Source organism: Giraffa tippelskirchi, chromosome 9, assembly GCF_054371585.1.
Source record: "Giraffa tippelskirchi isolate mGirTip1 chromosome 9, T2T-mGirTip1v1.2.pri, whole genome shotgun sequence".
In the NCBI taxonomy this organism is placed as follows: Eukaryota; Metazoa; Chordata; class Mammalia; order Artiodactyla; family Giraffidae; genus Giraffa; species Giraffa tippelskirchi.
This window is the reverse complement of record NC_137283.1, coordinates 27,981,414-29,134,846: the sequence shown is the minus strand read 5'-3', so window position 1 is coordinate 29,134,846 and position 1,153,433 is coordinate 27,981,414. Positions and strand designations below refer to the sequence as shown.

The window sequence follows — 1,153,433 nt, the reverse complement described above, 5'->3', positions numbered from 1 at the left end:
TTTTAGTCTAACATATATTCAATATTTATTTTTTGATTTTATGACCTTTCTTTTATTCTCAAATTCTCCCATCTTAACACTCTCCTTTTAGACTAATAAACTTATGTTTTTATTCCCAGGTCATTTATAGGTTGATCTCTTGAAGCAAGGAAACATTAAATTACTGGAACTCAGTCTAGAGATGTTTCCAGGGTAAAGGTTCTCTGTTTATTAGCAGAAGAAATGCATTTGACTAATTTGACTTGTAAGTCTGATAAAATCTCCCTGCAAAAAACTGATTCTATTATGATGAATAAGCCTTTGAGGTGAAAAAATGAGAAATATCCACATTGGGTTTTATTATATATTAATTCTAACAGGGTCTGAAAAGAAACTCAAGTAAGCCATCTTTTAGACGCTAGAAAATGGCAAACTTCCTCACAAACTACATGCAAGAAGTAATTAAAGTAAATGAACATGAAATTAAACAGCACCCCCATAAAGTAGGATATAAAAGAAAAGATTATTAGAAAAAAAAAAAGATTGTCTTCCTGCTCTATATTAATCTCATGAATTGTGCATTTATTCTATTTCTCTTTTATTATTTGATGATGGGTTTTTAGAGCTTGGGTTTTATTACAACTTTGCTGGAGAAAGGTCTTCAGTAGTAAGCTAGCCAGAGGTCTGGGTATGTTATTACATCCTTCCCAGGGCCTTAACTACTAGATGAGCCATACAAGATACAGGCAGGTTCATCAAACTTCCTGTGATATAAAGCTGGAAGGCTTCCCGACCCGATCAATGACAGATTCAAGATCCTGGTTAGAAAGGAGGTCCTAAAGCTACAAAAAGCAAAACTGCACAAAAAAACTCTCTCCAACTCTTCAATAAAACCTCCTATTCACGTAGAATCCAGGGACAGCTGGTACCTGTTACATTTGGGGAGTTATCCACAATCCATTTGTACCTCAATTTCTTTTTGGGGAATTACCCCTCCCCACCCTTGTTGCAAGCAAGGTAGATTCCTCAGTCAGGTCCCCTGAACTCTCATAGACATGGGGGGATAACACAAACTAGGACATCTGATCTGTCTCAGTGGACTGATGTACGGACAGAAGAACGTTTGGGGAGCACTGATTTAGCAGTGGCATTCAAGCTGCCTGTATGTGGGAGCTATCCCTATCCTTTCTCCATCTGCGGTCCATTCCGTGACCTTCTGTCTACTCCTCCAATAAACCTTTGTCCTTCAAGTTGGCCAGAGATCAACTCTGTTGCTTATAACCAAAGAATTCAGCCAATATGTTGGCAAGACCCTTGCTTGACACCAGCTTAAAAAGAAAGCTGAGCTAAATGAACCCACACTCGGCATAAGGGACAAGATGCGATCCTGCGCTCCTGTGTTATTTATGGCTGTTCTTAAACTCAAGGTAAAATTTTAACCAAAGGTTGTTTAAAAAACAAAACAAAAAGAGACTAGCGTTCAAATCTGCAAATCTTCTTTCCAGTTTTTTGTAGCAGTTTTAGAGATACAAAATCTACAGAATGAGTTGAAAGAGGAAGTTTCCAGGATGTGGAAAGATGAAGCGATTCAGCCATATGCATATTTAGTGAAGGGATGTGGATTCTTTATCGGGACTTCCAGAAGCCACCACAACCCCTATGTGTATTTGTGTATTTCTCAGGTGTCATGATGAAAAAGACATGGACTTCGGAACCAGGCAGCCCTGAGTGCAAATGCTTGTCCTTTCCCTTAGCAGTTCTGTGACTCGGAGCAAATTATTGATATAGCATCTTGCTGGACTTCTGTTTTCCAATCTACAAAATGGACAGTGGCCCTATTTGTAACTCATAACTAGTCAGCAAGAGCAAAAGCGACCTCAAACACAAAACTCTAGTAGTCATGATGCAAAGTAAGCCCTCAACAAAATGGTAATAATGATAACTGTGCCTGAGTTGATATATGGAGCACCTACTCTGTATCTCCCATGCTCTGGGGCACACAAAAATAAAGTTACATAGGTTCTTACCTTCAGGCAAGAATTTGTGGCTTTCAAATTTGAAAAGGATGCACTAAACTACAGAGCAGACTTGAACAAAGGTTATAATGAAATACAAACACACACTTGTGGGAGCCCAGACAAAGGAGTGAGTCACACAGGCTGGGTTCAATTGAAAAAGGCTTCATAGAAGTGATATCTGAGCCAAGCCTTGAAGGATGAGTAGGATGTTAATAGGCAGGGGAAGGTGGGAGTGGGAAAAGGAGGACTGGCATCCAAAGCCAAAGGAAGCAATAACATGAGCTGCACAAGTTCAAGAGCAGGGCAACAATAGGACAGAAGAAATGGGTTGATGTGAGCTCCACACGGCTAGGGACTAAGTTGGAGTCTATCACTCCAAGAAGACGGCCAGTCCCACAAAAGGCACCTAGTTATTCCACGAGGCCCTGGGAAGAGGAATAGAAGACAGACAGACAGGGCCAAGGCACAGGGCCTTGAGGGCCACGCTAAGGAGCCAAGTCTCCATCCTGTAGTTCGGAAGGCAATGATAAGAACAGAGAACGAGAGAGAGACTTCAGAGGTTAAAGAAACAGGGCTTCACTGCAAGCAGGTGAGGGTGGGGACATGAGAAAAGGGGGGAGTTGTGATTAGATTTTAAGTCTGGGAACTCATTTATTTAAACTGAAATGGTTCTGGGTCCAGAACTATCACTGATCATATAGGCAAAATAGAGTTTGACCACAGAGAAACCTTTCCATCAAGAACCCTAAGAATGGCATGATCTGCCACCAAACAGAGTGAGCACGTCATCCAAAGCCTGTCAGTGAAAATCAGAGGAGCTCAGCCTCAAAGCATGACTGTGATCCCATGCAAGCTACTTCACCTCTCTGTGTCTATAAAATGGGGTCAACAGCAACACATCTTTATAAGGACTAAGAGAGAAGACAGACATCATGGATCCAGAATGGCTCCTGGCACAGGTAACGTGCTCCATAAATGTTACATGCTTTTTTCCAGTGATTTTCCTTATGGTTATCTACCAAGAATGAGGAAGAACAGGTCCCAGGCTCCCAAATGACTGTTTTCAACTCTAGAATCCAGCTGTTGAAAGAAAAGTGACTTCTCTGGCATTGGTGATTCCAGTCAACTCCCAACTTTGTGCAGATAGAATAGATAGTTTGTGAAGGGGCCCATAGTAAGAAAAACTAACACAAATAGGTTTATGGTCAAACAAAAGTGGCCACATATCAACAAAATGTCTATATACAAGACAACGTCTTGTCACTGAGAGCTGCATATTAACCCACAGACACCATGGGCAGTGCCTCCCAGGAGGACTTGACCCGAGAGTCATGTCCAAGTCCTTTAAGAAAAGGGAGCCTAGATTATCCGCTTCCCAAGAAAGCAAATGTGGGGACTGCAGGGGAGAGAGCTCTGCTAGAGGCTCCAGAAGCCACCCAGTTAGGGAGGGAAGGTGGAGGACAAGGTGAGGAAGGGGCAGCAGGGGACTAGCCACGGATATTTTGTAATATTCAAGTCAAAGGGAAGAGATGAATGAAGGAATGGGCTTTCATGCCAGGCTGATTGTTGTTATTGTTTTAATCAGAGGGCTTCGTGGCTGTGTTTTATCAAAAAAGTAACATAATAGTCAATTTCTGTCAATTCCTCTCCATGGCTGTGTTTTACCCTTTGGGGTAGAAGTTCAATAAGCGTTCATATGTTACTAAATACTGGGTGCAAAGTTAACTAATTTAATTATTTCTGAATCATATTTGGACTATATTTTTAACCCACGATTTATGGTGAAAATAAGATTGAAACTCAACAGAAAATGAATAGGAAGAAAGGGATTCTCCAGGTGGCTCACTGGTAAAGAATCTGCTTGCCAGTGCAAGAGACATAGGTTCCATCCCTGGATTGGGACGATCCCCTGGAGAAGGAAATGACATCCCACACCAGAATTCTTGCCTGGGAAATCCCACGGACAGAGGAGCCTGGAGAGTGACAGTCCATGCAGCTGCAAAAGAATCGGACACAACCGAACAACTAAACCACAACAAGGCAACAGTCATTAAACAGGTGACCCCGGATTTGAGCATGACCTGTACGGCTGGTTACGAAAAATGAAAAAAATCTCGAGGCTCATATGTACAGTTCAGTTGATTTTCCTTTTTTCCACGCTGAAAATATAAGCAAGAATGCACCTACAATATAGGAATGTGACACCAGGTTAGATTCACTGGGTCTCTTTAAATTTAAAATGAGATCTGCCCCACCCAGAGCAGAAATTCATCACAGAGAATGAGTGAAATGGGCAAATGAACCACACTGGAGATGGCACACTGGAGGTGCAGCAACATCATCATTTTCAGGTGGCCATCGAACTGCTAGAGGTCAGAAAGGACCTTGAAAAGGATCCAGGGCCAGCAGTCGTCCATTTTCTTTTTTTGTTTGTTTGTTTTTATTCTTTTTTTTTTTAATAAATTTATTTATTTTAGTTGGGGGCTAATTACTTTACAATATTGTAGTAGTTTTTGCCATACATTGACATGAATCAGCCATTAAGCCAGAAAGAAAAACACTTTCCTATTTATTAAACAGCAGAGATAACCGGAAAGGTGGGGTAAAACCTGAATTCGAATTTAGATATATTACCTCTCTGTAATCATGAGGTTTCAACTCTACACCATCTAAGCGCAAATTGCTTATAAAGTTTGGAATGTGTTAAACCATTAACTGCATTTCTTTCTTTTGGCTATCTTTTTAAACTAAGCAGGAGCTCCCTGAGCACATTAAGGTGAAACAGAAAGAGTCCCTGATAATACAGTTCAAGATAAGAGGGGTGTTACACAACATATCATTTACACCTTTTAAAGTAATGTAGGGCCCTTGTGAAAAACCTTATGACTCAAAACGCACAATTCAGTTGATTCTGTATCCTATACTTAATAAATCTATATAAATAATGCTACTTTTTATAAATTATCACCAAGTTTCAAACAATATAAAACACACTACCAAAAGAAAACCTTAGTTTTTTTTTTTTTTCCAACTTTAGCTTCCAGTTCTGCAATTTGCAAGTAAGACCAATTCTTGTAGTTTCACACATTTAAGTAGAAAAACATCAAATCGAGCAAAAGGCTGAAGCCCAGGAAAAAAAGATTTTTACTTCTGAAAGAAATGGACCCAAGTAATATAACAAAATCTACAGTTGCTAAGGTTTGATATAATTCTGTGATTGACAGGATATTTTTTTTCCACTCCTTAGGTATCAACATCTGCATACCCACAGTAAAAGAAACACAGACTAGCAAGACAGACTATCATGCTCTGTAGACTAAAGCTGTGTTCCTGAGAACTAATCTACGATGACTATAAAAATATTCACAGACTTCAAAATAACTATGTCTCTTGGCCTGATATTCAGCTCAGGCAAGAAAGACCACTGTAGTTACCAAGGGGATGTAGGCACAAAGATGCTGTGAACTACCTTCATCTGGATCATCACGGGTTCAAAACAAAGCCCAATAGCATAGACTATAGAATATTCAATATTTCTCAGTAAAAAGACACACAGACACACACACATTACCTGGAAATATACTTTTGCACCTGCCCTTGCACAAATCTTGATTAGTAAGTAACACTTATTATTTCATTCTTCTATTTGTTCACTCAACAAATATTTGTCAGATGTCTACTACATATCAGACACAGAATGCCAAGACTCTAAGAAAGCTATGAACCCAGGTTGCACCTTGACTGTCAAAGCTGTGGAGTGGGAGAGAGAAATAAATAAGCAATATAATTTTTATACTCATGGTTTACTTCCAACATCAAATTTATGTATTAGAGAAAGAGGGTGCCCTTTAAAAGAAAAAAAAAAGTCAGTGGATCAAAAGCATCATTAATCACTGTCTCTTTTAAATTAAAAGGTTCGCAAAAAGGTGGGCACAGAACCAACGTGGGAAACAAATCACTCCCCTTGCTGAGTGAGGGTCAGAGTCTAAATGGGAGAGTCCCTGGTATTTACCCAGCTCATCTCCTGTGTAATGGATTTGGAGAAGAGATTTCCGCTGGGGCTCTGCTCATTTGAGGCTTGGCTTTTGCTTTTTAAAAATGACACTTGGGTGATTACTGTAGTATTGTGACAGGTTTTAGAACTAAACCTCCTGAGTGTTTTTCTCAGTAAGGTTCTTGCTTTCATGAGGTGACCTGGGACATCTTGAGCCACTACAGAGGTACCTGGTTAATGAGCCTCAGGCTGGATCCTTTGCGTGGTCTCAGAATTCCCTTTACAAAGGGGCTAGACTTTGGAAAGAAAACACAGACCCTGCCCAGTGTACCTGGAAAGGACTGGTCACATAGTGGTTGAAAGAGCTAAGAAACCCTCAAAGAGAGTCCTTTAAAATCAGGAAGATTTCAGCAAGGAGCATTCAAGGTCGGCATTTTCTACCTGCCCTGCTCTCCAGAACACCTTGTCCAAACCACTGTAGGAAGAGTAGGTCAGGGTGAAGGCGGATAAAGCCTGGAGTTTGCTTCTGTGAACACAGAGCAGAGGGAACTCAGTCTTGGACAGAGTCAGACTTCCTGTCTGGTGGAATACCAGCCCAGGGGGACTTAAATATGTTTAAAAACTGAGATAAAGCAAAAGAACCTAGTCTATGAAATATCCTGAAAGCTGGGCATTTCAACAGCTGGTGGGCAAGGGTAACCATAGTTAGGACTTGGTGAGTTGGGGTTTTATTGTTGTTTATTACAAACTTTGCTGCCTAATCAGGCTGGGGCTTGTTTTGAAAAGCTCCCAATCTTCTGAAATGCATATGATCATGGAGAGAGCCACCCAGGCCTTCCTCATACTTTTATATTAGTTGGAAAGCTTATATTTATCACTCTTTAATGTTCTCCTGTTTTTTAATAAATGTATCTGTATTATAAAGGGCAGGTGGAGATAAAACCTCTTTTGTACATTCATATTAGTCCTAATGATGACAGCCACTGTTTATTGAGTGTATATTATGAGCTGGTTCAGGGCTAAATGCTTCACATACCTTCTCAGGCTTCTCCCAACTCCATGGTTGGCCCTACTCTTGTTATTCTTTTTAAAGTTGAGAAAACCTGAGACCAAGCTCACAGGGACAGAGTAGAAGAGCTAAGATTTGAAACTACCGAACAGGCATTTAACCAGAACTTCTTATGCTTAATCCATAACATCATTAACCCTGTACTTGATCTTAGCCAGAAGGCCAAGAAGCGACCACATAATTAACCCTGAATAGAAAGAAGTTGGGAAGGGGGGTTGGAGATGGGGTAAGGAGGGGCAGTTTCAAACCCATAGCCCAGTGGACCTCGCTAGCTGCTTATACAAACTTCACTCACCCTCCTCCTCCAGCACCAGCATCCCAACTTTGTTTGGGCGGCAATGTGCTCAACTAAAATACCTGCAGTTTTATGCTCTCATGTCATTGGAAATGGGCAAGCAACACAGTCCTGGCCAATGACATATAAGGAAAGGCATGACTTCCAAAGAAGACAATCCAGGAAGATCTATTCCATTTTACAAAGAAGCACAATCTGGAGAGAAGGAATGTCTTTGTCCTTTGCACTTTCACGCCTGGAAACACACCCTGGATGTCTAAGCAGCCACTTCATGACTCTGAGAATAGAAGTGCTATGCTAAAGATGACGGGGGGCTGACAAGCAAGCAGCAGTCCAGGTTTGGAGGACCCCCTTACACAGGGACTCCAGTCACGGGGGTCCTACTTTGAGACTTCTATACTTATTGTGTTAAACAAAATTCACCACCAACCAGTACTCCAATTTGATTAAGCAGGGGACCACAAACTGTGGCCTGTGGGCCAAATCTGGAGCCTGACTGACTCAAGTTTTATTGTCACACGGTCACCACTGCTGAGTGAAGCATTATCTATGGCCACTTTCATGCAGCAGAGCTGGACAGTTGTGGCCGAGACTGAAGAAGCTACAAAAGCTACAATATTTGCTGTCGGGCTCTTTACAAAAGAGGTTTGCCAACCCCCGGATTAAGCCACTGTAGTTAGGTTTTTGTTCTCTGCACCCACATTCAATCCTAATTGCAACATAGCCATCATGGAAAATTCCCAGTAAGTGAAGAATAAAAATGTTTGCTCTCTTACTCAACACATCAAGCCCCACCATGGGCCAGATCCTACGTGATACGCTAGACATACAGAAATGAATACAGTTCCTGACTCTTGTGGAATCAGCCATCTTTGGAGATAGTAATATACTAATAGCTTTAACAATAATCACGTATAATTATAAGTGCTAGGGGAAAATACAGGATGCTATATAAACATGTCATTGGGGAACCTAACCTAATCTGGAAAAGTTAGGGAAATGGTTTGAAAAAATGACAGTTGGGGCTTCCCTGGTGGTCCAAAGGTTAAGACTGCACTTCTAAAGCTGAGGGTGCAGATTTGATTCCTGGTCAGGGAACTAAGAGTCCACATGCTGTGTAGCCCAGTAAAAAAAAAAAAAAAAAAAAAATTAAAAGTACATATTGAAAACAAATAAACAAATACATAAGTAAATAAATCCACTCACTTAAAAAAAAAAAGTTACAGTTGCCTATGTTTCTTCATAAAACTGCTCCACTCACCCAGCTGCTAGTCACACATCAGCTACTCCTTGGTGGAGATTTAGTTCCTTTTCAAAGCTCCACTGCAACACTATTTTATAACAGCAGCTTGAGCACACTCAAAGGAAACCCAGAGTTTGAAAAGGCATCTCTCTAGCAAAAAAATCTTTTTGTGACTTAACACTTTCATATGAGTGTGAGTTAAGTCCAGTCAAAATAACAAAAATAACTGTGCCATTTTATACACTGGGTTCTGATTTATTGCTTTTATGTTTGTTCCTGCATTTTATTTGCATAGCATCTTTTAAAAAATGAGTGGTTTTCCCTATTTTACAGATAAGGAAAGAAAATCTCACAGAGGTCTAGCTTGCACAGAATGACACCATGAAAGGTGCTGAGCTAGGATGTAGAGCCGGCTCATCTGATTCAGAAACTACACACATCACCAATTCTACATCTAGAAGCTCCCTCCATAAGCTTCAGGCAAGACCCGCCCTGCTTGGTGAGGTATCAGTGCCAACACCAGGAGTCCAAAAGTGGCGGGCAAGGAAACAGAGGAAGGAGAAAAATGCTGGCTTCTTTTCTCTCTCAAGAATTTTCTGGACTGCTTCTCTTTGGTCTAACAACCAGCACCAGGATTTTGGCCAGAAGCAACACGATCAGCCACATTTATAGAGAACTGTGTCAGGGTTGTGCTAGGGACCTGCCACAACTGACCAGATGAAAAATCAGCTGGGAGACAAAGTCCAGGAAATAAGAAAGATTCTGAAGGGATTATTTCACCTCCCCGATATCAAAGAAGACCTGAAAACTGAAGGGAAAAAAAAAATGTCTCTGAGCTCCAGAAAACCCTTGGGAGTAAGACTGGAGCCAAATCTATTATAAGATAGGCAGCACCCTCTGCTTATACTCACTCATCCATTAGTTCAGCTGCAGTCGTAAGATGTCAATCAAAAACCTAAGACACTAGGTAACTTGGCAAGTAACCTGTCCGTCTGTCCCTGTATCTCTCAAAGAGGCAGAGAAGAGAAAACATGGAACACAGCAGAAAAGTAGCAGACTGGGGCTGGCAGGCTAGCTCTTGTCCCAGTGACCTGTGAGTTTCTTCATGGCACAATGATGATTTATACCCACAAGCAGGAGCACATGTACTGCTGGACTTAGTTAAAAAAAAAAAAAAAAAAAACTGATAAAGAACAAAGGAAATGGAGAACAAAGTGACAAACATGTGAAGATAAAACCTCATCAGAATCACGGAGGAAGAAGGGAGCGAAAAGCAAAGGTCACACTCCAGGTATCAAAATTGCTGAATGCACACCTCAGGAAACAGGTGAGAGGACCAAAGTTGAGACCATGGAGGACATGGAGATGGAAGGAATGACTCCGATGTCATCTGGACCAAAACAAGGCACAGAGTAAGGGGGACACTGCTAGCTGTGAAATCCACCACAGGGTGGTTCATTTTTACAACAGGGAAGAATTTATCAGACCTGCAAGGATAGACAGAGGCAGAAAAACAGGGAAGGAAGGAAGAAAGTAGCATTTAAGGTGCCTGGAATGGTGAAAATGATGAGAAAAGGTAAGGAAGTCAGCTAGTCCGTGACTCACATGCACAACGGGTCACAAATTTGGGCTTTTCATGTTCTCTCCAAATGAGATTTAACCTCCAGTGACAGAAACATCAAGACAGGATGGAATCCAATCCTTCATCAGAGAAATCTAACCTTCAGCACCCTGACTTGATCGTATCATCTGAACACATCATAAGTAGTACCTTGGGTTAATCATTTGAGTCCCGCTATTATACCATATGCATTATATGTTGTGTGCATATGCAAACATTAACTTACTTAAGGTAAACGTTGAAAAATAAGGGAAATATCCTAAATCTGTATTTGCATTATGTGCTACTACATCATGGGCCTTGGAGCAATACAAGTAGTCCAAGTTCTCTCTTCTGTGAGATCCTACTTTCATACATGTGTGTGAAAGAGACAAAATATTAGAAAAGTTTAAAGGCATGTATGGGCTTCCCTCTGGCTCAGACAGCAAATAATCCACCTGCAATGTGGAAAGCCTGGGTCTGATCCCTGGGTTGGGAAGATCCCCTGGAGAAAGTCATGGCAACCCACTCAGCTATTCTTGCCTGGAGAATCCCCGTAGACAAGAGGAGCCTGGTGGGCTCCAGTCCATGGGGTTGCAAAGAGTCAGACGTGACTGAGTGACTAAACACACAGCAAAGGGATGTACAGTAGATTGAGATGAAGAAAAACCAAAAGGAAAACCAAAGGGAATAGACCAACATCTAGATGCTCTGGGACCATCAAAGCGAGGCCACAGAAAGACACAGAAGTCTGCTCAAAGGGGGCTGCAAGGTGACTGCACACAGAACTGCATATGCAGATGGAAACATCAGATGTACAAATCCCTTGGCTGATGTGGAGGACAGAACACAACAACTATTATAGAAGGAAGGACAAGGTCGTGCAGCTAAAAGCAGTAACAGAGGTACAATCTGCAAAAGAGACAATGGGTACGGGCGGGGGATGCCCCTGTGAAGACAAAAGACATCGAAGCAGGCAGAGAGGACTACTTCTGGTAGATGGGACTGAGGGATTGTTGAGAAATGCCTGCAATGTAATAATTCTGAAATTATTTTAGCTTCTAAATTGCAATCAGTTAGATGAAGGAGGCAGAAAGTAATTTGAAACGTTGGTACAGTCACATCACAGGGACTTAAGACTAAGTACCCCCGAGGCGCTTGGAAACCTACAGATACTATTTCAGAGATTCCGAAGGACTGGGAAAGCCCCAGAAGACTGGGAGAGGTGGGGAAGGGTCAGGAAGCACCCCTCAAAAACGATGAGCCAAGTAATTAAAACTGCTCTTCTTCCCCTCCAAGCCAGGGAGATATGTAGAGGAAATAATTTTTTTTACCATCACTCTAGGAGGAACAAGTTACCAGGCAACAATCAACAGGGTTTGCTGGAGACACGCCATGCCAGCCCCTCCGACCGAGTGACAAGTCAGGTGGATAAAGGGGAAATAAGAGATGTAATCTTACAGACTTCTGTTAGTCTCCTGATCCTGTCCCTGTGACACGCTCATCAACGGGCGCGGGAGATGCGAGGAGGCAGCCACACCCATCGGGTGCTTATCACTGGTGCACTGTCAACCTGGGGGACGCCTAACGCGTGACACTCCACAGGTGTCTACCTTCCCACCAGGATTATTCAATATCTCTATCATTGAGCGCTGAGAGAGCTTCCTGAGCCCAGAGAGCTAGCCTGCAATCAAATCCCAGGGTCTCCCTATCGCTGTCCTTTATCACTACTTCTCTTATTACCCAAGATGTAGCCCCGTGTTTCATGTCTGCAGACTGAAGACAAAAATCTGGGCAGGTGACCGAACGCGGAGAGATGGAGATGTACACTGCAGTGCTGCCATCCATGTGGACCCCTGCTGGGTGCACAGCCGCTCAGCATGGTTTTTTTGCTTCATTTATTGGCACATGACAGTGCACACATACTTGAAGGAAGAAGACACAAAATAATCCCAGGAGGCCTCAAAGTCAGCCTGGACTCTGGGCTCCAAATCTCAGTCAGAAATCAGCTCGCAGACCTACAAATGCAAAAATCTTCTCCAAAAGATGAGCTTTTAGAGATCCAGTTCTGAACATCATCTTATAGACTGCCATTTCTGAAGAAATAACTGATTCCGATTCAAGATTTCCAGGAAACAAACAAAGGACCCCTCCAAGGCCCTACGAAAGTAACAATGAGATAATCACTTAATTGGGCAGGGAAAAAACGAAAGTGCAAAACTGAACTTAATGCATATTTGTTTAGACCTGGATTAGAAGTAAAATTCCACTCTAAGAAGAAATTTTCAAAAAGTAGGTCCAAGAATGTGGCCATACAGTTCATCCTGAGGGGAACTCAGTTGATTCGGTTTTACGACTAGGCTCCCACCCGCTTCTAAGTCCCTCACTATAAACATTTACAAATTTCACCTCAGCATTAGTACTAAACAATATTCATTAAGAATCCCACCAAAGTGCAACATGTAAGTAAATCAAACCTTTGATGCTCTATTTTGCAAATTTCATGGGCCACTAGGGATAATTAAAAGGGCAATTATATAAAGTTGGTGCAGTTTTGAGAAACAAATGACATTTTCTGCTTTAAAGCACTTGATAATTTGATATTTTGCTATTAGGGCCATCATGTGTACTTTTATAGACAGGCAGCCAAATAAACAATAAATGTTCCTTAACAGCCTCTAATGATTGTTTTTGCCCACTGATATCCCTCACCATTCCTGTCCATAAATCATACGCCAAGAGATTAAGGTAAAGATAATGAAAAAGTATTAGAAGCCATTAAGCTAGAGGAGAAAGGAAAAATAAGGCTAAAAGCATGGCTTTTCTTCTGGGCTTTCTGCAATGACGCCTAGCGAAGTCTGAGCTCCTAAGTGTGAGAGTGGGGCTCCGTTTGTCCCAGCGTTTAACTACCGCTCAGAAGCCAGCAAAGTACATTACAGCTCATGAAAAATACAGCGAAGAGACTGCTAGTGGCAGAGGCATTTAACTTCCTTGTTAGCAGCCTCCCCCAAGTGGCACTTTTTCACCGGCAAGTTGTTTATTATGTTCGGTGCCAGGCAAAACTGATTAAATGGGGCTCTTAAGAATCAAAGCGTTATAAATTCATAGAAATACAGCAAGCAATAAATTCCATGGAATTAAAAGCTTACTAGTGCTATTAGCATTTCAGGATGTTTGAATTGTTAATACTGATGTGCAAAAATGATGTGCCTCTAAGACAAGGCAGACAGAGGCAACAGAGGCAAGCAGCTCTGGATGTTTTTTTTTAATCAAAGTGGCACTAGGACTTGGCAGTTGTTGGAGCCACAGGAATGGAGGAGTGGAATAATTATCCCCCAAACTGTCATCTGCCCTAAAAAGTCAATCCCAGCTCAGAAGAGGGAAGGCATCAAGTAAAGGTTTACCCCCAAGGGGAAAACAAGAGTAAAAATATTATGCAAAGGATTTATGCTTTCAATGAATGGAAATTCCATCTTAATAGTGAAGAAGGAGGAGAGTTTTATCTTGGTACCTGGTCTTAGCAGGGATGGGGCCCAGTGTGTTGTGACTGGTTGGATCTTTGTTTTCTCACACAACAGGTAACCCCAGATCAGAGGCCCCCATAATTAGGGTTGGGCATATTGCTGAACTGGCCAATAACTTTCCCCAGATTGTCACATTTCATCTTCAACTTTTTCTGGGAGTTTTAAAGGTAACAAGTGGTGAAAAAAATCAGTTATTATGCCATTAGGCAAGTAATATTCTCCCAAATTCAAGACATAGAGTGGTAATTCTATTGCATCCATCTATTTATGGAATACTTTCTTCGAACAGAAATGCATCTGAGGCTCTTTCTCGACAAATACAAATGTAGGAGAGTGAGAAAGAAGAAAAAAAAAACAGACGAGTGCTTCTCAAAGACAGATTTTTTGAAAAAAAGTGCAAGGATATGGTTGACTTCTTTTTTAGGAAAAAGAAAGAAAGAATTACTGTCCACAAATAAAGTGTGATCACTTAAAAACGCAACTTAAGAAAGAATATACTCAAATCCAGAATTTCCAAAATTCAGAGGGGGAAAAAAAAGCAAGCTGTCAATCTAGACAGATACGCAAAACATCAATTCATCCATTCCAAAGATGGCCAAAAAAGTACTATTTTCTAACATATCAAGAAAACTTAATTCCTTTGATAAAAGACCCACACGTGTAATAGAATCTACTGACAGATCACTGGTACATGTGATTATCTCTGGGGCTATGTTCCACGTGCGGCTGTAACATTTATACTCACTGAAGCTGTCTGCTGCTTCCCCACAGAGAGACAGAGTCTGCTCATGGACCAAAAAATAGAAAGGAGACAAAGAGGAAAACCCATACAGAGAAAAACTCATATCCATTAACGTGCTTTCACTGGGCTTAAGTCCAAAGCCAGGCGTCGTTACAGGAGCATCGTCTTACTAGGTGTTTGCCTCATCAGCACTGCAGTTCCTAGTGGTTCTTTCTGCCTCTAAGACAAGGCCTACTATGTGCGGAACCTGGACAAGGGAGATGAATACATCTAACACATTGTTCTTGTACTCAAGGAAGCCTAGGAGTCTCAGTGGGGAAATCATCAGTTATAAAGCACCTATTATATATTCTAAATCAGGAATCAAAAGATTCTTAAAAGACAAGTTTTCCACCCATTGGGATTTTAGAGTGACTTTAAGATAAGGAATACACCCCCAAAATAACCCCTGAACAAGGCAGTACTGTATCAGACAACATTCTATACACAGTGAATAATGTTTTTTTTGTGCAATAGAGTCTCCAATTATGACAGTGAAGAGTAAAAACCTTGACAAATATATCATAAGGGAAAATTTATATAACAGTGAAAAATAATATGCATAATTTGCTCCTGCCTCAGCATCATGGGTGAGTGAACCACACTGTCCGCATGAGCTAAGTGTAATGGCTGCATCCAACAGCTGCAAACAAAGACCAATCTGGTCCTCGACTTCAGGGGTCTCACAATATGCAAGGCAGGGGTGGGGTAGGGGGTGGGGGGACAAGCAGCAATGAGAGTCCTGAGGAACAGCAGAGAAGACCTGGAAGCGTCCATGTCTGTGTTCCACATCAATGCCCACCACCCCTCTTTCATTCTCTCACACAGGTCTCCATGACTTGTTCCCCTTCAAAACCAGCAATTCCCCCTCCATCCTTCATTCTCACTGATCAACAAACCCTTCGATCTCAGTAAGCTGCACTCAGGTGCTATATCAAAGAGAAGACACTTATACTGTCAGCTTCCGACAACTCTCTGAGGTGAAGAACTCTGTCCATTATTCAAGGGCTTACCTTGGTGCATTTTGTGCCTAGGGTTTGGCGTCAATGGAGCACAGTCTTCCCAACTTTCTGGCTGATATGCTTTCAAGGGTGTCATTTCCCAGAATTGCTGAGGAAGGGCTCAGTCCTAGTTTACTTCTGAATGTGGAGCCAACTGCCTTCACGGCCATGGTTTCCTTGGTTTGACAGATGTACTACCTGCAGAGAGGAACTTGCTCGGCTCCTCAGCCCCACACGTCTCCTCCATTCTCACTAAATACAAATCAGAACCCAATACAGATGAAGACTAATGGAAAGCCACACACCCATGGGTACAGATTTGCCTGCCTCTGTGGTCCATAGGGTCACACAGAGTCAGACATGACTGAAGCGACTTAGCACGCGTGCACGTATTGGAGAAGGACATGGCAACCCACTCCAGTATTTTTGCCTAGAGAATCCCGTGGACAGAGGAGCCTGGTGGGCTGCTGTCCATAGGGTTGCACAGAGTCGGACATGACTGAAGTGACTTAGCATGCATAGCATGCATGCACGCATGTGGTATTTGATCCCCTCTGCTGTACAAGGAACAGAGATGGTGAGGTGTACATCCTTCTGGACTCATGTGATCCTCCTAAGAATGGCCAGATTCAGGTCTGTGAGAAAGACAAGAGAGGATCCACTCAGGTCCAAGACTAAGCTGTGCTCAAGCTCAGATCCCAGGATTACCTGCCATGAGGTACTGGGATGCACCAGGAGGATTAACCATCAAATGACGCTTTGCTTTCCACTTGCCACAATCTTCCTTGATGCACGTCTGGCTCACGTCAAGTGCCTGATCCTCAAACCATCATAACAAAATTTGACCCTATTGATTTGATACATGCCAAGGCCATCTCCCTTCCTCCTGACTACCTTGGCCACAAATCACATTGCTTTCCTCTCTCCTCTGATCTCCTTGCCTTTGTAAGGTTCAAGACTACTGCACTGTGTTTTCTAGCACAAAAGTTGGCTGATGTTTTCCTGCTGAATCCACAGCGCTTCAGTCTTCCTTGAACGTAGCCCGACACTGCCTGTATGACTGCAGTAGCTGGGAACAAAGTTTCTGATGACAAAGTCTGTCCTTGAAATGCAAACCCTTTGCTAGAGGGGGAACTACTGCTTGACAATAGGACATTAATTGTGTGGCCAAGACAATGAGCAAAAAAAGGGATCTGGGGAAAAGAAAGAAGTAAGTAACACACAGAGTAAGAAACATCTCTGCCAAATGAGGGCAAAGAAATAAAATGCTGCAATATTCTAAGGATGAGTGGTTACTGTGGAAGGTCTGATGCAAGTTGGTGAGGGTGGCCTCAAGATGACAAGAAGACGGTGCACTGGCCATTCTGAAGCCTGATAAGCAGAACTTGATGAAAATTAGAACCGTCTGCTCTCTGGCATCTTATACTGGAATGCCTTCAGCCTCGTTCTCAGACCAGTCTGCACGCAAAAGTTCTTCCCACAGAAGGCTTCACGGCAGGGTCACCTCTTTCACAAGTTTCTCACTAATACTCCCAGGCGGAGATAAGCCCTCCTCAGAATTCCTTTGAGTCTAGTATTTCACATCAAAAAGGGTTCCCACATGAGGTTCTGTACCTTCCCTAACAGGGTGTAAGCTCCCCAAAACCTGCCCAAGAATTTTATTCATCTTAGTGCCTCCAGGCCGAGAGAATCAGGAATATAGGAGGAGCTTGGTATTGGTCAGTTTCAACCAAACTGCCAAAAGCAAATCAACCTTCAATATCCCCAGCCCCCACCCCCACCCCCACCCCCACAGAAGCATTGGAACCACAAGAAGGCTTGAGAACAAATGCCTGAGGGTTAGCGTTAGGGTTAGGGGGAGCCTAGTCACCAGGAGAGATCTTCCCTGCTGCCCTCGGAGCTGAGAGGTTGCAAGGATGGAGCTACAGAGGGTACTCACCTCCAGGAATGGGAGTCCCATTAATAAATGGAGTCAATTCAGAAGAAAGCGGAGGGGTGACATGAGAAATGTAAAGAGGAGGCTTTAGGGCTTAGATTGAGCCTCAACAGGTCTCTACTCAATCTATTCAGTCATGTTGTCAAATACAGTCTCCTTTTGCTTAAGTCTGTATGGATAGGCAGCATCTTAGCAACATGCAACTAAAAAAAAAAAAAAAAAAAAACTGTTCTATAAGATACTTAGATAGTAGAAGTTGATAACATAAACAAGCATTATACATGTGACAAGCCATGCAGAGCTGGGAATCCAGAGTGAGGACGTGGTTGATTTAGGCTGAATCAACAGTTTCTTATCACTAGGTTTTGAAATCAATCAGCAATCACACCTGATTTTCACATTTACTAAAAGCAAAGATTTAAAAAGATATCATCAAAACTCAGTATCTTATCCTTTCCCGCAGGGCTTGCTGCCCTTTAGCTAATAACACTTTGGCATCCCGGAACAACTATATTCAAAAGGGTACTCAACTCATACATGTACAATCAAATAGCACAAACAGGGTAAACAGGGACTATAAATTCCATCTGTGCCAACCACCAATTTCCCTTCCCAAAGGCAACTAGTGTTACCAATATCTTGTCTCTCTCTTCCAAAAACATTCTATACAGACACAAGAATAGCATTCTGTGTGTATCTTTTTTCTGCCTTCTACCCAAAGACTAGTATATTTACCCTCAAGTCACTTAAGATATCTTGGAGATATTTCCACATCAGCACATACAGGTCTACATCTTTTTCTGATAGCTGCAGAGCACAGTCCCCATGTATTCCCCACCCTCACCCCATGGATAGACCTTTACCTCCTTTCAAACACTGAAGGAATTCCATTGCTTTTGCTCTCACAACAATGCTGCAAGTTATATGCCTGTACACAAGCCTTTGATCAGCTGGGTGAATATAAATCCCAAGAAGCGACAGCTGATTTCTACTACATGTGTAAACTTAAGAGTCTGCAACCCTGTCAGTTGGAAAAATAAATCCCCATCACCTTTCACACAGCCTCTACCTACACTTTCCTTTTCCTGGTATTCATCTGATAGGATCAGATGCTCAGATGCCCCCAAGGGACACTGGAGACAAACAGAAGAACACAATTCTGGAATACCAGCTAAGAGTCTCTGCAGAGTATCCAAAAGTACCTAGTAAAATACTTCACCACCCAGTTTTTAAAAAATTAATACATTTTATAGACCTGTTAGAAAACCCTATCGGCCTGCCCCTGATGGTATATGTGAGGGCTCTGAGTCTACTCCACATCCCTGGAGTGCCATGTGGTGTGACCATAAGTCCAGGTCCCTGGAAGTAGGACAAGTGGCCCCCCATCCTCCCACACTTATCCTCTCTGCACTTTTTTCCCTGTCTTTTCCCACCTTTAACATAGCTTGGAGCATTCTTTCAGCCTGTTTTCCTCCAGTCTAATTATTCTTTAACTTTAAATAATATAATAACTTTGACATTTTCATTTCTAGTTAAACCTTGCTAATTTGCACAAATGATGGGTAGACACAGCACAAATTAGCAAGCCTGAAAAATCAGCAAACACAAAAAAAGCCAATGATTAAAGAGAAATCAAATAGGTGCATTATGAAATACACATTTATTTTTAAAAGCAAATTCCTCAGGCTTGTGAGGAAATATGGAGCAGTGATACTTGGCTGCTTTCTAATAGTCTCTCTTTTCTAAGCTATAGGGTTACTGTTTTTCCCCTGACATGGTCTCCAGCAGTGATATTTTCTGAACGAAATATCAGAGCACATGGTAAGCCTAAATGTTTCTGAGTAACTACATGATTCCAAAGACAGTCTATGGGTTCAGTTTTGCTCCTGCAAGAATTTCTGGACTCTCTGGTTCCAGGAGAGAAAAAACACACTATCTTAGTCCACTGAGGTGGCTATAATAGAATAACATAGACCTGGTGGCTTATAAACAACAGAAATTTCTCAGTTTTGGAGCCTGGGAAGTTCAAGATCAAGGTGCCAGCAGAACTGGTACCTGGTGAGGATGTACTTTCTGGTTCAGACAGGCTCTTCTATGTCCTCACATGGTAGGAAAGAGTGAGAGATCTGTCTGATAACATCTTTTAAAGGGCACTAATCTCATTCAAGAGGGCTCCATCCCCTTATGACACATTCAACCCTCCCAAAGGTCCCACCTCCAAACACTATGACATTGGGTGGAAGGATTTAATATATCAATTTGAGTAGAAGACAAACATTCAGTCTACAACATAAATGAAAGCGGTTCCAACCTGAGCAACCAAAGATGTTTCCAACACAAACTTGACACTGCTCTAGTTTATATGCTTACTGTCTCCCTCTGTAAGGCCATACAAGCGGGAATGCAGTCTATAGCCTATACTGCTCTATTCTCAGGGTCTTGATCTGTGTCTGGCACACAGCAACACACATCTTATGTGCACATGCCCATCAAGAGCATGGAATCTTTTCCTCGTCTCCTTGAGTGTGGACTGGCAGCGCTTTGGCAAATGCAAAGGAGTGACTAGTGCCATGCCAGGTCTGGGCCTAGACCTTGAGAAACCTGGCAATGTCCTATTTCATGCTAAGTCTATCATGATGGCACGGTCAACCTGAGAGCCAAGTCATGGCCAGGGCCAAGTGTCAAGTGCAGACATGAAGCCATGCTGAATGTTCCAGGCAAAGCTAAGCTCCCAGGTGAATACACTCCTGAGTCAGCACCATGCAGAGCAGAGAAAAACCACCCCTGCTAAGCCCTACAGAGGAGAAGGAAATCGGTCCTGAATATTCATTGGAAGCACTGATGCTGAACTCGAAGCTCCAATACTCTGGCCACCTGATGCAAAGAGCTGACTCAGTAGAAAAGACTCTGATACTGGGGAAGATTGAAGGCAGGAGGAGAAGGGGACAACAGAGGACGAGATGGTTGGATGGCATCACTGACTCAATGGACATGAGTTTGAGCAAGCTCTGGGAGATGGTGAAGGACAGAAAGCCTGTGTGCTGCAGTTCACGGGGTCGCAAAGAGTTGGACATGACTGAGCAACTGAACAATGACAACAACAACCCCTGCCCAAACGGAAGTATCCTGCACCAATGGATGCTGCTTAAGCCAGTTTCAGGTGAGTCTGTGATGCATCCTTAAGTAAGTGAAGCAGAAATGCTCACTATTTGTTGAGAATCAGTAACTGCACACCTTCTTGTTTCCCGTATCTCCTGCCCGCTGCCCCTAGGCGTTCTTAACACATCACAGAGTGATCTTCCCAAAACACAAATGTGACCATGTTCTCCATCCCTCTAATCCCACCCCACCCCATCTCCCATACCCCACACTACAAACACAAGCAAACAAAATTGCTTTTGAAAGCACAGATCCGTGGATGTTCTGCCTGTAGCCTGCATCCTTGGCTGCATGTTCAGGCTACACTTTCTCCACATGGCCAGATCCTTCCACATACCACAGTCCACCTCGACACACGGGACATGATGTTTCTTTTCTTTGGCTCCCCATTAACCTCCACCCTTTTGCTCTTTCTCCAGACCTCATTTTAACCATTATTTCTCCTGGAAGCCCTCCCTGAACTTCCTGACAAGGGCAAGTCCTTCAAATGTAGACTCTCAAAGCGTCACGTACCTCCATTTCTTAGTCCTCATCAGAATAGTTTTTATCAGCCCCCATTAGTCTGCATGAGGCTGCAACTGTGTTGTTTTTGGCTCACTCCTATAAACTCAACAAAAAAAAACACTGTGTTGGCACATAGGGTAAGCTCAAATATGTGTTGGAAGAGTGAATAAATGAATAGTATGGTCACCTGGACTGCCTACTTCACATCCTGGCCACACCACATAGTGAGGTTGTGACCTGTGGCACGCCAGATTGATGGCTGGCCATCTCTCTATGGCTATCTTCCTTCATCTGGTGAAAACAGTAGCATTTACCTAAAAGCCAGGTTTTTCTGAAGTTTAAATAAAATTACATGTAACAACACTTAGCCCAGCACCTGACATGTAGCGAATATTCAATAATTAGCTATGACTATTACATCATTTACTATTATTCCCATTTCTCACTATAAGGGAAAGTCCTAAACTGCAAAGTAACAGGAGACTTTCTCTCTGACCTTGTGCCACCTTCGATCCCTTTAAGAGCACAGAAGCCCTGTACATTATGCTAAGCCAAGCTATAACGGGCCACAGAATCTCATTGCCAAGCTGGTCTCCAACAAAAAACACCTAGACTGCCTCCATCACGGTCCTTCCAAGAGCTCATCTCAGGAAGGCCGTTAAACAAAGCTGATTAAACAAACTGCCAACAAAGAAATTAACAAATACACGGCTCTTCTTTCTTAAATGTCTTCCAGGCATTTAATGAGGATCACTGTTACTCTTGATAGATGTATAAACTGATACTATTCTTCTAAGAAAACAGATATAACATTTTCAGTATATATCAATGTCTATCAATCTATCTAAAATTTAAATATATATACTTTTCAATCTAGCCTTTCCCATTCTGGTACTTTGCTTTGTGTCAGTGCTTCTCAACAGGGGTGGTTTTGCCTCACAGGGGACACACAGCAATGTCTAGGAATGCTTCTGGTTGTCACGAATGGGGGTAGGAAGGGGGTACAAACAGGGACAGATGTGATGCTGACATCTAGTGAGTGGAGCCCAGGAAAGCAGATAAACATCCCACAATATACAACAAAGTCTTCCACAATAAAGAAGGATCCAGACCAAAATGTCCACAATTCTCTAGTTGTGAAACCCTATACTAAGGAAATAATCAGATGGGCTTGCAAAAATGAATATACAAGCTTGATCACCAGCACTACTGTGTACAAATCTATACATTCAACAAAGTGGGACAGGTTAAATCAACTATGATATATCGATAATAATGCTGCCATATGTCAATTTCTACAGAAAGATATTGACAACATATTTTTATATTTTAAAAAAGTATGGAAAATGTAGCATTATTTTATTAAAACTATCATGTGCCTGCCCCCAACTACCAGAGAGGAGTATAATTTGTGAGCCATAAAAGTAATTTAAAATTTCTAGTAGGTACCTTTCATAAGTAAAAGGGAGCAAATTAATTTTAATAGTATATTTTATTCAATCCATTATATCCAAATACTATCATTTCAACATGTAAGAAATATCTAAACTTAAGAGATATTTTACAGTCTCATTTTCCAACATCTAGTGTGGCTACGATACTTTCAGCATGTGTCAATTCACACTAGCTATATTTCACTGCTCCAGACCTGCTGGTGGGAACTGGTTACCATACTGGACAGCACAGGCACGTTTAGTAACAAACAGGGAAAGAGCAAGATGTTCAGAAAGTCTGTCTCCAAAGTGGCCCAGGCCCTGATCCTGGGGCAGGGGTTGGGGTGAATATGCAGTAATGTTTACTTTCTCAGTTTGGTTTTTATTACTCTTTGTTTTTATGAGAAGTACCATGTACAAGTGCAGAAAAATCAAGCTGTACGAAGTTTGAAGGAACAGAGAGAACGACTCGTCAGGTGTCATGAACACAAGGCAGCCCTTGGGGTAACCTCCCACATCCGTGCTAAAAATGATGGATTCTGGAGTTTTCAGGGAAAGGGCTTGCCACCATCTCCCCTGTGTGCAGGTCTACACACACACACACACACACACACACACACACGCGCGCGCGCGCGCGCGCACACACGCATGCACGCGCGCGCATGCACGCCCTAGCAGGGTCAAGGTCATTCCAGCCAAGTGTATTCCAAACAGCCAACCCTCCACTCCCACATCTAAGTAGTTGGAAAGTTCACTTTCTCCCAGGTAGACAAGAATCCCTGGTCCCTGCCCTGCCCACCGTTTTCCCTGTCTCCCTTCCCTCTTTCTCACTGGTCACTGACACAGAGAACACTCAGGGCAGTGTCTACACAGGTTCCTCAGTGTGAAATGCTAGGGACACGAGCCTAAGGCTCCTTTAATGCAGTCTCCATATTTAAAGTCTACAATAATATCACGCCTGGGACAATGAATCTCAGCACAGCCCTGGAAAATCTTTTCACACTATTTTGGTCACACAGTTTAGGTTTCAAAAAGCTTGTGGGTCCCAGATCTCTCCATGTGAACTCAGGAGCATCTGGGTGTCCATGGCCTGGACTTAGAAAGCTGTAGCACTTAGATGGAAGCTGCAGTGTAGCTAAGAGGCAGCTTCAAAACCTACAGAAATCAGCTGGGTGGATCCCTCCGAATAGCCCCATTCCTCACCTGTGAGATGAGAAGAAGGGGAAGGTGATTTTTACACTGCTATCCTGAAACTTGCAGAAACCATTTCCTTCTAAGAAGGACCTTAAATATTTTGTTTTTCTTTTCTCTTTGGGATCAAGGGAAGGGTTTAGGAAGCCTATTTCACTCCTACTTCCACTAGGCTCCCTGATAAAAACAGACATCTAAAAACGTTTTCATTAGTTTTAAAATTAATCTAGAGAAAAATTATTAACATCCTTAACAACCTACTACTACATTCCATGTGCTATGCTCACAGTAAAACAAGCTGACATTACAGAACACTTGCTATATACCAAGCATTGCTCTAAGAACTTGTGACTTGCAGTAACTCAGTTTATCTTCCACCTACCTCAACAAGGGAGGTACTAGTTTAGTCCCTATTTTTTTTAGATAAGGAAGGGGGAAAAAAGGCTTGGAAAGATCTGGTATTTCTCAACATCACAAAGCTGAAAAGTTGCAGGACAGGGCCTAAGTGCAGAACTCGAAAAAGGAACACTTAACTCAATGGTTCTTTCTGTGATCTTCACAGCACACCTAAGAGATGGGCCTTTCACTGTCCCCTGTGGGGACCTATGAGCGAGCAAGTCAGAAACAGGCCCCAGAATGGACACATCTTAAGTCAGACACAGCCTCTCCCAAACCGCGCTTCTTGGGGGTGAGAGTCGGGGGACATACTGGTCTGAAACAAAGAGCTACCACTTCCTCACTTCAGCATCAGAAATGTTTATTTTTTTCCATTTAAAACTGGTCGTGTTGTGAACTGATGATGACAGTGACTGAGCAAGCACAGACAGGAGCACAGGTTCCAAGGGCATTCTGGGCAGTGGGGAAAGCCCCCTGGGGAGGGCCCAGAGTGGTCCTGGCCTGGGGCCTGCCTGTCCTCCACCAGCCCTGAGTGCGGGCAGTCTTGAGGAGGAAGAGTGCATGTATGTGTGTGTGTCTGTGTATTTATTTTTAATCTGTAGATTCAGCGTTGAGGAGAATCAGCTCGTTGGGCTTATAGCCTAACACCTGGGGTCGGGGGGCGTGTAACTGCCAGTGCCCGCCCCACTCCCTTCTGGAGCTCAGCTGTCAGCAATGTTCCTACTGAACTGCGTGAAATGGGAGGGGCTCCCTGAAGCCCACGAGGCTGTCTCCAGAATCTGACTGTTCAGTCGGACACAGCCATGCTTCTCTGGAAACTTCTGGAACCAAGCACCTGGGTGATACTAGCTTACTGAGCAAAGGGACTCAAAGAAATGGACAGAAGCTTCACGGGCTGGGGAACACAGGCCCTACTATCCCAGGTGTGCTGAGCGAGCTGGAGCTAGGATCTGGCTGAACACTGTCTTCTGGTTTTTAATTTGAGATGCTGATGATAACAGAGCATTAGCAGAAACAGTAAGATGAGCAGCAGCTAGTTGCTCTTACTGTGCTAAGTTCTTTATACAGATCTGTTAATTCGTGCTCACCATTAAGCAGTGAGGTATATCCACCTCTTTCACAGAAGAAGTTTTCTTTTTTGGTTTACCAAATATTCCCTGCTGCCCCCAATACCACGAGGAGTAAGTAAGCACTCAATAATTATTTACTGAATAAAGGAATACACTCAAAGCATCAAAGTTTTTGAAAAGCTTGTGAGCCCCAGATCTCTCCATGGAATTTCAGGAGCATCAGAATGCCAATGGTCTGGCCTTACAGTATCTTACACTCAGATCTAAGCTACAACATACTCTGTACATTCTGGCATAAGAACCAATGGTCAAGTAACATTCCAATGACAGGATCCCTTCTCTAGCTGCCCAGCACCTTGGATTCCCCATCCCCACTCCTACAAACCCTGACTGCTTCCCAAACTATGAAAATTTAAAAGAAGAAATATACAGAGTCTCAAGAAACAAAACTTGTAGACTTCATTTGCAGCAATAGAATTGAACAAGAGAAAAAATGAGGTACACTTTTTTCTTCTACAACTTAAACGACAATAACAAAAAATACTAAAACTCAGTGTTGGCAAAATTGCAGTGAAATAAACATTCTCATTCAGTATCAGCAGAAGAATAAATTGGTGCATTTTGAAACGTACGATGACAGCATATATAGAAAATTTGTAACAATTCCAAAACTTCTCTTCTAGGAGTTTCCGCCTATTGAATATATCTAAAGAAATTTCCCCCTGTAGACTATATCTAAAGAAATGGAAACTGATTAATATTTGTGCACATATATGCCCACTGTAACATATTACAGAAAAACTGGAAACAACTCCCACACTCAACACTGAAGAAGAATTAAATTGTGTTATATACAAAAAAATGATTAGTATGCAGTCATTTAAAATGTCTTCATGACATGGGAAAACATTTACCATGTAATGCTAAACTTAAAAAAACACACAATTCTATATACTGTATGACTGCAGTTATGTTAAATATGTGTACATCAAATGAAAAAAAAAGAAACTATATGTTATTCCCAGGGTCAGGATTCTAGATTACTTTTACTTTTTTATTAGGTCAACTTTTCTACAATTCCCTATAGTGAGTTGGTTTTTATACTTGTAATCAGAAAAAAGAAAAAAGAAAAAAATGAAGCTCATAAGAAGTGTCTATTCTATGTTCTATTACTACTAACATTATGAGAATTAAACTAATGAAGTGATAGGACCCTTCCAGATGACAATTCTACATTGGTCTTTATGTATTTTTATCCTACTTAAGAAAATAAAGAGAGGATGTCAACCCCATTTCGGAACTAGGGGGAACAAGATTTCAGTGCTAAGCAGTTCCAATCAGTTATACAGTGTGAACCTCAAAAACAATGACCAACACATCTTACTGTTCTTTGTTGTGTCTCAATCTTTGGAAAAACACATGTCACATGGGAGTGGCTCACTGGGCTGAACCAGTCAGATAGAGATGCAGCAGACATCTAAATTCTCAGGCTATGTAAAATACTCAACTATTTAAAAAATTCCCAGTATTGTCAACTGGCAGAAACATTTCAACATTACACACATACTCATTAAATATCCTTGTATAAAAATAAAGGACACAGAGAGGGAGAGAGAGGAAGAGGGGAGAAGGAATAAGGAGGAAGAGAAGAAAGTCTCCAGAAGAAAAGAAAGAAGGATGAGGAGGAAGGGGAAGGAGAAGTGGAAGGAGGAGAAGATTTAGAAGCCTGAGCAGCAGGGGAGGAGAAAATGAAGGAGTAAGAGAAAATGAAAAGTGGACATTTTCTGAAATGAACGTATTTAGATGATCCTTTTCATATTTCATGTTCTTAAACATCTGTAAATGGTGTTAATTTCCCTTACCATAGCTGGAAAAAGGAAAATGCATTGGAAATGAAATTTAAGAAGGGGCCATCCATATAAAAAAGTACATTTTGGTTTTCATCAAGTCTCTTTTTTTTTTTTTAACAGTGAACTTTTTAACAATGAAGTTTTAATATTTCCACTTGCTTTTGATATTATATCATAAAGGGGAGAAAGAGGTATATTAAAAGAGACAAGGACTCCCAATATAGTCAGTTACAATTACACGGTTGATGGGGGAACATCTTTTTCCTTCTCTGAGTCTTAGTTTCATCTCCAATAACGTATAAAGAACGGACTAGAGAAGGCTAACGTTTCTTGGTTCTCTCTGAGGCAACAAATCTAAGGACTAGACAGGGGAATGGCCACAAAGGACAGAGATACACAGCTCAATTTCAAACACAGTCAGTCTCCCAGGAACTCCATAAATATGTGTTGCCTAAACAATTAACGACAATACTGCTAAGGTCTGGCATGCAAGAAAACTTAAAACTTTAATACTTTAAAAGCTGTCAAGACATTTGAGTTTTCCTGGGTAACCTGGACCAAAACTCAACTGAAACAAATTTTGGAGATACAAATCCAGACCAAGTAAATTCATGGCTGTTCTGGGAAGAGAGAAGGAATGATGTTTGGGATAACACAACAACGAGAGGATGAATGGCTGCCCCTGGAAAGAATGCAAAGTTCCCTGCTCCCATGCTGCAAATCAAGGTGCTAAAGTGAAAAAATACCAAGAGATGATTCAGATCAGAAAAGAAAAATGTCGAGCAACTTAAAGACCAGAAATGTTGAAATCAAAGTTAATGCAAAATGCACATTATGGAAAACACATGTAGTCGATGCTAGGGGCTCATTTCATGTGCCTCAGATTAATGTTAATATTACTTAAAAGTAGAGGGAGAAACTGAGTAATAACCTGTAGTTCCACTATCATATTTATAAGACTAATTCAAGATACTGAGCTCTTGAGACATCCTACATAGGCATACTGGCCATCATCAGTAACTGGAGGCAATCAGAAGACCCATCATTGCAGGAACAGATAACACAACAGTGGAAGTCACCAAGGTACCCTAAAAATAAGACTGAGATATAACAGTGATAGATCTATTCCAGGATATATCTGCTCTGAGAGTCAGTGATGGACAGGGAAGCCTGGAGTGCTGTAGTCCATGGGGTCGCAAAGAGTCAGACATGACTGAGCGACTAAACTGGTAACAGTGATAACTTGGGAAAATACTCATGATACTTTAAGGGTAAGAGCAGGAAACAAAATTGTATATACAGTACAAGTACATATAAACAAATCTGTACATACAAAACACTGCAGGATGGAGATAAAATGCTGAACTATTTAGATGAGTTCACCAGTGAAATTCTTCTTCCTATATTTTCAGGCTCTTCTAATTTCTTTCAATGTCATTTTATAATGAAAACAAATTGAGAAGTACATTTATCATCTTCCACAAAGAGGGGATATTCTTACCTCACCCAATACCACCTTAATGGTGGTTAGTATCTAAACAGAGAAAATATATGTTTTTCATTATTTTACCTATAATTTCCTAGATGCTCGAAGATTTGGGATCAGCCTAGAAATCTTGAAAATGTTCAACTGTTTCCGAATTTTTGAATGAGCCAGAATCTTTGATGCTCTTAGTTAATTTGAAAGACGGACGAACCCATCAAAGACTACCTATATTAGTATAAGGTAAAGGTAATAGACTCATGTGCACCTCCTAGTACTTTACTAATCTAGAGACCAGGTTAACCACACCAAGCTCTGAGGTACTTTAGATGATTAAAGACTACATTTTAAGTTCAAGATTTAAGTACACATCTCCTTTTACCCCTGCCTTTTATGCATATTTAATATCCAAACCACTGGATTAGAGATCTGATAGGGTTCCTCACTCTCCACCATCCCCCAGGAGATGTTGGGTCACCCTAGTTTATCTTTAGCAAGAATCTTGTTAGAGCAGTTGACCCAGAATTCCCCCCTTACTCCTGATGTTTTCTTTCCAGAAACTTTTCAGCTACTGACCCCTTGCCGCCCCCTAACTCTTTGGCTATAAATTCTCACTTGCCCATGCTGTATACAGAGGTGAGCTCAACGTCTTCCCCCTCCTGTAAAATCTCACTGCAGTATTCCCTACACCTACCGCGATGGTCCTGAATGAAGTCCACCTTACCATCTTTAACAAGTGAAATTAAAGAACTGCTTCCTTTCATACCATCAACCCTCACCCCACAGGCTTCCCTGTTTCTCTTAATGGCAGCCCCATCCTTTCAGCAGTTGCTTAAACCGAGAGTCCTCAGTCTTCTGACTTCTTTCTTAATTACTACAAGCAATCCATCAGTTGATCCTACCCCATCACTTAAGACAAAAATCTTGGTCTTGGGAGTCATCCATTATGTAACTGTTTTCAAACTTCACATCTATTTTACCAGGACTTCCTTGGATTCTTCCTAGATAAGTTCAAAATTTAAATATCAAACTACATGTGTTAAGATTTCACAAATTCCCACCACTTCTACTGCCATCCTCATCCTGGCTATCAGATCTCACTGAGATTATCACAGTGGATTCCTAACACATTTCCCTGCCGCTCCCCTCACCCACCCACTATTTACTTTCAAAACAACTTCCAGAGTGATCCATTTAAAATGTGAGTCAAATCCTGTCTCATCTCAAAGTCCATTCATGGCTCTCTACTTCACTAAGAGACTTAGAGTCCAATGAGCCTTAATGCCCTACTAGGTCTGGCCATGTTATTTCTGGCCTTGTCCGCTACTACCCTTTCCCTTGGAAGACTTCATTTTGCCACAGTGGCCGACTTACTCTTTTTTAGAACATGCCTTCTTGGCTCAAATGCCTGTGCTTCAGTTAGACTTATCCTGGCTATTTACAATTGCAACTCCTTCTCTCCGGCAATTTGACCTCCCTTACCACCTATATTTTCTTCACCACACCTATCACCTCATATTTACTTCTTAGGTTTCCCTACCTGTCCACACCCCCTAGAGCCACAAGCAGAGGCCTTGTCGCTGTGTCACTCACTGCTCTATTCCCACTGGCTTGAGCAAAACTGCCCAACAGAAATGCAATGCCTGTCACATATGTAATTGTAACCACATGGGAAAAGTAAAAAGAAACCTTGAAATTAATTTTAATATTTTACTTAATTCAACATATACAAACTATGCTCATTTTAATGTATAATCAATAAAAAAGAATTATTCAAATAGTTCACATTCTTTGTTCCATACAAATTCTTCGAAAGGCTTTGTGGATTTTAAGTTTATAGCACATAAGTTTGGGCTAACCACATTTCAAGGGCTCAGTAGCTACATGTGGCCAGTGGTTTCAATATTGGACAGTGTAGATCTAGCCTACTGCATTTTTTCTCTGCTCTTTGTATACTTATCCTATTTATCATTTAAATTCTTGGGCATAGTCCAGTGAATTGATTACCTAACTCACAAATGGGTCCCAATATGCTCTTTGAAAATCACTGCTCTAAATAAACTTTAAAGAATGTCACCTGTAATGAATGGTTTAGGACACTTCCTTTGGTCTCCAAGGGCTGCTCACAATCCTTTGAAAGAGATACTGACTTCCAGAAAAAAAGAGGCCTGGAGGAAAAAGTGAGGAAGTAAAGATCCATGCCAATCTATAAACTGAAATCATCACAGTCTATCCAATGATGCAAGATTTTAATTAAAATAAATATTTTTAAGTAACTCACTCCACTGTCAGATAATTAACAAAACATCTAATTACCTTTAATTATACACCATACGCCTGCTAATATACAAGATTCAAGGGAAAATCGGCATGATCGTCACACTTCACAAAGAGTGTGCCTAAACGGAGCATGCAGACGTCAGGCTTTTCATTTTCCTCTCCCCTCACTCTCAGTACATGCGAAGGCCATGGAAGTACCAGTTCAGATCAAGGACAGAGCAGTGCAAACTTAAATGAGTCATTTCACTTGCCACTTACAAAAAGTCCTACTCACCAACAGACTTTTTAAGAGATAACATCAAATTTCAAATCCAAACTCAGCCCTGGGCAGAAGGTGTCAACTTTTAAAACAGGCTCAAGGATTCTACCATTGGTATACCATTCACTCCTTCAAGGTCCTGGATGTTACTAGATACTACAAAGTATGCAGTCAAGGTTATCATATTTGCGCTACCTTAAAGAGAGTTTTGTTTTTGTACATTTTTGAGCTTCATATTTTCTCTGAGATGTTTGAATTGCCAAAGAAAGATAATACCTCCTACATCTCTGTTAAGTTGTTACGTTTTCAACTAAGCTGATAACTTCTTCCGAAGATGCTCAAGGTGGACAGTTTGGATATTTGTGCCCTTGACAGATGAAACAGGCAAAACATCATTTAAAAAAGATGACTAAAACCATTTGTTATTTATTTTTTTCACTGTGCAAAATATGGCTACTTGATAACTGTTGCAAATATTGTCTTTACTACAAAACATGCCTTCATGTACATTTCAACAAGTGACTTCTGCTTGAAAACGAACTCTATTGAGCATATTTGTCTGGAAATCAATATTTAAAATTTTTTTCTTTGAAGCGAACATTCAAGAGAGACAGCTCTTGTTTACAGAGTTACTTAGTTTAGCATTATGGTTAACAATGTTTAAAAACAGCTAACTTAAAATGCAAACATTTAAATTCTGAAGTTTAACTGTTGGGAGGCCAAGTCTATTTCTATGGAAATACAAACAACATGAAAAGAGTAATTTTCTCCCAATTTCATCCCTTGGGAGAATATTTCAGGGCACCATTTTGTTGGATTTAGGAGTAAGAACTCATATAACTCTGAGATTGTAAGAAAGTTAAAAATTTAAATGCTTTGGATGAACTTTGAAAACATTATGCTATGGGAAAGGAGTTAGTCACAAAAGACCACATATTGTATGATTCCATTTACATAAGATGTCCAGAAGAGGCAAAACTCTACGGGTGGTATTTGTATTTGTTGTTGCCAGGGGTTGGGTTGAGGGGAGTAACTGCTAATGGGTATGGGGATCTCTTTCCAGGGTGATGAAATTGTTTCAAAACTAGATTGTGATGATAGGTGCAAACTCTGAAGATACTAAAAACCATTGAACAGTTCATTTCAAATGTGTATGAATTATATCTCAATAAAGCTATTAACAAAAAATTAACAGGCTTGATAACAATCACCACAATACTGGCATGAAACATACAAGAAAATCAAATTAGTCTAGCATAGCTTTCAGATCATGGTAAAATACATAAATCTCTGACACCCTGATCTCCCTGTTAGAGAACACTTTCTCATAACCACCAAATACCTGCCCTTTTGAACACTTGGCATCATCATCATCATGCATAATGTCTGTCCCCGCGTTTGCTACATAAACTCTAGGAGGACAGAGATGGTATCCTTCTCATGTAGTGCTATGATCCTAGCATCTGGCACACAGTCATATATAAATACCTGCAGCAATAACTGATGTATAGCACATGTAGTATATACATCTATATTATATATGAATGAATGAATGAAGGAATGAATGCAATATTGGGTTGGGACAATTCAGCCAATCAAGTTGCTGGAGTGCTAAATGTCCCCTTACATCTGTTCTCCAATTCTCCCAAGCCCCTGGCTACCAAGCTAGAGGCATTCCCCAACAGCCACTGCAGCTTCTTGTGAAATGATCACAGTCTAATCAATTAAATGTCAATGGATGTGACGTGTGCAATTTTTAAATCTTTTGCTTCAAAGAAAATTGCTTGCCGTGGACTTCACTGTATTTCAACTATATAGATAAGGACAAAGGGCCAAAGGAGGGAAGCACAAAAGAGAAAGAACCCATCCAGTCAAGCTAGACTGGCCAGATTATTAGATGAGACAGGGAAGTAAACTTCTATTTGATTTAAGCCATTGTATGCAGGAGTCTTTATATCGGCCTCGTCTTTACCCTGAGTGTTACAAGCCAGGCATGGGTAGGCTGAGGGTGAAGGGGAGGTAAAATGGAGTTTACTGCCTAACGAAACTGACTGACTAGTCATTTCAGCCAGTGTGGTCAGCTGGTAGCTCAATGAAAACACTCTTTTCCAGCATCTTTTATAAAAACTTCCTGAACAGGCAAATAAGTCAGATGCTGAATGTTATAAAGAGGTCATTTTGAACAGATTTAACTCAGAATATTGTTGTCATTAAGTAAACTTTTAAATCGCGTTAAATATATACACTTTCAGAAGAACCAATAAATATATTTAAAATTTTAAATATATTTAAATTTAAAATTTATTTTTTTTTAACTTTCTCATCAACAAGTTGACTGTAAAACTGAACCAACACAAAATATGAAGCTTTAAGATGACCAATGTTTAAAAATAACCATTTAATTGTCACCTATACAGGCTTTGTAATTATCATCAATTATTCCCAGTGCTAATCAGAACTGAATCAAAAACAATGAATTTCACAAATTGGATTTTAAGTTTTGGCAAAAATCTATATGGCTGAATTGTGAATGTTTAGGGGAAGCAGGGAAAAAAAGACATAGATATCTATATTAAACCACCAAACCAAGGCAGCCATGACAGAATAACAACAATATAATTGTGACCAGAGCAAGTTGTCTTTTTAGCTCCAGTCTTGACATTTTATATGACTTTGGATAAGTTACTAATTCAATGTGATTAGTTTCCCAGTTTGTAAAGTGGGGATTGTAATAATTACCAGCTACCTTTTAGGAATGACAGCAACCAGATTCATTTTGTAAAGCGCTCAAATCTCTTTAGAAGAAGCTGTTAAATCACTACCAAGTGGGATGAAGGTTATTCATGATCCTTCAGACTCTGAATCTCACTGTGAAAAAAGGCTTCATTTGGTTTTCAGAATTTGCCTGGCTGCTTTCCTGCATATAACCAGTTGTTTCCAGAGTATCACGGTAGGCGCATTTACTTGTATTTATGCTGACTGTTAATGATTCCCAGATTCCAAATTTGAGCATGGCAGTGACTGAGGAACTCCTGGCATCTGAAATCTACATCCTCTGTGTAATGTAGAAGATGGTGCTGGTTTCGTGATCATCACCATCACTAAAGAGCGTGGTCTCTCTGTTTAAGGTCTATTCACTGGGAAGAAATACTAAGCATTCTGTCCTTAAAGAGTTTATATTGTAACAAATCTTTTTTTCCCCTTTATATATATAAGGATTAGTTTTTGAAGGATCCATGAGCCTGATAAAAGGTAAAAAAGTACACACAGCTTATTATTGTCTATGTAACTTAATTCTAAGAAAATATAATGGAAAATGAACTCAAACACAAACCGAACTTATACTGTTGAAGAAAAACAGTTAAATAATAAAATGTTAATTGGGAACAGGAAAGATGAAGTTGACTTAAAAAAAAGTATCAACAACAAAAATTTGAAGTTGTTAGGAAAGAACTACTAACATTAAGCAAAAATGCTTACTCTGAGATTCCAAGCTATCAAGACAAAAAGAATAATTAGATGAATGTGTTGTTCAGTTTCCTTTGTTTTATGAAAGAAGACAACAGAACGACAGAATTTTTCTACGGTCTTGAAATTTGACAAGGGGTTCCTGACTTGCAGGATAGCATATACCATAATATACCTTGTTCCTGATGGTACTTACAAAGAAGCATTTTTTCTCCCTGTGGACTACCTCTCTTAGTCAACAGTAATGACACATTCCTGGAAACTTTCTTTTCCCCTAAACATGCCCTTGACTCACAATATCTTTAACAATATCATGAAATTGGGAAAAATTATTCTATCCAAATTCAGACATTTTCATGTTATGGGTGTAAGCATATTCATCATAAAGACATAAGTCAAGAGAAGAATAATTTATGTTTACAGATAAATTGTAAATTTATCTGAATACATAAATCCAAATAAAACAATGAAAACCTACTAATTAAGTCCATTTTTGGAGCTGTAGGGATAACTCAACTTTCAAGCTAAATATTTTCTATTTTCAACCACTTTTCCAGCTTTAATCTTTAGTTTCATGAGAAACTTTTGCTACCAGCATGAAATGAGTTCAGCACCTGGCATGGATTTGAACGAGCAACACTCTGAACTGAGATCCTGTAGGGATCACAGAGACAGTACACAATGTACATGCAACTCAGCCGCTGAGGCACAGATAAAACAGCCCGCAAAACAGGAAATAGTGACTGGATGACCCTTTGCAGAAAAAAGTTGCAGATCACTGAAACAGATGAAGATTGGGAACCTGGGAAGTGCTTTGCCGAAAAGCACTCTAGGTACGACTTGATAACCTTAATTACTGGTTGGAATCACCCCTTCCCATGCTGGGACATCTGAAACGTACTATATCCTCCTTGGAGGACAAGTAGGTGCTTCCCACACGGTTTAAACAACAAAGATGGTGAAATGAGGCAAGCTGGTTGGACTTTTCAGTCCAAATGAAATGCGCCAGAAGCAACCAGAAAAATAAATTCCTACTTTGATAATACATTCTAGAACCCCCAAGACCTGAGTAAGATTAAAAACAAAACTGATCTAAGAATCTTCACATTATGAAAGTTTCACAAAAAACCTTGCTCAACTAAAGAGTAAAGAAGTCTGTATCTTACAAATTCATAAACTTTAAGTTGGTAATATCTAAACAAAGGCTTTGTGCAACCAGGCTGGCAAGTAACCTGTTTTAAAATTGACACAAATCTACTCAGTCAAATGGAAATACCATTGGACAAGATTCAAAAATAAATGAAGAGGCTTGCTCCTTAAGAAACATCAGACTTGAAAATGACCTGTAAGATGAACTTGAGTGAGGTGACCCCTGCCTTCAATGGGGAGATACTTCGGGTATCAAAAAAAAAAAAAACAAACCATACTAATATGTAGCCTCCATAACCATTTTAACCAGAGTGTTTTTTTTTTTACCCCTGCTCCCAAAAGTGAGTTTGAGAAAATTTAATTCAGCTTTAATTCATCAACCTACATTAGTCTCTCTGAAAACTTCTAATTTTAAAATCAAGTACTCATTTGATTTTCAAGTAAGGTCAAGAGAACAAGGCAGCTGAGCACTGACATCACAGGGACATGCCCCACGCCACACGGCAGTTACATCAACACGACGCGTTGCTATGGTGCCTGACTATTAATTTCTGAAAGAAGGTGATTATAAAGCCGCCAGATGAACACCCATCGGATGACACCACTTCAGCACAAAACACTGACATGCGTTACTCCTATTTGCAGCATGTTAATTTTATGAATCACCACTTTTGTGATGTGAATATTCCTTTCTAACTTCAAAACTATGAAGTCAACTACCAAAAAAAAAAGTTTAACTCCCACAAACAGGGGAAAAGTTTGATAATATTTAGAGGGGAAAATGTGATTATGTGAACCATTTCTTAAGAGCTATCTTTTCTTTAAAGGCCTCCAAAAATATGCTACATATGTACTTACACAAATAAATACATGCAAATTTGATAATTAGGAGATCTGAAAAGAACTGAATTAAGATGCTGAGAAGGCAGTAGATAGAGACCTTAACGTAATTCCACTAATTATATTTGCATTTACCTTTTTTGGCTTCTGCAAAGCAATCTTCTGTTATAGTCACCTCAAAAGGTCACTTCTTACCCTGAAAACAAAAGAGAATATCAAAAATCTGAATGTCAAGACAAACCAGCAACCACCTATTTGCCTGGGAGAGATGCAAGATAAACAACGAAAGAATGAGTGATTATTCAATCACATCAATTCTATTTAATGGCAAAATACACTCAGAATTAATAAAAATCAGTGCCAAGACCTCCACTTACTGGACCATGTGCCTTTGAGCTCTTCAAGATAATAACAACAACTTGAATGTTGGAAAAGTCAAGGTGAAACATTTCACCTTTTGCTTATGAACTTTGTTTCATCTTGTTGTCTATCCATTTATTTTATGTGGAATAACCTGCGAGTCACAGGCCTTTGCTTTGGGAAACCAGACTGCTACTTGAACCTGTCTCTGTTTGGTTAACATTCACAACATCTCTAATTTTGTTAAAACAGACCCGCCCCCCGCCCCCCACCCACCCTTGCAAGTGAGTTAGTTCTTACAGACAAGATGCTTTATGCCATTCTGGACCTTTCAAAATGAATAAAAGCACCATAATTTTCAGCTTGGGGAGGGGTTTGGGGGGTCATCAGTGGGTGAAAGCTGTTCTCACAATGTTTTTCACTTAGAATATCTCTACCAGATCTACTTAGTTCAATAAAAACGGTTCATGTCAGATGAAATAAACAATTCAAATCAAGTTTCCTAAAACACAAAGAAAGCACAGAAGACATCTAACTCCTGCATCTGCATACTCCCTTATGCAAAACAGCGTATAATCCTTTAAGAAACATTACAAGCTGCCTCTTTCTGCCCATGTAACTGGGATCAACATATGGCACAAGTAAAAAGAAAAACATTTGTTTATTAATTTAGATCAAGTTACCAACAGGGTACAGGATTCATTCCACATCAATTGACCAAATGCTCATATAATTTTTTTTAAGATGGTGAAGTCATACCATTCTTTTACTGAAATGTTAATATCCTTTTGCTTACTCTTCAGAACAATATGTAATGAAGTAGCTTAAATTTTATACAGAATATATCTCTGCTCATCCCTCGGCTGTTGGCCCTGAATGTGGAAAGGCAAACATCACTGAGAAGAGTTAAATCCTGTTTCACCAGGGCTAAAAATTTGAAAGTGGTACTTTGGTGTGTACTATCTTTGAGGAATTGATCGGAGGCCAATTTATGACATTTCCACAAGCAAGTGTATGCAGATTCTTGCCATTAAGACTGGGAAAAAATGCAGGCTCTGAGTGAAATCATAATTTTCATGTTTACTGTAAGAGGAAATTGGAGGTTTTCACCATAAATGTTCACCATTTGGGTGGGGGAAAACCCTAAGCTCTGGGACTTGAAATTACTATTTTGCAACCTGCCCCAAATCTTTTTGTTTTGACACAAAACAATTCAAATTGAAAATGAAAATTGTGTGCTTTACTGCTGAGGTGTGTCACCAGGGATTGGTTTCTCCAGGGATGAGAACTTGGTTACAGGGCAAACGGTGATTAAAATAAAAAGAGAGAGAGAGAGAGAAAGCAGTGATGGTCCAGTCCTCGAGGTAATGCTGTGATCTACAGAGCAGCCCCGCCCCACGCCAATAAGAAGAGCTCATTAGACAAGAGGCAAGGAGACCATCTCCCACAAGAGCAATTTCCACCTCCACCACTCATCCGATCTTAAATGGAAAGTAAGTGAACTCTGGCAGGCCATACTCAATTCAAGGCAAGAATGCCCTTCTCTCTCCCTTTTACTTGAGATGTCCTCCAATGTGTGCACTCTAAACTAATTTTCATGTTTGTCTATTGAGTTGCATCTATTTTTGCATGTTTGGCAGTTGAGTCTCTAGTATCAGACTTTGCAATGCAGATAAGATTGCATTGCAAAGATTATATAGGCCTGGTAAATAACTGTGCCTTATTAAAATTTAATTTTAAAAACTGCTGAAAATGCCTACTTGGAATAAAGTTATCTCAAGTGTTGTATTCAAACCTGCAGAATATTTCCAGGTAAGCACTGAGTCTGCTTCTCTACTTGCCTATCTACATAGATAGGTAAGTGACCACAGAGCAAAAGTATAAGCTGCTTCCCCCTCACAGATATGCAACGTTCCCCCAGAGGAGACAAAAGTTAATAATAACAATATTATGCAATTGACCCTCCATCTTGTAATCACTAAAGGAATATAAATTTGGCTACATTTAACTTTTACTTAGACACAAAAAAACTAGGAGTGGAATACAAACCCTATTTTCCTCCATTTTGAAGTTCCAAAAATGTTAATACATAATGTACATTTAACCACACATTAATTTATTTCTGTTGATTTTAGTTTTTAGTATACATAGCAAAGTAATCTAAAAGATATTTTTCCAACTTCGCTGAGAAAAGATTAATAGTTCAACAGCTGTTTGCCATCATGCTAAATTAAATGAAATATGTCAATATAACAGACAAGAAAATTAGGGAGTAGTACTGGGGCCTGAGTCTGTATCATTACTAGCCTAGAAGAATCAGAAATCAACAACTAGGAGAAAAATCTGCATTTCATTTTTTCAAAAACATAAAACTTCCATTTCCAAAACTGCTATAAAAAAAAAAACACTATACCTTATTAAATATATCAAATACATATCTCCATGTTTACCAGCAGCACAAGCACCAAAACTAAAATAAAATTATTCAGTATGCTTTTAAGATTAAAAAAAGAGATAAAAGAAAAATATTGCCCTCCAGCCCACTTGTCACCTCTCAAAAAAGAGTCAGAAAAATAAATTTCATTTTTTTCTTTTCCCCCTCTTTCTCAAGTTCCCTATTAGTTTTAGGTTTTTAAAAGTGAACCAGGAATACAGTAAATAGAAATTACTTATTTTTTTTCACATCATTCTCCATACAGGCAAGATCCTGTGACACCAGAAACTGTTCAAAGTGTGGTTTCTTAACTACTGTATGCGGTAATGTATTTACCTAAAGTTGTTTGATGACCATAAAGACCTTGACCAAGACATGACTTTTCAGCTGAGATCGCTAGGTTAGAAAACTAATGTACCTTCTTCTTTCTCTACCTCTCCAATTCTCCCCTATTCTCCATTAGGAATTTTACTCTGTAGACCCCCTTTTAATACAGTGCTTCAATTTCATAATTTATATGAGTATATCTGACCCCTAATTTAACAAATGTGATTTTGCCAATTGGTAGAGCCTCGTTGGAACAGAGGTGCAGGTAAACAAGGACGTGTGATTTTATTTCACAGGAAGCTAAATGAACAACACATGCTCTGTGTTTTCCCATTAAAAATATTTCTCCTTTTTCTTTCATGGAAGCTCAAGGAAATGATATGCATCAGGATTTCAGCATTGTATTTATTTTGTACAAGTATACAAGAGACTGTGAAAGACAGACACCGTATTTCATTTCAACCTTCAATCCAGTGACTGCCGGTTGAGAACCTACTGTGGGACAGTGTCCCTGAGATGCAGGGATAACGAACACCAGCTCCCGCCCCATGACGAAGGCGGCAGTTAGGAGTTTCATCTCTGGCTAGAGCAACCTCCCCTTGAAGTACAGAAGCATGTTTCAAACCTTCCATCCTTCCAGATATCCCCATGAAATGACATGTACTTCATTTGAGAAAACAGAAAAGTTTCAAGGGGCCTATTTCCAAGAGATTACTGGCCTCTTTAACCCGTAAATCTTAACTCATGTGGGCTTTTCTGTCTTGCTTTTCAAAGATGTCCTAGAATAACAGAGCTATCTCAGTACAAACTCGACTAGCTGAAAAATGATAACGCAAGGGTCACTTCATTTTTTTGCACTCAAGACAAGAAAATCCACTTAGAAAACAACATCAAAGTGTTTCTGCACCCCCCTCCTGCTTTAAATATTTCAAATACTGAGTCAAATTTACAGAAATAAAGAGCAAAGAAAGAGGGAAAGAAAAGTGAGAAATGAAGGAAGAGAAGAAGGGAGAAAAACAGGGAGAGTAAACCAGGGGGGAAAGGAAGGAAGAAAATTAGAAAAGAAAGAAAAGGAAAACTATTGTGTAGTAGAGATCTCTGGGACCAGAGGCGACCTTGGCCATCACCCAGGTTTGCTGGTTTACAAGGACCACGTCCTTTCTTCTCTCTGTCAAAGAAATCTACCACTGTGGCTCCATCACTACCCATTGTCCCCTCCTATTGCTGGGAGGAACATTTTGCTTCCTTTCTTCCCACCATCTGGGACCCTCAACTAAATCAGAGGGACTGACTTTTGGGCCCATTCTCCTAAGAAAATCTAAACTACTCTATATGAAGTAAGCCACATGGCGCAGGCGAACCTGGCGAGGCTTGCCCGTGAAATGACTTCAGGCTGGCAGCCCCCCAGCAACTCCACGTTGGCCCATCTCATTTGGAAAAAAACACTCTCTTACCTTAAAGGAAAGTAAAACCCTGGTCATGGTCATGTGAAAATATTTTATAGGTATCCTTTAGCAGGCTTTAAATGTTGAAACCTAAAAACAATATTTGCTGTTTTCTCTTTGAAGCTCTAACAAAGCCTTTGTTTTAGATTTACCTTGAGTGTGTGCAATAAGAGTTAATAATCAAATCCGTCCCAACCCCCACAAATGTTAAACAAAAAGATAAAAGAAATGCAAATAGCTATTGTCATGGAAAGTTAAAGTACCTGTCTGTATTTTTAAGTGAAAACTATTATCTCTATCAATCAAAATTTAAGAATACAATAGCGCTAATCACAGAAGGTGCTCTGACGGAGTTACTTTTCCTCATTTAAGAAAAGTATTTTTCCCCTTAAAAACAGAGCATAAAAGTCATATACTTACAATTAGATAAGGTATTTGTAATTTTATTATTAAAAACTTTCAGCAGCCTCACTGTTAATAAATGTTTCTAAGTCTCGAGACTGATTTGTACCTATGAAGATCCAAGTCCCTACATATTTTAATAAGGTTGATGAAATTTTATTTAAATTCTCAGTTTCCAACCTGCGGGGGAACAGCACACTCTTCTGTTGAAAAGAGTTACTCAGACAGAGGCAACAGTTAACTGGCAATGAAGACTCCTTTCCAACCCTGGACACAATTCCTAGTCTCTGAAATAGCTACATAAGAGGTATCTTCCCTTAGACGGCTCATCCTTCTTAACTGTGGCAATTTATTTTTGAAATTATCACACGATTTCTACCACCATTCCCCAGAATGATCAAAGGGCACAGTGTATGCCTCTTTTTTTTTTTTTTTCTTAATTCACTTTTAAAAAGACTGGATGAGACCCTGAATATCGTGCTTTCTAAAGACAGTACAGGAACAAAAACTAGCAAGACCCCAGATAGTAAAACAAACAGCTCAAGATTAAAATTCCTAGAGCAAACAGTTAAGCCAGGATGCCATTATGCAGGCTGAGCCTGGATGGATGTCTCCTCCACTGTGGGGCCAAGAGGCTGTCATCTTCCCCCCAGCAAGATCAGATTTCCTTCCCTCCCAACCGCCTCTCTGAGCAGCACGGCCAACATCTCCAGTGTGCTATTAATATCAATGAAGAGCCGATTCGATTTCCACTGAAGAAAACCCTTCCTATTCCGGCACAGACCTTCGGGGAGGACCCTGGCCCGGGTATAGACAATACAGCGGCAGAGTTTCACTGCTTTCTTACAGTTCGGTCTTGCACACTGTTTGAAAGCTTTTAGCAAACAATGGCAGCATTATCTTCAGGATAGTTACAAAACAGGATTAGGACAAAGAATAATAAAGCTGTTCTCTCTCTCTCTCTCCCTCCCCCCCCCCCCACTTAGTTCCCAAGAGCCTCTCTCTGCCAGGCGAACATTTCAGCCACATTTCCTAGGAGGCACCTGTACTTGTCTATTTCAACGCCGCCAACAACTGACAAACGGCCCAGGAACCAGGATCAGAAAAGCGGCAAAGTAGCCTCTCAACATTTGGAAAACGAAACAAAAGTATGAGCCTTGGCTTCGCACACACTTACCCGTTCATGGTGGAGAAGGGAAGCTTTAAGGGGCTGGAGAGGCAATTTTCACACAACGGAAGAAAGTTGAGAGTTGGTGAGGGAGAAAGTGCAGGCACTGGGAAGCCTGTGGGCTCTCGGGACTCCAAGGCTGGCGGCAGTGTGAGCAGGGACTGAAGGTATGTGGGCTAAACACAACAAAAGCCACTGCCTTACTCTAGATTAAATATGCAGGAAGAGGCCCCTTTGCATAAACACAAACACTCAGCAAATGAATAACTGGCTCAATCAGACGCCCGCTGTGCCTTCTACCTGTCCTCTCTCTGACAGGAGACACCGCCTGTTCCAGGGGACAAGGACTAAACAGGAGACAGTTAAATGTTCTGTTGCTATAATAACAATTAAAATGAATTGCATTCATTAGTAATTAAGAACTCACCCCTGGGGGTGGTGGTGGTATGGGACTGGGGTCGGGTGGGGTGGGGGGAATACAGGGTTATTTTATCTCCAGCTACTCCAAAAAGAACTTGGCTTAAGACACAGCAGTGGAGTTTTACTGTAGCTTGCATTTAGGTCTCTAATATTCAAGAGAGGTTTAAACAATCAACATATTTTTCAGCCACAGTTTAAGGTCAGAAATACACCTCTTGTTTCTCTGATTTGCCCCATTATAAACCAATCCTTTTGAGTCTGTACCTACAGAAAAATCTGTCTCATCTATGTATAAATATTTTCATATATAAAATATATACATACATATACAAATATGTACAGGCATATACACATATATACTCTCACATACAATATTCATTCATATCTAATTAAAGAGAAAAAACCAAAAAAGAAAAAGTATCCCTTTACACTCTTTATAGTTCACTAATGATTTAAGAAAAATAATTTGAGTCTTCCAAAAATACACCCCAAACGTCTGCCTTTCAAATGTCATCAATCCATGACCACTCATTTAAAAACACTACCCATACATTAGAAAGAATGCTTTTAACTGAGTGGCCTCAACCACTTATAATTTCAATTAAATAACATAATTACAGTCAACAATTTTCTCCATTTTGGCAGAAAATATGCCATACCTCAACATAATTTGTCCTTAGAACCGAGGAATTTAAACATGAGGAAAAACATGCGGGCGCTAGGAATTCACTACTGCATTTTCTCAGCTTACGGCGTTAACTCGCACTCACCTCTAACCTCTGACTGCATGCATGTTCCAGCTACATGTTGGTCTTAGTAACTTAATTATTTTTTAATAACTTTTGCAGTATTAAATGATTTCGATTGAGACATAAATAAGATTATGTTCGCCTATTTCCTTTTAATGCCACATATGACTTTGGGGGCAAATCTAACACTGCTGTTCTATAGGATGTATCTATATTATTATTGGACCAAAAAAAAAGGGTAGGTCATAGATTTTTCAGAGCCTCAGAGGATGCACCGTAATTATGCCAGCTAAGGGAAACAACAAGGTGGCTTTCTATTTTCAAAGTGAGTTTTATTTTACTAATACCACGCTGTTTCCTAGCTATATCATTCTGCCCCAAAAGGAAGAGAATATTACCGAAAAGTTTTTTTAAAAAATTGTGTCACAAACCAAAAAGCCAGTCTTAAACATATATTACAGTATAACACAAAGAGAAAATCTGAAAATTCCCAAAGCTCCCCTGAAATAAAACACAGGTTCTTTAAGAGGAGGTCCCAAGGAAACTAAAGATGCTATTCCATTCCCTGTTTTGTCTTGAAATGACCTTCCAAGTCAGGTGTTAGATAACCCACTTTCATAGACGATAGTGATCTAACCTTGATGCAAATAAACCATAGAACAAAATTTAATCAGTATATCACTGTGAGAAAAGCCTTTGTCCATCCCAATGGAGCTTCTAATGACTGTTTTGGCAGTTCTGGCGGGTAGTTATGCTTCCCAGCTCATCTATATCTCATACTGGTTGAGCAAGCTAATGGAAATGCTGTTAGTGGAATCCAATATTAATGCTCTGTATCGTGCAAACCTGGATGCAACTGAATATATTATACAATTATAGGTAGTATCTAATTCCATAGGTATTAGATACTGTCCTCGAAATTAATATTTTAATGAGGACAGTGAAATAAAGATGATAGTCCAGGTAAGGGATCCATGCACTGTGGCCCCAGCTAAGCTCCTTGCCGCCACAGTGCTGGATCCCCGAGCAAACAACACAGACGTAGGGACTGTGACAAAGATCCGTATGCAAGCTTCAGATGCTGAGTGACACATACTGATGCACAGAGTCAAAGATGTCATCCTCACACCAGTGCCACTCACTGTAAGCTTGAGAGAAAAAGAAGAGGGGAAAATGGGGGACGGGGGAGGAGTTGCAGTCAGACCTCCAGAAAATAAACAGGGTGTACAGTTTCAAAGGCTGCAGACACAGACATTTCATTGTTCAAGCCAATTATCAGTGGAAAATAATAACAACAGATGGATTCAGAGTCACTGACTTTTCATATGCACTTCATCTCGGCGGAACAGATGATGAAACGCGAGAGCTATCTCAAAAAGGCAAAACATCTTTCAGTAAAAGAACTCTACGGTCCAGATGGGGACCTTCTAAGGCTGCTGATTATCTTCTTATAATGTTGTAAGATAGACTTACTAAAACATTTCAAGAACTGATCAGATATGATGCGTACAATGGCTTCATTATTGGAAGGAGTTGCCTCAGACTTATGACTAAACCAGGCAGAGATTTCAATAAGGTTAGGACTCTAAGTTTCCTGTTTTCTCATCGGGGACCGCAGGTTCCAACTAAAAACTGGAAATTTGTGCACAACAGGAGAATAAACCATCGCCCAAGGATCCTACATTTGTGCTCTTCTCTTGTTTGAGCAGAAGGAAAAGAAAAAAAGAGAGAGAGACAAACTGACAAACTGGGACTGTGAAAAGGACATTAAATTATTCTGAAGCATTCCATCATGATGGGGAAAAAGAGCTCCAAAGCAATTCCTTATTAAAAGCATTCAGTGATAAAATATCATCCTTTACTTACATTTAGAACATCTTAAATATTCCTTGCCACTGGTGACTGCAAAATACAATTTGCTTTCAGTAGGAAATAAATATAAATTTCAATGATGGTGTGAAAAACAGTTGTAATAAATGCCAAGCAAACACGAAGGCAAAAACCCACCAACCAACTCCACAGCATTCCCACTTAACTTAAATATCACCAAGTCAGACCTGCAGATAAAATACAATAGGTAAACTACAACCTGACAATCTGCTATAAGAGAAAAAGTTAAAATCTCTCATCAGATAAACCTCATTCCTACTGGAATAACAATGTAGCTGTACTGTCTGCATCCACCCATCTGCCATCAATTCTACCTTCCTAATTTTGCAAAAATCTCTGAATGGAATTAAAACATGGTTGAAGTCACTGTGATAAGAAAAAAGAAGAGCTAATCTCATTATTTACTAACATACTTAACATTTAAAAATATTTTTATGAACACACTGTTGACTTCACAAGTTTATAATGTAAGTAAAAAAAAAAAATTTAAGAGCAAGGCTTTTCTTTCAAAGGACTCTGACAAAAGTAAATTCGTAGCAGAACATACAAGCATGAAGAAAATATCGCCAAGGGCCAAATTCTGCAACTGCTTTAAGAAGCAAACAAGAACACAAAAGATGTGTAATGCAACCATCTGGCTCGCCTCATACTTTATCAATGCCTCAACTTTCTCCCCCACCCCCTTAGCCAGCCCACACCAATGCCACAAAACCAAATGGCTTCACTTATGTTTCCTGCATGGCAAATTTACACAATGCACTCAGAATACAAAAGTTGGTTTTTACACATAAACTAGTGTCTTAACATTTTTCCTCACTTGAATGATTTTGTTATTGCTTATTCAGTGCAGGCTTTCTTCAAAAAAACATGCAGAACCTCACTGTGATAAAGATGTCCGCACCTGGATCCATTGGTTTAGGTTCAGAAGAATCCCCCTGAGAAACCCTCATCTCCACTATTTTGTGTTTTCTATGATAATCAGATACTAGATATGGACATCTGAAAAAAAGAACCCTAGAAATATTGCAATTAAATCTTTACTTCTTTTCCCTTTTTGCTCTAAAGTGAAGGATGTCTCCCTAATTGATTATTTGAGATAACCAGACTCATTTTTAGTCACTGTCCTTGAATGTAGCATGCCCATTGCAATCCTTCCTTATTCTTTCAGCTCATTCTACACTTACTGAGCAACTACAGTGGTATCAGGAGCTGGCTGGACAATGGGTGACCTAAATTGCCATATTCCCATATGATAATAGAGACTGCCTGCTCCATGAAAACCAGAATGACACATTTTATAAAAAGTCTTCCACATCAGGTACGCTGAAGCATTTTATTTATGTACATACTTATCTGGGCAGGCAGATACACTAGATTTGAGAAGTCGTGGCCCATCTGTAAGTATCCAATTGCTTTCAGAGGAAGGAATTAAGACTTTCAACAAATCACTTTTGGGTAAAATCAATACAGGCCAGCATAAATGATTCTCACAAACAGGCAACAACTAAAAATTACAATAATTAGGAAAGAGACAGCCTCACAGGCCAACTCCCGTCTCTGCTATTCCACAGGGGCAGGCCCCAGGCAGGGATCCTGGGCCAGGAAGGAGCTCTTGGCCAGAATTAAGACGTGCATGGCGGGGGCCACATCTGGTTTATTTCTGTTTTCTTGCTGACAATGGGTTTTCCCCTGCGTCCCTCTCCACGTTCCAGGATAAGAAGGCCTCGGCTATTTTCTCAAGGGACTGATTTTCAGTTCCCTTGTGGGTTCTGCCTGGGACCACAGAGGCTCCTGGTCTGGACAGCCCTGGTAATCTTAGGACACACACAGCGAATCCCGCCACCGGGTGAGGGATTCTGCTAATTATTTAAACCTGCAGTCACGTCTGGCCACCAGTTGGCAGATGCGGCTCGTGGCTGCCTACCAGGCCTAGGTTAGCACAGCTGGAGCCAGATGACAAGCTCTCGAAGACATTCTTCTCGTGGCCACATCTGGCTCCTGGCGGCTTCCATCTGCGGTGAAACATTTTGTTTGGTTTTTCTGGGAAGTTTAGGCAATAGATAAAACCAGTCAGATTACTCTTGACTGCATGCATTTCAGTTTGGGACAAAATATCAGAACTTAAACTCCATGAAGGCAAGGAGTTCATCTGTCTTGCATGTTGTATCTTAGTAGAAAACAGGAGTTACACATGGTCATTGTTCAATAAATATATATGGAGTCAACACTACGAATCAGCATGTAAGTTAAATAAAAACAATCCTGTACTTCAATCCAGCTCCTCTATTCCTCTGTTGTATGTATAGTGGTAAACACTCTGGGTGCACCTAGGAAAGACCCTCAAAGTGGCTCCAGAGTTGCCTTTTACTGCAGGCACACTGACCTGGGGAGAAAGACACTCAAGGGTGAACCTGCTCACATAGTCACTAACGGCGGGAAGACCTCCCAGCGATCTTTCCTTGAAAATAACCCCTCTCTCCATAGTACCCACACCCTGACTTTATTAGGCCTTAAACTATAAAACTTGGCAGCTCTGTGCCCACAGTGCTTACAAGTGACCTGAAAGTAGAAACTTACCTTTTGGCCATCAGAGAAATGCCAAACGATGAGGCAACTTTCCCTGGCTCCTTTTCATTCCATTTCCTTTCCCATGCCACTCTTCCTGAATTCTCTGACATTCGCAGGTCCCAGATCCCTTCTATATTCAACTTTGACTCATCTTTTTTTTTTTTTTAAGGTGTTTTTAAAATCAGTGTAAGGCTTAAATTACATACAACAAAATTCACTAATTTTATGTGTACAATTTCATAAGTCTTGACAAAAGCATACAATTTTGTAATCACCACTGCAATGTTACTGACATAGAACCTTCCCATCTCACAAAGCTCACCATCTATCTGTGCCAACTAGAAATAGACTCAGAAATGCTGGTATAATTTAGAGCCCTACGAGGCTCACCCTCTCAGCTCCTTAGCTGGAAAGGATTCTGACACATATAGGGCACTATGTTAATATTGACGCTAGGGAACCTTTCATCCTGATGACAGTAAAGCTCTGTTGAATGCCCCCAGAACCTGACAGAGGAGGAGGGACATTTGGGAGGAGCTTGGCGTGGCTGCTTACATGTGATGCTCCTTCCCCAATACAGCAAGTTAACTTTCCTAAAACAAGAATGGCTGAAACAGGCAGATGACTTTGACAAGCTCAGCATATGGTCTTCAGCGAAGCAAAGCTACTCAGAAGTGCACTAGCTGAAGCTGTTGCCTGAACCCACTCCGGCTCCCATTTCTGTCATGGAAAGCAGTGAGGGTGGGGGTGGGGGTGGGAGTGGGGGTGGGGGTGGGGTCTTTTTCACCTCAGTCTAAGTGTCTGAAAGAAGCTCTAAGTCCACCCTGGGGAACTGGGGATTCTCATTACCTGAGGAACGAACAGCTCACCTTGTAAAAAGGTGGGCCAGGAAAACCCCTGGGACACCCCTAAAATACCTCTCCTCCCTTGTTCTGGATTTCTGTAATGACTTTATAAGGGAGAGAACACCTCTCCACAACCCCACAATCACAAGGAGAGTTGGAGACAATCAAAGGAGAAGCAGCACAACAAGATGCAAAAGATAGCCAGTGGTCCTTAGTTAAAAAGAGGCTATACTGTTAAAAATAACAAGAAAAACCAACTAAACTAGGGGAAAACCTTGGTGATGGGGGGGGGGGGGTCAGGGTAAGGATGGTAAGTAAGGCCCAGGATGTACAAGACGGATATCTTCATTTCTTAATGCTTCCTTGGGCTGTTTCAGTTGAAACCCAGTATTCTACAGAATAGCGCTCCACAGAACTATTTAGTCTTGGACAACTCAGATCTCACAAGAACAGATTCAAGTCCAAGAGTTCAAAACTAAGCTCTGCTGCTTACTGGTCTGGTGAATTCAGGCAAGTTATGATACTTCAGCTCTCTCCCCCTCAGTGTCCTTACCCACTAAATGGGCTGAATGACAGTGCATAATGTGCTTTTGAGGAATAAATGCATTAACATACAAAAGTGCTTCAAAAAAATGTGTCTGGCACATAATGAGTGATAAAGAAACGACAGCCACTGTTATTCTAACCAGAGATAATGTAACTAAATCTAAAACTTCCCATGCTTGATTTCTACCATCTCTACAAGCTGTTAATAATTTCTGGTTCTGTGCCATGCTACAAGCTAGAAGAAAGGAGAGAAGGTATATCCAAGTTTAAACTTAATGACACCGTGCTGAAATAAAATCAAAGTATTTATTCTTCCCTCTCAATATTAGCTGGAGAGTTGCAGGTTTAAGATAGGGGTCTCACCTACCCCGGTGGAGAGTAAATCATTAGCTACAAGAGATCTACCATCCAAGCAAGAGGCAACTGCTCATCCCACCAGCAACCGAAAAGGACTTTGGGGTGATGTTTAAAGAAGGTAAAAGAAGAATCTGGCCTGAAACCCAGAGATACTGAAACACATTTTCTAGTACTTTTCAAGTCTGTGCATATAGATTCTGTTACTGATTTAGGATCTTAAACAGTTTGTTTATTTTTTAAATGCCTTTCAGCTCACCTTTAATAACATGTTTCTTTGACTTGGCTGAACTATGCCTCAGAAGAATTACAAGCGGGAATACGGCTGGGTGAAAGGTTCAGTGAACTAATCCACACCTGGTCCATGTAAAAAAAGAAAAAGAAAAAAAGGCTCATATTTTCCATATAGAAACAAGTCTCTTTATGTGAACCAGGCTTTCTTTCATTTAATTGCTAAGGCACTTTCCACACCACACAATCTTTCATGAGCTTCTTCAGTGGGTGGGAAAAAGGCCATGGGACTCCCACCCAGTCATACCAAGGAGCTTTACCTGGGACGACGATGATGACGATAAAGCACAAACCCCACTTAGAATAGAAAGTGATAAATTTATTTTGGGAAAAATTCCTTGACCAAGCTTTACCAATGACAAAAAACAAGGATGTTCCCCAAAAAACTGACTGGGGACCAAATAAAATGCCTTGTATCTTCATGATCAAAATTTAGGCATTTCAGTGGAAGAAATAAGGCTTAGATGGGAAAAATCTCAGATGAGAGATAAGAACAAACATACTGTAGAGCTGAAAGGCACCTGTGGTGGGGCAGGGGAGGGGTCCAGTCAAGACATTCCCTCCTGGGAAGTGGATTCAGTGTATGACTGAGACCAAGTGAGTGGTGTGGCCAGCAGCAGAGACGAGAGCCTTTGACTCCCAAGTGTGGAAAAGCGAATGGCTCCAATGGCTGTTGGAAACATCAACCATGCTAAAAGGAGATTCTGGAGCAGAATCCTATGAACAGCAAGAGTGCAAGAATATGAACACAGGAATCAAAATGTCCTATAAATCGTGCCATCATGTTGCTTCTGAACTTGAATCTAAACAAGCTAACTTTCTTCTGGAAAGTCATTCACTTCAGTGCTCCATGCATATTGGTTTTTTTTTTCCTCCCTTAGTTTTATTCTTAAGAAAATGTCTTTTAAATCAAGTCTCGTTTAAAATAAGTGGAAAAAGAGATTTTTTTTTTTTCCCTCCGTAGATAAGGGGGCCAAAGTGAAATGGAAAGAACCTTTCACTAGAAGACAAGAGAGTAGTTTCTACTCATGGATCCACCAATGACTCTGCTAGAATTTGGTACGTCCCTTCCCTTCTCCAGACCTGTCTCCTTGTTGGGAAAAGGGTGTTAACTCAGGGATGATGTTCAACTGGTACCCAGCGGTCGCCTGATGGAGCTGTTCAAATACTGAAATAGCTGTATACAGGCTGGGAAACAGCCTTTGGCTCTCTGCCCCCAATCTCTCCAAGTACACATTTGGCCACTACCCTTCCGAGGATCCTCAGAGGCACGGAAGCAATGTCCTAGCAATGTGCCCCAGGGCTATGCCTGGTGTCCTTCCTGGGTGGCCAATGTCTGTGCTGTACCTGCTAGCCATACTGACCAACAGCCCAGATGCTCTGAGAAGTCCTTTTCCATGGATATGATGTAAGGACCATGAAGACCAGCTTATGAATGGAGGAAGACACTACCTGGGTCCCAGTGAGCAATGGGAGTCCTGGAACAAGCAGAACAGTACACCTGCGATTTACCCACCTTCCTCCCCAAGTTACTTTCCCCACTTGGAGCACATAGATGTGGGCCTGCAATCAGGTGGCCAATCAATGCAATCTTAAGACAAACCTTAGGGCTAAATTTGATTTCAAAACCTAAAAAGAAATTTATCATTGTAAAACAGCTCTCAAAGTAAAATCCTGAGCTCTGAGGGAAATTACGAACATGTAATCAAATTATATTTACTATGGAAATTTCTAACAGCTCAGACTTTCTACTCGGCTTTTACAACTCTTTAGGAGAAGAAGTAGTTCTCTATCCAATGTTCCAAATTTCCACAGCAGAGGTAAGGCATTAAACACAGTGAAATGCACAAGAAGGCAAAAAAATCCCCATTATTGTCGTTTCCTTCAACCCTCTGTGCCTTCTTTGCCACCATTACTCCACAGTCACTCCAGCATCTCGCTGGCTGATGTGACGCCATGCTGTCACTTGATCAGGTGTGGAGCACCACATGGTCTGAATAAATACTTATCCACAACCGCATATTAAATGGGAATTCGCAAAGGCGAGCTCTGGAGACAAAGACGTTTCTATATAGAAATATTAACTAAGAATTCGAGTAAATGGCCTCACTGGAAAAAAAAAAAGTTCTGAAGTAGCAATATAAACTATATTTAATAGTAACAAAAAATATTTTCCTTTTGGGAAAGCAATTTGGGCTTCTAAAAGTTACTGCCTTCCACGTGACTGAATTCTTCCATTTCCTAAAACACAGATGCTAGGCCCCCCAATTCTACCTTGTGAGAGTCCACTTTTTAGACCTGTCTTCTCCCAAATACAATACTCAAGTAAAACATGATTTTGAAGCTTTTTTTTTCTCCCCTCACCAACAATTGTTATTTTCTTAAGCATTTGAGTATCACAAGTCCCAAAGAACATATGTTCCCAAGGAAGGGGAAAAAAACAGGCTCTAGAACTAATACACAATGAAAAATAAATTTAAAGCAGCCTTCTGGTCTGACATAAGAATATAAAAATGATATGAGCAAGAACAGCTTAGTTTACATACTTTTCAGTCACAGCTGCTGCTCTAAAACCACAATACCTTTAAAATGACATTTTAAGGAAACAGATACAGCAAGACTGCAGCCGTAGCTGGATGAAGCTAATGCTGAATTCAAGGGGCTTCTCTTTTTATGCACTTACTTTATATAACCCTATACACTGGCACAATTAAGAGGAAAAGAAAGAGTCACTTTTAAATAATGTCATGATAAACCAAGAGAATAACAAATAATTTTTACCCAGTAAGATTCTTTTTTTTTTTTTTCTTTTTCCTTTAAAATCACCAGACTCAGACATCAAAACGGAGTTTCGGGGACAGAAGGAACAAGTCACTTCTGCTTGGTTAATATTTAATTGGGTGCTAAAGATTCCTTAGAGAGACCTCTGCACCTCCAGTGACAAGACACACAAGAGGCTCCTCTCTCTGCAAGAGATTCAAGCCCTTCCCTGAATAAACGAAAATAACATACAATTAAATCAGACTGTTCAATTAATAAATTACTTCGGTGGACCTCACAGGCCAAGTCCTATTTAATTACATAATTTAAAAAATATTTGCACATTGCAATCACCGAAATTGGCTTTGAGGTTTCATAATACACACTTAACACTCGAGTTAGAGAACAAATTTATTTAATAAATGCAGGCCTAAGAGCTAGAAGGCCATACCACTCACATTGCAAAATCACTTAGCACATCCTCAGAAAAAGCAAATAAACTTTTCCACTATTTAGACGTGGGCTGCTGTTGAATGTCAGGAGAGGTTGGCTGATTTTCTTGTGCATTTTCTCTGTCATGTGTTGCCTGTAAATCTGACCATTTTGAGAGGTAATTAGAATAGAGCTAATGGACAAAATGGTTCCAGTTAAAGATAAATTAAAGATAAACTAAGGTGGAAGATGTCAAGAACCCAGTAGTAAAACCCTCTTCAGAGTAAAACAAAGAGAAACCGTATTACTGCCCCATTTTTCACTTCTTAGAATCCCAAAATACACCATAAATTAACAAGGTTCCTGAGTGTAAAGACGTGTTCCATTAGGGAAGCACACACAAATTTAGGGGTGAGAAGGACATTCGTAAAAAGGATAGAATTACATGGTGTCCAAAAAGAGGGCAGAGACATTTTAAAGTGACTGTATTTCTTATAGTTGTATTGGGGTCAGTGATACTGCCATTAAGTGAATTTTCTAGAAAACCACTTGACCACTTTGGCACCACAACTTGTTTTGCCCTCACATTTTGATGGAAATCTTTGTCAGACACATATACTTTCCACTGCATGCTTAATACCCACCATGTCCTCAGAGCTTTTGTGTGAAGTTAATAACTCTATACCAAAAGCCCCAGACCACCATAACAAGGCTGTTATTTTCATTTGTGGGTCTTCCAAACCTGCTGGGCCTCCACATGCCGGTTCTGCTTTGCTCCCCAAAACATCCCACTTGCTACCAATTAAAAAGGTATCAAAAACTCTGCAACTTAGAAAATTTAAATAACACTTAAGGAAGAGATTTTGGTGAGACCTTGAAATCTCTCTTACAGAACAAAATTAGGAGATTCACTTCTCAGTCCCCAAGTCCCCTTCACTCTCTTCCCTTACACAAATTTCTGGAAAGCACTGGCTACACTGGTATTCTCCATGGGTTCACCTCCCATACCTCCCTTGGTCCTCACATGGCTCTGTTGCTAAGGTTACTGAGTTTTAAGTCTCTCCTGATTTGGTGCATTGGCCAACTCTCTCTTCTTCTCAAATCCTTCAACTCTCCAAGGGTCCTCCCTGGGCACTGGCCACACATTACCCGCCAGCTTCTTCGGCCCCCAATTAGTCCCTCTCCCACACCTCATGGAATGCCCCCACCATCCACCCAGTAAGTGAGGCCAAACATTACCGAGGCAGCTTTGATGCCTCCTCAGCCACATTCAATAACCATATCTGTTCATTTTTCCTTTTCTTCATCCCGACCAAGACTTACTAGCCCATACAAGAGAGCCTTATGTCAACTTCTACAGTGGCCTTCTAGGGGTTTTTTCCTGCATTTATACTTAGTATCCTCAAAAGAATCTATATGGAGGACACCTGATCTTCTAAAATGCAACTCTGCAAAGTTTTTTCAACCCTCAGATAGCTTCCTTCACTCTCATCTTACTATTTTGACACTGGGAGGGATGTCAAAATTGATGGAGCAGTTTAATGCCACAGATTTCCCAGATGCATGTCCCACCCCTGCTTAAAAAGTTCTTAGAGTCCTGAAGGCCAGGAAGTCAAGGTGAAATGTACAAAGGTACTCAGAACACCCTTCCCGTTGGGGGCCCTGCCTGATTGCACCTCTTTCTGCAACCCTGACTTTTATTCTACCACCAACAGACGCTGTAATAACATATAATAATGCATACTCTGCAGTCTCCCACCGGAAGTCTTGGCACAGACCACCGATCACTCTGTCCTGCTTCTCCTAGAGAGGGCTCACCTGTCCCACGTGACTCACGCATAAACAAATGCCACTTCCTCCAAGAAGTATTCTCTGTTCTCTCTTGAGATCTATGACCCTGTGACTGGTTCCATTTGAATACACTGTTTGTTCTAGTATAGCAATGATTCCAATTTATTACAGTGCTTTGTCTAATCAATAGTTTTGCCTGGTAACCAGGATGATCATTCTATTTAAAACCACTTCATATATCTCCTTAAAAAAATTTTTATTGAAGCATAATCAACATACATTATATTAGTTTCAGGTATACAACTAATCTCTCCTTGAACGAATAAAGTTGATGAATTCTACAAACAAAGTCAATGACAACAATTCTATGGTTCATTCATAAAATCGCCTCTTCTCTTTAATTCCTCTCCACACTAAAATTGTTCAGCAAGGTGACGTCAAGCAGATCACATCTGTGTAATATTTGTTCACAACACTGAAGATACTAGAAATGTTATCATGGATGATAATTATGTGAATGGCTGAGATATAATCTGGACAAAAAATCCTATGTTCTGTTGAAGTAAAATCACCTTACTATTCATAACACACTGAAAAGGAAACAGGATGAGCAGGGAAGCTATAAGGATTTAATCAAATAGACTTCTTATAAATAAGAATTGAGAGTCACTATCCACCAAAATGCAATTACCCTCCCCCTACTGGCAATGTCCTAATTTAGACTCTGCACAAAAAAAAAAGCTTTCAGGTTATAAGACAATTTTACATTAAGGTCTTAGATGAACCTCAATGCCATTCACTCTTCCGGATCTGTCATCTGCTGAACTTCAGCTTTAATTATATCATCACCTATCCCACTTTCAGCAGCACAAACTTTAGAGTCAATCTTCAAAACACTGGTAAAGGAACAGCCATGATGGGTCAAAACTGAGAACTGCAATTTTTGGCAGATTTGGTAATGGTGTTAAAACAAGAATCCTGGAACCAGTCAACAACAGCCTCAGACTCAAGAAATGGCATCACTTAAGTGATGAAAGGATGAAAGCCAACCTCTGGAAATGTGAAATGACCAGATGGGCTATTAACAACAAATAAGGCAACAGAACATTCTCTCTGGGATTGATATTTTCAGAGACCCGGAAATAAAAATGTCAGAGAAAGATGTGTCACGTAGGAGGAAATGAATGAAAGTGATCAAAAGATATATAAATTCCCAATTATGAGACAGACAGCTACCAAGGAATGTAAGGTACAACATGATAAATATAATTAAAACTATAATATATTATATATGAAACTTGTCAGGAAGTAAATCCTATGAATTCTCATAACGGAAACTTGTTTTCTACTTCTTTAATTTTTATCTATATGAGATGATAGATGTTAACTATATTTCTTATGATAATCATCTCATGATGTATGTAAGTCAAATCATTAAGCTTGTACACCTTAAATGTACTCAGTGTTATATGTCAACTATATCTCAATAAATGTGGAGGAAAAATGTAAGTAAATACTGACAGACATAACAAAAATAAAAACTGTGTGGTTTATAGTGTAATGAGAGGTAACTTTTAAAATTCGGCTCTATCGCTATCTATTTCACACTGTACATAAATGCCCCCATTGACCTGGCATCACCAACAGGTCATAGGCATCTTGTTCCAGCACCACTTATTGGTTGCATGGCCTTGAATAAATCAATGGGCTCAGGATCTGGGCTTCAGTTTCTTAACACTCAAAGGATAGAGTTGAACTAGAACTAGATGTTACTAAGGGGTCCTTCCAGTTTGAAGATTCTATGAATACATCACATTCTGAAGAGCAGAAATTGTACATATAATTTATAACTTGTAGCATTTATATATGCACTAATTTGTATAACATTTTCATTTATATTCCAGAAATGCTATCTCTTCCTGAGGTTAGATACATAGAATTCATAAATTATACAGATTTCAAAAAAGTTATATACACGTATTTTCTTTTATTAAATTTGTTCAGTTAAAAGACATATTCAACATATTGTTTAGTCCTGAATATCAATTTTTTTTTCTTTTCCAATGCTGAAGTAATCCCAGTGCCTACAGGGACAGAGGCTCACATTAATGAGTAAAGCAGCCTGGAGTAGAATGACAAGTTCTAGCCCAGGCACCAGCTAAAAGGAGCAGTCACTTCACTGTGGACCCAATGTTGTTCTACTTTTTTCACAAAACCCAGAAACCCAGACTGTTTCAGGTATAATCTATTGATATTTAAACACTGGAAACCAATATCAACTCAACCAGCCTGAGGCTGTCAGACTGCACCCTGCCCAAAGGTGTGCCATCTTCTGTGACTTTTCAACCTGAAAACATAAAGCAAGCATAAAGCAAGAAAGAAGGCCTTACGACAGTTCAGACCATTGGGTATAGTGTAAGCAAGTCAGAACACCACCACCAACCTGGGACATGCAGCTTCCTTTACACGGAGTACCTATAACAAAATTTCCTACAAAATACATTAATTTTTATGAAATGTCTGTGAGGAGTTTGAGAAGATCACCGCCGGTAAATGAATTTTTTGTGCAGTAAATATCAGATGGAATTTAACATTTCAAGATAAGAATATGATGATTTTTATTCTGCTGACGGTGGCCAATAGCCCCGAGTGTATTCAAAATAGAAAAATACTTTATTTAGGAGCAATATTGCTCTATTTCTTGCTTTCAAACAGGGGGAAAACCCGTTTCTTTTCATTACACTGTTCGTTTGTTTTTAATGTTAATACTAAGCAATCTGTATCACTCACCTAGAGCCAGACATCCTGGAATGTGAAGTCAAGTGGGCCTTAGAAAGCATCACTATGAACAAAGCTAGTAGAGGTGATGGAATTCCAGTTGAGCTATTTCAAATCCTCAAAGGTGATGCTGTGAAAGTGCTGCACTCAATACGCCAGCAAATTTGGAAAACTCAGCAATGGCCACAGGACTGGAAAAGGTCAGTTTTCGTTCCAATCCCAAAGAAAGGCAATGCCAAAGAATGCTCAAACGACCGCACAATTGCACTCATCTCACATGCTAGTAAAGTAATGCTCAAAATTCTCCAAGCCAGGCTTCCGCAATACGTGAACCGTGAACTTCCAGATGTTCAAGCTGGTTTTAGAAAAGGCAGAGGAACCAGAGATCAAATTGCCAATATCCGCTGGATCATCGAAAAAGCAAGAGAGTTCCAGAAAAACATCTATTTCTGCTTTATTGACTATGCCAAAGCCTTTGACTGTGTGGAACACAATAAACTGTGGAAAATTCTGAAAGAGATGGGAATACCAGACCATCTGACCTGTCTCTTGAGAAACCTGTATGCAGGTCAGGAAGCAACAGTTAGAACTGGACATGGAACAACAGACTGGTTCCAAATAGGAAAAGGAGTACGTCAAGGCTGTATATTGTCACCCTGCTTATTTAACTTATATGCAGAGTACATCATGAGAAATGCTGGGCTGGAAGAAACACAAGCTGGAATCAAGATTGCTGGGAGAAATATCAATAACCTCAGATATGCGGATGACACCACCCTTATGGCAGAAAGTGAAGAAGAGCTAAAGAGCCTCTTGATGAAGGTGAAGGAGGAGAGTGAAAAAGTTGGCTTAAAGCTCAACGTTCAGAAAACTAAGATCATGGCATCTGGTCCCATCACTCCATGGGAAATAGATGGGGAAACAGTGGAAACAGTGTCAGACTTTACTTTTTTGGGCTCCAGAATCACTGCTGATGGTGATTGCAGCCATGAAATTAAAAGACGCTTACTCCTTGGAAGGAAGGTTATGGCCAACCTAGATAGCATGTTTAAAAGCAGAGACATTACTTTGCCAACAAAAGTCCGTCTAGTCAAGGCTATGGTTTTTCCAGTGGCCATGTATGGATGTGAGAGTTGGACGGTGAAGAAAGCTGAGCGCCGAAGAATTGATGCTTTTGAACTGTGGTGTTGGAGAAGACTCTTGAGAGTCCCTTGGACTGCAAGGAGATCCAATCAATCCATCCTAAAAGAGATCAATCCTGGGTGCTCATTGGAAGGTCTGATGTTGAAGCTGAAGCTCCAATACTTTGCCCACCTCATGCGAAGGGTTGACTCATTGGAAAAGACCCTAATGCTGGGTAGGATTGGGGGCGGGAGGAGAAGGGGACGACAGAGGATGAGATGGTTGGATGGCATCACCGACTCGATGAACATGGGTTTGGGTAGACTCCGGGAGTTGGTGATGGACAGAGAGGCCTGGCGTGCTGCAATTCATGGGGTCGCAGAGAGTCGGACACGACTGAGCGACTGAACTGAACTGAAGCAATCTGCACACATTAGCAGGAAGAGGCCAACTGTACATGGAATATACCATTACCCTCATCTTCAAAGCATAATGAAATGTGATCTTCTGCTACCAGATACCACCTTAAAACCAGTGCTACAGTGCAAGGGAGAAACACTGCTAATAAGAAGGAGTCTGTATTCAGGAAGGCTGCCTTGTACTACCCAATGGATTAAAGGGGGGAGAAATTCATGAGCAAAAGCATAAAAAGAAGACTAGATGGAAAACAACAATCCAGTAATAACTGTAATCAAGCTTTCAATGATGCCCCCAAACAGCCAGTAGCATCACCCTATGATGGTGGTGATGGCTGAAGTAAGATGATGGCACTCTGGCTTGAAACACAAAATGTGTAACAGTTATTCACGAGGGCGGAGGAGGGGGGGATGTATTTCTAAAGGTAGAAAAGAGTAAATGAGAATTTGGAGTGAGGGATTATAGCACATGATTTCAGTTTGTCTAAGTAAAAACTAACAAAGGCTTCCTCTTTAAATTATCTGGTTTGAGAAAGCCTTTCTTGTCACATTCACTAGGCATATGTCTTAGGTGGGGAAATATTGGGATAAATTTAAAGCAAATTCCTAAACCCCATGAGCAATTGAGAGGAAAGGGGAAATCAAAGGATGAAGAAGTTGAGGAAGCTGGGCTGTATGAGGCTGTCTGGTACAGAAAGGGAATGAATTTTAAACATGGGTTGACTCCCAGAAAGAAGTGATAAAGCCACCCTAGCAGCAGTGGAAGTCCGAAGAAAAGGGATAATTAAAGCAACACTTCATGTGCCCCAATATGACACTGTTCTTATTCCCACTTAACAGATAAGGAAGATAAGATCCTGCAAGATAACAAGGCCCAAGTCACACAGCTAATACACAGTGTGGCACAGATTTGAATCCCACTGTCTTTTCTAGAATACAAGGTCTAAACCACTATGTTTTGCTGCCTCCCAAACTTGGAGGACCGGATGCCATGATCTTTGTTTGCTGAATGTTGAGCTTTAAGCCAACTTTTTCACTCTCCTCTTTCAATTTCATCAAGAGGCTCTTTATTTCTTCTTCACTTTCTGCCATAAGGGTGGTATCATCTACATATCTGAGGTTATTGATATTTCTACTAGCAATCCTGATTCCAAACATTCAGAGAACTAAAATCATGGCATCTGGTCCCATCACTTCATGGGAAATAGATGGGGAAACAGTGGAAACAGTGGCTGACTTTATTTTGGGGGGCTCCAGAATCACTGCAGATGGTGATTGCAGCCATGAAATTAAAAGACGCTTACTCCTTGGAAGGAAAGTTATGACCAATCTAGATAGCATGTTAAAAAGCAGAGACGTTACTTTGCCAACAAAGGTCCGTCTAGTCAAGGCTATGGTTTTTTCCAGTGGTCATGTATGGATGTGAGAGTTGGACGGTGAAGAAAGCTGAGTGCCGAAGAATCGATGCTTTTGAACTGTGGTGTTGGAGAAGACTCTTGAGGGTCCCTTGGATTGCAAGGACATCCAACCAGTCCATCCTAAAGGAGATCAGTCCTGAGTGTTCATTGGAAGGATTGATGTTGAAGCTGAAACTCCAATACTTTGGCCACCTGATGCGAAGAGCTGACTCATTTAAAAAGACCCTGATGCTGGGAAAGATTGAGGGCAGGATGAGAAGGGGACGACAGAGGATGAGATGGCTGGATGGCATCACCAACTCAATGGACATGAGTTTGGGTAAACACTGGGAGTTGGTGATGGACAGGGAGGCCTGGCGTGCTGCGGTTCATGGGGTCACAAAGAGTTGGACATGACTGAGCGACTGTACTGAAGTGAACTCAACTGAAACTTGGAGGACACAGGCCAATATTGAACAAAAGAAGGTAAGGACCAAAAGGGAAGTGAGAAGAGAAAAAAGATGTCTTTAGAAATGCTTGTAAAGATTGAGTCTTCTTAAAGGAGGAGGAATTGAACGGGAAGAAGTGACAGCCCTGCTGTCACTCCAAGGAAAGAAGTGAGGCAGACTCATGGAGTGAAGGTTTCCCAGCTGCAACTTGAAGGTCACATGCTTTCCTTCTCAGCTGACCTACTGCAAAAGAACTGAACTATGTTTAAATATGTACCCATAAATCATGACATCTGACCATCAATTTCTCAAAGTTATAAACAGAACAAATGCCCTACTATAAAGGGAAGTTCAATTCTACCATATATAAGTGTGTACACATGAATGTATGTGTTTAAACATGTCATACAACATACTGATAACAAATTGTATCTGAATCTCAAAATACATCTAATCTATATCACTCTTTTGATAATAATATTCACTTCATTCAAAATCAGATGCATATATATGTTTATATTTTTATTGTCAAGATACAGAAACATTTTTCCTAGCAACATATTAAAAATCAGAGACATTACTTTGACGACAAAGGTCCGTATTGTCAAAGCTATGGTTTTTCCAGTAGTCATGTACGGATGTGAGAGTTGGACCATAAAGAAGGCTGAGCACCAAAGAATCGATGCTTTTGAACTATGGTGCTGCAGAAGACTCGAGAGCCCCTTGGACTGCAAGGAGATCAAACCAGTCAATCCTAAAGGAAATCAAACCTGAATAGTCACTGAAAGGACTGATGCTGAAGCTCAAGCTCCAATACTTTGACCAGCTGTTGTGAAGAGCCAACTCACTGGAAAAGATGGTAGGAAAGATTGAGGTCATGAGGAGAATGGGATGACAGAAGATGAGAAGGTTGGATGGTATCGACTCAATGGACATTAGTTTGAGCAAACTTCAGGAGATGGTGAAGGACAGGGAAGCCCGGCGTACAATGTATGGGGTCACAAAGAGTCGGACATGACTGAGCAACTGAACAACCACCACCTCCACCTGTGGCTGTCTGGGTTTTGTTGACCTGATCATCAGCCTAAGAACCTCTGATCAGCTGGAACATGACTTAATGATCCACTTGGTTATGACCGTTGAAACAGTTGGAATGGTCAATCTAACCAAACACTGCAATCTCCTTTAACCAAGTCTAGACCTTTCAAACATCACAACACTAAGCTGCCCCAGGGTATCAAAAGCAGCCAGCAAATCCATTACATAATGACAATAAACATACAGATATAATTATTTCAAATGTAAATGAAATAAATACTTCAATCAAAAGACGCAGACTAGCTAAATGAATAAAAAAACAAAATCCATCAATAAGCTGCCTGCAAGAGACTCACTTTAGATGTAAGACACACAGAGATTGAAAGTGACAGGACGGAAAAAGATATTACATGGAATGGATATCAAAAGAAAGCTTGGAAAACTATATCAGAAAAAATAGACTTTAAAACACAGACTGAAGTGAGAGATAAAGAAGGGCACTGCATAAGGATAAAGGAGTCAATCCAACAAGAGGATATCAGTTCAGTTCAGTTGCTCAGTAGTGTCCGACTCTTTGCGATCCCATGAATCGCAGCACGCCAGGCCTCTCTGTCCATCACCAACTCCCGGAGTTTACCCAAACCCATGTCCATCGAGTCAGTGATGCCATCCAACCATCTCATCCTCTGTCGTCCCCTTCTCCTGCCCTCAATCCCTCCCAGCATAAGAGTTGTTTCTAATGAGTCAACACTTCGCATGAGGTGGCCAAAGTATTGGAGTTTCAGCTTCACCATCAGTCCTTCCAGTGAACACCCAGGACTGATCTCCTTTAGGATGAACTGGTTGGATCTCCTTGCAGTCCAAGGGACTCTCAAGAGTCTTCTCCAACACCACAGTTCAAAAGCATCAATTCTTCGGCACTCAGCTTTCTTCACCGTCCAACTCTCACATCCATACATGACCACTGGAAAAACCACTGCCTTGACTAGACGGACTTTTGTTGGCAAAGTAATGTCTCTGCTTTTAAATATGCTATCTAGGTTGGCCATAGCCTTCCTTTCAAGGAGCAAGCGTCTTTTAATTTCATGGCTGCAATCACCATCAGCCGTGATTTTGGAGCCCAAAAAAATAAAGTCTGACACTGTTTCCACTGTTTCCCCATCTATTTCCCACGAAGTGATGGGACCAGATGCCATGATCTTAGTTTTCTGAACGTTGAGCTTTAAGCCAACTTTTTCACTCTCCTCTTTCACTTTCATCAAGAGGCTCTTTAGTTCTTCTTCGCTTTCTGCCATAAGGGTGGTGTCATCTGCATATCTGAGGTTACTGATATTTCTGCTGGCAATCTTGATTCCAGCTTGTGTTTCTTCCAGCCCAGCATTTCTCATGATGTACTCTGCATATAAGTAGGCTGGGGGGCGGCGGCGAGAGGAGCTACCCCACACCTGAAGCCAGGGGCGGCGGCCGAGAGCAGTTACCCCAGCTACAAGGAGCAGCGTCTGCGTGGGCACAGGAGAGCCAAGAGGAATTACTCCACATTCAAGTTCAGGAGGGGCCGTCGTGAGTAGATACCCCTTGTCCAAGGTAAGGAGCAACAGCTGCACTTTGCTGGAGCAGCCGTGAAGAGATACCCCACGTCCAAGGCAAGAGAAACCCAAGTAAGATGGTAGGTGTTGCGAGAGGGCATCAGAGGGCAGACACACTGAAACTATAATCACAGAAAACTAGCCAATCTGATCACACAGACCACAGCCTTGTCTAACTCAATGAAACTAAGCCATGCCGTGTGGGGCCATCCAAGACAGATGGGTCATGGTGGAGAAGTCTGACAGAATGTGGTCCATTGGAGAAGGGCATGGCAAACCACTTCAGTATTCTTGCCTTGAGAACTCCATGAACAGTATGAAAAGGCAAAAAGACAGGACACTGACAGATGAACTCCCCAGGTCGATAGGTGCCCAGTATGCTACTGGAGATCAGTGGAGAAATAACTCCAGAAAGAACGATGGGATGGAGCCAAAGCAAAAACGATACCCAGCTGTGGATGTGACTGGTGATAGAAGCAAAGTCCAATGCTGTAAAGAGCAATATTGCATAGGAACCTGGGATGTTAGGTCCATGAATCAAGGCAAATTGGAAGTGGTCAAACAGGAGATGGCAAGAGTGAACGTCGACATTCTAGGAATCAGCAAACTAAGATGGACTGGAAAGGGTGAATTTAACTCAGATGACCATTATATCTACTACTGTGGGCAGGAATCCCTTAGAATAAATGGAGTACCCATCATGGTCAACAAGAGTCTGAAATGCAGTACTTGGATGCAATCTCAAAAACGACAGAATGATCTCTGTTTGTTTCCAAGGCAAACCATTCAATATCATGGCAATCCAAGTATATGCCCCGACCAGTAATGCTGAAGAAGCTGAACTTGAACAGTTCTATGAAGACCTATAAGACCTTTTAGAACTAACACCCAAAAAAGATGTCATTTTCATTGTAGGGGACTGGAATGCAAAAGTAGGAAGTCAGGAAACACCTGGCGTAACAGGCAAGTTTGGCCTTGGAGTACAGAATGAAGCAGGGCAAAGGCTAATAGAGTTTTGCCAAGAGAACGCACTGATCATAGCAAACACCCTCTTCCAACAACACAAGAGAAGACTCTACACATGGACATCATCAGATGGTCAACACCGAAATCAGATAGATTATATTCTCTGCAGCCAAAAATGCAGAAGCTCTATATTGTCAGCAAAAACAAGACCGGGAGCAGACTGTGGCTCAGATCATCAACTTTTTATTGCCAAATTCAGACTGAAATTGAAGAAAGTAGGGAAAACCACTAGACCATTCAGGTATAACCTAAATCAAATCCCTTATGATTATACAGTGGAAGTGACAAATAGATTTAAGGGACTAGATCTGATAGACAGAGTGCCTGATGAACTATGGACAGAGGTTTGTGACATTGTACAGGAGACAGGGATCAAAACCATCCCCATGGAAAAGAATTGCAAAAAAGCAAAATGGCTGTCTGAGAAGGCCTTACAAATTGCTGGGAAGAGAAGAGAAGCGAAAAGCAAATGAGAAAAGGAAAGATATTCCCATCTGAATGCAGAGCTCCAAAGAATAGCAAGGAGAGATAAGAAAGCCTTCCTCAGTGATCAACGCAAAGAAATAGAGGAAAACAACAGAATGGGAAAGACTAGAGATCTATTTAAAGAATTAGAGATACCAAGGGAACATTTCATGCACAGATGGGCTCGATAAAGGACAGAAAAGGTTTGGACCTAAAAGAAGCAGAAGATATAAAGAAGAGGTGGCAAGAATACACAGAAGAACTGTACAAAAAGGATCTTCAAGACCCAGATAATCACGATGGTGTGATCACTCACCTAGAGCCAGACATCCTGGAATGGGAAGTCAAGTGGGCCTTAGAAAGCATCACTACGAACAAAGCTAGTGGAGATGATGGAATTCCAGTTGAACTATTTCAAATCCTCAAAGATGATGCTGTGAAAGTGCTGCACTCAATATGCCAGCAAATCTGGAAAACTCAGTAGTGGCCACAGGACTGGAAAAGGTCAGTTTTCATTCCAATTCGAAAGAAAGGCAATGCCAAAGAAGGCTCAAACGACCACACAATTGCACTCATCTCACACGCTAGTCAAGTAATGCTCAAAATTCTCCAAGCCAGGCTTCAGCAATACATGAACTGTGAACTTTCAGATGTTCAAGCTGGTTTTAGAAAAGGCAGAGGAACCAGAGAACAAATTGCCAACATCTGCTGGATCATTGAAGAAGCAAGAGAGTTTCAGAAAAACATCTATTTCTGCTTTATTGACTATGCCAAAGCCTTTGACTGTGTGGATCACAATAAACTGTGGAAAATTCTGAAAGAGATGGGAATACCAGACCATCTGACCTGTCTCTTGAGAAACCTGTATGCAGGTCAGGAAGCAACAGTTAGAACTGGACATGGAACAACAGACTGGTTCCAAATAGGAAAAGGAGTACGTCAAGGCTGTATATTGTCACCCTGCTTATTTAACTTACATACAGAGTACATCAGGAGAAACGCTGGGCTGGACGAAGCACATGCTGGAATCAAGATTGCTAGGAGAAATATCAATAACCTCAGATATGCAGATGACACCACCCTATGGCAGAAAGTGAGGAAGAACTAAAGAGCCTCTTGATGAAAGTGAAAGAGGAGAGTGAAAAAGTTGGCTTAAAGCTCAACGTTCAGAAAACTAAGATCATAGCATCTGGTCCCATCACTTCATGGCAAATAGATGGGGAAACAGTGGCTGACTTTATTTTCTGGGGCTCCACAATCACTGTAGATGCTGATTGCAGCCATGAAGTTAAAAGACGCTTACTCCTTGGAGGAAAGTTATGACCAACCTAGAGAGCAGAGACACTACTTTGTCAACTAAGGTCCGTCTAGTCAAGGCTATGGTTTTTCCAGTAGTCGTGTATGGATGTGAGAGTTGGACTGTGAAGAAAGCTGAGCACCAAAGAATTGATGCTTTTGAACTGTGGTGTTGGAGAAGACTCTTGAGAGTCCCTTGGACGGCAAGGACATCCAACCAGTCCATCCTAAAGGAGATCAGTCCTGGGTGTTCATTGGAAGGACTCATTTGAAAAGGCCCTGATGCTGGGAAAGATTGAGGGCAGGAGGGGAAAGGGACAACACGGGATGAGATGGTTGGATGGCATCACCGACTCAATGGACATGAGTATGGGTAAACTCCGGGAGTTGGTGATGAACAGGGAGGCCTGGCGTGCTGCAGTCCATGGGGTCGCAAAGAGTCGGACACAACTGAGCGACTGAGCTGAACTGAACATTATTTTCAAAACTGGCAAATAAAGGGGAAATACAGCCCTTTTTTTTTCATGTATCTCTCGCAGAAACAGTTCCACTGGGTAACCAAGGAGTGGATGAAGAGCAAAATTACAAAAGCATTCCAGCTAATAAACAGTAGAATTAGAACATCAACATTTTGCAACTCCTACTGAATTAATGGACCTAGGCAGTGAGCATCAATGGTTATTAACATCACAAAAAGGAAGACAATAAGATATTATGTTCTTCTTGAATGAAAGCACACAATACCACGTAGAGTCTTGCCAAAGGGATCAAAAAGAGCCTCTGGACCCAGCTGCCAATTTGCAGGAAATAGAGAGGGCAAAGGAACGTGTGAGCCTTGGATGCAAACAGCCAAATCCAGATTCTTGGAAACTACAGCTCGTGGGGCCGGGGGATCTCCAAAAGACAAAGTGTGAAGAAAAGAAAGGAATAGAGGGGAAACTAGTAAAGTAAGAAACTGAAAAGACCTATATGGTTTCTTTAATGGGCAACACTAAACTATGACATCTAAGGATGTGCACGTGGGTAATAAACTAATAAAGAAACAAAGGGCTATGATTACTACACAAGTACTAGTTACTTTTGCAAGCAGCTTTGAGTGGGATCAGGTACCTGTTATCTCGACTTAATGGCTGTTACAAAGCCATCCACTATAAAACTGACATATAAATATATACATTTATATGAACATTGTCCAATACAGCAGCCACTAGTCACATGTGGCTATTACAGTATAAATTAATTAAATAACTTTAAAATTTAGTTTCTCAGTCATCCTAGTCAAATTTTAGGTATTCAGTTGACAATGGCTTCCTTTTAGACAGTGTAGAAAATAGAACACATTGTATAGAACCAGTTTGCACGTGCAAATGTGTGTTTGTAATTTTCTATAATTGTTTTTTTACTTTATAATGAAAATTTCAAAGTGCATGCCCCCAAAGTATATTACACAATTGCATTTATTTAAACTTATTTAGACTATACTAATATTGGTTATTTTTTGAAGCAAAAGTCAAGGGTGTATACATCTTCCAGAAGAGAGATAAATAGTGTGAAATCTTTTAATGACATTAAAGAACAGAAACCTCATTAAGTGCAGTGGATCTGAAATTGCTGGTACACAATACAAGAAACTTTCATCTAAGGACAAGGTATTTGTGCCTAGAAAAGGTTAATAAGCTCTTCTTCATGATGGATGGATTGATAACTGATCATTTCAATTATCATTAAACATTTACTAGACAGCAGAAGCAAGCAAGGCTATGGCCAAACACAGTAGCAGAATTCTTGCCAAATGGACACTTCAAACAAGGCACTTAAGATATATAACTCAGTTACATAGAAGGAGGACAAGAGCGTGCTCCTTCCACTGGGCTGGAGATCCTTAGGTCAAAGACATCTACCTCTGTACTACTGCTGAGCTCACAGTAAGGATGAGGGAGGAAGTTCCTTTGAAGAGATGGGAAGGAGGTCTGTTACAGGATAAAATGAAAGCCGGGCCAATAGAATGGAGTCCTTACGTGTTTTCAAGTAGAGCAAATGACATCAGAGAAATGGAAGGCTAGACGTTCCTACTGGAGAAGGCAATGGCACCCCATTCCAGTACTCTTGCCTGGAAAATCCCATGGATGGAGGAGCCTGGTAGGCTACAGTCCATGGGGTCGCTAAGAGTCGGACACGACTGAGCGACTTCACTTTCACTTTTCCCTTTCATGCACTAGAGAAGGAAATGGCAACCCACTCCAGTGTTCTTACCTGGAGAATCCCAGAGACGGGGGAGCCTGGTGGGCTACAGTCCATGGGGTCGCACAGAGTCGGACACGACTGAAGCGACTTAGCAGTAGCAGTAGCAGACGTTCCTACAGATCAAAGTGACATCTACAAAAATATGTGACATAATAGAGCAGAGAGCCAAAAAATAGTTTCAAGGTCGAAACATAGAGTCTCAGAGAATGAAGGTTTAAAAGGCAGTGGTGTCCACTAATCCTCTCTAGCTGTCAGCAGCTCAAGGGGCCTGCTGTGGACAGGATGATTATGAAGGGGCATTCTTTTTTTTTTGTTTTGTTTTCTGGAAGTACATTGACATGACGTAGGTTAAACAAAGTGATGCTTTTTCAGACACATTTTCCCAAGATACAACATTAGATAAAAAGTATTCTTTGAATTATAGTAGCTTAAAGTTCTAAAAATTGGAAAATAGGTTAGATGAATAAGAAAGCACTTAGATAAGGTAGGGGCTTCCACGGTGGCTCAGATGATAAAGAATCTGCCTGCAATGCAGGAGACCTGGGCTCAATCCCTGGGTTGGGAAGAACCCCTGGAGAAGGGAACGGCTACCCACTCCAATATTCTGGCCCGGAGAATTCCATGGACAGAGGAGTCCGGCAGGGGTCCATGGGGTTGCAAAGAGCCGGACATGAGTGAGCAACTTTCACACTTTAGATAAGGTAGAAAAGAGGAGAACTGTAAATTAAATTAATAGCAACTACCATTTAAAAAAAGAGTTTAACTGAAGGATAATTGTTTAACAATGCTGGGTTGGTTTATGCCATAAATGTGAATCAGTCATCAGCATACATATATCTCCTCCCTCTCTAGCCTCTCTCCCGATAGCCAATCCCACCCATCTAGGAGGTCACAGAGCACCAGGCTGAGCTACCTGTGTTACACAGCAATTTCCCACTAGCTATCTATTTTACACCTGGTAATGTATATACTTCAATGTTACTCTCTCAGTTCGTCCCATACATTCCTTCCCCCACTGAAACTACCATTTATTGAGCTTCTACTACATACTAGGCACTGAATTAGCTAGGTAATAGAGGAAGTCTTTACACAACTCCCTTTTACAAATTAAAATTCTAAGACTCAGAAAGTGCTAGTCACTCAGTCATGTCTGACTCTTTGTGACCCCATGGACTGTAGCCCATCAAGCTCCTCTGTCCATGGAATCCTCCAGGCAAGTATACTGGAGTGGGCAGCTTCTCTTCTCCAGGGGATCCTCCTGAACCAGGACTCGAACCCACATCTCCCGCATTGCAGGCAGTGAAGGGGCATTCTTAATGAGCTAGAGAAAAGGGACGGAGGAAAGAAACATTCCAACTACACAATACCACTCCAGTCGAGTCTGTAATTATCCAGAGAGAGTATAAATATTTTCTTTAAAATCATGTAAGAGATGCTAAAACATAATGAGGAGAGATATGAGACTATGGAACCTGTGATCCAGGGCAATAAAAAGAGCATAAAGGTGCATTAACAGTCAAAAGATGAGGAAAATCAGTAACTTCAAATTACACTTTGGTTGTCACACAAGGGGCCACACACACCAAAGAGCAGGATAGCTCTGAGTCAAGATAAAAGTCGCCTATTTGGAAAATGATCTAGAATGGGGTGAGAGCAAATGAGAAAAAGGAAAACAAAAAGCAACAGGATCTCATTCCTCCTTGCCCCATTCCAATTGGAGACTATTCATCTCAGAAAGTCCATCACATGTTTACTTGTATCTGGATATGATCCAAATATTCTGTACAGCTCTCTTTTACATTTTATTCTATCGAGAAAGATTTGGCAATTGAAATCTATTATGATGGCAAAAGGTAGCTGACAACATAAAACGTACCCCGCTGAGTTGATGCCTCACACAGCTAAATTTACAACAACAGGAGTACCATAAAAATTATAAGAACTGCAAATTAACCACTGATTTCGAGTTCACTGACATAAATAATGGTAAGGACCTGGATAACTTCCAAACATCTTTGCCACTGTTTAATTTGTCAAAATCTATCAAGAGCCTTTCAACCACAAACCTGTCCTCTAAGGTACATTATCATTCCCACACTTAGATTAGCATCCGTGGCAACCCAAGGAAGCCTGCATAATTACTAAGACTCCAGGAGGACTCAACTCTCCCATTTGTTAATTCCTCCACGTGTCAGTATCTCACTTCTTCTTAAGCACCATTCTTACTTTCAATTAGTTATTTAAGATCATTTAAAAATCTGGCTCTAATCTTGTGAGCTATATCTGTCTGCTTTCAAAATTAGTCCCTCATTACAGTGTTAAGGTTCCTACTGGGTTCAAATTAGCAAGAGTTTCTGTTTACTTCATATTTGTGAACCAGGAAAGCAGACAGCAGTATGGTGCTAGAATAGTTAGCTGACAGCTGTTGGGAAACTCAGCAGGTAAGGAGGTCACACGTAGAAACAAAATGACAAAGACAATAATTCCTTTCTCAGAGAAAGTTCAGATACAGAACCACATGGTTTTCTCCACTAACAATCAACTCTATGGACTATTCACAGAGATGACAGGAAAAGAAAATAGCTTTTTAACTTAAATGCAAAATCCCTTCTGAAAAACCATATTCATTTATAGGGAATTTAAAATCATGGCTAAACTACTTCATCACTCATGGATAAACAACAAAATGTGGATAAGTATAATAAAATGACTAAAGAAATAAAGAAATCAAACAGAAAAGTCTTTTAAATTTTTCACTCCATGAAAATGACCTATTTATGTCTAAGTATATGGGTGTGTGTATCTTTGTGTATTACCCCACCCCCTGTTTTCCCACTGACATATGTCTAGAACAAATTTACAGTACTACTGAAAAGAAAAAAATTAAATATTCGGCCATAATATTGTTAGCAAAAACAATCACTCAGTAGCATCACTGTCTAAGTAGAAGTTATATGTGCATTTCTGCAGAAACTAGGCAGTTCTAACTCTTTGATTAGTCCTAATACAGTGAGTGTAGGGAGCTGTTTGATAGATACTAAGTAAATCTAGCATACACTACTTCTGCCCAAATTGGTTTATTTCACATTTCTGTATTTGGGGGGAAAAGCAATTTCTGTATGACAGATGCACCTGGAGTTTGCCACGTGACCTACACACAGAAAGGCTAGAGAGTCAAAGGTTTAGCAATGACGAGAAAATTGCATTTTATCCTTATTTGCTAAAAAAGTGTATTTTTTTTGTCAAGGAACATGTTTGTATTGAGTTAGTCCATGTCTACACAGAGTATGAAGAATGGAAATGCAATACTGATTTACATCTGGGCAAGTCAAAGCCCCAGCCAACCTGCTACTAAAGACAATGTTGGCTTGGCCTCAACTAGACTCTACTGCTTGCCTACAGTAATAAAACGCATGGGACAAGTAAGCCCTCCATCCTTCATTTTTCTTTACCAATGTACATGTGGCCTAAATGTCTCCATCAATGTCAGAAAGTTATCCCATTATAAAACTAAGCCTTTTTATCAGTGTGTGTAATTTTTAAACCCTAGAGCTCAATGAAGTCCTGAAAAGAGGTGACATAACAAGTGTTCCCTTTTTAAGAAAGTCTTCACCTAAAAACAGAGTCCTGAAATACATGAAACAAAAACTAACAGAACTTAAGTGAGAAACAGAGAATTCAACACTAGTAGTTGGAGACTTCAATACCCTATTGACAATAATGGACAAAACTAGGCAGAAGATTAACAAGAAAACAGAAGACATGAACACTAAGAACCAAACAGACCTACCGGACACCTATAGAAAGTGCCACTCATCAACGACAACAGAGTACATACTCTCCCCAACTGCACATGGGACATCCTCCAGGAAAGATCATGAGCTAGGCCATAAAATGGACCACACTAAATGTCAAAGGACTGAATAAAGTACATGTTTCAACTAAAATGAGATGGATTAAAAACCAGTAATCCCCTGGTGGCTCAGAAGGTAAGGAATCGCCTGTAATGCAGGAGACCAGAGTTCAATCCCTGGGCTGGGAAGACCTCAAATAAAGACCTGAGTTAATCAATTAATTAAATCCACCAATATATTCTAGAGTTTGATTCTCCCATTGTAAGACTAAGCAAATTTCACGGCAGGCTTTTTTAACTGTAAAAATACAGGTTTGAAGTTCTATCAAGCAGAAAGTTACTTGCATGTTGAAGCTTTCGGTAGAACATGATTTGCTTCTTAATAATTTCCTAAATGAAGAAACTGAGGTAACATACCAAGTTAATAGAATATACAGTTTCCCTGATGGCTCAGTGGTAAAGAATCTGCCTGCCACTGCAAGAGACATGGGTTTGATCATTGGTTTAGGAAGATTCTCTAGAGAAGGAAATGGCAACCCACTCCAGTATTCTTGCCTGGAGAATCCCATGGACAGAGGAGCCTGGCGGGCTACAGTCCATGGGGTCGCCAAGAGTCGAACACGACTTGCAACTGAACAACAACACAGCTTTAAAACATCAGTTTTCTGAATTTGAGTCTAGTAGTTTTTCAGCAACACAAATAACTAGCTTTGTGAATGTAAGTTTTTCATGGCTTATGATATCTACATGCTGTCATCAGGCAAACCTTTGGCTTATACTACTGCCATTCTCCTTCCCAGATGACCACATGCATTTCCATGTACACATATGGAATTAAAAATCCACTCTGAAACTCATCAAAAATATCAGGCCATCTCTCCTCAACAAAGCGCTTACTGAAATATTCCAATGACAAGACAAATGACCTCTACTGTCCCTGCCAAATCATAATAGATGAATTCGGAGTTGGGGGAGGGAAAGGAGGAATGAGGTAAAGACAGAAAGTAAGAGAAACAAGGATAAATTCTAGTTCCCAAAACTTCAGTGAGTTATGGGAGACCACACAAGATGGCCTGGGTAACCAGAATTTTTAACCTAGAAAGATAGTGGAGCAAAGGCCACCTCCTTGCTGGTCAGATGATCTAAAAAGGCACAACAGTGAATACTCTGCGTTCCTAAAGCAAAGAGATCTGACTCAAGTGTAAAATCTACCATGTTAGAAGAAAAAAATTATTTTGAATTACAGACTTAAAAGAAAATTTCAAAAATAATAAGAATCCTATATACCCTTTACCAAGAGTCCCCTAATGATGACATTTTCTATAGCCAGAGTACAGTATCAGAACAGGGAAATGGCCCTGGTGCACTGTTATTAACCAGACTCGAGACTTTATTCAGTTTCATTCACTTTTTTCCCCATAACTCCAGGCAGTTTAATGTAGCTAAACTCTTTGATCCTCAGTTTACTTATCTATAACACAAAAGTAGTAAGAGTAGCTACTTCAAGGTACTCCTAAGTGTTCAGTAAGTTAGTGCTAGTACATTACTTACAGCAGTAGCTGACACACAACAGGAACATGATAAATGTTCGCATTATTAATACTAAACAAGACTTTTGGGATTTCTAGTTCTGTTCTGACATATACCTGGAGGCCTTTCCCGCTTCCCACTAATAAAGAGATGGCATCTGCCACCATTTATAGTTTGACTAAAGCCAAAGGACAAAACACTAGAAAAATAACAGAATGTAGCCTACTCTAAGGCTTGAAAGGAACTCTAACTCAAAATTCTTTTCAGTGTGCACATACTCGGATTTTTAGAAACTTCATTTTTCCAACAGTGGAATGACTCAGGTACTACTGAGAATGCTTTTTGAAGCCTCTGGGGGGAGAAGGAGTCGACTAATGAATTAAAATAGCTGAACCTTAAACTATTATCTAAGAATAATCTACTTTTAATGGCTTTGCTTCCCTATTCATGGGGGTGATGGGTAAGTTTGGAATTTTTTTTCTAATATATGTTTTTAAATCTTACTGAGACATTTAAAAAAAAAAAAATCACATAGATTGAACAGCAGCCTGGGTCCACCACACCACAGTTTGCAAGCCTACTTGTGTGAACACTTGAGGGATGTAGAGCTCTTTAAGATGCGAGCTCTTTAATAGGTCATGACTAGGCTTCTGTTTGGATCACTTTTTTGTGTACGTGAGAAAAAAGTTCACATATAAACAGCCAGTTCCAGGCACATTCAAGGCTCTCCAATCTGGGGGCTATCCACACTCCTGTCAAGCGCCTGTGTGAGCCCATCCAAGATCCTTCTGGCTTTGGCACTGCAGACATACGCCAGCACCCACAATGCTCTGGGGCCCTACCTCCTTCACAGCGATATTTTAAGGACACAAGTGTTTAGTTAATAATGAGGAAAGAAGAACTTTGCTGGATTTCCCCCCCACCTTTGAAGTTTTCAAACCTTGAGAATGGATGAAACAGAAAATTTAAAGATTTCTTTTTTCTTTCTCTTTTTTCTTTTTGCAAATTAGCTGCATTTTCAAAACCTGCCACCCACAAACAGTCTGAAATACTGAAGTGTCTGCTCTGTTTCTATCAACAGACATTATTTGGAATCACTTAAAATGACAAAATAATATGTCCACTAATCAGCCAAACAGCTAGAGTAGGCATCTTTGGTTCATTTTAATACTCAGATGTCTCTTCCTTGCTTCTAAAGTCAGACCAAATAAAAATCCTATCTGGCTAGTTCTGGCATTGGTTTCAGATTAGAGCAAGCATCTTCAACCAACGGATCTCCAAGGAAAGCCCTTAGTGTTAATTATTATAAGATCACAGGAAAATAAATTTACAAATAAAAGACTTGATCTAACTCCACATATATCAACTAACTAACCTATTATCCTTGGTTTCTTAATTTCAAGATTTAGTTTTAACTGGATCAAAGAAAAGACCTGGCAATATGTGGAAGCAACTTTTTATATTATAAAATATACCAAAATGATCAAAACCTACTTTCCTACCTGAATTAAAAAGATGATGTCTTAGCTTTGTGGGCCACTATCCTCTGTCCAGTTCTAACTCCCTTTTTCTCGACATGAACATATGCTTCCCTTAAAATTACTTCTTTTTTCCTACCCTGGTGTTATGCAAGATCCCTGCTTATTTTGGCGATAGAGACAAAATAAGAAGAGCCACCCAGAGTTCTTCATTCCAAAGGGAGGAGCTTCCCAAGAAAAGCAAAGTTGTGCTGTTGTATTTCCTTTCAGCGCTGCCTAAGAGCAAGAGGCATTCTTCAATGGGGGAGTTCAGGACAAAAAAAGGGGGGCTGCTTTTGAAATACTCACTAGAACCACGAATGGCAGGTGTAGGCAAGGACCATCTAAAGGTTCACAATCACTAAGTGCTCTTAAAAAACAAGAATTGGCAAGAAAAAAATATGAGGAGTGAGGCGGTTAAATAGGCACAACATGCAATAAGAAAAGACGCTTTTCAAACAAAAAATATGAGACACGGAGATGCCTTTCATTTCAGAGAGAACCGAGGAAAATCCCAACTCTCAGATGGAGAAAGTGAACCTTGCCTTTATTTGTATGCTCAAAATCCTCACAAAAATGGCCATCAGGCCTAGGTGAAAACTTTAAAAACTAAGGAGGGGCCTGCATGCTTCTACAAGAAAAACAAAGAGAGCCTTGCATATAGGATATTGGTTTCAATGAGGAAGGAATGCCAAAAACAGTGTAAGAATTAAGCACTCACATAATAGATCACTGTGAGCAACGCGCTCCTGCAGATGTTGGAGGGAGTGACCTAAGCCTCACACTTGGAAAGGTTGTGTGACTGGAGCCATGATATATAAAGTAAGACCCAAGCGCCAAAGTTCTGATTGAGCCAGGCAAACGTGGCTGTTTTTGTTGGGTGGAAGAGGCATTTTTTTTTTTTCACCAAGCAAAGAATTACGGTAAACATCTGCTAACCATGACCACAGAAGGGGTGGTTGTTTTCATCCAAGGTCATTTTAAAGGAATAAATGTAATTAATAAAACCACAGAGTCACAGTACCCAACCTTCCAATAAGGCTGCTTGCTTCTGCCCACAGACCTATTTATTAAAGAAGTACTTAACTGAGAAAGTTCTCTGACGTTGCCATTAATACTTTGTGGGGACCCACTGATGTGGGGCAAGAATGTTTTGTCTCAAGAGCTACTTGAAAATATAACTGGACTTTGCTTCTTATCTCATTCCTTAGGCAATTGTTTTCCAGAAAGTTCTTTTACTCTACTGGCAATTTATTATTATAATACATGCATTATTTAAGTAACTAAAGTCCTATTAGAAAAAATTAACATTCCAATGGGTTTACCTCACACATAAAAGTCCCTGAAGACTTCTCTCTGTCAAACTACCTCTTTTGAAAATGACTAAGAATTCCTATACTCTAGAATGGTTTGAGTTTTAAAAAATTCCTTATTTGGTTTGTTCTTTGGGAAGGAATGGGGAGGTAGGGAAACTGAATTATTCAAGCCGTCATTCAAATCTGTCAAATTGGAGCTCAAAACATCACTTTACCTTTGAACAACCAGCCACAAGCTCCTCCAAAATAAGTGTCATCTGTAATTATTACTAAATATTCCCAATTAAAAAAAAATAATCAAATTCCTAAAAACCCAATTTCCCTTTTGAGTTAAGGAAAGTTCTGCTTTATCTACAAAGTCAGAGAGTCTTCCAGCCTTATAAAAGCCAGTTTTGCATAAACTGGTTGCTTTCACTGAATCAAGTTAAAGAACTAAGGTTTCCTATTTCTGACCTATGGTCACCTCAACACAGCCCATCAACAAGATACTAAGTTCACTGAATATAAAAAATATATTTTCTCTCTGGCTCTATTTCCCATGAAACTAGAACACAGTAACTCATAAAGGTCAGAATTTAGTAAGCTTATTAAAAAAATAAATGTTAAGTTCATCAGCTTCGTTTATTCTGATGGTTGCAATATCGGACAGGGTCCCAGCTGCTGAACTAGCTCTAAGAGCAGCCTGGGGGCGAGAGGCTGTCACCGTTTCGACTTTTCCACCAATCGGACTCCAACAAATACCTATGCAACACCTCCTAGATGCCTGTGATAGGTTCAGAGTATGTCTGTGTGTGTGTGCGCGCGTGCACACGCGCACGTGCACACAGGCACATGCACATGTGGGTATGTGTGTAGAGCAGGAGAGACTGAAGAGTAAGATGCTATCTTCTGTATATGACTGACACTTCACAGAATCTTGAGGAGAAATTAACATGAATATCAGGGTTTACTGCATCTGGAAAATTATTCTCGGGTTTACTTGTTTGTTCATTTTCCACAAGGCTCAGTGTTAATGAGCTAAGAAAGGACAGAAGACAGGCAGAGATAGAGCTGGAATAAGCTAGCAAGGTTTTGATACTCCACCTGCCCTTAAGTGATGATGAACCATTAAATAAGAGAGAGGAAGGACTACGAAGGCCCAATCTTATTTAATAACTGTCAATGCCTTCAGCCATGAAAGACAGCAAGCCTTAATGTAACCCACTAATTTCTCCCCCCTACACAGTCAAGATTCATTTCCACAAGTAAGTCCAGTATCAGAGGCCACTGTGGTCAGAATTGGAAATATAACCATGTATCGCTACACTAAATTATGCTTAAATAAAAATGCAATGCATCCATCATATTTGTATAATAAAGGGATTAAATAAGTTATAATTTTCAAGCTTTAAAAGAAAATTCCAAGCTTTTAAATCTATTTCTAGCAAAAGATAATGTGACGAATGTCATAATAAAAAATAACTTTGTTGGGGGAAATAATTCTTCATCCTTTAAAAATTTTCCTTATGAAATGCATCATTTTAACTTAATGCATTTCTATATACTTATCCCTAAATGTAAATTTGTTTTGATAAGATGAAGAGCCTTTTAATCCAAATTGCACAGTGATGCTTCTATGCTGATCTGCTATAACTCAGTAATCAGAGTTAACAGACTGCCTAATTAACCAAGTCCTCATTTGCCAAGATCCAAATATGGGATGAATTGTGGGCCAAGGAGAAAATATGATGGACATGAAAATTATTAATTCAGTAAAGCCTTAAAAGCATGTGGAGTTAAAAGTTCTTTGCTAAATCTTACCATCTTTAACATCCTTAATTTTTATAATAGAAGTAACATGTAAAAATAAAAAATATATTCAGAGTATATGGAAAAACATTTTTAGATCAACTAGTTATTAGTCACTAATACAATAAATTAGTTTTATAAGCCTTTGACAACCTAAGGGGTAAAAATCACAGACAAGCCCTGAAAATAAGTAATATCCATTATGTGCTTACTAGGTGCTGGCATCATGTTCAGTATTTCACACTGATCAATACGTTTATTCTCCACATGACCTAATGCTTCAGAAGGTACTATTTTTATCTTCGGGTAACAGACATGAAAATTGAAGTTTAGAATATTTATTTTTTTTGTCCACAAGAATATATGAATAATATATCTAATTAATAACTATCATATTATTAAATATATAAATATATCTAATTAATAATAGCTAATCCTTTCAAAATTCTTAGAGAAGTGTAATTAAAAATTCTATTACTTTAACTCACCAAAATTTTACCCATGGAAAGTTTATTAATTCATATTTCTCATGTACTTATTAGAAAAAAGGACAATTGGGGTGACCTGAAAGATGCCATATGGTTAGTCTATACAAAGATCTTTCATTAACAGCTATTTCCCATCACTAACATCACTGATATGGCCTAAAAGGCACGTACTGAATATATTTTAATATAGTCATGGGCTAAGATATTTTATAAGCCATTTTCCCAAAGTAATTCCAATCTAGTCGATACAAATTAGCCCTAGAGGAGGTAGTAAGTCCACCAATCTGATCATTTCTTCCTTGGCTAGTTGGCACCTGCTACTTATTTTTCAGGGTACCAGCCACACCTCCCTCTTCTAGCACCCCCGCCCCAACCTCATATACACAATCCATCAATATTCCTGCGCCTTCTCTATCACTGTATTTTAATTGACCTTTCTGTCCACTTTGTAGATATAAGTATGTTGAAATTAAAGACCTTGCTTTAGGACCTACAACAGTGACAGACGGTAGACGGATGGTTGGACAGAGGGACAGATAGGAGTAAAGCAATGAATGATGGCCAGGCTCCTTAAGGACAGAGGCATGGTAGTATTTTTGAGGTAAAACATACCTACTCATAGTGAATGTCACTGGAGATGCCCAGGTATTAGACAGACACCTTCATAACGAACATCTCAGATGACACTCATGGGTAGCTGGGCTATAAGATATTTAAAGGTACCTTCCAACTCTGTAATTCTGTATCTTTACTATTCACCAAGTACAGTGCCTTCCTGAGTGATCCTGGACCAGGAAAAAAAAATAGTTATAAAAGACATGATTGGCACAATGGGACTAAATTTGAATAGGGATTAATGTTAGACTATAATTTATTAATATTGTATCAATTCTTAATTGTGATCATTCCCTGGTGGCTCAGATGGTAAAGCATCTGCCCGCAATGCAGGAGACCTAGGTTTGATCCCTGGGATGGGAAGATCCTCTGCAGCAGGAAATGGCAACCCACTCCAGTACTCTTGCCTGGAAAATTTCATGGACAGAAGAGTCTAGTAGGCTACAGTCCATGGGGTCACAAAGAGTCAGACATCACTTCACTTTTGATCATTGTACTGTTGTTATGAAAAAGAATGTCCTTGTTCTTAGGAAAAACCCAGTGATTTATTTAGGAATAAAAGGGTATGACATCTGTAATCAATTCTTAAAATGGTTCTGAAAAAAAGTTATGTATAAGTGTAAATATGTGTATGTGTATTCTATAGGCAGATGGATAAGAAATGATAGAGCGAAGGAGCAAAATGTTGAATCCAGGCAAAGGATTCCTTTTGGAAAGTTCCTTGACTGCTCGTACAACTTCTACATAAGTTTGAAATTATTACAAAACGAAAAGGGGCCTCTGTTTTTTTGTTGTTTTTTTTTTAAGTACAATATGCACTCTGTCTTCCTAGAATACTGTCCCCCTCTTCTGAGATCAGCACCCCTTTCACCCACTTTCCATCATCTTGTACAGGTAAAAGGTCATTTACCACTCTTGAGACAAGCACATGACCCACTCCAAGCTACAGACCCCTTCACAGCTCCCCCATCTAGCCCTGCTCCAACCACAGAGACTATTTCTGTGACAGGCACACGGTACACAAGGGATCAATCACAGAACCAGTAAGATCCAAATTTTATGAGAGCTGCTAGGACTTGTCGGAAAAGATGCCTTTCTGCTGGAGTTTATACGAAAGCAGACTGATGAATGATTATCTGCCACAGTCTGGTCAACACTTCCAGGAATGAAAGCAACACAGAGCGTCGCACAGCCGAGATTCTGAGACCAAGACTCAGGAGCATGATCTGAATCCCCTACTTCAGACGCCCTGAAGCTCATTCTACCAGCCAACTTTTCAGAATCATGAGCCAATTAATTCCTCTTTATGCCTGAGCTGGTCACAAGTATCACCCAAGAGATCTCACAAGTGGTAGGCTCGGTATTTTAAGGCACGGATATTAAAAATGGTCTGCTGTTTGTGCGAACAGAGATTATAGATACTTCAAACCCCTTAAGTAAAAGCAGCGTAATTGTTGGTCTTTTGCAACTGGCTTTTATATATTTTTTCAAGCCTAATATTTTACTTTTTAAAATCTATTCTTTCTATTTTTGAACATCAAAGTCCTTGGCATATGGCTTATGCCTCAGGAATTCTATTGACCAAGTAACCAAAGACTTCCTGATTGTTGGCCAGTGTTACCTCTAAGCACCCAAATCTTCACCCTGGTAAATTAGCAGCCTTCAAAGTGAATGTATCTCAATAACTAAAAAAAAGAAAAAAATTCTGAATCTGCTTGCTGGGAAAAAGTCCCAGGTACAGGACTGCTGCTTTGGGAAAGGGACCCTCTCGATTGCCACACTTTCCCACACAGGTGATTGAGCGGACTAAATCAATCATGGAGTGGTCAGAGGCTAACACGAAATAAAATGAGGGCTGCAGAGATGAGGTTAATTAAAATAATGTACCAGAGAAACATGACTCAAAGTTCTAGAGAAAATGTCTTAACAGGCATGCCCAGTTAGAGACCGGAGAATGCCAATTAAGTGGCTGTCCTTGTTCCGAAACACACCAGGACATGCTTTTATTTCCCATAGCTCTTGTACTAGCAAAAAGAATTAAAGCATTTGAAAAAGTCTACCAAGATTAAACAGATCCAGTTAGATGACACTGAAGTATAAAGTCTCAACATGCAGTGTACAAGCAGCCCCCGACTGAAAAACCACGCTTGCAAAATTAATACCCTGGGAAGATGCCTACAAGGTAAAGACAATATGGTGCAGTGGTTAGGAGCCATGACAACAGAGGAAGAGTAGCTGCGTTCAAATCCCAGTTCTATTTCTAATGAGCAGAGAAGTCTGAAGGAGTCATTTCACCTCAGAACACCTCGGTTTCCTCATCTATAAAACAGACTTTCTAGAATTGTACCTGTCTCATAGAATTTTTGTGAGTTTATACATAAGCTCCCAGTAAAGGCAGCTATTATAGGGTAGACTTCTCACAAATTAGAGTGTTTCTCCTCACTGCTGGTTTTTAGACTTTGTCACTGTTAAGTTTTCCATGAGTCTTGAAAATTCTACTTTTCTCTCTCATTACTTAGAAAGGAGAATGTGGAAACTACACACACAAGGATTGGTGATAACATGAAATGCAACCTTCTTCTAGGCATTTACAACTACAGAAAGCCAAGAAGGTCTGCTGCTGCTGCTGCTAAGTCGCTTCAGTCGTGCCCAACTCTGTGTGACCCCATAGACGGCAGCCCACCAGGCTCCCCTCGTCCCTGGGATTCTCCAGGCAAGAATACTGGAGTGGGTTGCCATTTCCTTCTCCAATGCATGAAAGTGAAAAGTGAAGTGAAAAGTGAAAGTGAAAAGTGAAAGTGAAGTCCCTCAGTCATGTCGGACTCTTAGCGACCCCATGGACTGTGGCCTACCAGGCTCCTCCGTCCATGGGATTTTCCAGGCAAGAGTACTGGAGTGGGGTGCCATTGCCTTCTCTGCAAGAAGGTCTAAGCATGCTTTATTCTAGATTTTCTTTTTTTTTGCTCTTTTGGGTGTTTTTGTTTTGGGGTATAGTTGCTTTATAATATTTTGGTGGCTTCTGCTGTACAATGAAGTGAACTGGCTACGTGTGTGTATATATATATCCCCTTTCTCTTGGACATTCCTCCCACAACCCCTATCCCACCCTCTAGGTTACCACAGAGCACCCAGCTGAGCTCCCTGAGCTATAGTGCAGTTACCTACTTCTCACATGGTGTGTATATCTGTCAATTTCAATCTCCCAATTCATCCCACTCCCCCCCCCCACAGTGTTCATGCATCCATTCTTTACATCTGCGTTTCTATTCCTGCCCTGCAAGTAAATCCATCTGTACCATTTTCTAGATTCCACATATATGCATTTACAAATGATATTTGGTCTTTTTTTCCTGATTTACTTCATTCTGTATGACAGACTCTAGGTCCATTTACATCTCTACAAATGACCCAATTTTGTTACTGTTTATGGCTGAGTAATATTCCATTGTATGAAAGTTCCTTAAAAAACTAAAAACAGAACTACTATATGACCCAGCAATCCCACTACTGGACACATACCCTGAGAAAAACCATAATTCAAAAAAGACAGATGCATCCCAAGGTCCACTGCTGTACTATTTACAATTAGACCGGACATGAAAGTAACCTAAATGCCCACTGACAGATGGATAAAGAAAGAAGATGTGGGACTTTTACATACTGGAATATTACTCAGATTTTTTAATTATCATGTTTAAGAACTGGGTCAGAAGTGGAGGACTGCATTGGTGTCACCGGTAATGAATGATCTGGGACAGATGGGCAAAGACGAGGTACTGTCTTTTCTAATTTGAACACTCAGGGTAAAAGGTGAATGATGACTGTAAGAGGAAGTAAAGAGCAATTCAAGCCCCCGTGTATCATAACCAGACTCACCAGGCCCCGAGAGGTACACTGGACTGGACCCAGAAAACATAGCGCCATTTCAAAACATCAGAGAAAAACCCTTGGAACATTCCTAGTCTTTCCCACTGATGCTCACGCATCAGTATATTGAGAAGAGGGCTGCATAAGGGCTGATCCAGGTTACCAGGATCCTCGTGTAAATAACACGAATGAAGTCTCCAATTACATGGATTTGTTCCCCGCTTTGTGATTGCTGTTTTAGTGTCTGAAATGGTATTTGGCAGACAGGGATGTTGCATGTTTTTCAAGATGGAAAAATCTTGGGTCTTTGCCACTCCAAGGTTTGTTAGAAGTCTAATAAAAGTTTTTCCTTAATCATTCGCTTTACTTAACTCCTGCTTATTGAACTTCACTTTTTTTTGTTTCTAAAAGGGGTACTAGGAACCAAATCTGATGCCCTAAACTGTATTTCACTCATGTTCTTTTTTACAAGTTGAGAGGGTACAAAATATAAATCAAGAAAAATTCATGGTTCTTTTAGTATTTGCTAACTTTTCCACAAATCAAGAAGAGAGTATATGATTTCATAAATGCCATCTTTTACCACTAAAAGCTGTGGGATACAGAGAGAGACAAGTCCCTCTCTGTGCTTCAGCTTCCACACAGCAAATGCAGTTCAACCAAACAGCACAGTTCAATCTGGCCCAACGAACAACACAACAACTGTAACAGACCCTCTGCCTTAAGCAAGTGAAAAAAGTCAGAGCTCAATGAAAGACATATATTTCTACGTCCTTTCAATCCATATAGACTTGAATTTTCTATCAAAAAAGAGGTATGTAAATTTTCAGGACCAATCCATCAAGACTGTAATTTTTTTTTTTAATTAGAATTTACAGGCAACTTAAGACATGGTCTATAACAAGGCAGGGGATCAGGCAATCTCTGATTAACTTAAGGATGAAACACCTCCCCAGGCAGGCAGTGTACGGATACTGCAGGACCCTGAACTCCGCAAATTCACAGTGGGTTTTGGATGTGGATCAGGCTTCAAACACTGAGCTGTCCCAGCATCTGAGGTTTATAACTGGCCTTATCTGAAACAGATCCCTAACATCCAAGAGTCAACACGTCAACAACAAGTGTAAGACAGTTCATCCCACTCCTTGCTCATTTTGCACTTTTTAAAGTGCAGTCCATGGGGTCTCGAAGAGTCGGACACGACTGAGCGACTTCACTTTCACTTTTCACTTTCATGCATTGGAGAAGGAAATGGCAACCCACTCCAGTGTTCTTGCCTGGAGAATCCCAGGGGCGGCGGAGCCTGGTGGGCTGCCGTCTATGGGGTCGCACAGAGTCGGACACGAGTGAAGCGACTTAGCAGCAGCAGTAGCAGCAAAGTTCACTTAGAGCGTGAAATGAGCAACTCTAGTAGGGAATCAAGGCTCTTCATCATCTTTTCCCCAATTAAAATGATCACAAGAGAGCGCAATATGGGTTTTGCCAGTGAGGTTCCCAGTACCCTTTTGATAATCTTTCTAAATCAACAGCGTCATGATTGTGCTCCAGTCCCTGTACAAAGCACTGTACACATATTATTTCACTTAATCCTCGCATGAACACTATGAGCTGAGGCATGCTAGTTCCCCAGGCTCAAGTAAGTAAACTGGGGGGTGGGGGGCGTGGGAAGAGACATTTGTCCAAGAACAAAGAACCAGGGAATGAGAGCGCTGAGATTTGAGCTTGCGATTCAACGACCTTAATTAACTTATATCGCCCACCATAAGCTTTAGGACCAAACAGCAAATGATTCTGTCTTCATGGGAAAGATAATGCATAACCCTTTCCGGATGGGACACACAGAGGACCAAAACCTCACACAGGTAGAGAGGAAGCTACCAAGAGAAAACCCAGGGGCAGGATTCCATTCCTATAATAAAGGTGACGTGGACGGTTTTCTTTGTTTTCTTATTCTTTCACCCAGATGCAGACCTCTTAGGTACTGTGAAGTATAGAAATCCACAGGGAAATCTCAAATGTCCTCTGACTGATTCAATGAATGCTGACTGCCAGCCTGCCTACTATTGACCGGGCACTGTCGGACACAAGGAAGCCACAGTGAATCAGACAGACCTGCCCTTTGCTTACTACCTGGTAAAGAGGTGTATTCAGAAACTGACAGAAGCTGTAGTAAATGAAACACACAAGGATCTTGGATGCCTCAGAGTGTGGGGAGGGGGGGAGGGGGGAAATCAACTGTACTGTGGGTAGTCAGGGAAGGTCATTCCAAGAAGTTGATATTTGAACTGAACAAAAAAAGATGAGAAGAGGGGTTAGCCCGGTGAAACACAGAAGTTGTTCCAGGGCGAGAATCCCATGGTCCAGAGGCAAGAGAGATTTTATGGCACCTGAACATGGTAACAGTGTCTAAATAAAATATTTGAAACCACAGAGCAAAAATGTAGCTTCCAAGAGTCTCTTGAAAAAGCAAGATCTTCAAGGCACCTCTTTCTCAGAGTCAACTACTCAACAGACAGGCATGCGTGCTACGTCGCTGCAGTCGTGTCTAACTCTGCAATCTTACGGACTGTAGTCTGCCAGGCTCCTCTATCCATGGGATTCTCCAGGTAAGAACACTGGAGAATTTCTTCCTCCAGAGGATCTTCCCAACTCAGGGATCAAACCTGCATCTCTTAGGTTCCTCACTCTGGCAGAGAAGTTCTTTGCCACTAGCTCCACCCGGGAAGCCCACTCAGTAGACAGCCACGGTCAAGTCTTTGGGACACACTGCCAACTGAGCCGTCTGTGAGTCTTGCGGACAGTCTCGGTCACAGTCAGGCAGCAGTTTCTGTGTGCAGACACCACGATCCTCTGAGGGCCAGTCCCAAGGATATTGTGAGGGACCAGAGGCTGCTCATTAGACTCAGCACAGAGGCAGGGCCGGGGATGAGGCTAGGCCAGACCAACCTCGTGTAGTGTCAGCCTGCATGAGTGAAACCTTGAGTTTCGGGTTATCATCAGCAATACCAACTTGAAAGCAGTTAGTGGATTCTGCTTGCTAGGCAGAGCCATTGTCTCAGTAAGTAAAAAACAGAATAAAAAAAACACTGCATGCCTTGAGGGGGAAACTGTCAAAACAAGACCCAGAGATCTAAGTCCTGTGAGCCAGGCTGTCCTGCTCCATACATGGTTGCAGGGTCCTTGACAATGGGCATCAAAGTCACCTCTTGGGGCTTTACTTCAACTTCCAAGCGAATGCTAGGCAAGAAGCGATGATTGTGAAATATACATTGTCTGCCAGTAAAATAAGAACCAATGAACAAACCAGAGGATGGTAAAAACTCCTCAAAGACAGGGATTTCCACCATCTCACCCAGGGTGTGTGGCACAATGCTGGCATTTTTTTACCAACCAGAAACTGTACTAAGCTCTTTACATGTATCATCTCAGTAATTTGCTACAGGAATCTGTCTCCTATCTGTATCCCCATTTCCCAGATGAGGAGGCTATGGCCCAGAACCCTCCAAGTTCTCTCAGCCAGTAAATGGAAAAGGTGGAATTTGAATCTCAGCTGATTTAATTTCAATGCAGACACTCTTGCCCATATTGCTATCCTATATCTACAGCAGGCATTCAGTAAATGTCTAGGAGTGCATCAGCTACCACGTTCTGTGAGCATCTATCACAGGCTAGTATAGGCAGAGACTACATTAGGAAGTAAAGGGAAGTCTCATTCATTGAGAAAGTAATTTTCACAAGAATAAAGTCCAGGCTAACCTGGAATAGAGAAATGGGAATGATTCACATGTCTCCCCCATCCCCAAAGGGAAGCTTCCACGAGATATACAGCAAAACAGCAAAATCAGAGATGCAGAGTAGACGGCATTGTCCAGACTCTGAGAGACAGTATAAAGGCATCAGTGACAGCCTGCACACATACTGGGAAGAACACAATTAAGTGAGGGCCAGTATGTCCTAGGACCTCACACTAGCACTCAGTTCAGTTCAGTCACTCAGTCGTGTCTGACTCTTTGCGACCCCATGGACTGCAGCACTCCAGGCATCCCTGTCCATCACAAACTCCCGGAGTTTACTCAACTCATGTCCATTGAGTAGGTGATGCCATTCAACCATCTCATCCTCTGTTGTCCCCTTCTCCTCCCGCCTTCAATCTTTCCCAGCATCAGGGTCTTTTCAAATAAGTCAGCTCTTTGCATCAGGTGGCCAAAGGATTGGAGTTTCAGCTTCAGCATCAGTCCTTCCATTGGATATTCAGCTTTGATTTCACACTAGCACTCATGCTTTAACAAAACCTTCCATCCAGAGGAGAGAAAATCCACTCACAAATTTGACAGTTTAAATTCTGGTTGATAGCTCCCTTGAGACACAGATTTCATTCTTAGAATTTGCCATGGCACTTGAAGTAAAAATATTATAGTCCTAAAATATTTACTGAGATATCTATCTCTGCTGAGAATTGAATAACCTGAAATTCAAACATATAAAGTTCAAGTAAGATGTTATACACACCAAATCAATAGAAGAAAGAAGGCATTCATCAAAATAAATAAAAATTAGACATGGAAGAAAAACTGATAGTATGATTTCATGTAAGTAACCACAATTGTTGCTCAATAACCATACACCTTTTCTTCATTACTACTAGAACCTGGAATTGATCTAGGACATCAAATTCCTCAAGTCTAAGGATGTAATTATCAGATGCCCTTATGTTAACGGTGACTAAAATGATGTAAGTAGACACCATCAAGTAAGACTTCATGGAAAGTTATTTAAAGAGGACTTCCTCAGCTGGGAAGACTACTCTTTTTACTTGTTGTAATGTTGCCTCTTTCAGGATGTAGAAGCAATAGCTGGAGAGCCAGCAGCCATGATATGACCTTGAAAATAAACAACACTTGAACAGGCAAGCAGAGATAGCACTAAGATAGGAAACACAGATTGCTCTCCCCTTGATATCTTTTATGAGAGAGAAAATACTACTAATCTTTTAAAACTTACATATTTGCATCTGTTACTAGAAAATCATTCTTATCTGATATAAAGACATAAAAACATAGCTCAAGATTATCCTACTTTTTGTCAGAAAAAAAAAACTAGAAAATTCATGAATTGAGATTCTGATTATCCCTCTATTCATCAAACTGTTTGTTTAAGTATGACTTTCCATCTTAATTAGTACCACTAGTCCAGGGAAGCATATTTGCTGAACCTGTCTCTATGTTTTGACATGCAAGACTTGTGAAATTCAAACACACTTGTAGACATCCAAAGCTATTTTAAAGGTGGAAGATCTGAAAACACTCTCCAAATCTGATGATTAAAGGAAATTTAATAGTTCCTCATTGGCATTTGATCTTTAGCCTGCCATAATGTATCCATATAGCTCTTCATTCACATTTGCTACTAAAGCGACACTTCAAAATAGAAGGAACGTACACACAAACCACATGACTTAGAAAATAAAAGAGCTTTCCCTCACACTCATCTAGCTCATGAAAGCCCAATGTGATTAAAAAGGGTGAAGCAGGTAGACTTCACTAGGTGAAGCAGAAAGATGGTCTAGAGCATCCATTACATTTGAAAGGAATTTCAAAATTTTCAAAGTGCTTTCATGTACATTATATGATGTTTCATCCTTACAACTACATCCTACTCTTACCTCAGTAGTAAATGTAGGTGTTTTTTTAATTCCCATTTCCTTCTGATAAATTGTTTGCTCAACCTCAGAGGAACTGCAACCCAGTGAGGTATCTTGATTCTAGGTCATTTATCTCCTTGGATGCATTAGATCAGTTCAGTTCAGTCTCTCAGTCATGTCCGACTCTTTGCAACCCCATGAACTGCAGCACGCCAGGCCTCCCTGCCCATCACCAATTCCCGGAGTTTACCCAAACTCATGTCCATTGAGTCGGTGATGCCCACCAACCATCTCATCCTCTGTCGCCCCCTTCTCCACCCGCCCTCAGTCTTTCCCAGCATCAGGGTCTTTTCAAAAGAGTCAGCTCTTCGCACCAGGTGGCCAAAATATTGGAGTTTCAGCTTCAACATCAGTCCTTCCAATGAACACCCAGGACTGATCTCCTTTAAGATGGACTGGTTGGATCTCCTTGCAGTCCAAGGGACTCTCAAGAGTCTTCTCCAACAACACAGTTCAAAAGCATCAATTCTTCGGCACTCAGCTTTCTTCACTGTCCAACTCTCACATCCATACATGACTACTGGAAAAACCATAGCCTTGACTAGATGGACCTTTATTGACAAAGTAATGTCTCTGCTTTTTAATATGCTGTCTAGGCTGGTCGTAACTTTCCTTTCAAGGAGTAAGCATCTTTTAATTTCATGGCTGCAATCACCATCTGCAGTGATTTTGGAGCTCAAAAAAATAAAGTCAACCACTGTTTCCACTGTTTCTCCATCTATTTGCCATTAGATCAGGGGTCCAAAAATATGGCCTTTAGGGCAAAAATGGCCCTTGACCTGGCTTTGCAAATAAAATTTTATTGGAACACAGTCATGCCCATTTGTTTATCTAATATCTATGGCTAGTTTTGTGCTACATCAGCAGAAGTGACTAGCTGCAAAAGAGACTCTACATGAGACTCTACTAGTTGCAAGAGAGACTCTACAACGTACTACTCTCTACACTGACTATAGTCTGTGAGGCTGACTATATTTACTATCTGGCCCTTTAGAGACAAAATTTGCCAACCCTTCATTACATCACATTTCCACAGACATGATCCAAGTTACAAATCCTATATTGCAAAGTCATAAAGCTATCATGGAATGCAATAAACCTATTCCTGCTGGTTTGGAATTCATGATTGATAATGGGGCATTCCATTATCTTCTGAGGGATTACTTCCTTCAATATCATGTCACCTGCAAGGGTGGATGGCAATTTTTTGATCAGTACACAATACAAGTGTTGTTTGTCACTTACCCTGAATTTTTAATGTGTCTCACAGCCATAAAAAGTCTGGAGGTCACTGGTTGAGGGCATGCATAATGCCACAGGACTGCAACATACAGAGGGACACTGAAAGCATAAAAAAAAAAAAAAAAACCACTGAAGTTAAGCAAAGGAAGTGACAAACTTTAATGCTTCAAAAGTAACACATTTGTGTAAGCCTTAGGTCTTCCTTATTGACGCACGACTTTTACGTTCAGTATATAACTGAGTATCTGTGTATAGAAGCATCTATCTTGTCCTTTCTGTTCTAGAATCAGCACTCTGTGTAGCTAATTTGAGCTCTGTACAGAATTATAGCAGAAAAGTGTAAAATATTATAGAGCCAAGTAAAACTGCCGCTCTTGAAGGCACTTTCATTCACTTAGGAAGTTTGGTTCCTCTAACTCCAGACATTTCTTACTTGGGGGTATAACCTCTGAGAACTCCAATCTTATCTCATCCTGAGAAATAAGGGTAAGATGATCCCAAAGTCCCAGTGAAGATTTTCCTTTGGGCTTTGGGCTTTAGTCTCTCTCAATGCATCCAGTAGAAGCACCAGAGAACACACAGACCCAAACATGTGTGTAACATGCTCATGTGCACACACAAACGTACATAAGTACCTTATTTAAAAAAACAAAAAAACAAAAAAACACAAGCTATCTCCTTTGCAGCCAAACACAAATTCTTACTTGCTAGAGGTTACAGTTCTTTTCCATTGCATTTGAACTGCAGAAGAAGGATGTGACACAGCAACTCCATTAGCCTGTGCATGTGCTCAGGTGTGCTGAGGCTGTGCGTCTTCACGGCCAAGGTGGGTATTTATGAGTGGAGTATTTACCAAACCCATTGCCAAGTAAGTTGAAGTTGCTGACAGACAAGTTAACTCATCCCTCAAGCGGGTTCAGGAAGTTTTTGTGAATAGCAGTCAGTAGCAAGGTTTTACACGCCAGGCCATTTCTGCTTAGATCCTTGAGATGATAATGACAGCTGTACAACCCCAAAGACAACGGGAGGGTCCCGCTGTCAGGCGGGGGAAATGGAACTACGGGAGGAGCAAAAAGCATGACCTCTTCCCTGCGTGTGTGTGTTGCTTCCTCGTAACAGTAAACTCAGACAAAAGTCTGTGAACGTACGTGTCTTCTAATCTAATCAGACAGAGAAGTTGAAACTGAAAAGGAGATGTATGAAGTTTTATGATTTGAATAGTCGTGTATCTCCGGAAACTATGTGGGCTGTCTGTCTACCAGGGCTCAGAGGAGAGTTAAGCGATGGGGCTCCCACTGGCTGCTTTTTCTTGATAAGAGATAAAGTCAGGACAGATTGGTCCACACTCTGTTTTCTAGGTATCAGCTATCAAGGTGAATATAAACTGTTTGTCAAATACATTACAGCTTCAGAGTCATCATTCTCATATGAGTAACATGCTGTGTTAGCATTATTCCCCTTCAACAAGGCAGCTTAAGAGCATGATAAGAATGCATCAAAAATATTTTTCCAGATAATTTCAGTTGGCAAAGTTCAAACTTAATTGGTGACCTCATTAATGAGCAACTGCCACCACAAGAAAGAGGACTGTTGTCATGGACTCATCAGAGCAATGAGCTAACGAAGTTAATTATATTGTTTCCAATGGATTTACACTGGCTTCCTTTCAGGGTCTACGTTTTCCAGACATTCGGTATGACACTCCATGGGTTTGCTCCTCTTGAAAACCCATCAGTTGTGGGCTTCTCTGGGAAACGTCGGCGGATCACCACCCTCACATCAGGGCAGAGCAATTGGAAAACTTTTCTACCCTTTATTATCTACTTGTAAAATGTTATAAGCCTGTAAACCAGTTAATTTATGAGCCATGTTAATAATTTGCCCGCACTTGATCGCAGGTTTCGCAAACACGGTTTGCAGGGACGTGGGAGGATAATTTGTAGGTCCGGCTTCTCTCCTAAGGGGACACTAACTAATTTGACACGGTAACATGTCACTGATGGTGGGGCACACTAATGACCACGCTCCAGGACGCGGCTGTCAGCCTGTCGCTCCAGTGAGAAGCCAGCTTGCCTTCGCCGCAGCTCGGTACACGATGCTCAACTAATTATTCAGACAGCGACATTAATGAGAGGCTTGTGTTTATTTTCAACATACTAACCAGTGCTTAGCTTCCATTTGTCGGATATGGTCACTGATTAAAATGTGGTTCATGAATAGTAAATCTGAACTCAAATATAACAAAGGATCGCCCAAGAAAAAATGAGGAACAGCTGACTGGAAAACCATCCTTGTCAACTCGTTTTTGGCCTCAAATTTCGTCAAGGACAAAGTGACAGGTAGTAGGAAATGCCAAGAGTTCCAAGAAAAGTGAAAGGAATATTTTTAATCACCTATGGCCATGTACAAGCTTGACTCTTCACCAAAGCCACAGAATCACTTTAAGGTTAAGAGCAACTTCTAGCTCAAATACACTTCACCACCTTTATGGTACTGAATAAAGATTTTTTTAAGCTTTTTCTTTTTCATGGAATGACCAAAAATTTTGTTTGCTTTTAGTGTTCTTTTCAACCTTACAAAAGTTTGATGAGACTGTCTCAAATATGAGCTTCAGAAACATCACTAAATACAACTGTGTTTTTTCCAAATCTGTTGTAAACCTGTACTCTTAAGGGTCTTTTAAAAAGTGTGCTTTAATATCCTCTCATGCGTCTTGTTTCCAGTCTACTAAACCTTGCAATCAAGTTCTTTCTACTTTAAATTAAATTTCTATTTTGGTATGATAAATTTTGTCCTTCGTTTAATGGTGATTATAATCCTAAAATATTCATATAATCATCATTTAAAATGAATAACTTAAAAAAGGTGTGCACAGATCCACAAGAGGTATTAAAAAAATCAAAAATGGTCCTGATCTGGTTCATTGTAAGACATGCACTTTGAAGTAAATGATAGTGGTAGTATTTCAACAAATGTTCTATCTGTCCGCATGGATAAAAATTCCAATCAACAGTGTGTATTAACTTCTGCTTTTACAGTACAGCAAAATAAATACGAGTCCACATAGACCACTTTGGGAATGAAAATGCCACTGCATGCAACATTTCTTATGCATGTATCTCTAAACCGACTCTATGATAGATCTGCGATTTCAGAATGCCAAACTATGTAAATGGCATACAATATGTGGGGGAAGATTCAGATCCCAGGCTAATTTAAAAAATTTATTTAAACAAGTATACAGATCAATTGTCCCTACCCAGCATGACTGTCTCCCAATGTTATTTACATGGGTAACCGTGAAAGACAGGTTCTGGGATTACTAGCATCTATCTCTGTGCAGTTTAGGCCTTAAGTATGTGTCCTGCTAAATAACTCAAGAAGATGTGGTCAGACCAGCAGAGACTGGTTAAATGTTCATCAAATCTCCACCGGTTTCTTGGGTGCACAGATGGGATGTATTTCCAGTTAGGTGGATCCTTGTGGCTGAGTTCTGGCCAAATAGATGGAAGTGGGTGTGTTACTTCATCCTGACCCAGAAGCCTCCTGAACTATCCCTAATGCCCTCTCTCTTTCCTGGGTGGTGGGCCCAGGGGTCCAGGGGAGAACTCCGGGGCCTACAAGATGGTAGAGTCACTGGGTGATAAGAGTCAAGGTCCCTGAAACACCACATGGAGCAGACCGCCACATCCCATTCCCCGCCCCACTAGACAGAGGCGGGTATCTGAATACCCGCATTCAGATAAGCCTCCGAGACTCAGAAATGTTTGTTACAATTGCCAGTATCTTGTACCCAAATACACAGAACTTTTCTAATTTGAACCTGGTTCCAAAATTATACTTGATTCTTGGGAATACCGCAGGTAAATTGGTAAATTTGGGAAAATCCCTAAAGGTATGTTACAATTGTGATCATCAGCTCCTCTAATTATGCTAAGCGTAGAAAAGAGAAAGGGGACAGCCAGCTAATGTGTCCCCAAATGTGTCAAGTGTATCTTTCTTTACTTCATCTTCACATAGCCTTGTGAAGAGATCCGATTACCAATTTATGGATAAGAACACTGAGCCTCTAAGAAGTGAAATATGAGATGATGTCAGGGAATGTCAATTCAGCAGACATTTTCTTAGTTGAATGCCTCTTGGCTTTTAATATTCAAAATTTACAGAATATACTTATTTCTAAGTCAAGCACTTTTGGTTGTTGCTTATAAAAGAACAAAGTTCATGATATGCTCTAAGATATAATATTTTCAATTAAAAGTGTGAGGAGAAAGTGCCCAGTGCCAATATAATCAGAAGAACGTCAAAAACTTCTACTCAGGTTTTGGAAAGCCAGCAACAAAAGGGTATGTGTCACAGATGTTCTTGGTGATTTAAAATAAAAATCCACATTAAAAAAATAATAACAACACATGCATGTTGAGGCCATATTAATGGGTAACAAATCAATATTTTAAACATTTTTACATTCTTAATGGGATGGTTATGAAGTATACATAAGGCATTTTACTATACTTTGGTAATTTTACTATACTTTGGTCATATTTGAGAACAGGGGTTAGCAACCTTTTTCGCTAAAGGACCAGGCAGTGAATAATTTAGATTCTGCAGCTTTTGCAGCTGTTCTAAGTTTCCTCTGACAATTACCCTACTCTCCCACTGCAGTAGGAAAGCAACCAAAGGGGAAAAGTAGACTAACGGGTTCTGTGTTTTGATAAAACTTTATTTATAGAAGCAGGTAGTGGGCTGGACGTGACCCTAGGGCCATAATTTGCAAACTGCTTTTTCTTTCTTTTTTTCACCACCCTCCTTTAGTTGGAAGTATAATTTGACTTATTCTATTAGTTTCAGGTGTAAAACACATTGATTCACTATTTTTATGTATTACAAAATGATCACCACCATCATTTCTAAGGCTAAATTCTGCCTTAGAAAATTGATTGGAGGTTTTACATACTGACCCATAACACACTACGATTTCTCCTATGTAAAGTAACGGTAAATGGTGCCACTGTAACACGAAGAAAAAGCTGATGGTTCTTCTTAGCCAGTACAATCCATTCCCTGTCTTAAGGTAAAAGTTACAACAGTCACTTTAAAATAACCTTATAATAAGGACTTTTTAAAAAAAAATAAGAAAAATAAATAATTTGTAGATTTAAAATGTCACTGCAGAAGGGTGTGCTGGGAGCAAGAAATGGCAACCTCTGAAAGTTCCAAAATCAGGCACAAAGTTCTCCCACATTAGAACCAAAGAGTTTTCTTGGATTTGGAGGATGTTCTTTATTAACTGACTTCAGAGTAGGAGCTACACGTCCAATGATAGAATATGCCAGATAAAAACTCATTAAATATCTTCTGTTATTCTCCCAAGAAAGTCAAGTTGTTGTAACAAGGCTCATTGTTATTTCTTTTTTTTTTGGATGGCAAAGTTCACAGACATATACAGACAGAGAAATGCTTTAAAAAAAAAATCTCAGTTCCCCATTAATGTTTTATGACAACAGTGAGGTATACAAGATGGTTCAAGACATAAAAGAGATAAACTTTATGAATCTATTTTACCTAAAATGTCAATTCCAACAGAATAAAAAAAGCAAGTCAATGATAGCCCAATCTGACAAAAGAGTATCTTGTAGTCATTAAAATAATTATGGGAATAGAGAAATGTGTGTAGATGATTATTATAATGTGACATGAAAAAAGCAGGACAGAAAAATCATAGCTGAAGTAGACTCTCAATTGCATAAACATTAAATACATGCATCAAAAAAACAGAAAAAATAAAATGGACAGAGTTTGCCTTGGAGGAAATGGGATTAGGTGCTATTTTTCTTTAGAATTGTTTATATTTTTATTTTCCAAAATAAAGCAACTTCTCCAATATTGGTTATATGAAAAAGCTATCTGAACTTCAAAAAGAGGAAGACATTTGTCGTGCATTCATTGACACTCATTTACTAATGGCTTGATTGCCTCTTTTTTCAGACCAGAAATGTCTTGAGAGCAGATTCATGACATCTCTCATGTCCCAAACACAGTGTTACAGAATCGCATGCACTGAATTAAGATTCCTCAAAGCAACTGAACACTCCACCTTCCTTTTAAAAAGTCCTCTTCATGAGATTCTATAAGTAAATTAACTTTTTATACTGTAAGTCTTTCAAAAGCAAAACAATTTTGTAGAAACAGCTTGATTATTTGAGGATTATAGCTGTAAATTATTTGCTTGATGCAAAAATTATACTTCGTGTCTTCTTTCCATACTGGCACACAGTAACTTTGTCTTTCAATACTTAATTCTTTCAATAACTTAAAACAATTCTAAGTCATTGGTTCCTTAAAAACAACATATGTATCGATCATGAAGCTTGGCACTTCATAAACACTTAAGCAGGGCAATACATTGGAGCAAAAGAGGGAGGAGATGGAAGAGGGTTCCATGCTGTCTCCACACTCACTCTCGCCTGTGGAGGTCCTTCCCCAGCAGTCAAAAACACATGACAAAGGCAGTCATCACTCATCACTGTTCTCTCTCTCTCAGTCAGTCACTCTCTGTCTCAGACACACACACGCATGAGGGCATACTCACCCTGCACTCACCCAGCACTTGCATACTTTCAATGGCTCCCCAGTACTTGGGGGGAAAGAGATCAAAACTTGCCCTTAGCCCACACAAGGCCCTCATGATCTGGCCATGGGACATCTCTCCAGCCTTGAGCTCAACTACATATCTCCACTGGCCCTGCCCAGCCTCTCACTCTAAAAAAACAAAAGAATACAGGGCACCGTAAACACTTTATTATATATTTTCCTCCACTTAATGTATTATGAAAAATCCCCCATAATATCTTCTGGATAAAAATAACCTGATATGAGTACACAAATGGGCTTCCCTGATAGCTCAGTTGGTAAAGAATTCACCTGCAGTGCAGGAGATCCTGGTTCGATTCCTGGGTCAGGAAGACCCGCTGGAGAAGGGATAGACTACCCACTCCAGTATTCTTGTGGGTCCCTTGTGGCTCAGCTGGTAAAGAATCTGCCTGCAACACAGGCAAAAACTTAAGTTTTAAAAGTAACTTCAGTTTTCTCCCTAAGACATAAGCATTTGCCCATGGGTCCTCTGTAAGCCCAGAACAACAGTCAATGGAAAAAATTTTGTTCGTCCTCACCACCAGCAAGCTCTTTTCTCCAAACCTATCAACTCGAGGAGGAGAAGAGAAAGATAGGGCCAGTTGCAGAACAAACACAAACAGGTCTTGCCATGGGAAACCCAACCTGTGTGTAGTCACACTCCCACCTGGGATAGAATATTCCACCTTACAGTGGAATGAAGGCAAACCACAGCTGGATCATCAACAAATCACCCTGCCCCACCCCAGAGGAAGATGGGCTTTCACTTGGGAATGAAATAAAAGACATCTTCCTTGTGACACGCACAAATCAAGGTCCTCTGAAGGTCATGGCTCTTCCTGATCTCTGGGAAAACAAGGGTGTTTATTGATGAACAGCCTACAAGAACAAGAGGTGTTATGCTTTATTGTGATCAAACATTAGTGGCCAAAACCAAAGTAACATGATGCTAGGCATTATCACATAACAACCAGTGCCATTTCATTTTCCTCTTCATGGGCACACAGGAAGATTATGTTGCCCTGTATTCCTGACTCTTATGTTGGGACCATGTGTCTGATTTCTTGTCCATTGGATGGAGCAGAAGCAAGGTGCACCACTTCTAAGCCTGATCGCTGCCCCCCCCCCAAATAAAACAACCATGTTCCCTGTTCTTCCTCCAAGAGCATGGAGAGCCCACGTTCTCATGGCAAGTAGAGGATGCAGACAGTTCTATGGGCACACACAGACATTAGGGACCATAACGTACCTCTTTATTATGGTAAGCTTCCACAACCTGTGGGCTGTTAGTCATGTAAGCTAGCATGACACATCCTGACTAATATACTTCACACCTTATGAGAGCCCTCATTAGGATTTCCTTGAATACATACTTATTTTTGGCTTTGTGTCCACCATGGGACCATGTCTTAATATTCTGTGTATTCTCCTTTTAGAATAGATCTATCACCATGTCTTCCGAGAAACTGGGTTTTGTTGAGAGTAACAAATGATGAATCAATTAAGAGGGCAAGCATTCACGTGATGGTTAACTTTTTTTGTAATTACCCTGGGCCAGACACTGTGTTCAAATCTGAGTATAGCTTCAAATTGTGACCAATGAGGTCTCTGCCCTGATGAGGGCCACAGTCTACCAGGAAACAATTCAAGCAAGTGGAAAATATCAACAGAGAAATGCGACCTAAGCACAAGAGGTCAGAAAGGCTGCACGTTACAAATGATCTGGAAGCCTAAGACATCAAAGGTGAACAGGACTTAGCCAGGGAAGAGGGCAATCCTATGATTGTCTTGGTAAAACAAGAAACGAGAAAGCACAGACACCAGGCCTTGAAATAGTCCACTTTCCACCTTCTACCATGACTTTATAAATATAACTTGGGAGTACCAGGACGTCCAATCCAAAAACAAGGCCAAGTATATTGAGTAATGCAGAAATAAAAGAATGCAATTACACTTTGCTAAATGTCTCAATGGTGTAACTTAAGACAAAACACTTGTTTTTCTACCACTGACAGGGAGAAAGGAGCAGGTTATTCACACTACAACTGCTTTTCTAAATTATCTGGGAAAATAATATTAGGAGAAACGAGGCAGCCTCAGTTCACAGACCGCAGTACTATTCCTTCTTAAATATCCATCTGTTTCCTCCTTTTTATAAATATCACAATGATTCCTCAAGAAAAACAAAGTGGGCTTTGTTTATTCTTTAAATCCATAAACTCAAGAATAAAGAGCACTTAGAATAAGATCGAGAGAGCCAGGTTTTCATCAGCACAGGATCACCACTAAGTTGTTGTCTTTAACTGGGTCTCCTCATCTGCAGACTGAGAACAGTGAGTCTGGAGAACTGTAAAGTTCTTTCCGGCGGCACTAATATATCTTATAAAGAGGGGCTCTCAAACTTGCATGCTCATCACTATCACCCGAAAAGTTCATTCAAACAGGACTCCTGGGTCCTAACCCCAGAGTTTCTGATTCACTATGGCTGTGGTAAGGCCAGAAAATTTACACTCCTGTCCCCAGGTGATGCTGCTGCAGGTTCAGCCACCACAGTTGAAGCTGGAGGACTGTGCTCAGAGGCCCTTTGCTTCCAAGCTCCTTGTCCACCTGCATCTGGACGCCAGCCCAGGAGGAAGATGGTCTTCTCCTAACAAGGACCAGCCAAGTCTGTTTTAGGCAGGGCCTCTTTCAGGGTTCCATGCCCAATCTCTGGGGACCAAAGCCTTAGCCTCTCTCCCAAAGAAGGCTACTCTCCGGAAAATACCTGAAGCTCTGCAATCCTGTCCCCAGGAGCCACCTGTGTGGTCTGTTCTGCATCCTGAATTGGAAGTGGCTGCCTTAGAGGACTTTGCATCAGTCTCAGATAAGACCCAACCCTTTGCCCTGTCATGCAGGGCCAAACGTCCAGCTCCAATTTCTCCCATACCATCCCCATCCCTCACCCCCATTCTTACTAATGGCTTTCTGTTCCCATATCTGCTCTTACTCCTTACTCTTGAGGCTTAGCCTTCACCTTTCGCTCTGCCTAAAATGTTCTTCCTTTAGCTCTTTGTATACAGAGAACATTTTTAACCTTTATAACTTAAATTAGATACCATCTCTTCCCTTCTCTGATCAGACTGTCTTAAGTGACCCTGTCAGGTACAGGATGTATACTGTTTCCTTCACGTATTTTTATTCTATGTAAATACACTGGCCCTCCACTGCACTGCATTACTGACTCTCTAGGCTTCCTCTACTGTAAGGCAAACTCCATGAGAGCAAGGATCTGTCCTACTTTTTTCCTCACTAAGTGCCCCTCCCCTGCCACATGCAGCACAATGACTGTCACACAGTAGACATTCAAGAAATATTTGCTGGATGCACGATGACTTAATTATAATAATTAACCTATGCAATCTTTTAATTTAAAAAAAAACGGAAAAAGTCAATAACCATAGACTATAATACCACAAGTTCCAGAGCCCAGGGAGATGTGTAATGGCTCATGAAAAGACTACAGTTTCAAGAATGAGGTGTCTTTTTCACAATTTCAGGCCTGAGAAACTGAAGTGGGTCAAAGGCTGGGGAGATCCTTGGTTGTACATCTCAAATTCCCCAAGAGGCCCTCTCTATCCTATACAAACCACCCCCTGTCACTTCTGCAAGGCTGTGTCCATAACCCTTAGACATCCTGAACTTCCTTCTAATGTCACCCCACTCCCACTGCCAGGTGCAAAGGGAAAGAAAGTTCTTTGCAAGCTGAGCTCCTCTACCCTGGTTGACTCTGAAAAACCACTTGTAAGTGGTGTATGTTAACCACAGTTCGTAATTTTGTCACAGGTGTTTGACTAAAAAGGGGACAAAGCCTTTCAAGACAGACTGCCTCTATTATGTCATTGAGTATATTCCGTGCCACACCTAAAAGCTAACACAGTCGTTTCTTTCTATGCCATGGCAACCAAGAGAGGTAATGCTGCATTTTTGCTAAGGGCATCCTATATGCTCAAAAATGTTCACACCTTTACAAAAAAAATATGTTAAACTAGAATTTTAACACAATTTGTCATAAAAGCTGACACCCATACACTGAAGAGGAAATCAAATGACATGAGTTGTACCTGGCAGTTCAACAGAATACAGGATAAATACTCTTCACGAGGCAGCCAAAGCAATGGTGAGAAGTTCAAATGAGGGAGATGAAGTGAACAAATATTCAAAATGTCTTATGACATTTGACAAATGATTTCTCTAGAATTATTTTTTAAAAATCGTTAACATTTCTAAGCTTTTTAGCAGCCTGATGGGGAGAAATCAGTGCCAATTCTGGATTGGACACTAATTTTACTTCTTGTGCAGACTTAGAAAAGTCACTCTCTGAAACACACTGCAAGGAGAAGGTTTAATGAATTCAATTATTCCAAAGGTTCCTTCCAGTCCAGATTCTTTGAATCCGTGACATAGTTTCTAGATTTCCATCTTAGGTGGACAGACACAAGGAAAAGGGTCAGCTCACCTCTCTCCCCTCCTCATGGTAAAACAAATACTGTGAGAACGGCTATCCCTTATCACAACCTAGGGTGTGGGGTGGCTATAATCTGGTGCATTGTATCTGTTCAAATAAAGTTATGTTTCCATGTACTGCAGGAGGGTGAGTTGATGTAGTAATTACCTGTTACTCTTGACAAGTAAGGTAATTAATGTAGCAAAATACCACTGCAATGTGTGTAAATTTAGACCACCATAATTAAAGCACCCGTCTGTTCAACAAACTGTTCAATTAAGAAAAAATATTGACGGTGTACATTTTTGGAAATTAGAAAACGTATGGAATGAATGAATCTCCCTCGGTTGACATCCGTTTCTAGAATGTTTTCTCAGCAGGGAGCATGCATAAAGGGTCATAATGGAGTAACTTCCACTAAAACACAGAAGCATTTTGTACATATACTATTAAGAGACTCTTGTGGAAGTATTTTGTTGAGTATGCTCATTCTATGCCACATACACAAGTCAGAAAATGAACTTCGGGAGGATCTGAACCCTCAAAGGACAACAAGGAGCAAAAAGCTGAGAAGATATTATTGTGCAATGATCCAAGTAACAGGACTGTCCTCAAGTATCATAATCTGATGACACAATTATCTACTTGCCAATATTCAAGAGCAAGAGATACTAGACAACATCCTGGACAAATGAAATAGCTGCAAACTCCGGGCACTTCTTGAAAAGAGAGGCAATTGTATCAAAGTTGGCTTCATTACCTTTTACTCTGATTTCTCCCTGTGTCTACCAGTCTTTTTTTTTTAATTGATGCATAGTTGATTTATAATGTTGTGTTAGTGTCTGGTGTCAGCAAAGTGATCCAGTGATTACACACACACACGCACACACACTAGAAAGTATATATTTTCATATTCTCTTCCACTATGGTTTATTACAGGATAGTGAATTAAGTTCCCTGTGCTATGTAGTAGGACCTTATTGTTTATTTATTTAGGATGTAGCACTTTGTATCTGCTAATCTCAAGATCCTAGTTTATCCCCTCATATATTTTTCTGTTTGGTAACCATAAATGTGTGTTCTATGTCTGTGATTCTGCTTCTGTTCATATCCAAAGGTTAAAATGTTGAACAATAAAAGACTGCTGCTGCTGCTAAGTCACCTCAGTCGTGTCCGACTCTGTGCAACCCCATAGATGGCAGCCCACCAGGCTCCGCCATCCCTGGGATTCTCCAGGCAAGAATACTGGAGTGGGTTGCCATTTCCTTCTCCAGTGCATGAAAGGGAAAAGTAAAAGTGAAGTTGCTCAGTCGTGTCCGACTCTTAGCAATCCCATGGACTGTAGCCTACCAGGCTCCTCCGTCCATGGGATTTTCCAGGCAAGAGTACTGGAGTGGGGTGCCATTGACTACCTGGTCCTTAACTCGAAGGAAGGCTGACGTCCCTGCTAATCAGACTGAGAATATTCCAAGCCATGTCAAGAGTCAAATCCCCACAGAAGTTAAACCAGAACTGCCTTGAGGAGAAGATTCCATCAGTTATCAGATCAAGGCGAAAGCCATTACCTCTAAATGTGTTCACAAAAAAAAAAAAGAGAGAGAGAGACAGCCTACCGATATCTGCAGAGAAGTGGGAACAAGTCAGGGGTCCTTTCTGGAAAGGAAATTGTAAGGGTTTCTCTCAATTCTTCTCCTCAGATAAATTCAAAGACACAACAAGTTGGCCTCAGTAAAGAAACAGCTGGAATCCAGACAAGACTAAACAGTGTGATATGAGGAAAAAAACAGTAGGTGATTTCAGTGTCATGCGATGATGTATACACTTGCTTTTGGTATCGTTTTCACATTTTTGTATAGCATATCTCACCTTGGGAGATAGGAAAATCTAGACAGAAGTAACTACAAGCCACCTTCAAGTGAATTCTCAGCTTATCACATTAAAATTAGGTTCTAAATGTTCTATATCTGAGAACTTGGATATCTCCCCAAGTAAAGAATAAAAAGTACAAGGAGACATTCTACACTGAAGCATGATGACGAAATGAAATGGTTTCTCCAACTAAAATACTCTGATTTCACACTTGGAAATAATAAAATGATATTAAAAGGACAAAGATGAAGAAATCACTTGCTCCAGCTGCTGATAAAAACAAGGCTAGAAGGTCGCAGTAGGGAAGTAGACTTTGTAAAATTATCTTTAAAATTTACATTGCCTGGTGGGCACTGGAATATTAACTTTCAAAATGAACTTACTTTTTCTGTTTTAGAGCAGAGGGCGTGAAGAGATGAGTGAAATGGGTGAGGGAGATAAAGAGGTACAAACTTCCAGTTATAAAACAAATGAGTCACAGAGATGCAATGTACAGTGTGAGAAATACAGTCAATAATAATGTAATATCTCTGTACGGTGACAGCTGGTAACTAGACTTATCGTGGTGATCATTTTGTAAAGTATATATAGAATTATTCAATTTCTATGTTGTGCACCAGTAAGTAATATGTAGTGCTTGTTCATCAATTACACCTCAAAAACAAAATTCATGGATAAAAATATGAGATTTGTGGTCAGCAGAGGTGAGAAGGTGGGTAGTAGGTGGGGGAAGCAGGAAAAGGATGAAAGTGGTCAAAACATACTTCTAGTTACAAAATTCCCAAAGAAACGCAATGCCAAATAATGCTCAAACTACCATACAATTGCACTCACTTCACACACTAGTAAAGTAATGCTCAAAATTCTCCAAGTCCGGTTTCAACAGTATGTGAACTGTGAACTTCCAGATGTTCAAGCTGGTTTTAGAAAAGGCAGAGGAACCAGAGATCAAATTACCAACATCCGTTGGATCATCGAAAAAGCAAGAGAGTTCCAGAAAAATATCTACTTCTGCTTTACTGACTATGCCAAAGCCTTTGACTGTGTGGATCACAATAAACTGTGGAAAATTCTGAAAGAGATGGGAATACCAGACCACCTGACCTGCCTCTTGAGAAATCTGTATACAGGTCAAGAAGTAACAGTTAGAACTGGATATGGGACAACAGACTTGTTCCAAACTGGGAAAGGAGTATGTCAAGGCTGTATACTGTCACCCTGCTTATTTAACTTATATGCAGAGTACATCATGAGAAATGCTTGGCTGGAGGAAGCACAGCTGGAATCAAGATTGCTGGGAGAAATGTCAATAACCTCAGATATGCAGATGACACCACCATTATGGGAGAACGCGAAGAAGAACTGTAGGGCCTCTTGATGAAAGTAAAAGAGAAGAGTGAAAAAGTTGTCTTAAACTCAACATTCAGAAAACTAAGATCATGGCATCCAGTCCCATCACTTCACAGCAAATAGGTAGAGAAACCGTGGAAACAGCAGCAGACTTTATTTTTGAGGGACTCCAAAATCACTGCAGATGGTGACTGCAGCCATGAAATTAAAAGACACTTACTCCCTGAAAGAAAAGTTATGACCAACCTAGACAGCACATTAAAAGGCAGAGACATTACTTTGCAAACAAAGGTCCATCTGGTCAAGGCTATGGTTTTTCCAGTAGTCATGTATGGATGTGAGAGTTGGACTATAAAGAAAGCTGAGTGCTGAAGAATTGATGCTTTTGAACTGTGGTGTTGGAGAAGACACTTGAGAGTCCCGTGCACTGCAAGGAGATGCAACCAGTCCATCCTAAAGGAGATCAGTCCTGAATATTCATTGAAAGGACTGATGCTGAAGCTGATCTCCAATATTTTGACCACCTGATGCGAAGAACTGCCTCACTGGAAAAGACCCTGATGCTGGGAAAGACTGAAAGCGGGAGGAGAAGGGGATGACAGAAGATGAGATGGTTGGTTGGCATCACCAACTCGATGGACATGAGTTTGAGTAAACTCCAGGAGTTGGTGATGGACAGGGAGGCGGGGCGTGCTGCAGTCCATGGGGTCGCAAAGAGTCAGACACGACTGAGCGACTGAACTGAACTGATAGACAAGTAAAGTATGGCCCAGAGGCAGCTAACTTGGTATGGCTGAGTTCCCAAAAGCTACAGTTCTAGAACAATTTGCTCTCCTTGGAATGGGTTAAATATGTCCCTGGCCCCACTAAATCAATTCACAGGCAGTATTTGAATAATACATTCGTCTTTGTACTTACAGTTGCGACTGGTATCTTAAAACATGTATTTTAAAATTACCAAGCTTTCCGGTTAACATATTCCAAATTAATGGTATGAGGTATTGTGTAATGATCCAAGTTAGGAATAAAGTTTTGATTTGAATTGTTGGCTTAGCCACTTGGAAAAACAACAAGAACGTGGATGGAGCTTGGGATCCTCTGAACCCAAAACGGAGTTAGATAGTTATGTCTAGAATTTGCTTTACTGTGAAATAGAACCCAAGAAAAATCACACCACCATCTTCAACTTCCAACTTTATATAAATGAATTATTAACATCCTTCAATGGCACTGTGCTATGAGCCTCTTTCATTGCCCAGACAGAAGCTGAGAACCATGGGGTTGGAGGAAGACTTTTCCAGGTCACATACATCTCTCCAGATGCAGAAGCTGATGCAAAAAACCTGAAAAAAAGGTGACAGCTAGCAAAAGAAGGGAAGACAAAGAAGGACCTCGTGCTATCTGTTGTATTTATTCATCTTTAACCTATAGAAACTTGAAACTGACTGAAGTGCAGAACAGATGCTTCATCCTTTTTCATTCTCAAAATTAATAAAAACTAGAGGGAAAAAAATGGTGAATGGGTAAGCAGGAACAACTGAACTGATGTTAAGCTGTTAAAATGTGTGAGTCAACATTTCCTGGATTTAAGCAACTCTAATAGATTTCAGTGGGCCACAATCACTGATGTGAAGGTACCCAAATTCTGATCTCATATGGACTTCACACCCATTGTCCTTTTAGAGAAGAGAAAATAATTTGAAACTAGATATCAAAAATGCAGAAAGGTGAGATGGTTATTTAAAGCACTTCTGACTCCTAGATTTAAATATCTTCTACTATTTAACTTCAACTGAGGCATCCAAACAGAACAATAATCAGAACTACTTTTATCTAATAGGCAAATAAATATCACATAAAGGAAATATTATTCTCACATGCTATGCACTGACTTTTTTTTGCAGCAGTTTTATGCAAAACTGTTTTTGCATAAGCCCATTCAACCCCAAAGCATCTGATAAACTAGAATATGTTCAATTCCTGAAGTGAGGTAGGTGACTTTTCACCTGCATCTTCAAATGAGAAAATTGAGGCTTAAAAAAACTTTTTGAAGGTCACAAAGTTACTAAGTAGCTTAGCCAGAATCTGAAACCAGATCTCTTTTCCAACTTGAGTAATTACTTAACAGCTCTACTATCACACTTAAGAACATCTAAGCTAATACCCCTGTATAAGGTTTCCTGGTTCATGTTGATCCTGGAAAGTAAAGCAACTTGAAAAAACAACTGTGTTTTTAAGAAGTTTGTTTTGAAATAAAAATCATTCTTTTACTGGTAACATGAACACTGATTACTTTTCAGGTTATAGTAATAATGATCATCACTCTATGCTGCTAAGTCGCTTCAGTTGTGTCCGACTCTGGAATGCTATACAAAAACGCTTCCCCAGAATTTGGTGGTTTTATCTCTATTACAATAGAAAGCAATATAGTCCAATACTGTTACCACCTAAATTCTTGTACCTTCGAGATGTTTATCGCAAGTTATGAGTTGAAGCCATACTAGTTCTAGTTTTTTTAATACAGAATTTTGTCAAGAAATACGTCAAGGATTCCTGTGAAAGTCACATGCAAAACAGAATCAATACAGGCCAAGAAAATAAAAAGCCTGTATTTAAGACTTATCACTCAATGAGCCACCACAAAGGAACAGAAAGTGTGGAATAAAGAAATATTGTCTGGGTCACCAATTTCCCTTGTTGCTTTTTCCAAGGGAGATGAAATACTAGCATCAGAAACTTCTGGAATAGAACAACATGGCACACAAACACCAAAGACACTACTCCTGGGAGATGAATGGGTAATACACGAAATCCTGCACCACTCCACTGTGCGACACTATCAGCAAGATGAGACAGGGTAATGGACTGGCTGGCAAAATACTCAAATTTTCATCAACTTCTGGTCTAAGAAGTTCTTTTCCCCTTTCAGATATTTGATCCCTTATCCAAAAAGTCATTCTCTCATCCCGTCCGCTCTCATCATGAGTTTTGACTGTTTCCAGCTATGATGTTGAACTCTCTCCCTTTCCCTGCCTTTCATTTCACTCTGGTGCTATCTGTATCTTCCCCTTGATGTTATCTGGGTGATGATTAGAAGAACTGGGTAGAACCAAGACACCAGGCAATACTCGCTAAAGTTCGGGACTTAAACCACTCTGATGATTGTGGGTAGTACAAACATTACAACAAATGACACTGAACTACGTAGTTACTCTCTCTCCAATTCTATTTCAACCCTTCTAATTATGTCAGGATCATTTGGGTGCTGGTGTTGGAGAAGACTCTTGAGAGTCCCTTGGACTGCAAGGAAATCCAACCAGTCCATCCTAAAGGAGATCAGGCCTGAATATTCATTGCAAGGACTGATGTTGAAGCTGAAACTCTGATACGTTGGCCACCTGACGTGAAGAACTGACTCAATGGAAAAGACCCTGATGCTGGGAAAGATTGAGGGCAGGAGGAGAAGGGGACAACAGAGGATGAGATGGTTTGATGGCATCACCGACTCAATGGACATGAGTTTGAGTAAACTCCGGGAGTTGGTGATGAACAGGGAGGCCTGGAGTGCTGCGGTTCATGGGGTCGCAAAGAGTCAGACACGGCTAAGCGACTGAGCTGAACTGACATCTCAAACATAAACGGCAACCCATTTCAGTATTAATGCCGGGATAATCCCATGGAGAGAGGAACCTGGGGGCAACAGTACATGAGGTCACAGAGAGGCCGACGTGACTGAAGCAACTGAGCACACGTGCACGCAGACACCTCGCATATGCTGAAGTCGATTTTTTTAAAAAGAGACAGCCCCTCCACCTCAATACCTTAAGAAGAAGTAGGCAACAGGATATGATGAGAAGTAATTGCAGTTTTGCATTGTTGAACTTTGCTGTTTGATACTGGAATACATTCTTAAATAAATGTAGTTATACATCATTTTAATGGGCATTTCTTGCTTTTTTTTTTTGCTAATGATTTATTATTTATTTTATATTTATTTTAGACTATGGAAATGATGTTAGACAAAATGCAAATTCGAGCAATTTTCTTTTTCAAGTTCAAAATGGGTCAAGCAGCAGAGACAACTCCCAATATCAACAAAATATTTGGCCCAGGAACTGTAAATGAACATACGGTGCAGTGGTGGTTCAAAAGTTTCACAAAGGAGACAAGAGCCTTGAAGATGAGGAGCGCAGTGGATGGCCATCAGAAGTTGACAACAACCAATTGAGAGCTATCATCTTCCATTAGCTGATCCTCTTACAACTACACGAAAAGTTCCTGAAGAACTCAACGTCAACCATTCTATGGTGATTCAGCATTTGAAGCAAACTGGAAAGGTGAAACAGCTCAATAAGTGGGTGCCTCGTGAGCTGACCACAAACCAAAAAAATCACTGTTTTGAGTTGTAGTCTTCTTTTATTCTACACAACAACAATGAAACATTTCTTGATTGGATTGTGACGAGCGATGAAAAGTGGATTTTATACAAAAACTGGCAACAACCAGCTCATCAGATGGACTGAGAAGAAGCTCCAAAGCACTTCCCAAAGCCAGAGTTGTACTGAAAAGAGATCGTGGTCACTGTTTGGTGGTCTGCTGCCTGTTTGATCCACTACAGCTTTCTGAATTCCAGTGAAACCATTACAGCTGAGAAGTATGCTCAGCGAATTGAAGAGGAGCACTGAAAACTGCAATGCTTGTGGCCAGTATTGGTCAACAGAATGGGCCCAATTCTTCTCCACCACAATGTCCGACCACATGTCACATGTCACATGTCCCCAATGCTTCAAAAGTTGAACGAACTGGGCTACAAAGTTTTGCCTCATCTGCCATATTCACCTGACCTCTTGCCAACCAAAGACTGCTTCTTCAAGCACCTGAACAACATTTTGCAGCAAAAATGCTTCCATAACCAGCAGGAGGCAGAAAATACTTTCCAAGAGTTTCTCAGGTCTCGAAGAATGGATTTTTACACCACAGCAATAAATAAACTTATTTCTCGTTGGCAAAATGTGTTGACTATAATGGTTCCTATTTTGATTATCAAGAAAGATGTGTTTGAGCCTAGTTATGATGATTTAAAATTCAGTCTGAAACTGCAGTTACATTTGCACCAACCTAATATCAGGGATCAGCAAATGATGGTCTGTGGGCAAACCTGGCCTGTTGCTGATTTTTGTAAAGCACATGAGATAAGAAGACATTTTATATTTTAAAGGCTTTGGCGGGAAAAAAAATCAAAAGAAGAATAATATTCCATAAAATGAAAAATTTATGACAATAAAATTTCGATGTCCAAAAATAAAATTTTATTGGAACACAGTTATGCCGACTCATTTATGTGTTGTTTCCTTGCTGATCTGGGGTTACAGTGGAGGTGAGCAGGTGCAAAAGAGACCATAAGGCCTGTGAAGCTGAAAATATTTACTACTTGGTCCCTTTCAGGAAAGGTTTGCCAACTCCTCTTGTGTATACTACCATTTTACCTTCATAGTAGTTGTTGTAGGTTAACACTGAACTGTGGCAACTGTTACCACCTTTTGTTTAAAGTGATGATGTAAAATCTCCTTTTTAAACAGACTCATCTATATTCTTGCCTGGAGAATCCCGTGGACAGAGGAGCCTGGTGGGCTGCTGTCCATAGGGTCGCACAGAGTCGGACACGACTGAAGCAACTTAGCATGCATGCATGCATTGGAGAAGGAAATGGCAACCCACTCCAGTATTGTTGCCTGGAGAATCCCAGGGACAGAGGAGCCTGGTGGGCTGCCATCTATGGGGTCGCACAGAGTCGGATACTAATGAAATGACTTAGCAGCATCTATATTCTAGCAAGTGAAAAAAGTTAAACCTCATAAAGTATAGGTGGTATTTAGATCAAAACCAGGGAAACCATAAGCCAAGTCATGAAAAACGCCTGAGAAAAGCAAAGAAGTTTGAAAAATAATAAACCAAGAAGCTGGGTGCAGTCAGGAGGGTTGGGATACAAAACCAGAGACTATGTAAATAAGATAGTCAGATGTAGCGATCTGTTTTCTAAGGTCAGAGTGGAGTCTGAGCTGTGGACCCCTAGTGGATTGGAGGTCAGGCAGGCTACCCAAGAACACCGGGGCGGCCAGCATCCCCATGAGGAGCAGCAGGGTCTTGTTTTACATTCACAAGACCCTGATACACTGGCCAAGAATTCCTCGTCTGGCAATAAGTGAGACAGTCAGTCCAAAACAACCAATGCTGAGTAAGTCAGGTAAAACAATAGCAAAAAGCCAAGCAGCTCAGCATGAGCTAGGCCAAATGCTTCACACAGAAGATCACTCTGCATAGATAAAATATCCAGTATGACTTTAGAAGGTTCCCATAGCTTTCTTCACTCTGATGGAAACGCTTCCAAGATGCATGGAGCATGGAGGACTTCCTGAACGTTAGAGTAAGTTCACATTACCATCAACACATTTGACACTCTTCAATGTTTTTTAAGCACATCGTTTACTCTTTAACCATGAAGTTTATTCAACAACTTGGCTATCTTCTTTTTAGAGATTTCTTTTTGTGAAACAATCTTGCATTATTGCATTTGCCTCTCATTACTCTTACTGAATATGCATCTCTTCTGAAGACTTTCAACTAAACATCCTTCCCCCAAGAGAGAAATGCTTTTTGGTGGTTCCACCAACAATAATTTCTTTTGCTGAGTCATGGATTCGATCACAGCAGTGTTAAAATTCATCTCTTTCTTCCCATATGATTATTTTTTTTTAAAAATATGCTAGTAAAACACAGAACTTTCTATATCTGGAAAGAAAAACTTGAAAGGCTGATTTTAAACTGTAGAAATAAAACTAGTACAACTAGAAGTCACTTTTTTTTCCCCCATATCGGCATAGTATTCCAACCGGTCATCACTTCTTAGGTGGATTACAAAGTCGTTCAATCTATTATCTATCGACTCAGAAGGGTGAAGTTTCCAAATTCTTTTTTAACCACTATGAAGTACTTTATCAAGTTCTAAAGCACTCTCACCTCCACAAAGTTCCAGAAGATTTTACCAACTAATAATTATTTGTTAAGAATTAAGACAGGGTATCTACCAAACTGCCAATCAGAGCTCACTGATCACAATATTCATGGCCAAAAGCCAAAGGAACTTGACATTTTGCTTAACGCCTGAAGTGCTTTCTCATGAAAAGTACTGAATCAACTTTAGGCGTTCTGAAACATAAAAGAGAGCTCACTGAGGTTTACATTTGAAGCTGTGGGCCCAGCATCCTTTTCTTCAAACCCCTCTCACACAGGACCAAGGGACAGTGAGGAATCATAGGGTTCCAGGGAGGTTGACAACACCCAGCTCCAGTGATGCAAAAATATTACCTAGGATATTAATACATCCCATATCCCTGGCCATCAGGAAAGTAAAATGTGCTGGAAATTCATCCAATTAGAGTTCAAGAATCTTTTCAAAAAGCTTAAGACTCCCCTTTGCGCTTTCCTGCTTGGCTTGGTCAAGAAAATCTACAGCCCAGCAATTGTCAGGAACTGTCCTACGGCTACATATAGCATGAGTCTGAAGATAAACTAGCTCCAGAGAGGAAAACAGAGCAACGAGCTGGATCAAATCTTTCCTGCAGTCCACCAAGGACTTGCCAATGACACTGTTGAAGCTGCCCAAACTGGACTTTCTGTTGCTTACAAGCAAAATCCTACTAGCTTAAATTCTGAAACACTTCACATTTAGATTTCCTAAAGCCCTGGAATTCTAAGATATCAGGCATTGGAAACTACTGCTCCAGTGATAGATTTATTAAAAGATGCAGGTATCAGAAAGTGTTAAATAATCAGTAATTGTGCTTTTCAAGGGTGGTGGATATTTTTCCGAGTTTTTGTAACCCCAGGTCGGGCACATTGCCATGAAAACTACAAAAGATAACAACATTGGGAAACTGCCTGATGTTTCTCATCTAATTATAAGATGGCCATGCTGGCTGACACAATTAGGGTGAAGTGACATGAGGAGAGGTGGCTCAATGACTGCAAATGCTTCCAGATAGCTCTGCAGCAAAAGGCATCACTTAACCATTTCACTAACAGCCTTCACCTTCAGGGGAAAAGAGAAAATTCATTATCTCAGAAGATGCATTTTAAGAATGGCAGATGGGTGGCAGACATTACGAATAAGATGAAATGATCAAAGGAACAAATAAAATGCTATTAAGTATTTCTATAAACTAGGTGTTTGTAAAAGGCTGAGATTTTGTTTTATTGCCCTAGGATTGCGGAGAAGGCAATGGCAACCCACTCCAGTACTCTTGCCTGGAAAATCCCATGGATGGAGGAGCCTGGTAGGTTGTAGTCCATGGGGTTGTTAAGAGTCGGACACGACTGAGCGACTTCACTTTCACTTTTCACTTTCATGCATTGGAGAAGGAGATGGCAACCCACTCCATTGTTCTTGCCTGGAGAATCCCAGGGACGGGGGAGCCTGGTGGGCTGCCATCTATGGGGTCGCACAGGGTGGACACGACTGAAGCAACTTAGCAGCAGCAGCCCTAGGATTGAGAGACAGACTGCTGGTCTAGTATAAGAAAATAATTATCAGTGAGAAGATAATAGTATTTAGGGCCTACACTTTGAAGGCCTCTATGCAATTCAAGATGTAACCTGTTTCCTCGGCTTAGTGAAGGGGAGAAATTGAAAAGACTAGAGTTGGATGGGTAGGGCCAGAACTGGAATAAACGTCTAATATGTCTCTCTCTATGTAAAGTAGTCTCAGTGATGCTACATGTGAAAGAGAGGGAGGAGGGAGAAAAGGAAGTCGTGTCTATGCACGTGTAGAGGTGAAAAGATGACCCTTTTACCAGTCAACCAACACAGCAGTCATTTTTTCCCCCTCATCTAGGTATTCTTTTTCTTTTTTATAAAATTATTATAGGAGTATAGTTGATTTCAAATGTTGTGTTTGTTTCAGGGGTATAGTAAAGTGAATCTATTATACATACATGTATATCCACTCTTTTTTAGAATCTTCTCCCATATAGGTCATTGTTGTTGTTTAGTCACTTGGTTGTGCCCAACTCTTTGTGAACCCGTGGACTGCAGCACGCACGCCAGACTGCCCTGTCATCCACTGTCTCCTGGAGTTTGCTCAAATTCCCGTCCATTCATTCTGTGATGCTATTTAACCATTTCATCCTCTATCACCCCCTTCTCCTTTTACCTTCAATCTTTCCCAGCAACAGTCTTTTCCAATGAGTCGGCTCTTCACATCACGTGGCCAAAGTTTGCAGCTTCAGCTTCAGCATCAGTCTTTCCAATGAATATTCAGGGTTGATTTCCTTTATGATTGACTGGTTTCATCTCGCAGTCCAAGGGACTCTAAAGAGTCTTCTTCAGCACCACAATTCAAAAACATCAATTCTTTGGCCCTCAGCCTTCTTTATGGTCCCACTCTCACATCTGTACATGACTACTGGAAAAACCATAGCTTTGACTAGATGGCCCTTTGTCAGCAAAGTGATGTTTAACATACTGTCTACGTTTATCACAAATTTCCGTACAAGGAGCAAGCATCTTTTAATTTCATGCCTGCAGTCACTGTCCGCAATGATTTTGGAGACCAGTCACCATTTCCACCTTTTCCCCTTCTATTTGCCATAAAGTGATGAGACCGAATGCCATGATCTTAGTTTTCTGAATGTTAAGTTTTAAGTCAGCTTTTTCACTCTCCTCTTTCACCTTCACCTAGAAGCTCTTTAGTTCCTCTTCACTTTCTGCCATAAGGGTGGTGTCATCTGCATATCTGAGGTTATTGATATTTCTCCCGGCAATCTTGATTCCAGCTTGTGCTTCCTCCAGCCCAGCGTTTCTCATGATGTACTCTGCGTATAAGTTAAATAAGCAGGGTGACAGTACACAGCCTCGCCACACTCCTTTCCCAGTTTGGAACCAGTCCGATGCTCCACGTCCAGTGCTAACTGTTGCTCCTGATGTGCAGGTTCCTCAGGAGGCAGGTCAGGTGGTCTGGTGTTCCCGTTTCTGTAAGAATTTTCCACAGTTTGACGTGATTCACACAAAGGCTTTAGTGTAGTCAATGAAGCAGAAGTACATGTTTTTTCTCGAATTCCCTTGCTTTCTCCATGATGCAACAAATGTAGGCAATTTGATCTCTGGTTCCTCTGCCGTTTCTAAACCCAGCTTGCACATATGGAAGTTCTCTGCTGACATACTGTTGAAGCCTAGCTTGAAGGATTTTGAGCATAACCTTACTAGCATGTGAAATGAGCATGACTGTATGGTGGTCTGAACATTCTTTGGCATTGCCGTTCTTTGGGATTGGAATGAAAACTGACCTTTTCCAGGTCTATGGCCCCTGGTGAGTTTTCCAAATTTGCTGATATTGAGTGCAGCACTTTCACAGCATTATCTTTTAGGGTTTTAAGTAGCTCATTTGGAATTTCATCACTGCCACTATCTTTGTTCATAGTAATGCTTCCTAAGGTCCACTTTACTTCACACTCCAGGATGTCTAGCTCTAGGTGAGTGACCACACCATCGTGGTTATCTGGGTAATTAAGACCTTTTTTGTAAAGTTCTGTGTATTCTTGTCACCTCTTCTTAATCTCTTCTGCTTCTGTAGCTCCATACAGTTTCTGTTCTTTATCATGCCCATCCTTGTATATATATAAGCCATTACAGAGTATCGAATAGAGTTCCCTGTGCTATACAGTAGGTCCTTATTAGTGATCTAGTTTGTATACAGTAGTAGTACATATATGTCAATTTATCCCCAACTTACCCCCGGTAAACATGAGTTTGTTTCTTACATCCATACCTCTATTTCTGTTTTGTAGATAAGCTCCTTTGTAGCCTTGTTTTAGATTTCACATGTAAGCAGTATCATATGGTCTTTGTCTCTATTTCTTTCAGTCTGACAATCTCTAGGTCCATCCATGCAGTCAGCAGTCCTTTTTGATACACTTCTTGAAATGTAGAAAACAAGGTTCCCAATTACCCAACTTGGAAGGAGATGGTGAACAGAAAGTGAAAAGTAAGTCGCTGTTTTTAAAAAGTATGAGTCAGTAACAGAAAGCAAAACAAATGAGAGGCGAGAAGGAAGGGCAAATTTGGAGGTCATGATGGACACAGAAAGCTATCCAAGGACAGATTCAGAGCAGGAAAACATATGTTTTAAGAACAAGCGTGCTGAACATCTGATTCTAAATTTCTCTGATGCAAACTTTTGAGAAGTCTCCCAAGTTCAATGCCCTATGTGAGTTGTGTTGGAAGGAAATTATGGAGAGGAGCTAATTTCCAATCCTAGGAGGAGAAAAGGACACAGCAATGAGAAGAAACACTATCAAGAGTTCTTAAACCAACATCAATCATGAAAATGAAGCCTCCAAAAATTCTCATTGGAAGTCCCACAGGGAATAAGATAAAAGCTCAAGCCAATTTTATTAGAATCTCAAAAGTCAGGGTGACCTCTGTTGATAAATGACTTCTCAAACCATCACAACAAAGCCCTCAGCCACATGGCCAACTGGGGGCCTCTGGGAGAAACATGGATAATACCCCAAGTGACAGTGGTATGAAGACTGGCATGATTTTGTTAAATCTATTTTCTTAAAATGAGTATCACCATCCATAAAGGGCTCTTATGAAGTTCACAGTGTGTGGAGAAGGTGGCACACAAGCTTTTTAAGGTGTTCCATTCTAAACCTTGAGTCAACGTCCACGTAAGGAATGAAGAAGGAGAAGCTTAAGTTTACTAAAGTGGGAGGGAAATTTTCATCAGGGTGACATTTTAAAGAATCTTGAAAAGGAATCACTTAAGTGGCATCTTGAAAAAAGGGCACAGCTTCACTCTTCAATCAATAACACAAACAGACTTTAGCAGTAACACAGTATTTCGTTGACTGCTGGGGAAGAAAGAAAGAAAGAACTGAAAGTCTTCCCTGTGAACCCTGTTAGAAATTAAGAAGATGCCCAAGGAAAGGAAGCAAAAAAATTCTGAATCGCCATCCTGCATTGGCCATAGCAATGTAAGTCATGAGCTTCCCAAACGCATTTCAGCAGATGAATGGATTTTCAAAGGAGAAAAAGTATCACCCCTCATGAAAAGTTAACACATTTACTGACCACACTCTTAGCCCATATTTCACAACATAATGGTAATCTTGCTGAATTCTGTAAAATCCTATTATAGATCACTTAGCATTTACCATAGCATTTAAAGCAGCCAGGCTTCTGAGTTGGAACGCACTGGGGGGAGGGGGGTATAAAATTCCGTGTGTTGGTCTGAACCTCACACCTGCTAGAAGTCAACTCCAGCTCTCAGGTCACAGCACCACGGAGCTGAATCATCCCCAGTGGGCAGCTCCAGGGAGAGACGGGTACCCAGCCTACCCGGAGGTGGGAAAGGCTCCCAAGTATTGCATCTGTGTGCTTGAGGGCATGGCGCATGCTCACAATACATACACAAATACACACAGTGATACATATGAATGTATATAAGGATACGTATATAAATATGTACATGAATATGTATACAAAAATGAATATGTATAGGTATGTGTCTGAAGCATGGCCTACAAATCTGTCATGTTCAATGTGCAGAAGGATTTTTCTTTATCTCATGAGGCTGATTTATTTCCTGGTTGCCTTCTCCAGCCACTCTTTCTTCTCTCCTCCCACCCCCCTCACTGAATGTCGCCAGTCTGCCTCTCTGTATATACTTTTTTTGGCATCAGATCTCCATCTCCAGCTCTGCTACCTTCCCAGCTGTTCATCATCTTCAGAAACATTCCAACTGAGATTGGTACCTGGACCTAAAATGATATTCCAACCTCACCTCATCATTCCCCAGTCTGCCTCCTCTCTTCTTTTAGAATCAAGTATTGGGAACACCCATCCAGTTCTCCAACTGCCCATCTCTTTCACACCAAGTTCATCCAATTAAATGTCAAGGGGATGGGGGTTATCCCTCTGTAATCTCCTTCCCAATCCCTTCAATGACCCTACTGAAGACTCTGACTGTGGCTCTTCAGAAATATGGCCACTTTCTCTAATTTGGGCTCCTCACTATATTCTATAAAACAACAAAAGATGAACTGTTCTGGAGCGTAGCTCTGACTGAGCAATGACTGTGCTCATAAAAACCCTGGTCATGCCCACTGGCTGTGTCATCAGAATCTTCAAAAGGTTGGTCCTTGAGTAACAGAACCAACTTGAAATCCTGACTCCATTTCACGACTATGTGCCCATGGTAAGAAGGCCTATTCTTTCCAAGACCCAATTTCATCTGTACAGTAAACTGTGGAAAAGAACAGTACTCCCTTCCTTAGATGCTTATAAGAAGTAAATCATAACGAACTGTAAATCAGTATGCCTGATGCTACAGCAAATGTTGCCTGCTATTATTAACATTAATTAATGTTACAGAATAAATTCCTTGCTTCTTAACCTAAATTTGAAGCCCTCAATGATCATGTATAAGCTAACTACCAACTTCTTTTCTTTTCTTTCCCTTTACAAACTCTAATGTCCCAGCCAAAGGGAATTATTTGTTGTTCTCCTCAAGCACCAAGCTTTTTGGTCTTTGTTCTTTATTCACTCTGTTTTCCATCAATCAGGAAACTATCTCTCTTCCCTTAACCCAAATATCTAACGTTCATATCTTTAGCAAGCTGCAACTTAAATTCTCCAGAGGAACAAAGAAATATCTCATTTCTCTTAGCACATTATTCCTAAATACAGTGTTTGAGTATGAACTTTTGGTTTTTTCAACAAAATTTCCTATAGCAATTTTAAACACTTACTGAGCTAAGTAGTGACTAGAGTAGAGGAGGAAGGAATCAAACGATCATCTCATACATATAAGACATCCTGCATCTCTTACAACACTAAAGTCAAAAGTTGGCTTAATAATTTCAGCCCCTTGAACTTCTCTACTACTAGTTATCATGCATACAACCTTTTCTTGGTTCATTTAATACTGCTATAATCAGAATAATTGGTGATTTTTATCTAAAATTCCTAAAATTTTCTTTTTTCTCCTCCCCTTATAAATAAGAATTTTAAAGGCTTTAATAAGCCACCGTAAGAACAAATTTTAGCTGTCAGTGGAACCGTTTCATACCTAAAGGGTTTAACACTGCCTCTAATCTGTCTTCTCTGAATTCATAGTTTGTTCTACAGAAATGTATAAACTTCTAGAGGAGTATGAACAAATACACACCAATTTTTAAAAGTGACCTATGCATCTGTGATTATTATACATTACAAGCTCAATAACCACACCCACGTCATCTTCAAATGGTATTTTTTTTAAGGACCCACATGTTCATGATGCATGACAAAAACAAAGCTGCTGTTCAATCCAGCTTCTATTTATTTCAACATTTAATACTCTTAAGAGAATGGGTGGTTCTCTGTTGTTGAAAAGTTTGTAACTGTCAAAACAAGAAACTGACTTAGTTATAGTCAGAGACTTATAATGCCAATACCAAACCAATGCCAGAACATACAGTAAAAAGAAAAATGCTGTCAATTTTTCCGCCTGAAAGTCTGTTTCTCTGCATTGCCTATATACCCGGCCAATTCAAAAGGGAGGAAAAGTAAAAATCCTTCGCTGTAATGTAGCCAATACAGCCAGTGGATTTCCTTTGCTAACTTTATTTTTTGAATGTCCTGTAGACTCATCGTAAATCATTTCCAATCTAATTCTCCTACTTCCCAATTTTAACTGTCGGCCTTATTTAAAGAATTGCCTCTATATTTAACAGATTTCATATCCATTCTGAGTGCCAGTAAGCTAAAAAAGAGTGTGTTGTTCTAAAATGCATCTTTCGACTGCCTGACTTTTGAAGCAGCCTAAGTGTTTGGCTGTTGATGAAGCGAGGCACATCGCAATTGTCTTACCTACTAGCGATTTGCAAACTACATGTATGACTTTCCGGTAATAAAGAAAATCACAGTTGAGTGTGTGTTTGACGGCTCTCCCTTCTGGGTTTCAAGTGAAGTGTTCTTAAAAATGTGCATTCTCCAAATCTACCCTGAATGTGTAGCACTACATAAGCAATAAAAAACTTAAGTGTTTAGCAGAACACAACTGTAAATTTTCCTTTTATATGATGATTCATTATAACACTGGTGTTTTTTTTTTAAACTGGCAGACTATTATGCCTTTTTTAAAATTAAAAATTAAAGTTTCTTAAAGCACAAGGTAACAGTTGACACTTAAGATGCTCTCAAGGGTCCTCTAGGGAGAAAAAGGAAGAAGAAAAAAAAATGCGGTGGCAGTTACAACAAATTAACAACATATAATAAAAATGCCATAAACATGCGGCATACATAATAAATCTAATCAAGTCTACAAAGTGGGCAGATAAAAATGATTAACTGCCGCTATCCTTGAAAAGAGAAGAAAATTTTTGTCCCCTGTTATTTATCACAGTTAATGTTCTGATCTTAAATCTAACATGTAGATCGAATGATCTTTAGAGTCTCACAGTGTACCAAGGACAACGGCCTTCTCACTTCCTATTTTATTTTCTGAGAAATCAGGAAAACACGTATGTTAGAGCCACTTTTTCATTAAAGGCGTGGCTTTTGGAGATTTAATAAAGCTTCTCAGAATCTCCGCCTCTATCCACAGAAAAAGAAATAACAAAACCACCAGTCTCTAGGTACCCACAGGACAAAAACACTACCTATCTGGAGGCAACATTCAGTCACTTTTTTTTTTTTAATTGGTTGACTGCATTCGTTTCCTGATTCTGATATTTTACCAACGTAGCAAGGCCTCCAGTCAATGAGGAATATATATATTGAATATATATATTAAATCTGTAAGGTGTGGCTATAAATTCTTCCTAAGAGGAATATACAAAACCCAAACCGACGCTGGCCTAAAAGGTAGATTCTCTGGTGTAACAAAGACCTGGATAACTTCCTGGAGTGGCACACGAGTACTCGCTGACAAAGACTATCACCTTGACATGCAGCAGGTCTGTCTGCTCTGCTCTCACAGTTAAGATTCTCCAGACAAAACCACGATGACAAGAAGGGTTCCTTAAAGTGAGGATTAACACTGACATGTAAAAAAAATAAATAAATAAACCAAAAATAAAATTTGGAAGGGGAAAAATGTTGAAGAGGTTCAAATGAACAAACTCCTACTTGTTCCTCAAAGGAAAAACAAAGAGCTTTCAGAAACATCTCTGAGAGATGTAATAGAATATGAGTAAATTATAACAATTAAAAACCATTAAAGATAGAATAATTGAGAATACCTGTTTGGGTAACAATGACTTTCACGAATTCCTCATAACAGAGAGTCTATTTTTAATCACTCTTTTTGCAAAACCTTGCATAATTTAACAATAATTGCAGATTTTTAATTTTGATACATCCACAAGAACATAAAGTGAAAACCATAAATTATATACTAACTCCAGCTGTTAAATGTTGGCATTTTGTCTTTAAAAAAAAAAAAGTTCAGAAATCTGTTTCCTTAAACCAAGGAAATGTGGGAAAAGGCCATCCTGCCAGTGGAAACCTTCAGCAGCAGAAAGCTCACGCTGCGGTTTCTTGCCGAGGCAGCAAACTCCACTGAAAGAGAAGTTGCTGCCAACTCAAATACTGTTTGCTTTCACACCCAAGAACAAACTGTGTGCACGGCAAAGGCATCCGAAGGGCTGGGAGCAGCTGGAGAGGACTGAAGAAAGGTAACAGTGGTGTCAGAGCTACTGTAAACTGGTTCTCGCTTTTCTATCAGCAACTTAGCATCCCAGAAAACAGCACAGCCCGGCAGCCCAACGTCAGTACCTGCAGTAATTCAAAACCTGGTTTTTCAAAGTCAACAAGCCAAGGGACTTTTCAGAAAGAAGAGGGGGAAAAATCAGCCAGACAAATGAAACACAGACTCACTCGGTGTGATTCGAAGGGCTAGTGAGATGCAGGTTTAAACGGAGTACTGAGAAATTTCCATATCTCGGCACAACATGTAACCAGCTTTCTCTGCAAGCAGGAAATGCAAAGAAGTGTTGACTATAACCCTATAAACCAAAGGCAGAAAGCTCTGCCAAAGCAAACATTGTTACTGCAAGGGTTCTGCTGTTCTGAAGACCCTCCAAGTTCCCTTTGTGTCCTGACGGACTGCTGTCACTAAGGATGTACCAGGCAATCAGGAATTCTACAGGAAGAGAAAACAGCGCAAGTCTCCAAAAGGCAAAAGGTTTATTTCATGATGACTTTCTCTTCATGGAAACAAAGGCCATCTTCTTGTTGGGATGGCACTGTTTGACCCCCAAATTAAAAATGGCTAAATAAGAAAACTGCTTTTCTTTCCCCATACAGCTTTGAACTAACACTTTAAACTACAGTGCAGTTGCTTAAAATGGTCAATTTCATGTCCTGCGTATTTTACTATAATAAATCACTGTGCAGTGCCATGGAGGTGGGAAGAAAAGTCCTCTATCTGAGACAAAACTAAATGTTATGAAATTCTGCCTCCCTGTGCCTGGCATGCTCACTTTCAGAATCAAACACAGTTCATCACTTTAAGGAAGAATCCTTTTCAAGGCGGAAAATTAGATTGTTTTTTCCAAAACTCCTCCTTTATCTAAGTCCCCTCTTTCCCCAAACACTATGACTTAAAACAGTTCACAAAAATGTCATGGGCCCAAAACATGTATATAAAGGAAATGGTGACTCTGTATGAATGGAAGATCTAAATATTCCCCACATATAAAAATAAAGTTTACCCAGGGCAAAAATATCACATATTTCCAATTCCAGATTGGACCTCGTAAGGTTTCAATATTAAGAGTCAACTTTTATTGACTTCCTCTCGTTTAAAATTAGAAACCTTTTTCTTACTGTCTTAACCACCCACGCCTACTGCCCCCACCACAAAAAGTTTGATGGTTTAGACATAGGTTGAAAAAAAAAAAAAAAAAATCTATCCAACTAAACAAAGACCACCTTTCTTCCCAAATAAAAAGGAGTACAAGAATTTGCCAACTGTTCCCCCAGGACACAATCCTACAGCAAATACTCCTTGCCTCCAGAATGATTGATGTGATGGAGTTCCTTTCTTTCATCACTCCCTACCTTGTCTGGTCGCTGGTGAAAACCAGGAAGCCACAGACACACACTTCGGTCTTTTGCTTGTACGGGCCTCAATTCTCCAATGCCAGCTTGCTGCCAATGTCCTTGTAGCCAATGGTAAACAGGCCACAGGGTTCAAGTTAACTGCAGAGCGTTACCACACTGAACATCTGGTCATGAATGAACGGATTGCCTAGTAACTCTCAGCATTGGGCAGCTGATGAAAAATTCAACATTTTCCTTGTTGGCACAGTTGTTTTGGAGAATTCTCTAGAGCTTCCTGAATTATATTAAGAAAATTTCACTGCAGCAATCTATATCTGTGAGAACAGCTGGTGTTGAAAGGGATCTGCTGCTCTCTCCCTGTGCTGGGGGACCTCATGTTGGATGAGGACACTTTTACTACATTTGTCCTTGAAAACTTAGCCTTCGCTCTGAGGTACTGGGTAGAGCAAATGGCAGCAAAGGCAGCTCCCAGTTGCCGTATTCCACACAAATGAACCTCTTAATTCAGGGTGAAAAAAATCTATCACCCAACTAAGAGGACACTGAGATCCACACAGTGCATTATGAAGACCTGTCTCAGAAAATATAGCTGAATGGTCATCAAAACTATTGCTGGACTCTGAAATCAGGCTGGTCCCAACACCACTGTATATTTTCTGAAGATTTTCAGAATGAAACAAAAGTCCTTTGCAAAACCCCACGAGATACAATGTGTCCAAACATTAGTTTTTCATCACATCACTGATTTTAAACTTAGCAGAGCCTTTTATTAAACCTGAGTGACACAGTTAGAGCAAATCAAACGTAACATGCCATATTATGCTCAAAGAAGTCACATTGACAGTGTCCATTGAAGCTTAAGATATAAAATCTCTAAAAATATAACAGTAGTGTTTAAAGAAATTAACTTGTTAATGGATTTATGGGATATATTATTATTCTTTTGGGTTGAAAAAAAGGAAGTGGTAAACTTAAGTCAAGCTAAATTTAGGCTATTATCTATGCAGCATAAATTTCACTTCTGTGTATAAATGCTAACTTGCATATTTCTCCATGGTAACTAAACTATGATTAAAACAACAGTGAAACCAGCCTTTAAAGCCACCTGTTTAACTAGGAACAACCTAATTTACAAAAATACTTAAAACTTTGGAAATTTCCTGGGCATCTATATCAGCTTTTCCCAGTAGAAAGCTCACTTTTCCATGAACATATAATTGCAATGTACTTGGCCTAGGTCGTAATCATTCTTTTTTTAACCAGTGTAATTTTTTCATGTATTGTTCACTTGAACATAAGTGGTATTTAAGATTATAAAGAATAAGACTCTAATAACTCTTTCCAAAAAGGAAGTTATTTTACCGCTTGGAAGGGATTAATTTACCTAGAAAGTATCTTCACATTTTACAAAAAGAACTAATGAAAGAAGTGAGAAAATTCCAAGCTGAAATGACTATCTGAGATGGCAAACCACATTCAAACTAATTTTTTTTTTTTTTACTGAGATAGCCTTGTAATTTACTAATGAAGAAATGGGCTATTTTATTGGTGAAATTAAAGAAATAATTATAATATGTCCAAGAATAGTAAAAATGTAGGTATAAGCAATATTTTCTTATTTAATTATAAAACATAAAAGTAGATTTGAATGTGAATCATTTTGAAACCTTAGAATTAGGCTTAGACTTGAAATACTGAAAACCCCTTGAAGTCGAAACATAATCATACTAGGTCAGGTTTGGTGTGAAATTCATGACTCACATTTGTGACACATATTCAGAAGTGCCTCATACTAAAACTTTATTATAATCAAAAATTGATCCTCAGTTTTTCTGTCTCCTGGTCTTTACATGATGTAATGTCTAAGGCCACATTTCACACTCTTAAGTAATGATGACTGTATAAGACTCATGATAAAAAAAAACTCATAAAATGTCACAATTTATAATTTTATGTATACTTGCCTCTCTAATATCACGTACATTTGCACAGTGGATGCTAATTAGATAACAATGGTATTACTATAACGTCTATAAAACCTGCCTTTAAAACCAGATTCTGTTAAAAATAGTCTTTTCAAGCTGACATAGCCCATTTCCAGGGTCATATTTAAAATAATTAGTGCCATTGCTAGTAAATGTTCTAATAAAACTTGAAAATGACTCTAAAGCAGAATGCAAAATTCTCTAAAACTTAACACTAAAGTCTTCCAGTAATCTAAAATAATCTTTGCAAGAGATGTCTATGAACTCAAACAAATGTTGATTTTAAAGTTCAAATTCTCTGGGGCCATTTACATGGTTCCTGAGAACAAATCTTGGAGAACTGGACGGACAGAACCTGTTCTCTCTGATTCCCTGATGGACACAAAAGTCCTGATGAGCACAGCAAGAGTTTCTGAGAAGCAGATAGAGACAAAAGTCAACTTCTTCACCAAAATGTCAACGGCATAGACTGAATTTCAACAAGAATTTCATCAAGAATTACCGCTCCCAAAGACAAGCATGTAAATTGCTTATATCCACAAGCCCAATTCCAAGGCAATCAACAGTTATTTTGGGAGATATGGGATTTTTGTCTTATAATAACTCTGGAGAGTTCCCTTTAAAGGAAAGTCCTCTGAATCAACAGTTAATCCTTCTTTTTAAGCTTTCCCATATTTTCAAAGTCAGTTCAGTTAAGAGACATGGAATCCAGGAGACAGAATTCCATAGGTGGTAGCCATTTGTTCTAACATCCCAGGCCTTCAAAAAGAAGGTCAAAAAGTTACCAACGAGTGTGAACCAGCACCTGTGAACCATTTAAGGAATAAAGTAACTATACCCAGCAAGAATGTATCTACTAGGTTTCTCCATAAGTAGTACAAAATCTTTCTAATGGACAGAAAAATGCATTTATGCAATTAAGAAAAATAGGTACTTTCAATATGTAAGGTAATCAAATGAAAGGTTATCAATAATAATAGCTATCTAATATTCAAATATGATTTTGCATTTGTCAAGCAGTTGTCACAAGCCCTGAGTAATTAATTAATTTATTACACCAAGCTAGTGTCAGTCTTATGGATGAAATGACTCATTAGGGAAATGAGATCGTCTGTCCCCATACAGCTAAGACTTGCCTTGGGACTCTAATTCTAGTGTTCCCTTCAGTGTCATGCCTCTTAATTAGAGAACTGAAGTGGATAAACTCAGGTAAATCCACCCAAACCTGTTCCCATGTAGCCTGAGAGCACTACAGCTCAGGGATCACATGACTACTCTCTCTTACAGAGCCCAAGATCAGGCCCCAAATAATTCTCCTGACCAACCAATTTCTCCTCTCCCTCTTACACACCTCATTCCAGCCACACTGGTCTTCTTTCTCTTTCTCAAACACACCAAACTCATGGAACCTTAGGGTCTGAGCACTGGCTGCTCCTCAATCTAGAACATGCATCTTCCAACCTTCCCCTGGCTGCCTCCCTGCTGCCATTCAAAATTCAGCTCAAATGTCACTACCTCTGATCAGCTTTTCCTGTCTGCCTCCTCCAAAGTGGCCCAGAGGCACTCTTCTTCTATCATCTCCTTTCATATTTCTGCACAGCATTTTTATCTGATACCATTCTTTACACAGTCTAATATTTCCCCCACCTAGAGTATCAGCCAGGCTTCTCTGGTGGCTCAGACAGTAAAGAATCTGCCTGCAATGCAGACCTGGGTTTGATCCCTGGGTTGGGAATATCCCCTGGAGAAGGGAACGGCAACTCACTCCAGTATTCTTGAGAATTCCATGGACAGAGGAGCCCGGAGAGCTGCAGTCCATGGGGTCGCCAACAGTTGGACATAACTGAGTGACTAACACACACAGTATCAGCCACACAACAGCAAGCTTCTTGATGGCGCTGTAAACAGCTGTACTCCACTGTCTGGCACACAGCCTTTAATAGGTATTTGTTCAATAAATAAATGGATCATATACCACATCATGACAATTCCCAATAACATAGGCTTTCTCCCTAAGAACACAAGTGCCACTGGCATGGGCAATGTTTTACAAATTTCCTGGATAAACAGGGAAGGGTGAGGTTACTTATGAATTACTTAGCTGCTTCAAACTGTGTTCTAAATGTTCTGCAGAAAAGAGGTTGGTTCCTTTAATGATAAACAGGGCAGCCACCGGGAAATAGAAATGGGTTACAAGATGCTAAGTCCAGTTATACAAATCCTTTCTATGTCAATCAATCATTTGAATAAAGGAGGAAGTATAGAGGAGAGGGAGTGGTCTGGGCTTCAGGTAGGAAAAGGGAGTAAGCAGAGCTGAGTCAAATCTTCCCTTGAACTCTAGTACCAGGCCACACAGAACCTTGATTGCTGGCATGTCACAGCATCAAAGCACAGTGAGAATCCTGCAACTTCAATGGAGCAACAACCACAAAGAGTAGGAAGCTCACTAAGTGTCAGGTATAACCAGAAATGTGGTGTCCAATGATCTCTCTAGTACTTAGCAGTGAGTGCTCCCGCCTGAGTCAGGCATCTAGGAAGTTCGTTCTACCTCAATCCTCACCTCAAGCCAAGGATGCAGGCACACTACCATCATTTTCTTTTTGTAAATGAGGAAGCTGAACCTGGAAAGCTTAAGTAACCAGCCCACGGCAGAGCCAGGATTTGAAGCCACAAGTGTGAGTCAAAGCCAAAGCTCATGCCCCATTTGCTTGTGTCTCATGAGGACCAGCTTCCTCCCAAACACTCAAGGAAGCCTTTAGAAGCCACATGGTCAGGTAAGATCAGGCTTGAGGTAAGCTTACCTCCAGATAACACAAATTCTGGTCGATGAAGGAACGTTAGGAACCTGAAGAGTCACAGGTGACTACAATGAAAGAAGGAACACATACCAATGGGTACAACCAGCTACATAACTTGAGGGACCCAGTGCAAAATGAAAACAGGGGACCCCTTGTTCAGAACTGTAAGAACTTCAAAATGGTGGCAGCAGAGGATCAAAGCGACCACAGGGCCCTTCTGAGCACAGCTCCTCGCCTGTATGGGCAATACACCCACCCCTGCAGGCAGCCCAGTTCTACATGTCTCATTTCTTTGAAACGTTACTCCTTGCATTTCAGCTGTATTCATCTCTTTATAAAGTCCAATACATGAGTCACAAAGGACAAATATAATATTTAAAGTGGAAGAGAGATTCAAAGGGGTGGAGAAAGCATGTGCATTTTTCTGACTTTATTCTAAATTATCCAATGGTTGGGTATGAGACACCAAGCGGCAGTCCCTGGACTTGCATGATGAGTCCCAGGAGACAAAAATCAATTCAGAAAGGAGCAGATCTAACTAGGCTCTAAGGCTAGAAATCTTAAGGTTGATGCCAAGGAAGGCATCTAAAGTGCTCCATTAATTAGGTGGACAAGGGTTGACAGTTTGAGAAAGTTTCATCTAAATAAGAGTTGCTAGTGTTCTCCTAGTGACATCTTGAATTGTCAGCCACTGTTCCATGTGGTTCTTTTGAGTCATTCTAGAAACACTTTCCTAATGTACACCAAGTGCCAAGTCATGTGATAGGCCCAGGGACACGCCTGCCTGCCTCTGTGGAACTAACGGGCCAGAAACTGGGAATAAATGTCAGGTAATATACAAAGACACATGAAATCACAAAGTATGGTAAGACCTATCAAGTCTGTGGGACCATGAGAGAAGGAAAAAACAAACAAACAAACATGACCTTAGAGTTTCCACTGACAGGACAGGGCAGGGCAGGGCAGGTCAAAGTATTATGAACAATGCACTAAAGCTCTCGCTGGACTCAGAATTCACCAAAAATACTTGAGGTCTTCAACTTAGACAATTTTAAATGATTTTGCTATCCACTCTGGAAGAGAGAGCCTAGTAGAGTTCCAGGCTCGATACCATGCGGACCCAATCTTACGGTGTTACTCTCCATATATGGGAAAGTGAAAGTGGGGGAGGCAGGGTAGAGGGGAAGGAAGGACAGGAGGAAAAGAGAAGCAGGCCACTCCCTTGAGACCAGAGAATGGCTTTAAAATAGAACCATTTCTTCTTTTTCCTCTTTCCTCCTCCAAAAAGCTCAAAAACCCTCTTTGAACCACTCATAGCCTACATGACTACAGGGTCTTAACATTATTCTAACAGAGCTTTGTGTGCGCAAATACTGCTAAGACCAGAAATTGTGCCCCTTCCCGAGAAGCATCTCTGTAATCTGATTGTATATATGTAGTCTATGTGTACGACATGTATGTCAACAGTGCTTAAGTAATATCTTGTCTCCACTTGCTTCTGATTTCTTTGAATTCTCATATTAACCTCTCTCGTGGTCTCTGTCTCTATTTTAACAGTGCTGGGATTTTCCCTCTTTGAAACTTGACAGAAACGTAAGATATTTCAGTTCTTGCTATGAGGCACTAAGCGAATTGAAAATATCGCCAGCACTTCAAGTCTCATTAGTTTCCTTTAAACACCTACTTGGCGGATGTAAGCTAATGTGAACCTTTCTCACCCTGTTTAAATTCCAACATAAAACTTGTACACAACAATAAAATATGTGGCTCATTTGTCATGCTTCCATGAGCATCTGTGTCACTCACACCAAGAACCACAGGCTGGGTATGCAGAGCGCTTTCTTTCCTATTTCCCATCACTCAATTGAGCCTTCTGTAGAAAAGCTTTTAACAACCACATCTGGCCCTTTAATAAATCACTGCACTCTGTCTTCCTGCCAAAACTCCTCCTTTATCTAACTTACATCTTCATGATGAGATCGGAAATCGCGCGTTATGGTGGTGACAAACAATTGTAATTATGTCATTAGTAGCCATTTAGTCTACAAAGGTGCTCAGAGAGGAAAGAGAATGCACAATAAGAAATATAGGATAATACATTGATCACAGTTCCAATCCGCTTTTACTTCATGAGTGTAAAAAGCTGGCGTAATTCTTGGGCACAGCAGGCAGTAATGGCATGCCACTTTATGAACTATGTAGCAATTTTATCCCCCTATCTACTTAAAAATAAAAAAGCATTTAATAGCTTGATCGAGACATAAAAAGTTATTTGTGATGCCTTGCTGATTATAATATTTATTTTTCAACTTTTCATAGAAGTGACTTTTTCTGTGAGGTAAGAAACTTGAGTTATTTGGGTTGGGAAAATGTAACAAGCATACATATGGGTGCATGTGTATACACTTTGGTATACATGGGTGGGCACATATTATGTATTGTGCATACACACACATATACATTATATATGTATGTATTGTGCATGAGTACAAATACATTACATCTAAGTATGTGTTGTACACGTGTACACATACACACACTCATACAGGACTCAATCAACTTCTCAATGTGATACATTCTCTAAGGACCCCCAAATCATGAAGGACTAAATAGAGATTTAAGAAAATGTGGCATTTATTGTGATTCCCACCATCTCTCTCATTGTGACATTTAGGAGTAAGGCATCCCAGCAGGTTTTAAAATAAGCAATTATTTGGGTCTCCCTAAAGTTCTAAAACCCTATTTGTTTCTCCAATATCAGTAAGAAATCAGATGACGCCTGATCCTGCACAGAACAGAGTTCTACCATCCACCAAGGTTGAAGCACTGGTAACAAGGGGACAGAGATGACGGCTTTGGGGTAAAAGCTTCAGTATCCTGCAGCCTCCTGAGACGGAACACCATGAGATGAAAAGTCCTCTCCTACCACTTCTCCACACTTGAAATGCATCTACCTGAGAACATAAATCAAATGCATCAGAAGTCCACGTGGTCAGACTTTAGCAAGAGCAAAGCTATTTTACACAAAATCTCAGTCAGCCACTTGAACCTCTGTACTTCTCACAAAACTTCATCTCACTGTCAAATCTCTACGTGAGACAGGCTTTGAATCAAGTCATTTAGAAATTTCCCTGTTTGCTAATTCAACAACTATCTAGAAAATGTCTACTGTGTTCCACATTGATCTGTTAATCCAAGGATAATTAAGACGTACATATGGGGGCAAAAAGTTGGAATTTGACACTGATGCCAAATATACCTAATCTAATGTTAACAATTACTATCATGATTTGCAGAGATTTTTTTTTTTTTTTTAATAATAATAAGCTGTCAATTTTCCCCTTGCACTTGGCAGTGTATGTTTTTCTGGGAGGGTCAGAGGCTGAACTACCTTTTTCTTAAAAAAAAAAAAAAAACTTTTTGGCAAGTAAGTGAAATATTAGGCTTATATCTCTAATACTGGGGTAAATCTTGTCAATATCATCAGCTGGCTGATTCAACTCAGGATTGGCAGAAATGCAATGAAGCCACTGATTTCAAAATGGTAATAAACAATCTAAAAACCAGGTATTTAATTGCACTGGGTCTTTATAAAGTACAGTCTTTTCTGTTTTGATAATTAACTTATAATTATTGCTTCATGTTTACTTTCACCTGAATATAAAAACCTCAGGTTTTCAAAAGATGCTTCAGAAATAATAAAAGCTAATTTTTTTTCCTCAGACATTCTGTTAGGAAAAGAACAAAGTCCCATATCCACCCGAAAAATTGCATAAATTGCAGACACCCTCATTTTTCAATCTACTGGAGGAGGAATAAGAAAGTGACCATTACAGACAAAAACAGAGAGCAAAATTACAATAGTAAACAGAGGCTGTAAGAGAACACATAAGGGAGAAAGAGGTCTAAACCTAACGAAAACCAAAGAGCCTTCAGCCAAATTTCCCTACAAGCTGTCGGCTTGATTTTTTCTTCATCAGTCTAAGGTCTCAGGATGTCTTTTAATGCTCGAGTCCTCCCTACCCCTACTCAAAAAACTCTTGACATTTAGAATTTTTTTTTTTTTTTCCCGAAGAAAAGCTTATCTGGAGCTCACATGCTTCTTTGGTTACATATGAAAGAAACTGCACTCATATCCACATTATCTTTATTTATCAACTCCCCTGCACATTGCCCCGTGGGTACCAGCAGTTCAAAAGTTCAAAAAGGTTTTTGAAAATAAACCAAGATAGAAGACAGGCACCAATGCCTATTTGGAACTTACATTCTCCTGCCTTCTAGCATTCTCTAGATGATGGATCAAGAGGAATGATAAAAGATAGAGAGTGAGGCAGTTGCCAGGGGAAGGTATCAGTTGGTGTGGATGGCATTTCTCATTCTGCCTGAAAAATTCATCTTGTCCCCACAAGCTGTCAGGCCTCAGCACAGGACTGATCTACCTACCACACCTCAGGATGAGAAGGAATAGTGGAAAGCCTCCTTCACATCAGAATTCTTCCTCCTGTTTATTCTTATATTTTTCTTTTCTGGCAGCCCACTCCAGTAATCTTGCCTGGAGAATTCTATGGACAGAGGAGCCTGGTGGGCTACAGTCCATGGGGTCGCAAAGAGTTAGACATGACTGAGCAACTAATACTTTCTTTTCTTTTATTCTATTTTTGTGTGCTATTGCTTCAAACAATCCTCTCGAAAGTTCCATTAGCCTGTTGAAAGTGATGGTTGAGAAAGCTCAAAAAACAGGCCTGTGATGGTTTAGCCTCTCTGAATCGCTGGCTCACTGGATTAACTGGTTGATGCCTTCCTTCTATAAACCATGTTCCTACTTGTAACAGAAGATGAAGCTGATTGCTAGTCAATCAATGGAGTAGGATATTTCCCTTTAAATGAATGAAATCAGTGGACACAATACAATGCAAATCATCTGTTATAAAATATTAGGGACCTGAGCAGGTCATTGCCTCCTCTTAAGGATCTGCTATCCTCAAGAGGAGGAATAGAATCCAGCTGAAATAAACAGTTATTCTGAAGACAGAACTATTCTCCTCCACTTTTTCTCCATATTAAAGAGTCCATGAACACCCTCCTAACCTCCATGATGGCAAGTTCCAAATGGGAGAGCAGTATACCTTAAGTAAGTACAGTTAACTGCCCCAGCAATTCTACTTCTGTGTATTGACTCTAAAGAAACCATTGTACACGCCAAAATGTTTATGGCAGTAAAAGAAAAAAATTATAAACATCCATCAATGTTGGAATGAGTAAGCACAACTCATCGTCAATGGATGAATACAGTGGACAATTTCAGCAGGGTAAGCTGAAGTGAAGTAAAATTGTTCAGCTGTGTCTGACTCTTTGTGACCCACCAGGCTCCTCTGACCGTGGGATTTCCTAGGCAAGAATACTGGAGTGGGTAGCCACTCCCTTCTCCAGAGGATCTTCCCAACCCAAGGATCGAACCCGGGTCTTCTGCACTGCAGGCGGATTCTTTACTGTCTGAGACACCAAAGGCAGAATAACCTAGATCTATACATATTAACACTGTATCATTCTCAAAATCAAGGATGAATAAGAAAGCATGAAGGAGTTAGGAGACAAATAGATCTTGATGCTAAACTTATAAACTAAACACTCTCCAAAAAGCCTAACTATGTAAATACACATATGAAAATGGGATGGAGTAAGGAACTCCAAACTCCTAATGAAAAGCGTTTCTGAGGAATGAGAAGAACAACAGTTAAAGGGGATCCTGTTAGAGCTGAAACCTTTTATTCCTTTTAAATAGATCTACAAGCAAACAGGGGCACCTTCCCAGGTGGCTCAGTGGTAAAGAATCTGCCTGCCAATGCAGGAGACACAGGAGACATGGGTTCAAATCCCTAGGTCAGGAAGATCCCCTAGAAGAGGAAATGGCAACTCACTCCAGTATTCTTGCCCGAAAATCTCATGGACAGAGGAGTGTGATGGGCTCCAGTCCATTGGGGTCGCAAAGAGTCAGACACAACTGAGCAACGGAGCACACACAAGCAAACAGAACAAAATGTTAACAACTGTCATTCAAGTCGGACAGGATGCAGGTGACTGCCCATCTTTGTGCTTTCCTCTAACTTTTACACATCCTGGGCTACTCCTCCAGCCACCTGTCAAATATAATTCCAAAAATGGTTTGAAAATCATTCCATCAGTTAGGGTGTCTTTTTACATACACTTGACCAAGCCTACTCTTCATTATATTAAGAGATTTTACAAGCAAAGCCAGATTCATTTCTCGAAAGAGAAAGTCTAATTTGGGGGATTTACTAGGTTTGTTTGTTTTGTTGGAAATATCATAACCCAAAGTATCGGAAGATTGGGAATAAAGAAGCTGGACCTCTTCAAATTCACAGAACCCTAGCTTGTTCACACATGGCTGACCATCAGCTGCTCTTCTTGGGTCCATTCGGAGTGAGGATCATGAGTCCTCAATAAAACAAAAATTTGCCTGAACCTCCAAAGTGGAGACAGCTTTCAAAAAACAAAAAAATCTGTGCTTCCCACCCAATGTCTGCAGCTTGATGGCTGCCAAATGGAAATGTAAGGAAGGGCCACACAAAATCAAGGGCACCATCAAGATCTGGACTGGGATTAGAGAAGGGTGACATATATGCCCTACCTTTATGAGAAAGACCCAAGGAATGACAGAATTCCAAAGACAAGCAAACTGTCCATCCAAATGGAAGCTACGTGAAGGAAAACAGCTTAAGAAGATCAAAGTCACTGACATTATTTGCTTTCAATAATAACAATAATACCCATGACAAGAGACCTCATGTTTTCCAAAAAATGAGACTTAGAACAATGGCCTATAATTAATTTCTTCAAAGGAAGGGATGGTTGAGGTTGCCCCGATGTGTTGGGTGAATTCTTTCGGAAACCAGACCTGATTGTTAGGCCTGATATTGTTAACCTGTTCCCCAAGAATCACGGGGTCAAAGTGCAGGTTTTCTTACTGACAATTGACCAGGTTTCTAAAAATGTTGTACAAAGGCCATTAAGTACAGAAAGGAAACATAATTGTTGACTTTAAATATGCAGGCAAAAGTCACAGTAAATAACAATAATTTGCTTGGATTATTGTTCCATACGGCATTTCACAGAAATCCAGCATACAATTTGCGAGAAAGTGCAGGCAAATTAATTGTATACTTTCACCTTTTCTTCTCAACTCACATATGAGAAGAATAACATTGTACCCCATGCAGAGAAGCCCCATACATGGCATACGGTTTTGAAAAGAACCTAATCAATAGTATCAACTGAACCCAAGATTAGATTAAATGGCAGACAGAGGCAAACAGCCTATAACCATTAAGAATCATCATTCCCATGGCTTTCAACCTCCTGCGCCTTGACGGCAGGCAACAGGGCAGTATGGTTTATCATGCAGAGACTGAATCCGATACAAAGTCCCACCCTCAGGCTGAGGGCTGATGCAGGTAATGGTTTGTGAAATGCCTCCAAAGGCTAAGGGTCTGACGACGCCCGCTTCCAAAATCCTTCACTGCTGCCCAGAAAGCAAGCCTTACCTGGAGGTCTGCCTAGGGGCAAGTAGACACAGCCTTCAACTCAGAGCAGGACATTGGTTTAAGATCCGGCTCCAGGGTTTACTACCTGTGCCACTATGGAAGAGCTACCTAACTTTACTGATCCTCTCGACACTCCATGGAATGGGTCTCCTAACAGACTCGACCTTGGAATGCAGTTGTGAGCACAAGGCATGTAAGTCAGCCAGGCTCTGCATCTACTGTTCACTCATCAGGGAGCTAGCTGGGTGTCCAAATCATGATCACATAGCCACAGCAACAGCTTCCCTTTATGGAGTAAACACCATGCCAGAAACAAATGTCCCTTTCACATGTCAGGATCCCACAACCCAAGGTAGAAAATGCCCACAACCCCACATTACAGCTGGGGGGAATCTGAAGCTACAAGTAACCTGCTCACTCACCCAGCTGGTCCAAGGCTGAAGCTGAAGAGGAAACCAGGTTTATCTGAGGCCAAAGCTTATTTATTTTGGGGGGGAGGGGTGCCAAAATCACTGCAGATAGTGACTGCAGCCATGAAATTAAAAGACGCTTACTACTTGGAAGCAAAGTTATGACCAACCTAGATAGCATATTAAAAAGCAGAGATGTTACTTGGCCAACAAAGGTCCGTCTAGTCAAGGCTATGGTTTTTCCAGTGGTCATGTATGGATGTGAGAGTTGGACGGTGAAGAAAGCTGAGAACCGCAGAATTGATGCTTTTGAACTGTGGTGTTGGAGAAGACTCTTGAGAGTCCCTTGGACTGCAAGGAGATCCAACCAGTCCATCCTAAAGGAGATCGGTCCTGGGTGTTCATTGGAAGGACTGATGGTGAAGCACAAACTCCAACACTTTGGCCACCTCATGCGAAGAGTTGACTCATTGGAAAAGACCCTGATGCTGGGAAGGATTGGGGGCAGGAGGAGAAGGGGACGACAGAGGATGAGATGGCTGGACGGCATCACCGACTCGATGGACATGAGTTTGGGTAGACTCCGGGAGTTGGTGATGGACAGGGAGGCCTGGCGTGCTGCGATTCATGGGGTCGCAAAGAGTCGGACATGACTGAGCGACTGAACTGAACTGAACTGAACTGAAAGCTTATCCCCTAAACCAGTGTTTCACTTCCCTGGTTGTGCATATGAATCACTGGGAGAACTTGCAAAATTCCGACACCTAGACCACCCTCCAGACCTATTAAATTGCAATTTCTGAGATCTGCTGCTAAGTCGCTTCAGTCGTGTCCGACTCTGTGCGACCCCATAGACGGCAGCCCACCAGGCTCCTCTGTCCCTGGGATTCTCCAGGCAAGAATACTGGAGTGGGTTGCCATTTCCTTCTCCAGTACATGAAAGGGAAAAGTGAAATTAAAGTCGCTCAGTCGTGTCCAATTCTTAGGGACCCCATGGACTGTAGCCTACCAGGCTCCTCCGTCCATGGGATTTTCCAGGCAAGAGTATGAAGTGGGGTGCCATTGCCTTCTCCTTCTGAGATCTAGGCTCTACGTATTAGCATTTCTAAAGTTCCAGGTACACTCATGCTTGAGAACAACTGTTCTAGTCACTATCTAACACCAGGAGTGTGGTTCTTCTCCCATCTGTTAGTTTCTTCCTGCTGCCATAGCAAACTACCATCGATTAGGGACTAAAAATATACACATGTATAGTCTTATAGTTCTGCAGGTCATAAGTCTGAAGTGAATCCAATAAGTCCATAAGTCCAATAAGTCCAGGCTAAAACTTCCAAGAATGTTGGAAGGCCTGTGTGTCTCAGAGGCCACAGGAAAATATCTGCTTCCTTGCTTCTCTTTTCCAGCTTTTAGAGGCTGCCTGCATTCCTGGGCACGTGGTTCCATCTCTCATTTTCAAAGCCAGGTACACTGGGCAGGGCCTTCTCCCTCTATCATCCCTTTTTTCTATACCTTCAATCACCTACTTCAACTTTTAAGGATACTATAATGAGAAAAGAAGAGAAGCTAAAGGCAAAAAAGAGAAGGAAACATATAAGCATCTGAATGCAGAGTTCCAAAGAATAGCAAAGGGATACAAGAAAGCCTTCCTCAGTGATCAATGCAAAGAAATAGAGGAAAACAATAGAATGGGAAAGACTGGAGATCTCTTCAAGAAAATTACAGATACCAAAGGAACATTTCATGCAAAGATGGGCAAAATAAACAACAGAAATGGTATGGACCTAAAAGAAACAGAAGATATTAAGAATAGGTGGCAAGAATACAGAGAAAAACTATACAAAAAAGATCTTCATGACCCAGATAATCACGATGATGTGATCATCCACCTGGAGCCAGACATCCTGGAATGCAAAGTCAAGTGGGCCTTAGGAAGCATCACTATGAACAAAGTTAGTGGTAGTGATGGAATTCCAGTTAACTATTTCAAATCCTAAAAGGTGATGGTGTTAAAGTGCTGCACTCAATATGTCGGCTAATTTGGAAGACTCAGCAGTGGCCAGGGGACTGGAGAAGGTCAGTTTTCATTCCAATCCCAAGGAAAGACAATGCCAAAGAATGTTCAAAGTACCGCACAAAGGCACTCATCTCACATGCTAGTAAAGTAATGCTCAAAATTCTCCACACTAGGCTTCAACAATACGTGAACTATGAACTTCCAGATGTTCAAGCTGGATTTGGAAAAGGCAGAGTAACCAGAGATCAAATTGCCAACATCTGCTGGACCATCAAGAAAGCAAGAGAGTTCCAGAGAAACATCTAATTTTGCTTTATTGACTTCGCCAAAGCCTTTGACTGAGTGGATCACAACAAACTGTGGAAAATTCTTTAAAAGATGGGAATACCAGACCACCTGACCTGCCTCCTGAGAAATCTGTATGCAGGTCAGGAAGCAACAGTTAGAACTGGACATGGAACAACAGACTGGTTCCAAATCGGGAAAGGAGTATGTCAAGACTGTATAGTGTCACCCTGCTTATTTAACTTATGTGCAGAGTACATCATGAGAAATGCTCAGCTGGATGAAGCACAAGCTGGAATCAAGATTGCTGGGAGAAATATCAATAACCTCAGATAGGCAGATGACACCACCCTTATGGCAGAAAGTGAAGAAGAACTAAAGGGCCTCTTGATGAAAGTGAAAGAGGAGAGTGAAAAAGTTGGCTTAAAGCTCAACATTCAGAAAACTAAGATCATGGCATCCAGTCCCATCATGGCAAACAGATGGGGAAACAGTGGAAATAGTGAGAGACTTGATTTTTTTGGGCTCCAAAATCACTGGGGATGGTGACTGCAGCCATGAAGTTAAAAGACACTTGCTCCTTGGAAGAAAGCTATGACCAACTTAAACAGCATATTAAAAAGCAGAGATATTACTTTGCCGACAAAATGCCGTCTAGTCAAAGCTATTTTTTTCCCAGTAGTCATGTATGGATATGAGAGTTGGACCATAAAGAAAGCTGAGCGCCGAAGAACTGATGCTTTTGAACTGTGGTGTTGCAGAAGACTCTTGAGAGTTCCTTGGACTGCAAGGAGATCAATCCAGTCAATCCTAAAGGAAATCAGTCCTGAATTCATTGGAAGGACTGATGCTGAAGCTGAAACTCCAATACTATGGCCAACTGATATGAAGAACTGACTCATTATAAAAGACCCTGATGCTGGGAAAGATTGAAGGTGGGAGGAGAAGGGGACGACAGAGGATGAGATGGTTGGATGGCATCACTTACTCAATGGACATGAGTTCGAGTTGGTGATGGACAGGGAGGCCTGGCGTGCTGCAGTCCTTGGGGTTGCAAAGAGATGTACACAACTGAGCAAATGAACTGAACTGGCTGGGTCCACTATGATAATCCTGGATAATCTTCCACATGTAAGGTCAGGTGATTAGCAATTTTAATCTCATCTGTAAATCTAGTTCCCCTTTGCCATATAATGTATTCCCAGGCTCTAGGGATCCAGAAGCAGGTATCTTCAGGAGGCATCACTGCCTACCACATCTGACAATTTTACCTCTGGGCCAGGATCATGGTTAAAGGAGTACATTCTAAAGGTTACCTGAAATGTGGTCTTGGTATATCAGCCTCTTGCTCACTTAATAGTTTTACAGGGAATATCTTATTTGACTTAGGTACTGAGAGTAACAGTCCAGGGGCTTCCCTGTGGCTCAGTGGTAAAGGAGGCATCTCAGTGGAGGAGATGTGAGTTTGAACCCTGGGTCGAGAAGATCCCTAGAGAGAGAAATGGCAACCCATTCCAGTATTCTTGCCTGGGAAATCCCATGGACAGAGAAGCCTGGCGGGCTACAGTCCATGGGGTCACAAAAGAGTCGGAACACAACTTAGTGACTAAGCCACAACAACATAGTGGCTGAAGCACAAAAGGGGTTCAAGAGATATCTGTGGAAGAAAGAAAAGAAAGGATCTCGCATTTCTCCCGCCAAAGCATTTTATATCAGCTATCTTATCAAGTTTAATAAGGAAAGAGATAACCAGAATGGCTTCTAATCAGATATTCACACGAACAATTTCTGCTGGATTCTAAATACAGCAACTCCACTCTGCTCCTGCACTAGAAACTATATGGCACCCACTCTCCTCAGCACACAGAAGCCTGCATCAAACTGTAGAAGAACTTGGGAATAATATGCCCTCAAACTTGAATCTTCTTTGCCAGTGGTCGCCACAGAAACAAACTGCTTTCAGGAGGGTGTTTTTCATTGGGTTTGTGTATTGGGTTGTTTTGTTGAGGAGGTGGGGAGAAATAAGGGACACTTACTTAAAAAAAAAGAAAGAAAGAAATCATGCTTCTAATCCTTAAAATGACTAAAATAGTTTCATCCTTTCATAACCTGTCATCACGCATGTTTCTCTAAAATTAAACACATATGGCTCAAGCCAGAGTTACATTATGCACCATATTATGTAATTATCTTTTCAATTTATTACTCCTCAAAATAGAAAAAGATTAGCCCGTGTTTCTTAAGTCTGAGTAAACATATGGCCTGAAGATTGTAAATGATATCCTATCTTTAAAAGAATTTCCAAGACTAAACAACACACAATACTCTGTCCGCAAAGGCCATATGTGATAGCAGGGTTGTAAGATACGGAAGATATGTGTGTGTGTGTGTACATATATATATATATATATGTATATATGTGTGTGTATGTATATATATACATTTTCTTGCTTTCTGCCATGTCTTTGATGTCATGAAATATTCCTGCCAGCAGATCATAAATAGCAAAAAAATAGAGACCAAAAATATCTCCATTTCAGTATGTCCTATTAGCATCAATTAACTTGGGTCCTGTTTAATCCATAAGGAGTAGGTCACCAGTCATCTAGGTGTTCATACAAGAATTATCGGTCTCTGTACACCTCTGGAGCTTTGAGCCCGCTTCCCTGGCAGCCTGTATACATCCATTCTCATGTTACCTGGTGATTTAAAACCTCTGCTGAGACCCTCTGCTTGATCACTGTCCTATTCTTCCTGGTCAGAAAAGGAAATACTCAAGCAGGGGTGCTCGCAGCTGCCAGAAATGCCCTTCCAACAGCTACAATCAACGGATTCCAGAGGCTCTCAGTGCCATGCAGCAGAGTTCAGGGTCTGACAATGGCTCGATGATCAAAACCTTTCTTCAGGGGGGTTGGTGACTTGAAGACTTTCCATTTGCAACAGGCAGAAATTTCTACATAGCGCTGCCAAGCAGAAAGGAAGTATTCTGGAGACAATTCATACTCAAATCAATTTAACTGTTTACCCCATGTTGAGGGATATCAGAAATGAAATGGTGTGAGAGGGTTTCTGATGCCTTTATATCCCCCTTAACTGAAAATGATGGGTTTTTTTAAGTAATAATCCAGCAAGTTGAAAACCAGCTAATCAGGCTTTCACAGAACTGTCACCATATGTGCATTCACAAGGGTTTTACATCAACATTTTGCTATGATTGTCCAGCAAGAAGCTGTGGATTTCAGAAGACGTTTCCTCAAGAAAATATAATTTCCTGTGGATTGATATCAACAGCTGGCAATGGTGTTGCAAAGTAAATTTGAAGTATATAGCATCTGATATTTTATTTACTAATGAGGAACCTTTTCGGTAAGACTTTAAAAACAGTTCAAGGATGTTTTACTCTGCCATGATGTATAAGCTACCCATTTTCAAATCATAAAGGCAATTATTTTATTTGCTCTAGATGGGTAACCAAAGACAGGGAGACCTTTTCTTATCCTCTCATAATCACTGCACAGTAGAACATACAGAAACTCAGTTTCTAATATCTATGATAAGACTTACAGCCCACTAAAAATAAACCACACATTTGGCTACAAAAGGGTGTATCTTAGAGGCAGAATCACTGAACAAATCTTTCAGGCTCCACTCCATGTTGACTGAATCTTTGGAACCAGAAGTGCCACGTTTACACTATCTGGCACCTTCTCATTTAATACAGATTGACACTGATATTCCCCAGAGAAATGGGTGATAGTTCAATCAGGAAGAAATATGTAATATTTATATATACATATTATATATGTAAGATTAATATAAATGGGAGGCTTTTCTTATGAGTGGGTTCTCATCACAGGGCCTCTGCACTTGCTGCTCTCCTCCTCAAATGCCCTTCCCCTAAGCTTCCGCGTGGGCCCCTCAGGTCTCACTGTCCTTTTCTTCCTTAATGTGAAAATCATACATCCTTCACTCACATATCCCACTTCCTGGCCCAGAATCACTACTCTATATCACTTACCACCATGAAACATACACTTAATTTGGTTTCTGTCTTCTCTACTAGGATGAAAGCACCCTAAGACCAGGGAATGGTTCTGTCCACAGCTGTATACCCAATGTGTGAGACAGGACCTGGAATGTAACTGACACTGATAAATTTACTGAGGGAACAAATGAACAAGTGAATGAATGAATGAATGTGCCAATACAACAGCCTAAATGTTGCCTTCAGCAGGCACTAGGCCAAGGAAATACATTAATCTACAGCAGTACAATTATACTCAGGCTCGTCTATCATTCCAATGAAAAGGGGTTGAGTCTGAGCTAATTTCCTTTAAAAAAAAGGGGGGGGGTTGGATTTCAGGCTAATATGAAACAACTAATAGGAAAAACTAAAACAAAAACCTTGAAAAAAGCAATATGATCCAGCAGTTAGGTACCTTAACTCTGGGGTCAGACTGCCTGGGTTCAAGTCTCAGTTTCTCTGGTAAAAAGCTATGTGGTTTCAGTAAGAAATCTCACCTCTCTAGGCCTCAGCTCCCATGGCTATAAAAGATGGTCAATAATAGGGCTTCACCACTCAAGAGTTTTAGTGAGGATACAATCAGGGACTTCAAGCAAAAGCACCATGTCAGGCACATAATAATGCTCACTAATTATTCCTATAAGTGATTTTCCATTTCAAAAATTCAAATAATTAAGAGTCTTGAAAGGAGATCTGGAGATACTGTTGATACTTTTTTCCTACTTCACTTTCCACAATTTTTTTTTTTTTTTGAAAAAACGTGAAAAGTTTGTTTCTCTGAGATACTTACAGCATTTATAAATTTTAGGGTGGATTATTATTTTTACGTTTCAAAATTTTTTTCAATTTCAAGAAATTACAATATGCTTCCTGCTGTAACTTTTTTTTCCCCCTGATGTTACTTTCCTCATTAGAGGCACAGTCTTCTTCATTCAACCAAAGATGCATCTTTGTTGTTGTGTACCTCAAAATTAATCTGTGTTCATAAAACTGCCCATACACTGAATCAATGTTCTGCATATATGCCCAGAAGAATTATCAAATAAATGCCCAAACCTGCTGTAACACATTTTAAAACATTTCTCCAAATGCAGACATTTATGGTTCTTGAGTCTTTGAGGAATGCATCATGGAAAAATTCAGGACTTCAACTAGAGTCTGCTCCATTCCTCGAAACCTGACTTTTCCAAAGCTGAACTACACATCGCTGCCCTCTGCAAAAAAAAATAGCAATAAATGTATTTTTCCCAGAACAAACATCTTTGATATGATTTTTCTCAAGAAGGCTGGTACCTTGTCTATTTTTCTCACCCACTGCCGATGCTGAAAGTCAACTGAGGGATACTAATCCTTACCATGCGCAGCTTCACACGAGTAATAGGCAGGATGACCAGCCTTTTACTCCAAGAGATGCAGGGTTGAGGGCGTGTCTTAGAGGCTCTATGGTTTGATGCATAGAAGATGTAATAGAAGTGATGTGTTACTGGACAGATACCACATGATGCAAAATAATTCTTTAAATTCACATAGACGAAGTACACGTGCTTACATTTTGACACAACACAATGCACAGGATTTCTACAAATTTGTAATTCCTTGCCCCATTTATGTACAGTTTATGAATCTACTCCAGGTCCCCCTGCAGAGGAGGCAAATCTGTCCAGGAATTACAGGAGAGACTGAATGACCTTTTTACTATATATTCTGACTGCCTGATGCTGACATGTGGCAGGCAAAGCCTCTTACAGAGAATGACCCAAGGAAAAAAGCATGGATTCGTGTCTTCTCCGATGTGGATGACCAAACGAGCACCAGCTTGTGAGTGAGGGAAACCTTAGTTCTGATTCTGCCTTGCCACTCACAGCTGTGATCCAGGGCAAGTCACTCAATCTCTTTTGATTTGTCATGGATAATCTGAGGGAGGGAAGAACAGGGGTCAAAATATCCATCTCACTGATTAAGAGTAGGATCACATTCATCAGAATGCCCAACACTGTGACTGATATATAAAGCCCCAAATTCTCAAAACTGACCATAAATGTTCTTATTCCTATAGAAAGTGGAAGTGCTTCAATACAGAGCAGTCAGTCTCTTGCCCTGATGGCGCCTGTCTCCTCCTATCATCTTTGAAACAACCTGTGATGCCTGGACTAATGGTTCTTAGTCCTGTTTGGCAATGAATTCAAAATGCCTAGGAACAGGAAAGGGGTAGACAGTGTGGCTTGCAGGGTATGGAGCCGTCCAGACTTGATCCTTGCACCTGGGCACTCTTGGGAAAGTTATTTAATGTCCCAAAGTATCAAATGCCTTGCCTGAAATTCCATGAGGGTTCTAAATAACTGCCTCCCAGACTATCTTTTGCAATCATGTCACAAGATCTACACAGTTGGGGTAAAGGCAGATTTATAGGGCTAAAATGTCTGTCATACTTCCCACTCTGGTCATAGGGATACCAATTTGTCTGTCGTGTTCTTAATACAATGACCACGTTAAGGGGGTAAAACAAGATGCTGCTAGAGTAAAAGTGAGCCTAGACCAAGGACTGAGAGATAAGGCAAAAGGTAATCACAGATGGAGCACAAGAAAGCTCAGCTACCCCAAAAGTGAATGTTAATCAAGACAGATGTCATTCCGTATACTTCAAAATGATGCAACCGAGTCTTCTCTTTGAGTAAAGAACAGAAAGAAACGGCACAAGAATAAAAGGTGGGTCTCACACAGGGGTTGTGATCCCAAGTGAGACTGGGCTCCCTCCTTTGTATTTTGTGCACACTGTACATCGACCCCACCCCTCCTCTACCTTCAGATTCAGCACCTGGGCACCATGACAACCAACACACAGCATACACAAATTTTAAAAAAGAAAGAAAATGGAGAATAAACACATTTTGGGTTAAATATGTTTGACTAATTAAAAATATTGTCCTGCTTAATATAGGCAAACTGACTGGAGAATTAATGTGCCACCTGTCCACACATTTAGTAAGAGTAAAAATTTAAGACAGAAATTTCAATAGGCACTTTGTCTCCTGATGGATAGGAAAGGCTGCCCAAATTCATATCCAGGGCTCCTTTCCTTTGAAAACATAGGGAAATAGAGAGAGGAGGGAAGAAGTTAACTAGCTATTCAGCTAGTTAAAACACCTCTCCCCCCACCCCCACACACACATTCATACCCTAAATATCCAACCAATAAGGAACTGGCTAAAAAAATGGCAATACACCCATATAAGATAATGCTGGGGGCTGCCACTAAAATGTGAAGTCATATATCTGTATTAAGGATATAGTAAGAGGTCCACTCTATATATACTACACCTTTACTATTTGTTTAATTTCTGTCTCCTCATCCCTCAATGGATTTTATCCCCCTCAACAATTTTTAATGAAAATAAGGCTTTAACTTTTTCAGAAAAGTTAAGAAAGACAATTCATGTAACAGTCATATACCAACTCCAAGATGCTACATATTAACAATTTCCTCAGCTTGGTTTTAGTTTTAGTTTTCCTCAGCACATCTTTAGTCATCTATTGTATCTTAGATATCAGAGTAAGCTCCATGATATATTCTAAAGGGAAAAGATCAACTACCAAAGCACAGGCACAATACTATCTCACTTTTGAAAATATATATGGGTGTGTGCACTCACATGCCTAGAAAAAACAATGGAAGGAAATACCACAAAATGTTACTATTAACAATCTACTCTTTTTTTCTCATTGCCTACGACACATGCATTTATGTTCTCTTCTCTTCCTCTCCTTACCCACCCCCCACCACCACTTTTTTTGAGCAACATTTATTCCTTGTGAAATAAATAGATATGTAATTAAAGAAGCAAGGATGAGAAGAGGGCGAACAGCTAGGAAGGAGGCAGGGCAGAAAGGAAATACTCAAAGTCATCACTAAATCCCTCCATCAACAGCGGTAGTTCTGTGAAAAGCTAAGTGGCTGACTCCCAAGTGGAAATGCTGACCAAGAAGGCCAAAGAGAGTCAATACAGAAGGAACCCAACTGCCATTCCTGCTGAACATCCAAGTCTTTTCATAAGCAGACTAGCTACTTTTCAGATAGAGTTTTAGAACAATTTCCAATCACCTCCCTGAGACTATCAGTGGGAAGCGATGGGGATGTCCCAATCCCAGGCTCTAGCGGGCACCTGCTGTCATAAACAACCCACTACATCATTTTTCCAACACAGAAGTTAAATAGACCTCCATTTTTGGCCTCCACACCATTTGGGGACTTTCTTATCAGGAAGCACTTGGGCAACATCCACCTGGGGCCTGGCCCTAGAGGCTCTGGAAAGCCAGGAACATCCCAGACACAAGACTGTCCAGCTCTGCAGCACATCCTATACCCCAGACATCACTTTATGTGCCCCCACTCCTTTATCTTTCCACCAATGCATTCGTCTGTCAATTTAAGGACTCACTGGATAAGATTTAAGGTCTAACTTCCAATTATTGAAAGAGTAGGACAAATGAAGGGGCATTTCCTCTGCCCCAAAGACTATTTTGACAGCAGCACTTGGAGAGAACCTTCTAGACACACTCTAGCCCTCTGATGAAGGTCGAAACGGGAGGTCACAAGAAGGCCCAGGAGAACAAAAGGAGAATTTGAAGGGTTTCAAAGGCACCTCTTCAGAGGTTGCTTGTAAAGATTGGATATCCCTATGACAACAGCATGGATAAGGGATAATAAAATAGTTATAGAAAACACAAGATAAAAATGGTGCCTGAGATCTGCCATTCTAAGTTTTAAACAGCAGTGGCTGATGGAGCAGAAAAGTCTAAGAGTACCATGCATTAGTCTTCAAATCCTGCATCTGGCTTCACGTTAATAATCTACTGCCAAGTTTTAATTCAGAATGTCCTATTCTCCTAGTACTTTCTCATTGTTCTTGTTACTCATTAAAAAAAATAAAATAAAAGGTTCACGTACTATGAGAACTCCAGGTATTTGAAAATACAGCCTTAAGTTTTCATTCATATCTTAAGTCATCTGTACTAGTACCTTTTCTTCCCACCCTCAAAACACATATACACACATTTATTCTAAAGATTAGCATTCCAGGCCATATAAGTAGGTTTGTAATCAGAAATAAGTTTACTATAGCACCCCCCCACCAGACATTCATAAGGCACACGTGTATTTCAGAAGCTCTGAGAAAGAAGCCAAGCATGGCCAAAACTGGTTTGTGTACAACCAATTTTTTTATTTACTCAGTAATCACATGATTTCATAAAATCGCATGAAAAATCATGAGGATCCCAGTGAACTTTTAAAAAGTGAGTATGCTTAAGCAGGATAATACCTTTTCAATTTGTAAATTGTGAGTATAATTTTAAGTCTTATTGATAACAAAGAATGTTTCAAGCATCCATGAAACTTTGTAGGATGTATACATAAAAAGTTTTCTGAACCTGAGTCTTCGATGTAAGAGTCAGTATTTATACAAATAAAACTTAGAATGTCAGAGCCAGAAGGAAACATAGTTATCATGTAATTCAACTCTCTCATTTCACAGATAAGGACACTGAGCGATGTTAAGTGGCTTATGCATGATTGTGGGGCCATAAATGATCCCAAAATGAGTGAAGAGCAAGAGAGGAAGAGAGAGATGGAGAGGGTGGGGGCAGGAATTATTAGGGAGAACAATGATCAGAGAAAAACTCAAATATTAGTTTTTCTTTTTCCCCCCATTATGGGCATTAGTAGCTAATGCTGAGGTCCTTGACTATAAAATAATCATGACCGCAAACTGCCCTTAACCCAAAACATAGACTCACACTCCCCCTAAACAATACAGAACCTCAGCCCTATAACATAAAGACAACTTTAGAAAACTGATAACATAAACCACTTAAAGAGCAACCACTTAGTTTATAGTAAACCATTTGGTTTGGTTTTAAAATAGGACTTCAAAAGGGCTCAAAATAATCAAAACTTTAGATTATAGCATGTTTCAAAACAGAAAAAACAGACCAACTACTATAGCCATTTGTCCAAGTAGTATTTACAAAGTATCTACTTCATGCTAGGCATTGTGTTTAGAGACCAGAATACAATAAATAGTACCCAGAAAGTTATATTCTTGCCTGTGGCAACTGGTAAGAAGACTAGCATTAATCACTACAGAAACAAAGATACATTAGAAACTATATTGGAATGCCACACAAGCAAGTTAAATGGGGCCAGGAAAAAGTTTAAGGGGCTTTGGCAAAGGCAGAGAAATCAAGGAATGATTCCTTCAGGATTTTACAATTGAACAAGGAGCTTAAGGACAGGTGAAGAAAGTAGGGAAAACCACTAGACCATTCAGGTATGACCTAAATTAAATCCCTTATGATTATACAGTGGATGTGAGAAATAGATTTAAAGGACTAGATCTGATAGACAGAGTGCCTGATGAACTATGGATGGAGGTTTGTGACACTGTATGGGAGACAGGGAGCAAGACCATCCCCAAGGAAGAGAAATGCAAAAAGGCAAAATGGCTGTCTGAAGAAGCCTTACAAATAGCTGTGAAAAGAAGAGAAGCCAAAAGCAAAGGAGAAAAGGAAAGATATTCCCATCTGAATGCAGAGTTCCAAAGAACACCAAGGAGAGATAAGAAAGCCTTGCTCAGCAATCAGTGCAAAGAAATAGAGGAAAACAACAAAATGGGAAAGACTAGAGATCTCTTCAAGAAAATGAGAGATACCAAGGGAACATTTCATGCCAAGATGGGCTCAATAAAGGAGAGAAATGGTAGGGACCTAACAGAAACAGAAGATATTAAGAAGAGGTGGCAAGAATACACAGAAGAACTGTACAAAAACGATCTTCAAGACCCAGATAATCACAATGGTGTGATCACCCACCTAGAGCCAGACATCCTGGAATGTGAAGTCAAGGGGGCCTTAGGAAGCATCACTACAAACAAAGCTAGTAGAGGTGATGGAATTCCAGTTGAGCTATTTCAAATCCTCAAAGATGATGCTGTGAAAGTGCTACACTCAATATGCCAACAAATTTGGAAAACTCAGCAGTGGCCATGGGACTGCAAAAGGTCAGTTTTCATTCCAATTGCAAAGAAAGGCAATGCCAAAGGAGGCTCAAACTACCGCACAATTGCACTCATCTCACACGCTAGTCAAGTAATGCTCAAAATTCTCCAAGCCAGGCTTCAGCAATACGTGAACCGTGAACTTCTAGATGTTCAAGCTGGTTTTAGAAAAGGCAGAGGAACCAGAGATCAAATTGCCAACATCTACTGGATCATCAAAAAAGCAACAGAGTTCCAGATAAGCATCTATTTCTGCATTATTGACTATGCCAAAGCCTTTGAATGTGTAGATCACGATAAACTGTGGAAAATTCTGAAAGAGATGGGAATACCAGACCATCTGACCTGTCTCTTGAGAAACCTGTATGCAGGTCAGGAAGCAACAGTTAGAACTGGACATGGAACAATAGACTGGCTCCAAATAGGAAAAGGAGTACATCAAGGCCGTATACTGTCACCCTGCTTATTTAACTTATATGCAGAGTACATCATGAGAAACGCTGGGATGGATGAAGCACAAGCTGGAATCAAGATTGCGAGGAGAAATATCAATAACCTCAGATATGCAGATGACACCACCCTTATGGCAGAAAGTGAAGATGAACTAAAGAGCCTCTTGATGAAAGTGAAAGAGGAGAGTGGAAAAAGTTGGCTTAAAGCTCAACATTCAGAAAACTAAGTTCATGGCGTCTGGTCCCATCACTTCATGGCAAATAGATGGAGAAACAGTGGCAACAGTGGCTGACTTTATTTTTTTGGGCTCCAAAATCACTGGGGATGGTGACTGCAGCCATGAAATAAAAAGACACTTACTCCTTGGAAGCAAAGTTATGACCAACCTAGATAGCACATTAAAAAGCAGAGACATTACTTTGCCAACAAAGGTCTGTCTAGTGAAGGCTATGGTTTTTCCAGTGGTCATGTATGGATGTGAGAGTTGGACCATAAAGAAAGCTGAGCACCAAAGAATTGATGCTTTTGAACTGTGGTGTTGGAGAAGACTCTTGAGAGTCCCTTGGACTGCAAGGAGATCCAACCCGTCCATCCTAAAGGAGATCAGTCCTGGGTGTTCACTGGAAGGACTGATGTTGAAGCTGAAACTCCAATACTTTGGCCACCTGATGCGAAGAGCTGACTCACTGGAAAAGACCCTGATGCTGGGAAAGACTGAAGGCAGGAGGAGAAGGGGACGACAGGGGATGAGATGGCTGGATGGCATCACTGACTCAACGGACATGAGTTTGGGTAAACTCTGGGAGTTGGTGATGGACAGGGAGCCCTGGTATGCTGCAGGCCATGGGGTCACAAAGAGTCAGACACGACTGAGCGACTGAACTGAACAGAAGAAGAGAGGGAGGCACACAACAGATATAAGGAGCAGAATATGCGGAGAGTTTGTGGCACCAAGAATCAGAGAAAAGACATAACCAGAGTGATTGCAGCAGGAAAAGAGGATGGTGGTGGGGCAGCACAAAATGAGAAGAGAGGAATTCATACTAGAAAGACTGGACAGATTTTGTGATAGTATTGTGTCTTGATCATAAGAGTAGTGGTGGGAGACCAATGAAGGGACTTCAGTTTGATGAACAGGTGAGTGGGACAAAACCATAACTGCATTCTGAAAACATCACTCACGCTGTGAACAGAGGTCAGACTGTAGGCAGGCTGGTCATCTATAACAAAGCTGTCCAACCTTATTCACTGGATTCACTCTATATGCAAAAATTAGAACAGGTTCTAAAAAGTGCCCCCCAAAATTCTTCAAATACATGTAAAAGACACACAAAAGACACACACAACACACACATCCTGAGGGCTGGTACAGTGGTCCTCAGGATGCAAATCAACGTTGTGAGTCCCAAGCCCACCCACTATGGAATTTACAGATGGTTTATCCTGGCATCTGTTTCACACTGGCTGTGTTCCATCATTATTGATTCTAGACTTCCAATTATCTCTGTATCTGATCTTGCGGACTAAGAGGGGTAAGACTCAGCACCAAAACCAAAACCATAAACCACTGCAAACATCTTCCTAAAAATGAGTACCGTGCTTCTGGATTGTGCCCCCCCCCTTTTTTTTTGCTATGTAGGAAAATTGTGGACCATCCCTACAAGATTATAACACTGACACTTACCTTTCTAAAAACCACATGAAGTACCTTGTGATTTATTATTTTTTCACGTGGGAGGCAATCTCAAAGAATTAAATTTCCACTTTTTCGGAGGCAAAAATTGATGAAATTTTATGTGGAGCTAATTTCTTTTTTCATCCAAGGGATAGGAAACAGTTAACGTGTCACTTCATTTTTCTCCACACATCTACAAATGGGGACAGGCGCCTTAGCTGGCCCTGTACTAGCGCAAGTTTGGACAGAGCTGAGGTTGTTGGGTTTAATTTGGCCAAATAAAGGAACTCTCAACTCAGTGAGCATTTGGTCCGTGTAGTCGATTCACTTCATGTTACAGATCGAGGACACCAGCAGTACTGTTTAGAAAAACTGGCAATGCTGTTTAGACAAACAGCCTCGAGAAGACAGACTGGATAGGAAATGTGGTCTGTTGCACTGTTATCCTAGGATTTTTTTTTTCCCTTCTTCCTTCCCTCATGAGTGCTTTTCATGTAATTTTTACTCATGAAGTTGCCAGTGTTAATTTCTACAGGCCAAATTTGGCTCACGTATTTCTTGCCAACTCCGCAGTCAAATTCTCTGTGCCTGTGTATGTGTGTGTGTGTGTTTCCACTGAATTGCACCTAAAGCCAAAGAGATTTCTGTGACCAGAGACTCAGAAGAATGCAGGCAGCATTGCATTTGAGTATCTCTAATGACAAAATCTGTCTCTATTAGCAAAAACAATCCAACTCTCCAAGCTGGCACAAGGCTCAACTCAGCAAGATGCATGGATCCCCACAGAACCTTTACAAGGATGTGACAGAGCATCCATAGAAAGGCAATTTGCATATTCTCCTGCACAAGAAAATGAAACACAGCAAAGCAACGGGTAAGCAGCATTTTTTCTTGAATTTTCCTTCTTGGGCTCAATAACTTAAAGGCACCATTCATTTTAGGGAGCTGGGTTCAAATGATAGGGAAAGAAAACAGCAATGTGTTTCCAGCTTGTGTTTTATATAACATGCAAATTTGATGCTTCTTTTTTTATTATTATTTTGAAGTGATAGAAGAGTTCAATTCTCTCCTCCACTCAAAAGACCAAATACAAAAGAAATTATTAACTGTCAGAACCACATTTTCTCAAGCCTACCTGGGATCCCAAATCCATGGATAGCATGAATACTCTCAACCAGAAGATTAATTTGGGGCAACCACAATCTTATTATTTTATTCCAGTTATTCACTCAAGGCTAATTTCAGTGAAGGATGAAGAAAACATCTATGAAATCAGTTGTATATATGTTTAAAAGGTTAACGTAAGAACTGAAGAATCAGAGGTCAATGACAGATACATCAGGGAAAAGGGAAAACCGTATCCCAAATTACAGCTTTTACCCTTGTGACAGAACCATGAAGAAAAAAATCTAAAGTGGAGGTTTAAGACGTTTTAGGTCCTGGGTAAGACCAGGCTGATCTCATTCAAGGTTGTAGCTAACACCTGCTATCAAACAGTAAGAGAGAAACTGGCTTTCCAGTGACCCTGCTCCTCCCACCAGCAGTGTTCTCAGGGCAGTGACCTTTACAGACTGGTCTCTGCACTCGCCACATCATTTGCAAACTGATTTGGAGGTTTCTGGTCTAACTCAGTGCTTCCCCAAGTGTGCTGTGAGTGCCCTGTGGGGTACATGGGATGGCTTTAGGTGGCAAATGGAGATATGATATGCCTGCACTCACATACACATGCACACACACACATTTAATAATCAGGTATTTATTTTTACATTTTTATTTCCTTTAGGGTTCACCATCATACTGGCTGTCCAATAATGGACAAATTCTGAAATGTTCTTTTATAAAAATATTAACTAGAATATATAAGTAAACATTTTAAAAGTAATTTAGAGGAAAAATGTTAAGCACATCATATTCCAAATATGTAGAGATATGGCAAAACTCATGGTGTAGGGTCTGATGTGCAGTTGCATAAAGAGCTGACAGGGAAGGTAAAACTCTTTTAGAGCAAATAGGAGGAAAGTCCAGCCATACTGTCTAATGCTACCAAGATTCCTGCTCAAAGTTCTGGTGTTCCTGTCTGTGTAGTAGATTAAACAAGTGGATCCGGAATGTTTCTATCATGATATGCCCTAAAATGCTTTTAAATAATACACATACCTATAGACACAGTGACTTATACATATATCTCTCTAAAGGTATATGTCTGTACAAGGTCACAAACATTTATACACAGACAGAGACATACACAAACCTTTTCAAAGACACAGAAATACATATGGCTGACCCTTGAACACCTAGGGGGTTTGTCTGTGCATCACTTATTAATACTATCAGCACCTCCATGTCAGAGGACCCTCCAGACTGTGAATTCAGTCAACTGTAGCACTCAGATCATGTAGTTCTAGTGCATTTACTATCAAGGAAAAGCCATGAATAAGCACATCCGCACAGTTCAAACTCACGTTGTTCAAGAGTCAAGTGCATATATATACACTGTACCTGTTAAACCTATATGTGTATGTAAAACCAGATCCTACCCAAGGTGGAGGCTGAACAGGAAAGCAGACAGTGAGTACAAATCAAGTTGACTAACACTATACATCTAAGTTTCTACCTCCTGTCCCAACTGTTGCCTCCAATCCACTAAGTGAAATCACAGGACTAAGAAGGGCTTTCTACTCCCGTCCAGCTCTGCAGTGTCAATATTCCATGAATCCTGATCCTAGGATGGCCCTGGAGATAAGCCTAGAAATGCCCACATCACAAAGGATGCTATGAATTTGCAAGGGACAGATGCACCAAAGGATAACTTGTTATAATCACTCCCGAAGTCAGGTGTTTCCTAAAGGAGACCCCTGAGCAATGTATTCTTTAGGGAAAAAATCACTTAAGAGTAAGCAAAGGAAGAATGAAACTGTAGGAGAAAGTGAATGAATATGATTTTCCTCAAACTTGACATCAGGATAAAAAAATGAAACTAATTAGAGGTGAATTTAGCAAGGCAATACCATCCTCTACCCTCAGGTAAATTTATGCCCTGTTCATAATTTCAGAAGAAAGAATAAAGCTACACATAGTTTTCAATATTTTCTCTGTGCTAGGGCAATCTAGTTATCTTTTTATTCAATAAGGCAACCAAAATTGCATGTGTTTCCTAAATAATCTTGAATTTATACAATTTGACATTTTTTTTCCAAAGATGCATGAATTGTTTGAGGGCCATCTCCCCGATGCATGACAATAAATTGCAGTCCATCCTATTTTAGAAAAACCACAACATGCAAACATCGGTCACCAGCCAGACTCAGGACAGAGACACCTGCATAATGGAATGGCTCACCCTCGAAACAGGGAAGTTGCTGGTCTCAGGACCTCCTGCCCAAAGAAAGGCTGGCTTGAGTCTTCTTTCATCCAACTGGTATGATGTCACCAAGCCACTTACCCAAAGCCCTCTCTCAGAAAGGCAGACTTACTCGTAAAACCGTCCCCACCTACCACAGTTCTCTTAAATAAAACCAAAGCCCTGTTCACCCGCCTATGATTAGCATCCTAGCTGCCCCCACACTGCTGATGGAGCACCTCCATCTGAGCAAGTCAGGAGCACAAGTCATAATCTGGTCCCCTCCTGACAAGGCCTCAGTTCTCTATTTCATCATTTCACGAGCTGCTTCCTCTTGAAGTTTTCAAACCACCCAGCCCAAGCTCTTAAGGCAGCCTGCAGTCACTGAGCAATCTGGGTCCTCAGCATCTTCTCCTTTTAGACATTTCGACATTTTAATGGTGTGATGTAGAACAGGAAACATTAACTCACTGCTAGTTTCAGTCACACTTCACAGCTTTCTAACACAAGTCAAGGACAACACATAAAGGAAGTCGGAAATCAAGGGGAGTGATAATGTAGATGCTTCAGAAGAAAGGAGCATGTAATAGCATCAGCATAAACATGAACTTCTCAACCTAGAATCATTCTCCCTCAAAACATGTTTGAGTCCTATTAGAAAATATATATATAATTATTTAGAATGTTCTAGGGCTTCTCAAATCTTAACATAGATATGAATCACCTGGTGATCTTGGTAAAAACAGATTGATTCAGTAACTGGGATGGTGGTGGTGGTGGGAGGACCCAAGATTATGAATTTGTAACAAGCACCCAACTGGTGCTCATGCTGCCTGTCCGGGGACCACACTTTGAAAGGTGAGGGCACAGGGTCCCGCCCCCTCATCTCCACCTGTCTTCTCACCCTTCCAGTGAGGTCAGGAGAGCCCAAAACTTAAAACAGGTTTCCACCTGACCCAGGCTGAAAACCTGTCTCGTATGAACTGAAGTGTGGAAAAATAATCGAAAAGAAAACTCACCCAAGTTGCAACAAGCCTTTCCAATGACACAAGAAAGCAGCTAATTGATATGACTGTGGAGTTATCACACTTCCAGGAAGGAACTAGTGGCCAAACTTAACAGTAAAAGACAAAAGACAAAAAAGGTAATTGGCCTTTCTTGGCTAAGTGAATCTTGAAATTGTTTCATTTCACTTCCAACAGAAGTTACCACACATGCACGCATGCACATACACTCCTTCCTATCAGTTGGACAGAGTAGCAAAGCAGAACTCCAACAGAAGTCTTGGTGTGTAATCTAAGACAAGTCATGACTTCCTCAGAGAAAAAGAAAACATGATCAAGAGCAAGGGAAGTACAAGCTGAGGCTCAACACTCCACCCCAGAATCTGAAGCCTTCAACGGCTCGGTGGTCACAGGCCAACCAGAGATGTAAGACAGCAACACCTCCTGTCACGCACATTTACGATACCTCCAAGCCTTTGGAGACAATTTCGCATCTTCAAAGTGCTTCTTGAAGGTAAATTTAGGAATCCAAACAAACCGACGAGTTCTCCCTTCCATGGCTGTTATTAAAATTAAGCCCATTTTACAGATGAGCAAGTAGAGAGACACAAAGAGTTTTGGCAAGTCCAAGCAGGCAACCAACGATGAGGAGGAGGCTCCTGGCTCCCTCCCTAAGACCAACCAGTGGCTTAGAACATCCAAGTCACATGCCTGGAGGTGATGTTCCTTTGGCAAGGACAGAGACTCTCCCTGGATTTCCACCAAGAAAAAACTCATTAATCTTAAAGGTATGCCCTCTGCCTCCCCTCACAAAGTGCTGCACTTACAGGGCATCCGGGATTTCTGCAAGCTTTTGCTAACACAAGGATCCTCTTCTGCCAACTGGTATGCTCGGACATGTTTCTAAAATGGTACAAAGAAGACATGAACCAGTGCTGGAGGGGTAGCTGCCCACGGGGCCATCCCAGAGGCATGCCCTGTATTTCACAGTCATGTCCCTGTGCCCTCTTCCCTCAAAGAATCCTGCTGGAACGTGGCCGGAAAGTACTATTATGTGCCCCCCAACCCTGTTCTACAACAGATCTAATTGAGCCTGGGGTGTCTGCAGCTATTAATACGCTGAATTGAATTATCCTGGGTCACAGAATTTTATGTGTGGCCCTAAACATACCTACCAGTCTATAAAGACATACCAGAAAAAACAGATGTTAACATCTCTGCCAGAACACACATCTTTTTTAACGAGTATGAACAGGGCAGAGAGATGCTCCAATGACAATCTGACCAATGGTAGTAAAGAAGGGACAATTACCTTGGAAGCCAGGCACAAAGAATCATCTCCTCTGCCATGTACTGGGGATCTGAGCCTAAATTTCTTCATTTGGACTCTCAAATCATAGTAAGAGAAATGTCCATTTTTTGTAAGCTCTGGCTGTGTCTCATGTACTGCGTGGAAAACATTCTTGACTACCCCATGGCAAGTAAAACAGTACTTAGTCTCTAGTTCTCTTGACTCAGGTCATGATTTTTCCATTATTTGTTCCAGGGTTCTGGGGGCTTAACTAATAGCACTGAGGACCTCCAAGCCTAAGAATCAAAATTGGCTGCTAATAAGTAGAGACATAGATGTAGAGAACAAAAGATACCAAGGAGGGAAGGAGGTTGGGATGAGTTGGGATTGACATATATACACCAATGATACTAGGCATAAGATACATAACTAATGAGAACCTACTGTACAGCACAGGGAACTGTATTCAATGCTCTGTGGTGACCTAGAAGGGAAGGAAATCAAAAAGAGGGAATATATGTATATATACATAGCTGATTCACTCTGCTGAACAGCAGAAACTAACACAATACTGTAAAGCAACTATACTCCAATTTTAAAAATGGCTGCCAAATCCCAACGACATGGTAGAGAGAGAGAATGTGTGCTCAGCCGCGTCTGGCTCTTTGAAGCCCCAGGGACTATAGCATGCCAGGCTCCTCTGTGCAAGCAATTTTCCAGGCAAGCATCCTGGAGTGGGTTGCCATTTCCTACTCCAAGGGATCTTCCTGGCCCAGGGATCAAACCCACAACTCCTGACCTGGAGGCAGGTTCTTTACTGCTGAGCCACCAAGGAACCCCAACGATATCTTAACTGGAGTCTAAAATTAGAAAAATTTTCAAATCTCAGACAGCCTTTGCTTTCAAAAGACCAAGGTCCACCTGGAGAAACAAAACAGTCCTAGACTGGGAGTGGGAGGAAGGGACACGTCATACATAAGAGGCCAGGAGAGACTGAAAGAAAAGGGAAAGTTCTTCCAGGCAGGGGGAAATGCATATGGCAGCTGCTCGACTCCAAGTGTTCACTGAGAAAAAAATTAAAAAACACTATTTTGACTTTTTATTAATATACCGGGAATACACTAATTTGTAAATGTCAGATAATAACCTACAAGGTGTCCTCATTTTACTGTTCTTATTACAGACTGTGGTTTGCAAACTCTGTTCCAAGGGGCCCCTGTGGTGTGGAAGGTGGGAAGAACACACCAGCTGCTCTGAGCTGGAAGTCACTCAACTTCCTGGTGTATAACCGTCTTTTTAGCTCCTTGCCGAGTTCCTGGCAAAATAAGTGCTTAATAAGTATTTGCAGAATCAAAAAACAAAAAGAAGGAGCTTTGAACTCATGCCCCTAGTCAACCAGTAGAACTCAACTTTTGTTTATTTTAAATGAGGGGCGGGGAGGGAGGGAGGGGAGAGGAGAGAGTGGGTTCCAAGTAAGATTTCATTTGGGCAAGGCAGCCAAACCACTTTTTTAAAAAAGAACCAAAAAAAAAAAAGAGAGAGAGAGAGATGAGATTTATGAATATCTCTACATTTGGCCTCATTTCTTGTTCTACCATGACATTCATCCAACATAAAGGGCCAGTAAATTGGGCTGATTCAAACTCTTAACAAATTTCCAGGCTCACAACCACATTCAGCCATCCACGTATTGCTGAGCCACATCAATCAACAGTGTGGCCTGTTCAAGACCAGAGCCTGCAGGACAGCTGGGTCTGACCCGCACGCTGGCTCGCCCGAGTTTCTGGCCAAAACTGGAAAAACCCTAGAAGAAACTCCAAGTTCAATGCATGAGCCTCAGAGTGTGGCAGATCTCTGACCCCCTGGGAAGCTGAAAGAGGATACTAACTAACACAGACTCCTCTTGAGCTGGAAAACAAGGCATTCTGTGGAAATGCAGGTTAAGTCTAAGGACTGAAAAGTCCAGAAGGGTCAGCAATCAGGAGAGGGAGTCAACAAGATAAGCTCCACAAATGGCTAAAAGTAAGCTAATTTCTGAGCTATACTTGCAATGTCAACAAATAATTCATCAAGTAATCTGTAAATCTTTGTTAGATGGAAGTCTCTCTCCTCTGGCAGATAGCATGAAGTAAAATGGGAATGTATGGTATATAGTTATTATCCTCAAAGAATTGGAAGGACACTCATTCAGTGAATTCAATATGAGCTCACATGGAGAAGTACTTTAAGAGAAGACCAAAGTGTTAGATGCTCAGGAAAGGTAGACATGAGTCTAGCTGAGCCAACTACTGATGACACCTGGCAAGAGAAGGAATACAGTAGACACACAAAACTTCAATAAATGAAGGATCAGAGACTCTCACTTCATTTAAGACTGACGCTCACTCTACTCAAGGCCTTTGTACACGCTGTCCTACCTGCCAAGAGGGTTTCTTCCCAGCTCTGTGCATGGTGGTTCTCCTCTTATCTTCCACATCATCACTTAAACGTCATCTTCTTGGAAAACCCTTCTCTGAACACAAAAACTAAAACAGTCTCCTTTATTTCACTGTCTCTTAAAGTATCAGATGTATTTTTTCCATAGCATTACCCTATTTTATTCATCTGTGTTTCTTTGTTTATTTATTCTCTGACTCTCCCCTGAAAAGACCATAAACATAAGAACCAGAGCTGTGTACATCATCTCCATATATCTAATAGGTAGCCAGAGCCTGGCACAAAGATAGAACTCAATCAATGGTTGCAGAATATGTGAACAAATAAATTAAGAGAAAATGAAGAAGGGAGGAAAAGTATTTCACGCAGAGTGAGAGAAGCAACACGTTGTCTGTAAGTGCCAGTGATGTTGCAAGGGTGCTAGGTAGAGGGTCTGGCTAGAGTGGAGGGTGTGTAAAGGAGATTAAGGAGAACAGAAACCAGTTGGCAGAGGGAGTTTGCAGAGAGATCACGGGAGGCCTAGAATGCCAGGCAAAGGATATTGGGGTCTGTTGTCAACCAAGGGGGCTACTGAAGATTCTGAAGAAACAGTTGTGATACAATTTAGGCTGTTCCAGTAGAGGCGGAGGTATGAAGCTGCCAAAATAATAAGGACAAAACACATGGAGGGCCTGAATGAGAGAGAAACCCAACAAAGAGAATGGACGGAAAGGATGATGTAGAAACGACAGAAGTCACAGACCTTAGTGATTAAGGCAACGCGAGGACTGAGGGGCAGGAGAAAGACCCTAGGTTTCAGGCAAGACTAGGCGACTGGGGATGAAATTAGAAGACACAGGAAATGCAGCAGGGTAAACAGAGGGGAAGAAAAGGCAAATTGTATGCTCAAATAGTGTATGCTCAAATGTCTGCTCAGAGATCTGAGATGTGGGGTGGGCTGGTGGGGGCGGTGGTCTTTGTGAAAATAAATTCCAGCAACCGGAAAACAAGTGCCTGGAGTCTAAAAAAAAAAAAAAAAAAAAAGATTAGCTCAAAATAGGGATATCCTGGAGCCTTCAACATTGAGGTGAAGAGCAGAACCAAAAGAGAGAAGGAGGCGGCCTGGAGGGTTCATTAAGTTTGAGAAAAAGTCCCACCTCTGTGTACCAGTATCATGGCTTTTAACCAAGCTGAATACTATGTGATGGAGGTATAGTTTTTTCTTCCTGCAAGAGACTGAGGCTGTCCCATCTACATTCAAACTTCCCAGCTGGTGCCATGGTAATAATCCGCCAGCAAATGCAGGAGACACGGGCTCGATCCCTGGGTCGGGAAGATACCCTGGAGAAGGAAATGGTAACAGCCCGTGGGGTCACAAGGAGTCGGACATGACTGAGCACATATGGACGCATCTACATTCAAAGTCCTCATATCCCCCGGAAGATGAAGATAGCGGCAAAAGATCAAGCAATTTCACCCAACAGGTCTTCAGCAACCAGGGAAACCTTGTGAAACAATTTAGAAAATTGTTAGGTGTCTCCAGCCCGCCTCCGAGGGAGACTCACAACTCCCGTTGGGTTTTAAAAAAATACCCTGGGTTCCAACTGTTTCCAGCTCTAACCAATCAATGGAACAGTGCAGATACAAATGCCAGAGCAAAAATATGGCAGCAGTAAAAGTTTACAGAGCTAATTTTCCATTGTTTTGGCAAAACAGCTTGGTCCACCCCTTCAGGTCTGGAAAGCAATCAGCTTATTAGCAGAGAACGGGCTACTGTATCCTAACGAGTCTTGTTCAGAAGCCTGCTTTATGGTTTTCATCTCATGAGAAGTTCCTATTGAAAGCATATTGTTCTGAAGAGGCTCCTGTATGAACTGGCTTTCACACCCAAGGTCTGACAACAGCCCTTTGAGAGGCAGAGCCATAAAACAATAACAGGACGCAAAGGAAATCAGACATTTGAAATTCCTGCCGTGATGTGGCCTGGACACATGTGCACACAAAAGAAACCTGGAGGGGTGTGTTGGAGAAAGGGTCAAGTACACAATGCACCTTGAACCGTGTCTGCTCTGTGAGCCCCATCGAGACCCCGGCCCATGGGGGAGCTGCAGATGGAATCGGGGCTTTCCTGGCCCTGAGGTTCCACTCAGCTCATCCATTCTTCTGTGCACTTACAGAATCGATAAAACACCCCTTTGAAACTCCCTGGACTAGTGCCAACTCACAGACAGTAGTAGGCTGACATATTTTGCTGTTTCTGTGATTACAGCCAGCAAACCTGAGGAGAAGACATGGAAACCACAAACTGGGCTGAGCAGGAAGGTGGATGCAGAGTCCAGCTGTGCCCGTGCACCATGCGACCCACGGACGCCCAGGAACCTTGCTCGAGGTGGGGCCACCAGACACAGGAGATGTCATTTCTAAGGGGACATTGAGGAAAAACCATAAAGGAGTAGGAATTGCATCTGCCTTCACTGCTTTGGGGTGGGTAGGGTGTAGGGGGAGCAGTGAGGATTTTTTTTTTTTTTTTAAGGAGAAAGGCATTCTTGGACAGGCTCACCTGAAAAACACTTTTTTTTTTTTTTGGTCTACTCTTAGCATTTCAGGAATCAAAGGCCTGTGCCAAGGCAGGCAGCCAGGCGGAACTCAGCACTTGTGTGTGTGGCTCGTGAGAACTTGGGGAGTGGGGGTGGGAGGAGGGGGTACTGAAATGTCCCTGTCCATCTGGTGATGTCTGGGCGGCAGAAAATATTGCAATAGAAATAGAAAGTTAGAAAAAACTGCTTCGGAGCAAAACCTGAAAGAGTATTGTATTTCAAAAGGAAATGTTCGACTGATTGTATAAAAATGGAAAAACAGAATTAACATGTTCCATAATGATTCGTCTGTGTTAACTAAATATTGAGCTGAATTTGGTGAAACCCTCAAAATAAGACTTTCTAAGGGAGTCAGTGTCTTTGAAAAGCGATCTGATCTCAAGATAGCTACGTGGCTCCAAGGTGCCCTCTGTGACCCACCTGGCTGCTGGCCTTCTCACTCATTATATTAAAGAAAGAACAAAATGATGTGTAGTCTGCTTCTCATTCCACAACCCCAAGACAAGCCCATTACCAGTATTCTTCAACACATATTTGCATATCCAGTGAAAAACAAAATTCGAAATCTTTCCAAGCTACTTCTGCTCTACTGGGAAGCTATAAAAACTGGCAACTGGGAGAAATGAAGATTCCTCTTTCTTCTCCATCCAGACAGGAAGTGATACGAGAGGTTGGGCAAAATGCTCTCCTGCTACACTGACCACAATCTCAACAGAGAAAGACCACCCTGGGAATGAGGCAATTCAGGTTTTTAACTGGCTCTCTCCCGACCATACCTCAAAATAGCCAGCCTCAAACCGCGCAGAGCCTGACTTGAGAACAGTGCAGCGTGTGCGATTTCAGCATTACTTACTGAAACCCGCCAGTCCTTACTTAGAAAATATAGACCACAGCCGTGCACACACAGTGAAATGAGCAGGCGCAAATCTGGCACAGTATCACAAGCTGAGTGAATAATAGTACAAAAATATTAAAAAAAAAGAGAGAGAGAGAAAGGTTATAAAATTTTACAACAGATGACAAATTGGTAGCTTTTCTCCGCTTTCCTGGAATGCATTCAGTAACAGATTTGAATCTTGGGCTTTGATGCTTGTCTGTGATATGCAGGGATCCCAAGTTCAAGGGGAAAAAAAAAAAACAACCAAAAATCCCAAGAGTAGTTATCAGCACAGTAGTTCACTTACAGCAGAATCTACCCTTTGCCCTTTACCCTAGAAATTATTTTGTTCTGTATTTAATGCACTTTTATTTAAAACAACATTATGTTTTTAATTTTCCATCTCAGGGTATAGTCTATCCTTGAAGATCTCAGGCTTATGTCTAAAAGATGAACCTACCTGCTCAGATTCCAAGGAAATACAGAGAAAGCACTGCATTCTGCCACTCTGAACGAGAGGCTCAGAACTCAGCCTTATGGCGTCTGTCTGTCACCTAAGCTCCCTGGGCTGTGGGGGAGGTAACCACATGTTTCTGGGTGAGAATGTCCACAGGGCAATGCCTTATAGGTCACTGGTCCAGCTGCTTTTGAAGCAACCAAGCAGCCATAAGCACCAGAGAACAGTGGTCCTGTGCCAAGAGGCCCCTCCTATGTACATGGAACATCTCCCCCAACACTTCCATCTCATTTCAACCAAACACTGTGACACAGGCATGGAGGTGAGCCCTAGAGGGGGCCTAGGAGTCACATCCCTTGCCCACAAGTAGCTCCCGTTATCTAGGGAAGAAGATGGATATGCAAAGGAGCCAGGTCAAGACAACATGGACGGGAAGAAACCAGTGCTCTGTGGTCACATGACTGGGAGCAAAAAGCTCAGGTCATTCCTCTGTTTGGTGAGGAAGAAATCAGGGAAGGTCTCAAGAAAAAGAAAGGCCATGAAGAATAAGAAACTCTTTGCTTGGATATGCCTGTTCAGGAAGTGCTGTGTAGCTAATGTTCTTGGTGATACGGGTTTCATTCCGGCAGAGTACAGCTTGCTAGTAAGAGCTGACACAATTTAATGCTCACACTCTGCAAGCACTGGGCTAAGCCACGGACTTCATGTACTCCATGCTCATAATGACCCCCTCACATTTTACAGGGAGAAGGCAATGGCACCCCACTCCAATACTCTTGCCTGGAAAATCCCATGGAACGAGGAGCCTGGTAGGCTGCAGTCCATGGGGTCGCTAAGAGTCCGACACGACTGAGGGACTTCACTTTCACTTTTCACTTTCATGCACTGGAGAAGGAAATGGCAACCCACTCCAGTGTTCTTGCCTGGAGAATCCCAGGGATGGCAGAGCCTGGTGGGCTGCTGTCTATGGAGTCATACAGAGTTGGACACGACTGAAGCGACTTAGCAGCAGCACATTTTACAGATGGAAAAACTGAGGTTCAGAGAAATAAGGTTAACTGCCATAGGCACCAAGATCATCAGTAGTAAACTAGGGATTCCATCCCTGGCCCATGTGGTCCCAGATGGCCTCACTCTCTGGTTTGGATGGTTATTTCAATCAAACACATTTTTCAAAGGTACGTGCAAAAGTTGACAGCAACTTACTAGCTCCTTACAGCAAAGTCGTCATTTCATAGGAATGAAGACTGACTCTTCCACAAAGCCACCTAGGACCTTGGGTCAAATTCAAAACCCAAATCTTCTGATATTTCCCTGACCATATTTTTCTTTGCACGTGCTTCTTCTCACTTCATTGTGTATGTGACATGGGAATGCCATCAAGAGGAAAAGACTAAATTTGAACCCCTCCACTTTGCAATTCCTGCTCCCTTGCTGGCGTGTGGGTAGCATCCCCTGAGAAGCCATGAGACACTTCAGCAGAGTCTCAGGGGCTTCTAAGTAGCAAGTATTTCTTCAGGTCCAACCACTGTGTAAGAGGGACATCTCAGAAGGGCTGACACCTGTATCCCTGTCCTCAGTGAACCTGGGACCCTATGGAAGAGTGAGGAGGCCCCACTGTGACACGTACAGCATCAGCCCCCAGGAGCCCGGTGTGCAAAGCCCTGCCCAGTAACAAGCCAGTCCAGCCCTGCACTTGCCCCTGAGGCTTTCCTGCATCTGTCTAGTAGATTTTTCCAGCTCCTCCCAAGCTCGACCCACAGCATTTTCCCCTTCCCCGTCCTGGCCTCGCCCCTCCAGCCAGGCTTTTGACCTTGCGCCCCTCCCTGCATTCAGAGTACAATCGGGGCGCCCCTCCCAGGCCCTGGCCCAATGACCCTCATTCTGTCCCTCCCTGTAGAAGCTTCCTTTTCCTGTCCCTCCCTGTCTAATAATCTGCTCCTATTCCACTGGGTCCCCCTGGGCTGACACTCCACCTAACAGGCCGAGCCTGAGCTGGCTCTGGCACCTCAGCTCTGGTTTTGAATGGTTTGTGCTCGGCACACTGAGTGCCTCCAGCACAGAGCTACTCATCACAGCCTCAGCCCCCTCCACAAGCACTAGCCCCTCCCCCACCAAAAAAAAAAACCCCGGAAATCTCAGCATTTACATTCATTTTCAGGCTGAAGTGTGGAGCTCCTAAGTCTAGCCTTCAAAGCAATTCAACACTCAACTCTGACAGGAAATGTGAACATGTAAAAAAAAAAATCATTTCTGAAAACATGATTTGGCTGAGGAGCTATTCTTTGCACTGTTTCCAAGGATGAACCAAAGTCTAAGCTTTAAGATGGATAAAAGAACAGTGGGTTTGAGTGATTCCAGTGGTCAGAACGCCCCGATCATCTTGTACCTAAATTGATTTTTTTGATCCTTAGGTATTAAAAAAAACAAAACAAAATCTGGTGACACGAGTGACTTGTTTCATCCTCAATCCCCCCACACTCTGACAAATAACAAGCAAATCAGTAGTAGTGGTAGATCTCTCGGTAAAAATTCACCCACCAAATAAGGAAAGTCAAGTCATAAAGTATGGCTATTCAAGGACCCTAAAGATAACAAAGTCAGCCTAAACTAATCTACCCACTTTAGACATTGTTTTTTAAGCTATAAAACCAAGTAGTAGATGCCAGAGTTTTTTATATATCTTCTTTTCTTGAAATATACAAACACTCCACGTGTCCATCAGAACAGAGCAACGCCTCGTGTTTGTCACTCTCAGGCAGGCACACTCAACCTGGGAAAGACTTTACGGGGTCAGCCATGAGTGATGACAATGTGCCGACCGCCTGACACATTAGGTATCTGACATCACACATCAGAGGGAGGGCAGGCGGAGGAAACTTGGAATAATCTCTGCCTGTGCAGGGAGAAAGGCCTGCAAACTAAAATAAAACACATATAGCGAACGTTCATGCTATACAAACAGAAAATAAAACAGGTTCACAGGGGCGATAGCTTCCTCTCTGGTGAGATAAGCTCTCTCCTGCCGGCTGTGCATTCTGGATCCCTGTTTAGCCCTGACTCCCTTGACTTGAAAAAGCAGCTGCCAAGCCCCTATGTGAGCTTTCACTTTCCTGACTGGTGGGCTGGAGGAGTGCAGACAGCTCTGATGTGCAGCTGAGCAAAGGTGTGTCTCACTGACCTGTACTGTTTGCCATGCCCTGATGGCAGGGGAGAAGCTCAGTCAGCAGACATAGATCTGTGCCAAACGATAGTCCGAGCCCATGTTACAGCTTCCTGGCTGGCTTAAATTGTCATCGTTTATCTTCACATGCCTCAAGTTTAGTTGCTGAGAATTATTTAAAGACTTAACACCATAATAAACGTTTCTACTGCACAGCACTTAAAAAAAAGAAGGCGGGGGACAACAACAACCCACCAAGCATTTCTTAGGTAAGGCACCAAGAGGAGGCAAAGAGATGAAGACTTAGAGTAAGATTTGAAGAAGTTTACAGTTCAGGTGAAGAAGCAGGACGTATACATCAGAAACAACAACTAGCTCTGAGGAAGTATGCGGTAAATGCAAAATGAGAGGCACTGAAAAGAGTGATGGCTGCAAATGCATTTCTCAAGGCATCAGGGGACAGTATCCCCGGCCCTAGGCAGGGTGACAGCCTCGGGAGACCCCTCCCTTCCTGCTTACCCAGTAAGTCCACCTGCAGGCTGTACCCTACCCATACCTTCTCAAACCTGCTTCCTGGGTTCATGAACAAATTTCCTCTAAACCAGGAATTTAGAAATGGACTTCCAAGGTCCAGGAAGTACCTATGGTTGGACATTTACAAAAGTTTGTGCCTGTGCACATTATGATGCAATTTATTCAAATTAAAGAAATACACAGAAGCACTAGAGATCCTTTATGGACACTTATGAAAATAAAATAATCACCACAGGAGGCGGCTATGGATGAACTTGATGAGAGGGACAGACCTTTGTGTGGATGTATGGGACTGGGATGGGGGGGGGCTTGTCCTGAAATATCTGGCTAGAGGAAACATTTTTTTCATGAAGATTATATTTCATAAAGGTCGTAGAGTAGAGGTGAATATGGCCAGATATAAACAGTTATTAATTCTGGATGGTTAAAATAAAAAAGTGGACATTTGTTTCATAAATATCCAGAGATTTTTCAGTTGCACAAAGGGTCTCATGACCCTATAATTGTTTATAACCCTTGACTTACAGGTCCCTGGGCCTCTATCTCTCTCTCCTCTGATCTCCTGCAGGCAGACATTTGATGACCAATTCACAACAAATTATGTTCAGTTCTATGACATTTCCTCAGTTTCTCAGTTGGTAATTATATACTACTAATACCTTTTCCCCTTCACTTTTCCACTGCTTTTCTCTCTCATGGGCTTCCCGGATAGCTCAGTTGGTAAAGAATCCGCCTGTAATGCAGGAGACCCCGGTTCAATTCCTGGGTCGGGAAGCTTCGATGGAGAATGGACAGGCTACCCATTCCACAGGGCTTCCCTTGTGGCTCAGCTGGTAAAGAATCTGCCTGCAACACGGGAGACCTGGGTTCGATCCCTGGGTTGGAAAGATCCCCAGAGAAGGGAAAGGCTACACACTCCAGTATTCTGGCCTAGAGAATTCCATGGACTGTATAGTCCATGGGGTCGCAAAGAGTCGGACATGACTGAGCGACTTTCACTTTCCTCAACTAAAGTGTAAGTTTTCTGAAGTCAGGAAACATAACTTCTATCTGTCCTTCTTCCTTAGCCCACTGCCTTGCACAAAACAGTCAATAACATGGTTGTAGCAATGAGACTGGTTTCACTAACTTTCATTCTGGGAGGAAAAAAAGTTATTTTCAAAAGCAGTTAATATTCATTTCCATAGCAAGAGTTACTTCCTTGATGTACATGCACACACACGCACACATGTACAACAATTTAAGTTATGTCATTATCTCTCTCTTAAGAGGTTAAAGTAATAGATTTAAGGACAAAATATAAAAAAAGAAAAAGGAAGGAACAGAACCTTCTACATACATTAGCATTCCCTTATCCCACAACTTAAAAACCATTTCCAGGTTTTTAAAGTATAGAGTATAGGTTTATGCTATACAGAAATTTGCAGTTATTCCAATAGGGTATTTCCCAAACTGTATCCATAGGGTGGTGTCTTCAATACAAGAAAAGGCATTGTTCCCTGAGCCCACCCTCAACCCCCACCAAAAATGTTTCATTTGAAAAACTACATATGTTCACAGTTGCCTCGGAGATTAACAGTGCACATTACTATACTAATGTCTAAAAAGTCCTACAGCTAAAACCAAAATAAAACAAAGATTCAGTCTGGTATAAGCCAGTGTTTCCCAGCTTATTTTAACCAGAGAATGGTTCTGCATGAAACAAATTATTGCATTCGGGAACTCAGTGTGGGCCATACTGGCTGGTATGGCGTTAAGATCTTCTGGATTTAACATGAGAGCCTACATTTCAAATATCCCAACCCACTGTCCCCATAAATCTGATTCATTCTCATAAAATCAGAAATCCTCCTTTTAGATTCATAAAATATGGCCCCTATTACAATGCCATGTATTTCCATAAAACCCTTATGAAGTGCCTCACATAGCTTCTTATAATAGGAAGAAGAGAAGAAGGGAAAAATTTCAAGAATTAACTTCATCACCCCAAGGGCGTTAAACCAACAGCAGTCATAAACCAAGTCTAGACCCTGTTCTCAAAGAGTAATAACAAGAATACATCAAAATACTTAGAAACCAAATTCTGCTTTTGAGTCTCTGCAAGCACCAAGTGGAGATTCATATGTAGAAATAATGCAACATGTCTGCTTTAATAACATAATTTTATGTAACTGTGATATCCATGTAAAACACAGGAAATAAAAACTGACGTCCCACTACCAATCAAGTCAATGCCAATGAAGACAGGAATACTTGCATACATAATATCCTATTTAGTGGTGTTTAGGTAAATAGGCCTTCATTTACAATGCTGATAGGAAACACACTTGATATTACCATTCTGAAAAACAATGCTGGCAATAAAACTCTGCCCTCCCTCTTATGCAACAATTCTCCTCTAAGAACGTGTCAGTAGGTAAACATGCCATGACACATCCAGATTTTAAGACTATCAGAAACCAACAATTTTCCACCGGACTCCCCCAGCTCACATGGTATGGCAGAGGCACTGGATGGGGCACAGATGGGGAACAGGGCAGAAACTCAGCACACAAACACCCTGGTCTCTCTCAGTGATCTCCAAATGTCAGGGCACCCTGCAACTCCACAAGAGCCCGACAACCTCTCCCTCAAGCGGAAAACTCAAGGCCAGCGTGTGCAAGAGCATGAGCTTCAAGCCTGGGGTTATCATCTTCACAGAAACATCCCCATGAGACCCCTGGGGATAAAATGAAAGAAACCCTGCTACACTGAGGACAAGAGCCGATTCCTCTGGCAGTGGCAGAGGAGACCCAAACCAAAGAGGTGACAGGATCAAAGAGGAGCTGCCCCGGAGGAGAGGATCTTCCTGCAGACAAAAGGAAAGGCCTGGTCCCGAGAAGTGAAAAGCTCTGTATGTGAGACTGAGTCAACGAGAACCCAAGGAAAGCTCCCATGATCTTCTGAAGGGTGGTGTAGAAAACGAAAATGAATTAAAACAGTAACTGGTTTATTTTCAGAAGAAAAGTGTTTCCGTGTGATTCTAGCACTAGAAGCTATCTCTAATAGTTCTACAAAAATAATGGGATAAAAACAAGTAAAACAAATATAACAATTTATTAAGTTCAGGAACACATACACATCTCACATGTGTAATTATGCACAGAAATTAAACGAGATGCACCAATATGGAGCCTTGAAGGACAGCAAGTCTGGATTTGCTCAGCACTGGATTCTTGGCTCTAAAATCTGGATGAATGAATAAACGATGTCCCATATTCTTCATTTTCTGGCAACCCAGTTTCATCTGAGCTACCCTGGTCTGAAAAAGCTGGTGTTTGGGGATTACTTTTTAAAATGTGAAACAAGACTAGTTCTGTTTCCATCTATTGATATACCTTTAAGAGTCACCTGCTGCTGTACGAATCCCCCTGCATCTCACCAACCCTGCCGACTGTCCATCCTCCTCCTGGCCGGCAGCAGAGGAAGCCCTGGCTCACAGAAGGACTGCACAACAACACACATGGCGATTGCAACCTCCTGCAGGCTCCCTGCTGTTAACATCATCTTGATCTCCAAATATTGAGACTGGCCCTCCCTTGGACCTTCTGTTCTCCCTTACGCACCCCAGGTCCCAGCAGTCAAGATCTCTTTCTCAGGCACAAGACATGGTAAGCCTATCCCACAAATAGAATTATATAGTTTTAGGGAGGTTTAAGACTAGGAAAAAAAAAAAAAGAATGGACGGAAAAAAGCAGTCTCCATAGATACAAGCTTTTCAACATACTGCTTTTCTGCTCTCCTGTTTTCTTACTCTGAGACTGTCAATGCAGAATCAGAATATTTTTATAAGTAAATTACGCGTTCTACCCATCCTTCCGCAACCCGATGGGTGGCACCCAGATGGGAATTCTAAAGCCCACAGGGCAGTGCAGAAGGCAGTGGGGACACAGAGCAGTCCAGGGGCGGGTATTGAACGGAGCCTGAAGGTCGGAGCTACAACATGCTACCCAAAGTGCCACTGCATAATGAGACACCATCTTGCCTTCTCACAACTCTTGGTCTCTTCACCACTTCACTCAATTGCCTAAGGATGTGACTGTCTATGCACACAGCAGACAGGCAAAGATGGGAGCCAGGTCTCGTGCATGAGCAGATGAACAGGTTGAAGAAACAGCACAGCTTCCAGAGATGAAGTTTTCAAGGTGTGGTTGTTCTTGGCCACCTGGGTGCTGCTCAGGACCATGGGCTGATGGAGAGAATGCTGACCCTACACTGGTCCTTGGTAACACCAATGTGTGTCCACAGGCACAAAGATGGGGTGAGACAAAGAATCAGGTCAGCAGGAATGGAAGGTAAAACTTCAGGAAAGGGTGAAGGGTGGGTCCAAAGGACACTGGATTCCATTTCCCTCAGCTAAGAACATTTAAAAGGGCGCGGGGGGCGGGGGGGACACTACAACCTGATCCAGCAATTCCACTTCTGAGTACAGATCTAAAAGAATGAAAAGCAGGGTGTCAAAGACTTATTTGTATAATACACCCTATTCAAAGCAGAGTTACTAATAAGATCAAAAGGTAGAAGTAAACCAAGTGTTCACTGACAGATGAATAAACAAAATGTAGTATATACATACGCTGAAATATAATTTAGCCTTAAAAAGGAAGGAAATTGTGATGCATGCTACAACATGGATGAACCTTGAGACATTATGCTAAGTGATACAAGTCATTCACAAAAATACAAATACTGTATGGCTGCACTAATATGAGGTACCAAGAGTACTCAGATTCACAGAGATATGAAGTCCAATTGATTGCCAAGAGCTGCAGCAAAGCGACAATGGGAGCTGTTGTTTAATAGGTTCCCAGTTGCAGTTCTGCAAAATGAAAAAGTTCTGGAGATACAACAGTGTGACCATACTGATACTTCACACTACTGAACTTCACACTGGTAAAGACAGTACATTTCTTATTTTACCACCATGAAAACGTTTTACAAAGAAGGGAAAAAAAGGAAAAATAGTCTTGTATAAATAAACAGCCCCAAGAGCCTGCTCATCGTATTTTAAACTGGAATCAGTATCAGATGAAAAATCAAGAAAATGATCACACGTAGGTCAGGAATTCTTTCCTGTGAGATGTTCTAGGATTTTAATAAGTACTGGTCGATGGCTTTCTTAAAGTCATGTTCCCTGTTGCAAACAGTATGAAGGCATTTTTTAAGCTGCTTCTTGTGTGCAGTTTTCCATTTTCTAAATTAGAGACTTAGCTTTGCAGTGCTTCCGTCAGAATAAATACCTTCACAAATCATGGTGCTCCTCCTAGATAGACTAAAGACAGGACTAACTCTGTCCTCCCAGGGGACGTATCTGAGGACAGTTCTGGCTGTCACCCTGCAGCGGGCAGGAGGGAATGCCACTGGCATCTAGTGGGTAGAGGCAGGGATGCTGCTTGCTGCACATCCCATGATGCATAGCCCCCACAAAAAAGAACTTTCTGGGCCCAAATTTCAAGAGCACCTAGGTGGAAAAACTGCTTTCGATTGGCCTGGGAGTTCAAAGTCCAAGTTTGTGGTGTGTTTTGTTCTTTCTGTTATACCTGCTTTCAAGCAGACAGTAGAGTAAGTGGCTACTGAACTGCCAGACACCATGCTAAATGCTCTCTCTGTGTTATTGCGTCATTCATTACTTCACTCTGAGAAGAGTGATAGTACTATGACCCCAGCTTTACTAGGGAAAACACATTGGCAAAGGTTAAGAACGTGTCCAAAGGCACGGTTTCTAGAGGAATTTTAAATAAGTTCGGCAGACCTCTGGAGGGGTGTTCTTACTTCTCCTGCCCAAATCCTCACGTTTTCAGACTCAGTGAGAAGCATGTCAATGGACAAGTGCTCAACAAGACACACTGTGGAGAAGGCTGGCACTAGGAACCATGAAACCAGCCAACTCCCTTTCCCACCCAAGTCCCCCAAGCATCTTGGCAGCCTGTCAACCTTACCCAGACTATGGAAGAACTTTGGGATTTAAGGGGGAAACTTCACCAAAAAAAAAAAAAAAATTGTTTTCTGTATTTTATAAAGGTTACTGTGCTTCATACATGACAAAATTCTTCCCTATTCTCCAATGTTATTTGCATCAAGATAACCTTAGGTAAGTGCCAAGTGCTACCTTTCCCAGAATCTTCCAACTCAGAAGTCACTCCTAAACAACTCCAAAAGATTCCCAAATGTGAAACATCTCAGGAGGCAGATCTGGATACCACTCTAGTGACTGTCTCTGCCTACGATCATATTTTCCCTCCTAAACAACTCCAAAAGATTCCCAAATGTGAAACATCTCAGGAGGCAGATCTGGATACCACTCTAGTGACTGTCTCTGCCTACGATCATATTTTCCTCTTGAGTCATCTGGAGAACTCCTATTCATCCTTCAAAACCCTGCTCAAGCATGGTATGCCACTTCTGTGAAACTCTCTGTATGTGCCATGGGACCCACAGTTTGTCATTCCTTCTGCACCAGTTCCACATTGTAATGGGATTCTATTCTACACATACTTTCTCTGTATAAACCATCAGCCACTCAACTGTAAGCTCCTTGACAAAAGGACTGCATACATCTTTGTAAACACTTTGTCAACAGACCTTTAAAGGGGTGGGAAATGAAGACGGTCACCTCTATCTGCCATATTCTGCAAATAAAGTCCATCAGCTTAAAATCACATCCAATCACTAGCACCCTTCCAAGATGGCTAAACACCTTTAGAAGCCAAAAAATTATGGATGAAGAGATAACTAAAAGACTAGGGGAGACACCTACAGGAGAACATTTGCAGCTTCCTCTGAATATTGACAAGGTCCAAGAAATTTGGCAGACTGAGTTTCTCAAAAAGAGGGATGAATTCCTTGGTTGCAGAAATTAGTCACAAAAGTCTCTTGCAATGAGTTGGGCATCTGGGACAGCTGGGGAAATGTACATGGGTGTCAAGGTCCTCTTTATTGTCAGTCTCTTCATGCATTAAATTAGCTGTGGCCTCAACAAATAAGCGCTGCTTCCTCCATTCCATGATTTTTGCTTTTTTTCCTTTCTAAAGAATCAGAGCCACTCCCAAAGTCAGGGTTTATAAGAGATCCAGGAGCACTCCATCAGAACCACTGTGGGGAGGGAAATGGTAGAAAGAGACGCTTGCCTCTCTCCTTGAAAAATAAAGAATGCAGATTCTCAGGTCCCATTAGCAACATACAAATTGGAGCCTCTGGGTGTCCAACTCAAGGATCTGTTGTTTAAAAGCCAACCAGCAAATTCTGATGTACACTGAAATCTAAAAACCACAGTTAAGTATGAAGTTCACAAGCAATAGTGACCATTTAGAACCACATAGAGGACTCGTTAGAACATAGATTTCCATGCTACATGGTCCTCTCTGACTAGGTCTCTGCTAGTACCCCAGAGCCTGCGTTTCTATTAAGTTCCCAAGTGATGCTAACAGTGCTGGTGTCTCAGGCCTTAAAAGATGTAATAAGAAGGGAGCTGAGCCCCTGGTGGAGGGAGATTTCATTCCCATCTTATATCCTTTGGTAATGGTTCCTCATCTTCTATATATTTTTTAAGTAAGAAATGAAGGGTATTTGCGGGTTTTGAGAAAATTCTCTAGTATTACAAGGTCTTCTGAAGACTTAAGAAAATACCAAAGTAAACTCCACGATGACATCCCATTTCCCTCATCACCCTTCTCTTCCATCATTCTACAAGACTCGAAAAAGCAGGAGGCACCCCAAACTTGGAACCCAGAGTTCAGCACTCAGCTTCAGAGCAGCTTCAGCAGCCTCGGGCCAACTGGATATAACTCAGATACTTGCTTCCTAAGCATTGCTGCCTCTCAATTTGCCTCAAAGTAAATTCTCTCTGAAACACCCAGTACAACATCCTCAGTTGGCACTGGTTTCTGTTAACGAATGGAATGGCCCGTGCCAACCACAGCTTACAGCACGTGCACTCGGCCCACTTCCCTATTTTAAATGCCTAATGATTATCACAGCACCTCAACACATCTGGGGGAGCAGGGCCCGCTGGTGGCCTGCTGCTCTTTTCTAGGCCCTCCTCCAATGGTGCAATTGGCACACCCTCCAAGTACAGACAGGTTACCTGTGTTACTCCATGTCAGTGTGGAGGCCTCAAACAATCAAGGATTCTTTTTTTTTTTTTTTTTTTTTTTTTTTGGAGAAATGATCAAACCCGGGGGTGGGGACAGAACTTCCTGCAAGAAACCGCATCCTGAACAAGCATCGCCACGACTCACTGTAAATAAATACTCCCCCCTTGCAGCACTTCCGTCAACTGTCAGGGCCCTGGCTCCAATCGTCTTTCAAGTCCAAACAGGAAAGGGGAGAGAAGAGCGTGAGATGGCAGATAGGAGGTTTAATCTGCTTCTCGCTGCAGTTTTCACTGGTGGGGCGCTTCCAATTCAGCCGGGCTGCCAGCAGCCTGGAATTGCTCCTGGACCCCACTTTTTCCTGTTAACCTTCATAATTGTATTATTATGGGCCAGCTTGCAACTGGCCTACGAAGGCTGAGGAGTGGTGGCTCCTTCCCTGGATTAGATAAGCAGCCAAAATCGCACAGGCCTGCTGCAGACAGAAAGGCAATGGGCACTAGCCAGGGATGCTCTGTACATGCTGCCGCTTCAGCTCAGCCTGAGGGACAGAGGAGGGGGAGATGGCCTGGGGGCTGCAGGGTAGCAGGGTCAGGAAGGAAACAAGTTGGTGACCTCAATTTTCTGGAAAAGGAATCTGAAGGCTATCCCTTTCAAAGTGCATCATGCAGCTGGGGAAGGGGGAGATGATGTATGGAAGGCCATCACTCATCCCATTAACAACAGTGGTGACAATTTCTTGAGTACAGACCACGTGGCAGGCACTCAGGAGCTTTAACATGCTTCTTCCCCTACTTCTTCACTACGGCACCTAAGAGGCAGGCACTGTAACTCCACCACCACTTTGCAGGCAAAGAAACTAAATTTGGGAGAGCTAAAGAAGCACATGCTAGCTCACAAAGAGTACATGATAAAAGCAAGACTCAAATGCACATCTGTTTGAATCAAGCCACTGCAGATGACTGGGAAGAATGTGCACTGCCCAACTCAAGAGGGGCCATGCGTACTACTGGCAACGTAATGGCAGTCCCCGGTGTTTGGGTCAGAACCAGAGCATGGCTGATAAAGAAGACATCTCATCCAGGTAACAGACTGCCTCCTGAGGTTTCTGAAAAAGAAAAATGAGCTCCATCCAGAAAGCTTCTCAAGATGTTCTAAGATTCTAGCAGAGGAGAGTTTGCAGGAGAATGGATACATCTATATGTATGGCTGAATCCCTTTGCTGTTCACCTGAACAGAATTGTTAATCAGCTATACTCCAATACAATGAAAGGTGGAAGAAAAAGAAAAGTTCTAACATTCTAAGTTTGAACTCCATGGTATTTTACAAACAAAGTCAGTTCCCCCTTTCATAAGGGCCTCTCTTAGTCTCATTCCCTACAATTCTAATTTCTCCTCTGCATCTGTGTCATGGGATCAGGCCACAAGCCTGTTTTCACAGAGTACTGAAAACACCCATGCCTGGTACATCAGAGGCACTCAATCAATATCTACTGAGAAGAACTGATGCATGGATGGATTCAGGTATTCAATGTGGACAACCTGGTTGCCACAGGGAGAAACAGGACAGCTCTTTTCCTTCTCTGAGAAGCCTGGGCTCCACAGAGAAATGGGGGCTGTGGAGACTGGCTTCCATGAACTGCTGCCACTCATGGGCACTTAATGGTTTTCTTTAAGGGCACTTAATGGTTTTCTTTAAGTCACTGGGGAAATACAGGCACTGGCACAGTGATGCTAGTGGCTCTGGTTGCAGATGGAGGTAATATAATGCACTGCTGGCAGCCCAAGAGGAAGCAGGGAGGGTGATGAGCAGAAATGAAGGAGTGGGTGAAACCTCATAAACTCTTCGCAGACAGGACGTGGCCCTGGAGCCTCTGCCCCAAAGAGGGAGGCACCAGGCAGCTTCCCCAAGGCACACAGGGGTGGAGCCGGAGACAAGGCACCCACTGCCACACACAGGAAAAAAAATTAAATTAATAAAAGTAAAAATGAGGCATCCCATGGAGCAGCAGAGTGTAATTAAAACACTGTAATGTCTCAGAGGTTCCTATGAAGTCATGTTCTTACAGTTCACTTGTAAGAATTTAAAGACAAAATTATATGCCTCGTAATTCTCCAATGAGTATGTTTTTCTATGGGTCCCCTTGTTTATATGAGATCCACAGCTTCCAGAAAGTTTAAATCATTTAAGGGATTAAAAAAAAAAATGACACTTTCCAGAAACCTCACTGCACATGCCTCAGTAGGAACAACTGTCAAGACTGATGCTGTCTACACGCGTGTGTGGTGGTCCACACACTTCAGGACACACTCGACCAGGGCTGCAAAGCCAGATATTCACAAGGGTCAGGCAATCTCATCAGCAAATGAAGCAGACAGGGAATCAAACACCAGGGAGTGTGGGAAAGCAGCCCTAACTGGACAGCCTGACAAGCCTCATCCAAACGGGCACCTGTGTCCCAGCCTGGGAGAAAGGCTGGTGCTTCCACATCTTTGACTTGTGAAAAGAAGCCAGAAATCTGGGTTTTGCAAAGGAAACCTCACTAAACTGAAGTGATAAATTCAAATATTTCACATAGAACACCACAGAAGTCAAAACGTATTTGTGGCCTGAATACCTGTGTCTATACATACGTCAACCATGATTGCTATTTATATCTCACTACCATATGAGGGCCAGGTCCTCAGCATCAAATATTACCAAGTTATTATCAGCATCAAATATTACCAGGGTTCCCCAAAGAGCATACAGAGAAGAATGCCCATTTAACAGATGAACAAACTGAGGCGGGACAGTACCTTGGCTGTGATTAGCAAGGAGACACCACGAGGTTAGGGTCAGATCCAAATGGAAATCACTGTAGCCCAAAGAGGAAATTTGTGAGTGGCCTAGTTCCAGAATGCCACTTTGCTCCATTGTCCATTATACATTTCATTTGTGGAGAGTTGAAACCATCAAAGTCTGTGTTCCAGTTGCCCCTTAGAAACTGAGAGGAACTACCAAAGAAAAGTGTATGCCAATAGCAAGGTTATTAAGAGCAAAGCCAGTCATGCTGCAAGTGCTCCATCTGTTAAGATGGAGGTTATAACTTGTAAACAGGTTCCTTCTAGGAGAATCTAGCCTTTTTTAATATGTTTCTATTAAACTTGCATACTAACCAGAATGGGGGTCGGGGTGGGAGGGAAGTGGCTACCCGTTTCTCTCCCTTTTGTCCTACTCAGGATCACAGAGAAATTTCAGTGCTTTGCAATCAGCCAGAAATAAGCATAGACATGTTCTAAGAGAACCTAATGACTCATTCTTCCAGTTTTCTCCAACTGATTTCAGCTTTTACGAAAGAGGCTTCATTCATTCACAGTACCAAACCTCATGGAACCCCTAATGGTTTCAGGGATCCAAAGGGCGCTTTCCTGCTAAGTAAGGCAAATGCTGCCAGCCTTGCGGGAGAGGGGAGGAACCCCAGTGTAGAATCAGGCTCCTTCTAAAGACTTCAGTCTTAGTGATTGACAGTTACCTCCTGCTCTACCAGCAGAGCCTTCTCCCCTGGCCAGACTTAAGGATTCCCACTGTTTCTCTTCTGCTTGCACACTCCTCTGTGGATGGCTTCTGCAAATGGACAAAATCTGCAAAATCTTGCTCCATTAAGTCTGCAAAAACCTAGTGTGGCCACTGAATGCCTTACCAGTTCTGCAAACGAAGGCTCAACTTGTAATGATAAGCAATAGTACAAAGGAAATTTGGGTACCTCTTTCAAAAGGCAGACTGTACCTACAATAATATCCCTGGACAGTCAACAGAAGGGTTATGTGGTAGTGTAGAGCACTGGTATTAAGAGTTCAAGAGCCAGGCTCTGTTGTTTCTGAGCTGTGAGCTTGGGCAAATGATTTCATTTCTTCAAGCGGTGATTCCCTCATCTGTCAACCAGTAGGTAATAATGACACCCGCCAAACCAGGCTTTCCTGCGGATGAAATGGGAGGAATTCAAGGGCAGTTCCTCCTGAGCATCCCTTGACTAGTAAGTAGATAGGTGGTGGCTGTAGAGCCAGAAACAAAGATTGTTCTTGTCAACTGCTTTAATGTCCCAAGTTAACTTCTCTGCTTTGAACACCAAATTACCACTTCCACAAATTTAGAGCCAAATAATTGCCAAGTATTAATCCTTTGAAACCTGCTTAGCAAACTTCAATCTGGCAATGCCAGCCCACATCTTTTTAACGGAGGGCATTTGCAACTGTATCACTTAATAAGGTGTGTGGTGTGTAACTCTGCTCACGAATGTCAAACTCCAGCTCCACTGGGATCAAAGGAAAAAATACATGTCATGACCAGACCTGATGCAAAACTGCATTTTAGTTCAGACGCAGCATGCTTGCCAATTCAGGGAAACTGCATGGAAACAGGAATCAAATGATATTGTATAATCACTCTCTTCATTTATTTAATCTCAGTAAGAAAGATAGGGGAGGTGACAGCAACAGCAAAAAGGTCGATATGCGTCACTTAGATCGAGTACTTTTTTACTGTAAAAAAATGCAATCCAAATACCACCTTCTACAAGTGTTACAGCAGGGCCCAGAACTCAAGAAAGCAAGCAAGGGGCCTCAAGTTCAAAATGTTAGGAGGCACTCATTCTCAGAGTCGTCCAAGTTCAAGATTTCAGCACCTGAGTGTGTGTTCCTCCTTAAATGTTGTACTTTAGGCACCTAGCTTGCTTCACTTTAGTACAGTGTTAAAGAGACATTGGAGTGAAATCCGGTTTTCATGCATTTGTATCTGGCAGTAACTTCCAAGGAGGAATCACGAGGTAAACTGACAGCTAACACTATAACATCTCTCTCCCTCTTGAAAATCAGAACTGCATGGCTGGGAGCAGACCAGGCAAATTTCCTTGAATCTTACCAAGTTCAAAGGCAGCTTTTTGCAACTTTGTGAGCACTTCCTTTCATCGGCCCTAAACAACCCTTTCCCCTCCTGTCTCAATGCAAATTAGGATTAATTCCAGCAACAGCAGAAAATTCCACTCTAAGATATCAGTTTTGCCTCAACCTTACAGAAAGAGGGGGTGAGATATGAAATTAAAAGGGACCACTTAGAGATCATGCAATCTGACCACTCCAATTGAGGACCCCTTTTTCTAAAAGCTGCTTGTAAATGAATCAGTTTGATTAGATAAATATTCATGCAGTTTATTTTTAGAAAAACTAAACAATAATAAAGTGTAACTACATACATTCTAACAGATCTATGGAACGTGGGGTAAAGAAAAGTACAAATCTCAAGGAAGCAACATTAACCTGAGAGCTGGCCTTTCTTTCAAGTTGAGCGTTAAAGGAAAGGGGGGCTTGAAAAACACAAGGCCCTCAGGGTTGGAAATGTCCTTTCTGGTTTTCTGCTTTAACCTCACAAAGCCTCATTTACAAATAAACATGTTTCTAAATACAGACTACATTAGAACAAGGGGTAGGAGGAGGACAAAGGAAAATCACACCTGCAGGCTGGAGTCAAAGTGTATGTATTCCTAATTTTGATTATTCAACCAAAACCACTGTGGTCAGAAATGCCAAACCAATGAATTCAAAACCAAAAAGTTACAGGTTATTTCTTTACCTTCACCCTGGCAATTTTTAGAAACACTTCATTCACAAATTTAATAGAAACACTGAACATGGATAAAGAACCAGGGCAGCAAACGCAAAAAACCATGGCCCTCCCCACCCAACCTTCTATGTAACTTCGCCAGAGAACTACCAGCTCATCGCCAATGAACACAACCCTCCAACCCCACATGAATGGTGATATCAGCTGCCCAAGGCAAATGCACGCATGAGTCTATACACATTGCCGAGCAATGAAACAAGCCAGTGTGTTAGGATGTGTGAAACCCAGCCTCTCTCTCACTTCTGAAAAGAAGAGCTCATGGTGTCTAGTACACAGTGATATTCTTGATTCACCCTCCCCTCTCTTTTCAACAAAAACTATCACCCTATGTTAATCTGGAACAAAATCCAAAAGAATGGCATAAGACTACTTTTCTTAAGTAGAAAAGGAGTGCTTCACCGTCAATTCCAAATAATCTGTATTTCATTATGAATTATTTTACCTGTTTACATATATGAGATTTCTTGCTAGGAGTATGCTAACAGTTTTTGTGGAGGTGTAGTTTACGTAAAGTTTATACACATATCTTATGTGTTAGAGATCAAATGATTTTGACAAATGTGCACAACAGTGCAGGTGACACCCGTATTAAGACAAAACACTTCTATCACGCGACCAAATGCTCTGCCCGCCATTTTCCACGGTAGCAATCACCATTCTGGTCTTTTTCAAACCCTTGGTTTCTCATCACAAGGAAAAAATTTTTCTCTTATTTCTTTAATTTATATCTACGTGGGATGATCAATGTTTCCTGAATTTAGAGGCAATCATTTCATGATGTATTTAAGTTAAACCATTATCCTGCACACCTTAAACATATACACTGCTATATGTCAATGATATCTCATTAAAACTGGAAGGAAGAAAAAGAGTGACATAAGATCTTAAATACTAAATTCAGCTTCGTTTGAAAAAATAACAAGTGATATAACAAGAGAATCAGTTTTTCTTCTTTGAAGAGAGGGAAGAATAAACAATTTTATGGAATATTCCTTTTTTTTGGGGGGGGGAGACCTAATTATATACACTAAGCAAGAAGTAATTTTTCCCTCCTGCCTACATTTTATGTTTGGGGCTCTTCCATTTCATGTCCCTTGACACCTTTTCCAATAATCCATCTACTTGATATTGGAAAGCCTCACATGAATAAAACTTTATGGCACTACAGGCGTTTAGCCTTCCACTGACATTCCTGGCCTGTTCAATTCTGCAATTCAATCAAAATCAAATCTCAAAATCCTCTTGTCAGCCAGCACTGCTTTCATATGCCCGAGCCTTGTGTAAGGATAACTGCATCCAATCTTCCCCCCAAGCAGTGCTTATATTGTTTTATTACAGTTCAATGAGTGGAGTTCAAAATTACATGCAGCTGCCTACTACTGTGGTCGGGCTGTGTGACGCATGGACACGAGTATTGCCCACCAGGCCTGAAATCATTCACTTACTGGCCGGCCAGAAAGACGGGGAGCCCTTCTTTGTATGGAAGGACATTCTGTCTGCTAGATCTAAAGAGGGTGATGTTAACAGATCAGTCCCTTTATAAAAGGATTGTGAAAGCCGCTGAAATGAGACTCAAATGTGCTCAATGTTAAGCATGTGGCTGGAGCACATAAAAGCAAAGATAAACCTCAACATGCACTACTTATTCTCAGAAAGCTTGTGAAGGAAGATAAAGAGATCCTGAATAAAAAGGCATCTTAAAGAATTTTTATGTGTTTTAAGTGATGAGGCTTCACTTAAATGGGTTCTTTTTTCCACAGCCCCAATAATCCTTTCATGGAAACAAAAAGACAAAACACAAAGCCAATTAAACACAATTGAACTGGAAGAACAATACAGTAATTAAAACACCGGTAGTTTGGAAATGCTCAGGATGAGCACAAGGCAGAGACAGGAAGGTATGAGGGGTACACCGCCTTTCTGTCACTGGGACACACATATCAAGTGGTCAGCCTCTATGTTAAAAACAAACAAAAAAGGAGGAGAACATACTGGAACCACAAAGGAACACAAACTGGGTCTCTCATGTGTAAGCACAGACAAATGGGGGGGGGGGGAGTGGTCCTGCTAGAAGAATTGCCAAAATCCCAAATAAAAATGTATGTGCTCACTCCAGGCTACCTCCAGGTTGGTAATTCCACAGGTAAAACAATAGGTTTCTGGGGTGCAGCTTTCCAAGAAAAAAGAATTATGGCGCTCTCATTTACGAAGGCGAGCATCTCCTGTGTAGGTGGTCACACACCTCTCTGTGGCAAAAGTCGGTGCCCATAGGGTAAAGACATGTGTGCAACTGCAAAAATGTTACCTGCTAGGTCTCTAAAATTAAACACGCTTGGAGCTCCCAGAAGGTGAATTGATATCCATTTCTAATACCTACCACCCTGTATCTTTTGAAATAATGTCATCAATGGGAACTCTAAAGAACACAAAAAATTCTCACATACTGAAATACCTTACATAATATGGAAATTAGTCTCAAGACTAAATATCTCAGAAATTTAGTTTTTCTTTTTTTTTCCTTTACCTCTCCCCCACTCACGTCAAAGAGGCAAATGTTTTTATTCTGCAGCAGCTTTGTTTAATGGTAAACACCTCAGAAAACCAGGTGATTTCCATGCAACAATACCTTATTTTTCAATAACACGGGCAGATCCAAAGAGCAAGGCAAGAGAGGGAAAATTCAGAGTTGGCACTATAGCAGATGAGCTGCTAGATATAATTTTATTCTCTCTGGGATAAATGATGAGGTTCAGGCTTACTGACCCAAAGCAGGCTCATGTTATATTTGAATATCTGAGAGGGCTGAACTTGGAGGGATGAGGCACACATTTCTGAATGTGGACACTGCTTTGGTCAAGACCTGTTATTCTCTGATGGTCACAGAGCAGGAGCACCTGTCTCCCTCCCATGTCAACTGCAGTGAAATGTTATCGTTTGATAGCTTTTCAATCGCTGAGAAAATCAGCTGGTGTTCCCAGAAAATGGAAATGACTTCCATATACTGGCTTTCCTCCCTTCCCCTTTCCCTCAGTGGAGTCCCAATGGGTAAGACAGACGCATCTCCAGAGGACTCCTAACAGTCCACTCTGTTTTCTGGCATTTCTAGAGAATTCAGAAAACCTGGCAATACAGATCAAAGTCCTGGTGACAACTGCACAGATGGATAGGCAGTATTGTCTGGATCTCCACTCTCCCCACTAAATCTGCTGACTTCCTCATAAGTACCTGTGTGGCCCCGTTACAGTTTGAGTGTGAGACTCTCAAGGCATGTTACTTCTAGGGCCAAAATTCTACGATTCTAACACATTCAGTGGTGTTTGGGTATCACTGAATGTTCCCACGCTGCCTACTTCTTACCTTCCTAACAGGAATCAGGAGAAGAATAAGCATGTACAGAGCTTCATAAAATAATGCCAAGACCTGATAGCTAAACAAAGACAAGAATAAAGCAGGGTCCCTCCTCCAACTTCATCCCTCTCAACCTCCAGTTTCACACTGTCTACCAGGTAAGGGAGTTTACTGGTTCAAAAGACGAATTCTCAGATATATTCTTCAATCTGAAGGACACATGCAAATGGCTCGATTTTGAGAACTGGTTACCTTGAATATCTTGTTAGGATAACCTGTTTAGCTGTTAGCTAAAGGAGATTCACAATGTGATCCAGGCAGCCAGACAGCCTGAATCAAAGGGTAGGTTGTAATAGGATTTCAACACAAGGAGAAAACTATCTCTGGTGCTGATGGACTCATAATGCTCATTTAAGTCTAACTTCTGCTTCTGAACCAATGATACCAACCTCCCCCATCCCCAATCCCGAGATTTTGTCAAAAGTTACTGAGATGATAAATACCACCTTCAGGATCTACAATCCTATTGTCACTGAAGAAGTGCCTCATCTGTACTACTACAGATGCAATTTAGAACTGAGCTGACTGATTACACCCCTTTTCTGAAAGCCCAGGTAGAAAGGGAATTCATGAATATGTACCTAGCTCAGACACCAACATCCTAAGAGCTTCTACATCTGCCTTCTACAGCCAAAGATATAAAGTCTTCAAGGACTCACCTCATCTCTTTTCATGCAGAGATAAAGTCCTAAAACTCATTATGAACCAGGCATCTCTGCTGAAGACAATGAACAGACCAAGCTTGAAAGCAGCCACAACTCTGAAACAGAGCTGCTGTGACTTCAAGTATTTCCAGCAAATCACCTCTTTTCTGTCAAAGCCTTTATAAAGCAAATATTTGTATCTTAGCAGGAAAGTCCAGAGATAAAACTGTTATTTCTCTTACCCCCTTTTGCAAGATGCCCCTCTCCAGTGACCCTGGAGTTTGGAACTATGCTGCCTCTATTTTGTTACATAACAGCAGTAGTAGAGGAGGTGAGAGAAAGGCTCAAAAGAATCTTAAATGCCCTCCATCCAGCAGAGAGAACTGGAATCCTACAGGGTGATCAGAGCTGGGGTCACTGGGGCTAATTTAGAATCTCTGTGTCTACGCATACATGATGAGCATCACGCGTAGTTTCACCTGTGAAAACGCTCCTTAATGTTCACAGACGTGGGGACACACTCAAACAGGAGGCGAGAGAGAGACAGAGATGAAGGTTCAACAGAAAACCACAGAGACAAAGAGCACACCAAAAGTTGCTTTAAAGTTTTCCTTTTCCCCCAAAAAACCGTGCAATGGAAACCATCGACCCGTGATGTTCTCAGTGTGCCCTGGACCAGGAGCATGGACAGCATCTGGGAGCTACTTAACGACGCAGGGTCCAGGCACACCCACTCCCAGATCTACTGAATAAGAACCAGCATTTTAACAAAATCCAGAGCTGATCCCAATACACATCAAGGGATGAGGAACACTGCTCTAGAAGAATTTTGACGGAGCTGTTCTAGACAGTGGGATGATAAGGAGAGTTCCCCAACTTCAAGAACACAAGTATCTAGGCCGTGGACTACCTGGATTTCAATCATCAGAGGAGTTTGCTAAAAAATACAGTTTGGTAAAAAAATACAGATTCCTGAGTTCCCATTCCAGACTCTTTGAATCAGAATGACCAACACTCATGTAGTCCTGCAGCCTACTATTGTTTCAGTACTATCGTACAACTTCAAGTGTACACCCACTTCTGGGCTGTTATGGGCTCCTTTCGATCCACTGCTAAACTCACCAACCCACTGAAACAGTATAACCTAACAAAACGTCAAAAACCGTACCATAGCTTTGTATATGCCCCAGACTGAATAGGGCAGGGGCACCGTTCTGGAATTCTTATGAATGATACACATCGCTTTACAAATAGTGAATTTCTTAAAAGAACGTGTGTGCAGAAACACATGTGCACACACATCCCTTTAGTGCTGCACTCGTCAAATAGAAAACGACAGGCAAACAAGGAAATGTTTGCAGAAGCACACATTCCCCCTCCGTCTAAAATACTGAGGCACACAACAGAGTACCTCCCTGTGTAGAGACCCCTTCAAACAAAAACAGACCAGCTGCAGAAGGCAAGCGCACTCCTCAAATCTAATATTCACTTTTTCTAGGACTAAGCCAAATGATTTAAAAAGCAGCAGTAAATAACCCATTATATATGAGCTTTTCGTCATTAAACACCCTTCCCTTTTCATTAAAAAAAACGTGAAAACTAGCTCTCAAAGGAGTCCTAAATAAAAACTCACTTAAATGTTTAAGAAAACATTGCTTTTGCCACAATTGGGATAAAATGAAGAAAACTCAAATATTGCATGGGATGGGATTTCAAAGAACTAACTGATTACAAAGTGAAAAAGAAGAGGCGTTTGCTTCTGAGTCCCTCTCTCAGTTTGTGCTTTTAAAGGCCCAAGTTTTAAATCTGGAGGATAAAGAAGTCCAAATGCTTTTCATTCATAGGAAGAATCAAAATGATTTTAAGGGTTGCAGTTCCAACAGTTTTGGTTTCCCTGTTGCAGGTAACCTAAAACAGAAAAGAACTATTAATAATAGTTTCAAGGGGGAGTGCAGATCTGCAGGGTTATGCAAGAACAGTTTAATAAATACCACCACTTTACTTTTCAGTTCCATGTGTTCTTTTTCATTCAATTAAGTTATTAAAAACAACTATAATTTTACTACATTAATACAAGAATACAGCAAGCCTTCAGGTAAAGTAACTTGGACAAAGGACTTCCAAAAAGCACAGCCATAAAGCCCTGCTGAGGGAAAGGAGTGAACATCCCATGGAAAGGACAGTGGCCCTTACTTTGACTACTGAAGCCCTTCCCCAGTGGAGAGACAATGGACAGACATCTTCATGAAATCGACAAACTAGCGGGTCTTGCTTTACAGCATAGCATGTGGGCAGAAGGCATGACAGAGAAAGAGAAAGAGAAAGGGACACACAAAAGTCTGGCAAAACAGGAAATTTGAGGAAACGATTTCTGAGATATAAATAAGGTTTTCTGTTACTTTCATTATTGAGGAGGCAAAGAAGCTGCATTCAAAGAAAGATGCTGGTTTTTCTTGTAAACTATTAATTTTTCAGACGTGACAGGTAGTGCACGATATACTGAGCTGATATTTTATATCTACGAGTTGATAGCATCACAATAGGGACCAAAATTTATATTAAGTGTTCCTTGACCCCACAGCCTTCTCTTCTGTCCTCTGGACACCACAGAAGCAGATTGTCCAAATCCCATATCCTCCAGGAACCAGCTTTGGGACTCAGGACTGTGTATCTTCTTTAACACATCAGTTTCTTCTCTGGAAGGTAGAGATTACAGCAATTCCTACTTCACAGAAATACTGTGAGATACCAAAACTATACAGTGACTGAAAAATAGTAAGTACTAAATATTATGCTAGTATTTTTTTATTATTAACTACAAAACAATCATCTTAAACTCACGCGATATCAAAGAATCAGGTTGCTCCTGTGTTGTTTTTTTTTTCCCCGTTAAAAAAAATCTGTGTCGACTAGTATTAGCAGCTTTATTTTTAAAAAAGAGTGTTTGCAGGTTACTGCAAAAGAAAATACCGCATATAAAAAAGACTGCCCTGGCAACTTATGTCAGAGATGTATCACTGCCCCTCAAAGAAAGCAGGACACACAAAGACAAATTCTCCTACCAAAATATAAAGATGAGTATGTGAGAGTGCGCTGACAGAATGCTAGGCTATGATGGCAGGGTTTACTCATTCACACATCCATACCATGTTCTTAAATGTCTTTGCTAATCCTCACCATAAAACTTAAAAAAAAAAAAGATAAAAGCATTCACAAATTCATAAAAATCAGAAGTCATAGAAAGTTATGTTAAGAAAAATTAAAATGCACTTTTAGACGTTCAAAATCCAAAAAAAAAGTTCAAAATCCAATAAAATAAACCCTCCCCACCCCCAAAGTCTTCCCAACACATTTACACACCCTGGATTCCAGCAAATCTACGGTGGTGCTGCACACAGAACCCTAGAACACACACAATCCTATGTAAATTATGATTATTATGCCATATTGCAATTTTACTATCAACTGGTGTGAACACATTCTGCTGGGTACATATATCCAATATCCTCAGTAATCATAAAAAATGATCTGAGTCCTGATGTGGAGACAATCCACATTGCTATTCTCACCTCCACGAAATTCAAGTGACAATTTTATCAGAGTAGAGGGCCAAACGGAGTCCTGAGTGTTAAATAACACAGCAGCATTAATTCAGAAATACAGTGCCTCTGCAGATTTGTATTTAGTGCCTATCCCTTTAAGTGTACTTCAGTGCCTGATGTCTCACATTTAGGCAATTGAGAACTCCCAGGCACACAAATAGTAGGGGAAATGGCTCAACCACTGGGTAAAAATAGGCAGTTTGTCCAACATGCACAATCCAGGATATCAAAAGATATGCCAATGAAATACATTTTTATTGATATTTATGGGTAGGTTTGTTTGCCACAAGTCATAGCCATTCCCTCTCCCCACATTCTCCTTTTTAGCAACACACCTAGCTTCACATCCCTGGCTGGGGTGCACAGGACGGGAACTCTGCAGCTGCAGGCTTCCACACAGCAGATTCCAACCAGCACTGACTACCATTCCGGCACTGAGTGCCAATTTCAGAAAAATGAGAGTTCAGCCCTTTCTTTTCTCTCCATTTTTGTAATCCTGTAGAACACAACTGTTCCAGAAACCAGCTCCCCTACCAGTCAGATATTTACACTAAACCTTCACTAAAGGGCTTGCTATTACAATGCTATCTCATCAATACAAGATTACTTCACTTCTGAACCACATCAAGATGTGTAATACTCCAACAATCAAAAACACTGCCCCTCAAGAAAGATGCAGCCCAGATTATTTTCATGTGCTTATTTGAGCAGAACACCAACATTTTTGTTTAATGCAAATCTCAGAAAAGAGATTTTAACCATGAATGTGGCAGGCAGGCAAACATCCTTCCAGTGAATATGTGTCCATATATATATACTGACATACACATTACTCGGGCACAGGCAAACTATAAAGAATCACTGGTCAGATCTGGATCAGAACTTTAAATTTTTCGTCTCTTGGAGTGCCACACCATTTTCAAAAACCCAAACAAACCTCAGATTGGATGAAATATTTTTTTAAGTCTTTGGCAAAATGTAATATCCCAGTTCATGACCAGGTAAGATATTTTGCCTTTTTAACTCTGATTTGCAAAACAGGTATCTGGGCAAAAAAACAAAATACAGCTTTTACCTACCCGTTTAGCATATAATATGGAAGGCTTATTCTATATCTTTATCCAAATGAAAATACATTATTTACCCCTGGCATTTATTCCTTTAGAAACCCCACCCTGAAAGGAACACAAGCGTAAAGCAGTAATCTCTTGCAATGGGCCATTTTACTTATTCCGCAATTCCTTACCCAAATTACACAGGTATAATTATTTTGACACTATAATGAAAAGAAAATGGGATTTGGGCACCGCAGGTTTATCTAATAACACTATTTCTTGCCAGACTTCACAGCACTGACAGTCACAAAGAACCTTGTCCATTCCAATAGGAAATATTTGATTTTACTGTAGGAACATTATTTATTTTCACCAAGTTGCTATTATCAGAAAGGATATGATAGCTGAATAATAAAAATGAAATCAAGAAATTCTGGTGTTTCAAGGCTTTATTTTTTTTCTGCTCTCACTTTTGACATTTTCTTCCCCTGGAGAGACAAGATAAAGTGCTGTCATAAATGGGTGACTTTTCTTGTCAAATGACAGATTTGATTCTCCATGGCAACCACAAATCAAGGTGCTAGTAGGAATTAAAGCTTCTCTTAAAAGGCGTCTTTATGTTTATAAAATGAATTTAAATTAAATGGGTATTAGGTAAAGTCTTTACCTCAATTTATTTGTTGACTAAAGAGCTCTGTATTGCAGGGAGCACATTTGCATTTTTAAGGGAAGATAACATATTGTCCTGACAGATGTATAAACAAAGCAAGTTACAAGGTCACGCTTCATACACTACTCTGAAGACCCAGGAAGGGGATCCAGATGGACATCTAGCAGTTAAGAGGTATTTAAATACTGGACAAGGTGTAAAAATTACCCCTACAAGGGAATGGATGAGGGGATCTCTCTATTTCTCCTCCCAACAGAGCTTTCTTTCTTCTATTGCCAATAAATAAAGATTTTTAAAATTGTCAGGAACAGAACACTAACAGGCTATCTCCCTCTTTATTTCTGTTCCTCATGTAATAGATACAGATTTTTAAAATTTCATCATTGCAAATAAGTACCCCCACTCAAAATGAAGTTATTTTAGCCCCCTAATTAAAGCTCTTCTTAAATGAAACGCTTGCCTTCCAATGTTTTGAAGACACACACACTGAAACATGCATGATTTCAGAGAAATCAGATACTTAATCTGTGAGTTAAGCTGATTTCAATTTTCACCAAAAAGGAAAGCTGCTTTGCTTCAGTTTTCTACAGCATTCTTGGCCATTAAAATTTAAGAAGTGAGGTAACATGCTAGTGTATCCTAATAAATCAGGTCCAATATTCTTGATATTAGTAAGCCACTTAACTCGTCTAGAAAAGTGAGAGTTTTAAGGGCATAAATAATATTTTAAAAGTCGAAGTATAGCCCATTTATGGAAGTCTCAATTACAGCAGAGGGCATAGCTAGTCTATTTGAAATAGATACTGTCAACGATATAGTCATTCTGAGAGATGTGTTTAACCTAAAATAAAGAAAGGGGAAAATAAAAGTTTTACACTGTACACTGGTAGTTGGGAAAATCCATCATTCTAAACGACACCCTTATAAGCTTAGCCAAATTTGATTTTACGCCGTCTCTAGTTAAAAGCACGATATGGAGAATTAAATCAAATTCCCTTCATACAGTCGTCTGATGGTGCTGCCCTGGACTGCTGGGAGTAGCTCTGACAGGCTGAAAGGGAGGGAAACAGCTGGTACAATTACAACAAAGAGATGCACAAAATAGCATCATCGAGGAATTTACGACTTTAAACCCAAATGCTTGGAATCTGTTTTGTCGGAAGGAGAGAGGTGTTACTTCTATTTTGTGTATGTTGTGGGGGGTAGGGGGAAAGCCAAGGAGACCTCTGTCCATTCTCGAGTTTAATCGGGTCTCGAGACCATAAGATGGTGCCTAAAAGTTAGAAATCTCTTTGGAACTCTGTGTACAAAGCATATTTGATGGTAGAGTGAGTCACACCAAACTCTCTATTTCAGTCACAATGGCTTTTGTTTCATCTTAGAATGAAGTGGGTTGATGATCTTATTCTCATCCGCCACGTCTAAAAACGCAAGTTGACAAATGACACAGAAACAAGGGCTCTGGTCCACCACACGCAACGCAAGAGCCACATCGCGAGCGCTGCAAGGTTCTAGCATCAGTCAAAATTAGAGACCGCAGGTCTGTGGTATCATAATGTCAAAGTAATTCTCCCTAAGGGAGCTTGGCAGAGCTTGGTACTCTAGTGGGGAAGAGACTGAAGACAAGCTCTCACCCCTCTTGCAAACTGCCAATGCTTTCTTCAGACAGATGGAGGCATCGAGATGACCCGAGGGCTAAGGGGACCTCCCATAACAGTGTCCACCTTTCAAGCTCGCCAATGGAGAGAGGAAGTCATCAGGATGGAGACCCTCCAGGATTCTTCCTAAACACCTGCTACAGAAAATCAGGACACACTTGGCTAACGTATGACCAGATAAAGCAAATTTCTCATTAAAATAAGAACTGCCAGGGTAAGAAAATGCCCATGATATTTGCCTGCAAATGAAATTATTTACCATTTTGTTGAAAGGATAAGGGGCAGAGAAAGAATGTATAAACTGATGTCCGTCATGCCACTGGAAGCTGGTTACTCTGTTTAGATGTTCATGTCACACAATCAGCTTAAGAATTTCTGGAAAACAATAAAATATGGCTCATTTCAAACAACACCCTCCACCTGAGTTCAGGAGGGCGCTATGCTTTTCAGAGGAGCACAGAGCTCATAGGATGATGCTGTCATGACAGGCCAGTTCCCTGGGTGACACTCTCCTTCTGGTGAGCTCCAGTCACCATTTCACTTGCTGAGACAGAATATAATAGGTGAGAACCCATTCCTGTACAGTTGAAATTTCACAGAGTGTCTTCAGCCAAATCCTCCATAGGATTTAAAAATCCGTTAAGATGTGAGAGGGAAATCGTTTCATCTGCCTTGGAAGTCTGATCTAAGAATAAGTTCTATTTAGTTCCCTTGCATTCCACAGTCATCCAATGATGAAAAATTCAAACCAGTCACCACTGACTATGTGTTTTTAAATCTGAAGGTGATGTAGCTTCATCTGGCCCAAATTAAGGACCCCCAAATGTAACCTGGTGACTTGAGTTCACTGCTTAAAATGGCCCAGCAGGTTGGCCACCTCCACAAATAACCCCTCCAATGCCAACACTCCAGCACCCACCAGCAGCACTGATAAACCCACCTCTTGTCTCTCAGATAAATCAACTAATCATGCATTTTCACCTGAGAGGTGCCTGACTCGAAATTCTGCACCTTATGGAGCCCCAAGCTGCCTCTCCCAGTTTCTGTGCATCTGCTACTAAGCCTCTCTCTGTGGCTCAGCTACTCTCAGACCTCAGAACTCATCCTGGGGCAGGACAGGGGGTTGGGCAGGGGAGGGGGGAATCTCCCAGCAGGTTACCTTTGAAAAAGAGAAACTTATGCCTAACCAGTGTCTGTGGATTCAGGATATTTCACTGCCCTGCTCATGATACAGTGGCACAGGAAAGCACCCCATACTCAGGGCCACATATGACTGCCTCTCCCAGGGGCACCGTGGGAATGGTGACCCCAAGGTTCCTCCAGACTGGGTTCGCTCCCCACAAGAAATGAGGACAATGATCCCTACCCCACATGGGTTTTGCAATTTCAATTACTGTCTGTAAAAGGCTTTGTGATGTGTGGATTAAAGGCAATGTTGGATGAAAGCACAGAAGCAGTCACGAAGGTACTGTTGTTATTGTGTCTTGACCCCTGAACATAACTATGTTCAATTAATCATCTTATTGAAGCTTTTTCTAGCTACCCCTGATATGGGAAAGTCTAGAAACCAAGAGCAGGCCCTATGCAGGCGTGTATTTTGTAATAACGGAAATACGGATGATGGCAAGAACAAACTGGAAAAAAGTGATCTTGCCTGAACTGTACTCACAAGTGGCATCAAGCACACATTTTTGCAAAGGCTAGAGAGTTCATTTACTCATATGTAAACGGGGATATTATTTAAGAAAACAAGCTGACTGACCACCCACAGGTCTAAGAGGCGGCAGCAGGTGATCAGAATTTCCTGGGATGCCCTGCTCACCCCATGACAGGGTGCTCATGGTGGATGCCAAAGCTGGCAACCTCTAAAGAGAAGACCCCCGACAGGCTCCTCCCCGGTCAGAGTGCTCTCTTGGGACAGCAGATGGTGAATCAGAGGCCAAGTTACTACTATTCCTGCTTGGTCTCTTCAGGGAATTGAATGGGGCTAGGATGCCTTTGGTTCCCGGGAACTAAAAAATCAAGATACCAAACAATGCTACGTCCTCCCCACCTGACTTTTCCGAAATGGCACTTCTTCATAGGCAATGCCAGGAATCCACTTTGCTTCCGCTTTACCCTTCTGACTCCCGGGAGAAGCAAGTGGGCTTCTCTGATCTCAGCCATAATCACTTTCTTGGGGAAGCCTGACCCCTGATGGTGTCTTCTAATGGTGGCACTTACAGAGGATTGACATTGTACCAAGCAGAGCCCCCGAAAGCCCGACTGCCTAAGTTCCAATCTCCGTTCTACCCCTTTCTCTTTAAATTATCAATATGAGTTTGTCGTTGTGTTTAATTACTAAGTCGTGTCTGACGCTTTTGCCACCCCATGGACCACAACTGGCCAGGCTTCTCTGTCTATGGGATTTCCCAGGCAAGAATACTGGAGTGGGTTGCCATTTCCTTCTCCAATGAATCTTCTTGACCCAGGTATTGTATGTGCATCTCCTGCTTTGGAAGACCGATTCTTTACCACTGAGCCATCAGGGAAGCCCAATAGGAGTTATGTGGTATTAAACCTCAGTCTCCTCATCTGTAACATGGGGATAACATCTGTCTCACAGGGTTTGGTATCATGAGTGTATCAAATAAGTCATTATACATCAGTGTTTTTCATAAAAGTCTATCCAGAATTGCATCATCTCATCTTCCCCACAAGTGGTCCAAATAACTCCAGAGCCTGCACCGTGAATATTATTCACATTCCTCCATTCAGGGCCCACCAGTGTCTGCTTTGAATCATCTAAGATGGCACTGAAGTCTTCCATTTATTCACTGCATACTCCACGAGCTAGGGCACTGAACCTGGTTTCATGCACACTGTCTAAGACTCAGCACAGGTGCTCAAAGAGTAAGAAAAAGAACAAATCCATCTGTCCATCCATCAAGGCAGCATGCTGGGCCGGGGAAATTGAGCACTTATCACACTGACAACAATGAACACATCTGCACAGTCACCTGAAACAAACAGATGCTCCTAAGCACCGCCAGAACTTTCATGAGTGATTACACTTCCCGTTCCACTTACCAGCCCCCAACCTCTCCTGATTTTCTGATTCCTTCTGATTTTTGTCTGAGGGCTGGGAAAATCTGAACAGAGGGGAGCTGCTAACTTTTCTCTAGAAAACAACTTTCCCCAGCTATTTGTCAACTTCTGTCATTCAGAGGGCTACAACACAAATGTATATCTTTAATGAAATTCACAGTCAAGAAAAGTTGTCATCATCTAGCTACACCTGTTATGACATACATTTCATTTTGTTCAATACGTAACAGAGAAGTTATTTAATCAAACAGAAGATTCTTGCTAAAATGATAGTCCAAGCAATGTCCAAACAAGCGTTTATTATGCTATGGGAAACTGATCAGGATTGGATTGTTTTCAGCAGAATTTTTTTTCCTTCCTCTTCCACAGAGAAAATAGCTTGAGGGGTGGGTGCAGAAAAACAACCCCAGACAATAGAGGTGGAGTGACGCTGAGTCAGTGGTAAGTGTGGATACTTAAGCCCCACCCTTAAGTCAGCTGGGAGAAAACTAATTAAAAAAAAAAAAAAAATACCTCCCACCATGTGGATAGTCATAAAAGGGTCTGCTGTGAGGAGAGGCTGGGTCTTCCTTTTCCTCACCATGTAACTCGACAGAGGAGAGGTTTTGGCCCAAATATAATACACAATGTAAGGAATGATGACATCTGCGTTTCTCAATGACACTTACTCTTGGATATATTTTGTTTGTCTTTACAATTTAATGAACACTTAGCTTCAATGAGAAAACTTATGTGACTGAAGAAGAATTTAGTGGGTTGTAGAGCTAGAAAGACCAAGGCCAAAAATACAAGGGGAAAATAAATGTTAGAGTGGTAACTAGGTATTTGGGCTTTGGGCAACACACATGGTGTGAATTTGAGGAAAAGAAAACAAAAGATACCAGTCATACTTAGACGATGCTAACCCTCTCCCTCTGCTCCACTCCCTAAACGGTGCCCAGAACATAGTGGAATATTAAGAAAGAATTGTTGCACGAATAGGTAGAAGGATACGTGGGTGGATGTGTGGGAATATAAGACGGATGGATGGATGGGCCCCCACAAAAAGGAAATGACTGGTAAAAATTATTTTAATAAATATCCTGCAAGGTGGTGGCCATTATCACAGCCCATCATCATAGGGACTTCCTCCTCACTCCTGCTAAAGGTATGTCCTGAGCCATGGTATGGTCATTCTCCCAGTAAAGAGAAAAGGGTATCTTTGATAAGACAGCTGGGGGCAAACTGTGACTAAAACACTTTCTTTTTCCTATGCCAGGTTAATTGGTTACCTTGCCAACAATGACACAGACTACCAATTAGCCCCAAACTTTACCTTACTATGCTAATGTTCTAAGTAAACAAGGGATGATGGACGATGGAGACCCAAGGTGGTCATCCAGGATATCCAAAACAAAGGTCGCTGTCTATCTTCTTCAGAGTTCCTGATTCAGTAGGTCTGGGATAGGACCCAAGAATTCTCATTTCTAAGAGGTTTCCAGGTGATGCTGAGTTACAAGAGAACCACTGACCTATTCAATCTCAAAGGTTCCTTGAACTCTATAATCCTGCAAGTCCATTCATGAGTTACCAAAATTCTTCTGGATTGAAAGGACTTTGAAAAGTACACCCAACATTATCAGAGCCATCACAAAGGTACACAGCATTGCAAAATTTAAGATCAAGATCCCTGACCATTCCAACAGTCCTCTCTCTGTAGGATTTTGGTCTTCATAAAAGCCATTTTTTATATTTCTGTGTTCATTTCCAGAGAGTTAAAAAGGTCTTTCAAAAGGTACGGAAAAACGAATTTTGAAAATTCCTTCACAGTAAGACAATAACTCAGAGGCCTGTAAGGAAATTCTGTGAGGTCATCTAAGTCACTGCTTGGCTTCCAACAGGATTTGCCATCCAGCCAACAAACTGCGTATCTAATGTATGCCTGAGTGACATCGAGGGGAGGGGCGCCACCACATCTTTCTAGCAGTGTCCTCTTCCAGAGTCTGGCCATCTTTAAAAGACTCCTGCCATCTGACCACATCATACAGCAATTCCTGGCCATCTTTAAAAGACTCTCGCCATTTGTCTACTTCATACAGCAGTTTCACCTGCTCTTCATGGTTAACGTCTTCCTAATGGCAGATCTTTAGAGAACCAAAGAGTGAACACTCCCTTTCTTAGAAACATGTTCCTGGGTACAAAGACTTAATGAAATGCCCCCACACTTAACACACACGACCCAGCACATCTCCTATGTATGTTCAATAGTTAGTTCAGTCCCTCAGTCGTGTCCGACTCTTTGAGACCCCATGGGCTGCAGCACACCAGGCCTCCCTGTCCATTACCAACTCCCGGAGTTTAGTTAAACTCATGTTAAATAGTACCGATTCCTTGAACCTTTCCCCAATATCCTCCTTGCTCAGCCTTTCATCATCTTCATTGATGATCCCTGGAAACTTTTCCAAAATCCCTACCCCTTTTCTTGGACTCCACCTGAGGCTGGCCCAGAACACCCAGTCCTTTCATCTTTCACCTGCTTTCATGAATGCATCGTGCACCAGAGGGGGCACTGAAAACCAGTGCTGGGTGGCTCACAGCATCAGTGTGAAAGGGGAGGGACTGGACGATTCTGCGTTACTGAAGAGAAATGAGACCTCGAGAACCTGCTTGTGGAAGAGGAGGGGGAGAAGCAGGCCCAGACTGGCAAGCTGGATCCTGGAGCAAGCCTCACAAGATATCCCAGGAGTCATTCTCCTGAATGAAAATGTGATTGCAAGGATGTTCGGGACCTGCCGAGTACTTCCAACTCCAAGCAATTTCACCAGCACAGGGTGCTGGCTTTTAAATGGCAATATCCAAATCAGAGAGGAAATGACAGTGCATTCCAAGCAAAATTGCACACATTTACACAGACTTAAGAAAATAACAATAAAAGTGCAAATTTATTCTGCATGTGTGATCGTGATTATCATTACATCAAGTCCCATACATGCCCAGCCTGAATAAATATTAACCCATTTTATAAATGACTTTATATTGCATTTGTGGATACAGCTCCACCCAAACCCAAAACAACACTGTTGCCATAGTAACCAACAGATTTCAAAGAAGAAAAAAGGAGGGGGAGACTTCGGAACGGATAGCAATCAAATAAAATAGCCAGCATCAACAAAATATGTCAGCATTATTTAAAACACACATTTAGGACCATTCTATAGTTTCAGCTCTTTCCCAGAAACCAGCTCCGCCTAAGTTACCTTCTTGTCAAGCTGGAGCTCCCGCAAAAATAACAAATGCAAAATTGTTTCCATCTTCATTGAGGAAAGAAGCAAAATTCTTGAGTCATTCTTGAGATTCGGATGGGACTGGGATGAAGACAATAACATTTCCTGGGTGACTTAGCCCACACTGAAATGCAAATTAATTACCAATTGGTAATGATGAAATCTAAAGTGAGCTTTGATCATCATACTAGAGTATCCATTCTCTCACTGAGAATGTAATGAAGAGGGGGAAAAAAGCAAAGCCAAAATTCAAAGCTAGAGAGCTCACAACCAGGAAAGCTGCAGACCATCTTCAGTCAATAGCCAAATTCTTCACTGAAACATTCTTGAATGTCAGTTTCCCCCAGTGAATTTTATACATGGATGCCATGGAGTCATTCACCTGCATCCCTTCAAGTCCTGTAGGTCTTATGCCTGTAGATAAAACTCAAGGCAACCTCTGTAGGCAGCATCCTGTCTCCAGGACAGTATCAGCCTAGTGGGGCTCATCGGGGAACTCCATGAACTCACAGTGCTGGCAAATCTCCCTCTCCCTCTAGACTAATAAAAATAAAATATTCATAAAATGTAAAAATGAATACATCCTGCACCAGGGCAGGTACTTAAAAACAGTGCTGGGTGGCTCACAAGCATCAGGGTGAACTGATGAAAAATCAGGGTTCTTTCAAGTCCTTGGCTCTAACTGTACTTTAGAAAGAAGTTTTAAAGTCATTTAGTATTTTCCTTACTCCCACGTTGTAGCTGTGTAACCTTGGGTAAGTTATTTAAGCTTTCATTAAGCTTCCTGAGTCTCAGTTTTCTCATCTGCAAAATGGGAATAAAAGTATCTATCTTATAGGCATGTTCTAAAGAGGAGCTAACCCATAAAAAGAGGTTATCACAATACCTAACACACAACAAAAAGAACATGTGTTACTACTGTTATTCTTATTTATAAGTGGATCCTCTTTCTTAATGGCTAGAATCAAATTCTGATGGACTTTCCTTGGAAAACACCTCTCAATGTTGCAAAGAAAAATACTGTTCATCAAATATCTTTGGAACAATTTCACCAGGAGACCTCACGAGCTACAACCAACTGGCATATCACCTGGTCATGGATGCCATGCGTTTCCAAGTCAGATAGAAGTGGGTTTGAAAGACACTTACAGCCACGTGACCTCGAGTTCTCTCAGAAACCTCCATAAGCCTAAGTTTCATACCCTAACAGTGCGAGCAGTTAGAATAACCAAAGATGTGTGGCAAGGATGAAGTGGGAGAATGCCTGTATGCGTTTCACAAAGAATCTGTTACCTTCAAACATTAAATATATGTCAGCCTATGAAGGGCTTCCCTTGTAGCTCAGTCAGTCAACAATCCACCTGCAATGCAGGAGACCCAGGTTCAATTCCTGGGTCGGGAAGATCCCCTGGAGAAGGAGATGGCAACCCACTCCAGTATTCTTGCCTGGAGAATCCCATGGACGGAGGAGCCTGGCGGGCTACAGTCTACGGGGTCGCAAGAGTCGGACACGACTGAGAGACCAGGCGCACACACAGCCGTTGTTCTCACTGCATCTGTCTGTTCACACTAACCGCTGACTGAACAACTACTGACAGTGCCACCACGTGCCAGCTGATGTGTGGCTAACAAAAAATTCCAATGGCCTGGTCTCAGTTTATAGCCCAAACGAGAACACTTATGCTGAATAAATAAATAAATAACTATATAACCACAAATCTCGACAAGAGTTATGAAAGACAAGAAAGGGAAAAATGACTCAGGTTTATCAATGACAATATTGTGTCTTATTGTAAATATTTTTTCTTCTGTCACCCAAATAACACAAAAATGCTCTATTTTTGCCAACAATTTTCCAGGCCACTAGTATTGAAATTTTGAGAACATACCTTCTAGTCTTTTGCACAGAGGACTCAATATCCTGCAGGTTTTACTTCTAGCCAAAACCAGAGCAACGTTTCCATTCTTTTGAACCCAGAGGAAAAACAGGCTAAGTTTATGTCTATAGCAGATATGCCAGCTGAAATAACTCAAGTGATAGGGGAAAAGAAAAAAAAAGGTAAAAATGAAACAGTCCACTCTTAAGGCCATCCTGTCAAAGATTCAACATGCCTTGTTCCTGTTTTTTTTTTTTTAATGAATCATCAAAATCACTAGAATCATAAGAACACAGCATACAGACTCAGTCTTACAGAGCAATCAGGTAAACAAAATGAAGGCACCACATTCTGATGACTCATACTGTTTCCATCCGGCCAAGCCAAGAAAGACTCCACTGCTCGACACCAGGTGACTCCTGAGTTTAAAGATTTATCTGAATTTGTTCTACAACCCTATTAGTAGACTTTTCCCTTACTTCTTCTACAGTTTGCCTAATGGTTGAGGACGCACAAATGTAATTGCATTCACATTTTATTATGAAGTCAGTGAGTCACTAAAAGTACAAGCTAGAACTTAGGTTTTATTGTTTTTCATTATGTATTGTGTGCTTCATTGCCTTGAGGGTCATATTTTTCTAGGGGGAGGAGTAGTAAGCATGGAATACTTATTTTGTAGAGGACATACTATTTTGTCAGGGTTTTTGTTTTTAAGGCCACGAGATCAATCTCACACCAGAGGACTGGAATTTCCCCAATAAAGTGTGGTACACTATGCTTGATAAAGAATAAAGATTTGGACTTCTGAGATACAACATGCAGAACTGTTCACACTCAATTTACACCACATACAAAGTACATGAAATATGACCCCCAAAAAGAAAAATATCAACAAAGTCCAACAGAATTCAATAGAGTTTGAAAATGCTTTCCTTTTTTTTTTTTTTCTATGCTTCATCTTAAATTACATTCTCCAACAAATATTTTGAGTGTGTGTTCCACTTATTTTAATATGTGATATCTGGACTCAGTAAAGACAGATACCTGGGGCAAAAATGTCTTTCTACCTTAACCAGCATTCATGACTCTGAAATCAGCCCAAAACTCTAACAGGAAACCCAAGTACAAAGAAGAAATGAGAGTACAGCAGTTCACTGTTATACCTATAAAAAGGTATTTTATTAATTTTAATTCTTCTAACACTTAAGGCAAAATATAAGTCAGAAAAACGTACAGGCAGACATATTAGCCCCACTGCCACCAAAAACAAAAAAAGTGAAAATAGAGAGGACTAACGTATAAAACCCCACTTATTCACACTCCCTAGGCTATTACTGTGCCCAGAGGAGCCATTTACAGATTCTCATTACATGCAGGTCCTGCACTAAAGCACAAACTGCCACCATAACCAGCCCACAACCAAGTGCAGTGTTCACGTCAATGGGGAAAAAAGGAGTTTCTTTTTTTGTATTTCTATTTCACAGATAGGAAAACCAAGACTGGGAGTGACAAAGTAACTTACAAAAAGGTCAGAGGCTAATAAGTAGTTGAATCAAGATTTAACCCCAGTGCCTGGCACCAGAGCCTATGCTTGCGACTACTATACAAATGTTGGTCTCCATTGCAGCTAACAAACTAACCATGTAAGCAAAGCTCATTGCTTCTCACAAGATCTTTATGAAGTATATACTGTTCCGTAACAGAAGATGAACAGATAGAACTGGATTAAGTAACTTACCTGAAGACACACAGTCAATAAGTGTCAGAACTAGGATTCTGAACTATGAGCTTTTAAACTGTCTCTAATACTAGGCCCCTAAATGCATTTTACTTTACCTTCAGAATGGTACAGACATGGAGAAAAAGCAGCCATTAGGAGGGAAAAACAATGGGTTTCCACTTGAGATCTTAACCAGGATTATCTCATGCGCCCTTTTGACAGTAGGTTGTTGTAAAATCTTAAGTAGCAAAACTTTAAAGACATAAAGCAGCATGAAATTCCCCCAGCACTCAAGGCCTTGTTCTACCAGAAGATGGTGCCCATAGATACAACTCATGTATAACTGTCTATCACAAAATGAAACAAAGAACAAAAGGTACCCAACCCAGATTTCATATATATGTGTTAATATGGCACAGAGAAGAAAAAAAAAAAAAAGGAGGTACAATCTGCTTGTAGGATGTATATTAAATCAGCCTTAAAAATGCACTCCAATATACATCAGGTACAGACAAATGCTGTTTGATTCCACTTATGCGAGGTACCAAGAATAGTCAAATTAAACTCACAGAGTCAGAAAGTACACTGGTAGATGCAAGGGGCCAGAGGGTGGAGGTGAGAAGGGGAACCGAAAAGTTACTATTTAATAGGCACAGAGTTTCAGTTTGGAAAGGTGAAAAGTTTGAGAGATGGATGATGGCGAGAGTTGCACAACAATGTGAATGTACTTAGTGCCACTGAATTGTATAGTTAAATATGGTTAAAATAGTATATTTCATGTTATGCAACTTTAACCACAATAAAAAAAATGTTTTAATTAAAAAAAAAATAACAACCTAAAATGTACAAAACTTAATGTCCTGTCCAGAAGGAAAACTGTTAACCAAATTATGGTTTAAACCAGTGACCATTTGGGGAGCTGAGAGTGTGGTATCTGGGACTGTGTGGGAGTATTTTTGGTTGTCACAGTGACTGGTGGGCATCAAAACACTAAACACCCTGCTACAAGGTATGGCAAGCACACAAAAAACTTTTATGTCTCTAACAATGATCTCCACACAGGCAGGAAACTGATTTTACTCATTTCAAAGACATAGAACAGGCTCCAACCCCTAGAAGACACCTCAAAAGATATCTGTGTAGTGACTAGACCATATAATAGACAGTCAATAAAGAATAATTATCATAAATATAATATGGCAGCACGGTAACAGTTACCATGAAGAAAAAGCAAGATAGAAAGTTATAAGCACAAGATGATTGCAACTACACATTTAAATTCTGCATTCAGAAAAGACTAGAAGGGAATATATTAAAATAGTCAAGACTAGAAGGACAGTAGGTAGGGACAGTGGGAATCTCGTTCATCCATTCTTGCGCGTCATTAATTAGATGCCAAATGCCTACCTTAAGAGAGTCATAGTTACTCCCACCATTTACCACTTCATTGAATTTCTTCACTTTGACATTACCGCCCCAGTCAAACTCCTCACCTGTCACTGTCCCCATCCCCTCCCTGGAGCAGGTTGCGCCTGGTAGAAGCCAGAGCCCCAGAGCCGCTTGGGGCTTGCCCCCCTCCCCTTGTCTCACCGGGTCAGTGAAAAAATGATCAGAGTATATGCTTAAACAAACAGAAGGATATGCTTAAATGTTCATTTTTATTTTTTCACACCAGTGAGAGAATTAGTGATATTCCCCTCTATTGCTTAAGTGGGTCATACTCTATGATAAAAAAAAAAAAAAAATACAAAATTTCAATCATTTTTAGTTGGTCAAAAGATACCTAGAATTAAGAATACTGGAACACAATAACCCCTAAATAAAAATATAGCCCAGAGTGTGACAGTGTTTCTGAAGAAAGATAAATTAAGGTGTATTTCTAGGTATTTCTAGATTTTTTTCACCTTCACCTCCAAATTCAGAGTACTCCAAATTAAAGTCAAAAGTTTGCAGTCCCTGCCTACCAAAATCTTCCTCATTGAATTTCCCACCACTGATAAGCACACTGCTATCCAATGTCAGGCAAGCTCAAAGGTTGAAGACAATGTTTTCTTTTCCACCTTGTGCCTCTCATCCCCAACATTCTCCTTATCTTACTAGCCTTTGATCCAACGTCTATACCCTCTGTCCCTACCTCCTTCTATTCCCAATATTAGCAACCAAATTCAAGATCTCTCTCTCCTGAAAGCTGCCATCATGTTTTCCTACATTTCCTCCCCAAAGGGGAGTCAGTTTCCCAGTATGTGTAAGCAACTCCCAATATTTTTATTAAGCTAAGCAAAGCACAGTGCAAAATTCTCAACAGAAGTAGCAGCTATGACTTTTTTAAGGCAATGATCAGTACAGAAACTAACTTTGATCTCAAACATTTCTACCAAAAACTACCTTAATGGCAGTGGGGGACAGAGGGAAGATGGCTCAAGTCCATTCATGAAAAAGGCACGGAATTTGGGAGCACAAATCAAAGGGGACTTCAGTATGGAGGAATGTCACTGTGAACATTCAAAACCTTGTACTATATGCCAACATAAATTTGGCCATTTAAAATATTAAAATGATGTCTTTTCCCACAGAAGTCTTCGGGGGCAAAGTGCCCATGCATCACAGTATGCCAAGTAAATTATTCTATGATTTAGCAAGATCCCAACTACCGTGACATAAGCCTAATGGTGTATACATCCTAGTTTGAGATTTACAGGTCTCCATGACAAAAGAGAAGATAACTTTTAAAAATAGATTATCTGCTAGTATTTGACGTCAAACATCACTAGTTTGATAACTATTTGATTCTTCAGCTAATGTCAGTACAGTGTACCTAGAATTAAAATGATGGAATGAGGTTTTATGACAATCAGATTATAATCCATGAGGGAATATTTATCGTGGTGCTGCATTTATAGTAGATGAAATGAATGGATTAACTTGAAAAGCATTTTGTCTCACTTTTTTGATTAAATAAATTAGTGAAATTAGCTGTTTTTTTAGACAATAAATGGATGAAAATAAAATAGTTTTTTTTGAGACTTGAAAAACATTTGAAATAACATTTTACTCCCTTTTTAAGGAAAGGAATTCCTCAAAGATTGATGCTTTTAGAAATACAGAACTTGTATGCTATAGAACATACAAGTTCTATAGCATATGCATGCTAAGTTGCTTTAGTCGTGTCCACCTCTGCAACCCTACGGACTGTAGTCAGACAGGTTCCTTTCTCTATGGGATACTCCACGCAAGAATACCAGAGGAGTGGGTTGCCATTTCCTTCTCCAGGAGATCTTGCAGACTCAGGGACTGAACCCACGTCTCTAATGTCTCCTGCATTGCTAGCCAGGTTCTTTACCACTAGCGCCACGTGGAAACTCTACAGCATATACGTTCTCTAACAGAGGTATCCAAAGGAAATATAAAGTGAACCACATCAGTTCAGTTCAGTCGCCCAGTCATATCCGACTCTTTGTGACCCCATGGACTGGAGCACGCAGGGCTTCCCCGTCTATCACCAACTCCCAGAGCCTACTCAAACTCACATCCATCGCATCAGTGATGCCATCCAACCATCTCATCCTCTCTTGTCCCCTTCTGCTCCCAGCTTCAATCTTTCCCAGAATCAGGTTCTTTGCCACTGAGTTGGTTCTTCACACCAGATGGCCAAAGTATTGAAGCTTCAGCTTCAGCTTCAGCATCAGCCCTTCCAATGAATATTCAGGACTGATTTTCTTTAGGATTGACTGGCTGGATCTCCTTGCAGTCCAAGGGACTTTCAAGTCTTCTCCAACACCACGGACTTTTGTTGGTAAAGTAACGTCTCTGCTTTTTAAGTTGCTGTCTAGGTTGGTCATAGCTTTTCTTGCAAGGAGCAAGTGTCTTTTAATTTCATGGCTGCAGTCACCATCTGCAGTGATTTTGGAGCCCAAAAAAATAAAATCTCTCACTGTTTTATCTGTTTTCCCATCTATTTGCCATGAAGTGATTGGACCGGATGCCATGATCTTAGTTTTCTGAATATTGAGCTTTAAGCCAACTTTTTCACTCTCCTCTTTCACTTTCATCAAGAGGCTCTTAAGTTCTTCTTCATTTTCTGCCATAAGGGAGGTGTCATCTGCATATCTGAGGTTATTGATATTTCTCCCAGCAATCTTGATTACAATTTGCGCTTCATCCAGCCCCTAAGTTTGCGTGATGTACTCTGCATATAAGTTAAATAAGCAGGGTGACAATATACAGGCTTGACGTACTCCTTTTCCAATTTGGAACCAGTCTGTGGTTCCATGTCCAGTTCTAACTGTTGCTTCTTGACCTGCATACAGATTTCTCAGAAGGCAGGTCAGGTTGTCTGGTATTTCCATTTCTTGAAGAATTTTCCACCGTTTATTGTGATCCACACAGTCAAAGGCTTTGGCATACTCAATAAAGCAGAAGTAGATGTTTTTCTGGAACTTTCTTGCCTTGTCGATGATCCAGTGGATGTTGGCAATTTGATCTCTGGTTCCTCTGCCTTTCCTAAATCCAGCTTGAACATCTGGAATTTTATGGTTCACGTACTGTTGAAGCCTGGCTTGGAGAATTTTGAGCATTACTTTGCTGGGGTGTGAGATAAGTTCAATTGTGTGGTAGTGTGAACATTCTTTGGCATTGCCTTTCTTTGGGATTGGAATGAAAACTGACCTTTTCCAGTCCTCTGGCCACTGCTGAGTTTTCCAGATTTGCTGGCATATTGAAAGCAGCACTTTTACAGTGTCATTTTTTAGGATATGAAATAGCTCGACTGGAATTTCATCACCTCCACTAGCTTTGTTCGTAGTGATGTTTCCTAAGGCCCACTTGACTTTGCATTCCAGGATGTTTGGCTCTAAGTAAGTGATCACATCACTGTGGTTAACTGGGTCATGAAGATCTTTTTTTGTGTAGTTCTTCTGTGTATTCCTGCACCTCTTCTTAATATCTTCTGCTTCTGTTAGGTCCATACCATTTCTGTCCTTTATTGTGCTCATCTTTGCATGAGATGTTCCCTTGGTACCTCTAATTTTCTTGAAGAGATTTCTAGTCTTTCCCATCCTATTGTTTTCCTCTATTTCTTTGCATTGATCGCTGAGGAAGGCTTTCGTCTCTCTCCTTGCTATTCTCTGGAGTCCAAAATAGAGTCCAAAATGCAGTACTTGGATGCAATCTCAAAAATGACACAATGATCTCTGTTCGTTTCCAAGGCAAACCATTCAATATCACAGTAATCCAAGTCTATGCTCTGACCAGTAATGCTGAAGAAGCTGAAGTGGAACAGTTCTATGAAGATCTACAAGACCTTCTAGAACTAACACCCCAAAAAGATGTCCTATTCATTATAGGGGACTGGAATGCAAAAGTCAGAAGTCAAAAGATAGCCGGAGTAACAGGCAAGTTGGCTTGGAGTACAAAATGAAGCAGGTCAAAGACTAACAGAGTTTTGCCAAGAGAACACACTGGTCATAGCAGACACTCTCTTCCAAAAACACAAAAGACTCCACACATCAGCATCACCAGATGGTCAATACCGAAACCAGACTGATCATATTTTTGCAGCCAAAGATGGAGAAGCTCTATATAGTCAGCAAAAACAAGACCGGGAGCTGACTGTGGCTCAGATCATGAACTCCTTATTGCAAAATTCAGACTTAAATTGAAGAAAGTAGGGAAAACCACTAGACTACTCAGGTATGACCTAAATAAAATATCTTATGATTATACAGCAGAAGTGACAAACAGATTCAAGGGATTAGATCCGATAGACAGAGTGCCTGAAGAAGTATGGATGGAGGTTCGTGACACTGTACAGGAGGCAGTGATCAAGACCATCTCCAAGAAAAAGAAATGCAAAAAGGCAAAATGGTTGTCTGACGAGGCTTTCCAAATAACTGAGAAAAGAAGAGAAGTGAAAGGCAAAGGAAAGAAGGAAAGATATACCAATTTGAACGCAGAGCTCTAAAGAATAGCAAAGAGAGATAAAAAGCTTTCCTCAGAGATCATTGCAAAGAGTTAGAGGAAAACAATAGTGAACCACATATGTAATCTCTAATTTTACAGTTTGCCATATTAAAAAAAATAAGAAGAAACAGATAATATTAATTTTAATGATACATTTTATGTAATCCGGTATATCCAAAATCTTATTTTATCACTCCAACGTGTAATCAGTGTCTTTGAAATTCAGTGTGTTTTGTACACTTAGTCCATCTCAATTCAGACAAGCCACAGCTATACTTCACGTGCCCAGCAGTCACAGGAGGCTAGTGCTAGATGCTGGAAAGTACAATTCCAGATGACCATATTGCCATGTCCCACAAAAAAAAAACAATTTCCCAAAGAAATTCTTATCTGATTCTGTTTTAAAAGACTATCAATATTGTCCAGATTGCCTGTATTTCTACATGGACATCGACAGTCTTAACCAAATCTAGATGGGCGTTCTAAGGAATTTGTATATCAACTACATGTATTTCACCTCCAATATTATAATTGCCTGCCTAAGTTCTATACAAAACCAGCACTCATTAATCAGTTCTGTTTGTTTTAAACTTAAGGTTCCTGTCCTTTGGTCTTTTCAGAGTTCAACAAAAAATGATTAAGTATATGACATTCCTGGGGCATTCTATAGGTTTAAGAATGTTTCATTAAGGAATTATTCAGTCTAAAGGAAAATTATTGACACATCTCTTGCTCTTGTTAAGTGACACCTCTGATTTCTACAAAGGGCTAAAGATGAGGGCACTGATGTATTACCAGACCCCTGAGCCAGCGCTATAGGTACACTTTCCTCCCAATGGTTTCCACCATCTGTCTTCCTGTTGAGTTTGGTGCACTGTGAGGGTGTGACACAGCACCCCCCACCCGGGGGGGATCCCAGAGAAACAGAATAAGATGCTGCCTTTCTCCCCCAGCTAATGAGTATGTTGAAGTTCAAGGAGCTGGAAGTATCCTTAGTCCAGTAACATTCTCAAATTCTGAACACTTAAATCCCTTCTCATTTCCACAGAATTTTTGCTTCCAAGTTCGTTTCTAAAAAGCTCCAAGAAACTGTGAAACTCTCATAATCAAATGCAATTGAACCATCATAAAATAAAAACTCTGAGAATTGTGTGTAAGCTGTCAGGACTTGGCTCATTATTCTCATTTCCTTAATAAAACACACTTTTAAAATAACTCTCTATTCATATATTTATAGTAAAAATATAACTTTTTTGATATAAATAGTTACCTCAACAAAAACTATTTAGAAATATACAAATCATACTACCTAAAAACAAAGAAACATTACTAACACCCTAATGCTATTTCTCTTGTAGTATTTATTTAGCCTTGCATGCATAATGCTGATTTGAATATTAGCGAAAAAGCCATTTCAGGTAACTATGACACCTCCAAAATAGGCACAAGCAATAAACATGACTGAAATCCTGTCAGATTATTCAAGTGAAATCAGAAAACTAATTTCTAATATTGAAAATTTGTATCCATACATAAAGCACTAACTGAAACAGATCTTCAGAATGAAATTTCCCCAAATGATTAAAGTAAAATGTGAAACCTCACAGTTTATACAAGACAAGAAACATTTGGCTGCAAATGGTTTTATAATTTTGCTAATTAAAAATTATCCCATTTTCACTTTGGATTCCTCGTGTAACAGAAACAGGAATAACCTTACCATGCCAGAAACACAAGCAAATGATTAAAGTTCTGCTCTCAAAAAAATCTTTAAAAGTTGGCAAAACATTTCATTAGGCTACAAATCAAAATCCGTCTGTCCTTGACATCTCTTTAATGCCTTCCAGATTCGACATCTACTTTTTTTAATCACTCACTGAATCACTCAGAAATTAAAATATGTTAAAAATACAACTCATCTTGGACCTTTAGAAAAGTCTCCTGATATGGTACAACCTCTACGTCCATCCACAAGTGCCAGGGACCCCTAATAACATCAACTAATTTATGCAAAGTATTCAGCAAATTTCACAATGAGAAAACACACATAATATTCCCAGAATCATGCCTTCATCAATAAATCTGCTACATGTGAAGAATATAAATAAATACTAAAAGGGGGCCATCGTGAACTCTCTCCTAAAGTTTGCCAAGTGGAAATGGGTACAACTATGATTAAAAATAAAATCATTTTCAAGCTTCCAAGGTGTTACCAACAAAATATGCTTAGAAAAAGAAGAATTTGAGTTGCAAGGGGTTTGAATGACGAACATGTATCTCTCTGAAGAGCTAATGAAGGCAATGTTTACAACGCACACTTATTTATTGATGCTTCCCTTCCCTGAGCCCTCCATGTGCCATGGAGTCAGTGTGCATTAATGGCACTGAAAGCCAGAGAACCTTCCAACTGCGAGTTGCAGCAGTCACTGTGTCAGTGGAAACAATGAATCACAGGCGTTCAACCTGGGATGCCTTGTGGCAGCACCTTACATGTGTCATCGATGTGTCATGTGACACGGCTGTTGCCATGGTGAGGCTCCATGTTCAGGAAACGTGTTAAGTCGTGTAGGAGGCACCCAGCCATCCCCCAAGTTACCCATGCCCATGAGTCTATTTTGAAATCTTTCTGCTGCCGATAACATTGTGATTGGCTTCCTCTCTGGGAGTCTTGTGGAAGAAGGGGAGGGGGAGAAAGTCATTTGGGAAAAGCCAAGAGCAAAAGAAGTCTTCCATCCTCAGTGTCTGTGTGTGTGGGCTCCAGCCCATTCAGAACAGCAGTATCTTTAAAAATAATTTGACAGTTTTGATAGAATAAAAGTAGACTCGCCCCACAAAGGGAGCTAATTTTTATGTTACTTGTATCCTTCCCATGCATTAAAATGGATAAAGCAAAAGACACCCAAAATGACACAATTTCTTAAGCAGGTTAGAAAACTATATGGATTAAGGATATATGGATGAATAATTCTGATCACGCTAACCAAAAAATCCTTGAGTTTTTTTTACAAGCTTCCAACTTGACCCTGACACTGCTTTTGTAGTCGGAAAATAGGAATAAAATTCAACAGAATCATAGTCATGAGAATTAAATTATCTACTGCAACTAGAGAACTGAGTGGAGTAGCTGGCACATAGTAGGCCCACAATAAGCTGCTCCTGCAGTCACTACAACCATCATTACTCCCATTGCTCCTATACAGCCACCTGGCTCAGAACAAAGGGAAGTCTATACTGACCCTCAAGGGAAGATTTATGATTCTTGAGCATTAATTCTTTTACCTGCCAGCTTCCCATCTTTGGGATTTAAGAGGCATATTAAGAAAAGTCAAAATGTTTCCAAATGATAAAGACATTTTTGTGGAAAAGAGGCTCTTTTAAGTGAATTTCACATAAATGTAGACACATAACAAAAAATACACCTCTGTGACTATGGCTGCCTTGAGAAACAATCCAGATGGCTACAGGACACTTAAAATCAAACAAGAGAGGAAGAGCAGAAGAAGCAAAGGATTTTAGCCAGAAGACCAAGAAAGGATCTGTTAACTATTTGAAGATATTTGATGGATTGTCACATAGAAGAAATGGGTTTTGCAGAATTTCAAAGCACCGAAAGATTTAGTGGGATGCTTGTGAGTGGTAGATTTTAGTCCAGTGGAAGAAAGAACTTCCTAGTCCTAAATGCTGGTCAACAATAAAATGGGCTACCTGAAGGACATAAGTTTCCCATCCCAGAGTTACTCAAATAGGCTAGATGTTCATGTAGAACCAATATGGCCTCAAAGATGTGTGCCCAAGATGCATATGGACAGCAACGGGCTTTTTACTATTTCTGTGAACACTACAAGTCTAGGAGTCTCTGAATGTATATGATGTATATCACTGATGTGCACAGATACACATAAAAATCCACACTGCAGAGACACTCCAGAAAGACAATGGCAAATTTGCTATAATGACATCAAGCCACATATTTTATTTAGGAAATACTTTAGTGCTGATAGCTAACTAAATCGTTCCCTGAAAATCACTACACGCCAACTCTTTGAACTTACATGTATTAACTCAACTAATCCACAATCCTTTCTGAGTTATGATAGATACTACTAATATTCACATTTTAAAGATCAGGTAACAGGCCCAGAGCAATGTAACTTACCCGTGTATATACTGATAACAAATGACAGAGCCAGGATTCAAATCTGAGTTTTCTGGCTAATATCCGGTGTTCTTAATTGCCATGTTCAGCTCTTTATGATACATTAAAGGTTCTAGGTCTTGGTTCTGGATCCTGGAATACATTTATTTTTCACTTAACAACAGCAGCAACAACAAAAAAGAGAAACTAACTATTTGCAAGGCTTTCAACATAATTCTACCTTTGTTTTATTCTCTCTTCCACTTTCTCCCTTTTTTTTTTTATTACATTTAGGTAAAAACAGTTGCTTCTTAGAGGGACATCGTCCTTTCCAGATGTTTATTCCCCAACAACAACAATACTTTGGTTCATAAGTGATGGCTTGCTAAAAACCTGAAACCCATTCCCTTTCACATCCCAGTAAGTTGAATCATGATATTTGAGAAAGAAATAATCCTCTAAATTATTCTCCTAGGCTTTTCTTGAAAAATATCCATGTTCATTTCTCTTCTCAGGTCCCACATTTTCTCTGACTTGATGCTGTGTTTGTTATACCCTTGCCTCTATGCTATGAAAAAGGCCCACTAAACGAACCTACTCTTCCTCACAGTTTGCCCAGCCTTGACTCACCAACCTGTCTACAAGGTAAAAGATTAAAATCTTTCACAGAAAGGGTAGAGTACTGGAATTTCAGCTTCAGCATCAGTCCTTCCAGTGAATATTCAGGGTTGATTTCCTTTACGATTGACTTGGTTTGATCTCCTTGCAGTCCAAGGGACTCTCAAGAGTCTTCTCCAACACCACAATTCAAAATCATCAATTCCTCGTTGCTCAGCCTTCTTTATGGTCCAACTCTCACATCCATACATGACTACTGGAAAAATCATAGCTTTGACTAGACGAACCTTTGTTGTCTAGTCACCTATGGCTGCTTGCATACAACACAGCAGGTAGTTGCAGCAGACCAGGTAGCCTGCAAAGCCCAAATTTTTCCCTCTCTGGGTCAGAAAGTTGTTGATCCCTATTATCAACACAGAAGTTAGAGGACTCTTTAACCAGCACACACATACAGAAGTGTATTTTTTTTTAATTACAAAACTTTTCCAAAAACACGTTAGAAAGAAGAGCAAAAGGAATCTCCATGTTCAGTTCAGTTCAGTTCAGTCGCTCAGTCGTGTCCGACTCTTTGCGACCCCATGAACTGCAGCATGCTAGGCCTCCCTGTCCATCATCAACTCCAGGAGTCTACCCAAACCCATGTCCATCGAGTCAGTGATGCCATCCGACCATCTCATCCTCTGTTGTCCCCTTCTCCTCCTGCCCCCAATCCTACCCAGCATTAGGGTCTTTTCCAATGAGTCAACCCTTCGCATGAGGTAGCCAAAGTTCTAGAGTTTCAGCTTCAACATCAGTCCTTCCAATGAACACTCAGGACTGATCTCCTTTAGGATGGATTGACTGAATCTCCTTGCAGTCCAAGGGACTCTCAAGAGTCTTCTCCAACACCACAGTTCAAAAGCATCAATTCTGCGGCGCTCAGCTTTCTTCACCGTCCAACTCTCACATCCATACATGACCACTGGAAAAACCATAGCCTTGACGAGATGGACTTTTGTTGGCAAAGTAATGTCTCTGCTTTTAAATATGCTATCTAGGTTGGCCATAACCTTCCTTCCAAGGAGTAAGCGTCTTTTAATTTCATGGCTGCAATCACCATCGGCAGTGATTTTGGAGCCCAAAAGAATAAAGTCTGACACCGTTTCCACTGTTTCCCCATCTATTTCCGGGGGCTGGGGGCGTCGGTGAGAGGAGCTGGGCCGGGCTGGGGGCCGGGGGCCGGGGGCCGGGGGCGGCGGCCGAGAGGAGCTAGGCTGGGCCAGGGGCCAGAGGCGGCTGCAAGAGGAGTTACCTCAGGCCCAAGGAGCAGCGGCTGCATGGGCACAGAAAGGCCGAGAGGAGTTACTCTACATTGAAGGTCAGGAGGGGCCGTCGTGAGAAGATACCCCTTGTCCAAGGTAAGGAGCAACGACTGCACTTTGCTGGAGCAGCTGTGAAGAAATACCCCACGTCCAAGGTAAGAGAAACCCAAGTAAGACGGTAGGTGTTGCGAGAGGGCATCAGAGGGCAGACAACTGAAACTAAAATTACAGAAAACTAGCTAATCTGATCACATGGACCACAGCCTTGTCTATCTCAAAGAATCTCCATGTACTCAGCACCAAAATCAGATTAAAAACTCTTCCTCTTTATCATGAGGCACTGATACTGACCAGCACCAGTGGGCCTCGTGTTCACCCACCCTGAGTTTCAGCTCCCTTAATCCCTCCTTCAATTCTGATGACTATTAACCATCATAAGAGAAAACTATCCTGATATCTTTTTAAAGCAGCAACATTATTAACAATTAAAAAGCTGCCACCACACATGCACAATAACTTTCTTGTATTTTAATATGCATATCCATAGTCTGATTATAACAGCCTGGAGAGATTGACAGGAAATGACTGAATGTAATGGCTCCAGAGGAGACACTACATTGATCAGTAAATAATACACGTTTTTTGAAACTGTCTAACTGCATATTTACACTTGTCAACTCTTATACACTTTGGTGACAGAATTCTTTTTCAGATACCTACGTAAAAAACTCTAATACCGATTTTTAAAGTGTTTTTAATAATTACCCTAAAAAACGCTTCTAGGATATATAAGGTTTAAATTATATCCACCAAAGAATGCCACCTGGAGCATTAACTGCTACATCCTTAACATTTCCAGTTATGTTGGGGTATTTGTAAATGTCTCAAAAAGGTTAAAATACAGTTTCAGGGAATGCATACCTAGTGCTTACTAAGTGCCAAGCACAGTACTAAGGACTTTTCACAGAAAACAAAGCAGATGCTACCATTGTCCACATTTTGCAGAGGAGGAAACTCAAGCTTGGAGAGCAGCCTTGACGTGGCCAAGGTAATCTTCTCAGTGAAGCCTGGGTGTTATGACTTGAGTTTATCTACTCTAATTCAGAGACCAAGCTCTAGTCCTATACCTAGGTATGGGTCTGGAAATCTATATTTAACACAATTCAGGTAGTCCCTGAACCATGTGCTGAAGAACAGGCTCCAAGGACTTGGAAGCAGAACAGAAGAGAGTCCAGTGGGCCCTGGGTGTGGTCCCCTCTGTACCTCTTCAAACACTGACCACTGAAGGGTTAGAGAGAAACTCTGTAACTGGTGTATCATAGCCCCTGGCATGTCACATATGCTCAGTTATGACAGCTACTCAACCACTGTCATTTTTTATAGGTGAGTCAGGGAATGCTTGTATGTCAGGTAAAGTTATTTTATCTATATTGTCCAGAAAATTACTTCAACTCTTGGCTGATTAGGTTAGCATCTCCTTGCCCTAAGACTCTGTATCAATTCAATTACACCAGCAGCTGAAGGCTGCCCAAGGTGGTGTGGAGGACAGAGGAGTAGAAACCTGGTTTTACTCGGTGACCGGTTTACCAACACCAGGCTAGATAATAAGCCAGATTAACCCCTCACTGATGTCCCTCCTCCCAACATACACACCTTGTTTTATCATAAAGTGGTAGAATATACAAAGAAGTAGAATAGTACCACGAACTCCCATATACCCATCACCCAGATTCCAGATCAAGATTCAGCTGCATTTTCTCTTTTCTGAAAATGTCTAAAGGAAATGGCAAAATAACATCCCATTTCACCCTTACACAGCCCAATATGTCACACTAAAACATAGGGAAAGAAAAATCCCCTTATTAACAACTGAATGCACATGTTGTAAGAAAAACTCCACAGAGCGTACCTGAAACTAGCCTCCTGGCCCTCCAGCCTGCAAGTCCACCCTGGATGGGCAGAAGTCCCTACAGCTCAAATACAGGGATCTAAACGCACGTGACAAAGTGGCAGGTCTGACCTTGCCACTGCCTGGCTCTGGCCCTGGGCACAAAAGCCCAGTAGCCCAGGTTTTCCCTTTCTTCACATGTTCTCTGGAGCAGCGGGTCTACTGGCCCTATGTCTGTTCATGTTGTATCAAAGGAGAAAACTCATCTGCTTGGATGTTAGGCATTCCATCAGCCATCATCACCTAGAGCATCTTTATTTTGCAAGAGGACCTGAAAGAAGCATGCAACTCTAAGCCCAATTACATGTATCTGGGAGATTTTAGATTTAGAGGAAAAGGCCAGTAAGTAAGGAATATTTTTGAAAAAAAAAAAAATTGGAAGAAGTTATTCCCTTTTTTATCACTGTCCTATAAAAATCCTGTGTGTAGATTAAGCTGCATGAGTTGGATTTAAATGAGTTGGATTCCACTTCTTCCTAAAGACAACTAGAAGCTACGAAATCTTCCCTGCCTAAATCAAATAAAAGGCCCTTAGAGAACCATGGAATCAAAGGTAAGGATGTCATATGCCTTCCTGGTTAAGACACAGGATTTGAAACTGGCCCACCTTCAGGGAAACCCCACTTGTAAAACCTGCTGTGTGATCTTGAATAGTCACTTGGACACTGAGCTTCTGTCTTTTCAACAATAAAACCAGAATAATAATATCAAGTACACAGAGACACTGTTAGGATGATATGAGATACCTCATGTGATATCCAAACCACTACAGGCAAAATAAATGCTCAATGACTGGCTGTAATAATTATTGGTACAATTATTACTAAAACCTCACAGAATATGAGGAAGGATGAAAAAGATTTCATCTCATGAGCCTCTTCCAATCAAGTGGTTGGAGCTATATAGAACAATGTGTAACAGAGAATCCAAAAACCACCACACCAGGTCAGACCACAACGAGGCTCACATATTTTGGCATCCTTGACAAAAGCCAATCATGTTAACCTACAAATGTGACTCAACAGGTTACCAAGCTACATGTTAACCAATCCACATGTTAACTCTCAACCATTTTCCAGAACTCTAGTTACCATGGCTAAACAATCAAATAATACTTAGAAACAAAATTGAAATGTAAGTTAACTAAATGGTACTTAGATATACTAACTGCTCCTTTTTCTTTTAAGGAGGAGTTAAAAGGATGTCAATTCTCCACAGGGTAGGGGAGCAGCTTGACCATAAGCTGAATGAAAATTTCCTTCTCTTCACCTCTGTGTGTTAGCTTGAACCAAGTGAAGAGAAAACCTACTATTTTCAAAAACAACATGCCATGTAGTTGAAGTTCCCAGAATTTTACATCACAGAAGATATCATTTGAAATATAATAGCTGAATGCCTTCCTCCCTGGTACAGCTTGCTTCAGTGTATCAATAAAAACCAAGATTAATATGCAAAAGGAAACTGCAAGACACTCGCTGGGCCCCGGTCAGCACCTGGCACGTGTATATGCCCCTCCCTTTAAGAAGGAAACTGCACTCGAAGAGGGAAAGTCTAGGTTTAGTTTTCACCCCACCACTTCCGTGCTGTGTCTGAGCCTGAGTTAATGCCCAGGTAACAAGAGGGTGACAGACTCTCTTATCTTTTCCAAAGTTATAGAAATTGAAAAAAATGCAGAACTATAAATGCTTCAGACACATAACACCAAAACCAGTTAAAAGGTACAAAATAAACTGCCTACCAAACCATACCCATATGGTGCACACATATCACACAACCTGATAATTGCCAGAATTGTGTGACATTTTCTCAAAATTGTCTTGTGTGACAGATATTGGGGTAAGTATACTATATTCAAAGACAGATCACTTGCCTGACATGATTGTAAGCATATTCATGTAACTGCTGAATTTGTAAGCTTAGCTCCAAGAATTTAAATGGAGTAATTTCTCAGGCCACATCCACACTGAGCAGAGAAGAGAATGGGATCAATTAGTGATGTCTGCCAGGAGCACAGGAACCAGCAGAGGTGAAGGAATTATAAAATCGAAAGTGTGTCCAAAATGTTTGTCACTTTTGATTTAGGCAAAGGATTTGATGCTTTGTGCAGATGTCAGAAGAACAAAAGCCTGCTCACTACATTAAAAGTTTACAGTGAATTTGTATGTCCAGAGAAATGTGTGTATAATCCCATAAGGGGCTTAGAGAAAAAATGGAAAATATCTGCAATATAAATGCAGATTACCTTTATTACAAAATTGGATCATATTCTCATTCCTAGACTAATTTCCTATATCATAAAACCTATATTCAATTTTATAAATAGCATACACCAAGAATCATAAATTCAGTTAATGCAGAAATTTAACAGTTTTTTTTTTTTTTTTTTCAATAAAAGTGAGAAAAGGCTGTTTGAGAGCAAGTATCTGAAAGGACAGAAAGGGTTATTTCTTTGAAGATATGTTTTTCCCTCTGACTCTACCTCCTTGGGGACATAACTAGAGAAGAAATAAATTTCACAGCTAATATATATGAAGTAACATGTTTAACATTATCCAATGAATTTATACCTACCTACACCATATAAATTTATCTCACATAAACTGTCACCTCTGAGAGAATTCATTAAAACAATGTTATAGCTTCGGAATTAAATACAATCTTCTAATTGGAATTTAATCTTACAATAGTAGTTGGTGGATTTTCTTTTTTAATTGACAAACGGAATAATTCATTAGTTTGTCTTATAGTTCTGTCTTAAGAATTTTAAAGTAAAAGTGACACAAGGACTGGCTGGCCATGCTGTGAGCTATTGGGGGGTTTGGGGTGGCGGGTACTGGGGCTTCTTTCACCGTCATCAGAACTCCTCCTGCTGCTTATGGGCAGGGAAGGATGGACACTCTTCCTCTCACTGTCCTGCATTACGGGGTTACTAATATATTCCATTACCTACATGTAAATGTCATGTTAATTTCTGATCTTCATCAAGCCAGACAATGGTTTCCCCCTTGGCCCCTAGCCAATTAGCTATGTGGAAAATATTCAGCCAATTACATTACTTGCATTAGGTTAGAGACTGGAGAGAAAGGCAAAATAAACGCTTTGAAAAAACTTCCGAGATAAAATGTAAGTTGACACTGTCTTCGCATGCTGGAGTTCAAGTTATATAGTTTGATAGGCAGCTGCCAGCACTCATAACTGCTTATTAAATCTAGGCTCTCTTTATGGCGTGAGTGAAGATCTGTATTTTTACCAATATTAGGTTCAGTGTGTTATGAAAGAGACCAAAATACTTAAGATCATTCGCTCCAGCTTATAAAACATATTACGTAGTTTATTCAATTGTTAAAATTACTTTTCAAAGTCAAAATTTCAGGGACTGGAAGTTTCAGCACAGCCAGTGGCTTGGCCCACTCACCAGCTTCCTGCACAAGGCAGCTCAGAGGGGGAGCACACTGACCAGCTTTCCTGGCCCCGGATGCCTGCTATCTGTCCTCACCTCTTCCTCGAAGCTGCACCACCACCACACCCCACCTCAGAACCAATGAAAAAAATCCACATTCTTGAGTTTTAGAAAATTCCAGAAACTTCCAGCCACAAAGTAGTCTACTATCAAGCCTTAAACGACATGGATTATTTTTCCCTGTTTTTAACCTGTTTCTAGTAGGTCAAAAGCTATGAATTTGTTAGGAGAGATCCAAAAAGAAACTATGGACAAGTAAGCAAAAATAACTGGTGACAAAATAATGCTGCATGATATTTATGCCCTTATCTCAGATCCACCAGAGAGGGACAGTTTATTGGTAGGGAGAGTGCAAGGCTAGGGGACAGATGTACAAACAAGCCAGCATATTTGCCATCTACAGTCAACTCTTCTCGGGAAAACTCTATGCAAATCCTGACTGTTATTATCACATTTATTAATAACACTGTGGCTAACTGCCTATTAAGTATGCAGCAGACTTACCTGCTCTTCACTCTTGGAGTCTCGTGATGTGCATCAGATAGGTACCAACAACAACTAAAGCTTCACACCAAGGAAGCAGGAGTCAACTCTGATCCCCTGTTGGCAAGGGATGGCATTAAAGAATCACATCACAAAGAGACCTCTCAAGTGCTCAGCCTTTCTCTCTCTAGATCCTGCCCCTAAGCCAATTTATTACACAAGCATGGTTCTCACCAATACAAATTGAGTACATTACCCAACTACCTATTTTCTGAACTTAAAATTTTGCCATAATCATCTAGTTGTCCAAACGTTTTCTCATGTGGTGACACTTCCACGCACTGGAATAAGGAATCTGTTGTTCTAGCAGCCTACTCCTGCAACTGGGACCTTGTTCTATCATGAGGTCACTTATCACAAAACATTTCACTCAGAACTGGAGGTGATTTCATGCCTAAAGACTCCAAATTATCAGCTGTAACAATTAACTGGTGCTTCTATGGGCTACTCAATGAATTGTTCTAAAAGTTCTAAAAGCCATAAGAATGAATACATTTTTGAATGTATGACTATGAATACATTTTTGACAACAGAAGGATTAACTAGCTGTCAGACATACAGTGCATCACAGCCCAGGTTACTGCATCATGGAGAAAGAAAATTAGTGCTTTAAACAGATCTCGAAGGTATGCTTTGAGGCTGAACAAGGATAGAGAATCAGAAAACATACCCCAGCTCATCCGATTTCAGGGATCTTCACTTCCTACTAAAAATATAGTAAAGGCAAATTGATCACAATCTGATAAACATGAAGCAAATTCCTTTAGAAAAAAACTGGTATGTGTCTGGGCCTCATATCAATACAACAGATATCATTTTCATTATAGTTCTTTAGATTGATTTTTCAAATAGAAGGCCTTACCCAAATGAAATTAATGAACAAAATGAGCCTAGTCTTCAATAAATCCATTCATGTAGTTTTGTTCAATTTCATACATTAATTTATGATAGTGAGATTGAGTTAAGACTCTCTCAATACTGAAGACAGGTAACCTCAAACCTGAGTTTATTGCTAATTCAATAACTTCAGAATTCCAACCACTTCTATGAATTCTCATGTTTACATGAGACAGACCCAGGCTTTGTTCTCAACCCTACCTGAATCCCCAAAGATATAATTTTTTATAATGCCTGCTAGTTGCTCACTGGTCTACAGACCACTTATAAAAGTCCATCACAGCTGCTTAGCAATGGAAAACCTCACAAGAGCTTCACAGGAGAAGGAACCATAAGACTTGCCCAGGACCATCCCACAAGATCATCAAAGCACCCTAACAGATATAAAATTCCATGACTCCATTAACCATTTCTTTTCATGGTGTACATCCTTGCCTTATGTGTTACTGATTTCTACTTGCTTTATTACTTGACAGTGAAAGAATACTATAATAGGAAGAGACATGTCTCTGTTTTTCCTCTATCTCTAGCTCCAGCAGAATGAAATATGATAAGTAATCAGATACCAAAGGAGCCTAAGTGAAGCGAATTTTAAAGCCCACAGGCTCTTTGAGGTCTCTGGTCATCTGGTCTCTGATATGTGGGCTGGCTGCTTCACCACAGCTCTTTTAATCTACAAAATGGGAAGGATTTGTCAAAATGACCTCTAACTGTAAAATCTTTAAAAATACGGCCCAAAGCAGCTGAATGTAAAACAAAAGCTTAAAGAGACACATATCAGCAAAGAAGGTTTACAAAACTGCAGAGCTTGGATGTCACACTCTATAATTGAGATAAGCTAGAGAGAATCACTGATGATGAAAAAAAAAAAAAAAAAAAAAAACCTGGCTCTGACCAAGCCCGGGGACATAGGCAACTCAATTAGACTTTCTAGGCTGCAGACGTTCCACCTGTAAAAATAAGAGGACTTAAACAGACATCTTCCAGGGCCTTATTAGCAATGACAAATACAACACTTTAACCAACCTGCTTTATTTTAAATATAGTAAATTAAAACAGAGACTAACTTGTCTCATGTCAGCTAGCTATTAGGTCTCCCAATTTTTAATACAGTGCTCTTTCTACTTCACTGTGCTTACCTCCATTAAATAGAATCTGTTTCAAATATAGCTCCACTAAGACAAACAAGATGCATTTATACCAGTGGTTCGTATTATTAAAGGCCATTCACTACAAAACTGAAACCAAAAGGTTTCCCATAAAGTTGACCTCATTTTATGACAAAGCTACCATTGAATGATGTCAGAGTTTTTACCCAGAACAACTAGCCTCAACCAATTCTTGTCTCTGATAAAGGCAAGTCACAACTGTTCATTCATTACTACAGGGTAGCCAGCAAGTTCTGAGGAGCATGACAGATGCCATCAAAAATGGAAAACACATGTAACAGACAAAGATCATCAAACCTCTCCTAACACCCTCTCCTAAAAATTACAATGAGTAATCTGATGAGGAGAACTATGATAGGAAAAAATGCTCATAAGTCTATCTGCAAATCTGTTAAGAGTCCACAATTCCCAACACTTTCGCTTTCTCAAGAACCTCAATCATGTAGAAATCTTGGGATGGGACCTTCTCAATGACCAAATCAGACTTAAATCCCCCTCCCACCATTCAAAATGAGGTCATTATGGTCTTATTTCATGGTAGTTCATTTTATCACCAAACTGTAACGAGACCAAAAAATGTAATTACTCTTTCAACTGTGCATATAGCTCATAATTTAGGTAGTCCGTCCTTCAGAGTATGTTTAAAAGAATCACATAAACAAAAAAAGTTCTCCTGTGTCCTACTACCCCTTTGATAAATCCTCAGATCAGTGTACAAATTATCCCCAAAGGTTCTACCAGAAAACAATGATAGTGTCTGTTCGTTCTCAATGACAGTCTCTCATCTTCAGTGTAGCTGTTCTGATGAACTTGGGATTTTTTTCAGTTTCCTGCATTGGGCAGGACCCCTTCAGCCCAAATTTGGCCTTGTGAATTTTCTGACGAATAATCTTAAATGTTCACTTACCCTTTTGACCAGCAGGCATCACATCCGTCCATTCATTGTTGACAGCAAATGTGAGAAGGTACTGAAGCCTTCACCATTGCCCAAATGTCTCGTTTGGAAACTGGAATTGTCAGCAAAAGCTCCTGGGACACTGCAATACAAAAATATTTTTTTACACATAACTAAGATGTAACTTCTAAAACCACCACTTCCTTAAACTTGAAAACAGTGCTATAGACATAGAACCCAGAGGTAGGGGAAAACACCTTTCAAATGAGGTATGTCGATATATCAAGTGTGATGCTGTAAAATATAAACCGGAAATAATGTTTTGAAAGATACAGATACCAATTACTTCAACACATACACTGAGAGGTTGTTGTTTATTGCAGACTTTGTGCCAAATATTTTACATATGTTGGCGTGACAAAAATAGCATTTTTGTCCAATTATAAAGTGCTCAGTAACAATAAGCTGTTTTAACTCAAATCTGACATGGATAAACATACTGATTCCTATTAAGTAGCTCTCTTTGCTAGAGGATAAAAACATGTAAAAATAAAAATTGTTTCAAAAATAATAACAAACATCAAAACTAGGAAGAGAGGTAACTATAATCATTTTCCTCCAAAATAATTCTACAAACATTTTTGAATTACATATAAGGAGCAAGAGATGTTTCTTGGAGATAGTTCCATCAAGACAAAACACATCATGTAATGTGCAGATGACCAAGCGGAGAAGCCTGAATTCTGAACCCAGCATTGTCATCAATCATGTGGCTCCAGGAAAGTCATTTAATACCTCAGGATCCCAGTCCTTTCATCTGCCAGGTCAGGTCACTAACTGATGCTTTTCACGTCCCTTCTACCTCAAAGCATCTTGGTGTTTCTGGATAAAGCCTATTATGTCAAATAACCTGAACTATTAGCTTCTCCTCCAAGCTTCCAGATTAAAAAAGAAAGTTTTTACCATGAATCTTCCATCAACACCAAAACTGAGCAGCGGGCAGAGGGTTTTGCACATGCGCAGAGGAATTCTCACCTTGGCACTAGTGCCAAACCTTGGTACACCTGCACCCTTGGCAGCTGACAACACCCACTGGGTGCCCGTGGAAGGCTTCCATTCCTATCCCAAAACTACAGCTCCAACTCCTATGGAAATGTGCCCACATGTGTTATAGATGAGTATTTCTCAAATTTCAGTATACATAAGAATAACTTGAAGACCTTTCTAAATACAGATTCCTGGGCCATTCCCAGAGACACTGGTTTAGTGTCTCTGGAATTAGGCCTGAGATTCTGTATTTCTACCAAACTACCAGGGAACTGGATACTGCCAACCACAGACCACAGTTTATCTCAAAATGATAAAGCCCCTGCGTCGAAACTCCAAGTAGCCTTGAGATACAAGAAGCATTTTCAAGACTCAGGGAAGCTCTGCAAACCTACTAAGTCGATGTCATGTAGCAAAAAGAAAGGGGCTGAAAATGCTCACCATCTTCAGGACAAAATATCTTTCTTTCTCTGGCCTAGAAGGCCCTGAATCATCCAGTCACTTTCTACTTCTCTGACACCACCACCAGCCACGAACTCAGTCCTCAATTACAACATGGATGCGGTGGGTGGACGTCCATTTCAAGAAGCCAAGGGTTTTCCTACCTCACACTTGGTGCACTGGCTTTCCCAAGTACCTGGAATGCCATGAGCTTACTCCTTAAATAAGTGGCTCCTTCTCATCACAGGGTCTTCTGGGCAAAGGCCCCTTCAAGCATGTGGTCTAACTTACGTACTTAAGCTAGGTTTCCTATCACCCCAATTAAATCATTCTATTTGCTGTCCTCAGAGCTCTTATCATCATCTATAAACTTTTTTCTCATGTCCTCACTTGTCCTCTTCACTAGACTATAAGCTCCAAACGATAAGGAAACTTCTCTGTTGTGTTCTTCATTATCCTCCAAAAATTTAGAAAAATACTTGGCTCATAGCAGCCACTCAAGACAGACTGAGTCAATAAACAAATCAACAATTTAAAGAACTAATTCTCAGGATTCACTAAACATACAATCGCCATTCATTGAAAATACACACTGCATTGGATATTTTTTTCAGTATTTTACAACAGTTATTTCATTTAATTCTATTCTTACCACATAGACACTCTTACATGCAGATAAGAAAACCAAGGCACAGAAAGTTTTAGCAGCTTGCTCAATATCACACAGCTATTAGGAACTTGACTCGACAAAGCGTGCAGTCAGAAGAAATATTTTTCTCATCAATATATTAACACAAAATTTTGAGTGCCTACGTTGCACTGGACATTTTTCTGACTGAGGCTTGCTTGAGAGTTCTGGCTATAAGGCCTTGTAGAGGATAGACCTTTCCGACCTGAGCTTCCTTGTTCATACTGGGAAAGCTAAGGCATCCACAATGACCAGGCAGAAAATATGAGTGAGCAGGACAGAGCAGGTGTAAGATCCAGGGAGTGGTGACGGAGGCTGCAGGCTGGAGGCCCCAGACTCTCAGCTAAAAGAGCAGCCAGTGGCCCCACAAGCCCATTACTGCCCTGTGACAGCATAAACCCCAGGCTATAAGAGCTTTCAATTCTAAAATCAAAGGCAAGAATCCAAATCACTATTTTGTAAAAATTTCCTCATGTTTAAAAGATAGCAGCTAACCTTTTAATAGTACAGATTTAATTTAAAGGGAAAAATGCAAGAAAAAGAACCCTGGCAACCCCTATACCAAATGATGGCTGGGGACACAGCTCTGGCCTGTGATTCAAGAGGGATTTGGAAGCACAGAGAAGCCACACAAGTGAGCACATAAAAAGACGGTGGGGCAGATAAGGGATTTTGAGAGGAATTTAGAGGTTTTCAAGCTTTGAAAGGAAATGGAAGCTGGACTGCAAAGGAATTCCTCCAAAACAAAATATCGTAGTAAAAGGCTTTGTGTTGTTGTGTAGTCGCTAAGTCATGTCCAACTCTCTGTGACCCCACAGACTGTCCCACCAGGCTCCTCTGTCCATGGGATTTCCCAGGCAAGAACACTGGAGTGGGTTGCCATTTCCCTCTCCACAGGATCTTCCCCACCCAGGGATCGAACTGACGTCTCCTGCACTGGCAGGCAGATTCTTTACCACTGAGTCACCTGGGAAACCCAGTCAAAGGTCTACAGGTGGGTTAAAGAATCAAGTAGTGCTACAGAACAGCTGTGAGAAGAGAGGGATCGTGCAGGACTTCCACTCTGGATGCACACAGAGGCTGACTTTTAGCTAAGACGTAACGTGGTTAAACAAAGCTTTAAAGTATCATCAGTGTTATCCAGCTTGACTTCCTAAAACGTTAGTGTCACCAGGCATATTAAAACATTAAGGACAAACTGTCACTGTGGTGTGGGGAAACGTTTGGGTTTTGTGTGTTCTGTCAAGAATTCAACTGACTCAAGACTAAATTTCATCTCCATCAAGCCCTGTGCAACTCGAACCAAAACACAGTATGAACAATAGACAATAAGTTTTAAATGTACTTACACTATATATACTATACACTCTCTACAGACACATATAGTACATATACATAGACACATATATACACTGTAAGTTCTATAATTCTAACCAAAATACTGTATGAGTGATATATTACACTTTGTATACATACAGGATACACACTATAAATACACTTTGTATACAGTATATATAAATCATATGCATACACCAATATGCTATAAAATACAAGCTCTTCAACCAAAATACTACATAACCTATATACACTATATATAGTTTTTATATGTATTTTTACACTATATGTACTATATACAGGCACATATAATACATACATATATAAACACATATACACACTATAAAATATCAGTTCTGTAACTCTAACCAAAATACTATATAAATGATATACTACAATTTATATATATTTGTACAGTGTATATATACTATATACTCTCTATACGCATATATATAATACACATATACACATACACACATATACTATAAAATACAAACTCTATAACTCTAACCAAAATACTTTATATAATATATATAGTTTTTGTATGTATTTATAGTATTAATATATACACTATAAAATAAACACTATATAGTGGCCACAGGACTGGAAAAGGTCAGTTTTCATTCCAATCCCAAAGAAAGGCAATGCCAAAGAATGCTCAAACGACCACACAATTGCACTCATCTCACACGCTAGTAAAGTCATGCTCAAAATTCTCCAAGCCAGGCTTCAGCAATACGTGAACCATGAACTTCCAGATGTTCAAGCTGGTTTTAGAAAAGGCAGAGGAACCAGAGGTCAAATTGTCAACATCCGCTGGATCATCAGAAAAGCAAGAGAGTTCCAGAAAAACATCTATTTCTGCTTTATTGACTATGCCAAGGCCTTTGACTGTGTGGATCACAATAAACTGTGGAAAATTCTGAAAGAGATGGGAATACTAGACCATCTGACCTGTCTCTTGAGAAACCTGTATGCAGGTCAGGAAGCAACAGTTAGAACTGGACATGGAACAATAGACTGGTTCCAAATACGAAAGGAGTACATCAAGGCTGAATATTGTCACCCTGCTTATTTAACTTATATGCAGAGTACATCATGAGAAACGCTGGGCTGGAAGAAACACAAGCTGGAATCAAGATTGCTGGGAGAAATATCAATAACCTCAGATATGCAGATGACACCACCCTTATGGCAGAAAGCTAAGAAGAACTAAAGGGCCTCTTGATGAAAGTGAAAGAGGAGAGTCAAAAAGTTGGCTTAAAGCTCAACATTCAGAAAACTAAGATCATGGCATCTGGTCTCATCACTTCATGGCAAATAGATGGGGAAACAGTGGAAACAGTGGCTGACTTTTTTGTGTGTGTGCTCCAAAATCTCTGCAGATGGTGATTGCAGCCATGAAATAAAAAGACATTTTCTCCTTGGAAGCAAAGCTATGACCAATCTAGATAGCATATTAAAAAGCAGAGACATTACTTTGTCAACAAAGGTCCGTCTAGTCAAGGCTATGGTTTTTCCAGTGGTCATGTATGGATGTGAGCGTTGGATGGTGAAGAAAGCTGAGCACTGAAGAATTGATGCTTTTGAACTGTGATGTTGGAGAAGACTCTTGAGAGTCCCTTGGACTGCAAGGAGATCCAACCAGTCCATCCTAAAGGAGATCAGCCCTGGGGGTTCACTGGAAAGACTGATGTTGAAGCTGAAACTCCAATACTTTGGCCACCTGATGCGAAGAGCTGACTCAGTAGAAAAGACCCTGATGCTGGCAAAGATTGAGGGCAGGAGGAAAAGGGGACGACAGAGGATGAGATGGCTCGATGGCATCACTGACTCTATGGACATGGGTTTGGGTAAACTCCAGCAGTTGGTGATGGACAGGGAGGCCTGGCATGCTGTGGTTCATGGGTCGCAAAGAGTTGGAAACGACTGAGCGACTGAACTGAACTGATGGTGATGGTTTAGTCGCTAAGTCATGTCCGACTCTTGTAACCCCATGGACTGTAGCCCGCCAAGCTCCTCTATCCATGAGATTCTCCAGGCAAGAATACTGGAGTGAGTTGCCATTTCCTTCTCCAGGGCATCTTTCCAACCCAGGAACCGAACACAGGTCTTCTGCATTACAGGCAGATTCTTTCCCAACTGAGCTATAAGGGAAGCCCCATATACACACACATACATATATGCATATGTATATATATATATACACACACATATACTATAACACATATATGGGTTTCCTTGGTGGCTCAGCAGTAAAGAACCCGCCTGCAATACAAGAGATGCACTAGCGACTGAACAACAATACATACATATACATACATATATACTGTAAAGTACAAGTTGTATAACTCTAACCAAAACACCACATAAACTATACTATAGTTTTATATGTATCTATAGTACATATACTATAAAATACATAAAATATACATATACTTGCAATACACACATACACTATAAAATCAAGCTCTGTAACTCTAACCAAAACTCTGACCTCTAGAAATGAAATATATAGCAACTGAAATTTAAAAGGACAAAAAAGAAAACCCACCAGAAAAGAACTATCCAAATAAAATTATCCAGAACACCGCCCAGAGGCAAAAACTATCTACCTGGAATTGCATGTCCAGAAAAATTATCTTCCAAAATAAAGATCTTTCCAGACAATCAAAAGTTTACAATCTCTCTACAAGGATATTCAAAAAGATGCATTTCAGGCTCAAAGAGAAAGACTGCAGAAAGAAGCTTGCCTGATTTAAGAAGAGGGAGCCAAAAAATCAAGAACTTGTGAGTAAATACAAGTTAATGCATTATAATGACATGTAGGTCTTGAAATTTTAAAAAGCCTGGCAAAACAGAAAGAAAAACACCAATACAGTATACTAATGCATATATATGGAATTTGAAAGATGGTAACGATAACCCTATATGCGAGACAGAATAAGAGACACAGATGCATAGAACAGTCTTATCGACTCTGAGGGAGAAGGTGAGGGTGGGACGTTCTGGGAGAATAGCATTGAAACATGTATATTATCATATGTGAAACAGAACACCATTCCATGTTTGATGCATGAGACAAATGCTCAGGACTGGGGCAACAGGATGACCCAGAGGGATGGGATGGGGAGGGAGGTGGGAGGGGGGTCCAGGAAGGGGAACACATGTAAACCCATGGCTGATTCATGTCAATGTATGGCAAAAACTACTACAATATTGTAAAGTAATTAGCTCCCAACTAAAATAAATAAATTTATTAAAAAAAAAAAAAAGTCTGGCAAAACCATTGCTTCCCACCCAGGTTCACTGGGTCACATTTGCTGTCAATCACAAGGTCCTGGACTACAAACGTGATACAGAATAAGGACACTCATGAAATGCAGATTCCTGCCCCCAGATTCCAGAGAGTCTCAATCTGGAGTCCAAGGAATCTGCATTTTGACCAGATCTTCCAGGGAACTCTGATGGAGATGCGCCCCAGCCTCTACTCTGTAATGCACTGCACCACTGCAGGACCAGCAACCCAGCAAGTCCCAGGGGCTCAGCCCAGCCCGGTCAAGGCAGACTCTCCAGTTGGCCTTTGTTCTCTTCTATCTCACTTACCCCTCAGAGAGCGCCTTGGCCCCGAGGGGTCAGCAGCAACTCTGCCTCAAGCCTGCTAGTCAGGAGCTGCAATAAATTAAAAGCCCATTAAGATATTTTTGAGAAAAGCCTAGAAGTGTTGAACCATTAATTGTGCCATATTCAATCTGTTTTCCTGGAGATTTGAAAAGCCAGATTACCATCTTGGGGGTCATTAGAAAGAATGAAGCCTTCTCCTTTTTCAATTTACATATTTCAAAATGCACAGATCCTTCCAGTGGCTACTACAACAGGCTGTCCAAGTTCAGCCGAGGCGGCCACTCTGCCCTCTTACCAACAGAGAAAGGAGCCTGTGGTGCCGAGGGGTTTTTGCCTTGTGTTTTCAAGTTAGGAATCAAAGCTCAGGGCCTGTGGTTGCAAAACAGCTCCAGAAAAACAGGTAGAGGCAGCCACAAAACAACAGTGCTGTTTTCTTGTTTTGTTCTCCCCTGTTTATTTTTCCCTGAAGCAATCCTTGCTCGGTACAAAAGTCTGCAGGGAGCTGGAAAGAGCAGCTGTGGTTCCCTGAGGCCAAGACCTAGCAATCAAGTTGTTTACCAAACACTGCCAGGCACCAGGAAAACAACAACAGCAGAGGCAGTATTTGCATCTGTTTTTCAAAAACAACCTCCAAAGTCTGGGGCCTGCTGGGTACTTCTTCGCACGGCTGAAAGGAGCACTCAGAAATTAAAGGCAAGAAATGCCGGGGATATGAGCCCCCATGGCCTATGTGTTATCCATTATTCCACTTCTTTTGAAGAGAGCCTATCCTAAGAATAAAAAAGATTAAGAGTCTGCCGAGTTTCCAAGCAGGGGACTCAAACAGACAACATGCTTGTCACTGGCATTCCCAAGCAAGATAACAGTGGTCATCTTAGCAAACTGACATACTTTGCTGGCCATCCAACACCTCAAGACATCCAGCTGTGGTTCTCAATCTTGGAAATGCAGCAGAATCTCCAGGAGAGCTAATAAAAGACAGATTGCTGGGCCCATCCCCCTGGTTGTCTCATTCTGTAGGTACAGGGCAGGGCCTGAAAATCTCCAGCAAGTGCCCACATGATGCTGGTGCTACTGGTACAGACACCATGCTTTGGGAAGGAAAGCTGTATAAAGCTAGGTGCTTTCTTGCTGTTTTGGAGATCTGGGATCCCCTGTCTGACATCAACCTCTCCCATGCATTATCCAAGCAAGTCTGGCAGAGTTATACCCAAAGGAGGTCACAGAACAAAATGCACTGGATGGGCGATTTTCCATTTATTTCTTCATATCCTCCACCTGCCACGCCGCCCCAATCCCTCACCTTACCTGTGTCTTGGAAAGCTACCCTGCGTGATGCATCAAGAAGTACTCTTATCCTCTGGCTTCCAGCTGGTACAACCAATGGAGGTCTCACCTCAGGCAGACAGAGAAGATGGGGCATTTATCGCCCAAATTTCTCCCCACCGGGGCACTGAAGGCTGACTAGGAAAGATCCCAGCTCCTGCCAGGCAGCCCTATCCCTGCAGCTTCTCTCTCCAGACTCCACTATGTGCCCTTCCCTTGTCCTCTCAGACCCAGGAGAGGGACAAGCCACCTACTTTCTGCAGGAACACTGACCCAAAACTCAAATCCATTAGAATGTTGTATGTGGAACTTTTAGACTCACACAAATAAGTATATGTGTACATACACACTCATATACAAATATGTATGTATGGATGAATGTACGTACATATACATATATATCTTTATAGATTACTTAACGTAGCTCCATCAGATAGGTCAGGAGACCTGGGAGGTCATGGCCAAGGCCACCTGCTGGGGTTTGCACCTGTGTTCCTTCACGGCCCTGTTTCACAGGAAGAGTGGGACCACTCTGTCTAATCGGTTACACAACCTGATAAGAAGGAGAGCATTTGTGAGCGCTTCAATCCTTCTCTAATTTACTAACTTAGTTTCCTTTGTTGCAAATAGCACCAAAATAGAAATGGAACAGAAGTGGGTGGAGCAGACTCCATCACCAACTCCCGTGAATAACTTTCTGACAATGCTGAATCCAGTTCAGAAAGCAAATCGGCTGCGGAAAAAATGGTGCGTGTTGTCAGCTCACAAATAAAATGCCAATCTGCCTTGATTAATAAGGCTTGGAGAAGAAGAACAAATAATACATCTGTTTTTAAAAAATTGTAACCTCAAATGTACCCTAAATAGGCATCTATCTGAACAGCTAAGTTCTAAAGTTCTAATCAAAACCATCACCCAAGTTTAAACCAACTGAGCCACCACCATCAACATCTGTGGCTTCACCAGGCCCACTTGACTTCATTTCAACTAAGTTCCCTAGAACTAATCACTGTTACTTTTACTTAACTTTCACTAATAAGATTTACTCCAACTCACCAGAGGACTTTCTGGTATCTATGTTCAAAAACAAGTTTTTAAGTAAACCCATTAGATTAATTAGAACACATGGGGAATACAGTTGCTAAGTAATTACTTTTCTAGTTCACTGAGGCTTAACCAGCAACCTTTTTTGTTTGTTTATTGCTCTTCACTGAAAATCCATTAAACATTCCATTTAAAACATGAAGGCTAGACCTCCTGCTATATTTGTCTGCCCCCCCCATCTTCCCAGGAAGAACCCAGCTTCTGTCTGAACCTGATGTTGATAACAAGTGACTTAACTGTCACCCCAATTCAAGGAGTGTGAGTTCCTTGAATTCAACCATCATCCTGTTGCCTCCCAGGCATTCTAGAACCCCATTTTATCCTACATTCTGACTCCAATGCTCACTTTTTTAAAAAAAATTTTATCCAGTTAACATTATTTCTTTAAAAAAAAATAATTATAGTTATTTATGGCTGTACTGGGTCTTTGCTGCTGCATGGGCTTTCTCTAGTTGTGTGCGTGGGCTTCTCATTGCAGTGGCTTCTCTTGGTGTAGATCACAGGCTCTAGGGCACGCAGGCTTTAGTGGTTGGGGCTTGTAGGCTCAGTAGTTGCAGTTCCTGAGCTCTAGAGCACAGGCTCAATAGTTGTGGTGCACGGGCTTAGTTGCCCCATGGCAAGTAGGCTGTTCCCAGAGCAGGGATCAAAGCCAGGGTCCTGCATTGGCAAACAGATTCTTTACCACCGATCCACCAGGGAAGCCCCAGTGCTCATTTCTTTCCACCACCTTCCAAAAGTAACATCATGAACAATATGGAGACTTTCCTTTTTCCTTAAAGATATCCCTTTCACCTTTCCCAGAAGGCATTCACTCAACATCCCCTGACTTCATGCAAAGAGGAAAGAGTTGGCCTTTCTTTAATTTCTTTTCTTACAGCCAGGTTATGGCTCTGCTAATAGTCTACCTTGCCTGCCATCTACCCCCATGGAGAATACTATCATTACTCTCCACTGTAATTCCCTGATTCTTTGGAACCCTTCTTTTGATGACCGTATGTGAGGGAACCACTGCTTCCAAACCAACCATACAGTTTTTAACTCTAAATGTCTAATGCACTTCTCCACCTGTCTCAGATGTTTCAGTATCTGGTTCACAGTTTTGGTCTGCATTCCTTCAGTGTGACCACTTTTATCAATCTCAATAGCCATGAAAATGGCCCTTCCCACAGCCTTGCCAAGGCTTACATCAGGCCTGGTTCAGACAAAGTACCACTAAAAAAAAACCCAAAAAACTACCTACTGTTCAAGTGAATGAATACACACTGGGTTATCTTAACTTACCCTAAAAGCTTTCAGTCTCTTTGAGAAGCAGTATACTGCATTAGTTGAGAGCTCAGGCTAACTGCTCATGTCCCATCCTAGCCATGCCACTTACTAGTTATAACCTTGGGCAAGTTCCTCCATACCTGAAAATTGGGATAATATCTGCCCAGAGTAAGGGTGCATTAAGTTCTAATTAAGTGGTAATTAACCACTACCACTTCCTCTATACCTGAAGGCATGGCCAAAAGTTTGATTTCACCATTCCTTAGAACTGTCCCACCTCAAAGACCTTGAACTCTGAAATTCATTAATGACCTTGCATGGAGCCAACACTCACAGGGTCATCTCTCCTGAATTTGCTCCTTGACTGTGATGAGAGAAGGCACCATAACTCAAATTCTTATATCTTTACCACATGCACCATTCATCATCCTCCTTCGAAGCTTTCTCTCTTTTACAGCATCTATGGCTCACTCCACATACCCCCAAAATCCCTGTTATCACTCAGGATGACCATGTCTTTTCTACCAACTTCCTGCTTGAGTCCTTTGGTTCCCTCACCTGAGTGAGCTGGGTGAAGCCAGGCTTCGGTGTGATTCATGGTTTATATCCTAGATGTCTTCACTACAGTGCCCAGGACACAGAAGGTTATTATATGTGATACTCATCTTGGTTCTATCAGGGAGCCAGGAAGGTAAGATTCCCCATAAGCCTACTTGGCAGTCATCTATGACAAGTTGCTATTTAAGATTTACGGGAACTCAAGGCTCAGTTTCACAAGTTGGGCTACGCTAAGAGAGCAGGGCTTGAAAAGGGGAGCCCATATATCCTTGAAGCCCAGGGGAGCCTAGTCGTTCCTGTGAAGAACAGTCAAGTGAGCAGAGGGCTGGCTGCCATCTGGGCTCTTTATAAGGTTTTTGTGGTAAACATGTTTACTTTCTTTTCATTGGCTGGGCTTATCGTGATCAAGTATTTTGTTTTGAGTCTTGCTCTATAAACATGTTTACTTTGCAGGGAGAACTTTTTGATAGCTGGTACACTTGTTTTTTGCACTTTTAAATTCAAAACATATTTTTCACAGCCTGTGGTAAACAACTCAAGGTGGTAAACAAATGATATTATTTCATCTTCACACTCGATAGGCGATCCCTATGTATCTGATCAAAAGCTGGAAGTGGGTTGTGGGTAACCAAGGCTCTCTACTGGATGAGAACAAGAATCACATTCACAGTGATGAGGCTACTAACAAAAAACTTGTCACTATAATTTTTGACAATGGCGGGTCCTGCAGATGAAGGAGAATAGAAAACTCAAGTCTCAGTTTCCCCAGTGGTGATATTCCATGGGAAGTGATAACACGGTGAAACCAGACATCATCGTCATGTGAATGGATAGGATCCATATCTTCCGTGAGAGACTAAGGTTACAAAATCAGCATACAGAACTGATGTTGGGGGAAAAATAAGACAAAATTTTCTAAAAATGAAGAAACTAACTAGGTCACAATATTAATTGCAATTCTCTGAGATGCCTAGTCAGTGATGATTTCTGCCTGCTTTACAATTAAGAAAAAGGTAGTAGTTTCAACCGTAAAACAGAAAAGTCCTCTATTATTGAAAAGGGAAGGAAACACAAGAGTAAAAAGGGGGAAATAACTTTTGAAAAAACCAATGGTCTTGAAGCTGGTTTAAAAGTACTGTTTAAAACAATTGGTCTGTGGGATGAAACATGAAATCCCACCAGAGGTGGGTCAAAGCTCTCTTCCAGAGAATTCTCTGTGTCCCAATATTCCAACTAGCAACAAAAGCCTTCTTACCACAGGTCTTTGAGGAAGGCCTGTATTCCTAACTTAAAAAAATACAAGAGGCCAAACTCTTTGTTAAAGCAAATACCACCCCCATTGCTGGCCCCTACTTTCAAATCATCTTCTAAGTCTATGCCCAATTTAAAGAAGTAAAAAAAAAATAAAAAAAAAAAACAAGGAAGTTGAAGTTGTGGTAGCATAATAAGATAAACATCCCCATTTATGAAGCATTATTCTTTCACTGTGTATGGTACGGTAGGGAGGCAAAGTAACCCCATATGTCACCTTATCCATCACCCAAGACACCTAATGTACAGAACACACAGATATCAGAGAACAAACATACTTACAAGACTTCTTTCCCAAGGTTATAATGTGATTCAGAGATATGATGAAGGGACGAGAGGCCAAGGGCATTTTGAGGCAGCCATCACCCTTGATACTGAGATTGTCTCTCCAGTCAAGGAAGAAGAACCAAAACAAACAGCTGTCCAGACAGTTTTAGCAGAAGGGCAATAAGGCCCAGGGGGTGGGAGGCTGCATGACCAATGAGTAGGAAGTACAAACCTTGTCCCCGTTTTGCCAACTGTTGGAGAGCCCCTGCGAATCAGAGAGTTTGTCAGAGCCTGGCTTTCCCTTTCTAAAAATAAACAGCATCGAATCCTACCTTTTTGAACCATCCCATTTCACAATTTTTATGCCTCAGCCTCAAGTGGAAAATGCCACTTTAGGGGATAACTGACAATTCCAGGCTCCATAATCCAATCAATACAATACTTGGAGTGCTTTCCAACAATCCACCAAAGGCAACCAAGTTCCCACAACTGAGGAGCAGAAATGGAATTTCAAGTTAATGTGACGCTGGCCGGTGACAAGTCATCAGCATTCTTCAGCTTTTAGCTGTTTGAGCAGACAGCTGACTCAGCAGAGATACAGTTACCCAGTCAGCCACCTCCATCTGACCCACTGCCTCAAAGTGATCTATCTTTCATCCATCTCAAAAAAACCAAAAAAGTTGAATGACTAATAAAATGACTAAAAAAGAACATCCAGATAATTCTTACAAAGCTAAAATAATAATAATAATCAGCCTGGTAAATGGATATGAGGATGATGACCAGTCTCAGAGTGGTCCAATGTCTGATGGTCACATTTCCTTCTGAGAAACGGGGTGGCATGGTGTGGTATGGAAATGCCTCAGAAGAGCAGGAGAAGAGCTGATAATTATGACCAAATCATCAGGGAAAATTATCAAAGGGTCAAAGTGGTGAAATATCTGTCATAAATACAGGAAAAGAAAGGAACACACTGACCTTTCACCTTGGTGTTCGACAGAGTGAGAGGTCTCTGGATACTGTACTAAGGACATACAATTCTAAGACCAGCCAGCATGCATGGAGCCCTGTCCACGCCTGGCACTTTGTCCTGACTGAGCATTTCCATCCAAGGTCTTACAATCTTCACAAGTAAATACGGCTATCTGACATATGAGGAAACTGAGGATCAGAGAAGCCAAGTCTTCTACCCAGGGCAAGGGTTAGTAAGTGATACCAGCACTTGCATCTGAAATCCAAGTCTCCTCCCTTCACATTACCCAATACAACAGACTACTACTCTTCCAAAAGCTCAAAAGGGAAATCTGGAAAGGTTCTCAAGATGAAGCCCCACTGGAAATCAGGGCGAGAACTCTATCGGGAGCACCACACTACCTCCCACAGTCTAAATCCCTCAGCTTCTTGCGTGCACTTGGGCAAACTTTGGTCAGGAGTGAAGTACAGAACCAAGTAAGCCCTGGTAACACAACCTAGAAGTCGCAGGGGACAGCCCCACGGAGAAAGGTGACAGGAGGAGCGGGGCTTATGCCCATGGCCGAGGCACCATCCTTTCATTACCTGTGCAGAAGGATGCTTTCCAGTCCTCAATCTCCTCTTTGTTCTCCGAAGTTCATCTGATCACAATCCTAGGCATTGTCCGCACTCTTTCCTTTCCCTCTCCCTGCCTCTCCATGAATGTTGCCTGTCGGAAAGTCTCCAGAACAAGACCCCTCAAATGAAATTCAGTCATACATTTATGTAGCCCCACTCTGAGGAACTGTGGTGCACGTTTGGGAGCTGGGTCAGGTGGCTATCCAGGCTCAGCTGTCTTCTCAGCACAAGAAGCTAAATAACAATGTGTGATTGAAATAACATTTCAGGACAAGGAGAGTTGTGTCATGGGGAATATGTGATTAATTGCCAGATGAGTTCTACAGACCATAACTGTTACAAAGTTCAAAAGAAGGGAGCGATCACCTCCAGCAATACCTCCCAGGGTGCAAACTCCTCACAAAGTTCTCCTTCCCACCTTCTTTGGCCCAGATCAGGAATCTGGCTGCCTGGGGTCTGATTCTGGCTGTGACACTGGTGGACTGAGTTATTCAAGCTCTCTGGGCCTCAGTTTCTGCAACTATAGAATGAAAGTAAGGACAGGTCATATGTCACGGGGTGGTAAAAGGGTTAAGCAGGATGATGCACGTAAGCTGCAAAACAGGGCAACGGGTGTTACCGTATCTCCTGGCAGATCTCCAGTCCCAGACTCCATAGCCCCATATATACATCTGAATCTGCACACTTGGTCTACACGGGCTCCCTCTCTCCACTTCCCTATGTCTGCCGCTGAAGCTGTGCCTTCTATACCAACAAGCTAGAAAACCTGCGGGGCTTCCATTCTGCCCCTACCCCAGGCGTAGCCAGCTACCCTGCTTGGTCTCACCTTGTCTCCATGCTGGCTCCGGCATCCAGGTTTCCATTTCCAATACCTCAGGGCAGGAACAAGAACCCGAGAGAGTGCCTGGATTCAACTTCCCTGTCGGCCACGCAGTAACCTAATTTGTGATTTTGGACAAAGTATATAATTTCTCTAAGCCTCTCTTTCTGCATCCATAAAATGGGGCTAAAGAGAGTTCCCACATCAAAAGGTTGCAGTGAAGATTAAATCTCATTATGGGTTGAGAACTCTCTACAGAAATTCTGACCCTCGGGGGGGTCAGAACAACATTAACTGAACATCAGTATCCAACTGGTCTCTCCCTTCTCAGTTTGGAGTCATTGCTTATCCTTGATGATACCAGATCTGAGTTAGTCATCCACAGAGCATGATCATTCCTCTCTTTTAAACTTATCAATTTAATATTATGGCAAAGTTTTACAAACAGAAATGGGCACTCTCCTCCATGGCTGGGTTCAGGGTAAGCTGGCACAGCCTTTAGCTGTGCGGCGTGGGTAGGATTGGGCACTGCTTCAGCAACCTTTAAAGCATGCACATCCTGTTAAGTCTTTACTCTTTGGAATTGATTTTAACGAAATAGTAACCACTGGGGAAGGAATTAGCTACAATGCTGTGAGGAAACATATCACAGCATTGTCTATAATATATAAAAACTGGGAAAAAAAATCCAATAAAAATTAAATACATTATGATTCATACTGATGGTGAAATACTATGCAGTCATTTAAAAGGGTTGGAAAAATAAACACAGACACAGAAGGAAACATGACCCCCAAATCATACCTGTTCACCAAATGTTGAGCGTTCTATTGCTAAGTAACAGAGATGTGTTACAAAAACTGAATCTTCCTAAAGTTCTGGTTTATTTACTGTGCTCCAGATGCTGCAAAAGAACACATTACATACCCTGAGCTACTGCAAATCCCAACGAAATGAGTTTCACTTATTATCCCCATTTTAAAAACAGAAAATATAGACAGAAATCAAAGAACATGTCCAAAGTCAGGTAGCTAGGAAGGGAAAGCTGTGATATTAATGTGAGTATTAGTCTAAGTCCTTGCTCTTTTCTAACACTGCTACTCATAAAAATATTAGTACATTTATATTTAGAGTAAGTATATCTCCATGGGAAAAAGACTAGAAAAACAGACAGAAAAACACTAGGAGTCATTTTCTCTAGGGGGTGGAACTATAGATTATTTATTTATTTTTGCTCTGCTTTAAACATTTTTTCACATTTATCATAAAATGCTTCAGTAATAAGGGAGAAAAGAACAAGGTTTCTTCCATTTTAAAACATGAATGTCAGCCACCTTTTTCCCCTTGCCTCTGACAAATGCAGATGCTGGGCTTGTAGGGGAGGGAGTGTTGCTCAGTGATGGGGGCTTCAGGTGCCAGAGCCCCATCACCTGGGGGTGGGCCACTGGGAGACTGGCACAATGGCTTAGGATGCCGCAAGGGTCAAATAGGCAGGTTCTAAGCTCAGATTGGCCTCACACTTAAGTGCTCTGTAATCTGAATGATTATTATGACTAGCAACATCTTCATCACACTAGACACACTTGATAGCTTCTCTCTTGAGGTGGGACCAAAACGTGGTGTAAAAGAGCAAGTTTCAGTATCTTTTAACCAATAGTGATAATGGATCAGATAACTACCCCTCCCTCAAACTCCCAGGGCTGGTGAAGCAAAAACACGGACAAGCCTGTAGCAGGACCGCCTGGCTCTGAACCCCACGTATGTCACTTAACTGCTTTGTCTCGGTTTCCTCCCTTTACAAGATGGAGATAATAATGGCTCCGTCCTCACAGGACTGTGGTGCAGGCTCAAACAGGTAATGTAGGCAAGACTCTTCTCCCTGCGTCCAGCTCACTGTGAGTGCTTAATAAGTATTACATGTTAGCACAGATTTCCCCCATCCTACGATGGGCTCACATCTCAATAAATCCACTGTAAACTGAAAACCTCACAAGTAAAAATGCATTTACTATGCCTAACCTATGGAATATCACAGCTTAGCCTAGCTACCGTGAAGGTGCTCAGAACACCTACAATAGTCTATGGTTGGGCAAAATCATCCAACACAAACCCTATGTTACAATAATGTGCGAGTATCTCATATAATGAAGACTGCACTGAAAGTGAAAAACAGAATGGTTATAAGTGTACTGGTTGTCTGCCCTCGTGATCACATGGCTGATAGGAAGCCAGCATCACCAGAGAGCACTGTACCACCTACTGCTGGCCTAGAGAAAGAGCAAAATTCAAAATTCGAAGTATGGTTTCTACTGAATGAGGATTACTTTTACACTACCATAAAGTTGAAAAATCTTGAGTCAAATCAGTGTAAATAGCTGACCACCTGTCCTTCAGCAAGCATTAATAGAGTGCTACCTGCCATGTGGATTTGGCCAAGCTTTAGAGGTTTTTACATGGATTTGGCCAAGCTTCAGAGGTTTTTCTGCCATGATCTTCCAAATTTAAACACTGTGCTATAATATGAAATGTGCTTAGTCACTCAGTCATGTCTGACTCTTGCAACTATAGCCTGCCAGGCTCCTCTGTCCATGGGGAGTCTCCAGGCAAGAACAATGGAGTGGACTGCCATCCCCTCTTCCAGCAGATCATCACAACCCAGGGATTGAACCCAGGCCTCCCACACTGCAGGCGGATTCTCTTACCATCTGAGTCACCATAATATTCCATAATATGAATTCCATATGAATATGAATATTCCATGATATAAATTTCATAATATGAAATAGACTTGTTCAAATGAGACATGCCCTCTTGTAGATTCTGATTTGCTTCTCTGTTAATTAGCTAGGGATGCCACAACTAAGTATCCCAATCAGGAGGCTTTACTACAGAATTTTCTTATAGCTCTGGAGTCTAGCGTCTGAGATCAAGGTGTCCTTAGGGCTGGTTTCTTCTGCGGTTTCTCTCCAGGACTTGTAGATGTCCATCTTCTCCTTGCCTACGTGTCTGAGTCCTCCTCATCACCTCTTCTAAGGAAGCAGATCATACTGGATTAGGTCTCATGCTAACGATCCCACTTTGACTTAATTGCCTCCTTAAAGACTCTGCAAATGCAGTCACATTCTGAGGTGCTAGGGGTTAGGACTTAAACGCAGGAATCTGAGGGGGACACAATTCAGTTCCCAACAGCTCCATCCTTGCATTCTGGAAGAACAGGAGTAGACCTCAAATTGAGAATCAGTTGCCCCTGAGCCCTGGCCATCTGCGCAGGCACAGTTCTTGAGGATTTCACAGGCTGACAGCTACAGCAAGATAGCAGGGTTCCCTCCTAGACAACCAAGCATGCCTTCCCCAAAGCATAATGGTTCCCTCTCTCTCCTTCCGGAACCCCAATATACACCAGAGACCAATGCCCATCAACAAAACACTCAACAACTCTGTGGCCAAGCAGGTCAGCAATCTCAGCTACTGCTCACGTTTACCTATGTTCAAAGACAGGAGGAAAGGTGCTCATTCCTCGCATGGATGCTCTAATCTGAGCTCGTGAAATAAACATAAATCACCACTGATGGTCATTTTTAAGAATCAGTCCATGCTTCATTCAAACAAATTTTTAAACACACACAAAATGGAGTTTCTTGAACCACAGCCTGTAATTTACCAAGTGCAAATATCTAAGATACATGTGCTAAATTTAAAGAAACAACTATTATTAAATACTCCATTATGGAAGGCAGTGAAACATATTTGTGCTCTGTATATCCGTTACAATACTTCAACTCAGCCTCCCTACGTTTGGCAGTTCTTTCCTTCAGTGATAATAAAAGGCTTTTCTTTCCATTAAATATCTAAATGAAGTCAAATAGTGTATGTTAAGTAAGCCCATAAGTCCTTTTGTATGATGCAATGAAGTCTTGAAATGCTTATCTACTGAGCACTCAAACTTAAAGGCTGGCGGTTTATGTCCCCTACAGAGCCCCGGGACCCTGCTGGCTTGGCCAGACTGTGAAAATAAGCTTCAAATGACCAAACGCAACTGCAACTTTAAAAGTAGGAACCAGACCAGACACAACAAACCACAGAGTAGTCGCCTCACTTGTCATAATTCATGTGTGTGGAATTCAACTGTAAAAGCATTCAGAGTGCTAACTTTCCTCCATCGGGGCATTCCATGTGGAATGTCAGATTGTGAAAAGCTGCTGATAAGCCGCTCCTGATTACAAGCCTACAAGTGGTAGCATTAAATAAAAAAAAATATTTATCACAATCTTGAAACAGCCTGGTCTGTGCCATCCAACACCAAAACAAGACAGGCAAGTGCCGATATATTAAAATATCCAGGTAATAACAATATGTACTCTTACTAGTGGCCCTGTTAATACACCAAGCTTCTTTCTTGCTTTTATGTTTTCTTTTAACTTTCATTTCTACATTATTCTCCATTTTGATGGCCTACATAATGATCACTTATGAAATCTTCTTTTCAAAAGCAATTTTCTCATGGTTCAATGACACAAAAATATAATTCTTACAGATCTGTAAAAGAGAAACTTGAATGGATAAATATATACATGTGTAGATTCCAAATCCATGCACATATATATACATAAATATAAAAGCATGAAAATATAATAATCCAATTAGCACATCTTTCTTGGAAACTAAATTGAACTTAACCAAACTGGCCTAACTAAGCCTCAGGTAGGAACCACAGGACATGCCAGCAATATTGATGATGGTAATGATAACATCTGCCATGAATTCAGTATTTACATGTGCCAAATGCAGTGCCCAGCCCTTGACATATATTTTTCTCATTTGTCTCCTCATGACAACATTCTAACATGGGATGTTTTCCTTTTACAAAAAAGGAAATGGTGGTTCAGAAATGTTAAAACTGCTCAAAGTCCCAGAGCAATAAAGCAGAGGAGCCAGGATTTGAATCTAGTTCTAACTGTGCTATATTGCCTCCCAGTGGTGCCTTAGAGACAGAAGACAGGGCCTGGCTGAGGGTAGGGTCACATACCTGGCCCTAAATGATCTCTTATATTGGCTAGGGACAGGCAGCAAAGCTCAAGCCCTATCTCAGGAGAAAGTCCAAGAGCAGGTGTCCCCTCCAAGTAAGGTAGGAAGCCCAAAGAGTGCCATCCTTCCTCTCCCAGAGGGACAGATAGGAAGAAATCCCCACCTGAAATGGATCCCTAACCTTCCCCAACTATTACTTGACTGCTTTGCTATCGAAACCACCACACGAACGCTCCTAAAGAGTCTCATCTCCCACTGTTGAGAAACACTCAAGGAACACATCGTTAAGACAGAAGACCAAAAGCAGCCTTCTCCTTTCTACAGAACACAATCTAAATTTTTCTGGATGATAAAAGGTGAACAAACAAATGGAAGAAGCAAGAGCCTGGCATTAGCTGTTTTCTGAATGCCTCTTACAGGAGCTGGTCACTGTTCAGTGGCGCAGAAAGAGAACAGGATGGAGAGTTAGGCAACTTGGATTCCAGTTTCACTCTGCCCCACAACCAGGTACCAATCCCCTCTTCCTATAGTGAGGGGTGAGAAAGTCAATCTCCAAGTCCGTGTTCAGCTCAGGCTTTCTGTGATTCTCAGAGCTTCCTTCCATAGTAGACAACCAGCACCCCAACCCAGCAAAGCTCAAGAGGTAACACCTAACACCAAGGAAGCATCAGCTTCAAGAGCTAAACTAAACATCTCCTTATGTGCTCACAGGATTAGCAGTACACTGGAGAATCCCTGAATAATCAGTAGGTCAGCTTCAGGACAATGTAAAAATAATCAGCCCTGGCAACAGTTACCAGGCACTTCCAGCTTTCTCAGGCTCCCAGGCCAGCCCACATCTCTGTCCTTGACTGCAGACTTGGGTACCTATCTGCCTTCATGGATGTCCTCTGGGATGTCTAGACAGCTCAAGACTCAAAAAATGTAGAACTTAATCTTCCTTCTAAAACAGGCTCCACACACATCCTTCCCCTCACAATTCATGGTCATTATATCCTTCAGTCACACTCAGGCTAATGGTCTTTTTGTCAATCCTGACTCATATATTTGTCTCAAATCATACATCTAGTCCATTAGGTAATTCTGCAGAAGCTGCCTTCAAAACAGATCTCAAATCTAACCACTGCTCCTCTCTTTCATTACCAACTTCCTGGTCATGGCCACCATCATATCTCCCCGGATTCCTGAAGAACCTTCCTAACATGTCTGCTTGCTCTTCCACTAGCCCTACCTCCACCCCACCCAAGGTCTATTCTCAACACAGCACCAACAGGGGTCCTGTTAAAATTTAAATCAAGTCAATACCTCCAATAGCATCAGGCTACTCAAGTATGAGCTAAATCCTTTCATGGAGAAGACCCAGGGAAGCCCTCTGGGCCCATTTCCCACAATATTTCCCCTGGTTCACCACCCCTAGTCACGTCCACCTCCTGAATGTCCCTCAATCATGCAGGGTATGCCCTGCACCAAAGGGCTTTTGCATTAACTGTTGCCTCTGCCTAGAATCTTTTACAGGACTAACTCCCCTCCCTCCTTCAAGTCTTTGCTCAAACAGAACCTTTAAAGAGACTAACCCAACCACTCTATCTAAAAGCACAACCCACTCCCACCCCCAGCACTACCAATCCTCATCACCCAACTTTTCCTTCCCCTGCATGCACCTCCTAACATACTACATAACATACTTATTACATAGTGTGTCCCCACCCCCAACTGCATCCCTGTCTCCCTCCAGAACATGAGCATCCACAGGGGTGGGAATTTGTTTGTTCATTAATTTTTCCCACATTCCTAGAATACTGCCAGATACAAAACAGGCACTTAGTAAGTATTTGGTGTGCAAATAACTGAATAGGGGAAAGAATCCAGGGGAGGGGACTCCCTGAGAAGACTTGCTCTCCTGAAAGGAAGGGTGTGGTGTCTCTGTCTCCCAGAGGCAAGGAGGAAAAGAAGACAGACACATCCACACTCAGCAAGCCCTGGCACAGACATCACAGCACTGCCTCCTGTATGCGGAGCAGACCCAGGTAAGCAGCTTGACTCCTTTGGCCACTGGCCTAGTCACAGCTTCGGAATTCCTCTCCCTTACATCACCTCCAGGAAAGACCAACAGCCAGCCATCTCCCATCCTTCCTCCAAAGCTCCACACTCCAGTGCTTACGGGATGCCCAGCCCAAAGACAAGAAAAACGCAGCTCAAACATGTAAAACTATAACTCAGTGAGAATTAATTAGATCCACAGCAGGCAACTTAGAAAAAAAAAAAAAAAAAATATATATATATATATATATATATACATAAGTGACTTTTTTCTAGAAGTCAAAATTTTAATTCAATAACATAAAGATTATCATGCTATGTAAGTTCAAATTTTAACTCAGTAAGTTCAGTTCATGAATGTTAGGAAAAACATCATTCTCTCTGGTCCAAGTTGGCATCTCTAGTCCCTCTAGAATATCAGGCCTGTGATTCAGCCTTTCAGTTGAATACGTAAACAAGGGCTTGCTTTTCATGCCACCCATCCCCTGCCTTCTGAATTCACCCAAAATGCGCTGCAAAACATGGGAGAGGATGCTTTTATGCAGACGAATTCGTCCATTCTTTCTGAATCTTAAGCTCACATTTACAATGCCATTTCATTTCTGCTTGTTATTTTACACTCAGACGTGATTAAATTTAAAAGAAACATTCAACGGAATGGTATATACATTTCCCTGTGATCAAAAGTTACACGGGAAAAAAACTCTGCATATTTATACAGCTGAACTGGCCGCAAGTCACTGGAATCACGCTTACCGAGTAACAGTCGTTTGCAAGCTTTTATTAGTTACTATAATGACTGGAGACAGGGGTCATCAAAATGCCTTTGCCAGAGCCAATCTAACATTACTAGAATGTCCTGCTGTGAAATTAAAGAAGTCTAGAGAGCAGGAGGAAGAGGAAGAAAGTGGAGAAAGGGAGACTTTTGTGCTGGGAGGCTACAGAAGAGAAAAACAGTAACACAAGGATATAACACTGTGAAGAGAACCATGTTTCATGTAATTTCTATATAATGTACTGATTCAACATAAGGAAAAATATTTATGCTACTAGGGTAGTGAGATCCACGGATATATTATTAAGGAAAGTTGCCAAAACAACGACAAAAAAAAAAAAAAAACCAAAACCTTCATCTCTGAAAGGAAGGAACAAGGGGTCAAAATACCCCGTGTCTCCAATATTTAGAAGTAATTCTGTCTTCAGCCAAAAGTGGATTAGAAGGATGACCAGTATAGTTCATTTGAGATTCTATTAATATCATAGGTCTTGTCTAATCAAATCTTCATTAAATACAGATTTATAAAAGAGACATGACAACTAAATGCAATGCATGATCTTGGACTGGATCCTGGACTGGGTAAAATAATTATCACTTTATTGCCACACTCACGAAACTAGACAACAGTCTTGTATCAATGTTAAACCTCCTGATACGATAAAGTATACTATAGCTACGTAAGAGAGCATCTTTGTTAGGAAATACTCACTGAAGTATTTTATGGCAAAAGTGTCTGAGGTTTCAAACTTGCTTTCAAACGATTTAGGAAAATTACGTGCAAACATATAAAGTGTATGTGTGTGTGAGTGTCTATCTGAGAAAAAGAGGAGAGAGGTAAGGAGGAAGAAAATGATAAACAAATAGAGCCTAGTGTAAATGACTGGTGATCTAGCTAAAGAGTACATGGAAATTCCTCATTCAAACTTAAACAAGTTTGAAATTATATCAAAAGAAAAATGAACTCATAATTTGCATCCTAATCTCACTCCTGAAATACATTGATTATTTTTTACAAAACAAATTAACCAGAATGAGATGCATTCTTCCATTCACATACTTGTTTCATTTGGTCATTCAACAAACATTTGCAAAGCATGTACCCAGTGCCCAATGTGGCTTGCATGTCAGAATGGACTAGGTGCTTTCTGTTCTACCCCTTGTGAATTTCAAATAGCTGCAGTATTGGCATGAGAAAAAAATGGCTTCCCAATTTGGAAATGAGGTCAGCCATGCTAATTAGTACTTAGAAAATAATCCATTTTCAATACAGAGCTTTAAGAATTCAGAAAAAGAGGATCAAAATATTGCGTCTTACTTCGGCTAAAAATATTAGCCTACCCTGAAGGTGATGTACAAAAAAAAATAGACCTGGCTGTGCAAAACACAGCTGACAATCGCAATCCATCTGAAGTCCAAGTCCTTATAGACTCACGGCATCAACAAGAGGGCAATAACCAAATGCTTTCAAATGATGGAAATGCTGTCTAGTCATGTGTGACATGAGTTAAATAAGTAACAACGCGAGAATGCATTTGTCTACCATTGCCCAGGGGTTTCCTGAGTTTAGCAGCCAAACTGGCAACTGGGATAATATTATCAGGTAGTATCTATACCACTTTATTAACTGTCAGGGAAATGTCTATTATAATAATTGTCAGCGAAATAATGTTTATTTTACAATCGCCAGAGCAACCTAGCCAATCTGAATCAAGACTTTTCATCCGATCATTCCCAGAGAATGGCCAGCATTCTAGAAACATTGAGCTGATAATATTGCTTCTCTTTAAAGTCTGATGTTGCTCATATCAGAAAGATGAAAAGATTTTTTCTTTTACAGAGTACTGGCTTATTAGCAGGCTGCCTGCTCCTAATTTAAGATCGTCCACTTACTTAGCTAAGTTATGTTGAGTAAGCTAACTAACCACTCTTGGACTCAGTTTCCTCAACTGTAAAATGGGCAGAGAGTTTCAGTGAGTTATTGCAAATATAAAAAGCAGTTATTAAGCAAAGTGTTGGAAGCTACTACTACCTACACTGAGTGACTGTTTAATCTTCTCTCTGTCACAATCTGCTGGTATATAAGTGACAATATTAGCTCTCTAATATTTCTCCTAGAAATACATTAAGTGCACTGGATGGTACCTCAAAATTCCAAATCCAATCAATAACTAGCTATTTAAGAAATGGTACATTCAGGTATTCTGTCCATATTTTAATTGGGTTGTTTGTTTTTTTTGATGTTGAGTTGTATGAGCTGTTTATATATTTTTTATATTAACCCGTTATCTGTCATATCATTTGCAAATATTTTCTCCCACTCAGTAGGTTGTCTTTTTGGTTTGCTGATGGTTTCTTTTGTTGTGCAAAACCTTTTAAGTTTAACTAGGTTCTACTTGTTTATTTTTGCTTTTGTTTTCTTTCTTTTAAGGGATGGATCCAAAACAAAATTGTTATGATTTATGTCAAAGAGTGTTCTCTGCCTATGTTTTTCTCTAAAAGATATATGGTATCTGGTCTTACATTTAACTCTTTACTTCACTTTGAGTTCATTTTTGAATATGATATTAGAGAATGTTCTAATTTCATTCTTTTACATGTACCTATAGAACTACCACATGATCCAGCAATTCCACTCCCAGTTATACATAAAAAGAAAACATTAAGTCAAAAAGATACACTCACCTCTATGTTCATGACAGCATTATTTACAATTGCCAACATATGGAAGTAAGCTAACTGTCCATCAACAGATAAATGTATAAAGAAGATATGGTACATGTATACAATGGAATACTACTCAGTCTTCCAAAAGAATGAAATATTGCCGTTTGTAGCAACATCAAAGGAGTTGGAGGGCATTATGCTAAGTGAAATAAGACAGACTAAGACAAATACTGGAGGATAGCACATGTGGAATCTAAAATATACAGTAACTAGTGATATAACAAAAAAGAAGCAGACTCACAAATCTACAGAACAAACTAGTGGTACCAGTGGAGAGGGAAGAGGCAACACAGGTAGGGGATTAAAAGGTGCAAACTGTTAGGTATAAAATAAGCCACAACGATATATTGTACAACAAGCGTAATATAGTCCATATTTTACAGTAACTATAAATGGAGTATAAACTTTGAAATTTACTTATAAACCATTATATTATATTGCACACCAGTAACTTACATAATTTTAAAAATGGTACAGTGGCATATTAGAATAATAAACTCTCCCCACTGAAAAACTCTCAACTTACTCTCTTTTAATCAACAAATACTTGGGGAAATAAGAACAAATCTTGCTGAACATTTTATATTGCTTTTTTGTATTTTATCTAAGTACATGCATCTAAGAAATTAATACAGTCAGCTGGATTCAATGATCTCATCAGATCCCAGCAGCAGTGATTCCCTGACTCCAGATTTCTACCCTTGCAAGGCAAACACAATTCTTCTACAGATGGGAAAACTCAAACTCAAGGTCGTCAAGCAAAATATCTCCCCACCTTTATTTGTTTAGAAATATGCTAATGCCATGAACAAAAAGAATGTATAGAAAACAGGATCTCTGCTTTCCAGGTAATTATAGACTAGCTCTATAAGAGAACATAGATTCATAAAGGACTCCTCTCAGGCTCTTTTCTCCCCTTTTTTGAATGCTTTTCACTTGTCTAAATAGAATATTTGCCGAATGTGTATTACTTTCAGGGCCAGTGCGTAAAATTTTCATTTAAGTGATCCTCTTTGCTTTTTTTTCCATTTTTTTTCAAGCTGTCAAACTTTTAGATCACAGGTAGAAGATGGCAGAGTCATAGACAGAAGGAGAAAGGGTACCTGAATCAGTGCTTGTAAGAGAAGCCCTGTCAGTGAACAGAAGAACCTCTTTTGAGTTTGAGCCACTATCCATGGGTGGGGTTATTTGTTATAGCAGCTAGCATCACTAGCTAATATACCCACCTTTCCTATATGACCTCATAATCAGTTCCACCAACATTTATCAAGCTTACACTAAACACTTGAGCTATATGGAAGGCAATGAGGGACACAACTTGGGGAGAAAGAATTGGCAGGGCTTCTGCATATATGAAGGGAGTGGTGTAATACAGGATAAAAGAGTGGCAAACAGAGAGATGTGGGCATGTGCAGAAGGCCAGGGACACCAAGAGAGAGAACACGTGTCCTACAGTACAGCGTCGCCGAAAAGCCGCACAGCTTTAACTACCACATGTCAGCCTTATTCTCTGCCATGCAGATCAACAACCTAACTCTCTAAATCTCCTCCTATGTCTGATGCCAGGTCTTAGAGCCTCCTCACTTTGTGACAACTAGAATCCGAATTTTCCTGAGAAGCTGTGAACTTTGTTCTAACAGAAGCCCATCTCTACTCATTCAGCCCTCCTTCCTGAGTTCTTCATTATCATTTTCCCACAGCTTTTCTGATTTCAAGCAATAGATCCTTATATTTATCTAATTTGGGGTAACTTTAATTCTAGTATTTGGCTTAAAAAATTAAAGACTCAGTCTTTGGGATGCCTCAAAGAAACCAGTCCAATGCCCAATTCCTCCACAACTCATAAAATCAAGAATGACACAGTGGATAAAAACATCACAAAATGTGCATTTGCTGCTAAATCCCTGTAAGGGTGCTGACCAGCTCTGCTGTGAGATATAAGCAAATGTTCTATTCTCTCTAGGGTCCAAAATACTTTCTCACAAATGTGGGAACCAGGCCCTGCTGAATACAATGTTTTCCATGAAGGAGTCTGTATTAGATGCAACAAACACATGTCACAATATTCCACACATGTCAAAATATTCCTAAGATACAGTTTTCTAAGAGCCAGGTAGGTGACCAGACAGCCTTTCAGTGTAACATTAAAATCAGATAAACATCTCCAACCAATACAGGAAAAGCAAAACAGAACAGAAAGAGAAAAATGCAGACAGACAGATAGGAAGAAAGAAGGGGGAAAGCACACGTGCATACCTCCCCCAACACACACACCATTCCCTATTAACTCCATACGTCTCCCCAATCACCTTGGGACATTTCTTCATCTTATTACGAGTGTCTGAAACACAGAACATATTCTCTGCTAACCCATAAAGGAACCACTCATAGACTTCTGTTTGCCTCATCAATTTCTACACCTTTTTGAAAAATAGATCATTTTACATTCCTTTTCAGTGACGGAAAAGAGTTCACATTTTTGAAAAACATATATCCATTTCTTAGCATATGTGCAGACTGACTTCCCAGCGTGAAACTGGCTGACCCCTTTAAATGTTCTCATTCCAAATAGGAGGGAAAGCCCATCTTATGTAACTCCACAGGAATCCTTGCAGGATTATATCAGAGGCAAACCTCTTGGCGGCTCATTAAAAATCGTCCCCGTCTGTCACTAAGGTTAGATTTGAGGACATTTTTACATGGATATAAAGGGGCCATCCCCCCACATTTCCCAGTACGGCAACAAAATGCTATTCCATGTGGTCTAAAAATGTCAGCGTGAGACTGCCCTTGAGAAAATGGCTTCAAATCTAAAATGTTCTAGCACAGGGATGAGTAAGCCAGGCATCCCCCGAATGCTGAGAACAGTGTGTATCAGAAACCTGTCGGTCTTGTGTCTCTACTTAGCTTCCACGAATCAAAACAGGTTAGCACTGACAAGTCAATTGAAATTTCTGTGACATTTATTATTTTTTTCTCTAAAGCAACTCAGGTAAAGTTGCAAGGCATAATCAACAATGACAGTTGCCATCTGAGAGCAAAGAGATGACCTGACTCTGCCACCCACACCAAGCAGAATGCATGCAAATGAGGACGGCGAGAGAAACACACCAGGGGAGAAATGAGGACCATTTCCCACCCTGCCCCTATCCCCCCAACTTGCACCAAAGGTCACCTTGCACCAAGGATCACCCAGTGATCACTCAGTGTCCATGCATATGTCCACTCCAGGCCAACATGGTGGACATCATAAGGAAGGAGTCACAGCTGAGGAGGATGACACAGAAGGACAAAAACAACTGAAATACAGGGAAATAAATGCAAGGTCAGGGTGGGTGGAGGTGGGCAGCAGCATACTAAGGGTCCTAACTTAAATGGAAAGTGCATGGACAGAGCATATCAGAGACAGTTACTTCCCTGAAACTGTCATGTGAAACAAACAAATGAAAAAGGTGGTTAGGGGCCAGGGGCCTGAAAGTGCGAATCGATGACCTGAGAGCCCAAGGTGGTCCAAAGACGTGCTTGCCTTGGGCAGACTAGATCAGCTCTATTTTTATTCCAACTTTTAATAATCAAGACTAAACACTGTCTATTCAAGTTGTTTCTTTAGAAGATAAAAGGAAATGCAATCTGACCACTTGAATCCAGCTAACATTTCTCTTGCAGCAACAAAGCGGTGAGAGGTTAAACACCTCAACAGAACCCTTTCACCTGTCTGCTTGTACCATCCACTGCCGAGTCTCTAACCCCTTTCTAGGCAGAGAGAATGACACTCACACAGGCCCTGAGGCTACATTAACATGTCACTCATGGATGGCCCCTAACAAGCTTGGCCTTGGTTCCAAGACTCCAAACTTTTATAAAGCCGTCTGACGTGGTACATTTTTCAAGTCTCCCTGCTTGAAAGCCATAGAACATCTGAGCAGCAAGAAATGATGCCAGAGCTACTACTACAAAGGGCAGATAACAAAACCCAAATAAAAAACAGCCACCCACAAACATCCCAAACACCATGCACGAGCAATTGCAAAAGCAAACCCTTGGGCATGGCAAGAAATCCAGAGAGACACTGGCACCAGAAACGCTGAGCTCCCGGCGGGCAGCTGTCCAACAACAGGGGGCAAAGGTGCCCAGTCTCGTCTGTCCGTGCTGGCACATCCATCCAATCCAGAGAAACTTTTTTCAGAATATTCATATTTCTCAGGGTAAACTCTACTCTTGTTTAAAGAAAGACAGACAGACCTGAAAGACAGGAAATACCACCAGACTACTTTTCCTGTGATGGTGTTTTCCAAGAGAGGCTAAAGAAACTGGGGTACTTAATAAGTCAGAGACAAAGAGACAGAAAGAAAACAGACTCTGGAACTGAAAGGCTTCAGTTTCAATCCTAAATTTGCTACATGATCCTGAACAAGGGAACTGACTGGCCTGATCCTCAGCACCCTCATCCCCAAGATGGAAAAGGCACTGGGCATGGCCCAGATAGGTTGTCAAGGTTAAATACAGGTTATATACAGAGTCTCAAAGATAGCAGGTGGCAGTAGCAAGATGGCTACCATGACCCAGAATTCTTCTGGGCCAGCACCATCCCCTGTCAATCATTCCATGTCCTGGTATAAATTCATCAAAATGCTGTGCACTGATGTCATATGGAAAGAAAAAAATATGACCCATGACTCGGGCTCATCTACTGTACATGTTCCTATCTGACATCTGCACAAAGGGAGGATACAGTGGTGGCATGCAGGATGAGGCCTTCAGTAAAACAAGAGAGATGCTGGCATCATTTTCCTTTCAAATTCCCATGGGTTTTGCACTCTTCTCCAGGATATTCTGAAGAGTCACAATGCTTGCACATTTAATTTTCCTATATTCAACTATACGAGCTATGCAGAAATAGAAGGTGGCTCAGAATGTGACCTTCTGTGGCAGCAGGGTCACTGCAGATGTAATTAGCCAAGATGAGGTCATACTGGAGTGGAGGGGGTTCCCAATCCAATAGGGCTGGTGCCCTTGTAAGAAGAGGACATGGGGGCACACACATGCACACAGCAAGAACACCACGTAAAGATGGAGGAGGACATCAGGGTGATGCTTCTACAAGCCAACTAATGTCAATTACTGCCAGCAAACCACCAGAAGCCACAAGAGAGACAGAAGTCGCTCAGTCGTGTCCGTCTCTTTGTGACCCCATGGACTGTAGCCTACCAGGATCCTCCATCCATGGGATTTTCCAGGCAAGAGTACCGGAGTGGGTTGCCGTTTTCTTCTCCAGACGATCTTCCTGAACCAGGGATCAAACCCAGGTCTCGAGACCCACAGAGCCACAGTCCTCAGAAGGAACCAACTAAACCAACACCTTAATCCCACCCTTTGGGCCTCCAGGACTGTGAGACAATACATTTCCACTGTTCCAATGTGAAGGAGAAAGGAAAATGGGAATGCTGGGGGAAGAGTGATCCTTTCAGCAGTGACTTCAGAATGGCCACCGCACCACACTAAGAGCTACGCTTACTTGTGCAGGCCACTTTGGGATGATTCCACCGCTGACCACACCCCTTCCTTTTTCCCACCAGGTACGGAAGGGACGTAACAAGGAGAATGACTAGCATCCTTCATTCTCTGCCTTCAGTGATGAAGACAAGAGCCAGCGGACAGTGAAGGAGACCAAATGTGTCTACCATAGGTATTTCTACTAACCCAACTCCGGGCTGGAATGGTGTGGGGAATAGGGAGGAGAGACCCAAAATAGCTGAAATCTGGGCACATCAAATTGAGTAGGTGTGAGAGAGGAACTTACGAGATTGTTCCAAACAAGATTCTACTTCCTGCCAAAACCAAGTTTCATTTAAAAATATAAAATAATTTTTGCAGGAAAAAAAATATAGGACTAGAGGAATTATAGTGGACAAACATTCTAGATTTTCGTTCTCAACGATTTGTGCGTCTGGGTTCCATGGGATACCTTATTATCACTCAAATAAATGCTCTTTTATCTTAAATTAACTGGTTCTGGGATCTGATACTTGCAAGCCAAGAAAAAAATTTTTTTCACCAAAATAATTGAGTGTATATCTCTGGGCAGCAAATCAAGGCCAGTTTTTTTATTTTCTCTGTTTAGCTAATTTACATTTTCCAAACTGCCTACCACAACTACCTTATCATTTTTAATACAAATATACTTCTTGTGTCAAGCCAGAGTTCTCAAATGTTCTGACTTAATGGCACTTAGTGTTTTAGAAGTTTTTTCATGGCATTCCTCTTCTCCCCACCTCCCCAACACAGGGCAAGGAAACACCTAACAGTTCCATTTTAAGGAGTTCAGTCCAGTTCGGTCGCTCAGTCGTGTCCGACTCTCTGCGACCCCATGAATTGCAGCACTCCAGGCCTCCCTGTCCATCACCAACGCCTGGAGTCTACCCAAATCCATGTCCATCAGGTCGGTGATGCCATCCAACCATCTCGTCCCCTGTCGTCCCCTTCTCCTCCTGCCCCCAATCCTTCCCAGCATTAGAGTCTTTTCCAATGAGTCAGGTCTTCCCATGAGGTGGCCAAAGTATTGGAGTTTCAGCTTCAACATCAGTCCTTCCAATGAACACCCAGGACCGATCTCCTTTAGGATGGACTGGTTGGATCTCCTTGCAGTCCAAGGGACTCTCAAGAGTCTTCTCCAACACCACAGTTCAAAAGCATCAGTTCTTCGGCGCTCAGCTTTCTTCACCGTCCAACTCTCACATCCATACATGACCACTGGAAAAACCATAGCCTTGATTAAATGCTCCTTTTTTGGCAAAGTAATGTCTCTGCTTTTAAATATGCTATCTAGGTTGGTCATAACATTCCTTCCAAGGAGTAAGCGTCTTTTAATTTCATGGCTGCAATTACCATCAGCAGTGATTTTGGAGCCCCCAAAAAATAAAGTCTGACACTGTTTCCCCATCTTTCCCATGAAGTGATGGGACCAGATGCCATGATCTTAGTTTTCTGAATGTTGAGCTTTAAGCCAACTTTTTCACTCTCCTCCTTCACCTTCATCAAGAGGCGCTTTAGCTCTTCTTCACTTTCTGCCATAAGGGTGGTGTCATCCACATAGCTGAGGTTATTGATTCCAGCTTATGAATCAATCTTGATTCCAGCTTGTGTTTCTTCCAGCCCAGCGTTTCTCATGATGTACTCTGCATATAAGTTAAATAAGCAGGGTGACAATATACAGCCTTGACGTACTCCTTTTCCTATTTGGAACCAGTCTGTTGTTCCATGTCCAGTTCTAACTGTGGCTTCCTGACCTGCATACAGGTTTCTCAAGAGACAGGTCAGATGGTCTGGTATTCCCATCTCTTTCAGAATTTTCCACAGTTTATTGTGATCCACACAGTCAAAGGCTTTGGCATAGTCAATAAAGCAGAAATAGATGTTTTTCTGGAACTCTCTTGCTTTTTCGATGATCCAGTGGATGTTGGCAATTTGATCTCTGGTTCCTCTGCCTTTTCTAAAACCAGCTTGAACATCTGGAAGTTCATGGTTCACGTATTGCTGAAGCCTCGCTTGGAGAATTTTGAGCATTACTTTACTAGCGTGAGATGAGTGCAATTGTGCGGTCGTTTGAGCATTCTTTGGCATTGCCTTTCTTTGGGATTGGAATGAAAACTGACCTTTTCCAGTCCTCTGGCCACTGCTGAGTTTTCCAGATTTGCTGGCATATCGAGTGCAGCACTTTCACAGCATCACCTTTGAGGATTTGAAACAGCTCAACTGGAATTCCATCACCTCCACTAGCTTTGTTCGTAGTGATGCTTTCTAAGGCCCACTTGACTTCACATTCCAGGATGTCTGGCTCTAGGTGAGTGATCACACCATCTTGATTATCTGGGTCGTGAAGATATTTTTCGTACAGTTCTTCTGTGTATTCTTGCCACCTCTTCTTAATATCTTCTGCTTCTGTTAGGTCCATACCATTTCTGTCCTTTATCGAGCCTATCTTTGCATGAAATGTTCCTTTGGTATCTCTAATTTTCTTGAAGAGATCTCTAGTCTTTCTCATTCTGTTGTTTTCCTCTATTTCTTTGCATTGATCGCTGAGGAAGGCTTTCTAATCTCTCCTTGCTATTCTTTGGAACTCTGCATTCAGATGGGAATATCTTTCCTTTCCTCCTTTGCTTTTCGCTTCTCTTCTTTTCCCAGCTATTTGTAAGGCCTCCTCAGACAGCCATTTTGCTTTTTGGCATTTCTTTTCCATGGGGATGGTCTTGATCCCCGTCTCTTGTACAACAGGTCCAAGCAATTATTATTAGACCTAACAACTTAGTACCTGTTTCGGGAAAAAAATCAAAAGGAAAAGTGTTTCTATTTCATTCTTGAACAATACGATACTTACTAATGGGATACAGGCACCCACTGCACACTGCACGGCTCCGCAAACCTTGAAATCAGATTGGGTGCCGTCACCATCATTTCCTGTTCCATGTGGGTTTTTCGAATGGTTCACTGCTTTTTATCATGGCAAGTGTCAAAAACTCAGCTATGCAAAAATACGTACTATCAAAGGGAACATAACACAATCTAACAGTGAACCTGGAAATAACCAGGGGTCTGCACAGTGTCCCATGATGCTGCATTCCACTGTGCTTCCCTTCAGCAGCCCCTGAGAGTTTGCAGCCCAGCGTACTTCAGCACAGAGTTTTGGGAACTGCTTCTCAGTATATTCACCCAATCCTGTGTACATGTATCTCTGGGATTTTACTAACCTTTTCCAAACTAGCAAAATAAATTTTTTCATATTAAGTCAAGGAGGGTACACATTTTTTTGGACAAAGGAGCCATCCTTTTCATCTGGTGTTTAATGACAATATCTTTAATTCACAAACTGGCCCAAAAAGAAAGCTTAAACACAATAGTAAAGATAGCTGCAATGCAGAGAGAAGCAATTTATATACATTTAAGAGAAAGTCCTGAAGTTTTTTGCAATTTAAGACTGCTCTCTTAACGCAAGCTATAGGTAAATATTTTAACTTGAGATTAATAAGCAGCAGCCACAATGCTAAGAAATTACTTTCAGTTATACATTCAATACAATAGGAAGTGTCACTCAATCCTAGATGAGTATTGTATTTTGAGGTGATATCCAGAGTCACGTTAGGTGACATTCTAAATTCATGACCTGCCAACTTTTCTGATTGTATGTTTTTCTCTGTTTTTCCGAGTTGTACTTTTCCACATAAACATTTGTAGAAATTCTAGAACATGAATGGTTCAACATCAAGCTAAAGAAATAAGGTAAAGATAACACTAACAGCAGGCCCTGAAATGACTCCGATGTGACTGAACTGTGAGTCAAGTTGGACCAGATCACCTTTCAAGCTTAATTCCTTCTCTCACCCCTATTTAAAGAGTCTGCCAAACTGGAGGGTGGCCACAACAGCAAGCATCACCCACAAAGCTGAAAGACTAGCCGCTGAGATTCCTCAACTCATCATAGGCATGGAAGAAGTGTCATGCAACTTTGGGGAAAAATTTAATTATGTTGCCAATCAACAAATAGCAACACAAAATAACACTGTGTCATAAAACAACAAAGAAAAAAAACGAAGCAATTTCACCTGCCTGGTCAAACAAAAACAAATGGTTCAAAAACAGACTGAATGGCCTCACAGGTGCATGAAAAACTCCCTCAAGTTTTAAATCTTGATTGGACCAGAGAAGGCCTGGTGTGCACTGTCCAAACTTCACTGGGTCTCTAACAAGAGGTAATTTTAACTTGCTAGCAAATGCAAATACATTAAAAAAAAAAAAAAAAAAAGCAAGCCAATTAAGACACAAGTGTTTAAAAGACACAAGGAGTAATTACAAATGTATTATTCATACCTAATTTACAAGATGAACTTCTTTCCGTAAAATATTAAACTGTTTACATGCAGACTGGGAAGACAATTTTCAAACTGTTCATGTCCCGCTACAAAGCAATGACTATTAGCAACGCGAACAGCTTCTGGCTGACTTACAGTGTGGACGAGGCAGTAATCAGAAAATGTTTGACCTCGAGATATCTACTTGACCCCACAGAAATGCAGACTCGCCTGCTATAAAATCCTAAACAATGGGGCAGACAAGGTCACAGGGTCAGAGCGAGTATTAACAGGTCACCGTGCGGCCCACTTGGGAGCAATTACTTCCAGTCATGGCTAAGTGGACACTTGATTGAATACCACTAAGACAGCTCACATCCCACGGATAACAATCCTCACAGCGATTAAGAATTAAAGCCCCCATGATTCAGCCTTTATTACTCAAATGAACCTAACTCTTCCATAAAAAACTCTTGGTATATGCCTGATGCAAGGTCTAAATTGAAATGCCACCTCATTAAACAATAATATCTAATTTTATCTAAATGAATTTTCATGAAAGTACGCCACACAGCTCAGGAATTTTTAAAATGAATTATCACAAGTGATACATAATTTCGCCAAAACTGGGGCGGGAAAAAAATAGCTTTAGGAATAAAAGGAAACATCAGTGTTCAATGAAACACCTTATCCTGCCATGGCTAGAGACAGCAATGGAAAATATCGACCAGTGGAAACAGGGGTAACCTATTTTAAGAAAAATCCTAACTTTTGTTAATGTCAGGGGAAAAAAAAAACCTTCCAGTGACAGAGAAAAGTTTAAAAATGATAGAGATTTCAGGTCCTTGTTCTGTGGTCCTAGGAAATCAGATTACTGTAAAACTTCCACATGACTGTCACATACAATCACTTTTGAAAGTCCTGGCACATAAGAAAGACAAAGTTTCACTTCATGGACAAGATCACAAAATGATGGGAACATGAGGGTGTCACATCATCTTCCTTCCACCTCCAACCACTTCACCCTGCTGAGGCCCTTATATTTCTATCAGCACCTTCTACTTATGGCAAGTGATGATTTTCTCATTACAATAATAAATGCATCTTCTTTTCAATGTAAAATTATTTAGTTAAAAAAAAAGAATATGGGATTTTATACACACACACACACACAGTGAAATATTACTTAGCCATAAAAAAGAATGAAATAATGCCATTTACAGGAACATGAATGGACCCAGAGATGATCATATTAAGTCAGACAAAGACAAACATATGACATCAACTATACATGGACTCTGGGGAAAAAATGATACAAATGAACTTATTTACAAAACAGAAATACAGAAGTAAAAACAAACTTATCATTACCAAAGGGGATGAGAGGGGAAGAGATAAATGAGAAGTTTGGGATTAATAGATACACACTACTGATAAACAGATAGACAAAGACCTACTGTATAGCACAGGGAACTATATTCAGTATCTTGGAATAACCTATAATTGGAAAGAATCTGAAAAGGAATATAAATATATAAATAGCAACCCACTCCATTATTCTTGCCTGGACAGAGGAGCCTGGTGGGCTACAGTCCATGGGGTCACAAGAGTTGGATATGACTTGGCAACTAAACAACAACAACAACGTGTGTGTGTGTGTGTGTGTGTGTACACACACACATATGTATAAGTAAATCACATTGCTGTACATTCAAAACTAACACAAATTGTAAATTAACTATACCTCAACATAAAAAAAAAGTCAATTCAGTTCAGTCACTCAGTCGTGTCCGACTCTTTGCGACCCCATGAATTGCAGCACGCCAGGCCTCTCTGTCCATCACCAACTCCCAGAGTTTACCCAAACCCATGTCCATCGAGTCAGTGATGCCATCCAACCATCTCATCCTCTGTCGTCCCCTTCTCCTCCTGCCCCCAATCCTACCCAGCATCAGGGCCTTTTCCAATGAGTCAACCATGAGGTGCCCAAAGTACTGGAGTTTCAGCTTCAACATCAGTCCTTCCAATGAACACCCAGAATTGATCTCCTTTAAAAAGTCAAGTACTAAAATAAACTATTACTTTAAACAATGAGAGAACTGATAGTATTTGATGTCAGTCAACACAAGTACTGAATATAGGGTGATAATGACACATGATGAGTTAACTACAGGACCAGTCCTTTCCTTCTGGGTCACTAAAAGGACCCATAAAAATGCACACAAGGTAAGAATCCAGAGTTTAGGCCCAAATCCGTCCCCTAGCTGACAAAGTAGACATTCTCTGCCAAAGAAATCTTGAAAACTAGGTCAAGAGATACAAATGACCCTTGCTAAAATGTGCAGTTAGTAACAGTCTAAATACAAATGACATGCCATATAGAGGCCTATAAGGTATAAAGATTGAGGGTAAATTATTACAGAAAGAGAATTCCATCCAAAGCAGAAACAGGGCTCTAAGATGCAAATGAATCATTTTTTGAGTCTTACATTTCAATCAATATTTATTTTAAAATCCTGAATGTGACACCATGGTAGTATCCTGCCTCATCCACTACGTCTCAGCCACCCCACTCATGCATCTGTGTGGATCCCAATAGTTCCCTCTGGAGGGAAGTAGTCCTACAAGGCCTGATGAGCAGATCAATATGTCAATTTTTTAAAAGGCACCTCTTTCTCCAGGCTGATGCCGACAGGGGCCAGGGCCTGACAAGAGCAAAGGCAGGCTTTCAGCCCTTGCGCAGACTTACACAGTGGACAACCCCAGTTTCACACCAGGGCAGCCCATCGGAACAGAACAGGCAATTTATGATACTAGACAACTTTACACCAGCAAAGATCTATTAAATTAACAATGGCTAATGATTCTCTCCAGGATCACCAGGAAGACCAGCTGGTTGAAAATTAAGACAGTCTTTGCCTTCTAGAAGCTCACTCTCACCCAGCAGATTAAAAACAATCCTGTTCTGATGGTTTGCTCCCAAGCTGAGGGACCCTCATCTTCATATCTTTAATCAATGTAGACTCTTAATGTCCACATCCAAGCTGGAGATTCAACGAGATGAGCTTACTCAAAAGCACAGATTATGCTCAAAGCCATCAACAAAGCACAGAGCTCAAGCTCTATACAGAACTGGCTTCAAGTCCAACCCCATCAATTGCCATGCTTGAATAACAGGAAAGTGGTGGAGAATAACTACTTTCCAGGTCACTCTGCTCCTTTTCTTTGAGGTTAGGGAGAAAAAGGCCTTACCACAGTACAATTAAGTTTGGGTTTTTTGTTTTGTTTTTTTTTTTCATGAGAGGACAATCCATTCAACGGGGAAAACACAACAGGGAAAAAATAATACACTGGTGTTATGTGAGATCTATCCTTTGACAAAGAATCCATCACAGCATGCCAGGGGAAGCTTGCTGTTTAAAACTCAAAAATTATCCTGACTTTTAAACAAGTTCATCCTGAACTGCCTACACTTTGATTTCAAATAAACTCCTTTCCTTTTAAATTATAGCTTGCCATCCTCACTGGCTCAATGTCCCAGCTTTTCTTAATTTGCTGATGGCACTTCTGCCAAAATGGTACGAAGTGTGGGACATTCAAAGAGAAAGATCCTGGTGTTTTCAGGACACTGAGATGCCAGAAAAAAAGGCAAAAAGACTTTGTGTATAGATTTTTTTTAAAAAATTATCACACACCTAAAAATGCAGATCCCCAACAATGCAGGCACTGTTGTGGTTTCTTTTTGTTCTCTTTATAAAAACATGTTTGTGCTTACACCTCCCGGCAGTTGTTCAGTGTTAAATAAAAACAACTCTAGTAAATTGCTGACAAACAGGTAATACAAGTAGAAAGAATTCCCTAACTTTCAAACTCTCTGCTCAAGGGAAAAGCAAAAACTGAAGTAAAAGATGTCCCCAAAGTCATCTGGTAAACATGCTTTCCCGAAGAGAACGTGAAACGCATAGCAAAACAGACACTTAACTAATTTTAAACGCCTAATTATATACTGCCTAAACAGAATTATCAAGAGACTTGATTGACTTCTACAGAGCTGTGATTGCCATCAAGCAAACCCAGAGAAATCATAAATAATGTTTGACCTTCTAATGTCCTCAAAAATTATTCACAATATCGAAGTATGTGGACCGTTGGCATTCCATTCCAATATTGTCAGGGAACACAGAGGTCACAGATTAATTTGAAGTTAGTGACTCAGACTCATTTACCTTGATTTATGGAAAGGGTATGATTTGAAGAAACACTTAAATTGGACAAACAAAATTATATGGGGGTTGACTACCTGATTAAGAAAAAAAGAGGAAGAGGGTAAGTAGACATACAAAAGCATGTGTGGTATCTATGATAGCTTATCCCAAAGAAAAAGGAATGGATAATTTTATAGCATTTAAAAAGAAAATTTTGATCTGAAGGTGGGAGGCTGAGGTGCCAAAGACAGATGAGGCAGTTCTCTTTATAAGCTGTTTTCTAAGAAAGTCTTCCAGTCCTAAGAATCTCCAACAAATGGTGATTGTGAAATGAGTAACCAAGTAGGGTTGAGCTAAGAAACATTCCTCGTTTTAAAAGAGAATACCATATAAGGCAAGACTTTGTCCCAGGTATAATTATAAGACATAACTTAGATTTGAATGCAGGAGGTTTTTTTCTGTGACTGATAGGAAGGAAACCAAAAACCAAACCTCCCAACATCAGACTCCGTAAGTTGGAAATGAGTCCTCCTCCCTCTCAGCCTAATGATCTGAGCTGTAGGCTGAAGTGACTTTCAGCTTTTAGTTTAATAATCAAATTACAGTTTTCATCTTTAATTTACTAGAGCCTGTTATTATGCATAAATACTTCATGTACATACTAGCTGCAACAATCTTCTCTTCACATTTAGATTGAAAGTACATCCAAGACTGAAAGAAAGAACACATGTGGATATTATCTTGCCCAAGTCTCTTCTGCCCTCTGAAAAACTTCATCAAACTCCCTATCTGAAGGGGAATGGACAGCCCAGAGGCCGTTACGAGGTAATTTCTCATGAAATCAGTACTTACTATTACACATGTACACACTATGAGAAGCCCTTTATAAACATTACCTCATTCAACTATCAGGACAACCAAACAAAGCAGGTGTGTCAATTATTTCAGTTTTACAACAGGAAAACTAAGATGAAGCAATTCAGCTAAAAGGTGCTGTAGTACGTTAACAGGATTGGGATTTGAAACCAGGCCCAAGTGACTCCAGGACTTGTGTAAGGTGGATCAAACACTCAAGAAAGGCCCACCATGCAGGACAGGAGAACGAAAAAGAGCAGAGCTAGTAACTTATCCTACTTTTGTTAATTCTGTCCCCAAATTGGACCTCCCCAGCAAACACATAAAAACAGACTGTAACTTTTTGATCATTCCAAATAGGAAAAGGAGTATATCAAGGCTGTATATTGTCACCCTGCTTATTTAACTTATATGCAGAGTACATCATGAGAAACAGTGGGCTGGAAGAAACACAAGCTGGAATCAAGATTGCTGGGAGAAATATCAATAACCTCACCTATGCAGATGACACCACCCTTATGGCAGAAAGTGAAGAAGAACTAAAAAGCCTCTTGATGAAAGTGAAAGAGGAGAGTGAAAAAGTTGGCTTAAAGCTCAACATTCAGAAAACTAAGATCATGGCATCTGGTCCCATCACTTCATGGGAAAGATGGGGAAACAGTGTCAGACTTTATTTTTGGGGGGCTCCAAAATCACTGCTGATGGTGATTGCAGCCATGAAATTAAAAGACGCTTACTCCTTGGAAGGAAGGTTATGGCCAACCTAGATAGCATATTTAAAAGCAGAGACATTACTTTGCCAACAAAAGTCCTTCTAGTCAAGTCTATGGTTTTCCCAGTGGTCATGTATGGATGTGAGAGTTGGACGGTGAAGAAAGCTGAGCGCCGCAGAATTGATGCTTTTGAACTGTGGTGTTGGAGAAGACTCTTGAGAGTCCCTTGGACTGCAAGGAGATCCAATCAATCCATCCTAAAAGAGATCAATCCTGGGTGTTCATTGGAAGGTCTGATGTTGAAGCTGAAACTCCAATACTTTGGGCACCTCATGCGAAGGGTTGACTCATTGGAAAAAACCCTGATGCTGGGAAGGATTGAGGGCAGGAGGAGAAGGGGACGACAGAGGATGAGATGGTTGGATGGCATCACCGACTCGATGGACATGGGTTTGGGTAGACTCCGGGAGTTGGTGATGGACAGAGAGGCCTGGCGTGCTGCAATTCATGGGGTCGCAAAGAGTCGGACACGACTGAGCGACTGAACTGAACTAAACTTTTTGATCAAGATTTTCCTACAGTGCAATTTACACAGCACCACTGAAACCTGTCCTTCACTTCCTTATGTTTAACTCTTGAGTTCAGGTGTGAGTAAAACCTTTCTTCTTGGGCACCACTATCTCCACCTCCGTGGAGGGACACACACATATAAACAGAATTTTTTCCCAGCCCAGGGCTCAATGCAACACTCAGGCAAAGAAGGAGACAGCAGTTCAAATTGAGGCTTAGGACTCATTTCTTAAACTCTGATGAGGTGGGATTTACAAAGAGATCACTTACCAAGGTCACCTGGGAAGGGCCTGCTGCTTCTCCACTGGCCCAGGCAGCTGCCTGGCCAGCCACTCAGCTACAGTTGTGGGCCGTTAGTGTGCCAAGGGGAAGCCACTGGGACCCTCAAGAGGAAAAGCGCTTAGAGCAACACATTTCCAGTCCACCCCAGTGTGAACAGGGGTGCTCTAGCTTGAGGAACAACTTGGCCAGAAAGTGTGGGGGGACAATCAAAAAGAAAAAGAGGAGAAAGAGAAATAGGAGAGAGGGAGGGAGGGGAGGAGGGGCAAAGGAAAAAAAAATCTAAAGAGGAACGAACAAAGGAAAAGAAGAAAGAAAGAAAAGCGAAAAAGGAAGGATTAAAGAGGGAGAAGATACTGTCTTGTTAGAAAAAAAAGGGGAATAAATTACACACAATGTTCCCGGGCCAATCCATTTTCTTTTGCTGTCCTAACTGCAGGGGTTATCTCCAGCACAGTCATTTAGCAGAAAAATGATTTACCAGTTCTGAAGAGGTAAAGGTAATAATCCCAAGCCACAAGTATCAGGATGGGTCAACAAGTTGGACCCCACATGGAAGGGCTTCCCTGGTAATGGATGTGTGTGGAGGAGGACAGATGCCTCCTCCACACACAATATTTTCTATGACTACCTGATTATGCAGGTTAATGGAGGACATGTGAAATTTACAGCCCGACTCCATGCTTTGTGTATTTGGATATTTCAGAACACTATACCCAGAGATAGTCCTTTATGTGATTTCCACGTGCTCAAATCTACCTTGTCTTCTATTTCTTTACTTTTATGAAGTCTCAAGTCCTGCAGGATTCCAAAGAATTTATAGGCCGAGTTTTTCTTTTTCCCTCTCCTGTAAAACTTCCTCCCCAACTCCCCACCTGCACAGTAGAGAAACTATTAATGCAGACACACAAACACCAAGTGGATGGTTCTACAACCATATCCACTCACTGGATGCCTATCATCTCACATTCTTCTTTATACCAGCTAGTGTCTTGGCAAGACAGGTCCTAACTGAATGATTTTTTAAAGGGCCCGAGTTTTTAGGGGAGGAAATCTAAAAGGAAATCTACAGGAAGTGCCTGGCAGTCCAGTGGTTAGGACTCCACATTTCCATTGCAGGAGGCACAAATTCCATCCTTGATCCAGGAACTAAGATCCTGACTGCCACACAGTGTGGCCAAAAAAAAAATCTACAAAAATAACTTCTTATTAAAACTCTCATTGGTGCCAAAATCTCCTCCCAATTCATATCCCACACTGTGCTGGGAGGATGAAAAAGGGGGGAAAAAAAAAGGTGTGGCACCTGTGTTTTTTTAAACTGACTTTGGCAGGAAAAGTAAGGGGAAGCTACTTCTCCCAGCTCCCCACCTGCCCCGCCCTTCTCTTCCACCCAGAAAGAGAACAGAAAGTGCCTTAAGCAACAACTAAGTTTACACTGGCCACTCCAACCACGTACCTAGCAATAACTCTGCGATGTTTTCTAAGCATAAATTTTTGGGGGAGAGACTAAGATGTTCTGAAATGTACATTCTTCACCCTTGAAGGAAACAAAAATGAGTCATACCTAAACAATTTCAATCAAAGCATAGGACCCTGGCAATACATTCTACTTGTCTTAACAACCAGAGGAGTTTAGAATCTATTAGAAGTTAAGGTTACCATACCAGTTTTCAAAAACACTTTAACAGAAGCCAGTGAGAACTCAACTGCTACAAACAAACTTTTGGTTTTCATAATATGAAATAAAGATACAACATTGCATTGATATTTCACAATTGTTAATTGGGCAAGATGTGTTCCAAAGGTATGTACACTCTACAAGCACTTTTAAATCCATTCCCTTATCCAACTCCTTTAATTCTATAGAATAATTTCTTTATATTAATACCATGGGCTGAGAAGGTATGTAAAACACCTTTCAAGTAAAGGTAAAGGTCTTTTTTTTTTTTTTTAAATGAATAGAAGTCTTCAGTTAATATCCACCTGCCAATACAGGAGACATCCCCTGGAGTAGGAAATGGCAACCCACTCTAGTATTCTTGTCTGGGAAACCCCATGGACAGAGGAGCCTGGCAAAGAGTCAGGCACAATTGAGACCACATGCACAAACAGATACACAGAGTCGCAGTTAATATGAAGGGATCCTCCAAAGATTCAAGACATATGAGAAGCAAAAACAGAAGCCTAAATTTATTTAAAACTCACCTTGCTCAAAACAGTAGTTGCAACCCATAATGAACAGAAAAAAAGCCCTAACTCTCAGTGCCATGTGAAGGCCTAAGATGTTCTAAAATGACACCATGTATATCTGCAGGATTACAACACTTTTTTCTAAATGTAGCTGAAATAGCCCAATAGCTTTGTTTTGAAGGCAGCAATTCTCAAAATTTGGTGTAGGTAAGATTCATCATCTGGTGAGCCTAAATTGAAATGCAAATTCTAGGTACCATTTCAAGAGAAATGGGATAGGATCAGGGGAGCTCCATTTGAACAATGGTATATAAGTGATTCTGAGAGAGACTGTGGAATACACTGTGTTCAAGGTCCCACCAGAGCCAGCAATTCAGACTCCAATTGTCACTCTTCTAGGTGTGGTTTTATTTGTCTCATTCCCATCACTCATTCCACATCTTTTTGCTCTTCTTTTTTTTTGGCAAACCTAAATTAAAACTGTGACTATTTCCTGAATGGAGCTGACACATATGAGCCAGAACTGATGGGTTAGGGACACACACACACAGCCCACACACAGGACCGATCAGGTGCATTAAATTCTTCCCCCAGAACTAAGATACAGTGAAATCACATCGTGTTCAGGCTTAACTAATACAAAGGCAACTACCAGTGCTTGGAGGAGGAACAGGGGGAAGAGAAAGCACTTTTATTAATAGTGCAAATTATGAACAAATGCTTTGAAGCAACAGGAGCTCAAAAGTTGATGTTCCCTTAGCAGGTCTCTGTTTCCACATGCCCACAGACTCCAAGTATCTCTCCTCATTTACCAGTGATTTCCAGGACTTTCAAAGGAAATTTTAATCATAAGCAATTTTCACCTGACATGTTGACTTCAGAACCTTACCTGCAGGTAAAGTGCAATCTCACTAGGTGAGAACACAGCAGGCCCACTGAGACATCAGGGCCAGCAGGCTGTGGCCTGAGAAGCAGAGAGGGAGTCTTCACGAGAACAAGGCAAAGTAGATGCACAGCAAGAAACAGAGATGAGAAAAACAGAAGACATGCCCCGAGTTCCTGATAATTCTACTTCTAGGTTTGGCTTCCTTCAGAGAGATGGCTACCTCCTAACTCCAGGATCTTTCCAATAACCACCATATCTCCCACCTCCTCCTGATGTGTCTGCTAGCTATCTGCAACACCAAGACTCCTAGCAAGAACACAAAGCAGACAGACATAAATAAGATAGAATCCGCATCCTCCGAGCCTTGCAAACCAAGGGTGACCCTTGGGGGCAGTCATAATGGGCCATCTGCAGACTAACTGTCGCGCAATCTGCACGGAGAGTGAGAAAACACACAGCCGAGATACACTGAGACACGAGGAGTGACGCGCACAGAGAAAGATGCCTTGTTTTCTGAGGACTCCAGTTCCCCCTTCTCCCCATGGATTCCATGACACAACTCTAAATCACTCCAACATATTTCCCTCTGTTCCTTAAAACCGAACGAGCCTTCCAAGTATTATTTTTAAAATATTTTAGGCCAAAGAAGGAAAGTTTTTGGCCTCTGAATAATTCAGATGCAGCCGAGGAATTGCAAAAGAATGTAATTCACCCATCTTTATCATCCCTTACCCAACTGCTGATCAGTGTGTCCAGTCACCCTGGTCAGCCACTGGCAAAGACTTCGCTTGAGACACTGATTTTTCGTACTTAACAAAGTCCAAGCTACTTGGAATGGAAACAGTGCTGAAGTCAGAAGGATTCTCTTCTCAACCATATAATGAGTCATAAACAAACAGCTTAATCACTTAAGCACTTTTAAATTCTTTCTTTTCTTTCTACTTTTATTGATTAATTTAAAAAATTGGCGGGGGGGGGGAGAATATTGCTGTCTTAGAAGAGTATAGAAAACAACACTTCCAGAGGAAGGCTGTGTGTAAAGCATGGATGTATGAGAAATGAAACGAATCCTAGCAGAGGGACAAGAAAGATTTCTGCCCCTTATGGAATAGGTCCTATGGTCCCATGTAACAAGTTCTTGATGTGTCATCGTGTAAAGGGTGATGATGGAACATCTATGGGAGGGAGAGAGGATGAAACAGGAGGAGAGGCCCCACATATACCGTCCCATTTTCCCTAAGAGCAGCAACGTGAACAGAAGTATACCAGTCATGCAGATAGAAAAGTGACTTACCTCCCCAAGGCCTCTGCCTCTCGCTCACCTGCGCCATGAAGGGATGGTCTGGCTTGGATCCAAGGATGGAAGACAGAGGGCAGGAAAGGCTAGCACAGCACAGAGACTGAGCCAGAGAGAGATCTCTCAATGAAAACTACCCTAAGCGTTTTAACTTCCCTGAAGGTCCTAACCAAGTTCTGGGCACTAAATTAAACAAAGAGGTTCTAAAAAAAAGTCACTGCAGAGGGTTTCAATAGTACTCAGCCAACCAGCCTGCCGAAAGACAGATGATAAGGGGAGAGCACCGCAGCCAGGAAGGCGGACTCCGTTCCAGCTGGATTTAGGGTCAAAAGGTGGCTGAGGCATGGTCTTCCCAGAAGAAGTGAGTCACGAGGAAATCTGAAAGGGAGGCAAGGTGGCGGATTTATTTTTCCCAAGGCCCAATGTGGGTGTTGGCTTCACAATATGGAAAAGAGCATTAGAAGAGAAGAAAGGAGATGGCCATGCCAGAGTAAGTGAAGGATTCAAGATACTGGAGGGCAACTGGCAGCGACAGAGGCAGGCAAAGAAGCAGGAGGGGGTCAGCACTGTTAGGAGGCACTAGGCTGCATGACTAACTGGGTGGGAAGGGGGGGTGCAGGCAGGAGGACGGAGCACAGTGGTTAAAGAGGATGGGCTCTGGAACGAAACGGGGTTTTGGCCCAGCCTTGTGAGACTGGCTTCAGCCTCTGAAACTCGTGATTGCTTCATCTGTGAAACAGGGGAAAGAATCACCCCTCCCTCATGAGGCTACTGAAACTCATTTAAAGCTCATTTTTAGCCCAGGGGTCGGCAAAGTACCAGCCCAATGGTCAAATTCCTCTGACCGTGTGCTTTACACAGCCTGCAAGCTAGGAATGACTTCTACATTGCTATGTGTTTGGGAAAAATGAAAATAGCAACATTTAGTTACATTGAAACTGACATTTCAGTGTCTAAATAAAGTTTTATCAGGACACAGTCACACCCTCGTGCAGTGACGTATTGTCTACAGCCACTCTCACACCACAAGGGCAGGAGTGAGAGACTGGCGAGAATGTGTAGTTGGCCAAGTCTAAAGTATTTACTATCTGGCCCTCTACAGCAACATCTGAAGACGCCTGCATCAGCTGACAGGGGACTTTCAGTAACTGTTAGCTGTACCTCACATTATGAATAAGGGAATCCAGACAGAGATACTGAAATCTTTTTATTGAGATATAATTCACATACCATAGAATTCATCCTTTTAAATGCTAGCAACTGAATGGCTTCTAGCATATTCAGAGCTGTGAAATCAACCCCACATCCTGTCTAGAATATTCTTACCACCCCAAAAAGAAAACCTGTGGCCATCATTCAATGTAGCCGTCATTCCCTATTTCCCCTTCTCCAAAGCACCCAGTAACCACTAGTCTGCTCTCAGTCTCTATGGATTTGCCAATGCTGGACATTTCATATAAACAGAACTATTTAATATGTGACTTTTTGTGTCTGGCCTCTTTCTGTTAGCACAACTATTTCAGGGTTCCCATATACTGTTCCATGTATCAGTACTTCAATCGTTTTTATGGCTCAATTTTATCCTATATTATTCTATGGTACACCTACAGACTGGCACATTTTGTTTTTCTCATCAGTTCATAGACATTTGGGTTGTTTCACTTTTTTGGCTATTATGAGTAATTCTCTTATTAACACTTGTATACATATTTTTGTATAGGCACAATTTCATTTCTGTTGGTTACCAACCAAGGAGTAGAACTGTTGGGTTGGATGGTAACTGTTTAATGTTTTAAGAAACTTCCAAACTATTTCCCAAAGTGTCTAAACCATTTTACACTCATACCAGCAACATACAAGGGTTTCATTTTCTCTACATTTTCAGCAACACTTGCTATTGTCCATCTTTTGGATTATAGCCATCCCAGTGGGTGCAAAGTAGTATCTCGTTGTGATTTTGATTTTATTTGCCTAGTGACTAATGCCCCTTCATGGATCACTGCCCTGTCGTGGCAAAAGGGCTTGCATAACTCAATGAAGCTATGAGGAATGCTGTGTAAGGCCACCCAAGATGGACAGGTCATAGTAGAGAGTTCTGACAAAATGTGATTCACTGGAGAAGGGAATGGCAAACCACTCCAGTATACTAGCCATGAGAACTCCATGAACTGTATAAAAAGGCAAAAAGATATGACAACAAAAGATGACCCCCCCTGGGGAAAAGTGGAGGACAACTACTAATAGCTCCAGAAAGAATGAAGCAACTGGGCCAAAGCAGAAATGACGCCTGTAGATGTGTCTGGTGATGAAATTAGAATACGACACTGTAAAGAACAGTATTGCGTAGGAACCTGGAATGTTAGGTCCATGAATCAAGATAAATTGGATGTGGTCAAGCAGGAGATGGCAAGAGTAAACATCAACATCTTGAAATCAGTGAACTAATATGGATGGGAATGGGTGAATTTAATGCAGATGACCATTATATCTACTACTGTGGGCAAGAATCCCATAAAAGAAACAGAGTAGCCCTTATAATCTACAGAAGAGTCCAAAATGCAGTACTTGGGTGCAACGTTAAAAACGACAGAAGGATCTCGGTTTGTTTCCAAGGCAACTCATTCAGCATCACAGTAATCCTAGTCTATGCCCAACCACTAATGGCGAAGAAGCTGAAGTTGATCAGTTCTATTAAGACCTAGAAGACTTACTAGAACTAACACCAAAAAAAAAAAAAAAGATGTCTTATTCATCACTGTGAATTAGAATGCTAAAGCAGGAAATCAAGACATAGCTGGAGTAACAGGCAAGTTTAGCCTTGGAGTACAAAATGAAGCAGGGCAAAGGCTAACAGAATTCTGCCAAGAGAACACACTGGTCATAGCAGACACCCTATTTCAACAACACAAGGCAACGTCACACATGGACATTACCAAATGGTCAACACCAAAATTAGATTCATTACATACTTTGTAGCCAAAGATGGAGAAGCTGTACACAGTGAGCAAAAACAAGACCCCGAGCTGACTGTGCTTCAGGTTATCAGCTCCTCATAACAAAATTCAGGCTTAAACTAAAGAAAGTAGGGGAAACCACTAGGCCAATCAGGTACAACTTAAATCAAACCCCCTATGAATATACAGTGGAGGCAAAAAATAGATTCAAGAGATTAGATCTAGTAAACAGAGTGGACAGAGTTCCATAATATTGCACAGGACGCAGCATACGAAATCATCCCAATAGAAAAAAAATGCAAGAAGGCAAAGTGGTTGTCTGAGGAGGCTTTACAAATAGCTGAGGAAAGAAGAGAAGCAAAAAGGAAAGGAGAAAGGGAAAGGTACACACAACTAAATGCAGAGTTCCAGAGAATAGCAAGGACAGACAAGAAAGCCTTCTTTAATGAAAAATCAAAGAAATAGAGAAAAAGAACAGAAAGGCTAAGCCTCGAGATCTCTTCAAGAAATTTGGAAATATCAAAGGAGCATTTATTTCATCCAAAGATGGACACAATAAAGGACAGAAACAGTAAAGATCTAATAGAAGCAAAAGAGATCAAGAAGAGATGGAAAGAATACACATAAGAACTATACAAAAAGATCTTAATGACTTGGATAACCACAATGGTGTATTCTCCCACTCAGAGCCAGACATTCTGGAGTGTAAAATCAAGTGGGCCTTATGAAGCACTGCTGCCAATAAAGCCAGTGGAGGTGATGGAATTCCAGCAAAGCTATTTAAAATACCAAAACTTGATGCTATCAAAGCACTGCACTCAATATATCAGCATATTTGGAAAATCCAGCAGTAGCCACAGGACTGGAAAATGTCACTCCTCATCCCAATTTCCAAGAAGGGTAGCACTGAAGAATATTCAAATCACTGGACAATTACACTCATATCCCACGCTAGTAAGGTTATGCTCAAAATCCTCCAAGATAGGCTTCAGCATTACGTGAACCAAGACTTTTCAGATGTTCAAGCTGGGTTTAGAAAAGGCAGAGGAACCAAAGATCAAACTGCCAACATTCGCTGGATCACAGAGAAAGCAAGGGAAATCCATTAAAGCATCTACCTCTGTTTATCGACTACACTTAAGCCTTCGACTGTGTGGATCATAACAAACTATAGCAAACTCTTAAAGAGATGGGAATATCAGACCATATTACCTGTCTCCTGAGAAACCTGTATGCATGTCAAGAAGCAACAGTTAGAATGTGTATGGAATAACTGACTGGTTCAGCATGGGGAAGGAGTACGACAAGGCTGTTTATTATCACCCTGTTTAACTTACACACAGAGCATATCATGCAAAACACCGGGCTGGACAAGTTACAAGCTGGAATCAACACTGCCAAGGGAAGTATCAATAACTTTCGATAGGCAGATGATAGCACTCTAATGGCAGAAAGTAAAGAAGAACTAAAAAGCTTCTTGATGAGGGTGAAGGGGGAGAGTGAAAAGGCTGGCTTAAAACACAATATTAAAAAAACAAAAATCATGGCATCCAGTGCCATCACTTAATGGCAAATAGAAGGGGAAAAGGTGGAAGGAGTGACAGATGTCCTCTTCTTAGGCTCTAAAATCACTGCAGATGGTGACTGTAGCCATGAAATTAGAAAACGACTGCTTCTTAGCAGGAAAGCTATGACAAACCTAATCAGTGTGTTAAAAAACAAAGACCTTACTTCACCAACAAAGGTCCATATACTCAAGGCTATAGTCTTTCCAGTAGTCATGTACAGACATGAGAGCTGGACAACAAATATGGCAGAGCACTGAAGAATTGATGCTTTTGAACTGTGGTGTTGGAGAAGACTCTTGAGAGTCCCTTAGACTGCAAGGAGATCAAACCAAGTCAATCCTAAAGGACATCAACCCTGAATATTCTTTGGAAGGACTGATGATGAATCTGAAGCTCCAATACTATGACCACCTGAAGAGGTGACTCATTGGAAAAGACCCTAATGCTGGGAGAGATTGAAGACAGAAGGCAAAGAGGGCAACAGAGGATGAGATGGTTGGATAGCATCACCGATTCAGTGGACATGAGCTTGGGAAAACTCCAGGAGATGGTGAGGGACAGGGGAAGCCTGGTGTGCTGCAATACACGGAGTCTCAAAGAGTCAGATACGACTTGGTAACTGAACAACAACAACCAGTGACTAATGATGTTAAACATCTTTTCATGTGCCTCCCCCATTTATTTATCTTCTTTGGAGAAATGTCTGTATAGATCTTTTGCACATTTTTTAATTGAGTTTTCTTTTTAGTGTTGAGCTGTAAAAGTTCTTTATTATCTACTGAACACTACACTGTACCAGGTGTATGATTTGTAAATACTGTCTCTCATGCTCTGGGCTATCTTTTCACACTCTTGACAGTATACTTTGAAGCACAAAAGCTTTTAATTTTGATGAAGTCCAATTTATCTATTTTTTTCTTTTGTTGCTTGTGCTCTGGTGTAATATCTAAAAAATTACTGCCTAATCCAAGATCATAAAGATTTATGAGTTCTTCAAAGACTTTTGTACATTGAGCTTTCATATTAAGTTTTTGATACATATGCTGTGATATAAAGGTTCACCTTCAATCTTCTGCACAGAGCTATCCTGTTATCCCTGTACTATTTGTTGGAAAAACTATTCTCCCCCTGTCCCCACTGAATTGGTTTGGCACCCTGTTGAAAATCAAGACTATAAGCTTAAGGGATGATTTCTGAACTCCCAATTCTATTCCACTGATCTGGATGTCTAACTTTATTCTAGTACCACACTTCCTTAATTACTACAGCTTTGCATGTGTGTGTGTGTATTTGTGTGCCTAGCCACTCAGTTGTGTTTGACTCTTTGCGACCCCATGGACTGTAGCCCTCCAGGCACCTCTGTCCATGGAATTTTCCAGGCAAGAATACTAGCGTAAGTTGTCATTTCCTACTCCAGTGGATCTTCCCAACCCAGGGATCAAACCAGTGTCTCTTGCGTCTCTTGCGTTCTTTACCACTGAGCCACCTGGGGAAGCCCTAGTGTAGTTTTGTAGTAGGTTTTTAAAATAAGAAGTATGAGGCTTCAAACTTTGCTCTTTTGCCAAAGGGTCTTGGGTATGCTGGATAATATGCACATACATATGACATATAGGATCAAACTGCCAATTTTTGCCAAAAAATAAAAAGACACCTAGAAGTTGGACAAGGATTGCTTTGAATGTGTAGAGTGATTGAGGGAGAGCCACAATTATAACAATACTTAAGTCTTCCAGTCTGTGAACACAGGATATCTTTCCATTTATTTAGGTCTTCTTTTCATTTCTTTCAACAATGTTTTGCAGTTTCAGAGTATAAATTCTGTACCTCTTTAATGAAGTTTATAGGCATCCCTTAGTTTATCTTGCTTTGCTTTATTGTGTCTTTTACAAATTAAAGGTCTGTGGCAACCCTGCATTGAGCAAACTGATCAACACCATTTTTCCAACAGCATTTGCTCACTTTCTGTCTCCATCTCACATTCTGGTCATTTTCACAGTATTTCAAACTTTTTCATTATTAATATGTTTGTTATGGTAATCTGTGATCAGTAACCTTTGATGTTACTAATACAATTGTTTCAGGGCACCACAAACCACTTCCACATAAGACAGTGAACTTAACTGATAAATGGGGTGTGTGCTGTGACAACTCCAATGACCCACTGTTCCCCGACTCTCCCTCTCCTCTGGCCTCCCTATACCCTGAGACACAACAATATTGAAATGAGGCCAATTAATAACCTGACAATGGCCTCTTCATGTTCAACTGAGTAGAAGAGTCAATCAATGCTGCAAACTTCATTGTTGCCTTATTTAAGAAATTGCCACAGCCACCCTAACATTCAGTAACCACCACCCTAATCAGTCAGCAGCCATCAACAATGAGACAAGACCCTCCACTAACAAAAAGATGGCAACTCAATGAAGACTCAGATGATGGTCAGCATTTTTATTTTATCAATAATATATTTTAAAATAAAGATATATACTTTTTTTACACATAATGCCAAGGTATACTTAACAGACAATAGTATAGTGTAAACGTAACTTCTATACCCATTTGGAAACTGAAATACCCCACAAGGATCATTTTACTGCAAGAGTTACTTCGTTGCCGTGGTCTGGAACCGAACCTCCGTTATCTCTAAAGTCTGCCTCTATTACTAAGTAAGTTTTTTGATGCTAAAGTAAACAGAATTATTTGAAATTTTTTGATTTAGTATAAATTTTAACTTGGAACTGTAGAAAGTTCATAGCTAAGTGCACAGGAAACAACAACAAAAGCTTAAGAGTAACAAAAATAAAACTGAAGCTGGACTTCAAGGAGATACAGTGTGTCAGGATTCACGTCAGCCTCGAAGATCCTTGAGTGTAGACAGTCTCTGTCTTGCTCACCACGGACACTGAGCACATAGTAGGCACTCAAGAAACACCTGAATGAAGTTCTTAACACTCATGGAAAGTATCTACTCTATTTTCTATTTTAGACAATAAATATGCCCTTGAATACGGCTTATTCAAGCCATAGATTAGTTCTAATGGTATGGATTACAACTGTTACTATCATGAGAAACATATTCACAGACAAGAGAACAAGTTTGTGGAAAACTCCCCTCCCCACAGCCGTTGAGCAAACTCCCCTTTAGTTTTCTCAGCTACGAAGCTGAAGAAAATATCACTAAACAAGGGTGAGAATAGGGTAAAAAGTCGAGGAAGCACTGAGCACTGGTCCTCTTGACAATGATGTAAACAACGTATAATGACACCCCAAGGTAAAATAAATAATGCTTCAGAGGGTGCCAGAGGGGTGAAAGAGAGTGGGAGAGAGGGAGAAAGGGAAGGCAAAAAGCAGGAACCTACTCTACAGGAGGAAAAGTTGAAACTTGAGGCAAAAAATGGTATTTAACCAAAAAAAAAAAAAAATTATAATTTACATGGGTACACAAACAAACCTTGAAGAGCCAAAGCAATCTTGAAAATGAAAAATGGAGCTGGAGGAATCAGGCTCCCTAACTTCAGACTGTATTACAAAGCTACAGTAATCAAGACAGGATGGCACTGGCAGAAAAACAGAACTATAGATCAGTGGAACAGGACAGAAATCCCAGAGATAAACCCATGCACCTATGGGCCCCTTAACTTTGACAAAGGAAGCAAGATTATCTTTGACAATGGAGAAAAGGCAGTCTCTTCAAAAAATGGTGCTGGGAAAACTGGACAGCTATAAGTAAAAGAATGAAATTAGAACACTTGCTAACACCATAACAAAAAAATAAATTCAAAATGGATTAAAGACTTAACTGTAAGGCCAGACACAATCAAAGTCTTAAGAGAAAAACATAGGCAGAATACTCCTGGACATAAAACGCAGTAAGATCCTTTTTGATTCCCCCTCCTAGAGTAATGAAAATATCCCTACTATAACAGTGGATAATTGATTTAAACAATAAAATTTCACTAAGGAAAGCGTACTGTGTGCTGGGCTGGCACCATTCTCAGTATATGTATGTCATCTCATTAACTTCTTGGGATGATTCTGAGGCAAATACTATTATTATCACTGTTACAGAAAAGAGAAAACAGAGATCCAGAGATGTTAGGGTAACTTACCCAAGGCTTCATATTTTACAAAGGCCATAACCAGTTTTTAAACCTAAGTCACGTGAATCCAAAATATAAACATTATGCAAGGCATGTAAACAGATACTGTACATACCTACTCAAGAGTGTAGCAAATATCTGATACCCTGATACAGTTATTAACTTAAAGATCTTCATAGTATTAATAGTTATGAATTTGATTCCAAACAGAAATCAAAGTTTAGAAGGAGACAACTGTTCTTAGTCATTTTAGGCCAACAAGGCATATGAACCACATAACAAAAAGCTCGGAAATATTTTACCATGAAAACCACACATATTATGAAGCCTGAGATTATGCTTTTTCCTGCGGCCATTGGGGGAATACTGGCTTTGAGTCCTGGATGTGTCTCAGACCAGATATGTAACTCTGGAAATGTCCTTTGTCTTAGTAAACTGTCCTGCCTCATCTGCAAGGCCATTGCCCAGCCTATCATTCTACCAATTCACGCTTCTTCTAAACTTTTAATCATTAGGTAATCAACTTTCATTGCATGCGTATTTACACGTTTATCAAACCCACTGGGCAATTACAGTTCGCAGCCCAGGGTAGGTGGGAAGAAGTTTATTTGGGCACACTTAAAAGTACCTTGATCAGAAAACCATTTCTTAAGAAAAGAAAAAAGATGGGTGCAGGGGTTGGGTGGGTGGGGAGATTTGCTTTGATAAAGTGTATCATAAGCCCTTCCCCTGGCTGGTCCATATTCTAAATCATTTCCTTGCTTTCACATAGTAAATTTTCTGCTAGATGTCTAGATATGCTGGAGATCAGGTTACAGTGTGAAGGACGAAAGATAAAAACAATCTGCATACTTCCATCTGGCTCTTCAGAACAAAGTCTAGAGACTTGAAATGTGAGGAGAGAAGCATGCTTCTCTAGCTGCACAGCAGATACGGCAAAATGTCACGGAAACAAATCTTTCAAGAGAATCAGAGATGCTGGAATGTGTAATTAACCAAAATTTACTGAGAGCATTTAAAAAAAAAGTAAGACCTGGGTACAAAACACAATGTTGCCTCTATTACAAGTGGATGAAAGTTGAGAACAAACCAACGTATTAGAAAACCCATCCTGTGGACGTGCGATTCTTATTGTCGTCAAATAACTACTTAAAAAAAAAAAAAACTACCAAACTTCTCTATATTTATTAACACAGTCTTGCCTAGTTTTTAGGACTCAAAAGTCAACATTCAAGGCTTGACTTGTGTCAAACTATTCCTAAGCCACATGGCACAAGGCCACGCAAGACGGATTTTCAATATGAAACAAACCAGAAGGTCCAATACAAACACGGGCTTTCCAATATATAAAATTTAAGAAAAGCCAGGGTCTGTGCAGAAAACATTAAACTGGTTTATATATCAAAATCATGAGGTTTTAGCAGAAATGTAGCATTAAAATAATTTACAAAATGGCTCAACGATGAACATTTTCCTCCACGAAAAAACAACACCCTTAATGTTTTTCATATGGCACATAAATTTTACAATACCTGCAGGAATATTTTCATAGGTTACACCAACACCATAGGTCTTTTTAGCTCTTAAGCAAATTACAATTCTTGCCTTTTTATAGCATTTTTGTTGTTGTTTGCACCCAATGTAATAAGCTTTTGAGAACAAGACACAAACCACAATAAAAAGGGGGGAAAAAAAGGGCTGCCCTTTGTAGCTGCAACTTTCATGAGGGAGTGGGGATGGGGGAAGAGAAGGCTTCAAACCCAGGTTTATAGCTGCTATCTTGATGCAATTAGTGTAAAATAATTGTCTGCACAGGCCAAAGAAGAGGCTAAGTTGAGGCACTTAAATGCCTTCCCGAAAATGATTTCCCTGCCTCTCCCTTCAGCCTGCTGCAACAGATGTTGGCTGTTAAGCCGCGCAGACGACACAGTTCATGACTCTTCTAAGACGGCTGTGTGCCACATCTGCAGTTGATGAAATGGAGAGCAGAAGTGTGGCAGACACACAGAGGAGAGTGTGAGCGAGGCAGGCAGGCGCAGGCTGGGCCCGAGGAACTGTCTTGAAGACTGGCCTAAAAATAGACACGCGCTCACACTCCTCCACCCTCCGCATCCAACCTCATAAAACCGGCCCGCCTGTCCTATTATGGAGTCAGCCTATGGCAGACACTTCCTGCGTCCAAGTCGGGCGGTGGATACCGCGAGAGCGGCGAGGCGGGAGTGGAGGGAAGCAGGCTGTGCAGCATCCTCAAACTGCAGCTTCGCTCTCCGAGCCTCGGTAGGACTGGGCTGCGGTCCAAGTTCAGCTGGGCCCCCAGAGAAAGGCAATGCTTGTGTTTAGCCCGCACAATACTGACATAACATTAACAGATTTACATATGCAAAACTGTGAAGCAACAGGCATTCCCCCTCAATTGACCCACAGCTTGTAGTGTCTGCCGAGTTATTCCCCGCTTCGGCTCTGTAACCAAGTGGGCGGCATGCGAATACCATCTGGGTACCACTTATTGAAAACTGGCAGTCGTTCTGTAATAGGCAAGCTGGCAATAAGAGGGAAGGGAATAAATTGCATCATTTAGTTAACATCCACTTGCTTTGCGGCTGTTAAAAACCCATGACTGAATAATAATTTGGTTATTTCTTTTGCCAGAAACTGCCGTCAGCCAAATCGTACTACGCATGCTTGCAGAAGTCGACTTGCAATATTTCTACTTGAAAAGGGACAGAGGAGGATCAGGGCGAAACGGGCACCTAGCTGTGGGTGTGAACCGCGGTGACTCCAGGTGCGTGGTATCTCTATGTCCTTCAAGTGTCCTCGTCACTCTGAACATGGTCAACAGCAAGCCCTGGTCAGCCACCAGCCATGCTGAGCCACAGAACCAGGCTGCGATGTGCAACAGTGCCCCTAAGAGGCGCAGACTCGAGGGCGTGTGTGACAGCTGACATCTACATGGCGCAGATGTGGCTGGGCAAGTCTTGTCTGGACAGACATCCCCTGCTCTCTGCCTCAAAACAAAGAAGGTGAGCAGGCTCACAGGAAACCTGACTGCTACCTGCCCAGGTCCCCTAACTCTATGCCTGCAGCAGTCAGGCGGCATGTTTCTTTCTGGTTTACTCAACTGCTTCCAACCTAACAAAGAAAATGCCAGAACCCCTTCGACAGCAACACAAAGGTAGATGTCATCTTCAGGAAAAGTCCATGTGTCTGAAATGGTTCTCTTTTGAATGTATTTGTAAAGAAATGAAATCTTATTTACTACATACTGTGTGTGCATGTATGTGCATATATATTCACACACATACATATATACATACACATATTACTTTTTTCAAGTCTTTTAGAAAAATCAGGACTGAAATATGCCAAAAAGACCAGAGCTATGGCATTTTTTTAAACTTTGTTTTAAAATTCATAACTTTTAATTATTTGTATCTTTATTAACTGCTATGGCATTGGTCACTTACACGTATTTCAGCCTTGATTTTCCTCAAAGACACAGAAAATGAAAGGAAGGAAACAGAAACAAACAGGAAAATTGGATCAAAAAAGAGAATAAAGCAGGAAAGAAAAGATAAGGAAGTAAAGTAGTACAAGTGAACAGTTTGTCCAATCAAATAAAAAAAAGAAAAAGGAAAGCCTTTGCCCTGATGTTAATGGCAAAAATACATGTTTACAAAATCCAAACCCGAAGCTTTCCTTACTCCTGCATTTGAAAGGAAAAGGCTAAACAATCTTTCAAAGCCCCAAACAAATTAAAGACCACTTGATTTTATAAGTGGGGTGGTCCTTCTGAAAATAACACAGTCGGCTGTTTGTACGTTAAAACAAGCAGAATATGATCACCAAGGCAGGGGAGAGAAAAAGAAGGCAGGACTCAATTGTTACGTATTTTATAAACCACAACATTTGTAAGTGACCACATGTTTAAGTGAAACTTGAGTCATAGTTATTTTCAAGGGAATGACGATAGACAAGAAAGGTAATAGTTTTTTCCTCCCAGATTCAGCTTACTGTTGTAACTTTACTTGCTCTAAACACCTTACAAAGCAAAGACTAAGTCACTTGTATATCTAAAGTTATCAAAGATGTTAGGATTACAAAGCCATAGGCTGAATTTGCTCCTTGAAAGGATGAGAAAGAAAATGACTATTTCCAAGTGGCTGAGCTTATAATCAGTTTGCTAAAAAGAAGCAAAACAGTCATTTTATTCACACACATGCACAAGTGCACACAGGAACATACACATCTCCTTGCCCCAATCAAAATCAGCAAGCAGTCACGGAGATATCACTGACCTGAAAGTAAGGAGAACTGGTTTTCACCAAAGCTCTGTCACTTTCTAGCTGTGTGACCTTGGGCAGGTCCCCATCTCTCTGGACCTAATTTTCTTGGAAAGTACTGATGTGTAACAAGGACAGGGTTAGAATTCCCCAAATCTCGGCCAAATAATGGTTTTCCTAACAGCTCTTCATTGCATATTCATCATTACAAAATGTGAATCCTTCCTATGAAAATAAATGAATCCAAGTTCTATAGGATTTCAAAATTACTTTCATTTTACTTTGCAAATTACACTTAGGGTAAATATTGCTGGGGTTTGTGTTTGTTTTTAAAAATACACATGTCGAAGGACTGAACTGCCTTAAACAAATATTTATCTTCCAAAACATTATATATTCCTCAGCGTTTGTTTAAAATCCAAAATGTTTTCAGTAACAGGAAGATTTCTATTTAATGTGCAATTTCTTAATAAATTAAATATAATACAAAGTTAACTTGCCCAGCACATCATTCTGGCAATAGGTAGGAATCAAGAGTTAAAAATCTAAAGAACTTACAATACAACCGTGGTTTGGTCCAAGGTGAGATTTTGTAAAATAGCGTATGCCCAGGAAACTTATTTTTAAGCTACTGACAACTCCACTGTCAATGCAGCATATTTAAATATAACCATTCTCTTTTTGTTGATTTCCACTATTGTACTACTCCTAAGCTCTTCTACCAATGAACCATGGCACAGTTTTCCCTAAAACGCTTTAAAGGGTGCATATGTCCTGGCAAAAGTCCAAAATCCCAGGCAACATCAGCACTTTCCAGTTAACCCTAATCAACTCTATTGTCTTTGAGAAGTGGAGACAATGAAACTGACCTCTGGGCGGTGGCCTGCTGTGTGTGAGCGTTTCCCCAGGAGCAGTTATGGACTGGTGCTAATACACAAGGGACCTTGCATAACAACTTCCCCCCCTCAGACATCCAAGTGCAGCCGCTCACAAGGCTCACAAGCCAGCTGGCAAAAGTTAGCAGTCAGTGGCCAGAAAAGAGTGAAGGTAACTGGTCCATGAGACACAGGAATTCCCACTTTGGCCTCATTAGCAAGAGGACTCGGCCGCCAAGACTAAAGTTAACATTAGCCAAATACACCTGGCTAATCTTGTAAAGAATAAAGATTTGCTCATTAACTCAGCTTAGAAAGGTGTGACCTACAAACCTGAAGAGCTATTTTCAGGTCCTTAATGGTACTAATTTTGTGATTCAGTTACAAATTCTATGTGGTCCTTCACAAGGTCTCTTTAAAGAGACTTTTGAAGTTGGACGGTGAGCCTTCTGCCACATCTCTCACACACACACACACCCTCCCCACTTCCATGATATAAGCCCTCAACATTGAGTCCATCCAGAAAATACACACACATACCACTTTCATGATATACGCCCTCAACATTGAGTCCATCCAGAAAAAGGAAAGGTATCCTTCCAGCCTAGGTGTTAAGTTACCTGACATCCACCTGCCTTTGCTAAGAAACCTCAAGGCAGTGAAGTGCACCCCCAAAGCCTCATGGAACCAAGGCACCAGTGCCAAGGCCACTCCCTGCTCTCACACGGCAGACAGGCCCCTCTGCTTACTGCTAAGAGGCTCCTGGACAGCAACAGGAAGAGCCCAGGCTCTGCAGCCCACTCTTCAGGAGACTGACGGGGACTCAGGTACCACAGGGGCCAGCAGGGTGCTTCCCCCTTACGGTTCAGCTAATTCAAAAACTTCAGGACCCATCTTCATTAGGAACTCAAGGAAAGAAGGAAGAAAGGGAAGAAGAAAAGAAGAAAGACATGGAAAGATGCAGAGAGAGACAGACAGAGAAAGAGACAGAGAGCATGGCTCTGTCTTGGGGAGAGACAGAGGGAGAGGAGCCAGGAGGAAGGAAATCTCTTGCCAGGAAGACAAAACAATTCACAAAATGTAGAAATAAATACTCATGGCTGAATTCCAACCCAACTGGTTTTCACTGTTAGTGTGAGGAAATAAATTCTTATCAAAGGCAAAAAGGTTCAAGGGGAATTGAATATATCTCAGCTTCACATAAACTAAAAATTACAAGTTGCTACAACCGTTTGGATTACGCAGTGCTCCTCTCCCCAGCAGTCTAGGTTTTTACCCCGATCCCCCTGCATTCTGACACTGTTAAGATTTCAGAATGGAACCAGAGCAGCCATCAATGGCCAGCTCAAAGCACACAAGGCTCAGGGCTGGAGAGCAGGCTTGTGGAAACCCAAAGAAAACGCTCTTTATTTGAGGAAAGAAGAGCCTCGCAGGTAGACAAACATTTCAGGCTTTATTCAGGTGTATGGCTGAGGTGGGGTGAGGGTGAGGCTCAGATGGGCCCCATAGGGCCCTGTGTTCCTATGCACCCAGATCAACATCCTTTTCTTTAAATGGCTCTGAAAGCCACAGAGGAAGTCCAGTTACCCAGCAAGGGCCACTCAGAGACACCATTAAGGGGCAACAGATATATTTTCTTCCTTTTGTCATGTCAAAAGGCAAGCTGCTGCTCTTACGGCATGAGGCAGATGAATACAGATTAAATATTAAAACACAGTAAGTTCTTGCGGAGAATTATTATTTCTGACACAATTACCCAACACCCTCTTCAAGTGAACACCTGGTTGGCTGCTTATCAGTAGCACACGAAGTATTCCAGCACATTCCAGCAAGGTCCAGAGAGAGACAATGGTCAGCTGCTAGACTTTTCAATCCTTGGCTGGTCATCATCACCTCCCATATTTACAAGCTCCTTTGGCAACACACATTTGAGACCCTGTTGCAGACATCTTTGTTAGCTGGAAGAAAAGGTCTAAGGTTTCCTCCTCAAATCTGAAAAGGCCTCTTCGACCTAATCGACTTATCCAGTCCCCAGTGAGGGGCCAGCACAAATAGCCAATTTCATAAGAGGCCAAAGGGTGGTTTGGAAAAGTGAATAGGGACAGAAGATGCGGCAACCCCTAAGTTCCTTGTCTGCTGGGGCCTCTCAGTGCAGCTCCAGTCTTTGTTTGGAAGAGATCTGAATTCCAGCATGGAGGGCACACCCGTGGGTAAACACACACTGGAAAATGTGAGTGACATGTAGATTATTTTAGACCACTGATCACCACAAGTGTGCATGTTTAAAGAGAAAATTAGCCCTATTAAGTTAAAGGCTCATGTGAGTGCAGGTTAAGTAAGCAATGAGGGCAAGATCTCACCTCTAGTTTAAAACTCACACATGCACATACACACACATACTCCCTACACACCGGAAGTTTTCCTTTTAAGACATACAATTATTTTCCTCCCCAAGAGCATCACAAAAGTAACAAGCTATAGTAAATCAACAAAGGTACTGCTCCTCTCCCCAGTTCTCTTCTTTATTTATTCCCACCTCTATGTTCCCTACTCCCCTCAAACTAGACTTGGCCTCTACTGGTCCACAAGAAATGAGACAAAAGTCAATCAAAACAAAAAGATAAAGCGAGTACTAATAATAATCACTCATATTTAACCAGCACTTGCTATGTAAAAATATTAATACTAGTGTTTAATTTGTATTATTTATCAGTACAAGAACACAATGAGATAAACCATCCCATTTTACAGATTTAGAAACTAAAGCAAAATGTTTAAGTAACTTATCCAAGGTCACAGAGCAGGGCTGGAATTGAAACCCAAGCAAGTTATGCACTGCACTATACTGCCTCAAATATGTATTAACCAAAGAAGTTAATTTTTCACTTTTGAGCTGCTAAGGGTCCACAAGTTGGTTATGTATTGGATTTCTAAGGTTAATGTTAACTTAGTTAGCTTTATGCACTGACTTTATATATGATACAATGCAACTCATAGTAACATACCAAGTCTCCACCACTTACAGTTAATAAGGGAAAAAATGACAAATTAAGTATCCTTCTCTCCAAGCTATTGTTTCTTCCATGGAAATATCTCAACACTAGACTTTTGTCTCATCTCTGACTTCTGTACTAACTGAATATGGATTTTGTAGATACTAAAACACCTATGTTTTAATAATCTATGTCCAGAATATTTTATTTCACAGATGAGCTACAATAATGGGAATGAAATTGCTTCTCAGGTTTGACTCTTTCAATCTGCAGATGAACTGAACCTTACTAACAGCTCTTTAAGATGAAAGAAATGGTAAATTATATTAAAGAATACTTCAGTTCCAAACTTGCACCCTTGCATCCCCATGCTCTCTGGTAAACTTCCAAATATTTTATGCTTTTTTGTATTTAGAACACACCTTTCAAACGTTAGAAGTTAATTGTATATAAAAAGATTTTTGGGAGTGGTGGGGGCAAGGATGGATTGGGAGTTTGGGATGAGCAAACACAAATTATTATATACAGAATGGATAAACAAGGTCCTACTTTATAGCACAGGGAACTCTATTCAATACCCTGTGATAAAACATAATGGAAAAGAACATGAAAAAGAATGTATATACATACATATATATATATATATATAATTGAATCATTTTGCTGAACAGCAGGAATTAACACAACACTGTAAATCAACTATACTTCAATAAAATTTTTGAAAATACATGTCTGCATGTCCACAGACATGTGTAACTGCTAAAAGTATAAATTTTTTTCAAAGACAACTTTTATTTAAAAAACTACATTACCAATGTCATATACTTCCTCATGTAAGTTCATTTTATAACACTGTTTCAAACAACAGAGCATAGATAAATCAAAAGCAAGAGTATCCCTCTCTCCCCCTCTCTCTGCCAACTCTTAACATAGTTTATTCTCATAAATATTCACATCCTTAGTGCCACAAAGTGGGGAGGGGGACTGCACCACCTTAGCTCTCTCTAATCCTCATTACTTACCCCCAATTCCCTATGTCTCCCAAAGTAAAATTATTATGTATCACACAAGCTGGTTAAGAGCAAAAACCCTTGAACAAGACCATCTGGGTTTGAGTCCTTCCGCTCCACTTACGAGCTGCTGGACCTTGGCCGAAGATGACATAACCTCTCTGTGCCTCAGTTTCCACACCTGTGAGGAGGATATCAGCAGCACTTACCTCACTAAATCGTGGTAGATAAGTAAGCAAATTATGAACTAATACTTATAAAACAACTGGGATAATGGCAGGCACAGAAGTTCTATCTGGTGTTTTTAACGTGTATTTTTTAAATAATATTTGGTGAATAAAAAGCAAAAAAAAAAAAAAAAACCCCACAGAAGCATGTGCCTAAAAGAGTTCAGGCAACTTAATTTATGAAAATAAGAAAACTATTAGAAAGAGAGGAAAATAGATTTTGCTTCTATAAATCTACAAGTATCCTACAGATGGGTAGATAGGGTCCATTTTTATTAGTCTCCATATTGGATTTTAGGTTCGAATTACAAAGATTAGTCCCAGATCAGCTTATACATTAGAAGAACCAGGTAAAGAAGTGCATTTTTCAAGCTTTCTGTACCCACTCTATAGTTATCATTCCTTAGGGTACAGTTGAGATAAAAGCAGCAGGCCTGCTATGCAACTGCAGACTCTACACACCCCTTCATACAGAATGTACTCTCTCTGCAGCTCCTCAAGAGACAAGATGAGCTGCCATTGTTGATGTGTTTCTTCTCAGACTTTAGATCCTTGGATTTTTCTCAAGAGACAAATTATAGAACTAAAGACACAAAAACTCATGCTCACTTCAAAAATATTACCAACAAACATTGAGAAAGCTGTTTTCTCTAATATTTATGCACTTCAGAATGAGATTCTGAGAAGAATAATGCCTGAAATGGATAGCTTCAGTGTTGAGTTTGGCATACGTGTTCTAGCTTAAACTCTCAAAGGAGTAAATATAAATTTTTCCAAAGGAAACAACTGCTACAGCATAAAACTATCAGGCTATATCCCTAACAACATTCTATAAAACATCAAGTCATTTATAAGAGTAAAGTGTGCTGTAAAACAAAATGACATAAATTATAGTATATTTTTATTTGTTGATTCTGAATATAACAACGTATAACTATCTTTCCCCCAAAATACTACTGGGATTACTCAAATTCAAGGGTAGGACATAAAGAATTATTTTCCTCTTTGGTGAGTGATGTTTTCCTGGTCAAAAGAAAACTTCAAAAGCTGAATAGAAACCAAAGTAATAACCATGGCAATGATCTGAACAAAAAGATTACAGCCACAATTCATATGCATAATATTTCCAGGATCCTCAAGTTATAGTTTAGATTCAATGTATATACTCCTGACATAAGAAACAAATATTCTATCTTTTGTTAGTTGTTTCATTCAAAAATCAATTATAACTTTTTTTGTGGGGGGGGAAATACACAAAAATAGAGAAGGAATCATTGCTACATATGTGTAGCTGATTATAAACTGTGATGCAATGAAACTGCCTCTGACATAAAATCTTTAAATCTTTTGATCTCTACCATCAATGACATGGCTTCTAGTACAATTCAGATGGTAAGAATTCAAAGGATAGAATATACTATTAATGCACACCCCCTAAAGTTTTTTCATATTATTTAAGCCTTTCAAATGTATCACCTCTAAACCATTCGATCTCAGAAATGTTTAAATACTCAGCATTTAGTACCCTTATTTTATTCTAACTCTGCAACAGTATTCTACAATACATGTATTCATCCTTTACTGAATACCTATCTCTGTGAAGAAGCCATGCTGATAGAGAAGTAAGACAGAAGTCCTGCCCTGGAGAGACTTAAGTCTAGCTCAAAAGAGAATCATATAAAACAACTAATTATTACCACCACTATTATTGATCACTGTTCTGTACAGCAAAACTAGTGTAAAAAAGCAGGAAAAACAAATATCGAAAGAGAAAATAACAGTTATCTATGAATTGTTTAATGTTCTGTTTTTTGAAATATAACAATAAAAACATAAACTGTAATGAGTCCAATATAAATACAGAACTATTTATATACCAACAATAATCAGTAATATTATTGAAAAACTATGTTCTACCTTTCCAGGTACAGATATGTAGCTGCAAAATTTTCATAAGAAACAAAAAGGAATACTTGGATAAAAAGATAATTAAATTTAAAAAACTATTTTCCTACATGGACAGAGAAGATGTTAATTCTTTTGAGACAACTTAGTTATTCTGAATTTCAATCAAAATACATAAGAAAATTATTGCTAAAAATTTCAAAAGATAGTTTATAAAAAACAAAAAAGCAAAAATAAAACTTTAAAGTGTAATTAGGATCATGAAACATTTAATAGTAAACATAAAGCCATATAACTGAAAAAGCATGGGGGAGCAGTTCTCTCAGGGTTACTTGAGATGCTGCCTCCCAAACTTGAGGAGGAGGGGAACTCAACATTCCCACCAAATAACTCTCAACCCTTGTCTTAACCCACGGACAGAGAGCCTGCCGGGCTACAGTCCATGGAGTTGCAAAAGAGTTGCACATGAGTTAGCAACTGAAACAACAACTCAACCTTTAGGTTGTGCATATTAAAAAACAAAACAGCATGGGATCAAGAAAGAAGTAGGAAAAAAAAATCAATAAAAATATAATAATATTGATAAGTTATAATAGCCACTATATGCCAAGTGTTTTATATTTAGAATTAACAACTAATTTATCATCCTAATTGATTCATTTACAATTAACATTAACAACATAAGCCGAATAATTTTCTTAATAGATTTTCCTATACCTTCATCAGCTTCTTGTTTGTAACTCTCTTTTACCACATCATCAATAAATAAGGAAAAATGCTGGTCCTAATGTGAGTAAGCTCAGTCATGTCCAACTCTTTGTGATGCCATGGGCTACAGGCTGCCAGGCTCCTCTGTCCATGGGATTTCCCAGGCAAGAATACTGGAGTGGGTTGCCATTTCCTATTCCAAGGGACTTTCCCAACCCAGGGATCAAACCCATGTCTTTTGTGTCTCCTGCACTAGCCAGTTCTAATATTTTTTATTTATTTCATAATATTGCTTGCAATTTTCTTCAAAGCTGTATTTTATGATCAATAAATATGAATTTCTCATCTTTCGAATGTCAGTATTTCTGGTCCAGAATATTAACTGAGAAAATATACTCTCTACAGGCACTAATGTACCTGTGGTTGTTGTTGTCCTATAGTCGTTGTGTCTGACTCTTTCTTGACCCCATGGACTGTAGTCCACCAGGCTCCTCCGTCCTTAGCTACAGCAAATTCCATTAAATGGAGGATTTTCTCAATATTAGGATTTTGTATTGCAAAGGGGAAATATTTTAGCCCACATATCTTAAAAGTACATTTTATTAGTTCCATTCTGAGTACTTTTCTTTGACAAATATTTTTACAAAACAAAACTCATTAAATAAATAAATTTGGTTTATGACTCCTGGAATGTGTGAGTAACAATAGAAACTGTAAAGTTACAAGCCTTACAAATTTCATTTACTTTCTGTATAGAATTCACATTATCTAATTTAAAGTAGAAGCACCATTTCCCACTGGTGAAATATAACAAAGTTACAGAATTTTACAATTAAACCTTGCTTACTCTTTGAGCTCTCATTATCTAATTTTTTCAGTTATCCCCTTGCATTTGTAGGGTAAGAATTATAATGTTTCATTTGTAATATTTTTTACCAACAACTGTAATTTGCTAAAATTTCCTAAAATGTTTTGTGTGTGTGTACCATCCACCAGAAAAACATCTATTTCTGCTTTATTGACTATGCCAAAGCCTTTGACTGTGTGGATCACAATAAACTGTGGAAAATTCTGAAAGAGATGGGAATACCAGACCATCTGACCTGTCTCTTGAGAAACCTGTATGCAGGTCAGGAAGCAACAGTTAGAACTGGACATGGAACAACAGACTGGTTCCAAATAGGAAAAGGAGTACGTCAAGGCTGTATATTGTCACCCTGCTTATTTAACTTATATGCAGAGCACATCATGAGAAACGCTGGGCTGGAAGAAACACAAGCTGGAATCAAGATTGCCAGGAGAAATATCAATAACCTCAGATATGCGGATGACACCACCCTTATGGCAGAAAGTGAAGAAGAACTAAAGAGCCTCTTGATGAAGGTGAAGGAGGAGAGTGAAAAAGTTGGCTTAAAGCTCAACATTCAGAAAACTAAGATCATGGCATCTGGTCCCATCACTCCATGGGAAATAGATGGGGAAACAGTGGAAACAGTGTCAGACTTTACTTTTTTGGGCTCCAGAATCACTGCTGATGGTGACTGCAGCCATGAAATTAAAAGACGCTTACTCCTTGGAAGGAAGGTTATGGCCAACCTAGATAGCATGTTTAAAAGCAGAGACATTACTTTGCCAACAAAAGTCCGTCTAGTCAATGCTATGGTTTTTCCAGTGGTCATGTATGGATGTGAGAGTTGGACGGTGAAGAAAGCTGAGCGCCGCAGAATTGATGCTTTTGAACTGTGGTGTTGGAGAAGACTCTTGAGAGTCCCTTGGACTGCAAGGAGATCCAATCAATCCATCCTAAAAGAGATCAATCCTGGGTGTTCATTGGAAGGTCTGATGTTGAAGCTGAAGCTCCAATACTTTGGGCACCTCATGCGAAGGGTTGACTCATTGGAAAAGACCCTAATGCTGGATAGGATTGGGGGCGGGAGGAGAAGGGGACGACAGAGGATGAGATGGTTGGATGGCATTACCGACTCGATGGACATGGGTTTGGGTAGACTCCGGGAGTTGGTGATGGACAGGGAGGCCTGGCGTGCTGCAATTCATGGGGTCGCAGAGAGTCGGACACGACTGAGCGACTGAACTGAACTGAACTGAACTGAACCATCCACCTTTTGAGTTATTAACATATCCAAGTGATTTTAAACAAAATACAACCAAAAGTTAGAGTACTCATCTATAGAAGTTTAATACAATCTTGGAACACTTACGGATTTACAAAACAGTTTCTCGAAGTTTAAAAAATTCTTAAATCTAACTGATAGCTACAGTATTTGTATTCAGAATTAGCCTCAACTAGAAAATGTTTTAATTTGATTATCTGCGTGTATGTGTATATTTATATATATATATACACACACATAAATATTTCTGAATGTTGCTATCTATAGCTTCTATTCAAATGACATGTATTTCTTATTGAACACAATTATGAAATGCAGGTTCAGCACAATCACCTTCAAGCATGTATCTGTTCCACAGGTTTATCTAGTAAAAATAGTTTTACAACCATATGTTCTTCACAAAAATTGATAAATCATCCCCACAAAAAAAAATCATTTTACCTTCAATGTTAAACTCCTTAAGAGAATATATAATATCATCCATAATAATGTTAGAGGTTTTTACCTTCAGCAGAATGAAATTTCAAGAGCCTGACTTTGATTCTATAAATTGGATGAAAAAATCTAATCACTGTGAAAATTACCTTGATTTTCTATTTGAAGCATACAATGACACGGACGTGAGACTGCTCTTATTTACTGTTTAAGTATTTGTGCACATACTACAACAACATTAACAAATATAAATTCACTTTTTGTACATGCTAAAAAAAACGTGGACTCCAACATGAGTGAAATTAATGTAGAAAAAGAGTCCTTTAATCTAAATGAAAAGTCATGCTTCACACTGTTAAGTATATAAATGCACATTCTGCAACTGTCTGAGACCACAATCTACTTAAGTACTACCTTTGAAAAATGTGCAGTATTTTTCAAACAAAAACTAGATCTCTTGATATTTCTAAGTTCAATGATTTTACTATGACACTGCTGCTGCTGCTGCTAAGTCGCTTCAGTCGTGGCCAACTCCGTACGACCCCACAGACGGAAGCCCACCAGGCTCCCCCGTCCCTGGGATTCTCCAGGCAAGAACACTGGAGTGGGTTGCCATTTCCTTCTCCAATGCATGCAACTGATAAGTTAAAGTGAAGTCGCTCAGTCGTATCCGACTCTTAGCGACCCCGTGGACGGAAAATCCTCCGTCCATGGGATTTTCCAGGCATGAGTACTGCAGTGGGGTGCCATTGCCTTCTCCTTACTATGACACTAAGTGGATGATAAATATCAATAGCATTTTATGTAAGTAAATGCTCATGGTCAACTTTGTTGAAAATAGAAAATCAAAATGATTTCATTAAACAAGTTCTAGTTTTTGTAACTTTCTTTGTTGCTAATAATGCTTATTACAAAAAGTTTTTAATTTGACAACCATTAAAGTAAATAACTGTATATTTATGACATTTAATAAATGAAAAACCCATAAAAATTACTGTTGCAAACAGGAAGACTACTTCCATATAGTCTGCAACATGACTCCTCAAACTATTTCCCATATATTTCATGTAAACTAACCTGAAATTTCCTATGTTTCCCCTGACCCCAACCAGATGGAGTTATAGGTCCCTAGCCACTCATCCCAGAGCACACATTCCTTGAAAGAGAGATGTTAATATGATGGTGCACCCAGAAGGGGTTAGGTGAAAAGAAGAGGGATTATTGCTGGTCATCTTTCAGAGATCACTACACAGGCATCTCACACATTACAAGGTAAGACCACTCACAGGGGGAAAAAGCCTATGAAGTAAAGGTCTACTTATAATTATGCTTTATTAAAAAATGAAAAATTTGAGACAAATGTTAAAAGCTAGACAGAATTCTTGAATGATGGATATAAAATTAGGAGTATCCTTAACAAACTGACATAAACGGTCACCCCCTTTAACCAACTATCCTATTTATCCGTTAGAGCATCTCCATTAGATACTTCCATGATTCTCTCCATTTTCAGATAAGAAAATCATGCTTAGAGCTGTACAGTAACTTGTCCAAGGGCATGAACCTTATTACTGGTGGAACCTAATAACTAGAATCTAAACACTTAACTACTATATAATACTGTTCATCTGCAAACAGAATACGAAGAATAGAAACAAAATTTTTAGATGAAAATTTAGCATACACTAAAGCATTTTAAGTCAATAATGTGTAAGTATTATTCAATAAATAATTGTCATTGTATTTTCATTTTTTTAACAAATCAAAACCCTGTTTCACATCCTATACTGAAATTAAACTAAGACAAATAGAGTTAAGTAATTTAAAAAAAAAAAAAAGAGAAAAAGAAAAGAAGGAAGAAAGAAATGGAAGAAACCATAAAATAACAAGGAAAAAAAATATAATGTGTTAGATGAAAAAAATCCATTTTAGAGAAAGCTGGAAAACATAAATGAAATGATAAAGAACAAAATGGGATTAATTACCCTGAAAATACTTTACATAGGATATTTAAAAGGAAAAGCAAAATATGTAAAAATATTAAAAGCCATAATGTAAAAAGGTATCTTATAAATCAATAAAATTAACACAAACATCATACTGCTAACTGAGTATATAATACCAATAGCTAAACCACAAAAGTGCTAGAGACAGCTAAAACTGAAAGAATATAGAAAGTACCATTTTATTAGTTTTGAAAGAACAGCATATTACCAAAATTCTATACCATCTTTCACCTAGAAAATCAACTGTCAATATAAAAAGGGTAGTTCAGTTCACTTCAGTCACTCAGTCGTGGCCGACTCTTTGCGACCCCATGCGTCGCAGCACGCCAGGCCTCCCTGTCCATCACCAACTCTCGGAGTTTACCCAAACCCATGTCCATCGAGTCGGTGATGCCATCCAACCATCTCATCCTCTGTCACCCCTTCTCCGCCTGCCCCCAATCCTTCCCGGCATTAGGGCCTTTTCCAATGAGTCAACCCTTCCCATGAGGTGGCCAAAGTATTAGAGTTTCAGCTTCAACATCAGTCCTTCCAATGAACACCCAGGACTGATTTCCTTTAGGATGGACTGGTTGGATCTCCTTGCAGTCCAGGGACTCTCAAGAGTCCTCTCCAACACCACAGCTCAAAAGCATCAATTCTGTGGCGCTCAGCTTTCTTCACCGTCCAACTCTCACATCCATACATGACCACTGGAAAAACCATAGCCTTGACTAGATGGACCTTTGTTGGCAAAGTAATGTCTCTGCTTTTAAATATGCTATCTAGGTTGGTCACAACCTTCCTTCCAAGGAGTAAGCATCTTTTAATTTCATGGCTGCATTCACCATCAGCAGTGATTTTGGAGCCCAAAAAAACAAAGTCTGACACTGTTTCCACTGTTGCCCATTCTATTTGCCATGAAGTGATGGGATCAGATGCCATGATCTTAGTTTTCTGAATGTTGAGCTTTAAGCCAACTTTTTCACTCTTTCACTTTCATCAAGAGGCGCTTTAGTTCTTCTTCACTTTCTGCCACAAGGGCGGTGTCATCTGCATAGCTAAGGTTATTGATATTTCTTCCAGCAATTTTGATTCCAGCTTGTGTTTCTTCCAGCCCAGCGTTTCTCATGATGTACTCTGCATATAAGTTAAATAAGCAGGGTGACAATATACAGCCTTGACGTACTCCTTTTCCTATTTGGAACCAGTCTGTTGCTCCATGTCCAGTCCTAACTGTTGCTTCCTGACCTGCATACAGGTTTCTCAAGAGACAGGTCAGATGGTCTGGTATTCCCATCTCTTTCAGAATTTTCCACAGTTTATTGTGATCCACACAGTCAAAGGCTTTGGCATAGTCGATAAAGCAGAAATAGATGTTTTTCTGGAACTCTTTTGCTTTTTCGATGATCCAGCAGATGTTGGCAATTTGATCCCTGGTTCCTCTGCCTTTTCTAAAACCAGCTTGAACATCTGGAAGTTCACAGTTGATGTATTGTTGAAGCCTGGCTTGGAGAATTTTGAGCATTACATTACTAGCGTCTGAGATGAGTGCAGTTGTGCGGTAGTTTGAGCATTCTTTGGCATTGCCTTTCTTTGGGATTGGAATGAAAACCGTCCTATTCCAGTCCTGTGGCCACTGCTGAGTTTTCCAAATTTGCTGGTATATTGAGTGCAGCACTTTCACAGCGTCATCTTTCAGGATTTGAAATAGCTCAACTGGAATTCCATCACCTCCACTAGCTTTGTTCATAGTGATGCTTTCTAAGGCCCACTTTACTTCACATTCCGGGATGTCTGGCTCTAGGTGAGTGATCACACCATCATGATTATCTGGGTCATGAAGATCTTTTTTGTATAGTTCTTCTGTGTATTCTTGCCACCTCTTCTTAATATCTTCTGCTTCTGTTAGGTCCATACCATTTCTGTCCTTTATCAAGCCCATCTTTGCATGAAATGTTCCCTTGGTATCCCTAATTTTCTTGAAGACATCTCTAGTCTTTCCCATTCTATTGTTGTCCTCTATTTCTTTGCACTGATCGCTGAGGAAGGCTTTCTTACCTCTCCTTGCTATTCTTTGGAACTCTGCATTCAGATGGGAATATCTTTCCTTTCCTCCTTTGCTTTTCGCTTCTCTTCTTTTCCCAGCTATTTGTAAGGCCTCCTCAGACAGCCATTTTGCTTTTTTGCTTTTCCATGGGGATGGTCTTGATCCCTGTCTCCTGTACAATGTCACAAACCTCAAAAGGGTAGAGGGTTAGTTTATTCAGCTTTGTCCCTGGTGCTATTAAGTAGAAACTGTCATAACTTTTTATGTCAAAAAAATTGGTGGCACAGCCAAGAGAATGTCAATGTTCATCATCCTTTAATCCAGTAAACCTACTTACAGACTTTATCCAAAGGAAATAATGAGAGATGCAAATAAATTTATGTACTAGAATGTTAACTGCAATATTATTTATAGTAGCAAAACTCTGGAAACAATGTAAACATCCAACAAAAAGATAAAGGTTAAGTAAATTATGATGCACTATAAACAGAATGGAATTACAGCAATTTTTAAAAGTCATACTTCTGGAGAATATTTAAGGATACCAAAAAACACTCATGATATGTTAAAAGAAAATAAGCAAGTAATGAAACTGTTCAATCTCACCTGCATGTATTTGTTTACACAAATGGAAAAAAAGATTAGGTTTAAAAGTACTGAAAATGTTAATATAAACTTTTGTTTTTCAAAAACATGTATCACTAGATGTCGATCCAGAATGACATTTTATGTGCCATTTTATATAATTATATATGTATATAACTTGTTTATATCTTATGTACTTCTTGAGATTTTCTATTGAGGTATCACTGGCTTATAACATTATATATAAGTTTCACATGTACAAACATATTTCTACTTCTGTATACCCTAATGCAAGCTCACCATCAGAAATTTAGTTTCTATCCATCATCACACAGTTGATCCTCTTTACCCATTTCATCTTCCCAGCTGCCCCTCTCTTCCTATCCTCTGGTAGTGAAAGTGAAAGTTGCTCAGTGGTGTCCAATTCTTTGTGACCCCAAGGACTATACACAGTCCATGGAATTTTCCAGGCCAGAATAGTGGAGTGGGTAGCCTTTCCCTTCTCCAGGAGATCTTTCCAATCCAGGGATCAAACCCAGGTCTCCCACATTGCAGGTGGATTCTTCACCAGCTGAGCCACCAGGGAAGCCCCAAGAATACTGGAGTGGGTAGCCTATCCCTTCTCCAGCGGATCTTCCTGACCCAGAAATCAAACTGGGGTCTCCTGCATTGCAGGCGGATTCTTTAGCAACTGAGGTATCAGGGAAGCCCCTCTGGTAACTGCTACTCTATTCTCTGTATTTACATATTTGTTTTTTGTTTCATTTTATTTTTTTATTTGTTTCTTACATTTTCTTTTTTTTTTACTCCAAAAAATCCTTTATTAGAGATGAGTAAAATGACAATTCTGAGATGACTAAAACCAATCACTGGGGGCTCTGAAGATAACTCTGCTCCTGTGGGATCACAGACTGGCCAGGTCTCCGGGGTAAACAGCCCAGCCTCCCTGGCCACTCTGCCGCATTGGCCATTGGCATCTTCCAGCCTCCCTCGCTTGTCCCGGTCTATCCCTGCCAGGACCCAGTGCCCAGCGCCCATAGAACTGATGTGTTAGACACTGATGATGGCTTGCTGCTGCTGCTGCTAAGTCATCATAGTCATGTCTGACTCTCTGCGCCCCCATAGACGGCAGCCCACCAGGCTACCCCGTCCCTGGGATTCTCCAGGCAAGAACACTGGAGTGGGTTGCCATTTCCTCCTCCAGTGCATGAAAGGAAAACTGAAAGTGAAGTCGCTTAGTCGTGTCCGACTCTTCACGACCCCATGGACTGCAGCCTACCAGGCTCCTCCGTCCATGGGATTTTCCAGGCAAGAGTACTGGAGTGGGATGCCATTGCCTTCTCCATCTTACATTTTTTATATGTGTGAAATCATACAGTATTTGTCTTTCTCCATCTGACTTATTTCATGTAGTGTAATACGCTCAAGGTCCACGTATGTTGTCACAAATGGCAAGATTTCATCTTTTTACGGCTAAGTAGTATTCCATATTTGGAGAAGGAAATGGCAACCCACTCCAGTGTTCTTGCCTGGAGAATTCCAGGGATGGGGGAGCCCGGTGGGCTGCCATCTATGGGGTCGCACAGAGTCAGACACGACTGAAGCGACTTACCAGCAGCAGCAGTATTCCATATGTGTGCACACACACACACATACATACATACATACATACATACATACATACATACATGCCATATCTTTTTTATCCATTCAGCCACTGAGGGGTACTTACATTGTTTGTATATCTTGGCTGTTTAAACTCTTTTCTTACGGGTGGGGGATATACCAGGAAGTTTCAGAAAATCACAGTCCTCAAAATTGGGTATATCACAAGGGTATCTTTCTGAACAAGTAACTGGAAAATGACTAGCTTACTATATGGATGAAGGAGTGTAAGAGAGTGTATGGAATTAGTAAAATGTATGTCTGAAAAAATAATTAAAAGCTGGCATGCCCCCATATTATCTTCCAGATCTCAAATGGTAAACTTATGACTTTCCCTTTAAAAATCTGATTATTAAATAAAGTAAAAAGTCCATTATGTCCCCAAACTATTGTGTACAGCACAAAATATCAACCCCACACTCATGGTTCTTAAAGCTATGAAAAAAAGCTGTGAACCAAAAGCCAAGGGAAAAAAGAAAGAATAAACCCCTCCTGCTTATTAGTTTATCCTGCTGTGAAACAAAAAATAGGGAGAAAGCTATGAGGCTGTCCACTCACATCCAACTGCCTATCCCCAACCTCACAGAAGAGAGAAGAAGATGACAAGGTTGTGTGCCAATACTGCTTCTCATTTTCTGCTCGTCAAGTTCTGTATTCATACAATAAAAGGTATAGATAGCCAAGATACCTTTAATTTTGTACATGAAGTTAGGAAAGAATTGCTTTGCCTATGCTACTCCTTTAGTTTGCAATGTCTGCTTTTCACACCCACAGGATCTCCTTAGGAACCTGTATTCTTTCAGGCAAGCAGGCTTGACGTTGCCAACTAGATTTCCACTCTCCATTCCCATCTTCCTCCTGAAGGGTGTCTTCATCTGATGCAGACATGCACCCTTCTTCCTCAAGACCCATGAGCCTCAGGGAAAGCTGGCCCCATCTCTACCCCCAGAGGTGGGTGTGAACCATGACCATGATTGGTTTAGAAGCCCAGGTTAAAGCCAATCAAGGAATGACATCTGTCTGGTTATGGGAATGGGCAATTCCAGCAAAGACAGCAGTAAGGAAGTTTGCTGGGAGGTGGCTGAGAAGGCAGTTTCTCACTCATAAAAGATGTCTCCTGGACCAGACAGACTCTCTCTTCCTCTGGGTATTGTGGCAGTCAGGACTTGCTACAGCCACTTTGCCTCCAAGATAATAAGAGGTAATCACTGAGAATTAAATCACTGGATTCAGCTAGGCCTAAAGGCTACCCTACCTGTGAACTTCCAGTGAAATGAGTTAATGTTTCCCCTTACTATTTGAGCCAGAAGGACTAAGGATTTCTGTCATGTGTGCATGAATACTTCCTAACTGGTAGAATGGACATCTGCTTTTTTTTAACCAAGCAAACATCATCTCTTATTCTCCTATAAACAGAACCTTGGTTTCTTGGTTCTCCCTTTAGAAATTACACCTTACACACTTTTCATTTCCATGGTCTAAGCGTGACTGACCCCTCCCCACTCTACGGTCCAGGTAAGGCAGTGAAGCAAATAGGGCTAGTCACAACACTGGGTCTAACTGACTGAAAGGCTGTTACATTAACATAGTGGGCCAATTAGGAACCTATGTAAGCCTCTTGCTAGAATTATGGGGAAACAAAAACTCCTTTTTGGAGATGCATACATGGTAGAATATAAGCCTAGGTCTACTAAGTAGCCATCTTTCCCAAAAGAGAAATGAGATGGCTAAGAATGAAGGAGTCAATGGGACAGCAAGGGAAAGAGAAAGACAACACTGTTTCAGCACCTGGATCCAGTCTTACCTGAAGCTTACCACCACCAGACTTTTCATTTGTGTAAGCCACTAAATAATCCTATGTTTCTTAAAGTCTAAGATAAGGCGCTCCAAACCCCCCATGGTACTTTATCACCAAACAGTCACCATCACCATGCACTGTGACTATGAGTCTGACTACTCCATATATAGTGAGTTTCTGCAATAAGGACTAGGTTTTTCATCCTTTATCTTTCATACCTAGAGAAGAACCTGGCTCATAATGTACTATCAGGTATGGTAGCTGAAGCAAGTCATTAAACCCACCCAGCCTTAGTCCTATGTTCAAAAACAAGATGGTTAATCACAAAGATTTTCTTTTTAAATGTTGGGGAGAATGTGAAGAAATTAAAAGCCCCATACATTGCCAATGGGAATGTAAAGTGGTACTGCTGCTGCTACTGCTAAGTTGCGTCAGTTGTGTCCGACTCTGTGCGACCCCATAGACGGCAGCCCACCAGGCTCCCTCGTCCCTGGGATTCTCCAGGCAAGAGTACTGGAGTGGGTTGCCATTTCCTTCTCCAGGGCATGAAAGTGAAAAGTGAAAGTGGAGTCGCTCAGTCGTGCCTGACTCAGTGACTCCATGGACTGCAGCCTGCCAGGCTCCTCCGTTCATGGGATTTTCCAGGCAAGAGTACTGGAGTGGGGTGCCATTATGGTACAGCTGTTTTTAAAAACAGTTTGGCAGTTCTCCAAAAAGTTAAGCAAATAAAGGTAACATAGAATGCAGGAATTCTACACCTAAGTATATCCCCAAGTGAATTACAAATATATGTCAACACAAAAACTTGTATATGAGTCCTCATAGTACCCTTAAATCACCAAAGCCAAAGTGAAACAAGTGCTCATCAACAGATGAACGGTATACCTACATGGCAGAATATTACTCTGCCATGAAAAAGACTGACTTACTGAATACGCTACAACATAGATAAATCTTGAGAAATATGCTGAGTGAAAGAAGTCAGATAAAAAAGATCACATATTGTATAATTTCATCTATATGAAATATCCAGAACAGCTAAATCTATAGAGATAAAAAATAGATTAGTTGTTGCCCCATGCTGAAGGGGTGAGGAGGAAATGGGGGGAAGGGGTGTGAATGTTAAAGGGTATGGGATTTCTTTTGCAGGAGGTGAAAAATTGATTGTGGTAATGGTTACATAATTATGTGACTATAATAAAAACCACAAGCCAGTACACTGTAAATTGGTGAATTTATGAATTATATCTCAATAAACCTGCTACCAAAAAAAAGTCAGCTGAACCAGCCAAAGGTCCTTGCCACTATGATTTGCTATACAATTTTAGGTGAAATAGGAAAGATCTAGCTATGTGACTCTGACCAAGCTCTCAATCTCTCTGTAACTCAAGTTTCTCATTTATTAGATGGGATTAAAGTACGCTCCTGGTAAAGTGATTATCAGAATAGACTGAGGATATATAAAAGCATTACAAATGTACCTGCACATACTAAGCATTTTGCATGCTCTAGCAATTACTGCCTAGCCCCTGACACATGGCCCCAGACACACACAATGCAAATCAAATTCTATTCCATGTAAGTCAACACTATCAAGTACTAGTATGTGCCTCGTAAAGTATTTTCATTCACTACCCTGCTAACTTAGGAAATCACAAAGATGTATTCCCACATCAGTTTCACTTTTTCTTTCTCCTAGAGGGTGGAGAAATAAAGAATGAAAATGCAAATAAATTATAGCAAGGAGTAAGTGTTTTTTCATCCTCCACTGGCAAAGCCAACGCCTGATACCCAACTGCTACAAACTATTTCCATGTGTCTCCATCTGAGGTGAAAAGGAAAAAGGGCCAAATGTTCAGGACTGATGATAGGAGTTTGGGTTTAAAACCAAGACTCTTCAAGTCTGTTTTGGGTGGCTGCCCCCAGGCTGTCAAGAGATGGAAGGATTTCTAACAGTTCTAGATGAGTCCTCTCAATGGTGGTTTCTCCCTGGAAGGAGGAGTGGTAATAATCATTATGGGCATAACAAGACAACCACAGTTGCTACTATGATTTATTGAGGACTCCCCATCTTCTAGACTCTATGCCTGTTCCAAGTGAATTATATGCATTAATGTATCTAATTTTCAACACCAGCCTTATGTGGTAGGTACTATCATACCATTTGTGGGTAAGAAAACTGAACCACAGAAATGTTTACTAACTTGTCCAAGGTCACATGGCTCTTAAGTGCCAAGGCTAGGGATATGAACCAGACTGATGTTGAGTTAGAATCTCAACTAGGCACAATGAAACTGCTGCCTCCAAGATTTAGAATAGTAGGGGCTAGTATTATCTATCTTTACTGAAGGTTTAGGATGTGCTGGAGATTGATGTGATGTGAATTATCATCACAACATCCCTAAGTGGTTCATATTATCACCACCGAACCATTTTACAGTAGTGCAAACTGAAGGTAAGAAATCTACCCCAAATCATGAAACACTAAGAGACCATACTGAGACCAATCTTGCTCTGCCTGGTTTAGAGACCAAGCATGTCAGTAATGAAATAATTTGGTTTTCCTGTTGGTGGAGTTGGGTCTTCCTCAACAGGAAGTTGAACAATGACTTAGGGCTCCACAGATATGATATACAGGAGATATCTTTAATTCTCCTTTTATTTGGTATTCCTGCCCAGCCAAAGTCTCCCTGCCCCAGCTCCATCCATTTCTTTAGGAACAAAGAGAAGAGAAAATTTGTGTCTCTTGCAGATACCTTTTTCTGAAAACTATGGGACATGACCCGAGTGAGGCCAACAGGCTGGCCATGTAAGATGAAGTAGGGACAAATTAGAGGGGGATGGGTGGTTGTGTGTGTGTGTGTGTGTGTGTGGTTTCATAGAGTGGCTATAAAGAATCAAGTTAAACAAGAAGAAACAAAGTTGTGGCCAAGTGGAGGACAGGGGGAGAGTTCTAAATGTTCTGGCTGTTTCATGCGACTAGAGAAATTATCCGAGATGCCCTCTTACCAAAAACAGGAAATGGATGGATATCTTAACAGAGTACATGGTGACCCGCTTCTGGGTTCAATAAAGAAATATTTGTGAACGTGGCTCCTCCAGAACAGTGGGCCCTGCTGGGCAAACTGCATTCAATTTCATGCACATCCAAGGGCTCATTACCTGCGAAGATGAGCATTTGGCCAAAGACAGACACCTTTCCTTCCACACAAGCAAGGCAGCCATGGTCTCTGTCTAAACTTTTCAGGACAAAGAATCAAATTAAGCCTTAAAGGCAACACTTTCTTTAGAAACAACCATTGGGCTATCTGAATACTTAAACATTTGGAAAGCTTGGTATTCTAGCCATGGGTCTTCAACTTTCAAATTTTTCTACATGTCAGAATAGAGGGCAATATGTAACATACTCTCAAACCCAGAGTGGGCTTTTTAACTCCAGAGACATGGTGGTACTTCATTTATGAAAGATACCCTCCTTGCTCTCAAGAGGTACAGCCTCAGAGATAATGTTAAGTGCTAAAGGACAGAATGGCAACTGCAAACCTGTGCCTCTGGACCAGTGGAACAGGGATGAACATCGTCTCCAAGAATGAGAATAAGGCTTTACTCTCTCTCTCACCCTTTCTAAGGAGCTGGGCAAGTTGGTGCCAAACTGCCATATGATTTCATTCTCTGTAATCCACATGGCACGTGGAATACTCACAGCATGGCAGATTATCAGTAAGGTGATAACACTTGTATATTATACCTGCCTGGCACGATTTGAATGAGGCTCCCTCGGGCCGCCTAAGGTTTTGCTTCCTGTTTTCTGCACCTGCACCAATTTCTGAAGCAAATAAAAACATCGGACAAAACCATATTTTAGGAGCTTATTCAAAAGCGAAGCTACCAAACCAATGCAATCAACACAAACCCTAAAACACAACAACAAGGTAATTAACCTGAGGTTCAGACTCACTCCACACAGGCAAAGCATGCCTCCTTTTGGTCTTTGTAATCTTTGCAAAGTTCCACATCTTTTATCCATCTGAGCTACCCAATGTGACTTTTAACCAATAAATAGAATAATCACAATCATATGAGCTAACATGTATACAGCTCCTTCCTATACTTGTCAGACACCATGCATCATATTCTGTGTGCATTATCTCATTAATCTACAGAACAAATAGATGAGGTAATTTCTATTATTACATCCTCTCACATACACACACACACAGACACACTCACACTTGTGTTTACGAATTAGAAAGGTTAATAGGCTCTAAGTCACCCAACAAGTGTTAAAAAAACCTCTTTAAACCCAAGTCTGCTGAACTCCAGAATCCCTGACCTTAACCACCAAGCCACAGTGAGACCCACACCCATACGGGATTTGGATACACCTTTAGTCAGCATCACACACCTAGTCAGTATTCTTAGAATTAATGAAACTCTTATCACTAGAGTTAAATGACTTCTGCAGAGGTTTTTGGGTTTTTTTTAGTATTTTAAGTGGGGATTTATATTTCAGTGAACAGACTAACAATGCTTCTGGACAGTTAGTTCTGTGTCATTTTGGGAGGACAAACACTGATAACAGGGAAGGAAAGAAATCAAATCATCCAACAAGGGGCTAGGGGCTGTGGACACCCATGTCTTTGTCACTCTGTCCCTGATGGAGCATTAGAGGTTTAAAAAAAAAAAAGGAAAGAAATAACAGCTTCCTGGACTTCAGACTGCCATTCACCATCACTCAAAGGGAAGCATTCCCTGGAGTTGCTAAGAATACAGCAGGCATTAAAGCAATTTCCTATCTGCACCTTTTTAACAGGAACTTACTACTAAGATATTTTGTTTTGCTTTTTACCAATTCATCATATAAAATCCATTGTCTGAGCCTTCACCAAATACACATATTTGGGGTGGAGAGAGGCTGTGTGGCCATGAGAAGCTAAACAGACTCAATAAGAAATTCAAATCAAGAATTGTTCAAGATGACACCTGCCTTCTGGCCTAATGGAAAAATCAATCTGTCAGGTTTTTAATTAAGTGTTCAGGCCAGAAAGAAGAGGACACTGCTTATACACTTGGTATACTACACCTAGAAGAGTGTTGATAGTCAAAATGGGACTGAAAGCCATATTTGTGGTAGGAATGGTAACTATGTCTGTAGATGACTCATTTGCTTCTGGGCAGCCATATATTTAGTAAATAGAAGGTGGAACTAGGTGAATCCCATAAGCTTAAAAATCCCATAAAGATCTCTGTGAATAATGTTTCTCAGAAATCTAAAAGATGTTGTATCAGAACATTTACCTGAGAATGTGCAAAGGTAAGCTAGGGGAACAGGGGATCAGGAAGCAATGCTTTTCTGCCAAGTAGTCATGCTGGGTCAACAAAGGTACAGAAGAAGGATAATAAACAAGTGAATAAGTGAATGAGTCAACAGATGAACCCATGAGTTAATTCTGTGATGGTCAGTGAAAAAAGTTAGTTCTCTACTCTATTCTACATAGTCATTAAGAAATACAGAAGGACACAAACACCCACCCACATCCCACATCAATTCTGACCAAGCTAGTCTGCATACAGGTGTGGCTGAACACAGGTGAAACAGCTCTGCTAACATGGTTCACAACCACTGTGGGCAATTAGTTGGCAAATGTGCAGCCCATCTTCCCAACCTGTTGAGCACACAGCCAGCTCATCCTCTAACCTCCCTGGCAGAGGTGGGGAAACGGGACATGGATAAGGGTGCATGGATTGTTGTTGTTCAGTCCCCAAGTCATGTCTGACTCTTCGCGACCCCATGAACTGCAGCACGCCAGGCTTCCCTGTCCCTCACCATGTGTGAACCCGTGTGGGAACCCTCTGCGGTTCCCCTAGGAACTAAACACCAGACACCCTGCCAGGGAAAAATAATAGAGACAGACTACGTAAACACATTCAAATCCCAAACCTGACTATAAAAACCCTTGTGTAATCTAATGTTTGACCCAAATAAAGTATCATTTCCAGCACCTGTAGTGTGAAAATAAAGGTTGTGGGAAAAGGCAGTTCAACAGGTAATCTGAGAAAAAGCCACATAGGAAGGCTGTGATGTCCACAGCCTTGGACTATCAAGGGGGCAGGAGCCCAACAGGGGAGCACTCACGGGAACTTAATTTTCCCTTCCTTGCCTCATTCCATACCACACCTGCGGGTGGGCAAGCCGATGCTCTTCTTATAGAAAAAAATCCCTAAGCCATCAATTGCTTCTGAAAGAGCATCTTCTCAAAGGCGGTGGACAAACACTCCAAACACTCGCAACCTTTGGCTTTCTAAGAAGGCCGCAGTGACATCCCCAGCCTGGTTCCCCGGGTTCTCCTAACACACATCAAACCTTCCCCAGAAAACCACGTGCACATCATCTCCCTGGGCTCCCAGAGACAGCCTCTGTGTTGGCTCCAACAACATCCTCTCAGCATTCACAGCCCCCTCAAACCACCGAGCTATTGTGCCCAAAGAAAGACGGACGGACAGCAGAGGCTGGTGGGGACAGAAACATGCGGAAAACTGGAAGAAGCAGGAAAGCATGGGAGGTAAGGTTTTAAATCTCCCCAGCTTTTATTTATCATAGCTTTTAAAGGAAGGAGTGAACGGCCAAAACCAAGTTCTGATAAACCACAAATTCAGATATGAGGAATCACTCTTATTAGCAATAAGTCGTTAACCAAAAATCAAGTGTTTATGACAAGCCAAAAGCTCTGTTAAGTGCTTTGCGTATGTTTGCTGATTTATACCTCCTATCAATACAAACCCCAGAACCACCATCACCGCTAAGATATACTGACTCACAAAGACTCAGTTACTCACTCCAGATGCTGAAGCTACCAATGGGCAGAGGACCTATGCGTATTTCAGTAGAGAACACCAACCCAAGGTAAGACACTCCAGATTCATCCAATTATGTTGAAATTCTACACCTTAGCAGAAGAGAAAAAAAAAATTCTTTTTTCCCCAACCCTGTTGAACTTCAGTTCAGTTCAGTCGCTCAGTCGTGTCCGACTCTTTGTGACCCCATGAATTGCAGCATGCCAGGCCTCTCTGTCCATCACCAACTCTCGGAGTCTACCCAAACCCATGTCTATCGAGTCGGTGATGCCATCCAACCATCTCATCCTCTGTCGTCCCCTTCTCCTCCCGCCCCCAATCCTACCCAGCATTAGGGTCTTTTCCAATGAGTCAACCCTTCGCATGAGGTGCCCAAAGTATTGGAGTTTCAGCTTCAACATCAGACCTTCCAATGAACACCCAGGATTGATCTCTTTTAGGATGGATTGATTGGATCTCCTTGCAGTCCAAGGGACTCTCAAGAGTCTTCTCCAACACCACAGTTCAAAAGCATCAATTCTGCGGCGCTCAGCTTTCTTCACCGTCCAACTCTCACATCCATACATGACCACTGGAAAAACCATAGCCTTGACTAGACAGACTTTTGTTGGCAGAGTAATGTCTGCTTTTAAATATGCAATCTAGGTTGGCCATAACCTTCCTTCCAAGGAGTAAGTGTCTTTTAATTTCATGGCTGCAGTCACCATCTGCAGTGACTCTGGAGCCCAAAAAAATAAAGTCTGACACTGTTTCCCCATCTATTTCCCATGAAGTGATGGGACCAGATGCCATGATCTTAGTTTTCTGAACGTTGAGCTTTAAGCCAACTTTTTCACTCTCCTCTTTCACCTTCATCAAGAGGCTCTTTAGTTCTTCTTCACTTTCTGCCATAAGGGTGGTGTCATCCGCATATCTGTTGAACTTGAACCACCTTAAAGAAGTTCATTTAATCTTCATCAGTAAGGATGTCCCGATCAAAGCAGAAGTACAACAGGCCACAAAGTGAATTTTGCGTTTTGTGTGGCGTGAACCAACCACATCTCCGCTCTGTGACATGGGGCTTGGTTTGCTGCAATTCCTGAAGACGGTCAGTCAACCAATGCCCTTCCAGACAGAATCTGCTTGTTTAATAATTAACATTTTGGGATAAAAACAGGAAAAGAGTAAAATCTCTTTTGTGAGGCTGCTTTCAGGTTTTAAGTCCAGCAGGCTCTCCCAGGATAAAGCCAAGGACAGGAGACAATGAAGAGCAATGAAAGTGACAAGGACCAAAGATACAGTCGAAATGGCAAGACTCCAGGAGAAGGGCTAGAGAAGAAAACCAGAAAGAAGGAAAGGAAAAGGCCAGCAGGAAGAGGACTGGCTTCCTTCACAGGACCTTGCAAAACGCCCGCACAGAATACCTCATCCACAGGATCACCGATATTTTGCAGTCAGTGGATCTTACAACCCAGGAAGAGGAATGAGCTTTAACAGGGATTTGCAGCCCAATCTGGGTTCACTGATATAGAGCAAGCTAAGACTGCTGATTGAGCACCACAAGAGGGGCTCAGCCTGCCACGCCTGCCTCCTGTGTGGCAGGAGAGGAAGCCTTGGTACAAAAAACCAAAGCCCTTCAAGACAGTGTATGAATCCCAAACAAGGCCCCTTGCTCCAAAAGGCCCAAACTTGGCTGAAAACTTTGCTGTTATCATCTTGAAATTCTTAATATTTCACAAGGAACTCCACATTTTAAGTTCGCACTGGGCACCACAAATCGTGCAGCTGGTCTACTCTCGCTTTTTGTTTGTTCTGTGAATTTTCAAAGGTCTCTTGAGACTTCAATTTTACTTGTACTTTTTTATAGATTACGTTTCCCGGGCCATTACACTTCAGGTAACCTGGGTTGGTTGTCACAGATTCCCAAAAGTAGAGATTTAATACACAGAGCAAGCATGTATTCACCACACCCCTAACTTATGCTCCAAACTGCAAACCAAAATGTGCTCAGTACAACCATCAAAGTCCATGGAAAAGAAAAGATGTCACTAGTGGGTTTCATGAAGAAATGATGAGACATGTACATTTGGGGCCTTGCAGGGTTAAGAAAATCTGAGCCACTGATTGAAAATCAGTTTCAGATCCTCAACCTAATACCACTTCATTCACAAATACACCTCGAAAACATGCACACACACAAATGTATACACACACATGGCATAACACAAGTATTGAGAGAAAAATCTTGCAGCTCCAGAGGCCTGTTAAGTATCCTTGGTCTCATAGATGCTACAAACATCAGACACACAGGCTCGTTGTGATGGTGCTGTTCTCAAATGGGGTTTCTTTGCAGAGGAAGGAAATATAGATGCATACACTGGAAGACCAAGTACAGGCATACCTAAAAAGGCACTTCAGGTTCAGTTTCAGACTTCCAAAATAAAGCGAGTATTACAATAAAGCAAGTCACATAAATTTTTCAGTTTCCCAGTGCATATCAATGGGATGTCTACACTAGACTGTAGTCGAGTGTGCAACAGCACTCCTGGTGTGAGTCTGAACAAATGTACAATGACATGTACCCACTACCATGGTATCATACAAAGTATTTTTGCTATCCTAAAGACATCTGAGCTCTGCCTATTCATCTCTCCCTCTCCTAACAACCACTGATACCTGTATTATCTCCACAGCTTTGCCTTTTTCAGAATGTCATGTAGCTGCAATCACATGGTATACAGCCTTTTCAAATTGGCTTCTCCCAGGTGGCTCAGTGGGTAAAAAATCCGCCTGCAATGCAGGAGACACAGGTTCGATTCCTGAGTTGGGAAGATCCCCTGGAGGAGAGCATGGCAACCCACTCCACTATTCTTGGCTGGAGAATTCTACAGAGAGAGCAGCCTGACAGACTACCGTCCACAGGGTCACAAAGAGTCAGAAAGGACTGAAGCAACTGAGCACTCAAACACACACACATATTTCACTTAGTAATATGCATTTAAGGTTCTTTCACATCTTTTTATGGCTTACCAGTTCATTTCTTTTTAGTGCTGAATAATAGTCTATTGTCTGAATATACCATAGTTATTATTTATCCATTCACATACTGAAGGACATCTTGGTGGCTTCCAAGTTTTGGCAATTATGAACAAAGCTGCTACAAAGATTTGCCCACAGATTTCTAAGTGGATATAAGTTTTTAAATTGCTCCAAGAAAATATTAAGGAGTGTGACTGCTGTATCATAGGGTAAGTTTAGTTTTATAAGAATCCAACAAATTGTGTTCCAAAGTGATTGTACTATTTTGCATTCGCACAAGCAATGGAAGAGTTTATTTTTACAAACACTGTTTCTGAGGTATTCATCCTAAGACTCTCCCCAACCCAATGACTCAGGTTCTTTCACATGGCACAATGGAAGTTCAAGAGAAACATTCCATCCTTTTAAGCCTCTACTCAGCCCCCTAACACACAGTCCTTGGTCAGACTTCTTGGATTTCCCCATTCTGAAGGCAAAGCTGTGCAGTGAGCCAGGCTCTGTGACCACCCATGATCTGAATTACGCACAGGTGTTCAAAAATAGAGAGGGATCCAGCATAATTAAGAGCATTAAGCAATCATCTCAGTCCAAGGAGGCAGCTGAAGAAAAAAAAGAAGAGTTTGGGCAGCGCTTTGGGAAATAAATTCCACAGCCTTTCACCAAGTTGAAATCTTGGCTTTGGACACAAATAAAAATGAGCCTGGCCTGATCTACACTCCCAGTGGATTTCTGCCAGATCACAAAAGTTGACCCAATTGGCCTGGTTTTCCACCAAGGCCACCGCTGGAAAGGCAGATGGTATGGCTGGTAAGAACCAATCATGGATGGACAGGACAGCGGAGAGAAAAATGGCAGAACATAGCTGGCCAAGACAGAGTGGGGGTCTCTGCTATCAAGAGATCCATTTTTATACTGTATTTAAAAAAAAATAACATTATGGTTAGCTTTTGATCCGATTTCCTTCTTTTCTAGACTTCCAGCCCCCTTTTCTTACATCCTATAAAACATAGCTAATTCCTCTTTTATTTTCTCTCTTATCACTTGGTACTGCTATACAGTAGTAAAAGGACTGCTGACTCTCTCCAGAGAATCATGTGTTTTAGGCTTAAGTGCGTTAGAAACCTGCAGCAAAGCAAGCAGCGCCTAGGTTTTTCCCTAAGATTTCACGAACCTGGAAAAAGATGCTAAGTTATAAGGATGACTTCTCCTTAAATAAACCATTAACAAGTATAACGTTATTTGTCATGAGAAACTCAAAAAAAAAAAAATTTAAATTAAAGCCATTGTTTAATGGGCAACACTGGCTCTAATGGGCCCTGTATAACACACACCCATCTTTTAAAAAGAGCGTTGTCCAAACATTCCCCCTTTGTTATATTTTTCTCCATTCCTGAGGGAAACACTATCTACCTTTACACTCATTTTGTTTAACATCCCCAGTCATTTATGCTATTTACTGAGTATCTGATATTCCTAATAAAACGTCAGTACAAATATCCAAGTTGCCTAGGAGGAAAAAAAAAGTTTTCCACCCTTCCCTGGCTGGTCAAGGTAAACATTTCTATGGCCTGAGTCAGTCAGTCACACTAACACAAACGTCTTTTATCTTTCCTCTGAAATTACAAAAGATCATCATTTTACTCAGCCATGAACCTAACTAAATCGATACTCTGTACACATCAAAATTAAATATGTTCTCTCTGCTCAAACTGAACAGTGTATTATTTATCACTAATATTTAATGACAAAAAAACCTGATAACTCTCTCTGATTATACCACTGATTTCATCTAGTTCCACATCATCGATTCTTTTGGTCATTAGCATAATCACAGAGAACCAGCTCCAGCTTAGACAGCAAGTTTGATAACAGAGCTGAAAGGAGACACACACTATTTAAAAAACATGTTCCAATTTTCATCTGAGTATATCTTTATTTGTGTGGCTTTCATAGCATTAAAGATGCTAGTCCTTAAAAATATGCAGAAATCACTCTACACTGAAGAACAAGGTGCCTGTAACATAACAAGGATACAGAAGTATAAAGTAGCTGTTAATTAAACATCACTTTTTAACTTGCTACCCTGCATATGTAACTGTTAAGTTCTAAGCCAAGTCTTTAAAATAAGAAGAAGAAAATGGCTAGGCTCCTTCAAATGAATACCTCATCTGCTTTTCCCCCCTCCCCCTACTCACATATAAGAGATCAGCCACTTGATATATTATTTTTTAAAATCAAATTCCCTGGTAACGTTTGCCTTTAAAGTGTTTCCCTCTACCCATAAAACAAACAAATAGCAGCAACAACAACAAAAAAAAAACCACTGGCAAATGAACACATTATGAAAACAGGACCAAAACTGATAGTTTCAAATCCATCCCACGTTTTCAATGTATGGGACTACAGAATGCTGCTGGGTTTTAAATTCATGTGTAAAAAGTTTGTCTTAAATTAATATTCAGCATTTTAAAATGTTCACGTGGAAAAATGAATAAACTACAGCCACCTGTATTCACATGGATGAATTTTACCAGTGTTAAACAAAAAAAAAATCAACTTACCAAAGAACAAATATAGGATGATACCATCAATACATAACTTGAATATGCAAAAGAAAACCCTGTATTTGGGGGAATACATGCCTATGTATTAAAAGTATAACGAAAGTCATGGGACAGAAAAAGTCAGCTGAGAGCAGAGCTCACCTCCAAGGGCGAAGGATAGAAGAACAAGAACACGCCAGGAACCTTTCCAGCCAGGATCAGAAATACGTTCTTTTTGAAGCTGAGCTGCAGGTAGGTACATGGGGGCCCACTGAATTATTTTCTTAATGACATCTTTTTGGTGTCTTACACATTTCATAACAAAAATTGAAATCTGTAAGCATATAGTTTCAAGAGAAATCACTTTGTAAATATCTGCAGACTGCTTTCCTCAAAAGTTGCTCTCAACTCAAAGATCAAAGTGCTTGAAGCCAAGGCACTGCATTTTATTCCACAATCAGGGCACTTGTTATAATACTACAACCCCAATATAAAATCCATTTGTACCATTTTCAAAAAGCGCTCACAACTACTGTAAAGAAGTCTCCCACCTAGGTACTCTGCTATGGGGAAGTCCTCTCTGACACAGAGATGATTTCTGTAGCTAGCAAAAGTCACTGTCCTGCTTCTTAATTGGAAAAAAAAAAAACACCAAAAACAGAAAAATGACATCTCTAAGTATCTTTTAAATTTTGAGTTGACGCACAAATACATGCATAGAGAGAGTAAGCTAGAATCACATCTCACGTATGATTTGGGAACACAAAGGTCTGAGGTCAATTTTTTGTCGGATGGGGAGTTGATCCCCCCACCCTATCCACATTGCCATTCCCATCCCAAGATATGTAAGCCTTGGGCTACCACTGCTTTAAGGACACAAAAGGGAGACGCACCCCCAGTCAGCGGACAGGATGACTTGCTCCTACAAGTATAAGAATGTGTTGTAAGCTTTACCCAAGTTACTACAGTGCGTTTACTGTCAACAGGCATCACACTGCAACAAAAGCCATGATTTAGAAAATAAGGTGAACACACTGAAGTGACTGAACCCTTCCTAAGCCCAGAGAAGGCAGGCAAAACAGCAGGTCTGCAACAACATGCCTGATGAAGCCCTTCCGAGAAAACCCAAGGCTGAACCATTTTCCATTTTAATAGACTATCTTCTCCATAATTATTGGCAGCTGCACGTGGACAGCGATATTCTCTAAAGAGGCCTCACCCGCCCCCCGCCTCCCCCTTTTCAGGATTCAACTAGCTTCTTTCCAAATCATTAAACGCAGCAAACTTTCTATTAGAAAATTTCTGTAATCATTAAAAAGGGTCTGTCATTGATTCCCTTATGACAAATCAGCTAATTACTTAACTTTCTTAAAAAAATGATAAACATCCTTTCAATAAATAAGGCGGAGGGATTTAACATCATGCTGTAGATTTCACCCACTGGTAACCATAACAGTAAGACCTTGTAGCCTCAACGATGCACCTATTTTTTCAACCAGTCCCGTTTTTCATCTTTTTATAGAAATCCTCTATTCATGGTTAGAGACACTCTAGATTGAAAACTTGGCCCATCAGAGATTGTTGTTTAAGCCCTTCAGGGTCTGAACAGAAATAAAAGAACTTTGTATTACAGGAATATTTCAAATGCCACACAAACCCAGAGTCAAAGCAACTGTGAAGTTCTAAACATAAAAACAATTGCCAACTTTTTTGTATCTATTAAAATCAAGCCATACCCAAAGTCAAATGGAATTTTTTTTTTAGGTGAGGGCATTTTGGACCAACACTTTATTGCTGGGTAACTTCAAAAGGCACATTACTAATACAGATGAAAAATCTCTATACAACTTTTATTTAAATAACTCTTTTGATCTTACTGAAGAGATCTTTAGCTGAAGCCCTGAATATTTAAACAAGCCTCCTTAGCATTTTATCTTCCTTTATCTCATAATCTTGGAGGATGCATTCGTCTTAGGATTCTGCTTGCTTTATTTGTGTGGCACTCTTGGCGAGGTTACTTCCATCAATATTCCTGCAGGCCCTATCACATACAATGAGAGAATTTCCCAAGATGCCTAGGGAAATCAACATACTTATGCCAGCAGAATTAATCTAGTGGGTAAACAGTTCAGATTTTTAAATTAAGACAAAATACGCAGAGAAAAAAATTACAGCAAGCGATTTGACACTAATTGGTAGCTACAACATGACAACGCCCAGTGGAAACATGGACGCAAGCAAGGCATAATTTGAAAAGAAATGTCTGGTAGTGAAAACGACTGATGTTCCACATTGTTCCTACCACTCAGCTGAACTGTGAGGCTCTTGTTCTGCCTCTATTTCTCTAAGTATCTAATGTGTCTTGTGGTGCTAGACTATGAGAAGGGAACTCGTATTCCTTTCTTAAGTTTCCTGAAGTCCAAACAGTAAAGTTAAACCCTTAAGGAGAGTTGTAAGCTTTCCTCCAATACTGATCACTGAGGAGTCCAGTACTCCCACGTTGGTGGGCATCAGAATCAAACGGGGAGCATTTCAAAAATGCAAAAGCTGGCATCACTCCCGATATGGCACATCCAGGCGCGCTGTGACTACGTCTGTGTTTGGAATGACAGCTCTGCTGCGATTCCAATCCTCGTGCATACTTAAAAACCACCAGCTTTGATTCTTAATAGAAATCCAAACACATTAAAAAGAATGCAGGTCTCGAAATAAAACAAAACATTAGTTGGTAAAATCCACATGAAGATAAAGATTTCAGTTTCAGCCTTTAGGAGTGGAAATTACTTGGTCCACGGGCCTCTGTTTAGCGTGCATCAGAATTACTCCAGGAGAGGTTTGTGAAAAATGTACATTTGCACATCAGTCAGCAAAAATTCTGATTGAAGGATCTGTATTTTAATAAATCTCCCCTAACACATACACATGCATAGACACAAACAATGTCTGGAAGCAGGTGAACAAGTAATTTCACTTTGAAATATGCTGAACTTGGACCAACAGCAACCCTCTACCACTTCATATATGAGTACCCGCCTCCATCTCTTGTGCTCACCTGTCCCAAGGAGAGAAGCCTCCAGCTCCTCTGACAGGGTACCACCAGCGCAAGGGAGAGGCTCTGGGACAGAAAAAACTCATGTCAAACTCACCTCATTCCGTTCCCCCAAGAGCTGTGGTTTACTTCCTGGGAGCACGAAGAACACCTCCAAAGTCTGAAGAACAACACATAGTCCCAGGGTCCTTAGGTCTCTAAGCTCAAAGAACATACCTTAAATACTCCCCTAATTCGCAGACAGGGAACCAGGAGCAAGAAAAGTCACATTATGATTCAACTGCAGAGCCAGGAGAGAGAAAAGGAAACCTCAGAAATTCTGCTTTTGAGTTGATGCTAAAACTGCTATTCAGTGTACTAGCTGATAAAGTCGATGACAAAATCAGCTAAAACCAGAGAATCTGGAAGCAAAGAGAATCTGACCAACTGTGAATGTCCACCTGACTAATAAATAAATCTGCGTCCAAAAATACAACTTGGAAAAACATCTTTGTCCCATCCTAAGTGAATGTCTCCTATTTCATATGAACAGGAATTCAGTAATGCCAAGTTCAGGTCCATTTTTCTCCCCTTAGTAAATTGTCCTCTAACATGCTAACCTCTGAGATCTCCAAACTCTTTAAATAAAAAACAGAATGACATGAGCTTTCTAACCAGTGATTCCTCCATTTCAGCTTTTTGTCTGAATTAGCAGCAGTTGGAGGAAATAAAGCCATCACAGAGGGGTCCTGAGTAGAGATAACTAAATAGTAAACAGAATATTTGAACACAACTTTGTATATGTTCATGCTCTTTTATTTAAAAAAAATACCTATTTTATTAAAATTGTCATTTGGAAACGAAGTACAATTAGCTTTGCACAGGGTCTGCCGAGATGTTCTGGAACACACCAGACATATGTAAATATTTCGTGATATCAGTTCCAACTGAGTAGACCTGTCAAGACATTTACAGGGTTTGACACTACTTCTGACTTTAATTAAATTTCTGACCAGATACTTTAATGTAATTTAAATAGATTATTAGTTGTCAGGATCTAATATAAATTTTGTTTATGATTTAGCTACTTTAAGTACTCTGATTGAAGAAACTATTTAACCCCACGAGTCTGTAGCTTCAAGCATTAAGATGAGGCCACTAAAAAGCCTCCACTGCCCTTTGCACTCTCCCAGTAATCTTAAATTACTACAACCTAACGGCAAATACTGAGGCACCAAACTGAGCCCCTCCCCTACTTTTTTAAAAGCAAAGACCTTGCAGATGGTAATACAGAAAAACCCATGTATGCTTATTCAAGTTCCAGATTCCTTCTTCCAGGCAGCCCGTTCTCCCAGTGGCTGGCTAGGTAGGAAATGCTTTCAATCCCATAAAAATCACTACCAAACACCTGTTGTGCACAAGGCAGGGCATGTATTAAAAACGGGCATCAGGGGATTTCAAAAAGAAAAACAAGTCTTGCAGAGACATCCTCAAGCTAATCTGGCTAAGAGATTTTCAAGACTGGGTAAAACAGTGCGAGGAAAAGGATGCAGCTTCTGGCACAACCTTCTTGTGTATAGGAGCAGACTCCTAAACAAGGCCCGAAAAGTGCCTCAGTACCAACTGCCTGTAATTAATGAAAATAATTTACTAAAGAAACAAAGAACACTGTCTAATTGTCTTCCCTGGCTGCCATGCACTTTACCCCACCACTTTACCCCACTGCACTTCCTCTTTCCAGAATACCAGCCTTGGAGCCATTATTGCAAGAACATTATCTATGGGATGCAAAACCAAAGCACTTCTTGAAATCAAACGTTCCTTACAGCATTTATTTTTAGGTTGGCAGCACAAGCCAAATCTGCTTAATTTCCATTAACCACATCATCATATGCACATTGAAATAAACTACGTGGGTCCAGGGGGGTGGATTAAGTGCCATGCATAAGACACCCCATATTTGGCCAGGTTTTCCTTTGTTTCAGGAATTTGTCTCATCTCATGGCCTGCTGATGTTCTAGCTTTCGGCACCTCTAACCTTAATTCAGCCAAGCACAAAGGAAGAGAAAGATTTTTAAAAATCAGTTTAAGATGGCTCCTTGGATAGCACATGTATGGTAAAGTGACACAGATCAGTGCAACAAGGCACAGGAAACACTGTCTAGAAATTACACCAGCCCAATTGCAAACTTAACTTGGCTTGCTGGCCTGAGTTACCAACTCAGTGTTTGATCACCTGGTGAGATGAATACCATCGACTAAGGAAAAAAAAAAAAAATCCCCCACAAATGGTAAAAAGTAAAAGTCTATGTTGGCTCACATACAAAGTTCACCTGTCTATTCAGCAGACGCCTCTCTTAAGGTTGTTTTCTTTAGAAAACAAACCTCTACTTGCTGGAGACCTTCATAAACACTCAGTCCAAAAAACGTACTTAAAAATAAAAAACACAACAATACTGCTGGCTTAGCAAAAATGACATTACTATGAAGGAATTCTTTAAAGGGACTATGACACCTAACAGGATAAGAAAGAAAAAGCCCTAAGCAAAAAAATTTCTTCAAAAAACAAAAATACCACCTGTGCAAATCTAGCTATGCTCTGGAAACCTCTTTTCAGCCTCAGAGAAACAGCTCATGCCCGGTGCCTTGAAGTTGCAATTAAATTGTAGTAATTTAAGATTATCGGGCGAGCAAAGGGCAGTGGGAGCTCTTTGGAGGGCTTGCCTCCCCACTTAATGCTCTTCAGTCAGGGGTTAAATGAGTTTCTTTAATGTAAGTACCTTAAAGTAACTGAATCATAAACAAAATTTATACTATTTTCTGACAGCCTGCAATCTATTTAAATTTTATTAACGGGTGCCTAAAATTATTTTTAAAAGACAGAACCCTTGCAATGCCCTGTAAATATTCTTGGCATACCCACTGAAAAGTAATCAAGACTTTATAACACCTAAATTGAACATACATACATTTTGGGGATGCAGATTCTTTACAAGATAACATTTTAAAAGTGAGTTTGCATCTTAAGTAAAACCTGAAAACCAAATCAACAGCACAATAAGGTTGGCTGCAAAGAGGAAGCTGGGTTCAAAAGAAGTTGTCACATCTGTTCTATTCTCCTTTCTCTTCCTTTATGTTGGCATTGCCGTAGTATAAATATATTTGTTGAGGAAATATCACAATTCTTCTGTTAATTTAAACAACTGCTGAGAACAGACACAGCCTTCAATAGAGCCTACAAATGCAAATATACAAGGCTGGGGGTAGAGTCTGGAGAGAAACAGGGAAAGAGTCAGTAAGAGAAAACCATGCCCAGGCTCAATATTAACCCAGTTAACTTTTGTTATTGTTGGTACAAATGATTTAACTAGAAAATATTTATAGCTTTTCAAAAAACATTACATATTGCAGAAAATTGCCTAATAGCATCCATGTGTATGTTTAACTCACATTGTTTAATGATACAATAAAAGGTATATCCAATAAAAGCTACAGACTTTGAAACATGTTGGGCATTCTGGTTATGAAACTCTGACTTAAAAAAACACAAAGTGCTTACTATGTGATCAACATTTGTTCATTACAAATGCAATCCTTAAACAACAATTATTTTTATCCTTCTCTATGTGTTGATTTGTCCATTTCCCCACTTTGCTCTACTTAATTAAAATGACATTTAATTTAGGTATAGTCTATACCTAAAAAGTGTTACACAGTTTATACTCCAGGATTTAAATATAAACACAAAATCTTTCAGATGTCTCCAGCAATACAACCCCCTTAATTTGAGGCAGTTAATCTAAAAATTTGATGTTTCTTTCATTATACTTTGATAAACCTGTGAAAACAAAACGCTGAAGTAATTACCGTTACTACTCCCTTTAAAAATGTAAAGCAGTTAAATTTTCCTAGACAACAAGCAAGGACAAGTTACAGGGAACTTGAATAAAAGTAGCAACGTGGTCATGTTGAATGTCAATCTAAAAAAAGAGGTTATGTCTAATCTGGAGAATGCTCCCTTCTCGCCTTTTTAAATTCCAAGAGTGGGCTGACACAAAACTTCATCACCAGGATTTTCTTTTTTCTTTTTTTTTTTGAGCTTCACATCAGATTTAAACCCTCACATACAAAACCTTGGCTTCCCTGACAAGGCAGATCTTCTAAACTTGATGTGAGAAAATGTTATCTAACTCTAGTGTAGGAGTCTAATGTTGGTAAAAAAGAATTCCACTGCACAGTTCTGGGTAGCAAGACAGCCTCTGGAAGACTTAATAGCCTTTTAATGCCCTTTTGGGTATGTTTTGTTCATAAATAAGAATGCATTATAAAAATAATAACTTGTTCAGCTACTCAGCATCTATAAGGAACTCAGATCCTGCCTGGAGAGGGGTTGAATATTTCCTTCCAAGCGAGGCTTTGCTTAGACAACAAAGATCAGCATTTGCAATAGTCCATTTCTGCATTAGTCAATATACAGCTTTGCTGCTAGATCGAATAGTCCAGGGTTCTTCGTGTAGAGCTCCTGACAACAACCCAGCAGCAGTTCTGTTTGATCTCTCCTGCTTCCTTAATTTGGGTTGTCAAGGTTCAGCAGTTGGAGGCTGTTTACTTTACTTTTTCAAAAAAAAAAAAAAAAACTGATTTTTTTTTTTCTCTCTCTCTCTCATACAATGACTAATCCAAAGTCTAAGGAGGGTGCGGGGAAAGGGGGGAGGGATGCAGCTAGTGACAAGATGTTAAACATTCCCCCCTCCTTGCAGTGAGATTTTAGCTAACACCTTTTAATGGTAACTGGTTGAGTTCCTTTTTATATTTTTAATATTCTTTAATTATGTGATGTTTCAAGCAGGAAACTCAGGGACAGAAAGGACTCATTCCCAACCTCTGAAACTGTGAGCCCAATTTTAATTTCCTGGCCTCAAAGAGATGGGTATTTTTCACTTAACAGAATCAAAACCCTAGTGGAATTCTCAGAAGATTTGATACATTTGTCTCTGGAACAGAAAATAACAAGAACTTCTGTGTCTCTGTTATATAGGATAACCCTTGGTAGAAAATACCATAACTTTTACCATTTCTCTTCAAATTCAAGTTAAGATATTTCCCTAAATTGATTCTCACTGTGGAAAACACAAGGGGAAGGGACGTGTAAGGTAAAAAATTGGAGATCTTCTTCAATATATTTTCGGCAGGAGAAAAATCTCTTAATTATCCTTTAGGTTTTCTCAATTCAGCTATTGTGCAAGCCCTAAATCCTGAAGCCTACGACAACTAAAGGTAAAGTGTAGACAGTTTCAATGCATAGACTCCTTTCAGAGGGAATACAGAACGGCCCTCCAACATTCCTGCCTACAGAACAGTAACAAAAAGGGAAATCCAAACTTGGAAAATACCTGTGACCAGACATGAAAGCAACACCAGCCCCTCCTAAGTGGGCTGGAAAAGCTCAAATGCAACCAAATGAAATGTTTATATTAATTTCATTATTCTGTCCAAGAATCGAAGGCTGGGGGTAGGGGGTGCACAGAGGAACAAATAAGTTTCATTTCAGGTTTTCTGGTTGAGCAAAAGAAAAGGAATTAAAACGAACGCGCAGGATGAGCCCAGACTAAATCAATACACTTTGTAATCATCCAGGCAAGGGTATTTGGACACAATGACTTGGAAATAATTAATAGTTAAAAAAGGGGGGGGGGGGAGAAGGGTGAGAAGGGGAGCGAGGGATGTCATCATATTTTATCAGAGCACTTTATACTCCATGCTAAACTTTGATCTCTAGATTTTCGGATTTTGGAAAGAAAAGGGGGAAAAAAAGGAGAAAGTCCAGTATTTCGAAGCACCTACCGGCTTGAGGACAGGCGCATTCCTGGCTCCGGCGCCAGATCGCTGCGCTCGCGCCGCCCATGCTGAGGCTTTGGGCACAGAGAACCCCCGGGCGCAACCCAAAGCTCTAGGGTGTCCCTAGACCCTGCGCAGCCGCCCGCGGCCGCAGCCGCCTCGACTTACCCGCGGAGAGGGAGTGGGAGCGCCGCCTTCACGCCCGCGGAGGAGGCGCCGGCAGCACCATGGTCCCCGGCGCCGCTGCCGCTGCCCCTGGCCCGCTTGCTCGCCACACGCTCTCTTCCTCTTGCAAACTTTCGGGTTCTGCGGTCGACAAGAAACCGGGGTGACGGTCAGCAAGTCTTCTTGGTGCAGGTTGGGGGAAATGGAGTGGGGCGGGATAAATGAGTAAGCTGGGGGGCCAAGGCTGAGAGGGCGTCGGGCCCGAAGGACCCACAAGCGCGCGTGGAGGGAAGAGAGGATGTGGCTCAGGGATTCCCTGCAAGGATCCCGAGACAGGGAATCGGACGGAGCCAAAGTCTCAGCACCTTACCCGGGATCTTACAAAGTTGCAACAACAAAAAAGGAGGGGGGAGGAAAGGGGGAGGGGTGGGATCGGGATAAGATCGCAGTCGCAAGGTTTGGAGTTACAACTGTTTATTTAGCCCTTATTCTAACAGGGGGCGGGAGCTGCGCGGCAATGGGGGGCGATTGGGGAGGTGGGGTTGCAGGCGGCGATTTCTTAGCAAACACTTGTGGGGGGGGGGGGAGCATGAGACTTTGTTTCTGAGCGCGAAGCTCCCCTGCGCCCGCGTGTGTCACCGCCAGTCTCCAGGGACCAAGGTGGAGCTCACAACAGGTGGGGAGGGGGACTAGCCTAGGGCCAAAAAGGAGAAGGAATCAAAAGTTTCCGAGCGCAGCAACGTCTGGGAAGGAGGGGGCCGGAAGGCGGGGGCGAGGGGAGGCGGAGGCAGTGAATGACCGCGACCCCGCTGCAACTGACAAACCCCTCGGCTCCCGGCGCCACCACCTCGGTCCCCACCCGAGGCGCACGGCCGCCCGGCTCGCCGGCTGGCTCAGCTGAATCCTCTCTGCGGGGCACGAATGGAGCGCCGGGAGCTCGGGAAGAAGGCGGCGCGCAGACGAGGGAGAGAGAGCCATCGGCTGCCGGGACAGCGCCAAAGGGACGCGGCGACTCGCGCACGTCTCAGGACATATCGAGGCTTGGGAAATCCCCTCCACCCCCGTTCTTAAAAGGGGAGTACACCCAGAAAGTGCATGTGATGGAGTGGCGAGGAATCCGCGCGCGCGGCGACTATCCGCAGCGCACCCTGCTCCCACTCTCACTCGCGGAGCTGGCCACGGCAGTCGCGGATCCCTGGCAGGGAGGCTGAGTTCGCTGGGCCGAGCGCGTGAGGGGTACGTGTCTAGCTGAGGGTGCGCGGGTATGTGTTTTGAGTTTTCTGGGCTCCGGGGTGCGACAGAGGAGTGCCCCCGCCATCGAGTTCGGGACACGGTGTGCGTAGCACTAGAGACGTCCCCAGCCGCGGGGCCTAGGGCGCGGACGTCCCCAGTCATTCCGCTGAGGCCCGTGGAGCAGCCCCAGGGCACAGAGGAGACAAAAACTAGCAGTTGAGCGAAAGGGAAAAGTTTGCTCCAAGTCCAAACTTTGGGCTCGAGAAGCACCCAGCAGCGCGCCCCCCTCCCGCCGTGGACCTGACCCCGGGCCCTGCACCCTCCCGGCAGCTACTCAGCAGGCACCCCAACAACGGACACTGAAAGTTACGACAGGCCGCCTGGGCTTATCGATTTCTCTACCCACGGCGAATGCAGAACAACGCGTGAAGGGGCCAAGGGGAAGGCGAGATTGCCTTCGCCGCCCCACCCCCCATTTGACTTATGGAAATGCACCCTGGAGAGCAGTGCCCTGGAAACCCCTCCACCCCGAGGCGACTCGCAGCCCTCAACCACCCCAGAGCCTGGCCCTGACCCTGGGAAGAGAGAGGCTGCCTCTGGGGAGGGCTGGGGGAGATGCACGTGGAGCCGGGAGATGGAAAGTAGATATTTTTTCTTTTTCTTTTCTTTTCTTTCTTTTTTTTTTTTTTGGTTGTTGTTGTTGTTGTTTAAAGTGGTCGGAAACAAGGCAGGAGGCGGCTTGGGAAAAAGTGGAGCAGAAATGGAAAAATACAAACTCACCCGCTGCAAATGGTCTCTCGGTGCAAACTAAGGTGTTTTCGGGCCTTTCCCCGAGCGCGCCCACTCCCGCCCGCGCGCGCACCCCCGCATACACACTCACTTGGTCACACACGCACGCGCGCGCGCGCACATATACACACACAGACACACGCGCACACACACACACACACGCGCGCACTCCCGGGCGAGGGCCGGGCCGCGCGAGTACAGCATGAAACCGCCACACAATAAATAACAATAGATTCCTCCGCTCCGGACTAGCTTCCCGGAGCCCGGCTAGCGCCAGCGGTGGCGGCGGCCGCAGAGGCGCGGACGGCGTCGGGCCGGGGGCTTTCCCCAGCCTGCTCCCACCCCTGGTATCCAGCCTGGGCCCCTTCTCCACCTCACGCACCCACAAACCACCCCCGGGCTTAGAGCCTGCTCACCCTCCTTCCCCAAGCCACTTAGGCGCTGGTGACCGCCCCCACCCCCGGAACAAATAAATAAATAAGGCGCGCGCGAGGCCAACACGTCGCGGAGGGAGATGTTGTTATTTTTTGCTGTTGTGCGTCCCTGACGTCACATCCACCTGCTGGGTAAACAACAAGGCTTGCAGCAAAAAAAAAAAAAAAATCGCAGTTGCCAAAGCAGGGCTGGGGGAGGCGGGAATTGGGGGCAAGGTGAACAGGGAGGTGGGAGTGAGGGGCGTCCAGGCTGGATGGGAAAGAGCAGAGGGAGGCAGAGCCTGCAGACCCGAGAGAGGAGGGCCACGCCAGAGCAGTCCCTGGCAAAAGAGGAATCAGGCATGAAAGACCTGGAAAACAAGGGGCATGGGGGAGGGGGGTTGCTCAGAAGAGGGGGAAAGGGGGGGCCCATTCAGACACTGGGGGAAAAAAAAAGGAGAGGGAGAGTGCTAGCAACTAGGAACGAAGATGGTAACGCGATGGCTATTTGCTCCGTTTCTGAGCTAAAAATACAGAAGGAAGAGGAGAGGATAGACAGGGATGTGAGTTTCCTCCAGTTAAAAGTGAAAGTGTTTTGCCATCAGTGACAGCTGAAGGAGGGGGAGGTGAGGTGGTGTTTTCAACCCCCTTTCTCCTTCTCTCTCGTCCTCCCTCGGTGTCTCCTCTTTCTTTCTGTACTTCATCCAATGAAAGAAGGCGAGTTCGGAAGGTGAAAGTTCAGCAGAAGGACAAACCCCTGTTTGCAAGAAAGAGAAACCAGCCAGCGAGGGGTTTTTCCCCCTGTATTTCTGAAGCAGGAGAGTGTACTGCGGGACGCTTCCCCGTCCTTCCTTGTCAGAGTCAGTGCAGGAATGTGTAGTTAGATCCACTTCAGGCGAAAGTGGCTGCGTTGGGAGCTGTGTTCTTGCCATGGTTTCTCTTAGGAAAACGCCCAGGGGGCTAGAACGTCAATCAGTTGTTTAACACAAATTACCTTCTCTCCCAGAGATCAGTCACATGTAAAAAGCTTTGTCCAAGTCTTTGAAAAGGTGAGACTTTTTTTCTTTTTGTTGCTTTTAAGTTTGGTGGAATTTAGAAATTTGAAGGAGTAAATTAGGAGCCTGGATTAAATATTTTGAAATATACATGTACAAAACAAAAGACACAAGCATTTCTTTCACTATCATCAATACAAATAGAGAAGGAAGATGACTTTCTGTCTGCACACTGTGACTTGGAAAGATCCATGGCTCTATGGTTTGTTACCGTTTTTAACAGAAATAATTTTTTCAGACTCTTAACCCCTGATGCCGCTAACATACCGGCATTTCCAGCTACTGGCTTGGTGGTATAGCAGGGTAACTCTTTATGAGAATATATTGACAGCCAGTCCTGTGGATTCCTACAAAGTACTTGGGAGGTGAGGAGACAATGGGGGGAGGGGGGAAGACCTGGTGGAGAGCATAAGTACTCTCCCTCTGGTCTTTAGCCTGGCGCAGTTGTAGATAACCAATATTCTGAAAAAGAGTTATTATCAATTTTTTGGATACTGTCTTTATACAAATATTTTTAAGCATCCATTTACTGAAGAATTCTAAATCTCATTTTCAATAATAGCATAAGACTACCATTTAAAAATTGTATCTGTTTTGCAAGTAAAAAAAAAAAAAAAAGCATTCACTCATTCTACAGAATAAAGCCAGAGACAGGGAGACCATGCTAAGGTAATTACAACACAGTAGAATTCTTGTTGAATGCATGCTGTGTAAGATTCTAGGCTATCCAGGCAAAACCATCCATCAGATCTTTAGACTAGAATCGAGATAAAGAAAATGTGTTTTAGCTCCTGCAGCACTTCCTAGCTTCCTAGAGGCTAGAGATGTGTTCTTTGATTCAAGACATTAAGACATGACACACCTACTATGTTCTAGACCATATAGTAGGCACTGAGGGATGCAAAAATAAATAAAATTCCTGCCCTTGAGGATCTCACAGTCTACATCTGTCAGTAATAACGTCTAATATTTATTGAATCCTTACCATGAACTAGACAATTATATAAAAGCTTTGTCTTCTCAGTTAACACTATGAACAACACTTTACCACCCATACCATCACTGGAAATTCCATATGCAGAATTCACATGGAAGTAAACGGAAATCTACAAAGTAGCCAGTCTATGGAGGGTTGTTGGCTGGGGGTGTGATGATATTTTTCATGTCTTCAGTGTTTACACCAGATAAAACATGTTATAGTATATGTTGTGTTGCAAAATTATAACTCAGGGGAATAGCAATTTATTTCAATGTGACAAATTTATTCATCATCTTTAAAGAACAATGCATGCTCTGATCTTGTTTTCAGATCAAATAGTGAGGGTTTTTTTTTTTGTAATTATTAGTATTGCCATACTAAAGATCTTTAGGTTGCCACTGATCTTATCCTGCATTTTAACTTTCTTACATTCACTTGAAAGTGGGGGCCAAAATCAGACTGGCAACAAGTTTTGCAGACAAAAGGAAATCCTGGCTATAAATCCCATGATATATTGTACCCAATTTTGTAATAATACTGTCTAATGTGCTGCCGTATTAAAGACTTCCATGCCCATTTGGCTTACATTAGAGGGAAACTTAACTGCAGTTTAACATATAGTTCATTTTCAACACTGTCACGTTACATTCATAAGGAGCACATTTTAATTTCTTTATCAGTAATCAACTAGAAGTTTCTTTTTGTTAAATTAAAGCAAGAAGGATTTTTAAATAAAGGGCATGGGGGTAGGACGCCACCTTTTGGTGGTAAAACAAATAGAAATTCCTTTTTAAAACAGATGTTCCTGACATAATTTCATTTTTAATTATACTAAGGCAAAGATGCTTGTCCCCATTTTGTTATATTTTAAGTAATAGGAAAAAATTGTAAATTCCAAATCAGCAAACTATAGTTAATCACAGCCAAAATTTCCCCAATGGTATCAGAACATTTGAGTGCCTTGTCACATACTGTTAATTATATGTAATACCAACTTTGTTCTGCAAATATTGTATCAATGAAGATATGCACATTTTTAGGGAACAGAAGCTTGTGTGGACATCAACCAGTTAATGAGATACCTGAATCTCTTTTAAGTTTAGAATTAAACAGAAACTTTAAAATCACCTAATTCAGTGTTTCTTTAACTACACTCACCATCTTCCTAATTTTCACCATATCTACATAATAGTTCTTGAATAACTAACATACTGTACTCACTGAAGTACAGTTATTATAACTATACTAAATATTTTTCTGTACAGCAACCAACTTTTATTTTTCTATTATACATTAAATGGGAAATCATATTTCCCAGTCTCCATAAATTAAAAACAAACAAAGTAAAAACAAAGTTGCTGATTTTTCTTTGTTAGAAAGAAAGAGAGGTCAAAAAACTAAAATTAAAAAAAAATTACACACAAAAGTGACAAGTCCTGGAAAGTGTTAATGAGTGTCAACAGAGAATAGTTTTCTTTTTGTTGCTGTTGATGTTGTTTGAACAACCAGAAAGAACTGACAGTGACTGCAAAGGAAATATAGTTCTCAATATGTGATTCAATGTTATCTAATGCCATCCCAGTGGTAAGACTCCTACACTCTAAGAAATAGGCATAACCAAGTATGTATATCAAATTACAGATTAGGAAGCTGAAACCCAGGGAGATTAAATTGCCCTCCAAGGCCAAATAATTGGTGAGTGGCTAAACAAGGATTAGAATCCAGGTGTCCTGGCTCCTTTTGTATTCCCATCTCATACTCTTCACTTTACCAAAGAGATGTGCCACCCCTCCTCAGAAATCATTTAACCTTCTCACAAATAGCCAACCCACATAGCCATTTATAAACAGGAGAGCAACTGAGACCAGAGAGTCAAAATCAAGATCCACTGCTTACCTTCTCCCTCTCCCCTACCCTAGGTGTGGCAGACATCCAGGTACCGGTAAACACAGTGAAGAAAGGAGGGGAGGAGAAAAGAGACATGGGGAAAAGGGAAAGGTTAGTAAAAGTGTTCAGAATACTCTAAATGAAGCCTTCTACTCCTAAGTTTCCTTCCAAGAAGAGAAAAATGGCTAATGAAAATCACATGTTTCACAGTAAGTGGCAAAAGAAGCGTGTTCTCTGTGTTGTGATGTGGCTCTATGTCCATACCAAAAATCAACAGAGGATCTCCGTTTTTAAAATATGGTTTTTAAAGTATGGAAAGTATTTGGAACCAAAAAAAAAGTTTAAAAATAAAGTACGGTTGGCACTCAGTATCCACTGGTTCTGTATCCACCTATTCAACCCATGGTTTAGTGGATGCTGCCGGTTGAATCTGAATGCAGAACCAGCCCCTATACAGGATGTACTGTAAGGGACTTGAGCCTCCACCTACTTGGGTGTCTGAGCAAGGTCCTGGAACCACTCTCCTCAGATACTGAGGGACCCCTTTATACAACACGATCAGGCATTCTGAAACAAACCAGATTTGATAACTGAATAGCTTGAAAAGCTAGTCAAGCAATGGTAAAAGATCCCAGCTTTCAAAGGGGCTTCCCCAATGCCAAAACTTGTTAAGAGGCTCAGCATTCAAACTAGAGACAATAGTGCATTTTCTGAGGTTTTAATCACAGAGAGGGGCTTTAGTTACAGAGATTTCATTTCCTGTTTTCTTTTAAGGGTATAGTCCAATAAATGTAAATAAACATGGCCTGTAATTTTTTTTTTTTTTTAAATTGGTGCTTGTGAAAGAAGTTGTTGATATGCACAATGCACAATGAAGTATTTGGCCAAGTACCTCCACTCCAAAAAGCTGTTCTGATCCCTTAAGCCGTGAACATTCAGAGTGCAACATGTTGATAATCTGGAGATTCTTAAAGGGAGTATGAGCAGCTTGATCCTACCTGCCACAGGTACAAGAACAATCTACAGCCTTGCTATGCAAAATGAGATGTGCTGGCCTGCAGCATGAGCAGTGCACCTGACAATGTGTTGAAAAGGCAGAATTAGGGGCTCCCCTGGTGGTCCAGCAGCTAAGACTCCATTCTCCCAATGCAGGGGGCCCAGGTTCAATCCCTGGTCAGGGAACTACATCCCACATGTCACAACTGAAGATCCCCATGCTGCAACTAAGACCTGGTGCAGCCAAATAAGTACATAAATGTTTTTGTTTTTAAGAAGGCAGAATCACAGCCCAGTCCCTAGACCTACTGAACCTACTGAACCAATATCTGCATGTTAACAAAGCTTGGCCAGGTACCTCTCACACTAAAGTTTGAGAAACACAAATCTGCACTGCACATGGCCTCTTACAAAACAGGCACCATCTCAACAACTTTAACACCTTCAACTACTTGACAGATAGTTCTGGAAGCTGTTCGCCATACCTGGTTCTCCAAGCTAGCATCTTCTGTAAACTTTGTTGGGTTCTTGTGTTTCAACCACTTGCAAAGTTAAGCCAGTAAATCACCTATGTAAACCATGATTAATTCCTCTGACATTAATAGCAGGATGACTTCTCTCTTCTGTTAGCCCAAAGAGACTGCTAATTGCCCTCCAATTGTTTACCTTTGTATTGTTTTATGAGTGCTCAGAGAAAGATGGAAGATATTCCCTACCAGGCCAGAAACAGATGCCAGACAGGTTTTGGGAAGGCTGAACACATGCTATGACTACCCCTTGTTAGTAGAAGGGCTTTGCTTTCTTGGTTTTGTTTTCTTTTTTATGGAAAGGACGACGCCTCCATAATTACAGGTGTTGCTGTTCAAAACCCAGAATGTTTTCCAAAGCACTGAGGGGGCCACACCTCCAGTGGCCCATGAGCCATCCTGGTTGGATTCTCTTTCCACTTCTCTACAATTTTTAAAGATATATGCGAGCACCACTAGATTTACATTAAGTATAATGAGAGGAGGGGGGACCCCATCCAAGTATGTTTACTTCTGAATAAACATGAAGCAATCATAGGCAAATCTCATAGCTGATAGTTAATCTGTATCTGTGAAGTTCTCAGACTGTAGTCACCTCCTATTCCTAACAACAGGTTACTTTTGTAAACCTCCCCCCACAAAAAAAAAAAAAAAAATTAAAACTGTTGTTTTTATACTATCCTAAGGCAGTATAATTAAGTCTCTGAGTAATTGTGTACCTGAATTCAAAATAAGATTTCACACGTAAAGCAAAATTCTGATTATAATCTCTGAGAAGTGTCTTGGCTTATATTTAGAATCCACAAGTGCCAGCTCAGTGTTACAAAGGGCATTGTTCTGTAAGGCTACAGACAAACTCTATTTGTATCAGAAGGAAAATGAGGCAGGTCTACCCACCTTCAGGAACCAGGGAGGCTGTGTGCTCAGTAGTGTCCAACTCTGTGGCCCCATGGACTGTAGCCTGCCAGGCTCCTCTGTCCAAGGGGATTCTCCAAGGTAAGAATACTGGAGTGGGTTGCCATGCCCTCTTCCGGGGGATCTTCCCAACCCAGGGATCGAATCCAGGTCTCCCGCATTGCCGGCAGATTCTTTACCGTCTAAGCCACCAGGGAAGCTGGTTAATACCGGACTGGGGAGCCTATCCCTTCTCCAGGGGATTTTCCCAACCCAGGAATCACACCAGGGTCTTGAGTTGCAAATTATAGAATTTTTTTAGAAGGGACTGAAGGATATTAAACATGGGGATATGCTGACCTTTCTGTTACGTTAAACTTGAGATTTGTTTTTTTTTTCTAGTAGTATCTATAAAATAGTTATCAACTGAAGTTTCCTTTCTCCCCTCAGGATGTTCATGAGCCACTGTTGACATTAAAAAGCCTTACAAAGATAAAAATCTGGTATCCTCAAATTTAATATGAATCCTATAGTAATGAATTATATTTGAAGGTATTCATATGGACAGCTAAATATACATCTATATAAAAATATGTACATATAGTCATATAAAACATAAACACACATATTTACAGATAAATAAATACAGAAATAAATCTATATATGTGAAGGCCTGAAGTGTAAGTGTTAGTCACTCAGTTGTGTCCGACTCTTTGCAACCCCATGGACTGTAGCCCACCAGGCTTTGCTGTCCATGGACTTCTCCAGGCAAGAATATTGGAGTGGCTAGCCATTCCCTTCTACAGGGGATCCTCCTGACCCAAGGACTGAATCCAGGTATCATGCATTGCAGGCTGATTATTTACCATCTGAGCCAAGTGGCGCAGACTAAGTTAGTATGTGTACATATATTTCCTAGCTGTATCCATTGACAAAAGGCAAGAAGTAGTGATATCCCAATGGCAATGAGCACACCCAGTACTCAGATCTTGGTTTTTAAATACCTTTCTTCAATAAAACCTCTTTCCCTGTTAGCTCAGTTGGTAAAGAATCCGCCTGCAATGTAGGAGACCCCGGTTTGATTCTTGGGTCAGAAAGATCTGCTGGAGAGGGAATAGGCTACTCACTTCAGTATTCTTGGGCTTCCCTTGTGTTCAGCTGGTGAAGAATCTACTGGCAATGCAGGAGACCTGGGTTCGATCCCTGGGTTAGGAAGATCCCCTGGAGAAGCGAAAGACTACTCACTCCAGTATTCTGTCCTGGAGAATTCCACGGACTATAAAGTCCATGCAGCCGCAGAGTCGGACACAACTGAGCGACTTTCACTTTCACTCTAATAAAACCAATCAGAACTCCCTGGAGAACTAGTCAATTCCAGTGATGGAGTAAAGAAAATACAAGATAAGCCTGGAACACCATGTAGTACCAGAAATTGCTATAAGAAGCACTTAAAAAAAAATGATGGCAGGGAGTGGAGAGACACTGAAAAGCCACAGGAGCCAATCTTGAAGAGCTCTCCAATACCCAAAATTAAGACATTGTGAGCAAGAAAAGAAATAACAATAGTTATAGATTATAACCCAAAGAATGAAATAAATATACATGAATCCATACTGACAGATGTGGGTGCATGCTAAGTCACTTCAGTCGTGTCCAACTCTTTGCAGCCCTGTGGACTGTCAGCCACCAGGCTCCTCTGTCTGTGGGATTCTCCAGGCAAGAATACTGAAGTGGGTTGCCGTGCCCTCCTCCAGGGGATCTTCCCAACCTAGAGATCAAATCCAGGTCTCTTATGTCTCCTGCCTTAGCAGGCAGGTTCTTTACCACTAGTGCCACCTGGGAAGCCCATACTGATACAGACATATACACAAAATTACACACATATATGCATGTAGATGTAAATATGTGTGTATAATATCTACACACATAAATGGGAAAGTGATAACTCTTCCTTACAGAAGATCGGCGGGGCCCAGCAATTGATGTCTTATGTTTTAAGAGGTGATGCTAATACCATGACCTAGAGAACTCTACCAGACAAATTACTGAAGTGAGTTGAGTGTAATTAGGGAGGCTTGGGGACTGTGGCAATTTGAGCACACGTCTCAACTGAAAGGGACAGAGGCTGATTGCTGTCTCCTTAAAAGCAAGCTCAGGGCAGAAAGTGCTTTTGCATTTTTGAGAGACAAAGAAATCCAGATCTTTCCCCAAATAGTCCTAAGTTTTAAAACCTTCAGGTAGGCCAATCAAAGCATAGCTTCAGGGAGCATCAAGGCCACAGACAGCTCCTATATGACTGCCATCGTTGGGAAAACTGAGCCACCATGTCAGTCCAGAATGACAGGGCTTGTTCCTTAAGTGAGCAAAGTGGAAATAAACAAAGAAGGGAAACCTGGAGAGTACTTTTCCTTACTCTTAAATTTCTTCCCAAGTATTAACTAGTCACTTCAAACATTCTGGTTAGGAAAGTTGGTATGCAATCTGAATGATTCCTCCATGTGTCAGCAGAAGTCACATTTTCAAAATATCAAACCATCAAATGTAATTATTTGGAAGGTGTTCTATTTAGGATTCTTTGTTACTCTCCAGAAAAGTGAGTTCAAAAATTTTACTAGGATATTTTGTTCAAGGAGTCTAATGCCAGGGCAACCTTTTGTATTACTATTATTATTCTTCTTCTCCATTTTTATCACTCTCCCTCTGCTGTCATGAAGAAAGCCATGGCAGAAAGTCCAACTGATCTTTGTCTTGTCTCTTGTGCATCTACCCTCTTCTACTCTTTCTGCTCCCACCAGCCCAGAGCCACATATATTAGAGCCTTTTCCTTTATGGAAGATGCCATCTCCCTCATGAAGACATGCAATAAATAAAAACAAGGTTGTGAGATAAATATCTTAAAAGCAGCTTGAAAAGCAGAGGACTGAGCAGGGGGCATCTGGAAGGACAATGGAAAAAAAGAGTGGGTTGCCCATGTATGTCATTAAGTAGGTAAGACTTCTCTCTGTGGAGCTGGGAGGCTGGATTTGCCTTACAGGTAAAAATTCAGCAGTGGCAAAGGTATGGAGTCTGCAACATCCACAACAGTGGTTCTCAAACTGCTGTGCATAGAAATCATCTGCAGATGTTAAAAGAAAAATATGGAGGCCAAATCCCAATGGAGGCATTGGGATTTAATTGACCTGGAGTATGATATGGGTGTGAGGAGTTTTAAAAGGTTCCCAGTGAGTCTCGTGTGCAGCAGTGTTTGGGAATTCCTGACCTGGGCTTCCCTGACGGCTCAAGCGGTAAAGAATCCAGCTGCAATGCAGATGTGGGTTCAATCCTTGGGTCAGGAAGATCTCCTGAAGAAGGAAATGGCAACCCACTCCGGTATCCTTGCCTGGGAAATCCCATGGACAGAGGGTAACAAAGAGTCAGACACAACTGGGCACACTGATTCACATAACCTGGGAGTGAGTCTGAGGACAGGTGTCACAGACAACCCTGCTAGCCTAGGAGGTGTGAGGACCACAATCACCCAATACACTCAAATTCCACTGTGGCCAGCATCCTACATAAAGGAAATAAATTAATTAAACTAACTCCCCAAAAAAGGGCTACAATACTATGGTCTTCAGACCTTGTGCATCAGAATCACCTCGGTGTGGTTAATACAAGGATTAAGGGGGTGGGCGGGAGGTTAATACAAGGAGTCCCAGAGCCCACTTCAAACCAGCTAAAGCAGAGTGTTGGTGAGAGGCTGTGGAAACAGACCTTTTCAGAAGCTGACCACCTGGCTATGACATGCAGTGAGGTTTGGAATCCTTCCTCGGGGATTTCCAATGGTAGTACCTATTACGAGTTCTGTTTCCATTTTAAAGGGGAACCTTTAAAGAGGGCAACATATAAAACAAAGAAACAAATACAGACATCATGGCCTTATGAAAGATTCCTAGAAGTCATTGAGTGTAACTTCCTTGTTTTCCACAGGTGATAACAGTCATGGAAAGGTCAGCTGAGATGTCTCCGAGCTCAGGAGGGTAAGGTCTTGGTTCCTGGCAAAGTCCTGGGCATGAGACATAGCTGGCTGGAAAATCCCAGTGCCATGCCCACCACTGTGTCACTCTGGAGCAGGTTCCCAAGCAACCCACCTATGCTACTTAGTGAAACAGCAGTAGGATTGGCATACATCTTACTGAGTTGCTGAGGATGGTACCAGAGAACACACTCAGCTGGGCACAGAGCAAACACTCAACAAAGCCTTTCAAAGTAGCAGAGCTCACTTAGAGATCCAGGAATCCTGACTCCCTCTGGGGGCCTCTCCAGTTTTCACTGAACAAATTCTGGGTACTGGAGCTCTGATATGGAGGAACAGTTGAAGTCCAGATGTTCTCAGTGCCTTTCAAATCATGCCACTTATGCTGCCTGCCCCACCCACATCTGAAATCAGGTCTGCCTTCAATACACTAATTCTTGGTGCAAGAATAAAATGGAGATTTTTAAAAGTCAGAACAGGAAAATAGCAACAGAAGAATCGCCTTACCAGGTAAGGACATTCTCATCAAACTGACTGGGGTTCCTTCAAATCAAAGTTTCACCATTTGAGCATGACTGACTTTGGGGGCCAGACAATTCTTTGCTGGGGATGGGGCAGGGAACATTCTACAATGGTTAGCGGCATCCCTGGCGTCTGCCTACTAGATGCCACTGGTACCCACCTGCTCCCCAGTCAACACAGCCTAAAATGTCTCCAGACTTGGCCCAATGTCCCTTGGGAGGCAAAACTGCCCTCTGATGAAATGTGCTACTCCAGGTAACATCAGGGCAGAGAGGTAGGACTCACTCTGGGTCACCAACTTGCTCTGCCACTGCCATTTAACTGACAACTTTCCCCACAAGGAAAAGCAGAAATCAATCTCATTTCTATGGGTAACTGAGTAACCAAATCATTTTCCTTTCAAAATAGAGGGGCTCAAGATGAGGCTGTCTGTAACTCGAACAGAGCCCCAGGTGGGCTCCACAGCCTTGATCAACCACCAACAACCTCTTTATCAGTTCAGTCACTCAGTCATGTCTGACTCTTTCTGACACCATGGACTGCAACACACCAAGCTTCCTTGTCCATCACCAACTCCCAGAGCGTGCTCAAACTCATGTCCATCAAGTTGGTGATGCCAACCAACCATCACATTCTCTGTCATCCCCTTCTCCTCCTGCCTTCAAACTTTACCAGCATCAGGGACTTTTCCAATGAGTCAGTTCTTTGCATCAGGTGGCCAAAGTATTGGAGCTTCAGCTTCAGCATCAGTCCTTCCAATGAATATTCAGAACTGATTTCCTTTAGGATTGACTGGTTTGATCTCTTTGTATTCCAAGGGACTCTCAAGAGTCTTCTCCAACACCACAGTTCAAAAGCATCAATTCTTCAGCGCTCAGCTTTCTTTATAGTCCAACTCTCATATCCATACATGACTCCTGGAAAAACCGTTAACTTTGACTACATGGACCTTTGTCAGCAAAATAATGTCATGATCTTTTAGGATTTGAAATAGTTCAGCTGGAATTCCATCACCTCCACTAGCTTTGTTCCAAGTGATGCGTCCTAAGGCCCACTTGACTTGGCATTCCAGGATGTCTGGCTCTAGGTGAGTGATCACACCATCGTGTGATCACCCATTGTCTGGGTCATGAAGATCTTTTTTGTATAGTTCTTCTGTGTATTCTTGTCACTTCTTAATATCTTCTGCTTCGGTTAGGTCCATACCGGTTCTGTTCTTTACTGTTCCCATCTTTGCAGAAAATGTTCCCTTGGTATCTCTAATTTTCTTGAAGAGATCTATTCTCTTCAATAGATCCATTCTATTGTTTTCTATTCTATTCTATTGTTAAACATTCTATTGTTTTGCTCTATTTCTTTGCATTGATCACTTAGAAGGGCTTTCTTATCTCTGCTTGTTATTCTTTAGACGCTGCGTTCAGGTGCATATATCTTTTCTTTTCTCCTTTTCCTTTTGCTTCTCTTCTTTTCTCAGCTATTTGTAAGGCCTCCTCAGAAAACCATTTTGCCTTTTTGCATTTCTTTTTCTTGGGGATGGTTTTGATCACTGCTTCCTGTACAATGTCATGAACCTCAGTCTATAGTTCTTCAGGCACTCTGTCTATCAGATCTAATCCCTTGAATCTATTTGTCACTTCTATTGTATAATCGTAAGGGATTTGATTTAGGTCAGATCTGAATGGTCTAGTGGTTTTCCCTACTTTCTTCAATTTAAGTCTGAATTTTGCAATACGGAATTCATGATCTGAGCCACAGTCAGCCCCCAGTCTTCTTTTTGTTGACTATATAAATCTCTTTATTCAGTTCAGTTGCTCAGCTGTATCCAACTCTTTGCAACCCCAAGGACTGCAGCACACCAGGCTTCCTTATCTTTCACTAATTCCCAGAGCTTGCTCAAACTCATGTCCATCGAGTTGGTGATGCCATCCAACCATCTCATCCTCTGTCATCTCCTTCTCCTTCTGCCTTCAATCTTTCCCAGAATCAGGGTCTTTTCTAATGAATCAGTTCTTCACATCAGGTGGCCAAAGTATTGGAGCTTCAGCTTCACCATCAGTCCTTCCAATGAACACCCAGGACTGATCTCCTTTAGGATGGATGGGTTTGATCTCCTTGAGGTCCAAGGGACTCTCAAGAGTCTTCTCCAACACCACAGTTCAAAAGCATCAATTCTTTGGCGCTCAGCTTACTTTATGGTCCAACTCTCACATCCATACATGACCACTGGAAAAACCATACCCTTGACTAGATGAACCTTTGTCAGCAAAGTAATGTCTCTGCTTTTTAATATGCTGTTTAGGTTTGTCACTGCTTTTATAGTTTCTGAGAAAAGGAGGTTTGGCACCAATCCTCATTCCATCACGATCAAACAGATTAATTATTAGAGTCCGAGACTCCATAAACAATGTCATATATGTAGTCAGCTGTCAGTCTAAAAACAAAATGCAGTAAAGGAAGTGGCAACGAATAGAATCAGAACTTTAAGTTACTGCATCTCATAAGATGATGCATAGGATTTGCATCAGGCAGAAACTTCACCTGGATGTCCTAATTAAAATTCCCCTTCTTCTGGGAATCCAAGGGCATTTGCATCTCACGTGCAGGGAGCTTCGGAACAGTGTATTATGTGGAGGGGCCAGTGACTGTCACTAAGTCCACCTTTTCAGTACTAGCTCATCCACTCTCTTCACAGCTCCTGAACAACTTATGTAGCCCAGCTTGCTGTTTTAATGATCAATGATGGAAGTGTCTGAATGATTACTAGATTCACAGAACAGTTTGGGGAAAAAAACAAATATTTGTTTCCAAGATTTTTGCTAACCTTAGCATCCTGATGATTTTACGTCTAATGTGACTCTAAGGATTCATTCTAACTTTGGAGGAACCTTATCTGAAGCAGAAGTGGGCATCTGTGAGGCCCCTGCCTCACACATGCAAGCCTGATGTCAATTTCATTAGTCTTTCACATAACAAATATTCACTGCTTGCTATACTGTGTACCAGGCACTGCGTGAGACATTAGGAAAGAGGAGTGAAAAAAAGATGAAAATCCTTGTCCTCATGGAGCTTACATTCTGGCTAATTTCTGCATGAATTATGTGTAATTTTTCAACTGAACATTTTTTTAGAAGAAACTAAAAGCGGTAGCTACCAATATAAACCGACCACGTCAGCAAAAACGGTATGTCCTGTTAAGAGTCGTCACTTAGGGGACTCCACTGGTGGTCCACTGGTTGGGAGTCCACCTACCAATGCAGGGAACATGGGTTCAATCTCTGGTCTGGAAGGATCCCACATGGTGCAGAGCAGCTAAGCCTGTGTGCCACAGTTACTGAGCCCATGCACTCTAGAGCCCATACTCTGCAACAAGAGAAGCCACCGAAATGAGAAGCCTAGGCACCACAATGAAGAGTAGCCCCTGCTGTTTGTAACTAAAGAAAGCCTGCATGCAACAACCAAGACCCAGCACAGCCAGAAAGAAAAATAGAGTTTTCACTTAAACTATAAGAAAATTCCAAATAAAACTGCTGTATATTTTGAGACAGTGGGTAAAAATAGGGGGGGAAATGAGTAATAATGGTAAGATGGGCATTAAGAACCTACCGCAAAGGGACCTAAAGGTTGATTTACCAACAGTGGAAAGAGTAGGCCACTCTATAAATTAATCTGAGATCCCATCTTAGGTAGAAGAAGGACAGAGGTCCTAAAAAGAGTAAAAGAACCAAATGACACCAAATTTTTTGTTTTTAGGAGATGGGGAGCAGGGAGAGAGAGAGAGAAAGAGAATGAAAGACCAAGAACTCATCTCTTAGTTCCAAGTAAACTGTGGCATTCCACTGAAAAGAGTTCAGGGCCTAGAGAGAAATGGTGGAGGGAAGATTATGACTCTGGCATATCTACAAGACTCCAACGGGCACAATACAACCAGTCTTTCCTCCAGGCAACAGAAAATAGCCTCTTCTGGATGATTGTCTTAGGACACAGAACAGCAAAAGGTAGAAGGGGCCAATCAAATCTTCTTTCCTCCTTCCAAGCAGGTGTCGGGGCAGCATGAATCTTATGCTCCAGGGGAACAAATTGTGCCTTTTCTGGGTCAGTATTCAGAAGTTAGAATTCTGAAGAAGAGATGATAATCGTCTGTATAATTTATATTGTCATCCCCAAGGAAGCAGAAGCAATGTGTGCTCCAAAAGCATCAAGCATGGCTGGCCTGCTGTTTACCCGCTGGATCTCTGTGCTGGCTGAAAGGTCACATGTTTCTGAATGTTTAGAAGCATATTACCCAGTTGTTTGTTTGTTTCTATCTTCCCTATAAACAGTTTGGTCTCCTTCTGGGGAAAAAAAAAATCATGTGAGCAGAGCAAACACACACACTCAAAAAATGCTCTGTTCCAATATCCAATAAAGCCAGATTTTTCTAGGGCAAAGAGAATCTTAAAGCAGAAGACCCAGGCTTCTCTCACAGTTTTAACTCTCACAACAGCTCTTGGTTAAGTGTCCATGTGAAAATTAGCTTTTCTGGTTTATCGTGAAAGAAAATAGAGTTTAGATCGCCATCCTGCCTCGTGCCTGTGTACTCAGTTGTGTCCAAGTCTTGGCGACCCCATGGACTGTAGCCCTCTCAGCTACTCTATGAGATTTCTCAGGCAAGAATACTGGAGTGGGTTGCCATTTCCTCCTCCAGGGGATCTTCCTGACCCAGGGATCGAACCCACGTCTCCTGTATCTCCTGCATTGCAGGTGGATTCTTTACCACTGAGCCACTGAGGAAACCTGTGTCCTTACACATTCTTCTAAAATTTACCTATGTCAGGACAGCTTTATTTAGGCTAGTATTACTTTAGACCTGTTTGATGTACTGACTGTACAATTACTCTGTGTCTTTTATGATGTACAAGGAACAATGGAGCCTTACTTGCTTGGCATGATCTTCTTCTTCAGACTCTTTGCATGGCTAGATCTTTCCAGCCTTGGGGTCTCAGTTGAAATATCACCTACTCGGAGAAACATTCCCTGAAGTCTTCCAGAGACACCCCTCCCCCTCCTCTTCCTTCAAAATTAGTATGTACAGTTCTGATTGCTTCCTGATTTATTTACTCATGTATTATCTATCTCCTTCCCTAGAAATAAACTCCATGAAGACAGGGATCTGTCTCTTTTGTGCACTGCATATTCCTCAGTAGCATACATATAACGGGCACTTAAATATCTGAAGGAATGAATGACCAAACAAATCAATGATCAAGTGACAAGATCACCCTATCATCAAAGACTCCCATCTCTTTTGGCTTTTCCTTCCTTCATGTAAAATATTGATAATGACACTGAACTCAGAAAGGAGAGATTCAGGCAGAAATGAAGTTTTCCTTAACAGGAGTTCCAAAGACAAGAATGTGGATGTGCTAACAGAGAGCTCATGGATACCCCAGGAAAAGCTTTGAGGAGTCCCTGTGGGGGGGGTGAGGGGATGGGAGGGGGAGAGGGAATCACCACCCACTTGGGATTCCACCACTGCCCAATCTTACATGTCAGATCTAACAAAGTAAAACCTTGGGTCTCTGGTGACCTTTATGTCTCCTAGCTCAACGTATGTATTTACACATATTCTTCTAGACATAGTTTCACCTGGACCCCAGAATCACCAAGACCTCTTAATTTTAACAGCAGACACACAGGAATCCTTCAAAGTTATTTAAAATTGGAAACGTATGCCATGGTGAATAAAGCCAGGCAAATACCATATTCAGAACTGAAACCCATAATGGAGAACTCTAAAATAATGCAATGAACACAAACATTTGAATTTATGCATCACATGAATGCAGCACACGTGAAAGTAGTCACCATAAGTGTCTGTGCACTTATGCTGACAATGATTCCATTCATCAAAGCCCATTTCGATTTCCGTTTTTGGAATTTCCATGAGAAAACAAGACATTAGGTAAAGCACTGCCTCTTAGGGTAAATTTTACCCATGTGGCTCTGTTTGATATTTGAAAATGACCAAATAGAAATTCAGAGCATGCCTTGGGGGGCAATCAAGCAGGTAGTTCCTGGCATTTGCTGAAATAATGAAGCCTGGTTTTCTTGTCTGGTTCAGAAAGTAGCTTTAAGGGCCATAATCAAAAGTGAAATTCAAGAGAAGATGTTTCACTGGTAGCATCTTTGAAACAGCATGTAATTTCCTAAGGCTGGAAATCTTGAAGAACAACATTCCTTTCGATCTTGTTTATTTTAAAATTCCATATGATTACTTAACAAAACAAACTTATATGGGAAAAGTACCTTACAAATGTGTGCAACCCCCACTTCTAAACAGCTACACATTACATTAAGGGGCTGCACGTTTCCATTATGGTATCTAAAATAAATTCAAATCTAATTCCTGTTGTTTTTCAATCAATCATAAGCAAGACCAAATAAATAGGAAGTAAACTGTGGTAAATCATTTGTTTTATAGAAGTCCCAGGACTGCATAATTTTAACTTTGTTTTTTAATACTTTAAGAAAATAATGAATGCAAAAAGCAGAAAATTTGCAAAAACACTAAGTATAGTAACAAATATCTATAATCCTATTATCTATAAATAATCAAGGTAAACATCTGGGCATTCATTCTTCTAGATCTTTCTCTAGCATGCATGTTTTTGTCTGTACCATAGACAAAAAGCCTAGCATTGGTGCCCTATTCTGCCACTTAGTAGCTTTGGGACCTTGGGCAAAGCTGTCTGTGCCTCTGTTCCATCATCTGTAAAATGGCAAAAATAGTGCTTCCTTTGTGCACTGTCGCAATGAAATGACAGGAGGAACATTAAGTTCATAGCCTAGCATCTAACACACAGTAAGTACTTGAATTAATTACACCCAAGTTATTATTATTATCTAATTTAGAACATAGTTGTTACCACTGAAGATTCACAAGGAAATGTGAATATTTTCCTTGAAATTACCTTAAATTCTATTACAAAAACATAATTAAAACTTGGAGCTATTAATCTGCTATTCAAAACTGCATCCAGGCTGGTAAATAGAAAAAGTTGTAGCCTGACATGAAGGCAGGAATGTCAAAGCCACAGGTACAAAAATTTTTTTTCTAAGTTCCTGGAGCTTAGAGACAAAGCCAAAAGAATCAGTATCTCTGACAATGGGTTCAGGCACAAGTATACTAACATAAAAAAAACCAAAAAACTATAGCTCATATGGAAAACAGTATAGAGATTACTTTTAAAATTAAAAGAAGAACTACTATATAATCCAACAATTCTAGTTTTGGGTATACATATATCCAAAGGAAATAAAATCACTACCTCTGAGAGATATCTTCACCCATATGTTCATTGCAGCATTACTTAAAACAATAGCCAAGAAATAGAAGCAACTTCTGTCCATTAACAGATGAATAAGTAAATAAAATACAGTATACACACACATGAATACTATTCAAAAATAAAAAAAAAATTCTGACATTATTACAACATGGATGAATTTTAAGGGTGTTATGCTAAGTGAACTAAGCCAAACTTAAAGGTAACACCTGTATCATCTTACTTACATGTCAGATCTAAAAAAACAAAACTCATAAAAACAGAGAACAGAATGGTGGTTTCCAGGGATGGGGGAATAGGTAATGTTAGTCAAAGGGTACAGACTTCAGGTTATAAAATGAGTAAGCCATAGGTAATGTACATTATTGTGTCTACAGTTAATACTACTGTATTGGGTATTTTAAAATATCTAGGAGAGTAGATTTTAAAAGCTGCCACCACACACACACCCACATACAAACTGGAACTACCTGATGTGATCGGCGTGTTACCTTAACATGGTAATCACTTTACAGTATATGCATATATATAAAATTATTACACTGTATACCTCAAACTTACACAATGGGTCTATATGTCTCAATAAACCTGGAAAAAATATAAACACATACACACTCACACATACAATCTATAAGTGAACTTGGGTCTAGTCCAGTGGTTCTCAACTGGGACAGTTTTGCCCCAAAGGGACATTTGGGAAAGTCTAGAGATACTTGTCACAATTGGGACAAATGTGGGATGGGATTATTGGCATCTAGTGGGTAGAGGTCAGGGATGCTGATGAACATTATCCTACAATGCATAGGACAGCTGCTGTAACAAGTAAGTATGTGATCATTTAAATTTCAGTAATGCTGAAGTTGAGAAACCCAGATTAGTCCAAACTAGCTTTGTAATAATCACAAACAAGAAACTGTCCCTAATAATGATAGTGATGGTTATCTCACATTTATTGAGCAGTGCTGGGAATTATTTTAGTTCAACCTTTCCAGCGGTTCTATGATGTAGCCTCTATAATAATCCACACTTTACTGGCAAGGAAACAGGCTCACAAAAATGAAGAACTCTGCCTCAAATCGCACAGCCAACAAGTGGTATGGCTCACATCCTTTCACTCTTGAGCCTTTGTTTTTAATTCTACTGCTCTTCAGCCTTGCTCAGAACTTCCCTGTGTGTCCAGTTGTTTATATAACACAATTTACTGATAGAGATTCCATCTCATATGCCAATGCCACTGGCATTTTGACAGAAGCCCTGGGATACCATGTTAAAAGATCATGTGGCTGTGGATGACTCGACAGAAAGAGACATGATTGATACTGATGTCTGCTATGGGCATGGAGGGGAAGAGTAGTGGTATTCGTGCCACATATTTTTTATTTTGGGACCAAATGATCTTTTTAAAGATCTTCCTTTTTAAGAGTCAATCACCTATGCTCCTGTGTTTCCTACCACTCCCCTGCAATGAACTGCCTCAATTCTTGGCCAAGAAACATTTGCAGAGTTCTGCACATCAAAGAGAATTGCAGACTAAGCAGTGTATGGCAAGGGCTTCATTGAATACAGTTTTCCATGGCTGCAGGGAAACTGCTGGAAATTCTCAGGTCCTTGCCTACATAAGACGGAAAATAATCAAAGTTCATAAATATTAGAGCCCACCTCCACCCAGGGTCAAAGCCAAAAACAAATAATTTCGGGGGCTGGAGTGGTTTCATAAAATAATCTAAGTGACTGAAGTAAAAAACAGCAATGACTACAAACTTTAGGGAGGCCAAAGAATAATCTACTACATTTTTTTAAAATTATGCAATGTTTAGCAAACTGAGATCACTGGGGGGAAAAAAGAAAAAAAAGAAGAGAAATCACACAAACTTTTCTAAACAAACTCACATACCAACAAACATCTAAACCACTGTAACCAAGATGAGGGACTGGAGCTCGTTTTTAGTTACAAAGAGCTGAAGGATGGGGTGGGAAATAAACAATTCAAGAGGAAAAATCATTAATAAGATACCCTCAACTATTTTCCCACAAGTAATTTCTTGAAAAAAAAGAAATGAAAAGCTATACACTGTGTTAAAAAAGCCAATGTCCTGTATTCTTGTCCAAATAAAATTTTGCAAGCAGTCAACCAAAGAACTGAAATTCCATTGTCATAACATTATGTCTGTGGGGTACCACTTCAGAATATCTTTTTTAAAAAAAGAGTGGGGTAATTAATTTAGGACTCTGTAATGAAGAGGATAAGAACACTAACAAAATAAAGCCCACTCAAATAGAAACTACAAGAGAGTCTGGATTTAAATCCTTGTAGTGTATCACTTCAAAGCCTTCCTGTTTACTAACAGCAACATACGTGCACACACACGCACACACATACACACACACCACCCACATCAAATTTTCCAGGAAGTTAGATATTTAAATAAAATAACATTTGGACTCCTTTAGTCAAAGGAATGTAATTTCTCCCCAAACTATCTCTATCACTGACGGATGAACTGGTGTCGTTTTTACAACAGGAGTGGAAAAGTGACACTGAAGGATCACATTTCCATCTGCCTAAAAGATGACGGGACACAGGGACATAAAACAATATCTAACACATCATTTTTTCTCATGAAATAAGCTATTTTTTTATCAAATCATCTTACAAGCAAAATAATTTATCTCTGTACTACAAAAGCAAATAAGTATTGAAAACTCTACTTAAACAAGATGGATTTTGCTAATGTTGAGCTTAAAGCAACTCGGCAAGATATGACAACATGTACTACACTATTTACATTCATCACATCTTAGCTGTGTCTACAAGGCACGAAAACATTGTCATGAAAATTAAAAGTCAGTAACTGCTCAGATATTATGTCTAGGCACCAACAGCTGGAATTTCCTCAGTATTGGCTCTCTCGCTAAGCATTTTTAGAAGTTCACGAAGAGGGTTTTTCCCACACTTTCCTCTGCGGGCTCACATTCCCCTGGCTTTCATGTGCTCCTTGCTACAATTCAGGGCAGGTCTCCTCGCAGCCACATGTGGTAACTTACTTCTGTTAAGCTGTTCATGGCCTCACATGTTGACACCTAATGGTGTATAGAAACAAAGTCTTATCTCCAGCAATGTGCTTAAATGCAAAATATTTTTTTCTGTTCAAAGACTAAGATTCTTCCATGGCATTTCTAAGAGTTCAACATGAAATATCACTTAGACACCCCATCCTTGCCTCCAAATGCTCCTCTCAACCTAGAGAAATGGCTTCACGTTTAAGTAAAGGCTGCTTTCCCACTCAAGCCAGGAGGCAGAGTGAGAGTTCTCCAAACCCCCTTCCACCTCTTTCCAAGCTTCCCTTTAAAAGCATCTGTGTTTAGAGTCTCTACCCACAGGGAACACATCTCCCCATCCTCAAAGGCTCAGGGAGTGACAAGACAGCTCAGCTATGGTGGGCTACATTCACAGCCACACTGCCCTGGGATCTACTATTGGATCAGCCAATAATCATCTGTGTGACCCAATCTTCAGTTTCCAAGACCTGTGGACGGGATGCAGTAATATAGCCCATTGGGCTTCCTGGATGAACACCACATACTGGGTGGCTGAAATAAAAGACGTTTACTTTCTCACAGTTCTAAAGCCCAGAAGTCCAAGCTCAAGCTGCCAGGAGGGTTGGTTTCCGGTGAGTCTCTGCCTGGTTTGCAGGTGGCCACCTTCTCACTGCATCCACACATGGTCTCTCCTCTGCACACAGTGAGAGGGGCACCTCTGGTTTCTTATGCTCTTCTTACAAGGACATCAGCCCTACCAGGCTATGGCCCCACCCTCACAACCTCATTTTACCTAAATAACCTCCTGAAAAAGCTGTATCTCCAAATACAGTCAACTTGGGGATTAGGACTTCAATACAAGGATTTTAGGGGGACACAATTTAGTTTGTAACAGAGAGTATTCCTGCCTCCCAGAGTTATTTCAGACCCTCTGAGAAGCAGAGACCAAGATGGTGCTACCACAGCCTGAATGGGGAAATTGCCTACAAGGGCAACTGAGGAGCCAAAGGGAAAGAAAAGAGGTGTCCGACCAGAAGGCAGCACTGACTGATGCTGTGGAGACAAGAAGGAAACAAGGGACCTGGAGGAGGGAAAGTATTAGATGACCATACAGTTCTAAGGAAGTTTCAGCAAGGTCAGTGAAGAGCCTTGGAGTCAAAGTCACTTGTATCTCATAATAACAGGCACGCGCTGGTGTCCATGCTGCACCGGGTCACTGACTGGAAAAGGCTGTGGCAAGTGCAGCAAACAAAGTAGACCAGAGCGCAGGAGGCGGGACTGTTACTCAACTACGCTTCCACAGGTTGCGGATCTGAGAGAAACTTCTTCATGGCCACCACCAGGCTTAAATGCAGTAATGCACAGGAGACTCATCTCATCTCAGAGTAAGAGCTCTGTGAAGTAACAGTGGTGAAGATGATGACGACAATGATGACACTACTATTCCCATTTTACTGAGATTCTTGGAATGTGACTCACAGTTTTCATCCACTCATGCTCAGAAGCTGCAAATTCCTTACTGGTGAACTAATCCAGTAGAAGGAAAAATTTCTAGAGCTCACCTCCTACCAGAAATAATGGATGATTCCCGATAGCCAGAGTGGAAAATCTCATCATTCACAAGGTATCAAATGGGAGTACTCAGCAGAGTCTTCCCTCAAGAAGCAGAAATGAACGACATCCAGATTAGAAAGAAGAAATAAAATGGTGCACATTTACAGATGATATGAGCACAGAAAAATCCCAAGACATCAACACAACCAAAATAATCCTTTTAGAATAAGTGAGTTTGGAACAGTCATAGGATTCCAGGTCAACATACAAAAAAAAAGATTGTACTTCTATAAACTATTAATGAACTAGAATCCAAATTTTTAAATTCCATTTTACTATAACCAATAAAAATTAATTTAAAATAAATGGATTATAAATAATGCAAAATTATAAAACTTTTAGAAAACCACAGCAGAGAAATATCTTTGAGGCCTTATGCTACATAGAGTTCTTAGGTATGACATAAAAACTCAAGCCATTTAAGAAAACCTGATAAACTGTCCTAGATCAAAATTTAAAACTTTTCCTAAGCAAAATACATGAAAAGTCAAGCTACTATCTGGAAGAAAATATTTGGAAATCATATATCCACTGAATGACTAATATACAAAATATATAAACACCTCTGAAAAAATCAACGTAAGAAGCACAAATTTTAAACTTTAAAATCCAGTCTTAAAGTGTGCAAAAGATTTAAAGAGATACTTCACAAACACTTGACAAAAGTAACAACATGAAAAGGTTCTCAAGATCATTAGCAACTAAAGAAATGCAAATTAAAACCACAATGAGCTATCACTACACCCTATTAGGTTGGGGAAAAAATCCTCAGTACCAACTCCTGGCAAGCATATGAAGCAACTAAAACTCTTATCCACTGATGGTAGGAATGCAGAATGGTACAACCACTGTGGAAAAGAGTTTAGCAGTTTCTTATCAATTTAAAGATATACTTACTCAAATGGCTGCGTGATCTCACTCCTGCTTCATCACCCTAGATAAATGAAAATATATGTTCACATAAAGACCTACACAAAGATGCTTTTAATTTAATGCCCCTAAACTGTACACTTAGTGAAATATTCTTATTGAAAATGGTGAAATTTTATTCTATGTGTATTTTACCCCTCCTTTTTAAAATAATGAGAAAAACTACATCTCTGCTGAGAGGAAAAATAAATATGTTCAACAGCTCTAGTCACAATTCCCCCAAACTGAAAGCAATCGAAATGTCCTTCAAAAGTGAATGGCCAGACTACCTGTGGTACATCCATCCTGTAGAATACTGCTCATTAATAAAAGCCAACAAACCACTGATGCACATGTTTGGGATGAATGCTGAGTGCAAGAAGTCAACCTCAAAAGTTACATAATATATAATTATTTTACCTGACATTTTGGAAAAGACAAAAATATAGGAATGCTGAACAGGTCAGTAGTTGCCAAGGGTTAGAAGCTGGTGAGAGCAGGCAGGAGACTGGACTACAGAGACAATACAAGAGATTGTTTGAGGGTGATGGAGCTATTCCGTACCCTGATAGTGGTGGTGGTTACATGAATGTATAAATGTGTTGAAACTCATGGGATGATATAACTCCCCAAAAGTCAAACTTATGGTTTATGACTATTGAAATGATGTCATGCTAAGTTGCTTCAGTCATGTTCAACTCTTTGCAATCCCATGGACTGTTGCCTCCCAGGCTCCTCTGTCCATAAGGATTCTCCAGGCAAGAATACTGGAGCGGGTTGCTATTTCCTCCTCCAGGGGATCTTCCCAACCCAGGGATTGAACCCATGTCTCCTGTGACTCCTGCACTGCAGGCAGATTCTTTACTGTTGAGCCACCAGGGAAGCCCAGCTAATAAAAAATAAATCAAACCCATCATCATCTTAACAACAGTTACCCCTACCATCAAAATAAAACAAAACCAAATGACAGTCTATTCCTCCCTCCCTCCCACTGCAATGATTTCTATAATGCACACTGATAGCCAACTCTGAATCCCTGTTCTTTTCTACCATCTCAGCATAAAGGTATCAAGTTCTGTTGATTTTAAAATCAGAAATTTCTTTTACATTAGTTTTCTTCTTGCTAAACCCACTACGACTCTCCCAGTTCTAACTCTTTAAGAGTTGTGATCTGGATTACTTTTGTAGCTTCCTAAATGGTTACCCTGCTCTCAGCTTCAATTTGTCCTCTGAACTGTCACTACACCAGTACATGTCAATCTTTTACTTTAAAAAATTAAAATATCCTCTAATGATGTGCCACCACCTCCAAGAGAAAGGCCAAACTCTGCCTCCATTTTCCTCCTACACTGGTCTCTTCACATCTCCTCCAGTGAGACATGGTTTTCCTTATTTTCCTGCCTTTACTCATGCTGTTTCTCCTTCCTCTTAGCTTCTTCATTTGAAACCACCCTTCATATCCTCCAAGGCCTTATTCACATATCATCTTCCCTGATGCTCCCAGGCAGATTTTTTTCACTGCCCCCAGCCCCTCACCATCGACCCCTGGCTCTTTTTCTATTTTTCTGGGGGAGAACTCAGCATCTCATGGAGCTATTATGTTCCAGCCCAAAGTGGTCAGCTGTCTGAAGACAGGAAATAGGTCTCACCTATTTTCAATCCCAAATATAGGCCTGGCACCATGAGAGGCTGAGATCACATTGGTTGAAATGAAATTAGAACAACTAATATCAACTTGGGCTTCTCTGATGGCTCAATGGTAAGGAATCTGCCTGCCAATTCAGGAGACGCAGGTTTGACTCCTGGGTCAGGAAGGTCACCTGAAGAAGGAAATAGCAACCCACTCCAGTATTCTTGCCTGGAGAATCCCATGGACAGGGGAGCCTGGCAGGCTACGGTACATAGGGTTGCTGAATCAGACACAACTTAATGACTAAACACAAACAATATCAACTTAGTAAATTATTAGCTTAACGTTTCACTTTTCACTTTTCACTCTATGATCCTGCTGAGCTATAGAAACAGCTTCAGTTACAAGTGTGTGTCTATGTATATACACACATATGTTTTTTAACCAGAATCCTACTGGTATTTACTCTGCAGAAAGCACTGGTAGGGTGGGGGTTTAATATAAGAGTTTGTGGAAAAGGATGGACAGATACGTACACTGAAGGAAGCTAATAATATTCAGACAAGATTAATGCCTCCTAGATTTTGACTCCTTTTAATATTTATTCCAATACCGCTTTTCCTCTTTAATAGAATATGAGAGTCATTCAGATTTCAATAATTCAGAAGATATTCCTGACCTGAATATAGGTTTGTTCTCTAGCTACATTTTCCATCCTTCTGGAATAATTTCTTGCTTTCTGATTTGGGCCTTCACTAGTTGTCCTTTTTTTCTTAATCAGTTTTCTCCTTACCCCACAACTTTTCTTTCACTGCATGATTATATTTGCCTTCTTTAAAAATATTTCTGGATTTCAAGTATATCAGAGACATAATGTTAATCTGGAAAAGACTTTGTCTCTAATGTTGTCATTCAAACTTGGAGAAAAATCATAAAAGTGTTATCCCTGAGAACTGAAAGGAAACAATCAACCTATGTTCTTCACTGTTGTTGTCAGGTGTTTGGACAACACATTACTGCAGAAAATTGGCAACATTTAAAAAGCATTTGGAGATAAAATTGCCTAATTTCTTTTAAGATGAAGCTTTTAAAGTAGTAAACTGTATCCTTTAAGAAAAAATACTGTGATCTCAGGCTCCATTTTTAAAAAGTGTATCATATTGTATCTTATTGAGTATGAGTGTGCCAACTGTATGGGGTTTTACTTATTTATAAACTATATATGTAAATATATATATATGAACTTGAACTACTTTACCAATGCACTACTAAGTACTACTAAGTATTACGTAGTACTACTAACTGCTGATTTGAGCATTATAAAAACATACATAAAGTGAATATTTTACAGAGATTAAATATTAATAAGAGAAGTTCTAATATTTTCTCTCTACACCTCAATGGTTTATATTATATATACTGTGGGGTGTGTATACCACACTTTGGAAACCATGTATACAAAGAATGAACCCTTAAGCCCATTTCTGTAAGGCTATGTTGGGTTGTTATAGGAGGGAGGTAGACAAATTAGAACAAGTTATGAAGAGTGACTATGGCCGACATCCATGGGTGCCTAGTTCACAATTCCCAAGTAAGCACATTTATGCCACAACTTTCTTCTACCCTTTTGTAAACCAGTCCTAACTTCCAGGCTGTAAGGGGAAGCCCATGACCCAGGCTGGGCTCATCATCTTTCTTCAGGCTTCACTGGCCAAAGGGACTGGTCCAAAGATGCATGTGGTCTGGCTGAGTCAATCTATACAAGTCCCTACACCACTCTTTTTGGCTAGAAGATGGGCTCTTCATTCCTCTGGATACAAACTCTAGAGGTAGAAGCTTAGAGCTGCTGGCAAATATCATCCATACTCCATGGAAAAAGCCTATCCATAGTTGTAGAAAAATCAAGGTTTTTATCATGCCTTACTTACAGAAGCCCATGAATTCCTATTTTTCTTTACAACTGGTATGAATTAGATTTCTGTAGCTTCTGTTCAGTCGCTCAGTCGTGTCCGACTCTTTACAACCCCAAGGACTGCAGCATGCCAGGCCTCCCTGTCCATCACCAACTCCCAGAGCTTACACAAATTCATGTCCATTGAGTCAGTGATGCCATCCAGCCATCTCATCCTCTGTCACCCCTTCTCCTCCCGCCTCCAATCCTTCCCAGAAACAGGGTCTTTTCCAATGGGTCAGTTCTTTGCATCAGGTGGCCAAAGTATTGGAGTTTCAGTTTTAGCATCAGTCCTTCCAATGTATATTCAGGACTGATTTCCTTTAGGATGGACTGGTTGGATCTCCTTGCAGTCCGAAGGACTCTCAAGGGTCTTCTCCAACACCACAGTTCAAAGGCATCAATTCTTTGGCGCTCAGCTTTCTTTATAGTCCAACTCTCACATCCATACATGACTACTGGAAAAACCATAGCTTTGACTTTCTGTTGCTTACAACTTTAAAAATTTAATAAAAATCAGTGAGAAAGGTACTGAAAGGATGTAAAAACATTCATTCATTCTGAAAGTATTTACTGGCCTCCTATTAAGTGTCAGTCACTGTTCCAGCTGCCAGAAATAGAGCAGCGAGCCATCCAAAAATATCCCTGCACTAATGAACCTTGCATTGAGGTAGGAGAACCAGAGAATGAAGAAGACAAAGGGAAAATCTATATTATGATACAAAGTAATAATGGGAAAAAAAATACACTGGGAGGGGAACATAATATATTCGACTGGTGTGGACAAGGAAAGCCTCACTGAACTAGTCAAGGAAATAATCCACAAAAATACCTGGGAAAGAATGTTCTAGGCAGAGAGATCAGCAATTACAAAGGTCCTGGGGAAGGTCTGCTATGTTAGAGGCACAGCCAACAGGTGCACATGGCTGCAGCAGAAGGAACAAGAAAAACACAGTAAACTAGTGAATCTAACAAAAAAGAAGCAGACTCACAGATCTAGAGAACAAACTCATGGTTACCAGTAGGGAGAGGGGAGGGAGGAGGGGCAATATAAGGGTAAGAGAATAAGAGATATAAAACAATCAGTAAAAAGTAAGCCAAAAAGATGTATTGTACAACATGGGGAATATGGTCCATATTTCATAATTACTGTAAGTGGACTATAACCTTCAAAAACTGTGAATCATTATATTGTACACCTGTAACATATAATATTGTATAGCAACTATACTTCAATTAAAAGTATACTATATACTTATAGTTGTAATAGTAATAAAACAATAAACTAATTTAAAAATTTAAAAAGTAAGTGGGAGCTGTGGTTAGTAGATGTATGCTATTATATACAGAATGGATGAACAACAAGGCCCTGCCGTATAACACAGGGAACTATGCTCAATATCCTATGATAAACCACTGTACAGCAGGCATTAATACATTATAAATCAACTATACGTCAATAAAAAAATAAAAATTCTATTTCAAAAAATTAAAAAATAAAAATGTAAAAACAAATAAAATTAAAAAGTCAAAATAAATATATTTAAAAAGAAAGAGGGCAGCCAAGGTAAGACAGAGGTGACAGCCAGATCACATAGCACACCGTGGGCCACTGGAAAAGCCTTTGGCTTCACTGTAAGTGAGACGGAGTTTCTGCAGCATTTTGAGCAAATAAAAGACAGGGTCCAATAATTATTACAAATGCATTATATGAGAAATCCAAACAGAGCTGGGAATGTCTAGCTTAAAATGCTCTCAGGAAAACCCAGTAGTGCTTCTGATAGCTGAAAAGGCTGCCTGTGAGAGCCCGTCCCTGATCCTGAGGAGAAACATCTGGATGAGTAACACAAGAATGGAGGCTCTGGGCGTCAGATTTCAGCTCAGTTGTTACTCATGGACATGTGGTTTGTCACAGATCCAACCCCCAGCTTCATGTCCCCTCAATTCATTCACTCTGAAACTCAAAGGTAAAAAACTTAGCAGCAGCTAAAGATTTGGCCTCTCTCGTGTCTCTTGGGACAATCTCTGTCCCAAACAATTCACGTTAGTCTTAAAAAGAACCTGAAGTAGGAACGGCTCTTTGGGGCTGTTTCTGCCCAATTTTCAAGACTGTTAGGTTGTGATTTCAGAAACAGCCTGTCTTAAAGGTGCACGCTGAGAGCATAACCTCATCTAAATGACCTGACCACTGCATGTAGTGAGAACCTGCATGAGAGGAGAGATCCCTCTTCAGTGTTCAGGGGAAAGCACTGTTTTAACTTCTCTAGATTGTAAAAGGAGCCACATGTTCAATATTTTTTTTGCCTACTGAATATTCAACATTGACCCACATATGGTCCTTGAACTCATGGAATGAGAGAGCAGACAGGGACCTCTGTATTCATCTCCTGGCAATGCAATACTGGCTCCACCACAATCGCCAATTCTGATGAGCTGGTACTGACTGGCTGGAGGTCTCTGATGAAAAGCTGGTGGAATCTGACAGGAAGCTTGGTACACGAGCAAGTGATCTGAGGTGAGTGACACCAGTACCCTGAATTTGTAATGCTGTATCTAACTCAACCCTCCTACACTACAGATAAGAAAACCAAAGCTTTTACTATCACTACTGATCAAGGGAGAGCTTCCCAGGTGGCGCTAGTGGTAAAGAACCCTAAATCCTAAAGAATCCACCTGCAGGAAACACAAGGGACGGAAGTTTGATTCCTGGGTTGGGAAGATCCCTTGGAGTAGAAAATGGCAATCCCCTCCAGTATTCTTGCCTGGAACGTTCCATGGACAGAGGAGCTTGGTAGGCTAAGCCCACAGGGTCACAAAAAGTCAGACACTACTGAGTGAGCACACACTGGTCAAGGCAAAGCTTGACAAAGACCCAAGTTCAGATGCACTGTAATTAATCTACACTAGTCAAATATGAAGCCAGGTTGTGACTCAAGTAACACTTAGGGTCATCCTCAGGAATAAGTGGTTGATTTCATGTATTAGAAGGGCTCTAACACCTTGGCCAAAGGGCCCTTAACCTCTATCCAATCCTCAAATTCCACAACTATACACCCAATAAGTTTCAAGTTTCTCCTTTGAACTGAAATACTAATATCCTTGGATAGAATCAATAGGAAATAATTTAAGTTTTCTCTCTCTTAGTAGGATTGGTATCATTAGATATCTTTCATTGAAAAATCTTTCTCTAATGGTGTCGTTTAAATTTAGGGAAAGATCATTAAAAACAGCTACATCCAAGGTGGGTGGATTAAGTAGTAAGGACACGGAGTTATTAAAGCGGGAAGGAGGGAACATGAGGAAGAGGTTGGCTGGAGGCAATACAAAGCCACTTGGGCACACTCCACACTTCGGTCTAGAGCCAGCTCTGTTCACATCATCTTGGTGTCAAATGGCTAAGTGATATGCATCTTCTAATGGAAGCTGTGCTAGACACAAATTATCTTTTACTGTCCAATAATGGACAAGTCATTGTACTTTAAAAAAAATCAAACATAAATTACAGACAGAATTTATCATTCTGCCTTTACTTTGCAAAACTGTTATGAAAACACCCTCTCACCATCAATCAACACCTTTCTTTATCTTTTCTCTTGTGGTGGTGGTTGAAATGCAAGTATACAGATAAACCAGGCAAATAACAGCAATGAGAAAAGTGGGAGAGTCTAAAGACGATCAAGGACAACAAGCACTGCATTGGGAAAACAACAGAGGAGTGTGGGGACTATGTGGCATGTTGGACCATGACCAGCAGCTGCCCAGCTCCTTCCCATCATGGGATGGAGGGCTTAAACACTAGGCCTTCTACTTCATCAACAGAGTCAGAAACTTCCAACTTGTTGCATGCAGTATCCTGGGTTTTAAATATGGACACAGTTTTTAAAAAAGCTGAACATGAAGCAAGCTGATTATAGACATCTCTGGCAAAGTCTGACTTATTGGTGCCAACTTTCCTATCTCTGCCTTAAGACTTTCTTTGATAGGACACATGTATATGTATCACCGAGTCCCTTCACTGGAACTATCACAACATTTTTAATTGGTTATGTTTTTCAGTTGCTCAGTCATTTCTGACTCTTTGCGACCCCATGGACTGCAACACACCAGGCTTCCCTGTCCTCCACTATCTCCTAGTGTTTGCTCAAACGCATGTCCATTGAGTCGGTGATGCCATCCAACCATACAGTTCTCTGTTGTCCCCTTCTCATCCTGCCTTCAGTCTTTCTCAGCATGAGGGTCTTTTCCAATGAGTCGGCTCTTTGCATCAGGTGGCCAAAGTATTGCAGCTTCAGCATCAGTCTTTCCAATGAATATTCAAGGTTGATTTCCTTTAGCACTGACTGGTTTGACCTCTTTTCAATCCAAGATACTCTCAAGAGTCTTTTCCAACACCACTGTTCAAAGGCATCAATTCCTCGGAGCTCAGCCTTTTTTATTGTTCAGCTTTCACATCTGTACATGACTACTGGAAAAACCATAGCTTTGACTAGATGAACCTTTGCCAGAAAAGTAATGTCTCTGCTTTTTAATATGCTGTCTAGGTTTGCCATAGCTTTTCTTCCAAGGAGCAAGTGTCTTTTAATTTCATGGCTGCAGTCACCATCTGTAGTGATTTTGGAGCCCAAGAAAATAAAGTCTGTCACTGTTTCCATTGTTTCCCCATCTATTTGCCATGAAGTGATGGGGCCGGATGCCAAAATTTTAGTTTTTTTGAATGTTGAGTTTTAAGCCAGCTTTTTCACTCTCCTCTTTCACCTTCATCAAGAAGCTCTTTAGTTCCTCTTCACTTTCTGCCATAAGGGTGGTGTCAACTGCATATCTGAAACTATAACTATTTCTGTTGTTGTTGTTCAGTCGCCCAGTCATGTCTCACTCATTGCGACCCCATGGACTGCAGCACACAAGCCTCCCTGTCCCTCACCATCTCCAAGAATTTGCCCCAAGTTCATGTTCATTGTACTGGTGATACCATCCAGCCGTCTCATCCTCTGACACCCTCTTCTCCTTCTGCCCTCAATCTTTCCCAGCATCAGGAACTTTTCCAGTGAGTTGTCTGTTCACATCGGATGACCAAAATCCTGGAGCTTCAGCCTCAGTATCAGTCTTAAGGGTGAATATTCAGGGTTGATCTCCTTTAAGATTGACTGGTTTGATCTTCTTGCTGTCCAGGGGACCTTCAGGAGTCTTCTCCAGCACCACAGTTCGAAGGCATTAATTCTTTGGCATTCTGCCTTCTTTACAGTCCAGCTCTCACAACCATACATGATCACTGGGAAGATCATAGCCTTGACTATACAGACCTTTGTCAGCAGAGTAATGTCTCTGCTTTTCAACACACTGTCTAGGTTCATCATAATTGGCTATACCCCAATACAAAAGTTGTTTTTTTTTTTTTTTTATAAGGAACATAATTTTGGGACTCTGATGTTTCAAAGGAGAAATTCCCTCTCAAATACTTAAGCAAATATTGTTACCAATCTGGGACAAGTCATTTGCTTATGCAAACTGATCAAGACAGGTGTCACTTATAAAACATCTGACTTGGAAACTGTGTGGCTGTTGGACAAGATACCTTCAAAACTGGGGTTTTATCAGAAAATGTCAGTTAAGAGCACTCACAGAAGGAAATCCATTGATAAAGAGTCAGTGCTATGGAATGGGAGAAAATACTTGCAAACAAATCAACCAACAAGGGCTTAATCTCCAAAATATACAAATAGCTCAGACAACTCAATAACAACAACAAAAATAAACCAAGCCAATCAAAAGAAAAGAAAAAATGAGCAGAAGACCTAAATAGACATTTCTCCAAAGAAAACATACAGATGGCCATTAGGCACATGGCCAAGAGACACATGAAAAGATGCTCAACATCACTAATTATTAGAAAAACACAAATCAAAACAACAACGAGCCACTACTTCACACAAGTAAGAATGGCCATCAGTAAAAAGTCCACAAATAACAAATGCTGGAGAGAGTGTGAAAAAAAGGAAATATGCTTACACTGTTGGTAGGAATGTAAACTGGTGCAGCCACTACGGAAAACAGCATGGAAGTTTCTCAAAAAACTAAAAATAGAGTTGCCATATGATCCAGCAATTCCAATACTGGGCATACCTACCCAGGTAAAAACTATAATTCAAAAAGATAAATGCACCCCTATGTTTATAACAGAACTACTTACAATAGTCAAGATAGCAAGATATGGAAACAACCTAAACATCTAGTGATAGAGAAATGGATAAAGAAGATGTGATACATATATAGATACCTATATGTATACATATATATAGATATATATATAGAGAGAGAGAGATTCCATAGTGTGTGTGTGTTGGAATGAAATGGAACAACGGAATATTACTCAGCTATCAAAAGAATAAAATCATGCCATTTGTAGCATTATGGATGGAACTACAGATTATCACACTAAGTGAAGTAAGTCAGAGAAAGACAAATCCTATATGGCATCATTTATATGTGGAGTCTAAAATACAATACAAATCAACATCTATGAAACAAAAGAGACTCACAGATACAGAGAACAGAACTGTGGTTGCCAAAGCAGGGGGAGGAGTGAAGGAGTGAGTGAAGGAACAGGAGTTTAGGATTAGCAGAGGCAAACCACTATATATAGGATGGATAAACAACAAGGTCCTATTGTATAGCACAGGGAACTATATTCAGTATCTTATGACAAACCATAATGGAAAAGTAAATGAAAAAGAATATATATGTATAATAGTTCCTTTTCTATACAGAAGAAATTAACACAACAATGTCAACTAAGCTTCAATAAAATTTTTTAAGACAAGGGGAAAAAAAAAAGAGCCAGTGCTTCCTGAGATGGGCTCACCTGGCTCGATGCCTCTGTGTTTTGTCAGAGAGGAGAGGAGACATCTTGATTGGTTCATTGCTTCAAGGAAATGAACAAGCTGGAATCACCACTCACTCATCTAGAACAACCTCAGCAGCTAGGAAATATGACATTTCTGGCCAAACTGCTTCCTTCCCTCCTCCATGACAGCAAAGTCAAGTTATACTATAAATGTTCCTTTCCATGTGGAGATTATATGTTACCCTAAAAATGATGAAACTAATTTTCACAAGTGTGTCTTGATTTCAAAATGGTCTATAGCAACTATATTCCTTCTAGAGTTCTTCAAAATTTTACAGTTATTTTATATAACAAGCTCTCCATAGAGACCTTGATTTAGCATATATACTTCTTGTTAGAAAATCCTTTTCCTTGAATAGTCATGAGACTAAAATTCTAAGTTGCTCCTATTTATCCATTAGAGAAAGTCTCTTTATGTAATCTTTCCAAAGTGCATTTAAACCAAAGTCATGACATCACACTTCTTTTTAGAGATGCAACCCTTGTAGAATCACAGGCTAGGAGATGGGTCCTTTGCAGATTGAGCCCATTGTGTTATCGATTAGTTTTCTTCTTCTCTCCTTTTCTAGCAACACTCACTTTGTCAAACCACACTCAAGATAAGTCATGCATGAACAGTTCATCAACTAGTGAAAATGGGAAAACCTTCCATAAAATAAGTAGTTTGGTACCTCAAACACCATCATATCTAATGTACATTGTGTTCATCTCATAAATGCCAAAGTCCTCTGGTTGGCCGATTGGCTCTGAAAAATAACAAAAAATCTCCAACTCCTCAAGGCTGGTGAGCACCTCTTAATTTAACTTTTTTTTTTTTTCACTTTGTGAAATAGGAATAGTATAAACACAAGATGGGAGCACTTAGTGCTTCTTTTAGCATCATCTTTCTGGAGCTGAGAGGGCTGCCCAGGGCCTCCACACATAGCCGCCTCTTTGGTCTCCAACTCAGCTCTTCTCAAAACATTTTTAGGGCCTCCTCCAGAGGCTCAGGCCCAAACAGATGTCCCTCTCGCCCCCACTTCAAACTGGTGTGGTGTGAAGAAACACAAGAGGGAAGAAGGGGAAAAAAGCTTTGGTAACCATGTGTCACAGTATAGAAAGTGGTTCATATTAAGAGAAAGTCAAAATGAAAAATCACAAAATATGTAACTAGTTTATGAGTATCATGAAAAGCAGCTTCTCAGCTGAACCAAGTAGGTGTGAACCTAGAGGATTAGACTGATGATATCATGGTACACAGGTGGGGCTTTTGACTGTGGAAGACAAATGTGAACTCCCAAAGGCAAAGTTTCTCAACCTTGACAATACAAGAAAAGCACAGTGGCTCACGCTCAGTGTAGGGGATATATTAATACTACCTGCTGCAGGAAGCATCCCGGGCCTCTACACCCTAGAGTCCCAGAGCACTGCATCCATGGTAACTGAGAAAGCCTCCAGAGTTGTCAAGTGTCTCCTGGTAGCAAAATCACTCTCAGGCGAGAACTTCTGATTTCAGGTTTGAATTTGAATCACAGACTGTCCCAACTTAATGATGGTTCCACTTAATGATTTTTGACTTTACTAATGGTGCAGGACAGGGAAGCCTGGCATGCTGCAGTCAATGGGGTCACAAAAAGTAGGACACAAATGAGCGACTGAACTGAACTGCTAGTGCAAAAGTGGTATTCGATTCAGCAGAAATGCAATTCTGAATTTTGACCTTTTTGGGGGGCTAGCAATAAACTTCTGTGATACTGGGCACAGCCAGTGGCCGCAGCTTCTGGTGAGCCACGTGTTCATGAGGGTAAGCAATCGATACCATTCATCTGTACCCAAACAACCATTGTTTTTCACTTCTGATACTGTATCCAATAAATTACATGATATTCAACACAAGTATAAAATGGGCTCTGTGTTAGACGACTTTGCCCAATAGTAGACTAACTTAATAACTAACACTAATAGTAGCGTTCTGTGCACTTTTATGGTAGACTAGACTAAGCTGTGATGTTGGGTAAGTGAGGTGTATTAAATCCATTTTCAACTTACAGTATTTTCAATTTGTGGTGGGTGTACTGGGACATAATCCCACCAGAAATCAAGGAAGATCCACATACTTGATGTTCAATTACTGAGCACTATTACTTTGTGGGCTCCTCCAGATGGGTTGGCTCTATTTCAGAAATTCTAGTCTCAAAGCACTTACACACAGCCTGTACCGACAGGAATTATGTAGCCAAGGCCGATCAGTTTTATAGATCAGAAAATTGAGGCTCAGGACAGACAATCTAACCAAAATACTAGATTTAATGGTAGCCTAGGCTTTGGTACTGTGTTGTTTTTTATTTTTAATTTTACTGAAGCATAACAATTTACAATGTTATTTAATTTCTGCTGTACAGGAAAGGGACTCAGTTATATATATACATATATATATATATATACTTGTTCATATTCTTTTCCATTAAGGTTTATCACAGGATATTGAATATATTTCTCTATGCTATACAGTAGAACCTTATTGCTTATCCATCCTATATATAATAGTTGGCATTGCATCTGGTAATCCTAAACTCCCAATCCTTCCTTCTCTACCTCCAATGCTGCTTAAAAAAAAAATTCCCCAGATGCATCTATAAGCAGCCAGGGCCAGGCTAGGAATGGATCTATAGGGAGATTCACTTTAGACCACTTTAGACCAGAATCTCTGAAGAGCTGTTGGTGGTCCCACAGCCTGTGTGGATGACTTCTAGACTGTGTTCAGGAAGAACTGCTCACCGGGATCAGTCTGTGACAAAGAACGACTTCCCTTTTACCCTTAAAGTCCTAGCTCTCAAATGTATCTCGGGTCAAGCAAAAAACCCTCACCTTTCTCCCATCAGTACCCACATTAGAAGAAGACCTGGGTGCTCCTGAGACTCAAACAGCAGGAGACTGGTTGAAATACAGGATTTATTCATAAGGTGGACAGATGTGTTTGCAGCAACTCTATTAGCATGAGAACAACATTCTGCATAGAAAACCGGCATGTAAATTTCACCCTGATTTGGCAACTGCAGGCCTAACACTACAGAAGTGATTACATCAACTGCTTCCTCTGGCTCGCAGCTCCTAAACCCTGAGAAAACCCAGAACTCCTACTTTCTGCAATTGGCTTTCCACCTCCCCATCCCACTCTGAAAGTCGAGTTCCCTCTCTCTAAGGACTCCTCTTAGCGATCGATAATTCCACAGGGGGCCCAGCAACAGGAGTCATGCAAGCAGCCCATCAGGGATCCTGGAGGATGCTTCTGATTCATGTGCCTCAGAGAACTGACGCTATCACCATGTGTTCCCAAAGTTCCTTCTTCTGCCGGGTCCCTTGGAGCTTCTGTCATGGACATGGGTTGTTTCCATCTGCTAAGCCAATGCTCCTCTTCGTCCTGCTACCACCACCCTGGACTTTTGCTAAGGAACCACTCCTCCCCACCCTCAGTCCTCCAGGTGCAGGCCTACCTCCACTCCTAACACCAGGTGTGGAAACAACACTCAGGGTTGGCTCAGCAGACCACGTGACTCTCTGATCTCAGAGACTGGTTCAAAGATGGGCACATGAGGCTACCTGGGCCGAGAGGCTGGATTCCAGGACGATGGCATTTCTGTTGAAAGAGATCGACTCCTGTAACAAATACTGCTGAGAGGACAGGGCTTGGGCCGGGCCAGGGGAGCCACCCAAGAATCCTACAGAGGAAAGAGAGAAACCACGAGATGGAGAATGACCCAGACCCCACAGACTGGCATGGGTTTCCAATCTGGCTCTGTCTTGAGTCATCAACCTCATTCCGGAATCTCAACTTACTGTAATCAGTTAAGCTCCTCATGTCTAGGCCAATCTGGAGTAAGCTCCTATTCCAGTTAACTGAAGCAGTCCAGCAGGTATAGGAGACATGGGGCTCTTCTGAACCATTTGCTGTTTTATCAAATTCACTGAGTATTTCTGAACAGCTTGATTTCCTTGGGTTCCTAAAAAAAGACGGCTAAAGACTTTAACAGCTCCATGTCACCATTATATCTCAATCTCCTCAATCTGACATTTCAAGCTTGTGGTAACCTGGTGTGACTCATCTTGGTCAGCCTGTCCCCAACCCCTCCCTTTTGGTATCATACTCTTGCCTGCACCCACTCAGAATCCCCTCACCAGTCCCCTCATGACCTGTCCATCCCCCCTTTGTCCTAGGCTCTCACCAGTCTTCCAGTGTCCACTCAATGTCACCTCTTCTAACAAGTCTTTTGTGATGCCACCAGCTCAACGCCATGGCTCCTTACCTGAGCTCCTGTGGCTTGTTGCCTATATACCTCTGTGCACAGGGAAAGTGTGTTTCCGTGTGGAGGCCCACAGCAGGCCATCAAGAACATGCTATTATCACCCGTATAGTCACAGCTGACTTGGTTCTTTGTGCCCAGTTCCTTCGTTCAGCTGCTAAATACTATGTCTCTCATGGGTCCATGTCCCATTCATTCTTAGTTCCCTTTGGCACTAAAAAGATAAGCTATTGAACGACTATGATCAGGTACGGATATCTGCTCCTGTTTTATTAAAAACAGCATGTGACTTCATATTGCCAATATGGAAATCATGAGATGAAGGCACAGAATCAGTTATAAGGAACCACCTTGGCTGCATCTGAGATGAAATGAGAAGTTTAGGTAAAATGGAATGCAACTCGAGTACAGTCACCTCTTGGAAACAGTGACAGACTTGATTTTGGGGGGGCTCCAAAATCACTGCAGATGGTGACTGCAGCCATGAAATTAAAAGACACTTGCTCCTTGGAAGAAAAGCTATGACCAACCTAGACAGCATATTAAAAAGCAGAGACACTACTTTGCTAACAAAAGTCTGTCTAGTCAAAGCTGTGGTTTTTCCAGTAGTCATGTATGGATATGAGAGTTGGACTATAAAGAAGGCTGAGCACCGAAGAATTGATGCTTTTGAACTGTGGTGTTGAAGAAGACTCTTGAGAGTCCCTTGGACTGCAAGGAGATCCAACCAGTCCATCTTAAAGGAAATCAGCCCTGAATTTCATTGGAAGGACTGATGCTGAAACTGAAACTCCAATACTTTGGCCACCTGATGCAAAGAACTGACTCATTTGAAAAGATCCTGATGCTGGGAAAGATTGAAGGCAGGAGGAGAAGGGGACAACAGAGGATGAGATGGTTGGATAGCATCACTGACTCAATGGACATAAGTTTGTGTGAACTCCGGGAGTTGGTGATGGACAGGGAAGCCTGGCATGCTGCAGTCCATGGGGTCGCAAAGAGTCAGACACAAATGAGTGACTGAACTGAACAACTGAACTCAAGGGCAGACATCGGGACTCAGGTTTTGGAGACAACTCAGTTTGGTTTAGAGCTTGGTTTTGTCTCTGTTGTGGGATCTTGGACCGGTTTCTTATCCTCTAGAATCTGTTTCCTCATTGGTAAACTGTGGTTTCTAGAATATGTCTCACAGAGCTCTTAGGAGGCATAACATTTCAGCACATGGGAAGCATTTTACCATGTGACAAGCAGCATGTGTTTCAGAAACAGCAGCCAAAGGAAAATGCCTGTGACCCCATATCCTGAGCAAGGTGATTTCCTGTTTGCTTTCCCTACTTCACTGGTCCTCCCAGTCCATGAGGATTATATTTCAGGTGCTTATTTGTTTTTCAGCCCTTCCTAGGTCTGGAAATGTCAGTCTTTCATTTCTTTATGCTGTATTGCTCCCTTGTTCTCTCTGAAAATGACTGTTTAAAATATTTTTGTACCATCTTTTACCTCCTTTATATCATGATGCTGACCCTGAGCACGCTGTCCCACGACACTCAACTCTCCGTTTTTTAGTCCCCATTTGCCAACCTTGGCAATTTTAGAAAGGTCCCCGATTCTACAGGAGAAAGTTCAATGGGACAATCGTGATCATTTTTCTATGGCGCCTGGTGCTGAGTTCATAATCCAAGAATATTTGTGTCCTTCCTTCTCTTGATGATGGTCAGTCAGTTGTTATATGGTCAGTCAATCGTTATTTACCAAGTATCCTCTAAGTACCAGAGACTCTACCAGGCATGAGGACGTATGGTGAGCCAGACAGACATGTGTTTCCATCTTGGCCCTCTTCCAGTCTGCTCTGGAACATTTCTTTTCTGTAAATGGAAGGAGGAATGAAGATTGGAACTTCACCAGCGCTCATCTTTCCCTGCCATCTCCTTCTTTATTAAAATTGCAACATGAAGAAGAAAAACAACCATGCTTCCTCCAAGAAGGCATTCATAATTACCTGCACCAATCACTGGGAAGTGAATATGTTCACTGCTCTTTAATTATATTGGCCTTATTGTTTCATAAGAAAATAAAAAACAGTCTCAACAGGGAGACTGCGCAGAGCAGAGGAAGCCAAACATAACTTATGTACCTTATTAAAAACAATTAGGGATTGTTTGATGAGGCAGACTTGACTCCAGATGGCTAGCCTCCACATAGCCATGGTTCTGGTTTCTTTTCACCTTCCCCCAGCCTCTTACCAATTTCTGCATCATCAGGTTCCTTAAAATACAAGGATGGGATTGTAAGGGATGCTGTTCCCACGTTCACTCCTTTGCTCTTATTGACGGCAATCTAACGTTTGCTGGTTCTGGTCTTTTCTGTCACCATCTCCCTCCCAGGGCTCAGGCTGTCAAGAGCATGACTGAAACACACTTTATCAGTCTCCTCAGACCTCTGGGTTTACCCTCCTGGGTGAGCAAGTTTGCCTGAGGGGACCTTAGGGACCAATCATGTATCAGCTTGCTGCTTCATTTTAGACATGAGTAGACCAGGAGGGATACAAAAGGCCAGTGTGATGTAACACTGGCTGCCTTCCCTACACTCACATCCTTCCTTCCCACCTCCTTCACTGCATTTCAATGACACCCACAAACTGGAGGTTTTCTCCACACATAAATGTTGTTCTGCACTCTGCCTGTGCTTACGCTGTGTCTTCTGCCCAGATTGCCCTTCTACTTCTTAGCTCATTGTTCCCTTACAACTTTCAGCGAAGGCATCGGCTCCCTCCCCTACATCCCATCCATCCTCTACACCTGGGCTGTACTGATGGCTCCTTGTGTTTTCTTAGGTCATAACAATCTGTTCAAGGTTCTGTTTTCCTTAAAAAACCACAGGCTCCTTGAGGTCAAGGATTGAACTATATTTATCACCATCTTCCCAGTACAAGACACAATTAAAGGCACAAAGTTTGGGGGCTCTCTATCTGAATTATCTGCTAGAACCACAGGGTAGTTTCTTAATAATATGCCTTCCAGGGCCATACCTCCTTGGGAGATGGTTTGGTGTGGGGCCCCACAATCTGTGGGCATCCCTGGTGGCTCAGACAGTGAAGAATCTGCCTGCAATGCACAATCTGTATTTTTAGCAGCTCCCCAAATGGTGCTGGTGACGTCCAGCAAAAGTTGTGAACCACAACAGTTATCACTCAACAAGAGTTTGTGAAACTGTGCTCCTCAATGCTAGGAAACAAAAGAGATTTCTGAACTTTCTAGGATAGGTTTTTATTGGTCATTCCTGACTGAGAAATCTAGACATATGAATGTATGGGGAGTAATTTATTTTCCCATTTGCTTGGTTATGCTCTAAAAATAAAGGGAAAGAAATAAAAATGAGTACCAAATAGAAGATTTGTCAAACCTAAACATTCACTAACACAGAACTTATTAAATGATTATGGTATGCTCATACAGTGGAATCTGATATGGCCACTGAAAGGGCAACTCTAGCTACAGACATGGACCAATACTCAACACATATTAAGTGCAAAAAAAGTAAGATACAAGCAAAATTTGGTCTCTGATGACGGCTGAACCGTGTTCCCCTCAAAAACATGCTGAAATCCTTATCCCTGGTACCTTGGAATATGACCTTATTTGCAGAAAATGAGGTCCTACTGGATTAGGGTAGGCTCAAATCAAGACACTGGTGTTTTCATAAGAAGAGAGAAATGCGGATACAGACATAGAAGGTCACATGAAGATGGCAGCCAAGATTGGAGTGATGAAGCCACAGAAGCTAGTGGAGAGGCATGAACATGCTCCCTCAGAACCTTCAGAAAAACTTATTCTACCAACAACTGGACTTCCAGCTTCTGGGCTATGAGACAGTTTCTGTTGTTTCAAGCCACCCGGTCTGAAGTGATTTATTATGACAGCCCTAGGAAACTAATACAGTAGCCTATCATTCTGTGTAAAGTTTAATATCTATCTATCTTTTAATACAGAGACTCTTTCTGAAAGGACACCCAAGAAACTGAGAACAAACATAGCGTGTGGGCAAGGGAGGTACGGCTGGCGGCAAGACGAGTAACAGAGATTTCTTTTTCTGTGTGTGCTTTTATGTGTTTTTTTTTTGACTTGTATTATATTCACATGCTATTTATGTAATAACCAATGATTTTACAATTATTGTGATTTTTTTTTTTTTTTTACAGTTTGGATCAGCTGCAGAAATAACCCAAGAAAGCTGCTTAATCTCTCAGAGCCTCAGACTTTACATCAAGAAAATGGGATAATAATATCATCTACAGTTCACCCTTGAACAATGTGAGGGGGTAGAGGCATCAACCCACCCATGCAATTGAAAATCCATGTATAACTTTACAGTTGACCTTCTACATCTGTGGTTCCACACCTGGGGATTCAACCAACCTTGGATTGTTCAGTGCTGTAGTATGTCTTTACTGAAAAAATCTGCATACGAGTAGACACACAGAGTTCAAACCTGTGTTGTTCAAGGGTCAACAGTACCTTATACTCTGTGCATGATATACTCTGTGCTTGAACAGCACTTGGTACAGAAAAGGTCTCAAGGAGTGATCACATTGGCTATTGTTCTCAGGGCCAGTATGTGATTAAAGTACTTCAACAATAGTTAAAATCCAAACAAGGAATCATCAGGGAACCCGGAGGGGACCAGACTAGACTGGGGAGGCAGCAAATAACGCTATTTCAAATCCTCAAAGATGATGCTGTGAAAGTGCTGCACTCGATATGCCAGCAAATCTGGAAAACTCAGCAGTGGCCACAGGACTGGAAAAGGTCAGTTTTCATTCCAATCCCAAAGAAAGGCAATGCCAAAGAATGCTCAAACTACCGCCCAATTGCACTCATCTCACACGCTAGTAAAGTAATGCTCAAAATTCTCCAAGCCAGGCTTCAGCAATACGTGAACCGTGAACTTCCAGATGTTCAAGCTGGTTTTAGAAAAGGCAGAGGAACCAGAGATCAAATTGCCAACATCCGCTGGATCATCGAAAAAGCAAGAGAGTTCCAGAAAAACATCTATTTCTGCTTTATTGACTATGCCAAAGCCTTTGACTGTGTGGATCACAATAAACTGTGGAAAATTCTGAAAGAGATGGGAATATCAGACCATCTGACCTGTCTCTTGAGAAACCTATATGCAGGTCAGGAAGCAACAGTTAGAACTGGACATGGAACAACAGACTGGTTCCAAATAGGAAAAGGAGTACGTCAAGGCTGTATATTGTCACCCTGCTTATTTAACTTATATGCAGAGTACATCATGAGAAACGCTGGGCTGGGAGAAGCAGAAGCTGGAATAAAGATTGCCGGGAGAAATATCAATAACCTCAGATATGCAGATGACACCACCCTTATGGCAGAAAGTGAAGAAGAACTAAAGAGCCTCTTGATGCAAGTGAAAGAGGAGAGTGAAAAAGTTGGCTTAAAGCTCAACGTTCAGAAAACTAAGATCATGGCATCTGGTCCCATCACTTCATGGGAAATAGATGGGGAAACAGTGGAAACAGTGGAAACAGTGTCAGACTTTATTTTTCTGGGCTCCAAAATCACTGGTGATGGTGATTGCAGCCATGAAATTACAAGACAATTACTCCTTGGAAGGAAGGTTATGACCAACCTAGATAGCATATTTAAAAGCAGAGACATTACTTTGCCAACAAAGGTCCATCTAGTCAAGGCTATGGTTTTTCCAGTGGTCACGTATGGATGTGAGAGTTGGACGGTGAAGAAAGCTGAGTGCCGAAGAATTGATGCTTTTGAACTGTGGTGTTGGAGAAGACTCTTGAGAATCCCTTGGACTGCAAGGAGATCCAACCAGTCCATCCTAAAGGAGATCAGTCCTGGGTGTTCGTTGGAAGGACGGATGTTGAGGCTGAAACTCTAATACTTTGGCCACCTCATGCGAAGTGTTGACTCATTGGAAAAGTCCCTAATGCTGGGAAGGATTGGGGGCAGGAGGAGAAGGGGACGACAGATGAGGTGGTTGGATGGCATCACTGACTCGATGGACATGGGTTTGGGTAAACTCCGGGAGTTGGTGATGGACAGGGAGGCCTGGCGTGCTGCGATTCATGGGGTCGCAAAGAGTCAGACACGACTGAGCAACTGAACAGAACTGAACCAAGTATAGCAAGTATAGCTAACCAAGTACAGCAATGTGCTACCCAGAGGAGATGCTCCCCAGCAGGCTTCCTCAACAGCAGCTGTGTCACATTCAGGACTGGATCATTCTATGGCTGGGGCTGTGCTGCACACAGTAGGATATTCAGCAGCCGTGTCACATTCGGGACCGGATCATTCTATGGCTGGGGCTGTGCTGCACACAGTAGGATCTTCATCAGCTGTGTCACATTCGGGACCGGATCATTCTATGGCTGGGGCTGTGCTGCAAACAATAGGATCTTCAGCAGCCGTATCACGTTCGGGACCAGATCGTTCTATGGCTGGGGCTGTGCTGCAAACAATAGGATCTTCAGCAGCTGTGTCACCTTCAGGACCAGATCATTCTATGGCTGGGGCTGTGCTGCACACAGTAGGATCTTCAGCAGCCGTGTCACCTTTGGGACCAGATCATTCTATGGCTGGGGCTGTGCTGCACACAGTAGGATCTTCAGCAGCACTGCTGGGCTCTACCCACTCGGTGCCAGTAGAATGTCCCCCTCAGTTGTGATCATCAAAACAGCCTCCCGACACTGCCTAATGTCCTCTGGTGTGCAAAACTGACTCCAGTTGAGAATCAATGGTCTGCAGATCAGTGGTTTCCAACGGGTGTCCCCCAGACAAGCAGCATTAATATCACCCAGGAGCCTATCAGAAATGCAGAATTTCTGCCCCATCTCAGACTTACCACATATGAATCTGTGTTTTCTCTTGTTGTTAAGTAACTCCCATTTCTTTTTAATGTAGAACAAGTCAGTCAAAAATTTTTTTCGATTAATATTGACTTTTTAAAACTTTTTATTTTGTATTGGGGTATAGTCGATTAACAATGTTGTCATAGTTTCAAGTGAACTGCAAAGGGACTCAGCCATACATATACATGGATCCATTCTCCCCCAAACTCCCCTCCCATCCAGGCTGCCAAATAACACTGAGCAGAGTTCCATGTGCTATACAGTAGGTCCCTGTTGGTTTTCTATTTTAAATATAGCAGTGTGCACATGTCCATCCCAAACTCCCTACCTACCCCTCCTCCACCAGCAACCGTAAGTTCGTTCTCTGTCAGTCTCTTGTTTTTTAAGTAATGAACCTTTGTTTTCACAAGATCCCCACCCACATCATTCTTACGCACATTAACATTTGATCAGTGTCGATCCACACTAGTGGCTCCCCCCTCCTAAACATAGAAATCCCTGCCCCTTTAGTTAAAAGCACAGGTTATTGACTCCGACGAAATCCACTGCATCAACTCCACAGGAGAAAGGACTGGGAATGGGCATTTTAAAGTGATTCTGAGGATCAAAAAGGCTGCAGAAACTCCACAGTGTTTCTACAGAGGGACGAAATTTAACACTTACTTTCCAGAACTTCCTGGGAAGAAAGTGTCTTGGCTCAAGAACTTGTTCTCTGGATATTCAACAAATCCTCACCAAGCAATGGCCAAGGGACAAGCTTTTTTAAGAGACATGTCTCCTTACCATCATAAAGCCTACAGCCCAACTGCATGTTAAATGACAGAGAAGCAGAATCTAGCTGACACTGTTCAAACTGCTGGATCCAGCTGTGTCAGAACCCTTTGACTTCCTCGTCCTGGGAGCACATAAGGTAGTTTTCACTTAAGCCAACTGAAGTTTGATTTCTAATAATTTGCCTTGGAGACAGTCTCAACTAACACACCATCCTTTGAGGTCATAAGACTAATTTTGCTCCCTATGACCATGTTTAAGGAAGCAACTTTCTAATCCATAATACTGCTTTCCATGAAGCTCTGTCCATATGGAGACAGTACAGAGCTCAGTGAGCATGAGAATGTGATAGTTTCTGTAGTGAGAGAGAGCATCATAAACGAATTACATTCCGGCTTTATACCCATCTCTTGCAAGTTTGGTTACTATGAGTCAGTGTTCAGATTTTAACACATCTGGGTATACTAAGCAAAATGTATATCTCAACCAGTCCTTGGAATGAAGTGATGCCACATTCATACTCCTCTCTGTTCTGGCAGTTCTTTAAATAGCAAAAACTGTTTAAACTCAGTTAGTCTATAGATCTCCTTCCAATATATGCAATAGAAAAGTGGATCTTTCTTTTGTTTTCCTTATTTATAACTTTATTTACAACATATTTATCTCTTTTTGCTCCTTTTCCTTCATCTTTTGTCTTCTAAACAATATCTACAGTTAGTGCTTTTTTTTTTCATGGTCCCTTCCACAAGCCAATATTTATTTTTAAGATTTTGTTTTAGGTGTCTCCCACGGGTCCCAAATGCTCACACAAACTGGTGTTTGGAGCTCCCGTTATCTACAGTAATGTAAATTCCTGTATAATGTAATTGGCAAATGAGCTCTGGTCCACGACCTGGTTGTCAGACATGAGTGGAAGGTCTTCCCTTGTGTATGGAGTACCAGGAGGAGAGGGAAGGTCAAATAATCCTGCTTGGTGATAAAGAGAGATGTGTGGTGAGTGCCCACATCAGAGTTCTCCTGACCTGATCTTTCTAAATAGGCTAATGAAATGGATGCCAGCTAGCTGGAAGATTTTTGCAATTGCCATTACTGGAAGTCCTTGTAAGACAGAGAACACAGATTCGTCCCCATTGACGTATAAGCTGAAGTAGTCTATCTCCATCAAGAGTTATCAAACATGAAGTAGGACCAGCAAGGAGTGGGGTCTTTGCCAAGGACTCCCAGAAGTCCTGTCCCACACTCTGGTGTGAACTTGGCTAAATCCTTTCATCTCACTGTACCCCTGCTTCCTCACCTGTAAAGTGCTAACAGTACTCACCTCACAGGTTAATATATAAAATACAATTGGCCCATGGTTAGCATCTCTGGATATTTGCTATTATTATTGGTACTAAAAGTTATGTATCAGCTTTTTTTCCTCCTTACTATGCAAAGTTGGGATTCCAAAGTGAACAGCTGCACGGCGTTATCATCTTTCTACACATTCACACAGAGCAATCTTAATGATACATCACAATGAATAATTTGGTGTTATTTAGCTCTCTGTACACTAAGCCATGGACTGCATCAAACCCAACTCAAATAGCGATCTCGCTCTTCAAATTTCAGCGGCGAAGCCATTCATAAATAAAAAAATGCCTTCTTGTTTTGTATGAATCAATTCACAAGATAAATATTTAAATAAAATGTGGCTTCAATTGTGCTCTCTGATAGTAATTGCTGGCTCACACTCTGTTTCTATATCAATGTGGTTTCTTTTATTTTTTACCCCACACTGACTAATGAACAGAGCTGTCAGAAGCCCATTGCTCATGATCTACCAAGCAATACATTAGCGGTTTCACATAAGTATAAAAACCATATTCGCTGCAGTGAGGGAAATACACAAGGAACACAAAAATTACAAATACTCAGTGGCTATGAAGAGACAAAGGATCCTGGGTGATAAATGTAATTAACCAAGTAACTGACACTCTCTTAACATCGGAATCAGCCCTGCATCATCAAAACTATCAATAAAAAATATATACTGCAGAAAACAAAACGCTTTATGCATAAAACATGATCTATTTGGAAGAGCTCATAAAATCCTGTACCTGAGGTTGCAAGGGGTAAGAAAAAGCTTATTTATATAATTTGGGGATATTTACAATCCCTACATTGTACAAAATAACATACTCTTGAATTTATGTCCCACTCAAAGCAGGAAGAATTCAGAATTTTCTACCTTTAAGACTAAAAAATCTTTTAAATGTCATTTCATTCATATCCTTACTATATCCATGGACGGTTCTGTTCCAATTTTAGTTTATTCACTCCATGAAAACGTTATCAAGTCATTACCATGTGTCTGGCACTGCTAGGGAAAATAGATTCCAGGAAGAAAACTTCCAGGCTCTGACAGTCATCAAAAGAACCAGAAGGAAGAGGTCATTGTCTCTCAAACTGCCATGCTCCCTAGAAGCACTGTAAACTCACAAGCTGAAATTCTCTAAGATAAATATTTAAATTAGAAGTGTTTTCAGTTGTACTCTTTGATGATAATCATGAGCTCACCCCCCTGTAACTGTATCAGCGTATTTTTATCTCCTTGCCTCAGGCTGATTAATAAACTTAAGATTTAGAAGATAAAGAATTGTGAATGCTTGTGATAAAAAGAGGAGATAACAATTATTCCAAATCATCAATTCTCCCTATTTCTTCACCTGCCAATACCTTCTCTATCAGCTCTTCAGCCATGTGGAGAGAGAAAAGACTGTACTCAGAAGCTGCAAGGCCTTTCAAATTACACCCATGATGCTGGCATGCAAAAGTTGGGATTCAAAGCTAATGTCCCCTGTGAGGTGGGTCTCCCCATAATTCTCTGACGTCCATATCTGCATTCTTCTGAAGAGGAAGCAGCCAAGCCTTGTAGTTAGTTCTGTCTAATCCACTCACACTGCTAACCCTAAGCAAATCAATGGCACCCTTTCTAGGGCTTGGAAAATCAAGAGTACAAGAAAAATAATGCTGTGTAGCTCAGGAAAGAAGTTAGCTGTGGGCTCCCTTGGTGTCTTTTTTTTTTCTGACCCTTCTTATGTGGTAGATCAGAATATCATTCAGAAATACCCACTTCCTACCCCTGTCATGGATAGAGTGGGGACCTCCTGACTTTGGGCTTGGCCATGTGACTTGCTTTGGCCAAAGCGATGTTAACAGGTATGACATGACCAAAGGCTCAAAAGCATTGGTGAGGCTGGGCATGTTCCTGTGTGCTCTGGTACTTCCCAAGCTAGTAGCCCAAAGGATCCCAGCAGGAGTAGGGCACCCACCCAGCCAGCTCCAACCCTGGTCACCTAACCCCGAGCCATCATGCGGACATGGGAGCTAAACAGACGCCTTTCTTTAAATGCCACCAACATTTTGTTACTACTTGTTATTTGGCAATAGCTAACGACACAACTGGTCTCTGACAGTACTCACCCTGCATTCCCAGGTCCTGCCCGATAGGAAGATGCAGCCCTCCCTTTCTTCAACACCTTTAAACTTTGAAATGCAACAGGAAAGATGTGTTGATCAGATTAAGAGAAACCTCAGAATCCAAATTCTTGATTTCACGCAGGACTTGAATCGATCATTTCCCCCCATTGCTTGTAGCTACCACATTTACTTCCTTCACTGTCATATACATCCCGAATTGCTTCTCCTACACCTCTGGGGCAGCTTCTTTCCCCTGCCTCTCCACAACCTTCTTCCCATTCATTCCATAAACTATCTGTCAGATGCTACAAAGGCAGAAGGGAAAGAAGACTATGACAATGTCATCAAGGACACATGAAAAGATCACCTCAAGACAAAAAAAAAAAAAGATCAATGATGACAAATACTGCCACATGGCTCAGTAAATGAGGACCACCTGATCCAACCCCATGGCTCAAGCATGCCCTCACCTGCCAACAACTGTCAAACACATCCTACAGTCACAACCTCTCCTCAGAGCTCTACACAAATACCTGCAACTGCCCATTGGCTATCTTCATCTGGATATTCTGTAGGTAATGCCTGCAAATTCCCCAAACTTGATACATTATATGCCATCCGGATGATCCCCTTTCATGTGCCCTGTTTCATGACAGATACATGCAAAAGATGCTAATGGTGTCCAGTTCATATTTTTGGGGGCCTTACCCGGTGTGGCACATCTGAAGCCCACTCTTCCCCATGCATGGGCCAGAGTGCCAGAAATTAAGTCCCCCAAGGCACAGCCTTCACCCTCCTGGATCACACAGAGGCCTATGTTCCACCCAAAGAAGCTCCAGTTACTACAATGGCAACACCCTTGATAACTGGCTGATGTCCCTAACCTGACTCACTTCCCCACTACCTTGCCAGTGATGCCTAGTATCATCTCCCAGATAAACTACTTGTATAGGAATCCTCACATCAGGGCCTATTTATGAGGATAGCCAAACTGAGACAAAATGACTACTGATCCTAAGCTAGATTTTATACCCTCTCTTATACATGTCTAACTGACCCTTTCCCCCCATCCCCAAATACACTCTTATTCATTCATTCAAAATTACTACCAAGAACCTAAAACTCCAAGGGCTTGGGATGCAGCTGTGAACAAGACAAGTCAGTGCCCAGCCTTCAAGAGCTTTAACTCTAATGGGAAAGAGACAGAGAGACAAATGAAGCAACATATCATCACCTGCAGAGATGAGTTTTGTGAAAGAAATAAAGCAGGATGACGAGATAGAGAAATTGAGAAAGGCCATATTCAGTAAAGTAGGCACAGAAGGAACCAATGTGGGAGCTGCAATGTGGGGAATAAACCAAATACAGAAGATTTGGGGGATGGAGGAAGGTACTGTCAGCAACAGCACAGGCAGTGACCTGGAGAAGGGAGAGAGCTTGCAAGTCCAAGAAAAGGGAAGGAGGTCAGAGAAGAGAAAGGACAGGGATCAACAAGAGTGTATATAATAAAGGAGGAGAGGTGGGCCAGAGTTAGATCATGGAAGGCCTTCTGTGTGATGATTAGGACTTTAGATTTTATTCTAACAGCCACTGAAAGGATTTCAGTGAGGGTGTAACATGTTATGCTTAGATTTAAAAAAATTCCCTGCTGTATGAGCATTATTTTGGAACTTGCAAGCACTGAAGCACAGAGGTTCTTGTAATCTGACCCACCTTCCCTCAGGGTTCATCCTGAGACCCATCATAGCTTGCCCATACTACTTTCAGGGTCTTCAACTCTCCCTGTGAAAGTGTTCAAGCTGCAGGCAAGTACAAAAAATATGATCTACACCCTTGCAGAGCTCATAAGCAAATACAGAGGCAGAAAATTCAGTAGTAGTGATAGCACAGGGCCTTGACGATGGAGCATGCCATTGGTGCAGCTGAGAGACTGGGAACTCAGACCTAGAAAGGGTTAGGAAGAAATGTGTAGGCTCAGGCCAGAATGGGGGAACAGGAATTAACCAGATATAGAAGTTCATGTACAAAGGCTCAGGAGGAAAGAGCATGCTATGTACGGGGAACTGAAAAACTGAGTCTGGTCAAGCTATGGAGTATGCGAATGCAGGTGGTGAGAGAGAACGTGTAGGTTGTCAATGTTTAGTGTATGAATGAATGGGTAACTCAGAAACATAAGCCAAAATGAAGAAAATTCTAATCTAACATTTCAGCCCTTCAATATTGCCATTTAAGAATTTATACTCTACTACAGATGACAACTTGACAAGTCAGTTAAACTCAACTCAGGAAACATTTATTGAGTACTTACTACAGACCAAACACGTGACAATTAAGCAACTACAATAGATTTCTAGGGCTGGCTCCTGACCTGAAGAAATTCACAAATACAAGTGACATTTGCATGACCATCCAAGACTGTGCTTTGACATTTATTAATAAATGACTTGTCAAAAGTGAGCCATCCCATCAACTTCAGCAGGGTGCCAAGACCACTCAGTGAAGAAAGAACTGTTTCTTCAACAAATGGATTGAGAAAACTGATATCCACATGTAAAGGGATGAAGCTGGGCCCTTATCTTACATATTCATAAAAATTAACCCAAAACAGATTAAAGACCTAACCATAAGATCTAAAACTATACAATTCCCAGAAGAAAACATAGGAGAAATCTTCATGACACTGGACTTGGCAATGATTTTTTGGGTATTATACCAAAAACACAGGTAACAAAAGCAAAAATAGAGAAGATTACATCAAACTTAAAAATTTTTGTGCATCAAAGGACACAATCAACAGAGTGAAAGGCAACCTACAGAACGGGTAATATATTTTCCTGTTAAAAAATATTTGGGTTAATATCCCAAATAAGAGGTTAAAATCTAGAATATACAAAGAACTTCTAAAACTCAACAATAAAAAATCAGACAATTCAATTAAAAAATGGGCAAAGAACCCATCTTTTCTCCAAAGAAGACATACAAATGGCCAACATGCATTGAAAAGATGCTCAGTATCAGTAACCAGAGACATGCCCATCAATGAGTGAATAAACAAACTGATACACACACACACACACACACACACACACACTGGAATACTATTCAGTCTTAAAAAGGAAGGAATTCTGACACATGCTACAACATGGGTTATGAAGCTTAAGGACATCATTCTAAATGAAATATGCCAGTTACAAAAACACTGCATGATTCCACTTACATGCAATATCTAAAATAGTCAAATTCGTAGAAACAGAAAGTACAGTGGTGGTTACCAAGGAGTGGGGAAAGGAGAAAAATGGTACAGAGTTTCAGATTTACAAAATGAAAAAGTTTTGGAGATCTGTTTCAGAATAATGTGAATATACTTAACACTTGAATTATTTACTTAAACATGATTAAAATGGTAATTTTGGTTTTTTTACCACATTTTAACCCAAACTGGTTAAGACATCAATTTTATGTTTTTACTTTTTTTTTTAAGAAAACATTAAAACATTTGTTCAGCGCACACTCAAAAAACAGTGAGCTATAAATGAAGTGAATTTGTAAGGGTTATGCACAGAGAGGGACTAGACCTGATAGACAGAGTGCCTGATGAACTATGGACAGAGGTTCGTGACACTGTACAGGAGACAGGGATCAAGAAAATCCCCATGGAAAAGAAATGCAAAAAAGCAAAATGGCTGTCTGAGGAGGCCTTACAGAGAGCTGGGAAGAGAAAAGAAGCGAAAAGCAAAGGAGAAAAGGAAAGATATTCTCATCTGAATGCAGAGTTCCAAAGAATAGCAAGGAGAGATAAGAAAGCCTTCCTCAGCGATCGGTGCAAACAAATAGAGGAAAACAACAGATTGGGAAAGACTAGAGATCTCTTCAAGAAAATTAGAGATACCAAAGGAACATTTCATGCAAAGATAGGCTCGATAAAGGACAGAAATGGTATGGACCTAACAGAAGCAGAAGATATTAAGAAGAGGTGGCAAGAATACACAGAAGAACTGTACAAAAAAGATCTTCACGACCCAGATAATCACGATGGTGTGATTAGAACCAGACATCCTGGAATGTGAAGTCAAGTGGGCCTTAGAAAGCATCACTACGAACAAAGCTAGAGGAAGTGATGGAATTCCAGTTGAGCTATTTCAAATCCTCAAAGGTGATGCTGTGAAAGTGCTGCACTCGATATGCCAGCAAATTTGGAAAACTCAGCAGTGGCCACAGGACTGGAAAAGGTCAGTTTTCATTCCAATCCCAAAGAAAGGCAATGCCAAAGAATGCTCAAACTACCACACAATTGCACTCATCTCACATGCTAGTAAAGTAATGCTCAAAATTCTCCAAGCCAGGCTTCAGCAATACGTGAACCGTGAACTTTCAGATGTTCAAGCTGGTTTTAGAAAAGGCAGAGGAACCAGAGATCAAACTGCCAATATCCGCTGGATCATCGAAAAAGCAAGAGAGTTCCAGAAAAACATCTATTTCTGCTTTATTGACTATGCCAAAGCCTTTGACTGTGTGGATCACAATAAACTGTGGAAAATTCTGAAAGAGATGGGAATATCAGACCATCTGACCTGTCTCTTGAGAAACCTGTATGTAGGTCAGGAAGCAATAGTTAGAACTGGACATGGAACAACAGACTGGTTCCAAATAGGAAAAGGAGTACGTCAAGGCTGTATATTGTCACCCTGCTTATTTAACTTATATGCAGAGTACATCATGAGAAATGCTGGGCTGGAAGAAACACAAGCTGGAATCAAGATTGCCGGGAGGAATATCAATAACCTCAGATACGCGGATGACACCACCCTTATGGCAGAAAGTGAAGAAGAGCTAAAGAGCCTCTTGATGAAGGTGAAGGAGGAGAGTGAAAAAGTTGGCTTAAAGCTCAACGTTCAGAAAACTAAGATCATGGCATCTGGTCCCATCACTCCATGGGAAATAGATGGGGAAACAGTGGAAACAGTGTCAGACTTTACTTTTTGGGGCTCCAGAATCACTGCTGATGGTGACTGCAGCCATGAAATTAAAAGACGCTTACTCCTTGGAAGGAAGGTTATGGCCAACCTAGATAGCATGTTTAAAAGCAGAGACATTACTTTGCCAACAAAAGTCCATCTAGTCAAGGCTATGGTTTTTCCAGTGGTCATGTATGGATGTGAGAGTTGGACGGTGAAGAAAGCTGAGCGCCACAGAATTGATGCTTTTGAACTGTGGTGTTGGAGAAGACTCTTGAGAGTCCCTTGGACTGCAAGGAGATCCAATCAATCCACCCTAAAAGAGATCAATCCTGGGTGTTCATTGGAAGGTCTGATGTTGAAGCTGAAGCTCCAATACTTTGGCCACCTCATGCGAAAGGTTGACTCATTGGAAAAGACCCTAATGCTGGGTAGGATTGGGGGTGGGAGGAGAAGGGGACGACAGAGGATGAGATGGTTGGAGGGCATCACCGACTCGATGAACATGGGTTTGGGTAGACTCCGGGAGTTGGTGATGGACAGAGAGGCCTGGCGTGCTGCAATTCATGGGGTCGCAGAGAGTCGGACATGACTGAGCGACTGAACTGAACTGCTTTCTAAACACAGTGTCAATTTCTCTTAAATAAATATATATGCCTATATATCTTAAAGTATGCGCCTGATCTTTAGCTTTGGTCAACAGAAAGAGGGAGATCCTATATAAGTAACAAGGTCTCACTGTACACCAAAAGTAACAATATTCAATATCCTATGATAAACCATAATGGAGAAAAAGATGAAAAAGAATGTATATACATGTATCATTGAATCATTCTGCTGCATAGACGTTAACGCTGTAATTCAACTACACTTCAATAATTTTTTTTAAAAAAAGAGGGGGATCCTACACCCTACAATGAATTTCTACTTTACACTGCAAATTCTACTTATTCTCTACAGTGATGCTATCCAATAATTTTATACTCAATACTTTCACTATATGGTAGCCACAAGCTACATGTGGTTATGGGCCTCTTGAAATCTGACTAGTCTGAATCGAGATGGTTTTGTAAGTGTTAAAGACATACACAATTTCAAAGACTTAGTATAAAAAAGATGACAACGTATCTCATTAGCTTTTTTAATATTGACTGCACGCTGAAATAATATGCTGAGCATACTAGAATAAGAGATCTTATAAAAATTAATTTCACCTAAAGAGGAAGCAGGTACTTTTTACATTTTAAAATGTGGCTATTAGGAAATTAAACATCATATACATGGCTCATATTTGTGGTTTCTATTATATAGGCAGTTCTACTACTTACATTGTTATATATACAGTATATATATACTTACATACAAAAATATACAGTATATATTATACATGTATTACTAATTTGTATATAGCTTACACAAAATAAGTTATGCTAATTTTGAAAATATGAATTTCTTCCAACATGACTGATACACTGAGAAGTGATCTGAGCATAATACAAATACTGTCTCTCCTTATGTCTGTAAGGAATACTGGGTGAATCCAGAAAACTGTACCCAGCTGAACTGAGTGGTGTGGGAATACACAAGATGCTCACACATGCACAGCGTTCAATGTCAACCAGCTACTCCAGTCCACCACATGGATTATGCACCACATGCATTCACATCTGGTGCTACAAATTTCCATTCAATTTTAGAATATCTGCCTTCCACCACTTACCATAACTCACAGGCAGCCACCCACTGCTTGTGGACGCCACCTCCTCAAGCAAACTCCAGGTCTTTTCCAAGGTAAAATGCAATATATAGCATAGTACTTATATAATCTTAATCCGTGAACATATGCGAAACTGAGCTGTTTTTACTATGTTCTTCTTTTTTAATGTGTCTGACAAGGTTTTGTGTTACGTCCCTCACCCCACTTTCTCCGTAAGTCCTTCCATTTTTATTGTGATATTTTGCATTTTACAGTGTGTTTTAGTCACACCTATGGCTGTACCTCTATTGGACGGGGTTGTGCTACAGAACCTTGGTTCCCAAAGCAAGCACTAGCCTCTCAGTCCTACTGTTCAGGCACCTGTTTAACAGGATGTTCGATATTCTACAGTACTAAAGGGTCAAATGCCACATAAACTATATGAATACAGTTAATGATTACTTTGATTTAATAACATAACTGCTAACATCACTATAAACATGTAAACCACCACGGTGCTTTTATGAACGGTGCTGGGGGAGTGAAATAAATAAGAAATCTTGCTGCCTTGAAGAAAATATTTGTTTGATGGATGAGATGGACAGTGTGACTACATGGAGGAGGACTCCTTGAAATCTCAGGGGCCGCTATTACCATGACATCGCTGGAAAAGAGCCAGTGGCAGGGATTCCTGCTTCTGAGAGATGACGCTTTATTTTTTTTCTTGAGCCCAGCTTTATTCCGGCACTGTCAGAATGGACCCTGGGGGTTTGATTGGAAAACCAGTGTAGAATATGGACTCACTTAAACATAGACACTTCCTTAAAAGCTCTCGGTTCGATGTGAATGTAAGTCATTTTGATTACTCAATTTCTGTATTTATTAGGAATGATAAACCAAAGTACTTGAAAATAATTTCAGTGGTGATGAACTGTGGCGCTCGATCGATGGCGGACACGGCAGTCAATTACCCTTTCACTTTATTTTGGTCCTCGGCAATCAGCTGGGATCAATACTCTCAATCTCCATTGAGAGCTGAGTGCAAATCACAAATAATTTTTTTAAGTGGGCCGTCACAGTGTGTGCAGTCAAGTCCAACAGGTCCTGCGCTGCCCCAGCACGGCCACATGGGAGACCATCATCAGGTATGCACTGTGGCGTTCCCAGTCCCACTGTGTCAGCAGGAGCAGCTGAAAGGCCAGTTCAGCCTGAGTGGACCGTATCACGACCGTGTCTCATGACAGCCCGCTCTGTCCTCTTCATAATGTAGCTGCCTGAAATAAGCTCAAGACTGAAACTTGGTAAAATCAGTGAAATGAGCAAAAAGAATTACCTGGAAGGTAAATCATGCAACATTCAACAAGGATGAAGAAGGGAAGAACTATAACGCAGTAAGGACACCTATATATATATATGAAATGTGCTTTTCCAAAAATGAGGTGGTAGGAAGGGAGCTTTCATGAAGGCACAGCCCCTACCTATCTAATCTGGGGAGGCAGAAAGAGGCCTGAATTAGAAGTGGGATTCTCCTTGTTTGGCCACTAGGAAGCTGGATGACCTAGGGTAAAACACGACCACTTGACAAAATTAACAGGCTGGATTAAGTTGATTCCCAAACCATGTCCCTGGGGTACTCTGCTCCTCAGGGAAAGGGAGAAAAGAGCTGAGATGAGCAGGAAGGAAAGGGTTGAGGGGAAGACCAAGAACCTCCTCACTCTCCACTCTGCTTGTTTATTTCTGTTTGTGCATTTGGCTTCACGTCAGAGTTTGTTTGAAGGAACAGCCTAATTAGCGTGTGAGAGCCTGAACCCTGGAGCCAGGCTGCCTGGGTGTGTTTTCCAGCTCCCACTTTCTTACTTTGTGACTGAACCTCTCTGGGCTTCCGTTTCCACAAATAAGATTCCAAACAGTACCTACCCTCATGGACTGGTTAGCAAGCCTAAATACATTAATATCTGTCGCACACTCAGAACAGTGCCTGGCATGTGGCAAACTTCATACACGGGTTTAAGTAAAAAAGGTTCTACGCTGCCTTTAATTTTTTTTTTCAACTATAGCCCTAAACTAGGGGTCTCCAGATCTTCTGACCATACATCCTTATCAGAAAAGAAATTCTAAACATGTAATCCCCATGTTCATATGATTATATACATACATGTACTGTTGTTCTAATGTATTTTAAGGTGTGCAGACAACTCTGGGATGGACATAAAGTATGGATATAAACAGGGAGTGAAGTTAGAACTATTCCTTTGATTCTCCTCCAATGTCCCGAGCTCACGGTGCTCAGCACCCAAAGCTTGTCTCAATCACCAGTGAAAGCAGCTGGACAAGCCTGGTTGATCATAAATAGAAGGCTTTTGAAAAGTCATGGCAAAGGGACCATTCATTGTTAGTGTTCATTTTCATTCAAGATGAGATCCTCTGAGTGTTCTCAAGCATGAAGAGAGCATCTACTGTGTGCCTCAGGGACAAGAAAAAAAAATACAAGATGGTCCTAAACACAACTGAGAAGCTAAGACAAAACTTGGCCACAAGCCTCACTCTCAATGATCCATGACAAAGGGTCTGTGCTGAAGTGCAAATAACACCAGGAAAAGACAGACTCTCATGAAGATGGGCATAGTCTTCTTCTACATTAGCGCTCTAAGACTCACAGTCAAAGCTTGCCCTTCTTCCCTCCCCTGCTACTGCTTGGGGACATTTCAGGTCTTCCCAGCCTGTGTCCAAAGGCATTTCCTACAAGACCATGATCAATCATCATTACAGAGCTACCCAGTGTGCCACGGGATTCCCACAATTGGACTTTGTCAGCAACATATTCACCAACCAACCCCATCTGCCAGCTTGGGAAGCATGAACTGTCCAGACTTCATCTGAGCATAGACACGCCCTCTGAGGAGGCTGCCACAGTCCCAGAGGAGGCAAGAAACCATCAAGCAATTATTGAGAAACATCACATAGACATGGAAGATTTCATCTATATCAAGATAAATTTCTAAGACACTCTCCTCTATAGATACTCTTAAGAGCTAATGTTTCAGAAAGAAGCCCCCAGAACTGAGCATTTTTATGTTATTTGTCACAGAAATGTTCTGGGCTGTCTGCTCAGCTCATGGCAACCTTCCTATCTGCCCACCTCCTACACAGTAACCATGGACAGCCACGTAGCTTTGACACCAAAGCTTCTCAAAGCTCAGCGTGCATACAGTCATCTGGGGATCTTGCAAACATGGAGATTCAGCAGGCCTGAGGTAGCCTCGGAGTCCACATTTCTAATGAGGTGAGGTAATGATACCAGTAATGGTGTTGGTGTGGCTGATCTGTGGACCACACTTTGAGTGATAGGTTGTATATAACCCCACTCCCTGGCCATAGCTGACTGGATCTGGAATAAACACCTGGCCAAACTAAGCCAATCGGTTTCCCTCCCAAACAGTTAGCCTTGGGATAGGGCGATTTTCTTCCTTCTGGGATGACCTCTCAAATGTGGAGCGATCTAATGACTCAGAAACTGTAGGAAAGGCATCTTCTACTCTGTGGATGGGGAAAAAATGGAAGACCAGGAAGCACAGAAAAACTGACCAAATATGCAAGATGAGGGACACAGACAGGACACAGACTGCCTAGGTCATGTAGCTTTTAATTCCTGGGTCCAGGTGCTACTGAAAGCTCTAGGAGTTCCTTGGCTTGGATTCCACAAGACACCTGGTCATCATTACAACAATTTTCTTTCACTTAAATTTGTTTTAAGTTGCTTTCTACTACTTGCAACCAAAGAATCCTACTATACAGTATTAGAAACTGTGAACATACTACCAAGGGCAAGCACTAGTCATCTTAATCTAAGACTTTACCAAAAGCACATAGGAGGCGCTTCTAAGACAACTGATGTTTGAATGAATGAACATAATGCCCCAGGCATGGTGTTCTCTACAACTTTCCTGTGCCCAGATCTGGAGAAACCCTTTTACTTCCTGTCTCGCTGTCAATCCTAGAAATCCAATTGTGAATGCAGCACACTGTCAATTTTTCTATTTATGCCATCTATTCCCTCTGCATTCTGATTTCATTCTTTGTATCTGGCAAGGGAAAAAGGGACTCAGGGAAGGTGTATTTTCCCTTTAAATACCATGAAAGTTATGAATATATCTTTCCCAAACTGCCAAAATAATTGTTTCATTTACAGAACTGAAATTCTCTAGGGAGCGTCCCAGTGATGTTCTAAATTGCTAACATCAGATATGCAGAAAACAAATATGGAGTGATCCATATGCTCCTGATCCTGGATTTAGCATCTCAGCTCAACAAAAACTTGCATTTCAATCACTTTCAGTCAGTTTTGGGTTATGAGTATATGCAGGGTTAGGGCTGGAACAAAGCCACCAGCCTGGAACCTTCTGTAAAGAAGGACTCTCTGTCTGCACAGTCTGAGGCTCCTGCACAAGTCACCATTTAGAGCATTCCCTTTAACACTTATAGGCTGCAGATCCACAGGCAAAGGGGAAATCAGAGAAGGTACTGGCTATGTGACTACAGAAGGAGAAGTTGCCAAATTTCTTCCTCTTCTGTTTTATTACTACTCAAAAAGTCCTATTGTTTGGGGGGGGGGGGTTGGGGCATAGACAGGCATTTCCCACTTCTTTGGGCCCCATTATGAAAAGAGTATGTAACAAGACATAGGAGATCAAGAGTTTGGGATGATGACAATGTAATGATGATGATGATGAGTTAACATTTATAGACCATTTTTTATGTTCTAGGTACTACTCTCAGAACATTGCATATGCTAACCCACTTAATCTTTAAAATAACCCTCTGAGGTTCGTATCATTACTACTCCCATCTGACAGATGAGGAAACCAAGGCTCTGAAAATTGGAGTAACATACTAATTAGGTGTAGTGGAACAGCTGTTGCTTTTCCTGCCAGCAGACATTCTCCCTCTTCTGCTCACAGTTCTCGGTTTCCCTCTGGAGAACCACTCTGCTCTTCTGCATAATGATTTGGTGGGACAAAGGACCTACCTTAAATTCTAGAACCAAAAGATCCTATCTGTTCAGTCATTGTTGGACTATACATGAGATACACAAGGGCAGGCACTGGTTTTCCCCATTTCAAATTCTATCCCAGGGCCCAACTTAGATGCTCAACAAATAGTCAAAGGACAAACAAACAAATATATCATATGATGTAGAATATACTAATACGGGGAGAAGGAAATGGCCACCCACTCCAGTATTCTTGCCTAGAGAATCCCATGGACAGAGGAGCCTGGTGGGCTGCAGTCCATAGCGTCACACAGAGTCGGACATGGCTGAAGCAGCTTAGCATGCATGCGTGTATACTAATACGATGTCTTCTACAACAGCTGTGTGGTTAGGAAGCGTCCTCAGTCCTCTAGACCAATCATGCTCCCCAGACACGTGACTGTAATTACACATGAACAGAAGCTTTTGGAGCTGATTCATCCTGACTCTGTTGCCTTTGAGGGGCTACCACGTCTCTCCTGGACCTCACTCTGTGCTTTTCAGGTTCAGCTTTTCCTTCAGTTCCCTGAGATTACCCCTGACCCACAAATTCCCTTTGTGTTTAACTGCACCAGAGTTGGTTTGTATTGCCCACCAAATCACCCTGCATTCTAACTGTATGTCTGTACCATTATTCATGATACGGCTAGACCCAGAAAGTTTAATTAGAGGGACACGGAGTAGTGCTGAAAGCTTAGGACCTAAGACAGGGATGAGAGCATTAAGGCTCAAGGAGGTTAAACAACTTGCCCAAGATCATAAACACAAGGAGTGGCACAGTTAGGACTGAAAATTATGTTCTCCTGAGGCCAAAGAACTGCTCTCACCATTGTACCCTATGGTCTCCAGTGGACTGGGGGCCTAGCTCCCTGATAGGGCTGAGAAATCCAGTTGCTGGAACTTGTGCAAAAGTAAATAGGAAAACTGAATGGAAGCTGAGTTCTATGTGGGTTAAACAAGTCAAGAGATGGAGACAAACCACCAAGTAAGTTTTTATTGTTGTTTTTCACTCACTAAGTCATGTCCGGCTCTTTGCAACTCTGTCCTCCACTATCTCCTGGCGTTTGGTCAGATTCATGTCCATCGAGTTGGTGATGTTATCTAACAGTCTCATCATCTGTCATCCTCTTCTCCTCCTGCCCTTAATTTTTTCCAGAATCAGGGTCTTTTCCAATGAGTCAGCTCTTCCCATCATGTGGCCAAAGGTTTGGAGCTTCAGTAACAGTCCTACCAATGAATATTCAGGGTTGGTTTCCTTAAGCATTGACTGGTTTGATCTCCTTGCAGTCCAAAGGACTCTACAGAGTCTCTCTAGCACTACAATTTGAAAGCTTCAATTCTTTAGTACTCAGCCTTCTTTATAATCCAACTCTCACAGCCATGTACAACTACTGGAAAATCCATAACTTTGACTATATAGACCTTTGTCAGGAAAATGCTGTCTCTGGTTTTTAATATGCTGTCTAGTTTTGTCATAGTTAGCTTTCCTTCCAAGGAGCAAGTGTCTTTTACATACACCTTTATACATATATACTTTCATTATACACTGCACTATCCAGTAAATTTTTCAATTAAATAGAAATTGCCTCATTTAAGGAGATGGAGAAGGAAACGGCAACCCACTCCATTATTCTTACCTGGAAAATCCCATGAACAGAGGAGCCTGGCGGGCTACAGTCCATGGGGTCACAAAGAGTCAGACATGACTTAGCGATTAAACAACATTCAAGGAGAAACGTTGTCTGAATCAATAAAGGTTTGAGAAATTGGCTGAATCATCCCAATTCTCCTAGCTTCCCCCGTGCTCCAAATGTCTCCCTTTTTCTGCCACATGGTCTGACACGCACATGCAACCTCTCCTGTCCTAAGGAAAGCCCTCTCATGTTTTACATAGATATGAATCCACTCACAATCAACTTAAAACCCACTACAACATTTTAAGACCAACTGAAAATATTTAAGTCAAAGAGGGAATATATGGCATCACAGAGCCAAGTGCAATCTATTTTCTTTTTTTGATCCAGTGAATAGCAGATGTTTCTGCCCTTACACACCCATTTCAACTTCTTCTGGTGCCCCTCTAAGCCCTTTCTGGTGCTTGGTTAGTGTGACTGAGTGGGGCTGACTTTAATTCCTCCTCTCTTCTTAGCTGCAAAATGAGCATGTGATTCAGGCTTGCCAAACAAACGTCTTCCATCTCCCTGGATCCAGTATTTGGTTCAATGGTGGCCACCGAATAGTCTCATCTGACTGAGTCCTGGGGCTTTTGCTGGACTCATGATATGAAGAAGCCCTTTTTCCCTTGAGATTACCAGGGACAAGGAAGACAGAATCCTAGAATTGCCTGAGAATAAAGCCGATACCAGAGGAGGCAGAACTGTCCAGAAACAGAAGAATGAAAACTCACTGCATCATTCAAGGACCTGAATGGGGTCGTACCTGAAGTCCAGGCCTTGGACTTTGAGGTTAGAAAGTAAGACAGAAGCCCCCTTTTGTTGCATCTCTGAATCTTCTAAGCAAAAGAACCTAAAGTAATACCACTGACTCAACTATGTATTTTGGAATTACAGTTATTTCCCTTGATTTGCTCCTATGTATATCCACATCTTAAGTTGAGCAAAATTAACTAATTTTTAAAAATTTTATATTTTAAAAACTTAATGCCCTAAAATTCCTTTGCTTGAAGTCAAATGTTTTAATGTAAGAAAGAAGGAAAACATAATTCATTCCCAAGTGGAAATTTATTTGATAACTCAATTCTCTGTAATAGCCAAACTAATGTACTAGAATGACAGTTGGGAAAAAAATAGTTATGTGCCCTGCATATCATAGAATATTTTCTGAAAACCCATGAAGTCCCAGGCTTCTAGAGATAAGGCAGTACACAAAACCAGAAAAAAAAAAAAAAAAAAAAATTCCTGCCCTCATGGAACTTACATCCCAGTGAAAGAGGAAAAGACAATAAGTAAAACATATAGATAAATCAGGGCAAAGTGAGAGAAAATGGTGTAGGAGGTGATGTTATTTTAGACAATGCCCAGGAAGCTCCCCAAGGCGGTGATATTTGAGCTGATACTGGCACTAGATGGGGAAGAGTACTGTAGGCAGAGGCTAGTTAGGGTCTCGAGGCAGGACTGTGCATGGCATGTTCCAGGAACACCAAGGAGACCAGTGTGGCTGGAACAAAGTGAGCAGAACAGTGACAGGAGACAAGTTCAGGAGGGCAGCCAGAGGCCAGATCATCTGGGTTGTTTTGGGGCCAGAAAGACCCTGAGTTTGACAGTGCTCTGACAGGAAAGCAATGGTGCGAGTGGGCAGAAGAATAGCATGATGGAACATATATATGGAAAGAATCACTCTAGTTATGTGTGGAGAATGAACTATAGAAGTGCAAGAGCAAAACAGATTAGCTAAAAGGCTACAGTGGTCTAGGCAAAGGATGACATGAATCAAGCAGTTGAGGTGGGGTGATAAGTGGATTCTAGGTGTATTTTGAAGGTAAGCCGTTCGGTGTTCAGGATGGAGCCAGTGTTCAACGTGAGAAAACGAAAATCAGTGGTGATGACACCAAGTTTCTAACACAAGCCTAAGAATGCATGTGTTAGTCACTCAGTCGTGTCCAACTCTTTGTGACCCCATGGACTGTAGCCCACCAGGCTCCTTTGTCCCTGGGATTCTCCAGGCAAGAATACTGGAGTGGGTTGCCATTTCCTGCTCCAAAATGGCTGATGAGAGTGTGTAAAATCAAGATGATAACCGTACTTAGCAGCACAGTCGTAATAAAGCATCACTGAGATCTGAGGTGAATAGAGGCGTCATTTTCTGAGACAAAGAGGATGGCAGGAATTAATAGCTTTGAGGAATGGAAATTGAGGTTGGTATTGGATGTATACTCTTTGTATTGCAGTAAAATAAACAAACATAAAATTTACCATTGCAATCATTCTTAAGTGTTGAAGTTAGCAGTACATTCACAATGCTGTGACCATCACCAACATCCATTTCCCAAACTTCTCCACCATTCCAAACACAAACTTTGTACCCATTCAACATGAACTCCCCACTTCGCCTCCTACCAGGTCCTAGTCATCTTTGTTTTACCTTTTGGACACGTAAGTGGACACTTCAGTGTGAGCTGCCGAAGGAGCAACCCCCTGCAGACACTGGAAGACAGGTAGACACACTGCTTCTGGGGTAGATGGGAGAAATGAGAGCCAGAGACATAAACCGGGGAGTCATCAGCACATGCAGTGGTCAGCACACAATTCCCGTTTACTGAACTGGTTGTTTGATGTAGTTAACTTAGTTTCTACTAAGTTTCTACTTAGAAACTTAGTTTCTCTCACTCCTGTGCAGCCCAGAATGAATATGGTACCAGACTGGCTGGGGTAAAGTAACCATTCAATAAATATTTGCTCACCTGAGCAACTAAACTTTTGCCCTCCAGTTTGTGGACACAGCAATTCTTTGAACAAGAAAATTTTAAAAGTACAAGCTTTTAGAATCAATACCTCTATTTTTTGGAAAAAAAAATTCATGAACAAAATTTAAAATACACTGACACTTCTATTGCAGTTTTCAGAAATAACATTTGTGATCTCTTTGGCTGATGACTGTGCCAGAATACAGTTCCACTTGACACCATGCTATGTTACATAAACAGAACAGGAAAGACGCGACCAGATGTGATGTGTCATAGTGAGGATCAATGAGCTTGAAAAGTAAGAGAAGACGTCTTGTCTAAAACCAGGCATTTGAAGTGTTGTTTCAAAATTGCCTACCTCTATTCCTATTACCCTGGTGATGTTTGAAGAAAAATGTGATCGAGAAAAGAGGTAAAATTTTGGCTACCTAGATGGGATTCAGGCAGTGATGTATTTTGAGCCGACAAACATTTTCTATTGATACGTAGAATAATCTTCAAATGCCAGGTCTTAAAAATCTCAGTTACAGGCAGGCATTTAAGAGCTGCTGATCCTACGTGTGCAGTAACCCTTGGGCATGCTGAAGTGTGCCACTCATCCTTGGGGTGTGGGAGATACTGGAATTTATCTTTGCAGAATAATGTTGGAATCATCTATTTCAGCCACACAGCTCTAAGCGCAGAAATCTGGGGATATAAACTTGGCATGGGACAATTTCAAAAGCCTCAGCTGTTTATTACATTCTCTTGACACTTGCTTCCATCACCTATGTAACTAACCATACCTTAGTCATCCACTAGCACCATGGCTACAACCCTCAGCTTGCACTGAAATGTTAACATCATCAAGACCTGAAAACTCTATGCAGAGCAGTACATGGCAGGCAAGTCTTCATACACCCCAGTGTCAGTGTTTCACTGAGAAATGAAAACATACCAGTGTTTTCTCTCAGTCATCATACCTTCCCAACCCACAGTGGTTGAGTTGGCGGATGCTAAGGTATCTGAATATGCCATTCATAGTATTTCAAGAAACAAAATAACTTCTGGAGGGCATGGGACAATTTCCAATTACCTGAGTTGGAATCTGAACTTTGAAAGCTAGGATACATTTGCCCACTTTGAAAAGAAAGAACCCTGTTAAGAAGTCTGGCTATCCAACTTCAATTGTATGGGGAAAGATGAATTAACCTTCTCCTCCAAATTTTATCATTGGGTTTGGACCTTACTGATAAGCTCAGAGGAGAAAGGAAGCAGTATTTCTCCATTCTCTCTCCAGAGTAGAACAAGATACTCAGGATGGATTCCACAAAATGCTTTCTTAACCCAGTGCTAGGAGGTATCACTACCCTCCACCAGATACAAATTTCCTAGGCAGTACATGGACCTTCATCTGTCTTCAGTGATAATGGGGGGGGGGAGCACTTTCCTTGATATTACTGTATCATGAACAGACTTAAGAACCAAAATAAATGCTTAAATTGCTGTGCCTGAGTGCTGACAAAATAAAAGGGACTTAGATAATCTTTCTAGTGAAAGCCAATGGAAAAAACTAGCATGTCTCTCACAACACACCAATAGCATTTTCTAACAAATTACACTGCAAAACCAAGAGCCAGAAAAATTTTCCAACAGATAACATAAGATCAATCACCTTAGGGTTTTTGAATGAAACATATATTTGATGCAAAACCTGGCTTTTGTAAGTGTTCCATTTTTAACTATTTTTTGGTTTTCATGGCCCTGTCAGATGCTGCTGATAACTATTAGTAGAAAATTTAACCTTGACTTTTCCTGCTACCATAGCTCAGTGTATTCATAATCTATTACTAATTTGCTGACTCTTAGATGTACAGGTTATTTTTATTTGGCCAAGTTTCACAGCTATTTAGCACTTGCTCAGGAAATAATTAAGGCAATAAAAAGGGTTTTAAATATATTCAGAGGCCAAGAACTCCTCTTCTTCCATTTTATCACCGGGAGTACCTACAAGGCAGAACGTGCTGAAGGAAGTTGAAATGAAGATGGTAAAAACGTTTACATTGTGTGGCACCATCCATGAATTGGTCAAACTGTAACAACTGTACCTTAGCCTCTGGGCAGCAGGCAAGCCTTCAATGAAGATAAGGAAGAGCACATATCCTTCCAGAGGAATAAGACAGTTTCAAAATATAGTCTGGTTTACCAAATGTATACTGTGTACTAATGGTACGCATGGTCAATCAGACTGAAAAAATCATTTGGGTGAGGGTTATTGATAGTCTTAACAGCTTGGAAATAAGAATCAATTTGGAGAAGCCACTGGACAATCAGGTGAACAACATGGCGGTTGCAGGGCTTTAGGAACTATCGTCTCCAATTTCACAGGACAGGCTAGTGGGGTAAGAGCCCAAGAGTGCAGAGAGTAGTAATAACAGTAAGAAAGGCACTGACGGTGTGGATGAAATAGATCTGCGAGGAAGATGGACCCTACTCACGTCAGTGACTATTGGAATGCTAAGTGTGCTGGGTCACAGATGACTGGTTTTAATTCACAGACAGGAAAATGGAGATGAGGATCTGGAGTTGATTAGAAAGGAATGTGTGAGGTTCTCTTTGGGAAAGGTTGAGTTTGAGTCGCCTGTGGAATACCCAACTGGTAGCTGAGGCTTCATATCTGAAGAGAAGCCACGTCTAAAAGTCTAGATTGTGGAATGGCTGGGATGGAGGTCACGTTCAGGTTTTAGCAAAGAACAAAGTGGCTGTGAGTATAGGGAGGAAGAACACTGGAGTATGGTGAGTGAAAAGATGGGGGAAAAGGAGGAAACCCAAGGCACGCGGTGACACAGACACCAGGGAGAAGGGAGTTTCAAAAGTTGTAAATAATGAAGTTAGTTTAGACAGAAAGTGGTTAGGTGAGGTGAGGGATAAACTGGGAGGCTGGGATTGACATATATACACTACTATATATAAAACAGATAACCAGTAAGGACCTGCGATGTAGCACAAGGAATTCCACTCAGTACTCTGTAATGATATATATGGAAAAAGAAACTAAAGAAGACTGTGTGTGTGTGTGTGTGTGTGTATGAGTATGTATGTGTATGTGTGTGTGTGTATGTGTGTGTATGTATTCACTCCGCTGTACGCCTGAAACTAACATAGCACTGTAAATCAACTATATTCCAATAAAGGTCAACTAAAAAATCATTACACAGTTTGACTTTTTAAACTCAAAGAAAAAGAATATCAGAAAAAATCCACAAGATTTGTTACTTAGGGGTTTGATTTATTTCTGTTGGGTCAGATTAAAAACGGATGAGGATTTTGCACAGCAAAAGAACTTATCAGTATCAACAAAATAAAAAGACAACCTACTGAATGGAGACAATATGTACAAATCATTTACCTGTTACGGGGTTAACATCCAACATATATAAAGAACTAATACAACTCAATAACAAGCCATTTAACTAAAAAATGGACAGAAGACCTAAGGAAACATTTTTCCAAAGAAGACATATAGATGGCTAACCTCAATGTCACTAATCATCAGGGAAATACAAGTTAAAATCACAATGAGGTATCACTTTACACCTGTTAGAGAATTCCTCTTATCAAAAAGACAAGTGATAACAAGGGTTAGCAAGATTCTGGAGGAAAGGGAACTCTCGTACACTATTGGTGGAAATGTAAATTGGTGCGACCACTATGGAAAACAGTATGGACGTTCCTCCAAATTAAAATCAAAAGGACCCAGCAATTCTGTTTCCGGGTATTTATCTGCATAAAATAAAAACTTTAACTTGAAAAGATACATGCACCCCCAAGCTTACTGCAGCCTTATTTACAACAGCCAAGAGATGGAGACAGCCCAAGTGTTCACTAACAGATGAATGGATAAAGGAGATGTGGTACATATATAAAATGGAATATTACTCAGCCATAAAAAATGAATTCTTACCATTTGGAGCAATATGGATGATGGACTTAGGGGGTATTCTGTTAAGTGAAATGCTTAACAGAAAGAAGACAAGTACCATTTGATCTTACTTACATCTGGAATGACAAAAAGGAAAAAGGAATAAACAGATAGAGAGAACAGATCAGTGGTTGCCTCTGGAGGATCGGGATTAGGCAAAATGGGAAAGGGAGTCAAAAGGTATAAATCTCCAGTTATAATAAGTCATGAGGATGTAATGTATGATACTCCAGGCAAGAATAATGGAGTGTGTTGCCATGCCCTCCTCCAGGGGATCTTCCCAATCCAGAGATTGAACCCACATCTCTTATGTCTCCTACACTGGCATGTGGGAAATTTTACCACTAGCACCATCTCAGAGGCCCATACCGTAACCACTACAGTTAATAATACTGTATTGCATATTTAAAAGTTGTTGAGAGAAAAATCTTGAAAATTGTAAGAAAAAAATTTTGTAACTATGTATGGTAACAGATGTTAACTTGACACTGTGGTGATTATTTTGCAGTACACACAAATATTGAGCTGTGCTGTACATCTGAAACTAATATACTGTTATATGTCAATTATACTACAATTTTTAAAAATGTGGAGACAGGACAATATGCAGAAGCATGATCTGAGTGGTTCTTTGGATAGATGGACAAGTGTAGGAAAGGAGAAAATAGGGGAGCATAAAGGCACCCCAGGACTGAGGCCCTCAATAGTTAATTAGTGGGATAACATGAATAATACAAAGTCTAGGAGAAAGAGGTGATTTTATTGTATCCAATGCACAATTTAAATACATGACCATGGGTGTCAAGGTTGAGTAAGAGGCCCTCAAAGCCAGAGTGGAAATGACAACAACCACTAAAAAAAGCAGGGAGAAAAAACTTGGGGTGAATGAGGAAGAAAAGGAGTATATATATGGAGTTTTGAGTTGTTTCTGCCCCCCCCCTTTTGCTATATAAATGACTTTGAGTGCTAGTGAAAACAGTACAAGTGATACGTTTTGCATGGAAAGTTTGAAAAGCTAAATTGTTAACATTTAAAAATTGAGAGTATTTCATACACATTTTTTTTCCTGATTTATCCTGATAAAGGGCATGACCTGGGATCCTCTCCCACTTGGCCACAGACATCAGGAGCTGTCTGGTGTGGTGCTTCCTTCCGACACTGCAGGCTCTCCTGCACCTGGTCCTCATCATTCCCTGTGGTCTACACCAACCCACCCAGCTCATAGTATCTCTGTGGGCTCCTTAAACACAGGAGTTTGCAACCTCGTAGCTGGAGGTTCTGATTAGTCTGGAAGAAGGAACAAGTAGAAAGCAATGGATGTGTAAGAAATTATGCATAGACACCATTTCTACGACAAATCTCAAAGTCCACCTTTTTATATAATCCACAGATTTTGAAAATAACTTGTGACATTGTATTTCTTCTGAAATATAAAGACACTTACATAATATGAAGACAGACCTGCATTCCCTTATTCACAATTCAGAACATCTAAGTTCTATTTTTTTAATTAACTCAATGTTGGCAAAATCTGACCTGATACTGGACCTTTATGGAGTTTACTTAGACCATTAACCTGAATATCCACACATTTCACTGCAGAAATATTAATGTTCCAGTTATTGGGTACATGATGTATGGCCCACACACCATAGTACTTTTATAAAATCTCCCCAATTCTATTTTCTGGCACCAAGGGTTTCAGAAAAGGGATTGAGATCCTTAAATATCAACTTTCACATACTTATGAACAAAGCCATAACTGCCCATTTGAGAAAACAATGTATCCTGTTGGAAGAAAAGCGGGGGAGGTCTCAAAAACAGTATTTCCAAAATAATATTTATGAAGACAATTAGCAGGAGTTGGGAGGGATAATTCAGTATTCTTAACCAAGCAGGTGATCAGAGGAACAAAGCAGGTATTAGATTTCAAACAGCTTTCTGCCAACAGAAACAGAGGACACCAGTGTATTAGGAGGCAGGTATTTTCCTTTGCTCCACCCCCAGACAAACCTCCATTAATGTTCTGCATACTCTGAAAAACAGACATCTTAATACCACAGCTATTTTAGAAGGGAGGTGAGAGGTTGCAACTGTCCTCAAGTCTACTTGCTAGAGTGAGACTGCTCCTGACTCCACGTCTGCTCCGCAGACTCTTCTGGCTTACTTGCCAGAAGGACCAGCCAAGCCTGTCTTCCCCCAAATGGAGGCTTAGCTCACTGGAGAGAAGGCCGTCGGTTTTTGTATCTGCTGACAAGCTGGGCTGAGTGGGCTTCAGAGACCACATTAACAGGTGTAGGCTTTCTAGACTACAACATCCCCCATGATGCACCTCTGATTGATCTCTGACCAATGCTGTCAGTTCCCTGATGTTCCCCATATATTCCTCTACTGGGGTGGGGGGAAAATCATTACGAAAAAGAGCCTAATGTTCCATATAAAGCCAGGCTCCCCAATGATCTCCTCTCAGCCAAATGTAGTCCGCTGTTTGCAGGGATGCTAAGCGCTTCCGAAAACGATCTTGTGGTTCCAGCAGCATTCAATACCTCACCCCTGAGTGTACAGTATTGAACGAGGCCTGGATACCTGCTTGCTAAGCAGAGAGGAGCATGTACCTGTTCTTATGCCAAGCCAGAGAGAGTACTCACTTGGTATCACAATAGCCTGAGATCTCCAAGAAACGGATTTTTTTTTTTAAGAGCTTTTCTATGAGCCAGAGAACACACTGGTGGGACTGTTGTTTTCAACTACACCTGAAGCTATAGAGCCCCTACAAAGCAATCTGGATGACGTTCTCCATCCCTCTTTCCTCTGTAATCTCTAACGGATTGCTACTAAACAAGGGCCACTTTGGCAGAGGCAACACTAACTGAGTCCTCCTCAAACAGAGCATGCCCCCCCCCAAAAAAAAACCAAAAACCTCACAACCAACAATGCCTGCTGCATCAATATCCCAAAATACTTTTATTCCCCAGTGCCCATCTGTAAAAGGCAATGCTTGCTTTGCTTAAAAAAAAAAAAAAAAAAAAAACCAAGATAAATGTGCTGGCACTGACATTCACACTCTACAGCCAGGCCCTGTGGGGTCGGCCACTTCACTAACATTGTCTCTCTCCCCCTCCCGGGATGACAGGGAAGTCAGAAGAATGGGAAAATAGTTCAGCAAGCTTTTCATTCTGACCTTAGTTATTATATTCCTGAGACAGAATCAAGAGTGAAAAATACTTTGCCATTTTTTGTACTGCGGTGGCAGACTGATTTCTCTTTCTTAGTATTTTTTCGAAACCCTTTCTTTCAGGTTATATTGGAATTCATTTTCTCTGAAAATATAAAAGGGCTTGTCTGCATTTCTGCATTGAATTCCTGGATAGCATCTCCCTGATTAAAATCCAACGTGAGTATAACTTGCTTTTAGTCTCCTAGTTAATGCAGCTCTTTGGGAATAATTCCCGTCTGCTCACCTGCAAATTTGGTGCTCAACTTTTCATTCTTTCAGTCCTTGTACCATATAGTTGACTCTTCCCATAATTTATGTTACAGTGCCATCTTATGGTAGTTTATGACCACCATTTATGGATGGAAAAACTCTGGACTGCCTCTTCAGTATTTTAAAGATAGATACGGGGTTAACAATCACCTTTCATTAACCACACCAAGTATGTGTTTCAAAAATGTAAATAAAAAGCTGTTTCAGTGCAGTCTGTTAATGGTTGAACACTGAGAGAATACATGAACAGCCACACAAACCTCAGAGACAAGTATTTTTTTAAACTCATTTCTGTTCTCATGCAGTGACTATTACTGCATAATACAATATTTAGGAAGCAGCGAGCCATTATGTATTTGAGAAGGCAATCAGAATAGGCTAGTCTAAGTTAGTGAGTTGTGGCCTGGAATTTTCAGCTGTGTTCTCATGGTGGCGGATTTCTTCCTTCTCATCTTAAAACCCGCCCCCCGAAGTGTTTGGACCCCAAACAGCAAGATACAAGGAAACCCAACCCCACTTTTAAGCCTGATCATTAACAAATGTACTTCAGATCCAGGTTTAATTCAAGAAGAAGATTCCCTGGAGGAGCCTCCTTCCGGGAAGTTCGTCTGCCAATTTCTGGAGGCTTTAAGCCGTGTTTCCTCTCTCTGCTCCAGGTTTCTTTCCACCCACAGAGAGAATGTACATCGTGAATGGGCCTGAATTAAACGATTTCATCAGAACTTGCTAGTTCTGTGACTGCCACTGCCAGTCACTGTCAGGAGGGCACTTCAGGGAAAAGATGGTTTCAATTCCAGCTTGGTTTTTACTGGGGCGGAGGGTGCAGGGGGGAAGTCTGGGGTCAATGAAATGAGCTTACAGGATGGGAGAGTGGGTTTTACTAAAGTAAAGCCCTACCCTCTTTCATGACAAAACGTCCAAGACCTAACAGAGCAATCCACCTCCAACTTCCACCTTCCAGGAATTCTTTGGTCACATCCCATCTCCCTCCCAGGCTGTCTCACTTATTTTCCCATCACTCCTGTAGGATCCAGAGGACAAGTCTGCGTTGCTGGTGCCAGGTGGTCTTCCATCGCTGGATGTTCCTTTTCCCTCCATCAGGAAGACACAGAGCACACGGTGATTCATGATGAAGGAAGCAAAATTAATATGCATCTCACCAGATCCAGAAGGAGAACTTTGGAACAAAGGCAATTTTATAAAAAGGAATTCGAATGTCAAATACGTCTCGGGTTCTTCCTGCCCTGTCACAATGAAACTGCTTTCCTTTTTAGCTGCTCCATTTTCAGTAATTGTAGGGATCACAATTTCAAATTAAATATCTTCAATAAATCATGGCAGGTTTGGTTTGCCGGGTTTCTGCTCCCGATTTGCTCAGCCCCTCCCCTCCCCCACCTCTGTTCGGCTCATAAACTTACCTTTGCTGACCCTCCTTCCCTCTCCTGTTAGGGGGCTATTCTTGCTTCTGTCCCTGCACTTGAAACGTTCTTCTCTCAACTGTCATTCCCAGATCAGCAGGGACATGGCTGGTGCTCACATTTTCCCCATCTTTCAAGTGTGTGTTTGTGTGTCTGTTATTGTTTCCCCCTCCCGCCCCCCCCTTAATCAGAAGAACATGATCAGAGACTCCAACACATTGAGCTTAGACTCTGAACTGACTGTACCCATTAGGAATTCTTAAAGTGCAGATCACTCTACAAAATGACTCTTTACAGATGCAAAAGCGACTTTATGGGTTGCCTCACCCCCACCCCACCTCCCAACATGTATGGTTTTTTCATTGCTGTTACAATTTAAATTTCTCAGTTTACCAGTCACAAGAGATGCTTTTTCTAATATCCATCCTGCAAACTCCATCTGGGATCCCCCAAACAAGCTGTGTTCTTCTGCCTCTCTAACAGGCAGGAATTAGAAAAGGTCTGCATAGGAGCAAGGACCAGGTCAAGCCTTCTTGATTCTGAATCAACAGTCTGGATGCCTGCAGGCACACAGGACAAGTGAACAGGGAAGACGAAATAACTGCCTTCCTCCAAATGATGTTCCCCCTGTCCAGCTTGCTGATCTTCAGTTAATTACCTTGGGAAAGCCCAAGCTCCAGTCCTCAAAAAAAAAATCAGAGGCAAGGAGCATCTACTATCATTGCAATTATCCTATGATATTTATGCATCTTGAGATATTATTACCCTTCCAAGTTTTCGGCCTAGTGCCTCGTGTGAACAGAGAACCAGATGGGAGTTTGGGGGGCTAAAATGGATATACCAATTATTTATAGATTCGGACTAAAAAATCATGTGAACTGCCTTCTGTAGAGTTCCATCTTCCGAGAACAGACTTGAAATAGACATAGTTGTGGAAAGTCTCAGAATCCTTCAGAATAATCCTAAACATGATATTACAAGTAGGCAGTGGTGGAGAGAAGCCTAAAGAATTTCATAAATCCCTTAATAAAGAAGAACATGGTTTTAGAGCTATCTTTTGGAGAACTCTAGAATGAGACCCAGTGGTTCAACTTTATAACCAGCTGGTTTTAGTAGCATCACCCCGAGCCATTTTTACCTCCTGGAGAAATCTTTAAAATTTGACTTGAGTGCTTGCATAGCTGAGCTGCACCAGCTTCTGAGTAGAAGGCAACTGTTCCCGGCACCTACACACGATAGGCACTCAGTCAACATTTATTAAAGGGATGAACAAATAAAAATAGACTTTCTTTTGTTAATACTAAGCATATGACTATGAAATATCTGAGGAAGTTTCATTAAGCTGTGCATTTTTTCTTTAAACTTTGACATATATTTAAGCAATCTGGCAGGGCAGGAGGAATGCAGAGGGAGATGGAAAGGCAATATTTCTTGAAGGATTCCTTTGTCCTAGATACTGTACTAAATACTTTACCTATGTTGCTTTATTTCAATCTTAAAATGACCAAGTCTTTCAGGGCTTATAGCGGAATTATAACCCAGCTGAGGTTAACCAGTTTGTCTAGGTCACCCAGCCAACCTACTCTGGAGCCCAAGTCCTGACTGCTCCCAAACACAGCTTGTTCTGCTATGATTCAGAACTGAAAAATGCTGCCTTCTGTTATTACTCATAAATCTAAAAATCATGATGGAGGAAATTTTTGGAGAATCGCTGAGGGCATTAAGATTTTTTAGGGATGCTTTCATTTTAATAGCCAAAAAACCATTTAAGGGAATCAGCAAAAGCGTTTGCTTTTGTTTATTTTTCAAATTTCTTTAATAAATAGTCCCCTGAAAGACAGAAAGAGGCATCCTAAGCTTAGCTCTCAACTCTCTCCAGGTTTTCCTCTCTATTAGAAGACTGTTCCGGTCCACAAACTAGTGAAAAAGCTTCAAATAAAGAGGAAATTCAGAAATGAACTTATCTCTGGTGATACCAATACTTGAGTTACGGTGCTCATCTAAATAAGCTACCTGTACTGATTTAATTTTTATTGATATCCACTGAAACATACGTAGCATCACTGAGCACCATGGGAGATAACTTTGATTACCTTTTCCTCTTGACTTGGGGGAAAAGTCCTCATGCATCAGAAATGGAAGATTCTTCCCATCTATCAAAATCACTTGGAGCCAAAACAGTTTTCTATTTTCCAGTTAACTGTAATTCTCAGGGGGAAAGCACCCAGCTTCTCCCCTGTAAAGTAAACAGCGGTATGCCAGGTCACCATCCTCACTCCCCACGCATAGGTGTTAACTCGGCCATGAACAAGCATCTCAAGAAATGATACAGTTCTGGCCCTCTTCTCCATATGGCTTGAAAAACGTCAGTTGGAACAAATATACTTTCTAAAAATCACAAAAGAGCAAAAAACAACATCACAAGAAAGCATTCAGTGAGTTCTCAATGCTCACTTTGTGTGGGGGACATTTCCAACTCAATCACCTAAAATTTTAAAAAATCCTTTTAATTTTAATGACGTTCAGAAAGTTTCAAATGTGGAAAACTACCCTTCCCTTTGGTTTTAAATCCCTATTCCACAGTTAATTTTCCAACTGTCACGGCATGGAGTGTCACTGGATTATGTGTGTGTGTGTGTGTTCCCTGTGTATTCTCTGCACTTCCGCTGAACACTACCTCAGATCATCCTCGACAAGAGAGTAAAGGTTATCATTAGCATGTTGAATAATGGATGGCGCCCATTGTATCTCCTTGTTTAGGACAATAAATCATCCTGAAAACTTTTATTATGTTCTATATAAAATGGAAGCACATCAGCACTTGTTATGTTTGCCTCTCCTGAGAAGGCTTGGCAGGGCGCCTTAGGCTGCAAAGAACAGCCAGGGGTTGCCAAGCAAGGGCTGGCTTGACTCTGTGCCCATTCCTCCAGGGGATGTAAACATCCTGCCCTGGAATACTTCACCAACCTGTAGCTAGAAAACTCCTGTGCACAGTGGTGCAGCCAGGAGAGCTGGAAACCGTGAGTCACAGCCCCAGCCAGGCTCTGCTGGGTAACACAGAGGTCAAAGGTGGCAGCCGCGTCCACCCTCCCAGCCCCGAATATGAGAACAGCACTGGATTCCACCGAGCTCCAGGCAGGAACCAAGTGCAGACAAAGGGCAAGAACACTAAGATTTACTGAGTACCCACCGACCACATGCCAGAGACTACAGGAAACACTTTCACGTGCCTTATTTCACGTCCTATTGGGGAGGGCTGTTCAGTGGGCAAGGCCCTGGGCTCCAGAGTGAGACATCCCTGGGCCACCACTCACTGGCTATGCAATCTTAGACAGTTTGCCTCATTTCATACTCAGGATTCTCACTGGCCAAGTGGGGATGGACCAGTTAGAAACTGAAATCCTTTCATACCAGATAGTCAGGAGCAGAGCCTTCAAACCCTAGAGACCAAACACTCCCACTGTCCTGGCTGAACCAGCCCCTCCCAGGTACCCTCCTCGTCCATCGTGGGCCATCCTGCAATCCAGAAAGTAAAGGGACACGTGTGCACAGCATGGCCTCTAGGGCCTGTCCAGTGACAAAGGCTGGTTGGCTCTCAATGATGGATATCCATGGCCATCAGTCATTAGGCAGTTTTCTAGGGCTGTCCTAGGGACAGAGGTAGAGTCTACAGAGCCCCACATTTAATAATTGTAATAAATAATAATAAAAATAATAAATAATAATGATAGCTATGCCTATTATACACACGTGGAAAGCCAAAGAATGCAGGGAAAACCATGGAACCAGGGTATGAATATAGGTGACTTGAATTATCAGCTCCATGTCTGTCAATTATGATATATCAATGTAAGAATCCTAAGAAGCCATTTAAACATGATATAAAGGAGCTTCCTTCCTTGAGAGAGCCACTGTTTCAGCTAGATTTCAACATGGACATTTTAACATGCCTATTTAAGAAAAGTAAAGCCTAAATCCAGTTGTAATGACAATGTTTTAATTATATTTTCAGACTTAAAATTTGTTACTGCCAATAAAGTGACTTCTTTAAAACTTCTTCAAACTAAGATCATGGCATCCGGACCCGTCACTTCATGGCAAACAGATGGGGAGACAATGGAAACGGTGACAGACTTTCTTTTTTGGGCTCCCAAATCACTGCAGATGGTGACTGCAGCCATGAAATTAAAAGACACTTGCTCCTTGGAAGAAAAGCTATGACCAACCTAGACAGCATATTAAAAAGCAGAGACATTACTTTGCCGACAAAGGTCCATATAGTCAAAGCTGTGGTTTTTCCAGGAGTCATGTATGGATGTGAGAGTTGGACCATAAAGAAAGCTGAGAGCCAAAGAATTGATGCTTTTGAACTGTGGTGTTGGAGAAGACTCTTGAGAGTCCCTTGGACTGCAAGGAGATCCAACCAGTCCATCCTAAACGAAATCAGTCCTGAATAGTCATTGGAAGGACTGATGCTGAAGCTCCAATACTTTGGCCACCTGATGCCAAGAACAGACTCATTGGAAAAGACCCTGATGCTGGGAAAGACTGAAGGCAGGAGGAGAAAGGACAACAGAGGATGAGATAGTTGGATGGCACTGCCAACTCAATGGACATGAGTTTGAACAAGCTCTGGGAGTTGATGATGCACAGGGAAGTCTGGTGTGCTGCAGTCTATGGGTGGGGTTGCAAAGAGTTGGACACGACTAAGCGACTGAACTGACTGAGATAGAATACTGTCAGGATATATTAAAGACAATAATTACTCACCATTTGGAAATGTGATTCTCAGACTCATTACAGCATAGATCTACACCCTGCTAAGATATAGCCTTTTGATTCTACACTGTTTATCTACCAGCTATTATCACTTGAGTATGAAATATTCATAAGGGGGTAGGAAGGTGCTTCTATGTGAACAGAACATAAGGCAGTTAAGTTCTGTAATGAGAAAAGAGAAGAGATAGGAACATGACTGGGGGAGGCCAGAGTGGAGAATATTCCAGAAGTGTTACAAGACTTTGCTGTTCAACATGTGGTTCATGGACCATACACATCAACATCATCTGGGAGTCTGTCAAAAATCAGAATCTGAGGCCCACTCCTGATTCATGGATCAGAATCACTATTATGATCAGATGCCCAGACGATAAGAGAAGCTTTACTCTAAGGGTCCAGCCTCTGCTCACTTTAGGTGGAGAGGAGTTGGTGGGGGGTGCTATGGAGTAGAAAATGAAGTTGTAAGAGATGGGAAAGTACCCAAGTGTTTGCCTAAGAGGTTATCCTGTCTGATCAGTTAGAAGGGAAAAAAAATCTCTGTTGTGGGATGCTGAGCAGGCTGTGGCTCCGGCTGCACACAGTGTGGTGGCCATCTGTGTATCACGAGAAAAGGAACACTGCGCAGAGTGTGGACTAGTGCAGAGCCTAAGCATGGCCAGGTGTTTAAGTGAAAAGCCAGTCTCAAAGATCAAAGGCAAATCGATCATAAATGAGAACATCTTACCCACCAAACCCAGGCCCTCGGAATGGAGAGAGGGCGACATCTGAAGAGACCAGATGTTACCAGCCAAGGGCTCCTTAGAGCCCAGAATAAACTCACCTCAATAGCTCTATGGCATCAAAACCTCATTATCTGCCAGGCCCACCACTAAATACAAACACAGTTTCTACCAGCAGATGGGGAGAAGTGCGTAGAGGCCCCAAGCTGTCCCTGTGGTAAACGGGTAGGAATTAATTAGAGGACAGACGCTGAAGCCTCCAAAAGTAAGTTCTCTTTTGTGGATGACCAGGGAATGCAGTTTTTTGGAAAAAGCTGGGTGAGCACTCTGCGTTAACCAGGCTGAGGTCATGCAAAGCACCGTCTCTGTGGGCCTGAGATGGGCAGGCAAGTTATTTTTGTACAGAAGCCTGGGTGGTTTAGATCTGGTACCACGATCCTGTCCATTCCACCATCCACCCAGCAGCCTCACAGGGACATGGGCATTTTACTAACGTGTGAATTTTCCACAAGTACAAGCCGGTATTCTCTTAATTGCCCCTACGGAGATTTCCCTAAATACACTGAAATAGAATAATTATTATTGTTATTTTACTTTCTTCTTCTGGATGGCACCTTTCATATATGCTGCTCCAAGAACTATTCTGAAATGATCCTATTAATCTTTGCAAAATTCCTGAGAAGTAGGTGGTAGTTTCTTTACATTTCTGGAGGAGAAGGGAGAAATGGCGGGAGATTGAAGGTTTAGGGGTAACAGAGATGGGGCAGAAATGGAAACTGGGATCCTGAACTCTCTGAAGTTCAAAGTTGTTCAAGTCACCACTGTCTAGATCAGGGCCTTCAGCACAAACTTTTTATTCAGATCCTGGTGCCGGCCCTCACTTGTGGATGCGTCTTTGTGCAAATGACTTAGCCTCCCTGGGTATCAGCGTCCCTGTCTAACGCCTCAGTGACACACTGCCCGGTGCAGGCTCTAAGCAGACACCCTCTTGTGCTTGGTAGCCCAGCCTCTGAAGTCTACCCTCCAAGGTGCTCTTCGGCTGTTTTGTGCAATGAAAGCATCAATGGCATTTTAGGGGCATGGAATGAAGCAGAGACTCTGAGATCTGGTTCTACAGATGGATCTTGACTCCAATTCTTCCTAAGTCTTACAACTAAAGCACTGAACCTCTATTTCATTATCTATAAAATGGGGATGGTGATGATGAGTCAATGAGATAGTGCAAACAAAGGGCCTGGCATTAGCAGGTGCTCAGTACAGGTTATACAAAGAGAGGGGGTTAAGAGGAAGAGCCTGCTGTTGGATCACCTACATTTGAATTCTGGCTCACCACCTCTAGCCAACTGACCTCAGGCAGGCTGGTCACCTCACCTCACTGGATATGGAAGGTTCTTGTGAGGCTTACCGACATTCACAGATGTAGTTTACAACAGATTCCAGCACAGAACTCCATAAACATTATTAATCATATTATGATAATTATATAATTTCTTTAATTTTATCTGGGGGAGCCATGAAGACCAACCTCCACTCCCAAGGAAAGAGATCACCCCACAATTTGAGGGGGATGTGGAGGGGAAAACAGCTCAATATCAGACCATTTTCCCCCAGTAATTGGAAGAACAGACTCTCAGTTAGAGAGCACTCCCTCTGGCATCAAAAGGGCTGCAGGATGCCACTCACACTGGCTAAGCAATGCTGAGCAAGTCTTTCCATCTTTCTCTCATTAGCAAAATAATGGTAATACACTAACGACATTGATTTGTTACAAAGGTGACTTCAACTAACGTACACAAACGCCCTTTGTCAACTCTTACATGCTACCTACATTTGAATGGTTATGAATCCAGAACCACACATTAAAAGCACACACGGGTTTGACATTTCATTTGACCAAGAGGAAACTAAACACTTTTTAATGTGTGCTTTTATTTTTCATTCCTTTGAATATTAATAAAAAAATTTTAAAGCTCCTGTCTCAGGTAGAAGAGTCAAGACACTTTAATTTCCGGTGGTGCCAGCACCCTGGATTTGGGCTTCACCCCCAGCTGCTCTCAAACCAAACCAAACAAACAGTATGTCCACCCACCAGGGAGACTCAAAGTAACTCTGGATTTCTCTTTGCCGAGTTTCCTGTGGGTACTTCAAAGCCTGGAGACTTTGCAGATGTCTTGGTGGTGATGTCTCTTTAGCAAACACATGGGAAATACTCCAATAAGAGAGAGACCAGCTCCACAAGAGGAAATTTGGCAGCAGAAAGAGAGGGAAGTGGGCTTGCAAGTGGAGCTGATGAGCACAGTTGCCCAGATTCATTTCTCAGACATAAGGCGCACATTTGCAGCTGGGGTCTAATCCTTCAGTTCACCTCCAGCACTTCAAGCAAGGAAGTATTTCTAGCCTGTGAGTAGTCAAACCCAACCTGACTAGAAAGAATTCCATTCCATACTTCACCATTGGCAAGACCCTCCCTGCAAACTGTTACCTGCATGGAAAGAACAGGAGGCTTGAGAACAGTACACTTGAGAATGGGGAGGGGGCAGCCAGTAGAGGATGGGTCTCATCACCCATCCAGTTATTTCCAAACTTGTGTTTCTTTGACATTTTTGATTCTCCTCCCAATTTCCCTTAATATAAAGTCAGGGACATTTTTACTTTGAGTAGTTCTTAAGCCTTAACACAGAAAGTAAATCTTGACTTTCAGGAAAGTTCTTTTGTGGATTAAAATCTGCTTTTTCAATCAAGCAGCAGTTCATCATTTCAAAACAAGAATTTACTACAGAACAACCTTACCTAAAAACCTGGACATGGACTGTTAAAAGAGTCTGTGCAGGTGGCAAAGCCAATTGCTCCCAGGCTATCAGCTGGGCCCCCAGGGCTTGTTTCCAACAATGGGTATGGTCCATTCCATGCCTGGCACACTCTCCCTGGGCATCTGTAGGAGGCCGTGCAAGGCAAGTGGCCTAGACTTGACCGGGGATGAGGACTGCAACTATAGGCCAGAGTCAAGCCCCATCCTCCACTGGGGAACCAAATCCATGGAACCAACCAGGCCTTTACCTAGGAGATGCTCCGTGGACTGGGCTAGTGTTCAGCCCTGGTTGTTTTACACTCCAAAGATCCTTTGAATACTGGTGACAAGCCAGTGGCCTTTTCAAATGACAATCATAGTCTCCATCCTTACCAAGTCTAATGGGCAGGACAGACAAGCAGGCAATCTCCATAGAGTAGCTGTGGGCTCCATGGGGAAAGGTGTGTGGCTCTTAAGGGAAAACGGGGGCGGGGGGAGGAGGAGAGTGCTGCCAGGGCCCCTGGGTGGTCACTCACCTCCAGGGAGGGGCAATGGGAATGGGAAAAGGAAACAGGAGGGTATCCACAAAGAGCTGGAGACTTCACTCTCCGTGGGTTAATCAAGGAGTCAAGACTTTATTCTTATTGTAACTGGCAGCCACTGCATCACCCAGTCCCAGCCCCTTGGCTTCTAAGCTTATGCTAATTGGTAAAATTTACTGAGCCTGATACAGTCAAGAACACTTCACAAAATCAGAGCAATGCTCTTATCATCTCCACTCTGCAGCTGAAAAAACAGAGGCTTTGCATTTAGGTAACTTGCCTTACATCATCCAGCTACTGGGATCTGAGGCTGCGGTGGATATTTTGGAGTTTTGTCACCCAGTATCAATACACCCTTGTCTGAGGAGCCACCGCCATGACTTCACTCCTGCATTAGGGATGGGTGTGTTACTTAAACCTGTTGCTATCCACAATAACTGACGCAGGAATAAGAATGAGAACCAGTTACAGCCAACGGTACACAACCTTTGGACTTAGTGGGATGCCAGAGAGAGAAAGTAAGGAAAAAGTCTGTATTTCTGGACTTAAAACTGGAGGATGCAGGTTTAATCCTGAAGAATGAAGACAAAAGAAAAATAAGAACCAAGATAATAGGTCTCTTGGATCAAACTCTGCCTGAAGCCATTTCTCCACAATTTTCCAGTTATATTATTCATATTTTTTTAAGGACAGTATGAGTTCATCTTCCTGTCATTTGAAATGAAGTAGTCCTCATGCAATGGTGCTTATGATGATCCTCTCTCATTGTACTCCTAATTTTTTTTTTGTACTCCTAATATTTTAAACCACTGAAGTTAATTTGGTGTTTTGCTTAATTCGTGAAGCTTTTTCTCAGTGAAAATTTCAGACTTGGAATAAACAGAATTCAGAAAATAAAGGGAGAGAAGAGGAATGCGTTACTTAAACTGCAAAATTAAAATTGCCTAAGGAAAAGGAAACTGGATGTGGAATATGGGGATTAAGATACAGATCTTACTATGAGGCTCAGCAGCTCTGTGACCCTGGGCAAGGGACCTTTCCCCTCTAAGCTTCAGGACCCCAGCTATGAAATAAGTGTCACTAGATAGGACCCTGATTCAGTTCAGTGACTGCTTCACAGGCTGTTCTTGAATCATCAAAGGTTGACCAGCACACATTTAGAAAGCACATTCATCTACAAAAGTACATGGAGATGTATCTTCCGCGGAAGTCCACACCTATCGTATCTGGCACACGGCTGAAAAAATTTCAAAAAAAAGTGACACTGCCCTTGCACTTACAGAGGCGGGATTGTGTAACTGACAGCCTCTAGAGGACCTAACTTGTACCAGATCTTGGAAATCTCTAATGGCAGCCCTTGGCGAGGGTCTCCAGAGTGCCTTGAGTCCTACTGCGCTCAGGAAACAATGTTACCACCTAGCCGACTGAGAGAGAGGACTCTTCTCCAGGCTCACTATCCACCACCGTGGAATCTCTCGACATGAAACCCTTACCCGAGTCCTCGAAGCACAGCTGGTCTTAATTGTCTCTTGATGACTCCATCTAGTTAACTGCCAGGGGGCTAGCAAGGATCTCAGGAAAACCACACTGGTTATTTCATCAGGGTTGACCATGACGGGCTACACATAGGTAGTGACTTGCAAATAATCTGAGGAGCTGAGTGCTTTATTTACCTGTTCTGCTACAAGTTAACCTCAGAATTGCTACAGCTTTTAAAAATAGATACTTTTGAACTCCATGCAATGAAGAAAGTATCTCTTAAGAACTGGAGATTAGAAGCCGGTCACTGTAAGAGACTTTGAACACAAGCTGCTTTTTTGGTCACACTTTGCCACATATGGGATCTTCCTTCCCTGACTAGAGATTGAACCCAGCACCCCGTGCATTAGAAATGTGGAGTCTTAAACCACCTGACTGCCAGAGGAGCCCACTGCGAATTGCTTTTAAAAACCGCGTCTGTTTCCAGGTGAATACATTATGTCCCCCAACAGCTCAGTCTAGGAACTCACTAGGCATTTTTCGTCTGCAACATGAGATTTAAAATTCTGTAAAACCTGAAATACACAAAGGAGAAGGCAATGGCACCCCACTCCACTACTCTTGCCTGGAAAATCCCATGGACGGAGGAGCCTGGTAGGCTACAGTCCATGGGGTCGCACAGAGTCGGACACGACTGAAGCGACTTAGCAGGCTTACCAGAAATACACAAAATGAAATGGACACGCAAAATGGTGACAGAGCTTCATTAGAACAAGCGTATGTTATAACAAGCTCTGGAGAATCCTATGGACAGAGGAGCCGGGGCGGGGAGGGGGGGGTATTGTCCATAATGTCGCAGAGAGTCGTCAGACATGACTGAGGCAACTTAGCCCATGTTACAACTAGGCGTCAAGGATGCCCTTCCACGAGCAGAGGGCGCCTCCTCCGCTCCCCAGGCCCCGAGGTCCCCGCAGTCCCCGCAAAGCCCTCACACCACTTTCCCCCTGGCTGACTCGTCCGAAAGACATTCTAGGGCTGTCCCATCTAAGGGCTCCGCGTGGGCAAACACTCACAACAGCCGCTGAGGAAAACAAAATCCTGGGAAGACCGCAGTAACTCCCATTTTCCCACTCTCAGAAGCAGGCACATTCTCCAACTCCTGCCCACCGTCCAGCAGAAGCCGAGAACAGCAACAACGCTCGTCCGGACTAGAATTCAGCGACTGAACCCAAGAGGCATAAGCCGCTCGGGAAGACAGCACACAACACTGACGAGCGAATCAGACGTAAAACCACGAACCTCCACTCACGTTTCTTCAGGGGCAACCATTTCTGCCTCTTGGCGGGAAGACGATGCAAATTTGTCGATTCGGGTGAGGAACGAGCTAGTTTCTTATTGCGGGGGGCGGGGGGGGAGCGTTCTAAACGCTTGAAAGTCCAAGGGGACTCCCCCAGGGTTCTCCCCGCCTTCAAACCCCCACCTCCAGAGCAGAGTCAAGAAGGCGGAACCACGCTGACGCAGCGTAATGGTCAACGTAATCAAACACGTGGATGAGACACGTGTTACTCATTAATCACTCGTTATTTGTACCACTTGTGGGCAGGCGGTGCCTCTCCGCCAGCTAATCGCGTTGCTTGGGTGCCTCCTTTTTTCAATACAGTGTCCCTTACTTTCTGTATAGCTCTTTGCCTTCTCCCCTCACCCCAACTTCCAGTTTTCTTGCGTATCTTCAGATATTCATAAACACTGTTATTTCCTACTAATCATTTAGGAATAAGAAAGGTGAAGGGGGATGCGGCCAACTACTACGATTATTGTTCACATTTGTTAAAAATGAGCATGCATTAGTTTTATCCTAAAGGAAAAAAAAGAATTTTCATAAAAAATAAAAGGTTTCTGGACTCTACTTCAGACTGTGATTAAAAAAAAAAAAAAAACTGGCCAAATACCTTAAAAGACAAAAAACCAAACCAAAACAAAAAAAAAACCCAGACTAACTTGCAAATATGATCAAAACCTACATAAGAAGAGCACTTAACGGTTTGTCACGAGCCTTCATGCATAATTTTTTCATTGACTCTTCCCACTCAGTGATGGGGGCATTCATCCTTTGTTACCCAGATGAGCAAACGAGGCTCAGAAGTCAGGCAGCTCTTTCGGTGTCACAAAACCGACAGGCTGGGGTGTAGGGAGGTGGGAAATGGTCTTCTCATTCCAAACACAGTGCTCTCTCCAGCCACAAAAGCGATCCCCTAGGAACGGTGCATGGGTTTCTCAAGACGGGATGTCTGATGGGCTTTTGACAAAGTGGCTCCTCCATTCAACCAAGAGCAGAGCCTCAGTGTTTAGGGCTGTGGGCGAGCTGCGATATGAAAATGCCTAGGGACATTCAAGTAAGTGCCAGCCTGGCAAGTGACTGACACACACACACACACACCCCAGAATGAGCCATGGGCCACAGAGGGGTGGGGAGTCAAAGAAATTCAGTTATCTCCTAGAGTCAGAGAGGACTTCACTCAAGCTGGAGAGATCAGAACAGGCTTGACAGGCAAGGGTACCTGGACTCCCCCTCAGAGCACCAGAAAGAGGTGAGCAGGATGTGATTGGGGTGAAGGGCTAGAGACATGAGGGAACCCAGCTGGGAACCCACATATCAGAGGGTGGAGGTGAGGGTGGCGCTGGAGCTGGCTCACAGGGGCAGGCAGAACCCTCTGTACAGTTTGCTCATTGCTGGAATCTAGACGACAGCTTTGAGTGATTAAGGGTTCTGGAATGCTACAGACATTTTGAAAACTACCTGTCAGGATCAGAAAGATACTTGGAGGAGGGATCTTCAAACCCAGTGTCATAAATGAGAGATGGTCCCGTGTGACCCCACTTCACTCCACCCACATACATCAACCATCAGTCAACAGTGGGGCTGTGGGCCAGCAGACCCTACAAACTTACAGAAGGGGAACCAACGGTGTGTAGATGTGTGTGTGTTTTGCCTCCATTACTAAAGGGGGGAGAAAAAACCTTCCCAGACCTCTTTTCAAAATTATGATCTCAAGGTATGAAGCCTTTATTTTGTGAAGGCATTTGGGGGAAAGCGTAAAGCTGACCCAGGACAGTCAGAGGACCATATTTTGTGCAACAGCAATTCTTCTAAATTTAGAAGGCAGAGAAATCACAAGAAGGATGCAAGCAGTGTCCCTGGATGCCCCACAGAGCAGGCGGATGACAAAGCTGCTAAGAGGGGTTTGCGTTGAAATCCTGCACTCCCCGATTTAGCAGAATGCTTCTCTCTCTCTCTCTCCCTTGAGTGGGTTGTCAGAGCAGACCCACAGCAGTTGCATCTTGAAGCCCATTCCTTCACCTTGTCTTAGGCCTGCCTTCACAGGTACATAAATCCCCCCGACTTGGGGAATTTCCTTTCTAACCAGGTAGAAGTCAATTTCCTTATCCAAACTCAGGGCTATATCTAACATTTGCCAGATATCACAGACGGATTTCTTTCTTTCTTTTTTAACCTCATCTTCACAGCAGAAACATAAAAGGGAAGATCTATAAACATTTCAGATTCATAATATACTACTTCCTCTCGGTCTTTTTAAGCGGAAACTTTGCTCGAGTAAAGGTGAGTATCTACTAAGAAGTCATTTTCTCTGTCAGGGGGGCTCGCCGTTCACTGGGTCGCAGCTGAAATGTGTTTTAATAAGGCCTTTCTCCTTTACAAGCTCGGCTGGCTTTCAGCTCGTCCCACAGCCTCAAGCGGGAGGAAGATGCCTCTCAGATATCCTTTTGTTACTCTAATCAGAGCCAGAAGGGCTGTATTGACTTTCGGGCCTTGGGGAGTTGTAGTTCTTTTGTATCCATCTCATCCAAGAAATCAAGTTTGATTAATTTGTCATCAAGGAAAATGTGTGATCCGCTCAGAGCCAGGCCTTTGAAGAGGAAGGATGAACTTGGGCTTGCAAAAGGCTGGGTCAGTGGGCTAAACAGCAGTGGTGCCAAATGGAACAAGTTCTTCTCAGAGCTGCCTGATCTCATTTAAAACACTTAAAAAAAAAAAAACAAAACACAAACCCTTTTCCATATAAACATTCAGGGCTGGACTGCTCCCTGGCCAGGGTCTCCTTTTGTTTACTTTAATTTTGAAAATAGAGGTATCAGGGCTACAAAGCAAGACCCAGAGAACACTGAGCCATGCCACAAAGCGCAGGGGTGGAAGGATTTGACCTCCTGCCAATCTTAAAAGACCACGGAGAGTGGGAGAGCCGAGAGGGCTGAACTCGGTGTCAGCACGTGCTTCTGGAATGAATAATCGGAGGGGTCTCCAGCTGGGTCATGGGACAGATGCTCATTTATGATGCTCTGGTCTTGTTAACCTGCACTTAGTGGACTTCCCAAACTGCTGAAAATGCAGAAGGTAGCGGCCCCGAGATATTATTTAATCCGAGACTTAGTGTCATATTTCTTGTTCAGATGCTATATATGCTTTATAAGGAATTACAGGCTTTAAAAAATGACAGAGTAAGCAATCTTGAGACATTCCACAGTGTAAGAATCCCCATATTTAACATGTTGGTGCACAGGCCGTTTTATGACGGTTACCCCTCAGGTAGAGACATAAAGACACAGTGAATTACTGAGCAGAAGTCGAGGGCTCGCTTGGCTTTGAAAGATGTTTCAAAAGCACCAACAAATTATAAACAGCCTCTGTGGTTACTGAATTCATTGTCAAAATTATTATTAGAGAATTTTAAAACAATGCAGAGATTAGAGAAAACACTCAGCTTTAGAAATCTAAGGATACTTTGATTAAAAAAAAAAAAAACACCTCTGCTTAGGGTAACATTCAAACATTCCTTCATTCAAACATGCATCGAGTTTGCAGTATGTGTAGGCATTTGGAAGTCAAAGATATTTAAGAACCATTTCCCGTCTTTCTTACTATCTCGTGTTCAGAAGTTTCAATGATATTTACCCATCCCCTGAACTGTAAGCTCCACAAAGAGTGGATGATGTCTTGTTGATTTTCTTATCCCCCGTGCTTGGCATATCTTAGTTGTTCAATACATACTAGCTGAATGAAGAGTCAATATCCCATATAATCCTTATCTCAGCTATATTAATGTCTATCAATGTGTCTTTAAGGTATCCAGGATTAAAAGAATATACCTGTTATTTAGGGACTTTTTGGGAGCCTGCTACAGGCTTCATCCCATGTCACGTCTGCAGGCCTGCAATCCACATTGGACAACACGAGACTAACACAATTTTCCTCAGCTTCAACCCAAGTTTCCTCAGCCTGGAAACATTTTAAGCAACCAAACTTCCTTTTTGTATTCCTGAGTAATGAAGACAATCACGTCCTTAGAAAATAATTAATTGGAAGGTTCATTCAGGTTTTAAACGGATTCATGGCAAGTGGACTCAGAAGCCAGGTACACAGAGCACAAGTGAAGAAGGTAGATTTGTTTTTGCCAATAGGCTGTCATGAGGTAGAACAATCAGTAAACAAGCAGTTGGGAGACTAGTGAGTTTGGCCAGTGTTGCTACCAACAACTTGCAGGACCTCAAACAGCTGAAGCTGGGCCAGTCCCTCAAGAGGAAACTGTGAAAGTTGCACCAGATCAGCTCCATTCTCTTTACTGGATGAACTTCATGGGTACAGCCAACCGATGGGAGTCTTTACTACTGCTTTGCAGAGCAAAGTATTGAGCTGGGTGCCTAACTATGCTGTTTGCTTTGAAGAAGCTCCACCTTCTTCCCTCCTAGAGATGAGGAAACAGGGGCTCAGAGAAGACGAGTGACTTGCTCAAGACAAGTTCACAGGATCTCAATCCAGTAACAAATTCCAAACTAAGCTCCATGCACGCTGCCCAGTCTGCTTCCCTTCTGGAGGCTTACACCCAAGCCTGAGTCAGGCATCCCAGAGGGGTTCAACTCAGAGAGAATCCCAGAGTCTCCCAGCAAAACCCCCAAACCTTTTTACCAGGATGCTTAACCTTCTGGTCAAGGAATCAAGTTCCATCGTCTCTGCTCTTCTCCTTTGCAGTCTCTGGTAGAAGCATTTGCAAACACAAATAGTTAAAGGTCACGTCAGAAGCAGAAGAGGGATTCTGCATGATCCATCTGTGCTGGGATAATCCAGAATTGGCCATGAATATGTGGAAGGGCCTACACTACACCAGTAATTCTTTTTCACCTGCCATCCACACCAGTCAAATGTGTTATTCTTGTACATTCTTTGGAGAAGAGTGTGAGGCATGTGCATCTACAGATTGGGCACGCAAGTGAGGCAGGAAAGCAAGTCTCGAATACAAACTTTTTAAATTCCCAGTTAAAATCTTGAGAAAATAAGCAAGTGGGTGGTGCATCCTAGTTATAAACTGGTTGCAAGTCAAATCTGCTCATGTGGAAATGATGCAGAGAAGCAGATTAGAAAACGTGTCCTTTTTTCCACAGAAGGTAGGGAATGAAGGAAAGATCATTGATTTTAACAGCCACAAGATTTAGGGATCTGCCTGCAACTTTGCCACCGACTGTTTTTGTGACCTTACGCAAATTCTTTATACTCTCTGGATCATTTATTCATTTGTGAAAGGAAAACGGTGAACTAAGGCCAGTGACTTTTCCATCTTTTTCTTAAGGCTGTAGATCCTTTCCTTTAGAGACAAACTCATAGGGAATCTCAGACATCAGACACATTATATCACCTCTCTGAACCTCAAGTTTCCACATACAGAAAGTTGGGACAACAATGAGAAGATCTGCCTCCTAGAGTTTCAGAGTGAAGGCCATTCATTAACTCATGTGATTAGAGGGCATGTAACTCCACACACATTAGCTATTGTGTTCAGGGATGTTATAGCTACGACCAGAGCAGAATACTTCAGCGGAACCTGCCAGACTCTGCCCCATGGCTGACTTGTTGGCAGCAACTGTTTGCGGAGCATCACTCTACACTTACCGTTTAAAGGGCTTATAAATAATGTTTCTGAACTCAACCTTCACAAGTATAACGGAGCTTCTGTATACACAAATATAAAGTAACGTTTATCACGTGGGTGATAAAACCAGAAAGAAAGGCAAGGAAGTGTTACTGTGAGTCCGGGTAATGGTTATTTTAATGGGGAAGGTGGGGGCTGTGACCAGGAGGAGACTTGTGACTGGGGCTCCTGAGGTAGTTGGCACAGTTCTATCCCTCAAGATGGGTGCTGTTAGAAGGATATTCCCTTGATAACAATTCACTAAGCTAAACATTTGTGTTGGGTGATTTTCTATATTCTTGTTTTACTTTACAATAAAAAGGTCTTTAAAGTGATGTTTCATAAAACACAATCAGTGAGTACATAAATACGCTTACTGGTTTCCAAAATGTTAACGTTTTGCCACACAATGCACGTCAGTAGGGATGTGTTATTGTTTTACTAGACTTTTAAAAATAAATTTTACAATAGGAGCTTTGTTTGCAGTATCTAAAAGTATTTCTGTAGAACCAGCCACCGGGGAACACTCTTTGAAAGAGAAGGGACTTCTGTTAAAATTTTATTTATGGCTCTGTGATTTTTTTTTAAAGATACACTCTGAAAATCAAAGTCTTGTCCTTCAGAACTTGATTATCTTCACAAAACACTAACCATGTTTGCCTTAAAAGGGGGCATATCGCTTTAGTGCTGAACCTTCACTTCCATTATTCTCCAGTAAGTCACAAAACCCCAAACTTTCCTAGGACCTGAAACCTTCCTCTAGGTCTGGGCTTTCTAGAATTCTATGTGTGCAAAAAAACAAAAAAAAATGATTTAAGTTTCCTGAATGAGAGGAAATCGGGGAGTAAAAGCTTGTCCACATCTTTGAGGCTGGGAGGAGCACACACATTTAACCATACCATCTGTACAAATGGTACCAGAGTTCAGTATGCTCATGACTGGAAGGGTTTATGATTTATGCTTGCTAGTTAAATATGCTTATGATTTAAACTTATTTTCTCTGGCAAGAAATACGCTAGTCAGCACCATGGCCAAGCCAGATGATGGGAAATAGATACATATTTCAATGATATACATTTTAACTTGCTGAGCCTTGTAAATGCTACTGTTTTCTTTTTATAACAAAAGACCTACCTTCCTGTAGGATTCCAGAGATTTTTAAAAACTACATTCATTAGTGAAAGCAGTTAAAAATTCCTTAACAGCAGTTACTACGCTAAAAGAGTCACTGGTGTTGGTCTTGAAAAGACTGTATTTTAGGTGGGAAGGCAGAGCCTATGCTTATAAAACCACCAAGAACACATTCCACAAGTGCATTGATAACTGCTAGGTGATAAAATGCACACTGAATACATGACTGCAATTATCAGACTCAAATGGAAGAGGAGATACTAGGAAATCTCAAAGCCTTCAGAGTGTTATACCCTGCTCCTCAAAACTTGCATGAAATTCACTGGGTTAAAATTAATTGGGCATCATATACATAATCCTGAAAATTGTTTGCTTTTACAGGGAGAAGTAGGAAAGTCTGCAGATGAATGGGAGAAAATAAGAGTTTGCTAGTTTTCATGACAATCCCAAACCCCCTAACTCCTTGATATTCTCTAACAGCCTAATTGAGAAAGTAATATGAAAAAGAATAGACACATGTATATTACTTTGTTGCATACCCGAAACTAACATGACATTGTTAATCAACTGAACTCCAACATGAAATAAAAAGTTAAAAAGAAAGAGTTTGCTGCTTTCTTCTGTTTGTTTTTAAAGGGACACAGTAGCTCTAAAGCAGGAGTAAATCTACTTGGCTAAATAAGGAACAACTGAATCTTACGGGCAAATTGGGGGACAAAAAAGAAACAAGCGTGACTGGCTTATTCTAAAATGAAACCATTCTTAGCAGAGGATAAAAAAAAAGAACGCAAATAAATGAAATGTGTTTTCTAAGACACCAAGATGAGCCCTATCACCAAATATATTCAAGAAGGGAGTAGAAGAAACAGAGATACTGCTTCCCGTCAGGGGACCATGGCAACGCACTAGTGTCAGAGACCATGCTCACGCGCATTCAAACAGGTGGACAGGAAGTTGCAGTAGGTGCTGGAATAAACAGGGCTTGACAGTCAACACATATATACCTGGAACCTTCTTAAGATGAAGCAATGTGGTTAAATAGCATCACATGAAATTCTAAACCTGAGGGACTACATTTCTATACTATAGAACCCAATTACGGCATAAGAATTTACGGCAACAGATTAACAAAGATCTCAACATGAAGTTCTACAAATTAATGGACGCTTAAACAAACCCCACGAAGTTCTAACTTAAAAGACAGGAGTGCCAATTCACAGCAGTATAGCCCCAAATTAGAAAACAGTAAGAACTTTCTCATGGAAAGGCCAAACATGTGCACTAAACACATAAATCACTACATGTTTTCAAGTAAGAAAGTTACAGTCTAGTCTTACCTGATGGCTGCCAAAGGCTGGAATAAAAATTACTGACTTAGAGATGCAACTTTCACATGTATCCGAAACATCAAACACAACACACAATATAAAATCAAAAATAACTAGAACAGAAAACTCTTCAGTCTGACCTTAAAAATACTGAGCAAATCACTAGATGAAACCAGATCAAAAGGAAGGGCATTACACCAGCTTGTAGCCATATGTGAAGGGGCCCCAAAAGCACAGGGCACAGATGGTATACCATGGGGAGGAGGGGGCACAGGCAGATCCAAGAAATCAGGCAAATAAACCTGCTTCAACTTATACAGGTAACACAGTTCAAAAGAATGAATAATTTTGAATGCAAACTGATAAGATTTTAGATTTGGGACAAATGGTGCTGGAGGTCCCAAGCTCAAGTGTGCTCACTAGTTTAAGCTCTGAAGTCCTTTTATGTAACAATTTCAATGAAACTGAAATCTCAAATGAGGAAGACATGCAAAGGAACAGTGACGTGTTAATAACTCATTACTGAGAAGACAGTTAAAATCTTTTGGAAAAACCATACAATGGCTGCCTGCCGTATTACCTGATACAGGGCTAAGAAATTCAGGGGTAGGGGGGAATTTTAATGTATATGCATTAAAACTAATAGCTTTATTTGAAAATAAAAAAACTCTATAACTTAATTAAAATGCTCAATGTCCTTTAATATTCCCCACTCTTCACTAATATAAATTGCTAAAAATAAAATTTTCACCTGCTAAACCTTTATTAAAAGTCAATTCTTTGTATGTAAAAAAAAAAAGTTCTATAGAAAATTCAGAAATGCTCATATTTACCTCATTCTTGTTTCTCTCATGTAAAGTTGCCAGGTTAGTAAATCTCAAACACTTCCAAAATAAAAGTTTCAGAAAAATTCTCTGACTTCAACATAAGAAGTTGAAACTGTCATGAAGAAATCATGCACTTTGTTAAATGAGTTGATCACTTTTTTCAGGAAACAACAAAAACAAAAACATTTAAGACAGATTTCTTCAACCTCATGATTTCTGAAGGACACGATAGAATATCCAAAAGGCTATTTTATTGGATATTCTAATAAGGTACACTCAAAACACACACACATATACAATGGGACTCTCAATTGTAGTAGCAATGATGAACAAAATAATACTGACTTCTTGATGACTTTCACTTATCATTAACATGGTTTAAGGAACACTTACTTGATTTTTTATTTGATACTCTTATGTATCAAAGAATCCTTCCAGTTTAGTAACAGCTTTGCTAAGCCATGTCTAGGAATGACAATTAATTTTAGTGGAAATTCATTCACGGGCTTCTTTGATAGTCATTGGAACAGTTTTGCGTTATTTTACATGCAATTTTATAGCTCTATAACGTTCATTTAATCTTGTTCAATGATGCTGAACCCCAGATGCCATAAGACATTATAGAAAAGTAGTTACTGCACATATGGGGTAACTACTTTTTCTGAACATTAATTTCTTTTCTCTTAACAGGCTGAAATGGTATTTAGAAAAGAGAAAAGCCTACCACTCTGTACTAAAGGTTTTATATTATGGACTTCCGGAGATGGTCTACTTATTACTACTTGTGGTGTTAGCCATAAAGTTCTTATTTACGAGCATCATTTTTTCAAGTCTAAGTAATAATGGCTTTCTCCAGGCTTCAGAAGGTTGTTGGTATCATACAATTGAATCAGGTCCCCTGAGAGAGCTTGGGGGGTAGGGGGTGGGATGCTCTCTTCCTTTGTCATATTTAGGGATTGGATACAATCCGGGATTCACAAAGTGGGGGGTCTAAGGACTACCTATACTAGAACTACTGGGGCACTTTCTAAAAAGGCAGGTATCTGAATCAGAAACTCTTAGCTTTGGGGTTGAGAAAGGAAGCACCCCAGTAATTCTTCTACAAGCTAAAGGATAAGAAGCCCTGGTAGATGATCTCAAAGGTCCCTTCCACCCTAAAATTCTAAGAGTCTGTGAGTTTTCTTTTAAGAGTCAAGCCGCATCAGCAAGATCTACAAGACAGTGACTTTGAGCCTCAGTGGGTTAACCTAAATAAGAAGTACTGTTAGATTTTGATGCATACGTAAAAGCAGAAAACAAAAACAGTAGTATCATCAGATGTGTGAAATGTGTATCATCTATTTGGGCTTTTTTCCTCATGGGAAATGTAGAGGAATAGCCCACTCTAATTGCTACACAGGAGATGAGTTCCAAGGGGTTTTTCACTGCACTCCCATTCCTAACCTTTTCCTCCTCACCTTCGGACTCCTCTCTGCTGTTCAGGCAGTTCTCCAGGCATTTACAATCCTGAGTCACCGAACTCTCTTGTAATTGGTCTGAATATCCTCTATTAGGAAATAAATCGTCTACAGGCAGTCCTCTACTTTCATTTGTAGTGAGTGGAATGTGATAGAAACATCAATACAGGAAAGGTGAACAGCAGACTTACATTTTTAAAGGGGAGTTTCAAATTTAGAAAGCGAACACAAACAAAAGAATCCAACTCTAATTTCACTTCTCCCCTTGGACACAATATTTGCCCAATGTGATGAAATATTTCTGGTATTTCTTACATGTTGGTTTATTTCATTCCTTCTCTTCCTAACTGCTTAAAGGCTCAATGAGAGCCTAAAATTTGAGATTTTTTTAAACCACATCCGGAGTGTTCTATCTTTGACACAGTTTTATTAGGCGTAGGGGAACTAAACCTCTACTGGTAGCATCTCATCAAAGTTTTATAAAACCACAAGAGCAATAGGCAGTAGAATCTTAACGTAATTACACAAACAGAGCTGGATACATTATGCTGCTGAGCCAGGACCGTTGGCTGGAAGGCAGCGCCACCATGTGATCAATCTAAATGTTGTCAGTTTCAAGTAAGTACAAAAGTTGGGATCCTCTTGGAGTTGGGCATCTTATCGCAAAGTCCCACCTCCTGGAATAATAAAGTTATTTTAGAACACCACACCTTGACACTGCTTCGGGAGAGAATGTGAGCTGTTTATAACAAGGGCATCTGATTATGTACATGTGTATCAATGGCCAGATTGGATCAGATATTTAGTGCACGATTGGGGTGACTTGCTTTGGGGTTAGAGGGTGTTCCATGTTTAAGGAAACTTGGACTGGGATTTAGCCCTCAGACTTCAAAGCTCAGCTGCATCACACTGGCTAGTCCCCTGTCCTTGCACGAAAGACAATCTCTGTTGGTAGGTTATACATTACGTCAAGCAGACCCAATAATACTCAAAGTTTCTTTCAAGTATAGTCTTGTGGCCATATGTAGGATGTAGACATCAGCTAAATTCAAGAGAATGGAGAATATCAGAGTCAAGTTAAACTCCAAGTTTACCGGAACTGTGTTTTCCTTTCCATATTTTTCTCCGTCACCTACATCCTATGATTAAATTTAAATAGGTACATGATATTAAATGGACATATTCTCTGTAAACTATACCCTCACTTTAGAAATGCGGAAAAGGTGGAGGAGGGAGGAGGAAATATCAAAATGAAGTCAGCATTCAGAAAGCACTTACAAAAGAAAACCGAAATACAGACAAGTTACTTTCAACAGGTATTATCCGTCCTCAACTGAACAGGAGGGACTGTGGATGACTCTACACAGAGTCCAGGCTACACCTGCAAAGACTTGGCTGGAAGACACGGGGCTTCTGCTGGGACTGCCCATTCTCCCCAGCTGCGGCCAAGGAGGGGACACTACCCTAACACAGAAGTCACATGCCCCACAACACAGTTCCTTGTACATCAAAAGAGTATTAGCTTCTTTAATTCAAAAAGGTAATGAGAGGTTTTTAAACTGATTAAATCAGCTTAGTTCATATACTGTCCCTTATGAACTAAATATTCAATTAAAACAATTTCCAAAGCAAAATCTGACAAAATCCTCTCTCAGAGTAATTTAGATGATAGGTTCTTAACTTAGGCAAATTAAATCCTTCTCACAGTTGGTATTTTCCAGAGTCAGAAAGAGTTGCACACGTTCTCTGGGACAGAAAAATGTACTTCATGTGTTAAGCCATGTTTCGTGATCATAAACAATAGAAACTAGAAAACATTAATGGGAGCCTAACATTCCTGTTCCTTTTATTTTTTTTCTTCAAAAGCTGCATACATGCAAAACTTGAACATGTCATCACAATGCCTTAAATAAAGTTCAAAAATAAAAATACTTCATAATCCATTTACTTAAGGAAATATATATGACAATTATAAAGAAGATAAGTAAATTATATTCTTTCTTCTAATCTATCAGAAAAAAATACTTATATTATAAAAGAGAATTTAAACTCATGCCCAGAGTATTTTTTTCAATTCTTGATCAGTAATTTAAAAACAAGTTGGATGTTGGTACAATGTTTAAAAAGACAAGTTCCAGGCTTTTGAAAATGGGTCTGATATCCTTATACCTCATTTTTAAATCACTGGAGAAACTCAAGTTTAGAAACAAAGCATTAAAAAAAAAAGCCATGATCATTTTTTTATTATGGTTGATGTGGTTAGTAATGCAAGTGAAGGGTACAATGATTGTAAAGAGATGTTGTTTGAAGTCCTTTAAAGTGTGTGAATGGAGAATTTTATTTACAAACTCAGGTTGGCGGTTGGAAGAAGCCCCGCCTCTCTCTGCTGGTCAAGAACACAAGAGAAATTAAAAATCCTGGGTGAAAGGAAGTTTGGAGTGCACCGCCCTTCTGTGAGATGTATAAGCATGCCCTAGGCTCCCCTGACTCCAGAAAAAAGCTGGCAGGAGGCAGTCTTTCTAAATGGCCCTGTCTTTTTCAGGTAGATGTAGTAGGAGGCCTGGCAGAGTGCAGGGAGGGAAATCGGAACATTCTGAGTGTTCCAGAGGGTGGTCATTTCCCTCTATTAAAACTGGTATTTATTTGGTAACATAATACGATGTATCTCAACAATTCCAAAAATTAATGTGAACAAAATGCATTCAGAGTTCAACTTTGTGAATGTTCACATTCATCTTGGAAATGAGATTTAACTTCTGTTCCTAAATGAAAAAGGCAGGGGAAAGCTGCCATGGTTAGAGGATGATTGATTATTGGAAACGACACACAACATGAGCAGGAAAAGGGGATCATTTAACAAAATGTGTCTGAATGGATTTGGAAAGCCCTAAATGGGTACACACACCCAAAATTCCGAAGCAGGTTAGTTCAAACAATTAAAATATCACCTTCTCTTTAAATCAGAAATTACAAGGTTTCCTACTGAGACAAATCCTTTGCTACCACTCTAAGCCTTCTTTTGAAAAGGCCAAATTGAAATTCTGGTTGGAAAATACTTCCACAGAAGGTCCAAAGATTTACAGTTTGATATATATACTGATACTCAACTATGATTATAGTTTTCCTGTTTGGCAACCCAACTATTATTTTCCTTTCATTTCTAACAAAAAAAAATTATTAAAAAGGAAAAATAAAAGATGTGGGTGCTGTCAGTGCAAAATCAGATTAAGTAAGGTTTTTCTTTTCCCTGGGATAGAAAAAAAACACAATGCCCAGTGCAGAGTATGAAGGAATGTGTCACAACAAATAATCAAAAGACAGGTTTCACCAAGCTAGTGAGTGTTCCTCAGAGGACAGTGTGGTTTTCAAAAGCAGTATTGTCACGATTATGCATATTCTCATTAACTAGGTACAGCACAGCTACTTAAAGGGAAACCGATTTCTTATGCCTCAATGAAAGGGGAGTATAGAAAACAATAATTAGAGTGAATGAGGAATTTAAAAGAGAAAAAAAAAAACTGGAGAGAAAAGAACAGAGAATTCATAAAGCCAAAAATAAAAATAAAGAAAAGCAAGCAATGTGACAGTAAAAACCCACACAACCTCCCCCCCACCCCACCTGCCACTTTGAGTCCTAATTGCTCAATCTGCAGGGGCAGAAACCCACTCTAAATGAACCAGCATCGGGCTCCGGCAGGTCTTCTCTTCACTCGCCCTCCTGTTAAGACCGTTTCCAAAACCAATCAGCAAAGGACAAAGAATTCTTTACAGAGTGCAATTAGTGTTTTCCACGTCCACCTTCAAAAGCATGATGCTCTTCATGGGCTAAAGGACAGAAAAAAAACAAAAAAGAAAAAAAGGAAAGAAAACTTTAAGCAAAGGATGGGGCAACCCTCCTCTAAGGCATCTCATTCAGTTTCCCCAAATGTTGGCAAGAACTCAAACACCTTTGTGTGCCAGTAACTGTTAGCTAAGGCGTGCATTTCCTGAGAAACGTAATAATGAAAATTAAAACAGGGAATAAACAAGCAATGGGCATGCTGCCTGTTTCTTCTTGCTGGGCCGGGGAGGATGAGTAATCCTGACAAGCTGATGAGGAGGATATGCCGGGCTGTGAGCAAATGCTGCAGGGAAAACGGGGGCCCCTGCAGGATGCTGGGCTGGGGGTGGGGGGTGCCTCACAGAACCCAGACAGGGCCATTCACAAACCTATCTTGAAAAACCAAACCAAACAAAAAGTAAAATAAAACAGAGAACAACACAAGGGGGTAGCAATTCTCGGAGGGCCTCCCCCACCTCTAAACACCCTCTGTGGGGGAATGAAGCTTGAGTAAACGGATGGGTCTTTTATTTTTCCCAGTCACGGTTTTTGGTTTTTGTTTTTTTCCCTTTTTTTTTTCCCCTCAGCCCTACGGGTCTGGCTTGTAAAATGACTGATTACAAATAGGAACTCTAGAATAAAAAACGATGCGGCCAAAAATATTTTCCAAAGACTTACATTTTTATAAACTGGAAGTGGGAACAAGGAGGCCTGTGAAATATAGAATATGTCCTCCAAGGCAAAAGGCCAAGTTTGAAATTCTATCTTCCAGACCTGGTTCAACCATTATCATGAAGCAAGGGTGGATCCTCTTCTCTCAAGAGGAAAAGTTACTGTGACAGGTCGAACATAGCCAAGGGCCACTCAGGATTCCCCATGCCTTGTCCCCCCGACTCTTCCCTGCTAGGAAGGGAGTCCTGGGAAGGCAGACATGGGCTGGCCCATTTCACCTCCTAAGCCCCTCCTAAGTCTGTATTTTTCAGATGAATTAGATTCTTCAGACTAGTGTGAAGGGTGAAGTGTCAGTGTGAAGCAGGGAATAGGATCATTTTCCCTTCGGGATTATCCTGGTTGCTCACCTAAACCTGGTCTTCACTTGGAACACTGGGAGAAGCACCCTTTATAGCTCTGAGGGCTACCTCAGGTTGGCCCAATTCCTATGAGCATCCAGGAATCTGAGGTGATGTAACTGAACATTTCTCATATGCATTACTTTGAAATATTTCCCTTTTTATGTTTTTATTTTATTCTTTTTAAGAAAGACTTTTAGGATAGACGTTAAAGAAAACATGGCCTGCTCTGCAATAAAATATATTGTTATTGCTGGATCAAGGTGGGGAGCCACAGATCTCTTAGCGACGCTGGGCACCAAATGATTAAGTCAGGAGAAAGGGACTGTCTGCAGATTTTTATTACTCCTAAGTGTGAGGGACAGCTTGGAGCAGTCACTGTTGAGACACTGCAATCCTGATGGGTTACGGAGATAGAACAGAACATTCAGAATGGGGAGCATTCTGAGAAACAGAGAAAGTTCTGCGGGCCTTAGGTGAGCTTTGGCTGAAAGGGAATACAGAAAAGCTCAAAGCCAGGAATCAGCAAACTTCTTTCTGGAAGAGGGCAGAGAATACACATCTTAGGCTCTGTGGGTCACAGGGTCCCTGTCTCAACTATTAACTCTGCCCTTGTAACATGAAAGCAGCCACAGATGATATGTAACGCAAATGGGCATTGCTAGGTGCCAATACGTTTTGTATACACATATACATATGTATATGAAATGTGGATTTCATAGAACGTTCATATGTTACAAAATGTAGTTCTTCTTTTGATTTTTTTTCCAACCAGTGAAAAATGTGAAAGCCATTCTCAGCTGTAGCCCATACAAAAACAGGTGGGAAGGTGGCAGATTTGGTTTGACAGTGCAGTTTGCCAACCTTGGCTCTAAACAATTCTCACATCAGAAGACATTTGTCATTCAGCTGCTCTGAAGAACCTAACAGAATTTGGGGGGTGGCGGGGGAGGAGGTCTTTCTTCATTTCAGTTTCTTAGTCAAATGACCAATCTGTATCCAATGCACAGAGAACTTTTATCAACAGCCTGACTCTCGGCCACCCGGCTGGAGGCCTGGCCCAAATTCATTAGGTTTCTTTGTTCACAGAAAATCTACCACTTCAAGTGGCTCCTGAATACTAATACCAGGATCCTACTTTAACAAGACAGAGGAAAAGCGTCGAGTTGGCTGTTTGTGATCTGACTCACTGGATCATTGTTCTTCACCCAGCTATGAAGAACATTTCTGCACAAAATTCCTTTTTCCAAGTCAATTCTGCAGTGGATGGTATATAACTCTACTGAGTAAAGGACTGCCTGCTTCATACAAATAAAGAGAACTGCTTGTTTTTTCCAATTCCAATTTGAATAACCTTTGAATTTTTGAATGATAATTTATACTATTAAAATATGCATTTCTACTAAGATCCATAGCCTAAGTCGCAAATTTCACAATGGTGTCTACACTTAGAGTGTCTGTTCAGGGAGCTGCATATTCCCCTCTCTGTTTGGCCTTTTTCTCCCCCTGCTCCCCAGTCACTGCAACATCGAAGTGATGATTCACCCTTGCATTGTCTTACCTGGTTACTGCCACTGCCCTAAAAACTTGCCTAACCACTGATGGCCTAATTACCTCTGTGGCCTAAACAATTCTATCACATTGAGTCTGCTGCTAACTGACAGCAGGTTAGCTAGAAATTTAATCATAGAATTTTGAAGCAGAAGGGACCTTGGAGATCATTTAAGACCAACTTCCTCAATATTAAGAAGGGACAGTGAAAAGATGAGAAAATGTGACTTGGCTGAGGTCATGGTATTGAAATGGGACGAAAATCCAGGGTTCCTGACTTCACAATTCCAAATCACTTTCCTCCTCTTTGAAGTGATATGGGGAGCTGGGTCTAAGGCGGTAAAGATTGTATTTGCTCCATTCATAAATGGCAGTGAAACACACTTCCTTTCAGAGAGTTTCTGCTGGAGTTAAGTCTCAGGGAGTAGAAAAAAAAAAAAAAGACCCCTTGGTAACCTTTCAATTAATATCTGGGTTGAAAATACAATGAATGTCCCCTGAGGAATCCTGGTGTGCTGTAGTTTATGGGGTTGCAAAGAGTCGGACTTGACTGAGTGACTAAACTGAACTGAAGGAATCTAAATTGCATCTACAGACGTGTGATTTCCATGCTGCACAATTAGTTAAGCGACTTGTGTAGTGCCATCTTCTATCTCTTCTATATAAATTTCCGTTTAAAATTCAGAAGCTAAACACCTTCTGGATATCTGCAGCAGCAGATTTGTCCCACAGCTTACAACCTAAATCACTGGGCTTGCAATTATATGATTCCTAAGAGGGAGGCCTTAGATTCATCCCATAGTTAGACACTGACAAAACAAATTTTGATTTTTTTCTTCTTTTTGATAAGGGGTTGGAAAAAGTGAAACGGCCATGGAGTGTATTTCAGTAATTCTGAGATGCACCTCCCCCCCATCTCCCCACTGCACATTTGAAGACCCCTGGAATTAAGACCATGTCTTAGTTAAATTAGGAGCCTTTTATTTTTATTTCTTAGTAATACTAAAAGAATACTTATGATCAAAGGCATCTTAGATTCAATGAAACACCATGGTTGAAAAAAACTGGGTCTTGGAATAGTTTGGGAAAACAGGAAATTCATCATATATGCGCAGGGCTGTCAATCCTTTCCTCTAACTCACTGTTAAAACTGTAACCCGTAGTTTGATCTACTAAACATTGGTTTAATAGCACTAAGCTGTTTTCATTATGAAAAAGATGACTTTTTCAAAGGAGCACACAAAAGCAATGAACATGAATCATGATGGAAACAATGGGTCCACACACCTATTCATACTGCTAACATTTCACCACTATGCGTGCATTCTCTTCTGTGTCACAGGCATCTGTAACGAGGACGTATTAGCACTTCAGTAGAACATTCAATCATGCCTGTACTCAGAACGAGTTCCTCCACAAATACAGATGTTACACATTATAAATCCCTGTTTATGAAGGGATGATTGAAAATCTACCTGCCAGCTCATATAATAACTTTTTTGTTATTGTTGCTTCAAATAGAAGGCAATTTCTTCTAAGAATGACAAGTCTGAGATTAGGTTTAAATTTTTGAAATAACAAAAACAATAATGTATCTCTTTTTTATGACACATGTGTTTAGATGACAATAAAATCTCATTTTAATTTCTAAGGCTAAACTGTTTTTTCAGACCCATAAATGTATTTTATTGAATTATTTAGTGGATCATAGAATCTCAAGTGACTCTCCCTTCACCTCTTTGGCAACACAGTTTCTGTCTTTAAAAGTATGAAAGAATAAGCTAGAAAGTAGTAACTGGAAATGAAGCACTTACGTTTATAAAATACTGCTTTAAAAGATATGTGGGGCAGGAGTTCATAGATCTTTTCTAAAACAGTGGCTTCACCGACTAATGCGGCATTTACATTCCAGACTTGGACGACATCTTCTCGGTCCCGGACGCTGACACTAACTCCTATTACTTCATCATCTGAAGGGAAGGCAGGGGGAAAAAAGAAATGAGTGATCATTTCAAGTCCTCCAGAGTTGGCTTTTTAACCCTTATCATTTTATTAGTAGGTTATGAAGATGATCAAAAGAAGGTGGCATGAGAGAACTCGTGATAAATACTAAGGGAAAATCATTGGACGAAAGCAAGTTAGTGAGCTAAAGCTGTAGCGGTCCCATCACATTTATCCAGGGACTTAGATAAACAGAGTGTCCCGGCCAAACAAATTTTCCAGATAAGTAATTTACCCTTTTTAACATGTTACCGAAGCCTTGGACTATTTGGAACTCTGTTTTGATGAGACTTTTTCTAAAACAAGTTGCATAATGTTCGGCTCTCTGAAAGCCAAGTGAACTCACATGAACTGTTCCTCGATGCTTGGCTGTCCTTGTTAAGAACAGCAAGCATTTCTCCTGACTTCCTGCCAACCATTGAGAGATCTCGGGGTGGCTAGCGCTCTGGGCCCCAACACTAACTGGACCCAGACTGTGTGTTCTGAGTTGCTCATTCTGTTTTCTGTGGTTTGCTTGTCTGCTCCTATCCTGTTAATCCTCCCAGCTCTCTCCTGCTTCTCCCTAGCCACACCCCTTCTGGTCTGGGCATTTTAACTGTGGGCTAGAGAATCAATGACCATCTGTTAGCACTGTGTATAAAGTAAGAGCAAATATCTCCTAAGTGTGGCTCTGTTATTACAGCACTTGAGTGAATGGGCAGGAAAGTATTTATCTACTTTGATTAATGTAGGTCTTTTTTTTTAAGACAGAATTCCAGATTTGGGGTTGTTTTGTAGGTATTTGAGAATTGGTGGCTGGATAAGTAAGGTTATGTACTGTCCTACAGAGCCACGCTATATATAGTAATTTGCAGCAAAATGACAGGAGTAAAGACAGTTGACTCCAGATTTACGTGTTGGCTGCACATTACTGAAATAGGGTCACCCCTTTGCCCCTGCACACTCAGCATCAACGAGTTAGATGTGAATGATAAGCATTATCAAAGCTGGGAAACTGTGCTGCAGTTAATACATTTTGCCTATATTTTCTTTGCTTATGGTAAATCTGTACATCTCAATATTTACACTGTCAGTTTTTCTGTGTGTCTACTGGGGATTAAAAGGTTCCAGCACTTAGATACACTATAAATGAGGGCCTGTCCAATTACTAGAGGGGTTCATCTTCAGCAAAATAATTGTTTTCTTTCCTCCATCCTTCCCTTCTTCCCTTTTAAAATAAATTTCACTCTGGGCTAAATGTGTGTGATGTGATACTAAATAATTCCCTGTATAGAAATGTGTGAAAGCAGGCAAAATCAGTGGGAGGTGTCAGAAGTTAGGCTGGTGGCCACCTTTCGGGGGAGTCAGGGTGTGGAGAGATTCTGAAGGGCCATGGACGTCCTGTTCCTTGATGTGGATGTCAGTTATGGGGATTTGTTTACTTTGGGAATGTTTATCAAACTACACACAGTATAGTTTGTGTCCTTCTCTGTATACATGTCACAATTCAACAAAAATTCCCCCCCAAAGTAAAAAGTACCTGATCATGGCCATCCACGGAAACTCATTAGCCCATCAAGAAATGTGTCTTATGTATAGGTTTCTTATTTTTCCTTTTATCTTCAAAATATATTTGCTAGAGCTCAACATTAAATTTTATGTGAACATTAAATCAGCAAGCAAAGAGGAAAGCTTCCATATTGACCACTGTCAAGAATCGTTATGAAGCTCAGCCAGGAGAAGATTAGCATTTTCTCGTCTTTTGGTTTTGCCCATTTTTACACCACTGGTCAAAGGATGCCGGAACAGACTGGTGCTGAAAATGCTGAGCTGTCAGTATTTCAGTGTGGCCTGGTTTTTGGTACCTTGGTGTAGCCTCCTGGCACAACACTTTCAGAAGGGCATGACAAGAAGGCTGTAGCCTGTATGCAAAAGAAGATCCATCGACCAGTATGGAATATTCACAAGTAGCATCAAGCAGTGAGGCCCTGACGATTCTAGGATACTGGCAGCGCAAAACGTCAGAGCTAGGAGAAGCCACTGTATGCAGATGAGGGAAGGGAGGACCAGAGACAGGAGCTGCCCTGCTGCAGTGGTGGAGCTGGGTTAATGAAGAGCCAGCGGTTAATAGCTAATGGTGCTCTCATTCCAATGTCAACCACAGAACAATACATCTCCTTTGCTCAATCCTGGCTATTTATTATTACTTAGACTATTTTCCCTGGTTCTGGAAATGGGAATAATTCATACAGAAAACTTCCTCTCCCAGGGATGTATGTGTTTATAATTACAACGAAGACACAGTTTTTTGGCTACATATTGTAAAGTTGCTAACTACCCCCTATTAAAACAGAAGGAATCTGTACTTTTAAGACAAGTTATCTTAACCCAGGTCCTGTCTTCAGTGAATAAAAAGAAGTGTAATAATTGAGGAAAACAGAAGTAGGATGATGAAACAGTCAGTGAGGTAAACCTGAAACCTGCATGGAACTGGCTAAGCCTACAAGGGTTCCCAAAGGCAGCACCATTTAAGAAGGCTGAGGGCAAATCAATCAATATCAATTAGCTTAAAAAAAAATCATAACTGAAAGCTGAACAGGTAAAATATTATTCTAAATGTTACCTCAGAAGCATTCAGAAAGAACTATCCAAGAAGAAAACAAATTTGTAAACTAGCAATTCAATTTTTCCTCTTTGAGTGGTTTCATGACAAAAAACAAAGCAAAATAAAAATGGGGAAAGGAATTGAGAGGTACAAACTATTAGGTAAAAAATAAGCTGCAGGGCTGTTGTGCAGCTTGGGGAATAGAGTCAGTCTTTTGTAATGACTACAGAGGGAGTATATAACCTTTGAAAACTATGACTCTGTGACTATGTTGGACACCTGTTATCCTATGCATTTTGTACATCAACTATACTTCAATTTAAAAATGTAAAATAGAAATGCATTCACAGGGCTCTCAGAAACTCATTCAGTATTTGAAAATGGTCTGTAAAGTCCTGAGGACTTTACCTTTTAGCCTCAGTTGTGCGATCATAGGCACTAACGGTGATTCAGCCCCACCTCCCCTTTCTGGCTGATTCTGAGTAGAGGGATGAAGAGGACAGATGGCAAGGCGAGGGATTGAGAGAGACAGAAAGGATTGTGCCAACTTAACCACAAACTTCAGTAGACAACAAACATACCTGCCTCTTCTGGAAGGGTCAGAATGGATAAAGGAAACCTACCACCAATTGTGTTAGGAGTCAATGTCGAATTTCATTTTTTTCTGGGACAAATATAATGTTGTATGCCAACTATACTTCGATGTAAAAAATAATTTTTTTTCCTTTTTTCTTGCCTATTTATCTTAGACAGATGGTCATGGATACTATGAAGACAAGCTATATGTGCAAAAAATATATAAATATATAAGCATACACACATATGTATATGCACATAATATACAAATATGTAAATATACATATATGTACCTACATATATTAACATTGAAATGCCATGATCACATGGAAAAAAGCTAAGTAAACGTCACAGTGACAAAATAAATGACCCTGAGATATGCAAAAGCCAAACACATGGAAACAAACGTCAGCAGGGAACAAGCACAAGCCAAGCGCACGCAAGCGGGGATGACCAGAGCTGAGAGCATCGTTACCTGCGGCTGCACAGTCTGTGAACTGTTCCCCGATAGTCGCTAACAACAACTCTTTCCAAACTGTGGACTGGTGTGGGAAGAGAATAAAAAACACGACAGAACCAAAGAAAAGAAACACATACACGTTTTTAAACAATTATCTTCAGGAGCTACACAGGTCACTTTTTCTTTCAGCTCTCACGCCCTATCCATGCCTGTATTGCGGGCCCACAGATGAGGCTGAATCACGGGTGTGAACACTCACGTGGTGGCACAGATCATACTGTTTTACACATCGCTTTGCACAGAAAGATACAAGGGATCCCAAGTCACAAACTCTGTGTCCAAGAAACTGTAGGTTTAACGTGGCAAAGCTAATCTTGAGTGCCACCTGGGATGAATTTGAGAAGAATGTGGGAAAAATGCATTCAAATGACCTAGGATTTTCCGATTTCTTTATCTCTCACTGATTCAGAACATATCAGCTGGTTGTAAGTGAATGCTATTAGGAAAATCCTTCTCAAAAACCCTTTCCTGTTTTTCTTGAAGTTTATAAGGCACTGCCAAAGTTACACAAGTGAAGAACACTTCAGGAAATTTCTGGTTTATTGAGGGCCAGAGACTTGCAGATTTCTATTCACTTGAAGGCATTCTGTTTCTGCTAAATAACTTAACTGTGTGTATTGTGTGTGTGTGCATACGTGCATTTCCCTCAAAGAATTAATGCAGGTGGTAAAGAATCTGCCTGCAATGTGGAAGACCCGGGTTTGATTTCTGGGTCAGGAAGATCCCCTGGAAAGGGAATGGCAGCCCACTCTAGTATTCTTGCCTGGAGAATTCCATGGATAGAGAAGCCATGGCGGGCTACAGTCTGTGGGGTTGCAAAGAGTCGGACACAACTGAGCAACTAACACTTTCACTTTTCAGTTTCCCTTTCTGGTTCACTCCTTCCCAATGAGAAAAACTGAGCCTCTCCTACTCAAGATCTACTAACGCCATCCATCAACAGCCAGTGTCCACACACAGGTAACTGGAGGCCTCCAAGTTCTTCTAGTTTCTCCTCAAAAAGCTCTTCATCCCGTATCTCTTCCTTGTCATGGTTCACGTGCTCTGAACTCTGTCAGAACTGGGTATGAAACATGACAGCCAGCTTAGTACCTATGCCCCAGGCAGACTATCAGCCTCTCTGAGCATCAGTTTCCCTTTGGTGAACAGGGAGTAAAAATAGGACCGACCTCCCAGGGTTGCTGTGACCATGAAATTAGTCAACACATGCATTTGACGGACTCAGGACTGTGACTGCAACAACAGGAATAGAGATTTAAGATCTGTTCCATAAATAGCTGTGCGTGTGCTCTGGACCAGCTGCCCAGTATATATTAACTATAATAAGTGCGTGTATCATCATGTTCTAATGAGCTGAAAGCAGCCTCGCTGAATTTTTAACCAAGACCATAGCAGGGAACAGTAATGACTTTTCCCTCTCAAAGAGGGTTTTCTTTTCTCTTTCCTAGACCCTGGTCTACCTGTCTCCCACCTGGAAACCCTCCCTTTCCATCTCCTCTCTGTCCTGTCTGCAGTCTCTTACGCTATCGGGGCGAAGGTGAGTGTGTTGAGAGGAAGTTAGCGGAAGGGAACGCTCCCCGTCCCACAGTGAATGCAGACAAGGCCAGCCCACCAGACTCCTGCTGGTCAGCGAAGAAGAGAGGGCTGAGTGGCTTGGGATGAGGACATTTCTACAGCCGGCAAGGCGTTATTATTTGTGACCGAATGTGCTCGAGTGAGCTGACCAAGGAGGGAGGACAAACATCTTTCAGCTACTTTTCACCCATCATGATCGTTTCTACTGGAGTTCAACATCTACTGTGAGTAAACAAAGAACATGACGAGGAAAACGTGTTTTCACTGATATTCAAAACGACAGCATGCGGGATTTATTTCCCTGATCAAGGATTGAACCCAAGCCCCGCTGCATTGGGAACAAACAGTTTTAGCCACTGGACCACCAGGGAAGTCCCTCCCCTGACATTTTTTAAATCCTATATATCAAATAACAGGCAAATCTTGTAGCTAGGCACCTTAATAATAGCTTGCATTTTTAAGAAACAAACTGGGTCATATCTTTCTGTTCAGTTCAGCTGCTCAGTTGTGTCCGACTCTTCATGACCCAATGGACTGCAGCACGCCAGACTTCCCTGTCCATCACCAACTCCTTGAGCTGGCTCAAACTTATACAGTCGGTGATGCCATCCAACCATCTCATCCTCTGCCGTCCCCTTCTCCTCCTGTCTTCAATCTTTCCCAGCATCAAGGTCTTTTCCAGTGAGTCAGTTCTTCGCATCAGGTGGCCAAAGTATTGAAGTTTCAGCTTCAGCGATGTCTGGTCAAGCCTATGGGTCCCTAGATGTGTTTCAATTCTTTGCACTTATCCATATGAAAGAAACCATGAAAAGGTGAGACTGGGTAGCATCAGTCTTCACATCCATTTTCAAAGAAGCTTTTGGTTTCCCAAGGCTTCAAAGCAGATTTGAATGTTCTTTTCAGTGAGTATAATGAATTAGAGCCCACTCTTAGGAAACCCAGGTTTCTGAGGCATGACCACTGCCAATCAGAGCCCCAGCAGGCCATGCCACCAACCAGGTTCTCATCAGTCCCAGAGAGAAACTGAGCACAGCCCTGCATCAAACCTTGAAGAACGGTGAGATGCAATCCCTCCCATGCATCCCGACCCTCTGAGCCAGGATCACTCTCAGGAGTGTTGGTCCTACGGTGGGGAAGGGACAAGCCTTTGCTGGGAAGGGTCATGCTTTTCACTATGTAAACCCACTTCCACATGTTGGTTATGGCTGGGGAGGACAACACAACCATAATTAGCTTTTTGGTAAAGTTTACAGGTATGGAGATGTTCAGACTCTACGATACATACAGTCATACTATTGTTGCATTTCTGCAGAGACTCACAGTGTATTTTCAAGGTGACAGTGTTTAAGATAGAAAACCACCAAGATCGGAGTTTGGAATGGACATGTACACACTGCTATGTTTAAAATGGATAGCCAACAAGGACCTACTGTATAACACGTGGAACTCTGCTCAATGTTTCACGGCAGCCTGGAAGGGAGTGGAGTCTGGGGAAGAATGGATACATGTATATGTATGGTTGAGTCTCTTCCCTGTTCACCTGAAACTATCACACATTGTTAATCAGCTATGCTGCTGCTGCTGCTAAATTGCTTCAAGTTGTGTCTGACTCTTTGCGACCCCGTGGACTCTAGCCTGCCAGGCTCCTCTGTCCATGGAATTCTCCAGGCAAGAATACTGGAGTGGGTCGCTATACCCTCCTCCAGCGGATCTTCCCGATCCAGGGATTGAACCTGAGTCTCTTATGTCTCCTGCATTGGCAGGCAGGTTCTTTATCATTTAGCACCACCTGGGAAGCCCGTTAATCAGCTATACCACAATGCAAAATAAAGTTAAAAAACAAAAGAAAACCACCAAGTTCAGAATTGAATTTCTCACTCCCAGTCCTGTTCTGAGTCTATCAGGTGGACTGTCTGAAACGCACAATAGGTTCATCACATGCAATCAACAACAACCACACATTCAACTTATGGAAAAGGATCAGAACAAACCTACCGTGCTGTCCTTGGGGACTTTCATCTTCCAAACGCCACCCTTAGCATTACTCTCCTCTTCCCTGGATCAAAAACCAACATTCAAAGTTATACTCCTGGATGAAGTGGTCCTGCGTACATCTAGTTTAACAATGGATGACATTAAAAACAAAAGACAAGGGAGCATCCCGCAATGAACTTCCCCACCCCTGTCTGTTTTACTGGAAATAGAAGCGGATGAAAGAAAAAGGAAGGCAATGGAGAGGGGAGTGGGAGTCAGTGGCCAAAAGGGCCGGGAAGGTGATCATCCTCAAGGAAGGGTGCAGAGAGGCTCCCCAGAGTATCTGGGAGGGACTGCAAGTGCCTAACAGGGGTGAGGGCTTTTACATCTCCACGTCTTGTTCTTGACATCGCCTCCTCTGAGCGGCCTTTCAGCCCTGTGTCACAAGTCTAATGGGAGAGTCAGCTCCTGTAGAAGATATCTGCTGCTTCCCACTGTAGTAATTGCTCCCCCTTCTGGCAAGAGCACCCCAATCTCCCTTTAAGTAGCTTCCTGTCCTCTACTCTTCTGTCAGACACTTTCTGATATGGCTGATTTCAAACCCTAGCTTTAAAGATGGGCTCACGACCCAGGTCTGCCCATGACAATGCTGTCTCCTCCTAGTCTTTGTGGTTGGCCAGGGATGGAAAGATGACCCACATGGGGCCAGAGAGAGCTTGCCCTGGCATTTTATTGGGGCTGGTGAATGCTGACATTGACGAACTTGCAGGGTGAAAGACTGGAGCCTAGGAAAGCCATTTTGTCACCTAAACAGGAGAACCTGCCTGAAAATTAAACCAAGGCAGAGAAAAGCAAAGCAAATCTGCTACAGAGTGTCCGAGTCCCAATAACAACTGAGCACGTAGACCTGCCCGAAACTAGCCCCATCAGTAGACTATCTAGTTACAGAGGCCAAAAGATGCCACTTTTGGCTCAGTTTAGGTTTCTGTCATTTACGATCAAAGAGTTAAGATACATTTCTCTTCTATTAATGAGGAAATGACTTAGAAGAGTCAAGGAACATGATACAAGGATTCACTATTAACTGGGATTTCAGCCGAGGCAAAGTGGCTTACTCTTCCCCACCCTCAACACTACCCCAGCCATTAAAGAAGAAAGACAGCTTCTCCTTGACTGTGGGCCATGATCAGTATCATACACTTTCTATGTGGCCCATGTGAGGTATGTCTGAGGGGATGTGATCTTTGTTCATGCACGGTTCCTGGGTACCACATCTGTTCCCTCACGTTTCCTACAGCCTATAAGCTTTTTCATTGCACTGTCCGGGTCATTACTGAACAAGTGAAAGAAGAAACCCAAATGATGCTACGCCCCCAAACAAAGACCTGCATGGCCCCTTCACTGAGCTACTGAGGACCTATTTATGGAGAGACTGCGGTTGGGTCCTCCACGGGCAGATGCTGAGACACCTGCTTATCATCCTGGGGCACAAGGAGAAAGGAATGGCGGCAGGACCTATTTCAAAATTAAATCATAGCAGCATCACTAGGAGAAAATTATTGTGGCATTCCAATTTGGCATGAAATTAAACATTTTATTAAGTTCACAATCATTTCCCTCCCACCATAACTGCGAATTATACAGAAGACACTTACCAGAGTGGTCGCCTCTCTCCTCTCATTAAATGATAACTGCATCTCAAAGGCAGGCTAGTCACAGGAGGGATATTATTGTACACACTCCAGAATATCTTTAAAAGAAAAACACTTTGTTTAATATATACAGTGTTGACTTGCTATACTGCTAGATTATAAAACTAATGCATTAAAGAAAAAAATCAGGTTCTCATTAAGTCCTATCCATTTGAACTAGATTTTTCTCAGTATTCTTTCTAATTTTCTGCTAGGAAATGTAACATAACGTTAAGGAATGTTCTTTTCTGAAGTTGGGCCAAGCTGTATGTTTCAGGAAACTATGGTTATTAAGCAACCATTCTTATGCAATGTGTCTCCACATAAAACTGGGTAAGGATCTTGCTAATGATTTTTCTGACACGTAGATGGCATATAATAAAGTCACTAGTGCTGAATATATGTACTGGACCATACTTCCTTGTAACACAGACTCTGTCTTCTAAGCCTAGAAAGAGTCTATTACACTTTGGATTGGGGGAGGGGGTATACAAGAGGCAAACAGGAAATTCCCCACTTCCTTTCCTCTCCCAGCAGGAAAAAGGAACAGCTCAGCTGCCAAACCAAGTTTCCCAAGATACAAGGTGTTATGAATTCCATGTCTGTGTGCTCCCCAAACTCACAGAGTGAAACCCAAGCAGCCACTGGGATGGTATTAGGAGGTGGGGTCTTTGGGACAAAATTAGGCCATAAGGATGGAACACCCCATGCATCATGATGGTACTGGTGTCCCGATAAGGAAAGGAAGAGAGTTCTCTCTACCACGCGCAGATACAATGAACAGACGGTTGTCTGTCTGTCAATAAAACCAGGAAGAGTGCCTTCACCAGGACTTGATCACACTGGCTCCCTGATTGTGGACTTCAGCGTGAGAAATCGGCTGAAATCAGCGTTTGTTGTTGAATTCATCCAGTCTACAGTATTCTGTTAGAGCAGCTGGAACTAACACACATGGGAGCTGGTAGTCAGAAACAGATTACGTAAAAATAGTAGAGTATTAATAACAATGAGAGTAACAGCAGGAACATTAATAGGGCCAGAATTTGGTCTCTGAACTTTCACATGTTTATGAAATTTATCCTAATGACAATCTCAATAGAAGGTTTAATTATTAGCCTTGTTCTATGGATAAGGAAACTGAGGCACACAGACTAATCCCCCAGCATGACTGTTTGGTATGACTGCCAGGCTTAGGACAAAGACTGGGTGTACATAGGAGAGAACTCGTCCCAATTTGTTCAGAACGGGCCCAAGAATCACAGCACTATGAACATATATTTATGCGCAGAATCACTATACAAATGAGAAACAATATTCTGTGTGCTGAGGTTAAGTCAAGGAAGACTGGGACTCCTAGCGAATCTGAGGAGAACAGAACAAGCAAGAGAACAATTAGAAAAATGAATCCAAGAGTAGCATAGGTGAAATGACATTTTATCTATGCTGAACAATAATCCTTCTCATCAAACACAGATGAAAGAATCTTATCAGATTGTTTTAGCCCATGTTGTGTAAAAATTAAAGCTGGATTCATTCCAACGCCAGCAACAATGAATGGTAAAATAAAACTGAAGGCAAAAAAAACACATCGTACTTGACAACAGATTTAATAAGAATACCTAGTGTTCCTTATACTAAACGGTGGTAATGTAGGGAGCAGCTGAAAATAACTCTGTAAGTCATCAAACAGATGTCTGTCTTTGTGGAGACACCTACCATATATATGGTTTGCTATCAGTGCAAATAGTAAGATTATCCCAATATTTCATTTCTGGTCTGTGGTATGGCTGTGTATAGGCAGAGCTGGAATTTGAGGCCAGGCACGTAGACTCTAAAACCTGTGATCTTAACCACTCAGCACTTTCCTCCTCTGCAGACACTATGACCCATTTTAGGCACATCTTTCTCCAGTCCTAGAAGCCATGGAACAGGTCATGAGGTCACAGAGTGAGGGGCACCACTGCAGACATTTCCCACCAGCAGGTTCCCTTAATTACTGGCTATGTTGCTGCCTTAGCTCTAGCCTGGGACTTCCACAATGATATGGCAAGGACCTGTGCAGAATTTATGGACACATTTATGCTAGAATATAAATGCCTGCTTTCACCAAGACAACTTCAGACCTGGCAAACTTCAAGTTTCCTAAAATGGATCCAGGCTAGAACACCTGCCCTCGTACCCCTGCCAAAGTTCTCAAATCTTAACTTTTCACCCAGTGTTTGAGGCACCATGGAAAACACAACAAAATGCTTCTCCCATTCCAAACCTAAGAACAACACACTAAGGATTTTGCTACGGTGTGTGACTTTAGAAGTTTCCTTGAAAACACAAATGGACAACTGATTTTGTTAGTCTTGGCAAATCTGAGAGGAGGAGATTGCAGCCCAGGAAGATACAGTACCCAATGTACTTATTCAAGTCCATATTTGCATGTTTGTGCATGAACACAAAATGAGATTGAAATATGTGGTGACTTCATTAAAAACAGCCCCATTAAAGTCTGTAGCACAAAGTCAGTCTGTTTCCTTACTGCAAACCTCACCCAGTGCGTGGACTGCTTGTCAAGCATGTGTGATGGAGAGAGAGCTGGAGGAAGGAACCTGGCATCACAGTTCCTTACACTGCCTCCTTTCTGGCGGAAGTAAAAGCACTGTTTCACTGGAAGCTGGATAATTCCTAGTCATGCTCTCCATAACACACTTTTATTTTTGTTGAAACATCTATGTTTTATCACTGATAGAACCTAGCAAATATATTTCAAAAGCCCATAGACTTAGAGTTAATTCTAACTGGCCTGCAAACAGTATATTACAGTAGAACTAAGCACAATATTTATTAAAAATGATGAAGCGTTTTTTTTTTTCCCCAAAAGACTTAATGATTAACTGGAGGAGAGGTAGGGAAGTCCAACATCATTTACTCAGTCAACATGTGTGGACATCAGTGAAGGGCAGGGTGCTGTGATGAGTCTCAGGAGTGGTTAGATTCACTAGACAATGGTGTCCACTTGATAAATCCCCAACCTACTAGTTCTGATTGAAGCAATTATGCTCCTCCTGACAGATTTTTGCCAAACAGATCATCAATCATTGCCAGGAAAATTGGCAAATTTCCTCCTCAGTTTTTTACTGAATGTTCTCAAGGTGAAAAAAAAGAGGGAATAAACTTGAAAATACTTGAGAAGAAAAAATGCCACATGGTGAAAGACAACATGGTTTACAAAAAAAAAAAAAAAATCTAGCAAATACACCACCAAAGGAAAAAAAAAACCAAATCCACAATTTCTTCTGAGGGTCACAGCATATAAATCCTTGAAAGTATCTTTAAAATTTTGAACAAACATTTTCATTCCTTAGGTAATTCTAATTGGCTGGGGCTTGCATCCCACCAATCGAATCAATGGTGTTTATGGAAAGGGCAGACACAGCCCAGAAGAAAGAAGGCAACTACAGAGAGCTTAATGGATGTTTTTAAATCACAGCAGACACAACAGGCTGAAAGCAAAGTGCTTCTGACTTGGGAAAGCTAGATACTTGAGAGAGAAATGGGTTTTGCTTTGAATTCCAAAGGGCTTGACTTAAAGCGAGAACCAAAGTTGGGAGGACTGATGGGGAGTGGGGAAGATGAAGATCCATTTAGGATCAGGGCAATTTCCCACCATGCAGGAAGTCAATGAATGAAAAACAAAGTCTGCATTAGGGAGTAAATGGGGCTCACACATTGAGAGCAACAGAAAAGTCGTGCTAAGTCAGACATGACTGAAGTGACTTAGCACGCACATATATTCTTGTGAAGACCTTCAGTTTACAACAAACAGTGCTGGACATTCATTTACAGAAGAAATGTGAAGTTTCTGTTTTCTTTAAATTTAAGCAAAATGTCCGTCAATTTACAGGACCACTGGGTAGGACACAGAACAACGAGACACAGCGTGGCAACACCTTAAGGTGATACCTCAGGTGTTTAAGGTGTTGCCTTTAAGGTGTTGCCACGCCCTTGGACTGCAAGGAGATCAAACCAATCAATCCTAAAGAAAACCAACCATGAATATTCATTGGAAGGACTGATGCTGAAGCTGAAGCCCCAATACTTTGGCCACCTGATGCAAAGAGCTGACTCACTGGAAAAGACCCTGATGCTGGGAAAGAATGAAGACAGAAGGAAAAGGGGGAAGCAGAGGATGAGATGGTTAGATACCATCACTGACTCAATGGACATGAATTTAAGCAAACTCCAGGAGATGGTGAAGGACAAGGAAGCCTGGCGTGCTGCAGTCCATGGGGTTGTAAAGAGTCAGACACGACTGAGCAACTGAACAGCAACAACAAAGTGGGTTAGAATGCTGTAATGGGTTTTCAGGGCTGAAATTTTGGTCCTGTGGCAGCAACAGAGCCCTCCCCTGCAAACTGCATCTGGCTGGTAGCTCTCTCCCATCAAGCTTGTTCATAAGCTGTCTTCTATTCTGTGCTGCATCCGTTTAGGACATAAAAACACAGGAGAAATGTGGAAAATTTGGAAATGTTTACACAAGAGTAAAAGGAATCAATAGGCTGTCTGGAAAACACATCTAAATGAAACATGGAATTTTCCAAGAAAGGCCGTAAAGTAGGAAATAAATTTAACTTCAAGCAGAGGGCATTATTGTTGGCTGTGATGAGAGTGTCCTTAGCAAGGGTCACCGGGCCGGCTGGAGGCGCAGGCCTCATCCTCGGTCAGGGGGGAGCAAAAGCAAAAGGATGGACCTAGAGGAGGAGGGACTTCTGGTCCCAGAGACACAGCATGATTGGCTGTTTCCACCACATGTCTGGGGCCACTAACCTCCCAGACTCAGTCCCTCCAGCTAATCAATAGGGATAACAATTCCTCTTCTACCTCCATCTGCATCTCTGATTTGTTGAGGGCAAAAAGACATACTGTGTCCTTACAGAAAGCAATCAATAATAACACATGATACTTACATTGCATCTCAACATGCATGAAGGAAAAACAGACATAATTAGGGATGTAAATTTTTTAGTACTGACAGAGTGACTACCCAAGAATAAACCTACAATCACGGAACAAAAAGAGAGTAGGGCAAAAGCATATTCTCAAATGATTTTAAAATCAGCACCCAGGCTAGTTCTCAAATACTAAAAACTACTCACAGATATTAAGGATACAGGCTGAAATCTCCAAACCTGTTAAACATGGTTTCATTAAGTAGAGGTATTTGCAGTGGTATAATCTGGGGAATAATTGCCTGAAATCATCTAGAAGCCGTGGTACACAGAATTTAAAACATGGCTGAGGTTCAAAGAGATACATGTACCCCAATGTTCACTGTGGCACTATGCACAATAGCCAGGACACGCAAACAAGCTAAATGTCCATCGGTGGTGGAATGGATAAGGAAGATGTTGTATACATATACAATGGAATATTACTCAGCCATAAAAAATTGAAGGAAAAAAAAATAAGACTGTGCCATTTGAAGAGACATGAATGGACCTAGAGACTGTCATAGAGTGAAGTAAGTCAGAAAGAGAACAACAAATATTGTATATTAACATATTTATGTGGAATCTAGAAAACCGATACAGATGAACCTATCTGCAAAGCAGAAATAGAGACACAGATGTAAAGAACAAATATATGGACACCAAGCAGGGAAAGGGGGCAGGGTGGGATGAACTGGGAGATTGGGACTGACACATATACACTACTATGTATAAAATAGATAACTAGTGATAACCTACTGTACAGCACAGAGAACTCGACTCAACGCTCTGTGGTAACCTAAATGGGAAGGAAACCCAAAAAAGAGGATATATGTATACATATAGCTCACTCACTTTGCTGTACAGCAGAAACCAACACAACATTGTAAAGCAACTATACGCCAATACAATTTAAAAAAAAAAAAAGATTGTGGAAAGTACAAGACGTTTCAATAGAAGTTGAGAAATAATGGCAGATGAACTTATTATTATTATCAGGGACTTACTATGTGCTTTTAAGTCCTATGCCATTTCATTCTCACAAACTCATGATACAACTTGTATCAGATTATTCCCATCTTAGAGATAAGTAAACAGATACAGAGAAGCAAAACAACTTGCCCAAGCTGCTGCTGCTGCTGCTGCTAAGTCGCTTCAGTCGTGTCCGACTCTGTGCGACCCCATAGACGGCAGCCCACCAGGCTCCGCCGTCCCTGGGATTCTCCAGGCAAGAATGCTGGAGTGGGTTGCCATTTCCTTCTCCAGTGCATGAAAGGGAAAAGGGAAAGTGAAGTCACTCAGTCGTGTCCGACTCGTAGCGACCCCATGGACTGTAGCCTACCAGGCTCCTCCATCCAAGCTAGTAAGATACAAACCCAGGCCATGTGACTACCCTACACCCCAGCCCACATCCTCCCCAGTCAACTGATGAAGTTAAAGGGTAGAACTGTCGGGTTCTACTCTTATTACAAAAGTGTTGGCTTTTGTAAAAGCTGTTGACAGGTGAGGGCTTATGAAGTGCCAAGCACTACTAAGAGCTATGCAATCTCACTTAATCCCTTATTCAACCTTAGGGAGTAGAACTGCTATTATCTATGTCAGTTTTATAGATGAGGAAATGGAGGGGGACAGACACATCAGACATAGGACAGAATTTCCTGACCCCTTAGGGCAGTGTTTCATTATCATCCCACTATGCTGAAGGAGCTCTTTTCCTAATCACTTTACTGTGAAACTTTAATACCACCGAAAGACTATGTATCTGTATACGTACTGTATGCATATCTGTGCTTTATATATGAAAACAGTACAATCATTTTTGCCCTACCAAGAATCAGTTTTTGCCCCCACTGAGAATGTGTGACAAACAGCTTAATGGATCCTTATGCGAGCAGTCTGCTGTGACTCAGGTAAGTGGTTCATTTATTAATTCCTCATTTACTCATTTGATCCTTCAGTATTTATGAAGTGAAAGGAGTCAGACACAATACACAATACTGTGTGATTACATTTATATGAGGTTCATTAAAAGACAAAACCAAGGTATGGTGGCAGAAATGTGAGTAATGATTGCTTCTGGAAAAGGACCAGAAGGCAAGGGCATGAAGGAATTTTAAGGCAGGATGAAATTTTTTGTCTTGATCCTGGTGATAGTTACATGCTTGTGTATCTTTGCCAAAATTTATCAAACTGTACACTTCAGAAACCTGCTAAATTATATCCCAATAAAGTTTATTTGAAAGTATTTCCTAGTATGTGCTGGCCTGGGAAATTTAAATTGGTCCCTAAAGGTCCTGTGTCACTTGCTGCCAGATATCAAGGCTCAGCCAACATTCTGTTATCTTTGTGCAGGGTCAGAGAAACAAACTGATCCCTCAGTGTGACTGTACCAATGTCTTCCTGGAATCCCAGGCAGAGTTCTGATGATACAATGTCATAATAGTGTGGAAAAAGTCTAAAGAGGACTGCAAAGAGATAATTAAAACCAGCAGGATGGAAGAACTTTTACATGAGGACAGGTTTAGAATCAAGTGCTCGGAGGTTTACACAGTGGCACTGCGGAGAAGTAGCAAGGACCATAATGTCACCACAGGGAGAAGGGAGGGGTAGCCTTTCCCAGACTCTGAGAGCGTCTGTCCCTCTGGACAGTGGCCCATGTGCTGCCTTGTGACACCGCTTGTACTTGGCACTGGTTATTGACAGCAGCTCTGTTATTCTGCTTTCCACATGCTTACGTCTTTTCTAAACTAGATCAGAAATGGCCTATGGTTGGGACTGTGTTTTTACACCCAGCTTAGGGTCTTCTGTGGCTGGCGAGGCACTTACAATCCGATTCCTGAGCCCTACATTTTCTGAACCAGATAGGCAGAAAAGCATCTGAATATAGGATCTCTGTGCTACTGTGAGAGGCTGACAGAGAGACACAGTAAAAACACCAATCTACCGGAATTTCTAAGACATTACAAGATTTGGGGGCAGAACACACAAACGATTTAAACTGGGCCTTCCAGAAAATTCAGGACATATAGTCAATGCAAGTATGAAGCAGGCCTAAAAGCCTTATTTTGTGTTCAACAATGTATTAAACTAAAAAAGGGAGAGAAACTTGATAGAATTTCCCTTGGGACAAAACTGTAACGTGATCAACTAAATAAACCAGTTTCTTTTTTTTAACGTTCCTCCTAAGAGTTGGATAGAGAATGAACTAAGAGATCTAAGAGCCGACATTTGCTGAGAGCCTATGGCATATCAGGTTTCCCATGAAACCTGGTAAAGACATCATCTTGTCCAGTCCTCACAAACACCTCCGGAGGCAGGTGCTACCATGACACCAGTTTCACAGAAATTAAAGGGCCAATACCTGCCCAACTTAGGACGATGGAATTTGAACGTGGAAGTAGGAAACAGGTCTGACACCTTCCACCTTCTTGCTCAACACTGTCCCGTCCTCCCAACATGACCCGTGACCTGCTTATGATAACCCTGCAGGTGGGTGTCAGGGCCTCTCACTGATGGCAAACAGAGCCCAGGGCGGGAACACCTGAGCTGGTGTTTGAATGGGACACAGCCTGACACCTTCCAAACAATGCCCCGGACTGCTGTTCACGAGGGTCCGGGAAACACTGAAGTAGAGATAACATTCTCTAGGTCACCAAGAGAAGAGTAGTGTGATTGGCTGAGGGAAGCTCTGCCAGAATAAACCTGAGGGCTGAGGCCAGGGCAGAGTCAGGGTGGGCGCTGGTAGCATAGCGGCAGGTCTCAGGTTGGACGAGTAAGCTTCCCCAAACAGCAGGTTTCTTGGCCTTACCTGTACTGTTTGTACTGTGTAGATTTTCTTCAGATTTGATGCGCACTCAGCTGCTGTGGCACCAGGGAGAGATCTGGGCAAATAGAAGCCAAAGAGCAAAGAAACAAGGAAAACAAGGAGTCAGTGTTCATGAAACATTCCACAATGTTAAGTCTGCAGGTCTGCACGCCAACCAGGTCTGAAACCGCAGAGGCAGACACGTCTGGGATGCGAGTTAGAATTTAAAATGTGGAACTCCTACTTTGTCAAGTCAGGTGCTTGCTTCTCCTAAATACAAGCACATTTACCCTGTGGAAATTTAATCAGAAAAGTGGAAACATAAGTGAGAAAGGTATTTGAAACCTTAAAATCACAGTCTAAAAACACTAAAATAACCGTGTGATAACCAAGCCTCTTTTGTCAAGGACTTTGAATGGGAAACTGGGCCTGTTGTATAGACCACAGTGACAGTGCGGGTCCTGATCTGGTTATGTGTTTGAAAAACTTGTTAGTTCCCTGGTGGTAAATGTTCATGAACTCTTGAGAAACAGGCTGACCTTTTGCCAACGTTAAGAAAACATGATTACTAAAAGTCACTCCGACTTTTTGTTTCACTGAATTTGCATGTTTCCAAAATACTTTTCAGTTATTTTCTCCGGCTGATGTAATTAGCTCTGGTGAACTCTGCGGTCAGAATACATTAATCTTTAGTTTGCCATATGTTCCACTAGATGGCAACACACTACAGGCTTGCTCACCAGAAGAACCATCCACTATGGCTTTACCCAGCACTGTGTCCTGGGTCAGGGCTAACAGCACACGTGCTCATCCACTTGCAGAAGTGAAGCCTCTCCAACCCCGCCATCTTTCCTTTCTCCCTACACTGAATTAGCAGGTCTTGCTCAGGAAAGTTGGGGTCCAGCTACATCAGGCCTAAGATTTAAAAATTCAAGTAATGCACCACAGCCATATGTCTGATTGTTGCTAAGAACTAAGGCTTGGTGAGGAGCATGCACTGGTTCCCAGCTGACCCATGAGAGTCTGGAACCTATAAAAATAATGCTTCTTGCCAGTGCTGACCCTCCGAGAGGGGACTTCAAGATGCTGAACTTCCCAGCTAGAAATGTGCCCCAAACTGATCCAGCTCAGAGGTGCAAGGGATGGCAGAGCAGAGAGTCCCGCCCAGCTATGGGGTGAGCATCAGGCACCAGGGGGCCGAGCTCTGCAGATGACAGTCCAGGAACTATGGGCCAATCATATGGACCTGGGTGTCAAACCTGATATAAAAAACGCACTTCTGGACACTGCTCCCTAGCCTGGAGGTCAGAAGGAAGCACAGTTAAGGACTAGTGTGGGGGCGAACAAGGGACCCTGGTGAACAGGTAGAGCCCATTAAATAAATCTTCCCCAAAGCACCAGGTGTGTAAATCTTTTCTAGTTATCATGAGTGCGTTGGACATTGTGTTTGACAAAAGCAAATCTACAATAACCACCATGATTGCATTTTGCTGCCAGACTGGAAGCCTAAAATAACCGTGTTGTTATTACACTACACTACGCTACAGAGTGTAGTGAAGAGAGAGGACTCGATCAGCACCTGCAACAATGGCGCCTGGCCCACGATGCCTCCATCTATCTGCGCTGCCCAAGGAGCTGAAGGACTGACTCAGATAAACATTGAATTGCTATTTAATACAAGTTTTAGGCTTCCTCAATGTGTTTAGCAGGTAAAGAATCTGCTGCGATGCAGGAGATGCAGGTTCGATTTCCTGTGTCAGGAAAATCCCCTGGAGAAGGAAATAGCAACCCACTCCAATATTCTTGCCTGGAAAATCCCATGGACAGAAGAGCCTGGCGGGTTATTACGTCCATGGGGTCATAAAGAGTCAGACACTAGTGAAGTGACTTAGCACACACACATGCTGTTTGAGGCTTAAATTACAAAAGAACTGGGTGAAAACACTTAAAAACAAAACCCAAACTTTAATCTTTTTTGAACAGATTTTCCCATGAACAATCTACCGCTTTTATAGGAAAATTTACTGGCATTTATTCTAACAATGACTTTTCTTCCTTTGAAGAGTTTAGCTGACGTCTCCACCAACTATTCCCAGCAAATATATCCTTGACTGCCCAAGGCACAGAGCAGATCATGTACAGGTTCTTACCTTAATGGGGTGTAGGGGAAAAGTGAAGGTCCAAAGGTAGGAAAATGTACTTAGCATTTTTGTCATTTTAAAACTGTGCATTTTGAATTTTTGCTAACTTGTAAAGTTATCATTCAATTTATGACGGTTTAGAATGAGTTATAATTTGAGTGTTCACCTCGTACAGCATGATGTCAATTTAAGCAAATACAATGTGAGGATATCACTATTTAACCTAGAAAAAAAAATCACTGATACACTTTTGCTTTACCTGTCTCTTTTAAAATGCCTCTGTCACCACCTTCTGGTCTTTTACTCATATTCTAGTACAGGAGATAATTACACAAAGCCCCACTGCTCAAGTTTTTCGAAGAAATCTAATTTCTAGAGTCTGAGAAGGGCTGCAGCATGAGACGACGAGGCAGCGCTTCTCAGGGCGTGATGACGATGTCAGGGGCTGGGGTGTGTGGACTGAACTCCTGCTTACATGCTAATAGGCAAGTCACCTTCACTACAGTGCCGAATTCCCACCAGCCAATGTACTTAGATGTCATTATTACTTGTCCCCATCTTACAGGTGAGCTGCCCAGTGCCTGCAGAGGTTTGGTAATGTGCCCCAAGCCACAAAAAACTCATCTGAATACAGGTAACCTGAGATTTCCTGCTCTTTACACCCTCACTGCTAAACTGTCCAGTTATACCATCTATACACTTATATTTTTAATGGAGTTTCACAAATGAAACTTGGTGTGTTCCCATCAAGGCTGTTTTTGCTGAATGCTATAATACTTTTAATACAAGACTGTGTCCATATTACTTTCTTATAATAATCTTTGCAACAGAGCAAGGTAGAGAAGGTCCTCGCTAAAAGCAATAGGATCATGCCAAACAAATGCTCTATTCTGATTAGTATCTCAGGGTGCTGATGCATTGGTGCTTGAAAGGAAAAGTGTCAGCTTCTATGGAAGCTGAGTTTTCTAATTTCTTAAGGAAGGAGGTCAGATTTTCTGATTTTCAGCGTTCTTTCCAGCTGCTGGACAGTTTTATGAATACCCAGGTGTCAAAGTAAGAAAACAAGAAAACAATGCTTCTGATAGTAGTGAATTGGCTTAGCCAGTATAAGAAAAGTCATTTTTCTGTAAGCCAAATTTGATCCGGACAGTCACTAGAAAGAAAGCCTATACCTCATGCCTGAACCTCAGCTATCTTTAACAAGCAATATTGGGCCAAATATCCACAGAATCGACCTTAAAAAGGCCAACTGGCCAAGATGTACAAGGCCAAGTGATCTGCCTTGTAAACAGGTTAGTCTGTACTGGACTTGCTGATTCCAAATTGAACTGGAAGCTGTACCATCCAGAGTTACTGTTTCTTTAAGCAGCAGTTACCGGCGGTTCCTGGCACAGCCTCAGCCCAGCCCGCACCTTCTCTTCCCACTTCCTCTGACAGATAGTTGCAGCAACTGGAAGGGAAGTGTTTGTAGTGGATTTCAATGAAACTTTTTTTTTTTTTTTTTTTACTGCTATCACACATATAGTACCTTCTCACATCTTAAAACAAATCTTTTTACTTTATTCAAGTATGTTACAAAAACCCAAACCTCTCAACAGAACCCTAACCCAAACCCCTCTCTGCAGACCAAGGATGCTCATCTAAGGGTGATGTGGCCTCTGGAGAGGAGGTTTCTGGCAACATCCAGAGACATTTCTGGCTGTTGCAACAGAGGAGGGTGCTACGGACACTGAGTGGGTAGGAGCCAAGGCTGCTCTGGACCCTCCCATGTTGGACAGGGCTGCCCCCACAACGAAGCACGGTCCGGTCCAAACTGTCAGGAGTCCATGCTGAAAAACCCTGCCACAGGCATAGAAGAAACAGCTGAGAAGACATAGTTTGTTCAATCAGCAAAGATTCATTGCACACCTCTTTTAGCTGATGGGGGTACAGCAGTGATCAATCTAGACAAAGTCCTTGTCCTCATGGAGTGTGGGTTCTAGAACTAGGCACCCCTGCCTCTCTGATTTCCCCAGATATCTGAAGGCATAGAAATAACATTTAGATACTTTTTTGGGTCCGTAGGCTGGGGCCTGGGAAGCAGAAGTGGGAGAGAAAGTTGAGAAAGAAATACACACATTGACTATGTCCATTTCTAGAAGGCTATACAGCCAAAGCTTGGAAAATCACAGAACCAAGGAGTCAGGACCTATTTTCACATTCTTTAAATACTACATTGGCCGCCCACAGTACACAGCTGGAGCTGAGAACGCAGCAATGGAACAAGAAATGTCTCCTGGATGGATCAGGTCAAGGAGTCTGAATTGTTTCACTAGAAGTTTTCCTTGTGATTTAATGACAGTGATGTAATAATGGCTTCCTGTTATTGAGCCTGTACTATACGACAGGGCTTTGCATATATAGATCTCTATTCCTTATAGCAATCCTGCCAGGGTGGTACCACTGTTTCCATGTACAGAATTCAAAACTGAGTGTGTTGTTAAGTAGCAGATCTGGGTTCCTCTCCTGGTCTCTGTGGCTCTGATGCCCAGGATCTTCCTCTTGGGTGAGTCTGCTTCTCAGTAAAAAACAAGCAGTCACTGTCAATAGGGGTCATCACAGATAACACATCTTAGGGCAATGCCCTCTCAGCCCTTCTTAGACAACCTGCTTCCTCCTTGGGCCCACCCACTGCTGTAGCCCGTGATTCTCTCCTCCATCACCACCCATCAAGCCACACTGCTGGTGGGGGGTAGAATCAGAGACACACGACAGGGATTGATGTCACCAGGATCCCTGGCAACAATGATATCCCAAAATGGGATACAAGGAACATAATTCAGGAGGAACACATCTGCAGGTCATCATTTTAAGATAATTTACCAAACAAGAGTCACACTGTCCTGCAGCAGGAAGGCAGGAAAGCAGAGGGGTTTGAAGTCAACAGATCTGAGTTCCAGCTCTGCTGCCCATCAGGTGTGTGACGAGCCTAACTCTTCTGATCCTCGCTTCCCCTTTCTGAGGAACACAGGCTCTACCCCTCACTGCTTTTCTACTTGGACTACACGAGTGAATGCACACGAAGTATTTCCACAGTGCCTGGTGTCTAAGAAGCAATGGTTGCTGTCGTTACCACCAGCAGCGGAAGAGGAACAGAGGAGGAAGCAATCAGAGCTAAGAGACACCAAGTGCATTTTCTCATCTGTGGGACAGAGAGCAAAAATCCCAAGAACTCTGCGAGAGTTACACAGAGCCTAGAACCTCCTGGATCTATCCTTAGAAAAGAAAGCCCATAGGGTGCCAGTCTCTCTGGGCTTAAGGCCACAGCTTCCATGAGCTGCTTCCACTTGGACTTGATGAATCCAGAAGCTGATGGTCAAAGCAGAAGTAGGAAGGAATGCCTCCAGGTCTACCAAATAGATGATTAGTAAAAGATGTCAAGGGAACCCTTAAAATTACAAAATGCCCAAATCCAGCTTTATATTACTCCTGTGTCTCTTCAACTTAACAGGATAACAACATATGCATCTTAAGTTTCTCTATGTGAAATCAGTTAAAATTCGTTCTCATCTGGGGAGTTAGGAGAAGGCAGGAAGTTTTGTAAGTTGGACCAACTATTCTACTTAAGTGGTCTCCAGGCACATCATCATCATTTATATGCAAAAATGTAATGTGCTATTTACAAGTCATCTTTATGTACTCATTAAAGCAGGTCCCTGACACTCTCCACAAGACAGAACTCATTTAGCTCAACTGAAGTCTGAGACACTTCAAAGCATTTTTATCCTCTCTTATTCCAGAGATATTTAACTGCACTCCCAGTAGGTAAAAAGACCACACATCATGTGCTATGTGTATGCATCATTAATTAAACAGATTTAATTATTAATTAATTAAATTATTAATTAAATAATGGTTGCAACCTCACTTTGCAGATAAGCAAACTAAATCTGAGAGCAGTGACTTGCCCAGAGACTCATGGCTAACTAGCAGCAGAATTGATACCAGAACCAAGGGTCCCTGGCACCTGGCTCTTTGTCACTAACCTAAACTGATCACTTTTGGCACAACCCCTACTCTGCTTGGTGCTGTGAACACAACTCTGGACCAAATACATTCTCAATTCTCCTGCATGTTGCAACCCTCAACCCCGACCTGCCAGCAGTCCAAACGTGCTTTCTCCATTAAACCCCACCTGGCTGCTGCAGGCTCAGCTCAGAAATAAAATCCATGCAGACAGATGAACTTACTCCCTTCGTAAGTACTTAAGGAAATGATGTGAACCATTGCCTAGCTAGCTCTCAGTGGAGCACAGGGACCTGGATTCCTGGAGATGCTTCCAATTAAGGAAAGAAGCTAGAAAGGTTTCCCCAAACTCTCCCCACATCCGTGCCACTTAAAGTGTAGTCTCTCAACCAGCAGCATCACCCAGGAGCTTGTTAGGGCTTCAGAGTCTCCAGGCCCCACTTGACACCTACGGAATCCCAGGGGATTTGTCTGTACATGCAAGTTTGAGGTTTCCTGACTTACATCATCTAAACCAAATCACCATAAGAAATGGGAAATAAAATCTAATGAACTCTGTATATGCATGGTTGATTCACTTTGATATATAATATCATTATAAAGCAACTATATGAAAAAAAATTTTTAACTAAATCAACTATAGACAGCATCATCAGAAAAATGAAAAAAATGATTATTTTCACAGATGCATTTTTTTTCCATCATCGAAAGAGATGATTAAGACATGTTTATCATTAAAATGTGAAGGACAATCCTATAAAAGCACTTAAATATATGAGTTTTAGGTGGGACTCTCTTCTTTTTCTCTGCCAATTTTGAAATTTGGCTTATGCATCTCCTTGGCTTATGTATCTCCTGTAACACTGGCCCCCAGTTTCCTTATTTGAGAAATCCAGTCCAGCTCCCGTATTTAAAGCTATGGACCATGGGAGAACTGTTTGCCATTCACCGTTCAGACTCACAGGGAAGCAGCGTCCAGTGGAATGAGGGATGCTGGTGCTTGGGGTCACACAGTCCTTACTCCAAATGCTGTTTCTGTTCTATGTTAGCTTTGTGACCTCAGGTAAGTTACTTCTCTGGGCCTAAAGCATCTCATATGCAAAATGTTACTGTACAGCCCACTCCAGTATCGTGAGGATTCTGTGAATAACTACATATAGCTCCAGTCATTTGCCCATTGTACTGAAGTAAACAAGAGTCAATATTAGTTGGTTAAAGTGAAAAACAAGATGTTTAAAGCTTTACATATGATATAGGACAGCCAAGTTATGGAAACACATGTCCAGTGCACACATGTACACAATAAACTTCTGATGAAAAGATGAATGATGACTTCAGCTTATTTTTATGAGAAATCATTTCATTTCAGCCAGGAGAATAACTTAAACGGGGAAAATTTTAAAGCCAGGGATATGACTCCTAAAAGCCAGTCTTATTGCTGAATTTACTAACGTCAGGCTCAGCTGTCACAGAGAAAACCTGTACAAGCCCGGATACACGAGGAAGGATGTCCCTCGTCTATCATTCACTCCATTAATGATTTCATTTTAATCACTTTTAGATAGATCTGTGGCTTGTGGCTACATCAGCTTCCTGTCTGAGAAAGAGTCACCTGCAAAAATGGGCCAGAGCCTATTAATAACATTTAACAGTGCATCTATTGAAACTATCCACATAATCTAAATGTTTTATCTTTGCATGTTTATTTGAGTTTGATTTTTCCCTGCTTCCATCTACCGTCACTCCTGGCCTATGAGCTCCCTGATGGTAGCAACTGTGACTCTTTGATCTAGATATCTGATGAATCCTTTAGTACACAGAGGATGGGGGAAAAAAGAAGTGTAACAGTGTTAGAGCTGACAACGGAAGTGAGAAAGGCCAGGCTCTGAACTGTCATCATGACAGGTCATGGAGGTCTCACCAGCTGCTTTAGGTTTGGAAATAAGGAAATGGCATCTGTTACAATGAAAGCAGGAAAATATGTTTTCAAGAAGCTACCATATACCAGGTAAGGACTGGTAAGTTTTCTGCATGAGGATGTCTAAGGTCCTCAGGCCTGTCTGCAGGAAGCAGCTACTGACCCACAGGTGGACAGGCGGTGAGCCTCTAGGTCTGGTTCTTTCCCTGCTTGAAATACCCAGAAACACTTTGCCTCTTACAGAAAATAAAATCCTGGCAAGTAAGAGAGTCTGTGGGTTCAGAAAGGCAAGAATGGAGAAAAAGAATAGGAGAAGTCGAGATGTCAGTTCTTCTCTGTACCTGTCACCTGCCCGTGCCTAGACCCAGCAGGCCACTCTGGGATGAAGAAGGACAATCTGGGGGTTCTCTGTGTCAAGACTGGTCCCACCCTGCCCCCATCATGTCTGTTATTATGCAGCCACCACTGGAATGCCCTTGGACACATTTCACCCTGGAAGGCGGGTCCCTCACCGAACTCTTCATTGATGCTATCAAAGCAGAGTTCCTCCTGGAACTCCTAGGAGGCCCAAGCCCATGCTGTCATCTTTGCATTCTCAGCAGCTACAACAGTAACTGGAAACTGATATGCTTAAAGTAATTTGATCAATAAATACAACAGTAACTGTCAAGTTAGGCACCTAACGCATCTGTTACAAATGCACAGGAGGGTCCACGTGTTCCATGTGTTCCAAATGCACATGCTACGCCAGAGGTCTGATGGAGCAGGTCTAGGGCAGACTGAGGGCCTGTATTTCAACTGACTGGGTGAAGTTAAACTGTGACGGGGTGGAGTTAGTGGGCAATGGGCAATGTAGAGGGCCCACAGTTGTGATCAAAAACACAAGAACACAAATACTCACCAAGTACCTACAATGCACACTGTTAGGCGCACTTCCTTCTGGGAGTCAGACACGAGGCAGTGACATGTCTCATGATCAGAAGGGAGGGACAGAGGAGGCATCAATGATCCTTACTACAAATACAGGCTATAAAAATGCTACAGGGACACAAAGGAGGTACACTTAACCCTGCTGGGGCCAAGGGCTATTAAGTAATTAAAGACAATTACAGAACTGGCATCTCAGAAAGGCTTCAAAGGACGCGTGGCAGGTTTTTAGGTAGAAGAAGGGGAGAAGGGCACCCAAAACAGAAGGAATATCATGAGATATATCTCAGAGGGTGGCAAGTCCATGGTTTATCCAGGAGAAGGGGCAGGCATCTGCTGTTATCAGAAAGAATAGACAGACTGAGCAATATAATGGAATTGGGGAGACATAGGTGATGAGGCTAAAAAGGAGGTGAGTTTCACATTAAATGAGCAATAAAGAAGTTTCTAACATAATCTGCAAACCTATGGTTTTCATTTTTTTTCAAAGCTGAAGAATGTTTTTATCAAATGAACATGGCTCACTTCTAAAAACCACCACCACCAAAACCAATCAGACCTGCTCTGGTAGAAGCAGGGGTGGAGACCCACAATTCTACCTGTCTGGAGCACACAATCCCATGACAGAGGCACCTTTAGGTGATGAGAGACACAAAATTGACTACTGTGGCAGAACAGAGGGGCAGGAAGGATGAGGGCAGGTGTCATTTAGAAGGCTAACCCTGAAGGTATGGGAGATGCCTGGAGAAAGGACAGGCTTGGGAGCAAGAAGCTACTGTGTGACTGAGGCTGGAGAGGACCAGGGAGTGCAGAAGGAGGGACGTAGAGAGGAGGGGATGGCTTAGGCTTGGAGCAAGTTTTCCCAGGGTAAATGGACAATGTGAAGTACAGAACTGGAGGGGGAAGGGCATCTGAGGAAGGAGGGGAGTACAGGTAGGATGTGCAGATGCTGACCATCACAGGATTGGTTCTGGGTGTAAGAACCCAGGAGAGAGGTCAGGGTTAGGATGCAGACTTGCAAATGATCATTAGAGTAAAATCATCCCCTTTTCCTGAAGGGAAAGTCACTGAGGATAGATTTCAACAGCCTCCTAAATGTTTCAGTCAGTTCAGTTCAGTTCAGTTACTCAGTTGTGTCGGGCTCTTTGCAACCCCATGGATTGCAGCACGCCAGGGTTCCCTGTCCATCACCAACTCCCGGAACTTGCTCAAACTCATGTCCATCGAGTCGGTGATGCAATCCAACCATCTCATCCTCTGTTGTCCCCTTCTCCTCCTGCTTTAATCTTCCCCAGCATCAGGGTCTTTTCCAATGAGTCAGTTCTTCGCATCAGGTGGCCAAAATATTGGAGCTTCAGCTTCAGCCATCAGTCCTTCCAATGAATATTTAGGACCAATTTCCTTTAGGATAGACTGGTTGGATCTCCTTGCAGTCCTAGGGATTCTCAGGAGTCTTCTCCAACACCACAGTTCAAAAGCATCAATTCTTCAGCACGCATCTTTCTTTATAATCCAACTCTCACATCCATACATGACTACTGGAAAAACCATAGCTTTGACTAGATAGACCTTTGTTGGCAAAGTAATGTCTCTGCTTCTTGAGATGCTGTCTAGGTTTGTTATAGCTTTTCTTTCAAGGAGCAAGCATCTTTTAATTTCATGGATGCAGTCACCATCTGCAGTGATTTTGGAGCCCAAGAAAATAAAAGTCTGTCACTGTTTCTATTGTTTCCCCATCTACTTGTCATGAAGTGATGGGATCAGATGTCATGATCTTCATTTTTCAAATGCTGAATTTTAAGCCAGCTTTTTTACTCTCCTGTTTCACTTTCATCAAGAGGTTCTTTAGATCCTCTTCGCTTTCTGCCATAGGGGTGGTGCCATCTGTGTATCTGAGTTTGTTGATATTTCTTCCGGTAATCCTAATTCCAGCTTGTGCTTCATCCAGTCTGGCATTTCGCATGATGTACTCCGCATATAAGTTAAATAAGCAGAGTGACAATATACAACGTTGATGTACTCCCTTCTCAATTTGGAACCAGTCCGTTGTTCCATGTCCGGTTCTAACTGTTGTTCTTGGCCTGCATACAGATTTCTCAGGAGGCAGATAAGGTGGTCTGATATTCCCATCTCTTGAAGAATTTTCCACAGTTTGTTGTGATCCACACAGTCAAAGGCTTTAGCATGGTCAATGAAGCTGAAGTAGATTTTTTTCTGGAATTCTCTTGCTTTTTCTATGATCCAGTGGATGTTGGCAATTTGATCTTTGGTTCCTCTGCCTTTTCTAAACCCAGCTTGAACATCTCGAAGTTCAAGGTTCACATACTGTTGAAGCCTGGCTTGGAGAATTTTGAATATTACTTTGCTAGCGTGTGAGATGAATGCAATTGTGCGCTGAACATTCTTTGGCATTGCCTTTCTTTGGGATTGGAATGAAAACTGACCTTTTCCAGTCCTATGACCACTGGTGACTTTTACAAATTTGCAGGCATATTGAGTGCAACACCCAAATGTTTAGTGAGGGCTAACCTAGGCTGTCCTAGGCTCTAAACTAGGAGTCGAGGAGAGAGCAGTGGGGAAAGGAACCCTAGGAAGCATGCACTCTGGTGAGAGCAGACAGACAAGCAGTGCTAATCCTACAGAGACAATAAACAGGAGGCAGGGGCTTGAGGAGGGAGTCAGGAGGTGTATCATCTTCTATCCGTGGTCAAGGCAGCCCTTGCTGAGATGACACGGAAGCAGACACTAGAGGGAAGCAAAGTGCAGACCTATCAGATGTGACAGGGTAGAGCAGCCCAGCAGGAAGGCCCCTCAGTGGCAAAGGCCCAGGCTTGCGATGATGGAGAAAGAGCCAGGGAGCCAGCGAGCTAGAAGGGCACGTGCAGGAGAGAGAGTGACAGAGAGAGAGGAGAAAGGTGTCCTAAGCAGGGCAGGAAATGCTACAGTCTCAGGGGCTGTGATAAGCACTCTGGCTTTTGCTTGAGACAACTGGGGAGCAGACAGGTGACCAGCTTTCACTGCAGTATTTAAAAGAACTGCTTTGGCTGCTATGATGGGAACAAACTGTGTGGGGTGAGAGCGGAAGCAGGAAGAGCAGTGAAGATGCTCTTTCCTTCATCCAGGGGACAGATGTGGTATGGTACAGGGTCTGGGATGCAGGTGGTGAGAATACACTGGATTCTAGATATATTTTGAGGGTAGAATCAATAGCACTTGTTGATAATGGATGCAGTCGGAAGGAGGAGGATGTGGAAGGGGCTAGAGAAAGTGGGGAGATAAGGAGGAAGAAAAAAGAGAGTCATAGATGACTCCAAGAATGTAAGGGCGGGGTGAACAACTGGAAGGATGGGTTGCTGTTAACTGCTCTGGTTTGAGATGGCTCAGTCGAAGGAGGCAAGATGGGGAGGGCAGCTGAAGAAGTAGTTTGGCACGTGTCAAGCTGGGATGTGTATCAGACATCCACATGGGGACGGAGAGGAGGAGTTGAACGCACCAGTGTAGGGTCTTGGGAATCACCAGCAGTCCAGATGGAGCCCAAAGCCTTGTGACTGGATGAGATCACTGGTGTACAAGGGAACAAGAAGAGGCCTGAGCACTGAGTACCGCCGATAAAACTCAGAGGAGGTGGGGGAAGGGTCAATATGAGATGAGAACAAAGCAGTCAGAGGCACACAACCAAGAGTGGCCTCTAAGAATCAAGACAAGACAGAGTTTTACATTCCCAGAAAAGGGGAGGAAAATTCTTCATCCTATATCCCTAGCCAAAATTATCCCCCAAATGTTTGAATCTTTAGCCATACAGTCTAATTAAATAAGACCCTACTGGAGTTTACTATTAGAATTGCAAATAACTCCATGGGGGTAGGGGTGGGGGTGGGGAACTCTCAAACTCCACCATGAGGGGACTAAGTTAGGATGCTGGCTTCCTAACACTGAAATCAGACAAGCTGCCCTGAGGATCACTGATGGGGGATGGGTGGTTAATTAGGGAGCACTGGATAATCATGCTGGTGTTTCACACTCATAGCACTCATGTAACCCACCGAACAGCCCTAGCTAATGTATCCTATGATTATTTATCCTCATTTCACAAACAATGCAGGTGAGGCCTTAGGGAAGCTAGGTCATTTGTTCATCATTACATAGCAGGCTGAAAGGTAGGACAGGCCAGGAGGTAGGTGCCAAGTAAGTAGACATGTAAGTAGCAAGGAGACCTTTGGATGGTGAGGTTCTTGAGACTGATCTCATCAGCGCATATATCAGCTATCTGGGGAGAAGGGTGCAGTGGAGGGCTCTCCGGAGAGCCTTACCACCCTCTCTACAATCTTGTTTCTCTGGGGGAAAAAGATATGTGGGAACCTCTAGAACATAATGTGTTCACAACCTCAAGGGGAAGAGAGGCACTCTACATCTCCAGAGAAGTAGAGAAAGTTCAATAAAACCTATGGGATGACTGATCAGGCAAAAGGGATTCAGATGTGCAGTGTTGGAACTAAATATAATGTCTAAATGAATACAGCCACTTCTCTTACAGATTTGGATATGGGGGCAACAACATATTTCATTTGATTACTGGCTTTCAGAGAACAAAAACATGCAAATACACAGCAGAAAAGCTATAGCTTGTCTTCATTGAAATCACCATATTCTCATCTTAAAAGATACCAGATATTCTTTAAAAGTTGTATTAAGCTATAAAGCTATATTGTACAACACAGGATATAAAGCCACTGTCTTTTAATAACTATAAATGGAGTGTAACTTTTAAAAATTATGATCACTATGTTGTACACTGTAGTAGTATTGTACATTGACTATACTTCATAAAAAAAGGGTAACATATTCTTTAAAAGTTGTGTTGCTATGTAGTATTAATGGACTTAAAAATGTTGTGCATGTTTACAAACAAACTCTCTTGATACTGTTTCCAGCACACCACAGTCTCCACTGTAGACCAGAAGTCCAGGTTTAACACCTTGAAAACAGATACCAGGTAACAGCAACATAACACGCTTTTGAAAACAAAGACACATATGAGTTCACTCTGTTACAGTTTGCCAAAAGCATTCTTGTTATGACAGTAAGACACTCTTTCAGCATCTCATAATGAAAGTGAAAACATTAAAAAAAAAAAAAACAAGACTCACTGTATCTTCCCCACCCCCTAACTTTTCTGTCTTCCAGAAAGAGACAATAACTTCAAACTGTTAATTGTTATAGAGGGCTGCTAATTCCAACAGGAAGAAAGGAATGAGCCTGTTTTCCTAAGAAAAGATGAACATCATTTTTAAAAAGTCTTGCACGTATTTTACACAAGGCTTTTAAAAACCAGATTTGTGTCTATTGAGTAACTTGCACAGAAAACTGTCACATCGGGGCCTTCCTGATACTTAACCAGAGCAGACACAGTGTCATCAAAACTTCCATAAGCTCTTAGGACAATCTTTAAGTGTCAGCCTTGGGCACCGGATGCGTGACAGTTACTAAGAAGGGTCTTTGCAATTCATCCATTTATTCATTTGTCAAAAATTTCTTGTGCTCCTACTAGGAGTTAAGCAGAGTTCCTGCTCACTGGCCCCGAACAGAGGGCAAGTGTTGAGAGGTTGAGACAGTTTGAAAATAAACAGTCTCCTACACAACACAACTCGGTAGCATTATAAACATTATGAAGAAGACCAGGAAAGGCAAGAGTGGTAAGAATGAGAAGGAGTGCTAATTTCGATGTGACAGTCATGTAGGCATTTCTGAGAAGGTACTTGAGCTGTTGCCTGAGGAAGCTGCAGTGTAACAAGGTGAGGCGCGGCTCCCCACTAAATCCCCAGCACCTAGGAGGCGTGTGGATCTGTCCCCAGTAAGTGCTCAAGAAATAGCTGCCCAGTGAATGAGAAAGAATTCAAAGAAGTGTGCAAGGCAGCACTGGCGGGCAGGGGGGCAGGCGCCGGCTGTGCCATAGTAACACCACCGCCGCACACTTCCCAGGGGGCTGGTCAACTCTCCCGAGCGCTGTCGCAGTGAGGGTCGTGTCCGGAGTTTCCCAAGAGCCCCGTGGGCGTAGCCAGGACAGCACCACTCTCCCCACTTAACAGATCACCCCCGCCAGGCCCCGCATCTCCCACCGCCCAGCCGGGATGCCCGCCCGCCGGCACTACTTCTTCGGAAGGAAATAAAGGGGTAAGTGCTACCGAAACTTTTGGGACTGCGTGTTTTTTCTCCTGGCCTAGGACGCCCGACGGCCGCTCGCGCCGGCCCAAACCTGGGCTTCAGAGGTGGGTCTAAGCGAGCTCGCTCGGCGGGGCCGAGGGCCGGGGCGGGCGCGGGGGTAGGCGCGGGGTCGGCGGCCCCAGCTCACCCGGCCCGGGCGGGCGCCGAGACAAAGCGGCGGCGCAGGCCGGGCGGGCGCGCGGCGGCAGCGGCGGCGGCGGAGGGCCCCGCGCCCCCTCACCTGTCGAGCCAGAAGGTCCAGGGCGAGTGCAGCGGGACCCCACCCGGCTCGGGCCGCAGCGCCGACAGCTGCTGCAGGCCGATCGGCGGCGCGGCGGCAGGGGCGGCGGCGCGGGGCCCCGGCGGCTCCCGGGCGCCGGCGGGGGGCGCGGCGGCGGCCGGGGGCATCGCCATTTTCTCCGCCCCGCCTGTGAGGCCGGCGGACGCGCGGACCGCGGGCCGAGCGGCGGCTGAGTCACCCCGGCCCCCGCCCGTCCCGCAGCGGCCGCTCCGCCCCGCCCCGCGCGCGCCCCGCCCCGCCCCGGCCCTTGCCTGCCCGGCCCGGGAGCCGCCAGCACAGGACCGCCGGGGGCCGCCGAACAAAAGCACGGCCCACGCGAGGAGGAGGCTGATTCGTGCAGCCACCGACTCCGCGTGCGGGGATCGACGGACGCGCGGGCCGGAGGGAGGGCGGAGCGGCGGCGGGCACCGATTCCAGGCTACGGGGCGGGGGGAACAGAGGGTCAATCAGTGAATTCTGCAGCCTGACGGGAGATGGGCGAGACGAATGTGTGGGCTACGGAGAGATGAAGGAATGGATGGGTGGATGGTCCAGTGGATGCAGTCAGACCCATATGGCGGGAGGGGAGGAGGTGAGGACAGACAAACCAGCAGTCTGAAGGACAGTGGGAAAACTGGCAGATGCTTGGAGGAGGGGTGAAGGGATGGAAGGGCAGGTGGAAGCACGGTTGGATGTGACAGACAGATGCCTGGGGAACCGCTGGCCAAATGAACAGAGACTGGAGTGCGAGAGAGTTGAGAAAGAAAGTCAGACAGTCAGAACCTGGACCACTAATCCGGGCATAAAGTGGTCACAGGTCAGTGTCGCCCATTTCCTAACTCAGTGGGTTTGAAGGGGACACCATGTGCCCAAGTGTGACCAAGTGTAAACGAGGGTGCCCAGAGTCAGTCCAGGTTCTCCACACTTGCCCCAAAGCACCCACGAGGAACGGAGGAAGAAACGGGGTAGTTTGGAACACAGCCCTCGGCTTTCTGCACCGCTGAATACAGGGGAAGATTCCTGAACCCAAAGAGGGGTCCTGCAAGCGCAGCCCCTTACCAGGTGTCTCTCAGTCTCTCTCTCAAAAGAAAAGGAAAGGCATGTGGCCATGTGAACACACGTCCTAACTGGCAGGGCCATGGACGCCCTCCTAGAGTTTGAGTTTCTGGACAGTCCCTCTCTGGCCTTGACCAGCTGTGGATGTAGAGCTCCATCTCCTCAAAGATACCCCACATGGCCTACCCTACATCCTACTCTTAGCTTGAGCGTCTCTGGATGCACCAGAACAGGAGCTGCAAAAGCAGATGGGTTCATGGGCTTCACAGCCATTGCAAACACCTGGTATGAATCCCAGGGTAGGTGCCTTTCCTAAAAGGTATTTAAGTTCAGGTAAAATGACAACAATGAAAGAATGTTGCTTTGCTAGCCTCACTTAAAACACAATTTTTATACAAAGTATGATGCTAGAAGCAGCGACATATTTAAAAGTCCTTCCAACTCTAACATACAAGGGCCTTTTGGGTTAGATGCACTTTTTTGTTGCTGTTTCATACCTTCTTTTATTTTTTTTCAAGAAAACACACATATGGCATTGTTTAAGCTATTATGTGCACTTTATAGTTATTAACTCATTTAATCCTCACAAAATCCAATGAGGAAGGTACTATTATTAGCACATTCAACGGATGAGAAATTGAGAAATTAAATTAACCCCAAGGTCACCCAGCTAAAAAGTGAGAGAGCCATGATTTGAACATAGGTATTCCGACTCCAGAATCTAGCTCCTGACTGCCAGTATCTACTACCTCTCTAACTGGAAAACAAACAGGTGTTTCACAGTGCTGCCTAATAAAAATAAGAGTGAGTAGTAAGCCTCCCTCCCTCCCAAGGCTATCAGTGCTGTTACCCAGAGGAAGCCACTGTTCATAGTTTCCTTCTGGAAAAATGCAAGTATGCACGTAAAAGCATATATCTAGATATATATATTGTACACCTACCTATATCTTTTATAAAGAAATAGATGCATTTTATACCACTGCTACATTTCCTGATCTTACTTAACATATTTGAAGACTTTCATATCAAAACATATAAATCTACTTCATTTTAAGCACTGCAAAGTAATCCATTTTAAAGAAGTAATATAATTTAATTCACTAATACCCAAGATTTATTTGGTTTGCAGTAATTTTCTTTGATAAATAATGCCACCATAAGCATTTTTATACTTAATGTCTTTCCTTATCTCTATCAGTTTATTTCAGCATAAGTTTGGAGAAGTAGAATTTTTGCCCGCATCCAAAATTTTGATACACATTACTAAATTAATGTGCAAAATGGTTACATACATTTATATATAAATGATTTGTAAATACTGGCAGATTCCAAACTTTTATATTTCCTTAGTGACATCTTCAAATTTTATATAAAATTCTAAGGTATTGGTTGAAAGAGTTTTTGCTTACTGATGATTAGAACTAGTCAAACTGTCAAGTTTAGCTTCTTCCTTATGTCCTGTAACAATACTCTCAGCAACAAAGGAATATTTTAAAAGTTTCATCTGCAGTTTCTAAAAAAGAATATACACCACATGATAAACTACTTTCAGAATTTAGAACTAGGAACAGTCTGGCAATTTGTCTTTATTGACTATCAATTATGCACCTTCTTTTTGCTTTGGCTTCCAGGATGCTCAAAATTACATCTGATGTTCAATCAAAACTTCAATAGTAACCAATGAAAAAGCATCACTATTTTTATATTAATGTATTCCTATTTTTAATGATCCAATTGCACATGTGCATCTTATACTGTGAACCTCTCAAATCTATTTTGGAAGTAGGTAATCTACAAAAAATATAAAATTTAAATCACCTTAATATTACTAAAGAAGTCTGGTGATGTGACCAAGGGGAGAAGCAAGGCGAGGTCAATGGGCATTGCTTTCACTCCCTTCCTGTTAGAAACGTCTAAGATACTAACCACTGCTAACCATTTCTCTTCAGAGAATGGTTAACCATTTCTTAACCATTTCTCTAAAGAATTATTCTCAGAAGATAATCAGTGAGGAAAATTCCCTTGATGCTTCCCACTTTGCAACTGGACCCCAGGAATTCCAGTTTCAGGGTAGAAAGGGAACTTGGAGACTATCTACGTACACCCATCATTTTACAAATGAGGAAACTGAGGCCCAGAGAGGTGAGGGAACTTACCCGAGGCCACAGCTCTAGGGAATGACAGAGGCAGGACTAGAACGTGGGTAGCTTGAGGTCCAGGCCAACGTGCTCTCCCACTGCGTAGCACGCCACTCAGATGGCTTGGGGTGGCAGGAGGAAGGAAAAGAAGGTGACCCCACGGCCCCTAGCAACGAAAACAACAAAAAGACTTGAGACACTCATAAATAATTAAGCAATTAGCTGCAGCAGCTATTCCCCTCCCTTCCAGCATCCAGTCACCAAGGCAACTTGGGCAGGGTGCCTGCTGGTTGCCTAGTAACAGCGTGGTCTGCTCCCCTGACATGTTCCCTAGGCATCAAAGGATTTGAGAGCCAGGAAGAGCCTTAGACAGGGACCACTATTCCAACACCTTCATTTCCCAAATAGGGCAGTGGCGGCCCAGAGACGCTGAGGAACCTGCCCAAGGTCACACAGCTACTCAGAGGCACAGCCAGGCTCCGTTTCCAGTTGCTTTTCATTGTACTATGGCTGCCTCAGGGGCAGTGCAGATGAAGGAAAAGAGATCTCTCCACAGTTCCCAGAAGAATACGAAAGTAAGATGGAGAGAGCAAGCAGGAAAGAGACAGAGACCTTGAGCTCTCATATGCAATTAACAGGAGCTGGTAATCCCATCAGCCCAACTTTCATCATCACCATGGCAACATGGGTGAGGTGGGTACTGGTTGCCTAGTAACAAGTGGTCCTCTCTCTTCCACTCAATCCAGCTCCCTGGGAGACACAGGAACAGTAGAATGTTGGAGCTAGAAGGGAAAGCAGGGTTCCAAACTCAGTCTCCTCCTTTTACCAACGTGGCAACTGAGGTTTGGGGCAAGGTGACTCAGCCACCGAGCTAGCTAGGGACAGGGACTCACTGTTGGTCAGCCAGCCTTTCCTGAAGGCCACTTATTCTTGTCACAGCACCGTGGAAAGGGGAGCTTCACTCAACAAAGACAAAACACGGCAGGGGGACAGCAAGGGGTCCCTGGGTGGTATTTCTACCACGTGTCTGGATGGTGGCAATGCTGCACACGAGGCCTGGCACACCAGGGGCAGTCTGCACAGGCCTCTAAAGCAAGGACACCTGAATCAAACGCCAGCTTTCCCCAAACCTGGAAAGCTGCTTATCCCTTGGCACCTCAGTCTCTACATCTGAGAAACGGGCATACTGATGGTCCCTGCCTCTCGAGTTGTCATTAAGATTAAACGAGAAAATGTACAGGTCAAGTGCCCAGTATAGAGTAAAAATGCAGTACATGTTAAGTATTCATTTATTCCACTTTATCAGTAAATATTTGTTGCATGTCTGCCATACAAACACCACTGTTCTAGGCTCTTGAGATTTGTTAGTGAGCAATACAGACAAAAGAAATCCCTGTCTCAGGAAGCACACTTTCCAGTGGAATGGATATATTATTATATCTATATATACACATATATCTATTTAAGTGTTTGCTGAATGGATGCAGAAACTCATTGGCAATGTGCTATGTTTATGTTACTAGGCTCCTTCTCTTAAGACTGAGAAGTTTCCTGTTTACAGGGTGTGATGCTATAAATACGCAGGCTCGTCTTCTTTGTGGAAACTCCCGTCTTCCCTTGGTATAGAAGCTCAGAAGAAAAAAAAGGAGGGCAGTGGCCACTAGATGGCAGACCTCAATCTCTGCAGATAAATGACGGGTGGAGGCTCAGAACCCCTGAAGGACGCTTCCAGCGAAGGCAAGGGCTGCACTTGGTCCATCCCAGAGCAAGGCTGGAGGGGTGGAGAGACCAGAAACGCCTCTGGGTGCGACACTGGGGTTCTCAGGGGAGGCTGGTGTGTGGTGTAAGAGTAACTGCTTTAATAAGAATGAATCCTGTGTTAACCAGGATCCTGCCCTGTGGAAGCTGTGTGACCCAGGGAAGTTTTATTCATCTTGCTGAGCTCCACATTCCACAAAGAGGTAACAACAGAGCTCCCTCTGGTTGCTGCTTTGAGGCATACATGAGAAAACATGTCTAAGGCACCTTGCAAGGTGCACATGGAAAAAGCACTGTTACTCATCTAGAATCAAAAAGATGCCTGAAGGTCTGGTTCAGGGTTGCAAGTGGAAGAGAGAGGGACAAGGGGAAAAGCACTTATTAAAGCCTCTGCAGTGAGGAGACGGAGGTCTTCCCAGTCACTGAGCCTGGGAATTGTGGCACTGAGGTTGGGTTGTCTCACCATCCATCTCCCTATCCACTCATCAGCCCGAGTCCTTGTTTTTTTCTTGCCACCCTTGTACCGGTCTTCTGTCTTTATTCCCAGGGGTAGCACCTGCCCTGAGCAAGCCGAGCACACTAGTCTCCTGCTTCCAGGGTCCTCCATCCTGCGGTGGGAAGCACCCTGAGCAACTGTCCTGAAACACCCATCTGACCACGCCTAAAGCTCCACTGCTGGCTCTCAAGGGAAAGCTCAGACTCTGGTGGCCACCAGGGCTCGCCAGCTTCAGGATCCTTCCTGCCTGTCCACGCTTGTGCTCTCCCATTCCCCAGAGCTTCTCTGCAGCCTGGAGGCATCGGCACCTGCTGGTTTCTCTCCTGCACCTCCACTTCAGCCTCTCTGCCCCTTCCCCTACGCAGGTCTCCGGACAAAGCTCTTCCCCAGCTTCCCACGCTAGAGCAAGTTCTCCTCCCCAATCATTTCCTGCCAGCACGAGTCACAGCTGCACTGATCTTTGCCTCCCACACCAAAATATCCGGTCCCAGATGGCCAGGCCCCTCGTCTTCACTGCTGTGCCCTACTGCCCAGCCCAGTGTCGGCCACGTGGACAATGCGTCATCAACATCCGTTAAGTACATGAACTGGGTACACAGCAGCTCGTGATTGAAAACAACAGTCTATGAATTCATCTCCCAGTTTCTAGACGTTCTCTGTCGTCAGTGCATCCTTTGTGTGGATGGCATGTTAGTCTTCTAAAATAGCACCTTTTTCCTTTTACTTCTTTCCTCAAATGCCCAAGCAAATGGCTAAATGGCTATCTCTAAAAAGCTGAGGTCAGAGATCTCCAGTGTAGCATCTGAAATCCTTTCCACCCAACCCACCTTTCCAAATGCATCTGCAACTATATTTCCAAATATATATGGTTATGTAGTGCATATGCCTATATTTACATATATGTGGAAGTAGAGGAATATATATGTAGCGTGTTTGGAAATATATATAGTTGGACACACACTCTTCCCCTTGGTGTCCTCCCTTCTGCCGTGACATGCGCTCCCATGGGCAGGCCTATGACCCCTCATAGTACGGCACGTGGAAGATTCAAGCTGCTACATCAGTGATCTGTCTACTCCCCACCCAGTGAACACATTGTGTGCACTCACATCTCCACACTTTTGCCTGAGATCTTTCCTCTTCCCTGTCCTTCCAAACTGTCCAACTGTCTTTCAAGGGCCAGAGCAAGTTTCACTGCAGGGGATCAGCCACCACACACACTCCAGAAAGGGTCAGGAGATCCAGAGTTGCAGAGGCACATCTGAGCAGGTACCCAAACTCCTTTCCTCAGGAACACTCTTGCCCTGACAGCAGGAAAACTGGGAAGTAACCATGTTTTTTTCCTTGGTTAGGAAGAAAGTCCCACCCACTTCAGAAACACCGGTTCTGGGACCACTCTGAGAATTCAGACTTAAGGACTTTTGTTGGGGCCCCACAGTAGTTCACTGATTGGAAGAACCATGATTCAAACAAGCAACTCCTACTGTTGGGCATTTAAATTGTTACCATGGTTTGTCTTCTTTATGTGCCCTCCCCTCCCTACTATAAATATACTCTGCTAATCACTGGCTCCTTATCAAAGAGTAGTTATTAATGCTCCGCCAGGCCAATCAATCAACCAGAGAGGTGAGGATGGCTAAGATCAGAAACTTGACCTGAAGAGGAAGTTCAGTAGGCCTGCACTTGGTCTTTGAAAAGTGTTTTTATTTTTAATTGGAGGAGAATTCCTTTACAGTGCAGCGTTGGTTTCTGCTTATTTTTGGAAGTTTTTAAAAGAGAGAAAAAGGTGGACAATAGAGAGGCAATGTGAGCTGAGGAAGATAACACAAGTGTGTGTCTGAGCCCACCCTTCACTGCTGTGTGATTTGGGACAAACAAGCTCTTCGCTGCTTCTTTTTGTTCGTGTGAAAAATGACTCCCCACCAGGACCTGCTTCACAGTGCTGTCTGGGGGTGAGGGCCTGCACGAGCCGTAAAATGCTCCACGAGTGCTGGGTGCTACTTCCTTATTCCTGGCGGGGGAGAGCCCGCCTCCTCTGTGCTGTGTGAACATGGGTATTCTCCTCTGCACTTTAGAGATTTAGAGAGGAGTGGAGAGGGCAAGTGACTGTCCTGGTCTGCCTGAGACTCTCATGACTGTAACACTGAGAGTCCTGAAAAATCCCCCCTCAGTCCTGGGCAAATCTGTGAGGTTGGTCATGCCAAGAGCACGTCCACAGAGCACGTACTGTGGCATGTGGCTTTCCCTGTCCGTCATGGAGGCTTTCACTCCCCGTGGCCAGCTGACAGCTGTGGGTCGAGTGGGAGTTTATTGCTGGTCACTTCTTCACAGCTAAGAAGCTAACTGCTTTACGGGTAAGCTTTGGTTTTAAGCTTTCAGTTATGGCTCAGGTATCACGAGGGGAACATTTCGCAAGCCGGTATTCTGAGGAAGCGCATCGTGCTTTCCAAAGCTTTACGTTTAAACTTAAATAACTGCATTGTTTCATGGCTTAAGAAATTCTGATATAGAAAATATCAACTTCCTCAGTAAACTATTAGAAGATGATGAGCCATGTTATAAAATGACCACCTGGTAACTTCCCTGATAGTCCAGTGGCTAAGACCCCACACTCTCATTGCAGGGGCCCAGGTTCAAGCCCTGGTCAAGAAAGTAGATCCCACATGCCTCAACCAAGAGTCTGAATGCCACAACCAAAGATCTGGCATTCTGGAGCTAAAAAGATCCTCTGTGGCACAACTAAGACCTAGTGCAGCCAAATATATAAAATAAATATATATATTTTTAAAAACAACACCCCCCCCCAACAAATGATCACTGATGCCCTCACTTTCCATATTAACCTAAGTTCCTTGAGGGTGGAAAGTCCACCTCTGTGGTCTTTACAAAACAGGTGTCTAACATAGCAGGTCCTTAATAAATAGTGGGATGATGAATCTCTGTATGATTAAAACATTCTTGAAATATTTTATGTCATTTACTACTTAAGAGCTGAGTAGTCTAAATCTGAAAAGCTATTATCAACTAATGGGTGATTAGAAAAGGAAAATAAAGCAATTTTTGAAATGAAACTACATTATTTTCCTTTAAAAAAAACGTGTAATTGCATAAAGTTTTTAGAATAACTACCATGCAAAGTGCTACGTTAGGAATCATGAAGATGCTTTTGAACAGCATTTTAGGCTAATGACATCTTGCAGTTACTCAATCTCTTACCATGAGCAGGAATTCCACGCTCCCAAAACAGAAAGATATTGTCATTTTTTTTTACTTCTTTCCTATTGATTTTCATTTGGTACATATTATGTACCTAATACTAACTTGTATATTGTGGTATTTCTTTAAAAATTTCTTTAGTTTTTGTGATAAGATGGTGTCATTTCCTGGGAAGTGAAGGAATATGCACTTATTATTTACGCAAAGTCTGTTACAAAATTTGGTCCCTAGTGGAGTTACAATCAACATGGTACTCCATAGATCACCTTACATGTATGTCTTGTGTCATAAATGTTCGCTATCATTGACAATGACCTTGGAGATAATTAAGAATAATTTTTCTCCTTTCAAAAACTTCCAGAACCCTCAGAACTAAGCTCTGGATTATTCTAACTTTGAGTTGATTCTCTATCATTCCTAAAATGCCCAAGAGTTATCTTTTATACTGCATGAAACATAATTTTGTCAACAAAATACAGTAGCATTTTTTTTCATATTTTGCAAAATATGAAACTTTTAACTTTTAACTTTTGCAAGAGTTAATGATGCAAATAATTTCCTATCTTTCTTCTGAAGGAAAACCATTAATAAGACCATACTCCTTGCAAGAATCAAAATTTAGTAGTAAGAAGGCACAAATCACCCATAAGGGCAAGACATACATTAGCAGTGAGGAAACAAGCCTAATGATTATAATGTCCAGATGGAAATGAATAACTGAATCATTCTCTATCAAATTAAATAGCATCTTAATAAGTTGTTGCATCATCTCTGTTGATTTAATTTAACAGAAAGATATGAGAAGATAATTATGATTTGCAAAAATATCTTCATTTCCCATGCTTATTAGCATTTGGCCTGTGAATCCCCTCCTTTTATTTTGAAGGTGATGTTACGCCAAAATGGCTTTTAGTTTCCTTTCACTCAAAAGCAGCCCATGTTCAAAAGAAAAACACCTCCAAACTGGAACAAAATTACCGGAATTAAAAAAAAAATGGAACTCCAGTGTTTGGTCAAATCTTTTATCAAAGAAAGGATCCAAACACTTCTTTTGCCAGGCAAGCTGGTAAGTACAAGTTGTCATGGAAACAGGATGTATTCAAATTATACTAGGAATGACGTTCTTCATATAACTAGGTGTTCATCTCCTCTAAATGGGGAGAAATTGTTGTAGCTGAAATCCATTATATTTCTTTCAATTCTGCATTAAAAACAATCATTTCGTTCATTTTATATAGAAGTACACAGACACAGAGCCTCACTTTCATAAAAGAGAGAATTAAAATTACTTGCAAAAGAACTGGTGCGTATATAAAAGGCATAAAATGAAAATGAATCCTATGATATAAATCTACTGACGCACAGTGAAGAGGTAAAGAATGGAAATCAGACAATATAAAACCCCCTTCACTTATAACGGGATATATTTTTCCCCTATGGCATTAGTGACTATTTTTTACCAAATGATGTAGGACAGGTCTGGAAGTTGGGATGATTTGTTAACAGGTGTATTGTCACGACTGCTGATGACAGCACAGGCCCTTGTTAATTCACACACATCTAAGAAAGCCACAGAAGAAACACGAGGCTGTAATGAGCAGGCATTGCCCACTACTTATAAGGCGATCATCAAGAAACATATGGTATAAGCTGATTTTCTAGGGAAAGATTTACAGCATGGAAGGCCCCTGAAGTCACAGTATATCTAAGAGGTAGCCAGAAATTCTTTTTGAATCAAGGTAATTCTACAGAACATCTTTTAAATTTTTTTCAGGTGAATATAATATTTTTCCTCTATCTCCTTCCAAGAAGTGAGAAAAAAGGTTTTTCATGTCTTGCAGCCTAGAAGGATGCTGCTGCTGCTACTAAGTCGCTTCAGTGGTGTCTGACTCTGCAACCCCACAGACAGCAGCCCACCAGGCTCCTCCATCCCTGGGATTCTCCAAGCAAGAATATTGGAGTGGGTTGCCATTTCCTTCTCCAAAGCATGCATGCATGCTAAGTCACTTCAGTCGTGTCCAACTCTGTGCGATCCCATGGACAGCAGCCCACCAGGCTCCTCTGTCCACGGGATTCTCCAGGCGAGAATACTGGAGTGGATCGCCATGTGCTTCTCCTCTAGAAGGATGAGTTATCAACAAAGCCTTTGTCCAGGCACTTAAGACAATGATCATTCAAATTAAAATGCCAATGGTTCCAAAATATATAGAGAACTCTTAAAACTCAACAATAAGAAAAAGACGACTCAATTTAAAAGTGGACAAAGACCTGAACAGACATCTCACCAAGGAAAACATAGAGTTGGCAAATAAGCATATGAAAAGATGCTCAACATCACATGCCATTAAGGAATTGCAAATTAAAACAAGATACCAGTGCACACTGATTGCTGCTGCTGCTGCTGTTAAGTCGCTTCAGTCGTGTCCAACTCTGTGCGACCCCATAGATGGTAGCCCACCAGGCTCCGCCGTCCCTGGGATTCTCCAGGCAAGAACACTAGAGTGGGTTGCCATTTCCTTCTCCAATGCATGAAAGGGGAAAGTGAAAGTGAAGTCGCTCAGTCGTGTCCGACTCTTAGCACACTGATCAGAAGGGCCAAAATCCAAAACCACTAACAATACCAAATGCTGATGAACACGTGGAGCAACAGGAACTCTCATTCACTGCTGATGGAATGCAAGTGGTACAGCCATTTGGGAAGACAGTAGCAATTTCTCACAAAACTAAACATACTCTTACCATTCGATCCAGCAAATCTGCTATTTGATATCTAGCCAAAGTAGTTGAAAACATGTTCACACAAAAATCTGCACATAAATATTAATAGCAATTTACTCATAATTGCCAAAACTTGGAAGCACCCAAGATGTCCTTCACCTGGTAAATGGATAAGTAAACTGCTGGTTGGTTGGTTTAGTCGCTAAGTCATGTCCGATTCTTGCAACCCCATGGACTGTAGCCTGCCAGGCTCCTCTGTCCAGGGATTCTCCAGGCAAGAATACTGGAGTGCGTTGCCAGTTCCTTGTCCAAAATAAACTGTAGTATACAATATTAACTGGAATATTATTCAGGGACAAAAAGAAATATCAAGCCATGAAAGGATATGAAGAAGCTTAAGTGCATATGACTAAGTGAAAGAAGTCAATCTGAAAAGGCTACATACCTAATGATCCCAACTATATAACACTTTGGAAAACGCAAAACTATGGAGACAGTAAAAGGATCAGTATTTGCCAGAAGCTAGCAGGAAGTGACGGATGAACAGACAAAGAAAAGAGGATTTTTAGGGCAGTGAAGCTATTCTGTATAACACTATAATAATGCATATGTAATCATATATTTGTCAAAGCCCACAGAATGCACAACAACGAGACTGAGCCCTAATGTAAACCATGGGCTTTGGATGATAATGATGTGTCAATGTAGGTTCACTGATTGTAACAAATGTACCACTGTGGTGGGGGATTTTGACAGTGGGGGAGACAGTGCATACACAGAGGCAGTAGGAAGGGAAGACTGTATGTCCTGCTAAGTTTTATTGTGAACCAAAAGCTGAAATAAAAAAAATGCAGACTAGTTAAAAAAAAATACCAACAACAATAATAGCTACCATTTCATGACTGCTTAACTATGTTCCACATTTACTTATCTCAGTTCTTCCACGTATCAACCCTATGAGGTAGATATAACTATCATCCCCATTCTATATACTGGAGATTCAAAACGGTTAGATAACATTTCCACAATTATATAGCAAGAGGTACAAAGTTGACACCCAGGTCAGCTTGGTTCCAAGCCTGTGCTGCTAACATCTGCAAACCCTCCTCTTAAGGACATGTTTCAGCTCCCTGAAGACACCTCTATGTCATATGAAAAATGAGTTTGGTGTTTGACTTAGGAAAGGATTAGAATTATGCTCCAAAATGCTCAAAACAGAACACTGTGGGAAAAGTATACAAAGAACATATACACTTATTAAATAAACAACATGGAACTAGTAAACAGCAAGAGTTTCAACTACAAATTAACAGCCACTTAGCATTTGCCGTAAGACTGGCTGAACCATCTCCCTGTAGAGAGGGACTGTTTAAGAGACATAAACTAATAGATCCAAGAACTCCAAACACACAAAACATGAAGAAAACCACACCAAAGCAGAGAATAAGCAAACTGCTCAATACAAGAAAAAAAGAAACATTATGAACAGAGAAACAAAAGTAAGGATTAGAGAAGATATGTCATGGGAAATAATACAAGAAAGAAGATAGTGAAGCAATCTCTATAAAGTGCTGAAATTAAAAAAAAAAAATGTCAACCTGGAATTCTATATCTAGTGACACATCTTTTCAGAGACAATGGAGAAAAAATGTGATTCTAGAAAGATAGAGTAGAAATGCTTTTCTCAATTTTTCTCCCTAAGTACAGTGAAAAATCCTGAACATTATATATGAAATAAACAGAAGGTATAAAGATAGGGACCCAAGGAATAACACAATGGTGAGCTTCCTGGAATTTTTTTTTTTTTTTTTTGCCATATATATTTCCCAGATTTAGAGTTGGAAAAGCTGGCAACCTGGAAATGACAATGGGTACAGAAAAGAAAAGCCCCAACAAAAGCCCTTCTCCCTAGCTAAAGGATATGAAAGGAGTAGAATAGCAAGATAAAAACTTTTAGACAATTACTACTCTACATTGGTTCCCAGGTGGCTCAATGGTAAAGAATCCACCTGCCAATGCAAGAGACACATGTTTGAACCCTGGGTTGGGACGATGTCCTGGAGGAGGAAATGGCAACCCCCTCCAGTATTCCTGCTGGGATAATCCCACGGACAGAGGAGCTTGGCGGGCTACACTCCATGGGGTCACAAAGAGTCAAACACGACTGAGCATGCACACTCTACGCCAGCCAAAAATCATGGGAAAGACTGTCACCCCACCTCTACTCAACCTAGAAAGGGCACGAGGGGAGCTTAAGCTTCTACCTTCACCATGCAGAGTAAACAAGTAAACAATGACACAAGTGAAAAATCCATGATCCTACAAAATATTTTATCTACAAAAAACTCACTTCAAATACAGCATGGTTAAATTAAAAGGAAAAGGATGGGGAAAGATATACCATGTAAATGTTAGCCTAAAAACATAAGAGCAGCTCTATTAATATCAGAAAAATAGACTTCAGAGCAAAGTTTACTAGAGACAAAGGACAGTACATAATGAAGAAAGGATCGACCCACTAGGAAGACATAATGACTCCAAATATGTGTGCACCAAACAGAAGAGTCTCAAAATATACAAAGCAAATCCTGAAATAGCAGAAAGGAGAAAGTTGACCCACAATTCCAACTGAAGTGAATCAACACTCCACTCTCAGCAACTGACAGAACTATGAGACAGAAAATTAGCAAAGGTAAAGAAGAAATGAACAACAAAATCAATCAACAACATCTAACTAAAATATACTGCACTTAAGCAGAATATACATATTTTTCAAACGGTCTAGAATGTTCACCAGTACAGATTATATTCTGAACACAAAACAAACCTTAACAAATTAAAAAAAAAAGCAACAGGAAAATTTCCAAACACTTGAAACGTAAACAGTACACATACAATAATCCACAGGCTAAGAGGGGTCTCAACAACACCTAGTTGTGGACGTGACTGGAGATGAAAGTAAAGTCTGATGCTGTAAAGAGCAATATTGCATAGGAACCTGAAATATTAGGTTCCTGGAATCAAGGCAAACTGGAAGTGGTCAAACAGGAGATGGCAAGAGTGAACATCAACATTTTAGGAATCAGCGAACTAAAAAGGAATGAGTGAATTTAACTCAGATGACCATTATATCAACTACTGTGGGCAAGAATCCCTTAAAAGAAATGGAGTAGCCATCATAGTCAACAAAAGAGTCTGCAATGCAGTACTTGGATGCAATCTCAAAAACAACAGAATGATCTTTATTCATTTACAAGGCAAACCATTCAGTATCACAGTAATCCAAGTCTATGCCCCAACCAGTAATGCTGAAGAAGCTGAAGTTAAACGGTTCTATGAAGACCTACAAGACCTTCTAGAACTAACACCCAAAAAAGGTGTCCTTTTTTTTTCAATAGGGGACCGTAATGCAAACATAGAAAGTTAAGAAATATCTGGAGTAACAGGCAAATCTGGCCTTGGAGTACAGAATGAAGCAGGTCAAAGGCTAATAGAGTTTTGCCAAGAGAATGCACTGGTCATAGCAAACACCCTCTTCCAACAACACAAGAAGACTCTACACATGGACATCACCAGATGGTCAATACCGAAATCAGATTGACTATATTCTTGGCAGCCAAAGATGGAGAAGCTCTATACAGTCGGCAAAAACAAGACCGGGAGCTGACTGTGGCTCAGATCACGAACTTCTTATTGCAAAATTCAGACTTAAATTGAAGAAAGTAGAGAAAACCACCAGACCATTCAAGTATGACTTAAATCAAATCCCTTATGATTATACAGTGGAAGTGATAACAGATTCAAGGGATTAGATCTGATAGACAGAGTGCCTAAAGAAGTATGGACAGAGGTTCGTGACACTGTACAGGAGGCAGCGATCAAGATCATCCCCAAAAATAAAAAGCAAAAAGGCAAAATAGTTGTCCGAGGAGGTCTTACAAATAGCTGTGAAAAGAAGAGAAGCAAAAGGCAAAGGAGAAAAAGAAAGATATACCCATTTGAATGCAGGGTTCCAAAGAACAGCAAGGAAAGACAAGAAAGACTTCCTCAGCAATCAATGCAAAGAAATAGAGGAAAACAATAGAATGGGAAAGACTAGAGATCTCTTCAAGAAAACTAGACATACTAAGGGAACATTTCATGTAAAGATGGGCACAATAAAGGACAGAAATGGTATGGACTGAACAGAAGTAGAAGATATTAATAAGAGGTGGCAAGAATACACAGAAGAACTGTACAAAAGAGATCTTCATGACCCAGATAATCACGATGATGTGATCACTCACCTAGAGCCAGACATCCTGAAGTGTGAAGTCAAGTGGGCCTTAGGAAACATCACTAAAAACAAAGCTAGTGGAGGTGATGGAATTCCAGTTGAGCTATTTCAAATCCTAAAAGATGATGCTGTGAAAGTGCTGCATTCAATATGCCAGCAAATTTGGAAAACTCAGCAGTGGCCACAGGACTGGAAAAGGTCAATTTTCATTTCAATCCCAAAGAAAGGCAATGCCAAAGAATGCTCAAACTAATGCACAATTGCACTCATCTCACATGCTAGCAAAGTAATGCTCAAAATTCTTTAGCCAGGCTTCAATAGTACATGAACCGTGAATTTCTAGTGGTTGGAGCTGGATTTAGAAAAGGCAGAGGAACCACAGATCAAATTTCCAACATCCGCTGGATCACTGAAAAAGTGAGAGAGTTCCAGAAAAACATCTACTTCTCCTTTCTTGAATATGTCAAAGCCTTTGACTGTGTGGATGACAACAAACTATGAAAAATTCTTAAAGAGATGGGAATACCAGACCACCTGGCTTGCCTCCTGAGAAATCAATATGCAGGTCAAGAAGCAACAGTTAGAACTGGACATGGAACAACAGACTGGTTCAAAATAGGAAAAGGAGTATGTCAAAGCTGTACACTGTCACCCTGCTTATTTAACTTATATTCAGGGTACATCATGATAAATATTGAACTGGATGAAGCACAAGCTGGAATGAAGATTGCCGGGAGAAATATCAATAACCTCAGATATGCAGATGACATCACCCTATGGCAGAAAGCGAAGAAGAACTAAAGAGCCTCTTGATGAAAGTGAAAGAGGAGAGTGAAAAAGTTGGTTTAAAACTCAACATTCAGAAAACTAAAATCATGGCATCTGGTCCCGTCACTTCATGGCAAATAGATGGGGAAACAATGGAAACAGTGACAGACTTCATTTTTGGGGTCTCTAAAATCACTATAGATGGTGACTGCAGCCACGAAATTAAAAGACGCTTGCTCTTTGGAAGAAAAGTTATGACCAACCTAGACAACATATTAAAAAGCACAGACATTACTTTGCCGACAAATGTCTGTCTAGTCAAAGATGTGGTTTTTCCAGTAGTCATGTATGGATGTGAGAGCTGGACTGTAAAGAAAGCTGACTGCCGAAGAATTGATGCTTTTGAACTGTGGTGTTGGAGAAGACTCTTGAGAGTCCCTTGGACTGCAAGGAGATCCAACCAGTCCATCCTAAAGGAAATCAGTCCTGAATATTCATTGGAAGGACTGAGTCCTGGGTGTTCATTGGAAGGACTGATGTTGAAGCTGAAACTCCAATACTTTGGCCACCTGATGCGAAGAGCTTACTCACTGGAAAAGACCCTGATGCTGGGAAAGATTGAGGCAGGAGGAGAAGGGGACGAAAGAGGATGAGATGGCTGGATGGCATCATCGACTCAATGGACATGGGTTTGGGTGGACTTAGGGAGTTAGTGATGGACAAGGAGGCCTGGCGTGCTGCGGTTCATGGAGTCGCAAAGAGTTGGACACAACTAAGCGACTGAACTGAACTGAACTGATGCTGAAGCTGAAACTCCAATCCTTTGGCCACCAGATGCGAAGAACTGCCTCATTGGAAAAGACCCTGATGCTGAGAAAGATTGAAGGTGGGAGGAGAAGGGGACGACAGAGGATGAGATGGCTGGATGGCATCACTGACTCAACGGACATGAGTGAGTAAACTCTGGGAGTTGGTGATGGACAGGGAAGCCTGGCATGCTGCAGTCCATGGGGTCACAAAGAATAGGACACAACTGAGTGACTGAACTGAACTGAACTGTAGAGGGGTCTCAAAGAAAAATTTAAATATACATAAAACTGAATGAAAACAAAAAACACAACACATTAAAATATATCAGATGCAGCTAATGCACTGCTGAGAAGGTAATTTACAGTACTAAATGCTTACGTTAGAAAAGGAGAAACGTCTCAAATAAATAATATAAACTTCTACATTAATAAATTAGGAATGCAAAGTACCGATAGCAATAAGAAAGAAGTGCAAAAAGAAAAGATAAAAGCAGAAATCAATAAAATTGAAAATAGAAAAAAAAAGAAAATTAATAAAAGTCAAAAACAGGAGAAAGAGACACTTTTCACATGAAAAAGCGTAAAGTATTCATCACCATCAGACTCATGCTACAAGAAATGTCACATGAAGTCCTTCAAAAAGAAGGAAAATTATATCAGAAGGAAATTTAGATATACAAAAAGGGGTGAAGAGAACTGGAAATGGCAATCACATAAATAAATATATGAATATATTATATTTAAATGACATGTTTAAATAAAAACAATGTAGTGTGGGATTAATAACATAAATAAAGTAAAAATATGACAACAATAGCACAATGTAGTGTGGGATCAATAACATAAATAAAAGAAAAATGTGACAAGAATAGCACAATAGAGAGAAAGAAATGAAAGCATACTACTTCAAATGTTTATACTGTATATGAAGAGGCATAATATCACTTGTAAGTTAGAGATTATGCTTGCTATATACCTTAAATGGAATATAGTGGCACTAGTGGTAAAGAGTCCTGCTGCCAATGCAGGAGACACAGGAGACGCAGGTTTGATCCCTAAGTAGGGAAGATCCCCTGGAGAAGGAAATGGCAACCCACACCAGTATTCTTGCCTGGGAAACCTCATGGACAGAGGAGTCTGGCAGGGCTACAGTCCATGGGGTTGCAAAGAGTTGGATGTATGCGGGCGTGCATGTGCACATGTGCACACACACACACACACCCCTTAAATAAACCACTGAAATAATAAAGCAAAAATTTATAGCAAATAATATAACCAAAGAGATAAGAAATCATAAGGAACATTCAATTAATTCAAAATAGGCATAAAGATAAGGAAAGGAGAAAAAAGAGCAGGTTGGACAAGTAAAAAACAAAACAAATAGCAAGATGATAGACTTAAACCTTATTATATTAATATTCACATTAAATGTGGACAGTATAAATACCCTCATTGAAAGTAGGGACTGTCAGATTGGGAAAAAAATGCTGCCAAAAAGAAATGTGCTTTAAATATATAGAGAGAAGCAGGTTAAAAGTAAATACAGGTAATACAGGTAATACAAAAAATCTTTCAATTTAACAAATATTTACTGAACATCTCCTACAAACCAGGAATATTTAAAAAATCTGTTAAGAGAACAAAACAATTTTAAGAATTCATTCAAAACCATACATCTCTGTACATAGGCAAACACACACACAAGCAGAAACCTTGACATTCCAGGCATAAACTGTAAGCAAAATTGGACATTACATTGCTCCTTAGCTTGATTTTATGAGCATACCCTATCAAAAAATCATTTTTAAAATTAAAAAATAAGAGTTCAGTTCAGTTCAGTCGCTCAGTCGTGTCCGACTCTCTGCGACCCCATGAATTGCAGCACGCCAGGCCTCTCTGTCCATCACCAACTCCCGGAGTCTACCCAAACCCATGTTCATCGAGTTGGTGATGCCATCCAACCATCTCATCCTCTGTTGTCCCCTTCTCCTCCCGCCCCCAATCCTACCCAGCATTAGGGTCTTTTCCAATGAGTCAATCCTTCGCATGAGGTGGCCAAAGTATTGGAGCTTCAGCTTCAACATCAGACCTTCCAATGAACACCCAGGATTGATCTCTTTTAGGATGGATTGATTGGATCTCCTTGCAGTCCAAGAAACTCTCAAGAGTCTTCTCCAACACCACAGTTCAAAAGCATCAATTCTGCGGCGCTCAGCTTTCTTCACCGTCCAACTCTCACATCCATACATGACCACTGGAAAAACCATAGTCTTGACTAGACGGACTTTTGTTGGCAAAGTAATGTCTCTGCTTTTAAACATGCTATCCAGGTTGGCCATAACCTTCCTTCCAAGTAGTAAGCGTCTTTTAATTTCATGGCTGCAGTCACCATCAGCAGTGATTCTGGAGCCCAAAAAAGTAAAGTCTGACACTGTTTCCACTGTTTCCCCATCTATTTCCCATGGAGTGATGGGACCAGATGCCATGATCTTAGTTTTCTGAACGTTGAGCTTCAAGCCAACTTTTTCACTCTCCTCCTTCACCTTCATCAAGAGGCTCTTTAGTTCTTCTTCACTTTCTGCCATAAGGGTGGTGTCATCTGCATATCTGAGGTTATTGATATTTCTCCCGGCAATCTTGATTCCAGCTTGTGTTTCTTCCAGCCCAGCGTTTCTCATGATGTACTCTGCATATAAGTTAAATAAGCAGGGTGACAATATACAGCCTTGACGTACTCCTTTTCCTATTTGGAACCAGTCTGTTGTTCCATGTCCAGTTCTAACTGTTGCTTCCTGACCTGCATACAGGTTTCTCAAGAGACAGGTCAGATGATCTGGTATTCCCATCTCTTTCAGAATTTTCCACAGTTTATTGTGATCCACACAGTCAAAGGCTTTGGCATAGTCAATAAAGCAGAAATAGATGTTTTTCTGGAACTCTCTTGCTTTTTCGATGATCCAGCGGATGTTGGCAATTTGATCTCTGGTTCCTCTGCCTTTTCTAAAACCAGCTTGAACATCTGGAAGTTCACGGTTCACGTATTGCTGAAGCCTGGCTTGGAGAATTTTGAGCATTACTTTACTAGCATGTGAGATGAGTGCAATTGTGCGGTAGTTTGAGCATTCTTTGGCATTGCCTTTCTTTGGGACTGGAACGAAGACTGACCTCTTCCAGTCCTGTGGCCACTGCTGAGTTTTCCAAATTTGCTGGCATATCGAGTGCAGCACTTTCACAGCATCACCTTTGAGGATTTGAAATAGCTCAACTGGAATTCCATCACCTCCACTAGCTTTGTTTGTAGTGATGCTTTCTAAGGCCCACTTGACTTCACATTCCAGGATGTCTGGCTCTAATCACACCATCGTGATTATCTGGGTCGTGAAGATCTTTTTTGTACAGTTCTTCTGTGTATTCTTGCCACCTCTTCTTAATATCTTCTGCTTCTGTTAGGTCCATACCATTTCTGTCCTTTATCGAGCCTATCTTTGCGTGAAATGTTCCCTTGGTATCTCTAATTTTCTTGAAGAGGTCTCTAGTCTTTCTCAATCTGTTGTTTTCCTCTATTTGTTTGCACTGATCGCTGAGGAAGGCTTTCTTATCTCTCCTTGCTATTCTTTGGAACTCTGCATTCAGATGAGAATATCTTTCCTTTTCTCCTTTGCTTTTCGCTTCTCTTCTCTTCCCAGCTATCTGTAAGGCCTCCTCAGACAGCCATTTTGCTTTTTTGCATTTCTTTTCCATGGGGATTTTCTTGATCCCTGTCTCCTGTACAATGTCACGAACCTCTGTCCATAGTTCATCAGGCATTCTGTCTATCAGGTCTAGTCCCTTAAATCTATTTGTCACTTCCACTGTATACTCATAAGGGATTTGATCTAGGTCATACCTGAATGGTCTAGTGGTTTTCCCTACTTTCTTCAATTTAAGTCTGAATTTGGCAATAAGCAGTTCATGATCTGAGCCACAGTCTGCTCCTGGTCTTGTTTTTGCTGACTGTATAGAGCTTCTCCATCTTTGGCTGCAAAGAATAAAATCAATCTGATTTCGGTGTTGACCATCTGGTGATGTCCACGTGTAGAGTCTTCTCTTGTGTTGTTGGAATAGGGTGTTTGCTATTACCAGTGTGTTCTCGTGGCAAAACTCTATTAGCCTTTGCCCTGCTTCATTCTGTACTCCAAGGCCAAACCTGCCTGTTACGCCAGCTGTTTCTTGACTTCCTACTTTTGCATTCCAGTCCCCTATAATGAAAAGGACATCTTTTTTGGGTGTTAGTTCTAGAAGGTCTTGTAGGTCTTCATAGAATCGTTCAACTTCAGCTTCTTCAGCGTTACTGGTCGGGGCATAGACTTGGATTAAAAGATATATTGTATTACTTCTAATGAAAAGAAAACTGTAGTGGCTATCTTATTATCACACTAAATTTCAAAGCAAAGAATATTACAAGGGATGACAAAGGTCAAATAATAATATAAAGGAGTTATTTCATCAAGAGGACACAGTAATTCTAAACATGTTGCTCCTGATAATAACAGAACTCCAAAATACATGAAGAAAAAACTGTTAGATGTGCAAAGAGAAATATACAAATCCATAATTATAGTCTGAGATTTCAACACCTTGCTCTCAATAATTGATAGAACAAGCAGACAGAAAATCAGTAAGAGTACAAAATATTTCAACAACATTATCGACTGACTTGACCTGATTGACATTTATAGAACATTCTCTTTAACAACCACATAATACACATTCTTTTCAAGCACACAGGGAGCATTTAAGCAAGACAGACCATATTCTGGGTCATAAAACAATTTGCAATAAATTCAATAGAACTCAAGTCATATGAGTATGTTCACTGATACAATGGAATGACATTAAAAATTAATAACAGCAATATACCTGGGAATCTCCAAATAAACATGTAAGCTAAATAACACACTTCTATATAAACCATGCTTCAAAAAAGCAATCAAAAGGGAAATTAGAAAGTATTTTGAAATGAATAAACATGAAAACACACACATCAAATTTGTGGCAGGCTGCTGAAGTAGTACTGAGGGGAATTTTAGAATAAGGATGCTTGAATAGTGATCTCAAATCAGTGAATTCAGCTTCATTTTAAGAAACTGAGAAGAGAAAATTGGACCCAAATTAAGTAAAAGAAAGGAAATAATAAAGATCAGAGCAAAAACCAATGAAGTAGAACACAGAAAAACTACAGAAAAAATTAATGAAACAAAAGTATACTTCTTAACCTGTAGCCAGACTATTCAGGAAAAAACTGAGAAGAAACAAGTTATCAAAATCAGGAATGAGATAGACAATATCAAGACAGACTATAGACAGTGATGGGTTTCTAAAGAAAACAAAGGACTGATTTATCACTCTCTGAAAATGAGTTAATAATATTGATGAGATGGAAAAATTCCTTGAAAGGCACAAATTACCAAAGCTTAATCAAGAAATAGATAATAACCTAAAAAGCCATATATCTGTAAAAGAAATGGAATATGTAGTTAAATACCTTTCCACAAAGAAAATTCAAGGATCAAATGGTTTTGCTGGTAAATTCTACCAAACATTTAAGGAAAAAAATAATACCAACTACATAAATTCCTTTTCTACACAAACTATACAAAAAACTTAAAAAGGAGAGAATACTTTCCAATTTGTCCTATTAGGCCAGCCTTACTCTGAAGTAGAAAACAGACAAAACTGGTACTAGAGTAAGACTAGAGATAAATAACCATAGTGTATATAGATATAAAAATTTCAAACAAAATTTTAGTAAGTAGAATATAAGGATAACACATGATGACCAACTGGTATTTTTTTCAGGAATCTAGGTTGGTTTAACATTTGCAAGTCAATTAATATAATTCATCATTTAACAAATTAAAATAGTAAGCCATCTCAATAGATGCAGAAAAGCATTTTGCTAATCCAACATTCATTCCTGAATTTTTCTAAACTTCTCAGTGAAGTAGGAATAGAAGGGAACTTCCTCATTTACAGCCATCTACAAAAACCTACAGGTAATATCACAGTTAACAGTAAAAAAACACGAAGCTTTTTCTTTAATATAGAGGAAGAGACTAATGAGGTCTATTCTTATCACTTCTCTTTTAACACTGTACCGAGATTCTACCCAGTACAATAAGGTAAGAAAAATAAAAAGAGTCTTGACTGGAAGGGAAAAAGTAAAACTGTCCTTATTCACAGATAACACAATCACCTACATAAAAAAACTGATGGAATTTACCCTAGAAAGCTGCTAGAATTAATAAGTGAGTTTTGCAAATCTTCAGGATACAAGATCAACACAAATATCAGCGATATATTTACATACTAGGATTGAACAATGGGAAATGGAAGTTTTTTAAAATGCCGTTTATAATAGTATCAAAAATATAAAATACTTATGGATAAATCTGATGAAGATGTACAAGAACTGTACACTGATAACAACAAAAGACTGCTGAAAAAAATTTAAGACCTAAATAAATGGGTAAACATACCTTGATCATGTATGTCAAGAAGATGGTGTATTGTTAAGATTTTGATTCTCCCCAAATTTATCTCTACACAATCTCAACTGCAGCCTTTTTTATAAAATTTGACAAACTGATTCTAAGACCTACATATACATGCTAATGACTGAGAACAGCCAAAACATTCTGAAAAAGAACAAATTTGGAGAAATAACACTCCCTGACTTTAAAAGTTTATTAAAAAGCCACAATAATCAATACAGTGAGGTACTGGTATCAAGATAGGTATAGATAAACCGAACAGAACAGTAAGACTAGAAAGAGACACACACATATATATACATGAATGATTGATTTTTGACAAAAATACAAAGGCAATTGAGTGAACAATAGCAGGTTTTCAACAGAGAGTAACTGGAACAATTGGCTATGCATACACACATACACACACAAAAAGAACTTCAATCCATACTTCCTATACTTCATACCATTTATAAGAATTAGCTTAATATGAAACATAAAACTAAACATAAAACTTTAAAGAGAGAATACAGAAGAAAATCTTTGTGATCCTGGTTTGGGCAAGGATTTCTTAGATATGACATCAAAATCAATTTCATAAAATAATTCAAAATGATGAGCACATGAGAAGATGCTCAACATCATAAGTCATTATTTTCAACCGAGGAGGATTCTATTTCCAGCCAAATTATCAATCAAGTACGAAGGTTAAAGTGCGTTTTCAGATACGTAAAATCTTACTGAGATATATAAATCACTTAAAAAGAAATGAAAAAAGAAAGAAACAAGAAAAATATCTGGGTTATGGGTAACAGGTGCTCTGACAGAGGTAAGCAGGGAAGGCAGGAAGGGAGGGAAGAGACAAACCTGATGTGGTAGGAAATGCCAGGGCAACAGCTGTGCAGACAGCTGTTCAGATCGGATTGAAGAGAATGTCTCCAAAGACAAAGATACAACCACCTGGCTGGATAATGAGTTTGGCTGTAGTGAATGAAACTGGATGGTTTTGTCAAAAAGTTTGAGGTCACATGGGTTACATGCACATATTACTTTAAGGGGGAAAAAAAACTACAATCGTTAGCTCTAAGGGGGGAAAAAAAAGTTGTACAATTCACATAATGTAGTTACGATGTATGATTCAGCTGTGAAATACACTACATGGGGTGGAACAGCTCCACACCTCACTGATGCCAAGCTGACTCTACCTAACTTGTATTCATTAGAGTTCTATGGCTGTTGGGAGAGTGGCAGAAAGGTGGCGGCAAGGGGGTCAGAAATGTAGCTGTTAAATCACAATGTCTGTGACACTGAAATCAGATCTTCTAAAAATCATACCGAAGTCCAAGAAGAAATGCGCCAAAGTCAATACTTTTTATGTGGCTTGTTTCACCATCAAAATCTGTCTGCCTTATCTCTAAGGTAAGCCCACCTTTTATTTTGGTAGATATTCTCCTCAACAGCGGTAATAATTCTGGCCAGTAAAAGATTCTATACTTCATCTAAATCGAAACACAGTGCAAAGCTTGGGGCCGGGGAAGAAGAATTTATATATGTGTAAATGTGTGCGTGTATAGACGGTGAGTTAAACTTTCATTTTTCATTATAAGAAAGTTATTGACAACTAGTAAAATAGAAAATCAAGAAAGAGTAGGTACATCCCTAAAGGTGTGTTTTATGGGCTTCTGTCCCACTGCTTAGAAAATTTTATAAGAATGTACTCCAAAAATCTGTATCTTAAAAATTATAGTCTCTATAATTCCCTAAAATAAAAATAACAATAACGACTACACTGTCAGTTTTCATTCCAAGCCCAAAGAAACTGTCAGTCGCTCCATCGTGTCTGACTCTTTGCAACCCCATGAACTGTGGCCCGTACATGGAATTCTCCAGGCAAGAATACTGGAGTGGGTATACTGGACCTTCCGGATCCAGGGACTGAATCCAGGTCTCCTGCATGGCAGGCAGATTCTTTACCATCTGAGCCACCAGGGAAGATAATCCCAAAGAAGGGCAATGCCAAAGAATGTTCAAACACCATACAGTTGTGCTCATTTCACATGCTAGCAAGGTAATGCTCAAAATCCTTCAAGCTAGGCTTCAACAGTACATGAATCAAGAACTTCCAGATGTACAAGCTGGGTTTAGAAAAGGCAGATGAACCGGAGATCAAATTGCCAACATCCACTGGATCACAGAGAAAGCAAGGGAATTCCAGAAAAACATCTACTTCTGCTTCACTGACTATGCTAAAGCCTCTGACTGTGTGGATCACAACAAACTGGAAAATTCTTAAAGAGATGGAAATACCAGACCACTTTACCTACCTCCTTAGAAAGCTGTATGCAGGTCAAGAATAACAGTTAGAACCGGACATGAACAACAGACTGGTTCCAAATTGGGAAAGGAGTACGTCAAGGCTGTATATTGTCACCCTGCTTATTTAACTTATATACAGAGTACATCATGTAAAATGCCAGAGTGGATGACTCACAAGATGGAACCAAGATTGCTGGAAGAAATATCAACAACCTCAGATATGCAGATGACACCATTCTAATGGCAGAAGAGGAACTAAAGAGCCTCTTGATGAACATGAAAGAGGAGATTGAAAAAGCTGGCTTAAAACTCAACATTCAAAAAACTAAGATCATGGTATCCAGTCCCATCACTTCACAGCAAATCGATGGGGAAAAAATGAAACAGTGGCAGATTTCATTTTCTTGGGCTCCAAAATCACTGCAGCTGGTGACTGCAGCCATGAAATTAAAAGACACTTGCTCTTTGGAAGAAAAGCTATGACAAACCTAGACAGCATATTAAAAGGCAGAGATACCAATGTGCCGACAAAGGTCTGTATAGTCAAAGCTATGGTTTTTCCAACAGTCATGTACAGATGTGAGAGCTGGACCATAAAGAAGGCTGAGCACTGAAGAAATGATGCCTTTGATCTCTGGTGCTGGAGAAGAGGACTCTTGCGAGTCCCTTGGACTGCAAGGAGATCAAATCAGTCAATCCTGAATATTCACTGGAAGGACTGATGCTGAAGCTGAAACTCCAATACTTCGGCCACCTGATGGAAGAGATGCCTCATTGACAAAGACCCTGATGCTGGGAAAGATTGAGAGCAGGAGGAGAAGCAGGCAACAGAGAACGTGATGGTTGGAGGGCATCACCGACTCAATGGACATGGGTTTGCGCAAACTCCACGAAATAGTGAAGGACAGGGAAGCCTGACATGCTGCAGTCCATGGGGTCACAAAGAGTTGGGACATGACTTAGCTACTGAACAACAATTTGATTTTTGAGTAAATGAGGGGGAAGAGGATTACAGAAGTAGTAGCTCTGATATGCACTATTCATATCATGATTCCATACACAGGAAGAGGACATTTAAGGAATGGGTTTGATTCTATCACCTTTGTCCTGATGATGCAGTCCACCTTTTGAAAAACAAACTTTAGGATCACAACACGATTTAACCACTAGAGGGAGTTGAAGTGGCTATTAAATAATGGAAAAGAGAAGAGCCACATAAAAAAGCTTTTCTCTCACTTGGAGCCATGATTGTAACTCTTTGAAAAAAATTTTCTGATGTTACAGAAATATCAAAAATGAAATTTTAAGTGGTGACAAGTATAGATTTTTGTTTCTTCTAAATGTTAGAAGTGTTCATTTTCAAGTGATTAAAATATTGCCTATAACATAATGGTGTTGTTCAGTGGCTCAGTCGTGTCTGACTCTTTGAGACCCCATGGACAGCAGCAAGCCAGACTTCCCCATCCTTCACTATCTCCCAGAGTTTGTTCAAACTCATAGCAGAATGGTTTTTCTCAATTATGTATCAAATAATACAACCTTCAGTTTAGTATTTATTTACAAGGTATTGATAGGTTTTTCCCTCATATATTAGTCAATGCAGCCCTGTATGGGTACTTACTAACAATTCAGGCTTTCAGGTCAGACAGATCAGATTTTAACCATACTTTACCACTACAGGCTATATAATTAACTTCGCTAATTAACATCAGACTCAAGGTTCCTCATCTGTAAAATGGGGGTACAGAGTTTTATAGAGGTAAATGGGACAGTATATACAAAATACCTCTACCCACTCCAGTATTCTGACCTGGAGAAGTCCATGGACTGTATAGTCCATAGGGTCGCAAACAGTCAGACACGACTGAGCGACTTTCACTTTCACTTTGGTGCACTACTGAATCTCAAAGACAACAGCAGCTTTTCCAATGGGAAGACACTACACTGTAAAGCTATTGACTGAATAAGAATTTCTTAATCCCTCTTCTCATTTCAGCATCAAAATGTGTAATACTGAAGCAAACCAAAGACACAACCCTTGTACACATAACCATACGGCAAGACACACTGATTTCTGAGGCCAAACCCAGGGAAGAGCCCAAGAATTCACACCTTAAAGGCTTGCATTCACTTATAAAGCAATGCGGAGTCTAGACCTGTAGCACCCTTTTAACAAGGACACAAAAGTGACCTGATTTTAATATGAAATGTTTCTTTTTCAGAACTATGTATTTTCTTAGGATATTCAGTTATACAACCATCACTACTACCTAAGTTTAGAACAATTTCATCAACCCCAAAACAAATGCTACAATACTCATTAGCAGTTACTCTTGAAACCCCTCTACCTCAAGTCCATGACAACTACAAATCTCCTTTCTGTCTCCATAGATTTGCCTACTCTGGTCACTTTATGTAAGTGGGATTGTACAATATGTGATCTTTCGTGTGTGACTTCTTCCATGGAGCTTAATGTTTTCAAAGTTCATCCATGCTGCAGTATATGTCAGTACTTCATTCCTTTTTTAGAGTGACGACCACTCCAATATATGGAGAATTCACATTTTGTTTATTCATCCATTCACTGATGGACAACTGGATTGCTTCCCCAGCTTGGCTAGCATGAAAAATGCTGCTATAAACATCTGTGTACAATTTTTCAGCAGACACATTTCTATTTCTCTTGGGTATTTACCCAGGAGTGGAATTACTCAGTCATATGTAACTCTCTGTTTAACTTATGAGAAACTTCCAAACTATTTTCCAAAACAGCTGCATCATTTTATATTTCTGCACCAGCACTGCCTGAGGGTTCCAATTTCTCCACATCATCATCAACACTTGTTATTCCCTGTCTTTTTGATAACAGCCGTCCCACTAGGTGTGAAGTGGTATTTTACTATGGTTTTGATTAGCATTTTTCTAATGATTAATGATGGTAAGCACCTTTCCATGTATTTATTGGTCATTTGCATGTGTTTTTAAAGAACTCCTATTCAAATCCTTTGCCCAATTTTAAACTGAACTGCTTGCCTTTTTATCGTTGATTTATGGGCATTCTTTACATATTCTAGATACAGTTCCCTCATCAGACACATAACTTGACAATATCGTCCCCCATTCTGTCTTTTCACCTTCTTGAAGGAGTTACTTGAAATATAAACTTTAAAAGTGTAATAAAATCCAGATTATCTATTCTTTCTTTTTGTTTATCCTATCGCCTAAAGTTGTGAACATTTACTCTTAGGTTTTCTTCTAAGTTTTATAGCTCTTACATTTATGTCTATGATCCCTGTTGAGTTAACTTTTGTATATAGTGAGAGGTAAGGGTCCAACCTTATCCGAGGGCTTCCCTGATGGCTCAGAAGGTAAAGAATCTGCCCACAATGCAGGAAACCAGGATTCGATCCCTGGGTGGGGAAGATTTCCTGGAGAAGGGAACGGCAACCCACTCCAGTATCCTTGCCTGGAGAATTCCATGGACAGAGGGGCCTGGTGGGCTATAGTCCAAGGGATCACAAAGAGTCGGACATGACTGAGCGACTAACACACACACACACACACACACACACACACACACACACACACACACACACACAAAGGGTCCAACATCATTCTTTGCACGTGACAAAAAATGTTAAAAAGCTTTCATTAAAATATATTTTGCTTATTAGAAGTGTGACAATATGCCATGCATATACACATAAATGATATCTTCAGTCATTCATTTAACAAACATATGCAGCAAGGACAGTATTTTGAGATGTGACCTGATAATTTTTCTTCCTCTTTTTCCCTATCCTTCCCCTCACTGAAGCACATACCAGGGTCCAGGGCTTCCTTGCCAAGGAGAGGTTTACAGAAGGTAGCTTCCTGACTTTTGTTTTCCCAAACACCTAAATTCTGGGACCACCAATTCCCAGGAAAACCAATCAATTATACTGCCCAGAAAAACAAGAAGGAACAGGACTCTCCAGTGCTGGAGTAGACAGGCAGTCCCCAGAGATGAAGGCAGAAGGGGGGAGCGAGAGCATTGACGGAGGGCACATTTGTATGAGGTTTCCCACATGCAGTGTTGGGAGAGGCAATAAACACAATACTATTCCAGATTCTCAAACCCCAAATCTGACATGAGGCAGCTAAGAACCACCAAACCAAAATGGCTTATAAGGACAGAAACAAAGTGATGAAACATCACTTTCCTCCCACACATATGCACACACTACCCTGAACGACTGTGTGCTAGGCAATCTGGGTGCCAGCCTGGAATTATAGCACATCCTGAAGAAGTACAGGTCCTTGATGAAACCCCAGAAGCAGCAAGGTTCCATTCTTTTTCTCCATCATCAAGGCAAAATGGTAACTCAGTCAGAAATTAAGTTTCTATGAAGCAGATGCATTTCTGGCACCCTTGATTTTATGGACTGACATTCACACCTGCCACACAAATATCAAGATATACACACAGCATCCTCCTAAGCTAGGCTGAAGTGGAGGATAGAAAAGTCAGCCAAACCATGGTTAGCCAGGGCAATTATAGTCTGGTAAGAGTGAAAAAGGTCTCCCAGCTGGTGCAGTGGTAAAGAATCCACCTGCTACTTCAGGAGTTCTATCCTCGTCAGGAATATCCTCTAGAGGAGGAAATGGCAACCCACTCCAGTATTTCTGCCTAGAAAATTCCATGGACAGAGGAGCCTGGCAGGTACAGTCCATTGGGTTGCAAAGAGTCAGACATGACTGAGTACGCATGCACACAAGAACAAAAATATATTTACCACTTATTACACACCACCTGGGTGAACACCTTGTGTTACACTCTTTTTGTAAATGGATTGAATTTAATGGAATTTTCCCTGAAAAAGGCCTTTGAGGTTCAAAGGAGGTAAAGGACTTGGCTAAAGATGTTGTTGTTGTTGTTTAGTCTGTAAGATGTGTCCAGCTCTTTTGCAACCCCATGGACTATAGCCCATCAAGCTCCTCTGTCCATGGGATTTCCCTGGTGAGAATACTGGAGTGGATTGCCATTTTCTCCTCCAGGGGATCTTCCCGACCCAGGGAAAGAACCTGCATCTCCTGCATGGCAAGTGGATTCTTTACCACTGAGCCACCACCAAAGCCATTGCAGGCAGATTCTTTACCATCTAAGCCACCAGGGAAACCCCTAAGGAAATATGCTAGTAATTAGTGGGACTTGGATATGAACTAAGGTATACGTAACTCCAAGTTCATTTTCAGTCTTAAAGTCAGGACTCATTCCCATGAAGAGGCCAAACTGATGGCTATCCTCTGATAACTCAATACCAATTGGGCACAGACTTCAGTTCATGTTTTCTAAGAGTTGGGATGCAGTTAAGTCAAACCAGCCTTCTCTGACTTGATGTTCAGTGTGCCCTGTCAGATGACTAGAAGCCAGAAGCCTGAGGCTGGATAGGAGATGTCAGCCAAACCGTCTCCCATCATGATAGGAACTGTGGCCTTGACTGAATCCATCAAGGCCTGTCAACCAGTCTTCCAAACAGCAGATTTCCATTACCACACACAACATCTACCTGTGCAGCAAAGAAGTAACAGAGCTAATTTGGGGTGGAAATCTCAACTTTTCTATCTATGGACAAAGGAAAAATAATGTTATAAGCAAAATTTTTCTTATAGTGAAAAATCCCACATAGCTATTATGCTTTGAGATGCTGGCATTCAATTCAACTTGGTACCTAAGAAACTATTTTAGATGCTTGTGTGAAGCTTCCTAGAAACAATAAAAGGAAGGTAGTTGATTCCAGCAATGAAATGTTAATAGTTCTTCCTTAAGTATTAATCTCCCAAACAAACGGTGACAATGAAAGAAGCAGGCATATAAACGCTTTGAGAGTCACGATTTTTATATTTTCTACTGCTGCTTCTGCTATTTGAAGCTGGGTAGATGACTAAACCAAATCCCAAAGAGAAGCACATTAAGTCACAGAGAGAAGTATGAAACACCAGAGAAATCTAAATTATAGGGAAATAATGTCTTTTCTTTCAGGTCCATGTCTGAAGAACAAATCTCTCAGCATTAGGATTATACAAACACTTAATTTTCATTTTCTCATATACAAACTACATCTCAGAGGTGAAGACCCTCAGAAATTATTTGGTCCCATTTCTCTTTTTATAAATGGGAACATTTGAGATTCCAAGAGGTTTAGTGAAACGTCATGTGTTCATTATATGTGAAGATTTCATGGAAGTGGGAAGGGTACTAACCAAGGAGCAAGAATACCTGGATTGTACTGCCCACTAAGTCATGTATGAGTTTACACAATCCAAATGCTGTATTACACAGTTTTGAAATCTCTCCCCTCTTTGAAGGGGTTTTAGTTCTATGTCTATGAACACTGGGCTTCCCTGGTGGCTCAGCAGTAAAGAATCTGCCTGCAATGCAGGAGACCCAGGTTTGAACCCTGGGGTTGGGAAGATCCCCTGGAGAAGGAAATGGCAACCCACTCCAGTACTCTTGCCTGAAGAATTCCATGGACAGAAAAGCCTGGCGAGCTAAAGTCCATAGAGTCGCAAAGAGTCAGACCATACTAAAGCGACTAAGCATGCACGCTCACCTGCACATGAATATCAGTAGGTTGTTTGTTTTTAGAAAGTTAATAACTTTCTTTGCCATTACGATAAAGGGGCAGTACATACAGTGGTTATGAGCACGGGCTCTAGAGTCAAACATTCTCTCTTCCAACCCCAGATCTTACGCTTATTTTTGGTGAAAGCCTGAACAAGTTATTTACCCACTCAGTCTCATCTACAATATGGTAACCATAGTAGTATCTACGACAAATGGCCCTTATCATAATTATATGAGATAACACACATCAAATACTCAGCATACTGCACAGCACACAGCATGTGTTCAGTAAACACAGGCTGCCATTAACGCTGTCATAAAGGAACTGGAGTTGGCGACTTTGTGTGCGTTAAAAGAAGGCATCCCTTCCTCTGGGCAGATGTAGCCCGAGCGGCTATGTGTCTAGCTCAAAAAATTAAAGAGCGAAATCATTCCCCAGTATCCTATGCTGATGGTGGTAACCACTGACTTGTTTGTCATCATGTAAGCCTTCTAGAAAACTCTTCAGAGGGGCCCACTTAGAAGGCAGGAACACTTTTGGTCTTCTTTGCTTTTCCTTCCTTCTGCCTGGAATGCTGAATGAATGGCTGGGGTGTCAACAGCCTATTGATCACGAGCAAAGGGCTAAAAGGTTTTCAGAGACTTAGTCCTTCAGCCAGTAATTCAATGTCAGCAGCCACTGACCTCCAGACTTCTTGTTTCATAAGGAAAATAAACTGTACATTTTTTAGCTACTATTATCAAAATGTAATTCCTAACCAAAATACCATCAAAATCTACTTCTACTGTCTATAAACAAATCAAATATTTGTAGACCTGCCTGGTCAGCCACTTGTCCCTGGCCACTTAGGGACCCTAAGTCATGCCCTCATTGGCCATCACTTAGATTTTTACGAAAGGTCAAAGGCCCTCAAGGTGCTTGCTATTCCAAGTGTGGTCTGTAGATGAGAAGCATTAGTGTTGCCTAGGAAACTATTAGAAAGGCAGCATCTTCCGCCCCATTCAGACCTCCTGAATAATACAGTATCCCCAGTGATTTCTGTGCTCACTGAAGTCTAAGGATCTGGACTAGACCTACTGACTCTGCTCAGTCATTCCTCTTAAAAACTACTGCCAAAATCATCCTCCTGATGCACATTGGTAGTTTTCTTATCATGCCACTTTCCTCAAAAACCTCCAAGGGCTCCTGACTGCCTACAGACTAAAGTTTAGACTCTTTAGCCTGACAAGGCTTTCTAAGATCTTGTATCATCCTGCAAATGCCAAGGTGCCAGCCATGCCAATAAATAATATTCTGCATAAAAACAAAAAACAAACAAACAAACAAAAAAACAACCCAATGAGTGTACCTAAGAAAGAACCTATGTCTTAATTCTGGCTCCTCCATCCCAGGCATTGGGGATACAGAGTTACAAAAAATCAGACACAGTCCCTTGTCTTCCAGAAGCTTAGAAATTAGTTGAAACATTAATGATAAATATTAAGTGCTAAGAAGGAAATAAATGGGAAGTGGTACAGGGTAAGCTAGCCTGGACAGAAGAATGGCCCAGAGGATGGGGAACCTGTTGAGGGGCTGGCCCAGGCAGAGGGAAGAGCCCCTGCAAAGACGGGAGTGAATCTGGTGCAGCTGAGGACAGGAACAGGCTGCCTTTCAGGCTAACCCAGAAAACTCATATCCTGGGAGGAAGGCAGCGTGAGATTAACCTTCCAAATCACTTAAGGGAAAATGCTGAATTTCTTATCCCTAGCAGAAGTCTTCACTGGGACAACGAATGAGACAGAGAGCAGGGTAGCCTTCAGAGTCGCTCAGTCCAGCCCTGGACATCAGGTTGAGTGAAATCTGAATCTCAGCTCTACCACTTACCAGCTCTCAACTCCCTTGACCTCCAAGTCCCTGCTTCCTCAGAGAGAAAGTGGGTTTAGGAATAGAACCAACTTTGTCCTTACTGTGAACACGGAGGGAGCTAATGCTGGTAAAGCTCCCCAGAACACCGGCACCCACACCAGTGCTGACCTGAATACTAGACGTTACAGGGCTGCGGTGATGATGATGGTGATGACTATTAATCACTATTAGCTTGCAGGTAGAGAGTTCATCCCAGATCCTCCTGTCCACCGCCCCCGCCCCAATCCACGAGGCCTCCCGACCTTAGCATCCCAGGCAGGCTCCCCCCACCACCCCGCGCACGGCTACCGTGACCCCAGGGCGGGCGCCGGGCGCCGCCGCCGGACCCCGTTACCTGGGGCCAAACGCGACCTGTCGCCACCTCGCGTCCTGGGCCCTGCCTCCCTCCCGGCCGCCTCCTGGCCCCGCAGCTGCGGCGGCGGCGCCCCCAGCCCAGCCCGGCCCGGGCGGCGCGGGATGCCTCGGCGGGGCTGGCGGCGGCGGCCACGCGGCGCGCTCCGGCGGAGGGGAGGGGGCTCCGCGGCGGCGGCGGCAGCGGCTGCGGCGGCGGCAGCGGCGGGGGGCAGAACCCAGAGGCGCGGCGGCGGCGGCAGCGGAGGAAGAGGAGGAGGAGGAGAAGGATGCAGGGGGCTGCGGGCGGCGGCGCGGCCCGGTCCGCAGTGAAGCCCGAGGCGCAGGGAGTGGCCGTCGCCTCCTGCGCGCACCATTCCTGAGATGGCGGCGGCGCGGCGGCAGCTCGGGGAGCCGAGGAGGGGTCAGCCGGGCGGGGGCTGAGCCCCGCTGGCCCGGGAGCTCGCCGGGGACCCTCGCAGGTGGCCGAGCCCCGGTCGGCAGGCAGGCCTGCAGAGCGGAGAGGCCGGGGGGCGGCCCCGGAGCGGAGCGCGGCTCCCGGCCCGGGGAGGCCGCGATGGCGAACGCAAGCGAACCGGGCAGCGGCGGCGGCGGCGGCGGCGGCGGCGGTGGGGAGGCGGCTGCCCTGGGCCTCAAGCTGGCCACGCTCAGCCTGCTGCTGTGCGTGAGCCTGGCGGGCAACGTGCTGTTCGCGCTGCTCATCGTTCGGGAGCGCAGCCTGCACCGCGCCCCGTACTACCTGCTGCTCGACCTGTGCCTGGCCGACGGGCTGCGCGCGCTCGCCTGCCTCCCGGCCGTCATGCTGGCGGCGCGGCGGGCCGCGGCCGCCGCGGGGGCGCCGCCGGGCGCGCTGGGCTGCAAGCTGCTCGCCTTCCTGGCCGCGCTCTTCTGCTTCCACGCCGCCTTCCTATTGCTCGGCGTGGGCGTCACCCGCTACCTGGCCATCGCGCACCACCGCTTCTACGCCGAACGCCTGGCCGGCTGGCCTTGCGCCGCCATGCTGGTATGCGCCGCCTGGGCGCTGGCGCTGGCCGCGGCCTTCCCGCCCGTGCTGGACGGCGGCGGCGGCGGCGACGACGAGGACGCGCCGTGCGCCCTGGAGCAGCGGCCCGACGGCGCCCCGGGCGCGCTGGGCTTCCTGCTGCTGCTGGCCGTGGTGGTGGGCGCCACGCACCTCGTCTACCTCCGCCTGCTCTTCTTCATCCACGACCGCCGCAAGATGCGGCCCGCGCGCCTCGTGCCCGCCGTCAGCCACGACTGGACCTTCCACGGCCCCGGCGCCACCGGCCAGGCGGCCGCCAACTGGACGGCCGGCTTCGGCCGCGGGCCCACGCCGCCGGCACTCGTGGGCATCCGGCCGGCCGGGCCAGGTCGTGGCGCGCGCCGCCTCCTCGTGCTCGAGGAGTTCAAGACGGAGAAGAGGCTGTGCAAGATGTTCTACGCCGTCACGCTGCTCTTCCTGCTCCTCTGGGGGCCCTACGTCGTGGCCAGTTACCTGCGGGTCCTGGTGCGGCCCGGCGCCGTCCCCCAGGCCTACCTGACGGCCTCCGTGTGGCTGACCTTCGCGCAGGCCGGTATCAACCCCGTGGTGTGCTTCCTCTTCAACAGGGAGCTCAGGGACTGCTTCCGCGCCCAGTTCCCCTGCTGCCAGAGCCCCCAGGCCACCCAGGCCACCCTCCCCTGCGACTTGAAAGGCATCGGTTTATAACTGGCTCTCCCGCCACCTGCACCCCAGCCCGGCCTCTCCCTTTGGCTTGGACAGTGACGTCTTTTCTGCCCCTTTGGCCCCCTTTTTAATTTTCTACGCTGCCTTCAAAACGACTCTCGAAGTGCATCATCACTTGGATTGTACAGACTCCAATTGTATGGGGGTAGGGTTTCGAAGTCCCAGCCCCACCCCAGCTCCTGCGATTGTTCTCCTAAATATATTTTCATCCTGACAGTAGGTCCTGGAGTCTTTGTACTTGTACTGATGTCTTTTATTCCATGTGTTACTTTTTTTTTTTTTTTAATAAAGGCTAATTTTCTTCATGCAACCTTTCCTAAAGACCATGGCCAGTTTTCTACAGAAGCTATTTTTGACAACCTCAAGTGGCATTACATTTTGCAGTGAAGTAGAAGAGCCCAGAGGGGCTTCACCAGTTCGATTTCTTGAGGGTCTTCTGTTGGAAGCAGGAGACAGAGGGAAAGTTGTCTCGAGTTCCCTCTGAATTGCCGGCCTGGGGTCAGCTGGACTGCTCTGGTTCTTGGAAGGCGTTGAGAACTTTGTTCAGTATTGATAGTGAATTTAAAGAGCAGAGATGGGAGAGAGTAGCAAGGAAGTCATTTTTAATAGGTAACGACACAAGTAAGATTTGTTTCCTACCTTGCTTTATATACACTAGGAAATGCCCGTCAGCGACATACTGCTCTCTGTATTATACCAAACTCGAGTGGAAACATTTCTGTAAAATTGTACCTTTCAAAAGAGTAAAAAGTGTTTTGGTTAGTAATGGTGTGGAGAAAATACAGTATTGCATGTTTTTGTATGTACTGATTGTGGTTGACGGATTGGGAGGGCTCTCCGAGACAAGCAGAGTACTACATCAAAACTGTTCAGGTATTTTTGGCCAATAAAAATTAAAAAACTTTATGGAAACAGTTTTTGCTTTGAGGAGCCCAGTTTTATTCTGTCTTATGAAACTGATTTCCACTTTGAAAATTGTTTTTTTTGTTTATGGTATAAATGGATGGACTATAATGATACTCTACTTCTGTGAAACAAAGCATTTCCTTAAAATGTTTGCTAGGTTAAGCTGTGCTGTTTTCCTGATGGTTATTTTAAATTAATAATGAGAACTATAATTTTAAATACTATTTATTTGTTAGGCACATTGTAACCTTAAATTGAAAGACTAAATTCTGCAAGTACTGTACAATATTTTTTCGCTTACAATGCTACATTTTTATCAATGTATCTTCCGTTTTGAGGGTTTATATCTGTATTTCTCTTTGCATTATATAAATATACCAGTATTTTCATTCTGGAGTGGGTTTTTGTTGCTGTTGTTGTTTGAGGCTGTGACAGGTGGTAATATACCTCTAAGTAAGGTACTCATGTTCTATTATCCTTTTAGTGCATGCTGTTTAGTTCACCGTAATTTCAAAGACATTTAGAGGCTTGTTTACTTAAAATGCAACATAAAAAATCTGCAGATCTCCTCTTAAAGGGAAGAAACAGTATATATATATAGTTTTAGAACTTTTTAATGAATCTATAAAACATGAGTATGAGCAGAGTAATCACTTTGATAAAATAATAATTAACAGGTGCAATAAATATATTGAAATTTCAGTTGGGCATAATATAAACTATTAAATATTTAGTCCAAGGTGGATTAAGTCATAAGAAGCGGGTGTGGCCAGCTTATCTCAGGTGAATGGTCAGCATTATTTTATTTTTTCTGTAACTATCAGTCTATGCAGACAGTCTCATATTTGGAAGACGTGAGTAATTATTAGCCTATTTCTCCCCAGATCATAGACCAGGTAGACATTAATTACCCAGGGGCCACTCATCAGATATCTAGACTTACCTAAAGTCAGGTTCAGGAAGTAAGTATCTCCTCATCCAACCCTCCACCCACTTAAGTGATCCAAGTTCAAAAACTAGAAGTCACTAAGCCCATGTGATATTCAGAACTTTTAGCACCTGCCATGGCACAGGAACCAGTCCATCAGTGCTAACTCCTGTGTGACCCTCAGGCAAGTAGCTCAAGGGCACAGAGACATCCTGTGGGCTTTATATGGCCTTGAGTTCATGGATATTTTTTCATAGGAGAATCTATAAATCGGATTCTCAAATGTTAACATTCATAGTAATAACTACCTTAAGTACTTGCAGGGTCCAGAGATGCTTATTAGAAGGAGTTGAGGTGGGGCACAGAAAAAAGCACTTTTAACAAGATTCCCAGAAGTTGGAGGCAGACTTGCAGGCCTCTGCTTGAAAATGGATTTACCAGGTGTACAAACTTGATCTGGTTTTTTTTTTGCTTTGTTCTGATTGGATGACAGATTTCTAATGAGGAATCAAGTGACAGGTAGTGAGAAATGACAGCCAACTGTAAAGGAAGAAGAAAGAACCAAGTGAGGCAGAGAAACTAGCTGTCCAGGGGAATACTGTGCAGGAGCAAAAATCCCCTCGCACCTCAAAAGCTATTTTCAACACTGAATTTGTTACTTTGATTATTAATTCACATTAATAAAAAATCATCAGGAAAAGGTTAGTTGTGTTTCAGAATACTCATTGTACCCTGGTAGGTACAATGTATTTGGGGAAGACTTCTATTAAAATAGGAGCCCCTGGTGGCTCAGATGGTAAAGAGTCTGCTGTGCAGGAGACCTGAGTTCGATCCTTGTGTCAGAAAGATCCCCTGGAAAAGGAAATGGCAACCCACTCCAGTATTCTTGCCTGGAGAATCCCATGGACGGAGGAGCCTAGCAGGCTACAGTTCATGGGGTCTGCAAAGAGTTGGACACAACTGATCGATTTCTCTTTCACTTTCACTTTCCATTAAAATAGCTCATTTCTTTAATTGAAAATTTTATTTAGCAAAAATGCCCCTGGCTCCTCCCTGGGTGAAATAAATAAGTTATGTCTATACTTGAAGCAAAAGAAAATAGATGGCTTGTCTATATATCTTTCTCTATGTATTCTGACATGGAATTCTTGGGTCAAAAGTGAGAATTTTTAGGTCTTTGGATACCATATGTCAGATCACTTTGCAGAAAGACTTCTATTTACTTAGAGTTCCACCTGACCATTTTTTTTTTTAAATGAAGTATCTCAAGTAAAATGCAGAAGCAAATAACAATAAACATAATAATAAATAGTAATCTCCATTTCCAGTATTCACCCAAGTTTTGCCAAATCTTGTCAGTCTTGCTGTACTGGTTTCTACCTTTTTCTCTTTTCTTTCCCTTTCCTTTCTTCCATTTTTCCTCTTCTTGCTTTCCTTCCTCCCTCTCTTATTCCTCCTCTTCCTCCCACTTCCTCTTTATTTTCTTCCTTTCCTTCACTTTCTCTTTTTTCCTTTCTTTCTCCCTCCTTTTGAAAGAAATAAAAAATGACACAAGCATTTCTGCCAAGTCTTTGGTTTCATCATCAGTCATCTACATCCTCAAGTCCCCTGCCTGTAAGAGGTTCAAGGTCCCGGGTTCAGGAAGGGATCATTGGGTTGGTAGGATTGGTTCTACTCTTCACTGTCTTTCCATGACCCATAGGCTCAAGTGCAAATTTCTGGTCTGCCACAGGCAGCCTACCGTGGTCTGGCCCCTCCACCACCCTGGCCTCATCCTCCCCTTGTATTTCCATTTCTCCCTTCTCTGGTTGCCTTTGTATAAACTCTCCCTAGGAAGCCCATCCCCCTTCTCTGTGTGGGGACTCCCTCACCAACTCCTCTAGGGCAGAGGCAATATTCACAATATTTGATAACTGGGATGGTGTGAGCATAACTAACCTGTACAGCTGTATCCTTGGTCTTGGGTAAACATCAGGGTTGTGCTGGACTCAGATCCAAGATTTCTGGAAGGCCTTCTTAGTCCGTCCACCACTCTGCTGGGCCCTCGTGGTGCATGGTGTATACCTCCACGCATCCTGGTGCATCCCTAGGCTCCTGCCTCCCCTGCTGGTCTCACCTCCTCCCACTCCCTGCTCAGGCCTGAGATCCAGCCACTCCAAGTCACTGGCAGTGCCCTGAACAGATCATTCTGGGTCACACCAACTTGTTTTGCGTGCATTGTTTCTTGTGTCCAACGTCCTTACTCCCTCTTTTCCCAACTCAACTGCTGTTAAGTTTTCAAACATATAGGGTGAGCTTTTAGACATAAAGGGTGAACTAACCTCCATATAGCCAAAGCTACGGTTTTTCCAGTAGTTATGTACAGGTGTGATTGCTGAACAATAAAAAAGGCTGAGGGATGAAGAACTGATGCCTTCGAACTGTGGTGCTGGAGAAGACTCTTGACAGTCCCTTGTACTGCAAGGAGATCAAACCTAAAGGAAATCAATCTTGAATATTCATTGGAAGGACTGATGGTGAAACTCCAATACTTTGGCCACCTGATGCAAAGAGCCAACTCATTGGAAAAGACCCTGATAGTGGGGAAAATGGAAGGCAGGAGGAGAAAGGGACAACAGAGGAAAAGATGGCTGGATGGCATCACCGACTCGATGGATGTGAGTGTGAGCAAGCTCCATGAGACAGTAAAGGACAGAGAACCTGGCATGCTGCAGTTCATGGGGTCACAGAGTTGGCCACGACTTCTTGACTGAACAACAACCTCTACAGAGAGAGAGATGTTGTCCCCATGCTGGTCCTAAAAGATTTTTAAGTCTCCAAACACAGTCATTATTAGATCTGCATGCCACAGTGGACTGAGTAGCAGGCTTACTGGCTTCCTGGCATTTCAAGCTGTCTGTGACTTCAGATGGGTGAAATTATAAAATGTGGCAGACCCAATATACCATTTTCCATGCCCCTGATAGATGTGTCACTCTGTGTGACCTTCTGAGACCAATGAACTTCAAGACTTTCTATGGGAGGGGTAAAGGAGGTAATGGGAAACTGTCTCTACCCATTCATATTCTAGACCCATATCAATATTTTTTGTATAGTTTATTATCAATAGCTGTTTCTGGAGTAAATAGAATTAAAAGAAAATTTGATCTAAGTCCAAGGGGTTCTTTATGCTTTTTCATCAACCTGGACAAGACTTTTGGGGTCTAATTCATCCCAAGAACAGAGCCCTCTTGCCCTCCCGTTTCCTTCCTTTTGGGATATTTTTGCTGGGGATGTGATGCTTGGAGCCATAGCAGCATTCTTGCAACCATGAGAAGAGACACTGTCAACATGGTGAAAACAGCAGCCCAGAAAGATAAAAAGAGCATATATCTAATTTAACATTGTTGAGCTGCTTACCCAAACAAGCAACCTCATATCTCTAGATTTTAGATTTTAGATTTCTGGTCTTCAAAAAAATGCTGCTATTGCTTCAGGTACTAATATTCTGAAAGCCTGTCATCTGAAGCAACAATTAACTGCAACAATACTTAAAACAACTCTATCCTCTCCACTCCCTTGACAGATATGCCTGATATCCTGGAATTGTATTCACAAATTGTTAACAATTAGACTCATTTTTTCACATTTCCAATTATCAGATCATTCAGCCTGCTGTTAACTGTTAGATTAACCTGGCTCTGGAAAAAATAATAAACTAGATTAGACTATCTCTTAGGTTGAAATAAATCTGGAAGATTTTTTTAAATACCTATTACAAGACTGGTTCTATTTAATTGCATTTTATAAAAACTGTTACCATGATCAGTATATTTTTAAGCTTTTGATATGATAAATTTAGTAATAGCAATCTGGAAAACCACCTGAATGAATCCATCTAATCCATAGGTACTACAAGCCACTAAGAAGCTGGTTTCTGTTTTCGGCAATGCAGGGAAACATGGAGATAAGAAAGGTCCAGTTTTCTTGCTGATGAGGTAGCAAGCTATCTGGAGAAACCTGGCAAATGTGCCTCAAACCATAAATCAAGGCAGAACATAATTTATACCAGAAGAGAGATCTAATTAAAAAGCTTGGGATAACAAGGGGAACCAGACATCATAGCCAATTGCCCAGAAAGGGCCCTAGGCAGTCTATCTCTGGTTGCTCGATGAGGGAAGTGGGAAAAAAAATCAGAAGACAGAAAAAAATTTGTCCAGTTTGCATCTTCCCCAACTTTCTGATTTCCACATTCTCCTCACTCTGGGGTCCATTTTCAAAATAAATTTCTCTAAGGGAAATAAAACCACATGAATTCTCTCTTCATAGTTTTCCATTCCCATTCTATGTGAATGTTCAAGGGCCAGTAAGGGATGTGGTTGTTTTAATGGAGAGTTTGTTACATAAAATTTTTTTGCAGGGAGAGTCAGCAGATTAGATTAAAAATACCAGAACTGAATAGAAACCAAACAGGTAGCTCTCAAGAAGACCACTCCTCTCCCCTCCCAAAGGAAGGGGGCATAGCAGCTCCCACTACACAAAAGGGTATTTTTGTGCTTTTGCTCAAAGAAAAAGGAGAAGAGAAGTCTTAGTATATTCAGTTTACCCTGTTAAACTGGTTGCAGGCATTTAAGGTAAATAAACAGCTTTCAATTTATATGTGAAAGCCTGAAGACTCCAAGTCACTTCAAATTACACAGAGAAAACATACAAAAATGTTTGAAGTTGCAATGTCAAGGCATAAATGCAATTCTCTTATTTCTCAGTAACATTAAGGAGACAGGTAAATTAAACCTATTACCACTGGGCTTCTAGGAGGAATAATTTAGTCATCCATAAATTAACTTTAAAGTGGCTAACCTACTCTAGGTGGAAAACATGTAAACTGAGAGGAGAGAATATATTTAAAAACATCACCCAATACATTACCTGAGTTATGCTAGTCTGTGTCGCTCTCTAGGATGGAAACCTTAACTTTCTGCCAGGATGTGCTATCTGAGAAGCACACACTGTTTTCCAGTTAGAACCTGTGTTGGAACCTGGAGGGTGCAATAAATGGTTTCATTTTCTTGAAGATACACAGATGTGCTGTAATTTTGAAAGGCTTTGAAAAATTGCTAAAGTGGCAACACTGACTTAACACATGCCTTACTAAAATATTTTCTAGAGATCATAAAATTTAAAATACATGAGGAGATGAAATTCTCCTTGCTTTTTTCATTTAACAAGTTTATTTTTTCCTTTTATCCCCCCATATATTTTCCCCCTGTATTCCTGAATCCTGACCAGTTTGCAATGTTCTTAGTAGAAGGAAAAAAAGGAAGAATAGGAAAGAACCCTTGTCATAGGTATTCATTCCAAAGAGTGGTATACTAAAGAGTTTAACTGTACAGTGTGTAATTCTTTTAACCCACAGTCACAATCCATTTCATTTGCATATCTAGCTTGAAGAATTATGGGATACCAGAGCTATTTCTAGAACCCGATTTGCATAATTGTTCTAATCCTTTACGAGCAGAGTGACATGTGGTCTAATAAAAGATTTTTTTTTTCATTTGTAAGTTACTTTTTAAGTTTCATAAAGATATTAAACATCTTTAGATATACATTTAATACCTGCCTCTATTGAAAGGAACACAATTATACAAAGGCATGATTAGTCTTCCGCTAGTGGCATATGACTTTACTTTTTACTAGTAGGAGGAACAGCTTTGTTCACTGAAAGTTTGTCATTTTAAGTTTTTTTTTTTTTTCTAGCACATCATGGTGAGATTTAAATTCATTTAAATGTCATAAGAGAATGTACTGTTGTAATGAGCCTCAGTGATTCTCCCTGTCTCCCAAATTTCATAATTCATGGGTAGATGACATATTTGAGTTTGAAACAGAGGCAGCAAGAAATACTTTTACACATTCTCTTAGCGTGTGCAATGTGAATGCTCTTGTGACCAAAGAATGTGAGTTTATCCATTTCTGATTTGAAGATTCTTGTTCCATTTGGTTTTCAGTTTCTCATTATGATATTTTTTTTCAGGACTGAGATAAAGATGAAAACGCCATTTTGGATGTTTGAACTCTGACCACTCTCCAGCCTCACACTCTACATTCTATTTTTCCCCACACCTGGGCTAGCCAGCCCCAGTGGGGAGGAATTTTCACCCAGCCCTGCCTCTTGACCACAGTAAAAACTAAAACCAACCAAAGTGCCTTGTTATCGCCGCTCCGGCCTGACTCACATCTGCTCTGCTCTCACCAGGCAATCCCATGACGTGGGTCAGCAATCTTGTCACGTCCTCCCAGTGTGTGTGGCGGCATCGGCTCCAAGATCCAAACCGATTTGCAGGGCAGGGCAAGCACTGCACAAGAACGCAAAAACCAAGTGTTTAAGATCACAGAACGAAGTTTTAACTGTAACCAAACGATGCTCTTCTGAAAAGGATGACTCCATTTGTATTGATTACGGTAGAAGTGGAAGTGTTTTTAGCAGAGTCCCTGAATCAGAATGGCTGAACTGCTTCTCTAGGCTGCTGGGTGACTTCCACAGGAGGTTGCTCTGCGACCCACTGGTGGGTTAGCCCTGCCTTCACTCTCTGGTTCCAAAGGAGCCAGATTCATTGCTGCATCTCCCTGATGGAGTGCAATTTACTTTTAAGCCAGTGAGGCAGATCACTTCTGCCCACATTCCATTGCTAAGAACTCAATCATATGATCACATCTGGCAAGGGCTGCTGGTAAAAGCAGTCTCTAGATGTCAAATTGAGTGGCCAGGTGCCCAGCTAAAACCTCTTGGGGGAGAGGCAAGGGGAGAGAGAAAAAAGAGGGAGAAGGGGAGAGAGAGGGAAGAGAGAAAAGAAAAAGAGAGAGAATTTGAGAAAGAATGAATGAATTGTGGGAGACAATTGAAGTCTACCAGCCACAATTTCCATCTGAATCCAGGAAAATTAATGAGAGTATTAACATCAGTTGTCTGAAAGACTAATGATTGTAGACAACATTTAACTTCCCAGAACCCAATCATGACACATAGTTAGCAAATATTTTTCTGAAAATTTTTTACTTTGAGCAGCAAATATTTTCTTTTAAAATTTATACAAGAATAAATATTTATTCATATATCCATGTCCTGGCTCTGAAAATGTTTTATTCTTCCATTTCAAACTCTAATTTGAGATTTCAAAAATATATCTTAAGTGGAAATGTTTAGGAGGAAAGGTTGATCAGTGAAAGGACCATGGCAATATCTAAGCTGAGAGCCACCTTAAAGAAAAAAGATTGATGTTACTGCTGCCGTCTATGGGGTTGCACAGAATCAGACATGACTGAAGTGACTTAGCAGCAGCAGCAGCTGATACACAAAACTGTGGCCATCTTATCCCACCATGGACCCTATGGAGAGGGGACCAAACTGATTTGCTTTAAGACAAGACAGGAGAGGTGACAGTTTGAGGGTGTGGTAGGCTGTGGTTAGATCTGTAGTGATACTGGCATTGAGTTGCAGCTGTTGATAACACACTAGATGATGGAGATGTGGGACTTCCTTAAACAATTTTAATTTTGTTGATGTTTACAAAATTCCGTAATAAACAGTGATTGTTTTGCTTGTTTGCTTTGAAGAATGAACCATGTACATGGATGCCAACTTCAGCCTTGTCCATAGGGACAGACCTGTTCCAAGTCACACTGAGGAAACTCCACTTGTGAAACTTCTCAAAGGTTATTCAGACCTACCTTTAATAAAACACAATTTTCTCCAATACTCCCTATAAAGTTTTTGAGAGTTTCTGCTTGCTAAGTCACTTCAGTTGTGTCCAACTCTTTGCGACCCTATGGACTATAGCCCGCCAGGCTCCTCTGTCCATGGGATTCTCCAGGAAAGAATCCTGGAGTGGGTTGCCATGCCCTGCCCCAGGGGTTCTTCCTGATCCAGGTGGGTTCTTTACCAATAGTGCTACCTGGGAAGCCCTGAGTTTCTGCTACAAAAATATTTTTCATAAATTACTTCTCTTAAAAAGATGAGAAAAAATTGGATTTCAACAATGTGGAAGTTTGTGTACTCTGAAGATGTGAAATCTTACATCTCAAATTATCTTACCTGAGCCCTTCCCCTCAAGCTTTAAAGAGTGACTTAATATAAAAATGTCTTCCTTGAAACACAGTAAACTGAAGAGCTGACCTAAAACTGGTATTTCTTTGATTGTTTAAGTGTATGAAATATTTACCTCTCCACGACTTTGAATGCAAAATGATAGGCTTTTTCTTTTTAATTTTTAGAATACCAATTTTGTAAAACCCCACTGGGAGGCTTAACTTTTTTTTTTAATACTGTCACTTCAAATTTTGTACGATACTGAAACAAAACCTTAAACAAGCCGATACAAAATATCTTCAGGATAAACCAATGGTTCTCACAGGTAGACAATTTACTCCAGCCCCTAACCCCTGGGGAGATGTGCTAATATCCAGAGACACTTTTGGTTGTCACAACTCAGGGAAACTATCATCATCTAGCATCATCATCATCTAGCAGGATAGGAACCAGAGGTGCTTCTAAACATTCTATAATGCACTGGACAGCTCCACAACAAAAACTCAACTGACCCAGAAAGTCAGAAGTGTCAAGGTTGAGAAACTCTGGGTTACAGTAAGAAAATGCCTGGAAATATTGTTCTCAGTCGCCACTCCAAAGATCAGGCCGTGGTTTTGCCTGGCTGGCACAATTCACGCTTCATTAAGGATGAAAATCCCCTGTGGACACAAAGATGCATGCTCTTTATACATACAATACAGGCAAACCGGTGCATTCTGTCATCAGAAATCATGCTCTTACCATGATTTTTCACTTTCTTGCTTTCAATCTTTTGTGATATACCTATGTTTGATTGATATGCTTACTAGACTGAGCTATTAGTTACAGTGTGCTGCAATATTGGACTTTCTAAACCATTGTGATGATTTAGGGGCCCAGTAAAATAGAATCCTGGGATGTATGGGAATGTGGGACAGGTAGAGGGGAGTGCCTGCTTGGGGGTTCAAAAGCTGAGTCACCTGGGAGGGTGCATTTAAAGAGTAAGAGAGAGAACCTGGGGCCCCACGCCCCACCACAGGGTCGGCAGGAAAGCCAAGGGACCAGCTAGGCTGGACCCAGGCCTGCTTCCCTAATCTTATTCTAAGGAACTTTGAATTGACTCCTCCAATGAGCTATCTAACTGACACCAAAGTGCTCCAGGGGGACCCTTCTGCAAACTTCCTTCTAGAAATAGTATATGGGTGGGGTGGACAGGAAAAAGAAAATGCATTCGTTTATGTCTGGAGATCATAACTACTTTTGAGGATTGCAAGAAAAGACAAAGACATTTCGCTACACGCACGACTTCTAATTAGATAGGCATCTCATAAAGCATTAGTGAAGCAGTGGCTTTTCTACAAAAACGTATTCTTCTTTGCTTTGTCAGCGGCCCTCGCCATGGGTGCACCTTAGAAGGAAATGAGTACCTTTAAAAACATAATCCTAACATCCAGACCTCATCCAAGACACGTGAAATTTGAATCTCCAAAGATGGTGGATGATGGAAAATGAGAATAGTGCCTTAAGAACAGCACACTAATTAGCACCTCTAATCTGGGGAAATGTATACTCTGAAAGTGGTGGGGGGGACATAGGGGAAAATACACTCTAAGGATTATGCTGTTAAAGATTATCATCTTGGGGACACGTTAAAAAATACTAGAACAAAAGCAATTCTTTTTAATGCAGAAGGGAGTACTGAGGATTAACAAATCAGAAGGGATCAAAGAATGAAAGAAAGCTGAATTCTGAGGATATTACCTGAAATACATGCAATAGGTTGAAAGAGAAAGATCGTAAAAGGTTGCTAGTGTATTTTAGGCAGTAACCTTCATTGCATAGCAAAAACATCCTGCTTTTAACATGAAAATTGCCTCCGACTTTATAATCTTCTAAAAAATGAAGTGAGAAGAGAGCCAGGGTGAGATTTCTGATATTAGAAGCAAGGAACAATAAAGTTTATGTGTTTCATCTATCACTGGTCTGGTTTGCTAAAGTTCCAACAAAAGACTACACTGGATGCTGGAAAGGAAGAGGTCTTCAGTTAGATGACAGGATTTATAGGGGAACACTTTTGGCACAAACGTTTCTACAGTTAGACACGTGTACCCCAATGTTCATCGCAGCACTGTTTATAATAGCCAGGACATGGAAGCAACCTAGATGTCCATTGGCAGACGAATGGATAATAAAGCTGTGGTACATATACACAATGGAATATTACTCAGCCATTAAAAAGAATACATTTGAATCAGTTCTAATATGGTGGATGAAACTGGAGCCTATTATACAGAGTGAAGTAAGTCAGAACAAAAAATACCAATATAGTATAATACTGCATATGTATGGAATTTAGAAAGATGGTAACGATAACTCTATATGTGAGACAGCAAAAGAGACACAGATGTATAGAACAGTCTTTTGGACTCTGTGGGAGAAGGCAAGGGTGGGATGATTTGAGAGAATAGCACTGAAACATGTATATTATCATATGTGAAACAGATCGCCAGTCCAGGTTCGATGCATGAGACAAGGTGCTCAGGGCTGGTGCACTGGGATGAACCTGAAGGATGGGATGGGGAGGGAGGTGGGAAGGGGGTTCAGGATGGGGAACACATGTACACCCATGGCTGATTCATGTCAATGTATGGCAACCACTACAATATTGTAAAGAAATTAGCCTCCAATTAAAATAAATTTTAAAAAAAGTACTGCTCTTAAGAAAAAGGCTGAACAGTTTTCATGAAAGTCAATGGATTTCTTTGCCAAGAAATCCAAAGATCCATTTGAGTTTGGTCAGTAGCTTCTGCCGTAAGATCTATTTCTACCTTAGAAAGAATGGAATCCACTCACAATATTTATATCAGACTAGATTGTTGACTTAGGTTTTCTTGCATAAATTCTCACTTTGCCTTGCTTTTAGAAATTCTGGCCTATGAAGTTTCAACTTCTATGAGAGCTTGTCCTAAGGACTGGAAGAAACAGCACCACCATACCATCTTTATAGCACAAGGCTTTGTTTGCTTTGCACAGAATTATTTTCAAAACTCCCCATGAAACATGACCACAGGCTTTTTGCAACAACTGTTTGGTAAGTCCTGGTAACAAGTTAAAAAGTAATAACCAAATAGAACATCACACTCCTCAATAAATATAATAACCAACGAGAGAGGTAACAAATGACAAAGCTCTGTTTTTCTTTGAATGGTAGTGCGTCAGTAGGTACAGTTCTCAGTTTTCTATACCCGATTCACATAATATTCTCTTGGCTGTGTGTACACAGTCTAAGTTTTTAGGTATTGATTTAAAATATGAAGTTGGTATATATAAAAGCAAACTTTTATAAAAGCTACATGTCTTTTAACCTGGGGGAAAACAGACGATTGACCCAATCAACTTTTCAGCGCTTATGAAAAAGGATGTGTTGGACATTATGTGAAAACAGCACTGAGCAAAATTGAGCAAAATTACCCATAATCCCACTTGAAGACTATTTTTTTCCCCAACAGACTCACTGAGGAATGCTTCTTGAATGTGAACTAAACTGAACCCAAAATAACCCTTCGACGACCAAGTATGGTACTAAGTACAGCAAATTCAATACACTTATAGCACACGTTACCCCAGGGGAAAAGTTATATATAATATGCAACTGTAGGTCCTAGCTGAATAAATAACTATAAAATGAACAATTACTTTTTGTGGGTTAGTGGGTTGGCATGGCCACTTTAGTCAGTTAAACACTTTTCAGAAGTTGTTTATTTGCAAATTTGAATCCATTTACAATACTAGCTGGGTTATTTTTTCGAGGCCAGGCTACACTGGCATCACCATAGGTCAGGACCTAGCACCCTGCCTAACCACTTATGATCAACACCCATTACTATTTGCTGAATCAAGACAGTGAAATGCCATGAGTCCATTTGGATGACAGTTAGTTATGCATGTCATAATTTTCCTTCATTCCCCCAAACCTCACCGATTTACACATTATTTTTGTACTACCATAAAACTCATGCAAACAGAAGTTTTCTGTATGTAAAAGGAAAATGTACACACTGTTAGGGCTATGTTACCAACTCTGGAGTCTTTACCCATTTTTTTTTAATATGGGCTATATAGAAATCCACTTGTAATAAAAACTGACAATTGTGACAAAAATAAGGATATAATATTAAAATAAATCAAATGATATACAGTACTGTCATTATTCTGATACAGAATTTTTACACAGCAATAGCAGTACGTACAAATGACGGGATGTCAGGCAATCCATTACAACAGACCTTTGGGTTACAGATAAAGTTTAAATGACAACTTAATACCGATTTTAAAATGGTAACTAGTGTTATGCCAGATTAAAATCAATACATCTTCTTCAAGTAACATTTTCTGGAACATCTCTAACTAGGAGACTTTCGTTAAAAAAAAATCTTTATAGAAAGAAAAAGAAATAAATGTAGTATTGTACTGGAAATGTCTTTAAAAAAAAAAAATCCCAAATCTATAAATCTGGACTAAATTAATTTGACTTCCAACTCTCTCTGTCCTTACACTGGTCAACTGCAGACCTGAAACCCACTTACATAAGCAGATGCAGTCAAAGTTCAGATGCAGTCCTGTCTCTACTCCCTGTAAGAGAAGTTTAGGGTATCTTGTTCAACTACACATTCTTTCCACTATTTAAGTATCAGGCAAAAAAACTGGATTCTCATCAGTGATTCTGCCAGCAATCTCAAGGATATGGATCCTCACTTTAAAATGCTAGAGGGTCAGGCAGGGAACTGCCAAACAATAAAATGAGAGTCTTAAAACTCATTGGGGAATGAAGGAAAGAGACCCGTGTGTGTGTGTGTGTGTGTGTGTGTGTGTGTGTGTGTGTGTGTGTGTGTGTGTGTGTGTGTGTGTGTGTGTGTGTGTGTGTGTGGGACAGGGCTGGGGGCAGGGTATGTTTAGGAAAAAAAAATTTCTGTAACAAAATAACAAATTTGTATTTCTCTGCACTTCTGTGAAAATTGGTGAGTTACTGGCATTAAAAAAAAAAAAAAAGCCATATGAAAACACAAACAGGGAAATGAGAACTGTTCCATAACGTCCTGAACTTTATGTTTCTATTCAAAATGTAAATCCCCTTTCAATCAAAAAAAAAAAAAGTACAACATCATTTAAAAATCAGAGGGAAATGTGACTTAGAGAACTGAGGAAGCAATAGCATTTCTTTCTGGCATATTATTTGTTTGACACAATCACAGGTGAACAGGCTTTACAGAGATCGTGTGGCTGTTCACATTTAAAGCATCTCCTCTAAAGCGATTACTTCCGGGCTAAACAAGTATATCGGTTAAACGAAGTCCGTGAACAGGCTAAGCCAGGCAGGCATGGACATGTGTGATGCATTCTCCGCCCAAAAAATGGAACCTAAAATAAAATAGAAAACTGAGTTAGAGCAGGAAATGTTTAAAAAAAAAAAAAAAAGACAACTATTCTTAAGGAATTTCTTTGAATAATAAGTTAGTATTTATTAAACATTATTCCTCAAACAACAGCATCTATTTTCATGAATTATCCTTTCATATCCTTACAACCACTCTGTGAGGATGGCAAATACTTTAATCACACCCATCTTACAGATGAGAGACGGAGGCACAGAGAAGTTAGGAACTTGCCTGAGGTCACATATCCAGAACTTGAAGCTTGGCTGGCAAGCGGACCTGAAGGACCAAGCTTTTCATCAGCAAGCTACACTGTCTTTTACTTTTTCTCATTAAGTTCTTTTTTAGAGTGTCCTGCTACTGAAGCTCCTTGAAGAGAACATAACTTTATGGGGATGACCACATGCATACAATGATGAGAAATGTATAAATTCATACACTTGTGCAAAGATGTGAGGGAGTTCCCTGGCAGTCTAGTGGTTAAGATTTGGTGCTTTCACTGCCATGGCCTGGGTTCAATCCCTGGTCAGAGAACTGAGATCCTGCAAGCCAACAAAATCAGAGAAGAAGGCAGCCCAATTTGCAGAAATGCAACAGAGCAAACCCCAGTGAGGGAGAGCCAGCAGCAAAAGGTCGCTCTCACCCCAAGCACAGTTCAGCTGCTGTTTCTAAGAATCTGCTTGTGCCTTGAGTGAAGCTAGGTTGAGGAGGGTCAACTAGCAACTGCTATGGTCGTTCTCTGTGCCAGGGGCAAGTGAAGGACTCACAAAGCATATATGCTTTCTAGAGGCAAAGAGCAAAACCCACTCTTCTTCCCATAGGAATGGTGCCCTCTCGAGAATCTGCCTGCTTTGCAAGGGGTAGGGAGAAAGTTTAACTCTAGGCCTGCAAGTGGTTGATATTAATGAGATGGCAAATTACCCGATTGAGGGTAATGTGAGAGAGGATAGCTATTGCAATCTCATGCCTCCAGGGGATCCTTCCACAGTTGACACATGGCACAGAAATGCATCCTTCCTGCCTCCCAGCTCAAATGCTTCCTTTGGTATCATTCTAGCACATTTCCTATTCTATTCCACCAAAAGAGGCTGCCCCACACCAATGATCTATCCTTACAAGAAAATCTTGAGATGCATCTTCCAGATGCCTTCTAAATCATTTCTTTCTGCATCAAACAAAAGGCTGAACAAAAGGCTGTCTGCAGACAGTGGCAGAACCATTCTAACCTTATTTTCAGGTTGAACAGATTGGATGGACCCAATTCTATGGGTGTTCAACAATGGTTAAGGCTAATTATTCTGGGCATTATCTTTGGATGCTACCATGCTCATGTTCTCCTTACCTCCTTTTTCTTTCTTCTTCTCTTCCTCTTTCTTCTTTCCTGCCTTCCATTTCCAAAATGGTTCTGGAAGGGCCAGGGTGATGGTTGAGATCAATAAATACAAAGGGAAGAGTAGGCGGGTGGGGGTGGCACGTGATGAACAGGCAGGACCATCCCAGTTCCTTTGTCCTTTTGTGAGAGCATTCCTTTCAAGGCTTTAAGGGCAGTGTCTACATGGGGGCAGATGGCCTTCGGTCCCATGCAGACACGTGCTAGAATGGTTCTGTCACTGTGTGTGTCAAAGGGTCCATGGAAGGCTGGCTCATTAGTTGCCACTGAAAATATATCAGAGGAGGTGGGGGCAGCAGGAATGGCTTGGACAATTACAAGTGGATGGCATGAGACATAATAACTGATGACTTTGACCTAGAGATTTTGAGAGATTCCTTTCGCTGAGCCCCAAACTACTGCATGAACCAGTGGTTCTCAATTTTGGGTGATGCTGCCCCCCGGAGACGGCTGGCAATGTCCAGAGCCATTTTTGTGTGTCACAGTGCAGGGAGGGGGGATCTGGTGGATGGAGGCCAAGGATGTTGCTAAATATCCTACAACTCAGGAGACCTTCCCCATAGCAAAGAATGGTATGTTCTCAAATGTCAACAGTGCCGAGGCCGAGACAAACACAGGCAGCAAGGAACAGGAGTCTGGAAAAAGTGTGTGCTACCTGCAACAAGCATGTCAAACTGTTACACACGGAGAACACCAAGCAGGCGTCTTCTATTCATTCGTTCAACAGACACTGACCGCGTGTCACCAGCACATCAGGCCCTGTTTTAGGTACTGAGGACACAGTGATGAGTCAAACAAGAAAGGTCTCTGCCCAACACAGAGTGTCATATCCATGACAGATACTCAGTAAGACAGTTTCAGCTACTAAGAATTCAAGGCTTTAGTCTGATGCTCTGTGCACCTTGACACTGTGGTCACTCTTGGCCTGCCATGTGGGTTCTCAGCAGCAAGAGCAGCAGGAAAGAGAAATAACTCTCACCGGCAGCCTGCCACAGGCCAGGCCACAGAAAGGCGTGATGTCTGAATGTCATGTTAAAGCCGTGTGCCAGATTCCTGTCTCCCTGTGACACAAGCTAAGTGGCTTCCTCTTGAGGTGAAGCAACACACCTGACCGAGGTCATCAAGCCACAAAAGGAACATGTCACAGTCAAACCCATCTCCATCTTCTTCCAAATACCACCAGGCCCAGACTCCAGGCCCTGGGAAGAAAGGGAATCTTTTAGTTTTGAGCATATAACACTCAGCCTGGTACTAAGGACACACTCAAAAATATATGCGTCAAATGCTTGTCTTCTACCCCAATCCCACCATAGGTTGTGACCTCCCAGTGGGGTAAAGAGGTGACCTTCTCAGGTCCTGGGGCTCTACCTTCATGCTGAATACCCCTGCCTGGCACTGATCAATGCCACCAAACTCAGAAACCAAAGGCGCTTGCTTAGGTAGGGTCCCTCCAGGGTCTAGGAGGGGCCCTGGCAATGTGTTCTCAAGGTCATGTGTTTTTGTGAAACCTTCCAAAATGACGATTATTCTTTTTCTTACCCAGGGCATCATGTCTAGGTTGTGTAAACATCAACCTAGATTTGCTGCAACTCAATTTAACACAATAATTAGACTGGCAGGTCCCTTTATATCTGGGTGCCCTTTTCTTATTTTTATCCTTTTTCAAGATCCAGCCTGTGTTTCGCCCTCCCTCACCTGAGCTTTTCTACAATGGATGAGCCTGTAGCAGTTTTCTCCTCCATCTACGTGCTCTCAATCGCACAGACTACAATTTCTGACATGGTGAACACCCCGTAGATACCTGCCAATTTCTTGACTGGCCCATTCACTGCTATTTCTACATTCATGTATGGCAAACCTAGTAGCTGTTTGACAGTCACACATGCACAAGAAAGTGTTCACAGAAGATGCATCTTTAGATGTATAAATACAGCCAAGGAGCTAATTATTTAGTACCAATGTGATGGTTTACTTTAGAATCAACTATCCATTCAAGCCAATGTTTCTAATACTATAGATTTCCAATCAGCAAATTCTAGGAGTTACCAAGGCAGAACCTTCAGCATTCTTGAGAAGGCATGATGCCCAACACATTTGCAGCATTTTTAAAGAGAAAACAGTGCTGATATGAAACCAAACTATTATTTGTGCTATCTCTCAAAACAGAGTCAATTATGTTAAAGAAGGAAATACAATGGGACACTTAAAGAAAAGTCAAGTCACATGACATAAAAAGCACTGGCCCAATAATTTTTTTCCTTAATAAAACCAGTTTTGTTACCACTTTATCAATAGAAGTACACAGTTCAAAAAAATTCAAACGGTATAAGAGTGCATAAAATAAAAATGACAAATCCCACACTTCCACAGTTTTTGGTTTTAATAGCTATGATGAGTGTCATTATATGGTTTCTTTTAGTTTTTTTTTTCCTTTGGGAATAGGCATATATTCTCATGGTTTCCCAGGTGGCACTACTGGTAAAGAATCTGCCTGCCAATGCAGGAGATGTAAGAGGTGTGGGTTCAATCCCTGGGTGGGGAAGATCCCCTGGAGAAGGAAATGGCAACCCACTCCAGTATTCTTCCCTGGAGAATCCCCTGAACGAGGAAGCTGGCAGGCTACAATCATAAGGTCGCAAAGAGTCGGACACAACTGAAGCAACTTAGCACAGTACCTATATTCTCCGAACCCTAAATATACCATTACCGATCTATCCCCCGCTGTGAGCATCGTGCTAACCTGGGGCCTGTGCTGACAGAAGTGGACCTGACATGGACCTGGGCCTCCCACGCACTGTCTCCCCAGAAAAAACAAAGAAAAACATGGCCAGCCTCCTTGGTTGTATGGAACTGGACTTGAGTTGGGGAACCTTGAGTCTCTGGGACTAGAGGGGCATAAAAGATATGCAAGAAATAAGAGTGGTAGTTTCTGTGGGTCAAAGGGCCCCCCGACACACACATACATCCTGGCAATCATGTGTGGCAGCCACCAGCATCTACCTATAGGTCTTAATTTCATTCATCAAATACTGTTCACTTTATCAAAATAAATATCAGTGGCTAATGTCTAAGCCAAACCAGAATAGAAAGTTTAAAATTAGAGCAGGTATAGTCCTCACCTATTCATAGTCTTGTGTTTTTAATACACCAGTCCCTGTGACCCCAATCAGAGTTAATCTATTTTTTTTTTTTAGAAGGCAAAAAGAAAATGGAGGGGGGAAAGTAATGAACACATCACATTTAAAAGAACTTTTGTACAGCGTCCATCTATATTTTTACCATCTACTAATGAACTGTAAAACTTTAGAGTGGAATCTCACCAGGACATATTTATTTTAGAATGGTTTTTTTGTTGTTGTTGATGTTTTGAATAGAATATAGCTGAAAGATACTCTGGAAGAACTAGGTTTTCACCAGGATAAGTTAATTTCACTCAGAACAAGTAACAACTCTGGGACGAGAACTAGGTTATTGAAATGACCTAAGAAAATGTATTTTCAAGACAGTAAAATAACCAATATGAGCAGCTGTAATACTGAGGTCTAAAAACACAGTTCAAGCGGGTATCTGAATAGGAGTAAGTGCAGATCTGACATTAAAGTCTTGCCTTTCCAGTACTTTCGGTTCTTTTATCACTTAATTTTACTATGAAAACCATAATCTGTTATCAGAGACTTTATTTATCAAAAGTGTGATTAAAAACACAACACAGAGACCTCCTGGGTTCATGGCAGGAGAATTATTTTGTTTTCTTTCAAAACTGACTTTGCGCTAAACCCGAACCAGAAACTATAGGAACCAGGAAAACAGAATCTGGTTCTCTCTCAAAATATCTCAAGATTTGGAAACCTCATCGGAACTACAGAATGAGACAGATTTCAACTCTGGACTATTATGTGTAAGATCAGGGAGCATCTTCCCTACAAAAACCCGTCTGGGTTAACTGCACTGAAAAAACGTTCAAATTAAACAACGACCACAGCTTTCAACAAAGTAGATGCCAGTGGAATGATGGCCAGAGTGAAATCCAGAGCCTGTCCTCTGACCTATCACCTTGGGACCTCAGCCACATACTGAGCCCCTGTAAGGCTGAATGTTGTACAGAGGATGGGAGAAAACCAAACCTTACTTCACAGACTTGTTGTATTAAATGAGAAATACATCCACAACATTTAGGATCATATCAAGCATCTGGTACACCATGGCATACAACAAGTGGCAACTAGTACTGGTATTTGTACAAAAATAGTTGCCCAGAATGTGTCATTCTTGACTTGTTTTAGCAAACCAGCTGGGGTACCCGAGGTTATACTAACAATGTACAAAGACAACTAATTCTGAAAGAACAGCGACTTAAGAGTCAACTTTAAAGCGACAGCGACTCCCATGGACAAAAGATAACTCGGGTTGGATAAGGATGATGAAAAAAAACTGAGACCAATGCCAAAGGCGGCTGGGCAGGCTTCACCTCCCCACCCCCACTCCCACCAAGGGGAATGGGGCTAGTGGTTTGGCACAGAGCCAGACAACTAACGGTTTTGAAACCTTTCCTGTCTCAAAATGTCCAGGAATAAAAGGTGCATATCATGCTTACAAACGACAGTACCGGCTCAAGCGGTCAAACCACAGTGAGGAATGGTACCAATGCAACAGGAAGTGTTTCTCAAGGAAACCACAGGAGAGCCCAAGGTCATCTTCAGATGGGTCTAAACAACCAGGGTCCCCACTACAGCACATTGAGCAAAACCCTAATTTATTTCATTTCATTCAGAAAGAGTCAAAACCTTAGCTGTTATCTTTGACTGTGGAGTATGGGAAAGATATTTGGCTCCATTTCAGTTTTAAACCCTAAGCCACACGTGGGGAAAAGAAGGCAAAGGGCAGAATTCAGTTTGCTTCGAGAACATTTAACCTGTTTTCACAGGATATGATGTGTAGAGAGAGAACACTGCAGAGGACTGAACTCACCTCCAACAAGCCACCAGGCCTGGGACGTGTCCTCACACACACATACCGCTCCCACCCACCCCTGCACCCTGGGCCCCGTGTAACTGCTGGTAAGTGAGGATGTACTGACAGCACAAGAAGAGCAAGGCATCTGCAGCCTGGCCCCCCTGGGGGATTTGGCTGGAACCATACTGCGTTTCAAACATTTTGTATCTAAAGGACACGGATTCTCCAGGCTCCACAAACTTCTCTGCTCCCTCCTACCCGCCACCCACTCACTGCCAGAAGTCCCACACAGCTCCCTGGCCCCTGCAGACAGGAGGGTCTGCAACTCCTCAGGACACAACCTCTGCAGCGCCATCCGATCCTGCCTTCACTCCTGCCACTTCCTGTAAATAACTTTCCAAAAATGGTGTTTAGGTCATTGTGATATTGAGCTGTTAGATAGTAAAATAAATTGGAAAGATAAACATCATGAATCTCCAGGGTTGTGAACATTGCATCCTGTGGAGAGAGTTAAAATGTAGGACTTTCAAGTTAAAATACAAGAGTGATTGCATCATGGATCATTTTCTACAAAACCCAAAGCACAAACTTATGTGCTTCTGCCTTTTCAGTAGGTCTGACATTAAAACTGTTTTCAAGAGCTTTCATATTCCGATTTCAGCAAAGATGCATACACAGTATTTTTTATATATACACATATATATGTATATAATATAAATGGTAATATATATACATAAATGGTCTTTTAGGATGTAAAATATATTCATATATCCAAAAGTAATATATATTTATATCCTAAAACTGTTAAGCAAAATTCAGTGTTTCAAATTATTTTTATGAAATGTTTCTAATGCCATGAGAACAAAGATATGTAAAGGATCAGTTAAATAAGGATGGTAAGAACACAGTTCTCTCAGATTGAAATGGAGAGGAGAATGGAAGAGGTTTTCCACTTCCTCTTCTCTGATTTCCAATTTCTAGCATGTTTCGTGTCATAGAGGCCTTGCTTGGAGTTGAGTAACTGAAATGTAAGAGAACCAACAAGAACACATATATACTAACTTTACGAGTCATCGGATGGCAACTGTCTCCCACTTTGCCCATCGGTGTGCAAATCCGTATGCTCTTAACCCAGATACTAACAGCACAGCACATGCCTCCACCACACTGGGGGTCCCTGTCGCAGGCCTGAAATGTAATAAGCAAACAGATAAATAAAGATAATCAGAATGACTCAGGCTAAAATTAGCAGTAAAAAAGAAAGAAGCCTTTTTAATATCCCACAGCTATGATTTTAATAATCTTACATGTTAAAAAAAAAACTGTAATCTTTTATTTGAACATATTTACAATAAAATCTGATCAGAGATTTTCCCACTTGGTGGATAAAAAAAGCCTAAATAATGGCCCACAATTATGAAAATTATAAACCCCAACACTTTTTAAAAAACAAAATCAGCTCTCTTTTTCCAGTGCTTTATGGATGAAACAGTTTTGAACTTGAAGGAGTTTACATTGGTCTTTTACCATACATGGCCATTAGGAACTACATAAATCGAATCACAAGATTTTATAACTATTAGCTGTAGAATAAAGTGGGCCCAATTTTAAAGAGAGATTTAAATGGTCTCTAAATCTATTATGAAATTCTCCAGATCTGTAAAGATACTGATATAAATTTAAAAGTATAACTCATTTTCTCTTTCAAATATTTGCATTTTGGTTCACGAGATTTGACATTTCTCACACCTCTGACTTGATTTTCACCATTTCCTTTTGAAAGAAAGAAATTTCATAGGCTGAGAACGGGCAGACCAAGACTTTTGCCTTATGTTACTCTTTTTTTTTTCGGGTGAGTAACCTGCCAAAAGGAAATTATTGGCTTAAGGTATACATATGTGTACAATATAAGATTAATGAAACTATTCTATGAGATCCATCAGATTTAGAAATGCAAGTGACAGATGCAATTAACAACAGTGATTACTCAAGACACTTGTTCCTAATATGAAAATTGTAAATACATATAATCAAAGAATCAACTATGGAGGAATTTCCTCACTTGACTAAACAGAAGTAAATAATGAAGTGTAAATTTATTTGCATGAAAATAGATCCAAAGAACTATTGTTCTTTCCTAGAACCATCCATAAATAGGATGCTTTGTTTGATTGGTGTTCAGTAATCTAATCTGTTTTGTTAGTGGTAAGGTGAGAACATCCTATACTATATATGTAAGAAGCTAAAAAAATCTATAATTTAGACAAATTTAAGCGCAGATTTAATGGAAACAACTAAGACACTTTTTCAGAGTTCTTAGTTTTGGTGACAGTTACAACTTCTCGAAACACAAATATATGGGGATACTCTTATTCACTGTTTTTTCATTAAAGTGATCAGCTATATTGTTTTAGAGTTATTTATTTCCCCCATTAGAATCTTTTCTTGGGCCATTTAAAACAAGTATTGGATAAAAACTACAATTTTCATCTTGGGGTGCTTGGACATTTATAGGAAAATATACAAACAGTTCCATTTTTCCAGTTTTTGTCTGAATATCAGAAATCATACATACGTAGCCATTACATTCCATAAATGAGGTGTTCAATGTACGATCTTTTTCAATACAGTTTTAACAAATCTATGTGGACATATTAATCAATTCAAAAATAACTACATTACTACCCCCCAAAAAGTAAATATTTAAGGTGGAGGTTTTAGGCAATATTTTATTTCAACAGATGCTCAAGACCAGGGATTCTGAAGCCCCGCTAGCTCTTTTAATAAGACAATCAAAATTCAGCCAAAATCTCTTAAATTTTAATCAATCACTTGGATTTTAAACATCCTAGAGATGACATATTTAGATAAGTTACTACGTTTTTCATTTGACTCCAGATGGTTCCTGTCATGGAAACATAACTATATTTCTTTATTGCCATGCTGTTTTAGAGAAATTTTTAAAGATCCTTTTATTTTCTAGCACTGATTTGCAACAAGAAAAACAACACATATACTCATGTAAGCCCAGTTTAAACTTTAACAGATAAACATTCAATGTGATAAAATTTCACTTTGTAACAAAAAAGGTTCAGTTCTTGGAAATACTTATAAAGACCTGCATAGGTTTATATATTTTTAATTAGACAGCTGTTTCTTAATGCCCTTCATCTTTAACCCACTGCAAATCTATTCAAATAGTGTTGTCTTGTGAATGGAACAAAAAGATACTTATATTACAAAGGAATTTGGGGCTCAGAGGATTAGGAGAAATTTAAAGAGCCAGCAGGGGAAGACGGGAAAAACCAATCAGATTTCAATTCTCATGTATTAGAAAGACCTGTAAAAACTTTTTTTCAACCACATGGACTGACAAAGCTATTCAAATACATCTATATCTGTAAAAATCTCTACAAACTATACTAATAAATATCACAAGACTTACTAATTAAGTATCTCTTAGCCATAACCGAATATCTATTGCTTGTAACCAAATACTGCTATAATACAAGGACTTTCAATACGCTATAAGCACATGGAGACAATAGTGCTTAATTTTCTCAAGACAATGACATTTCCCTTAAATTTAAATGATATTTCATTATCTGTGTACTATCATTTCAAACATAGAAGTTTTTTCTTTAAACCCTATTATGTGAACTTACATATTTGAAATAATTTAATGGAGCTGTAAATACTTTCAGACTTAGAAGAGTTAACAATCAGGAAATGGTAGAGATTCTGTATTGCTGGCATAAAGTAGACATTTTCATTTTGTGCTGTAAAGTCACCCTTCGGATCCACATAAAGAAAACTGTTGGTGATCCTAGAAGAGAACTGAACTAGTTCCTATTCCACAAATGATGACATCTCTCTAAACTGAAACATCTACAGGGTCACCTACTCCATAATTAAGCCAAAGCACTGTAGGTGCTTTACCAGTAACAGGAAACGGAAAACTTTTACAAGGAGAAGCTCAGGACGTTGGAGAAAAAAAAAAAAAAAATGAAAAACGCTGGAACTCAGAAGAAAGGACCCACGTTACTTTTCAAAAGTGCTCTCATGACCTTGGACCTTTCAAAGGGTCTTTGCAAAGGATGCTTTGGGGAGCAAACTCCTCAACCGCAGAATTAAGACTCCCAGGATCTGAAGGTACTGGTCTTGCCCCTTTGCATTTTAAAGCACTTAAATTTTAAGGACAGAGGCTGGAAAAGCCGGGGAAAAGTGCTCGAGAAAACTGCCAAAGGAAACTTTCAACTTAAGAGAAAAAAACCCAAACACGAGGACAGCAAGCGGGAGACGGTGGTGGGGAGCGACTGTGGTCACTTCTTCTTCCAGGGCGCGCCTGATGTCCTCGCCGTCCGCTGCTTAAGGATCAGGCGCTTTTCCAGGTGCTCCAAGGGGCGAGTGAGGCAGGTGTCTCGGTCCGGGATAACCCTCCCGTGTCCCCACCTCCAGGTCGCGGTCCCCACACCGTCTTCCCCTCGGTTCCCGCCCCCACGACCCCGCGGCAAGAGGAGGGCGCGCATGCCGCGGGGACAGGTGCGCCCCGGCCGCTTACCCCGGTGATGACCGCAGCTTCGCCGGCGGGAGGTGTGAGCAGCAGCGGCGGCAGCAGCAGCAGGAGCAGCAGGCGGGCGCAGCGCGGGCTTCTCATGGCGCCCTCGGGCCTGAGCGGCTGTTGGGGGGCCGTTGGGGACGCGAGGGCTGGAGCACGGAACGCGGAGCGCCGGGCGGGCTACTCGCGCGATCTTGCCGGCGGTTATAAAGGCGAGCCCCGCCGTGACTCACGCAGCCGCCCGGCCGGTCGCACGCGCGGGGGACATGGCGCGGGCACACCCCCGCGCCCACCCGCCTGCCCCGGCTCCGCTCGCGGCAGGGACTGCTCGCGTCCCTGCCGCGCACGTGTCGCCGTGGTCCTGGGCGCCCCCACCCCGGGCGCTACGCAGACAGCGCCCCCCGCGCGGCGCCCCGCTCGCGGCCAGGCCCTTGCCTCGCGCCGCCACTGCCTTCCGCACGCGCCCGCACGTCTTTTGTGGTCTGAGACACCCCCTCTGCTGTCCTGGTTTCCCCAGCTCCACGTACTCAGAGCTGCAAACTTGCAGCTCATTTGCTCTCCAGATGTTTAGGGAGTGCCTACTAAGGTGCTGGGCGCTGTGGACACACCGGGGGAGCAAAGGAGGTGCCAAAAGCCGCTCAATGTATTAATCTCTGTGTGCCACCTACTGCCACTTGGTTTCTCCTTAGGGTCCAGTAACTGAACAGAAAAGACAGGCATCAAACAACCTGGAAACGTGGAAAACATGGGGGAAAGAACAAAGGGAGGGCAAAATTACCCCTCATCCCACATCCCTGACGACACTGAGGGGTTTGTCCTTTCGGCTGTGGGAGTCCAATTTATTTCTTTCATTTCAAAGACTGTCCTCCCGTTTTGCTCACATCTGTTCCCTACCCTCTGCTCTCTGATTTTCCTCGCATTCATTTCTTCCCTTTAACGTCGCGCCAGCTTCAGAGCAGTTCAGGATGATGCCAAAGCGAAATGAGATCGCCAAGCTTCGGATGCCAGCCTGAGGCGCCTTACGCTCTAGGTAGGCAGCTCTCTTACTACCCAGTCCAAGATAATCATCTTTCAGTCTTTATAAGACGCGATACGACGTTACTGGGATTCGTTCATTTGTGTAAATAAGACTTGAGTGCCTATTGGGTTCTAGGACCCCTATAAGAGGACCAGTGAGAGCTTCCCCTTCCACTGTGATCTCCAGTCTAGCTTCAAGAATCTCAGCATGTTTATCCTCAAGGAAATTCTTTCGAGAATACCTAGGTGTGACCACGACAAACTTGTTTCCACCAAAGTTCTGGGAAGCTCTACTTTCTTCCTTGAAACCTCAGCTTTCCCTGGCCCTGTTGAAAAGCAGATGTGTCTTCCAGTTTCTATAATAAATACAGTGGGGAGAGTCGGGACAAAGTTACTTTCAGACTGTGGGGCTCCCCCATGCCAAAGCACTCAGACTAACTGTGGAAAAAAAATTTTTTTAAAGGCAATTATCCCAATGTTAAACAGCTGAGTATTTGGAAAACTAAATCTTTGACTGATTTTTAAAAACCCTTTTCATGCGTGTTTTTATGTTTGAGAAATGTCTTGAAAGAGAAAACAAAAAAGCATCAAACTTTTTTTTTTTACATTAAAAAATTGTAAAAATTGGATTTACAGTAAAGTAAGTGGAAACGGTAGCAAGTGACAGATTGGTGGAAAGTTTCTTTTTCCAATCTCCATGCCAACGGTAGCATGGGATTGCTGCCGGGTAGATGTAAAAACCAGTCAACATGGATTTTAACATTCCTACAATTTTTTTTAATGGTCTAATTTATATTTGTTACTGCTGAATGCCAGCTTGGGTATTCCCTGCTTCTCCAGGCATAAAACGGAGAAGGCAATGGCACTCCACTCCAGTACTCTTTTGCCTGGAAAACCCCATGGACGGAGGAGCCTGGCAGGCTGCAGTCCATGGGGTTGCTAAGAGTCAGACACGACTGAGTGACTTCACTTTCACTTTGCACTTTCATGCACTGGAAAATGAAATGGCAACCCATTCCAGTGTTCTTGCCTGGAGAATCCCAGGGACGGGGGAGCCTGGTGGGCTGCCGTCTATGGGGTCGCACAGAGTCAGACAAGACTGAAGCGACTTAGCAGCAGCAGCAGCAGCCAGTCATAAAAACAGGCTATGTCTCCATAATAAAGTCAATTTTCAAAAGTAGAAGGCTTCACACACTGCTGTTTGGAAAACAATCCTCATAAAGATGTTTTGAAACAAAGTTGGAAACACTTAAAATTAGGGTTGGTTTGGTTTCCTGTTGATTCTTTTGATCCCGATGTTTCTTCTAACTGTTTTAATGCTTAGAGGAGAAATGAAGGCCTCTGATATGACAGATCTTTGCATTCATGGCCAAGTTAAAAAATCTGAAAGTTGGTTGCATTTTATAAAGGGAAAGATGGAAAGCTGAGTTTAACTAGTTCGTAAAAATCAGCTAGGGAAGCCATTGTTGAAATAGACATTGAAGAGTAGTTTGACTATTCTATTCTCATTATTACTGTTAATTTTGCCCCATGATCAATGCAGCCTTGGCATAACCTTAGAAAGAAAACCAAACTTTGTGTAGTTCAGAATCTAGATTCCTGTTTTCTAGCAGACCATCAAGGGAACAGGTGAACTGAAGGGACAATACAGGAAAGTCCATAGACCTCAGGATTGTAAATCAGACTGAGCTGGATTGGAATTCTCAGTGACCAGTGGGCAAGCTGCTTAAAAACCTCTTTAAACCTCTGTTTTCTCACTTGTAAAATGAATAAAAATACCAATCTCATGGTAAACAACCTCCATTGGGTTTAAAGAGTGTAATACCTATACCATGGTTAGCACAGTCTTTAGGACATACTAGGAGCCCTGTTAAGCATAGCCTCCTATTAAGTCTTATCCTTTGGTGTTTTCTGACAACTTCAGCCAACATAGTTTTTTCTGTCTTGCCCACCAGATTAGATTAAATCCTAAATCCAACAACTGGTGTTCTTGTAAGAGAAAGAAGAGGGATACCTGGACACAAAGATACACAAAGAGAAGGCCAAGTGAAGATGGAGGCAGAGACTGGAGTAATGCATGTACAAGGCAAGAAATACCCGGGATTACCAACAACCACCAGAACCTGGAAAAGTCAACAAAAGGTTGTTCCCTAGAGCCTTCAGAAGAAGCACACTATTATTGATATCTTGATTTTGGACTTTTAGCCTCCAAAACTGTGAGAGAATAAGTTTCTATTCCAGGTGAGGGAGGCTGGAGGGGTGCAACTGTTTGTGACCCCATGGACTGTAGCCCCCAAGGCTCCTCTGTCCATAGAATTTTTCAGGCAAGAATACTGGAGTAGAGTGCCATTTCCTACTGTAGGAGATCTTCCCAACCCAGGGGTCAAACCTGCTCCTTCTTCATTGGCAGGCAGACTCTTTACCACTGAGCCACCTGGGGGGGTGCACACCAGCTCTCAAATGCCTCTATCTGGAAAAAAAAAAAAAAAGCCTCTGTCTGAAATTGGCATATATCATTTCTGCTCATGTTCTAATGGCCAAAAAAAAAGACTTAGTGTGTCTTTAAGGGACAGACAATGAACATGAGTCTGTAATACCCTCTGTTTTCTGAGAAGAACCAGAAACTGGTGAGCAGCACCATATTTTACAGGAAAGGGATCATTTGTGGTTTGTTCTCTTTAATGAGCATGTAATAGGGAAAAACTTTTGCATTCTATTACAAGTTAACCAATAAAGGGATGTCATCTATAAGTTTAAACTATATATAAAGGGCTTCCCTGGTGGCTCAGATGGTAGAGAGTCTGCCTGCAATGTAGGAAACCTAGGTTCGACCCCTGGGTTGGGTAGATCCCCTGGAGAAGGAAATGGCAACCCACTCCAGTATTCTTACTTGGAGAATCCCATGGACTGAGGAGCCTGGAGGGCTACAGTTCACGGGGTCACAAAGAGTCAAATACGACTGAGGGACTAATACACACACATACATACATGATGGTCCATCTCTGGGAACCTTGCTTCGCAGGTAATGAGTATCAGCTGAAATACCTTTCTTTAGCTCACAGGAAACATCTGACCAGGCCCACCCATGAATGACTGCAGGGAGAAATTAACTTATCTCCTCTGGAGGCTGATCGGAATCAGGAAATGTTTGAAATTACTTCCTCCCCTTTTAGTATAAAAGAAGCCTAAATTCTAACTCAGGCAAGAGGGTTCTTTGGGACAAAGTCCACCATCTTTTCTGTTTGCTGACTTTCCAAATAAAGTCACTATTCCTTACCCCAACATCTGGTCTCTCAATTTACTGGCCTGTCATGCACCAAGCAGTATGAGCTTGGGCTTGGTAATAAACATAATGAACTTTAAATGATATTAATAATTATTTTAAATGATAATGTATTATATCCTTTGTGTTTTTTCAAGTTCAATATCCCTATGCTATAATATCCCTAAAACACTCTGGAAAAAAGTAAATGTATAAGCTGATATTTTCTTTTAGGTGGATGAAAAACTGCAATTCATTCATTCAATAGACATCTACTAAGTACTTACTAAATGTAAATATTGTGCAAGGCACTGGAGGTACAGTGGTGAGCAAAACATGTGACTCCAGCCCCCTGGGAATGTACAGTCCAGTGGGAAGAGGACATGAATCGGATAACTATACAATTATATAATTACAGGAAATAGATGGGAGTGCACTGGGAGAGAGCATATGGGGAGACCTGGAGGTTTTCTTAAAGTAATGGTGTCAAAGCTGAGATCTGAAGCTTGAACAGGATTTAACTGAGATTAATGAGGGCAGCAGGAGGTTTGGGGTGGGAGAATGACTGGGCATTCCAGGCAAAAGAATTGCTTATGCTGGAAACTGGAAAGAGTATCCACATTCAAGGAGTTGAAGAGAAGCCAGTGTGGCCCAAAGAACAAGCCTAACAGGAAATCTAGTATAAACGTGAAGCCAGAGAGGGAGTAGGGACCCAATACAGAGCCTTATGTGGGGAACACTGAGGATCTTACTCTCCATATAAGGAAGGGAAGGGAATAAGGCCAGGGAAGAGGGAAAACATAAGGGTGACCAGGCACAACAAGTAGCTTTTGAAAAGAAGATGCTTGTCTAGTACCAATCTCCTTGTGGTCCTCACCCTGAAACTCTTTTATTGATGACAACTCTGTCCTTCTGAGGATGACCTTGGTGCATACTTGAGCTTCTCTTTCTCCCACACACCATGTCCAATCCATCTGGAATCTGACCACTTTGCCCTCTGTCACAGCCACCCTTCTTGTTTGCAGCCATCATCATCTCCAGCCTGGATGACTGGCATTGTCTTCTGACTAGCCTCCTGGTCTCACTCTTGCCCTCTACATCCCATCATCCCCCTAGCTGCCTCAACTCTTCTTTTAAGAAAGAACTTTTGCTCAAAACCCTGCAGTGGTTTCTGGTCCCCTTCACAGAGAGTTTAGATCTTTGCTTCATCTACTACAATGATACGATGACTGAGCGTCTTCCTGCCAGTTCTGCTCCAGCCACACTGGCCTTCTGGAGGTTCCAAGAACAATAGGTAAGTTCCCACACTGGAAACTTTGTCTGAAACTTCTCTTTGTCAGGGCTTCCCTTCCTCACAGTAGACAAGAACACAACTGACTCAGTCCTTCAAGTGTTTGCTCAATCCTCACTTCAAAGAGGCTTCTTCCAACCATCCTGATAAGCGCACAGCTGCCCTGGCACAGTAAAGCAGAGACCTCCCTTTGCTGACAAAGATCTGTCTAGTCAGAGCTATGGTTTTTCCAGGACTCATGTATGGATGTGAGAGTTGGACCATAAAGAAAGTTGAGGACTGAAGAACTGATGCTTTTGAACAGTGGTGTTGAAGAAAACTCTTGAGAGTCCCTTGGACTGCAAGGAGATCAAACCAAGTCAATCCTAAAGGAAATCAGTCCTGAATATTCATTGGAAAGACTGATGCTGAAGCTGAAGCTCCAATACTTTGGCCACCTGATGTGAATAACTGACTCATTGGAAAAGACCCTGATGTTGAGAAAGATGGAAGACAGGAGGAGAAGGGGACAACAGAGGATGAGAAGGTTGGATGGCATCACTGACTCAATGGACATGTGTTTGAGCAAGCTCTGGGAGTTGGTGATGGACAGGGAAGCCTGGTGTGCTGCGGTCCATGAGGTCGCAAAGAGTTGGACACAACTGAGCGACTAAACTGAACTGAACTGCCCCAGCACTCCAGATGCCCCTCACTCTACTCCTTTTCATATTTTGCTTTCTCCTCTAGCATTTAACACCTTCTAGAACTATATTATTTGCTTGTGTCTTTTATTTATTGTCTTGATCCACCCTCTTCACACATAGACCAGAACAGAAGCTCCACAAAATGGGATTCTTTAAAAAAACATCTTTTGTTCACCAGTTTAAGTCCGGTATCTGGAAGTGTGGCTGGTATGTAGAAGGCACTTGATAAACTTTTGGTAAACAAATTACTGAAAATATGGAGAAGAGATTGGATAGATGAATGAATGGATGGATGGATGGGTAGGTGGATGGAAGGCTAGACAAATGGGTGGATGAGCACAGTCCTGATGGGTGGGTACAGTAGTGGTCTAGGGGACTTCTACTACTGTTGTTGACAGGAAAGAGGGAGAGAAATGAACTGATTCATTCAAGCAGTGAAACAGGCAGAGCCTACTATTAATTGAGATAAAGAGTGGAAAAGGAAAGGCCAAGATTCATCACAAGGATTCATCATGTATAACTGATTAACACTGGGTATGCTGGGGTGCAGGAATTACTTGGATGTGGGGAAGAGCAGCCAGACTGACCTGGGATGCAGAGAAGAGGCTGGACTAGAGATAAAATTCTGGCCATATATATTCCCTTTAAATTATTTTTTATTTGTCAATTTCTATATAGTATAGACACTATGGTAAAAATTTAGATTAGGGCTTGGCAAACTGTGATCTACTACTTATTTTTATAAATAAAGTTTTATTAGAACACAGCTACACAACACACTTGTATGTTGCCTATGATTCTTTTACACTGAAAGAGAAGAGTGGAGCACTTTTGAGAGAAAGATTGTATGGCCCACAAAGCTAAAAACATTTATTATCTGGCCCTTTATAGATTTTGCTGATTCCTGCTTTAGGGAATAAGGAGGAGGGTGGAGTTTCTCTATTGCTCCTCAGGGCGAATTTATTTTTCTTTTTTCTTTCATTTTAGGGCAAATTCATCACCACCAAATTTTCTTGAGCTTATTATGGGCTGTACTTTTCATGCTTTCTCTGGTTTCTCAGTTTAATTCTCTGCTTCCTGAGTTTGTGAATTTGCCCCAGGTGCTAGCTTCTTGATAGACCACTGCCGTGTTCACCTTGCTAGATGTATTTTCATTTTAATTGCCCATTACATAGTAGGTGCTCAATAAATATTTGTCAGTAGAATTTGAGGCACAGGGCAATAAATGCATGCTTAATCTGCCGTCTTGAACTGGGAGTCTAAAACCTTTTCTCATATATATATACATATATGTATTTACACGAAGAACACTTTCATGACCCTTGTATATGAAGTTCTAGTTTTAAAAGTGATTCTAGCTTGCTTGATGACTTACTTTTTTGTGTATCATATTCTTAAGACTTCTAAGCATTACAGAATAATAGGTGAGCCTGGTAACTTAATAACTGGGTCCCATTTGTCTTTGTGTAAATGATTTTCATTGAGACTGATTCAAAAAAGTAAAATAGATGATATTCTGCTTGTTTTTTCATCCTTTATCCTTTATCACTGTACTATTATACAGTGGCTTTTCTTGTTAACAAACCCATAATATCAGTCTGAAATATCTTTTTAAAATAATAACTGTGTTTTCAATGTGACATATGAAAATGGAATTGCTTTTATAATTCTAAGTAAGACATCTATTTTAATCTATTTCAATGCTGATGATTTCTCTTTATTTTTAAAAATAAATCACCATACCTCAACTTGAAAGCCAATTGTCTATGGAGGCACTAAAATTATCTATTCTATTCAAGTGATAATGTACAATAAAACTTACCTGTTTTTAAACAGTTGAAATATTAATCTAGGAGAAAGAGTTTTCCCAAAACAATTAGTACAAAATACATTTGAAATAACATGAGGTGTCAGGATGAACATTGGGTTCTCAAAGATTTAAGTTTTATTCATTATAATGATGAAAGTCATTAATATTCATTTTTAGTATTGAAGAAGGGCCTTAAGGCTAAAGCTTATATATCATGTATTTCATTAATAGGGAAGGATTGTTATGCAAATCTGTAGCATATCTGGTACTTTCCAGAGAGAAAGAGCAAGTCTCATATAGCAGAGTTTTTTAAGATAGAAAACAAGGCTAGATAATTACTTCCCTATTATTCTAGATCAACGTTTATTCACTATCCTATGCTAAATTTTATTTAGCAATTTGTTTTTCTCCTCTAAATTTGAATCATATTTATTTTTCTATTGAGGGAAATGATGTGAAATAATAAGGCATCCAAGTAGAGGAATTTTGGCACAAACCAGTTAACAGTCTACATTCCTAAATGTAAAGCTAGCTTTCTTAAGCTTTGCATATGATTGGAGCTCAATAAATCTCAACACATCTTCTATTATAGCCCCAGTTACCCTATGAGGCAGCTTTACAATCCCTGTTTTACAGATAAGGAAAGTGAGACTCGGAGAGATTAACCATGTTACACAGAATTACCATCACTCCTAAGTAGTAGAGCTGAGTTTCAACCCAAGTTGTTTTATGCCCAAAACTTCAATGTTATTCTTCCCTATTATACGCTTTAATTAAATATTAGCATAATTAATTTAGGTACCAACAACCAGAAGAATCAGTCACTATGCTGTGAATTTTTCTCAAAGTCATCTTAAAACCTCTTCTCTCTCTCAATGGGAGATCAAGACTTAAAACACAAAGTGGCAGAAAACGGGTACAATTCTGGACTTTCTGTTCGAGGGTTCCCTAAAGAACAGATTCAGATCTTCTTTTTGTGTGAAGGAAAGAGGTAATCAGGGACTTCCCTGGTGGTCTAGTGGTTAAGACTCCACATTCCCAATGCAGGGGGCCTGAGTTCAATCCCTGTTCAGGGAACTAGATCCATCATGCAACAGCTAAGAGTTTTCATGCTGCAGCCAAAAGATCTTGCATGATGCAACGAAGATCAAAGACCTCACTTTCTGCAACTCAGACCTGGGGCAGCCAAATAAATACAAATAAATAATTTTTTTAAAAAAGGAAAGAGGCAGCCAACATTTCTGCTTTATAGGTTTATCTGTGAGAATTCTCAGGTAAGACTTGTACCTCTGATCTCACAAGTAGTCTGTCAAAGGCATCCTGCTTGCAATTTTAAGCAGAGGGTTCAGCAGAGTGAGCTTAAGGTTAGAGGCTAAGGGCTCTAACACAGCATTAACCCGTGAATGTTCTTTCTTAGAAAGATATTGAGTTTTATGATCAAATGATTTTGAAGACTTTGTAAGGACTCATTAAAAGCCCTGGGAAGTCCTGCAAGAAGACACCAGCCCAACTTGGTTCAAGAGAGCATTTACAAAATATTTAGGGTCGAGTACAACCATGAGTATTCATTGGAAGGACTGATGCTAAACCTGAAGTTCCTGAGCTAAACCTGAGCTAACCTGAAGCTCCAATATTTTGGCCCCTAATGTGAACAGCTGACTTATTGGAAAAGACCCTGATGCTGGGAAAGACTGAAGGCAATAGGAGAAGGGGACGGCAGAGGAGATGGTTAGATAGCATCGCAGACTCAATGGACATGAATTTGAGAAAACTCTGGGAGATTGTGGAGGACAGGGCAGCCTGGTGTGCTGCAGTTCATGGTGTCGCAGAGAGTTAGATATGACGTAGTGACTGAACAACAAGTTTTTGCACATATCAGATGTAAAATTTTAGACAAATTTAAACTCCTATCTTGAGCACAAGACAGCCTTAACAAAAAATCCACTAACTTTAGAGTAAGTGTTTTGAACATGTAGACCGTCTTAGATGAGCTCATTAATCAAATAAAAGGAATGTTCAGATACTCTAATTCATCTAACTTGCTTTATGGATGAGGAAATGGATGAAATAAAAAGATGTCATCTCATAGGAAGAGAGAGACTGAGCTGGGAGTAGGTCGTGCTTCTCCTGCCTCCTAATTCAGGTTGTTTTGGTGATGTTTTTTCTTTGTTTGTTTTATTAAACATACACCTGTTTGAGGTATGGGAACCCATCCACAAAACATTTATAAACACGTTTCCAAAAAACAGAAGACTATGTTACTATGTTATGTATATTCCTGCCATGTATGTTGAGTCATGGCAGTTGCTGGTTCTAGCATTCCTACAGTAAGAGAGATGATCAGGAAATTGTGCATCATGTTAAAACACCCTGGATCTCTATCTACTGGGGTCAATTGCTGTTCACACAGTTTGGTAGAGTTGGGGTTTGCTAAATATATGTAAAAGTATCATCAACATTTGGTTTATGAATTAGCAAAAAGGATAGCATAGGCTGGTGGGGAGGGGTGGTTGTTGAAAGACTACTTTTGGTGGGATAAACTCTCACTTGAAGAATCCTAAGAGGTAAACTGGTAACTCATTTGTTTACTTGTAAAATGTTTTGAGCTGATAGATGAAATTCACCATAATAAAAGTATTTCTGAGCCCTAGCCAATGATCCACAGACATGACACTTTATGATCTTATTACAGCAATCTTTCTCCCATTTTCTGTTGGGTTGCTGTTTAACAGACCCTCATTCTAACTGGTGGAGATACAGGAGCAGAAAGGGAGTCTGATCAGATGAGTTTTGGATGCTTCATCCGAGCATTGCAGAGGGGATGGGGCTTTAGAACCCCATCTCACCTGAGGGGCTAACAGTCCTCAAAGCTGATGAAAGCTTCCAAATCTAATCCTGGCACCTGGGGATTCCAGCTGTCACATTATTTTTAAATTAATCAATCACCAGTCTGATTTGTACACTGATCTTGAATACAGAGATTTGTACACTGATTTGGTGTTACATTATTTTTAATTTAATCAATCGCCAGTCTGATTTGTACACTGATCTCAGACACAGGAAATAGAGGAAAACAATAGAATGGGAAAGACTAGAGATCTCTTCAAGAAAATTACAGATACCAAGGGAATATTTCATTCAAAGATGGGCACAATAATGGACAGAAATGGTATGGGTATAACAGAAGCAGAAGATATTAAGAAGAGGTGGCAAGAATACACAGAAGAACTATACAAAAAAGATCTTTATGACCCAGATAATCACTATGGTGTGATCACTCACCTAGAGCCAGACATCCTGGAATGTGAAGACAAGGTGGCCTTAGGAAGCATTACTACAAACAAAGCTACCTGAGGTGACAGAATTCCAGTTGAGCTATTTCAAATCCTAAAAGATGATGCTGTTAAAGTGCTGCACTCAATATGCCAGCAAACTTGGAAAACTGATCAGTGGCCACAGGGCTGGAAAAGGTCAGTTTTCATTCCAGTCCCAAAGAAGGGCAATGCCAAAGAATGTTCAAACTACCGCACAATTGCAGTCATCTCATACCCTAGCAAAGTAACGCTCAAAATTCTCCAAGCCAGGCTTCAACAGTATGTGAACTGTGAACTTCCAAATGTTCAAGCTGGATTTAGAAAAGGCAGAGATCAAATTGCCAATATCCATTGGATCATCGAAAAAGCAAGAGTTCCAGAAAAACATCTACTTCTGCTCTATTGATTATGCCAAAGCCTTTGACTGTGTAGATAACAATAAACTGTGGGAAATTCTTAAAGAGATGGGAATACTAGAACACCTTACCTGTCTCCTGAGAAATCTGTATGCAGGTTAAGAAGAAACAGTTAAAACTGGACGTGGAACAACAGACTGGTTCCAAATTGGTAAAGGAGTATGTCAAGGCTGTATATTGTCACCCTGCTTATTAAACTTATATGCAGAGTACATTATGTGAAATGATGGGCTGAATGAAGCACAAGTTGGAATGAAGATTGCCGGGAGAAATGTCAATAACCTCAGATATGCAGATGACACTACCCTTATAGCAGAAGGTAAAGAGGAACTGAAGAGCCTCTTGATGAAAGTGAAAGAGGAGAGTGAAAAAGCTCGCTTAAAACTCAACATTTAAAAAACTAAGATCGTGGCATCTGGTCCCATGACTTCATGGCAACATGAAGATGGGGAAACAATGGAAACAGTGAGAGACTTTATTTTGGGGGGCTCCAAAATCACTGCAGATGGTGACTGCAGCCACGAAATTTAAAAAGATGCTTATTCCTTGGAAGAAAAGCTATGACAAACCTAGACAGCATATTAAAAGCAGAGACATTACTTTGCCAACAAAGGTCTGTCTAGTCAAAGCTATGGTTTTTCCAGTAGTCATGTATGGATGTGAGAGTTGGACTATAAAGAAATCTGAGCACCAGAGAATTGATGCTTTTGCACTGTGGTGTTGGATAAGACTCTTGAGAGTCCCTTGGACTGCAAGGAGATCAAACCAGTCCATCCTAAAGGAGATTAGTCCTGAATATTCTTTGGAAGGACTGATGCTGAAGCTGAAGCTCCAATACTTTGGTCACCTGATGCAAAGAACTGACTCATTGGAAAAGACCCTGATGCTGGGAAAGATTGAAGGCAGGAGGAGAAGGGGACGACAGAGGATGAGATGGTTGGACGGCACCACCGAATTGATGGACATGAGTTTGAGCAAGCTCCGGAGTTGGTGATAGACAGGGAAGCCTGCCGTGCTGCAGTCCATGGGGTCGCAAAGAGTCAGACAGGACTGAGTGACTGATGTGAACTGAACTCAGATACACTGTTGGTGTAAAACAGTAGATTTTAAACTTTTTTTTCTAGTGGAACAGCCAAGTTTTGATCAGAACCCTGCCATATAAAATTCTTCCTACTTTTACATGCAGAGAGGGCAGTGGCAGCTGTGACGGGAAAGAGGAGGCAACTGTCTTTGCCAGAGACCCTGCTGTTTGTCTGTAGGGAGAAGAGTGCAATGAGAATCAACCAACACTGCATATTGCTTCCAGATGGTTCTGTGGAGAGCCACAGTTTTACCATTACCATGTTCAAAGCCCTAAATTGATTTCTGAAATGAAGAGCTCATCTCATTAAGTCCACACTCCTCTGAAAAGTGTGGAAGATTCCCTGTGACTTCCTGGTCAGCAGTCTCACCTTGGAATTCTAACCAGGCAAGTTTCTTTCCTGAGGTTACACAAGTAGCAGCACCCACCAGCATCCCTGCTTCTGCATTTGCTCCAGCAGGGTTGTCCCTCACCTGGCTCACTGCTTATTCACTCTTCAAAGTCAAAGCTGTACATGGTCTCCTCTCCAAAGAACTGCTGCTGCTGCTGCTGCTAAGTTGCTGCAGTCGTGTCCAACTCTGTGCGACCCCACAGATGGCAGCCCACCAGGCTCCTCTGTCCCTGGGATTCTCCAGGCAAGAATACTGGAGTGGGTTGCCATTTCCTTCTCCACCAAAGGACCGCAGTCCACATTAAATTTTCTCTTCTAAAATCTGAAGGCACGTGGAGTGTAGACCCCAGTCACTTGAGAGACACATCTGCATATGAATCAGGGCTCCTTCACCTGCTCTTGGTTACTTCATGGATCTGAGTCTCAGCTTCTTCATCTGTAAAATGGGAATAATGATGTCTCCCGCCTCAGGGCTGCAATGAGAACTAAACAGAACAAGGAATACATGTGATCCACTGACTGCATCATTGCAAGAGCGCAATAGATGTCAGCTATGGGCATCCTTATACCTGCTTAAATGGCAGAAAATGACTGGTAGGTAGTAATAACAAGAATTGAAAGTATTAAGTGAGACTATGTAAAGTATTTAGCAGATTGCAAGGCATACATTACACACCTAATCTTGGTTTGTTAGCTGCTGCTGCTGCTGCTAAGTCGCTTCAGTCTTGTCTGACTCTGTGCGACCCCATAGACAGCAGCCCACCAGGCTCCTCTGTCCCTGGGATTTTCCAGGCAAGAACACTGGATTGGGTTGCCATTTCCTTCTCCTTGTCAGCTATTATATTACAAAGATGATAATGATGCTGCTATCATACAGTAAGAAAAAAAGGAAGTAACATATCTAAGTATCTGTGTGCCTAGCACAGGACAAGGCATATATAAGAATCTTTGGAAATGTCAGCTATTACCATTGCATATTCTTTTGTATTATTATCTACCTACTTCCTAAACGTGTGTTTTTAATTTTTCTGTGTTTTTCCAAAATCAAACCTCTAGTGAGTTTTTTTTAAACTTTGAATGTTTGCCCCAATTAAAATCGGTCATGATATATCAACTGACAAGCTCTTAAAGTTAAAGAGTCTGAAAAAGACAGCGACCCTGCAGTACACTTCATATTTTGAATGCTATTATTTACTTTTATTAAATATTATACACATTTATTAAAAGTTTGAGCAAATTTTGGGTTTAGTAATTTGCTGACAAAATTTTGGTGCTCTAACTGAAACGTACAGTTAAATATGGTTAAAATAGGATGTTTTATATTACATGACTTCTACCACAATAAAAAGACACTCGAAAAAACTGAAAAAAAAAATTGGGTGCTCTAGTCAACAGCTCCCTCTCCCCTACTGGGGCAGTGCAGACTGAACAGACACTGAATTAACTCAGAGATGTAGGCTGTGAAAGGCTGAAAGGCCTTCCAGTCTGATCTTTGAGGCCTGCTTATTAAAGTTTTTTAACATTGATTAGTGTTTAAAGACTGTTGCTCTGGAGTCAAACTTGATGCAGTCTAGTCCCAGCTCTGCCATTTATGTCCTGACTAGCCTTGGGAAACATACTGAAGTTCTCAGAGCTTCAGTTCTCTTATCAATAAAATGTAGCTAACAATAATAATACTTACAGTAGAGGGTTGTTATAAGAAATGAATGACAATATGCCTGATACACTGTAAGGACCCAATAAAACATTTGCTATTATTAAAGGAAAAGGATAATGTGCCAGTATCAATGTCCTAGTCTTGACAATGGACTCTGAATATGTAAGATGCTATTGTTGGGGGAAGTGGGTGAAGGGGACTCAGGAACTCTCTGTATTATTTTTGCAATGTCTTGTGACTCTGAAATTATTTCAAAATAAGGTGTTAAAAGAAGAAAGAAAGAAAAGGAACAGCCTCAAAGTATAATTCAGCAATACTGACCATCATCAGGAGGCCTGAGGGTACCCAGCCTGAGAATGTACTGGTCTGTCTCCAGTGACAGGCAGGTCTCCCTTGAACTTGGTGAATAGCACATTCAGTCACACAAGCCACTGTCCTTCCTCTCACTCTGGATCACTGGAGCTCTCTCCTTAAACAGGGGAGGAGAAGATGTGGGAGCCAGAGGGCCTGAGTGCTAAGTCCTTGGGCAGTGAGGATTTATATCCCGTACCAACAGATTGGTGTTCTAATTTCAGGACTCACACCATGGTTATCATAAGTGCCCCGCTCTTTCTTTTCAGATGCAGACAGGTCAGGCTCTGAGTCTGCAAGGTTCAGGGAGACTTTGCATAATCATCACTGAATCAAGGTGAGGCGTCCACTTATGACCTCTTTTGGGACACAGCCAGGAAGCCTTCCTCCCAAAGTGCATTCCCTCTCAGTTCTATAAATGGAGGGTTTTAGACTTTTCCAGTTTTGGTTTTAATCACTCCCCATATAGCACAGTGCAATTCCACAATGATGGAAGTATTCCATACCCATCTGGTCCAGGACAGTATGACTAGTCACACATGCTTACAGAGCACTTGAAATGTGACTGGTACAACTGAGGAACGAAATTTTCAATTTAACTTAAATTTACATAGCTACACATGGCTAGCAATTACTCTATGGTACAGCACTGACACAAATTTAAAATGTTCTACACTGCTGTAAAGAACTTTGAAACATAAGGCTGGAAAAGAATTCAAAAGATGGGGAAATGGCAATCCACTCCAGTATTCTTGCCTGGGAAATCCTACAGACAAAGGAGCCTGGTGGGCTATAGTCCATTGGGGTTGCAAAGAGTTGACATGACTCAGCGACTGAGCATGCACGCATAGACCAGTATCTCTACCCTTATCCTTTTTGAGCAAAATGTATTAGGCTGCGAGAGCCTGAACAGTAGGACAAAAACACTGAGCCCACAAATACCATGGATGACCCACTTCTACAGAAGATATGCCAGTCAGGAAAACATAGGAACTAGTTCTGACGAAAATGATAATAACAAATATTTAAATGAGCACTTACTAGATGCCAGAAATTGTGCCACGTGTTTAATATGCATTATCTTCTATAATTCTCCAAACATCCCCAGTTATTATTAGACCAACATCTAACATCCCTCAAGTACTTTCTATGTGTCTGGCATGATCATAAAGCCTTACTTGCTTTGTCTCATTTAATCCTCCCAACCTAGTGAACTAAGGACTAATATCAATCCATTTACAAGCCCTGTGGTTTTGTGCAAGTTTCTTAATCTCAGAAAAATGGACACATATAATCTAAAGATGAAAGTATAAAATACCTATGTACATTTAAAAATTCTATAAACACAAGTCCCTGTGGCCATCACCCAGCTTCATCATTTGAACACTGCATTGTGCTTCTGACGCCCTTGTGTGTCCCCCTCCAAATACACACTGATTTTTTTGTTAACCACTTCCTAGCTTGTGTTTTGTAGTTATGCCAGAAATGTACAGATCCTTAAACAAACATGAGTTATTCTTCCACTTCATTCCACAAGCATCTATGATCCCATAGTCTGTTCCAGGTTCTATAGAACTTGATTTCTGAATTCCTCAGGAAAACCTTTAAGCTGCAAGTACTAATGAAACAAACTGTGGAAAATTCTTAAAGAGATGGGAATACCAGACCACCTTACCTGCCTCCTGAGAATTTTGTATGCAGGTCAAGAAGCGACAGTTAGAACTTGACATGGAACAAGAGACTGGTTCCACATTGGGAAAGGAGTATGTCAAGGCTGTATATTGTCACCCTGCTTATTTAACTTATATGCAGAGTACACCATGCAAAATGCTGGGCTGGATGAAGCACAAGCTGGAGTCAAGATTGCTGGGAGAAATATCGATAACCTCATATATGCAGATGACACCACCCTTATGGCAGAAAGCGAGAGGAACTAAAGAGTCTCTTAATGAAAGTGAAAGAGAAGAATGAAAAAGTTGGCTTAAAACTCAACATTCAGCAAACAAAGATCATGGCATTTAGTCCCATCACTTCTCAGCAAATAGATGGGGAAACAATGGAAACAGTGACAGACTTTACTTTCTTGGGCTCCAAAATCACTGCAGATGGTGACTGCAGCCATAAAATTAAAAGACGTTTGCTCCCTGGAAGTAAAGCTATGACCAACCTAGACAGCATATTAAAAAGCAGAGACATTACTTTGCCAACAAAGGTCCATCTAGTCAAAGCTACGGTTTTTCCAGGAGTCATGTATGGATATGAGAGTTGGGCCATAAAGAAGGCTAAGCGCCGAAGAACTGATTTGAACTGCAGTGCTTGAGAAGACTCTTGAGAGTCCCTTGGACAGCAAGGAGATCAAACCAGTCAATCCTAAAGGAAATCAATCCTGAATATTCACTGGAAGGACTGATGCTGAAGCTGAAACTCCAATACTTTGGCCACCTGATACGAAGAACCCACTCATTACAAAAACCCTGATGCTGGAAAAGATTGAAGGCAGGAGGAGAAAAGAACGACAGAGGATGAGATGGTTGAATGGCATCACCAACTCAATGGACATGAGTTTGAACAAGCTCTGGGAGACGGTCAAGGCCAGGGAAGCCTGGCATGCTGCAGTCCACGGGGCCGCAAAGGGTTGGACATGACTGAACGACTAAACAGCAACAGCACAGCACTAATGAAACTGCATTCAAGCTAGCTCAAGCAAGGGGAAAGAATTTATGTACTCTAGAAATTTGAAGGACCAAGGGCAAGTCCTTCTCTCCAGTAATTTCACCAGAGATCCCAAGATTGGGTTGCAGTGGACCCTTTGAGGTTATATGTTCATCTCTGAACCCATCACTGTAGCCACAGCAACGGACTGTGTTGTTGGACAGGCTTGTGATATGGAGGTGTGATAATGATGATGATACACATGTGAGGGTAGTCCTACAAGACCACTTGAACTTAAGGTGAGAAACAGCTGGTTCTCTGAAGGAAGATAAAGGTGATGGTAACAAAGGAAGAGAGGGTGGATGTGCACAGGCAAAAGCAAGAGATGGGTGTCCCACTTCTAAGCCCAGTGGGTTACTTCATTTCTGAGCCAAGAGGATTACTCTGTACACATCTCAGCTACCAATGAGTGATACAATCTTCCCAAGACAGAAGATAACTGCAACATAACTGCTCCTAGGAGAAGCTTCTCAACCTCTTGGGAAACCAGAAGCTATCTTCAAAATTATTCCATTTCTAATGAAAAGCATCACCAAAATGTTTATCTTTCACTTTTCATTTTTACAGACTTTGACTCTAAAAATGTACTTTATATGTTTGAACTGGATAGTACGTCTCTAACTCCCTACTTGATGACTACATATATTCTCTCTATATCAGAATGAGGTAAATGAAAAAGAAATTAGTGGGTGCTATTTCAGATATGGATAGTACAGAGATCAACAGAAAAAGCTAGAAACAAACATAAAGCAACCCATGATTACTCATCATAAAGCTAACCACCAAACAATGAGACTTCATGGGGCTAAAATTATGAAATATTTATAGACCAGTTCATTTTGTTTGCCACTGCAAACTAGTTTTCATTTTTCACATTTCTCTCTTTGCTTCTCTTAGAAGCCATGGAAACAGCCTCCTCCTTTTTTTCTTCTATGCAAATGGATTCACCTCAGCATTTACTGACCTTTTCTTGGCATATTCTCTTTGACTGTGGCCATGTCAATTGTAAAATGAACACAGAGAACTAGATCATGAATGCTTTCAGAAGATAACGATGTCACACCTGACCTTGAATCAATAATGGCACAATCACCTTGTAGACTTTTAAAATACACAGATCAATGATAATTTTCTACCTTAAAATAATTATATTACTCAATGAGATTTTTGGAAAGGAGAAGAGTATGCTTCATTCTATAGATCTATTTTTCCAAAATTTGATTGCAAACCCCACTTTTGTAAACTGAATCACTGGTTAAGGGGGAGGGTAACTCAAAAAAGTTGTCAGTGAATCATGGATTATTTCTAATTTTAAAAGAAAAAAATACTTCTGAGCTACCTTATGTAAGATACCTTACGTGTCTTATTTCTTAACTTTCTCCTTTGTAGATGTGGAAACTCAGATATATAGTGAGAAAGAACTTATCTAATGTACACTTAGAGTGAGTTTCTTCTGTGATTTGTACATATACATGTACACACATACGTGAGTGTGTATGTGTGTATGTATGTGTGTGTGCTAAGTTGCTTCAGTCATGTTCAACTCTTTGAAACCCTACGGATTAGAGCCCTCCAGGTTCCTCTGTCCATGGAATTTTGTAGGCAAGAGAACTGGAGTGGGTTGCCATTTCCTCCTTCAGGGAATCTTCCCAACCCAGGGCTTTTTGAATGAAAAAGGTAACAGCTTAAAGCAGTGCTTTGCAACTGAGGGAAATTTTGTCCTCCAAGAGATATTCGACAATGTCTAGAGATACTTTTGTTGTCATAACTTGGGGGAGGTGTAATTGGCCTCCAGTTGGTGGAGGCTAGGGATGCTGGTAAACACCCTACAACACACAGGACAGCCCCCACAGCTAACAATGATCCAGCTCCAGATGTCAGTAATGCCAAGGTTGAGAAACCCTGGTTTAAATGAACCGAGTACTGCAGGTAACGACTCCCACAAAGATAACAAACCGTGTTCTTTGCCTTATTTTGCTGGCACTGTGTCCACGTGTCACAGGAATCTGAGAAGCCTTCTACCCCCTTTTGTATTTATCCTCTGTTTCTTCCTTCCTCTGAAATGAACTTCTCCTTTCTAAGGTCAACGCTCCACCAAGTCTTCAAAGTCACTTAGGACTAAATTCAGCTGCCCAGGATTGGCTCCGTACTATGTCTGAATTTCAGTTAATCTCTTATCTTAAATTTATATTATTCCCCTTAGGGCCATGTAGACATTTTCCTGCCACAATCCACTCTTGGCTTTGGAGCCGAGCTCCCCATAGTCAACCCCCAGCTCTGTCACATTAATGCTTTGTGATTCAGGGAAATTCACTCCTTTTTGGCTGCAGCCTTCCATTTATATATAGAATGTGGGGCATTTGAGGGCTGGGAGATGGTCTTTTTTTGACTATCATATTCCTAGTGACTAGAGAGTGCCTGAAATATGGTTGGTGTTCAATAATATTTGCTTGATTAAATAGATGAGGGAGGGTGGTTGTGAAGTTTGAAGTAAATTGTGAATGTAAAGAACATAGTGTCTGGCACAAAATAACCTCTCAATCAATATTAGCGAATATATATATATATATATATTATATATATTATATATATATTATATAAAATATATATATATATATATATTTACTTTTTACATCTGGAAACATAGTTTCTAGGCACAATGCAACATGTTAGAACCCATCCTCTTGATTAATAGGGCATCTCCACATTTTCTGACAGCAATAGTACATGTGGTAAACATTGCTGGCTGTCCAGTTAGTCCCTATTCCTCTTATTTTTATTCCTAATAGAAGCCACATTCTGGTCAAGTATTCACCACTGTACATGTCTCCTGACTTAGGGGAATGCAATCCAAGACGAGGCTCTAGGGGGTGAATCCAGAGTCAATCACAAGTCATCTGTCCCCATGCCCCATGCCCCCATACTCTAGGATTCTGATTGGTCTCACAAGTAAGACTGATCCAATCTGAATGAAGGAAAGATTTACATTTCATGCTTGGAAGTGTGGCTTTTCCCTCTCATCAAATGGTTGAGAATAAAGCAGCAGGCAGCTCCATTCGCCACTGACAGCCTTGTGGCAATCACAAAGTACTCCAGAATCAGGGTTAATGGCTCCGTGCGTGAAGAATCTGCCTGCAATGCAGGAGACACAGGAAATGCGGGTTCCATCCCTGGGTTGCGAAGATGCCCTGGAGGAGGAAATGGCAACCCACTCTAGTGTTCTTGCCTGAAAAAATCCCAGGCACAGGAAAGCCTGGCGGGCTACAATCCAAAAGGTTGAAGAGTCAGACATGACCGAGTGACTAAGCACAACCCAGCATGAGAAAGACCGAGCAGAGAGATGTAGAGTCAGGTATGTGATAGCGAGAGTATCTTTGAATTACTGAGAGTTTCACTCCTTCCTGTTATGTCATGTAACATATTTCCTTATTGTTTAAGTCATTTGTGATGGGCTTCTTTGTACCTTTTAGCCAGAAACATCCTATTTAATGGACTACAAAATTATTTAGGAGGTAATACTAAAAGTGTCTTCTTCAAATAATAATACAGTTGATAGCCAATGATTACTTATCACTGTGTGTCAAACCATGTACCAATATCTTTAACTATTCTACTTCTTTATCTTTCTTAACAATCTTATGAGATGGAAACTATTATTAACCTCATTTTTCTGATGAGGAAACCTATGTTCAAGTATATGTCAAAGTGACACACACATCAGCTCAGTTCAGTCACTCAGTCATGTCCGACTCTTTGCGACCCCATGAATTGCAGCACGCCAGGCCTCTCTGTCCATCACCAACTCCCGGAGTCTACCCAAACCCATGTCCATCGAGTCGGTTATGCCATCAAACCATCTCATCCTCTGTCGTCCCCTTCTCCTTCCGCCCCCAATCCTACCCAGCATTAGGGTCTTTGCCAATGAGTCAACTCTTCGCATGAGGTGGCCAAAGTATTGGAGTTTCAGCCTCAACATCAGACCCTCTGATGAACACCCAGGAATGATCTCTTTTAGGATGGACTGATTGGATCTCCTTGCAGTCCAAGGTACTCTCAAGAGTCTTCTCCAACACCACAGTTCAAAAGCATCAATTCTTCGGCGCTCAGCTTTCTTCATCGTCCAACTCTCACATCCATACATGACCACTGGAAAAACCATAGCCTTGACTAGACGTACTTTTGTTGGCAAAGTGATGTCTCTGCTTTTAAATATGCTATCTAGGTTGGCCATAACCTTCCTTCCAAGGAGTAAGCGTCTTTTAATTTCATGGCTGCAATCACCATCAGCAGTGATTTTGGAGCCCAAAATCACTGGAATGTTAGGTCCATGAATCAAGGCAAATTGGAAGTGGTCAAACAGGTGATGGCAAGAGTGAACGTCGACATTCTAGGAATCAGCGAACTAAGATGGACTGGAATGGGTGAATTTAACTCAGATGACCATTATATCTACAACTGTGGGCAAGAATCCCTTAGAAGAAATGGAGTAGCCATCATGGTCAACAAAAGAGTCCAAAATGCAGTACTTGGATGCAATCTCAAAAACGATAGAATGATCTCTGTTCGTTTCCAAGGCAAACCATTCAATATCACGGTAATCCAAGTCTATGCCCTGACCAGTAATGCCGGAGAAGCTGAAGTTGAATGATTCTATGAAGACCTACAAGGCCTTCTAGAACTAATACCCAAAAAAGATGTCCTTTTCATTATAGGGGACTGGAATGCAAAAGTAGGAAGTCAAGAAACACCTCGCGTAACAGGCAAGTTTGGCCTTGGAGCACAGAATGAAGCAGGGCAAAGACTAATAGAGTTTTGCCACGAGAACGCACTGGTAATAGCAAACACCCTATTCCAACAACACAAGAGAAGACACACACACACAACACTCCAAAGTGGGCCAGTGGGAGAACTGAGATTTAAACACAGGCAGTCTGGCCCTGGAGCCAAAATTATACCTAACCATAAAACCTAACCATTAAACTATATGGTATTTACTGCTATGAAGTTTCACAATGAAAAGAAAAAAAAATCATCCCTTTTGAAAATGATTTGTTCAATCATTCATCAAATATTTATAGGACCCTTATGTGTCAGCCATTGTGTCAGGTGCTAGAGACACAATAGTGAATATCTTCCTGTCTAGTATGAAAATACACAAATAAACAGCAATCACCATGTTGAATGACAAGCACTTTCATAAGGGAAAACACACTGTCCGCCGCATAGGAGCATCTAAATGTGGTGCCAACGTATAATGGCACCAGATGGCCAGATGAAGAGGAAACTCCAAAGGAAGCTGAGAAAGCATGATAAGGGATGTTCCCAGGGAGGACAGCTTTATGAAGAAAGGAGGAATGGTGTCAGAGACTGCAGAGCAGTCAACTCAGAAAATAAGCAGGCAGTGTTCAATGGATCTAAAAATAAGATTTTTGATGTCCTCATTAGAGCAGCATCAGTGGAACAGGTTGGGCTGTGTAGAAGCAACCTGTGGGTAAGCCACCAAACTCTTGTGCGGGCATTACTTACATTCAGAAAGTCACTGCTATTAGTGATGATGCAAAGATTAAGAAATCACTGGGCAAAAGACAGTTCAAGTGGGTTTTTAGCCCTTTACTCTGCTTTGCATGAATGCATGCTAAGTCGCTTCAGTCGTGTCCAACTCTTTGCAACTCCATGGACGGTAGCCCACCAGGCTCCTCTGTCCATGGGAATTTCCCTGGCAAGAATACTGGAGTGGGTTGCCATTGCCTTCTGCATTCCTCTGCTTTACTCATTCTTAACAGGATGTCCTGCAACTTGAAATGATATCATTTGTGTGCTTATTCGTCATCTGTCTCTCCTCTAGAATGAATGCACCATGAAGGCTGAAACTTTGTCTTATCGTATTGGCACAAAGTTGCCATTCAAAAAACACTGGTTGAATAAGGGGTTGAAAGAATTTGCTGACACTATGTAAAGGAAAAAAAAATAAAATAGGAATAATAAGTTGAGCTATAGAGACATGAGTCCAGACTGTTTACAAAAATAATTATAGATGAGTGTTCAAAGAAAAAGGAAGTTATGAGGATGACTGTAAGATATCTCCTATGGTCAGTCACTCAGACTTGTAATTTAAACAGAAATCAACAATGCCCAGAGACTGTTATGTATTTCAAAAAGAGTCTTATCATCTATAAGTCTCCTATAAATTTCTTTTTCTTAATTTGACTGTGCTGGATCTTCATTGCTGAGTGGGCTTTTCTCTAGTTGTGGCAAGCAGGGGCTACCCTCTAGTTGCTGTGCATGGGCTTCTCACTGCAGTGGCTTCTCTTGTTGTGGAGCATGGCCTCTAGGGCATGTGGGCTTGCTTCATGCAGGCTCAGTAGTTGCAGTTCCCATCTCTAGAGCACAGGTTCACTAGTTGTGATGCAGGAGATCAAACCCATGTTTCCTGCAAAGGCAGGCAGATTCTTCACCATTGAGCCACCAGGGAAGTCCCTCCTATAGACTTCAATGAGGAAGTTTTATCACCAATTAGATCCTAGACTGCCTAGGGAATCAGCCTAGGGAAAAAAAAGAAGTGTGTTTGTTTGTAAGTATGGGTACATATATTTTTTTTTCATGATTTTAATCAAGTAAGAGAGAGAAAGTTATTTAATTTTGAAGCTTGCATATCAGAATCTTGCATTTTTGTTGAAGGCAATATCATATATAATATGCAACATCTACACCAAAGACCTGTTTGGCTATATTATAGGAAGAAAAACCTACTTTCTACTGAATCATTTTTAGGGGAAACCAACACTGAAATGGCAACCCCTCAAAAAACACATTCTTTTGCCTAATTTTCTTTTATCTCTACTTTAACTTTCTTTGTTAGCTGTTTTAGCAGAAATCAATTAAATATACCATAATTTTAAATGAAATATTTCATAATTTTTACCAGGCCTAATTCTGCCAGTGGCACAGTATGGTAGATATGCATTCAATTAAGGTATTGATTTCTGGTCTCCAAACCCTGTGATTACATTGGTAAGGATGGAATGCAGAGACAGAGAATAAAGAAGGTTTTTCAAATGTTATGGACATCATTTTTCATGATTGCAGAGGAAATTAAGAAGGAAAGAGTTCCACTTAAAATATCTTAATGGTATAAGTAGAAAGCAAAACTCATAAAGTCAGAATGATTGGGGAAATTCATTTGTCCTTGAACAGATTTTACAAGTATAAGTGTGAAATGTTTGGTAATATTCCAGATTGCCCTGGCAGGCTAATTAGTCTGTTTAGGGTAACTTAAACTGCAGAAACAAATATACCCTCAAATCTCAATGGCTTTTAATCAGAAAAGCCTATTTCTAATTCTCATTAAACATCGATCTCAGAGTAGACTTTAGAGAATTCTACTTCCAGGAAGGCAAAGTAGGTCCCTAATTGACCACTTTTCTTGCAGATAATAAGGTTGATGTCTGAACAAGATACATAAAAAAGCAACTACCTGGAGAGTAAGCAAAAGCAGGCAGATTTCAGTAAGGAGTCAAAATGAGGAAGAAGGATCATCAGAGCACAAGTTTCCCTTTTTTAGGCTTCATCTGACATCAGGCTGCAGTCACAGCATGGGTGGCCTAAAACTCCACTAGAAAATCTGCTGTCTTTCTGGCCTGAAAAACCACAGGTTCTGGTGCTGGAAACTGAGGAGGGAATCCCAGAAGAGAGAGAGCCAGTGTACAGGAGCCTCAAATTCTGGGCATACACTTTGTCCAAGTCTCTGAGGTCTGAACAGTGCATGCAGGGAGCAGACTCGAAATGGCCTGGAGAAAGGCTAAGAGAAGAAAATTGAAATCTGAGCTACTGTCTTTCATAGGCAAGAGATTTTAGAGTCTTAGTCTGTCAAGTTCACTGCCTGCCAAAGCAAAACCATCAACAGTCTTAGTAAGAATATTAGGGGATCAAGAACTTCCACAACATAACCAGATGAAGACAGGAAGGGGAAACAGATGATCAAAAGGCAGAGGGGAAACAGGAAAAAAATACTAAAATGTTATAACTAAATGAAATCATGTAGATAACTATATTAAATATTAATGGATAAACAGTCCCTTCAAATGGCAGAGATGATCACATCTGGTTCTGGCTCATCCTTCTATGACCTAAGCTAGAGGAAGAACTTCCTAAAACATAGCTTCTATGATGGTAGATGGAAAGGAGCAATGAGAAAAGTACAAGATGACTCAGAGATTCTGCTCAGATGTAACAGACATCATTTTCACTAACATTTTAATGGCTAAGGCAAGCCACAGCACCAAATTTGGCTTCAGTGGGGCAGGAAATTGTAATTCACTCACAGGCAAGGGAAGCTAATATTTTAAAATAAATAATAAAATCTACTCATGAAGAACATGTTTACTGTTATAGAGGAGTATCTTAGGGTCAATGACTCCTATCTAATGAGAATGTTCTTAGCGAATATAAAATCTCTTGATAAATCTAGCATTACCTATGTGACCACAGATACCTCAGTGGCCAACTTACCTACCTGATCTATACCCCTTTCTCAGAGATTCTTTCTCTTGCTAAGTGGACCACATAAAACCACTTCTGTGTCCACAGCTAATTCGAGAGAATGTGGATACCTGGCCAGTGATAGGACACTCAGATTTTCAAATCTGATCTGTCTTGTTAGGTGCATGAACTGTGAGAACAAAGCCAGGGCTGAAACTGCAGGTGTCTGGCCCTTGTAAAGGTGGAGAGAGAAAGTCCAACAGCAGAGAGAAGCTCTGTATTCTTGATGTAACCTTCCTCACACTTGCTAATTTCTATAGCCTAAGTTCCTTTTCAATTCAAGTAGGTGGCTCAGTGGTAAAGAATCCACCTGCTAAGCAGGAGATGTGGGTTCAATCCCTGGGTTAGGAAGATCTCCTGGAGAAAGAAATGGCAACCCACTTCAATATCCTTGCCTGGGACATGCCATGGACAGAGGAGCCGGGCAGGGTGCAGTCCATGGGGTGGCAAAGAGTCAGACACAACCAAGCAACTGAGCATACATACATAGCTTAAGCTAGTTTGAGGGGATTTGCATCACTCCAAGGACACCATTTACCTGATAGTCTACAAAAATGATGTTAGAGATTCATTTAGACTAAAATGTGAATGTTATCCCTGAAGCGGTATAATGCTGGGGACTTAGTTTTCATTCCAACAGCAAGTCTTTTCTTCTCATGGAAGATACAGAGAAGGAGAGTTGGAGACATCATTCTGGCAATAACAACAGTAATTTTGCTGAGCATACTGAAACAAAAGAAGCCTCCAATTTGTGCTTGAACTGTGCAGCACCATATTTGGAAGAGGTTAGTTAGTGGGCTTCCTCAGTAGCTCAGACAGTAAAGAATCTGTCTGCAATGCAGGAGACTCTGGTTTAATAGCCAGAATTACAGAAATACTATAGATGAAGACTGAAGTCTGAACTTTGACTAATTATAGACAGAAAGAAGTTTTCGCAATTTTGGTATAAAATTTGTAAGAGTTGATTCTGATACAGCCATATGTCATTTACAGTTATTTGATAATGAGTTTTTCTTTTCAAACATCCTAGGTCTCCTGTACTGCAGGTGGATTCTTTACCAGCTGAGCCGCAAGGGAAGCCCAAGAATACTGGAGTATTCTTTTATCCCCTCTCCAGCAGATCTTCCTGACTCAGGAATTAAACCAGGGTCTCCTGCATTGCAGGCGGACTCTTTACCAACTGAGCTATCAAGGAAGTCCTTTCCAAACATGAAAGAGTATAATCCAGTACATGCTTTATGTATACAGGTACCTTTCATTGACTAATTTATCTCCATGTCTTATTCCTGGTAGGAAATTATATATCACATAGTCTTAGTTCCTTGATTTACCTTCAAAACACGCATAAGCATATCTCTATTAATTTCATTTTGCAGACTTGTCTTTTTATACAGTGAAATATCTAAATATAAGTTTGAAGTCTCATATTTTGGGAATTTTTGCCTTCTTCTGTCACATAATTTAGAACTGTGCCATATAATCTTATCTCATACAATTCAAAACAGTAGTACAAGATGTATAGACAAAGGCTCTCCTGCTGTTTTAAACACCATTTAGCAAGTTTTATAGCTGAAGGGTTTGTAGACCTAACTATTACTTATTATGGTGAGTATATGAATATGTTTTATAAGCCAAAGATGCTTCTATAGCCAGGCACAGCATGAAACTTTCAAAAGCTAGTTCTAAGCCCCTTGCTTTTAATTCTGTTCTAGTATTTTGGGGAAGCATTAGAATACAGTAAATTCTCAATTACTTAGATTCACAAAGAGAAATGTACAGCAAAAAAGTACCCCAATCATTCCTAGTTGGCTTTGGTTTTCATTTTAATACTTAGAACGTGTTGTGATATTAAAATTTTTTTTTACATTATCAAGTATTCTCTATTCATTTACTTTCATATTTTATGCCAGTGAGGACTAGATAAACTGTTTCAGATATGAACATTTTCTTTAGATCATGTCATCATCACCTGCATTCTGCTTAGAAATAAAAAACACACTGACAACACTTCTTAGCATGTCCTTTTTCATGATGTGTTAGCCTGCTATCTTGGACTATCAGTTGAAAATTATAGCATAGGACAACAAAGTAGATCAGTTGATAAATGAGCTTGACCAACTTTTAAAGTTAAAAGCACCATATCAATGGAAAGTGTTGCTATTGCCAATAATTAAAGAGACCAGAATCACCAGCTAAGGTTAAATTCAATCTGTTACCCAATGGAACAGATTGCAAAAATACTCCCTCACAGCTCTTTTGAACTCTGAAGCTTCTTTTTGGAAACACCTTTGCACGTAAAAGGAAATTGTTTGTGAATGCTAGTTAATTTGGTTTTCCCTGATGGCTCTAGAACTGGTTTGAATGCCCTTGGTGTGCCTTCTGATAAGCTTCATTCAATAATCAGAGTCCTGTGTACTGGAGAGACCTGATTGGATTTGCTTAACCCATAATGTGCTCCACTGATAGGGGGGAGAGGTGCTGAAAGTCCATTATCAAACACCCAATCCCCTAGTCTCTTTCAAAAAGTATTTCTTCCTCTCAAAAACCACAGTTGATCTTCTTAAAACCTTGTCTAATTTCACTTAAGATGCTAACCTTTTTCCCCTTTGCCAGGTAGAAAAGTGAAAGTGAAAGTCGCTCACTTGTGTCCGACTCTTTGCGACCCCATGGACTATAACAGTCCATGGATTTCTCTAGGCCAGAATACTGGAGTGCCTTTCCCTTCTCCCGGGGATCTTCCCAACCCAGGGACCGAACCCAGGTCTCTCGTATTGCAGGCAGATTCTTTACCAGCTGAGCCACAAGGGAAGCCCAAGAATACTGCAGTGGGTAGCCTATCCCTTCACCAGCAGATCTTCCTTACGCAGGAATTGAACCAGGGTCTCCTGCATTGCAGGTGGACTGTTTACCAACTGAGCTATCAGGAAAGCTTGCCAGGTAAGCCTCATACTAAGAGGGCTTGATGGTCTCCATGTTCTTTGAGGCCTAGTTGGCTTTTGTCTACAGTGTTGTGAATGTCTTAGCTAAAGGAGTTCCACAGTTCAAATCAGGCAAGAACTACAATTAGTGATCAGCAAAATTCATTTTGCATTTATTATTTAGCATTTAGTACCTCTCAAAAGCTTGGGAAGGACTGTGAAATAGCCATGTAATTATTTCTATGTCACCCAGCCTTGTGGGTATGCTGAACACAAATCACTCTTCTCAGAACCAGTCTTTTAACCTTTTAACCTTAAATTACACTATGATGGCATTTACTTGAGGAGAAGGAGTTGGGGAGGGCACTGAATTCTGACTCTGTCACAGATTCACTGGCATGACCTTGGGCAAGACACTTCTCTCCCTTAGGCTCAGTTTTCTTGTTTGTAAAATGAGGGTCATGTGGCTTTTATGAAGAATAAATGAGATCCTATTTGAAGTGTTGAAGAATATGTAGGAAGGGCTTAATATTCTATGGTATATTAGGCAGGGTCTTGAGGGAAATAAAGCCAATAGAATGTATGTATATATTGTATGTCTATGTATGTACATATTGCGTGTGTATGTTGATCATGAGATTGATTTTAAGGAATTGGCTTACATGTTTGCAGAAGCTGGCAAATCCAAAAGTCATAGAGTAGTATGTGCTCAGTCGTGTCCAACTCTTTGCGACCCCATGAACTGTAGCCTTCCAGGCTCCTCTGTCCATGGGATTTTCCAGCAAGAATACTGGAGTGGGTTGCCAGTTCCTTCTCCAGGGGTAGGCTAGAATAGCAGGCTAGAGATCCAGAGAAATGTTACAGATACAGTCCAAAGGCAGTCTGCTGGCAGAATTCCTCCTCCCTGGAGGAGGTCAGTCTTTCTCTATTGAGGCCTTTAAATGTTTAGATGAGATGCCTCCACTTTGTGAATAATCTGCTTTACTCAAGGTCTATTGATTTAAATATTAATCTCATCAAAATACCTTCACATCTAGAAAAATGTTTGACCAAATAATTTGGGCACCAGGCTTAGCCAAGTTGACATATGGAATAAGCCACCACACACAACGATGAGAATATGGTGCCTTGGGGATGCCACTTTGACAAGTACTTTAAATGTATTAATTTAGTTTTTCCTTCAACACAATCCTTTGAGGTAGGTACTGTTAGTATGTCTATTGTACAAATGAGAATACTTGAACACAGAGAGGCTGCATCACCTGCCCAAGGTCAAAAAGCCAGGAATCCGAGCTCTTAATGACTGTGCTAGCCTATCAGTCACTTGGGGACGGAGCCACATGGCCGTGGGACTGGCCAGACCGCACAAGGCTGTGTGAGTATCTGTTCAATGGGTATCCAGACGGCTCACTCACCTAACCTTGTGGATTGCCTTAGGCAATCAGATATTTTCTCTGAATTGATTGAAAGTGAAAATGGAAGTCGCTCAGTCATGTCCAACTCTTTGTGACCCCATAGACTACACAGTCCATGGAATTCTCTAGGCCAGAATACTGGAGTGGGTAGCCTTTCTCTTCTCCAGGGGATCTTCCCAATCCAGGGATTGAACCCAGGTTTCCCACATGGCAGGAGGATTCTTTACCAACTGAGCTATGAGAGAAGCCACTGAATTGATTAACTATTTTGCCTTTGGTTTTGTCTTGTGGATGAAATCTCAAAATGATATATTCTTTCATCTCTGAGATAAACTCCAGCTATTAGTGACAATGTGCTGATTAAATGAATTTAAATATGCATAGAAAGTGAACTCATACGTACATATAGACTTTTAAGGAGACCATATAAGTTTTCAAGTTGACTTGCATATGCCAAGGGAAGGGCCCAGGTAGGGAGAAAATCTGGAATTACTGAAAAGCATTTACCCATCAGTATAAAATTTTTGCTCAAGCACTCCTAATATATGTATATTTATTTATAAATTACATCACATGCTATTGCATTGATGGATAAAAACATTGTAATCACCACAAAGAATGAATTTTAAAAGAATGATATGAGAAACAAATGTTAATGAAATTCTATCTTCTTTTTTTCTCTTCTCACATCTCATTGGCTCACTTGGTTTCAACTGATTTAAGAATCTCAGGTAATTAGAAATGTATCCATTTATACAACTTAGTAAGTAATGAGTTGTCTCTCCCCACCAACTTCATGTATCCATTGAGATAACAGGGTTCAGCAGAAGAGAACAGAGAGGATTAGATAGGTACTATGTGAACACCTTCGACACAGTGTGGCACTTGTTTTTGTCACAAGAGATGCAGTATTGCATAGAGTACAGACTCTAGAGGCAGGCACTTGAGTGCAAATCTCAGTTCAACCTAGCTGTGATGGAATTTATGGAATTGTTTTGTGGAGTAAAGCAACTTAAAAAAAAAAGTAACATCTTGGCTTGTAGTAAGCACTATATAAATGTTACTGGGCTTGATCACAAAGGCCAAATAAACATTAAGTGTTAACTGTAAAAACCAGTATAATGACATATGCTGAGGTCATTAGGCCTCCACTCCTATTACTTTGTTCACCCAAAATGCCATACAATAAATGTTTAGAATGATGACTTTGAAATACCACCCCAGGATTACATTCATCTGTGTACTCATCACAGTTTTCTTTTTTTACCACATCTGAGTAGCACCTGTAATATTATTTACTTAGTATTTGTCTTTAAATATAGTTGGGCCTAAAACCTACGACTACTTCATTATTTTTGAGAGCAGTAAAATCACATTTTGTGATAGTCACATTTATTTTCCTAAAAATACATGACAATACACACATAATCATTAAACCATTCTCCTTACCATAAGAAATACTGTGTTACACAATTCTTTAGTTATGACTGCTTCAGTTATATTAACTCTACTTAATGAGATCGAAGAATAAAAGAACATATGGTAGATATTAAATCAGGTTTCCTTCAAAACATCCTAGTTCTTCAGAAGTTTAGCAAATTGAGATTCTAATCTTTTTATTTTTTTGGTACTTGATTGCCATTTTCTTTTGGATGAGAAGAATTTCGGTTTCTTTCATTCTTCTTCTTTGGGTCACTTCATAATGATTAGATTTTCTTTTAAATAAATAAGACCCATAAAAACTTTGATCACTGTTATCACAGGCATTATAAAAGTACTAAGTTAAATTAACCAGACTTCCCTATGCATGCACATGAGAGACAGATTAAAACAAGAGCCAAGCCTATTTAAAAGAATTCAGCAATAGTGAAATCAAACCTCTCACTATCAAGTGTGGAGTTTCTACCTTGAAGCTGACCATAAATAATGTCCTAGGCAAACTCATGTTACAGTGAATCAGACCCTTTGATCTTCCTGCAGTTTGTCATCATTTTCTACTCTGGAAAAAGACTCTTATATAAATCAGAATGACAAGCAGATTTCTTTGAAACACTTTGAACCCAACTGCTAACATGTTGAAAACTATAAGATAATTAGATGCTTTCAGTGCAAAATGGAAAATATATTTGTTGCTTGAAAACAATATAAATCCTTGAGCAAATTAAAAGTCATTTCCTTAATCTACATTTAAGGGTCCCGTTTGAGTCCTCAACTCTGTCATTATTACCATAACTACTAGGAAACAAATCATTTGAGCCAGATTTATGCTTTCAGGTGGTATGACTCCCAATCTACATGACAAGATGGAATGTGATCTCTTTTAAGAAAATGTGGAACTAAATGGAGCATTCTTTAATGAAACACATTGACATAGGTCAGGATTTCTCAGTCTTGGCACTACTGATATTTGGGGCTGGGTAAGTCTTTGTTGTGAGGACTGTCTGTGCGTTATGGGATGTTTAACAGCATCCATGGTCTCCATCCACTAGCTGCAAGTAGCACCTTTCCCGAGTTGTGACAACCAAAGATGTCTCCAGACACTGCCAACATACCCTAGGGCAGGGGTGCCCAATCTCTGGGATTTAATACTTGATTATCTGAGGTGGAGCTGATGTAAAAATAATGGAAATAAAGTACACAATAAATGTAACATGCTCGAATCATCCTCAAATCATCCCTACCCCTGTTTCATGGAAAAACTATCTTCTACGGAACTGATCCCTGGTGTCAAAAACGTTGAGGCCTGCTGTGCTGGGGCAATCCTTCCCCCTACAAAGTTAAAACCACGAACAGGTCAACAAGAAGGCTTTGCTATTGCTCTTTTGAATGTCAATGCTGTGTTTGTGGGGAGAAGTTGATTTCTTTGCGTGAGACTTGCGTGTGTGTGTGTGTGTGTGTGGCTGTATTATAAGGTCTAAACTATAAAAAACAGAAGTAATTGAGAAGATAGAACATTTATTACTCAAAGCCATATAAATTCAATAATAAATAATGGTTCTCTAAAACTATGAGAAGTCTTTTTCAAAGTCATTAGTTCTAATCATAAATGAATTTAGCAGCATTTCTTTAAATTTTTGCACCTTTGTAATGAACTCTGATAAATTCATGGAACTGGATGTTAAATAAAGAGATAGAAAGGTCTAATTTGCTGCTTCATTAAGCTAGCTTATTTCAAGACATTCCGCATATTGCTTTGAATTTCATATTTCTGAGCGGTGGAGACAATGGTTGTATCCATCTTTAATGTAGTGTGGAAGACAATTAGGAGCTCAAATGGATTAAATCTCATTTTATCAGAGATACACACAGTGATTATTATTTTATTGCCAAATACTGTCAGCATTACATTTCTTCAACAGCTACTGTGGTACCTGACTCATATGCTTAAATTTGCATTAAACACTGTATGGTAACAACAGTAATTTGGGCCTTGTTTTCTTACATAGCATCATTCTCTTCTTCACTCTGTGTATTCACCCAATACTAGTTATAAGGGGATAAAGTTTCACCTGTGCTTGATATACTAGAAACAGCTGCAGCACTGAGGAACGGGCATAGCAATGGACTCAAAACCACACACTCTAGTCCTAAGGCTGCCCCTTTCAATATAGGTAACCTTGAAAGGTCACTTCACCTAAACTAGAACTAAAAAAAAAGATAATTTCTTTCATTATTTTAAATATTCTTTGTTATATTTTTCAAATTCTGAAAGTACTGCTTTTTGAAGAAATGAAATTATATAACAAAACAATTATTCATCCCTCCATCTCTTTGACCACCCCTATAGGCCATCTCTCTTCCAATAACTAATATTAATCATTTCCTATATATCTGTCTGTATTTTTCACCAACCTCCTCTTAACACCTACAAGCAATTTTACCCAAATATAGTATATTTCTTTCTTTTTAAGTTAAAAAGTGGGATATTATACAAATTTTTCTTCAACTTGCTTTTATGAATAATTTTAAGACACTTAATGTTGTTTAGATTTGAAATAATTACATAAAAAATGATATACATTAGAATAGATAAACAAAAAGTTCCTACTGTATAGCACAGGAAACTATATTCAATATCCTGTGGTTAATCATAATGCAAAAGAATATGAAAAAGAATGTATATATATGTATAACTGAGTCATTCTGTTGTACATCAGTAATTAATACATTGTAATGCAACTACAGTTTAATGAAAAATGAATAATATAGTTGCATAATGTTTTATAGTATAGATATGAATATTTATTCAACCATTTCCCTCCAGATTGACCCCACCTTGTTGCCAGTCCAAACTCTGATGCAATCATTGGCATACAGCCTGAGGCTGTAGATGCTTTCCTGCAATTGGAAATGGGAAAGTAGATGTCTCACCCAGATTGACTAACTTTTTTGTGATACAGTTGGCACAACTAAAAATTGAGAATCACAATGTCTATCTTCCTTCCTTCACACATCCCTACAAGGATGGGCTGAATCAGCATATGCAAACGACATGGTGGTTCTAGAACCTGGAGGGCCCTCAAGAAAAATTCACCTCAAGTCAAGCTGCAACCTTTCAAAGGCACTTACTTTATCTGCATGATCTGATATGAAATTTGTATACTTGCAATAGGCTCCCCACCTCTTAAGCATGTTTTTCAGTAGGTATCACCACTTTTTAAGTAGCGAATTCACTGTTACAGGGATTGGTATTTTAGTTTACCAAGTGCCATAGCAAGTACCACTGCAGTGTAGTGCCTGAGAGCTGGGGTAGGTAGGTGTGTGCATGAGAAAGGAACAGAGAAATCATGCACTCAGTAAATTCACTTAGTATGAAGTGAAAGTCACCCAGTAACATATTTACTAGAATGCAGGATTTGGAAACTGCTCATATGGTGAAAGAATATTCTATACATTTAATACTTTACCTGGTAGCATAATCATATTTATTCTTTTAAAATATCTCAAAATGTGCAGTGCCACATCTCTCCTCGAAACAGAAGGTCTTAAAAATACATTCATATTTATATCATATTCTTTGCTCAGACCACACTTGTATTTGTGAAGCAGAAAAGTGTTGAAGGACAGTGACTATTTCAGACTTACAGACTGCAAACGTGCACATGATATTCTAGTTCAAGGACTTGGGTCTAGACCAGAGGTTTTTAAACTGTAGTATGTGATCCACTGAGTTAAGAAGTGAAGTTGGAGATTAAGATTGGCATTTTAAAATAAAACAGAATAGATTAGAAAACATCAGTTATAATAATAAAGATAAAAATTGTTACATAAATATAAGTGTGTGTGTGTGTGTGTGTGTGTATCTCAGTGTTGAATGTTGTTCTTACTATAGGTCACTATCAAAGACATTTACAAATCCCTGTTCTAGGGATACTTTGCTCACGAGAGCCATGGGCAGTCACTACTGTGTTGTCTGGTATCACTGCCTCTGTCTATGTGCCCTAAAGATATGACTGGATGAGCTTTCTTGCTTCTTCTCCTTTTATTCTCTCCAACATCTGTTCTTAGAAAATGGGGTTTGATTGGGTAAAGACAGAAGAAGTTGATACTAGAACTCAGGAAGCAGTCAATGTTAATGAGATAAAAGTTTGTTTGCTTGGAGGAGGCTTTGCTCTCAAGAACTGGACCTGAAAGACCTCATTCTGGTTATCCAGGATGGAAACAGGAATCCTGGGAGGGAGCCAGGGCATAGGGGAACACAGTTGGATGCCAGATGGTACTAAGAAGAAGAAAGAAGGACCTCAAAGAGCGGAGGAATTCCCGGAGTCCATAAGGACATGACTTAATCAATAAAATGATACTTTGCTCCATCTTCTCGGTTCATTGAAAACCTTTCTTTCTGGTTCTTTGAGGATTCACTAAATATTTACTGAGTACTTTCTATGTGCCAGGTTCTTCTCTCTGGGAAGACAGCAGCAACCAAGACAGACAAAGCCCCTACACTTGTGAAACCAACAGTCTAAGAGGGTGGGAGTGGAGAGATAGTTATTCAACAAGTGACTAAAGTATACAGAGCGTTAGATGGTGGTGGAGACCACAGAGAAAAACGAAGCAGGGAAGGGGGTAGGTGTGTGTGGTGTGGGAGGTGCAATTTTAAAGAGAGCAGTCAGGAAAGAGAAAGTAACAGATTTAAGATTTAAAGAAAATGTTGAAGCAAGTCATGCAGATCTCAAGGGAAGATCATTCCAGGCAGCTGTATGCCTGATGTGCTTAAGAAACTCAAGGAGGCCTGGGTGACTGAGCAGAGGGTGGGAGGGGAGAATAGAGAAGGCTGAGGTCAGAGGTGTATGCAGTGGGGGTAGGGGTGGCAGGGGGGAGGTGGAGGAGGGCAGGGTCTACTTAAAGGCCTTGATTTGTAATTTCCTGGACATTAGAGGTCATTGTGAGACTTAGAGGCCATTGTGGGGACTTTGGATTGTGCTCCAAAAGAGATGAGATGTTACAAAAGGTGACTGATTCATTGCATTCAATTGCATTCACATGTTAAAAAAGATTTCCCTGGCTACCGTGCAGTGGCAGTACCTACAAGCTCCCTCCAACAACACAGGTATAAAAGGGGTAATACAGAACAATACAGAGGTATGTCAAACAGAAATGCAAGTAGCAAAGAAGATGTCCAGGTAATTACAAATCAAGGTCCACTGTTCCCTTTCTTCTGCTAATTTAATAATGAGCCAGACACAAGAAGTTGGGGTTCTTGGTGACCAACGATAGTAGCCTCAACTAAAAGTGGCCAGGTTATTACTGCAGACGGAGGGTCAAGTCAGCTCCTGCATTCACATTCTGGCTGAATTCGGAGTATCTCCTGTGAACTCTGGTTGGCATAGCCACGCCTCGAGCTCTCACAGTCACGCTCTCTGCACTGGGTTCTTTGCTTCTCTTGCTCATTTTCTGAAGTCAGGTCTCAGATCATGTCACTCCAACAGTCCACACTGCTCGACTATTGTCATCATCAACCCACAAGTCAACACTGTGATTTTATGCTCCCTATTCATCCAACTCGCCATGGCTTTTCCCTCTGTGGACTTTGGATTCCCTTTCTTGGTTCCTCCCTTCTCAGAAAAGGAATGAAAACTACCCCAAAACACCTACTAACACATTTCTGAGCAAGCTTTGTAGGCTGGGAGGGTTATAGTCTTTCTATTGAGCTATCATGAGCTTCTCCGGACCTTGCTCTGCTATAGGGATGAGGAGAGAATCAGACAAGCACCCCAAATGTGGTACCCCTGACTCCCCTGCCTGATGGGGGAGGGGCACAATCAGCTCCAGATTATTCCAAGAGCATACACTCAGACTGCCTTCCTCCACCTCTGAACTGTGTGCTGACGCTCCTGTTCTGACATCCTGACTGTCCTCAGATGGGAGACTGTTCTCTCCAGTTCGGGGCCTGGTCCCAATCTCCTCCAGCACATGGTCAGGAACCGTGACTGTGGCTGGCCCAGGTCCAGACCACTGGGTTATGGAACTTGTTGTCGTTCAATCAATTGCTCACAAAATGAGAAGTAATTTGACCATAAAGTTTGGTACTTATAAATACCGAATTAGCTTCCCTCACATGGAAAATGTAAATAGTATCTTGCCCTCAGAAAGGCCTTTCTTTGTAAAATCCTGCTTTGTAAAACCTGCTGCTTTCAGACACTCAGATCTATCTGGTCAGCAGATGATCAGTTTCCGAGAGGCAGCTGGTATATATGCAATCCTGGCTCTGCTGCTCCTGCTGCTAAGTCACCTGAGCCGTGTCCAACTCTGTGCGACCCCATAGACGGCAGCCCACCAGGCTCCCCCGTCCCTGGGATTCTCCAGGCAAGAACACTGGAATGGGTTGCCATTTCCTTCTCCAATGCATGAAAGTGAAAAGTGAAAGTGAAGTGGCTCAGTCGTGTCTGACTCTTAGCGACCCCATGGACTGCAGCCTACCAGGCTCCTCCATCCATGGGATTTTCCAGGCAAGAGTACTGGAGTGGGGTGCCATTGCCTTCTCCGATCCTGGCTCTAGTGAATGGGATTCCGTAGGTGTAATTGCTTACTTGCTCAGTTGGTTCAGTCGTGTCTGACTCTTTGCGACTCTGTGGACTGATGGACTGTAGCCCGCCAGGCTCCTCTGTCCATGGGGGTTCTCCAGGCAAGAATACTGGAGTGGGTTGCCATTTCCTTCTCCAGGGGGTTTTCCCAACCCAGGGATGGAAGCTGTGTCTCTTATGCCTCCTGCATTGGCAGGCAGGTTCTTTGTGACTAGTGCCACCTGGGAAGCTAGGTGTAATGGGGAAGGCTAAAATAAATAAATAAAAACTGAGCTCTTGTGGCTTTCACACAATCTGCAGAGCAGAAATTCAGATGCCCTTCTCTGTGATATTCAATCACTACAACACAACAAAAGTCACTGTGCATTGTAAATGATCAGAGGATTTTTATATTTTCCTCTCTCTCATGATCACTGTGCTTTCTGACAGAAAGACATTTCCTTCCCAGTAGCAATAAAAGGGTACTGGGGTGAGGAGTCCCTCAACACCAATTAAATGAATGGTTTGGTTAGCCTCTAAGCCATGTCTGACTCTTTGTGACTCCATGGACTAGCTCACCAGGCTCCTTTGTCCATGGGATTCTCCAGACAAGAATACTGGAGTGGGTTGCCATTTCCTTCTCCAGGAGATCTTCCCAATCCAGGGATTGAACCAAGGTCTCCTGCATTTCGGGCTGAATCTTTATCAACTGAACTGCCAGGGAAGCCCCAAGTAATTGAATACTGATTACTAATTAAAATAATTTTTTTCATTTTATTGTTTGACTTTTCTAATCTTCATTTTTTAAGAAAACTCGTTTTCTAACATACAGGAAAGTCTCTGCCTGCCCCTAGATATAATAACTCTTGATATTTTGCTATATTTGCTTCAGATGAAAATTTTCCCAAAGAAACAAAAATTACAGATTCAGTAGAAGTTTCTTTTACCCTCTTCTCCTTCCTTTCTCAGAGGTGCAATGAAGCAAATACTTTAATTTTTTCCTTTTTTTCTTTTTAAATATTTTACTACATTCAGTGTAAGCAATATAAAGCATAATTTGAAACGTTATTATGGAACATTTTAAAGATACAGAAAATTAGAGAGAATGGTATAGGAACTCTGTTTGGGGTTTTTAAACATCTGAGTAAATGGTATCTTTTCCCCAAGTCCTCTTGCAATTTGATTTTCCATGCCTCACCACCTTACTGAGGTGTGGATTCAGGTGGACAGATGGAGATCAGTTTCATGCATTTTAATTGCTCTGGAAAATTCCACTTTAGGAATGGCTAAAACTTACTTATCATCCCTCTGATAGTGGAATATTAGGTAAAGTTGCACTTCTTGGATATTGGTGGGGTTGAACATTTTTTTCAAGATTCCTCTTCTGTGATGTACCTAAGCATTTCATTGACTGCTTTCAGATTGGGGCGCATATCTGTTCCCTGTGGATTTGTTTGACAGGACTTTTTTCTTTTTGTATATAATAGTCACTGCTTCTTTCTTTCTTTATTTTTGGTGGCACTGTGTCTTTCTCTAGTTGCAGTGAGCAGAGGCTACTCTCTAGTTGCAGTGTGAGGGCTTCTCATTGCCATGGCTTCTACTGTTATGAGCATAGCCTCTTTGGGTGCCCAGGCTTCAGTAGTTGTTGTGTATGGGCTCAGTAGTTGCAGCTCATGGGCTCTAGAGTTTGGGCTCAGTAGTTGTAGTGCATGAGCTCAGTTGCCCTGTGGCATGTGGGATCTTCCCGAACCAGAGATTCAACTGGGGGTTCCTTACACTGCAAGGTAGATTCTTAACCACTGGACTGCCAGGGAAGCCTGTTTGACTGGATTCTACTCATGAGTAAACACTTAGTTCAGAAATGAGGCTAGGGACTGGGAATACAAAACATATGAGGCACAGTCCACATCCTGGAGTACTTCTCAGTTCCATAGGGAAGAACAATGCATGTATGAACACATGTCATACAATAAAGACAAAGTCTGAGGGACATGGGACCACAGAAGGGGGAGGTGTAGTATTCAAGACCCTTTCAGTTGAAAATAGTAGGAACACAACCCAAATGTAATAAAGGAGATTTATTGACTCAGGTCAATTGAAGATATGGCATGGCTGGATCCAGGGCTTGTATAGAACTTTCTAGATTTCCTCTTTTCTCATTCACCTCTCATCTTTGCTTCTCTTTGTGTGTTGGGTTGATTCTTTGTACACTAAGAGGCTCTCTCTAAGCCACAGTGTTGGAAAGTTGGGAGTGGTGGTGCGGAGGCCGTGGTAGGAAGATGACAGCTGAATTCCAAGGACTAATTGCTCACAGTTTGGAGAGAGAGAGAAATTAACTTGTGTTATCCCGGTGTAGAAAATTCATGGAAATGAGGCCAAGTGGAACAATTGGTATTATGGGTGGCCCAATGTAGTGATAGCATAATCCTGCAAGAGGTAGAACAGGATTATGGGAGTGTGTGTATATAGCAGCACTATAGTTGTTAGCTTCGCCACAATTACATGGAAAGGGGAGGAACTTTTCATCAGAAAACAGAACAGATGGAAACAAGAGAGAAACATATATAACAGAAGGATACTAGAAAAAGTCTCTAAGAGAGGTGCATTTTTGGCCCCATTTAGAGCCCACTGAAATGCTGATGCAGAAACACTGGGTTTGGATACAGGAGATTATGATAACAATACCCACAATGACATTTAGAAGCTGAGTGATTCAGTTCAGTTCAGTTCAGTTGCTCAGTCATTTCTGAGTCTTTGCAACCCCATGGACTGCAGCATGCCAGGCCTCCCTGTCCATCACCAACTCTCAGAGTTTATTCAAACTCATGTGCATTGAGTCAGTGATGCCATCCAACTATCTCATCCTCTGTCGTCCCCTTCTCCTCCCACCTTCAATCTTTCCCAGCATCAGGGTCTTTTCCAGTGAGTCAGTTCTTCGCATCAGGTGGCCAAAGTGTTGGAGTTTCAGCTTCAGCATCAGTCCTTCCAATGAATATTCAGGACTGATTTCCTTTATGATGAACTGGTTGGATCTTCTTGCAGTCCAAGGGACTCTTAAGAGTCTTCTCCAACACCACAGTTCAAAAGCATCAATTCTTCAGCGCTCAGCTTTCTTTATAGTCCAACTCTCATGTCCATACATGACTACTGGAAAAACCATAGCTTTGACTAGACGGACCTTAACTAATTGTTAACCACTCTGATCTGATCCTGTTTCTTTATCTGTAAAATGAGGATGATCCTGTCAACTTTCTACCGCTATGGTGATGATAAATAGTATAACTATCCACATATTTTCAATGGATGTCTTCATGTCGCCTTCCATAATGGGACATTGGACAATTCTGCAGAGATCTTGGTGTTGCTCGAGTTGTAAGGCTTTATCCTTTTGCATTAACATTTAATTGCTTATGTTAAGAATGATACAGAATGAAAATACTCTCAAAATACAATGTATATTTAATTGTTATTTCATTCTTGATACATTCCCACTGATACCTTTGGTAGTGATAGTCAATCTTTTTAATAAATACTCATCTTCAGTCGAGAGCAAGAGTGGATTCATTGGTTTCTAATACTACATTTTTTAAAGGACACATTTTTAAGCACTGGTAATTTTTCAAAGCCTTTCTCTGAGATCCTGGAACCTTGCTATTTTGAACTGGAATTAGAGAACGTTTCTGACATATTCCAAACCATTTCCCCAAACAAGGATGCAAACAAATGTTTTACATTAAGGAGAAATATAAATGGGAAAGGGCTTTTTGAACAACAGGTAATGATATTTCAAGGACGATGTAGAACTATTCATTTCTGATACTCTCATTAGCATTCCTAGCAACAGGCATATACATCTTTCAATTTCTGTGTAGTTCTGTTAATCTCTCTATACAATATTCAATTTTCTTACGATTCAGCTGATTTATTATTTCCCTCTTGTCTTTTAACTGCTAAAGATGCAATGTAACCCCATAAATTTGTTTCAGTCTCTCAGCTTCCATACTCAAGGTTGTTAATGCCCCCCAAATATCCTTTGCTTACATCACTCCTTTAAATGTGCTCTTTCTTGCCCAATGAGTTGTTACATAATTACATGGGGCCAGTAACAATGTCATCTTGTTTTTATAGTTTTATGATTAAGGATATAAAAATGAACTAAAATGAATAAAATGTTATAAGATATTTGCAAAATACAAGTGATTGCTGCCATAGTTTTCACATATAAATGATAGAGTATGTATATATTTAAAATTGAATTTTCCTAGTATATAGATTAAAAATGTGTTCTGATAAAAAAAATCATTATATTAATGTGTGACCTGATGATTATCTATACATGGAGTACATCTTCTTTATAGAAGGGTTAAAATAATTATGAAAGATTTATTTTTGTCACCCTGCCCATTATAACCAAAAGTTTTTTTATTGAATATTTACACTTAAAAGTTATAGCGCTTGAGAAAGGAGAAAAACCTTTTAATGGGAACAATTCCCATACCATACAATTCTCAACCTGATTACAGCTCTAAGAGTACTGGGGAGTAGTCAGGGTGACAACTGTGTCCCAGTTTGCCAGGGACTAGAAGGTTCCTGGGGGATGGGAGTTTCAGTACTGAAACTAGGGAAATCCCAGTGAACTGGTTCCCCAGCCCCATGAGGAGTCTGGCCTCATTTCTTTATGCCTACTCCTCTGCATCCATACTTTTGTAATGACTTCACTGTGGACAATATAAGCCTTTTATTCCTTGACTTTAGGCTTGGCCAAATGACTTGTTTGGGCAAAAAAATATGGGTCTAAATAACAGAAGGGTTGAGGGGTCTTGTGTGTTTCTATTCTCTCTCTTACATCTCTGCCACACAAATGCTCTGCACTAGACCTGTCAGCACACTAGCCCAAGGGGGATGAGAGACAGCCCAGTTGACACAGAGACCTGCAGTGAGAAACAGCAATACCCAGGTGAGCCCAGTCGAGATCAGCAGAACTCTGGCCAAACCACAGACGTATGAGTAGAAGATGCTTACTGTTATAATGCCACTAAGATTTTGTGCTTATCTATTGTACAGAATTACTGCAACAAAAGCTAGTTGATAGAGGTGGTCAACAAGTTTTTATTCAATACAGTAAATATTTATCAATCGACCAAGCTAGGTCCAGGGGCCACAATAACAAGCAAGATGGATAGAATTGTTATTTTCATAGAATATATGTTATTGCATTGGTCCTTGTGATCCTTTTGGGAAGGTGTGCAAAGCCAAAATTACCTTCATAATAATACTAGAACATTATTTGCCTTTTCTATTTTAATGTACTGACATTTGCACGGATGATATGGACAACAGTGAGTGTAACTTGTAATCTCCTGATACAAATCAAGGTGGGGATGCTGAACTGCAGGAGGAGTCATTGTATTCACCAGCCTCACTCACTTTCAGTTACAAACATGTCAGTTTCACTTATGATAGTCCTTGATGAAGTAATAAAAATTAGAGATTTGATTCAATTTCCACCCTTGGGGTTAATCTTTTTTTTTCTCTTTATTTTTTTATTGGGGTTAATCTTTTTAATCATCTGTATGACATCCTAAGATAGGCCCCTAAAGGACTTCTGCCTACTATAATGGAGTAGTCAATATTAGATTGAAAACTGGTTACTGATTTATTTGGCAAAGTCAAATTCCTATCTCACAACACACTCAAAAGTATCTTCAGCTAAGACTAAAGCTGTAAATACAAAAACCTAACAGTACTAGGAGGAAATATACAAGGATGTAATTTTTTACAACCCTGAACTAGAGTACTTCTTACAAATAGCTGGGAAAAAAAGAGAAGCGAAAAGCAAAGGAGAAAAGGAAAGATATTCCCATCTGAATGCAGAGTTTCAAAGAATAGCAAGGAGAGATAAGAAAGCCTTCCTCAGCGATCAATGCAAAGAAATAGAGGAAAACAACAGATTGGGAAAGACTAGAGATCTCTTCAAGAAAATTAGAGATACCAAGGGAACATTTCATGCAAAGATGGGCTCAATAAAGGACAGAAATGGTATGGACCTAACAGAAGCAGAAGATGTTAAGAAGAAGTGGCAAGAATACACAGAAGAACTGTACAAAAAAGATCTTCACGACCCAGATAATCACAATGGTGTGATCACTCACCTAGAGCCAGACATCCTGGAATGTGAAGTCAAATGGGCCTTAGAAAGCATTACTACAAACTCCACTAGCTAGTGGAGGTGATGGAATTCCAGTTGAGCTATTTCAAATCCTCAAAGATGATGCTGTGAAAATGCTGCACTTGATATGCCAGCAAATCTGGAAAATTCAGAAGTGGCCACAGGATTGGAAAAGGTCAGTTTTCATTCCAATCACAAAGAAAGGCAATGCCAAAGAATGCTCAAACGACCGCACAATTGCACTCATCTCACACGCCAACAAAGTAATGCTCCAAATTCTCCAAGCCAGGCTTTAGCAATACGTGAACCGTGAACTTCCAGATGTTCAAGCTGGTTTTAGAAAAGGCAGAGGAACCAGAGATCAAATTGCCAACATCCACTGGATCATTGAAAAAGCAAGAGAGTTCCAGAAAAACATCTATTTCTGCTTTAATGACTACGTCAAAGCTTTTGACTGTGTGGATCACAATAAACTGTGGAAAATTCTGAAAGAGATGGGAATACCAGACCATCTGATCTGTCTCTTGAGAAACCTGTATGCAGGTCAGGAAGCAACAGTTAGAATTGGACATGGAACAACAGACTGGTTTCAAATAGGAAAAGGAGTACGTCAAGGCTGTATATTGTCACCCTGCTTATTTAACTTATATGCAGATTACATCATGAGAAACGCTGGGCTGGAAGAAGCACAAGCTGGAATCAAGATTGCTGGGAGAAATATCAATAACCTCAGATATGCAGATGACACCACCCTTAGGGCAGAAAGTGAAGAAGAACTAAAGAGCCCCTTGATGAAAGTGAAAGAGAAGATTGAAAAAGTTGGCTTAAAGTTCAACGTTCAGAAAACTAAGATCATGGCTTCTGGGTCCCATCACTTCATGGGAAATAGATGGGGAAACAGTGGAAACAGTGTCAGACTTTATTTTTTGGGGCTCCAAAATCACTGCTGATGGTGATTTCATCCATGAAATTAAAAGATGCTTACTCCTTGGAAGGAAGGTTATGACCAACCTAGATAGCATATTTAAAAGCAGAGACATTACTTTGCCAACAAAGGTCCGTCTAGTCAAGGCTATGGTTTTTCCAGTGGTCATGTATGGATGTGAGAGTTGGATGATGAAGAAAGCTGAGGGCCGAAGAATTGATGCTTTTGAACTGTGGTGTTGGAGAAGACTCTTGAGAGTCCCTTGGACTGCAAGGAGATCCAACCAGGCCATCCTAAAGGAGATCAGTCCTGGGTGTTCATTGGAAGGACTGATGTTGAAGCTGAAACTCCAATACTTTGGCCACCTCATGTGAAGAGTTGACTCATTGGAAAAGACCCTAATGCTGAGAAGGATTGGGGGCAGGAGTAGAAGGGGATGACAGAGGATGAGATGGTTGGATGGCATCACTAACTCGATGGACATGGGTTTGGGTAAACTCCGAGAGTTGGTGATGGACATGGAGGCCTGGCGTGCTGCGATTCATGGGGTCGCAAAGAGTCAGACATGACTGAGCGACTGAACTGAACTGAACTGAACTGAACTTCTCAGCATTGCATAAAGACCAGAAAGCCCAAGGGACTTCAGTGTTTTCTTTTACGTATTTCAGTATTGGTTTAATTTCTCTGTGGTTATTTTTATAATAAAAATAACTAGATTAACCCCACTAAAAAAAAAAAACAAGTCTCTGCCAGCATTCTTCACAAATTGCAACACAGGATTCATTGATGTCATATGAAGAACAAGCTAGTTTTAAACAATTATTACACAACCAATCACAGTTTAACAGTAAATCTCATCAGAAAACAAGTCTGGACAATCCAAGACTGTTGACACCATTCGTCATGCAAAGTCAGCACTGGATCCCCTTGAGAGCAACAGCCAATTATATAAATTATGTAATTTCTCTGGACGTTCCAGAGAATGAGGAACTTTAAAAAAGTTCATGACAGTTTACTAAAACAAAAATCAGAGAGGGTAAACACAATCTTATGATGTTCTGGTTGCAATAGTCAATTGTTAACAGCTTCCCTTAATCTTTTTCAGGCCTAAAGCATTTTCTTCCTGGGATATGGCGCCAAACCCAATAGCTTCAAATTAATTCTTATTATAGAGCCGTGCAATGATTGCTTTTCAAGTGGGAGCCCACAGAAATGGGAAGGATATGAGTCAGGTTCTTAGGTTTTCACAAGGCTTGTGTTAGCACATACCATGCCCTCAGAAAAAGACACCCCTCCTGTGAGGGGATAACAAATTGGAAAAAAACAAATTAGAAAAAGGTTCCTTCTCTGAGTGGAAGAGTTAGAAAGAGACAATCCTTTCTCTGGGTGGATTCAGCAAAGCATTAGCTGGATTTCCACTGCCCTTAGCTCCCACAGAGAAGGCAATGGCACCCCACTCCAGTACTCTTGCCTGGAAAATCCCATGGATGGAGGAGCCTGGTGGGCTGCAGTCCATGGACGCTAGGGGTCGGACACGACTGAGCGACTTCGCTTTCACTTTTCACTTTCATGCATTGGAGAAGGAAATGGCAACCCACTTCAGTGTTCTTGCCTGGAGAATCTCAGGGACGGTGGAGCCTGGTGGGCTGCCGTCTATGGGGTCGCACAGAGTCGGACACGACTGAAGTGACTTAGCAGTAGCAGTAGCTCCCATGGCTGAAAATCTTTGGAGGGTACAGCCTGGCTAGCTGTGTACTACTGCACCACATCCTCACAAAGTAAACTCAGCTTCTTGTCTGGTTACAGAATGAAACTTTATTGAAGCAATAATAGGCAATATGCATTCATGTAGTATCATTCTTCCTTGAATTATTTGTGACAAAAGGCTTATTTGGACATTGAATCTTTGAGACAGAAGGATAAAGGGATATAATCTTAAAGTTCTATCTTTTATTATGTTAGAGCAGCAATCAGGAGACAACAGCCCAAAAGCCAAAGCCACCAGGTTTTATAAAGTATTATTGGAACACACTCACGCTTGTGCATGTATGTACTATGGATCCTTTCAATTCACAAGAGCAGAGTAGTTGCGATAATCACCACACAGCTCACAAAGCTTCAAATATTTATTATCTGGCCCTTGAGAGGAAAAATTTGCCAACTCCTATATTAGATGACCAAATAGCACTATCTCTGTCATTCCAAGTCAGCCTTTTCCTAAATGTCCTTAATGAATTGTAATTTAATGCTAATACCGCTATATATAAGATGAATTATACAATAAACAGGCATGTCCATCAAATTTTTATATATAAACATCTTTTAAAATGCTGATAATTTCTAACCTCAAATGCTGTTCAGCCTCAAGGTTTCCATGAAACTAACCGGATTTCTACAAAACCAAAGGTTAAGGAAGGCAGTATCCACTGGGTTATTGAGTATCTCTTAATAAAGAACTCAGGTCACAGAGTCCTCTGTAAAATCATGGAAAGAAAAACAGAAATGGATTCACAGACATAGAGTACAGATTTGTGGTTGCCAAGGGGCTAGGGATGGGAGAGGGGTGGATTGGGTGTTTGCAATTAGCAGATGCAAACTATTGTATAGAGAATGGATAAACAACAAGGTCCCAAGTTTCCATCATACATGAAATGATATTCAATACCTTATGATAAAGCACAGTGGAAAAGAATATGAAAAACAATGTATATATACATATACCTGAATCACTTTGCTATACAGTGGAAATCAACACATTGTAAATCAACTATACTTCAATAAAACAAATTTTTAAAAATCACAGAAGAGAAAACATTGTCTTTGCAGATGAGCTCATTCAGTGCCTTTGCAACACAGAAAGGAGTATGCAATTTAACTTCTTTTACTTGACTGCTAGGGCTACCAGACCACCTGACCTGCCTCTTGCGAAATCTGTATGCAGGTCAGGAAGCAGCAGTTAGAATTGGACATGGAATAACAGACTGGTTCCAAATTGGGAAAGGAGTACATCAAGGCTGTATATTGTCATCCTGCTTATTTAACTTATATGCAGAGTACATCATGAGAAATACTGGACTGGATGAAGCACAGGCTGGAATCAAGATCGCTGGGAGAAATATCATTAACTTCAGATATGCAGATGACACTACCCTTATGGCAGAAAGTGAAGAAGAACTAAAGAGCCTCTTGATGAAAGTGAAAGAGGAGAGTAAAAAAGATGGCTTATAACCCAGCGTTCGGAAAACTAAGATCATGTCATCTGGTCCCATCACTTGATGGGAAATAGATGGGGAAACAATGGAAACAGTGACAGACTTCATTTTTGGGGGCTCCAAAATCACTGCTGATGGTGACTGCAGCCATGAAATTAAAAGACGCTTGCTCCTTGGAAGAAAAGTTATGACCAACCTAGACAGCATGTTAAACAGCAGAGACATTACTTTTCCAACAAAGGTCCATCTAGTCAAAAATGTGGTTTTTCCAGTAGTCATGTATGGATGTGAGAGTTGGACTATAAAGAAAGCTGAGCACCGAAGATTGATGCTTTAGAACTGTGGTGTTGGAGAAGACTCTTGAGAGTCCCTTGGACTGCAAGGAGATCCAACCAGTTCATCATAAAGGAAATCAGTCCTGAATATTCATTGGAAGGACTGATGCTGAAGCTGAAACTTCAGTACTTTGGCCACCTGATGTGAAGAACTGACTCGTTTGAAAAGACCCTGATGCTAGGAAAGATTGAAAGTGGGAGGAGAAGGAGATGACAGAGGATATGATAGTTGGATGGCATCACCGACTCAATGCACATGAGTTTGAATAAACTCTGAGAGTTGGTGATGGACAGGGAGGCCTGGCGTGCTACAGTCCATGGGGTTGCAAAGAGTTGGACATGAATGAACTACTGAACTGAACTTAACCTAAAGTAACTTCTCACTCCAATGTAACACATCCTAAACTATCTTTTGTTCTGTTTTCTTTAATTGTCTTGTTTTTATATTATGTCGTATTACCATTATTCCTGTTTTGAAAGGAGCAAGTTTTATAAATCATGTTTTATTAAACATCTTGGCCCAGTGTTCCTTTCACCAACAACAGTATGGTGGAGGGAAAGCGCATGGGTTCCATGCCAAGCAGACCAGGGTTCAAACCTTAGCTCTAGCCCTTACTTGGAGAAGGTAATGGTACCCCATTCCAGTACTCTTGTCTCGAAAATCCCATGGACGAAAACATGTACACCCATGGTGGATTCATGTCAATGTATGGCAAAACAAATACAATATTGTAAAGTTAAAAAATAGAAAATAAACTAATTTAAAAAAAAAAAAAGAAGTTTTATATGTTTCAAAAAAAAGAAAAAAAGAAAATCCCATGGACAGAGGAGCCTGGTAGGCTGCAGTCCATGGGGTTGCTAAGAGTCCAACACGACTGAGTGACTTCACTTTCACTTTTCACTTTCATGCATTGGAGAAGGAAATGGCAACCCACTCCAGTGTTCTTGCCTGGAGAATCCCAGGGACGGGAGAGCCTGGTGGGTTGCCATCTATGGGGTCACACAGAGTCAGACACAACTGAAGCGACTTAGCAGCAGCAGCAGCAGCCCTTACTAGCAACGGGCACTTGAACAACTTGTTTAACATCTCTGAGCCTCAGTTTCTTTATGGACAAAAACAATAACACTTACCTTGCAAATTTGTCAGGAGATTTAAAATGAATATATGTAAAGTACAAATGAAATCTGATTATACCATATGTTTTTACTGTTAGAGATTAAATCACAGGCCACAAAATGGCATCACTGGTACTAAAGCCCGTGATACCAAACTCTAGATGTAATACCTGGCCTAACTGCAGTTCTGACCTGAATATAATTTTTTGATTTAATTTTTTATTTTATTATTATATAAAATAAAATTGAAATGACTACCAGGATAAGTCTACCAACCACCCATCTCCACATAAAGGTATTACAATATTATTGACCATATTTCTCATGCTATATTATCACATCCCTGTGACTTATTATATAACTAGAGTATTTGTACCTCTTAATCCCCTCACCTATTTAACCCATCCTCTCACTCTCTTGAAATTTGGCAATTACCCATCTGCTCCCTGTATCTATGAGTTTATTTCATTTCATTTGCTTGTTTGCTTGACTTTTAGATTCCACATGTGAGATTATATGATATTTGTCCTCCTCTGTCAAACTTATTTCACTTAGCATAATACCATTTAAACTGTCCACATTGTCACAAGCATCAAATGAAAGAGTTTTTGCATAGCAAAGGAAACGATCAACAAAATGAAAAGCACACCGGCTGAATGGGAGAAGATATTTGCAAATGATATATCTGATAAGGGGATAATATTCAAAACATATAAGAACTCATACAACTCAATATCAAAACAACAACAAAAACAACCTCATTAAAAAATGGGTAAAGGACTTAAACATTCTTCCAAAGAGGATGTACAGATGGCCAACAGATACATGAAAAGATGCTCAACTTAACTATATGTCAGGGAAATGCAAATCAAAGCCGTAATGAGATACCACCTTACAACTGTCACAATGGCTATCATCAAAAGACAACAAATAACCAGTTGGTGAAGATGTGGAGAAAAGGGAACCTCTTGTACTGGTTGGTAGGAATGTAAATTGGCACACCACTATTGAAAACAGTATGGAGACTACTAAAAAATATTAAAAGTAGAAGTGCCATACAATCTAGCATTTTAACTTCTGGGTATTTACCTGAAGAAAATGAAAACACTAATTTAAAAAGATGTAAGCATTCGAATGCTCATTGCAGCATTAACAATAGCCAAGGTATGAAAGCAACCTGAGAGACTCTATCAGTAGATAAATAGGACAGAAGATAAGGTATATAGATAAGGGTACAATGAAATATTATTCAGCCATTAAAAAAAATAGAACCCAGCAATGTAATTTTACCAATAAGATAATGAGTATGATGGATCCTCACTCTACCACCAAAAGAAGGTGACCTGGTCTGAATCAATCCTTTCTTCTCTTTTGCTCATAGCTTCCTAATCCCACCCTCCTTCTGCCTACAAAAACCATCTATACTGTACAACTACTTCCCTGATAGCTCTCTTGGTAAAGAATCTGCCTGCAATGCAGGAGACCCCAGTTCGATTCCTCGGTTGGGAAGAGCTGCTGGAGAAGGGACAGGCTACCCACGCCAGTATTCTTGGGCTTCCCTTGTGGCTCAGCTAGTAAAGAATCTACCCGCATTGTGGGAGACCTGGGTTCGATCAATGGGTTGGAAAGATCCCCTGGAGAAGGGAAAGACTACCCACTCCAGTATTCTGGCCTGGAGAATTCCATGGACTGTATAGTCAATGCAGTCATAAAGAGTCAGATACGACTGAGTGATTTTCACTTTCACACTGTACAATCCCTCAGAGCACCCTTATATTTATTAGATGGGATGTACCTGATTCATGAACCAATAATACAACCAATTAGATCTTCAAATTTACTAGGCTAAATTTTTAAACTCCACCTAATATTCTTGTGATATTAAACATTATTTTTAACTTAAAACATCTAAATAGAACTTGAGATAGCTTTGCCATGGATCATATTCAATGACTGTATCATAATGTTATACGAGAACCTTCGCACAGTATCTTTGACAATAAAATAACATCATTTTGTTACACCCAAATTTTATTAAAAAATACTATTCCTGCTTAACAATCAATAATATTTGCAATTTTCTTTGCAAATGTGCTCTCTTATCAAATATGCAAATATAGCTTTCTTATCTGTCAGATAATCAAAATCACTGAGAGGAGTTCTTGAAATTCTTTCCTCTACATAATCATGTTTATGATGCTAAATCAATATTTTGCAAATGGAATAAACTATAATTTGCTCAAAACATTTTCCCATATAACATTTAATAACTCATTTTTGAAATGGCATTGTTTATAACATTACAGCCTCAATTTGTAACAGAATGTTCAGACTATGTGGAGGCCAAATCAAAATGTATCAGATACAAATCGTGATAAAAATAACAACGATTATTTGACAACAAGGATTTAGATAGGACTTACCTGAAAAATGAACAGGACAACATACTCATGAACTATATGGAGCTTATTACTTCTGATCCTAAAAATAGCAAAGAATGAAAATCAGAGATTAGTCAGACAGAAAAAAAATAGGAAAATTATGAAAGAAAAACAGAGCACACTTATCCAGTTCAAGCATCAGCTTTATTTGATTGCAAAGAGCTTCGGAATAAAACAACCAATCTAAAGTTACATACCTAAAAGGCAGATTTTTCTTTTCAGATGGTCACAAATGGGCTCCATGGAAAGAGGGGTTGTGTTTGACTACTATTCACTGCTCATTATGGAATAAATATATTTATTTACATTTATACTTTAAACGTATAAGTGTATGAAACATTAACATATAGACCGTTAGCTTCTTCTAGCCAGATGTATGATTTGGACTACATCAGAGTAAGTTCTCCAATGAGAAAACAGTCCTGCTTGGATGGTGCCTTGCAGAGGGGGGAAGATGCAGAGTCCTATATGACCAACCTCCCTACCCTGGTCTGGAGACAGTCAAGTTCTATCTCCACTCTTAGAATATCTGGGGTCTCTCCTTTCCACCTCAATTCCTCAGGTTGGAATAAAACTCAAAGGTTCTTTGTGAGGGTGCTGAAGTACCCTCTAGACTGGGCCCAGCTCCTGAGATGGGACTGCCACATTAAACCCAGCTCATCCAGTTACATTTGAATTTTAGAGCAACAACAACTAATTTTTTAGTATAAGCATGCTTTAGTGGAGGTGATGGAATTCCAGCTGAGATGTTTTAAATTCTAAAAGATAATGCTCTTAAAGCATCGCACTCCATATGCCAGCAAATTTGGAAAACTCAGCAGTGGCCACAGCACTGGAAAAGGTCAGTTTTCATTCCAATCTCAAAGAAAGGTAATGCCAAAGAATGTTCAAACTACCATACAATTGCACTCACATGCTAGCAAGAATATGCTCAAAATCCTTCAAGCTAGACTTCAGCAGTACATGAACCAAGAATTTCCAGAGGTACAAGCTGGATTTAGAAAAGGCAGAGGAACCTAAGATCAAACTGCTAACATCTGCTGGATCACAGAAAAAGCAAGAAAATTCCAAAAAACATCTACTTCTTTTTCATTGACTATACTAAAGCCTTGACAATGTGGATCACAGCGAACTGTGGAAAATTCTTAAAGAGATGGGATTACCAGACCAACTTACCTGTCTCCTGAGAAACCTGCATTCAGGTCAAGAAACAACAGTTAGAACAAGACATGGAACAATGGACTGGTTCAAAATTGGGAAAGGAGTACATCAAGGCTGTATATTGTAACCCTGCTTATTTAACTTATAACTTACATGTAACTTACACTTAACCCATGCAAAATGCTGGGCTGGATAAACCACAAGCTGGAATCAAGATTGCCAGGAGAAATATCAACAACCTCAGATATGTAGATAATACCACTCTTGTCGGCAGAAAACAAAGAGAAACTAAAGAACCTCTTGATGAAGGTGAAAGAGAAGAGTGAAAAAGCTGGCTTAAAACCCAACATTCAAAAAATGAAGATTATGGCATCCGGTCTCATCACAAATAGATGGAGGAAGAGTGCAAACAGTGACAGATTTTATTTTCCTGGGCTTCAAAATCACTGCAGATGGTGACTGCAGCCACAAAATGAAAAGATGCTTGCTCCTTGGAATAAAAGCTATGACAAACCTAGGCAGTATTAAAAACCAGAGACATCATTTTGCTGACAAACGTCCATAAGGTAAAAGCTATGCTTTTTTCCAGTAGTCATGTATGGAAGTGAGAGTTGGACCATAAAGAAGGCTGAGCACCAAAGAATTGATGCTTTTGAACTATGGTGCTGGAGAAGACTCTTGAGAGCTCCTTGGGCAGCAACAAGATCAAACCAGTCAATAATAAGGGAAATCAACCCTGAATATTCTTTGGAAGGACTGATGCTGAAGCTGAAGCTCCAGTACTTTGGCCATCTGATGCAAAGAGCTGACTCACTGGAAAAGACCCTGATGATGGGAAAGATTGATGGCAAGAGGAGAAGGGGGCAACAGAGGATGAGATAGTTGGATGGTATCACTGACTAAATGGACATGAGTTTGAGCAAACTCAGGGAGACAGTGAAAGACAGGGAAGTCTGACTTGCTGCAGTTCATGGGGACGCAAAGAGTTGGATACAAATTAGCAACTGAACAACAATGCTTTAGTATAAGAATTTGAGATGTACTTATGTTAAAAATAATTATTCATTGCTGATCTAAAATTCAAATTTAATTAGGCACTTTGTGTCTGTATGTGCAAAACCTAGAACCCCTTGCAAAAGGGAAAACTTTCAGGTGACAACTTATTGTTCTGGAAGCTGTGGGACAATCAAAAACTAATCCTAGAGAAAAATCCAAAGATTGAAATCAATGTGAAATAGAACTTCCAGAGTCATAAGAAATTTCCTCCAGTATTAACATTCAACAAACATTTAATAAAGTTTGGTCTGATGTCTTTTATTTTAAAAATTACAAAAACTTGATCCAATTGGTTACATGCAGGAGGGAAGAGGGGTAAGAAAAATTCATACTGATCTATTTTTTTTCAGTTTTTGAAACTGTAAAACTTTTATGTAACTATCACAATATAGCAAAGCTAATTAACTCTAGTTTATCTCATTCAGTTTATCACGTATGTCATATTCCTACCATCTTCAGGTGATTGCTAAAGAGCATTTCTCATATTTGTGCATTAGCAAACTTCCTTTTGCCTTATCCTGTGAAACGAATCACCCACAGGCTTTCTGTTGGTTGAGTGGCTAAGTAATGACTTGATCACAAGTATTATTTTTAGCTCTGCATTTGTAAAATGCTTTACATACAATACTCTCTGGGACCCCTCCTACATTGTTGGTGGGAATGCAAACTGGTGAAGCCACTATGGCAAATAGTATGGAGGTTCCTTATAAAAACTAAAAGTAGAGTTACTCTATGATCACCTAGCAATCCCACTCCTGGGCATATATCCGGCAAAGACAAAAAATAATTTGAAAAGATACATACACCCCAATATTCATAGCACCACTATTTACAATAGCCAAGACAAATGTCTATTGACAGATGAATGGGATAAAGAAGATGTGCTGTGTATATATATATATATATTCACACATATACATATATGTATACATATATGTGTATTTGTGTGTGTGTGTGTGTGTGTATACGTACACACAATGATCCCTTCATAGATTACAGTCTTGCTGTGGCTAAGGGACTTGCGTAACTCAATGAAGCTATGAGCCATGCCATGCAGGTCTGCCCAAGATGGACAGGTTATAGTGAAGAGTTCTGACAAAATGTGGTCCACTGGAGGAGGGATGGACAAACCACTCCAGTATTCTTGCCATGAGAACCCCATGAAGAGTATGCAGAGGCAAAAAGATATGACACTGAAAGATGAGCAATCCCCAGGTCGGAAGATGTACAATATGCTGCTGGGGAGGAGCAGAGAGCAATTACTCATAGCTTCAGAAAGAATCAAGTGGTTTGGCCAAAGCAGAAATGATGTTCAACTGTGGATGTGTCTGGTGGTGAAAGTAAAGTCCAATGCTGTAAAGAAAAATATTGCATAGGAACCTGGACTGTTAGGTCCATGATGTGGTAAACTGGATGTGGTCAAGCAGGAGATGGCAAGAGTGAACATTAACATCTCAGGAATCAGTAAACTAAAATGGATGGGAATTTTTGGTAAATTTAATTCAGACGGCCATTTAATCTACTTCTGTGGGCAAGAATTCCTTAGAAGAAATGAAGTATCCCTCATAGTCAACAAAAGTCTGAAATGTAGTCCTTGGGTACAATCTCAAAAATGACAGAATAGTCTCAGTTGGTTTCCAAGGCAAACCATTCAACATCACAGTAATCCAAGTCTATACTGAAACCGCTGATGCCAAAAAAGGTGAAGTTGACTGGTTCTATGCAGCCCTACAACATCTTCTAGAACTAACACCGAAAAAAGATGTCCTTATCATCATAGGGGATTGGAATGCAAAAGTAGAAAGTCAAGAGATACCTGGAGTAACAAACAAGTTTGGCCCTGGAATACAAAATGAAGCAGGGCAAAAACTAACAGAGTTTTGTCAAGAGAACACACTGGTCATTGCAAACACCCTTTTCCAACAACCCAGGAGAAGACTCTACACATGGACATCGATGGTCAATACCGAAATCAGACTGATTATTTTCTTTGCAGCTGAAGATGGAGAAGATCTATATAGTCAGCAAAAACAAGATGTGGAGCCGACTGTGGCTCAGCTAATCAGCTCCTTATTGCAAAATTCAGGCTTAAACTGAAGAAAGCAGGGAAAACCACTAGGCCACTCAGGTATGACCTAAATAAATCCCTTATAGTTATACAGTGGAGGTGATACATAGAGTCAAGGGATTAGATCTGGCAGACAGTGCCTGAAGAACTAGGGATGGAGGTTTGTAACACTGTACAGGAGGCACTGACCAAAATCATCCCCAAGAGAAAGAAATACAAGAAGGCAAAGTGGTTATCTGAGGAGGCTTTACAAATAGTTAAGGAAAGAAGAAAATTGAAGGGCAAGGGAGAAAGGGGAAGCTATATCCAACTGAATGCAGAGTTCCAGAGAATAGAAGGAGAGATAAGAAGGCCTTCTTTAATGAACAATGCAAAGAAATAGAGAAAAACAATAGAATAGGAAAGACTAGAGACCTCTTCAAGGAAACTGGAGATATCAAGGGAACATTTCATGCAAGGATGAGCACAATAAAGGGCAGAAGGACCTAATAGAAGCAGAGGAGATTAAGAAGAGGTGGAAAGAATACACAGAAGAACTACAAAAAAGGTCTTTAAGGACCCAGATAATCGGCCAGACATCCTAGAATGTGAGGTCAAGTAGGCCTTAAGGAACCATTACTATGAACAAAGCTAGTGGAAGTGATAGAGTTCCAAATGAACTATTTAAAATCCTAAAGGCCCAGCAATCCCACTGCTGGGTATACATCCTGAGAAAACCAGAATTGAAAGAGACACATGTACCCCAATGTCCACTGAAGCACTATTTACAATAGCTAGGACATGGAAGCAACCTCGATGTCCATTGACTGAAGAACGGATAAGGAAGTTGTGGTACATATACACAATGGAATATTACTCAGCTATGAAAAGGAACACATTTGAATTAGTTCTAATGATGTGGATGAACCTGGAGCCTATTAAAAGAGTGAAGTAAATCAGAAAGAGAAAGACAAATACTGTATATTAACTCATATCTATCGAAATTAGAAAGACAGTACCAACAATTCTACATGCAAGGCAGCAAAGGAGACACGGATGCAAAGAGGAGACTTTTGGACTTAGCGAGAGAAGGCGAGGGTGGGATGATTTGAGAGAACACCACTGAAACATGTATATTACCTATGTAAAATAGATGACCAGTGCAAATTTGATGCATGAAGCAGGGCACCTAAAGCCAGTGCTCTGGGACAAGCCAGAGGGATAGGGTGGGGAGGGAGGAGGGAGGGGGGTTCAGGATGGGCGACAGGGAACTAATGTATGCCTGTGGTCGATTCATGTTGATGTATGGTAAAAACCATCACAATATTGTAAAGTAATTATTTTCCAATTAAAATAATTTAATTAACTTTTAAAAATGAAATTTAAAATGAAAAGTAAGTTCTTTGTAAAAGTAACAAATGAAACAAATGCTTTGACTAAAAAAACAAATAAAATCCTAAAGGATGATGCTGTTAAAGTGTTGCACTCAACATGTCAGCAAATTTGGAAAACTCTGCAGTGACCACAGAACTGGAAAAGGTCAGTTTTCATTCCAATTCCAAAGGAGAGAAAAACCAAAGAATGTTCAAACTACCACACAATTGTGCTCATTTCACATGCTAGTAAGGTCATGCTCAAAATCCTTCAAGCTAGGCTACAGTAGTACATGAACCGAGAACTTTCAGATGTAGAAGCTGAGTTTAGAAAAGGCAGAGGAATCAGAGATCAAATTGCCAGCATGCATTGGATTATAGAGAAACCAAGGGAATTCTTTTTCATTGATACACTAAAGTGTTTGACTGTGTGGATCACAACAAACTGTGGAATATTCTTAAAGAAATGGGACTACCAGACCACCTTACCTGTCTCTCGAGAAATCTGCATGCAGGTCAAGAAGCAACAGTTAGAACCAGACATAGAACAACGGACTGGTTGCAAATTGGGAAAGGAGTACATCAAAGCTGCATACTGTCACTTTGTTTATCTAACTTATATGCAGAGTACAGCATGCGAAATGCTGGGCTGGATGATGCACAAGCTGGAATCAAGATTGCCAGAAGAAATATCAACAACCTCAGATATGCAGATGATGCCCCTCTAATGGAATGTGAAGAAAAACAAAAGAGCCTCCTGATGAGGGTGAAGAAGTAGAGTGAAAAGGCTGGCTTGAAATCAACATCAAAAAACTAAGATCATGGTATACAACCAAATCACTTCATGGCAAATAGATGCGGAAAAAGTGGAAGCAGTGACAGATTTTATTTTCTTGGGTTCTAAAATCATTGCAGATGGTGACTACAGGCACTAAATTAAAAGATGCTTGCTCCCTGGAAGAAAAGCTATGACAAACCTAGACAGCGTATTAAAAAGCACAGATATCACTTTGCTGAAAAAGGTCCATATAGACAAAACTATGGTTTTTCCAGAGTCAAGTACAGATGTGAGAGTTGACAATAAAGAAGGCTTAGCACCAAAGAAATGGTGCTTTCAAACTGTGGTGCTGGAGATGACTCTTGAGAGTCCCTTGGCCTACAAGGAGATCAAACCAGTCAATCCTAAAGGAAATAAACCCTGAATATTCATTGGAAGGACTGTTACTGAAACTGAAGCTCCATAACTCCAGCCACCTGATGGGAAGAGCTCACTCATTGGAAAAGACCCTGAAGCTGAGAAAAGTTGAAGGCAAAAGGAGAAAGGGGTGGCAGAGGTTGAGACTGTTCAGTTCAGTTCAGTTCAGTACAGTCGCTCAGTCATGTCCGACTCTTTGCGACCCCATGAATCGCAGCACGCCAGGCCTCCTTGGACAAGAGAGGAGTTTACCCAAACTCATGTCCATCGAGTCGGTGATGCCATCCAGCCGTCTCATCCTCTGTCGTCCCCTTCTCCTCCTGCCCCCAACCCTTCCCAGCATCATGATCTTTTCCAGTGATTCAGCTCTTTGCATGAGGTGGCCAAAGTATTGGAGTTTCAGCTTCAACATTAGTCCTTCCAATGAACACCCAGGGCTGATCTCCTTTAGGATGGACTGGTTGGATCTCCCTGCAGTCCAAGGGACTCTCAAGAGTCTTCTCCAACACCACAGTTCAAAAGCATCAATTCTTCGGCGCTCAGCTTTCTTCATCGTCCAACTCTCACATCCATACATGACCACTGGAAAAACCATAGCCCTGACTAGATGGACTTTTGTTGGCAAAGTAATGTCTCTGCTTTTTAATATGCTATCTAGGTTGGGCATAACTTTCCTTCCAAGGAGTAAGCATATTTTGATTTCATGGCTGCAATCACAATCCGCAGTGATTCTGGAGCCCAAAAAAATAAAGTCTGACACTGTTTCCCCATCTATTTCCCATGAAGTGATGCGACCAGATGCCATGATCTTAGTTTTGGAATGTTGAGCTTTAAGCCAACTTTTTCTCTCTCCTCTTTCACTTTCATCAGGAGGCTCTTTAGTTCCTCTTCATTCTGCCATAAGGGTGGTGTCATCTGCATATCTGAAGTTATTGATATTTCTCCCAGCAATCTTGATTCCAGTTTGTGTTTCTTCCAGCTCAGCGTTTCTCATGATGTACTCTGCATAGAAGTTAAATAAGCAGGGTGACAATATACAGCCTTGACGTACTCCTTTTCCTATTTAAAACCAGTCTGTTGTTCCATGTCCAATTCTAACTGTTGCTTCCTGACCTGCATGCAGGTTTCTCAAGAGATAGGTCAGATGGTCTGGTATTCCCATCTCTTTAAGAATTTTCCACAGTTTATTGTGATCCACACAGTCAAAGGCTTTGGCATAGTCAATAAAGCAGAAATAGATGTTTTTCTAGAACTCTCTCGCTTTTTTGATGATCCAGCGGATGTTGGCAATTTGATCTCTGGTTCCTCTGCCTTTTCTAAAACCAGCTTGAACATCTGGAAGTTCATGATTCACGTATTGCTGAAGCCTGGCTTGGAGAATTTTGAGCATTACTTTACTAGCGTGTGAGATGAGTGCAATTGTGCGGTAGTTTGAGCATTCTTTGGCATTGCCTTTCTTTGAGACTGGAATGAAAACTGATCTTTTCCAGTCCTGTGGCCACTGCTGAGTTTTCCAAATTTGCTGGCATATTGAGTGCAGCACTTTCACAGCATCATCTTTCAGGATTTGAAATAGCTCAACTGGAATTCCATCACCTCCACTAGCTTTGTTCGTAGTAATGCTTTCTAAGGACCACTTGACTTCACATTCCAGGATGTCTGGCTGTAGGTGAGTGATCACACCATCATGATTATCTGGGTCATGGAGATCTTTTTTGTATAGTTCTTCTGTGTATTCTTGCCACCTCTTCTTAATATCTTCTGCTTCCGTTAGGTTCATACCATTTCTGTCCTTTATCGAGCCCATCTTTGCATGAAATGTTCCCTTGGTATCTCTAATTTTCTTGAAGAGATCAGATAGCATCAATTCAGTGGATGTGAGTTTGAGCAAACTCTAAGAGACAGTGAAGGACATGGAAGCCTGGTGTGCTGTAGTCCATGGGCTTCCAAAGAGTTGGACACAACTTAGCAAATCAACTACAATAACAACAGTATATGCAATGGAATATTACTCAGCCACAAATAAGAATGAAATAATGCCATGCAGCAACACGGATGGATCTAGAGATTATCATACTAAGTGAAGTAGTCAGACAAAGAGAAATATCAAATATTATCATTTATATGTGGAATTTTAAAAAATGATACAAATGAACTCATTTACAAAACAGAAAGAGACTCACAGACATAGAAAACAAACTTATGGTTACCAAAGTGGAAAAGGGGGAGGGATAAATTAGAAATGTGATATTAACAGATACATAATACTATATGTAAAATTAATAAACAATAAGAACCTAGTGTATAGCATAGGGAACTATATTCAATATCTTATAAAAAACTACAATGGAAAAGAATCTGAAAAAGGATATATATATATATTCACTGAATCACTGTACTATATACCAGAAAAACTGTAAATCAACTGTACTTCAATTGAAACAAACAACTCTATAGAGTGGGTACTGACATTTACACCTCACAAATGAGAAAACAAAGAGCCAGAGAAGGTATGGGCTTGGCCTCAGAGGGTTGTGCTAGTCTCTAAATCCTAGAAAAGAATTCTAGTTCTATGATCCTTTGTGCTACCTCTTTTTTCTCTGGGGCTCTGTAGAGTGATCTGCATGTGCCTAAATTCTGCCCAACATTTGCATATGGCTACAGGTTAGGTGAAAGTGAGACCTCCAAGAGGAGAGTGAAAATTTAGGGGAAGGATTACTGGGACTCAGGTGCAGCCCACTTTTCCCACTCCCTTTCTTTCTTTGTTCTTTCCATTAGTCCTCATTTTGTGAGTATTTTCATGTCACATCCAATCAAATTTTATTTTCTCCACAGTTCTTTGTTCATCCTTTTTAGGATTTCATGTTTGTTTATTTGAGGTGTGCTTCCCTACAAATGAAAAAATGTTCTCAAACATACCATCCATTGAAAAACTGCCCACTGCAATTATGAAACACTTCCATGGTGCCATCATTTGATCCTGTCTAATCCCATATTCAAAAGCCATTTAGAAATGGGTTTTCTCATTCATACCTTAAACAGTTAATCGAGCTGCATTGTTTGGTTATTCTTGTTTGATTGGTTCACTCTGTTTTATTATACTGAACTTATTTAAAAGCTTCTGTTTTATAATTGTGTGGGACTTGGGGGCAATTCATTCAAAGGTCTGTACCCTATAAATAAATTACTCTCCTTTGGCTGCTAACATGAACGGGTTCTATTGAAACCAGGGGGAAAAACGCAAAAGAAAGCTGAAGACACAGCTTTTGTTAAAGTGAGGGGGAAAAATACACCTATTCTGTTTATAGAAGACCTTTAAAAACCCATAGTGATTATACAAAAGGGAGCAAAAGCAGTTTAGGGAGAGATGAAATAAATGGTAAACAATCATCCCTCCCACATAGAGAATGCGTCATTTCCTCATTTAAAAGAAGGTGTTGGAAGTCAAGAAAACTGGTATCAGTCTAAAGAAAAAGAACCGAGGTTGGACTTTTTTTTCTGTATTTTGCAGCATATGTAGAGGCCATCCTGTTAATTAGCTGTACTTTTAAAAACAACCCCATGAATCAGGTTTTAAAACTCTGGAAACTAAAGAAAAAGAGAAATAGTTCAGGTCTGTGTAATTTGCACATCAAGTAACTGTGCTTGAAATTTTATTCCAGGAAATATTTACAGATTGCTTTCTTCTGATACCTGAGAATAAGGACAGATTTCACTATTGTTTTAACTTGGAAGTTGTTTCTGCTTGTAAACATCTGTGTGGAAAAAGAATGGGGTCAGTACTTTTCATAAACCATGTGATTTGATGGGTGTCCAATGCATAATTACCCTGGCATTACGTATATGTTATGGCAAAGGAAGGAGATGATATTTCTGATGAAATTGTATCCAAACACCTCACTGTACCAAATTTATGAGAATTAACAAACAAGTTCAATGCAATTGGAGACCTGGTACACTTCTATGGAGGGGGTGGGTGCGAGCCACTACCAAGAGAGGAGAAATGAGGAAATTGTGATCCATGGTTTTTAGCAACGAGACTCCTTTTAGTTGACTCATTCAATGTGAAAATAAAATGAAATATCTTCTCTTCTGCAGTCAAGAAGATAATTAATGAGCCACTCATTTCTAAATGAAGACCTAAGGGAATATAGCAACTGGTCTTGAATTTAAAAAGAAAAAAGTGCTTACATGTTTCAAAAAATACCAAGTAAAAAAATCACCCCATTAACATTTGAATTTGAGTCCTTATTCGTTTTTAAATGAGCTGTAACCCATGCCCTGTGTCTCCTTGGGTGCTACTCATCAACTGTAATTACCATCTTTGGTAAAGTAAGGAGAAACGGGAATACTTTTCCTTTTAGTTTTCTTGCTATCTGCTTTCTTTTAGATAAAGTAAGATGGACAGTGCATTTAGAGCCCCTCAAATACAGGGCAAGGGCTCAAGATGAATCTGTAGACTGCTGTTCACCCTTAGATTTCAGACAACGAAAAGCACCTGAAATAAGGAAGGGTTTTTAGAAAGAATGTCAGCCAAAAAGAGGCAAACATCCATCCTTGGATTTCTTACCTAACATTTTCGGGCAGTGGCTCAGATGATCTTTATTGATGATAACAGTTAACATTTACTGAATGCCAACTACATGCCAAGTACTTTATGTGCATTGTCTTCTTAAATTCTTATCCCAAATTTTGTGTTAGAGATAAGAACATAGGGACGATTATTACTCTCATTTTACAGATTGAAAGAGTGAAAGTTCCTTGCTAAAGATCTTACAGCTGATACAGGCAGAATTCAAATCCATGTCTGTCTAACGGTTCAAGAGTCCTTGTCCAAACACTGCTTCTATCCAACTGCATGTGCAAAAATCATTCGGGTTGGCAGGATGTGACACAGCCATCAGCTGGGCTCAGGGATGTCCCCCTGAGTACTGTATGGCTGAATGAGGGTCAGTTCTCAATTCTCTGTGCTTCAGAAGAGGTCTGAACAGAACCAAAGAGGTCAATTTTATCTTTGAGAAAGAGGGAGATTTTCTTCGCAGTTCTGAAAGATCTACATTCTCTTACTGATGCCAAGCAGAGCCCTGTGGGGCTCCTGGGCATGGAGGATTTTTTTGTTCCCCACTTCATGTAGGCAAGACTCCAGCCTCCAAGACCTTCTCTGAGTTCCAAAGGTCAAAGTGAAGTGAAGTGAAGTTGCTCAGTCGTGTCCAACTCTTTGCGACCCTGTGGACTGTAGTGTACCAGGCTCCTCCATCCATGAGATTCTCCAAGCAAGAGTAGTGGAGTGGGTTGCCATTTCCTTCTCCAGGGGATCGAACCCAGGTCTCCCACATTGTAGGCTGACGCTTTACCATCTGAGCCATTAGGGAAGTCCTCCAAAGGTCAGAACAGTTGCTAATCAAGAAAGGAGCAACCAGGAAACCAACTGAGATAAGATTAAAGAAATCAGAGAGGCTCATCAAGATTAGCTGACTGACCACCTAAGACCCTGCACACACTATCACCTTGTCAGAAATGGCACTCTTTTGAAACTTTGCAAAAGAAAGAAGAGTGCAAGACTGTTACTGCTTTGATCCTTATCATATCCCCCTACCTGACTATATAGTTTCTCCTATTCTGACTGTGTGGATCACAACAAACTGTGAAAATTCTTAAAGAGACGGGAAAACCAGACCACTGTACCTGCCTCCTGAGAAACCTGTATGCTGATCAAGAAGCAACAATTAAAATGGGACATGGAACAATGGACTGGTTCAAAATTGGGAAAGGAATATGTGAAGGCTGTATATTGTCACCCTGCTTATTTAACTTATATGCACAGTACATCATGCAAAATGCCAGGCTGGATGAAGCACAAGCTGGAATCAAGATTGCCAGGAGAAATATCAATAACCTCAGATATGCAGGTGACACCACCTTTATGGCAGAAAGTGAAGAGGAATTAAAGAGCCTCTTGATGAAAGTGGAAGAGGAAAGTGAAAAAGCTGGCTTAAAATTCAACATTCAAAAAATGAAGATCATGGAATCTAGTCCCATCACTTCATAGCAAATGGGGAAACAATGGAAACAGTGACAGACTTTTTTTCTTGGGCTCTAAAATCACTGTGGACAGTAACTTCAGCCATGAAGTTAAAAGACGCTTGCTCTTCGGAAGAAAAGCAATGAAAAACCTAGACAGCATACTCAAAAGCAGAGATATTGCTTTGCCTACTGAAGGTCTGAGTAGTCAAAGCTATGCTTTTTCCAGTAGTCATGTACGGATGTGAGAGCTGGACAATAAAAGAGGCTCAGCACTGAAGAATTGATGCCTTCAAACTGTGGTGCTGGAGAAGACTCTTGAGAGTCCCTTGGACTGCAAGGAGATCAAGCCAGTCAATTCTAAAGGAAATCAACCCTGAATATTCATTGGAAGGACTGATGCTGAAGTTGAAGCTCCAAAACTCTGGCCACCTGATTCAAAGAGCCAACTCATTAGAAAAGACTCTGAAGCTGGGAAAGATTGAAAGCAGGAGGAGAAGGGGATGCCAGAGGATGAAATGGTTGGATGGCATCACCGACTCAATGGACATGAGTTTGAGCAAACTTGGGGAGATAGTGAAGGACAAGGGAAGCCTGGCATGCTGCAGTCCATGGGATTGCAAAGGGTCAGACAAGACTTACCAACTGAACAACAACAACAACAACTTCAATTCATATGCTGAAGCCCTAATTCTGTTACAGAAAAAAAGAGTCACAATATTTATTTAAGGTGGTGAGGCCAATTTCATGCAGTGAGGGGTTTGCAGTGGGGGGAAAAGATCAGTCCAGTGACAAACAGAACAAGGACATGTGGAGATTTACAGACAAGGACTTTGGTTGGGGGGAAGTGGGGGGTGACGGTGGAGTGGGTGATGTAGAGGGTTATTGGCAGATGGAAAACTACTAAAAGTCCATAGGGATTTTTGCCAGGCCCACTCAGTGGGATCTTTGGCAAAGACAGGACCAGTAACAAGATAGCCAGGATTGGGTGGAGGAAATGGATCATCTATCAAGGGTGAGAGATTTTTGCTAAACTGATGTCACAGGATTCTTGCTAAAATTATACTAAGTAGGCCAAGGACAAAACCCAAGGTCAGGGTTTTGAGAACTTAGTGCAGCCTGACCAGAGTTTGGTTAGGGAGTCTTTGTCAATGCCCAATACCTCAGAATATGAGATTAAAATGAGGCCCTCAGAGTGGACCCCAATCCAATCTGACTGATGTTCTTAGAAGAAGAGGAAATTTGGACATGCAAAGAGACACCAGGGACACACGTGCACAAGGAAAAGATTATAGGAGGACAAGGCAAGAGCAGGTGGCCATCTACAAGTCAAAGAGAGAGGCTTCAGAATAAAATCAACCCTGCTTTTGTAACTGAGCACGACAGAAGGGGGCGACAGAGGATGAGATGGTTGGATGGCATCATCGACTCAATGGACAAGAATTTGAGCCAACTCTGGGAGACAGTGAAGGACAGAGAAGCCTGGCGTGCTGCAGTCCCTGGGTCCAAAGAGCAGGACACGACTGAGCGACTGAATAACAACAAAGACCCTAAGGGGCTGTCAACTACAAACTGGCACTTGCCAAGAGCATTGCCAGAGATTGAACAACAAGGGCATTTGCCATGTGCCTCTGTGGAGACTGAACCCTGTGCTGCTGCAGCTGTTGACCTCCAACGTCCTCTGAGGGAATTCAGGGTGCAGTGGGACCCTCTGTGCTTCAGGGGTTCTGGTGGAATAGGTCCTTAGACAGATATTTTCAGGAGATGATTCATGATCCCAAACCTTGCATCTCTTCATATCTAGAAAATCACTAAATCCCTTCATGGTGACATCAGCCACTTGTGAGTAGCAGAAAATCTCTTGTAAAGTAAATGCTCAGTTGCACTGAACACTCTCCCCACCCCCCCTTCAATGAAATCTTATATATTGATCTCCCCCAACTGCCTCTTTGGAGCTGTCTCTCAGAGCTATCTGAGGTGCTGCCTCCTGGGCTACAGTCTTCATTTTGTCCCAAAGAAAACTTGTCAACTCTCAAGATGTGCATCTATTTTAGTCAACAGAGTCTTCCCAAGACAGGCCTTCCCCCATAAGTTCTGCTTTAGCTCCTCTCTGAAGTACCTGCTGCTGCTGCTGCTGCTGCTGCTGCTAAGTCGCTTCAGTTGTGCCCAACTCTGTGCAACCCCATAGACAGCAGCCCACCAGGCTCCCCCGTCCTTGGGATTCTCCAGGCAAGAATACTGGAATGGGTTGCCATTTCCTTCTCCAATGCATGAAAGTGAAAAGTGAAAGTGAAGTCGCTCAGTCGTGTCTGACTCTTCACAACCCCATGGACTGTAGCCTACCAGGCTCCTCCGTCCATGCGATTTTCCAGGCAAGAGTACTGGAGTGGGGTGCCATTGCCTTCTCCAGGTCTGAAGTACCTAGATAACACTATTTGAGCCAAATTTCCTGAGTTGTTTTGCAGATGTGAAAATCAAATGGAAGAACTACTTGATAACCATGAACACATAGTCCCAGGCCTCCTGGACTGATAAAATTAACCCTTGTGACTCCACCTTGCTGCTTCATGATCAGCCAATCAGAGAATCATGCACAAGTTGATCACAGACCCTGCAACCCTCCTCACCTGTTCTTTAAAAATGCTTTCCAGAAACCCTTTGGGGAACTCATCTCCTTGCATGGCCTTGGAATAAACCTTTCTCTGCTTCAAACTCCAACCTTTCATTTTGTTTGGCCTCACTGTACATTAGGCACGTGAACTTGTGTTAACACTCTCACTTTGATCCTGAACTTCCTGCTTCCTGAACTGTGAAAAATAAATTTCTGTTGTTGAAGCCACCTAGTCTGTGATACTTTGTTATACAGTAAAAACAAGTACAAAAGCCCGGTACAAAAGCCTCTCTGTGTCTGTCATTTCTTGTTTGCAGAAAAAGGCTTAAGCTTCCTCTCCCTGCCTTGAGTTCCAAAGGGCAGATTCAGCAGCTACTGTGGCACCCTATACCAAGGTCACAGGTGTGGAGCCTCGTACCAAGGTCACAGGACAAAAATCTCTGGAGTTGACCAAGCCCCATAGCAACTGTTGCCACAAGCTTCCAGATCTAAATCAGCCAGTTCCCTGACCCCATATTAGGTAAAATACCCTGCTATTACTCACCCTATACCATCTGAACCAATCACCTTATAATGCTACCATTTTAACAGGAACTTTCTCTGTCTTGAGGCTATAAAAATCGGCTACTAGCCCAAGAAAGTGTTTGGCTCTTTCTTGAGCCATCTCAATGTTCTAACAGTATCTCCCACTCTAATAAATTTCATTCTTCTCTCACTCTGCCTCCTGTCTGGAAATTCTTTTCCAATCTTCACAGGGACCATGACAGTTACTAGTTAGGGAAGAGGCTTCCCTGGTGGCTCAGCGGTAAAGAATTCGCCTTCCAATGTGAGACATGTGGGTTCGATCCCTGGGTCAGGAAGATCCCCTGGAGAAAGGCATGGTAACTCACTCCAGTATTCTTGCCTGAGAAATTCCATTGTCAGGGAAGCCTGGCAGGCTTCAGTCCATGGGGTTGCAAAACAGTCTGACATGACTTAGTGACTAAACAACAACAATTATTAAGGGAGAAAGGGAATGCAGAAAGGAAGGAAAAGCAGTAAAGAAGCAATAATGCAGTGATAAGGTAGAGCCCGAATTCCTCAAGGGATATACATAACAATATTATGACAAGCCTAGACAGTGTATTAACAAGCAGAGAAATTACTTTGCCAACAAAGGTCCATATAGTCAAAGCTATGGTTTTTCTAGTAGTCGTGTATGCATGTGAAAGTTGGACCATAAAGAAGGCTGAGCACCGAATAACTGATGCTTTTGAACTGTGGTGTTGCAGAAGACGCTTGAGAGTCCCTTGGACTGCAAGGAGATCAAACCAGTCAATCCTAAAGGAAATCAATCCTGAATATTCTTTGGAAGGACTGATGTGGAAGCTGAAGCTCCAATACTTTGGCCACCTGATGCGAAGAGCTGACTCATTGGAAAAGACCCTGATGCTGGGAAAGACTGAAGGTCCAAAGAGAAGGGGAAAAAAGAGGACAAGATGATTGGATGGCATCACCAACTCAATGGACATGAGTTTGAGCAAGCTCTGGGAGATGGTGAAGGACAGGGAAGCCTGATGTGGTGCAGTCCTTGGGGTTGCAAAGAGTCAGACATGACTGAGCAACTGAACAACAACAAAAGAAGAATATCTTTGACTTGTTCCATAGGAACTAAGGTCCCCACCTAGGTGGAGGATGGTGACTTCAGGCTGAGAACAATGACACAGACCCCAGACTGGTCGGAACCAGAAGGCTGATGATTGAGATCCTGAAATATCACCCTGTTACTTCCCCACCAACCAATTAGAAGGGAGCCATACATCCTGCAGCCCTTAACCCAATATTGCCTTTAAAAACTCTTCCCTGAAAGTCGGTTGGGAGTTTTGGTCTTTTGAGCATGACCTGTCCGTTCTCTTTGCTCAGCCCTTACAATAAATTTTCCTCTGCTCTGAACTCTGACACTTAAATTTGTCTGGCCTTACTATGCATTGAGCACACAAACTTGTGTGCCTAAGCAAAGGAACACACTCTCTGAATATCAATTTTAATGAGCATCTTTAAGTAGGAGAGAGAAATAACTGCTTAAGAAGAAAAAGAAAAAAATCGGAATATATTCTGCTTTTAGATTTAATAATCTAGGCCTTATAAGATCTTTAAAAATAAGAGGAATGAACTCTATTTGACCAAAGTTTCTTCAGAACAGTGTCCCCAGCTGAGCTCCCTCATCCTGCTGGTTTTGAGGGGTAAGTCCTCCATCTTATGAGATCTTTCCCTATCACTGGGCCACATGAATAATAAGAAAAGACAAATCTGTATCATAAACACACTGAACTATTTTACAGAAATAACTTATGGGGAAAAGAGCAAAACACTCCCTCTTATTACCAAATGATTGCTTCAGGAGCATTTCCTTCATAAACTGTCATCAAATATTCAACCACGAAACAAATCTATTAAATTGCATCAATTTCTAATCAGATTCAGAGAAACACAGGAAGTCAAGTGCTCTGGGTCATAATCTCAGATTCATCACTAATTGTAGAAGTAAACAGTAACTAGTAACAAGGTGAGTCACAGTTCTTCCTATGTCAATTCCAAATCTAGACAATAAGACTAATAATGTATTTCCTAAACTAATATTTGGTAAGTTATTAAAGTGATGAAAATAGTTGTGAAATATTTAGATGGGCAATGCGCTAGACAAGTATAAGGCAATATTACATGTAGCATTTTTCTAATAGGCTTAGCTAATTTCTACAAAACAAACCTTTGAAAATAAATTAAATCTATCTAGACATATCCTCAAAAGAATCTTATAAAATATATATGAGGTTTTTTTCTTAACCTATTACAGGAAGTAAATTGTGTGACCTCTTACTGAAATAACATATTACTATACAAATTAATGACCAAAAAATAACGCAAAGCGAGAAGTTTTTCATAAATCACTTGTGCTGCTTGTCCACGATTTTACTCTGAAAATTTTCTGTGTTAAAGACTACCAACCCAAACTTTGTCACTCTTACTCATAGCAACACCCTTTCCACCCATTGAGTTTATATTTCCACAACCTCTAACAGGATCTAAATCTCCTTTTTCTTTTTAAGAAACTCAGCTTCCTGTGGAATTCAGTTATCATGTGCATGCAAATTGTACCCAAAGTTATATGCCAAATTTGGACCTAATTGAAGCTTTAAGAATGTGTGTGTTTCGCCTCTCTCCTGCACTCGAGCTTAGTTTTCATTCCCTGAGTCAAGAGTATGAGGTCAAGAAGTTCATTCAGGAGATGGTTTCAGGAAGTGGGGGAAACAGTAGGTGAGATGGAGAAGGGAAGGGAGCTGATAAAAGGTATGTAAAAGCAAGCGACTGGAACTCATCCCCCGGGGACCTCTGGGGAAGCAGTCTAGAGCACACTCCCAAAGCTGGATATTTATCCACAATCTCCCGTCATTCATTGGTTAATTAATGCCATCAGCATGAGCCTTTTTTCAGCTCCTCTTTCTCCTTCACTCTTCTCATCCATTCTCTTATCAAAGCCGACGGGTTCTTACCTCTTTATACTGACTCAGCTTCACATTTCCTTTTATCCTCCCACATCCAAACTCATAAGCCCCTTGGGCAGAGTTCTGTGAATCCTCTGAGCTGAGAGCCCTGTCTCCAGTCCCAACCTGGTGCCATCTTGGCTATGCACTACCGTTCAAACACCAGTGATAGAATGTTATTTTTCTCTCTTGCTCAAGTGGTACAATACTGCATATTATATTAAAGCCAAAAGATTTGACCTAATCTTTCCTTTTTACCCAACTTTAACCCTAGATAATCAAATCTACTTGATGCCTTTTGTGGGATCTGCACCATCTGGCTGGACCCTGGCCCTTTTTGGTCATACTATGCCATTTTCCCTGTATTTTCTACAAGTCAGCCATATTTGCCTTCTGTGAGTTCTTGAATTTGTGAAGTTCCTTCCAACTTGGGGGTTTTGCACACGCTATTCCCCTCCTTTGTCTGCAACATTTCTCTCTGTTCTTCACTTACGCCTCCCTGAGCTGGAGTGGTGTTTAATCAAGCCTCTCTAACTGATTCTCCCTTACCCAGCCTCCATTCCCTGTGCTCTGACAGGTCAAATGCCTTGTTACATACTTTTGTAGCCTGTTTTTCTCCTTCCTACCACTTCTTATGATTGCAGTTAATTTATTGATTAATTCCATTAACTGATTAATTACATTTTAAATTTCTGCTTATCCTAGCAGGCTGTAAGTTTTGTGAGTGCCTGCACTGCTCACCCATGTATCCTTAACACCAAGCCTAATGCTTAGCATACTACCAGTGCTCAATACATATGAAAGAATGAATATTATGCAAATTACACTTTCTAGCTCTGAAGGTTTTGATTTCTTGTCCTCTGATGGCTTCCACCCTCTTCAATTAGATAAAATATTTTGTGAACAACTGTGCTCAACAAATATTGCAGATGGATCCCCCGACAAACAATCTGAGAGGGCTCTGTGTAAATATAAAGGTAAAGAGTAAAATGTTATAAAATCATTATCATTCTTTATCCATCATCAAAACATCACATTGTGCATCATTTGCAAATTAGATCTAATGAAACAGGAATATTTTCAGGGACTTGATAATAATGCTGGCAGTAGGAGACTATAGAAAACAAGATGATTCTGTGAACTTGTTAAAGCTTGTGTTTACTCCCAAATTTAAGAAGAAATGCAAGCAGTGCTGATAGAAGTTAGATGGCACGGTGGTGACTTAATGCTTTGGAAATTTAGGGGACAGGTGTGACAGCCTATTGTGTCACAGAATCAACAATTTCAATAAGTCATAAAGCATAAAAATGGGATGAGAATTTGATTTTACTTAATCTTATTTGCTAGAACTTAACATTGAACAAGTGCTGTTGGCTGAACTAAAGGAGTTTAAAAATTCCCCTTTCTCTCTCATGGGTCCCAAAGAGAGGTGTATCCATTTGTTCCAGCACAAATGTTCAGCTATAGATTTGAGGGATAACAAAAGCTCTGGCCTTGCTATTTAATTATTCAGTTGACAGGTAGAAAGATTTAGCTATCCAAATGGGCTTGTAACTCAGAAATGGGAATATATATTTATTTTAAAAGATAGCCATGTAATTTCAAAACAAACTAGTGTCAATCTAAATATTTATTATGACAGTGGCAATTTGGCAATTATGTAAAAAGCTATAAAAAAATTGGCAGTCATAAATTCTCTTTTTACTTGGTAGTCTTGATTATGCCTTCTGAGACAATACATTCTTAAAATTTCTACACTAAACACAGAGAATGAATCATTGCAAAAAGGGTGACAATGAGACATTTATAAATATAATATTTTTGTACTGAATTATGTTTCTAAGAAGACTTTAATGTATATTTTATAGTAGACCTACTTTAAAAATATGCATACATCACTAGAGGGAAAGCCAAAATAAAAGCAAGCACTGTATTATCAATTTCTGGTAAAACTTTAAAATGCTGTCATTAATTATAGATGGAGCATTTTCCTGCAATATATTCCTATTTGTTTGACACCTGGCAGGGCCGGGACCAATTTATTCACTTTCTCTGTTACACAACATTCAGTCCCTGGGGCCATTATTTTCAAGGAAAACCAAGCAACATAACTAGAAGCCTACATGAATGATTCATAGTAGAACACTCTAGAACATGTCACTCAATGGTATATGCTGATTGTCTAATCCAACTTGACAGTTGAAGCTGCTGTGGCATCAGGAGGAAGTGATCCATTTACCAGATCCTCCGGATAAGCTAAGCCCTTTCAGCAGCTGTGGAGCCCAATAGGATTCCCTTGTCTGTAGGAAGTATTTGCAATGTTATCTTGACAAAGCGTTTCCTGAAAATACATACACACACACACACATACACACACACACACACACACACACACACACACAGAATACAATGGCTGCTTATCTTTGGCACCTCCAGTTTAGTAGTGAACTTATCTTCTATTTTTAATAACCTTCTTATTATTTTAGAGGTAGTACCTAAACATTTATTAAAAAATTACAAAACACAATCAAGCAAACAAAACTTCATCTTCCTATCACCCAGAATCACCATGTCTTACATCTTGGTGCATATGTTTCTGGGTCTTCATATGTTTGCATGTTTATTGTATCTATATATCATTGTTGTTGCTCAGTCACTAAGCCATGTCCAGCTCTTTGCAATCCCATGGACTGCAGCACGGCAGACTCCTCCATCCTCTACTACCTCCCAGAGATTGCTCAAATTCATGTCCACTGAGACAGTGATGCTAGCTAACCATCTTATCCTCTACCATCGCCTTCTTCTTTTGCCTTCAATCTTTCCCAGCATCAGAGTCCTTTCCAATGAGTCGGCTCTTTGAATCAGGTGGCCAAAGTATTGGAGCTTCAACTTCAGCATCAGTCCTTCCAATGAATATTCAGGGTGGATTTCCTTTAGGATTGACTGGTTTGATCTCCTCATCATCCAAGTGACTCTCAAGAGTCTTCTCCAGCACCACAGTTCAAAATCATCAATTCTTTGGTGCTCAGCCTTCTTTATGGTCTAACTCTCACATCTGTACTTGACTACTAAAAAGACCATAGCTTTGACTAGATGCACCTTTGTTAGCAAAGTGATGTCTCTGCTTTTAAACACACTGTCTAGGTTTGTCATAGTTTTTCTCCCAAGGAGCAAGCACCTTTTAATTACTGTAGATGGCTGGAATCACCATCTACAGTAATTTTGGAGCCCAAGAAAATAAAATCTGTCACTGCTTCCACTCTTTCTCCTTCTATTTGCCATGAAGTGATGGGACTGGATTCCATGATCTTAGTTTTTTGAATGCTGAGTTTCAAGTCAACTTTTTCACTCTCCTCTTTCACCCTCATCAAGAGGCTCTTTAGTTCCTCTTCATTTTCTGTCATTAGAGTGACATCATCTGCATATATGAGATCGGTGATATTTCTCCTGGCAATCTTGATTCATCCAGCCCAGAATTTCATATGATATACTCTGCACAGAAGTTATATAAGCAGAGTTACAATATACAGCCTTGACGTACTCCTTTCCCAATTTTGATCCAGTCAGTTGTTCCATGTCTGGTTCTAATTTTTGCTTCTTCATCTGCATACAAGTTTCTCAGGAGACAGGGAAAGTGGTCTGGTATTCACACTTCTTTAAGAATTCTCCACAGTTTGTTGTGATTCACACAGTCAAAGATTTCAGCATAGTCAATGAAGCAGAAGGAGATGTTTTGCTGGAATTCCCTTGCTTTCTCCATGATCCAACGAATGTTGACAATTTCATCTCTGACTTTCCTAAATCCAGCTTGTACATCTGGAAGTTTTCAGTTCACATAGTGCTGAAGTCTAACTTAAAGGATTCTGAGCATAGCCTTGCTAGCATGTGACATGAGCACAATTGTACAGTAGTTTGAACGTTCTTTGGCATTGCCTTTCTTTGGGATTGGAATGAAAACTGACTTTTTCCAGTCCTGTGGCCACTGCTGAGCTTTCTAAATTTGCTGACATATGGAGTGCAGTACTTTAATAGCATCACCCTTTAGGATTTTAAATAGCTCAGCTGGAATTCCATCACCTTCACTAGCTTTGTTTACAGTAATGGTTTCTAAGGCCCACTTTACTTCACACTCCAGGATGTCTGGCTCTAGGTGAGTGACCATACCATCAAGGTTATTCGGGTCCTTAAGACCTTTTTTGTATAGCTCTTCTGTGTATTCTTGCCACCTCTTCTTAATCTCCTCTGTTTCTATAGGTCCTTACTGTTTCTGTCCTTTATTGTGCCCATCCTTGCATGAAATTTCCCTTGATATTTTCAATTTCTTTGAAGCGATCTCTAGTCTTTCCCATTTTATTGTTTTCCTCTATTTCTTTGCATTGTTCATTTAAGAAGGCCTTCTTATCACTCCTTTCTGTTCTCTGGAACTCTGCATTCAGCTGAGTATATCTTTTCCTTCCTCCCTTGCCTTTCTCTTCTCTTCTTTCCTCAGCTATTTGTAAGGCCTCCTTAGACAAACATTCTGCCTTTTTGCATTTCTTTTTCTTTGGGATGGCTTTGGTCACTGCCTTCTGTACCATGTTACAAATCTCCATCCATAGTTCTTCAGGTACTCTGTCTACCAGATCTAATCCCTTGAATCTATTTGTTACCTTCACCGTACAATCATAAGGGATTTGATTTAGGTCGTACCTGAATGGCCTAGTGGTTTTCCCTACTTTCTTCAATTTAAGCTTGAATTTTGCCATAAGGAGCTCATGATCTGAGTTACAGTCAGCTCCAGGTCTTGTTTTTGCTGGCCATATAGAGCTTCTCCATCTTCGGCTGCAAAAAACATAATCTGATTTTGTTATTGACCATCTGGTGAGGTCCGTGTGTATCTATATATACACACATATTTATGCATATTTTTATCTTCCAATTTGAGATTATACTCTACATACTATTGTAACACTTAGCCTTCTTGGGTCAATGATCTTAACCTTTCTGCTTCAGTACATTTTCTTTGTCACTGAAGAGTGTACAAGTATTTTAGTCCTATCCAGGAATCCTGAGGATAAAGCTCACTGGCTGTTATAGCAGCTCTTATTTCTCTGCAGTCTGTCAGGATCCCCTTTCTTATGACATTGGCTTATTGACGACATGGGGTCAGTTTTTCTGTGCAAAATCTCACTTACTAGATTTGTCTATTTGTTCCTTATTGTACCATGAAGCTGGTTTCTATGCCCTTCTTATCTTATACAGACTAAAAGTTAGATCTAAAGCACTGGTAGATTCATATTTTTGACTAGAAATCACCAGAGGGGATCCTGTATCTAGAACTGCACTGTCCAGTGTGGGAGCTGCCAGCCATATGCAGTCATTTACGTTTCAGCTTAGGTTAATTAAAACTGAAAATAAAGTTCCTCACTTGCACCAGTCCCATTTCAAGTGCTCTAAAGCCCCATGCAGCTGGTGGCTGTCATTTGGACAAGGCATATTTGGAACACTTCCTTCATCACAGACAGTTTTACCAGACTTGCTACCTAGAGATTGAGTTTATTTCTTCATTGCTTAAGTCTAGGCTTGGGTCAATCAGATACTAGTGCAAATGTGATGCAACAGAGGCTTGGAGAATGTTGGTGCTTCAGCAGTTGCCCCTCTTTGGCTGCTGAACCCCTGAAACTGCCATGTAAAGAAGCCAGGACTAGCCTACTGGAGGATGAGATACCCCATGGACAGTGCCCCCAGCTATTCCTGCTGAGGCTCCAGAAATGTGAATAAAGTCATTCGAGGCCATCTTGAGAGACCACAGAAAAGGAGACCTCAGTTATTCAGCCATCTCTGTCAACTTGCTGACAGATGAGTAAGGCCATCTGAGACCCAGCAGCCCTAGGTGAGCGAGCCATCAGTTGAACACAGAGATGAGTAAAGCTTGTCTAGACAGAAGAACCAACCAACTGACTCACAGAGTGATGAAGAATAATAGATGATTATTCTTTTTACTGACAGATTTTTTGAATGGGTTATTACTCAGCAATAGATAACTAATACATGATCAGAAGGGAATTGCTATAGTGTTGCTTTGGCCCTATGCAATGTATTGTTCTCCATTAAACACTCACCTAATATATAAATCTTGCCTAAATCCATAATTTCATAGATTTTATAAAATCATATTTTTAAACTTTAATCATTCATGTAATGTACTAAATTTACACGTAATATACTAACTTTTCTTCTACATGTACTAACTGGTATTTTTTGTAAAGTATAGTTCCTCTTCATCAAGTGGGCTAGTTGGTTATCTTATCATACAATACCTCCTGGAAAGGTAGGATAAATCTTTAGTTTTTTCCTTTATTTATCAATTAAAAAGTAAGAAGTTATTTAATGGCCATCTCATACTACACTTTCCTGGCTTTGTCTTGAGTGACTTAATGAAGTCATGACTTTTATACATTAAATACATTTTATCAATATCTATAATCATTATTCTTTTTGATGCCCCAATTTTTCCAACTCTGGCCACTGGAAGCCCCTTCTGACCACCTTCTATGTCATTTTGATACAAGTCTATTAATCTTAGAAAACTTTCTTTCCTTCTGGTCAGAAGAAGTTACCTCAAATTCAACCTGTATCTTCCCTGCCCCAGACCTAGAACCAGCCATTTCTCTTAGGAGTGTTGGGGGTTGTATTGAAGTACATAATTGGATGACTCAATTGTGTCTGAAATGAGGAAATATGATTTGAGCATGTCAGTTCTTCTTCCTTTCTTGGGCTCCTACTTATACTCTTTGTTCTCAAATCTTCTCACAGCAGTTCTCACTCAAGATGCAACCCTCCTCTGTGTTTGGCCATTTGGGGGGGTTGCAGCTTAGAAAGTTTCAGAATCTCCCTTCCTTCCTGTTGTGTCAGTGTTGATTTCATACCAGTTCTGCTACCTCTCTGGGTTTGGGGTTTTCTCTGTCTCCTAATATTGCTGAAGATGTTGTAAATGAGTTTTGATTTTTGCTATTCCTGATGCTCTCACTGCTTTTCAGAAACTGAAGTAGAAAGATTACAAATTGGGCTGCCTTCAATCCCTGTGCTCCTGCTGCTGTTCAGCTGCTAAGCTGTATCCGACTTTTTGAGACCCCATGGACTGTAGCCCACCAGGTTCCACTGTCCACAGGGTTCTCCAGGCAAGAATACTGGAGTGAGTTGCCATTTCCTTCTCCATCAATCCCTATACTCAATCCTCAATCCAAACGAGAGTTGGGCAAGTGACCCAGGTAAGGTTAATCAGAAGGATCATCTTCCTGATCATGGTTTTATGTCAAGAAAGGGCACTGACCTACCTCTATCTAATCAAAAGCCATCTGGGACTTATGCTGGAATGACTGGATGAGAGGAGAAGAATGAATAAAAGCCTGGAACTGCTAGAAGCTCTCTGACTCTCTCATGGAGAGAATCTGACTGAGACTGACACTGAGCATTGAAAAGTAAAAAGAGACAGACTTCTAAGGGCCTCATTTGGGCTCCTGGGTCCAGCCTTACCTGCCAGACCAAACCTATGTATTTTTCACTTACATAATTTTTAAAAGGCCTTTTAATTAAATCAAATAATGAAGATGAAGTGGTTATACCAGTGAATGGCACACAGGAAGTCCCCAATATATGCTATCATTATTGTTTTTGAAAACTAATTTGAGTTAGGTTTCTATTCGTAAGTTCAATATTAACAACAAAAAAATAATACCGAAGATTTTTGAGAATTGTGATAGGCACTTTACACATTACATCACTAAATCCTTACTTCAAGCCATGAAGTAAGTATGCTTACTCCCATTTTAAAGATTTAAAACGGAGCTGAGGCTTCAAGAAGTTTAAGTAAACTGGTCACAGAGCTGGTGAATGGAAGAGTTGGGATTTCAGCCTTAGTAGATTGAATCCAAGCTCCAAATGGCTTAAAAACTGTTGGCAATTTAAAAATAATTAAAAGATAGGCACTTAATCGAAAGCAGCCAGAAAATCACCTGTAACATTGTGCTTAGTCAAGAAACATGTCTCTGTGTTTAAAATCTACGCTTCGTTAACAGCTCACGAAGTTAGAGGCTCCGCTGATATTCTCACAATAGTGCACCGAAATGACTTCACACCAGATTCTATAACCGAATGCTCAATTTCACGTTGCAGAATTCTTCATGTTAATTTCTTTGAAAACTGCCAGTTGAAACAATTAGCAGAGAGGCTGAATGATCAAACCTATGGGATAAGGCAGACCAGATTTCTAGGACAATGCCTTCCTTGTTGGTTGAGGGAGAATTCTGTTCAGTTTTCTTTTCACTCTCCAAGCAATGAAATTTCCCCTCCTAGCTAAATATGAACAGCATGTTTTAAAATATGCACTCTTTACCATTTAATTAAAATTAAAGTGTTATAAATTGAATTCAATTACTACCCATTTTTCTGTTTAAATATGCTTAACAATAAATAAGCTTAACCAAAGTGATGTTATTGTTATAAATTCATTTTCACCCCATTTCTTCATAGCACCTTTGTCCTGATCATCTCATTAACAGGCACTACTGTGCTTTTCTACATCCTTGCTAAAGAAAGAAAAAGAAAAAAAAAAAAAGAAAATATTCTATCCCATCAACATCTAATTAGAACTTCTCTGGGGAAAGGCATTTTGAAACAAAATATAACTATGCTACTTTGAATGTATAAGGATAATTCTCTTTAGTTTATAGCCAGCCTGCCTCTTGGAAATGAGTCATGGAGACACCAATACATCAGTAAGATTCTAATTTACTTCTATACGTTTTCAGCCAATATGCAATAATACCACGGGTTAGCAACAATTTTCACCCATTTTACAAATAAGGAATCACAGGCTTAGAGAAGTTAAGTAAGCTGACAAGCACACAACCAGGAAGTGAAAGGATATAGACCTAGATGGTGCCAAAATTTACACTCGGAACTTCTACTTTTTCTCTTCTAATAAGAATTCACTGAAAATTTGGGAATTACAGAAATAATCCACAGAGGATAAGACACCTCTGCTCCAAGAGTAGTTACTTCCAGAGTCTGCAGTCCTGAAATCATCCTAAGGATGAATTAAGTGGTTGAGAACTCATCTTAAATGCTTCCCAGGAGACTCTCCATAAGTTAGAGATCAACTGAAGTCCCCCACTGAGGAATCAAGGTCTCCTTGAGGGGGAGAAAAATCTTCTCTAGCGGAGTATGGTTCCCAGGGTACCTGTGAGTTCCCAGGGATGACCAATAGTGGTAACATTCATTAACTTAAAGGGAAGCCACCACCCCACCTTGCCCAACACAGTGAGACCAGCAACTACAGTGTAGTGTGTTGATGACTATGAGGAGGGAAGAACAGGCAGCTTGGGAAGTGCACAACGGGGGTGACTGAACCTAATTTGGGGGTTGACCTGAGCTGAGACCTGAAAGATGAATAAGGATTCTCAGGGAAGAGGGAGGCTCTGTGTCATTTGGTTGGAACGGTGGGATCTAGGATCTGATGGCCTGGGTTCAAATGCTAGCTAGGCAAGTTGATTAATCCATGTCAGCCTCAGTTTTCACACTTAAAAATAGGAATAGGAATAATAATTCATATCTCATAAGTGAGTGTCCTTACAAGGAAAGATTAAGCAGGATGTGTGTGTGTGTGTGTGTGTGTGTGTGTGTGTGTGTTGTTCTTCAGTCATTAAGTAGTATCTGACTCTTTTGTGACCCCAGGGACTGTAGCCCACCAGGCTCCTCTGTCCATGGGATTTCCCAAGCAAGAATACTGGAGTGGGTTGCCTTTTCCTTCTCCAACTATGTATGTGTCTCTCTGGAGCTCCTCCCTTCACAGTCCCAGCTCCTGCCGCTCAGACCCACCATATTTCTAGCTTCGCTAGATGACACTGGACTCTGGCAACACTGCTTACCCCGTGGTCTCTTAGCTATAAGTAAAGTAGAGACTTCCTGCTGTTGTTAACCACTGGGCAGCCTCACCATCTCATTTGACTTCTCAACCCTTCCATTAACTGCATAACTGTTTCGTGGTATACAGTTCACTCTCTCTGAAATACCTGGAGTGGTTACTATTGTGCCAACTAGACTCTGACTATACAGTTTCCAAGGAAAACCCAGGACAGGGCATGGATTCTGGTGCACAATACCTACAGACATCCACTACAGACTAAATTCTGTCTGGTTTGTGAAGTTTCTCTACCAGAAACTAGAACTTTGTCCCTAATCTCACATTGTACCTACCTTACTGCTACTTGCTAACATAACTCTTCAGATACCACCCTTCAAGAGGCCTGTAATAAAAGAAGCAGCAGCGATAGCAAGTACATACATGCCATCTACCAGGCCAGGCACTGTTCTAAGTGCTTTACATATGTACCTCACTTGGTACCCATGGTGATGCCATGAAGTGGTGCTACCATATCGCTGCTTTACAGATGAGGAAACCAAGGCACATAGAAGAGAATTCCTGAAATCAAAGGTCTGGTAAGAGGTCAGACTGAGATTTGAACTTCTCTGGCTTCAGAGCCTGCCTCTCAACCAGGACATTTGACATTCTCCAGGAAAGGGAGGAATTGGCTACGGTTTGCAAAAATCCATTTTGCACATCGTCTGACTAAAGTGGAAATCTCTCTATTCAGAGGTGACAGGAGCACCTGATCTGAAGTAGCTGATGCCCAGTGCCCACTAGGGATCCTCCAGGTGAGGGGAGTCAGTATGAGGTAGAGATGCCCTGACCTTGTGTTTGGGGTTTTCCTCCTACCTGTTGCCAGCTATGGAGGATAACTCGACTAACTCCAGTAAACCCTGGATTACACAAGAGGATTAAAGATCTATCTGCAAAAACCATTTGTGGCACAAAACAATCACCCTGATCACAAGAAAAATGGTGCAGAATTCTGTGAAAACGGCATGAACGTCGTGCCAAACTGCACTCAGCATTCCAGTGAGTAGAATCCAAATGAAATGAGGAAATAATCACAGGGCTAAGATGCTGCCTAATTAAAGCTAAATTTAGCCAACTCTGGTTTTTCAGAGTTGTCGTGAAATCCATTTCAACTTAGACAATAATCATGGCAAACCAGGATAATGAGCAAAGGGACTGAATTTGAAAGGTGGAGTATCATCAATATAACAATTAAGTTAAAAAACACCACACACACACACACACACACACACACGGGAAGTTTGAGGTTGACATTTTCAGTGATTTTACTGTGACTTTGTGGCTTTCTAACTTGAAAGAAAGAATGAATATCAGGTGATATGGTGATTCTCTTGCCATTTCCAGTGGCCCTGAGTGAATCTGGTGTCTCATGGCAACATGGTAGGGGTGATGGTGGAGGACCAGGACTTTAATTACAAGGCAGGGCAGATGTGGGCTCTGTTCTTCCTGACAGCTCCATCGCTGGCCCTGCAGTGACATCGCAGACCTGGCTCTAAAGCAGATTGCAAGGAAAGGGGAAAGAGGCTGCTCAGGAAATGGGGGTCTGAGCCAAGTGAGCGCTTTGGACTTGAGCTGCCTTTCCCCTGTGAGGCTTTGCCTTCTCCTCAGTTAATAATATCACTGAGAAATAATCAGGAAATGTCTGTGAAGCTTCCACTCCCACAAAACGGAAACAGGGAGAAGATAAAGGTGAGGGGGGAAGTAAATGGTTGATAAAAAAATATTCTTTACAGTCAAGAGTCTGACACACATACATGTACATGCACGCACATAGGTAATAAGACAGCTCTAGCTGTTTTATGCCTTTTTCCTGCCTTTAGGGAAATTATATAAAGACTAATGATGTGGCTATTGACCTGCCATCTAATTTCAGACAGAACTTAGTGAGCATAACATTCAATTTCTCTTAGATCCCCCTTCAATATTCAATTTATTATCTCCTAGGTATCAGAGACTTTGTCTTACTTTATCTATGTTGCGATACAAACAAGTAGGCAACGTTGTCCCTAATTTAGAGGTTAAGAAACCAAGACTGACAATTTGAGTCAGTTGCCCCCATATCACAGAAGAGCAGGTGACACGTTTGGGATTCAGTGTCTAAACTGCCAGACTACAGTGCAACACTGCCTCCTAGCTCCTGTCTGCAGTAAAGTGCCAGAGTGTCTCCACGTCCCGCCCAGTCTGATTATGAGCTATCTATTATAAACATTTTTTAAAATATGGTTTTCAAAATACAAATGATAGACCTTCCTTCACTTACTATGGGGTTACATCTCCATAAACCCATCAAAAGTTGAAAGTACCTCAAGTCGAAATACATTTAATACACTTAATTTACCAAACATCACAACTTAGCCTAGCCAACCTGAAACGTGCTCAGGAAGCTTACAATAGCCTACAGTTGGACAAAATCACCTATCACAAAGCCTATTTTATACTAAAGTGCTGAATATCTCATGTAATGTTTGAATACTGTACTGAAAGTGAAAAACAGAATGGTTGTCTGGGCACAGAATGGTTGTAGGTGCACCGATTGTTCGTCTTACTGGTCGCATGGCTGAGAGGGTGCTGTGGCACCAGACAGTACTGTACCACATGCCTCTAGCCCAAGGAGAGAACAAAGTTAAAAATTCAAAGTACAGTTTCTGTTGAATGCATGTCACTTATGCACCACCATCAAGCTGAAAAGTCCTAAGTCAAACCATCAAATCAGGGACCATCTATATTAAGTTTCAGCTTTAAAGATAAAATCCAAGCAATGGACAAAAGAGACTTTCTCAACTGGCCCTGCATCTTATTATAATTATCTCAAAAGTAGCATAAATTAGAATGTTCTTTTGGAGGCAATAAAACCACACACTAAGTGAATCCAACGCTTTTAAATACACACCAAAATTAGATTCACTGAGAAAATAAACTGGAATATATACGTTTGTTTATAATCAACTTTAATATTAAGATAAGAATATTCAGTCTTTGCCTTTGTCTGACCTCTAAAGAGAATCTGCTCTGCTAGTTCTAACACCCTCCTCCCCAACTCTGCCCAGGCTCTATGGCATTGCTTCTCAAAGTGTGGGTCAGGAAGAAAGACTGTGTGGGCACAAGAGGCGTGACAAATGCATCAAATAATATATCTCTCTCATCATATCTTTATGACTCAATCTGGCAGTCACTTTAATTAATTTAAAATGATATCTATCATAAAATAATAAACCCCAGGAAAGATATTACTAAATACAAGCTGGACAAGATGATTTTATCATTTCAATGCTGTGCTCAATGGTATTTTCTGAAACTGGTTGCAACAATATCTATCTTACCACTCGTAACGTGACTCTGACACTCTCATCTCTGATAGGTGGGCTCAAGTTTCCGCCTCTTGAGTTTGGGCAGGCTTGTGATCACCATGAAGGTGACTTCCAGGGCTTGGCCATAAAGGGCAACAGAGCTTCTACCTGGTTGCTGTGGAGCACTCAGTCTTGGAAGCCAGGAACTATACTGTGAGGAAGCCCAAGCAGTCACATGATGAGGCCAAGTGTACATGTACTGGTCCTCAATCATCCCAAAGTCTCTGCAAACATCAGCATTGACTTCCAGACAAGCAAGTGAGTGAACCTTCAGGCAATGCCACACCCTAGTCACAGAGTCACCTCTAGGCTTTGAGTCTTCCTAGGTAGGTTCCAGATATCATGGCCTAGAGATGAGCTGATGCCTCTGTGCTCCCTTTCAAGTTCCTGACCCACACAATTATAACCATAATAAAATGGTTGCTGTTCTATGCCATAATTTTGTGAAAATTTGCTATGCAATAATAATAAGAATAAATGCCCTTCTTCCTTCCCATCTCTCTTCCCTTCTTTCCTTCTCATCTTATAAGACATAAATACTATCTTCTTTATAACTGTACCTCTGCCCTCTAATAACAGTTTATATCCACTGCTATTAAAGCAAGCATCATTTTATTCCACCAGTAATTATACTTCTGTCTGCCCGACACAAGCTTTTGGGCTTTGTAAGGACAGGGACTTTGGCTTATTGATTTCCATTCCCCTAAAAGATGTGCTGTTTGCATGAATAAATGAATGAATGATATAAATTGCCTAGAAACCATCATACCTTTGACGTCAATCTCATCTTTCCAAACATGGAGAAGCTTGATAAGTTTTAAAGCTATTGTGTTTGTGAACAGCCATCACTTATCAATCGATACACATGCAATCAATACACTTACTTATTCTGTGTAAAGAGTCTAAGCTGAAAGTCTGGGAACAACACACAAGAATATTCACAGGTCTGGTGGCAAATGTTGGCTATGCCCCTCCCATGTCCCTCTGAACTCTTGGGGGGGGGTCCCTCAAGCACATGCCTATCACGTCCAGTTATAGCTTCTACAACTTCCTCTAAAAGCTTGCTCTCAGCTCCTGAGAAGCATAGGTGAGAAGTGCCAAGGAATTAAAATTCTAGAAACAGTATTCAGCAATCATGGATGTGAGTTGGAAGATGAATGAACCTCACTCATCACAATTTCTCACTTGCTGACTGAGTTAATTCTGGGACTTATTCTACACTGTCCTCCAGAACCCCACAGCAGGATTGGGCCCCAGTGGTACTATGTGGGAAACTTCTCAATAACTCATCTTTCTTTTCCCACTTTTATTCCCACAATCTCTTGCTAATACTCTTGGGATCACCTTTGAAACAAACCACTGGTACTCAAATTCTCAAAGCTATGGTTTTTCCAGTAGTCATATATGGATGCGAAAGTTGGACCATAAAGAAGGCTGAGTGCTGAAGAATTGATGCTTTTGAATTGTGGTGCTGGAGAAGATTTCTTTGGACTGCAAGGAGATCAAACAAGTCAATCCTAAAGGAAATCAATGCTGAATATTCATTAGAAGGACTGATGCTGAAGCTAAAGCTCCAATACTTTGGCCACCTGATGCGAAGAGCCAACTCATCAAAAAAGACTCTGATGCTGGGAAAGACTGAAGGCAGGAGGAGAAGGGGATGAGATGGTTGAATGGCATCACTGACTCAATGGACATGAGTTTGAGCAAGCTCTGGGAGATTGTGAAGGACAGGGAAGCCTGGCATGCTGCAGTCCATGGGGTCACAAAAAGCCGGACACTACTGAGTGACTGAACAACAACTCAAATTCTCTACCCAGGGTCTGCTTCTGGGGAAAACACAAAATGAGCAGTACCCTAAAAACACAGAACAGGTATTACTGAAAAAACAATAACAAGAAGAGGGTACAGGTAGATAAAATTCGCCCAGCAAGTTACAATTCCTTCCAATGGGTTTCGACAAATGACTCCAATACAAATTTCCATGTGCTATTGATTAAAGATAATCAACTCAAGATTCAGGCCATAATAAAGGAAAACAGACAAACGGCTCATTTACGCATTAGTGAGGACACTTTTGTCTGCAAGGGACAGAAAACTAATACAGAGTATCTTGAGCAAAGTAGAAATTGCCTAGCTTGTGTAACTGAAGTGCTGCAAGAAGAAGAAAGTCTGCAGGTATGTTAGTATTACCAAAAATCTGTTACCTCCACTGATCAACTGTGCTTTTTTCTTGACTTTTTACTATTCAGTAAGCTCTTTGAAAGCAATGGGAAGATGCAGCTTCAAATTCACATCTCCCTCACCTAGTAACCCCAACAGAACAAGAGATACTGTTTCCCAAGAGTTCCTTGTAAAATCTTGATCTTGGTTTTCATTCCTGAAGTGACAACTGCACTTAGGGTATACAGAATATGCATGTTGTACAGCCTGGCAGAGGGTCAGCAGCGGCTCCTTGAAGGAATTTCGGGGTTAGAAGGGCAAGGGCTATCACCCAAAGAAGCCCAACAGATGCCCACTACATTACAACAGAAACTTTACTTTAAAAATGAGAAAGCACAGACAAGCAAAAACAAAGCTTTCAGTTACTCAAGATGTAAAAATTCCATATTTTGGGAAAGCCAGTTTCTCTTGGTTTGTAATGAAAAAGCTAGGGCTGCTAAGTGTATTGTATATAAGCAAATAAATAACAAGGGTCCTTTCTTCCCTCTGGGACCCAGTGGCCTGAATTCAATGCAGCTTGAAACTGGGGAGTGGCATCGGTGTGGACAGGGGAGCCCCAGGAGGAGCACTCTCTCTCTCTGGCTTGAGGAGAGGGGAAGAGGTTTCCTAGCACTAAGAGAGGATGAGAAAACACCCTGCTTGTCTTTGTTGTTGTTCTTTCTTGTCTTTTTTTCATCCTTCTGCACCTCAGCCCACAAGTAGTCTTGAGGTGCAAATGGTGGTAGTGTCAGAGGAGAGGCAGCAGTGCAGGCCCACGGGAGCTTAACACTTAGTGGAAGGGACCTTTGCCTCCAAAAAAAGAGTTGTGGTCTCTCCAGAAGGTAAGGCAAACCATCATTGCTTTTTAACCCTCTCAGTCCTAAAACATGGCTCTGAATGTCAGCACACCTGTGGGCTGTGTGTGGCAGAGTGAGGTTGATAAAGCCCCAGTTTTCTGCCCAAGTGAGCAAAAAGTGGACTTCAGGGAGCTGAAAAGTGTCGGGGACATTCAAGAGAAAGGAGAAAGCTCCTGGGCTCACTCACTCACATCTGCAGCTGTCTCTAAACAACACACATAGCCCTTAGAACTGAGCTACAGAATAGACTATGCCCAAGTTCCTGGCTGGGCCCTGGGTGGTGAAGATACGGCACAAATCTAAACAGTACCACACAAGATTTAAAAGCTGAACTGACCTTGAAACCACAACCCACAGAAAGCTGATTAGAAACTGAGGACTGAGCCCCACTGGGCTAATTAACTGTTAAAACAAAAATATCAACACTCTCCATAGGATTTCAGAAAGACTCAGAATCTTATAATGTAATATTTTAAATGTCCAGGATACAAACCAAAAATTCTCAGCCTATAAAGAAATGAGAATCTCAGCTCACATGGAAAAGGACGTCAATGCTGAGAACACAGATATCTGTAGGAAAAAACTCTTGAAAGCACCTAGGAACAACCAACACGTACTTACTGGAGGCCAACAATTGAAGTGACTAGAGATTTCTCACGAAAAATCATGGAGTCTGGTATGGAGTACAACTACATACTTAAAGTGCAGGAAGATAACTATGTCAAGTCAGAATTCTAGTCTAAGGAAAATATACTTCAGGAATGAGTTGAAGTAAGAATATTTTTAGGTGAAGGAAAATCAAGAGAATTACCAGCAGACTTGCTCTAAAAGAATTTCCAAAGATGTTCTCTAGGCAGAGGAAAATGATACCAGAAGGAAACTTATAATGTCAAGTATGATGACACAAAAATGGCAAATTTCTAAGTAAATACAATAGGCTACTCTTCTGTGTGTGCGTACAGGCTCAATCATGTCCAGCTCTTTGCAACCCCATGTACTGTAAGCTGTCAGGCTCCTATGTCCTTGTGATTCTCCTGCCAGTCATCTCTATACATAGGATTCTCCAGGCAAGAATACTAGAGTCGGTAGAATTTCCTCCCCTAGGGAATCTTCCCAACCCAGGGATTGAACTCACATTTCCTACATTTTGGGCATTGGCAGGCAGATTCTTTACCACTGAGCCACCTGCGAAGCCACTCTTCTCCTACTGAGTTTCTTAAAATATGATAGATGGTTAAAAGCAAAAATTGTAACACTGTCTGGAGTTTTCATTGTCTGTTGAATGTACAAAAAACTTGGTACATTTACTGATAAGGTTTCAATATTCAATCTGAAATGCTAAAATATTTAAAAGTGAAAAGTGAAAAATTATGTAAATTGTAATCCCTATAGCAATTGCTAAAAATACTATACAAGGAGATCGAGTCACACAAACAGAGTACATACATACAAAATATACTCTCGGGCCACAGTGGAATCAAACTGGAAATCAATAATAGAGAGATGGCTGAAAAATCACAGAACAGAACAGGTAAATAAAAATGGGAATACTAAAAAATATGTTCAAATAATCCCCACAAAAGGCAGGAAAGGGGAAACCAGAATAAAAACAGAGGAAACAGAAAGCAGATTAAAGGGTTGACTAAATTCAAACATATCAAAAATTGCATTAAAATGTACATGAGTCAAACACATCAATTTTCAAAGACAGATTATCAAAATGGATTTAAAAACATGACCAACTATATGCTACTTCTATGAAACTCATCTTAAACATGGTGATCCAAGTAGGTTAAAGTAAAAAAGATGAAAAAGATATACCATGTAAAAACTAAGGAAAAGTAAACTTGAGTGACGTCATTAATGTCAGATAAAGTAGACACTGAAGCAAAGGAAATTGTCAAGGATAAAAAGGATTGAATAATGACAAAAAGATTAATATATCTAGAAGAAATAACAATGATAAATGTGTATACATCTAACAATAGCTTTAAAACATACAAAGCAGAAACTGAGAGAACTAAAAGTGAAAATAGAGGGCGGTTCTAAGATGGTGGAGGAATAGGACGGGGAGATCACTTTCTCTCCCACAAATTCATCAAAAGATCAACTAAACACTGAGCAAATTCCGTAAAACAACTTCTAAACGCTGGCAGAGGACACCAGGCACCCAGAAACGCAGCCCATTTTCTTCAAAAGGAGGTAGGGCAAAATATAAAAGACAAAAAGAGAGACAAAAGAGTTAGGGATGGAGACTTGTCCCAAGGAGGGAGTCGTGAAGGAGGGAAAGTTTCCAAACACCAGGAAAACCTCTCACCGTGGGTTTGTGGGGACTTTTGGAATCTCAGAGGGCAACATAACCGGGAGGAAAAAAAAACAAACAAACAGAAAACCTACAGATTACGTGCCTAACCGCAACTCCCAGCAGAAAAGTAGCCCAGACACTCACGTCCGCCAGCAGTGAGTGGGGGCTGAACAGGGAGGTGCAGGCTGAATTGCTTGGGGTAGGGACCCGGCCTGAATGCCCTGAGGACAATCTGAGGGAGCTAACGTGAGATAGCAACACAAACTGTGGGACAGCAAGAGACAGAAAAAGAGAGGGAGAGAGAGAGAGAACTTTCCTGTGAAAAACTCTAATCTAAGGCGCTCTAACCTAAGGCGCTCTAACCTAAGGCACTCTAACCTAAAGCACTGCCGGGCCTGCTCACAGAACAAAGGACTGAGCGAATACCAGAGGAGAGCTAGCCAGCTGCGGACAGGGCCCCTCCAACTCTAGAGGCAGGGAGGCAGGCGGGCGACAGCCAGAGCCAGCAAGAGGCAATCTCGGCCCCAGAGATGGCACCCTCTACCCTCTGCCAGGAGGGTCGCAGTCAGAGATCAGCTTCCCAGAGGAGACACATGGTACACCTGAGACAGCGCTCCCTCTGCACACCCAGGAAACCGAGCGGTCTGGACCAGGGAGGTGATAAGACGCACTGCACACCTGGGAGAGTGCACTTGCCAAGCAACTGGTCTCCTGAGCTGCTCGGACCTGGGAAGGGCACAAAACGCAGACCCAACTGAGTCTGTGCCTTTGTGGAGTACCCAAGAACCTGAACCTGAGCAGCTTAGACCTGGAAAGTGCACACAACCCAGCGCCTGCTTTAGACAGTTCCTGTGCAGAGCAACCCTGAGCCTGAGCAGTGTAGACCGGGAAAGCACACATGCCGTGAGCAGGTGCAAACTCAGTGTGGCCCAGACACTGCGAGCACTCCCCACACACGCCAGTGATATTTGTTTGGAGTGTCGTCGTCCCCCCACCCCCCTGCCCCCAGCACAACTGAACAAGCGAGCGTAAATAAGTGACCACCTTCACCCCCTTGTGTCAGGGCAGAAATTAGACACTGAAGAGACTTGAAAACAGAGGAAGCCAAAATAAACAAAGAAGAGGGAACCACTTTGGAAGTGACAGGTGCAACAGATTAAAACCCTGTAGTTAGCATTGACTACATTGGAAGGCGCCTGTAGACCTTGAGAAGAAGTATAAGCTGAAACAAGAAACTATCTGAAACTGAACTGACCACACAGTGCCCGCAACAGCTCCAGAGAAATTCCTAGATATATTTTACTTATCATTTTAAAATTTTTAAATTTTTTAAGTTCTTTATTTCTCCTTTAATTTTCATTTTTATAACTTACTATTACCTTGCAAAAAAAATCTTTATTTTTAAAGCAAATTTCATATATACAATTTTTATAACTTTTGTGATTTCACTTTGTTTTTTTAATACTGTATTTTTTGAAAGTCTAACCTCTACTCTAGATTTTTAATCTTTGCATTTTGGTATTTGTTATCAATTTTGTACCTTTAAGAATCCAATCTTTGGTATCCATTTTTAATTAGGAGTGTGATTACTGGCTTGATTGCTCTCTCTCCTTTTGACTCTCCTTTTTCTCCCCCGGGTCTCCTCTATCTCCTCCCTTCCTCTTCTCTTCCCTACCTAGCTCTGTGAATCTCTTTGAGTGTTCCGGGCTGTGGAGAACACTTAGGGAACTGATTACTGGCTAGATCTGGCTCTCTCCTTTTGATTCCCCCTCTTCTCCTCCTGGTCACCTCCATCTCCTTCCTCCCTCTTCCCTTCTCTTGTCTATGTAACTCCGTGAACCTCTCTGAGTGTTCCAGACTGTGGAGAGCACATAGGGAATTGATTACTGGCTAGATTGTGCTCTCTCCTTTTTATTTCCCCTCTTCTCCTGGTCACCTCTATCTCCCTCCTCCTCCTTCTCTTCTCCATATAACTCTGTGAACCTCTCTGGGTGTCCCTCATTGTGGAGAATCTTTTCACCATTAACCTAGATATTTTATCATCAGTGCTGTACGGATGGAGAAGTTTTGAGACTACTGTAAGAATAAGACTGAACGCCAGAGGCAGGAGGCTTAAATCCAAAACTTGAGAACACCAGAAAACTCCTGAATCCAGGGAACATTAATTGACAAGAGCTCATCCAAAACCTCCATACCTACACTGAAACCAAGCTCCACCCAAGAGCCAACAAATTTCAGAGCAAGACATACCAAGCTAATTCTCTCACAATGCAGGGACATAACCCTGAGCATTAAAATACAGGCGGCCAAAAGTTACACCAACCCACAGACATCTCAAAACTCACTACTGGACACTTCTTTGAACTCCAGAGAGAAGAGATCCAGCTCCACCCACCAGAACACCGATGCAAGCTTCCCTAACCAGGAAACCTTGACAAGCCATTCGTCCAACCCTACCCACAGGGAGGAACCTCCACAATAAAGAGGAACCACAAACTTCCAACATACAGAAAGGCCACTCCAAACACAAAAATCTAAACAAGATGAAAAGGCAGAGAAATATTCAGCAGGTAAAGGAACATGATAAATGCCCAGCAAACCAAACAAAAGAGGAGAGAGGGAGTCTACCTGAAAAAGAATTCAGAATAATGATAGTAAAAATGATCCAAAATCTTGAAAACAAAATGGAGTGACAGATAAATAGCCTGGAGACAAGGACTGAGAAGATGCATGAAATGTTTAACAAGGACCTAGAACAAGTAAAAGAGAGTCAATCAATAATGAATAATGCAATAACTGATATCAAAAGCACTCTGGAGGGAACCAACAGTAGAATAACTGAGGCAGAAGATAGGATAAGTGAGGTGGAAGATAGAATGGTGGAAATAAATGAAGCAGAGAGGAAAAAAGAAAAAAAATTAAAAGAAATGAGGACAATCTCAGAGACCTCTGGGACAATGTTAAACGCCCCAACATTCGAATCATAGGAGTCCCAGAAGAAGACAAAAGGGAAGGCCATGAGAAAATATTGAGGAGATAATAGTTGAAAACTTCCCTAAAAAGAGGAAGGAAATAGCCACTCAAGTCCAAGAAACCCAGAGAGTTCCAAACAGGATAAACCCAAGGCAAAACACCCCAAGACACATATCTATCAAATTAACACAGATCAAACACAAATAACAAATATTAAAAGCAGCAAGGGAAAAACAACAAATAACACACAGGGGATTCCCATAAGGATAACAGCTGATCTTTCAATAGAAACTCTTCAGGCCAGAACGGAATGGCAGGACATTCTTAAAGTGATGAAAGAGAAAAACCTACAACCCAGATTACTGTACCCAGCAAGGATCTCATTCAAATATGAAGGAGAAATCAAACGCTTACAGACAAGCAAAAGCTGAGAGAATTCAACACCACAAAACCAGCTCTTCAACAAATGCTAAAGGATCTCCTCTAGACAGGAAACACAGAAAAGGTTTATAAACTCGAAACCAGAACAACAAAGTAAATGGCAACGGGATCATACTTATCAATAATCACCTTAAGTATAAATGGGTTGAAAGCTCCAACCAAAAGACAAAGACTGGCAGAATGGATGCAAAAATAAGATCCCTGTATATGCTGTTTACAAGAGACCCACCTCAAAACAAGGGACACATACAAACTGAAAGTGAAGGGCTGGAGAAAGATATTTCACACAAATGGAGACCAAAAGAAAGCAGGAGTAGCAATACTCATATCAGATAAAATAGACTTTGAAATAAAGGCCGTGAAAAGAGACAAAGAAGGACACTACATAATGATCAAAGGATCAATCCAAGAAGAAGATATAACAATTATAAATATATATGCACCCAACATAGGAGCACCACAATATGTAAGGCAAATGCTAACAAGTATGAAAGGGGAAATTAACAATAACACAATAATAGTGAGAGACTTTAATAGCATCAATGTAGTGAAAATGAGTATACTACCCAAAGCAATCTATAGATTCAATGTAATCCCTATCAAGCTACCAATGGTATTTTTCAGAGAACTAGAACAAATAATTTCACAATTTGTATGGAAATACAAAAAAGCCTCGAATACCCAAAGCAATCTTGAGAAAGAAGAATGGAACTGGAGGAATCAACCTGCCTGACTTCAGACTATACTACAAAGCTACAGTCATCAAGACAGTATGGTACTGGCACAAAGACAGAAATATAGATCAATGGGACAAAATAGAAAGCCCAGAGATAAATCCACATACCTATGGACACCTTATCTTTGACAAAGGAGGCAAGAACATACAATGGAGAAAACACAATCTCTTTAACAAGTGGTGCTAGGAAAACTGGTCAACCACTTGTAAAAGAATGAAACTAGAACACTTTCCAACACCATACACAAAAATAAACTCAAAATGGATTAAAGACCTAAATGTAAGACCAGAAACTATAAAACTAGAGGAAAATATAGGCAAAACACTCTCTGACATAAATCACAGCAGGATTCTCTATGACCGAACTTCCCAGAGTAATGGAAATAAAAGCAAAAATAAACAAATGGGACCTAATTAAACTTAAAAGCTTTTGCACAACGAAGGTAACTATAAGCAAGGTGAAAAGACAGCCTTCAGAATGGGAAAAAATAATAGCAAACGAAACAACTGACAAAGAATTAATCTCAAAAATATGCAAGCAGCTCCTGCAGCTCAATTCCAGAAAAATGAACGACCTAATCAAAGAACTAAACAGACATTTCTCCAAAGAAGACATACAGATGGCTAACAAACACATGAAAAGATGCTCAACATCACTAATTATCAGAGAAATGCACATCAAAACCACAATGAGATATCATCTCACCCCGATCAGAATGGCTGCTATCAAAATGTCTACAAACAATAAATGCTGGAGAGGGTGCAGATAAAAGGGAACCCTCTTACACTGTGGCTGGGAATGCAAACTAGTACAGCCACTATGGAGAACAGTGTGGAGATTCCTTTAAAAACTGGAAATAGAACTGCCATATGACCCAGCAATCCCATTGCTGGGCATACACACTGAGGAAAACAGAATTGAAAGAGACACATGTACCTTGATGTTCATCGCAGCACTGTTTACAATAGCCAGGACATGGAAGCAACCTAGATGTCCATCGGCAGATGAATGAATAAGAAAGCTGCGGTACATAAACACAATGGAATATCACTCAGCTATTAAAAAGGATGCATTTGAATCAGTTCTAATGAGGTGGATGAAACTGGGGCCTATTATACAGAGTGAAGTAAGTCAGAAAGAAAAACACCAATACAGTATATTAACACATATATATGGAATTTAGAAAGATGGTAATGATGACCCTATATGCGAGATAGCAAAAGAGACACAGATGTAAAGAACAGACTTGGACTCTGTGGGAGAAGGCAAGGGTGGGATGATTTGAGAGAATAGAATTGAAACATGTATATTATCATATGTGAAATAGAGTGCCAGTCCAGGTCCGATGCATGAGACAGGGTGCTCAGGGCTGGGGCAATGGGATGACCCTGAGGGATGGGATGGGGAGGGAGGTGGGAGGGGGGTTCAGGATGGGGAACACATGTACACTCATGGCTGATTCATGTTAATGTATGGCAAAAATCACTACAATATTGTAAAGTAATTAGCCTCCAATGAAAATAAATGAATTAATAAAAAAAAAACTAGGAAAAGAAAAGTAAAAACAGGTAAATCTAAAATCATAGTTGGAAAATTCAATACTCTTCTGTCAGTAATTGACAGACTAGTAGACAGAAAAACAATAGGAATATAAAAGACTAAATGATACCATCAAATAACTGGATATAATTAATATTTGTGTAACACTCTACCCCACAACAGCAAAATATCCATACTTTTCAAGTGTATGTGAAATATTCATCATGATAGACCATATCCTGAATAATAAAACAAAGCTTAACAAATTGGGATGAATTGAAATTTTTTAAAGTCTGTTTTCTGACTATAGTGGAATTAGGTTAAAGGTCAGCAAGAGAAAGATAACAGGAAAATCTCCAAACACTTGGAAATTAAACAACTTATAAATAATCCATAATCAAATGTTCAAAGAGGAAACTTCAAGGGAAATTAGAAAATACTGTGGAGTGAATGAAAATAAAAGCAATATATCAAAAATTGTGGGCTACAGCAAAAGTTGTGCTTAAAAGGGAAACTTTTAGCACTAAATATTTATGTTAAAAAAAGAAAGTCTCAAGCTAATAATCTAAACTTTCACTTTAATAATCTAAAAAAAGAAGCACAATAGAAAAATAAATCCTTCCTTCTAGCAGAAGAAAGGAAATAATAAAAAGGAGAACGGAAATCGATTATATGGAAAATAAAAAGATAATTGAGAAAAATCAATGAAACAAAAAATCTAGTTATTTGAAAAGATCAATAAAATTTACAAACCTCTAAAAAGACTAACAAAAAAGGGAAGTTACAAACTATAATATTAGGAAAGAAACAGAGGATGTCATTATGGAGTCCAGAGACTACTAACAATTACTCAACAGGAAGTAGAAAACATGAATGGTGCTATAACTGGTAAAGAAAGTGAATTCATATCTCAAAAACTCCATCTTAAAATCTAGAGTTTCAGATGGTTTCACTGAAAAATTCTACCAATGCTTAATGATTAAGTAATGGCGATTATATACAACTTTTCTAGAAAGTAGGAGAGGAGGGAATACCTACCAATTCATTTATCTTAAATGCTGAAGCCAATAACAGTATAAGAAAATGACAATATTCTTTGTGAACATAGATGCAAAAACTTTTAACAGAATATTAGCAACTTGAATCTAGCAACATATAAAAAAAATTAGAAGTCACAACCAGTGGGCTTTATCTTGGGTTATGTCAACATTTAGTTCATTACTTAGTTCAATAATTAGAAGAGATTACCTTAATATTTGAAAATCAATCAGTGTAATATTGTCAAAAGAAGAAAAAATACATGATCATATCAATTAATACAGAAAAGCATCTCACAAAATTCAATATCTATTCATGCAAACTGTGTGAAAAGAAGGGACTTTTGTCAACCTGATAAGAGGCATGGTTGAAAAACATTTACAGAACATCATGCTTAATGAAGAAAGATGGAACACTTTGCCACTATGAATGGGAACAGGGCAGACTTCCTTTATATTCATTCCTATTTGATATCATACTGGAATTCCTAGCCAGTATAATAAGGGGAAAAGGAGGCATCCAATTTGAAAAAGAAAAAGTAAAATTTCCCCTCTTTACAAATGAAATGATTGTCTACATGGAAAATCACAGGGAACACATACATGTGCGTGCACATACACACACATACACACACACACACACACACACACACCTCTTAGAGCTAGTAAGTGAATTTAACAATGCTGTAGGACACAAGTTTAAAAAATCAATTATTTTTATATATAATAGCAATAGGGATTTGGAAACTGAATATTTTAAATGCTATTTAAAATAGCTTAATAAATGAGATTACTTAGATATAAATATAATAAAACATGTAGAGGATCTGAAAACTACAAAATGTTGAAGTAAGAAACCAAAGGAGACCAAAATAAATGGAAAGACATACCATTTATTCCAGTTCAGAAGACTGGAATATAACACTGTAAAAATGTCAGCTCTCCCCAAATTTATTCATAGATTTATCAATCCCAGTCAATTTTCCAACAGGACTTTTTTGGAGATAAATTTAAGGTGATTCTAAATGTACATGGAAAGGCAAAGAAATTAGAATAGCCAAAACATTTTGAAAAAGAATAGAAATGAAAGAATTACATTTTTCAATTTTAAGGCTTTTATGCTATAATAATTGAGGTCAAGGTAGCATGGTACTGGCCAAAAGAGAGATATGTAGATCAGTGGAACAGAATAGACTTTAGAAACAGATCTACACAGACATGGCCAACTGATGTTGTTTTAAGTGAAGTGTAATTAACATACAGCAAAATGCACAGACCAGAAGTGTGCAAAATGAGTGGTGTGACAAATCTATGTCCACGTGTAACTCACATGCTTTTTCCATTACTTCAGAAAGTTCCCCCCAGTTCTTCCTTCCAATAAACACTAAGTCCCATACAAAACTCTTTTATCAATTGAATTTTTGATAAAAATACAGAGGTAAATCAATAAAGAAAAAGAGAGTTTTCTCAATAAGTGGTGTTAAAACACTCATATATCCATATATCCATATGAAAGAAAATGAACTCTGACCTAAATCTTATGTCTTATACAACTAACTCTAATTAAATCATAGATTTAATTGTAAAATACAAAATTATAAAACTTTAAGAAGAAAACATAAGGAAAAATCTTCATGATCCATAACAGAAGAAAACCAGTAAGTTGGACTTCAACAGAATCAATAACTTACTTTTAGAAAAACACTGCTAATGAAAAGACAAGCTATGTCTGGGAGAAAATATTTATAGGCCATCTATCCAACAAAAGTCTTGTATCCAGAATACATTAAGAATGCTCACTGTTATAAACTATAATGGAAAAGAATTAAATATACATGAATATTTGAAGCATTTTGCTGAAACTAACACACCTGAAGCTAACATAATATTATAACTACATAACTACACTTCAATTAAAAAAAAATCCTCAAAACTCAACAGCAAGAGAATGAACAATACAATTTTTTTAAAATACAGCAAAACTTAAATGAGCAAAAACTTGAACACTTCATCAAAGAAAATAGGTGGATGGCAAATAAGCACATACCAAGATGTTCAATGTCATTAGCCATCAGGGAAACACATATTAAAACCATGGGGAGATACTACAACACTACTATTGGAATGATTGACATTTTAAAATGCTGACTATTCCAAGTATTGGTGAGGATACAAAGCACCTAGAACTCTCTCACACTGCTGGCAGCCGGGGGACACAATATGGTCCAGCCTCTCTGCAAACTAAGTGGTCATTTCTGATAACCTTAAGATATACCTACCAGTTGACTCAGCAATCCAACTCAGGTATTACCCTAGATAAATTATCTAGGGTAACGTATCTAAGATAAAGAAAATTTATCTTGACCCCAAAACTATACATAAATGTTTATAGCAGTTCTACTCATCGCTGCCCAAAACCGGAAATGGCCAAATATTCTTCAATGGGTGAACAAACAAACTGGGTTCCATCCATACCACGGAATTATGCTCAGCAATAAACAGAAATGGAATGCGGATACAGGTGACAACTTGGATGAGTCTCAAAGACATTATGCTGAGTGAAAGAAGCCAGTCACAAAATGTGAAACACTGTATGGATTCATTTATGAAATCCTCCAGGAAAGACAAAACTTTGGGGATAGATAATAGATCTGTGGGCTTCCCTGGTGGCTCAGTGGTAAAGACTCCACCTGCCAATGTAGGAGACACGGGTTTGATCCCTGGGTCACAAAGATCCCCTGGAGAAGGAAATGGAAACCCACTCCAGTATTCTTACCTGGGTAATCCCATGGACAGAGGAACCTGGTGGGCTATATGAGGTCACAAAGAGTAGGACATGACTCAGCAACTAAACAACAAGAACAATAGATCTGTGGTTATCAGAGATTGGGGTTAGTTGGGGAGAGTTGCAGGTGGGAGGGTACATTCTGACGGGTGGTTGTGGTAACATGAATCCATACAAGTGTTAAAATTCATCAAAATGTACATATATGCAAAAGGTCAGTTTTACTGTGTATTCATTCAAAAAGTAAAAGTTTAAAAAATTCAAAAAAAAGAGTTAAAATGTTTTCAATGAGCCAACCAAATACAATATGAAGAACCAAGTTATTCAGATACATTATTTTGTAGGTGAAGATGAAAAGGAGGGGGAAAATGTACCTAAAAAGGAAAAGTAAGTTTTGCCTTGAGCAGTGATTCTCAAACTTAAGTCTCTGTAAGAATCATTTGGAGAACTGATCAACATTATTTATTCTGGACCTCACCCTGTCCCCACTCTCTGAGAAATACTTGGTGGGACCAGAAAAGGTATGAGTTGTGAACTTACCTCTGCCTGCTTTAAAACGTCAGATGAAGAGCAGACTGGACTTGTTCCAGGAAATCAAAGCAGATGTTTCTGGATTCAATTAAGTAATTAGGACAAAATTTTCCTTCCAAGAGTTTACATTTGCAATGCTTAGGCTTGTAAATTGAGACACATAAATAAACCCTCCTTCTACCAGCATAACTAAAGCTTTTTTTCTCTTCCTAGATTGAAGCTGTTCACATGAGATTCTTTGAGTTTTCCTACACAGTCACCAGAGAGTATGAGCCTTAAAAAACAAACCTGCCATGAAACGACTGCTGCAAGTTTTTGGTGAAGATTTTTGTTTGCCTGTCTTTGGCAGGAAGAGGAGATGTAAATGCATTAAAGCAACCAAACTGGGCATTTTGGATTCTGGGAAATAATATCAAAGACACAATTAAAAAGGTCCTTCAATCTTTCCTTCAGCTGCAGTTTGATGTTAGCTTAACTTTAAAAAGTTTCTTTTGAAAGTAATTTTAAAGGGGCCTATCTAATTTTTCATAAGATTTTTAAAAAGAAGGGGGAAAAAAACGTGAAAAAAAAAAAAACCCTCCTAGCTTGCTTATCCATAGTACCACTATCTCCAGAACATGTATTTGGGGCTGATGCAAATTAAGGTGCTGTCAATATATTCAACACTTTACAAGGACGGAATGTGAACAGGAGCTGGGTGTCCTGATCCCAGTGGCATCAGTTTCATGAAGGATTAGCAGATGTGGGACCCAACAGATCCACACACCAGAACTGCAGCAGTTTTTTCCAGCCCATGTCCCCAAGCCCAAGCCAAGAATTTTGAACCGCAAAGCACAGGTTAACCATTCATGGTGGTGGGCCCATTTTTCCTACCCAAGGCAGTGACTTGGGGATTTCAAATGACCAGAGTTGCCTCAGCCTCATGCTTTGTTTAAGATGGGTCCCTTTTTGCTTGGGAAGAAAAGATCCTCTGTTTTCATCCTTTCAGCAGGGCCAGTGGGTTTGGCTCAGCAAGGGAGTCAGATGCAGACAGGAAGGGAGGAATCATAGGCCTGTCCTCTCTTGGCCTTGTCAACCTAGAGAACAGATCCACGCCAGCCAGAGTGTTATTAAAAGTGATGCTCAGAAGTACAAAAAAGGAACAGACACTTCAGAAGGCAAAGTTTGGTCAGTTTTTACAAAACTTACTGTGCGATATAACAATTGGATTCCTTGGTATTTACCCAGCAAGTTGAAAACTTATGTCCATAAAAAACATGCACATGAAGGTTTATAGTAGCTTCATCGACAATTGCCAAAGTGCCCTTCAATAGGTGAATGGATAAATAAACTATGTTACATCCATTTGATACAACATTATTCAGTGATAAAAAGGAATGAGCTATCAAGTGTTGAGAAGACACAGAGGAACCTTAAATGCTTACTGTTAAGGAAAGAAGCCAATCTGAAAAGGCTACATAGTCTATGATTCCAACTATATGACATTCTGGTAAAAGCAAAACTAGTGAAGTAAAAGTGAAAGTCGCTCAGTCTTGTCTGACTCTTTATGACCCCATGGAATTCTCCAGGGGATCTTTCCAACCCAGGGATCGAACCTCAGGTCTTCCCCATTGCAGGCAGATTCTTTACCACAAGAGAAGCTGAGCCACAAGAGAAGCCTAAAGGCAAAACTACGAAGATAGTAAAAAGATGAGTGATTGCCAGGGGTTCAGGGAATCAGGGTGAGGTGAGGGAGGGAAGAGCCGGTGGAATACCAAGGATTTTTAGGGCGGTGAAACTATTCTGCATGCTTCTAACATGCTGGATACAAGTCATTCCACATTTCTCCAAGCCCTTAGAACATATCACACCAAAAGAAAACTGTAATGGAATCTATGGACTTTTTGGATAGGTTTTGATAGGTTTATCAATAAATTACTGATTTGTTAATCATAATTTATCAATATCAGCCCATCCATTGTAACAAACGTGCCACACTAACACACAATATTAATAACAGGGAGGGAGGAGGGAATATGGGTACAAAAGGGAACTCTCTGTGATTTCCAGTCAACTGTTCTGCAAACCTAAAATTGCTCAAAAAATCAGTTTAGTAATAATAATAGTAATTTTTAAAGCACCAATTATATATCAGTGGCCTCTAACCCTGGTTGGAACCCTGCACACTCCTTAAATTCTCAGGACCCCACTGCAATATTTTGTTGATTTGGTTATTTCCCTAATGGTTTGAGTGTTCTGAGCTCCAGAGAACACTGACTGCTGGAGGTGTTCATTCCTACGTGTTATCTGACTTTGTCAGCATCAAAACCACCCAAGGCAATATACAAACTGCCTATGGCCAGAATCTTTCCAGTTTCCCTCACAGGTTTACCCACAATGCCAGAGCCACAATGTCTCTGGGCAACAACTTTCTCATCCGTAACACCAGGGTGATGACAGAATCCATCTTTATAGTTGTTCTCAAGCAATCCCTATTTACCAAGTCCCTACTCTGTGCCTGGTGCTGTCCTAGGCACTGGAGATGCTGTCATGAAGAAAAGAGATAAAAATCCTGGCTCACATAGGCTTCCTCTCCTGAATGGATTTAGGGAGACAATTCATTGAAGTACTAAGCATAGTGTTGGCCCTTAGTAGGTGCTCAATAAATACTAGCAATTGCAGTGGTGAAAAACACTATATCTATCAGGACAAGAGCTGTAATTCAGGCTTGGAGTTTGCAAATGCCCTCAATGCCGCTCACAGATTGATAGGCTGCAGAGCCGAGGCAGTCCAGCAGATGGCAGCAGCGGCAGACACATCCCACAGTGGCCCAGGCGCATGGCCGAGGGGAGTAGAGATGGGCAGAAGGATGCAGAGGCTCAGATTCTTATCCTCTGGATCACAGTGGAAAGCCTGTTCTTTCTGAGGAGTGTCACTGAAAACAGAGCTCCTTATCTTATCGTGGCATCTCTTGCTTTGTCCTTTCAAAAGCAGTCACTTAACTCCCTGAGGCAGGGAGACAAACCTTTTGGCCCTGAAAGACAAACCTGAGGTTTCAGCTGCTGAATTGTAGAGTTGGAAGAGGAAAGAGAATTAATGGCTCCCATGTTTGCACAATCCAAGGCAGCCCAGGCCGGGTGGTAAGACACATCTTCCACAGCTCTTCCTGACTCCCAGAGATCAGTGGCACACTCACCCCAACTGCTGGGACAAGCCAGCTATCCTGACCCTGAGGTGACACCACCTACTTTTCAAAGCTCAGTGCTGCCTGTTAGGGAAATTAAATAAATAGTCTTGTTTAGGATTCAGAGACAAAGCAGAGCAGGCCTCTGACTTTGCTTCTAAGCTGCCTGGATACTGCCCTGACTGGTAGTGACTGTGAGTGAACACGTCCGCGGTGAATGCAAGACTTGAAGCACCTTAGATAAGATGGTGCTTAGAACGCATTGGTCATAGCAAACACACTCTTCCAACAACACAAGAGAAGGCTCTACACGGGGACATCACCAGATGGTCAACACCGAAATCAGATTGATTATATTCTTTGCAGCCAAAGATGGAGAAGCTCTATACAGTCAGCAAAAACTGACTGTGGCTCAGTTCATGAACTTCTTATTGCTAAATTCAGACTTAAACTGCAGAAAGTAGGGAAAACCACTAGACCATTCAGTTATGACCTAAATCAAATCCCTTATGATTATACAGTGGAAGTGACAAATAGATTCAAGGGAGTAGATCTGATAGAGTGTCTGAAGAACTCTGAACAGAGGTACGTAACATGGTATAGGAGGCAGTGATCAAAACCATCCCCAAGAAAAAGAAAAGCAAAAAGCAAAATGGTTGTCTGAGGATGCCTTACAAATAGCTGAGAAAAAGAAGAGAAGTGAAAGGCAAAGGAGAAAAGGAAAGATAAATCCATCTGAATGCAGAGTTCCAAAGAAGACCAAGGAGAGATCAGAAAGCCTTCCTCAGTGATCAATGCAAAGAAATAGAGGAAAACAATAGAATGGGAAAGACTAGAGATATCTTCAAGAATATTAGAGATACCAAGGGAAAATTTCATGCAAAGATGGGCTCAATAAAGGACAGAAATGGTATGGACCTAACAGAAACAGAAGATACTAAGAAGAGATGGCAAGAATACACAGAAGAACTATACAAAAAAGATCTTAATGACCCAGATAACCGTGATGGTGTGATCACTCACCTAGAGCCAGACATCCTGGAACGGGAAGTCAAGTGGGCCTTAGTAAGTATCGCTACGAACAAAGCGAGTGGAGATGATAGAATTCCAGTTGAGCTAGTTCAAATCCTCAAAGATGATGCTGTGAAAGTGCTGCACTCAATATGCCAGCAAATTTGGAAAACTCAGCAGTGGCCACAGGACTGGAAAGGGCCAGTTTTCATTCTAGTCCCAAAGAAAGGCAATGCCAAAGAATGCTCAAACTACTGCACAATTGTACTCATCTCACACGCTCGCAAAGTAATGTTCAAAATTTTCCAAGCAAGCCTTCAACAGTATACGTGAACCATGAAATTCCAAATGTTCAAGCTGGATTTAGAAAAGGCAGAGGATCCACAGATCAAATTGCCAACATCCGCTGGATCATTGGAAAAGCAAGAGAGTTCCAGAAAAACATCTACTTCTGCTTCACTGACTATGCCAAAACCTTTGACTGTGTGGATCACAACAAACTGTGGAAAATTCTGAAAGAGATGGGAATACCGGATGACCTGACCTGCCTCCTGAGAAATCTGTATGCAGGTCAAGAAGCAACAGTTAGACCTGGACATGGAACAACAGACTGGTTCCAAATTGGGAAAGGAGTACATCAAGGCTGTATTTTGTCACCCTGCTTATTTAACTTATACACAAGTACATCATGCGAAATGCCAGGCTGGATGAAGCACAGGCTGGAATCAAGATTGCTGGGAGAAATATCAGTAACCTCAGATAAGCAGATGACATCACCCTTGTGGCAGAAAGCAAAGAACTAAAGAGCCTCTTGATGAAAGTGAAAGAGAAGAGTAAAAAAGTTAGCTTAAAACTCAACATTCAGAGAACTAAGATCATGGCATCCAGTCCCATCACTTCATGGAAAATAGATGTGGAAACAATGGAAGCAGTGAGAGACTTTATTTTTTGGGGCTCCAAAATCACTGCAGATGGTGACTGCAGCCATGAAATTAAAAGACATTTGCTCCTTGGCAGAAAAGCTATGACCAACCTGGACAGCATATTGAAAAGCAGAGGCATTACTTTGCCAACAAAGTCCGTCTAGTCAAAGCTATGGTTTTGCCAGTAGTTATGAATGGATGTGAGAGTTGGACTATAAAGAAAGCTGAGCGCTGAAGAATTGATTAAACTGTGGCACTGGAGAAGACTCTTGAGAGTCCCTTGGACTGCAAGGAGATCCAACCAGTCAATCCTAGAAGAAATCAGTCCTGAATATTCATTGGAAGGACTGATGCTGAAACTCCAACACTTTCACCACCTGATGGGAAGAGCTGACTCATTTGAAAAGACTCTGAGGCTGGGAAAGATTAAAGGCAGGAGGAGAAGGGGACATCAGAGGATGAGATGATTGGAGGGCATCACTGACTCGATGGACATGAGTTTGAGTAAGCTCCAGGTGTTGGTGATGGAGCAGGAAGCCTGGTGTACTGCAGTCCATGGGGTCACAAAGAGTCGGACATGACTGAGTGACTGAACTGAAGTGAACTGAGATAAAATGGGGGAGGAATCTTGAGATTGTTGAACCTCTGGAGGGGCCTGGTCAACCAAGCCCCAGGCTTAGCAACATTCCAAGGTTTATAAGACAAAACACACAGCATTAACATGAAATCAGGCTTGCAATTTGGTCACAGATTGATGATGATATCAGTTTGCCTCGTCCAGGGATTACAAGAGGGAACCCCTGAACTGTAATCTTTAAAGTCTCACCCATGGTGCGGACACTCTGCCTGGGACACTTTCCCAATTGGGACTCCAGATGCGCTGTGACATGGGACTTCCCAGCTCTGTTTAAGTCTGGATGTTGGTCAAAACCAAATTTGGTGTTGTATTCTCTGCTCTTTCTATTTCTCTTTTCTTTTAATGCTAGTGTATTGAAAGTAAGCTAGATAATTCTCTAATAAATATTTGTATTATTTATTTGTATATAACAAGTGGCTTATTTTGTTAACAAATCCTTTGAACCTGAGATGAAACTGAAAACTTTTGGCAAAACACTGCCCCATGAACTCATCTGCCACCTCGATTTGCCCTCCAGGTCGTGACCCCTGACAGTTACATCAGCAGTTTCCACTTACATTTCAAATCCACCCCAGAACCTGGTGAGGAGGATGAGGGAATTGCCCAGGGCTGCCCCAGGGAGCTGGGCACAGCCCAGAGCTGAACAGAGCTCCTACCTGCTGGCTCTGCCTGTGCACCTACACCCACAGACATTATGTGTGAGAGTGTGTGTGTAGAAGAGCAAAATGGCTAAAATGCAGAGTGCAGCCTAAGATTACTGTGACTGGTATTACTCCTCCTTTATGGATAATAACACTCCCACCAAGAGCAGAAAACATTGATGGGCATTTATTACATGCCAGGCCCTTGCACCATCTGTGGATTAACTCACTTAATCTTCACAGCCACCTGCCCAGACAATTACCCTTATCACCCCCTTTCACATGTGGGGAAACTGAGGGCTCTGAGCAATTTCCTCTGCATCACTGAGCTGTCAGAGGCAGGACTTCAACCATTCCTTTGCTTTGAGAAGGAAGGCAATCAAGGGAGACCTCGTCTTGTCCAAGGGCCACTCCTTGGTGGGGGAGGCTGGAGAGATGGCTCCCCTGAGATGGCAAGGAGCCAAGATCAGGCCTGCTAGAGTTTAGAAAGGTTGCCTCTCCTCACGTGGCCTGGTGCCAACCTTCCATCTGCCTGCATGCTCAGGTGACTACAGAAGGAAGGGGACACAACGGCACTGAAAGACACATGGGCCTCGACCAACAGAGCTGTGGGAACCAGGGTCTGAGACTGGCCCTGGCCTTCTGGGAGGCATCGAGCCCAGAGAGCCAGGGGGACTCTGTTGAGGTGTGTGTGTTGGGGGGGTGGTCTCTAGAGCAGCTGCACAGCCAATTAGAAGAGGAGTGGGCACCTGCTGGCTATGCCAGGCCCCCGAGGGACAGTGTGGGCTCAGAGCTGGAAGGAAAGGGTGGCCAGAGCGCCTGTCCTTCCTGCCCGGCCCTGATTATGTTTCTTTGCACATCCTCCCCTCACAGTAACTCCCTTTCATCTCTCCTCCCTCATACTCACACACGCTAAATGTGCAGTGTTTTTCTGGTGTTTTCCAGCTTGCCAGAGTGCTCAGAGCTGTCATGCTGTGTCTGGGCTTTCCCTTCTTGGCACTTAACCTCGCCTGAACCTTAGTTTTCCCACCTGTAAAATGGGAGACAATGATATTTATCTTGAAGAGCACGGCTTTGTGAACTTGAGCAATCACAGCACAGTGCCTGGCACAGGGTTTGCGCCCAATGGATGGAACTAGTTACGGTCACGCTTCCTTAGGACAGAGCGTCATGCCTGGCACTTTCCATTCTTCCAAAACCACCACCACCACAGAAAACCCTTAGTTTTGCACCCAGGGTGGGCTTTTTCAATGACTCAAAAACCAATCAAGAAAATGAATTCACAAAAAAAGCTGAAACGGAAAATATTGGTTTAATGTGTTTCCCCCTCCAGGGTAAGATTTGCATTTTAACAAAAAGTTTCAATGCCTTCAGCTGAAGGAGTAGTGAATGAAGGGGGCTTCAAGCTGAAATCTGGCTGCTGGTGCAAATGTACAGCAAAGGGAAATTGTGGTTCTGATTCTAAGGAAACTGAGAAAGAGAATATGACACATTGTGATCTGGAATCCCTCACTTCTCTCCTGTGCCTTTTATATACATACCAAATATCTAGAGACACCTGAAGTCAGAACTGTGGTTTCTTCTATACTTTTATCTCCCTAAGGTGTAAATGGCATAACAATAATAAGTGCTATGCCTTAGGGTTATTATTGTGAAGATTAAGTGAATTAATACACATCAGTTCAGTTCAGTTCAGTTCAGTCGCTCAGTCGTGTCCGACTCTCTGCGACCCCATGAATTGCAGCACGCCAGGCCTCTCTGTCCATCACCAACTCCCGGAGTCTACCCAAACCCATGTTCATCGAGTCAGTGATGCCATCCAACCATCTCATCCTCTGTCGTCCCCTTCTCCTCCCGCCCCCAATCCTACCCAGCATTAGGGTCTTTTCCAATGAGTCAACACTTCGCATGAGGTGGCCAAAGTATTGGAGCTTCAGCTTCAACATCAGACCTTCCAATGAACACCCAGGATTGATCTCTTTTAGGATGGATTGATTGGATCTCCTTGCAGTCCAAGGGACTCTCAAGAGTCTTCTCCAACACCACAGTTCAAAAGCATCAATTCTTCGGCGCTCAGCTTTCTTCACCGTCCAACTCTCACATCCATACATGACCACTGGAAAAACCGTAGCCTTGACTAGACAGACTTTTGTTGGCAAAGTAATGTCTCTGCTTTTAAACATGCTATCTAGGTTGGCCATAACCTTCCTTCCAAGGAGTAAGCGTCTTTTAATTTCATGGCTGCAGTCACCATCAGCAGTGATTCTGGAGCCCAAAAAAGTAAAGTCTGACACTGTTTCCACTGTTTCCCCATCTATTTCCCATGGAGTGATGGGACCAGATGCCATAATCTTAGTTTTCTGAACGTTGAGCTTTAAGCCAACTTTTTCACTCTCCTCCTTCACCTTCATCAAGAGGCTCTTTAGTTCTTCTTCACTTTCTGCCATAAGGGTGGTGTCATCCGCATATCTGAGGTTATTGATATTTCTCCCAGCAATCTTGATTCCAGCTTGTGTTTCTTCCAGCTCAGCGTTTCTCATGATGTACTCTGCATAGAAGTTAAATAAGCAGGGTGACAATATACAGCCTTGACGTACTCCTTTTCCTATTTGGAACCAGTCTGTTGTTCCATGTCCAGTTCTAACTGTTGCTTCCTGACCTGCATACAGGTTTCTCAAGAGACAGGTCAGATGGTCTGGTACTCCCATCTCTTTCAGAATTTTCCACAGTTTATTGTGATCCACACAGTCAAAGGCTTTGGCATAGTCAATAAAGCAGAAATAGATGTTTTTCTGGAACTCTCTTGCTTTTTCGATGATCCAGCGGATATTGGCAATTTGATCTCTGGTTCCTCTGCCTTTTCTAAAACCAGCTTGAACATCTGGAAGTTCACGGTTCACGTATTGCTGAAGCCTGGCTTGGAGAATTTTGAGCATTACTTTACTAGCATGTGAGATGAGGGCAACTGTGCGGTAGTTTGAGCATTCTTTGGCATTGCCTTTCTTTGGGATCAGAACAAAAACTGACCTTTTCCAGTCCTGTGGCCACTGCTGAGTTTTCCAAATTTGCTGGCATATTGAGTGCAGCACTTTCACAGCATCACCTTTGAGGATTTGAAATAGCTCAACTGGAATTCCATCACCTCCACTAGCTTTGTTTGTAGTGATGCTTCCTAAGGCCCCCTTGACTTCACATTCCAGGATGTCTGGCTCTAGGTGGGTGATCACACCATCGTGATTATCTGGGTCGTGAAGATCTTTTTTGTACAGTTCTTCTGTGTATTCTTGCCACCTCTTCTTAATATCTTCTGCTTCTGTTAGGTCCATACCATTTCTGTCCTTTATCGAGCCTATCTTTGCATGAAATGTTCCTTTGGTATCTCTAATTTTCTTGAAGAGGTCTCTAGTCTTTCCCAATCTGTTGTTTTCCTCTATTTGTTTGCACTGATCACTGAGGAAGGCTTTCTTATCTCTCCTTGCTATTCTTTGGAACTCTGCATTCAGATGAGAATATCTTTTCTTTTCTCCTTTGCTTTTAGCTTCTCTTCTCTTCCCAGCTATCTGTAAGGCCTCCTCAGACAGCCATTTTGCTTTTTTGCATTTCTTTTCCATGGGGATTTTCTTGATCCCTGTCTCTTGTACAATGTCACGAACCTCTGTCCATAGTTCATCAGGCACTCTGTCTATCAGGTCTAGTCCCTTAAATCTATTTGTCACTTCCACTGTATACTCATAAGGGATTTGATCTAGGTCATACCTGAATCGTCTAGTGGTTTTCCCTACTTTCTTCAATTTAAGTCTGAATTTGGCAATAAGCAGTTCATGATCTGAGCCACAGTCTGCTCCTGGTCTTGTTTTCCGTAAAACCCTTCAAATGTGCCCAACATCTAGAAAGCGCTACACTGTGTTAATTAAAGCTCCTGCAACTGTGCTATATTAACTGAATGTTATTCCTTCTACTCAAACTTGCATCTGAAGGTATGCACACATTCCCTAAAATCTTGAAGACCTCTCAAAGGTCATTCCCATTTGATTTCAGGGAGAACCTAATCTATACCCTACAGTTAATATAAAGCTGCTTGATATATTGAGGAGGACCCAGGGACAAAAGATGATTCACTGCTTGGACAAAATCAGACCTTTCTGAGGCAGGAAACACTCAGAGAGCCCTTTAAGGAACAAAGGGCATCATGGATGTGAAAGATTTTAAGTGGAAAGCTATTATTACTAACCTACTAAGTGGAGTCCTGGGAAGTGGGGTCATGAATTCTGTGGCCATTGAACTAATTTTCTCCCTCCTTCCTGCTCCAGCCCCCAGACTCAACATCTCACCTGCATTTGTCTGCTCAGGCTGCTCTAACTGAACACTATAGATTGTGTGGCTTAAGTAATGGAAATTTGTTTCTCACACTTCTTGAGGCTGTGAAATCCCAGATCAAGGTTTCAGCAAGAGATGTTGAATTCTGAGGCTTCTTCTCTTAACTTGTACACAGCCACCGTCTGGCCATGTCCTCATGTGACCTCCTCTTTATGCATGCACAGAGCAAGTGAGCTTTCTGGTGTCTTTTCTCAGAAAGGCACTAAACCCATCATGACAGTCCCACCCTCGTGACATCATCTATTCCCAATTATTTCCCCAAATCTCACCCTCAAATACCATCACATTGGGGGTTAGGGTTTCAAGGTACTGATTTTGTGGGAACACAAACATTGAATCCATAACATCACACATCAGTAAATGCTGATGGGGTGACTGGGCTGATGGCTTGAATGCTACCTAAACCTGGCCCATGGGGATGTTTTGGCTCAAAGATCAGAGCAGGGAAGGGCTGACACTATTGTTGAAAAGGAAGACCACCAGTCTTGTTTTCTTTTCTTTTTTTTCACTTTTCTTCTTTCTTTTTTGTTTCTTCTGTTTGTGTCTTAAGCCTTGTTTTCTTATACCTGACCATGGTATAGAGCAGTATGGCACCAAATTCTCTACATGGGCGCAAGGTATCTCCTAGCAAACCATGTCTCTGCTGCATTTGGTTGAGTTACCTAACATCTCTGGACCCTAGTTTTTTCATCTTTAAATGGGGATAATAAAATTAGACATCTCACAGAGCATTGGAAGCATCAGATGTGATGACACTTACACTTGTTTAACAGAGTACTCACCAGGGTACATAGTGAGAAAATGGCAGTTTTGAATCTAGAACATTTTTGAAAGGAGGAAAAACATGAAACTTTTTGCTATAGAACTGAGGTTCAGAAGGGTTCAATTTGCATTTAGATCTGTGTTTATGGGCAAGACACTTAGCTTCTTGGTTTCCCTACTTATAAAATAACTAAATCAGAATTTCCTAATATGTGTCCACTAAGAATTCATCCTCTTAGATGACCGATGAAAAGGGTGCTATAGCCAGTTTTGGGCAAAGCTTCATTCTCTTTGCCTCTGAGAGTCCTAACAGAGTTGTACTGAAGCTGGCTTGGCAGCTGATGGTTAAATATTCAGGAATTCTGTGAATCAACTACGCATTTAGTGACATGATGTTGATAACTTCACACCAGCCAGAGCAGGAGTATTTATACTCCAGAAATTGGCAAATGTTCAAAATCAGAGCTATATTTTTTCTCAGAGAGCTAGTTGTTAAACAGTTATCAGCACATATTGGTCCTAATACACATGAGTTTATTAAAGTCTCCAAGCAGTTCAGCCATCAGCTCATTTAACCGGGCACTTCCAAAACATTTTCGACCCAGGACCGCCTCACTGACAGTGTTCAGAAAACATTTCGGAAACAGCACTGGATGATTCTACAGCCCTTTTATTTTACTGTTTTCCCATTAGAAGATACAGCCACTGAGCTCCCGAGTTGAGAGGGACTCCTGGTTGTCTGAAGTTTGAGTTCAGTGCTCTCTTTACCACACTTATTGACCAAGAAGTATCCTTTCACAATTCCATGACATTTCCAGACTCGTCCCTTTGTGAATGAAGGCTTTCTTGCATTCTTCACATTGATGGAATGTATTACCTTCCACAGGTCTTTACGCATGATGATCCTGCTGTTTAAATGCTATCCTCCTTCTAGTTAATGTCTCTTCATTCTTGAGATCTCACTTTAGACATTGGTTTTGGTGGATAGTGCTGAGCCTTCAGCCACGTGAGATTCTGCTGATTGACACTTTCATAGAACCCTGCTCCTTGTCTTCAGAGTACATATTGCGTGGTAGCTGAAACAGGTCCAAAAAGTCTCTGAAGCTCTTCCTATCAAATCAACTTCCTTACCTTTTGAATTTGGGCTGGCCTTGTAACATGCTCTGACCCACAGAACCTGAAGGCCTTTGTCCCCTGGAATGCAGCCCTGAGGCCTCCATGCTAGTCAGCTTAGGACAGAGGACTGCAGGAATGCTGGTCTCTAATGTGAAAAATCAGATTATGAAGGGACAAACAGCCTTGGAAGTCAGATTATCCTTGTGAGAGATTTCCCAGATTCTGTCCAAAAGCATCTGATGTTCCCCTTTGGTTCAAAAGCATCTGATCCTAGAGGGTACAGATTTGAGTTTTTTTCTAATGCTTGCTCTTTGTTATGGACAGGGTAATGGGATGTTTCAAGACTTTAGCACAAACAGTGCGATACACTATATATGTTGCCTTAAGCTACATGCTAAGGAAGATTGTTGTCAAAATGAAGAATTTATAACCAGGGGCACTCAGCTTCCTTTAAATTATAAAGGCCTGATTCCAGAAACATTGACAATCTTTAGTGGAAGAGTCTTTGATAAATAATAAAAATAACATAAGAAAAGTATTTTCACTGGTAAAATTAGGGGTGTTAAAACTAACATATTAGATACAAAAAGTGGGTTCTCATTAAGTAAGCCAGTGGTATTCAAGATATATGGCTAGGCCAGATCCTGGAGGGACAGTCTGCACTTATGTGAATAAAGTCTAGTGAGCCTCGTAGTGTGCACGCTTAGGTTGTACCAGGGGCTCGGTCTTCTGTTGCTGTCTCTAGATTAGCATCACACCTGCTTCATGTGAATCTTATATGAAACGTGAGGTTAAAAGGATGGAGATTAATGACATCCAGCTTGCAAAAAAAATTTTGTATAAACCCTGTCACGTCTCCTTTGTATCAAATGTTTAAGTAATATGTCTAATGTGTGTGGCACAACTTGGTTAGAGTCTTGGTTACATTATACTTTGTCCTTCAAATGCATGAGGTGATTGGTCCCTTTCACTGCCCAGGATTTTTGCTCTGAAGCTCTTTTCAGATCATGGTAGAGGGAGGGAAAGCCAAAGAAGAGAATGTCAGTTTCACGAAGCAGATTGGAATTAGGGTGGATAACATAACCAGAACTTACAGGGCAGAGTTGTGGAGAGATGGAAGTAATACAAGGAGCTTCAGAAATCTGCATGAGGATCTCCTAGAATCTTTGGGTAAATACCAAGTGGCATGCATGCAGGATAAGCATCCTTAAGAATAGGCAAAGAATAAATAATGTGTAACTATGAGTTGAACTGAGATTCTGGAACTTGAACAGAACTGAGAGAAAGTTTTTAAGTGTAATTGGAGGGACCACTGAAAATTCTGGGGACTCAGTTGACACAAAAGAAAGACCATGCATAGGGGAAGAGCTGCTACCATTCAGACTTGAGACTATACTAAACCTTCCCTAAGAAATATTAAAAACAAGATTGAAAGGATCAAGCTAATCCATAAGGAAATTAACCACCTTTCAGACAAAATGCAACATTATTTAAAGGAAAACAACAAAATACAGATATTCAACAGTGTATCATCCACAATGCCCATGACACATGAAGAAACAAGAAAATGTGAAGTAAGAAAGATCAGTCAATAATTGAAACAGACTAGAAAAGATAGAGGTGATAGAATGAGGAGACAAGGCTTTAAAAAAATACATGATTATAAATCATGAACATTAAAAGAAAATAAAAACATTATGAGGGAATAGATAGTGAGTTTCAATACAGAAATGGAAATAATAAGAAAGAACTAAACTGATATCTAAAACTGAAAAATGCAGCATTCAACATGAAATAGAAGATGAGACACTATGGAAGAAAACATCAGGGAATTCGAAGAAACTAATAAAACTGAACCATACAGAGAAAGAAGCTGAAAAAAGTAACTGAACAGAGTTTTAATGACCTGTAGGATGATACCAAGTCTAAAATTTATTTCTTGGTTCCTGAAGGAGAAGATAGTGATAGACGGGCAGGAAAAATATTTCAAGAAATATAAGCCAAAATCTTTACAAATTAGATGAAAGATATAAACTCATAGATTCAAGAAGCCCAACAAATCTCAGATGGAATAAACAAAAAGAAATATACACGAATGCACATTATGAGAAATCTGCTGTAAAATAATGATGAAAATAAAATTTTAGAAATAGTCAAATAAATAAAACAAGTTATATTCAGAAAAATGATCAGATAAATTATGGCTGACTTCTCAAAAAAACCTTCAAAACCAAAAAACCACCGTTGTGAGCCATAATACAGTAGAATAGCATCTTTAAAGCACTGAAAGAAAGAAAAAGCTATCCCCCTAGAATTCTATGTCCAGTGAAAATATTCTTCAAAAATAGAGAAACAAACTCTTTATCAGACTAACCAATCTAACAAAACTCATCACCAGCAGAATTTTATAAGAAATATTAACATAAGTTCTTTAAGAGAAGAAAAATGATAACAAATGAAAATCTAAATCTACACAAAGAAATGAAGAACCTTTTAAATGATATCATTTAATAAAGCTCCTGCCTTCATTTGTAACTTCTTTAAAACCTAATCGACCATTTGAAGAAAAGATAACAAAATATTATGGAAAGTATAACATATGTGTAAGTAAAATGCATGACAACAGTAAAAGGGTTAGGACGGGGAAATGGATGTATAATGCTGTAACGCTTTTATACTGTATGAGACATGGTATAATGTTATTTGACGGTAAACCGGAATAAGTCAGCTATGCACATTTTAAACCTTGGAGCTACCACTGAACCAAACTATTTGTTGAATGAATGGAAAATTTATTCTAGGCATTAAAAACCTATCTTTTATGGGACTGTGGACTGAATTAGATGTGACATTGGTCTTCTCCTGAACATTTTGCTTCAGTGGGATAAGACAGTGGGAAATTTTTCACAAGGGCAAAGGAAGGAGGAATGGGAACCAGAACAGGGTGAATTTTCTGCTTCACTGTGCCTAATACAATGCTCCAATTGTTAGAATGTCAAATGAGATTCAACCAGACAGTACTGTAAATTCCAAGGGAAATAAAATATTCCAGGAAAGTCTTAGAGCCAAGACCTGAGCTGGCCTCCTGTGGTGACATTCCATTAAGAAATATTCCAACTTACATTTTATGAAAGGATTAGCACTGACAAAGTATCTTGTTTGTTAATGTCAATACTCAAAAGAAAATTAAAATTTTTTAGACTATGACTTGTCATTTACTTTCAGCAGCTGTTTGAAAGTTTGAAAACACCTCATATTTTTCTCTTTTGACTTATGTCTTGATATTTATTTTGCATGTTTTATAAGTGCTGTCCAGGAGAGTTAGGAGAATTACATTTTGGGTGCTAGATACGGATACTGCTGGGCCAGTGGAAACCAAGCTTTCTTGACTATAGAAAACATAAAATCTGTTATCAGAAGTTTCTATTCATGATGTAACCCCCAAAGGGTATATAATCAACAAACTGATGGAGTTCCACAAAGCATTATCTACTCCTCTTTTTCATTGGAATATTCAGTAGCTGGGTCACAGAGAGGACTAGAAAAGGGGGTGGATCCCTAGTAGAATGGCTTTGAAAGGTATGGAGCTGAGTGACACTCTCCCTCTCCCTTCTTTCTTAGAGTTTCTCCACCCTTTTCTCTAGTCTTCTGAATAGGACTTCATGGTGGGCTGTTTGGAATCAGTATACAGTGTGTGTAATTACAATAATTATTTTTCAGGTATGTAGCTCTTTTCTTTCAAAAAAAAAAAAAAAAAAACCAAGTGCAATGTTGAAAGACAACCATGACTTTCAGAACCTTGGTTAGCATGCAAATCAGAGTTCCTTAACTTGGAGTTTGAGTTCAACCTTGGCTTTCAGGATATTGGTGAGTTGCCTGAAATGGTTGGGAAAACAAGAAGAGGGTCCTTAGAATTATTGTACGTTTGTTCAAAGAGAGAGGGGAGAATAAGGTCCAAAGAAAGAGTAAAATCCACTGTCATAAAAGAGGCTTTTCTCCTTTAATAATAAAGAAGCAACAAAAAATATTTAATCATTGAATTGGATCATTCAATCACCGAAGCTAAGAGTAAGAAGAAAAATGAACATATAGAGTGTATATGTTTTCTGTCTCCCAATCTACAGGGTAAATATTTTGCACCTCGTTCACAGTAATGATTCCAGATTGGAGAATGTATGTGCTTTCCTGAAAGCAAATAGTTTTAAAGGTTTGAAAGAGGATTTGAAGCAAAATATTTCAGTCACCAAAGCCCTATTTTTTTATTTCCCTTTCCTGCTATCGTAGATAAACAGTCTGCACTCCAGGATTAACCAATCCCTCCATAGACACACTGGGTTCCAGCTCCTCGACCCCATTTGAGAACATTCCTCCAGTAGCCCTCTCCTCTACCTCCTGCACCAGAGGAGGGTGACCTGTGGCATCTAAATCAAATACCGCTGACTTCTGTTTATCCACAGACAAATAAGAATGGTTTCTACATTTTCTATATCAATGGGGAGCAAAACTTTAAAAAAAAAAAGAATATTTGTGATATGCAAAAATAAGAAATTTAAATTTAAGTGCCCTTAAACACTTGGCTGTCACAGCAAATCAAACAGCTCTGCAAATTTCTCAGAGTTTACTCTCAGTTTCGTTCATACCTCATGGCACTGCTTCCCGCACTACACGGGGAGCTCTGCTTTACGGCACCATGCCTTGTCTGGCTGTGCTCCTCGCCATGGGGTAAGGAGGCTGCAGTGCAAGGGAGTGCCCACTTGGAAGGGGAGAACCGTGGAAATCATGTGCTGGGTAGCTTGGACTCTGGGGTCACCACTGGATGACTCCAGGCTCATGTCCAGGGCCTTTGTGGAGCTCTCCCCCAGCTCCATCCTGGCCCCCAGGTGAGCCTCTAGGCCACAAAGGGCAGTTGTTTGCGTTGAGCCTTGGGTAGGAAGAGAAGCAGAGGGAGCTGTGGGCCTGGGCCTGGTCTGCTTGTATGATCATGTTCTGGTCAGAACTCAGAGTAGCTGGGAATGTCTTTTGGTCATAAGGAAAGTAAATTTTAAGGGAGGAAGATAAAATCTCGCTTAGTTAACAGATTATTGGCTTGACTTAAAACTTTTAAGTATTTGGACATAAGGTATGTGAACCTCCATTTGAACTCTTGCCTCAGATCCCATAAATTCTAGGGGCAGGTGAGTCTACATGGCTCACTCACAGTTTCTTATGGCAGCTGTAACAAAGTACAAGCTGGGTGGCTTAGAACAATACAAATGTGTTGTCTCACAGCTCTGGAGGCCAGAAGTTCAAAATGGAGGTATTGGCAGGGCCAGCATCCCTTGGAAGATGCTAGGCAGCTATCTGTTTCAGCTCTGTCTCTTACATTCTGGTGGCCTCAGGCATCCTTGGCTTGTAGATGGCCATCTCCTCCCTGTGTCTCTCTTCATTTACTCTTCCGTCTGTGTGATCTCTGTCCAAGCTTCTGCTTTGTATGAGGGCACCAGTCCTACTGGATTAAAGCTCACCCTAATGATCTCATTTTAATTTGATGACCTCTGTAAAGACCCTGTCTCCTAATAAGGTCACAGTCTGAGGAACTGGTGATGAGGACTTCAACATCTCTCTTTTGGGGGTGGGAGTGGGGTGGCACAATTCAACCCAGAATGCCTTGTCACTGAGAACTTCCCAGAGGACTCTATTCAATATTATAGCTTGCCCCCTTACTAGCCCCAGCACTCTGAAACTCTCTTACCAAGATTTACTTTATCTTTTTGCCATCATCTTTGTGATCATCACCTTCTAACATGGTTTATAATTAACTTGTGCATTCAATGTATTGTTTATTGACTATCTCTTCTTACGAGAATATGAGTTCCCTGAAGGCAGGGATCTGTCTAGAACAGAACTTGGCTCATAAAAGGTGCTCAGTAAACACATGTGGGATGAACAATTAGATCCATGTCGTCTTCATGGGAAAGAAAAATGACCCTTCCTATCTGGTAGGAATGACAAAGTAGTCACTACACCTAAAGAGTGATGGCTAGAGAGAGAAATTAAGCAGGAGACCAAGGCTGTGCCTGACCCTCTGAGATGCCTACAGTTCTGTTTGGGAGAATTCTACCAGCACAGAACAGTACACATACCTCAAATCTTTAAATTACGCTGAGTTTACACCAATGAGTCTACATCTAGATGAAGCCTTGCCATTAAAGAAAGAAAGTAAGGAGAAATAGTTGGAAGCAAAAAGGAAGAGAAAAGAGTATTGTTCTGTCATAAAAATATCAAAGAACGTAAGGGGAAAATCAGAAGTTAACAGTCATTTCAGACTTTCACTTTTCTTTGTAAAAAAAAGCTAAAATCAAATTTTTACACCGGATTCCTACAATGACTATGAGTACGACCAGATGGCTTTAAAGCTGTAGTAAAATATAAATGATGAGTATCATTTTTCAAACGCTAGATTGACTAAAATTCAAAGGTTTGATAATATTAAGTGCTGATGAGGTTTGGAGAAACAGGAATGCTTTGGTGGGAATGGAACTTCCAGGGCTGTTTGGCCTTCTCCAGGAGACAAAATACACATCCTGCTCCTTGAAATAATTCCACTTGGTACAGGTATGCACGGAGGTATGTGACAGAGAAAACAATCTGAATGGCTGTCAATAGAGGTTTTAAACAAAAGGATAAATAAACTGTAGTATATCAGTACCAGGAGCTCTTGACCTTGACTGTATCCTAAAACACTTGGGGAGCTATTAAGATTTATGGTGACTCTTAGCCTACTACAGAATAGAATCCCTGTGGCCAGATGTGGAATCTGTAGTATGTGCATCAGTACTGTTGAAAAAAAAAAAATAACTAAAATTAGGGTTAAGTAATACTGATCTATTCCATGAACACTACGCTATATTCAAATCGAGTTGGGACATATGTGCCAACATAGGTAGATCTCCAAGATATTATTGACTGAAAAAGGAGAGTTATAGAAAGTCAAGGACAGGATGTTTTATGTAAACATACAGTGGTAGGTAGCCTTGAAAATGGGTCCCAGCGATTTCTGGCTTCTGAGAATCTCCTTCTCTCAGAGAGAACCTCCTACCTTTGGATTTACTGATTTGCTTAATGAATAGAAGGTGGCGGGATGTCCACTTGGAAATTAGGTTACAAAAGACTAGGCTTCCATCTTGGGTGCTCTTGGATTTCTCGCCCTAGGGAACCCTGCTCCCATGTCATAAGGCAGCCCTGTGAGGAAGCCCTGGTGGAAAGGCACCTGCCAACAACCAAGTGAGCGGGCTTGCATGTCGGTCTTCTGTCTAGGCCTGGCCTTCCAGTGAGCCCAGCTTGATGCCAACAAGCTTGACTGCCACTTAATGAGATGCTCCGGGTCAGAAATACCCAGCTAGGCTCCTCTCTGTCTTTTTGACCCAGAAACTGGGAGGTAATAACATTTGTTGTTTTGACTGCTAAGCTTGGGGTAATTGGTTGCATAGCAATAGATAAATACTAGACACAGGAAATATCTATTTTCAGTGTCTCCAGAATAGGTATAGAAAAACAAAGAAAGGCATATAAAAGATGGAGACAAAGATGATGGTGGTAACCTCAAGGGTGATGTGAGTCTGGTTGATTTGTTGTTTTTACAAGGATTGGTCAAAGAGATAGTTGCTTTATCTGGAAAGTTTCATTTTTATTTACTGGGAGAATACACACATGGATTGGTGGTCTAGCTAAAAATTAGTAAGAAAAGATGTTGTGAGTTGTGGTTGGGAAAGGCAGGTTTTAGTTGCTGGGTTTTGGAGCTGAGAATGAGTGTGGTGCCTCCAGCAAGATCTCAAGAGCCTTCCACTTGTTCCCCTTCCCCTGCTGAAACATTTATGAGTGAGGTGCATTTCTCGTTCATAGCCAGTTTTGTCACCAAACTCTCTGGCACAGTTCACAGCCATTTGGGGAAAGTGAGTTGAAAAAAGAAAGGAGAGGTTAAATGAACAGATAGACAAAGTACTCTCAGGGAATGAGAATACAGCAGCAGAAGCGATCCTGAGACTTCAAGAGTGTGTGTGATTTCTCCTCTCATTTCAGTTTTGACAACTCAGACAAATAAAAAGCAAGTAACACTTCCTAGAATCCCCAGGTGCCAGCCAGGGAGGGGCGACCACTTTAGCTAGTTCTGTACTCAGCTGATTGGGGAAGAGCCAGAAGTCCACAAAAAAAGTTTGTGGTTTCCAACAGTTCCTAGTTACCAACGTTATGATGCCAGTTAGCATTCATACTGTGCATCAGGGCCTGTGTGCTGTACACAACTTCCACAATTCAACATTATGAAGCAGAGACTAGCACACCCATGCTGAATGAGAGGCAGGTCTTTCTAACAGCTCAACCAACAATAGGATATTTTGGGTCCCTTCTAACCCGGAAGCCAAAAAAAGCAACAGTATAGCTAGATGGGTGCCTTAGACAGAGGGTTGCATGAATAGGACCTCTCTTTGATTAAAAGAAGAGAAAAAGGGAGGCTAACATTTGCCAATGGAAGAAGGGCAATGAAAGAGTAAAACAGCTATGCTCTTGCCAACAGCAGCAGGCCATCACTGGGCACCCACTGCTACCACTGCTGTGATGGCTCTGGGTAGAATAGTTAGGTTTGTGGCCTTGGTCAACCCACCATGGCATCAGTGCCCACGTCAAGGAACAAAGGCAGGTGGCCTCGATCTCCATCCACCCCTTGCTCGTTGGGGCTCAACATACTCCTGGTTCTCCTGGTGCCTCCCTTCCCCAGGCCTGGCCAATCCAGGCAGCAGCTTCCACTCACCTCTGCTCATACTCCAGAACAGCAACAGTGGCCTCTTCTGTCCCCCTTTCTGCAGTCTAGCTGTCACCCTGCAAAGAAAAGAGCTCTGGAGTCAGGTGGTCCTACACTCAAGTCACAGCTGGGCCACTTCCTAAGCTCTGAGACTTTTAGGCAAGTCATTTCACCTCATTGGGTGTCAGTTTCACCCTGTCAGCTGGGGACAATGACAGACTGGTAATAAGGGGCATGAGGTATGAAAAACCTCATAGGAAGGACTCAATGTGGTTTGCGTTTTCTGGCTCTAAGGATTTCAATCCTTAATCAAAACATGCTTTTCCTCTCTTCAAATATTTGCATTTTAAAAAAGAGTTCACAAAGATCTTTATAGGTTAGGCATTTGGAGGCAGTAGATAAGGATTAACTTGGAAATTTCAACACTGGAGGAGATGGGATCATATGGAAAGAACGGCACCCTCTGGAGGCCTTCATGTCAGCTACGTGGCTGGAGTGCTGACGGTGGACAAGCCTTTTCAGAATCACCCAAAGAGCTCAGTGGAGGAGGCAGGAAAGCTGAATTGCATCCCAACTCCTGCAGGGATTTAGATGCCAAATATGTTGAGAACATCCCCTATGCTTCTCAGACATAAGACAGGTCCTGCTGAGGGGGATTTCTGTTTGAACCTCTCTTTCCTTCATGAATCCACTGGGTAAAACAAAAACAAAAGCGATTTCCCTAAAGTTTTTCACATGTACAAAGCTTTTCTTGATGTCAGCCCAATTCTTGCCAAAAAAAAAAAAAAAAAAGAAAAGAGCCTGTTTCTCACACCCCAAGTAACCTTTCAGAGCCACGTGCCTCATTTTGAATGGAGAGGATGAGAAATCACTTTCAGAGAATTTTCCTATGCATCATGCCTCCAAAAATAGCCCTTTATTTCCTCCTTATCCAATGACGAAAAAGGTTAACAGCAGTCTAAGAGCAAATGCGGGAGAAACTCACACTTTAAAAATAAGGATGTGTATATGAAAAAAAAATAAAAAAAGCTTTATCTGCTTCTGATTGTCTTCTCTCCTGTCTGTGGTATTTCACTGAGTTCTCAGAAGTCAGGGTCACATTTTCTGGGCCCCTCTTGTCTATCACTAGGGCATTAATAGTCTCTGTGGCTGAAGCACCGTGTCACCATGAGCCTGTGTTGATGGGGAGACATTTGTTTTGATGCAGGGGGATTCTGGGGTTCCTGACTCATTTACATAGGTTCCTCTTTTTTTTTTTTTTTTTCTGAGGAAGTCCAGAAAGAGGAATGGGCAGCTGTTGCCAAGTCTCATGGAGGCCTGCATTTGAACTCTCCTGAAAGACGTCACAGTGTCTACTGGACAGCCTCTGGGAAGGCCACACTGAGGAAAGCAGCAGTCAGGATTCCCTGTGTAAGGAGCTGAACCCTCACTCAAACTGCTATAAGCAAAGAGGGAAGGCGCTGGCTCAGGCAGCAGGGAAGGACCCAGTGGTGGTCCCTCAAGTCTAAGGCAGATCCCCCAAGTCTAAGTGTGAGGTGAGCTGCAGGCAGGACTCAGGCTTAGAGCTGTTGTGTCCTGCCCCCAAGCCCTGCTCTCTCACCGGCCACCTCTGTTTTCTGCATTTTCTCAGGCTGCCTTCTCACAAGCCCTCCTCATGAAAAGGGAAGACAAGATGACACTGCTGCTCTGGGCTGACACAGCTGCCTTGTGTGGTCTTCTTAGAATCTGTCATTCTTCTCAGGGGAGGATTCTGATTGGACCTCCAAGTTCCTGCCACTAGTTCTTGGACCAATCACCATTGTTGGTTGGTTGACGGACCAGGATGGGCCAGGCCTGACTCACATGTCGACCTTTGGCCCAGGCAGTTGTGCTGAGTTCCAGAAAGGCATTGCCAACACTCGCAGGACAGGAAAGAAGCAAAAGCTATGACTGTCCACTTATAGGGGCAGAAATGCTTCCCCAAAGCCACAAGGACTTGCCATAGGGCACAGAAAGGGGAAAGTGGAGAGCAATGAAGTGAATTTGCTTCTACAACTGTGCTGAAGATTTCTTCAGCACAGAATATTTCTTCATAGAAATGCCAGTGACATGATTGCCATGGAGGGCTTGAGGGGACTGAAAAAAAGAGGGCAAGCTGGGAGATCTGTGACTGAGTTCTGTGCTCTATTTTTAATGGGGAAAATATTGATACTTTGGATATTTTAAGTATCCAACAATATAAAATATTGGATATTTTAAACATCCAACAATGGAGAAATAGTTAAGTAAATAATAGTAACTACTCACAGTAGATCATCATCAAGAAGTTTTTATGATGGAGTAAAATGAGTGCATGATAATGGCAAGAGGCAGGACACAAAGTCTGTATACTATATGGGCTTAACCATGTACCCCCATCCCTCCAAAAAACAGTAAACAGAAACATACGCCTATTAGCCATGGTTGTTGATGAACTGTTATCTCCTTTAAATGTTTCCAATAACTCTTAAGATGTTGGTACAATTATGTACCCCATCTTTCAGATGAGGAAAGAGAGATTCTGTGAGGTTAGCTGACTTTCCAAATTACACAGCTGACAAAACAGCAGAGCTGGGCCTGGAGCCTCGCTCTTTTCCCGGCACTGCAGCAGAAGGAAGTGTGGGCAGGGGCTTTAGTTCTTAGCTCTCACACTGAGATTTTAAAGGGAGGGAGAGAGAATGACAATTTTCCCCCGGTAAACATTCCCAGAGAAAGGTCTGACCCAAGGCAGAAAAACATCACAGTCATGCAGAATTTATTTTAGATCAGAGAGACAGCTATCTCTAAAGAGTGTGGCATCAGTTTATGGCTTTCAAACAGGAGACCACTGAGGCCCAGAGAGGGTAAGTGACATGCCCAAGGTCACATCACAAGTGAGTATTGCTGCCGAAGCCAGTCAAGGCTTGTCATTAGTAGTGGAGGGCTCTTTGGGGGTCATCACATGGCAGTCATCATTTACTATAAAAAGAAGCAGGCATCTCAGCTGGAAGGGAGCATCCTTGTCTGTCTCCTAGAAACACACATCCCCAAAATGGATCTAGAGCTGCAAGAGACAGATGTGGTAAGGACTTCTTGATAACGGCACTGGAACTCCGTTGTGTTCAATTAGTATTCAAAAGTCAAATATAAATTAAAGGCATTTTTATGAAAAAGGTAAGAAAGAGCCTTTACCTATGTCTTCAAATATGTGTGTGTGTATATATATATATATATATATATATATATATATATATATATACATTTTTTCAATATATTTCATTTCTGTTACACTGGGCTGTAGGTTGCCAAGGAGATCGTTATTGGCAGAACTAAATGGTTGGTGAATAATTAACTGTCCTGTCCTCAGCAAGGCTTGAAGAAAGAACTTCTCAGGGCATCTCTGTAGACTTTGGGCAGAGTCAGCCTCTGTCCAGAGCCAAGAGATGAGCGAGGGGCCAATGGCCACAAGAAAGGTGGGTGAGCAAGATGGAGGCTCACTCCTCCCTGCAACAGTAGACTCAGAAGCGGTCATTCTATTGCTGCCATGTCCCTCACATTTGACCAATGCAGGGAGCCCTGCAGGCCATCCACTGCCACCCTTTGCATCTTCTTGCCTGAGAGGCTTTCTGGAACCCAGGTCTTGATTCTGCCCATGACAGGCTATAAGTTCCAAAAAAACTAGGAGCAGCTCTCAACCAATGAATGATGGAGGGAAATGGGGTGCTTTCCCCTGGCACCCACGTCCCAGGGGGATTCAGCTCCCTGGTCTACATGATTACTCGCTAACACATTCTTTCTTGGCTTCCTTCCTTTCCCTGGCTTCCTCCTCTGCTCACCAGTCAGTGCTTCCTGAAACCATCTTCTAAATCAACTCCCTGTGTTCAGATCCTCGCCCCAAGTCTGCTCCTGGAGCAACAGGAACTGAGATGACCACACGGAGAAGCAAAACCTGGGAGGGACACAGGAACTGGGAGCAGTAGTTTCTCATCTACTGTTACATTCAGCTTTCATGTGTAAAAGGATGTTTGGTAACATGGGATTTCTTGAGTTCCCCTCACCCTTTTTGGTTTTTAGATTAGTCTAAATTCAAATAACTGCCTGCTCTCAATGACAATTCCCCTCCACTAAACACCCTCAAGTAAAAAAAAAAAAAAAAAAAAGGATCTGAGGGGCTCCAAAGCCATGGTGAGAGTGTGAACCAGCTAAAGAGTGCTTGAGCTATAGCTCAGAGTTTATATTCCCAGAGAAGATTATGATCCAAGACAGGAAAACACTATAGTCATGCAGAATTTGTTTTAGGTAACAGGACACCTGTAAAAGCATGGCATCATTTTATTGCTCAGATAGCTGCCACTCAGCCTCAGCCCAGGGCTGTCTGGCTTCTCCAGCTAAAAGTGCAGAGGAGAACTGAGTAGAAATGGAAAAGTCTCCTAACCTTCTAGCACTTTCTGTTTGGACCTTTCATAGTTCAACTTCCTTTGGTGTGAGAGCTGCAAATTCCAGCTGAGAAGACATATAGTCAGACATTTATTTGGTGCATTAAATAATCCTGAACATCTTTCAGGTGATCAACTAATATTTCTAGTTACGTAAAAAAGAACTATGGGTTATAAGCACTTTTCCCCCTTTGTTATGCAAAGGGATAGGATCTTAAGTTTCCTAGAGAGGACTGGAACCTTCAGTGGCACAGAGAAGCAGAAACTACCCTCCGTCTTTCCTCAAACTCACAGACTGCCCACATTCCCTCTGAGCTCTTACTTAATTCTACTTCACAGAATACACACAGTTAGAACTTAAACCTTTGTTACTCTCCAGGTCATCTTAAAATCTGCTAATGAAATATCAGTCTGAAAGCTTTCTCCATTGTCACAAACAGTTGCAATTCCTAAACACTTAGTAATACAGTGATGTTGCAATTGCATTCAGATAGTGGCAACTTTCTTTGCCAATATCTAAATATTTCCCAACCTTTCTGGGTTGTTAAAATGAAGACTCTTCCCTCTGCCTACACTCACCCCGCAAAAATTTCTAACACTTGAGTTGTCTTACCAAACACTGCTGAGAATCACACAGCAGCGAACCATCTATTTCCCACTAGCAGCATTGTTTACTTCTGCAGCCTAGAAGAAAGAAGCCGTTTTTTCGTTTTTGGGTTTTTTTGGTTTGTTTTCCTTTTTCAGCTGGCTGATCATTTTTCACAAAATCACCAAGGTTAGGCAAATATAACAGAGAGAGAATGTGTTCATCATTAAACATACAACAATTTCTGGGTATGTGGGCAGGGCACTGAGAAGGCTAAGAGCACAGGCAGACAGTCCTGAATTCAAGTTCGAGCCCCTGGACTCCTCAGCTGGGGAATTTGGGGCAGGTTGTCGTACCTCCCTGAGCTTTGGTTTCTTCATAGAGTTAATGTGGGGATGAAAAGGAGATAATATATAGGAAGTGCTAAGCTCAGTGCTGGGCAGAGTAACCACTGCTTTTCAGTTAACTGTATCTCATTTCTTCTTCTCCAAGTAAACACAACACCACCCAAAACAAGAAGACAGGAAGGGTATTGTGGACATGTGCTTTTGCCTTCCCATCACTCTTTCCTCCTCCTTCCAAGGACCCAATTCTTTTTTCCCTGATGACAATCTTCTGTGTGTGTTGGGTGAAGTCTACTGCCTTCTCTTCTTTTCAGCCGCAAAGGTGAGAATGAGTTTCAGGCTTTGGTGAACCTCTTTCCCCTGCCTGAACCACGACGGTAGATGTAGGAATGAATCTATGAGTCAAAATGCCTCTACTCTGAGTCCTCCCTGGATTTTTTTTCTGGCTAGAGATACCATAATAGTTCTCTCAGTGCCAAGTCTGTACGGGTGAGGACTTTGTGCATATGATGGCTGCCTTTCCTGCTGTGTTAGAGTTTGTTCAGAAAAGCAGAACCTGTAGAAGATACATATTTGGGGTAATTTGCTACAATGGTTTGGCCTTCTGTTATTGTAAGAGTGGTTCAACAGTCTATGGGAAGGTGTTCTTTCTGGGTCAGGGGCAGGAAGCTGAGGTCTGTGGGCAGGCTGTTGAGAAGGAAAGATGGGCATAAAGTAGGGGAAGCAAAGATAAACTGAATTCTGTGAGGATGGGCAGAAATTCATGCAATGAGACTAGGACCCACATTGGTCTCACCTCATCTCCAAGTCATCCACTTCGATGATGGAAGTAAGCTGGAGGAGAAGCTGGCTCCTCACGGAGTTAAAAAAGCACTTGGCCTGGGAGTAAGAGAAGGTGAAGCTGCAGCAGAAGTTGGAGACGTATGAGCCCAGCCCCACAGGGTGAGTAAACAGGCAAGTGGCAGTATAAGCAAGCCACAGCAGCACCTCGTGACCTGCACTGGCCTTCCAAGCATAAAAAGAAATACGAATGACACTCTAGTTCTGATTCTAAATCTCATACAAAAAGTCTGTGCTTCATACTAACCTGGAACTATGGACAGAAATGAATTATGGAAAATATAGTTTCAGTTTAGCTAAGCAGACAGAACACATTTACTATACTGGCTATGTGATGAGATGCATTCAAGAGAAGGGCAGCGGGAAAAAGCCCTGATGATGCCTTTTGAGTCTTTGGATGCAGCCGGGCCTGAAGCTGTAACTGTCTATCCCTAGAATTTCCACTTGTGTGAACCACTGAGCTTAAGCTGCTTTACACTGTGATTCTGTTGCTTGTAAAGAAAGTGGCCTGACCAATATAAATACCTAGTTCATCTTCCAATAGTACTTTAGTTCAAAAGTTGTAACAGAATCCCAGTGAAGATCCTAACTTTGGTATAACAATTAGGAACAAATTAAAAATCCTGGGATAATAGGGAATAACTGATACATAGCATTTTCACTTTTCATGGGTAAAAAATTTGCTCAGAACTGGCAAAAAGGCTTATGTACAAAACATGATTAATGTCTGCCCATTAACATACCAAGTGGCAAGTGTAGTCTTTGTAGAAGGTAAGCTGACACACTATGGGAAGCCAAAGGAACCCCCAGACAGAAACTTAAATGTGGGGAGCCCCCATACTTCAAATTTTCAAGGGATTTAAGAGCTCTCTGTCAAGAACCAAGGGAAAAATATATTTCTTATTATATCACAAAATCATATTTTCCAAGCTTTTTAGGTACCAGGTAGTGTGCACCTATGAACTGGGGACAAACACATGGATAAGATAGTCATCCCCTCAAGGGGCTCAAAGAATCACCCTGCTCATCCTAGATCTCATTTTTCTATTTATGCAATCAAAAATTTCATTACTTTCTGCAAAAGCCATCTCCCACTGCACATTGACCCTATGATCTACAATGGTTCCTATGTATTTTTCTTCTTCTATGTATGTTAAAGTCAACTGCCTCCTAATCAAGTTCTTTCCTTCAGTAAATGTTTTAAATTTTTAAAAATGTTCTTCCAATTTCAAAAGTAGTAAATGCAGCATACAGAAACTTTAGGACACTATGCCAAAAAGTTTTTTTTTTTTTTTTTTAACTACTTTTATTCTTGGGTAGTGACTGTCTCCAGCCCTGGGAGGCCCCTTGCCCACTAACTGCAGTACCAGTAGGTAGATGGAATGGACCTCAGTCCCATCACCATTCTTTGTTTCTGGTCCTCGCATGAAGATGGTACAAGCCATCTTTATCTGTTACTGGGCAGTTACTTTGTAACCAGTCTTATTTCTTCTGCTTTCTTGTATCCCCTTCACAGCAACCAGAGTGTCACTTAGAATGTCAATCAGGTCTATGGCCATACCACCCTGAACATGCCTGATCTTGTCTGATCTCGGAAGCTAAGCAGGGTAGGGCCTGGTTAGTACTTGGATGGGAGAGTGTCAATCATATCACTCCCCTCCCTTGCTTAAATCTTCTCATTTAGGATCCGTCACAGCTAGAATATAACCCAACACATCTGAGAGTCTAGAAGGCTTTGTCTCCCTCTTGACCTCATTCATCACGTTCCAGCTTCTTGGGGCTTCTCTCTGACCCTCAAGCATGCCCAGTTGGTCACCCTCAGGTTCTTGGCAGCAGGAACGCTTTGCTCTCCTCTGGTTGGCTTCTTCTGACTCCAGTCTCAGGTTACACATCACCATTCCTGAGAAGCTTTTGCTAGCCACTTTGCTCAAAAAGTCTCTCCCCACCTTTCCACCACTTTTTTATCACTCCTTTCCTGACTTATTTTTCATCATTTTACTTATCAATACCTGAAAATATATTGTATGTTTCTGAGTTTACTGACCTCTGACTCCCCAAACATGAAGATCCCCTAGGGGTAGGTTGTTGAGAGACCCCATGGTAGAGTAGTTCAAGTAGCTTTCTTCAGATCTAGAGGTGGGAAAAGGGCCCCATAGTGATTTGCCATGCTTTGTTGATTGCCTTTAACCCTGCCCTCATCTTTGTAAACACTGTCTTCTTTATTAAACTCTCCATCATTACTCCAGCAAATCAGCCTTCTCCTCCTTCCCAGGTGCTTAACTTAGGTTTTAGCTTGACTTTGGGGACAAGGGAAGAGGTATGTATCCTGATGAGAGATGCTGAACCATCAAGGCTAGTCCTCTGCCCTTTGGCCCAAGTATCAGAACTGTCACCTTCCTTCTGATCTCAGAGTGTTCTTTCATTTTCTTCCATCGCTCGGCATCATGGAGGCACAGGAATTAAGAGTTAATGTATCTCTAAAAATTAAGCACTGAATCAGGCCCTTTATTTATAGCTCATTTTATAAATGTGAATTAAAGTGGGCCAGTCTTATGACACACTCAAATTTATTATCCCCACTTGATGGCTTGGATAGTTAAATACTTCAGTGAATAAACTTAGAATTCATTAAGTCTCATTTGGTCATATTTCATATATTTGCAATCCACTCTCTTCCCTGGCAGTTTTCAAACAAGAAAATTAAGCCTGGCTCTGAAATTTATGGATGTATTCTTCTAATACTCCTTTAATTAGAAACTCCTATATGGTTTCCTAAGCAAACCACCCATGGAGAAAACTTACAGGACTGGCGCTCCTATTGTTTGACTATTTCCTAACTCCTTTTTTTTTCTTAAACTCTCATTAGCTCAGAAACACCTGTAGATAAAGTTCTGTAGAAACACAGCTAGGAGGGGCAACTTTTCACCTTCAGGTTGGCATTAAGCAGTTACGGAGAAGGCAATGGCACCCCACTCCAGTACTCTTGCCTGGAAAATCCCATGGACGGAGGAGCCTGGTAGGCTACAGTCCATGGGGTCGCTAAGAGTCGGACGACTGAGCGACTTCACTTTCACTTTTCCCTTTCATGCACTGGAGAAGGAAACGGCAACCCACTCAAGTATTCTTGCCTGGAGAATCCCAGGGATGGCGGAGCCTGGTGGGCTGCCGTCTATGGGGTCGCACAGAGTCGGACACGACTGAAGCGACTTAGCAGCAGCAGCAGCAGGTAACAGTTAATTGGTTTAGTTTTCAGTATTGAATATTAATGGAGTGGAATTAAGTCACAAAGTTCCTGGTCGATGGGGAGCTTTCTGAGAGTTTAAAGACCACAGTTAACTGTATTTGAGGAGAAGGAGGCTACCCTGCCCTGCTTTCATTTCGAGATGCAAAGATCTCCCCAAACCCATTCTGTCAAGGCTTGTGCTGTGTATGACTGCCGTTTTGGATATTGTGTTAACTACTTGTGGGAAAGGGGAGTGGGGAGAAGAGAAGAGAATGTGGCACGTATCCAGGTGTGGCATTTGAGCAGAGTTTGGGTTGCCCAAGTGGCCCTATTAAGCGTGCCTGAAATGAGATAGCACTCCAGGACTCTGGGCTCAGCTGCTTATGGGAGGAATCACGTATGAGGACGAGGGAGTTAGATGTGTCTAAGATTTTTAGCGCTAAATATCTTTGGCCTGAAACATGACAAAGAGCACTAGAGGGAGTCAACTCAGTCAACAAATATGTATTCAGCTCCTATTATGTGTGCTCCTAGTTCCAGATACTGGATATAGAGCCTTGGCCAGGCAGCTAATGCTTAGCACAGCGCTTATTATGGGCTAGGCATCATTCTCAGTGTTTTATATGTATGGTGATGATGGTTTAGTCACTAAGTTGTGTCCAACTCTTTGCGACTGCATGGACTGTAGGCCTCCAGGCTGTTCTGTGCATGGAATTCTCCAGGCAAGAATACTGGAGTGGGTTGCCATTTCCTTCTCCAGGTTATATGTGTGTGTGTGTATATATAAATATATATATACAAGCAAGAAGGAATTCTGCCAGCAGATTACTTTTAGACTTGGACCACAGCCCTTTCCTGTGTTTCTAGCCTGCTGGCCTACCTTGAAGGTTTCAGATTTGTACCTCCACAGTTACATGGACCAATTCCATAAAATCAGTCTATCTCTATATGTATATACATATCCTATTGGATCTGTTTCTCTGGAGAATCTTGACAAATACAATGGTTGGGAACTTGGAGTCTGGAGTCATACTGTTGGAAGTCAAAACTCTTTTCTCCAATTTACTGTCTGTATAACCTTGGGCACATTAACTTCTCAGAGCTTCAGTTTCTTCATCTTTAGGTTGAGACTCCACTTAATTCCCACATTACCCTGGGAAGTAGGTTCTAATACTGTCCCAAGTGCCCATTAACAGACAATTGGATTAAGAAGATGTGGCATATATATACTACAGAATACTACTCAGCCAAAAAAAAAGTATGAAATACTGTTATTTGCAGCAATGTGGATGGACCAAGAGAATCTTATGCTTAGTGAAATAAGTCAGACAAATACTTTAACATATTACTTATATGTGAAATTAAAAAAAAAATACAAATGAATGTATATGCAAAACAGAAACAGACTCATAGATATAGAAAACAAGCTTGTGATTACCAAAATGGAAGAGGAAAAGGGGAAAGGGACAAACTAAGGGTATGAGATTAAGAGATACAAGCTACTATATATAGCACAGATAAGCAACACGGATATACTTACTGTACAGTACAGGGAATTATACCCATTATCTTATAATAACCTATAATGGAATATAATCTGCAAAAATACTGGATCACTATGCTGCACATCTATGTAGCTAACACAATATCGTAAATAAGCTATGCGTGTATGTGTGCTCAGTCACTTCAGTTGTGTCTGACTTTGCGACCCTGTGGATTATAGCCCCTCATGCTCCTCTCTCCATGGGATTCTCCAGGCAAGAATACTGAAGTGGGTTGCCATTCCCTTCTCCAGGGATCTTCCCGACCCAGGGATCGAACCCGGGTCTCCTGCATTGCAGGCAGATTCTTTACCACTGAGCCACCAGGGAAGCCCCAAATAAGCTATACTTCAATTTTTTTTTTTTTAAAAAGACACAATCCTGGTCCTTGAGGGATTTGTAGATTCATTATCAACAATTCTATAACACAGTCTATACACAGCAGTGGCTAAGCACCTAGAATATCTGGGTTTAAATCCTGGCTTTACTTTCTACTGGTCATATGACCTTGGGCAGTTTGATGACTTTTTCTAGACCTCACCTGTAAATGATAGACAATGATGATGACAGCAAAACAGAGCTGACGTTCATCATGTCCTTACTGGGTGCTAGGTCCCAGACTCTCGCACGGACTACCTCCTTGAAGGAAGGGAAGGGAAGTCGCTCAGTCGTGTCCGACTCTTTGCGACCCCGTGGACTGTAGCCTACCAGGCTCCTCTGTCCATGGGATTCTCCAGGCAAGAATACTGGAGTGGTTTGCCATTTCCTTCTCCAGGGGATCTTCCCGACCCAGGGATCGAACCCAGGTCTCCCGCATTGGAGGCAGACGCTTTAACCTCTGAGCCACCAGGGAAGTCACTACCTCCTTGAATCCTCACCAAGTCCCTGAAAACTAGTTAACTTTTATCAACTCCATTTGACACATAAGGAACTCAGGTTTAAGAGGTTAAATGACTTATTAGGAGAGGGGAGTGGTGGTAGTGAGGAACTGCTGAGGACCCCTACGTACTGGTCCTGAGTAGCCCTGGGCCCCCCTGGCTATGCCCATCAGGGTGGCGCCCATCTGATCCTCTGAACCCTTGAAGGCACATAAGAGCCAGTGTGAACTCTAAAACCTGATGGCCAGGGTGGATAAATTAAACACATGCCTCCTGCCTGGGGGAATGACAAGCTCCCTGTGATTACTGCACTGTGAAAAATGTTAGCCTTCAAAAGGTTTCCTCCCTTCCTATTCTGTTAGCACTCACACAGAGGTCTATTAGCAGTGCTCCCAGCCTGCTGGGGATGCTGGCAAGGCCACGAAAAGAACCCACTCCCCCAGAAGATCTGGCTGCGTTTTTAGCTCCAGGCTGCTGGCACGTGCCACCTGCCCAGGTATCCAGACACAAGATTTATTGTGCTCTGCTGTGTTGGCTCTCAGGCCTGCCCTGGGATCTCATACTGACAGACACGTGTTTCATGGAGAAAAATTTAGGCCACTACACAATGGGGAAGGTGAGAGAGAGCACAGGAAAAGGGAGAAAGAGGAGGAAGAGCAGATCAGAAGGCCAAGGCTGTAACAAAAAAAGGTTCTGTCCCATCTCTGAGCTTTTAGAAGTAGGAAGCACTGTGTTGACCTAGGGTTTACACCTCGGAGTTTCGGGTGGCTATCTTCTTTGCAGTCAAAGGAGGGCAGTTAGCTTGCAGACACAGTTTACTCCTGCAGGGCTGTGATGAGGACAGAAAGAAGTGGAGCTGGTAGGGAGGAAAAAGCCAGAATCCCATGTGACAAGGATGACCCTTTTCTTCCCGCCTTTGGCTACAGAAACAATTCCTACAGGGCTACATCTCAGGAGGCGATGTTCCAGGTCCATGGGAGCACTGACAGCAAGTGTGGGCCACTGGCTGGAGCAGGTCTGATAATCCTTGGGCACCAGTTGGTGAAAAGTAAGTACAGAACTGAGGAGCCACGATTAGAAACTTTTAGCATGATCTAATGCTACCAAGACATTCCAGCATGTGATCACTGACTTGTCTCATTGACCATGACATAGGCCAGTTTGGGTGTTGAATTTGAACCTGTTGGGGTGTGTTTCCCATGGCCTGAGGAGTATACTACTCACGCACAGTCACAGAACATCTTGGGTGGTGAGTTTGACAAGCACTGTTGAAGAGGTTATCAGTATGCCTCTATAGTCACTAAGTTGCTGTGCCTTTATGAGTCTCAGTTTCCCTGTTTGTAAACTGGTGATAAATCATGTATGTCCTAAGGACTTTTGGAAGATGAAATGAGATGTGGTGTGTCAAGAGGTTAGCAAGGTAGCTGACAAAGGCTGTGCACTCAGGACAAGTGAGCTCTTGTCACTCGGTCACGGTGAACAGACAGAGCTTTCAATCTGGCTTGGAACGAGGTGTCTCCATACCAGATGTCTGGGGAAGTGAGCACAGCCTCAAAGACTTGACCCACAGCAAGCCAAGGATATCTCCAAGAGCAAAACAGAGGGGCTGGTCACCGACCAGGGAATGAAGATGGTAAAGCTTATTCCCTTGGCTGTGAACAGGCGAATCGATGGTGAAGGAAAGCCTCGGGTCCTCGAGTGCTCTAAAAGCCGATAATAAAATTTAAAATCAATGGCGAAGCTGACAGCAAACCGATGGCAGGGCCAGAGGTCAGGAATGAAGTGTCTCTGTGCAGGAAGCAGGCAGACAGCCTGGGTGGCGACCCTCAGAACAGCACGCTGAGCATCCAGGTGAAATCATCTGGGTGCCGAGATTTCACAGAGATCCTGCCTCCTGGGCTGGCGCCCCCCACCCCCATGGATGCAGGAGGCGCATGTGGGAAATGAGCTGTCGAAAGAGTAAGACCTGGACCCCAGTACTGTGCTGCCCTATTCACTAAGCTTTTGGAGGTATGGAGCCAGAGCCTGGGAAATTCTATCTTACACTATTAATTTCACCTACATTTAAAAAAAAAAAAAGAACAAACAATGCAGTCCTGCCACACTGTTATGGGCCAAATGCATCCCCTTCAAATTCATAGGCTGCAACTCTGATCCCTAACATGATGGTGCTAGGAGGTGGGACTTTTGGGAGGTAACTGAGTTATGAGGTCATGAGGGTGGGAGCCCCATGACAGGATTAATGTCTTATAAAAAGAGGAAGAGACTAGGGCTCTCTCTCTCTGCCATGTGAGGACACAGCAAGAAGGTGGCCATCTGGAAACCATGAAAAGCACTTTCATCATGAACTGCAGCAACCAGCACCTTGATCTTGAACCTCCAACCCTCCAGAACTGTGAGAAGTAAATGTTTGACGTTGAAGTCACTCAGTCTCTGACATTTTGTTACAGCATCCTGAATCAACCAAGACAGTATTTCTCAGGTGAGGAGCTATACAGATTCATCTATCTGTGCAAGCATTTCTTGATTCCCCTCGATGTTGGGGACTAGTGTTGAAAGAGGATATTTGTAAAGTAGTGAGTTTGGGACTGGCAGGGAAGAGAGATAGGTTAGCAAACACTTAGCATCCAGGGTACTAGGAACAACAATGACTTTATGAGACCAGAGGGGAGGGCAGAGGCAACACTACCTGGCAGGGAGGGGAGTGGGGTAGGTAGGGAGATGATGCTGAAGAGATGCCAAGCCTTGTTGTACCTGTTCTAAGGACATGGTGGGCAGTGGACTCTGGGTGGCTGCTCTCGTGATGCGTGGTGAAGGGCAAAGTGGGCCAATCAGAGTATCTCAGGAATTTCACTAGTAAGTTTAAGTGTAGGAATGAAACCTGTAATGGGCTATGAAAGCTGAGGAATGAAAGAGTGTAGAAGAGAGGCTCAGAGTGAAGCAGAGAGAGAGAGGTGGGAGGCAGAGAGGGAGAAAAAGGGAGAGGAAAGGAGAGTGAGAGAGCATGAGGCAGGGAAAGAGAGAGGGAGACCATGACCTAACTTAATTTTGAAAACTTTACACATGTCTATATTTCCATTCCCCCTGTAATGTGGCTATATTTGGCTATTTTTGAAATGTTTCCATAAATTAGAATGGGTAATGTTTACTAGAAGTAGTCTCTGTGCTTAACAAGCCAGAGAGTCCTAACAGAACTCTAGGAGTGATCTGGGAGAGCAATACTGACTCACAGAAATATAATAGCACAGTCTCAGCCAAACACAAAAAGAGAAATTAAACACTGGTGCTGACATCACCTTGCACACATACGCATATGCCCTGGCCTGAGTGCTTAGTGCAGCCATGACGTTGCCCACTGTCTCTGGGTGGGCCTATGAACTTTGCTAGGTGTGAGCACCTCACTGAGCTGAGTGTGCCTGCTGTGTTGATTATACGTTTTGAAGCAAGAGGAAGAGAGAGGAGAGAAGAGAGTAATTAATTAGCAAGCAAAGGAATGAGCATTTGTTTGCATTTCTGTTGTGAAGGCTCATCATTTACATCAACTGAGGTGCTTAGTGAATTAAAGCCACATGTGAGTTAAGTGTGTTGATCTCATGATCTGTAACAGCAAAAACACTCAGATTCAGCCTATGGTTTGAAGAACTGAAGCCAGTAGTTAACTCTTAAGTCTTAAACAAACAGCTTCCTTTACAAGCTAAGTGTCAACTGAACTTTGATTCATGAAGTTACCAATTAGTCTTCTTGGCTTCATGTTCGGTCTAGAGCCATCAGATTGATAAATATGTTACATCATCTCCCTACACTGTCTCTTTGTCAAAGATAAATGGCAAAAGAGCAGATTAAAACTAAAACCCAAGACAGGATACCTATCTGAAATCTGAGGGATCTTAGGGTTTCCAAATGAATTAGCCCACTGGAATTAACAACTTTTCCTCTAAGCTGTGTATGGCGAGGGGACAGCCAGGTGGCCCAGGGCATTTCTTTGTCCATTTTAAACTCGCTAAATGAAAACCACGTGAATGGTTGGTTTGTGAGCCAGACGATGTCCACAATTTAACAGCTGGAAGAGGTGTGAGCTCAGCCCTAGTGCAGACGATCTTCTCCCTAGTGTGCCTGCAGAGGCCTCCCTCAAACAGGTGGATACCGACAAGGCTCTGACAGAGGCTGAGCAGCCTGTGAGAGAGAACTCCAGAAACTCCACCCTGAGCAGAGAAAAGCAATGTACACATTTATCTCAGACTTACAGATTTAAATCGAGTCTGACTCTGATTATTCTAATCTGTTAAATCAACAGTTAAGCAATAAGTATTCATTTTCCTGCTAAAGGGGCTTCCCTCATAGCTCAGTTGGTAAAGAATCCGCCTGGAATTGCAGGATACCCTGGTTCGATTCCTGGGTTGAGAAGATTCGGCTGGAGAAGGGACAAGCTACCCACTCCAGTATTCTTGGACTTTCCTGGTGGCTCAGCTAGTAAAGAATCTGACTGCAATGCAGGAGACCTGGGTTTGATCCCTGGGTTGGGAAGAACCCCTGGAGAAGGGAAAGTCTACCCACTCCAGGATTGTGGCCTGGAGAATTCTGGGTTGCAAAGAGTCGGACACGACTGAGCAACTTTCACTTTTCTTGCTAAAGGGGTTCAGAATATGCCATGTCAAAATATGTCATTTTGGCATAGAGGTTACTTTGAATGCAGTTGAGAGGTAACAGATGCAGGATGAGAATTTCTCTGCACTACCCCTATCTGCCTAAAAACAAAGCAGAGATTTCTGTCCATGAAGGTGCCTTCCCAGTACCAAAAAGGGAAGGACAAATTGTCATCAGAGACTAGGAGCTGACACTGAGATGAGTCGGCATAAACAGACCTTCTGAAAATAACTCTCATAGGGAGAACTAATGGAAGATATTTTGCAGTCACTGGCCCACAATATATCACCCTTTGAAACCTGAATCTATTTCCTTTGTTAAAATGGCATATGAGACTCCAGACTCCAGTCACTTTTTTCAGTTTCTCTTTCCTGTGAATTCCTGTGCATGTAAATATTCATAAAAATTGTGTGCTTTTTCTCCAGTTAATCTGTTTCCTATTAGTTTAATTCACAGGCCCCCAGGCAATGAACAAAATAAAGCAGAAGAAAATTTTTTTCTCCTTGACAGTGACACAGCGTTAACCTCAAAACTTAAGGGAGATTTACTTACAGGGGTAAGGGGAAAGGAATCCCTACCCACCAAGAATTGTGAAAGCGAGAATGTCCTAAAGAAAATATCAGTATGCTTATAAGAATGACAAACATTTTTAAAGACCAATACTATCAAGCAAATACCTCTGATAGCCCAGTGGGTAAAGAATCCACCTGCAGTGCTAGCGACACAGGAGATGTGGGTTTAATCGCTGGGTCAGGAAGATCCCCTGGAGGAAGAATGGCAACCCATTCCAGTATTGTTGCTTGAAAAATCCCATGGACAGAAGAGTCTGGCAGGTCCAAGGGGTCGCAAAGAGTTGGACATGACTGAGCAATTAAGCACGCAGGCAATATCAAGTAAAGGCATAGATGTGGCACAACGGGCACTTTTCTACCTCTTGATGAGCACATAAATTTGGTGAAGACTTTTTTGGAAGACAATTTGGTAGGCTCTGTCAAAACTTAAAATGTACAAACTTTTGATCCAGCAATTTCATTTCTAGGAAGTTAATTAAAGACATCCTTGCATACATGCACAAACTCAGCTGGTGAGAGAATTTTGATTTCAACATTGTTTTTAATAGCAACACACTGGAAAATCATCCAGTATCCAGCAATGGAGAAGTGGCTACAAGGAGTCAGTAGAAAGAAAGAAGTAAGCCTCCACCAATATCCCAATGTGGGAAGATAACTAGGACAATGAAGGTGTTTAAACAGTAAGTCACAGAAGAGGACAAGGATTTCTTAAGTAGATTATAATGAAGTACCGTCCGTTAAAAAATGAACTTCATTAAAATTAAGAACTTCTATTCATCAAAAATCTATTAAAAGAATCCACAGTTTCAACAACTGATGAGTGGATCAATAAAAGTGGTATATGCATAGAGTGGGAAATTATTCAGCAATTAAAAAAATGAATGCCATTCTGATACATGCTAAAACCTGGATGTACCTTGAAAACATTATGCTACGTAAAAGAAGCCAGTCACAAAAGACAACATAATGTATGGTTCTATTTAAATGAAATGCCTCGAATAGGCAAATCTATTAAGACAAAAGTAGATCAGTGGTTGTCAGGGCCTGAGGGGAAGGAAGAAGAAGGAGTAATAGATATGGTATTTCATCTTGAGGTGATGCAAATATTCTAGAATTAAACAGTGTTGATGGTTGCAAACTTTTGTGAATGTGGTGAAAAGCACTGCATTAAATACTTTCAACAGATGAATTCTGTTATGTGAATTATACCTCAATTTAGAAAATTACATTTAAAAAACAGTAAGAGAGAGAAAAGGCAAACTACAGACTGTGAGAAAATATCTACAATATGTACACCTGACAAAACTATCAAGAATATAAGGATATAAAAAGAGTTCCTACAAACCAAAAAGAAAAAGACAAACTGATATAAAACAATTAGCAACCAATTTTACCAGGCACTTTCCAAAGGTGTTTACACAAATGGCCAAAGCTTATTAAAAGATTAGATTCTGAACATCTTTAGTTACCACAGTGAGAAAATACCACCCGTGGTCCAGAATGCCAAGAATTAATAGCAAGTGCTGGTCAAGCTGTACGTGACTGGGACTCTCTTACACTGCCAGTGGGAATGTAAACTGACACTGTCACTTTGAAAATCTGCTTACATTATCTTCCAAGGCAAAACACACATCTGCCTATGACTCAGAAATGTCTTTCCTAGATATATGCCTAACAGAATTGAGTGCATATGTCTACTCAGTGACATGCTCAAGAATGTTCACAGCAGCTTTATTTATAAGTCCCCTGGTGGAAGCAAACCAATTGTCTTCCAACTGGAGAATGAATAAACATGTATGAAATACAATACTTAGCAATACTGCTAATACTTAGCAATAAAAATGAAAACAACAAAAACAAAAAAATAAGGAGGCAAACAAGGACATGGATAAACCACCCAGGAATTTTTAAGTGAAAGAAGTCACTCATTAACCAGTATATACTAAATGATTCCATTTATTAGAAGTTTAAGAAAAGGCAAATTAAACCAAACAATGGTAATAGACTCAGAATAGTGGCTACTTTTATAGAAAAGTGGACTTTCCTGGTGGCTCAGATGGTAAAGCGTCTGCCTACAATGAGGGAGACCCAGGTTCGATCCATGGGTCAGAAAGATCCCATGGAGAAGGAAATGACAACCCATTCCAGTATTCTTGCCTGGAAAATCTCATGGACAGAGGAGCCTGGTAGGCTACAGTCCATGGGGTCACAAAGAGTCAGACACGACTGAGCAACTTCACTTTTATAGAAAAGTAGGGATGAGAAAGGTACACTACAGAGCCTTCTAACTCAGGTAACTGCCTGAGAAAGAATGGAGTTGGACCTTTTCATTACACCGTATACAAATATTAACCATGGAGGGATTACAGACCTAAATGTAAGAGCCAAAGCTACAAACTAGGAAGAAAATTTTGTAGGAAATCTTCATGACATTGAGTTAGGCAAAACCTCCTTAGATATGACACTGAAAGCATAAGTGACAAAAGAAAAAGATTAAGTGGACTTCACCAAAATTAAGAATCTTTAATTTTCTTCAAAGGACACCACCACAAAAATAAAAAGGTAATTCACAAAACTGAAGAAAATATTCGCCATTTGATAAGCCTTCCCAGGTGGCTCAGTGGTAAAGAATCCGCCTGACAGTGCAGGAGACAAAGTTCAGTCTCTGGGTCGGGAAGATCCCCTGAAGGAGGAAGTGGCAATCCACTCCAGTATTCTTGCCAGGAAAATCCCACAGACAGAGGAGCCTGATGGGCCACAGTCCATAGTGTCGCAAAGACTCGGACCCAACTGAGCAACTGAGCATACATATACACAGGGGATTTGAATCCAGAACATGTAAGGAATTCTTATAACCCAGTAATAAAAGGACAAATAACCCAATTTAAAAATGGAGAAAGAATCCAAAGAAAATCTATAAATGACCAAAAAGCACATAAAAGGATGTTCATATGAATGACCATTGTTGTTGTTCAGTTGCCCAGTCGTGTCTGATTCCTTGTGACCATTAGGAAAATGCAAATCAAAACCACAATGAGATATCACATCACACCCCTTAAGATGGCTATAATCAAAAAGATAGATAATAACAAGTGTTGACAAGGATGTGAAATAACCTCATAAGAGTTTTTAAAAATGGATGGTACATGATTATATTTCAAGGAGACTGTTAAAGTATATAAAAGGATGATTTCACATACATATAAACAACCCATCTATACATATGTTGATAGATATGCATGAATTTGGGTGTAAACCCCTAGAAGAAATCCTGGGGAAATACTTTCAGAGCCCTGAAGTTGTTTGTTCTGGGAGTGAACAGAGGTCACTCTATGGCCTATGGGTGACCCCCATAAGGGGTCTATGGCCATTTTGGTTCGTTTCCTTCAGCAATGCTTCATTTTTATCCATCAAGGATGTTTTCTCGTATTACTTGTGTAATAAAGTTTTAGAGTAAAAACTGCCAGCTGGGAGTGCACAAGAGATTGTCTGAAGGTGGCATGGATATCCAGAGGAGGACATCATCATCACGGTGTGACAAAACAAGGGCAGAAAGTTCTCTGATGTGGAGCTGGAAGTTGGGTGTGACGTGTCTGGGCAAGGTGATGTGGAAATTCAGAGAATGGGGCAGCATTTTGACAAGTCTAGTACTGCCTTGGTTTCAGTTTTTAAAAGTATATTCATTATGCAATGTGCATTTATTTTGGATCTATTCCTATGAGAAAAGTATAGACAGATACAAGTATCAGAGAAGATTTATTTCACACACACAAAAAAAAGAAGGAAAGAAAAGAGGAAGCAAGGAGGAAAGTTTGGAAAGGAAAGAAGGTAGAAAGGAGGGAGGAGAAATAAAAATACACAAAGCCAAAAGGTGAAACCCCACTGCCATTTTAATGGACCAGACCTGTTAAGAAATAATGAAAAGTGTTGAAAGTTCTAGAATCCCCTGGATACTATGCAATTCAATTTTTTTCCCTGAAAGAAAGTCTCAGACCAGCCTTAAGAATATAGCTGAACCTTGAACAATGAGAGGGTTAGGGACACTGACCCCTGCACAGTCGAAAATCCAAGTATAACTTACAGTCAACCCTCCATAACCACGGTTTCTCATCTGCAAATTCAGCCAACCATGGGCCACGTACTGCTGTGGTATTTACTACTGAAAAAAATTCACATGCAAGTGGACCTGGGCAATTCAAACCCATCTTGTTCAAGGGTCAACTGTGTTGTCTTTTCTGTGCTAATTCTGCTCTTTGCCTCAGCGTTCAATTAGACTTTATCATCAGGTAAAAGCATCTCTCAGAACATTCTGCAGCCTGGCATCGTGTCAACCTCTAAAAAGAGCTTGTGAATAAAGATGGTAGCTCATGCTTGGCTTCATCATCTGGATCATCCTTAGCTTGATCTTTGGGGTGGTTCAGGGTAAATTTTTTGGTTAGCTTGGCCTTCCATGTCTCACAAAAGGTCCAACTTTGCCTCCAAAGTGTGTGCAGGCAGGAATATAGTGGAGTAAGCTAGTTGTGCATAAATATACTTGGCCAAACTGGAGGAGGTAACACTCAAGACATAAAAATTCCTGTCTGTGGTTACTGGCAGTTTTTGATCATGTTACTTGTCCTCGGGCGGGAGTGAAATACAATTACAAATTCACAGAGCCCTTGGGTAGAGGAATAGGATTGAAATTATTTAAAGCAGGAAAATATTCATAAAAAGAGTCAGGCCAGTGGTACCAAGACATTTTTTAAAAACTTGGTCTACCTTCCAGTATGGACTTGCTGGAGTCACAATATTATCTAAACTAACTGCCGAGACCTCAAAGTCTGCCAAGCTAGGAATTCAGCCAGTATGATTGTCCATCCCTTCCAGTTTAAAATTAAATTAAATCTTTGGTTGTTTGCCTGAATTAATCGTTCAATTTGCAAAAAGACAATCAAATCTATGTTGTAAGTGATTCCAGCTGTGGGGTGTGTGTTTTTTCAGCAGCGGAGAAAAATTACTTAAGCATTTCATAAACAGAACTGAGAGATGCCTTGGTTTTCTTTCAGAGATGAAGGGATTTCTCAATGGTTGCTGTCCTTGAACCTGGGTTATATTTCTTCCTCTTTAGAACCCAACAGTTGACATTGATGAAGACAATATAAACAGGTCACCTTCAACTCCAAGGACATTGCTACCAACGTTGAATATATTTTAAGGGCCTTTGATTGAAGGCAAAGCAAACAAGCTAATTACTCAATATCACACCCACTGCTTGGTTTTCTCCTGGAGGTTGACCACAGGAAGCCACACTCTGACACTCTAAACATCCCTTTACTGCATTGGCACCTGATGAGCTCAAATTAAGTCAACCTGATTGCTAAAATTCATTTTTTCAGTTCTCGGTTGTTGTCACTTTTCCCTTTCATGTATATTAGTACAAAAGAAATTCCAGCTCACATTCCTTTCAAGTTGTTAATATGAGATACATCTCAACTTTTATGACTGAAGGTCTTCCTATCATATCTTTATGAATAATGCTACAACTTCAATATTGGGAGTTTTTGAGTGAGAACAGCTATCTTTCATAAATAGAGCCTGAACAAGATTGTTAAACCATCAGTTAATCTTTACATTCAAGGGAAATGAAAGGAAAAGACTTGCTGATAAATTACTTTTTCCACAGCCAGAAGCAGTGTGTACAATAAAGCAGATATTCCCTAAATAACAAGAATAAATATATCTCATTTTTTTCTTTGTATATTGTGCTTATCAAACTAGAGCCTTATTTGACAAGTACTTTACTCTAATATTATAAATACTCCAAAGATGAACACAATTCCTTTGTTCATAACTAATATATTTGGGAAGTCAACTCTGAATCATTTAGGCAAATCATTTCAGTATATTCATAGAAAGAACAAATTTTTACCCTCTGAACTGAATTATAAACAGTTTTTTTCACTTTCTTTACTCTAAATAACTAGAGACTTTTGCCTCAAAGTTATTCCTAGCAAGAGAAAATTGCACAATGAAATGTGTTTATCTTTTTAATCCCTAAAGGCAGAAGATACAAAATATACACATGGGATACTACCATGACATAGAAAATCTATCACTGAACCCATGGAAAATAATACAGGCCTCTCAGCCCAAGACTGCTGGGGTCTTGGAGTATGCATTCATGTGTGAGAGTTAGGAGCCGAATAACTGATGAGTAAAGCTTATGCTTGGCATGTAGCTGAGTTCCCATTCATAATATGAGGGGTCAGAGACTAGGTTTGGCTTTAGATCTTTACTAGCTGTGAAGGAAGGACTTGTCAAGCAAAAGATCATATAAAAAGGAAATCAAAATATTTTCCTGCACCAAAGAACAAGCTGGAGCCTGGGTCCATTAAGCTAGCAACATGCCAGCCTGAACTTCTAGGTTGGAGCTGTGGGCTCCATGCATAGGAATAGCAACTATCTGTAGAGCACTTTACAGTAGGAAAGCACCTCCTCCTAAGGGATCTTTGATTTATCAGCCCATGTCAACCTTGGGAGAAAAGATTTTTTAAAAGAAGAAGTATTAACTTTATAGATGAGGAAACAGCCTGTATACAATGGATCTAAGACAGAAACTCACATCTTTGAACCCCAAATCTACTCTACCAAATTTTTGCTCCTAAGCAATCAATAGCAGTTCAGCTGTCTTCTCTGAGTGTTTTTCCATTTGAAAAAATGGAAATAAAAGCCTCTTATAGCAGGGTTGTCATGGTGATCTGATGAGATAAGTTATGGGGATCAATTAAGACTCTTTGTGCTATGAAGAAAAAGACAAATCCAATTTACCATGGCTTTAAAATAAAGCAATTTATTGGCTCCTGGACCTGAAAGGTCCACAGTAGGGGGATTTCAGGAGTGAACTGATTGAGAGGTAGGTGGAGAGACAGGGCAGGGCTTCATTTCTCAGGGATTCTCTTGGCCCTGCCTTCCTCTGTGTGTTGGCCTCCTGCCCAGGCTGGCTGCCTTCAGAAGATTGAGATGACACCCTGAAGTTCCTGGGCTGTATGGTTTCCCTTCTACAGTGTGGAGAATAAGACAGTTTCTTTTTTCCCAACCATCCAGCTGAGTTTTGAGCTTCACTCTGATTGGATATTTCTCTAAAATGATTTTATAATTTACACTTTTCATTCCCCCCACCCACCCTTGGCCAGTTTAGAATATTACACCATGGCATCCCAGGTCATAACATTAGTGTTGTACTTCCAAATGATCTATTCCAGTGGAATGCTGGTCTTAAGAATCATATCAAATACTCATAAAGAGGAAGGGCAGAGGAGGAGGGGAGAGAGAGGAGGAGGAGAGGTGGTTTCCTGCTGATGACATGAGTTTGGAAGACACAATACACCTCTATAACAGTTAGGCCTTGTCATCTGAACTCTGGTTATCCAAACTCAGAGGCTATGTAGATATGAAGAGGGAAGGCTCCTCTGTTGAAGTTGGGCTTGACCCTAGGCTAGTCCCCATCACTTCTCTTCCCTCATCAGCTATAGTTCCCTCCTTTATTTCCTTCAGGTCTCTGCTCAAAACAACCCCTCATTAAGGAGAAAAGTACTAGTTCCTCTCTGTGTAAGGTAGTACTGCCTTCTACCCCCAACACTGCATTAGTCCTTTGTGGGTTTGTGTGTGTGTGTGTATGTGTTTTATATGATTTAACATCATCTAACATATTACTTATTTTTGTTGACTGATTATCTATTTGTGTTCTCTCACTAGGATGCAAACACTTTCACAAAGGGACTTAGGTCTTTTGTTCTCTGCTAGATGGGGAAACACTGGCAACAGTGCCAGATTTTATTTTTGGGGGCTCCAAAATCACTGCAGATGGTGATTTCAGCCATGAAATTAAAAGACGCTTACTCCTTGGAAGGAAAGTTATGACCAACCTAGATAGCATATTAAAAAGCAGAGACATTACTTTGCCAACAAAGGTCCATCTAGTCAAGGCTATGGTTTTTCCAGTAGTCATGTATGGATGTGAGAGTTGGACGGTGAAGAAAGCTGAGTGCTAAAGAATTGATGCTTTTGAACTGTGGTGTTGGAGAAGACTCTTGAGAGTCCCCTGGACTGCAAGGAGAAGCAACCAGTCCATCCTAAAGGAGATCGGCCCTGGGTGTTCATTGGAAGAACTGATGTTGAAGCTGAAACTCCAATACTTTGGCCACCTCATGTGAAGAGTTGACCCATTGGAAAAGACCCTGATGTGGGGAAGGATTGGGGACAGGAGGAGAAGGGGATGACAGAGGATGAGATGGCTGAATGGCATCGCCAACTCAATGGACATGAGTTTGGGTAAACTCTGGGAGTTGGTGATGGACAGGGAGGCCTGGCATGCTGCGATTCATGGGGTCGCAAAGAGTTGGACACAACTGAGCGACTGAACTGAATTGAACTGATGCCCCCAGTACCTGGAACAGTGCCTGGCATAGGCTCTAAGCTTAAATAGTGTAGATCAAATGGATAAAGAAATGTATACTATATCCTACTTCTTGGTGATTCACACTGCCTGTATACCACATCTCTGAGAGTCTTGCTTAAGTTGTTTAAAATCAGTATTGCCCAAATATGATCACTTAAACATTTTTGTTTAAAATAAAAACTAACATTCCCAAGAACTAAAGTTTGCTAGAAATCACTTTGGGAAACACCGAACTATTATCTCCCCATTTTACAGGCAAAGAAACTGACCCTCTGAGCAGTCCAGGAGTATTACCAGGCCATAGAGCGAGCCGGTGGCCATTAGGACTGAGCCTGGCCCTACATTTTTCCAGGATACATAGGCTTCATCACCACCCTGTTCTGTATTGATTGAGGATCTTTGGGGCTAATTATACTGGACACACCAATCAATAAACTCATCCATGAGTATTAATGGGCCATCTATTCTGTGCCCAGTCCTCAGCACCTGCATTGTGACACTGTAAAAGCTCCAGTGACACTTTTACAGGACATACAATTTTTCAAGAGCTGCTGATTGATTCCTTCGAGACTCACATTCACCAGTAGATACATTTTCACAGAGTTCTGGTTTCATTGGTCTTTGCTGTGCCAATCTTCTTATCATTTTATTATTATTATTTTTTAATTTCACTTCCTCTCTTCTTTTTGAATTGTATCACAGTTATTGGTCCAATGGGACCCAACCCTCTCTCTGGGCCAAAGAAGATGCTCCACAGCCTCTATGGGGAAAAGAGTTGCTGTGTGGAGAGAAAGCCAGGTGACGTGGGGCCCCACACCCGGTCACTGGTGTTCACTGGAAGGGAGCCGCCTCCCTGACGCTACTTCCTCGCTTCAACTCCCCTCACTGGACTTTGTTTGCTGTCCTTCTCTGACGCAACTCTCATCAAGGACATAAGGCCCCCTCGTCACCCAATCTCACTTAATTCAGCCTTAATCTTACTGAGTGGTCTAGAAGCTTCGGACACAGCTGACCACTCTCTCCTCCAGGACACGGATCCTTTCCTTCACACACACAACACCATGCTGCCTAGGATTCCCTCCTCCTCTACTGACCCTTCCTCCCAGGTGTCCATGGCTGGTCCCCGCCAATCTATAATTCTCATGTCTAAATGGGGAATCTAGACCCTTTCCCTCAATCCATATCCTTTTTCCCAAGAATATTATCTAGACCAGTGACTCCAAATAGCCTCCCTCCCTACCCCCACCCCTCTACCACCATCATCACAAGAAAGGAAAACTCCAGGATTACACAACCAAATAGCAACTTGCCTTTTATTAGTTATGCTACCTCGAGCACATTTCATCTTTCTGTGCCTCAGTTGCCTTATATTTGAAAAGGAGTGAGAAGCACCGGCCCAGGAAGATGAGCTGGTGAATTTCTCAGTTAATTTTCAGATTTTCTTGCCAAGAAAGAAGGTTCAATGATTAAGGGCTCAAGAAGAAAACCTGTTTGAGGAGGATTGATCAGGCAGGGCTCCTGGAGGCCTTGGATATCCTTGTGGGTGTAGAACTTACTTGCCACCTCCCAGGGTCCCAAAGAATGTCTAGAGGGTGTAGATGGCCAGGAGAATGCTTTTCATCTGCCAGGACTTGAAGATCCCACATCCCTCTCCGGGAGAGCAGAAGACAAAGTCTAAAAGCCTGATAGAGCCACCAATAGCTGGTGAGGTTGAAGTGTACCTGAAGGAACTGGATGTGGTTACAGCCAAGCGGGTTCATGCTCCCCTGCCTTTCACTTCCCATGACAGCCCTGGGCACATCTTTGGCAGTGACCTCACTTTGCCCTCACTGCAGCCTCCCATTCTGATCTCCACACCCCCTGTGACCCCTATATCTCTCAGAGTCACCCTTCCCAGCACCTCTGCGCAGCCTGTTCTCCCAGATGGCAACACAGCTCTGGAAGTTTCTAACGACAATCACTGCCCTTCTGGCATGCATTCAGAGACCACGGCATGGCAGTCACCATGCCAAGTATCGTAGGTTGTCGGCATTTCTGCGCACACATTTGATGACTTTAAGGTGCTCATATCTGGAACGCTGGTTTCCAAGCCTAGCTGCACCCTGGAATCAGCTAGAGAATTTGAAAAAGTCCTGCTGCCTGAGTTCCATCCCCAGAGAGTGATTTAACTGGTCAGAGTTGAAGCCAGGCACTGGGACTTTAGAGATTCTCATTGATTTTAAGGAGCAGGGAAGTATCAGCCCCTGCTATAGAGCAGTTACTATGTAAGGTGAGAGTGCCAAGAGAGGAATTCCAGGGTCACATAGGAGGTCCCTCCCCCAGCCCAGGTGAACAGGGAGGTCAAGCTCAAGGAAGGCAACCTCTGGATGGTTTTTATGGATAAGTAGAAGTGGGTCAAATAAGCTAGAAGAGAAAAGGGCTGGGGTAGGGTGGAGTGAGGATTGCAGGCAGAGAGAAGGGGAAAGGTGGGAGAGGGTTAAATAGTTTGGAAACCATACTGGAATATTAACTTTCAGACGTTCTGACTGATGAGATAAGGAGATGGGAAGAGGCAAAAGCATGAAGAACGTTGTAGGATTTTAAATGCAGGCAATAGAACTGTAAGATGGGTGGAACAGGATGAGATTTGAATTTGGGGAACCATCTCAGGGGGCTCTGTGAAGGAAGGATTGATGGGTGGGTAGAGGGCAGGCAACGGAGGCTTTACTAAGGTATTTATTAACAAGTCTTCTGTTAACTTGATCTTCTTTGCCAACATCCAATGGCAAGTAGAACAGACAATGTTTTCCCAGGTCATCACCTGGGATACAGACACAGCTGATAGCTTGACATGTATCATCTTTCCAAAAAAAACCTGATTCCATCCCGGTGAGATTGTTATTATTATCCCCACTTTACAGATGAACAATCCAAGTTTAATAACACGCCTGAGCATCTCACAGACAGTTAAGCTGCAGAGCCAAGACTTCAACTCAGTGAAGCCAACATCCCTAACCACCACATGTTGGCCCCTCCCTGTTTCTGACTGCATCCTGGGAGCTACTGGCATCACTAATGACTCAGCTAATGTTTGCATTTTAATGGAGGCCTTCTGTTACCTTAAAGTGAAGCAATCACTTTTCCTAATTGATCCAGATGTCTGATGCCTCGATGGCACAATCTAAGGGTATAAAACCAACTTCCGCCTTGTAAATCATTTTGACTTGCCCAGCAAATTCAAATTCTTCTACTTGCAGACAGATGCCTCACTTTTGAACTCAAGGCAAATCACCAGGAGAGGATGGAAAGCCTCGACCTGGTTTCCTGCCACTGCTGGTCACAAGGCAGGAAGGCTTATTAAAAATGCAGATTCTCTAGGCTCTGCCAGGCCTCCAGGAAATCTGAGTGTGATATCTGGTATCCACACTGTAAAAGCTCCCCCTACCATCAGCCTGGAGGAGGCAGCTGGCTCAGTCCCTCCCTCTGTAGGAGGGGGACTCCAGAAACAACTGTTGTTACACATCCTGTGCACATCATCTGAAAGGAAGAAGATCCCGTGTGCACAGGTTTGAAGTACAAGATCTCTCACAGAACTGCAGGTCTTGGCACAAAGCCTTCCTGTTCCCAAGTCTGCTATTGTTCATCAACTCAAACAACCTGTGGCATCCCAGGTTGAAGCAATGGGAGACCTCAACGCTGCTGATCAAGAACTAAGAGAACAAATGAACAATAAGATCCTACCATATAGCACAGAGAACTATACTCAATATCCCATGATAAATCATACTGGGAAAGAATATGAAACAAAAATGTATATATAGGTATAACTGAATCACTCTATCATACAACAGAAATTAACACAGCATTGTAAATCAACTACACTTCAATAAAAAAAATTAAAACTGAAAAAAAAGAACTAAGAGGAAGGGGAAGGCAACAGTCAGGTGGGCTTTTAGATGACAGGTGATCCTTTCTCCTTCCACCAAAATGCTCTCCACAGTTTGAGTTCTGCCTGATTTCCTTGCTCAAGTGCTCACGTGCTGAAATCTGTATCTATGTACATCTCAGGTTGCTCTTTGGTGGTTAAGTGTATGGTGGGGCAGATTGGTGACCAGAGACGCCTCTGAAGGTCAGTTACTGGGTTTTAGCAGCCTGGTCACCAAAGGATTTGCTTTGAAAATTAGAATAAATCACCTGCCTCAGTGGAAAGTTCTTTCATGTAGAAGCCAACATGGAAATCATTGCCTGGCACCAACCTACCAAATACCCTGTTGGATGCCGCAGGCAACTGCTTTTAAAAAATGAGGAACTTTGATCCCCAGCCAACTTGATGTGGCTCTAAATTTGAATGGAGTTTTTCTGGCCAAGACTTTCATTCAGGATTGGAATTTAGTATGATGAGGATGAAATGCTTTCTTAGAACTCACTGTGACCAAAGCCCCAAGAATCAGGGCAGAGGTGCAGCTTCGTCCCAGAGACAGGCAGAAACCTGCTCACACACCAGCCACTTAGGTATAGAGCTGGGTTCAGATGTCCCGCCTTGCCAACCTGTTGCCTTTCCAACTGGCCAGATTCCACAACTGCTGCTTTTTGGGAGAGGCTGCTTTCTGGATGTTTTTGATCTGAAACCTGATAAAGCCAATCAAATGTTCTAAGACTAAAATGTGTAATTACAAGTTTGGTCTAAGGTAAGATGCAAGAAAGGGGAATGACTACCTAAGATGAAGTATTGGGAGAGATTTCTTTTGAGAGACTTGGAAGAGGGCATACTCTCAGGGTCTGGAATAATACCTTGTCTTTTTGGACCTATGGGTGGCCATCCCATCCCTGGAGGAAAGAAGATACGTACTTGGGTAGATTCTTTGGCTCAGCATCCACCTGATTTTTCTGCCAGACTATTGGTAGAGCCACATCTAGGTGCACAACCACATCCTAAATGTTCTAAGGCAGTTTCCATGGCAACTTCCCTCACTGAGGACCAGGTTCTAATTTACCAGCTCACGGTCCAGGCGAGCTTTCCTGCCACCAGGTGGAGACTGACTCAAATCTATAAACTGGGATATTCTTAGCATATTCAAGAGGCAGATTATTTGATTTGGAAACTCTTCCAAAGTGAGCTACTTCAGTGATTTCCAAACCTAACTGATGAGAGACACCAATGGGGCACTTAATGTTGTCTACTATATACTTGCTAGTAGACGATGTCAGGGAGTTATTGTTTCACTGACTATGATAGTGGTGTTTGAGATGCATAGTGATTTGCTTGAGAATATTCAGGCATAAATAAAAAGAGGAGTTAGTACCTATCAGGCCAGGTCTGCAAAGGAAATAGTGCCACATGCAATGAAGGTCATTGTTTATAAAGATGTGGGCAAGATCTAGGGGAATCACTGTGGATGGAGCAAGCAAGAGGAGGGTAACTTCCTGATCTGAAATGGCAAGAGACATGAATGGTTAAGGACCTAACTGTAGACAGAGGTGTGGGGTCAGAGAAGGCGGGCTGCCACAGCTATAACTAGAAAGGAGGAGCCAGTGTCAATCTGCCAGGCGGGAGCCAGGAAAATACACAGCCAATCTTGCTCTCCTCTGATTTTCCTGTCCCTGCTGGAAGATACTGAGAGCTGAAGGAAAGGGAACCCCATGAACATAGCTGTTGAGTTCACCCTTTCTGAGGCCCGGAGGGGTGAGTGTAGTAGATCTTGCATGAAAGAGGGGAAATAAATACAAGAAAATGTTGAAGATGTGGGGGGCAGGAAGGAGGGCCATTGTCCTACTTACTTGTGACTGGATATTTTCATTACTAAGTTTAAACAACAGATTCCCAAGTGTCGCTCCTGATCTACCAAATCAGGGTTCCACAGGGAATGTTTTTAAAAAAGATCCCTGGGTTTTTCACCTCTCATCTAATCCATATTCTTCGTGAAATCTAGAATTAGTCTCAAAATCTGCAACTGCCTGTCTTTCAGCTACAAACACTGGGCTGGAATAGGCTTATGAGATGACATCCATTGGGCTGGCTTGTAGTAGAAGAGAGATCTTTTTCCTCTTTTAGGTTGTCACCCTTCAGCTAAGAATGTTATTGCTCATTGAATTTAAGACCACAGATCTCAGAATCACAAGGACCTAGTCTGGGTCCTGTGTGTAAATGTTGCCTGAATGACCTTGAAAGAGTCACCCACCTCCTCTGAGCTTGGGGTCCTTGGCTATAGACCAGGAAATGCAATATATCCATCCATCCATCATAATTATTACAAGAATGAAAGGAGAAAGCATTTCCAAAAACTTGGTACACTCTCAATCGTTTATACATATAAATTATTATTATTAATAAGAATAATGCCACTGGCCTTGTGAAAGTAGATGCTAGATGTTCACCATGACATTAACTTCATATAATTAATGGATCTGTCCTAGGTAACCCCAAGCCTTCTTCATTAACCTCCTATTGATTTATCATCCATAAAGGTAGGAAAACTCTCTTTGAGCCTATTTAGTTTATAGTTTCTATGGCTCAATGAAATACATGTTCCATAAATTTAGTGTCTGCTGCATCCAGTAGATTTTCCTTTTATCCACTAAAACAATCTCTAAGTGCAACCTTCTACTTAGAGCAAATTTTCCTGCAGTGTTCAGATCTTGATCATACACAGGGATTACAGTCCCTTATCTAAAACTCTTGGGCTAGATATATGATAGAATTTAGAATTTTTTTTGATATTAGAAATATACATCATCTATTATTTAACACCTGTCAAAGTCATTAATATTTCTACATGGCAAAACATAAATATTCACACTAAGTGGGATAAATAGACCATTAATCACTTCATACCAGATGAGGTCAACTCAGGAAGTTTAGGTCAGTTTTAAGTCTGGCCACCAAATGAATTACCAAGAAAAAAAGTTCAGGTTTCAGAGTTTTCTGAATTTTGGTAAGTCAGATACAGGACTATAGACAGTACTATTTCACAGAGGGCAGCAGAAGCCTACTTAGATAAAACTTGTCAAGATCCCAATAGGCAGAAGTTCAAGTGCATAAAAAGGACTTTCCGCCTTAAGAAACTATGCAATCTGTGCTGTGCTCCTGCATGCTACTGCCAGAACTGATGCTCTAGACCTCAGTTCATGAAGTGTCATTCCCTGACAAAACGCCTTTCCATGATCCCCCAACATTCAGCTCCTTAGGCAGATACACAAGACCATTAGTGATGTGACACTTGCCTGACCTCAAGTGTCATCTGCAGTCTTGCCTCTAGGAATAATCCTTATCGGCAGATTCTCCACACTGGATACTCCAGCCTTTGTCCCAACTGTACCTGGAATGTTCTTGGCCTTTCTTTTATCCTGTGGAAAATATACTCAACCCGCAAGAGTCATTTCTGCTATTAACCCTTCCTCGACACCCATACTTTCCTGCGTATAGCTGGGTACGTGGATCTCTATGTTCTAATCTGGGATGAGGCTGCCCTCCTGAAAAACCATTCTCTGCCAACACAATGATGCCATAGCTCTGGGTCACCAGCTCCTGGAACCATGAACAACGTAATGTGCTCAAAACACAAGTATTTGATCAGGCTACCCCATCCCCTGCTGAAAACCCTTTAGAAGCTCCAGGATTCTAGGATAGAGGCCTAAAACTTTAATAAGCCCCTCCATCATTAGGCCTCTGCCTATTTCTCCTCTTCTGCCTGAAAGAACTTGATCCTCCCATCTGTGGAGTCACACATTCCCTCTGCATTTCACAAGGTTAATCCCCCCCACTCCTCCGCTCAATCCCGCATCTTTCAACATTAGCATCACTTTCTCATAGATTGATGTTTCTTCGCTTGATAGCCCATGTGGTAGTGGCAGCTGGCTGCCCATCTGATATCCATTCTGCCCTTTTCCTTAGTTCCAGAAGTGTGACTTTATTTCAGGTTGACAACGACTCCAATTCCAAGTCTATAATTCCTGCCTGTCTTGTAGCTAGGTGACTGGGTTCCAACGGAGGATATATAAACCGATTTTGGATCTGTCTCCAGAAATGTGAAAGAACACATTTCTGGATTGTTGTTGTTGTTTTTAAAGCCAGCTAGTCTATAGTAATTTGTTGTGGTAGTCCTGTGAGAGAATGAATACAAAAGGACAATTACAAGACTCTTATATTCAGGTAGAACTCTGACCTACAACCTGAAGTAACCAGTCCTGGAAACCAACCTACCATCCACAGTAACTAGCCCAGAAGGCCTGACAATTATCCGTAGCAGTCCAGGAAGCCAAAAAATAACTCCTGTAACAACTGGCCTCAAATGACCAGGACCTGATTAATAACCAGCAGGGTCCCTAAATTGTGCCCCTGACTCCAACTTAGAAAAGCAAGCTGGAGAAAGTCAAATATGCACCCTAGCCAATCACACAGCATATTCCATTTCTAGTTATTCCATCAATAGGTTCCTTATGTCACTATCCTTCAATCAGGACAAATGTGAAACCCTTTTTTCCACTAGAAAGCTCTCCTTCTCCTCTGCCCGTTTTTGAGTCTCTGCAAGTGATAGGAGCTGACTCCCTTGCTAGAGCACACTCGGCTAAGTCGCTTCAGTCGTGTCCGACTCTGTGCGACCCCATAGACGGCCGCCCACCAGACTCGGCCGTCCCTGGGATTCTCCAGGCAAGAATACTGCAGTGGGTTGCCATTTCCTTCTCCAGTGCATGAAAGGGAAAAGTGAAGTGAAGTTGCTCAGTCGTGTCCGACTCTTAGCGACCCCATGGACTGTATAGCCTACCAGGCTCCTCCGTCCATGGGATTTTCCAGGCAAGAGTACTGGAGTGGGGTGCCATTGCCTTCTCCAAAGAGCACACTCTACTTGTTCCCATTTAAGTAGTCTTCTCTAATTTTTATGCCTATGAAACAAACACAACAATCATCTTCCAATAAAGGCTTACCCTAGCAGTGCTCTGGTTCCTTCTCCTCCACACCTTTCTCTGACTTCATTGCTGGTACTTTTAGATAGGTGAATTTATTTAACATATTTTCTGACTAGTTAAAACATCTCATTTTCACCATAACCAACACCTAGCTTAATGCCTGGCATGTAGCAAGCGCTCAGTGAATAATGTGTTTAATGCAATTGATGGTTCTCTTTTGCCTGCCTGGTTTGATGTCACCTGGCTGTAGCCTTGTACTTCATGAGGAACATGGTTGTACAGAGCAGGCATGGTCTCATGGTTATTTAATACTCTAATAAAGGGGCTTTCACACTAGATAATGTGACATGGAGTGGACAGGTTAATCACAGCTGGCCAATATTTATGAGAGCAGAGACCCAGCTGGGCTATATGACTTATTTACAAGCTGATGTTGGAGCCCATAAGCCTCCTTGTGAGGTCCACCTGTTCCGAGGCACCCCACTAGCAGGCAGCCAAAGCAAGCAGAAAGGAACCTGTCCTCATCCCAACAACTCAAACAATTCAGGCACCCTCCTGCTGTTTTCCTGGAACAGGATGCATTGCCCTTTGAATAGAAAAGTCAGCTTAGCTTTTCTTTGAAGCAAACTTCAGATCTCCCTCTGCCAACCTCCTTGGGGTCACTGCCATCAAGACAGAAAAGTATGCCAGGTACCACATTCCCTAGGGCACTGGTTCTACATCTGGGCTGTGCATCAAAATCACCAAGGGGTACTTGTTGAAAGGATAGGCACTGGAGCCTCACCCACCCCAAATGAGTCAAATCCCTGGGAATGGGACTGGCCCTTTGGGCTTTTAACATGTTCCCTAGGTGCCTGAATACTCTGGAAGGATTGATGCTGAAGCTCCAATACTTTGGCCACCTGATGCGAACAGCTGACTCTTTGGAAAAGACCCTGATGCTGGGAAAGATTGAAGGCAGGAGGAGAAGGGACTACAGAGGATGAGATGGTTGGATGGCATCACCGATTCAATGGACATAAACTTGGGCAAACTCTGGGACATGAAGGGTTCATCACAAAATTAAAAGATGCTTGCTCCTTGGAAGAAAAGCTATTGCAAACCTAGAGAGTGTGTTAAAAAGCAGAGACTTTACTTTGCCAACAAAAATCCACACAGTCAAAGCTACAGCTTTTCCAGTAGTCATGTATGAATGTGAGAGCTGGACAATAAAAAAGACTGAGTACTCAAGATTTGATGCCTTCCAACTATGGTGCTGGAGAAAACTCTTGAGAATCCCTTGGACTGCAAGGAGATCAAACCAGTCAATCCTAAAGGAAGTCAACCCTGAATATTTATTGGAAGGACTGATGCTGAAGTTGAAGCTCCAATACTTCGGCCACCTGATGCCAAGAGCTGACTCATTGGAAAAGACCCTGATGCTGGGAAAGATTGAAGGAGGAGGAGAAGGGGATGACAGAGAATGAGATGGTTGGATGGCATCACCGACAAAATGGGCATGAGTTTGAGCAAACTCTGGGAAATAGTGAAGGACAGGGAAGACTGGCGTGCTGCAGTCCATGGGGTCACAAAGAGTCAGACAGGATTGAGTGACTGAACAACAACAACAACAAAAAGGTGCCTGAGTTTGGGGTGCTGGGAACCAGTCTGTAGGTTAGGAGACTGACCCTGAGGACCTTCGCTCCTAAGGTCCTTAGAATCCTGAGCATAAATGTCACAGGAGTGTGTGGACATTCTGAGCATTTGTGGGGATTTGAATCTTGATATGTGGTGTTGCAGGTCTATTCCAAGAGGCAGCCCAGGGGACTGAAAGGGTACTGGCTTCCATGTCTGACAGACACACTGCCTGGCCCTGCAGCTTCCCAGCTGTGTGGCTTCTGGCTTGTCACTTGCAGTCTCTGAGCCTGCATCTATTATGGGGAAGATGAAGACACTAAATATGGAGGCTATTTGGAGGCTTTATGAACTCAACACAACAACAACCAAAATACATTGCAAGCTTCTACCTATTCTGGGCAATCTGATGGACAGCAGAGACAAAGTGGTGAGTAAGAAGACACAACCCTTGCCCTTGCAGAGCTAGGTTTAGTCAACAGGACAGACATTAAATAATTCCACAAAGGAATCAGCCATTCCATTTGCCATGAACTCCATGAAGGAAAAGCATAGACTATCACCAGAGGGCGACACTGATGAGTGTGGGTGAGCTAGCCGAGAGTCTGTGAAGACTTTACTGAGGATATGACACTGAGATCTGAAGACGAAGAGGGGAAACCTGGCCAAAAAGGACAGGGAAGGGCTAAAGGAGGCTTTCCAGGCAGAGGGGGTAGAATTTTCTCAAAGCCCTAAGGCAGGATTTAACTTGGCACAATTAGGGAACTAAAAGAGGTTCTAGAAAACTTGCAAATGGTAAAGTACTTCACAAACTTGAGACAGCACAGGAGCCAGATGTAAATGGTAAAAGCTAAAGAGTTTGCTCATTACTATAGACAAGCCTTGGGATTCTGGCCACTTCATCTACATCCTTCTCTGAGAACTGGCCTCCTTCGGTCTCAGGAGAAGGAAGATCTTGTGGTTACAGTGGACCTATGCAAGCTCACCCCTGATTAGATTGGCAGTGACCACTGCCTGTCTTCGTACCATTCAAATATTTCTCTCTCTTTGAATCAGGAAAAAGAGATGAGAAAGTTGGAAGTTTAGTTATTTTCATGGCAAAATTTAAGACTCTGTAGACTTTTGTTCTGAGAGGTGCCTGCTTCCCACCTCCTCATAAGTCTGGTGGTTTCATACTGCCTTACAAGCTGCAAACATGAACAGGTTATCATCATTTGTAACTAAACATTTTCTAGACCCCTCCACTTCCACCTGTGGAGACTGACAGGGCCTTGTGAACTAGGAAATGCTTGGCGTTCATTGTACTAAATCCCCCCAGAGGCTGGGCTTTTCTCCTCCCGATCAGATCATTTATGTTTCTGACGTCCTTGCAGAACGCCTTTCTGTGAATGGTTTCGTGCTCATAGCTCTGGAGGCAACTCACATCGGATAGTGGCCATCAGGTTTGACAGAGCGCTGTGGAACCGCACACAGGGCTCCCGAAGCTCTGCTGACAGTGTCCTGACCTGCTGGAATGGAACCCAGGGCCTGACACAACTGCCTTCCACAACTTGTTGTTGTTGTTCAGTCACTCAGTCGTGTCCAACTCTTTGTGACCCCAGGGACTACCGCATGCTAGGCTTCCCTGTCTCAGAGTTTGCTCAAACTCCTGACCATTGCATCAGTGATACCTTCCAACCTCTGTTGCCCCGCCCTTCTCCCCTTGCCCTCAACCTTTCCCAGCATCAGGTGGCCAAAGTACTTCCAATGAGTTGGCTCTTTGCATCAGGTGGCCAAAGTATCGGAGCTTCAGCTTCAGCATCAGTCCTCCCAATGAATATTCAGGGTTGATCTTCTTTAGGATTGATTGGTTTGATTTCCTTGTTGTCCAAGGGACTCTCAAGAGTCTTTTCTAACATCACAGTTCGAAAGCATCTATTCTTCAGTGCTCAGCCTTCTTTATGGTCCAACTCTCAAATCCACACATGACTACTGGAAAAGCCATAGCTTTGACTATACAGGCCTTTGTTGGCAAGGTGATGTTGTACCTTAGCTCATTTGTAATGCAACATGCACAGCCAAGTTATAAATCAGTAGCAGACACCACTTCCTCCTGCTACCCCACCCAGAATGGAGATGCTCTGCTAATCCCTGGGAAGAGCTGAGGACCTCCTGGGAGGTGGGGGGCATGGGATTCAATACACACTGAGAAGCTCCTCGACACCAGGCACTGTATTAGGGTTTTTTTTTTCCAGTTGACTCTCACTGTCATCTTGTGAAGTAAATCCTTTTCCCCATTTTATATTGAGGAAACTGAAGCTCTGAGAAGTTTAGAAACACACCCCTTTACAAGTGGGGTAGCTCAAACTGCAAGCCACACATGTTCTGTCACCTCTCAGTACCCAGTGACTCACCATTTAAATGAAAGTTACAGGGAGGTAAGGTTTGGCCTTGGAACCACTGCAAGGACAGGCCAAGGGTACACATGATAATAGACTTACAGGGCCATGATGGGCATATTTCTACCCAGACCCTACAAAAAGTGAAATGTTTCTACCAAGACCCTACAAGAACTTAAGGGCTGACTTCTGCTGTGGATTTTCAGAGGATAGTGAAAAAGAAACAAAATAAATATTGATATCTTTCTGGCCTTAGAAATCTATATTCCCCACTGTTCAAGAGTACATTGGTTTCTTTGCATTACACTGGAAGGGTAGGGTACAGTGGTACAGTTATCAAGAACTCCAGACTATTCTGATCTTGATTTTTTTCTAGCTGTCTGACCTTGAGCAACTTTCTCAGCCTCTCTGATCCTTAATATCCACCCTTATGAAATTGTGGTAATAATGAAACCTACTTTAGAAGCTTTTTAGGCAAGTTATTACCTTTAGTTTGAAAGTAAGGGATGTGAACTCAGAAACATTTATTCTTTCTTCCCACAAACATTTGTTGAGAATGACATGATGGGAGGGCCAAGGAGGAGATGCATGTAAAGCAGAGTTTTAACGATTATAATGGACATCATGCCTTTTAAAATGGTTGAGAAACACTGTCCTAATGAAACCATGAATAAGCCCCTGTGTCCCTGTCCTGTGAAGTTAAAGGTTTTTGCTTTAGTCTCCCAGGTCTCCCAGGCTGACTGAAGAGTTAATGATTAGGAAATGTGAAGATGTAGAAACAAAGAATAGCTGTTGGGCTGGGAAACTGGTAACAATTTAGACTATAAATCTGCCTCATAGCAGAATCACCAAGCTCAGAGGTCCCTGAAAGATATAGATAACGGCCTGACTCACATTCCTAAGTTGCTTTTACAGAGAAAAGCAGAGAAAAGTCTGGACTGCCGAGTTTCAGGGACCTCAGTGTCCATCTCCAAGAACCAGAATATACAGATACTCTCTGGTTCCTGGTCTTTCAGGAGTCCGGCGAGAACCTGGTTGAAGTCACTTCATCTCGGGTGTACAAGTAACACTAGTGGAATTATTTACTGAGTGAGGGATCTGGCAGAAAAAAAATCGAGAGGAGTGATTAGGGAGACTTTTGTGAAATTACAAAGGAAGGTTTAAGATAAGCCAGAAGGCAACAATGAAACACACTGCAGCTAATAGCAGAGGGAAGCTACTTCCCCAGGCCTGAACAGGGGAGCAGAAGGAGTTACTGGAACTAATGAGAACCAAGAGAGAAGGTTGATTAAGGGACAGAGGCACTGCCCTTGGATACAGCAACTGAGGGAGCACCCCAACCTCTCTCTGCACCCCCATTCTACCATTCTCTTCCTGGTGCCTCCCATGGACTAAGCCAAATGGAAGCTATTAATAGATGACAACAGTGCCCATTGGAACAGTCCATGGAGGTCCAAAACAGAGCAAAGTTGGAGAATAGCCAGAACAACTACCTACAAAGAAGACGACATTCTTCCCGTTCAGAGGGAAGAAAAACCCTAAGAAGCCCTTGGCCAGTTGAAAGGGGGAAGTGGCTCCATCCGTAGGAGTGATCTAGCATTCCCCAATGACCATACCTCAAGGTGAGGCTTTGATTTGGAGTCTCTCTGCAAATTTGCCTGTTCGGTATTGAAAGGTCAGTTCCAAAAGGCAAGATATTAATCACCTCCCCAAATCAATAAAGGGTCAGTGATGGGATTACCAATTGATATTCTAAATGGGGTCAGGCGTGGAACAGTAATCTCCTTGAACCTTGTGGAATGTTATTGAATGGGTGCGATGGTGTGCCATCCAAGGCCCCCCTTAGAATGAAGAATTTGCTCTCCCAGCTGCTGCAGCCCAGTGCAGGGACTGCCACAGCACCTTCCAGAGGCATGTGTATCCAGTGACTGACCAGTGTGGGATGTGAGGTTCTCCTCTTGCTTACCCCAATTAAAGTCAACTCTGAATGGCCAGCCCGGCTCCAGCGTGCCTTTTGGAGTTGACTTAAACCATCACTGAGATGTATCATAGCCCAGCTTCTCCCTCTGCTCAAGCCTGTTTCCTTCTCTTTTCCTCAGGTATTGATCCCAAGAGCACCCCTAATACACATCAGGCACATCCTGGATCTCCGTGCTTACTTTCTGGTACTCAGACTGCCTGTTAGAGGCTCCATTATTAGTAATCCTCATAAATAAAATTACAACTGAGAGTTTACAAGCAGTAATAATAACAGACATCTATGATACTTCAGACTCTACCTATGTTCACTTAATCTTCTTGGCAATCTGGAAAAGTCAGCAGATACTTGGAAAACAATGCCCTTGTCTGTTTTATTATCTCAAAACTTGAGATGCCCAGCATGAATGAGGATCAGGAAAATCCTCTTGTAGGCAGTCATTGTAGGATTTAGGATAATGACTGCTAAACTATTTCATGGAACATGAGTGCTTAACCAGTTATTAACAGGTATTCTGTTTTAAAAAGTGGGGGGTAATGTGCATTTACACATTTTGGGAAAACACTGGGTTAAAATTCTTGACTACAGGACATATCAAAGCCTCTTCTATACAAATGTGCATTGTTAATCTTTAAGAAGAGATTTCATGTGTAGTGGTTCTTATTTGACTATAAAACACCTATTACCATGTCTCCAGGCTCTAGGGGCCTGTGGAAGATGGTACTAGCAATGCTAACGTAGATGACAGGCCCATTAGACAGACACATCTTCTACTGTGACTTTCCTTTTTACTCATTTTCTACTTTCAAGCAAAAGGGAAAGGCATTACTGGAAAAGCTCTGAAAGTGGCATTAGGAGGATGGACAGGAAGATTGTGTTCCACTGTGCCTCACTGGCAGGGAGAGAAGCAGGCAGAGATGTGGTATCTCTGAGAGGAGACTGCTCGTAAAATAAAGGGGAGGCCTGAACTCAGCTGGGGGAAGTGGGTGGGCAGGAGGACAGAGGGCTCGAGGGCTGGGGGCTCTGGGGAGCGGAGGACGCAAAGCTTAGGGATTTCTCCAGAGCCAGGTGGATCTTTTTCAGAGCCTCTGGCTTTTCGGTCAACCCCGCTGAGGCTGCCAAAGGCACTGATGCTTTCAAAAGAGCAAATGAGAAGGAGAAAAATGAGTCCAGGCAGTTCTGTTCCAGCTGACTGGTGTGGCAACTGCTCATCGCTGCTCTCCAGGGCTTCAGGCTGCTTCAGCTCACCACCCCCTAAGACGGGAGGAATCCCTGGCTGACATTCAGAGGCATGAACTCTACTCTGAGCTAACTCCATCCCTTTGGCCCTGAAAACATGAAGCCAGAGTTCAACTACAAACCTGACTATCTGAAATTACAGAGTAAAACACAAACCAACACTGAATAATATTCCTCTGCCTCATATTTCGGAGAAGGCAATGGCACCCCACTCCAGTACTCTTGCCTGGAAAATCCCATGGACGGAGGAGCCTGGTAGGCTACAGTCCATGGGGTCGCTAAGAGTCGGACACAACTGAGCGACTCACTTTCACTTTTCCCTTTCATGCACTGGAGAAGGAAATGGCAACCCACTCCAGTATTCTTGCCTGGAGAATCCTAGGGACGGTGGAGTCTGGTGGACTGCTGTCTATAGGGTCGCACAGAGTCGGACACGACTGAAGCGACTTAGCAGAAGCAGCAGCCTCATATTTACTGAGTGAATTCTCAACAATTTACATGAATGAAGAGATCACAAGTGTGGCTAATCCAAAACAGCAGATAATTCTACTCTTACTAGGTGTTGGGTCTATTTGCATTTGAAAATCAGAATCTCTGACACTCAGAAGTTTGACTTGTGTGAGTCTCAATGGTGTCACAGTTCAGAGAGCTAGCTTGGGAACCAGCACTGCCACTTCCTAGCTGTCTTCTGGGTCCTTCCAGAAGCTGATCTTGAGACAAGGATCTGAATGCAAGTAGTTAATTTGAGAGATGATCCAGAGTACTGTTGGGGAGTGAAACAGGGAAGGGAAGGTGGCAGATAAAAAGTGTGTTATCAATCAAATTCCCACTATGGGCAACTGAGGCTCTATCCCACTAGGGAATCTGGGAAACCTTGGAAAACATGACTAAGAGCAATCAGAATGGCCATAATAAAAAAAAAAAATCTACAAACAATAAGTGCTAGAGAGAGTTTGGAGAGAAGGGAACCCTCTTAGACTGTTGCTGGGAATGTATATTGATACAGCCACTATGGAGAACAGTATGGAGATTCCTTGAAAAACTAAAAATGGAGCTGCTATATGACCCAGCAATACTACTCCTGGGCACATACCCACAGAAAACTGTAATTCAAAAAGATACGTGCATCCCAAAGTTCTTTGCAGCATTATTTACAATAGACAGGACATGGAAGCAACCTAAATGTCCATCAACAGAGGAATGAATAAAGATGATGTGGTACATATATACAAAGAACTATTATTACTCAGCCATAAAAAGGAACAAAATTGTGCTATTTACAGAGATGTGGATGGACCTAGAGAGTGTTAAACAGAGTGAAGTAAGTCAGCAAAACAAACATCATATATTAATGCATATATGTGGAATCTAGAAAAATGGTATAGATGATCTTATTTGCAAAGCAGAAATAAAGACACAGACGTTGAGAAAAGATACAATGGATACCAAGGAGGAAAGGACGGGTATGAACTAGGAGACTGGAATTGACATATATTCACTTCTCATACTATGTGACAGGCACATAACTAAGAGCTCAATAATGTGAGCTACTTTTCCCCCCTATTTTATAAGGTTTATTGTAAGGGTTAGATGAGTCAACATTTGTCCAGCACTCAAAATTATTAGATATCATTATTACTGTCATCGATAAGAATTTACAAAACAGCTACTGTATGTGAAGAGCATAGTTGGGTGCCCAGCACATGATAACAACAATCATCTTCCTTCTCTTCCTGGTGAGCTACTATTTTTATTCTAAGAACAAAGTAAATCCACAAGCAATAAATTTTGGAGAGGGTGTGGAGAGAAGAGAACCCTCCTACACTGTTGCTAGGAATGCAAATTGGTGTAGCCACCATGGAGAACAGTATGGACGTTCCTTTAAAAACTAGAAATAGAACTACCATATGATCCAGCAATCCCACTCTGGGCATACGGTCAGAGTAAAATACGGTCTGAACGGATACATGCACCCTTATGTTCAGAGAAACACTAATTACAATAACCAAAACATGGAAGCAGTCTAAATGTCCATCAACAGAGTAATGGATAAAGAAGATGTGGTACATATATACAATGGAACATGACTTAGCCATTAAAAAGAATGAAATAATGCCATTTGCAGCAACATGGATGGACCTAGAGATTGTCATACTGAGTGAAATAAGTCAGACAGAGAAAAAGAAATATCTTATAATATTCCTTTATATGCGGAATCTAAAAAGAAACGATACAAATGAACTTATTTACAAAACAGACTCACAGACTTAGAGGAGGAACTTATGGTTTCCAGAGAGGAAGGATGGGAGTGATGGATATATTGAGAATTTGAGATGGACATGTACACACTGCTGTATATAAAATGGATAACCAACATGGACCTACTGCACAGCACAGGGAACTCTGCTCAATATTATGCGGCAGCCTGGATAGGAGGAGAGCTTGGGGGAGAATGGATACATGTACATGTATGGCTGAGTTGCTTTGCTATGCACTTGAAACTATCACAACCTTGTTAATCAGCTATACTCCAGTATAAAATAAAAAGTTTTTTTTAAAAAAAAAAAAGGAGAGAGAGAAAAAAAAGAACAAAAGAAAGCTCCTTGGTAAAGACCTGACTCTGGAGAGGCAGGGAACCAACAGCCAGTTTTCCCACCTGGTGCTTGCCCTGCTTGTCTCCTCCCAGTCGCTTCTCCCTGGGGGTAGAGGCTTATTCTCTGCTTGATGAAAGGTCTCCTCCTTAACCTTCCTCGGAGCCAGGCAGGTGGCACTTGGCTTTCAGCAAGCGTCTCAGCAGGTAGAGTTAAACACAGGGTATAGATATCCATAACACCATAATTAAGCAAAGAAAGGTGCTAACTACAAATCCAGAGCCCCAAATGTCCTCCAAGGGGTTGTTAGGGCTATGTTGAATCTGTTAACTGGCAATACCTTTGAAAGGAGGGTGTGCCAGAGAGAAGCCAGAGTCGTCATAGATCACCTGCAGACAACCAGGGGCTGAGTGTACATCCAAGCTCATTTTTTTTTAAGCTGAAAGCTCTGAGCCAAAGAATCCAGCCTGGGTCTGAATTAATGATGAGAATGAACAAGGTTTGGCATCGCTTCCCTCACAGAGAGGCAGACATTTAATGAATCTTTCATGGCTCGCTCTTGATGCCATTTTCAACGCCAGATTCTCAAGACCACAGAAGTTTCAAAAGCAAGTGCCCTGCACCATTGGCTATGAGGGGAAGTAGGGTGGAGGGTGGGACACCTTCTGAGGGTCTGTCCGGTTGACAACCATCTTCCCTTACCGGATATACTTCCTTAGCTCAGTGCCATTTGGTAACACATGGGAATGTGCAATCTTGACTGTGGCTGTCAGTGATTGGTCTGCACTGGGTGCCTGACTCAGTGGGCCCATCAAAGTCCTTTCCTTGGAAACTGTGAAGCGGGACCCAGTGAAAGTAACTCATTCTCCTGGGGTGCCTGGACCTTTAAGATGTAATCCTGGCAGTTGTGATCGGGTATCTTTCACAGAGAAGCAGGAGAGAATCTTCCGGAGAGAAAAAGAAAGAAGCAGAGACGAGAGGCAGAAAGAGACAGTCCAGACTTTAAAGGCCAGTCAGTGCTGGTTCCTTCCTGAGACCCATAGGCATTTTCACTTCTCAGTTCTCAGAGAGAGCCCCATATTCTCACAAATTCACATTTTCTGCCTAAGCTAGTATAAATTGGTTTTTCTGTTACTTTCATAATAAAAATATTTCACATAATAAAATGAAAGTGCTAGTCGCTCAGTCATGTCTGACTCTTTGCAACCTCACAGACTGTATCCTGTGTCCATGGGATTCTCCAGGCAAGAATACTACAATGGGTTGCCATTCCTTTCGCTAGGGGATCTTCCCAACCCAGGGATCGAACTCGGGTCTCCTTCATTGCAGGCAGAACCTTTACCATCTGAACCACTAGGGAAGTCCTTTATAATAAGCTAACCAGTTTGTTTATGGTTACCTGGAGTTGGAAGAGATAGTTAGGGAATCTGGGATTAACATGTATACAATGCTATATTTAAAATAAATAACCAATCAGGACCTACCTATTGGTTAACCAATTTAAACCTACTGTTTAAAAAAATGAAAAGGAGACAAGAGAATGATATAGAAGAGATGAGACCGACCATGTGTTGGTAATTCTTAAAGTTAATTGATGGATTCATGGGGATTTATTATACTACTCCTTCCACTTCTATATATGTTTGAAATTTTCCATAATAAAAAAGTATAAAAAAATAAACCAGTTTGAGAAGTTATCTCTTGGTATTTTTAAAAAATGTAACTGTAGTAATAAAATAATCACACACACACACACACACACACACACACACACACACACACACACACATATACATAGAAAAGGTGCCTGGCCTTCTTCACCCTGGCACCACCCAAATTTTTGGGTCACGGAGTGCTGCACCAGGAAAGAAAGCATGGGACTTGCTTTGAAGGACTGACCTAGAGCTGGTTCATCTAGTGCCTGGCAGCAGGCAGGTCACACTCCATGGAAGAAATGAGCCAGGAGAGAGGGCCCTTTCTGAAGCGACAACAGCTATTTAGCTCTGCATGATTCTTGGCACCGGGCTCTATGGGGACACTGCGGCTGGATTTTTCTGGTATTTCAGGAAAAGACAGAAGCTCAGATTTCCATGTAAAATGGATTGATTTTAAAATGATACAAATTTTAGAAATGTTAAAAAAAAAACATTAAGTGCCAAAAAGAACATAGCTGTGGGTGCTGTCCAGACTGCAGCCCTCCAGCTTGAGGGAGGCCAGTGTTCTAGACCCTAGGGAGGAGGGAGTTGGACAGTGTGTCAGGTGGAGAGTCTTGGGTCAAGCAGGAAGAGGTATGGCCTGACCCAAGAGACTGAGTGAGTGGTGGCTTCCATCAAGCTGGGGTGGTCCTTTGCAGCAACCCAGAAGGGCCTGCTACTCTGAAGGGGATGCCAGAGAGGCTGGACAACAAACACAATACTCTTGAATATATTGTCAAGGGTTGCCTGTGGCTTAGGTTGTGATAGGTGTATTAGACTAGGAGAGGTGTTTCTGTGGCCCATCTAGAAAAGCAGTCTGATCAGTGAAGGAGAATCTGAATTTGACAGCAGGGTCATGAAACAGAAAAGGTCATGGTAACAGGGTAGGGCAGTAGGAGAATGGGCCAACAGAGGATGAGATGGTTGGATGGCATCACCAACTCAATGGGCATGAGTTTGAGTAAACTCCGGGAGTTGGTGATGGACAGCGAGGCCTGGTGTGCTGCAGTCCATGGGGTTGTAAAGAATCGGACACAACTAAGTGACTGAACTGAACCGACTCTGCATATAAGTTAAATAAGCAGGGTGACAATATACAGCCTTGATGTACTCCTTTCCCAATTTTGAACCACTCCATTGTTCGATGCCCAGTTCTAGTTGTTGCTTTTTGACCTGCATACAGATTTCTCAGGAGGCAGGTAAGGTGGTCTGGGATTTCCATCTCTCGAAGAATTTTGCACAGTTTGCTGTGATCTACAGAGTCAAAGGCTTTAGCACAGTCAATGAAGCATATGTAGATGTTTTCTTGGAATTCTCTTGCTTTTTCTATGGTCCAGTGGATCTTGGCATTCTGAACTCTCATTCCTCTGCCTTTTCTAAATCCAGCTTGTACACCTGGAAGTTCTTGGTTCACGTACTGTTGAAGTTTAGCTTGAAGGATTTTGAACATCGTCTTGCTAACATGTGAAATAAGCACAATTGTATGACAGTTTACACATTCTTTGGCACTGTTCTTATTTGGAATTGAAATGAAAACTGGCCTTTTCCAGTCCTGTGTCCACTGCTGAGTTTTCCAAATTTGCTAACCTATTGAGTGCAACACTTTCACAGCATCATCTTTAAAGATTTGAAATAGCTCAACTGGAGTTCCATCACCTCCCCTAGCTTTGTTCATTGTAATGCACCCTAAGTAAGGGAGGAAAAAGATTCCACCAAGTCCTTATGGCTGGAAGGAGCATATATTTCAGAAAATGGAAAAATGCCAGTTTGACTGGAACATAGACGGTAAGGGAAAAGAGATCTGAGATCAACCTGAAATATGAAGAAACTTGGCAATATCAGTTTGTATATGTCAGCAATTCTATCTCCTTCCTATTTTCCCTTCTAATCCTTACATGCCTAAAACTAATCCCTAACTACTCTTCCTGTGTGTGGTCACTATGTACATCGTTTTACAACATTTTTATGGAGGTTTGCACAAGTACCATATCCTGTGAACCAGGCAATTTGACTCAAAGTGTGAAAAGATACTGGTTAAAGTTGGACAGTCTGATGCCCCAAATGAGAGATGGCATATATTCAATAATAAACCTCCAAGTACACTAGCTTTATGGAGAATTTTAATGGCCCTGAGCCAACTCATTGGAAAAGATCCTGATACTGGGAAAGATTGAGGGCAGCAGGAAAAGGGAGCAACAGAGGATGAGATGGTTGTATGGCATCACTGACTCAATAGACATTAGTTTGAGCAAACTCCAGGAGACAGTGAAAGACAGGGATGCCTGGTGTGTTAATGGGGCTGCAAAGAGTTAGACATGACTTAGTAACTGAACAGCAACAACAGCAGGGAACCTGGTGAATCAAGGGCCAGATCCCTGTCCAATCCCTCAAGAAAGGGTGAACCTGAGATTCTTATACACAGAAGGGGATGAGTCCCAGTGATGTCTGATAAGGGACCCAAAGCCAGCCAGGCAGGTGGGGGAACTGAGCCAGTTTTAAGTTGATTAGAAAAATATAGAGAAATGTGACATTTCTTAACCTGAGAAATGTAGTACAGATTCATACTGGTTACTCTTATATCCAGAAGTTCCTGATAAATTCCACTCCTGCAATCTCACTCCTGGGCATACATCTGGAGAAAATTCTAATTTGAAAAGACACGTGTACCCCAAAGTTCACAGCAGCACTATTTATAACACCCAAGGCATGGAAGCAATCTTCATCTTAATGTCTACTAACAGATGAATGGACAAAGATGTGGTGTATATATATATACATATATATATATATACACACACACACATACATACACACATATACACATACATACATACATAATGGAATATTACTCAGTCATAAAAAGAATGAAGTAATGCCATTTGCAAAAACATGGATGGACCTAGAGATTAACATACTAAATGAAATAAGCCAGACAGAGAATGGCAGATACATATGACATCACTCATAGGTGGAATCTAAAAAATGATGATACAAATAAATGAACTTATTTACAAAACAGAAATATACCCACAGACATAGAAAACACATTTATTATTACCAAAGGACAGGTAGGAGGAGATAAATTAGGAATTTGGGATTAACAGATACGTAATATTATATATTCATTGGAAGGACTGATGTTGAAGCTGAAACTCCAATACTTTGGCCACTTGATGTGAAGAGCTGACTCACCTGAAAAGACCCTGATGCTGGGAAAGATTGAGGGCAGGAGGAGAAGGGGACGACAGAGGATGAGATGGTTGGATGGCATCACCAACTCAATGGGCATGAGTTTGGGTGGACTCCGGGAGTTGGTGATGGATAAGGAGGCCTGGTGTACTGCAGTTCATGGGGTTGCAAAGAGTTGGACACGACTGAGCGACTGAACTGAACTGAACGATTACGTATAAAATAGATAACCAACAAGGACCTGCTATAGAGAAGAGGGAAATAACTCAGTATCTTGTAATAACCTGTAATGGAAAAGAATCTGAAAAAGAATATATATATGTGTGTAAATGTGTATACATGTGTGTGTGCTTAGTTGCTCAGTTGTGCCCAACTCTTTGTGACCCCATGGACTGTAGCTCACCAGGCTCCTCTGTCCTTGGGGATTCTCCAGGCAAGAATACTGGAGTGGGTTGCCATGCCCTCCTCTGGGGGTTCTTCCTGACCCAGCAATCGAACTGGGGTCTCCCACATTGCAGGCAGATTCTTTACCAGATGAGCTACCCAGGAAACCCCAAATGCATATATATTTTTATGTCTATATATATGTGTGTGTGTGTGTGTGTGTGTGTGTGCGCGCGCACGAGTGTGTGTATCACTGAGTCACTTTGCTATACCCTTGAAACTTACATAATACTTACATAATACAGTATATTTCAGTTTTAAAAAAAAAAAGACACTGCACTAAAACCTTCCCACTGGACTATCTCAGTCAGAGTTCCACTTTAGGTATTTCCAACAGAGGCGGTTTATTATGAGGACTTGATTTGCAGGAGATGGACAGGGACAAGAGAGAAATCAGGACTCAGTGAGGCAATCCCAGAGATGAGTCAATGAAGGAAGCCCTCAGAGGCTGGAGGGACAACATGGGGAGAGGGACTGATGGGGCCCTGTCACTGAGATCACCTAACTTAAGTTGGAATCAGGCAGATCTGCTGGTGGGAGCTGAAGCCACAGAGGGAGTGGGGTGAGATGCGACAAGGTATTACCAGAACAAAGAGTAGCGAGCCTCCTTGGCATCTCCTGGCTTTTCCCTTTATTCTGCTCAATCGTGTCCAACTCTTTGCGATCTCATGGACTGTAGTCTGCCAGGCTCCTCTGTCCATGCAATTCTCCAGGCAAGAATACTGGAGTAGGTTGTCATTCCCTTCTCCAAGGGATCTTCCCAACCCCAGAGACTGGACCTGGGTCTTCCACATTGCAGTTTACCATCTGGGTCAGCAGGGAAGCCCCTACTTACGTTCAAAGCACAGTTGAAATCTCATGTCCTTTTGTGCCATCTTCCTCAACCAAGGCAGATAGGAAAATGAAATACTAAACTCCACGGCAAAGCAAAGAGAGGATTAGAGAAGCAGCATAGACAACGAAGGGCTTCCCTGATGGCTCAGAAGGTTAAAAAACTGCCTCCAGTGCAGGATACCTGGGTTTGTTCCCTGGGTCAGGATGATCCCCTGGAGAAGGGAATGGCAACCCACTCCAGTATTCTTGCCTGGAGAATTGCTATAGAGCCAGACACAACTGAGAGACTAACAAATGAAGGGAAGGGAAGCAAAAGATAGCCACTCATGGCCACTACAGAATCATTACTTGTATGACGGCAACAATCGTAGGCGCCATACACTGCTACCTCATTTAGAGTGAGGATTTGTTTCTCCATTTCACAGGCAAATTGAGGAACAATAATGGGTGACACTGAAGCATGCAATTTGGGGCACCAAACCACAGAATTTACTCACTGGGAAGATCAGCTTCTTGGTTTTCTTGGCAATTTGCTTTCTCTAAGACCTAAACTGATCTTCAAATGCTTTTTATTTTGGCAGTTAAGGTCCTAACCAATGTATCTAATCTTATCACCTATATTTATATCATAGCAATTTTATATGACAAAGGACAAGGCTGCTAGAATCAGTGGTATAATACATGGCCAGAGGCCGGTTAGGGTTTGTAAAACCAATCATACAAACAAACATACGTCATACATTCCCTCCTTACTTCCCTCCTCCCCACCTCCCCACACTCTCCCACAGAGCCTGAAACATTAGATGGATAGTGGTTGATGGTTTTAATTACAGGATGTCTTTTATGGCTATTGGCCTCTCCAAGTTCTTAGAGCTGAAGTACACTGATGGTTGTTCATGTCATCAGTTGTGGTTGGAGTCCCTGGGGAACAGTGATGCATTGGTTTTGTGGCCTTTACTTCAAATTCCTCACGTAAACAGAGGCCTGGGTTAATTTCATATGGTAGAGCTGGATGTGGGATTGGGATTAATTTCAGCCCATCTTATTTCTTTTTTTTTTTTTTTTTTATAAATTTATTTATTTTAGTTGGGGGCTAATTACTTTACAATATTGTAATAGTTTTTGCCATACATTGATATGAATCAGCCATGGGTTTACATGTGTTCCCCTTCCTGGACCCCCCACCCACCTCCCTCCCCATCCCATCCTTCTGGATCATCCCATTGCCCCGGCCCTGAGCCCTTGTCACATGCATCGAACATGGAATGGTGCTCTGTTTCACATATGACAATACTCATGTCTCAATGCCATTCTCCGAGAACGTCCCACCCTCCTCCCTCAGAGTCCATAAAATTGTTCCATGCATCTGTGTCTCTTATTCTGTCTCGCATATAGGGTTATCGTTACCATCTTTCAAATTCCATATATATGCATTAGTATACTGTATTGTTGTTTTTCTTTCTGGCTTACTTCACTCTGTATAATGGGCTCCAGTTTCATCCATCTCAGTAGAACCGATTCAAATGTATTTTTTTTAATGTCAGCCCATCTTATTTCTAAGCACTCCCCCGACATGCATCCTCTCTCTTATTTGGGCTGATCTTACTGTTACTTCTAAACCCATCATGCCCATCCATCACTTTTGTCCAGGTCATTCCTTCAATTTGGTATACCTTTTCCATTGTTTTCTGGAAATCTTATTCTTTGAGGATCAGTCAGAATCCACATCTTCCATGGAACTTTCACAAGTGAACCTCATGATGATACAGCACAAATGTGGCTAGTACTTATAATACACAATCATCCTCATCATTAATGAGAGATCTTTATTAAGTCTTATATATAAAATAAGGGCTTCCCAGGTGGCTCAGTGGTAGAGAATCTGCCTGCCATTGCAAAAGATGCAGGAGATGCAGGTTTAATCCCTGGGTTGGAAAGTCAGACACAACTGAGCGCACGTGCGCACACACACACACACACACATCTATCTATCTATCTATCTATCTATTTATCTATCTATCTAGAATGCTATCTATCCATGTATCTATCTATCTATCTATCTATCTAGAATGCTCAGTGCCAGGCACTGGGGTGTCAAAGTGATACAAACCACAGTCCCTTCCCATCATGTGTTTACGAGCGATTCAAGGAAACAGAATATTCATTCATTTATTCTATAAGCACTGAGTAGTTACTAAGTGTAGGTATTGTAATACCAGGTAGGCTCTAAGAAGAGATAATCCTAACTACATACACATATACATTATATATGTATATGTATATATATATGTGTGTATGTTATATTCACATAAACATTAAACATTAAGCAATAGCACAGAAACACACAAATGATGAGAGACAAGTGAGATCATCTAGCAACACAGCATAGTTGTTAAAAAATGAGGGACAGGGGCTAAGATGGCGGAGGAATAGGACGGAGAGACCACTCTCTCCTCTACAAATTTATCGAAAGAACATCTGAACGCTGACCAAACTTCACAAAACTACTTCTGAAGGCTGGCTGAGGACGTCAGGCTTTCACAAAAACTGCGCATTATCTTCAAAAGAGGTAGGAGAAATTATAAAAGATAAAAAGAGAGACAAAAGAGTTAGGGACGGAGACCCGTCCCGGGGAGGGAGTCGTAAAAGAGGAGGAATTTCCAAGCACCAGGAAACCCTCTCACCGGCGGGTGTGGGGGAGGAATTTTTATCTCGGAGGGCAACGTAACTGGGAGGAAAAAATAAATAAAATCCACAGATTACGTGCCTAAAGCAACTCCCAGCAAAGAACCCCAGACGCTCGCATCATCCGCCACCAGCAAGTGGGGGCTGAACGGAAAGGAGCGGGCGGCATTGCCTAGGGTAAGGACCGGGCCCGAGTGCCCCGAGGGCGATCTGAGGGAGCTAACGTGAGATAGTAACCTAAACTGTGGGACAGCGAGAGAGAGAGAGAGAACTATCCCGCGAAAAGCCCAACTCTAAGGCACTGCCGGCCCGCTCACAGAACAAAGGACTGAGCGATACCAGAGGAGAGCTAGCCGGCTGCGGACCGCCCCATCCCCCTCCGGACACAGCGGGCAGGCAGGGCCCGCCAGAGCCGGAAAGGGGCAAACTCGGCTCCAGAGAGGGCACCCCCTACCAAACTGCAAACAGGCTCCCAGTTTCTAAGCAAAGACTGCCTGAGATCCCGGAGGGTCGACAGCCGCCGGGAGGGTCGCAGCCAGAGACCAGCTCCCCAGAACCGACACAAAGCACACCGGAGCCGGGCGCGCCCGTAAACCGAGGCGGGGACCAGGGTGGTGATAAGCCGCACCGCCCCAACAGGGGACAGCGCCCTCGCCAAACTTCTGGCCGCCTGGGCAGCTCCGACCGGGAACGGCACAAGCCGCGGGCGAAACCGAGTCTGCGCCTTTGTGGAGTAACCGGGAGCCTGAACCTGAGCGGCTTAGACCTGGGAAGTGCACGCAGCTCAGGGCCCGCTCCCCGGCCGAGTAACCTGAAGCCTGAGCAGGGTAGACGGGGAAAGCACACACGCCGTGAGCGGGGGCGAACCCAGTGCGGCCGAGACACTGCGAGCTTACCACACACACGCCAGAATTGCAGTGTTCCTTCCTCCCCACAGCACGATTGAACAAGCGAACCTAAAGAGATCACCTCCACCGCTTTGTTGCAGGGCGGAAATTAGATACTGAAGAGATCTCCAAACAGAAGCCAAATAAACAGAGGGAAGCGCTTTGGAAGGGACAGGCCAACAGATTAAGATCCCTGTAGTTAATACCGACTGCATTAAAAAGGACCTATAGATCTTGAAAAGTATAAGCAGGAATAAGGATCTATCTAAAACTGAGCAGATCCCACACTGCTCACAACAGCTCCAGAGAAAGTCCGGGATATATATATTTTTTACTATTATTATTTTTTTTTTTTTAATTTTTTTTTTTTAATTAAAAAAAAAAATTTTTTTTTTCTCTTCTTTCCTTTTTCTTCAAGTCCTCTATTACACCTTTAACTTTCATTTTCATAACCCACTATTAACTTGCAAAAAAAAAACAAACCCTATTTTTGAAGCAAACTACATACATATATCTTATACCTTTTGTGTTTTCTTTTTTTTAATGTTTTTTTTCCTGTTCTACATTTTTTTACTGTTTCTTTTTTTACTGTTTTACTGTTTTTTTTCTTTTTACACTGTTTCCTTTTTTCTTTTTTTTTAGATTGTAAGTTTTATAAGAGTCTAACCTCTACTCTAGATTTTTAATCTTTGTTTTACATATTTGATATCAACTTTGTACATTTAAGAACCCAATCTTTAGGACCCATTTTTACTCAGGAGTGTGATCACTGGCCTGATCACTCTCTCCCCCTATTGATGCTCTTTCTTCTCCCCCAGGGAACCTCTATCTCCCACCCTCCTCCTTCTCTTCTCAACCCAATTCTGTGAATCTCTGAGGGTGTTCTGGGTACCGGAGAACACTTCAGGAACAGGATACTGCCCAGATCTCTCTCTCCCCTCTTAATTCCTCCCTTTCTACTCATGCTCACCTCTATTACCTTCCTCCCCCCTCTCTATGTATCTCTGTGAATCACTCTGAGGGTTCCAAACTGTGGAAAGCACAGAGGGAAGTGCTTACTGGCTAGATTGCTCTCTCCACATTTGAATTCCCCTCTTCCCCTCCTGGTCACCTCAACCCACCCCCCCCACCTCATCTCTCCATGTAACTCAGTGAACCTTTCTGGGTATCCCTCACTGCGGAGAATCTTTTCACCATTAACCTAAAAGTTTTATTATTGAGGCTGTATGGAAGGAGAAGTCTTGAGGCTACTGCAAGAATAAGACTGAAAGCCAGGGGAAACATTAATTAATAAGAGACCATCCAATAGCTTCCATAAATTCACTGAAACCAAGCTCCACCCAAGAGACAATAAGTTCCAGAGCAAGACATACCACACAAATTCTCCAGCAACGCAGGAACATAGACCTGAGCATCAATATACAGGCTGCCCAGAGGCACACCAAATCCATAGACATCTCAAAAATTAATACTGGTCACTCCATTACACTCTAGAGAGCAGAAATCCAGCTCCACCCACCAGAACACCGACACAAGCTCCTCCAACCAGGAAACCTTGACAAGCCACCTGTCCAACCCCAACCGCAGTGAGGAACCTCCACAACAAAGAGGAACTTCATACTACCAGAATACAGAAGGGCCACGCCTAACACAGCAATCTAAACAAGATGAAAAGGCAGAGAAATACTCAGCAAGTAAAGGAAAATGAGAAATGCCCACAAAGCCAAACAAAAGAGGAGGAGATAGGGAATCTATCTGAAAAAGAATTTAGAATAAGGATAATAAAAATGATCCAAAATCTTGAAAGCAAAATGGAGTTACAGATAAATAGCCTGGAGACAAAGATTGAGAAGATGCAAGAAATGTTTATCAAGGACTTAGAAGAAATAAAAAGGAATCAATATAGAATGAATAATGAAATAAAGGAGATAAAAGACACTCTGGAGGGAACCAACAGTAGAATAACGGAGGCAGAAGATAGGATAAGTGAGGTAGAAGATAGAATGATGGAAATAAACGAAGCAGAGAGGAAAAAAGAAAAAAGAATCAAAAGAAATGAGGAAAACCTCCGGGACCTCTGGGACAATATGAAACGCCCCAACATTCGAATCATAGGAGTCCCAGAAGAAGAAGATAAAAGGAAAGCCCATGAAAAAATACTCGAGGAGATAATAGTTGAGAATTTCCCTAAATTGAGGAAAGAAATAGTCACAGAAGTCCAAGAAACCCAGAGAGTTCCAAACAGGATAAACCCAAGGCGAAACACCCCAAGACACATATTAATCAAATTAACAAAGATCAAACACAAAGAACAAATATTAAAAGCAGCAAGGGAAAAACAACAAATAACACACAAGGGGATCCCCATAAGGATAACAGCTGATCTTTCAATAGAAACCCTTCAGGCTAGAAGGGAATGGCAGGACATACTTAAAGTAATGAAAGAGAATAATCTACAACCCAGATTACTGTACCCAGCAAGGATCTCATTCAGATATGAAGGAGAATTCAAAAGCTTTACAGACAAGCAAGAGCTGAGGGAATTCAGCACCACCAAACCAGCTCTCCAGCAAATGCTAAAGGATCTTCTCTAAACAGGAAACACAGAAAGGATGTTTCAACACGAACTCAAAACAACAAAGTAAATGGCAACGGGATCATACTTATCAATAATTACCTTAAATGTAAATGGGTTGAATGCCCCAACCAAAAGACAAAGGGTTGCTGAATGGATACAAAAACAAGACCCCTATATATGCTGTCTACAAGAGACCCACCTCAAAACTAGGGACACACACAGGCTGAAAGTGAAAGGATGGAAAAACATATTCCATGCAAACGGAGACCAAAAGAAAGCAGGAGTCGCAATACTCATTTCAGATAAAATAGACTTTAAAATAAAGGATGTGAAAAGGGACAAAGAAGGACACTACATAAAGATCAAAGGATCAATTCAAGAAGAAGACGTAACAATCATAAATATATATGCACCCAACATAGGAGCACCACAATATATAAGGCAAATACTAACAAGTATGAAAGGGGAAATTAACAATAACACAATAATAGTGGGAGACTTTAATACTCCACTCACGCATATGGATAGATCAACTAAACAGAAAATTAACAAGGAAACACAAACTTTAAATGATACAATAGACAAATTAGATTTAATTGATATTTACAGGAGTTTCCACCCCAAAACAATCAATTTTACCTTTTTCTCAAGTGCACATGGAACTTTCTCCAGGATAGATCACATCCTGGGCCATAAATCTAGCCTTGGTAAATTCAAAAAAATTGAAATCATCCCAGCCATCTTCTCTGACCACAATGCAGTAAGATTAGACCTCGATTACAGGAAAAAAACTATTAAAAGTTCCAACATATGGAGGCTAAACAACACGCTTCTGAATAACGAACAAATCACAGAAGAAATCAAAAAAGAAATAAAATTATGCATAGAAACGAATGAAAATGAAAGCACAACAACCCAAAACCTATGGGACACTGTAAAAGCAATACTAAGGGGAAGGTTCATAGCAATACAGGCGTACCTCAAGAAACAAGAAAAAAATCAAATAAATCAACTAACTCTACACCTAAAGCAACTAGAGAAGGAAGAAATGAAAAACCCCAGGGTCAGTAGAAGGAAAGAAATCTTAAAAATTAGGGCAGAAATAAATGCAAAAGAAACAAAAGAGACCATAGCAAAAATCAACAAAACTAAAAGCTGGTTTTTCGAGAAGATAAACAAAATTGATAAGCCATTAGCCAGACTCATCAAGAAACAAAGGGAGAAGAATCAGATTAACAAAATTAGAAATGAAAATGGAGAGATCACAACAGACTCCACAGAAATACAAAGGATCATAAGAGACTACTACCAACAGCTATATGCCAATAAAATGGACAACTTGGAAGAAATGGACAAATTCTTAGAAAAGTATAACTTTCCAAAACTGAACCAGGAAGAAATAGAAGATCTTAACAGACCCATCACAAGCACGGAAATCGAAACTGTAATCAGAAATCTTCCAGCAAACAAAAGCCCAGGACCAGACGGCTTCACAGCGGAATTCTACCAAAAATTTAGAGAAGAACTAACACCTATCCTACTCAAACTCTTCCAGAAAATTGCAGAAGATGGTAAACTTCCAAACTCATTCTATGAGGCCACCATCACCCTAATTCCAAAACCAGACAAAGATGTCACAAAAAAGGAAAACTACAGGCCAATATCACTGATGAACATAGATGCAAAAATCCTTAATAAAATTCTAGCAAACAGAATCCAACATCATATTAAAAAGATCATACATCATGACCAAGTGGGCTTTATCCCAGGAATGCAAGGTTTTTTTAACATCCGCAAATCAATCAATGTAATACACCACATTAACAAATTGAAAGAAAAAAACCATATGGTTATCTCAATAGATGCAGAAAAAGCCTTTGACAAAATTCAGCATCCATTTATGATTAAAACCCTCCAGAAAGCAGGAATAGAAGGAACATATCTCAACATAATAAAAGCTATATATGACAAACCCACAGCAAACATTATCCTCAATGGTGAAAAATTGAAAGCATTTCCCCTAAAGTCAGGAACAAGGCAAGGATGCCCACTTTCACCACTACTATTCAACATAGTTTTGGAAGTTTTGGCCACAGCAATCAGAGCTGAAAAAGAAATAAAAGGAATACAGATAGGAAAAGAAGAAGTAAAACTCTCACTGTTTGCAGATGACATGATCCTCTGCATAGAAAACCCTAAAGACTCTACTAGAAAATTACTAGAGTTGATCAATGAATATAGTAAAGTTGCAGGATATAAAATTAACACACAGAAATCCCTTGCATTCCTATACTCCAATATTGAGAAAACAGAAAGAGAAATTAAGGAAACAATACCATTCACCACTGCATCAAAAAGAATAAAATACTTAGGAATATATCTACCTAAAGAAACAAAAGACTTATATATAGAAAACTATAAAACACTGATGAAAGAAATCAAAGAGGACACAAACAGATGGAGAAATATACCGTGTTCATGGATTGGAAGAATTAATATAGTGAAAATGAGTATTCTACCCAAAGCAATCTACAGATTCAATGCAATCCCTATCAAGCTACCAATGGTATTTTTCACAGAACTAGAACAAATCATCTCACAATTTGTATGGAAATATAAGAAACCTCGAATAGCCAAAGCAATCTTGAGGAAGAAGAATGGAACTGGAGGAATCAACCTGCCTGACTTCAGGCTCTACTACAAAGCCACAGTCATCAAGACAGTATGGTATTGGCACAAAGATAGAAATATAGATCAATGGAACAAAATAGAAAGCCCAGAGATAAACCCACGCACATATGGACACCTTATCTTCGACAAAGGAGGCAAGAATATACAATGGAGAAAAGACAATCTCTTTAACAAGTGGTGCTGGGAAAACTGGTCAACCACTTGTAAAAGAATGAAACTAGAACACTTCCTAACACCGTACACAAAAATAAACTCAAAATGGATTAAAGATCTAAACGTAAGACCAGAAACAATAAAACTCCTAGAGGAAAACATAGGCAAAACACTCTCCGACATAAATCACAGCAGGATCCTCCATGACCCACCTCCCAGAATATTGGAAATAAAAGCAAAAATAAACAAATGGGACCTAATTAAAATTAAAAGCTTTTGCACAACAAAGGAAACTATAAACAAGGTGAAAAGACAGCCTTCAGAATGGGAGAAAATAATAGCAAATGAAGCAACAGACAAACAATTAATCTCAAAAATATACAAGCAACTTCTGCAGCTGTATTCCCGAAAAATAAACGACCCGATCAAAAAATGGGCCAAAGAACTAAACAGACATTTCTCCAAAGAAGACATACAGATGGCTAACAAACACATGAAAAGATGCTCAACATCACTCATTATTAGAGAAATGCAAATCAAAACCACAATGAGGTATCATTTCACACCAGTCAGAATGGCTGCTATCCAAAAGTCTACAAGCAATAAATGCTGGAGAGGGTGTGGAGAAAAGGGAACCCTCTTACACTGTTGGTGGGAATGCAAACTAGTACAGCCACTATGGAGAACAGTGTGGAGATGCCTTAAAAAACTGGGAATAGAACTGCCATATGACCCAGCAATCCCACTGCTGGGCATATACACCGAGGAAACCAGAATTGAAAGAGACGCGTGTACCCCAATGTTCATCGCAGCACTGTTTACAATAGCCAGGACATGGAAGCAACCTAGATGTCCATCAGCAGACGAATGGATAAGGAAGCTGTGGTACATATACACAATGGAATATTACTCAGCCATTAAAAAAAATACATTTGAATCGGTTCTACTGAGATGGATGAAACTGGAGCCCATTATACAGAGTGAAGTAAGCCAGAAAGAAAAACAACAATACAGTATACTAATGCATATATATGGAATTTGAAAGATGGTAACGATAACCCTATATGCGAGACAGAATAAGAGACACAGATGCATGGAACAATTTTATGGACTCTGAGGGAGAAGGTGAGGGTGGGACGTTCTGGGAGAATGGCATTGAGACATGTGTATTGTCATATGTGAAACAGAGCACCATTCCATGTTCGATGCATGTGACAAGGGCTCAGGGCCGGGGCAATGGGATGATCCAGAAGGATGGGATGGGGAGGGAGGTGGGTGGGGGGTCCGGGAAGGGGAACACATGTAAACCCATGGCTGATTCATGTCAATGTATGGCAAAAACTATTACAATATTGTAAAGTAATTAGCCCCCAACTAAAATAAATAAATTTATAAAAAAAAAAAAAAAAAAAAAAAGAAAATTCTGAATTTTAATCCTGGCTCCATTGGACAATTTGACCAAATTATTTTATCAATAAATAAAGATAAAATATTTACCATGAAAAAAAAAAAAAAAAAAATGAGGGACAGAACTGGGTCTGGAACCTAGCCCTACCACTTAGAACTGTGTGACCTTAGGTGAAACCCTTAACTAAGACTGCAAAGCACCTTTGCATAGGTTTTGTCCTAACATTTATGCTGTGGGGGCTGAAATCAGCCCAGGTCCTGCTCACCAAGCTGAGCTCTCTGGTTCTGGGCTCGAGCAGTCCAGAGGAAGGCACACCCTTTTATAACTCATCTGCTCAGTTAGTGAGGAGAAGGCAACGGCACCCTACTCCAGTACTCTTGCCTGGAAAATCTAATGCAAGAGTTTCGTTTGCTTCCCTCATCCTTCCCTCCTTCCTCTTTCATTCTTGAGTGTGTATTTGTACCAGGAAGACAGAAATGGAACACATGCTCACACAAATCCATAACTGAAATCTGTAGGACATGCTCAAATTGAGCAAACTGTGCCTCCAGGGGAATCATGTATCTTGGAGGAAAAAAGGGAAATGGATTTGAAGAAGTGCTGAGAATGAGGTGAAGAGGGGTGGGTAAAAGAATAGAAAAATGTTCTAGAGAAGAAGAACAGTAGGTGCAAAGGCCCTGAGGCACAAGGGAGTCTAGCATGTCTGATAAGCTGAAAGGAGGCTAGTGCAAGTGGAGGGCAGAGGCTAAGGGGAGGCCATCCATGGAAAATCGCATGGATGGAGGAGCCTGGTAGGCTACAGTCCATGGGGTCGCTAAGAGTCTGACACAACTGAGCGACCTCACTTTCACTTTTCCCTTTCATGCACTGGAGAAGGAAATGGCAACCCACTCCAGTATTCTTGCCTGGAGAATCCCAGGGATGGCGGAGCCTGGTGGGCTGCTGTCTATGGGGTCGCACAGAGTTGGACACGACTGAAGCGACTTAGCAGCAGCAGCAGCAGCTCAGTGAGTGACATTTTGAAACCTGTCCTCCCAGATGAGGCTCTTTACTAACACACACAGGATATCATAAGGACCCATGGAGCCCTTCACTTAACCTCTCTGAGCCTCAGTTTCCTTATTTACAAAATGGGACTAACAGTGCCTTCTGTATGAAATGCCTTCCCTCGGAATGTCATGGGAATTCTCCAGCCCACCAGCTGCCAGAAGCAATCTTTTGGAGGCTTCTCAATGGTAAAGCAGAGACATGGAGGTTACACGTTTGCACCTGCACTCTTACCTGAGGACCTCTCCAGGGAGTGGAAGAACATCACCTCATCACCACCCAGCTTGACCAGTGTCCCCACATCTTGGAGTCACCCCCAAACCTGCAGGCAGAGCCTCTAATGATGGGGAGTCGAGGATGCAGTGAGAGTCCTGGTTGTTGGTAGGGCAGGAATCAGCAGCGAACAACAATGAAGAGCTCATGCAGACAATCAGATTGAATCTCGGCCAAGTCTCAGCTCCATTGTTTTATAACAACTTGACATTAAGCAACTTATTTAAAACCTCAGTGAACTCACCATTAAGGTATGGGTGGCCACTGGAGCTGCTGAGTGGCTGCCAAGAGATCAGGTCAGGGGCAAGCTGGCAAGAAGCACATCCATGAGCCAGGGAACCTGCTGCACAATAAATGCTCTCTACCCAGTGGTGGTGATTAAGAGATCTCTTGGAGAGCACCCAACCCTGCTTTAGAGTAGTACTGAGCGCCCAGTATACCTAGGTCCCAGTGGCATGGCTTCCCAGCCCACCATCTACAGCAGTGGTCTGGCCACAGCCTAACCTGGAAGGTCTATCTGGGTGGATGATAAAGGCCAACTTGTCTGTTTTGTTGTTGTTCCAGCACATGGGATCTTAGTTCCCTGAGCAGGGATGGAACCCTAGCCCCATGCAGTGGAAGCACAGAGTCCTAACCCCTGGACTGCCAGGGAAGTCCCTAACCTGCCTGTTATACCGAGAGAGGCAGAGAGACAGACAGACAGACAGAAAAAGAGACAGGAATAGACAAACCCAGACCATCTCTTTCCTGCTGGCAATTACTACCTAACCTCTTAGGAGCATCTCAGACAGTCTGGCTGCTAAATCACCACCACTGCAGTAATTGAAACAGAAAATCATGCTCCGAAGAACAACCTAGCAACGCCACCATTAGCATCTGCGGTTTTTCATTGCAAACTGGGGAGATAATATGCCTCTTAATGTGTTCACAGGCACATTCAGATATATATCTTCACCAATATTTCAACAGGGACTGAGTCCTTCCTGCTCTTTCCTTTCACAGATGATATGTGGGGCTATTCATTCAGGGAACCCAAGAGGAACTGTAAACTTTTCCACGTTATCGGAGGCAGCTCAGCTCTGTGGCTAATGCAAGAGTTTCGTTTGCTTCCCTCATCCTTCCCTCCTTCCTCTTTCATTCTTGAGTGTGTATTTGTACCAGGAAGACAGAAATGGAACACATGCTCACACAAATCCATAACTGAAATCTGTAGGACATGCTCAAATTGAGCAAACTGTGCCTCCAGGGGAATCATGTATCTTGGAGGAAAAAAGGGAAATGGATTTGAAGAAGTGCTGAGAATGAGGTGAAGAGGGGTGGGTAAAAGAATAGAAAAATGTTCTAGAGAAGAAGAACAGTAGGTGCAAAGGCCCTGAGGCACAAGGGAGTCTAGCATGTCTGATAAGCTGAAAGGAGGCTAGTGCAAGTGGAGGGCAGAGGCTAAGGGGAGGGCAGCAGAGAAGCTGGGCTGGTGGAGTGGCAGAGCGTGACTCACACAGCTTACAAGCAACGGGGAGGTTTTTCTGCACATTCTGTTAGAACCCTCCATTGCCAGAACCCTTTAATGCCAGGATCTGACCGTGTGGCTTCCTTGCGCCATACTTTCTGTTGCTCTTTGTTACCCATGATAGTGGTTTTAAAGGTAAGGGAATTATGGAAATGCAGGGGATACGTTTGGTTGACACAGCAATAGAGAAGTGCTACTGCCATTTGGTGGAGTAAGGGTGGAGTGGCAAGGTGTCAGACATACTTTAAGGTGTAGAATTATTTTACATAATGGATTTTTAGACTACATATCACACAGTTTTTGAGGGGACTTCATGTAGGTGAAAAATCAGTCTTGAGTTCTCTGAGATGCAGTAGTTTTAATACGTGCGTGCTCAGTCAGTCATGTCCAAATCTTTATGACCCCATGGGCTGTAGCCCGCCAGGCTCCTCTGTCTATGGAATTTTCCAGGCAAGAGGGGATTTTCCTGACCCAGGGATTGAACCTGTGTCTCTTGCATCTCTTTCATTGGCAGGCAGACTCTTTACCACTGCGCCACCTGGGAAGCACCAGTGGTTTTAACACATATCTGCAAATGTACTGCCTCTCCTCCTTCAAAGCATGGAGCCTAATTTCCCTTCCTTTGAACATGGCCAGACTTAGTGACTCTCCTCTATAGAAAATAATGTGGCAGAAGGGATGCTGTATGACTTCTGAGGGTGAATTATTACAAACAGAGCTTCTGTCTTTCCTTCTGTCCCTTGGATCACTCACTTGGGGGGAAGCCAGGTGCCATGCTGTAAGGACACTCAACCAGCCCTGTGTGTAGAAATTTGCACAGGGATGAATTAAGGCCTCCTGCCCTCATAGAGCACCAACTTGCCAGTCTTGTGGGTGAGCTACCTAGGAAGTGGACCTTGCAGCGCCAGTCAAGCCTCCAGACGATTCTAGACATCAGCCTTCAAGTCTGCCAACTCAGGCCCCAGACATCATGCAGGAGAGACAAGGTGCCCTTCTATACCCTGTCTGAATTCCTGGCCCTCAGAAGATTATTATTGTCTTCAGCCACTAAGTATTGGTGATAATGTCTTCTAGCAGGAGATAACTAATATATGAGTCAATAACTTAACTCCACCTATAGACCAGCAAAAAAATTTTTTCACAGTTTTAACATATATTAAGGTTTCTAGGAATGCAACTAATGTGTAACTCAAGAGACAGTTGCACTTTGTTTTGCTTGCCTTTATCAACAATTGTTCTCCGTCTAGTCAGAAGAGTCTTCTCACTGTTCTCCAAATAGACTGCACTCTTCTGTTTTCTCTGATGAATTTATCCTGAATTCCCTTTCTTTTCCCATCTGTATTGTAAAATCCTACTCCTCTCTGACTTACACATTCATTCAACAAACGATAACAGTGCACCTTTACAGGCCGGACCTGTGTGTGCAGCACGGCTTGGCAATGAATGACCCCCTGGAGCCTACAGCAGAACTTGTGCAATTACAGGAACATGATGATAGAATAAGGCTGGTTGCCCACAGAGAGTTAGCATCAAGGGGAATTCATCTAGGCAACTGAGCCCTCCATGCTATAGTGGTTTTAAAATGCATTGCATAGGGTAGAGTGACCCCCACCTTGTCCTGTAGGGAGTGACAGAAGGGCTGGGATTCCACGCTATGCCCAAGTCCTTCCCTTTCCAGCCTGACCAGCTCCCTGGTTTTGAATCTTTGCTCTGTATGTACTTGTCTGCTCTCTGCAAACTGGATTGTATGGGCTCTCCAGCTGGGCACACCGTCATCCCTTAACTCTTAAAGCTTCTTTCCTGGAGAGACCTGGAAAACTCTAGAACTGGATCTGCTTCCTCTCTGGCAGCTGGAAAGTGCTAAAACTGGTGTCTGGAGAGATGACACAGAGTCCGTGGGATCTGGCTGCACCTCAAGAAGTGAATAGGGACCATGATGAGCAGAGCAGCCCCTGCCTGGGTCCCAGGCTTTCCCTGCAGCCCTGCTGGTCCTGACAGCCTGACAGGGACCTGGTGCCCTCCACCAGCACCCCAGCTGATTTATGCACCCCTTCCTCCATACTTTTTGGCTCCATCTGCCTTTCCTCCTTATTGACCAGACTGTGAAAATACACACACCCGAGAACACACACAACACAACTCACAGGATACATCTTTCAGGGATGCACCACCAAACAAGCTCCAAATTGACACGGCCTGAAGATGCTGCTGCTGAATTGTCAGAACAAAATCGTGAGGTGGATTTTCTCAGAGAAGGAACCAGCAAAGGGGAAGTCCTCACCTTTCCCACCCTGCTGTCCCACAGTTCTTTCCAGGGTGGCTTGGAATTTGTAGGGGAGCCAGAGGGAACGGCGGTTTCTTGCCACTGGAGGGCACTCTGGAATCCCGAGACCAAGAGGGATCCAATTTGTTGGGCTTTTTTTTTTTAAACCAGAAACAGGATCCCAGCTAGTATCAGTAGACCATCTGGAGATCCATCCTCGAGAAGACAGTGATGACAAATAGGCCTTAGCATGAGTGCTCGGGGTGAGGCAGGGCAAAGGGCAGAAGGGAACCAAAAGGCTTTAAGTTCTACAGCAGGTGGAAAGAGGGAGCCTGACTTTTGCTTGCCAGTGTTCAGAAGAAACGGGGTTTAGTTAGCCCAGTGGTTTACAACTGGGGGTGATTTTTGTCTCTGCTCACAAGGACATTTAAAGGTGTCTAAAGACATATTTGATTGTCACAACTGGGGTGGTGGTGGTGAGTGGAGACCAAGAAATCTGCTCATTATAATCATCCTATCATGCACAGAACATTCCCCTAACCTTAATCCTAACCCTACCACCAACCCAGGCAAAGGTTGAGGACTCCTGAGTTGACCCAATAGTGATTTTTAGCACTACCCACTCAGTGGGCAGGAGGCCTACATTCCAGTTTTGTTCACAGCTTCTATTCTGCATGGAATGGAACTGTTCCTCAGGAAATGGTCTGGTTTTGCAGATGCTGTCATGGTTCACAGAGGAAGAAATATCAGCCCTGCATCTTCACTGCAACCCTTTATTCCCCTGTGTTATGTTGGAGTTCCCCAGGAGCAGACTCTGAGACAAGGACTGGAGTACAAGTAGTTGACCTGGAGAGGAACCCCAGGAAACTGCTAGAGCAGTGGGGGACAGTTAGGGAAGGGGAAGACTCCAGTGTAAGCGGTGCACTCAAATAAATTACCATGGTGGGCAGAGAGAATATGATCCCTCTGGGGAGTCTGGATCTCAGGGAAAAGGTGAGGGAGTCTGGCACCTCCCGGGCTCATCAGACATTGGCTGAGAGAGGCTGGTTCGGGAGATGCTGGGCATTCATTCTCTGGCGATGCAGCCTGCCTTGCTAGCAGAGAGGTTCCAGCTGCAGAGAAAGTCCTCAGAGGGAAGCGTGTGCTGGCCAGTGGGCTCTAGGGCCAGAGGGCACCTGTACCCCCTCACCCTGCAGCCCCGAGGATGTCAGAAGTCCTATGTGTGGCCACTCATGCTCTATTTGAGAACCCCAACTCCCTTTCTGACCATGCTGGGGTACACCATGGTCCCTCAATGGGTGTCAAGCAAATATTAGCACTGCCTCAGTCAGAACTCCAGTTTCTTGGTCCCTCAGATGCCACTGCAGTGTTAGCCAGCAGCAAGCCCGACCACAGAGGCCAGGGAGCAGGGAAGGACTCACCCAAAAGCTAAGAAATTGTCAGCCTTGGGGCTCCTGGGTTACTGGGCGCTGTGAGCTCCCTGGAGTTGATGATGCTCCATAGAGCTCTAAATCAGTGTCAGTCTACCCTTCATGTCCATATGAATCAATCTCCCAGGGCCTTGTGAAAAGGCAGACTCCGATTCAGTGGGTCTAAGGGGAGGTAGGCAATGCTGTGCTTCTGTTAGGCTCCCAGGTGATGCCCTTGCTGCTAGCCCACTGAACTCGGAGTGGAGTGGAGGCTAGTTGCAGCCAGTAGACACATGTATGTAAACACCTCCATGTAAGCATTCCTGGGAAATTGCCTAATAAGATCGGAGAAGAAGAGGTCTGTAGCTCTAAGGCTCCTTTTCACATTCTATATAAACTTTTACAAACCTAGTTTTCTCATTTTTTTCTTAAAGGACCCTACTTCTACCACCTCTGCCACCAATTAATAAGCCTCAGTTCTCATAAAATTTGGGTCTTCCTTTTCTAAGGGCATTTGAGAGGGCTAGGATCTAGCTTGGACAGTCTGGTCCCCATGCATTTTGATCTGTATATCAAAAGTTCTGGAACTTTCTGCTTCCATTTCCTGCTCCATGATCTCAGACAGCTTCCAAAATTAAAGGCTCAGTAAAGCAAAGGAGGATGTGAGATAAGTGAGGAAAGACATTCAGTAGATTAGGTAGCTGGTGGTGTGAAACCTGGAACTTAGGCCAATGAACTACAAGGGGGGTCTGGCCCTTTCATCGTCTTCCATGAGCTACTTTAAAACTCTGTACAATTGTAGGTATGAAATCAAACTTGTGGTAAAACAAAGAAAAATTTAACATAAAAATTTTTCTCTGCCCTTTGGCCTCCTCTCTCCCCTTTATTGTGCACTGTGAATCTGCATTATGCATCGACCCAATCTACCCCTCATTAGCAGAAACACCAGCTCAGTTACAAAAAGCAACATTCTCCCAGCATCAACAAAACAACCCTTTAAAGGATAACATTCCTTCTTGATCGCGTAAAGGCCACAATGACCCAGAACCCACTACTCACTAGACTGTGTAAACTGTCAACAACATGTCATTTAATGTACAGCCCTCTGTCTCAAAAACTTAAATGATTGTGCTTTGACCTCTGATGGGCCAAACAGTTTTTGGAGCTTTCTGAGAGGTAATTATTTATTTGGCACAAATAAATATTTCCATTTCTTTTTTAGATCAACTGATTAATTTTTGCCAACATAGGAAACTGACCATAGAAAGCAAATAAATTTTGCCTAGGGTAGATGCAATTGATCTCCACCTACCTCTGGAAAAAGAGTATTACATCCATTAGCAAGCCCATTTTGCCATTTCTGACTACCTATATATGGGCCTACTTTTTCTCATTCTTCTTTGAGGTGGTTGGAATAACTGATTTTTTTTCACTGCTTACTGGGTTAAATAAAATCCTGGGTCTGTGTTCCATTTATGTATATGAGAATCATGATTTTACCTTTCAAAAATATTTCCCTTTAACATGGTCCACCTGCATATACCCCCACCCTACTCACCCTGCAATCGACTGACCAGTGTCTCCCTTTAGGATTCCTGAGAACAGAGGAAGAGATAATGACCCCCAGTTTCTTCCCCTCCTGGGAACTGACATTATATCTCAGAGTACTGGTTCTCAGAGTGCTATGTCCTAGGATTCCCCACTGAGCCCAGAATGCCCCATTTCCCTATGTAGGAGAAGCAGCACTGACCAGAGTCGAAGGCACAGGCTTTGGAGCCCAAATACCTGCTTTAGTTCCAGTGCTACCACTTCCTGGCTGTGTGACACTGGACAATTTACCTGCTGTCTCTTAGACCTGGTTTCATCGTTTGCCCTCTGGGCAGTATTCCCAGAAACTGTACTGAAAAGGTCCTAAGGATTAAATCTGCAACAACGGGTAAAATGCTGAGCATGAGGTCTGGAATTAAATGAGTGTCTGTTTGGCCACTATTGTTGAGGCTGTATCTTATGTATGCTAGATATTTTCCACTTTCTGCCCTTATTCACTCTCCACCACTCTTTCCTCTGCTGTGTGCCCCAGGAGGCTGACCTTCTTCTTTTGCATCTTGTCAGTTTCTACCATCTGGACCCTCCCTTCCCTCTCTGGGGTGGTCTTAAGTGGGCAGCATCCCTCAAACATCACAGCTCCTGCCAGGCAGCCACTGTCGCCTCCAGGTCCCATAACTGCCCTTCCCCTGTCCCTCAGGCCTTCAGCATGGTTCTAGGTCCACGTTCCTAGCCTTGTATGACTGCATCTCCACAGCCAGATATGTCCCTACACCTGCCCACTCCTTTAAAAATATTCCCTTTACTAAACACTCTTCCAGTCACCCACATCATCAGCGCCATCTGTCACAACCCCAACACAGTGAATGCCATTTTTAATACTCCTGTGTGTTCTTCTCTAAGTGAGCAATGCTCCTCTGAACTTGGTGGAAACAGAATCAGAACCTTTGCACCTATTTCATCTTAATTGTGAGTCCTTTGTGGGCAGGCCACCAACGTCCTACCCCAGAAGGCAACATTCCTGTTCATGGCTGACCGAAACATAGGCAAGGTCCAGAGAATCTTGCAAAATAGGATGCCCTTTTCTCTTCCTCCAGGCACTCTGCCTCAGGTGTCCAAGAGTCCATCCTCTAGTATCCCATCAGTTTCTCCCTCTCCTCTGATCCCCTCACTGTCCTTATTTCTCTTGACTCTGACCTCCCTCTCATCCCTGCTCCATCTCAGAGCAAGAATGGTGGGCCCTTGTGGTGGATTCCACACTTCTCGAAAAGAGTGTCTTTAACTCTTATACACCTGTCTCTCGTGAGCTGCCTAAAATCCATTTGTTATGAGGCAGATGTCACTGGTTTATTGAATAGTCTTGGTTCTACAAGCCTACAAGCGATTGTTGTTTTTTCTCCACTTACTACCTTCGAGTGTGCTGCCTAATCTCTCTTAGTAAAACAAATTCCCTAACTTTCCATTCATTTGAAAGATTTAAAAGTCCAGTCCAAATTTGTTTCAAGTTGCGATTGCCCATCTCAGTAAACTCTCACATCTCACCTCCCAGAAAATGCCTGGCTTTGACCCTCAGGGTCGTGTAGCGAAAGGGTATGGTCCCACCTCAGCTTGTCCCCTTCCATCTCAGCCTTCCTCCTTTCTGCAGTGGGGCTTGAGAGGCAGGCTGGGGAAGAAGAGATAACTGGTGCTGTTCTTCCTATGTGAGGCTCTCTCGACTTCTCTGGCAATGCCTCCTGCTGGGCTGGCAGCCAGCACAGGCTTGCTCCTGGGTAAGATAACTAAGTTGTACCAGAAGCCCGGAGAGAGGGGTCTCCCACCCCCATTTCCCTGACCTGAGCCATACCTCCTGGCTAGACACCTGCCAGATGCCTCCAGAGTAGATAAAGATGGCGGTGGAGTTTCAGCTACAGCTTTCAGCAAAGGAGGAATCTCTTTGCTCTCCCCTTGAACCTGGGCTGATGGGATGCAATGGAAGGGACATGGGTATGTGCTCAGTCCCTTCAGTTGTATCCAACTCTTTGTGACCCTATAGACTGAAGCCCACTAGGCTCTTCCGTCTATGGGATTCTCCAGGCAAGAATACTGGAGTGGGTTGCTGTGCTCTCCTCCAGGGGATCTTCCTGACCCAGGGATCAAACCCACATCTCCTGCTTTGGCAGGCAGATGTTTTACCACTGAGCCACAAGGAAAGCCCCAATAGAAGGGATATTCTGGGACTTCTCAGGCTAGGTCATAAGAAACCTTGCAGCTGCCAGGAGGATCTCTTGGAACATTCTCTGAGAGACCCAGCCCCCAGGTCTGACAATTCTGAGATCATTGTGCTGTCAAGGTGGAGTGCAGGCACGCTGATCAATAGTCCCCACTAAGCCCAGCCTTCCAGTCATGCCACCAAGTCAACAATCCAGTCCATCCACCAGCAGCTGCACACAACCAAGGGCCTCGGGCGACACCACATGGGGTGGAGGAATTCTCAGCAGAGCCCCATCCAAATTCCTGACTCAAACTCATGACATAGAATCAAATGGCTGTTGTTTTTAGCTGTTGCACTTTGGGGTGGCTTTTTCACAGCAATAGGTAACCAGAACACCTCCCTCAGTTCCTGTCCTTGTTGCTCAAATAAAGCCTTGAGTGGGTTAGTGACAAGATGGTCAAATCAAGCCACATCTCTTGATGCCTACATGACTCACCACTGCTCTGTGGTCTTCTTTCTCTTCCCATCTCTCTCTCTGATTCTTCTCTCTCTGCTCAATTTTGGGGCGACCCTTCTGGAACTCCTTTCATTGGCTTTGGGGATGAAGTACTACCCCTTCCATCCTCCATGGGGAGCGATGAGAGAGGCAGCCACTTTACCCCTCGGCTCCCATCAGTAAGAAATAACTCCAAATACATCTGGCTGATGATGGGGTGGAGGATGGGGGCTGCTGACTGGTGGCAAACCAATTCATCTGCTTCTTAATGATCTCTGAAGACAAGTTAGTTTAGTAATCTCTTTGATACTTCTTTGCCTTCAATTTTGGGTCCCTGTTGATTAAGTTTGAGGTTAAACAAATATAGCTTCTTTCTTTTCCACTTTAGGCTGGAAACTGAGCAATGACAAAGGTGTAAGGCAGATGGAGATCAAAAAAACAGTTGTATTTCTGATAAAACTAGAGCAGATGACACATTTAGATCTCTCCAAAGGTCTTGCTAATCCTGCAACCCAGAATTTGATGTATTTACCTAGCCAATCTCAGACAACCCTGGAACCTCATAGGTCCTTCTTCTGAGAGGCAGGGATTTATTGCTAAGAAACCCTCATAGCCAAGAGAGCTGTTGAATACATACTTTGTGCAGGTAGGCAGGTCCCCAAGGGGGACAGGCAGGGAAAGGGCAGGGCTACCATGCCTGGTCTGTCCCAAGCTAGCCACTCAATAAATTCTTCCTCTTCTAAATGAAGGAGCAGAAGGAAGTCAAGATTCTCCTCATTAAAAGCAACAATGAAGTATTTTCTCAAAACAGCTAGCTCTTAGGAAACAAGTCATTCCCACTTAGTGTCCTGCTGTACATGTCTCTATTTCATTGCTCTGTGCTGTTGGATATCTTTGCTTCCTGCTTGAGACCTGCCTCCATCCTGGCCCACATGCTGTGTGCTGGGGAGGTTGCCCCAGAAATGCACCCTGTGAACCTTTGGGTTTTGGTTGGCTTTGGCCAATGGCAGGCAGTGGCAGGAGAATGAAAGATGGGAGGAGACTGAGGCTAGGGGTTTAGCCCCTGGCTTCCCCATGCCAGTTCACTGAAGCTTGTCTGTCTACCAAAGGCCACAGCCCCCATCAGGCAGCCATCTCAAGGGTCACCTTCTCTGGGGACCTGAAACCATAGGTCGTCTTTCCCTTCACAGCTACAGGAGGTAACAGCTCTGATTTGTGCCTGACTCAGAATTTTCTCCCACCTCTTCCTGGCTTACTTCAACTATGCCCTCAGCTTTGTAGAGTTCCTTCATTAAACAATCCACAGATTACCTTGTTTGAGTCAGTCATCTGTTTATTGTTAGAACAATGACTCTTACATCTCTTCCTGAAGACTGTCCTTGTCAGGGAAAAAGAGAGCACCATTCTACCACACTAGCTGTTAGAATGTTGTGTCCCCTCAGAATTCTTATGTAGAAATCCTGACCCCTGAAGTGATGGAATTGGGAGTTGCGGCCCTTGGGGGATGATGAGGTCATAGGGGCAGACCCCTCATGAGTGGGATAAGTGCCTTTATAAAAGACATCCCTCTTAACTTGTGCCATGTTAGGACACAGGGAGAAGATGGCTGTCTATTAACCAGGAAGTGTGATCTCACCAGACAGTGAATCTGCTGGCACCCTGATCTTGAACTCCCAGCCCCCAGAACTGCGAGAAATGAATGCGTACTATTTTGTTAGAGCAGTCTGAATGGACTATGATAGAAGCCTCATCTCAAAGCCCTCAGTGGGTCCATACAGTATAACATGCACCCTATTCCATATTCCCAAGACAGCAGCAGGCAAAATGATAATTAAGAATTCATTTCTAGGGGAACATACTTCCATAACAGGTATAGACATGAGTAGCCTCCAAATTTTGGAAAGTGAATGAAAGAAAGATAACATAGTGGTTAGAACCTTGAGCTCTGGAGTCAATAGTTTGACCTTGATTTCCAATATCCTGTGTGGCCTTGGACTTTTCCTCTCTCAACCTCCTCTCCCTCGTCTTTATGGGGAACAATAGTTATAAAGATGAAATGAAGCAATGCTTGGGTGCATAGAAAATACTCATCAAACATTAGCAAGAACCAATTCATACAACTGAGCAGACACCAGAGGTTAAAATGCCACCCCAGCCCTATTCACCAAGCCAAGGGGCACCAAGCACACTGTCCCAGGTACCTGGAAACTCCCAGTAAATAGTGGCTGCATTGGCTCAAAATGTCCTTTTTCAATAAATATGCCCTTAGTGAGTTGACACCAGAAGGCTTACAGATAAAAGGATTCTCCTTTCTATCAACCAAGGCTCTCAAAGTTCTTACCTGACCCCAACCTGGACCAAAGATAAGACAGAAGAAAGTCAGTCACTCACAGAGGTATAACTGCTCCTTAGTGTCTTTTGCATGCATGTGTTAGAATGGGAAGAGATATTTGATCACAAGAGTTCCAATTTAGTGGTTTCTGAGAATTGGGCACCCCCAGAAGCCCAGCTACAAGCATGAGAAAGGTTCTGAGACCAAGACTGATGGGTGAGCAGCTTTAATTACCCAAGAACTGTGTTAATGGCCCTTGGGGTATCTTATTGCTATTCTGACACTTGGGAACATGGCATTTTCCCATTAAAATGCCAATTATCCTTGAGCACTTCTGCAAATCCATCAGCTGGAGGCTGCCGGGTTGTCGAGCGATGTGGTTTGATGGTTTGAAGCAAACCTATCAGATCAAGGGCATTTTATCTGGTAGTTCATGACTGCTCAGAGTGCTGTCCCACCCCTGCCTGCCCCCTCTCCCAATGAAACACACATACACACACACGCTCCACTAAGAAGAAAGATCAGAATCTCTATTTCCAAGTAGCCAGCAAAGAGGAAGTGTTCAGGAGCTGGGAATCAGCGAGAAAATCAAGATCTGGCAAAGAGCCCCCAAATGAATTTTTTTTTTCATCTGGATAATTGAAAGCACGAGCTCAAACAGAAAACATATCTCACTGGGGAAATCAGTTGATTTAGCTCATCTGACTACCAGGACAGAGCATCGGCTTGCAAAATACCTACTTCCTTACACGGCTTCCCTGCTGCAGATCAGTTACAACTAAAGGGTTTGCTAAAGCTGGAATGTGGAGCCTCAATTAGATGTGCTCTCCCAGGATGCCTCCACCTTGTTCTGTACAGCACTGGGTTTGCCTTGCTTCTGGAAGAATTGCTTATGCAGGGGTCATGCCCCAGTACACAGACCTTCTCGGGAAGGTGGTTATAGATCGATTTGCTCCTTAACTTCTTGAAACTATGTTTAAACTCAACTATAAATCTAAATGATTTATGTAGTAGAAGATTGAGTTTTGTTTTGTCTTCACCAGTTCGATTACAGAATAGCAGTATGGTAGTAATTGGGGAGGCCTGGCTCATGCGAGGCTGCTCTTCCCCAGGGCTTGCCCGAGAATCTCTGGCCACACTGACCCTCAGGAGGGGAACTGCACACAGCAGACTCCTCAGGGCCTCTTGCCGTCACCCCTGCCTTCAACACTTGGCTCTGGCTCTTTGAGTTGCTACATTTTAAAATATATCCACAAAGTCTTCTATACTTTTCTTTGCAAAAGGTGGAGCCTAATGATCCTCCTTCTGAATGTGTTCCTAATGCAGTGAACTACTGTAATAAACTGCATATGGTGGACCTGACAGTATGTGCTAAGACTATGCCAGAAAAGAGGTGGTGGCTTGCTCCTTATTCTGTCTCTGGACAATTCTCTGTGGGGGCAGCCAGCTGCCATGACACGAAGATGCTCAAGCATCCCTAGCGAGAGGCCCATGCAGCGAGGAACTAAGGCCACCTGTCAAAGGCCAGTGTGGTCTTCTAACAGTCTCAGGAGTGGTTGGGATGGTGTGACGGCTTTGCTGTGTGTCAACTTGACTAGGGTGAACTACAGAATCTCCTTTTTTGTATGTTTCCAGGTAGGGTGGGCCACAAGGGAAATTCTCTGAGGCTTGGAGGGGAGATGGGGGGCATCACCAGTTTTGAACCACACATGCTTTGTTGTTGGTGTGCTAATTCACCCTGTCAATGCGATGCAAGGGGCTAGCTCAGGTGTGTGTGTTTAGCTGTGTCTCAAAAGGCCCTGGCTTCTGCAGGATGTCCTCCTCATCAGGTTGAAGACAAGTTTCAGTCTGTCATTGTAGGGTTCTAGTTTGTGCCTGTGGCTTTTTAGCCTGCTAGTGATCTTTCCACCTTGACTGCTGCTCTCTGGATTACAGACTCCGGCACCAGATGTGGCGAGAGCCTGATAACCAGCTACCGCAGCTCCCAGATAGATCTCTCTCCTGATGGCTCAGCTTGTCTGGTTGAGCACTGTCAGATATACTGCACTGTCTCAGAAACTGCTCTGCCAGCCCCAGTCAAACCTTTAGATAACTGCAGCCTCAGCCAACAACTCAACTGACACCTCCTGAGAAACTGAGACAGAATCACCCAGGTGTGCCACTTCCTAATTCCTGACCCAAAGAAACTGTGGGATAATAAATACATGTTGATTATTTTAAGTACTAAGTTAGAGGTAATTTTTATGCAGTGATAGATGAACTAGGCACCTCATCACAGATGCCCTGCTGGATTACACCCCTATGATGTTGCTTTATTTTTTATTTCAATATTTTATTTATTCCTTTTAAAGCATTGATCACAACCCACAATTATTTTGTGGACTTATATGCTTCCTTGTTTCTCATCTGGCTTTCCCACTAGACTGTCACCCTCATAGGGACAGGCACCTTCTCTTTCTTGTCCACCTATATCCCCAATACCTAGTTAGTCTAACTCCACTTCTTACTAGCCATGAAACTTTGGGAAAATTGCTCTCAGGGCCTCAAATTCTTCAGCTATCAAATGGGATGATGATAATTGTATCTACCTTGTTGGGCTATTGTGAGTCTAAAATGAATGAATGCTTATAAAGGGTTTCAAACATTACCATACACATGGTAAGTATTCAGGAAATATAAGCTGCTAGTATTTTAATATGATGGTAGAAATTCAATAACTATCAACTGAGGGACTAAATGAAGGACTTTATTGATCTCTTTGACCCATAATCTTAAGCATTCAAGACATACTGAGAAAGTCCCAAAGGCCTCTGGACAGTTAAAACAGATGTCCCAAAGGCTAGTAGCAACGCCCATCTAATTAACTTATAGGCAAGCTTTTAGGCCATTACTCAGAACCTAATTACTTAATAGTCTTAGCAGATATTTATTAATCACCTAACATATGCACAGCATTGTGCTAGATGTTGGGGAAAGGGGACAAAAAGACACAAAGGTGAATTAAGCTCATTACCTTCTCTCAAAAGACCATGCTGTCTCGAAGGGAGACAGATACAAGAGCCACCTATCACACAACTACAAGACAGTGGGCAAGGCGAGTGGGGGTGGGAGAGAGCAAGGCTATCAAGGTGGCCAGACTCAATTAGTCACAATTAGAACACGCATAACAAGCTTAATTATCTAGTTTCCTAGCCCATAATGAATTAGAGACAGCATATTAGAAGAGAAAAAAGGAGGGGTTATTGCTAGAGGCAGGTAATGGTGAAAAGTGATAACTAACAGGAATAAAGAATTATAATTTTAAAAACATTGAAAGAAGAAAGTAGATAAATAAAGCACATTAGTTTAAGTCCATTTAGTTAGGGGTAACTGCTGCCTAAGAGATGAGAGGCAGTGTAGCACTGTAGTTAATGGATTCTGGAGCCAGACTGCCTGGGTTGGAACTGCAGCCCTATCACTTCCTATCACATGTGCAAGCTGCTCAACTTTTCTGTGACTCACTTTCCTCGTCTATAAAATGAACATAATAAGGTGGAGCTGCTTCATAAAGTTGTTGTAAGAATTAAATGCGTTACTATTTGAAAAGTGCTTTAAAGAGTTTCTGGTACATGACAACTCTGAGAACCTGTAACAGTCAAGATTGGCTGGCTTGCTGCAGTAACAAATAATCTCCCAAATCTGAGCGACTTAAAATAACGAAGGCTTATTTTTCACTCAGATGTCCATCATTGGTAGGCAGAAGATTCTACTCTGAATCACAATTACCTTCATTCTAGGACCCAGGCTCACATAGAAGCCACCATCTGTTACAATGTCTGTTGCCACAGCAAAAGGAAATGAGCACCTTCCTGGATGTCTTACAGACCACCAACTGTTTATCATAGAAGTGACATGCTATCTGGCTCACAGCTCATTGGCCAATACTGGTCACATTCCCCTTTCCTTCCATGTGCTCAGAATGGGGATGATCAAAATGTTTGTCTAACAGCATAAATCATTACCAAAGGGTCTGTCTGTTCTAAGACATCTCACAGTCCAGGCTGGGCCACAAAGTTTAAAAACTGTAATAAACCCCAGAGCTCGTTTTGAGAAAGTGAAATCAAGATTCACAGGGATTTCATGTTTCTCAGTAAGAGCATCACTGGAGTTTGGTGGTTTGAGGACAAGAGTGGTCTTATGTGAGACCCTTTGCTCATTTGTGGGACTCCTGTGTGCACTGGAACGCCCCTAATGCTTGCTCACTAAATGCCATCGGTGTCCCCCGCCCAAGTCACTGTGACAATAAATAGTGCCCTAGTCTATTTCCGAGTACTCTTGTGAGGTAGAGGGGAGCTATGACCTTCCTTACTTAAGAACCACTAGCAAATGATTGACTTTATGGTATTAGTTACAGCCAGAGCTGGTACCCAAACTTAGCTTCTTACTCCTCAGTGAGTAATCAGGGCCCTGAATCGTGTCCATTATAGTTTGTTATTGAGAATTAGAGATCAGTGGATGCATGGTCCTTGACACTATGAGCTGGGCCAGTGACTGAACTATGATTTGCCTGTCCCTCAGGAAATCTCAATCAGTTTTGCCCTTAGATTCCAGGAGACACCACTGTACTGTTCCAGAAATTCCCCACTTTGCTTAAGGTAGTTTGTGCAGGTTTCTGTCACTTACTACCAAATTATTTCTGACTGGGACACATACCTCTTGGAAACATTTCTTTCAAATATGATTAAACGTTTTAAATGTGTTGCTTGCAAGGATAAGCTTCATTTAGGTGAACAATTTACTTTTGGGGAGTCCTTCCTTTTTCTACTGAGTGGATCACTGAACTATGGATGTGTGGTTATGTATGCGAAAACCTGTCAGGGGTGTGTGATGTGTATACTGATAAAGAACAGCATGGAAATAGCCTCAGGAGGGTTTTGAGAGGGGGCAGGGCAGAGGGTCAGCTGTGGGATTAGTGTCTTCATGTCCCACCCCCAAATGAGCACATAAAACAAACATGAGATAGAGCATCTCGCTGTGCTGCGACAGGATGAGTCATTTAACGACTTTCCCTTCTGCTAATGGATAGCGTTTCTTTCAAGATCCAGAGAGAAACTGACATGATTCATAACACAGAAAAATAAGATGATATTAAACCTAATACAAGCGTTCAAACCAAATTTATAAGATATTTTGAAAGTCGAAGATCTGGCTGAAGCATTATAATAATCCAGTACAAGGATGAGGTTTCCTGCAAAGGTTTATTTGATCCCCATGAATGATCAGCAATTATCCAAACAGCTCTGCTCTGTCCCTGTGGTGTGTCGGCTCACTCAATTTGGATTTCACAGAAAACAGATGGGGGTCACTGCGTGTTCAGTCACTAATCGCTCCAGCACTCCGTAGCTATGGGCACTGCACACTTTGGGCAGGTAGAGGTGATCAAAATTAAAACTTGAAAGAAGCTAAGTGTGATTCTTTGTGCCAAAAAAACGCAAAATGCATTCTATTCAATGAGCACTGTTTTAGGTAAAATGAAAACACTTAAAAGTTATTTGATAATAATAACACATAAAATGGAGTGTGTGTGTTTATTTGGAGCTGGGCGCTGAGATGAAAACTCTGATGTATTTCACAATGTTTGTTCTCATACAATGCCAATGAATGCTCACATGCATTGTACAAATGAACAAACAGGGCCCCAGGGATGGCCTTCCTCATTCTAGGTCCCATGGCTGACAAGGAATGGAGTCAGCATATACTTCTGTATATTGTAATGGTATTCTGTGTCAAAGGAAAATGGCTAAGGAAGCATCCTATGGAACTAGTCTACCTGGGTTCAGAGTTGGGCTCTGAAAGTCACTAGTTGAGTGATCTTAACTTAGTTGATTAGAACTCATGGTGTTCACATTTCATTTTCTGAAAAATAGATTTAAAAAATGGTACCAGATTATAGCTAGCTAGTGGGAAGCTGCTGTATAGCACTAGGAGCTCAGTTTGATGTTCTGTGATGACCTAAGTGGGTGGGAAAGAAGTGGGTAGGAGGCAGGTCCAAGAGAGAGGGGATACGTGTACACATACAGCTGATTCACTTCGTTGTACAGCAGAAATTAACACAAGATTATAAAGCAACTATACCCCAATAAGTTTTCACAAAATGGTACAAAATAATGAACAGTATAAAGAACTTACAAGAGTGTTTAGTGCTGAGTAAATGTGGAAAAAATTTAATTCTTATCCAGAGTCCCTTCTTTCCTACAGAAATGGCATATCAAGTACCTTGTATGGATTTTGAACTCACAGAAACAGATCATCTCTTTGTGACCTGGCCACTATTAAAGAAAAAAATTATTCTGATACTTGTTAAAAGTCCTAAGAAAGACACTATTTAGGGGAACTACCACACTGGGGCTTTGCAGTAGGGGAGAGAGGTTGGTTCCACTCTAAACACAGCAAGAAAAAGTAGGGATTTATAGCCAATAAGCAAGGTGAAAGATGTCAGCAGATGGAAAATTACTAAGAGGGTGGGGCCATTCTTTGCTAAACTGACCCGACAGGATTCTTCCTGAAGGCAGGCATCCACCTTGGGGGTGGAAGCAGGTGAGAGATTCTACCAAAATTGACTTAACAGGATTGTGGCTAAACTTGAGCTTGTGAGGACATGCCCAAGGATGGGGTCTACTTGAAACAATACTCAGAACAGCCTGACTAGAGTTTGGTCAAAGAGCATCTTTGTCACCACCCACCAGAGTATGACCTGACAGCCCTCACTCAGGATCACAGATGCTCCTGTACCCCAACATATGCAACACTCCTGGAAGTGTGTATAGGGGGAGGTTAATACCCTATGGAAAAACCCTTTGATGAGTGGGGAACAGGCCCTCAAAGATAAATTCTCCCATCCTCGTGACCAGCACTCTGGCCTGAGAGGTTAACAAGATCTCTCTGAGGACGGTGACCAGAGGGGAAGCAATTGGTTGTTCTTTGTGCCAACTTGGTTTACACATTCCCTATTTGCTGTCATTCATTCCCAGCCTCAGTCCCCTTTCCCCTCCCACCAGAGTTCCTGGGCTTGCACTTCCCAATAAAATATTAGCATGTAATTATTTGCCTCAGGCTCTGTTTTCTAGAGAATTTGGGCTACGACAGCTAGCATCATGATTCCCACAGGAGACTGGGGTTCAAAGGATATTATATTAGAAGACCTTCTTCCTCGGTAGAAACATTAGGTGAAGCAGAATTAAGTTAGGATTGATGGGCAGACCATGCCTGAGGCTGGCTCTATGTAAGAAGCCTTGTGCATGTAGTCCCTCTCTTGGGCTCTTAATATTTAGAAGGTTGGGAAGGTAGAGTCCATTTCCTGAACAATCTGGCTTCTAGGTTAACACACCTGGCTGTGGCCAACCACACCATGAAAGGCCACAGGATGCTGCAAGCTGTCTCCATGGTAACCACTGGTCCATGGATGGACTATTTTGATGGCCACAAGGAATGATCTCCTCTGTAGTCTCCCTCTTTTTCATTCTCATTGTTCTCTGAACCCCTCTGACTAGCTGAATACCTCCCCACTTTGTCCTAGATTCTGTGGACCAGGACCCTAAAAGGGAAGGGGTTACACATGCATCCCTTTTGATACTGTGATGTAATAAGAAACAAATATTTTGATTTTCATCCCTGGCTCCTGATCAGAGCTCCTCAAACCTTTGCAATTTCCTAAGTGATAAAAATGCTAGGAACATCTTTTGTTCTAATACTTGGACTTTGTCTCTAGTTCCTGATACAGAGTTCCCAAATCCCTTGGAATTTCCCGGGTACATCTTTTGTTTCCACAAGGCAACTCTTGATGTGCTCTTTGATAGCTTCTGAATGGGGGCTGATTAACCGGAAACTCCAAGTCATGTTTAGGGGCTTGGAACTTTCAGCTCCATCCCCCATCCTCTGGGGAAGGAAATGGGGCTGAAGATGGAGTTAATAATCAGTCATGCCTATGTGATAAAGCCTCCAGGAAAATCCCCACAGGATGGGGTTTGAAGAGCTTCTGGGTTGGTGAACGTCTCACATGCCCAGAGGGTGTATAACCTCAACTCAATGGGAACAAAAGCTCCTGTGCTTGGGACCCCTCCCAGCCCTTGTCCTGTGTGCCTCTTTATCTGGCTGTTCATCCTCATCCTTTATCATATCCGTTGTTTATAATAAACTGGTAAATATAAGGCTTTCCCTGAATTCTCTGGGCCATTACAGCAACTTATTGAATATGAGGAAAAGATCATGGAACCCCTGATGTGAAGCCAAGTCAGATGGAAACATGGATACCCTAGGGCCTATTACTTGCAACTGGCATCTGAGGTGGAAGACAGTCTTATGAGATGGAGCCCTCAATCTATGGGATTTTATGCCATTTTCAAGGAGACAGTGTCAAACTGAATTGAACCGTAAGACACTCAGATGATGATGGAGAATTGGTTGGTGTGGTCCACACATTTGATGTCAGAATTGTTCAGAAGGCAGAAGAATGGAGTTTTTCTTTTCACTCCCAACTGTATGCTAACATATGCAGTTATATTCCAGGACTCACTTAAATCATGAAGTATCAAAATGAGTGCAGCACTTCATGTCTTTCCGCAGATTCTCTGGGACTTCAAAGTTCACTCAGATGGTATCTATAGTGTCAGTGCTGTGCTTCCCCTACACAAGGCATGTATTAAACATTTTACAAGAGTGTTTCATTTTGAATCAAATCTTGTTAAATAATTATTACACTCAATTTACAAAGGAGGAAAGTGAGGTTGAGAGAGATAACGAACTTGCCAGAATCTCACAGTTAACTGAATCAGGCTTTGGATCCAGGACTTTGCAACTGCAAAGCCCACAGTCACGGGCACTGAGCCCACCTAAATACTGTTGGTTCTTAGTCCATTCATGCCTGAGGCGTCTTCTGTGAGTCCCTGTGATTCTGCCTAAGGGACTTCTCTCCCAGAACACAGCTTAGACTGTAAGTGCTAGGGTGGAGATACTCCTAAGGGCAGCCGTCAGCTAACGATGACTTAGAGGTAGAGGATAAATACCCAGCTCCTCGCCCCTTGGCTGGCTTAACTCTAACGTGTGTTCTACTAAACATTTCTCTCAAAGTCCCAGCAGGACTGAGACCCAGTTGGCCACAGCGATAGGATGTTCAGTAACAAATGTGTAGCTTCCTTTTTTCCCTGTCTCATTTACCCATTTCCCTAGTGGGATCCTCTCCCAAAGACACACCTTGTTCTTAAATCCTTCTCTCAGAGTCTCTTTCAGGGGGTGGTGTGTGTGTGTGTATAAGATGTGTAAGACAGCCCCTGCAGGAATGTGGTTCCTTCTCCCAGAAGAAATCATAATAAAGAGAACACACACACACATGAAGAAAGAGAGGAAAAACCAAGACTATCTTCTGAAGACAGAACTGTGCTGAACTGTGTATGAAAATATCAGGGAGAAAAAACATCTCTCTACCCTCTTAGGTTTTGTCCTTGGGGGCTTACAAATTAAATAGACAAACGACAGATTAGCAAGAGAAAAGACAGAGCTAGCTAATCACAGACAGAGAGAAATTCATAGACAAATGTGATTCGATGGTGTGGTTAGAATTTGAGGCGTATATACTGTCTTAATAGGGAAAGAGAAGGCAGAGCAGGGCACTGACTGGAAAACAAATGACTTTGCAAAAGGGCAAACTGGCCATTAGGAGAATAGATGGGATTAGAATAGACTGTTGTTTTGTGACAATGTCTTTTCCATGAGGTGTGGAAACTTCTGTCTCCAGTAATAAGAATCAAACTTCTCTGGTAGCTCCTGGTGAGGGGACTTATGACAACTTTCATGTCTTTGGGGAAGACTCTGCTTTTAAGGAAGAAGGAAATTCAGGAACTCAAATGCCTTCTGCTCAAAATAATTTTTATGTCACAGTGGTGTACTGTGAACTCCAAATGATAGGATGGGCCCTGATGATACAAAGTTAAGGTGGCCACATTTTATTTTGCCTGACCTTTTTGGATGATCTTGGATCCTCTCTCTTCTGCCACCACCTAGGAGGGTACAAACAGAACCGATTCCTGGCCTCTGCAGCACTCTTTTCCCCTCTCTGAGGTTTCTCCAGAAAAATCATAATCTTCTAGCACACAGGGCTAGCTTTGCACAAAAGTAGAGTTTATTGCAGTATGGGAGGGCTTGTGGTCACTGACGTTTTACCACTGAGATCATCCCAGAAGTTTCAGCTTCAAATCCTTCAGTCATCTTAGCTCAGGGGGAAAAAACCTTCAATCACCAGGTGTTAACATAGCTGACAGCTCAGGTCTTAAGGCAGGAAACAGTATGTTTTGGGAACGATCTGTCATGTCTCCATGTTTATTCCTCTAAGGTCTTTCTCACATGAGCCCCAAAAACACCCCTCAGGACTCAGATCAAAACAATATTGGCGACACAGGTTCATGTGTCTGACTCACACAAGCTGAATGACTCATCATATAAGGCACACCCTCTCAAAATCCCTGTGTCCACTGGGATTACCAACACATAAATAAATAAAGGGTCTCCTGGCTTGGCTATCCAGCAGTCAACCCCTTTTTCAATTTGGGGGGGGGCGGTGAGGGCGGAAATAAGAGTTACGTGGTGGGTTGAATGGTGACCCTCTAGAAAAATGTCCACCCAGAACCTGGCAATTGTGACTTTCTTTGGAGAACAGGTCTCTGTGAATATAATTCAGTTTGAAGATCAAAATCAGATCACCCTGAGTTTTCTGGGTGAGCTCTAAACTGAATGACAACTGAAGAAAAGAAGACAGAAGAGGAGATCATGTGAAAAATAAAACCTTGAAGTAATGTGGCCACCACCCAAGCAATGGCAGGATCTACAGGAAGCTGGGAAAGGCAGGAAACAGAATCCCCCACAGGGAGTGCAGCCCTGCTGGCACCTAGATCTCAAACTTCTGGCTGCCAGGCAGTGAGTTGACAGATTTCTGTTGTTTCAAGCCACTTTCACTTTTGTGGTCATCAGTTACAGCAGCCACTGGAAATGAATACAAGTTGCTAAATAACTTCTGGCACTAGAAATGAGGGCTCTAACCATAGTTCATTTTCATAATGATACATTATTAAACTAAAGCTTAATGATGCCCTATTTCACAGATAAGGGAACTGAGAAACAAGAGTTTAAGTGACCTTCCCAAGGACACTTAGCAAGGAAATGGCAGGACTGGGATTCAAATCCGGGCCATCTGATCCCAGGGCTCGCTGTTTAAATGACCGTGTTCTCCAGTTCCAGGTACAATTACAGGCAAAATCCGCAACACCCCTGCCCCACATAGCATTAGCTGGAGCAGGCTTCCTCCCCTGCCAGGACCACTATGTATCTGATGTGGCTGAGCTAGTTGCACTCCAGCTTAGCAGGGTGTGAGGCAGAGTCACAGGTGGTTGCTTCATTCATGGCAGTGAGTGGTAGTGTCCCAGACAGATGCTTCCTGTTAGAATCCATTGTGCATCTTCCTGTTGACCGACCTACTGGAACTGCCTTGCTTTCTGCTTATTTTGTAATATCCAATCCTCCAGTCTCCCATATCCTTCTAGATTCCTTTTCATTGAAGTGAGGCAGGGTTCATTTCTGTTGCTTGAAATCAAGAATCTGAACGGTTCAGGAGAAATGTGGGCGCCTGGTGAAACCCATGAAAAGCAGACACCTCAGTGCAATGCCAGCTGGCCCTGTGCCTACTTGGAGGCTAGACTCAGCACTTTGACAAATGCCCCTGCCCTAAATAAGTCCATTTTACAGCATATTATGTAGACGTTGCTGAGAGTCTCAAAGATAGTGAGGAAGAACGTTTATAGCGCACCACAGACAAAACTTCATAAAACTCCTGGAAAAGCTTTTCTATTTTCCCCCTGGGAATCTCATACGGAGATGGCTATCCTGTCTCTCTGTGACCCCCCCACCACTCTGCACAGTTCCACCTGGCCCTCAGCTCACATTCCCTACTTAACAGCACTGAATCAAGCCTTTTAAAAATCAGTTCAACGAACATGTGTTTTTTTCCTAACATACTTGGATATTCAAGCTGTGTGGGGCCCAGTTTATGGGCCTTCTCATATATACTCAGCTCCACCACTTTAAGCTTCATTCTTCAGGCAATCTGAGCCAAAACATCTCCCAATAAAACAGGTATTTCTTGGATGACCAAGCATATGCTACACGAGAGAAAATAAAACTTTCCTCTCAATACTCTGTCAGTGAAGGGCCCACCTCCATGTGCCAGGCCCCCTGATCTTCATCTCCGCAGCAGTCCCAGTCTCTCTTGGACAAAAAGCAAAGCTTTCACATGGTCTCCATCACACCTGCTCCAGGGTCCAGGACTGCCTTGAGCCATGGAGACTCTGGCTCCTCCCACTCTGTCTGAGCCCACAAGAAGTAGCACACTTTAGGGTGTGGAATTTGACTTCCTCAGCAGCTACCTGGATGGGACAACACAACCCAGAAACACAGTAAGTACGTCAATGCCCTACAGGGCTACCACTGACCAGTGACAGACACGGATGTGAAGGAGCCAGCATTCAAGTTCCTGTACACGGTTCTCCTGAGGGACTGCTGCAAAGACCCAGGATCCTGTACCGCCTGTTTGCGGTGCCACCATGTGACCACCATGCTAGGTTTCCTTGTGACCCTGTGGCTGGCTCAGCCCTGCAGACCTGTATTTATTTTCCCTCCTTCTCTGTTTTATTTTCTTCCCCTCACTCTTGTGACCTGGGATTGCATTCTCCAGTAAGTACTGTCAGATACACATGGTCTCAGGCTCTATTTTCTATGGAATGAGAACTAAAATATCTTCTAAGAAAAACAGGTCTTTCTTGGGTACCAGGGAAGATTTTGCTCTGAAGAAAATAATAAATATACCACCGTATTATACCAAGGAAGCGGCCCATATCTATATGCCTGAAACCTTGAAGAACTTCTGAAAAATGCAATAATACAAGAGCAGATTCAAAGACTGACTTGATCCCAAAGCAAAGAAATAATGGAGTTGGAAAGAAAGGCAAAGAGTCTGTATGCATGAAGTCTGATCATGATCACCACTGGCAACATTGTCATCATCACCATCACCATCATCGTCACCATAACTATCACTATTATCCTTATCATCACCACATGACCACCACTATTCCCATCATCATGGCTAATCCTTTATCAGAGCTTACCCTGTACTAGGCACTTTTCTGAGCACCATATGTCACGGCTCAAGACATACCCAGGAGGCCAGTATTATTATTCCCATCTAATAGAAGAAAAAACTGAGGTTTGGAGCTGTTAGTGAATCACCCAAAATTACACAAGTAGCGAGTGGCAGAGTTGGGACCTGAAGGCAGGTAGTTAGCATCAGAGTCCAGGCTGCTAACACTACTGCCCCACATTCTCTTTCCCTTCCATCTCCTGTCAGTGACTTAGACATGAACAAACACAACCTCTGAAAGAACCCATCCTGACTCCTAATAATTCAAAGAGAGAACTATTCTCTATAAAAAAAATGAACAAAAAGAAATTAATATTTGTGGCAGTGGAAAGAGGACCTATCTGAAAAAATAAGCAAACATCTTCTTATGAAAGATAAGCATTTTGAAAACTAGGAAATTTTTATTAGTACTTTGAACACAACTCAGGACACAGCATATCTATAAAATAAAGGCAGATAGTCATAAAGAAAAAAATGTAATTTACTATCTGACAAGGATTGAATGGAGATGAAAATTATGGGTATCACATTCAAAAAACAGTATGTCAAAGATATTTCAATAAAGCTGTTACACACACACACAGTAGAAGCAGTGTCTTTCCTGGGATACTACAGAAAACTAAAATCAGATAAATATGCTTAAGAACTTTTTTAAACATTCTGCAGACAAGATTAAAAAGGTGCAATGATAGAGAAAAGAAGTATAAATAGTAAATCCATAATATCCAACATGCATATAATAGAACCCCAAGAAGGGACGAACAGATCAGATGGTCTGGAAGTCAAGTTGAGGCCCTGAGTTATGCTCTAATCTACACACTACAACTCACCTGCCTCAGAGTGGACACTGTTCTCCATCACAGAGTAGGATCCCAGTGAGGTTAGTGCATTGTAAAGGATGAGTCCCAAGACTGAACCTCTTAAACGGACCTCCTGACAGTGAAACTGAGGTCAATCTAGCAGTGGGAATCTGTGAACCTTCTGTCTCTGTTTCACTGTAGAAGCAACTTGATTCTCTGGGAAGTCTGAGGACCTCCCAGGACACACTGTTCCTGCTCTCAAAGAAGTTCCAATATACTGAGGGACTCGGTATACCCCTAGAATACCCAAGATCCTATATAAGGAAGATGGTCCTCACAGACCCAGGAATACACATTTCTGGCTTCTCCCTTCTTTGCCTGTCTTTTAGCAAACTGACTGCTAAAAAAGGCTCATTTCTCCACTTCCAAGTTTCCCTCAATGACATCAGTGCAAAATCTCTTAGATACTGTTCTGAATTAGGCAGATTACTTTAAATATGGTAATATGAAAATGAGAGTCCATGGCTCGTTTACAATTATACCTAAACCTGTAAAGAATATGGCCTTGGGATCAGTCAGACCTGGGTTTGAGTCCTGGCTCAGTGTGACCTTTGCTAAGTGACTTGACATCTCTGAAGGTCAGCTTTCCTCATCTTGATAAGGAAACAGTAATACAGTAGCATAGTGTTTCTCAAACTTTACTGTACCCAGAATGCAGATGGTGATTGAGTCCTGGGGTGGTGTCTGCAACCCTGACAAGCTCCCAGGTCCCACTTCTGTGGCTCTAGAGCACAGGAGTTGGCACTCTACGGCCTTCACCCCAATGTTGTTCAACTCACAGGCTAAGGATGCTTTACACATTTTTAAAGTGTCATCAAACAAACAAAAAAGAGTATGTGACAAAGACGTATATGGCAAGCAAAGACAGTAAAACATCTATTGTCTGGTCCTTTATTTAAAAAAAAAAAAAGTGGACTGGCTCCTTCTGCTGTAAATGCTCTTGCTGATGCTGCCCCAACCCTTGTACTCTTGCCCATCTAAGTTCACCAACAGCTGCAGGCAAAGGATTTTCCCAGCATGCTGACATCTTCCCACCTCAAGTACCTGAGCTTACCCTTCTCTGCCTGAAGGCCTTTGAAGGCGTCATGAGAGTTTAATTAAGGGTATGCAGGTCTATCATGAGAGTTTAATTAAGGGTATGCAGGTCTAACTGGAGGTGAAGGAGGATTAACGCCTAGGGGTGACCACAGTCAATAGGGAAGGGAGTCTGACAAATGTTTGGATTTGACATTAGTGGGTTCCCAGAACAACCCCATGTGACTGAGTTTCCATGGTCCACAGCAGGGACCTGCTTCTTAAGGCATCCTTCATTGGTTTTCATCTTTATCTCACTTTTGACTCTCCGAGCCAGATCGCACTGATTTATGAGAGCCAAGGGTGCATCTCCCAGCTCTGTGTTTCGTGATGTCATCATGGCAACCTGAAATTGGCCCTGGTGGCATATTTATACCACGGAGATCACCCAGTGCTACAAATCAAGTGGCGGTTGTTTTTGCTGGAGAGCTGGTTGATAAACATTTACTAACCTATCACTTCTTCACTTGTTCTTCCTGGAACCTCTGCACAAATAAATCCCTGTCTCCAAGTTCTGATTGCAGGTCAGCTTTAAACAGAACCCAAACTAAGAGAAGTACCTACCTACTTCATCATTTTGGCGTAAGAGAAAAACATTTGAGATCACATTTGAGAATCGCAAGACTTGGTACATGATAGTCAATAAATGTCAGTTTCTTCCTCTCCTTGCCCTTTCCCTTAGCAAAGGGGAGCCCTGCCAGTGTTTCCCAGGGCACCTGCACTGCAAGCTTTCTTGTCAGTGGCAGCTCCGGCTCACAGTACCATCTGGAGGTTCTGGGATGACTTCCTTGGCATGTATCCACACACACACAACCACACACAACGGGTAACAGGAGATGGCCTGAAACTTTAATAGGCGCCAAGAAGGAAGCATAACCATTGCAACCACACGAAACTGAAAACATGTGGGCAAGGCTTACATGACGGCACCGGCATGCTTGGCCAACTGTGACTAACATGATGGAAACGATGTCCTTTGTGTGGAATCTGGGATGTACACCAGGGCTGGGAAGCTATGGCTCTTCCAGGTGCTGTGCACTAGAGTTGGAACGCCAAGCAGAGAGAGGAAAAGATGAGAGCCAGAGAGGCACAAAAGAGAGAGAGACAGACAGACAGAGAGGAAATGCATGTACAGAAAAAGGGTGGCTTGGAAGAAAGTGTAGGTACCACCCAAAAGCCATTTCCCCTTCCTGCTTAGCAACAGACCCAATTTTTAGTATAGTCGATGGATCACATTACCAAATTTCCCTTGTAGTTGGGTGTGGCCCTCATTCTGGTGAAAGAACTAAAGAGTGGAAGTTTTCAGTGCGACTTTCAGGAGGGTCCCTTAAAGGATGCTGACTCATCTGAGGCTATTTTGTCCCTCTCTGTTTTTTCCTGGAATTTGGTTGTGATTGCTGAAGCTCCAACAGCCCTCTAGGATGGTGAGTTGATCTACAGGATGGAAGCCAGTGCTGAGGACGATGGAGCAGAAAGATAGAAAGAACCTAGGTTCCTGATGACAACGTCGCAGACCCTGGATTGCTACCTCAGTATTTCTCAGCATAAGAGAGAAAATGATTTCTTTCTTGTTTTTGCCACTGATATTTTGAGGGTTTTGTTGGTTACATGTGACTTACCTAAACCAAACTAATTCAGGAGATGGGGTGATAAAAGGAGATGACAGAAATAGGAAAGTAGAAAGAGAAGAGGAAGACAAGACATATGAAGTAAGGCTCAGACTGCAAAGCCAGGTCACAAGAAATAAACCTTCCTTTGTGCTGGATTAGCTCCTTAAGCTTTATCGGGAGCTCCCATCCCACAATGGGATAGATACTTAATTTCTGTCACTTCAGAGTCTGCCCCTTCTTGTGCAGAACTGCTTCTGAGTTTCCCAGGATGAGGTCTGGGTGCAGAATGAGATGCTGTCCTCTCTCCACCTCCACCCTGCCATCTGCTGACTTGCCCCAACACGCCTGGTGGGGGTGCTGCCGGCCGCTCTCTCTCGTCCTCAGAGACTGTCAGCACTCCCTGTGCTCCAGCCATGCCCTTCTCTGAATTATGCAGGCCCATGGCATTCTTGGATCCTTGCCATGTCCCTGGATTCTCCCCAGAGTGAGGTACAATCCTCTGTTCAGGTTCTCTGAATCAGCGCAGGGATCCTGCCGTTCCCCCACTCCTCTCTGGCGGGGAGGTCAGGAATGCCCACCATCTGAGCCTCCTTCTCTCCCTCTCTGGTTCTCACACGTCCAGGCTGTAGGAACTTTAGAAGCAGCAGTGGGGACAAAACAAACAAGACAATCTCTCTCTTTTACTTTCTATAATGCTAAATTTTAAAATATGTATGGCTTTTGAAACACAAACACCTCAGAATTACCTGCCTGTCCTCCACATAACCTTTCTCTGAGACAAGAAAAAAAAACAAAAAACAAACAAGAGGTGGCTGTGCTGTCCAAAGTGGGGAGAAGGGTGGGAAGTCAGGAGAGACTACAAAGCAACAGCATCAGTTTAATCTCAAAATACCTTACCGCCTAGAGAAAATGGGAAAAACAGGCCAGGAGGAAAGTGGAACAGCGCGAGAGTCTCTCTTGCAGCAGGTCTGTGTGGCGAATGACAGCGGGGTGTGGTGCAGAACCCGGGGTGGTACTGTCAGTAACCAACTCCAGATGGGGGCCATGGGTCTGCTCTGCCTTCCCTCGATGTCGAAGCCCATGGCAGAGACTTCATCACTCCTCGTGGGAGGAGGCTGACCCCAAGCTCTCCTTCAGGCCATGGGGAAAGGAGCACACTTTCAAGGATGCCCAGAGAACAGAGGGAATCTGGGCTCCCCAAAAAAGGGGGTCACAGCCAGATGTTCTAGACCCTCTAACCAGGCAAGGGGTCCCATCTGGGGAACATGGCCCACGCAGGAGAGGAGCACTCCTTTGTGGGTGGAATAACTCTCTCTTGATACTCTGGAGTCAAGGAAGCCAGCATTTGGCCAACATCAAAGTAAGTGATGTCTGATGACTTCAGGAACCACTGCCAAAACAACTAGGTAAAATTTTGCTGATGAAGAGCTATTCACCTAATCTCATATTATGGTTTTCATGTGGTCGCCCAAGTCTCTTTCCACAGAATGTGTATTATCAGTACATATAAAGAGGAAAATGGTCATTTAAGGTGGAGAAATCTGGCAGACTCCCCCTTAATCAAGGCTGGCAAACTTAATGTCACCGATTATGGGACAAATGGACGCTGTGTGCCTTCTGATGCGATGCACTGAGAAAAACCACATCACTTCTGTGACATTTGTGCCAAAAATATACAACCTGAATCTAATCTTGAGGCAACATCAGACAAAGCCAAATGGAGAGATTTTCTACAAACATAACCCGAGCCTGTTTCCCCAAGAAAAGTCAAGATCATGAGAGGTAAGGGAACACTAAGGAACTGTTCCCAACGGAAGCAGGCTGAAGGCATGACATTCAAAAGCAATGTGGGATCTTGGATTTGATCCGAGACCAGAGAGGAACGGAGATTTATAAAGGACAATATTGAGGGGGTCTGGATGCCATGGGGCATATATCTCAATGTTAATTTTCTGATTTTGGAAATTGTATCATCTATTTATAAAGAGACAGTTCTTAGGAAATAAACACTAAAACATTTAGGGATAAAGGAACATTCATTCCTTTTCTCTCTTTCTCCTATTCCCCCTTCTCCTTCCCTCTGTTTCCCTCCTTCCTCTCTTCTCACTTCTCCTCTCTCCATTGCTCACCCATCTCCCTTCCTCCTCCCTCTCTCTCTTCCTTCTCCACCTCCCCCAACAACCTCTGAAGCAAATGTAGTAAAATGCTCATCAGTGGGGAATCTGGGTGAAGGATACATACATATGTATACATACACATACATACATATATACGCATATATGTGTGTGTATATATATATGCATTATTCCTATAGATTTTCCATAAATCTGAATTCATTTCAAAATAAAAAGTTACCACCTCAGCCCCCACCCAAAAAAGATCTGAGGGGCAAGCGGACCACCAAGGGAGGAGCCCTGAGTGCTCCCTACAGGTCAATGGCCAGACCTGAAAGGGGTTTTAAGGGCATGAAGTCTGACCCTTTTCTCTCTCCTCTAAAACCCTGAGATGCCACAGATGGGCAGCTAGTTAGCTTGGTAGAATCCCCAGCCCAGGTCTTAGCCCTGTGCCGCCCACCTTCCTGCATCGAATTGCAACCCTGCCACTTCATGGCTGAGAGAACTTGGGCTCCTTACCCTTTCAAGCCTCCAGTTTTCTCACCTGGCAAGTGAAAGGCTAGGAAGACTGCATGGGGAGAAAAATAGTATGCACAGGACTTAGCACGGGACTGGCTCACTAAGCACTCCATCAATGTCAACTGTTACTACTAGTTTTGTTGTTGTTATTATTCGACTCACTGGCCTGGATTAACAAAGAAGGAAATGGACCTAGGGTAGCTGTCGGAATGCTGCCAGCTTCCAGAGAAATAAAACATAAGGGAAAGGTTTTTTTAAGTAAAGAAAAGATATAATCTCCTGTAACAGGAAGTCTGGTTGTGAGATAGCTCCCAGGAGCCGAGGTTCATCAAATGACTGGATGATGTCATCAGGATACAGATCTTTTCCCACTAGCTACTCTGCCAGTCTCCGCTCAGCCTTGAGATGGGTCCTCTCAGTATCTCAGGATCCCTTTCACATAATATGTAAATAAAATGCATCATATGTAAACAAGAAGACAGGAAAAGAAAGGGCCTCTTTTTGTCTCATTTTTTAAGTTTGAGAGAGAAATTCCTAGAGTCTCATCAGATATCCTTTCATATCTCTGTTCAGAATAAACAGGTAAACTCTATTTACATGTAAAATCAACCTTATCAGAGGAGTATCAAGTTAGCATGTATGTAAGTAAGAATTACACTTGATTGAAAGTAATGGAAAATCTCATATAACTGTGACTACATAGAAGTTGACTTTCACATTTGGAGTCTGACTACTCTGCTCAGAACTCTCTAGCACCTCTAGACTCAGGAACCTGGGCTTTTTCTCATCTTATGCTTCTCTGTGCATGTTTCAATTCTAGTTGCTTCACAGCCCAAGATGGCTGCACCAGCTCCAGTCCTCTAGTCCTCATTCCAGCATAGAAGAAGGCAAAAAGGGAGCCGAAAGACAAAATCCCTTTCTATAAAGGATGCTTACTTCTAGAAACTAAACATCACATCAACTTAATTCCATTGGGCAAAACTCAGTCACATGGCCTTATTTAGCTGTAACAGAGTCTGAGAAACATCTTAGCTCTGCACTGCTATGGGCCCAGCTAAAAATTTAGCAGAGATGTCTACTACTATAGAAAAGGATGGGGTGGGGAAGCCTTGATGAATATTGGCCACCAACAATTTATGCCACACTATGACTCCAACACAAGACTAAGGAGGACCCAGCCCCCTTGAAGCTACGGCTGCCTCAAACCTGTACAAAATCAGGGTGCTGCTAACAGGCCAAGGTGGAGAATGGGGTTGGCTAGGAAACAGCACATTCCTGAGACTAGGAAATGCCTATCACTCCTTACCAGGTTACCCATCAACAGAAACGAGCAAGCCCAGCTTCAAAAAGAGAGCAAGGATTCCTTTTGACCTTTTCAATGTACCACAGCTTCCTCCTACCTGCTCCCTTTCCTTTCTCCTCTGGAATAAAGTCTGCAAAACATGCTGTAGGCATTCGCCTTGCTCATGAGTCAGGCACATGGTTTTTGTGTTCAGTGAGTGCCTGAATCACTTGCAAGACTTGGAGCACAGAACATTCCATCTCCATCAGAGCTCCTTGGGGGAGGAGGTGATATTATCCTAAAAGTCATTTGTATTGTACTCATCCACCCTCCTTTGCCAAAATGATTCATTCTTAATCCTCACAATCATTCTTACAAGAATAGCACTGCATGTGTGTGGGAGGGGGATTCTTTACCTCTCTCAAAGCTTGACAACTGTGGATCTGTTGATATTATTTCTAGAACTCAGAATGAACTGAATCACTGGGATAATAGAAACTGAGATTCCACGATGACAGACATCTGGAGGAGAGGGACACTGACTCAGTCAACCAGATGCTTTACCTATATAGTATTTATGTGTGGTTTATCGTGGGTTTTTCATGAAGGATGCTCTGTCTGGCTGTTCCATCTTTAGAGAAGACATTTATCATTTTTTTCCTCTGTTCAGTGTCCAATTTCTAAAGTTTTGTTTACAGAAACCATATTTCCCTTGGGAAACCAGCCCTCCTGTGGATTCAGTCTGTGCTGAGACTAACACCACCTTTGTCTTTAGGGAATACGTGTCACTCAGGCTGGTATCCTGAGCACAGTATCCCTTGTCCACTATGACTGGTTCATAGTAGGTAGGATGACCAAAATTATCCAATGTAGTTCATTACCAGGGTTTTCTCAGAATAGTAACAAAGACAGAGGCTCTGTTTTCTGCTTGACTTGGGTTTGAGAGGATGCAAATCTAGAACTGCTGGTGCCCTTGATATGAAGAGAAGATACATCAAAGCAGGGGGGCTTCCTAGTCTTAGTGACCTGTTGGCTTCTAGTACAACAACCATTCCCCAGCCATTTGCCATGTTAGCAAAGCCCTGATCTTGTACAGAGGGAAGCAGAGCCAAGAGGTGTAGGGAGCTCTAGTCCTCAGGGCATATATCGAGACCCTGGGGCCACCATAGTGGAAGAGATGCAATTGGGATATTCCATTATGTAAGTGAATGAACTATTTTTGGTGTACTTGGGTTCCTGTTACTTGCAACAAAAATTGCTAAGGATTAATATAGTCATCTCAGTCATTGACAGCCTCCTAGATTTGACATCTTGACATAGTCTGCTCTTCCTCAAATTCTTTCTTACTCTTAACCTTGAGTATCCTATGCTGAACTTAATGATGGGCATTATTCAAGGCTTGACTTTGGTTTTCTCATTTCATCTTTCTACAATCCCTTCTGAACGATCCATATCTTTTCACTACTTCAGATTTTACAGATTTTAAGCTGCTAGGTACTAAATAGTACCAGCTACAATTTTTTAAAATTGTGAGTAGATACCCACCCAATAGGACAAATAGATGCCAAAAACAAAGAATGTCTTAATGTATGCAACTCCATGTTCCAAACAAATGAAACTTATGACAAGATAATTTGACATGGATTTGATGAAATACAAATGCATCATAGCATTGTATGGTGTTAAAAAAATTTATCCTGACACTTGTCAAAAGGACAAGAAAAACTTTATTCAGGACTGCTGCCATAGGTATCAAGACTATTGCAGTAGGGAAGAAATAGGAGTGAGTGTGTCAGTGGATGAGAAATTATTAAGAGGAGACATCAACAGTAAGGTGATTTTTGCTGAACTGAATCAACATAATTTTTACTGAAGGCAGGCTAAGATGAGCAGATATCAAGGGTTTATCTCTGTAAACTGAGTTAATAAGTTTCTTGCTAAACTGGACTTGGAAGCTCAAACACAGGGCTCACAGACAAGGACCAGTCTAAAAGAGGGCTCAGAAGAGCCTAACTCAAGTTTGGTCAAGGACAAAAGCCTTTGTCAATGGTATGCTAGACCACATGTAAATGGGGAGTCTTCAGACAGGTGAAAGAATATAGTGGGAATTACCTTTAGCAAACCATTTCTCTTTGTTCATTTCTCCTTTATTATACACTGCTTGTATCTCTAGGTTCATTTTAGCCTCTTGATATTCTTCTACACTGCCACTCACACACTATACCAGGCCACTGGATGACCTGTTCCCCTGGCCTCCTTTCCAACCCTTGGACCTTTCCCCACCTGAGACCTGTGTGCATGTAGCCTCTTTCTGCCTGGAACTCCATCTCAGACGTTTCACTTCTAATCATCCTTTGGTCTCTCCTTATGTGTGAACTGGGGGTAAGGGAAGGAGGGCCTCCCTGACATATCTGCCTAGTGTACATCTCACAATCACATCATTTGGTAGAATCATATAAACTCTCCATCATCCTACTCACCACAGCTGCAATTTGCATTATTTGTGGGGATATTTGAATAATACGTCTCTTCCATTACACTGTAGGTTCTAGAAGGGTAGAGACAGTGCCTATTTCTGCTCATCCTTGAATTTCACTGTCTGGCAGAGTCTCTGGCCCACATTAGACACTTCATATTCAGTTAATATTTACAAAATTAACTAGAACTGGGAGGAGAAATGAGCTGGACAGAAGGAGGTAAAATTGTCATTGCTCCAAACCAAGTGCCTGGACCATCTCTGAATACCCCTGATTCAGAGAGTAGAGTTGAAGAAAGAACTAACCTAACAGCTTCCCATGAAAGATTTCATGAGAGCTGGACCCCAGCAGGGCTGCCACAGGCCCCAAAGACCCCAGGGATGCAGACACAATAACAGCCTTGGCCAACCTCACTGGGGGACCTGGAGGTGGAATGGCATTTCATAATCATTCAGCTCTGGGCCAAGAAGGTCAGGCACTTGGACTCCCATGTCTGTCAGTCACTGAATGTGGGCTGCACTAGGAAGGAACACGACCTTGGCAACACAGCACAGTCAGCATCTGGGTAGTTAAGTCCTTTACTGAATGAGATCTGGGAGGTGTATATCACAGTGGTCCCGTGTAAGGCGACCCCTTCTGCCTTCAGGTTCTGAAATATGCCCACTCACTGCCTGGCCCTTTCACTGCCTAGAGGCAATGACACCCCTTTGATTACTACCTCAACCATCCCCCACCTCCATCCTGTACCACACCTGCTGTGTCCCTCCCACCCATATCTTTACAAAGAGGCCCTTGATTAAACTTTCCTCCAACTGCCACTTTGTGGATGCTTTCTGCTTCCTGCTGCAACCTCCTCCTCTGATGTGACTCTTGGAGCTCCTGAGCAGAGGGTGGGAAAGGTCATACAACCTATGTGGACAAGGGCCATCTTTATTCAGGACAATTGTGATAGATATCAAGGCTGGTACAATAGGGGAGAGAGATCGGACTCAAGTCCACTCCAAATACAATGAGATAGCTAGGGATTTAGAGCCTAGGAGCAGAGGCAACAAAATTGTACACTGGGGAATTCCACTCCCCAGCTTTCTTTGTGCCAGGAAACTTCCTAGTCCGGGAATGATGTCACCCTCTGTCTCAGCCAATGAATGCCCACCCCTCCTTCAAGGTCCATCCAGATCCTGCCTCTGGGAACAACTCTGACCATGAATCCCACCTTCAGTCACTGACCTTACCTTCCTATGAACTCCCATAGAATTTACTGCCTAAAATTCTAGAAGAGACTTATCTTGTTTTGTATTATAACTTTATTATTTGACCCTTGCTCTTTTTCCTATTTCTTCATGGGTTTGCACATCACAGCCTGAGTTATTAATAGGATGCAACACCAGAACGTATCTGTGTATTTATCCTTCACTCTTCCTAACACAGAGACTTGCACATCTGTTTGTTTCGACAAACAGACGAATGAATGAGTATAAAATTTGGAAGCTAAAACATCTCTCTGGATAACTGTCTGACTTCTCTATCCCTCAACATTTGGGCTCTTTTGAGCTTAGTTCTACTCAGAAGTCAGAAACAAATTAGCATTCATCATCAATATACACCGTGCTCTGTCTGTGAATCTGTCCCCTGTGTAGGAAGTGATACATGGTACCTCTCTCTTGCATTCTAACTCAGAGAGCCTGTAACATGAGCTGGAAATATGAGGCAATTAACCATGTAATTCAGACAAAATCGCCTGGAAATGTACTTTGTGAGTAGGTACACAGCCCAGTAATGGAAGACTTGAAAAATTCATTCATGATAGATATGGAACCATTTATTAGCGGAAGCGTGGGATGTGCCGGGAACATTTCTAATCTGTTAAAGTCAGAATCTTACAGGGAAGCAGGCGTGATGATACAGTCTCCTGTGCTGCTACCACTAGAGACAGAATCTGGAACTGAGATGAGAGGACTCTGGCTTGTGCGGGGTCTTGTTTTGTATTTCTCTGCTGGTTCAGGGGTGGTCAGTGACAGACACCGAGTCAAAAATCAAGCCAAACTAAAGAATTGACCAGAAGCTACAGTATAGCCCTCAGAATTGAAGGAAGAGCCAAAAAATGGGGCTGTGGGAAAAACTAGAACCAAGGAAGTCCTAGGTTCCTGTGTAACACTAACACATCAGTGCACCCACTAACACGTGGGAATTTTCACGTGGACATTCCAATGGGAACTGCTGTGCTCCGGCCTCACCCAGCAGGGGCTACTGTTAGGATGAGTCAGTTCTGGCCATTTTCTCCATGTCACTGGCCCATTGCATGGGCCTGACAATGGGCTTCTAATATATACAGATTTTCACTTGATTTTGATGGATCTTATCAGTATTCATTCATTTAACAAGTATTTCTTGAAAACCTTGCCATAGGTGCTATGGAAGACTCAAGAGTAAACTCATTATGAGGTCTACCCTCTAAGGGGGATACAGGGAGATATGTGTTCAAATACTTATAAGATGGGACAAAAATCTATGCATCAATTAGGATCTATTCAGGACAAGGCCCAGAAATTCATTTCAAATAATCTTTGAGAAGGAGGAGAGATACTGATCCATAGAAAGGAAAGTACAGGAACAGGGCTAGCGAGATATGGCTGTATGCAAGAGTCACAGTGGGGTCAGAACGTGGTCCCTCTCCATATCTGCTCTGCTTGATCTGTGCTGGCTCCGTTCTCAGGGAAGTTTACTGCAGCAGATCCTATGAGTGCTTTCTGCACTTAGCATTCCTATGTACATGACGCTGGCACTCAGTGGCAGCTCCTGTGATGCTCAGCCCTGGGGCCTTCTCCAGCCACAGGAATAGATTCAGGCTGCAGTAGGCAGGCAAAAGTGCCAGGGAGTCAACAGCCCTGGGAGCAGGCATCAGCTAATGAAGGACAGTTAGTAGATTGAAAAACAATGGGTTCTTTGGGTGGGACAACTGCAGAATACACTTTTCTCCAGATGCTTCCAACAGGGCTGAGCCTCAGGTGCTCTCTACTTTGGCTCATAACCTGCTAACAAATGCTCTCTACTTTGGCTTCCTTCACTTCCTGTCTCATTTCTTTACGCTCCTACCTGTGCCTTCTAGGATCACCTCTAAAATAAACCTCTTGTACACAAACCCTTGCTTTAGGGTTTTTCTCTTGGAGACCCCACCTAAGATACCCTGGCTATATGGTAGCTATATGGTGGCAACAGCTGTAGGCTTGCATCCTGCTAGTGTCTGACACAGTGGAGAGAGAACTTCCAAACACTTTCATTTAGGTGGCTTCCCTGGTGGTCTAGTGGCTAAGATCCTATGCTCCCAATACAGGGGGCCCAGATTCCACCCTTGGTCAGGGAGCAAGATCCCACATCCCAAAACTAAGATCACAATTAAAGATCCCACGTGCCATAACTAAAAAAGATTCCTCATGCTGCAACTAAAGAAAAGATGCCACAAGCTGCAACTAGGATCTGGTGCAGCTAAATAAATAAATAGGTAAATAAAATAAATATTTAAAAAATTTCCATTTAAAATCCTGAGCCTGACTCTCGTGGTACAGGATTGGTCACATTTCCATCCCTGGTTTGAAATATACCCATCAGCCAGCTCTGGCCACGTACACCATAAAACCGAGAAGCTATGGCTAATTTCATTCAATCTCATGGTCTGGAGGAGTAGGAGGGATGGATTCTGAATGAATAATTGTGAAGCTGCTATAGGGGCAATGCTGAAGGGATCATCAGCAGATCAGATCACTAAGAGTTCACAACATGTGGGGCACTAAACAAGGACAAACAAAGTTCAGAGAAAATTAACACAAGTTCTAACTTGGTGGGGAGGGTCACATGAGATTAAGGCTGAAGTGAAAGTGAAAGTTGCTCGGTTGTGTCTGACTCTTTGTGACCCCATGGACTATACAGTCCATGGAATTCTCCAGGCCAGAGTACTGGAGTAGGTAGCCTTTCCCTTCGCCAGGGGATCTTCCCAACCCAGGGAATGAACATAGGTATCCTGCATTACAGGCAGATTCTTTACCAGCTGAGCCACAGGGAAGCCCATTAAGGCTGAAGGAACCTGAAACATCACCTTCCGAGTTTCCCAAACTGGCATACCTCTTTGACAACTGTCTTCTTCATAATAACCCTGTGTTTTGTGTTTTGAAATACCATGTCATCCAAATAAAACAACATGCATTCATGTAATTAATTCATCCTCACATTTTAAAAAGTAATAAATGGCATTGTTGAGTTCATGTTCTTAATAATAGGAAAACATAGCACTTCCAATTTTTCTTGGAAATATTTTAAAAAGTTTCCACTCCTTTCTGTCCTTTTCAGTCCTTAGGAGCTGGGGAATCCCTTCATTTGGTGTCTGAGGTCTACTGCATTTATGATATTCCAAAAGGAGACTGGATAACAAATTGGACCATTTCATTTACATTAAATAGTTTTCATAGCTTGGTGAATTACACTCCAGGTCACATTTTGCAAGAAAATCCCCATGCTTCATTATCACAGACTTTGTATTAGAAGAAATCGGGGAGATTATGTAATTCAACTTCTAGCTAAAAACTTGACAGTAAGTGATGAACCTAGGTTCTCACATTCATCTATAAGCCCAGAATATTATGCATCTTTATGTGCAAGGCTGTGTTCCAGGATCTTGAGAAAACACAGTGAAATAACGGAGGTCTCTACCAAAGTAGGGGAGACAGATCCCTCCCCCAAAATTTATTGGTTGCTGGTATAACACAGAAATAACTTGGAAGCTGTCATTTTCATCAACACATTAAGAAAAAGTCTAAACAAAACAAAAGTAAGCAAGACTAAGATCCACAGAAGACTTGAGATCAGGGGGCAAACTGCTGCCTGGAAAACTGGAGAGACAGGTGGATACAGAGCATCACAGCTTCCTGAGAGCAGAAATCCCAGGACAGGAACCAGTACAGGCAGGGATACCTTATACTGTAATTGGTGAATTGTTGGGGCTCAGCAGGGACTAGCTTGAGAATCAGAAATTCCAATGAGCTCCTCACACTTATGTGAGCTTTACCTCCGGGACCCCCACCAGCTCCTCATGGTGAAAGTATGAGAAAAATCTCCTCATTCTTCTGGCAGCAGAAAGGGAAAGGAACCATTTCAGAAAACTCTGTACTTAGCACTATGGAGGAGATAAAATAAATGCCGAAGGAGTGCTGAATGAAGAACCAGATAAAGGGAGTGGCAGGCACAAAGGCTGTGGGTGAGAAAGAACTCAGCCTGTCCTAGGAACTGAGAGGAGACCAGTGGCTGGAAACTAGCCCAGGGAGGGATGACTGAGCTGATGTGGTTGTAGGAAGCGAGAGTCAGATCCCTCAGGGATGTAGAAAGGCATTTGTTCCTCATTCTCCTAATAAGTTGAATCTTTTTTATACAAGCTTGATAGCAGACGAGCTGGGACATGAGTTCAGGCCTCTCTGCTTTCCCTCTAGTGTCCCACTGCCCCAACACATAAATGACGAATCCTAGAACATATGGTCCAAAACAAATCTATTTAGGGGCAGGCAAGCTTTTCAGAAGCTTCAAAATAAGGTGTCTCTTACAGGGGGAGAGAAGAAGTGAGACAACCTTGTACAGTGTGTAGCCTGGGTAGAGACTAACTATATGCAGACCTCATTCTACTGCAATTTGCAGATAGCACATTTTTAAAAAGTTGAAGGTCTGTGGCAACCTTGCGTCAATCAAGTCTATCAGCACCATCTCTCCAACAGTGTTTAATCACTTTGTGTCTCTATGCAACATTTTGATTATTCTCACAGTATTTCCAACTTTTCATTATTATTGTACTTGTTATGGTGAGCTGTGATCTTTGTGACTATGGCAAAAGGATGACAACTCACTGAAGGCTCAGATGGTGGTTAGTATTTTTCTTTTTAGCACTAAAGTATTTTAAATTAAGATAGGGACGTTCTTTTTAGACATAATGCTATTGCACACTTAATATAAAGTATAGTAGGAACATAACTTTTATATGCATTCAGAAAAGAAACCTCGTGCAATTTATTTTATTGCGATATTCACTTTATTGAGGTGGTCTGGAAACAAACCCAAAATATCACTGAGCTCTGCCTGCATATTCAAATTCTGGGTCTGCCACTGATCAGTGTTGTGGTCAGGGACAAGTTACTCTACTTTTCTGGGTCCCTGTTTCCTCTTCTAAGAAGAGGAGATAATAAAGTACCTCTAGATAGGGTTGTTGAGACCACTGGATTAAATGAGATAAAGATTGATTTTTGCCCAAATCTGTTTATTTCCCAGTTTTCCATCTCTGGAAATGGTACCATCTTCCATCTAGGGTAGTGGCTCAAGACAAAAACTCTTAGAGTTACCCCTGATTTTTTTCCTTTCCTTGGATGCCAGATCCATCAATAAGCCTAGATGAGTCTATTTCTGAAATACATCCTAAACATGCGCACTCAGGTTTCTTTCAGTTGCCAGTACCTTAGACCAAGACACCGTCTTATCTTCCCCTGTCTTCTGAAATGGCACCCTCCCAAAACTCCCCGCTTTCCTCTTTCTTCCTACAATCCATTCTTCACAAAACAGTCATTTATCATTGCTCAATGTAATTTTATTATGTATAACTCCTCAGAGTAAACTCATCCAGTAGCTTCTCAGGACATTTATAATAACACCCACAGTCCATGTCTCTCTGATCTTGCCCCAACCTACATCTTTACCATGCTCAGGGAGATGGAGAGGAGCAGAGTACTCTCTTCTCAGCCTTTCTGTAATAGCCCAGCCATGGATTTAAATGGTAATGTGAACTTGCTCATACTTGGACTAGGGGCTTGGGTATTAGCTTTGGCCAGCAGCATAGGTCACATACATTCAGCATAAACAAAACCAGGATCTGACTGTGGCTCAGATCATGAACTCCTTATTGCAAGGTTCAGACTTAAGTTGAAGAAAGTAGGGCAAACCACTAGACCATTCAGATATGACCTAAATCAAATCCCTTATGATTATACAGTGGAAGTGACAATAGATCCAAGAGATTAGATTTGATACAGTGCCTGAAGAATTAGGGATGGAGGTTCGTGGCATTGTATAGGAGGCAGTGATCAAAACCATCCCCAAGAAAAAGAAATGCAAAAAGGCAAAACGGTTGTCTGAGGAGGCCTTACAAATAGCTGAGAAAAGAAGAGAAGTGAAAGGAAAAGGAGAAAAGGAAAGCTCTACCCACCTGAATGCAGAGTTCCAAAGAATAGCAAGGAGAGATAAGAAAGCCTTCCTCAGTGATCAATGGAAAGAAATGCAGGAAAACAATAGAATGGAAAAGACTATAGATCTCTTCAAGAAAATTCGACATACGAAGGGAACATTTCACACAAAGATGGGCACAGTAAAGGAAAGAAATGATATGGACCTAACAGAAGCAGAGGAGATTAAGAAGAGGTGGCAAGAATACACAGAAGAACTAAAAAAAAAAAAAAAAAAAAAAACAGGTCTTAATGACCCAGATAACCACTATGGTATTGTCACTCACCTAGAGCCAGACGTCCTGGAATGCAAAGTCAAGTGGGTCTTAGGAAGCATCACTATGAACAAAGCTAGTGGAGGTGATAGAATTCCAGCTGAGCTATTTCAAATCCTAAAAGATGATGCTGTGAAAGTACTGCACTCAATATGCCAGCAAATTTGGAAAACTCAGCAGTGGCCACAGGACTGGAAAATGTCAGTCTTCATTTCAGTCCCGAAGAAAGGCAATGCAAAAGAATGCTCAAACTACTGCACAATTGCACTCATCTCACATGCTAGCATTGTAATGCTCAAAATTCTCCAAACAAGACTTCAACAATACGTGAACCAAGAACTTCCAGATGTTTAAGCTGGATTTAGAAAAGGCAGAGGAACCAGAGGTCAAATTGCCAACATCCATTGGATCATCGAGAAAACAAGAGAGTTCCAGAAAAACATTTACTTCTGCTTTACTGACTATGCCAAAGCCTTTGACTGTGTGGATCACAAAAAACTGGAAAATTCTTAAAGAGATGGGAATACCAGACCACCTGACCTGCCTCCTGAGAAATCTGTATGCAGATCAAGAAGCAACAGTTAGAACCAGACATGGAACAATGGAGTGGTTCTAAATTGGCAAAGGAGTACGTCAAGGCTGTATATTGTCACCCTGCTTATTTAACTTATATGCAGAGTATATCATGCGAAATGCCAGGCTGGATGAAGCACAAGCTGAAATCAAGATTGCCCAGAGAAATGTCAATAACCTCAGATATGCAGATGACACCTCACTTATGACAGAAAGCAAAAAGGAACTAAAGAGCCTCTTGATGAAAGTGAAAGAGGAGAGTGAAAAAGTTGGCTTAAAACTCAACATTCAAAAAACTAACATCATGGCATCTGGTCCCATCACTTCATGGCAAATAGATGGGGAAACAATGGAAACAGTGACAGATTTTATTTTCTTGGGCTCCAAAATCACTGCGGATTGGTGACTGCAGCCATGAAATTAAAAGATGCTTGCTCCTTGGAAGAAAAGTTATGACCAACCTAGACAGCATATTAAAAAGTGGACATTACTTTGCCGACAAAGGTCCGTCCAGTCAAAGCTATGGTTTTTCCAGTGGTCATGTATGGATGTGAGAGTTGGACCATGAAGAACACTGAGTGTGGAAGAATTGATGCTTTTGAACTGTGGTGTTAGAGAAGACTCTTGAGAGTCCCTTGGACTGCAAGCAGATCCAACCGGTCAATCCTAAAGGAAATCAGTCCTGAATAATCTTTGGAAGGACTAATAGTGAAGCTGAAGCACCAATACTTTTCCACCTGATGGGAAGAACTGACTCATTGGAAAAGACCCTGTTGCTGGAAAGATTGAAGGCAGGAGGAGAAGGGGACGACAGAAGATGAGATGGTTGGATGGCACCACCAACTCGATGCATATGAGTTTGAGCAAACTCTGGGAGTTGGTGATGGACAAGGAATGACTGAACTGAACTGAGTGGCATGGGAGTGGTTACGATGTGGACAGAGCCCTGAAATCTTTTTTAAAATAATTTTGTTTATCTTGGCTGTGCTGGGTCTTCATTGTTGCACAAGCTTTTCTCTAGTTGTGGCAAGCAGGGGTTACTCTTTAGTTTCAGTGGGCAGGCTTCTCATTGCAGTGGTTTCTCTAGTTGCAGAGCACAGGCTCTAGGCACATGAACTTCAGTAGTTGCAGCTTGTGGGCCCTAGAGCATAGGCTCAGTAGTCGTGGCACCCAGGGTTAGTTGCTGCACGGCATGTGGGATCTTCCAGAACTAGGGATCAAACCCGTGTCTCCTGAATTGGCAGGCTGATTCTTTACCAGTGAGCCACCAGGGAAGCCCAGAGCCCTGAAATCCTGTGTACAGTTTGGTGCAGGCTTTTATGCTTCCATGATCTGCCAGGAGAAAAATGTGCCCCAGGTAACTGCCTGTCCAAGGAGAGAGAGGGAAGTGTGCAGCACATCTGAGTCCAGCCTATAGTCTGGAACCATGCCTGAGTTAGCAGTGGTTTTGTTGCCACAGCTCTGGAAGGCAACAAAAATTAGTGACTGCTGCTATAAGCCACTGAGTTTAATGTCTGCATCGTAGCATTACTGCAGCCAGAGTTCATTAATATACTCAGGCCCTCACTTTTCATTACCTGCAATTTTCTTGACTGTTCCCTCTGTGTGAAGCTATTCTCTTCATTGGGATCAGAGTTTCTCAATTTGGCAGTACTGACATTTGGAGCTGGATATTTGCTCTGGGGGCTGGCCTGTGCATTATAGGTTGTTGAGCACTATCCCTGACCTCTCCCCACCAGATGCCAGTAGGTACTCCTCCTGGTCCCCAGTTGTGACAGCCAAAAATGTCTCCAGACATTGCCCAATGTCCCTTGGGAACAGAATCACCCCTGGCTGAAAACCAGTATTCTGGAACATATGCCCCCACATCTTCCTAAACAGATCTCCTTCCAACCATTTAGGTTCCTCCTCTAATATCCACAATTGATAATCCATCCTCTTACTCATTTCTTTCTGTACATGTTTTCCTGTCTCTCCCTCTTGCCACCCCATAGAATATGGCACATGACAGGCATCAAATAAGCCTATTCTAACAAATGAAAGGCTGGAAAACACCCTGTCGACTGTTTTGACTGTAAAGCATTACTCAAATTAATTATCAGAATAAAAGATAGAAAAGTCACCAGAAGCAGACCCACACACAGTTTAGCAGCTGTGAAATTTCTGATACTATAATTTTCCCTTTTGCCGCTGCTGCCCTCTGAGTTTTAGACAGAACTCTGGAGCCTGAGCTGGGTTTGATTGACTAAGACAGAAAGAACCCTCACTGGTCTTAGGATATCTTTAGAATGGATTTAAACACCAAAATAGTTCCATGAATATGATTTAATTTGTTTCCCCCAAACAGCTGTGCCCCCTACTGATAACTCTAGCTCTGTTTGCACATGTAGCCTTCAAGCAGCCACAAGTTAATAGATGGGGGCAGGCATGTCAAAGCAGATGAAGAGTGGTACCAACCTGTTTCTTAATAACTAATTATGCACAAAATTTATCATCACCCTCACACATCCTCTTTCTTAATAACAGTTGACAACGCCAGTTTTCCCAGTGATGTCAGCCCCTCTCTGAGTTGTTGTTGTTGTTGCTTTTCAAATAAAGACATCATTTAAACACAGAAGCAGCAACATCAAAGGGTACAAAAGGGGTTTCGGTGGTGTAACAGGCAAACCAGGCAAAGGCAGGTTGGCTGGTGCCCGGTGCCCAGATCAAACTTTGATCTGCAAGCTGGTGAAATAAACAGCCTTTGCTGTCCGGGGGGATGACAGTGAATGGGATTTGGGCACTGGGCAGAGGAGGTAGAGACAAAGATGAAAGGTTGACAAAGTCTTCCTGGAGCCCAGAAATGATTGATCTGTTTTAACTCAATCTCATAGGACCAGATACCACACAGTAGACTCTCAGAGTTTTACAGCTCCCCTTGGAAGTTTTTACAAACGCTTGATTTAAATTCCTTGTGTTTCAGTTTGTGTTTATTTCATCTCAATCTTTCTTTTCGGAAGCTGTGGAAAGTTGCTCCCCCTGATGACCCAAGTCCCACTGACACTGAAAAGCCATCAACAGCTCTACCTTGCCCCTTCCCCTGCAGAAGGGATCGAAGCTTCTGCTTAGAACCTCCTCTTTAGGGACTACCCTCTCCGTTTCTCTGCTTACCAGGAGCCATTGAGTTATCCTTCTCAAGAACATCTGGCTCCAGCTCAGCCAATCGGATCCTGTCCTTTTAGAACCAAGACATACAGAAGGCAGCTGAGTCACATCACAAGAAAGTGCTAAAGCAGGAATCACAAATGGGACAGATCCAGCTGGCAGACATTTATTTTGGCCTGCACAACTTGTTTACTTTTTTTTGAAAATTTACCAAACCCCCTCCCCCCCAGATATTTACTTCTCTTAGAAAGTGGACGATCTGGCTATTCTGGGCCTCTGTTGCTAGATGGCATGCCATCAGCTAGAGCTGAGTAGCGCCCTCTTTAGACAGGGCATCTGCTCTCCAGTTGTCCACTTCCCTGCCCTACCATTTGGAGAAGGACATGGCAACCCACTCCAGTGTTCTTGCCTGGAGAATCCCATGGAGAGACGAGCCTGGTGGGCTGCCATCTATGGGGTCACACAGAATCGGACACAACTGAAGCGACTTAGCAGCAGCAGCAGCTGCTGCCCTACCATGCATTATGACTGTCCTCATTTATTCTACCTCCCAGGGCTCAGGAGCATTATAGTTTGAGGTCTCTGCTCTAGAAGGAAAAATCCCAAACACCACTTGGAGCAGTCCTGGCATCCACTCTGCTACAGCCATCATCATATTGATGGAGTCCATGAAATAGCCTCTAACTGTTACGGGCTGAATTATGTCCCCCTCAAATTCACACATTGAAGTCCTAACACCTAATACCTCAGAATACGACTGTACTTAGAGATAGGGTCTTTAAAGAGGTCATGAAGGTTAAATGAGGTCATGAAAATGGCTCCTAACCCAACATGACTGTATCCTTAAAGGAGAGAATGACACCCCAGGAAGGCATCTGCACAGAGGGAAGGCCAGGTAAGGACACAGCAAGGACACACCTTCTGGTGGCCGTCTACAAGCCAAGGAGAGAGGCCTCAGAAGAAACCAACCCTGGTGACATCTTGATCTTGGATGGACTTACAAGTCTCCAGAACTATAAGACAGAAATTTTTATTGATGAAGCCACCCAGCCTGGGGTACTTTGTTAGAGCATCCATATAAACTGAGACAATATCTCATCAGTGACTGCCGCCTCAAAGAAACTCTATTACTTGAAAATAAAGAGTCCCAATGAATAACTATGCTCTCTTTACTCTTCTTCATTTTACCCAGGCCACTATCTTGAACTTGTCATTGTATTTTATGTGAAGCTCCAAGTGTGAAGGCTTGTAAGCTAAGGTAAATGAGTCAGTCTTGGTGAAAATAGACATGGAAAGTCAGAAATGGAGGCAAATATTGATGCCCTCTTCAGGAATAGGATGACACATCTGAATATTGTTCTTGTTGTTCAGTTGTTAACTTGTATCTGACTCTTTGTGACCCTATGCACTGCAGCAGGCCAGGCTTCCCTGTCACTGACTATCTTCCGGAGTTTGCTCAGATTCACATCCATTGAGTCGGTGATGCTATCTAACCATCTCATCTTTTGCTGTTCCCTTCTCCTTTTGCCTTCAACCTTTCCCAGATCAAAGTCTTTTCCAATGAGTCAGCTCTTTGCATCAGGTAGCCAAAGTACTGGAGCTTCAGTTTCAGCACCAGTCCTTCCAAAGAATATTCAGGGTTGATTTCCTTTAGGATTGACTGGTTTGATCTCTTTGCAGTTCAAGTGACCCTTAAGAGTCTTCTCCAGCATCACAATTCAAAAGTATCAATTCTTCGGCACTCAAACTTCTTTACGGTCCAACTCTCACACCTGTACATGACAACTGGAAAAACTATATCTTTGACTATACCAACCACTGTCGGCAAAGTGATATCCCTGCTTTTTACTACACTGTCAAGGTTTGTCATAGCTTTCCTTCCAAGGAGCTAGTGTCTTCTAATTTCATGGCTGCAATCACTGTCCATGGTGATTTTGGAGCCCAAGAAAATAAAGTCTGTCACTTCTACTTTTTCCCCTTCTACTTGCCATGAAGTGATGGGAGTGGATGCCATGATCTTAGTTTTTTGAATATTGAGTTTTAAGTCAGTTTTTTTCACTCTCCTCTTTCACGCTCACCAAAAGGCTCTTTACTTCCTCTTCACTTTCTATCATTAGAGTGGTATCATCTGCATATCTGAGGTTGTTGATATTTCTCCCAGCAGTTGTGATTCCAGCTTGTGATTCATCCAGCCCATCATTTCACATGATGTACTCTGCATAAAAGCTAAAGAAGCAGGGTGACAATATACAGCCTTGTCGTACTTCTTTCCCAATTTGTAACCAGTCCATTGTTTCATGTAAAGTTCTAATCGTTGCTTCTTGACTTGCATACAGGTTTTTCAGGAGGCAGGTCAGGTGGTCTGGTATTCCCATCTCTTTAAGAATTTTCCACAGTTTGTTGTGATTCACATAGTCAAAGGCTTTAGCATAGCCAATGAAGCAGAAGTAGATGTTTTTCTGGAATTCCCTTGCTTTCTCTATGATCCAATGAACATTGGCAATTTGATCTCAGGTTCCTCTGCCTTTTCTAAACGCAGCTTGTACATCTGCAAGTTCTTGGTTCAAGTCCTACTAAAGCCTAGCTTGAAGGATTTTGAGCATTACCTTGCTAGCATGTGAATAGAGCACAACTGTATGGTAGTTTGAATATTCTTTGGCATTGGAATGAAGACTGACCTTTTCCAGGCCTGTGGCCGATGCTGAGTTTTCCAAATTTGCTGGCATATTGAGTGCAGCACTTTAGTAGCATCATCTTTTAGGATTTGAAATGGCTCAGCTGGAATTTCATCACCTCCATCACCTTTGTTCATAGTAATTCTTCCCAAGGCCACTTGACTTCATACTCCAGGAGGTCTGGCTCTAGGTGAGTGACCACACCATCATGGTTATCTGAGTCATTAAAAACTTTTTTTTTTTTTTTTTAGTTCTTCTGTGTATTCTTGCCACCTCTTCTTAATCTCCTCTGCTTCTGTTAGGTCCTTACCATTTCTGTCCTTTACTATGCCCATCCTTTCATGAAATATTCTCTTGATATTTCCACTTTTCTTGAAGAGATCTCTAGTCTTTCCCATTCTATTGCTTTCTTCTACTTCTTTGCACTGTTCATTGAAGAAGGCCTTCTTCATGCAAGGCCTATCTCTCCTTGCTATTCTCTGGAACTCTGTGTTCAGTTGAGTATATCTTTTCCTTTCTCCCTTGCCTTTCACTTCTCTTCTTTCCTCAGCTATTTGTAAAGCTCCTCAGACAATCACTTTACCTTCTTGCATTTCTTTTTCTTTGGGATGGTTTTGGTTACCACCTCCTATACTATGTTAGAAACCTCTGTCCATAGTTCTTCTTTCACTCTGTCTACCAGATCTAATCCCTTGAACCTATTTGCCACCTCCACTGTATAACCATTAGGGATTTGATTTAGGTCATATCTGAATGGCCTAGTGGTTTTCCCTACTTCCTTTAGTTTAAGCCTGAATTTTGCAATAAGAAGGTCATAATCTGAGCCAGAGTCAGCTCCAAGTTTTATTTTTGCTGACTGTATAGTACTTCTCCATCTTTGGCTGCAACAAATATAATCAATCTGATTTCAGTATTGACCATCTGGTGAAGTCCGTGCCAAGAGTCATCTCTTGTGTTGTTGGAAGACGGTGTTTGCAATGACCAGTGTGTTTCTTGACAAAACTCTGTTAGTTTTTGCCATGCTTCACTTTGTACTCCAAGGTCAAACTCGCCTGTTACTTCAGGTATCTCTTGACTCCCTACTTATGCATTCTAATCCCCTATGATGAAAAGGACATCTCTTTTTGATGTTAGTTCCAGAAGGCCTTCTAGGTCTTCATAGAAGTGGTCAACTTCAGCTTCCTCAGCATCAGTGGTTGGGGTATAGACTTGGATTACTGTGATGCTGAACGGTTTGCCTTGGAAATTAACCAAGATTGTTGTTTTTGAGATCGCATTCAAGTACCACATTTCGGACTCTTTTGTTGACCATGAGGGATACTCCATTTCTTCTAAGGGACTCTTGCCCACAGTAGTAGATATAAAGGTCATCTGAATTAAATTCACCCTTTCCTTTTCATTTTAGCCCACTGGTTCCTAAGATGTCTATGTTCATTCTTAATATCTCCTGCTTGACCTGTCCAATTTACCTTGATTCATGGACCTAATATTCTAGGTTCCTATGCAATATTGTTCTTTACAGCATTATTCTTTCACCACTAGACACACCCACAACTGGACAGAAGTTTCTGTTTTGGCCCAGCCACTTTTCTGGATCTATTCGTGCCTGCCTCCACTCTTCCTCAGTAGCATATCAGACACGTTCCAACCTGGGAGGCTCATCTTCCGGGGTCATATCTTTTTGCCTTTTCACACTGTTCATGGGGTTCTTGGGGGAAGAATACTGGAGTGACTTGCTATTCCCTCCTCCAATGGACCACATTTTGTCAGAACTCTTCACTATGACCTATCTGTCTTGAGTGGCCCTGTATGGCATGGCTCATAGTTTCACTGTTACACAAGCCCCTTTGCCATGGCAGGGCTGTGATCCATGAAGGGGACCTGAATATTATCCTTGGACAAATACTAATATCCAGCTCTTTGGAAAATATGAGTATCTTTCCCTTATATATGAAAGAACTCAGAAAGGGATCTAGATCTTGCTTTCTCAATGAAGACTATCTCAGAGTCAAGGAGGGGAAAATTCAGTCTTGGGTGTAAAAAAACCAAACTTTCCTCTTCCTATGTGTAAATTACAGATATACATATGGCACACAAATAGACACACATTTGCGGTTTCAAAATTTCATGAGAGGTTGACCAGGAAAAAATGTCTAATCTAAAAAGGCTTTTTGGAGGGGATGGTAAAAATGGTGAGAAACCATAATCTGTATATTTGGTGCAGTATTAATACTCCTTTCTTAGAGGGCACTGTGCTGTAAGGACCATTTGTTTTCAGGGTCTTTACATAGCGACGCTAATGTAGGCAATTTTAGGGATTTCCAAGTAGAAAAGAGATTTCTCGACTCATTGTGTAATTAAAACATAGGCAAAACTATTCAGTTTTGCTGACTGGAGCATAAGGTTAGAAAGAAGGAACTGCAAAGGGCACATCAGACACAGTTGAATGCCTGCCTGAGAGTGTCACCTACGCTCTTTTTCTTGCTGGCAAAGTTACCTCCCAAAATGGAGGCTGCAATCTGGTAACTTGTTTTCCTAGCCTCCTTTGCACCTAGAGCGTATACATGGGTGATCCAGTCCCAGGGATGGAAACTTTGGGGAATGGGGCTCCAACAAGTAAAAAGAATCTTAAGAGAAGACCCCATCTCTCTTTCAGCTGTATATAGTCTTACCCTGTGTGTTACCTGGCACTGCAGCAGCTATTTTGTGCCCATAAGGCCATGAGGCTAAGGAATTAAGGAGCTAAGCACAGTGAAAAGGAAGGAACCAGAGATAGGGTTATGGATGACATTGATCACCATGGAGGGAAATGACAATCAATAAAATTAACTATGTTTTATATTAGAAACCAAGCTAGATTTAGGAACAAGTGATCAAGTACAATGGAAAAAGAACTAAGTGGAAGTCCTGCATCTTAGTTCTGTTTCTAGTACCAGCCGGATGGATGACTTTGGACAAGCTTCCTTAAATTTGAGGGGAAATGCTTATCCTGCTGTTTTTAGAGGATTTGTAGACCTCAGTATGCTGAAATTACATTTCCCAGACTCCTCTTCCCTGTGTATAAAAATTTTTTTTCATGAAGCTTGAGAGGCAGAAGTGAAGCAGTGGCCTTTAAGTTCTAAAGATCATTATGCTTGATGCAGTGAGGAACATATGGGAAGTAAGTACCAATTGTTTCAGCTTGTTTCTACTTTCTCTCACCCCACTTTCAGCTATTCTTCCTGACTGCCAGCCCAGCTCACCAACATAGACCCCAGGTCCCCCACCAGATGCTGGTAGATGGACTTCATCCCAGGCTCTCCTTTGCTGAGCCACCATGGCAGTGGAAAGTGCTTGCCCACCCATACTCCCTTGTAAGCTCTTACTCTCTACCTATATCAGAGCTTCTGTAGGAGAGGTTGGTGGACCGGTTACTGACTTTACTCTGATCCTCCAACTACCTCTTTTGGATCCTTAACTTCTTCCACAGTTGTTTAGGGTCTTCTTCTTAAAATAAATCCCTTATTGCATATATTCACAGTGCTTCTGCTTTCCTGGTTAGATCCCAAGAGATACATGAATCAAATGAAATAGTGGATCCGAAAAAATGAGCACAGCATGGGCACATGGCAAGAACTTAATAAATCATCATCTTCATCATCACTATCATCAATGTTTCCAGTGCTATTAATGCAAAAGAACTTAGAGATTCTGCTTTCTAATTTCCTATTATGCAGAAGATTAAACTAAAATGCTATCAGGTTAAATGATTTCTCTGGGGTCATATAGTTCCATCATGAGCCAGCAAGAATCAGAATTCAGGGCTTCTGATTCCTAATTCTACCCTTTTACACAAACTTTGGCCTTTGCCCAAACAAACCTACCATTCTGGCTATCACCTAATACTTTGGATGCCGTTGGTTGGAAACAACATAAAACCCAACACAAATTGGCTTAAACAATATGGAGGGTTTCTTGGTTCATGTAACCAGAAAGTTGAGAGAGAGGGGGCTAACCTCAGACATATTATCATGCCAGCAGGCTAAGCCCTGTTTTTTGTCAGACTCTCATCTCTCCTTTCTGCTGTGTCTCTGCCATGGCTCTCCTCCTGGAAGAGAACCACAGCTGTCCTGAGAAAGACAGAAAACTTTCTTAAGCTAAGGTTCTGCGATTCAATATGATTGGACTGGTTTAGATCATCTGTCCACCTTCATCCAATCTCTGTTGTGGTGGCAGGGATGGTATGCAATGATTGGCTTAGTCTTGGTCATGGGCTGCCAACCTAGAACTGGCAGGAACAAACGTGAGGGAGGGGGAGGGTTAGCTTCCCTAGAGCTACGTGTGTGCTAAGTTGCTCATTCGTGTCCGACTCTTTGCGACACCATGGACTGCAGCCCACCAGGCTCCTCGGTCCATGGACTTCCCCAGGCAAGAAAGCTGGAGTGAGTTGCTATTTCCTCCTCCAGGGTATCTTCCCTAGAACTACATGGACTCCTAAATGCAAACTGAGAGTGGGGATTGGGGAAATAGGAAATAAATGCTGGGGAAGCAACATTTGCAGAGTAGTTATTCTATTTCTTGCCTTAGTATCTTTTCCCAGGGACCCTTATTGGCTATCTGGATGAAGCCAGATGAACACCATTTCCAAAAGGAATGTGCAGTCCTGGGTGATGTATTTAAAAACAGTGGTCATATGATTAAATATTTATGATCATTTAGTTTAATGTAAAACACCCATCATCCTGATGTCCATGAGTCATGGCAGGGGCATTAGGGCTGCCTATTGCATTTAATTAGTCCAAGAAAACAAGTGCCCTTGACCTACTCTTGGGTTATATCCCACAAAATGGAAATGAAGAATAAGGAAGCTGCCAGGACATAATAATGCTGTTCTTCTTGATGGTACAGACCCATACAGAAAAGCATGAAATTTGTTCTTTACCTTCAAAATGGATTCTTTGTGGTTTTTTTACTTTTACAACTAATTTGACAAATAAATAACAAATGAGATCCACCAGTCTCAGGTTTTCAGCTTAACAAGGCTTGATACCCATAACAAGATAAAGGACATTTTCATCATACCAGAAAGTGCCCTCCTGTCCCTTCCAAGTCAATTTCCATCCCCACAACCACTATCTGATTTCTATCACCACAGATTAGATTTTTGTCTTTTCTTGGTTTCACATAAATGGAATGAGTTAGTATATGCCTGGCTTCTTCACTTATATGGCTTTGAGATACATCCACATGTTTGAGTGTGGCAGTCAGGTATTCATTTTATCACTGAGTAGTGTTCTACTGCCTGACTCTTATCATAATTGTGTTCATTTATTTTCCCGCAGTATACATTTACGTCACTTCCAATTTCTGACTATTAGGAAAATAATGTTATAAACATTCTTGTATAATTCTTTTCATGAAGTACTTTTACAGCTCTTGAATAAGCCTCTAAGAGCAAAATTGTTGGGTGGAAGGGTAAATATATGCCTAATTTATCAGAAAATGCTAAACAGTCCTCAAAGGTGGATGTTCCGTATTATACTCTTAACAGCAGCATATGAGTTTTAGAACCTGATCCCCACTGCTGACACACTTGGTGATGACATCTTTGGATCCCAAAGGTCCATTTCTTCCCAGGTGAGAAAAGGAGTGTTGCGTGTGGGAACCCAGAAATGGTAGCTTCTGGGTGACATAGGTATGCAAGTTTTGGGTCTGGTGGCTCTCTGATCCATTCTCCCCAACGCTGGTTTTGCTATCTATCACAGGTGGCTGACCACTTCAGGCTGCCTTCCAGGGCCAATGGCTCAAGGCGTTTTGTTGGGTGTGACCACTGGGAGGTGCTGAGTTGGGTGTGGCCAATGGAGGGGCTGGATTGGCAACATTCTCTGGATTATAGAAAAAGCAAGGGAATGTCAGAAAAACGTCTATCTCTGTTTCATCAGCTATGCTAAAGCCTTTGACTGTGTAGATCATGACAAACTGTGGGAAGTTCTTAGAGAAATGGGAATACCAGATCATCTTACCTGTCTCCTGAGAAATCTATATGCAGATTAAGAAGCAACAGTTAGAACTGTGTATGGAACAACTGATTGGTTCAAGATTGAAAAAGGAGTACGACAGGGCCGTCTGCTGTCACCCGGTTTGTTTAACCTATACACTGAGCACATCATGAGAAATTCTGGGTTGGATGAGTTACAAGCCAGAATCAAGATAGGCAGCAGAAACATCAACAACCTCAGATATGTGGGTGATACCACTCTAATGGCAGAAAGTGAAGAGGAACTAACGAGCCTCTTGATGAGGGTGAAGGAGGAGAGTGAAAGAACTGGCTTAAGACTAAATATTTAAAAAACTAAGTTCATGGCATCCAGCCCCATTACTGCATGGGAAATAGAAAGGGAAAAGGTAGAAGTAGTGACAAATGTCTTCTTCTTGGGCTCCAAAATCACTGCAGATGGTGACTGCAGCCATGAAATCAGAAGACGATTGCTTCTTGGCAGGAAAGAGGTGACAAACCTAGACAGTGTACCGAAAAGCAGAGACATTACTTTGCTGACAAAGGTCCATATAGTCAAGGCTTTGGTCTTCCCAGTGGTCACATACGATTGTGACAGCTGGACCATAAAGAAGGCAGAACACCAAAGAATTGATGCCTTTGAACTGTGGTGTTGGAGAAGACTCCTGAAAGTTCCATGGACAGGAAGGAGATCAAACCAGTCAATCTTAAGGGAGATAAACCCTGAATATTCACTGGAAGGAGTGATGCTGAAGCTGAAGCTCCGGTATGTTGGTCATCTAATATGAATAGGTGACTTATTGGAAAAGTCCCTGATGCTAGGAAAGATTGAGGGCAGAAGGAGAAGAGAGCATCAGATGATGAGATGGCTGGATGGCATCACTGATGCAATGAACATGAACTTGGGCAAACTCTGGGAGATAGTAAGGGACAGGGAGGCCTGGTGTGCTGCAGTTCATGGGGTCATAAAGAGTTGGACACGACTGGGTGGACAACAAGAACAACAAGAGGGACTGGGTTGGCCATGGCCAACAGGAGACAGCTGCTGTGAGTTTGGAAGGCATGAAGAAGGGACAGGTAGGTTCTTCTCCTCCTCTGGTCTCTGGTGGCTTCTGTCACACGGACCATATGTCTTTCTTGGCACTGGCTTCCACTCACCATAGCTCTAGCCTCCACTGGGTGACACCAGTCCTGGACTTAGGTACCACCACCTGCTCCTTTTGTCTCTCTAGCCTCATCATAGTGGTATCCTCAGGCCCTTGCAAATCCCTAGGTTGCCTCCTATTTGCTTGCTTTTCAGCCCCTTCCTTCATCTGTGTAATCAGTTCCTTGTGTTAGATTCCCTTTGTTCACATACTGAGAGTGGGCTCTGTTTTCCTGCTTGGATCTTGACATATACACACACCATCAAGGATTAACAGAGACGATTATGAGGCCAAATCACATCTGAGGCCTGCCAGGTTGATTTATTGTCAAATCCTAAAACTGCAAAAATAGGACAACCTTCTTCAGAAACACCATCTGGTACCACAATATTCCCCCTAATGTCTAGCCTAAATCCCTGCTGTGACAAAGTTTGCATCTGATAACAAGACACAACCAAGTCACTTGGCCTCAGAAGTGAATACAAGCATGGATGTTAGCAGGTATGGGGCCATGCCTTACTACCGGCATGAGCCACAGTTGCATAGTAGGAGAAGGAAAGAGGGGGACTGAGAGGAAAAGGAATATTTCCAAGCAGCCACCATAATTGATGGATTGACCCAAATTCTAGGTTGTCAGGCCATAGACTTGGCTTTCAAGGGAAGCAGTTGTATCTGCTGCTCCTCTGCTTCTTCTTTTGGATCTTAAAATATCACTTGCCACATAGCAGATGATAAATACTTATTTGCATCATGGCATTTGTTTGTGCATTCATTTGTGGAATATCTACAAGTACGTGGATGATTTAGGAGTCTTGATTGCAAGTGATAGAAAGCCAAAACAAAGTGGCATAAGGGAAAAAAGGCACCAGAGTAATCCACATGGTTGAGGAGTTCAAGGATGTATTGGGTTCAGGCATGTCTAGATCCAGGTTTTCAAATGATGCATTAGGAGTTGCTGTCTTGCCATGTCTCGGCTCTGCTTTCTACTGGGTTGGCTTCATTTAAGACAAACTCTTCCAAGGGAAGGTAACAAGAAGGCTCCCAATAGCTCTCGGCTGATATTCTATCAAAACAATCACCATGGAGGAAAGAAAGAACCTGTCTTTTAAAACGTTTTCCATGAAAATCTAGGGCTCATCACTCATCAACTCTGATTGCCCTGGCTTGGGTCTCCTGCCTCCCTTTTCCCCACAGTAGGAATTAGCACAATGAGCAAACTCCGGGAGATAGTGAAGGACAGGGAAGCCTGGCGTGCTGCAGTCCATGGGGTCACAAAGAGTAGGACATGACTGAGCAAACGGGTAACAATAATAACCCATAAGACTGTAATGAGGGCTGCATGGTTACCCAAAGGAAGAAAAAGATTCCCTTGTCAGAAGGACAGTTGCAGGCTGGACAAGCAGAAATCACAAATGGCCACTACAGGGACATCTGTATGACAGGAACTGTGGGTCAGGGAAACAGGAGCAACACGCCACCATTTGCTTGTCCTCATGGTGCTGACACTCTAGCAGGAAGCTGCATGGGGAAGTAGGCAGTTAGAATCGAGGACATGGATCTTCCCAAAGTGGCAGTAGAGGCTGCAAAAGGAGCATTCTCCCTCACATGTGATTTCATAGACTGCTGTTTGAAAATGCAAATGTCCTCAGATTTGGCCAGTCTGGAAACTAGTAAACTGGTTTTGTGTCTACAAGGGACACTAGGAGTTACTGCGAGGTCTTCCAGAAAGTGGGGAGGTCAGGCGGAAAAGACGGCTTCCCTGGTGGCTCAGATGGTAAAGAATCTGCCTGAAATGTGGGAGGCCCAGGTTCTATCCCTGGGGCGGGAAAATCTGCTGGCGAAGGGAATGGCAACCCACTCCAGTATTCTTGTCTGGAGAATCCCATGGACGGAGGAGTCTGGTAGGCTATAGTCCATGGGGTCGCAAAGTGTTGGACATGATTGAGCAACTAACACACACTTCCAGAAAGCTGTGCTAGAGCTACAGTCTGTAACAGGTTGTGTAGTTTATGTGACTTACCAGGAGTCTCCAGAAAAATCGTCCTGTTGTGGGGTTAGGGAGGGGTTGCAGGGGCGGAAAATGGCAAGGAATGTACCTCAGGTCATCTTTCAACTTTTAACCAAGCTGGAAGACATGAAAGTTGTTTTTTCTAATTAACTTTTTTCTGATAATTGGTTTCATATGAAATTGTAAGACATAATACTGAGAGATTCACTGTAAGCTTTTCTGCAATGGTAACATTTTGCAAAACTCTAGTGGATTACCACAATCAGGCTCTTGACTTTGATGCAGTCCACAGTCTTTATTGCAATTGCCCCAGTTTTGCTTGGATTCATTTGTATGTGTGTCTGTGTATTCAGCTCTATGCAATTTTATCACATGTGTAGAGTAGCATGTGCACCATCACAATGGAGGTCAAGAAGAATCCCATCACATCCACAAGGATCCATTCAATTGCTTTTTTATAATGCCTACACCCATATCCCTTCCAAGTAACTCATTCTCCCTCTTTCCTAACCCTGGCAACCATGAACCTGCTCTCGAGTTCTAGAATTTTGTCATTTCAAGAATCTCATGCTCCTTTTGGACTGGTCTTTTCCCTCAGCAAAAATTTCTGTGGATTCATCCAGTTGTTACCTGCATAAATAGTTTGTTTCTTCTGAATATTGAATAGTATTCAACGGTATGGATGGACCAGTTTGTTAACTATTTACCTGGTGAAGAACATCAGGATTGTTTCCAGGTTTTGCTACTATGAGTAAAGCTATTATGAACATGCATGTATAGGTTTTTGTATGGGATAGATGCCCTGAAACCTGTGTTTAATTTGCACTCTAGCTCATCCACGTATTACCTTCATTGATATGACCTCCTCTCTGTTGGCCCTTCTAATGTTGAATTACCACCCCTGGTATTCATAAAGTATCTTCCACCATTCAGAGCAAGCTGACATTAATCATGTCATTATATCTTCACAACAGTCTCAGTGAAGGGCTTTTCCCCTCTGTGGTCACATTACACTTTGTTTCCTTTTTAGGGGTCAAGTTTTATTCCTCCTTCTAAGCTGGTCTTATCTCCTTATCTGAATGTTGCTCTCTGCCAAGTGGCACTATGTCTTCTGGACTTTATAAAGTGCTGCACACTGAACTCTGGGATGGCTATCCCCTGATGCCTACATTCATGCATTCAATACTTGCTCAGGGAGACTTACTCTGTGCCAAGTGCCAGGGAGACAGTGGTATACCAGCTCTTCCTAGAGTTGTGCAGTGTGCAACCTGCCCAACCATGCACGAGAGTCAGTGATGCTGGTCTTGGTCAAATTCCCATGTCACTGCTTCTCATTGCATTAAGAACTTCCCCCTGCTAGCACTGGTCTCAATTGTAATTTACAAAGTTGATAAATATCTCTTTGAAGTGAAGTGTTAATTGCTTAGTCATGTCCGATTCTTTGTGTCCCCATGGACTGTGTAGCCCACCAGGCTCCTCCATCCATGGGATCCTCCAGGCAAGAATACTGGAGTGGGTTGCCATTTCCTTCTCCGGGGGTTCCAAACCCAGGGATGGAACCCTTAACACGGTATAGATCAAGAATCTATCTTGTTTTCTTTATGTTTGAATCTCAAGGATCTAGGATTATGCTTGGCTCACAATAGACATTTAGCTAACGGCTGAGCAGCTTTCACCCCTACACAGCTCTTAAGTCCATCTATAAGAGCTCTTTCCCTGCATGTCTTTCCTGACCTATACTGTTTCCCCACAGCATCCTGTTATAACACATAACACATAGTGCTGCCATTTCCTAGCTTCCTGTCTCTATTCAACCCACCCACTCCCTAACACACCAAGAAACTCAAAGCTCCATCAAAGCTAGAGTCATGCATGTTTTATTCCTTTTTTGTCTCCCTGTGACTTGCCTGGTACCAAGCTGGTGGTTATGAAGTAGGTGCTGAATGAAGGAGAGGAAAGGGTCTGCTGGTCTGCCCCAAGACTAGGAGATGAGAAGGATGATGGCGTGGTGTAGGGGCTTCTCACCCAGAGATCCTCACGCTAAGCAGGCCGGCTCTCAGCTCACTCCACAGGGCAGAAGACCCTGTTATGTCAGCAATTTCTATAAGTTACCAAGTCACTTCTCACTCAAATCCCATTGGCTGATTAGAGAATGAATTTAGGGCATTGTCTTCCAAAGAATATCTTTATTCAGTCCCTGGCAATTTCCTACAATGCGTCCCCCTAACAAGCCTTGACACCAGAAGCTGGAGGCAGACTGTGCCCAGAATGGATCGAACTTGCAATCCTGGGCAGCCCTTGAACCCATGTTCCCAGCCTCGCAGTCAGATCCCTGCAGAATAATAAGACTCACAAATCTTTTGTCTGCAAAATTATCTTCTTGTAACACTGGAAGCTGTTACCATGGAAATAAAATAGCCTATTAGCCCAAATCTACCAAAATATGGGAGAGGCCTGGCTGCCTTTCTGAGGCCCTTCATTAATAAGGAGAAAAGTAGATTAACCTTTAAGAGAATTGACAAGAATGGCCATGACTTGCTGGATTATGATTTTCATGTTGAGTTTATCTGGGGTAATATCTCAGCCTGGAGCAGCCATGCTGGGTGAATAAAGACAAGGCTCAGTGTGAAGATTCAGATGCCTGCCTGGTCTGGTCTGTCAATCTTGGCCACCCCGGATGGCTTCTGGCCCATGGACTCCTGGAGAAGGCTCCTTCCCCGACTGGTCCACTGGAAGGAGAGCAATTTTCCTGTTCCCTGTCGAGCAGCTGCCGAGAAAGGCAGGGAACTGCAGAGGGCTCCTAGCTCACAGCCAAGATGCCAAACAGGAGCAGAGACAGATGGAGCTGAACCCAATCTATCCTGGTTTGCCTCCTCTCCTCAAGGGTGCCCAGTGCTGAATCCCAGACACACAGGTTTCCAGGAAAGTCCTGCCACACGGACTCTGCCTCTTCCTGTGACCAGGCACGGAACTTGCGAGTGCCCAGTAAGGGGACTTGGCAGCCCCAGCAGCCCTGGGCATCCCAGTGTGCGCATACAACAGAGACCTGAACCTTGCACAACTCTCTGCTCCCACACTTGGCCAACAAGAGCTGTCAGCATCTTAACCACAGGCAGGTGGGAAGCGCCAGTGTCTTGACAGGTGTCAAGAGGGACTCGCTTTGTCCTCAGGAAACTGACAAGAGCCAAAAGAAACTTGGGTTGCTTGACAACAGCTCACAGATTTCCGGGGATTCTTTTTCTTTTTTGGTCATCCTGTTTGTGGCTGCAAATTAAAGGAAGAAAGGGAAGGAGACGGTCCTGGTAAACATCAGCCTTCGTTATTAAAGGCTCTGCTGCAGCATTACATTCTTTCCTTGCCTCTGGTTACTGACACCAGGAAACACAAGGCACCTGTTAACCTCAGTGGTGGCCTGTGGTCAGAGACAGGAGGTGTGAAAAAGGAGAGGTCAGCTCTCCATCTCCATTCAGACTGTGAGCTGATCAGGAAGTTCTCTCTGAATGACCCGTTTGTCAGTCTAGGCTAAGTGCTGTAACAAATGAGCCCCAAGTCTCAGCAGTTTCAGACAATAGTGGGTTAACTTCTCACTCCTCTCCAGCTTTTAGAAGGCTGGATCCTTTCCACCTGGTGGCCCTACCATTTCCTAGGGCTTTGAGGTGCCTCACTGGATCCTAGCATCTGGCTGGGAGTTGAGGGGAAAGAGGGTGGAGGACCTGGGGATGGTTTAGAGACATCCTGCCTCTTGCTCTCATTCTGTTGACCAGAACAAGACACAGGCCCTGACACTAGAAATAAGAGGGGTGAAATAAAGTGCCAAGGCAGGAGAGAGACCTCAGGTATGGGAGAGCAGCAAGCACTTAAATACAAATGCTGAGTCTACAGTTGAGAATAACTGATGTTCACTACCCTGTATTCACCATAGAGATTCTGAATGTAAGGGGTTGGTGGGGGGGAGGCAGTGCCTAGCTCTGATACAGCCTAACATTGCCCAAAGTATATGTTGAGGGATTCAAGTCCTACAATGTGCTTCTCAGAAACTGGTTTCCTTGAATAGATATGTTTGGGAAATAATGAAAAAGACATATTCCTTCTGGGCATTCACACCTGACAGTAGCCTATAAAAGGCTCTGATAAGTTATGCATTTAAAAAAGTCTTAATTTAAAGCATTTCCCACATATATTTGACTAGAGACCCTCCATTTTGGGGGGACAAAAATCTAATAATATTTCTCGGCAATGTTTTAAGGGGCAAAATTTGAGGGGCAAAAAGACCTAACCCAATCTTTAAAAAAAAAAAACAAAAACCCAAAAACACACATTTGAAGCTCAGAATGAGGACTTGACTTACTCAAGATCAAAGAGCTTGTGAGGAAGTTACAGGCCTGCACCAGATCCTATGTAACGTGCACATTTCTCTAAACATCTCAGCTGGGGTCATCATCCCCTGGAGCATGTGTTGAGTAACTATATGCCAAGTTATAGCATAGCACAGCTTGGGCAGGGGGGCAACTTTCTTTATCCATTTAGAAAATAAGTGAATAAGTTGTGCCTCATTTTTCTCACCTGTAAAATGGGGATAATGAGAATAACAAGAAGGGGTGAATTGCTTTAGATGGGAATGAAGACTCTCTGAGAAGGTGATACGTGAGCTAAGACTAGAAAAATGAGAGGATCATACTATAGCAAAACAAAAGAAGAGCCTCAGAATGAGTCTAAGAGGATAGGGTAGGGGGTCCCTGGAGAAAGAGAACCAAGCATGGCTTTCTTGACATAAGAGAAAGCATTTTTGGCCTTAACCATTTTGTGATATAAGCCTGCTTGCCCTTGAAGAGGTCTCAGTAATTAATGGTCGTAAGGGAAGGGAGGAAATGGAGGAACAAAGGAAAAGCAGTCAAGAAACAACATTTCAGCAATAAAACAGTCCTCAAAGAATGTACATAACAATATGACACTTATTTTTGAGTTCTGCAGGAACTAAGGTCCATATCCAGGTGGAAGATTGAATACTGACCTTCTCTAAATCCCAATCAACTAAAGCTTGGACTCTGTCAACCTTTGCCCCAATTCTATGCAGAATTCTCTTCTGCTGAGGCCCCTTCATGAATATGCATGTACCTATAGCTTAAAAGTCCCCAATTTTGCTGTTCAGGGAGACACTGCATCAAGAAAAATCCTCAGTGTCTGACTTGCTACATGTAAAAATTTCTTCCTTCTCCTGATCTTTGGTTGGTTGTATCTTCTGGCTCAACACTTATCAAGAGTTGAACTCAATTTTTGTGTAACACAGGCATGGAACATAGCCACAGAGCAAAAATGCTCAGTAAAGCTTAGTTAAATGAATGGAAAGATAAATGAATGTGTTGTGAATTAGCATATAATGTAATTAGGATTCTTACAACAAGTTCAATTTGTGGGTTTCCCCAAAACCACCAAACAATTCTCTGGGGACTTACAATTCAACTCTTGATACTACCTGGAAAGAGCATCAGATCCCACAGGTTAAGGGTTCAGTTCCATGGGACTGCCCCCTCTGCCCCTACTTCAGAGGCCAATTGCAAATCCAGGTTGTCATCTGTGGGATTTTGACCAACCAGCTAAAGGTGAGAGGTCCAACCATCCTCTACTTCTACAGACTGGAGATTCCAACGACCCCTTCCATGGGTTCCATTAATTTGCTAAAGTAGCTCAGAGAAACATTTTATCTGCTAGGTCATGCATTTATTATAAAAAGATATGACTCAGAAAGAGCCAGGTGGGCAAAGCACACCACCCTCCCAGGACCTCCATGTATTCATCAACCCAGAAGCTCTGCAAACCTAGCCCTTTCTGGGGTTTTATGGTGCCTTCATTACATAGACAAGTTTGGTTAAATCACTGACCATTGGTGATTCAACTCAGTCTCCAGCCCCTCTCACCTCCCTGGAGTTCTAGTCCTCTAATCTCTGGCTGACTCCCCTGGCAACCAACTCCCCACTCACCCATTCTGAGGCAACTCTGCAAAGTCACCTAATTAATATAACAAAAGACATCTTTACAGATCTCAGCATAGGGAATTCCAAGAATTTTAGGAGCTCTATGATAAGAAAAGGGATGAAGACCAAATATAAATTTCTTATTATAAATCACAATATCAGAGTAACACTCTGCAGTTTTCAGATAAAACACTTCAAAGCTACGTCACCTTGGCACCCTCAAAACACAGTATATGTTTTCTGTTTCCACTGCTGTCTGATGGTAGGATTAATTTGGGAAGAATATTCAAGATACTTTGGCACTACTGACATTTGATCAGATGATTTGTCCTGTGCATGAAGGATGTGCAGCCTCTATCTACTAAATTGTCCACCCCCAACCCTATTTGTAACAATCAAAAATGTCCCTGGGGGGCAAAGTCATCTTCAAGGAAGAGCCACTGCTGGGGATAGTCAAGCTCTTACATTGGAAAGATAGGAAATGCGGACCATAACGTTATCAAACCTTTTCTTTTCTCCCTCCTCACCCCTGTGGGCTCCCCAACCAATATTGTGGGAAAGACATGTCCACACAGCATCACTTAGCATGGAACCAGCTTTCCAACCAGAGCAGGCCCTGATGAATCATTTCTGTACTTCTGTCTCCTCCTTCCCATGCCCCAGAAAATCCCAAGTTAATTTCCAGCCATCTTGTTACAACCTCTCAAGAGAAGGAAGCAAAGTTTCCTGATTTTGCATTCCAGCAGCAGAGCAACCTGAACCCTTTGTGTTTTTGACATTCTGTTTCTGATTTCCGTGCTGAGCTGAGAGTAGGGAATAAATACTTGCTTGAAAGCCCTGTGCATTCTGCTGAAAATCAGCCAACAGGCTTTGAAGAAGAGAGCAGGGGCCCAGGGACTTGCTGGGAGAATGTATCAGACTGGTCACTGGACAGGGAGAGAGAAAGAGAGAGAGGGCAAGCTATGTGCAGGTCCCAAAACACGGCTCCTCTCTCACTGGGTGTCTCTGCCAAGGCGCTTGAACTGAGGCTTAGTTTCCTCACATGTAAAAGGAGCATGATGCTGCTACTACCAGTGGCTACTGTTTACCTACTGCCCTGAGCACCGCAGCCTAATAATTCTTGTCCAGATCACAGAGTCATGGTGAGAGGTACATCAAAGAGATTTAAGAGCTTTGTCAACTGTAAAGTGCTTTACAAATTCCAGGTCCAATTAGAATTGCCACCTACTTCAGATATTTTTATACTTGCAACTGAACAAACTTCTGGGAGACAAAAGAAAAGAGCAGGTAAGAACCCAGGTTTCAGAGGTAACCAGCCCTGACATCAAATCCCTAATGGACCACACTAGCTGTGTGACACTGGGCCTCTTATTCAACCTTTCTGTGCGTTTAGTGTTCTCATCTCAAAAAATGAAACTAAATGGGATTTTAAACAGAATTTAATTTGATCCTCATTTAGAGCACTTAGGCTTGCTGCTTAGTGAGTCCAGATCATGACTGCAGAGAATCTGTGTGCTGAGGAGGGATCTTCACGGAGAAGAGCAGAAAGATGGGGTACAGAGGGAATGGAGTTGGAGGGAGTAAGGAGCCTCAATCTGTGACTGGAGGGGGAAAAGGCCAGGTCATCGCAATGATTCTGACATATTCTGACTCAGAAGGAAAGGCATAGTAAGACTGGGGCTTTGAATATGTTATGCCAAGCATGAACAAGTGGGAAAATCTTGCCAGTAACTCTTGTTGAACTCTGCATCTGTCTCTGCTGCCAGGATGGGCGACTTGCCCATGCTACCCCATTTGTGCCCCTCCCAGGGGAGGCTGAGGCTAATCTTTGGACGTTTTCTTGTGTTAAGTCAGCCCCCAGGCCTGCACACACGCACAACACATACCAGCTACGGGGATCTCAACTTTAGCCCAGCTGGGCTTCCTGGCATGTTGCCCACCCACCAGAAAGGGCCGAGCAGGATGAAGGCAGATGGCGGGTGCACTTCTGAGAAGGGCCTTCAAGCCTCTGACAGTATGAGAACAGAGATATTCCTTCTGGCAGACACCGACCCTCTGAATCAAGGCCTCCTCTGGCTTTGTGCTTCTGGGTGGGTCTTTCCTGAACCTTCCCCTCTGATGTTATTGTGGTTACTCTCTGTTAGGTTTCCGAGTCTTGCTTTTCAGTTGGGATTTCCCCAGAGTCTTCTCTGCCATGAAGCTCATTTCCTAGACGCAGTCCCTGAGGCAAAGATTTGAGTACAGTTTGGTTGGGAGGAAGCACCAGGGTTGTGGGGAGGCACCAGTGAGTAGGGAAAGGGAAAGGAGCAAGTAGGGGGCATTATCAAGTAACCTCCTTTTGGGGGCTCACTCCTTGGGCGAGCCCTGGGAGATGATGGAGATAACACCTCAAGTTCTCTCACCCGAGTGTGCAGAGCTGAGTGTGGTCTATCCACTCATACTGGCGGAGGGTGTGTCTTAGTCCATCCAGGCTGCTATTATAAAAAATACTATAGAATGGGTGGCTAATAAACAGTGGAAAATTATTTCTCAGGATTTTGGAGGCTGTCCAAGATCAAGGTACTAGAAGATTTAGTATCTGGTGAGAGCCTACGTCCTGGGCCATAGACGGCTGTTTCTCACTGTGTCCTCCTGTGGTGGAAGGCAAGAGGGAGCTCTCTAGGGCCTCTTTCTTAAGGGCACTAATCCCATCCATGAGGGCTGTGCTCTCTCTTACGGTCTAATCACCTTCCAGAGGCTTCCACCTCCAAATACCATCACAGTGGGGGTTAGGATTTCAACATATGAATGTTATGGAGGCACATTCAATGCACAGCAGCCTTCCAAAGACTTCGCTGTCTGTCCTACCCAGAGTCTCTGCCCTAAAAGGAGAACACACCTGAGCAGAGCCCCGGCATCATCTGGTAGCCACCTTCACAGGTAGAGGTGAGTGCTGATGGCATCTGGCGGGGCCCCAGTGCTGTCTCCCTCATTCCCACCAGCCAATTCCTGACCCTTTGGGCCCTTTACAGCATCGACCATGTGGGGAAAGGGAGAGGTCGGGGATCCCAACCTTCGCCACCCAGCCTCCCAGAGGGGCAACCACGTTGAAGCTGTCAAAATATGGATGGGACTCTAAAAAAAAAAACAAAACAAAACGTGGAATCCACTAGGGAAATTGGAAAACATCAGTCACAGTTCTGTTTATCCGGTGCCTCTCTAACCATGGCAAATTTTTCATCAGGAGAGAAAATTAAAACAAAGTAAAACCATGAGCACTCCCTCCCGGGAGAGGTTCAGGGCTCATTTCTCTGTCCCCAGCTAGCCCCCTCAAATGCTAATATTGAAAGCGTTTTTAAAGTCTTATTTATTTGTTTGTTTGTTTCAGTTTAAAGACTCCCCTCCTGTTCCCCTGAGACTGGAAGGCTGGGGTGGGAAGGAAAGGAACCCTGCTCCTCGGTGTTCTCAGTGGATGACCTCCCGGCTGACAGACAGCCATGTTCCCAGAGAGTCTTTGGAAGTCTTGACTCCCTGCCACCTGGGCACAGAGGTTTGGTACCTATATTTCCTTGGGCAGATGCCTAATTCCTTTGAACCTTGGTATCTTTGTCTTCAAAGTGCTGGTATTCATAGGACCCACCTCTGGGGTGACTGTGAGGATTCAGTAAGATGATACAGGCCCACCCAGGGCACCGTGCATGCGAAGAGCCCCATCTTGGAGGCTCACGGATGTACTTCCACCTTCCACTCTTTTCCTTCTTCCAGTTTGAGTCCTCTGAGTTTCCCTCAGTGCTGGTAAGCAGCTCTCCTAATAGGACTATCAAATCTCTGTGCAAATAAAACTGTGGTGGTCTGCCTATGATCCCTAGCATGCTGGACTCAAAAGGGGGACCCTGCAGGGAGACTGGCCACATTTTCCCAGGAGTCAAGAGAAAAGAGATGATTTTCAGTCAAGTGCAACTGTCCCTTGGGATCTGGCTTTATCCTCACAATGATCCCAACACTGGGGACTCAGTGTTAAGAGGAATATGGAGAAAGGAAAGACAGGTAATTCCAGAAGAGAAGGTCATTGCTTAGACCACATCTGCACTATTCTGTTTCCTCCTGGATGTTACACTTGGAGGGATGCTGGCACATGATAAATTTTTTAAACATACAGATGTATTTCTGGGCCATATAGAATGTGACATGGAGGCAGAATGTGTACACAGAAAGGTAGGAGGATGTCGGGCAGGGAAATGAATTAAATTCCTGAAACCTCTAATGCAAGGAGTTCAGTAAATACTAATGAAATCAAACTAATGAGAATATGAAGCCACAAGGCTGTGCATATTGGATCAGACCATTTGGCTGTGCATAATCATATTTTAGTAGCAGGTAACAGCTCAAGATCTCAGGAATATTAAGCCCAAAATGGAGGGAGACATTCCCTACTGAAATCTCAAACCACTGGGCTCACAGGAATTGGCAGTTGGGAAATTACCCCTCTTCCTGCTCTCCCTGTGCCACCAGCATCTGGTGACGTGCTCCTGGGACTTCAGTTTTCCTGTCTAGAGCAGCCGTCTCATGGGGCTGGGAATTTAGCAGGCTCCTGCTCATTCGTAATTCTATTTGCTTTGGCCAAGACATCAGAACAGAGGTGCTAGATGTGGTCCCTGTTTGAATGAGGCTCCCATGGAAGACTGATTAGGGAATCTGAGCCGTTTGTGGTCATGAATATTCAGGACAGAGAGTAAAAACAAACAGGGTTTGTGGGGCATGAAATTGAAGACAAACAAATATTCCAGCAGAGTAACAGGACTGGAGCCCAGGAATGGTGACCGTGACTCCACCAAGGGGACTACCATGGATGTCCTAGTGACATGGAATCAGGGAGTTCAAGGGCGAGGTTGTCTGTCTTGTTTGCTGCTGTATTCCCAGGGCACAGCACAGTGCTAGCACTCAGTGAGCAATCAGTTGTTGGATAAAGAAAAGAAAGGACCAAAGGTTAGAAACCCCCAACCCCTTTCCTTAGATGTTTTGTTTGCCATAAACAAGATCTTTAACACTTGTTTAAGTGCTCTGGTAAGCAGAAACCTAAACATGGTCCTACCCCCAAGAGGCTCATCCCCTGTTATTCAATCAAACAGGAATCTGAAAATATTTTGTAGATGGAATTAACTTTAATTCCCAAGTCAGTGGCCTAATTAAGGCAAATATCTGGGTGGACCCAACCCAAACAAGTGAGTTCTTTAAAACCTAAGAGCTTTCCCTGGCTGTAGCAGAAGGGAAGTAGAGAGATTCAAAGCACAAGAAGGATTTGACAGGCTGTTTTTCACTTTGAAGATGGACCGGGTTATGTTTAACCACCTAAGAACAGCTTCAAGAGGCTAAGATACCCCCAGGCCTATAGCCAGCAAGGAAAGGGGCATCCAGCTGTACACCGACAAGGAACCAAGTTCTGCCAACAATGTGAATGAGCTTAGAAGCTGGTTCTTCCCTGGAGCCTTGAAATAAGAGCCCAGCCTACTTGTTACTTTAATTCTGACCCTAAGCAAAGAGCTCAATTAAGTCAACATCAACTTCGGGTCTATACAACAGTGAACTAATAAAAAGGTGCCATTTTAAGCCCCTAAATTTGCAGTTAACTTGTTATACATCAAAAGAAAACTAATACAATTATGAACCTACAGAATCTAATAGTTTCTTTTCTGACCAGTCATAGAGCATGGTGGTTAGGAACGTGGATTATGACTTGGAGCCACATTGCCTATTTCAAATCTTAGCTCTGCCATTTTCCCAGGTGAAAGATCTGAGCAAGTTGTTTAATCTCCCTGGGCTTCAGTTTCTTCATGTGTACAATTGGGGTGATAATAATAATACCTTCGTCCTGTTGCTATGGAGAACCAAATAACACAAAATATGTAAAGTTCTGAGAGCAATGTGTGGCACATTGTACATATTTTATCAATCCTGCGATTAGTATTATTTAAAAAAATAAATAAAAGTTTCTAGAATCTCCCCCTAAGGCCCAGGACCTGGGAAAGCTGAGCCACAGACCCACATGACAACCATCAGCTGAAACTGACCCTTCTTCTGCTTTTCTCATATGCATTCCTCTTGGCACCTTTATGCTTCCTGCTGGGCCCCGTAGGCATTTGGGTTTGCAATCTCTGACCCAGGATTGATTAGCTGGAGAGTTAAGTAAAACCTCAATTCTGACCTTCACCTATGAAAACAAGCCAAGATCTTCATTCATTAGCTGAGCGGATACAGTCTTCTCTGAAGCCTTCCTTAATTTTTCTTTGGAAGGATTTAGAAGCTGGCTGGAGTATGGCTTGAAGAGAAACGTGCAAGGACTCTTGTGGGTCTTTGAACTGAAAATCCCAATGGACAGAGGAGAAGTGGCTCAGAAGGGCTCTTGAGCATCTAATCCATTTGCGGCTGTCACTGCCTTCTAGCTTTATAAAATAAAGGACAACATGAAGCCTATGAAAGATGCCATCCATCCTTCTGGTGGTCCCGAAGTCCAAGCCCACTAGACTCTGTGAATTGTGAGTGCTGGCCACTCAAGAGCCCTCATGCCTCTCTCTTCTGTTGTCCTAAATGATCCCTTGGCTCTGGATCCTTGCCAAGAACCGGGAGCACAATGCCACTTCAAGCCCAAAGTCATCTCCCTGTCTCAGCTCCAATTAGCTCAGAGCTTTTGGGAAGCTGTGTGTGAGAGCAGCAGGGCAAGCAAAGTGCTGTCCAGCTGGCGGGCAGATGGACAGGAAGAGGGCCAACTCTTGTTTTTAATCTAAAAAAGAGCCCAGGGTAGGGAACTCAGGCAGCTCCCATCCTGTCTCTGAATGGTAATCTCTTGGGGTCATGAGAAAATGCTTCACTGCAACAGTACCTGAGTTTTCCTCTTTAGACCCTATGACCTCCCCAGGCTGTGCAAATGGACTATTGACAACAATTCTTCACTGTCTAGTATTCAGTTCCCCTTTGAAGCAAAAGCAGAGGATTTGACCAGTTGTCTACACTCTCTCTCTCTCTGTTTACCAAACTTGTTCCTAGAACTCAAGTCTGTGTGAGGTACAAGAATGTCTTGAAATATTAGAATCATCTAATATTCTTTTATTATATGATGTATCTAATCTTCCTTGCTCATCCCTCTTAGGATTTCACTTTTTTTCCCATAGAGTCTTGCTATTTGAAGTGACCATCTTGGGCCTTACTTATTGGTATCACTCTTGATGTTTGTTAGAAACGTTGTCTCAGACCTGCCTCAGACCTACTGAGTCAGAAATTGTAGTTGAACAAGATCCCCAGGGGACTGACATGCACATTCAAGTTTGAAAAGCAATCCTTAGCCTAGCCATTTTTCTCCCTAGTTTGGGTAGATACACTGAATCACCCACTGCTTTGGGAAGAAGCAATGCTATGGAATCAGAAAATAAAGTGGGGGAAGGGAGTTTCCTGACTATTGAGTTAAAAACATCTACGAGTTTAAATTTAAAGCAGTATTTCCGTGTATACTTACAGGACACATTTTTGTCCCCAATGCCATAAAAGTTAAAAGATTCCTCCCCACCCGAGGGAGAAGAAGAATCATGGAGACAGTAGCTAAGTGAGATTAAGAAACTCTGGGTCTCTGGGAGTTCTGTCATCCATTCCAATGCCAGGGAGCCACATGGCAGCCCAGTCAGTTGCCCTTCTCATGGCCATCTGCTGGGGAACACTCATGGACAGGTTGCCAGACAATCACACAGGAGGAAGACAGCTCTTCTTTGACCAGAGAATTTGCTTCAATCCCTGAGACCCTTGGTGATCCCTAGCACTTTGGGAATGGAGTGGGGGCCATAGATACATAAGAGGTAATGTGACCTGGAAGAAAAGCTCCACTAAGACCTAGATGGCACTAGTAGATCCAACTCTCAATCCCTCATTAAATCAGGGACAGTAAACCAACTCACCCTACACTTCTGATCTGGTTTCCTCCTGCAGGCCCATCATGGAAGAGGAGGCCCTGAAGTTTCCAACTTTATCCTTCAAGGGAAGAAGTAGAAACAATGAAGTGGACTTATAGCATAACAGACTGTCAGAGCTGGGGAAGAACTCAGGAGTTCACAAAATATAACCATCTCTTCCTTCCATCTGTCCATTTATCCATCCACCCTTCCATTGATTTGACAAACATTTATTGTCTCCCACAAGTCAGGAATCATGCTAGGCACTGGGAGATTCAACACTATGCAAAGCCAGACCCAGACCTTGTCCTCAGGGAGCTGACCATCTTGTAAAAAGAATGTCACTAAACACCTAAGAGAAACTATTAGATGTGGATCATTCAAGGTCATGCAAGTGGTGATAGAGTTTGAGTTCTCAGAGGGAATTTAGGGAAGACCTTCTCAGGAAAATGGAGTGAAATCAGCTTGCAAGAAGGGACAGGTAAGCCTAGATAGAAGCCATGTCACTGCCTTCCAGCTTCTCCTAGAAGACTGGGCCCAAGCTGAATTTGTGACAGGAGTAATGCTTTGCCAGCACAAAAGTCTGGGTGTGGCTAAGTCGTCCACTTTCTTATTTATGTTGGTGGAACCCTGCCCATTGGTTTGTTTCATTCAGCCATTCACCAGGTCCTGTGAAGAAAGGAAATGGAGGATCCTTGAGCCTTGGAAAAGTGTGAAGAACTCTTTCTTCAAGAGATACATGGGGAAAAGGATGCCTCTCTTTCAAAGTCACTTTGCGAGCAACAGCTAACAGCTTTTAAAACTTTGCTTTACGTCAAGCACCAAGCTAAACCCTACTTGCAACATCTATAATCTTTGCAACAACTCTGTGAATTGGGTTCTATCATTTATCCCATGATGTCAAATTACTGCGTGACATTCATCTCATCCAGAGCTGGCTTCAAGGGCTTTCAAGCACTGCAGTCACACAATGCCACCCTGAGAGGTGCCCTGCCCTTAGCCATATAATGCTCAACAGTCACCATCTTGAGAGTGCTGATAATTACATGTGTGATTTGGGTGTGTGTGTGTTTGTGTGTGTGTGTGTGAGTTGCTCAGTCGTGTCCGATTCTTTGCAACCCCGTGGACTGCAGCCCACCATGCTCCTGTGTTCATGGAATTCTCCAGGCAAGAATACTGAAGTGAGTAGCCATTCCCTTCTCCAGGGGATCCTCCCAACCCAGGGGTCAAAACCAGGTCTCCGGCATTGCAGGCAGATTCTTTACCATCTGAGCCATGAGGGAGGCCTTTGGGGTTTTGTATGTCCGTTCTAATAGGACTGTGGGGCACCTGTGGTCCTGTCTCCTGCTGGATCTCCACCTCTCTGTCTCCCTAGGACAAGTACTCTGCTGCCTGGCTCTTCACTCTGTGATACCCCAGACCTGCTTGGCCTCCCCCTCCCCACCACTGCCCAGTGATTACAGCCACCCACCACCTGGGTCCCTGACCCCAGTTCCCCAAGCAATCCATGCTGCCCTTTTTCCTGACAGAGGATAGAGGCTTAGAGGGGTGCATGGGAATGTAAGGAGATAGGATAGGTGGTCCCCAGAGAAAGAGAACCAGTCACAGCATTCTTGACATAAGAGAAGCCATTTCTGACCTAAGCCATTCTGTGAAACAACCCTGCAAACAGTGCTCATCTTTGTCTCAGAATTAACTGTCTTAAGGGAATATTGAGTGCAGAAACATTGTCTGTAAGAGAAGTAACAATAGCAGAGATAATAAATCGATTGTAAAGACTCCCAGTTCTGATTCAAGGGTAAAGATTAGCCTGAAGTACTCAACGACCAGATCACCTAGAACCCAAGGGATGATGTATTGACTTTTTCTAACTCTCAGAACTTCAGTCATCTAAGACTTGGACTATGTCTACTGCCCAAGCCGCTTCATGAATATGCATGCACCCTTAGCTTGAAACTTCCCCAGTTTTGTTGGGGAGACAACTACTTTGAGAAAGTTCCCTGGTATTCTCCTTACTTGCCGCAAGTAATAAATCCTTTCTTCTCCAGATCTTTGACTTCGTTGTGTCCTTTGGCTCAAAACACACCAAGAAGAGAGCTCAGTTTTCTGGTAACAGGAAAAGTCAAGATTGGGGAGCACTTAAGGGCAGGGCAAGATGCAGCAGTGCCATGGCATGTCTGATATAGAAATCTTGGCAGGGCCCAGTCTCTTACCCACCCACATTCACACTGGATGTGTCCCAGCATGTGATTGCCTATCCTCTGTAGGTTGAGAACTGACTTCTTTGTCCCTGGCTGGGGCATAGGGCATAGGTCTGGTGGTTGCCGGGAGAGGAAACCTGAGATAGAGGGATGGGGTGTGGGAGTGAATGCTTGCATGTGCTGAGTGGTACATCCCAGGTACCTGTGATGGTCTGCACTGGCCAGGTGAATACCTCCCTGCCCAAAGGAGTGGGACATTAAATAGGAAATAGAAACTTAGGGGAAGATAGCTAGAAAGAGATACAAAGATAGAGAGAGACCGTAGAAGAATGAAAAAAGTTTTCTATATTAGTACCTTCAATAGCACCTTTTTCTTGAATTTTGAACAAGGGGCCCTGCATTTTCATGTTGCACCAGACCTCATGGATAATGTAGTGTAGACAGACTTTCAAGGTGACTGGGTGTTAAAAGGAGCCCCTGCCATTAAACCTCATTGCTCCAGTTTGGAACATTCCAGTTTAGAACACCTACGCGCATTCCATCTGTCTTGCTTCTTTGAGTTTATTCCCTATTATTGCACTTAGTTTTACTGCTCATGTTCATGTGCTTGCCATGCTGAACCCATCACACAGAATGTTGCATTCATCTCCATAATGCCCCTGTAACTACACCCATTTTTCTTATGAGAAGACTGAGGCTTGAGAAGCTAAAATATTAGTGCAGTGACCAGAAAGATTTTTCTGCTGACTCTTCGTAGACTGGCTTTGCCTGTAGTCCCCAACTTGATAAAATAGCCTTTCTTCTCACTTCCTTCTCACTTCATGGAAGCTAAGATTAATGGATTTTCAAGCATCCTTCTTAATGTATTTCTGAGGTGCCCAGGATCTGCCCTGGACAAGCTTCCTGGAGCTGAAAAGACTGGTGGTCGGTTCTGAGAAATGCTTTTCTGAAAGAGGAGTTACTGGGAATACGCAAAAGCAACGGTCTGAGGAATAGATGGCTCGGGAGAGACATTTAAAATACTGCCTCCCCATGCTGCCAACAGGCAGTGACTTATGCCCAACTGCCCGATTATTTACCAAGGGAAGCCTGTGGCAGGTCTGCACACTGGGGACTTTCTTCTGTAGGCCTTTCATTGCCAAGAGACACCCTGAGAATGCAGAGGTTATGAGCCCCATCACCCAGAGCCAACTTGCAGAGGGAGAGCTGAATAGAGCTCTCTTTAGGAGACCAAGCCAGGATTACAGTAATTGCAGGCCGGCTGCCGGCTCTCTGGCGACAGTGCCTGGTGGAGGTTGCCAGCTGGCCCTGCTAATTACCTGTCGCCCAGGATGGGGAGGAAAACTTGCAAAAGGACTGAAGAGGCCCAGACAGAAGGCACTGGAGCATGGCAGGCTGGCATCTCTGGGATCCAGGCCGCCCTGCTGACCCCATGGCAATAGCTCTGCTGTTGCAGAGAATGATTTGGCATGTTTCTGCCTTGTTCTTCCCAAACGGCTCCCTTTTGTGGGCTTGCCCGTCTTCCCTTCAGAGCAACGAACCTCTCTAGTCTTGAGTTTCCCCAAGGCACTTCGGGAATTGTCAAGGGTGGATTCTTGGGCAGCAGAGCAGAGAGAGGGGGAGAAAGAGGCTCTTTCTAGACCAGTGATGGCCAACAGAAATTTAACACAAGCCACAAATGTAACTCAAAATTTTCTAGTAGCGACAGTAAAAAAACAAAAATGTAAAAAGAAATAGGTGAAATTTAAATTGCTAAATATTATATTTAACATAATATATCCCAAATATTATCATTTAAACATGAACTGGTATTTTTTAAAGCACTGAATTATTTTACATTCTCTCCTTTGTACCTAAATTCCAGTGTGTATGCTACATGTCCAGCTCATTTCAATCAGGATGAAGTGCCAATAGCCGCATGGGGCTGGTGGCCGCCATACTGGACAGCACAGCTCCAGATAAGTGATAGAAAATATAATGCAAATATACTACTGGCTGTCCTTGACCATACTTGGGTTTCGTACTCTAACTTCCAATTCGTCTTTTCTCCTGGCTTTGACATTTGCTCTCCAAACCTTAGTTCCTTGTAACTTCACATGTGTGCTGAAGACCAGCAGCACTGACATCACCCAGGAGCTTGTTAGAAATGTAGAAACTCAGGCTGAAGCCCTGACCCACTGGATCAGAATCTGCATTTCAACAATTTTCCCAAGTGATTTGCATGCAGAGTGAAGCCTCTGAAATGCTGCCCTTGGCTCCCCTCCTTGCCCTGCCCCCCAATGGCATGTGACCTTTACTTTAATCTCGAGCTTCCTTGTTGTCTATATTCCCTTGTCCAACTCCTGAACCTTTGGCTGCTGCCCAGTGTGTGGTGGTAGCGAGCACTTCCTCCCTGAGACAGGATTATTAGACTGCAGGTAGTTTATTTCAGAAGGACAGAAACACTATAGCCAAGCAGGAAACATGAGAGGGAAGGGAAAGCAGTCAATAAAGGGTGTATTTTCAAGTTTTCAAGCCAGCTACCGGTGTGGGAGTCTAGAGCTGAGTCCCACTGAAGAAACCCGAAGAGCTAGTAGGTGAGGGAGTTGGGATTTTACACACCAAGTCCCATCAGGAATTAACTGGGGCATGCTCACAGAAGGTCCCAACGGCAAGAGAAAGTTCCAAAGCAAAGAAATAGAGGTGCTGGCAGTTGGAAGTCAACAGGTGAGAGAGGGGGTCTGGTCTAGGTGAGGCTTGGCAGTGTCTACTACGATAGACTATACGCATGGATTCCTCAGCATTACCAACCCAAGAGGAAATGAAATACATCTTATCAGACACTGACCCACTGATGCCTTCCAATGGCTCCCAGGAAATGCAGGGGCCCCAATCCCTCTTTGTTGGTTTTTGATGACTGGTTGGGAGGCACAGCAGTGAAGTCAGGCTCTGTGAGAACTGTGGGATCCTGTCCATCTCCTATCCTGTATTTTCCAGGTAGATAGGCCTGGCTGGGCAGACACATACTCCAGCTCAAGCACCTCAGCTTCAACCAGTTTCTTGGTATCTCTGTTTTGGAGCAGGAGAAAATACAAGGGGAAAAAATGGAAGCAGTGACAGATTTTACATTCTTGGACTCCAAAATCACTGCAGACAGTGACTGTAGCCATCAAATCAAAAGATGCTTGCTCCCTGGAAGGAAAGCTATGATAAACATAGACAGTGTATTAAAAAGCAGAGACATCACTTTGCTGACAAAGGTCCGTATAATCAAAGCTACAGTGTTTCCAGTAGTCATGTATGGATATGAGAATTGGACCATAAAGAAGGCCAAGCACCAAAGAATTGATGCCTTCAAACTGTGGTGCTGGAGAAGACTCTTGAGAGTCCCTTGGACTGCAAGGAGATCAAACCAGTCAATGCTAAAGGAAATCAGTCCTGAATATTCATTGGAAGGACTGAAGCTCCAATACTTTGGCTACTTGATACGAAGAGCTGACTCATTGGAAAAGACCCTGATGCTGAGAAAGACTGATGGCAAAAGGAGAAGGCAGCAGCAGAGGATGGGATGGTTAGGTTATAACATCACTGACTCAATGGACATGAATTTGAGCAAACTCTGGGAGATGGTGGAGGACAGAGGAGCCTGGCGTGCTGTAGTCCATGGGGTTGGATTGCAAAGAGTCAGACACGACTTAGTGACTGAACAACAACAAATCCACCCCAGGAGAAGCAGGGAGGGAAAAGTTTCTATCATTTATCTATGTATCTACCCACCTTTCTATATATCTAAGTATTTACAGATACCCTCTCTCTCTCTCTTTCTACATATACATATATATATATATATATATATATATATATATATATGGTTTTGGAAGGGACACCATGGGTGCAAGGTCAAGCACAAGAGAAACATGTGCCTTGGCAGTAAGAGAGAAGCCCAGCAGGAGGACAAAGTATGAAAGTTTGGAAAGGTTAAACCTCATTTTGCCAAAGTCAGCAAAGATGGGTCTAAGTTGGGTGAGCTCTCTTTCTAGATTCTTTCTATTAATATTACTCTGTGAAAATACTGTATGCCTATGACACTTCAAAATTTTCAGACTGCTATGGATTCATAGGAAGTGAGTAGGGGGTGAAGAGAAAAGGAAGAGAAAGAGGGAAAAAGAGCGGGAGGGAAAGACAAGAGAAAGAGAAGGTAAAATTGACCTGAAGACTGGACAGCAAATGTGGCGCATCCCTCTAAAGGGAATGAGGCAGGGCTTCAACATATGACTTTGGGTAGGAGAATATAATTCGGCACTGATGGAGAACAATGGACGGATTACAGATTAAAAAAAAAAAAAAAAGCTTTGCTAGAATAGATGTATTTGCCATGGACTGCAAGTAGTAAAGAGAGGAAAAGAGGAAGCAGAGATGACTCTGAGATTTGTAGCCTGACCATCTAGACAGTGAGGATTCATCCACCTGGGCCTTCTTGTCTCCAATATTGTATATGGCTACACTCAAAGCTTGGCTCTTCCAAAGGGAACCCAAGAGAGCCCCAAACCAGAAATGAACCCCAAAGATCCAAAGCCAGGATCCCTACTGGATACACCTTCTTGCTCCCAACAACAAACACAAGCTCTGAATAGACAGGGTCGTATGAGTTTGTATTCCCACAAAAAGATATACTTGAGTCCTAACTCCCAGTACCTTGGAATGTGACCTTATTTAGAAATAGGTTTTGTGCAGAAGTAACAAAATGAGATTATTAGGGTGGGCTCTAACCTCATATGGCTGATATCCTTTTTAAAAGGAGACATTTAGACACAGAGACAGATGTGCACAGAGGGAAGACAACACAACGATGCACAGGAAGGGGACGACTTGCGGATAGGACTGGAGCGGTATATCCGCAAGTATGGACAATGTGTCTGAGGCGGCCAAAGGTTAAGAGCTGCCTGGAACAGACCCTTCCCTAACCATTCTAGAGGGAGCCTGGCCCTGCCAACGCCTCAATGTCAGACTCCCAGCCTTCAGAGCTGTGAGACAACACTTTCCTGTTGCTTTCAGCCACTCGATTCATGGTACATTGTTACACAGATCTAGCAACTTCTTACAGAAATAGTCAGGTGCAGCTCTCCATCAAAGTCTGATGCGAGGCTGTAGATCACTAAGCCAGCCTTCTTGTTGCTCTTACTTTGGGAAACTTGGAGATGTGGGTTTTATACAATTTCTCAGAGTTTCACAAGTGGAATTAAGCTCCAGTCACCTAGAAAGTAAACAGCTTGATAACTCACTCCTTCCCATCTCACTTCTCCACTTCCTACCCATGTTTCCAGGATCTACTAAATAAACAACCCTGCACACAGATCTTACCCCAGCTCTACTTCTAGGAGAACCCAGCCTGAGAGAGAAGTCACCCAGGGCAGTGAATATCTGGCATCCCACCCACACACCCTCTGGTCAGATAAGCTGGCAGCGTCTTGAGAAGAATATCCTCTACCAAGTTTGGTTCTAGAATATTTCTGCACAACTTTTCATGGGATGCAATTGGGCATGAATGGCTCATTCTTCTAAGGGGGTTGAAGAAAACAAAACAAAAACAAAAACAAACCACTTTCTTGTTTCACCCTCCACTGGTAGCTCAGATGGTAAAAGAGTCTGCCTGCAATGCAGGAGACTCAGATTCAATCCCTGAGTTGCAAAGAGTCCCTGGAGAAGGAAACGGCAAGCCCCTCCAATATTCTTGCCTGGAGAATTGCATGGACAGAGGAGCCTGGCGGGCTACAGTCCATGGGGTTGCAAAGAGTCGGACATGACTGGGCGAATACCACTTCACTTCCCTTCCCTTCTCTCTGTCCTGAAGTAAGGAACTACCCAAAGATTGGGGGAGGAAGGACTTGCTAATTACTGCCTTGATAGTTAATCAATACTTAAAAACAGCAAAGCAGCCATCTTTGTAATGTGCAAGCTTTCTGAAGCCAGGTCATACTGTGCTTATCATATGTTACAGAAGACAGAAGGATAGGTAAGTTACAGGCTATTTACTATTTAATTACAAGTGGGTAAGATTGGAGAGATAGAGTTGGAAGAATAATATCATCAAGATCTCAGGGAGTAAAATTTCTCTAGCATACACACACACACACACATACACACACGCAAGATACAACTAGGTTAGTTAAAACATGTCTACAAATTTTGACACTCTTTCTTTGAGAGGTAGAACCTAATTCATCTCCCCTTCATTATGGGGCTAGATGTAGTGACTCAGTTGTAACAACTAGCTATGGTGGGTTTGATGATGTATGACTTCCAAGACTAGGTCTTGAAAGGTATTATGGTTTCCTTGTTTCTTTCTAGGGACACTCATTCTGGGGGGAGCCAGCTGCTCTGTTGTGAGGTCGCATGAAGCAGTCACTGGAGAGGCCCACATGGTGAGGGACTGAGGCCTCCAACCATCAGCCATGGGCTCTCCCAGCCCTAGCTGAACAGCTGGGTGCTGACAGCCCCTGAGGACATCATAGCTATGAGACCCCAAACCAGAATCCAGCTGAGTCACTCCCAGTTCTCAACCCACAAAAATTGTGAAAGTCAATGTTTGTTGTTTTATACAATTGTTTTATACAGCATTGCTGTTTATACAACAGTGAATACAACTACATACTATTTGATGGTTAGCTGGGATGGGGAGATAGAACAGGAAAGATTCATCATCAAGATCTTGAGGGAGTGAAACAGCTCTAGTACATGATACACAACAGAGATCAACATCTCCTGCGTATACTGCATTCCAAATCAAGGCACTACACTGAGACAGTTCACAGTTAAGAGAATTCTCATGGAACCAGAATGTTTGGGCTGAACAACACTTCAGAGCTGAAATCCTCATGTAAAAAAATAGATAAGGAAACCCGAGTCTAGAGAGAGTAGGTGGTTTTCCCAAAGTTATCATATCTATTTTGGAGGGTTCCCGGTGTGACTTGGAGGCAACGGGCAAATTGCGGGAAGTTACAGATGCCAGGAATCTCCATCTTGTTCAGGTAGTAATTTTTCCTACAACAGCATTGGGGATTCACAAATTTATTTACAAGTTGTAGCAGACAAAGCTGCCTATGGAATTCTAATATAGGATCAACATATAAAACTGATTTGTTTTTTGTTTAATGAAATTTGTTGGAATCTTTTCTTCAACAAACCATGAATCTGTAAACACAGATAGAGAGTAGGTGTTGACCCATATTCAGCTATTTCTTGCAAACAATTGGCTTGCCATCTGACAATACCAGCCTTTAAAGGAAGGTTACCGAATGCAAAGACTAAAGAAAAAACTCTAAACCGGAGATGCCTCACAGGGGCTGCCCATCTATTGAGCACTTCCTTTAGCTCTCGAAAAGATTCCTTTTCAGAAACAATGAGAATTTTACTGTGTGGAGCCCTAATAATTTCAACTAGGTAGAGCTCCATGCTTAAATGACCCACAGCAATTATTTTTGAGTCTGCAAACAGCTTTAGAACCAACCAGATACCCAGAAATACTTTAGGAAAAAGCCTTTTTAAAGAGCTTACTCTCTTTTCTCTACCTATTAACATCTTTTTACAAATAGTCCTGGAGTTTAAAAAAAATTTTTTTTACTTATTAATTTTTATTGGAGTATGGTGTTAAAGAATCTGCCTGTCAATGCAGGAGACGTAAGGAGACTCAGGTTCCATCCCTGGGTTGGAACAATCCCCTGGAGGAGGAAATGGCAACCCACTCCAGTATTTTTGCCTGGAAAATTCCATGGACCCTGGTGGGCTACAGTCCATGGGGTCGCAAAGAATTAGTCCTGGAGTTTTATATACTTAACATTAATACTTCTGTATGACCCAGTCACTGTCTTCTTCTTCCACCCAACAACGTACCACTCTCCCCTTGATAAGCACTCCACCTACAGCCATGTTGACTTTTTGTGGGGTTCTGAAAACAAGACAGGTTCTTTCCTACCCCAGGGTCTTTTTTTTTAATGTGGAATGTTTTAATCTCCTGGGTCTTATAATGCAATCTACTAATCAACGTCTCAGTGTTCAAGTCTCAACTCAAATGTCCCCTCCACACAGAAGCTTTCCCTGCTGCTGTGAACACCCCTCCCCTTCCTATCTGTGATGGTCAGTTTTATGTGTTGACTTGGGTAGGCTATATTCTCCAGTTATTTAATAAAACACTAATCTAGGTGTTGATGGGAAGATATTTGGTAGATTAGAGTCTATGATCAGTTTACTTTAAGTAAGAAAGATTATCTTCCATAATTTGCAGGGGGTGCTGATCCAATCAGCTGAAGGCCTTCAGAGCAGAGGTGAGTTTTCTCTGAAGAACAAGAAGAAATTCTGCCTATAGACAACAGCTTCATCTTGTGCCCAAGATTTCAAGCCTGCCCTTCCTAATAGCAGGCCCTGTGGATTTTGGAATTGCTTATCCATCCCTCATAATTTCTTAAGCCAATTCTTTGCAAAAATCTCTAAAAATAGGTAGCCTACTGGTTCTCAAAGATGATGCTGTGAAAGCACTGCACTCGATATGCCAGCAAATCTGGAAAACTCAGCAGTGGCCACAGGACTAGAAAAAGTCAGTTTTCATTCCAATTCCAAAGAAAGGCAATGCCAAAGAATGCTCAAACAACCACACAATTGCACTCATCTCACACACTAGCAAAGTAATGCTCAAAATTCTCCAAGCCAGGCTTCAGCAATACGTGAACCGTGAACTTCCAGATGTTCAAGCTGGTTTTAGAAAAGGCAGAGGAACCAGAGATCAAATTGCCAATATCCACTGGATCATCAAAAAAGCAAGAGAGTTCCAGAAAAACATCTATTTCTGCTTTATTAACTATGCCAAAGCCTTTGACTGTGTGGATCACAATAAACTCTGGAAAATTCTGAAAGAGATGGGAATACCAGACCATCTGACCTGTCTTTTGACAAACGTGTATGCAGGTCAGGAAGCAACAGTTAGAAATGGACATGGAACCACAGACTGGTTCCAAATAGGAAAAGGAGTACGTCAAGGCTGTATATTGTCACCCTGCTTATTTAACTTATATGCAGAGTACATCATGAGAAACGCTGGGCCGGAGGAAGCACAAGCTGGAATCAAGATTGCCGGGAGAAATATCAATAACCTCAGATATGAAGATGACACCACCCTTATGGCAGAAAGTGAAGAAGAACTAAAGAGCCTCTAGATGAAAGTGAAAGAGGAGAGTGAAAAAGTTGGCTTAAAGCTCAACGTTCAGAAAACTAAGATCATGGCATCTGGTCCCATCACTTCATGGGAAGTAGATGGGGAAACAGTGGAAACAGTGTCAGACTTTATTTTTGGGGGCTCCAAAATCACTGCAGATGGTGATTGCAGCCATGAAATTAAAAGACATTTACTCCTTGGAAGGAAGGTTATGACCAACCTAGATAGCATATTTAAAAGCAGAGACATTACTTTGCCAACAAAGGTCTGTCCAGTCAAGGCTATGGTTTTTCCAGTGGTCATGTATGGATGTGAGAGTTGGACGGTGAAGAAAGCTGAGCACTGAAGAATTGATGCTTTTGAACTGTGGTGTTGGAGAAGACTCTTGAGAGTTCCTTGGACTGCAAGAAGATCCAACCAGTCCATCCTAAAGGAGATCAGTCCTGGGTGTTCATTGGAAGGACTGATGTTGAAGCTGAAACTCCAATACTTTGGCCACCTCATGCGAAGAGTTGACTCATTGGAAAAGACCCTAATGCTGGGAAGGATTGGGGGCAGGAGGAGAAGGGGACGACAAAGGATGAGATGGTTGGATGGCATCACCAACTCGATGGACATGGGTTTGGGTAAACTCCGGGAATTGGTGATGGACAGGGAGGCCTGGCATGCTGCAATTCATGGGGTCGCAAAGAGTCAGACACGACTGAGCTACTGAACTGAACTGAACTGAACTGGTTCTCTTCCTCTGGCAGAACCCTGAATGATACACTATCCCAGTTACTTCATTTATTTTCTTAAGACTAGTGTTGCCTGACTTAAATAAAAGTAAAGAATGCAATTTTGGAAAATACATCCACTAAAAAAAAGTGGTTTTTATCCAAAATTTATGTTAACTGGACATATTATATTTGACCTGGAAGTCCTACTTGTTGTGATTTGAATTTACCTTATTTATAGATTTGCTCAGTTACTTATGGTCCATCTCCCTCATCTGGTCTGGAAGCTCCACAAAGGCAGAAACCTGATAGGTAGTTTGTGGCTTCACCCCCAGCCCTTGAAACAGAGCCTGGCATAGAGTGGATATCTAATAAATATTTATTGAGTCAATGAATAAATAAATGAATTTATATCATCTGCATATTCATGCTTTCTGCTTCCAGAGCCCCCAAATAATCCTTCACACACAGAAATCAGGTTTATGTTCATCAGCAGTTGAACGGATGGTCCAAGTGATGACAGTATAGGGTCTTCTCATCCATGGTTCCATATTCCACATCACATAGTGTGTTAGTGAGTGTCATATGAGTGACTGTTAGGGTGATTATTTGACTATTTAAGAGCTCTTAGCTCTGATTATTTAGGGAAAATGAGCAGAAAATGGGGAAACAAAAGTGCTGATAGCAGTGATAAGAGGTTTGTCTCATAAACTTAGTTTAATCTGGATGATGACAGAAACCACAAGGCATGCCAAATACAGCAAATCTTCAGGCCTGAACAGAAGCTTAGAGAACTTGGTTGCTCAGCTGTGCAATTATAAAAGGAAAAAAAAGAGCAATAATCAGAACATGTGTGAAATCCCAGAGCTCTGTCATGGAGGACTGGCTGAAAGTTGAATGAGGAACTTTTTTGAAAAGCATCTGGAGCCAGAAACTACTTTTAACAAGTGTATCTGCTGTTTGGTTTGGGGCACTGGCCTTTTGTTCTACCTGAAATAAAAGTTTCAGCTCAAGTACCACCTCTTCCCTGAAGCCTTTCCACATATCCCTCAGTCCCACCTTCAAGAACATTTCTCTCTCTCACTCTCTTCCCTGAAATCCCTAGAGTGTGAGGTTTGCACCTGTCAGAAGCACATATTTGCACTTACACTTACAGTTTAGAGACCTGCTTATAGCTGTATCTCCTCCTCTAGGTCATAAATTGCTTGAAAGCAAGAAACATTTTATATACTCTACCACATACACCCCAATATCCCAATCAGAGCTGGATGCATAGCAGGTTCAGTTCTATTGGGGAAATTAATGTGGACGTTAAGTTGAAGGGCCTAGGTTCAGATCCCAGCTGCACCCTTTGCAACCTGTGTGCCCTTTGACAAGCCACTGCATTCCTTTCTGAGGTGCAATCTCCTATTCTGTCAAAATGGGATGTGAGTACAGATTGAGGGGTCTTAATAATACAGGTCTCAGCAGAAAACAGTGACCAGAGATGTTGCTTGATTCAGTGTCCATGTTAGCCTGAAATCTTCTCAGGAGTTGGAAGAGAATACGATAAAATACAAAAGCTTAAGTTTATATTTAGGCAAGAATGTCTCTGGATTCTGGTGCAAGATATAAACCCAACTCCAAACCCTACCAAGTTGTATTGAAATGATCTCTTCTGAAAAAATTCCAGTTCCCCTTCACCAGCTACATGGCCTGAAATCTCCACCATTATGGTGCCTTCTTTGGGTCAAAGCATACTGGCTGTTGACTCCAGGCTGATATCAATGGGCCTCTAGATAGGATAGATAGATGAAGTTGGGGAGAAGAAAAAGGAATGAATTTGGGGCCTGAAATTAAAGATTTCTGCCCCAACTCTGCAATATATTGCCTATGTAATCTGCTACCCCTTCTGGAATTCGGCCTCTCTTGGTTTGCTTTCTCATTTATGAGTCATGCATGATCCCTCCCACACATACACACACACGTACACGGAACTGCTAGAGTATGGTTTCTCAACCTCAGCATTACTGAAGTCCTGCTCCTATAATTCTTCATTGTGGGGAGCTGTCCTATGCATTGCAGAACGTTTAGTGGCATCTCTGCCTCCTACCTTCTCAATGCCAGGAGCTCGCTCTACAAGCTGTGATAACCAAAAATATCACTATATATCCACCAGGGGAGAAAATCATCTAGAGCTGAGAATCATGCAGTAATGACCAAATTCAATAATTTCTATGTGAGCTCATAAATTTGAGAGCCCAATAGAAGTGTTAGTTATAATTATTTTTCCCTGATTCTAGAGAAAATTAAATTACCCTCTTCTGCAATTCCTTAGCACTTAAAAATAATAACAGCTAAGAATAATTGAATACTTGTTATACTGTGGGCTCTGCTATTGTCTCACTCTGCATATGAGAAGATTAAAGCTCTGAGTGCATACATAGCTTGTCTAAGATTATGGGAGTGCACAGTGGAGGCAAGAGACTTGAACTCATGAAAAACCCATGTTTCAACCCGTATCAGCTATTTGTAGCTGTGTAACAAATGATCACAACTTAGCCACTTAAAAATGGCATACATCTGTTATCTCACACTTTCTGCCATAAGGAGTCTGGATATGCCTTAGTGGGGTTCTCTGTAAGATTGCAATCAAGGTTTTGGCTGCAACAAGTGTCTCAACTAAATGCTCGACTGGGAAAAGAACCACTTTCAAACTCACATGGCTGATGACGGGACCCAGTTCCTGGAAGGCTTTCAGACAGACACCTCAGTTCCCTGCTTGCTGCCAGCTGGAGGCCACCCTCAGTTACCTGCCACGTGGGCCTCCCTGTAGCATCATTTACCACATGAGATGTGCTTTGTCAAAGCCAGCAAAGGAGACAACCTGTTAGCAAGATGGACACTGTGACCTTACATGATACAAGCATGGAGAGCGTATCATCACCTTTGTTCTATTCTATTGGTTAGAAGGAAGCTGCTAGGTGCACCCCTACCCCAAGAGTAGGGATTACATAGGTACACAAACCCTAGAAGGCAAGGATCACCAATGCCATCGGCTATGAGCCCAAGGGCTGTTTTGGGAGTGGCAGTTTTGTTTTCTTTTGCTTTGAAGGTTGTCTTAGTCTGCTCAGACTGCTATAACAAAATGTCAGACACTTGGTGGCTTGCAGAAGAGACATATATTTGTCACAGTCCTGGCGGCTGGGAATTCTAAGATCAAGGCACCAGGTGATGCAGTTCTGGTGACAGCCCTTCTCCTGGATTGTGGACAGTTGCCTACTCACTATGTCCTCATGGAGTAGAAAGAGAGAGAGATGTGAAGAAAGAACTTTCTGGTGTCTCTTTTTATAAGAACAATAACCCTCTCTTGGGCACTCCACCCTCCTGACCTCACCTAAACGAAATTATCTACCACAGGCTGTTGCCAAGTACCATCAAATTAGGGGTGAGGGCTTCAACATATCAATTTGGACAGCTCAAATTCACTCCATGGCATAGATGAAGCAGTGTATTTTGTGAAAGAAGATGACTGATGTTTCTTAGACGCATGATGATTCTTCTGGAGTGGAGATATGCACTGCTGATGACTACTTTGATGACACAATTACAGACTGGAGCAGTTGCAACAGAGACAGCATGGCCCGCAAAGCTGAAACTATTTACTGTGGTCCTTTACAGAACAAAGTTTGCTGACCACTGGCACAGAGTAGAAAATAATTAGAAACTGAAAAAAAAAAAAATGACAGGCTTGGGTGGACTACAAAAGGAGTACCACGTGGGAGTGGTTAATGTTTCAGAGGTTTTTGTGGGAAGGGTGAGGAGGAAAGGAAGAAGAGGTGAGGAATGAAAGAAGGAAAGGTGATAGATTTCAAAAATAAACTTGATCTCCCTGGCATGCTGCCTCAGAAGATTGAGGCTGGGGTAATTAAGTAGTGAAATTACAATGAAGGCAAATAGTCCACCAAAAGAAACTAAGGCAAGAAATCCAAAGTGGGTCCAACGGACAGAGAAAAATCACACTGAGTGTTGTGCATCAAGTGCCTTAATTTGCAGAAACCATGTTGCTTCCTTGTCATCCTCCCTCTGAAAAGAATTCTACTGTGCACACAAGTCACACAGCACTTGCTAAGTTCTATGCGCCAACATCAGGCTCCCAACAAACCTTTTCTCTTTCGCTTCTTCCTCAGTGGAAATGAGTACATGCCAAGGGTGAGGTTTGTGTGTGGGTTTGGAACTTGCACAAAAACACAGCTAGATGAGGCTTATTTATATTATGATCACTCCTTCCACCACTGTGCATACATCATATCAGGTGATGGTGCCTGTCGCAGGTCCCTAGTTACCAGCTCTAAGTGTTCTTTGGCCTAAACAAAAAAGCAGGACAAATAAGAAGCAAAGACCCACTCAGGGTCCAGGACATGAATAGAAACTGATGTCCCCTTCAAAAACAGCTCACTTTGTAAATAGGAAGAAATAAACCATTCAAAAGATGTTTGGAAACCATGGACTGGAGTCTGGCTATTGGAGTGGAACCTGTTTGGGGTTTGGGATTTGGGGTTTGGGTGGGGATGTCAAGTCATATGTTGTGGTGACTCCTGAAACACACACAGACTGTTTTGATATCAGATTTGAACATGCTGCACCTTGCCCACTCCCAGCTGTGTCTCGTCCCCACACCGTCGAGCCAGGAACCCTGGACAGTTTGCTCTCTGTCCTGACAGGCTTTTTGGAGTTAGCTGGCGATGGGTTCTATTTCAGGAAGTCAGACCAAATAAAAATCATTCCAATGAAAAAGAGTTGCTGGGGAAGTAGAACAGCAAGTGCCCACCACACACAAAACAGACCAACCACCAAGTTCAGCCTTCCCTGTGTGTTGTTGATGACAGAGTTACTGCCTTGGAGTCTAGAGTGATTCAATGGTGTAAAGGTTGTCTGGTAAATTGTGCTGAGAGGATTTTACCCACATATCACAAGACATTTTGCTGGACTTATCATTCACAACAGCCCAGAGCAGTAAAGGAGTCTAAAAGTGATTTCAAATACTATGGAATCCAGTTATCTGTGGCTTATTAATACTGAGACTCGTGTGATCACCAGATATATTTTAAGAATGACCCCCCCACTCAAGCCCTCTGAACCTTCTTGGGTAAGAGCTTGAATTTTGGGGCTTCTGGTGGTGGATGTCTCATCTTATTCAGAGAGCTGGGTTCTAAATTTTCACAAAGATGAAAAGGCTGTACAATTAAAATGACTCTTGGAAAATCCCTCCTAGTGCCCACTAATACAGCGAGACATGAGTAGGAAGTCACACTGTCACAGCCCACTGGGTGGGGTGGATGGACGGAACAGCTGCACTAGGGAAATTGTTCCTCCCTTCTCTGTTCTTTGTGAAGAGGGTGTGGAGGTGAATTCACTTTAGTCAAATGTGTAGGTTATGTAACTTCAGCTCCCCTGGAAGGGTTAGCACACCCTGCAAACACCAGGCGGTGGTTGTTGTTTAGTCACTAAGTCGTGTCCGACTCTTCACGATCCCATGGACTGTAGTCAACCAGGCTCCTCTGTCCATGGGATTTTCCAGGCAACAATATTGGAGTGGGTTGCCATTTCCTTCTCCAGGGGATCTTTCTGACCCAGGGATTGAACCCGTGTCTCCTGCATTGGCAGGCGGGTTCTTTACCATTGAGCCAGGCAGAAAATGCCAGGCACTAGTGGGCTTTGTGAAGGAAAAGTTCCCGACCACCAGGAACCATTAAGTTTTTCATTGCTTTATAACAGAGAATCTGCCTTATCTCATCCACTATAAAAGGACCAGTGTCTTCTACCACTTTTCCTTCCTTTCTTCTCTCCTAAACAGACTGACTGAAGCTTTTCAAGACTGGTTAAGCCTTTTCTCTCTCTCTTTGCCTCTTTCTCTTTAGCTTTTCCAAACCAAATGTGAATGCTCAATGTTTCCTATAGGGACAATGCCCTGAAATTTTAGACATCTCCAAAGAACTCCTGCAGCACTGATGGAGGCATCTGAGTATGGGATTAGCAGTTTCCCCAGGCAGCAGCCAATTTCTAGAAGTTAGAAGGTTGCAGGTGGCTAAATGGACTTGATTGTTCAGATTCTTATAGCTAAAATTGCCAGAAACAAGCTCCAAGCTTAAGTTAAAAAGGGAATTTTTTTGACACATGCAAATGAAACACTGCATGCAGTATTGACCTTGGGATTCTAGTGGTACAAGTAAGAAGGATCTCTCTCTCTCCAAAACTCAGCTTTTCTTTTCCTTAATGAGTAGGGCTCATTCTCTTCCATGACAAGAGGGCTTCATTCATGTTTGGGGGTTGGATGAGCTGCATGCGTTACTCATATCCTCACTTCTTAGCATCTTCAGAGGAAAAAGAGCTCTCTTTTCTGAGATCAAGAGGAGGAGTCAGATAAGCTGTGCCAGGTCACATGACTTCTTAGTCCAATGACTAGGGCTGCAGGGAGGGGACACTGTTGACTGGCCAGACCTCAGTCCCATGCCTGCTCCTGAGACCAAAAGAGAGGGCCAAGGAGACTGTCAGTCTGACAAGTATTATATGGAACTCTATGATGACAAGCAATTTCCCAAAGAAAGATGACGGGAGAGCGCAGGTACAAATACGAAGGAGGAAAGACTGCTGAGTGGAAGAAACAACAAAAATTCACCTTGGGGTCTTAAGAAAAATAACATGGAAGACAGATTGTCTTACTCCTACCATCTTAGACTCAACTCAACATTTAATGAACCTGTGGGTTCAAATGGTTTTACCAGCATTATTTATGGTACAACCGCGCAACTCATCTGTGCCGTTTTAGCCCCTGGCCTCAAATAGTCATTAGTGAACAGAAATCCACAACTTGGACAAAGCAGGAAAGCTGATTCTTCAGTTCCATTATCTACTCACTCTGTAAGATAAGGTTTTGCAAGTTTTCTAATGACAGTGGTTTACCCTGAAAAGAAACACAGGCACCCAAAGACATAATTGCTTGCCATTCTTGTAGCTATTTCTTTTGGCAGCTCCTTGCACTACCTGCATTATCCATCATTTACCACAGTGTGCACAGACACTCTGCTGTCTATCTGGCACTGAGTCATCAGCCAAAGGTCATGCTAGTCTTTCTTCTCTCTCTTCCTCCCTCTCAGGAAGAATGGCCCCTGGACTAGCAGCCTCTGCATCACCTAGGAATGAATTTTGAAATTCAAATTCTTGGATTCTATCCCAGACCTACTGAGTCCAAAAGAGAAAGAGTGAGGGCCACAGCAACCTGTATTTTACCATGCTCTCCAAGTGATTCTGATGTTCAAGGTTGCTGAACTCTACAACCTATAATATATAGGTAATATAATCCTCTCTTTTCATACTGATCTCATAACTCTCCAACATGTGCTTCTTCTTTTTGTTTCCTGCCTCAAACTCCCCGTTGTCTACATAATAAACTATACACCCAGTTTAGTCATCTAAGGACCTGAGGAATCTCATTTCCCAAACTTACTGCCTATTCATGTATTTCTTGTTACAAATCTCATGTATTTATTTATTGAGCACTTACCATGTACCAGTCTTCCAGGCACCTTAGAAGTGGATCCTCCAGCCTCAGTTGAGCCTTCGGGTGACTGCAGCCCTACGTAATATGGGATGGAAACCTTGTGAGAGATGCTGAGTCAGAACCTCCAAACCAAGTCACTCCACAGAAACGTCACAAATAAGAAGTGATTGTTATTGTTTGAAGACACTGTACTTTGGAGTGACTTGTTATGCAGCAATACATAACTAATATATTAGAGTGTAAGCCTTCTTCTCCCTCACAAAAACATTCACAAATATGGAATTTACTGGTAAAGTATTTGGTAGGAAAGGGTGGCTTTATAAGTATGGAATGACAAACCAGAGGTTTAGAAGCTTTGCCAAGGTATGTTGCCATCAATGTTAAAGAGTTCGAAAAAGAACCAGTGAGAGAAATCAACTACCACCATTTGAATTTAACAGGGCTTTGTCAGTGTCCGACTCTGTGTACTGCATTGTCTCACATACTCAACGCAGTAGTTTCCCAGGGTTGCCATGACAAAGCATCACAAACTGGGTATCTTAAACTAACATAAATGTATGCTCTCATAGCTCTAGAGGTTAGACATCTGAAATCAAGGTGTTGGCAGGACCATGCTAGGAGAGGATCTGCCCCATGCTTTTCTCCTAGATTCTGGCATTGCCAGGGATCCTTAACCTGACTTGGGTTGCATGCACATCATTTCAGTCTCTGCCTCTGTTGTCAGGCAGCATTCTCCCTGTGTCTTCATGTCACCTTCCTTCTGTGCAAGTCTGTCTCTGTGTCTCTACTCCTCTTCTTACAAGGACACCAGTTACACTGAATTAGGGTCTGCCCTAAAAACCTCGTCTTAACTTGCTACATCTGAGAAGACCCCATTTCCAAATAAGGTCAAAGTCACAGTACTGAGGATTAGGACTTCAACGACTTTTAGTGGGGGCAACATTCAACCCAGAACGCTTAGAGACAGCTAAGATGAATCAGATTCATTTCCCACCATGATGACTAGGGATCCATTCATATCTAACAATCACCTACGTGGCAAGGGCAAGCATCATTTGGGACTACCTCATGGGCTAAGAGGCAATGTCATCGGCCATAAAAGGACGAGTAGCATTCCAGGCACATGAACCACAGTGAGCAAAAGTAAGAAGTCCAGAAAGCAGAGCAATATTCCTCCATATTGAGGAATGTGGACTTGCTCTGTGCTTGACCAGGAGCAAAGATTTGTAGCCAGGTGGCTTCCCTGGTGGCTCAGTCAGTAAAGAATCCACCTGCAATGCGGGAGACCTGGGTTCGATCCCTGGGTTGGGAAGATCCCCTGGACAAGAGAATGGCAAGCCACTCCAGTATTCTTGCCTGAGAATCCCCATGGACAAAGGAGCTTGATAGACTACAGTTCATGGGGTCACAGAGATTCGGACAAGACTGAGTGACTAAGAACAGCACAGGGAGGTAGTGTGGGCTTCCCAGGTCACACTAGTGGTAAAGAACCCACTGCCAATGCAGGAGACATAAGAGACATGGGTCCGATCCCTGGGTCAGGAAGATCCCCTGGCAAAGGGTATGGCAACCCACACCAGTATTTTTGCCTGGAGAATCCCATGGACAGAGGAGCCTAGCAGGTTACAGTTCATAGAGTCGTAAAGAGTTGGACACAACTAAAGCAACTTAGCATACACAAAGGGAGGTAGTGATTGCTAATCTAAGGAATGTGCATGAGATTCATGGAATAGATACCACCAATGCCCTGCCCATAACCGCTCAAATCTCTTTACCATTTCTATGCCTGAGGTCAGGTGAAGGTGGTGCTTATGGGAGGGCAGACAACTCAGTGAGGCAGCCCTTGCTGCCCAAGGGCAAGTCTCTGGGGAAGGTTGCAGGTGAGAGCCTTCAGCTGCAACAGTGCAGGCAGCAGCTGAGAAATGGGGGTGAAAAACGACCCAGTGGGATCTGGGTGAATACCCCAGCCTTTGCTATACTAGGGAGAATCCAGGTGCTGAGGTCCTGGCAGCAGGTGGAACTAAAGCGATGGACACTTGAACACAAGCCTGGGCTGAAGATGTGGGTTTGGGATTCATCCAAATATGGGGATATTAACACCCAGGAGTGAGTGAGATCAGATAGACAGAGCAGGAATTGTCCAAAGACGGCCAGAAGACAGAAATTTGGAGAAATCTAAGTTAAGGAGATCAGTGTGCATGTATGTACTTAATTGGGCAGCTCCGGTCACTAGATAATCGCCACCCAGAGTGAAAGCTAGTACCTCAGGGAGTTTTCAATAAAACTGGCAAGTCTCCCACACTGTTTAGGGACTGAATAAAAAGTCATACCTGTCCTGTACAACTGAGGTTCATTTTCATAGGGGACCTTTGAGAGACATAAGGTCTTTGCTCAAAAAATGTGACCCATGTTAGTGCAGAGCTCAGGCTCTTGGATTTGGATTTTGACTTAACCACTTATTTAACTGAAACACTCTGAACAAATTATTATTTGCTTTTTTGGGGTTTCAGTTTCCTCATCTATTAAATGGCAAGAATAAGAGTACCCACCTAAAAGAGCTATTAAGAACATACAATGAGATAACACATGTAAAGAGGTACTATGGTCAATGAGGGGTGGGGTGTGGGTGGTATTTGTGATCAGGTGAGACCTCATCACAAATACCACCCACACCCCACCCCTCATTGACCCTCAGGTTACCCTTATGGTGCCAAAAAGCACAGGCTCTCAGAGTTCAAATCCTGGCTGTGCCACCTACTAACTCTAAGATCTTGTGTTCAGTTTCCCTTTGGGTAAAATGGGGATGTACATAATACCTATCCATCTTACGTGGCTGTTACACAGATTAAATAACCTAATACATATAATATGCTTAGAACGGTACCTGACATCTAGTGAGCAACTTTCTCCCAGGAAAATTCTCACCTCTCTCCACTGCTGGATGCTCCGTTGTTATGGTACTGCTCAGCACTAGCTGCACTATACATCATGCTTTCAACCACCAGTCTTCCGAGGAGAAACATCACTGGCCTTTCCCCTTGAAAGGAAGGATTTTGCTAAGGGACTGAATTTCCTTCTGCAACAAAAACTCCTCAAAGAAAAACAAGCTAAGCCCCCAGCCATGTCACATTGTAACTTGGCTATCTGTTAGCTGACCGAATGCCTGCTTTTCATATTGGCACAATCAGTCACATCTAGTTTCCGAGTATGTTCCTGATGCCTTGATGGCGACCGACAGGGGAGTGTGGGGACCAGGGCTTACTGCCCTGCATTCTGCTCTACACTTGAAATCCAACTTGCTTCTCACATTTCTTCTCTCTCCCTTACTCCTATGTTCCCCACCCCCACAAACTGCTCTCATCCAAGGCTTGGGAAGATGAAGTTGTGTTCTTGCTTTATTTAAAATGAACAGAAACTAAATCACCTAGATTTACAGGTTTCCCCCACTATCTGAAAGTAGAATGAAGCTTTCATAAGCCAAACTGGCCATAAAGTAAAGAAGCAATTACCTCAGGACACATCTTGATAAGGGATGCACAGGATAAGTTAAGATAAAGCACAGATGCTCAAAGCTATGGTGGCCTGATGCTGAGATGCTGAGTGTGGCTCCTGAAAGAGCTGGGTGGTGTCCCTCATGCTGCCTCTATGACAACTCACTTCAAAACCAACACTGAACTCTATTTTGACTTTTGATCTTTTCTGGTTAAAGCAAAAATCCTCTTTGGATTTCGTTCAGCTACCAAAAACAAGTACTAATGGAGGTGTTTTGTAAAAAGTAGTATAAAACGAGCTTTTGAAAAGTGGAGGATACTCGAGTGCCCTCTTGGGCCAAGTTGAATGTATCCTAGTTTTGTTTCTTTCAAGGGGCAAGCATTGTTTGTTTATTGGTATGCCTATAGCATCCAAAGGAAAAAGATTGTGACTCATTACCACCTCTTTCCAGAATATTCTTGCGTAGTACAGTCCAACAGAACTTTCTGCAATGATTCAATGATTTTTATCTGTGCTGTTCAATATGGTGGTCACTAGCTGCAAATGAGCACTTGTAATATGGCTGTTGTGTCTGAGGAGCTGAATTTTTACTTCATTTAAGTCTAAATAACCACTTGTGGTTAGTGGCCACAGTGTTAGTGTGATTCTAGAGCTGTGATTTTCAAATCTTAATGCAGACAGAAATCAACCTTATTAAAATGCAGATTCTAAATCAGCAGGTTTGGGGTAGGGCCTGAGATTCTGCATTTCTAACAGCCTCCTGGGAGGCTGATGCTGTTGGTCCCTGGTCTACTCTTTGAGTAACGAGGGGCTGTGATTCTCAAATTTGATGGCTTCTTGGGCTCCCCTGGGGGAGCTTTAAAACTTACTATGCCTGGGTCTGACCTCTAGAGATTCTGACACAATTGGTCAACGTGTGGCCTGGACACAGAGACATTTAAAAACCTCCTGGGGGTGATTTTAGTGGACAGCCAAGGTTGAAGGCACCACATTGCACTGCCAATGACCTACTTAACGTTTTTTAAAATAACCATCATCCCAGAGAACAGAATGCTAGCTTCAGAATAATCTCTGAAGGGATCTTCTTGGTACACGGCCAAACCTCAGAGAGTTTAGACTGATTTTGCCCATCCAGACTACAAATGTTGGAAATGTTTTTCACAGTCAATCCAATCCAAGCTGGTGCGGCTGTAGAGAGCCAAGTGGGGTGGGAAGCGCAGAGTGGGGAGACCTGTGGGAATCACCCCAGGAGATGCTCAGCCTTTATCTGTCTGTTCTCCCAGGTCCCCAGTGGGGCTATGTCACTCCACATCCCCACAGGTGCTGACCTATCCTACAAGAGACTGAAGACCACAAAAGTTTAGGTCATGGGCTCTGCAGTCAGAATACTGAAGTTTAATTCTAATTCTGATGTTTATTAGGTCTGTGATTTGAGCAAGTTCCCACAAGTACCTGGGCCTTGATTTTCTCACCTATAAAATGGGAAGAAGGACAGTACCTTCCTCCCAGAGTTGTGTGAAGCTTAGTAAGTGTCTCAGAACTCTGTGACTGTTCAGCTGTTGTTATTACTTCATCACATCTTTGTCTCATCTCCTGTGTTTGAATCTCACTGAACAACTTCTAGCTCATTAAACCCAGCATGCTCTCATGCACCATGGGGCCTTTGCGCATGCCAGTGTTTCCTACATGGAATTATTTGCTTCCCCTTTATACCTAGTTAATGCCTTTGGATCTTTCTTAGATCAGTCCAACTCTCACTTCTCCAGGGAAGCGTCTAGTCTTTCTTAGCCCCATATGTCTAATCTTTCTCAGCCCCATATGTCTAATCTTTCTCAGCCCCCTTATGAGTACTTGGTTTGGTTCATTCATTCAATAAACATAATTTGAGTACCTATTATGTACTATGTACTGCTTCAGCTCTGATAATACTGCAGAGAACAAAAAAGACAAAAAAAAAAAGACAATCCTTATCCTCATAAAGCTTACATTCTGGGATAGATGGATTATAAAAAAGGAAACAAAATAAAAGAAAGAAAAGAGGTATGGATGGCCACTGAAGTCCTCCAAGAATAGTGATGATTGCAAAAACAGAAAACCTGGAGGAAGTAGGGAGCAAGCATGTAGACAGTTGAGGGGAAAGCATTCCAGCCAGAAGGAATGGCAGATGCCAAGGAAAAATTGCAATGTCACATTTTGTGACTCACCAGTTAATCTCTAATGTCAGCTTAGATTATAAACTCCGTGGCTCAAGGTGGGAATCACACGTTTTTGTTCTCAGCATCCAGCTACTTGGCATGCAGTGGGTGCTCACTTAATATGTTGAATGAATACACTCATTGGGCTTTCCAGAATTTCTGGAGAATGTGTGTGTTAGGAGGTGGGAGTGGAGAAGTGAAGTAGTTGTGTGTTCCCTGAAAAGTCTGCTGCCAACCTCACTCCCTCTCACCTGTTGAAAGTAACTGTTGGGAGAAAAATCTCTTGAAATGGAGTATTATTCCCTTCTTCTTCACATTTCCTTTCAATGATCTTCCTTCTGCCCAGTCAGAGGGATCCATCATCCTGGAAAGGATTAGGACTGTGTGGCAAGAATGCAGAGAGGAGAAAAGAACTGATGTTCCAATTTTAACTCCTAAAACAGGCACTTGAAGCCCATTTCTGAGAATTCAACAGTCATGAAAGGCAAGGCTTCTGATGTATAAAACTGGTGTTTGTGAAAGGAAAACATTTAATAGATTCATAGAACAGTTTTTTTTTTTTTTCTTCCTCCAAATCAAAAGGCAAAGCTGTGAAGGAGGAGGACACGAATTTGTATATAAGAAATACATTCAAAAGCAAGCTGTAGGGGACCGAGAGCGGCTGGGAGGGAGGAGGGATGGGAGAGCTGGAGAAGGTGGGGCCAGTGGGGAAGGTAAGGCTTTCAGCATCAGAGTTGGCCTGGCCCTTTGTGTCAATCAGGATCCCCGCAGAGCATTCAGCCAAAGACCGTTCAGCTAGGAGACCATTATCAGAGGTGTGACAGGGTGAAAAGAGTTACTAAGGGAGGTGGAGACACCCTGAGACAAGCAACACCGCGAGGCCTAACAAGCCTCAGCCTGAAGGGGTAGGAAGCAGTGTTTCTGATCCCAGGGAGAGCTGGTACCCAGGAGGAGCTGCCTGAAGCTGGAGCCACTGTCTGAGCCCCAGTGCGGAGGCAGGAAGAAGCAGAGCAAAAACAATCCCACTTTTCTCTCCTCCCAGCTCCTGCTGATGCCTCTGCTTGGCCCGAGTACCTGTTGTTTACAGGTGTTTTGGGGTGTCCTACACCATGCCTCCAGGCTCTCTGCTGAGTTCTGTGCAGTATTTGACTCTTTGCGACACCATGGACTGTAGACCACCAGGCTTCTCTGTCCATGGAATTTTCCAGGCAAGAATACTACTCCAGGCAAGAATGCATTTCCTACTCCAGGGGATCTTCCCAACCCATGGATCAAACCTGAGTCTTTTACATCTCCTGAACTGGCAGGCGGATTCTTTACCACTAGTGCCACATGGGAAGCCCTGTGCTGAGTTCAACCACAGTGAAAACTCCTCATAAGCTCAGACTCCTGCTGACAGCATCCCTCCTTCAGCACAACTACTTTCCTCTCTGGGCATCTCTGAAGGTGGGGAACCCATTCAGCCATTGTGTAAGGTAACCCCAGAAGTAAAGGAAGTTTGAGCCATCACAAGCAGTTCTGGGAGCTGCAATGGGACCAAAGGCTCCCATTGGGCCATTCCTAGGAGGGGCATCTGGGACCCTTCTCAGAGGTGCCAGCAGGATCTTTGGCTTTGACTCTCCCTCTTTTCTGGCCCCCTTACTCCAGAGCTCTGCTACTGGTGGAATTCTCTGACAGCAGTCTCTGAGACAGAATTTGGGGTATGCGGTTTTACCAGGGAATCAACACCTATAAAAGGAACACAACAAAAGCAGGCTTGGACGGAAGGAGAAGCTAAGATGTGATGTAAAATCAACAAAGCCCTGGGCTGCCTGGGAGGAGCTCGGAGCAAGGCCTGGGTGTCTCCCGTGGAGCTGAATGGTCCCCTAGTCTTACTCAGGCTCTGAGTATGGGTGCACAGGAGGATGCCAGCATCCCCAGGAAGGGCAGGCATGACCGCGGACGACCCGGTGGTGCTCTCTCTGCAGCTGGAGCAGACCTTGAAGGTGCTGACAGCAGGGCAATCAGTCCTTCTTTGAAGGAGGATCTGAATGGGCATCTCCATGTCCCCTACAACCTTTGAGAAACCAACAGCGCTCAAGTCCTGACATGAGGCTCTGCTCCTGGGGAAGCCCAAACAAAGACAGTGGGTGAGGCACAGCAAAGATCAGGGGCCAAGGGCACTGAGCCAGGGGTAGCAGGGAGGAGGGAAGAGAAGGGCAGAGACTAGTATGTCATCCCACACGGATGGATCACAGCCAGTCTGGGGAACCGCAGACAAGTTCAGTGAGATTAAGGCTGCCCTCCTCTTGGACTGAGTTCTCCCATGCGAACACTGCCTTCTTGGGTCAAGGCAAACCTGTGTGGATGCTCAGAGGACCCTGCAAGGTGCAGTCTTTCAGCCCTTCTTTGGGATGATCAAAACAGAACATTCAGAGATAACCTTTTAATTGCCACCTAAGTGAAATCTACTTTCACTTGGGAATGGTTAAATTTAAATCTTTTACAACATTATAGTAAAGAAAGCATCATCCAGTGAAAGCTTGCTATGACTCTGGCATTATCCTTTGCATTTATAATGATTACTTCATTTAACAGATGAGGAAAATGTGACTCAGAGAGTTTAAGTAACCTACCCCCAGTCACACAGCCAAAAAGTGACAGAGCCAAGATTAAGAGACATACCAACTGAAGCAAATGCCACATGTTTGGCACCGAAAGGCACATTCTCAGTAAGTTCTCTGTACATACATTCCCCCCATCACACGCCCTGAGGCAGAGCAGTAGGCTGGGCTGGTGGTTTTTCCATCCATCTGGGATGCCCAAATCTAGCTGGATTTCCAGCAGCTTCTCACGTACTACCTGCCTGTCTTCAATCACTCTGTAACAACCCCTGCCTTGTTCATCACTGCTTTTCCTTCTCTGCCTTCTCTAATTTCTCTCCATATCCTTTATGATGAGCCATGGTATAGAGGGTGATTTACAGCCTCTGCTCTCATCTGCCTAGGGTTTTGAAAAAAAAGGAGAAGAATTAAATTGGATGGAGCACTCCAGGAATCTGTCTCCAGCTTTCAGACCCTCTCTTTACCCAGTGATGCATCATGCTGTGTTCTAATGGCTTCGTAATGGGCACCTTAATCTGCCATTAAACTGACTCTGGAAGTGCCCCTCGCTGGTCACCTTGGCCATTGGTCTGCTTGCTGACTCAGGGCATCAGAAGGCGGGCCCATTCTGAGATTGCTGAGGTCCTAGAAGGGAGGGTTTCCTGTCTTCTGGGGTCACAACTGCAAATGCTGATGAGGACCAAAAAGGTAATCCAGGTGAGTGAAGGTGGGGGGTGAGGGCTCTGGTGACCTGTATAAAGGAGCAGTCTCAGCTCAGCTTCCCATCCCCACCCCCACGCTGGAACTGTTGACCTGCAGGGATCTGGGCCCAGATCTTCCCATGTCTCAACACAAGCCAGGAATGCAGAATTTTATGTATCATCTCCCCCTTTTTAAAATGTCAGCATCTATTTTAAAACATTTTTTAAACACCGGCCAGGCCAAATAAAACATGTCAGCTGGCAGCTTTAGTCCCAACTGTGAACTCTGTCTCAGAGAGACCCAGGGACTCCCGCTGAGTCCTTCCTGGCCCCAGAGATTCCCCACAGCTCTGCTCAGCATGAATAAGAAAATAAGAAATCGGTCAGTCCAACTATCCAATTAGCAGCCACTGCACATTCCCTTCCTTTCCCCACTGGAGGGAAAAAAAAAAACCCAAACAGGAAAATCCAGCCCTGTTTTGATTTGGATCAAACTGGGGATGTTGCCACCTATTTGAGGTGCTCTGGGGCTTGTGTTCTGGAGACCGGCGCTGGCCCATGCCTCAGCTGGAGCTCCTCTTACATCTGGGTCCTGAGTGCCAAACCACAGCCACCACAAGCCAGGGAGACTTCCCCGGCAGGCCCCGCAGGGAAAGGGGCCCTGTGCAGGGGTTGGAAACCAGTGAAACTGAGCCTGGAGGCATGGCTGGGCTCAGGATTGTGTTGTCATGGTGACCTGCAACTACCAGAACCACTGCTCCAGTTGGAGACCACTTTTATGGGGCTGGGTGGGGTGTGGGGGAGGTTCTTTTCTCCTGTTGAGTCTTGTCAACATCACGACTACCTATTCCCCTTAAGTTCAGAAAAAGTACCAGTGGGTATCCTGAAGGCAAATGGCCTGTGTTTCTACATCAGCCTTCCACACAGTATCTGAGTGAGCTTTGGCAGGTTGTTCAACCCCTCCGCACCTCAGTTTTCGTATCTATAAAATGGAGGTAACAGTTGAACTGAACTGGAAGGTAAGGATTCAGTAAGTTAACTTATGTTGTATATCTCCAGTAGCTCCTGGCCTATAGTAAGTACTATGTGTAAGGTATAATAATCTATTATTTATTATTATTATTATATAAATATTTTTTGGAGAATCTGCTGTCCCCTTTGCTTATCTGTTGGGTCTCTCAATAAGACCACCTACACTTTTGATCGCACCTCTCTCTTCCATCTCCTCTGCTGAAACTCCACCCAATGTTCAAAACCCACCCCCGGTACCGCTTCCTCCTCCACACCAGATACAATTATACAATTCACCCTCTGTTCAACTCACTTCCTACATTTCTGGCACATGCAGGCAGACCTCAGTGATATTGCAGGTTTGGTTACAGAGAACTGAGATTAAGCAAATATGGCAACAGAGTAAGTCACATGAATTTTTTGGTTTCCCAGTGCATATAAAAGCTGTGTTTACACTATACTGTAGCTTATTAAGTGCGCAATTAATGTCTAAAAACATTCATACCTTAATTTTTAAAAGCTTCATTGCAAAAAAAGCTAATCATCATCTTATAATACATGGTTGCCACAAACCTTCAATGAGTAAAACAAAACCAAAAATCGCAGTATCTGTGAACTGCAATAAAGCAAAGCAGAATAAAACGAGGTCTGCCTATAGAGTAGCACACTTATCACAATTTGCCTTAGACCATAGCTATGTGTCATTATGTCTTATCTCCTTGGAGATAGTGACCTCATCTTATTCTTTATATCTACCATAGCACCAAGTCTTCAATATAATAGGTGTTAAGTCAATATTTGCTAAAGATACATTAAATGAATAAAGGAATTAGATTTCCTGAAATAACCAGGAAGATTCAGCCAGAGGAAGTCTAAGGTTTTAGAGCAAAGAGCTCTCAGATTAGATTTAGACTCAAAGAAATTTTAGGAGGTATCAATCAGTACTTGTTTAATTATCATTTACTGAATGCCTGCTGTATGCCAGGTACTGTTCTTAATCATTTACTCAAACAATTCTGGAACCTTCCCAATTCTCTTGTGAGACTTGCTTTACTTATATTATCTCACTCTTCCTGTGGAGGATGCTGAAGTTCCAATGATCAGAAGGACATGCCCAGCACCTATAGCTGTTCTGTGGCCGAGCAGTGATGTGAGTCAGGGAGCTTGTGCCCATGGAAGGAGACCCTGAAAGAAATATTTGAGTGCAAACAGTCCATTCAGGAGGTGGTCTCGGGGAGCATGGTAGGGAATAGGGAAGAGAATCAGAAGGTAGGGAAACCAATACAGTGAATAAGAGTACTTATCTCTACAGGTAACTAAGGCTTTGGTGGGGGCTGTTCTCCAGGGGGCCCACCACCCCTGCACATGCATCCTGGCTTTTGCATGGGCTGAATGTACCCCTGTGGGCAAAGAAAGCCCCAAAGAGGTATGTGCATCCAGCAGTGGTGCGTGTCACAGAGATGCGTGGGACTGAAACCCTTACCGTCAGGAATGGGCAGATTTCAGAGTTGTTCATCTTTCCATCAGGCTACAGCAGGGATCCTCAATCTCCAGGATCTAATGCCTCATGATCTGAGGTGGGGCTGATGTAATAATAATTGAAATAAAGTGCACAATACATGTACTGTGCTTGAATCATCCTGAAACCATTCCCTACCCACTCCCACCCACATCCATGGAAAAGTTGTCTTCCATGAAACTGGTTCCTGGTGTCAGAAGGTTGGGAACCACTGAGCTATAGCCCAGCTCTGCCTACACTTCCTGATGCTCTTGTCTGGGTCTGGGCAGCAGACCCCTCCTCTGGAGGCACTTCAACTCATTTTAGGTGATGAATTCCATCACCTTGATGTCTTATTTTATTCTTCTTGAAACACATACACACATCACAAACATAAATCTGTAGAAGGAAAGATTTCCATTTTGACAAATGAAGCAAAGCTTAAAGGGGTTTGAGAACCTGGCTGAGCATCATGTGGAAGACTCAGGACCAAGCAGCAGCCAGAGGTAAGCCTTCACATCCAGAGAATAAGAAAAGAGTTTTGCTTTATTTTTGTTTACTGAATTGAAAACATTAGCCTGTTGAATTGCCTGATGAATAGTAGAAATGAGCTCTCATTGGTGAAATGAAGTGAAATTTGGATGAAATTCACAACTCAGGGCCTGGCTGAGATCTTCTAGAGATGTACCACATAAATGTAAAAGTATAGTTACTTTCCTGGCTGTATTTTAGCCTGTGGTACCTGTGGGAACAAGGAACCACCAGCCAAGAAGCACCGGGCCCATTTTATCTCCTCTCCTTCTATCCCAGGTCAATGGGCCACAAGTGAAGAATGTAGGTTTGGGAAACATCCAGTTCTGGGTCCAAATTCCAGCTTAGTTGGCTGTGAGCATCTCAAAGTGAATTAATAGGTCACTCTGGGGTTGGTTTATTTCACTAATATGATATAAACAATGGTATCTACCTCCTAGTGGTGCTGTGGGCATTAAATGAAGTATGTGCGTTCACTGGCTGGCACAGCGCCTGGATGCAAATGGACAGGAGACAATTTGGTTGAGGGATCACTGCTAGATTCTCTACAGGGTATACGGAGCTGCCAGTGAAGAAGTCTGAGATGTTAAGGGTCAGTCCTGCCCCGCACAAGTTTGCTTACAAGTTTTAAAGGGGCTCTTGAACACACATAAGAAGGTTTATCAACTTTTAAATCATTAACAAGTGAGCAGCCAAGCAATTCACATGATCTATTTTTGTTGCCACCACCTCTCGGCATAAGAGGGTTCATTCATGGGAGCATCTAGTCATTTTTGCCTAGTGATTTTTCTTAGGGTAAAGTCTACAAGTCCTGTTCATGAAACAAAAGGCCCATCTCTAAAAGATTTAAACCAACCCATATATAGTGAATCTCTTTAATTTCATCAAAAGGAGAACATTTCTGATATTTATGAGGCCGGTCAAAGGTCAGTATCTACACACACACACACACACACACACACACACACACACAACACATACACTTCTGACATTATGGAAGCTAATTAGCAAAGCTTTGGTTATTATTCAAGACATGGGAAACTAGAGAACTGGCAACAGGCCCCCAGAATGGACCTCTCCAGCCTCCCCTGGACCAGGCATCCTCAATTGGGCTGCTCTCAGCAATATTAAGCTATAAATTCAACAAACTCATAATATTGCATTAGATAAGCTGAAGGACTTTAAAGGAAAATTGGAGACATCATAAACCTGGAGCATAGTTAGCATTCAGTAACTGATAGCAACTGATAGCTCTTAGCTTGTATCTCCACCTCTACTTGACTTCTTGGTCAGCTCTGACTCTCCAGCATGATCTGTTTTCAAGAGGAAAAGGTCAAATTCGTGGAAAACTAAGAGACTGTATCATCTCCACGCAGTTGGCACTTGCAAAGGCTAAAATCAAGGAAGTTTGCATTTCCTAAGCAACAGGTTCGGAATGAGGAGGAGCTAGGGTGTATTCCTCTCCTGGCGTCCCAGTGCATAGGCCTCTGGCAGCTGGGGAAGCTGCCCACAGAGAGTCTACAGCCATCATTCTCCTAAGGAGGCTGTCTGGGCTGAAGAGAAACACCTCCTCAACAAGGCCTCACCCACTTCCATGGGGGCTGCGTCCAGTGACTGGCTGACATGGGGGTACGAAGTCCTGACCTTCCACCCCTATTCCAGCTCAGATGACTCTAAAGGTTGCTCCCCACAGAGAACTCCATGGAGAGTCAGCTGAGGACCGCCCCCCAACTGTGTGACTGCACTGTAGCCCTACTTTTCCCTCTGCCCAGTTTATTTCCTTCCACTTCTACAGATGTCATCTTCTGCTCACCAAGATTTATCTCAAAGTCTGCTTCTTGACAGAGAAGGCAATGGCACCCCACTCCAGTACTCTTGCCTGGAAAATACCATGGATGGAGGAGCCTGGTAGGCTGCAGTCCATAGGGTCGCAAAGAGTTGGACACGACTGAGCAACTTCACTTTCATGCACTGGAGAAGGAAATGGCAACCCACTCCAATGTTCCTGCCTGGAGAATCCCAGGGACGGCGGAGCCAGGTGGGCTGCCATCTATAGGGTCGCACAGAGTTGGACACGACTGAAGTGACTTAGCAGAAGCAACAGCAGCTGCTTCTTGAGAAACCCAACATGCAGAAGGAAAACAGAGAAACACCAAGCTGCAGCACAACTTATGTCAATCAGATTTCAGATCTGGGGCCCACGGAGAGCCAGGGATGCTGATGGTCTTCATGACAATACCAGGGACACCCTGAAGCCAGGCACCCAAGGATCAGCACACAGAGGGAGGGATTTTCCTATTTACAAGCTTCTTTCAGTTAATAGGTAGGAGGATGCCGGACTCAAAACTCAAGCCAATGTGCTCCTGAAGCTTCTCCCTTTCCAGACTTCCCTTTAAATGTATTTCAAGAAACCTAATGCACAGGAACAAATGATCAGGCCTGAAATGTAAATGGATTCTGTGATGCTAGGTGGAAAGCAGGGCATTGTAGAGCCTTATAGATCACTGGTTCCAGCCTATTACTGTCAGATGAGGAAACCAAGGCCTAGAAGGGGGTAGAGACAAGTCCAAGGTCTAAATGACTTGGTAGTAGATTTAGGACAGAACCCCAGACCTTCCAGAACCATCCTAAATTCCCTAATTTACCCAACTCCATTGTGGGGCAGGTAGAGAGAGAAGAGAAGGGAATAAGGAGAGGGATAGAGTCCAAGACTCCAAGTCCTACTGGCCTGGGCCAAAGGCCTCCTTTATCCTCACTCCTAACTCCACAGGTGAGGACTTAGTGGAATAGAAGGGCAGATAGCGTAATAATGCAATCTTTTATTGAGTACCTACTAAGTGGCAGAAGTGCTGTGAAGCACTGTGACTCATTGAAACCATCATCTCATTGAATTCTCACAACAACCCAATAACAGTGGATATTACCATAATATCTCCTGTATAAGAGAGGAATCAGACTCAGAGAGGTGAGGTCATTTTCTCAAGGATACCCAGCCAAAGGGCAGCTGAATCTACTGGGTCGATTTCACTTTAGTGCTCCCTCTCTTCCTCAGTGTAATTTATAGTCCCCTGGTCTCTTTACAGATCCCTGGAGACTTTCAGAAACGAGGCGGCTGCGACAGTCCGCGCAGAAGCGAGGCGGCTGCAACGGTCCGCGCAGGAGCGTGGCCGAGAGGAGCTAGGCCGGGCCGGGGGCTGGGGGCGGAGGCAAGAGGAGTTACCCCAGGCCCAAACAGTAGTGGCTGCATGGGCACAGGAGGGCTGAGAGGAGTTACTCCACATTCAAGGTCAGGAGGGGCCGTCGTGAGTAGATACCCCTTGTCCAAGGTAAGGAGCAATGGCTGCACTTTGCTGGAGCAGCCGTGAAGAAATACCCCACGTCCAAGGTAAGAGAAACCCAAGTAAGACTGTAGGTGTTGCGAGAGGGCATCAGAGGGCAGACACGCTGAAACTAAAATTACAGAAAACTAGCTAATCTGATCACACGGACCACAGCCTTGTCTATCTCAATGAAACTAAGCCATGCCATGTGGGGCCATCCAAGACGGATGGGTCATGGTGGAGAGGTCTGACAGAATGTGGTCCACTGGAGAAGGGCATGGCAAACCACTTCAGTATTCTTGCCTTGAGAACCCCATGAACAGTATGAAAAGGCAAAAAGATAGGACACTGAAAGATGAACTCCCCAGGTCAGTAGGTGCCCAATATGCTACTGGAAATCAGTGGAGAAATAACTCCAGAAAGAATGATGGGATGGAGCCAAAGCAAAAACAATGCCCAGCTGTGGATGTGACTGGTGATAGAAGCAAAGTCTGATGCTGTAAAGAGCAATATTGCATAGGGACCTGGAATGTTAGGTCCATGAATCAAGGCAAATTGGAGGTGGTCAAACAGGAGATGGCAAAGGTGAATGTCAACATTCTAGGAATCAGCGAACTAAGATGGACTGGAAAGGGTGAATTTAACTCAGATGACCATTATATCTACTACTGTGGGCAAGAATCCCTTAGAAGAAATGGAGTAGCCATCATGGTCAACAAAAGAGTCCGAAAGGCAGTACTTGGATGCAATCTCAAAAATGACAGAATGATCTCTGTTCATTTCCAAGGCAAACCATTCAATATCACAGTAATCCAAGTCTATGCCCCATCCAGTAACGCCGAAGAAGCTGAAGTTGAATGGTTCTATGAAGACCTACAAGACCTTCTAGAACTAACACCCCAAAAAGATGTCCTTTTCATTATAAGGGACTGGAATGCAAAAGTAGGAAGTCAGGAAACACCTGGCATAACAGGCAAATTTGGCCTTGGAGTACAGAATGAAGCAGGGCAAAGGTTAATAGAGTTTTGCCAAGAGAATGCACTGGTCATAGCAAACACCATCTTCCAACAACACAAGAGAAGACTCTACATGTGGACATCACCAGATGGTCAACGCCGAAATCGGATTGATTATATTCTTTGCAGCCAAAGATGGAGAAGCTCTATACAGTCAGCAAAAACAAGACCGGGAGCAGACTGTGGCTCAGATCATGAACTCCTTATTGCCAAATTCAGACTTAAATTGAAGAAAGTAGGGAAAACCACTAGTCCATTCAGGTATGACCTAGATCAAATCCCTTATGAGTATACAGTAGAAGTCACAAATAGATTTAAGGGACTAGATCTGATAGAGTGCCTGATGAACTATGGACAGAGGTTCGTGACACTGTACAGGAGACAAGGATCAAGACCATCCCCGTGGAAAAGAAATGCAAAAAATGCAAAAAGCAAAATGGCTGTCTGAGGAGGCCTTACAGATAGCTGGGAAGAGAAGAGAAGCGAAAGCAAAGGAGAAAAGGAAAGATATTTCCATCTGAATGCAGAGTTTCAAAGAATAGCAAGGAGAGATAAGAAAGCCTTCCTTAGCGATCAATGCAAAGAAATAGAGGAAAACAACAGATGGGGAAAGACTAGAGATCTCTTCAAGAAAATTAGAGATACCAAGGGAACATTTCATGCAAAGATGGGCTCGATAAAGGACAGAAATGGTATGGACCTAACAGAAGCAGAAGATATTAAGAAGAGGTAGCAAGAATACACAGAAGAACTGTACCAAAAAGATCTTCACGACCCAGATAATCACGATGGTGTGATCACTCACCTAGAGCCAGACATCCTGGAATGTGAAGTCAAGTGGGCCTTAGAAAGCATCACTACGAACAAAGCTAGTGGAGGTGATGGAATTCAAGTTGAGCTATTTCAAATCCTGAAAGATGATGCTGTGAAAGTGCTGCACTCGATATGCCAGCAAATTTGGAAAACTCAGCAGTGGCCACAGGACTGGAAAAGGTCAGTTTTCATTCCAATCCCAAAGAAAGGCAATGCCAAAGAACCCTCAAACTACCACACAATTGCACTCACCTCACACGCTAGCAAAGTAATGCTCAAAATTCTCCAAGCCAGGCTTCAGCAATACGTGAACCGTGAACTTCCAGATGTTCAAGCTGGTTTTAGAAAAGGCAGAGGAACCAGAGATCAAATTGCCAATATCCGCTGGATAATTGAAAAAGCAAGAGAGTTCCAGAAAAACATCTATTTCTGCTTTATTGACTATGCCAAAGCCTTTGACTGTGTTGATCACAACAAACTGTGGACAATTCTGAAAGAGATGGGAATACCAGACCATCTGACCTGTCTCTTGAGAAACCTGTATGCAAGTCAAGAAGCAACAGTTAGAACTGGACATGGAACAACAGACTGGTTCCAAATAGGAAAAGGAGTATGTCAAGGCTGTATATTGTCACCCTGCTTATTTAACTTATATGCAGAGTACATCCTGAGAAACGCTGGGCTGGAGGAAGCACAAGCTGGAATCAAGATTGCCGGGAGAAATATCAATAACCTCAGATATGAAGATGACACCACCCTTATGGCAGAAAGTGAAGAAGAACTAAAGAGCCTCTTGATGAAAGTGAAAGAGGAGAGTGAAAAAGTTGGCTTAACGCTCAACATTCAGAAAACTAAGATCATGGCATCTGGTCCCATCACTTCATGGGAAATAGATGGGGAAACAGTGGAAACAGTGTCAGACTTTATTTTGCGGGGCTCCAAAATCACTGCTGATGATGATTGCAGCCATGAAATTAAAGGACGCTTAGTCCTTGGAAGGAAGGTTATGAGCAACCTAGATAGCATGTTTAAAAGCAGAGACATTACTTTGCCAACAAAGGTCTGTCTAGTCAAGGCTCTGGTTTTTCCAGTGGTCATGTATGGATGTGAGAGTTGGATGGTGAAGAAAGCTGAGCACCGCAGAATTGATGCTTTTGAACTGTGGTGTTGGAGAAGACTCTTGAGAGTCCCTTGGACTGCAAGGAGATCCAATCAATCCATACTAAAGGAGGTCAGTCCTGGGTGTTCATTGGATGAAACTCCAATACTTTGGCCACCTCATGCGAAGAGTTGACTCATTGGAAAAGACCCTAATGCTGGGAAGGATTGGGGGCAGGAGGAGAAGGGGACGACAGAGGATGAGATGGTTGGATGACATCACCGACTCAATGGACATGGGTTTGGGTGGACTCTGGGAGTTGGTGATGGACAGGGAGGCCTGGAGTGCTGCAGTTCATGGGGTCGCAAAGAGTTGGACACGACTGAGTGACTGAACTGAACTGGAGACTTTCATTTCTTTCCTTGTTTTTTAACTCTCTTCTCCATTTCAAACTACAAGAAGAGGAAAGTTATCCATCCTGTAAAAGAGTATTTACAACCACGGCAGCCTGGAAATAAGAGAAGCATTTGAGATTGGAGGTTGCTGGACTCAAATCTTGACTCTGTCACTTGGTAGCTCTGTCCCCCATCTGAGCCCCTAGTTCCTCACTGGCAAAAAGATAAGTAGAAAACCCATGATTATAAACTCTCTATCTTGCTGGAGCAAAATTCTTGGCCCCTTCTTAGAGATCCTAGAGGCCCTTCTATTCCAGTAAGTCCCCACCCATGGAGTTAGGAGCAAGGATGTTCTCAGGGCTAATAATTACTGGCGCAGGAAGAAGGGTGAAGAAGGAGGCAGGCAGTTGGTATTCAAAATACTCAACCTACCAATATGGCTTTTGGCCTTGGTGCTGAGTTTCCTCATTTGCACAATGGAAATGAAGGTAACAGCATCCTTTCCTGGGCTTGCTGTGAGACTTTAATGACAAAAACGTGTGTGAAGTGCAAGCCAAGTGCCTGGAACATCACAAATGATCGATGATTGGTATTATTGCTATCATCACTTCAGGGCCAGTGGCTTACAAGTTCCAAGAGTCATTCCTGGACCGTTCCAAGAGTGGAAACACCACATATAACTCAGACTAGTCATTCTCAAACTTCAGCAGTCACAAGAGTCACTTGCAGGCAGAGTCAGGTTCGTGGGTGTATGTCCTGTGCAGTCACACAGGACTCCTTGCTTAGAAGATTCTAGGTATGGTTCAGTGCTATGCTGTCACCATCTTCATATTCTTAATAATTTCTGAATAAGAGCTCTGTGTTTCCATTTCACAGTGGGCCCCATGAATTACACAGCCCAGTCTTGTCTGAAGAACTTATTAAAACATATAACTGGGCTCACCTCAAGGAAGGTAGGCCCCTCATTTGCATTTATGACAAAGTCCCAGGTTGAGCTGGTCCTACTGATCCATGGACCACTTTTTGAGAGCCACAACTGAGACAGTGGCTGTAAACCCCTGGTTGTACATTAGAATTGCCAGCAAAGTACCTGGGCTTCACTTTTACCTAGTTGAATGGAATTATTATGAGTGTATTCCTAGTTTCAGTACTGAAAACCACTCAGAGCAGAGAACTCTGAAATTTCCTCAGGAAAAGAAACCTATGTAGGCAGGAGTTACCCACACAAACACCCAGGCCTCCTCCTAAACCCAGTGTCGTGGGCAATCTCCAGAGAGAAGTCAAAGAGGTTTATGCTCAACAAGAACTTGAGATGATTTTTAGCCTGTGCATAGGAAAGACTTGAGATCTTGTTAGGCAGCAGATTCTAGACAATTCCAGGTAATCTAGTTGACCTGGGGTGGGCCCAAGGATTTACATTTCTCCCCTGCTCCCTGGGAATGCCAATGCTGCTGATCTAAAGACCACACTTGCAATATCCCAGGTCTAGGCTAAAGAAACAAGAAGGGGATGGCGGGGCTTAAAATTTGGTGAAGCAATCTCCAATCGTCCAGGCCAGGAAGAGGATGCAAAGAAGGTTTCAGCTGGTACAGTCTTTATTGCATATGATAAACTGTATGCTAGAGATCATTCTCAAAGTGGGGTCTAAAAAGCCCCCTAAGGATGCTCTCTCATTCTACAGATGAGGACCACACAGTTAGGGCTTAAGAAATCCTCAGAGTAGTTCTTCAGTTCAACCCATCAGAACCTGGGCCAACTCTCTCTAAGCCTTCATCCTCTCAGTGGTGAGGTTGGCAACATGCCTATTAATCTATTTTATGGCTACTCTGGACATCAGAACACCAAAGACCTTTTGAGGGCAAAATTTCATACCAACTAGTGTTCCTGTTATTTCTGTGGAGTGACAGGTTCTTATAGAGTATCTGCTCAACTTTCCAACATCTTCCAGGAGAAACAGATCACAATGTAGAACACCTCCTGCCCTGCAAGTCCTTTACCCTCAATCAATTCCCATATCTTTATCGAGCTCCTCAGGAACTTATTGGCTGTTGGAGCTGAAAATATAGCCAGGAAAGAGCAGTGAGGATGAACTGTGAGTGGGCAGTATGGAGACTGGGTTCTTAAGAAAACTCTCCAGAATGTGGAGACCGAGAAGGGTTTCCCATGAGTGGGTGGAGAGGACAATGTCCAGGTAAAGGGTATGAGCACATGAACAGGTATACTGCATGTAAGAGTCAGCAAAGATGCAGGTTGCTAGGATGTAGTGTTGGACCAGATCATCTTAGGTTCTCTTGGAGCTAAAAGGCCCCTGGCCCAGCTCACTCCTGTTGGGAAACTAAGGCTCCAAATGAGGAAATGTGTTGATTGGGCATCTTTCAGCTCCAGGTAACAGACAGACCAGTCCCAAGGAAGGCTGGTGCATAGCCTAAGCTGGGGACGATTCTTCAGGAACTGAAATGACAAGCGCCCAGCCCACCTGTAGGCAGAACAGTTAGCAACAAACCTCCCTCGCCAGAGTGCTGTCATAAATTAATCTTTAATTTCCACCGCTGGGTCTGTGGTGCAGCTAATCACAACCACTAATTGCTACGACAAGCTTCTCCCTTCTCTTTTTTATGTTTCCATATTAGCCTGTTTAGTATGCTTTGTGTCTGTTTATTTTATAGCCGGAAATACTTTTAATAGCCTAGTAAATTGAAAACGGACTTTACTACCATCTGACTTTACCGGAATTTTACAACCATTCAATTAATGGTATCAGTAATCTTCCTTCATAATTAGGCGGTTAGTAGCTTTGTCAGGAACTGCTGTTCATGAAATTAGTACTCAGCATCCACCTAATAGTATTTTGGGGGGCTCCAAATGGAAAACTCACAAGCATGGGGGCTGCCAGGATGGAATGCCACAATGAGCTGGCTGTAAATATCGTGCAAATATATGGCTTATTATGGTGATAACGGGCATTTGTAGCTTACATAAATCTGAGCATTCCTGCTGACAGAGGAGAAATGGTTTTCCTTGGTTGCTAGGAAATAGAGTTTGTTCCTGGGTTTCACACGCTTCACTGCCTTCTCCGGGCAGCTGATGGATTCTCTACATGAGGGAATGGCAGCCGTCAGCCACCCCAGTGCAAAGGTGGGGAGCATCAAATCCAGTTCCCCAGGCGCACACACCCAAATGAGTCTACTTCATGCAAGATAATGCTGGGGAGCCAGAGCTATGTTTAAAAGGCAAGCAGAGGCTGAAGCTAGACCACTCGGCAAGAATGATCTGAAGCCTGATTTTTAATGTCTGAAAACAATCATAATTTCATATGCCCAAGAATTTCTGCCAACTGTCACATTTGAAAGGAGACAGATTGTTTAAGTGCATGAGAAACTGGCAACTGGGAACGAATCACGTATCACCCAAGTGGCCCTATTTCCATATCGACAGCAATTAAATCCTCCAGATAGATTGCAATATTTAATAAAAAAAAAATTAAGCTCCTTTTAAAAAAAATAGTGTTCCCTGGTAGAAACAATTCAACAATGCAAATAATTTCTTGTGATTGAAAAATTTCATAATACAGGCACATTTGAATAAAACTTCACAAATTACCCAATTAGATTTCTGACACTCTCCTGAATGTCCAGACAGTGGATTGCAAACACTGACAAACACTGTAATTTCACTTTTAAAATCTGCATAACTGCCAGGTTTCCCAAACTTCTGAATTCTGACGAAACTTGAAATGCAACAGAGTCATAGTTTCTTGAGCAATCAAGAGGCCCTCACTAGAGATTTGAAAAAATAGGGCCCTGTGGGAACAGGGAAAAGCACAAAGATCTATTTGAGCTAAAGCTGAAAGATTCAACCAGATTTAACCAGGACTGTCATTTTGTAGAATGAGAATGAGACTTATGACACTGCCACTGTCGACTACCAGCTGTGTGACCCTAGGCAACGCGCTTAACCTCTCTGGGTCTGTTTCCTCCCTCATAAAATGGGAACAATAATATTTCTTCATAAAATTATTGTGAGGATTAAAGGATATAATGTAATGGAAAGCATTTGCTGCAGGGTAGTCTGCAATAAATCACAGCATTTTGTCCTCCTCTTCTCATCCTTGAAAATATCCTAGGCAGACTCCACCCTTTCCCCATTCAGTTCAACAGATGGCAAATCCTGCAGAAGAACCCAAACTAAGGCCCTATTCTCAAGGCATTTTCGATCTACTGGACTCTTCACCTGCCAAAAAATGTCACTGGGGGAGGAGAGTTCTCTCAAATCTGCCTGAACCTATCACATGGACATCCTTAGACACTTTCTCTGAAAGGCATACACACAATGTGATTAAACGTAAAAGCAGAAAAGATTCATGATTTAAGTTGTAAGCAGTTTCCTGGAGTTCATCTACTTCTCACAAAGTAAGAATCATACTGGTGGACACAACTGTTTGTATCACTAGAAGATGGTTCCTTAACAGTTCAGGAAAAAAGGACTCTCCAGTCTGTAGGACGACAAAATATCTGGCTCCTTTGTAAGTAACTAGGGAAGGACAGGGAAGTGCCAGTGGGAAGGGAACAGCCTGGGAGGCATCCTGGAGAGGTGGGTGGGAGCCAGAGTGTTAAGAGACTTGTAATTCACTTGAAGGGGGTTCCACTTTACCCTGGGTGGAACAGAAAAGTGTTAAGGATGGTGAGGTGTGCGATTCACACTGTTAGAAGACGTGAGAACATGACCGAGTTCACTGTCATGTCAATTTAGTGCCCAAGCACTAAGTTGGGCAAACAGTTCAGATCGAAGACTGTGGACGGGAAGGAGATGTGCCAGGGTCTCTTTATAAGATGCCTGCTGTGTGGGGTGGAGGTGGCAGCTGAAGGCACTTCAACAAGGGCTGATGGCTTAGGACTGGGAGCAGCCAGCCTGGAAAACTCTGATGGGTACTCAGCTGTGTCAAGCTGAATTGAGGAATGAGGCTGTATACGTGTAATTTATGTACCTGCTTGAACTCTGAGCTTACAAATAAATTTAGCTCCTGGCCAAGAGCCGAAGCACGTGTGCTGGGCTGGAGGGCTGCCATGGAGGACAACCAGAATGGAAATTGAGAACAGATGACGTCCTGTGTGATCGCTTGCTGGAGAAAAGCCACCACCCACCACCACCATCACCATCACTCTTCTACTCCAGATCCAGTTCACCCGACCCTGGGGAGCTGAGAGCAGGCAGAGCTTGGTTTCCAAAGCTCTCAAGTTACTTTGTCTTTTTCCAAGGTCACATTGACAAACCGTGTGAACTTGGGCAAATTAATCTCTCTAAAGCCTTCGTTTCCTCACTGTAAAATGGAAATGATAAAACTATCTACCTTATAAGGATTAAATAACTTAATATATATGTAAAACACTTAGAATAGAGCCTGACACTTAGGAAGCACTTGTTCACAGTGAGCTATTATTATCATTACTGTCACAGTGACCTGATACAGGCAGACCTTGGAGACACTGCAGACTTGGTTCCAGACCACCCCAACAAAGCAACTGTTGTGATACAGCAAAGCACATGAATTCTTTGCTTTCCTCATGCAGGTAAAAGTTATGTTTATACTATATAGTAGTCTACTCAGTGTGCAATAGAATTATGTCTAAAAATGCACATATATTAATTTAAAAGACTTAATTGCTAAAAAAAAAAAATAACCATCATTTGAGCCTTCATAGAGCCATAATCTTTTTGCAATAGTCACATCAAAGATCACTGACCACAGATCACCATAACAAATAGAATAATCACGAAAAAGTGTCAACTATTGCAAGAATTACCAATACTTGACACAGGGACACAAAGTGAACAGATGCACTAGGGAAAAAATGGTGCCGATACACTTGCTTGACAAAGGGTTGCCACAAACCACGATTTGTTAAAATAAAAAAAAAACAGTATCTGTGAAGGTCTATAAAGCAAACTGCAATAAAATGAGGTCTGTTATATAGCCTTTGGACATGTTCAACTACGATCATCCAGGGTGAGGGATAAATTAGCTTAGGATTAACATATACACAATAATTTATATAAAATAGATAATCAATAAGGTCCCACCACATAGCATAAGGAACTTTCCTAAATATTTGTAATAACTTCTAAGGGAAAAGAATCAAAAAAAAGAACACACACACACATACATACATATATATACATATATGGACACACACACATATATATATTACTGAATCACTGTTGCACACCTAAAACCAGTATGATACTGCAAATCAAACTATACTTCAATAAAAACAAACAAAACCTCATCATTCAATGTTCACTTTCTGTGGGTTAGTTGAGAGGACTATGAAGGTAAATAACACACAAACTCTGTATTCCAAGAATTCCTCAATATTTACATGTTAACTGAAACTTTAACTAATCCAACCCTCTAAAACAGCAGAGAAATTTGAGAATTTCCTTGGGAAAGCCACTGAGTGTTGTCTGTCAGGAAACTTTTAGACAGGCAATTGTTGCTTTCTTGCCCCCTGAATGTCAGGAATTTCACTTATCCTCCCAACAACCCAAAGAAGTAGGGACAATTACTGCTGCCCCTCTTTTATAGACCGAAAACAAGAATGTTGTTCTTAGTTATACAACTAACAGTTACACAACTGATCAGGACAGTGGTAGGATCTGAACCACTTATCTAACTCCAGAACTCAGTCTTTAAACCACTATGTTATATGATCTCTTAGGGTACAGGATGTTGAGGCAAGAAGAAGCTGGTATAAAATCCAGCAAGACTAATTAAGGAAGGGATTTTTGAGAGCAGGGACTAAGACAAATAGCTGAGGGTCAGCCAGGGAAAATGGTGACACTCGCCATAAGTTTAATATATTCTGTCTGGAGGCAAGAAGTCAATTAAATAGTTTCTCAACATGCAGTATTGACTGAACACCCATTGGACACACGCCATCCTGCATCCCCAGACCTAGAGCTCAGACAATACTTAACAACCAACCTTGGATTAGTCCTGGAAACACTACAGAACAAAGAAACTTTCTCAACAGACACCAAGGAATGAAATGCTCTCCTTTCCAACTCCCTGGGCTCTGACCACTGGACAAGCTTTTACCTGCCAATGATGAACCTAGGAGTGAAGCAAGATGATTAAAAGCTTAGACACTAGAGATGCCAGTTGGTTGCACTTGGAAGCCGTACCATCTTGCCCAAGGAGTGTTTGGAAATATGTGGGGGTGGTTCTGGTTGCCCCAGAGACTGGGAGGCCCCACTGACATTTAATGGGCAGGGACCAGAGGAGCTAAATATCCCAGAACACATGTGACAGTCTCACCCAGAGAATTATCCCATTTCAAATAATGTTAGCAACCCTGTTAAGACACCATCGCAGACATTTTCAGGTCTCAAACTTTCTGCAGCCACTATCCATGGCCATGTAGCTGTGTTTAGCAGATGGAGCCAAGCTCTGGCTGCAAAGGTGGGGACAAAGATACATAGCCACCTGCTCCAGACTCATTTTCCAGTTAAGAGTGACATCAACTTTTCCTCTGCTCAAGCTGTTATAATAAAATACTATAGACTGGGAGATTTGCACAAGCAATTATTTTCTCATACATCTAGAAGCTGTAAAGTCCAAGATCAAGGTACTGACCAACTGGGTTCCTGGTGAAGTCTCTCTTCCTATCTCATGGATATATCAGTTCAGTTCAGTTCAGTCGCTCAGTCGTGTCCAACTCTTTGCAACCCCATGAATCGCAGCACGCCAGGCCTCCCTGTCCATCACCAACTCCCAGAGTCTACCCAAGCCCATGCCCATCGAGTCAGTGATGCCATCCAGCCATCTCATTCTCTGTCATCCCCTTCTCCTCCTGCCCCCAATCCTTCCCAGCATTAGGGTCAACTCTTCACATAAGGTGGCTAAAATATTGGAGTTTCAGCTTCAACATCAGTCCTTCCAATGAACACCCAGGACTGATCTTTAGGATGGACTGGTTGGATCTTCTTGCAGTCCAAGGGACTCTCAAGAGTCTTCTCCAACACCACAGTTCAAAAGCATCAATTCTGGGGCACTCAGCTTTCTTCACCATCCAACTCTCACATCCATACATGACCACTGGAAAAACCATAGCCTTGACTAGATGGACCTTTGTTGGCAAAGCAATGTCTCTGCTTTTAAATATGCTATCTAGGTTGGTCATAACTTTCCTCCCAAGGAGTAAGCGTCTTTCAATTTCATGGCTGCAATCACCATCTGCAGTGATTTTGGAGCCCCCCAAAATAAAGTCTAACACTGTTTCCACTGTTTCCCCATCTATTTCCCATGAAGTGATGGGACCAGATGCCATGATCTTAGTTTTCTGAATGTTGAGCGTTAAGCCAACTTTTTCACTCTTCTCTTTCACTTTCATCAAGAGGCTCTTTAGTTCTTCTTCACTTTCTGCCATAAGGGTGGTGTCATCTTCATATCTGAGGTTATTGATATTTTTCCCAGCAATCTTGATTCCAGCTTGTGCTTCCTCCAGCCCAGCGTTTCTCAGGATGTACTCTGCATATAAGTTAAATAAGCAGGGTGACAATATACAGCCTTGACATACTCCTTTTCCTATTTGGAACCAGTCTGTTGTTCCATGTCCAGTTCTAACTGTTGCTTCTTGACTTGCATACAGGTTTCTCAAGAGACAGGTCAGATGGTCTGGTATTCCCATCTCTTTCAGAATTGTCCACAGTTTGTTGTGATCAACACAGTCAAAGGCTTTGGCATAGTCAATAAAGCAGAAATAGATGTTTTTCTGGAACTCACTTGCCTTTTCGATGATCCAGCGGATGTTGGCAATTTGATCTCTGGTTCCTCTGCCTTTTCTAAAACCAGCTTGAACATCTGGAAGTTCACGGTTCACGTATTGAGGAAGCCTGGCTTGGAGAATTTGGAGCATTACTTTGCTAGCGTGTGAGGTGAGTGTAATTGTGTGGTAGTGTGAGGATTCTTTGGCATTGCCTTTCTTTGGGATTGGAATGAAAACTGACCTTTTCCAGTCCTGTGACCACTGCTGAGTTTTCCAGATTTGCTGGCATAGCGAGTGCAGCACTTTTACAGCATCATCTTTCAGGATTTGAAATAGCTCAACTTGAATTCCATCACCTCCACTAGCTTTGTTCGTAGTGATGCTTTCTAAGGCCCACTTGACTTCACATTCCAAGATGTCTGGCTCTAGGTGAGTGATCACATCATCTTGATTATCTGGGTCATGAAGATCTTTTTTGTACAGTTCTTCTCTGTATTCTTCCACCTCTTCTTAATATCTTCTGCTTCTGTTAGGTCCGTACCATTTCTGTCCTTTATCGAGCCCATCTTTGCATGAAATGTTCCCATATGAAAGTTGCTCAGTCGTGTCCGACTCTTTGTGACCCCATGGACTATGCAGTCCATGGAATTCTCCAGGCCAGAATACTGGAGTGAGTAGCCTTTCCCTTCTCCAGGGGATCTTCCCAACCCAGGGATTGAACCCAGGTCTCCCGCATTGCTGGCAGATTCTTTACCAGCTGAGCCACAAAGGAAGCCCAAGAATACTGGAGTGGGTAGCCTATCCCTTCTCCAGAGGATCTTTCCAACCCAGGAGTTGAACTGGGGTCTTCTGCATTGCAGGTGGAATCTTTACCAACCGAGCTATCAGGGAAGCCCTCTCGTGGATGGCTGTCATCTATCTGTGTGCTCACATGACTTCTTCTTTGTGCACATGCTGAGGGAGGGCAAGCAAGCTGTGTGCCTTCTTATAAGGACACTAATCCTATTGCAAGACTCCTACTCTCTTTCGCAGGTTGCGCTGGTGGTAAAGAACCCACCTGCCAGTTCAGAAGACATAGAGATACGGATTCAATCCCTGGGTTGGGAAGATCCCTTGAAGGAGAACTTGGCAATCCACTCCAGTATTCTTGCCTAGAGAGTCTCATGGACAGAGGAGCCTGGGAGGCAACGGTCCATAGCGTCACAAAGAGTCAAACACGACCTAAGCGCCTTAGCATCCACTCTCATGACCTCTTCTAAATCTAATTACCACCTAAAGGTTGCATCTCCAAATATCATTATATTGAGCATTAGAACTTCCACATATAAAAGGAGACAAGAGCAAAATTCAGTCTTGCCATCATAGAGAGGTACTTCTTACTCAAGTGTGAGAGATCCATAGACATATTTTTAAAGTATATATTGTATTAGTCTAGGTTCTCTGAGGAACAGATGCCAAAATGGCATTAAAATATGCTGGGTCTTATTATGAAAAATAGGCAAGGAGGTCGGAAAGGCTGGGAGAGCCATCAGACCATAATGTCAGACTGACCCCAAGTGAAGAACAGAGCGATGAAGGGTAGAAAAAAGCAGCCCAGAATGTGTGCTGACCAAGGACATTTCAGCAGGACTTCATGTCACAGTCATCACAGGAGCCTGTATCTCTAAGGAATGGGTCTGCCCCTATGTTTCCACTAGGTCACTGGTTGGGAGCAGACTATCAGAAGTGTGGCTTTGGTACAAATGTAAGGATAGAGTTCAGAACTCAGGAACTGGGAATCACTGGCTAGTTACCATCCCTAACTCCAGAGGCATGCTCATAGCCACCACATATATTAGGAAAGAATTCCCACATAGTCAAAGAATTAAGATGCTTTGCCACACTATTTTGAGGCTCAGACTCAGAAAACCTGTTTGGAGCTCAAATAAGAGCACATCCACGAAAGCCAGGTTTTCAAACAAAAAAAAAAATAAGGCATAACAAGAGCCAGTGGGATTCAGGTACCATGGACATTTGTGGCATTAATGTTCCTCTAACAGAGGATTCTACCCTGTGGGGGAAAAGGGGCAGTGATAAACATTTTGTTCGGATGCGATGGCTTCCTGTTCCCTGCAAGTGACAAAGCATAGCACATTCTAGGTGTGGCAAGTATCCCAATCCAGTATATTTTTGTTTTGTTTTAACTAGCATTTCTTAGACTAGTGTACATTTGAAAGTTAATCTGATCAGTTTAATCCCAGCATGATTACAAGTGATTAAAGGCTCATCTTCTGGAAATCATTTCAGAAATCCCTGCAGCCTCTTTGTGCATTTCCTTAGAAAGAAAGTTGACATCATTTGCTAAAGATAAGTAGGGGGTGTTAAAGAAAGGACACAAATGAACCCATCTATGAAACAGAAACACAGACAAAAAGAGGACAGATTGTAGTTGTCAATGAGGAGGGGCTTGGGGGTGGGATGGAGTGGGAGGTTGGGGTTAGCATATGTGGGCTTTTATGTATGCAATGGCTAAGCAGCAAGGTCCTACTGTATGGCAGAGAATTATGTTCAATATCCTATGATAGGCCATAATGGAAAAAATACATAATATTAAAAAATTATATATATATATATGGAGGTGGTTTAATCACTAAGTCATGTCTGACTCTTGCGACACCATGGACTGTAGCCCGCCAAGCTCCTCTGTCCATAGGATTCTCCAGGCAAGAATACTAGAGTGAATTGCCATTTCCTTCTCCAGGAGATCTTCCCAACCCAAGAATTGAACCCAGGTCTCCTGCATTGCAGGCAGTTTCTTTACCAACTGAGCTACAAGGGAAGCCCACAAAAAAAAATATATATATATGTGTGTGTGTGTGTGTGTGTGTGTGTGTGTGTGTGTGTGTGTGTATGTGTATATATATATATATTTAATAGAATCACTTTGCTGTATAGCAGTTAATTAACACAACATTGTCAATCACCTATACTTTAACTAAAAAATTTTTTAATTAAAAAAAAGGAAAGAGTGCTTTGGAATTGTCGCCCTATTAGGAAGTTGGGGTTGCATGTCTCATCCTTAAACCTGCCAAGGCATTGCCATAGCTGCTAAAGTCTAGACCAGGGGCTGACAAACGACATCCCCTGACCAAATCCAAATGCTGCCAATTGTATAAGTAAAGTTTTATTGGAATGCCACCACACTCACTTGTTAATTCTTGTCTGTGGCTGTTTTCATTCAACAGCAGCCGAGGAGGGCAACTGGCAATGAGGCTGTGTGATAAACACAAAGCCTTAAATGTTTCCTATCTGGCTCTTTAAAAAGTCTAGATTATTTCCAAAAGGCAATTGGAGTGGGAAAAGAGACCATAGGAGAGACTGGCAGGGGGAAAAAGTTTACATTTGAAAGATTACATAGCCTCCACTGCAATCCAACGAGGTTGGCATGAAATATGAAGAAACAGGCATAGCGACCTTGATGACTTGCTCACGGTCATAGAGTCAGTAAATCACAGAGCTGGGATTTGAACTCAGGCCTTTCTGACTCCAAAGGCCAAGTTTTTCAATGTTTTCTCACTTGTAGAAGCCACATGTCATCAAGGGGCGATCTCAACCTAACTTCACACCCAATCAAAGAAAAATCCTCTTTAACATAGAAGTCTCCTAAAGACTATGTGTGCTGTGAATGAAGGCACCTTGAACCCCAAGAAAAGCCGTGTGCTTGCTGTATAGACAAGGCTCTCAGACGAGTCCATCAGTGCTGAGATGATTACATCCACACCATGGCTGTCTTGTGGGAAATGGTGGAACCACAACTAGTCAAGTCTGGGTTCCCTGTAATGAGGCCATTTGTAAAAATACAAACAAAAAAAGGCATTGTGAAGCAAATGTTAAGTTTGCCTTAAATGTCCCCATCTTTTCCTTGGACAATTCCCACAAATGATTTCACATTCCTGGGCCTCAGTTGCTTCATCTTTAAAATGGGATAATTAAAGTCCACTGGGTTGTTCTGTTCTGCAGATCAAACGAGATCATCAACATATACCCTTGCTTAGTGCCTGGGGCACAGTAAGTATTCAATAAATAGTACCTCCTTCAGTTCTGAGCTGCCCCAGACAATGCCTGCCTAATAAACTTGCTTTTTATTGAAAAGTTCCCCAATTTAATCTTTTATCCTCTGAAGTCAAACTTATCGGGTCTTATGCTCCATTCCCTCAAAGCTTGGATCTGTTTTAAATAAATTATTTCCAGAGGGCGTGGGAAGGGAGATGAATGTATAGCTATTGTTTCTGAACACATTTAATAATATATACGTGCCTGCAAGTTCCACCAGTTCTTCCGGATTCCAAAATGTGCCAAAGATTATGCATCTTCCTCCCTCTCAACACTCCCACTCCAGCTGCCTAGTGATACCACCGCTGGCCCAGGCTTGAGTCTGGAGGTGGCCCTTAGCTTCGCCCCCTCACTGGAGCACCGCGTCAACCCACTCCTCGAGGCCTGCCTCTGCTTCACCTGCGCCCTCTACCCCAGTTCCCATGACCAGGATTCCTCTAGTCCATTTTCTAATTAGTCTCCTGCCTCTAGTGTCCTCCTCTCTCCAAATCAGCTGACCCAGAGCTGTCAGAACCAACTCTGACCAGGTCAGTGCCAACAAAACACCTCCCGTGACCCTCCAGCATCAAGTTCACACACCTGGACTTGGCACCCAGAGTCACCCAACTTACCTGACCAGTCTTGACTTTATTACCTTTACTGTGGTCAAGAGCAGCATTTAAATATTTGACGATCAGCCAGAGACACTGACAGGCATTGACCATTTCATTCCTGGTTCAAGGGAAGTTCTGGTGGAGAACCCCTAGGGGAGCAAAAGTTCTCTTGACCAATATGGTGTATTTCAACACTTGAGGATTATCTGAACTCCGTGTAGCCAAACAGTTTTTCCCAGTCTCCTGACATGCCCTTTACATTCCTTTCTGTTCCTTCTCTATAGACCATCTTAACTGCTACTTTCCCCACACAGTGTCATATAGCAGTCACTTTTCTCTATTACTCTGAATTCCCACAGCATTTTCCTAATGTACCTCTGACAGGACACAGCATTTTCTCATCACATTACAGGTACTAGCATACATGTGTTATATCCACCACTAATAATAACTTAAGTTTGCAAACTGACAACCTGAGGACTCTACTTAGCTTGTGGAAACTTGCTAAACCTGAGAGTTGTTTGCTTGTTTTAGTGAGAGATTTCAGACCTCAAAACTGTCCTTCTGGCTTCTCTTAGAGCATGGGCACGCCTGGTCATATGGGGCTTGTCTGCTGTAGTAGCTATGATTGGCTGGATCCTTGCCACAACACCCCTGCAAGGGGAGGGAATTCTCCATTTCCCCACAATGGCTGCCTGGCCTATTTCACTTCTGTTCATTTCCTGCCTGGTCCCTGCCAGCATGTGAGTTTGTAGCCCTGCTGTAGCTGTAACAATTTTAAGAGCAGAAAGAATCCCTTCTAATTTTCATACAATGTAATGGTTAAAAGCATGGACTTAGGACCCAGCTCACTTACAGTCCTGCTTAATGTTGATACTCACTAGCTGTGTGACTTTGGGCAAGTTACTTAACCTCTCTGGGATTCAGTTTCCTTTGCTGTAAAATGTGAATAATAATACTGTAGTACCTGCTTTATGGGATTCTTATGATGATTTAATGAGTTAATGTGGAATACTTAAGACAGTGCTTGGTATGTAAGAAGCAATCCAGCATCAGCTTTATATTAGTATATGAGTATTAGTTGCAATAGAGGGGATAAGACATTCCTCACAGAACCTTGCACTTAGAACTAGAACTTAGTACATATACAAGCATACTTGGATAATGAATGAAGAAATCAAGTAATATTCGCAATAGCCTCACTGAAACTCTGGGCTAGCCCAGATGAAGGCCTGATATAACAGAATGCTCATCAACGTGCATAGCTTGGATGAAATATTTGAGGAGCTACTGGAAATTAAAGGGATCCTTCAGTTTTGGCTTGTGAAAAGACATCTAGGCATGTATGAAGAAAAAAGGTCATTTGTTTCATTGTTGGAGATTATACACTAATAATCCAAGTAGCAAATAATGTATCAATAAAATTGTCTGAATTCCAACCAGTGGCTCTGTACAATATCTATCCAGAGTTTCTTCAGGACAATAGGGTAGAAAGAAAGGGGATGGCTTGGAGTTTTAGCACGGAAGTATATCTGCAGAGAAGCTCATTGTTTTTACTTGGATTGTGTATTCACTTGGAATAGCTGGAGGAGGGTTTAGTTGATGGAAATTATGGAAGAATTAAAATTTCCTCCCTCCAGTGAAACCCTTCCAGGTATAACTTTCAGTCTACATCAGTGGTCATATACTTGTCCAAAGCACTAAATAGAAATGAAAATAATACCTACATTCAAATACAGGGAAAGCAGACATCCAGCTTCTAGAAACGTACAGCTCTCTGCAATGTCTCTCAAAGGAAGATGTAATGGAGCATACAAGGGTGTTCTTGGCCCTATCCCTGAACCCACGGTTAGGGATTCTGATTAAAAAGTGATTTGTATCCCAATAGTGGATTCTTTATGGATGAGGTTTGGCTAAGCTCAAACCAGAGGAGGGGTACTCAATAAAGAAACTTTATCGTCCTTACAAAATTTCAACAGCTGGAAGACATTTTATACCCTTTCTCATTAAGGTAGTTGCATTTGTTTCCCTCCTCCTGGAATTCCTTCAGGGAGAATGACGTCAGTGGATCATCATCCCCGGGTCAAAAGTCCTTCCTTCCCACAACCAGACCCCAGCAGCCCATCTAGAACAGAGCAGCTAAAAACTGGGGGCACAGCCTACAACTCAACCCTGACCTAGAGGAAAGGTGAGCTCTGATGATTTTGAAAGCCAAAGCGTAGCATGATCTGAAATTCATGTGATAACAAATTATCAGCCCTGAATTTGGAAGATCTCCAAGGAAACTTCTCTCCAAAGTATCAAAGGAAGCCAAGAGAGATTACAACATCTGGGATTGCAGCTGAGAATTTGAAGGTGATGATTGTTTAGGCAAATGATTTACTGCTGACCTGTGGAGAAAACAAAGCAGAGCAGGAGGTGGGTGGATTGACAGGGCAGGGAGAACAGCCAGAGAAGGCTGAGCATGTGAATCACAACTGGCCCAGGGCCCAGTCCAAGTACCTGATAGTGAAGTAAAAGCAAATGGGCGGAGAGAGCAGGAAACCTGGGTTCTGGTTTCAGCTCTGCCACCTATTTTCTACCCGACCTCCACAGATGCTTCTCTGGGCCTTGCTTTCTTCCTCTCCAGTATAGGAAGGCAGAGCTTAGGTCAGCCTGTAAGTATTAAAAGCCTTCAGGGACCAGGCTGGGAATGCCAATGTGAGGAGGAGCTTAGGTGGGGCGATAAGGAAGACAGGGAACGGTGGTGACTGTGGTTAATGAGTGCACACTCCCGACTACAGGCTTTCAGTGCCTTGTTGTTAGAGCACTGTTTTAGCTGACACACCTCTGACCCAGGGTGACCTTCCAACTATTATCTTTGCACCAGATGATGACCACATTCTACTCTAACTCTCTGGGCATCTGAGATCGTAAAATGGGTCCAGTGTATACACATATCATACTTTTGGCTCAAATACAAAGGGAATGGAATTTGGGACTATTTGAGTTAAGAACTTAGGCTTTGCAGTAAACTAGAGTTGAGTCTTTGGTTCGGTCACTAACAAGTTCTTCATGCTTCCTTGCTTACACTTCTGAAACTCAGTATCATTGAAAACCACAAGATTTTCTGTAAGTTTCTGGAAAATTTGTTTGGTGGCAAAACTAAGCCAAACTATTTAGAGATATTATTTATAGCAGGGATCAGAATTTTTTTTTCTGTAAAAGGCCAGATAGTAAGCATTTTACGCTTTGCAAATCCCAACTTACTCAACTCTGCCCTTGTATCATAAAAGCAGCCACAACGAGTGGACAAGACTATGTTCCTGATTTACAAAAACAGGTGGATGTGACCCATCAACTGCAGTTTGCTAACCACTCATATGTACAAGTTAGCATGAATCTTCATACATTTTGCCACAGAAATATTAATGATTATGGGTGGTCTCCTGGACACCTGTGGCATTACGGTAGACAGAATAATAGCCTCCAAAGATGTGTGTCTCCTAATCTCTGAATCTTGCAAGTGTTACCTGACATGGATAAATGGGCTCTGCAGATCTGATTAAGTTAGCGAACTTGAGCTGGGGAGGTGACCCCTGCATTAATGGGGTAAGGTCAGTATAATCCCATGGGTCCTAACAGGAGGGAGGTAGAAGAGTTGGAGATACCAGAGATGTGATGATGGTAAGCAGAGGTCAAAGAAAGAGAAACTTGGAGATGCTATGCTACTGAAGATGAAGGAAGGACATGAACCACAGCATTCCGGTGGCCTCGAGCACTAGAAAAGGCAAAGAAACAGATCCTCCTCTAGAGCCTCCAGAAGGAACACGGCCCTGCAGCACTGTGATTATAGGCTTTTGACCTATAGAACTGTAACACAATAAGTGTGTTGTTTCAAGCCATTGAGTTAGTGGTTATTCGTTACAGTGACAGTAGAAGCTTAGTACAGAGACACAGTGTAATATATGGTATGGATATTAAATTTTCTTTCTAACGTAGAAAATGTGTGAACATAAAACTCTTATCCTAAGGGTTTCAGACTGTGGCTTGTGAATTTATAGTTGTAGGATCCACACAATCTCAGGTGAAATCGCAGGTTCCCTGTGCACAGGATGGGTATAAAATTGCATCTTCCCTCAAGGTCATTATGAAGGACATAGCGAATCTCCTCCTAGAGGCCCCTTGAAGGAAGGCCTCGATGCCCGAACTATAAGAAGTGCTATCGACAGTCGGCTGAAAAGCCCTCGGCTCCAAAGGGATCGTCTCAGCTACAAAGGCCCTTGAAGACAGGGGCACATTTATGTCTACGCATGGTGGGGGTGCTCAAGACCTGGCCATTTCCACAAAGTTGAGAATCAGATTTTTCAACTGTCAGCAAACATTTCACTCTAAACCTTTGAGACTAGGCAATCAGTGTGGATATTTCAAAATAGTTTTCTTAAGACATACCTACTCTTCCAATATGGGTGGAGTTTGGATTATAGTAAATTTTTTTTAATGAAGTTTTTAAAAATTAATTTATATAATTATATAAATTCAAAATAGGACTACTTTAGATTATTATAAATAAATGAATATTTATTCAAATGGAGGCTATTTAAGAAACAAGGGAATCCAATTAAATCATACAAGCACCAGGATACACAAAAGGAGGGGAAACTTCCTCAAGTAGGTAAGCCAAACCCACAAACTGTCAGCTAACCTTAACTCATCTCACATGCTAGTAAAGTAATGCTCAAAATTCTCCAAGTCAGGCTTCAGCAGTACATGAACCGTGAACTTCCAGATGTTCAAGCTGGTTTTAGAAAAGGCAGAGGAACCAGAGATCAAATTGCCAATATCCGCTGGATCATCGAAAAAGCAAGAGAGTTCCAGAAAAACATCTATTTCTGCTTTATTGACTATACGAAAGCCTTTGACTGTGTGGATCACAATAAACTGTGGAAAATTCTGAAAGAGATGGGAATACCAGACCACCTGACGTGCCTCTTGAGAAACCTGTACGCAGGTCAAGAAGCAACAGTTAGAACTGGACATGGAACCACAGACTGGTTCCAGATTGGAAAAGGAGTATGTCAAGGCTGTATATTGTCACCCTGTTTATTTAACTTATATCCAGAGTACATCATGAGAAATGCAGGGCTGGAAGAAGCACAAGCTGGAATCAAGATTGCCGGGAGAAATATCAATAATCTCAGATACGAAGATGACACCACCCTTATGGCAGAAAATGAAGAAGAACTAAAGAGCCTCTTGATGAAAGTGAAAGAGGAGAGTGAAAAAGTTGGCTTAAAGCTCAACATTCAGAAAACTGAGATTATGGCATCTGGTCCCATCACTTCATGGCAAATAGATGGGGAAACAGTGGAAACAGTGTCAGACTTTATTTTTCTGGGCTCCAAAATCACTGCAGATGGTGATTGCAGCCATGAAATTAAAAGATGCTTACTCCTTGGAAGAAAAGTTGTGACCAAAGTAGATACAGCATATTTAAAAGCAGAGACATTACTTTGCCAGCAAAGGACCATCTAGTCAAGGCTATGGTTTTTCCAGTAGTCATGTATGGATGTGAGAGTTGGACTGTACAGAAAGCTGAGCGCCGAAGAATCGATGCTTTTGAACTGTGGTGTTGGAGAAGACTCTCGAGAGTCCCTTGGACTGCAAGGAGGAGATCCAACCAGTCCATCCTAAAGGAAATCAGTCCTGAATATTCATTGGAAGGACTGATGCTGAAGCTGGAACTCCAATACTTTGACCATACTGATGCGAAGAGCTGACTCATTTGAAAAGACCCTGATGCTGGGAAATATTGAAGGTGGGAGGAGAAGGGGACGATAGAGGATGAGACGGTTGGATGGCATCACTGATTTAATGGACATGAGATTGAGTAAACTCCAGGAGCTGGTGATGGACAGGGAGGCCTGGCGTGCTGCAGTCCATGGGGTCGCAAAGAGTCAGACACGACTGAATGACTGAACTGAATTGAACCTTCAAAAGCAAAACCGGCTGCCAACAGCCCAGCCGAGATGTAATTGTGTGTCCAAGGTCTAGCCTCCACACTTCCACCTCATGTAGCTTTAGCTAGGAGAGAATGTATTGACCCTCTAGCCATTATAATGGAACAGGCATCCAGGGTCTCAGTGGGATGTTGGCAACAGGAACTGAGCCAGGATTTAGAAACTTTTGGAAATACCTGAGCAAAGAGAGGAAGAGGTTGCTTCAACCAAGCAAGTCTTCTTCCAAAACAAGCTGGGAAGATGGAAAAAGGGAACCCCTTTGTCAAATCAATGACAGCTTAACACAGAAAAGCTTTAGGTAACAGAGACTTTCTAAAAGAAGACAATTCCATGGCCATGCAATCCACATACTCACTGGTGCCCAAGACTCTGCAGCAATACTCATAGCCTGGGAATGTCTTGTCCAGAGCCACTCTGTACCACTGCCACCTTGCTCTGTGCCCAACAGTCCTGCCCTGTCCCAATCTCCTCCCCACTTCTCTTGTGCTGTAATTCCACGATGGGTCAATCAGTGGGGACCACCAACAAGAGGATCCTAAGGTTAGGAAAGGGGTGAAGGCCAAGAGGGTTGTTTCTTCACCTTCCTCCCTGATGGTCATCACGGGCAGGCAGCATTTCTTGTTACAGTTTTGTCAGGCGGCCTCTCTATACGTCAGGGTATAGAGGATACCACTCTCTATGCCACTCTCTCAAAGTCAGGGTCCCAGTGAGCTTCTCTCTCCTCACCCCTCCCCTGCCTAGGAGTGGTAACCACCCTCAGTTACTACATTCTCCCTTTTGGTGTCCCTATGCCTTCCTTACGCTTTGTAATCGGCCCCTTTATTAACCTCCCTCCAAGTTACCCAATTTTTATCTAGAATTTGCTTTCTGCTCTGATTCCCCACTGATATAAGCAATAAGAACCATATTAAACACTATAAGCTCTGCAAGCACTGTGTTATGTAATCCTCCCAAGAATTTCAGAAAGTGAGAGCTGTTAATCCACTTTACAGATAATGAATCTGAGACCTAGGGAACTGACGATGACACAACTGGAAAACAGCAAGCCAAGAAGTGAACCCAGGCCGTCTGAATAAAAACTTTGATTTTAACCACTATGCTATACTGCTGTGATGATGGTCAAGCTTTACCGTGTCCATGACATTCAGCGGGAACATAAACTATCTTAAGAGACTATTCTTCCCCACTGATACAAATAGCTCAGTAGCTGGTCTACAACTGATGAAAATGGTTAGCATTATTGCTGATGATTCTCAGGTCCAAGCAGGCTATCTTCACCCCTTTCCAATCAGCTAGTAAAAGTTGTGAATCAGTGATGTTGACGAGTGCTGGAGTAGGGGTAGGAGCAAAAGAAAGCAAGAGAGAGAATGAAAAAGATCTAGACAGGCAGGTCATACTTAAATATCAAGTCATTCCTCCCAAGTTTTTGGTCTTTAATAAGAGGGTGGCAGATGTACAATTCGAGTGTTGACCTTTGAAACGAGAGTAAGCTTTTATAGACAGGATCTCAGCTCTCGTCCAACAGAGGGAGAGGCTTCTGTGCTCCAGAAAATGAAATTTTCGTCTGCCAAATTAGACCAGCCAGTGACCATTTATCTTTAAACCAGTGGTTCTATAAACTGTAGTTCCCACTTAATGCTGTCACAGATCTTTGTAGCCTCACATTTCTTTTTCAAAGCCTTCTTGAAAATCTTGCACATAAAGATGACCTTTAGACTCCATTTAGCAAGTTCTTAAATCTATCCCATCCCGCAGGGATTTGGGTTGGAAAAGTGTGAACTTTACTATTAATTTCAGTGAGATCCATCGTCTCAGTTAAGCTTTCTTTGTTAAGGGCAGCAGAACTCAGTTCTGCCAACGTAAGCAAAGAGAAACTTAATGAAAGGATGTCAAGAGCTCATGGGCTTGATAGAAGACTTGTATAATGTATAGGGACTAGGTTTGAGATGAACAGGAACCAAGGGAGATTCACAATGCCAAGGAAACAGTGGGGAGAGCTACACTCTGGATCTTGGAATAGTCTGGCCCCAAAGCCTCTGAGTCCAGGAGAGATTTCTAAGCTGTGACACTGCTTGAGATTCGGAGTGTACAGAGAAAGTACCTGGGAAAGTCAGCTGAGCTTTATCCTCTTTCTCCCCCCTCTCCCTATCCCTTTCCACCAGCTAGAGTAGAGTGAAGGAGAATCTGACTCTCAGTGGAAAATGTTCACTGGGAACTGCCCTCTACAGAAGCTGCTACGAATGCCCACCTCTACCCTTTTGGCCTAATGGAGAAGTTACCTGTAGGTTCACCTATATACAGAACTACTTCTCTCCCTGGCTACTGGACCACCATCAGCCAAGGCAGGACAGGATATCAAGAACACAGCTTCCTGACCCATCAGAAAGAAATTTTGAAGTGTATTATTTCTCAGAAGGTCAATGTGACTGAGTCCAGGTACCCACAGTGATAAGCTCAGTTTTAATGCCATGAAGGATGGCTGTCTCTTTTCCATGCCTCATGTTCGAATTTTCTCAGTGCATCCTGAAACATTCTCCCAATTAAACCAGGTGCACTCAAGTTCAGCTTTAAGGGAACCCAAACTAAGAGATTTTAACCAGAGTTTCTACATAAGAGGAGAAACAAATCCCTAATAGAAAGTTGAATAGCAGTGAGGTAAAAGAAATTGATGATGGGCAGCCATAAATGACAAATTCACCACGACCATTAACAATGATAGCCAAAACAATGTTTTTAAGGTTATTAGAATTAAAAAGGGGAAAATTACAGACGAGATTCCCTGTTAGAGGATTTTATTTTGCTGCTTTATTTCGGCAGTGATGTGTTGAGTAAGATTTTCAAGTTGTATCATCGTGTCTTTTAGAAGTATATCTGTAATAGTTGCCAACTGCTGTGTAAAATATTACCCAAACCTTAGTGGCTTCAAACAATAAGCATTTACTATCTCATGGTTTTGGAGAGTCAGCAGCTTAGTTGAGTTCAAGCCTATTTGAAGGCTTGACTGGGGGTTCCAGGATGACTCACTCACACGTCTGTTGGCAGGAGGCTTCAGTTCCTCACCCCATGGACTTCCCCAGAGGATTGCTTGAGTGCTCCTATAGCTGCATGTCCCAAATGAATGATCAAAGTGGAATCTGCAATGTCTTTTATGATCCAGGTTCAGAAGGTACGTTACTCACATCTGTAGAATCCCACTGGTTATACAATCAGCTCTATGAAAGTAGAACAGGTCTATATAAAGATGTGAATATTAGGAGGTGGAAAAGACTGGGGGTCACTTTCGAGGCTGGTTACACAGGACCATTTTCTTCTAAAGCAATGATTTTCAAAGTTTTTTTGAAACTGCCAGATGGATAAACAATTCTACAGAGGAGCAGAATCTGGGATTCCCATCCCATACCCAGTTGGTCCACAACTGGATGCCTGAAGGCAACAGTTTACTGTGAAGCCAAATTGCTTTGTGAAAATAAGGACCTCAGTACAGCTCATTTCCCTTGTGATTATGATTCTGGCCTGGAGTCTGAGGATAACCAGATCTCCAGGGTTGGAACCAAAACAGGACTTGTACTGGATAGACTTATGTTTGGATAGATGATCTTTCCCCTGCCAATTCTTCCCCTCCTCCTCCATGAGGATCAGATCCTAAACTCCAGCATGAAGTAAACAAAAGAGAAAAAAAATTCCTTTGTAAGCCCACCAGAATCTAGTAAAAACAGAGCCATATGCTGCAGAACCCAATCCGGAAATTCCAGCTTAACATGAAAAATATAAAATACCATCCTCCATGTGCCAAGCTTTTATAAAGAAGATGAGTGACTCTGCCAACCCAAATAAGAGGAAAGGCCAAATGAGTTAAAGCGCCAAGCACGTTTCAGAACTACCCCTCCCTTCACCAAATCATAAATCCTGTGTAAGTAAGGTCTGTGGATAAGGGCCTGGGAGACTATCTTAACTATGAACCTCTTGTTCACCTAGAGCCTAGGGTTCAAAGTGTACGTGTGTCATAGAACAAGGGTCTCCAACCCCCAGGCCAGGAACCGGTACCAGTTTGCACTCTGTTAGGAACCAGGCCCCACAGCAAGAGGTAGGCAGTGAGTGAGTGAAGCTTCTTCTGTCTCTCCCATTGCTCCCCGTCACTCGCATTACTGCCTGAACCATCCCCCCGCACCCCAGTCCAAGGAAAATTTGTGTTCCACAAAAGCAGTCCCTGGTGCGAAAAAGGTTGGGGAGAGCTGTCATAGAGATAACGACCCAGAGCTCAAAGGAAGAATAACATCGTTACCTGAGAATTAGCCCCTAAAAATAGATTCTACCCAGAGCATTTCTCTTCATGAGAAATGGAAATTACAGAGATATATGGAAAAACATAAATTCATACAGTAGCGATATAGTATGCATTGATTGAAATAGTGGGTCATTTCACTGCAAATCTGTGACACAACTACATTGCTTCAAACAACAGAATGCCAGCCAAGAACAGCACAACAAAGCTCTTTCACAGAAATGTTCATTATGGATACTTCATTAAAGGATCCTTCCCAGAACTGTACATATAAACCTTGATGTTGCATTACCCATAACTTTGTCACGTAAACCATACCTGGTGTCAAGAGAGACTGGGAAACTTAGTCTTTATTCCAGTCATGTGCCCAATACAAATAAGAGCTGTTATTATTAAGGAAGAATAATAGAGTTGAAATTAAGAAGAGCATAGAGCATGTTGGCAATTTCTGATCAGGGACTTGATCTTCCCTTTATACAGAGAGCCTGGTTAAGATGTCTTAGTTCATGTTCCCCTAAAGTAGACTTTGAGACAGTCTCTGTTCTTCCCCATTCATGTCACCTCAGCTAACACATGATTTTTATATGCCTGCCCTGTGAAGACATGCTCATGAAGGTCAGCTGGCCACAATAAGGAGTTAAGTTTGATTATACAACAGCAAGTCACCACAGAATTTTAAGCATGAGAATAGTATAATAAAATATGTGATTTCCTCAGGTCACCTTGGACACTCTGTAGAATAGCACACAGTAAGGCAAGCACAAAGCAGGGAGCCCATATGGGAGGAAACTGCAATACATGAAGGGATCCTAGTGGCATCTAGACAAAGGTGGTAACAAAGATGCTGAGATGTGATTGAACTCAAGTCACGATGTGGGGCTAGAGCAAACAGTACTACCTAATGTGGGTGTGATAAAATGAGGAGTGCTCAAGGGCCCAGGATTGAGAATGCAGATGCCACTGAGAGGGACTGGATGGGGGAGGAGCAAACCAGGGGAGAGGAAAATCCAAAGGCCTTTTCTGGATGAGCCAGCAGTAAAGCAGGCCCCCAGCAGTGCCCAGCGAGTAGGCAGCTGATACATGAGTCTGGAGTCATTGCGGGGGAGAGAGGGGGCGTGGCTAGAAATATATTCTTAGGATTCCTGAGTACATGACAGCATTCAAAACCATGGAACTGGATGAGATCACCCATGGAAGGTACAAATCAAAGAAGAAGAAAGAGGAAAGAAAGGTGAGGTGAGGTGGGGGTGTGCTGCAGACAAAGCTTTCAAGTGCTCCAACATTTGCTGACATAAAAGCAAGGACATGGCTCCTTGGAAAACTCAGTGCCCTCATCTGCAAAATGGGAACATATCTGGAAAAGTGCATGGGCCACCACGCAGTGCTTAATAAATGGAAAAAGACAGTCCTTACTTCTGCATCAAAAGGTGAATTTGAAACAACCAATTACATCTATCCAGTCATAAAATTAAGTTATAAAATTAAGTTTTGGTTCAGTTGTGTTTAACGTAACTCTGTTTAGTCCTTGCTTTGTTTTCTATAGCACGTTTAGGCATAGCCCATGAAACATAATATAAATGTAAAAACTGTTATTAAAAGTGTTCATAAAACTTCCTTCATACTTCTCCCTTTATGTAACAAATGACATCCCTACACACTACAGAGAAAAGAATTTGGAAGATAAACATCTTAAAGAAGAGAAGTGTACTTTTTTTTACATTGAATGCAAGCCATGACATTAAAAAATTATTTTTCTGCATATCATGATGAAAAAAAAATAAAAAGGAAAATGGCTAACATTTCTTGAGCATTTATCACATATAAGGCACTGTGATGACTATTGCATATCATCTCATTCAATTTTTCCAATTCTCATACAAGGTGGGCTTTAGTGAATGCATGTCACAGTGGGAGAAACTGAGGCCCAGAGAGCTTGGGTAATTTGTCGAGTTAGACAGCGGTAGAGCTGGTTTGTAAACCTGGATTAAGTTGGCTCTGAAGCCCACAGACTTAACCTTTCATTCTACTATTTCATAATTGTTGCTTCAACACTGTGCTGGTTTCCTATCGCTGCTGTAACAAATCACCACAAACTTAGAGACTTAACACTAATTTATTTTCTTATAGTTTTATAGGTCAGAGGGCTTCCCTTGTGGCTCAGATGGTAAAGAATCCGCCTGCAATATAGGAGACCTGGGTTTGATCCCTGGGTTGGGAAGATCCCCTGGAGAAGGGAAATGGTACCCACTCCAGTATTCTGGCCTGGAGAATTCCAAGGACTGTATAGTTCATGGGGTCACAAAGAGTCGGACTCAACTGAGTGACTTTCACTTTATAGGTCAGAGGTCAAAAAAATGGGTCCTATCAGCTAAAATTAAAGTGTCAGCAGGGCTGCGTTCTTTCTGGAGGCTGTAGGAGAGAATCCATCCCCTGCCTTTTTCTGCTTCTACAATCTGCCCACATTCCTTGGCTCATGGTCCCGTCCAGTCATTAAATCACTCTGGCCTCTGCTTCCATCATCACATCTCTTTCCATGACTCTGACACTCCTGCCTCACTCTAACAGTGATGCTTATGATTACATTGTGCCCACTGGGATAATCCAGAATTACCTCTCCATCTCAAGAAGAAAAAGAAGAGAAGTCGCTCAGTTGTGTCTGACTCTTTGCAACCCCACGGACTGTAGCTGACCAGGCTCCTCCGTCCATGGGATTTTCCAGACAAGAATACTGGAGTGGGTTGCCATTTCCTTCTCCAGGGAATCTTCCCAATCCATCTCAAGATCCTTAGCTCAATCACACCTGCAAAATCCCTTCATCATCTGTGTGTGCTCAGTTGCTCAGTCATGTCTGACTCTTTGTGACCGCTTGGACTGTAGCGCACCAGGCTCCTCTGCCGATGGGATTTCCCAGACAAGAATACTGGGGCGGGTTGCAATTTCCAGGAGATCTTCTGAACCCCGGGATTGAACCTGGGTCCCCTGCGTCCCCTGCATCTCTTGCATTGGCAGGTGGGTTCTTGACTACTGCAGTCATCATGTAGGGTAACACATCTATGGGTTCCAGAGATCAACATGGACATGTTTGGAGGTCCTTATTCTGTCAATCCCACCATCAATCCCACTTTTATGGTCGCATCTTGCCATTTTTAGAGGAAATTGTGATGAAGCATTTTGAAATCTTCGCCTAGTGGCAGGTTCCCTCTCTGGGCCTTTACTTACTTGGATCTGTTATTATTTAGACATAGGAAACCTGGTGCCTGAGCAAAATGGGGTCCTCTGCCTCTCCACGAACTGGTCCCTCCCATTCATTTCCTTTCCTCTGAGTGGGCACTGAAACACAGGAGAAATGTGGGAGAATGGGCACCCCCTCTTCATGTACAATCTGGAGACTGGATTGGTCTCATATTTAAACAACTCCCTTATTCCATTCCTTCTTCCTGAGGAGGGCAAGGGGAGGAAGAAAGCAGAGGAGCCTGATTTTGTCATGGCATCCAAGGCCCTTTGTGGTATGACTCTGATTTTTTAACCACCACCTCCTTCATCCCTAATAAAATGATCCTGCCAGCTCCTCACAGGCCCTGTCCTTTCACACCTCACTGCCATTGCACACATATCCATCCCTTAAATGCCCCCAGGCTTCTTGGCTGGATGAGAACTGACTTATCTTTGAAGGTAGCCCATGTATCACATCCTTCAGGAAACCTAAATTGATTCTTCTCATCAGGATTAATGGGACTGTCCTCTGGGTTCCCTAAAAGTGTGTTTATAACCTTTTATAGGCACGGATCCTTCAGCTGCAAATGTCTAAGCTCAGCTTAATTTAGGGAGATTTGGGGAACTTACTGACTCATGTATCTGACATTTAGGAGGGGGATGAGCTTCAAGCATGGCTGGATCCAGGGCTTTAGACTAACACTGTCAGCTTCTTTAGTTTCCTCCATCCTTCTTTCTACATCTCCCCATGTCTTAGTCCTCTCATTTTCTGTACTGCCTCTTCCATGTACCTTGGACAATGACTGCTATCTACACATAATCCCAGTGGGAAATAGGACCTTGTCTCTCCACACACAAACGTCACTCCCAGGAAGGCATCACTGTCCCTACTGCTTCCCTGCCCATTACTGGGGAAGATAAAGTTCTCTGTCCCCCATCAGCCACTCTGGGTCAGGGACCTGACCCAGCATTGAGGAGGCAGAGCACTTCAGGTCAGCTTCAGGAGGACCCACAGCGTGGGGGAGGAGATCCCCAAAGAACCAAGCTCAACAGCCCAACCTGACACTTGCCACAGCCCTCCGCAGCCTGGGGTGGAGCTCCCTCTTGCTGTTTTTCCTTTATCTGTTGATACCATCATCTATTACTAATTACCTCTTTGATTCTATTACTTGAGCACATACCTTTCTCTCACTGAACAGATATTGACCAAATGCCTACCGTGTGCCCAATGCTGTGCTGGGCATGTTATCAGACTCCTTTCCTCACAACTGCCCTGCAGGCTGAGAGCTCTTATCACCCCAGCTCCACAGCCAGAGGAAGTGAGACTCAGAGACACCATGTGACACAAGGCTGGGGTAAATTAAAGGTAGAAGTTGAACCAAAGACTATTTGACAATAAAGACTCGAGTCTCCCTGCTCCCCCGGATAAGCGTGGTGAGGGCAGGGGTTGACTGAGTCCTAGTCGCCTTTGTACCCCCTTCAGCATTGAGCCCATAGCCAGGCACCCAGCAGGGTGCAGTAAATGTTAGAAAATAAAGGGCTGTCACTCCTCGGGGAGACATGATGCTTCTCTCCTGAGATGTTCAGAAAAGAGTTGGAGGTAACTTGGTGAAACCCCCGGCCCCCAAGACTAACTTACAGAGTGAGAAGCGATGAGGAAAGAAGAGGATGTAAAGGCTATGTCTCGATTTCGCTGAGACTATCTCACTTATTTGGAGGAACATAATGGCAAGGATTGAGGCAGACTCCCCTTATTCGTAGGTTGAAATCCTAGCCCCAGGTACCTCAGAATGTGGCCATATTTGCAGAGACAGTCCAGTTAAACTGAGGTCATGTGGGTGGGACTAATCCATGTGACCGGTGTTCTTATAGAAAGTGAAAATGTGGAGGGAAGAAGATGTAAAGTGGCATAGGGAGGGACTTCCCTGATGGTCCACTGGTTAAGATTCCACTTTTCAATGCAAGAGGCGCGGATTGGATCTCTGGTCAGGAACTAAGATCCTACATGCCATGGGTGTGGCGGAAAGAAAGAAAGAGACATAGGGAGAAGATGGCCATCTGTAAGTCAAGGAGAGGCCTGGGGCAGATTATCCCTCAAAGCCAACCCTGTAGATACCTTGATCTTGAACTTCCAGCCTCCAGGCAATTAATTTCTATCATTTAAGGCACCCAATCTGTGGTACTTTGTTATGGCAAAGTGACCTAGGAAACTATATACATAGACTGATGACATGTGTGCCTAAACACACACACACACACACACACACACACACACTTTTCATTTAAAAGAAAAAGCCCCTAGTGAAACAATGAAACAATAATGGACACTTAACAAACAAATCAAATTTCATTTATCGTCATCACACTCTCCCCCAGCATCATTAGAATAAATGGGCCCCATTTAAAGGAAGTAAAAAATAAAACAAAAACTTTCTAGTCTCCCAGCTTCTACATAAAAGGTTCACTCGGGGGAAACCACCATATGAAATCCAATTTTATCTGGGTTTTACTTGGAAACAGGCAGTAGAGCACGAAAGAAGGAAAGATCGTCTGGAACCCATTTGCGTGCAGCTGCCCAGGAGGGAGCCCAGGCAGGAGGCCAGGATTTGCAGAGGCAGAGAAAGCCCACAAAGGCCACCAACCACTCCAGTTTGCTCAGGATAAAGGTTTTCCCAGAAGTGGCACTTTTGGTGCTAAAACCCGACCTGTCTCGGGCAAAGGGGAGGGTTAGTCGCCTCCCAGTTCTTTGCAGGACAGTGTGGCAGCTCTGGGAAGAGGCTCTGGAGTCAGCTGGCCTGTGCTGGGACCCCAAGGCCTTGTTTCACAGCAGGGCAAACTCTCCAACATGTCTGAGCCTCCGTTTTCCTTAGCTGTAAGGTGGAGACAGTAACAGTGGCCTAAGAGAGGTAGTCAGAGACAAGGCAGTAGCCTCTGGCTGTGCCCATGGTGAGCAGGTCTGTCTGAGCTTGTGCCCACCTTCAGGGCCTGCACTCCTTTCATCCAAAGCAAAGCATCCTTCTGCTTTAGACCCCAGGCTTTGCATGCTACAGTAACCTGCTTAGCCAGGACTGAAGCACAGGCCAGAACGGCAGAGGGCTCAAAGCCCCTGGGGGCAACCTTCCACCAACCAGGTTCAAAAGCAGTGAATGAGTGCTCCAGGCCCCCTGCCTCTCAGGGGCTATGTTCTGGAAATATTTCTGTGCTTCTCAGAGGCCCCACTGTAATTTGGCCCTGGAGCTTAGAGCAACACACTTGAGAAACCCCTTTGTCCTGGCCTGGTCTCCTCCAGGTTACTCTCCGCACACCCTACCCTCACTCACGCTGTTGGAGATCACCTCTTAAAAACAAAAAAATAATCCCCTGCACCCAAACCCTTGCCTTAGGTTCTGCTTTCAAGAGACCCCAAACTTAGAATGATGAAAAATCACGAGAAGGCTGAGCAAATGCAAGTAGGCCTTTTAAAACACTCATGGATAGTATTATTCGTCTGAGGTCTAGAGTTGATGAGTGCTGGGAAATCTTGCTTTGAAGGTGGGTTCTCTCAGGGGCCTAGCTGTTTTCCACAGGGTTAGGTATTCTTCCAGTGACAGGCTTAAATACAGACTGAGTGCTCCCGTAGACTGTTGTCACTCCAGTAAGACAAAATGTGTTCAAAATGGAAATGCCTGGTAGAGCTTGAGGTATCTTACCAGGTCAGATGAGAAACGTCTTCCCTTCCAACCGTACAGAGTTGTAAGCGTGTAAAATTACAAACTTGCCCCATTGGTTTTTACATCCTCGGTGTGAGGCTGAGGGAAGGAAAAAAATAAAGTCTATATAATAGCTGGACACAAGAGTGTGCTAATTCCAGTGGACAGAGGATTTTTACTATACCTTTCCAATGCTTGTTTAGATTTTTATACAAATAGTTATAGGCAAGTAACCTTAAAACAGAAAATGTTCTTGAAATTTGCAATGAGACAAGCCTTTTTGATGTTAACTAAAGACTGAAACACGCAAGTTGGAAATGACTCCAGGGTGTTTGGAAATCTTGCTACTGTAGCTCTGAAATCAGACAGAATTCAAAGGATGGTTTTCCACAAAAAGCAATTTGAATATCGACCAGTTACCATAAGTACTTCCATCCAATGTGTCTCCAGATGCAGAGTCAAGAGTGTTTTAAGTTCAAGCACTTGAACCGAGGCTTGATTTCTCTTAGCTATTGAATGATGACGTCTGCCTAGGCTCTCCAGCCATCAGTGAAGAGCCAGCTTGAAAGGGGGCTGCCAGGGACTCAAGGGGTCAGAAACCAAGGGGCTTCACCTCTGAGAACCTCCTACTTCCAGATGTCATGAAACAGATGGCGGGAAAATCTGTAGAAAGCCAAGGGCCTAGGACCCTTACAACAGTACTTCTCAAACTTTTGTGTAGATTTGAATACCTTGGGGAATCTTTTTAAGAATGCAGGTTCTGATCCAAGGGGGCTGGGACAGGGCCTGGGAGGCTGCATTCCTAAACAGCTCCCGAGGTGACACAGATGGCTGCTGACTGCACTTTGAGTAGTAACACTTTCAAGACAAGGGACTGTAAAACTGACTTCCTGTAGTCAAGATGTTGAGGCCAGAGGAAGTTTGGTTCCCCTGCTGGAAGCTTGTTAAAGTTGTCAAATCACCACTTAAGGTGTGTAAGAGAGCACTTAGGGAGGGGTTGGAGAGAGAGAAAGAGAGAGGGAGAGAGACTGTATGTAACTATTTTCCTCTAGCAAAATCAGAGAACAGAGCTAATTTCTCCTGCTACTATTATGGTTTCTCTACTGAGAGGTGCTTTCATAAGATAAACACATTCTTAGTGACCATTTCCTAAGTAAACTGTCAGCACCCAGCCCCTGTTAGCAAGAGAAGCAGGGAGTGTTGGTTCTGGAAGGACCCTTAGAGATTAATTTCTTCAATTCCCCCAACTTCTCCCAAATATAGGGCCTAAAAAGCAAACTTCAGGACAATCAGGCGACTGAGGAAAGCCTTTCAAAGGAAATCATTCATTACGAGAGGAATCTCAGCCTACATATCTTGGAGAATAAATACAGACTATTTTTACTTTTGCAATTGCTGCTCCCGCCAGTGCTCCATGAACACTCCCTGACCCCAGCTGACCCTACTGCCCCAAGTGGTTAAAGATTCCTTAAATAACTTTTAATCTCATTCTGTAACTTTGCTATCACTTCTGATCATTACATTAGTCTCACTTTGCATCTTAAGGTTTTTCCTACTCACTGTAAAGCTTGATCTGGCATTAGACTTAGAGATTTGCCTGCTCTTTCCCAGAGGGCACAAAGAGTGGTCTGGCAGGAGGAGGGAGTCTTTGTGTATGGCTAGGGAGGTTGTTCTCCCCTTTCACACAGCCCATGGGTGATGGGGAGGGAGGAGGAAACAGATTTCCTTTGCCTTCCCAGCCTGGCAGAGGTTGTGGTCCTTTACTTCACTGCTGTTTCTGGGTTTTCTGAAGGGCAATTCTGAAAGCTCATCCTTGGGGAAGTGTCTTGGTGGCGGTTTTAAAACATGCCCCCCCCAAAAAAAACCCACAAAAAACCCTAGGCAGGTGGTGTAAAAAAAATAGAAATAAAAATAAATAAAACATGCCCACAGGTTTGATAGCTTATACTTTCATTATACTTTTGTTAGCTTATGTGTGTGTGTTAGTCATTCAGTCATATCTGACTGTTTGTGTGCCACCCTATGAACTGTAGCCTGCCAGGCTCCTCTGTCCATGGAATTCTCCAGGCAAGAATACTGGAGTGAGTAGCCATTCCCTTTTCCAGGGGACTCTTCCTGACCTAGGGATGAAACATGAGTTCCCGCATTGCAGGCAAATCCTTTACCATCTGAGCCACCGGGGAAGCCCTTGTTAGCTTATTCTTTAGTCTATATTTTTAAACATGGGCCAGAGTGAGTGACTTCTCATGAACAGAATGCTGCAGAAATAGTGCCAAGTAACTTCTGGGCTAGGGTAGAAAAGGGATCTAAATTCCCTCTGGCTCTGTCTCGGGGGCACTGGCCCAGGAACTCATCACTATGCTAGAGGAAGCCCTGTAGCTGATGGAAAAGCCACGTGCAGGTGGACCAGATGACAGCCTGTGAAGGCCCCCGCCAGCAGCCAGTGCCCACAGTCAGACAAGTCAGCCAGGGACCTCCCCAGGGATGCCTGCCCTAGCCTTGGAGCCCTCTTTGTTGAGAATGAGTGGATCAGAGATGAGCTATCCTTGCTGAGAACTGCAAAACTCATAGATTCGTGAGCAAAATAAATTCTGTTGTTTTGTTAAGGTCCCCAGTGCTGTTTATACAACACTAGAAAACCACAGCAATAATCTTTGGAATGCCCAGTGGAGATCTCTCTGTTCTGCAGACGTCCGGCACAGGCAATCTGGTTTGGGCTCAATTTCCTCCTTTAGCGTATTTGCTTCATAGCTTCTCGCTGAGAGATCCCTATGCCCAGAGGGTGACCCTCCTGGTGAGACCAGGCCAGCTACTGTCACTGATATCACTGGTCCATGGGTCTTAGAAGGTATGGGCTGCTTTAACAAAGTCCTATAGACTTGATGACTTAAAAACAACAGAAATTTATTTCTCACAGTTCTGGGGGCTGGAAGTCCCAAGATCAGAGTGTCAGCATGGTCCAGTTCTCCAGGTCACAGACATCTTATGGTACCCTCACATAGCGGAAGGGACGAGGAAGATCTTGGAGTCTCTTCTACAAGGACATTAATCTCATTCAAGAAGGCTTCACCCTCATGACCTAATCACTTCAGAGGCCACCACCTCCTAATACCATTATCATCTTGAGGGATAGAATTTCAATCTGTAAATTTGGGAGAGATACAAACATTCTGGCCATAGCACCACCAGAGACTGACATTTCCTTGCTAAAGCCCCAACGTGGAGCCAGCAGGGTACTCCATCATTCTGCTAACAGTCACTGTCTCTCCTCTTCCATCTTCTTCCTGCCTCTTTCATCGTGTCCAGAAGCTCCTGGGCTGGAAAGTGACAATTTCTGGCCAAAGAGACCATCAGCAGTCCCCAGCATTTCCATCCTGTTAATCTTGTAAGAGGTGGAGTGAGCAAACGGAACGTGGTTGCTGTCGCCCACTCTGCTTTGGTTCCCCCAGCTTTCTATCTCCTTCTCTCTTCTTTTCTATCCGTGGTAGGAATGGAGAGAGAGTACAGATGATAACGGGGATTCTGCCAAAATGTCACTATCTAAAAGCTCTGCAGGGAAGTGGCTGGGCCCAGAAGCTGACGTTTTTAGAATGTGGACAGAGGTACACTTAACACCATGGCTGTCATGTACGACTATGCAGGTTGAGCACAACTCTAGAGCATAGTCTATAAAATTTTACTGACTTGAACTAAATAATAAATATTTTAGGTTGTGCAAACCACATAGACAGTCTCAGATACACAAGACTGCTGTTGTAGTACAAAAGTAGCTACAAACAATACATAAATGAATGGGTATAGCTATGTTTCAATAAAATTCTATTTATTAAAAGAGATAATGAGCAGATGTGGCCCAAGGCCACAGTTTGCCTCCTTCCCTCTAGAAGATTCAGTTCATAAAATTTAACATACATTGTCCTAACCAAGCCAGCTTTTCCACTCTTCTCTTTCACCCTCTTCAGTAGGCTCTCTACTTTCTCTTCACTTGCTGCCATTAGAGTGGTATCATCTGAATATCTAAGGTTGTTGATATTTCTTCCAGCAATTTTGATTCCAGCTTATGCATCATCCAGCCTGGCATTTCACATGATGTACTGTGCGTATAGGTTAATAAGCAAGGTGACAATGCAAAACCTTGAGGTACTCCTTTCCCAATTTGGAACCAGTCTGTTGCTCCATATCCAGTTCTAACTGTTGCTTCTTGGCCTGTGTACAGGTTTTTCAGGAGGCAGGTGAGGTGGTCTGGTGCTCCCATTTCTTTAAGAATTTTCCACAGTTTATTGTGATCCACACAGTCAAAGACTTTAGCATAGTCAATGAAGCAGGTGTTTCTCTGGAACTCCTTTGCTTTCTCCATGATCTAATGAATGCTGACAATTTGATGTCTAGTTCTGCCTCTTCAAAACCCAGCTGGTATTAATACATCTGGAAATTCTCAGTTCACACACTGCTGAATCCTAGCTTGAATGATTTTGAGCATAACCTTGCTAGCATATAAAATGAGTGCAATTGTATAGTAGTTTGAACATTCTTTGGCATTGTCCTTCTTTGGGACTGGAATGAAAACTGACCTTTTCCAGTCCTGTAACCACTGCTGAGTTTTCCAAATTTGCTGGCATATTGAAGGCAGCACTGTAACAGCATCATCTTTTAGGATTTGAAATAGCTCAGCTGGAATTCCATTACCTCCACTAGCTCTGTTCATAGTAAGGCTTCCTAAGGCCCATTTGACTTCACACTCCATTATGTCTGGCTCTAGGTAAGTGACCACGTCATTGCAGTTATCTGGGTCATTAAGACCTTTTTTGCATAGTTCTTCTGTATATTCTTGCCACCTTTTCTTAAACCCTTCTGCTTATGTTACATCCTTACCATTTCCGTCTTTTATTGTGCCCATCTTTGCATGAAATGTTCCCTTGATAGCTCCAATTTTCTTGAAGAGATTGCTAGTCTCTCCCATTCTATTGTTTTCCTCTACTTCTTTGCATTGTTCATTGAAGAAGGCCTTCTTATCTCTCCTTGCTATTCTCTGGAACTCTGCATTCAGTTGGGTACATCTTTCCAGCTATTTGTAAAGCCTACTCAGACAATCACTTTGCCTTCTTGCATTTCTTTTTCTTTGGGTTGGTTTTGGTCACTGCCAGCTTCTTCAGCATCAGTGGTTGGGGCATAGACTTGTATTACTGTGATGTTGAATGGTTTGCCTTGGAAATGAACTGATATCACTCTGTCACAATTTTAGGACAACAGGAACAATTCCAACAAGGACTTAAAACCATCCTGGTAGAGTGGTAGTCAAGGAGGCAGGAGAATTGTCTGCGATGAGTCTGGAATCTTCCCTTCTCCTTAGGGAAACTTCTTGGGCACTTTCCTTTTTAATTCACTGCAAAGAAGCCTTTTGTACACCCACTGTGCATCAGGCATTGTGCCCAGAGCTGAGAATGTAACAGAAAACAGGCGAACACAGCCCTGGTTTTTAAGGAACTTGCAGAACTGTGGGGAAGACAGACTTTGAACAAGTCATTATAAGTGGGACAAGTCTGACAAACAGGGAAGCTCAGAACAATGGGACCTTGCTCAGGGGAGAGGCAAGGCCATCTGATGCATCAGCAGGAAATGGGGGTCTAAATGATAAGGAATTAGTCAGGCAGAGCTGGGGGACAAATGTTGCAGGCAGAGGGACCATCCTTCAAGCCGTGGATGGCATGAGTGAGGGTGAGAGGGTAGCGCCCTTAACCCATGGCTATGTTTCTCTCTATGGCTTTCCCAGTAGTCATGTATGGATGTGAGAGTTGAACCATAAAGAAGGTTGAGCATTGAAGAATCGATGCTTTCCAACTGTGCTGTTAGAAAAGACTCTTGAGAGTCCCTTGGACAACAAGAAGATCAAACCAGTCAATCCTAAAGAAAATCAACCCTGAATATTCACTGGAAGAACTGATGCTGAAGCTGAAGTTCCAATACTTTGGCCACCTAATTCGAAGAGCTGACTCACTGGAAAAGACCCTGATGCTGGGAAAGATTGAAGGCAGGAGAATAAAGGGACAACAGAGGATGAGATGGTTGATTGGCATCACCGACTCAATGCACATGAATTTGCACAAACTCTAAGAGAAAGTGAAGGACCAGTAAGCCTGGCATGCTGCAGTCCATGGGGTCACAAAGAATCAGACATGACTGAGCAACTGAACAATGATGATGTTTCTCTCTGGTCTTTGACCTTCTGAAGACAATCAAGGTGAATATCGTGGGACTTCCCTGGTGGTTCAGTGGCTAAGACTCTGTGCTCCCAATGCAGAGCCCCTTGGTTGGGGAACTAGATTCCTCATACCACAACGAAGAGTTCACATGCCACAACTAAAGATCCCGAATGCCACAACTAAGACCTGGCACAGGCAAGTAAATAAATACATATTTTTTAAAAATATCAATATTGTAACCTAGTATATCTCACTAGTCTATATATCTGTACTACTCCATGACAGTTTTCCAATGTTGGAACTATTTTGATGACTGGAAAATCAAAAGATTTCAAATAAAATCTGAGTCTCTGGCTTCTCAAAATAAAATCCTGGCTGGATCTGACTCCTGCACAGTGGTAACTAGCTTAGAGCCACTGGTAGCTATCCTCTCAGATAGGACGCTTTCTCCCCATTTTGTCCCACTCGCCATTACTCCCAATTGCCTCACATCAGGTCAGAATGAACTCATTTATATTATCTGTCCGACTGAGGCAGACATTTGAGTTTGTGGTTATCCAAGCCAGGCAAGTCTTATGCCACAAAGAGATGTGGATTCAAAATGGTAAGAAAGGAGTTATTTATGGGGATCCCAGTCTTCAAAAACAAATGTGCACTGTGATAGAGATTAATCCAGTCACCATTGCCCAATCTGCTGTATGCCCCAGGTTACACCAAGAGAGCAAACCACTTCTCAGACCCCTGGCAGGAGCCCTACCTGACAGCAAGGAAAATCTTTGGAGAGAGGTGCTGAGTTGGAGACAGGCTCCAAAGGATGCTTTTTTTCCCCAGTCAAATCAGGGCTCTTCCTCTCCAGAAGATCAATGCAATGTTTGGAGGCTATTCTCCAGGGAGGAGTTTGTCAAAGTCAGAGCCAAAAGACAATTCAAGATCTAAACCAGGCTGATAAGTGTTTCAGGAACAAACAACCTGAATGTTAGAGAAATGAGTTGTCTTAGGTACATTTTCCCAGAGGTGGATCCTGAGTAGAGGGACTGATCAGGGGTGTGCTTGCTCCCGGGATGCCATGTGTAAGGGGGCTTGGCAGGTGGAGAATCAGGGAAGTGCATGAGCCTGCAAGTTGGGGCACAGTCTCCTGGTGGCAGCTTCGGGCAGGTCCTGCAGGGAAGTTCTAAGCTCTAAAATAGCCTTGAGCTCTCCTAACTAGGGCCACATACAGATCACTGGTCCAGGGCTGCCCTGGGAAAAATAAATTGCAAGGCCCTTTCTGCTCTGTTTGTGGACACATTTGGTCCTGTAGCTGGACAGGAGTCCTCTGTAGAAGAGCCACAGGTGCCATTAGAAACCAGGGCTGGGTCAGAAACAGGAACTAGGGCTCTCAGGGGATCTAGGTCTAGCCTGCTATCATCTGCTACTTGCAATGTCAAATGGTTTACAGAGTGAAAAATGTGTCTTGTCTGTAGAGCTTTTCAATGCCTTAATGTGCTCACTATCATCTCTGTGGAAAAGAATACACACACACACACACACACACACACACACACACACACATATGGGCTTCCCTGGTGGCTCAGGGGTAAAGAATCCACCTGCAATGCAGAAGACACGGGTTCAATTCTTGGGTTGGTAAGACCCCCTGGAGAAAGAAATGACAACCCACTCCAGTATGCTTGCTTGGGAAATCCCATGAACAGAGGAGCCTGGTGGGCTACAGTCCACGGGGTCACGAAAGAGTCAGACCTGACTTAGCAACTAAACAACAACAATTCAATTCCTGAACCCATCTGACTATGAGACTTTTTTTTTTCTGGAATTCCTATATGTCTCAGCTGGGGAAAATACTACTCTTCGGGACTTATACGGTACAGAAAGGAAGGCAGGAAAGGGTTTCTCTTGGCCTCAACTGAACACTGTCTTACAGTCTTTAGAAAACCAAGGGAGCATCCCCCACCCACCTCGACCTCTCAGTCCCACCCTGGATGCTGAGTGTCAGGTGTCCACAGAAGTGTCAGGCTTACAGAGTCAGGCTCCTCCAGGGCCTCCTGAGGGCCTTCCAAGGACGGCCCTTTCAAACTTCTTCCCATTCTTGGAGACCACAGCATCCTCCCCTGACTTCTAGAGTCAACATTCTTGACCAACCTTTCACGTGAACAGCAACTCAACTCTCCACCTTCATCTGTCACTACTGCATTCTGAGCCTCCAAAGGCCCCACAAGATTCTCTCTTCTGAATTAATGACATCTGTGAACTAAATCTGTCACATCAAGTAGGAACCTGGTGCTCTTGTTTCGATTCTGCAGTATTTCTAATTTTTTATGTGATTGGATTTGAATCTGCCAGACCAGGCTGGGAGCTCTAGGGCCACTGCCACCTTTATTCTCACCAATCCACAAGTTATTCAGACCAGCAAAGCAACTGGGGAGAGGAACCAGTGAGGACCCAGATGTGAACAGCCCTTTGCTTTATGAACCGTAACCCTTGCCATCCTCCCATGCCTGCTCCTGAATGGGGGTACTCTGCCTTATTTTTATCTAGGGATGAGCCGTATTCCTCCTTGCTTATGCAAGATGGCAAATGGCTTTCAGGAAATAACCCTGAGTCTTCTTATCAAGGAAATAACTTCAAAGGGCCAGATTGCCAAGATCCTATGAAATGAAATACTGGAAATTTGTCTCAGAAGCAGAACTATATATCTACTTCCCTGGGTACTTCAGAGATTCTCCTTTATCGAATGTGACCACTAGAAGACCAAACGAAGGTCTAGGTTAACTTAAAATTTGGGACTTCTTTATTGGTATCGTATTAAATTCATTTATTCCTTACTCTAAAAATTTTGAGGCCAGTAGGCTCAGAGATAAATGTATAGTCTAAAACAGTGACTTTACTAATATACAATCTTTTAACAGGTTTATCATCTATATTTTCCTTGTCTTCAACTGCCTATCACCCACCTATGGATTTGGAAAAAAATAATGCACACTTTTTTATAGAGATGGAATATAATAAATAACAGTTAAGTTTCTCTTAAAAAAGAAAAGAAATAACCCTGAGTCTTAAACCCACCCAGAGGAAATGCTCCTTTGGCAGGGAGTAACTTGTGGATAAGTCCCTCCATTATATTCACTGAGGCCCTCCTGTGTGCTGGCTACAAGGCTGGAGTGAGAATAGCACTTCTGTTGCCAGCTCACTCCTGCCGTTTGATTTCTGCCTCTAACTCTTACTGGGTGTGGACCTGGGGCAAGGCAGTTTAGCCTGAGCCTCAGACACTTACCTGTAAAATGGGTACAATAAACAGTTTTTTCATCAAGGTGAATTATAGATGAAACTCACTTAAGGCGTGTAGTTCTGTACCTGAGGCATAGTAAGTGCTCCACAGATGTCTGCCTCTGTACAGTAATAACAATAAAAGTTGTCAGATACTGGAATTCAGCCTTTATCCATTTTATGATTGTCCTGCAATGGATGCTGGGAAAAATTCTCCTGGGAACCCTTTATTTTCCCTGTTTGCTTTCCTTCCTCATCTCCTTCACTCTTTTATTCCCTTCCAATCTTTCCCTGTTTACCGTAAGTTTATAAATCCTTTGGAGTGCTCTGAAAACACAGATACTTGACCCCAGTCTAGAAATTCACTGGGTCTAGAGATGGGCTCTGGGATCTGTATTTGCATCCCACCACCTCAGATCATTCTGTTGTGGGTGGTACAGGACTGCCATGTGCTGATCACTGTGTGATAAGAGCTTGGGGCATGGGGAAAGGCTGGTTTGTAGTGTGTGCTACAAACACTCCGGTGGCCAGGGTCAGCCATCTATATGATGCAGCTGAACACAGAGCTGAGGAAAGGTGTTCAGGAACACACCACTACATAATACTGCAGATACGAGAGTGGTACAGCCCCACGAACAAGAAGAGCCACAAGAAGTAAACTAATTAGGAAGCAATGAATACTGAGTATTTATCACCTTGGTTTTTAGCATAACTCATTTTCTCATAAGTTTACCTATGACGTAAGTAAACTTATGACATAAACTACTTATGTCATTTAATATTGAATGCCTGTGTTTAACAACCAGCTCACAAAGTCTCTGAAAATTTACCAATTGATTCTTGCAAGTGGGGACAAGCCAACCCAGCACAGCGATACAGGGATCAGAGTTGAAGAGCCCCACCTGCAAGAACTGAAGAACTTCACCTGGAAAACATTCTGGTCCCACTCTCCCTAACAAAATGTGTACACTTGCAAATTCCACCCCACAGAATTTAAAGACATCCCAAAGCCTAGCATGGATTTTAGAGGGATCCTTGTTCCCCACCCTTGATTCCTCCTGTGCTCTGAGCATCTTGAGGGCTGGTGGGAGGAGGGAGGGTAGGACCAACGTTGTTTGGGAAAAGGAATTTCACAGCTCTGTCCCTATTCCCATGTTCAGCTTTGGCCACTCTTGCCTCGTGTCTCAAAGTGACAAAGGGAGCCACCTCCACAGGCTTCAAGAGGCTCTGTGTCCCTGTCAACTTCAAGCTCTTAATCTCCCCCTGGAGCTACTGGGGCCCACCCAGCTGGTACTATCTTATCGGACACCAGTGCCAGCCACAGCAAGTCAAGAGAGGAAACAGAGGTGTCTTATCTCCAGTCCTTGCATCCGGCAGGAAGGCAAGCTGTTCTCTCTCTGAGGGCGGAGAGCACAGCCTCATGTCACTGCATGGGCAACAAGAGAGATCAAGTAACCTCTCTCAGACTTGAAGCCTTAGAGCGTCACAGGTACATAGAGGCACAGGAACTATGAGAAGCAAACAAGTAACAATGCTCCATGCTTTAGAACTATTAGCATGCTACATCTGGGTAAGATGGATGCAGCTGTCACCCTCATCATTCCGCTTCCTCCAGAAGAGGAACCAGAGGCTCAGAAAATTTACCGACCTCTGGTAGCACACACAGCGGTAGAGCCAGGATGCAAAGGCATATCTGTTTGATTTCAGGATCAGGCTCTTCACTTTTCTGCCATGGTCCTGATGTTTAATCCTCCCCAGAGCTGTTGTCCCCATTTTACAGATGAGGAGACAGTACCATCACTTAACCACTCAGAGCCTCACGAGAGGCCGCCAGGACTCTCTAAGCCTCTCTGCAACCCTAATGGCTTTCTAGTGTGGAGTTTGCAGCCTTTGTAAGACTGCATTTTTGGGAAACCGGAAGGAATAGGAAGAGGAAGGCAGAGATGTAGGCAAGGTGCTGGGGCTGGAGAAAAATCACACAAAAGAGCAACAAGTGTGTGAGCAGTGGCAGGTACACTTGACAGGCAGGTTCTTACGTGCTGGTTGGGGAAAAATTTGAGGAGGAGGGAAGAGAGCAGAGCAATAAGAACTCCCAGGCGCTGGGGCAAAGTTCACTGGATTTCTAAAGATGAGGTCATGAGAGCTGTTTCCCTTCGTTCTCATGGCAATGAGAACAACCCCCTCCCTCCGCCCCACTCCCAAGCTCCAATGAAACTGGACGAATTGAGGGGTAGGAAAAATGTCAAACAGATGGGTGACAGTAGCTGCAGTTACCATCACAGTCTTCCATTATTCAGATGGTTACCCAGTGGTAACCATGGCAACTGGCTGGGATCAGTCACTGAAGATGTTTATCCCACCCAGTGGGCAGGGCTGAGAGATGCCAGGTCACACCAGGGCATCCCCCCAGGGAGACGATTCCAGGTCCAAGCCTGTCTTGCACGTGTGAGTCTCCACCTCTCTACTCCAGGCTTCCTTTGATCAAATCTCACATGGACAAAACTCAGAAAAGTCACTAACTGCCCTAAGCCACGGACTCCTCAGCTGTTCACAGCAAGCATTCGGTCGTCATCATCACCAGCATCATCCTAACCGCCATCCACTGAAGAATGGGCAGTGAGACCCATGAAGGAATGTATCAGACAGATCTGTTAGAACCCCTATCACTGGACTATCTTCTCTGGGTCACTGTTTTCTCACCTGTGAAATGTGAGCCCACAATGCTTTCATAGTTGTTGCGTATCTGAACCACTGAATATGTGTTTCAGCTTAGTTTCCCTGAGAGCAGAGTCTGAGAGAGGATCTGGGTGCAGGGAGTTTATTTAGGAGGTGATCCTGGAAGCACAAGTAGGGGACTGAGAAAGTGACAGGGGCACAGAATGGGGAAGCCAGTAGCAAGTAGGTAACTGCCAAGGTACCTGGGAGAAGCGTGGAGACTGTTCCTCTGAATCATCCCATGGAAGGACAGGCAAGTTGCAATATTTACCTAACAACTGCCAACCCACTATAGGGAGATGTCTGAGGCAGAAATGTTGGTTTCAGGTGGGAGGCACAGGTGAATCCAGAGGTGGGCAAGAGGGGATTGTGAATGAATCAAGAGCTGCCAAAGAAAGCCACCAGCCTGTCCTGGCACATAGTAGGTGCTCAAGGAATGTATGTGTCAGACCCTTCCCATGAAATAACAGTCTGTTCCCACTCTGACTTCTGCCCATGCAGACACTTTAACTTTCTAGAACCTTTTCTATTTCCACGAAACTAGCATAGCGCAGAGAATCTGGGTACTGGTCTCGCTGGCCTCAGTCAATCTGAGCATAAGGACCAGCTCTGCCTCTTTTATAAGCTGTGAGGCCTTGAGCAAGTGCTGTGGCCTCTAAACCTTTGTTTGCTCATCTGTAAAAGGGGACAATAACAGGACTCACACCTCATGAGTCAATTGGATGAGAATTAAATAAGATAATGTGCGGCGGACTGGCAAAATGTTTCTATAAAGGGCCAGATGGTAAATATTTTAAGCTCTGCACACCTTCTGGCCTCTGTTGCAACAATTAAACTGTCATTGCACCATGAAGGTAGCTGTGACAATATGTAAACAAATGGGTGTGGCTGGATTCCAATAATACTTTATTTACCAAAACAGGAAGTAGCCAAATTTGGCCCAGCTGCCACAGTTTGCCAATCCCTGATAAAAAGTACAGAACTCAATGCCTGGCATGTAGTAAGTCTCAATAGGAGTTAGCTGCAATTATTACCAGTTTACAGGGAACTGAAGCCAACAGCTCTCCATGGCTTAGGCAAACTTCAGCTTCATCCCCTTCCTTTTTGCTTGTCAGCCATTCAAAGCATGGATCCTTGCTACTCAGTGTTGTCCACACACCAGCAACATCATCATGCTTTGGCATTCTTTAGAAATGCAAACTCTCAATTATGGAGAACAGTATGGAGGTTCCTGAAAAAACTAAAAGTGGAGTTACCATATGATCCAGGAATTTCACTCCTGGCCATATATCTGAAGAAAGCTCTAATTTGAAAAGACACATGTACTTCAATGTTCACAGCGGTATTGTTTATAATAGTCAGGCATGGAAGCAACCTAAATGTCCATCAACAGAAGAAGGGATAAAGAAGATGTGGTACATAACACAAAGGAATATTACTCAGCCATAAAAAAGACTGGAACAATGTAATTTGCAGGAACATGGATGGATGTTCCTAGGTGATCATACTAGGTGAAGTAAGCCAGACAGAGGAAGACAAGTGTCATATAATATCGCTTATATGTGGAATATGAAAAAAAATGAAATTATTTGCAAAACAGAAATAGACTCACAGGCACAGAAAACAAACTTATGGCTACCAAAGTTTAAAAAATTAGAGATAAAATAGGAGTCTGGGATTAAAAATACACACTATTATATATAAAATAGATAACCAACAAGGATCTACTGTATAGAACAGTAGTGAAATATACTCAATATTTTGTAATAACCTATAAGGAAAAAAGAATGTGAAAAACTGAACCACTTTGTTGTACATCTGAAACTAATACAACATTGTAAACCAACTATACTTCAATAAGAAAAAAAAAAAGAAATGCCAACTCTCAGGCCTCATCCCAGAACCACCAAGTCAGTATCTGTGTTTGAACAGGATCCCAGTTGCTACCAGTGCAAATTATAGCCAAAGAGCCACAGTCCTCATTAATCACCAGTCTGCCCTGCCCATCCACCCAAAGCCTGCTCTGTCCCAGCCTCAGAGCCAGTTCTCACTTTTAATCCAAGTCATTTTTTTTCAACCTCCATTCTAGGCACAGTCCCCAGCCACAGGCCCACACCCCATACCCCCATGGCCAGCAGATCCCTGACATTTGGTCCCCACATGTGGATGTGGATTCTGCCCACAGAGATGTCTTCAGTGCTTTTGCTCAGCCAGGTGCCCTGCCTTTTTCCTCTCCTCTCTCCTCCCCACTCAGTGTTCCCACTGACCCAGGCTCTTCCACAAAGAGATCTTCCAACTCAAGTGGCCTGGCCCTCTACTATAGCCACTCAATGGTGACTGAGCCTTTGGAATGTGCTCATCCAAACTGAGATGTGCTTGACATGTGAAATCGACACTAGGTATCAAAGACCTAGTGGACAAAAGAGACCCTGAAACATCCCACTAATCCTTTTTTACTGTCTGCTACCTGTTGCGATGATATTTCAGATATATTCTGTGAGAAAAATATTTTTAAAAATTCATGTCACCCATTTCGTTTTCCTTTTTAATGGGGCTATCGGCAAATTTGAAGCGATTTATGTGACTTGCATTACAGTGGATGCCGCTGGTCTGGTAGGACAGGGAAGAGAAGTAAAAAGCAGCTACTAGGAGACAACTGCCTATTTTCTGCTAAAGAGAAAGTTATTCTGACACTTGTTAAAATTGGTAAGGAAGGGTTTATTCAAGATGATTGCAAAGGGGATAGCAACAGGAAGAGAGATTGGGCGTACATGGAATACACCTAACATTAGCTTGGATTTGCAGCCAATGAATAGAGTGAGTAAGTTTGTGGGTAGAAAATTATTAAGATGAGACACTAAGGATTGGGGAGATTCTTCGTCAACAGACATCACAGGATTCCTGCTAAAGGCAGATCAAGGACTTAATGAACATGGAACTTGATCACATATTAAGGGTGATCAGTTATCAATGTGGTGGAGGGGAGTGGTTCTCTCTAAGCAGACTCAGCCAGATTCTTTGCCAAGACTGGGCTGGAAAGACTCAAGAAGTCTGGTCAAGGGGAGAGGCTGTTAGTTCATATCCCAGCCCTGCCACTACCACTGTCCAGCTGTGTGGCCTTGCTGAAACTGGAGAACCTCTCTGTACTTAGTCTAGCAAATGGTGATCGTGCAAATATGCACCTCTGTGGTTGCTGTCAGGGTTCCATGAGATGATGTGTATTAAACATTTGGCGCTTTGCCTGGCACCTAATAAGCTCTCAAATCAGAACTTTTGTTATTGTCTTTTTCTCTACGACTTAACATGCTGCAGACCACAGATATTTGGCAGGGCTGATTCTGAGACCTCCAGGAAGCCTGGATCATGAGCACTGGAAATGATGACACCGCTTCCTGGTTCTGCCCCGAGTCACATGTCTCCCAAACAGTGTTGAGCACCCTTTCCCATTCTCTTCCCACCAGTTGACAGACATTTCCACATTCTCTGACATTCTCTCTCCAACCACATGGCCACTTTCACCAGGACATGAAACTTCCACTCTGTCCTGAGTTCCACGAAGCTAGGATGCTGGCGCTCATCTCTGCCCCTGCCGAGCTATGAAACCCCTTCACCTTCACAGCCTTGAGACATGCACTGTTCAAATTTGTGCCTCATCAAAATGACTAATGACTGGAGGTTGGCAAGTGGGGGTGGTGGGGTTGTCACAGAACTTTGGATCCTACAGAGTTAATATGCGGATGCCAAGGTATAGTAGTAAACAGTCCTCTCTTTCTGTCTCCCTTCCTTCCTTCCCCCTTTCTTTCTTTTTTACTCTCTCTTTCTGTCTCCTTCCCTCTCCACACCCTCCACCCAATTTGAAACCCTTGGAAACTCCAGAGTGAGCAGATTACAAGGGAACATTTGTCATGGGCAGACACCGAAGGCCAGGACCAGTGGCCAAAGCTGGGCCATTAAACATTCGTCATTGCTGGGACGGCCAGCCTAAATCTCCAGTGAGGAGATTTAGAATTCTCCAGAGAGAAGAGAAATCCATTTCTTGGCCAGCAATCTAGCTCATCCTATTAGAGAGGCCTTAAAAACACATCAAAACAAAGGCAGCTGAGGATGACACCGAGGCTCTCCCCGGAAAAGTCAGCTTCATGTATTGGACTCAGATGGAAATCTTGTTCAAAGGTCACGCTCTTATCTTGTGGGGAAGGTTTCTCTCAGAGATCCTGTACCCAGCAGGGACTTAAGCAAACCAAAAATGATGAAGAACTGTGCCTTTTCTTCTCTTAGACCCTTCAAGCAGGTGGTTCCCTGATTATCATGCAGATTAGAATCACCGAGAATGTCTGCTTAAAGTGCAGGTTCCAGGGTCCTACCTACAGGTTCAGAATGCTGAAATAGCACCCAAGGAATCCTCCTTTGAATAAAAATTACCCAGAGGAGGCAGTAATTCAAGCAGACCTTCCTCCTTGGTCCCTGCAAAGCAGTAGAAATCCAGGTGTCTGGAGCTTGGCATCTGGTGGGGACACCCTCCTCTCTGTGCACCCCAGGGGAGGCAGGTCTGAAGACTGCAAACAGAGTTCCTCCTCCAGCAAATGTCTGCTCAGGTCAGCGGAAAAGACAGTCTGAGTTTACAGTTGTTTCTGGTGCAGGAACAAGAAATTTGTCTTGACCACACTTCACAAAACCACTTTCCACTGTTGTGACGTGCTTTACGTTGTCATTGACTCTGGGGACCTGAATGGATCTGGCCTGATCCTGGCTCCTCTCACCCCTTAATCTTTCCCAAGATCTGCCCTCCCAGGTCCCTTTCCACTTGGCCAGCAGGTCTGCACTCCGGTGGCACTGAGAATCACCAGCAGGCTTTTACATCACTCTAAATCAGGAAGTCAGAATCTCCAGGGAGGGGTGGGGCCCAGCGGTGGAGTCTTTTCCCCACTGCCTGGGTAATTCTAATAGTATTCAGGGTTGACAAAGTTTGTATGTGGCTTTCTGCCCCGCCTGCATACTGGACTTTCCAGCGGAGCTTTGAAAACACTGATGGTGCCTGAATTTTGCCTCAGAGAGCCTAAAGTAACTGGTTCAGCATTTGTGTCAGGCTGTGGGGTGTTTGATAAATATCACTCGGCTGAGAACACTGACTAGGCCGTGGATTTCTGCAAGCAAAGTCCCAGAACAAACTTCTCCTGGAGCTATTATTAACTCGAGTCACATCTTCAGGTTCCTGTGGGGGCCTAGGAGTGAAGGTTTGGCCCTTAGACTCCTCGATGCCCAAAGACATGGAGGTTCAGCACTCAGCTGCGGCTCCACATGTGTTTGTTGATAGATGGGACTTTGCTCAGCCTGAGCACAAACTTTATAGTTCAGTGGTTTGCAATCTTTAATGCACTGCTACTCAAAGTATGGTCCCTACACCAGCAGCAGCAGCAGTAGCATCTGGGGAACTTGTTAGAAACCAAGTCTGCAGTTGCCACTGCCACAGACCTACTGAATCTGGGGTGGTTGCTGAGGTGGGGCCCTGCTGTCTGTGTTTATCGAGCTCTCTGGGTGATTCTGATGCAGGTTCAAAGTTGGGAACCACTGCTTTGGCTTGGTTTGCATAGGAATCTCTCAAGAATCTGTATTAAAATGCAAGAGTCCAACACTCCCTCTCCAAAAATTGAATCCTGGAGGTCTGGAGTTCAGGACTCAGCAATCCACATGATTCGCCAGGACTCTAGGATAAAAATGGCTCCAGGATTCAACTTTGAGAAACCCTATAGGAGCTGGTTAGCCACAGAGGCCTGCACTCCATCTGGTCACATTTCCCACAGGTCTGCAAAGACTCCTGTCTTCTCTCACGGGCTCAAGCTCCCCCTCGAAAGCTTCTAGAATCTTAAGCCCCCGCCACTCCCAAGCCTTCCCTAGAAAATGGGCTGAACCAATCCACAGGCAGGGAACTGCAGACTCGGTGTGCCTGCAGCAAGGGGTGTCTGCTGTGGCTTTCAGGACCTGTGTTTGTACGAGGAGCTTTTCCTCAGGTTCCAGAAGGATGAAAACATCCAATTACTCCCAGACGTTGCTGGGCTGGACATATTTATTTGTAATAATGCTCCTGGCCACACACTTCCAGATGGACAGTCCCAAGGAGAATGATTTGTTTCCTCCCATCTTCCTCCACCATGCATTTTACGATTGCAGAGGGTCATGCTTGCCATGTGTTTCCCTCTCATCTGTAAGTGTTTTTCCACGGCTCGGCTCTTGGCAGCTCCCTTATTTACCGAGGAGAGCGCTCGCCGTCAGCGCTGGCTCCCTCCCAGCCTCCTCCCGAGTTCAATGCTGGCAGCCCAGGAAGAAGCACGGCCTCTGTCACCGGCTCCAACTTCCAGGGCGTTTTGCCCCTTGCGCTAGATTTCTGTTATCTTGGAGGGGGCTCGCCTTTTCATTTGTTTCTCAGGCTGCCATGCTAATAAATGAGACACCACTGAAGAGCTGTCTGGGCAATAATAGCTGCTCAGCCAATTTGTCTGAAGCACCGTTTGTTATGAATCCTCCGAGCCCATTAACCCCTGAACCTGGGAGATGGTATCTCCCCAGGGATAAATTACCTTTATTTCCAGACATGTGTTTGCTCATTTAGCTCTCTATTCATAAAAGCAGCCTGATTTCAGCAATGTTTTCCAGAAAGGGAGGGGCAGAATCTCCCCACTCAACAGGAAGGACACTCAGTTCATGATGAGCAGCTGGCTGTGCCTAAGAGTGACGGCTGACACTTACGGAGCAGTTGCTACATGTCAGGCAGAATGCCAAGTGCTTTTTCATATGCTGTTGTTTAATCCTTACCACAACCCTGGTTGCAATCCTGTGCCCTATTTTGCACAGGGGCCGTGTGAAGCACAGAGAGGTTAGCTGCCTGCCTAAGAGCACTCAGCTTCTAAGTGGTTGAGCTGGGATTTGAACTCAGGCACCTGCTTATTTTCAACCCACTCTCTTAGCAGCTGGCAGAGCTCCTACCTTGATCTTGTCTCACATGGGATGGGGACAAGGAAAAGCATTTGGAGCACAAGAAGCAAGAGCTCATTGGCTTCCAATGATCACTGGTGATCATTTCACTCTCAGGAAAAAAAAAGTATGTATTGACGAAAGTACCTCATTTGACTATTTTTTAATTTGAATACTTGTTTTAACCCTGAAATTTATTTTTAGTTGTATACACTGTTTTGTTCATGTGGGCAAAGGGACAGAAAATTGTGGTTAATATTTCACAGCTCTGTTACCATTCAGCCTGAACTGAGCTGTACCTATATATGCTCTTGAACATGGTAGGATGTGATTAGGGCTCCTGCTGGCTTTGGTTAGTTCTTGCTCTGAAAATCTTAGAAGATGGAAGTGATTCATCTTCTGAAATTAGATTTCTGATTGTTAGAATTGTGTTAGTCTCATATAACAAAACTAAAATACCATAGTTTAAAATATAGTTGATCCTCTTATGCAAGTGTTTATTTTTCAACACAGTGTTCTCAACCTTTAACACATCAGAATAACCAGAGGAGCTTTAAAAAAGCCTCATGATGCCTAGACTGCACCCTAAAAGACCAATTACATCAGCATCTCTGGGGATGCCATCCAAGTACCAGTATTTTTCAAAGCTACCCAGATTGTTTCAATGGGCTGCAATTAGGAACCAGTGCTCCAACATAAAGCAAATTCTAACATTATTCCAGTGATGAGAGAGAGGCTCTACAAAGTCAACCCTGGCCCTTCCCCTCATTCTACACTTTTATTCCTAAGCCACTGGGCACTTATTCTCAAGTATACCACATGGTCCAACATAGCTGCTGAAGCTCCAGACATTGTATCTGCATTCCAGTTAGGAGGAAGGTAGAAGGAAGGGAAGGAAAAAATGATGTAAAATCTAGCTCCTATGGACTGAATTATGTCCCCTCAAAAATTCATATGTTAAAAAAAACTGTTTATGTTAAACACTATTAAAAAATTTTTATGGAGGGAGGGGACATATGTATACCTATGGCTGGTTCATGTTGATGTTTGACAGAAAACAACAAAATTCTGTAAAGCAATTTATCCTTCAATGAAAAATTTTAAAAAAAATCTTATGTTGATGTGTTCATCTCCAGTGTGACTGTATTTGGATATAGGGTTTTTAGGAGGCAATTAAGGTTAAATGAGTGAATAAAGGTGGAGGTCCTAATCTGAGGATGACAGCCATCTTTCTCTACCATGTGAAGACACAGTGAGAAGGTAGCTGACTGCAAGCCACGAAAAGAGTTGTCACCAGAATATGCAATCGACTGGCTCCCTGCACTTTGACTTCTAGTCTCTAGAACTGAAGGACATAAATGTCTGTGGTTTAAGCCATCCAGTCTATGTTATTTTGCTACAGCAGCCTGAGCAGACTAAGACACTAGCTGAGTCAGCACCCTTTCATCACCCTTCCCAGAAGTTCCCTCAGTGCTTCTGCTTATCTGTCATTAGCCAGGATACAGGCACATGGCCACCCCTAACTGCAAGAGAGACTGGCAAATGTAGGCTTTCTGCTGCCTTCACTGTCACCTCAAATAAAATTGGGGTCCCATGACCATGGAAGAAAGGATATTTGGTGGCAACAAGCAATCTCTTGCCCCAGCATTACAGTGAAAAGTGGAGTAAGTGAAGCGGGTGGGAGGATGAGAGGGAGGGAAGGAGAGGCCTTAAGAGAGAAGATGTGAAAAACAAGGAAATGAAGCTTGAGTAAATCTTTATCATGTGTCAGGGAGCACCAGGAGCAGAAGGCAGGATTCCTGGATCAGAGCTTCCAGAAAGCATCCCTACTGCCCCTCAACAACATCACAGCTGTCTAAAGAGGCCCCCGTGTGGAGGCCAGCTGTTGAATAGCAGCCTTGCTTCAGGCTTGGTCTTAGGATGACACATAAGTTTGTACAGGCGTCCCTGGACAAGCCCAGGGACTCAGACAAGCAGTGTTTTTGTCTGTTTATTTTTTTTCTGGCTTTCTCAAATGCACTAGGGGAGCTATTGGTCAAGCCTTTCCTGGGCTAGCATAAGAAGGGCTTGGTAAAAACTGAGGAAATCAAAGGTGAACAGATACCAGAACAGGCATTACTTGGAAACACAGATGAGTAGCCTCTATTCATTCACTCACATTGGAGCTGATATTAGTGCTAACCAGACAAACAAGGTTCCTGATCACGGAGCTTCCATGTCATATTGGGAAGACAAAGAGTCAACAAGTCAACACATAAGACAATCAATTTCAAATGGGGTCATGAGAAAGGGGCAGGCAGCATTAGACAGATATCAGAAGGAGTCTCTTTATGGAGAAGGTGTTGAATCAGGAGCTGAATGATGAAAAGGATGCAGACACAAGTTAGAGGAAGAATGTTCCAGCCAAAGAGTGAAGGCAGCAGAGGATAAAGGGAACGGATGAACGTGGAGCACTGCAGACAAGGAGAGGGACAGGAGGCGAGCTCAGAGAGAAGGCAGGAGCTGGGCCATGCTGGGTGAAGAGAGAGTAGGGCACTGGGAAACCCCCTGACCGTTAAGCCAGGGAGACACATCATCTGATCACTTTTTTAAAGGCAACTGGCCGCCGGGTTGATCATTCATGGTCGAGGTGGCCAGAGTGGAAGCAGGAAGGCCAGTGTGGAGATTTTGCACTGGTCCAGATAAGAAACAGTGGTGAATGTGGTGAAAGTGTGTGTTAGTCACTCAGTCATGTCTGGTGGTTTGCAACCACATGGACTGTAGCCCACCAGGCTCCTCTGTCCATGGAATTCTCCAGGCAAGAATGCTGGAGTGGGTAGCCATTCCCTTCTCCAAGGGATCTTCCCAACCCAGGGATCAAATCTAGGTCTCCTGCACTACAGGCAGATTCTTTACCATCTGAACCACCAGGAAAGCCCAACAAGGGTCAGCAAACTATGCCTTGTGGGCTGCTGATTTTTCAAATAAAGTTTTATTGGAATAAAGACACTGTCAAGACAATATGTAAACATATTGTCTACGGCTACTTTTGCACCCATGGTAAGTTGATTTCATTGTAACAAGATGGCATAGAACACAAAACTGAAAATGTTTACTCTCTGGCCCATTACAGGAAAAGCTTGCCAACCCCTGGACTAGATGGGAGATGGAGATACATCTTGGGTGAGTAGAGTGTGGATATATTTTAGAATTAGAGCCAATGGGATTGATTGGTAGATTGGCTTTGGTGGGGACGGAAAGATGGGATTCAAGTTCTAGGCTTTTAGCTTGAGAATCTTGGGGGACAGTGGTGCCATTTACTGAGATGAGAAGACCATGTTTAAGAGGAAAAAATACAGAAGTCTTCTGGGGATGCTATTTTAGGATCCTAATGGCACCCTGAAGAGAAGAGCAGAGAATATCTTCCTGCAAAGGAGTCCAGTTGGATTCTCGTGCCATTCAGAGAACTCAGTGGCTCTTATGCAAATGCTCCATTAGGGACCTAAGCTTCTCATACAGAGGAGCATGATCACTGGGAGCATCAAGAACCAGGACAGATATTCAGTGGTACTTACGCAGAGCCTGCGATATTCTCAGAATGATCAAGATGGCGGGTAGACAGAACGAACGTTAGTTTTGAATTTGTCCAGAAAAGCCAAGCAACAAGTTAGGTGTTGTTACTACCCCTTTGATAATTAGTAGGGGTTGCGCCAGCGTTAAATTTATGTACCTACTTGAAAGGTGCAAGTTGAGACTTTGGGCTCTTTCTTTAAACCCCCAAGGAAGTCTTCCTCTCTGAGCTGAAGACTGTTGTCTCAGACCCTCACATGATCACCCACTTCTTTGGGTGATGTCATGAGGTCCCTGGGTAAGAACATTGTCATTCAAACTTCCAGATAGCACCACACGTTCTCTTCCCCAAGTTAGAAGCCCCAGAATTTGCTTCCTTTCTGTCTCTGTCTCAGTTCTTGGATGTCTCCCAAATCATTAGCCCTTATCCTTCTAGCCTTGACTAAAGCAATGGCTGCCTAACTGGTCACCAACTACAGGTGGTCCTCATGTGGCTTCTGGGTGACTGTCTTTGGACACACATCTCATTGTAATAGAGAATGATAGTTTAGTCTACCAAGACCAACAGCTCCTTTCTCTGGGGGCACTGCTCTGCCCCCCATATATAGCTTGCGATGTGGCTGCTCTTGGTCCTTGGACTACAGTCACAAGTGGACAGATGACCTGGTGTGAGCTAATCAAAGAATTCCCCCCACCCTGACCCGGAGACTTAGTTAGAACCTGTGACATCAAAAGGAGAGAGAGAGCTTGCAGTTTGCCCAAAAGTTCAACATTTCAGCCATTCAAGCTGGTGGCTGAGAGAAAAACAGGCATTAACCAGGCGAAGAGAGAAAGGAAAGACAAGGTAAGCGGAGGACACAGATAGTGCCAAGGCCTGGTGTAGGGAGGGAGCATGCAAAACACCCAGGCACAGAGAGGTCGGTGCCACTGGAGGAGCGGGATGAGGGACAAGGACCACGAGGAACGGGTCAGTCACAGCAACAAACTTGCATTCATGTATTGTCCTGCATGCCAGGCACTGCTTCATGTATACTCACCTGTTCAAATCTATAGCAACCAACCAGGTAAATATTAACTGCATCTTAATTTTACTTACGAAGGAAGTAAGGCAATAAACTGAGGCCCTATATCATTACCCCCACCCCCATCCCCACTATGATGCTGGGCAGGGTGGCTAGTAAAGGAATAAAAGCTGGTTTTGTTAGGGGAAGCACACTGCCTGGAACCACCCACCCTGGCCAGGCACCATAGTAACCTTTTGCACGAGTTGTTTTATGACAGGAGGTCCTGGTAAGGAACACGGAACTAATAAGCTACCACCAACTGGAAGAGGTTAAAAAGGTCAAAAGGAGACAACACATTCCGACCACCTCCCGGAATCCTTCTCACTGGCATCCATCTTGGCTGAGTCAGAATGATTGGCTAAAAACAATGCAAATCAAAACCACAATGAGGTATCATTTCACACCAGTCAGAATGGCTGCTATCCAAAAGTCTACAAGCAATAAATGCTGGAGAGGGTGTGGAGAAAAGGGAACCCTCTTACACTGTTGGTGGGAATGCAAACTAGTACAGCCACTATGGAGAACAGTGTGGAGATTCCTTAAAAAACTGGGAATAGAACTGCCATATGACCCAGCAATCCCACTGCTGGGCATATACACCGAGGAAACCAGAATTGAAAGAGACGCGTGTACCCCAATGTTCATCGCAGCACTGTTTACAATAGCCAGGACATGGAAGCAACCTAGATGTCCATCAGCAGACGAATGGATAAGGAAGCTGTGGTACATATACACAATGGAATATTACTCAGCCATTAAAAAAAATACATTTGAATCGGTTCTACTGAGATGGATGAAACTGGAGCCCATTATACAGAGTGAAGTAAGCCAGAAAGAAAAACAACAATACAGTATACTAATGCATATATATGGAATTTGAAAGAGGGTAACGATAACCCTATATGCGAGACAGAATAAGAGACACAGATGCATGGAACAATTTTATGGACTCTGAGGGAGAAGGTGAGGGTGGGACGTTCTGGGAGAATGGCATTGAGACATGTGTATTGTCATATGTGAAACAGAGCACCATTCCATGTTCGATGCATGTGACAAGGGCTCAGGGCCGGGGCAATGGGATGATCCAGAAGGATGGGATGGGGAGGGAGGTGGGTGGGGGGTCCGGGAAGGGGAACACATGTAAACCCATGGCTGATTCATGTCAATGTATGGCAAAAACTATTACAATATTGTAAAGTAATTAGCCCCCAACTAAAATAAATAAATTTATTAAAAAAAAAAAAAAAAAAACAACTCGGAAACTAATCTCATCACCATAAAACCTGAGACTGCAAGTCACGTGGCAGAGCTGTTCTCCTGGGTTCTTAACCTACTGCTCTCCACCCGGGTACCCTTTCCCAATGAAATCTCTTATTTTGTCAGCACATGTGTCTCCTCAGACAGTTCATTTCCGAGCGTTAGACAAGAGCCCAGTTTCAGGCCCGGGAAGGGGTCTGCCTTCCTGCAACAGTTTGGCCAAAAGAGCTCATTGCTAATCACCCTTTTCCTCATCAGAGTGGTGGATGGTGGATGTCCTCTCCCCTGGGATAGTCCTGGTCAAAGTGAACATCATAAACTTAGAGCCACCTCCTCCGTAGAACCAAGTAAGCTTGGTCATGAGTTCAAAATCAGTAGGCTGGGAGGGCAAGAGCCCTTGTCAACAAAGCTGGAACATTAGGGCACTGAAGTACTTAGATAATCAGGTTATCAGAATTGCCACCTGAGTCCCAGCCACGGTGGCCACCCTGTCCCCCACTCCCTCCACCCTCTGTGGTACAGGTTCCTGGATTTGTTTCCTGTCCCTTCTGCCACTTTTCCACATGGCTGGATTTATTTTCAAAACAATTTACAGTCACATTAAATATTAAAGGCATTTTGCAGGTGGTGTTTACTCTTTGAAAAGTGAACAAATGTATGTTGTACTGTATAAAACAGCAAAAACCAATTTGGAGCACTTGATGGCTTAGGCTGTGATAGTGACATGACAGCTATTTCCATATTTTAATGAGGCAGCATCTTCAGGATGGCTACATGATTGGTCAGGAGGGTCACTCAGGCAGCAGCTGAGCTCTGGAGCTGTGGATGGAAAGGCCTCTGTGAGCCTCAGTATTGCTTGAGTAGATATTTGCAAAGGCCAAGGTCCAAAGTCACATGAAGCCTGGGGCTGCATGGTGGCCTATTTTACCATAATAATAGCATAATGCTATTTTTATGATGCAGCCTTCATCAAGTGCCCAGCTCTGCAACAAGTACTCCATATTAATTATAACATACTCATTCATTTTCATTTCTTTTACAGATGTTCATGGAATACCAATCCTGAGCCAGGTATTGGGCAGAGGGTAAAACCCAATTCCTGCCCTCTTGGTGATCATATAGTGATAAGAAAGATAAGCAGCAAATAAGCAGACTCAGAAATAAGCTAACTATAGATTGAGATTAGCACCAGGAAACAAATATATAATGTGCAGAAACATGGAGTAATGGGGAATAAAATGAAGGTGGTTAGGGAAGGCCTCTCTGAGGAGGTGACACTAAGCTGAAGCCTGAAAGATAACAAGGGTCAGCCATGGGCAGACCCAAGGAATAGACGTTCCAAGCAGAAGGAATAGTATGTGCAAAGGCCCTGGGGCAGAAAAGAGCTTGGCACAGTCTAGAAACTGATAGAAGGCCAGTGTCACCTTTGAGAGCTGAGAGCAGAGGAGGGGGTAGCCTGTAGTATAATCCCCTACATACAAGGAATTCAGAGCTTAGAAAGCTAATCTTTCCAAATAAGGTCACACAGCCAGTAAATGCAGAGTTCCTAACTGGGGAGGTTTGGGGTGAAGTTTGAGTAGTTGGTATTTCTAACAAACTCCTGGGTGATGCTGATGCTGTAGGTCTGTGGGCACCAAACCCACTTGACACCAAGGCTGATGGAGATGGTCTGCTTATGCTGTAAGAAGGGAAAGAGAAGCGGAATGGGAATTAATAGAAGTGATGATATCTGATCCCCAATTCTGTACCAGGCACTGATTTAGAGCTTGTGTGTGTGTGTGCTTAGTTGCCCAGTCGTGTCCAACTCTTTGCGACCCCATGGACTATAGCCCGCTAGGGTCCTCTATATATAATATCTATTGCATTGGCCAAAAAGTTCATTTGGGTATTCCCATAGCAAGTTATAGATGAACATGTATGATCTCTTTGGCCAACTCAATATTTTCAGGGACAGCAAGTGAAGTAGGCATTAATTCTATTTCTATAGCTGGGGAAATTGGGGTAATGAGGGGTCAAACAACTTACCTAAGTTCCACAATTGGTTTGTGGCCAGACAGGAATTTGAATCCAGCATCTGGGCTCCTGGGTCTGCCCTCCTGCTTCTCTGAAAAAAAGCATCTCTGGCATTCATGGCTCTAGTACCGTTTAGTCAAGACATTTACCAATTTACTGATTAACCTTGTAGTTTGGTTACTGCCCCCATCTCTAAAACACTGAGTTTGTGAGACTCATGCCACACCGAGGATTTCTGCTTTTTTTCCTGCTCTCCTTTCCCGATTAGCTCAGCAAATGTTCAAAGGAGTGTGTGTTCCTGGAGTTCCCTCTGACTGATGGGCGCTGTCAAAGGCATCCAGAGACAGCCTGTCTGAATGTCTACTGGATGCATTTCTCACAAGGTCCTTTGTGTTTATCAACCTCACACCTCTGGTGGGGGGCAGTCAGCGCCCTCCCCGTAGCTGATGTTGATGGGGCACCTGTGATGGGTCACGTGCTAGGCTAAAGATTCAGCAGACCCTCACCACTGTGCCACAGGGGAGGCATCCTTATCAGTCCCATTTTATGGATAAAGAAACAGAGGGTCAGAGAGGCAAAGAAAATGGCACTAAGTCTCAGACCTGGCAAGGAGTGGTCTGATCCCATGGGTGGTCTGGATCCAAAGCCTTATGTTCTATATAAGCTCCCTGCCTCCATCAGGATTATCTGAAATAAGAGGCTCAGAGGGCCCCAGCCCAGAGTCCCATTGCTGGTTAGGAAGTGTCCAGACCACAGGGCCAGCCGCAGTGGCAGGAGATGCAGATTCCTATGGAAGGAAAAAGTCACACAACTCTTCTAAGTCCTCCCAGCCTATCCTTTGACAGATGGGAAAACTGAGGACCCAAGATGGGAAGTAATTAATTTCTTTATAATACTTTAATCCAGGCTTCTTCAGCTTTGGCACTGCTGACATTTTGGGTAAATAATCCTCTGCTGTGGCAGGGGCTGTCCAGTGCATTGTAGGATGTTAGGCAGCATCCCTGGGCTCTACCCACCAGATGCCAGTGGTATACCTCCATCCCCAGTTTTAACAACCAACAGCATCTTCAGGCTTTGCTACATGTCTCCTTGGTGTGTATATGCTTTGGGGGAGAGGGTGAGGGTGCAAATGTGTCCTGGTTGAAAACCCCTATAATCATCAGATCAGATCACTTGCTTGGTTTAAAACGTCTCAAGTTTCTCATACTTTATCTGAATGAAATCCAGACTCCTATGCTGGGTCCATCAAACCTTCAGTGTTATGGCCCCAAGGAAAATTTGACTCTATCCAGTCCCCTCCCCCATCCCAATCACAGAAGCCAAGCACACTGGACATTTGCTATGTGTCAGGCACTGTTTAAGGTCAAGCCCTTTCAGTGCATTCCCATTCTGGTCACATCTTAGAAAAGTTGAGATTTCAAGAGTCTAAGAAATCTGCCCAGGCACTCAGTAAGCACCTGGCATATTTCTGACTTGAGTCCTGGCATTCTGCCCCTGTCCCGAAGCCTTCTGCTTTGTGTTGTGCAGAGCACAGAATACAGATGACCTGCTTCTCTAATGTACCCTGCTTGGCTCATCAGCACTCACTCCCTGGATTGTGCTTCTCCCATTACCCCTCCCCACTTCTCCACACTGCTGAGCTCTGCCCAAAGGCTTCAAGAGAGCAGGGGCTCCATCCTATCCCAGTGCCTGCTATGTACCTGGGCTCAGCCAGTGTTTCTTAACTTACAAGAGTCAGGCCAGGCTTCACCTCTCCCAGAAGGGCTGTCTTAATCAGGGATCATTTACTCGGCAAAAACAAACCCACTTGAGCTAACTTAAATAAAGGGAAAGCAATTATGAGGAGTTGGGTTATCTGGCAGGCCCCAAGGGCAAGAAATCATTCGGGTACTCGCTCATTTAAAACTAGAAATTCTTCACAGGAGATTGGTACTGGGAATTGGGAAGCTGGCAGGAATCAAATCTGCTCTTGATCCTCTCTCTTTTCGCGTCCTAGGGGAACACTTGTCTCTTTCTCTGCTTCGTTCTCCTGGGTTTTGCGGCAGACCAGCTCTCCAGCTCTTTCTGCTTGCACTTCCAAAACTCATGGCCTGAAAGCGGCCACCCAGCATGGCTAATTCAGTCCCCCCGGGCTGCTATAACAAAATATGACAGATTGGGTGGCCGAAAGAAATTTATTTCTCATAGTTCTGGAAGCTGGGAGTCTGAGGTCAAGGTGCCAGGAGGCTCGGGTTCTGGGAAAGGCTCTCTTTATGGGATGCAGACTGCCAGATCTTCACTGTGTCCTCATGCAGTAGACAGGGCACAGGAGCTCTCTGGGGCCTCTTGTAGAAGAGCACGAACCCCATTCGTGACAGTTCTACACACATGACGTAATCTCCCCCAATATCCCACTTTCTACTATCATCACACGGAGGAGTAGGTTTCAGCATATGAATTCAGGGGGAACTTGTCAGCTGCTCCAATATGGCGGTCAAAATCCAAATCTATGCACTTAAAAGGTTTAGTCCACGGAGCTGCTGGAGTCAAGTCAGAGTCTAATATCAGGTTAACTATGGCCAATAGGCTATGGATGAAGAGGCAGAATTCAAGCACCATGAATCCCTCACCAGGAGCACCAAGAACAGGAGGAAGTGGGCTGGAAGGAGGAAAGAAATGACTGACAAAGGAATCAAAGAGCAGGGACATTTGTGGAGGAGGAATGATCAGACAGAAGAAAGGCCTGGTATCTCTCAGATTGCCCTTAGGGTCTCCTGGTTTGGGCACACATTTCCTCTCCAAAGAATGGCCTTGTCCCTCTTCTTGTTGACAGAGTTGCCATGCTTGAGTGAGGCCCACTCAGAGGCCACCACCCCTGCTTGCACTGCCTCTGCCTCTGCCATCCCCACACTTGATGGCAATTAGCAGGGCTGCAGCTCAAGTATCTAAGTGTCTTCAAATCTCAGGGAAGAGATGTAGGTGCAGACAGGGTGCAACTGAGTTCCAATAGCCATAGACAAAGTCTCTGGAGTTATATTCTCAACCTCTGCTTCCTTCTGACCACTGGCTTCCAGCAGCTGATGGCATGGAGTGGAGGCAGGTCAAGCAAACAGATCAGATTCCAGGTAGTTAAGGTGAAGTCAGAGCTGAACTCTGTCACTACAGAAGAACCACAGAAATGTGGTTCTTTCCCTCCTCCTGGAGGAGACAGAACATGAGAGGAGGGTCTGATGGCTTCTGGCAACCCTAGGTTATGGGTCCTGTGTGGTGTCTGTACGGTACAAACAGGGCTTGCATCTTCTACCCAGAGGAGGGCATCTCCCCTACTCCTTTCCACCACAATCAGAGACAGCACAGAGATGGCTGGCTGCAAGCAGGAACTTCTGTCTTCTTCCTCCCCTTCTGGACCCCACTGGGCTAATTATATTCAGCAGGTTGCCATTTAGGGCCTGTAGTTTGGAAGTAAATCTTGTGACTCACTGCAATTGCAGGTGTAGTACAGCTGCACTAGTGACCCCTGGAGAGCTAATAAAGATGCAGACTTCTGGGCCCTACCCTTGACCCACAGAATGAGAACGGCTGTAGCAGTGGGGCCCAGGAGTCTGCATTTTCAACAAGCCTCCTCACCCCGCCACCACTGCCACCAGTGACACTGATGTACCCCAAAGCTTAAGAATCAACCATCAATAGGGGCTGTGGTTAAAAGCTAGGTGACTAAACTGAGAGCCTGACTCTGTTCTTAGCTGGTTGTACGAATAAATTAACTTCCATTCTTGGCCTCAGTTCTCTCATCGAGAAAATGGGCATAAAGGCAGCAAGCCCTCACTAATGACTATTGTCATGCTATGATTCTTGGAGACAGGAGGGAGGAAGCAAGGAGATGACAGCTATGAAGGCTGAAGAACAGGACCCAGCCTAGACTTAGGGGGTTAGAGGAATGGGGTGTAGGGGAAGAATGATCATGCAGGGGAAGGCCCGGAGAAGGTGGATTCCAGCAGCAACCCTGCAAGGAAAGAGCATGGGACGCAGGGACAGCCAACAAAAGGGGAAGGCTAGCACCAGAGATAGTCAAGGGCAAGACAGAAACGTGGGCAGGAGCCAGACTGCCAGGAGCTTGGTAGACCAAGCAGTGAGGACTCAATCCCATAGCTGGAAGAGAGCCATTGCAGGGTATTATGCACTGAAGGCAAGTATGTTACATTTCTAGACTGCCCTGCCCTCAGACAAAGGCACCCAAAGTCCTTGCTCAGGGCACCCTTCACCATGTCCCATGCTGGGCCTCCCCTGACCCCTCCTGAAGGGTCAAGATGTCTGTGGTGCCAAAGAATATAGCATATTGGCACCTGTGCCCCACTAGATTTTAGCTACCTGGGACTCAAAATTCCCTGCTTCCAAAACCCCAAGCCCACCTTTAGGGTCTGTGCAAGCCTCGTCTCTGGTCTCTCTTCCTCCTCCAGTGAGGATGCTATGGCGTTTTGTCCACAGCCCTGCAGCTGAACACTAGTGAGGGTCCATGCTCTATGGAGCCAGCCATGGGAACATGGCAGGCCTGGGCCTCCCTGGATACTCTCTCCCAGTCCCCAGCACTATCAGGGGCAAGGATGTCTCAGACTTGCTCCTTGGCTGCAGTGAGGAGACTGGATAATGCCTGCAGACCAGATGGCAGCTGTTGCTGAAGAAGTCCCAGTAAAAACAAAGTGACTTCTGTCTAAGCGGTGGGAGATCACAGGGAGAAAAGCCACTGATTTGAGGGTTATTTGGAAGGTGGCCGCATACTGTTCCCTGCCTTGCCTTTAACTGTTCCTGGGAACACACCCATCTTTCCACAGGGAAGAAGAGAAGTCACTGGAAACTAGAAGGGATTGGATGCAGACAGGCCATATCTAGACTATATGAAAAAAAAAAAGGTAAAAATGAAAAAATCAGTGAGTCACTAGAGTTAACACAGTGTCACCTGACTTGGAAAAGGGCCCTGCTGAACCCTATTGGTAACACCAACCTGTGGCTTATGGGAAAGGACCATGGGGCAGGGAGGAGTCACTGGAAGCTTTAAGCTGGTATGATATTAAGGCTGCATGGAAATTCCATGGCCTTCTCTTTCCTTGGTCAGACCTGAACTGTCAAAGGCAGCCACGTGGGAGCTGCTTCTGGAGGCAAGGGGTACAGAGACCACACTTCTGCTCAACCCCTCCAGGCCCTATAGACCCAGGGGATATACTTCCACTAGGGAGGTCACGATCTATGACTCATCCCTAGAAAGACATTTTCCATTAGCTTATAACCAGCAGGGAGGAAAGCATGGACCTGTTGATCATATTGGAAACTTTGAGCAAGAAAAACCACCTTGGCTGGTGAAGCAATCATTCTCATAAAAGTTGATATTACCTAGCATGAACTACGTATCAGACACATCTCAGGTATTCAGTTAATCCTCTTGAGAACATTTTGAGATACAGGTTAAAATTATTTCTCATTTGCCAAGGAAGGATTGACGGGTGAAACTGTTAGGTAACTTTCCCAAGGTCATGGCTAGGAAAGGCGGGAACTGGCATTATGAACTCAAGAAGTCTGCCCTAGAGGGTAATCCAAGGACCTGAAAATGTTCATCAGCCCTTGGTCTTAATTATCCACTGACCTTCCCCACAGCTCTTTCATAGAAGAGAGGATCAAGTCTAACACCATTTCCAATTCTGGGGAACCTAGGGTCTCATAGGCACCTGAAGGAAGAGGGGAGAGTTGCCAGTTTCTCAGATGGATAAACAAGAATGGAAGTCTCTTTACTAACTTCTGTAAAATGGAAATATCTTCTGTTTTATTTCTGACAGTAGATGATGGATGTACTTCAACAAATACAGAAGTAAAAACCTATCACACCTTCCAAAGGCCCTCGTATCTATCATAGCCTCTTCCTCAAAATAAATGCTTCAATAGTCCGGTGTGCAGTCTTCAACTGTGATTTGCAGATTCTGATAGTCCTGAAACCTGTTCAGAGAGTCCTCATGTCACAGCTATTTTCATAATAGTACTAGTACACGATTTGCCTTTTCCACTGTGTTATTTGCATTGATACTGCAAAAGTGATAGGAACTAAAATGAACACTCATCTGTACCAGTAGTCATTGGTACTGGTATCACCTTTACACAGCTGCAGTCAAGTGAAACTGCATTTTCTAAAGATTGTTCTTGATGAAGCACTGCAGATGATCAACCTTATTAAATATCTCTATGCTTGAAGACACTTTTTTCCAATATTCTTTGTAACGGAATGGAAAGTATGCACAAAGCACTTCTTCTGCATATTGATGTATGATGGTCATCTGAAGGAGAATCATGTGTGTGATATTTGAGTTGCCAGCTGAACTAGCCACATTTTTCATGGAATACCAGCCTCCAAAACTGTGAGAAATAAATTTCTGTGGTTTATAGGCCACCTAGTCTATGGTCATTTGTTATAGCAGCTTGAACTAAGACAATATATTAACATGTAAGGAGTTTATTATTATTTAATAGACAAATAAATATATTTTAAACCCACATTTGGAAAAACATCTTTGAGTTCTATAGTTTCACGGGTATAAAGAGCTCTGATGTCAAAGTTTGAGAAAATCTATTCGGACTATTTGATGCATAAACCCACTTTTTTGCTTAAAAAGTACTAAAGAAAATCCTTTCATGTCAAATAGCTTTTATAAAGTGTTTAGAGTGTGCTTAGAGATAGCGCTAAGTAGTTTGCATATATCAACTTATTTTACTTTTCACAAAGGAACTTATGGGAGGTAGGTACTAGTTCCCCTATCCTACACATGAAGAAACCTACCCAGAGAGATTAGGCTATTTGCCAAAGGATACTCGCTAGGAGATCCAGCAAATTTTGAACCTAGGCACTCTCACTCTGAGTCTCATAGTAAGTCAAAGGTATGAAAGCTCTAAGATTTCTGAGAATAAATCCACAATGAGGAGTTATAAATGAACAGAGTAAGCTATAGGGCTTTGGTGAGGAGTAACTACAATATAATTTGGGGTAGGTAATCTATGTACCATGAATCATTAATCACCATAGGTAATCTGTGGTTCTGATGTGCTGGTTTTGTTTTTGCAAGGGACTTTCTGGTACTGGATGAAACTCAAAGGTAAGATAGGACTAGCCTCTGGCCTTACAACTATTTCAAGACCTTTGGTGAAAGCCAGGGATTATCCTGTCAAACTGAGTGATGCCTTTTCTCAGTTCAGTTCAGTTCAGTTGCTCAGTCATGTCCGACTCTTTGTGACCCCGTGGACTGTAGCACGCCATGCGGTGCCTTTCCTAGCCCAACCTCTACGCCCAAAACTAGCATCAGTCTTGGTACAGGCTCTCCCATGACTCTGGACTTGCCCTTGTGCCATTTATTCCAATCTGTCATGATATATACCTAATCTGATTGCTCAGACACCCGTCCCGTGCCCAGACCATGTGCTCCACGAGCATAGGGACACTGTCTATTTGCACACATCCTCTCTCCTCTGAACCTGGGACAGTGCCTGGCACACAGAAGCTACTCAGGAGATAGTGAGAGCTCTGTACCCAGGTCCTCAGATCCCCTCACTGTTTTCAGATACAGATGCCCTCTGGTCCTGGCCAACCCATACCTGTGCCTCTTTGTTGGGGCTGCTGGAGCCAGTTTTGCCTGTACTGGTGGGAAGCCAGAAGTGTCTGAACATGTCTTCTTGGAGACAGCCCTAACCCATAACAAAATGGTGAAGGTGGCAAGTTTAAATACTCTAGCCCTCCCCATCCCCATGAAGACACTTTGAGTGTATTCTACCCTCTTTTCAGAGCTCCCGTAACAGGACTGAGCCAAACACACCCTCAGTGAGATTTGTCATACCAGCACACCATAGCCCTGCACCTTTCCTTCCCATCACACTTCCTGCCAACCTCCCTGCTTCCCTTGCAACACTGCCTCATAAATCACTCAGCTCCTCACCTCTGGGTTTGTTTCCAGGGAACTCAATGGCTGGACTGTGCCTCAGTCATCTCTACACCACTCCTGCCTCTTCAACACTTCAGATTTGTTGAATGAATGAAGACCAGTGCCTCATTTATAATCCTAAAGCTCAGGGCCAAGATTTAAGGAGTGCAATGGTTAGGAAAGAAGCTATTCCAACAATATTCTCTAGAAGTCTTGATAACTTAGACCTCTGAAGATGTGCTGGAGTTGGTTCAAACCGGCTTGTATGAGCCAATTGTTAAATATCCAAGAATTTTGTAAACTGATTGTTAAACTCTTGGTAGCTTCAAATTGACCACGGTGAGAGTATTTACAGCAGAAAAGTTGGCACATACTACAAGTCAAGGCTAGTCTCCCTGCCTCTATCCCTCCTCATCCCACTCCCTAAACTCCATCCTGTAGAAACAGTTTCCCACCACAGTACTGGGAAAAAACATTTCAGGGTCAAAAAAAAGACCTGTATAGCAATATATATATATTGTAGTAGTGAAGTGGTTAAGAATAAGGGTTCTAAAGTCAGAGGGATCTGGGTTCAACCGTACTGTCACTTATTGAGTCTATGATGTAGGCCAAGTTAATTTCTACGTCTGTATTTCCTCATCTCTAAAACAAATGGTGTTATCAATTTGTCTCTTGACATAAGTACCGAACTCAGTTTCTGACATATAGAAATAACTCAATGAACGTTAGCTAATGTTAAATTAGAAGGACCAAGAAATACAGAAAGTGTTAGAATGTGGTCTTGCAGCCTACCATGATGGTATCACCATGCCAGCAAACTTCACTTCAGTGGATTATTCTTTGGGTGTCAGCCAAGCTCTATCAGGTCACCTCGACCCAAAGCTGCGGCTCTCAGGATTAATCGCTGGTCTCAGTTTCATGTGTATCACATAAAAACCTGGTGCCAGATGTTGGCTTATTCTACAAAGAGCCCAAAGAGGGAATGATCCCTGACACTTGGCCTCTGTGGCTCTCTTCAAGAAAAGACAACCATTCAAGGCAGATTTGTTAGTGGGGAGCTGTACCCAGGTAGAGCTTCCCAGCTAGCACATTGGTAAAGAATCCGCCTGTCAATGCAGGTGACGCCAGAGATATGGGTTCAATCCCTGGGCCAAGAAGATCTCCTGGAGTAGGAAATAGCAACCTACTCCAGTACTCTTGCCTGGAAAATTCCATGGACAGAGGAGTCTGGCAGGCTACAGTCCATGGGATCCCAAAGAGTTAGACATGACTGAGCATGCATGCATGCGTACGTGCCCAGATAGCAGAAATCACATTGCCCCTGAGACCAAGACCCATGCCCCGGGTGCGTTACAGTAACACAAAATCATCCCATCAGATCTGGCAGTTATTTAAACATGCAATACATATCCTGAGTTGAATGCAAAGGGTTATATAAAACTCCAGCAACTCCAGGATGGTGCAGCTGGAGCTGTCAGTGCCCTACCTGTGTCTCTTTGGAACCAGCTTTCCCATACCTGATGGCTGCCTACCACTGCCACCGGCAGCTGGGGCCAGAGTAATAATAAAACACAATCATTGATTAAGCTCTTCCTCTTCATTAGATACTGTGAGAAAAGGCAAGGTCACATTCAGTGGCTACAACAACACTATGTGGTAAGTACTGTTATATTTCATTTTATGGATGAGGAAACTGAAGCTCAGAGGGGTTAAGTCATCTGTCTAAAGACAAACAGCACTGGAAAGTGGTGCAGGCAAGGATTGGAACTCAGAGCCTCCATTCCTAACCCACGGCTGACAATATGCCAGGCAGTGAAGGAAGATGAAGATCTATGGATCAGATTCACCCACTCCTACCCTCCATGGACTATAGAGTCATCATCAGTTATTCTGGGGAAGAACATTTCTCTGATTTGTTGTTTTCAAGAAGGTGCTGATACTCATTGTGGAATATTAAAACTCTGTCTCCTCCTTTCTCTAAGCTTCTGCTTTTGAGACACACCCATGCATTCATTCATACTTCCCTGGCAGCTCAGCTGGTAAAGACTCCAACTGCAATGCAGGAGATCCTGGTTCGATTCCTGGGTTGGGACAATCCCCTGGAGAAGGGATAGGCTACCCACTCCAGTATTCTGGCCTGGAGAATTACATGGGGTAGTTACAGTATAAGTCCATGGGGTCACAAAGAGTTGGGCTTGACTGAGAGACTTTCACTTTTACACACTTATTACAGGTATTGGCAGGGGGAAATGGAACCCACTACAAACAAGACAATGAAAACTCTCCTCTGCTAGTTGCCAGGGACCCAAAAAACAAGTCATCGCACTTTTATTTTCCATGGAAGAAAACTAAAGGTTGTGTGCAACAATCAGTCTGAACATTGGCTGTGAAATTAATACTTTGGCCAAATGTCTCAGTCAAGACGGAAACATTATTTTGTTCTCACCGCTGTGGGCCAACATCTCCCAAAGAAAATACTGCTTAGGATTCATGGAGTCTTCAAATGAAAGCAAAGTTCATTCTGTCCTAGAGTTCATACACTTTCCCAAGTGACTTCAGTCTCCCTGCCACTGCCCTGAAAATACCTGTCAGAACTTGCCTTGCTGTGTCTTCCATGGGTGTCAGTGGTTAGCACACTGGCCTACGTAAACTGAGTCGTTTATGCCTGATGAATTAAGAAGCCCACTTGCGAAGGCGCTGGTTGCACAGGCTCTCAGCATACAGACTCCTGGAGGAGCTGGGATCCGAGAGCTCTTGGAATTGGCCCAGATGTCAGGAAGAGAGGCATCGAGATGGCTTGGATTCAACAAGCTGGCTCTGATGACTTGGCTTTCGGCTCTGGGCTCTCAGTCCACCAAGCAGAGCCCAGCCAGGTCAGCCCAAACCCAGACTGTCACCCCAGAGGACTGTGAAAGAGCAAGTGCAGGTAACTACCCACTACGGACCAGGCATGGAAGACAAAAGTCTTGGTTGCTAGGGCTTTTGTGGGTCTGCTTTGGAACCAGTTCTTCTGGCCTCCAAGTTATTGCGGTTTTTCAGGAAATTGCACTGGTCCCAGGCCTTGGAGCCTTCACATACATTCCTCCTCTGTTAGCTTTTCTGCTTGGGGGTGAGTGAGCAGGGGAGACGGGAAGACAGAGGGGGTGAGGCTGCCCCCTGCATGTTGAGTTTCTGGGGCTCCAACATCAGTGTTATTGGCTGGGATGGGCCAAGGGAGGCATGAGCAAGAGGTTGGAGGGCTGAGAGAGCCCAGGGGACCTCTTCAACTTTCCACCTCCAGTGGCCAGAATCCAACAGGGCCCAGATTAAGATGAGGGGAATGAGGCCAAGTTGTACAAATGCAAGGTCAGCTCTTGATTTTATCAAAAATTTTGATACTTTTTTCATTGAGAACTGTTTGCATAAATTTTGATATTTTTAAAATATTGCATGTAAATATTTATTTTGATTACTGAGGTTTTGTGGCTCCTGCAGAATCTGTACACAAAGCAAATGTCTTTGCCTTAGCCTAGTTCCAGCCTTGCCTTCCCTCCCTCACATGTGACATATTCACATACATAGAATAATCGAGCCACTGAGTCTAACCCTACTTGTTGTTCTGTAAGTTGTTTTTGTTTACTCAACAATATGTGGCTGAGCATTTCTAAGTCAATGATCATAGTTCTACCTTATCCTTTGCATGAAATCGTGTGTTATAAAATTTTTTACCACTTTTTCTTATAGGTCTAGCAGCCTCTGCCAGGGCTCCACCCATGTCCCTAACATTTCCATGGGCTCCAGGCAAATGCCACTACTGGCACATACATCACTGGGTTGGAAGCCTGGTTCCAGAACTGCAGAACGGCCTATGAATGAAGCAGGGGCAAGTGTCAGAGAATTAACATCTGCCAGGAGCAGCTCTCAGCCAGTGACTGGGGAAGTGGGTGTATCAATCCCCCAGCTCCCTCACCCAGTAGATGGAGCAACTCTAAGGGAGTGCAAGCCACCCTGGGTTTCAGAGCTTTCCCTGTGGAAATAAGCTCAATTGGTACTCAGCTTAACAACACGTTTTCTCTATTGGCCACCTGCTCTTGTTTGTACCACTTCTCCATCCCCTTCCAGGGTTATGCACACTCTACACACATATACAGATCTCAAAAATTATTATGCTCAAATTTTTGTCTGTGAATCTGCTTTTGCTAAAATGGGCATTCAGTTTATTTCAAATATTTCACTATTGCATATTAATATGCTCTTTGGGAGACCATGATCAAAACTAAATAAGGATAAAAGAAGTTCAGTTCAGTTCAGTTCAGTCGCTCAGTCGTGTCCGACTCTCTGTGACCCCATGAATTGCAGCACACCAGGCCTCTCTGTCCATCACCAACTCACAGAGTCCACCCAAACCCATGTCCATTGAGTCGGTTATGCCATCCAACCATCTCATCCTCTGTCATCCCCTTCTCCTTCCGCCCCCAATCCTACCCAGCATTAGGGTCTTTTCCAATGAGTCAACCCTTCGCATGAGGTGGCCAAAGTATTGGAGTTTCAGCTTCAACATCAGACCTTCCAATGAACACCCAGGATTGATCTCTTTTAGGATGGATTGATTGGATCTCCTTGCAGTCCAAGGGACTCTCAAGAGTCTTCTCCAACACCACAGTTCAAAAGAAGTAGGCTTTTGTTAACGTAGAGAACACAGAGACTCAATTAGCATGATAGCATCTCAGAGTGATGTCATATAAAGTTATTTTCACTATGGGCTGTGGCATCAAAAATGTTGAGATACACTATGCTTGCCTACCAGACTGTGCATTAACTTCTGTAATTCCAGTGAATGGTACATAGTAGATTATCAACAAATTTTGGTGCATGAATAAAAGAAAGTAATTAATTAGTGCTCTGAATCTCTGCCAAGCTAAGTATAAGAGACCATGAAACTTTCCTGAGCCACTGAGCATCTGTGCCTCAAGATTCTCTAACTCTATAATCAAGACAGAGAACAGTACAATCCTAAGGTTAGCAAGGTGAACTGGTGGCTGCTCTGGAGACATAAAATACGACTCCTGGCTTATGAACACATAATCCCTTTCCCCCATCCCTACCCAGACTATAATCCCAACAGAGGTTGAAATTTTGACATTGGCCTTGAGTGACTGCCCACATAATAACCCATCTGATCACTCCTAAGACATTCACTCTCTCTTCCTTTTGTTCTTCCCCACACTGAAGATTCCTGTTACTCCATGGAGAATAGGCTCTCCTACTCCAGGATCTCCAGCCCTCCTGGGAGCTTGCATCTGATGAGCCAGCAGGTCCTTTGGGAGGAGCCAAGATGGTGGTCAGCCTTCCAGTGTCCTGTTGAAAGTTTTGTATGCTCAGCTTGGTTGCTCTTCTCTTCATTTGTCAGGATGTTTACTGTCACATTTGTCTACCCTTAAATCTTTGCCCACAAGGACTCCACCCTGGAAAGGAGAGTCTGACCTGGCCTCCCACTAAACCACCATCATAGACCATGCACAAAGAACAGCCCTTTCACCTGGAATCCCCAGGGACTGATGAGGAAGGACAAGATTTATGTCATATGAAGGCTCATTCCCAGCAGCCTAACTTCTCTCTGTTACCTAAAAGGCATCTTTTGAGCTTCCCATCAATCATCCACACATCTTCACTACATCACCTTGTAGGACAACTATATAGAAGTAGTAGGCACACAATAGACCAACCTAAGCAGATCAGTAGAAGGTAGAAGGACTTCCTATATAACACTTTGATGGCCTCCTTCATCTAGAAATGCTACAGGCCGAGTCCAACAGCTCAAACATACTTAAGGTCTCTGCTTAAGTCCTGGTTGCTCACATTCCATTGACTAAAGCAAGTCATAAGGCCAGGTCTCAAGTCAATAGGAAGTATCCTCATACCTAAGGGGGCAGAGAGCTGCTGGATGAATATTTGTGCAACTATAACACAATCTAGCACACTACCCCTCCAGCCTCATCTTGAGCTCTCTACCCCTGACTTCCTTCAGTCAGCATGGATCATGATATCTCCAACTTCACGGCCTTTGCACATGATGTTTTTCAGCCTGGAAGGCTCTTTTTCCTTCCCAGTCCTCTACTACTCCTTATGACCCTCCAGATTTAGGTTTCCTTCTTACTTCCTCAGAGAAACCTGCACTAACCCCTGGGCCAGGTCGATATCCCTAGCCAAGCCTGCCTTCTGTAGCAGGCACTCCTCTTAGTGACTGTCCTGCTCACCAAAACCGCTTCATTACTAACACTCTGACATTGTTCCCCATCCCCATGTTTTTGGTCTTACTTTCTCTTTCAAGCAGCAGCCCCCATTCCTCCCCTAAGCAGAAGACCAGAGGCTGGTTCACTTCTGGTTCTTCCACAGCCTTACCTGGCCCCAGTCTCAGCACCATGGATTCTGGAAGCGGGGATAAAGACAGAAGCTCGGCCGATAAATGGAACCTCTTTGGACCAAGATCCCTCCAGAAGTCTGATTCAGGAGGTTTTGCCATCCAAGCCTACAAAGGAGCCCAGAAGCCTTCTCCAATAGAAGTGATGTGCGCACAAGCCACCCGAAGGGCCAAGGAGCCAGCAACATTCAAGCTGCCCGAGATGGATATCCCAGTGATAGAAGGGACAAAACAGCTGCCATGGCCCACAATCTCAAACCCCGGGACTTGAATATTCTCACGCCCACTTGCTTCTAGAGCTTTTTGTTCTGGGGACTCTGCATCAAGGGTATCGAGCCCAACTTCCTTTTACCTTGGCTCTTCCCTGGCGGCTCAGACAGTAAAAGCCTCTGCCTACAATGCGGGAGACCAGGGTTTGATCCCTGGGTTGGGAAGATCCCCTGGAAAAGAAAATGGCAACCCACTCCAGTACTCTTGATTGGAAAATCCCATGGACAGAGGAGCCTGATAGGCTACAGTCCATGGGGTTGTAAAGAGTCTGACACGACTGAGCGACTTCACTTTCACTTTCTTTCTCTCTCCCCTCTGCCTGTGATCTCCCCCTGCCTTATCTTTATCCATCTGGCTTGTCTTGCAATTCACAGCTCAGCCTAAATCTCACTGAGCACCAATTTAAAGTAGCTCATTACATGCAGCAGAACACTTACAACTGACAATTTTTTTTTAGTCATTCCGTTGTTACATTCACATTATGTTCCAGGGCACACAGTGTAGAACACACTTTAGGGTTACCCCAGCAGTTGGGCAAGGGAGCTGGAGCATCTACCCACCACCTTCCACCAGGCATTGGCTACTGGGGACTTGGGGAGAGGAGTGGCGACAATATCCTGGAACTTCTGGAATGTCCTATTCCAGGGGCTAAGCTAGGCTGGGCAGCCAGAGAAAGCCCTCAGGCGATGATGGCTGAAGGAAACCACTTGGTCACCTGAGGCAGATATACGCAAGGCACCATCAAGGTCTGTGACAGACTCACTGAATGAATGAACTGAAACCCAGGTAGGGGTGCTGACAGAGGCCAGGAGAAGGATGGTGAGGGGAAGGGGAAAAAGACAGAAGAAATGCCAATATGTGCTTTCACAGCCAAGTCTGAAGCAGCTTGCGAGTCTTAGGAAGGAAGGTCCTTCCTAATAGCCATCACTTAGCCAGAGGTCAGTCTAGAGTACAGGTTCAAAGCCACTAGTAGTTGTTTGGCAATGTGCTACTCATTTCTCGAAGGTAATAGCCAAAGCAGAAACAGAACATCGCTGCCTTTAAAAAGGCTTAGAGCATTCTGGAAAGAGATCCACTTTTAACAGTGGGAGAACAGGAGGAGAAGAAGTAGTTGTAAAGTCTGGAGGGGAGCCAGGAATCCTGCATCCTTTCCCAAGCCCTTGAGGATGTGCGGACATGTCTGGGCAAGTCCCTTCTGCCCCAGGTAGCCCCCTGTTGAATTCCAGGTTGAGGATAATCCAGACCTTTTATTCATCCTAGGGTGTGGTTTGGGGCCATTCTACCACCTCTTAACACCTATGACCAACAAAGAAAAGAAACAAAGAAAATTCAAAGCAGCCAGTCTCTCTGATTCGTGAGCAGCTCAGACCAAGGCTGGTAGCTGAACTGATTTATAAGTAAGTGACCCTCTCTGGTCCTGCCCTAGGGGACCAGTGATGATTGGAAGCTCGGTTGGGGCCTCACACCTCCCATCACCTTTATTTCTGTGGTCCTCTCCACTGTGCTCCATCTTCCTGCTGTCTTCAACCAGTGAGCAGGCTAAATCCAGACTGACGCTCCTAACACTGCTTTACCCCAGGCACTGCCTTGTCAGTTGAGGATGCTGGAGGCCCTCTTCCCCGTGGAACCAGTGTAGTTAAGGACCCAGGCTCCAGGGCGAGATGGCCTGCGGTCAGATCCTGTCTGTGCCATCGGATCAGTACCCCCCAGCCAGTCCCAATTCCTATGCGCTCCCCTCAGTGAGTCTCTCCCTGGACTGAGGTGGACCTGATGTCCACCTCCTTCATCCCAGTCTTGGTGAGGACATAGCAAGCCGTCCCACTCATGGAGGCAAAGCTGTCCTCTCCATTGAGGTCCCTTCCCAAAGAATTTCCTAAGACAATTTTGACTATTAGCAATTTTTCTTTTAGGCACAACTTTAGAACCCTCCCCTCTATGTATCAAGTCAATTTGATCAGGAGCACCTGCTTAGAATTCCTGGCGGAGTGGGTGCAGCAAACAAAATACTTGCCTTTAAGCCTCACCCACATGAAGCACCACCTTTGCTTCTCCCAAAAACCTTATGGGGTAAGCTAGATGAATGAGCCCCTTTCACAACAGATAAAATTGAGGCTCAGGTTAAAAGGCAAGACCAAGAAGATGTATTTAAATAGTAACAGAGCTTGGCTTCAAATCCTGCAGCCTATGACCTTGTCACAGGCTCACCCTGTGGATTCCAGCTAAAAATACAGTGAGTGCACTGCATGGCAGCCCAACTCCAACTTGGGGGTCCCTTGGGGAGGATGACTTTTGTCTCCCCTCTGATTGAACACAGGAGAGAGCTCCCTAAGCAGTTCTGACAAATCTGTCCTTCAAAGCGAGCCTCTCTCACTACAAGAAATTCAGATTTCAGACACTATGTCCATTTCCCTCCGTTACTCAATTCTTCTGCATTTTGTTTGCAGGGGAACCTTGCTCAAACCTTTTATGCATTCATTTGATGGAAATTTACCAAGCATCTTCTATGTGCCAGGTGCTGGAACTAAGCACTATGAATAAGACAAAGGTTCTGCCTTTATGAAGTTTCTATTAAAAAATCAAAGAGAGTCCAAGTCAGGGGGGCAATACTGCTAGTAAATAACATTTACTAGCAGTAAGAAGGATGGAGTGTGTGAGGGTGGAGAAGTGTCAATTACTTAATTCTGAAAGAGAAAGAACCCATACAAAACATAATGTTGATAACAGTATCACACTTAAAACATTTAACAAGAATTTCTTAATTCCCTAACAGTATACCAGTTTTCATATCCCTCCACTGTTTTACATATTTTGTTTGCTTGTATGATAGAAACCTAATTTAGATTCTAATTCAAACAACTCTTCTAGTCTATAGACTGCATATCTATTTCCTGTCTTTGTTTTTGTTTCTTGCAGATTTTTGTTAAAATGAGCAGGTCATTTGTCCTATGGAATGTCACAAGGTCTGGATTTTTCTGATTGTATCCCTGTGTTAGCCTTTAACCTGTTGGGAGGTGCCTTTTTCAGTGCATTGTGGATGTGACAATTGACCAGAGACCTGAGTGAAGAAAGCCAGCAAGTGATTTCTGCAGAAAACTAAGGGTAAAGTGTCTATGTCAGTTTCCATTTTTCCTTAGCTTAACTTCTCTGAGTCTCAGTTTCTGAAACTCCATTCTTTTTTCATGGAAGTGCCCTTCCTGCTGTGACAAGTAACCCAAATGCCTTTATCAATTCGGCAGTGAAATATTTGTGGTTAAAGAGCTTAGCCTTTAAAACAGGAAACAACCCAAATATCTATCAACAGAATGAAATGAAATAGAGCAGCATATTCATACAATGGAATACGACTCAGCGATGAAAAATGAAGGGACTGCTAATTCAAGCAGGATACACGTGGGTCAATCTCAGAAACTTCATGTTGAGTGAATGCAGCCAGGCACAAAACAGTACATCTAATACAATGCCATTTATGAAGTTCGAGAATAGGTATAACTAATCTATGGCAATAGACATCAGAATGGTACTTTCTTTGGGGGTGATGACTGAAAAGAGGCATTAGAGAACTTTCTGGAATGACAGAGATGTTCCCTATCTTGATCTGGGTGGTGGTTGCATAGATGTACAGGGACATAACAACTCATCATGCTCACTTAAAATGTATGTAACTTCCTGCATGTAAATCATACTTGGAAAAATTAAAAAGCAGGTGAACTGTGGATTCTGGCAGACACAGGCCCTAGTTAACTGTTTATTAACTTTTATCAATTCTCCTAACTTCTTAGGACCTCAGTTTCTTCAGGTTAAAATGGGACTAATACAATCCACTTCATTAGTATTGCTGCTAAGCAGTTAGCACAGAGTCTGACATAGAGGAAGGCCTGAAAAAAATGAGCTGTGTCATTCTAATACCCCTCCCTCAATCCTTGGCAAACTCAGGATGACCCCATAAACAAGCAGACTACAGTACATCTCAGTTCTATGCCACCTCTATTAGGCTCACTGCAAGACTGAGATTTGGAACATGTTCATTAATGCTATGGGCATGACCTCCCATTGCTGTGCTTTTAACACGTCACTTATATTTGATCTAATTGCAGCCACACTGTGGTTCATCACAAAATTTTATGGCAAGCTTGAAGAAGCCAATGGGTCCCTCCTATGTGTCGGGCAGCATGGCTGCCAGTGCCTATCAGGCCTCCCAGAGCTGGAGTTTGCTGAAAAAAAAAATCCTTCTAATCTGCAATCTTTTCTCTTGAGAACAGTCTTGGAAATGCTGTTGCCAAACACTTGCAACTGGTCATTAATTCATCAAAAAAAATCACAGCTTGCTGGGAAGTGTCATTGCAAAACAGACTTCTTTCTATCTTTCTCCTTTCTTTGCTTTTGATCCCTGAAGTTTGTGTTGAAGCAAAAGGTTATTTGTCATGCCTGGATCCACATTATGGAGTTTACTGCCCCCATCTCTGCTCGGCTGAGTTCCCATTTTCCTTTAGGTTTATAACTCCCTTGATGACATCACAGTCCAATTCCGGAACTCTTCAGTTACGTCTGGTTACCAGAAGAGTTCATTCCAAGGTATAATACTTGGTATTTTTGTTCAACATTTTAAAAATTGAGTAAGTGTACTGAAGTATAAAAGACATACAGAAAAGTACACAGATCACAACTGTACAGCTCAATGAATTTGCATAAAATGAACACATCTGTGTTAACTCTATTCAGATCAAGAAACGAAACAAGACCAAAATCTTAGAAACCTTTTTGTGCCCCTTTGCTATAATTCACTAATCTACACCCAATAACCACTATCTTAACTTCCAGAATCATAGCTTGATTTTGCTGCTTTTCGAATTTCATGTGAATGGAATCCAACAGTGTGTATATATTCATGCATCTGGCTTTACCCACTCAACATTTTGTTTATATTGCTGTGTGTTATAGTTTGTTTACTCTCATTGCCATATAGTATTCCACTAAGGGTTCTACTACATTTAATTTTTCTACTCTTCTTTTTCTTCATTTAAAAAATTTACCCTGAAGCACAATTCAGAGATTAAAGGCAGGCCAGTACTGTGGCCCCCAGCTGCTTAAAGCTGGGAATGCATGGGGTCTTCTTTCCAGACCATCTCAGTGCCATTTACAATAGCATTAAAAGATGCTCCAGAATAAATTTCACCAAGGAGGTGAAAGATTGCTACACTACAAGTTATAAAAAACTTAAGAAATTGAAGGTGACCCAAATAAATAGAACGATATCTCTGTTCAAGGATTGGAAGAATTAGTATTTCTAAAATGTCCATACTACCCCAAGCCATCTGTAGATTTAATACAATCCTTATGAGATTCCAATTATTTTTTTTTTACAAAACAGAAAAAACAATCCTGAAGTTTGTATGAAACCACAACAGACTAGGAATAGCCAAAGGAATCCTAAGAAGAACAAAGCTAGAGGCATTACACGTCCTGGTTTTTAACTATATTACAAAGCTATTATAATCAAAAGAGTATGGTACTGGCATAAAAAGAGACACATAGATCAATGGAACAGAATCAAGAGCCAAACATAATCTCATGTATTTATGGCCAACTAATATTTGACAAGGAAGCCAAGAACACTCAGTGGAGAAAAAACAGTCCCTTCATTCCCAGCATTCAAATGTTCACATGCAAAAGAGTGACACTAAACCCCTTAAAGCACTCACAAAAATTATCTTAAAATGAATTAAAAATTTAAAAGTAAGACCCAAAACTGTAAAACTCCTAAAATAAAGCATAGGAAAAAAAGCTTCCTGACATGGGTCTTTGTCAATGATTTTTTGGATATGACACCTAAAGCACAAGCAACAAAAAATAAACAAGTGAGGGGCTTCCCTGGTGGCTCAGTGGTAAAGAATCCTGCTAATGCAGGAGACATGGGTGAGATTCCTGATGTGGGAGGATCCCACATGCCATGGAGCAACTAAACCCATGTGCCACAAGTACTGAACCTGTGCTCTAGAACCTGGGAGCAGCAACTACTGAAGCCCAAGCACCCTAGAGCATGCATTCTGCAACTAGAGAAGCCACCACAATGAGAACCCTGCACACCACAACTAGAGAGTAGCCCCTGCCCACAACAACTAGAGAAAAGCCCAGTGCAGCAATGAAGACCCAGAACAAGCAAAAATAAATAAAATTAATTACATAAATAAATAAACAAGTAGGGGGCACATCAAACTGAAACACTGCTGTACAGCAAAAGAAACCACCAACAAAATGAAATGGCAGTCTCTACAACGGGAGAAAATACTTGCTAATCACAGATCTAACAAACAGTTGTTACACAAAATATATAAAGAACTCTAACAACTCAACAGCAAAAATATAAGTAATCCAATTTAAAAATGGAAGTATAGATGATCCTTGAGGGCACTGAGAAATAAGTCAGAGAGAGACGAATACAGTGTGATCTCATTTACATGTGAAATCTAAATATATATAATTGAGTACAACTAACACTAACACAATACCTTAAAAAACAAAAAAACACATAAGAACAAAAACAAAAACTTCAATATAAAAAAATACTTATAAGAAACAGAGATCAAATTTATGGTTTCTAGAATCAGGAGGTGGGGAATAGGGCTGGAAGAACTGAGTGAAAGTGGTCAAACTTATAAGATAAATAAGTCCTGGGGATATAATATAAATCATGTCTATAGCTAACAGTACTATAGCTAAAATATACAAAATTTTGTATATTTGAAAATTGCTAAAAGAGTCCATCTTAAAAGTTCCCAATACAAGCCCAAAAAAATGTTGTAACTATGTGAAAGGATGGATGTTAACAGCTTATTGCGCTGATCATTTTCACAGTACAAGCATAACAAATCCTTATGTTGTATATTTGACTTATGTTTTATGTCAATTGTATCTCAATAACACTGGAAAGAATAGCAAGAGACGACCTCATCCCCATCTTCTTAGGTGTGGGCTTCTTCAGGGTTGAAGCCTGAGAGAGGGAGGGAGGAGGCAGTGGTCTCCTTACCTGAATGTCTACATGTTATTGCTGGCGAAGTATCCCTGGCATTGCTGGTTCCCAGTGGCTCCATGTGATGCTGACCATCTCTGTTGCCACAGTGACCAGCACAAAGGTGACCGTGCTGAGCTTTCCCCAGTCCCTCTCCAGTGAGAATGATTTCTCCCAGAGGAGTAGCTATGTCTCTTTCTGGCATCAACAGCAATTCAAGGTGACAATGACTTTTCCATGTTGGGCATCCTGTTGTGTGAGCCAGTGGCCTCCTGGACAAGTCCTACAGCTCCTTCTCAGACTCTGACCTCCATGCTTTTCCATGCGAAGCTGCAAGAAGAGGTGGTGTCCTCATCTTCCAACGGCAGTGAAGAACAGAGCTTATCCTGGAGTTGCCCCATCTTTGTCCCACTGTAACACCATGTCCCCTTCAAGCCCTGCTGTCATGAGCAATCTCTAGACTAGAAGCAGGCACAAGGCTCCTCGCTTAAGTTCACCCCAAAACTTCTCAGCACTCTTCTGTCTAGTGGCTCCATCAGCGGTGCCTACTAGCTTTGGCAGTTCAGCAAACAAGCTCTGCTCCTTGGAGGCTTTGCTAATGATCACAAATGGGAGAAGAGGAGAAGCCTTCACTGTTGCTATTTTAGTACACACAATTGCCAATTGCTGACACCTGAATCCCTTTGCCTGCAGGTTTTCTGTGACTACTGGAGCCCACTTGCCCAAGCCTGCAGCAGGCTGAAATTGACAAGGAATTAACACTCTAGGATCAGCTTCTTAATCAATGGCTATCCAGAGCTGGGGAATAAATACCCAGCCTCTTATCTGGAATCTCTGAGGGCATGTTTTCTACTGATATTCACTATAAAGACAGCCTTTAAGGGACTGCCTTCCCTTCTCCCACCCCACCCCGCCCACCCGCCATCCAGCGTTTCCTGGAGTTCCCTACAAATAAACTACTTGCAATAATATTCTTGTTTCTGTGGGGGGAGGGGCGGGGGGTGGGGTCGCTGCTTCAAGGCAAACTCAAGCTAAGACAACCCAGGATTCTCTTGCAATCCCCCTTGCTTGGCTTCAGAAAGGGGAAAGAAAGGTCCAGAAGTCTTCCTAGTGAGGATAGAATAGCTTTTAAAGAAGGAGAAGGAGGAAGAGGAAAAAAAAGTTAGTTTCCCCCACTTGCAGTCTTTTGTTACTTCTTTCCTAGGCTGGTCCTAATGTCCAGTCTTTTAGGCTTCTCTAAGCCACCAAGGATTCACATTCTCATTTTTCTTCATCTTCCACCAGGGACCACTCAGTGGAGCTTAGAATATTCTTGCTTCCCCTTCCCAGTCCTGGATGGCTGCCTCCTAAAAACAGAACAGTTCTTGGCACCCCTAGCAAAGCAAGGGCCTACAAATCGCTCCACTAATGCTCTCCATTGGGATTTCAGAGACAGACTTCCATTGTAAGATTTCTGGGTCAGAAACTTCTGCCAAACTCCCAAATATCCCTCCTGTTGTAAAGTGGGAGAGACCATGATTCTAAATACTCAGGTTTCAAGTTCATATCTGCTTCTACCAGGTCCTGTTGGAAACAGTGAGGTTCACTGATTTGGCACAATTTCAACATGATTTGATTTGCAGGTGGCTGGGACTACAGCAGGGGTCCCCAACCTCCGGGCCATGGACCAGTACCTCCTGTTAAATCAGCAGCAGTATTAGGTTAGAAATAAAGTGCACAGTAAATGTAATGCACTTGAATCATCCCCAAACCATCCCCCCTCCCTCCCCAGTCCATGGAAAGATTGTCTTTCATGAAAATGGCCCCTGGTGCCAAAAAGGTTGTGGTTTGCTGGGGGTACAGCATTAGGGAGAACCCTCCTCTGCGTTCTTGATAGAGGGTCTGAGGTTGGGCGTCTGGAGTTCAAGGATCTCTGAATACTGCTGGCAAAACTGCCTATGTATTTGTTCACCTGCATTATTCTCAGTAGGTTCATAGCTTCCTAAAACTTCTCAAAGTGGCCTAGGACCCTGTATCTTCATTACTGCCTGTTGGAAGGAGAGTTGACTAGGCAAAAAATTAGTACTTTTTCTGGCTTCCAGTGTTTGTAGATCAACTTCACCAAGAAGATACCTGTAACCCAATTATGTCCAGTTGATCTTGCAGATGGGTTCTACACCATCAGTTCAGTTCAGTCGCCAAGTCGTGTCTGACTCTTTGCGACCCCATGGACCACAGCACGTCAGGCCTCCCTGTCCATCACTAACTCCCAGAGTTTACCCAAACTCATGTCCATTGAGTTGGTGGTGCCATCCAACCATCTCATCTTCTGTCATCCCCTTCTCCTCCTGACTCAGCATCAGGGTCTACCTTTCCCAGCATCAGAGTTTTTCAAATAGTCAGCTCTTTGCATCAGGTGGCCAAAGTATTGGAGTTTCAGCTTCAACATCAGTCCTTCCAATGAATACTCAGGACTGATCTCCTTTAGGATGGACTGGTTGGATCTCCTTGCAGTCCAAGGGACTCTCAAGAGTCTTCTCCAACACCACAGTTCAAAAGCATCAGTTCTTCGGTGCTCAGCTTTCTTCACCATCCAACTCTCACATCCATACATGACTACTGGAAAAACCATAGCCTTGACTAGATGGACCTTTGTTGGCAAAGTAATGTCTCTGCTTTTTAATATGCTGTCTAGGTTGGTCATAACTTTCCTTCTAAGGAATAAGCGTCTTTTAATTTCATGGCTGCAGTCACCATCTGCACCATGATGCACCCCAAACAACATAAGCTCAACTTCAGAAAACTTGGAGGAGTAATGTAAGGCTCTTCCAAGGCGACATGAAGGGGCAACAGAGAATGAATCACACTACATCACATGTGCTAACTTTCCTCTCTAGACATTTCTTTTCCCAAATTCTCACTCAGAAGCAGCTGCTCCCCCCACTCCAAGGCTCATTTTCCTGCCTCTTCCTAAAGCTCTCTCTTAACCACTTGTCTCACCTCTTCTACCCCTTATTCCCAAGTAGCTTGGAGACTTTTCTGATGTAAATCTACTTGGCCTCTCTAACTGTTCACCGTTATCCTCTTTACTTATTAACAGGGCAGCTCAAGAAGGGGGTGAAGAGGTTCAGACTCCAAATTGCAATTCTCTGCTGATCCTAAAGAAACCCATCTTTCCTGGAGAAATACTTTAGTGGAGGTCCAGTGGGTAAGACTCAGTGCTTTCACTGCAGGGGCCACAGGTTTGATTCCTTGTCAGTGAACCAAGTTCCCACATGTCAAGCAGTATGGCCAAAAGATTTTTTAAAAAAAGAAGAAGAAGAAGGTGCTGAGAAGCACAGCACAGAAGTTTCTAAAAGGTAGTGAAGGAAAGTTATAAACAAGTAACTGTGTTCCTTTGGTACACTTATTGGGTAGCTAGAAATTAAATTGAAGAACTAGTTCCCTTTAAAACTTAAAAAAAAAAAGTGAGGCAGATCTATTTGACTGCTAGAGAAAGTTAGCAGTTGACCCTGATGCTGGGAAAGATCGAGGACAGAACAAGAAAAGGGCAACAGAGGATGAGATGGTTGGATGGCATCACCAACTCAATGGACGTGAGTTTGAGCAAACTCCAGGAGACAGTGAAGGACAGGGAAGCCTGGCGTGCTGCAGTCCATGGAGTTCACAAAGAGCTGGACATGACTGAGTGACTGAACAACAAAGATAGAACAAACAGGGAGAAGGCTAGGGTGAGGCCAGCCTAGGGACCACCTGCAAGATACTGAGAGTGTTTAAGAGTGAAATACTTGGGGCACAAAATTTAAGGAGGTACTCACCTTCAGGGCTGTACAAGTGCAGACCCTGTACCAGTGTGCACCTAGGAGTGAGTGCCTCAAATTTTGCACCCTACCTGCCTTACTCAATTCCCTCTCATCCTAGCCCTGACGTTCAATGAAAACAAATAAAGCAGAATTATCCCACACACTGCATTACAATCTTACATGTAAACACTCTACATGCACATTAAATATATATAAATATCTTGTTGGGATCTGGACTGGTTGTGCCGAAACAGTCATGAGGTTAGTTCCCAGGAGTGGGATTGGAGGGAGGTAAGAAGACCTTCCCTCCTAACTTAACCCATTTCTGCAGTTTGAAGTTTCAAAATAACAATCTTTTAGGGCTTTAGTAATTTTAGACAAACCAGAAAAATAAATAGAATAATAAACTACATTACATGTCAAAGGGCCTGCAAAAAAAATATTAAAAGAAAACAGATTGTCACGGGTTTCTTCTTGTGGTCAGATGCAAATGGTGAAAATTGAGACACGTGTGGAGGATTCTTTGCCCCTGATTTCAAAGCTCCTCACTCAGGCTGTTTCTCCATGAGAATGAACACAGCATGGCCACCCACCTCTGATTCATCCAGTATAAGGTTTGCTTTTCCAGCACATTTAAGTCAGCATTCCCCTAGGACATACAGCAAGGGGCTGGATGCTGGTTTTCCCTTTCTCTCCCCTAAAACAGGGTTGGATAAAGATGACACTCAGTCCTGCTCTGCATGGAAGGTCAGAGAGAGGACAGGCAGAACAGGCCTAAATCAGCAAACTTCCAATGTCTGGCCAGTTGGTACACCTGGCCAGGCTTTTAGCTGTTAGTGAAGAAGTCCACCAATTAGACTCCTTTTTTTCCAGGCTCTAAACTTTCTTGTCAGTCAAATATATCCACCCATCTTATCCAGCTTTTTCAGAGAAACATTTTTTAAAATCCAAGCAGAACAGAAGATAATCAAGCCGAGCAGAAAAGTATAACTTCACTCTCTTCCTGCCTGGCATCCTCTGCATTCCCCTAGTACCTGACATAACCTTCCCTAGACCAGTGCTCCATCTTCTGTACCATTTCCATCATTCTTGGGTCCAGACAGCAGGAAACAGACCAACCCTACTGCCCAAGATCTGGTTATCAAGACTGCGGGGAACTATGAGCCTTCTGGCCACACCCCAGACATCCCAGGGCAGAGATTCTCAGTTTGGGGTGACTTGTAACCCAGGAGATGTCTGGAGATATTTTTGGATGTCACATTTTTAGGGAGAACTATTGGCATCTGGTGAATGTAGGCCAGGGATGATGCTAAACATCCCATAGTGCACAGGACAGTTCCTCCAAAACCAGAATAATCTGGCCCCAAATATCCGTAGTGCTGAGGTTGAGAAACCCTGCCCTAGAGTCTTGCTACACAAAGGATTGTCCATGGCCCAGCAGCATCGACATCTCTTGGGATGTGTCTCATGTGAGAATAGGCTAGTGTGAGGGTCAGCAAACTCTGCAAAGAGGCAGATAGTAAATATTGCAGGTTTTGAGAGCCAGACAATCTCAGCTGGAACTATTCAAGTGTAACTACTCAGCTAGGCATTTGTAGCGTGGAAGCAGTCCATACCCCACAGAAGTGCCTTCCACTTTGCTCACATTTTATTGGCCAAAACAAGCCACATGTCTATGCATAACTTCAAGAGGGAGGGGATCTGTGCCCAGAAGGACAGCAATTCCTAATGACGACCCAGATCCTCCTCCTCAGAAATCCTAGCCCTTTGCCTGTCTATCATTGCATCAGGATTTAAATAGACTTTGGCCGAGTCTAAGTCTGGCCTGGATCATTTAGTGATGACCTCACTAAATGATCACACTTTTCTAAGGAAAAACAGCACAAACATTCGTGGACTTGAATGCCTGCTCTGTGCTAGGCACTGAGCACTTAACATACCTCATACCTTTCCAACCTTAAAAGAGTTTCAGGAGGTGGGTGTCACCTGATTTTTCCAGATTAAGAGACAGAGAGGGGATGTGGCTTATCCAAGACCAGCTGGTAGCTGATAAGGTTAGGACTCAAACTCAGGTCTGATCTCAAAGCCCACACATTTTAATAGATTCATGACCAGATATTTTTTGAAAACCTACTGGATGTCTGGTATTGTATATACTGTTGTGCTTTTAATCTCTACAATAACCCTATGAAGTATCATTAGCCCCACTTGATTGATAAAGAGAAGGGGGGGCCAGGAAGTTATATAATAAGTCCAAGGTCACATATTCACTAATGGAACCAAAATTCTAACCCAGATCAATTGACTTCTAATGATTTATATTACTAGGACATTGGTTCTGTAACTGAGGTCCTAGGGCCCTGCTCGTATTCCCTTAGACTTTACCATGTTATGGTCATCAGCTAACTTCAAGCTATTAGGACCTGCATCTCTTTGCCTAATGCTTTCCTCAGAAACCACACAAGGGATGCTGCTCTGTCTGTGCTCATAGAAGCTCACCAAAGCCAGGAAATAACCACCACAGGGTCAGCTTCCCTCCCCACCCAGCTCTCAATCAAACACTCTCGCAGTGAGTGTACCCCAGCTCCTTTGCCTCCTAGGTGCAGTAACTCTGGGGCTCTAGTTACCAGAGCCCCCAGTGGCTACAGCTCCAGTCACCCCAGTAGCAGCTGACTTGATCATGCATCTTTTAATGGCTGGCACCTCAGGCTTTGAGATTCAATAAAAATTATAGGACCCCCAGTTAAATTTGAACTTCAGATAAAACTGATCTTTTTAGTATCAGTATGCCCCAGGCAATATTTGGGAGATACCCTAAAAAAAAAATTCATGTCTAAAAAATATTGTATACGACATGCTTATGCTTTTAAAATTACTTGTTTATCTGAAATTCACATTTAACTGGGATCCTGCACTTTTTCCAACAATACTTCTGTCGCCCTTTCCAATGTCTTAGGCCGCCTTCCCCACTTGTGTTGCCACACACATGGCTTGCACTTGCATTTGGTCTCAGAGTCTGTGCCGGGTGACCTCAAACTAAGACGGAGGCTGCCATAATGAGAAGAAAAACACACTGGTCCACAGCAGAGGTTTTACTAGTGTTTTAAGGTCCATCTGGACTCCTTGGGAGCCAGGACAATGGGGCCCTCAGCCATCCTCTACAAGGACCATTTGAATATAGCTTAGTTGACCCTTGAACAACACAGGTTTGAACTGCATGGGTCTACCTATATGCAGATTCTTTTCAACTATAAATACTACAGCACTGCAAGATCCAAGATTGGTTGAATTCTAAGACACAGAACCACAGATACAGAGAAACCACCCAGGGAAGGGCTCATGATAAACTATAGGCAGATTTTCCACTTTGCAGAGGATTGGCAACCCTCACCACCATGTTGCTCAGGATCACTGTATAGGGGAGAGAAACCTTTCCTTCTACATCACCAGTGCAACCACAACTTGGTACTTTCCATGGGAAGTAGCCCTTTATCCCATCTTTGTATGCTCTGCCCATAGCACTGAGAGATTCAGAAATTTCTAGACACCTTGTTATCTGGGATTCCCTCCATTGCGTTCAGCATCGATCAGACAGATAAATATTCAGGATTACGTGGACCAGATTGTATTGTCACTGAATGGCCATTCCACCCTTCCTTGCTAACATACCTTCAAAGCAGCTACATCCTTCAGAAGAAACCCAAGCCATCCCCAAAGTGTGGCTCATTTTCAGTTAAAGGCAACCATGGCATCTCCATTATCATTACCAGTAAATGGTTTAGAATGAATATGAGTTGCAACGTCATCCAGGGGAACAGGAAAGGGCATGTGGGAAACACATCTTTGCTTAGGAAATGAGATATGTGTAGTAGATGCTGGGTGTGCCACCCAGGACCCCCTTCAGGACAGAAGCCCTCACTCCTGCACCTTCCAAGAGGTCTATGGCCAAGGTTCAGCAACCTTTACCTCCAGCCACCAATCCACATAGAGATGCAGCATCTTGCCTCAACTTGGGAAACTCTGAGGATCCAACCACCTCCAGGGTGCCCTGTGGGGTCAGCTGAGGCCTCTGCTGCTCAACTTCTCTAGCTGGGCAGTCCTGCCCATCACTCCTGCCCATCAGGTCCTGTTCCTGAGAGCAATCACTCATAACCCCGTGTATGCAAATTTCCATCTCGGGAACTGCCGTAAGTCAACGTAGGAGAAGCAAGTTCCATTTTCACTAGAAGATGTTGCTTTCTGCACAAAGAGCTACAGAACCCCGAGGTGACCAGGAAAGGAACCTACATAAGAAGACAAATCAACAATCTGACGATGACGGAGCAAAAAGATGATAAGAACCTGCATCTTTAATAATGTCTCGGAGCCACTAAATTAAGCAACTCTACAACTGCCCTACATCTTGGCTTCTGGGTATGCCAGCTAATAAATATTCCTTGTCAATCCAGTTAACAATACTGTACTGTATATTTGAAAGATGCTAAGAAAATAGATCTTAAACATTTTTATCATAAGAAAAAACATAACTGTGTAGTGATGGTTGGTAACTGAACTTATTCTGGTAATCACTTCAGAATATACACAAATATCAAATCACTATGTTACACACCTAAAATAAACACAATGTTATATGTCAAATTTGTCTCAATTTAAAAAATGTTAATAGAATATTCCTTGTTGATAAAGCCTCTTATAGTTGGGTCTTGTAACTCACAGCAAAAATCATCTGAAATCATATATAGCCTAGGAGTAATACGCAAAGGGAAGTACTCCAAAACAAAGAAGAAATGGTGCTGAGAAACAGTGTGGGTTCCAGAAATCCAGCACTTAGATGACCAGCCTCTATCCTAAACCCACTGTGACTTCTCTTCTTTTTGTGCCACTGTTGCCCAGTAAAGCCATAGACTAAGAAGTAGAGGGTGTTTGTACACAATTCCTGTGTATGTTCTTGAGAAAGAAGGAAGTTCCAGACAGTCCTTTGACACCTTATAATTCATGTACCAACTATGCCTCTATTTTGCTTTCCTTCTTTTTCTGGTTATTTAGAAAAATGGAGCAGAGAAACATGTCAGGCCAGGAAAGGCTAAATCATCCCAAATGATGTCTACCTCGTAAATACTATGAAATACTATGAGACGCTCAAAAAATATTTATACAGTTTTGCCGCCTTGTGATAAAACAAACTACTCAGCTGCATCCCCAACCATGAGACATGTTAGTGACTCTCTCTAGAAAGTCAGAGGTGCCTTTGGCACATGAGTTGTTGTCTCTGAGCTAAAGATCAGACAACCTGCACATTAAGTAGCTGTCATGAAATGTATGTTTGTGTCACCCCCAAATTCATGTGTGAAGCTTAAATTCTCAAGGTGATGGTTTTGGGAGAGTGAGCCTCTGGGAGGTAATCAGATCATGAGGGTGGAGCCCTTATAATAAGGTTGGTGCCCTTAAAGGAAAAGACTTGACAGAACTTGCTTTAACCTTCTTCTATCTCTCTCATATTCATGTGAGGATGAGCAAAAAGGCAACTGTCTATGAGCTAGAAAGTGGGGCCTTAATAGACATCAGAACTGCTAGCATCTTAATCCTGGACTTCTCAGCCTCTGAAACCATGAGAAATAAATGTTTTGTTTAAGCCAGACTGTCTATGATATTTTTGCTGCAGCAGCCCAAACTGACAAAGACAATAGCCAAACACGCAACTCAAGCCTGTGGTTTCTCCTGTCTGGGTCCATCACCACATACAGTTATGTTTTTCCACCAGTTACATAGAAGATTTTCTTTTTTATCTTTGTGACCCCATGGACTGCAGCACACCAGGTTTCCTTGTCCTTCACTACCTTCCTGAGCTTGCTGAAATTCATGTCCATTGAGTCGGTGATGCCATCCAACCATCTCATCCTCTGTCGCCCCCTTCTCCTCTTGCCCTCAGTCTTTCCCAGCATCAAGGTCTTTTTCAATGAGTCAGCTCTTCACATCTGGACACGACTTAGCAACTTAACAACAACAACAAATATAGACAATTAAGATCAAGGATCTGGAATCAAAAACCTTGGGTTAAGTCCTAGACCTGGGTAAGTTATTTAATTCTTCTCAACTTATTTCAACATCTATAAAATGGGAAAATTAATAGCACCAGTCAGCTTAGGCTAAATTATGATGCAGTAACAAACAACTTCCAAATCACACTGGCTTGTAACAAGAAAAGTTTATGGCTTGCTAGACTCACATGTCCATCTTCGGCTGGACATGGCTTGGCTCCATGGGATCTTTATTCTGTGATGCAGTCTACAGCCTGCATTTGGGACACTATCAATCTTGTGGTGGAGGAAAAGAGACCCTGGCAGAACCACATAATGACTGTGAAAGCTTCTGCTTAGAAGTCATGCTACACAATCCCAAACTTGATACATAGCCAAGACTGAAACAATAGGGTAGAAATTTAAATTCTCCCATGGGGAGGAGGGGCCAATGTTTTGAATAATAATACAATCTACTAAACAAACATATACAACTCATAGGGATCGAAGGTTAAGGGCACATCAAAGTATTTGAAAAGTTAGCTATCATAAATATTAGGGTCAATATTTTAAGTTCTAAGTTACTTAGAACAAGAAAGTTTTTAAAAGGGACTCTCCTATTCAGAAATCACTTAGGTTAAGCCTTTGAAAGTTCTAACTCTATTTAGAGAGTATGTGGACTATTAGGTACAGTAAATATGTGAGCAAGTAAATAAAGTTGATTCAACTGTAAAATGGGAATAGAAATCATCTCTACCTCGTAGGGATGCTAGGAAGATGAAATGAGAAAATCCACACAGTGGTCCATGAAAGATGGATGCAAATTCTTGGTGAATTTTCCCATTCAAAGTGCAGTCTAATTTCCTTCACCTTCAATCAGTTGATTTTCATGGCCCACAGAATATGGAGGAAGTTTCAGGCATTCTGAAGCCAAGTCATGAGAAGCCTTGCAGCTTTACCCAGCCCTCTTAGAACACTTGTTCTTGGAGCCCTGAGCTGCCACATAAGGAGGAAGGGTGTCCAGCTGAACCCTGTCTTCCCTGGCTCAAGTGTCAGATATTCGAGTAAAGCCATCTTGAAGCCATGTAGAGCATAAGACTCACCCAGCTAAGCCCTGCCTAAATTCCTGGCCCACAAAATCATCAGACAATAAAATGGTTGTTTGAGCCAGTAAGTATTAGGGTAGTTTGCAATCCAACAATCTATAACCAGAACACATACAAGCCTATAGCACTGTATCTGACTCACAGTTGATTCAGAAAATATTCTAGTATCATTAGATTGTGGTAAACTCTCGATTCATTTTTCCCATTGACTTTGGAACCCTGTGACTTAGAACTGAAGAAAGGAGGTAAAGACACATCTTGAGTCAAATGTTTCACAAGAAGTTTCCTCAACTTCCCTTAAATGTAAAGAAAAGAGGAGGAATATCTCTAAGGTCCATAAAGGGAGTTTTAAACATGTAAGACTCCTAACCTGAGGAATATCAGAAATCTCATGACTTCCCTTAGGTATGCTTATGTCTAAACCTTTGAAGGAAGTAAAAATTCAATATTTTTAATTCCCTTAAAACTTCAGGTAAAATTGCCACATGGATGTGATAACCTGTGTTGACCTGGTGGGGACACATGCCGTTTGGCAACCACCATGAACCTTCAGAGACCGTGTACCTCATTTGCAGAAATAACTGCTCTAGAGTGTAGAGTTGGAAAATTGCCCTGTTCAAGAATAACTAAGCAGATAATGTCTGGGTTGGCATCATTCCTTTTACTGTCAATCTGTTCTCTTAACATGAGGAACTGCCCATCTGAGATGGAAGTTGAGACAGCAATGCCATGAGTTCACCAAATTCTACCTCCTTTTCACTTGGGAATAAAGCTAGAGTATATTTTCCAGTGTCCCCTGTGGAAATGTTGTAGGAAGGGGGGCCCCCTCCAGCACCCCAAGAGTGGGCTCTTGTCTAACACTTGGGAAAGCACTGTCCAAGGAGACATATGCTGACAAAGCAAGAGACTTTATTGGAAAACGGCACCCAGGTGAAGGGCAGCAGGGTAAGGGAACTCAAGAGAACTGCTCTGCCACGTGGCTCGCAGTGTCGGGTTTTATGATGATGGGATTAGTTTCCGGGTTGTCTTTGGTCAATCATTCTGACTCAGAGTCCTTCCTGGTGATGCATGCATTGCTCAGCCAAGATGGATGCCATTGAGGACGACTCTGGGAGGTGGTCAGACACGTGGTGTCTCCTTTTGATCTTTCCCAAACCCTTCCAGTTGGTGGTGGAGAACCATTTATTAATTCTGTGTTCCTTACCAGGACCTCCTGTTGTAAAACAACCCATGCAAATGGTTTACTATGGCAACTGGCCAGGGTGGGCAGTTTCAGTCAGTGTGCTCCCCCTAAGAGAGAGATGGGACCATGTGACAGATCTGGTCCATGGAATATAGACAACAGTGATGGACACCCCTTCCCAGCCCAGCCCCTGGTAGATTTCCTATGTGACCTTTCATGCTTTTTTCCCCAGACATTAAGGGGAGAACTCTGATACCCTAAGGGATGAAAAACCCAAGGATGGAGGGAGCCTGGATCCCTGAATGACTGAGTGGAACAGATGTTCACTTCTCAGCCCCACCAGTATTAGACTATGACCTGGGAGAGAGACAAGCCTTAGTATGTCACACCATAAGACTGAGGTGTATTTGTTACAGGAAGGTGTTATCTAACACAAAGGTATGGGGTGGAGAGAGTGATTGTGCTCTCCTCCTATCTCCATGAAGAGCAAAGTGGAGAGTCAGAGCACCTTTGTCAGAGAATTCACTGATAGAAGTTAAACTGTGTCACAACTCCCAGAAGAAAGGAAAGAGGCTCAGAGGGCTGGCCCTGCCCTCCCTGGTCTCCTAAGGGTATGAAGCAAGAATCTTCTATTCTCTTTCTCTCTGCAGGGGAACAGCAGGCAGATATCTAACACATCATGTTCTGCTGGCTCCACTGACAAGGAGACGGAATTCTATCACTCAGCCGACAGGAGACCTCACAGGTGACTAATTGAATCCCTGAGGCCTCTTTAGGAGGAGAAACTTCTCCTTTCTCAGCAACTCCTCCCTTTCCTTAGCCTGATTTCCAAGTGCAAGAGAGTCACTTGTGCTCAGCTCAGCAGGGAACAGATATTCTTGGAGTGATTCTTCCACAATCTGGTGGGCTGAATTGAATAGCCATTAATTAGAATTCAACAATAGTGCCTTTGGCATAACACAGCCCTGGGACTACATCCTGGAAATCACTCCATCCTGCACACAGCAGGGTGTTGAGAAGGGCAGGATATACCAGGACCTGGGCAGGACCAAGTGAGATGAAGAGCTTTGGTAGAGGAAGAAATTAGCATCTGCTACTGCCTTCTTCACCTTTGGGCACTGGGATGTCCTTGGTCACCATTCCCTGGAGACTGGAATCCCATAGATTAATGTAGTGGTTGACTTAGAAAACAGAGAGCTCAAATCTAGAGATCACATAGACCAAGGTTTGTCTCTCAGCTTTAGCATGTACTACCAGCTGTGTGGGGGGCTTCCCTGGTAGCTCAGCTGGTAAAGAATCTGCCTGCAATGCAGGAGACCCCAGTTCGATTCCTGGGTTGTGAAGATCTGCTGGAGAAGGGACAGGCTACCCATGCCAGTATTCTTGGGCTTTCCTGTGGCTCAGTGTGGCTCTCAGTATTCTGGCCTGGAGAATTCCATGGACTAAACAGTCCATGGGTTGCAAAGAGTTGGGCATGACTGAATGACTTTCACTTTCACCAGCTGTAAGATTTAGCAATATAACTCAACCTCTCTGAGTCCCTGTTTTTACACCAAGAAAATAGGGACTGATGAAACCTAACTCATAGCATCCTTAGGAAGGGCAAATGAAATAGTGAGTAAAATGTCTGGCATTTAGTCACCCTTGCTTCTGACCCCTCTTCAATATCTGGGACTGAGACCACACCTTTTGGGATCTTCAAAGTCCCTACTCTCTTTGAATCCTTGAAATTGACCTCACCATCTTACTGGTCCTCACTGGCCACTGTATGACATTTGCAGTGGAAAGAAGCTAGGAAAACAAGCTGGAGATTTCAGAGTAAAAGCCACTGCAGATCTGGTAACTAGAGCCACATAGTACCTTAGGGGTTAGCACCCCATTTAATGTTTAAAAGAGCCCTTGTATAATACCTAATCCTCAAACCATCCCAATCTCTACACTGCACTATAGCAATAGGAGAAAACCAGAGGCTGGCTAGCAAACCATATATCTTCCTGTCATATCTAAAACGCATAGCCAGGATACAAACAGATAGCATATACCCCTCTACTGTCCAGTCCTCTACCTGTGGCAGACACCACAAATCAACCACAGCACTCTTTCCCACTGATCCAAGACAAGGCATCAGAATCCTTCTCCACAGAGTAATCCAGCAGATACCACCAATCAGTCAGAAATATCATGCAAGTAGGAACCTATTCATCAAACCATAAACATTCACCCTCTGGAGTGGCTGAGCCACAAAGGTGAACAGGGAGCCAGAAAGACACAGTGAGGAGGAAACCAAAACTGAGCTGCCAAGTGCTCACAGGAACCCATCTTCAAGTGCTAAGAAAATCTGGATGAAACCATGCAATCAGCCATGGAATCCTGGTTCGAATGGCTCATTCCCAAGCATAGTCTGCACTTTCTCTGTATTGCTTTACTGGGCATTGATTTCCTTAGAGTAAGGAGGTTTTCTCTAGAGAATGAGCAAAGCATGAAAAGAGGGGGGTCATTTTCACATATTTCCAGGCATTGTTAACCAATCTGCTAACTAAACACAGGTGTCAGCAACACCAGTTAACCAAAGCTCATTTCACCTCCAGATCTGTTAACAAGACAGTGACATATAGCCCAGGGCATTAAATCTTCCAAGGCAGGAATCCTTGTCTTTGGTGAACGGCCATGAATCAACTAAACAGGATATGCCAGGATGTTTAAGAAGGCCGTCTATTTATTTACCAGTGAATGACCGGTTCAGTATTTCTGCCAGTTACCTTTATGGTTTTTATGAGATTTGTGTAACGTTTATTTATCGCCCATACAGTTTTCCATTCACAATGGAGCTCTGTTGGACATTTAAAGAGATTTCTAAATGTTTTCTGCCGGTCTCTCTGGAATGAATAAAGGAATCTTTTCTCTTTGGGTTTCTCCAAGGAACTCATGCAAAGCTAATTTGGATGATAAAATGATATCATTTCAAACATCTTCATGCATGGATTATATTATTTGAACCTTTTCAGAGGAAGAGATTAATCATGTGGTTTGCATCACCAACTTTATAATTTTCATAACAAGGCTGGTCAGATGAAGAGCCAAAATGTATCTTTTACAACGAAATAGTCTACATCAGGAAAGCATCCCGTGTTCCTACTGTTAGACTATGCTAATATTATTGGCAATCCAAGGGTTGAATTTGTTTCCAGTATGGCCAATAACTACCCAAGATGAAACTCTATCGTTTACTACAATTGTTAACTACAATAGTAATAGCTTCTGTTTATTGAAAGTTTATTTTGATCAAACTATATGCACAGTGCCTCAAGTTGGGAAGGTAAAAATCAATATCCTGTATTTTCCAGAAGAAGAAATTGAGACTCAACATTGGTAACAAACATCTCCAAAGGTCCCCAGCTGGTACAGAAAAAAGCAGGACTGAAAAAAGTCAGTCCAGTTCCAAGGCTTGTCCCTCTCCAGCTATGCTCTGCTGTCCTTGTGGCCTCTGCCTTCAAGACGCCCTCCTCCCTCAAGTTATTTTATGTGGCCAAATCCATGAAGAAAAAAGAATCAAACTGACTGCCAAATACCATGTAGACATAACAAAAAGCTAATTGACTGCAACTCTTATTTTCCAGCCTACTCTTGCGGTTTCAGGGGAAGTCATCTCAGCCGTGGAGACGGCGACCCACTGGTTTGAAGGGGCGCCAGGGGCTGTGTTGTCCAGCTCAGTGGAGCCAGGCAGCAGAGTCTCACCTCCTGCTTAGGTGCTCATGTCCCATGCGTCCCTCACGTCTGGCTCTCTACCAAACACCACTGGGACAGCATCCCTGACACCACCCCGCCATCACAAACCACACGGGCAGCCTCACAACATCTCACTCTATGACACATCGGACGTGTCAGGGAAACAGTGCTATTTAATAGAGAATACAGGGCTATATATTAGATGTGACTGTTCTCATTCTATTTTCCCCATCCCTGGAACTAAGGCATTTTACACACTAGGAAACTGAGGTTTCACTTGGGTCTGTCCAAAGTCACATAAAAAGTAAAGACGGGGACTGGAAGGCAGGCTGCCATCCCATAGCCCAGGCACTTAACCTCTCCTTGTAGAGGCTGAGGACCTTCCTCCAAAGGGGAAAAGTAACATCCTCCCAGGACAAACCTGTAGGTTGTCTCAGAGCTGGGCAAGAATTGGGTCTCTCTCATTCTAGAACTTTCTCCACCATTCTCTCTCCCTATTTGTTCCCACAGCAACTGGACGCAGGCTTTGGGCGTGCTATACATCAGGAACTACATCATATGCTAACAGGAAAAAACAACAACAAAGCAAAAACAAATTGAAAGAAGTTGTGGCTCCTATCCTCAGCAGCCCCAGAGTCAGACTGCCCTGTGTTAGACTCCTGCCTTTGCTACCAACTAGCTTCGCAAACTTGGACAGACCACTTGACTTCTCTGGACCTCAGTGTCTCTATTTGCGGAATGGGATAATGTTAGTGCCCACTTTAGGAAGTTACTATGAGGATTAAAAAGAAAGATGATTAACCAAGTTTAAATGGGGTAAGGTATGTACAATGGCTGTACATTCTCTGGATTTTTTCAGCTCTCAGAAAATGGTGGAAGCAAATTTATTTTTGCTAACACATTAAAATATAAATATAATTTATACTCGCATGTTGATATCCAAGTACCATTCTAGATTTACAAAGAGGAATTCTAAAGGAGGAGACTGAGGTGTTAAGTGGAATGGTCTGGATGTTCTCATAATTGAAATATGGATTACCTTGATTCTTGAAAGCTGGATACATAAAATTCAGATAATGATTAATAATAATAAACTTGTAACTCATAAATTCCTGGGTACTAGGATCTTGACATGAGGCACTGTAATCCTTACAACCCTATCGTTTAATACATATGAAGAAACTGAAGCTCAGAGAGGTGAAGTTGTTACTGAAAATCCCAGACCATGTACCTGATGCACAGAGACGCCAAACAACACCAAAACTTCAGAGTTGGGAACAGAGAATGGTTTACTGAGGGCCCTGTAAGGAGAACTGGGTAGCATCTGAGTTATTGGAAAAGACCCTGATGCTGCAAAAGATTGAAGGCAGGAGGAGAAGGGGATGACAAAGGATGAGAAGGTTGGATGGCATCACCAACTCGATGGACATGAGGTTGAGCAAGCTCCGAGAGCTGGTAATGGACAGGGAAGCCTGGTGTGCTGCAGTGCATGGGTCACAAAGAGTCGGACACAACTGACTGACTGAACTTAACTGAACATCAAGGAGATGGGTGGCTCTGCCTAAAAACCCCAAAAGCTTTTAGCAAAGCCTGCTTCTAGGAAAAGTGAGGGAGGGGCGTGGTGAGTTTTTACAAACTTCTTAGTGTGAGAGCCTTTGCTCTTGAGGTCAGTCATGGTCAGGTCACAAATGATCCTGTAAATCTCCACCAAAAAAATGTTACTCTCTGTTCTGACAAGAAAGGCAAGGCTCTCGAGGCACAGCTTTCACCCTCTGAGGGCCAGGTCCTGGCTGAGAGGACACAGATCTCAGCTGGCGGCTCCCTCAGGGCGGGGTCCCCAGGCCCCACCAACCTGTCATCACTGAGAGAGCCAGGTGCCCAACCCACCTGGCCCTCAGGCTCCCCAGGGTCTTCAGGCCACCCACACTGCAGGGGCAGCACCCGCAGACCACGTCCCAGGCAGGCTGCTGCCATCAGGTTGCAGAGGCAGCGATGGGGGAGAAGTTGGCCGAGGCGTCAAGGCCTGGACCCAGCCAGTAGGTGGACTTGGCAAGGGTTCTGGAAGCCCTGCAGGGCACAGCCCTGAGCCTGTTCCCTGGGCCACCCAGCTCACCCACTGGTCCAAGGCCAGGTAAGCCAGAGAGCCAGGGAGAAGGCCGGGATCCATCTCTTACCTTCGTCTCCTCCTCAAGACTACAACTCCACTGACCGTTGATAGACGGGCCCACTAACGGTCGCTATTTGACAGTTATTCACTTGGGGGAGGGGCCCACTGCAGCGCCGACCAATGGCTGAGCGGGACCTCTAACGGTCGTTCATTGACAGTTGCTCTCTTGGGGGATAAGCCCACTGCAGGTGCCGACCAATGACTGAATGACCATTAATGGTCTTTCGGTAACGGTTTCCTGGTAACCAGGTGCAGGGTAACAGTGGGCAGCGATGGCTGGGTGCTAAGGGTTGCGCACGGGCATGGCCGGGAGCCCTTAATAGTGACTCGCCAAAGGCCACACAGCCACAAAGTAGTTGAACCAAGAGTCAACCCACACTTGTCTGACTCTGCCCTATTCTTCATTTCTCTGTAAAGGTCTCTGGGGATCGCTCAGAGAGCGGTCAAGTGAAAAAAGCTACCCATGGAGAATGGAGACAACAGATACCATCCAGCTGCTGGATATGGTCTGTGGACAGAATTCAGAAGGTGTATGAACTTGAATGGGAATAAAAATTACATCATCCTTTTCATTACCATTTACCTGAAGTTTAGCATAGCCTTCCATTTTGAATCTAGGCAATATTCAACAACATTATCAGCAGTGCCTATAGCTCCTTCATCAGAAACTCTGTTGACCAACACCCCAGAATGATAAAGCATGTGCTCTAGCTCCAAAGACAGACTTCTCTCTGCTGTGTTCCATTCATGCTTCTATCAATAAATGTATCGCTCTGTCTTAACTGCTTCCTCACTTGATCAGCTCTTAACCTAGAATGGAACACCCCTGAGGCAATAAACCCTCTTTGTTCATCTATAAATAATGAATCTTAGCATCTGATCTAGAACATGGCACAGAGGGGCCTTAATAAATGCTTTTTGCCTATGGTAGGGGAGCAGCCTTTCACTATCTCCTAGGGACCCCACTTCATTCTATTCATGCCCACCAAGGGACTTGCTTCTAACACACAGAACATGGCAAAGGTGATGGATGTCACTTCAGAGAGGTTATAAAAGGCTGTGGCTATTGCATGGCACACTCTGGCTCTTGCCCTGATGGAAAGGACCACCTGGCAAGGAATGGAAGGAAGCCTCTGGTCATCAGCCAGCAAGGAGGTTCTCAGTCCAAGAGCCCACAGGGTTCTTTGGAGGTGGATCCTGCCCCAGTGAGCCTTCAAATGAGACCACAGACCCGGAGGCAACAGCATTATCACAGTGAAAGACACCGAGTTGGAGTCTCCAGGTAAGTCATGCTCAGATTGCCAAGCCACGACCCCAAAACTGTCACATAATAAATGTGTGTCATTTTTGAACTGCTAAATGTTTTTTTGTGGGAGAAGAGCAGTTTGTTTGATACATAGGAATGAAAAACCAATATGTTGTCTATCAGGATAAAGGAGAAAGAGGAGAAAAGGTGAGAGGGAGAGAAAGTGCAAGGGGGCAGAACTCTCTGTTGCCCTCTCCTCTTTGGCCATAATCTGGGGGTCACTCTTTGACACTACAACCCCATACTCTTGACTGTTTCTTGCTCCCCTCAACACCAGTAACTGTAACATGATTTGTCTGTGCCAGTGCCTGCCATAGGAATGATTTGAACTTTATTGTCATGGTCACATCATGCTCTGTGATTCGTTCCAGAATTTTATTGTAACCAAACGCCTCACTTCATCAGGACAGAGGCCAAAATTGGTTAGCGTTTTTTTAATGTTCTTGTAATGACTCCAAGCTTATCCAGTGAACTGCACAAGCCCATTTTGTTAATGTTCATTTGACTTCCAAGGAATTTCCAAGACTCTTGACAGTTAGGACATCTGGCCCATAAAAATCACACAGACATGGTCAGTTGCCTCTGCCAGTTGTCCTCACCCAAGCTCTCAGGACCCCACACCAGCCACCTGCTAGAAACGTGGATTTACATGCACCTACCTTCATCCATGCCTGGCTTTTACAAGGCTCTACTTTAAACTCAGGAACCCTAAAGTTATTGTCAGAGGCTCCTGCCTGGCTTCCAACAGGTTTTGGGGGGGTTTTTTTTCATCTTTTGGCCCTGCCCCATGACATGTGGGATCTTAGTTGCCTGACCCCTGCTCCTTACATTGGCAATGCGGAATCTTAATCACTGCACCACCAGAGATGTCCTCCAACAGGTTTTTGCTGGGAGTGGAAGTGCCAGCTAAGAGCCCCCCCAAAAAGAGCTCTCAGAGCCCCCTTATCCAAGGGGCCCGGACAAGCCTTCTTTCCACTGCACACAACACTCACCCCCAACATGTAATGACTTCATTTGTGTTGCCTTATTTCCTCCATTTCCATTTCATGGGAAACCATACTGTAGATTTAATAATAGCTCTTCAATTGGGAAAAATTCTATTATATGAAACGTACACATTGATTTTTTATATCAAACATACTGAGGTATGGTTTACATACTACACCCATTTGAATGCACCCATTCTTATTGTACAATTCAAAGAGTTAGACTAAATTTTACCCCTGTGTAACTATGACCACAATAAATACACAGAAACTTTCCATTATCCCCAAAAGTTCCCTCATGTCTCATCTCAGATAATTCCCACACTTCTTTCCCTGGGCAACCACTGATCTGTTTTCTGTCATTATAGATTAGAGCTGTGTTGTGTAGAGTTTCATATATCTAGAATGACATAATACATCTGCTTTTGTGTCTGGTTTCTTTCACTCAGCATACTAAGTCTGAGTTTCATCTGCAGAGTCAAATTGAATGTATACAGCTTGACAGTAGTTCAATGCTTTTTAGTGCTGAATAGTATTCCTGTCTATTTGTTTTTTCTATGCTTTTTTTTTTTTTGCATTTTCCAGTTTTATTAAAGAATAATTGACATGGACTAAACTGTAGTGAAAATATACAATTTGATCAGTTGTAACATATGCATATATCTATGATACACACCTAGATTTTTTAAAAATAAGAATTTTTAAAAACATAGTGCAACTCAGAATGGCGAAATAATTCCTCTGTTTGAGTCTTCTCTGGGAACCCTAGGTGAATATTTGCCTCTGCTGCTACTGCTTAGTCGCTTCAGTTGTTTCTGACTCTGTGTGACCCTATGGACTTCAGTCTGCCAGGCTCCTCTGTCCATGGGATTCTCTAGACAAGAGGACTAGAGTGGGTTGCCATGCGCTCCTCCAGGGGATCCTCCTGACCCAAGGATTGAACCCAGGTCTCCTACATTGCAGACAGACTCTTTACTGCTGAGCTACCAGGGAAGCCCAATATTTGCCTCACATTTGATTAACTAGAGAATCTTTGCTGACTTACAGAAAAGTCTGTTCTAAGGTGATTTGCTGCCTCTGATGAATAACCTTTTAAAAACAGACTTTTTGCTGAAAACAAAACAAACAAAACACCAACAAAAATAATACTTAATGGCGTCTCACTATAGTCAATATTGCTATGACAGAAATCTCAGCTGTAGTGACATGAACCCAAATCAAACCATATCAAAAAATAAAGAGTGGGGACAGAAGGGGATTCATTAGCTTTGTTGGCTAACATAAATGAAACACCCAGGAACTTCAGGCATAGCTGCATCCAGCAGTTCAGACATCATCTGGAGTCAGTCTATCTTCTTTTTCTTTCTCGATTCTGCTTTCCTCCCTGTTAGCTTCAGTCTAAATCTGTCATGTTAGCCTGTTGCAGTTCCAGTTTACTTTTTTCTTGAATCACTCGTAAAAGCAAACTACCTTGGGTACGTGCATTAGAAAAATTAATGCAGGGAACTGATTACACAGATGAGGGGGTTGCTTAGAAGACAACCTGGGATACTGACTAATCCAGAGATGAGCTACATTAGAAAGGCACTGCCTTTCACATCAGAGAGACAAAGAGAACAGCATGATGTAATTGGAGTCCAGGGGCTGGGTACCAGCCTGCTGGGGGCTGGAGCCAGAGAGGAGCTCCCATTGCTGCTGGAGACAATGATTAATACAGGGAGAGAGAGGAAGAACTACCCTGGTCTCTCCCTACTTTCACCCTCAGTCTACCCATGCACGCATGCTAAGTTGCTTCAGTCATGTCTGACCCTTTGTGACCCCATGGACTGTAGTCCACCAGTCTTTTCTGTTCATAGGATTCTCCAGGCAAGAATGCTGGGGTGGGTTGCCATTCCCTTTTCCAGGGGATCTTCCCAACCCAGGGACCAAACCCGTATCTCTTACATCTCCTGCATTGGCAGGCAGCTTCTTTAGCACTAGTGCCATCTGAGAAGCCCAGTGCCTTTCATTGGTCCAATCCAGCTAGAAGTCAGTTAGCAAGGGGTTGGGGAGATGTAGCCTGCAAGGGTGGCCCTCTGGAATACAAAGAACAGAGGAAAAGCAAGGAAGCAGGAGACAAGCTCTGAGGGCAACAGGCCCAGCATAATCCTTGTGGAAACTGAGCTTTCTAATACTGGGCTGGCCAAAAAGTTTGTCCTTGTTTCTGTACCATCTTATAGAAAATACCAAGCAAACTTTCTGGTCAACCCAATAGCTCCAACAGAAGCCTTAGAAAGGTACTTGATTTGTTCAGGTATGGGTGTCAGGCCCACTTCTAGTTCTAGAGGCAGGGTGGGGGTGGTAGTCAGCCCCACAGACACCAAGAGAAGCAGGACAGCCCCGAAAGCAAAAGCAAGGTGCTCTCAGCCTACATGGATGTGGGGTTGGCAAACCCAGATAGCCACCATGTGCTGCTCCCTGGGGATGGGTACCCAGGGCTGCACAATTGCAAATGGACCAACGTGGGTTAGTTGCACATGGCAGAATTGCAGGTTTGCTAGGATGCCAAACTATGGCCAAGGTCAGGATCTTGCTGATATATTCCCAGCCCCTGGGAAATTAGGAAAGGAAAAGAAAAAAAAAATCAAGAAAAGCGTTATTTCTGTCCCTTCTAATGAGGCTCCCTCATTCTCAAGCCTGGGTTTTGTAGCATGAGACCCAGAGCCTGGGTGGGAAGAGCAAGTGTAGGAAACCAATCCCAGGAAATGCAAAACCACATGTCTAAATGGTCTTCAGTGGCATTTTGCCTTCTAAAGGAGACACTTTGCAACCCAAATGTGGAGGCCAAGGGATTTCCTACGAGTCTTTTATGATCTCTATAAATTTCAAGAGAGAGAATTGGTGAGCAACTGGGCTCTGTCACTGTCAGGGCGCTGATTGAACGTGCCTTTAATGGAGTCTCCAGAAGCCATAAAAATGCATGAAAACAGCCTTCTGGACACAGGCAAGCCTGATGGATGGAGCTGTGACACCCAGTGAAAGCCAAATGGGTTGGGCTTGTACTCACGCCTGAGAAAGAGAATATATCTTAGTCTCTTAGGATAGAACTTGCACTTGAAGAAGCATTAAGAATTCTATGTAAAATTTCTCCCCTGGGAAATGTACACATGCATACACACAATCCAAAATAAACATTGCATAGGGAAGACTTTTACATCAGAGTATTCCTCAGAAGTTAAAACGTTGGGTGCTCCAGTGAGTTGAAAAGCACTACTGCTCCCAATTTATATCCACCCAGGGCTTCAAAATATGACTCTGTTTGGAACTAGGGTCTTTACAGATGCCATTTTACACATTTTAAAGTGTTTGCCAAATTGAGGCTGCTAATGGTACCTCCAGATGAAACGGGGCTTCCCTGGTAACTCAGCTGGTAAAGAATCCACCTGAAATGCAGGAGTCCCTGGTTCGATTTCTAGGTCGGGAAGATCTCCAGGAGAAGGGATAGGCTACCCATTCCAATATTCTTGCCTGGAGAATCTCCATGGACTGAGGAGCCTGGCGGGCCACAGTTCATGGGGACACAAAGAGTCGGACACGACTGAGTGACTAAGCACAGCAGAGCACAGATGAAATGAGTAGATGACGCAGAACACATATTATTGTTATTGTTGTTCAGTCGCTAAGTCATGTCAGACTCTGTGACCCCATGGATTGCAGCATGCCAGGCCTCTCTGTCCCCCACTCTCTCCTGGAGTTTGCCCAAGTTCATCTCCACTGAATCCGTGATGTCATCCAAACGTCTCATCCTCTGTCACCCTCTTCTCCTTCTGCCTTCAATCTTTCCCAGCATCAGGGTCTTTTCCAGTGAGTATCATGTAATAAATGTACAATGAATGTTGCCTATTGCTACTACTTAGAAGAGATGGAGGGAAGGAAGGGAGGGGAAATACTAAAAACTTGCTAGTACTCACTGTGACCCTGAAATTACAGAGCCGCGTCCTAAGCAAGTACAGGAGGGAGACCTTCCTTGGCCACCTTCCTTCTCCATAACCCATCAGTTCTGGTATCTGAGAGACCCTTAACTGAAATCTCCTGAGAGGGAGAAACCTCCTTCTCTGAGTACAGATGCTTGTGAGGTCCTGCCCTGATGAAGCAGAGCGCCCACCTTGCTCTAGAACCACTCTGTCCCAGTCAGATGGTCGCCTGATGGTGCGAGCTGGCTAGGAAGTTTAGGAGCTCAGTTCAACACTCAGATAAGAAAATGCACTGAAGCCCTTTATTCCTGGTGTGGGCATATGGTAGAAATCATGTGGCATGCACTAAATTATTAGAATACTCATATATTTTGGAATGTGTATGAAGTAAATGGAACAAAACATGTACCCTTTTCAAAAGAACTCATTCCCTCTGCTAGGGGCAAAATACCTCTTGTGGGAAGGTATTCATTCAAAATAAATTATCTTTGGGGAAAGCGCATGCTTTTCTAAAGGAGAATGTTGTTCTCCATAGATTTTCTAATTCAAGGGCTGTCTGTTATGTACATACACATATATGTATTAAATGCCAAGTTGGAAAATTATTAACCATATTTATTAAAAATCCAAAAGGCCTAGGTACTCAAAATAACAATAACTTAGAATTTTTTTCTCACACGTAAATAAGAGATATCCAAAGCCAGATACTTTAGGGTTACTATGGAAATGGTGTTATTAACATTAGACAGGCATGCTCCTATCTTCCTGCTTTGCTAAACTCAAAGGGAGTCATTTCTATCCTTAGAGTTACCACATGGTCCAAGATGGCTGCTGGAGCCCCAGCTACCACATGTGCATTCCAGGCCAGCAATGGATGAAGGAAGGAAAGACAAAGGAGTTCATCTCCCAGGTGCATCAACTTTTTTCACGATTTTTCCCCAAAGTCCTGTACAACATTTCCATACTCATTCACACTCCCTAACTGTAAGTAAAACTGGATTGTTGTCTTTTTGTTGGATCCATTACCACCTCAACTAAAATTGATGTTCTGTTACACTTTAGAGGATTCAGTTCAGTTCAGTTCAGTTCCGTCGTTCCGTCACGTCCGACTCTGCGACCCTACAGACTGCAGCACGCCAGGCCTCTCTGTCCATCACCAACTCCCAGAGTTTACTCAAATTCATGTCCATTGAGTCGATGAGGCCATCCAACCATCTCATCCTCTGTCGTCTCCTTCTCCTCCCGCCTTCAATCTTTCCCAGCATCAGGGTCTTTTCCAATGAGTCAGCTCTTCGCATCCGGTGGCCAAAGTATTGGAGTTCCAGCTTCAGCATCAGTCCTTCCAATGAATATTCAGGACTGATTTCCATTAGGATGGACTGGTTTGATCTCCTTGCAATCCAAGGGACTCTCAAGAGTCTTCTCCAACACCACAGTTCAAAAGCATCAGTTCTTCTGCACTCAGCTTTCTTTATAGTCCAACTCTCATATCCATACATGACTACTGGTAAAACCATAGCTTTGACTAGACAGACCTTTGTTGGCAAAGTAATATCTCTGCTTTTAATATGCTGTCTAGGTTGGTCATAACTTATCTTCCAAGGAGTAAACGTCTTTTAATTTCATGGCTGCAGTTACCATCTGCAGTGATTTTGGAGCCCAGAAAAATACAGTTTGTCTCTGTTTCCCCCTCTATTTGCCATGAAGTGATGGGACCAGATGCCATAATCTTAGTTTAAAAGATTAGTGTTCTATAAATCACACTTTGGGAAACTGTGGACACTTTCCTATGGGAAAGAATTCTTCATATTGGCACTACTGACATTTTGGGAGGGATAATTCTTAATTGTGGCGCTGTTCTGTGATGATTACAGGATGATTAGCAGCATCCCTAGTCTCTACCCCGTAGTAAGTCCTTCCCTATCCTGTGTGACAATTAAAAATGTCCCCAGACATCATCAAATATCCCCAAGGGCAAAACTATCCTCACATAAAAACTTCCCCATTAATTAATTTACTTACACAAACTCATGGATTCTTAAGCTATAAGCTATTCCATGTTGTTACATTTGTTTACTATTCAACATTCAAATGATCCCAGATTTGGCCAGTGGGAACCCTGTAAACCTGGCTCCTATGTTCTTTGGATGTGTCTCCATCAGTCTTTAAGCATTTGATTTCAGAACTTTTCATCTGGACAAGTTCTGGAATTGAGAAAATATAGTGACTATTCAAGTGACCAGTCTCTCTTAGGATATGAACACTTAGCCCATTTTTGCAGTCTGTTTCAACAACCCTTTTCATACTGTTCATGGGGTTCTGAAGGCAAGAATACTGAAGTGGTTTGCCATTCCCTTCTGCAGTGGACCACGTTAACAACACTATTATTTGTTAAAAGGGACAGTGTTACTGGTAAGGATTCACTTCAAAAATTGAAATGGCAATAAAAGTTGCTGTTTCTACGAGAACTAACTTATGGAAAGTACAGCGATAAGAGAGTAAACTGTGTATGATTTCAGTACCTTTAGATGATGAAATTTCTGCACCTTATTATGTCCCTGGATATAGTCCAGTGTCTCCTAGTTTATAGTCTACAGGAACTTGAATAAACTTTGTATCCTACTATTGTGTGAAAATTGTATAAATCTTAATTATGTTGAATTGGTTCATGAGGTTTTCACGTCTACTATATCCTTCTACTTTTCTATATATTCATTCTATTAATTTTTGAGAGTTTGCTATTGAAACTCCAACTAAAAACTTAATTTATCTACTTAAAAAAATTTAATATATAGTGGAACTATATGTAACTTTGTTCTGTATTTTCCAAGTTTCCTTTAAATGTGTTATCATACTTTTATAATTTGGAAAAAAAAATGGAAATTTATGAAAAGAGTCCATAAATTAAATTTGCTTTTAAAATGTTATAGAGTTAGGTATAGACAAGATAGCTGCATTATTTTAGACAGAATTTAATTCCCCCGCCAACTCCACATTTGTGCACTGTTTCAGGAAAACACTGATAGTTGAAAGTCAAATTTAGCATTTTTATAGGTTGTAAAAACCAAGTGGGGATCGTCTTACCAATGCCATTCACTAAAATTTTCTTCATTCAGTCACGTCAGTGTTAAACTGTGAAACTTCTTCCCAGGAAGTGTCAGCCCCAACATATTTCAACATGCCTAAAGAGAGATCTGAGCCTGGAATGTCTTACTGCCCCAGAAAGTAAGGAAGTGATCAAAGATTGACGGGGACACATCCAGAGAACACAGGAGCCAGAACACTGGCAAAATCTGGGATCATTTGAATGCTAAACAGTCAATAGGTGTAACAGGTAGAATTAAGATGATGAACACAAGTTCATCAAGAATCCATGAACTTGTGTAAGTAAATAAACAAGTGAGGATAAGGAGAAGATCTCCCTCACAATAAAAAAAAAAACCTAATAATGACATCAAAGGAATGATGAAATTAGAAAATGACCATTTGGCAAACAGGGTAATAATAACTGATTCCATCAACAATCATCATCAGATGCTGACATTAGTTTCAGCATAAAAACTTTTCCAGGTAAAAGTTGGAGGAGAAACAGTATTTTTACAAAGTCCCAAAGTCTTTTATCACAACATAATGAATGACAAGAGGTAAAATGGAACTTTCCAGTGGAGAAACCTGGCAGAGAGCATCTTAACCAAGTGATCAAGGTTAACGTGATCAGTAACAGGCAAGGGCAAGTGCATCTGGATCTGATATACTAGGAGGACACGGTATTACTTCAGTGGTATCCCTGCCAAAGGTGCATAACCTGGGTTCATTCACGAGGAGACATCAGACAAACAAACCGAATACACACACACACACACACACACACACACACACACACACACACACGTAGTAGGAGAGCCGGAAGTAAGAGCCACACCTGTGATAAAATGTTAAAGTTTGAGCTAGGAAGTCTGAATGAAGTATATATGGGAATTCTTTGTACTGTTCTTACAATTTTCCTGTAAGTCTGAAACTATGTCAATATTGAAAGTTAAGGAAAGCTGTGAGGTTCAGGACTGTCCTCACCTACCCCACCCTCTAGACTGAGTTCTCCCTTCTGCTTTATCCCCTTCCCCTTCCACTATGCAAAGACCTTCCACATCTGTTTCGTCTGAATGGTTTGCTACAAATAGGTTCCTGGGTCCTGCCCCCAGAAACTGTGACTCAGGACATCCCGAGGAGTAGGTTTCTACAATGCCTGAATCCCACCCCCAGAGGTTCTGATTTGACTGGCCTAGAGTGTACTCCAGTGCTTTTTCAGTTCCCCAGATGAGTCTAATGGGTAGCCAAGGATGAACATGAATATGAGTCACCTCAAAAAAAGTGAAAGTGAAAGTGTTAAGTCACTCGGCCCTGTCCAACTCTTTGTGACCCCATGGACTGTATGTAGCCCACCAGATTCCTCTTCCCTGGAATTCTCCAGGCAAGAATACTGGAGTAGTTTGCCATTCCTTTCTCCAAGGGATCTTCCTGACCCAGGGATGAATCCACATCTCCTGCATTGCAGGCAGATTCTTGACTGTCTGAGCCACCAAAATGCAGATTCTGTTTCGCTAGGTCTAGGGGAGCTGGTGCTGAAATGTCTGCATTTTTGACAGTCTCAGTGAGGATGCTGTATGGACACAACTTGAGCAACAATTGATTCATCTAGAGTAGATTCCTAGTGTTCTTTACCGTCTTAAGTTCTGACAACTCCAAGAGAGCAGACTCACCATCTGGTTTATTCTCTGTAAGTATCTAACACTGGGTGTTCCATTAATAGTCACTGAATACGAGTATCAATGAATGAATAAAAGTTTCCCTAATACCATGCTAATGCCACTCATACCTCCCAACCACTTAATATATTTAAAATCATCATATTTTGCATGAGAATTGCCTCCATCAGATTTTGAGAAATCAATGGTTTTTGAAACTAAAGACCACTTTGGGGCGAGGAGAGTTGCCAAGATATCACTCGCCTTCAGGAATTGCCCAATGCAGGTGCACGCGACCACAGCAGCCTCCGAGTCAGCTGTTTCCCTTCCTCTCCTCTTCTCAAATCATTTTCAGATTAGCATATCTCTAAGTGCATATAATTTTCACATCAAAGAGTGTAATTTTTTGCAGAAGTGGAGGAGAGAATAATTTATCCACTGAAGTATCTCAAGTAGCAGTCTCGCTAGCGTGACATACAAATTACACAGAAGACAGACGTTTAGGAAAATTTGGTGGCAGAATTTGTATTGCTGAGGTAGATGTGAAGAAAATTCACCCGCTGAAACTAACAAATATCTATTTGGGGGACTACAAGCAGGCTCCCAGTCGATTGATGAGAAGCCAGTCTGAGTTGGTTGCCTGCTTCCTGGCTCACTGAATGGGGAGGGTCCACGGTGGGGCTTTGCTTCTGCGGGTGGGGGTGGGGAGCACCTAGAAACATAGGATTCATCCGTCCTGCCCGTGCCCCCTGCACACCAGCACTCGGCTCAGGATGGATGCAGCCACCTCAAATCCCTCCCAGAGTAGACCCCATTTCGAGAAACAGTCTTGCCTGGAGCAGAACACATACAGAACCCAATCCATGAGTTTTTTCGTGCAGCCAGCTAGGCGCTGAACTCACAATCCTGTTCTAAACACCAAGTTCTGCAGCACTCTGCCCTTTGCCCCAGTTATCCTATAGTTGGATAACCCCCTTCCTTCGCCTGGATCTGGAACCCTCTCCACAGGGGAGCCCTTGACTCCATACACACACTGAATACATAAACGTAGCTAACACACAGAGACCTGTATACAGTCTAACACATGCCTAATATATACACACACCTAAACATAAATATACATACCTAACACACACCTCTAATGCATACCCACTCCTAAAATATAGACACCTAACACGCATACACAACCCTAAGACATAAATATACCCCATGCTTACACACACAATACCTACTAGGCCCCACACACACACCTAGTACACACACCTGTACATACACACACTTATCTAACAAACATACATACACACACCCAATCATACACACATCTATGCATAAACACATACCCAACACATGCCCCTAAAACATACACACCTAACACACACACACACACACTTACCTAAACAAAAATATACCTCTCATACACACATTTTAGTGAGAGAGAGAGAGAGAGGAGGTTTGTGTCTCTGCCCCTAGACAATCTACCGTGTAGATGTCTAGATTTTTTTGGTCACTTTCAGATATAAAACACTTTAAATCCTAACTTTTTAAAGTGCAGTCCAGAACACTGAAATGCAGTCAGAAAGAATGGTCTTTTCAATGCCTACCATAGACTGAGTGACTTAAACAGTAGAAATTCATTTTCTCACAGCTGTGCAGGCTGGAAGTCCAAGATCAAGGTGTCAGAAGTTTGGTTTCTCTTGAGGCCTCTCTCCTTGGCTTACAGACGGCCACCTTCTCCCTGTGTCCTCACACAGCCTTTCTTCTGGGTGTGCACAGCCCTAAGTGTCTCTCTGTATATCCAAATTTCCTCTTCTTCCCTGGTGGCTCAGATGGTAAAGAATCTGCCTGCAACGCAGGAGACCCGGGTTCAATCCCCGGGTCAGGAAGATCTCTTGGAGAAGGAAATGGCAACCCACTCGAGTATTCTTGCCTGGGAAATCCCATGGACAGAGGAGACTGGCAGGCTACAGTCCATGGGATCGCAGCAACTTAGCAACTAAACAAGAACAACATAACATCACCAATTGGACTGGCTCCTTTTAACATAATCACCTCTCAAAAGGCCCAAACTCCAAATACAAGCACATTCTAAGGAACTGGAATTTAGGAGTTCAACACATGAATTTGAGAGGAGACAAAATTCAGCCCATAACACCCTGCTCCTGGCTGTATTGCTTGGTTGTCCTGATAGTACGTATTCACACAGGGCAAATTCCATGAAAGGCAAGAAAGAACTTGGGCTTAGAATCAGAGTGATGCAGGTACTGGAGGTGGGAGAGCTGCTGGCAGAACCAAAATCCACCCAATGGTAAATCATGGTGGACAGAGAGCAGGTGGGAGAACACCAACAGCACCTGCTGTGCCTTCCCTGACCATCTTGTCTAAGCCAGCACTTCTTGTCACTTTCTGGCTCCCTACCTTGCTTCATTTTTTTCTTATTTCCTTATTTTTAGTAAGATAAAAGATATTTTTACTAAGATATAAATCACATATGATAAACTTTACCCACTTAAAGTATGCAGTTCAGAAGGTTTTGATACACTCACAGGGTTGTACAACCATCACCACTATCTAATTCCAGGTCATTGTTGTCACCCCAGATAGAAGCCTGTACTCATTAGCAGTCACTGACACACCATATTTTTATTTTCTCAATGACTATCCTCCTCGCCACTAGAACATAAACTTCTTAAAAGAAGACACTTTGATTTGTTCACTGGTCTGTCCTTAACCCTTAAGAAAGGATACACAGTATCATATTGGCCAAAAAGTTCATTTGGGTTTTTCCACGACATCTTACGGGAAAACCCAAATGAACTTTTCGGCCAACCCAATATGTGCCAGTAACTCAAGTAAATATTTAATTTGATTTAATATAGGAACCAGAAACTGACTTGAGATATTGAGTTAAAAAAAAAAAAAAAGACCAGAAATGGTATGTCATGGGTTTATTCCACCCACCATGAAACTTGTGCTGACAACACAGACAGATACCCCATGGCTGGCCTTTGGTATCCAACCCAGAAACGCATGAGGCCTCTCTTAGGGCACCGGCTCCATAAACTGGGTTAGGAGGCTTTCAGATTTAGAGGCCTGCAGTTGAAAAGTTTTCTTTTGCTGTGAGTTACACTGGCTGCGATTGAATTCTTCTCTTGTGTCTCAGTGAATTTTAACACTTCTAAACTTTACAGTGAGTTGACGAGGTGATGGCTGCTCAGCTTATGAGACAGTACAGGCTCTGCTATCAGCCTGGTCATGCAGGGCCTTGTGGGGCCCTCCCAGATACAAAAGTGTTTCTGTAGCCCCCATTTCTTATTTGTAGGCCTTCTGAGTTTCAAAGGGCAGATTCAAGCAGTTACTTATTGGAAAAGAGAGGGGAAGCAGAAACAAAGGAAAAGCTGTCAAGAAACAACAGTGCGGTAACAAAGCAGAGTTCTACTCCTCCTTTAAGGGGTGAATAACAACCTGATCCATATTTCTGAGTTCTTCTACAGGAACCAAGGCCCCCACCCAGGCGGAGGATGGTAACTTCAGGCTGAACACAGAGCATTAGACCTCAGGCTGGTTGGAACCAGAAGGTTGATGACTGAGATTCCTGGACAATGACCCTCTTAGCTCACCACCAACCAGCCAGAGGAAACTTACACTTCTGATAGCCCTTACTCCAAAATTTGCCTTTAAAAACTGTCCCCTAAAATCATGGGTAAGTTCGGGTCTTTTGAGCATAAGCTGCCCATATGCTTGGCCCTTAAAATAAGCCTTTCTCTGCTCCAAACTCTGACATTTCAGTTTGTGTCGCCTCACTGTGCGATGGGCACAGGAATTTGGGGTTGACAACAGTGTGACCTCAAAGCAATGTAAGTCACTTCCCTAAGCCTCAGTGTTCCCACCTGTAAAATGGGGTGGGGGAGGGGAGATAACAGTACCATCTTACAAGATTGTTGTGATGGTAAAATGAACAAAAACTACATGTTGACATGTAATAAACATTCCTCGGCCATTAGCCATGAACTGAATGAGACAACAATCGTAGCACCCAAGACGGGACACAATATAAAGCACAAATCACACACATCATTTGGATGAGTCAGCCTCCTTTTTGCTAGACATTCTGAATAGTCACTACATTCTGGGGTATCTGGCCAGGAAAACTAAACGCTATGATAATATCTGTTCAAAAGAATATTTATAAAGATTAGCAAATATGCTATCTCTGTGTCCTTGGGCAAATCACTTCTCTGAACTTTGATGTTCTTATCTGTTAAATGAGAACAATCTATACAATGAGTGACCATGAAGATTAAAAGTGACAACATATGAAAAATGCCTGGGACACTGTGGGTGTCAACAAATGATAGTTATGAATATCATCTTTATCCTAAGTTTCACGGCTCCTTCTCTAAAACCCTAGGTCCCAGAACTGTTTAGGGAATCAATAAAGGGGCATATATGGTGTACTTTGTGATATTCATAGTGGGTCTAGGGAAGTAGATGATCATTAAACACAGCAATACTTCTGCAGTGGGATCTGTGAAAATTCACAGAAGGGTGATCAATCATGTGGATTAACCAACGGCACTAGTAGGTAAAGGTCAGGTTTAGCCAAATGACCAGAGGTCAGGGCAGGTTCAAATGCCAAATGAGCAATGAAAACACTTTCAGTTCTCAGAATTTACAGGCTTGCAGAGAAGGGATAATGAACTTGCACTTCTGTCTCAGAGATCAGAATCCTCAGTTTCTCACTCTCTTCCCTGAAAGCGGCAATGGAAACACACATCTTCATTTCCCAAAGCATGGCAGGCTTAACTATTTTAAAAGGGGGGGTGGGGATGGGGCGGTAGGGAAATGGTGACAGTATCCCAGTAAGAATGCTAAATGCAAGAGGAGAAAGAGAAAAAGAAACTGGTCCAAAATGGAAACTAATTTTAGTAACAGCAGTGGATTAAAAGGAAAAAAGTCCTTGCTTACAAATTCAAAACCAAAAACTATCACACTGACGTGTCTTCCCAAATTTGGTTGAAACATCCCTCCTGGTTTTGGAGAGGTCTTCTCTTGAGCCGCTGCCAAGAACGCATTCCCCATGGCCAAGTGAAAGACTTAAAATTGCGAATGCGAATGCAAACACGGAGCAGCCAGAGCGTGACTCTGGTGGTCCAGACACCTCCGGAATGACAGAACTAGCTCATCCAGGAAGGTGTCCCCACCCTTTAGTTGGGTCCAGAAAACATTTCAGTTGCCAAAAGTATATAAATGCTACCCATTTCACTGACTTGTTCTGAGCTCCCTATCAAAATAATTAATGTGCACCCAAAATAGAGGGACGGTTTCCATGCACTGGAGTTGAGCGTCCTCAGAGACAGAAGGATGAAGAGCTGGAGTAGCAGCTGACAGACAGGCCGCCTCAGCAATCCGGGCAGATAACAGGTGTCGTGGAAGATGTTGTTCCTACTTAAGGCTCCAATGCAGCTGAATTCTGCCATATAAATTATTAAAGAACGTGCAGAACATTACACAGTTCATGTACTTAATGATTATAGTTCACAGTCTAGGTCAGATATAATTAGATGTTACATTAAAATAGCTTCACAGAGCCATTTATTCTGATTTAATTACTTAAAATGATAGCATAATGAGCAACACTTTCAAGGAAAAAAAAGTACTTTTTTAAATGGGCTCATTTTAAGTTAATACGAAGAAAATTAATCATTTAACTGAATGGAGGAAGACGAGTCCACGTCTTCCGTGGCATTGTTTCCGTGTCACAAAGGTTATTTCCCTTTGATGACATGTTGCAAGTGATAGGGAAATAGACTCTTTTTTCTCATGGGAATACAGATTCTCATTTTTACCATTCCCTTTAAATCTTCCTCTCTTCCACGTGAGCCTTACCACAGGCAATGATGACTTTTAATGCCAGCACTGAGACACAAACATCCCAATGAGAACAGCTCTGTGAGCTGTAGGGAGTTAAGAACTAACGGTCCACATCTATTTCACAAATTGCATTAGCATTTTATCAGAAGCAGCAAGAGACACAGTGGCTACACACACATACTCTGTCATCAGACAGGGACAGGGTTTAAGGCCAGCTCTGCCACTTACACCTATGAGACTGTTTACAACTTAATATGGTTTGCCTGGGCCTCAGTTTTCTCATCTTGAAACTGGGGATTAAAACGGCACCTATCTCATAGGGTTGTTTTGAAAAGCAAATGAGATTGAGCATGCAAAGCACTTAGCATGGAGAAGCTGATAATAATTCTTGGCTCTTGTTATTATAAATAGAGATAACAAATATTTTGTTGGCTCTTAACCCCCACCCTGTACGTACTCCTCAAAGATTTTAGGCTCCAGCTGCATTTTTCCAGTACAAATTATAAAAGACTTGAAAGAAAAAGATGGGGGCTCCTCCAACCCAACTGCTTCCTTCTGTTTTTAATAACTACAAATGATAAGAGACCCTCCTATAAAGCTTTTGAGAGTAGTATCAGTTCACTCCAAAAAAAAAAAAAAAAATCTTACATGGTTTTAAAAACATATGGCAATATTTATCTGCTATTTCTCTGTCCTGAGTCAGGCTTTGTAGTGAAAATATTCAATGCTGGGCTCAGGGGAAATGGGGGAAACTTTTTAAATCAGAAACCTTCCTATGAATACCCTCTTCAGACAGCTGTAAATACTACTCAGGGGATGTGGTATTTATGTGAATCCTGGGACGCTTAGCAAAGGTGATGACAGAAAACACTGGCTTATGGATACAGGGGGCTGTGGCAGCCAAAATAACGTGTCAAACTTGGCCTTGCATGAGTGAACACCATCCAAGAGAGAGCCGACACAATCTCCCGACGTATAACACTCTGGACGAGAAAAACTCAAGGAGCCACAGGGTTTTGAGACCATGGGCTGTCACGGGAGTTGCTTGTATTCAAAATGAGCTTTACTTCCTTGGGGAGGAGATTTTTGTACCATGCTGAGTTGAAAAAGAGAGTGGTGTAGAGGAGTATTTTACTTTGGGTTCCTCCAAAAGCTGACTCTAAAGCAAATGTTTAGGCACATGGAATTTATCTGGGATGCGTGATGGTCAGTTTTATGTGTCAGTGTGGCTAGGAAATTGTCCCTGCTCATTCAATTAAACACTAATTGCTGTGAAGGTATTTTGTAGAAGTGATTAACATCTACAATCAGTTGACCTCATATAAAAGAAATTGTCCTCTATTACCTAGCGGGCTCCACCTGATCAGTTGAAAGACCTAAAGAGCAGAATTGAGATTTCCCCAAGGAAGAAGAAATTCTACCTGTGACTACAGTGCGAGCTTCTGCCCAACAGTTCCCAGTCAAACCCTCCTGCCTTATGGAATGTGAACCCACCACAGTCCTAGTCCGTGCCACCACAATCACATAAGTCAATTCTTGCCAATCAATCTCTTAATATATATAGAAAGAATTTTTTCATTTTCTTTAATGAGTTTTTTCAATTTTTGGAATTACTTTCTTTGTGTTTGTTCTGGAGCTTACTACATACATCTTAATTTCTCAAAATCAGCTTCAGATTGCTATTACCTTAATTCCAGTGAGATACAGAAAGGTTATTCCCATATGGCTCCGTTCTCCTTTCTCTTTTTTGGGTTATTTTGTATATATTAAGTCAATATGTATTAGAAATGTATAATAATGAATTGTTCTAATTAATATTACAATTTTTATAATTCTATAACTTTTATAATTTTATATCTTTTACAGAAACTAAGAAAAAAAATGGAGAATAAACAAATATTTATAGTTTTTGTTACATTAGCCTTTTTTTTTTTTTTATCATTTCTGGTTCCTTTCATTTGTTCCTCTGGATTTGGGTCACCATCTGGAATCATTTCCTTAGTCCAATAGAGCTTTGCTCTAAACCTGTCTCTTTTGAGCTATTATTGGCAAATATATCACATTTCTACATCCTATAAGCTCAACAATATATAATACACACATTGTCATATACAATGTCTTTTTAAATTAAGAGAAGAAAAGAGACAAAATTTGCTTTTATATATCATTTCTTATAAATGACCAACCTAGACAGCATATTAAAGTTATGACCAACCTAGCCAGCATATTAAAAAGCAGAAACATTACTTTGCCAACAAAGGTCCATCTAGTCAAAGCTATGGTTTTACCAGTAGTTATGTATGGATGTGAGAGTTGGACCATAAAGAAAGCTGAGTGCCAAAGAATTGATGCTTTTAAACTGTGGTGTTGGAGAAGAAACTCTTGAGAGTCCCTTGGACTGCAAGGAGATCCAACCAGTCCATCCTAAAGGAAATCAGTCCTGAATATTCATTGGAAGAACTGATGCTGAAGCTGAAGCTCCAGTACTTTGGCCACCTGATGCAAAGAATTGACTCATCTGAAAAGACCCTGATGCTGGGAAAGATTGAAGGTGGGAGGAGAAGGGGACAACAGAGGATGAGATGGTTGGATGGCATCACCGACTCAATAGACATGAGTTTGGGTAAACTCCAGGAGTTGGTGATGGACGGAGGCCTGGCGTGCTGCAGTCTGTGGAGTCCCTAAGAGTCAGAAAAGACTGAGCGACTGAACTGAACTGAACTGATCATTTCTTATAATGAACTTTACTAGTAGTTTGTTTTGTTTTGTTTGTGTGCATTCAAATTACTATCTGAGTTACCTGCTTTCATCTGAAGAACTTCCTTTAATATTTGTAAAATGAGTCTACTAGCAATTAATTTCTCAAATTTTGTTTATCTGGCAATGTCTTTATATTTTGCCTTTATTTCTGAAAAACAGCTATGCTGGATAAAGAATTCTTGACTGACTGTCTTTTGTTTGAACGTTTTGAATATGTTATCCCACTGCCTCTAGATGCCATTGCTTCTGATGAAAACTTAAGCTATTAATCTTGTTGGGGTTTCCTTATAAGTGATATCATTTTTCTCTTGCTACTTTCAAGATTTTCTCCTTATTTTTGGCTTTAAGCATTTTGATTATGATATATCTATGGATTCTTTTGAATTTATCCTCCTAAGAGTTTGAGTTTCTTGAATGTATAAAGTTTTCTTCACATTTGGGAAATTTCAGTAATTATTTCTTTGAAAAGCAATTTTTTTATTCCTTTCACTTCCCTCCTTTTGATACTCTCATTACTCATGTTTGTGCATTTGATAGTGCCTCACATTTCTGGAGACTCTGGTCATTTTTCTCATCCCCTTTTCTCCCCCTTCTATTCTTTGGTTTGCATAATCTCTATTAATCTATCTTCGAATTCACTAATTCTTCTGTCAGTTCAAATATACAGATGGACCTTTCTAGTAAAATTTTTATTGTCTCAGATTCAAAATTTTATTGTCTCAGATTCAAAATTTCCATAAAAGTTCTTCTTTATAATCTCTATCTCTTTATTGACAGTCTATTTGATGTGGCATTTCATCATATCTTTTCTTACTTCTTTCATCATGATTTCCTTTAGCTCTTTGAACAGATTTTAACAGCTACTTTAAAGTTTTTTAAATCTAATATCCAATCACTCTCACAGGCAGTGTTTTTACCATTTCTTCCCCAGGTATACGAGCCACACTTTCTTATTTCTCTGCATGTCTTATAATTTTTTAGTTGGAAACTGGACATTTTAGATTATTTATTGCAACAACTCTGGCTACGAGTCCACTCTTCTCTAGGGTTTGTTATTATTATTTGCTTGTTTACCTGTTTCATGACTGGCTGGATTATCCTAGTTAAGTCTATTTCACCCTGTACTGTAAAATCTCTAACATTTCTCCTCAGGGAGAATCTCAGGGATCACAGCTTGGGGTATGCCCTCCTTCACCCTGGGATGCCAAGAGTTTTAGCAGATTCTTTTTAAGCTTCTCTTTCCCTGACCACTGCCAGCTGTGTCACTATTACATCCTAGTGGCACTTACCAATTAGTATTGCTGACTGATCACTCTGTTATTTTCAACAATGCCCCTGGGGCATAAGTTACTTCATGGATTGATTCAATCACATTCCATTTCCTTTGAAAGGATAACTGCTAGGGTCATTGTTTGAGATTTTTTTTTCAGAAAAAAACTGCCAGCTCTTTCGGTTTCTTGCCAGCAAATTATTGTAGTTTTGTATAGTTTAGCCTGTACCTCTCGTGAATCTATCAATCTATTAATTTATCTTTCACCACACCTCTCACTATTTTGAGAGAGCCCTTTGACTTGAACTTCTCCACACTATGCTGCAAATGAAGTCAGTTCTTGGGAAAGATGTTTGGAGCTCTCTATTCTATGTCTTGCTTTCAGGCACCCCACCCCCACCCCCCACTTGCCCCCCGCCAGGCAAAGTCTCTTTAGCCAAGGCTCAGGTGCTCGGGCATTGACAATCTCTTTGAGCTAGAATTCTGTGGAGGGAGAGCCAGCAACTCCAAGTCACCCTATCTTGTCTCCGTCAGTGTGGAACCCATTATCTCACAAGCCAGATTAAGGGCTAGGGCCCCAGTAGCCTCAGTGGTGCTGCCTCTAGTGTACAACCTCCATTCTATGAGAGCTGTCTGGGCAGAAAAACTGAGCTCTCACTTTTACCTAAAACACTTGGTTTGCCTCTTGGTGAGTATCAAGTCAAAAGACACAACCAAGCCAAAGATCAAGAAAAGGATTAATTACTACTTGCAGCAAGTACGGAATTACCAGGGATCATTCCCAAAGCAGTGTCTCCCTGAACACCAAAACTGCCCTTTAAGCTAAGTGCTAAGTCACTTCAGTCATGTCTGACTCTGTGACCTGTAAAGAGTCTATAGCCCGCCAGGCTCTTTTGTCCATGGGATGCTCCAGGCAACAATACTACAGTGGGTTACCACTTCCTACTCTAGGGGATCTTCCCGACCCAGGAATCTAACCCTCATCTCTTATGTCTCCTGCATTAGAACATGGGTTCTTTACCACAGGGCCACCTGGGGAGGGGGGGTACATGCATATTGATGACAGGGTCTGGGAGGGGTGCCACAGAGTTCAAGCTTTAGTTGACTAAGACATGACAGTTGGAAAAGGTCAACATCATCATCTCTCAGGTTCCAGTTGATCTGGTCATTGAGCACTTCAGGCTAATGTTTACCATTGAAACAGAACAGGGAGTCTTTACAATTGATATAACATCTTTTCTATAACATATTGCTATTTTTTCTTCTCTTGCCTGTTTCCACATCCTTTTGTTCCCTTAAGATCATTAATTACTGTGATGTGTTCAAGGGCAAGCATCATGGCCAGGCTTAGGTCACAAAATGGCTTAGGCTAGAAGTGGTTTCTCTTCTGTCAAGAAAGTCATATCTAGTTCTCTTTCTCTGGGGACTCCCTGCTCTCTCAGCTTACACCACCTCTCAGCCTCACTTGCCCAGAAGTTTTCCCAGCAACAGGTAGTGGCAGGCAGGCTTCAAGATGCTGACAAGGGGAACCTCTGTGTTCTTGGCTTCATCAGGCCAGAATGGGATTTCTGTTTCACTGAGTTGAGAGGGAGCAGGTCATGATTCAGACATCAGAGACTCTCACCAAATTCAAGCTCTTACTAAATATTAGATTTTCTTCAATAAATATTTCTTCATTTCCTCTGTGTCCTTAGGGCCATTTCCAGAGACACAATTTTTTTTCTTTTATAGTTTTAACAAGTTTCACTGGGGATGGGTCAGCAGAGGCTCCTACCCAGTTATGCCAGAAGTCAAACCCCGTTGAGTATTTAAATATTAATTTGACTCATAATCCTCCTGGAAGAATGACAAGGGGATGTATTCTGAGTCTTATTTGAAAGTATATTGCATATCCTGTTTCCACTGGCTCAGAAATTTCAGGCAAATGATTTTACCTCTTTGTGTCTTTGTTTCCTCATCTGTTGTGATGAGAGAAGTTGATCCCTACTTGACAGAGATGCTGTGAGAAATTGAAATGACCTATCCAAAGTGTTGGACACAAACTGAGTTTTAGGAAAATGAACTGGTTTTTGTCATTGTGAGAGTGGGCTCAGAGAAGAAATTGGCCCATGAAAGAGAAGGATCTCAGGGTCAGGAATACCTGATGTTCTTTGATCACAAATAACCCTCCCTTGATGATGTGATCCCCCACTCCCCTACTCTCTCGCTGTCTCTCTCTCACACATGCAGACACACACAGAGTATACAGTTCATTCAAGCAGAAAGAGAAAAACAACAGCTGACCAATTATTCTCTTTAGGAACCCAGTTTATCAATATAATATGCTCATAGGAAACCCTCCAGTACTCCAGGGACATTTACAAAGTAGATAATGACAATGTTTGAGTTATTATATTCATAGCTTATCAACAGAGTGGAAAATTAGGAGGGGAAACATTCCCTAAACCAGTGCTAACATGACTAGGTCCTTTCAGCAGTAGTTCTCCAACTGTGGGGAACCTAATTGAAAACACTGACTCCTGGTCTGTTCCCCTTCTTCCTTTGGAAATTCTGATTCTGGATCTCTGGGTCACTCTCTGGAGCTGGCGTTACTAACAGTCCCTAGGGGATTCTGATGCAAGTGCTCTTGCTACAGTGAGAATCAGCCCATCCACTGGCAGCTGACTCAAGCATCTGTAACAACTTTCAGGATTTTTCTGAACCAAATATACAAAAGATTCATGTACTGGGCCCCCCTTGAGATGCCTGTAGGAACTCTTAATTAGCTTTAGTTGTTAATTCAAACCCCTCTCTCAGGAAAATCTGACGGCAGCCCAAAATCCCTGTGCACAACCAGAATACCTCCACATCTTCCTTCCAGCAAAAGAGGAGACAGATCATTCCAGGGACTGTTTTCAGAATCGTCTCCCACCCTTCTTCAGCTCTGCTGCATGTATTAAAGGTGCTAATGTTTGTAGCTGCACTTCTTAAGTCCCTGGGTCATATGACTTCTTGCTGAGCTATTTTGCCCAACTGAAAGTACTGGGAGTATCTCTCCCTCTCCACTGTGTCCAAGTCAGCAACAATATCTCCTGCATGCTCCAGTTCCCACTGGACAGACCCCCCAGGTGCCCACTTTCTGGATGACTTTTGCACCTGGGATCCTGTAACCCCACCTTCTCCTGGGGAGGGGGCTCACCCCCTTTGTCTTCTCAGCTCCTCTAGTTCCCTGCATCCAATGCCCTTCACTGCAAATAGTTGAGGGGGCTTCTGTCTTTCGGATTAGATCCTGAGTAACACAGCGGGTCTGGCAAATACAGGTGAGATTTACAGAGGGGAGGGGAAGGTATACTTTGCAGAAAACAAGGAAGAAGAGGGAGACAAGCAGAGACCTTCACCCTGAAGAACCTTCACTGGTCAACCTCCTGCTTCCCACCTGCAACAGAAAAAAAGTGGGGAAGGGATATGATAACAAGGGGGCTGGAACTAAAAGAAAGCAGTAAGTGGGTTCAAAGCAGACCAAATCATGGGTCACTTTACCACTGATCAACACTTCTCAAGGTTAGCTATACTGATAGTCTTGGTGAGCTAATTCTTTGGTGTGCGGGATATCTCATGCATTATAGAGTATGGAGCAGCACCCCTGCTCTGTAGCCACAGGGTGCCAGCCACAATCTCCCTCCTGAGTTGTGACAAGCCAAAAGGTCTCCAGATGTTGCCCACTGGCAAATGATCTACTCTGCCCACAATTTGGAAACTGGACTTAGACTCAGTGGCAGAGTTCGTGGGCCCCAAAGCCATTCATCTGCCGCATTTCTTGGATGAGGCCAAGAGAAGTCAGCTTAGATGAGGAATAAGCAGTTACTGTCATCTGCCCTAAAAAAAGAAGCCACAACTAGGACAAGCACTCAGAGTCGTCAGCAGGAAATACAGTGCCCCAACAAACCTCTCTGCCACATTCATCGTCTTTTTCTCTTCCCCCAGTAATCCAGGTGAAATCAGGTACAAACCAAAGAACAGACTAGCTTCAGAGACAGGAGATAGAAGAGTGGGAGGGGAAGCAGGAAGATCTTTCCCTTTGGCCTAAATTTCATCAAGATGCCAGGAGTGTTGCCTCTTGGTTCCAGAGCCTCAAGTCTTTTGGGTACATGGAAGCTAAGGAGTCAAATAGACCAAAATTTCAAACCCAAAACTGCGCTTAATTTGGACAAGTTACTCAACCCTCTGAGCCTCAGTTTCCCTACCTGTCAAATGTGAATCAGAATACCTTCCTTTCTGATGTTTTCTAGGAATCGAGGGCATGCTTGTCAAGTGCTACTCTGAGGCACTCACTGGATGAGAAGTTGGGGAACTATGGCCCACGGTCACATCTGGCTCACCTAAGGTTGCCAGGTTTAGGGAATACAATATTTCCTCTGGCAACCCTACCTGAAGTCTTACTGCACACAGCCTCGCCTGTTCTTTTGCTGTAGTAGGTAGGGTGGAGTAGCCGCGAGGGACCACGCCATGCAGCCTGCACGGGTCGTTGTTGTTCACATGAGCAGGTGTCCCCATGCTGTCACAGACATGAGGAGCAGTCAGCAGAGTGATTATGAGCAGGACCCTGCAAGCACTCACACTTCCAGAGTTTAAATCCTGGTTCCACCATGGAGTGCTGAGCAAGTGCCTTAGCCTCCTAGTGCCTCAGTTTCTACTTCTGTCAAGGGCTGTGACACTGGAGCTGTCACAAGAAACTAGAGTGCACTCACGTTGGTTGGTTGTTCTGGACTTATTCAGAAAGCCGAGCATCCTCTCATGGGGTCCTTGTGAAGGTTCAACAAAATAATAATGTAGGTGAAGGTCAAGAGCAGAGTTGGCAACACAGGAAGTACTTAAGACAGTTTCATCGTTACTACAAAAGTTTGAAAGTTTGACAGCTACTATTTTAATTACTACCATTACTTCTTCTACTACTACCACCTCTACCACTGCTAATACTTTATGTACTATTGTGGGGATTTAATGAGCTATGGGTGGGAAAGGTCTGGCCATAGTAAATGCTCAATAAACACCACATTTTTTAAGTTCAAAAGACCTCTTCAATCAGTATGAAATAAAATTCTATTTGAAAAGCACTTATTTGCAGTGTTTTTCTTTCCTAGTACAACAAAACTTTTGGCACATCTTATAGAAGACAGTATCTTATGTTTGACGAATTATAGTACTTAGACCCACTATCTTCTTTAGTCCCCGGAATAGGTGTGCCCATCAAATTCAGTGACCTTCTCAGTGGTCAGTGTCAGGTAATCAAGGAGAAAATTTGCCCCTAACACCTTCTAAAAATGGATTACCAGAAACACTTAATTACGTTTAGAATAAACACATTTGCTTTGTTGTCCTGTACCATTCTCCTGGGTCCCTGTCCATCTGCCCAGAGCAGGGTCTTGAACCCTGGCCAGATCTGGCAGCTGTGCTCAAAGACCAGCGAAACTTGGGAGGGTGTCCCAGTCCCCATCTAGCTCTGAGCCCCGGTGGCCCTTCAATGCCTGGAGGCTTCTCCCTCCATCCTGTGTAGGACAGCGTGGCCTGGGGCAGTCACCACATCTCCTTGACTCTCCCATTGTCTCTTGGTTCCCCAAATCACACCCGCTCACTAAGGGTAGACAGCAGAAGAGGGGAAGAGCCCTTCATTGCTCCATCTCGGCCCCTGCCTGGGATTTGACTGAGAATCCTGAGCCTCTGTGGGCCTGGCAGAGCCCATAGGAGGCGCGTGCGCTAATGGTCCCATGAACAAGAGGTATTTACGAGGAAGGCTTTATTTCATGTTACCTTAGTTCTGCTTCTTTTAAGGAACTGGCTCTGCCACTGGGAGCTGCGGGAAGAGGGGCCCTGACAAACCACAGCCTCAACTTCCAGGCTGCAGCTATGAAAAGTTAGAAGAGTTTGGTCCTCCATGGGGGTGATGGCGGGCCGAGGGGCAGGAGCCAAGGAGGGCCTGGGACAGAGCATGGGAGCCCTCGCTACAGTACCTTCTCAGGGAAGGCACTGAAAAGCCAGAGGCGTTGGTGACTCTGCCAGGCTCCTGACAAGTGTCCATCTCACCAACCTTAAGTCCTTTGACTCACAATGGACTAGTCCTGACCAGTGACAGGCATGGCCCTCACCAGCCTCAGCTTCTGATCCGTGATGAGACAAAGTTGGCTGGGAAAGATGGATTACACTGTGGCAACATAAGCCTCTTGAAGGGAATAACAAAGGTGTGTCTACACACACACTCTTTGGCCTCGACTCTCCATCTCCCCCACCCCAGGCCTGAACTGCTTCTTCTCCAAATATAGCCTGGGGAATGGGGGTGGATCCCTGGCTTCAGATCCTATCCCTGCCACTTGCTAGCTGCCTGGCCTGCAGCAGGAGCATTATCCTCTCTGGGCCTGACTTTCCCCATCTTTAGAAAGGGAATGCTGATGCTAACAATACTGATGTCATAGGGTGACTGGATTAAGCGAGAGACAAGCATGGCCAACATCCAAGGTAAGCATGGATAAACTGAGACTATTTCATCAGGACAGAGTGAGACAGTCATGCTGCCTTGACTGTGGGCTTGGGTGCACCGGGAGCTTAACCAAAAGAGATGGAGGAAGTTCAAGTAACCAGCAGGGCTTGAAGGACTGGTCACTCCCTACCGCATAACCCTTTCACCCTAACTCTTTGCCCCTTCTTCAGAAACAGCCACAAACACTGATTGAATACGTGCCATGTACCAAGAACCAGGGTTCCAGGCCAAGCAAGACTCCTCGCCTGCCCCCCAGGCTCCCGTCCCAGAGGAATCTGAGGAGGACAGTTATTCTCAAGGACCCACAGCAACAGGGCAGTGCTGGCTGAGGCAATCAAGGGCTCTGCCTCTCAAAGCAGAGAAGGCTGTCACACTGGGCTGTACCACGTGGGGAGCTGCTAACTGCTACCTGTCTCTAGGGTCCCACCCGGAGGTCCCACCCCTCTGCCTCAGGCCTTCTCTGGCGCAAGGAGTAGTATCCAGTTGGGGATGAGCATTGGAGGATGTGAACCTCAGCTTCCTTGCCCCTCCGTGGTGTGCCCTGTGCAGGACCCCAGAGGTCCCAGGGGGATGGGGCCCAGGTGTCCCCAGCAGTAGTCTGCTCAGGGACTCCCCCATGTTGATCCGTTTTCCCCCCTTCTGTCTCATTTCTCTACTCCCTCAGCATGCCCCCTGGGATCACCTCCCAAGTAATCATTCGCACCCAAATGCTGGTATCAGGTCAACTGTGGACACAGAGTCCAGCCCTCTGTGAAGGGGCTTGCAGGCTTGTGGGCGGCACAGCTGGCCCTCCCAGCTCGGGCCATTTCAGCCCCAATGACAAGTAGGACTGCTCCAAAGCTCCCTACCAGCTGGGGTGAACCCGAGGTCTGTCAGGCTGGCATCACCTCTTGCTTCTCCCTCTGCCAGGTCCTGCTTCCTCCCCATTCCTCTCACAGGACCTGCTCCCTAATCAACTTCTGGCACCCTGAGCTCCACCCCAGAGTCTGCTTTGGGGGAAACCCCACCTACGAGGCTCCGCAAAGGCAAACCTGTGTTTCATATCTCAGACCAGGCTGAGGGAGAGGGGAGACCAGCAGCTAGTGTAAGCCCTAGTCAGAGATGGCAGCCAGGGCAAGGGGGAGGAGAGAGCGAGAGGGGATAAGGGAGAGAAAAGGGGGGAAAAAAGGGGGGAAGGATGGGAGAGGGGAGAAGGGGGAGGGGAGAGAGAGCTAGCACAAACCTAGGGCCTCTTCCCCATGTGCTCGCTAAGGCTGACCTGGACCACACACCCTGTCAAGCTGCCAGGTGGGAGGCAGGGAAGAGTTAGAATTGAGGACAGAGAGAGAGCGAGATGGCTGGGCCTCTTCCCAAGGGCTGTGCTCTGCTCCCAACGCTCTCTGGCCTCAGAAAAGGGAGAAGGAGGGGAGAGAGGACCCTGCCCACGGGGCCCTGGCCTTTTCATGCAACGTCCCCACCCCCTCAGAGAAGGTGGCTCAGCGCTTGCCTTAAGAGTAAGTCAAAAGGATGGAGGCACCTGGAAATCCCTCCCTCAGAAGCCACAATTCCTGGTCTTTGTCTGTCCCGGGAATGGTGTTCTTTCAGCCTGTGAGCGGCTCTTGGAGGTTCTGCCAAACTCTGTAAACTGGGGTCCAGGAGCCCAGCTCCACCCCAGCCTCCGCCTGCAGCATTCAGTCAGATCCCTGGAGAACACCCGTGTAGCCCCCAGAGACACGTGTCTCACCAGCCTATGCATGGTCAACAGTCATCATCTTAGTAAGAGAGTGACTGGTTGTGTAGGAGACTCAGAGCTGAGCCCTAACTCTTGTGGAGCTTGAGAACCCAAATGAAGAACTTACACAGACCCAAATGACTACAGGGCTAAGCGACAGATACTAAGTGACATGTAAATAGTTTCTAAAGAAAACTGCCTGTAGGAAACACCTCCCTCAGTTGGAATGGTCAGGAAGCTTTGGGAAGGAGGAGATATGACTTCAAGGACCAGCCCTCTAAGCCGGTGCTGGCCAACAGACACATGTCATGAAATACACAGGCACACCCTGTTTTATTGTGCATTCCTCTATTGTGCTTCACAGATAGATTTGGGGTGTTTTTTTTTTTTTAACAAACTGAAAGTTTGGGCAACCCTGCATTGTCAGAGGATGCTTAGCATTTTTTAGCAATGAAGTATTTTTTAGAAGTATTTTTACACTAAGGCATGTACATTACCTTTTTAGACATAATGCTTTTGTATACTTAATAGACTACAGTGTAGTGTAAATATAACTATTATATGCACCAGAAAACCAAAACCTTCATGAGACTTTGCATGTTGCGATACTCGCTGTATTGCAGTGGACTGGAATCAAATCTGTAGTATCTCCAAGGGATGTCAGTGATGTGAGCCACATCTTTAAGTTTTTCAAACTTAAATTTTTTAGCAGCCATGCAGAAAAGGGTAAAAACAAACAAACTGAAATCATTTTAATCATATATCTTATTTGACCCCTACATAATCTAAAACATGAGTTCTACAATAATAAAAATATACTAATTGGTGTTTGCCATCTTTCTCTCATATCAAGTCTTCATACTTCCAGCATATCTCAGTGCTCACTGAAGCCCCCAGTGGTCACAGGGGGTTAGTGACTGCGGTGCTAGAGAATGAAGCTGTGTGTGCATAGACCAGCTATGCTGGCATCACCTTGGAACTCATAAGATGTGCAGAATCTCCAGCCCTGCCTGGACCTCCTGAATCAGAATCTACGTCTAAGAGCTCCATGTGATCTTCCATGAGAAGTCAAGAAGCATAGCTCTAAGCCTTTTCCTCTCCCTCACTCCACACATCCCATCAATCACCTAGGCCTGATGAGTTTAACTGTAAAATATCTCCTAAATCCACTCTACTTCCTCCCTGGCTCCCACCAACTCCCTGGTACAAACAGCCACTCTCTTATCCTGTTCTCGGTTAAACTGTATCTCAGCAAAAATGTTGAAGTCCGGAACCCCAATGTGTGTGACTTAGACCTTCTTTGGAAACAGGGTCTTTGTAGATGATGAAGTTGGGATGCGGTTACTAGGTTGGGTCCAAATCCAGTAAGACCCACACCATTTATAAAGTGTCCTGAAAAGGGGGTATCTGGGCACAGAGACAGATGCTCGAAGGAAGAACACTGCGTGAAGATGAAGGCAGAGATCAGAGTGATGCAGCAAAAGCCAAGGGCTATCAATGATCACCAGCCAGGGCTTTTTTGGTGGCTCAGTGGTTAAGAATCTGCCTGCCAATGCCGGATATGGGTTTGATCCATGGTCTGGGAAGATCCCATATGCCATGGAGCAACTAAGCCCATGGGCCGCAACTGAGCTCCTGTGCTCTAGAGCCTGGGAGCCGCAATTACTGGAGTGTATGTGCCATGACTACTGAAGCCCACGTGCCCTAAAGCCTGTGCTCTGTATCAGAAGTCCCCAGAATGAGAAGCCCACACAGAGCAATGAGCAGTGAGCTCCTGCTCACCGCAACTAGAGAAAGCCCGTGAACAGCAATGAAGACCCAGCAAAAATTTATTTACTTCTTGCCAAAAGTAAATAAATAAAGATCACCAGCCAGAAAATCACCAGGAGATAGGTGAGAGGCATGGAAAAGACTCCCTCACAGTTCTCAGAAGGAACCAACCTTGTGGACACCTTGATTTTGGATTTCTAGCCTCCAGAACAATAAGGTAAATTTCTATTGTTTTATGTCATCCAGTCTGTGATACAGTACCCCAGCAAAGGGATGCACAGCCAAATCTTAGTAGCTCCTAAAACCTCTTCCCTCTTCCACTCATGCCAGCCTTCACCCTGAATCACCCTGACCTGTGAAGAATGCTCTAGTTATAACCAGAAGGACCTTCTTAAAATGAACATGGAAAGAGATCATTCCCCCAGCCTTGCTCCTTCTGTCACTCTGCATTCCATTTCTGAACAACACCCGGTTCTCAACACCACACACACACACACACACACACGCACACACACGCACACACGCGCACACACACACACACATGAATCTTTCCTTTCCATGACAAACTATAACTTTTTCCCTCCTCTGGGCTTTGACACATGCTGTTCCTTTCTAGAAACACTGGTCCCTCCACTTCCCCCCTCAGCTGTCTCTACTCATCTTTCAGGTCTCACTTCCACTGCTAGTCCAGTCCAGATAAGGCCCCTGTTATTCTCTCTCTTAATACCCTCTCTTGTCCCTAATAGAGACCAGTGCTGGGCCATGAACAGATTGTCTTGCGTCCATATCAACCTATAGAATGTAAGTGTTTAGAAACTGCTATTGCAAATTGACATGGTTGTGACGAGCAAGTAAGTGATCAGTAGACTCAACTCATTGAATAGGCTTTGGATGGGTTCAAGTATGACCCAACTTACATGGTAGAAAGTACACACAAATCATGTGCACACAGGCAGGCCATGTGTTGATCAGTGATTGACAATAAACAGAAAATGACGGGTCCTTTACAGATATTAGAGAAGCACTGTTTCATATTCACCACTACTCATCACTCTACTTTCATACAGATGCTCAATTTCAAGATGGTGGCAACTGGGGACTTCTCTGGTGGTCCAGAGGTTAAGAATCTACCTTGTAATGCGGGGGACATGGGTTAGGTCACTAGTCAGGGAACTAAGATCCCAGACCCAAGGGGGCAACTAAGCCTACACTGCAACTACTGAGCGCTTAGTTGCTCAATTGTGTACAATGTTTATGACCCCATGGACTATAGCCCGTCAGGCTCCTCTGTCCATGGGAATTCTCAAGGCAAGAACACTGGAGTAAGTTGCCATGCCCTCCTCCAGGGGATCTTCCCAACCCAGGGATTGAGTCCAGGTCTCCTGCATTGCAGGCAGATTCTTTACCATCTGAGCCACCAGGGAAGCCCGAAACTAAGAGTAGATGCAGCAGTAAGTTAAAAAGAATTTTTGTTAAGTATTTAAAAAAAACAAACCAAGATGGTAGCGACTACTCATTATGCTCACTCTGACCAAGACATAGTATAGCCCACAACAACAACAAAAAAGAGTGTGATCAATATTGGATGAGTGAGGAGGCCATTCTAGGGCAACAGAGGGTCTGAGGTCAACATTTGAAGGTGAGAAACCACTGGTAAACCAAAGACTGCCTGCAGTATTTTTAAAGCTTGATGACTTCACATTAAGGAATTCCTCAAATCTTAATATGAGGCCCAACCAGACAGATGGAGAATTCCAGAGGAATGGACAGACTCTTTCGGTCTTGGGCTGTGTTCTGTTTGCACAATTGTTTCTGGCAGAAGCCTAGAGAAAAACGCAAACCAGATGTACAGAGAGATTTTCTTTGTCAGAAGAAAAAGAAAAAGTTGCTTGTCCTGCTCTCACACTCTTGCCCCTCAAATGCAGGCCAGATTCCCATCTTTTATCTGGAACAGCTTCAAGGGACTCCAGAATCTTCTCCAGCCTCCTGTGCTTGGGGGAAACTGGGAGGCCAGTGCCGAAGTGGGCCCTGGCCTCTCCCTTGAGCTCTCAAAGCTGGAGCAGATGGAAATGTGATGTCTCTTGTCCCTGCAGAAGAGTGGGCACTGGAGATGCATGATGAACTTGGAGCTTAATTGAAATAAATAAGGAGAAGGCTTGTGCAAGCAGTTTGGACAGGCTGCAGGGAATTCATCTTCCTCTTGGATTCTCCAGAAAACACCATCTCCTGTTGGGGCCCCACTGATCTTCCTCTGGGTCTTGGACATTCTGTCCCAACTGCTGTTGACCTCACTCAGAAGAGCCAGCTTTTGCCAAAAACAAAGAAGCAAGTCAAATGTACCTTTGGCACCCCTGAAAAACCCTGAAGTGGCCCCAAACCTCAGAAGACCTCCTGGCTAATTAGACTGTCCCCAACAGAGCTGCCACCACCCTCCCAACTCCATCAAAACACATCTTATAGGCCATTCCCAGAACATCTGAGAACCTCATTCACAGCATATGAGATGGGATGCTATGGGGAAAACGTGCTCCTTCAATGCCTCTCAAAGAGTGGTCCATGGGTCAGGGGCATCAGCGTCACCTGGGATGTTAGAAGAATCGCATGTTCTCAGGCCCCACTCCAGATCTCCTATATCCAAGGTTCTGCGGGTGAGTCCAGAGAACTATCTTAACAAGCCCTGTGGGTGATTCTTACATGCACCCAAGTTTAAGAGCCACCGTGATACTGATTACCCATCCCTAGATTCTCCCACTGAAACCCCTAAGGGGCCAGGTGGGTGATCTAAATGACAAAACTAGATCTAAATGACAAAACTAGATCCTCCTAAGTGAGGATCAGCCAGCAAATGCCAACCCAGGGGAAGCCAGATAGAAGGTGGGCCTCATTTTACCAGATGTTTTCATTTTTCAAGAGAGATTGGAGATATTGATTTTTTTTTTTTTAATCTCCCAATTTTTAAACACTGGCTTCATTTTTTTCTAGACACGGTGCAAACCTAGCCATCTCCATTAATGACAACTTCATCCTTCCATTTCCATCGACCAAAAGTTAGCCTTGGTTCAACTCTCTTTCTCTTTCCCCACCTCCTATATTTCAGGACGATCTGCTGGCTTCATCTTCAAAACGCATCCAGTATCCAGTGACTGCTCCCCACCTCCACCTGTTTACAGTGCTAGACTATTCCACCCAGCATCTCTCCCAGGCGAAATGCAAATCCTCACCCCTGGTCACCCAGCATCTCTCCCCAGCGAAATGCAAAGCCTCACCCCTGGTCACCCAGCTTTTACCCTGGGCCCTAGCATTCAAGTTGCAACAAAGCGGCCAGAACCATCCTTTACAAATGAAAGGCAGATCACGTGCCACCTCTGCTCACACCTGCCAGTGGCTGCTCATTGCAGTCAAGGTGAAAGCTAAAGTCCTCCAGGGCTCTACATGACCTGGCCCCACAGTCACCTCCCCTAGCATCAACCCTCTCTCCCTGGCTCACCCCATCCAGCTGCATGAGCTCCTTGCTACTCCTCTTTAATCCCATAACATACAATCCACGAATATATTTACTTGATTGTCTGCCTCCATCTGCTAGAATTTAAGCTCCACAGAGGTAGGAATTTCTGTCTGACTGATGGATCCCGAGCACCTTGAACAGTACCTAGCACATGGTAGGTATTCAATAAATAAGTGCTGAATGAATAAATGAATGAATGTAAACTAGAAATGGCCTCCAAGCAATTCTGCATTTACAGTTCAAGAGGAATTTCTTGAAGATTTCCTCCAAGTTCAAACTTTGCCCTTACTCATAAGAATTTCAATCCTGTTGCTGGCTGTAAAAATACAAAATATTTCTGGGGCCCTTGAATCAAGAACTACCTCCCTTTCCCACGTATAGCCCCAGCCCTAAGGACATCTAGGTAAGCACTCATGCTTTTGCAGAACTTTTTCATTCTGCAAAGTGACCTCCCTGCACAGTAATTGTTCTCTAAGCCAGTGTTTTCCAAAACATTCTTCGCAACATTAGTCCCATGAGATGCTTCAAGAGAAATAAGTTCTGGAAACACACACACATACTCTCTCTCTCTTCTCCTTGGAGCTGACAATGCACGTTAGCATTTTAAAGGCTTCAAGAGGTCTGGTAGTGAGTCCTTTCTCTCTCTGTTTGCTCCCATGTTTCTCAAATTTGTTGGACCGCACAATCCCTTCCCTAGTGAAACACCTATTAATACTCCAGGACACTACTGTTCTGAGCAACAAGTTTCAACTTCTTCAGCTTCCTGTGCAGCAGGGTAGGGGAGCTCTAACACAGTATAGTCTAACACAGTATAGTCTTTTTCCAGTTGGATACATATCATGAACTTACTGAGATACAGAGATGTTCTTGTTCCCACACTTTCAGGCTCGCTACGTGTTTCTTTTTGCACTTCTTTTCCCAGCTGGCACTGTGTAGCCACCCCCTACCTTGCTTATATCAGCTAGGGCTGTCACCATTACAAGTGACAGGAAAAAATGACTCAGGCTTAAACAAACAAAAAGGGAATTTACTGATTCATATAGGTAGGATTAGCTTCAGGTACAGATGGATCAATGATCAAATCATGATTTGGAGACTCAATTTCTAGCCATCTTCCAGTTTAGTCTTACACTCCAAATTCTTCCCTCGTGGTGACAATATGGTTACCATGGTACCAATCTCAACTCCACAAGGTCCAAATCCAGCTAGATAGAGCCCAAAACTTTTCTGATACCCTCCTCAAAATTTTTTAGTTCTATTGTGATTAAATCTGCTTAAGACATGTGACCATCCTTGACCTGTGGTCAGAAGGATGGGATGCATGGACCTGCTTAGGCTTGGGCCCAATATTCCATGCTTGGAGCTGTGTTTAGGATCTATAAACAATAAGGACTGAGAATTAGTACTAAGTGGCTTATCCCCACCCCCTGAGTGTGTGTTAGTCACTCACTCGTGTCCGACTCTTTGTGACCCAATGGACTACCCACCAGGTTCCTCTGTCCATGAAATTCTTCAGGCAAGGATACGGGAGTGGATAGTCATTCCCTTCTCCAGGGGATCTTCCCGTCCCAGGGATGGAACCTAGGTCTTCTGCATTGCAGGCAGATTCTTTACCTTCTGAGCCACCAGGGAAGCCCATTCCCGCCCCTCATTCCTCCCCAAACCAGGCATTATTACTGGAAGCAGGAGGAATGGACGCTGAGAAGGCAGTGCTCAAATGTGCACTATTCAGCTCTCTGCACGCACATCCATATAGTGTGCCTCGTCCAGGATCCCCAAGCCAGAATGAAGCATCCCTCTTAAGGAAGTGCCATGAACAAATACCTGGAGAGCATAGTAGGACATCTTCAAGTGCACAGGAGGAAGCACAGGCAATAGGAGTATGAAAGATGCACAGTCAGTCAGACTTGGACTCATGGTCTGAATGTATGACCTTGAATAAATTACTTAACCTCCCTGAGTTTCAGTTTCTTCGTCTATAAGGATTTGAGATGTTCAGTTATTCCCACTCATGGTGTGAAATGTGGATGACAGAGTATAAAGAGTAACCCCAAGCCAGCATTCACCCCGGGTCCTGGTGGCTAGATCTTGCCCATCTCCCACCTCCAGACCCCACTCTGCTCACATCAGCCCCAAAGGACAGGGTCATCTCTGTCCCAAACTTCTCCAGGGACCTCTGCTCCCTGGTAGCTTGAGGCACATCTCCCACTCATACCACTCTGTCCATGTGGGGCTGTTCCTTGTGGTTCTTGCCTGTAACAATGGAAGTCAGCTCCTGTGTTCTCGGCTCAGGCCTCCCCCGCCAGGATGACAGGCAAGATCAGAAGCAGAATATTTCCAGCAGCTGCCCGGACTCATACAAGCCAGGCAAGCTCTGGGATAAAACAAAAGTAAATACTAGTATTCAGCTTCATGCCATACAAAAGCCCTACTGACTTGAGATTAAAATGGAAGAAAGGATGCCAGGCACCAAGCTTGCAGCTTTTTTTTTTTTTTCTGTTAGGAGACAACCAATCACACAGAGTAGAGTAGCAAAGCTCATTCTCCTCGAGGCAGAGATGAACCATGGGGATGGGGAGGAGAAATGGAAAAAGGGAAAGAAGATATGAAGGAAAACAGGGACCAGGGTTGTCGATCACGGGGCTCTAATTTCACAGGTGGGGCTCGGGCACCAGTGTTCCAGGAGACGGGGGTAACTCTGAGCTGGAGCCTCAGAACATTGAGGAAAGTGGACACACTGTGGAATTTCCATGGGGGCGAGAGGTACATCCATTCATCTATTTACTCCTTCCCTAGTCAAACATGTATTAAGCACAGAATGTGTGAGAGCACAGGATACAGGCGAACACAAACTCCCCTGGCCCTGCCCTTGCTGAGCTGAACGCAGACAGAAAGTTAGGTGATAAACAAACCAATGCTTCCAATAAATATGTAGCTACGAACTGTTATCAACACTAAAAGAAAAACACATTGGAGCCATAAGAAAGGGTAACAGGTGAGCATGTTCAGGGCATGAGGGAGGGGGCCCCCCAAGAAGGTAACTTTTCACATGAGCAGGAAGATACTGGGGCAACAAAGACCGGAGCTTACTTACCATGTGATGCAGAGAAATGAGCAAGGTAGGACTGGAGGAGGAGGGAGGGGCCAGATCACACAGGGACACGTGGGTCCTGAGAGAGTTCAGATTTGAGCCAGAAGGCCAAGCCTCTTTTCCAAATCACCTCCCTCCAATACGGTCCTATTCATGGCAGCTGCATAACATCTGAGAAATGTAATTTGCATGTGGCCTCACATATTTTGGTGCCAGACAGCACCCACAAGGGTATGGGGGCCTTACAGTAATGCCCCCAGCTCTCTCTTGGGGGGAGCTGTAGTCCACAAACCAGGAAACCCCCTGACTTGGAACATATCAAGAGGTCAAGAGACACCCAAGGGACCTCAAATGATCTCTGCCTAGGGAGGAACAGGGGAAGGAGACCAAACCAGGTTATGAGAAGCTTCCATGGAAGCCAGCGAACAGCTCTCCCACATCCAAGTCCTCTTGCTACTGTAACAAATTACCATGAACTAAGTAGCCCAAAGCAAGAAAAGGTATTGCCTTACTGTTCCGGAGGTCAGGAGTCTGAAGCAGATCTCATGGGCGAAAACCAAGCTGCTGGTGAGGCAGTATTGCTTCTGGAGCCTCCAGGAAGAACCATCAGCTTATACTCTCCACCTGCCAGTGCCGCCCACAGTCCTTGGGCCATGGCTCCCCGCCTAATGTTTTCAAGGTCAGATACAGCACATTGGTTCCTTCTGATGTTTCCCGACTCTCACCTCTGCTTCTACCCCGCCCCCTCACATTTAAAGGCCCTTGTAATATCATTGCTTCTCTGGTGGCTCAGCTGGTAAAGAATCCGCCTGCAATACTGGAGACATGGATTCAATCCCTAGGTTGGGAAGGTCCTCTGGAGAAGGAAATGGCAACCCACTCCAGTATTCTTGCCTGGAGAATTCCATGGACAGAGGAGCGTGGAGGGCTATAGTCCATGGGGCCTTAAAGAGTTGGACATGACTGAAGCGACTGAGCACGCACACATGAATGTGACATAATTGGGCCCACCCCCATATTCTAGAACAGGGGTCCCCGATCTCCGGAATCTAATGCTTGATGATCTGAGGTGGAGTTGATGTAATAATAATATAAATAAAGTGGAAAATAAATTGAATGCCCTTGAATCATCCCAAAAGCACCCTCTCCCCTGCCCTGGTCCATGGAAAAATTATCTTCCATGAAACTAGTCCTCGGGGCCAAAAAGGTTGGGGACTGCTGATTTAGAGTATTCTCCTATCTCTAGGTCAGCTGATGAGCAGCCTTAATTCCATCCACAACACTAATTCACCTCTGCCATGTCACTTGCATATCCACCGATTCCAGGGATTTGGACGTGGATGTCTTTGGGGGGCCATTCCTCTGCCTACTGTACAGACTCTGGGGGCCCACTCCAGACTTACCATCAGAATCTGCCTTTTAAGAAGATCTGCAGGTGGCTGAAATCCACATTCAAGTGTGAGCAGCCCCCACCTGGGGCCCAACAGGGCAGACATCTCTCAGGCTCAGGGCTGCCAGGCGAGTCAATCAGGTGCGAGGACCCCTCCTGAGGTCTGGTTTTCTCAGCTCGGTTGCCACAGTTGCAAACATTTCATCTCTTGAAGGTGAACCCCAGCCCTTCATGGAACCTGAGGTCTTTTGTCCAGAAACATGGACTTGGGGGGCAACCTCTCATAGGTGGTTTGAAGGTTCGGAAATATTCCCCAAGGGTGAGAAAATGGGCTTCGCATCTGAGTGTGAGATTTGCGTGCCTCTCTGAGGAATTACAGTTTGCTCTTTGGCTGCAGCTCTTAGAATGGCTGGTCCTGGGAAGAAGTCAGAAAGCTTAATGAAAACCGTGATTCACTACAGACAGTTGGCACCACTGGCTCCCCGGAGCTAGGGGAGGGGTCTTGACCTCCCAGGTGAGGTCACTGAGGCTCAGGGAGGTTGGGACCTGCCCAAGGTGTCACAGGTGAGGAGTGGAGAAGCTCAGAGAACGGGGAGCCAAGCTAGCAGGGTCAGACCCACACACCCCGTCTCTAACTGGCTGCTATGTGGGGGCTATACCACAACTGAGGGCCAACCCCTCACAGGAAGGAGAGAGCAGGGCTTAACATCGCCAGATTACTGGATCCGTCTGTGCTGAGGGAAAGCTGATGCTCACAACTGTCTGGACTTGGCCTGATCTGGCCAGTCCCTCAAAGCAGCCAGCCAAACCTGGAATTTTCCAGGCAGCCAGTTCAGCCATGGAAGGGAAGTGCTCTAGCCATCACTAACCTGGACTCCAGCCTGAGATAAGGCCCGGGAACGCTGACCCAGGGTACTTCCTCCCTGGGGCAGGCCTATCTGAGCCCCGGCACGTGTCCGTAGCCAGCAGCCAGTGTGTCACGTGCTGCTGGGGCTGCAGACAGGTACCAGGAACCAGAAACTTCCTGGGAGTGTCCACTCCCAAGGCACAGCCTTTCCTCTCCCAGGTCCCAGAGTCCCCCGAGGAGCTGACATCTGGAAGGCTCCTTCCATACCCCAGCAATGCTCAGCTTCCCTGCGCTGCTGAAAAACATCTGGCTGGCTTGGCACCTAAGTGGGGTAAAAATAGCACGCCATCTTGTGAGCGGGCACCACGCCATCTCAGCAGATGGGCACCCACGCTCGCAGCCAAGAGCCCGCCGAGCGTTATGGAAGGCATTTGCAGAGGGCAGGACTCACAGCTGGAAGGAGCACAGGGCTGACTGCCAGGCCCCTAGGGGAGAGGGGCCAGAAGGTAAAACAAGAGGGCCAGAGAGAGGGACAGGACCCCTCTGCCCTTCACAGGCGGGATACGGCAGGGGAAGAGAGAAAATGCACCTGGACACTGGAAGGCATCAGGGCGTGATGGTGAAGGTCTGGTCTTGAAGTCAGACGGCCCCACATTTGAATCCTGCCTCTACCTTCACTAGCTGTGTGACCCTGAGCCAGCACTGAACCTCTCTGAGCCTCAGTGTAAAATCCATGTTGCAGGGCTCTGGTAAGGCTACTCAATCATTCTTCATTCACTTCTTCTGAGTGTCCACCATGGACTGAGCACTGTGCTCAGAGTTGGGGGTGGAAGTGAGCAGGTTGCATCGAGGTCTCTTTCCAGCATAGGAAACAGACATTTACAGAAAAGTGACACAAATAAAAGGCTTCCCTGGTGGTTCAGTGGTACAGAATCTACCTGCAATGTAGGAGCCGCAAGAGATGCAGGTTTGATCCCTGGGACAGGAAGATCCACTGGGGAGGGCATGGCAACCCACTCCAGTATTCTCGCCTGGAGAATCCCATGGACAAAGGAGCCTGGCAGGCTACAGTCCATGGGGTTGCAAAGAGTCAGACATGAATAAAATGACTTAGCAAGCATCCACGCATGACACAAGTAAAAGCAAAATGTCAATGGAGATAAGGCCTCAAAGGGAAGGTGTGTGGTGTGACGAGAGCCTGTGATGGAGGGGTGGGGAGCACAGGAGAGTCGAAGCAGATGTCCCCATGGAAGGGACAATGAAGATCTGAAGGATGCGGGGAGTTAAATAGGGCAACATGAGAGAAGGGACATTAAGCCCTTAGCACAGTGCCTGGGACCTGATAAATACTGGTAAGTGAAATGATTATTAATGAATATCACTGAAAACATAATTGTACTGATAGCGATCTCTCCCATCCAGGGTAAAAATGCCAGACTTCAGCCTCAGCGGTTGTGCCAGAAGAGAGGCTGACCTCTTTCTTGTCTCCACTCGGAGGAAAGCCAGAAGCCAGTGGACTTTAAAAATAAAAACCTATAAAAATAACTCGGGCCTCCAGCGAAGCCATTTGGAGTCTCTAAACACCACTGAGTTCAAGCAACAAAGCTCCCGGGACCCTTCTCTCCTGCGAGCTTTGGACAGTTTGGCGGGGGTCCAAACCAGGTGCCAAGCTCAACCTCCTCCGCTGCTCTCAGCAGTTGGAGCCAAAGCCAGGAACCCTGCCCACTCAAGTGTTCGGTGACCTGGCCCGGCCAGTTCTTACCCCCAATGCTGTCCCTGAGGATGGCAGGCCCCTGCTGGAGAGCACTGACCTTCCCTCCTGGGGCAGAGCCTGCTTGAACGGGGAGCAGGATGCAAATTTCATCCTCTAAGTATGTTCTGCAAATGTGCTGCCTTTTGAAGAATGTAAAGGTGCTGGGAAAGCAGTGTGAGGTCCCCAGGGACACATCTGCCACTGAACAGCAAGATGTGCTCTGCTGTGCAGCCAGTCAAAGGTGGCACCTTCCTCATGGACCAGAGCCCCCACCTGCCAGCGTGCAGACCCCGCTGGGTGAGCCCCAGGCTACCCTGACATCAGGTACTTTGTGTGCACATCAGCCTCAGGGTGATGCAGCTCGGGCAAGTGCCAAGCAGTTTGGTATGGGACATCTCCTGTGCCCCGCTCCGCATTTGCTCCGCATCCTTCCTGGCCACCTGTGCCTCCAGCTGATGCTACAGCAATCACCTGGGCCCAGGTGGACCTGACCACATCTGACCTCAGCAGCACTTTTCTCCACTTTCCACCCCTGGGGATTCCCAGCTGCCACGTTGTGCGGGAACTCGCCTAGCCATTCTGTTCACCAGACTGGGAAGCACAAGCCTGCCCATACCCCAGGGGCAACCTTTACCCTTGAATGAAAGGCCTCAAAGTCAGGCTGGGAGCACTTCCCTCTTCGGTACTGCAGCTGGATGATTCTGGGTGCTGTTCTACATGATTCCTCAGAGGATCCTTGCCAGTCGATGGTCCGCAATGATGACTGCCTCAGTAACAGACCCCTACCTTCCCTCACCCCCTGTCCCTGACTCTGTAGGGAGTCTATCCCCAAATTAAACTACCTGCATGCAAGCCTTCAGTCTCCAGCTCTTCTTTCTCAGGGAAACCCGAGCCCAGACAGTTGCTCTCCTGCCTTCTCCCCACCAGCTGCCAGGAGTTGTGAGGCTTTCAGGGGCACGTGTGGCAGTTCTGTGGCCAAAAACAAGAGAGTTTCTGCTCCCTCCTCTCCCAGATGGAACCCAGATGGCTGGATGGGATGAACGGCTCTGGGTGTCATGCAGGAAGGGCTGTTTTACGGTGAAACTCTTCTGCAAGCAAAACCTCACGCACACAGTGGGTATTTGGTAGTCGGTCCTGCTCCTTAAAGAACCTGCTTTACCTCTTGAGAAATACCTTGTGCCAATTTGTGACATCTTGGCTGGAAAGACTCTTAAGTAACCCCTGCCCAATTTGGAATTCTGAGAGGCAATGTCTTTCCTTTCTGTCTTAGAGGCAGGCCTAGTCAACTGGACATCTTCTTTCTGGAGTCAGTCTTGAACAAGAAACCTAGGGCAGGCATATTGATTGGAAGGCGGTCTTCATGAGGGTGGAAAGCCCACCAAACCAACCTTCTCAAACTCTCTCAGTTATCATCCCCTGATCCCAAGCCTGGTCCTCCAGCCTCTTACGGAGTCTTTGAATAACTATCCCTGGCTCTAAGATCCTCTTAATACATTTTACATTTTTCTTTCTCTTTGGCTAGGAGACTCAGCTTTCTGACACTTACAACCAATAATGCCTACAGATCCTCACCGCATCCCAATATTGAAAGTGGATAAAAGTGGAGACTCGCTGTTGAAATGGAGGAGGCTGGGCAAGGGCGCCTCCCTCCTGTACTTGTTCACAGTGGCTTCTGTGTTTTCTCCAAAGGGCCTCTGGGGCCTGAAAGGGCTCTGTTTGAAAAGCCTCCATCTCATCTCATCACTTTTGTACAAACGAGGGAAGCAAAGGGAGACAAACTCATTGATTTGCCAGGACCCTGGCAGCGCTTGGTGATGGCTGGAAACTCAGGCTGTCTGGCCCCCTAGGCAACAGCCTTTCTACCACAGCACAGTGGCAGGCTCTCTAGAATCTGAAAGACAAGTGGACGGCAAAATAAAGCTAAGGGCCCATGTAAAGATCAAGTGTGTGGCAGGGTCTTTCCTACACTTCTCAAAGGCCACAGTCGACAGGCGCACAGGACAGTTGTGGAGGGCTCCTTACCTGTTCCCTTCCTGTTTGTTGATGAGAACTGGTCCCTACCAACAGATACGCATTGCAAAGCAGGGTTCCAGCCTTTCCCAGGGCACAGCTCCTTGAATCGTTGTCCTACAAGATGCTGTGCCAAAAAAAAAAAAAAGAAAATCTTGTGAACCAATATCTCACTATCTAGATACTTCTGATGCGCTTTCTTATTTTTCACATATTATAATGAAATGAGAGGGACTTCCCTGGTGGTCCGGTAGTTAAGACTCTGCACTCCCAGTGCAGGGGGCCCAGGTTCAATCCCTGGTCAGGGAAGTAGATTCTACATGCCTCAACTAAGAGTTCACATACTAGAACTAAAGATCCTACATGCCGCAACTAAGCTGTGTGTAACCAGCACAGTCAAATAAATGAATAAAGATTTTTAAAAGAATGAAATGAGAAGTTCTGTGATGAAGTGGTTATGAGCATGTACTCTGAAATTTGACAAACTGGGTTTGATTACCAGTTCTTCCTCCTTCTAGCTGTGTGACTTCAGTCAAGTAACTTAACCACTCTGAGCCTCAGCTTTCCCATCCACAAATTGAGAATGAAGTAAATGATCCAACTGTGTTCAGTGAGGTTCTGCAAGAAGCAGATGCCAAGATGAGATGTGTATGAGGGAAACAGCTGTGAGAGAGTGTGGGAAGATGCTGCAGGAGGCTAGAAATGCTGTGAAACCTCCAGGCAGACTGAATTCCTGCAAAAAAAAAAAAAAGAGAGAGAAAGAAGAAACAAAGAAAAGACCTCAGATTGCAGTGCCATTCTAAGAAAGTTTTGGCAAAGTTTTGAGGAGTTCCTGACTCCCCATCAACTGTGAGGGATCATGCCTCACCCAGAAAGGGACCTGCCTCGATACCCCTGATGCGCTGGGTCACTGGAGGCGACAGCTCATACAAAGGTCTCTGCCCAGTCCAGAGGTGGATTCAGAGTCCAGTGGCAGGGGCCCTCAGCCAACCCCACCCCTGGCAGTAAGAGCAGTGCATCCTCAAGCCCTTCTGAGCCCTATATCAACCTCAAAAGGTAGGATTAACTTACATAAAACCTCTTAAAGTGGTACCTGGCATACAGTGAGAACTTATGTGTTGCCTTCAAACAAATAAACAGGGTTCTGAAAGCAGGTTGCTTCTTCAAATCCATTTGTACGCCCAATGTGATAGTTTGCCTTTTTGGTTTTGAATCCTAGAAATCTGTTATTAAACTGCTGATCCATCTTACAATCAGCACATTTTGGAATCCAAGAAATACATTCAGAAAGCTTTACAAATTGTATATCCCCTCTGAGACTTGCATTGGCACACTAAAGATTTTGAAAAGTTCTGCAATACATAGCCCCCTTTTACTTTGTTCAATTCTATTTCCCAAATGTCCTTGCCCACAGATCTGAGGTTTGCATATGCTTCCAATAAATTCCTTTGCTCTTTAGTTAGAGAGGTTGGTTTCTGTTGCTTGCACCCAAATCCCAGCTGAGACAAACTCAAGATAGCAAAGAGGTGAAAGTGGAACTGTCTTGGATGAAGAGGTGAGGAGGAGCTCCAATTTGGGGGAATTCACTCTGGCAAATGTCTGTGCTTTGCAAATGCTGATGGCTGCTGTTTCAGATGATTCTCAGGAATTAGGTAGTGGGACTATTTCCTGATAGGCACAAGCAGCCCCATCCGTCCCTGCAATTTTCCCCACAAGGTCCCTGGAGGATGAATTTGGAAAAGGCTCATCTAACCCAGCCCTTTATTGACATTAGCTCCACCTGCCTCGCTCAATGAGCTGAGAATCTTCTCCCTCCAGGCTCCAGAGAGGTATAAAAGCACCATGGATAAGAGCCTCTGGACACTGTGACCAGAAGCTGATGGCCGTGAACAAGTTCAACAGGGACATTTTCCTCATTTCTCATCGGTTTACTGTCTGCTCTGTGCCAGGCACCATGCTCACAAGTAGGGATTCATAGATGACAGAGACAGCCTTTGGGGCTCGGGTGAGACATTTTTTACCTGGTGTCTCAGATTCTTACCATCCACCTTTCTGTCCTGTCCAGACACTTGGACCTTGAACATCTGAAGCAAGGGTGCCTCACTTCAGCACATTGGGGAGCTGCTGTTTACTGCAGGCTTCCACTGCAACTCTGCCATGGGGCCCCAGGCACGCTTAAGTGCTGTCCCCAAGAGCAACCTTAGCCAACCTGGGAACAAATACTCCCCTCTATTGTGTCCTGAGTGGACCATGCTGAGGCGCTCTCAGCTGCTCCCCGGAGATCATGTGCCCACAGCAGGGGCCTCTCCTCCAGGCATTCTGGCCTACCAGCCTTCCCTGCTGAAATCTTCAGCCCCTAACCCACACCCTTTCCCAAGAACCACATCATCAAAATACACTATCTGCACACAAGCTCTTATCTCAGTTGATTTAGTCCTGTCCAACTCTTTGTGACCCTACGGACTATAGCCCACCAGGATCCTCTGTCTGCAAGATTTCCCAGGCAAGGGTACTGGAGTGGGTTGCCATGCTCTCCTCCAGGGGATCTTTCCAACCAGGGATTGAATCTAGGTGTCTTAGGTCTCCTGCATTGGCAGGTGGGTTCTTTACCACTAGTGCCACCTGGGAAGCCCTCTGCTTTTTTAGAGAAACCCAAAGTAGGACTTCTTTTTTTTAAATAACAATAGTACATTGCATTTGTAGCAATTTAAATGGCAATGACTTCTATGAATTCATTTGATCCTCAAAGCAACCAAGAATGATATACAAGCCAAACAGCAACCTCATTTTAGAGAAGAGAAAAACTGAAGCCCTGAGAGGTCAGTTAACTTGCCAAATGTCACACAGCTAGGAAACAGTGAGAGTCAGGGCTCCCCCAGCTCAGCCTGAGCTACTTCACTAGAGGCATCAGTTCAGGGCCTGGAACATCAACCCAGATGCAAAGGCAGACCATTCAAATTCTCTTAGGCTGAATTTGGAAGAATATTTATGAACTGGCTGGATGAAAAATGGGATGGACAGACATGGGAACAGGAATTCTGACAAAGGGAACAATAGAAGCAGAGACCCAGAAGTTGGGGTCATTCATCACAGATTCTTCTGGAAACTGTAGGAAACACAGCTTGGCAGAAACATAGGGTCAAGGAGGCACCTGTGGAATTAGTAAGAAATAAAACAAAAACTCATACAGGGCCTGTGGACTCAGTGACTTGATTACTGACCCAGGAACACAAGGAGGACATGGGGGAGCACAATGCAGAAAGGAGGTGAGGCTCGCTGGAGAGAACCTCAGAGTTATAGGTTTTGCCCAAAGTCACCTGATCCATATTCAGAGCCTCAGCCGCTGGCAACCAGGATTGGCTTGTTTCCCCCAAGAGCTCAGGACTCCATTCCTGAGAGACAGCCCATTACACTGCTCTTGACAGCCTAAAAGAACTCGTTCTTTTTCTCTGGGGAAGAGGCGCATCTTGATTCTCTAATGAGTAAGTAATCAAGGCCAGTGAGAAGCTAGAAAGGAAAGCAGCGCCCTTAGGTAAAATCAGAATCAGCAGTCACTGAACAGAGTACCACGCACGTCTTCAAAATGCGGTCACTTCTCTGGAGAAAGGCTGAAAGTAGCTCTCAGCCAAGACGGTTGCTGAAACCTCAGACCTTGTCTACACAAAGTACAGAGAACCATGCTTAACAAGTCATCTCCCCCACACAGACACCCCAGCAGAAATAGTCTCTCAACAGGCAGACGCCATCTTCCTTGCTGGTGGGAGCATAAACCAGTGGGAATTCTCCAGAGAGAAATTTGGCGGTAGGCATGAGAAACTTAACAATGCTCAGAACTTTTATTGCGGCAATTTCCTTTCTAGGAATTTGTCCTAAGGAAAGAGTCAGACAAATACAGAGGGATGCTTGTTCCAGCCTCATTTATGTTAGGAGAAAATGAAAATGAACCTCAAAGTCCAGCAGTTGGGGCTGGAGTAAATTATAAGCATTGTCCGCTCAATAGAAAATGATGTAGCCATTAAACAGAAAGGAAGTATGTGTAGAGAGATTGCAAAAATAGCCACAGTTGTGCTCCTCTATGCGTGCCCTTGGCAACGTGACTCTGCAGCAACTCTCATCAAGGGAAGGGGTCTCTTCTGGACCCTCCTGGCCACCATGCAACTCACTTTGGTCGACAGAATACAAAGTGACAGTGCATCTGTTCTGATCTGAGCTTAGGTCTTATGAGAACTTGAGCTCTCCCCTCTCCCTCCCTCCTTCCCTCTCTCCCTCTCTACCCCTCCCTCTCTGTTGGGCAAGCAGCCATAATGGGAACTACCAAGCCATGTGCTGCATTTGGCACCTGGCCAGCCAACCAGTATATCTGGTGGGAAGGGATCAGGGGTCTTTGCCTATAGCACTAGAGAGGTGCATGCAGCCCAGCCCATCCCCCTGCCGTGGCTAGCAGGAAGGACTCATGGCCATGAGACACTGGAGATGCTGAGCTTGCTGCATTTCTTTGCCCATCTGCGAGTAAAGCAGTGCTCCAACCAGCGCCTTGTGTGCTGAGTCCTTCTTGGCAACTCCTAACCTCTAAAGCACACAGTGGACCACATCTGTGGGCTCCAACTTCTGGCATTTGATGTTGTTATGATCTTTGCTATCCTCCATACAGGGGGAATCCTCCCCTGGGGTTGGTAGCCACATCTTCCCGCTTGACGTTCTCTCTGCATCTCTGGCTCTCAGGATCCTGCCCCCTCCATGTGCACATGCCCAGGCTAGCACGTTGGAGCATGAGCGACCACATGACAGAGAGCTCTGTTGTCTCAGCTAAAGCCATCCTAGACCAACCTCAAAGGAGGTGACCCTCAAACACAAGAGAGTCTGACCAAGATCAAGAGGGCCACCCACCAGCCCCACCAGCCCCAGCTGATGGCAGACACATCGGGCGAGCCCAGTTAAGCCCTGAATAACCATCCAGTTGACCTGCAGACTTGTAAGCAACAGTAAGTACTAACTCTTTAAATCCAGCATCCCTTAAAGTGAGGTCCAGGGCAGGGGTACCTCAAAGGTGTCTCTGAGATCCTATAAGAGAGTCTACAAGGTCAGAACTCTTTTTGTGATACCAGGAAGACCTTCTCTGCCCCTTCACTGTCATCCTATCATGAGTGTACAGAGGACTTTTCCAGAGGATCCGTGACATGTGATGACATCATCACTTTGATAGCAGGTAGGATGTATGCTTGGGGGCTTCCTAGGTGGTGTTAGTGGTAAAGAATCTGCCTGCCATTGCAGGAGACATATGAGACATGGGTTCGATCCCCGGGTTGGGAAGATCCCCCGGAGGTGGAAATGGCAACCCACTCCAGTTTTCTTGCCTAGAAAATTCCATGGACAGAGAAGCCTGGTGGGCTACAGTCCATGGGGTTGCAAAAAGTTGGATTGGATATGACTGAGCGTCTGAGCACCACAATGTATACTTACGTGTGTATTCTTGATTTGAAAATGTTCTTGGTTTTAATTTCCAATATAGGAAACACTGATCGATAGAGCTGACATAAACAAAAGCTCTGTGAGGTTTTGAGTGATTTCAAACATTTAAAGATGTCCTGAGACCAAAAAAATTTGAGCACCACTGTGTTAAACCACAGAGCTTGGGGGTAAGTTGTTACACAGCAGCAGGTACCTGACATAAGGTGGACACGTGTGACTGACAAGGAAGGTGGTTGGGACCATAGTAGCTTTTTCACACAATTTTAAGATACAATTTTGTGTCTTGCTTTTGTTTTAAAACTTTTATACAGTTCTATGTCTATCCAAAATGTTAACAGTCACTATCTCTGCATGATGAGACAATGGGTCATTGGGGTACAATTTTCCCGCTTTTTTTACGCATATCTATGCTTCCTAAGGTTTTCCCAGAAGTTCTATGCTTATATATCTATAAAGCTTTAAAACAAAGAAAAGAGTCTTTAGAAAGAAAAGAGAGCATCCTCTCTTCCTCTGTCGCCACAGCCACACTTACAGGGAGGTTTTGGTGGGAGGACACCAGAGAGATGACGTGGTCACTCTCCATAGCCCTTCTCATGCCCACCCAGGGAGATTTAGCCAAGGACCTGGAGTTTCCACTGCCTCAACTTCTGGGGACCGATAGACCAGATTTCTCTCGGTGCCCTCTTTTCAAATAAGAGGTGGGGACACTTAAAAGAGAACGGGGTCCTCCCACTTGGGGAGGCCCCAAAATGAGAAGCGAGCATGAGCAAGCATGAGCCATTTCATGTTCCTGAGCACAGAGCCCCTAGAAGCTGACTGCATGCCAGCAGTGGTTGCCTAGGGAACACCAGTGACAGAAAGGAGACATGAGGACACACTAAATAACTTTAGCAACTATTTGCATTTGGCAGATGCAGCCGGGGGCAGGGCCCTGCGTGCCTCCCTGTGGAAAAGCCACGGGAAGCCCAGAAGGAGTGGGCGCCTGCCAGCAGGAGCAGGAACAGGGAGGCCGGCCGATGAGGGAGGGAGGGGACCTCTGGACTCTTTCACAGTCTCTCCTCCAAAGCCTGCTGGAGCCAGAGATCAGGAGCCGCCTGCGTGTTCTAGAAGGGTCCCAAGGCTCTGTGCTTTCTGACCACAGGCCAGGAAACCCCAGAGAGAGGCGGCCTCTCCTGGAGACTGACTCCCCCACACACACCCCTGCCACTCCCCCAGGCTCCTGCTGCTGCCTCCACTGCCCTGGCAGGCAGGAGACAGGACGGGCTGTGAGGCTGCAGTGTCCGCTTTGCTGAGGTGCTTAATTGGGATCCTTTTCACCTGACAGGTGAAAAGTCTGGGCGGGCAAGGGGAAGTCAGCTCTCTGTCAAACCAGCTCCCTCCCTCTCTTATCTGTCTCCCTTCATTAGGGCTGAGTCAGGCCGGAGTGTCCCAAAGAAGAGCAGGCAAATGAGCCAGGCCCTCCTGCCCTGGCCTGGGAATTGCGGCCTCCTTGACTGAGCCGTGCAGGGCTCCATGGGGCTCCATAGCTGAGACCCTCCAGGGCTCCCAGAGCCCCAGGGCATCCCACTCTCTGGGTGGGATGGAGACACAGACCCCGAAGACAGACCAAAAGGGGCCCAGCCTGAGTCTGGCTTGTCTCACTAGCCCCTCTTCTGAACCTTCTAGTCAGATCGGATTATATCAGAAATGATTGGCTCTTTTATTCTCCCCCTTTGCTGGCAGTCCCCACCTCCCCCACTCCTCTCCAGTCTGACCACATCTGTAGGCTCCGCTGAAACAGAGCCAACACAAACAAAAACAAAGCAAACCCCGGCAGGCAGCCGGTGAGGGCGGGGAGGTGCCACCCATCTGGGCTGGCCTCAGGCAGGCGCGGGGCTGCCAAGGCAGTCTCCTGCTGGTGAAGGCTCTGCACGGAGTCATCAGCTGATCGGGGGTTGGACAGGCCTTGGTGAGGGAACAGGACCTCGTAGTCGGGCAGGGTAATTGGACAGGAAGGCAGAAGGACTTGCCCGCTGAGCAGGAAAGCGTGTGCAGACTGGAGGACCTTCCTGGGCAGGATGGCAGTGGGTAGGCCGTGTCCCACAAAGGGGCTGACATCGTTCATCTTCCAAACTGCTTCTCAGTCTGAATGGCTTCTGGACACTTCAGCTTCTAAGCATGTATGCGTCAAGAGGATCCACTTAAAACCAGGCAGGGTTTGGTGGAAACGCAAACTAGTACAGCCACTATGGAGAACAGTGTGGAGATTCCTTAAAAAACTGGAAATAGAACTGCCGTATGACCCAGCAATCCCACTGCTGGGCATACACACCGAGGAAACCAGAATTGAAAGAGACGCATGTACCCCAATGTTCATCGCAGCACTGTTTACAATAGCCAGGACATGGAAGCAACCTAGATGTCCATCAGCAGACGAATGGATAAGGAAGCTGTGGTACATATACACAATGGAATATTACTCAGCCATTAAAAAAATACATTTGAATCGGTTCTACTGAGATGGATGAAACTGGAGCCCATTATACAGAGTGAAGTAAGCCAGAAAGAAAAACACCAATACAGTATACTAATGCATATATATGGAATTTGAAAGATGGTAACGATAACCCTATATGCAAGACAGAATAAGAGACACAGATGCATGGAACAATCTTATGGACTCTGAGGGAGAAGGTGAGGGTGGGACGTTCTGGGAGAATAGCATTGAAACATGTATATTATCATATGTGAAACAGAACACCATTCCATGTTCGATGCATGAGACAAATGCTCAGGGCCGGGGCAATGGGATGACCCAGAGGGATGGGATGGGGAGGGAGGTGGGTGGGGGGTCCAGGAAGGGGAACACATGTAAACCCATGGCTGATTCATGTCAATGTATGGCAAAAACTATTACAATATTGTAAAGTAATTAGCCCCCAACTAAAATAAATAAATTTATAAAAAAAAAAAAAAAAAGACCAAAAAAAAACCACAACAGGCAGGGTATTTTTTTTGTTGGTTTTAATTGAGCATGTTCAGGGCTGCAAAAGCAGAAGAGAAACAGGCAGTCTAGTAGACTGCTGGTGGGGATGGCAAGTGGCTGACATTCTGGAGGCCAGTTCGGGCTCTAAGACTGCTGGTATGTGTCCCTGAGAGAGACTCAGGGACCGTGGTGCTGGCAATTCTGGATTTTGCAGCCTTGGGATTTTGTGCCCTTTGCAGTGAAACTGGGTTTCTCACTGTTGGTGCTGGTAAGGCTGAAAATCCACCATCCTCAGAGCCCTAAATCTCTACTGACACCAGCTCCTGGTGGCTAGCAGTTCCCATCATCGTGTGAGCAAGATGAATGGAATGCCCTTGGTGCCACAGTCACTTGGAAGGGTCTCACAGCGAGGTGGGCTATGTCTCCAAATCCTTAGAGTTTGGCAATAGCTCCTCTTCGGGTGACAGCTAAGCCTCCTTTATTGCAGAAAACACACATGCCACCACGAGCTAGGGTAGTTGCTGGTATTCATTATAAAGGAACCAGATTGCCTCTCCCCCTTGATGCTATGCTCTGTGAGACATCTGAGGTCCCATACTAGACTCCATTCCCTTTGATAAAGGTCCTTGAAACTGTACCACCATCCAAGCTATCCAAATCTACCAGTCCCATCTGTACTGGACATTCAAACTCAAAGGTGGATGAGACAGGAGGCCTATATCTCTCAGAGGTTGCGAACTGACACCCAGGAAAAGAGTTCTCATCTAAGTCTGTTCACCTGATCATTCAAATTCTGGTTCCTGCTCAGCCAGAACACTATCATGAAAGTGAAAGTTACTCAGTTGTGTCCGACTCTTTGTGACCCCATGGACTATAGTTCAAGGAATTCTCCAGGCCAGAATACTGGAGTGGGTAGCCCTTCCTTTCTCCAAGGGATATTCCCAACCCAGAGATCAAACCCAGGTCTCCCGCATTGCAGGTGGAATCTTTACCAGCTGAGCAACCAGGAAAACCCAAGAATACTGGAGTGGGTAGCCTATCCCTTCTCCAGCGGACCTTCCCGACCCAGGAATCGAACCAGGGTCTCCTGCATTGCAGGCAGATTCTTTATCAACTGAGCTATGAGGAAAGCCGAACATCATCACCTGAGCCTAGAAAATGACTGGATGATGCACACAAATATCAGTAACACATCCCTCTGCAGGGTAAGATTAAACTGATTTTCATCCCTTTGCCTCTTTCTTTGCATTATGATGGACTTTCTGGTCTCCAAAGCAACTGTGAATTTATTATTTCATGGGTCCTGCAGATTGTTGGCAAAAATGATGCAGACGATTTCCCTCCCTGTAGTCACACCTCTTTACAACATGACTCTACAGGCTCACCTACGGAGAGGTGGAGTTTGTTTCTCCACCCCTTGAATCTGGGCAGCCTGTGACTGGCTCTGACCAAATAAATAGAGCAAGAGTGACAATGTTACTGGAGTAGGTCAAGGCATCAGGAGGCCATGTGCAATTTGCCTTTCTCTCTTCGACTCCAGGCATCACCAGTGCCAGCCATCAGAGGATGGCAAACCAGTGGAGAGAAAACCAACTGTCTCAGCTGGGCCAGCCTAGGACAGACAGCCCCCAGACGGCCCAGCAGCTAATAAAAGGTACCTGAGTGCGTCCAGGCAAAACTGAAAAATTGCCTAGCTGAACCAAACCACTGAGTGTTATGAGCCACTGTGTTTGGAGGGTTCTTTTCAGGCAGTAAGGGCTGATCCCATGAGCTCCCAAACAAAGAAGGGTATCAATTTTGTCAGAAAATTCTGGCACAGGAGTGGGTGTTCCATCCCAGACCCCACTGCCAGGTAGTAACAGGTTTAAAAACTTGACGCCAAGTGTTCTGCTGGTCTGTTTTCTCATTTGTGCTTCCTCCAGAGTAGCAGGTACTTTGCTTCTAGACAGTGGCCCTTAGAGATCCCTCATGAGAGAGACTGCTGCATTTTCTTGAGGACCTGTCCGATGTCACCTGCGGCTGCCCCATCCGACACCCTGCCGTGCCTCCACCCCTCAGTAGGCAGCAAAGCCACACATCAACCATCAGCTCCCTAACAGCAAGTCAGCCAGCACTGCCAGCTCATTCAATTTGCAGGGCTCAGGAGGCTCCCATGCCAGCCGGCATCCCTTCCTGCTGCAGGCAGCAAGGACAGCAGCCACAAGAACACGAAAACACTGCTTTTCAACCAGACTGAATGGGATCAGTGGGTGGGCCAGTCCACTTGTCGGCATCAGTTGGAGATCAAAGCAACACAGGAGGGAACAGACCCAGAAGGGAGAAGGAGTGAAAAGCCTCCGTCAACGCACTCCAAATCCAGCCAGGGCTTCTAAGGGGCATATGTAGGAATAATCCTGACCAAAACACCACCCCTCCCTGAAGAGCCCAGGGGAGAAAGGGTGGCAGGGATATAGGATGGGGGTTGGGGACAGGGTGGTGGGAGGGGGGTGGAGGCGGAAGAGGAAGCAACAGAAAATACAAAGGAAGGAAGGAGGGCAATTGGAGGAAGCAACTCCACCCTCTTACAGCTTCAAAGAGGGCCCTTCTCTGTCCCTGGGCCTTCAGGGAAACAAGAGGGCAGGGGGCCCATGGAGGAGACAGCTGCACGCAGTCCTGGCTGCACGCATGGCACCAGCTGCCAGCTGGAGGGGAAACAGGCTCTCCCGGCTCCAAAAGGCAGAGGGCTGGTACTTTTTTTCTTTTCTCTGAAGAGTTGGAGAAAACAGGGCCCAGCCCCATGAACCTAGCCAGGTCCAATTTCCTCCCACAAGGCAAATTCTTTCCTGTGCTTGGGAAACACACCTGGCTCGAATTCTCAAGCCCGGGGCCAGGAGCTCAGAGCTTTCTCCCAGTGGATGGTCCCTGGGGAAAATAAAATGCTTGGCTGAAGCAGAACACTTTGATGGCAAAAATCCTCAGAGGGAGACAAATAAGCTCTCCAGGGCTGCTCCATCTGCTCTCGGTAGGTAGCAGTCATAATAATGGTCGTGGCAATAAAGATGATAGGAATAATGATGGCCACCATTAAATGAGCACTTACTAAAAGTGACACGCTTTTTTTTTTTTTAATGGCCTCCTCACAATTCAAGGCCATCAGCATCAGAGACCAGCGCCCCCATCTCCACCCTTAGGTACAGGATGCTCTGGTTGGTATCATTTGCAACCCCTGCATCACTTTGCTGAAGGCTTCCTCCTACTCCAGCTGCCTCTGCCCACTCATCAGCAGGCTGGAAGTGCCAGAGAATGAATAATCCCACCCCCAGAACAACCTCGGCCAATAAGGAAGGAGTTGGCGGATCAATACCCCAGCTCCTCTGCTCTTTGAATGAGAGAATTCTGTGTGCTGTTCATTGGCTCCCAATTGGGCTTAATCCTGATAGGATGAAACTCTGATCACCCAGGATGGACATTTGCTTGATACCATACCTGGTGTGGGCTGCCTTCCTTTCCTGTCTCACCCACTCCCCAGATCCTTCCTAGTGTTTCCTTGGGTCACCTTCCTGAGAAACAACTTGTGCTAGAATCCTTGTCCCAAGGGCAGCTTCTGGTGGGGGAATCCAACCTATGAAAGTTATAGGACCATTTTACAGGTGAGAAAACTGAGGTCCAAAGGGTTTAAGAATTCACCTTCTTCTGCCTGACTCGGAGCGCTCTTAATGACTATTCTCTACTGTGATTACTATGACTTTGCTGAATTCTCTGAGTGCCAAGTAAACTGTAGTTCAAGCCAGAGAAAACCCAGAGGATGCACCCGCATTGGGAGGCTGTGGATCTGCAGTGCCCTGAAGAAACTGGGCACTGGTTAAGAAGACAGGCTTTGCATCAGGAGACTTGGGTCTCCCTTCTGGAGATGCCATTTAGTTCCATGGCCTTGAGCAAATCCTTCAACATCCCTGCGCCTCCTTGGGAAAGGGAGGCTACAACAAATACCCGGTGAGGTGAAAATTCACAGCAGTGGCTGCCCAGTGGGTAGGTGCCCCAGACCCTGCATTGCTCTGAGAAAGAGAACAGCAGTGTGAGAGGGGCAGGGCCAGCCAGGGGAGCCCCAGTCACTCTGCCGCTTGCCAGCCCTGAGCCTTGGGACAAGTCTCTTGCCCTCTTGTGCCTCCATTCCCACCTGGGTCAGGTCTGGGTATATTGTGTCCTGTGGATGAAATCAGATCCTGAAGGGGGGGTGGGGCCCAGATGCCTTCCTTTCTCGCTGTCTAAGGGTTTGCTTTTAACCAGGTTGCTCTGAGCCCCAAGGACATTTAAATAGAGTTTAAATTTTAAAGACCACTCTGATTCCAGAGCACCTCGTGTAACTCCCAATGCCCTGAGCCAGCCCAGGGGTCTCCAGAGATGAGCAGCTTCTACAAAGGGCCTCCCAAGCCCGAGGGGCCAGTCACAGCTAGAAGCACAGCTGTGGGCCACTGGCTAGAAACCCAGAGACCACTTCTTGGAGAAAAGGCACAGATAAAAGAGCCCTCAAACTTTTAACAGGAACTTTTGGATCCCTGAGCTGTAGCTCTCCACTGGGGGAGCACAGCTCTCTGGAATGCCTAGGACCCTTAACTGGTGGACCAGTGCGCTGGAGACCTCCAGATCCACCAGCCATGTTACTCCACCTGGCTCCATGCCCTGAGAGGCAGCCCCATACAGAGCATATCCACAGTATCCTTTGCCCTCTAGCCTCCTGTTAACACTGGTAGGACTCTGAAGGGTGGAAAGAGAGACAGATCCATTCTGGGTCTCCCCAAGTTAGCAGCATCCCTCTGCCCCAGGTCACACCCCTCTCAGGAAGCTTCTTTCATCTGGCCCCTCTCTCCCAGCTTCAGGTCATCACTTATTCCCTTCCCCCTTTAGCCTAGGGGTGTAAGAACTCCAGGCTAGTAGTCCTGGGACATGACCAATCTCTTATGGTCTCCCTAAGTCCTCTGGCATGCTCAGTCACTTCAGCCATGTCCAATTCTTGGTAACCCTATGGCCTGTAGCCTGCCAGGCTCCTCTGTCTATAGGATTCTCCAGGAAAGAATACTGGAGTGGGTTGCCATTTCCTCCTCCAGGGGATCTTCCTGACCCAGGGATCAAACCTGCATCTCCTGCAGCTACTGCACTGCAGGTGGATTCTTTACTGCTGAGCCACTGGGGAAGCCCCAAACCCTCTGGACACCTTTGTAAATCATCTTTTTAATAAACTCTTCTCAACTACCCTGCTTGAGTATATCATCAATTTCCTGCTGAGACTCAGACACAGCCAACAAATTCAAAGCATCCTGTAAAGTTGGTATTTGCCAGAACTATGCTTACAGATCATAACAAACTGTGGAAAGCTCTTAAAGAGATGAGAATACTAGACCATCCTACCTGTCTCCTGAGAAACCTGTATGCATGTCAAGAAGCAATAGTTAGAACCCTGTATGGAGCAATTGACTGGTTCAGGATTGAGAAAGGAGTATGACAGGGCTGTCTGCTGTCACCCTGTTTATTTAACCTATGCACTGAGCACATCATGAGAAATGCTGGGCTGGATGAGTTACAAGCTGGAATTAAGATAGGCAGGAGAAATATCAACAACCTCAGATATGCAGATGATACCACTCTAATGGCAGAAAGTGAAGAGGAATGAAAGAGCCTCTTGATGAGGGTAAAAGAGGAGTGTGAAAGAACCGGTCTTAAAACTAAATAGTAAAAGAATTAAACTAAATAGTAAAAGAATTAAGATCATGGCATCCGGCCCCATTACTGCATGGCAAATAGAAGGGGAAAAGGTGGGAGTAGTGACAGAATTTCTCTTCTTGTGCTCTAAAATCATGGCGGATGGTGACTGCAGCCATAAAATCAGAAGATGATTGTTTCTTGGCAGGAAAGCTATGACAAAACTAGACAGTGTGTTGAAAAGCAGAGACATTACTTCTGCTGACAAAGGTCCATATAGTCAAGGCTGTGGTCTTCCCAGTGGTCACATATGGTTGTGAGAGCTGAACCGTAAAGAAGGCAGAATGCCAAAGCATTAATACCTTTGAGATGTGGTGCGGGAGAAGACTCCTGAGAATCCCTTGGACAGCAAGGAGATCAAATCAGTCAATCTTAAGAGAAATCAACCATGAGTATTTATTGGAAGGACTGATGTTGAAGCTGAAGCTCCAGTATTTTGGTCACCTGATGTGAACAGCCGACTCTTTGGAAAAGTCTCTGATGCTGGGAAAGACTGAGGGCAGAAGAGAGCATCAAAGGATGAGATGGCTGGATGATATCACCAATGTAATGGACATGAACTTGGGCAAACTTCGGAAGATGATAAGGGACAGGGAGGCCTGGCATACTGCAGTCCATGGGGTTACAAAGAGTCAGACATGACTGGGTGACTAAGCAACAACAACAGCGCTTACACACTGACACTATGATGTGAATAGGTCTCAATGCCAAACTGAGCAGGTTATATGGTGCATCTGCTAAAATGCCATTGGCTACAAATAACAGAAAACCAGATCCACACTGACTTAAACAGAGAGGGGACACCTTTCTCACGTACCAGAAGGCCTAGAGGTTGGTAGTTGCTGACCCAGATTTTAATGAGTTCAAGGCCAACCACAGCTATTCTCTTGGCCTTTCTCTCATGGACAAATAATGGCTGCTTCAATTCCAGACATCTCATCCAGGCTCAAGTCAAAAGTAAACTGGCCACAGGAAAAATGGATAGCAGTACTCATTTCTGCACAAGAAAGAGAAAGATTTCCCAGCCAGTCCTGCCCAGCATACTCTCACAGGCTAGAACTGTAGCTGACTGCCCTAGCTGCAAGGGAAGCAGGGAAAAGAATTATCCAAGTTGTTTTCCTCCACACAGGAAAGCAGCAAACCAAGTGTGGAAAGGAAACTGCAAACCAAGTGTGAGTAATTATTCAGCAGGGTCTACCAGGTGTACTAAAGAATAACACAGACACAGCGAGGAGTGAACAACACAACTCAGGGTCAAGTCAGTCTCTGCCACCTCACACTTGCTGTGTTTACTGGAGCAAGTGAGACTTCTGCAGGTCAAGACAACAAATGATCCTATTTAGGAACCAACCCTGTTCCTTCATGTATGCTGCCAAAAACCTAGTATTTTGAAAGTCTAGTAGGCCTACAAGAAAGTTAAAGCAATTCATGTTTTCCTGGTGCTCAGAGTCAAATTCCAGGATCACCCCCATGGTTGCACAGCACAGAAGTTTGCAGCAAAGGGCCAGAGCCCCTAAAGGGCAGAAGCCAATTTGAAAGACTGAAAACAGGATCCATATACGGATCCCACCCTCCTAGCTCTCCACTCCCTCCCCCAGAACACTCCTGTCTTTTGAGCCTCCAAATATATCTTGCATTGTTAAGAAACATCATTCTTCTTCCAAAACATCCCTTCCAACTCTGACTTCTGCTCAAATATCTGAGCATAGGACCATGTGGCCATCTCTTGACAGTAAAATGACACCATACCAGTTCTTACTTTCTTCTTTGTGTTTATCTGTCCCTTCTCATTTTCTTGACAATGAACGTGGTTGGTGTATAATCATTTTTTTCAGTTAGGTTTTTTTTTTTTCCCCACCACACCAGGCATAACATTAAACAGGAAATGAAAATACCACCCTAGCAAATTAAACCTTTGCCTCCATTCTCCCCCTCCAAGGGAGACTGAAAAAAATACCCCGAACGGGCATATGCAGCTGCCAATCATTTGCAGTGTTGGACTCAAGCAGCCTTTCAAATGAGAAGTTCAATTCAGTGGACCTCAACCGGGCCCCTCCACACAGTCTGGGGAGAGAAAGGTTAATTCCACGCTGCGTTCGAGGTTTATCAAACATATCAAACTTTCCTTAAACAGTTTCAGAGACGGCCAAGCAACGGAATAACCCCGCAAAGCCCTTTCCCACTTAATTTCAGAGTCTATGTGTATTTTGATGGAAATATAATCCATATGTTTGCTTCATTTGTATATCCTCGTCCACCCGACTCTCAGAGCTAGTTGATTGATGTCCAAAAGCCCTCAGAGGCTTTTGGAAGAATTTTTTTTTCCCCTCAAAAAGAGGAAGCTGCCTTTGCTGGCGGCAGCAAGAGCTTGCCTGCCAAACGTCTGAGAGTGACTCACAGCACAGAAGCCAAAGGTCTGCAAAAGCAGATGAAAGACCAGGTGTTGTCCTTCTCCAGGAAGGAGGCTCATGGCGATTTTCCATATCCAATATTTATTAATCACTCACTATTTACAGATTGTGGTGCTGGGGGTGGGAGCTGAGAGACTACAAAAATGAGTCAAGAGTTCTCTTCTATAGGAGTTACCACTGATATACTGAGGGCTTCCCAGGTGGTGCTGGTAGTAAAGAACCCGCCTGCCAGTGCAGGAGACATAAGAGACATGGGTATGACCCCTGGACTGGGAAGATCCCCTGGAGGAAGGCATGGCAACTCACTCCAGTATGCTTGCCTGAAGAATCCTATGGACAGAGGAGCCCAGCAGGCTACAGTTCCAGAGTCACAAAGAGTCAGGCACGACTGAAGTGACTGAGCACACACGCACCAAGGTCAGCAATTTTTCTGCAAAAGGCTAAATAATAAAAAGTTTGCCTTTACAGACCAGAAGGCCTGTGTGACAATTCCACAACTCTACCACTGCAACCCGAGAACCATCACAGACAGCACGTGAATGAATGCAGAGCATGGGGCTGTATCCCAATAAAATGTGTTTCACAAAGGCCGGGGTGGGACCAGTTTGGCCCCTAGTCCAGGTGAAACCACGTGAAACTGTTGATATTTGACATCCTGACCTCCAGAAACAGCAGTTTCATGTGGTTCCACCTAATGGTTGGGGAGATGAAATAAATACAGATGACTCTATTGTGAACAAGAAAGTATAAAAGCCATCACCACGGTAGAGCTGACTTAGTTTGATGGTTTTTCTGAGACCATCTCTGAGGGAGTTGACAATTCCAGCTAGGTGACCCCATATGCATCTCTCTTCACCCTGCCTGGCGACCAAAATGCACTACGGCATTCTCCATTTCCAATAGGAAACGTGCAACCCTGGTTTTCAAGCAGCATTCCCTTGGGGCTTTCTAGGTTTGACTAGCATTCATGGAAGGGGGAAGATGGGCCTGTCTGATGAGGTTTGGGAAGCAGAGGAGAAACTGTTGTTATCAGGCTGGTTCCCTGCAGGTCTGATAAAAGCGTTTGACTTGCCTCTCGAAGACTCTGATGGGGACAGAGCAGGAAACATCTCCCTAACTGATCTGTGCAGGACAATTTTTGCTTGTGCAAAGCCGCCCTCCAAACCATGTTCTGGGAACCACCCTGTGGAGATGCTACATTCTGTTTCAAAGAAGGCCAGTCTCCTCTCATGATAGATTCCATTGCTAGGGCCCAGGGGACTAAGAACAAGGTGAGTGGAATAAGGTGGGTAAGAAGAAGATTCTGCTGTCAGTTTGACATCTGTCCTAGACCCCAGGGGACAGTGTAACTGGGGCCAGTGGCTGAAGCAGCCCTAATGAGATAACTGCCACTTTGCTGCTCCAAAGTATGTAATATGACACCCAGACTTGAACCTTTCCGGGAGAATTCCTGTAATGACATTATGACATCTTGTGGCAGCTTAGAGGAACCCACACTATTCCCTCCGGGTATTGATCCTGAAGCAGAGTCCCATTGAAAGGCCACCACCCAAAGATGCCCCGGGGACACCTTCCCTTTCCCTGCACCTCTCTGGCTGATGGGGTACATCTCTACCATTTATTGTCTTGCTCCTCAAAGCATGGTCCTCGGACCAACAGGAACAGCAGCAGTGCATAGTCTCTGGCCACCCCAGAGCAAGAGTCAGAGCTGGCGTTCTAATAAGGGCCCAGGGAATTGGTATACCTGGTCAAGTTTGAGGAGCATCACTTTATCTATGTTTCTTTGTGGGTACATGACAAGTTTTGCTTATTTTTCCAATAATGGGAGGAAAAAGGCAAGAACCAGAGGCCAGAGAACAGAACATTAAGTCAGACAGGTCACTGGGTAGCTCTAACTACCTCATTGTTTCTGAGGATTTCCAAGGGCCCTTGGATAAGATCAATAAGTTTACTTAGCTGTTTTGCCAGTATTTATTGGATTTTTTTTTTCTGGACCCAATACTAATCATTCCACAAGCACTATCTGTCTTAATTGCCTCCAACTTTGAGGCACAAGCTATTATTAGCCCATTTTCGAGATGAGGAGATGAAGGCTTAGCAGAGAGGTCTACTTCCAGCTAATCAAGCAGATGATCTCTGCCCAAAACTCACCAGAGTTAGGACTGAGTAATGGCTTACACTGAACTATGTCAGATTCGTGATCTCTGAAGAAGATTTAGCTTTGGGACCAGGGACCAGGGACCAGGCTCGATCACTCAAGAGCTTCTGTATAGCAGAGTATTATTAAAGTGTAAAAGGGGCAGAGAAAGCTTCTGACACAGACATCAGAAGGGAAACAGACAGTACCCCCCTCACTAGTTTTAGCAAGGCCTTATATAATTATATCAGACCCACTCCCACAACATACATCTTAAAGTAACAAGATTAGAACTAACAATAGAAAGGTCTTAACAGACCCACTCCCACAGTATACAAGTTTTAAGATAACAAGGTTAGTCAGAAGGTTCTTGTTAAGAAGAAACATATCTTCGAGCAAGATACATTGTTATATTGATTCAGTTCAGTCGATCAGTCCTGTCCAACTCTTTGCGATGGTCGGCAGTACGCCAGGATTCCCTGTCCATCACCAACTCCCGGAGCTCACTCAAACTCACGTCCATTGGGTCAGTGAAGCCATCCAACCATCTCATCCTCTGTTGTCCCCTTCTCCTCCCACCTTCAGTCATTCCCAGCATCAGGGTCTTTTCAAATGAGTCAGCTCTTCACATCAGGTGGCCAAACTATTGGAGTTTCAGCTTCAGCATCAGTCCTTCCAATGAACACTCAGGACTGACCTCCTTTAGGATGGACTGGTTGGATCTTCTTGCAGTCCAAGGGACTCTCAAGAGTCTTCTCCAACACCACAGTTCAAAAGCATCAATTATTCAGCACTCAGCTTTCTTTATAGTCCAACTCTCACATCCATACATGACTACTGGAAAAACCATAGCCTTGACTAGACGGACCTTTGTTGGCAAAGTAATGTCTCTGCTTTTTAATATGCTGTCTAGGTTGGTCATAAATTTTCTTCCAAGGAGCAAGCATCTTTTAATTTCATGGCTGCAGTCACCATCTGCAGTGATTTTGGAGGGCCCCCAAATAAACTCTCTCACTATTTCCATTGTTTCCCCATCTATTTGCCATGAAGTGATGGGACCAGATGCCATGATCTTAGTTTTCTGAATGTTGAGCTTTAAGCCAACTTTTTTACTCTCCTCTTTCACTTTCATCAAGAAGCTCTTTAGTTCTTCTTCACTTTCTGCCATAAGGATGGTGTCATCTGCATATCTGAGGTTATTGATATTTCTCCTGGCAATCTTGAGTCCAGCTTGTGCTTCATCCAGCCTGGCATTTCACATGATGTACTCTGCATATAAGTTAAATAAGCAGGGTGACAATATACAGCCTTGATGTACTCCTTTCCCAATTTGGAACCAGTCTGTGGTTCCATGTCCAGTTCTAACTGTTGCTTCTTGACTTGCATACAAATTTCTCAGGAGGCAGGTCAGGTGGTCTGGTAGTCCTATCTCTTGAAGAATTTTCCACAGTTTGTTGTGATCCACACAGTCAAAGGCTTTGGCAGAGTCAATAAAGCAGAAGTAGATGTTCTTCTGGAACTCCCTTGCTTTTTCCATGATCCAATGGATATTGGCAATTTGATCTCTGGTTCCTCTGCCTTTTCTATAAATCCAGCTTGAACATCTGGAAGTTCACGTTTCACATACTATTGAAGCCTGGCTTGGAAAATTTTGAGCATTACTTTGCTAATGAGGTGAGTGCAATTGTGCAGTAGTTTGAGCATTCTTTGGCATTGCCTTTCTTTGGGATTGGAATGAAAACTCACGTTTTCCAGTCCTGTGGCCACTGCTGAGACTTCCAAATTTGCTGGCATATTGAGTGCAGCACTTTCACAACATCATCATTTAGGGTTTGAAATAGCTCAACTGGAATTCCATCATCTCCACTAGCTTTGTTCGTAGAGATGCTTCCTAAGGCCCACTTGACTTTGCATAGACAGACAAGTGACAAGAGATCTCAGCTTCCTCCTCTTTGCTAAGTGCTTGCGATAAGAAGCAAGGTTCAAGAGGCACCTGGAGATAGACACAGGGGAGACACTGAAGCAGGAGGGTTGGGTGAAAGTCGATTTAAGCTTAGAGCTCCCCTCCCCAGGCCCCAGTGCCAGGCAGCGGCCGGCTCTGCAGTGGAGGCAGAGAAGTTGACTCTCAGGATAGGCTGTGCCAGGAACTCTAGCTTAGGGCCACCGGATCCCACCAGTGGTAGGAATGAGGAGCTGTGCTGAAAACAGGGAGTAAGTGAATGTCCATCCACTGAAGAGTGAGGCTCACAACCTTTCCTCCAACTCAGTCCCAGAAGACCTACTGTCTATCTCACCATCATCCCACCACCACCTCCAAGACACCCATGCATATACACATCCATCATCAGAGGGTTCTTATCCAGGGATCCAGACTGAGCCAAAAACCAACACCAAGAGGTTTTGATATTTAGGGTCCTTAGAAAAAAATGCCCATCGACAGGTTTTCCAACCAGACAACTATACACCCTAGACATTTCAAGAGTACTTCTACCTGGACAGAGAGAAACCAAAACCGACACCAAGGGAAAAATACAGATTCAGAAGATGCAAGGAACAGAAGAAGATTCTTGAAAACACTCTAAGAAAGAAAAAATAATATATCCTTCAAACAAGAATAGGATACACTCAGAAATGAACAGAAAATGAGAAAGAGTACCTGGAAATTGAAAACAGGATAGCAGAAGGGTTAGGTAACCCAAGTGACATACCCAGTGTGGTCATGATTTCTAGCCCTTGTTTCTTTGCACATTTCCTCTTCCTGTTTAAAAAAATGCTCCACCCAGGCCTCCTTTTAATATTGTCAGCAGTCACCCACTTACACAGACCTAGGAGAATGTTATGGGCTGAATTCTGTCCCCCTCAAATTCAAATGTTGAAGCCCTAACCTCAGAATATGACTATATTTAGAGTTAGGGCCTTTAAATTAGTAATTAACTTAAAATAAGGCCCTTAGGATGCTGCTGCTGCTGCTGCTAAGTCGCGTCAGTTGTGTCCGACTCTGTGCGACCCCATAGATGGCAGCCCACCAGGCTGGGATCCCGTCCCTGGGATTCTCCAGGCAAGAACATTGGAGTGGGTTGCCATTTTCTTCTCCAATACATGAAAGTGAAAAGTGAAAGTGAAGTCGCTCAGTCATGTCCGACTCTTAGCGACCCCATGGACTGTAGCCTACCAGGCTCCTGCGTCCATGGGATTTTCCAGGCAAGAGTACTGGAGTGGGGTGCCATTGCCTTCTCCCCTTAGGATGCGCCCTAGTCTAATGTGACTGGTGTCCTTATAAGAAGAGGAAATTGGAACACACAGAGAGACACCAGGGATGCACAATCCAGAGGAAAGGCCATGTGAGGACTCCACGAGAAGGCGGCTATGCACAAGGCAAAGAGAGAGGCCTCGGGAGAAACCCCACTGCCAATAACTTCACCTTGGACTTCCAGCCTCCAGCCAAAGTTTAAGTCACCCAGTCTGTGGCATTTTGTTATAGCAGCTCTCTCAAGCTAGTACAGAGGACTGCATTATTTAATTAAGGATTAATTCTCCTGTTTCAGGAGGGGGAAAAAAAAACAACACAGAACTGAGTCCTGAAATTGTGAATCTTTTCCCAGAGAACAGAACTCGGTAGACATGACTGAAGCATAAATGGTCTCGACTATCTCCTCCATCTTCCCCAGAACTGAGGATGAAAGGAAAGGACCCCTTTGGGCCAAGAAGAAGCAAGCATTCCTGATTCAACAGCCACAGACCCACATGGTCCCAGGGTGACCAGCTGGCAAGGCCCAGGCCCAGGGAGGGGCCCACCTGGGCCTAGACTCCCTCTACCCTCACTTGCTCGGCATCTCCAGCCCACTCGCATCCTCAGCCCACTCCCACCTCTCACCACCCTTGCTAAGCCCCAGGCTCTTTCCTACCTGGGAGTCTTTTCCCCAGAATCATCTGTAGCCAGAACTAGCTAATCTAATCAACCTACTAGGTGTTTCCCATACTACTGGATCATGACTCTCATCTGGGACAAGTATTAGTCAGATAGCATTCTGAGCTTCTCCCTTGGAGACTCTGATTCAGTGGGTTATATTTGGAACGTGTTGCCCAGAAAATTCTGGCAAAGGTACATTTGGAAACCATTAGACTAGAGCTGGGTTAGGAAGATGGTCCCTCTTCTGCATCCAACGCCCTTTAAAATACACACGGCGGCCCCCTGCCAGAGCCATTCAGACGAGGGGCAGCTCGGATGCACAGTATCTTCCCTGGGTCGGGCTGAGCCACCCTCAGCGGGGATGGAGAGATGGGGTTTGCAGAGATGCTGTCTTCAGCTCGATGAAAAGAACTCACTGATCATCAGAGCTGCTGTCCAACACTGGAATGGGGCTCAGAAAAGAGGGGTTCTATGGCGTTAGAGATGAAGCTCAATGGAGCTTTGTAAATGGAGATCGTTCCTTCTGCCTGGTACAGAGGGGCCTGATCTGTGCTTCCCAGAAGAACAAGAGGCTTGTGTAGAGACTCACCACTCAGATGTGGCCCTGCTCCAAAAGCACCCACATCATCTAGGAGCTTTTAAAATCCTTTCTAATCAGACCCCATTCTCCGAAATTCCAGTTTCCCACATCCAAGGTCAAGTCCTTGGCATTCATACTTTTGGAATCTTCCCAGTTTATTCTCATGTGAAGTGGGGACTGAGAGCCACAGAGTCAGGGGCACAGAGGGTTCCATCCAGCTCTGTGTTAACAAGACTCTGGCTGAGCCAGTGGGGGATGAACTTGCCGGAAGAGGGAAGAAACATGTCAGCAGCTCCAGTCTCTTTCTCACTCTCTTTTCGGCATGCCTCGGCGGGACGTGGTCTCCCAGCTGCCTCCAAAAGTAAGGACTCAGAGAAGTGATGTGATCTGCCCAAGGTTACCCCTCCAATGATGCTGGGCGAACAGGACTTGGGATTCCTGCTCCAGTGCTCTTATAGCCTCCTGGGCCACTAAGGCCAGGCTGCAAAGCAGAGGAAGAGGAAGACAAGTCCCTACCCCTAGAGACAGCCTGGCAGCTGTCAAACCAAACATCAAAATAGGGCAGAAGCAAAAAGAATAATAAACTTTTACACACATACACTGGCCACCGTATTTTCTTTATTTCCATCATATCCTTTCATCTCTGGAATGACGGGTCTCCTTTGTGACTGCCAGGTGCTATTATTCAGCCCCATTTTACTCGTGAGGAAACTGAGCCTCATAGCCGTGAGGTCACTTGCCCGAGGCAGCACAGCCAGCTAGTGGTGGAGCTGAGACTCGAACCCAGGTGGGCAACCCCTTGAGAACCTGCACACTTAGCCTCTGTGCTCCACTGCCTGCCCCAAAATGTAAGTGTCAGGGAGGAGTTTCTGTGGAGGCCATCAAGCTTAGGAAAGGTTTCTTGGGAGAAGATGAGTTTGAGCTTGGCCACAGAGGTCAAAGATATGACACTGAAAGATGAACTCCCCACATCTGTCGGTGTCCAACATGCTCCCGGAGAAGAGCCGAGAAGTAGCTCCAGAAGGAATGAAGATGCTGAGCCAAAGTAAGCAAAGTCTGGGAGACAGTGAAGGACAGGGAAGCCTGGCAAGCTGCCGTCAGTCCATGGGGCTGCAAAGAGACAGACATAACGAAGCAACTGAACAACAACAACAACAATGGAGGTCAAACATGAGTATGTACGCAGAGCAAAGGCGCGACTGGAAAACTAAGGACAGGTGTCCAAGCTGAGCGCAAACTAGGAGTGAGAAGGAAAAGATGGGCTAGTGACCCTCTTGGTAGATGGGGGAGGAAGGTTTTACTCTGAATCCTAGAGACAATGCATATGAAGGGTGGAGGGTTGCAGGGGTGTGTCCCCTTTAGACACGAATAGTCTCTGAGCTCCTATTAATACAAGAGGGTGGGGAGGACACAGGGGTTGAGGAGATGTGAAGCCACCCATGCCCGGCCCACACTTGGGGCTCCCCACGTGTTCTCTGGTTTGTTATTACTCCACTCCACTCTTCCTACTTTAAAGGGGACCCAGGCATTGAAGGCAACAGGGCTCAGAGAGATCAACGTATTAGCACTTGTCCAAGACCACTTAGCTAAGAAGCTGAGCCACGATGGAGACCCAACCTGGCCTCACACATGGAGGAAATGAGACCTCCCACTAAAAATGTCCAACAAAATGTGTTTTTCTCTGCTCTTCCCTGAGACTCTCTAACATGAGAGTAAAGGAATTGTTTAAGTCATAAAGAAACCAGCCAAGAAAAAAATAAGTGAGAAGAACAAGCAAGAGATGTTTAAAAAAAATAATAATAATATATTGGAAGGGAAGGGATGTAAGGAGACTGAAAAGCAGGTAGATGAGAGCTAAGTGATGTATCAGAGCCGAAAAAGCTCCACCCAAGCCCAAGGGTAAATGATAGGAAGCCAGGTGATCTGTGTCCGCAGCATCCCAGAAAACATCAAGAACCAGAGGCACCAGCTAGCCCTGAAAGCAAGAGGCCAGTAAGGCTGAAAGCAAGAGGACTGGTTTAAAAAAAAATTATTAAAAAGAGAGTTTAAATCTCCAGATTTCTTCCTAGCCTCAGACAGCAAGATAACTAACCAACCCAGTGGAAGAAAAGAAGCTTACTCTCCAGCCAACTGTGGACAAACAGGCTCTGGACAGGGACTTCGAGGTGCTATGGAAGATCAGATTCAAAACAGGAGGATACGCTGAAAGGCAGCACATTGAACGAAGAGATGCTCCCCAGTCAGGCGGAAACCTACAGGACCCACGGTCCCGGTCTGCCTGGGACTGAGCGGGCTCCCAGGATGATGGACCGTCAGTCCCAGATCACCCAGCATGAGGTGGCACCCTTCTTGGATCCCTCTGAGACCAGATGATTCCTTTTTGGGAAAAGTAACCAAGCCAAAAATAAACACCTACAGGCTGAGAGGGAGTAACAGAATGCTCTCACAAGATGGCATGGTCCCCATTCCATCATGAAACCAGGGGTCCCCAGGTCCTGCCCTGACACAGATCATGTGACCAGCACATCACAGGACAAGCTCAGTGGACAGGGGCTCCAGGGGTGCTACCTGGGTGTGGCTGAGCTCTCCGCCCACAGGAGGTCTTGGTGCAGAGGCTGCACCCAGGCACCTGGAACAGAACTTCAGTCATGTGAAACCCCCCAGGGACGCCCAGAAATACCTGGGGGAGACTTTGTAGTGGATGTTGTCACTGTGAGCACTGAGGCTGCAGAGGGACTGAGAAGGTTACGTGGCAGCATAGTGGGCCAGTGGGTAGCCAGTGGGTCATAGAAGCCAGTGGGTAGAAAAGGGTAGAATCAACCAAAATGCCCATCCCTGGATGAACTGATACACTGAGGTCTTGTCATAAAACACAACACCATTCAGGCACAAAAAGGAATGAAGCACTGACACATGAAGTTATGACATAGATGAGCCTCCAAAACATTGTGCTAAGTGGAAGAAGCCAGAAGCAAAAGGTCTTATATGGTATGATTCCACTTGTATGAAATATCCAGGTAAAACCATAGGGTTAGGAAGCAGATTAGTGGTTACCAGGGGCTATGGTCAGGTTGGAGAGGTAGGGGAATAGAACGTGATTACTTAATGGATATTTACTTTTAGAGTGATGAGAATGTTCTGGAACTAGATAAAGGTGGTTTTACAATATTGTAAATGCACTCAATGCCAATGAATTATATAACGTAAAACAGTTAATTTTCTATTATGTGAAAGTGTTAGTTGCTCAGTCTGTATAGTCTGCCATGTTCCTCTGTCGATGGAATTTGTCAGGCAAGAATACTGGAGTGGGTTGCCATTCCTTTCTCCAAGGGATCTTCTCGTCACAGGGATCAAATTCACGTCTCCTGCACTGCAGGCAGATTCTGTATGGTCTGAGCCACCATGTCATCCCAATTTCTATTATGTGCATTTCACCTCGATTATGTAAGAGAAACAAGATCAACCTGGCAAGAACAGAAAGGCTCTTACAACAGGCTCATCTAACTCAAGTTAAGCCCAATATGCATAGCTCAGACTCCAACAGCTGTTCAAAGCTTTCCCACCAGGCCCCACTCCCAGGAAGCCCCAGCCAGCCAGGGAGAAGGTGGGATTGCTTCCAGAAAGGCGGTGGCTGAGCCCTAAGAGGCTCCCCTCCCATCAAGATGCAATGAACAACTAAGCTCCAAAATAAAAGAGGAAACTCACAGAACACAACTCTGATCAGTTTCCTCTCCTCCCATCCCCATTGCACCCCCAGCAGACCCACAGGGTCCCAGACACCTCCCTCCACCAGCCTATACAGCACTTGGTGAACCCTGCAGGTCTCTGGCCAGCACAAATACCCCCTGCTTTCCAGAATGTTCTCAAGAGAAACTGTCCGATAATCAGGCACCACAGAGCACGCCTTGTGCAACTCTGCTAAAGTTTAAGAAACACAATTAGGAAAAAAAGGCACACTTCCCCACCACCCCCCCCATTAAGACCTGGGGAAATTGTTGGTATTCACGCCAGGTCTCTGGAGGCCTCGCTCTGAAGGAGCATAAATACCCCACATTCCAGCCGCAGGCCACAGATGGACCAGGAGCCGGTTACAGACCGGGAGGAATGCGCAGCCCCCAGCAGTTACCAGGGCCTGGCATAGCTGAGTCTGCTCCACACGCAGTCCTCAGGAACTTGAAAACTTCCCATCACCTAGTCCAGTGCTGCAACACTTTCTATTTACTTACTCATTTTTTTGGGTGTGTGGTAACATGCTTTTTCCTTTTCCTCCAGGAATTTTATGCTGGACGCCTCAAAATACAAGGCAGGCTGACAAGTAGAGCTTCTCTGGTTGGGGAAGAGGCAGGGGACACTGGGGCCTGACCTTTACTTATCTTGTTAGTATCTACCCTCAGGGACTTCTGAAGACACTCGGTGGTCCCCCAGAGCACAGTTTGGCAACCACTGATCTGGTCCAACGCCCTCACTGCACGTGTCAGAGAATAATTTCCAAAAGTTAAGGTCCTGACTCTCACACAAACAGAAAATAGGCATGGGGCAAGGATTTCTCTAACCTATTAACAGGGGAACCAGCTGGATGGGAAAGTCGGTTCAAAGGCATAATTATGGGAGGGAGAAAAGTTAGGGAAGAACAGAAAGAAGGCTGGAAAAAGAATGCCAAGCTAGACACAGAGATGATGGATGTCCTGCAGGTCAATAAAATCGTTTTCTGTGGGGGTATCTTTTATACTGGACAGAAATCATTTTCATGACCACTGGATCAAAATCATTTACAAGTTATCAATCTTCCACAAATTAGCATCACACTTTTCCAGAGCCTGGACCTGAATCAGTAGTAAACAGTAAATCAAACAACACCACATCCCCCTAGAGCAGGGGTCAGCAAACCTTCTCTATAAAGGGGCAGACAGTAAATAATTTTCAGCTTCGTGGGCCATCTGGTCTCTGTTGCAACTACTGGACGCTGCCTTGCTGTCTAGTGAAAGCAGGAGCCATGATCCATAAATGAATGGGTGTGGCTGTGTTCCAGTGGAACTTTATTTACAAAAACAGGCGGCAGTCGGATTTGGCGGGAGCCCTAGAGAATTAGACAATCTCTGGATGGGGCTGTCAGCCGGTGGTCTGGTATGGCATGCACAGGACACACCATCCTTCTGTGGCCTCACTGTCAAGTTTGGGAAGCTTTCTCTTAACTTTTGCTTATGGGTGTGGAAATCAGAGAAGGAAAGCAACTTGGCCAAGGTGACACAGCCCAGCTCCAGCTGGCTTCAAGTCACAAGTCTCCCATCTCCTGGTTGTTTGGAAGCAGAAACACAGCCTGTCTTGCCCACCTGGAGGGCAGGCTGGGTCAGGATGGAACTGGCCAAGTCACCAGGAAACAGCTCCTCTCACTTTCCCCTAGGGACCGGCTCAGAGGGAATTTCCTTCCCTGGAAATTTCCTTCCCTCTGTGTCTCCAAGACACACTTTCCTTCCCTCTATGTCTCCAAGAGCAACAACCTTTGACTGAATGAAGACCCTCTCCACCCAAAGCAGATGCTATAAGACCCTCTGCAGATCTCTGGGCTTCCTCTGGACTCACCCACCCTTTAAACCCAAGTCAAATAGGAAACGTCTCTGCCTCAATAGTGACCCCAAGAGAGAGCGGGAAAGAGAGAACGGTTCATTGCCAGGCTCTCTGGCAAAACACTGAGGGAGAAAGTGAGGAAACGATTTGACACTGAGTCTTGAAAGTATTTTCTCATTCAGCGGGGAAGAAAAGGACTTTGTTTCTTTGTCTTTTCAAAATCGGTGCTCCCCCCAGCCCCCGCGCCTCAAATCTACCACAAACGTCTCTCACTGCACTCCAGCGAGGCAGAGAGATTTTTAATGGAATGCTGTCACGTGAGCCCTCGGCCAAGGCCAATTTAAGCAAATAATTCATTGTCTGAGGGAAAGAGGAGAGAGTGGGGAAAAGAATGGACGGGGCTGCTTTGAAATGGGGCATAAATACAAATGTGAGGAGGTGAATCTGTGGCTTCAGGACCCTGCCGTGCCTACATGGCTGATCCCCAAGCTCTAGCTCTGTCCATTTCACCCCAGACCTACTGTGTGCCTTCCACCCATCTAACCCCTCCCACCTCCCCTGAGTCCAGAAACCTGGCACATGACAAAGGTTACACAGTGCATCTGAGGTCACAGGCCTGAAGAAGAGAATGGGGGTGGGAGCAGAAGGAAGGGAAAGGAAAGAAAGAAGAAAGGAAGGCGTGAGGGAGGGAGGCAGGGAGGGAAGAAGGGAGGAGCCCATGAGGAAGGAGGACTAACATCTCAGAAAGAGATGGTGGCTCCGCTCTGTGATGAACCGTCTCCAGGGGCTGTATGCAAAGCAAAAGCCAAGGAGAATCTGCAGTATTTATTCACTCAGTGAACATAACAGAGATCCATCCAGGACAGAGCCTGGATGAACCTCCCCACCTTTCCAACACCCTGAGTTGCCCTGCATGGAATTCCCAGCAGAGAGGTGCTGGGAGTGAGACACAGGATGAAGAGACGAGAGGGAATGGGAGGGAATGGAAAGGAGGAAAAAGAGGGGAGTGTTGCCCAGAGAAGGGGCCCATCAGGACCCTGGGGCCTGAGCCTGAGCTGTGACAGGCGGGACCTGTCCTCCAGGCTGCGGGGCCAGGGAGGCAGCGAGCCTCACCTACCAGCCGAGCCTCCAACAACGCACAGCAGGGAGGAAGCCACGGGCGGGTGAGGCAGGGTGCCCTTTTTGCCCAAAGCACCAAATCGGGAGCTTCCCATCATGAGCCCTTCCTCAGATGCCACCCGTGCCAGGGAGGGATAAAGGGGCACTTGGGGGTGGGGGAAATGCAGCAGGAAGGAGAGCATGAAGTCAGGAGAGGAAGGTGCTCTGGAGGGAGAGACAGAAAGGGAAATGGAGCCAAGGAAGGAAAAGAGAGAAGGACACACGAGGGAAGCAGGATGGGAAGAAAGGGGAGAGGAGATGGGGGCAGGCCGGAGGAGGCGGAGCTCCTTCTGAGACTTCTCTCCAGCCTGTCCCCTCCCAGCTCTAAAGAGGACGGAAGCCCACCCACGTCCCCCAGGAGTGCCGTCCACTAGAGCACCCTGTCCTTCATTATGGGTCTGTCGGAGCCACTCCATGAATGAGTGGCCAAGGCACTGGGAGGTCAGGAGAGTAGGGCTACCCTGGATCTGGGGTTCCAGCCCCCAACCTCCGCTCACTAGGTTACCTTGGCCAGCCCGCTGCCCCCCACAACCCAGGGTCCTCATCTGTAAAATCAGGGAGCTGATATGCAATGATCTGCTGGCTCTCTCTCGCTCGCTCTCTCAGCCTGTGCTTCTGGAATCAGAACCCACGTTCTCTAGTGCTCTGTGCAATAAATTCGACCCCAATCCTCATCTCACACCTGAAGAGAGGAGGCTTAGAACTTAAATAACTTGCCCAAGGCTACTCAGCCAGGAGCCAGTAGAACTGGCCAGCGAATCCAGCCTGGACAGCCTGGAAGCTCACCTCCCTTCCTAAACCGCCACACCATAAAACCTCTCTAATCTGACCATGCTGCAGGGCTATCTGATTCCCCTTCTATGGTCACAGAACTCCAGAACGTCAGCCGGGCACCGGACTGCCCAGGATCAAGGGGACACGCATAGCTTCTTGGGCAGCGGCAGTGGCGGTGACTCCATCCTGGCCTGAAGGATGTGTGGGGAGCGACAGGTCCGGTCACAGGTCCCGCTCTTTCAAGGAAGGGGCACACTGCCCCTCCTTCCCCTTCCCAGCTCCCTGCCGTACAATGTGAGGCTGGAGATAAACCCTCCTGGCAGGGCGGGGAGAGAGGGAGCAAGGGAGCCATTCACTCTGAGGGGTGCACAGCACAGACAGGAATGAATGGCTCCCTCAGTTCTGCGCCCTGAGCATCTGGCCCTGCGTCTAGGACCCTGTGGATGAGGAGCCCTTGCTATGAGCAGCACCACCATCTTTATCAACATACCCCTAACCATGCGGCAGAGGTGGAGGTGGGGGTGGTCCTCACGGAGAGGAGCGGGAAGGGCTAGCTCCGTCGGCATGTCTGACATGCTCTCCGGCCACCTTCTCAGCAGGGGCTGAGGCCCTGCTCTCTCCACACACACTTCCATCCCCCAATTCCTTGTCTGAATCACAGTTGGAACAATCTCTCCAAACAAGATGTGGTCCCATTGTTCTCAGAATAACACACAAGAATAACAAGCAGAAGAGCATCTTTCATTGGCCCACAGTGTCCTGCCCACTTTGGTCACTTCCTTCCTCCATGGCCTTCTCTCACTCCACTTGCTGTGGTTTCGCCTCCGGGCTTTCTTTACTTTTTTTGCAGACCCCGAATTATGACACATGGAGCACCGCTGTCTTGAACATTCTTCCCCAGCCCCCTCTCTCTCTCTGTCTCTTTGTTTCCCATCCTTCAGATCTTAGCTTAAGTGCCACTTCCTCGGGGACACTCCTCTGATGTCCTGACGTGTCAGCATCCTTCCTATGTACGCCCACAGCGCCTGCACCTTCCCCTCACAGCATTCCTCATGGCTGTAACTATCCCTTGGAGTGTGCAATTAAATCTTGTTGCTTCCCCTGCAGACTGTGGACACACCTCACCATCCCCCAGGTCTAGCACAGCATCTGGCCCCTGGTGATGCTCAATAAACACGTCACGAGTGAGTAGGTGACAGAGGCTCTGAGGCTGTGCAGAAACCCAGGCACCAGTGACGTGTCTAACACAGCAAAAGCCATGTCAGGGTGGAGCTTCCAAGAAATGGTCCTCACCCAAGTGACACCCTCTGACTCCATCTGGTTTGCCTCTCACAATACTGGTTCCAGGGAAATCACAGGAACGCTTCAGAACTTGCCATGACCCTCCCTTTGTTCTACAGCTTGTGAACTACCTACCTGCCACAGGCAAGCCACACCAAGCCTCTGAATCTTAGTTTCAGTACAAGCAAAGTGAAGAAATTCATGCGATCTGCCCAACCTAATTTTTAAGACTATCGTGATAATGTGATCAAGATAACGTGAAGGAACATGGGATGAATTAACATCCTTTGTCACTGCCCCCTCAAGAAGAAGGGTCGGTTTCTTCATCCCCTAGGTCTGGGCTGCTGCCCGCTTTAACCAATATAATGTGGAAGAAGTGACCATAGGCCAGTTTCAGGTCTAACCTTTAAGGGAACCAGCAGCTTCTATTTCCTCCCCTTTGAAGCTCAGGCTCCATGCTCTGAGGAAGCCCAAGCAGCCTCAGGGAGAGGCCCACAGGAAGGAGAACTAAAATTAGCTTGAGCCCCAGTTGGGCTTGCAGCTGACAGCCAAAATCAGTCTGTCCACTCTGTGAGAGAACTTTCTTAGAAGAGCCTGTTGCTCGCTCGAGCCACCAAAATGCTTACCAAAATCGCAAAACTATAACCAAATTTTTTTTTAAAAAACTACTGTTACTAAGCTACAGCAATCAAAACAGCACAGTTTGGGCACAAAAAACAGACACAAAGATCAGTGAAACAGGATAGAAAGTTCAGAAATAAACCCATGGACTTACAGTCCATGGACTTAGAATCAATCTATGACAAAGGAGGCAAGAATATGCAATGGAGAAATGATAGTCTGCATTAAGTGGTGCTGGGAAAACAGGACAGCCACATGTAAAAGAATGCAATTAGAAAATTCTCTAACACGATATACAACAATGAACTCACAATGGAATAAAGATCTAAATGTAAGACTGGATACTGTAAAACTCCTAGAGGAAAACATAGGCATAATTTGACATAAATTGAAGCAATATTTTTTTAACCCACTTCATAAAGTAAAGGAAATAAAAGTTTAAAAAAAAATTAACCTGATTAAACTTAAAAGCTTTTTTGCACAGCAAAGGAAACCATGGACAAAATGAAAAGTCACTTACTGAATGGGAGAAAATATTTGCAGATGATATGACCAATAAGGGGTTAATATCCAACATATATAAACAGCTCATACAACTCAACATCAAAAAACAACAAGAACAGCTACTTGATTAAAAAATGAGCAGAAGAACTAAATAGATATTTTTCAAAGAAGAAATGCCAATGGCCGACAGACACATGATAAGATCCTCAACGTCACTAATCATTAGGAAAACGCAAATCAAAACCTCAGTGAGATATCACCTCATACCACTCAGAATGGCCATCCTGAAAAAGAACACAAATAATAAACAATGGTGAGGATGTGGAAAGAAGGGAACTTTCCCACACTGTTGGTGGGAATATAAATTGGTGTAGTCACTGTAGAAAACATTATGGAGGTTTCTCAAAAAACTAAAAGTAGGACTACCACACACAACTCTTGGGTATATATATGAAAAAAACAAAAACACAAATTTGAAAAGATATATGCACCGAATGCTCATAGCAGCATTATTTACAACAGACAAGATACGGAAACAACCGAAGTGTTCATCAACAGATAGATGGATAAAGAATGGAATGGATGAAGAAGCTGTGGTACACAAGTATACAATGAAATCCTACTCAGCCACCCAAAAAATCCCATATTTTGCCACTTGCAGCAACCTGATGGACTAAGAGGGCATTACGCCAAGTGAAATAAGTTACGCAGAGAAAGATAAATACTGTAAGATATCACCTATACGTGGAATCTAAAAAATATTGCAAACTAGTGAATATAACAAAAAGAAGCAAACTCACAGACATAGAGAACAACTTAGTGGTTATTAGTTGGGGAGGATGATATAGGGATGGGAGAGTGGGAGGTACAAACGATTGGGTATAAGATAGGCTCAAGGATCTACTGTACAACATGAGGAACATAGCCAATATTTTGTACTAACTGTAAGTGGAAAGTAACCTTTAAAATTGTATTAAAATTTTCTTAAGTTTTTATAAACTATTATTGTTGTTTTTAAATCACTTAATCCTTGGAATTAAGGCTGTATTAATTAATTAAGTCAAGGCTGTATATTGTCACCTTGCCTATTTAACTTATATGCAGAGTATATCATGTGAAATGCTGGGCTGGATGAATCACAAGCTGGAAGCAAGATTCTTGGGAGAAGCATCAACAACCTGAGAAATGCAGATGATACCACTATAATGGCAGAAAGGAAAAGGAACTAAAGAGCCTCTTGATGAAGGTGGAAGAGGAGAGTGAAAAAGTTGGCTTAAAACTCAACAATAAAAAAACAAAGATCATGTCTCATCACTTCATGGCAAATAGATGGGGAAAACGTGGAAAGAGTGACAGATTTTACTTTCTTGGGCTCCAAAATCACTGCAGATGGTGACTGCAGCCATGAAATTAAAAGACGCTTGCTCCTTGGAAGAAAAGCTATGACAAACCTAGAGAGCATATTAAAAATCATAGCCAACAAAGGTCCATATAGTCAAAGCTATGGTTTTCCAGTAGTTGTGTACAGATGTGAGAGTTGGACTATAAAGAAGGGTGAGTGCCAAAGAATCGATGCTTTTGAACTGTGATGCTGGAGAAGACTCTTGAGAGTCCCCTGAACTGCAAGGAGATCAAACAAGTCAATCCTAAAGGAAATCAACCCTGAATATTCAGTGGAAGGACTGATGCTGAAGCTGAAGCTCCAACATTTTGGCCACCTGATGCAAAAAGCTGACTCACCGGAAAAGACCCTGATGTTGGGAAAGATTGAAAGCAGGAGGAGAAGGAGGCGACAGAGGATGAGATGGCTGGATGGCAACACCGACTCAATGGACATGAATTTGAGCAAACTCTGAAAGATAGTGAAGGACAGGAAAGCCTAGCATGCTGCAGGCCATGGGGTCGCAAAAAGTCGGACACGGCTTAGCGACTGAACAACAACAATCCTTGGAAGGGAGTGAGAAAAGGGTGTTATTACACAATAGGCAGCCAAAGCAACATGTTTGAACTGGCATAGTTCTCAATACTTCTATTTATTTCCAATTCAGAACAGTAATGTGTCCATGGGGGTGTTCTGGAAATTGGCAGGGGGCATATTTTTGTTACCACAATGACAAGGTTTGTGGGGTGGGAGAGAGTGTGCTATTGGCATTTAATGCCCATGAGCCCAAGAATATTAAATATATTAAATATCCAAAAATGTCTGAGATAGTCACCTACAGCTAACTGCTCCACGTGAAATAATAATAGTGCTCTGACTGAAAAACAGTAAGTCACAACATTAAAGACCTGTATAGAAAACTGGCTTAGAGATAAAGATGAAATAAAAATATAAGCACTTAATGTAAACTGCTTTGTCAGCAAGGTAAAATAGGATTCATCTCGATGCCAACTTTAATCACTAGAGAGGCTAGCTGGAAGATTGTGTTGAGAATGCCTTGGAGGATCATCAAAGACTGGATGCTGTGATCAGCTAGTGATGCCTGTCATTGGTAGCAGAAGGGAGAGTGGTGGCCTTGAAGCAGCGTGATCATATAATTTAACATCCAAACTGGAACACTTTGGGCAGTGTTAGTGCACTGAGATGACAGGCATAACCTGGGACTGTACCAATAAAACCAGGACATACTGTCACTCTACCTCTGTGCCATGGATGTCGTCTCTGGCACATCCCAACGTGTAGCTTAGAGGTAAGCAAAATAGGGGCTTGTCTGGACCTACAAGCCCTTGAGATCTTGAACGTTAATTTCCCTTTTAAGTACTCAGTTTCAGTGTGTGGTTAGGTATGAAGAATTGTTCTAAAGAACGCATTAAAAATTAATTAAGAGTTTCCTCTAATATTTAATCTTACCAGCCATGTACTCTGAGTGATGTATTCCCAGTCAGCGTGTCAGGTCCTGAATAATTAAAAGAGAAGGGGAGGGTGATTCAGCCCCTCGATGAGGCTTTCGGGGGTTTTAGATGCGGCACAGAGCCTGGGACTGTATCTCCCAAGGAAAAGTTCCGCGTTGAACAGCAGGGTCCAGTCCCGTCCAAACCCCTAACACTGACATTCATCATGAGCTAGCCTCACAGGGAGATGGAGATGGATTTGCCTCTGTGGAGCCATCAGCCCCTGAGACGTGTCAGCCCTGCCTTCTTCCCAGGAGGGAGGAGGGGGACTTGGTGGTGAGTTATAGAAACCTTCCCGGGGCTCCTTCACGTGCTGAGAGCTTCCGTATTTCCTCACCTCTAAGACACATGCTTCTTCATTTTGTAACATTTTGGAAATCAAGAGGTGACTTAAAATCGATGGGAGGATTTAAGGTGGTATTTCCTGGGAGGTGTTCCACCGTGACGGTTCAGAGCCAGGCTCTGGAGCTGCACTCAGGGCTCTGCCATTTCCCAACCGCGTGGCCCTGAGCAAATTGCACCCACTCTGTTGCCTCATCTGAAAACTGAATCTATTCCTAACAGTCCCAACTTGATAATAAATGAAAAAGGCCTTGAGTATAGTGCCCGGCAGATTGTAAGCTCCCAACATGTTAGCTAATATTTCTTTTTGTTTTCCTTCTGCATGTTGTTTTTAAATTGCCAATGTATCTAGAAACTGACAGCATTTTCAGTGTGTCTGCAGTACTGTCAGCTTCAGAAAGAGTTCAGAAACAATGACTTCTGAGCCCGCTCTATTGTGACACCCAGCATACCGATGGTGGCTTATCTTTGGTGTATCAAGTAGGGGAAATACATATTTGACAGCAGGTGAAAGCTTACTTGATATCATTTCTATTTAGTCAAATGCAGGAAACGTGAAGATTCTCTAAGAATGATTCCCTCCCAGCTTCCAACCCTCCTCTTTTCTGAATTTGATGCACTAAACCCAGGACCAAGGCTTCCTTTTCTTTTAGCAGTGGCACAGTGCAAAGTGGGGTAGAAAGAAGAAGTGTAATCTCCATCTGGGCTTTTGTATCAAAATAACATAGGCAATCACCACCCATCATGGCCCATAAGGGATGTCATAGGTCTGATGGTTCCAAGAGAAGGTGAAAACCAGAAGTGCTGCTGTTGGTGAGAATGCAAACTGGTGCAGCCATGATGGAAAACAGTATGGAGGTTCCTGAAAACACTAAAACAGAGTTGCCATATGATCAGCAATTCTACTCCTGGGTATATATCCAGATAAAACTATAATTCAAAACCAAATATTTGCACCTCTATGTTTGTAGCAGCACTAGTCACAACAACCAAAACGTGGAAACAACCTAAATGTCCATTGACAGATGAATGGATAAAGAAGATGTGGTACGTGTGTGTGTGTGTATTCTTCCTGAGATAGTGGACCTGTCTTTGAGGGCCATCGAGGTCTTTAAAGTTTCCCAGAGTAGTTGAAGACTAGCTACTGGTCCATTTAGCTCAAAGGTGCCAACATCTGACCTTGCATCCATGATCAAGAGGAGAAAGCAGCTACCATTCCATACCTATCTTCTGCATCTCCCCAAAGCAGACCTGAGATGAAGCACTGGACACAAGGGGACGGTTTAGGGGCTGATCCCAGGAAACAGCTGTAGGAAAGGAAGGGGGAGAGGAAAGATGGGAGGTTAAGTAAAGGGTGCATTGATAGGTCACCATTGTGGGCAGAGGGGCCACCATCCCTCTGGTCGCCTCCCTGAGACTGTGGAGCACAGGCCTCAGAATTGTCTCCCCCAAGGCCGGGACATCAGAGCGTCTATCCACTGACTCCCTGCTAATTGCAGGCTGCTCACAGCAGCATTAATTCTTGGGCACTTGCAGACGGCTCTGTGCCTGGCTGGGCTGGCTTCTGCATTCAGAGAGAGCCTGCAGGCAGAGAACCATTGGTGCTAGAGGTGAAAGCCTTGCTGTGTGACCAAGCTGTGAGTGACTGCCAAGGTAGCCGGGGGAAGACAGATTGGCACTGCTGGTATCTGCTATGAACTTCTGTCACCAGCACCAAAATCAGGTGGCTTCAAATAATGGCAATCTATTTCGTCCCAATTCTGGAAGTTAGAAGTCCAAAACCAAGGTGTCGGCTGAGCCAGGCTCCCTCAGAAGCCCCTCAGTTCAGTTCAGTCACTCGGTCGTGTCCGATGCTTTGCGACCCCACGGACTGCAGCACGCCAGGCTTCCCTGTTCGTTACCAACTAGCGGAGAACGTTTTCCTGTTTCTTGCAGCTTCGTGTTTCTCTGCAGTTCTTGGCATTCCTTGGCTTGTGGCAGCTAACTCTGCCTCTGTCTCCACGTGGTCATCTCTGTGCCTTCAAACTGTGTGTGTTTATCTCTGAGACCCAATCTTCCCCCGGGATAAGGGCTTGAGTTACATTGCATTAAGCATCCACCTACTCCATAGGACTTCAACCAGTTACATCTGCAATGACCCTGTGTCCAAATACAGTTACATCCTGCGGCGCTGGATAAGCACTTCAACACATCTTTGGTGGGGGAGGCATCCAGCTCAGCCCAGGGCAGGCACCTTCTGCCTGTAATATCCTCTAATCCCAACAGTAGCCTGCAAGGTAGGTGTCACTACCCCAGTGTCACACGTGAGGACAGTGAGGCTCTAAAGGGCGACAGGAGCCACCCAAGGACACCCAGCTGGGAAGCCGCAGAGCTGGGAGCTGTACTTGGTTCCCCATCAGGCAGGTTGTCTCTCAACAGTGGTGTCGCCTGTCACTAGTTGGAAGGAACAGCGGGTCAAAGTGTAGGCACTCGAATCAGACTACACAAGTTCAAAGGCCACCTCCACCGCTTACTATTCTGAGAACTTGGCACATTCCTGACCCCCTGTGAGGCTTGCCCCCTTATTTTGAAACCTGGGAATCAGAATAGCACCCGAAGCACATTCTACAGGGAGGATTAATTAGGACAGCAGGTGAAAAGTCATAAGTGGAGGGGCGGGGACGCAGCACGTGCACAGTGACTTCTGCCCACTGTTATGTCATCACGGAAGCATTTAATCCTCCTGAATGTTAAAACATCCATGCCTAAGCCTCTGTAAAAAGCTCAGTCTCCAGGCCACAATCCAGGATCCCTTTTGTCTTTTGCTTCTTGTCACGGCTGCCCCCAGGGCTTCTAGGAAGGGACCTGATGGGCTGGAGGGCCCGGTGGCCCCTGCACATGCTCCCCCAGCGCCCAGCTTGCCAATTAACGCCCCTGCAGCAGGAGACTTTGAGACCAGGATAAACACAGCAGCCCTTAATCTCCTGCCCGCACTGGTGGCTTTATCTTAGCCCCTCCTCCAGGGCCACTAGGGGCTGGAGGGGCAACAGGCAGATGTCCTCCCACCCCCTGCAAGGTGGGGCTGCAGCTGGAGGATTTCCTCCAAGCCTGGCAAGGGCCGGGAGGAACGTGCAGCCACTCCAGGCAGACGTGCTGTGATGAACACCCTCAGAGCACAGAGATAAGGGCACGACTGAGAGTTTCATTTGCACCTGGAATTGCACATTTCAAGGGCGGGACCTGGTGACCCAATACATGTGTGTGAGCACACACTGGGCTCATAATTCATGCATTTCCCTTCTTCCTATTGAAAAAAATGTAGCAGGGATGGGGGAGGGGGAGAATGAGGGTGAAGCACTGGTCTAAACAGGTAGTTATTTCTCTGCCTGGGGCTCAGCCTGGCTGAGAACCAACTTGTCAAAAGTGGAAGCTGAAGGCCAGGTAACTTATTGTGCAGGCAGCAGCCAGCTTGGCGTTCCTAGGAGTCTTTCCAGAGTGGCCTGTGTTCACTGCCTGTGCTCTGAGTGGTCTTTTTATCCTGGACAAGACAGTCTTGTGATGGCTAAAATCCAGAGAGAGGGCGCAGGGCCACAGCTACGCGGCCGGGCACTCAGGATGCACGTGGTAGCTGCCCCTCCCAGGGCGAAGCGGGGGCTGCATGAGGAAAGCCTGCTCCCTTCCTTCAGGCAGCTGTCAGTCCCACGGGAAGAGGGGAACCTCAAGGGAAGAAGATCAAGAGGCTCTGCACACAGATTACTGTAGGAAAACACAAGTGGCAGCCCTAACCCAGCTGGGCAGTCGGGGAAACTTCCTGGAGAGTGGGACATCCAAGAGGAAACATGAAGAATAAATAGGAGTCAGCTGGGAGAACCGAGAGTACAAAAAACAGCTTGGCACATTCTGGGATATTCTGGAACATGAAGTTTCAGGAGGGTGGGGGGAAGGGTGGGAATTAAAGACGCAAATGAGGTTTAAAGAATTAACTACAGATTTCAGCATCTAAATCTACAAAGAGGTGCCAGCAGGCACAAAGAGTCATGAGTATATTTTACCTGATAGAAAGTACTTGTGTTTTCTTTCATGCTCTCTCTGAGATTCACACAAATAACTGTTTCCTAAACATCAACTGTGGAGCAGAGCCTGGGCTAATGCTGGTAATTTGAAGGTAGTCCAGACACAGTCTTGTGCTCAAGGAGCTCTAAGAGCTAAGGTTTATCGCACACTCATGAGCCCCAGGCACTCCACGGGTTCTACCTCATTCACACCTCTCAGAACTCTGCCTCCAGAGGGCGGGGTGGAGTGGGGGTAGTGTGGATGGACTCTTGCCTTCCACAGTCACCCAGGTCTGGTATCAAAAGTGGGGGGGGGGGCTCAGCATTCATGCACCAGAGAGCTTCGGGGTTTGTGAGGTGACAGAAATGCACAGGGTGGGTGTGAGGCAAGATGGAAAGAGAAATGGACAGAGAGAGACAGACAGACCTGAGACAGAGGGCCAGACAGAGAGAAACAAAGATAAGAAGGGAAAGAGATGGAAAGGCTGACTCAGACATAAGAGAGAGAGAAAGAAAAGAAAGACAGTAGAGAAAGAGAGACAGGGACAAGTAAAGACCGAGAGAGGGGAACTCAGAGCAGGGCACAGGATCATCAAAGAAACAGTGAGAATGAGAGACTCCAGACAGCGAGAGACAGAAGCAGGGAGGGCAACGCCCCTAGCTGAGGTCTTTCCTAAGAAACCCAGCTCCCGCGGCAGAGGTCTGGCCTGGTCAGTGCTCTCAGCTCAGTTCAGTTCAGTTGCTCAGTCGTGTCCGACTCTCTGTGGCCCCATGAACCGCAGCACACCAGGCCTCCCTGTCCATCACCAACTCCTGGAGTTTACTCAAACTCTTGTCCATTGAGTCGGTGATGCCATCTAACCATCTCATCCTCTGTCGTCTCCTTCTCCTCCTGCCCTCAATCTTTCCCAACATCAGGGTCTTTTCAAATGAGTCAGTTCTTCGCATCAGGTGGCCAAAGTATTGGAGTTTCAGCTTCAACATCAGTCCTTCCAATGAACACCCAGGACTGATCTCTTTTAGGATGGACTTGTTGGATCTCCTTGCAGTCCAAGGGACTCTCAAGAGTCTTCTCCAGCACTACAGTTCAAAAGCATCAATTCTTCTGCGCTCAGCTTTCTTTATAGTCCAACTCTCATATCCATACATGACTACTGGAAAAACCATAGCCTTGACTAGATGGACCTTTGTTGACAAAGCAAAGTCTCTGCTTTTCAATATGCTGTCTAGGTTGGTCATAACTTTCCTTCCAAGGAGTAAGCGTCTTTTAATTTCATGGCTGCAGTCACCATCTACAGTGATTTTGGAGCCCCCAAAAATAAAGTCAGCCACTGTTTCCATTGTTTCCGTTGTTTCCCCATCTATCTGCCATGAAGTGATGGGACCGGATGCCATGATCTTAGTTTTCTGAATGTTGAGCTTTAAGCCAGCTTTTTCACTCTCCTCTTTCACTTTCATCAAGAGGCTCTTTAGCTCTTTGCTTTCTGCCATAAGGGTGGTGTCATCTGCATACCTGAGGTTATTGATATTTCTCCCGGCAATCTTGATTCCAGTTTGTGCTTCGTGCAGCCCAGCGTTTCTCATGATGTATTCTGCATATAAGTTAAATAAGCAGGGTGACAATATACAGCCTTGACGCACTCCTTTTCCTATTTGGAACCAGTCTGTTGTTTCATGTCCAGTTCTAACTGTTGCTTCCTGACCTGCATACAGGTTTCTCAAGAGGCAGGTCAAGTGGTCTGGTATTCCCATCTCTTTCAGAATTTTCCACAGTTTATTGTGATCCACACAGTCAAAGGCTCTAGATGTCCCTAAAGCCCAGCTGAGTCCAGGCCCAAGCCAATAGGAGAGGCCAGGGCCTGAGGGAATAGGGCCTTGAGACACCCAGTCCAGCAGGGTGCAAGAAGTGGAAGAAGGGCATGCCTGCAGTAGCTCCCCATCCCTCTCCCAAGTTTCCCACCAAATTCTTTCCCATCCAGCCCCACAGGCCAGGCAGGGACAGGCTGGTGTGCCTTAGGAGTTAAGGTCACCAAGTATCCTCCAGGGCTGCACCCTACAACTGGCAGCCTGCACAGTCCAGCCAAGGAAGCAGGCCAAGAAATCTGGCCAAAGAAGTAGGCTCCAAAGCCATTCCGTTTGGATCCCACAGGACGTCTGGGCCCTTGGCTCAACAGCCACTGTGTATGGCGGGCTGTGTGTACACCGCCCTGGTCTAACAGCCCTAAAGGTCAAGGTGAAAACATACTCCCGTGGTGCCAGGTACTGAATCCCCATAGTAAGGCAGGTACTACTAGCAGTCTCTTTTACAGTTGTGGAGACCAAGGCCCAGAGAGGTTAGGGACCTGTCCAAGGTCACAGAGCCAGCACACTCAACTATTAGGTTCGCTGTTACAATGCTTGTCATTTTTCATTCTTGGAGTCAAGGCCAAGGGTCTGAAACCGCTGGCTCCCTGACTTAAAAGCTGAACCTTTGCTGAATGTCTGGGGCATGTGAGCTGGAACCGGGAGCACAAACCACAACCCCCCTAACATGCCCTCCTAGAGCTCAGTGTTCAGTGTTTGACGGGAGGATCCTCACCAGCAGTGGGTTTGCAGCCAGCCACTCAGAATCTTTCAAAGCAGAGCCTTCTTACAGCAGAATTCATTTAGGAGTCAAGAAAGTGAGAAGCACTGGTTCTCCACCTTGGCTGCCCATAAGAACGGCCCAGGAAGTTTAAAAGTACTGATGCCTGGGTCTCCCCCAGAGAGATTCTGACTGAGTTGATTTGAGGTGATGCTTGGGCACTGAGATGTTTTAGACACCCTGGGTGATTCCAATGGGCAGAAAGGGCTTAGAATTTCTGGTGTATTGAGGATAGTTTCAAAGCCCCATTCTAGTGCTCAGGGCACCAGAGGTCCAGTTCTATGTCTTGGGCAAATGGGTACCTGAGTCAGTTTTCTCATTTAAAAACAATATGGGTGGGGAAAAGGGAGAAATGTTTATTTAGCACCTACTACATGATAGGCATGCTACAAAAGGTATTCCTTTTATTCCCCTCAACAATTTTATGAGGCTGGTAGCATTACCCCATGCCTGAATTCACCCAGCTAAGTGACAGCTAAGTGATGGAGCATGGATTGAGACTCCACATGTTTGATTCAGAAACCCTAGCCCATCTGCTATACCACTCTGCTAAATCAGGGCTCCCCAACTTGCCAAATCTTGTTAAAGGTTTAAAGATGTTGTTAAAATGCAAAAATGTTGTTAAAATGATATACTGATTCAGTACATCAGAGAAAGGTCCCAAGATTCTGCATTTCCAGCAGGTTCCCAAATTATGCCAATGCTGGTACACCAGTAGCTTGCTTTCAGTAGCAAATGGTTTACAGGTCTTTGTGGTCACTCTGGTTCCGATTGGTCAGTGCCTGTGCCAAGCGGACTGGTTAACTTACTTAGACCATTCCCCCTATTCTGATGACAGGAGCAGGAGGCTGCCCCTTGCCCTGCTCAGTCGCACGGCCTTCGTGAGATTGACACCACACCCCACACGCCCTCCGGCCTACAGCAATTAGCCTGTCTCATCCCTCAGCCAGGCAAGATGGTTCAGGGATGGGCACTTAGCTCAAGCGAAGCAAACAGGACAACACGAGTTTGAGAGCAGAATTTCCATTCTTTTCCATGGGAGCTCCCTGAGGGGTAGTTCTTTCTTTGCCTGGCTGAGGACTGAAAGGATGCAGCTGCTGCAGCTACTTCCTACCATGAGGGAAGAGTTCAGAGTTCAGCAAACTGTAAACCCAGTAGCACTGAGGGTAAGAATGAAGGCAGGCAGAGAAAACCCAGATCCTTGGGCAAAATGGCTGGTTTAAGCCTTGCCAGAAACCCACATCCGGGCTATCAATTCACAAAGGCCATTCAGTCCCTTTACTGTTTGAAGCCAAGTTGAGTTGGGTTGTATGTCTCTTAACATCAAAAGTCCTAATACAAGCCCTAGCCTCAGCAAGACTAGAGTCTGAATTTCTCAGCTTAGCTACTCACTAGCTGTGTGGTCTTGGGCAAGCTATTTGGCCTCCCTGAGCTTCAGTTTCCTCATCTATAAAATGGAACTAGTAATACCTATCCCAGGATTGCTGTGGGGATCAGGAGAAACCATGAATGCCAAGAGCTTAGCATCTATGCCATGAATGTTAGCTGTTATTATCAAAACTCATTATTAGTCCCATTTTGGCAGGCCCTTCTAAAAACAGTGTATGTCAGCAGTTGTTTCTAGCTGTTGGCAAAAAAAAAAAAAAAGGAAGCAAATTAACCTAAAAGATTGGGGCAGGCAGGGGAAATGGGGGAGGGTGCCTCCAGGGGTATGAGTAACATTGAGAAGGAAGAAAAAAGAGGCTGAATTCTTTCAATAACCGGGAGAGATGAGAAAGCTTGTCCTGGCAAAGAATGCAAGGCTTGCCTGGGCCATAATTGATTTGGTCATGATACTTTCAGACCTTGGCTCCACTCAGCAGAGCGTATGGAAGCCACGATCTGCTTCTCTGGATATTTGATGGTCTGATTGGCTCTGCCTTCCTAATTGTGTTGTATTGACAAATATATTTGTTTGGAACAAGCAAATGTATTGCAGGCAGGAAACAGATCAACTCCAAGAATTTATTTTGCTTTTTGGCACGGGTGCACCAAGCTTAGCATTCATTATGTACCCATGTAAAACAGTCTCTGGGAATGCTGGCCTGACTTATCTTTTTAATTATATTTATTTTTTCAGCTGCACCTCAGATCATGAACAGACTTGCTGGTGCTAAACAGGCTTCATTGGATGAAACCTCCTGCCTCCCCTCAAATCACACTGCACGGATTAAATGTTCAAAGACACCAGACAAACCTAGGATATTGCCATGGGTCATTATCACTAATGGATCGGAGATGGGGTTAAGTCAGTCAAATCCCTGCTCTGAGCCCAGAAAAGTCCACAGAAACCAAATCCTGGTCACCAGATTGAAACTGAAATCAGGTTTAAGCAGAGAGATGAAGAGATGAATGAAAGGCAACTGGAATGGATCATTTGGGGATGACCATGACCCATTTCACTGTACCCCCTCACCGCAGGGGCCCCAGGCAGCCATACTGGAACCATGTGGCCCCTCTCCCTGGTTGGATGAGGAATAAGCACCCGACCTCAGAAAGGCCAATCGGAGTCCCAGCCAGGGTTACTAGGAAAAAGAGTAACGGCAGACAGACAGACAGACTGACTCCCTACATGGTAGGAGCTGTAACAAAACTGGGAGATGAAGGCAGCCATTTTGGATGTCATGTGGACAAAGTTGCAGCAAAAGTTAAAAGAAAGGAACCAAACTATTACAGGGAGGTGCAGAGGAGAGACAACCGGGCAGGATCATTATGTAGGGTCTCAGGCACTGAGGCACTCTGCCTCTTAGAATGCATCACCCCTTTTTGTTCCAGCAAGCTCAGGCTGTTCTCCCACTTACAGCCATACAAGGGCAAACTATGCAACCAACCAAACAATGTTGGGGAAGAATATTTATTAACAGGAAAAATGTACACAAGAATAATGTTGAGTGCAGGGAGCATGTTTCTTCCTTCCCTTCAACAGATATTTCCTGGGCACTTCCTACATGTCAGATATTGCACATACACTGAGGAGGAAGGCCATGGCCTCAGACCCTGTCAAGTTTGCAGTGAAGTTACCAAATGTCAGGTGAGATCCTACTTTACTCAAAAGAGAGGAGTAACTGGCATGTGATGGGTTTCACACCAGGGAAAACAAATGAAGGGCACTTGTAACATCTTCAAAACCAGTGCTGCTCCAACTGTCGCCTGTGGACCTGCAGCCTGGGCATCACCTGGGAGCTTGTGACAATTGCAGATTCTCAACCCCTGCCCAGACCTACTGGCAGTAGGGCCCAGAAATCTGTTCTAACAAGACTTCTGGATGATTCTGATACATTTTAAAGTGTTACAATCACCTGCCTACAACACAACAGCTCAAAGACCCCCCTTCCAAACTAATAAGAATTTCCAGGGACTTCCTTGGTGGCCCAGTGGCTAATACTCCATGCTCCCAATCCAAGGGGCCTGGAATCGATCCTTGATGGGGTAGGTAGACTCCATATGCCACAACTAAGAGTCTGCATGCTGTCACTAGAAGGGCTTGCATGCCACAACTAAAAAAAATAAAGAAGTCCTGCATGCCACATCAAAGATTGAAAATCTCACAGGCTGCAACTAAGACCCGGTGTAGCCAAATCAATAAAAATAAGTAAGTATTTTTTTAAAAAAAGAGTTTCCACCCTTTCCCAGGTTTTCCTTTCTCAAATGCTGCATTTTCAAAACCACCTAGGGATGCATGAGTCAACAATTAATTTTAACAACCAGTTATGTATGAAATCACATGTTAGTTACTCACCACAACTCCTTAAAATAGGTACTATGTATTTCCCACTTTACAGGTGAAAAGACTGAGGAACAGAGAGATTAAGCCACTTGCCCAAAGTCACACAACTGATAAGCATTGGGGATTGGATTTAAGCCCAAGCAGTCTCACTCCAGAATCAAACCCGGGTCTCCTGCATTCCAGGCAGATTCTTTACCATCTGAACCACGAGGGAAGCCCAACTTTCACAAGCCAGTAAGTTAAACTACTTGTCAAATGAGTCCTGAGCATCTTTGCCACCCGTAGAGGTGGAGAGTCCAGTTCCTGGACGGCACCCTGCAGCTCGTCCCTGAGCAGATCATGCTGGGACCTCACACCTGGGGAGACCTGCTGCTTCAGACCAGGGTGTGACGGCTCCTGCAGTTGAGAAGAGCCCACAGCCATGCTGCCTGAGCTTCAGAGTGTACGAGCCTCTGCATTCATGCAACCCCTGTCCTGTGGGGTCCCCACTCAGTGAGGATGGGTTCTGGTATCCACTTAAAACCACACTTGCAAGAATCCTCACCTCCAGCTCCCGGCACCTGGGGGCCGACCTCTGGCTCTGTACAGGCTGTCTCTTCCCTTATAGGAATCTAGAATTCTGTGGTCCTTTCTGACTAGCTACCGTTGATAGAAGCTAGCCAAGTCCAAAAGGTAAGGTGGTTTTTACCTTTGAGTTCCAAGGTGAAGGCCTGAATCTTTGATTTCTTCTCTTCTAGGAAAGTCCTTGGTCTCTGTTGGGGGAAATGTTATTAATTTTAAAAGATAAGGGAGTATGTGTGGCCCAGCTCACCCTCCAGGAGCAACAACAGCTGGAAGAAACGTTGGGCTGCAAGTGGTCTCCCAACTCTGCTCACCAATCACCCTCCCAAGCCCAGGTCCACCCCTAGCCGACAGGTCCAATCACTGTCCTGGAGGAGTGAGGATGGGCACCACTGATGGTCATCTAGAAAGGACCAGCTCAAGTTGTTAAAATTAAACTATTTTGAGTCTGGCTGATCGAAGTTGTTGCCTGAGCCTCAAAGATCACATGCCGCCCCACTGGCCCTGGCCCCTCCAGGTGGACCTTAGACCTTCCCATGATCAGCAGCTAGAGGGTTAATGCCTGGTCCAGCAGGGGTCCCAACCCAGCCACCCCAGACTCTGAGGGACCAATACCCACACTGCCGAGGTCTTGAAAGACACACACCAACTTGCTGAAACAGTACTTTTCTCTCGGTATTAAGATGATAGGTAGTTTTATTTCCTTCCTTTTGCTTATTCATGTGTTTCATCCTTTCTACAATAAGTACAGTTTACCTTTGTAATCAAGATTAGGTGGTGCTAGTGGTAAAGAACCCGCCTGACGATGCAAATAGACTTAAGAGACAAGGGTTCGATCCCTGGGTTGGGAAGATCCCCTGGAGGAGGGCATGGCAACTCACTCCAGCATTCTTGCCTGGGAAATTCCATGGATAGAGGAGCCTGGTGGGCTATAGTCCAGAGAGTCACACAGAGTCGGACATGACTGAAGTGACTTAGCACGCACAGCACACAGAGTAAGTATGGTTTACTTATGTAATCAAGATCCAGTTCAGTTCAGTTGCTCAATCGTGTCTGACTCTTTGGAACCCCATGGACTGCAGCATGCCAGGCCTCTCTGTGCTCCTTGAGCACCAACTCTCGGAGCTTGCTCAAACTCATGTCCATTTAGTCGGTGATGCAATCCAACCATCTCCTCCTCTGTCACCCCCTTCTCCTCCTGCCTTCAATCTTTCCCAGCATCAGGGTCTTTCCCAATGAGTCAGCTCTTTGCATCAGGTAGCCAAAGTATTGGAATTTCAGCTTCAGCATCAGTTTTTCAATAAATATTTAGGACTGATTTCCTTGAGGATTGACTGGTTGGATCTCCTGGCAGTCCAAGGGACTCTCAAGAGTCTTCTCCAACACCACAGTTCAAAAGCATCAATTCTTCAGCACTCAGCTGTCTTTATAGTCCAACTCTCACATCCATACATGACTACTGGAAAAACCATAGCTTTGACTAGACAGACATTTGTTGGCAAAGTAATGTCTCTGCTTTTTATTATGTTGTCTAGGTTGGTCACAGCTTTTCTTCCAAAGAGCAAGCATCTTTTAATTTCATGGCTGCAGTCACCATCTGCAGTGATTCTGGAGTCCAAGAAAATAAAGTCTCTCACTGTTTCCATTGTTTCCTCATCTATTTGCTATGAAGTGATGGGACCGGATGCCATGATCTTAGTTTTCTGAATGTTGAGTTTTCAGCCAACTTTTTCACTCTCCTCTTTCACTTTCATCAAGAGGCTCTTTAGTTCTTCGCTTTCTGCCATAAGGGTGGTGTCATCTGCATATATTTCTTCCAGCAATCTTGATTCCAGCTTGTGCTTCATCCAGTCTGGCATTTTGCATGATGTACTGTGCATATAAGTTAAATAAGCAGAGTGACAATATACAGCCTTGATGTACTCCTTTCCTGATTTGGAACCAGTCTATTGTTCCATGTCCAGTTCTAACTGTTGCTTCTTGACTTGCATACAGATTTCTCAGGAGGCAGATCAGGTGGTCTGGTATTCCCATCTCTTTAAGAATTTTCCAAAGTCTGTTGTGATCCACACAGTCAAAGGCTTTGGCATAGTCACTAAAGAAGTAGATGTTTTTTGGGAACTCTCTTGATTTTTTGATGATTCAATGGATGATGGCAACTTGATCTCTGGCTCTTCTGCCTTTTCTAAACCCAGCTTGAACATCTGGAAGTTCATGGTTCATGTACTGCTGAAGCCTGGCTTGGAGGATTTTGAGCATTACTTTGCTAGAGTGTGAGATGAGTGCAATCGTGCAGTAGTTTGAGCATTCTTTGGCATTGCCTTCCTTTGGGATTGGAATGAAAACTCACCTTTTCCAGTCCTGCAGCCGCTGCTGAGTTTTCCAAATTTGCTGGCATATTGAGTGCAGCACTTTAACAGCATCATCTTTTAGCATCATCTCCAAGATTACTTTTTAAAAATGTTAAAGATAATGGTGGGGTTTCAATTTCCTGAGATGAAATGGAGTGCCCGATTTTTACCCCTGCCTTCATTCCCACCAGGAGTGCTGGCAGGCCCCCATTACAACACAGCAAGCAGGATCAAGGTTGGTGTTAAGAGACTCCTGAACACAGCCTTGAATCTCTTCAGAAGAAAGGCCCACGCCCTGGGTCTCAGGAAAGAAGCCTTGCACCTCCCTGGCCATGAGCCCAGTCTACTGCCTCTAGTCAGCATGACTAACCATCTAATTCTGGAGAAATGGGAACTCATTGAGTGATCTGGCTTCCTCCAGAGAGCAGCCCATTCGTTTCCTGAAGTGACTGGTCCACTGGGAAGCGGGCCAGGATGAACCTTTGAAGTACTCAACAGCAAGAGGAGTAGAAGGAAGAGAAAGCACAATAGAGCAGCCAGGGACTAGGAAAGGGATGAAAGACTTCATGTTCTGGTTAAGAGCAAAGATTAGATCAAAGCTAGAGATACATGGCACTCATATCACTACCACTCATCTCCCACTCAGGGCAGACATTGCCAATCAATCACAGCACTTTATCCTCACTGAGACAGAGCCTCAGAATCCTTCTCAGTGCAGCTCCAGGCAACCTCCAGGCAAGTGTCTCTAGAGCTGAACCTCATTTGTGATCCCTGGAGTGCTGGGGCTGTTGATGCTAATCCTCCAGACGAGTCCACAGGGACATCCTGAGTGCAGGGATCATGAGTTTCTCCTGGATCTGGAGTCTGCACTGATTGCTGCTGGAAGGTCTGTTGTTGTCAATTCCCTCTAACTCATGGAGACATCACTCTTTCTAGCATCAGGGAAAATTCCCATCTGGGTGTGACTCTACCTTCTGCCAGATGGAACATGAGAGGTCATCTCCCCATCAGCCCCTCCTTTCTTTAAATCACAACTTAGAAGGCCAAAGTACAAAACAAATCGAGGTGGAACTCCTGTGGTTGAAGTGGTGGAAACAGGCCCAAGCCAGAGCCAGTCAACACCTCCTCAGCTGCTCATGGCCACAGAAGGACTTCCTGGAATCTCTGAGGGCATGGAGGGGCAGTGGAATATAACTGATCTTATAAAAGTCCAGTGTTAATATAGATGGCGAGTCTGATGCCCAGAGAAGAGAAGTAAACTCACAGGCCAGTAAGCACCAGACAAGAACCCAGGAATCTCCTTGCTCTTGATCCAAACACCCAACCCAGTGTCAAATGTTCAGTCCCTTCTTTCCTCAAACGATACTCTCTCCCTGAGCTACTGCAGCCACTCCCTGGCTTCCAGTCTTGTTTGTCTGCCTGCACCTCCCGTGTCTTGTCGTTGTTTAGTTGCTAAATCATGTCCAACTCTTTGCAACCCCACGGACTGTATAGCCTGCCAGGCTCCTCTGTCCATGGGATTTCCCAGGTAAGAATACTGGAGTAGGCTGCCATTTCCTTCTCCAGGGGATCTTCCCAACCCAGGAATCGAACCCATGTCTCTTGCATTGGCAGGCGGCTTCTTTACCATCTGAGCAAGTCCTCACTGGGTGGATGGATGGATGGATGGATGAGAAGCAAGGAGTAAGGGTGAGGGAGAGAAGTAGGGGAGGGGAGGGAACTAGGAAAGACGAGGCTGAATCAGGGAAAGAAGGCCACATCAGAAAAGAAAATGTGCTCAGTACAAGCTGGGCCACTCTCTGGACCGCAGTCCCTGGCACAAGCCTGGCTCAGCCCAGCAGCTGCTGGCCACTGGCTCCCAGCCTCAGTGACACACCTGCCTGGCAGGGCCCCGCTGTGCTTGGCAGCCCGGCAGCCCAAGCCCTCAGCGCTGCGGGGCATATGTGAGCCAGGAACCACCTCAAAGACTTGACTCTCTGCCTTGGGGCCTCCTTCCACCCTGCAAAGCCAGGGGTGGGATCAGCCCTTGACAAGCTGCCATGTTAGGGGTGTTAGGGAGTGTCTGGTCAGCCTGGAGAAGGGCAGCTTCTGTCCTCTTGATCTCAAATAACAACTCTTGCATTTTTTTGCCTTGTTTTTCTTCCCAGCACTCACCATTGCCACTCTATTTATTAGAGGCAAAAGGAGGTGATGAAAGTGCTAGCACAACAGCCCGACAGCCTGGGTTCAAACCCTAGCGCTGCCCCTTCCTGGGCTTCCCTGGTAGCTCAGATGGTAAAGAATCTGCCTGCCATGCAGGAGACCCTGGTTCCATTTCTAGGTTGGGAAGATCCACTGGAGAAGGGATAGGCTACCCACTCCAGTATTCTTGGGCTTCCCTGGTGTCTCAGCTGGTAAAGAATCTGCCTGCAATGCAAGAGACCTGGGCTCAACCCTTGGTTGGCAAGATCCCTTGAGAAGGCAACAGCTACCCACTCCAGTATTCTGGCCTGGAGAATTTCATGGATGTATAGTCCATGGGGTCACAAAGAGTCAGACACAACTGAGCGACCCTGGCTGACCAAACCTGGGCAAGTTTCGTAATTGCTCTGTGCAGCTCAGTTTTCCCACTCGAGATGGTGATGGACCACCTGCCCCACAAAATGACCATGAGGCTCAGAGGAGATGGTGAATATTGAGGGCGTCCAGCAGCACCTGGCACATAGTAAGTCAACTCACTGGTGTTAACTGTCATCATTATTGATACCATTTCCCAGCCCAGAAATGTGCTGAGAGAGCTGCGTGCTCTTTCCTGGCCACTCTCAGAGCCGACAACAGAGCATGGTGAGTTGTAGGCACTTGGTTTCTTTGGAAAAAGGATTTGATGGTTGGGAAAAGCCTAGAGAGGTCTAGTGACTCACACAATGTCACACAGCAAATGAGGCGGAGTTCCCATCTCCTCCAGCCCTACTGCTTCATAAGCCTTCTCAGGGAGGTCTGCCGAGGAGCAGCTGTAGGTTTGGGGGGCAAAGGCCTGAGCTGTGGGATCCAATTTGGTGACCACCGGCCCCTCGTGAACCTTGGCAGTGTGATACTAGTGTGGTTAGTGAACTGAATTGTTCCTGTTATTTAATTTTAACTAATTTACATTTAAACTGGAAAATAGATATGAGACAGGAAGTAGATGGTCACCACTGCCCTCCAGAGCCACCAAGGTAAAGCAATTGGAGATTCATTGCCTATGGACCAAAACTCCAAGACAGAACAGCAGGACAATTAAGGGAAGAGGCTGGGCTCTGCTCAGACCACACATTTCTTGTTCTCAAAGTCAGCAGACCTCTCCAACCACGCATAGGCAGAAAGGCTCCTTGGAGGTCAAAGGGGAGTGATGTTAACTAATGCCAGGCTACCCTTCTGCCTTTCCGGTAAAATCCATCTTGGCTAAGAGATGCATGCACACACATGGGAGGATCCTGAGATATACCGAATAGGGACTCTGAACCAGGCAAATCAAAATGATTGGCCAAAGGAAACCAGGAAGAAATACTCCATAAAAGTAATTCAAACTGCCATGAGGGTGCAGCTCAAGGTCTCTCCCTCTGAGTGTGTCTAGTCACACATACTGTACACTTTTCCTCTTAATAAATACTTCACTTGCTTCACTACTTTCCGTCTTTGTGGAAATTCTTTTCTGCATAATTGAAGGGCCAGGGTCCTTGTCACTGACCTCTGGTCTAGCGGCTAGGATCTGGTACTCTCACCACCACGGCCCAGCCCAATCTCTGGCTGGGAACCCAAGCCTCGCTCCAAGCTGTTGCAGGCTGAGGCCACCCAAGATCAGATACTTGATTCAGTTACTGGAAAACTTTTCTCTGGGTCTGAAACAACTTAGGGAGGTGAACTTACTTTATCAACTATACATTTTGTGAAGTCAAAAGTACAGATCAAGTATTCTCATAAAAACTTAGTGTCTGAATTGAGATATGATGTAAAACATAAAATGGGCACCACGTTTGCAAGGCTTACTAGGCATGAAAGAACACAAAATATCTTGCTAATGATTGTGCGTATTGATTCTATGTTGAAAAGATCACATTTGGAATACTCTGGGTTAAAGAGAGTGAGTTATTAAAATTTCATCTGTTTCTACCAGAAAATTGAAAATTATTTTTTTAAGGTTTTTTTTGATGTGGGCCATTTTTTAAGTCTTTACTTAATTTGTTACTGTATTGCTTCTGTTTTATATTTTCGTTGTTTGGCCATGAGGCATGTGGGATCTTGGCTCTTCAGTCAGGGATCAAACCCACACCCCCCAGCATTGGAAGGTGAAGTCTTCCACCAGGCAAATCCCCGAAAATTATTTAGGTGACTCACATTATATTTCCATCGGAAAGTGCCAGGCTAGAGGGACAAAGATGGGGTAAAGAGGAAGGTGGCTTACTGGCCGCAGGGCTAGCCCCAGGACTCCAGGACAAAGGTACGTGAGGCTGGGCTCCGGAGCTGGGCTGGGCTACCTGGGAGGCCTCAGGCTGGCTGGCTCCCTGCTCCTCACACACTTCCCTGACATGGCCCGGGAAGCAGTGCTCAGGGATTAACGTTAATTCTTTCCCTGGAGGGCAGATGGGGAGAAGGTTAAGTGCCGAGTGACTACAGCTGCCCAATTAAACCCTGGGAGAGGGATGAGGGCGGAGGAGGAGGCTGGGGAATGTTCTTAGGGATTCCCAGGGAGACAGGAAGCAGTGAGGGCTTGACCTCCTTTATCTCATTTCCCCTTCTGCAGTCAGCCGTTTCCCCTCCAGGCTCAGCAGGGATGGTTCACTTTCCCAAGACCACACAGCAGGCTCAGGCCTGACCCGGACTCCCTTGTCCCAGTCCCTGCGCTAGCCCCAGGTTCAAAAGCAGTTGCCTCTTTGCTGTTGCTCTGGGAAGACGCTAGACGCAATGGGACAGTGAAGATGGAGAGGGATTTGGCAAAGACTGACCGCTGACACTGACCCACCACCAGCCATCCTGCACCTCATCACCTGCATCACCGCACTGAATTCCCAAGAACCTCCTGTGCTCTCAGGACTGTCACCACTGTCCCCGTTTGCAGATGAGGTTGTGGAGGCTTGGAGAGGTTCAGCAGGTTGCCTAGGGGTGTCCAGGTGGACAGTCAGGAAGCAGGGGATCTGTCCACCAGGTGACCCGGTCTGACCTGAGCTCTGAGCTTAACCACTGTGTCATGTTACCTCTTCTCCCAGAGGTCTTGCCCCCAAATGTCAGACTTGTCAGCAGGGAGGTCAAAGTGGTGGGACAGGTGTCTGCCTGGAGTCTTCCTCTGGCTATTAGATCCCTGACCTGGAGATGAGGCAGGAAGGAGCTCATGATACTCCAGCTACCTCTTATTATCCCCAGCTTAGATGCCACCTCCTCCAGGAAGCCCTCACTGACTCCCCACCACTTCCCTTTCAGCCTAGTTACTTGTCCACCCTCCCCACTCCCTCTGCTCTCCGGAGCTCTATATTCATCCAGAGAAAAAACAACCAACATGAAGTATTTCAATTTACCCTTGTGACAGTTTTCTGTGTCAACTTGATGGGAACTGGGGGTGCCCAGGTTAAACATTATTCCTTAATGTCCCTTTGAGGGTGTTTCTAGAAGAGATTAGCATTTAAATCAGTGGACTGTAAAGCAGTCCAATCCCCTGAAGGCTTGAAAAGAACTGAAAGGCAGAGGAAGGGGGAGTTTGCTCTCAGGGCCTGACTGCAGGAGCTGAGACCTTGGTCTTCCTCGTCTTCGTCTGAGGCTTACACCATCAGGCCGCCCAGTTCTTAGAACCACTGGCTTTCCTGGGTCTCCAGAATGCAGCTGGCAAATTGTAGGACTTACAAGCCTCCATAATCACAAGAGCCAATTCCTTATAGTAAATCATATATATGTCTATATTCTATTAGATCTGTTTCTCCAAAGAACCCTGGCTAATCCAACCCTCACAACCATCCAATTAAGAAGGTAATCTTATTATTTTCATTTGACAGTAAAAAAAAAAAAAGAGGCCCAGAAAATAGAAAATTAATTACTCATGCTCTCAGATCTCATAAGTAGTCACAACCCAGATGTCTTCAGCCAAAGTGCCCACTCCGAAAGCCACACCATGCTTGCTTCCTACACAACATCCTATCAAATTATCGGTTTTCTTCTCGGTTTCAAAAACTACACTGGTGTTCACAGAGGCGTTATTCATAAGCCAAAATGACACAGTGCCTACCAACTGATGAACGGATACATGAAATGGGGTATATCCATACAACAGAACGCTATTTGGCCACCAAAAGGAATAAAGTCCTGGTTCGGATACTTAGCTGAATCTTGGAACAGGATGCTAAGTGAAAGAAGCCAATCACAAAAGCCCACATGTTGTATGATTCCACTTACAAGAAATACCCCGAGTACACAAATCTATAGAGACAGAAAGATCAGTGGTTACTGAGGGGCCGGGGAGGAGGCAGGATAGCAATGAGTGGTCGATGGTATGCAGGATGAAGTTTCTTTTGGGGATGATGAAAATGTTCTAAAATTAGATTGTGGTGATAGTTACACCACTCTGTGAAGAAAAGAAAAACCCACTGAACTGTACACTTTCAATGGGTAAGTTTTATATGTTCATTATATGTCAATTAAGCTATTGGTTAAAAAAATGGTGGTGATGGGGGGAGCAGCAGCAAACAAAAAGAATCCAGAAGGGGTGGGCGATCTGGAGCAGGGTAAGCAAGAAAAGAGAGAACGTGGAGCAGGTCCCTGAGGTCCTTACAGCTTAAAAATGTTGAGTTTTATTTTAACTGTGAATAGAAGCCACTGGGGGTTCGAAGGGAGAATCTGGTCCTATTTACATGTTTTAAAGCTCGTTCCTTTGCAGGCAGCATCAGGGTGAACAGCATGGATCCTGGTGCCTGGATTCAAAAACCAGCTGAGCCCAAATTCCCAGCTAGGTGACTGCAGCAAGCTATGTAATCTTTGGGGACCTCTGTTTCTCAACCTAAAATGGGATGATAATAGCATCTCCCCCGCAGGAGACTTAACTGCTTGAATATTCATGAGGTGCTCAAAATAGTGCCTGGCAGGTGGGCAGGTCCATGTAAGAATTTGGTGACTTAGGTAAATAAGAAGGTCCTCACCAGGTGATTTTCACCCGCCTTGGGAGGGAGCATGGTCAGTTGAGATACACTCTCAGCTCTGCAAAGCTCTTACCCTTCGCCAGGCTCCATCCAAGTAATTGCTCCTGAGGCTTCATTCCAAATGGGCCATAAATCAGAGGCCAGGGGCTCCTGTTACCCACGGCTGGCGGTGCAGTCCCTCCCCAGGGTAATGGAAAGCAGATGCTGCCAAATCAGTCTGGCCTCCAGACGCCTGTGTACCTGAGCTGCTCACAGCACACCAATACAGGCAAGAATTTCCACCAGCCCTTAAGGTGAGGGTTGTCAAAGAAACAGTCTCCTAGGACCTCCAGATGTTCAGCGGCTTGTTTGAAGCAGGAGGTGGGCAGCTCATGGGGGTCCCCAAGGGCTCAGGGAGGAAGGTAGGGTCGTGGCTAACACTGGCTTCCTTCCAAAGGGCTGACCAGGAGGCAAGGTGTGGGGGCCAGGAGGTGGCAAGCTGTGAAGGGACCAGTGCGAATGCTGCAGGTGTGAGGACCTGTTTAAAATTCTCCACTTCTCACTGTTTCAGCCTGAGCTCTACAACCACGGGTGCTACCTTTCCAGACCTCTGTTTCCTCACCTGTGAAATGGGTGTGATGTTACCTAACCCCAAGACATCTGAAGGGTGGGAAGTCATTTAAGTGAAATCCCCAGTACAGTCTCAGGCACATAGTGAGACAGGCTGGGACCTGGGACCCTCTGAAGCAGTGCTGCAATGCTTGCACCTGGACACATCTCTCCTCGAGCAACAAAATACAAAGACACAGTATGGGACTAAAAATAGCCACATGCATGCGCCCCTGGGGGCAAATTCTGAACCCTAAAGATAAAAAGAGACCAAAAATTCAACTGCCATTTCTGAAGAGCCTGGAGCAAAAGCAGGGGGTGGGGAGCAAAAGCAGAGTACTGCCCCTGCCCCCTGCACACAACACCACTGGAGGGGTGGGCACAACCCCTAAGCCAGCCCTCCAACCCTCATACCTTATGAGGAACGATCTTGATTTCCCCATCTCACTCCCCCACCCCCACCCCCCACCCCAATAAAGCCTTGCCTGAAATTCTGGTCTGGCCTCTGATCAACTTCTATCGAGAACCCTGACCTGTAACAACAGTAGATGCTCAAAAGAATAAAAACAATTTATGATAAGGGAGCTAAGCCCAGAAACTTGCTATCCAATAAACCTTTATTGTCTCAGACACTGAGCACAATGTCAGGACCAGAGGAAGCACAGGACACCCTCAGGAGGCTTCTTTTCAAGCTTCCTAAGGCCAAGACTTAGAGAAGATTCAGAAAATTTCCTGAATGCATAACACATTCCTTAGGAGCTATGCAGCTGTAGGTCCAAAGATAATTTGGCTTTAGGTAAGGTTGAATCAGGGCTCACATGGTGTCACCAAGAGCCAGCTCCTCTTTAGTTTCCTCTGATAAATGGCCAGATTTAAAAAAATACAGAATGTCAAGAAGCCCTTGGAAACTTTCAGTGAGAGTGTAAATTGGTGCTGCTGCTATGGAAAACAGTGTGGAGGTTCCTCAAAAAAAAAGAGAGCAGGGGACTACCCTTGTGGTTCAGTGATAAAGATTCTACTTCCAAGGCAGAGGGTGAGGGTTTGATCCCCAGTCAGGGAACTAAGATTTCACATGCCACATGCCGCTAAAAAATCAAAAAATAAAAAACAAAACTACCATAAGATCCAGTAATCCAGCAATCCCTCTCCTGGATGTGTAGCTGAAAAAAAAATGAAAATATTAATCTGAAAAGATACCTGCACCCTAATGTTTAGGGCAGCACTATTTAAAACAACCAAGATGCAGAAACAACCCAAATGCCCATCAACAGACAAAGGGATAAAGAAGATGTGGTGTGTGTCTGTATGTATACACAGGTACACAATATATATATAAAAAAATGGAATTCTGTCATTTGTAGCACACACATGTACCTAGAGAATAGCATGCTTAATGAAATGTCAGGTGGAAAAAGACAAACACTGTATGATATCACTTGGGTTTCCTAGGCGGCTTAGTGGTAAAGAACCCACTTGCCAATGCAAGAGACACAGGAGACACGGGTTCACTCCCTGGGTTGGGAAGACCCCCTGAAGAAGGGCATGGCAACCCACTCCAGTATTCTTGCCTAGGAAATCCCATGGACAGAGGAGCCTGGTGAGCTACAGTCCATGGGGTCGCAAACAGTCGGACACAACTTATCAACTGAGCATGCATGCACATATGGTATCAGTTGTATGTGGAATATAAAAAATAATACAAGGATACATACACAAAATTGACTCACATATACACACAAGAAAGCAAACTTATGGTTAGTAAAGAGGAGTGGGAAGGAGAGAGGAACAAATTAGGGGTATGAGATTAACAAGTACAAACTACTACATATAGAATAGACAAGCAACAAAGATATATTGTATATTGCAGGGAATTATAGCCATTATCTTGTAATAACTTTTAATGTTGTACAATCTGTAAAAATACTGAATCATCATCTGTATACCTGAAACTAATATAGTATTTATTATAAAACAACTGTATTTCAATTAAAAAAAATAGAGACTGTCAGTTTAATTTGGGTTTAAGATAAACAAGAATTATTTTTTTAGTATAATATAAGTGTGTACCGGTCAGCAGTGGCCTGCCACAGGGGCAGGGGCTGTGGGTGCAGCAGACCTGGGTCTGGCATAAGCCCTGTTGGAGGAGGTCGCGATTATCTTCATTACCTCCACCATAGTTTGGCCTCAGGTCAAACAACAGGGAGGGAACACAACCCCACCCATCAACAGAAAATTGGATTAAAGATTTACTGAGCATGGCCCCACCCATCAGAACAAGACCCGGTTTCCCCCTCAGTCAGTCCCTCCCATCAGGAAGCTTCCATAAGCCTCTTATCCTTCTCCATCAGAGGGCAGACAGAGTGAAAACCACAATCAAAGAAAACTAATCAAACTGATCACATGGACCACAGCCTTGTACAATTCAATGAAACCATGAGCCATACCATGTAGGGCCACCCAAGACAGACAGGTCATGGTGGAGGGTTCTGACAAAATGTGGTCCACTGGAGAAGGGAATGGCAAACCACTTCAGTATTCTTGCCTTGAGAACCCTGTGAACAGTATGAAAAGGCAAAAAGATAGGACACTGAAAGATGAACTCCCCAGGTCAGTAGGTACCCAATATGCTACTGGAGAAGAGTGGAGAAATAACTCCAGAAAGAATGAAGAGACGGAGCCAAAGGAAAAACAACACCCAGCTGTGGATGTGACAGGTGATGGAAGTAAAGTCCGATGCTGTAAACAATATTGCATAGGAACCTGGAATGTTAGGTCCATGAATCAAGGTAAATTGGAAGTGGTCAAACAGGAGATGGCAAGAGTGAACATTGACATTTTAGGAATCAGTGAACTAAAATGGACTGGAACGGGTGAATTTAACTCAGATGACCATTATATCTACTACTGTGAGCAAGAATCCCTTAGAAGAAATGAAGTAGCCCTCATAGTTAACAAAAGAGTCCGAAATGCTGTACTTGGGTGCAATCTCAAAAACGACAGAATGATCTCTGTTCGTTTTCAAGGCAAACCATTCAATATCACAGTAATGTAAGTCTATGCCCCGAGCAGTAATGCTGAAGAAGCTGAAGTTGAATGGTTCTTTGAAGACCTACAAGATCTTCTAGAACTAACACCCAAAAAGATCTCCTTTCCATTATAAGGGACTGGGATGCCAAAGTAGGAAGTCAAGAGATACCTGGAGTAACAGGCAACTTTGGCCTTGGAGAATAGAATGAAGCAGGGAAAGGCTAACAGAGTTTTGCCAAGAGAACACACTGGTCATAGCAAACACCCTCTTCCAAAAACACAAGAGAAGGCTCTACACATGGACAGCACCAGATGGTCAAAGCAAAATCAGATTGATTATATTCTTTGCAGCTGAAGATGGAGAAGCTCTATGCTGCTGCTGCTGCTAAGTCGCGTCAGTTGTGTCCAACTCTGTGTGACTCCATAGATGGCAGCCCACCAGGCTCCGCTGTCCCTGGGATTCTCCAGGCAAAAATACTGGAGTCGGTTGCCATTTCCTTCTCCAGTGCATGAAAGGGAAAAGTGAAAGTAAGTTGCTCAGTCGTGTCTGACTCTTAGCGACGCCAGGGACTGTAGCCTACCAGGCTCCTCCATCCATGTGATTTTCCAGACAAGAGTACTGGAGTGGCGAGCCATTGCCTTCTCCTAAGAAGCTCTATATAGTCAGCAAAAACAAGATTGGGAGCTGACTGTGGCTCAGGTCATGAACTCCTTATTGCCAAATTCAGACTTAAATTGAAGAAAGTAGAGAAAACCACTAGACCGTTTAGGTATGACCTAAATCAAATCCCTTACGATTATACAATGGAAGTGACAAATAGATTCAAGGGATTAGATCTGATAGACAGAGTGCCTGAAGAACTATAGACTGAGGTTCATGACATTGTACAGGAAGCAGGGATCAAGACTATCCCCAAGAAAAAGCAATGTAAAAAGGCAAAATTGTTGTCTGAGGAGACCTTACAAATAGCTGAGAAAAGAAGAGAAGCTAAAGGCAAAGGAGAAGAGGAAAGATATACCCATGTGAATGCAGAGTTCCAAAGAACAGCAAAGAGAGATAAGATAGCCTTCGTCAGTGATCAATGCAAAGAAATAGAGGAAAACAATAGAATGGGAAAGACTAGAGATCTCTTCTAGAAAATTAGAGATACAAAGGGAACATTTGATGCAAAGATGGGCACAATAAAGGACAGAAATGGTATGGACCTAACAGAAGCAGAAGATATTAAGAAGAGGTAGCAAGAATATACAGAAGAACTGTACAAAAAAGATTTTCATGACCCAGATAACCATGATGGTGTGGTCACTCACCTAGAGTCAGACATCCTGGAATGTGAAGTCAAGTAGGCCCTAGGAAGCATCACTACGAACAAAGCTAGTGGAGGTGATAGAATTCGACTTGAGCTATTTCAAATCCTAAAAGATCATGCTGTGAAAGTGCCGCACTCAATATGCCAGCAAATTTGGAAAACTCAGCAGTGGCCACAGGACTGGAAAAGGTCAGTTTTGATTCCAATCCCAAAGAAAGGCAACGCCAAAGAATGCTCAAACTACTGCACGATTGCACTCATCTCACATGCTAGCAAAGTAATGTTCAAAATCCTCCAAGCCAGGCTTCAACAGTACGTGAACCATGAACTTCCAGATGTTCAAGCTGGATTTAGAAAAGGCAGAGGAACCAGAGATCAAATTGCCAACATCCAATAAATCATCAAAAAAGCAAGAGAGTTCCAGAAAAACATCTACTTCTGTATTGACTACACCAAAGCCTTTGACTGTGTGGATCACCACAAACTGTGGAAAATTCTGAAAGAGATGGGAATACCAGACCACCTGACCTGTTTCTTGAGAAACCTGTATGCAGGTCAGGAAGCAACAGTTAGAACTGGACATGGAAAAACAGACTGGTTCCAAATCGGGAAAGGAGTACGTCAAGTCTGTATATTGTCACCCTGCTTATTTAACTTATATGCAGAGTACATCATGCAAAATGCCAGGCTGGATGAAGCACAAGCTGGACTCAAGATTGCCAGGAGAAATATCAATAACCTCAGGTATGCAGATGACACCACCCTTGTGGCAGAAAGTGAAGAAGAACTAAAGAGCCTCTTGATGAAAGTGAAAGAGGAGAGTGAAAAAGTTGGCTTAAAACTCAACATTCAGAAAACTGAGATTATGGCATCTGGTCCCATCACTTCATGGCAAATAGATGGGGAAACAATGTAAATGGTGAGAGACTTAATTTTGGGGGCTCCAAAATCACTGCAGATGGCGACTGCAGCCATGAAATTAAAAGACGCTTGCTCCTTGGAAGAAAAGTTATGACCAACCTAGACAGCATATTAACAAGCAGAAACATTACTTTGCCAACAAAGGTCCGTCTAGTCAAGCCTATGGTTTTTCCAGTAGTCATGTATAGATGTCAGAGTTGAATTATAAAGAAAGCTGAGCACCAAAGAATTGATGCTTTTGAACTGTGGTGTTGGAGAAGACTTTTGAGAGTCCCTTGGGCTGCAAGGAGGTCCAACCAGTCCATCCTAAAGGAAATCAGTCCTGAATATTCATTGAAAGGACTGATGCTGAAGCTGAAAGTCCAGTACTTTGGCCACCTGATGCAAAGAACTGACTCATTGGAAAAGACCCTGTTGCTGGGAAAGATTGAAGGCGGGAGGAGAAGGGGACGACAGAGGATGAGATGGTTGGATGGCATCACTGACTCGATGGACATGAGTTTGAGTAAGCTCCAGGAGTTGGTGATGGACAGGGAGGCCTGGCGTACTGCAGTCCATGTGGTCACAAAGCGTCAGACACGACTGAGTGACTGAACTGAAACATGTAGCAGGACATACTTATAAAATTTTTTTTTAATCACTATTTATCTGAAAATCGAATATAACTGGACTCCTATATTTTCTCTGGCAGTCCCTTAGGCTGAGTCCACTGGGGTAGCAATAGAGCGGCCAACCTCTCAGAGCTTCTCACTGGCTCAGACTGGCTCAACCCGAAGCAGTCAGTGTGCCCCAAGGAAAGTTATTCACTGGGTGCTATCACTTAGTTGACCTGCCCCATCCTCAGACTCTGTAGTGCATCCCAAGCTTCTAAGAGGGTGGTTCCCTGAAAGCAAAGTCCAGGAGTTACAAACACATCGCATTTAGAAGTAGAGATGGGGTGGATGAGAGGCAAGAAAGACATAAGCTGCTGTGAGCAAGTGGAGAGAGAGGAATTCCTGAGCTGGAGGTGGAGAAGTAGGGTCTCCCAAGTGGTGGGGTCACCAAAGCAGTTGGGGTCAGTCAGTTCAGTCGCTCAGTCGTGTCTGACTCTTTGCGACCCCATGGACTGCAGCATGCCAGGCTTCTCCTGAAGCTTGCTGAAACTCACGTCCTTCGAGTGGGTGATGCACTCACCAACCATCTCATCCTCTGTCATCCCCTTTTCCTCCTGCCTTCAATCTTTCCCAGAGTCGTTTCCAGCAGTTGGGGATGCCGAGAGACAAAAGTGGGTCCCTTGGGGTCAAAAACACCCCATGTTGTGCCTGACTCAGTTGTGGCATCTTCGGGTGAACCTCACCTCTCAGAAGCTTCACCTCACCTTCCCTAATTACTTACCTTCTTTGAGCCTCAGTTTCCTCATCAGCAAAATTAGGTAATAATTCAGACTCTTTGGGGTTGTTGTGAGGATTACCCGAGGTTCAATCAACCCCTGATTTGGGGCCCAGTTTTTTTTTCTTACATCATGGTCACAAATTCAGTAGGCCCCTCTCAAAACTTCATTCCCTAAGGATAGATTTTCACCAAGTAGGCTTCCTGTCATAGAGATATATTTCATTCCTAGAAAACAGCAAAATGAATTGTGATTGTTGGATAATTCTTTGCTGTGGGGGCCATTCTGTGCATTGTGTGATGCTTAGCAGCATCCCTGGTTTCTGTACCTACTAGGAGCCAGTAGCAACTCCCCCCACCCAGCTGTGACAACAAAAATATCCCCAGACAAATGTCCCCAGAGGAAAGGGAAGGGTAAAGTCCCTCCCTCCACTGAGAATCACTGTGATAATGGAATAAAATACAAATATATGCTCATATAAACAACTTTCAAGCTGTTGCACCAAATGTATATTGTAAACCCTATATTATACATGTCCCATCAGGGAGACTTACCTACCTGGATTGAGCTCGCTGTAGTCCCTGCAAATCAAGTCCCCATAAATTGGAGTGAAGACACCACTTCCTGAAGTAAGCAAGCCTGAATATTCTTCCTGCCCCCAGGGACTTTCAAACTGCATTGGAAATGAGAATCATCTGTCTAAAAAACGTTGACTTGTCAAGTTAATTGAATGGGGAAGGCCAGGCACAGGGCATGCCCAAGCTTTTCTTTAGCTTCCATTTCAGCACAAGCCAAAGGGCTGCTTGGAACAACATCGGATTTGTGTTGTGTCCCTGTCTTACAGTCAGGCTCTGCTTTTCACTATTCTTTTTAAGTCATGGAAATCAGGGTCACAGCCCAGCTTTCATCAGCCACCGTGGGTGGGAGGGAGAGAATGCGGGTGCCTGCAGGTGAAGGACAGGAGACAGCAAAATTCAGCTGAAGGCTCTCCGAGGCCTTGCATTGAAACCTGGGCTTCCTTGCACAAGCTGAGTGATCTTAAGCTTTGGCCTCATCTCTCCCATAGGTCCGGCTTCATGGGCCTGGGTCCTGCTCAGTCCATGCTCAGAAGGGCCCCATGCTTGGTTCAATGCTCTGAGATTCAGGAAACATGGGTTTGATCTCTGGGTTGGGAAGATCCCCTGAAAGAGGAAATGGCAACCCACCCCAATATTCTTTCTGGCAAATCCCATGGACAGAGGACCCTGGCCAGCTACTGTCCATGAGGTCACAAAGAGTCGGACATGAGTAAGCTACCGAGCACACATCACTGTCTTGATTTCTTGGTCATTTTTGAACAAGGGCACTGCATTTTCATTGTGCACTGGGCCCCGTAAATCACGTGGCCCCAGCCTGCTCTCTGAACTCAATGTTTGTATCTGTAAAAGGCAGTAACAATGCCCTCCCAGGTTTACACACCAGTCCAGTCACTGACAATCCAGGACGCCACCAGCACCTGCCTGGGCATCCCAGGAGCCCCAGAAACAGGGGTGCAGTCATTTTCAGGACCTATCTCAGAAGGAAGTCTTTAACTACAGGCCCGAAACCATGACTTGAAGCTTCCGGAACCTTTGAAATTCTCACTGTTTATTATTTTTGTGATCCCATCTGTTTCCTGCAGCAATGAGCTCTTCAAATGCAAAGGCCTGTGGACTAGGGTGGGGGTGGGGAGCAGGACCAGCCAGGGCTGCCGGGGGACTCCACCCCTTGGGCAGCCTGGCTGGGGAGGAGAGGTCCCAGGGGAGCACTGTAGAGGCAGTCTGTGAGAAACACAGACTGCATCCCCTGAGCTTCTGCAAAGGAGGAAGGCAGAGGGACTTCTCTCTTACATTTGCACCCCCATTAAGGCTTCCCTCGTGGCCCAGACATGGAGAAGGGCATGGCAACCCACTCCAGTATTCTTCCCTGGAGAATCCCTTGGACAGAGGCGCCTGGTGGGCTACAGTCCATAGGATTGCAAAGAGTCGGACATGACTGAAGCAACTTAGCAGGCAGGCAGGCATGGCTCAGACGGTAAAGAATCCACCTGCGGTGCAGGAGAGCTGGGTTCGATCCCTGGGTTGGGAAGGTCCCCTGAAGAAGAAAATGACAACCCACTCCAGTATTCTTGCCTGGAGAATCCCACGGACTGAGGAGCCAGGCAGGCTACAAATCCATGGGTCACAAAGAGTCAGACGCGACTGACACTTTCACTTTTTTCAAGCTTCCCAAAGAGGAGCAGAACAGGTGGAGTGACAGTTGGTCCTCAGGGATGTACATGAGCCCATCTTATCCCTCCTCCCCATACTGTGATCTAACAAGCTTTGAAGAGCCCCTGGCCATGCCCTGCCCCACTCAGCAGGAACCTGTTGGCAAGTCCAGTTAGGGTGGGGGGCTGGGAGTGATGAGGGGTTCTGTCTGTTGCATCACTCTCACTCCTGCAGATGCCCAGGGCCTGCCTACCTGTATAGTTTATGCTCCTGTGTGTTGACAGTACACAGCGGCCACAGGAAGAGACTGCGGAGCTCAGAGGTCCTGACTGGGCTCCCTTGGGCATCCCCGGCTGAAGACCTACGTGTTCCCTCTCAGGGGGGCCGGGCAGCATTTGGAAACCGCAGCCCCTCTTGCCCCTGAGGTGCCCTGTCCGCTGTCCTTTATCATCACATTCCCCTCCTTCTCTCTCCCATCCCCCTGTCAGAGGAATCCTTTCCTTCCGCCAGGTTCAGAATTCTCCCTCTTCCCCAGCCCTTCCCTCGCATCTATTATTTATGCCTGCCAGTCCCGCCCACCCCCACCCCCACCCCCCCACCCCACCCCGAGGCCTAAGCTTTTGCAACTCCAAAGCCAGGCGCTGACACTCTTTGCTCCCAGTTTCTGCTGAGTCATCCCCTCCCCGAGGCAGTAAGTACAGGGTGCACCTCCGGTAGAATGGAAGAGGAGGTGAGGTGCAAACACTGGGAGCAAAGAACACATTGCCTCCACCCTACACCCTCCAACAGTTCTGTCGGGAAGTAGAAAGACCGTGTTTGCTTACTTGTTTCACACCAAGTAGAGCTATGCCTGTGGGTAAGTGTCACCTTAGGAAAACCATCTCTCAGGTGACAAGATGCTGGAGGAGGGAGTGGCAGCCCCTGCTGAGAGAAACCCAAAGCCGGGCATTCCCTGCATTCAGTTCAGTTCAGTGGCTCAGTCGTGTCCGACTCTTTGCGACCCCATGAATCGCAGCACGCCAGGCTTCCCTGTCCATCACCAGCTCCCGGAGTCTACCCAAACCCATGTCCTGCATTAGTACCAGTGAATCTCAGGTTGAGACCAAGTGGGGCTTCTCGGCCCCCTGCCCCTTTCCCTCTATCCTCTGAGGCCTTCATCCTTAGGAAAGTCACTTAATCTGAGACTGTGGTGGTCGCCGAGTTTGTGATGGGGACCATGGGAACAGGTAGGGCTCTAACGCTCAATCAACAAGGAAGCCCACTTACAGGGAAGTCAGAGGGGCTTCTACCTGAGCTTCTGAACAGGAGCATCGTTTCCTCAATGAATCTTAGTAACGCCATCAATTACCATACAGACATTTTGGAAAAATCGCCGCCCCCTTGGGGAAGACCTCTAGCCAGGTGATGAGGGGAACTCTTCTCTTTTCCCCTGGGTGAGTGCGGCCAGCCACCAGATAGTTCACTGTGGTCTGCAATCTTGGTGACGGCAACTCTGCCACTGGCAGCACCAGGACAGTCCTGAGGGGGAGGAAGCCTGTTCAGGGACTAAGCTGGAGAATTAAGCACCTCATCCTAATTTGGAAGACATTTCCATCCATAGCTTCGCTGAAAGGCACTTCCTTTAGTCGTTCCTTGCCAAGTCAACTCCTTTTGAGACAGGCTGGGACCTGGGACCCTCTGCTGTAGTGCTTGCACCTGGACACACCTCTCCTTAAGCAAAGAAATACAAAGAAACTACATGAACTAAAAATAACTGCATGCCTGTGCAGCTGGGGCAAATTCTGGACCCAAAAGATACAAAGAGACCAAAAACGCCAACTGCTATTTTTGAAGAGCCTGGAGCAAAAACAGAGCTTGGAGAGCAAATGCAGTGTCCTGAGCACGCCCAGAGGGTCCTGAGCACGCCCGCTGCTGACAACGCCGTGAAAGGGGTTGGCAAAATACCTAAGCTACCTCTCCAGCCTGACCCCTGGACACACTCCAACCCTCACCCCCTGTAAGGAACAAGCTCGATTCCCCTCTCCCCGCAACTCCCCACCGCCCTGCACGGGAGCCAGCAAGGAAACCTGTTGTTTGTTCTTACTCCCCGCCTGCTGCCGCAGGGGTCCCAGTAAAGCCTTGCCTGAATTTCTTATCTGACCTCTAATCAACTTCTATTGATTGGGGAAGCCCAAGAACCCTGGTCGTGTGTAACACCTTCAACATGTGCACATTCAAGTTCAGGGCTGGAACGGGTCTCTTGAGGTCTCTGAGGCCTGGAGGATAGGAGGGAACCAGGTGTGGTGAGATGGAGCTGCCACCACAGAGCCCACTGGGACCCTTGTGTAATGTTGGTCCTCGGTACGAGACCAAGTCACGGAGTTCCTCTGCTGAATTTGTCCCAAAGTTAGTAGCACTTGTTCCTTCTGAGTTCCCACATTGGTGCTGGTGGAGAGGTCCACCACAAACCAGTCAGCTGATCTCGGGTACGTTTTAATAACCCTTCAGAGTCCATGAAGAAAATCTGCCCATGGAATTCTCCAGGCAAGAATACTGGAGTGGGTTGCCATCCCCTTCTCCTGGGGATCTTCTGGACTCAGGGATCGAACCTGGGTCTCCTGTGTTGCAGGTGGATTCTTAACCAACTGAGCCCCCCAGGGAAGCCCTGTTGTACACTTAACAGACTATAATATAGTGTAAACATATTTTTTTCACTTATTTTTTTGGTCACACTGCGAGGCTTGCAGGACATTAGTTCCCCAACCAGGGATAGAACCCGTGCCCCCTACAGTAGAAGCTCAGAGTCCTAACCACTAGACCATCAGGAAATTCCCAAACATTAAATGTACCGGGAGAGAGAAAACTTTGTGTGACTCGCTTTCTTGTTATATTCACTGTATTAGAGTGGTTTAGAACGGAACCCACATATCTCCAAGGTCCACTTGTACTTAATCCTAGCTCATTTGCTTTCCTTTCTTTCCCCTCCTCAGTCCTTCCCCGTTAGTAAAAAAAAAAAAGTACAGCCTGACACATGGGAGAATGTTCCATAAATGTAAATGCAAATCAATTTTGTCCAGAGCACCTGCAGATCCCTCTCGTCCCCCAGGATCATTGGCCATTAACCTATTCAGGACACAATTGTTACAAGACTTCTCTGTACAGGCTGAGGATAAAATAATGAGCAAAAATTATTATTATCCAGCCCTTATAGTCTAGGAATATAGTCAAACCTGCTGGGTATCTCTGTAAGCAAAAGGTATCCTCTACCTCACCCCAACCCCCTGCTCAGAGTTTATTCATTCATTCTTCAATATTTACAACTTTTGAACTAAAACTGGATTAGGCTAAAAGCAACATGAAATCCAAATATCATTGGCTGCTTGAAACTATAAAGTCGTTGCTTTTTTTCCCTCTTATATGACATTATGTCTAGTGGTAAATTGTTTTCTAAGTAAATGCTGTCAGACCAGCGAGAAATCTTGATGGTTCTGTTGGTCTTTTCCTCATGGACATAACATGACTGTCACAGTTCCAGCCATTGAAACTATATTCTAAGCAAGAGGAAAGTGGGAAAGTCATAAGCAAAAGAGCCCTTATCAGGTGAGTCTGGCTCCCTTTTGTGGGGCTTTTCAGGAAGTTCTCTTTAACCACTCACATTGCTGTAAGTGACACTGCTGGTGCCTGCCCCTCTCATGGCCCCTGGACACTTGTTAGTTGAGTACCACAGAAACTACTTCCACAAACATTTTCCTTCGGCCTCAGTAGCTTGTTCAGGTCACCCCATAGAGCAGACCTGAAGTCAGTGTTAATGGGGCCCAGGAGCAGCCTCAACCAACAGACAGCAGATGGTGGACAAATACTCCAGCTTTCTCACCCTCAGAGGCTCCCAGGATAACAGAGCCTCAGCTACCCCCTTGCTCACTCACAGGGTCTGCATTTGCCTTCTTCTCCCCGTCTCATTTCTCCACTGCCATACAAATCCTTCCTGAAATCATCTTCCAAATGAATTGCTGGCTCTTGAATCTTTGCCTTCAAGAGTCTGCTTCTGAGAATGCAAACTGAGACAGCCTGGCTGGTTCGTAGCCACAGCATCACGTGACCACTCTGGCTGCCAGAGTCTGGAAGGTGTGACCATTTAGATGGATGCAAGAGGCAACATCTTGGGTGAGATTATCTCTGGCAGTCCTTACCACACCTACATCAGGTGACCTCTAGGTCAGGTCCAGAATTTCCCAGTTTGCATCAAGAACCCTCCCAGAACCATGCCATGCCAAGCATCCTGCTGGGCACAGCACAGGATTCCAGTGGAGGCCAAGACAGCCTCATCCCTCAGGGGCTTAGAGTCTCAAGGGGGAAGCAGACAGACAAAGAGCAACTATAATGCATCCTAAGAGCTTTATATGCATGATAACATCTAATCCTCCAGGACTATTTTCACTCTTCATTCTATAGATAAAGAAACTGAGAATCAGGGAAGTTGAATAACTTGCCCAAGAACATGGACTAGAGCATGTCAGATTTCAAACTCAAAACTCAGCTTGTCTGACTCCTGGAGGAGGTGACAGATCAGCTATGCATGCACAATCTGCAGGGAGACAGGTGGAGAAGAGGGGGAGACAGTTTCAGGCAAGGAGAAGAGCACGTGCCAAGGCCAGGAGGCTTGAGATGCTCAGGAAGTTTGCCAGGCCTCAACAACACACCCTCTCTTACACACACACACCCCCTCCTATCTTTTGCCCTCCACACACACACACACACCCTCCTATCTTTTGCCCTCCACACACACACACACCCTCCTACCTTTTCCCTCCACACAGCCCTGCCATGGTCAGCACCTCATGGGGACCTTCTCCAGCATGCCAGACACTCCCTTGAAGCCCTGTTTACACTGGCTCCCTGTCACCTCTAGCTCAGGTCCACACATGTGTATATAAGCTGCTGAAGCGAGCACGAGAACTCCCCCACGTATGAATCAAACTCTCCAAGTATCATTTTCAAAACTAGAGTCAGGTGTTCAAATCCCAGCTCTGGGTTAGCGATGGGAAAATTACAGAATCTCTGTGAGCCTCAGTTTTCTCCTCTGTAAAAAGTGAACTAAAATACCTACCCCACAAAGCGGTAGTAGTGAGGACCATATGAGATTATGTCTGTAAGTTCATAACACGGTGTCTGTACATGTCAATATTTTTTTGTTATTATTATCATCACCTAGACTAGTACATTAATGTCCATTCCTGTGTTGGATATTTCCTAATGCTGCAAAGCACATTCCCACCTGAGTCTCCTTTGCTCTCGCTGTTCCACCCACCTGGAATGCCTTCTTTTGCCCTCTGTGTATTCCGCCATTCCCTCATTAAGACAGGGGAGTCTTTGCCCTCCAGCTAGTTCTGCTCTGGCTGAGTGGGTTTCAACCTTGGCTGCAGATGGGAATCACTGGGGAGCTTTTAAAAATCCCCCTGCGAGACCTGGAGGGCATTATGCGAAGTGAAATAAATCAGATGGAGAAAGACAAGTCCTGCATGCTATCACTCATACATGGAATATAAAAAACAGAACAAAATAAACAAACAAACCAAACTCAACGGGCAGATACAGGGAACTTCGTGGTTCCCAGGGGGAAGGGGCGGGGAGGAGGGTGAAATGGGTCAAAGGGACCCAACAGTACAGTGAGAGATGGAAACTAAACGTTCGGTGGTGAGCATGCTATAGTGTAGACAGAAGTAGAACTAGAAGGTTGTACACATGAAGCTTTTACAATGTTTTAAACCAATGTTACCTTTATAAAAAATAAGTTCAGAAAAATCCCCAAGTCTAGGCCTCCAAGGGACAGATTGCTTCAGAACTGAGCTGACAGGACCCGGGCATCACTAGGTCACCAAGCTCCCCCAGGTGATTTTGATTTGCAGGGGGTATAAGAGAACCAGGACGCTGACTTCTTCCTTCTAGAAAGGCCTGGGACTTCCCTTGGCCGTCCAGTTGTTAAGACTCCAGGGGGCAGGGGTTTCATCCCTGGTTTGGGAACTAAGATCCTACATGCCATGCCAAGAAGTATGACCATAAATAAATCATTTGAAAAAAAAAAAAACAAACATCTTTAGAAAGGCCTGTGCTTTGACTCAAACTTACCAGTGACTTGCATTATTTGATATCTGACTTCTGTGTCTTCTTGTCTCATCTGAGCAAAACCAAGTTCTGGCCAGGAAGTAACCACGTAGAATCCCTCACGGCTCCCTGCAAGCCGAGTCCTGATTCTCCTTTACACACTCAGCCAAGATGCTGGGCTGGGAGGTCAGTGGACGCACAGGGGGTCATTTATCTCCATCTCTCTCCTCCCCTTGGGCCCTTCCTGCTCAGCAGCAGCCGTCACTCAGATCCCTCAGGAGCTGGCCTCTGTCTTGTCCACATGTGGCTCTCGGTGGGGGCTCCTCAAAGCGTATCCAGAGGGCCTGCCCTGCCCTCCAGGCAACCTGCCCCTGACACAGGCGGGTTAGGGGGCCTGGGCGCTGGCCTGAGCAGAGCCGGCCTACGCCCCATCAGACTGCTCCCAGCCCGAGCAACCGCCCCGGGGCCTCTCCCGCTGCTAGCTGGTCCTCAGAGGAGGCCTGCAGAGAAGAGAAACATGCAGTCTGCTGCAGAAAAGACTCTCCCAAACGGCCCCGGAACGAAGCATCTCCCACTACCCAGGTTCTTCTCCCCATGATATCTTGCCCCTCCACCATCAAGGGGGAGTTCACATCCCTTCCCTTGAACCTGGGCAGACTTTCATTTCTGCTTCTACCAGTAAGTACAGTAGAAGTGACCCCACAGGCTCGATGGTAAAGGTGATCCAGCTTCCTCCGGGTTCCCCATCTCGGGACCCTTGCTCTGAGTGTAATTCACTCTGCAGTGAGGAAACAGGGGCCCTGGAGAGGCCACGTGCAGATGTTCTGGCCAGCAGCCCCGGCCGAGACCTCAGCTGACAGCCAGAGACCGCAGACGTGTGGGTAAAAGAACCTCAGGATGACTTCAGCCCTGGCCGCCACCGACTGGACGGCAGGAGAGACCCGAGGGGTGACCGCTGCACTGATCCTGCCAGCCCCAGCGCCGTGAGAGGTAATAACAATGGGATGACTGTTGTTCAAGGCCATGTGGCTTCTTTTACAGCAATGGAAAACTGATACACTGGTCTGGCAAACGGGCTCTGGGCCTCTGATGTAGGGACTTCTGGGGTCCCCAGGAGTCAGAGGCTGGCCTACAAGGAGGGGTGTGAGCTCTGGGTGGGCAGATCCCTTGGCCCAGTAGACCCTCCTCTTCTTCATGGGCGGGGGGACAGCCGGAGGTGACCCTCCGAAGTGTGGGACCAGTGGGGCCCTGATCATCTGGATCAAAGGGTACCACTATTCCCAGGTTCCCAGCCTGAAAGTGGCCCAGAGGTGACTGTCTGGACTGTGGGCCTTGAGCTGAATTCTCAGTGATGCCCTTCTGCCTGGAGGAAGCAGAGGGCCAGGCAAACAAGCTGGACTCTTTGGAGGGAGCAGAGTGATCGCCTGAAGCCATGTTTGACTTGGCTCCCACCGTGTTTTTTTAAGAAAAGGAATGTGTTGCCAACATTTAAAAACTGGAATACTTCAAATAAAAACCTGTAGATGCATAAATATGTATATTCCTCCTGATTTGAGAAATAAGCATGCCAAGATTTTCTCTTGAAAATCAGACAAGCCAGCCCCACTGGGTCCACATTTCCTTGTGGCAACAACTATCTTGAGCTGAGAATTAGACAGGGGTTTCCTCTCCAGTGTGCCCCAGTCCCCACCACTCCCTACTGCTTCACACTTATCAGGCTTCACTCATTACATTAAACTGCCCATTCCTTGTAGAAACTGGGCTAGAGAATCACCAAGGCTCATATGCCCCAGCTGGACACCCAGGTTCATCACTTACTAGTTGCTTGACTTTGAGCAAGCTACTTATTTCCCTCTGCCTCTGTCTTCTAGCTTGTAAAACAGCCTGATACAGCTGCCTTGAAGAACCAGGATGAGGACTAAAATTGAAATGCATGAGAAAGACTTATCTCAGCATCGGACACAAAGTAAGAACTTTATAAATAATTGCTAGTCTGATCACTATAGTTATTTTTGTTATTTGAAGCCTTGGACCTGATTCCCTGTCCACCATCTCCCTTGGCTCCTATTCAGCCCACACAGGCAGTCACCCAGCACCTTACTCTGTAACTCCATCCCCTGGGCCCAGGAGAGCCACGGGGGATGGGAAGAAGCCCATAGCCGCAGCCTTACCTTTGAATGTAAATATTAGTGTTGGCCCAGCCTGGAGGTGCTGTATGCAAAAGAGTGAGCGTTAGGGAGCCCCAGGCAGCACATCTGCCAGGAGTTGCCAGGCAGAGGGACCCCCCGCCACACCAGCCTGGCCTTCCAGCACTCCAGGTTGCTTACAGGAGGTTGGGGCTGGGCAGAACTCCATCAGCAACATCTGCATGCCCACCCAAGATCAATCCCCACCAGACCTGGGTTCTCTAACTGCAGGTTCTCTGACTGTTCTCTGACAAGAGCTGATGCTGGCGTCCAGGACTCTGGCTTTGACATTGATCACCCCAAAGCAGGCAATGCAAGGGTAAAGGCTTCCCTGGGGAGGGGCACGACCAGGACCACTGACTTCCACAACTCAACCTCAGTGATTCGCTTCAGCGGAAATAATCTGGTTATTTTAGGCAAAAGCTAGCAAACCGAAAGCCAGGGACTTTGATCAGACTGCTGACCGAAACCAGAGCCCCACCCTGGCTATGTAAAGCTGCTGAGTGTGCACAGGGAGGGTTACTGTCATATGTGGAACTCTATGAGGCTCGGGGACGAAGCCTGTCATCCCCGATTCTCCTGTCTTCCCGATCTTCTCCTGCAGAACAGCCCATCTAGGGAGGTGGTAGTTACAAGGATGGGTGGCCTTTGGGGTCAGTCAGGCCTGGCTTTGATCCCAGCTCTGCTATATGCTAGCTGTGTGATCTTGGGCACAATTCTTAACTTCTCTGTTCCTCAGTTTATGCATCTGTAAAATGGTAATAATGGTACCTACCTCATAGGGTTGTTCTGAGGATGAATGAGATCCCTTATTTCCTCACAGCAAAGGGAAGAGTGTATCTGGTCCTGAGGTGAGCCTATGATGTCAGCTGGGCAAGGCTTCATGCCTGACACCTCCTAAGTCGTTGACCAGCCCTTGGACAGTCAGTCTTGTGCCCACACTGCTTTAATCAGGGGCCACCTCCTCACCATCACAGAGACAGCATCACAGACCTACAAGGAAATAAGAGGCAGCAGTTGGAAAAGGAACAAGACCTTCCTCCATGACCTGATGAAAGATGAAGCAGCCCCTCTGGACGGGCTAGTGAACAGCCAGGATGGTTGAGGAGTACAGTTTTCTCTGCTCATCTATTCCTTCCCTACTGTGGCAGGCTATGCCAGTGGATGCCCAGATGCCCATAACCTCAGCTGGGCACAGAGACCCTAATGACTCCAGCACCCTACTTGATGCCACTCCCTCCTCCCAGCCTTCAACATTCCATCCCCAAATCTAACAACAGCATCCATCATAAATAACCATGGACGTGCTAAGTCTCTGCTGGGGAAAAGCTCCTTCTTTTCATTCGCTGCCAAGCCAGGCGAGCGCTCCAAGTCGACAGAATTATCAACACTGAGCTAACATCGAGAGTGGGACCGAGAAGTGAGTGGGGACAGCCTGCAAACAGATCGATCTTCCAGCTCCAAGATTCCCTCTGGGCTTCCCCCCAGCAAAAGACAACTTCTCTGCGCAAGTGTCCATGAGACTTTGTGGTAGAGTCCATTTTCCTCCCCCTTGGCCTTTGCTGAGCGGCTGAGGGAAGGAGCAGGAGGAGCCCCGGCAACAGACTCCTGGCTGCAGCACTGAGTATCTTCCTCCACAAGGAAGCTCTCCTGCAATCCTGTCCAAGAGGCCACTGGAGGACCAGGGGGATACAGAGTCTAGAAAATGCAGTTCTTTGGTGAAAAGATTGGCTGTTTGGGGGATGAGTGGAAAATAGTCAACTTCAATCCAATGGGAAATTCTTCTTCTCCCAGGCATTCTGTCTGATGAGTTTTCTCAGCCAATCTTCAGCCTCGGGCAGTCCTCTAGGGATCAGAACTGCCTGCACAGGGGCTTCGGCTCCTGCAGGGAAAAGGCTCCCAGGATGATAAAACCTCAAGGCTCTCCGTCCATGATCTGTGGCCTCAGATAGGCCATGGGGTCCCTGAACATGCACAGCCGTGGGGTTGTTGACCCCTGGGGCTGTTGCCCTGAGTAGAGGGGGAGCCAGCCTCAGGAATTCCCCAGCCCCCCATGGCCTCCCAGGATGAGTTGCTAAGTGACTTCACAGCTGGATGCCTAGACAGTCCCACCCATCAAATGGGAAAGAGGACACCCACTCCTACCAAGTTAGGTGTCGGCCTAAGGATCATGGTTCATATGTTTTGGTGTGCAGTGTTTTAGGAAGCTGGACACCTGGAAATAGAATGCTGGGTCCAAGGGCATGTCAAGAAACATGTTGATAGATGTTCAAAGCTCTTCCAGTTTTCATTCCTGGGTCAGGCAACCTCTCCTGGGTCACGACCTTGAAGTTTCAGCTGCAGAAAACAACAAGCATTTATTTTCCAGCTCATTTACCTGCAGTTCAGCAGGGGTTGGGCTGATCTGAACCATGTCTCCCATCTCCTTAGATCAGTAGCTCCCTGGGGAATGTCCCTCACCTGGTGATGGCAGAAGGTCAAGAGGGACAAACAGAAACATTCAAGGCCTTTGAAGGCTTAGGACAGCCCCGTAGCCAAGCCTGGCATCAACGGGACAGGAAGGCATCTGCGTGTCACAGAGTTTGGAATAAGGGAGGAGCGAATCCATGCTGAGCAGTGATCTGGACTGCACAACTCTGTTACACATGTGTGTTGGCTTATGCTCACACTCTTGCACAAAGAGGCACAGACAAGAATGTCTGCTGCAATACAGGTTGTGCTAGTAACAGCTAGAGAAACAAAAGTGTCCATCAACAAGGAGTGATTAAATAAACTGTACCACGTGGATATGGTGGAATACCATACAGCAGTTCCAAAGAAACAGGACCTAACTCCATGAACAGAAAGGGCAAGATGCCCTAAGATGTGATAAGTGAGAAAAGAAAGTCACAGGAAATGAATTTAGTTTGATGCCTTTGGGGGGAAAAACACCCACCTATGTGTCTGTGTGAGTGTGTCTGCATGTCTATTTGTGTGTGTGTCTGTGTGTGTGCATGTTTTTGTGGATCAGTGTCTGTGTCTGTGTGTGCCCGTGTGTGTCTGTATGTCTTTGGGTATCAATGTCTGTGCATGTCTATCTGTCTTCGTGTTTCAATGTCTGTGTGTGTCTCTGCGTGTGCACATGTGCATGTGTGTCTGTGTATGTCTGTATGTCTTTGTGTATCAGTTTGTGTCTATGTGTGTGTGTGTGCGCACACAGACGGAAGGCTAAGGGGAAGGCCACAGGCAATTTTACCTGTAGAGAAAGCCTTCTGAACTATTTTAATCTTTTACACAGGAACTGTGTTCATACGTTATATATGAAGTTCTTTTGTTTTAATTAGAATACCAGAAGAAAAAAATAAAATACCATTGTTAGAGGCTTACAGCTAATTTGATGCAAATGTCTTAGGAACTTGGGAATGCAGCAATCCTGCCAAACCAGAGCCACTGGCTCTCCCCCGCCACACACACACTTCGGTCCCACAAAGTCCCTTTGGAAGACAAACTCACATGAGAGATCAGGAAAGAAAGCTAAAAGTGGCTTTTTTTATTATGAGTTGGCCTGGTGCCCGGGTAGGCAGAGCCCTTGGGCAGGACACTGAGCTGCAGCAGAAGGCTCGGGCCCGTAACCTGCACGGGAGCCTCGGCTGAGCCGGCTTCACGGCCAGCTGTCTGCTGGGCCGGAGAGGACCCGGGCGTCAGAGATGCTCCTGGGAGATGGAAAAGAGGGGACCAGGGTGCGCACGAGGACCCCAAGGAGGCAGTCTGGCCTCTTCTTGGCTATCCAGCCCTGAGAGGAGGGAGCCATGGCAGAGAAGAGCAGACTCCTGTCTTTATACCCCTGAAGTTTCTTCCAGATCTCTAGACCTACCCTGTCCGCTCAGGCAGCTGCTAACCCCAGGAGGCCACTCACATTTAAATTCATTTAAATGAAGCACTCAACACACCTCACGTGTTCGGCAGCCACATGTGGTCTGTGGGTGCTGTATCGATGGTGCTGCCATCAACGTGGAGAGTCCTAGCAGGCAGTGCTGCTTCCAGCTTTCACAGCAACTCAGTGGGGAGACCGCAGTGTCCACCCCAGGCTGTGTTTGGTATGGAAGTTGGAGGGGGGAGCCACAAACCTCACTTTTCTGTTGTGAACGTCATCACCATTTAATTTCCAAATGTCTGAGAATCACAGTATTCCGGGAGGTCTCTGAAGGTGCCCTTCGAGCGGGTGTTGGGGGCAGCGGCCTCACACTGGCTGCTGTGTCCTGGCCGCGTCCTCTCCTAGGGGCAGCCCCCATCTGAAGCAAAGAAACCCCCAGCCATGTCTCCCCTGGGCCATCCCGTGTATGGAAACCTTTTGAACAAAAAAGTGAAGTCTGACTTCTGCCCCTACCATTCCACAGACCTGCTCTGCGAGGCTCACCTGTGATGCCCTGAGGGCCAGGTTTCTAAGATTCTTGGCCCTCACCTGCCGGTCAGCACTTCAACCCACTGCCTAGAGCACCCCAGCCTCCTGTGCCTTCAGCCAGACAACACCCCCTGAGATTGCATGGCCCAGGGTCTGCCCCCAGCCCTTTCCCTCATTATCTTACTCCAGAGGTTGTCAGTTGAGTGCCCATGGGCTGAATCCAGCTCACAGAAGTGCACTATTTGATCCATATAGCACTTTCGCAAAGCTTTCATTAACTCTCTCAAAACAAGAATAAATTTCCCATGAAAATCCAGATTTCTGGCCTCCTTCAACAAACCGGAAGCTCTTACAATCCCACACCTGTCTTCACACCTAAAAACAAGCAAGTGAAAACACAGAGGCTCCCTCTTCTTCCAGCAGGGATACAGGCGCTTCTGTTCGCCACAGGCCCCTTGCCTCCATAATGTGACCCCCTGGCTCCCATGGGCTTTACAGTGGGGGGGCCTCTGTCCTCACTGTTCTTTGTTCTCACTGTCCAATCCCTCTGGGTTCCACCCTCTTGGGGTTCCCAGGATTCTTCCCTGCTGGGCTTTCCACCACATCCCCAGTCCTGATTTCTGTCACCAACCTAGACCTCACCGGGACATCCCAGCAGCACCTCCACCTTGCCCCATACCAATATGGCATCATTCCCTCTGTCCACAGCTGGCTCCTCCCACCACGTCTCCTGGTGGGGAGCTCCTCGCATGGACCAGAACACCAGGCGTCATCATCATTCCTTCCTTCCTCCACCAGATTCCACAGCCCTCATCTCTGTTCTCACTTGGAGTAGCTCAGTAGGTTCCTACCTGGTCCCCTTGATAATAACAGTCAACAACCATTCATTTATCACCTGTCAAGCATTTATTGAGCACCTCTTGTGTGCCACACACTCTCCCAGGGGCAGTGATCAAAACAAAGATCTGTGCTTTCCTGTGGCCACCTTCTAGTGGAGGTAGATAAAAGAAACAGGGGAATGAGAAAAAATAGACATCGGTGTGTTAGGTGGCAACAGGCACTATGGAGAAGAATGAAAAGGGAGAAGAGGGGAGAGGATGGGGCTGCCATTTTAAATGGGAGGTGAGGCGTGGTCCCAAAAAGAAGGTGACATTCAAGCCACGGTCTGAAAGAGGCAAAGAAGTGAGCCATGTCAACATCAGCAGGCAAAGCAATTGAGGCAGAGGGAACAGCAGAAGCCAAGCCCCGAGGTAGGGGGTGCTGGCTTGTTCTAGCAAGGAGCTTGTGTTGTTGGAGTGAGCACTTGGGGGCCGGCGGGCATCTCAGGAGATGAATCAAGGAGGAATGCGGTGAGAAGGGAGGTTGTGCTGCACATTGCAGGCTTTGTTTATTGAGCTGAGAGGAATGGGCTGTTCCCTGAAGGCCTGGGGCAGAGGTGAAAGATTTGACTTGGATTTTCTCAGGATTTCTCTGGCTGTTTTGTTGAGAAGAGACTGAAGAGACCAGGATGGGAGGAAGGAAGGAGTGACTTGCTGGATCCAAAGACGGTGGCACTAAATGGGTCTGTAAACATGTTCAATGTGTGATGTGAGAGCAAGAAAGCAATGTGAGGATAAGGACAAAGTTTATGTCTGAGGATCTGCAAGGATGAAGTTGATGAATTTAACTAAGATGTTCCAAGCACTGAACATAATGCTTTACTCAGATTATTTAACTGAATCCTCTTCCAAGCCTCCAAGGTTGAGACTAGTCCATGCAGTGGGTAGATTAAAGAGGTAAGACCACGAAGGCAAGTCTGGACTACTTTACAGGTTAAGCTTGTGGCTCCTGAGCCAAGTTGTCCAGTTCACCTAGTGGCTGGGTCACGCTCTGGCTGTATTATCTGGTACATTTCACCCTTGTTCCTGTTAGTGAAGTGAGTGAAGTCGCTCAGTTGTTCCGACTCTTTGCAACCCCGTGGACTGTAGCCTACCAGGCTCCTCCATCCATGGGATTCTCCAGGCAAGAATACTGGAGTGGGTAGTTCCTGTTACTGCTATATAAAAACCCCTCCAAACTTCACAACAGTCGTTTTACTATTATGACTTGTGATATGGGGTTGGACTGGGCTCAGCTGGGTGGTTCTCCTTCACAGTCAATTTTGCAGCTACGATCAGGCATGGCCTGGGGATAGAGTCACCTCCAAGTCTTCCTCACTCACGTGTCTGGTACTAGGGCAAGAACAATGAAAAACTGCTGAGACTAGAATGACTAGAGCCCTTCAGAGCTGTCTCCATATGGATGTGGTCTCCCCACAAGGGATCTCCCTCCAGCATGGTGGTTTCAAGGCAGCCTGAGTTCTTAAATGGAGGTTCAAGTCTCCAGAGTCACGTGTCTTAAGAAAGAGGCAGGAGGAAGCTGTACCACCATCCTGATCTAGTTTCAGAAGTCACACAGGCCATCTCTACCTCATTCTGCTCTGCATAATCAAGTTGCTAATCCCAGTTCAAATTTAAGGGGAAGGGAAATAGACTTCACCTCTTGAAGGGAACATCAGAGAATTTTCAAGATCTGTTTTAAAACCTCTATAACAATTTCTGTCCCTCAATTTCCCCAACTGTAAAATGGAGAAGATAATGATAAAAGGGCTATGGCAAGGATGAAATCAGATATTTCAGGTGAAGTATTTATACAATGGCCTATACATAGCAAGTATTAAAAAAAAAAAGCACAAGGTTAATCATTTCATTTAGATCAAAATCAAGCAGCTCTCAAGCCAATAAGCCAATAATCTGCATTTTCATAGATTTTCAGACAGCCATTTGGGTTTGGGCTTAGACATTCTGAGTTCTTTTCAGGTGCCTGCCAGCCCTGGAAGGACCTCCCAGCCGAGCAGCACCTGGCTGGGCCTGGGAGCTGGGCCTGCCAGGTTCTGCTGCACACCTGGCAGATCGGGGTTAATTCGCTTCTGGCTTGTTAGTGAATTCAATTGCCAAGCACAGGTTCCCGGCTTCCAGCCAAGCTCCCCCACTCTCCCCCAAGGAGCCATGTCAGAAGAGGGAAAATAATTAGTCATTAAAACAAGTGATTCGGGAACATGACAAACGTCAAGACCCAGTCTCACAGCTGGGTGACATTCTGACATTTAAAACAGTTTCACAGCCCCCTTGTGACACTCATGATGCATCATCCACCTGGCTTCCCAAGTCATAGCTGGTGGCCCAGAGAACCCTCCAGCTGCCCTGCTGACTGTAGACTACACATGCCCTGGGGTTCCATGCATAACTCACTCTTTGTCATCTATCTGGTAGAAGGGGCATCACACAGAGAGTACCTATGCTAACAAGGCCAGAGTCATGGCCCTGTCTCCCACCCCCCTCCTTATCTAACCATGCACCCACCAACTCACCCACCTACTTCTCCAACTATTTACCCATCCATCCAACTATACACCAGTCCACCCATCCCCTCATCCACCCACACATCCATCCAGGTACTCACCCACCCACCCATCTCTTCATCTATTTATCCATCTACCAACCTACCTGGGCTTCCCTTGTGGCTCAGCTGGTAAAGAATCCGCCTGCAATGTGGGAGATCTGGGTTGGGAAGATCCCCTGGAGAAGGGAAAAGCTACCCACTCCAGTATTCTGGCGTGGAGAATTCTATGGACTGTATAGTCCATGGGGGTGCAAAGAGTCAGACACCACTGAGCAACTTTCACTTTCACCTTTACTTTGACTTTCACCAACCTACCTAACTGGCTATCCATTCTACCATTCAACCACCCATTCATCCTTCTATGAGCCCAACCCATCCCTGCACCCAGCCAGGTAACAGACACTTAATGAACACCTACTAGTCATTCATGTATTCATTAATATATCCAGCAAGCATTTTCAGTAGCTTCAGTTCATTCATTCAACCAACCAACATGCCTAGAGAACTGAATGAATGAATAAGCTCATTCGTTTATTCCAGCAATGAGCACCTCTTGTTTATGCATTACGTGATGAGTAATCAGGCAGCAACAATTTATGCATTCACTCAACAAACATTTAAACAACCATTATTCAGTCAGTCAGCCAGCAAATGAGCATTTATTGAGCACTTATTAATGCCAGACCCTGTTTTAGGCACTTGTGATGTCATGAGTCAGGACAAAGTCCACACCTTTAAGCAACAAACAATCTAAATCTGGAGACGGACCCATCAACGTGTAACTGTTGTACAAGGCTGCCAGTGCATTAATAAAGACACACATGGAGTATAGGAGGACTCCAAGAAGGTATACAAAATCTAGTCTAGAAGATTTAGGGAAGGCTCCCGAGGGACACAGATGAGCTGTGACTTACCTATGGGCTTAAAATTCAGACCACCTTAAATCCCAGCTGTTTTCTAGCTCTGCAACTTGGGGTTATGACTTGCCATCTGAGTCTTGGTTTTCTTATCACAGGATGGAGATAATGACAGTGGACAGGATGGAAACAAAAACAATGTTTACCACACAGCATTGTGAAGAGGGAAGACTCTATGGTTACTGATCAATAAGCAATCATTTTTACTGTAATTCTTACACTTAAAGTGTGAGGTAGCCATTGAGAAGTGGAAGAGAGGGCAGCCCAGGCAGCAAGATGCAGATTCAGGCCAGAGAGTCTTACTGAGGGCAGGGCCAGGGCAGAGAGGTGACATGGGGTTGCTCTAAGATGAGAACAGAGAAGGAAGGGAAGGAGGGACGGGGGAAGGTGGAGGGAATGGGAAATATGGGCCACAGCATCTAGGGCGGTGGTTCTCAGAGTCTGTTCCTTGGAGCACAGCACCAGCGTCTTGTGGGAACTATCTGGAAATGCAAAGTCTTGGTCCCAACCCCACTCCTACAGGATGAGAAACTCTCAGGGCTGTGACCAGCATCAGGGGATTCATGAACCCTCCAGGTGACTGACTGTGAGGCACTCAAGTTTGGGAGTCTCATGACCCATGACCGGTCTAGGGAACCGGGAGTTATCTTATACTGGGGAGAGGCGGGGGGAAGGAGAGGAAGAGCCTGGCAAGGTTTCCATGAGGGAATGTTTGTCCACAGATTCACTTTCAATGCCAAACAATAGAATACCTTTAGTTGCAAGTCGTTGACAGGAGAACAAGAGGTAGAAAATGTAAGGAACAGAAAAAAAAAACACAAAAAACATCATTCCTGCTGGCAAAGCAGTTCCCTGACTGCTCCTGGGTGGAAAGATGGGGTCAGAGAATCCAGGCGTGGGGAAGCTCTTGCCTTGGCGTCCCCTTACTCCTGAAGGCAAGGGGCAGCTTCTGGCTCAGACCCCAGGGCACCAGGCCATGGATCTGCCAGCTGTGGGGGCTCTGCCTCCCCCCCAGGCCCTCACCCTCCTCCTGTCACACGCAGGGATGTCACAGGAAACAATGTGCTTTTGCTAGCGCCCTGGCTGCGTTGGCAGAGGCCTGGCGTCAGGCATCACAATGACTCTCATTTCCTAGGAAACAGGGAGTCACATTTGTACCTTTGCTGGGAGCCTCCGCATTTGGAGCTGTCATGTGACTTGGGGAGCTATTTTTAGCCTCCCCCAGTCCTGTGTTGTAGGAAGAATGATTTGATGAAAATACAAAACTCATTAAAAGCCTGGGGGGATGGGGATTGAAGGAGGGGTTGCTAGAGCAGAAACACTGCAATCTCTAAGATTCTGGCCCGGGGTTGAACAGCATGAGGGAATGACAGCTGGGACCTGGCGTTTCTTTGGCGTCTGTGCCCTGGGGGAGGTGGGAGGGGGAGGGACTATTGACTCCAGTATCTGGTACTGCTGGTATGTACTGTGGGCCAGGCACTGGGCTCAACAACTTACCTACATCCTATTATTTCCACCTCACACTACTCCTAGAAAATAAGAACTAACAACATCCCATTTTGCAGATGAGCAAACTGAGGTTCAGAGAGGTTAAAGAAGTTACTCAGGGTCATTAACTAGAAAGCTGGGAGCCCAGGGTTTGAACCCAGGCTATTTGGCCCTGGAGCTTGCCCTGTACTCATCCTGCCATAGAGAACCCCATCTGTACCCACTAGCTGTTGGCAGCAGGGGTACAAGGCCAGGGACTTTGTGGGTGTGTGGTCCACGTGGTCACCCAGGCCCTGCACTTAGAAAGGCCACACATTCAGTTTCATACGGAACTGTCACCACCTTGAAATTCTCAAATCATTTTGGAACCAGGGGCTCCATATCCGCAGTTGGAAAGTTCTGGGTTTCAACAAATTACATAGCTGGTCCCACTGGAGAACTCCGGCCCTCTTGGCAAATTCCTCCGATCTGCATGCTAGACTAGTTCATCACTTTGTTTTCCTCCTATTCAGAATAAAGCGAGACTTTCTTTTAATTGTGTTTGTGGAAAACATCCAGATTCTACAGTCAACCCCCAGACATGAGTCCAAGCCCAAACTCTGCCAGTGATTAGCTGTGTCCCCCACCCCCACCTCGGGAATCTGCTTCTCTTTTCTGAGCCTCAGTTTGCTCATCTATAAAATGAAGACAAAAGATGGTTTTAACCTCATTCCATTGCTGCTTGGATAAAATAGGATTTTTTTTGAGGCAAGCACTCCGCCTGGGGCCAAGTATGTAGTAGAGGCTCAATCAAGGCTAGTTGCTGTGACTCAAGTCAGCAAGCATCGTGTAGTCCTGCCTCCCCTGCACGTACCACAGCCCTTTGGCCCCATTTTCCAAGGTGTGTCTCACTCCCTCAGTCTTATGAACTCACTGCCTCCAGAGTCTGCCACTGACACTCTCTCCTCTGCAGGCCCTGCTCCATCAATCTTCACTGCCTGGGGTCCTCATTCATGTCCCCAAGGCCAAGGTGGCCAATAGCGTGTGTGCCACTCTGGATCCTCAAAGGCTCAAATTCTCCAAGAACACGCTCCTAGAGCCCTGGTTTCAGGCTGCAGTGGGGGCAGCTCTTCACCCCACTTTATCATTTGCCAAGTACATGCAGATCTAGTACCAAGCTCGCATTGGTCCTGTGAGGCAGAGGTGAAGAACTGACCCCATTTTACAGATGCAGAAGAATAAGCTTGGAGAACAAAGTGACATGTCCAAGGTCACCACCAGACAGTGGCTTAGCCAGAAATAGAACCCAAGCCCAACATCGAGTGCAGTGTCAATGACAGGCCCCATCCTGTACTAAGCAGACAGCTTGCCCCCTCATCCCACAGAGAAGGGGACCTCAGTTTCTGCTGCAGCCCCTTCCTGCAGAGGACTCAGAGCCAGATGTGGGGCTGCAGGGAGGGGGCGGGGAGCACCAACAACAGGCCAGCAGTTCAAGCCCAACCTCCAGACACCCATGCAGGAAACTTCCCTGCTTCTTTAGCCAAACATGTTTTAAATGTTCTCATGCAAACCAGCTCCTCCCAGACCTATCCACCAATTTCTCAGCCAGCCCCAACTCTTCAGAGTCTCAGGTCAGATGACCTGCTTTAGAGGCAATGGGGAGAAAAAGCCCAAGAAGATGCCAGCAGGAGGAAGGTTCATGCAGACAGACACCCATTGTTCTATGGGAACATTCAGAGTGTAGGGGAGGGCGGAGGACCAAGGGGAGACCACGTACAGAATCATGCGTTGCCTTTGAAAGACATCCAGAATCAGGGAGCCCTGAGAGTCCAAACCGAGTTTCTAGGTGCCTGACCTACATCCTTGTTCTCTCACACCCAAAGGCTTCTCAGGCAAGCACCTGGACATTCCTCGTCTTTGGGAGCCCCTGACCTCAGGAGTAAGCCTGACTGTGCAGAGTTTGTGCAGGAGCAGCCTCAAGCAAAACAGTCAGGAGATGGGGATCAAACAGCCAGCTTCCTCGGATCTCAAGCAGGACCGTTCTCCCAGGGGACCCAATGCCACCAATTCCCAGGTGCCAACAGCAGTGACCTGTTCATTAATACACACCGTCTTGGCTGCTTCCCTGCCCTGTCTCATTTCTCTACACACCTGCCTGTGTTTCCTGGAGTCCTCCCCAATCTTTGCCTCAGAGTCTGCTTCTGAAGGGACGCGGCCTAAGACAGAAGCATTCATTCATTCAGTTGTGTAGGTTACAGATTCCTTACGTTTGGCCACAAACGGTGACTTCATGGAATACCTCTCTGGGTCCCACCTCCGACACTAGCTCCATTTGAGGAACCTAGGAAGTGATGTATATGGAAAAAAGATGTTTACGGAGAATGTCATCTGTGCTTTGTTCTGAGCAAAGACCTGCACGTGCATCCTCTCCTTTGCTACCCACAATGAGGCATCCGTTCTCAGCCTCCTTTTTCAGACAGGGAATTGAACCCCTGGGGAGGTGAAGTGCTTTCCCAAGGGGACACAAGTAAATGGCACCTTCAAGGTGTGGGGGATAGTGAGTCTCTGGAACCTTGACCTGACCACCACGCTACACTCTTGGAAGCCAGTCACCATGCTGTGAAGAAGACCAAGCAGCTCCAGTGAGAGACCCACAAGAAAAACCAAAGACCCTGGCTCACAGCCCTGGCTGATTGCCCAGCCCACAGTCAGCATCTACTTGCTGGGCACATGAATGAGTCACCTTAACTCATCCTCCAGCCTCAGTCTGAGCTGCTTCAGCTTTTGTCACATAGAACTCAAAAAGAGCTCTCTCCACCGAGCCCTGCTCAAATTGCAGATTTATGAGCAAAATACATGACAGTTGTTGTTTCAAGCCCCTAAGCTTGGGAGCACTTTGTCTGCTGTAGTAGATAACTGATTCAGAGAGGTAAAGGGACTTCCCTAAGGTCACACAGCTGGTCAGTGGAACTAAGCCTTGAGCCAAAGTCCCCAGCATCCTGGAGCAATGCTTTCCCCTTTCACAACCCTCATTTAACAGATGAGAAAAACAGGGCTCAGAGACATTAAGTGACACAGGCAAGGTCACAGAGTAGGGGTACGGGTTGAACTGTATCTCCCTCCAAAAGATACCTTGAAATCCTAAATCTTAGTACTTCAAAATACAACCTGAATTGGAGAAATGCTTTCTACAAAGGTAAAGCTAAGATGAGGTCATTAGGGTGAGCTCTAATTCAACATGACTGACTGTTGTCCTTATAAAGACAGGACGTTTGGACACAGAGACATCACACAGAGGGAAGACAATGCAGAGACACAGGGAGAAGGGCATCTACAAGAAAAGGAATGCCTGAGGCTCCCACGAGCTAGCAGAGAGGCAGGGAACAGATTCACTCTGCTGACGCCCTGATTTTGGACTTCAAGCAGAATTCTGTGACAATAAATTTCAGTTGTTTGTATCACCAAGCTTAGGATGCTTTGTTACAGCAGCCCCAGGCAACTAATACAGCTAGTGAAGTGAGAGTCTAACCCAGCTCTGCCTGAACTCCTAACAGTTACACTCAACTGACTCCTCTGCGCATTAAGGAAGGGCTTCCTGGAGGAAGTGATGTCTAAGTCCTGAGGGATGCATAGGAGTTGGCCAAGAGGTAATGGGAGGGAAGAGTGTTCTCTATGGAGGGGGTAGATTGGGGTGCCAGGAGACCTGTTCCAAAGACTGAAGACATTCTAGTGGCTGGAATAGGCTACAAATAACAAGGGCACAGGCTGGAGCAGTGCCCAGGGGTAGGGTGAGGATGGCCTTTGTGAATCCAGCAGGCAGGCCATTTGGATGTCATCCCAAGGGCAGTGAGGAACCATCTGCCTTTTTCTTCCGCCTTGTCACCCCAGCAGGACTCCTCTAAGAGCATTTCACACTGTGGCCTGGCCCTCCTACTTGGAACCTGAAAGTGAGGAAAATGCTAGGTTTGTGCTCAGCAGGGGAGGAACTGTCTTTGCAAAGCCCCCTCGAGTCTCAGAATTAAGGGCTTCTGACACTGCCTTTCACCCTGCAGGCCCCTCAAAAAATATCATCACCGCCAAGCATGAATCCAAATAAAGTCCTCCACAGAGCCACTGGGGATTCAGAAGGGGAGCAGTGCTGTTGGGAGGCGATCAGAGGGTCCCTTACAGAAATCTCTCCTGCAGGGCAGCCGCATCTCAGGAGGCGCTGGCTGGGGTCCTGGGGCTCTTACTGCTAATGGGAAGGTTTATAGTTTAAGACACAACCCTCACTTTCTGCAAAGCCAGGGCCTGTAAAGAGTTGCTCTGAAGATTCCTGTTATCTGGACCAAAACTCAAAAGATGTGGCGATAAATACACCAGAGGCCTTTCTCCTACCACCTCCCCCACCCCCAAAAGATAGCGTCTAAGTGCCTCCTAGTCTTTGCCTACATTCCTTTCATAGCCCAATTCCTCAGCCAGAGTTTCTGAAGTGTCCCTGGGGCTGCCATGCCCCTCTCCTCCCTCTCCTGAGGGCCTCTGCCTCCACTGATATCCACCCAATTGATCACCAACCTCGGGTCAGCCCATGTTAGCAGCAAACAGCCTATCAGGTAACTACGAGATGGAGCAAAAGCTGGAGTGGGTGGTGGGGTCGGGGGGTGGGGAGAGGTTGCAACTGGGATGAGGAAAACACAGCACCCAACCCCTCTTCAAAGGCCTCAGCCCTCTTTCCCAAGATGCTTGAGTTGTCTTTAAACCAAAAGACTGCCCAAGTAGAGGCTGTCAGGAGAGCCTAGAGCGGTGATCCTGCTGGCAATCTGGTTGGACAGGCAGTCACATGGGCCTGCTGCACAGCGACCCTCAGGACACAGGTGCAAGGCTTAACAGAGATCAAGGGTGTGCAAAGCAGTGACTTGAGAATACAGAGAATTGGGGGGTGGCAGCAGGTGGTGGCGATGGGGCGATGTTTAACTGAGCCTTCTGTTGATGTGTGTTTGCTTCGCCTTTGCTGCTGGGGAAGAAGCAGAAAGAAGGAGAGCTGTTTGTGCTGGCTCACAGTGGCTCCAGCAGGGAGCCAGGCCCTTCGGGGTTACTGCAGGGCTTGGAGATAGCCTCTGGCTGTTGTGAAATCTAGAAGATTAGTCTGGGCTCCCAGAGGGAAGAGAAGGGCACATTGCCTAGGAAAGGGATAGAACTTTCAAGCGCTCAGGGCACCCTTAGGGCGGTGGGTGGGGCTGGGGAGAGTAGCTGATGGTTCCTCCGTGGGATCCCAGTGAGGCTGATCCCCCATATCTGATACGGAGGAATGCCAGACCCGAGTGTGGCTTAGAAGGAGCAGCCCTGGGAGACTTCAAAGGATGCGCTGGACTTGGCAATGAGGCGGCAATGAGGGTGGGGAAAGGCTGAAGAGGCCCTATCTTGCAGGGAAACCCTGCAGGAAAGACGCTGAGGAGGCTCCACGGGGACTAAGACAGATAAGCGGGACCGTCCTGGCCCACTAGCACGCGGGCTGGGCTTGGAGTCAGGGTCGGTTAGCTTACAGAACACTGCAGACACAGGGGCGGCTCCTGAGTTCATGGCTGGAGATTCACCAGAGGACGAAGGAAGGAAATAAGGGAGGGTGGAGGCAGGGAGGAGAAGCCGACAGAGAGACAGACAGACACAAAGAGACCTACAGACTGAGGGAGGGGGCGAGAGGGATCTTTAAACTGACAGACCCCCGGGAATGAGCTGGAGGATCTCCCAAGTGAGAGAGACCCAAAAGGAGAGGAAGAGATGGGGGTGGGGAGAAAGGAGGAGGGCGGAGAGTGGAGGAGGGAAAAGGGAAGGGGGAGATCTCCGGAGGAAGGAGCTGGGAAAGAGGGGAACGGGCAGAGGGGGAGGGAGGAAAATGGGGAGAGCTGAGAGGTGGGGAAGGGAGCTCGGGAGAGAGACCGGTGGGGGAGACGGGTGGGGGAAGCCGAGTAAGGACGGTCACAGGCCCCAAGACAGCAGGTCCTGGGGTCCCAGGCCCCAGAGCTCCTGCCAAACACTCCACAGACCACTCATCGCTGACCCTTCCCCTCCCCCTCTATGCCCAGAGCAGAACCGAGGGCTGGGCCTGAGGGCTGAGCCCCCTCATCGCCCCCCATGCCAGGACTGGTTTACAGGGTGACTGAAACCCCAGTCCGCACTCTGTCCCTGGCAGCGAGCCCCGACACGGGTTTGCATCCTCCTCAATACACAGCCAGCCACCCTCCCAGCCTTAGGCCACGGAGCCTCCTCCACTAGAAGACCACCAGCAGCTTTCTTCAATTCATAGAAAAGCCATCCCCAAGGCAAAGAGTAGCCTGATTTTGCATCCTCTCAGCCCTAACACAGGCATAAACACAGGACAGCAAGGTCAGCTGCAGGAATGTCCTCTTTATCCCAGGGGATCATGTATCCGCCTAACATAACCTAACCTAATTGGAGGTTCAGTTTCTGAAGAAGGAAGAACAAATATTGAAGGACATCAAGCAGAGTGTGGAGTCCCAGACAGTGGGAGCCAGAAGGGGTGGCAGGAAGGGGAGGCAGGAAGACAGGGCATGGGGTGCACATGTGGCTCTCAGAACAAGGGGAGGAGTCCCCTGGGCCTTAGGAGTCAGACAGTTCTGGCTCTGCTGCTGCACCATGACTTTGGGCAAATTACTCCAACTTCTGGAGCCTCAATTTCTTCCTCTGTAAAATGGGCACAGCAAAAGCACAGACTTCACATGATTACTGTGGGAGTAAAATGTTGACAGCTCATCTAGCATCACTGGTGCACAGGAAGCCCTTAGTGATGAGTTGCTGGCAGGGCTGGGTATGTGTGGAATCAGGTTGAGAAGAGTCATGGGAAGAAGCTTCCGTGAGCCCCTTTAGCCTGGACCATCCGTTTGCCTGCTTGGAAAAAACTAGCCCCAAATCAACAGGGACCTAATCCCTTTCAGTGCTTTCTTAACTTCTTCCACACCTTGACCGTAGGAGGTAGGATCTGAGGCTCTGAAAACCAACCTGTGTTCATTGTTGTCACAAGTGGGGGAGTCCCAGTGCCAGAAGGGGCCCATAGCCCCTCTGTCAGGAGCAGGTCCATTCCAGCCAGAGGCAGCCTCAGTGCCTCTGAACAGTCCTCCCTCAGGCTGAGAAATCCCCGCTGACTTCCCCACTGGACTGGAGCCTCTTTGCCTCATGATGAGAACTCCTGTCTGGCTCCAGGAAAATCCTGGGGCCACCACAGGAAATCAGGGAGATGGGCACCACCCTCCCAGGCTTTTCCCTGTCATCCCTCTCCTCCAGAGTGCTGGGAGGCAGAGGCGTTGCAGCAGGAAAAGCTGCATCTCCTTCTCACGCCCCTTCTCAAGCCAGGAGTGGGTCCCCTAAGGGCATCGCTGGGCAGCAGAATTCATGAGAGCAGAAAGGAGGGACAGGGCACAGAGGGGGCCTGAGCGTCCCCCTCCCCAGGCTGCTTGGATCAGGATGCTCTGAAATGAGGAGGTAAGTGAAGGAGAGAAGTGTACATGCATATGTGTAGAGGAGGTGACCAGCACTAGGGGATGCCAAGGAAAAGATCTGAATAGATGGGGGAGGGTTGGGTGTGGATCTGGGCAGAGCAGGTGGGAGGTGAGGATGGAAGAGGGGGTGGAGAACAAGAGGTGAGAGGGGGCACAAGGAAAAGGAGGATGCCTGGGGTTTCTGGGGCATCCGGTGCTCTCATTGTCCCCCACCTCCTTCCTCTGTGAAGAGCCCTGGGTGGTCCCTGCTCTGAGAAAACCCCCAAGAGCATATAGGTGTGGTGGGTAGAAAGCTGTCCTGGGGTCTCCTGCCCTGTTCTGGTGGTCTTCAGCCTCACTGGCTGATAAGTGAGTTCCTCTGGAGTTGTAAATCGGCTTACATGCCCCTCACCCCCACTCTTCCTGACAAATCAGGAACAAAGCCTGATTTGATGTTTCTGGATACTGCTGAAGGGGGTTAAGTCATGTTTGGAGTTTGATTTAGGACTCCTGTCAGGGAATTGCTAATGATTCATCTGGTTCTGTAAGAAGCCAGCCTGAACGCTGGTGCGCAGGAGGTTAGATGAGTGACTGACGGATGGTGGCTGGTTGGCTGTGACTGGGTTGGATCTGGCCTCAGATTGTGGAAGCCTGCAACGGACCACAGCTGACTGGACTGCCTGAAACTAGGCTGATGGATGGAGCCTGACTGGCCAAGGGACTGGTTGATCAGCACACTAGCTCACGGATTGCATGACCAACTGGCTGACTGGTTCATGATAATGGGCTTGGTGGTGGGTAGTTGACTGGTTGTTTGCCTAATTAAAACTGAATGGATACCTAGGAACTTACTGTGACTTACTTTTTTGACTGCCTGACTCCAGCAGGGCTGGTGACTGATTCAGACTAACTAGGTAACTGGGTAAGTACGACTCCCAGTCCAACAGCCTTGAGTGGTGATATTGCCTGAAGGACTAAAGCTGGGGGAGGGGTTGCCTCTTTCAGATTGACTGGATGACCAGTTGTCTGACTGCAACCCCGGGGCCTCAGCTGCCTATGGTGCCTGCACCGTGACTCTCTGAGAATGACCGACTGGCTGGCTGGTGTTACCTTGTGGCTGGGACTGAGCTGGACACAGGCAGCGGCTGCCTGCGTCTCACTGTGACCAACAGCTCAGTAGAAACAGGCTGGTCTGGCTGAGTAGACTGACAATCTGCCTCAATCACTGAAAACTGACTGTCCAGCAGCCTTGACTGCCATGGGCTGCCTGAGACAGACCAGACTGACGGATGATCACCTGCCTGACTGGCTGACTGTGTACCTGAGTCTGACTGTGAGACAATATTCTACCAGCTGACTGTCTGCAACATGCTGGCTGGCTGACTGACTTTGATGGGCTGCTTGCTAGATGACTGGGTGGCTGCTGGAGGTGGGCTGACTGACCTGGCCTTGACTGACTGACTGACAGATTGTGACTCACCAGTTGGCAGGAGGCATGTTGACCATGGCTGTGACCCACACAGTGAGTGGCCGGGGCTGGCAGCGTAGCCCTGAACACAACGCTGGGTCTGACTGTGAGACAGAGGCTGAGAATGGCTGGATGACCAGGTGACTGTGAGCCCTGGTGTGAGCAGCTGTGACTAGGTGTAACCAAGTCCATCTGTGAGTCAGTGGCTAGCTGCCCAGCTGCCTGACCCATTGAGGCTGGCCAAGCGACCGGCTGACCACAGCTGTGACTGGACTTGTGAGGGGCCCTGCCTCATTGTGTGGCCCTGGTTGTGTGTCGGAGTCTGACTGTGAGACAATGACAGACTGACTGACTTTCCTGGCTGCCTGCCTCCTGGGCAGCCTGCAAACAGAGTCCCTACTTGTCCCAGAAGAACCATTAGAGGCCCTGCAGGGAGCCGGCCCAGCCTGAGGGTACAGAGCGGCTTCTGTGGAGCAGCAGGAGGAGGCAGGCAGGAGCTGCCAGAGGGAGAACGGGAACAGGCCCTGCCCAGGGCTGGGCCCCCATGGAAAGTTCTCCACCTCACCCTCACAGGGGCTGGGTCACTGGCACACATGCTCTGAGCTATGTTTTTGGCTTGAGTCGTGCGGCTCCTTTATTCGGGGGCAGCGAGGAGAAGGGGGGGCTGGAGGGAAACCTATAAAAATATTGAGCCAATAACTCACAGACAGGACTCCAATTATAGGAGCCCGGTGTGGGGGAGGGGAAGGAGGAAAGCCCGGTGGGCGTGGCGCAGGGCCCATGACTGCCAGTTACGGGGCTTGGCTGCGGGCCAAACGCAGCTCTAGAAAATTCAGGCCTTGTAACTCAGGGCTGGGGAAGCCTTAAGGAAGGAGCCTGTGTCTGTCAGGCACACTTCTGTAACCGCTGCCATTTTATAGCTGAGGAAACAGAGGCCCACGACCCTCAGGGCCCCGGGGCGTTTCCCAAAACACAGCCCTCCTGGGGCTGCCCCACCGGAGTTCAGGAAAACGGTGAACTCCAACCTGCTCCCACTCTCCCAGAGGGCACTGAGCAGCAGGTTGTCAGGAGCAAAGTTAATGACCGTGGGCAAGGCCCTCCACCTCTCTGCGCCTCAGTTTCCTCAATCTCTTCAACTGGTATTTCTAACCAGAGGCCGTTTAGCAGAACTCCAGTAGGGTTCACAGATATCTGTGCTACTTATTCAATGTGTGGTTTCCTCACCTACCAAGGGAACGGTGTCAGTCATGGCTCTTCCTCTATAAGCTTGTGAGAAAAATATATAATCCAGATAAAGACTGCAGCTCAGTACCTGGCATCTGGTAAAGGACCAAGCAGTGTGAGCTCTCATGATATTCATATTCATATCAAAGGAGATGTTGAGATTAATGAAGATCTTTGAAAGGAAGCCAGGAAGTTCACTCAGCCTCAGAGTGCTGGAAGCAACCACTCAGCCAGGAAACAGCCCCTTGACTGAGCCCCACCAGGCCGTCCCAGCCACCCTGAGGTGCCCCCGGGCCCCCTAAGGATCCAACAGACTCTCTGCGGACACCACAGCCACTGGCCTGGCCTGGCCCCCAGGGGACAGGGAGGCAAAATCAGAAGAAAAGTCTCAGGGGTTCCCCTGGGAAGAGCCAAGGACCCAGGGTTCTTGAGTAGCCATGGTGGGGCAGGGGCCTCTTTAGGAACACCCAGTGTTCTCAAGTCTCTCCAGGGCCAGGAGAAAAGGCCAGGCTCCCCTCTGAGCCAGGGCAGGCCAAGGGGTGGAATTTCCCCAGAAGGCTGAGAACCTCAGTGTGGAACCCAGAAAAATCCCTCCCTCCCCACCCCCACCCCCACAGCTATGCTGCTGCCCTGTTCTCAAAGGGCTGCTGAGGACATGATCTCATTAGACTCTCAAAGCCACCTGTAGCAGCAAATTATCGCAAACCAGGTAATGAAGCATCCCCAAGGTCACAGCCAAGGAACTGAAGGCCATCTCCTGATTCGTTCCTTCCTCATTGCTGAGGCTTAAGACCTCAGGCAGACCAGCATTGGAATCCCAGCTCAGTCGGTTTCTAGACCTGTGACCCTGGGCCTGTGACTTCTCCCCTGAGTCTTAATTGTCCCATCTACACAATGGTGGTGACTACAGCATCAGCCTCAGAGTCATGAAGAGGGCTGGACAAAATGCTCAATTGATGCTTAAAAAATAAAAGGCGCTGGGAGCTGAGAGTCTGTTCCTTCTGTCCCAAATCTGCTTCCTCATTTGCAAAATGGTCTTAACCTTACCCTGGGGCTCATTGTAAGGAGGAAATGAGCTCTTAGCCTAGTGGCTGCCACCTTACACAATTCTACAAGGTGCTATTCACATTCTATGTGATCAGCCACAGCCTCTGCAGCTCTTCACAGCGACCCTGACTGCACGCAATAAGGACTCATAAATAGGAGCCATTTGTCTTTCCTTGAGAGAGAAAAACAAAGAAGAAAATAAGCCTTTAAATACCAAGGGCGTGCTAAGGGCTAAGTTAAGGACAGAGGAGGGAATGAGAGCGGACTAGAGGAGTCAGACATCGAGGGCTAGCCCAAGGCACAGACGGCACCGGCTAGGGGCGCTCCAGGCAGAAGGGAAGGTCTGTGAAAAGCCCGGAGGTGGGAGAGAGGGGAGCATCTGGGGGCACCCGGACCAGCTAGTGGAGCCAGAGCTGTAGTACCAGGGTGAGGAGGCAGGGGAAGCAGCCCTGCGGCTGGGGCTGGGGCTGGTCGAGGAACACTGAAGACCTCCCACAACGGGAACACTTCGGGGAGGGAGGGGTCCCTTCTCCGTGACCAGCGCAGCAGGCAGTCTCTGAGCAGCTCTCCAAGTTCTACAGCCCCTCAGGCAGGGGCTATCCCCGTTCCTTTTACAAAAGGAGAAAGGAGCTACTTCCTAGATTTGTTTCCTTTGGCTGCCATTAGAAACGCCCACAAATGTATTCTCTTACACTTCTGGAGAGCTGAGCTTCAGAGAAAATTGAGGTATCAGGAGAACCGAGCTCCTTCCGACGCCTTCAGCCGAGAAACTCCTCGTTTTTCCTAATTTCTAGAGGCCACTACCTCCTTTGGTTGGTGGCCCTACCTTTGATCTGGGAACCTCTTCCTTCCCTTTTCACGTGGTTTTCGAGCCCTCCAATCCCCTGCCTCCCTCTTAATAAAGGCCTTTGTGATTACACTGGATTCGCCTGTGTCATCTCCCATCTCAAATTCCTTAAGTTAATCACATCTGAAAGTCCCTCTAGCCTCAGGGCCTTTGCACTTGCTTTTTTCATTGCTTGGAATGCTTTTCCCCTAGAAATCCATATGGCTTATTCCTTCACCCTCTTCAGGTGCTCAAACCCACATCCTGGTACTCCTCATTCTTCTACTCTGCCTCACTTTTCTCCATTCCATTCATCACCAACTGGTGTATTAGAAATTCATGTATTTGTTTCTTGTCTCCTCCAACTAGAATGTGAACTGCACAAAGACTGGGTATTTTGTCTGCCTTGCTCACTGCCACGTCCTCAGCACCAACAATAACGAACAAATGGGGCAACTGAAGTACAGAGAGGTAAAGTCACTTGCCCAAGATCACCCAGCCACTGAGTGGCAAAGCTAGCGATCTGAACCTAGGTGGGTCTGACTTTCATATGCTCACAGTTTTGCTCAAGGACGCTGGTCAGCTTCTTAAAATGTACTTATGTAGATACCAGGCCATCAGGTCCTGCCCTCTGCCTTCTCCTGGCTGATGATGGGGTAATGGCAGTGCTGCTGGGTGACTCACCCTAGGAAATAACGAGAGGAATAAAAATAGTTTCTGTTGGCCCAGGGCATTAGATTTCACAACAGACTGAGTGTGCCGTGAGAGCAAGGAGCATGCCTGTTTCACTTGGCATTGTGTAATCTGTGCCAGCCAATGCCTAGCACATTGTTGGTGCTCAAGAAATCTTTGTTGATGAATGAATGGCTCTCCCTTAACTGCATGGAGAAGACGTGCTCTATATCTTAAGTATCTCTATGCCAATGTATGTGTTTGTGTGTGTACAGATGTATATGTATGCATCTATCTATCTCTGTATCAGTTTACCCATCCTTCGTCTCTCTTTCTCTCTCTGGGTTTGGGGATCATCCATTTCTCTGTCCTCAGGTCCTGGCCACATACCCTGCCTCTCTGTGCATCCCTCTTGCCTCAGCCTCCTTGAGTTTCATGACAGTACCCACGCGATACCTCAAGAGGAGCTCCGCCCTCACCTGAAGTACCCGCTCTCCGAGCTCAGTGCCCGTGGTAATGACCCCAACAACAGGGGGAAGCACGGCAGGAAAGGTCCCACATGAGCCTCCTTACCTCTCCTCCCAAGCCATTCCCCCAGGATCAGCCGGAAGGTGAATGAGCTCAGACTCTCCCCAAAACTTTTCTGTTTCACCTCCTTCTTCTCCAGCCCGAATGCTCAAGAAAAACAGAAAACATACCTTTCTGCATAGTTTCATTCCTACCAAGCCAGAAAAAGAAGTCTCAGAATCACTCATGGTGGGAGAGGGAAGAAAATCCACAGGAAGGTGTAAACAAGGATTGTGTCATTAAACCCCATCTGCAGCCCAGAGGGGCAGCACAGTGGCAGCTGTGGCTGCAAAGATATCTCCCCAAAGGGGAAAGAGAGTAACAGGAGGAGCAGCTGGGCTGGCCAAGGCAGGAGGTGAGGAGGTGGGGAGGTGAGGCCATAGCGACAAACGGAGGAAAATTTGCAGAATGTCAGCCTGACTCGAGGAGGCTCTAATCCATGGCACTGCTGGATTCATGCAATTCCATATGCAAGCATTTCAATCAGTTGCTAAAGCACCGTGAGGACCAGCATGTGTATAACACTACTGACCCCACGCTTTCAGGTCTTTTCTTTACACATCCAACCGCCCAGGTTCAATGAGATAAGAGAGGAGCCACCGGGATGTGGCCACCATGTGTCCCGCTCCGACCACAAGCCTGGGTTCTATGCTCAGTAGTTTCTCTCCATTAATACTCAGAAACATCACAAATGTCTCTCTGAGGTGAGGTGTGCCCACTCTACAGATGAGAACACTGAGAACTCCAAAGGTTAAGTCACTCACTCAGGGCCACGGTGGTCCATGACACAACCTATTTGAAATCTTTGGAATAAAATCCAAATTTCCTCCTACAGCTGACAGGGCCAGCAGGGGTTGGCACCTGCTAACCTCCTTCCCTTTCACCCCCATAAATTACATTCTAACCCACTGGACATTTTTCCATTTATCTGATGGCTGGGCTCTTTCTAACCTCAGGGCCTTTGCACATGCTATTCCTTTGTCTGGAATGCTTTTCCCCAGTTTTAAGTCTCAGCTCAAATTCCATTTCCTCTGCAAGGCCTCCCCTGTGGTTAAGCTCCATCTCCACACACAGTCTGTTTCCTTTCTCACAGCGATAATAGCTTGTCATTGTTTTATCTACAGGTTCACTTTTACCCTCTCTTTTGCCCTAGGCTGCCAGCCCTATGAGGGCTGGACTGTCTCTGTGGGTTCACTGCTCTCTCCACTGCCAACGGGTGATGTATGAATGTCTGAGACAGCAGCACAGACACGTGGGCGTCCAGGCCTGCGGGACCCCTGAGCCACATTCCTCACGCTGGGGCTCCTTTCTTCCTTCCCACAGACATTCAGAAAGTGATATTCAGGACTTCCCTGGTGGTCCAATGGCTAAGGTTTCACGCTCCCAATGCAAGGGGCCCAGGTTTGATCCCAGGTCGGGGAACTAGATCCTGCATGCCACAAATAAAGATCCCACATGCTGCAACTAAGACCTGCTAGAGCCAAAGAGATAATTTTTTTTTTTTTTTTTTAAGAAAAGAAACATACTCATAGAAGTCTGCAGAGGGACTAGGCCACTCCAGAGAAGTGGACAAGCAGATTCCTTCCCTCAGTGAAGTCCCCAGGTGCTAAATCCTCCCAGTCGAACACCCTTCTTCTTGTTCGGAACTGCTGGCCAGGGAAGGGGGTCCCATGGTGGCTGCCTGCGAGTAGCCCTCCCCAGGAGTCTGCCTCTCCTCTCTCAGACTCCACCAAATGTCCCTTAAGGATGTCACCCCTGAGAGGCACCGGGACACAACTGGGCTTCCCTGGAGAAGGTGACACGCAGGACTGGGGTTGGTGACCACGGGGTCCAGACCCCCAGGTATCATAGGTTGATCTGTGACCATCAAAGAGAGTCCTAACCCCCGGAACCTTGGGGGAGAGGGTCTTTGCAGATATAACCAAGGCACATAAGATGGGCCCACCCCAGATTTCCAGGCTAGGTCCTCAATCCCATGACCGATGTCCCTTCTAAGAGACAGCAGAGAAGACAAAGAGAAGGCCACGTAAAGACAGAGGCAGAGACTGGAATGATGTGGCCACACGCCCCTGCACGCCTGAGCCCCTAGGAGCTGAGAGAGGTGAGACAGGACCCTCCCATGGAGCCTTTCAAGGAAGTGTGCCCCTGTCCACACCTTGATGTCACGTATCAGCCCCTAGAACTGTGAGAGAAGACATTTCTGTTGCTGTAAGTCAGCCAAGTTGTGGTTAATCTGTTACGACACCCACGGAAACTAATATACCTGGGAAGGGTGTGCTCATTTCTTGCTTCAGCCCACAAAGAATCACAGGCGATTTTGCTGGCAGGGATGCGGGGTCTGAGTCACCCGGCACTGTTTGAATCCAGGCACCCAGGCTCCACGTGACCGCTGCTTCCACCTCCACACACAACGCTGCCCCTCATCCCTTAGTATTTGTCTTCAAACAGACCTAACGTTGTCCTACTCCAATGGATTTCCAAAGAGAACGCGATCTCTGAGAGGGGAGAAACTGCACTGCTGAACATACATTTGCTCCCAAATTTTATTCCCTGATTCAGTCAACCAAACATTCAGGAAGCGCTGACTATGTGCCAGGCAGTATTCAAGGCTCTGGAAACGCAGTAGGGACAAAGCAGACAGGAATTTCTCTCCTGTGGACCCGGCTTTGTCCTGTGGAAGGGGCAGGGGGATCACTGTCCAAATGAATACAAAGCTGCTAAAATTAAAAACACACCCTGGCATGTGCCCTAAAACCGAGTGACTGCCACGTGGGCATGTGCTGAGAAAGTCCCACACCTCCCCTCCCAGGGAAGGAGCTGAGGGTGGGGAGCAGGGCGAGGCAGAGAGCAGGGTTTGGATTCTGGGCGTGCTACCTCCTGGCTCTAGAAGAGCCCCCCTGAGAGCCTCCGTCTTCCCTCCACCAAAGCAGGAGGAGCTCCCAGGGTCCCTGGTTCCCTGTCTCCAAGAGCCTGTGATTCTGGAAAGGGAGGAGGCTCCCCCCAGGCACAGAGCCAGGCTGGTCTGTGGGCCTCGGACAGTAGTATTTCCAAGGTGCTGAGCCCTCTGGGCTGGGAGGACGAGCAGGAGGACGGGCGAGAGGGAGGTTCTGGAAGAGAAGGTGCAGGCCTGCCAGAGCTCAGAGCCCGTGCCAACCCCATCCTCCTGTGGGCGACAGGAAGGGCTGTCGTGTGACTTGTGGGATCTGCGGACAAACAAACTGTGAGGCTGGATCCTGGCCCAGGGAGGACAGGAAGCCCGCTTCTGAATCCTCTGGTTATAGTAAACATCGACCATTCACTGAGTACCTACAACTGCCAAACCCAGAAAACCTGTTTTATATAGTTTAGCAGCACAACAGTCATCAAAGAGAGTACTACTATTCCCATTTTACAGATGAGGAGGCTGAGGCTCAACCAGGGCATACAGCTCTCAGGAGCCAGGCTAGGATCTGAACCCAAGGCTGGTCTTAGCCATCTCTTTCTACCACCTTCAGCTCTAGTTCTGAACTAGTTAAGGAGTTTTCAACAGCAAGATCCAATTCGAACTGGCTTAAGCCCACTTCCATTCCTCCAAAGACTTTGCTGTAGAGTTTTAGGGCTTTCAGGTACAGCTGGATCCAGATGCTCAAACAATGTTCTCACAATTCTTTCTCATCCTTTGGCCTTGTTTTCCTCAGCATTCACTTCACCTTATCTTCTCAGAGGTACAAAGATGAACTACCCAAGCCTTCAGGCTTCTACTCTGCTCCACAAAATTTCTGGATATGTGACACTCTAATAGTTCTAGCCCGAGAAAGAGAAATCCATTTTTGGCCTATGGGAATACTGTATCCCCTTAACCAGACGACCGGTTCCAGTCTGGTGATGTGACCCAAGCAGGACCTACTCAGGCCTTGTACAGGTTTTCTCTTTTTGTTTTGTTTTTTCCTATAGTTCCTTGAAATCACAAGTCAACTTATTTATTTTAATCACTCATCAGATAAAAATAAAACAAAGATGTGAGAACAGCAGTAGCATTTCCTGCAACTTTGGTCCATGTGACAAAGAGCCACAGCAGGAAGAAAATTCACGATTCCATTAAGTGTGAACACGCTGAACTCGCATGCTTCCTTTCCATCAGAAATTTACTATGAGGTGGGATTTCCATGCCAATGGACAAACCAGCCTTGACTGGGCCTTCTTTAGGCTCTGCCTTTGGGGGCCTCCTGTCCCCAGCCCTGCAGTGTGAGCCTTAGAATGAAATAACGTCTCTTGTGAAGTGATGGCATTAATAGCTGCTGCTGCTGCTGCTAAGTCGCTTCAGTCGTGTCCGACTCTGTGTGACCCCACAGATGGCAGCCCACCAGGCTCCCCCATCCCTGGGATTCTCCAGGCAAGAACACTGGAGTGGGTTGCCATTTCCTTCTCCAACGCATGAAAGTGAAAAGTGAAAGTGAAGTCACTCAGTTGTGTCCGACTCTTCGCGACCCCGTGGACTGCAGCCTACCAGGCTCCTCCGTCCATGGGATTTTCCAGGCAAGAGTACTGGAGTGGGGTGCCATTGCCTTCTCCGCATTAATAGCTGAGCAGTAGCTAATTCAGGGCTTGCCGGGCAACAGGTGCAGAGTTAGAGACTCCGTGCGAGGTCTCACTCTGTTCTTACCGCATCCTGCCGGGGCTGCTGCACATTTTATCCCAGGTAAGGGAACTGAGGCTCGGGACTTCAACTGACGCGCCTACATCCCACAGTCAGTCGGGCACAGCTGCAGTTTTAGAACTCAGCCCCGATTCCAAAGCTTGTGCCCCTGGTCTCTACTTTAGGCTGCACTTCGTGGTCCTGGGTGCGCGGCCCTGGTCCACTTCGGAGAGAGATGGATCCAGGGCTGTAGCTCCTCCAAGCCCCTGCCTGGCCACATCCAGGAAGGACATTCTCCGAGCCACAGCAACATCCCCGTCCCAGGCCTCTGCGGCAGGCTGCCTTCTCCACCACAAAGGGCCCTGAAATAAGAGGCTGCAGGCCTGCCTCCCACCCGGGGTGACCTCCTCACAGCTGCTCAGGCACTCACTAATCTCCCCAAGCCTCAGTTTCCCCATCTGTAAAAGTCTTCCCATCCCACACTTGGCTCAGTGGCTTCCAAACAGTTTCGGGCAAGGACAGCGTGAGTAAACGAGCATGCAGACCCCACATGAAAAACTGCTGAAAGAGTGGCTATTGCAGAAAACTGAGACCTGGATCTTGGCTCCTGTAAGTCTTCAGGGGAAGCTGTGTGCGTTCTGCCAACTCAGCCCTATGGCCCCTCAGAGCTCTACTGCTCTGCGCTTCTCAGATCCTGACACACGCCCTGCCCGCTCCCACCCCCCTCTCCTTATAGAGAAAGAGTTTTCTTCCCAGATGGGTTCATCAAGACCTTTGGGGTTCAAGTGATGAAAACTCAACTCAAACCAAGTTAGGCCACAATAGAACCATAGGTACAGGGTCCCCAGAATTCTTCTTCAGCTTTTCTCAAATTTGGCCCTCTCTGGCTTTAAAGGTTTCTTGACTTTCCACAGTCCTAGGGAAATTATGAATGCCTTCCTTTAGCCTGTCTTTCCCCAAGGGGCCTGGTCCCTGGTTCTCACTCCCATCTCATTTGGAGCCTTTCTCTCCCTCCTCTGGGCCTTTGCACATTCTGTGTCCACCAAGAATTTCCCCACGTTCTTCCTTAAGCGACTTATTCTCACCATTCAGGCTTCAGCTCAAGTATCACCTCTTCAGAGAGGCCTTTCCTGTTCACTCCAACTTAGGTACCCCGTAACCTCTCCCCATTACCTGGCCTGGTCTCATTGCCCTACCATATAGTTCAGAATGACCTTATCATCTGTGTGCTCCCATGCTTGCTGTCTGTCTCCCCATTAGAATGTCCACTGCATAAGGCTCTGCGTTGTTTACTGCAGTACCCCTGACATCCAGCACTGTGCATGCTGTGGACAAGCACTCCATAAATAGTGGCGGAATGAACAAGCACATGATAGACAGCAACTCTTCATGCTTTATCAAGTCCAGACTCCTCTGCCTCAATTTCAACATCTCAGCACCAACCAGACCCTCTTGCTCCTCTCAGAGGGAAGCCACATCCCCCAGCAAGCTCCACAAGCCAGTCCATCCTTGCCCCCTTCCCCCCCACACACCCACTTGCCCATTGCCACATCCTGCCACTTCTAACCCTCATCTCTCAAAGTCAACCACCTCTCCTTGTCTCTACTGCCGTCCTCCAGGCCCACGTCCCATCTCTCTCCTCGGGACACCAGCTGCAGCTTTGCCATGGTCTCTCCCAGAATCTCTTCTTGCCCAGTCCAACCCGATGCCCTCAGCACAACTTTGATTCTGTCACGCTCTGCTGAAAAACTACCAATAGCATCATCCGGGACACTAAAAGAAAGCTTAACTGCCTTCGCATGAACCATGGGCTCTGCAGAACTGCCTCTAGGAGCTCATCCTTGCCCTCTTGCCCCTATCTTTCTGCTCCAGCCCCAGGTTCCCGGGACCCCTATCTTCACAAAGCACTCAGCAGTGTTGTTCACACACTTCTGCTTCCTGTGTGTTTGTCAGGGCAGATATCTCACCCGGCTCTGCGGGCTCAGCCCAGCCTTGCTCCTGGCATTAATAAACATCAGTGAATGCATGGATGAATCAATGCACTTGAGTACCTAGTAGCTGTCAGACATAAAGCTAAAAATGTAAATATTTTATTTTCTAACAGTCTTTCAAAGTAAGCACTACCATGTTTGATTGACACATGAATGAATGAACAAATGAATGAATGAATGAAAAAACTTCTAAACGAGGGCAAGACCACAATCCAAAAGTGTACAGAAGCCAGGAGGGAATGTACTTAATGATGTGTGCTAAGTCGCTTCAGTTGTGTCTGACTCTGCTACACTTTGGACTGTAGCCCGCCAGGCTCCTCCATCCATGAGCTTCTCCAGGCGAGAATAGTGGAGTGGGTTGCCGTGCCCTCTTTGCAACCCAGAGATCAAACCCAAGTCGCTTGCTTGTGTCTCCTGCATTGGTCGGCAGGTTCTTTATCACTATAACTACCTGTGAAGCCTGTACTTAATGATAGGCACCCAGTAAAAGGAACCAGTGGATGGACAGCACCATGGCAAATGAAGTGCCATGCATCTGTTAGGGGTTGAACTGTGTCCCCTCAAAATTCACAAGTTGAAGCCCTAACCCCCAGGACCTCAGAACGCAACCTTATTAGGAAACAGAGTCTTTGCAGATGGAGTTAAAGTGAAGTTGTCAGGGTGGGCCCTAATCCACTATGGCTGATTTCATCATAAAAAGGGGACATTGGGACAGAGACTGATGCTCATTGAGCGAAGATGATATAGACAAACACGGCAAAAGACAGCCACCAACAAAGCAAGGAGACAGGCCTGGGACAGGTCCTTCCCTCACGGCTCTAGAAGAAACCCTGTCAACACCTTGACCTTGGACTTCCAGCCCCAGGAACTGTGAGGTATCTGTTGTTAAGCCACCCAGTCTGGGGCACTTTATTATGGCAGCTCTAGCAAACTAACACATGGACGGCCTTCACACACCACAGTGTTTTTCAATTCCTCTGGGCCACATAAGACTTGTCCAGGGACTGCATTCTGCCCAGTAGGGCAGAGGTGGCAACCCCTGCACCCTCATGGATTCCCGGAGCACACCGTCCGCAGGGGAGTTGGCTCCAGGGGGAAGCTGGGGTCAAACGGATCAAGTGGGAATTCAATTATGGTTTGGAGACGAGTCTGCGAAGTCGGTAATTAAACAAGGGCAGAGCCTGTAACCAAGGCCCCAGGCTCCAGGAGCTGTGCAGCAGCCCCCACACAGATCCAGGCCAGGCCCAGTCTCTTAATCAAGTACAGGAGAAAACCCAAATTCAATGCAAGAGGTAGATTGGATCAGTTGAGACATGCTTCTCGACCAACACCCCAGCTTACAGTTATCAATCCTCTATAAAGCATGTTGGAACTGCTGTTTACAAGTATCTGTTAATTATTAAAATGGAATCTATTTCCCCCCCTCCATCTAGTTGGGAAATCTCATGTTACACAGAAAGGTTAATTACAAACCGACTTCCAAGAACCCTTTGTTGGAAGCTTCTGTTTCATTTTCTCCAAGATGAATCCTTGAACTCCATATTTGGGAATGCAGACACAGGCTGGCTTAGCAAAATCGTTTCCTCATTCTAGCAGCCCCCAGCTCTAGCCAACCTCTCAGATGGCCTGATGCAGCTAGGATTAACCAGAAACCACTTCAAACCCCCCCTACACACACACCATCTAAAATGTGGTTTTGTTGCTTTTTCCGTTGAGACCAAAGACCACCATGTTTTCCACATGTTGTCCTGTTTGCAAAAGTAAGAGGGTCTCAGGTTCTGGGACCACAATGAGAGACATACAATATTCCAGTGGCTGCACCAATTAGGTCCATTTGCCCCCAGCCTTGGGGAAGGTAAATGGCCTATTACTTGGTGGGTAATGCATACCACATGGCATTCCTCAGCCTCGAGGAAGCCGGAGAGGACTCATTTTCCTAGCAAGCACTGGAGCTGCGCAGTACAGAGCAGGCCCCTGGCACCAAGGCTTGGCCCCTTCCCCACCAACACCTGTGCCAGGGAGCTTCCCTGCTCGCCCAAACTCCACTGTAGGCTTCCCAGAATTCAGTTCTTTATAGCCATGCTTGGAAACCTTGTATATCCCTATCTGTAGCTGACTCTTGAACAACACAGCTTGAACTACTCAGGTAGTTCACTGACACTCAGATTTTTTTCAATAAATACTATCAATACAACACTACACAATTTGTCGTTGGTTGAATCTCTGATTGGTTGAATCCGTAGATGCAGAACCACAGATGTTAATACAAAGGGCTGATTGTGAGTTACACTTGGATTTTTGGAGAAGGGGGCAGCAGAGGATGAGATGATTAGATAGCATCACTGACTGAATGGACATAAATTTGAGCAAACTCTGGAAGACGGTAGAGGACAGAGGAGCCTGGCGTGCTCCAGTCCATGGGGTTGCAAAGAATCGGACACAACTTGAGTCAGTGAACAACAACTAACCCTCCCTTGTTGTTCAAGGGTCAACTGTTTATCTCCTATTTGTTCTTTCCCTCTGGAGAATCCTAACTAATACACAATGGCTTAAATAAAAGAGAAGTTTCTGTCTCACCTGTGAGGTCAGGAGCTGCGCAGCGCATCCAGACTGCTATCTTTCAAGTCTTATTATCCTTACTGTGTAGCTTCCATCCTTAGGGTGATCTGATAGGTTGAGATGATTGAGTTGCAGCCATCACATTCAAGTCCCAAGCTGGAAGCTCGAGGAATCAGGCAAAGCTAAAGGATGTTTGCCTCCCTTCCATCATTCAAGGATATTAAGAATCTCTACTGGGTGACTGGGAGATGTCATTGTTCTTAAAATTCACACACGGCCCTTCTGATCAGACAGACCTGGGCTGAGGCTAGCTGTGCCCTTTGTGACACTGGGCAAAGGCTGTCAAGATGTAAGGACAGTTCTGCCTGTGTGTGGTCCACAGCAATGGTTTAGCGGAGACCAGATCAGACTGTCATTTCCTGGGTAGACTCCATTCGCGCAAAGAGTTAAGAGTGGACAGAAGTGAAGGTACACATGCTGCAGTCAGCCATCAAAACATAGGAGATAAGACGTTAAGTCTTTCAACCTGGGCAGAGGCTGGCCACCATCTCGGCTCATCCCACAGGGCCTGATGCTTCTTGGGACGCAAGAAGCAGAGCTAGTGGCCCTGGACTGGGAGAGCCTGTTCTCCAAGAGAATTGAGGTGAAGCCAGAACCCTCCATGTGGGGAGGAGTGGGTTAAGAGGGGTGAGGATATAGCTAGTCTCTGTCCTGGAACTACGGCCTTTACTATCAAACAGCAGCGGAGTCAGTGCTGGGCTTTGTGAGGGGCATGGCTTCATGGCGGGATTCACGGGCTAAGAACAGAAGCGGGTTATGGGCAGGCCATCACGTGGTTGGGTGGCAGGCTTTTTAGGGGCTCAGGAGCATCTGTGAGAGAAAGCCCCTGGCTCTATCTGCCGACTGCCAGAGACGAGCAAATGCCTGTAGTAGGGCCTTGGAGACCACACCTTGTCAAATACCTATTTACCATCTCCTCTGTCCTCTTGTCAAACTAGGCTTCATGCGGTTGAAGGGCAGGAAAATAGCAGGCTTCCTGGAACTTTTCAACAGAAGCACTCATCAAGGCTGCACAGTACACTGAGAACTGAAATTTCTTTGAGATCCTGTGTTCTATTGTTGAAATTCACGTTGAAGTAGCATTTCATGCCCCCTCTCCATGCTTCTAGAATTTTGTCTTGTGTATTTCCCTCCTCAGGCATGCCAGGTGGCCTGCCTCCTCCCCTTGTCCCCTCCAGCCACACCAGCCTTTCCCAGGCAGCAGTGATGGAGGGTCCCCGGCGCAGGCAGAGCGGGTCTCATGCTGGGCTCCCCAGCTAGCCGGACACACCTCCCTGAAGCGGCAGCCGACTCTATTAAGCAAAATCTTCAGATGTCCAGGTCGCAGGGCGGTGGGGATTTTCATAGGCACTGAAGTGGATGGTCACATTGAGAGGCTGCCAGCATCTCACCTGCTGTCAGGAAGAAAGGCTTCTGGTGTCCAGGGAGTCAAGAATGACTCACTTAAGCAGGAGTGTCACTAAGATGAGAGAGGATTCAAGAGCGCAGCTGACAGCGGAGCACGCTGTTAAATCCTCCCGGAAAGTGACAGAGGATAAACCCACAGGGTGGGGAGCCGGCCCCCTGCCATGACCACGATGCTGGCATGCAGACACTCCGGGAGGATTTTCCAGTTAGTTACAAGCGCCAGGACTTTCCCTCTTCTGCGGTGGACCTGCTTTACAGCTCTGAATGGCCCTATCTCTGTAACTAATTGGAACCTGAAAGTGAAAGAGGCAATGCCCTTGCAAAGCTACTGTGGTTTCAAATGTGGCCTCCATGGTGGGAAGTGGCAGACAGATTAGATAGATAAGGAAATATTTTAAAACAAGATAAGCCAATCACAAAACAAAACAAAACCCTTTTCATTCATTCCTAGTATTAACATCAGTGAAGCAGTAGAATGAACATGCAGGAAAATTTTTGCTCTCCCTTACTAGAAACAAAGCAAAAGATTAGCAATGAATGGGCTACTGGCCCCTGACACTTTGGAGCAGAGAACAGGGCAGGAGCGGTTTGCTTCAGAGGTGAGGAAAATGAGCCCAGGGAGGCTGACTTGTCCAAGGTCACCCAGTCAGGTGGAGGTGGGAGTCTCACCCAGTTCTGGCTCCAAAAGTTTGTCCTGTTCTTTCCAGGCATCGCATCCGCTTGGTGTTCTGCCCTGTCATCTGAGAGTCTCGGAGGGAGGTCAGCAGAACCGGTGCGACAGCCTGGGCAAGTCCTGATCCAGCCTACATGGCAGCACCGTGGCGTCTGGCATTTAAAGTGACAGTGTTCACCATGGGCCTCCTTCTCTTGTCCTGTGCTGAGCTATTGAAGAGTTAGTGTGTTGGATATTTCGTTCTCTTCTTCCCTGACTCCAAGCCTCTCAGCTGCCTTCTGCTTGGAATTCCTATGGCTCCAGGAAGTGCTCCGCAACAGAAGAGCTGATTAAAAATGGCCTTGTAGGGTTCCCCGACTGCCTCGGGTAGGTAGGTCTGATCCAGGGCAGGAAGGGCAAAGCCATTTACCTCCCACGAACGTGGGATGCTTGGAGAGCCGTGTTGAGATTTCTGAGTCTGAATTCAGCTGAAGAATACTGTGATCGACTTGTGATGCCTGGCACGAGCTCGAGGCAGGGAAACCAGGTGTGCATGGTCTAGATTAAAAACACCTGCAGGAGTGGGCCAATTTCAGCCTGTGCCCTTTCCCCACACAATCAGTCCTATTTGCAGTTTTTCAGAACCACAGCAGGTGCACAACTAGGCACTGGATGCCCCACAGCAGGCTTCCACCCGAGCCTTGCAGTTAACGCCTGGAGAGAAGGCAGGGTGACCAGGCAGAACACAACAGCTTTCACTCCAGATTTCAGTCCCTTTCTCTCTCCAGACAAGGCCAATGATCTTTTCTAGAAAAATTAGAGCCTTTCCTTGCAGTATTCAGTGGTTCATATCTACTGTGTGTAACAGAGCTCCAGCTGCCAGATGAAGACTGACTTTTCCCGACAAGCACCAGTAAGGGTGGCCAGATTAGAACCTGGCTTCTCTTGAGGATTAGCAAGCAAGACTTTGATCAAGAATTTTCACACCTAACACACCAGTGGCTTTGAAGCTTTCTTTGCTATGACGTTAAAGTTTCAGAGGAGCTCTCCAGAACTGCTGGGAGGTCAGGGATGAGAGATGCAGGGCCTCCCTGACAGCTCTTCCCTTCTTCACTGCCCTGGGGAAGGGGCTGGCCGGTTTCCACGTTACAGGACCATGAAAGCAGAGCACAGCCTGGGAACTTCTCAGCTGAAGACATCATCCTACCCTCGATCAAGATTAACTCAGCAAGAGCTTCCTACCACGGTGGCGTTAATCCATCAGCCATGGTATTCCTCAGTAGGGGTCTCTAGACAAGCCTTATCAAGGGTGGGGTTTAGCTATAAAGACACAGGAAAGAAGGCTTCACCTTCCTTCTCATCTTCACAACTTGAAGGAATTCACTAAAAAGCATCCCTGTACTTCCATGGTAGGGACCGGCCTTCAGTTGTATGCCTTCATCTATTATGGGAGGCAGCCTCTTGCTTCCCTAAAGGGTAGTGCCACTATTCAGTTCAGTTCAGTCGCTCAGTCGTGTCCGACTCTTTGCGACCCCATGAATTGCAGCATGCCAGGCCTCTCTATCACCAACTCCCGGAGTCTACCCAAACCCATGTCCATCGAGTCGGTGATGCCATCCAACCATCTCATCCTCTGTCGTCCCCTTCTCCTCCCGCCCCCAATCCTACCCAGGGGGACCCTCAAAAAGATTTCTCAGGATTAAGGAAAGCTGAGGGTCGGGGTACAGCTCATTGCCTGAGGGCCCTGGGAAACATCAGTCACTATCTGTTCCCTGTTCTTCAATCCGTCCAGATTCCTCCCAAAACTCTTGAAGAGCCAGACTCAGGTTATGACCCAGTTCTGAAAGTAAAGACAAAAAAATGAAGCTTGCTGAGTTTTCTTTTACCAGGACACATCAATTTTCATATTACGATCCTGCACCATTTACACTCTTCCCATTTGCTAGTTCAAGTGCAGACTAAGAGTAATTGGGTGAATCTTAAAAGTGTCCTAAGTGGTTTCCACATTCTTTGGAAGTGACTACTGCCCTAGCACTGGGCAAGATGCCGGCTTTGTGCAGCTTTTAGGTTTGACACTGTATTTCCTTTACATGAGGGTCACAGTTTACCCAGCTACAGTTGGCCAGAAATGGGTTCTTTCCAAGGTTCTTCAGTCAGGCACTGAATTAACCAGTTACCCATCATCTTCACTTCCTTCATTAAATCATCGCTGCCTACCTCAAAGGACTCCTTTAGAGACACTCGTTTGCTCTCTTTCAGAATTCGGGCATTCTTTTGTTCCATTATATTTTCTGCTGCAGCTCTGAGCCATGAACTGAGATACCCAAATCAACTTCAGCATCTGATAAACTCAAGTTCTCCTGAAATACTACATAAGTGAAAAATCTGAGTACAAAAAGTAACCTCCTACTTGCTAAAGTCTACACAGACAAAAATAAAGATTTCAATGTAAATTTTACTATTTTATTTGTGAAAAAACTACAAGCAGAATTCATAAATAGACATTTCTATTTAAAGCAGGAAAACGATAAAGTGGCTTCTAATAACATAGTCGTGCACATGCCAGTAACAGGAATATATTAACATCTTTTATTTGCTAGACAAAGAGCAGTGTCCAATATAAATTTCCCCCAAACATTTAAGACCTGTGAATTTCTGACCAGTTCACAAAACCACCGACACTTTAGCATGAAGAAAAAAACAAACCTAACAGACTGTCAGCTCTAAAGACATTACAGAGCAGGAACTTCCAAAAGCGTTATACAAGCTGTCTTTCTGGGAAAATGAAAAATATAGCTCGTATAATACATTAACAAAAATTCACAAGATAAGATTATGTTTTGACATACTTAACAAGCATTCTCTATTTGTCTCCAACAAACAAAGCTAAGGAAATAATGTAACCATCTTTACACAGTAAATTAAGGTTACAAGTCATACACAAGAACAGAACTGCTTGCGCATTAAAAACTGTTCAGCTCCATTGTCATACTCTAAATGTTGGCTCTTAAACCATTTTCGGTTACATACAAGCAAAGGTTATTATATATCAGCAATTAATAAATTTTCAATAATTTAAGATACGGTAGCTTAAAAAAGTAGACTGAGAATGGTCTTGATAAGGCAGGTGAAAACATCTTAGTGGAACTAAACTCACAGAAGCTTCTGCCAATGTTTTAAATGTCCAGATTAAAACTGAAAGATTTTGACTTAAAATATTTTGTGGGTATCAGGATGTCTTTTTTTTCCCTTTTTTTGAACTGCATGACTCAAGCAGAGCAGGTTGGGTAAGCTCTGTGTGTGCGTGCACACGCACGAGTGTGAACAATCGTGTGGTATTAAAACAAATGGAAACTTGCAAGCATTAACACTGTGCTTTTGTTTTGTTTTTATAACCTGCTTACTGTGCCGCTGAATACCAAGTATTTCTGGTCCTCTTTCAATATACATCTTTTATCATCTACACTAGTGTTTTTACACCCTGCCTACTAATTGTAGGGTAAACTGCAAAAGCAGGAAGTTACAGGAATTCCATTTCCAGAATACATGCCTGAGGGATGTCATCCATTTCAGAAATTAAAAGTCTAAAGTACCTATCACCTCACTATCATAACACAATATACAACAGCAGCTAAAGGACGGGCCCAAAAACATCTGCTGCAGTTTCTACCAAACTGGCAATGTCATCTTCTCACCTGTTCTAAAGCAATCCTCCCTTCCTTCACCCCTCCCTATTCTTTATTCTTAAATTTATCACGGAGGCAGAACTGAAAAACCAAGACATTGGCAATGAATTAGCAGCCTCTGAGTAGCTGGTGTATCAGCTTTTTCCACTAGTCTAGGGGTCCAATCACTTTACATGAAACTAATTTTGTAAAAGTACACAGTGTTTCTGAACAAAGTGCATACCAACACTTAATGGTTCCAAAAGCAGTGCAACCCACATGAGTTTGGTGGCATTTAAATTTTTTTAAAAAGTTAATTAAAAAACTTAGCAATTCCTTACATCTCTGGAAAATAAATATGGCTGACTAATTTACCCTCCCTGAGACCCTTAATAAAAGGAATATTAAAACTTTAGAAGGAATGTCTTTGCAATACCCCACTAATATTAAAATGTGGATTTAAAATTCATAGTCAAATCACTATGTATTATATATTCTGATGCTTATAGAAAGCACCTGATTTCCTTTGGTTCATTAATAAATACTTTAAAAATGTATTTAAAAAGGTAAGTATAGCTTGCATCCCAGATACAAGCAGCATTTTTTAAAAAGAGGGGAAACATTGTCCATGCATTTGAGAATAGGACCACAGCAACAAATGGCACTGCTTTATCATCTATACCTTTGAGAACAGAATTTAAATGATGGTACATCAGTGATGACAGAATAGTTTTAATGTAAATGTGAAAGGAGCCTTTCCTGTTTGTTGGCTACTCAAATCAAGCTGTTAATTTTTCTCTTTACTCGTTGCCTCCATACACAGAAGTTACTTCTATTCTTAAGCAAACCAGGTTTTTCACACCAAAATGCGGCGTTTCTTCACTAATCTGCTGCCTTCCCAAGTCAAATAAAGGAAGGTGACATCAAGTTCCCACGCTTGAAATGACTCTCAAGTCTACGAACTCTGAGAATACGAATGTAAGAGTCAGACAGAGGAGAGATCCTAAATCCAAACAAAGCAAAACAGAACATTTTTTTTAAATGAGGAGGGGTGGATTCATATTAGTGGTCTTTTATACGGTTTTTATTTTTGCAAGGCATTAAAAAAAAAAAGAGTGAAAAGAATCTTTTTAAAAAAGAGTTTACTCAAGCTGTCTTTGTGTAGAGGAAGTAAAAGCTCACAGGCTCACAGGAAGTAGGAGCTTTCCTTGCAGCTCTAGCTGCCAGCCCTTCAACCATTTCTTCACCACTTGCATCCCTTCCCACAGCAGGGAACACATCATGGAACTGAAAAGCTCCATGTCCGACTGGATGTGTTGGTTGATAACCTCTGTTCAGTAAAACAAGCCTAGACTTTAAGAAAGGAAAAGAATTCTCACTGAATGGTAAGGGAAACAAGGGGCTGTGAGGCAAACAAAGTTCGATTAAACAAAACACCACGTGCAAAGTGGAAACAGGGATTTGCTTCTTGTATGGACCAAAAGTACACGTCAGACAGTTTGAATCCTAAAACTAAGAGACAATTTATCGATTTACCTCAGACATGAGTAGAGGTCTGGAAAATGGATGGAATTCGAGTGACAGAATACCATATTTTCATGAGTGCTTATGTAAGAAGAGCAAAGTGAACATGTAACCGTGATTTACACGAATACTTGGCATTCTGGAGCTAGTTTAGTTACTTTCGAATGATCAAAGCCCTCCCAACTAAACCACCTGTGATTTGTCAGTCATTCCACCACAAATGCAGGCTATCTGGAGCAGTTTTTAAATTTGAGATCACATTGTTTAAAAAATATATATTTTCGTATCATCCAGTACTCTTTAGACAGATGAGAGAGTCAAGTTCCCATGTGGGTTGGAACATACTTCACGTAAGACTGATTTTAATTTAATTTCAGCACTTTCATAGAAGGGACTGTCCCAGATCTGTAACTGTTCAATGTTGTATTCACTTCACAGTGTATCAAGCACCAGCGTTGCCATGGATTGGTTTCAAATAACCTTTTATATATAATTTTATATTTATATATATATAGTTATATCAAAACTGATAGTACATAGTATAACTGGAAGAAAGAACTAAACTTAAAAGGATATGCTGAAAGGATGGAGTCTGTGAACACAATAAATAAAAGTTCCCTCCCCCTCCCACCCCACCCTCCCCCAACAAAACAAAAACAAAAAACCAGTTGTAATGTACATGGAAAATTGTGCACAGCAGATTTTTTTTTTTTTTTATAAAAAGTAGATTCAGGAGCACATCCAATTATAAATGATTGTTAGGAAAATCATATAAAACAATGGAATACATAAAAGTGTCAAGAGTAATCGTCAGGGTGCGAAATTCCTTGGTGGCCAGATGCCCATGGCAAGCAGAAATTATCCTGGCAGCATCACTAAGAGGTCGATGTCCACAGAAGATTTTCCAGGGGGTGCAAGCGGCATGGGCAGGTGGAGGATGTGAATTTCATACCCTGATTCATAGTTTTCACAATTCCATGTGCAATTTCAGAAAGATTCATCATTCACTGCTGACATGTCGCCCTTCGGCGTGGAGGAGCGGGAGGAGCCCTTGTCTGTGCTCTCCGAGCCCGAGCTGCTCTGGTTCTGCTGTTCTGACCCTGCGCTGGAGGTCACTGTCGATGACGATGTCGAGGAGGAGCGAGTCTTTTCCTTAAAGTCTGTGATAATGACGGTGACGTTGCCCACAGTTACTGCCAACTGCTGTGCGGTGCTCCTGTCCACGTTTTTCAGCCGGGGCCTGAAAGCAACACCACAGAGGAAGAGCCTGTTAAACCAGGTATGGATGCAAAGGACTTCAGTTCCAATGTCACACACATACACTTTATGACACTGTGGCAATAAATCTAATCCGCCAGCAAGGATACCAACATTTACTACCAAATCTGCTGACAAGCTTAGCAAAAATGGAAACCATTATCAGTTAGCAAAGCTTTGGACCACTGCCAAATTAAAATCAATTTATCTTTCTCCTGTTTTGGTCTCAGTGATAACAAATAGCTCATATATATGTGCATGTATTTTGAAAGTTAACAGTCCCACCCCAGCTCTTCATCCCAGCCCTTAGCCTACAAACCCACAGGCACAAAACCACCCCCGACTCTTGATTATGAGCAGCTGAATCCAGGCAGTGATGTATTTCAGTCTGGTTTCAAATACCTTGAGGTGTGATTCGTTTCACTGGTCTTTGTTGTAGCATTTGCAGACTGTATACTGTTCACTTCGCTAGGAGGATCTTTCAGAATATCAGACTTTGGTCTAAATGGGGAGATAGAAAAAGAGGCATTTAAAAGATATCTTTGATTTGCCTGCAAAATAACATAGTACTGTACTGAGTTACTCAAGAACTTACTTTGTTTTCTTGTTGGTATTTTTCTTGGTAACACTAGGACTAATTTCTTTATCTTTCTCAGGTTTCTCTTTGTCTTGTTTTTCAACTTTCTCCTTCTTCTCCTTTTTAGGGGGTGGTGGAGTGGCATACTGTTGGGCCACCTGCTGTGCCACCAGCTGAGAATTGATCCGAGGTTTTCTACAACATTCAAGAAAAGATGCCTCATTATTTGCTTTATAAACATTTCTTCGATTTTTAAATTTTGGTCTCATAACGTTTAGGTATTTTATTACTGGTATCTGGCATCTCAAAACTAAATTACATGGTGTTATTTCTAGGTAGTATGGTTAAGTCCATAGAACTTTTCCTCTTTCAAATCCACTCTCGGTATAGCTTTAATGACATAGACACATAGACACATGTGCTCAAACAAATATACACAATCCCTGTGTAGTCAAGACTTTCGGCCAATAAAACATGATTGCTTCTAAGAGTGCTGAGAACACTACTTCTTTTGAGCTGTCAAGATTATACTGACTGACAGCTTTCAAATACTGCTGCTGCAGAGGGTTAATCTCATTTTATTAAATGGACACTGGTAATCCCTTGAAAAGAGAATGAAATTAGAAGTGTGACATTCACTCCTCAATCTAATTATTCTGACTGGGTCTGCTCCCCTGCAGCTTTGTGATTGGCACCGACAACACAGAGCAATAGAAGGTAACTGTGGTTCATACGAGCTCCCAAGGGGGTGAACACTGAAAATCACTGTAGGAAAAAAATCTTAGAAAAGTGACACATTCATTGTGCCATCAACCATTATGTGTGCGCCAGTCTCCAACTGACACTGGTTTTTAGCACTATTGTTTACAAAGTCTAAACGGTGCCAAATGTTTCTCACAATGCATGACCATTCAGACCCAAACGGCAAAGGGAGAAAGGAAAGCCTAGCACACGATACTAACTTTCAAAGACATTCGCATCTAGATCGACATTTACAATATAATAAACTCTCCAACTATAAGGTGTGAAGGTGAAAGTCACTCAGTTGTGTCCGACTCTTTGTGACCCCATGGACTATAGAGTCCATGGAATTCTCCAGGCCAGAATACTGGAGCAGGTACGTAGCCTTTCCCTTCTCCAGGGGATCTTCCCAACACAGGACAGAACCCAGGTCTCCCACATTGCAGGCGGATTCTTCACCAGCTGAGCCACAAGGGAAGCCCAAGGTAGGAAGCATGTATCTAAATTAGGGTCACTAATGAGGTGAAGCAACTGCCGGCCACCATGTAACAACCCCCCTCAGACCCTATACCCATCTCTGCTCTCCATGATGGAGGCACTGGCCAAAGGAAAGTAACTGGACAGATGAGGTCTGGCTCATCCATGAAAGAGCCAGTGCTAGAGGAATGGAGATGGAAGAAAAAAAATCAAAAACAAACCGAGGAAAAACAAGTTTCTTTTTAAAATAATTATGCCATTTTATCTAAAAAATAAAAATAAAAAAAAGCTGCTAGGAACAGGACACACTGTCTGAAATACCTCTTGGGAGAGGGTGTGATGTGGCTGAGAAGAAATACAGAATGAAGAGGGGACAGCCGCCTACTCCACAACTTCATCAAGGCCGGCCTGCTTGGGGAAGTGCCTGGCTTTTGTCTGAGTGTCTCAGTGCTGGTTCCACAGTCGTGTGGCTTTGCAGGAAACTGATGAACAAAGGATCAATCCCAGGCAAGTCTCCTATGGTCTCCAGCGAACACAGGCCTTGGTAACAGACGGCACACAATGAAGCCCAGCCACAGGTACAGTCACCTCAGGCTGGACCGCAACCACAAACAGCCTCACCTACCACTGAGCAAGAGATTCAAACACAGATGTGTAGAGCGGAGGAGAAAAAGGGAGGAGGCACTTAAGCTAAGGCCCTGCCCTTTCATGTGAAAGATAACTTTCCTTTTTCATAGGTGTGCTTTCTTGGTGGCTCAGACAGTAAAGAATCTGTCTGCAATGCAGGAGACCCAGGTTCGAGCCCTGGGTTAGGAAGATCCTCTGGAGAAGGGAATGGCAACCCACTTCACCATTCTTGCCTGGGAAACCCCATGGACAGAGGAGCCTGGAGGGCTACTCTAACCCATGGAGTCGCAGAGTCAGTCACGTACCAAAGGCAGCACCAGCCTATTCTACTCCTTCAAAGAGGAAGTGTATCTGCTAATACTTAGAAGAGAAGATAATTACCACTACAAGCCATTCACAAGTACTCACCAGGGACACAAACAGATCAGATCAGTTGTCTACAGGGATTACCAGGCAGCTTAAATCAGAGTAAAAAAAACAAAACAAAACTGTCTCACACTAACCAATACTCAAGATGAAATAACTTAATCAGAGTTAAACTAACTAAATATATACAAAAAGCTACCTTGATGGAGAATTTCAATTCAGCTAGTATGCATGCTTCACGACACAGAACGATGCGCGGACAGCGGGACAGCAGTCCAAGGCCACCTGCAACAGGGACTCGGCGGCACACCAAACCCTTGCCCCTGAGAACCCCTAGCCTCATTCACCAGGCCTGCCCAGTGTGAGTTATGGGGGGCCTGTCTCACTCCAGGCACACCCTACGAAGTTCTACAATGCTACTTACCACACCACTATGTAACTATCAGTCAAATGCACACTCCGGAATGGCACGACTGCATCTTAATCATCTTTGTCACTATGGCATTCAGCACAGTACCAGGCACCCAATAAAATTACCTCCTGGTTGAATGAAGAATGAACAACCACTGCAGAGAAAGGCACAGTAAGATAAGGACTGAGCAAAGAGCCCAAGCTCTGGTGAGCAGGAGGTCACTGCTGACTCTTGAGAGAGCAAGCCACATGAGACTGCGATTGCCAAAACGAAGGGATGACAGGATGTCAGAGGAATAACCTAGAGGTGGCCAGTAAGAATTGTTTGGAGAAATGTCATGGTGAGGTAAAGGATGGTTCTGCCACTACAGAGAGGGGTCACCATGGTTGGAGAAGATTTCCATACGAAAGGGAGGCTGAAGTCATGTACGCTGTAGAGGGAGAAAGACGGGAGGCAGGCAAGACAGCAATGTCAGCCATGGGGCAAAGGAGAGAAAGAAAGCACATAATCAAGAAAAGCACTGGCGGAGGCAGTCTTCTGAGACAGGGGTGGGATGCTAGGTACTGGGGGGTTATGGACAGGATATGGAAATGAGAAGTCAGAGAAGTTTCCCAAGGAACAAATCTTAAATAAGCAATCAACAGCCTTCACAATATAAGGGAAACCTCAGGTCATTGAACATGGTTTTCTGCTTTTAGAATCTAAGCCTCAAAGTCCATCAACTAAAAATAATAAAACAAACAACAAAAATGCTACACAGCCTGACCAGAAATGCTAAAATATAACAGGGGGCCAGCCTGGCTTCCTTTGTAAGTACATTTGGCAATGAAAGTTTTTTCCCATCTTCTTCTTCAAAACTATATTCTGTCAATAAAAAAATTTTTAGTTTTCTCAAGAACTCTGTTTATTGTTTTTACAATAGTTTGCAATAGAAAATCTGCTGTGAAATTTCAAACAGACATCATCAAGAAAATCTGCTGTGAAATTTCCAACAGACACCATCAAGAAATCTTGTCTATTTGAGCCCACACAAACACAAATGAGAGCAAAGGACCAACCAACCAACCAAGCCATCTTCCTGGATCGCTTACGCGTGTGTGCTCACGGCACTCTGGGGGACACGGGCACATCTTACATTTCCCCCCACAGCCCTTTCCTGTTCCACTGTGTGCTCGGGGAATCTGAAATCTGAGACCACTTCTCCTGTGCTTTTCTGTATCTCAGCTCCCACAACTAGAGGAGAGAGACAACAAACTTCTTTAGTTCAGGCAACAAAGAGCAATAACGCGTGGTTTCTTTTGTTTCAGGATGTCCAGCTCTTCCTAAACTGTCCCTTGCATTCTGGCTCACTTATGGAACTCTGTTCTCAACTAAGATACCTCAAAGGCTCTGGAATCAGACAATCAACTTAGTCATTAAAAAAAAAGTACTCTGCAACTTACAAAATGTCTTCTCCAAGTTAACTTACATTGCCCTTAAGTTCTCTGAACACTGCCGCCAGCCAACCCCTTCCTTGCCTTGGCAATCTCTTAGTTGAAAAATTAGGAACTTCAAGATCTAACTACTCTGAAAATGCCTGTCCATTTAGCTCACACTATTAGGAAAGCCGACAATTCTTTATGATAGATCACATCATGACTCTGTAATTAAAAGACTTCTCCACATGACCCATTTTCCTGTCCCTACACTCAAAAGAGTCTACACACGTGCGCTGGACTAACTAGGATGCATTCCTCCCGCTCAACAATGACTGAATTTTTCTATTACTGATGCCCCACAATACATACACGTGCGCACACACACACACCAGCGGGGAACAAAGCAAAGTACTCTGCACTGCCATTTCCGACTACAACATTTTGGAAATGAAATGGGAATAGTAAATGTAACCTCAAGGAATTGGGTGGGCCCAATGTGTAAAAATGCTTTATAAACTTTTTCCCTTTGCAGAAGTACCTTGTTAAAGCCCTAATGAGGTTAAATAAATCTGATCTTTGTCTGGACTTGTCTGCCTACAATATGTATTCCACATTGAAGCAATCAAACTGCAAATTTATTTGTGGGATACAACCCATTTTTACATGGGCTAATGCCTGTATTTACCTTTTAAGGCGATTTAAGATTCATAGTTTGTCTGTCCCAACATTGTCAACCACACACTAATGGCTCCTGGCTTTCGCAGCAAAACAGAAAAGAAGTCCTACAAGAACAACTTGTTTTCTGTCCATCTTACCCACCCACTCCTGATCCATTATATTTTAAAGACCAAAGATAAAGCAGAGGAGAAATGCTGTGAGCAAAACACAGAAGCCAGGATTCTGGCTCCAACATCAATGACCACAAAATCTTACAAGGGGATACAAGACTTCTTTTAAAATCTAACATGCACAGATAAAACAGATTTGAAGTAATCAGACTACTTTAGGCCTCTTTCCCCTTCACCTATCCTTCTTTAAAAAAACAAAACAAAATGAAACACCAAAACCCAACAACAACTAACTACTGCTTATCTGCAACAATGCTAACAGGTATGTTACACAATCACTAGTTAAAAAAAGAGAAAGAGGATTTATAACCAGACCAAGGACTATTAGTCTGATAGTCTTTCAGGTATACCAAAATAGGCTGAGAGTTTTTTGGTTTTTTTTTTTTTTTAGTTAGTGTATTTATCTATTTTTTAACTTTATAATATTGCATTGGTTTTGCCATACATTGACATGAATCCACCATGGGTGGTACATGTGTTCCCCTTCCAGAAACCCCCTCACATCTCCTTCCCCATCCCATCCCTCCAGGTCATCCAGGTGCACCAGCCCTGAGCACCCTGTATCATGCATCGAACAGGCTGAGTTTTTAAATAAAGGGTTTTAATCTCATAAAAATTTCTGCACATTTTTGTATTTGATGCACTGCTACAGTTATTACTAAGAATCACCCATGTGAGCCAATCCAGCCCCAATGAAGAATAATAGATGACAAAATATGGCAGATGATCTAGTTTAGAAAATTCCAAGGGAGTGTCTATGTAAGCACGTTTTTTGCCACTACTTTAAAGGATTGATTATCTTGACAGGCCAATAGACAATAAATACACATCTGTTCAGTTTTGGAAAGATGAAACCACACAGTACTCCAACCAAATTCTTCCCTGATGGAAGAAGCATCAGACCTTGTTATACAGCTGTTAGTCCCAGTGACTAGGGTGTCATTTCAGCTTGCTGGTTTAGGCCCAGGTCATTATTACTCAGACCTAGCTGGCTTTGTTTTGGAAAGAGGAATACTCTGGGCTTTCCCTAGAGTTGCTCTCAGCACAGAGGCAGGCTACACCACAAAGTAGCCTGGAACTTCTGTGACCTTGGGACCTTCACGGCTAGGATCATACACTGCATGGTATTATTAAATTCTCTCTGCTCCCCAAATAGTATCTCTTCTTGCTGTTCTTGTCTCTCCTAAAGAGTTTTTTCCCCCTCTCAAGTAAATACTCGTCTTCATGAAGTTTCTCAAATCCTCTGGCTTATCTTCTAGAATGAGCCATTGGAGGGCCTTAAGGGGTCTGAGTTCTTCTCCTTGACTCAGGAGAATCACTCTGCTCTGCATCAAGAAACAAAAATTTCCCCCTCAAACTGGACTCCAACTATCAGATTAAAGAAAAAAAAAAATCAAGCCATTCCCTTTATCTCACCAACTTCTCCATCCTTGCTTTCACAGATGATACGCAGAGTGCAGACTTTTTTTTTTTTTTTTTTTTATAAATTTATTTATTTTACTTGGGGGCTAATTACTTTACAATATTGTTGAGTGCAGACTTTTGAGTTAAGACAGGCTTTGGACTATCCAGACTCTGCTACTGAGCCTGCGTAAATTCTCTAAATGGGAATGGGGCCACACTAACTTAACAGGGCTTAAGTCAAGATTAAAGGAGGTCAAGTTCACTTAGCTCTTGTCATAGTACATGTACAGAGAACATGTAGACATTCCACAAAATACTGATTGTTGTTCAGTTGCATCCAACTCTTTGCAACCCCATGGACTGAAGCATGCCAGGATTCCCTGTCCTTCATCATCCCCTCATCTCCCGGAGTTTGCTCAAACTCATGTCCATTGAATTGGTGATGACATCCAACCATCGCATCCTCTGTTGTTCCCTTCTCTTCCCGCCTTCAATCCTTCCCATCATCTGGGTATTTCCCAATGAGCTGGCTCTTCACATCAAGTGACCAAAGTACTGGGGCTTCAGCTTCAGCATCTGTCTTCCCAATGAATATTTAGGGTTGATTTTCTTCAGGATTAACTGGCTTGATCTCCTTGCTGTCCAAGGAACTCGCAAGAGTCTTCTCCAGCACCACGGTTCGAAGGCACCAATTCTTCAGTGCTAGCCTTCTTTATGGCCCAGCTCTCACATCTGTGCATGACTACCGGAGAAAAACCACAGCTTTGACTATATCGACCTTTGTTGGCAAAGTGATGTCTCTGCTTTTTAATATGCTGTCTAGGTTGGTCACAGCTTTTCCTCCAAAGAGCAAGCGTTTTTTAATTTCATGGCTGCAGTCACCATCTGCAGTGATTTTGGAGCCCAAGAAAACAGTCTGTCACTGTTTTCACTTTTCCCCCATCTATTTGCCATGAAGTGATGCGACCGGATACCATGATCTTCGTTTTTTGAACGCTGAGATTTAAGCCAGCTTTTTCACTCTCCTCTTTCACCTTCATCAAGAGGCTCCTTAATTCCTCTTTGCTTTCTGCCATAAGGGTGGTGTCATCTGCATATCTAAGGTTATTGATATTTCTCCTGGCAACCTTGATTCCAGCTTGTGCTTCATCCAGCCTGGCATTTTGCAAGATGTTCTCTGCATATAAGTTAAATAATATACAGCCTTGATGTACTCCTTTCCCAATCTGGAACCAGTCTATCGTTCTATGTCTTGGTTCTCATTGTTGCTTCTTCATTTGCATACAGGTTTCGCAGGAGGCAGATAAGGTGGTCTGGTATTCCCATCTCTTTAAGAATTTCCCACAGTTTGTTGTGATCTACACAGTCAAAGGCTTTAGCATAGTCAGTGAAGCAGAAGAAGATGTTTTTCTGAAATTCTCTAGTATCCAAAATACGGATAAACCACCTTAAAACTAATAGATACATTTCAAAGCACTATCTCCCCAGCTGGAGTTGGATCTACCACCCTTGCTCAGCTGTGAGGCCAAGGGAAAGATATCTAAGTGAAAGAAGCTGGTAAGCCTTGCTCCAAGGAAATGGTTCTAGCAACAGAAATCCTTCGTGTAGCTGTCCCTAAGTTAATCACACTGTCTGGCAGCAACAGCAGAACTAAGGATTCTCACTGACTTAGCTGTCAGTTTTTCTGCATTATTTCAGACAGAATTTGGGGTTTTGTAGATGTGTGTGCATATGCTTAATTGCTCAGTCATATCCGACTCTTGCAACCCCATAGATACAGCCTGCCAGGCTCCTCTGTCCATGGGATTCTCCAGGCAAGAATACTGGAGTGGGTTGACATTTCCTTCTCCAGGGGATCTTCCCCAACCAGGAAACAAATCCAGGTCTCATGCATTGCAGGCACACTCTTTACTGACTGAGCTACAAGGGAAGCCCCCCAATATACATGGTACTGCACAAATTCACCAGCTACAACGAGGCTGGAAACTGGCTCCAAAAGAACTAACATAAGCATCCTTTACAGCAGAATCTGAAATGTCCTACTACAGATTCAACATTGTTATTGTGAGTATTCAAATGTCTCTTATGCTCTGAAAACACACTTACTTAAAAAGTACTTGAGCACCATAAACTGTCTGCACTGCTAACTTCTGTAACTCAGGAACATATATTCGGAACGTAGGAGGAGCTACAAGTGGTTACAATTCTTGAGACGAAAATCCCTATTTTATAAACCAACCTGGCAGCAGTGGAGAGAGATTCTGGTCCAACTGTTCTCAGGCTATGGTCCAGAGACTCCTGGGGGTATTCAAGACCCTTTGGGGAGGGTCTACAACACCAAAACTATTTTCCATAATCATCATCTCCATAATAATACTTGCCTTTTCGTTTTTCAGCTTAAATGTAAAGTGACATCACTACTCTGAGAGCTAATGTGGCAAATTCTTGTGTTCTAAAGATTGCTCAGTTTTATCTGATATAGAAAGTATCTACAGTATTGCCAACAGGAACAAAAGGTACTTGGGTCCATAATAACTATAAACAGTGCAAGAGATTCTTTGACCAAAAAACCCTAAGAACAGCAAATTTTAAACTTATCAAGCACAGAAACTTCCAAGAAGGAGGCTTAAAAGTATTTTAACCACAGACTATAAATCTGGCTTACTTCCATTTCCTCACCCAGGTGGTGCCTAAAACAACAGAATTTCATCATGGTCCTTCAAATATCTAAAGTAAATGTCCCATAAATATGTCCTTTAGATCTTTCACAAAAATAAGTCCACTGACAAAGAATGGAATAGTTGACATGCACGGAAAAATGTTTCCTAAACTGTTTTCAAACTGGACCTTTTCTGAAGATGGTTAACCGCATTTCTTTTTGACACCTGCCATTCCATATTTCAGCACAAATTTTATTCTACCATAAAAGACTTCAGTGTTAAGACTGAAAAGGGTCTTTTGCTGGCTGAGCATTTGGCCTGTGCAGTGTTTCAAGGTGCCGACAACACCTGTGGCAGTGTAAGAATTATAGTAGTTGCTGGTACTGTGACTACAGGAGTGGTGGATACACACCCTCCCCTTGCCTGCCTCGCTAAGGAGGAAAGTCCATGTAGGTACCAAATCCTGACTCTCTGGGCGAGCATCTCTGCTTCCTAAAGCCCAACTGGGTAAAGGAGCAGAGAGAAATTTTAACAGTCCCTGTGTTGTCTCTTATCCTGGTTTCACCTTTGGCATTCTGGCTTATGTTTCCAAATTCAATAAACTGATGTCAACTATATGCAGAGGCAGGGCACTATGCACTCTAGGTACAGAAATGTTTATTTTCCGAAGAGTTGGTAAAATATTATGCATTAGATTTCACTGGCCCAGATCTCTGTTGAGGGTCCACTGTGTTTTCTGGGCTGCTCCCTGTCACACAAGTTGCATCCCAGGACTTAGCAGGTGAGATGCCTCGGTTCTTTCCTCTGCTTTCTGCATTTATTTTGGAATCTAACTCCATAACTTTGGATGAATTACACACTCTCTCCAAACTTCAGTTTCCTCACTGATAAGAGAGATTAGAACCGAGTAAGTAAGCAATTTCTATGGCTCAGATACATGTATTCAGTATTAATAAAAACACCTGAACAGAGTAGTTGTTCTTAAGGTGCAGGCAAGTTTGCACGAAGCACCTTGTGCCAACTATACTGCTGGTCTAGTGACTCTGATATGACCTCTCCCCACTCCCCACAAAGATACCCGAAATTACCTTGTAAATTATGTCAATGATTCTCAGAGGGATCACAGACACTACAAATCTCTTAGCAAACTGTATCTTCAGATGCAAGTAAACTTGATGACGAATCAAGTCTTTCTCCAAGAAACTCTATACTAAAGCAATCAATCTGCTCTGCAAATTACTTTACAGCTGTCAGAGATCCCATTTAAAATGCATTTAACCATTCTGAAATTACAGTTCATGTCACAGAATTTGGCACTTATAAAGCACACAGAAAAATTAGTAATTCTTCAGGGTGGGGGGTGGTGGTGGTGGAACAGACTACTTAGATAATTTAAAGAAATCAAGGCCTAACAAACTTGCCCTCTTCAGGTCGTGGTTTCCTCACCTGTGAAATTAGAGGGTTGGACTAAATTAACGTAATCTTCAGAACTTCCTCAAATGTAATCTTAAAACAAAAACATGTGTACTAGAAAATAACAGTTCTAACCAACAGGCTAGTTCATGGTCAAATTATAATGGGCTTCCTAAGCCTATCATCACTTTGTAAGGATGTCTATTGCAAGGCTTCTCAGACACATCATTGGTGATATGCTAGAGAGCTCCTAACTCATTGCTGTGGGAGCGGTCCTGATGCATTGTAGATGTTTAGCAGCATCCCTGGCTACCACCCACCACATACCAGGTAGCACTTCCACCCTCAAGTTCTGACAGACATTGCCAATTATTTCCCGAGTGGCAAAATCACTCCCAGGTCAGAATCACTGGTTTATTCATGAACATAATTGCTTGGATTATAAGAGGGTAGGATTCAGAAAGAAGAATCTTAAGAGCTTTTCATATATTGATACTGTGGGGCTTTTTAAAAATAAAGTTGTAACTATCACTCTTCTCAAATAATTTACAAAAGTTTTATTAGATGAAGTTCTATGCTGCATAGCAGCAGGAAATATACATACCCATCATAAGATAGATCAGTTACAATGATTAAACATGATGTCTTTGGTAATTCTAAACAGCTACCATACATTTGCTCAGGAACATATCAGTTGCTCAAGATTTTAAGTAACATTATTTTAATATGCAGAGGCTTTTCTAGGGGAAAAACATGAGGTAAAATGTAAAGCAACTTCTGAGTATAATACATCACAAGACCAGTCTGTTTAATCACCAAACAGATGCTTGAGGGAAGACCATCTGATGGTTTCTACACAATTACAACTCTGACAACCAGCAACATCTTATACTTGGGGCACTTGAGGTTAATCATGGTCTTTATTTCCAGGGAGAGAAGGGAAAAATTTTAGCTTGCAACCATTTCAAATGGTTGAAAAATTAGATGTGAATGAAGGTGAAGACTTTGAAACTACCTGCAGTTATTGGTTAGAGACACAAGCACTGGGTTGGCGAAGCCCTTCAACTCAATATACCTGATTTTGTTGGGCTAGGACAGTGAACAGGTTAGTGATGGGATTTCACATATAATCTTTGAATTAAATGTTGGTCATATGTGCTACTCATGGATGAAACATTTCTCAGAATTCTAGGAAATAATTAGAATTTGGAGAATAAGAACAGAAACTTAAATATGTCAATATAGTCATCCCTCAGTATGTGAGGGGGACTGGTTCCAGGACCTCCGGGGACACCAAAACCAATGGCTGTATTTGCCTATCTGTTGAGAACCTCACACTTCATCTGCAAAAGTCATACCTATTTTAAGACCCAACTCATATGCCACTGCTTTCCCAATTTCTCCTAGCAAATAACAGTCTGTGGTCACATTTTCAGGGTTCCCAAAACAGGACATACCTCTGTCACTTAATGTTCTACATCATAGTATCTGTATATCTGTACAATATTATGTTGCTTTGCACCAGATTATGTACACCTCTGCAGCAGTCTCCGCTGTTTATTTTATGCTATACGTTCCAAACTTGCTTCAAAGTAACCATTTGTTCCCGACAGCATTCTCTGTACAGCGTAGTGTAGAGAGCAGATGCTGCATCAGCATGTAACATAACATTGTATTCGAATAGTGTACCGTCTGTCTGAGCTTCTGAACTGAGGAACTTCATATAACTCATATTTCATACTGCCAAGACTAATAAGCAAAAAGCCTAGGACACGACACATTCTCAATGAATAGAACTATCTATCCCAGAGAGAACAGCCCCCAGTTTGTCAGAGGTGACAGAAGAAAAGAGATGATGAAATGCTTCCTATGACAAGGCCCTGTGTTGAGTTTTTACATATATAACTCCTAATTCTCACAACTTGTTGATGTTTTTGGTGGAATCAAAGCCCGAAGGTCCAACAGCAAACAGGCTAGAGCAGTTTACCCCAAGTTTAGTTTTGTTCTTTCCACTAACCTACATGGCCCACCTGAAGAAAGAGAATTCAGCTGGGGCCAGTAGAAGTGAGGGAAACAAAGGCGAGTGGTAACCTACTGAAAAGGGCAGGAGGAAGATTCCATGAAGCAGTCGGTAACACTGACAACTGCCACAAGTGAAGACTGAAAACAGGTCTCTGATTCGGCCTGAAGGGCACTTCAGGGATGTGCCCCTTCCATACGAAGTGATTTGATTCTCTTCTAATCCTTCACTAGCTCACATGTGCCCCCTAACCCTTCACCTTTCCTCTTAACCTCAAATATCCCAACAACTTCAACATATCCCACCCTAGAGTCACCACCATACTACAGGTATGAAAAGAGCACACTCTGACACTCTGTATTACACTGCCCGTATTTTTAAATATCGAGGACTAGGGAATTAGGACAAAATTCTTAGGAAGTCAAGTCTAAGTCCTTCAGGAATGCCCTTGGTTTCCTGTCTCTCTATCAAAGTGCAAAAGACCTGTAAGTAGTAACAACTGACTTCTCAAAGCACTGACATTTAGTAAGTCTGCTTACTTAACCTTAAGAGAAACCATATTGTCACCAGAGTAAGTAATGTAGAACCAAGTGGGATTCTCACAGTACCAGCAAGCTCTTCAATGACACAGATTTATCTAAATTCTTAGCTTATAAAAGGGACACTTAAAACTGGGATGATGATATACTGCATACATGCATGTATCTGCATCATTCTGGTAGAGGCCCTTTTCAAGTCGATATTCCACTCCAAAGCATCTGCCTTTGGCATCAAGGTAAGCCAATTTGCATGCCAGTAGTAAGTTTCCAACAAGGTAAGGATTCTGCGAGTCCCAAAAATAACTCTGCAGCGCCTTCACTGGAAAGGGGGCTTTTTTCTTCTTAAACAAAACTGCTGCAAGTGCACTTTCATCAAACAAAGATTTGCTGAAAATTTGATTAACTCATCTGCAGAGTACAATGGAGATTTGCAAGGTCTTTTTTGAAGTCTGAAATGAAATTTTCAATGTTGCATTTTAATTTTTAGAGTTTCAAAAATGGTGCAGAGTTCCCACATACCCCTCACTCTGCTTTGCCTAATATTAACGTCTTATATAAACACAGTATAATTATTAAAACAAGAAAACTAGTCCCTGGTACAATTCTGTTAACTGAACAGGACACTTTGTTTTTGAAAAGTCTCACCAGTATCTCCATCAAATTCCCATTTAGGCATCCACATCAGAGTTTGTTTTTCCTCATGTTTAGCCTCCTCCTATCTCTGATAGTTCCTCAGTCTCTTTGATGGCCTGGACACTTCTGTGATTACTAGTCACTTTGGAGAAATCTCCCTCAGTTTGGGTTTATCTCATGATCAGGATGAGATTATACGTTCTGACAATACCAGAGCGAAGACGTGCATTCTACTGACTGCAGCACAGCAAGGAGTTCCTGATGTTTCCATGTCTTATCCCCGCTGACGCTAATCATGACGAAGTGTATAAGGTGATGTCTGTCAGGTTTCTTCACTTTAAAGTTATACTGATTAAATAAAAGACTTTAAAAGAGTTATCTTGAAACTATATATGTAACAATATGCCATTTCTCCGCAAACTTTCACCCACTAACTTTAGCATTCCAACATGGATTCTGCAAATACTGCTATTGTTTTCTTTTGGCCCCACGGTGATGTGGTCTTCTACATTTACTAACTGGAATTTTTCTGTAAGTAAGAGCTGTCTCTTCGAATTCATTTATTTAATTTTTTTTTATCAGTATGAATTCATGGCTATTTCTCATATCCTACAGGTTAAAACCCAACTCTATCGTTTTTTATTTTGTTGTGCAAATTGTCCCAGCTTTGGTCATCAGGAGCTCTTTCTTCAGGCTGAGTTCTTTTGACAGATTCCTGCCCCTTTTCAAGCCCAAAAGTATAGAAGTTTTTAGGATCAAATGTTCCTTGGACTATTTTATATTCCTAGGTGCTATACTCAAAGAAAATCCTTATAGTCCAGTTAGAGAAGGAATAAAACACTTGTCAGTCATTCAAAGTGATAATGTCATTGCATCTTATCCCAATCAGCGTTATACTCCACACAGCATAACCACTAACAGAAGCTGGGTGATATCTAAGCAAGTTAGAGCTCTGGATATCATAAGGAGTACATTTTCTCAGAATGTAATCATTAATCTAATGCTTCTGTTAACAGAAACTTTTGTGTTCTAAAGACATACTTAATCATCAAACATTTTGTAGCCAGTGGTAAAAATTCCAGCTGGAATGATGGTACAATTCCAGTTAGTCAGACAAAAGTGTCCTCTAAAAACACACAATATATTTTTCTGGCATTCTGCAGAGGGAAAGGGAAAAGATTTCAGACTCTGGAAGAAAGTGGAGGTATTCTGCACAGGGATAAAGGTACAAGACCCAAGGCTGAGTGCATGTTCCAAAAAATAAACAGCCTGTGGTAGAAGAAAGCAACAAAGACACTGTTCCTTCAGACATTATCCTGCCCTCTCCACAGCTCTAAAAGTGCTCAAGAAAAGTGGGGCTTCCCAAATTCCTTCCTGTTTGCTTACAGGTGCCTATTCACCTGCCATACAAACATCCAAAAAAGGGCAGCGTTGGGGGAGCTAGAAAGGGGAACCAGTGCTGACGTTTGCTGACTTAGACAATCTCTGCCTAGAACAAGTCTTAAGGAGGTAAAATTTACATACAACAGACAAAACACACAGCGTTTTCAGAGTACAGTTTGTTGTGACAGACACACAGAGCAGCGGATTCACCACTCCTGATCAAGGGTCCTCGGTGTCCTTTCCCAGACAATCCCCACCCCCGGCTCCGGGAGACCACCGAGCTGCTTCCTGACCCAGGAATCGAACCGGGCTCTCCTGCAGTACAGGTGCCTTCTTCACCAGCTGAGCCACTAGGGAAGCCCTATGCTCTCCCTCACCGTGGATTAAATGCGTCTTTCCCGGAGTTTCACATAAAATGGAATCACATGGCATGGATCGGCTGTTTTATATGGTACTTTCGGTGAGCACAGCATTTTCTGAGAGTCATCCCTGTTGCTGTGTCTTGTTTACTGAGGCGCCTACTGACGGACAGCTGGGCTATCTGCAGTTTTCAGCTCTCATGAATCAAGCTGCTATGAACATTCATGTACAAGTCTTTGTGTGGACATGTTTTCATTTCTCTTGGCTAAAAGAATCCAGGGCAAGTACACTATACATTTAACTTTATAAGAAAGTGCCAAACTCTTTCTCAAAAGTGACTGCAGGATTTTCCAACTGCTCCCCATCCTCAAGAGCACTTGCTACCGTCAGTCTCTTTGAGTCATTCTAGTGCATGTATATTAGCATCGCAATGTGGCTTTAACTTGCAGTTCCCCATGACTAATGATGTTGAGCCAACTTTTTGTCCAGGATGCACGTTTACACAAATGCAGGTGATGGCTTACCAGAAACAATAACTCTGGCAGTGTTTGTGAAGATCAAGAAGCTTGTCAATATGGTAACTGCAGAAACTGAGTGATGGGCAGGGAGACTGATATCTCTACAGAATTCTGTGTTTAAGTTGTGTCCTCACTGAAAAAAAGTTATAAATAAACCAGAAGGCTAGTAGGTTGCCTACCTTAATTGAGGTACTGGACTCCGAAAGAAGAAAATAAAAGACAATGACTTGTCTAATTTAGGTGTAGAGTAATGGAATAAAAAGCATTTTGACTCTGAGCTAAGCAGCTTTTCAAGAAACTACTATCAACTAATTCTTAAAAGTTACCCAGCTGACCCAGACGAGTAAGAGTGATGTACTATAGAAAGGTCTGTACAAATCAATTGATTAGATGTGGACACAGCAGACAGGTGGCAAGCCTAGAAAGGACAGCTGGAGGGAGATCTACCACTTTGGATGATAGAATGGAAATCTAAGGGGTTCAATGAACTGAAATAAAGGATGTGGGATCAGACAGTAAGATTTCACAGGATAACAATATTTATACAGGTAATCTGCTTCCTATATTTCTTAATCTGAATGTAACTGGTCTAGTGAAGTCACAGATGGTAAGAAAATGGCATTTTATCCCCAGTTCTCTTACCAATTTGTAGAATGATTTTTAAGAACCACAGCCTTCAGCCTCAGTTTCCCCAACCACTTAACAGAGAGAAAATACATGTCCTACATTCGTCTCAATATAGATGAGATAAAATGCTGGAACCAGCAAAACGTACACTTGGGTATAGAAGAGCGGAACTATTTCGGTTTTCACTTTCACACACACACTTTTGTATGCACAGTCTTAAGCAAATCCAAGCTTTTAAAACTTCGGTTTAGTAAAAACAGAAAAATGCTTTCCTAAGTTTCATACCAATATATGCCTCAGAGGGTTGATACTGCATAAATAATCATCCAGTAAGGAAAAAAAGACAAGTCTTAACTGCCACACTACATTTACTGAGCACCACTGGTGATTCGAGTGAATTTGCCAAATAGTTTTCTCTTTTTTTAAGGTTTTTAAAAATTGTATTTTGGATTCCTAGTGTTATTAAACACTACATGGAAAACAATTTACCTTTTGGTTACTTTAGGTTGCTATTACACTGAAATTCCTTGGATAAGTGCACAGAGCTGCTTTGGTCCTATACAGTCCCCATACAGCGTTTTCACAGTATATAAATCGATAATCATATCCTATACTTCTGCCATCTCTGTTGCCCTAACAGCTGTCCACTCTTCCTTTTAAAATAAGAGCATCCACACCCACAACCAGGCCTCATTCTGAGAAAACTGGAATGCTCTTAAAATAACATGCCCAGACTTGAGAACACAATTCTTTTAGAAGCAGATTACAATGCATTTAATTTTTAACCACTAATTCAGGGTCTTGTCCAAATGTCTTTAAAAGGAATTTGTTTTTTTACATGAGTTATTACTGCATCAAATTCATCAATCACAAAAAATTCATTTAAAACTTCCTCCCCTACCTAACCATTCTTAACACATAAGCCATAGCCACATAATCTCGCCAAACTTAAAATCTAGTAAGGAAAACTTCAGCAATTTCCAAGTGGCTCAGTCAGTGAAGAATCTGTCTGCAATTCAGGAGACCCAGAAAGGAAAACCTCACGAAGACACAAACTCATCAACAGTCATATTCACTCTGTAAGTAGGAAACATCTCCTGAGAACAACAAACACAATAAATCAAGACCAAAACCTTTCCCTTCAAACAGAAGCTGGGAAATCTATTCTTGATTGGCAGGGATATCTGTAAGGACATCAGGACTAACCATCAACATCTTCAGCAGAGAAGAGATGTTTCCTATCCAACAGATGACTCCTGAAGAATGAGCAAATTCAATTCAGAAGTTTTAGAACTGCATGAAACTCTTAAGTAATATTCATTAACTCCCAATTTATCTTGCTTGGTGTACTTTTAACAGAATCAGCTTCATTTAACCTTCTCCACTACTGAAGAATATGATGAACAGTTTGTCGACTATGTTTTGGCAAAACTAAAACTCTCCCATAGAGTTAAGAAAAATATGAACATGCTTAAAATAGAAGAAATAATAATAAGAGCAAGAGGTTCAATCGTGGTGGGAGGCACAGCACATAGCTGTGAGAAGTTATCCACAGAGAAACACATGTCATAATACCCCCTCTTTAAGGTTCGCCACAGACGGTAAACATTAAAGAAAACGTCTATAATGAATCTGCATAGCACTGTTTTTACCCAATGATTCCACATTTATTTGATTATAGAACCTTCTTTGGTTTTCCTTACTATATTCACTGAGTTTGTAACTTTCATTCGGTGTTCTTGTGTTCCATCCGTCTCACCACTGAAGTAAATTAAAGTATGAGGACTGGTGCTTTTTTTTCTTTAGGAGAATGGAGTAGGGGTGGTATTCTGCTGTTCTGAAAGAAGTTGTGCTTTACTGTTGTCCTTTTTTCTAGTAATAAGTCCAAGTTAGTAACCAATATGGTAATGAGTTTATACACTTTCAGTTCAGTTCAGTCACTCAGTTGTGTCCGACTCTTTGCGACCCCATGAACCACAGCACGCCAGGCTTCCTTGTTCATCACCAACTCCTGGAGTTTACCCAAACTCATGTCCACCGAGTCGGTGATGCCATCCAACCATCTCATCCTCTGTTGTCCCCTTCTCCTCCTTCCCTCAATCGTTCCCAGCATCAGGGTCTTTTCAAATGAGTCAGCTCTTCCCATCAGGTGGCCAAAGTATTGGGGTTTCAGCTTCAATATCAGTCCTTTCAATGAACACCCAGGACTGATCTCCTTTAGGATGGACTGGTTGGATCTCCTTGCAGCCCAACATCTTACAATTCAAAGGGTAATCTTACTGTGGTTTCATGATTATCCAGGAATGCAGACAGAGACAGGGGAACACCTGCAAAGGCAACTGGTGTACACTGGCTGCTACTCTGCTTAGCTTCAAAGTAATTGCTTTTTAATAATAATGAAAAATTTCCTTTATTTTACAGATGAGCAGTATGCTTAGAGAAAACTAGTCATTGTCACAAGAATCTGGCTTTAATTTGCCTCTCCACACAGTAAACTACCAGGTAAGTGCCTAACCAAGACTCTTAAAAAATTTTTCAGAGTTTTTAAGAGAAGGGTCAGTGCATAACTAAAACTCTTATTCATCTACTTCAAGCCCTAACTGATGTTATGTTTTCTTACCAGATGTCAAAGGGAAATTTTTACACCTCTACATGCTAACACCAACTAAGATGTCAACAATTTTAGTTTATGTCACCATGTCATGAAGGTTAAAATACGGGAATCTGGCATATCAGAACAGGCAAAACAGTGTATAATTTGATTTACTCCTTTGGATCACTCAGCACCTGAGTCGCTACCACTGCAATAAAAACACATAGTGCTTAAAAATAAAACTGGATTTTAAAAACGGAATTAATTTTTAAATACTGTTTTAAAAAATGCTTCTTTTATTTTTGGCTGTGCTGGATCTTTGCCGTTGCTCACACTTTTCTCTAGCTGAGCCCAGTAGGCCCTCCTCTCTAGCTGCGGCGTGCAGGCTTATTGTGGTGGCTTCTCTTGTGTGCGGAGCATGGGTTCTAGAGCACAGGCTCAGCAGTTGTGGCGCACAGGCTTAGCTGTCCTGAGGTATGCGGGACCTTTCCAGATCAGGGATCCAAGTGATGCCCTGCACTGGCAGGCGGATTCTTTACCACTGAGCCACATGGAAGTCCTATATACACTTAGTATTGTTGTTCTGAGGTCTGCTTGGATTTCCTCCTCTCTATACCCACTTGACCTGAAACAGTGAACTTTGGTTAACTGTTAACCAAAGTTAACTTTAGGTCCCCTAAAGCTCTAGGGAGTGGTGCCATGTATCTATTTAGTGACTTAAAAAAAATAAAAATTCTCCAAATGATCCAAGAGAACTGCTCTCCTTAAGAAGCTCTGCATTTTATTCTGAGGTTCTGGGGCCCAAGAAGAAAAAGGAAGCAAGACATGCGTTAGTAGAGGGAATAATGGGACATCTACAGCAATAAATTTTCCCAGAAAAATACCAGACTCATATCCCTAGGACATACTTAGTCACTGTGCTAAGTGCTGAGGAAACAGAGATAAAGAACACTATGCGTGTTGCAAATAAATTCTTCAGCAGTTCTTAACCTGGGTGGGTATGTGGGTCCTTCTTGCAAACTTTCGCAAATGTGGTAACTATTAATCTACTCAGAAAAAAGTGCCCACAAGTAAATGTCAGGGTTTAACTTCAAAAGATTTGTAGATCCCACAGTTAAGACAGGTACAACAAACACTAGTTTATATAAAAACAAACAAGAACAACAGGGATGACAGGCTAAGATTCCATCTGAGACTTTCAGAATCTCAGGATGGTATCGTTGAAGCTGTCCAATTTTTCTCTTTATCAGCTATGAAAACCGCAAATACTGAATTTAAGACAGCCCTTCAACGGTATCCAAAAACTTAGCTAAATGAAAATGACTGAACATGGCCACACACAAATGCCATCCTACCTTTTTTCTCTATCGTCACCGACATTATTACCATTAGGGTGCGACAGAACACCCACATCCCAGAATCGTTCCATCTTTCCCTTTCCACTTTGGTCCCATCATTACCTTTTATTAGGGAAAAATTAACACCGAGTTTAAGTTCAAACTTGCTTGTCTATTCTTAAATTGAGTTTCTGCTTGTGTTATTAACTTCCCTAACTAATAAACGGCAAGTATTTTGTGATGTAAGAATAGTTTTTACTTACTCTCTTTTGAAATCTAAGCCTCTGTAAACTGTTAGCTTGAAGACTAAGAAAAATCACCGATCGTCGAGTACTACAGGAGGTGCTGTTTCTTTTCTCCTGTGACACCATGGGCCAATAGCCCTGAATTCAGAATCTGCAAGTTAAAGTTCTCTTAAAATAGAAATGCTCTGGAATATGTTTCAACATGAGGGAATAAGTCTTTATACAAAGATTTATTTAATCTCTTTCATAACTGAATTCACTAGGCCCAATCTGAAGATGTTAATAAAGAGTCTGGTGATACTTCAAACAGATCCTTGACTAAGTTGATGGAAACAGGCAAAAATGGGTAGCTTGGGTGAGACAAATTCAACAGGCTTGTGTACAAAGGACATCCATATTAAATACATGTTTTTGTTGTTGTTCAGTTGCTAAGTTGTGTCCGACTCTTTGTGACCCCAAGGTCTGCAGCATGCCAGGCTTCCCTGTCCTTCACCATCTCCCCGAGTTTGCTCAAACTTATGACTACTGAGTCAGTGAGGACATCCAAGCATCTCATCCTGTCGCCCCCTTCTCCTCTCGCCCTCAATCTTTCCCAGCATCAGGGTCTTTTCCAATGAGTTGGCTCTTGATATCAGGTGGCTGAAGTATCAGCTACAGCATCAGTTCTTCCAATGAATGTTCAGGGTTGATTTCCTTAAGGATTCACTGCTTTCATCTCCCTGCTGTCCCAGGGCCTATCAACATGTGTGTGTGTGCGCACGTAACAAAATATTTCCAGTTCACAGCAAAGGCAGCGTCCAAAAGCAGAAATGCAGCCTCTCTTAGAGGCCTCCAAATGAAATCTCAACACGCCTGAGAGAATGAAGAGTCTACCTTATCCCACCAATCAATCAGTCTTCCTTCCTGATAAAAACTGCATCCCACTGTTACTTTACCTCAATCTCATCTCACATACCCCTTCAGACAGACAGACACACGTCCACTCACGCCCCTTGAGCAATCTCCCAAATCCACTTCATAGAAAACCACACACCCCTCAAAAGCACATGCTTTTCAAACACACACCATGACACCAACAAAACAGACACAAATACACCACCCAAATAAACCAGCGTTCCTAATTCCACCCAAAAGATACCTACTCCTATAGCTTCCTTCTGTCCCTTCACTTCATAACAGGCATCTAACAGACAGAATGGGACTCAGGTGCTCTGAGCTGAGAATAAGAGGGGACTGCAGCACCCTCCCTGCTCTCTCTTGGGCCACTGGAAGAAGCCAGCAGTTATGTACTGAGGATGCTTACAAGGCCTTAAGAAGAGGTTCATGTGATGAGCAGCTAAGACCTCCTGCTTGCCTGCTGACAGCTAGCAAGGAACTAAGGTTTTCAGCAAAGTCACACAGGAAGTCATCTAGAAAAGCAGATGCTCTGGCCCCAGTCAAGCCTTCAGATGACTGCAGCCCCATCCAACATCTTGATACAATCTCATTAGCGACTCTAAGCCAGAATCACCCAGCTAAGGCCACTTTCAAATTCCTAAGCCTTTTTAAAGGTGTGAGAATTGGATAAAGGTAGTGAAAAGGCCCAAACTTCCAGTGTTAAAATTAAGTAAGTACTGAGGATGTAACACACAACATGATGACTATAGTTAACATTCCTGTATGGTAATTTGAAAAGTGCTAGGCGAGTAAATCTTTTAAAATTCTCATCATAAGGAAAAAACGCCCCCCCCTTTGCTATCTGAGATGATGGATGCTAACAAAAATTACTGTGGTTATCATTTTACAATATATTTAAGTCAAGTCATGCTATACACCTTAAACTTATATACAGTGCTATTTGTGTGTGTGTATACATAATTCAATTGTATTTCAATAAAACTGAAAAGGCTGTGAGATAACATTTGTTTTATGTTGCTATTTGGGGGGATAACTTGTTACACAGCAATAGATATCAATAGTTCACACATGGACACATGCCTCCTACATTCCCCAAACAGACAATAGTTTAAAAGAAAAATGTCTAGGAAAGAGAATGATGTTCCACGTCAAAATATGTCTATTTTCTAAAAAACCTTTATACAGTCTGATCAGATCTACTCTAGAGGGAATAATGGTTAACTCAAGGAAACCAGAAGTGAATCTTATTCAATAATTAGTGTAAGTAACTCAGCTCTATCCTCATGTCAACTCTTCAGATACTCATGACTCTTATATTTAAAACAAATGTGAAGAAGCCTAAAATAATTTCATTGTGTCTACTTAACTGTTATTAGGTGGTGAGCAGGTGTTCTTATAGTTGAAAGGGGAGTAGTGCAGGACAATGTAAAGCAATTAAGGTTTGAAAAACCACACAATTTGCTTATGCTCTTTTATTAGGAAAACTGGAGAAGGCAATGGCACCCCACTCCAGTACTCTTGCCTGGAAAATCCCATGGATGGAGGAGCCTGGTAGGCCACAGTCCATGGGGTCGCTAAGAGTCGGACACGACTGAGCGACTTCACTTTCACTTTTCCCTTTCATGCACTGGAGAAGGAAATGGCAACCCACTCCAGTATTCTTGCCTGGAGAATCCCAAGGACGTCGGAGCCCGGTGGCTGCCGTCTATGGGGTCACACAGAGTCGGACACGACTGAAGCGACTTAGCAGCAGCAGCAGCAGCAGCAGCATTAGGAAAACTCTCTAAAAAGTCAGTGAACTGTTATCTAAAGGGAATGCCACTCTCATTGGTAATTTGCCCTACAGAGCCATTAATCTTCTCACTAGAAATCTTCTGTCCCCCAATAAAGGTTTCTTGGTAAATGTCCTCCCTTAAGTGGAAATATTACTGACAGCACTTGAAATCAGTCTGGTGGGCCAATGACCCCAAAAACCCCCACAGGAAAAATAACAGGATCAAGCTACATCTGCCACAAACAGATAGCTGGCTACTCACTGTGAAATTACACATAGTCTTGCATTCCCTTGGTTAACACAGTTTTCCTGTTTAGTGGCTGAGCTTTTAGGAAAGACCCCATTCTCTATCTCTGATATCTGGTGACAGGTAGGGATCCAGCTTGAATCCAAGAATGATATGCATACTGTTTAAAGTCTTTCGATATTTTAGATATACTTAACATAAAGCTGTGTATGTATCTGGAGTCCATACTGAAGTAAAATTCTTTAAAAACTAAAAAATATGAAGAACCTTAGAGAAATCCAATGTTTAAAGAAAACTTAACAAATTTCTTTAAAAATTGAACCTTTATTCTACTTTCATTGTATACCACAAAGGAGGAAGTGGATTATAAATTTTCTTAATCAGAGGTTAAATATATATGTGTGTGTGTGTGTGTATATATATATATAAAATATCTAATGATTCTATAATGAAAGACCAAACGAGAAGATTAGGACTAGGAAAAAGAATATACGGCATTGACATTGTCACTCTAATCACCTGAAATTCAAATTCTGGCTGAGTTTCCCATGGCTCCCTCGTACTTTTAAAAACCAAAGGACAACAGTCTTCACTTACGGCCACTGGACCCTTAAGAGAATTTAGGGACAAACAGACTGTTTGTATTATTATCAGTAATTTGGGGGAGGGGAGATTTTGGGGGGAAGCTGAACAAAATAAGCTGGAGGAGGAATTTTCTGATGAGGGCCCAGACACTAGCAACCATATACAGAGTACGTCCTGAGACATGACAACACAGGTGCTTAGACCAGGTCACCCATCCCTTTGTGGGGTGAGCAAGCAGAGGCATCTATAGGTAAAGTCTCATTTTCTGTTATTTGAAAAGCCCACCTCAGTATGTGTACAAGTTCTACATTGACCCCCTAAAGCTCTACCTCGGCCATGGAGGGTGATTTTTGCTTGGAAACTTTTCAGAAGAGCTAGCCACCAATATCACAGAAAGGTCTTCCTTCTACTGTCATGAATACTGCGGCTTTGCTAATGCTTTCCAGTGAGCTTAAGCCTCAGGCTTCCTGCAAGGTCGGTCATTAGCAAATAACACTGATGAAGCACCATGCATTTTATTCCCTGGACAATTAAAAGCAGGAATTAAGGGAGGTGCATCTATGATTATCTTTCATTTTGTTTTCATTTAAGCTGTGAGGTAGGGTAAATTCAGACCAAAAAAGAGCTGTAGGTAACAACGTTCTCTCGGTTCTTCCCAGTTAGAAAATATTTAGTTCCATTTCTTCTATTTTACAGATGACAAAAATAAAATGTAGATACTCAGTGATCTACCAAAGGTTTTAACTGTTATTTACTGTCTTCTAACTCCTGGGTATAGTGGTCTTGCTCTTTTTATTCCATAACAGTGCCTTCCTTATAAAATTCATGTAAATATTCTGAAATTAATATTCAGATATGTGAAAATACATTCCTAAATATTAGACATGTGTCCTCGGGCTCCTTTATTAATAAACAGGTGGTTTAATAAATAATTGGTTTGCCTGCCAATTTTAAACCTAAGGTGTGAATTATCCCCATTTCCTTTAAAGAAAAAAAAGCACCCAAAAAAGTTTTAACTAATCTGTGTCCATAAGTTTTGCTACCACTAAATAACAATTCCTCTAAAAATAATCACTCTTTATAAACCACTATTTTTCCATACTGACTCTTGATTGTCCATCCTGCAAAGCCCATGGAAGACAAGCACCTAGCACAATTTCTCTCCCTTCCAAACAAGAGCAAACGTGCAGAGCTCAACTGGGGCTCCAGAATCCTCAAAACAGCACTCCTGAAAGTGTTAAGATAAAACCTATATGCTACTCAGTATCTCCAGCCTCAGAAGTCTTGCGTTCCTATCAGCTGTCCTATTTATTTGGTTCTATAGACACATGTAAGATTATGGAATTTGTGTCCAGTTACACTGCCACTTTTAATTCACTCATTCAATGCACGCTGTGTCTCAAGCCCTGTGCTAGATGCTAGACACAACCAATGGTGGGTAAAAACAGGTTGATCCCTGCTCTTAAAAAGCTAGGTCTAAACAAGGAATCAAAGTAGCAAATAACCACACACATGCATAGAAAATTACAACTGAGAAAGCACAGGAACATGGAGAGCATATTCCAAGAAAGTGGCTTTGGGGTAGGCTGATCGAGTTAACCAGAGATGGGTGGTGGGGGAGGAGTCAAACAGAGGCAGTCTCAGGTAGGGAAAACATGGGAAACGGCCCTAGGGCCAGAAGTAAAATACTACGGTGTTAGGTCATACTAAAGGAAGACCAAGGTGGCAGATTTGCAGACTGGGTACCGGAAGATGAGGCCAGAAGGCCAGGCAGGGAGCCAGATCTCCACTATTATTCAGGGAGCAGGTACTCAACTACTCTAAGTCCTCTGTACTGTCTACTATATACTATTTTGTAGAAAAGTAAAATTCACTAGCTTAATGAAAAGTTGAGTTCAACAACAGGAATACGCTGAAAAATTAAAAGACACAGAAACTGCTAAAGAAGGAATAGCTTTGGTAGACAATCCTACCAGATTCATATCACTGATTGTCAACTACTATGTTTACCCTTAGATCAGTAATTCTCAATACAGACTGCACATCAGAATCAACAAGGCAGCCTTGAAAGCATAATGAGGCCCTGGTCCCACCAACAGAGACATGATTTAATGGGTCTGAGATGGAGCCCACCTTGGCAAAGAAACCATGCTCCCCAGGAGACTCTAATGTGAAGTCTACATGTAGAGCCATTTTAGGAATAAATTCTCCTAACAAGCTTCTCAGAAAGCCTCATGTTTCTCATAGCCCTTCCTTACTTGCTAGACATTGCCCCCTAATTCCTCCTAGATTTAGCCCAATTGCTGGGGTCCCCAAACATAGATCTGAGTACCTGAGTCCCAGGGACCACACTCATTCTTTTCAGATCCTTTTCAAACAAGCAAGTTGGTATAAAAAATGAGGCAGAGATGGAGTGAGGTGCTGAGCTAGAGTAATAAGAACCACTCTGAAAGTAAGTTCAGTCTTGAATACTAGTCAAAACACTTGATTGTGAGAAACAAGTAAAATCTGTAAGATGTCAGACAAAACAAGAAGGGTGACTTCTGTTCAAAAGAAAAGCTTCCCCCCCAACCTCCATTATCAGAAAAAAAGGGAAAAAAAAACAGGGAAAAGGAAACCACTGGATTTGTGTCTACTTGCTGTCTAAGGCAAAAAGCTCTGAGAAATCAACAGAGAATATTAGACAGCAGGAAGCCAAGAATCGGAGGAAAGAAGGGCACTCAAAACTGCTCCTGAAGCTGCAAGCATGGAACAGTCTTAGGAACTCAAATACAAAATAAAGTAGGTCAACTCTTAAGCTATTAAAATTGCCTGAGTTGAAGCAGAGAGACTTTAACTATAGTTTATGTTTGTTACATAAGAAAACTGCTAGTCGATATTATCTGTAATAATAGGATTCTATCCCCCAATCCTGGTTATGTACAAAGGTAATGTTTTTAATAATTCAAAATCAAATGCAACTTCGGAGTAATTTTAGATTTCTCTGGCAACTGTGGATTTTCTGTGCATCTCTCCAGAGGTATGAGGTTGATGCACTAAGCATAAAGATTTCAAGCAGGCGGTTTTACATATGAAAAAAAATCAGAATTTGGTGACAATTATCTCAAAAGATGCAATGCAATTTTCACTTTCTCTATTTTAAAAGTGAAGCCGTTCTAAGAACAATTACAGGTAACACAATGAGAAAAATTAGCTCCCTCCAAGAACTTTCCATTCTAAGATGAACCTGGGCCAACTGTAAACGACACCATCTTGGCACCATTATTTGAAGTCATTTTCCATTTAAAGAGTCTCACCTCAATGGCAGAAGTACCTTTCACTGTCTGTAGCCCTTAATGCCCACAACTTCTCCCAGTTCCACGGATCAGAATACACAGATTGATATGACAGTGGCTTACCGGGATCCTTAATGTCTTTACTGCTGTTAGCAACAGGCTGGACCCTGGGCAGTGTGCCTTAAAGATGGAGCACATGGAACTGTCAGCCTAACATCACGTGTCTTCAGGAGTCTTGAAGGAATTAATGAAGTAAAAAACAATGTCTGCTCACCAAATGCCTCTCACCTCCAAACTTCTAAGTTTCAAACATACATAACATGGTTTTTTTCTTTAAATCTGTTGACAAGAATATCCCATTCCACATTTTGATGACATAATAAACAAGACTTTTCATGCGAACTCTTATTTTCTTTCCAAAAATTACACTTTGAAAAAAATGACATGACTTGAAAATGCCATCCAGTAGAAGTCCTTCTTTTAACAACAGCTGCATTCTTGGAAATGTGTTCTATTCCATCATCACCACCGTTAAGGCAATAGTATGTCTTTGTGCTTAAAATATTAACTTAATATAAATCTTAGAACTGGCAGAAAAAAGTCAAAATTATGTTATAACACATCAGGCATCTTTTACAAATACAGTGCTTTTCACGTGATACTTAAAAGTTGTTTCTATAAACTCAGCAATTTAATGGTCCTAAAACCATTTCCTTTGCCTTTATTATTTCATCCAATTGGTGTAGCTTAACACACACACAAAACTAGAATGACTAAGTTTGTTCCGTATTACAACTTTTTTTTTTTTTAAGAAACGAACCTGCTCACACTGGATTCAATGCCAAACAAATGGAAGATATTACAGTTCCCTTTTGGAGATTATGGCCTAGACATATAAATAAAAATACTCAGAACATACAAAGTAAAAAAACAAGATAAAATATCGTAAGCAAGCTAAACACTTCATTTTGTTTAGTCGCTAAGTCGTATCTGACTCTTAACCCGCAAACCCACCACATCTCCTGCATAGGCAGGCGGATTCTCGTTCAGTAGACTGGTGAATAAACAGGCAAAAGAGTATAGCTGCATCTCAATACTACAGGAATCTACTTGATCTAAATCTCTGGGGTGACTGAGGGAAGGAAGATGACAAGCGGATATAAGCATTTCAGAAAGAAACGCAATTAGAAAGGCAGTTTGCATGAAGGAATAGAAAGCTTAAATGAAGTGGATTGCTGCGTATAAACCTGTAAGATCTATATAAAGTAAAGAAGTATGAAGATATCAGAGAGGAAAACATCACCTGTTCTAGGTAGGGGCTCTGCAGAATAAAACAGACACAGTGGACACCATCAAATACTTGAATGATTAAAATTTTACTTTAATTTCTTCTTTGGGGGGTTAATATACTTCAGTTACTCAAGTGGCAAGTTAGTTACTGGACAGAGCTCTTACTTTTCCTTTCCAGTGTATGTATTTGTTATTCTTCCTCCCCCAATTCAGGATCTTCACAATACGTTATCCCAACATTCATTATCAAATGAACTGGTAGTATGAATTTCCAAAGTGGTTAAAGATCTGTCCTCACAGTAAGACAGTGTTCAGTACAACAACAAACAAATAGGAACTTCCACCCACTCCCACTTTTCCCTGTCATGTAACGCCTTCCTCTGCAACTGGAGTTAATACATCATACTGACTGCGTTATGTTCCAGATGGGTTATGTCTATCTTCATCTTTAAAATGGCAATAATACTAGGTGTCTCCATGGCTGCTGCAAAGATAAAAAATATACGCCTGGTACCAGGCCTGGCATATAATGGTCCCTCAATAAATGGTTATTATTCCACCTCCCACTGTGGATCAAAGTACAGCTCACCTGAGCTATTTTTACTACAAACCTTCGGGCCTCTAGTATTGTCCTGTTTTCAGTTTATCACAAGGAGTGTCAAAGTTCATTCACTGTCACTGATTACACCACTCCCTCCCTCAAAGTATCAGCATGAGCTCCCTCATGCACTAGAAGTCAGATCTAAGTTCTTACCATCACAATTCACTGCCAGGTAGCAGTGGCACTTCTAGACATTCTCCGGAAGATTCTTTGGCCTGGACCACTCTGTTTGCACTCCAATCCAAGTCACGGTGGCAATCTTGTTCATTATATCCCCAAGCCTCACTAGTTTCCTAGACTCAAGAAATATTTATTGAACATTCACTATTTGCAAGGCCTTATGTATTAACCTCTTTGAGAAAAGAGGTGACAGCTAGAAACTTCTCAACAATTCAAACTTCAGAATCTGTTCCGGTTTCACTAATATTTCACACTTCCATTTTGTTGCTTTCTCACTTTCAACACACTTGCTCATACATCCTCAAACAATTCTCTCAAAACAACAGTTTCACAAATGAGAAAACTATGAGAGGCCAAAGAATGGTACGGACTTTTTAAAGCTGTTCTATATAATGAAAATATGTGCTGGTGCTCAATCACTTAAGTAACATCTGACTCTTTGTGACCCTGGGGACTGTAGCCCACCAGGCTCCTCTGCCCATGGGATTCTCAAGGCAAGAATACTGGAGTGGGTTGCCATATTCTCCTTCAGGGATCTTCCCAAACCAGGGATCAACCCAGGGATTGAACTTACATCTCTGGCAGGCACTGCCAGGCAGATTCTTTACCACTCAGCCACCTGGGAAGGCCTCGAAGTGACCGTAGAGGCCATTTCATTTTAGGTTTTCTGGGTACGTACCTCCTCTGAAGCTCTATTTTATTTATTTTTTTTTAAAGATCTTGCTGCCTTGTTCTATCCCACTAATAGCATACCTGTATTTGACGTATGCAGCCTTTACATCACTTAAGCTGTTTCTTAGTATCTTTATGCTTTTGTCAGCTGGTGATAGCAGTTTTCATTCCAATCCCAAAGAAAGGCAATGCCAAAGAATGCTCAAACTACCGCACAATTGCATTCATCTCACACGCTAGTAAAGTAATGCTTAAAATTCTCCAAGCCAGGCTTCAGCAATACGTGAACCGTGAACTTCCAGATGTTCAAGCTGGTTTTAGAAAAGGGAGAGGAACCAGAGATCAAATTGACAACATCCGATGGATCATCAAAAAAGCAAGAGAGTACCAGGAAAACATCTATTTCTGCTTTATTGACTATGCCAAAGCCTTTGACTCTGTGGGTCACAATAAACTGTGGAAAATCCTGAAAGAGATGAGAATACCAGACCACCTGACCTGCCTCTTGAGAAACCTGTATGCAGGTCAGGAAGCAATAGTTAGAACTAGACATGGAACAACAGACTGGTTCCAAATAGGAAAAGGAGTACGTCAAGGCTGTATATTGTCACCCTGCTTATTTAACTTATATGCGGAGTACATCCTGAGAAACGCTGGGCTGGAGGAAGCACAAGCTGGAATCAAGATTGCTGGGAGAAATATCAATAACCTCAGATATGCAGATGACACCACCCTTATGGCAGAAAGTGAAAAAGAACTAAAGAGCCTCTTGATGAAAGAGAAAGAGGAGAGTAAAAAAGTTGGCTTAAAGCTCAACATTCAGAAAACTAAGATCATGGCATCCACTCCCATCACTTCGTGGCAGATAGATGGGGAAACAGTGGAAACAGTGGCTGACTTTATTTTTCTGGGCTCCAAAATCACTGCAGATGGTGACTGCAGCCATGAAATAAAAAGACGCTTACTCCTTGTAAGGAAAATTATGACCAATCTAGATAGCATATTAAAAAGCAGAAACATTACTTTGCCAACAAAGGTCTGTCTAGTCAAGACTATGGTTTTTCCAGTGGTCATGTATGGATGTGAGAGTTGGACTATAAAGAAAGCTAAGCGCCAAAGAATGGATGCTTTTGAACTGTGGTGTTGGTGAAGACTCTTGAGAGTCCCTTGGACTGCAAGGAGATCCAATCAGGCCATCCTAAAGGAGATCAGTCCTGGGTGTTCATTGGAAGGACTGATGTTGAAGCTGAAACTCCAATACTTTGGCCACCTCATGCGAAAAGTTGACTCATTGGAAAAGACCCTGATGCTGGGAAAGAGAGAGGGCAGGAAGAGAAGGGGACGACAAAGGATGAGATGGCATCATCCACTTGATGGACATGGGTTTGGGTGGACTCAGGGAGTTGGTGGTGGACAAGGATGCCCGGCGTGCTGCGGTTCATGGGGTCGCAAAGAGTTGGACACAACTGAGCAACTGAACTGAACTGAATAGCAGTTATGGGCTCAGGTGATTTGAGTGTGGTATTAACAAAGCTAAGATTGCATCTCTCTCTGCACATGAACCAAAACGCTCTGTTTGCTACCCAGATACACTGCTGCAAAACCTTACTATAAATGCCTATCATTACACTGAGCAAGAGAGTGTAAATGGATTATTCCATATTCAACCAACACACATCAGGCATTGACAAGTCTAACAGTCCCTCTGGGGATGGGTAAGGATGGGGTTGTGAGATGCTGCTGTATAATACTATTTTTCAAATGTGAAAGATGGTTACAAGGCCAGCTTTTGGGGCACAAAAGAGGGAAAACCAACTCTGTACCGAGAGATGAGTAACAGAAGCTGACTAGGGAGTTTTCAATCAATGAACTAGTGAACAAAGGGAACATTCCGAGGAGGGGAAACCTGCAAGGGGAGAGACAAACAAGTCTAAGTGTGGGGAACTCCAAATAACTCGGGCAGCCAAAGCACATGATCACCAGTGACAGAAAGGGCTGTAGGTGTCCACTGAGCGTTTGGGTTCCTGGAAAAGTAAAAGCATATGCCAGGTGCTGATTTCTTAAGTACACAGAATATCTCTGCTGCAGGCTTTTGTTGTGCATTTGTAAATTCACATGAGAACTGATTATACCACATCAGTGTCCACAGCCTTTCTCAACCTGAACCACAGAATACACAAAAAATGATCTTATTATTTTCTCAAGTCTCCCAAAGATGCAGACAGGAATATATGTGTATACATACATACATAAACTAATATGACTGTGAGCGCATGAGGGAGAAGGTAATTCACTACCTCCAATGGAAACCTTAGAGCAGCAGAGTTCAATTCTCTTCAGAACCACTAAGAAAGTCAGTTGGGTTTAAGAACTCTGTGCAGTTAGTTATCCTAGGACTATGCACAAAATGTGTAACTGTTCAGAACACATACAGAATGTGTACGTGTTCTATACACAGTTATGTGTATAGAAACTCAACCTGAGGCCTCTGCTCTTATCCGAAAGCTAACAGATGGTAAGAAATTTCCATTGGTGTTATAGTTTTTTCTTGGGGGGGGGAGCAGTAAGATATGCTAGTACACAACTGTACAATATTTGCAAATAATTTAATTGCCGAGCATCTCAGATGATGTTATTTATTTAGAACAAAACTGGGTAAAAAAAATTTAGAACCCATGAATTTAAGGATTTGGAGCTGCAAAGCACTACTGAGATCTATTATAGATAATCCTTTTATTTTTATAGCTTAGAAAACAAAAGCCAGAGAAACTTTAGAGTCACATCCTATGTGCAGGCCTTTGCAAGCACTCTCCATTTCCCTTCACTATTAGTCCTCTTTGCAGGTGATACACACTTCAAAGAAAAAAAAGGACTTTAAAATGGAGTGATAATTAGCAATAGCAACAATAGGGAAGAAGAAGCATTACTTTATAATGCTTCCCAAATTCAACATTTATATCTACTTGAACACACACTGTAAGAACTAAGCTTATTTGTTTACATTTCAATGTCAACTTTTTTAAAGTGTGAAAATACTTTTAGATTTGTTTACTTATTAGTGACACTGCTGTTCAAGTCTGGGAAACTGATTACTATCAGGTGAAATATGCTAAGACCATCGAACCTATAGGTATCTCATTTGTAGTAATTTTTGAAAAAGTTAGAAATAAAATGTGAATTTCATCTTTAATGCTTCTATAAGAAAATATTTTATAAATTCAACTTAACATCTCATGTCTCATTTATACTTTTAGAACAAGCTAAATTTGAACTTACTTGGCTCAAGCAAAGCCATTTATTTTCAGTGTCACAGGTTTTAATAGTGGTTATTACTTAAACTTTTGCTATGATTTAGAAACTTTAAAGTATATATTTTAAGCTACTAATATACAGACACTTCAGAACACAAACTTAAATACAGTTCATATATGAGAAATGAGCAACCAATCAACTTTAGCCCAAGAGAAAAATTTTAGACCAACAAAGAGCAAAAATTAAGGATGATTCAGCCAATTTGTGAATCTGTGATGAGAAGTCACCTCAACATTTATCTGCAGAACCAAATGTAAACAGAGGATGCCCCACAGCCCATAAAACCACTTCACAGGTGAGCAGGATGACATATGAACCTTGGAAACTTTAAAGGACAAGATCTCTAGGGAGGCAAAGGGAAGACGGGTCACTTTTATCACTCAAGAGATTCAGAAAGCTCCCAATCGACCCGTATGCAGCCACACTAATGGTACAAATAAAGGACAATAGATCAGCTAACATTTTTTTCTATATTGCAGCAAATGGGGTTCCATTATTTATTAGCAGATTCACCTTTTTAATGCATGTTCATGCTTAAGTGAAGTAGAGCAGCCTAAAGATACAGCAGCTCAAGTTTCCTGGTCAAATCAGAATTCCTCCCCCAAACACCCTCCCTGCATATTCTGGCACTGACACTGACAAGCATATCAGAGAATATTCTTCAAAAACAGAAAGATAAAAATCACCAGCTGTAAATGCTGTGAAGAAAACCTCATTAAATCATATAGTTAAAACATGGTCAGTGAGAGCAACACCATTACTTTGAGGAAGAAAATTAAAGACAGGAAGTCCACTCACCTGCTTGTTAACTCTCCACATTTTCTTAACAGTCTGCAAAACATGCACCCTGGTTCGTAATTGAGAGAAAGCATCCAAACTAGGTGGGAGGGTCCTCAGCTTACTAGATGTGGTTGGTAACCGGACAGGATGAGATTGCCTATACAACTAAGTGCTCCTTGGCTAACTGCAGCCTAACCAAAAAAGTCGGTGGTTAACTCAACAGGATCGATCACCATAGAAGGCTTGAAGACTATTACTTGAAATACATTTCTGGCAAACCTCTAGAGAGTAGATGTTTGAAAGATTATAGCATGCTTATTAAAACACTTTCCCATATTTTCACTTCTGTGCAATCAACTATGCTGGGGAAAACTGCAACAAGTAAATATCTGCACAAGCAGGTGTTCCACGTCTGAAAGATCAACCTCCATGGCATGGTGTACAACGCAAAACAAAGACAACTTCCCAAAAGACTCCTGAGAGTCCCTTAGACAGCAAAGAGATCAAACCAGTGAAACCTAAACGAAATCAACCCTGAATATTCAATGTAAGGAATGATGCTGAAGCTCAATACTTTGGCCACCTGATGCGAAGAACTGACTCATTTGGAAAAGACCGATGCTGGGAAAGATTAAGGGCAGGAGGAAAATGGGGCAACAGAGGATGAGAAGGTTGGATGGCATCATCAACTCAATGGATACAAGTTTGAAAAAACTGAGGGAGATATTAAGGGACAGGGAATCCTGGCATGCTGCAGTCATGGGGTTGCAAAGAGTCAGACGCAACTGAACAATTTTCTAATGGGATTGATCCTGCACGAGACCTTAACATGTTACTCCACCAATACCCTGGGTGTTAACGCATGTTCTCCCTCGCAGATTTCTTTCAGTTAAGAGCTCTTCACTGAAGCCACAACTAAATCCTTGTTAACTTTTTCATGTTATCAACTTTAGATGTGACATTTTACTTCTTGGCATGAAATATTTTAACTATTACAGGCAAAAATATGCATAGGAAGCTTACACACAGTTCATTCTAAAAACTGTCCTGAGAGGTGATCTCAGGCCGTTCTAGTTTCTGATCTTCATTATCAGAGTCTCTTATATGGTCTGTTATCCATATACGAATACATACTGACCCAAAGCCAGGGCTGTTCTGGAATAGGGAGATTCATAAAAGATGGTTGATGCAAAGCAGTGAACAAGTACTCAAATAATCTTTAACCTGAACCCATCTTGAAATCCACCTGAGAAGTTCACTTTCAATTAAGCAGTATCATTCTGCTGCCTTCTGCGTATGAAGGTTGAGTGGGTAAGAAATTCAACTCCAATGCCATAATAGGTGTACAGTTTGCATTCCTTTCCTGATCAAATTAAAAAAAAACCAACAGAATTTACTCAAGATCTACCTTGCACTTCAATAATTTACTACCAGTGAGCCAATGTCAAACTAAGACAAAAGTGAGGTAAGAAGAGGAAAAATGATGATAAAAAACTTGATACCTCTCAAGCGAGAATTACACTGTTGTGATTGAACTCGAGTTCAGAGACACTAGTTCCCACTACCCTGAATTTCTGATAGCATTTGGCATTAGTTTTTTTTTTTTTTTTTAGTGTGATAAAGTTTTATTAAAGTATAAAGGAGATAGAGAAAGCTTCTGACATAGGCATCAGAAGGGGGCAGAAAGAGCACCCCCCCTGCTAGTCTTCAGCTGGATGTTATATAGTCACTGCTGCTGCTGCTAAGTCGCTTCAGTCGTGTCCGACTCTGTGTGACCCCACAGACAGCAGCCCACCAGGCTCCGCCGTCCCTGGGATTCTCCAGGCAAGAACACTGGAGTGGGTTGCCATTTCCTTCTCCATTGGCATTAGTTTTAACATGTATATTGCATCTCAATCAAGTTTCAAGTTTAATTACCTGATATTCAAGAAATGGTCTAAAACAGATCTGGGGGAGAATTATGTATTACTTTTTCACTATAAAGTAAAATGATGAAAATCTAATTTTTCACACAAGATTTATAATACCTTCAGAAGGCTCTGGGTATTATAAGCCGCTGTTTCATTGTTGGTTTAAAAAAAGCTCAAACCAACAAAACAATCAAGGCTGGGACTCAGTATATTTTAGAAACAGACAAATAAAGGTCACAATGTAAGTGTATCTTTTTTCACTGGTAAGACTGCCTTCTTAAAAAATGTTTTTCTATAAGAGGATGAAAATGATAAATTTAAAACTTCTGCCCTTTAAAACACATCAATAAGAAAAAGAAAAGGCACATGTATTTGATAAAGGACATATATTCAGAACATAGAACTCTTACAACTCTAAAAACACCAACTCAATTTTTTAAATGGGCAAAATATCTAAATAGACATTTGGCTGAAGAAGAAACACAAATGGCTAATAAGCACAAGAAAAGATGCTCTTCCATTAGTCATTTCAGAACTGCAAATTAAAACCACAATGAAGTTTCAACACATTCACTAAAAAGACTACAATAAAAAATACAGTACAACCAAGTGTTGGTGAGGATGTGGAGAAAATGTAACCCTCAGATGTTGTTGGTGGGAATATAAAAAAGTACAATCCCTTTGGAAAGCTCTTTGACAGTCTCATAGAAGTTAAAATATAAAAGTCAGCAATCCACTCCTAGGTTATCTACTCAAGAGAAACAACACACAAATAATAATAACCACACAAATGTTTATAGCTGCATTATTCCTAACAGTCACAACTGGAAACAATTAACCCATTAACTGGTGAAAATACAGAAAACTTGGTTTAACCCTGCAACCAAATACGACTACAATAATGCAACAAGGTGTACACACCTCCAAAACATTGTATTAAGTGAAAGAAGCCAGATACAAAAGACTATATAGTGAATTATTCCACTGCCATGAAATTTATAGAGAGACTAAAAACGTATCAGTGGTTGCCTGGACAGTGAGGACTCTCTGCAAACGGGTCCGACGGAACTTTCTAAGCTGCTGTGTTCTAAAACTGGACTTTAATGATGGCTGTACAACTGCATCAGTTCACTAAAACTCACTGAATCATTTCATGGGTGAATTGTATAGTAAATAATGCAATAACGCTATTAACTTTAAACCCAATCCTCTAAATTATAAAATAAATTTTCAAAATTTTCTCACTTCTTATTCTTTATTTACCAATTAAACAATAGGCTGTTTTCAAATATAAATTGTATTAGAATTAAAGGAAACTCAAGATAGTAGCAATTGATCATTTAAGACATGTTGTTTAGAAAATTCTACAGAGCATACATATTCCAGTCTTAACTGTAGTGTTTAAAAAAAAAAAAGCATTGCCACTGACTGTAATCTTGTGCATTTATCCTAGAGAAACAAACCTAGGTTCACATAAAAACCTGTACACAAAGATTTGTGTTAGTCACTCAGTCACTTTTGACTCTTTGTGAGCCCATGGATTGTGGCCTACCAGTCTCCTCTCTGTCCATGGAATTCTCCAGCCAACAATACTGGAGTGGAAAGCCATTCCCTTCTCTAGGGGAAACCAGGGCTTGAACCCACGTCTCCTGCATTGCAGGCAGATTCTTTACCATCTGAGCCAACAGGGAAGCCACACAAACATTTACACCAGTTTTATTTGTTCATACTGTTCACGGGGTTCTCAAGGCAGGAATACTGAAGTGGTTTGCCATTCCCTTCTCCAGTGGACCACGTTTTGTCACAACTGTCCACCATGACCAGTCCATCTTGGGTGGCCCTACGGCATGGCTCACAGTTTCATGAAGCTAGACAAGGTGGTGGTCCATGTGATTCGATTGGTTAGTTTTCTGTGAGTTTGGTTTTCAGTCTGTCAGCCCTCTGACGGAGGATAAGAGGCTTATGAAAGGTTCCTGAAGGGAGAGACTGACTGAGGGGGACACTGGGTCTTGTTCTGATGGGCGGGGCTATGCTCAGTAAATCTTTAATCCAACTTTCTGTTGATGGGTGGGGCTGTGTTCCCTCCCTGCTATTTATTTGGGGCCAAACTATGGTGGAAGTAATGAAGATAATGGTGATCTCCCTCAAAAGATCCCAGGCATGTACTGTTACAGTCTGTGCCCCCAACCCTGCAGCAGGCCACCACCGACCCATGCCTTCACTGGAGACTCCCAGACACCCACAGGCAAGTCTCCTAACAGACCACCTGACCTGCCTCTTGAGAAACCTGTATGCAGGTCAGGAAGCAATCGTTAGAACTGGACATGGAACAACAGACTGGTTCCAAATAGGAAAAGGAGTACATCAAGGCTGTATATTGTCACCCTGCTTATTTAACTTATATGCAGAGTACATCCTGAGAAACGCTGGGCTGGAGGAAGCACAAGCTGGAATCAAGATTGCCAGGAGAAATATCAATAACCTCAGATACGCAGATGACATCACCCTCATGGCAGAAAGTGAAGAAGACCTAAAGAGCCTCTTGATGAAAGTGAAAGAGGAGAGTGAAAAAGTTGGCTTAAAACTCAACATTCAGAAAACTAAGATCATGGCATCCACTCCCATCACTTCATGGCAGATAGATGGGGAAACAGTGGCTGACTTTATTTTTCTGAGCTCCAGATGGTGACTGCAGTCATGAAATAAAGAGATGCTCACTCCTTGGAAGGAAAGTTATGACCAACCTAGACAGCATGTTACAAAGGAGAGACATTACTTTGCCAACAAAGGTCCATCTAGTTAAGGCTATGGTTTTTCCAGTAGTCGTGTATGGATGTGAGAGTTGGACTATAAAGAAAGCTGAGCACCAAAGAATTGATGCTTTTGAACTGTGGTGTTGGAGAAGACTCTTGAGAGTCCCTTGAACTGCAAGGAGATCCAACCAGTCCATCCTGAAGGAAATTAGTCCTGAATGTTCATTGGAAGGACTGATGCTGAAGCTGAAACTCCAATACTTCGGCCACCTGATGTGAAGAGCTGATTCATCTGAAAAGACTCTGATGCTGGGAAAGATTGAAGGCGGGAGGCAAAGGAGACAACAGAGGATGAGATGGTTGGATGGCATCACCGACTCAATGGACATGAGTTTGAGTAAACTCCGTGAGTTGGTGATGGACTGAGAGGCCTGGCGTGCTGCAGCCCATGGGGTCACAGAGTCAGACACGACTGAGTGACTAAACTGAACTATTTGTTCATAGCCCCAAAGTGTAAATAACCCAAATGTCCTTCGATGGGTCTATGTCACGGTGATGGTACATTCATATCATGGAATACGATTTAGCAATAAAAAGGAATAAACTATTGATACACACAACCTGAATGGATCTCAAAGGAATTACAATGAGTAAAAAAATCCAATTTCAAAAAATTACATATGTATGACTCCATTTATATAACAATCTATAGAGATGGGGAACAGTTGAGTAGTTGCGAGAGAGGCTCGGGGGTGCGGGTGGTAATAATTATGGCTATAAAAGGGTAGCATGAAGGATTCTTGTAATGCGGCTATTCTGTGCCTTGACTATGATAGTGGTCACACAACTACACGTGGCAATATTATAAAAAAGCAAATACACAAAATTCTTTCACACCCACCACCAACAAAGGGGTCTGAGTAAAAATAAAGGAACCGGAAAAAAAAGTCTACAGATTGTATCAATGTCAATTTTCTAAAAGTGGTATTAGTCATGCAAGATATTACCACTGGGAAAAACAGGGTAAAGGATATATGAAATTTCTCTGTAGTATTTCTTAAAACTGCATGTGAACCCACATGTATTACTACATAAAGGTTTTTTAAGTTAAAAAAAATCAAGACACTATATTTCTATTACTACTTCTGTGCAATACCAATGTATCACATATTCTGAAGAGGCATTATGTTTAAGTCTTGCTATACATTATTCTCTTTTATGGGGCATAAACCTCCTCACCAGAAGAAAAGTTTTGATCAAAAATCAATCATTAACTTTTGGCAGAAGATATTCAGCACTTAAAACTTCTACATCAAGTCACATGAAACAATTTCTGGAGGCAGACTTAAAATTTTCACCAAAAACAAGAACAATCTTATAATCAATCAAAAAGGTATATAAGCCATGCCTTTAAAACTGTAAGACACACAAACAGACACACCTGTTGTTACAAATTCCAGGTTTACCAAATAAGTTCAAATCACTAACCTGGGTTCTTAGTACCCTAGCATGTGACACAGTGCATCTGATAAGGGTATCTGGGCATTCTGGTTAGTGGAAAGAAGTATCACCACAAACTGCCATTCTGCTTCCATCTGTCTTTTGCAAATCTGATTTCGTCTTCTTTCACCTTTTATCCCCACTAAAAGCCTGTGACAAATGTCAGTATAGTCAAAGCTATGGTTTTTTCAGTAGACACGTACAGATGTGAGAGTTGGACCATAAAGAAGACTGAGTGCCGAAGAATTGATGCTTTCGAATTGTGGTGCTGGAGAAGACTCTTGAGAGTTCCCTGGACAGCAAGCAGAGGAAACCAGTCAATCCTAAAGGAAATCAACCCTGAATATTCGCTGGAAGGACTGATGCTGAAGCTCCAATACTTTGGCCAGCTGGTACAAAGAGTCAACTCACTGGAAAAGACCCCGATTCTCGGAAAGATTGAGAGAAGGGGGCAACAGAGGATGAGACAGTTGGATGGCATCACCGACTCAACAGACAACGCCACTGGCTCAACTCAATGGAGTTGAGCCAATTCTGGGAGACAGTGAAAGACAGGGAAGCCGGGCACGCTACAGTCCATGGGGGTTACAAAGACTTGGAGATGACTTAGTAACTGAAGAACAACAACAACAAAAGCCTGTGAGACTCAGTCCCTGGAACCTGGTGACCTACTGATGGCACTATCTAGTCTTCAAATGGAATGGACAGCTGCCAGGAAAAGGAGGATTGGGTAGAAGTGGTTAAGATTTCCTGTCCATTTCAAAGAAAGGAGCAGCTGTAAAGTAGTCATTTAAAACTATAAACATTACCTGGTAGTTACAACAATAGAAAGATAATCAAAATGGGCACACACTGTAGTCCTCTGCACCCTGAACTAAACAGATAACTAAAGACAAAAGGATAGAAGATATGAGAAGAGATTCTATAAAGCAACAAAAAAAAGAATGCCAAAGTTCAAAATCATAACTCAGGAAAGTATGTTCAGAAGATTGAGCCCTCTCACCATTTCAACAGTTAACAAATATAGATGGATTTCAAATAGCTAACAAACATATGAAAAGATGTTTAACCCTCTTGACAAAGGAAATGTAAATCAAAACCATGAAAAATCCTTCCCCATCCTATAGATTCCATTCTCCCTTCTCAAATTTAAATCTGATAATCCCACTGCTGGCATTATAGACATACCCTGGAGATATCCTGGGTTCAGTTCCAGAACACAGCAATAAAGTGAGTCAAATGAACTTTCTGATTTTCCAGTGCATATAAAAGGTATGTTTATACTATATTGTAGTTTATTAAATGTTATGGGCTTTAAGAAAAAATACACACATTAATTAGAAAATATTGCTTAAAAATGCTATCATGTAAGTCTTCAGCGCATCATAAGACTTTGTATTAGTAACATCAAAGATTACAGATCATCATCATATAACAATGAAAAAGTTTGAAATACTGCAATAATTACCAAAATGTGACAGAGACACAAACTGAGCAAATGCTTTTGGAAAAATAATGTCAACTGACTTGTTTGACACAGAATAGTCAACATAAAGAAAAAAAAAATGCATTACCTGTGAAGCACAAATAAAACAAGGTATGCCTTACACAGGAAAACTGGAATTTTGTTGCTGGCAAGAGTCTGGAGGACAATTTAATACACAGTCAGCCCTCTATCTGCAGGCTCCACATTCACGGATTCAACCAACTGCTAACAGAAACTACTCGCAAAAAAGGAAAGTATTTCCAAAAAGTTCCAAAAGCCAAAACTTCAATTTGCAGTGTGACAGCAACAATTTATATTGCGTTTACTTTGTATAAGGTATTAAAATTAATCTAGAGATGATTTAAAGTACACAGGAGGATGTGTGTAGGGTATATGCAAATACTATGCCAGTTTATTTAAGACACTTGAATATACTCAGAGTTTAGTATCTTCACGGGTTCCTGGAAACAATCCCCTGGTAATACCCAGGGATGACTATGATTCTTAATACTGAAGAAGCTCATATCTTACGATCCATCAATTCTACTTAAAGATCTCTAAAGAAACTCACATACTTATCACAAGAAAAATTTTCAAAGATGCTTCCAACAGTGCTAGCTGTAATAAAGAAAAAGCAACTTATCTAAGAATAGACAAGCTATATTTCACCCAATAAAATACTACACAGCAATTAAAATGTGCAAGTCAGATCTAGTATCAACATAGATATATCTCAAACAAAACTGAGTGAAAAAAACAAGATGCAAAAGGAGAGGTACTGTATACCATTTAGGCAGATTTTCCAAAGAAAAAAGGTTTACACTGATAATAAATTCTTACAAACAAGTACTAAAAATAGGAAAGTATGCACATGAATGATGTACACCAGCTTTAGTAACAGTGGTGTACTCACCATTTAAACTCCAACTAAATGTTCACTATTTAAACATTTGGAGCTTCCCTGGTGGCTCAGACAGTAAAGAACCTGCCTGTAATGCAGGAGATCCAGGTTCGATCCCTGGGTCAGGAAGATTCTCTGGAGAAGGGAATGGCTACCCACTCCAGTATTCTTGCCTGGAGAATTCCCCTGCCAGAGAAGACTGGCAGGCTACAGTCCATGGGGGTCACAAAGAGTCGGACACAACGTGAGCGATTAACACACACAAAGCAAATGTAGGAAAAAAAAAAATGTTAACACTTATTGACACGGAGTGGTGCGAGTACACAGGTACTTATTACCACTCTTCTGTACTTTTCTATTAATTTACAGGATTATGCTGTTTGTCACGGTTTTGAAAGGGGTTAACATATTAAGTCAAGGAAAAAAGAATATAAAAAAATCAGGAATGAAAGAAGAGGCATCACTACAACTCTTAACAAACATTAGAAGTTTATGGGAAAACTGCAAACAACTTTATGCTTAAGACTGACTGCTTAGATGAACTATGTGTCAAGGAACTTTTCCAATCAAAGCTCACTTAAGAAGAGATAATATAAATAGACCTGTATCTAATAAATTAACTGATTTGTACTTAAATAACCTACAGCAATTAACGAATCCAGAAGAAACCCTCCAGGCCAAAATATTTCATTAGTCTCTCTCCTGGAAAAGAATTCTACAGATCTCCTCCAGAAAAAAACAAACATCTTTTTCAATTCAGTGTCTAGAGTATCAAAGGTCTGCATTATTTGAATACTAAAACTAGACAAAGGTCTAACACAAGAAAACTACAGACCAATCTTTCTCACAAATACAGACCCAAATCTGTTAACAAAGTTCTAGTAAACTGAATCCAGAAATGCATAAAAATAATAAACATGATGACTAAATGAGTTTTATACTGTGAATGCAAAGTTGTTTCACTATTTGAAAAATCAAAATAATTCACCATGTTCACAGATTAAACAAACGGTATGTTGGGACTTCCCAGGCAGTCTAGTGGTTAGGACTCTGCTCTTTCACTACAGAAGTCATGTTCCATCCCTGGTCCAGAAAACTAAGATCCCACAAGCTGTGCAGCAACAACCCCTGACCACTGCCAAAAAACCCCCCGGTACCTCAATAAATGCAGTAAGAAAGCAACAGTCATTCACTGTAGTAATTTTCAAAAAAACTAGCAAACTAAGGCTTCTATTCAACACTGTACTGGGAGGTTCTTGCCCATGGAGTAAGCAGACATTCTAAAAAGACCAAAATAAAACTGTCTTTATTCAGAGTTTGCATGACTGTATATGCAGAAAATCCCAAAGAACATACCAAAAAAATTACTAAAGTAAGTGAATACAATAATCAATTTTATCTCTACATACTAGCAATTAACTCATTAGAAAAGATCCTGGGAAAGATTGAAGGCAGGAGGAGAAGGGGACGACACAGGATGAGATGGTTGGATGCCATCACAGACTCAATGGACATGAGTTCGGGCAAGCTCTGAGAGATGGTGAAGGACAGGGAAGCCTGGTGTGATGCAGTCCATGGGGTCACAAAGAGTCGGACACAGCTTAGCAACTGAACAAGGATAAGGGTTCAGTACTACCTACCCACAGTTGCAGGAATCCTTTAGGAGTCTTGGAAAGTATCACCCATGGATAAGGGGGGAACTACCATGTATCATGAAGCAGTGGAAACTATAGTCATCATGCTGTGCATTACATCCCTGCTTATTTATAACTGAAGTTTGTACCTTCTGACCAACTCTTTCAAATTCTCCCTCCGTGATGAAGGATATGATTAGGAAAATATAAAGCTACAGACCAGGAAATTTTTTTTTTTACAAAATCCACATCTATGTAATACAGATGTATAATATTTTGTGTATTATCAAAATACCTATCTGATAAAGAACTGTTATCCAGGATGTATGAAAAAATTTAGAAGCTCAGTAACAAAGAAACAAAACATTTTAAAATGGGCAAAAAACTGAGTTCACTTCATCAATGATACATGGGTGAGTTACATAAGCAAATGAAAACAGGCTTATCCTTATTCATTAGTGAAATGAAAATAAAAATTACGATGCAGTACCACTACAACCTACCACTCCAAACAGCAACCGGCAATACCCACCACTGAGGAGGACACACGGAAATGGATTCCTATGCTGCTGATACGAGCACTAAATGGTACTTTTGATGATGGAAATCATCTTTCTCCTGATTGTAATTAGAAAACCAAGTTCAGACATACATGAAAAGTTTTGATACTACTATATACAAATACCACAACAAACCTAACTTTTAAAAACTCCTCATATATTTTCTTAAGTATTTTCTCTAAAACATCTAAATTATTTCAGTTCTCCATTCAGAAACTCCTTTCATCATGTCCTTTTAGATGGCCTTCTGATGAGGAGTCTCATATATCCAGCTTCATCAAACATCAACTCCACAAGACAAGATGAGCTGTCCATATTTCTAGACAGTATGTTTCTAATACAAAGAAATGTACAATCTGATGAGCTTCAAAAAGAGAAGTAAAGCATTCTACCTCTGCAAAAGTATTTCAACTGCTGCACAACTGCTTATAAATAAAGTCATCAAGGGGACTTCCCTGGTGGTCCAGTGGTTAAGACTGTGCTTCCAATGCAGGGAGCCTGGGTTCAATCCCTGGTCAGGGAACTAAATCCCACATTCTGCAGCTAAGAGTTTGCATGCTGCAACTCAAGATCCCACTGCTGCAATAAAGATCAAAGGTCCCGTGTGCTACAACTAAGATCCAGAGCAGCCAAATACATAACAAAGATTTTTTACAAGTCATCAAGAATAATCAATATGAAACGATTCAAAAACAAAGGACATCTTACAAAGGGAAAGGAAGTGGATATCATATAGATGGTAGCTTAAAAAAAAAAACAACACACCAATCTCTTTTACATGCTTCCCACTGAGCAAAATTAGATGGGTTGAAGAACAGAAACATGTCAAGACAAACCAAGTTACACCCCGAAACCCTCATTTCAAATAAGAAGCAACCAAACCATAGACTTCCAAAGATAACATCAGTAGTGGAAGAGATGAAGAGAACAGTAACACCTAAGTGTAGACACTGTGACTACAAAGCTTCTAGAATATGATCTGAGAAAACTATAGTGATAATGTTTGGCAAAGATTTCTTAAATGACACAAAGATTATAAAAGAAAAAAGAAATTAAAACTTCATCAAAATTAGTAAATCTTGTCTTCAACACACTTTCAAAACATATATCCAAATCGAGAATAAAGAACTCCTCACAATTCAGTAAGTCAAGCAACCAAATTTTAAAACAAAGATGCAAAAAAGGAAGTAAGAACTTAAAAAAAACACACAGATGACAACTAAACACATGAAAACATGCTCAACATCATTTATTAGGGAAACAAATTAAAACCACAATGAGATACCATTAGAAGTCTTCTATCAGCCTAAGATTAAAAAGACTGACCACATCAAGGTCGGAAAGATGTCGAGCAACTAAAACTCTCATACACTGTTTTGGAAATTTAAAATAATATAATCACTTTGAAAAAGATAGTTTGGCAGATTATTAAAAAGTTAACCATACTCACTGATTTTACCCCTAGATATGTACTCAAGAGAAGTGAAAGCATACGTCTATACTCAAGACTTGGTCAGAAAATGTAAACTCAAATATCCATCAATAGGTGAAGGAATAAACAAACAGCAGAATATGCACACAATGGAATATTACTCTGCAGTCAAAAGTAATAGACAGGAATGACTCTCAAAATAAGCAAGCTAATTCAAAGAAATCAGACCCAAAGAAGTACACAGTGTATGACAACATTTAGATAAAATTCAAGAAAATGCAAGCTAATCTATAGTGACACAAAGCAGATTAGCAGTTGCCTGGAGACAAAAAACAGCAAGGGCAATTACGAAGGGGCAAGAGGAAAATTTCTAGGAGTGACAGATGATCATTATCTTCTTTATGGTGGTTTCCCAGTTTATATTCTTTAAATGTGGAGTTTTTTATATGCCAAACAAAACTGAGAAAAAATAAACACAAATGACAAGATGTGCTTTATTTGCTGACTGCAGTATAATACTTCTTTGTTTCTCTTAAATAATACAAAGGATTACGTATAACACACAGTTTACACAGAAATTATATGTTAGTGTACAAAATTTACACAACTTTTACTGTTCATCATCTTTTAAAATCAGGAGATAAAAATCTAACTGTTTAGTACTATTTGATGATACATTCTAGAAATGCTACAAATAGATCTTGGAGAGCAGTTATTTTCTCACTAACTTCTGAAGTATCTTCAAAATACTCTATATTCATTCCTAGTAATTTTAACTGGCAATAGAGCCTGACATTTTAGCTGTAAATTTAGTATCAATATGATCATTACCATTTCACACACACACACAACACACCCTATAAATTATAACATGCATCTCTTCAGAAACAATCTGCACTGCCAGAGTTTCACCAAGGCATAGAGTGGTTTTCCTGATGACTGGAACAGACCATAAATCAAGCTTGTTTACAACTTCATGTGATTTGGGGGTCACTACGCTATTTCTCATATTACCTTCATACAGAAATCCTACTTTTTCTATGTCCACACCAGTATCTGGTCCAAACCATTTTATGTCCAGCACAAGAAAAGATATGAAAGGAACAAAACACAGCCAGGCTGAATTTACCTAAAGGTCAGTTATCTAGTCACCTCTGAGTCTGGAAAACTGAGAGGTAAGCAAAGAAAAGTACTAATTTATCAATTTCCATTTGCCACAAGCCTTTTTCAGTCAATTCCAGGGCTTGGGTTTGTCTGGTGTTTTATTTGGGGGGTTTTCGGGGTGGGTGGGGGTGTGTGTGACAGCAGTGATAAAAAGGTTGAAACTAAAATGATTAAAATGAACTTGGGAGTTAGATGAGGAAATTCTAAATCATGTAAGACAACTGGAAACTGATGCATTCATCACTCCACATTCATCACTCTTATTTTGCTTCATCTCACAAAGCTGAAGTAGGGGAGGCCAACAATACTGGTTTCTTTGATTTTACATGCAGCCAATGGAATGAGTTACAAATGTCTTCATTCACGGGCAATAAAATGTATTCCGCAAATGTTTGCTAAACTGAAGGTCAAAATTATATACCCAAGACCAGAACTAGGGAAGAAGTCTGATTTATCTGCACACTACAAATATTCGGACTATAAAGAACAAGTCTTAAGTTCAAAAGCCTATTCTTTAAAGGAAAGAAAAAAATACAAAGGACACCAAAAAACCTACATACTGTATCTTACATTCTACAATCCATGTAGGTTTACTCAATTCCATAAAAGTAAAAGACTTGTAAAATGAAGTTCATAGCAGCCACCACCATGAGCCAAGTTAGAAGTTAGCTCTGACCTATATCGAAAATCTCTCGTCCATTAGCACCAGGGTTTGAAAAGTTTAAATGACACAAAAGTATTCAAGATATATTTGTCATTATGTCCGAGTCTGAAAGGTTTTCCACTTCACCATACTGCCTATAATTAAGAAGCTAAATTAATGTAAATTTGAATTTTACTTTATAAACATTTGAACAAGAGTTACAAACAAAAATTTCTGAAGTATTATTTCATATAAAACTATATAGACCCTAGATAAAGGGGAACGGGAAAAGATAATCAAGACCTGTTTACTCACAAAATCACTGAACTGGAAACAAAACAATCTTTGGTGACAAAACAAAACTAAAAAGGACATTTTAGGATTCTATTAGTCACTGAGAAAAACAAAGCAATATCCTTATACCAATTTTCTGTGAGCAGGTTACAAACAAAATTAATTCTGAAAACACACCTTCAAAACCATGGAGGATCACAATGACTTGTCAAGTTAGCGTAAGTTGATTAAGTATTAGGATTAACTCTAATACTAAATTTAGCAAAAGTTTCCCCATCTACTGATCAGCCCAGTTGCTGTATACTAAAATTATTCAATTTTTACAGGACATTTCCTGCTTATAAATATCCTCTAAAACTAGGTATTAAGTTTCCATGTTAACATGTGTTTAGAAACTTTTAGTCTCTATTTTCACTGAGAATTTAGTCTCAAAATTCATGCTCCAGTTATTAACTGCTTATTACTAGTTAACAGGTTAATTTAAAGTGTAACAAATTCATTTTTACTGAAATGTAATAATGCATCAGGAAAAATATCTTCTCACAGGAAAATCATTATTAGATCAAAGAGTTCTGAAAATACTAATTCAGAGGCTTACCAACTGAAAAGGGAAAGATCCGGGACTTCACTCCTGAAAAACTAACAGGTAAAATTCAAACATGTCTAAATTATTAAGCAATTCAAAAAATTCTCGAGTCCACCTCTTGAAGATCCTTTTGCTAGGGAAATACAATCATTCTGAGTCCCATACAGCTGCAAAATTTCTAGGAAAAATAAGACTTCATGATCTTGTCAATTTTAATCCACCTTTTTCTCCTTCAGCCATACTCTTGAGTCTAGACCCTCTAGTCACTGTTTTACAAAACTTTCAAGATAACTCTGTTTCTAAAACCTTAAGCCAGCAAGCACAGAACAGAATGGAATTTAAAAGGAGGGCATTCTTTAGTTCTCCTGAGAAGGATCAACTTTTTAAAACAGACACCACTACATAAGAATTCTATTTTGCAATCAATTGCTGTCTCAACTGTGAGCAGGAAAGCACGTATCAACTTGAAAGGGAGAAAATCAAGAGACCTAACTTTACAGTAACAACAGACTATGCAAAGAACAAATGTAAAATTAGCAACTAAAGGGGGGAAGTAAACTAGGGTTGGCAGCATTTCCTAGTCACTTACCAAGGGTTTTTTTTTTTAATGGACATGTGCAGAGAAGGTAAACCAATACTCTACAATTATTTTAAAAAGGAAACAGGATTTTTAAAAAAAGAGATTAGGAGAATGGATTACACCCTAGAGGGTTCAATGAAGAATACAGCAGCAACAGCATAGAAGACTCTGCCTCTGAAAATGCAACCGTATGCACACTGTGCACGCTCATGAAAGCTTCGAAAGTAAACGTGGGTAACAAACACAAACAAGAGGTTCTGGTACAAAATGATGCTATGCTAGAGATGCATACCAAGTGCTTCAGTGATCACAAAAGAAAAGAATCAAGGAAGGTTTCCCAAAAGAGTTTACAGGAGCTGGGTCTAGACAGCTGTTGAGAGTCATTACGCAGCACAATGGCATGAAAGAACATGCTGAAGGAACACTGAGTTTGACTGGAAGGTGCCCGATAAGACATGGCATGGATGAGCGGGTGGGCAGGAGAGAGCCAGACTGAGGTGGGCCTTCTGTGTCACGTTTAAGGAAACAAGTCAATGCCTCCTTGGGCAACAACGCAACAACCAAGAATTCTAAGCAGATAAGCTACATCAGCTACATGTTTTCTGGACATGTGACATAACTGGCAGACAAGTCTCAAGGCTAATGCAATGGTCCAGGTGCAAGCCTCCACTACAGACTTGTGATTAATTAAGTGCATAATTAAATAAAACATGAAATAATCAGGAACTAAATTAAGGTAGTAACAACAGAAAGACAGGAGAAATAAACCAACAGAATTCTGTATCTGACTGCTACAGGTGGGTGTCTAAATTCATGTATTTGGATTGCACGGCGAAATAGATGGCAATGCCATTTTCAGACAAGACTAAATAGAAAACAAAAGGAAATCCTGTGAATTTGGAGGATCCAAGTCAAGTGTAACTGCTATTTTAACTTCCATTAGGAATGTGAACTCTACCTGTTACCCCTAACGAAGCTCCTTCCGGATCTGTGTTACATTTGCAGTTCCAAGCTCACTAGATAATGTTGTCCAATAAACGCTAAGCCTGAAAAAGTCCAGAGTACACCTGTTCTATTAGAACCCAGCTTTGCCTTGGGGTATGATGTAAGCGTTAACTATTTTAGTAATAATACAAACTTAAAAAAAAAAACCATCAGCAACATCTTATTGAAGTATAGCTGATTTACAATGTGTTAATTTCTGCTGTACAGCAAAGTGATTCAGTTATATATATGTGTGTGTATATACACATTCTTTATTAGTTTATCACAGGGTATTAAATATAATTCCCTGAGCTATACAATAGGACTTTGTTGTTTATCCATTCTATAAACTTGTTCTTTTAATTAAATGCTATAACAAAGAGTAAGTAAGAATACCCCTAAGGCTGCAGTATACCTGTCTTTACTTACAAAAAAAAAAAAAATCATCTTCCACACTAGGTGTTCTGTTAGGAAGCCCTTATCTTAAAGATCCTTAATAGGAGATTAACTGAATCTAGTGTTTTGGTCAGTCTGCAATGAGCTTCATTTATTTGGCAAAATCAGGGACAAGCATTTGTTAGCTCATGTATGAAGAATTTCAAAACAGAAAGATTAACTATAACTTAAATAGGAAACTACATAGCCACATATAAACTCAACAATGCCAGAAAGTTTTCACAAATTAAGGACTCCTATTGAGAGAATGAAATTAAAAGATGCTTACTTCTTGGAAGGAAGGTTATGACCAACCTAGATAGCATATTTAAAAGCAGAGACATTACTTTGCCAACAAAGGTCCGTCTAGTCAAGGCTATGGTTTTTCCACTGGTCATGTATGGATGTGAGAGTTGGACGGTGAAGAAAGCTGAGTGCCGAAGAATTGATGCTTTTGAACTGTGGTGTTGGAGAAGACTCTTGAGAGTCCCTTAGACTGCAAGGAGATCCAACCAGTCCATCCTAAAGGAGATCAGTCCTGGGTGTTCATTGGAAGGACTGATGTTGAAGCTGAAACTCCAATACTTTGACCACCTCATGTGAAGAGTTGACTCATTGGAAAAGACCCTAAGGCTGGGAAGGATTGGGGGCAGGAGGAGAAGGGGACGACAGAGGATGAGATGGTTGGATGGCATCACTGACTCGATGGACATGGGTTTGGGTAAACTCCGGGAGTAGGTAATGGACAGGGAGGCCTGGCGTGCTGCGATTCATGGGGTCGCAAAGAGTCAGACACAACTGAGCGACTGAACTGAACTGATTGAGAGACTGTAAAATGTGCGTCCAGTGTTATATCTTGTGGGTGGAGGGTTAAGACATTACAAATACATTATTTTCCATAGATTTTAAGACAAGTATTTGGCATCCATGATACTTAAGAGTCATTATATTATAAGCTATCAAAACTGACTTAAATCATAGTATTTCAAAATTGGAGCAAACACAGACATCATCCAGTTCTGTGAATTTCAGGGTATTTCAAGTGTTAACTGCAACCCACAGTTTTACATTCCAACCTTGTACACAAATCTGTGCATATTATGTTTTATTACAATATATTATTTTTTAATTCTATAACTGTAGCAGCATAAACTTGTAAGAAATTCTAGGCATTAAGACTGCCCCTGACAAAATAGTAGAAATGTTTGAAACATGACTATATCAAATTTCATCCCCAAAGTCAATCAGAATAGCTACATCCCACAATTCTCACACCCCTCCAATAAAGGAAAACAAACAAACACTGAAGCAGAATTTCATGTTGTAAGTGGCACCAAGATCAGAAATGATGACTCTTTTGTAGGGGTTCTGATGGGTTCTTCGTGTAAGATTTATAGCCCTCAACCTACAGTAAAGATAATATAGACAGGAAGAGGGGCACTATCAGGTAAATCATGCTAAGCCAAAGGACTATCCGAGAAGGCAAAGAGAAAACTAAGGGGCAAAGAACATTTCACCTACCTCCCCCAGTTATCACTCTTGTCCTGAGCACCAAAACATAATTCCCCTTCTTATAAATATGCTTCAATGATGTACACCCAAGTACGTGTGTGAAGATGACTTGATAGCAACAAACTGGAGGTCCTATGACTTAAATTTTTTATTGAAGAAACCAGAAGTTCCACAATGCACAAGGTGAAAAGAGAATCTACATAGTATAACACAGAAACTGAACACCTGATGATACATGTTCCACCTGACTCCACCCAGGAGATGACTGCCTTCTCCTGCACCACTGCCTCAAGAGTCAATCATTCACAAACTCACTGCCTCTCACCGCTGACTTTTAATGGTGGCATGCAATGTTCTTTCAAAGAACTGTGTAATTTTCTGAGTAAGTCAAGCGATGAACAGCACTTCAGACAAACAGCACTTCAAAGAATAAGATTTTAAGGCAGTCAGCATATATAGCATACTCTTAGCCCATTTTTATGGGTATATTTAGCCAAGAGATAGAATGATAAGCCCTCAACTTTATGAGAAACATCACAATGAGCAAAATATATCACCTAGTCTATACAGGCTTATATTATTAACATTTTACAACACAGGTGATCTGATTCAGCTAATAATAATGACAGGATAATTCTCAGAGAGGTAGCTATTCAACTCACATTCTATCATCACCCTCTCCTAATTTAAATGGCCCTAGACGAGGATCATGTGTTTCTCCCGAGGTGAAAAATGTGGAAGGGAAAGAATCAAAAGAATATAGTTAGAACACTTTGGTATCATATTTGCCTGTTTAATTATACTCATTTTTCTATTTCTTCTATTCTACTAACTTGGGTATGAAATCAAGTAAGTTATTTCACTTTTCTGAGTCTCAGCTTCTTCAACAGTGAAACCTAGAATAACAACTACCTCTCAGGATTGCTCTGAGCACTGCACTGGGAAAACAGACATAAAACTGGCATGCAAAATGTAAAGTACTATGCAAATACACTGTGTTTGAGGATATCATCTTAGAACTTACAGCCCAAATGTTTGAGTGCCTCATGCAGTATTTTGCACATAAATGCTCAAATATTTGTCCATTCATTCAGCCGTAATTTAAAAGTTAGTGCCCAAAACTTTAATTCTGGAACCAAAGATTATTTCATATACTTCTTACATATTTATTCACTAGTAACAATACTAAGAAATCAGCTGTGCCTTTAGAACGGTTAGTCATTTAATTCAACACACAATCTATTGGAATAATAACATTACCACTAGTTATATACTTCTTATAGTATGTGTCCTGTGCCAGATCCGTATACATTCACTCATATAATCCTTAGCATACTCCTACGGAGAAGCTACTGGAGAAGCTACTATCTGTAACTGAAAAACTACAGCACAAGTTAAAGTAACACACCCAAGGTCTCAATATTGCATATGACTGACTTGATGTTACTCAAACTTAGGTCTGACACCAAAGCCCTGACTTTCAACTACTACTGCTACTACTCTCCAATATGAGAGCCACAAGGGACCTGTGGCTATTGAGCACTTGTGACGTGGCTAGTTTGAATTGACTCGTGCTGTAACTGTATAACGCACAATGGATTTTGAACACCTAGTATGAAAAAAGAATGTGAAGTACCTCACTGCAATTTTATATTGATTACAAGCTGAAATCATGATTCTGATATAATGGATTAAATAAAATACATTCTAAAACTAATTTCACCTAATTTTATTTATTGTTGCTACTAGAAAGTTTAAAATTACCTGTGGCTTATAATGCATATACTGGACAACACTGATTTAGAGTATTATACAGGACTGTGTGAATCAAAAGAGCACAGTTTTTTAAATGTTTTAATTTTTGAATTAATTTTTATTGGAATATAGTTGCTTTACAATGTTGTGTTAGTTTCTGCTGTAAAGCAAAGAAAATCAGCTGCTGCTGCTAAGTCGCTTCAGTCGTGTCTGACTCTGTGCGACCCCACAGACGGCAGCCCACCAGGCTCTGCTGTCCCTGGGATTTTCCAGGCAAGAACACTGCAGTGGGTTGCCATTTCCTTCTCCAATGCATGAAAGTGAAGTCGCTCAGTTGTGTCCGACTCTTACCGACCCCATGGACTGGAGCCTGATTTTCCAGGCAAGAGTACTGGGGTGGGGTGCCACTGCCTTCTCCGAGAAAATCAGCTAACATAGACAAATTGGGTTGGCAGAAAAGGTCATTCAAGTTTTTCTGTACCATGCTATGGAAAAATGTAAACAACCTTTTTGGCCAATTCAGTGTATTCCCCCCCACCCCCTTTTTGGATTTCCTTCCCATTTAGGTCAACACAGAGCACTGAGTGGAGTTCCCTGTGCTATTCAGTAGGTTCTCATCAGCTAGCTATTTTATACACAGCAGTGTATATGCATCAGTCCCAATCTCCCAATTCATCCCATATCTCCTGCCCACCTTGGTATCCCGTTTGCTCTCTATACCTGTGTCTCTATTTCTCCTCTGCAAGTAAGTTCACCTGTACTATTTTTCTAGATTCCACATATAAGCGATGTTATACGACAAGAGCACAAGACAACTTTAAATTCATAAACACAGTATGTTTTTGAGTATACAGGTATTTTCCTATCTTAACAGCTGTTTTAATACTAAGTTAATTTAACCAGGGCTTCCCTGGAGGCTCAGTAGTAAAGAATCCACCTGCCAATGCAGGAGACACTGGCTTGATCTCTGATCCAGGAAGATCCCACATGCCGCCGGGCAATTAAGCCCGTGTGCCACAACTGCTGATCCTGTACTCTAGAGCCCTGCGACTGCAACCACTGGAGCCTGCGCTCCACAATGGGAGAAGCACCTGCAATGAGAAGCTTGTGTATCACAACTAGAGAGTAATCCCTGCTTCCACAGCTACAGAAAGCCTGTGCAGCAACAAAGACTCAGCACAGACAAAAATTAGTAAATAAATAAAAATAAACACACAAAAAAACTAAGTTAGTGTAATCAATATAAACAGAACTTTAAATTTACTTAACGTAAAATATAATTTTGCTTATTTAAATTTCAATTTCTAGAATTAGATAATTATTTTTAAAATTTTCTATCATGAACATTGGTTTTTCCAACCACAAAACTGATACTGGCTCATTAACACTACAGAAACTACAGAAAAGCACACATACAAAAAAATCCCATCATCCCACCAAACAATTAATATTTTTGATCAGTCATTACTTCTAGGTATGTATATCAGATGAAATCACATGAAATAACACTTAACCTGGGATTACACTGTTTATCATTTTAGAACTGGCTTTCTCTAATAAATTAAGAGCATTTTCTTTTACTACATATTTTTTCTAAATTTTTTTTCTTAAATTTTTGTTGTTGTTCAGTCACTAAGTCATGTACAACTCTTTGTGATCCCAAGGACCGCAGCATGCCAGGCTCCTCTGTCCTTCACTATCTCCTGGAGTTTGTTCAAATTCATGTCCGCTGAGTTGATTTTGGAGCCCAAGAAAATAAAATCTGTCACTGCTTCCACTTTTTCCCCTTCTATTTGCCATAAAGTGATGGGACTGGATGCCATGATCTTAGTTTGATTAATGAGTTAAATTTTTATTTGGAAATAATTATATATTCATAGGAAGTGGGAAAAATCGTACAAGGTCCTACATAAACCTTACCTAATTTCTCAAAATTGCATCTTCTTGATTACAGTATAGTATCAAAACCAGGAAATTTACATTGGTATAACACATGTAAACAGTTCTATGCCATCTCATCACACATGTGGATTCATGAAGCCATCACTACCATCAAGAATCAGATCTATTTCATCACCACAAGTATCTCCCTCTTGCTATCCCTTTACAGTCACATCAATCTCCCTCCTTTCCCCATCATCCTTAATGCCTGACAACCATTAATTCTGTATTTCAAGAATGTTAATAGCATCCTACAATAGGTGACCTTTGGAGATTGGCTTTTTTTCTCTCAGCACAAGGGCCCTTTGATATTGCCAGTTGTATGCATTAATAGTTTGCTCCTTTTTAAGAACTGAGTAGTAGTCCCTGGTACGGATGCACCATTCACACTCTGAGAGACACTTTTCTTTCCAGTTTCAGCCTATTACAAGTAAAGCTGCCATGGATACCTGTGAACAGATTTTGTGCGAATACAAGTTTTAATTTCCCTGGGATAAATGTCCAGGAGTCAAATTCCTAGGTCATTTGGTAAGTTTTGTAAAAAACAAACTGCCAGAACTTTTTTCAGAGTAGTTGTACCATTCTACATTCCCACCACCAGTGTATGAGAGATCTCAAAACATTTTTAAGAGGCACAAAATATTTACAGCTATTTGACAGTTTCTAACAATTCCATGCTGATTCCTACGTAGGTTACTTCATTTTTTGTTAAAATGATGCCGTTAGTATACACACACAAAAATTTTTGCATACAGATCACACAAATTCCTATATGATAAATTATTGGGTAACGAGATACAAATATTTTAAAGGCACTTGCTAACAAATGCCATAATGACCTTCAGAAAACTTAAATCAACATGCACACCGCCCACCAATGGTCTGTGAGAATGTTCACTTCCTAGTCTAAAATATCTTTTTCCATCTTTAATTTCTTACTTGCAAAAAACATTATCTTGTTTGGTATATATTTGAATAATGGGAAGGTTGTATACATTTCCCACATTTCCTGACTTAATTTGTAGTACTTTCATAAATTATCTGTTCATATTCTTTGCCAACATTTTACTGGAATGTTGGTGTATTGATTTTAAGACCTGGTTCTGTCTCTCTGACTTATGGTGCAAAGAAAGAGGTGTTTAAATAAATATATGTGAAATTCAACCCAAGTGTTAGTAATGCAAGATAATCACTGATTTTAGGATACAAAAAATAAACTAGTTTACCTGATATGGTCCCCCAACTTATCAATACTTCTATATTCCACACAATGTGGAGGACTCGACACTAATGCCAGCTCTGGATTAAAAATATGCTTCTTAGAATGTTATCACTTACTTAAGTTCACTTTAAAATGCCAAGACATAATTTTTCCATAACAAACATCAAAAACAACCTCCATCTTCATGAGGACTGGCTGGTTTCTCTTTAAAGGAGAATTTAAGGTCATCTAAACCAGTTTTCAAAGTATGCTCCCTAGACCAGCAGCATCAACATCACCTTGGAACTTGTAAGAAATGCAATGCTACCCCAGACCTACTTAATCAAAAACTGAGAGCCTACATATGAAATCTGATCTGTTCTTAGAAAGCAGTCACCAGGTTTGTTTTCTCCAACTAATCACCACACATTTGATATTTTAAGACCCAATAAGTCGATGAAACTGGCATCCTACATCACCCTTAATTTCTTGTCCCTTCCAAAGGCTTTTGAGGTGTTCTCTTCAACTGTATTGCTAGTGATCTCAAATTACAGAGAAAACGTTATGAATAAGTTTTAAGACGCTTCTTTTACATCCTCCCTTCCTAGTTTCTTTTCCCTATCAAAGGATAACCTACATAGATTTTCTAAATTGACTGAGGGAAGAAAGGAGAGGAGCAATAAAGATCTAATTATATTTAACAATAAAAATTTCTGCTGTTTACCCTGTGATTTCAACTACAGACGGTCCTCAACTTAATGATGGCTCACAACTTAGGATTTTTCAACTTTACGATGGGGCAAAGTGATACACAGTCAGTAGAAACCATACTTCAAATTTTGATCTTTCCTTGGGCCAGAGGCATGGGGTACAGTACTCTCTGGCGATGCTGGACAGAGGGCAGGCCCCGCAGCTCCCTAACAGCCACACCACCAGCAGTACAAACAACCGATGCACTTACAACCATTCCGTGCCCAGACAACCATTCTGTTTTTCACATTCAGTACAGTATTAAAACATTACATGAGACATTCAACAGTTCATTATAGAATTGGCTTTGTGTTAGGTTGATTTTGCCCAACTGTAGGCCATCATAAGCGTTTTGAGGTGTTTAAGGTAGTCTAAGGCAAGCTGTGATACTCGGAAAGTTAGGCGTTTTAAATGCATTTTCAACTTTCGGTATTTTCAACTTATGGTGGTTCTGGACATAATCCCATTTTAAGTCGAAAAAGGTCTGTACTTTTGATTTCTGAATTACACAGAGGTTTATTTGCAATGCCTTTACTGAGAATTCATCTTTGCCATCCATCTGTGTCAATCACTGCACAGAACTGAAATTATAGCTAAATAAATAAATGAATGAGTCAAGACTGCAACTTAACAGCAGTAATTAATTCAAATAACAGTAACGTATACCATGTACAAGGTGCAACTATCAAGTTATGGGTATGTTAACACAGTGGACAGCATAGCATAACATTTTCAACAACACTTAAGACGCTCTGTAGCCATTTTTAAACTGCCTTTAGGTGCCAGCTTACAAGCACCCTCACCTAGTTCCTTGTTTAGTCGCTAGGTCATGTCTGACTCTTGCAATCCCATGGACTGCTACCTAGTTCCTTATCACCTTTAAAATTGGTTTTAAACAACACAATTGATCCTCTGCTTTATTAGCAGACTTTTCCATATGACTTTTGGCAGCCTAAGTCACCAAATGTGCAACAAAAAGAGAAGAATGGTCATAGTTATTGTTTAGGTAAGTGTGCTAAAACTCTGAAGCCCAAAACCACTCCAGGAAGTACTTTAAATGCACAGGCCAGGGTCTCCAAGGTTACAGTCTGTGTTTAATTTCTAGAACATGTTTAGGAAACAAAACCATAAAATGAGAATACTACTTCTTAAGGACATACTTTATAAAGACAAATTTCCCCTAATTCAATAACTTTACAGACAAGAAGCAAGCCCTAATGTGCAAGAGTATGTATCAGAACTCTTTAACTGGGAACAGTTTTAAAGGCAACTCCGATTCAAACTTCCAGTCTTCATCTAATCTATATACATTTACTGAACCCCTACTGAGTGCCTGCCACTGTAACACACACATAGAATGATGTGAAAAGAAAGATCATGCCCTCAAAAAGGTGAAAACATAACAGAGGTAATCAAACAAAAATACAGTTCAAATGTTATGAAGAGGTACACATGACTGTAGGGCATTGGAAAAAGACTTCTCAAGACGTCTAGAACGACAAACAGGAGCCAGCCAGGCTAAGGAAGGAGGCACATTTGAGAAGAAATGCAGAGGAAAAGAATGTGTGGAGGTATGGAAATGAGACAGTACGGTCCATACGAAGAAATACCAAGCAGTTTGGTATGAAACACAGAAGTGCTGTGTTTGTTTAGGGCAGACAGTGTGCCGGCAGGCTGCATCCAGAAATTTTAAAGAAACAGTAAAGGATCAAATCAGAAACGCTTTGTGATGGTAAGGATTTGGACTTTACCCTAAGAACAATGAGAACCAGGAGATAATCTAAGCTGTCCAAGTGTCCAAGAGGCCCAAGAACCAGCTGGATCTGTTTGTCACGTGTATTCATGCATGGGGGTGGTGACAGGTGGTTAATAAACAGTATATGGGAATTATCAGGCTGTAAAGAGTGGGAAGGTATGGGTGACATTTGAGTGTTAACAGTTAAAAAGGAGAAGGCACAGAACTAACTTGTATCAACTTGTACAACAAACCCCATATCAAGAACCAAAAAGGAATAGTTTAAATCTCAGGTTCACTGAGGAGGTATTCCCCCAAATACCCCTCAAAACAGGGTCTCCACCTCCTCTAAAAATCACTTGTGTTCAAACCACTGATCATCTTTTTATAGTCTTATCTTTTCAACAAGTTAGTTAGGTTCCTTCAGAGCAGGAATTTTCTGTTTATTTAACCAATGCCTTGAAATATAAATGATTGATGAACAATATTACTCATGACAGGCAAAAGTTTACTCTATTTATATACTCTAGAAAGTTCCACATACCAGGTTTTCTTCCTTTCACCTAATGATATATGGATTTATGCTGCTGTTGGAAGGAGATGGCCGAGTTCAAGTATGTAGGTAATGAACAGAAGCTGAAGAGAGATTCTATCTCTAGAACGTGTTAGAGGTCTGCACGCAGAGTTAAACACTTAAGCTATTCTTACGGTAAAACAGCACTGGTAAAATAAGCAAAACCACACACAATATGAATATTCACAAACATAAGAATGAGTGAAAAAAGCCAGGCCCAGAAGTGTACCTACTGCAAAGTTAAAAGCAAGCAAAACTCATCTCCAGTGTCAGACGTGAGGACAGGGCTGGGATGGGGGAAGTGACTGGAAGGGGGCCCGAGGGGCTTTGGGGTCCTGTTAATATTCTGTGTCTTAATCTGGCTGCTAGTTACACAGGTGTGCTCACTTTGTGACAGTTCATCAGGTCCTACAATTATGATTTGTGCACAGCTCTGTATGTATGCTACAGTTCACAAAGTTCACTTAAAAATAAACAAGCAAAAAAAAAAAAAAAAAAAACACCAAGGGAGCAAATGCTAGGAAGTATAAAAGATGTCACAAAGAGAAAAGGCCCTGGCGATGGGGCAAGCGGGCAAATGAGAACCACAGTGACTGCAAAATGTTTCAGTTCAAGTTGTAAAGCGGACAGCTGGAGATCCACTATTTCCTCAAGTACTAAGGAACTGTGTTAGTGCTGATAACTATTTTGCTAAACTACATACAGTTAGTTGCAATTTCTTTAGCATCTATGAAAGTACACAATAAATACATGGTGCATGAAAAAATACCACATAACTGAATCCATTTAGCATCTCCTATTCGAGTAACAGTTAACCCTTAAACAACATGGGTTTGAACTACACAGGTCCACTTACACACGGATTTTTTCAACAGACACATAGTACAGTACTGCACATTCTGTGGTTGGTTGAATTCACAGCTGCAAAACTGAAGATAGCCTGCAATGCAGGAGACCTGGGTTCGATTCCTGGGTCGGGATGATCCCCTGGAGAAGGAAATGGCAACCTACTCCAGTACTCTTGCCTCCAGTCCTCTGCCATGGGCAGAGGAGCCTGGCAGGCTACAGTCCATGGGGTCACAAGAGTCGGACATGACTTAGCAACTAAACTACCACCACCTAGGCAGGTCCTGGAACTAATGCCCTTGGGATACAGAGGGACAACTGTTATGTTAATTTCCAGCTACACACAGAGGCATGGGAATCAGCACCCCTCATCTCCCAGTTTTTCAAGAGTCAACTGCAACAGGACATACTGGCATGCTAGCTGGCCAGACTTTAGTCTACAAGTGCAACTAAAAGTTTAGCCTGGGCATAAAGGCTCAAACTCTATGAACTGTCCCCAACCAAATGAGCTAACTGGTGCAGGTAAACCTTCAAAAAGGAAAAAGTTATCCCCTAGTTCCAGAAGAAAGCAGCATCAGTGTTTCCTAAAAAGGCCAGTGTGCATCTCAACACTGTCTGTAAGGCAGTTGCTCTGCCCAGTTCTGATCTCCAGCTGAAACGATCTTTTTCTTCTGTTCACTTTTCCTCTCCATAGTACTTTAAGCTTCATGAAAACAAAGATCTCATCTGTCTGTACACCACGTACACAGAGCCCAGATGGCTGTGTACTCAATAAAAGCTTGTCAATCACAACTACCCAGGTAATTTATTGATACTTTAAGGTCACCAAGTATACATAAGATCAAGTCAGTACCAATAAATCAGTTAAGTCCACTATAACAGCAAACACAAAATAAATTATCACTTCGTTTCTGGGTTAAGAATAATCTCTAAACCTGTACCCGCTTTTGCACCAACTATGAGGCTGAATGATTTGGAAGATGGATAATTTTCTATGTACTTTATGGAGAAATTTTATGAAAAGGCAAACACTAAAATAAAACTAGTGCGGGGAGTTCCTGGTGGTCCAGTGGTTGAGCATCCACCTGTCGATGCAGGGGACATGGGTCCACTCCCTGGTCTGAGAAGATCCCACATGCCGCAGGGCAACTAAACCCTTCCTGCAACTACCAAAGCCGATGCACCCTAGAGCCTGTGCTCTACAATAAGAGAATCCACCGCGTTCAGAAGCCGGTTCACCACAATGAAGAGTCGTCCCCTGCTCCCCACAACTAGAGAAAGTTCAAGCATAGCAACTAAGGACCCAGGGCAGCCAAACATTAAAAAAAATTGTAAAATTTAAAGAAACAAACAAACAAAAACCACTGTGGCCTAAGACGCAGAACCGCGGTGGCAGATGACCCAGAACTATGGGGAAGGAAGCCCTGCTCCTCTCTAGGTGAGGCCAGAATGGAGACTCCCCAGCTTTCTGGGAGTCTTCCTCTCTGAAAAGTATCACAGGATGATGCACTTCTGAAGCTTTCAGCAAAGACAAAAACTTTTCATGTTTCACTAAATATGTGCATTTTCCCCCTAAAACTTCTAAAGAACTTCATGACAAGTCAAGAGACTGAGTTGTCAGGGTATCTGAATTTAAGGAGAGAAAACGTCCAAAGTTACAACTGCAAAGAATCAGGGAGTTCCTGGACAAGGGAATTATTTGACACGCAGACAACTGAGTACTACCAATTCCCATTCAATATCCTGAGTACCAGGCTTTTTTTTTCTTTTCTTTAAGGCCACACCATTTTATTACCTAACCTCACTTTTACTCGTCTGTAAAAGCTCTAAATAGAATACATTTTTCAGGGGGATAGTACTTAGTGCAGCACTATTATCAAAGCACCACTAATCAAGAAGAGCTGCAGCAGTATCTTAGTAATTTTTACTTTACAATATTTATTTATAGATAATTGCATTCAGAGAATTAACAAGACCAAAAGTAAAATACATTTATCAACATATCTAGGAAGTTATTACTCTGTCCAATACTCAAGAACTTCAACTTAGAAGAACAATGGTTAGGTAAATTTGTGCGTTTGTGGTTTTGTTGGGTTTTTTTCCCTTTTAAAAGCTAATATCTTCTCTCATGAGATTTGCAAAGTGGGCTGGGAAATATTACTTGGGCTATCACCTAGGGAAGGGATAGTGTTTCTTCCCACTCACCACCACCTTCCATACACACTCCTGTATTTTCTACCTTGAAAGGCTCAAGGTACATCAGCATGATGGGAAAACGAACATGTCAGCTGCAGGTGGCTCAACTACTGAAGCCCACAAGCCCTAGAGACCATGCTCCACAAGAGAAGCAGCACAATGAGAAGCCCAAGCACCCCAACTAGAGAGCAGCCCTCACTTGCTACAACTAGAAGACCAGCACAGCCAAAAATAAAGAACTCACTAAAGAAATAATTTTTAAAACTGTATCACAGAACAGGCATAAGGAAGCCATTCACAGTGATATAAATATTCTAAAACTGGTTTGTGGTGATGGCTGTATAGCCAATTTTTAAAATAACCAAAAATCACTAAATTAAAAACTTATACAACTGGTGAATCTTATAGTATGTAAACTATGTCTTAATAAAGCTGTTTTAAAAAAAACAATAAAGAGTGGAATGAAATAGTTGGGAAAAGGAGAGTATTTTAAGAACTAAAGAGATGCAAAACAAATCCAAAATAAAGATTTCCACTGCCCTCTGAACCTCCAAGTAGCCAACAAAGTATTGCCTCTTTCTTCCCTTAACAGATTCCTTTGGCGCTTCTGACCTTTCATTCTGCTCTATGCTGCTACAAAAAGAAAAGACCTTCTGAATCACTTTCATGACTCTACCTGCAGAACTAAATTTATCTGGTACACATGGCAATAATAGTGAAACATGGCAGGTAATTCTGTAGAAATCAATTCTTCTTATCCAGAAGAATTGAAGGGAGGGGAATTCTTCTAATTGACATCCAAGCCAGACTGCTCAGACCTCCTGTAGCATTTTATGCATACCTCTCTTAGAGCCTTTATAACTTGGATTATGGTCATTCCTATACATGTCTTACCAACCTTTTAAAAAACCCCCTTCCTGTCTTCAATGTCTTGAGCAGTAATCTTTCACATCCTAGTAATTTAATAAATGTTCTTTGGATGAGTGACAGTATTTTCTGAATCAAACTGAAGATGATCAATTCTATTCTCAAAGAATACAGTCTGGATCCTACTAGACTACCGTTAATTCGAAGCTGAATTCCTTACTTCATTGGCAGACAGATGATGGCAACAACAATGACATGAATGATTAACAAACTCCAGAATTACCACTAGCTACCCAACTGTCAAGGCTGTTATAAAATATCAGCTCAGAGCAATAAAACTCAATTTCTATACCAGTCAGCAGATTAGAAGTCCTTTAATTACTTAAAAAGTCAAAAAATTTTTGCTTATTACCCAGTATCCAAAACCCAACAAGTTTTCTACTGCCGTTAATACCACGTCTGATTAAAACTACACAAGGCATGGGACTTCCCGAGTGATCCAGTGGCTAAGACTTAACATTTCCCCTGTAGGGGCTGCAGGTTTGGCTCCTGGTCAGGAACTAAGATCCCACATACTGTGCGACAAAAAAAATTTTTTCATAAATAAAACTATAAAAGGCAGCAAATGTCAAACCTTTGTTGTATCAATTAAATTACAAATAAAAAAGGCCCAGGGAAAAGACAAAGCAGTAGTAACTAGTATCAGAGAAATTAGCCAACAGTTAATACACTCAATAGAACAGGACGAAAACCTGTGAAATTCACTCTTCTACAGGAAACCCACTCACAGCATAGGAAGGCCAAAATGTTATCTGCCTTCTTGTTAATGACTTTTAGAACAGTCTTTTATAAAGACTTTTACATCTAACACACCAAGATACCGACAACAACCAACATGAAATTAAATTATGTAAAAGTATCATGAGTTGGTTAAGAATCTAAATCCTCAGATCTCTTAAATCTGAGTTCAAATCCTACACAACCACAGACCTCAAAAAATCATAGACTCTTAAAGACAATAGGTGAGTATCATGTTCCTGAAATATTTTCATTATTAAGAATGTATTTGTTTAAAAAAACATAATTCTAATGTTGTCATCTATGGGTCTGAAAAAATTTTAAACATCTACATTGTTTTTAAAATCAACACCTTCCACGTGCTTCCAAAAGTTAATGAGTCAGATTTTTTTTTAATACGTGTAGAAACTGAAGTGCACTCTGTTATGAGATAATTATTCCCAGCAATACACTGGATGTAAACTTTTGAATTTGCGTAAAGTTTCTCTTCACCAGTAAAGTTCTCAAGTTCTTAGGAGTTTCCTAGTCATTACTTCAACATCATCTACGGTAACACTCAAAGCAAAACCACAATAAAGAGGTTTGGCCTCTGAGGGATTCTACACGTAAAAAAAACATTACTCAAATAAAATACAATCACTATCGCTTTAAATAACAAATACATTTCTAAACTTTCATGTCATTTGATGGAATTCCCTGTTTTAAGTAGCAAAACAAGATCTACTGAGCTCCCAATGGGTGTTTTTAACTAAATCTGCTCTATAATACCAAATACTGATATGAATTTACTTTAAAAAAGTACCTATGGGAAAATACTTTTAGCCCTGGAGTATTTTTACTTAAAGGTCTCATTACTTAGCAAAATTCACATTAGTGTTCCACCAGTAACTGGACCAATTCAACCCAGTTACATTCTTTAGGTTGCTCAATATCCTTAGTCCCAGGTATAAACAAAGCAACCAAACCCTAACAGGACACATTCATTTAGTCAAAGAACATCCAGCTAGAACTGTGCAGTCTACCACACGGTCACGTTGGAACATTACCAATTCAAAAACAAGTACCTGATGAAATGAGACTTTCAGCAATCAACTTTAAAGATACACAGGAAAATCACTCATTTCATCTTACTTTCACACACACACATTCCCCCCATGTCTGCCCATTAAATGACATAAAGAATAGTTCAACTTCAAACTAAAATCACTGAAACAAATACAAGGTAGAAGTTAAAAGATGACCAAAAGACTTAAAAAATCAGCTCTGACATTTCATTCAAGTATATCTAAATGTTAAATCTGAAGTAGTTCAACTCGTTTTGATACCATACACTTTACTACCTTCACTAGAATGAAAAGGAATTCCTTCAATACTCTTTTCATTATAGTAAAGCTCTAAACACAAACTTCAGTATAATCACACTAATCGTTACACATTTTCCAAAAATCCGTCCTCCATCACCATCCCTCATAAGCTAATCAGAAAACACACACACACAAACTGGCAGTTCAGTCTTTCAAAAAATGCCACTTTATCAAACCCCACCATTTATTGTCAAGTGCAAGGGGGATAAAAAAAAAAAAGACAGCTGCAGTTCAAGACAGGAAAAGCACAACAACCCCGTTACTGTACAACCACCACCAAATTTCTCAGGGAAGAGAAAAATAAATCAGGATAGGCAAATTAAAAACATTCTGCACATGGCAAAAATAAAAGGTCCAATGTCCTACAATCCATAGCAAAAGAACTGCTTCCTGTCTTTTGGAGCCAATACCAATAAGCCAATGGATACAAGTGTCAAATAAATCCAGCGTCTGTTTGAAATAAGACTAAACCTGGAAAAATTCTCTCCCATAAATCATTCAGTGAACATGAGGCTTTGCACCCAACATGAAATTACACACAATCAAAACCACACATCAATCCCCCCCCAACCCGCAAATGCAGAAAAAGCTGTAATCAACAAGTTGGAAAGAGGGTGGAAAGTAGAGCTCACAACACTCTCCCCAATCTTGATTTAAAAAAAAAAAAAAGTCCTTTAACAAAAGGTAACAGAGATCTTCAAGTACCTTGTGGAGGTGCCTTTCCTCACATCGCAGATACTGCATTTAAAGGCTTCGGCGCTGTTTCTGAAGGTGCAGACGCTACAATCCCAAAAGCCTTCGTCTGCGGCAGGTTTTGCTTGTCTTTTTGGCCTTCGGAGGAGTGAGGAGTGGGGGAAAGGGGAGGGAAGAGTCAGGGAGCAGGAAAAAGGGGGAGCGACAGCAAAAACACAGGCGCCGGTGAGCCGTCGTAATTTCCCAGGAATCCGGCGCTGGAAACTTCGCTAAGACGACCACCCACCCACCCTTTTCGGGGCCGAGAGGAAGGACCGGGGGAGGGGACCGGGCGCCCCCACCGGCACCCTGCAGCCTCCGGGCCCGGGCTGTGCTGCCTCGCACAGTAGGCGGCGGCGGCGCCCCGGGAAGGGCCGCGGCGGGCGCAGGAAGCGGGCGGACTTGTGGACTTGAGCGTGAGGCTGGGGGGGCCGGGAGGGGAGCCGCGGGCCGGATCTGGAGGGGGCGCGCAGGGGCAGCCCGAGGCCGGCGGCGGGGAGTGGGCTGGCTCCTTCCCTCTCCCCTCCCATGCTCGCGCCCTCCCTCCCTCCCCACCTGGTTAAATCTCCCTTTGTCTGGGAGGAGTGGCGGCGGCGGCGGCGGCGGCGGCGGAGGGCGGCTGAGGAGGAGCCGCCATGGCTGCGGCGCGCACGGCCGGCGGCCCCGAGCGGGAGCGACACCGCCTCCCGCCGCCGCCACCGCCCGCCGCCGCCGCCTCCCCCCGCCCCCGGATCTCCATCTTAGCAGCGCCTCCCCCCGCCCCGGGTGGCTCCGGGGCCTAGTCGTCGCCGGCCCCCGCCCGCCCCCAGCCCTCCCTCCCCTTCCGCCCCCTCGGCTCGGAGCAGGTACCTGGTCGGGCTCTTCTTGTCGCCCATGGTCATGGATGGGCTGTACCCCCGCCCCCCCCAAATCCGACACCGGCGCTGCTCGGAGGAGAAACGCCGTCCGGGGAGTCGTCGCGGACCGGCCCCCCTCCCTCCCCCGCGCCCGCCCGCCCGCCCTCAGCCGCTGGGGCTCGAGCTCCGGCCGCCGCCGACGCCGCCGCTGCCAGTCTCCGGACGAGACTAGTCCCCGCCAGCGCCGCCTCCGCCGAGTGACTGACGAGGGGCGGGGCCGGGCGCCGCGCGTCACTCGCCGGGCGGCCAATGGGAAGGCGGCGGCCGGCGCCGCGAGGGCGGGGGCGGGGCGCGGGGGAGGGCGGGGCGTGGTGGACGTGGGCCGGGCCGTCGGTGTGCGTGCCCTGGAGTGTGTGCGCGCTGGGGGCGCGCGTGCCTGCTGGTGGCCCCGCGGCCTGGCGTGGCGGAGCGTGCGAGCCCGGCAGGGCGCACGTGGCCGCGCTCGGGTACCCACTCTGGGCTTTGGCCCCCGCGAGGCCGCCCCGTAGGGCTGTCGCCGGGCCCCTAGCCCCGAAGCCGCCCCGGGGAAGTAGTTGGGCGCAGTTTGCGCGAGCCGGTAGGGCTTTCAACCGCCGCGACGCTCGCAACGCCTCGAGGCTTGCAGTGCCCCCGGAGCTGGCAGGGCCTCTTTTGGCCTGGGTTCCCCCGCGCCCTTATGCTCCTCTGCCACGCGGAGCTTTGTACCTGCCTCTCGTGAATTCCCTGCCTCCAGTCGATACACCGCCCCGAAGCGCCTTCTCAAGCCCTTGACGCTGGAGGGAACTGTGCAGAAGAGGTGTGTCACAACTAAATGTCCCCCATGGCCCGACACTCAGCTTCTGCTTGAACTCCCCCAGAGCCTAAATGGGGCGTTTCCCTAGGGAAGTTACTGTTCAAATACCAGCAGCCACATGCCAGCAATTTAAACCTTGTGCCTCAGCGCCATTCTCCTCCTTTGGTTGTTTGGCAAATTCAGGGACGTAATACACGAAAAGCAAGCAGGTCAGTGCCTGGCACTTAGAAAGGCCCAATAGAAAGTAGTGGGTTGAGAACTATTATAACTGGGCCTGGGTTGTGCACCATTTCCCCTGCTTTAGAAGCTTCTTGGAGGCCAGGAACAAGTAGTACCCTTTCCTTTTTAGCCTGCTCCAAGAACGCTTGCCAAATTGACTTGAACGTGACTCAGGCCCCTCTGCCCTCAGGCAATGGGGAATCATGGTAGAGGGAGGACCCAGATGATAAGATAAAAGGCTTGACTGGGCTGAAGCCCTGGTGGGGGTAGGGCCAGGGTCAGAGGATGATGCTAGAAATTGAGGGTTGGGGATAGGGGTGTGGAGGGAAAATAAGAGGGGCCCTCAGCTTCCACTGAGATAGCCCCCTCCCCCCAGTTTATATGCAAACATAGAGTGGGCTGCTATCAAGGCTGCCCTATAAAAAGGAAGCATTCCAGGGCAGGAGACCAGGGGACCTCACTTCCCTGAGACAGAGTACCCACGGAGCAAGAAGTCCTAGGATCAGTCCAGGAATCAGAAAAGAGAGAATAAAAGAGGGAGGGAATGTGTCAATGATAACCTTGATCAGCACATGGTGTCCTTTCTAAGGAGGCACACCCTGGAGGGCCAGGAGGGACAACACTGTTAGCCAGGGTCAGCAACCTCCCAGGCCAACCTTCAGGGAGAAAAGGAGGAAGAGGAGGAGGGAGGCATGGGGCTGAGGGCTAAAGAGTCCAGAGAAAGACAAGGGGCATGTACACAAGCCATGGCCCAGTGCCCACAGCCTTGGCCTCTGGTGTCTGCCTGGCATGCTCCCAGGACTCTGCCCCTAGCATGAAGGTACAGCAAAAGAAAGAGAATTAACAAATTCCAGCTGGAGGAGTAGCCTCTGGGGAGGGAAACTGGGTAGCTGGGAGCCACAGGTAGTGGGAAGGACACTGACTTTATTACCGTTTACCTAGAGTAAAACGCACGAATTGTTTTGATAGCTCCATGAATTTTTACATGTATCCACTACACCTTTGCATGCAACATCCGAATCAAGATATAGAGTCTTTCCATCTTCCCTCCCTGCCGACTAGCTTTGCCTGAACATCATACGGTATGTACTGAAGTGTCTGGCTGGCAGCTTTTGCTCAACAAAATATGTGTGGTATTAATCCATACTGTTGCCTGTCCTAGTAGTTCGTTTTCATTTGCTTAAGTGTGTAGAATTCCACTGCAAATACACGGTCATTTAGCTATCCACAGGAGACCAACCTTTTAGTGTATTTGTGTGTGTGTATTTGACCTGTTTTACCTTTTTTTTTAAAAAAGAAAAAGTTTAAAACCTGATTTGAAGAAAAAAGAAGTTCCAGAATAGAGAACTAGTTTCTGGGAACATATCAGACCCACACATCACACCATGTGGTTGTAACTGTAGAAGCTCTTAAGTTCATTCACAAGTTGGAGGTAGATATCTACTGAGAGTCTCCTTACTGTTACAGGAGCCAGACAAGTCTGCTTCATGCTGGAGAACAGCATGGCTGTAGACAGAGTATCAGACTATGATTCTAGAGCAGTGCATTCAACCTGAGCTGGGTGGGGAGCAAATCTTCCACCATGTTACTTTGAACTAGTGTGAGGTGAAGGGATGGGTGGGAGTTGACAGAGAGCCACCCTCTTGCTCCCTTGTTTCCTATCTTGAACTTCCATTTCATATTTCATTGGAAGGAGAGGTTCTACTGCTTTAACACTATTAGAAACCCATGATTTTAGAATAGACACTGGTCAGAAGCACTCTCCAAGAAATGTCTGGTGTAAATGATTTCATGGATACACAGGGCAGATTAAAAGACTACATTTGGACACTTTGCTTCCTTCCTCCTTATTCACTACTTCCGTTACACTGACTGTTTCAGGAATGTCATGTCCCCACTGCAGGGCCTTTGCACTTGCTATTCCCTATGCTTGGAATGCTCTTCCTCCACACCCCACCCCAATAACCACATTTACCTCCTTCATGTCTTTGCTCAAAAGCCACGTTTTCAGTGAGGTTTTCTCATGTCATCTAATCTAAAAATATCGTCCACCAGCCCTCTATGTGTTCTTTAACTGCCTTACTTTTTTTGTCCTTTGCACTTATCACCGCTTAACATACCATGCCGTTTACTTATCTTGTTTAGCAAATCTTTGGCCAGTAGGATAGAAGCTCTATAGCAGCAAGGATTTTTTTTTTTCTCTTTTTCTCCCCCGCACCACCATCCTCACTCCAACACACACACACTGTTACATATAAATGCCTAGAACAGTGCCTGGTAAACATGTGTTGAGGAGAATTTCTTTCATTTAACAGTAATTTATTGCACAGCAACTTGGTGCCTTGCCCCATGCCAGGGACAGGAAGATCAGATAAACAAGATAGACTTGATTCCTGTTCTTTTGGAGTTTACATTCTATTTGAGAAGGCCGACTTTATCTGAGTAATTAATTATGATTGTGACAACTACTGCAAACTACAGGATGCAAGGCGAGATTGCCTAGAAGAAGAGAAAGGAAGAACATTCAGGGATGTGGAGCTTTGAAGAAGTCTGAGGCAAGCAGCTGTACCAGGAGCCCTGCAACAGAGGAGACCTGAGACTGAAGACGTAGCCCTTGACTATGTCTTGTTTGGTAGGGTGGGCTAAGGTGAAAGTACAGTCTTTATCCTAAGTGCTGTTGAAGCCACCGATGAGTTTAACAAGACTCTCTGCTGGGGACTGTCTGTGGTCTGCTTTCATGAATGAGGGCCTGTGAGAGGCTGATCCCCTTGGAACATGGACACAGTGGGAGGATTAGATCGCCTTGGGAACTGAACAGGAAGGCAGTTCATAAGGAACTTCCCTCCTTTCTTATGCTCAAGAAAGATGTAAAACTACTGGTGCCTGTCAAGGAAAGTTCTGAAATGTTATCAGCTCAGCTTTCTCCCAGACAGAAAACCTAAATACTAAGACTGGAACTTCAAGTGAGAGAAAAAGCCTTTCTCCAATACCTTAGGGCTTGCTCTATCCATGATATACCTTCCTTTAGTCTGAGTGCAAACTATAGTTTGGGGTGAGATTGTCCCCAATCTGCAGTGAAATGAGAAAGCTAAAGGGGTGAATGTATGAATACTATACTAGATCCAAATAAATTACCAATTAATTGGTTCTCAGCAAACACTGTTTTTTATTCTGATATTATGTCCTTCCAATTTTTTTCATTTCTTGGAGGTTTGGGTAATTTCAATGCTTCTTTTTTTAATGAGTGTTGGCAATAGTAGACGGTGTTTACCTGCCTAAAATGTCCTCAATTGACCAAATCACAAGCGGACAATTCTCTATTGGCTTCCTAACGCTCTCTCCTCACTAATTTTATCTTTGATATTTTAAGTGTACCAAGATCTGAATAATTTTAACGAAACATTCCAACATAGTGTTATTGAGTGGAACAGGAAGAAAAAACCAGTATCGCTTAGTGAATGAAAAAGTCACCCAAGAAGGACAGAAGCTAGGAAGATTAAGATTTCTATCATAATTGCTAAGATTTAATGCCCTACTTTGCGCTGAATATTCCTTCAGTGGTTTAAGAGAGAACATTTCTTGAAGCGTCTAACTACCTACAGGATCTTAGGAACTGGAGAAAACCTAGCTCATTTCAGTGAAAAACTTAGGCCTGTGCTGGTGCCACTGAAGACATCTGTAGAGAGTTACTGAAGATAGGATTAACTTCTAAAGAAGCAACCTCGGAGTCAGAAAGAGGTGGAGCTTCCCAGAACATCTGTGTTTGAACCTTAACCAGATTTTTCAGCGAGCTACGCTGTCACCTGTGCGTGTGCTCATCAGAGATAGTTTTATTGATCTGCTTCTTGCACAGGAAATATCATGTCATATTTACAAAAATTAATTCAAAATAGATGAGACCTAAGTGCAAAACCTAAAACTATAAAACTTCCAAAAGAAAACCTTTGTGGCCTTGGATAGACCTAAATTTCTTAGATACAAAAAATAAAACCAAACAAAACCACATGATCTATAAAAGAAAAAGTTAGTAGCTTGGACTTCATCAAAATTAAAAACTTCTGCTCTTTGAGAGACACTGTTTAGAAAATGAAAAGTCAAAGACTGGGAGAAAATATCTGCAAAACACATAGTTGATAAAGGAATTGCATCCAAGATATATGAAGAATTTTTACGATACAATTGGAAAACAAGTAATCTGATGAAACATGAGGAAAAGATTTGAATGGACATTTTGTCAAAAAAAAAGTATGAATGGTTAATAAGCATGTGAAGAGACACTCTACATCATTATTCATTAGAGAAATGCAAATTAAGCCACAGTGAGATACCACTGTACCTTAGAAAGGCTTAAATAAAAAATCCTGACATTCCCGAGGGCCAGGGAAGACATGGAGCCACCCTCATACAACACCAGTGGGAGTGCAATATGGTATGATTCCTCCGAAACAACAGTTTGACAGTTTCTTACAAAGTTAAACATACACTTACCATATGAGCCAGCAATCCCACTTCTAGAAATTTACAAAGAGAAGTAAAAACATATGTTCACACAAAAACCTGTACTCAGATATTGATTCCTCATCACCGAAATTTGGAAACAACTCAAATGCCCTTCAGCTGGTGAATGAGAAACAATGAGCAGTAGGTACCGCCACACGGAATACTACTCAGCAAGGCAAAGGAATAAACTCCAGCCATATCTGTGCAGCACAGGTGAATCTCAAATGCATTATCCTTAGTGAAAGAAGCCAGTCTCCAAAGGTCACATAGGGTGTGATTCTATTCAGGTGACATTGTGGAAAAACCAAAACTACAGGGATGGACAACAGGGTGGAGGGAGGATTTGGCTACACAAGGAAGAACAGCAAAAGGGAATTGGGGGAGCAATGGAAGTAACTTACATCTTGATTGTGGAGGTGGCTAAGACAAAATACATGTCTACAAAACTCAGACCTAGTCACCCCGAAAAGTAGCTATCACTGTATATAAATTGTACTAAGTCACTTCAGTTGTGTCTGACTCTTCATGACCCTATGGATGGTGGCCCAGCAGGCTCCTCTGTCTATGAAATTGCCTAGGCAAGAATACTGGAGTGGGTTTCCATGCCCTCCTCCAGGGGATCTTCCCGATCCAGGGACAAACCCGTGTCTCTTACATCTCCTGCATTGGCAGGCAGGTTGTTTACCACTAGCACCACCTGGGAAGCCCATATAAATTCAGTTCAGTTCAGTTGCTCAGTCGTGTCCGACTCTTGGCTACCCCATGAATTGAAGCACGCGAGGCCTCCCTGTCCATCACCAACTCCCGGAGTTTACCCAAAATCATGTCCATATGCCTCAATAAATCTGACTTTTGATCATTTGGAATTGAAAAGGTCCCCAAGCCTCCACATTCCACATTGCCTGCCCTCTCTATAGTAATAACCGCAAAGCTACAGTTTTGTAGTTTTGCTGTGTGCCTAGCACTGCGGGTAAACCCTGTGCCTTCCTAGGTGTCCTTTCCAATAATTCACCCAGTTACTCAGGCCATAATCCTTGGAGGCATCCATGACTCATCTCTTTGCCTTGTACCCTATCTCCTGTCCATCAGCAAATCCATATCCTGAATCTGACCACTCCTCTTCATCCCCATTGCTATCACTCCAGGTTAAGCTGGGATCACTTTCCAGCTTCCTAAATGGCTCCCTACTTCCCCTCTTGCTCCTGGAACCTGTTAGGATAGGTTCAGTTAGGTTATGGTTACAGTTCCCAAATCTTCATGATTTATCCTGATGAAGGTTGATTTCTCTCTGAAGCGATGTGCCCACTGCAGGCCAGCTGCAGCTCTGTCCACCTCCAAACCCAAGCTTCAACTCCAATATTGTTGACTCCTGACACAGAAGGAAAACGAGCCCTGGAGGATCTCGTACTGGCAATTGACTGCTTTCCCTGGAAGTGACACTTGTGACTTCTGCCCCCCCAAACTCATTGGTCAGAGTCTTAGAGCCCCACTTGGCAATAGGGAATGCAGCCCACCGTGTACCCAGGAGGTGCAAGAAATATTTGGCAATCAGCTTAGTGATTACCATGATTCTTTGAAGTCTCTTCTCCAAACAGTAGTCAGAGGATCCTTCTAAGATGTAGATGACAGAGTCACTCCCTTTGCTCAGAATCCTCTAATGACTTCTCATGACACTTTGGTTAAAATTCAGAATCTTTTTTTCCCCCTAACATTGTCTTTCTGTTTTTACATTTAATATTCTTCATTTTATCAATATAAAATGTATCAAGGATGTTGACCTTTTCTTCTTAATCAATTTTGAGATGACAAAGTAAACATTCTGCTTTTGTTCCAACCTCACAGTACATAAAAAATTAATAAATCATATATTTTCTTGAGTGATTCATGAGCTAAATGAAATTAATAACTAAAAATTACATATAGTGCTTTAAAACGATGTGAAACCCAGAATTTTGTCCCTGGTCTTCGAGGCCTGCCGACTTCATCCGCTCCCAGACTCAGCACCTCTTGCAGTTTCCTGCCAAGTGCAGCCATCCCTTAGGGTGTTTCTGCCTGTTCTTCTCCCAGATATTCCAATGGCTCCATCTCTCTCATGGTCCAGGTATCTGCTAAACACCTCCTCTTCAAAAAGAACCTCTCTGACTAAGCCATCCTAACCTGGTA

General features: G+C 42.7%; 5 protein-coding genes and 11 long non-coding RNA genes across 73 annotated transcripts in view; 9 read left to right on the top strand and 7 right to left on the bottom strand.

The window, feature by feature from the left end:
- Positions 1-324,826, bottom strand: part of FOXP1 (forkhead box P1) — a 618,285-nt gene extending 293,459 nt beyond the window's left edge. For 6 of the 40 annotated variants that reach the window (XM_081528319.1, XM_081528320.1, XM_081528338.1 and 3 more), the window contains exons 1-5: positions 324,625-324,826; positions 322,615-322,752; positions 223,126-223,255; positions 91,042-91,137; positions 36,658-36,718 (exon numbers count right to left, since the gene is read on the bottom strand). The gene's annotated coding sequence lies outside the window, so the exon portion shown is untranslated. Of the gene's footprint in view, positions 1-17,443; positions 17,644-30,603; positions 30,695-36,657; positions 36,719-42,667; positions 42,846-50,289; positions 50,388-91,041; positions 91,138-122,293; positions 122,415-156,910; positions 156,987-220,113; positions 220,210-220,822; positions 220,859-223,125; positions 223,256-236,095; positions 236,222-322,452; positions 322,753-324,624 lie in introns of those variants that run through there. The other 34 variants (XM_081528321.1, XM_081528342.1, XM_081528339.1 and 31 more) reach the window with 18 other exon arrangements.
- On the top strand, positions 280,701-298,546 carry LOC145520895 (uncharacterized). The gene is made up of 4 exons (XR_014064882.1): positions 280,701-280,793; positions 281,166-281,298; positions 294,194-294,353; positions 298,257-298,546. It is a non-coding gene; the product is annotated as an uncharacterized LOC145520895 (long non-coding RNA).
- A 1,226-nt stretch (positions 324,827-326,052) lies between the features above and the next one.
- Positions 326,053-341,065, top strand: LOC145520912 (uncharacterized). The gene is made up of 4 exons (XR_014064900.1): positions 326,053-326,095; positions 329,000-329,078; positions 335,354-335,403; positions 339,672-341,065. It is a non-coding gene; the product is annotated as an uncharacterized LOC145520912 (long non-coding RNA).
- Positions 341,066-423,500: 82,435 nt separating this feature from the next.
- EIF4E3 (eukaryotic translation initiation factor 4E family member 3) lies at positions 423,501-463,449 on the bottom strand. The gene is made up of 7 exons (XM_081528381.1): positions 463,259-463,449; positions 447,829-447,901; positions 439,006-439,100; positions 437,372-437,432; positions 433,757-433,823; positions 429,935-430,090; positions 423,501-425,504 (listed from the first exon to the last, which is right to left on the bottom strand). The coding sequence occupies exons 1-7, from the start codon at positions 463,429-463,431 to the stop codon at positions 425,458-425,460; spliced, it is 672 nt and encodes a 223-aa protein (XP_081384507.1). The 5' UTR covers positions 463,432-463,449; the 3' UTR covers positions 423,501-425,457.
- On the top strand, positions 462,822-470,331 carry LOC145520896 (uncharacterized). Of its 3 annotated transcripts, none has more exons than XR_014064885.1 (5): positions 462,822-462,987; positions 468,053-468,228; positions 468,379-468,452; positions 468,797-470,014; positions 470,098-470,321. It is a non-coding gene; the product is annotated as an uncharacterized LOC145520896 (long non-coding RNA). The 3 variants fall into 3 exon arrangements; XR_014064884.1 differs by lacking the exon at positions 462,822-462,987 and adding an exon at positions 463,009-463,082; XR_014064883.1 differs by lacking the exon at positions 462,822-462,987 and adding an exon at positions 467,277-467,345 and having other exon boundaries at positions 470,098-470,331.
- A 22,227-nt stretch (positions 470,332-492,558) lies between these two features.
- Positions 492,559-496,516, bottom strand: LOC145520908 (uncharacterized). Its single transcript, XR_014064897.1, has 2 exons — positions 494,472-496,516; positions 492,559-494,334 (listed from the first exon to the last, which is right to left on the bottom strand). It is a non-coding gene; the product is annotated as an uncharacterized LOC145520908 (long non-coding RNA).
- A 2,022-nt stretch (positions 496,517-498,538) lies between these two features.
- On the top strand, positions 498,539-501,252 carry GPR27 (G protein-coupled receptor 27). The gene has a single exon (XM_081528377.1). The coding sequence runs from the start codon at positions 498,781-498,783 to the stop codon at positions 499,930-499,932; it is 1,152 nt and encodes a 383-aa protein (XP_081384503.1). The 5' UTR covers positions 498,539-498,780; the 3' UTR covers positions 499,933-501,252.
- A 12,644-nt stretch (positions 501,253-513,896) lies between these two features.
- PROK2 (prokineticin 2) lies at positions 513,897-526,279 on the bottom strand. Of its 2 annotated transcripts, XM_081528383.1 has the most exons (4): positions 526,165-526,279; positions 522,666-522,791; positions 516,603-516,665; positions 513,897-515,246 (listed from the first exon to the last, which is right to left on the bottom strand). In XM_081528383.1, exons 1-4 carry the CDS (start codon positions 526,258-526,260, stop codon positions 515,142-515,144), a joined length of 390 nt encoding a protein of 129 aa, XP_081384509.1. In that variant the 5' UTR covers positions 526,261-526,279; the 3' UTR covers positions 513,897-515,141. The 2 variants fall into 2 exon arrangements, with proteins under 2 accessions (XP_081384509.1, XP_081384510.1); XM_081528384.1 differs by lacking the exon at positions 516,603-516,665 and having other exon boundaries at positions 513,978-515,246.
- Positions 526,280-537,217: 10,938 nt separating this feature from the next.
- Positions 537,218-1,045,507, bottom strand: LOC145520889 (uncharacterized). 15 transcript variants are annotated; one of them, XR_014064864.1, is made up of 15 exons: positions 1,045,219-1,045,507; positions 1,044,464-1,044,554; positions 1,037,894-1,038,085; positions 1,036,524-1,036,741; positions 1,035,381-1,035,480; positions 1,033,587-1,034,062; positions 1,032,728-1,032,925; positions 1,008,679-1,008,742; positions 998,794-998,877; positions 997,188-997,233; positions 961,238-961,352; positions 960,058-960,184; positions 956,629-957,030; positions 955,738-955,890; positions 911,566-911,886 (listed from the first exon to the last, which is right to left on the bottom strand). It is a non-coding gene; the product is annotated as an uncharacterized LOC145520889 (long non-coding RNA). The 15 variants fall into 15 exon arrangements; XR_014064875.1 differs by lacking the exons at positions 911,566-911,886; positions 997,188-997,233; positions 998,794-998,877; positions 1,035,381-1,035,480 and adding an exon at positions 1,043,654-1,043,691 and having other exon boundaries at positions 955,063-955,890; XR_014064868.1 differs by lacking the exons at positions 911,566-911,886; positions 1,032,728-1,032,925; positions 1,035,381-1,035,480 and having other exon boundaries at positions 955,063-955,890; positions 1,037,964-1,038,085.
- On the top strand, positions 626,460-627,338 carry LOC145520901 (uncharacterized). Its single transcript, XR_014064889.1, has 2 exons — positions 626,460-626,577; positions 627,108-627,338. It is a non-coding gene; the product is annotated as an uncharacterized LOC145520901 (long non-coding RNA).
- On the top strand, positions 916,089-925,050 carry LOC145520892 (uncharacterized). Its single transcript, XR_014064879.1, has 3 exons — positions 916,089-917,713; positions 918,167-919,031; positions 924,800-925,050. It is a non-coding gene; the product is annotated as an uncharacterized LOC145520892 (long non-coding RNA).
- Positions 1,045,508-1,076,415: 30,908 nt separating the features above from the next.
- Positions 1,076,416-1,145,949, bottom strand: RYBP (RING1 and YY1 binding protein). Of its 2 annotated transcripts, XM_081528379.1 has the most exons (5): positions 1,145,733-1,145,949; positions 1,144,857-1,144,982; positions 1,077,535-1,077,711; positions 1,077,342-1,077,440; positions 1,076,416-1,076,922 (listed from the first exon to the last, which is right to left on the bottom strand). In XM_081528379.1, exons 1-5 carry the CDS (start codon positions 1,145,762-1,145,764, stop codon positions 1,076,670-1,076,672), a joined length of 687 nt encoding a protein of 228 aa, XP_081384505.1. In that variant the 5' UTR covers positions 1,145,765-1,145,949; the 3' UTR covers positions 1,076,416-1,076,669. The 2 variants fall into 2 exon arrangements, with proteins under 2 accessions (XP_081384505.1, XP_081384506.1); XM_081528380.1 differs by lacking the exon at positions 1,077,342-1,077,440.
- Positions 1,082,771-1,087,231, top strand: LOC145520910 (uncharacterized). The gene is made up of 2 exons (XR_014064898.1): positions 1,082,771-1,083,859; positions 1,083,939-1,087,231. It is a non-coding gene; the product is annotated as an uncharacterized LOC145520910 (long non-coding RNA).
- Positions 1,106,301-1,107,099, bottom strand: LOC145520911 (uncharacterized). Its single transcript, XR_014064899.1, has 2 exons — positions 1,106,960-1,107,099; positions 1,106,301-1,106,689 (listed from the first exon to the last, which is right to left on the bottom strand). It is a non-coding gene; the product is annotated as an uncharacterized LOC145520911 (long non-coding RNA).
- Positions 1,121,914-1,123,191, top strand: LOC145520902 (uncharacterized). Its single transcript, XR_014064890.1, has 2 exons — positions 1,121,914-1,122,522; positions 1,122,734-1,123,191. It is a non-coding gene; the product is annotated as an uncharacterized LOC145520902 (long non-coding RNA).
- Positions 1,145,950-1,146,132: 183 nt separating the features above from the next.
- Positions 1,146,133-1,149,927, top strand: LOC145520899 (uncharacterized). The gene is made up of 2 exons (XR_014064887.1): positions 1,146,133-1,146,554; positions 1,149,086-1,149,927. It is a non-coding gene; the product is annotated as an uncharacterized LOC145520899 (long non-coding RNA).
- Positions 1,149,928-1,153,433: the final 3,506 nt, after the last annotated feature.

Excerpts from the sequence above, each read along its gene's own strand:
- PROK2 (XM_081528383.1), bottom strand. The coding sequence starts at position 526,260 with ATGAGAAGCCCGCGCTGCGCCCGCCTGCTGCTCCTGCTGCTGCTGCCG. Across the intron at positions 522,792-526,164 it reads AAGCTGCGGTCATCACCGGG|GCCTGCGACAGGGACCCCCA; the intron begins GTAAGCGGCCGG and ends ATTACATTTCAG. Across the intron at positions 516,666-522,665 it reads GCCATCCGATGACTCGTAAA|AACCATTTTGGAAATGGAAG; the intron begins GTTAGTATATAT and ends TGGCCCTTCCAG.
- GPR27 (XM_081528377.1), top strand. The coding sequence starts at position 498,781 with ATGGCGAACGCAAGCGAACCGGGCAGCGGCGGCGGCGGCGGCGGCGGC.
- RYBP (XM_081528379.1), bottom strand. The coding sequence starts at position 1,145,764 with ATGACCATGGGCGACAAGAAGAGCCCGACCAG. Across the intron at positions 1,077,441-1,077,534 it reads AATACCAACAAGAAAACAAA|ACCAAAGTCTGATATTCTGA; the intron begins GTAAGTTCTTGA and ends CTCCCCATTTAG. Across the intron at positions 1,076,923-1,077,341 it reads GAAACGAATCACACCTCAAG|GCCCCGGCTGAAAAACGTGG; the intron begins GTATTTGAAACC and ends TGTTGCTTTCAG.
- EIF4E3 (XM_081528381.1), bottom strand. The coding sequence starts at position 463,431 with ATGGCGATGCCCCCGGCCGCCGCCGCGCCCCCCGCCGGCGCCCGGGAG. Across the intron at positions 447,902-463,258 it reads TGGACCTTCTGGCTCGACAG|ATCTCTCCCTGGTGCCACAG; the intron begins GTGAGGGGGCGC and ends CTATTTGCCCAG. Across the intron at positions 437,433-439,005 it reads GGAGAGAGGCGACCACTCTG|GGAAGAGGAGAGTAATGCTA; the intron begins GTAAGTGTCTTC and ends TTTTTGATCCAG.